Raw genomic sequence first — 1,153,433 nt, forward strand, 5'->3', positions numbered from 1 at the left:
TGGAATCCAATTGTTGTCGGAATCGGATTTAAAAACGACACAAAAATTACTTTGGTGTCATGAAATCCGATGTTATCGGTTTAATGTTCGAATTTGAATTAGTGTTGGTTTGAGGTGTCAGAGAATCCAATAATGATGAATTTCATATCAAAGGCTGAAAAAAAATGTACATTTTCAACCCGACCCCCTCAGAATTTGATGAAATTTTGCATGGGATTACATCTTACCCACCCAAACAACCTCATTTTTAGAAATTGCATTTTCGAAAAATTGTGGGCGTGGCAAGGTATCGAAATATCCGAAAATATTAGAAAAATGACGATAATAGGTACTTTTAAAGTGTGATTACTACGGAATGGCTTTACCGATTTCAAAGATATTCATACCATTAGAAAGGTATTGAAAAAGAACTAAGGCCCACTTCCTTTTAAAATACTCATTAACACCTTTCGTTTGATACCCATATTGTACAAACGCATTCTAGAGTCACCCCTGGTCCACCTTTATGGCAATATCTCAAAAAGGCGTCCACCTATAGAACTAAGGCCCACTACCTTTTAAAATACTCATTAACACTTTTCATTTGATACCCATATCGTACAAACAGATTCTAGAGTCACCCCTGGTCCACCTTTATGGCGATATCTCGAAAAGGCGTCCACCTATAGAACTAAGGCCCACGCCCTTTTAAAATACTCATTAACACCTTTCATTTGATACCCATATCGTACAAACAAATTATATAGTCGCCCCTGGTCCACCTTTCTGGCAATATCTCGAAAAGGCGTCCACCTATAGAACTAAGGCCCACTACCTTTTAAAATACTCATTAACACCTTTCATTTGATACCCAGATCGCACAAACAAATTCTAGAGTCTCCACCTTTATGGCGATATCTCGAAGTGAGACTGTTTTGCCTTTTATCCAAAAATAAAAACTATTTGTCGCATAGCTGATTTCGCATTGATTTTGTTTCAAAAAGTCTTTACCTAATATTCCATCGAACGGAATATTGAAATCGTCATTCACCACGTGCAACGTATGCTTAATAAAAAAATTTGGAAAATGTAAATTTGTTGTGAACGTTCCCAAGGTAGGAACCACATCTGAGGTAATACTGTTTTCACACAGAAACTTAATGATCTCATTTCACCATCTAATGAAATCATAAATTTTTGCTTTCACACAGAAGTAACTGCTCGATTAGTATGAAGAATGAAATGTTAAGCGAAAAAAATGACAATGCTATATGACAGACAATCATGGCGGAACGATACAAGGTGGCAGCATGGTGACATACCTACAAACATAAAAAAAATTCCATGTACTTGTAAATTCGATAGACAAATGTCAAAATCGTACTGCGCCGGTAGTTGATGTATCAAATCAAATAAAAAAGGTTATAATCAGCTGTTCGATGCGGCCACCTTGTATCGTTCCGCCATGCAGACAATGACATTTACTTTGACAAATGACATTTTTAAGCACTGATCACACCAAAAACTAAGAAGCGGAACGCTGCCAACAGAGTTGCATTGTGCTTTTGACTTCATTCGATTAGCTACTAATGAAATAATTATAGATTCGAATTTTGTAGGGAATATTGAGCTCAATAAGCGTCTTAATGTAGAAAACTGCCTTTATTATTCAATAAGCCGTCTGTGTGAAAACAGTATAACTCCGGTAATATTAATTTTATCATTATCATTGATTGATAAATTTTTGTTAATGCATGAGATTTTAATTAATGAAATGTCGGCTTGCGTGTTAACTAAAAAGGTGCAACATTTTTTAGATTCGGTAATGTTTAATTGGATAAAGTCTGACAAATTAAGATTTAGACAATAAATGTTTATTGTAGAACATTTTTTTCTCTTGTTGTTGTTGTTGTTGTAGCAATGCTCGTCCCACCTAATAGCCGCGACCGATCACAAATTGTCATCAATATCCTCTAACGGGAGTCCAAGGAAACTTGCCGTTTCAACAGGGGTGGCCCATAAGGAAAGGGGTGTTAGAGGCGTTGGTTCCACATTACAATTGAAGAGATGGTTGGTGTCATGTGGGGACACATTGAAAGAGGGCATACATTTTGTATGTCGGGGTTGATTCTGGATAGGTAAGAGTTTAACCTGTTACAGTATCCAGAACGAAGTTGAGCAAGAGTGACACGCGTTTCCCTGGGGAGTATGTGTTCCTCTTCCGCAAGTTTTGGATAATTTTCGTTAAGTACTGGATTCACCGGGCAATTCCCGGCATAAAGGTCCGACGCCTGTTTATGGAGTTCACCAAGGACCTGCTTGTGTTTTTTCACTTCATACGGCTGGGTTCTTAGGTGCCGTACTTCCTTAAAATGCTTACGGAGATGACTCCTTAAGCCCCTAGGCGGTGCTGGTTCATCAATCAGATGTCTGTTGGGATGCCCAGGTTTCTGGGTATTCAACAGGAACTGTTTGGTCAGCATCTCATTTCTCTCCCTGATGGGGAATATTCTCGCCTCATTATGCAGATGGTGTTCTGGGGACATAAGAAGACAGCCCGTGGCGATTCTGAGAGCAGTATTTTGGCAGGCCTGTAGTTTCTTCCAGTGGGTGATGTTTAGGCTTGGCGACCATATGGGTGACGCGTAGCACGTAATCGGCTGGCTAATTGCTTTGTATGTAGTCATGAGCGTTTCTTTATCTTTTCCCCAAGTACTGCCAGCGAGGGATTTGAGGATTTTGTTACGGCTCTGAATTCTCGGAACAATTGCGGCTGCGTGCTCACCAAAATGTAGATCCTGATCAAACGTCACACCCAAGATTTTGGGGTGTCGGACAGTCGGTAGCGTAGTGCCATCGACGTGGATGTTCAAAATGGTCGACATTTGGGGCGTCCATATTGTAAATAAGGTCGCGGGGCGAAAAAACTGGAGAGATCAGGGAGGTAGCCGTTTATTTTATTGCATAGCGCATCGATCTTTGGGCCTGGGCCTGTGGCCATTATTGTGCAGTCATCGGCGTAGGAAACGATTGTGACTCCTTCCGGTGGTGAAGGTAGCTTAGATATGTAGAAATTAAACAAAAGTGGGGATAGGACACCACCCTGTGGCACCCCCTGTTTAATTCTCCTTGGTTTTGATGTTTCGTTTCTAAATTGCACCGATGCCTGCCGACCACCCAGATAATTTGTGGTCCACCTTTTAAGACATGGGGGAAGGGTAGACCCTTCCAGGTCCTGCAGTAACGAGCCATGGTTGACCGTATCAAAAGCTTCTGATAGGTCTAGCGCTACGAGTACTGTTCTATGGTGGGGGTATTGATTTAAACCGCAATTTATCTGGGTGCTAATGGCATTTAGCGCGGTGGTAGTGCTATGGAGTTTTCTGAAGCCATGCTGATGAGGGTCTAGCTGCAAATTTGCTTGGAAATAAGGGAGCAAAATGGCTTCAAGCGTCTTTGCCACTGGCGATAGGAGAGATATCGGACGATACGACTCACCTATGTTAGCTGGTTTCCCAGGCTTTAGTAGCGGGACCACCTTGGCCATTTTCCATTTCTCAGGTATGACAAAGGTGGAAAGAGACAGATTGAAGACATGCGCTAAATATTTGAACCCCTCTTTCCCTAGGTTTTTAAGCATCGGCATGGCTATGCCGTCTGCGCCCACTGCTTTGGATGGTTTAGCACGACCAATGGCGTCCTCAACCTCTTTAGCGGTGATGGTGATTGGTGACGCGCTGAATTTGTGTTTATGTGCGCGTCTATTGGCTCTCCGTCTATCTTTGTCGACCGTAGGATGCATTATATATTGTCGGCAGAAAGTGCTCGCGCATTTTTTCGCGTCCGACAGCACTTTGTCGCCAAAGGCGATGGAAACTTTGTCTTTGTGCTTAGTCGGATTCGATAGGGACTTTACGGCTTGTGTTCATCTACAAGCAATCTGATGCGTTGGTTTATATCCCTTATTTGGGGGTCGCCTGGGTCAAGCTGTCTTATAAGGTCACGTTCTCTCGCTAAGTTTGCGGCCTCCACCGGCAAGTGGGGCCAGATTTCAGGAATTCTCCCGGCGGGAATGAAATGTGCCGAGGCGGATTTAATGACCTTACGGAAGGCACGCTCCCCTTGGCGGGCATCAGTCGGGATAGGGAGGGCAGCTAGGCGGCTGTCTGTAAAGGATTTATATTCTTCCCACTTTCCTTTTTTGAAGTTTATGAAAGTGCGTTTTTCAGTGACGATGAAGTCGGCGTTACGCTCAAGCGAAATAAGTATGGGTAGGTGGTCGGATGCCAATGTTACCATCGGCTGCCATTTGACGCAGTTTACGAGTTCTGCGCTCACGATTGAGATATCTGGCGAGCTGTGACAGCTTCCTACCATACGTGTGGGGGCGTCTCCGTTTATTGTGCAGAACGCCGTTTCTTCTATTTGATCCGCCAACATCTCACCCCTACTGTCCGCCCGCAAGTTTGAATGCCATAGATCATGATGGGCATTGAAATCGCCTAAGATAATGCGATTGTTGCCAGTGAGTAAGGCCCTGATATTAGGGCGGTATCCACTGGGGCAACAGGTGGCAGGAGGGATGTAGATGTTGATGATTTCTAGGTTTGCATCGCCTGACCGGACAGATGGGCCTTGACGTTCTAAGACATTGTCCCTGCGGTCGATGCCAGGATCAAATATACAATATTGCACAGAGTGGTGTATGATAAACGCCAGACCGCCTCCATTTCCGCTCTCGCGGTCTTTCCTGTGGACGTTATACCCAGAGCAGGTCTGCAATGCAGATCTTGCTGTGAGTTTAGTCTCTTGAATCGCAGCAATGCGGATGTTGTGCCGCTTCATGAAATCGACTATCTCCGTAATCTTCCCAGTTAGTCCATTACAGTTTAACTGCAGAATTCTGAAGTGCATAAGGGGAGACGTCGCCACTGACGTAGACTACGGGACGCCCTTGGGCGTGAACAGCAAGGAGCCAGATTTATAAAAGTTACGTGGACGTCGGGTTTTGGGATCAAGCCCAGAACAACCTGTCCGATGCAACCATCCCTTGCACGAGACACACTGAACAGAGTATGACCGTCCTAAAAAGATTCTTTTCCGGCAGATGCAGCAAAACCATTTCTCAGGACCGGGGTCGGGAGACGGACCCGGATTGGATTCGATGCCTTCCCGGAGTAAGAGAATATGGAGCAGTCCTGCTGCAAGGAGCTGCTGGGAGGATGACAATTTGTGGGAGGGACGAAACAAATTAGATGGAGTCACACTGAAATGACAGTCCTTGGTCGGGAAAAATCCCGAGTCGCTCCGGTACATAGAACCGACTGCCTTGGGAAGCGTCGTAAGTCTCTTGCTCCCCCAGTGTTCGCTCCTGAGGGGCATGAGCGTTTAAAACACGCACGTTTGCGTTGTTAGTACTCCTAGGAGTGGAAGTTCGTCGATTCGCATTATTCACGCGATTTTTATTACTATTATTGTTGCTGTTATTGTTCTGATACCGGTTACCGTTTGGAAAAACGAAAATTTTGACGTTGATTACCACCATTGAAGTTACGATTATTTTGATTGGAAAAATTACGACCCCGATAGCCACCTTGAAAATTTCGAAAATTGCAGTTACCGCGAGACCTGAAAGCGAGTAGTTGTCGTTCTTTAACTTCGTTAGACTGTTCAACTATTAATTTTGCTACGACATCTTTTGAGTCGGTGAATGAAGTAGAAGCGAGGATTGACTTAACGAGGCTTGACTTTGCATTCAACCGGCAAATGTTTACAGTTTGCTCAATCGCAATTTCATGCGCTTTAGCCTAGGTTATACCCTCAATAATTAACGAACGCTCCAATATGTCTAGCAAAATCAGTATAGATGTTGTTATTTACTTGTAACGCCGCGATTCTTCCAGCCACGACCTTCGAGTTGTTTGGTTTTATCCTATTACGTAGAGCTATTTTAATTTCGTTAACTGAAGTTACTTGCGTCGGTATTGCTTCACGAGCTTTACCCTCCAGTTTTGATTTTAGGAATGCTATAAAGTACCAGTTAAAGTTTCATCGGCAAACTCTTCGAGCAATTCAATTTTATCTATAATGATCTCGAGTGCTAGAGGATCACCGCTGTAGCTTTCTCTAATAGAATTAGCACACATGTTAATCAAAGTTTTCTTTTCCTCAAGTGTTCCTCAAGTGGGTTTAAGTTAGAAGAAGGCGAAACTAAGTTTGGACTATTTGAATCGTTAAGATTTGATTTTAAAGTAGAAGAAGTTGAAGTTAATTTTGCACTATTTTAATCGTTAAGATTTGAATCTAAATTAGAAGAAGTTAAATTTTTGCTAGAAAAATATTCGAAGCCTGGGAAATCTGTCGACAAAGATAATCTATTTTCCTGGTTTGTGGCTTTTTCGGTCGAAGATGAAGTTAAACATTCGGAGCTTGAAGCTAAATTATCTGAATCGGGTTCTGAATATGAAGTTTCGTGGTTGTACATATGTAATTATCAGAATAGCAAAACAATTCAGGAATTTATAATTGAAGCTGAAATGTTGAAGAAAGAGAAAAAATAATTTTAGGAAATGGAACTGATTTACAGTGAATTGTCGCTAACGAAATATTTAAAAATTTATTGGAAGAATTAATTGCAACTGAAATATAATTGTATGAAAAATTTGTAAGAAGTAATTGAATTTAAAATGCCACAAAAGTATATAAGTATGTGGCACAAAAGTATATAAATGTGGTAGTCACGGACGCAGCGCTTTATTCAAAAAAATCTTAATTGGTTTTTTACGGAACCACCGTTTTATATCAAAAAATCTCGTTTGGTTTTTCACGGAACCACCGTTTATAATGAAAAAAAATAAAATTGTTTACGTTACCTGCAGATTGCTTACCTAGTTCACTCAGTCTTATATGGTGATATTTTGTTAGAAAATGTACGTAATAAAAAACCCTGAAATAGAATGAAAATTTGAAAAATGGGAGCTTGAAAGTATGAGAATTTGTAAAATGAGTTGAGAAGTTTTTAAATTAGAAATTTGAAAATATGAAAAAATTGAAGAAAATGTAAATTTGTAAAATGAGTTGAAACTTGAGAGCAAAAATTTGAATGTAGATCTGAAAATGTTGGAATTTATAAAATGGTTCGAAAAATTTTACAATTGTGGAAAACTGATGTAGTGAAATTTAGACAGACAAAATCGAAGTGTTTTATATAAACGGACGCACGGTTGTAATAAAAAAAATTTATTTGGTTGTTCTACAGTACCACCGTTTTATTTAAAAAAAAACCCAAAATTTATAAGTTATATGCCAACGGGCGCACCGCTGCTATTCAAAAATATGAAAAAAAAAACTATTAAGTGTTTATACGTATACGTAGAAAAACTCTATATACATAAGAAAAAGCTACATCTATATAAATACTTATGACTGCTGCGGCCATCGTAACCGCTGCCGCTGCCGTAGACGCTGCCGTCGCCAATTCTGCCGTCGGAGTTGTTTCTGCTGCCGAAATCGCTGCTGCTATTTGCATTATACTGCTGATGTTGTTGCTGAGTGCATGGAGTGGGTATTTGAGTGCCGTAATGCGCGTTCGATTTTTATGGCGTGACAAAATGCGCCGTTGTGTCTTCATGGTACAGCACCGCTCATGTTTTATTAAGTCTGTTTTAAGTAAAACATCAATATTTTTCTAAATTGGAATTTTTCGTTTATTTGTGCTTAATAAGCTTTATCTCCGTTTTAGTTAAACTTTGTATGTTTTGATCCCTTAAGTTTTAATATTATTTGCATTTGTCTCAATTTTATTCCTTGTAATTATCTCTATCGTTTTTAATTTGTTTAATATTATATGTTTAATTATTTTTTATTACTTCTGCTTCCGTTTTAAAAAGTTTGTTATTAATTTGCGTTTTAATTAAAATGTCTTTTTTTTAATCTTATTACTTCTGCTTCCGTTTTAAAAATCTTGTTATTAATTTGCGTGTTAATCAAAATGTCTTTTTTTCAATCTTACTACTTCTACTTCCGTTTTAAAAATCTTGTTATTAATTTGCGTTTCAATCAAAATGTCTTTTTTTTCAATCTTATTACTTCTACTTCCGTTCTAAAAATCTTGTTATTAATTTCTGTTTTAATCAAAATGTCTTTTTTTCAATCTTATTATTTCTACTTCCGTTTTAAAAATCTTGTTATTAATTTCCGTTTTAATCAAAATGTCTTTTTTTAATCACGCTCTATATACCCACTGCCACTGCACTTTATGACTTCACTCCACTGCTGCACTTTTAATTCTGTGTAGGCTCCAGCCTCACGGTCGCCATATTAGCTCGACTTAGCCGATAGGAACGCCATTTCATGAGGTACGCCATGTGGCGGTACTATCTCCCGATGTGGTTCAATCGCCTTGGAGGGCGCCGCCTCCAAATTGTTGCCATGGTGTGTAGATGAATTTAAAGTGCACGCCAGGTAGTGCCGTCTGCGCCACACTTTATAAAACATACAAATCAAAACGATATTTACTTCGTTGTAATTTTAATTATATTTTTAAACTTTATTTCCCGAGTACTAAAAACGCATCTGCATACAAGTGTGTCAAAATTATAATGGTGGCGGTGAAGTATGAAAATGCCGAGGACACTATCGCCGATCGTCATTTTTATATTTCACCCCACATATGTATCTTATTCTCTCTTACTAACAGCCTTACAATAGCTGAGAACATATATGTAATATGTTTTATTCTTTATATGCTATTCACAATGATACATTAACATTGTGAGCAACGATGTTGCCAGATGTTACTGTAGTAAGATGATTTGTGGAATTTTACCCTTACACTACTACTTTTCAATATTAAATTTTTTAAAAACCTTGCAAACAAAAAGATATATCTTTTTTTCATGGCATATCATGACAGTCATTTTTTGGCAATACATAAGCTTGTGTTTGTTTCAAAGTTTAATAACAAAAACGGCTGCGCATACCCGCGATTTTTTAAGTTGTGATCAATTTTGTAAGAAACTGATACCCCTCTTGGAAAAAGGTGGCAACCTTGTGAAAACATCCTCAGTGGCAACACCCAGGTGCAGAGTCCTAAAATGCAATACTATATCGATGTACCAAATTTGATTCACATCGGTTAAGCCGTTTCCGAGATGGCAGTGGATATACAAAGAAATATAAAAAAAGAGGTGAGGTGGCAACCCTAAGTGGCAACCCTAAGTGGCAACCCTATTTAAAAGTGTCAATATAAATGCGGAATAAAATGTTTTTCGTTTGATACCCATATTGACATACATATCTCATGTAATGCCAAAAAATTACCCCGGGTCCCTCCGAAACCGGGGGCTCGATCCTTTGTAATTCTGCGCGGACCACCGTGAATTTACTGTCAAATATTTGTATTTTTTGTATTTGTATTTTATTTGAAAATTTGTTCCTAGCACAACAATTTTGACAAATTATTTAACAGTGCTAGTCATGAATAGCATGAGCTATAAAAATTGAACATTTATAATAATAAATTAAATTTATTAAATTAAATTAAATATAACAGATAATAGTTAAATATTTATGTATTTTTAGATAAAAATCTTAAAACTAAAGAAAAGTAATTATTAAATATTAAAAGACAGCAATAGTGATGATAACCTTTGGCTGACTATATATAGAATAGTATTTAACAAATAAAGAAAGAAGACACAGAGAAAGGAAAAGGGACTAAGAAGTTAACATTTTAACAACAAGTTGAGATCCAGTTTAAGAGTAGCTAAAAAATGATATTAGCTCTTTTTTGAAGAGCAGAGCATTACTTAAGGGTCGGTAGGGAGTTCCAAAGACGTATTACAGTAACAAAGAAGTGGCGTTCAGAGGTTAGCGTGCGGATCTTGATGATTGCAGAAAAATAAGCTTACGATATAGATAGTCAGGTTCCTTCGTCTGTATCAATTTATGGAGCAAGGGGGCCAATTCACGATCTGTGAAGTGATAAAATGAGAAAAAAATCTCATACAAAATTTGTTTCAAATGTATGAATATTCGTTTTCATTTTATCACTTCACAGAACATGAATTGGCCCCAAGGACAGTGTTTTGACTTTTAAAAGATTTTCGAAAGAAATGTTTAGCAATCTTTCAGCATGTTGTGATACGTGATCAAGTCTTTTCAACCCATAAACATATCTAGCAATGTTGTTGTAAACAACATTTAGTTTGTTCTTGCACTCATAGTCACAGTTTGAGTAAATCCATGGTTCAATTATGTACAGGTTGGCTCATCTCATCAGCTGATTTTATTTATGTCATTGCATGGTCGAAGGGATTGTCAAAAGGAGATGGCAAACTCAAAATGAAACCAACACATTGGCAACATTTTACTTACACATACAAAAACTGCTAAGTTTTATGTTTCCATTCCATACCATTCGCAGCAACATCAATACACAGATTTTGACAATTTGCACAGACATATTTTGTTGCTTTACAGATGAGCCAACCTGTATATAAGTTGAACCATGAGTAAATCTCACAACCATAGAGTAAAAACAAAAACAATTGTTAATAAACCATGAGCACTTGGGAATGTCAAACAAAGTAATTGACAATAAACAAAAATCCAGCTTATCAGTGATTTGCTCCAGATGGCGCAACACTGAATAAATATAGTTGGTAAAAAGGAAAAGAAGTAGCAAATTTGCCAGTCAAACAAACCACCGCTGTATAGCTAAATGGTTAGCGCAGCATGCCTAAAGCGTACTGATGATGAAGGCTTAGCACCCTTCGATATGGATCTATCGTCGTAGTTATGGCATGTTGTTTGAAAAATTTTCTACTTACTATACCAAAAACAAAATACAATTTTTCAAATTTAGGAAAATTAAAAAATAACAATAATTATCATTAGAAAAAAATTATTGTTCTGGCCTTGAGCTCGAATCGAACCTTGAAACATTTATCAATAGGCCGACAAAAACAAAAACAGGTGTTTTTATTTTTAGTGGAACGTGATCATCGAATAACTTATTTATGTTATCCTGCAGAAACTTTGCCTGGTCATCAACCGATGTTAACGTACGAATCAAGCTCCATTCAACCGACTCAACGGACTCAGCAATAGAATAATAGTTTATACTTTTGTAATCGCTATACGTGAACGAACTTGGCCTACATGATATTTGGAAGTTGTAATTTAGGAATATCAAGTCGTGTTTTGAGAAGCTGGGGGCGGATAGTTGCGTGTAGTGAATCATTTTATGAATATCATTGACAAAAAATAAATCTAATAGGGAAGAGTTAGTATTTGTGAAATGCGTTGTTATAGCACAATTTGTGGGAAAAAGTCCCAGAGATTCCATGCTTTGTTTTAAAATGGCATCCACCAGTAGGTTACTATTAAAATCTCCAGCGATGATAATATTGTCATAGTCTATTAGTAACGATTGAAGAAATTCAATAAACGCGGAAAAATTTACTAGTCTATTCGGTCTGTATGCACTGCCGACAAGAAGTCTACTATTATTCTCAGAAAACACATGAACAAACACATATTCCACAGGATCACCTGGACTAGAACAACAACACAATTTACAGGACATACTACTTTTTACATATATAGCAACACCACCACCATGACCACTTCTATCAACTCTGAAAAGTTGGTATCCATTTATCTTCACCTTTTCATTTTTATGAAACGAAGAAAACCATCTTTCTGAAACACATATGATATCAATATCGGAGCCTTCTGACAGAAACCTTAACTCGTCAAGCTTTTTATAAATGCTTTGCGATTGATATGAACAACTTTCAGCCCTTTGGCTTTTTGCTGACTATGCGCAACAAAATAGATAGACAGTCTTTGGAACTCGGGGACTCACTATCGGAGACCAACATTATAAAAATAATTAAGTGAATGATTTGCATTGAATTTGGCTAACAACATAATTAAAGATTTTGTGATGTTGTATTCGGAAAAAAAGACAGAGAAGGAATAGATTAGAAGAGAGCAAAGAAAAATATTTATTATCATTAGGCTGTTAGTTAAGCCCTTGGTGGCCCTCCAGGGCGTTGTTCGCAACCGGCGTGTCGTCTTCACGAAAGGAATTATTGTTTTCCGGGTCGAGACTGTCGAGAAAACTCAGGCTGGGGATTGCTTCGGGTCGGTCGCTGATTTTTCGCTTTATATGCACCATACCCCGCATTTTGAAGACCGATGAAACCTTTTTTCTCTTCTTTAGATGGATCGCAGTCTTGAAGATCTGATAGTTGTTTTTGGTCAGCGATGCCTTAACAAAGATAGGCTCATTTCCTTTCATAACAATGAAATGAGGCAACAAATTTTTTATCAGAAATAACTGCTGTTTCAATTTTGGCCAGCTAGATTGATCAAATACCCACCGTGCGGCGGCTGAACGGCGGTAGGGTAGTGGACGGCCAATGGTCGTCGTAGCGGTGGCGGGATCGGTACGGCGGCTGACCGGCGATAGGGTAGCGGACGGCCAACGGTCGTCGTAGTGGTAGCGGGATCGGCAGGGCGGCAAGGTCAGCACGGCGGCTGAACGGCGGTAGGGTAGCGGACGGCCAACGGTCGCTTAGCAGGAGAGGGATCGGTACGGCGGTATGGTAGCGGTGGTGGCATCAGATAAGGAGTGCGTACCAGGGCGAAGGCGGAAGGGGATATATACTGGTGACACGTTTTACCTGTGCAGTGGCTGGTTGTTCCCGTAGGGGTAGTCGTCGGCAGTATAGGTGGGATCGGACGGATCGGTGACCGGCAAAGGACTGCGAGGACTCAGTTAGTGCTGGCTCCACCGCTGGACACCCCACCTCCCAAACTGCACGCTACGTAGATGGTACTCAAGGAGGGCGGACAGTACCAGCCGAGACACCGTGGATAGATCCGTGGGCGGAGGGCAAGTGCACCTTAAAAGCACAGCGGTAGCCCCTTGTGCGTACGCATCGGTTCAGGGCCGAAGCCAGAGCCGTCTAGAGGAAGCCGTATGGTCGATCGGGCGGCGGGCCACTCCTCACCTGACCAGTGAGACGGGGGGAAAGTAGTCCGAAGAAACCGCACCGTCGTCCAGGCACAGCGAGGGGAGGCTCACGCCAAAACCGCACCCCTTTCTCCCCAGCTAGCTAGTGGGAACGGCGCTTCCAGAAATCGCACGCTATTTCGTAGGTGTCGGCCTGGAGGCGGTGCACCACCTCAAGCAAGTATGTATTCCGAAGAGTACAGCAGTCCGCCCTGATTAAACGGACCGGCCTAGGGCCTAAGCCGGAACTGAAGGAACGGGTTGTTTGGTCATTAGGGTGCCGTGGCGCTCAACACCTATGCGGGCGACGGGGGGAAAGTAGTTCGGAGACAGCGCCCCGGTCGTCCAGGCAAGGTGTAGGGTGACCCGCGCTATGACAGCTTCCCCTTCTGCTCAGCTAGCTAGCTAGTAATTATGTCTTTAAAAAGACATCCATACGACCTGCATTATAAAGAATTTAAGAAATGAACCGCTACCGTTGCTATTTACTGCCGACCGCCATATGATGGTTGCCTTGTTGCTGTAACTGCCTGCTATCAGCTGTTATACGTTCCTGTGCTGTATGTAAGAAAGGAGGTACAGTAGGGGTTGTATTATAATATGAAATAAATAATGCGCTATTTATGACTCTCGCATAATAAAAAGATTCAGCAGTATCAACTTAGTTGTTGGGTGAGTGCAAAGAAGCCATTATTTGGTTTTTTAGATCGTCGAACTGTTTAGACATATTATTGAGCTTATTTTCAAAAGCACTGTTTAGACATATTATTGAGCTTATTGTCAAAAGCACTTCCCACAAGAATCTTGTCAAAGCTTTACCGAGCCTATCTGGCATGTCCACGCACTCTTCACAGAAATAAAGCTAAGGAGGAATGCTTTTAATTAGTTTGATGTCATAATCAGATATGCCTTTAATACAGGCTCTATGAAACGTTTTTTTTTTTTTAAGAATCCATTCATTCCGTTCTAGTCGTTTCGTCGGAGTGGTCCTGCGGGTCATCCTCGGCTCAACTGCAACTTGTCGGGCTTTTTTAGTTGAGCCGAAACTTTAAATGGGCCCCAAGGTTGGCTTTGTGCTTCCTTCTGGCTTTTCGGCGGAGTTGGGAGTTACAGTGCTTCACTGACCTGGAGTCAGATGGTGGTTGTGCACTCCTAACAGGAATCAGTAAAATTATTAGTGAACGCATATTGAAATATTGGAATTTTAAACCTGGCGTGGGCCAGATAAAATCAATCGCTTTACATATAACGGATCGTAACGGGACAGTTTAGCACATGGCAACAGGCTATATACTGGAAATTAAGAAAATTCTTGGAATTATAACGGAACAAATTACGGCTTATAATGGACAATTGATTGCTGAATAAGCAGCTCGTGTTAAAATCTATGCAATACTCAGTGCATAACTACATTAAATTGCAATTTTGATTGCAAAAAATTTGAATTCACTTTTTGTGAACATTTATTAATAAATTCGACAAATTGATTATAACCTGGCGTGGTGCCATTGAAACACCAATCTCAATTTAAATTACGAACAATTACTAAAATTGATATCAATTCGCAAGCTGCTACACGTGGTTCTGGCATCTATGGTATTACCATTGTGTACGAGCTGTGTAAAAATAAATATTAAAAACTTTTCTGATTTTGTGACTGGCGTGGGGCCATGAAAAACCTATTGAATTGAAAATACTGTCAGAATATAACCTGGTTTTATGAGGATCTTAAGAATCCCTACCACAGAAATTATATCTCTAAAAAAAAAACATAAGAATCCATTGCACGGTATTATATCACCATCGAGATTTCTCGAAACCCGTCTGTTACACTTTCCACAAAAATCGTCCATTGTAAGAAGTTGAAACAAACATTAAGACCAAAACTACAAAAGCGAACAAAAAACGCGTCCGTGCCCAACGAAAATGAAAAGTTCCCTACAAGAATTATTGGATTACGTGTTCCATTTTTTTTCATGTTGGAGTACTCTAACAATATTCCTTTGCAATGCGTTTGCGGACCACCATCAGCCCATCATTCCTCGTGTTTTAACGACCGTGATCACGACACGATGTCGATCGAACAGAATTGCCAAAAATAAAATATTGCATACAAATAACTGATAATAAAATTTTACTATGGCACCTCTGATAAAATGCAACCGGGCTACTGGTTTTATGTATACATACTATAGTATAGAGAAATATTCAAAGAGGAATTGTCATAGTACAGGTTTACAAGTATGATATGTATGAGAAGGAAGCAATTCCTTTCTCTTTCTAACACATTGCAGTTTGACACTTCGGTCAGTGTCAAACTATTGTGGAACCTGCGTGGAACATGCGTTTGACACTGAACGAAGTGTCAAAATTACCGGGGTTGCTGTCGTTGGAAGCGACACAGGGAAACGAAAAAAGGAGCGGAATATCAGATATGGGTTGCTGTGATGGTAAATTTTTTGAACGAATTTAGTATGAAAATGTAGTGCACCTATATGGGTCCTACAGAAAATTATACAAAAGTCTTGAATTGGGATATCTGAGGACGCGTAGTTATTCCAGTATTAAGAATACAAACACGGGTGCTAAGTTTTTCTACCCGTTTAAAAGTTTCCGCGAAAAACAGTTTGAAACCGAGGTTGACTGCAATAACCCGTCCAAAAATGTGGAAAGAGAAATGAAAATACGCGTTTTGTCCTGTTATCAATAGTCCAAAGGCGAAAAGTATTCGAATTATTGGAAGCGAGGCAAAAACGCGTCTATTAATACCTCCCCCGACGGTTTTGGTCGTGTTTTAGCAATCGTCCCCGGTAATAAAGTATCACAATTTGTTAATTGAAATTGTTCAAAACATGTGGATTTTAAAGAGGGATGTAATTAAGTGCTCGTTTGAAAGTAAATAAGGGCATTTCTTTGTAATTTTACGATAAAAATTTTAAGCAGTTTTCGTTAGCAGTTACTACACTTTTCTTGGACCTAAGAAGTACAACAGTGCCAAATAGCATCCACAAAAAAACGAACAAGAATAAGCATTTTATCAGGTGAGCGTGGCTGTGTATGTGCGTGCTGCTACATATCCTACTTGTAGACCTGTACTATGGGAATTATGTCGGAAAGAATTATCGGAGTGAATTTAATTTAAAAGACAAACAATTTTACTGGTGAAAAATAAAATAATTATAACCAAAAAAATATGGAATACAGGGCACGTCACAAGAAACGTATTCAGAAAATGGGGAGGGAAAAGTTTGCGCGTAGATTGAAAAATTGAGAAAATACGAAGCTCCAAATTTTGCCGCAGGATCAGAGGTAATGGGATTGGTCAGCTCTCCTAGCATAGCACTTGAAGGCAATCATTTTTCGCGTAATTTATACAGAACTGCATATTTGTTACCACGAGACGCTAAGATGAAACTTGTCAAAGCTCTAATAATACCTCAAGTCTCTTATGGTGAACTAATATACGGTAACCTGGACTCAATGTCACTCAACAAAATGCAGCTGGCCTATAACAATGTTGCCCGGTTTATTTTTTCTAAAAAGAAATTTGATCACATATCTTCATATGCAATTTAGATTCTCGGATGCGATATTTATAATTTCCTAAAAATGCGAAATCTCTGTTTTTTGCATAAGCTAATACACTCACAAAAGCCGCCGTACTTATTTAACAAACTAAGTTTTTGCCAATCAACACGGACTTTGAATCTATTAGTCCCTAATTTTAAGTACACAACGTCATCCAGAATGTTCTTTGTCAGTACAATCCGTCTACGGAACTCACTCCCATACGCGTCTAAAGCTATTAGGAAAGCAGGATGTTTTAAGCAAGCAGTATTATCTTTTCTCAACCCTTAACTTACCTTTTAATTATAAATCTTTATCCTTGTCACAAAAATTTTGAACTGAGGATATTAAATTGTTAAAGAATAAGTTTATTATCTTTCTAGCTTTTGTATTTACATTATATTATATTAGATTATATTATATTATATTACTCAACTTTTATTTTTGATAATGTAATACGATTGATGTACTATCTAAAAGATTATGTCTTACTTGTACAAAAAATTCAAATAAATAAATGAAATGAAATATACTACGAATATTCTTATGTTATTTAGCATTTGCGTGAATAAAGAAAATAATATGATTTTTTTTTATAAATTTTAGGTTTTTTGGGTGGCTTCTTCTCCAGCGATGGTTTTAAAAGTACTCTTCCATATCTACTCCAAGCTGTAATGTTTTTAGAGTACTTTCTTAAGTAATCTGCTGTAGGTATTCCATTAGGTAAACCATCGAGGGTGGTATAACGAGTACACTTTTGTTTGTATTACAAGGAGTAATGTTTTGAGAGCAGTTTCGCAAGTAATCTCTTGTCGGTACTCCATGGAGTAATAGTTCAGAAGCAGTTTAGAGAGTACTGTTCTGCAGCTACTCCATTCTGGGGTACTTTGGCAGATGATCCTCTGTGGGTGCTCCATGGAATACTACAGTGAAAGTACTTTGGAAAGTACTCTCACGTATTAACTCTATGGAATACTCACAAACAAAGCGAGAGTGGGATAACCTACTCCTCTCCTAGGACATCGCAAGTTATTTGAAGCATATTTCTTGTATGAATACAGATAAGTTTTGAGCACTCTTATACTCCTAAAGGAGTATTTCTTACACTATTTATGGGTTACTCGCGTTTTTTGAAGGGAATTGTTGTAAAGTGTAGACAAAGTTTAACGCTTAGCAGTCCATATAAAGTTTAAGTGTATGTGTATAAAGATGTAAAAAAACACGGCCATAGTGTACCTATACAAGTTTGTTCACTAAGCGATAAACGTCAAAACTACAAACAGCCTCGCTCACCTGATGGAAATCTCAGGTCTAGAGTCGCATTTTTGGTCTCAACGACAACATTTTTGACTACCAATCGTCTCGACTTTTTCAATTTTTCAATCATTCGGCGCATTCGGTAATGGTATCCATTTTGAATTCGCTGTCATTCCGAATCCGGCGAGTGCCTGTCAGAATGCTTGACAGATAAGTCAACACACTTGTACTTGTACACTATGAACACGGCTAACGTATCACTGATCGAATCCGTCATACTTTGCTAATTTTCTACTTTGGACTTTATCATCCACTATTATATTATAAACTATTATTATTTTGAAAATGGAATCTATAATTTTATTGGTAATAAAAAGTCGGTATGTGGCTCACTTCATGCCACGTTTTTGTTGCCTGTGCGAAATACGTGTGTTGTGACGGGGACGCCCTGCAAAAACGTTCCACGTCATCTGACTAGTCATTTTACCGTCATTGTGCGGTCACGCCCCTTGTTAAATTTTAGTCACGTTTGCATTAGCGAGAGTAGATTTTTTACACTTTTTTCCCATTTCGTACCTATTTATGTGATTGTGCATTCCGCTCCCACTTATAGGATGTGAGCATAGCACTGTTCTGCTCACACGCGTCACAATGCAAGTCAAATGGCGGTCAAATTTTCGGTCATTTCACTCTACATTTTCCAGTCATTTGACAATCAATTTTACTGCGGTTTTATCATTTATATAACCGCCATTTAATTTGAATTTTACCTCTCGATTTACGTTACCTGGGGCCCTATTCGCTAACTGTGAGTTTTAAAGTGTACACAAGGAATTGTGTAAACATTAAAATTCTGATTCTGTAAAGCAAAACTGTGAACAAAAAAACTCACTGATAAAAACTTCGTGAGTTTTCTTGGCAGTCAGTGTACACTATTCTGACATTCAAAACTCATACGCACTGTAGCAGAATGACTTTTTTGTTTTCATGGCGTTTGATGAATATTTTCTCACTGGCATAAGACTTTTACATTCAGCGCTTATTCAGCAAAACAATGTACACAATAATTTACAGAATCGCATGAAAATTTAACGTGTAAATTGTGTGTGCAAATGAGTTTTCAATGAGTGTACATTTTTCAGTTTTTCACAGTTAGGGAATTGACCCCCTGGAGCAGCCACATGAATAAAATATCAACCAAAAAAATTGAATTTTCAATATTTATTTTTAATTATAATAACCAAACATAACATATAATATAAATATTTATTTAAAACATATCATTAGATTTAGTAATTTTTTCCCAAATAAAGAATATTATATATGAGGCGCCTAGATGCAAAACCAGATATTTTAAAATAATATTTAAATTGCGACAATATTGCATCGCCTAGCAACATTCTAAAAATCCGTATTGAAAATTCATAACAATTTTCATTCATAACCAATTTAAAAATTGTTTGTGCTTTTCTAAGTTTTACATATCATGGATTCATCTGGTTTTGCATCTTGGAGCCTCATATATACATGAAATTGCAACTTAAATTAATACATTTAATATAAAAAAAAGAAGTAAATACTTTAATAATAACATAAAAAATATATTAATTGCTTTGAGCTATATTGCTGCAGCAGCTAACTTTATATTTGGACAATTCAGAAGTGTGTTGTATTCATGTAAAATTTGAGTTGTTTCCATGGTTTCGAATAAAAAATTTCATTATTTGAATCAATTTAAGTCTACAACTGAAAGCTAAGTAGAAATTTTGATTAGATTTACTCTTTTTTCAGATCAAGAATATTAAAAGGTGTCGTGGAATCCGATTGCTGTCGTAATTGAATTTGAAAGTAATAAAGTAAAGTAATAATTCTGCAACTCTTAGCAGGAATATTGATTGGTTTCAAGTCTAATTCCGACATCAATAGGATCACGTCATACCTTATTATATATGTACATGAAATTGCAACTTAAATTGATACGTTGATATTAAGAAAGTAAGTATTTTAATAATAAATAAACTCGCTTAATTGGTTTTTCTTTTCCAATTGAAATCTTTTCTAAGCGAGCAGAAAATAATTTTAAGCTTTAGAAAAAAATCCAGTTATTTGAATAATCTACAACTTAAAGCTTAGTAGAAATTCAGATTAGGTTTACTCTTTTTTCAGATCAAGGATATTCAAAGGTGTCGTGGAATCCGATTGCTGTTGTAATTGGTGAACTTAAAAATGTACGACTAGTAATTGAGTCAGACTTATTATTGTTCTAAATCTAATCATTCAAGCAATAATTCTGCAACCCTTAGCAGGAGTATTGATTGGTTTCCAATCTAATTATTATATATGCATATGAAATTGCAACTTAAATTAATACAGTTGATATAAAGAAAAGTAAGTACTTTAATAATAAATAAACTCTCTTAATTGGTTTTTGTTTTCCAATTGAAATATTTTCCTGTGCAAGCACATCGCTAACCTGTGTTGGCAAAAGATATGATTATACTGTCTTCGATAGATAGTCGGACGAGCCGCTACTCGGCGAAGTAGAGATGACCGTTGTGTCGGTGGCAGCAGTTACAACAGCAGTTTCTAACTTTCCACCATCCGTAAAGTGTGATGAATGCTTCACTGCCTTTTCCAATTGCTTGGCGCCAGCAATCTTTGCTGCTTGTAAAGCTTTAGCTGTAATGCAAATATAAAGATGGGTTAAAGTGGTTTTCGTATGTTATTCAACAACTCACCCTATACCATCATCACAGCCTTCTCATCGATTTTGAATATATGTACTGTTTCAGTATTCAGACCCAGTTCGTTTGGTACAATATTTTCGATTTGATGAATATGTATACTATCCGTTAGGCAGACAATTAGGTGCGTTCGATTCATTCATATACTGTGGGTATTTGAGCCGTATACGCAGTGGCAGATAGTTTGATTTTTTTTGAAGTGTAACATTTGTAAACGGTTGGGTTTCTCTGCTGTCACCATCACCACTAGAAAGCTATTGAAGAAACGCTCGACCAAGATAATATGTTGCGATTTACGGGCATAGATTTCTTCCACCTTGTCACAGTTATTGATGGAGAAAACGCGAAAGCCATATTTACCATCCAATACGGAAATGGAACTGTAGAGGAAGAAACATTTTATAAAATGTAATAAAATCAAAAAATTATAGTTCTGTTAAAATGGGGTAAAGTATTGTATGTTAAAGTATAGCGAAGTTTGAATAGGTCTCATTCTTCATTCTTAAAAACATGTACGAAGGTACCTCGTAAGATATTAAAAATCCTCAACGCTTTTTTTGCAATAACTTAAAAAAAACTCATATTCATAAAATTTCTGTTTAACTTCTACATATCAATAGCTACCTTTACCACCAGAAGGAGTCACTATTGCTTCTACACCTATGCTGTTGTTTCCTACATCGATGAGCTTTGTAATAAAATAAACAGCTATCTCCCCAATCTCTCCCTCACTAGGGTAGGCACCTACTCGTTGGTGTGAGGGCTTAGCCGATCTCCATAGCTCCCGACTATGAGTCGGAGCTGTTTAGGACTGGCATCTACGCCGTTTTGCCTCATAGGAGGGCGGCGGGATGTCGGTGACCAAGAACTGCCAACCCCTTAATCCAGGGTGCTATGCGGACCGTGCCTATTGGACAGTTTGCAACCAGGGGATAAATTCGGCTGTATTCGAACGGAGCCTTCCCGATACCGGACCACCTCGGGAAGTATTGATGGCCTTACCACAGTAAGGGGCGCTGCTGTGGCTGACGGTTCTTTCCCCGTATATAATACTGGACCGCTGAGCCCTCCTTGTCGGGTTGGTGGTCGTACGACCAAGATGAACGACTTTACCAAATTGTAATAAGGAGGATGATAAGAGGACTGAGTCGCAAGCCAAGGACGACGAATACGCATTAAGCGATGCGTCGGACTCGGCGAGCGAGAGTGGTGCTGATTCAATGAACTCCGTGTTGGAAAAGCACACAAATGAGTAGAAGAGTGGAGAAGGGTACGGAGCAGGGGAAGTAAAAGAGCTCGCTCGCAGTACCGTGCAGCACTAAGAATTGTCCAACGCCTGGGAGCAGTGGTCGACCCAACCGAAGTGGAAATCGAGCGCTTGGAATGGGCCCATGAGGCGGTAGAAGTAAGTCGAAGGCAGTTCAAAAGGTTTGCTGCTAGAACCCGCGGTTCTGCAACCGGTACGAGGAGGAAGAGCGTCGAATGGCAGAATGAAGGGGCAACGTTCGGCGGAAGGCGACAAGCCTGCTTTCAAGAGGCAGAAAGGACCCAGTCCCAGAGCCGCGAGGCAGGGCAGTCGCATAGACAAGACAAGTAGGCCCAAAGCTGTAAGACAGATGAGCCCCAATAGCGAGGTTGCAACTACCGCGAAAGCTCCGAGTCAGAGGGAAGTTCCAACTACGGAAGTAGGAGATAAGACAAAAGGAGATAACGCTAAGACTCCGGCTTTTTTGGAGGTGCCAAAGGGAGTTAACGCTAAGACTCCGGCTTTGGCCTGTGGCGCTGGTTGATCATAGCAGTCCTTTCGGACAGATGACTACTGAAAGGTGCAGATCTGTAGAAAGGGAACTTATTAGCATAATGCTTAAGATGATGCGGGAAAAACCAAGTAAGCCCCGTCCAACCTTTGATTCGGGGGATGGTATAATGGTGTGAAGATGATAGCGTGCGACAACATCGCGAGCTTGCGGTGGTGGAGGAAGTGTTTCCAAACCTCCAAAGGCAAGGCACGAACGCGCGGTTTGAGGTGGTGGATAAAGCGCAAATCCCCACGGTACCAAAAGTTAAGGTATGGATACCATGCGTGATGAAGTCAGAGGATACACAGCGACTTCTGCATAATCAGAATCCGAACATACCGACACAAGATTGGAAGGTACTCACCGTACCTCGGAAGGTCAGTTCTACATCTTCCAAATAAACAAGCAGGCGGAGGATATATTGTACACGCAGCTTGGAAAATTTTCCTCTGGTACAGGCAAAATTTATATGCGACTCAGGAAAATAAGTCCCGAGGATAAAAATCCTAACACGCTGGAAGTGGGCGAAGTCGAAAAGGACCTCGAAAAGGACCTCAAAAGCCTAAGGGAAAAAAGACAGGTGGAGGTAGCCGACGTCACCACGAAGGTGTTAGAAGACGGCCAACAGCCAGATGGTGCTGTGAGTCGAACAGAGGAACACCTGGCACAACAGTTACAAGAGGCTGAAGGGAGCTTCGAACACTCTAAACCAAAAGAGCAAGGGGAGGACGACGACTTCACGACGAAGGTGCTGGAAGGGAACAAACAGCCCAATGGTGCTGCGAGTCATACAGATAAACCTCCAACACAGTAAAGTGGCGTCGAGCGAACTCCTCCTAACCCTTGAGGGGGGTTCGTTTGACGTGGCGCTGATCCAGGAGCCTTGGCTCTCATCGGGAAGAAATGTTTCTGGACTAAGCGCGCGCGGATTTGGCGTTTACTATGCGCAAACGTAAGGACGGGTGCGAGCTGTAGTAATGGTAAGGAAACAGCTGCATTCATATATGCTGCCTGATTACACTACTGAGGACCTCGTAGTGGTGGCCGTTGAGCAAATGAATAAATAAGCAGGCTTTTATCCTGGCATCCTGCTACATGGCCCACGCTTCGGAGGTTCCACCGATGGAGTGCAAGAGGCTAGTACAGGACGAACGGCGCAAAGGGAGGTTGGTCATAGGCGCGGATGCAAACGCGCACCACAATTCGTGGGGAGGAGCAGATACGAACGAGAGAGGCAAATCTTTCTTTTCTTACATCCTGCAAACCAATTTGCAGATAGTCAACAGGGGAAATATCTCTACAAAAATTGGTCCAACATCCAGCAATGTTTTGGATATTATACTGACCCCGAACGTGATATATCAAGGTATGATTGGATGGTTCTTGGTAGACCATCCTTCTCCGACCATGCGTATATCAGCTTCAGCATCCCCCTAAAGAGGGTACAGAAGGGACGAACCTTTAGAAACCCTAGGAAAACAAACTGGACTAAATTCCAGAAACAGGTAGAAACGAAACTGGGACAACCCAAAGAGGTTGCCAATGTGGAAGAACTGGAGGAGTCTAATGAATTCCTAACTAGGACGCTTATGACTGCGTATAACAAAGCTTGCCCTCTAAGAAGATTCAGAGGAAAAGCAAAGCCGCCATGGTGGAGCAATGAGCTGAGTCTTCTAAGAAGACAGGTAAAAGAAATGTTTATACTAGCAAAGACCGCGGAAAGTGAAGGGTGTCTGGGCGAGTACAGGGATCTACTGAGGATCTACAAGTGTGAAATTTCCACTGCGAAGAGAATCTCATGGAAAAGTTTCTGTACGGACATAGAGTGCTCCAGCGAAACAGCACGGTTGAGAAAAGTCCTAGCAAAGGGGATTATAGTCCAGGCACTAATAAAGAAAGAGAACGGGGAATGGTCACGTAATAGTGAGGAATCCCTTGAGGTGCTTCTCGATACACATTTCCCATCAGGAGATGGTTTAGAAGAGCCAGCAGACAGCCCTCACACTTCGATCACGGAACGGGTAGTGCCGGGCTTGGTGACCGATACCAAGATCGAGTGGGCAGTGAAGACGTTTTCTAAGTTTAAATCGCCGGGCCCAGATGGTATATTCCCGGCCACGCTACAAGTCTCAAGTAGGGCGGTCGTGGAATAGCTTAAAATAATATTCGATGGGTGCATAAGACTGAATCATGTACCGCACTCTTGGAGAACTGCTTGTGTAGCTTTCCTACCAAAGGCGGGGAAGATCTATCACGTGTACCCCAGCGGGTTAGGGGGTTAGAATATTCCCGCGGTAGGTATGCCTGTCGTAAGAGGCGACTAAAATACCAGATTCAAGGGGCTGTGTAGCGCAACCCTTCAGGTTACCAGCGCAATATATAGCTTCTCCAAACCCAATTGTCAACCTCACCTATCCGCGGCGAATCCTGTTGCACTAACAGACGAGGCTCTGGCTAGCTCAAGCTCCTCATGGATCTTGGGGTGGGGAGGGAGGGAATGGCCTGAAGGTTTAATGTGGCCATATAAATCGTTCCCGAGATGGTCGGGCTAGCACCTTAATGGTGCTGTGGTACCGGAGCGTACCGGATCTGTATCCGGCAAAGGACCATTACATCGATAACACTCTCCAAAGCCTTGGGGGAGAAACCTTATCGCTACAACAACAACAAGAACATCAGTCACGTGTATCCCAAAAACTATAGACCCATTAGCTTAACATCATTTCTGCTCAAAACCTTTGAGAGGCTGATAGATGTGTACATAAAGTCCAACGTGGATGAAAAGCTGCTCTCCACAACACAACAGGCGTACACCAAAGGCAAGTAGTAGACACCGCATTGCATAGGGTGGTAATAAGCATAGAAAACGCCCTGGAATATAAGGAATATGCTCTAGAAATCTTCTTAAACATTGCCGGGGCTTACAACAATGTTTCTAAGTGGGCGATTATGGATGGTCTTAATTACGTTAAAGTACATCCAGCCTTACCCAGATGGATCGACTGCATGTTAAACTGCAGTAAGATTACATCGCAATGGGATTGTACGCGGGCACGAAATTAGAGGACAGGGGCACTCCGCAGGGAGGGGTGCTATCACCTCTGCTGTGGACGCTGGTCATTAACCAACTGCTCAGGGGATTCTACGAGGGACCAGCAAAACTCACGGTTTACGCAGATGTCGTTGCATATGGTCTTGTTTAAAAAGAGGTACAAAGTCCCTAAGTTAGGAGGGGCGACCCTACGGGAGAAACCGTGCACAAAATATCTAGGAATCATCCTAGACAGTAAACTGCCATGGAAGCTCAACGTGGAGGAGAGGGTGAGGAAGGCTTCAACGGCACTTTATGCATGTAAAAGAATGCCAAAGAACCGGCATATACGATCAGAAGGCATAGTCTCCGAGTTTATAGTTTTTTTTTCGGGGGTTGGACACAATCTTTTCATTATAGTACTTAACAATTTAAGGGCTTCATTCTGTATTGCGAACGATAGCTCAGACGAACGATTCGCCTCCAAACAATTTCGTCTAGCAATGGTATTCTCTATCATTTTCGTTCGGTCTTTACGTTTCCAACTAACAGGAAGGCAAAAGTAATTGTCAAGTGATAAGTTGCCATCGTTTAACATAGTGCAAAAAAACTAGCGATTCGTCTCTGATCCGCAACGGAAGTTCGTTTCGTAATAGAGAATGAGGCCCGAAGATTAGACATTTTTCTTTCAATTTGTATTTTGACTTACCAGCAACAACAAAATCATGTTTAATTGTACGCCGCATAATCATTATAGCATCATGTAACGAAGCTCAGTTTCTTCCAAAAATTGTTCGGCACCGACACGTAAAATCAATGTACATGTTCTAACATTAACCTAACCTTTAAATAATTATAAACTATGGAAATAAAAGCAATGTCAAACCCACTATCAAACCTTGGAAAATGTTGAAACGTTCACCACCAACTTGACGTTCTTCAAAGTAATCACATTGGCCCAAAACACTTGAATTAAGCTGTAGTCATAATAACACCACCACAAGCTTTCATTGTACGTTTCAAATCTTCTTCTGGTACACTAACAACACAGAATATATCACGATCTGCAAAATACTGTGTACCAACATCACCAATTGGTAGTTTAGATAACACAACCTTGGCGCCTTACTTAGCTAGTTTATTGTACAGAATACGCCATTCAGCATCAACAATTTTCTGATACTCTTGAACATTATCAACACGTACTTCAGCATTAATTAATTTTAATTTTTTTTTGTGACTTTGGGTCCATCAAAGGAAAGTACAGCGTCCACAACCATTTTAGAAAATAAATGTTTTTGTTGATGCATAAGTATGGAGGACATTGCTGTGGCAGCGCATTTTTCCAATAAAACACTTGTTCCTTTGATTGGCGCTTCGCACAGCCATGTCATATTTTGGTCATGCATAATTTTAATGCTTTACGTATAGCTTTAATGATGATAGGTGTTTGCACGTCTTCCTCAACATAGGGCTTAACTTCTATTAAGATTTCACCTGCTTAAAGTACTACTGAAGTGGTGCCATCGCCGACCTGATAAGAAAATAAACTTTTATTCTATACATTCTAATATAACAAAAAACTTGATTTTGGCGATGTCGACTAGAGTTTTACGGCGGGATGCACAATATCCAATAGTTTCATAATGGTTGCACCATCATTTGAAATTGTGGCCTTACCACTGTAATCAACAATATGCTGGTCCATACTGCGTGGACCCAATGCAGAGCCTACAGCGTCCACAATTGATTGCGAGGCATTGATGTTGGATATGAGTTGGGGTTTACCTTGAGAGCTATCGGTACCAAAACATTTTTTGCACAAAAACTCATATGTACCCAATACAAGTTCAGGACGTTCATATTTATCGACACGCTGTCCGGTGTGGCCCAAATGTTGGAAATATTCAGTTGGCACTGTTGAGAAAAAATATGGATCAATGAACACAAGTAAAAGTGAAGGATTTGTTTTACCATCTGTTGTTACTTTACACATAATACACTGGAAACGACGACCAGCATCTACAAATTACATATTAGCCTTGCAACGATTACATCATATTGGTCCCAATTCACCAAAATTTACAATGGGTGGTGGCTCATATTCGCCCTCAACCGTGCGGGCCATTGGTGAGATGGTAATTGTAAAGGACAAAGCTGTTGTTTTTCATAAATCAGCTGTTGCAGGTATGCAATACAAAAAGGCCCTGCAAACGAGAAAGATCAATGTAATTGCAAAGAGGATAAATACAATAAGAGCCGTCACGAGTCGTGGCGAGTATCTCGCTGGAAATTGAAAAAATTGATGCCGAATGTTTTCTGAGAGGGACATTTTTAATTGTCTCGCATTTATCCATGCCGTGTAGGCCCCTTGTACAACTGTGATTTTTGGAAAAAGAATTAAATAAGTTAATTAAATACAGTCGAAAAATAAACACAAATACCCCACGAAAATGTATAGAAGACGTTTATAAACATCTCGCCCAAAAAAAAAAGTAGCGACTACCTCTCAGTATACATCGAGTAAATGCCAAAAAAATAACGAGTGACGGCTCTTATTGTATTTATCCTCTTTGGTAATTGCCGAACAAAACATTAATTTCAAATATCAATACCTAACGTAACGTGGCGAGGAGTTACCCTGATCTTGTCCCACATATTTTGTGTTCACCAATGGTGGTAATGAACCCTGTTCATTAGTAATAAAAGCACCACCAGCGCTATTTTGATTTTCAATGATAACGCGTATCGGACTTGGCATCCGATTGGAATGTAAACGACGTTGGGCTACTGTTGCGGCTGTTGATATATACCAGTAACAGATGCAGGTGGTTGCTAAAGAAAATAATAGAAAAATAATAATCAGTAATATTTGAAATATATTAGTTGTATTAGCATACATTATAACCAGGACGTCCTGGTATTGGGGGTTGACCCGGCATGGGTATCTGACTGGGCGTTGGCGCCTGTCCAGGTTGTGTTGGTGGCATCATTTGACCCATGTACCCACCTGGTTGTTGTAGAGGATAACAGGGCAGATAGCGAGGCTGAGGAGGTTGTTGCTGCTGCTGTCGTGGCATTGCATAACCCGGTTGATGTTGTGGTATATACCTTGGCATAACTGGATGTGGTGTCATTGCCCCACCTGGTCCAGTAGATGCGGGCTGCATACCTGGAGGACCATGTTGCCCATGGCCTCCAAATGGCTGGTGCATAGGGTGTTGAGATGGCATTTGACCGGATTGTGACTGCATTAGACCAGACTGTCCTGGCATTGGACCCGATTGCGGTGGCATTGGCTATTCACCTGTTTGCTGGTATGGAGCTGTAACACCACCTGCAATTGATGTTGGTGGTGTAGCTGAAACTGGTGGTTGATCAGTCTAGAAAAATAACAAAATTTATTAAACACAAAATATGAGGCAAGCCAGGTATATTTGCTCTATTTATAGTCATCTGATTGGGACCACCAGGTACAGCTTTCCCTGGCGGTGTCGTTGTTGGAGGCGATGGCGAATCCATGGAAGTTGGCGCATTGGCTTGAGGCGGCGGTTTAGCTGTTTCACCATGTTGATCAGCTATAAAATTATTGTTCGGTTGTTGTTGTTACGCTTGCATGCCAGTTCATGGTCTATTGGATAATGGTAGAGCATTTTGCTGAGTAGCATTATATGGAGGAGCACCTGGTAGGTTAGCATTTGTATATGGTGTATTGGGTTGCGGAGCAGTCGGAGCCGGTTGCTTCAATGGATTCATGGATAAGCCGCTCCTAGAATTTGTTAACTGTTGGATGAAGAAAATAGGAAAAATAAATATATGATTAACATCGTTTCATTTATTGGGCTAACTTAAGTACATTATTGAATTGCTTTAAAGTTCGGGCGGCGCGAGTTAGAGCAGATTCATTTAAAATACTTACCGAAAGGGTGTTAACTATTGTTTATTTTATCCAAAATACAAAAATTTTCCACCGCTGTTCTCAAACAAATTTGATTCGTTAAACAAACAAATTTGATTATTATTTTTGTTCCATTATATGAAAACTTTAAATTTAATCAGCAAAGTTATTCAAAAAAGATTCTAAAAAGTGATGATAAAGAGTGATTTTCAGGGTTTGGTGATCGACCCAGGAAAGGGTAGAAATAAATAGCATATATTCTATAATGTATTAGGACAGCTCCTTCTACACCTCCATAATTCGCTTTGTCAAAAGCTAAAGGCCGTTTCGGTAATTTTATACGACGGCATGACACTCTTAATTCACATCCAAAAATATCGGAAGGGGTGTCAAAAGTCGCGCTTTGAAATCAGAAACGCGAACCCGAAAACGGAAATAAAAAATTTTACGTATCTGGAGAGATATTTACAAAAGAAAGTGCAACTATTCAGGTGGTTGTAATGGTTTGTACAGAGGAAAAAAATTTTTGTTCAAAGGGATTTTGGTGGATCGGCCAGGGTAATTTTTTATTAGCGCGAGCGAAGGCCGTCAACGCAAAACGTTGTTCCGAGGTAATATTTCGGTTTTTCGCCAATATCTTTTGAACGACTCAAAATTTTTGTTTTCGGTTTTCGGGTTCGCGAACCTGTCACCAAAACGCGTATTGACACTCCTTTCGATAGTTTTGGAGGTGTATTAAGAGTGTCATGCTGTCGTATAGAATTACCGACGTTTCGAAACAATGAACAGATTCTTGAATTTTTACAATATCCTGTAAATAATAATTTTGTATTAATATAAATAGTTTTAAGTATTCTAACCCGGGGCCATATTTTGAACGTATTTTTGGTGATACGCTTTACTGAACATAAAGTAAGGAGCACTTCAAAGCAAATTACAAACAAATAAATCTTTGATGTACTCACTTGATAGTTTTCGGCTTTAAGTCGAGCTTTGTAGCTTAAAAGATAGATCATATTGACGTAAAATGTTTTCACATTCAAGTAGCTTATCATTATCACTTTTACTGCCGCTTTCGTTATCCTTATTTATTGATTTATACTTATCCCAATCATTGTCGTTTAAGCCAAATGTATCGATACCTTTATCCTTGTGGGCCAATAAAGAAATAATACGCATACGTTCTTGAGCCGCTGCAGTATGTCTTTTTGCTATTTCTTGTCGTGAGCTTTACGTTGTTCTTTACACTGTAAGATTTCGTTAACCACTTTTCTACAGGCATGTCCGTTGGTGGTTTCTTGGAGTTGGTTACTTTTTTCCATTTGTGCTCGATTTCCAGGCAACGAAGCGTATCGTGCTATTGATTCCATTTGTTGGAGACGTGCACGAAGTGCAACAATTGTTTTCTGGAAAAATATTAGAATTTGTAATATTGTACAACTCCAAACATAAATACATATTAAATTCACTTTCCAAACACTTACATCCAACATCGATAAGTTATTTATATTATTTTGTAGTGCAGATTCAAATTCTTCAATCTCCCCATATTGTTGTTGTTCGTAAAGTTCTATAACGCTAGACATAAATCGTAATTGATTTTCCAAATATACTTGCTTATTTCTAGCACGTCGGACATTTATTTCGAGAAGACGCCAAGTCCAAGTTCTGTGTTGTATTTTGATTGTTGGGTATTACGAATGCAAGTTGAATTTTTTCACATTTTTTGAATAATAATCTATATCAGACCAACGCCTCAGGTCCTCCAAATAAACTCTTATTTACATGATTTATTTGGCAAACTTGAAATTTTCACCTCCGACACCGATGCTCATTAGAAATGGCGGATTAGCAGAACATTTTTTTCCAAGCAACAATGACGTGTTTCACCATCCGTATGAATATAACAGGTGCGAGAGAGCACGATACATAGTGGGAAAGCTAAAATTGTCAACATGCTATTTCATTTGGAGAATTTTTCATTCCAAATCGTCACCCCTTTCAAAAATTCGTGTGGCTGTGTATGTTTTTGGTCACACGATTTTTGCAGGGCGTATTTACTTGCTGAGCTCATAAAGCCAATTCGAAGCGTCAAAGCGACCCAAGGGCGGCCAAAGCGTTTATGTAAATCCGCAAGGTTCTTGACATTTGTGGTAGTGATGGCCGATACAGCGATTTTGAAGTATCAGTGAGAATAGTGATGGATATTTTTGAATCGCGGGTATTTTTTACAGCTATAGCTATTTTTTATAGCTATAGCGATCGCTTGAATTTTTTTTTAATAAGCGAATGTGCAATTTGTACACTTGGATATAAAAAAATATGTACCTTTTTTGTAAACTGGTGTAATGTGAAATTCTAGTTTTCTGAGGTATTATGATACAATATTATTAACTGGGTGACGACATTATGTGCTGTCTCGGAATACACTCAATGAGATAAAACTAGCGGAAATAGATGTCTATGCATCTTTGTTTTATAAATTTTGCTAATTGAAAATGCTTTGATTTTTAAATGTAAGATGAATCAATCCAAAATAAATCTGTATATGTGACGCCATAAAAATATGATTTATTTACTATTATTTTTATACTACACCGATGTATTCAGAAATATTTCCGTATGAATTTATTCTGAAAGTTGTGTTTGGCTGCTTAATGTTTTTATAGTAAAGTGAGTTAATTTTATTGAAAAATGGAGAGCAAAAATATAACACTTCAGTGCCCTAGAAGTTATCCGGAGAATTCAACCATATAGTATGACAAATATTGAATTGCATTCTCCCAAAAAACTTAAATTTTGAGTGACATCTGTTTACAATAAGACGAGTGATATATATTTCTATAATTCTTATACTTTTTCATCAAAAACACAACTTCTAACGGATACTGCCTAGAAGTATTAACTTACACAGGCCACCAATATTAGACCCAGGTCAATTTGAGTCATTTGTAATCAAAAACAAAAAAATTCAGTAATTTTTTCTCTTTTATACACTTCATGAAATATTTATAAGAACGGGGACTTTAACAATTATCATCGGGCTTTGCATGCGTTTCATTTTTGGGCTCATAAAATTGAAACATTTCACTTCTTTTTTTGCTATAATTTTCTCTCATCTTTCACTCGGTATTAAAGCGGATTTTTAAAAAATTAATAAAACCAAATTTTCGCAGCCAACCAGATCAAAACGTCGTTTATAAAAATATCAATTCAAAATAACGTCACCTGAAAGAGCAAACTAGCTAAAGGTAAACGCAATCGAGTGTAGAAATATCGCCAATCACTACCACTTTCGGTGATTGCATCGCCGATATCACTATCACCATCCAAGATTTCGCATTCACGAGTTCAAAATTGCTTCGTTCTGCGCAACTACGTCACAGTTGTCTACTGGAGCGAATGAAAGAAAGAAAGAAAAAAACAAGAGCTAAACGAAAATAACGTATGAATTCCCCATAAAAAACAGCTGATCTAATGTTTACAAGCGCAAGACGCAATCTTCTAAGTGATTTGTGATCACTATTATGCTATGTTCAAACAGAAAAATAAATTGAGGCAATATCAATTCAAATTGTGAGGTGTTCATACAACTCAATTTAGCTTACACAATAGTAATTTGATGGCCGGTTGGCTGATCTCTACAGCAACAACATACCTGTGTTCAGAATGTCAAAATGTGCGTGTTGGAATTAGGTGTATGGAATGGAATGAAAACATAAAACTTTAAAATTTTTGTGTGTTGTAAGATAATGTGTTCAATGTTTTGGTTTCATTTTGAGTTTGCCATCCTCTTTTGACAATTCCTACTCCAGTGAAATGAAAAAAATAATATCAGCTGATGAGATGAGCCAACCATATAGTTGAGCCATGCGCAGCTGACGTTTAAATCTACTCAATAAACACACTTTACAAGGTTGTATTTACAGTTTGAAACAATTTATTACGCAATTTTTTTTTAATTGGCAATTTCTTATTACAATTTATTATATGATAAATTGCGTAATAAATTGCCCAAATGGTATAAATTGCCAATATGGCGTGTGTTTGTACCTAGTATTACCCTACAAGACAGGTACCCGTTACCTAATCGATTACTTAGTCGTTACCAATAACGTGGTCACCAATTATCGTCTTAATGACTTTTACTCAAAATAGTGTACGTGTGACTCGCTTTCTCGCTCTTACCTATTGTGTTTTCGACATTCCTTCTCGCTCGATGTTATTTACATTTTTAAGTTACTTCAATAGGTATGTTTTCGTTATCGCTAACCAAAACATATGCAACAACAACAACACGGGTAACTGGCTTATCGGTTACCCGTACCGGTTACCTTCTGTCAATTCGCTTTTTATATGAATGAAACGCGTCCCTTTTGTTTAAATAATATTTAATTATGAATAAATTATGTATACAATGGTTTTTACAAATAATTTTCTAGTAAACCTTACATATGTGCATATTTATATGTACAAACTACATATGTAAAGACATAAACTCATTCGTAGTCGTGCCCTTTCTGAAACCATTTTGAGTTTCGAAGCTCACACTGATGGTGCTCAATTTTTCCTGCGCGGGTGGTGTTGTTAGCATCAGTTTGCATAGATATGAGTGTTGTAGATATAATACCGGAATATATGCAGCCCCATTTCGTGCTATCAAAGTCGATTTGCAGGTGATATTGAGCCTTTGAGCTTGACCCTTTCCCATAATATGCGTGGTAGGGCCTTATATGTGATACTAAAAAGGCCGAGGGACAGTTGTCGCAGTTTTCTTGTAGTTTGAGCAAATGTACGTTCTTCTTAAGCTGTAAACACAATGCCGAGCGACGACGATATACGCCGCGTCGGGCGATGACATTTTTCAAATTTACGCTCAGATATTTCGTCCAGTTAAACACAATAGACAGCGGCGGCGATATTTTCTGACATTTTCTGTCATTTCTTCAATGGAAAATAATTTCTTATATTAGTGACCATTTCTTGTGGGAAATGAATTCAATTTAAAGTCAGCATTAGCAGTATATACAAAAAATGAGAAACAGAGGGCGTTTGTTGAAAATTTTTAAAATTATAAACATCATTTTTGTAATGGTGAATATATATCGCGAGGTGTGCCAGCAGTTGAAGCGGCGATGGTGGGTGCGGCCAGTTAATCGTGCAAGGAAGGCTCTGAGCTTCCACGAAACTTCCTTCGCACAGTTGAAACTCTCAGATGAAGAACATTTCTTCAAGGCAACACGCATGAATGTTGCAAAGTTTAATGCGTTACTGAATTTGTTACGAGAGTGACTTCAACGTTTTTCCATAAGAGAACCAATAAGTGAAGATATCCGTTTGGGTATCACTTTGATGTAAGTAATTTTATAAACTACATATCTGTGTAAAAATGGAGTTTCAACAGGTTCTTGGCACAACGCTGTAATCCACAGTATTTATCTTGGTCATATAAATTGGGTGTTTCTACAGTTAGGAAAATAATATACGAGATATGCGATGCAATTTGGCATGGACTACGCGAAATTTACCTTGCCCAACCAAATCAAACCGAATTGAAAAGCATTGCAGACAGGTTTGCTTCAATTGAAGTATGGTATTTAGTAACTATATACACTCATATATTATTTATATTTTGGACAGGTCCTATGCAAAAACTGGAATGCCACATTGTCTCGGCGCGGTGGACGGCAAACATGTGAAAGTAGTTTGCCCCAAACGTAGTGGTTCACTCTTTTTTAATTACAAAAAGACATTCAGTGTAGTTCTGATGGCAATATGCGATGATAGCTATACGTTTTCATTTGTAGACGTTGGTGCGTTGGGAAGCCAAAGCGATGGGGGAATTTTGGCACGAAGCGTATTTGGTAACATGATTCTAAAAAACGACCTGGAAATTCCTCCCCCAGATAACCTTCCAGGTAAAATGTTTATAACAAATAAGGTTTCAGTTAATTGATGCCATATTTCATATAGGTACGGACCAAATATTTCCATATTTTTTCGTCGGTGACAGCGCATTTCCTCTGAAGCCTAATCTCATGCGCCCTTACCCTGGTCGAAATTTGTCACCCGCCAAACGAAATTATAACAAAAGGTTATCCTCCGTACGAGTGCTCATTGAAAACACCTTTGGTATATTAGCAAATAGATGGAGAGTTCTTCATACAACGATTCACGCTGCTCCATAAAATGTGGACAAAATTATTTTAGCAATTATTTAATGCTTGACAGTAGTAGTGGAGACTTCGATCCGAACAGAGCCAGCAGTGATGAAAATGGGAATTTCGATGTGGACAACTTTCAACAAGAATGACATCTATTCGAATTGCTCATTCCAATCGATCAACAAATGAAGCATTTAGTTTGAGAGAGGAACTAGCGGAATACTTAGAAAGGCCAATGCGATCTGTGTGAAATCCGCAAACGTACCATAAAATACCAATGCGGACATATGTAGCTACTTTTTTTATTTTACCAAATCTTATAATATTAAAAGTGAAGCTTTAAAATATACGGTAAACTAGGGTTGGAAAAATTTAAATGCAGTAAAATGTCCTCTTATCCTACAGCTTTTGTATAAAGTTTGAATGAGCTGTCTCTCTTTTTACAAAACTTGTTTTCGTCTTTTTACTGATATGTTTTATACTAGGTTCAAACACACACCAAATTGGCAATTTATATTATTTGGGCAATTTATTACGCAATTTGTCATATAATAAATTGTAATAATAAATTGCCAATTTAAAAAAAATTGCGTAATAAATTGTTTCAAACTGCAAATGCAACATTGTAAAGTGTGTTTATTGAGTATATTTAAACGTCAGTTACGCATGGCTGAACTATATAGTTGGCTCATCTCATCAGCTGATTTTATGTCTTTCATTTCACTGGAGTAGGGATTGTCAAAAGAAGATGGCAAAATCAAAATGAAACCAAAACATTGAACACATTTTCCTACAACACACAAAAATTTCAAAGTTTTATGTTTTCATTCCATTTCATTCGCCTAATAATGTGCGTGTTCATTTTAACAGTCTGAACAAAGGTATGTTCTTGCTGTAGAGATGAGCCAACTAGCTATCAAATTACTATTGTGTAAGCTAAATCGAGTTGTCTGAACAGCACTCAATTCAAATCGAAATTTCCTCAATTTATTTTTCTGTTTGAACATAGTATTAGAGTTCCACTCTCATTTAGTCCCTATACAAATCTCCTATTTGTTGCCACCTGTCGATATGTACCAATTATTGGACTTCACTGCCAACGGGAGCTAAAAGATAATAATATTAGGGTTTTCGGAGGGTGCCACCTACTTCTCAAGAGGGCCTGAATGGCTAATAAAATTCTTATAATTGGAAATTTGTACGGAAAATCCTTTATTAACTAATCGAGTGAATATTCAAGACTATATTTTTCCACATAAGGTGTCATTTGGTGCTTTTTCCGAAATAATATTTAGCCTTGTTATGTACCCAGCCAATAAACGGTTTTCCTCAATTTAGAAAGAAACACACACATTATAATTTATTATAAGTATTTATTTACGTTGCTATATTAGCCTTAAAATTTTGTAGAGATAATGTTAAATAATTATCTTTTATTTGTACTGAGATTACTCATTCTTATCGCATTCATAGATCGTCGATGTTTTGCAAAACCGTTCAATTCGCAAAAGTGAGATTTGATAACCCAGAGCTCCAGACATCTAACTCGATCCAAAAAAACATTAATTTGATATTTGAGCTCCTTTTGTTAAAATAAGCGAGCTTAGGGGAAAAACCGCAGGCATATTGAAATTCACATGAACTAAATGCTATTAGGTATTTAGAAAAAGGATTACTTTATTATCATAGCAAAAACCTCAAAAGAAAAAAGTGGTCTGTACTGCTCCCCTGTTAAGTTTCAGTTCCGCGAGAGAGGCGGAATTGCAATTGGTCGATAGGTGATTTTGCAAAGACATCGACTAGACACATCTGCTAGTAATAACAGCAAGAATAGTTTGCAAATTTTAACACATATTTTTGTATTTTATATCCATTGATTAAAAAGAAATTTTATGAATTATATAACGAAAACTATGTCTATGAAAAATCGAAAAATATGCTTGAAAATTCGATATGTTTTTAAAATTCTTAATGAAACTTTCCAAATGGTTTTGAAAATTTTGGGAAAATTTAGTATGCAGTATAATTCATTTTATCATTCAATCATTGAAAATGTAATATTTAGTATGAAATATGCTAATTTAAATGTTTTTAAAAATCTCTATAAAAATTTCCAAATATATTGTAACGAATTTGCTGCAAATCCTCTTATTTGCCCCTTTTGCTAGGTTCGTATCGCTAAACTGTTGAATAAATAACTCCAATATTGAATAATGGAAAAATTGCCTTTATTAAAATACTTCACAATAACACTCAAACTGTGCAACGAATAGCTTAATAACCAAACTGATATCTTAAAGGAAACTGATTTTCAAAATAATAGTGCTATTACTCGCTAGATATCGTCTTACTCGTAACTGCTTGACAATTCAAATCAAACTGAATTACTTCTTACTCGCCTGCACCGCTTTTATAGTTTACGCTGCATACTTCTAGGCTCTTCGATTTCCAGAAGTTACTAGTTGTTTCGGCTACAAAATCGCCAGCCACAACTACGTGCACAAATTATTGCCCTCTCTTGTGACCACTCAGATAAGATATATGCATGTGTTTGTAGTTTACAGTCTCCCGCACACACATAAGCGTATAAGTAAATTCATCGGTGTATGACATCTCATCTCTCGCTGCCTTGTATGTAAAGGTTGCTTGTCGGAATGTGTACATATGTGTAGACGCAATTATTGATTCGTTTATGTAGATACATAATGATTGAATTATTGATGTGAATTCACGTCACTGCTTAGCATCGGCCTGGAGATGGCAGCACTCCTCAGTTTTGCTAATATTCGTAACACTGCCCTCCACCTAAGTCTGATCGTCCCGATCAGACAAATCTCCCAATCTAAACGCCGCTAGCATCTCCAAATGTACCACTCTTCTAATCCGTGGTTTCCCAGTGGTTTGTATGCGGTAGATGGTATCACTGATCTTCTTCACAACTTTGTACGGGCCTTCCCAACTGCACCGAAATTTGGCTGGAACACCTTTCCGCCGGTGAGGGTTGTTTAACAGTACCAAATCTCCCGCCAAGAAACCTTCCGAATTAAAGTTCTTGTCATGCCAGTGTTTCATCTTACTACTCATTACCCTGGGCCGTTCCTTCACACTCTGTTGTTTGGTCAATGAACCACTTCGTAGAGCTTGCGCTGGACGGATTTGCTTTGCATAATCGGTATCGTTCCCACATTTCACAAGAGTAGTGCGCTCCGGCTTGAAACTACCCTCGCATTCTTTCTCGAAAATTCGTTGCTTCGTTTTCCTGCGTCTTTTAGGTTTTGTCAATGCCAGTGTTTCTCTCGTAGGTACTTTTGATTTTGATTTATTTGGCCCATTCGATCTATCAACCTTTGCCTTTGACTTTCGTGGTCTTTGTCGAGTCTTTTCCACCAGTACCCGATTACTGCTGAACCCTTTTCCCAAACTAAAGTTAAGTGGTATGTCCTGGTTCTTATAGCGCATAATTTTCCTCCGCATATCGATCCTGACGTCATGGTCAACCAAGAAGTCCACTCCCAATATGACTTCATCAACGATCTCCGCCACAACGAATTTGTGTAGAACCATGACTTTTCCAATTAATACCTCACATACCACTTCGCCTTGGACTTGATTATATTCGCCTGTTACCGTACGCAACCTTGCTCCAAGTAATGACTTTACTCTCCTGTAGACCAAATCAGATCGAATCAAGGAATGAGATGCCCCCGTATCTACAGTCAGTACACGCTCTTTACCATCCACATTCCCTCTGACGGTAAGACTGCTTGATTTCCTTCCGATTTGCGACACAGATATCACAGGACATTCAACAGCTGGATCTAGCTCTCTACCTCTTACTCGCTCTTGCTCATCTCCTCCAGCTTTGCGTTTATGGCCACCCACATTATTGGAACTATTAGGACCAAGATCGCAATGACGTGCAATGTGACCTGGGTTGCCGCACTTGAAACATTTAATAACTCCGGCATTCTTCTGTTGAGATCCCTTCAGTGCTTCCAAAATTGTTTCTACCCACTCTGGCCTTTCTACTTCCACACGGCGAGCCTTATATGCTGGTTTACTTAATAGGGAGGCAGTTTCCTGAGTCAATGCATGTGATACCGTTTCAGCAAATGTCAGTTTTGGGTTCGCGTATGTAGCTCGCTTCGTTTCCACGTCTCGTATGCCATTTATAAAACTCTGGATTTTTACCCTCTCGGTGTATTCCACGGGTGCGTCCGCATTTGCGAGATGAGCCAACCTTTCAACATCTGAAGCAAACTCCTGCAATGTCTCATTTGCTTTTTGGTAGCGGTTTTGCAACTCAATTTGGAATATCTGTTTTCTATGCTCGCTTCCGTACGTCTCTCTAAAGCGCTCATCAATGTTTCGTAGTGGTTCCGCTCATACCCTGGGATAGTCTGTAAGATTTCCGCGGCAGGCCCTTTCAGTGCCACGAACAGAGCTGCAACTTTATCTTCAGCATTCCATTGGTTCACTGCTGCGGTCTTCTCAAACTGTAGCTTAAAGACCTGAAAAGGAACAGAACCGTCAAAGGAAGGTGTTTTTACTTTTGGATTACTCGTTGAAACTGCTGGGCGATTTAGTTGCAACTGCTCGATACGTCCTCTCAAAGCATCCACCTCGGCCTCGATTTTTTCTTCAAACTGTAAAATTTTTGTATCTTGCGCCTCCAACTTCGAGGAAATACGTCCTTCTTGCTCTTCCAGTTGAGCAGAGATCTGCGCTGATATTTGTGCCGACATTTCGGATATTCGTACCTCTTGTGCTTCAATCTTCGATGTTATACGGTTCTCCTGCGATTCCAGTTGAGATGACATATACGTTTTCTGTTCTTCCAGTTGAGATGACATATACGTTTTTTGTTCTTCCAGTTGTGATGCCATATATGTCTTCTGCTCTTCCAGTTGTGATGACATTTGTGACGACATTGATGCTACAGTCGATGTTTGTGCAGATATTGCAGCCAATATCATGTTCAAGTCTGTGCTGGTAACCGTCTGCGATGTTTCGTTTTTCTCTTCAATTTTTGTTACTTCCTCGCCATCAAGATGAAAGTCATACTCTTCCACATCAATTCCTTCCGCTTCCATTGCCTCCCGTAGCCGTGCCTGAAGTTCAAGTTTAACGCCGCTTGTATTCAATCCACGGCTCTCCAACTCCTTCTTTAGTTGCTGGATCTTCAATTCACTGAACTTTGCCATGTCCTTGTTGTCCTCCGGAATTTATTCAACAATTCCTCTTCTGACACCAATTGTAACGAATTTGCTGCAAATCCTCTTATTTGCCCCTTTTGCTAGGTTCGTATCGCTAAACTGTTGAATAAATAACTCCAATATTGAATAATGGAAAAATGGCCTTTATTAAAATACTTCACAATAACACTCAAACTGTGCAACGAATAGCTTAATAACCAAACTGATATCTTAAAGGAAACTGATTTTCAAAATAATAGTGCTATTACTCGCTAGATATCGTCTTACTCGTAACTGCTTGACAATTCAAATCAAACTGAATTACTTCTTACTCGCCTGCACCGCTTTTATAGTTTACGCTGCATACTTCTAGGCTCTTCGATTTCCAGAAGTTACTAGTTGTTTCGGCTACAAAATCGCCAGCCACAACTACGTGCACAAATTATTGCCCTCTCTTGTGACCACTCAGATAAGATATATGCATGTGTTTGTAGTTTACAGTCTCCCGCACACACATAAGCGTATAAGTAAATTCATCGGTGTATGACATCTCATCTCTCGCTGCCTTGTATGTAAAGGTTGCTTGTCGGAATGTGTACATATGTGTAGACGCAATTATTGATTCGTTTATGTAGATACATAATGATTGAATTATTGATGTGAATTCACGTCACTGCTTAGCATCGGCCTGGAGATGGCAGCACTCCTCAGTTTTGCTAATATTCGTAACAATATATTGAAAATTTAGTATGCAGTATAATTCATTTTATCATTCAATCATTCAAAATGTAATATTTAGTATGAAATATGGTAATTTAAATGTTTTTAAAAATCTCTATAAAAATTTCCAAATATATATTGAAAATTTAGTATGCAGTATAATTCATTTTATCATTCAAAATGTAATATTTAGTATGAAATATGGTAATTTAAATGTTTTTAAAAATCTCTATAAAAAGTATATAAAAGTATGCAGCATAATTCATTATATCATTCAATCATTCCAAATGTAATATTTTTAGTATGTAATAAGTTAATTTAAATAAGTATTCTGTATCAACAGCAGCGAACAGAAAAATAGCAGTGGCAATCAAATTAAATTCGCCAATTAAATCCCTTTTTTCGATATTTGAAGAAAAAGCTTCAATGAATTTTGTTGCTAAAACTATGCAAACCATTCGCAAAAAAGTTTACGAAAAATTCGAAAATTCGAGAGAATTTTACAAAAATTTCAAAGCTTTTATTAGAGTTCTCTGAATTTCTTTAAATATGCCTTCTTGTTGTGCAATCAATTTTAGTCTAACAAAGTTATAGGTCTCTCGAAGGGTGTTTTAGATTTTCCTCTATACAAAACGTGAAACAATTACTTTTTTATATCCAAATGCGTGTCGGGAAAAAAGTTTCGAAAATCAATCCAAATTCTGACCTATAATTTTGTTAGACTAAAATTGATAGGACTAGAAGGCTGCATACTCAAAGAGATTCAGAGAACTCTAATAAAAGCTTTGAAATTTTTGTAAAATTTTCTCGAATTTTCGAATTTTTCGTAAACTTTTTTGCGAATGTGGTTTGCATAGTTTTAGCAACAAAATTCATTGAAGCTTTTTCTTAAAATATCGAAAAAAAAGAATTTAATTGGCGAATTTAATTTGATTGCCACCGCTATTTTTCTGTTCGCTGCTGTATGTCTTTACAATACACACACACACATTTACCATCAAGTAGTAAAATTTCATTACTCGAAGTAACATAAAACTGTCAATTAATACGTCCAGTTTTGATTTGCATCTACTTTTATGGCAAAAATTAATTTTTTTCTCACAAAGGTCTATTGTAGCTGCTTAAATAATTCAGCCATCTGACTTTAGCGCAGTAAATTCACTCCATGCAAGTTTAGCAAAATATGTCTAATTAATTTCCAAACTTATATTTTAATCTATGCAACTATTCATAATTTTTGTACAGGAGCTGTTATCCCTCAGAAAAATTATGGCATACTTCCAAACTAGCAATAGCGAAAGTAACAAACGTTTCAGGATTTCCCTGATAAAACGCTCCAAAGTTCTAGATCGGCTATACATACAAACACAAAATACATTTTTATCATAAAAGGACCCATGTACAAATTAGAAGTTTTGTAGTATTTTTTGATAAGTTACGTAATTGCTTTATGAAACGAAATAAACCCTGAACTACGAATAATAAAATTACTATGGGTTAACTGCGTCAGCAAAAGTGTATGTGTATTAATAAAAAGTTTATAGGGTTAGAACCATAGACACTTTTGAAATGCCATACTGTGTTTTGTGAACGCGAAAATAAAATGTGATTCGCTACTCGTACAAATTTCAAATATGTTGGCTAGGTCCTTTGTGCATTAAGCTAACGATATGTCTGTAATGAGAGGTAAGCAGTCGCAACTCCACTTTTAGTCCAAATGGAATTAGTACCATTTTTAAATTTTATTATGGCTTCTTGACCTTCTGGCAAAAGATCTTAGCTCAGATATTGTTGGTTGCCTACACTTCGAACTCTACGATGTATTGCCATTGTCATTGAGGTACTTGTTTTTCTCATTTCTCAAAATATATTTTTTGGACTTACGACTGTTTACCTATCAGCTAAAGACGTGAAATTATTGAACACTTGTCTTTCCTAGTTCTTCATAAACTAAAGCAACAACTTTCCTTTCAATATTGCGCACATTATTCTGTGATAAGTTGGCACTGGAAATTGTTTTCGCCAAGCTTTCAAACAAAAGCGATGTTGAATCCCGTATTTTTTCTTGCTCAGGGGCACAATCTAAGTCTTGAATTGTTTTTGCGCATTCTTTTAGCACATCCTTGAAAACTGAAGTAACTTCGGCATCTGCTTGCTTTTTTGACTTCCGGTTCTTATTCTGAGCGACATAGCTTCTAGCTGCTTTATCATTTGAAGGTTTGGAATTCTCGTCAACTAACTGTGGTTCGTATACTATATACGGTTCGAAAGTAGCATCCATAATTGCATTTGGAGAATTGGAACAATCTGTCGAATTTTCGCTTATTTGCGATTCGTGTATAAGTGGTTCACGATTTGAAGAGTTTGAGCAATCTGTTGACTTTTCATATACATCAGTATGTTCGTTAATCATGCCAGGATCACAATTTCCAACAGTTCTAAAAAGAAAAAAATATATGATTGATAATCTAATTTAATCTATTTTCTATTATATACATCCCAGTCCCGATCACACTATATTACATATGAGTATCACTGTACCAAATATTGTGGTAATTCTAACGCATCTTTAGTCGTCTAAAAACTGCATTTCATTCATGTATTTCCAACTTTTTGTAGCACTTCCTGCGGTGCTCCCGGAAGGAGATAGCGCACAGCGCTTACGCCTTTTATAAGTGTCTCGCAGATTTTTCCACTTTTTACATGTTTCTCCTAAAAAGGATACTTAAACATATAAATACTTACCATCCAAGTTCAATGCTATGCCAATATTTTCAAATATCGACTGCTTTTTATTTAAATTTTTATGATCTGAAGAACCAAGATTATATAAACAATCGTTTTCCTTAACTTGTTCTATGATATATTCACTTATATCCATTTTAATCGCGAATTTTTCTCAATTTTCAAATTGCATACAAAATTTTCACAAAATAATTTTACACAAACAGCTGATTTGACTATACTAAGGGTGACCATATGAAAGACAAAGGAAGAGAGAAGAAGGAACTAATGACTTCACACAAAGAACTCACTGAAAAACTTTATTATTATCATGCAAATTAATTTATTCTAATCCAGAGTTTGGAAATGTATGTTTGTGCATAAATTGTCGTCATCGCCCGGCGGCGACGATAGAATTAAATCTATCGTCGCAAAATGACGTCGCGTAAATTCCGCTCTTGGCGTTCATTGTGTTCACCTTCATGTAATTATGGGGATTCTATTTTTGACAAGGCGATGTTCGTCGCGTTTATTTCGCGGCGTCAGGGCATTGTGTTTCAAGCTTTACAGCCACAGCTGGAATATTGCTATGCCCACATCGTCGAATTACCTAGAATGAAAAAGAAACGAAAATCAGTAAGGATAGATAATAAGTTTTTAATATAACCGGAAGTGCTTAATAAATACAAGATACTTAAGGGGATTTCAGATAACCAGAATCAGGGCCTGTAAAGTAAAATCAAGTGAACCTCCACCATGCCAAGGCATCTTCCGGTAGCGGGGGTAACCGAAGTTTATAACAAGGGATAATTAATAAATGTTGGGGTAATAGATAGTAAATTACGCGTGCTACAAAAACAAAAACGAATAAATGCAGATGACTGTTTAATCCATTATGCGAAGTTCTTTGAATGGATGTGCAAATTGAAACGGGCAAAGTACTGCCAAAACTGCTTTCCCCGAGTAACCCGGGAACGAATTGATATGACTACGTCTATTCTTCTATAGCAGCAGTGCCGAGCACCAATTCCCTTTTGGACAGGAAAGTAAACGTTTGGTTGTCTGCAAGTTTATCATATGCCAGTACAGAACATACTCGCTTGATGGATCTGAGCAGTACATCTAATTTTCCCAGATTTTCTGGGCTCAGCGAGGGTATCCTCCTGAATGGTGCATGTGTACCCTGCTGCCTTGCCTGGCCGCTCACCCAACAACACCAGGCACGACGAAACTTGACTTGCGACACCCAAAGTGCACTCACGCTTCTCATGGCTCCAGCGGGTTAGTGGGCTTAGAGTATACCCGTGGTAGCTATGCCTGTCGTAAGAGGCGACTAAAATACCAAATTTATTCAAGGGGTTTTGTAGCGCAATCCTTTCAATGCGTTGCCAGCGCAATATATAGCTTCTCCAACCCAATTGTCAACGTCATCTACCCGTGGCGAATCCTGTTTCTTTAACAGCCGAGGCTCTGGCGACCTCATGTTCCTTATGGATCTACATTTGAAGGCGCTTAGTTAGCTGACATCGCTTACTTAACCGGTAGATTCTAAAGTAAAAACCAAAACACAAAATATAGGTTAGGTTGAAGTGGCCGGTTCATGAGGATCTCACATAGACTGAATGAGTCCGTAGTGTTACCAGAAGTTTTTTTTTAACGACCAAGCTGAAAACCCTATCAAGAACCAGGACCTATGTTATAAAAAAACTCCGTCCTCTTAACAAATACTAAAAGCTTCCTAGGACTTAAGCCACTTGCTGCTTCTAGATCTGACAGCTTTATCACTCCTAATAGCTGGAGCCTTAACTTGGCAAGCGCAGGGCACGATATTTCTCAGGGCGCCCGGTATTTCTCGGGGGGCTCGCGATTTAGAGGTACTAAGACATTTTTTTTTAATTCAGGAGAGTCTTTAGTTGTTCCATGTGGAAATTTCAAGCCGAATTTCAAAAGCAACGAATATTGATAATGATTTTTTACCTGGTCCCTCGAACAGTGAGGAGACAATAAAAACATCAAACAAAAATATATGTTTACATGAATCCGAAATCGTAAAGTTTTCGTGGTAACACTGATGAAGGTTCATCTTCAAAAAGCCTTCCAACAATACCACCAACTCTGTATCAAAGTCTAGATTATTTAAACGGCCATCGATATCGGTACCGTGAATAATGAGTTTTTGCGATCTGAAGAAGTCAACGAAATAATTCGTCGAGGTCATCAAAAGTGCCCTGTTATTTTTCCACGTGATTGTCATGACGAGGCATTTCCTACCTCGTTGTTAAACAGAATCTTGCCAAATGGAGAGAAAGTGGAGTGTCACTGGTTGCTGTGGAGTGCCAGTAGCAATGCTTTTTATTGCATACCATGTCGTCTGTTAAGCACCAATACTTTAAATCGACCTAAAATTTGTTGTCCTGGCGAATATTCGAAATTCCAGGTATGTTATATTCAATGGCGATCTTTACAAAACCTAATTCGAAAGGAGGCTACAATTGATACACTTATCAATGAACAGCTAATCACTGAAACTCAAAAGTGGAAAGAAATTTTATATAGAATTTTGGACACTATTTTTTTTTTTTTCAAAAAGCGAAAGGATGGACATTCTTTGGGCATCTAAGATTTCATAAGCCATTATGATCCGATACTTAGAGATCATTTGGAGAAAGTTAGGATTTCACAATAGCAGCACAAACGTTTACAAGTTCACTATCTTTCCCCAGACATTCAGAACGAGTTTATAGAAATTTGTGCAAAGCATGTGAGGGAAACTATATTAGATCAAGGCAAGAAAGCTAAGTATTTTGCTATTATCGTTGATGCTATGCTTGATGCTAGTCACGTTGACTACGTTTATTTTGCGCTCACTCCATTTCAATTCGAAAGCAACAAATTTAAAATTCTAGAACAGATTTTGGCTTTCGTGAATTGTAACCAAAAAACTGCTCAGAAAATCGCTGATCTAATTTGCCATACATGATTGAAGATTGTCGTGCACAAGGGTACGATAACGGCAAGGGAGCACTACGTCACATTCTAGACAAAAACTCGAATGCTGATTACTCGCCTTGTGCAACCCGCAGCTATGATAGCGTTTTCTTTTCTGGATAAAGTGTCACGCAAGCGTTGTTGTTCTATTCTAAAAAACAGGCAACGCCTTTACGGGGTATTTCGTTCTTTTGTGAAAATTCTTGCCTGCTCGCAACGCAAGAGCGTTACACTTTTACCCTGTATAAAATGGCGGTGTGGCAGTGCAACTTTGTGAAAATCTCAATTCGCTCTTAAGTTCCACATATACTCTGTTAATATGAGTGAATTTGGTGAGTTGAAATGTTCTTTGTATGCACTATAAATGTTGACCATTTTCTGGGGTAGGAGTAACTCTATTGTTGTTGTTGTAGCGATAAGGTTGCTCCCCGAAGGCTTTGAGGAGTATTATCGATGTGATGGTCCTTTGCCGGATACAGATCCGGTACGCTCCGGTACCACAGCACCATTAAGTTGCTAGCCCGACCATCTCGGGAACGATTTATGTGACCACATTAAACCTTCAGGCCATCCCCTCCCTCCCCATCCCAAGTTCTATGAGGAGCTTTGTGTTGCATCCGTTTTGGCAAGACAGTTAAATTTTGATGTTATTATAAAAAATTTTGCAGCGAAAAAAGCAAGTAAAGCCACTCTTTGATATCCGAACATTCTATATTGAATAATTAAAATTTATAATCATTAAATTTATCAGAAATGTATGAAAATGTTACCAAATAACTAGAAAAGATTATTTGAAATAATATGCGCCTGTTAAAAGAGAATTTTATTTCTACGTTACAATAAAATAAAACAAATAGTAAATATACTGTGTTAATTTTATTGTCAGCTCTTAGCCAAACATCATTTAGTTGATGTGGCAAGAATTTTTTTTGATGTAATCCATCAATAATGATTTATGAATGAAACGTCATTAATTCACGTTAATCAAATGTATTAGTGGATTTTTTACAGGGGGCCCATAAATTTTTTTAGTCCCGGGCCCGGATTTTCTCTCTACGGCCCTGGTTCGAAGACGCCAGAGGGGATTGAAGCCAGAGTCTCCGGACCCAGAGCCAAAATATCAGTACCTCTAAAAGCACATACGAGCAGCTTTCAAGCGGAAGTATTCGCCATTTGTTGGTGCGCTAAGCTGAACCTTCAGCGCTGATACTCCAATGAAACAATTGCAATACTCAGTCAGACAGTCAGGCCCCACTAAAGGCAATTGTGGCGTTCGAAATAGTCAGCACTGGTCCTGGGGTGCACAACGTAGTACTGTTGCACTGGGTCCCAGGCCACAGGGGAGTACAGGGTAATGAGCAGGCGGACTCTAGTGTTTACTTTGTTGCGTCCCTCCCACAAATTATCATCCTCCCAGCAGATCCATGCAGCGGGTCTGCGCCATACTCTCCTCCTCCGGGAAGGTATCGAACCCAATCCGTGTCCTTCTCCTGACCCCGGTCATGAGAAATGGTTTTGCTGCGTTTGCCGGAAAAGAATCTGTATTTCCCTAAAAAAGGGTGGAACTAAGCATCTTGGTTTCCCAGTATTTGCTTCGGTCATTTATATTGATTTGTATTGATTAAAAATTGCAATAGTAGATAATGTAATGTGAATTAAAATTCAATAGGTAGCCGTAACACTGTAGAAGAACACTGTAGCAATACGCCAGGTTTGAGACAATCTAAGTTACTGGTAGGAAGTTATAGCACAAGTCGCTACAGGGCAATAATAGACCTATCGAAAGATAACCGAAGAATCCCAAGAGCTATTCTTACAGGGCATTATAGACTGAGCAGCCGTATGCAGAAAGTGGGCATACTATCGAATAACACTTGCCGATTTTGTGATCGATCAGCAGACGGCGGACCATATCCTCCAAGAATACGAAGCAATCTCAAAACGTAGGGCTAAGTTTATGGGCTCACCATGGCCCTCAAGCCAAGAACTCTGCTAGGGTTCATCAAAGAAGTCGGCTACGATGAGATGCTGTGAAGATGTGCAAGTCACTGTGCAATCCTCAATAAATTATCTATCTACGTTCCGGTAACAAGCACCATTGAGGTACTAACCCGACCATCTCCGGACCTATTGATATGACTACATTGAACCTTCTAGGGATTGAATATTAATAATGACCTCAATGCGAAAGTCTACTAAAATTTACCATTCTCCATGGAATGCTACATATATAACTTCCCAGGTTTTGAATCAGTAGTGAAAAGAACAAAATTTACTAAAATTTTAACTGGTTGTGGGTAAGGTGTTGATGTCCTCTCTTAACGCAATGTAATGGCAACGACGACGCAGGGAAAATAATAAAAATCCTATAAGTCTACTGATCATAATTAATTAATCCCTCCCTTTCTATGCAGTTGTATGCATACATACATATGGGTTTTGTTCTCCAAACGATATTTAGAGAAATCAGTTGGTATTTACATGAACTTCGAACTCTTTGGTATTTGCCTTCTTCAGTTGATTATCAACAAAAGCATGACAAATTATCACTAACAAATTCATACATGTTGTTTATATATTTAATATGGTAGGCAATTTACTTACCCTTTCTGGTGCGATGATCCTGAACATTCGGGCCTGACTAGACGAGATTTATTTTGCTTTAACATAGCGTGCTTAACGCGAACCATATCATGTTAGGGCACATTTTCGATTATGCAACCAATCAAAGAAATGTCGTGCTTGTAATACTGCTTTGATAGCAGCAGCAGCTCCCGGTGGCGGCACATAAACAACAGTTGCATGCGGATCAGTTGCATTTTTTGCTTCAGCTACCTATTCAATTTTAATTCACATTACATTATCTACTATTGCAATTTTTAATCAATACAAATCAATATAAATTACCGAAGAAAATACTGGCAAACCAAGATGCGTAGTTCCACCCTTTTTTGGGAAAATACATCCAACCTATTTTGTACCGTATTCCAAAGCATGTTGGTTGTGGAAAGTACCTTGTTTACCGGCAAATCCTTGGCAAATGACACGTGAATCTGCATTTAATTGTAGGTTTCTTGTTGTTTTGGTATATCCTGAGCTGAATCGCACCCCGGCAGAGATGATATATATTAGAATAATATAACATTTTTTTTATTATTTAAAAATACACACCCGTATGAATGAAAAGAAGACCCCATTTAATTTGTTTCGTCCCTCCCACAAGTTGTCATCCTCCCAGCAGCTCCTTGCAGCAGGACTGCTCCATATTCTCTTGCTCCGGGAAGGTATCGAATCCAATCCGGGTCCGTCTCCTGACCCCGGTCCTGAGAAATGGTTTTGCTGCATCTTCCGGAAAAGAATCTTTTTAGGACGGTGATACTCTGTTCAGTGTGTCTCGTGTAAGGGATGGTTGCATCGGACAGGTTGTTCTGGGCTTGATCCCAAAACCCGACGTCCACGTAACTTTTATAAATCTTTTGTGGCTCCTTGCTGTTCACGCCCAAGGGCGCCACGTAGTCTACGTCTAAGCGCCCCCTCCCCCCCATTACCTTCCAGCAGCCCCGCTGCTCAGCAAGTCACAACAAGTACCCGCTGCTGCTCGCGCCTTACGGCGCCAACAACTCAAACAGCTGCTACCACTCATAACTACAATCTTCGTAGTAGAGTCGGAAGCAATGCTGAGCAACAGCCCCTGCCCCCGTCTTCTCCCCCCCTCTTTTCCGGCAGCAATCGTGTAGGTCAGGGAAACAGACTCTTAGTACCTACCTCCGTTTGCACCGTTTGCCAGCACAGAATATATATGTTTGCGACATCCGCCTAATGCAGCTCCTGCCTTGGGTGGTGCCACTTTCCTAGATGTTCTGGTCTCCGCGACGGCAACCCCTCGACGGGTTTCATCGAGCCATGTTGCCAGGTCGCAAACCCAAATCATCCGGGTACCCCAATGCTTGCCCAAGGACGCCCAGTCCCAGGGCCACAACAGCAATTGCGTCCTGGCCTTCCTCAACCCAGGCGTAGTTAAACTGTAATGGACTAACTGGGAAGATTACGGAGATAGTCAATTTCATGAAGCGGCAAACATCCGCATTGCTGCGATTCAAGAGACTAAACTCACAGCACGATCAGTATTGCAGACCTGCTCTGGGTATAATGTCCACAGAAAAGATCGCGAGAGCGGAAATGGAGGCGGCCTCGCGTTTATAATACACCACTCTGTGCAATATCACATATTTGATCCTGGCATCGACCGCAGGGAGAACGTCTTAGAACGTCAAAGCCTATCTGTCCGGTCAGGCGATGCAAACCTAGAAATCATCAACATCTACATCCCCCCTGCCACCTGTTGCCCCGGTGGATACCACCCTAATATCAGAGCCTTACTCACTGGAAACAATCGCATTATTTTAGGCGACTTCAATGCCCATCATGATCTATGGCATTCAAATTTGCGGGCGGACAGTAGGGGCGAGATGTTGGCGGATCAAATAGAAGAAACGACGTTCTGCACAATAAACGGAGACGCCCCCACACGTATGGTAGGAAGCTGTCACAGTTCGCCAGATATCTCAATCGTGAGCGCAGAACTCGTAAACTGCGTCAACTGGCAGCCGATGGTATCATTGGCATCCGACCACCTGCCTATACTTGTTTCGCTCGAGCGTACCGCCGACTTCATCGTCACCGAAAAACGCACTTTCATAAACTTTAAAAAAGGAAAGTGGGAAGAATATAAATCCTTTACAGACAACCTCTTTGCTGCCCTCCCTATCCCGACTGATGCCCGCCAAGGGGAGCGTGCCTTCCGCAAGGTCATTGAATCCGCCTCGGCGCGTTTCATTCCCGCCGGGAGAATTCCCGAAATCCGGCCCACTTCCCGGCGGAGGCCGCAAACTTAGCGAGAGAACGTGACCTTATAAGGCAGCTTGATCCAGGCGACCCCCAAATAAGGGATATAAACCAACGCATCAGATTGCTTGTGGATGAACACAAGCGGGCGAAATGGGAGGAGCACCGAAGAGGTTGTAACCTCTCTACCGGTGTGGGTAAACTTTGGTCCACCGTAAAGTCCCTATCGAATCCGACTAAGCACAAAGACAAAGTTTCCATCGCCTTTGGCGACAAAGTGCTGTCGGATGCGAAAAAATGCGCGAGCGCTTTCTGCCGACAATATATAATGCATTCTACGGTCGACAAAGTTAGACGGAGGGCCAACAGACACGCACATAAACACAAATTCAGCGCGTCACCAATCACCATCACCGCTAAAGAGGTTGAGGACGCCATTGGTCGCGCTAAACCATCCAAAGCAGTGGGCCCAGACGGCATAGCCATGCCGATGCTTAAAAGCCTAGGGAAAGAGGGTTTCAAATATTTAGCGCAGGTCTTCAACCTGTCTCTTTCCACCTTTGTCATACCTGAGAAATGGAAAATGGCCAAGGTGGTCCCGCTACTAAAGCCTGGTAAACCAGCTAACATAGGAGAGTCGTATCGTCCGATATCTCTCCTATCGCCAGTAGCAAAGACGCTCGAAGCCATTTTGCTCTCTTATTTCCAAACAAATTTGCAACTAGCCTCCCATCAGCATGGCTTCAGAAAACTCCATAGCACTACCTCCGCGCTAAATGCCATCAGCACCCAGATAAATTGCGGTTTAAATCAAAACCCCCACCATAGAACAGTACTCGTAGCGCTAGACCTATCAAAAGCTTTTGATACGGTCAACCATGGCTCGTTACTGCAAGACCTGGAAGGGTCTACCCTTCCCCCATGTCTTAAAAGGTGGACCGCAAATTATCTGGGTGGTCGGCAGGCATCGGTTTAATTTAGAAACGAAACATCAAAACCAAGGAGAATTAAACAAGGGGTGCCACAGGGTGGTGTCCTATCCCCGCTTTTGTTTAATTTCTACATATCTAAGCTACCTTCACCACCGGAAGGAGTCACAATCGTTTCCTACGCCGATGACTGCACAGTAATGGCCACAGGCCCAGGCCCACAGATCGATGAGCTATGCAATAAACGGCTACCTCCCTGATCTCTCCAGTTTTTTCGCCTCGCGAAACCTGGCATTTCACCGACTAAATCTTCCGCGACCTTATTTAAAACATGGACGTTCCAAATGTCGACCATTTTGAACATCCACGTCGATGGCTCTACGCTACCGACTGTCCTACACCCCAAAATCTTGGGTGTGACGTTTGATCAGGATCTACATTTTGGTGAGCACGCAGCCGCAATTGTTCCGAGAATTCAGAGCCGTAACAAAATCCTCAAATCCCTTGCTGGCAGTACCTGGGGAAAAGATAAAGAAACGCTCATGACTACATACAAAGCAATTAGCCAGCCGATTACGTGCTACGCGTCACCCATATGGTCGCCAAGCCTAAAAATTACCCACTGGAAGAAGCTACAGGCCTGCCAAAATACTGCTCTCAGAATTGCCACGGGCTGTCTTCTTATGTCCCCAGAACACCATCTACATAATGAGGCGAGAATATTCCCCATCAGGGAAAGAAACGAGATGCTGACCAAACAGTTCCTGTTGAATACCCAGAAACCTGGGCATCCCAACAGACATCTGATTGACGAGCCAGCACCGCCTAGGGGCTTAAGGAGTCATCTCGGTAAGCATTTTGAGGAAATACGGCATCTGAGAACACAGCCGTATGAAGCGAAAAAACACAAGCAGGTCCTTGGTGAACTCCACAAACAGGCGTCGGACCTTTATGCCGGGAATTGCCCGGTGAACCCAGTACTCAAAGTAAAGTATCCAAAACTTGCGGAAGAGGAACGCATACTCCCCAGGGAAACGCGTGTCACTCTGGCTCAACTTCGTTCTGGATACTGTAACAGGTTAAACTCTTACCTATCCATAATCAACCCCGACATACAAAATGTATGCCCCGCTTGCAATGTGTCCCACATGACACCAACCATCTCTTTAATTGTAATGTCGAACCAACGCCTCTAACACCCCTTTCCCTATGGTCCACCCCTGTTGAAACAGCAAGTTTCCTTGGACTCCCGTTAGAGGATACTGATGACAGTTTGTGATCGGTCGCGTCTGTTAGGTGGGGCGAAGCACTGCTACAACAACAACAACAACAACAATGAAAAGCAGAGAGTAAATAATGTTGCTTTGGTTGTAGCGATAAGGACACTCCACGGGAGCGATTTAGTATGACCACCTGAAACCTTCTAGGCCATCCCTTCGATTCTATACAACTTTCAGATTCTAAAAACGGATCTCGACACGCGTCTTTTGATAACACCTTTGTTTAGGTTGTGCACTGTCTTGAAAACGTTACCTTTTTTGGTTTTGGAAATCGAATCTTCCAATTCCAATTGGTGGTAAGAGGACTTGGCTGCCTCTAGTTAATGCGCCAGGTGAATTTAGAAGTGCCTAAACAGCTAACACACGTCACACCTAAAAGCCCGTGGCACAAGCACTTTTTTAGTTTATTAGTTTAATTACCACAATTATAGTTTTTCATCGTTTTAAAATTTTTCCCGGAATGATTTATAAATTGTTGTATTAAGATGACGCTGTCATTTCGATGACAGCAAGAAACGTCGATGGATTAGTGGAGAGCGAAAAAAGCTTTGAATGTGTGGGTGAACTAGTTATCTCCGTCTTGTAGGGTAGTATTAGAATTTCAAGCTGAAGGATAATCGCCATTCACTGATATTTGGATATCTATTACCCTACAAGAAACGCTGATAGTTTTACTAATACACTCACACTTCTAATTGACAATGCTGATCCTGCGATGACGTAAACATTGATTCTCAAATTTATGTATTTTCCTTTGTTCGCTCACGCATGTCCGCATGTACCCAACGACAGCCTATAATCATGAAAAAGGACTCAAACTGGGAAAGCTTCGGACACCTGGTACAGAACAAGAGAACATACAGCAGATACCATTATGCATGTGAGACAGATACATAATTCTCAACGGAATTTTATGTATGCGAGAACAGTTTATCCGATTTAATCATGTTGTCACTACTGACTGTCATATGACAATCAAATGATTATCACGGTTGTTTTGTTATTTTTTAAATTCCGCTATTTTCAACCGACGAAAACCATATAAAAAATAAGTTTAAAAAATGAAAAAGAGAGCATTTCAAAGCTCCATGCTAAAAAAAAAAATCGAAAATAATATTAAAAAATACCAAAAGCTGTCGGAATGTGTGGGGCGCACTCAAAAAATTGATACGCGAAAAATAATAGTGGTTAGTGGTGATTTATTTTTAAATGTGTTTCCGCATGAGGAAAGCGCTCTTCTGTTGTTTTGTTATTTTCTGAATTTAAATTGAACATTCTGAACTCGAATTCTTATAAAACTATTTATTTTAAACAAATAAGAAATACGTATGCTTTTATCACGTACAAAATTAAAAACGTAATGAAATAAAGTAAATAAAAAGCAAAAAGCATTGTTTCATTTTTGGCGGAATATAACAATGGTCATTTATGATAGTTTAACAGTCAAACCTGATATCTACAGTAAACTATCATTTATGACACTTTTTGATAGTTAGCGTGTCAGCACTGATCCAGGAAAATGAATGAGAGTGAGCAGTACGGCTATATACTTAATCAGTAGGCCATGTTGGTGTATAAGAAGGAGACAAAAACTCACACGTACACAGTTGTTTACATCACATTTGCGCAAGTCCCCTTAAGTTTGTGATAGAAAGTTTGTATGAGGCGCTGATCGTTAGGTTGACATTGCTGACAATCAGATGATAGTCATCCCTCCGTCTTGTAGGGTATAGTACCCCTACAAGAATACTGACTATCATATGACTATCATCTGATTGTCAGCAATGTCACCCTAACGATCAGCGCCTCATACAAACTTTCTTTCACAAACTTAAGGTTACTTGCGCAAATGTGATGTAAACAACTGCCCTGCAAAAATCGTGTGACCAAAAACGCACACAAACACACGAATTTTTGACAGGGGTGACGATTTGGAATGAAAAATTCTTCAAATGAAATAGCATGTTGACAAATTTAGCTTTCCCACAATGTATCGTGCTCTCTCGCACTTATTATTTTTATAGGGATAGCAAAATACTTAATTTTTGCGTGCAAAAAAATTCGCCATTTCTAATTCAGCAGAGACAGCAAAACATTTGGTGGTCGAAAATTTTTTCAATTTTGAGAGTTTTAAATGGAATATCTCCGGAAATATTTAAAATTAACAGGGAGTTCTCCAGATCACATATATAACTTATAATTTAAAAGTAATTTGGTGTTAAAGCTCGCAAACTTATAAATTAAAAGTAATTTGGTGTTAAAGTTTGCAAATTTCTATACAAATGTTATATGTGTATACGTATATATATGTGGCAGCACAGCTTTGTAATATCATCAATAAAATATATGTATATATATATGTGCATGTTGCTACAAAAGCGCGATTGATTTAATAAAAACTTTTATAATAAGTGAAAACAATGCAAAAATGAAATGTGAAATATACTAAAATGCAATTTAAGTTTATCGTTGCCAATTTATATAGATATGTATGTGGATTAAGGTTTTGAAAGATGTGTAAATTGTAATTTAAAGTTCTATAGAAATTTGTTAAATTTGCAAACTTTAACAACAAATAACTTTTAAATTATAAGTTTGCGCACTTTAAAATATATATATTTGTGATTGGGAGAACTCCCTCTTTCATTTGATACCAAGTTTTACCCCGAACTCGGGGGTGCTATTCTAAAATTTTCCCAAAGTCTTTAATATACAATGATTTTTGCTGTTTATTTCGACAAAAATTTTTGATTTGATTTTTGTGCTCATCGAAAGAATTCACAATTATATAGCACCATGCCGCGAATAATGATAAAAGGTGGTGTGTGGAGAAACACTGAGGTAAGCATTTGACGCGACTGGTTACTCTTGGCCGTTTATTAACTAAATTGGTAACTTTCAGGATGAAATCCTCAAAGTAGCTGTAATGAAATATGGCAAAAACCAGTGGTCACGTATTGTATCACTGCTGCATCGCAAATCTGCCAAGCAATGTAAGGCACGCTGGTACGAATGGCTTGATCCTAGCTTAAAGAAGACAGAATGGTCTCGCGAGGAGGATGAAAAGTTTTTGCATTTTGCCTAATTAATGCCAACACAATGGCGTAAAATTGCGCCGATTATTTCAGAGGGTTAACTGGCACCAATTGTTCACACCAAATTGTTAGGTACAGGATTCGCCACGGGTAGGTGAGGTTGGCAATCACAACCCCTTGAATCATTTTGGTCGGCAGGTATGCCGCGGATATATTCTTGGCACTTGTTATTGATGGCTTTTATGATGCCACCAACACAACCTGGACAGACGCCAATGCTCAGTCAACCACCCAAGCCGTGTCAACCCCCAATACCCGGACACGTCCGGACGTCCTGGTGATACTGTATGCTAATACAACTAATAATTTACAAATTTGCTGATGATTATTTTTGTGTTATTTTCTTTAGCAACCACCTGCACCTGTTACTGGTAAATATCAACAGCCGCAACAGTATGATCAAGCCCAACGCCGTTTAGATCCCGATCAGATGCCAAATCCGATAAGCGTTATCATTGAAAATCAAAATAGCGCTGGTGGTGCTTTTATTACTAATGAACAGGGTTTATTACCACCATTGGTGACCACAAAATATGTGGTAGAAGATCAGGGTAACTCCTCGCCACGTTACGTTAGGTATCGATAATCGAAATTAATGTTTTGTTTGGCAATTACATTGATCTTTCTTCTTTGCAGGTCGTCTTTGTATTGCATACATGCAACAGCTGATTTATTAAAAACAACAGTTTTGTCCATTACACTTACCGCCTAACCAATGGCACGAACGGTTGAGGGTGAATATGAGCCACCCATTGTAAATTTTGGTGAATTGGGTGCAATTAGATCTAATCGTTGCAAGGCTCAATAGCAACTTGTAGATGCTGGTCGTCGTTTCCAATGTCTAATGTGTAAAGTAACAAGAGATGGTAAAAAAAATATTTCACTTTTACTTGTGTTCATTGATCCATATTTTTTGTCAACAGTGCCAACTGCATATTTCCAACATTTGGGCCATACCGGACAGCGTGTCGATAAATATGAACGTCCTGAACTTGTATTGGGTACATGAGTATTTGTGTAAAAAATGCTTGGGTACCGATAGCTCTCATGGTAAACCTCAACTCATATCCACATCAATGCCTCGCATTCAATTGGGTTCACGTAGTATGGACAAGCATATTGTTGATTCCAGTGGTAAGGCCACAATTTCAAATGATGGGGCAACCATTATGAAACTATTGGATATTGTGAATCCAGCCGTAAAACTCTAGTAGACATCGCCAAATTTCAAAATGCTGAGGTAAGTTTTTTGTTATATTAGAATGTGTAGAATAAAAATGTTTCTCTTATCAGGTCGGCGATGGCACCACTTCAGTAGTACTTTAAGCAGGTGAAATCTTAAAACAAGTTAAACCATATGTTGAGGAAGGCGTGCATGCACGTATCATAATTAAAGCTATACGTAAAGCATTATAATTATGCATGACCAAAATATGACATGGCTGTACATGTGGAAGCGCCAATCAAAGGAACAACAAAGTGCTTTATTGAAAAATGCTCTGCCACAGCAATGTCCTCGAATGTCCAAGAGTATCAGAAAATTGTTAATGCTGAATGGCGTCTCCTGTACAACAAAATAGGTAAGTAAGGCGCCAATGTTGTGTTTTCTAAACTACCAATTGGTGATGTTGGTACACAGTATTTTGCAGATCGTGAAATGTTCTGTTAGTGTACCAGAAGAAGATTTGAAACGTACAATGAAAGCTTGTGGTGGAGCTGTTATGACTACAGCTAACTGGGAAGATTACGGAGATAGTCGCTTTCATGAAGCGGCACAACATCCGCATTGCTGCGATTCAAGAGACTAAACTCACAGCAAGATCTGCATTGCAGACCTGCTCTGGTTATAATGTCCACAGGAAAGACCGCGAGAGCGGAAATGGAGGCGGCCTCGCGTTTATTATACACCACTCTGTGCAATATCATATATTTGATCCTGGCATCGACCGCAGTGACAATGTCTTAGAACGTCAAGGCCTATCTGTCCGGTCAGGCGATGCAAATCTAGAAATCATCAACATCTACATCCCTCCTGTCACCTGTTGCCCCAGTGGATACCGCCCTAATATCGAGGCCTTACTCACTGGCAACAATCGCATTATCTTAGGCGATTTCAATGCCCATCACGACCTATGGCATTCAAACTTGCAGGCGGACAGTAGGGGTGAGATGTTGGCGGATCAAATAGACGAAACGACGTTCTGCACAATAAACGGAGACGCCGCCACACGTATGGTAGGAAGCTGTCATAGCTCGCCAGATATCTCAATCGTGAGCGCAGAACTCGTAAACTGCGTCAACTGGCAGCCGATGGTAACATTGGCATCCGACCACCTGCCCATACTTATTTCGTTCGAGCGTACCGCCGACTTCATCGTCACCGAAAAACGCACTTTCATAAACTTCAAAAAAGGAAAGTGGGAAGAATATAAATCTGCAACAGACAGCAGCTTTGCTGCCCTCCCTATCCCGACTGATGCCCGCCAAGGGGAGCGTGCCTTCCGTAAGGTCATTGAATCCGCCTCGGCACATTTCATTCCCGCCGGTAGAATTCCCGAAATCCGGCCCCACTTCCCGGCGGAGGCCGCGAGCTTAGCGAGGGAACGCGACCTTATAAGACAGCTTGATCCAGGCGACCCCCAAATAAGGGATATAAACCAACGCATCAGATTGCTTGTGGACGAACACAAGCGGGCGAAATGGGAAGAGCACCTAAGAGGTTGTAACCTCTCTACCGGTGTAGGTAAACTTTGGTCCACCGTAAAGTCCCTATCGAATCCGACTAAGCACAAAGACAAAGTTTCCATCGCCTTTGGCGATAAGGTGCTGTCGGATGCGAAAAAATGCGCGAGCGCCTTCTGCCGACAATATATATTGCATCCTACGGTCGACAAAGATAGACGGAGAGCCAATAGACACGCACATAAACACAAACTCAGCGCGTCACCAATTACCATAACCGCTAGAGAGGTTGAGGACGCCATTGGTCGCGCTAAACCATTCAAAGCAGTGGGCCCAGACGGCATAGCCATGCCGATGCTTAAAAACCTAGGGAAAGAGGGTTTCAAATATTTAGCGCATGTCTACAACCTGTCTCTTTCCACCTTTGTCATACCCGATAAATGGAAAATGGCCAAGGTGGTCCCGCTACTAAAGCCTGGGAAACCAGCTAACGTAGGTGAGTCATATCGTCCGATATCTCTCCTATCGCCAGTGGCAAAGACGCTTGAAGCCATTTTGCTCCCTTATTTCCAAGCACATTTGCAGCTAGCCCCTCATCAGCATGGCTTCAGAAAACTCCATAGCACTACCTCCGCGCTAAATGTCATTAGCACCCAGATAAATTGCGGTTTGAATCAATATCCCCACCATAGAACAGTACTCGTAGCGTTAGACCTATCAAAAGCTTTTGATACGGTCAACCATGGCTCGTTACTGCAAGACCTGGAAGGGTCTACCCTTCCCCCATGTCTTAAAAGGTGGACCGCAAATTATCTGGGTGGTCGGCAGGCATCGGTGCAATTCAGAAACGAAACATCAAAACAAAGGAGAATTAAACAAGGGGTGCCACAGGGTGGTGTCCTGTCCCCGCTTTTGTTTAATTTCTACATATCTAAGCTACCTTCACCACCGGAAGGGGTCACAATCGTTTCCTACGCCGATGACTGCACGATAATGGCCACAGGCCCAGGCCCAAAGATCGATGAGCTATGCAATAAAATAAAGGGCTATCTCCCTGATCTCTCCAGTTTTTTCGCCTCGCGAAACCTGGCATTGTCACCGACTAAATCTTCCGTGACCTTATTTACAACATGGACGCCCCAAATGTCGACCATATTGAACATCCACGTCGATGGCACTACGCTACCGACTGTCCTACAACCCAAAATCTTGGGTGTGACGTTTGATCAGGATCTACATTTTGGTGCGCACGCAACCGCAATTGTTCCAAGAATTCAGAGCCGTAATAAAATCCTCAAATCCCTTGCTGGCAGTACCTGGGGAAAAGATAAAGAAACGCTCTTGACCACATACAAAGCAATTAGCCAGCCGATTACGTGCTACGCGTCACCCATATGGTCGCCAAGCCTAAAAACCACCCACTGGAAGAAACTACAGGCCTGCCAAAATACTGCTCTCAGAATCGCCACGGGCTGTCTTCTTATGTCCCCAGAACACCATCTGCATAATGAGGCGAGAATACTCCCCATCAGGGAGAGAAATGAGATGCTGACCAAACAGTTTCTGTTGAATACCCAGAAACCTGGGCATCCCAACAGACATCTGATTGACGAACCAGCACTGCCTAGGGGCCTAAGGAGTCATCTCCGTAAGCATTTTGAGGAAATACGGCACCTGAGAACCCAGCCGTATGAAGCGGAAAAACACAAGCAGGTCCTTGGTGAACTCCATAGACAGGCGTCGGACCTTTATGTCGGGAATTGCCCGGTGAATCCAGTACTTGAAGAAAAATATCCAGAACTCGCAGAAGAGGAACGCATACTCCCCAGGGAAACGCGTGTCACTCTTGCTCAACTTCGTTCTGGATACTGTAACAGGTTAAACTCTTACCTATCCAGAATCAACCCAGACATACAAAATGTATGCCCTGCTTGCAATGTGTCCCCACATGACACCAACCATCTCTTTAATTGTAATGTGGAACCAACGCCTCTAACACCCCTTTCCTTATGGTCCACCCCTGTTGAAACGGCAAGTTTCCTTGGACTCCCGTTAGAGGATATTGATGACAATTTGTGATCGGTCGCGGCTATTAGGTGGGGCGAGCATTGCTACAACAACAACAACATATTAATTCAAGTGTTTTGGGTCAATGTGATTACTTTGAATAACGTCAAGTTGGTGGTGAACATTTCAACATTTTCCAAGGTTTGATAGTGGGTTTGACATTAACTTCATTTTTATAGTTTATAATTATTTAAAGGTTGCGTTAATGCTAGAACATATACATTGATTTTACGTGGCGGTGCCGAACAATTTTTGAAAGAAACTGAGCTTCGTTACATGATGCTATAATGATTGTGCGGCGTACAATTAAACATGATTCTGTTGTTGCTGGTAAGTCAAAATACAAATTGAAAAAAATTTCTAATCTTAAATTGTTAAGTAAAATTATGAAAAGATTGTGTCCAACTCCGGAAGAAAAAACTATAAAATTTGTGTCAGTGAAATGATAATTATTGCTTTTGGTTGTTATTTTGAGGCATCGTCATCGAGTTCCTTCTGATCGTATATGCCGGTTCTTTTGCATTCTTTTACATGCATAAAGTGCCGTTTAAGCCTTCCTCACCCTCTCCTCCACGTTGAGCTTCCATGACAGCTTACTGTCTAGGATCATTCCTAGATATTTTGTGCAAGGTTTCCCCGTAGGGTCGCCCCTCCTAACTTAGGCCTGGTCCAATTAGGGACCTTGTACCTCTTTGTAAACAAGACCATATGCAACGTCATCTGCGTAAACCGTAAGTTTTTCTGGTCCGTCGTAGAATCCCCTAAGCAGTTGGTTAATGACCAGCGTCCACAGCAGAGGTGATAGCACCCGGAGTGCCCCTGTCCACTAATTTCGTGGCCGCGTACAATCCCCATTGCGATGTAATCTTACTGCAGTTTAACATGCAGTCGATCCATCTGGGTAAGGCTGGATGTACTTTAACGTAATTAAGACCATCAATAATCGCCCATTTAGAAAGCCCCGGCAATGCTTAAGAAGACTTCTAGAGCATATTCCTTATATTCCAGGGCTTTTTCTATGCTTATTACCACCCTATGCAATGCGGTGTCTACTGACTTGCCTTTGGTGTACGCCTGTTGTGTTGCGGAGAGCAGCTTTTCATCCACGTTGGACTTTATGTACACATCTATCAGCCTCTCAAAGGTTTTGAGCAGAAATTATGGGTCTATAATCTTTGGGATACACATGACCGATCTTCCCCGCCTTTGGTAGGAAAGCTACACGAGCAGTTCTCCAAGAGTGCGGTACATGATTCAGTTTATGCACCCATCGAATATTATTTTAAGCCATCCCACGACCGCCCTACTTGAAACTTGTAGCATGGCCGGACATGTACCATCTGAGCCCGGCGATTTCACCACCACTACGAGGTCCTCAGTAGTGTAATTAGGCAGCATATATGAATGCAGCTGTTTCCTTACCATTACTACAGCTCGCACCCGTCCTTCCGTTTGCGCATAGTAAACGCCAAATCCGCGCGCGCTAAGTCCAGAACCCTTTCCTCCCGATGGAAGCCACGGCTCCTGGATCAGCGCGTTAGGAGGAGGAGTTCGCTCGACGCCACTTTACTGTGTTGGAGGTTTATCTGTATGACTCGCAGTACCAATGGGCTGCTTGTCCCCCTCCAGCAGCTTCATCGTGACGTCGTTGTCCTCCTCTAGCCCTTTTGGTTTAGAGTGTTCGAAGCCCCCTTCAGCCTCTTGTACCTGTTGTGCCGGGTGTTCCTCTGTGCGACTCACAGCACCATCTGGCTGTTGGTCCCCTTCTAACACATTCGGGGTGACGTGGGCTACCTCCACCTGTCTTTTTTCCCTTAGGCTTTTGAGGTCCTTTTCGACGTCCACCGTGTTAGGACTTTAATACCCGCGACTTCTTTTCCTGAGTCGCATATACATTTTGCCTGTACCTAAGGACATTTTTCCAAGCTGCGCGTACAATATATCCTCCGCCTGCTTGTTTATTTGGAAGATGTATAACTAACCTTCGTCCGTAGGCCGAGATACAGTAAGGACCTTCGAATCCTGTGTCGGTATGTTCGGATTCTGATTCTGCAAAAGTCGCAGTGTATCCTCCGACTTCATCACGCATGGTATCCATACCTTAACTTTTGTTACCTTGGGGATTTGCGCTTTATCCACCATCTCAAAACGAGCGTTCGTGCCCTGCCTTTGGAGGTTTGGAACCACTTCCTCCAGCCATCGCAAGCTCGCGATGTTGTCGCACGCTATCATCTTCATACCATTATACCATCCCCCGAATCAAAGGTTGGAAGGAGCTTACTTGGTTATTCCCGCATCATCTTAAGCATTAAGCTAATAAGCTCCTTTTCTACAGATCTGGAGATCGGCTAAGACCTCACACCAACGACGATTTTCGTTACAATTGCTAGTGCATGCTCTCCAAGATGTAGATCCTGATCGAAAGTCACACCCAAAATTTTAGGGTGTAAGACAGTCGGTAGGGTAATGCCATATGGTCGACATTTGGCGCGGTCATGTTTTAAATAAGGTCACCGATGATTTGGTTGGTGACAATATCAGGTTTCGCGAGGCGACAAAACTGGAGAGATTGGGGAGATAGCTGTTTATTTTATTACAAAGCTCATCGATGTCGGAAACAATAGCATAGGCGTAGAAGCAATACTGACTCCTGGTGGTAAAGGTAGCTATGGATATGTAGAAGTTAAGCAGAAGTTTGAATATGAGTTTTTTAAGTTATAGCAAAAAAAGCGTTGTGGATTTTTAATATCTTACCAGGTACCTTCGTACATTTTTCTAAGAATGAAGAATAAAACCTATTCAAACTCAATTTTCACCAGGACAAAACCGCTGAGACTTCGCTATACTTTAACATACAATACGTTACCCCATTTTAGCACAACTATCATTTTTTGATTTTATTAAATTTTATAAAATTTTTCTTCCTCTACAGTTCTATTTCGGTATTGGATGGTAAATATGGCTTTCGCATTTTCTCCATCAATAACTGTGAAAAGGTGGAAGAAATCTATGCGTGTAAATCTCACATATTATCTTGGTCGAGCGTTTCTTCAATAGCTCTCTAGTGGTGATGGTGACAGCAGAGAAACCCAACTGTTTACAAATGTTTCACTTCAAAAAGAATCAAAATATCTGCCATTGCGTCTACGGCTCAAATACCCACAGTATATGAATGAATCGATTGCACCTAATTATCTGCCTAACGGATAGTATACATATTCATCAAATCGAAAATATTGCACCAAACGAACTGGGTCTGAATACTGAAACAGTACACATATTCAAAATCGATGAGGAGGCTGTGATGATGGTATAGGGTGAGTTGTTGAATAACATACGAAAACTACTTTAACCCATCTATATATTTGCATTACAGCTAAAGCGTTACAAACAGCAAAAATTGCTGGCGCCAAGCAATTGGAAAAGGCAGTGAAGCTTTCATAACACCGTACGGATGGTGTAAAGTTAGGAACTGCTGTTGTAACAGCTGCCACCGAACCAACGGTCATCTCTACTTCGCCGAGTAGCGGCTCGTCCGACTATCTATCGAAGACAGTATAATCATATCTTTTGCCAACACAGGTTAGCGATGTGCATGCACAGGAAATGATTTCAATTGGAAAACAAAAATCAATTAAGAGAGTTGATTTATTATTAAAGTATTTACTTTTCTTTATATCAACAGTATTAATTTAAGTTGCAATATCACGTACATATATAATAAGGGATGTGATACGATTGCTGTCGGAATTAGATTTGAGACCAATCAATACTCCTGCTATGGGTTGTAGAATTATTGTTTAAATAATTAGATTTAGAACAATAATAAGTCTGACTTAATTACAATTGGAAAAGGCAGTGAAGCTTTCATCACACCGTACGGATGGTGTAAAGTTAGGAACTGCTGTTGTAACAGCTGCCACCGACACAACGGTCATCTCTACTTCGCCGAGTAGCGGCTCGTCCGACTATCTATCGAAGACAGTATAATCATATCTTTTGCCAACACAGGTTAGCGATGTGCATGCACAGGAAATGATTTCAATTGGAAAACGAAAACCAATTAAGCGAGTTTATTTGTTATTAAAATACTTACTTTTCTTTATATGAACTGTATTAATTTAAGTTACAATTTCATGTGCATATATAATAAGGGATGTCGTGATACGATTGCTGTCGGAATTAGATTTGAAACCAATCAATACTCCTGCTAAGGGTTGCAGAATTGTTGCTTGAATGATTAGATTTAGAACAATAATAAGTCTGACTCAATTAATAGTCGTACATTTTTAAGTTCTTCAATTACGAGAGCAATCGGATTCCACGACACCTTTGAATATTTTTGATCTGAATTTATACTAAGCTTTAAGTTGTAGATCATTCAAATAATTGGAGTTTTTTCTAAAGCTTAATATTATTTTTTTGCTCGCTTAGAAGAGATTTCAATTGGAAAACAAAAACCAATTAAGGGAGTTTATTTATTATTAAAGTTCTTCTGTTTTATATGAACTGGATTATTATAAGTTCCAATTTCATGTACATATATAATAATATTGAAAATAATAAATATTGAAAATTCAATTTTTTTGGTTCATATTTTATTCATATGGCTGCTCCAGGTAGAGTAAATCTGCAGGTAAAATTCACGTTATATGGCGGTTATATAAATGGTAAAACCGCAGTAAAATTGATTGTCAAATGACTCGAAAATGTAGAGTGAAATGACGGAAAAATGACCGCCATTTGACGAGCATTGTGACGTGTGTGAGCAGCACAGTACTATGCTCACATACTATAGGTGGGAGCGGAATGCACTATCACATTAATAGGAACGAAACGGAAAATTTGGTCACAAAACCTAATCCGCCCATGCAAAAATGACTATGAATATAACCGCTGCAGAAAGTCACAATGACCGTAAAATGACTAGTAAAATGACGTGGAGCGTTTTTGCAGGGTGTGTACGTGTGAGTTTTTGTCTCCTTCTTATACACCAACATGGCCTACTGATTAAGTATATAGCCATACTGCTCACTCTCATTCCTTTTCCTGGATCAGTGCTGACACTCTAACTATCAAAAAGTGGCATAAATGATAGTTTACTGTAGATATCAGGTTTGACTGTTATACTATCATATATGACCATTGTTATATTCCGCTAAAAATGAATCAATGCTTTTTGCTTTTTATTTACTTTATTTCATTACGTTTTTAATTTTGTACGTGATAAAAGCATACGTGTTTCTTATTTGTTTAAAATAAATAGTTTTATGAGAATTCGAGTTCAGAATGTTCAATTTAAATTCAGAAAATAACAAAACAACAGAAGAGCGCTTTCCTCATGCGGAAACACATTTAAAAATGAATCACCACTAACCACTATTATTTTTCGCGTATCAATTTTTTGAGTGCGCCCCACACATTCCGACAGCTTTTGGTATTTTTTAATATTATTTTGGATTTTTTTTTCTTTTAGCATGGAGCTTTGAAATGCTCTCTTTTTCGTTTTTTAAACTTATTTTTTATACGGTTTTCGTCGGTTGAAAATGGCGGAATTTAAAAAATAACAAAACAACCGTGATAATCATTTGATTGTCATATGACAGTCCGTAGTGACAACATGATTAAATCGGATAAACTGTTCTCGCATACATAAAATTCCGTTGAGAATTATGTATCTGTCTCACATGCATAATGGTATCTGCTGTATGTTATTTTGTTCTGTACCAGGTGTCCGAAGCTTTCCCAGTTTGAGTCCTTTTTCATGATTATAGGCTGTCGTAACATTGAGTATCAATGTTTACGTCATCGCAGGATCAGCATTGTCAATTACAAGTGTGAGTGTATTAGTAAAACTATCAGCGCTTCTTGTAGGGTAGTTCACCCACACATTCAAAGCTTTTTTCGCTCTCCACTAACACATCGACGTTTCATGCTGTCATCGAAATGACAGTTCATTAATTATTCCGGAAAACATTGAAACGCAGAAAAAATATAATTGTTGAGATGTTAATAAAACCATGATGCAATTATTATTATTATTTCATTATGAATAAAACTCTTACAAGCTCTCGCTTAATCTGGTGTGTAAAAAGTAAAAATTCGTGTGCTTTTAGTTGTGACATGTGACGGAAATTAAAAATTTTTTTACAGAGAACGCCTTTTTGCGTTGGCGGCCTTCGCCCAAAATAATATTAAGGGTAACGTTTTGCAAGACGGTGCACCACCTAATTTAAAAATTATCACAATTTTGTTTTGAGAGAAATAATAAATTTATATTTTCGAATATTTCGGATACTAAAAACGGAGCTCGAGGCGCGTCTTTTGATTCCACGTTTGATAATTTTTGATAAAAATTTCATTCATACGTATGTGCATTTTTAAATAATAAAAAAAAAATGTTATATTATTCTAATAGATAGCATCTCCGCCGGAGTGCGATTCAGCTCAGAATATGCCAAAACCATAGGAAACCTACAATTAAATGCAGATTCACATGCCATTTGCCAAGGATTTACCGCTAAACAAGGTACTTTACACAACCAACATGCTTTGGAATGCGGTACCAAACTGGTTGGATGTATTTCCCTAAAAAAGGGTGGAACTAAGCATCTTGGTTTCCCAGTATTTGTTTCGGTCATTTATATTGATTTGTATTGATTAAAAATTGCAATAGTAGATAATGTAATGTGAATTAAAATTCAATAGGTAGCCGTAACAAAACAGGCAACTGATCCGCATGCAACTGTTATTTATGTGGCGCCACCGGGAGCTGCTGCTGCTATCCTAGAAGCATTAGAAGCAGACATTTCTTTGATTGTTTGCATCACCAAAGGTGTGTCATAACATGATATGGTTCGCGTTAAGCACGCTCTCTTAAGGCAAAAAAATCGCGTCTACTCAAGCACGATTGTCCAGGAATCATCGCACCAGAAAGGGTAAGTAAATTGTCTACCATATTAAATATATAAACAAGATGTATGAATTTGTTAATGAAAATTTGTCATGCTTTTGTTGATAATCAACTAAAGAATGCAAATACGACAGAGTTCGAAGTTCATGTAAATACCAATTAATTTTTTTAATTAGCATTTGGAGAGCAAAATACATATTGTAACGAATCTGCCGCAAATCCTCTTATTTGCAATCCTCTGCTAAGTTCGAATCACTAAATTGTTGAATAAATAACTCCAATATTGAACAATGGAAAATTGGCCTTTATTAAAGTACTTCACAATAACACTTATACTTTGCTACTCTCTGGCTTAATAACAAAACTGATTGATAGCTCAAATGAAACTCTACTATTCAAAATAATTCTGCTATAGCTCGCTAGATAGCGCTTAATTGAAATCTCAAATCAAACTGAATTACTTCTTACTCGCCTGCCCCGCTTTTATAGTTTACGCTGCATACTTCTAGGCTCTTCGATTTCCAGAAGTTACTAGTTAGTTTCGGCTACGTGCACAAATTATTGCTCTCTCTTGTGACAACTGAGATAAGATATATGCATGTGTTTGTGCATTGCCGCTCCGCTGCTCGTATACGTACATATGTGTAGACGCAATTATTTATTCGTTTATGTAGATACATAATGATTGAATTATTGATGTGAACGTTTGTAGTTTACAGTCTCTCGCGCATACATAGGCGTATAAGTAAATGCATCTGTGTGTGACATCTTTCGGCTGCCTTATATATGTGTATACATGATTTGATTATTGACGTAAATACTGCTTATCGTGGCCTTGGCATCGCCTTAGTGATGGTATAACTTAGTGATTTTAATATCCGTGACACTGCCCTCCACCTAAGTCTGATCGTCCCGGTCAGACAAATCTCTCGATCTAAACGCTGCTAATCTCTCCAAATGAACCACTTTCATTTTGGTTCGTGGTTTGGTAGTGGTTTGTATGCGGTACACTACATCGTTGATCCGTTTTACAATTTTGTATGGGCCTTCCCAGTTACACTGCAATTTCGGGGACAAACCTTTTTTTCGTTGTGGGTTGTATAACAGCACCAAATCTCCTTCCTGAAACCCTTCCGAATTAATTGCTTTATCGTACCTCGCTTTCATCTTGTCACTCATAATCTTTGCTCGTTGCCTTACCAGATTGTGTATCTCTCTCAGCTCTTCTTCCAAGACACCAGTGGATTTCTTGACATTCCTCTCCGCATCGGCATCTATCCCATATTTCAAATCAGCTGGCAGTCGAAGGTCATTGCCAAAAATTACCTTTGCGGGAGTTTGGCCCGTTGTGTCATGTACTGCCGATCGGTAGGCCATCAAGAATAATGATATGCGTGTATCCCAGTCCTTATGGTACTTCTCTACTACTTTCCTTAAATGCTCCTCCAATGTTCTATGTCCATACCATCGGACTGAGGATGCAATGCAGTTGTCCGTGTTTTTCGAATGCCCAACTTCTTGCACATTTCTTGGAACACAGGTGATTCAAAATTTCTGCCTTGGTCAGAATGTAACTCCATTGGTACACCATACCTTGCAACCCATTCGTTTTTAACCACTTCTGCTACTGTTTCTGCTTCTTGGTTTGGGATTGGGTATACCTCTGGCCATTTACTGAAATAATCCATAACCACCAGTACGTATTTGTTTCCGCGGTTGCTAGTAGGAAATGGACCTGCGACATCCATGGCGATCCTTTCAAATGGTGCACCTGAAATATACTGCTTCATCTGGCCATGACTTCGGGTTTTGGGCCCTTTCGCTCTGTTGCATACCTCGCAGTTGGCAATCCACTCGGTGACCGACTGACGGCAACCAACCCAATAGAATCTCTGCTTAATTTTTTCGAGTGTCTTCGTGATTCCAAGATGACCTCCACTTGGACCATTGTGCAGCTCGCTGATCACGTCAGGAATCCTCTTCCTGGGACCAACTATCAGTTTCTTCTTGCATTGACCATCCTCACTCTCCCATACTCGATGCAAGCAACCGGATATCAATTCTAAACTGTTCCACTGTGCCCAATATGACTTCGCAATTGGACTCTCTGCTGACATCTCCTCTCTGTTTGGTCTTTCGTTTCGTTCGAGCCCTTGCATAACATGTGACAGATCTGTATGTTCTAGCTGACACTTTCTTAGTTGTTCCTTGTCACATTCATCCGTAGACGTTATAGTCATTAGCCGGACATCTATAATGTCTTCTTTAGCCTCGGCTTTTGAGCAGTGCTTGCATTCCAGACTACATGGTCTTCGTGACATTGCATCAGCATTTCCATGGGTACTACCTTTTCGATGCTCAATGGAAAAGTCATAGCTTTGTAGTCGCTCGATCCACCGTGCCAATTGTCCTTCCGGATTACGGAACTGCAGAAGCCATTTCAACGCTGCGTGATCTGTCCTAGCACGGAATCGCTGGCCGTAGAGGTATTTGTGAAAATGTTTAATGCACTCTACCAATGCCAACAGCTCTCTCCGTGTAACGCAATAGTTCCTCTCTGGTTTTCCAATTGAACGGCTGTAATATGCAAGTACCTTCTCTTGTCCATCGACCAATTGTGATAAAACGCCCCCTATAGCATATCCGCTCGCATCTGTATCTAGAATAAATGTTGCTCCTGGAATCGGATATGCTAACATTGGGGCAGTACACAAACGCTCCTTCAATGTTTGGAAAGCTACTTCTTGGTCCTTCTTCCATTCAAAAGCTTTATTTTTCCTTGTTAGCTCGTGGAGACTATGGGCTACGCTGGCAAAATTTGGTACAAATCGGCGGTAATATGTGCACAACCCAAGGAAACTTCTCAATTCATGCAGATTCTGTGGTCTTGGCCAATCCTTTACTGCCTCTATCTTTTCATTCGCTGTACAGACAACCTTCAGTCCTTTCAGTACCTGGTCCATGAGTCTCTCAAAAGTAGCTGGTGCATCACAAAGTCCAAAAGGCATCACTGTAAATTGCCAAAGACCATCACCGACACTGAAGGCTGTTTTCTCTTTATCTTCCTCCTTCACCTCAACTTGCCAGTAGCCGCTTTTCAAGTCCAGTGTGGAAAACCATTTCGTACCAGATAGCGAGTCCAGTGTGTCGTCAATTCTTGGTAACGGGTAGCTATACTTTTTCGTAACGTCATTCAACTTTCGGTAGTCCACGCAAAACTTCATTTTTCCATCCTTCTTCTTTACAAGTACTACCGGTGAGCTCCATGGACTAGCTGATGGTTCGATGACGCCGCTGTCACTCATTTCTTGTATGATTTGACTCACAACTTCCCGCTTCGCCAGTGGAACACTACGTGGAGCTTGACGGAGCGGCCTCGCATCTCCAGTGTCAATTTGATGTTTCACAACATTGGTGCGGCCTGGTTTGGAACCATCCTGGTAAGTATTACTAGATGGAACGTATTCCTGGAGCTGTTCACAGTTAATAACTACTTCGGCCTCTTGGCATCTTCCCAAAATAGCTCCTTTGGTCAAATTGAATGGTGACTTGAACTCATTAAGTACTCTTACCGGAATATGTCCATCTTGTTTTGTCATAGCCAGGGTTTTTCCGACAAGTATGTTCAGTGCTGATTTATTTGCTGATTCGACAACTCACAATTTGTTTGTCCCACAATCTCCATCTACCTTTGCCCAGATGACTGCTTCTGATTTTGGTGGTATTTGCTGAATCTCTTCCACCAGCACTCGTTTACTGCTGTAGGCTCTCTCGTAGCCGAAATTAAGTGGCACATCCATGTTCTTATATCGCATCGTCTTGCTTTGCATATCGATCTTGATGCCTTGGTTGATTAAGAAGTCCACTCCAATTATGATTTCATCAACAATACCTGCAACTATAAAATTGTGAAGTACCGTGACGTTCCCAATTGCTACTTCACATTCTACCTCTCCAATTACCTGGGTGTCCTCTCCCGTGGCTGTACGTAATATTGCTCCAAGCAATGGTCTTATCTTCTTGTTGACTAAATCTGATCGAATGATGGAATGGGATGCACCCGTATCTACAGTCAGTAAACGTTCCTTTCCATCCACATGTCCTCCGACAGTAAGATTGCTTGACTCTTCCAATTTGCGAGATAGAGATTATGGGGCATTCAATTGAGGGAGCCAGCTGTCGCCCCTTGCGGCTGACTCGCTTTAGTTTAACGATTGAGTGTATTTGGAGATTTGCTCGTCTCCTTCAGCTCTGCGTTTACGGCCACCCACATTGTTGGAACTATTGGAATTACTACTGCAATGACGTGCAATGTGACCTGGGTTACCGCACTTGAAACATTTCGTAACTCCGGCATTTTTCTGTTGTGATCCCTTCAGAGCTTCCAAAATTGTATCTACCCACTCCGGCCTTTCTACTTCCACACGATGAGCTTTGTATGCTGGTTTACTCAATAATGACGCCGTTTCCTGAGTCAATGCATGGGATACCGTTTCAGAAAATGTTTGCTTTGGGTTCGCGTATGTGGCTCGCTTCGTTTCGACGTCCCGTATGCCATTTATAAAGCTCTGAATCTTCACTCTTTCCGTGTATTCCACGGGTGCATCCGCATTTGCAAGATGAGCCAATCTTTCAATGTCCGAAGCAAACTCCTGCAAAGTCTCGTTAGCTTTTTGGTAGCGGTTTTGCAATTCTATTTGAAATATCTGTTTCCTGTGTTCGCTTCCGTATCGCCGTTCTACAGCAGCCATCAATGCGTCATAACTGTTCCGTTCGTACTCTGGAATAGTCTGTAAGATTTCCGCGGCAGGCCCTTTCAGTGCCACGAACAGAGCTGCAACTTTATCTTCAGCATTCCATTGGTTCACTTCTGCGGTCTTCTCAAACTGTAGCTTAAAGACCTGAAAAGGAACAGAACCGTCAAAGGATGGTGTCTTTACCTTTGGATTACTAGTTGAAACTGCTGGGCGATTTAGTTGCAACTGCTCGATACGTCCTCTCAAAGCATCCACCTCGGCCTCGATTTTTTCTTCAAACTGTAAAATTTTTGTATCTTGCGCCTCCAACTTCGAGGAAATACGTCCTTCTTGCTCTTCCAGTTGAGCAGAGATCTGCGATGATATCTGTGCTGAAATTTGAGCCGACATTTCGGATATCCGTGCCTCTTGTGCTTCCATCTTCGATGTAATCTGTGTCGACATTTCTGACATACGCGTTTCTTGTGCTTCAATCTTCGATGTTATTCGTGTCTCTTGGGATTCCATCTGTGATGACATATACGTTTTCTGTTCTTCTAGTTGAGATAACATATACGTTTTCTGTTCTTCTAGTTGTGATGACATGTTGGTGGATATTTGTGATGACATTTCTGCTATACGTGCCTCTTGTGCTTCCATCTGGATGTTACTGTCGATGTTTGAGCAGTTATTGCAGCCAATATCATGTTCAAGTCTGTGCTGGCAATTGTCTGCGATGTTTCGTTTTTCTCTTCAATTTTTGTTGTTGTCTCGTCCCCATCAGGATAAAAGACATACTCGTCCACATCAATTCCTTCTGCTTCCATTGCCTCTCGTAGCCGTGCCTGAAGTTCAAGTTTAACGCCGCTTGTATTCAATCCACGGCTCTCCAACTCCTTCTTTAGTTGCTGGATCTTCAATTCACTGAACTTTGCCATGTCCTTGTTGTCCTCTGGAATTTATTCAACAATTCCTCTTCTGACACCAATTGTAACGAATTTGCCGCAAATCCTCTTATTTGCAATCCTCTGCTAAGTTCGAATCACTAAACTGTTGAATAAATAACTCCAATATTGAACAATGGAAAAATGGCCTTTATTAAAGTACTTCGCAATAACACCTATACTTTGCTACTCTCTGGCTTAATAACCAAACTGATTGATAGCTCAAATGAAACTCTACTATTCAAAATAATTCTGCTATAGCTCGCTAGATAGCGCTTAATTGAAATCACAAATCAAACTGAATTACTTCTTACTCGCCTGCCCCGCTTTTATTGTTTACGCTGCATACTTCTAGGCTCTTCGATTTCCAGAAGTTACTAGTTAGTTTCGGCTACAAAATCGCCAGCCACAACTACGTGCACAAATTATTGCTCTCTCTTGTGACAACTCAGATAAGATATATGCATGTGTTTGTGCATTGCCGCTCCGCTGCTCGTATACGTACATATGTGTAGACGCACTTATTTATTCGTTTATGTAGATACATAATGATTGAATTATTGATGTGAATGTTTGTAGTTTACAGTCTCTCGCGCATACATAGGCGTATAAGTAAATGCATCTGTGTGTGACATCTTTCGGCTGCCTTATATATGTGTATACATGATTTGATTATTGACGTAAATACTGCTTATCGTGGCCTTGGCATCGCCTTAGTGATGGTATAACTTAGTGATGTTAATATCCGTGACAATATGTATGTATGCATAGAACTGCATAGAAGGTGAGGAATTAATTAATCATTATCAGTAGATTTACAAGATTTTTGTCATTTTCCCTGCGTCGCAGTTGTCATTACATTGCGTTAGGAGAGAACATCAACACCTTATTACACACAGCCAGCTAAAATTTTAGTCAATTTTGCTCTTTTCATCACTGCTTCAAAACGTGGAAAGTTATATATCGAGCATTCCATGGAGAATGGTATATTTTAGCAGACTTTCGCATTGCGGTCATTATTAATATTCAATCCCTAGAAGGTTTAATGTAGTCATATCAATGGTTCCCGAGATGGTGGGGCTAGTACCTCAATAGTGCTTGTTACCGGAACGTAGATAGATAGATAATTTATTGAGGATTGCACAGTGACTTGCACATCTCCTTCACAGCACCTCATCCTAGCCGACTTCCTTGATGAACCCTAGCAGTGTTCTTGGCTTGAGGGATTAAATGATAAATTGAAATTGCGTCGCATTCTAGAATGATATGGTCCGCCGTCTGCTGATCCATCACAAAATCGGCATGTGTTGTTCGATATTATAACCAGCTTTTGCACGTGACTGTTCAGTCTACAGTGTCTGTAAGAATAACCTTTAGGATTCTTAGGTTATCTTTCGAGAGGCCTATTAATGCCCTATATCGAGTTGTGCTGTAAACCCCTAACAGTAACTTAGTTTGACTCAGGCCTGGCATATTGCGCCAGTGTTCTTCTCTCTTTTCCCTCCCTTCTACTAATAGGGGCATTTATTGAGTGAGCCAACTGCCAGGAACGGCTCGGGATCGATGGGTCATGCAGTTGCTGCCTCTCTTTCTGGGTTGTCCGCCTGTTGTTGTTGTTGTAGCAGTGGACCATAATGAGAGGAGTGTTAGAGGCATTGGTTCCACAATACAGTTAAAGAGATGGTTGGTGTCATGTGGGGACATATTACGAGCAGGACAATGTTTTGTATGTCGGGGTTGATTCTGGATAGGTAAGAGTTTAACCTGTTACGTTATCCAGCTCGAAGTTGAGCTAGGGTGACTACTAGCGTTTCCCTAGGGAGAGTGCGCTCCTCCTCTGCTAGTTTTATTCTTTGAGTACAGGAATCACCGGCATAGAGGTCCGACGCCTGTTTGTGGAGTTCACTGAAGACATGCTTGTGTTTTTTAGCTTCATACGGCTGTGTTCTCAGGTGCCGTATTTCCTCATAATGTAATGAGGCCGTGAACAACAAGAGCCACAAAATATTTATAAAAGTTACGATGACGCTGGATTTTGGGATCTAGCCCAGAGCAACCTGTCCGATGCAACCATCCCTTGCACGTGAAACACTGACAAGAGTATTTATTTTTTAAAATTTAATTTATTTATTATTACGGCTGTTTAGGCCTAAAACTTAAACTACTAAGTACAACTCATTGTTATAATCACTTATTTCTTTTGAATATGCTGTTGGAATGCCATGTGATTCCGATCAGCATATTTACTAGCGTGACAAAGGGACTAGTCTGGGAGTCACTCATTTAAGGAAGGTTGGAAAGGACGGGTTTCCAATCCTCCAGTGCTCCCAGCTTAAGGCAACAAAATTTGGAACTTATATATTTCAATTATATTTGTATTTTAATCGGAATGTATTAGTCTCCGATCAACACAGCTAAACATGTCTTTGGATGTTGGAAATTGAAAATAACGTGTATCGAATCACCCCTCAACTTTGTTTAGTAAAGACGCTGTCGTAATGCATGAAGATTCCGATCAACACATCTCAACATATAATTGGAGGTTGAAAAGGACGTGTTTCCAATCCCCCCTGCTCCAACTTTAGTTTGGCTTTATTTTCGTTATTTTTGTTACACATTATATAATTTTATTGTTATATTAATGCTGTCGGAATGCGAGTGATTCCGATCAGCAACAGTAAATATCGGCTGGAAATACTGAATTCCAGCGAAATTAGTTGTTGGAACTGTCTGGAGTTACAGGTGGCGACCGATTTTCTTTTCCTTAGGACCGGATGCATTGTATTTTGCTGCTTCCAATATTACCATTCCCTTTTCGCGCTCCAGTATCGGATATATCATGTAAAAAATAAGAAGAGAAAAACTTTATCTTATTGGAAGGGTTTTACAATGCTCCAATAAACTTTTTTTAAAAGTATTGAAGTTATTACTACTTTTTATGTGATTAGGAAGTTCATTGAAATATTTCAGGGCCTTATATATATGACCGTCCTAAAAAGATTATTTTCCGGCAAACGCAGCAAACTCATTTGTCAGGACCGGGGTCAGGAGAAGGACCCGGATTGGGGTCGATACCTTCCCGTAAGAGGAGAGTATGGCGCAGACCCGCTGCAAGGATCTGCTGGGAGGATGACAATTTGTGGGAGGGACGCAACAAATTAAACACTGAGTTCGCCTGCTCATTACCCTCTACTCCCCTGTGGCCTAGGACCCAGGGCAACAGTACTATGTTGTGTGCTCCTACTTGATTTAGCTTTTATACGCACTGAAGGACGAGTGCTGACTTTATTTCGAACGCCGCAAATGCCTTTAGTGGGGCCTGACTGTCTGACTGAGTATGGCAATTGTTTCATTGGGGTATCAGCGCTGAAGGTTCAGCTTAGCGCACTAACTTATGTCGAATACTTCCGCTTGAAAAATGCTCGGATGTGCTTTTAGAGGTACTGCTATTTTGGCTCTGGGTCCGAAAACTCTGGCTCCAATCCCCTCTGGCGTCTTTGAGACATCTATGTACCATACGATCTTAACCAGACTAGTAATACATTGCACCCGCCCATACCTATACAGCCGTACTACGGAGCAGCCCATTACATTTTGGCATAACCGGAGCACTGCTGGACATCCAATATATATGAAAGCTATGCATTCAAAAGTGTTTGTACCAGTGGCTAGTGCACACCGAACTGGACCAATGCATGCTATATTGATGCCTGCACAAATACCAAGCTATGTTTATGTGAATAATGTTACTGCTAATGTCCATTTGCACGGTATAGCACATACAGTACCTACGTTTATACAAGGTGGAACACCACACTATCTACATGGCGATGTAGCCACCGATCAGGTTGTTGTAAGAAATTAATTAAAATATGTTATTCATAAACACTGATTCTTATATTTTCATTAATTAAAATATGTTATTCATAAACACTGATTCTTATATTTTCATTATCATTAAACTGTAGACAGTACAGTTTAATGATAATGAAAATATAAGAATCAGTGTTTATGAATAACATATTTTAATTAATTTCTTACAACAACTGTAGACAGTACAGTTTAATGATAATGAAAATATAAGAATCAGTGTTTATGAATAACATATTTTAATTAATTTCTTACAACAACTGTAGACAGTACAGTTTAATGATAATGAAAATATAAGAATCAGTGTTTATGAATAACATATTTTAATTAATTTCTTACAACAACCTGATCGGTGGCTACATCGCCATGTAGTATTTTTACTGGACACTGCCTTCTGGCGTCACATGCCTTTAAATTAGGCTTGGTCAGTGATAGCAGATGTAGGAAGTGCGGGTTGGAGGAGGAAACGATCTATTACGTTCTGTGTTCGTGCCCTGCGCTTGCCAGCCTAAGACTCCAGTTAACAGCTGTCAGATCTAGAAGCAGCAAGTGGTTTCAGTCCTATGAAGCTTCTGGTATTTGTCAAGAGGACGGAGTTATTTTATAACATAGGTCCTGGTTGTTGATAGGGTTTTTAGCTTGGTCGTTAAAACAAACTTCTGGTAACACTACGGACTCATTCAGTCTATGTGAGGTCCTCATGAACCCGCCAGTACAACCTAACCTATATTTTGTTTTGGTTTTTATTTTGAATCAACCGTTTAAGTAAGCGATGTCAGCTAACTAAGCGCCTTCAAATATAGATCCATAAGGAATATGGGGTCGCCAGAGCCTCGACTGTTAAAGAAACAGGATTCGCCACGGGTAGGCGAGGTTAACAATTGGGTTGGAGAAGCTATATATTGCGCTGGCAACCCATTGAACGGGTTGCGCTACACAACCCTCTGAACCAATTTGGTATTTTAATCGCCTCTTACGCAGGCATGCCTACCGCGGGTATACTCTAAGCCCCCTAACCCGCTGGAGCCATGAGAAGCGTTAGTGACCTTGGGTGTCCCAAAGGCAAGTTCCGTCGTGTCTGGTGTTGTTGGGTGAGCGGCCAGGCAGCAGCGTGCAACAAATGCACCATTCAGGAGGATACCCTTGCTGAGCCCAGAAAATCTGGGAAAGTTGGATGTACTGGTCGGATGCAGCAAACGAGTATATTCTGTAATAGCATATGATCAACTTGGAGACAACCAAACGTTTATTTTCCTGTCCAACAGGGAACTGGTTCAAGACCCTGCTGCTTAAGAAGGATAGGCGTAGTCACATCAATTCGTTCCCGGGTTACTCGGGGAAATCAGTTTTAGCAGTACTTTGCACTTTTCATACTGCACGTCCATACAAGAACTTCGGATAATGAATTAAACAGTTGTTGTTGTTGTTAAATTAAACAGTCATCTGCATTTGTTGGTTTTTGTAGCACGTCTAATTTATTTCGTAACATCAATCTCTTGTTATAATGTTGTCTTCTGTATGAATGCAACAGCGAAGTATCTTCGGGTACCCCTGATTCTAGTTATCTGAAATCTCCTTGAGTCCCTTGTGCCTTTGGCCTCTCAGAAAAGAGCTAATTGTGGAGCCCTTTTTATAGAACACTTTTCGGGTTAAATATATTAAAAACTTTAATCTATCCTTACTGATATTAGTTTCTTTCTCATTCTAGGTAATTTGATTGTGACGATGTGCGCATAGCAATATTCCAGCTGTGGCTGAAGGAAGAACATAAATTTGCTCAAATTATAACAAAACTGCGACAAATATCCCCCCGCCTTTTTAGTACCACATATAAGGCGCTAACAAGCATACTATGGGAAAGGGCCAAGACCAAAGGTTCAATATCACCTATAAATCGAGTTTGATAGCACGAATTGGGGCTTCCGGTGTTATCCCTACAAAACTCATATGGCTCTGCAAACTGTTGTTGAACAACATCACCAGCGCAGGCAAAATTGGGCATCATCACTGAGCTTTCAAAGTTTCAGAAAGGGCACAGCTATAAATAGACGTTAATGTACTTAATTAGCTTGTAGGGAATAATTGAAATTGTAAAAAAACATTGTATATATGAACTATTTATAATTAAATATTATCTGAACATAAAGGACGCGTTTCATTCATGGAAAAAGCGATTTGTCAGAAGGTAACCGGTACGGGTAACCGATAGGCCAGTTACCCGTGTTGTTGTTGTTGCATATGTTTTGGTTAGCGATAACGAAAACATAACTGATGAAGTAACTTAAAAATGTAAATAACATCGAGCGAGAAGGAATGTCGAAAACAAAATAGGTAAGAGCGAGAAAGCCAGTCACACGTACACTATTTTGAGAGAGCGCATGCGTTACCTTTTTAATGACAGCAATGTAAAAGTCATTAACAGCCTGATTCTAATCTGGTAACAACTTTCTTCCCCACGGCAACTATCTTCATGTGGTAACTTTTGTACCCTTTTGGTATTCTGCCCACGAAACGAAAGTAGCCGGATAATTGTTTACCCACTAAAATAGGTGGTAACATCGATGTAACCACACAAAAGCTGTTGTTTAGAAAAAGGCAATACTGAAAAATAAAGAATGGTGAGCGCAAATAAGTAAGCATAATAGTAAAAAAGTGTTGCCTCTTGCTATACATATTTGTTTCCATGTACTTTCACAGTATATATTACAATATAGCTATGTAAAAACGTATGCATGTGTGTACATATGTATATACACATCGTCCCGTTTATTCTTTAACATCGTATCTACGAGTGACACATTTTCAGTAAAGCCATGGCGGAACCATGCACGGTGGCAGCATGGTGACATGTCTACAAACATAAATAAAAATTCCATGAAGTTCGTTTTTGTAAATTCGATGGACAAATGTCAAAATCGTACTGTGCCGGAAGTTGATGTATCAAATTAAATAAAAAAAGTGTATATTCAGCTGTTCCATGCTGTCACCTTGTATCGTTCCGCCATGGATAAAGCGAAGAAAACCAACTTTTAAATTTCACCACATACACTGGTGAGTTTTTCGGTGATGACAGCGTTACCACTTTGGCCAGAATCGCGAATAAAATAACTGGAAACGATTTTCGGTTACATAATGTTCTGGGTACTATTTTACCGGTAACGCTAAGAATCGGGCCTTAAGACAATAATTGGTGAACAATTTATTGGTGACGATTAAGTAATCGATTAGGTAACGGGTACCTGTCTTGTAGGTTAAGAGCCAAATACACGACACGAAAATTCTCGCGAACATTCCCGTTATGTCATGTTTCTGCGACCTTTTCTGTCGTGTATGGTGGTGTTTGCCAGTTCGCGCAAATGTTCGCCAAAAATCAAAATATTTTAATTTTTGGCGAACATTTGCGCGAACTGTTCGTGCGTGTATGGCGAAAGAGCTCATAATCGTAGTAATTTCTGAACGGAACAGACGTGCGCGGAAAAGTAAAATGGACAATAACAAATTTCTATGTGAATTTATTGAATCTTCTCTCATTTTTTTACTCTTAATTGCCACAGCGAGCAATATTGCTGCAGCACAATTGTTGTCTGTATTCATCGCTGTCTGAAAGAAAACTAATGTTCGGCCAAAAGTTCGTATGGTGTATGGCCAAAGTTGCGAACAAGATTGCTGAATGTTCCCGGAAATGTTCGTGTCACGTATTTGGCGCTTTAGATATATTTCATTCTCGGCGATGCAATCGCCGATAATCAAATATCGTTCCATCACTAATCTGTGGTTAATGAAGTTGGCTGCAGTTATAGCAAGGGGGAAAAATCAAATTAAAGCGGGAGGTTGTGAAATGGTATGCTAATGATTTCTTTTAAGTGAATAAGCTTTCATATTATAGTTTTGTCATACAAATCATCCGTAGTCGGTTGAAGTATATCAAATAGTTTTTTTTGAAGTTTTTTTTGTTACGTAGGAGAAAATCTGCATAATGGAATACTATGAAAATACAGGTGCGCGGGATGATGGCTGTAGCTACAACATTATAGAAGCTCCAAAGCTGTTAAGTAGCAATGGAATTGGGAATCGTGCAGTACTCAAGGAATTATCGGTAAGAAAGGGATTACGAGCATTTAACCAATGCACACTCACTGGTTAAAATACGGTATATCAAAAACTCGCAAATAAAAAAGGCGGGCTGATCTTTCAGCAGCGCTATAATTTTAATACATGTGAAAAAAATATTTTTGTTAATAGTCTAGTTGGGGGGGTCGACTGCTAATACGATACTAAAAATATCGAGAGAGGTGTCAAACGACGCGACTTGACGTCAGTATTAAGGGCGGAAAATAAAAATATTAACTCGGCCAAAAGATATTAACGAAAAACCGAAAAAAGACCCACGGGTATCTCCGAAACCGGGGGTGGGATCCATATTATTTTTTCGCAGAACACCTTTCTGAGTTGGCGACCTTCGGCCGCGCTTATAAAAAATAACCCTGGGCTACGCCATGCCAAGTCCGGGTGTGTAGTATAACCGTGGCTACCGCCACGGTGATGCACAATTTTTTTTGGGGTTACAAACACAACAACAACCACATGAGAATCGCCAACTTCAACGCCACACACCCGGACTTGGCATGGCGTAGCCCAGGGTTATTTTTTATAAGCGCGGCCGCAGGCCGCCAACGCAGAAAGGTGTTCTGCGCAAAAATACTATGTAATCCCACCCCCGGTTTCGGAGGAACCCACGGGTCTTTTTCCGGTTTTTCGTTAATATCTTTTTAACGAGTTAAAATTTTTATTCTCCCCCTTCGGGTTATTAATACTGATGTCAAGACGCGTCGTTTGACACCTCTCTCGATATTTTTGGTAGCGTATTAACAGTCGATCCCTCAACTAGACTATTACCATATTTTTTCATGCGTAATTCTTTACTATAGCTCAGCTCATGCGTAATTCTTTACCTTAGTTTAACTCCAAAAATATTGGGAAAGGTGTCAAACGGCGCCTCCTAACATCAGTATTAATAATGCAAAGGGCAAAAAAAAATTCAAATCGTTAACTGCTAAAACTTGTCTATATATATAGGGAGATATATCAAAAACGCGCGAGGGAAATTGAAAATTTTATTTCTGTCTGTTGGCACCTTTCATGTGTTTGTTGTAATGTTATACACAGGAACAATTTTTTTGTACTGCGAGTGTAAGGTTTTACGTGAGGTACCTGCCGATGTCGGCCTAACCGCACGGATGCACCATAGTACACGAGTCAAAGTAGGTTTGACCAGCCCCCAAGGCTCGCTTACCTTGGTCCCAATCGATAATGTGACTGGACACACCATCACCTTGTTGGGGTTGGAGGCCTATTTAACACCTCTTCCATTCTAAGGAACATGGCAACCGGTTGTAGTGCACTCTACATTCGAGCTAACCAACTCTTACCGTATTCGGATGTCAACCACAGCCATCACAATACTCCCACGGAGCCAGCTCCGAGAGCTATAGGCTCCCCGTGGTACCACTTAAGAGTGTTGGTCTGACTTTCGCAGGCGAAGCTACTACCGGTTGGGTATCCACCTACTCCGAACCGGCCGCTTAAACACAAATTTAAAATTGTAACGAATTTGAGGAAATCTTGGTTATTATTCATCTTCTGCTAGCGTTCAAATCGCTAAACTGTCGAATAAATTACTCCAATATTCAGTATTGAATACTGGTCTTTATTTAGATTACTTGAGAGAACTTCACAATTATACTTCACAACTAATAGTGTGTTTAAATCAAACATCAGTTATTCCTCAGCTTGCGCTACTTTTATACTCTTTGTTGCCTCGTTCGCATATTTCTCCTAAGGTCTAGACCTTTCATCTTCTAGAGTAGTTCCGCACAACCATTTATACCAGGTTATTCAGTTCATGTTGTATTTTAGAAAGTGCAGAATTAATATTATTCTCACCAATCATTATTAATGCATGCCTGTGTATGTGTGAGTAATAACTCTTAGCTGATGATTACATGTGTGTATGTGAGATATCTCTTCACTTCGAGCTGCTGGTGATGTGTGTGCGTGTATATAAATTTGGCGCTGCTGTATTTGTTGTTGTGATTATTTACTAAAAGCATAGTGATGCTAATATTTGCCACGCTGCCCTCCACCCTCCACCTAAGTCTGATCGTCCCGATCAGACAAATTTTCCCATCTAAACGCTGCCAGCCTTTCCAAATGAGCCACTTTCACCTTTTTCGTGGTTTGCCAATGGTTTTTATGCGTAAACTATATGTTGTTGTTGGTGTTGTTGGTGTTGTTGTTGGTGTTGTTGGTGTTGTTGGTGTTGTTGGTGTTGTTGGTGTTGTTGTTGGTGGTGTTGTTGTTGGTGGTGTTGTTGTTGGTGGTGTTGTTGTTGGTGGTGTTGTTGTTGGTGGTGTTGTTGTTGGTGGTGTTGTTGTTGTTGGTGTTGTTGTTGTTGTTGTTGGTGTTGTTGTTGTTGTTGGTGTTGTTGTTGTTGGTGTTGTTGGTGTTGTTGTTGTTGGTGTTGTTGTTGTTGGTGTTGTTGTTGTTGGTGTTGTTGTTGTCGTTGTTGGTGTTGGTGTTGTTATTGTTGGTGTTGTTGTTGTTGGTGTTGTTGTTGTTGGTGTTGTTGTTGTTGTTGTTGTTGTTGGTGTTGTTGGTGTTGTTGTTGTTGGTGTTGTTGTTATTGGCGTTGTTGTTGTTGTTGGGGTTGTTATTGTTGGTGTTGTTGTTGGTGTTGTTGTTGTTGTTGTTGGTGTTGTTGTTGGTGTTGTTGTTGGTGTAGCTGTTGGTGTTGTTGTTGGTGTTGTTGTTGTTGTTATTGGTGGTGTTGTTGTTGTTGGTGTTGTTGTTGTTGTTGTTGTTGTTGTTGGTGTAGCTGTTGGTGTTGTTGTTGGTGTTGTTGGTGTAGCTGTTGGTGTTGTTGTTATTGTTGGTGTTGTTGTTGTTGGTGTTGTTGTTGTTGGTGTTGTTGTTGTTGTTGTTGTTGGTGTAGCTGTTGGTGTTGTTGGTGTTGTTGTTGGTGTAGCTGTTGGTGTTGTTGTTGGTGTTGTTGTTGTTGTTATTGGTGGTGTTGTTGTTGTTGGTGTTGTTATTGTTGTTATTATTTTAGCGATAAGGACACTCCGCGAAGGCCTTGGGGAGTATTATCGATGTTGATGGTCCTTTGCCGGCTGCAGATCCGGTACGTTCCGGTACCAAACCCGACCATCAACAACAACCATCTCGGGAACGATTTGTTATGACCACATGCTACCTTCTAGGCCATTCCGCCCTCCCACCCCTTAGATCGATGAGAAGCTCGGGGTCGCCTAAGCCTCGGCTGTTAATGAAGCAGGATTCGCCACGGATTGGTGAGGTTGACAATTGGGTTTGGAGAAGCTATATTTTTCTCTGGCAACCCGAAAGGGTTGCGCTACGCTATCCCTTGAATCTATTTGGTATTTTAGTCGCCTCTTACTACAGGTATATTATAAACCCTAACCTGCTGGGGTGTAAACGTCGTTGATCCGTTCTACAACTTTGTATGGACCTTCCCAGTTACACTGAAACTTCAGGGACAAATTTTCGTTGTGGGTTGTATAACAGCACCAAATCTTCCCGAAAACCTTTCGAAATAATCTTTGTCGTATCTGGCTTTTACCTTGTTGTTGTTGTTGTTGTTGTAGCAGTGCTTCGCCCCACCTAACAGCCGCTTTCACCTTGTCACTCATAATCTTGGTTAGTTATCTAACAAGATCGTGTATTTCCCTCATCCATTCCTCCAAGACACCAGTTGATTTCTTGGCATTTCACTCCGCATCGGCATTTATCCCAAACTTTAAATCAGCTGGCAGTCGAAGGTCATTGCCAAAAATTTTCTTTGCGGGAATTTGGCCTGTCATCAAGAATAATGGTATGTGTGTAACCTACTCTTTATGGAACTTGGCTACTACTTTCCTTAAGTGCTCCTCCAAGGTTCTATTGTATCGTTCGGTGGAACTGAGAATGCAATGCAGTTGTCCGCGTTTTTCGAATGCCCAATGTTTTCCACATTTCTTGGAACAAAGCTGATTGAAAATTCCTGCCTTGGCTGAATGTAACTCCATTGGTACACCATACCTTGCAACCTGATTGTTTGTAAACACTTTGCTACTGTTGTTGTTGTTGTTGTTGTTGTAGCAATGCTTCGCCCCACCTAACAGCCGCGACCGATCACAAATTGTCATCAATATCCTCTAACGGGAGTCCAAGGAAACTTGCTGTTTCAACAGGGGTTGACCATAAGGAAAGGGGTGTTAGAGGCGTTGGTTCCACATTAAAGAGATGGTTGGTGTCATGTGGGGCACATTGCAAGCGGGGCATACATTTTGTATGTCGGGGTTGATTCTGGATAGGTAAGAGTTTAACCTGTTACAGTATCCAGAACGAAGTTGAGCAAGAGTGACACGCGTTTCCCTGGGGAGTATGCGTTCCTCTTCCGCTGGTTTTGGATACTTTTCTTTGAGTACTGGATTCACCGGGCAATTCCCGGCATAAAGGTCCGACGCCTGTTTATGGAGTTCCCCAAGGACCTGCTTGTGTTTTTTTGCTTCATACGGCTGGGTTCTCAGGTGCCGTATTTCCTCAAAATGCTTACGGAGATGACTCCTTAAGCTTCTAGGCGGTGCTGGTTCATCAATCAGATGTCTGTTGGGATGCTCAGGTTTCTGGGTATTCAACAGGAACTGTTTGGTCAGCATCTCGTTTCTTTCCCTGATGGGGAGTATTCTCGCCTCATTATGTAGATGGTGTTCTGGGGACATAAGAAGACAGCCCGTGGCAATTCTGAGAGCAGTATTTTGGCAGGCCTGTAGCTTCTTCCAGTGGGTAATTTTTAGGCTTGGCGACCATATGGGTGACGCGTAGCACGTAATCGGCTGGCTAATTGCTTTGTATGTAGTCATGAGCGTTTCTTTATCTTTTCCCCAGGTACTGCCAGCAAGGGATTTGAGGATTTTGTTACGGCTCTGAATTCTCGGAACAATTGCGGCTGCGTGCTCACCAAAATGTAGATCCTGATCAAACGTCACACCCAAGATTTTGGGGTGTAGGACAGTCGGTAGCGTAGTGCCATCGACGTGGATGTTCAAAATGGTCGACATTTGGGTCGTCCATGTTGTATTATTTATTTATTTATTTATTTATTTATTATTACGGTCTTTAAGACCTAGTTTAGGTTAAAATAAGAGATTAAACATAAATACTCATGTCACATTTAGTGACGTACAATATAAAAACAATTTTTCTTTGAACTTACTAATATTTTCACAGTCTTTCAAATCAGAAGGTAACTCATTATACATTTTATACCCTAAATATTCAAGAGACCTTTTGGCGAACTCAGTTCTTATTCTAGGCAGTCTTATATTATTGCAATTTCTTGTTCCATAATTGTGGATTTCATGATTATAATGTATTTTAATACTCAGGTAATTCGGTAACATTCCTAACCTAAGTTGGTGTATAAATTTCAATGTGAAATAACTAACTGACTGTTTAATACTAAGCCAGTTTAATCTATTGAGCATTACAATTTTTGGCGTTCTTGGAGGACATTTTAAAATAAATCGCATTGCCTTGTTTTGCTGTATTTGAAGTTTCTTAATATATATATCATTACTTTATAGCAGAATAGTAGGACAATAAATAAAGTGTGGTTCAATAATTGAACGATATACCAATATTTTATGACTTTGACTGATATGTTTACATGTTCTATACATGAAGCCTATTTTCTGTGCAATTTTCCTTTCTAGATAAGTTACATGCTCTCCAAAAAGGTCGCGGAAGATTTAGTCGGTGATAATGCCAGGTTTCGCGAGGCGAAAAAACTGGAGAGATCAGGGAGGTAGCCGTTTATTTTATTGCATAGCTCATCGATCTTTGGGCCTGGGCCTGTGGCCATTATTGTGCAGTCATCGGCGTAGGAAACGATTGTGACTCCTTCCGGTGGTGAAGGTAGCTTAGATTTGTAGAAATTAAACAAAAGTGGGGATAGGACACCACTCTGTGGCACCCCTTGTTTAATTCTCCTTGGTTTTGATGTTTCGTTTCTAAATTAAACCGATGCCTGCCGACCACCCAGATAATTTGCGGTCCACCTTTTAAGACATTGGGGAAGGGTAGACCCTTCCAGGTCTTGCAGTAACGAGCCATGGTTGACCGTATCAAAAGCTTTTGATAGGTCTAGCGCTACGAGTACTGTTCTATGGTGGGGGTATTGATTTAAACCGCAATTTATCTGGGTGCTAATGGCATTTCATTTTCATATTTCATATTGTAACGAATTTACTTGCAAATCCTCTTATTTGCAATCCTCTGCTGAGTTCGTATCACTGAACTGTTGAATAAATAATTCCAATATTGAATAATGGAAAAATGGCCTTTATTAAAGTACTTCACAATAACACTTATACTTTGCTACTCGCTGGCTTAATAACCAAACTGATTGATAACTCAAATGAAACTCTACTATTGGCCGCCAGATCGCGTGCTTTATCAAACTGATTGATAGCTCAACTCAAACTGAATTACAGCGCCTCTACATCTGTTGCCTTTTATACCCTTTGGTTTCCTCGTTCGCATTTTTCCAGAATCTACTAGCATTGTCCATGAGCTCTCAAACTTCTCAGCTACAACTAAAATTGCACAATTTTATACATCTTTTAGGCGCTTCCAGAATCTACTAGTCCAGTAGCTCTCAAACTTCTCAGATATATGCATGTGTTTGCGCATTGACTGTCCGCTGCTCGTATTCGTACATGGTACATATGTGTAGACGCAATTATTTATTCGTTTATGTAGATACATAAAGATTGAATTATTGATGTGAATGTTTGTAGTTTACAGTCTCTCGCGCGCACATAGGCGTATAAGTAAATGCATCTGTGTGTGACATCTCTTGGCTGCCTTATATATGTGTATACATGATTTGCTTATTGACGTAAATATCGCTTAGCATGGCCTTAGTAATGGTATAGCTTAGTGATGCTAATATCCGTGACAATATATTCATTTAGCGCGGAGGTAGTGCTATGGAGTTTTCTGAAGCCATGCTGATGGGAGGCTAGCTGCAAATTTGCTTAGAAATAAGGGAGCAAAATGGCTTCGAGCGTCTTTGCTACTGGTGATAGGAGAGATATCGGACGATACGACTCTCCTATGTTAGCTGGTTTACCAGGCTTTAGTAGCGGGACCACCTTGGCCATTTTCCATTTCTCGGGTATGACAAAGGTGGAAAGAGACAGGTTGAAGACCTGCGCTAAATATTTGAAACCCTCTTTCCCTAGGCTTTTAAGCATCGGCATGGCTATGCCGTCTGGGCCCACTGCTTTGGATGGTTTAGCGCGACCAATGGCGTCCTCAACCTCTTTAGCGGTGATGGTGATTGGTGACGCGCTGAATTTGTGTTTATGTTCGTGTCTGTTGGACCTCCGTCTATTTTTGTCGACCGTAGAATGCATTATATATTGTCGGCAGAAAGCGCTCGCGCATTTTTTCGCATCCGACAGCACTTTGTCGCCAAAGGCGATGGAAACTTTGTCTTTGTGCTTAGTCGGATTCGATAGGGACTTTACGGTGGACCAAAGTTTACCCACACCGGTAGAGAGGTTACAACCTCTTAGGTGCTCCTCCCATTTCGCCCGCTTGTGTTCATCCACAAGCAATCTGATGCGTTGGTTTATATCCCTTATTTGGGGGTCGCCTGGATCAAGCTGTCTTATAAGGTCACGTTCTCTCGCTAAGTTTGCGGCCTCCGCCGGGAAGTAGGTGGTCGGATGCCAATGTTACCATCGGCTGCCAGTTGACGCAGTTTACGAGTTCTGCGCTCACGATTGAGATATCTGGCGAACTGTGACAGCTTCCTACCATACGTGTGGGGACGTCTCCGTTTATTGTCCAGAACGTCGTTTCTTCTATTTGATCCGCCAACATCTCACCCCTACTGTCCGCCCGCAAGTTTGAGTGCCATAGATCGTGATGGGCATTGAAATCGCCTAAGACGATGCGATTGTTGCCAGTGAGTAAGGCTCTGATATTAGGGTGGTATCCACTGGGGCAACAGGTGGCAGGAGGGGTGTAGATGTTGATGATTTCTAGGTTTGCATCGCCTGACCGGACAGATAGGCCTTGACGTTCTAAGACTTTGTCCCTGCGGTCGATGCCAGGATCAAATATATAATATTGCACAGAGTGGAGTATGATAAACGCGAGGCCGCCTCCATTTCCGCTCTCGCGGTCTTTCCTGTGGACATTATACCCAGAGCAGGTCTGCAATGCAGATCTTGCTGTGAGTTTAGTCTCTTGAATCGCAGCAATGCGGATGTTATGCCGCTTCATGAAATCGACTATCTCCGTAATCTTCCTAGTTAGTCCATTACAGTTTAACTGCAGAATTCTGAAGTGCATAAGGGGAGACGCCGCGACTCTGGGGGTAAGTGACAGGTGACTACGCCTGGGTTGTGGAAGGCCAGGACGCAATTGCTGTTGTGGCCCTGGGACTGCGCGTCCTTGGGCAAGCATTGGGGTACCCGGTGTAGAAGACGGGGGCAGGGGCTGATGCTCAGCATTGCTACCGACTATACTACGAAGGTAGTTATAAGTGGTAGCAGCTGTTTGAGTTGTTGGCGCCGTGGGGCGCGAGCAGCAGCGGGTACTTGTTGTGGCTTGCTGAGCAGCGGGGCTGCTGGAAGGTAGTGGGGGGGGGGGGGCGCTTAGGCGTAGACTACGGGACGCCCTTGGGCGTGAACAGCAAGGAGCCACAAAAGATTTATAAAAGTTACGTGGACGTCGGGTTTTTGGATCAAGCCCAGAACAACCTGTTCGATGCAACCATCCCTTACACGAGACACACTGAACAGAGTATGACCGTCCTAAAAAGATTCCTTCCCGGCAGATGCAGCAAAACCATTTCTCAGGACCGGGGTCAGGAGACGGACCCGGATTGGATTCGATGCCTTCCCGGAGTAAGAGATAATGGAGCAGTCCTGCTGCAAGGAGCTGCTGGGAGGATGACAATTTGTGGGAAGGTCGCAACAAATTAAATGGGGTCACACTGAAATGACAGTCCTTGGTCGGGAAAAATCCCGAGTCGCTCCGGTACATAGAACCTACTGCCTTGGGAAGCGTACACTTTGCTACTGTTTCCGCTTCTTGGTTTGGGATTGGGTATACCTCTGGCCAGTTGCCGAAATAATCCATTACCACCCTGCTGCAAACCTCGCAGTTGGAAATCCACTCGGCAACCAACCCAATAGAATATCTGCTTAGTTTTCTCTATCGTCTTCGTAATTCCAAGATGACCTCTACTTGCACCATTATGTAACTCACTGATAACGGCAGAAATCCTCAGATCAGAAAGTACTATCAGTTTCTGCTTGCATTGACTATCCTCACTCTCCCATATTCGATGCAGGCAACCGGATATCAATTTCAAACTGTTCCACTGGGCCCAATATGACTTCGCAATAGGACTCTGTTGACATCTCTTTACTGGGTCTTTCATTTCGTTGGAGCCCTTGCATAACATGTGACAGATCTGTATCTTCTAGCCGACATTTCCTTAGTTGTTCCATGTCCCATTCATCCGAACACGCTATAGTCATAAGCAGGAGACATCTATGATGCCATCCTTAGCCTCAGCTTTCGAACAGTGTTTGCATTCCAAATTACATGGTCTTCGTGACATTGCATCGGCAATCCCATGGGTACCACCTTTCCGAGGCTCAAAGGAAAAGTCATATCTTTAGAGTTGCTCGATCCACCGTTCCAATTGACCCTCTGCTGCGTGATCTGCCCTGACGCGGAAACTCTGCCCGTAGAGGTACTTGTGCAAATGTTTAATGCACTCTACCAATGCCAACAGCTCTCCGTGTAACGGAATAGTTCTTATCTGGTTTTCCAATTGATCGACTGTAATATGCAACTACATTCCTCCTATAGCATATCCAATCGCATCTGTATCTAGAATAAACGTTGCTCCTGGAATCGGATATGCCAACATTGGGGCAGTGCACAAACGCTGCTTCAATGTTTCGAAAGCCACTTCTTGCTCCTTCTCCCATTCAAAAGCTTTATTTTTTCTTGCTCGTGGAGGCTATGGGCTACGCTGGCAAAGTTTGGTACGAATCGGCGGTAAAATGTGCACAGCCCAACGAGACTTCTTAATTCATGCAGGTTCTGTGGTCGTGGCCAATCCTTTGCAATTTCTATCTTTTCATTCGCAGTGCAGATGCCTTCTGTCGTTACCTTGTGAACCAAATAACTTACTTCCTTTTTAAACAGTGAACATTTTTTGGGACTTGGTTTCAGACCAGCGCCATCTATTCTATGTAAAACTTCCTCCAAGTTCTTAAGATGTTCATCAAAGTTCTTTCCCAATACGATGATGTCGTCCAGGTACACCAAGCATGTTTTCCAATGTAGTCCTTTAGTACCTCATACACAAGTCTTTCAAAAGTAGCTGGTGCATTACATAGTGCAAAGGGCATTACTGTAAACTGCCAAAGACCATCTCCGACACTGAAGGCTGTTTTCTCCTTGTCTTTCTCCTCCACCTCCACTTACCAGTAGCCACTTTTTAAGTCCAGTGTGGAAAACCATTTTGTATCAGATAGCGAGTTCAGAGTGTCGTCAATTCTTGGCAATGGGTAGCTATACTTTTTCGTAACGTCATTCAACTTCCTGTAGTCCACGCAAAACCTCATTTTTCCATCCTTCTACTTCACAAGTACCATTGATGAGCTCCATGGACTAGCTGCTGGTTCGATTATGCCGCTGTCGCGCATTTCTTATATGATTTGACTCATCACTTCCCGCTTCGCCAGTGGAACACTAAAAGTAGCTCGACGGATCGTCCTCGCATCTCCAGTGTCAATTGGATGTTTCACAACTTTGGTGCGGCCAGGTTTGGAATCATCTTGGTCAAATATGTTGGCGTACATTAGGAGCAGTTGTTTTGCCTTACTCTGATATGCTTCCTCTAGCCCATGATAATTGAATAAATAATTACAAAAAAATATAAAATGTATGTCAATTTTCTAAAGTTCAAGTTTTTCAGGTACAAAGGTGAGTAATAAATAACATACAACATCGAACATTTACTAACATCATGCCACAAATATATCTTTAGCATGGTATACCCCAATTCTGTTTCCACTAACATCACCGCGTTTATACATCGAGTTACCTATTTAAGTATTATGCATTTTACTTGTTTTGGGGCAAGTTTGGGATTATAGTTGTCGATTTGTGAACTCTGTTTAAAATTTCGGCGGTATACCATTTGTCCAATCTTAACCGTCACATCCCTACTTCTAGTGTTATATACCTTCTTGCTACGTTCGTGGGCTAACCTCAGCTCTTTCATAATATTATTTCTAATCGCCTGAAGCTTATCTGATGTTAACTCTAGCTCGCAGTCCACATCCTTGACTGCCCCTAATTTTCGATACAATTCGTACGATGCACCATGTTGCACCATTGGCATACCAAACAGCGCATAATACGGTGATGTGTTAATCGCCGAATGGATGACGCTTCGTAGCGCAAAGGCGGCATCACTAACGTGTTTGTCCCAATGTTTCTGGTTTTCGCCTATATATGACCTAACTATTTGCAATATTGATCGGTTGACCCTTTCTGCCGCGTTGCCTTGTGACGAGTAGAACGCCGTTCTTACATGCGTCGTACCGTATCTTGCTAAGAATGATGTAAACATTTCTGAAACGAACTGCTTACCATTGTCGGAGTGTACATACTCCGGTACACCAAACACGTGAAAAACATCCTTTTCTAAAAATTTTACAACTTCAGCTGAGGTTGCCCTACGCATGGGTTTCAAAAACACAAATTTCGAAAAGTGATCTAGACACACAAACACATAAACATTACCATCACATGTACGTGGGTATGGACCCATAAAATCTGTAAATAAACGTTGAAAAGGGCGTTCAGTAACATGTTGCTTTCCCATCAGCGGTTTGTGGAAAGCATTTTGGGTTTTGTTGCCTTTACAGGTATCGCAACTTTTAATATAATTTTGTACATCTGCCACAGGTCCTGACCAGTAGTATCTTTCACGGATGCGCGCAAGGGTCTTGTTTATACCTCCATGACCTGCAGAAGGCAAGCAGTGCGATGCCTCCACCAACCCAGAACGAAGTTCAGTCGGTACCCAGAGTTTCCAGGCATGGTCTCATTGAAGCCCTCTCCCCTTGTCAAATTGCATCCGTCTATAAACGTATGCATCAGATATGGACAGTTCCGGTAATTTGTCCGTATTCGATGTCACCGTGTCTATGAGTTCGTGGTACTCAGTCGTTTTAAAGTAAGGTGAATTTACGTCGATGTTCAGCATTCTGTCGTTTATTAAAATTTCACTCATGTCGGCCCTGGATAAAGCATCTGGCACTACATTTTGGGTGCCCTTACGGTGCTGGATGTCGAAATTGAACCCTTGTAATTTTAAACTCCACCTTGCCAGCCGGCCAGATAAGTCCTTCTGACCCATCAACCACTTCAAGATGGCATGGTCAGTTATTACCGTAAAGGGCAATCCCTCGATATAGGGCCGGAACCTCTTTATACTCAGGACCGCTGAGTTACACTCTAGTTCCGTGATACTGTAATTTCTTTGTGCCTTATTTAGTTTCGCGGATACGTACGAAATCAGTGGTTCGTTTCCGTCCTCGTCTAGTTGCAAGAGTACACCTCCAACTCGGTCCGTGGATGCATCACATTGCATGTAAAAGTGCTTTCCAAATTCGGGGTGTACAATTATTTAAACTCTGCAATACTTTTCTTTGTCGATGCTATCCGCATTTGGAACTCTATCCCCAACTCGGTTCGCAATAGCTTAAGTAGAAGCAACCTTAAGAATGTTATATTTTCTTTCTTTGGTAAAGTTTATACAAATTAGCATCTGAGTTTAGCTACTTATTAATCTAGTCAATCATTGTTGCAAAATGTCCTTGTCACAATTCTTGTGAAACTTATATATTATCACTTTTATTACTTTATGGAATAATATATACATTTTTAAGTTTTAAGTTTTAAAAAATTATACTCATTATTATGTAACCATTGTTGCACTATAAAAGATCATACAAGATCTTATTGTGCTAATACTGTCAGTAAATAAATGAAATGAAAAATAAAATTAACACCGGCGCAGATATTAGTTTTTGCTTTAAGCAATAAAATCCTTGCATCGCTTCGTCCGTCATTTTAAAAGATTTTATTTTGTCTTTAGTGAGGAAGTCGTGCAGCGGTGCTGCAATTGTAGCGTAATCTTGTATGAATCTGCGGTACCAGCCTGTCATCCCTAGGAACCGTCTGAGTTGCTTCGGTGTTCGGGGTTCGGGGAAGTCTCGCATCGCTTCCACCTTATTTAGATCCGTACGGATACATCCGTCGCCTACGACATAACCCAAATATCTTACTTCTTTAAAACAAAACTTACTCTTTTCAACGTTTATCGTCAATTTCGCACCACGAAGACATTTTGCAACACGGGACAACATTTCTAAATGGGACGAAAAATCATCTAGGTAAACAAACACAGATTCACGAAGATAAGCGGGGATGACCTTGTCCATTAACCGACACATTCGCTGTGCCGCGTTGCACAGTCCAAAAGGCATTGCTGTGAAATGGTACAAAGGTCTACCAGGTACAGTGAAAGCAGTTCTCTCCCTGGACTTTCGCTCCAAAGGTATCTGCCAAAACGCATCTTTTAAATCAATGGCAGATATGTTCCTGGTATTCTGAAGCCGACTTAGAATACCGTCTATATGTGGGAGAGGGTAGGCGTCTTTGATGGTGCGATCATTTAATTTGCGGTCGTCCAAATATAGGCGATTTTTAGTTGCTTTGATGACGAGTGAGTCGGGTGAATTCCAGCAGCTATTGCTCTCTTCAATAACGCCCATCTCCAACATCCTGTCCAGTTCTGCGAATATTAATTTTTGAATGGCCGGGGAAATAGGGTAGTGGCGCTGCTTCACAGGAAGGTGCTCATCCGTCACCTCGATGACGTGATCCTCTATATCGGTCTTACCCAACCCAAATACTGCGAAGGAAGGAAACTGTGCTTTTACACGATCCAAAGCTACAGTTTCTTCCGGACTCAAATCATGTTGCACCGCATCGAACGATAAGTCACCATCAGCAGGAGTAAGCTCTGATACGAAAGAAACCTCTGATTGATTTTTGGGCCCCCTACTGACTACATTTAGCTGGAAGGCTTTCCAGAAATCGATCCCTAGATAGACCTCCTGTTCCAGCCCACGCACTATCAGAAATTCCAGCTCCCGAGTGGTACCGTCCCAGAGTACTGGAAGAGTCACTACACCAACAACCGCTGTTTCACCCCCATTGGCTGTCTTTACATTTTGACCCTGAATCGGCAGAGTCAGGCTTTCCTTCCCTTCGAGTAACTTATGGGCGTTTTCCCCAAGCAGCTAGCCCCGGCCCCGGAATCTAAGAGCGCGAGCACCTCGCGTCCGCCGATCTCCGTTTTGGTCGAAATAATCTTGTAATGGAACCATGCAAATATATTTAAAACCTACATAGTATAATAGGGCCCTTAGGATATAAATAGTAATAGAACTAGCTTTAATGACATTCGCCGCAGCGCAACCGCAACCAAGTTAACGTGCTTTAAAAAGCTCTACGATAGGTAGAGACAAAAAAGAAAAATGAAATCAAGTTAAGTCAATTGGAGTGGTTCACGCGCGTCGGATATCAATTTAGCTACTCAGCTAAAAGTCGTGATTAAAAGTTATAAGTTTTGTGAAATTAATATATATTTATAAATAAAAGAACGGAGATTAATCATCAAACCTCCTTAAAGGAAATAAATTTAAAGTTTTTAATTAGTGCGTTTATGAGTATAAATGGCGCGTGGCCATTGCCCACAATCACACCGAGGTAAAGTGCAAGGTTCCAAGGTGGAGCCTCTTCATGGCGACCGTGACCGTGTGCCTGCCTGCATAATTGGCGGACCCGAGATGTACGTAGCGGTAGCTACGATAAAATATAAACAAGTTTAAAACAGAAAATTTTTGATGAAATGAATTCCTAAGTTCGTGCTAGTGGCCAGCAACGTATAACAAAAACTTACAAAAAACCCTACAAAAAAAATTAAAAAAAAAACTTTCAAAAAAAACTACAAAAAAAAAAAATTAAAAAATTTTTAAAAAACTACAAAAACAAAAAATTAAAAACTCAAAAAATTACAAAAAAATTAAAAACTTAACTACAAAAAAAAAAAAAAAACTCAAAAAACCACAAAAAAATTTTTTTTCATTACAACATAAAATTCTAAAGAACCATAAACTATCAAACAACGATTTCTAAAAACATACAAACATTTTTTTATGTTAACAAAACTAGTTAAAAGTTTACAAAAATTTTTTCATTACAACATAAAATTCTAAAGAACCATAAACTATCAAACAACGATTTTCAAAAAAAAAGAAGAGAAAAAAATTAGTAAAATCAATTTAAAATAAGAATGAATTTTATATTTAAATTTTGGACAAAAAAGTAGCAAATTCAATAAACTACTTTTTCATCAAACATTTCTTTAATTTGAAAAACAAAAAACTTGCGAAATTTAACAAATATAGAAATATATTTGAAGAAAAGCTATATAGCTGTTTTTGACCAAAAGGTTTCGAAGTACCGTTTGGAAAATGTGCGTTTTTGAGGTGACTGTACAAAAATTGCAAATGTACGGTATTAATAAAGTGCTGGTGGCGTGAGTTAGTAAAATCAAAGGCATTTAAATAACGGTTGAGAGAGACTTGAATATATGTATGTATGTACATAGACAGTACAGCCTGTGCCAAGCGACAAAACAGTGCATCAATAATTTGGTTCATAGCGGTACACAAAACTCTACCGAAAAAAAAAAACCAATAGAAACAAAGAAACTGTAATAGCGGTAAGCGAAAAACACGCCACCACAGCACAGTAACACACATACATATATGCCAAAAAGAAGTAGCGAAAAAATAACGCTAAAATCATCTTTAACTAGCAGCAGCGAAATCACAGCACGAACATGGAAAGACGAAGAGTAGCCAAAGCCAGCAGCAGCAACAAAGAAGCAACATACATAAGTATATACTAACACCTACGTATATATATTCTTTCATATACATACATTAATTATATTTTTTTAAATTTTGATACATATATTTAACTTGCATATAAAATCTATTAACACTAATGTTTTTCAATTTTCTTATATGGCCATTAGCACACAAATATTATTCCCAATTATTTCTCTTTAAATTTAAATTTCAAAAAATTTTTTTTGAAACAATTTTTTTTTTCTTTTTCCCATTAAATTTTTCACATAAACCTAAATACATATGTATTGGAATACTTAAATACATACATATATGTATACATATGAAATATCATTTTAATAATAACCATTTAAAACATATTTATATGTACTGTTCTTTCTTATTTGGAATACTGGTTTAAACATACAGTTTTGCGGAAAAATAAAAGCGTTTACTTGAATTTATTTTGACACAAAAGAATAAAATAATAAATTTGCACTTATAAACCCCCTTTTGCTATTTAAATGCGTTTCCCGACGGAAAATATAAAATTTTTTTTTATTAAAGGCTAGCAATAATTTGGAAATACAGTTTCTACCAATAAATTCGAAAACCCTTGTACAATTATTTTGCAAAAAAACATTATTTTCTTATAAATACAAAATAAATTCGTGCCTACATTCTTGTGCTTTTATTTAAAGCTACAGTGCCAATCAACATTTTCATAATAACTTTTATACAATTTCAACTTTGAATTTTTTTAACATTGTCGATTTTTAGAAATTTTCTCTGAAACTACAATGCCTTCTACAAATTTACAAAATTTTTTCGATTTTTTTTTTGCATCTGTGTCTACAAAATATTTTTTCATAAAATAAACCTACAGTGCCTATAACAACGCATTCTGAATCCTCTAATGTGAATACCTCGTTACCAAGTGCCTATAACAACAATTTTACATTTACTCTACTTACAAACTTTTCAAAGTCTATATTTTGAGTGTCACCATAAAGCCATTGCAGCCTCTTCCCTTGAGCCAAGCTAGATTTTTTTTGATAAACCTACACATTTTTTCAACTTTGCTATAAATTTTCAACACAAGTTATCGAATGTTACTGTAGATGTCAGATTCTGAAAAAGATTTCCAAGACGCGAGCTCAGAGGAAGTATCATTTACGTATAGCCCTCCACCAAGAATATCCTTAGGTGAAGATTTTCAGGGGTTTAATAACGAATCGAGCACAACAGACGATTCAGATAATAGTACAATCATTAGCGTAAATAGCAGCAATACAATTTCTAACGAAAGCAGCAGCGATACAATATCCACTAATCGCGTGAACACAACTGCTGATAGAGATATAAATATGGCTACACCGGAACAGAAAAGAGCAGCTATTAGCCTATGGGCTTCTATGATGCGCGAAAATTATAGCGGAGACCCGTTATCGCTTCCGTCTTTCATTGACAAGATAAACCTAATAGAAGATCTTTCAGATGATTCACTAACGCCAACACTAATAGCAATCAAATCAAAGTTGGAAGGCAAAGCGCGCGAGTCATTACCAACAGAAGTTAGTACAGTTAGTCAGATAAAAGAAGCGTTAAGTAGCAAAATAAAACCCGACAACTCCAAAGTTGTCGCGGGAAAAATTGCAGCATTAAAAATCACCAATAACAACTATGCCGAATTTGCAAAACAGGTAGAAGAATTGTCTGATTCGTTAGAACGCTCTCTTATAATAGAAGGCATGACCCAAGCAAAAGCCCACGAAATGGCCGTGGAACAAACAATTAAGGTTTGTAGACTCAACAGCAGATCAGACATGGTCAAATCCATTTTAGCTTCGTCCACCTTCACCGATTCGAAAGACGTGGTCGCGAAGATGGTAATAGAAAAGGATAACGAAGTAAAAGAGAGACAAGTATTGGCATTTCGCTCTAGACCAATACGGTCAAACAATTTTAGAGGTAACTTCCGTGGTAACAATTTTAGATACAATAACAATAATTACAGGTACAGTAATACAAATAGGCAAAGTACTAGTTCAAATTATAGAGGAAATAACAATTATAGTAGAGGAGGTAACAATTACAACAGAAGAGGCAACAATTCGTCCAATAGGCCGAATAACTACAATAGATCAAATACGACAAACAGAAATAACAATTCGAGTTCAAATAATAGAAGCACTGCTAATGTACGGAATTTAAACGCCGATGCCCCTCAGACGCGAACACAGAGGGAGGAGGAGTAAAAAGCTCTACTACACAATCCATTTACTGTCTCAATTTAAACTACTCTGATTTAATTGAGGTTAATTGTTCTGATTCCGACAAAACATGTACATTTTTAGTAGATTCGCAAGCAGATATATCCGTCATTAAAATTTCCAGTTTATCAAGAAAAGCAGAAATAAATAACAATGACATTATCGATATCACTGGTGTAACTTCTGACAAGATTACAACTTTAGGCACAATAGATACGAACATAATAGTACCGGACATTTTAATTCCACACACTCTTCATGTTGTGCATGACTGTTTCAATATACCATCCGATGGCATACTCGGGAAAGATTTCTTAAAAATAAACAAATGCATAATCAATTACGCGAACGACACAATACAAATTTATCACGGGGCAAATAGGGTTAATGTTTCAATTCTACATAGTACATCCAGCAATAGTTTAGCAATTCCACCAAGGTGTGAAGTTTTCCGTATTTTTAATTTGGGTAATTCAAAAAATCCAGTTTTCGTAGATTCACATGTAGTTTCCGATGGCGTTTTTACAGCCAAATACATAGTCGACACGAAAAACCCAATTTTAAAAGTAATTAATACTACAGATGAAGTAAAATACGTAAAAGATTTCAACATTAAGACTGAAGATATTAATAACTTTAACATATACAAAATTAGTAAAGCGTTAGATAATCCAGAAAGATTAGAAGAACTAAAGTCAATTTTAATAAACCAGATGCCCACGTACGCAAACGATGAGCTAATTGAATTATGTTTAAAATATCCCGAAGTATTCGCCCTTGAAACAGACGTAATGACTTTAAATAACTTTTACCAACTAAAACTTAGACTTTCGGACAAAACACCAGTTTACATTAAAAATTACAGATTACCGTATTCACAGCGCAGAGAAATTAATAGACAAGTTGACAATTTACTGCAAAATGATTTGATTGAACATAGTCATTCGAATTATAACAGCCCGCTAATATAGGTACCCAAAAAAGACCCAAGTGGACAGAAAAAATACCGCATGTGTGTCGATTTTAGGGCAGTTAATAAAAAACTAATAGCCGACAAATTCCCGCTGGATGACATTTTAGATAACCTTGGTCGAGCAAAATATTTTTCTACTTTGGACTTATACTCAGGTTTCCACCAAATTCCGTTACATAAAGATTCGAGAGACATCACCTCTTTCAGCACTGATCGTGGTGCTTTCCGTTGGAAGGTTTTACCCTTCGGTTTAAATGTCGCGCCTAACTCGTTTTCACGAATGATGTCCATTGCTTTTTCCGGTATTTCCCCAAGCCAAGCCTTTTTATACGTAGAGATGTAATAGTCATAGGGTGTAGCGAGTCTCACCACCTCAACAATTTGGAGAAGGTCTTTCAAACATGTAAAAAGTTTAACTTGCGTTTAAATCCCAAAAAATGCAATTTCATGCGCTCAGAAGTCACATTTCTAGGGCATAAATGCTCGTCCGAAGGACTGCTACCGGATGATTCGAAAATAGTTGCAATTAAGAAATATCCCAAACCGTGTGATAAAGACGCGGTACGAAGATTCGTTGCATTCGCTAACTACTACAGAAGATTCATACCCAATTTCGCATCAATAGCAGCACCTTTGAACAGACTGAGCAGAAAGAAAGTAGAATTTAAATGGGATGACCAATGTGAAAGTGCGTTTGAAAAACTCCGCAAATCTCTCATTTCCCCTCAAATACTGCAATATCCGGACTTCACAAAGGAATTTACCATTACAGTCGATGCGTCGAAGATTGGTTGCGGTGCCATTTTGAGCCAAAATCACAATGGCAACGACTTACCAATCTGTTTTGCTTCAAAATCATTTAATAATGCAGAACAAAAAAAGGCAATAATCGAACTGGAACTTTTAGCTATATATTTTGCTATCAAACAATTTCGACCCTATGTCTATGGTACGCATTTTAACGTAAAATCAGATCGTCGTCCTTTAGTTTATTTGTTTAACATGAAAGACCCCTCTTCAAAACTTTCACGCATAAGACTAGAACTATCGGAATACAATTTCACTATAGAATATATAAAAGGAAAATCTAATACTGTTTTCACACAGAAACTTAATGATCTCATTTCACCTGCTAATGAAATCGTAAATTTTTTGCTTTCACACAGAAGTAACTGCTCGATTAGTATGAAGGATGAGACAGACAATCATGGCGGAACGATACAAGGTGGGAGCATGGTGACATACCTACAAACAAAAAAATTCCATGTACTTGTAAATTCGATGGACAAATGTCAAAATCGTACTGCGCCGGTAGTTGATGTATCAAATCAAATAAAAAAGGTTATAATCAGTTGTTCGATGCGGCCACCTTGTATCGTTCCGCCATGCAGGCAATGACATTTGCTTTGAAAACTAAGAAACGGAAGCGGAACGCTGCCAACAGAGTTGCATTGTGCTTTTGACTTCATTAGGCATTCGATTAGCTACTAATGAAATAATAATAGATTCGAATTTTGTAGGGAAGATTGAGCTCAATAAGCGTCTTAATGTAGAAAATTGCCTTTATTATTTAATAAGCCGTCTGTGTGAAATTAGTATAATGTCGGTGCAGATGCATTATCTCGAATTTCAATTGATGAACTTAAAAACTCAACGAATCAAATTTTAGCGGTACAAACAAGGGCAATGTCGAAACAAAACAAACAACAGCAACAAAAACATGAAGACATGGACGAAGAAATAAAATTACAAGTATACGACAAATTTTCATACAACTTTTCAAAGAAAATCCCGAGGATAAAAAGCCAGATAAGTCATGACAAAAACAATAAAATTTCGAATATAAATTTATACGCACATTTAAAGCATAAAAAACTCGAGTTAATAAATATTGCGCCTACTAACAAAATAATTCATCTCGATGAATTACTTTTGAAGCTAGAAAAAGAAGCTAGTATACGCGGTATTAAACAAGTAGAATGGCAAAAAAATGATAATTTTTTCAAATATTTTTCGATATCGAATCTAAAAGTTACCGGGAACAAAATTCTAAAACATTTAGAAATTATATTGACTGACCCCGTAGAAACAGTGACCGATAACGACAAAAAACTTAAACTGATGACAATCTACCATAACGATCCGATAACAGGTGGACATTTTGGAAGCAAAAAACTATACGCGAAATTACGTACTAAATATTATTGGAAGAATATGACACATGAAATTGCAAAATTGGTAAAAATTGTGAAAAATGCTTGGTAAACAAAGTAAAACCAAAAAATAAAGAAAGAATGGTACTTACGCCAACTCCCTGCAAGCCTTTCGATATCGTCGTTATGGACACTATAGGACCATTACCTGAGTCAATTAATGGTAATAAGTTCGCAGTTACCATTATATGTGACTTAACAAAATATTTAGTAACAATACCAATACCCGATAAAAGCGCTAAAACTGTCGCTTCTGCCATTTTCGAATGTTTTATTTTGATATACGGCACTATGAAATCAATAAAAACCGACCTTGGCACAGAATTCAAAAACGAAATATTTTCAGAATTAAAAAAACTTTTAAAAATTACACATAAATTTTCTACACCATATCACCACGAAACAGTTGGCACGGTTGAAAGAAACCACCGAGTTTTTAATGAGTATTTACGGGCTTATTTAAAAGACAATTTCGATGATTGGGACGTTTATTTACGTTATTTCACTTTTTTGCATAATACAACGACAAACACTGTATTCGATAATAAGCTAACACCGTATGAATTAATATTCGGAAAAAAGGCAAATTTGCCACTCGAAATGCAAAAAGATGAAATTGACCCAATCTACAATATTGAAAATTACGCGAAAGAAGTAAAATATCGTTTTCAAAAAACAAACTCACTCGTGGAAAAATACGTTAAAAAGCACAAGGTTCAAAACGAAACCGGATACAACCGGGACTCGCAGCCAATATCGGTTAAAGTTCATGACAAGGTTTTATTACAAAAAGAACCTCGCGATAAACATGCTAGCATTTACCAGGGTCCACACGTCGTAACAAAAATCGACGGCGTTAACATAACATATTTTGATAAAACAAAGAACAAAGAAAACACAGTACATAAAAATAGGATACGAAAAAGTGTCACCTAAATAGCTGGAGAATACAAAAATCAATATTTTATTTTTTCAAATAAATAGTATTTTTCTAAACATACATTAAAAACGAAATACATAACATTTACCTTGCAACAAAAAAAATATATATCTTAACTTTACTAGTTAGTATTAAACTCATACAATTTAATAAGTAACTAGTAATAACAACCTACTTTAAAACGTAGAAATTTAAGTCATTTAAGATGTGTACTTTATTTTGAATTATATCAAGTTTTTTGAACGAGCGAAAACGAGGAATGGATTCAGTAAAACATAAATTCGCTTATTCAAGGCAATTTACATCATCTGGGTCAAGAAGAGTTGGTCAAGATTGATCACCTTGACAAACTCTTCTTTTCCAAAGGGGAATGATGTAATGGAACCATGCAAATATATTTAAAACCTACATAGCATAATAGGGCCCTTAGGATATAAATAGTAATAGAACTAGCTTTAATGACATTCGACGCAGCGCAACCGCAACCAAGTTAACGTGCTTTAAAAAGCTCTACGATAGGTAGAGACAAAAATGAAAAATGAAATCAAGTTAAGTCAATTGGAGTGGTTCACGCGCGTCGGATGTCAATTTAGCTACTCAGCTAAAAGTCGTGATTAAAAGTTATAAGTTTTGTGAAATTGATATATATTTATAAATAAAAGAAAGGAGATTAATCATCAAACCTCCTTAAAGGAAATAAATTTAAAGTTTTTAATTAATGCGTTTATGAGTATAAATGGCGCGTGGCCATTGCCCACAATCACACCGAGCTAAAGTGCAAGGTTCTAAGGTGGAGCCTCTTCAATCTTTTTTCTAATTCTCCTGAAAATCTTGTGTTTTTCCCGCATCTTCTGTATTTTTTCGAAATTTCTCTTCTTTTTAGCCTTGATCTCCTCGCAGAATATTCTTCTCCTCATACCTCAACTTACTAACATGTAAACTATCTCTAACTGGCTCAACTTTCTTCTTTTCCTCTACTTTTTCCTTTACCTCGTTTTCCCTATCTCTTTTCAAAATTTCTATCTGCCTATCTTCTATTAATTTCCCGGGCGATCCAGGTTTGAGGCACAGCTCCCGGACATCGCTGCCAACGCCCGGTTTCCCACCTCTGGTTTAAAGGCACAAATGGACGAATCACCTCCACATGCAAAACATTTCATAAAGTGGAAATTCGACTTGCACTTTGTGTCTTTTGCTGCTTCTGTCGGGTTCTTCGAATAGAAATCCACCGGCATGCCACAAGCATGACACAACATAAGGTGAAACGGGGACGGACAAAACAATTGGTTTTGGACAGGACTAACACTTTGACTATGGACATTGGACGACGAGCTTGCGACAGGACTGGGAAACTTGGTTGGGATGTTGGATTTAGGATGGTTTTGTGTGACAGGGGCACGAGACATTTTTACTAACTCCTAAATTCGTATTGTCTTTGTTGAACGCCTCTATGCTAAACTCACTCTCCTGACCTTCTGACCAATCTACGTTGTTTGTCCCTAACTCGCTGACTGGCTTCGCCCTAGACCTGTTTTCCTTAATTAACTTTTCCGCCCTCTTGCATTCGGCCTTCAACTCCGCCAATGTCTCTGTCTTTGTGGCGAATGTCAGGTTGACCAGATACGACTTTTGGTTGCCCTTAATAATTTTTACCAGCTCGTTCTCCGGGATTCTTTGCCTCAGTCGGAACGTCAGCATAGTATTCGTCGAAGCTCTCTTGGGGCTGCTGCTTCCGCTCCATAATCTCGCGTATTACCTCGTAGTCTGACTCTGTCGACTTAAATTGAGATAAAATTTCCCTCTTCAACCCAAAATAGTCAAACGACTCATCATCGGTGTGATCCTCCAGCACCTGCCAATACCACTTGAGAGCGGGCCCTGAAACTAGACAGTGGAAATCGGAAAACAACTGCTGCTGATAGGACAACTGGTATTGTACGCGCATTCGTTCCAACCTGAAAACAAAACTTTCCACCTCAACCCCTTTTGCTGACCCGTCGAACTTAAGGTGCCATTTGTCTAAATCTACTTTCTTTCGCCCAGAATAGCTGGAGTGGCCGTTGCCTGTATCTGTGTGGTTCGCGGTTCTGTGCTGGTTCGTGGTGGCGTGGACGTGTTTGGTGGAGGAGCTGATGCAGCAGGAGCGCGCATAGATGTCTTCACATGAGCGACACGGTTGCTAAAAGTGGATATATCCTCCCTTACCTTTCGTACTTCGCCCATGTGATTATTCATCTCAGCGTTCTGCTGCATCATCACCTCCATCATACGTCCTAGCTGGTCGATGCGCTGTTCTACCGATGCCTGCGTGCGCCTGTCTCCGCCAGTCCCCGCTGCACCTGCCCTGGGGTCTTGTATCCCTTCACCCCCAACAGCTCCCTCCTCGGTGTCCGACATTTCCAACAATCTTTCCAATTTCTACGAAAAATTCCGCGAGCGTTCCGAAGTGTTTATGACAACCCTATCAGTAACCGAAACCTCTGCTTGCCCAAATACCCTAGCAGTGCAAAGATTCCAGAGGTCTATTGGAACGAAATCGGCTGGTAATTCGATGCCTGTGTTGATTTGATTGAATAAGGACCCTACCACCTCGTTCTCTAAACCCCTTGCTACGCTGCGCGTTATTCGCCTGTTGCTTCCTAACAGTCCTAAAACCCTCTTTGGAATCGCCCCCTGGTTCTTGGACTTGTCCATAAACTATGGGACTGGTATCAAAAGGGAGTCCGCAACCTGACTACCGAAAACGTAATGAAAAAAAACGACAAACTCCAAAGTTGAACAAAGGAAACTAAAAAAAATAAAACCGAAACGCTTTTGTACCCCAAGTATGACAGCAAAAAAAAATTTAAATTCATCGGTTATTTCACCTATGGATTTATTCCTTAAATCGGAGTTAAAAAAAAATTTTTAATAAACAGGCGCAATTCAAATGGTAAAAATGGTTTGAAAGATATATATGTATGTGTGTATATATATAAAAAGTGTATAAAAAGATACTTATGTGTATAAAGGGTAAAAAAAATATATGTGCAAAATTCAAAAATGGATAATTCTTAAAGTATATGTATGTATATGTATTTAAATGGGTAATATTCAAAGACAAAATTCAAAACAAATTCAAAATAAATAGCCTCAAAAAAAACCTGTGACGGTGTGTACCGATATATGTATATAAAACGCTTGTCTGATATTAATCCAAAAAAACTAAAAACAATCGGAAAGATTGGAAAGATTTATGAATTTCAATAATTGTTTTGGGTTTAACAAAACTGTTGTGCAGAATGACAGCAAAAATTCAAACAAAAAGAAAGAAAAAAACGAATTCAAGAAAAATTCTTAAAAATATACATATAAAAAAATTGCCGATATAATATTAAATTTTTCAATGACTTCTTCAAAACGCTAGAGAAACTCTAAAAGGCAATTGTTGTAAACAAAACATCAAAGAGTAGCAATAAAACCAGGGAAATATATAAAAATTCAGAAAATTGTTTCCTGGAATACGCTTGCGTTTCAAAATAACTTAAAAAGCAATAATATTGTTACGAATATTATCAAAACTAAGGGGTGCTGCCATCTCTAAGCCGATGCTAAGCAGCGCCTTGCATGCACATCCATAGATCAATCATTATGTATCTACATAAACGAATCAATCATTATGTCTACACATATGTAGGTACACGCAGCTGAGAGCAACGCACAAGCACATGTAGATATCTTATCTGAAATCCTCCTAAAGGTATGCAATAGTGATTGTGGAAGTGTCGCTCACACATACAAGCGCATGGGGTATGAGAGAAGCTATAAAAATTATACATCGGTAGTTGTAGCTGAGAAATTTATAACTAACTAAGTAAAATTCTGGAAGCGCCTAGAAGATGTCACGAGGAAATCACAGAGAATAAAAGCATCAGCGGTAGAGGCGCTATGGGCAGTTTTCAGTTAAGCACGCTATCTGTCGGGTAATAGATCAGTTTCATTTGAGCTATCAATCAGTTTGGTTATTAAGCAAGTTATTCGTTGCAAAGTATAAGTGTTATTGTGAAGTAATTTAATAAAGGCCATTTTTCCATTATTCAATATTGGAGTTATTTATTCAACAATTTAGCGATACGAACGTTAGCAGAAGATTGCAAATAAGGGGAATGGCAGTAAATTCTTTACAATTGGTGTCAGAAGAGGAATTGTTGAATAAATTCCAGAGTTGCAAAGCACAACAAGCACATGGCGAAGTTAACTGAATTAAGGATCCAGCAACTGAAAAAGGAGTTGGACGCCCGTGGATTGAATACAACCGGCAATAAACTCGAACTTCAGGCAAGACTACGAGAGGCAATGGAAGCAGAAGGAATTAACGTGGAAGAATATGTCTTTCATCTTGATGGCGACAAGACAACAACAAAAATGGAAGAAACATCGCAGACAGTTACGAGAACAGACTTGAACATGATTTTGGCTGCAATATCTGCTCAAACATCGCAAATTTCATCTCAACTGGAATCGCAATAGTCACGCATAACATCCCAGATGGCATCCCAACTGGAATCGCAGGAAACCCGTATAACATCACAATTGGAAGAACAGAAGACATATTTGGCATCTCAACTGGAAGCGCAAGAGACACGTATATCTGAAATGTCGGCTCAAATTTCGGAACAGATATCATCGCGGATCTCTGCTCAACTGGAAGAGCAAGAAGGACGTATTTCCTCGAAGTTGGAGGCGCAAGATACAAAAATTTTACAGTTTGAAGAAAAAATCGAGGCCGATTTGACGGTTCTGTTCCTTTTCAGGTCTTTAAGCTACAATTTGAGAAGACCGCAACAGTGAACAACTGGAATGCTGAAGATAAAGTTGCTGCACTCTTAGCATTGAAAGGACCAGCTGCCGAAATCTTACAGACTATTTCAGAGTACGAACGGAACAGTTATGACGCATTGATGGCTGGTGTAGAACGGCGATACGGAAGCGAACACAGGAAACAGATATTTCAAATAGAATTGCAAAATCGTTACCAAAAAGCTAATGAGACATTGCAAGAGTTTGCTTCGGATGTTGAGTTGGCTCATTTGGCAAATGCGGACGCACCCGTGGAATACACTGAAAGGGTAAAAATCCAGAGCTTCATAAATGGCATACGAGACGTAGAAACGAAGCGAACGACATATGCAAACCCAAAAGCCACATTCGCAGAAAGGGTATCCCATGCACTGACTCAAGAAACAGCGTCGCTTTTGAGTAAGCCCGCATACAAAGCTCATCGCGTGGAAGTGGAAAGGCCAGACTGGGTAGACACAATTTTGGAAGCATTGAAGGGTACGCAGCAAAAGAATAATGATGCAGTCAAATGCTTTAAGTGTGGAAAGCCAGGGCATATTGCGCGTTATTGCAACACCAACCCTAACAGTTCCAACAATGTGGGTGGTCGTAAACGCAGAGCAGAAGAAGATGAGCAAATCTCCAAGACCACTCAATCGTTAAACTAAATCGAGTCAACCGCAAGGGGCGACAGCTGGCTCCCACAATTGAACAACTGCTCTTAAAGTACGCGAACATATTTGACCAGGAAGGTTCCAAACCAGGACGCACCAACGTTGTGAAACATCAAATTGACACACGAGATACGAGGCCGATCCGTCAAGCGAAGCGGGAAGTTGTGAGTCAAATCATACAAGAAATGAGCCTCAGCGGCGTCATCGAACCATCAGCTAGTCTATGGAGCTCACCGGTAGTACTTGTAAAGAAGAAGGATGGAAAAACGAGGTTTTGCGTGGACTACCGGAAGTTGAATGACGTAACGAAAAAGGATAGCTACCCATTGCCAAGAATTGACGACACTCTGGACTCGCTATCTGGTACGAAATGGTTTTCCACGCTGGACTTGAAAAGCGGCTACTGGCAAGTTGAGGTGAAGGAGGAAGATAAAGAGAAAACAGCCTTCAGTGTCGGTGATGGTCTTTGGCAATTTACAGTGATGCCTTTTGGACTTTGTAATGCACCAGCTACTTTTGAGAGACTCTTGGACCAGGTACTGAAAGGACTACATTGGAAAACATGCTTGGTGTACCTGGACGACATCATCGTATTGGGTAAGAACTTTGATGAACATCTTAAGAATTTGGAGGAAGTTTTCCAAAGAATAGCTGGCGCTAGTCTGGAAGAATAGAATTGCAAAATCGTTACCAAAAAGCTAATGAGACTTTGCAAGAGTTTGCTTCGGATGTTGAAAGGTAAGTCCCAAAAAATGTACGCTGTTTAAAAAGGAAGTAAATTATTTGGGTCACAAGGTAACGACAGAGGGCATATGCACCTGGAACGAAAAGATAGAGGCTGTAAAGGATTGGCCAAGACCATAGAACCTACATGAATTGAGAATTTTTCTTGGGCTGTGCACATATTACCGCCGATTTCTACCAAATTTTTCCAGCGTAGCCCATAGTCACCACGAGCTTACAAGAAAAAATAAAGCTTTTGAATGGAAGAAGGAGCAAGAAGTGGCTTTCCAAACATTGAAGGAGCGGTTGTGCACTGCCCCAACTTTAGCATATCCGATTCCAAGAGCAACATTTATTCTAGACACGGATGCGAGTGGATATGCTATAGGAGGCGTTATATCACAACTGGTCGATGGACAGGAGAAGGTAGTTGCATATTATAGCCGTTCGATTGGAAAACCAGAGAGAAACTACTGCATTATGCGGAGAGAGCTGTTGGCATTGGTAGAGTGCATTAAACATTTTCACAAATACCTCTACGGCCAGCGATTCCGTGTCAGGACAGATCACGCAGCGTTAAAATGGCTTCTGCAGTTCCGTAATCCGGAAGGACAATTGGCACGGTGGATCGAGCGACTACAAAGCTATGACTTTTCCATTGAGCATCGAAAAGGTAGTACCCATGGAAATGACGATGCAATGTCACGAAGACCATGTAGTTTGGAATGCAAGCACTGTTCAAAGGCCGAGGCTAAAGAAGACATTATAGATGTCCGGCTAATGACTATAACGTGTACGGGTGAATGGCACAAGGAACAACTAAGAAAGTGTCAGGTAGAAGATACAGATCTGTCACATGTTATGCAAGGACTCGAACGAAACGAAAGACCAAGCAGAGAGTCCCATTGCGAAGTCATATTGGGCACAGTGGAACAGTTTAGAATTGATATCCGGTTGCCCTCATCGAGTATGGGAGAGTGAGGATGGTCAATGCAAGAAGAAACTGATAGTTGTTCCCAGAAAGAGGATTCCGGACGTGCTCAGCGAGCTGCATAATGGTCCAAGTGGAGGTCATCTTGGAATCACAAAGACGCTCGAGAAAATTAAGCAGAGATTCTATTGGGTTGGTTGCCGTCAGTCGGTCACCGAGTGGATTGCCAACTGCGAGGTATGCAACAGAGCGAAAGGGCCCAAACACGAATTCATAGCCAGATGAAGCAGTATATTTCAGGTGCACCATTTGAAAGGATCGCCATGGATGTCGCAGGTCCATTTCCTAGTAGCAACCATAGAAACAAATACGTACTGGCGGTTATGGATTATTTCAGTAAATGGCCAGAGGTATACCCAATCCCAAACCAAGAAGCAGAAACAGTGGAAGAAGTGGTTACAAACGAATGGGTTGCAAGGTATGGTGTACCAATGGAGTTACATTCTGACCAAGGCAGGAATTTTGAATCAGCTGTGTTCCAAGAAATGTGCAAGAAGTTGGGCATTCGAAAAACACGGACAACTGCATTGCATCCCCAGTCAGATGGTATGGTGGAACGTTTCAATAGAACATTGGAGGAGCATTTAAGGAAAGTAGTAGACAAGTACCATAAGGACTGGGATACACACATATCATTATTCTTGATGGTCTACCGATCGGCAGTACATGAGACAACGAACCAAACTCCCGCAAAGGTAATTTTTGGCAATGACCTTCGACTGCCAGCTGATTTGAAGTATGGGATAGATGCCGATGCGGAGAGGAATGTCAAGAAATCCACTGGTGTCTTGGAAGAAGAGCTGAGAGAGATACACGATCTGGTAAGGCAACGAGCCAAGATTATGAGTGACAAGATGAAAGCGAGGAACGATAAAGCAATTAATTCGGAAGGGTTTCGGGAAGCAGATTTGGTGCTATTATACAACCCACAACGAAAAAAAGGTTTGTCCCCGAAATTGCAGTGTAATTGGGAAGGCCCATACAAAGTTGTAAAACGGATCAACGATGTAGTGTACCACATAAAAACCATTGGCAAACCACGAACCAAAATGAAAGTGGTTCATTTGTAAAGGCTGGCAGCGTTTAGATTGAGAGATTTGTCTGTTCGAACGATCAGACTTAGGTGGAGGGCAGTGTAACGAATATTAGCAGCACTAAGGGATACTATCGTCTCTAAGCTGATTCTAAGCAGTGACTTGTATGCACATCAATAATTCAATCATTGTGTCTACACATATGTACGTACACGCAGCGGAGAAGCAGCGCACAACCACATGCATAAATCTGGGATACTCCCGAAAGTATGCAATGGTTGTGCAAGTGTCGCTCACACAATCACATGCAGATATCTTATCTGAGATGCTCCCAAAAGTAGCCATTATAATTGTGGAAGTGTCGCTCACAAATACACGCGCATATGAGAAGCTATACACGTGCATCTGTAGTTATAATTTCATAGCAGTAACTAAGTAAAATCTGGAAGCGCCTAGACGTATACGAACGAGAAATCACAGAGTATAAAAGGCAGCAACAGTAGAGGCACGATCAATCAATTTGATTGAAGACGCAATCTGGCGAGCAATAGTAGTGTTATTCTGAAGTACTTTAATAAAGGCCATTTTGCATTATTGTATAGTGGAGTTATTTATTCAACAGTTTAGTGATTCGAACGTTTGCAGAAGATTTGGAATAAGCGGAATTTCAGTAAATTCGTTACAATATGATTGACCTACGGGTTTCGAGAGATTTTAGGTCAAGTAGCATAATACCGGATGCATAGTGTGGAAGGGGGTTATCAAATTTGAGGGACCGTAAAGCAAAATTAATGAACACCTTTTGAATACGTTCTATTCTTTTTATTGATACCTGATTATACGGCCTACACAAAAAAAATGCATATTCAAGGTGTGAGTGAACAAAAGTTATATACAACATTTTAAGAGTATAAGGGTCTGAGAAGTTGGTGCATTTTCGACGAATAAAACGTAGAACAGAGTAGGCCTTCGCAATGATGAAATCAACATGTTTGTTAAAGGACAGTTTCGGGTAAAAAAAATCTCCTAGGTCCTTTACTTCCACAACATTCTGGAGGACAGTATTAGAAATGTGGTAGAACGTACTTCGAAAATGCAAAATTTTAGCAAATGTCATTTTAAAAAATTTCTTTATGTTTAATGAGAGACGAGAACGAAGACACCATGAATGAGCAGCGTTCATATCGCATTGAAGCTTTGCTTCATCAGAGGAATCTTGGACTTTGGCGAATATTTTGAGGTCATCGGCATAAAGTAAAAAATTTGCGAAGGAAAAGCAGCTACTAATGTCATTGATGAACAGAACAAATAGTAGAGGGCCTAAGACGTTCTCTTGCGGTACCCCAGAAGAGGCAATGAAAAGTTGTGAGAACACACCATCAATGGTAACAACACAACATCTATCAGTAAGATACGATTTTATTCACTCCAAAAAGCAGGAATGGATGCCCATATATGCTAGTTTTTAGTTTTAGTAGTACTGTATGAGAAACTTTATCAAAGGCTTTCGAAAAGTCTGTATATACACAGTCAACCTGGAATCCAGCCGAAAGGGCAGTATTGCAGTAGTCCGTGAACACAACTAAGTTGAGGCTGTGAACCGCCCTGGTACAAAGCCATGTTGATTATGGCAAATAAGCGACTTGGTTGCAAAGAGCAATTTGTCTTTTACGATGTACTCAAAAAGTTTTGAAACGGAAGAGAGCTTCGAGATGGGTCTGTAGTTCCGAACATCATTCTTTTTACCAGATTTCAAAATCGAAACTATGTGCGCTACTTTTCAATCATTAATGAAAGTACCTGATGCAAGAGATAAATTAAACATTATTTTAAGAGGTTCGATGAGAGCTCAGCATTTCTTTAGCAAAATGGCCGATAGGCCATCAACGTTGGTTTCAGACGAGGGCTTCAGTGAAGTCAGACCCATCTTTATGTCCTCAGCAGACAATGCAAGAGAACCAAAATTTAAGAAAGAGCTAAAGTTCGAAGAAAAGTTTGCAGAAGAGGAATTCTCATTAGTAGAAAGGTTTGACTTAAAAAAACCAGCAAACAGGTTAGCTACCTCATTGGGCCCTTCAGCAAATTTATCGTCGAGAAAAACTGACGTGGGAATAAAAGAACGAGACCGTTTGGATTTTATAAAGGCCCAGAAATAGTTCGGAATACTTTTAATGCTGCGCTCAGCACAGCGAATGTAATTCTTGTATAGAAACTTATCTAACCGGTAAAATTTGCCAGCAAAGTACTTATATTTATTATAAAAATAAATATTCCTTGTTGTGTGAAATTTTTTGTGAAACTTATTTCTAAGATTTTTAAGCTTTTTTAAAGATTTAGTGTACCACGGAATTTTATGTGGCCGTTTCTTTTAAACTGCTATATTTTCTAAACAAAAGTCATGCAAAAGAATTTTAAAATTAGAAAAGCAATTATTAACATTTGAATATGAAAAAAGAGCAGTCCAATTGACTTCTTGTAATAAATTATTTAAAACAGTAAAATCACAATTATTGTATTGGAAAGCGATCACATCACTAGTATTTTGACTAGTAGAAATGTATTCATAACAATCAATACTCATATTTAAATGTACATGATGCTTGTCACATTGAAGTATAGGCAGCAAGCATTCCGAAATTTTGTAATTAATATTATCGCTGACAAAATGAGATCTAAGATTTTGTTTAGTTGGTTAAAAAATATATTGATTTGCTTAAGATTAAGACTTAGCATGCAATCAATAAAGTATGTCTCGAGAGAGGCAGTTACATTGGATGGAGAAAGAAATGAAAGACAGGAACTTTCAGACCAGTGGACATTACTTAAATTGAAGTCTCCTAAAATGCACAAATTATCATCCATCACATTGTTTTCTGCCAGAGATATAATGTTATCTACATGCATTTTGTAAAGTTCAGAGTTCGGAGGGATGTAAGAGGCCACAATATAGAAGGATCTGGAAGAGTCTGTCAGACAGACACATACCTGATCAAGTAGATAGTCGTCGTTATTAAGCGTAATTAAACAACTGCGATACTTTCGTTGAACAGCGATAAGAACGCCGCCGCCCCTGCGAGAGCCAGTTTTGGAAGATTCTCTGTCCTTGTGAAAGACATAATATATGTTGAGGTCGAAAAATTCGCCATCAAAAAAGTCTGAATTTAGCCAAGTTTCGACTATAACAAAAATATCAAAGTCCATTTGCGCACTAAACGAGTTAACAATATACGCGTTCGTTCTCAAACCGAATGCGTTTTGAAAATAAATTTTTAGATTAAAAGTGATTGTGGATGACGTAGGCAATTCATTTCCGATGTAGGACTCCATTAGGTTTTTGGTGCTGATACTCCACGTTTCTGGAAAAAAGGTTTGATTTTAACATTTTTAGGCCACGCTGATGCATTAAGGATCTTGTCGCTGTATTTTGCAGGTAGACCAAGTTTAAAATTAAACCACTTTCGAGATGAGTTATCGCCAGTTTTCTTAACCAACTTGAAACACAGGAGTTCCCCAGCTGTGATGCCAATGTGCTGAGAGACGTACTCAATAATATCATCACTAGTAACAGACGAAGTGAATGACGATCAATGGAACGAAGAGTTACGTACGGCTACGTTGAGATCGGTGTTATTATTAGTGCCTAACACATCAGCTGACTTTTTGTGTTTGTTATTTTTCACTGTCCCTGTATTTGAGCTAATTGCTTTCTTGCTTGCATTTGGAGTATTACTCAAATCGGGAAAAGGCAAAGAGTTTTTAACAGACCGCATATCAGCGAGCGCAGTGTCTGAATTTGTTCTAATGCGAATATTAGTAGTAGGCAAACTTGATGATAAATCGCCAGCAGCATCAGCAACAACAGAAGTACTCTTCTCACTGTCACTAACAACAAGTAATTAGTGCTTCGAGTTCTTTGCAGTTTCTTGTGCTTGCTGAGAATGAGCGCGCTTAGGTTTACTAGAGTTGGGAGAAGGTTCATTACCCTTTGCTTTAAAGCGCGTAACTATATCATTTACACTTTTCACATAAAAAGCAGGAGTAAGATTGGTGTTACAAACACTATTAACACAGCCACAAGTACAGATTTAATTTCACTCAATGCTTTTTCGAGAGTAGATATGTATATTGTAATGTTTGTATTTACACAAATATCACATCTGTATAATAGATTTAAATTCGATTTTAATAGTTTTATGCAGTGCGAGTTTAATTTCGAGCATTTTGAATGCACCTTTTGGCAACAAATATTACAGGAGATACTGTTATTCTCCAGGAAATGATTGTCTCAAATTATGCACTTAGACATTGCAGAAATAAAAAGATAAAAATAATAATGTACGAGCGAATGAAAAACACGTCTGCACACACCGACTGACTTGCAACTTCGACCTAAACTTTAAAGTATTGCAAAATGAACAACATAAAGGTAGTGAATTGACCGAAATAATTGCTAGTAATAATTGCCATAGTCTTAAATCCAAGACCATTTATTCCAAACAGTTTACGAAAAACAGTATTTAATATGTTACATGGAATTGTACATCCATGTACAAAGGCTACCCGAAGGTTGATTGTTAAGAAATATTATTGGCCAAATATGAACAAACAAATAAATTTATGGTCCAAAAATGTATAAATTGTCAAAAGGCAAAAGTTTATCGTCATACAAAATTACCAGTAAGCAAAATTCCAATACCTAAGAGTAGATTCGAACATATTCATTTAGACATTGTATGCCCTTTACATGTCTCTAGAGGACATCGATATATATTTACTATTGTTGATAGGTTTACGCGTTGGCCGGAGGCATATGCGTTAAGAGACATCTCTGAAAATACTATTGCAAAGAAGCTGCTTCATGAATATATTTCACGTTTTGGAGTTCCTTCGGAAATAACCACTGATCAGGGAGCTCAGTTTACATCGAGCTTGTTTTCGGAACTGACCAAGTTACTTGGAAGTCACCATATAACGACGTCTCCTTACCATCCTCAAGCTAATGGGATGGTAGAACGATTTCATAGGCAGTTAAAATCCTCTATAATGGCTAGAAATGGTGCTAGGGATTGGTACGAAGAGTTACCGATAATACTTCTTGGTTTGCGATAAACTTTCAAACAAGATATTGTACCGTAGTACAAAGCCGCAAATAATAAATTCATTTTTTTTCACTTTGAATTATAGCTACTTTTAGTTTTATTAATATAGTTTGCATTTTTTTTGGCCACCACTGTTCCAACTTCAATATTCTACCTCTGTTAATGTCAAAAACATATGTTTTTGGACTGATTATCGACATATATGGGAAAATCGTGGGTCTAATATAACTTCCTGAAGCAATCATCTTTCTTTTCCTGTGGATATCTAAGAGCGTCAACATCGTTTGGTGAAGTGAAGTGGTAAATTTCAAAGTTATTGAACTAATACAAAAAAATAAAAAGATTAGTTAACCCTAAAGCCTAACAGCTAAAAAAAAAGTTTTGCTTAGTGTCTAAAAATTAATATCGCCCAACACGACCTATTCATAATACACTATAAAAATCTTGCATCGAACATAAATATATATATGGTAAGTCTGCATATATTGTTCTAAAACGGATCCCCTTTTTTTTATTTAGTATGTGTGCGAAGTTTTCAAAACTAAATCCCTAACGATGTGGTGTCTTGTTTCTTCCGCAGATATTTCCACAAATATACACCAAATTTTTCGATAAATTCACTATTTGCAAAATTTTTAACGTTTGCATATGGCCTCTACCTGGCCTCTCCGCGTTTCGACGCCACCACAAAAATATTCATAAAATGCTTCCGAAGTTTCTGTAAACCAACCATCTACAAAACGCCTACCTAGGAGTACCTAAATTTCGACTCCAAGCAGATTTCTAAAGCCTTGGAATCTTCATAAATGCCGTAAAATTATTTTGCAATCTAAAATTGTTAATTATAAAATAGTCTATACTATATGTAGATACATAAAATGAAGGTATAGGAAGAAGAAGACAGGTTAAGGAAAATATAATAAAGTAAATGTTAGCATACTAAAATGTAAAAGCAACAAAGCATCAGAAGATGTTGCTGGAACCAGTGTATAGAATTTATATAGACACAAGGTTGCGGAATTAAAATCATTATCACTACCCAATAAGAAAGGAAGTAATAAATAAATTTAATTTATATTTTCTCATAACATCTATAATATATTACAATAATTATGGTTCTTATACATTTTGTAAGAACTGTAGGTTAGACTAAAAACCTAAAAGATTTTCATAATTCATTCAAATATAATTATTACTTAAAATATGTAACTAGCTATTATCAACATATTCTTGTGTTGTTGTTGGTGTACAGCTGTCTCTCGAACCTGTGCCAAATAGAAATTGTATGAAATGAGAAGCATTGGACATGTTTGAGAGAGAGTTGTATGACGTGGTCTGAACCAAACTTACAGCTTTGATAATTTTTATTTATTGTGAGCTCTCAATGATATATTTCCCTTTATATTTATGGTTACCAACTGTTTATATATTTTTTTTATTGAATAATTTTTCATTGACAAACTTTAAACATTTTTTTCATGGGCTGGTACAAGCTAAGATTAGGGAATCTTTATTAAAGCAACTACAAGCGAGGAGGCCTTCGACGCATCGTAGGAATGCAATACCTACGCATATATATACATATATATCTACTTTTTTTTGATTCCCTAATTATTTAATCACACCACGTATATATGCATATTTAGTTATATGCTTTTATTAATATTACTTATATACATTTTTTTTGCTAACACCTCTAAATTGTTTCTTTTGCTGTACATACATAATGTATGTACATATGTGTATACATGAAGATATACATACATAAGGCCGATTAAATCGAAGTCGGATGACATTTCCTAGTAAATCCTTTCTTTTGTGTAAATTGATTATTTTATTATATACGCTCGCGCATACATATTTACATACATATGTATAATACTTTTTGTTAAAGTTTAAAGATACGAACTAAGCGTTGATAGGAGTAATATAGTTCTACTTTTAACACAAATATATGATATTTAATAAGAAATGTTTTCTGTAATTGAAATTTAAAACTTCATACATAAATAGGTCAACTAGACTTTTAAGAAGTATTTGCAATGGATTGAATTTTGTTTCAATAATCATAATTGTTATAATTGGTAATTAGTTTGTTTTACTTTGGTTTGAGACACAGGAGTTAGAGGTAATGTATCGGGGCCTCAATAACATCTATGAGGCCAATGGTAGGGCGGGTACAGAGGCAGCCACCAATCGTTGCAACAATGAGCTGCCATGCATAAAGGTAGGTACATATGTCATATTGATGAAGTGTGGCATGCAAGTACGTTTGTTGTTTTTTTCTTTTTTTTATATTTTCTTATGCTAGTATATCCCAGTGTGCAAACTAAATTATTCTGTTTGGCCATTGACTGGGGAGAGTAGTGCTGTGCAGTGATCACGTTAAGGAATCCACGAAGCTGAAGCTCCGGGCCTGAACGCCAGTGCACACGCCGTGGTCATTGCACCTTGCCACAACCACTTCTGCTCTTTTGTCCTTGAATGTGCCTATCGCACACTCAGTCAATGGATATCATAACAGATAAAATGGCGCCTAACGTGTAGCCCGATAGAGGAAAGCAACTTTTGTGTGTTTTTTTTAAATATTGGCTCCACATATATGATTCACTCCTTGAATCAAATAGTCTGTCTGCTTTTGGATTTTTTTTATTAGATTAACATTTTATAAATTTTTGAATTTTTTGTTTGATTGTTGTTGTGTTCAAACATTTTTTTATGGATGCGAAAAATTTTCGCTGGAATTGACCATCCTATAGGCTAGATGCCTTGAGATGCGTACCGCGTTAAAACTTCGTGTTTAGGGAATTGTTTGAGCATAGCACTTCTTTTGGTTTTGTTGCAAAAATACGTTATACGCTTTTTGGAAATTTTTGTCATTAAGGCTAAATGCCAATTGACTTACCGGGTGTTCACGTTTGCTACAATCCAAAAGAAAAATTGTACAAGTTTTCAAATAGTAAGTATATCTCAAACCCATTGTCGAGATGTCACCCCAATTTAATACCTTTTTTATTTTCGTTTAGTATTTGGGAAAGATTGAATATTTCGGAAATTGTGATTGTAAATCAAATAAGTCACAACCGATCTTTCTTTCTCAAAATGTTGCATGTCACAGCACAATATGACTACATATATGCCGAATTAAACCTTTATGCCACATTACCACTACACAGACTCCCATGGTTTTTTGTTTTTTTGATAAAGAACCTTTTTTTTGCGTTGATTACCGAGCGAAAAAGCTTCTAATATTTTTGGTGATTTTTTTTTGTTTTCTTAAAAACAATTTGGTTGCGTTAAACTACTTTTTTTAACACTGCGATAAAGGGTCATATCTTTTTTTTGTTGCTAGTGCAAATACACATATACCTTTTTTTTTTACTTTTTTTTGGGAACATGCCATTGCGTCACAGCGACGAACACGCTCCTTTGCAGGCTGGATGTTTTCTATGTAGGAAGGCTTTTACGAATAGGGATAACATACTAACTACCGCGTGTGACCACCGCTTCCACCGAAACTGCCTATTGCCGTGGCTTAAGAATAATTCTTCTTGTCCACTTTGTAGAGCTCCTTGCCGCAGTAGGGACTTTAATCGGAATATATATAACACAAGATTATTGAAGACGATGTCTCAGGGCAACGCAGGTAATACTAATGGGAGTGGAAACCTGCAAAAGTCCAATAGGGAAGAGCAGCATGAGCTGCAACAAAGATCCGCAAATGCCAATAATTTGTCAGCTGAAGGAGCACATGGCGGTGACGTACCACCAGTAAATGATGACGAAGCTCGTGTTAGGAATATGGTCTCGGCTATTGTATCAGCGAGGTCAGCAACCGTTTTTGAAGATTTAGAGAATCGCGTAGCGCAAATGGTAGAACAGCGGATAGAAAATACTTTATGCCGTTTTTTAGAACGATTAAATATTAACCCTACACAAGCAGTCCCTGTAGGCAATGACATAAGTCAGCCAGCTAATTTGTCCACAACTCAACACCCACCAAATAGATCTACTCCAGCGAGGCCTAGAGATGTACCTCCATTGTCAAATAATACCAATACAAATTTTCATAACCAGATTGACCAAATACGGCTAAGTGATATGTCGACCGTGCCGTACATGGGTAGAATAGCCCAATTAATTTCAAGTTGGGACGTAAAGTTTGACGATACGTCTCGTTTATCTGTAGATAGTTGCGAAGACAACACCATCTTCACAAGTAAACATCTCTCGACTATTGCCTAGGAGACAGGTTAACGAAGCCTACCTTGACTTAGAGTAGATGATGACGCGATAGTGCAAAGTGAATTTGCTGAGGTAGACGCAGTTTCTCAGGTAGCTTCCAAACTAAAACCTAGCTGCTGGAATTGTAACAAGGAGGGACATTGATATTATGACTGCCTTGAAGAGCGAACGGTGTTTTGCTACCGTTGTGGCGCAGCAAATACTTATCGTCCCAAATGCCCGAAGTGTAGCCCGGGAAGCTGCAGAACGAGCGAGGAATCTCGACAGATCCCTCGCAACGACAGCAAACGCTAGACAGCTATAGCACTCACAAACATACGCAAACCAGTTGTGTACAGTCAAGTATACACACTGGTGATTCTCAGACTTTTAAAACTCCGCCAAGAAAAGAAATTATTCCATACGAAGAACGGTTGAAGAGATACAATGAAGTTAGAAGAAGAATATTTAGCCCTGTTGATAATACCTCAGAATTTCCAAAACGTTCCTCAATTCGTATGAAAGACTTTTGGATAAAAGTTAAAACAAATAGAAAAAACTTAAAGAAAGTTATTTGTTCGTTGCAGCGAAGTGAAAGTGATTTGAGGCCCTATGCCAAGGTTAGGTTATTGGAAAGTGACCACTTAGGCCTACTAGACAGCGGAGCTCAAGTGTCTTGCCTAGGAGGTCTGTTAGCAAAGGAGGTTTCTAAACGTCCTTTACGAAAACACCAAATTCCAATCTGCACAGCTGATGGCAAGAACCAAATAGTTTTCGGTACTATAGACCTTACTGTAAAATATAAAAATAAAACAGAAATCATAACCTTTTTTGTTGTGCCTAGCATGTTAATTTTAGGAATTGACTTTTGGCATAAGTTCCAAATTGCGCCGAATATTATTTCGGGAATTTCACTTGATGAAAATTATAACGACGAAAACTCGCTTTCGTTGAATGTTGAGCAACAGCATCAGTTAAGTTTAGTTAAAAATAGATTTCCAAGCTTCGAAAAAGAAGGCTTAGGAAAAACTTCCGTATTGGAGTACGAGATACAGCTCGAACCCAATGTCCGTCCGATTAAGCAGCGTTACTTTTCAATTTCACCAGCTGTCGAGAAACTCGTACATGCCGAAATTGATGAAATGATTAAGTTAGGTGTAATCGAGGAAGCTCCAAATAGTTCATGGTCCAGTCCGGTTGTGTTTATAGTGTTAACTACTTTGTACTCTTTACTTTAATTTTTAAAATAATTTTTAGTTGTGTTTTCGTGTTAACTTAAAATGTTTGAATAACTTCAAAAAAGAAAATTCTAATTAGTTGGAAAATATTTAAACTCAAAAATAAATAAAATAATATTTAAAAAAAATAAATATTTAAATATTTGGTTAACCACCAAATATAAATGGCGATCCCACCAACGATCCTGTACAAAATCTGGAAATTCCTACAGCACAATAAATTTATATCAAGCATCAAAATCAAAAGAAAGAAACTAAAGGAAAACAAACAAATATTAATAACGCAGAAAGTTTACATCTTGCCGAAAATAAGTTTTCAAAAATACTTAATGAATTTCCGTCTATTACCTGTGAACCAGATTATACTAAAAAAGTTAAACACCATACGGTTCACAGGATATAAACAAAAGGTATTTTACCATTTTCGAAACCCAGACGTCTTGATCCAATCAAACTTAAAATTGCTAAAGCTGAATTTGAATTTTTAGTTAAAACGGGTATATGCAGACCCTCAAATTCTCCTATTGCATCTCCACTTCATCTCGTTCCTAAAAAAGAACCAAATGATTGGAGACCTTGCGGAGACTATCGAAGACTTAATTTTATTACTACACCAGATCGGTATCCTTTACCACATATCCACGATTTAACAATTGATTTAAAAAACAAACAATTTTTTTTCCAAAATTGATCTTGTGCGTGCTTACCACCAAATTCCCATGGCAGAAGAAGACATTCATAAAACTGCAATAACTACCCCTTTTGGAATATTTGAATTCGTAAGAATGCCTTTCGGTTTACGAAACAGTGCTCAAACTTTCCAACGCTTTATTAATGAAGTATTTTCTGATTTCGATTTTGTATTTACATACATTGATGACATTCTTATTGCCAGTGATAATGAAGATCAACATCTAAATCATTTAAAATCAGTTTTCAAAAGACTTGAAGAATATAATTTAAATATCAAACCTTCAAAATGTACTCTCGGTGTAATTTAATTAAATTTCTTAAGTTACGAAATTTCAGGCGAAGTATTAAACCATCTTTAGATCGAATTGAAATTATAACAAATTTTGAAAACCAATTTCTATAAATAAGTTACAAAAATGTTTAGGTATGATAAATTACTATCACAGATATATTAAAATGTTAGCAACAGAACTTAGTCCTCTGCATGAAATGTTAACACATGCAATTAAAAACAAACTCAAACAATTAAATTGGACAAATGAAACCACAAAAGCTTTCGAAAATGTTAAAAAACTTTTTGCTAAAAATACTTACACATTTCGACAAAAATGATACTTTATCATTAGCAGAAGATGCATCAAATGTTGCTATTGGAGCAGTTCTTCAACAAACTAGCAATTATATACTAGAACCCTTAGCTTATTTTTCAAGAAAATTAACTATAACAGAAACTAAATATTCAACATTTGATCGTGAACTTTTGGCAATTTATAATTCAATTAAACATTTTAAACATTTTCTTGAAGGTAGAACTTTTACAATTTATACTGATCATAAACCTTTAATTCATGTTCTAAATTCTAAAGTAGATAGATCTCCTCGTCAACTACGTCATCTTGAATATATTGCTCAATTTACAAATGATATTCAATATATACGTGGAAAAGACAACATAGTTGCCGACACACTTTCCCGTATTCCAGAAAAAAAATGCAATTTCAACTCAAGATATAAATTTAGAAACTTTATATAAAGAACAACAAACTGATACATTTTTACAAAAAACCATTTCTGATCAAAATTCTAAAAATAATTTTAAAGAAATTCATATTCCAGTTATTAATTTAAATATATGGTGTGATATTTCTCTACAACCTTTTCGGCCTTATGTTCCACATTCTATAAGAAGAATTATATTTGACAAAATTCACCGCGTTTCGACGCCACCACAAAAATATTCATAAAATGCTTCCGAAGTTGCTGTAAACCAACTATCTACAAAACGCCTACCTAGGAGTACCTAAGTTTCGACTCCAAGCAGATTTCCAAAGCCTTGGAATCTTCATAAATGCCGTAAAATTATTTTGCAATCTAAAATTATGTTAATTATAAAATAGTCTATACTATGTGTACATACATAAAATGAAGGTATAGGAAGAAGAAGACATAGGTTATTTTTTTTTTTTTTTAGTTCAAGATTTATTGGCCGCCAGGATCAGTATAATCTCTAATAGGCCAGGTTATATTCCAAGTATGTTGCGCTTCCAGTAATCTTGTCGTTTCAGGATGTGCGTTCAACTTTGAGCATCCAGGTTATTTTCCAAGTGTATGAAGTTTTGTAAATTTTTACAACTTTTGTTGTATGTACCAATGTGATAGTTTAAGCGAAATGACATCTAGTCAATTTTCATTTGTTTAGTAAGCGAAATTTATATGACATTATTGGGTCATATTGCCAGGGTAACCGAAGTGCTTTTGTTTATGCTTGGTGGATGAGATAAGGACTACAGACAAAATGTTGTCGTATCCTTGATAAAAAATTATTGTTTTATAAAAGGAATGATCAAATTGGTAAACATTATAAATTCGAATTAATCAATAGCTAGTCAACCTACTTAAAATTGACAAGCGGTTTTTTGAAAAAATTTTGTGAGCAGTGATTTTGGCTAAATTGTTATCATAAAGTATATCTCTAAAATTATGATAATTGTTAAAAAGGCTGAAATTGTCACGAGTGTTACTGAGAAGTCTACATACAAAGGTTTGATGTACATAGTCATCAATATGGCCACATCTACACCTTACGGATCTGACGGCGCCTATTTTAAATAAATAGGATTTGTCATACGTTTAACCTGTCAAGATTCTGTTTAATCTCTTGAGTTCCGTTGTTAGTTTCCCGAACCAGCAGTGATTTTTCCTACTTCTATGTATGTCTGCATATAGGTTTGGGTGTTCGCTTGAGAATTCCAAAAATTCGTTGTACCAGATATCGTATATTTCATTTCGAATAAGTATAAGACCTTCTTGTATAGTAAGTTTGATATCTTTGAAGGTGTTAGCTTCAGTTGCTTTCTTAGCAATTTTGTCAGCTCCTTCATTACCTGGTATACCCATGTGACTGGGTGTCCAGATAATATGAACTTGATTAAAATTGTGATTGTGAATAGTTCGAAAAATATTTTGAGCTATGCAGTTGTTGGTTTGACGATTTTTTAGAATGTAACAAACCGCTAGACTATCTGTGAAGATGGCTATGTTTTCACTACCATTGATAATGGCCAAATTTATGACTTCCTCTATGGCTAATATTTCGCCAAAGGCAGAAGAGGCTTTGAAAGGCAAACAAAAGCAGTGTTCGCTGTTGGTGTTTAAGTAAAAAATCCCACAACCGGTTTTATTTTCAGCAAGAGAAGCATCTGTAAATATAATATCAAAACCTAAATTTTTATAATTGTCAATTATCTCATGATAATTTGCAGTATCACATTCATTAGACATATTGGCCTTCTTTAAGTTTAAAATTTTGTCTCGGATGATGATATTGGGATAAGGAACAGAACTCTCAACCGTACCAAGACTGTCAAAAATCCATTTGAATTTATTGTAAATTATTGTGTAATTTATGTTTATTTGAGAATAATTTATTATAGAGGATCTTATAGGATCATTTGTAGTGAAAATAGTAATCATTTCTGTAGCCATTAGCCATTTACATCTTTCTTGGGGAGGAAGTTCATTAGCAATAGCATATAGGAGGGGGATAGGCGTAGACGGAGTGAGGCCTAAGGCTCTACGTAGAAATTTATTATGTAGTGATCGAACTTTGTTATGTGAAGATTGAGCAGAAATTACACAGGTTGTGCTACAGTATTCAATTTTTGATCTTACTAAGGTTTTATATAGATTTAAAGCAGTTTGCGGATGAAGTCCTGATTAAATATTTGTTAGACATTTAAATAAATTGATGTTCGATTTTGTTTTTTCCATGACATTTGAGAAATGTTCCTTGGCACTAAGGGATGAATTAATGAAACGCCCTAATTTAATGTTACGGACTTGAGCTATACTAATGCCATTTACCTCCACTCTCAATTCTTTCTTACTGCTTTGGTTGATATACATGGCTTTTGTTTTGTTTGGATTGAAACTGAGGTTTAGTAGATTACATTTTTCCCTTAAGATGTCTAATTTTGATTGAAGATTGAAATTCGCTTCAATGAAGTTGTTTCCTGATGAGATTATGAAAAAACCATCAGCAAACTGGTAAATATGTGTGTTGTCATCATTCAGATTGTGTAAGGAGGCTATATATAAATTAAATAGAAGAGGAGACAGACAGCTGCCTTGGGGAAGGCCATTAAAAACTTCCGTTTCGTCATTTCCCAGCCTTAATTTCCTATATGATAGGAAATTACATATCCATTCTATGTAAGAGTATGTTTTTAAGAATATGTATATCTACACAGTTGTAAGCGTTACTGAAATCGACTGTACATAAAATGGAGTGTGCTTTATTACTTTTGAGGACTTTAAGCTGATGTAATATGTGATTGACACATGAAGTCGACGATCTATTTTTCCTATAAGCAAAGGTTGATAAGGATAATTTGTTATGTTTTTCTAAAAATTTATATATTCTGTCTTTAATGCATGTATTTAATAATTTGAGAGGAACAGATATTAATGATATAGGTCTAAAATTTTCGAAATTATTTAGATCTTTATCCTTTTTGGAAACAGGAACAATTTTGATTGTTCTCCAGCTGTCTGGAATTTTGTTGGAGAGGAAAATGTCATTTAATGCTGCACGGAAATTATTTAAGGTAACATCCGGGAGTGACTTTATCATACTATAGGAGATTTGATCCACTCCAGTAGCTGTGTCTTTTTTCTTTTTTTAAGCGCATTTTGGAGTTCTTCGTATGTTATGATTAAGTTTGGATCTGTGTCTATGGGCATGTTAATTTCTAATCTGGTAGATATTTGATGAACTTGATTTTGTAGCATAGTCAGGAAATTTTGATTATTTTCACTGTTCCCTGCATTTTTACTGTTTGAACTGTAATCCCCCCTGATAGATTTAACCAACTTCCACCCATTTTTATCAATACCGGTGTTCAGTTCTTTAATTCTATTCTCAAAATTTACCTTTTTTGCGCGCTTAATTTCTTTTTTCCACCATTTTCTAGCTTCTGTTAGAGCGTGATAGTTTTCAGGATTTGGATATCGTTTGGCTTTTTTGAAAGCAATAATGAGAAACCTATAGGTTTTTTCAGTATTGTCATCCCACCAGCTTTTTAGTACTTTTGCTTCCCTTTTAGTGACAGTGGCATTTTTAATTTCTTCCTGGAATTTGTTTTCAAACATTTCTAAATTTGATTGGCATTCAAGATTGCTTAAGTTTTTTAGTAGCTTTTTTTTTGGAAAGAAAGGTGGACATGTTTGTGCTAATGTTGTTTATGTCAATTGTTATAGGATAGTGGTGGCTACCGCCAATTCTAATTTTATCCACTGACCATTTAAAGGGGGCATTGAAGTTTGAAAAAGCGAGATCGAGTACCGATCCACCTGGAGATCTGATATCTCTATGGTGTAGTCACCATTGTTTAGTATATGAAAGGTAGATTCCTGAATCAAATTAACAAGATGCTTTCCTTTACTGGAGCTTAATGTATCACCCCAGTTACTATGCCTGGCATTAAAATCTCCAATGAGTAGGGTGTTTGGAAGCGTGTCGAGAAAATTTAGCGTTCTTTGAACTTCATTGCTGAATTCGGAGGTATTTACGCTGGGTGGAAAGTATGCAGTGCATATAGTTAGGTTTGGTTTAAGATTAGTTGTTTGTACAGCTAAAATGTCAAAGTTGGTAAACAAATTTATTTTCTTGAATTTTATGGTATTTTTGAGGGCTATGGCCACACCACTGTACCCATTTTCTCTATATTTCTTGATTAAATTGTATCCTATAAGTTTCCTATGAGTACTTACTCTAGTTAAAAAAATTTCATTAAAGCAAGCTATGTCAAAGTTGTATTTAGATAAATAAAATTCAATGGCGTCTAAGTTCGCTTCAAATGATTGGCAATTTTAACATTAAGGTTTATTGGAATGAGACAAGGCATTTATTTTTTCCTCGTCCAATTCTATCATTAGTTTGTCAAATTTGGCGGAATGTAATAATCTACATCAAGTTTGGTATATTCGTAAAAAATTGATTTTGGCAGTTCTCTTCCGATTTTTATTGAATTTAGTGGAATTTGCTCACCGGTTATGGGATCTTTCCTTATGAATCTGCGTACTGACGCGATTGGTACACTCGATTCAGCTTCTTTTAAAATGTCCTGTTCAGAGTAGCAAGTGGGAACGCCTCTAACTACCCCATATATTTCTAAAGCTGTTCTAGGAACAAACTGTCTTAATCCTCTTTTGCCTAGGCGTTCGTCCATTATGAAATTGTTTGCTGAATAGGTATTTTTAAAAATGACTTTATAGAGAGTTCTTCCTAAGGCCTTAACATGATCAATGTCACGAAAGCGTAAATCTTTTATTTGGCTACATAAAGCAAGCCCAGTTGTCAATTTTTCATTTTTTAAGCTGGGGCATTGGGAGCAGTCTACCAATACGAAAATTTCACCGGTAAATCTGGGTGGGTATACAATTTTTATTGAGTCGTGGATATTATTTTTTAGTACGTTAATGTGTGTTTGTGTATTGGCAACACTGCTTTCTGCAGTAGTTTTGTCATTTGTTATGTCTGTTGTTCGTTGTGTTAATGTTTCGTTTGCCGTTTTTCCTATGGCTAACGGAACCTGAAGAGACTTAACAGAATCCCCGTTACCTTCGTTTTTTTTCCTTTATTTTAACAATGCCGTTATTCGATATTTCAAAGAAGCACGTAACATTTTCATCATTTAATATTTTAGGCTTTTTTTGTAGGACCACGTTCCCCATCTTTACATCCAGCCGATGGGGCCGCCATTTTGCTCTTTCTTTTGCGTGTCCTGACGGACACTCTATCTTTAACTTTACCCAGAAGTGCGCTTTTTGGGCTGCACTCTTGGGTTGAAATATATCAATCTTTCTTAATGATTTACACTTTAGCCAATATTCACTTACCCAGACTTTTTAAAATGATCAAAATGTTTTTTTGTAAGTTGTTTAGTAAATTAAAATTTACGCGCGGTTTTATTTAAAACTTTTTTAACATCACTTTTGTGCCTATAAAAGCACTACACATTTTTTGCAAAACATTTATTTTACGACTTTTTACTCAATTTGAACAATATAAGAAATATTTACGTCAAGAGAAAAATTTAATAAGCACTTTATGTGCACAAAAAATGTACTTGTATATTTGACTTTAAAATTTGTTTAACACATCCACTCTCGCTGATAGTTGCACTCGGAATGAAGAAAAGACATAGGTTAAGAAAAATATAATAAAGTAAATGTTAGTATACTAAAACGTAAAAGCAACAAAGCATCAGAAGATGTTGCTGGAACCAGTGTATAGAATTTATATAGACACAAGGTTGCGGAATTAAAATCATTATCACTACCCAATAAGAAAGGAAGTAATAAATAAATTTAATTTATATTTTCTCGTAACATCTATAATATATTACAATAATTATGGTTCCTGTACATTTTGTAAGCACTGTAGGTTAGACTAAAAACCTAAAAGATTTTCATAATTCCTTCAAATATAATTATTACTTAAAATATGTAACTAGCTATTATCAACATATTCTTGTGTTTTTGGTGTACAGCTGTCTCGAACCTGTGCCAAATAGAAATTGTATGAAATGGGAAGCATTGGACATGTTTGAGAGAGAGTTGTATGACGTGGTCTGAACCAAACTTACAGCTTTAGTTATATGCTTTTATTAATATTACTTATATAAATTTTTTTTCCTAACACCTCTAAATTGTTTCTTTTGTGTACATACATACTGTATGTACATATGTGTATACATGAAGATATACATACATAAGGCCGATTAAATTGAAGTCGGATGACATTTCCTAGTAAATACTTTCTTTTGTGTAAATTGATTATTTTATTATATACGCTCGCGCATACATATTTACATACATATGTATAATACTTTTTGTTAAAGTTTAAAGATACGAACTAAGCGTTGATAGGAGTAATTATAGTTCTACTTTTAACACAAATATATGATATTTAATGAGAAATGTTTTCTGTAATTGAAATTTAAAACTTCATACATAAATAGGTCAACTAGGCTTTTAAGAAGTATTTGCAATGGATTGAATTTTGTTTTAATAATCATCATTGTTATAATGGGTAATTAGTTTGTTTTACTTTGGTTTGAGACACAGGAGTTAGTGTTAATGTATCGGGGCCTCAATAACATCTATGAGGCCAATGGTAGGGCGGGTACAGAGGCAGCCACCAATCGTTGCAACAATGAGCTGCCATGCATAAAGGTAGGTATGTCATATTGATGAAGTGTGGCATGCAAGTCCGTTTGTTGTTTTTTTCTTTTTTTATATTTTCTTATGCTAGTGTATCCCAGTGTGCAAACTAAATTATTCTGTTTGGCCATTGACTGGGGAGAGTAGTGCTGTGCAGTGATCACGTTAAGGAATCCACGAAGCTGAAGCTCCGGGCCTGAACGCCAATGCACACGCCGTGGTCATTGCACCTTGCCACAAGCACTGCTGCTCTTTTGTCCTTGAATGTGCCTATCGCACATTCAGTCAATGGATATCATAACAATATTTCGGCTACACCAGCAGAAATGGTTTATGGTCAAAATTTACGTTTGCCTGGGGATCTTATTGTTTCAAGTTCAGAGAATATAAGTTCATCGGATGTTTTAAATAGTTTGCGCAAACATTTTGAAAATGTTCAATCGAATTTGCAACATCAATAAAATTCTACTGGAGTTTTTGTTCCAAAGAATTTAAAAGACTGCCGATTAATTTTTGTTCGTGTTGTAAATAAACATTCTTTACAACATCCTTATGAAGGGCCTTATAGAGTTGTAGAAAAAGATGTTAACAATTTTAAAGTAATTATAAATATTGAAGTTAAATCCATTCATATTGATCGTTTAAAACCAGCTTTCATTGAAACAACATTACAAACACTAAAAAGAAAGTTACTTTTAACTTATTTAATATTAAATCTGTGGAAGGGGGAGTAATGTGTTATGTTCTTTTAATTTATGATGTTAATATTAGTTTCATATATTTTCAACTTTATATAAATCTACTTTGAAGAAATTGAATGAATTGTTCTTGTTAATTTTTTATATTTCAATTTTGAAATTATAATAATCAAACATTTTCATTCTATAAAAATTCCTTAAAAAAGAGACGCGATCATACTTTCGGGCGTTGTGCCATAAAAATATTTTATAATAAAATTTTAACAAAAATAATAGTGGTGTATTTATTTTAAATGGACTACTCACAAATTAGTGTATCTATTTTAAGTGGTATAAAACCCACACTTGTTACCGGATCTTCATCCGGCAAAGGACCATCAACATCGATAACACTCCCCTAGACCTTCGGGGAGTGTCAATATATGAAATGTTGCTCTATGATGGATTTATAAACTTTAAAATTTCTGATAATAAATCTACATGACATCTTCCAAAAACCACCTTTCTTGCCAATTTTGGAAACTACATAATCAATATGATTATCAAATTTTAATTTACTGCCAATCTGAACCTCTAAGTACTTGAAAGTTTTAACTTCGTCAATGTTCGAATTCATTATTTTTAGCTCGATTTTGCGATTTTGATATCCGCTTCACTAACTTCGAGTAATGTACCATCCCGAAACAGCCTGATTTTGCTATATTTTAACGCCGAAGATATTTCATTTATACATATAGGATCGGGGCCAAGACCGAAGTCAATAAAAATCGCAAGTATACTTTTCTTTTGATTTAGTTAGTTATTTAAAGCTGTTTCGCAAGAGTGCTCTTCTCTTAACCTTCATAAGTTCTTCAAAATTATTGACGTTCAAGTTCTTTGGGTCAAATTTGACCCAAGCGGTAAAGTTGTGGTATAGAACTAATTTAACATATAAAAAAAAAAAAATGTGTTATAAAATATAGCATATTATATTTAGCTAAAATTAATAAATATTTTATACTTTTAACAGCATTTATTTCAATCTTTTCCTTTTTGATTTCGCAAAACTAAGCAAGAAACACATATTTAAATACAGTATATGGAATAAAAATATAATATCAATTATTTAAATTCAATAAAAAAATAAATTTGAATTCATGGCAAAATTATATCTAGATAATTAAAATTTTTAATTATTTGATCGGTCACATAAAACAATCGTTTTAGAATGCTCCTTACATACAAAGGTTTCAAAATTGGTACAGACTAATCCAGTTTTATTATCTGACTTCTGGCATAGTTTGCATCGACGTCTTTTGTCTGGGCTTAACTCCGGCTGTTGATCGTGTTGAGCCAAATCTTGAATTCTCTTACGGATTTCCCGAGAAAATTTAGCCCTTGGTAACGTTTCTCTTTTTTATATAAGGCGCTGTAAGCTGTCGGCCTACGTTTTCCAAGAAGTGCCGGCGTTTGGAAAAAGAGTTTTCGTTTTGGCCTTTATTAACAGATGTAAATAAAATAAAAGCATTATACGCTGATATGTCAATCATATTGCTAAATACAACTTGGGGCCATGGATTTGTCTTTCTTTTGCAAGTATAACAGGACACAACTTTATCTAACGTATCTGCACCACATTTACACTTGTTATAATCCAATATTATTTGAGGTTTTTTGTCTTCGCGATCACTTACTTCTGAGCTATGATGCAAAGTGCTAAGCAGAAGCACCAGTCTGGTTTTCTTTGGGATGTAAGATAGCAGGGTGGTGTTCTCTTGAAAACAAAATGTCGAAGAATAAAGAGGTCTTCCTTTAGTTGTTACTAACTCTGACTGCAACTCAGGCTTACTTTTGCGAATGGTTCTAACTAAAGTAATGTGTTTTTCCAGTAGTTTTTGTTCAAGTTGATAAGATGTAAAAAAATTGTCTGCAGTCACATTATGCTCTTTAAGTCCAGCTGTCAAATCAAGAACTACACGCATACCTTGGTTTTTTTCGAACATGGCTCCTATATCTTTGCCTGTATACGGTTGAATACTCCAGGCATAACTAGTAACCGCATCACAAAGAACCCAAAATTTGATCCCATATTTTGCTGGTTTGCATTGTCGAAATGGGTGTCTTCCTCTAAATGCTACCAGCTGCTCATTGATTGTTACATCTTGTGAAGGGTTATAAAGTTTGGGCAACAAGTCAACCCACAGATTCCACAGTTCACGTATCGGTGCAAACTTGTATACCATTCGCCGTTGGCTGCGAGTGTCTCTATTGTCGAACCTTATTACTCTTGAAACGACTTTGAACCTTTTCAATGGCATAATTGCTCCAAATATGGGTCTTCCTCTTTCAGGGTGCCATAAACTTTCGGTACTTTCATTATTTGAGCGATATATTCCAGCTAACAAAAATAAACCAATAAATGCGAACATTTGAATCTCATCGATGCCGGTCTAGTCATCACCGAAAATACGTTTTCCTTCAATGTTTGTGCATTTCAAAATAGTGCTCATCACAGGAGTTGGGAAGAATAATTGAAAGCTTGACATCTCTTCCCCAGTAATTCTTGAAGAGGCGTAGCGAGTTACACCTGGACTTTTATTGATAACATTCTCTATGGGGGCTCTTCCATATCTATTGCTACAAGGCGCCGTGAATATCTTATTTGTCCATTTTTTGTAACGAAGTCCTCAGTGAAAATATTTTCGTTATTTGACTATCACTTTCACTATCCGACGACTCAGCGTATTCAATGTTATCTTCACTTTCTGAACAAGATTCCTCTTCGTCTGATACTTCATTCCATAGGACCTCTATTTCACTATCTTTTATTTTCTTTGAAGCCATTTTTCTTAGCGTTCAAATTTATTCGTGTTACCTTTCTTCTTTTGCAAGCAAAGATTTTTCGTTCACTCACAAATCAATGATCTGGGGATTCCCCGATATAAAAGCACAAACGTGATAAAAGGCAGCGAGACAAACATATGTCTATAAGAATTTATTTTGAATAATAATAAATAATAAAAATAATAGTGCGTTTACAATGGGTCAAACTTGACCCGAAGACCCTATTTGTAAAAATTTTATATCAATAAAAGTAGTAAATATATGAGTTCAAAATCATTGTACATTTGTCGCTTCTAAAATGGACAAAAGTCATAAAATATGAAAAACTATATCCTCAAACTTTTCGGGAAAAAACGATTTTCTTCCTAAAGTGGGTCAAATTTGACCCGAATACCTTATAAAGGTTAAACCGGATTGTTCTTTTAAAATTATTTTATTCATTTAAAAGTAATTCACGATTCGGCAACGTGTTAATCGGTCTAAGATTTTCCGCCATTATTGAATTTTTTATTTTCTTTATTGTTACTATTGTCGATGTCTTAAACGCGTTAGGCACTGTTCCCTCCATCAAAGATTTATTTTTATATCGACATAGAAATGTCCGATGTATGAAACCGAATCTTGAATTACTCCTTCTGACAGTAAGTTTTCTTCCCTCCGATTTTATTTTTGAACCTGTTAGCTACCAATAAATCTTAGAATTTAAAACCCGCTCTAACCGTATATTTAAAATTGTTAGAGATGGGAATCAGGTAAATACCAAAATGGTAAATAACTGGTAAATTAGTTATATATAGTAAAAATGGGTAACTACCCAAATATTTACCCAAAGGAAGGGTAAAAATAATATTTTACAAAATATGGGAAACAAACACACAAATTCAATTAAAAATGTACACGAGTTGTCCTACATACATAGATGTGGGTCGAATTAGTTTTAATCTGTAATGTAGCGTTTTTCAAAAATCTTTACCCAATAATGCATGCCGTTGCAAAAATTTTTGTTTACCCAACAAACATTTTAAAACACAAAAAAGTCAGTAAAAATATTTAAATCGGAGCGTTTACAGTCGATATGAGCTCATTTGAGAGGCCGGAATAAATGTAGTTCCCTTCTTGCAACGATCGTCCCGTATGAGCCTATTAACATATATCATTTGAGCCTAAATCTGAATAAGAGCCCGATATTAATCTTAAAAGGCTTTTAAACAGCTCATATTTAGCCTCTACTGGCACTCTTTAAGGCAACATACATATATTACTGTAACGAATTTTGGAAAACTCCGCTTATTTGCAACCTTCTGCTAACGTTCGAATCGCTGAACCTTCGAATAAATAATTCCAATATTATGTATTGCAAAATGGTCTTTATTAGACTACTTTGGGAGTAGTACAATTATACTTCAGTTCGCAACTTATAGTGTTTAAATCAAACTGATTAGTTATTACTCAGCTTGCGCTGCTTTTATACTCTCCGTTTCCTCGTTCACCCATTTCTCCTAAGGTCTAGTAACTTCGCGAACAGTCGTATCTCATGCTTGGTTACTTACCAGCTATATACATGTATATCTGTAGTCCACGCCTCTCCCATAGCCATATACGTGTGCATATGTGAGTAACTACTTCGGCTGATGACTACATATTTGTGTGTGTGAGATATCTCTTCGTTGCCTTGTATGCAGGTGTATAAAATATGATGGTGTATTCATGTACACAAGTATTTTTGTTGTTATGATTATTCAGTGATGCTAATAATATTCGCCACATTACTCTAAATAACTCTTATTAAATGTCATCTATTTTGCCTATTTACTAAGCATTGTTCGGGCTTATTTGAGGCATATGGGGTTCGACACAGCAGGACAAAGTGCGGCAGTTTTGCTGTTACATTAACAAATGTTCAAAATACTTACATTTTTAAGATGTAGATGACTGTGAAGATGCGTCCATGAGCGGAAAAACGTCGATGACAATACAAAAAGAAATTGCAAGGGTAACAATAACACTGCAACAGCCGGCTGGGTATTGGACCAAACCCACTTGTTTGTAGAGATTGAGGCTTAAGTAGACAAAGTACTATCTCCGCTTTTCGAAGTTAGCCTCCAAAAAATAGATATCGGCTTTAGAAGTTAGAAATTGTACATTTCGATTTTTTTTTTTTTTTGTTAACGCGTTCAGCAAAATAAAAAAGTAAAAATGTGGTCGTGGTCCGCATTTTTCTTTTATTTGAAGGGATGAATTCTTTTTTTTTTTTGAAAAATTTTATATAACAGTTGTTATACGAGGTGAAAAGTCAGAACTTCGTAAATATGAAAAACCTCATTACTCCCAACCCATATAAAAAATCTTAATATTGATGTGAAGGTGGTTAAATGGCCTTTATTTTGATATGCATATCTTTAAAGAAAAATTTGGCAAACCCCCTGTTTAGGCGAAAAAATGCGTTTTTTTACCAAACATTTATTTTAACCAACACAATTTCCAACTGGTAAAACTATCGAATATTAAAGAAATCATAAACTTGCATTAAATGTGCTATTTTCAAATCAAAACACTGCGTTTTTATACTTATGAGCTCTTAACAGTACATATGTCCACTGTGCTTCCCAACAAATGATGGTCATCAGGTGTGCGATGCTTAGTACTCATTCAATATCCCATCCGCTACTATCAAAAGTTACAATTTCTCGACTTATGTCAAAGAATAATGAGGTCAATGCCTTTCATATGTTACACCTTTCACGATCACTGTAGGGATATTGCCCCTCACCTCAGTTAAATTTACTGCTTTCTTAAGGTGCTTCCACATTAAGTTACTATCTCAAATATTTGAATCGATACTTTTCTCCATATTTAATTTTTATAAGTTTTTTATAATGCTTTGCGACCATATTATATTCCGCAAAATCATCCGAAGATCTGGCTTGTCAATGCAATTGGATTTTTAATTTATTAATTCCAGTCAGCTCATATCGTACCATTTATTTCTCGACTTCACTTATCTGTTTTGTTAATAAACCCATGCCTCCCCTTTGTCTTACCCTCTTCCACTCTTATTTCCTCCAGGGTCTGTATTTTCTAGTTTACCTTAATCGACTCATTCATTCCTCCGTAAATCTTCCCGTTTTCCCTCACTTTTCCCGCTCTTGCCAAGCTCAACTCTCACTATTCCTCTTCTTGTACTTATTCTTAATCTTCCTGTTAACTTTCATGTAGCCGTTTCAAATGTGGAGATATATCGAGTTTAACTCTTTTCCGTACATTACATTGCATGTGTATTAAAAAAGTAGCAAAATAGTACCAAGAATTTTCTCTTCCTACTACTTTAAAACTCATGACCGGAAATTTTTCCAATATAAAATTTGATTGAAGCATACCAAATACAGCGAATAGGAGACCTTGTGAATGCCTAATTGTAAAAAAATTTAAAAATTTTGTCAATCAAAAGATATTCAAGAAAAACTGAAAAATGACTCTGGGCCGCTCCGAAAGGGGAGATGGGATCTACAGTATTTTTGTGCAAAACACCTTTCTGGATTAGCGGCTTTCAGCTGCGCTTAAAAAAATTACCCTGGGTGAGCCAACATCGATTTGGAGATCAAAACAATATATGTACATCCACACAAAACCCTTTTCTTCACAATTTTTTTTTTTTTGTTGGTACAACAAAATTATCTAAGTTACAACAACCATATGAAATTTTTCAATTTCTTTTGCAAATATTTCTTGACAGACGCCAAATTTTCAACTTCCGTTTTCGGGCTCCTGATCCTGGGTCCAAAATGCATCTTCTGATATTTTTGGAACAGTATTAAAGTGTTATGCTGTCGTATGTGAAAGCAGTCATAGCCAAAATAAATGTCAAATTCTTATGCTTTACACATACCAAAAGTTGAAATTTGCATGTCAGATTGCGCTAGTGACGTTCGATTTGCCGTTCTCCATAAAAACGTCTTTTTTTGGAAAAAAAAAGCAGATGTTTTATTTTGTTAAAAATCAAATCTTTTATATATTTTGAGATACTGAACTCGAATATGTACAAATGGGGATATCGCTTCTCACAAAAATGTTCACCTAAACTACGATTGAAGTTTAAGATATTGGTTTGTGGTACAACGAACTTTTATATCGTTACGAATTACCTATTACACAGAAAGAAAACTTTTTAATTCCAAGTCACATTTTTTTTAGACTTGAGATGCTAACCCCGAATATGTATAAAAATGTATATGTTCAAACAATAATTTTCGCGAAAAATACCAACAAAGTATATGCCATCGTTTTGGGTGCAATTTATATGAGCGAAAAATGTCTCAGATTTTCTGATTATTTTGTAACGAGTTAAGCTTTGGCTCATATAAAATTCACTTAAAACCTATCAATCGCATACCTTTTTGCGACCTTTAAAATGCAAATTTCTATTGTTACCTATACTGTTTTTTACAAACAGCAACTCAAAATCTAAAGTAGGATTGATTTTAAATAAGCTTTTAGTTTATTTGTAATAATTAACAAGTAAGGAAGACTAAGTTAGGGTGTAACCGAACATTACATACTCAGCTGAGAGCTTTGGAGACAAAATAAAAGAAAATCACCATTTAGCAAAATGAACCTAGGGTAACCCTGGAATGTGTTTGTATGACATGTGTTTCAAATGGAAGGTATTAAAGAGGATTTTAAAAGGGAGTGGGCCACAGTTCTATAAGTGGACGCCATTTCGGGATATCGCCATAAAGGTGGACCAGGGGTGACTCTAGAATGTGTGTTGTACGATATGGGTATCAAATGAAAGGTGTTAATGAGTATGTTAAAAGGGAGTAACTCTTAGTTCTATAGGTGGACGCCTTTTCCAGATATCGCCATAAAGGTGGACCAGGGGTGACTAGAATGCGTTTGTACGATATGGGTATCAAATGAAAGGTGTTAATGATTATTTAAAACGTAGTGGGCCTTAGTTCTATAGTTGGACGCCTTTTCGAGATATCGCCATAAGGGTGGACCAGGGGTGACTCTAGAATGTGTTTGTACGATATGGGTATCAAATTAAAGGTATTAATGAGGGTTTTAAAGGGGAGTGGCCCATAGTTGTATATGCGAAGGCGTTTTCGAGATATCGACCAAAATGTGGACCAGGGTGACCCAGAACATCATCTGTCGCGTACCGCTAATTTATTTATATATGTAATACCACGAACAGTATTCCTGCCAAGATTCCAAGGTTTTTTGATTTCGCCCTGCAGATCTTTTTCATTTTCTTCTACTTAATACGGTAGGTGTCACACCCATTTTACAAAATTTTTTCTAAAGTTATATTTTGCGTCAATAAACCAATCCAATTACCATGTTTCATCTCTTTTTTCATATTTGGTATAGAATTATGGCATTTTTTTCATTTTTCGTAATTTTCGATATCGAAAAAGTGGGCGTGTCATAGCAGATTTCGGCCATTTTTTATACCAAGATAAAGTGAGTTCAGATAAGTACGTGAACTAAGTTTAGTAAAGATATATAGATTGTTGCTCAAGTTATCGTGTTAACGGTCGAGCGGAAGGACAGACGGTCGACTGTGTATAAAAACTGGGCGTGGCTTCAACCGATTTCGCCCATTTTCATAACAGTTTTCGTCATAGAATCTATGCCCCTACCAAATTTCACAAGGATTGGTATATTTTTGTTCGACTTATCGCATTAAAACTATTCTAGACGAATTAAATGAAAAAGAGCGGAGCCACTCCCATTTTGAAATTTTCTTTTTTTTTTGTATTTTGTTGCACCATATCATTACTGGAGTTGAATGTTGACATAATTTACTTATATCCTGTAAAGATATTAAATTTTTTTTTAAAATTTGACTTAAAAAATTTTTTTTTAAGTGGGCGTGTTCGTCATCCGATTTTGCTAATTTTTATTTAGCACACATATAGTAATAGGAGTAACGTTCCTGCCGAATTTCATCAGGATATCTTCAACGGCTGCCAAATTACAGCTTGCACAACTTTTAAATTACCTTCTTTTAAAAGTGGGCCGTGCCACGCCTATTGTCCAAAATTTTACTAATTTTCTATTTTGCGTCATAAGGTTAACTCACCTACCAAGTTTCATCGCTTTATCCGTCTTTAGTAATGAATTATCGCACTTTTTCGGTTTTTCGAAATTTTCGATATCGAAAAAGTGGGGGCGGCTGTAGTCCGATTTCGTTTATTTTAAATAGCGATCTGAGATCAGCGCCCAGGAACCTACATACCAAATTTCATCAAGATACCTCAAAATTTACTCAAGTTATCGTGTTTACGGACGGACGGACGGACGGACGGACATGGCTAAATGAATTTCTTTTTTCGCCCAGATCATTTTGATACATAGAAGTCTATATCTATCTCGATTAGTTTATGCCGTTAGGGATTACCGTTATGCGAACAAAGTTAATATATTCTGTGAGCTCTGCTCAGCTGAGTATAAAAAACGATAAAAAGACGCAAAATTATTTTTTTAACACGTTTTCAATATTTAGTTTTGAAATTTTTATCAATATCCGAATTTTCTCATATTGGCAAAGACGATCTATCAAACTTTTTTTGTTTGATAACTCTAGCCTAAAAAACCGTTACAGAGAAATTGAATTTTGAGACAACTTTTTTTCATTCGTCCCATAGTGAGGCGTCGAACGATGCATCTTGACCTCGGGAACAATAATAGGAAGGCGGAAAAGAAAGATTTTAGCTTTGTCAGGAGATATTTGCAGTTTAAGCTGAAAATTTTGTTGTGGTTGTTGTAATTTTGATGATTTTATTGTACACAGATGTTTAAGGGGGTGTGGGCTAATGCACAAAATTTACCTTCCTTTTCTTCTTGTGGGATGTAGCTGTGGTGGCGATGATGGTGGTTGTGATATGGCGCTTGGATGGCAATATGTCCCTGCTGCTAACGCCGGGAATATGAGTTTCACTCTGGTTTATTGGAGGTTCTCTTTGTGCACTGAGATTATGTAAAAAGGGCAGCTGGTAACCGAACGCGTCTCAACTGGCGAAACTATGCTTTCGACGTGAATAAAATAATTTAAAATTATGTATTTCTTTTTAATAAAAAAGGGTTTGTACAATTCTTTTTGTGTCACACCGAGATGGTCAAAATTTGTGAATTAAATGTAAAAGCAAATGTCAAAACATTGTGTATACATTAGGGTGGGCCAAAAAAAATCGATTTTCGTTTTTTTCAAAGGGTACACAGATTTTCGAATTCCTGACCATAAATGGAGTATAATGACCAAATATGAGTTTTTTATGTTAACGGGAAAGCGTGCCTCATCGACGTTTTTTGTTTTCGTGAAAAGCTTTTATGTAAATGAATATATCTTCTCACCCAAATATCGTACAGCCAACTTTTACCCCAGTTTTTGCAGGGAATTGAACGCTCTACAAAAAAGGTCTTATAAATTTAAATTTATTACAAAGTTCTTCGAGGTCGAAAATTGAAAGCTTTCAGAATTAGTCAGTCAGTGCCCTTTTTATTCACGTCGAAAGCATAGTTTCGCCAGTTGAGACGCGTTCGGTTACCAGCTGCCCTTTTTACATAATCTCAGTGCACAAAGAGAACCTCCACTAAACCAGAGTCAAACTCATATTCCCGGCGTTAGCAACAGGGACATATTGCCATCCAAGCGCCATATCACAACCACCATCATCGCCACCACAGCTACATCCCACAAGAAGAAAAGGAAGGTAAACTTTGTGCATTAGCCCACACCCCCTTAAACACCTGTGTACAATAAAATCATCAAAATTACAACAAACACAGCAAAATTTTCAGCTTAAACTGCAAGTATCTCCTGAAAAAGCTAAAATCTTTCTTCTCCGCCTTCCTAATATTGTTCCCGAGGGCAAGCTGCATCGTTCGACGCCTCACTATGGGACGAATGAAAAAAAGTTGTCTCAAATTAAATTTCTCTGTAACGGTTTTTTAGGCTAGAGTTATCAAACAAAAAAAGTTTGATAGATCGTCTTTGCCAATATGAGAAAATTCGGATATTGATAAAAATTTCAAAACTAAATATTGAAAACGTGTTAAAAAAATAATTTTGCGTCTTTTTATCGTTTTTTTACTCAGCTGAGCATAGCTCACAGAGTATATTAACTTTGTTCGCATAACGGTAATCCCTAACGGCATAAACTAATCGAGATAGATATAGACTTCTATATATCAAAATGATCTGTGCGAAAAAAGAAATTCATTTAGCCATGTCCGTCCGTAAACACGATAACTTGAGTAAATTTTGAGGTATCTTGATGAAATTTGGTATGTAGGTTCCTGGGCGCTGATCTCAGATCGCTATTTAAAATGAACGAAATCGGACTACAGCCACCCCCACTTTTTCGATATCGAAAATTTCGAAAAACCGAAAAAGTGCGATAATTCATTACCAAAGACGGATAAAGCGATGAAACTTGGTAGGTGAGTTAACCTTATGACGCAAAATAGAAAATTAGTAAAATTTTGGACAATAGGCGTGGCACCGCCCACTTTTAAAAGAAGGTAATTTAAAAGTTTTGCAAGCTGTAATTTGGCAGTCGTTGAAGATATCCTGATGAAATTCGGCAGGAACGTTACTCCTATTACTATATGTACGCTTAATAAAAATTAGCAAAATCGGAGAAGGACCACGCCGACTTTTAAAAATATAATTAATATAAGTAAATTATGTAAACATTCAACTCCAGTAATGATATGGTGCAACAAAATACAAACAAAAAAGAAAATTTCAAAATGGGAGTGGATCCGCCCTTTTTCATTTAATTCGTCTAGAATAGTTTTAATGCGATAAGTCGAACAAAAATTTACCAATCCTTGTGAAATTTGGTAGGGGCATAGATTCTATGACGACATCTGTTGTGAAAATGGGCGAAATCGGTTGAAGCCACGCCCAGTTTTTATACACAGTCGACCGTCTGTCCTTCCGCTCGGCCGTTAATACGATAACTTGAGCGACAATCTATATATCTTTACTAAACTTAGTTCAAGTACTTATCTGAACTCACTTCATCTTGGTATAAAAAATGGCCGAAATCCGACTATGACACGCCCACTTTTTCGATATCGAAAATTACGAAAAATGAAAAAAATGCCATAATTCCATACCAAATATGAAAAAAGAGATGAAACATGGTAATTGGATTGGTTTATTGACGCAAAATATAACTTTAGAAAAAATTTTGTAAAATGGGTGTGACACCTACCATATTAAGTAGAAGAAAATGAAAAAGTTCGTGGTATTACATATATAAATAAATTAGCGGTACGCGACAGATGATGTTCTGGGTCACCCTGGTCCACATTTTGGTCGATATCTCGAAAACGCCTTCGCATATACAACTATGGGCCACTCCCCTTTAAAACCCTCATTAATACCTTTAATTTGATACCCATATCGTACAAACACATTCTAGAGTCACCCCTGGTCCACCCTTATGGCGATATCTCGAAAAGGCGTCCAACTATAGAACTAAGGCCCACTACGTTTTAAATAATCATTAACACCTTTCATTTGATACCCATATCGTACAAACACATTTTATAGTCACCCCTGGTCCACCGTTATGGCTATATCTCGAAAAGGCGTCCACATATTGAACTAAGGCCAACTCCCTTTTAAAATACTCATTAACACCTTTCATTCGATACCCATATCGTACAAACACATTCTAGAGTCACCTCTGGTACACCTTTATGGCGATATCTCGAAAAGGCGTCCACCTATAGAACTAAGGCCCACTCCCTTTTAAAATACTCATTAACACCTTTCATTTGATACCCATATCGTACAACACACATTCTAGAGTCACCCCTGGTCCACCTTCATGGCGATATCCCGAAATGGCGTCCACCTATAGAACTATGGCCCACTCCCTTTTAAAATACTCTTTAATACATTCCATTTGAAACACATGTCATACAAACACATTATTCCTCCTTATTTTGTCTCCAAAAGCTCTCAGCTGAGTATGTAATGTTCGGTTACACCCGAACTTAGCCTTCCTTACTTGTTAATTATTACAAATAAACTAAAAGCTTATTTAAAATCAATAGTTTGAGTTGCTTAACTCCAGTTTGTAAAAAACCGTATAGGTAACAGTAGAAATTTGCATTTTAAAGGTTGCAAAAAGGTATGCGATTGATAGGTTTTAAGTGAATTTTATATGAGCGAAAGCTTAACTCGTTACAAATTAATCAGAAAATCTAAGAAATTTTTCGCTCATATAAATTGCACCCAAAACGATGGCATATACTTTGTTGGTATTTTTCGCGAAAATTATTGTTTGAACATATACATTTCTATACATATTCGGGGTTAGCATCTCAAGTCTAAAAAAAATGTGACTTGGAATTAAAAAGTTTTCTTTCTGTGTAATAGGTAATTCGTAACGATATAAAAGTTCGTTGTACCACAAACCAATATCTTAAACTTCAATCGTACTTTAGGTGAACATTTTTGTGAGAAGCGATATCCCCATTTGTACATATTCGAGTTCAGTATCTCAAAATATATAAAAGATTTGATTTTTAACAAAATAAAACATCTGGTTTTTCTTTTGCAAGAAAAAGACGTTTTTATGGAGAACGGCAAATCGAACGTCACTAGCGCCATCTGACATTCAAATTTCAAGTTTTGGTACGTGTGCATAAGAAGAATTTGACATTTATTTTGGCTATGACTGCTTTCACTTACGACAGCATAACACTTTAATACTGTTCCAAAAATATCAGAAGATGCATTTTGGACCCAGGATCAGGAGCCCGAAAACGGAAGTTGAAAATTTGGCGTCTGTCAAGAAATATTTGCATAAGAAGAATTTGACATTTATTTTGGCTATTACTGCTTTCACATACGACAGCATAACACTTTAATACTGTTCCAAAAATATCAGAAGATGCATTTTGGACCCAGGATCAGGAGCCCGAAAACGGAAGTTGAAAATTTGGCGTCTGTCAAGAAATATTTGCAAAAGAAATTGAAAATTTTCATATGGTTGTTGTAACTTAGATAATTTTGTTGTACCAACAAAAAAAAAAATTGTGAAGAAAAGGGTTTTGTGTGGATGTACATATATTGTTTTGATCTCCAAATCGATGTTGGCTCACCGAGGGTAATTTTTTTAAGCGCAGCTGAAAGCCCCTAATCCAGAAAGGTGTTTTGCACAAAATTTTTAAATTTTTTTACAATTAGGCATTCACAAGGTCTCCTATTCGCTGTATGTGGTATGCTTCAATCAAATTTTATATTGGAAAAATTTCCGGTCATGAGTTTTAAAGTAGTAGGAAGAGAAAATTCTTGGTACTATTTTGCTACTTTTTTAATACACATGTAATGTAATGTACGGAAAAGAGTCAAACTCGATATATCTCCACACTGGAAACGGTTACATGAAAGTTAACAGGAAGATTAAGAATAAGTACAAGAAGAAGAGGAATAGTGAGAGTTGAGCTTGGCAAGAGCGGGAAAAGTGAGGAAAAACGGGAAGATTTACGGAGGAATGAATGAGTCGATTAAGGTAAACTAGAAAATACAGACCCTGGAGGAAATAAGAGTGGAAGAGGGTAAGACAGAGGGGAGGCATGGGTTTATTAACAAAACAGATAAGTGAAGTCGAGAAATATATGGTACGATCATGAGCTGACTGGAATTAATAAATTAAAAATCCAATTGCATTGACAAGCCAGATCTTCGGATGATTTTGCGGAATATAATATGGTTGCAAAGCATTATAAAAAACTTATAAAAATTAAATATGGAGAAAAGTATCGATTCAAATATTTGAGATAGTAACTTAATGTGGAAGCACCTTAAGAAAGCAGTAAATTTAACTGAGGTGAGGGGCAATATCCCTACAGTGATCGTGAAAGGTGTAACATATGAAACACCGGAAGATATAGCTAAGGCATTGACCTCATTATTCTTTGACATAAGTCGAGAAATTGTAACTTTTGATAGTAGGGACAATGTTTAGAGATGGGATATTGAATGAGTACTAAGCATCGCACACCTGATGACCATCATTTGTTGGGAAGCACAGTGGACATATGTACTGTTAAGAGCTCATAAGTATAAAAACGCAGGGCTTTGATTTAAAAATAGCACATTTAATGCAAGTTTGTGATTTCTTTAATATACAATAGTTTCACCAGCTGGAAATTGTGTTGGTTAAAATAAATGTTTGGTAAAAAAACGCATTTTTTCGCCTAAACAGGGGGTTTGCCAAATTTTTCTTTAAAGATATGCATATCAAAATAAAAGCCATTTAACCACCTTCCCATCATTAGGTAGTTATCAGGTAGCTACATCTTTTCTTTTCATTTTACTCAACACAATTGAAAATATACATATGTATACCACAGAACTCATGCATATTGAGTACATTTTGTGATAAAATTATTCATTTCAGAAAAAGTTTTTGTTAAGTAAATTTTATATTTTATTTATTAAAACCATTTATACGAAATTTCATTTCTTAATACAGTATTAATACCTAAATATTACATTGAAGAACATTATTTCTAAGCCCTTAGTTATAAAAATCTTGTTTTATTGCAGTCAGGATATTTTGCTCGGTGTTCTTTAACAACTTGCATTAAATATTGAAATTGTTCTTCGTTTTTTGTCAAGCATTGATTGTATTCTGATACCAAAGCCACTCCACGCTCTGCTACGTCATTTACAACTTTTAATTGACTAAAGTATTCTTGATTTTCCTTATAACTGTCATCCGAAGGCCATGCTTCAACGTCAACATCAAGGAAATCAGATGGCAGGATAAAGATTTCAAACAGTTTTTTGGATTTCAGCGACGCAAAGTCACTCAAATTGGTTTGTGAACAATACGAACATCGAAGTACCGCAGAAGTCGCGTTGTTTATTGTCACTTGGCAACAAATTCGCCTTACCAGTGTCAAGAAAAACATTTTCACCCATTGAAATAATCGCTGATTTGGAACAATGCGTACAAAGTTTTGAGGACGAGAGGGAAAAAGATACCGTAAGGAGTGACATTGCGACAAAAATCAATACTTTTCAGCAAAAAATTAGAAACTGCACTAAGGACAAGTTTATACTGAAAACATCGACAGACACCAAAAGATTCCTTAACCAACACAGAAACGAGATCATAATAACAAATGCAGACAAAGGCAACAAGACAGTTATGATGTACAAAAATGAATACGAACTAAAAATGAAAGAGTTGCTAAACGACAAAAGCACATACAAAACAATTAGGAATGATCCCACACAAAAACTGATGAGGAAGAATAACACAATTATAAATAATCTTTACAAACAAAGGAGACTCGACGCAAAACAAAAATTTCAGCTGACATCCGCGGCTGCTAATGCTCCAAGACTTTACGGCTTCCGAAAATTCACAAACCACACGCACCACTTAGACCGATTTGCTCATCTATTAATGTACCATGTTACAAATTATCAAAATTTGTTGGAAGCATTTTAGAAAATATTATATCCGAAGATCTTAATATAAAAAGTTCACTTCAACTTAAAGAAAAAATCAATAATTTCACAATTCAAGACGACGAAATTCTCATTTCATTCGACGTCGTATCTCTTTTTACGAATATACCCATACATTTAGCAATACGCACTATTATGCAAAAATGGGAAAAATTGGAGACACATACTTACTTACTTAATTGGCGCTTAACCGTCTAAACGGTTATGGCCGTCCAACAAGGCGCGCCAGTCGCTCCTTCGCTCCGCCAACCGGCGCCAATTGGTCACACCAAGGGAGTTTAAATCGTTTTCCACCTGGTCCTTCCAACGGAGTGGGGGCCGCCCTCTACCTCTGCTTCCATAGGCGGGTTCCGATAGAAACACTTTCTTGGCCGGAGCATCATCTTTCATTCGCATAACATGGCCTAGCCAGCGCAGCCGCTGCGTTTTAATTCGCTGGACTATGTTGATGTCTGCGTATAGCTCGTACAGCTCATCATTAAATCTTCTTCGGTACTCGCCATCGCCAACGCGTAGAGGTCCATAAATCTTTCGAAGAACTTTTCTCTCGAACACTCCCAAAGCCGCTTCATCTGCTGTTGTCATGGTCCATGCTTCTGCCCCATATAGCAGGACGGGTACGATAAGTGACTTGTAGAGTATGATTTTCGTTCGCCGAGAGAGGACTTTACTTTTCAATTGCTTACCTAGTCCAAAGTAGCATTTATTGGCAAGATTGATTCTTCGCTGGATTTCAGTGCTGATGTTGTTGCTAATGTTGATGCTGGTTCCCAAATAAACGAAGTCTTTTACTATTTCGAAATTATGGCTGCCAACAGTAGCGTGGTTGCCAAGGCGCATATGCGCTGACTCTTTGCTCGATGACAGCAGGTACTTCGTTTTGTCCTCATTCACCATCAAACCCATATTTACCGCTTCTTTTTCCAGCTTGGAGTAAGCAGAACTAACAGCGCGGGTGCTTAGGCCGATGATATCAATGTCATCAGCATATGCCAGTAATTGCACGCTTTTATAGTATATTGTTCCAGTGCGGTTAAGTTCTGCAGCTAGTATAATTTTCTCCAGCATCAAATTAAAGAAATCGCACGATAGGGGTCACCCTGTCTGAAACCTCGTTTAGTTTCGAACGGCTCGGAGAGGTCCTTCCCAATTCTGACTGAGCTGATGGTGTTGCTCAACGTCATTTTGCACAGCCGTATAAGTTTTGCGGGGAAACCAAATTCAGACATAGCGGCATATAGGCAGCTCCTTTTCGTGCTGTCGAAGGCGGCTTTAAAGTCGACGAAGAGGTGATGTGTGTCGATTCTCTTTTCACGGGTTTTTTCCAAGATTTGGCGCATTGTGAAAATCTGGTCGATGGTAGATTTACCAGGTCTGAAGCCGCACTGATAAGGTCCAATCAGCCGGTTCACGGTGGGCTTCAATCTTTCGCACAATACACTTGAAAGGACCTTATATGCGATATTAAGAAGGCTGATTCCACGATAGTTGGTGCATTTTGCAGTATCCCCCTTCTTGTGGACTGGGCAAAGAACACTTAGATTCCAACCGTCGGGCATGCTTTCGTCCGCCCATATTTTGCTAAGAAGCTGCTGCATGCGCCTTACCAACTCCTCGCCGCCGAACTTGAATAGCTCCGCAGGCAATCCATCAGCGCCCACGGCCTTGTTGTTTTTCAATCTGGTTATTGCTATTCTAACTTCGTCATAATCGGGCGGGGGGACATATATTCCATCATCATCGATTGCGGGATCGGGTTCTTCATCTCTGCGCGGTGAATTGCTGCCTCCATTTAGGAGAGCAGAGAAGTGTTCCCTCCATAATCTAAGCACTCTCTGGACATCAGTTACAAGGTCGCCGTTTTCATTCCTACAGGAGTTTGCCCCGGTCTTAAAACCTTCCGTCTGTCGCCGTATTTTTTGGTAGAATTTTCGGGCGTTATTCCTGGTGGCTAGCAGCTCAAGCTCCTCGCACTCACGCCTTTCTGCTTCTGCTTTTTTCTTCCTGAAAAGGCGTCTCGCTTCCCTTTTCAACTCACGATAGCGTTCACACACTCCTCTTGTCGCGCTCGCTTTTAACGTAGCCCTGTAGACAGCGTCTTTTCTTTCGGTTGCAACGCGGCATTCTTCATCATACCAGTTGTTTTTTCGTGGCCGCCGGTAACCAATTTTTTCCTCGGCGGCAGTATGAAGTGCTTTGGAGATATGCTCCCACTGCTCCTGTATTCCTTCAGGATGAGTTGTGCCCTCAGAGAGCAGGTGTGAGAGTCGAGTTGCGAAATCATTGGCAGTCTGTTGTGATTGAAGCTTTTCGACGTCTAGCTTTCCTTGTGTTTTTTGTTCCTTGTTTTTAGCCGCGTTGAGGCGGGTGCGTATTTTGGCTGCAACGAGATAATGGTCCGAATCGATGTTAGGTCCTCGGATCGTTCGCACATCTAAAACACTGGAGGCATGCCGTCCGTCTATCACAACGTGATCGATCTGATTGCGAGTATTTCGATCAGGAGACAGCCATGCAGCTTGATGTATCTTTTTATGCATGAACCTCGTGCTTAATATGACCATGTTTCGAGCACCGGCAAAGTCAATCAGCCTCAGTCCGTTAGGAGAAGTTACATTGTGTAGGCTGAACTTTCCGACTGTAGGGCCAAAAACACCTTCTTTGCCCACCCTGGCGTTAAAGTCGCCAAGCACGACTTTTATATCATGACGGGGGCAGCGCTCGTATGCGCATTCTAATTGTTCATAAAAAGTGTCTTTCACCTCATCGTCTTTCTCCTCTGTCGGCGCATGGGCGCAGATGAATGATATATTAAAAAATTTTGCTTTTATTCGAATAGCGGCGAGACGCTCGTCCACAGGCGTGAACGCCAGCACTTGGCGACAAAGTCTCTCTCCCACCACGAATCCGACGCCGAAACTGCGCTTATTCGCATGGCCACTCCAATATATGTCACAATTTTTTATCTTCTTTCTTCCTTGCTTCGTCCAACGCATTTCTTGGATGGCGGTGATGTCAGATTTTGCTTTGACGAGGACATCAACCAGCCGGGCATCCGCACCAATCCCATTCAGGGAGCGGACGTTCCAGGTGCATGCCCTCAATTCATTGTCCTTCAAACGTTTGCCATGGTCGTCATCAATAGAGAGTGTATTTATCCGAGGCTTGTTGTTATATTTCATTGGAGTATGGTTTTACGTGGCGGGTCCCAAGCCCAGCGCACAACCCGCTCAGCGGGGGTGAAAATATTACTTGGCACGTTTATATAGCGAGCCGCTTGCTCCAAGACAGACGCCCGCTTGCAGCCGCACCTAGAGGTGTACAGACGCTGCCGATGAAATCTCCCCCGGCTAGCCCTTAAACCGATTATGTCAGAGTGGCCTAGCCAGGTTGTCGCCTTCTCACATTAGCTCACCGCTAAACGGGTGTTTAGCGGCTACCCAGAGGATACTTGGCCGCAAGCGACCGGCAGTAGTGAGCTGCTTGAACCGCATGCAAAAGAATCGCTCTGGCCATTCCCAGGTGAATGGCGGTCAGAAGCTTTCCCCACTTTCGTGGACTTCTACACACGGCCCCACCCTCCTGGAGACACATACACAAATAGAAAAAAAAGTTCCAGACGATACTCGATTTCTGCTTACGTGACAACAATTATTTTTCATATAACAACACCATATACCAACAAATCTACGGAATGCCAATGGGCAACCCGCTATCTCCAACCATTGCAAATATTGGTCTGGACAAAATATTGGACGACAGCCTCGCTGAATTAAAAAGCAAAGACATATATATCAAATACATAACCAAATATGTAGATGAAATATTCGCAATTGTTAAAGCTAAAGACGTGGAAGACATACTAACAGTATTTAATGCACAGCATACCAAGATACAATTTACTAAAGAATTAGAGCAGAACAACAAAATTGCCTTCCTAGACGTAGAAATACAACGAAAGAACCAAAACTTAACGTTCAACTGGTATGCAAGGTCGATGGCATCAGGAAGAATTATCAGTTATCACTCCAATCATCCATGGAAGCAGAAAATTAACACAACAACAAGTCTAATAAGGAAAATACACCTTCTAAGTGACGGTGATTTCATAGAAGAAAACAAGAAGAAAATAAAACATATTCTCTTCAAAAATAGCTACCCGAATACTCTAATAGAAAAGCTTATAATTAATACGACACAAGAAATGGACCACCCTAATTCATCAAATGGACAAACAGAAGCAAACACAAACAAAACTTATATTGGAGTTACCTACATACCCGGACTAACAAGTAATCAATCGCTTAGGATAATTATGAAAAAAGACAACATAACATTTGCTCACAAACCACACAATACACTTAATCGTTTCTTTACAAAAACAAAAGACAAAATAGACAAGGGACAACAATGCAATGTAGTGTATAAAATTCAATGCAACGGTAACAACAACAATGCCTGCAATAAATGTTACATTGGCACAACGAAAAGAGCATTGACAAGGAGAATACACGAACATGAAATGGACGCAAAAAACAGAAAAACAAATACCGCGCTTTCTCAACACCTGACTGACAATGACCATACAGCTGATTTTGGGAACGCAAGAATTTTAGATGTTGAGAGAAGATGCAAAAGGAGGATGACACTGGAAAGTCTCCGCATCCAACAACATATGACGAATGTCATGAATTTTAAAGAAGACATTGACAATACAAATAGCGCTTATACAGCAATAATAAAAAAATGATAAAAACAAAAATAGAAAATAAGAAAAATGAATGTGTCGATTGTCCTGAACCGGTGATATTATTGTGTTTGTACAACTAATTAAATTATTGTGAGTTATTGTTTTAATGTTGAATTTGTAATGTTTATTGAAAATAATGATTCCTTTTGTATTTTCATGTTGTTTGTTTGAAAATAAAATAGACTTCCTGATGATGACGCGGATGCGTCGAAATGCGTAGAAGAGAAAAGTAAAAAACTCTTTGTTTTTTTCTTTATACATATCGACCAAAACGGCTCCAACCCAGCAAACATTTTCATAAAGAATTTGGTCCAATCAACATATAAATCACTCAAATCCTTTTGCATTATAGAATTTATGCGGCTTTGATCGATCTCAAATCTTTTAGCTTTGGAATTCGTACCAACTCGATTTTTTACAGCTTCGCCACTTGTAATAACATCGAACAATTCTTCTCTCTATATTTTGACGTTTGGTAGTAGGAATACCATATTTTTTCCAAAGCTCTATAACCTGAGCTGCTGCATTTTTAGCACTTTTTGAGACAGAAGCTTTAAGATTATTTAACTGGAAAAAAATACGCACATAACTTCTTTCATGGTTGGCAATTTCAGCTCGAGAATTTTCAGCATTGGGATGCCTATTAAAGTAATTTCGTTATTCATCTTATACGGTTAACAGATTGATAACGACTACTTAAGAATTTTTTTTTTAAATATGATGTGCAACTTTTTTCTTTTGTGTTGTATAAAGTGAAAAGAAATGCTGTAGCTACCTGCTAGTGGGCTAAAAGATTTAAATATATACCTAATCCTTTCTTTAAAAAGACCTTCTGAATCACTGTTAAAAAGCGTTAGGTACGTGTATGAATGTATGCATGTGCGATGGCACATTTATGTATTCGTAAAGAATCTCAGGCAGGCGTAAATAGATTATAATATTAAATATATTAAATCTTCTCTAGGACACTTGCAAAACTGGTTATTTTCGGTTCTTATTGTTTTTGCAAACCAGATATGGGCAGCAATGTAGGCAACTACAAAATGTTAGCATCCAAATTCTGCAATTTTAATGCCGATTTTAAAGGTTCCGTTGTTAACCGTGAATAACTTTTTTATGGTTTGGTAAATGAGTAAAATGCATTTTACCTTTTTTGTAGACCGCGAAATTTCCTATTTAAATATCTAAAATTCGTTACTTAATATTTTTCTGTTTTTGAGCTACACAACTTTTAACAAAACATTATGGGTTTCAGAAATTAGTCAATTTTCGACCTCGAAGAACTTTGTAATGGTCACATTAATGAAAAAAATTTGTAAGCCCTTTTTTGTAAAGCGTTCAATTCCCTGCAAAAACTGGGGTAAAAGTTGGCTGTACGATATTTGGGTGAGAAGATATATTCATTTACATAAAAGCTTTTCACGAAAACAAAAAAACGTCGATGAGGCACGCTTTCCCATTAACATAAAAAACTCATATTTGGTCATTATACTCCATTTATGGTCAGGAAATCGAAAATCTGTGTACCCTTTGAAAAAAACGAAAATCGATTTTTTTTTGGCCCACCCTAATATACATATATGCATATGTTTTGCCAACCAATGGTTGGGGTTGCCAGAGGGGCGAAATATGTTCAAGCATTCATTTACAATTCCATAAGTGCTAATCCGAGTTTAACATGAGTTACGTATAATGGTTTTACGTATTCTAAGTAATTCAGGAGTAGTTCAAATATAATATAAAAGTATAAAATATGTAATAAAGTACATATTTGAACGTATAATAATTCATAAATATACGTTTAAATTCAAAATAGGTTAAAATTCAATAGAACATATGCAATAATACATATTGAAGCGTGTAATAATTAAAAATTCTTTATAAATCCAATGTTCTTAAGACTAATTTAGTTAAAATAAAGGAATTGGTGGTTGACGCCTGCGCCAGTCGCTCCAACATCGTCCCCGCCCTAGGCGCGTTCAGCGGCTAGAGCCTCTTGCAGCTCTTGAAGAGTTCTTAACGCGTCTCGTACGAGGAGGTCTGACACCTTTCCCCTGAAGGTGGGCCTTGAGCGGTGCACCGAAAGGTGCGTCGAGCGGCAGTAGATGCTGGCGGTTGTGCGTCGGTAGCTGGAAGAGACCGAGAGATAGCTGGGTGAGAACGGGGTCGCATGATGGGGGTAGAGGGTACTACTTGGCGACCAGGCCGGGGTGCCTGGGTGTGACGTGGGATGCTCGGGGTTGCATCCCGTCGGTGCAGAAGAGAGTGGTGCCTCAATCAGCAAGTTCGACAGCGATCATACGAACTGCATTCATCGCTGGCATGAGATAGCGCCAAACAATTCAAACAGAATTTATGCGCCCTCGCGAGTATCCACCGTTGTGCCGGCTTCATTTTCTTAAATATGCTACAATTGCGAAGAGCGTGCGTCCGTGTACATACGCGGCATTGTCGGTAGTCGGGTTGCATCGGCGGGCTGCGCGCGACCACTGCTGACCGCAAGGAATTTCCGGGTGCGCGTTGCTGATCGCGATCCATAACAATCTGGAAGTATAGTTGTAAATGCCTTTTAGGTGCGAGAAATGTTAAGGCAGGGAGTTTCAGTTGGCATTATGTTGCGAAATACGACTATTAGTGACGGTGATGTGGTAAGAGTGGGCAGAGGTGGTTTGAGAGTAGCTACGAATTCTCCAAGTTTGCCCGAGATGGTGGGCTTTCAGTCTGAGGGAGGAAACAGAGCTTAACAAGTGGTCGTGTGAGGGTGCCGGTTTGCGTACGAACGTCAACAACACGTCAGGTCCTGGATGTATTTTTTCAATGCGTCCAAGGCGCCATTCGGTCGGGGGAAGTGAGTCGTCGTGAATGCAGACACACTCACCGACCTTGGGTTCGGGTTGTGAATTTTCCACTTCTGCCTTTTCTGTAGATCCTTTAGGTAGTCTTCCTTCCACCGTTTGCTGAATTGATGATGGATGCTTTTCACCCTTTCCCAACGGTTCATAAGGGACAAATCGGCATGGTCCATTTCCGGGATGGCCAGGAGAGGGCAGCCTGTGAGGAAGTGGCCGGGGGTGGGAGCAGTGAAGTCGGAGGGGTCTTGAGATAGAGGTGAAATCGGGCGAGAGTTTAAGACGGCTTCTATTCTTACCAGGAGGGTGGTAAATTCTTCAAATGTGAAGGTATGAGTTCCTGCAGTCCTTTTAAAATGGAATTTGAAACTTTTTACTGCGGCCTCCCACAGACCACCCATATGGGAGCACCGGGGGGAATAAACTGCCAATTAATACCCTGAGGGGAGTATTTCTGGATGACTTCTTGGGAGGCAGTTTTCAGTAAGTCGACAAATTCCTTTTCGGTTGCCCTTTTGGCTCCTATAAACGTTGTTCCATTATCGCTCATCATTTTTGATGAGTATCTTCGACGTCCGACGAAGCGAGCGAACGCTGCGAGAAAAGCGTTAGTTAGATCGGACCACAACTCAAGGTGGACAGCTTTTGTAGAGAAACATACGAAAGCGGCCACGTAACCTTTTAGTAAGTTGTGAGACCTGTGAAAAGGCCCCGCAAAGTCAACACCGGTAGTAGTAAAAGGCGGAGCATAAGTGCACCGTTCCGGGGGCAACGCTGCCATGATTTGCGAGCGCATCTGTTGCTTATGGAGGGTACAGGTCTTACATTGGATTATGCATTTCTTTATAAGGGGTTTGAGCCGAGGGATATAGATTTCCTGCCTTAGGCATTGTTGCAAGAGACGTGCCTCGGCGTGGATAAATAGCTCATGCAGGAACTTGATATAGAGAGTCGCGAATCGCGATTTGTCCGGGATGATGATAGGGTGTCGTTCATTAAACGTCATGATCGAATGGGCTAATCTCCCATTCACCCGAAGCAGGCCATCTTTGTCGAGATGTGGACTAAGTGCCAATAGGGGGCTTCGTTTGTCTATCACCTTGGAGTTTTCTAAACGTGCCTTTTCACGGGGAAAGAAGCGGGTTTGCGTCAAGGCTACAATTTTACATTTCGCTTTATGGAGATCATCGTAAGAGAGAGTGGAGGACGCGTATTGTGTGCCTCCTGTTCGATGACTCAGGTTGCGGATGAATTTTAAGACATATGCTATTACCCTAAGGGCTCGTGAAAAAGAGGAGAATCGGTCGAGAAAATCCGGTTCATCTTCCGTGGCGAGTAGAGCTTCGACTCGGCGTACCTCCGGTGGTGTATGTATGTATTTATTTGAGAATTTGTTTTCAGCACAACAATTTTTATAATGCGTTTTGGCCAGGCTTCCGGGGGCAACGTCAGCCACTCAGGGCCATTCCACCATAACGGAGAACTAGCCAAGTCGATGGATTTACATCCTCGAGTGCCCATGTCCGCTGGGTTGTCGCGAGTGCCGACATGTTTCCATGACGCATTTCCGACTAGATCCATTATTTCAGCTGTGCGGTTAGAGACAAAGGTCTTCCAATTATAGGGGGGTTTTTCCAGCCATGCTAGAACTATTTCCGAGTCAGACCACAGTGTTACTTTTGTAATCGAGAGGTTGAGGTTTGAGTGGACTACAGCGACGAGACGTGCCAAAAGAAGAGCCGCGCATAGTTCTAGCCTTGGCAGGCTGGTTCATATCCGGCTCGAAGGACCACTGTTTAATGGGGTGTGGGCTAATGCACAAAATTTACCTTCCTTTTCTTCTTGTGGGATGTAGCTGTGGTGGCGATGATGGTGGTTGTGATATGGCGCTTGGATGGCAATATGTCCCTGCTGCTAACGCCGGGAATAAGAGTTTCACTCTGGTTTATTGGAGGTTCTCTTTGTGCACTGAGATTATGTAAAAAGGGCAGCTGGTAACCGAACGCGTCTCAACTGGCGAAATTATGCTTTCGACGTGAATAAAAAGAGCACTTTATAAAATTTAAAATTATTTCTTTTTAATAAAAAAGGGTTTGTACAATTCTTTTTGTGTCACACCGAGATGGTCAAAATTTGCGAATTAATTAAATGTAAAAGCAAATGTCAAAACATTGTATATACATATATGCATATGTTTTGTCAACCAATTGTTGGGGTTGCCAGAGGGGCGAAATATATTCAAGCATTCATTTACAATTCCATAAGTGCTAATCCGAGTTTAACATGAGTTATGTATAATGGTTATACGTATTCTAAGTAATTCATGAGTAGTTCAAATATAATATAAAAGTATAAAATATGTAATAAAGTACATATTTGAACGTATAATAATTCATAAATATACGTTTAAATTCAAAATAGGTTAAAATTCAATAGAACATATGCAATAATACATATTGAAGCGTGTAATAATTAAAAATTGTTTATAAATCCAATGTTCCTAAGACTAATTTAGTTAAAATAAAGGAGTTGGTGGTTGACGCCTGCGCCAGTCGCTCCAACATCGTCCCCGCCCTAGGCGCGTTCAGCGGTTAGAGCCTCTTGCAGCTCTTGAAGAGTTCTTAACGCGTCTCGTACGAGGAGGTCTGACAGCTTTCCCCTGAAGGTGGCCCTTGAGCGGTGCGTCGAGCGGCAGTAGATGCTGGCGGTTGTGCGTCGGTAGCTGGAAGAGACCGAGAGATAGCTGGGCGAGAACGGGCTCGCACGGTGGGGGTAGAGGGTACTACTTGGCGACCAGGCCGGGGTGCCTGGGTGTGACGTGGGATGCTCGGGGTTGCATCCCGTCGATGCAGCAGAGAGTGGTGCCTTAATCAGCAAGTTCGACAGCGATCATACGAACTGCATTCATCGGTGGCATGAGATAGCGCCAAACAATTCAAACAGAATTTATGCGCCCTCGCGAGTATCCACCGTTGTGGCGGCTTCATTTTCTTAAATATGCTGCAATTGCGAAGAGCGTGCGTCCGTGTACATACGCGGCATCGTCGGTGGTCGGGTTGCATCGGCGGGCTGCACGCGACCACTGCTGACCGCAAGGAATTTCGGGGTGCGCGTTGCTGATCGCGATCCATAACAATCTGGAAGTATAGTTGTAAATGCCTTTTAGGTGCGAGAAATGTTAAGGCATTATGTTGCGAAATACGACTATTAGTGACGGTGATGTGGTAAGAGTGGGCAGAGGTGGTTTGAGAGTAGCTACGAATTCTCCGGGTTTGCCCGAGATGGTGGGATTTCAGTCTGAGGGAGGAAACAGAGCTTAACAAGTGGTCGTGTGAGGGTGCCGGGTTGCGTACGAACGTCAACAACACGTATATGGCCGTCAGGTCCTGGATGCATTTTTTCAATGCGTCCAAGGCGCCATTCGGTCGGGGGAAGTGAGTCGTCGTGAATGCAGACACACTCACCGACCTTGGGTTCGGGTTGTGAATTTTCCACTTCTGCCTTTTCTGTAGATCCTTTAGGTATTCTTCCTTCCACCGTTTGCTGAATTGATGATGGATGCTTTTCACCCTTTCCCAACGGTTCATAAGGGACAATTCTGCATGGTCCATTTCCGGGATGGCCAGGAGAGGGCAGCCTCTAAGGAAGTGGCCGGGGGTGGGAGCAGTGAAGTCGGAGGGGTCTTGAGATAGAGGTGAAATCGGGCGAGAGTTTAAGACGGCTTCTATTCTTACCAGGAGGGTAGTAAATTCTTCAAATGTGAAGGTATGAGTTCCTGCAGTCCTTTTAAAATGGAATTTGAAACTTTTTACTGCGGCTTCCCACAGACCACCCATATGGGAGCACCGGGGGGAATAAACTGCCAACTAATACCCTGAGGGGAGTATTTCTGGATGACTTCTTGGGAGGCAGTTTTCAGAAAGTCGACAAATTCCTTTTCGGTTGCCCTTTTGGCTCCTATAAACGTTGTTCCATTATCGCTCATCATTTTTGATGGGTATCCGCGACGTCCGACGAAGCGAGCGAACGCTGCGAGAAAAGCGTTAGTTAGATCGGAGCACAACTCAAGGTGGACAGCTTTTGTAGAGAAACATACAAAAGCGGCCACGTAACCTTTTAGTAGGGTGTGAGACCTGTGAAAAGGCCCCGCAAAGTCAACACCGGTAGTAGTAAAAGGCGGAGCATAAGTGCACCGTTCCGGGGGCAATGCTGCCATGATTTGCGAGCGCATCTGCTGCTTATGGAGGGTGCAGGTCTTACATTGGAGTATGCATTTCTTTATAAGGGGTTTGAGCCGAGGGATATAGACTTCCTGCCTTAGGCATTGTTGCAAGAGACGTGCCTCGGCGTGGAGAAATAGCTCATGCAGGAACTTGATATAGAGAGTCGCGAATCGCGATTTGTCCGGGATGATGATAGGGTGTCGTTCATTAAACGTCATGGTCGAATGGGCTAATCTCCCATTCACCCGAAGCAGGCCATCTTTGTCGAGATATGGACTAAGTGCCAATAGGGGGCTTCGTTTGTCTATCACCTTGGAGTTTTCTAAACATGCCTTCTCACGGGGAAAGAAGCGGGTTCAAGGCTACAATTTTACATTTCGCTTTATGGAGATCATCGTAAGAGAGAGTGGAGGACGCGTATTGTGTGCCTCCTGTTCGATAACTCATGTTGCGGATGAATTTTAAGCATATGCCATTACCCTAAGGGCTCGTGAAAAAGAGGAGAATCGGTCGAGAAAATCCGGTTCATCTTCCGTGGCGAGTAGAGCTTCGACTCGGCGTACCTCCGGTGGTGTTATAATGCGTTTTGGCCAGGCTTCCGGGGGCAACGTCAGCCACTCAGGGCCATTCCACCATAACGGAGAACTAGCCAAGTCGATGGATTTACATCCTCGAGTGCCCATGTCCGCTGGGTTGTCGCGAGTGTCGACATGTTTCCATGACGCATTTCCGACTAGATCCATTATTTCAGCTGTGCGGTTAGAGACAAAGGTCTTCCAATTATAGGGGGGTTTTTCCAGCCATGCTAGAATTATTTCCGAGTCAGACCACAGTGTTACTTTTGTAATCGAGAGGTTGAGGTTTGACTGGACTACAGCGACGAGACGTGCCAAAAGAAGAGCCGTGCATAGTTCTAGCCTTGGCAGGCTGGTTCATATCCGGCTCGAAGGACCACTGTTTAATGGGGTGTGGGCTAATGCAATAAATTTACCTTCCTTTTCTTCTTGTGGGATGTAGCTGTGGTGGCGATGATGGTGGTTGTGATATGGCGCTTGGATGGCAATATGTCCCTGCTGCTAACGCCGGGAATATGAGTTTCACTCTGGTTTATTGGAGGTTCTCTTTGTGCACTGAGATTATGTAAAAATGGCAGCTGGTAACCGAACGCGTCTCAACTGGCGAAATTATGCTTTCGACGTGAATAAAAAGGGCACTTTATAAAATTTAAAATTATTTCTTTTTAATAAAAAAGGGTTTGTACAATTCTTTTTGTGCCACACCGAGATGGTCAAAATTTGCGAATTAATTAAATGTAAAAGCAAATGTCAGAACATTGTATATACATATATGCATATGTTTTGTCAACCAATTGTTGGGGTTGCCAGAGGGGCGAAATATATTCAAGCATTCATTTACAATTCCATAAGTGCTAATCCGAGTTTAACACGAGTTATGTATAATGGTTATACGTATTCTAAGTAATTCAGGAGTAGTTCAAATATAATATAAAAGTATAAAAAATGTAATAAAGTACATATTTGAACGTACAATAATTCATAAATATACGTTTAAATTCAAAATAGGTTAAAATTCAATAGAACGTATGCAATAATACATATTGAAGCGTGTAATAATTAAAAATTGTTTATATCCAATGTTCTTAAGACTAATTTAGTTAAAATAAAGGAGTTGGTGGTTGACGCCTGCGCCAGTCGCTCCAACAACAGGAAAAAAAATTGTGTATAAATGTGTTTTGGGAAAAAATGAAGTTGATCCCAAACCCGTGTGAGCTAATCAGGGTAGTTTTTTACTTTAGCTCGCAACTGCTAAAACTTGTCCAACCTAGCACCACGAATCCGAAAGCGGAATATGAAAACTTTATTTCCGTCGAATATTGGCTAAAGAAGTTTAAATTTTTCATGGGGTTGTTGTAGAGTTGAAGGTGAATTATAACGCAGATACCTGTCTTTGTAGACCTAACTCTACGGTGTCAAACACGGATCTACTGCATGATCAATGCCCCAAACTATCGGCTCCATGTTGCCTTCTCTCAACACTTCTTAGCCGAATCGTTTGGTACCAATTTGCTTGTAATCGGGCGATTCAAATACAAGTCCTTACCTTAGTAAGATAGGAGTGTATCAAGCTTCAGCCATTTTATGGTTAATGGCATCCGGTTGTTAGGCAACTCCACCCTGGATCATAGTACGTTCTTCTCTGTTCACAAGTAATTCGCCTGCAAGATGTTATGTGTGTAAAGGTCAGATACATGCTACAGTCCCACAATTTAAATACAAGTATTAGGGGCATTGTGAGCAACCCTTTCTAAGCACCACGAATTTGGAACACAAATTAGGGATGTGACACAACCTTTTAAAGCCTTATGATCCACAACGCACATTTGCCATGAACTAAATATCAATGTAATCTATCAGTGCAAATGTCTTATAAATAACTACTTAAATGTTCCCAAAAGTGAGAGCGTCATATAATTCCTTGTGAATAAAACTATCTGTCGCCAAATAACAGATAGTGATGCTCACAAGTACTTACGACACAAGCACTCGCAGGATACATCTTCATTAATCATATTACTAAACTACTTGTACATTAAGATACATCTCATAAGTCAGAGGTACTACGTTGACTCAGTTATACGCTCGTTCGCCGTGAATGACTACCAATGTAATCTATAAGTACAAATGCACTCAAGACACATCTCATCATTCAAACGTACTAAAACGTAAGATTGATCATATAGCAGGTCCAACGAAGTTTCCAAAAATTCCAAAAAGAAGCGTGGGAAATACCCACGCTTACAATTATCCATAATTTCCCACGACGAGGGACCCTGTAGCAACTTAACTACCAGCTAAACGTTTCTTTTTCATTTATATGCAACCTTCGACTTTACCAACATTATTTTCTACATTTATTCAACTCTAATAAATTCGCCATTGAATATTTCTCTTCCTGATATGCATCCCTTTTTTAAACAACGTGCACAATTTAGGGATGTAACCAACCTTTTCTTTGACGTTCCGCAGAAGCGTCTTTGAATTACTTGTGTACAGATTAGCACGTACTTGGGCAGCTTACTCCATATGAGAAGTATATGAGTAAACTTTCTTGCCCACATCCCACCAAAGAAGACAGTATTACTCCGAAGAGAATGTTTTATTGTCTGATTCGGTGGCTGGAGCAACAGCATTACTCCGAAGAGAACACTGTCAACTCCAACGAAGAAGCGAACTTCCTGAGAGGCAATAATCCTACGCATTCTGGGTACCTTTCCAGAAATGCGGTATGAAACCACAGCCACCGCGATGCTCCCACAAGGGGGCCATCCCAGGACAGGAAGGTGAGACCTGAAGACTTCAGATCACCCGGCTTAATTTCCTGCTCCCGCGGTGGCAGTTTTTATAAAGACCATGCTTGGGGTCCCACATACCCACGGGGGGAGGGGTTGTTGTACAGCGAGTGTAGGTTTTACGTGAGTACCTGTCTTCGAAGACCTCACCTCACGTATGTACCAAGTACACAGGTCAAAGCAGGTCTGACCAGCCCCCAAGGCTCGCTTACCTTGGTACCAATCGATAATGTGAGTGGACACATCATCACCTTGGTGGGGTTGGAGGCCTACGAACCTTTGGTGGACCAGCAAGGGTAGTGTTTATGTAAGCGCGGCCAAAGGGCGCCAACAGAAAATACTATGGAATTACCAAAGTAAAGAATTGCTAAAACGCGTTTTAGCAGTCGACCGCTGTTTTAGACTTTGGCATGTAAATCCCCACAAAGGTCTTTCAAATATTTAGCCCATTTGCAGCGACATGGATATGAACAGCGATAAACTAAACAGAAATACGTTCTGGGTGGAGTGCCCAAAACACAGATTATTCTCCCATACTCGCTAATCGAATTTTTATAAAGTTTTTTTTTTTTCGATGAATTGTGAAGCTATTGAATCAGTCAGTGTGACCGGATAAATTTTGCGACAGCTCCTTTGAAATCTAGGTATGCGATATCACAGTTTTCAAAAGTTATTTGATTTAAAAAAAATATCAGTTCAAATAAAATGCATGAGTTGTAAAACCAATATATATATATATATGTAGATATTTGGTTTGCATGGCAAAACTTTAACCAAAGTTAGTGGCACTCATATGTCATAAATATATTCTCATTCGCGTGAAGAATACGCCAATTACGTGACTTCATATTTTCGAAGCAAAGGTAGCAAATGGCTCTAAAACGTACAAAACCATTTAATTTGAAGGCGTGACGCACAATATTTCGCATTAACCAATCGTGTGCTAAAAAAAATTTGTGAAACTACGCATAAAATATTGTAAAAATACGAAACAGATGTGACCAGAAATCTTATGTAAATATGTGAGTGGCCGAGTGCATATGTATGTATGTGTTATCCAAAACAATTTTGGCAGACTGAATAAAAGGAGAAGCGTTCAAACTTAATACAAATCTATATTTTCAATTATTATGGATTTCATTTCATATTTAATAAAGCGGCCAATAAGCTTGATGCGCAGCCAAAGATCATCATCTTCAGCTGATCACACAGAAACAAATTCACGGCCTACCATATCACAGAACTCGTACTCTTCACTGCTGTCTTTCGACCAGGCCAACTCGTCAGATGTCAGAAAACAACATATTATTAATGTAAAGGATAGTTTGAATATATGCGATGATTCTAATGCAGATTCAGTCCCCCAAACCCCTCTGTCATCGCCAATATTTATCCCTAATCAAACATTCTCGCAATCGTTACAAACCAGCACCAACGGCAATGACAGTAGCTGTGGTTCCAATTCTGTAACTGAGGGTAAAACAATCGAAGAAATATTACAAATCAATGACAACTTAACCATGGGCGATACAGTTGCCGACACTCAATTGAGTCGGCATCGTTTACCAAACCGTCTGTTATCTATATGCCCATCGCCCTTAACTAAAGTTTTGTCTTCAGAGGTATGTGAATTAGAATATAAGTTATACTAATGAGTATTTGAATTGACATTTAATTTTGATTCTGGTTAGTGTGCTGTGCTTTGAATTAATGATGGTAAAAATTTGCACATTATTATATTTAAGACGATTCAATCTATGTGAGATCTTTATTGACCGGCCAGTTCAACCTAACATAACCTACATATATTGAATACTGAAAAACAGAGACCCAATTAAATTATTATTTCAGATTGAAAACGTTGCCTTAATTCAAAAATTGATCAATGACGTTGCTTTGTAATAATTTTCAAACGAAAATGCAAATATTTTTTTAAAATAATAATTATAAGTCAACGTTTATTTTTTAAGGCCCAAACCAAGGATGCATTGTAGCGGTAAGCTTCGCGTTAATCAAAACATTTTGTTTCGCTCTGAAACGAAACAAAATCATTTCGTAAACTTAATTTTGATTTTTAACAAAGTTAAATTGTATCGTTTCCTTTTTTGAGTATCCTTGGCCCAAACACATTCGATTTGGGTTATTTTTGCGCTGGCGTAACTTTGAAGTAACGCACTTTGAAAGTTTACCTGTAACAACGCAAGTAAATTCACATTTTAATTGTCAGTAGGAAAAAAAATATAAACTACAATTTTTTTAGGTGGAAAAACAAAATAATTTTCAAAAATTAAATTAAATTCAGCAAAACAACTTAAAATTTGAAAATATGAGAATGAACTGAGAAGGCATGTCAAAACGTAAGTTTTTGAATTCTTTTTGCGTTACTTTGGCGCTCCCCTTGCGTAGTCAGTGGATTGCGAACATAGCAATGTAAACGCGGGAGCTCAAAATCAGCTGTTGATGCAGCGTAAGGACCAAAACGACGCAAAAGTCGAATGGATTTGGGCTTTAACGTTGCTTGATAATTATTTTGATGGATAAATATTTTTTCGTTGGCAACAGTGATCGTGAGCTTTGAAATGTACATTTTTCTTTCATTCAAATTATAGAAAGAAACAGTGTACATTTTGAAACTCAGTTAAAGCTTGGTTTCCTCGAAAGTGGTGTCGCTATATAGCGGCCGTTACATAGCGGTAGAGTATGTTGTGAAAAATGATAGTGAAGGTCATTGTAACGTAATATAGCGGCAGGGCATTACATATTACGGCCGTCATGACGATAGAAACTCATTCATCACCGATTTTTGCCACCGCTATTGTCAAAGCGGTGAACATTTTGTCAAATATTTAAAAATATTTATGGAATAAACAAAATTTTTGAATTTTATATTTTCTGATCATGTTTTGTGTTTGTATTTGCAGTTAAAAAATAAGACGGGAAACTAAAAAAAAAAAACATGCAAAAATGCAAAATAAAATTTTGGGCATCGTCTGACGTAAGTGTTCATAGTTTCCAATAAAGCGGTGCCGCTAAAAACGGTTAAGGCTTGGTTTCCTCGGAAAGCGGTGCCGCTTTATTACGACCGCTAAAGAACGCCCGGTATACTCACCGTTTTCAGCGGCACCGCTTTGTTGGAAGCTACGAACACTTACGGCAGACGATCCACAAAATTTTATTTTACATTTTTCTTTTTTTTTTAGTTTTTCCTCTTATCTTTTTAACTGCGCATACAAAAATAAAACATGTTCAAAAAAATTAAAATTCAAAAATGTTGTTTATTTTATAAACATTTGACAAAATGTTCACCGCTTTGACAATAGCGGTGGCAAAAAACGGTGATGAACGAGTTTCTACCGTCATGACGGCCGTAATATTTTATGCCCTGCCGCTATACACCGCTTTCGAGGAAACCAAGCCATTAGTATACCGGGCGCTCTTTAACGGTCGTAACAAAGAAGGAAACCAAACCTTTATTGAATCTACTCCCAGGAAAATACTTTGAACTTTTTTTTGTTGGTGATAGTGTTGATAAATAAATATGCTGTGGGAATGTATCTTTTGCAATATCTGAGCATACTGACCTGTGTTTGGCTTGTAACCTACTGTTTATCTACATGTTTGAGCAAATTGGGAGATGGTGCATAACTTCCTGATCCAGTGTTATTTGCCAACCGAAATATTGCCATTTTTATTTCTTTATTGTCCGAGATACGTTGCATCCGTGGGAAAAGGAAATGGAGAATGGCCTCATCATCTCCCTTGCTTCTTAGCAATGAGAAAAATTGTTACCTCTGTAATTTAAGTAACCGATGTGTAGGTCTTGAAACCCTCCGTCATTCGCCGAACTTTGGCAATGCATTTTTGTTCATTGTTCCGATAAGCCTCCAAATAATGGTCATGTGGAGTTCTTTAAGATGATGTTCTCAGTAGAAATTTGACCTTTTAGACATCGATAATGGTGTCATTGATTGATCACTGAGCCATAAATGCGGTTCCCGCATATGGGTGTTTCCGCAGAAGGATCAGCCAAGAGCAAAAAAAGTAAATTTTTGCTCAGCAAAGGTTTTATAGATGTCAATCGAAAGTCACATATGTTGTACTTTTTTTTAAGTTTCGTGGAAGGAGGAACTGCTTTTGCACTGACTGGGATATTTAGGCCTCACTGCGAAACTCTCCGAGAGTAGGAATTCCTTTTTCCATGAAGGGCTACCCACTAAAACCTAACCTCCACGGCTCACGCAAATTCCCGGGCCTGGTACCCCGTTTAGCATCACTTTGTGCGTACTACTTGAGCTCGATGGCTATTCTCACGCTAATGGGCTAGCCATCTTCTTGTTTACAGATAAGTATATGCCTCACATGTGCTGAAGGTTATTGATGGCACTGCCCGGGGATAGGTCGGCAATTATCTCTTCTACCCTCCTTCGCTAATAGGAGTGTAGTTATCCAGTTAAGTAAGATAGAAGTTGGTTTTATTTTAAATTATTTTATTACCAAAACTAACGTATGATTTCTAACACCACAAAAATAGAATAATTTTCAAACCAGAAAATTTTTGAAAAAACAGCAAAATCAAAACTGAAAATTCAATATTTTTTACATTTACAATAACAAAATTTTTAAGTAATAAATATTAAAGTACAATAAATATAACTTAGTATAAACAATAAACAAATTGAATATAAGAACCCTACAGTACTCCCCCTTCACGAAAAATTAATATCAAACAAATTAAATGTTACTCTCTTTTTATGTGTATTATTAGTGGTATTGTTTGTGTACGTTGTTTCAATAATCGCTGGTTTTAACCTATCTATAGGAATAGTTTTAATTTTTTCATTAATTTCAAGTTTAAAATATTTCTTATCCTTTTCAACAACTCTGAAAGGTCCTTCATATGGTTGTTGCAACGAATGTTTATTTAAAACGCGAACAAAAACAAATTTACAAGTTTGTAGATCTTTAGGAACGTAAATTCCGGTATCAACATTTTTATGATGATTTAAATTAGATTTATGCCCCTATTACCGTTTACAACTCAACTCTGGTTGGGTTGAAATTTCGCAATTTGGTATTACAGATTACAACTCAACCTGTCAAAAAAAATGTCGGTTGAGTTGTCTAGTCTAACAATTTTTTGTGGCATTACCGTTTACAACCTTGTGTTGGTGTAGTTGTCAAAGACGTCAAAATCTTACAACTGATTAGTAGCAGTTGTCTCCTACAATTTTGCAGTTGTTTTGAAAAAATGTAACGTTTTACAAGACGGTTCACGACCTAATTTTTAACAAAAATTTCCAAAGTTGGTGTCAAAAGACACGTTTCGACCTCCGATTAAAGAATCCGAAAAGAAAATTAAAAATTTAATTTCTAATAAAATCTAATTTCATGTTGTATTTTGCCAAATTTTTTGTACACACTAATGCAGGAAGGCGTGAGACCCACCCAGGGTTATTTTTACAAATCGCGGCCAAAGACCGCCAACGCAGAAAGATGTTATGTGCAAAAAAACTGTGGATCGGGCCTCATATTTTGGACCCTCGGGCCATTTTGTGGGTTTTTGTAAATATTTTTCGACAGAAATAAAATTTTTAATTTCCGCTTTCGAATCCCAAAAACGGAGATCGAAACGCGTCTTTTGATACCACCTTTGATAAGAGTTAGATAGTACACGGGCTCATAAAACGTTACCAAAAAAAAACAAAAAATTTAAAGCCGTTAGTTACACCTTTTTTAATCAAACAATAATCAACAATTTTGTACACATTTATAGAAAAAATAACGTTTAAACGAAGGATTACATTGAATAACTTTTTGACTTTATGGAGTGACATTTCGAAGTTGGACGAGGCTGTCCGTAGTTCGGATATAGGCAAAATAGGTGAAATAATGCGAACCTGAGTCCCTATGATACTTATCACTACTCCTGGGAATCCTGTTTCGAGTAAAATACAATTTTTGGTGTATGGGTTTTAATCCACTTCGTACAAATATGCTCCTCAAAAATATCTAAAACCAGTCCAACACCAAAATCATTTCCACAGCATTTTTGATAGCTGCCATCAGCAAGGAATCGGAGTGTGGTGCATAATTTTAAAATAGGTGTACAGCCTTCCCTAGAACGCGTATCCAGAAATGGTCCTTAATTTTGTTTAGTAATGAGCAAAATGCTTCCTTTCAAATCTGCAAAATAACTTCATTTGAAGCTCATCATTTGTGAAATAAACATTTTCCTACTTGGTGCTTGAGAGCTCCAAGGGATTGGAATGATCAAGCGAATGTTTTCCGTATTCGCGACATGTTAATCACCAACATTTTCGCCATTATAAAATAGATTTCATATCATATAATATCTGTAATAACAAAATCACTTTTGCAAATGCTTAAATTTTCGTCACAAATTGATCAGCTGTTCATTTATCTGTCAAATCATCACTTTCTTAGGTTGGCAGCACCAATTCAACTTCAACTGAAATAAGTTGTAATGCGTAATACCAAACAGGAGTTGAGTTGCCTGAAAGTTGAGTTGTTTTAATTGCAACCCAACTAAGTTGAGTTGTATACCGTAATAGGGGCATTAATATTCCGAAAATGTTCACGTAAACTACTCAAAATTTCAGTTGATGAACTATTCTCAGCTGATGGAACAACAAGTTCCCCGGGTAAACGTAAACTCTGGCCAAAAACCATTTCCGCCGGTGTAGCCGAAATATCTTCTTTGTAAATAGATCGCAAACCAAGTAATCTGACAGGTAACTCGTCACACCAATTATTTGTGTCTTCTCTAGCCGTTATAGAAGCTTTTAATTGCCTATGGAACCTTTCAACCATACCATTTCCTTGTGGGTGATGTGCGGATGTTGTTATTTGATGACTACCAAGTAATTTAGTTAACTCTGAAAATAATTTCGATGTAAATTGGCTACCCTGATCAGGTTATCTGTAACCGAACTCCAAACCGAGAAATATATTCTCTAAAAAACTTATTTGCAATTGTAGATGCTGAAATATCTTTTAATGCATATGCCTCAGGCCAACGAGTAAATCTTTCAATAATCGTTAAAATATAGCGATGTCCTTTTGAAATAGGTAATGGTCCAACTATATCTAAATGGATGTGCTCAAATCTATTTTTGTGAATTTGAATTTTGACAACAGGGGATTTTGTATGACGATAAACTTTAGACTTCTGACAATTAAGACACTCTTTTGACCAAATATTAATATCCTTATTCATATTAGGCCAATAATATTTTTTAACTATGAGCCGTCGTGTAGCTCTTGTACCAGGATGTGCAATTCCATGCAGCATGTCAAATACCGTCTTCCGTAATTTACTCGGTACAAATGGTCTAGGTGTATCTCCAGAAACTTCACACCAAATATTGAAATTTAATATAGGCATATTAATTAACTTCAAATTTAAAAATTGTGTTTTAGATATTAGTTCGTTTAAATCACTGTCATTTTGTTGTTCGTTTTGTAAAATTTTGAAATTCAGCTCTGTATTGTGTATTGCATTAACCTCGAAAGCTCTAGATAGCGTATCTGCTACAACATTGGATTCTCCTTTAATGTATTGTATGTCATCAGTAAATTGTGCTATAAACTCCAAATGTCTCGTTTGTCTGGGACTCCGTTCTGTTTTTGAATTTAAAGCTGTAGTTAAAGGTTTGTGGTCCGTAAAAACTGTAAATTGTCGTCCTTCCAAAAGATATCGAAAATGTTTTATATTTAAATAAATTGCCAATAATTCCCTATCAAATGCGCTGTACTTAATTTCGGTTGGAGAAAGTTTTTTAGAAAAGAATGCAAGAGGTTGAATTTTGTTATTATACGTTTGTTGTATAACACCACCAATAGCCGTATTAGATGCATCTACTGTTAAAGATAATTTGGCATCTTTGTTAAAATGATTTAACAATATCGTAGATGCAAATTTATCCTTAATGCATTCAAAAGCTTCACTCGATATATCGTCCCATATTAAAGTTTTATCACGTTTCTTACTTGTTCTGTTAATTAGATCATAATTTTGTTCGTAAATTCTGCTAATTTTGGAATATATCTATGGTAATAGTTTACCATGCCTATAAATTTTTGGGCTTGCTTAACTGATTTCGGACGTTCGAAATTGCGAATAGCTGCTACTTTTTCGTCAGAAGGTCGAATACCTGTACCAGAAATATTATGTCCTAAAAAGTCTATATTTGATACGCCAAAAGTACATTTACTTGGTTTAATGTTTAAACCGTACTCTGAAAGGCGTTGAAAAAGTATACGCAAATGTTTTAAATGTTGTTCTTCGTCTTTACTTGCAATAAGTAAGTCGTCGATATAAGAATATACAAAATCTAAGTCACTGACTGTTTCGTTAATGAATCTTTGGAAAGTTTGCGCAGAATTTCTAAGTCCGAAGGGCATTCGCATGAATTCAAACATACCGAAAGGAGTTGTAATCGCAGTTTTATAAATGTCTTCTTCAGCCATAGGAATTTGGTGATATGCTCTAACTAAGTCTAATTTCGAAAATATATTTGTATTACGAAGATTCATATTAAAATCTTGTATGTGTGGTAAAGGATAACGATGCGGCACAGTTACAATATTTAATCTCCTAAAATCACCGCAAGGACGCCAGTCATTCAACTCTTTTTTAGGTACTAAGTGAAGTGGAGATGCTACTGAAGAATTTGAAGGTCGACAAATGCCTGTTTTAACTAAAAAATCAAATTCCGTTTTAGCGACTTTGTATTTTATCGGATCTAAGCGTCTGGGCTTAGAAAATGGAAGACTACCTTCTGTTACAAGTCGATGTACTGTTGTATGTTTAACAGGTTTCGTATAATCTGGTTCTGCAAAAAGTGACGGAAACTCTCTTAATAATTTCGTAAATTTATTATCAACCGCAAATAACTTTGGTAAAGGAATGTCACAAAAAGAAGAAATGGTATTGACCGAAAGATTTGTTAAGGGATCCACTAATCGCTTATGTTTCATATCAATAAGGAGACCATATTTACAAAGAAAGTCTGCTCCAATTATTGGCTTAGCTATATCCGCTGTCAAAAATGTAAAGGGAAATTCACGTCTTACACCTAAATTTACGTTTAAAAGCAATTTCTCATATGTGGAAATTGTTGAACCATTAGCTGCTGTAAGAATTATATCTGTACGTTTCGTATGTGGAAATTTACACAATGGTAACACTGAAATTTCTGCTCCACTATCGATCAAAAAATGTAGTTTATTATCTTTATCAAAAATGAACAAGCGACGAGTTGAAAATTCCAAATTACCGTTGTTCGTCGCTGCAACAACGGTTGAATTTAGTTTGTTGAATCTTTATTTTTATTATAAGAACACGGTTGTTCACAATTTCGGGCATTACTTCCAAACTTGTAGTGAAATCTACACAGCAAATTTGGATTATTACGCGAATTGGAACGACATCTAAATGAATTTCTAAAATAATTTCTGGAATTCGACCGTGATCTAGATTGATTTTGATAAACTTGAGTTTTTATTTCAGATAATTCTAAAGAAAGTTTTTGAAAATTTTCAAACATCAAAGAAGTAGTTTTTACCAAATTTTCAACCACAGAATTTTGCGCTACTGAATTCGAAACCGCGTTAACCGAATATACTTCATTTTTATTTATGACTTCCCAAATATTATCAGCGAGTTTTGTCAATTCATTTATATTAGTTGAATTGGAACTAGCTAAAATCGCACTTAAATTTTTGGGAAGTTTTCTTATCCAAATCTTTTTAAGAATATTTTCACTGAAATTTGAACCGGCAAGTAAAATCAATGATCTATAAAATTCTGAGGGTTTACGATCTCCCATCTCAGAATCACTAAAAATTTTATCTAGCTTTGAACTTTCACTTAATGAATGCCTTTCTATTAAGATTTTCTTAAGCTCAGAAAACTTATTAACTTGGGGGGGATTTTGAATAAAATCTAACACCGTTAAAATTACTTCCTGTGGAAGTGCGGTAATAATATGTTCATATTTTGTGTTTTCTTGCGTTATATTTTTAGTGCTAAATTGTGTTTCAGCATGTATAAACCTCGCTTCTGGACAACTAGTCCAAAATTGTGGAAGTTTGACTGATGTTGCTGGAATTTCGTTTTGATTGTAATTATCATAGGGATTTGTATTACTTTGTTGAGAAGTGTTATTTGGTATATTTATTAATGAATCATTTGAATTATTAGAAAGTGTAGGTGCTTGTGTATTCTGTTGTGGTGAACGAAACATTTTATATATGTATATGTATATTGAATTAGTCAAAGAGGGAGTTTACAATTTAAATGTTTAGCCCTACAAATTAACTGGGTTAAAAGAAAGAACAAAACAAAAATAAATAAATAAAATTGTATCAAAAATTTCAATGATATGCAAATTGAACTTTCCTATTTACGCAAGACAAAGTATCTAAGGCACATTTTCAAATGATCTAATTATATATAGATTGGCAATTATCTCCGAAAATTCACTTAATTTTCAGACGACTGAATTTAAACCATATTTAAATGTCCACCACTGATTATTTAAATACGGATAGAACAACCCTGCCTTCTATTGGATTATCAAATCACCAAACTAATGCTAATGAACAAAATACACTATTTACGTGTGACGTCCACGGAAATATAAACGAAAAAGAACGCATGTTATGTTGATTTGCACATCACTGTATATGCAATAAAATAAAATGTCTTTATGACATATATCATATAAATAAGTTATAAAACCATCAATATATATACCAATACATTTGGTTTATAATGAATGAATTCCCCACATGTAATCAAATTTATTAATATTAATCACTCACTTTTTCGTCACCAGTATTTGTATATTACCCAACATTTTCGGTTATCCTTCTATACACTGGTAATTCTTTATAAATTGTCACAGTTCGTATGAAGCATTCAAATAAGTGTTGTTGTATTTACGGGTAGACACTTATTCATAGACTTTAGTATTGACGTTATTATTTAAATTTCGAGGATAATGAATCGTTAACAAAGTTGATTGTTGAGATAGATCAGATCTCCCTGGGATAGATAGTTGCCTTTAGTTCCGCTATTGGTGTAGTTGTTGTCCTGTCTGTTTTAATATAACCAACCCTTAGCAATAAGTGTGTTGATGGTGATGGCGTAAGTTGTAAGACACAATTTATTTGAAACTGCAAACAGAACTGCACACTTTCTCTTCTTTTTTTTTTAAATTCGATTCTGATGATAGTTTATTCTTATTTTGCCATTTAGTTTATTTACGCGACTTCTATGTTGTCCATTAGTGACCTCTTCATTTAGCTTGATTATGTGCAATTTTGGTGGTCCTACTGCAATTCTGGTGGTCTTACTGCTCGTCAATCTCGTATATGTTGGCAGAGATCGCCAATTGTAGTTATCCAGTTAAGTAAGATAGAAGTTGGTTTTATTTTAAATTATTTTATTACCAAAACTAACGTATGATTTCTAACACCACAAAAATAGAATAATTTTCAAACCAGAAAATTTTTGAAAAAACAGCAAAATCAAAACTGAAAATTAAATATTTTTTTACATTTACAATAACAAAATTTTTAAGTAATAAATATTAAAGTAGAATAAATATAACTTAGTATAAACAATAAACAAATTGAATATAAGAACCCTATAAGGAGAAGTGCCCGCATTCGAAGAAGGTGTGGCGTACATCGTCAATTTTCTCACAGTGCAGATAGCTCGGGCTATCAACCTTGCCCATTCCGTGCAGATATTTGCGGAAGTAACCCTTCCCGGTTAGAAACTGAGTCAGGTAAAAGTCTACCCCTCCGTGTGGTCGCTGCAACCATGCATTCAGTTCAGGGATTAGTTCTCTAGTCCACTTTCATACGGTACTCTGTTGCTCCACTGTTCTTGCCAGCGTCGAAGCCATCTTCTCGGGCCTGCAATGCAACCGCAGCTCTACTCGTTTCCTATCCATTGTCGTATATTGATTAACTTTCTAGACATGACTTTATTGTATTTTTAGCCGACGTTATAAACAATTTTTCAATTTTTTTGAGCTGATGATGACGTCAGACGAAATATTTATTTATTTATTTAAAGTCGACACAAAAAGAAAACGGTCGACTGGTAAAGTATAAAATTTGTACAAAAAGTATTGTAACATATAAATTATAAGATTAAAATTAAATAAATGCATTTAACAATTCAAAATTATTAACGCGGAAGCCAACATTCGATACTTATACATTTATACAGGCAGAGGGTCACTTTTTGCGAAGTATAGGCGACATAGCGGTAAAAGAAAAGGCACGTAGTGTCCCGACGTCCTAGCGGTAGCAGCGAAATTAAGCCGAACTAGCAATTCAGAAGAATCAATCTCGCCGATGACCAACTTATGGATGAGCATCACCCCAAGTAGTATTCTACGATTTTCTAGAGTAGGCAGATTGATGAGAATAAGCCTACTTTTCTAAGCTGGAAGGTGAATGCTAAAATCCCAATTAAGACCGTGAAGTGCAAATATTAAAAATTGTTTCTGCATAGACTCCACCCACGTTATATGATTTTTTTGTCCAGGACACCAGACACACGAGCAATATTCAAGTACTGGGCGGGCCAAGGAAGTGTATAGGATCTTCGTGACATAAGTATCGTTAAAATCTTTGGCCCAACGATTAACAAAGCCAAGTATACCCGTTGCTTTATTTACAATCGATGAAATATGCGTATTTAAATATAGTTTTGGGTCGAAAAGTACACCTAAATCATTAACTGCAGATAATCGCTCCAGAGGTGTAACATTTAGAGAATATTGTGTCAAAAATGGCTTTACTCAGCGAAAAGTCATAAGCTAACATTTTGAGTAGATTCGCTGTGCACCAGCTCTGAAATGAATCCAAATGAACTTGAAGGAGGTTTCGACTAAACGAGTCCGAGGACAAGTATGTATAGCAAAGTTTTACATATGAGCCCGGGAATGTTTAGGTATTAGTTGTAAGTCATTTATGAAAAGGGTAAAAAGCAATGGGCCCAGATGGCTACCCTGAGGAACGCCAGAGGTTACATTAATTATCTTAGATGCAATATTTTTATACAACACGTTTTGAGTCCTGTTTGTGAGGTACCTTGCGAGCCATAATAATAATTGTTTCGGAAAACGTACTAGGTCAAGCTTGTGAATCAGTAGCTTATGTTTGACAGAGTCGAAAGCTTTACTAAAATCGGTGTATATCACATCTGTTTGTTGTTTAGACAGGAAGCCGTCCCTTACTATGGAAGTAAACTCCATTAAGTTGGTATTGGTTGACCTTCGGCGCACAAAACCATGTTGGCAGGAAGATAATAAAGATTTGCACGTACATATGTTGAAGCTGGCATATAACTATTTGCTTGAAGGTTTAGGGATATTAGAATTTCAGAATACAATTTGAACTATTTATGCAATACGGATAATTACTTGAATTGATACTATTAGACGACTAGGTTGACCTAAAGAATTCAACGAATAGTTCCACAGCATCATGATCAGAGCTGGAAGATCTACCACTGTAAGAGAAGGAAGATGGAAAAACCCGAGGTTTTTCTTTCGAATTAACAAACCCATAAAATTGTTTGGAATTACGAAAAAAGTTAATTTAATTTAAGTAGCACTTATAGCTTTAGCTTTGTTGATTATGGAAGTGAAAGTTTTGAACGAGCGACTAAATATTTTGAATAATAAGATAAGATAAAATAATTATAGTTAGGCCTTGAGCTCGATTCGAACCCGCGATCTATCAAGTCAGTAGGCCAATGTAACAACAAAAATTATTTTGAATAATCTTCAGATGCCCCAGATCTCTTAAAACGCTTATAAAGTCTACATTTAATGTTTTTTTGTCTCACAAGATTCCCTGAGAACCAAGGTGACATTTGTTTCAACGCTAGCATAGTGAACAGGAACACAGTGTGTAAAGAAGCTGTTGAGCGATCTGTAGAACATAGACTTTGCAGACTCGATGTCATTACACGTATAAAACTCAGACCAGTTATGAGAATCAACCAATTCATTTAGCAAAGTGAAATTTGTTTTATGAAAACATCTTGAGCGAAGACGAGTTATTCTTCTAATTTTAGCAGACATCTTAGGCTGAACAATGTCACATGCTATCTCAAGTGTAGGATGATGAGGATCCTCAGAAAGAGATAATGGGGAAACCAGACTTATGGAAATACCCTTAGGTTCGCCAACCAGGGCTAAATTCAACAACTTGTTGTTACAGTATATCACTATGTTTATCTTCAGGAGAGACATATCAAGCAGTGAATGAACGAAATCATGATGAACGGTGGGAGTCAAGAATTTCGACTCGCTAGAATAAATCAATTTCACTTAGGGTAAATTAAAGTTATCAAGAACAAAACGTCGATCATTATCACGCATCTGAGAATTCAAGCTCTGAATAGCTAAACTGTGGCTGTTATAAAAATGCATATTCGACTGAGGCTACGCAATGAAAGCTTCACGGCTACAAATTCGATATCCGACGAGTTGCCTCTCGACAACAACTCCGATGATGTACTCGACTCTACGGCAATAAGGGCACTACCGCCTCTGGAAGTACTGTCACAGCGATAAACAACATATTTATTGCAGAAAAGCTCAGAATCAGCAGGATTTAACCAGGTCGCTGTAAATGCTATGACTTGAGCTGTAAAATCATAACTATTAAGAAAGACAGTACTTAATTTCGAGCGGAAGCCGGAACGTTTAATTAATTTATATTAAGCTGAGCGAGTCTATATTCATGTTTCGGGCATCGTTAAGGTATTGGCAATTAAGTTGTTTGACCTCTTGGTGTATAAATGTACAACAGACTGTTCTGGCTAAAAAGATTGAGCCAATATTGTATCGACAAAAGCATCAGGTCCGTCAAGCTGGTAGGGGGCCATGGATGCGAAATTTAATAGACCAAAAATTGTGTGTGTTTTAATTTTTGACCATATGTGCTCAACCCAGCAAACACAAATATCATAATTTGGTCCATCTATAAATTGCAAAGGGATGGCAAGGGCGGGCGGGGTTATATAGCCCAGACGACAGAATTGAAACGGGATATTTGCAGAATTTCGTGCTATTTATGTGCTCAATAGTTCCAAAAAGAATTTGTTTTTTTGACATCTTTTGATGTTTTTTTAAACTATTGAGCACATAAATAGCACAAAACTCTATACATATCCCCTTTTGATTCTGTCGTCTGGGCCTAAATCCCTCCGCTCCCCCGTTGCCATTCCTCTGTTTTTCTTGGAAAACCCTAGCTTATCTTGGAGCACATAATTCCCTCGTTTACATATTTTTGTTTGGTCGAGTGTTTATGAGGGGGGGGGGCTATATTAAAAGTTGTCAAAAAAAAAAATTTGTTTTGGAACTGTTGCGCACATAAATAGCACAAAACTCTGCACTTTCGATTCTGTTGTTCTTGTTGTAGCGATAAGGATTCTGTCGTCTGGGAGTATATCCCCCGCTCACCCTTGCCATCCCTTTGTTTTTCTGGGAAACCCCTAGTTTATCTTGGAGCACATAGTTTAGGTTAGGTTGAACTGGCCGGTCCATGAGGACCTCACATAGACTGAATGAGTCCGTAGTGTTACCAGGATTTTATTTCAACGACCAAACTGAAAACCCCTAACAAAAACCAGGGCCTATGTTATGAAATAACTCCATCCTTTTGGCAAAAACTAGAATTTGTCTAGGACTTAAGCCACTTGCTGCTTCTAGATCTGACAGCTGTATCACTCCTAATAGTTGCAGTCTTAACCTGTCAAGCACCCAGCACGAGCACGATCGTTTCCTCCTCCAACCCGCACTTCCTATATCTGCTATCACTGACCAAGCCTAATTTAAAGGCATGAGACGCCAGAAGGCAGTGTCCAGTCAGAATACCCGTCATGAGTCCACAGTCCTCTCTTTTTAATGATAGAAGCAACTTTGTTAGTCTAAGGTTGTAAGACCTACACATAATCTTCGACACTATACAGCCCCGCAATTGAACCCACGCCTTTCCCGCTTGGTCGATGTTGTTGTTGTTGTAGCAATTCTTCGCCCCACCCAACAGCCGCGACCGATCACAAATTGTCATCAATATCCTCTAACGGGAGTCCAAGGAAACTTGCCGTTTCAACAGTGGTGGACCATAAGGAAAGGGGTGTTAGAGGCGTTGGTTCCACATTACAATTAAAGAGATGGTTGGTGTCATGTGGGGACACATTGCAGGCGGGGCATACATTTTGTATGTCGGGGTTGATTTTGGATAGGTAAGAGCTTAACCTGTTACAGTATCCAGAACGAAGTTGAGCAAGAGTGACACGCGTTTCCCTGGGGTGTATGCGTTCCTCTTCTGCGAGTTTTGGATACTTTTCTTTAAGTACTGGATTCACCGGGCAATTCCCGGCATAAAGGTCCGACGCCTGTTTATGGAGTTCACCAAGGACCTGCTTGTGTTTTTTCGCTTCATACGGCTGGGTTCTCAGGTGCCGTATTTCCTCAAAATGCTTACGGAGATGACTCCTTAAGCCCCTAGGCGGTGCTGGTTCATCAATCAGATGTCTGTTGGGATGCTCAGGTTTCTGGGTATTCAACAGGAACTGTTTGGTCAGCATCTCATTTCTCTCCCTGATGGGGAGTATTCTCGCCTTATTATGCAGATGGTGTTCTGGGGACATAAGAAGACAGCCCGTGGCAATTCTGAGAGCAGTATTTTGGCAGGCCTGTAGCTTCTTCCAGTGGGTAATTTTTAGGCTTGGCGACCATATGGGTGACGCGTAGCACGTAATCGGCTGGCTAATTGCTTTGTATGTAGTCATGAGCGTTTCTTTATCTTTTTCCCAGGTACTGCCAGCGAGGGATTTGAGGATTTTGTTGCGGCTCTGAATTCTCGGAATAGTTGCGGCTGCGTGCTCACCAAAATGTAGATCCTGATCAAACGTCACACCCAAGATTTTGGGGTGTAGGACAGTCGGTAGCGTAGTGCCATCGACGTGGATGTTAAAAATGGTCGACATTTGGGACGTCCAAGTTGTAAATAAGGTCGCGGATGATTTAGTCGGTGACAATGCCAGGTTTCGCGAGGCGAAAAAAATGGAGAAATCACTGGAACTGGAGGTAGCCGTTTATTCTGTTGCAAAGCTCATCGATCTGTGGGCCCGGGCCTGTGGCCATTATTGTACAGTCATCGGCGTAAGAAACGATAGTAACTCCTTCCGGTGGCGAAGGTAGTTTTGATATGTAAAAATTAAACAAAAGTGGTAATAGGACACCACCCTGTGGCACCCCTTGTTTAATTCTTCTTGGCTTTGATGTTTCGTTTCTGAATTGCACCGATGCCTGCCGACCACCCAGGTAATTTGCGGTCCACCTTTTAAGACATGGGGGAAGGGTAGACCCTTCCAGGTCATGCAGTAACGTGGCATGGTTGACCGTATCAAAATCTTTTGATAGGTTTAGCGCTACGAGAACTGTTCTATGGTGGGGTTTTGATTTAAACCGCAATTTATCTGGGTGCTGATTGCGTTTAGCGCGGTGGTGGTGCTATCGAGTTTTCTGAAGCCATGCTGATGGCAGGCTAGCTGCAAATTTGCTTTGAAGTAGGGGAGCAAAATGGCTTCAAGCGTCTTGGCTACTGGCGATAGGAGAGATATCGGACGATATGACTCCTATGTTAGCTGGTTTCCCAGGCTTTAGTAGCGGGACCACCTTGGCCATTTTCCATTTTTCGGTTATGACAAAGGTGGAAAGAGACAGGTTGAAGACATGTGCTAAATATTTGAAACCCCCTTTCCCTAGGCTTTTAAGCACCGGCATGGCTATGCCGTCTGGGCCCACTGCTTTTGATGGTTTAGCATGACCGATGGCATCCTCAACCTCTTTGGCGGTGATGGTAATTGGTGACGCGCTGAACTTATGTTTATGTGCGTGTCTGTTGACCCTCCGTCTATTTTTGTCGACTGTAGAATGCATTATATATTGTCGACAGAAAGCGCTCGCGCATTTTTTCGCATTTCGCCAAAGGCGATGGAAGCTTTGTCATTGTACCTAGACGGATTCGATAGGGACTTTACAGTGGACCAAAGTTTACCTACACCGGCAGAGAGGTTACAACCGCTTAGGTGCTCCTCCCATTTCGCCCGCTTGTGTTCATCCACAAGCAATCTGATGCTTTGGTTTATATCCCTTATTTGGGGGTCGCCGCGATCGAGCTGTCTTATAAGGTCACGTTCCCTCGCTAAACTTACGGCCTCTGCCGGGAAGTGGGGCCGAATTTCGGGAATTCTACCGGCGGGAATGAAACGAGCCGAGGCGGATTCAATGACCTTGCGGAAAGCACGCTCCCCTTGGCGGGCATCAGTTGGGATAGGGAGGGCAGCAAAGCGGTGGTCTGTAAAGGATTTGTATTCGTCCCACTTTCCTTTTTTAAAGTTAATGAAAGTGCGTTTTTCTGCGACGATGAAGTCGGCGGAACGCTCGAGCGAAATAAGTATAGGCAGGTGGTCGGATGCCAATGTTACCATCGGCTGCCAGTTGACGCAGTTTACGAGTTCTGCGCTCACGATTGAAATATCCGACGAACTATGACAGGTTCCTACCATACGTGTGGGGGCGTCTCCGTTTATTGTGCAGAACGTGGTTTCTTCTATTTGATCCACTAACGTCTCACCCCTACTGTCCACCCGCAAGTTTGAATGCCATAGATCGTGATGGGCATTGAAATCGCCTAAAATAATGCGATTGTTTCCAGTGAGTACGCCGCTGATATCAGGGCGGTATCCACTGGGGCAACAGGTGACAGGAGGGATGTAGATGTTGATGATTTCTAGGTTTGCATCGCCCGACCGGACAGATAATACTTGACGTTCTAAGACACTGTCCCTGCGGCCGATGTCTGGTTCAAATATATGATATTGCACAGTGTGGTGTATGATAAACGCGAGGCCGCCTCCATTTCCGCTCTCGTGATCTTTTCTGTGGACATTATACCCAGAACGGGTCTGCAATGCAGATCTTGCTGTGAGTTTAGTCTCTTGAACCGCAGCAATGCGGATGTTGTGCCGCTTCATGAAGTCGGCTATCTCCGTGATCTTCCCAGTTAATCCATTACAGTTTAACTGTAGAATTCTGAAGTGCATAGGGGGAGACGTCGTCACTCTGGGAGTAAGTGACGGGTGACTACGCCTGGGTTGTGGAAGGCCAGGACGCGGTTGCTGTTGAGGCCCTGGGACTAGACGTCCTTGGATAGGCATTGGGGTACCCGGTGTATTTGGGTATGCGGCCTGGCAACATGGCGCAAAGAAACCCGTTGGGGTGGTTGCCGTCGCGGAGACCAGAACATCTAGGAAAGTGGCACCGTCCATGGCAGGAGCTGCATTGGGCGGATGTCGCAAACGTATATATTCTGTGCTGGCTAACGGTGCAAACGGAGGTAGGGACTAAGAGTCTGTTTCCCTGACTTACACAATTGCTGCCGGAAAAGAGGGGAGGGGGGGGAGAAGACGGGGGCAGGGGCTGATGCTCGGCATTGCTCTCGACTCTACTACGGAGATTGTAGGTATGAGTGGGAGCAGCCGTGTGAGTTGGTGGCGCCGTGGGGCGCGAGCAACAGCGGGTACTTGTGACTTGCTGAGCAGCGGGGCTCCTGGAAGGTAGCGGGGGGGGGGGGGGGCGCTCAGGGGGCTACGGGACGTCCTAGGGCGTGAACAGCAAGGAGCCACAAAAGATTTATAGAAGTTACGTGGACGTCTGGTTTTGGGATCTAGCCCAGAACAACCTGTCCGATGCAAACATCCCTTACACGAGACACACTGACAAGAGTATGACCGTTCTAAAAAGATCCTTTTCCGGCAAATGCAGCAAAACAATTTCTCAGGACCGGGGTCAGGAGACGGACACGGATTGGGTTCGATACCTTTCCGGAGCAAGAGAATATGGAGCAGTCCCGCTGCAAGGACTGTTGGGAGGATGACAATTTGTGGGAGGGACGCAACAAATTAAATGGGGTTACAATGAAATGGCACTCCTTGGTCGGGAAAAATCCCGAGTCGCTCCGGTACATAGAACCGACGGCCTTGGGAAGCGAGTGCTCTTCCCTCTTTTCCCTCTCTTCTACTAATAGATGCCCTCTAAATTCCTGTGGGCCTACTAGCAGGAACGGCTCGGGACCAATGGGTTGCGTCGTTGCTGCCTCTCTGGCCAGGCTGTCTGCTTGCTCATTACACTCAACTCCTCTGTGGCCAGGAACCCAGGCCAGCAGCTGTTCGTTGTGTGCTCCTAGTTGATTTATCTTTTCTACGCACTCAACAAGTGCACTCCCACAGCTTAAGAATAGACAGGGCAAAAATAATTCAACCCCTTCCCATCCATCGCATACCTGGCGTTAGCTGTCAAGTAATCGGAATTTAGCTATTTCTGAATTGCGTGTTATGGGTTTCTTTTTTAACCTATGTGAAATCGCATATTTTAACGTGAATATTTTAAGTTTTAAGATAATTGATTTGACTAATTGTGATAGATTCTGATATTTCAGGTTCATACTAACATTATTAATGGTGTTTGTGATTTTTAAAAGTTATAAATTGATAAAGAACCTATTTTATTTAGGATGTTAAAAAAAATTTTTTTTAATTTTTTAATTTTTGGTGTTCAAAACCCGTTTTGTTATGTTTCCAAGTCCGTCCAAGTGAAAATTAGTTTTGAACATGGTACTTGGCATAATTAGCTTGCCAACTGCATTAAATTTATCTGCAGATACTTGCAGATAGGGGGTTAGATAGAAGGTTTGATACACCCTTGTAGCTGTTCAACATGAAACACAGTGTAATATCTATTCTAATATAACCGATTTGTTACACAAATTATTATAACTTTTCATAAAAACAATTAAAAATTTACCCTAGATAAAGACAGAAATAAGTTATTACAGTTCTTGCTGTACAACAAGAAAATAGCCTCACTGCGCAGGTATTTTTTAGTGTTACACAATGTAATATCTATTTTTTTAATATAACCGATTAATTGCACAAATTATTATAATTTTTCATTTATTAAACAGTTTTAAGAAGATATAGGCAGTCAAATATTTTTGGCCGCCTAAAACTTGAAAATCTACCTATGTGCAGCGCTGTTGTAGGACATGTGCGCATAGCTCCCGTGATGCACACACATGCCAGGCGCTGAAGTTTTGTCAGTGCTTGCCTCGTCGTCGTTCGAGATGTTCTCGATGCCCGGGCTATCGAGCCATATGTTATCATAGTTTTTACTATCATGGTATATATCCATCTTAGTACTTGTGGGCTACAGCCCCATGATTTGCCTGCTAGACGTTTGCATACCATGATGGACTTTCTGGCCCTGGTTTTCATGGAGTCGAAGTGTTGTTTCCAGAGGAGCTTGGTGTCAAAGATGACCCCTAAGTATTTCACAGCGGTTCCATATTCTAGTGCCACGCCATCTATTGTTATTTCTCTCAGGGCTGGTAGGACCCTTCTTCTGGTGAAGGGGATGATAGTTGTCTTAGATGGGTTGATGTTTAGCCCCACACTGGCGCACTATCCCCTTGTAATGTTCAATGCTCTCTGTATTATGTCACAGAGCGTACTCTCGAATTTACCCCTTGTAATTATGACGATGTCGTCAGCATATTCTTGGCATCTTATGCCACTGTTTGATAGCTTTTGCAGGAGTTCATCCACTACTAGGCTCCACAGAAGGGGTGACAGGACTCCGCCTTGGGGGTACCCCCTCGTGATATTGATCTTAACTGCGCTCTTGTCTACATGGGCTTCAGCGATTCTTGTACGGAGTAGATTGTCAATCCATCTCTGGATCGGCATCTGAATTCCTCTTCTATGCAGTGCTATGTTTATGCTTTCGTGAGATGTGTTCTCAAAGGCACCCTCAATATCGAGGTAAGAGCAAAGCACTGTTTCCTCTGCTTCGAACGCCCTCGTTTATTTCAGATGTTAATTGGTACAGAGCTGTGTCCGTGGACCTACCTGCTCTGTAGGCGTGCTGGCTATGATGTAGGGGCCAGCTCTTTAGGGCGTTCGACCTGATTTCTTGGTCTATTATCTTGTCTATTGCCTTCAAGACAAAGGAGGTTAGACTTATTGGTCTGAAGGACTTTGCTTGTGAGTAGTCCTTTTTACCTACTTTTGGTATGAAAACCACCTTTACTCTTCTCCCCATCATGGGTATGTATCCAGTGCCAGGCTATCTCTTATGATCCTGGCGAGATGTGGGATAATCTGTGTCCCTTGCTGCATTAGCGCCGGTATATGGCATCCACCCTCGGAGATTTGTATTTATCAAAGGATTCCACTGACCTTCTGACTGTGGCCTCACAGAAGAGGGAGTTGGCTAATTGCCAGTCTGGTGGGGTTGGTCTCACTCTGGAGAATACAGGTTCCGGTACTTGCGGAGAGGCATCAGGAAAATGCGCTTGCAGCAAATCCTTTGCTCGCTCCTCCACCGTTCCGGTATAGGTACCGTCTGGGAGCTTAATTGCTAGGTTAATCTCTCTCTGCTCTTTGGCTAGGGCCTTGTGGAGCCTTGCCGCTGCAGGTGTGCTGCAAATTCCTATAACTTTCCCTTTTTGCTTTCCTTATCTATTTATTGTACTTTGTTAGATTTTGGGTGTATTCCTCACAGTTGCCCGTTCTCCTTGCCACGTTAAAGAGTTTCCTGACTTTCCTCCTTAGTAATATCAGGTCATGCGACCGCCGGCGGGTTGTCTTGTTACCCTTAACCAAGGAGACTCTTCAACTGGAGTTGTAGGCATCTATCATTATCTGATTTTTCCACTCTGCTCTCTAACTCGATACAATTAGTGCTTCTGGCCTTATTCTTGAGGCTATCTACGTTAGCCTCTATAATACTTTTGTAGCTGTCACAGCCTGTTTTCCTGGGATTTCTCGTAGGGTTGGCTTGCCCCGCTACAGCACCCAGCTCAAACCTTATGATCCTGTGATCCGAAAGGGAGGGTTCTTCTGAGACCCTCCATTTCGAGATCATATTCTCAGTTAGGGTGTTGCCAAGTGTTATATCAAGGGCTTCTGCCCTGGCTCTTGTAACAAACGTCGTGTTACTCCCGACGTTGTATATATTCAAATCATTACTGGCTATATATTCTAGCAAACACTCACCCCTTTGGTTGGTATCACTGCTTCCCCAATCCGTGTTGTGGGAGTTAGCAGCGCTTCCTATAATTAGCGGAAGTTTTGCTCTTCTGCAGTGCGAAACTAGATTATGCACGTTATCTGGAGGGACCGTGTTGTCGTTTGCTACAACAACAACAACCGTGTTGTCGTCCCCCGGGAAGTAGGCTGCGGCTAGCACAATGCTGGAGTCGTCTCCATTCACCTTCACATTGACTTGTACCGCCACCAGATCTCGACTTAAAAACTCTGTAATGCAAAAATAGTTGATATCTGCTTTAAGCATTGCACATGCTATAGGTCTCTGCTGAGAGAGATCCCAAATTACTTTATTATTACTCACATTTAGGCCCCTCACCTGTCCCGTGTAGGCCCAAGGTTCTTGAATGAGGGCGATCCCCAGATCATACGAGGCGAACCTCCTCGCCAGTACGGCTGATGCTGCAATGGCTTGATGGAGGTCGATCTGGGCTACTTGAATGCTTGTGCCGGCCATTTTGGCCTGGCCGGCCTCATCGGATCAACGTCATCCGACAACCCGCTCTCACTTTCGTTCCGTCCGCCCAGTGCCAGCTCCTGGAGGTCGAAGCCCTCGATGAGCTCGTGCGTGGTGGGGATTCCGGCTTGAATCGCTATTACTTGCCTCGGTGGGAGGGGTTGTGGCCTAACGAGCCCTGATGGTGTCGGTGCTCGCGTGCGACATGTCCCCGTCCGACATCTCGTCTTTGTTGGCGCCCTCTGCTTCCGCCCTTCTTCGTCTATGACCACGTCGAGACGTAGGTCAGTTTCCTCCGCGCTACAATTGATAACGCGCCATCTCTGCGTCTTGAGGCCCTCGTTTTGGTTCGCGAGGAGCCGGATCGCATATTCTTTAGGGCGTTCCGCACTTCTGGGGAGGAACATGGTCACATTGTGCGTTGGCGGTATGTCATCCCCACGCCTAGTGCACAATGTTGGCCCGGTCCACTCCTCAAGTGTTGGTATCACTTCTACGAGCCACTTTGCGGTATTCTCGTCCTCGCAGTCTACGAAGAGGAGCCCTGCTCGGAAGTATACCCCGCAAAAGACTAGGGCATGCCCACACCCCCTGAGCACTCCATCCATTATTCGCTCCTGGAGGTTTGTCAGGTCCTCTTCACTTAGGGCATCCGATGGGTAGTTCCTGGGCAGTACAGCCATTCGAATACCCCTGAGGGCGTCCGAACAGCTCTGCTGCCTCAGCGGGTTTCCCATTCGCCCTAGCCAAATTCTCCCTGCCCAAAGGTGCAGTGTTCTGGGGAGCATAGGCCCGTTGCCTCTTTGAGCTCGGAGTTTCGTCCGGCGAAATTTGCCCGATCCCGCGCTTTTCAGCGGGAGCCTTCTGTTGGGCCGCTTTCACTCTTCCGGGTTCCGCTTATTGTTATTCCCTTTCTGGAACCTTTCTCAGCTGCTTTGTGAGCTGCTTCTTGACTCATGCTCCGACGGGGAGCGCCTAGACCTACTCGTCCCCCTAGAGGGACTGCTAGGGTGGTTGTCGTTGCTCCCACACCGATGTTTGGGTAGACCGTCGTAGCCCCGTTTTGATTTTGTGTCGCGTTCTTCGGCGGTCAATTCCTTGGTTTTCTCCATGGCCCCGCGATGCACATTGGAGGTACTGGGCCCTCCATGGATCGCAGGTTTATTGCACGCCGCCTTATGCTCTCCTTGTTTGTTTTGCCCGCGCTGCTCACCAGTGACCGAGAGGCCTCTAAGGATCGCGGGATTCTTCGCTGCTTGTTCTGTATGCTCTTTTGACCCACTCTGCTCTTTTGACTCACTCTGCTCTCCTTTGGGTGTTGGTATTACCCTTGTGGTTTGTGGTTTTAAGAGCCGGTTATCTACGCACACCAGTGCTGGTAGAGGGGGCTTCATCATCCCTCTGATACTCTAAGAAGACCATTGCCTCCTCTCTTGTGACGCTTTCCAGAAATTGCCTGGAGTATCTGCGTGGCCTACTACTGCTACTACCGCTTCTCTTCTTAGAGCCCTCTTTTGTGTTATTGTTGTTGTTTTTGTTCATCATGTTCATGTCAAGCATGGTTGTCAAATATATTGGGGAAACTCGTTTGATCCGCCGCGGCAGAGCCCCTTGACGCGGTAAGGCCATGGTTACTCTTCAAGGTGGCCGGGTGTTGGGGAGGAGCCGTTATAGTACAGCCGGTGTTGTGGACCTCCTGGCTGCAAACCAGTCCAATCGGCACGGTCACGCATGACACCCTGGATTAGGAGGTGACATTTCCTGGTTACCGCCCGCATTCGACCACATCTGTCAGGTGAGCGCGGTTCTACCGCTCCCATCTGACCAATTAGCTTCGCATGCGATGGGCGTAAGCCCCTGCACCGCTACAAGGTGACTGTCTTCGCAGGAGAATCAAATATACTATACTGCACTGAGTGGTGTATGATAAACGCGAGACCGCCTCCATTTCTACTCTCGCGATCTTTTTTGGGGACATTATACCCAGAACAGGTCTGCAGAGGAGATCTTGCTGTGAGTTTAGTCTCTTGAAAGCGATGCGGATGTTATGCCGCTTCATTAAATCGACTATCTCCGTGATCTTCCCAGCTAATCCATCACAGTTTAACTGTAGAATTCTGAAGTGCATAGGGGGAGACGTCGTCACTCTGGGAGTAAGTGACGGGTGACTACGCCTGGGTTGTGGAAGGCCAGGACGCGATTGCTGTTGAGGCCCTGGGACTAGACGTCCTTGGATAGGCATTGGGGTACCCGGTGTATTTGGGTATGCGGCCTGGCAACATGGCGCAAAGAAACCCGTTGGGGTGGTTGCCGTCGCGGAGACCAGAACATCTAGGAAATTGGCACCGTCCATGGCAGGATCTTCATTGGGCGGATGACGCAAACATATATATTCTGTGCTGGCAAACGGTGCAAAAGGTGGTAGGGAATAAGAGTCTGTTTCCCTGACCTACACGATTGCTGCCGGAAAAGAGGGGAGAAGGGCGGGTACTTGTTGTGGCTGGCTGAGCTGCTGGAAGGTTTTGGGGGCGCTGAGTCGGAGAGTACGGGACGGCCTTGGGCGTGAACAGCAATGAGCCACAAAAGATGTATAAAAGTTACAAGGACGTCGGGTTTTGGGATCTAGCCCAGAGCAACGTGTCCGATGCAACCATCCCTTGCACGTAACACACTGACAAGAGTATGACCTCAAAAGATTCTTTTCCGGCAAACGCAGCAAAACCATTTCTCAGGACCGGGGTCAGGAGAACGACCCGGATTGAGTTCGATACCTTCCCGGAGCAGGAGAGTATGGCGCAGTTCCGCTGCAAGGATCTGCTGGGAGGATGACAATTTGTGGGAGGAACGCAACAAATTAAATAGGGTTACACTGAAATGAAGAATGACCCGGATTCCCTTCCCGGAGCAGGAGAGTGTGGCGCAGTCCCGCTGCAAGGATCTGCTGGGAGGATGACAATTTGTGGGAGGGGGGCAACAAATTAAATAGGGTTACACTGAAATGAAGAAGAAGGACCCGGACTGGGTTCGATACCTTCCCGGAGCAGGAGAGTACGGCGCAGTTCCTCTGCAAGCATCTGCTGGGAGGATGACAATTTGTGGGAGGGAGGCAACAAATTAAATAGGGTTACACTGAAATGAAGAAGAAGGACCCGGATTGGGTTCGATACCTTCCAGGTGCAGGGGAGTATGGCGCAGTCCCGCTGCAAGGATCTGCTGGGAGGATTACAATTTGTGGGAGGGAGGCAACACATTTAATAGGGTTACACTGAAATGAAGAAGGACCCGGATTGGGTTCGATACCTTCCCGGAGCAGGAGAGTGTGGCGCAGTCCCGCTGCAAGGATCTGTTGGAGGATGACAATTTGTGGGAGGGACGCAACAAATTAAATAGGATTACACTGAAATGACAGTGTAAACTTCAAAATAAATTAGAAAGAAACGCTGATTTGTAGCGTAAGAATATTATTGATTTTATAGGAGAAATGCATTTCCTTTTATACAAAATTTCTTAACTTACATATACATAATTACGCTAACACTTACAAACTAAAAGTATCTACATTCCTAATGCCTGTATGCTATATCAGCATATTATTACTTTGACCTAATTATAGCTATAGTGTAATGTAAATATTTTGGCAGTCACATTGACGAACCGACAATTTCGATCAGTCACGCTGATCGATAAGTGTGTTTGTCAATGTGACGCTTTAACAATTAGGGTTGACAAATGTAAACAGATCTGTGCCTTGTGTGTCGGCATGTTTGTATGATGTTGAATTCAAGCTGTGTTTAAAATAATTTATTTGAGTCGCTATGTGTGTCGTCAATACTTGTATATTAGGGCGGGTCGATTTAAAAATCGCTCATTGCTCTGTGAAAATCGTATTCTAGGGATCAAAAGAAACTTTGCCGAAGAAACCATACCTCTAAAACGAATTCTGATATCCCCCCCTTTAGGTCGAACTTTTTGGTAGGGGCAATTTCAATTCTACCTGCTGTGTCTTATGGTGGCTTAAAAAAACAACACAAGCAATTTTACGATCTGCAATTGTGTCACAGTGATACCTTCAATTTTTAAAACGGTTGAATAAAAAACCCACACAACTATGTTTACGACATGGAAATGCATCACAGTGATGCCTTGGTTTTAAAAGGGGGTTGTAAAAACGCTAATTTCTAATAATTTTTTTTAATTTCTTTCCTATTACTAAGTTAAATTCATTTTTTCATTTACATATGTATGTTCTGACTAAATAATTTTCGAAAGAGAAAAATAAACTCCAAAAAGAAAAAACATAGGCATTTCAAAGTGGGGCTTTTCAAAATTTGCCCCTACGACCCAAAAGGGGGACATCAGAATTCGTTTTAGAGTTATGGTCCTTCGGCAAAGTTTCTTATTTTGATCCCTAGAATATGATTTTCACAGAGCAATGGGCGATTTTTTTGCCTCCCCACAAATCGACCCGGCCTATTGTATATGCATAAAAAATGCATTGTATTTAAAGCGTATACTGGTAATTTATGAATTATTCCTAACTGAGGCCTCCCAAACTTATATATATTTCCTTATTTTGTAGATAAGTTAAAGTAGAAATATTTTCCTATTCATATTTTCTATTTTAACGGGGGTTAAAGTTTCTAAAATTAACTATTTCTATTAAACAATGCTTTTCATTGTTATTTCATTTCATTAGTGTAATATTAAACTTAGAAGAAAAATCTGTATTTAATTATACGTAAAATTTAGTAGCTGTAGTTGGTAAAAGAGCAAGGTAATTCATAATTGTAGTAGTTCAGTTAATGGTTAAAAGGAAGGTACAGTGGCTGCAAAAAAAAATTTCATATCTTTGAATGTTCTTTTCATATTTTTCGTATTTTCCAGCAATATCTTTGATCTTATATGTCATGCAATTTCTGCGGCGGCCACCAAGACAGAATCGTCATGATATTTATGAAGAATTATTTAATTTTTACCGGGATATGTTACTTTCACAACCTCCAGGGTTAGTGCAATTACTAGACCTTAGAGAAATTGGGTAACTTTTTTATTTTTAAATTTGCCTACTGTAGTAAATATTTCATTATTTTTCACCATTTTGTCCCTCAGGACAACTGTGTTTTTCCTTATTTTCAAGTCCTAGATTGCCGACTTTTTTCAGCCTGGTCGAATATTGTCCTTAGTCAACAATCTGGTTGCTTGAAAATTTCTTACGCTAACATTTTTCTATCCTAAGATGAAAACGAGCGCGACTAGTCTTCTTGTTACAAATTTAAATAGCGCTTTATTTATATTTATAGGTTCTCCTGTGACTTCTTCATTTTTGCTGTTGTTGGTAATATTATTGTTTTATTTTTGAATTTTGCACCGACACGGAGTTTCTTTTTTAATATAATTTGAAATAATTATTATTTTTGTTATATATTTTCTACCGTGATAGCCTTCGTGGTTGGTATTTCCATGTGAACTACTGTGAATTTTTGCTATTGCTTCCTGATTATCTTTGTCTTTAAAGATGTCAGGAGCATTCAAAGAGATTATGCAAATTCTTGATTTGCCATTTAATTTGGCAGGGCTAGTGAAGCTGCCTTAACTGTCGATTGCGATATTTTGAGGGTTACTATTTTAATTACATTGGACCACGAATTTCAGCTTTTTCTCTTTACCAGAAACGCCGTTATGAAATTCGTATGTAAAATCATCCCCTGATTTCGAAAATTGAGTTCATTTTTGATTCTATGGTACCGTTTTTGAGATATTTGCAATTTACCGTTATTCGAAAAAATCAAAAAGATGGCTCCCTTTAATTACGCATATCTCACGAACGGGTCAAGCAATTGCAAAAGAATCGGAAAGACGATAAAATTTTCTATAAACGCATCATACATTGTTTTTTGCTCAGTTTTCGAGATATTAGCTTATTTCAGATTTTTGTTTTTTTTTTATGACAAAATATGAAAAAAATTACTCTTTGCGAGGGCAGCATTCCAAAACCACAACTTTTTTTCCAGATATTTTTTCTTTACGTAAAGCTCTGTTTAATTAGAAAAAAGATAAGCTATAATCGATGCAAAACTACGTAAGTTATAAGCGATCAAATAAAAATACCCAGGTTGCGCAACTTCAGTGTATGTATACATACATATATTAAAGGTATAAAGTGCAAATGGGATATTATCCGGATAAACGAATAACACCATAACAATGATAATATTTTTCTTTAAATAAATCAAATAGTACTTTTAATACTCGAATTATTTTATAGTAGGTAGAGTGGTTGCATCGAAAGGAAGAGTGGTTGGGTTCGAAACCTGCTGTAGCATGTAGTTATAAACATGTATTTCCGTCACTTATGGGTAAGTATGCAGGTAGATTTTCAAAATTATAAGACAGAAAATTTTTAAAGCCTACATCTAAAGCAGGTAGTATTTTCTTTTCCCGGCTTCGTATAAAAAGGAACCTTTCTGTCTAGGTAAGATTTGATTTTATTCTTGTTCCGAGTATAAATATGAGTAAATGCGCCTTGAAGCTTCATGATATCTGCAAGGCTCGCCGGAGATAGTTCAGTTCATAAGTCAAATTTCAAAACCGTGATTTATTAAAAAAAGTAAAATGAGTAAAGGGACGCGAAAATTTTAGTGTAATAACGATCCAGATATGTTCTGTTTCATGTGTGGCCAATATACTATCATAAGGCGACGACGAGTGTTCTCAGGTCATATCAAAACTTTATACTCCAAGTATTTTGACATTGAGCCTAAAAATGTTGAAAAACCATGGACACCGAACACTTTGTGTGCATCGTGTCGAGTAGAATTGATTCAGTCGGAATCAGGACAGAAAATAAAATTTGATACACCAATGAAATCGAGAGAACCCACTTGCCATTCAATAGAGTGTTATATTTGCCAAACAAAAGTACTTGGCGTTGGAAGATCAAGAAGAGTAACCTATGCCAGCGTACCTACAGTGACATTACCAGTACTACATTCAACGGCAGTTGCGGATCCAGTTCCATTGTCAACAGTAATATCTGAGTGCGGGGAATCAAGTTGTACTGAATTTCGCATGGGAAACGAGAGAAACGTTCTGTCACAAGGACAACTTAATGATTGGATAAGAGTTTTGGAACTATCCAAGGAAAAGGCCGAGATTCACACTTCTCGTATGCAACAATTTAAACTTGTGTCATCCGATGTTAAGGTGATATATTGTAGAACTCGTCGCGAACCATTTTCCAAACACTATACCAAGAAAGACAGTATATGCTACTGCAACGACATTCCTGGTTTATTCAAAGAGTTTGGTCAAACATATGATTCAAAAGAGCGGCGATTGTTCATAGACAGCAATAAACTGAGTTTGAAGGCTGCATTATTTCATATTGGTAACAAAAAGCCTTCTATCCCGATCGCACATGCACTAAATACAAAGGAAACCTACGAGAAACTGCAAAAACTACTCAAATTTATCAATTATGAAGAGCATGATTGGAAAATATGTTCTGATCTCAAAGTCGTTGCAATGCTATGCGGTCTACAAAGTGGCTACACCAAGCACTGCTGCTTCCTCTGCAAGTGGGATAGCCGAGCTCGTAAGGACCACTACGTCAGAAAGGATTGGCCGGAAAGAGTCGAGTTTACCGTTGGTGTGGATAACATCAAATACACCCCTCTTGTCAAGAAAGAGAAAATCATACTTCCACCATTACACATCAAGCTCGGTCTCATTAAAAACTTTGTTTTGAAAACAATTTTTCCAGATATTTCTCAAGCCAAGATAAAGGAAGGTATTTTTGTTGGACCACAAATAAAAAAGTTGATCAACAATAATCAATTCAAAGGACTATTCTCATCAGTTGAGGCAGCAGCGTGGGAATCCTTTGAAAAGGTCGTTACTTCTTTTCTCCGTAGACACAAAAGCCCTAACTACGAGCAGATAGTGAACGACTTAATCAATAATTATGCGAAAATGGCTAAATATTAAAGGCTTATTAAAATTAATTTCCCAAAATTCTATAACTTGTTTACCTAACGAATATTTTCTTTCCAGGCGTAAATATGTCTTTAAAAATTCACTTTCTGCACTCACATTTGAGCATTGTTCCGGCAAATCTTGGCGTCGAAAGTGACGAACATGGCGAAAGGTTTCATCAGCAAATGAAATTAATTGAGAATCGATATCAAGGATTCTGGGACGTCGCAATGATGGGTGAGTACTGCTGGTTTCTCATAATAGGAACCGATCCTAAACTGAATAAGCGTCAAAGTAGAACACATAATTATTTCGACTACATAGTAAAATTAAATTAAGATAAAGATTGTTTGAATATAGTATAAACATAAATAAATTTAAAAAAAAGTAAAAAATATGGATAATTTCATTCATAAATTGAACTTTTAAACGAAACAGAGCATAGCTACATATTTCACTCTTCTTTATACCATGCATACGTTTTGAGGTATACGTTGAAATTGCGCAACCTGGGTATTTTTATTTGATCGCTTATAACTTACGTAGTTTTGCATCGATTTTCTTCTATGATAGCTTATCTTTTTTCTAATTAAACAGAGCGTAAAGAAAAAATATCTGAAAAAAAGTTGTGGTTTTGGAATGCTGCCCTCGCAAAGAGTAATTTTTTCATATTTTTTTCATAAAAAAAAAAAAACAAAAATCTGAAATGATAAACTACTATCTCGAAAACTATCTGGTCGAACAAAAACAATGTATGATGCATTTATAGCAAATTTTATCGTCTTTCCGATTCTGTAAACTTTTTTGCAATTGCTTGACCCGTTCGTGAGATATACGTAATTAAAGGGAGCCATGTTTTTGGTTTTTTCGAATAACGGTAAATTGCAAATATCTCAAAAACGGTACCATAGAATCAAAAATGAACTCGATTTTCGAAATCAGGGGGTGGTTTTACATACGAATTTCATAACGGCGTCTCTGGTAAATTTTGGCCGTCGACCAGTGTTATTTATTTGTTCTTCGAGTCTGAGTTTTTGAGTTTGGATATTGTAAATTGAAAGGAAAAAAAAAATTTAGACGCGCTCTTGCACGTTTTTCAATTGCCTATATTTGAATTTTATATGGTTTCTGAATAAAGTGGCTATTGCAATGATTAATAGCCCTATTATGCAAATCAATGCACCTAGCCAAGCATGTGACATGTGTCCGTAAATTTCTTGCCATGTATTCATTTCTTGGTATATCGAATTTTTCCTTAAATGCGCTGTTGTACATTATTCAATTGTCTCAACTTGATATTTATATAATTTTTTATTAGAATTGCAATTGCGACAATTAAAAATGTAGTTACGCATACAAAAATAGTTAACCATTTATCTGAAATTTCTTCTTTATTTTCTAATTCGTATTTTGGTTCATATTTGACCATTTGTTGTAAACTTTTTCCTCTTCAGAGGTTTCCTTACATAATTCGTATCCTGCTATGCCTATTAGGATACCATTTATTATGGTTTTCCACCATGCCATATTTAAAGAATTACAAAAAGGTTTATATATACATATATATTTTTATTTTTTTTATTTTATTAATCTATTGAAACGTAAATATATATATTTTTCAATACTACTATGATTAAATTTAATTTCTATTAGGGAATACCATTCTAATCATCCTACATCCTCCTTAGTTGTAGGGTTTATTACATCCTCTAACGTAGGCCCTCTAGTCACACCTATTAACTTCCATAATTTTCTTAAACTGTTTAATTCTCTTTCTAAATTCCTAGTTTCTAGTTCTAATGTTGTATTTTCATCCCACCATTTGATGAGGTTTTTTGTGAAATCCCTCGGCATTCCAACTTACTCAATTATAATTAAACATTTTTCTTTGTTTACTTTCTATTTCTTAGTACTTTTATTTTTCCATTTAATTTTAATTTATCTATTGTATTGGTAGTTAAATTTAGTATCTTAAAGGTTTCAGCTATTTCTTTTTTCTTTTTAAACTGTTTACCTCCCCGCTTCCTTCTTCGATTTATTGGGGTAGGAATCTTAGGAATTTCTTCCTTTTTAGTAGGCTTAATCCGTCGCCGATACCCTTTATAGTAAACGGTGTCGGACCTTGCTTAACAGTTTTACGGTTTTTGAGAATTTCTTCAGAGATTTCTATGAATTCTTTTATCGTGTCGTCACACTTTTTAAATACTCTGTGAAATTCTTCTTCTGTTTTTATTTCTTGCGTAACAAAGAAATAACTAAACCTTTTTTTTCTTCTTTAACAAACTATTTTAAAAATTTTCGTTAAGATTTAGTAAAGTAGCTTTTTACTTTATATATTTTTTTTTTTTAAATTTAATAGGACATTTTACTTTTCTTGATAATTCTGTTTTATTTTTTCTCAAAACATTTTTGTTTATATTTTAATAGAACTTATTCATTATTTTTTTATAAGTTTCAAACTTCCTTTTTTCAGTTAAACTAGTCCTAATAAAAAAAATTCCTAAGCAGAAACAAAAGTTTGTGATCATGGTTAGGCGTCCATAAGGCCGCTCAGTTTATTCTAAAATATAAGATATATATATATATAAAAGTTACGCCAACTTGTTGCCAGTCAGAATGTTGCCAGTCAAAATCTTCTTTTCAGGTAATATTCCACCCTGTTATGCAGTCATGCCGCCAATGAAAATCTTCTTTTCAGGTAATCTGCTTCTTCTCTGTATTTGCTGCCAGTCATTTGGTGGTTGTTACTGTTCCTCCAAGTCTCAAAATATTACTGAATGTAAGTTGCTCATATCGCTATGTTTAATCATCTTCGATGGATTCAAAATAGTTTAACTCGTTTTATAATGAAATATTTGATCCTCTTTTTCAGGATTTAATTTTTAACCGGGTCTTCCTCGAGCAAAGTGGCAGGATCTCAGCTAGATCTTCTTAGCGAATTTTGCTTGTCAGCAAATTTTCTGATTTTACTAATGATCTGGCAGGATCGCCATGTAAACTTCAAAATAAAGTAGAAAGAAACGCTGATGTGTAGCGTAGAAATATTATTGATTTTATTGGAGAAATGCATTTCCATTGAAGGTTCGAATCGAGCTCAAGGCCAGAACAATAATTTTTTTCTAATGATAATTATTGTTATTTTTTAATTTTTCTAAATTTGAAAAATTTTATTTTGTTTTTGGAATAGTAAGTAGAAAATTTTGCAGACAAACTGCCATAGCTGCGCAGATAGATCCATTTCGAAGGGTGCTAAGCCTTCATCATCAGTACGCTTTGGGCATGGTGCGCTAACCATTTAGCTATACAGCGGTGGTTTGTTTGACTGGCAAATTTGCTACTTCTATTCTTTTTTACCAACTATATTTATTCAGTGTTGCGCCATCTGGTGCAAATCACTGATAATGCTGGATTTTTGTTTATTGTCAATTACTTTGTTTGACATTCCCAAGTGCTCATGGCACCCTTCGAAATGGATCTATCTGCGCAGCTATGGCAGTTTGTCTGGAAAATTTTCTACTTACTATTCCAAAAACAAAATACAATTTTTCAAATTTAGAAAAATTAAAAAAAATAACAATAATTATCATTAGAAAAAAATTATTGTTCTGGCCTTGAGCTCGATTCGAACCTTGAATGATTTATCAATAGGCCGATAAAAACAAAAACGAAATGCATTTCCTTTTATAACAAAATTTCTTAACTTACATATACATAATTACACTAACACTTACAAACTAAAAGTGTCTACATTCCTAATGCCTGTATGCTAAATCAGCATATTATTACTTTGACCAAATTATAGCTATAGTGTAAATATTTTGGCAGTCAAATTGACGAACCGACAATGTCGATCAGTCACGCTGATCGATAAGTGTGTTTGTCAATGTGACGCTTTAACAATTAGGGTTGAAAAATGTAAACATATATGTGCCTTGTGTGTCGGCATGTTTGTATGATGTTGAATTCAAGCTATGTTTAAAATAATTTATTTGAGTCGCTATGTGTCTGGTCAATACTTGTATATGCATTTGTATATGCATAAAAATGTGCATCGTATGTAAAACGTATTCTGGTAGTGCTATAACAGCCCTTGGTCGGGAAAAATCCCGAGTCGTTCCAGTACATAGAACCGGCTGCCTTGGGAAGCGGTTATCTCCTCCTCGCCACGCTCTGTGGTCCTTGCGCCCTTCGATCTGCTCAACGGCCACCACTGCGAGGTCCTCGGTAGTGCAATTGGGTTACATATATGAATTAATGTAGCTGTTTCCTTACCATGACTGCAGCTTGTTGTTGTTGTTGTAGCGATAAGGACACTCCCTGAAGGCCTTGGCGAGTTTTATCGAGTTGATGGTCCTTTGCCGGATGCAGATCCGGTACCAAGCCCGGCCATCTCGGGAACGATTTGTTAAGACCAAATGGGACCTTCTAAGCCATACCGCCCTCCCACTGCCTACATCAATGAGGAGTTTGGGTTCACCAGAGCCTCGGCTTTTAATGGAACAGGATTCGCCACGCATAGGTGAGGTTGACAATTGGGTTTGGAGAAGCTATATATTGCGCTGGCAACCTGAAAGGATTGCGCTGCAAACCCCTGGAATCTATTTGGTATTTTAGTCGCTTCTTACGACAGGCATACCTACCGCGGGTATATTCTAACCCCCTAACCCGCTGGGGCAGCTCGGACCCGTCCTTCCGTTTGCGCGTAGTAAACGCCAAATCCGCACGCGCTGAGCCCAGAAACCTTCCCTCCCGATGAGAGCCACGGCTCCTGGATCAGCGCCACATAAAACGAACCCTCCTAAAGGGATAAGAGGATTTCGCTCGAAGCCACTTTACTGTGTTGGATGTTTATCTGTAAGACTCGCATGACCATTGGGCTGTTTGTCCCCCTGCAACACTTTCGTCGTGGCGTCTTCGTCCTCCCCTTGCCCGTTTGGTTTAGAGTTTTCGAGGCCCCCTTCAGCTCCTCCCACTTCCTGGAAATTGCAATTGGTATCCTCGGTACTTCTTTTTTCGGGTCGTAAATGCTGTGCCGGGTGTTCCTCTGTGCGACTCGCAGCACCATTTGGCTGTTGGTCCTCTTCTAACACCTTCGTGGTGACGTCGGCTACCTCCACCTGTCCTTTTTCGCTTAAGCTTTTGAGGTCCTTTTCGACTTCGCTTACTTCTAGCGTGTGATTGTTATCCTCGGGACTTCTTTTCCTGAGTCCGATGTAAATTTTGTCTGTATCCCAGGACATTTTGCAAAGCTGCGGGTACAATATATCCTCCGCCTGCTTGTTTATTTGGAAGATGTAGAACTGACCTTCCTCCGTAGGCCGAGATACAGTAAGTACCTTTCAATCCTGTGTCGGTATATTCGGATTCTGCAGAAGTCACAGTGTATACTCCGACTTCATCACGCATGGTGTCCATACTTTAACTTTTGGCACCGTTGGTGGCGGGAAAAGCCGGAATCTTAGTGGTATCTCCCTTTGGCACCTCCGAGAAAGCCGGAGTGGCATTTTGCCACTTTTGATGCCCTCCCTCTGACTTGCAGCTTTCGAGGTAGTTGCTACTTCGCTATTGGGGCCATCTGTCCTACAGCTTTAGACCTCCTTGTCTTGTATATGCGGCTGCCCTGCCTCGCAGCTCTAGGACAGGGACTTTCTGCCTTTTGAAAGCAGGCTTGTCGCCTTCCGCCGAACGTTGCCTCTTCATTCTGCCATTCGACGCTTCTTCCTCGTACCGGTTGCAGTACCGAGGAATTCTCGCAGCAACACTTATGAACTGCCTTCGACCTACTTCTACCGCCTCATGATCTCATTCCAAGCGCTCCCATGCGTTGGACAATTCTTAGTTCTGCACGGTACTGCGACAGAGCTCTCTTACTTCCTCTGCTCCGTACCCTTCTCCATTCCTACTATTCCGCAGCAGTGTCCCTATGATATTTCCCGAGGTGGCCTGCTATCGGGAAGGCTCCGTTCGAATACAGCCGGATTCATACCCTGGCTGCAAATCGTCTAATAGGCACGGTCCGCATAACACCCTGGTTTAGGGGGTTGGCAGTTCTTGGTCACCGATATCCTACCGCCCTCCTATGAGGCGAAACGGCGTAGATGCTTTCATGAATTTCCAGATATAATGAACACGCACAATTCAATTATATTTGTTAATAACTATATTATTCAGCAATCACGATTATATTTGTTAATAACTGTATTATTCAACAATCACATACAATTCAATTATATTTGTTCAATATAAATTCAAAAACCAATATAAAAATTTTCACATCAAAAACAACATGAGATATAAAAAACTTGAAACTCGATTTTTAAAGAATAATTAGAGTGCTAACAACAAGTATTTCATAACAACGTGTAGTAAATCCCTACAGATGCCAGTCCTAAACCGCTCCGCCTCATACTCGGGCGTTATGGAGTTCGGCTAAGCCCTCACACCAACGACAAGGTGCCTATCTCAATGAGCACATAATTCCCACGATTAAATTTTTTTGTTTGGCCTATATATCTGCCTCAGATTTAAAGTTAAATTTAAATACATCAATATGAGCAGATGTCGTAAGATTAAGTTTAGTAAAAATGAAATTTTGAACATCATTTTCAGTCAGCAAAGCGTGCAGCAAAAATTGATCTACGGCGGCACGGCAGTCACAGTTCTAAGGGCATCAGGGCTCGCTCCAGGAATGTCAGATCCAGTTTGTGAAGACGATACAGGTATATTTAAGGCGGGTGCGGCGGAACTAGTAGCAGCTTTTTGGGTGTTAGGTTTCTTAGCAGCCCCTCCATCACCAATGTTAACAGCAGTGTTAATAGAGTTAGTGTTTTCAGTATTAGCTTTGGCATTCGTGTTAACTTTACTAGCGACTTTGGATTTACCAACAGCAACATTTGCAGATTTTTGGCAATGCCATTAGCATTAAAGTTAAGAGCAATGTTATTAGCAGTCGAATCATCGGCAGCATTGGCATTAGCTAAGGTAGATTTATTAACAGTTACAGCTGGAGCCGCGAGCTGTAGGGCGTAAGACATATTAATCATTTCATTATCAGGGTTAGCAGTAGAAAGAAATGTATACGATGGCCCACTATTATTTACAGCAGTATTAGCACTTGCAAAAACAGGTGTTCGGTCGAAAAAATGGCAGTGCATACACTGTTGAACGGGGAGAACAAGAGAAGGCGACAACGACACAGCATGTTGTACAAGCGCGCAACTATTGATATCACTGCGCAACATCCTCGCAGCATTGAGAGAGCTGGCAATACTTGATGTTTTGTTGATACCATTTGTCGTCACGTCCACACAGTCTTCGTTGTTTTTGTTAGAATTCGCTTTTGATTTAACATGAGTGTTAATAACATTTTTTATATCTGCAATTTGTTCAATCAAAAGCTTAAATTTAACATCCATTGTGAGCAAGGCAGATTCTAGGTCAACTTTATGTGAAGCCAAGACGGTGTCATATGCCTTACAAAGCGTGTCATAGGAATTTAAGCATTCAGTGCAGAATTAACTGAGATGCCGGTACTTAATTACCAATTCTACATCGTATGCGGAAATGTTGCCTTCACAGCAGGTACGATGGTATAATTTTTTACAAAAACGACCGCACGCACAATTAGAGTCGCACTTCGACCAAAACTCTTATCACACATAGCACAGAAACTATAAATTGCACCAATATTGGCGGAAAAACAGAAAACCAGATGAAATAAGATAAAGCTTGCAGAGCGATAACAAACACGTCTGTACGGCACGACTGATTAGTGACTATATCGAATAAATAAACAAATAACATATTAATATAAAACATAATAATTTTTTTTTTTTTTTTTTTTTTTTTTTTTTTTTATAAACAAATAACAACATATATTGTTTTTATTTAACTAAATCGGCCTGTGAGCTCAAAAAAATTTAAAAATTGCTTTTCTTTCTTTAGCGAGAAGATATATCGGTATGGTTCCCGAAACGACCAGGACAGCTTCAGCCGAGAACGTGCGGTAAGCCGAAGCTATTCGCACCGCCCCTCTGCTTTGGACCGTGGTAAGGGCGATTCGGTTCTTACGCCTATTTCATTGCGTTCTCCCGGATTTCTGCACCGTATAAGAGTAAAGAATCCGAGGCTGATGCAAGCAGCTTCTTTGTACAGGGCTTTGGATCGACTGTGTTTGCCATTGCCATTTGCCTCCTGCGCAGGCTCCTCGTATGTGATCCGAGAAGGTGAGTTTACTGTCTAACCTCACTCCCAGATATTTCGTGAAGTGAGTATTTCTATTGCCTGGTCCCCAACCGTCATATTCCTGGTATTGGGAATCCGCCTCTTTACGCATGACCTGGTTTAATTTTAGCTGTGTCAGCTCGCAGCTTGGTGCTGTTGTCACAGCTGCCACGTCATCTGCAAAAGCAACGAGGAAGGTGCTTTCGCTTCCGACGGCAGCCGGTTCTTCGTACCGGAGCGACTCGGGATCTTTTTCCCGACCAAGGGCGACAAGGTGCGACTAGGAACGAACCAGGGGATATACAAAGCTCGACACAAGTAACAGTGCAACCTATACTGCACAACCTAATTACAAGAGATAAGATATCTTGGGCCATCCAATCTTTTGAACCATTCAAAACTCCAGGGCCGGACGGAGTTACACCTATGCAACTGCAAAAATCACTGGCATGAGCACTAACTTGCTATATGCTATAATAGGAGGTGTCGTGACCTTGAACCGCATCCCACGTACATGGAAAAGATCTAAAGTGGTATTTATTCCCAAGGCAGGCAAAGCGTGCCACGCGAAACCAAAATACCCTAGACCCATCAGTCTATCTTCGTTCCAACTAAAGGTGTTGGAGAAGCTGATGGAAACATATATCAGGGAGGCAGTGAATCACCGACTCTCTGAAGCACAACACACCTATATGAAGGTAAAATCAACGGAAACGGCATTACACGAAATTACATCGTGCATAGAGAGATTGTTCTTCTTCAAGGAATACTGCCTGGCACCCTTCCTAGACATAGAAGGAGCGTTCAACACCATCAAACCCGACTCGATCATTAAGGTACTGACTGATCTGGGCATCGAATCTCAGCTGGTGGAGCTTGTGCACCATTTGCTGCTATGCAGGGTAGTACAGGCAGACCTTGCAGGGGTATCGGTGATCAGGTTCGTCAGTAGGGGAACTCCCCAAGGTGGAGTCCTATCCCCTCTGCTGTGGGTCTTGGCGGTAAATCAACTGTTAAGGGACATAGAGGAGGAGAGGGGCTGTAAAGTTATACCATATGCAGACGGCCTTGCCTTGGTGATAAGTGGGAAGTTTCCACAAACTCTCTGCGATATGATGCAGGTGGAATTAAGAAGGGTCGAAGCATGGGCCGCTGATATGATCTGGGCGTGAACCCAAACAAAACGGAACTGGTGCTCTTTACGAGGAAGTATAAGATACCACATCTCTCAACTTCGGTGCTGGCAAACACAGTGCTTGAGTTAAGTGAGTCCGCCAACTATCTAGGGCTCACACTTGATAAGAAATTGAACTGGACACAAAACACCACGGAACGTAACCGTAAGGCCACGGTTGCCCTCTACACATGTAAAGAGGCAATTGGGCGGAAATGGGGTATGTCCCCTATGATAGTGCATTGGATATACACGGCCATAGTTAGGCCGATTTTGCTATACGGGGTGGCGGTATGGTGGCCCGCCCTGAATAAATCCTCGACGGTTCTTGCTCTTCAAAAGGTGCAAAGATCTGCACTACTATGCATAAGCGGAACTATCCGCACAACGCCAACGGAGGCTATGAATGTAATACTGTACCTACTACCCATAGATATAGATAGATAGATAATTAATTGAGGATCGCACTGCGACCATTGGTCTATTGTGCCCTCAACTGCTTCACAACACCTCATCCAAGCCGACATCTCTGATGAACCCTAGCAGTTCACCTGGCTTGAGGGATTTGATGTGAGAATGCTCCGGCCATGGTGAGCCCATAAACTTAGCTCTACGTCTTGAGATTGCATCACACTCCAAGAGGATATGGTCCGCCGTCTCCGCTGATCGATCACAAAATCGGCATGTGTTGTTCGATATTATACCCAGCTTTTGCATGTGGCTGTTCAGTCTACAGTGTCCTGTAAGAATAGCTGTTAGAATTCTTAGGTTATTTTTCGAGAGGCCTATAAATGCCCTGTATCGAGTTGTGCAGTAACCCCCTAACAGTAGCCTAGATTGTCTCAGGCCTGGCATATTACGCCAGTGTTTTTCCCTCTTTTCCTTTTCTTCTGCTAATAGATGCCCCCTGATTTCCTGCGGGCCTACTGACAGGAACGGCTCAGGACCAATAGGGCGTATCGTTGCTGCCTCTCTGGCCAGGCTGTCCGCCTGCTCGTTTCCCTCGACTCCCCTGTGGCCAGGAACCCAGGCCAACAGTAGTTCATTGTGTGCTCCTAGTTGATTCAGCCTTTCCACGCACTCAAGGACTAGTGCTGATTTTATTTCAAATGCCGAGATGGCCTTGAGGGCGGCCTGGCTGTCACTGGGTATGGCAATTTTCTCATTGGAGTATTTTCGCTGAAGGTTCAGGTCCGCGCACTGGCTTATGACGAAAACCTCCGCTTGAAAAATGCTCGGGTATGCTCCCAGGGGTATTGATATCTTGGCTCTGGGTCCAACGACTCCAGATCCAATCCCCTCTGGGGTCTTCGAGCCATCGGTATACCATACTATACTGTTTAGCTGCTGAATGCTCTCAATTCTGTTTTCTTCCCACGTACCCTTGTCTCCCAGTTCTACTTTATATCTTTTCTCATATACTATCTGCCTGAGGATATCATCCCTCGGGAGTTGAGATATTGGGATCTTCTCTCTCAATTCCTCCAAGTTCCGAGACGATATGACTTTACCTTTGCCCGAGCCCTCCTTGACGATATTAAGGAGGGCTCGCTTGGCTGACTGCTCTATCGATAAATGCAGCGGGGTTAGATCGAGGATAGCTTCCAGCGCTGTTGTGGGGCATGTGCGTATAGCTCCCGTGATGCACACACATGCCAGTCGCTGAAGTTTTGACAGTGCTTGCCTCGTCGTCGCCCGAGTTGTTCTTGATGCCCAGGCTATTGAGCCATATGTTATCATAGGTTTTACTATCATGGTATACATTCATCTTAGCACGTGTGGGCTACAGCCCCATGATTTGCCTGCTAGACGTTTGCATACCATGATAGACCTCGTGGCCCTAGTCTTCATGGAGTCGAAGTGTTGTTTCCATAAGAGCTTGGTGTCAAACATGATCCCCAAGTATTTCACTGCGCTTCCATATTCTAGTTCCACGCCATCTATTGTTATTGCTCTCAGGGCTGGTAGGACCCTTCTTCTGGTGAAGGGGATGATAGTTGTCTTAGATGGGTTGATGTTTAGCCCCACACTGGCGCACTATCCCCTTGTAATGTTCAATGCTCTCTGTATTATGTCACAGAGCGTACTCTCGAATTTACCCCTTGCAATTATGACGATGTCGTCAGCATATCCTTGGCATCTTATGCCACTGTTTGATAGCTTTTGCAGGAGTTCATCCACTACTAGGCTCCACAGAAGGGGTGACAGGACTCCGCCTTGGGGGCACCCCCTCGTGGTATTGATCTTAACTGCGCTCTTGTCTACATGGGCTTCAGCGATTCTTGTACGGAGTAGATTGTCAATCCATCTCTGGATCGGCATCTGAATTCCTCTTCTATGCAGTGCTATGTTTATGCTTTCGTGAGATGTGTTCTCAAAGGCACCCTCAATATCGAGGTAAGAGCAAAGCACTGTTTCCTCTGCTTCGAACGCCCTCGTTTATTTCAGATGTTAATTGGTACAGAGCTGTGTCCGTGGACCTACCTGCTCTGTAGGCGTGCTGGCTATGATGTAGGGGCCAGCTCTTTAGGGCGTTCGACCTGATTTCTTGGTCTATTATCTTGTCTATTGCCTTCAAGACAAAGGAGGTTAGACTTATTGGTCTGAAGGACTTTGCTTGTGAGTAGTCCTTTTTACCTGCTTTTGGTATGAAAACCACCTTTACTCTTCTCCCCATCATGGGTATGTATCCAGTGCCAGGCTATCTCTTATGATCCTAGCGAGATGTGGGATAATCTGTGTCCCTTGCTGCATTAGCGCCGGTATATGGCATCCACCCTCGGAGATTTGTATTTATCAAAGGGTTCCACTGACCTTCTGACTGTGGCCTCACAGAAGAGGGAGTTGGCTAATTGCCAGTCTGGTGGGGTTGGTCTCACTCTGGAGAATACAGGTTCCGGTACTTGCGGAGAGGCATCAGGAAAATGCGCTTGCAGCAAATCCTTTGCTCGCTCCTCCACCGTTCCGGTATAGGTACCGTCTGGGAGCTTAATTGCTAGGTTAATCTCTCTCTGCTCTTTGGCTAGGGCCTTGTGGAGCCTTGCCGCTGGAGGTGTGCTGCAAATTCCTATAACTTTCCCTTTTTGCTTTCCTTATCTATTTATTGTACTTTGTTAGATTTTGGGTGTATTCCTCACAGTTGCCCGTTCTCCTTGCCACGTTAAAGAGTTTCCTGACTTTCTCCTTAGTAATATCAGGTCATGCGACCGCCGGCGGGTTGTCTTGTTACCCTTAACCAAGGGGACTCTTCAACTGGAGTTGTAGGCATCTATCATTATCTGATTTGCCCTTTCCACCCTGCTCTCTAACTCGGTATAATTGGTACTTCTGCCTTTACTCTTAAGGCTATCTATGTTAGCTTCTATACTACTTTTATAGCTGTCCCAGTCTGTTTTCCTGGGATTTCTTCTAGGGTTGGTTTGCCCCGACATAGCGCCCAGCTCAAACCTTATGATTCTATGGTCCGAAAGGGAGGGTTCTTCTGAGACCCTCCATCTCGAGATCATATTCTCAGTTAGGTTGTTGCCGAGCGTTATATCAAGGACTTCTGCCCTAGCTCTCGTAACAAACGTCGGTTTACTCCCGACTGCTGGTGTCTTCACCATTGACTTCCGCATCTATTTGTACCGCCACCAGATCTCGACTTAAAAACTCTGTAATGCAAAAATAGTTAATATCTGCTTTAAGCATTACACGTGCTCTAGGTCTCTGCTGGGAGAGATCCCAAATTACTCTACTGTCACTTACATTAAGGGCCCTCACCTGTCCCTTGTATGTCCAAGGTTCTTGTATGAGGGCTATGCCCAGATCATCCGGGGCAAACCTCCTTGCCAGTACAGCCGAAGCTGCAATGGCGTGGTGGAGGTTGGTCAGGGCTATCTGTATGCTTAAGCCGGTCATTTTGGCCCGGCCGGCCTCATCGGGTCGTCGTAATCCGACAGCCCGCTTTCGCTGTCATCCCGCTTGCCCAGTGCCAGCTCTTGGAGGTCAAAGCCCTCATTGAGCTCCTGTGTGGTGGGTATTTGTTGTTCCGTTTGTTCCGCGACCTCATCGCTATTACTCGCTGCGGTAGGAGAGTTTGTAGTCATACGAGCCTTGATGGTGTCGGTGCTCGCATCTGACATGTCCTCGTCCGACATCTTGTCTATGTCGGCGTCCTCGACCGCCTTGTCTTCCTGCCGCTCACTATTCCCTGGTAGCTTCTGCCTCCAGGGTCTTACTTGGATCAAGCCGTACCTGTAGTGCAGCTTGAATCCATTCCTACGTGTGAGCTGGTAGGATTCTTCATCAATGCCCACGTCGAGACGTAGGCCCGTTTCTTCCGCGCTGCTATTTATAACGCGCCACCTCTGCGTCTTAAGGCCCTCGTTCTGGTTAGCGAGGAGCCGGATCTCAAATTCTCTGGGGCGGTCCGCACTCCTGGGGAGGAACATTGTCATGTTATGCGTGGGCGGTATGTCATCCCCGCGCCTTGTGCATAATTGTGACCCTGTCCACCCCTCGAGTGTTGGCACTACTTCCTCGCGCCACTTTGCGGTTTTCTCGTCCTCGCAGTCAACGAGGAGGAGCCCTGCTCGGAAGTACACCCCGAAAAATACTAGAGCATGCCCACACCCCCTGAACACTCCATCCATAATTAGCTCCTGGAGATTTGTCAGGTCCTCTTGACTTAGGGCATCCGCCGGGTAGTTCCTGGGCAGCACAGCCACTCGGGTACCCCTGAGGGCGTCCGAGTAGCTCTGCTGTCTTGGTGCTACTTCAGCGGGTCTCCCAGTCGCCCTGTTCAAATTCTCCCGGCGCATGGTTGCCGTGTTCTGCGGAGAATAGGCCCGTTGCCTCTTTGAAATGGGAGTTTCCTCCGGTGTGATCTGCCCGATCCTACGCTTACCAGCGGGAGCGGGTGTATGCTGGCCAGCTCCCGCTGGCTGTTCTTTACTTCCGACTCTGTTTCTCCGTTCGGCGGTCGCTGTACTGTGCTCGTGGGCTGGTTTATGCCTGTGCTCGTCTGCCCTGGCTCTTGCTTCCCTGGGCGACAGGCCCTCCTCAAGGTATCGGAGATACGATTTTGTACCAGACCCACTTAGTCCCAGGCGCCATTTATCTGTAAGCGATCCTGGTCTGCCCGGTGGTGGTAGTGCAGGTTGCCTGCCCCTGTTATGCCTTCTGTTGGGCCCCTTCCACTCTTCCCGGTTTCGCTCGGTGTCGCTCCCTTTCTTGGACCTGTCGCAGCTGCCTTGTGAGCTGCTTCCAGAATCCTGCTTCGACGGTGAGCGCCCATGTTTACTTGGCTCCCTAGAGGGCCTGCTATGGTTGTTTTTGCTACCTTCGCTCATTTGTATAGAGGTACCGTCGGAGCTACGCTTAGTTGGTGTACCTCTTTCCTCGGGGGGCCCGCGCTGCTCTATGGTGGTACTGGGCCCTCCATGGTTGGCGGGTTTGTTCCTGGACGCCTGCCCCTCCTGCTCCCCTTTTTTGATGTGCCCGCGCTGCTCACCAGTGGTCGAGATGCCTCTGGGGATCGCGGGTTTCGTCGCATTTTGCTTACTATGCTCTTCTGGCCCGCGTTGCTTTCCTTGGGTTTCTGTATTGCCCTTAGGGTTTGCGGGTTTAAGAGCCGGTTCTCTGCGCACTCCAGCGCTGGTGGAGGGAGATTCATCGTCCCTCATATGCTCTAAAAAGAGCATTGCCTCCTCTCTAGAGAGGCTCTCCAGGAATTTCCTGGAGTACCTGCGTGGCCTGCTACTGCTTTGCCCGCTGCTCTTCTTGGAGCCCGTTTTCTTTGTTGCGTTGCTGTTGTTGTTTGTTTTTTGTTGTTTTTATTTGTTTTTTTATCCATTATTGTCGAACGACAACATGCTTGACGTGGCAAGCGTAGTTGTCAAATTATTTAAGTGGGGAACTGGGTTGGTCCGCCGCGGCAGAGCCCCTTGACGCGGTAAGGCCATGGTTACTCCCCAAGGTGGCCCGGTGTTGGGGAGGCGCCGTTATAATACAGCCGGTGTTGTGAACCTCCTGGCTGCAAACCAGTCCAATGGGCACGGTGACGCATGACATCCTGGACTAGGAGGTGACACTTCCTGGTTACCGATAGCATTCGACCATATTTGTCAGGTGAGCGCGGTTGCGCCGCTCCCATCTGACCAATTAGTATCAAATGCGATCGGCATAAGCCCCTGCACCGCTACAAGGTGACTGTCTTCGCAGAGGTACCCATAGATATAGTATGCATAAAATATGCAGCATGTGCAGCTATTAGACTGAGGAAACTGACCACATGGTCTCACTCCAACCATGCTGAAATTCTTGAGAGATTCTACATACGAGAATGGACAGATTTCTGCAAAACCACATACCAACTTTAACAAGGGATGCGAGATATTAATCCCTGAGAGGGAACAGTGGGTGAATGACCCAGATTGGGTTACTGACAGCATTCAGATCTACACAGATGGATCTAAACTGGACAACAGGGTCGGAGGGGATGTGTATTCGGAACGATTGTACATACAAAGATCGTTTCGCCTTCCGGATCACTGTAGCATATTCCAGGCCGAACTTGCGGCCATACAAGACGCTGTGACCTGTTTTAGGCAGAAGGCAGTCTCTCAGAAACACATTTATATTTTCTCAGACAGTCTGGTAGCGCCTAAAGCCCTTGACTCTGTCACAACTAATTCTGAAACTGTAGTAGGCTGTCGCAGGGTATGGGTACCGGGTCATAAGGGCATACCAGGTAATGAAATGGCGGATGAGGTTGCAAGAAAGGGTACTTCCCTTCCACTTTCGCCATCCTGGAAGAGGTTGGGCATGCCGTTCTCTACCTGCAAGCTCAAGATAAAGGAGGCTCTACTGATGGAAGCCGAAGCCAGGAGGAAGCATCATGATAGATGCCACACGGCAAAACTCACATGGCCGGAATAGAATAAGAAGAGATAGCGAGGGCTTCTAACCCTCCGTAAGAGGGATCTTTCCTTAGTTGTAGGATTTCTCACTGGTCACGTTTGTATTGGACCGCATGCGGAAAGGATTGGCGCTCCATTTAATGATTATTGTAGAAGCTGCGGCAACGAAGAAGAGCCTGAAACTGTTAGGCATCTACTCTGCGAATGTCCAGCGCTCGGTAAACGAAGGCAACGTTTTGTGGGCCAGATGTTTCTCGTATATCCGACTGATATAGTTGAGGTCAACACACGACACTTAGTTAGCTTCACAAACTCAACGAAGTGGTTTGATTAGGACAGTAGGAACAAATCCGTGTGATTTCACAATGGACCTATAAAGGCCTAAAGGCTCCGATGCGGACGGCAACCACTTAAACCTAACCTAACCTAAGGGCTCTCATTTCAGTGTAACCCCATTTAATTTGTTGCGTCCCTCCCACAAATTGTCATCCTCGTAGCAGCTCCTTGCAGCTGGACTGCTCCATGCCCTCCTGCTCCGGGAAGGTATTGAACCTAACCCCGGTCCCAGGCTGTGGTTCTGCTGCATATGTTAGAAAATGATTTATCTTAGACGGTCATACTCTTGCCAGTGTGTCACGTGTAAAAGATGGTTGCATCGTTCGGGCTGTTCTGGGTTAGAACCCAACGTTCGTCGCCCCCGAAATTTCTATAAAATCTTTTTGGTTCGCTCTCAAACGTACCTCCGCCACCTTCTAGCACCGACGCTGCTCAGCAGCCCACATCAACCGTCCGCTGTTGCTCGCGCCAAATGGCGCTTCCAACTAACGCGGCGCTACAACCCATATTTACGATCGAGGCATCGGTCCAATGCACTCTGACTCCCAGAGTGACGACTGCCAGAGTTCGACTTGCGTTGAATGGCAACCGATCCTTACTTTAGCTTCTAATCACCTGCCCATACTCCTTTCAATTGAGCGACCTGCCAATTTTATCACCTCTGAAAAGTGGACTTTCATTAATTTTAAAAAAGCCAATTGGGAAGACTACACAATAGGGCGGGTCGATTTAAAAATCGCTCATTGCTCTGTGAAAATCGTAGGGATCAAAATAAGAAACTTTGCCAAAGGAACCATACCTCTAAAACGAATTCTGATGTCCCCCAATTTGGGTCGAACTTTTGGGTAGGGGCAAATTTTGAAAAATCCCACTTTGACCCATTTAGAGTGCTCCAATCAAGTCCAAATGTATGACCGACTCCCACTAACTTTGGAGGCCCGAACCACCGATGCTAGTGGCACACCCCCTGGAACCCCCCTGGGGGTTCACCATACAAACATTTCAAAAAATCGCCGGTTTTGCACTTTACATGAAAAAATCAGCTAAATGGCTATGTTTTTTCTTTATTTTTATTTATTTATTTATAATAATATTTATTATTTATTTATAATAATATCTATTTTTTCTCTTAAGAAATTTATTTAGTCAGAACATACATATGTAAATGAAAAAATTAATTTAAGTGAGTTCTAGAAAAGAAACTAAAAAAATTATTGTTTGAAGTCTTTTTTACTTTCAAGTCTGGACAATTTCGCACGGCTCTCTAATGTCGTCGCCATAACAGCCTCTACATTTTCCGGTATAACCCGTTTGGAAACGCTAGCTAGCAATTGAATTCCTTGTATGTGTGATGGAATTTTTGGATCATTAAACGGTGGATCATCTTGATTTAAATATTCTTTCAATGTATCGTACGGAATGCTTCGCGTGAATGGTGGTTCAAATACGATATTTATATCATTCAAATTGATCATTTCCGTATAACTTGTGCAATTAAAGTTTATATCTGGTTTTTTATAAACTCCAAGTTCCATTGGCTCGTCAACATCGGTTCGATAGCGTAGAATTTTCTTGATGGCACAGTCGCGCTTTTCTTTGCTATCATCAAACAACATTGATAAGATATTTTCCGAATGCACATAATATGAATTATCTTTAATTACTTGATTGACAATTTTGCGTAAACGAGGTTCTAGAAATCGTGACCAACCAATGAACTTGAAAAATAATGCACTGTCGTACACAACAGAGCTGTAATACTTGATATTGAAGTACATTGGCACATATCATTTAATTATAAATTCAACCAGAATTCTTAAATTTGCATCTGGATTTTCCGTTGTCACATATAATCGCAATAATCTAGCGGCCTTGGTGAGCTACCGAGAATGTACAATTTTCCCTGGTTTGTGTTAGCCAGATCCACCGGAACCACGCCGCTAGAAATTGCATGGGCCATGTCGTATAATTACTTCGAATCGGTGGAAAATTCAATTTTTTCTGGAGCAGGGGGCATATTTTGCAACTCAAATTTCTGGAAGCCGTCCACCACCTGAAAATATATAATAATAAAATAATTAAAAATGGTTGACAATTATAATAAATGAGTGATAGCAATAACTAACCGGAAGAGTTTCACAAGTAAAAAATTGTTTCCAGAGATTTTACATACTCTGTAAATTGTTGGGTGTTGTTTCTTCTCTTGATTTGCTCTTGATACTTGTCAAGCAATTTATTCAATTTATTGAATACAATTTTTCAGCATTATTTCCATACCAAGTTTTTCCCACTTCCAATCAACTTATCTTGTACTTGAATAGTGAATGATTTATGGGAAAACTTTTTTTATTCTGTTTTAGCACGTTCGCTTAAGTAAAAATAATATCTCAAGATATCCAGATGGGTTGGTAAATTAAGATCAGTTAAATCAGTAGACAACCCAAAAACAGTAACATCATGCTTGGGTATATGACTCATTGGGTTTTCGATAGTTGTTGATGTAGTTGCTTCATCTTGCGGTGTAGAGGATGGTGGATTCATTGTAAACTTTTTGTTTTGGAATGACCACTTCACTTATTATTTTTTTTGAAATATTTTTTTATCTGAAATTAGCACTTCACACTTTGAGTTCTTCACAACGACTTAATGCATTCACAAAAACTGTTGCGTTATATATGGTCTACGAGACGAGGTAATAAGAATGAAATCGTAATTTCAATTCTACCTGCTGTGTCTTGTGGTGGCTTAAAAAAAGCAACACAAGCAATTTTACGATCTGCAATTGTGTCACAGTGATACCTTCATTTTTTAAAACGGTTGAATAAAAAACCCACACAACTAAGTTTACGACATGCAAATGCATCACAGTGATGCCTTGGTTTTAAAAGGGTTGTAAAAAACGCTAATTTCTAATAATTTTTTTTAATTTCATTTCTATTACTAAGTTAAATTAATTTTTTCATTTACATAAGTTCTGACTAAATAAATTTCTAAAGAGAAAAATAAACTCCAAAAAGAAACAACATATGCATTTCGCTGATTTTTTCATGTAAAGTGCAAAACCGGCGATTTTTTGAAATGTTTGTATGGTGAACCCCCAGGGGGTTCCAGGGGGTGTGCCACTGGCATCGGTGGGTCGGGCCTCCAAAGTTAGTGGGGGTCGGTCATACATTTGGACTCGATTGGAGCACTCTAAATGGGTCGACCCAAATTGGGGGACATCAGAATTCGTTTTAGAGGTATGGTTCCTTCGGCAAAGCTTCTTATTTTGATCCCTAGAATATGATTATCACAGAGCAATGGGCAATTTTTTTGCCTCCCCACAAATTGACCCGGCCTACTACACAACCTCTACAAATCAATCTTTTGCTGGTCTTCCCGTTCCGCCTGATGTCCGGCAAGGCGAGCGTGCGTTCCCTACGGTCATCGCTTCAGCTTCTGCACGCTTCATCCCGGGCGGTAGAATACCTGAAATCATACCGCATTTCCCGGCTTAAGCCGCAAATTTAGCAAGAGAACGTGACTTTGCGAAACATCTCAACCCTAGAGACTCCCTTATTAGGAGTCTTAAATTGGATATCATGCGGCTGGTAAATGAACATAAACGTACCAAATGGGAGGAGCATCTAAAGAACTGCAACCTCTCTGCTGGTGTTGGTAAATTGTGGTCAACCGTCAAATCCTTGTCTAATCTAACTAAACACAACGATAAAGAATCTATTGCCTTCGGTGACAAAACTTTATCTGATTCGAAGAAATGTGCGAGCGGCTTTTGCCGATAATTTAAAATGCATTCTTTTGTAGACAAAGCCAGACGTACGCGTCGATGGTGTCACACTACCGACTCAGTCACCCAAAGATCTTAGGGGTAACGTTCGATAATACTCTAAACTTCAAGGCTCATGCCACCGAGATTGTTCCTAAAGTACAAAGTCGCAACAAAATCCTCGAGTCGCTTGCCGGCAGCACATGGATAAAGAAACGTTGCTAACCACATACAAAGCAATTGGCCGGCCGCTCATGAGCTACGCGGCACCAGTCTGGTCGCCTGGTCCTAAAAATACACACAGGAAAGGCTACATACCTGTCAAAATGCTACAATCAGAACTGCCACCGGATGTCTCCTTATGGCCCCGAACACGAAAGAGCTCAATATTAAAGAGCACAATGCTAAACAAGCAGTTCTTGCTTAATTATCACAAACCAGGACATCCTAGCAAACAACTGCTTGATTTAGCACCGCCTACACGGAGATTAAGGGAAAATCTCCAAAAGCACTATGACGAGATCCGGCACCTGCCAACACAGCCGTTGGATCCAGGCAAGCATAAGCAGGCCAAATCCACACTGAATCGGTAAACGCCTTTGTCAGGACGTCCCCAGTGAACCCCATTATTAATATGCAATATCCCACTCTTGCAAAAGAAGAAAGTACACTACCAAGGGAGGCATGGGTCACCCTGGCCCAACTTCGCTCTGGATACTGTAACAGGTCAAACTCTTTCCTGTCCAGAATCAACCCCGACATACGTAATGTATGTCCTGCATGTGATGTGTCCCCATATGACACCACCCATCTTTTCAACTGTAATGTGGAACCTACGCCTCTAACACCTATCTCCCTATGGTCCGCCCCTGTTGAAACAGCCAGTTTCTTTGGACTCCCGTTAGAGGACTTTGATGACAATTTGTGAGTGGTCGTGCACATTGAATGGGCCGAAGCACTGTTAATAGTTAAAGTGGTTTCATGCATTAGATACCTGTCCCTTAAGTAGTCCCTTAAAATTTCTAATATTGCAGTACCTTGAAAGTGACTTCTAGTGCCTCAAGCATGTCCTCCCACATGGCTGAGTTAAAGCCGTTTTTGTCGTCCAACGTGGCCTGTGTCTTGCTCTGTGGCACGCTGTCTCGGCTTTTTTGACTGCGTTTATAACTTCTGCTATGGCATCGATTGTGGAGTACCCCCCGAAAACCATGCTGTTTGGGAGACAGTCCTCTAACGCTCTCGTGAGGCGTTGCTTCAGGAGGATCAAAGCACAGCGGACGGTAGGATGATGGAGAGTTGAGATCTCTTGTGAATGAGAACCAGCCGTGCTGTCTTCTATATGGTGGGGAAAGTTCTTTCTTCGAGACATTTGTTGTTCTTGGCAGTTATTTGCCGCTAGTCTAACTGCCTCCGCGGGTATTCCGTCGGCCCCAGGTGCTTTCCTAAGTTTCATAGTGCGCACGGCAGTTTTATGCTCTTCTTGAAATGGGTAACGTGCCGATCCTCCCTGGGTGGTTGGGTGGGAAACATGACATCGACAACGTTATTTATTTTGTTCTTGTCCATCAGTTGGTTTTGCGGACGGAACTTCTTCATTATATAGGATATAAGGATATAAAATACCTTGGGGTTTCGATCCACTTCCTCGCAAAGCACTTTCCAGCACGTCATACCAATTTCACACAGAAGCTTATGAAATAATTACAATATACAAACTCCTAATTATCTCATTGTTGCTTTATTGAATGACTAATGGTGTCAAAAATCTAGTACGTTGTCCTTGTTTGTAACAAATGACAATAAAAAAATAAATTATTTCCATTAATTTACGACAATTAGAAAAACACCAAAAAAATTAAAAATTTCATTTTCATTGCATGTGCAGCAAAGGTTAGGTTAGGTTAGGTGTCTGTGAGTAGTTACGCATGCATTTTATTTTTGATTGTCTCAAGAATTGAAGACTTTTCTAGAGGCTCAGGCCTGCCGCTCGCGCGGGTTGCTAGCCTTCGCAACCTGTGGCATATTTTCCGCAGCTCCGCGATTTCGCTGTTCCACCAGTATACCTGCTTCAGTCGCATCATTCGTCGGGCATCTGCCAGTAAGATGCGGCGAACGTGGCAGAGTCGACCTTGGATGCATCCCATGCTATTGTTTTCCGTGACCCGTTCTGCCTCCCACCCAGATCATTAATGTGGAAAGTGATGTAGTTGTGATCGCTGCCAGTCAGGTCCTCTATGACTCTCCATCCAGCAGCGGTCTGCAGCAGGCTTTCTGAGACTAGTATATATATTGTCACGGATATTAACATCACTAAGTTATACCATCACTAAGGCGATACCAAGGCCACGATAAGCAGTATTTACGTCAATAATCAAATCATGTATACACATATATAAGGCAGCCGAAAGATGTCACACACAGATGCATTTACTTATACGCCTATGTATGCGCGAGAGACTGTAAACTACAAACATTCACATCAATAATTCAGTCATTATGTATCTACATAAACGAATAAATAATTGCGTCTACACATATGTACGTATACGAGCAGCGGAGCGGCAATGCACAAACACATGCATATATCTTATCTGAGTTTCACAAGAGAGAGCAATAATTTGTGCACGTAGTTGTGGCTGGCGATTTTGTAGCCGAAAATAATTAGTAAGTTCTGGAAATCGAAGAGCCTAGAAGTATGCAGCGTAAACTATAAAAGCGGGGCAGGCGAGTAAGAAGTGATTCAGTTTGAGTTGAGCAATCAATCAGTTATTGATTAAGCACGCGATCTGGCGGCCAATAGTAGAGTTCAATTTGAGTTATCAATCAGTTTGGTTATTAAGCCTGCGAGTAGCAAAGTATAAGTGTCATTGTGAAGTACTTTAATAAAGGCTATTTTTCCATTATTCAATATTGGAGTTATTTATTCAACAGTTTAGTGATTCGAACTTAGCAGAGGATTGCAAATAAGAGGATTTGCAGAAAATTCGTTACAATTGGTGTCAGAAGAGGAATTGTTGAATAAAGTCCAGAGGACAACAAGGACATGGCAAAGTTTAGTGAATTGAAGATCCAGCAACTAAAGAAGGAGTTGGAGAGCCGTGGATTGAATACAAGCGGCGTTAAACTTGAACTTCAGGCACGGCTACGAGAGGCAATGGAAGCAAAAGGAATTGATGTGGAAGAGTATGTCTTTCATCTTGATAGCGAGGAGACAACAAAAATTGAAGAGAAAAACGAAACATCGCAGACGGTTACCAGCACAGACTTGAACATGATTTTAGCTGCAATATCTGCTCAGACATCGACAGTGTCATCTCAACTGGAAGAGCAGAAGACATATATGGCATCACAACTAGAATCGCAAAAGACAGATATAACATCTAAGATGGAAACACAACTAGAAGAACAGAAAACGCGTATGTCAGAAATGTCGACACAGATTACATCGAAGATGGAAGCACAAGAGGCACGGATATCCGAAATGTCGGCTGAAATTTCAGCACAGATATCATCGCAGATCTCTGCTCAACTGGAAGAGCAAGAAGGACGTATTTCCTCGAAGTTGGAGGCGCAAGATACAAACATTTTACAGTTAGAAGAAAAAATCGAGGCCGAGGTGGATGCTTTGAGAGGACGTATCGAGCAGTTGCAACTAAATCGCCCACCAGTTTCAACTAGTAATCCAAAGGTAAAAACACCATCCTTTGACGGTTCTGTTCCTTTCCAGGTCTTTAAGCTACAGTTTGAGAAGACCGCAGCAGTGAACCAATGGAATGCTGAAGATAAAGTTGCAGCTCTGTTCGTGGCACTGAAAGGGCCTGCCGCGGAAATCTTACAGACCATCCCAGAGTACGAGCGGAACCACTACGAAACATTGATGAGCGCTTTAGAGAGACGCTACGGAAGCGAGCATAGGAAACAGATATTCCAAATTGAGTTGCAAAACCGCTACCAAAAAGCAAATGAGACATTGCAGGAGTTTGCTTCAGATATTGAAAGATTGGCTCATCTTGCAAATGCGGACGCACCCGTAGAATACACTGAAAGGGTAAAAATCCAGAGCTTCATAAATGGCATACGAGATGTGGAAACGAAGCGGGCTACATATGCGAATCCAAAACTAACGTTTGCTGAAACGGTATCGCATGCACTGACTCAGGAAACAGCCTCACTTTTGAGTAAGCCAGCGTACAAAGCTCATCGAGTGGAAGTGGAAAAGCCAGACTGGGTAGACGTAATTTTGGAAGCATTGAAGGGTACGCAGCAGAAGAATAATGATGCAGTCAAATGCTTTAAGTGTGGAAAGCCAGGGCATATTGCGCGTTATTGCAACACCAACCCTAACAGTTCCAACAATGTGGGTGGTCGTAAACGCAGAGCAGAAGGAGATGAGCAAATCTCCAAGACAAATCAATCGTTAAACTAAAGCGAGTCAGCAGCAAGGGGCGACAGCTGACTCCCTCAATTGAATGCCCCATAATCTCTATCTCACAAATTGGAAGAAGGTCGAGCAATCTTACTGTCGGAGGACATGTGGATGGAAAGGAACGTTTACTGACTGTAGATACGGGTGCATCTCATTCCATCATTCGAGCGGATTTAGTCAACAAGAAGATAAGACCATTGCATGGAGCAATATTGCGTACAGCCACTGCAGAAGACACCAAAGTAATTGGAGAAGTAGAATGTGAAGTAGCAATTGGGAACGTCATGGTACTACACAATTTTATAGTGGCAGGTATTGTTGATGAAATCATAATTGGAGTGGACTTCTTAATCAACCAAGGCATCAAAATCGATATGCAAAGCAAGACGATGCGATATAAGAACATGGATGTGCCACTAATTTCGGCTACGAGAGAGGCTACAGCAGTAAACGAGTGCTGGTGGGAGAGAGAGTCAGCAAATACCACCAAAATCAGAAGCAGTCATCTGGGCAAAGATTGATGGAGATTGTGGGACAAACAAATTGTGGGTTGTCGAAGCAGCAAATAAATCAGCACTGAACATACTTGTAGGAAAAACCCTGGCTATGACAAAACAAGATGGAAGTATTCCGGTAAGAGTACTCAATGAGTTCAAGTCACCATTCAATTTGACCAAAGGAGCTATTTTGGGAAGATGCCAAGAGGCCGAAGTAGTTATTAACTGTGAACAGCTCCAGGAATACGTTTCATCTGGAAATACTGATCTTTCAAATGATATCACGGCATGGACGCATGGGCTAGAGGAAGCCTATCAGAGTAAGGCAAAACAACTGCTCATAAAATACGCGAATATTTGACCAGGATGGTTCCAAACCAGGCCGCACCAATGTTGTGAAACATCAAATTGACACTGGAGATGCGAGGCCGATCCGTCAAGCTCCACGTAGTGTTCCACTGGCGAAGCGGGAAGTTGTGAGTCAAATCATACAAGAAATGAGTGACAGCGGCATCATCGAACCATCAGCTAGTCCATGGAGCTCACCGGTAGTACTTGTAAAGAAGAAGGATGGAAAAATGAGGTTTTGCGTGGACTACCGGAAGTTGAATGACGTTACGAAAAAGGATAGCTACCCGTTACCAAGAATTGACGACACTCTGGACTCGCTATCTGGTACGAAATGGTTTTCCACACTGGACTTGAAAAGCGGCTACTGACAAGTTGAGGTGAAGGAGGAAGATAAAGAGAAAACAGGCTTCAGTGTCGGTGATGGTCTTTGGCAATTTACAGTGATGCCTTTTGGACTTTGTAATGCACCAGCTACTTTTGAGAGACTCATGGACCAGGTACTGAAAGGACTACATTGGAAAACATGCTTGGTGTACCTGGACGACATCATCGTATTGGGCAAGAGTTTTGATGAACATCTTAAGAACTTGGAGGAAGTTTTCCAGAGAATAGCTGGCGCTGGTCTGAAGTTAAGTCCCAAAAAGTGTACGCTGTTTAAAAAGGAAGTAAATTATTTGGGCCACAAAGTAACGACAGAAGGTGTCTGTACAGCGAATGAAAAGATAGAGGCAGTAAAGGATTGGCCAAGACCACAGAATCTGCACGGAAGAAGAAGAAGTTTCCTTGGGCTGTGCACATATTACCGCCGATTTGTACCAAATTTTGCCAGCGTAGCCCATAGTCTCCATGAGCTAACAAGAAAAAATAAAGCTTTTGAATGGAAGAAGGAGCAAGAAGTAGCTTTCCAAACATTGAAAGAGCGGTTGTGCACTGCCCCAATGTTGGCATACCCCATTCCAGGAGCAACTTTTATTCTAGATACAGATGCGAGCGGATATGCTATAGGAGGCGTTTTATCACAACTGGTCGATGGACAAGAGAAGGTAGTTGCATATTACAGCCGTTCAATTGGAAAACCAGAGAGGAACTATTGCGTTACACGGAGAGAGCTGTTGGCATTGGTAGAGTGCATTAAACATTTTCACAAATACCTCTACGGCCAGCGATTCCGTGTCAGGACAGATCACGCAGCGTTGAAATGGCTTCTGCAGTTCCGTAATCCGGAAGGACAATTGGCACGGTGGATCGAGCGACTACAAAGCTATGACTTTTCCATTGAGCATCAAAAAGGTAGTACCCATGGAAATGCTGATGCAATGTCACGAAGACCATGTAGTCTGGAATGCAAGCACTGCTCAAAGGCCGAGGCTAAAGAAGACATTATAGATGTCCGGCTAATGACTATAACGTGTACGGATGAATGGGACAAGGAACAACTAAGAAAGTGTCAGCTAGAAGATACAGATCTGTCACATGTTATGCAAGGGCTCGAACGAACCGAAAGACCAAGCAGAGAGGAGATGTCAGCAGAGAGTCATATTGGGCACAGTGGAACAGTTTAGAATTGATATCCGGTTGCTTGCATCGAGTATGGGAGAATGAGGATGGTCAATGCAAGAAGAAACTGATAGTTGTTCCCAGAAAGAGGATTCCTGACGTGCTCAGCGAGCTGCACAATGGTCCAAGTGGAGGTCATCTTGGAATCACGAAGACACTCGAGAAAATTAAGCAGAGATTCTATTGGGTTGGTTGCCGTCAGTCGGTCGCCGAGTGGATTGCCAATTGCGAGGTATGCAACAGAGCGAAAGGGCCCAAAACCCGAAGTCATGGCCAGATGAAGCAGTATATTTCAGGTGCACCATTTGAAAGGATCGCCATGGATGTCGCAGGTCCATTTCCTACTAGCAACCGCGGAAACAAATACGTACTGGTGGTTATGGATTATTTCAGTAAATGGCCAGAGGTATACCCAATCCCAAACCAAGAAGCAGAAGTGGTTAAAAACGAATGGGTTGCAAGGTATGGTGTACCAATGGAGTTACATTCTGACCAAGGCAGGAATTTTGAATCAGCTGTGTTCCAAGAAATGTGCAAGAAGTTGGGCATTCGGAAAACACGGACAACTGCATTGCATCCTCAGTCCGATGGTATGGTGGAACGTTTCAATAGAACATTGGAGGAGCATTTAAGGAAAGTAGTAGACAAGTACCATAACGACTGGGATACACACATATCATTATTCTTGATGGCCTACCGATCGGCAGTACATGACACAACGGGCCAAACTCCCGCAAAGGTAATTTTTGGCAATGACCTTCGACTGCCAGCTGATTTGAAGTATGGTATAGATGTCGATGCGGAGAGGAATGTCAAGAAATCCACTGGTGTCTTGGAAGAAGAGCTGAGAGAGATACACAATCTGGTAAGGCAACGAGCAAAGATTATGAGTGACAAGATGAAAGCAAGGTACGATAAAGCAATTAATTCGGAAGGGTTTCAGGAAGGAGATTTGGTGCTGCTATACAACCCACAACGAAAAAAAGGTTTGTCCCCAAAATTGCAGTGTAACTGGGAAGGTCCATACAAAGTTGTAAAACGGATCAACGATGTAGTGTACCGCATACAAACAACTACCAAACCACGAACCAAAATGAAAGTGGTTCATTTGGAGAGATTAGCAGCGTTTAGATCGAGAGATTTGTCTGATCGGGACGATCAGACTTAGGTGGAGGGCAGTGTCACGGTAAGTTCTGGAAATCGAAGAGCCTAGAAGTATGCAGCGTAAACTATAAAAGCGGGGCAGGCGAGTAAGAAGTGATTCAGTTTGAGTTGAGCAATCAATCAGTTATTGATTAAGCACGCGATCTGGCGGCCAATAGTAGAGTTCAATTTGAGTTATCAATCAGTTTGGTTATTAAGCCTGCGAGTAGCAAAGTATAAGTGTCATTGTGAAGTACTTTAATAAAGGCTATTATTCCATTATTCAATATTGGAGTTATTTATTCAACAGTTTAGTGATTCGAACTTAGCAGAGGATTGCAAATAAGAGGATTTGCAGAAAATTCGTTACAATATATATGTGACGGCTCGTGTGTTAAAGTCTGCCGCCACAACCAGGTTTCTAGTTAAGTCCCTCGAGTCGTCTTCAATAAGTTCAATCTTGTCCCTGAACGTTTGAATGGGAAATTCGGGGACAAGTAGCAGCTTACTATTGTGGTATTATTCGTAGTTACGCGGACGTTGCCTTGTCTGGCAATATGATTCACAATATTGGAATTTGCATCTGCCATCCAGATCGCGGCGGTGCCGGTGTTGTGTATATGCCAATCATTTCGGGCTCCATAATCGCCGATGAGAACGCAGTTGCTTTATGGTCAAGGATCAACTGTTATAGTAGCTCATCAGCAAGCCTGCTCCGGTTTAGGTTGCCTTTGATAAAACTAATCACCTTTGGCATTTGCAACAGCGAGTGCCGCTCTGAAAATACTGCATGCTCCAGATCCAGGGACATGGTCGAGCTTCTGTGAATTACACAGATAGTATTTTGGAGTTTCGATATAGGCAGAAGCTTTGTAGCCGCTTTGCTCACACTTCCAGCAGGCGTTACTCCTGTCTGAACCCTTGCAGTCAGCCTTCCGGTGCTCGTATCCGAGACACCTAAAGCAGCGTTGCACTTCTGCTCGCTGTCTGATTCGACACTATCCCTCCGATAGGAATTTTACCTTTTCAGTAGAACGTTGCCAATATTCTCGTTTACTTCGACGAACGCCATTTTCTGTTCTCTTTGGTTCGCTGCGAAGACAGACCACGGAGGTTTCAGTAATTTCTTTTTCTCCGACCTCGCTTCCTATGGCGTCTTGGACTTCTGTTTCAGTTGTGAGACAGTCCATGCCAATTACCTCCAATTTCATCCGCTTGGAGAGCTGTTGTGCTTCGCCGACCGCTCCTACTGCACTACCCAGAGCTGCTGTTGTTGTTGTTGTAGCGATAAGGACACTCCACGAAGGCCCTGGGAAGTATTATCGATGTTGAAGGTCATTTGCCGGATGCAGATCCGGTACGTTCCGGTAACAAGCACCATTAAGGTACTAGCCCGACCATCTCTGGAACGATCCGGTATGACCAGAGGGAACCTTCTAGGCCATCCTGGCTTCCCACCCCCTAGATCCATGAGGAACTTGGGGTAGCCTGAGCCTCGGCTGTTAAAGAAACAGGATTCGCCACGGGTAGGTGATATTGACAATAGAATTGGAGAAGCTATGTATTGCGCTGGCAATCCCTCGTAAATGTTGCGCCTCACAACGCCTTGAAAAAATTTAGAATTCTAGTCGCCTCTTTCGAAACGCATATCTGCCGCGGGTATATTTTAAGCGCCCTAACTAGAGCTGGATTTCGATTCGATTCTTAATCGATTTAATCTATCTTTTTTTAGTAGAATCGATTTTTTTTTAAATCGTTTTTTAGAGATGTAGAATCGATTTTTTTTTTTTTTTTGAATCGTTCGATTCTTTAGGCATCGAAGTTTTCATCACTATATACTTTACAAACGCTTGAGGATATATATATATATTCTGTAATTTTTGTTTTTATAAATTTAGCTTTATTGTGTTGGTGGCTTCGAGAGAAAGGAACAAGATACAGAAATTTCTTCGTACTTCTGGCAAGCAATATATTGAACATGTGTTTATCTATTTTGTGGTATGATATTGTGTTCAGTACGAAATGAAAACTAATTAATACCACATTTTTAGATTTCAGTAAGCCAATTGAAAGTGACCCTAAAGGGGAATTCAATCTTATAAGTAATCCAAAGATTCGCAGATCTGTTTGGAAGTACTTTAGTCAAGTGCAGGGCGATTCTGCGAAATGCAAATTGTGAAGAAAAAAATGCAAAACAGGTGGAAATACAACCAATTTGTTAAATCACTTGAAGCGGTCACATCCAAAGTTGATGGAAATGTCTTCATCAACAGCTCCTATAGAATCCTTTTTTGAACCTAATAACAACAACATAAGGAAGTCTCAGTCTGTATATGAGCGAAAAAAACAACTGAATTGTGCTTTGATTAGAATGATTGTCACAGATATGCAACCCTTTAGGATTGTCGAAGATAACGGATTCAGATCTTTTCCACAATGCTTGGATCCTCGGTACGTTTTGCCTTCACGAGTAACATTAAGAACACACACTTTTAACAAATATATAAAATCAATACTTTTTATGACATAGACAGCAGCAAACACGAAAACAGAAGTGGCAATTTTTATGAAATTTCGTCAATTAAATTCCTTATGCCTTTTTATTTTCAATAAGCTAAGAAAATACTTCCGTAAAGTTTTTAACTGAAACTACGCAAACCATGACACAAAGTTCCGTATACCTCATAGATTAAAAAGCTGCGAAACGTATACTGAGAACATGTTACCTTACGTATGTAATAAATACTTTCTTTTTATATGACGCTGAACATAGATCGATTCCAATGCCATAAGCGAAGCGAGAACATTATACATATTGTAATAATAAGTATTAAAGAAGAAAGTGTAATGGTTAATGTTACAAAGGTTGGTTTCCCTACATTTTGAAATAAAAGATTCAAAAAAACGCAAACAGTATGACATTTTGCTAAAGGCTATACTAATAAGTAATTACCTCATTCCGATGAAAGGATCAAGTGAAGACCCATGTGACATTCCTTGATGCTTCCAATTTTGTCGGAAGGCAACGAAACGAGAGAGAAGCTTTATTTGTCGGGAAAAATCGTGTAAATGGTTAAGTACACTGTTACAAAGAATAAGCAAAATTTAAATAAACTTTATTTGGTCTGATTAAATCGATTTTTTTCTAGGATCGAATCGAATCCAGATCTAAAAAACTAATTGGTTTTAATTTAAAATTCGTTCATCAAGTTTTACAATTAATTCGAAACTAAAAATAATTATATCAAATATTTCAAAGCTTGCTTATTTTTCTTACAGTAGATCAGTTTACAGTTGATTTGTTCACAGTCGGCCTTTCCTGATTAATTGATACGACCTCGTATCAGTTTACATCTTCACTTTAGGATTCATCTTCTGCACAATATATGTCGTCGATTTCTGTTGGTTCACAGTAACGCTTTAATTTATCTGAAGCATAAACAGATTTATATGATCGTTGTTTACGTTGACTTCCCGGCAAATCTTGGATTACATATCTATCTCGATCGAGCACTTTGCCAATTTTAAAAGTTCCTTTATAACGTGGTTCAAGCTTTCGTGAAAAACCTATACATGGCGGTGCGTTCTCTGCTAGAACTAAATCACCTTCTTTATATACATGTGGTATTCGATGATGGCTATCAAATTGATGTTTTGCTTTTAAACGTTTTTCATTGATTCGCATAACAGCCTCTTTTCGAACTTGTTCTATATCACAATTAATTTGCTTATTATCATTGAGAGCAAGAATAAGCTTATTTTGCAAAATATCTCGGGGTGTAAAATTGAAAAGTAATTCTTGTGGCATTTTATTAATAGTTCCGTTTCGCATGGTATTGATAGACCATTGAATTTTGCTTAATTCATTATCCCATTTATCGTCTGCAGTCGTAGATGGTAAAAGCATTGACAGAACCGTTCGATTTGTACGCTCTGCATGGGCATTCGCACGAGGAGTTTGCAGTGCATTTAAAATATGCTTAATAGCATTTTCCTGGCAATACTGTTGGAATTATTTGGATGTAAACGCTGGTCCGCGATCAGTTACAATACGTTCTGGCATTCCAACATAGCTGCTGATTTCTTTCAAAAGCTCAACAACATGCACTGAAAGAAAAATACTGGTAAAATCAACCGAAATACGGGTCAATTCAACCGAAATTTCTGTCAATTTTTATCCATCGCAACAAGATGTTGAATCAACTGCTTACAAATCGTTGATTCGTAATTGACCGTTTTAGTAGCCAAGTGAACAAAAAAAGCTTTTGCGACAGCTTTGTACGAAAGTACCTATGTCGCCATATACATACATACGTAAATATGTGAATACATAAATACGCATGCTTGCTACATATACATACAACATTAAACACTATTATTTTGTTTTATTAAACGCACTTTCACCAAATTTTATATTTTATAATTTATTTAATTTATAGTTTTGAACTTCGCTTTGCAAATAGAAATGAAAATAGTAGTCACAAAACTGATTCTCAATTCTTTCAGTTGCAGCTCAGCTCATTCTCAATTTCTTCTCTCGCATGTAGTTGCCACACTTGATTGTTTGGAACAAAACTTGTAGTACTTATAAATGTTTGACATAACATTTTAAATAGAGAACTTGTAAGTTATAGAAAAGTAAAGAATCAAATCGCAGGAAAGTAATTCACCACTGGATTAACTTTACATGTTGAATAAACTTGGGTCTCTCTTCGCTACACTTTGCACTCGAAAATCAAAGGGTTTATATTTTTTGGCTTTTTCAAAAACGTTATAAACTTAATTTTATATTATTTAGTAATTCACTTCATGAATTCACTTCAAAGTATTACAACTATACAAGTATATTTTAAAAATGTATATTTATATATGCTTATGGCACGTTAAAATAGGAGCGCGTCCGCGGTTGCCGATTGTTAGTACTTGACTGTTTTTTTTCAAATATCGTTAACGACGATGGCAGTCGTTGGTGTCCTCCACTTCGGCGCGCACGGCTGCGCATACGCATATTTTGACGCCGTCTAAATATTTGTGAAGGTGGCTTAGACATCCTGCCCGCCCTGCAGGGAGGTGCTTGTAAGCATCTGCAGCTCCTGCAAGGCGCGGATGGTGGTATCCAAAACGCGACTGGTATTGCTCCCTTGGCCTTGCGCCGTTTGCAGGCCGTCTGGGGTTCGCACGATCGTGCGCTTGACCGTCCGTTTTGTTTTGGGGGTTGCCGCGGGTTTGGTCGCAGGGTGCGCCTTTTGTGCCCTACAGGCGCAGGTGGACTTCCTCTCTTCTTTCTTCTTTTTCGGCCTGGGTTTCGGATCCCGAAATGCTTGCTGTGTTGGGACCTTTCCTTGACCACGTTGACTTTTCGGTCCATTGTGCAGGAGGGTGTGATGCGACAGACCGCACATTTTGCACGACCCTCGGGAGTCGCATTCACCCGTTATATGCGTGAATGCTAAGCAATTATAGCAATAGCCTGTGCCCTCGCCACTGTAGCACGCTGCGGTGGCCGCATCGCCTTAAAGGCCGGGCAGGTCCGCAGCGCGCGGTAGCGGTGGCAGAGCCGACACCGAAGGCAGTTGTCGGTCTCTGCCGTGGGAGCCAGTGGGCATGCCGGTCTCGATGCATTATGTGTCGTCCTGAAAGTAAAGAACAGCGAGAGAAACGAGAAGTAATTGGATACAGCGGATGGTCAGCGGAAAGTTAATAATACAGGGGAAACGTATATAAGTTAGAGCGCTGTGCTCGAAGAGTGTTCCATTGGAAGGAAGCACAGCTTAACTAGGGGCGTATAACAAGCCCACATCTACAACCCGAACATGGTTGTCAGGGCCGAGGCGAACGTTCTCGATTCGTCCCAGACGCCACTCGGTGGGTGGGAGCGAATCTTCTTTAGTTACGACGAGGTCGCCTGGTTGAGGACTTCGCTTTGGCGTTTGCCATTTATAGCGCTTCTGAAGGTCCTTCAGATAATCCTCTTTCCAGCGTCGACTGAATTGGTGATGAAGCGATTTGAGTTTTTCCCATCGATTTATCCGGGAGAGGTCTTCCGCGTTTGGCTCAGGAATGGCTAATAGCGGTGCACCCCGAAGGAAGTGACCCGGAGTGAGCGCTGTGAAGTCAGCTGGGTCCTGGGATAGTGAGGTTAGAGGCCTCGAATTGAGAACTGCTTCAATACGCACCAACAGTGTCGTGAATTCTTCGAATGTAAACTTGTGGGATGCAGCGTTTTTTTTGAAGTGGGTTTTAAAACTTTTGACTGCGGATTCCCACAAGCCGCCCATATGAGGGGCACTGGGTGGAATATACTGCCAGTTTATTCCTTGGGGGGCATATTTCTGCACAATGTCCGCGGAGCATTCGTTAAGAAATTTAACGAAGTCGCGTTCGAGTGCGCGTTGAGCGCCAATTAACGTTTTACCATTGTCGCTCATCATTTTTGAGGGATAACCTCGTCTGCCAACGAATCGGGCGAATGCTGCTCGAAAGCCTTCGGTGGTAAGGTCCGAGCATAGTTCGAGGTGTACTGCCTTTGTTGAAAAACAGACGAATACAGCCACGTACCCTTTCATGATCGTGGTCGACCTCAGAACCGATGCTTTTATTTGGAATGGACCTGCAAAGTCTACTCCTGTTGTGGAAAAGGGGAGTGAGATATTGCAGCGCGCAGGTGGTAGCGCTGCCATTATTTGCGTGCGCGTTTCCTGTTTGAAAAGCGTTCACGATTTGCATTGAAAAATGCATTTCTTTATAAGAGGCTTTAGTTTTGGTACGTAGTACTCTTGCCTCGCCATTTGGAGCATTAACCGCATTTCTGCATGAAGAAGCAGGCGGTGTAAAAACTCCAGATACAACTGGCAGATCCTTGAAGCCGGAGGAAGGATTACTGGATGCTTCTCGTTGTATTGCATTGTAGAATGTTCCAATTTTCCACCGATACGTAGGAGCCCGTATCCATCCAGAAGTGGGTCAAGAGCCAGAAGGGAACTCTTTTTGCTTATTGGCATATTGTTTTGTAAGGCGCTCTTTTTCGCCCTGAAATGGCGAGATTGTGCCATAGCCACAATCCGCGTTTTCACATGTTGCAACTCTTTGTACGTCATATGATGATTATGTGTTTTTGCCACCGATTTGAATTTTTTTTGCAGGCATTGTTCGCAAAGCGTAACACGTATGCAATCACACGGAGAGCTCGAGAATATGAGGAGAAACGGTGAAGAATATCGTCCTCTTCCTCGAGTGCGTGATATGCTTCGACCTTGCGTTTCTCGGGTGGAGAAGCGCTACCTGCTTTCGGCTTTGGCCATGCCGAAATGTGGCAAGAAAGCCATTGTGGTCCGTGCCACCAAAGTGAAGAGCCTATCAAATCATGCGGCTTGCAACCACGTGTGCCAAGATCAGCAGGGTTGTCTTGGCTAGATACATAGCGCCAGGTGCCGCTGGGAATATATTCTCGAATTTGAGAGGTACGGTTGGCCACATAAGTCTTCCAGGTCGATGGAGATTTTTCTAGCCAGGCTAGTACAATCTCAGAATCTGACCATAAAAATGTGTTGCATGCTTGTAAGTCGAGCTGTTTTCGAACTTTTGAAGCCAGTTTTGCGAGTAGGACTGCACCACATAGCTCTAAGCGGGGTAGGCTTACCGTTTTTATGGGGGCAACTTTGCCTTTCGCAACCAAAAGAGAAGATTTTATTTGGTTCCCCACATGTGTGCAGATGTAAATCGCTGCGCAATATGCTCTTTCCGAAGCATCACATAACCTGTGGATTTGGGTGTCTTGCCCTGGAACGACAACGAGGGATTTCGATGTGGCAAATGGCTGGCAGATTTTCTGCGAAATGTTGCCATTTTGATAATGTTGCGGACTTGGCGCTTTCATCCCAATCGCTGCCATCCAGCCAGATTTCTTGGAGAAGCATCTTGGCCTGGATCATAACTGGCGACAGCCATCCTGCCGGGTCAAAAAGTTTTGCAACAGAAGATAAAATTTGTCGCTTTGTGACCGCATTTTTGGTGTGTTGGGCAGAATTGTGTATGAAAATTTATCCGTCAGCGCGTTCCATCGAATGCCAAGAGTTTTGGTATTGGAAGTGCTCTCAAATTTTAAGAAGTTGGAGTCTAGAAGATCCTCCTTCGGAAACTGTTCTAATATGGCCGGGTGATTAGCCGTTAGTTTCTTTAGTATGAAACCAGCTGATTTTAGGGCTTTAATCACTTGAACGAGTGATTCAGTGGCGTTATCGATGGTGTGACTTCCTGATAGGATGTCGTCGACATACGTCTGCGTCTTGAGAATTGTTGCAGCCAACGGGAATGTCGCTTTCGTGTCATCGGACAGTTGATGCAACGTACGAATAGCGAGATATAGTGCACAATTGACGCCGAATTTAACCGTTTTTAGATTGAAATCGCTAACAATGGAGTTGGCCGATTTGCGAAATAGGATTCGCTGAAAAACTACATTGAACACATACTTATGCATACGCCACTTTAGAATTAGTAGCATGAGATCTGGTTAGAGAGTTGGACCAGTGTAAAGCACGTCATTCAGGGATTTGCCTGACCCAGATTTTTTAGAGGTGTTGAAAACCACACGAACTTTGGTGGTGACCTTATCTGGTTTGACTACCGCATGATGTGGCAAGTAAAATGATAAGACCTTGCCATTCGAAGTTATTTCGCATGGGTCGGCAGATTCCATGTGATCAAGGTCGAGATATTTTTGCAACAAATTGTTGTACATTGTACCTAACTCCCCCTTTTTCTGAAGCGATCGCTCCATGCTGAAAAACTGCCGCAGAGCAGCCGGGCGGTTTTTCAGGAAACTCTTCCTTGAATGGAAGTCCCACAATGTATCGACCGTTTGGTGCACGTGTCGTGGTTGTTGCATATATCTGCTCACACGCTTGATCCTCGGGGGATGTCTGTGGAGGTTGTGGAATTTCCTCCTCTTCCCAAAATTTTCTCAGTTGAGAACTGAGTGTCTCGTTTGACGCTTGGACTTGTGTCGAGAATGACACAACATTTTCAGCTATTGGACCACTGAGAATCCAACCAAAAATGAGTTGTTGCGCAAGTATGCTACCGCAAACCTCTTCTATACCTTCCAGCAAAATGAATTTGTGGAAGTATGTCACTGCCAATGACCATGTCTGCCTGACCTGGTATGTGGCAACTGGGGTCAGCGAGCTCAAGGAGTTTGAACTGCTCCCAGATTTGCGATTAATGGTGGATGTTGGCAGATTCTTTGAGAGTTGCGGCAACAAAATGGCATGAGCCTTTATCTTTTTCATGGCTTTGGATGCAACCAGTGTCAAAGGACAAAGTTTGGAGGAACGTGGGGTGGAACGTGGAGCTTGTGGGCTCGCATGCAACAGCGTTTGATGCCGTTGATGACATGTCGAACATGACCACTTGCTCGTGCACTCATTGATGATATAAGTGCTGCTAAGGCAGTTTGTACACAGCTTAGCTGTTGAAGGACCTGTTTTGCGCAGAGTTTTGAGGGGGACTGGTTTTTGTTTGCTTGGTTGAAGCCTATTGACTCTTTCAACGACTTCATATCTCGAGGTGAGAAAGTCGTTCATTTATGACCATGAGGGTAAATCTCTTCGAGAAGAGAGAGATTGTTCCCAAAGTGACAGTGTTGTTTCGGGGAGCTTTGATGAACAAATGTACGCCAGAATCGGATCCCAACTGTCTGTCGTAACTCCTTGGGAGTGAAGGACGGATAGACAGTTGTTGATAGTATTTTGCAATCTCTGAAGTTGCTCACTGTTTTCGGATTGAATAGTGGCAAGAGTCAGTAAGGATTTGATCTGGTTGTCAACCAAGATACGCTTGTTTTCGTATCGTGACCGTAAAGATTCCCAGGCAAGGTCAAAGTTATCATCGCTCAACGCATATTGTTTGACGATGGAGTCGGCTTTGCCTTGCGTTTTGTACCGGAGATGGTACAATTTCTGAGCACGGGAGAGCCTTGGGTGGTTAATGTACACCGCTGTGAACATGTCACGAAAAGCGGGCCATTCTTCATAGCCACCATAAAAGGTTTCCGTGTCGCATGCTGGTACTTTGAGATAAATATTTGCCTCAGCCGGGGGTTGTTCCACATGGGGTGGTGGACTCGGCGTTGCCATCATTTTGATCAACGAAATTTGATCGACAATCTTTGCTTTGGTCATTTCGTACGTATCAAGGCAGGCGCATTGTTTGCCTTGTACTGAACTCTTGAAGTATTCAGGGAAACTTTCGTCTGGTTTCGAAAATACCAGATCGTAAACCGATTGAAGCCGTGCCCAATAATCATCTAGTGATTTGTCCTTTATCATGAGTTACGATTCAGTGTAATCTTGAATCGGTGCTTCGTTAAATTTTGCACAGTATCTCATCAGATTGTCACTTTCCGCGATGAACTTTTGCGCGGATGGGTCAACTGATATGGATTTCCGGCGGGTGGATGTTGACCTTTCCTTGGCCGTTTCTTCCTTTGGGCCACCTTTTGGTTTTGTCCCGGTTTCGGACGTTTTTGGGGGACTGAGAGGCATTTTATGCAAACTATTTGGTTTTCACCAAAAAAAAACCGAATAAAATATTTGTACGCTCAGAGAACGTTCGCAAAATTCGAAGATGGAAAACTCTTCGTGCCACAGAAATTTAAAAAAGGGAATTTAAATTGGTGGCGGTGTTTGTTTTTTTTTGAAAAATAGAGTCAAGCACGGACAACGGGACGTTCCTTAAATGATTTAAATCCGCGAAATTCGGAATTTAATAGTATTGTTACGAATATTAGCAAAACTAAGGAGTGCTGCCATCTCTAAGCCGATGCTAAGCAGTGACGTGAATTCACATCCATAGATCAATCATTATGTATCTCCACAAACGAAACAATAATTGCGTCTACACATATGTACCATGTACGTATACGAGCAGCGGAGAGTCAATGCACAAACACATGCATATATCTGAGATACTCATATAAGTATGCAATGAGAAAAACTATAAAATTGTGCAATTGTAGTTACAGCTGAGAAGTTTGAGAGCTACTGGACTAGTAGATTCTGGAAGCGCCTAGAAGATGCGAAGGTTGAAATCAAAGAGTATAAAAGGCGGCAATTGTAGAGGCGCTGGAATTCAGTTTGATTTGAGTTGTCAAGCAGTTTCGACTAAGACGCTATCTAGCGAGCAAGAGCAGTTTTATTTTGAATAGTAGAGTTTCATTTGAGCTATCAATCAGTTTGGTTATTAAGCAAGCTATTCGTTGCACAGTTTGAGTGTTATTGTGAAGTACTTTAATAAAGGCCATTTTGCATTAGTACATATTGGAGTTATTTATTCAACAGTTTAGTGATTCGAACTCAGCGGAAAAAAGGCAAATAAGAGGATTGCAAGTAAATTCGTTACAGTATGTATAATGTTTTGTAAAAACAAAAAATATAAAATAAAAAAAATCACAAACTTTTCACTTATATATACGTGTAAATATACAAGTGGAAATAAACGTGTATTTGTAAATTACTGGTATATATAGGTATGTATAAGAAAATAATAATACTTTGAGGTTTGTAGGAATATTTTTTGAAAAGTTCCTATAGGGACGAAAATATCTCAAACTTAGTTTTGTACGACAGAACAAGTACAAATGTACGTGCGCAATATACAAACGTATGTGTGTATATATGTTTGTTTGTGCGAACGTATGCACGTGAATCAGACGAGCTTCTCTGTTTATGTTTACAAACAGAATAGTTTGTTTTGATTCGCTTCTTCGTCGCTTTAATGTCGCGTTTCTTTTGTGAAGCTGAGTGCCCTTGATTGCACTGTTGGGAGAGTGCAGCAAAGAAAGACGAAAAACTTGCAAATATGAGAGAGGTTGAGAAATTTGATAAGCAGTACGCAACTCTCGTTGCTAATGTAGCTATACGTGCTGGGAGAATGTCGCTGGAAGAGCGACTTGAACGTGTGAGTAAACACGTATGATGTTCTCAGAGTGGAGAAAAAGGATTGTTAGAAAAGCAACTTAAAATTATTTGTACATGTATGTAAGTATGTACATACGTATGAATATTGTTACGAATATTAGCAAAACTAAGGGGTGCTGCTATCTCTAAGCCGATGCTAAACAGTGATATCATGCACATCCATAGATCAATCATTACGTATCTACATAAACGAAACAATAATTGCCTCATATGTACCATGTACGTATACGAGTAGCGGAGAATCAGTGCACAAACACATGCATATATCTGAGATACTCCTGAAAGCATGCGATGAGAGAAGCTATAAAATCGTGCAATTGTAGTTACAGCTGAGAGATTTGAGAGCTGATGGCAACTAGTAGCTTCTGGAAATGGAAGCGCCTAGAAGATGCGAACGTTGAAATCAGAGAGTATAAAAGGCAGCAAATGTAGAGGCGCTGGAATTCAGTTTTATTTGAGCTATCAATCAGTTTGGTTGTTAAGCAAGCTAGTTGCAAAGTATAAGTGTTATTGTGAAGTACTTCAATAAAGGCCATTTTTCCATTATTCAATATTGGAGTTATTTATTCAACAGTTTAGTGATTCGAACTTAGTAGAAAATTTCAAATAAGATTTGCAAGTAAAATCGTTACAATTAGTGTCAGAAGAGGAATTGTTGAATAAATTCCAGAGACAACAAGGACATGGCAAAGTTCAGTGAATTGAAGATCCAGCAACTAAAGAAGGAGTTGGAGAGCCGTGGATTGAATACAAGCGGAGTTAAACTCGAAATTCAGGCACGGCTACGAGAGGCAATGGAAGCAGAAAGAATTGATGTGGACGAGTATGTCTTTTATCCTGATGGGGACGAGACAACAACCAAAATTGAAGAGAAAAATGAAACACCGCAGACAATGGCGAACACAGACCTGAACATGATATTGGCTGCAATATCGGCACAAATGTCCGAAATGTCATTACAACAAATATCTACCAACATGTCATCACAATTGGAATCGCAGGAGACACGCATAACATCCAAGATGGAAACACAAATGGAAGAGCAAAAGACATATATGACATCTCAGTTGGCTGAGCAGTTGAAAGCACAGGAGGCCCGCATAACCTCGCAGCTGGAGGCACAGGACAAAAAGGTAACGTCGAAGCTGGAGGCCCAGGATACAAAAATTTTACAGTTTGAGGAAAAAATCGAGGCCGAAGTGGATGCTTTGAGAGGATGTATCGAGTAGTTGCAACTGAATCGCCCAGCAGTTTCAACGAGTAATCCAAAGGTAAAAACACCATCCTTTGACGGTTCTGTTCCTTTCCAGGTCTTTAAGCTACAGTTTGAGAAGACCGCAACAGTGAACAACTGGAATGCTGAAGATAAAGTTGCTGCACTCTTCGTAGCATTGAAAGGACCAGCTGCCAAAATCTTACAGACTATTCCAGAGTACGAACGGAACAGCTATGAAGCATTGATGGCCGCTGTCGAGAGACGTTATGGAAGCGAGCATAGAAAACAGATATTCCAAATTGAGTTGCAAAACCGTCACCGACTTTGCAGGAGTTTGCCTCGGATGTTGAAAGGTTGGCACATTTGGCAAATGCGGACGCACCCGTGGAGTACACCGAGAGGGTCAAAATCCAAGAGTTTTATGAATGGCATACGGGACGTAGAAACGAAGCGAGCGACATATGCAAACCCAAAACCCACATTCGCAGAAACGGTATCCCATGCACCGACACAAGAAACAGCATTCTGTGTAAGCCAGTTTTCAAAGCACGCCGTGTGGAGGTAGAAAGGCCAGAGTGGGTAGACGCAATATTGGAGGCGCTGAAAGGATCGCAAAAGCGGAGTGCAAAAGTTATCAAATGTTTCAAATGCGGGAAGCCCGGTCACATTGCACGTCATTGCGATCTTGGTCCTGGTAGTTCCAACTTGGGTGACAGTAAACGCAAAGCTGGAGGAGATGAGCAAGAGCGTGCCAGATGGAAAAATCGAGAGCTAGCTCCAGCTATTGAATGTCCTGTGATATCTGTGTCGCAAATTGGAAGGAAATCAAGCAATCTTACCGTCAGGGAATGTGGATGGCAAGGAGCGTGTACTGACTGTAGATACGGGCGCATCTCATTCCTTGATTCGATCTGATTTAGTCAACAGGAGAGCAAAACCGTTACCTGGAGCAAGGTTGCGTACGGTCACAGGCGAGTATAACCAAGTCCAGGGAGAAGTGATATGTGAAGTCCTAATTGGGAAGGTCATGGTTCTACACAAATTCGTTGTGGCGGAGATCGTTGATGAAGTCATATTGGGAGTGGACTTCTTAGTTGACCATGACATCAGGATCGATATGCCAAGAAAGATTATGCTCTATGAGAACCAGGATGTGCCACTTAACTTCAGTTTGGAAGAAGGGTTCAGCAGTAATCGAGTGCTGGTGAAAGAGATTCGACAAAAGCCGCATAAGTCAAAGGCAGCAGATCGGGCAAGGGTTGATGGAACGAAAGGACCAAACAAATCAAAAACGAAGGTACCTGCGAGAGAAAGACCGGCATCGACAAACCCTAATGGACGCACTAAAATGACTGAAAGAATTTTTCAGAAAGAATGCAAGGGTCCAGACGATAATGATGATGCAAAGTCAATATGTCAAGTGCAAGCTCTGCGAAGAAGTTCATTGGCCAAACAACAGAGTGCGAGGGAACGATCAAGAATAATGAGTAGTAAGATGAAACGCAGGTACAATGAGAACAAAAATTCGGAAGGTTTCTTGGAGGGAGATTTGGTAGTGTTAAACAACCCTCACCGGCGGAAAGGTGTTCCAGCCAAATTTCGGTACAGTTGGGAAGGCCCATACAAGGTTGTGAAGAAGATCAGTGATACCATCTACCGAATACAAAGCATTGGTAAACCACTGAGTAGAAGAGTGGTACATTTGGAGATGCTAGAGGCGTTTAGATCGGGAGATTTGTCTGATCGGGACGATCAGACTTAGGTGGAGGGCAGTGTTACGAATATTAGCAAAACTAAGGGGTGCTGCTATCTGCTAAACGGTGATATCATGCACATCCATAGATCAATCATTATGTATCTACATAAACGAAACAATAATTGCGTCTACACATATGTACCATGTACGTATACGAGCAGCGGAGAATCAATGCACAAACACATGCATATATCTGAGATACTCCTGAAAGTATGCAATGAGAGAAGCTATAAAATCGTGCAATTGTAGTTACAGCTGAGAAATTTGAGAGCTGATGGCATTTAGTAGATTCTGGAAATGGAAGCGCCTCGAAGATGCGAACGTTGAAATCAGAGAGTATAAAAGGCAGCAAATGTAGAGGCGCTGGAATTCAGTTTCATTTGAGCTATCAATCAGTTTGGTTGTTAAGCAAGCTAGTTGCAAAGTATAAGTGTTATTGTGAAGTACTTTTATAAAGGCCATTTTTCCATTATTCAATATTGGAGTTATTTATTCAACAGTTTAGTGATTCGAACTTAGTGGAAGATTGCAAATAAGAGGATTTGCAAGTAAATTCGTTACCATATTATACTTTTCTAAATGCTGCGAAGCAGAAAAAATGATTTGGAAGTTGAACTGTATCGCAAAGTTCAACGCTCTGTGCGAACAACGGGGTAAACTCAGCTGTAGAAGAAATTTTTGCTGATGTTGTTTTTGCACAGTGGGTTTGGGTAGGCAAGTAACGTACTTACTTACTTAATTGGCGCTTAACCGTCTAAACGGTTATGGCCGTCCAACGGCACCAATTGGAGGGAGTTTAAATCGGTTTCCACCTGGTCCTTCCAACGGAGTGGGGGCCGCCCTCTACCTCTGCTTCCATAGGTGGGTTCCGATAGAAACACTTTCTTGGCCGGAGCATCATCTTTCATTCGCATAACATGGCCTAGCCAGCGCAGCCGCTGCGTTTTAATTCGCTGGACTATGTTGATGTCTGCGTATAGCTCGTACAGCTCATCATTAAATCTTCTTCGGTACTCGCCATCGCCAACGCGTAGAGGTCAATAAATCTTTCGAAGAACTTTTCTCTCGAACATTCCCAAAGCCGCTTCATCTGCTGTTGTCATGGTCCATGCTTCTGCCCCATATAGCAGGACGGGTACGATAAGTGACTTGTAGAGTATGATTTTCATTCGCCGAGAGAGGACTTTACTTTTCAATTGCCTACCTAGTCCAAAGTAGCATTTATTGGCAAGATTGATTCTTCGCTGGATTTCAGCGCTGATGTTGTTGCTAGTGTTGATGCTGATTCCCAAATAAACGAAGTCTTTTACTATTTCGAAATTATGGCTGCCAACAGTAGCGTGGTTGCCAAGGCGCATATGCGCTGACTCTTTGCTCGATGACAGCAGGTACTTCGTTTTGTCCTCATTCACCATCAAACCCATCTTTACCGCTTCTTTTTCCAGTTTGGAGTAAGCAGAGCTAACAGCGCGGGTGTTTAGGCCGATGATATCAATGTCATCAGCATATGCCAGTAATTACATGCTTTTGTAGTATATTGTTCCAGTGCGGTTAAGTTCTGCAGCTAGTATAATTTTCTCCAGCATCAAATTAAAGAAATCGCACGATAGGGGGTCACCCTGTCTGAAACCTCGTTTAGTTTCGAACGGCTCGGAGAGGTCCTTCCCAATTCTGACTGAGCTGATGGTGTTGCTCAACGTCATTTTGCACAGCCGTATAAGTTTTGCGGGGAAACCAAATTCAGACATAGCGGCATATAGGCAGCTCCTTTTCGTGCTGTCGAAGGCGGCTTTAAAGTCGACGAAGAGGTGATGTGTGTCGATTCTTTTTTCACGGGTTTTTACCAAGATTTGGCGCATTGTGAAAATCTGGTCGATGGTAGATTTACCAGGTCTGAAGCCGCACTGATAAGGTCCAATCAGCCGGTTCACGGTGGGCTTCAATCTTTCGCACAATACACTTGAAAGGACATTATATGCGATATTGAGAAGGCTGATTCCACGATAGTTGGTGCATTTTGCAGTATCCCCCTTCTTGTGGACTGGGCAAAGAACACTTAGATTCCAACCGTCGGGCATGCACTCTTCCGCCCATATTTTGCTAAGAAGCTGCTGCATGCGCCTTACCAACTCCTCGCCGCCGTACTTGAATAGCTCCGCAGGCAATCCATCAGCGCCCACGGCCTTGTTGTTTTTCAATCTGGTTATTGCTATTCTAACTTCGTCATAATCGGGCGGGGGGACTATATTCCATCATCATCGATTGCGGGATCGGGTTCTTCATCTTTGGGCGCTGAATTGCTGCCTCCATTTAGGAGTGTTCCCTCCATAATATAAGCACTCTCTGGACATCAGTTACAAGGTCGCCGTTTTCGTTCCTACAGGAGTTTGCCCCGGTCTTAAAACCTTCCGTCTGTCGCCGTATTTTTTACTAAAATTTTCGGGCGTTATTCCTGGTGGCTAGCAGCTCAAGCTCCTCGCACTCACGCCTTTCTGCTTCTGCTTTTTTCTTCCTGAAAAGGCGTCTCGCTTCCTTTTTCAACTCACGGTAGCGTTCACACACTCCTCTTGTCGCGCTCGCTTTTAACGTAGCCCTGTAGGCAGCGTCTTTTCTTTCAGTTGCAACGCGGCATTCTTCATCGTACCAGTTGTTTTTTCGTGGTCGCCGGTAACCAATTTTTTCCTCGGCGGCAGTACGAAGTGCTTTGGAAATATGCTCCCACTGCTCCTGTATTCCTTCAGGATGAGTTGTGCTCTCAGAGAGCAGGTGTGAGAGTCGAGTTGCGAAATCATTGGCAGTCTGTTGTGATTGAAGCTTTTCGACGTCTAGCTTCCCTTGTGTTTTTTGTTCCTTGGTTTTAGCCGCGTTGAGGCGGGTGCGTATTTTGGCTGCAACGAGATAATGGTCCGATTCGATGTTAGGTCCTCGGATCGTGCGCACATCTAAAACGCTGGGGGCATGCCGTCCGTCTATCACAACGTGATCGATCTGATTGCGAGTATTTCGATCAGGAGACAGCCATGTAGCTTGATGTATCTTTTTATGCATGAACCTCGTGCTGGATATGAACATGTTTCGAGCACCGGCAAAGTCAATCAGCCTCAGACCGTTAGGAGAAGTTTCATTGTGTAGGCTGAACTTTCCGACTGTAGGGCCAAAAACACCTTTGCCCACCCTGGCGTTAAAGTCACCAAGCACGACTTTTATATCGTGACGGGGGCAGCGCTCGTATGTGCGTTCCAATTGTTCATAAAAAGTGTCTTTCACCTCATCATCTTTCTCCTCTGTCGGCGCATGGGCGCAGATGAATGATATATTAAAAAATTTTGCTTTTATTCGGATAGCGGCGAGACGTTCGTCCACAGGTTTGAACGCCAGAACTTGGCGACAAAGTCTCTCTCCCACCACGAATCCGACGCCGAAACTGCGCTTATTCGTATGGCCACTCCAATATATGTCACAATTTTTGATCTTCTTTCTTCCTTGCTTCGTCCAACGCATTTCTTGGATGGCGGTGATGTCAGATTTTGCTTTGACGAGGACATCAACCAGCCGGGCATCTGCACCAATCCCATTTTCTACCAGTTTTTGGTTGCAAAAGGGTTGCAGTAAAACCAACGGTAAGAAAATTTCCGCAATGTTCATATATATGTATATGTGGATATATATATATATGTTTTGCAGTTTACAAAAAATAATATAACTTTTGTGGAAAAAAGTTTTATTATTTTTTATTTTTTTTATGAAAAATAAAAAAACTGCCTACTCAACGATTCCTGTATATATTATGCTGCTTCTTATTGTTGCCTGGTCTGCTTGTTGTTGGTTGATTAGCTGGCTGTTGTTGCTGCTGCTTGGCTTCTTGTAAAGTTGATTTTAGATGATTTTTTGTTTGTTTTGTATTGTGCACCAAAAAATAATTTTCGCAACCTTTTTTTGTGAATATATGTAGGTGCTTGTATTAATTTTTTTTTGTGACTTTTCGAAAAAATTTGTTTTCCCAATTTTTTTTGCAATGTTCTTTTTTTTCTGAACTCAATTTACTCAATTTTGTTTGTCAATATGTAAGTAGCTATGTACATATGTGTATATTTTGCCCACATTGTCACTTTTATTTAATATATTTCTCTATTTGTAAGCACTTCTGTATGGTTATTGTTTTATATGTATATTTATTTAATTTTTTTTTGACGAACGAAGATTCGATTAAAAGTTAATAAAAAAAATTTTATTTTAAAATTTTAGGGTGGGCCAAAGATGGCTGCGAAGGACCATGAATAAACTTGGGTCTCTCTTCGCTACACTTTGCACTCGAAAATCAAAAGGTTTATTTTTTTTGATTTTTTCAAAAACGTTATAAACTTAATTTTATATTATTTAATAATTCACTTCAAAGTATTACAACTATACAAGTATATTTTATAAATGTATATTTATATATGCTTATGGCACGTTAAAATAGGAGCGCGTCCGCGGTTGCCGATTGTTAGTACTTGATTGTTTTTTTCCAAATATCGTTGACGACGATGGCAGTGGTCGCTCGTTGGTGTCTTCCACTTCGCCGCGCACGGCTGCGCATACACATATTTTGACGCCGTCTAAATATTTGTGAAGGCGGATTAGACACATGTAATGCGGCAAGTTTAATTTTCGTAACACGATTCCAAAACAACTTTTATGTTGTCGGAAACATCAACATTAAAAAAGGATGTTTTTTATTATCTTATTAGATTCGTTCGCGTGAGTGAAAATTCGTAAAAACATGTACAAAATGTTACTTACTTTGGAAAAATCCTGTTCGCTCAAACAAAACGCAATTTTGCATTTCGCTTGGAGGAGAAGTTGCAAAATTGTACCCGATAAATAGGTGTCCCGGTATCTCATAATTTTTTGCACAGTAAATTCAAAAAAGGGTTTTTCGTTTTGTATTGATAACTGAAAAACTAGTTTTTTGTTGTTTTCCCATTTTGTGTGTTTTTTCGATTTGGTGGTTTTCTTATTTTGGTGTTTTTTTTTTTAACAAGTGGCGCCATCGTCATAGGTACAAAGTAGAGAGCCCAGTGAGCGTAAAATTCTCTTTGAAATTTGCTCATGTATTGACTGTTGATCGCTGTTGAAATGACCAGTTGTGTTAACAGAAAAATCAGTTAGATTGATTAGGAATCTGTCAATTTTACAGAATTTTGTAAACTTAAGAGCGACAATTTCTCTTCTGTTGAAATGACTAAACTAATTTGTTCGCTTGACAAAGAACTCCGTCGAATTAACCATAATTCGATCAATTTTACCGAATCTCCGTTAAGTCAAGAACAACAGAACCGATTTGTTGATTTTACTAGCACCATTTCTTTCAGTGTGCTTCGTTGCGGTACCCTTTACTGCTCGGAGAATCGTGAATTTGGTAAACGAATCATGTAACATACGCTGTCCTGATTGATATTCTACTTCTATTTCAAAAACTTGTATACGTAACCACCATCGAGCGATTCGCGGAATTAATTCCTTTTTTTGCATGGCAGTTTTGATTGCACTACAATCAGTAACAACTTTGACGTTTTTGCCAGACACATAATAACGAAATCTTTCAAGACTTTCAACCACAGCTAACGTTTCCAACTCATAACTATGATATTTACGTTCTTCTGTTGTTGTAGATCGAGAATAATGAGCGACAGCCTTCCAATCGTCTACTTCTCTCTGTAAAAGTACACCCGCCAAACCTATTGAACTTACATCGGTTTGAACTTGATATTCTGCATTTGTTCGATATGTAGCTACTACCGGTTTCTTAACCAAAGCAGATTTCAATTTATTGAATGAATCTATCTGCGCTTCTTTCCACTCGAAAGTTTGCTCTTTACGTAATAGCACTCGTAAAGGTTCGGAAATAACAGCGTACATGGTACAAATTTTCGAAAATAGCCTGATAAGCCTAAGAAGTGTCGAACTTCAGTTAAATTTTGTGGCTCAGGAACGTTTTGAACAGAAGCTTTCCTAGGCTTCCTGGACAGATTCCATTTGGTGTCAACTCATGACCAAGGTACTGTATCGATTCTTTTAAAAATTCACATTTTTTTTTGGATTAAGTGTTACATTCAAATTACTAAGTACTTGAAAAGTTCGCTCAAGTTTCTCAAACATTTCAACAACTGAATTACTTCCTATGAGTATGTCATTCATATAATGCAACATATCACCATTTTGCGTTTGTTCTTGAATTCGTGCCATTAAACGTTGAAATACGGTTGGCGCATTCTGCAACCCAAATGGCATTCGCTTGAATTAATAAAGATCTATCGTAATAAAAGCTGTATATTTCCGACTATTGGACTCGATTGGAATTTGGTAATACCCGCTATTTAAATGGAGTACGGAAAAATATTTATACTGCATGGCTTCATGCAGACGTTTGTCTATATTTGGCATTGGATTCCACACACTTACGATCAGTTCCATCTTTTTTCTTTACCAGTATTACAGGACTAGTAAATTCAGACTGAGGTTCAAACACTATATCATTATCTAACAAATCTTTTATCATAATTCGAAACCACAATTTTTTTTGGTTCGCAAACTCTATATGGACGGTGACAGATGGGCTTGACACAATCGACCTTAATTTTCATTTCAATGAGACTAGTTTTACCAATTTCACTTAAATTTTCAGCAAAAACATCTCGGTACTCTCCTAAAAGCTTGGAATTTTCTGATATCGTACGTTGTGTTATTTTCTGATTTTATTTTATAAATTTTAGAATTGTGATTAAAAATCAACTTAAGGTTATTAATAATTACAATAAAGTCATTTATGAAAATTTCTTGCCCTAAAAGCACATCAGTTAACAAAAAATCATCTTGAACGACATACATGTCAAGTTGCAAATTTACTGTATCAACTTGCACACTAACGTAAATTTTATTTTTAGAAATTTTCGTACCACCACATATATGTACCTTTCATTTTCATTATACAGGGCATAATTTTACAATTTATTTTTTTAGCTATCGGCTGACGTATCATGTGACAATCACTGCCACTATCAATAAATGCAATTAATCGTTCACCATTAATGTATATTTCTTTTTCAAACATTTTAGTAGTTTCGCATGCTGTGACATTCACTTTTTTACCACAATTTACAGGTTCATTACGCGGATGCACACTTTGACAGTCTTTGCATCGTGGACGATTTTTGAGGTTTGAAGCAGTTACTAGACAAATTGCCCTTTTCGGAACAATTATAACAAGTTAACTTTTCACTGGATTTTTCAAACTTTTCATTAGGAACTGTTTTTTTTTTCTGTTTTTTTTTCGATGCATTGCCATATGTATTACGCGACGTTGTATGCAATTTTTTTAAATATTCGTCAAGAGTTTCACGCATCTCTTTCATTGTATTAAATTTCAAAACCGCGATTGCAGATTGTAAATCGCGATATTTTAAACCTTCACGAGTATATTTTATAATTGCAGATTCACTTAATCCGTACCGTTTACCCGTTGCGCTCATACGAAAACAATAAGAACTTTTTCACCTTGTTTTCGTGTCGTACTGCTCATAATAAAATTTATATCAGCCTCGTCCATCTTCGTACCGAATTCTTCAATTAATTCATTTGAAAAATCACTCCACGTTGCCTACAAGCTTGTTTGTCCATCTAAACATAAACGTGCTACACCCTTCATTCGACTGTATACAGCCAACAGTACACACTTTTCTTCCCAAACATACGCATTCATAGCACTATTAACACACTCAATAAATTGTTCGGCAGTTAACGCAAGTTGGTAGGTTCAAAATCAGGAATAGTTTCTGCGATTTCTTTCACTGAATACTTGTCATACTAGACATCTCATTCACATTTCCAACCACTGGAATGCTACTCACCGACGTTGGCTGAGACACATGTCGCATTCATTTGCGTTAAAACATTTACCACGCCCGATAACATTTCTTTTAATTCATTAATTTGTTCATGAAGAGAACCATTTTGACTCTGTGTCATTTCGAGCTCTTCGTCTACATTATTTTCAATCTCACCCAATCTTAACACTTCCGACAATCGCAATATTAATTCGGCTTTCGTACCGGTAGTATTCAAGCTCTTTTCACTAAGAAAATCTTTCAACTGCTGCACCGTTAATGATGTAATTTTAACCAACATTTTCTCTTTTATTATCATATATATAACATTGAGTAATTATTTTGTTCACTTTTATTAGTTAATGCTGTATTTTCATGAACTTCTCCATTCAAAAATTTCTTTGTTTTCGTTAACAACTATGATCATATAAATTGCCCGTTCTCACTCTTTACGCTCGAATGATACCATTTTTGAGTTTCACAAAATCGCAATATTTATAGCTGATTTCCCAGAGACACGAGGCTCGGATACAAATTAGGCATGCATATTGAACAGAGGCAATTTCACAAAATTACATTGCAAATCAATTAAAAACACATTTATTTTCGTTGTATTTTTATTTCACGACGCGAATTCGTCCCACTTCTGCACTAATAAAATAGTAAAATTATAAAACTAATTGTGTATAAATTTGCACTAATAAGGGATTAAGGTGAGCACTTCACTTTACTAAATAAAAAGCGCGATAACTTTCATTTTAAACGTATATAAATATAAACTTTATTATTAGTTATTTATTTTCAAACTGACACTTAATTTTGAGTCGATTATAATTATTTTGTTTAGCGGCGCGAATAGTTAGGCTGATGGCGAATAACTAATTTTACAGCGGCCCAGCACATTCCACTTGACCGTTGACTTCTTTTAATGAGAGCATACATATGTAGGTGTACATAGATGTGTGTACGCTAAACAGTAAATATTGTCACGGATATTAGCATCACTAAGGCGATGCTAAGCGATATTTACGTCAATAATCAAATCATGTATACACATATATAAGGCACCCGAGAGATGTCACACACAGATGCATTTACTTATACGCCTATGTGTGCGCGAGAGACTGTAAACTACAAACATTCACATCAATAATTCAATCATTATTCCAGAGGACAACAAGGACATGGCAAAGTTCGGTGAATTGAAGATCCAGCAACTAAAGAAGGAGTTGGAGAGCCGTGGATTGAATACAAGCGGCGTTAAACTTGAACTTCAGGCACGGCTACGAGAGGCAATGGAAGCAGAAGGAATTGATGTGGAAGAGTATGTCTTTCATCTTGATGGCGAGGAGACAACAAAAATTGAAGAGAAAAACGAAACATCGCAGACTGTTACCAGCACAGACTTGAACATGATATTGGCTGCAATATCTGCACAAACATCGACAGTAGCATCAATGTGTTCGCAAATGTCAGAAATGTCGTCACAAATGGCATCACAATTGGAATCGCAGGAGACACGCATAACATCCAAGATGGAAACACAGCTCGAACAACAGAAGACATATATCGCATCCCAACTGGAATCACAGGAGGCACGTATTTCAGAAATGACGTCGCAAGTGTCATCTCAACTAGAAGACCAAAAGACATATATGGCATCTCAATTGGAAGCGCAAGAGGCACGTATATCTGAAATGTCGGCAGAAATTTTGGAACAGGTATCATCAAAACTGGAAGCGCAGGATGCAAAAATGGCTCAATTTCAGGCAGAAGTTGATGATTTAAAAGGTCGTATGGAGCAATTACAACTAAATCGCCCAGCTGTTTCAGCAACCAATCCAAAGGTAAAAACACCATCCTTTGACGGTTCTGTTCCTTTCCAGGTGTTTAAGATTCAGTTTGAGAAAACCGTAGCAGTGAACAACTGGAGTGCTGAAGAAAAAGTTGCTGCACTATTCGTGGCATTGAAAGGATCTGCTGCTGAAATCTTACAGACTATTCCTGAGGGAGAGCGGAACAACTACGAAACATTAATGAGCGCTCTAGAGAGGCGATACGGAAGCGAACACAGGAAGCAGATACACCAAATAGAGTTGCAAAACCGCTACCAGAAAGCAAATGAGACATTGCAGGAGTTTGCTTCAGACATTGAAAGATTGGCTCATCTCGCAAATGCGGACGCACCCGTGGAATACACTGAAAGGGTAAAAATCCAGAGTTTCATAAATGCCATACGGGACGTGGAAACGAAGCGAGCTACATACGCAAACCCAAAGCGGACATTTGCTGAAACGGTATCACATGCATTGACTCAGGAAACGACCTCACTATTGAGTAAACCAGCATACAAAGCTCATCGTGTGGAAGTGGAAAGACCAGATTGGGTAGACACAATTTTGGAAGCACTGAAGGGATCACAACAGAAAAATGCCGGAGCTATTAAATGTTTCAAGTGCGGCAACCCAGGTCATATTGCACGACATTGCAGCAGCGGTCCCAATAGCTCCAACAATGTGGGTGGTCGTAAACGCAGAGCAGAAGGTTATGAGCAAATCTCCAAGACCACTCAATCGTTAAACTAAATCGAGTCAGCCGCAAGGGGCGACAGCTGGCTCCCGCAATTGAATGCCCCATAATCTCTATCTCGCAGATTGGAAGAAGATCGAGCAATCTTACTGTTGGAGGACATGTGGACGGAAAGGAACGTTTACTGACTGTAGATACGGGTGCATCTCTTTCCATCATTGGAGCGGATTTAGTCAACAAAAAGATAAGACCATTGCTTGGAGAAAGATTACGTACAGCCACGGGAGAGGACACCCAGGTATTTGGAGAAGTAGAATGTGAAGTCGCAATTGGGAACGTCACGGTAGTACACGATTTTATAGTGGCAGAAATTGTTGATGAAATCATAATTGGAGTAGACTTCTTAATCGACCAGGGTATCAAGATCGACATGCAAAGCAAGACGATGCGATATAAAAACATGGATGTACCACTTAATTTCGGCTACGAGAGAGGCTACAGCAGTAAACGAGTGCTGGTGGAAGAGAGTCAGCAAATACCACCAAAATCCGAAGCAGTCATCTGGGCAAAGGTTGATGGAGATTGTGGGACAAACAAATTGTGGGTTGTCGAAGAAGCAAACAAATCAGCACTAAACATACTTGTAGGAAAAACCCTGGCTATGACAAAACAAGATGGACGTATTCCGGTAAGAGTACTCAATGAGTTCAAGTCACCACTCAAACTGACTAAAGGAGCTATTTTGGGAAGATGCCAAGAGGCTGAAGTAGTTATTAACTGTGAACAGCTCCAGGAACACGTTTCAGCTAGTAATACTGATCTTTCAAATGACATCACGGCATGGACGCATGGGCTAGAGGAAGCATATCAGAGTAACGAAAAACAACTGCTCATAAAGTACGCGAACATATTTGACCAGGATGATTCTAAACCAGACCGCACCAACGTTGAGAAACATCGAATTGACACTGGAGATGCGAGGCCGATCCGTCAAGCTCCACGTAGTGTTCCACTGGCGAAGCGGGAAGTTGTGAGTCAAATCATTCAAGAAATGAGCGACAGCGGCGTCATCGAACGATCAGCTAGTCCATGGAGCTCACCGGTAGTACTTGTAAAAAAGAAGGATGGAAAAATGAGGTTTTGCGTGGACTACCGGAAGTTGAATGACGTAACGAAAAAGGATAGCTACCCATTGCCAAGAATTGACGACACTCTGGACTCGCTATCTGGTACAAAATGGTTTTCCACGCTGGACTTGAAAAGCGGTTACTGGCAAGTGGAGGTGAAGGAGGAAGATAAAGAGAAAACAGCCTTCAGTGTCGGTGATGGTCTTTGGCAATTTGCAGTGATGCCTTTTGGACTTTGTAATGCGCCAGCTACTTTTGAGAGACTCATGGACCAGGTACTGAAAGGACTACATTGGAAAACATGCTTGGTGTACCTGGACGACATCATCGAATTGGGCAAGAATTTTGATGAACATCTTAGGAACTTGGAGGAAGTTTTCCAAAGAATAGCTGGCGCTGGTCTGAAGTTAAGTCCCAAAAAGTGTGCGCTGTTTAAAAAGGAAGTAAATTATTTGGGTCACAAGGTAACGACAGAGGGCATCTGCACTGCGAACGAAAAGATAGAGGCTGTAAAGCATTGGCCAAGACTACAGAACCTACATGAATTAAGAAGTTTCCTTGGGCTGTGCACATATTACCGCCGATTTGTACCAAATTTTTCCAGCGTAGCCCATAGCCTCCATGAGCTTACAAGAAAAAATAAAGCTTTTGAATGGAAGAAGGAGCAAGGAGTGGCTTTCCAAACATTGAAATAGCGTTTGTGCACTGCCCCAATGTTAGCATATCCGATTCCAGGAGCAACATTTATTCTAGATACAGATGCGAGTGGATATGCTATAGGAGGCGTTTTATCACAACTGGTCGATGGACAGGAGAAGGTAGTTGCATATTACAGCCGTTCGATTGGAAAACCAGAGAGGAACTACTGTGTTACGTGGAGAGAGCTGTTGGCATTGGTAGAGTGCATTAAACATTTTCACAAATACCTCTACGGCCAGCGATTCCGTGTCAGGATAGATCACGCAGCGTTGAAATGGCTTCTGCAGTTCCGTAATCCGGAAGGACAATTGGCACGGTGGATCGAGCGACTACAAAGCTATGACTTTTCCATTGAGCATCGAAAAGGTAGTACCCATGGAAATGTCGATGCAATGTCACGAAGGCCATGTAGTTTGGAATGAAAGCACTGTTCAAAGGCCGAGGCTAAAGAAGACATTATAGATGTCCGGCTAATGACTATAACGTGTACGGATGAATCGGACAAGGAACAACTAAGAAAGTGTCAGCTAGAAGATACAGATCTGTCACATGTTATGCAAGGGCTCGAACGAAACGAAAGACCAAGCAGAGAGGAGATGTCAGCAGAGAGTCCCATTGCGAAGTCATATTGGGCACAGTGGAACAGTTTAGAATTGATATCCGGTTGCTTGCATCGAGTATGGGAGAGTGAGGATGGTCAATGCAAGAAGAAACTGATAGTTGTTCCCAGAAAGAGGATTCCTGACGTGCTCAACGAGCTGCACAGTGGTCCAAGTGGAGTTCATCTTGGAATCACGAAGACACTCGAGAAAATTAAGCAGAGATTCTATTGGGTTGGTTGCCGTCAGTCTGTCACCGAGTGGATTGCCAATTGCGAGGTATGCAACAGAGCGAAAGGACCCAAACCCAGCCCATACAAAGTTGTAAAACGGATCAACGATGTAGTGTACCGCATACAAACCACTACCAAACCACGAACTGTTCATTTGGAGAGATTAGCAGCGTTTAGATCGAGAGATTTGTCTGATCGGGACTATCAGACTTAGGTGGAGGGCAGTGTCACGGATATTAGCATCACTAAGCAATACCATCACTAAGGCGATGCTAAGGCCATGCTAAGCGATATTTACGTCAATAATCAAATCATGTATACACATATATAAGGCAGCCGAGAGATGTCACACACGGCTGCATTTACTTATACGCCTATGTGTGCGCGATAGACTGTAAACTACAAACATTCACATCAATAATTCAATCATTATGTCCACACATATGTAGGTACACGCAGCTGAGAAGGAAGGCACAACCATATGCAGACATCTTATTTGAGATGCTCCTAAATGTAGGCAATTATAATTGTGGAAGTGTCGCTCACACATACAAGCAAGGGGTATGAGAGAAGCTATAAAATCGTGCAATTTTAGTTATAGCTGAGAAGTTTGAGAGCTCATGGACAATGCTAGTACATTCTAGAAGATGCGAACGAGGAAACCAGAAAGTATAAAAAGCCGCAGATGTAGAGGCGCTGGAATTCAGTTTGATTTGAGTTGTCAAGCAGTTTCGATTAAGACGGTATCTAGCGAGCAATAGCAGTATTATTTTGAATAGTAGAGTTTCATTGAGCTACCAATCAGTGTGGTTATTAAGCAAGCTATTCGTTGCACAGTTTGAGTGTTATTGTGAAGTACTTTAATAAAGGCCATTTTGCAATATTACATATTGGAGTTATTTATTCAACAGTTTAGTGATTCGAACTTAGCAGAAGGGCAAATAAGAGGATTTGCAGTAAATTCGTTACAATATGTTTCTTATTTACAGGGTTCTTCAAAAGGGTTAATATACACGGTATTCCAAAAGGGTAAGTATAAAATAAAGGTAAGTAATTTTAGGCAAATATTTCATATAGGTAAGTATTTCAACGGTAAGTAAAAGGTAAGTATTTATAATATAGGTATTAGAAATTAATTCATTTCAATATAATTCATTTCAGATAATATATATATATTTCCACACGGTGGTATAACTTTATTTTACTCTTCAAACTCTATGAGGTTCTCGCTCATGTCTTCAACAAATTGGTTTTAATTTAAAAGTCGGTCATCAAGTTTTACAATTAATTCGAAACTGAAAATAATTATATCAAATATATCAAAGCTTACTTATTTTTCTTTGCCAAGATCTCTAGATCGATTTACAGCAGATCAGTTTACAGTTGATTTGTTTACATATAGCTCCTCTAAAGGCCGTCTGGTCACTGCAGCGCGCCGTTCAATCAGTACGTTACCAGATTTGGTTTTTCGTACTGACCGTACCACCGTACCTGGACGTAGCTTTTGCCTTCGACAGGTTTTACCACAAAAGTTGCTGCTCGTCTCCTCTTTCTCACCCGTTTTTAAGCTTTATGAGCTTGAAGGGGGGTTGCCTGCTTGGCTGGTTGGGCCCGCTGTTTCGGCTTCCGGCATATTACATGGGATCAAGGCTCACCTTGTGGAAGCGTATTTGTTCCTTCGTCTCGTTTCTTTTTGGCTTCCAGGTTTTCTGGACGGGAATCTGAGTTCGTTCGTGCCTTCTTGTTTTTACGGCCCGATTCGCTGATCTCATCTGTCTGTTGGGCCCTTAACGACCCCATGCAGCTAAACGCTTCATCGAGAAGAACCATACCGGTCCTTATGTCCTTGGACACGGTCTTCTGCTTGAGAGCGGTTTCCTGCATCACGCGCAGCACTTATACCGCGTACTCCAGTAGCTCGTCCTGGCTCTTCCCTTCGAGGCTTGTGTATTAGAGTGAGCCTCTTAGCGGAGTCGCACGTTTCTCCTTCCCAACAGCGCGCTGTGCGACGACACTGGGCGAGCTGACGGCCGCTTTTCCCTTTCAGTAGCAGGTGTTGACTAGCTGGGGTGGGGTCGCGCGGCTGTGTTTTCGCCGATTCGGTGCCTTGTGCGGGCACTACCGACAGCGTCGCTTTACCGGGGGTTGTTAAAACCGGGGATCTCAGCACGTTGGTACTTTTCTTGAACACCACTTCATCGCACCTTTCTTTCTCACTTGATTTATTTTTATCTGGATTTGAATTTATTGATTTAATTTTCATGTGCATTAGCTCTAATGGGTCTCAGTCGCCGCCTTCAATTCCCGTGGTTATCTTTGCAAAGGAAGGGAGGCCACCCGTGGGTTGACACAGGTCCTGTGGAGTCTGTGTACAGAGCCAGAATGCAGCGTTAGTCAGGAGTCGTCTCAACTGATCCTGCACCACCAAGTTAATGGCGACGTGCTTCGAACGAACTTGAAGACTTGAAAATCGTATTTCCAATTCTGGTCAATATGGTCTTACTGATCTCGATCCTGTGGATGCTTGATGGGGTATTTTAGGGCGACATATATCGCCCTTACGCCGGAACTTTGGAATATGTTGCCTTTTGAGCAACACATTCCCAATTGTCCACTGGATTGCTCGTTTTGGTTCGTCCGGAGTACTTTATTTCCTCAGTACTTCCCGTCTTTTGGGAAGCATTCCCCTATCCACCACCTGAGGAGGCGCCCAGTAGGGGACCGCTACCCCCGCGGGATATGTTGTCATCTGCGACACAAAATATTTATCCAATTATTTGGCTAATATACAAGGTATTCACCCATATCGCGAATTTCACACGGAAAAGTGTTCGGTTTCTCTTTTTTTGTTCGGGTGAACTTTTTTCGCCTATCGGCAATTTCGGGCGAACAAAAGTTCACTTCGAAACAGCTGATGCTCTATTGTGAATTAGCAGTGAACAAATAATTTACTTGCAATTGTGTAAATTTTATAAACAAGCATATATAAGTACTAAGCTGGGTTGATTTGCATGGACGAAAGTTAACCCATATCGCGCCATCGATTTTTCGATAGGTTTTGGGCTCAGGAAAAAAAGTTCCACTAAGCATACCCAAAAAAAATTTTCCAGCTTGCAAAATTTGAGTTTTTTTTTTACTTTTTTCTTTGATTTTTAAGGTTTTTTCATGACCTACTTACAAATTTTCATTTGATTTTAAAATTTTCATGTATACCCTGTCCGACCCAAAATTGTCCGCTAAGAAATTTGGCACAGTTTTTTGAAAAAAAAAAACACATATTTTTTGGGTTTTGAGGAGTGTTTTGGTGAAAAAATTTATTTTTTCGCCATCCTTTTTTAAGTGTTTCTTCAGAAACGTGCAAAAGTGTTGCCGATGAAAACGAATTTGTCTCATAGTTCCTATCCCACTTAAAATTATGCGATAAAAACGTTGGCATTAATAGTTCAAAAAAAATTTTTTTTTTTGTTTTTGGGACTTTTTTTGGTCGAAATCGATTTTTTTCATTTTCAAGGCTCCAAATCATTTTTTATGTATATGTTTTCGTTAGACCTACCAATAAGTATACCAAAATGATCAGGAGACGAGCTAAGTTAATTTAGCCATGTCCGTCCGTCTGTCCGTTTGTTTGAACGCAAACTAGTCCCTCAATTTTTGAGATATCTTGATGAGATTTGGTAAGCAGGCATATTTTGATGGGGGATTTGACATTTGTCGGAATCGACCGGATCGGACCACTATAGCATATACCTCCCATACAATCGATTGTTCAATAAGAGGGTTTTCGCCATTTCTGCCCCATTTCTGCCTGATTTTAATAGCTAGGATAGGATAGGTTAGGTGGTAGCTGCCCTGATAAGGATAGCTCACTTGGACAACACGAAGGTCCGTTGTGATACCACATACACCAAAAATAACGGTGACTTAGATCTAGCTACTTAGAGAATCGTTGGGTAGCAACGATAAAGCTCCGAATGATACCGATCTCAACTTTGGATATATCCTCGGGAGATCCAAGTGAGTCGCGACCGAAGTACTTTCGCCTAGTTCTGGCAAAAGCTGGACAATCAAGCATAAAGTGATTTGGTGATTCCACCTCATCATCCTCCATACAGCTGCAGCAGGATGGAGTTTCCAGTATATTGAGGCGTACCGCATGGATACCCATGGGACAGTGCCCTGTCAAAACCCCAATGACCATTGATAGGTGAGCCTTAGTGAACCCAATTATTTCAGCAGACCTCTAGCCATTTTAATAGCTAGCAACATCAAATTTTACCACAAGCTTACGTATTGGGCATAGATTGTTGTCTGAAAAAATCATCAAGGAAACTGTTCAGGAGATCAAAAAAACTTATTTCTGGTGTCCATTTGCAAAATTTGTTTTTTAACCCATTATCAAAGAGCGTACATAACAAGAGACGGCAGTTCGTATGTTTAATATCAAACACTCGCTACAAAAGATTGTGGTTACTGACAGTTGCTTCCCACTTTTCATTTTAATTTTCGTCGCATGTCAAAACACTAGAGCAGTGTTGCCAGAACTTTTTTGCAGAAAAAAAGCTATATGGACAAAAATTGAAGGCTAAAAGAAGCGAAATAAATTTTTTTAAAGCTAAGAATAAATATAAATAAATGTAAGGCGCGATAACCTCCGAAGAGATTCTAGTCCGAGCTTCTCTTCCAATTTGCGTCGTGCTCCTTTTTAATTTTTCCTACAAATTGGCGGGACTGGACCTACATACTTGTTTTATTCCGACTCCGAACGGCATCTGCAAGGCAGATGAGTTTTCACTGAGAGCTTTTCATGGCAGAAATACACTCTGAGTGCTTGCCAAACACTTCCGAGGGGCGACCCCGCTTAAACAAATTTTCTTCTAATTGAAAAACCTTATTTCTAAAATTTTGATGTTGCTTTGTCCGGGGCGTGAACCCAGGATCTTCGGTGTGATAGGCGGAGCACGATACCATCACACCACGGTGGCCGCCACTAAGAATAAAAGCTAAAAGTTAAAGACAACTTGCCCATATACATAAATAAGACCCAAAATATTTCAATATCACAGTGCTATTCATCATCTGATGTATGAGAATTAATGAGATAATTTCTCATAACAAAGTCGTGGCAGCATACAAATTATGGTATAACAAAATCGTGGCAATATTTCTTACAGAATAAGAAAAGAAGGGCTCCAAACTCAGCCATTTTGCAGAGTGACTGGTTACCTAGTTCAAGTGGATTCGCTTGAATGCACTAAATGTAAAATTTTGTTTTCAATTAATTTTTTCGCTGGCCATCTTATTGGCTTAATCAATGGCAAGCTTTATAAAATTACCAAGAGGCACACGTGATTTTGAAATAAATTTTTAATTTAAAATAAAAAAAAAAAAAATAAATGTAAGGCGCGATAACCTCCGAAGAGATCTAAGACCGAACTTCTCTTCCAATTTGCGTCGTGCTCCTATTGATTTTCCCTACAAATCGGCCGGACGGGACCTACATGTTTTATGCCGACTCCGAACGGCATCTGCAAGGCGGATGAGTTTTCACTGAGAGCTTTTCATGGCAGAAATACACCCGGAGCGCTTGCCAAACACTGCCGAGGGGCGACCCCGCTTAGAAAAATTTTCTTCTAATTGAAAAACCTTATTTCTAAAATTTTGATGTTGCTTTGCCCGGGGTGTGAACCCAGGGCATACGGTGTGGTAGGCGGAGCACGCTACTAATTTTTAATTTAATCGATCGAAATATCTAACCACCAAAACATGACCTCTCGTTCTGACAAGTCCGTTGTTTCATCAACTATCTACAAAATTTGTTTTTTGTAAAATCCGACATTACTCTTTTATGTGCCGGAATAGCCTTTGTTCTGCTTCAATTAAATGATGGAATGATTTTGTAATCTGTGCAGTAGTGAAAAAGACAAAAATATCAAAATCGTGGCTACTTGCTTAAAAAGCACCAAAATTGACAAAAAGGTACCAGCGCACCAAACAGAGTCCGAAGAGGCAACCGTGATTTTCGCCGTGTTTTTGCGGACAGCCTTAAAAAGAAATGTCAGTAACCACAATCTAACTCAGCGAGTAGTTTGGGTTCGAAGCAAACATGTTAAGTGATGTCTCTTGTTCATTTATGCTCTTTGCCATTACGACGTGATAAATATTTGCGCCGTTTTAAAGCACATAGTTGCTTTCAAACATGATTAGATTTTGCTTTTGGCGGTAGGGAAATGTAGGAAATTTGTGCCGTATTTCCTCATAATGCTTACGAAGATGACCCCTTAAGCCTATGTAGCTTCATCAATCAGATGTCTGTTGGGATGTCCAGATTTCTGGGTGTTCAACAGAAACTGTTTCTTTAGCATTTAATCTCTCTCTCCCTAATGGGGAGTACTCTCGCCTAATTGTGTACGTGGTGTTCTGGGGACATAAGAAGACAGCCCGTAGCGGTTCTGAGGGCAGTGTTTTGGCAGGCCTGTATTTTATTCAGGTGAGTAACCTTTAGGCTTGGTGACCATATCGGGGACGCGTAGCATGCAATCGGCCCGCCAATTGCTTTGTAAGTAGTAATGAGCGTTTCTTTGCCTTTACCCCAAGTGCTGCCGGTGAGAGATTTGTGGATTTTATTACGGCTCGGGATTTTTGGTACAATTGCGGTTTTACGCTCTCCAAAATGTAGATCTTGATCGAACTTCCCACCCAAGATTTTAGTGCGTAAGACAGTCGGTAGCGTGATGCCGAAGTCGGGATCAAATAGATTATGTTGCACTGAGTGGTGGGTGATTAACATGAGGCCGCCTCCATTTCCGCTCTCGCATTCTTTTCTGTGGACGTTATGTCCAGAGCAGGTATGCAGAGCATATCTTGCTATGTGTTTGGTCTCTTGGATCGCTGCAATGCGGATGTTATGCCGCTTCATGAAATCAATTATCTCCGTGATCTTGCCAGTTAACCCATCACAGTTTAACTGCAGAATTCTGTGTTGTTGTGGCTTGCTGAGCACCGGGGCAGCTAGAAGGTAGTGGGTGCGAAAGGAGCAGACTACGGGACGCCCTTTGGCGCAAACAGCAAGGAGCCACAGAAGATTTATACAAGTTACGAGAACTTCGGGTTTCGGGGTCTGGCCCAGAACATCCTGTCCGATGCAACCATCCCTTGCACGTGACACACTGACAAGAGTGTGACCGTCCTATAAAGATTCTTTTCCGGCAAACACAGAAAACCCATTTATCTGGACCGGGGTCAGGTACAGGTCCCGGATTGGGTTCGATACCTTCTCGGAGCAGGAGAATATGGCGCAGTTCCGCTGCAAGGATCTGCTGGGAGGATGATAATTTGTGGGAGGGACGCAACAAATTAAATGGGGTTACACTGAAATAACAGCCCTTGGTCGGGAAAAATCCCGAGTTGCTCCGTCTCATAGAACCGGCTGCCTTGGGAAGTAAGATGGTTTGTAATTATTTTTTACATTAAAGCACTTTCGCCAGGGATTAAAAAAAATTATAAGCGAGTACATAACCGTTTTTCAGAGTACTTCTAGGACTGTGAGCACATAGGTGTTTTCGGTCACTTCTAAACCAAAACAGATATAAAAAAACGGCATATGCAGAAATATGGGCTCTATATAGTGATAATGAAATAACACAATTTTTTTTGGATAAGCTTCCACAAATCGCCCATAATATAGATATTAAGATATCGAAATAATAAGATTATTGATATATTTGCCTAGAAAGCGTTATATGCCGTCAAACAAAAAATTAAAACCGCATTAAAATGTGCGGGTTGAAACTTGAGATTTTTTCAAAATAAAAGATTTTTTACAACCGTTGGGAAGCATATGTGACCCGGCCTATGAAAAGGTGGCTTATGACTCAAAAAAGAAATTGCGAGAAACAGTTGTTGTAACGAATTCTGGGGATTCCTCATATTTATGCACCATCTGCTAACGTTCGAATCGCTAAACTGTTGAATAAATCACTCCAATATTCAGTATTGCAAACTGGTCTTTATTTAGATTTCTTTGGGAGTAGTACTTCACAATTATACTGCACAACCAATAGCGTGTTTAAATCAAAACTGGGCTCGAATCCTCACATACGATCACGGATCGGCAACCATACGAAAGAAATTACGTGATACGTGAAACGTATAAACAAAATGGGATTATAACATACGATAGCAAAGGGAACGTAATCTATTTTCAGTTCACAATGAATTTTACGATCCACATTAGGTTGGATTGTATTTTTAGCTCAAAATAGATTTTGGACTGTCAAATTGGTTGCCAAACATATACAACCGAAGGCGGTTAAGAGAGTGCAGTAACCCTTTGAACTTATCGAACAAAGTAATGTATTGTAACGAATTTACTTGCAAATCCTCTTATTTGCAATCTTCTGCCAACGTTCGTATCGCTAAACTGTTAAATAAATAACTCCAATATTGAATAATGGAAAAACGGCCTTTATTAAAGTATTCACAATAACACTTATACTTTTCAACTAGCTGGCTTAATAACCAAACTGATAGCTTAAATGAAACTGACTTTCAAAATAATACTGCTATTGCTCGCTAGATATCGTCTTAATCGAAACTGCTTGACAACTCAAATCAAACTGAATTACTTCTTACTCGCTTGCGCCGCTTATATAGTTTACGCTGCATACATCTAGGCTCTTCTATTTCCAGAACTTACCAACTATTTCGTGTGTTTATAGTTCTCATATAGTTCCTACTTGTTTACAATTGTCAACTTTTCAGCGTCTCTCAGATGTATGTGAGTTTGTAGTTTACAGTCTCTCGCACACACATAGGCGTATAAGTAAATGCATCTGTGTGTGACATCTCTCGGCTGCCTTATATATGTGTATACATGATTTGATTACTGACGTAAATACCGCTTAGCATCGCCTTAGTGATGGTATAGCTTAGTGATGCTAATATCCGTGACACTGCCCTCCACCTAAGTCTGATCGTCCCGATCAGACGAATCTCTTTATCTAACCGCTACTAGCCTCTCCAAATGAACCACCCTTCTATTTCGTGGTTTCCCAATTGTTTGTATGCGGTAGATGGCATCACTGGTCCTTTTTACAACTTTGTACGAGCCTTCCCAACTGCACCAAAATTTGGAAGGAACACCTTTCCGCCGGTGAGGGTTGTACAACAGTACCAAATCTCCCTCCAAGAAACCTTCCGAATTATTCTTGTTGTCGTACCTGTATTTCATCTTACTACTCATTATCCTGGATCGTTCCCTCGCACTCTGTTGCTTGGCCAATGAAGAACTACTTCGCACAGATTGATCTTGACGGATTGACTTTGCATCATCAGTATCATCTTGACGTTTCACAACATTAGTACGCGCTGGCTTGAAACCACCCTTGCATTCTTTCTGGAAAATTCTTTCAGTCGTTTTAGTGCGTCCATTAGGGTTTGTCAATGCCAGTGTTTTTCTTGCAGGTACTTTTGATTTCGCTTTATTTGGCCTATTCGATCCGTCAACCTTTGCTCGATCTACTTTCTTTGACTTTCGTGATCTCTGTCGAATCTCCTCCACCAGCACTCGCGTACTGCTGAACCCTTTTTCCAAACTGAAGTTAAGTGGCACATCTTGGTTCTCATAATGCATCACCCTTCTCTGCGTATCGATCTTTATGTCATGGTCAACCAAGAAATCCACTCCCAATATAACTTCATCAACAATCTCCGCCACAACGAATTTGTGTAAAACCATGACCTTCCCAATTAAGACTTCACAGATCACTTCTCCCCGGACTTGGTTATACTCGCCAGTGACCGTACGCAACCTCGCTCCAGGTAACGGTTTTACTCTCCTGTTGACCAAGTCAGATCGGATCAAGGAATTAGATGCGCCCGTATCTACAGTCAGTACATGTTCTTTGCCATCCACATTCCCTCTGACGGTAAGACTGCTCGATTTTCTACCAATTTGCAACACAGATATCACAGGGCATTCAATAGCTGGATCTAGCTCTCGATCTCTACCTCTTACTCGCTTTTGCTCATCTCCTCCAGCTTTGCGTTTACGGCCACCCACATTGTTGGAACTACTAGGATCAAGATCTCAATAACGGGCAATGTGACTGGGCTTCCCGCATTTGAAGCATTTGATAACTTTTTCACTCCGCTTTTGCGATCCTTTCAGCGCTTCCAATATTGCGTCTACCCACTCTGGCCTTTCTACTTCCACACGGCATGCTTTGAAAACTGGCTTACACAGAAGCGACGCTGTTTCCTGAATCAGAGCTTGTGACACCGTTTCTGCGAATGTTGGCTTTGGGTTTGCGTATGTAGCTCGCTTTGTTTCGACGTCCCGTATGCCATTTATAAAGCTCTGAATCTTTACCCTTTCGGTGTATTCCACGGGTGCGTCGGCATTCGCCAAATGTGCAAGCCTTTCGACATCTGACGCAAACTCCTGCAAAGTCTCATTAGCTTTTTGGTAGCGGTTTTGCAATTCTATTGGGTGTATCTGCTTCCTGTGTTCGCTTCCGTATCGCCTCTCTAGAGCGCTCATCAATGTTTCGTAGTTGTTCCGCTCTCCCTCGGGAATAGTCTGTAGGATTTCAGCAGCAGATCCTTTCAATGCCACGAATAGTGCAGCATCTTTATCTTCCGAACTCCAGTTGTTCACTGCTGCGGTCTTCTCAAACTGAATATTAAACACATGGGAAGGAACAGAGCTGTCAAAAGATGGAGTTTTTACCTTCGTATTGCTTGCTGAAACAACTGGGCGAATTAGTTGCAATTCCTGTATACGACCTCTCAAAGCATCCACCTCTGCCTCGAATTTTTCTTCAAACTGCGTTATTTTCGCGTCCATACGCGCTTCGAGTTTTGATGTTATACGTGCCTCTTGCTCTTTCAGTTGTGTTTCCATCTTTGATGTAATCTGTGTCGACATTTCTGAAATACGTGTCTCATGTGATTCCAGCTGGAATGCCATATATGCCTTCTGCTCTTCCAGTTGAGATGACATTTGTGACGAAATTTCGGATATACGTGTCTACTGTGCTTCCATCTTGGATGTTATACGTGTCTCCTGCGATTCCAACTGTGATGACATATACGCTTTCTGTTCTTCTAGTTGAGATGACATTGTCGATGTTTGAGCAGATATTGCAGCCAAAATCATGTTCAAGTCTGTGCTCGTAACTGTCTGCGATGTTTCGTTTTTCTCTTCAATTTTTGTTGTTGTCTCGTCCCCATCAGGATAAAAGACATACTCGTCCACATCAATTCCTTCTGCTTCCATTGCCTCTCGTAGCCGTGCCTGAAGTTCGAGTTTAACGCCGCTTGTATTCAATCCACGGCTCTCCAACTCCTTCTTCAGTTGCTGGATCTTCAGTTCACTTAACTTTGCCATGTCCTTGTTGTCTTCTGGAATATATGCAACAATTCCTCTTCTGACACCAATTGTAACGAATTTACTTGCAAATCCTCTTATTTGCAATCTTCTGCCAACGTTCGTATCGCTAAACTGTTGAATAAATAACTCCAATATTGAATAATGGAAAAACGGCCTTTATTAAAGTACTTCACAATAACACTTATACTTTTCAACTAGCTGGCTTAATAACCAAACTGATAGCTTAAATGAAACTGACTTTTGCTCGCTAGATATCGTCTTAATCGAAACTGCTTGACAACTCAAATCAAACTGAATTACTTCTTACTCGCTTGCGCCGCTTTTATAGTTTACGCTGCATACATATAGGCTCTTCTATTTCCAGAACTTACCAACTATTTCGTGTGTTTATAGTTCTCATATAGTTTCTACTTGTTTACAATTGTCAACTTTTCAGCGTCTCTCAGATGTATGTGAGTTTGTAGTTTACAGTCTCTCGCACACACATAGGCGTATAAGTAAATGCATCTGTGTGTGACATCTCTCGGCTGCCTTATATATGTGTATACATGATTTGATTATTGGCGTACCGCTTAGCATGGCCCTAGCATCGCCTTAGTAATGGTATAGCTTAGTGATGCTAATATCCGTGACAGTATTATTTCTTTGTAACAAAAAATTATTGCAGTTTCTTGAAGAGATTTCGCTTAACTTAAGAAGCCTTTAGTTTCTGCGAAGTTAAATTTGAAGCAAGCCGATAGCAAAGCGGGTGTCTCGCCATGAATTGCACTAATATTTCCTTTTGGCTTGGCTTAAACTTGTTTCAATTCGATCTTTGTTAATAATAACAGTTTGAAATTTATTATTATATTTTATTTACGTAACAATTTTCATACATTTTCAATGAAATTTGTGTGTATACGATCGCCAGTTTGTGTCCGAATGAAAGTGGAACGTAACGTGTACGTTCAGTCACTCGTCGCGTATGTTGCGATCCAAAATTACCATCGCAGTAGTACGTTCACGTTTGTCATAATCCGAAATTCATGTTTTTACTTGAAGAGTTATACGATCGCGGATGTTTCTATTTGGCCCCTGATTAGTTATTACTCAGCTTGCGCTGCTTTTATACTCTCTTTTACCTCGTTCGCATATTTCTCCAAAGGTCTAGACGTTTCACCTTCTAGAACTGTTGTATCTCCTGCTCATCTTGCTGATGACTACATGTGTGTGTGTGTGATAGCTGCTCACTTCGAGCTGCTGGTTATGTGTGTGCATGTACCTACTTCTCGTCGCCTTCCATGCATGTGTGTAAATGATGATTGATGTGTTCATGTACACAAGTGTGGCTTGCTTTAATGTTTTTGTGTTGTGATTATTTACTAACAGCATAGTGATGCTAATATTCGCTACAATATTTTAAGTTTTAAAAAATATGTACAAACTTTTTTAGTTTTAGTTCAGAAAATGGGAATTGAAGTTCAGAGCATTAGCAGTAAAGGTTGTAAGGATGTCAAAAACTGAAACTTCCGAATGCTTATAGAAAATTTTCTTCTACTTTGTAAATTAATTTGAAACATATTTTCTCATATTTGAGTGGTTAAGTTAAACAAGTAATTTAATGCGATTTTCGGCATAATTTTGCATATTCCCAATCAAATATGAACATGCCATTTGTTATTTGCATTTAAAATTCAGGGCCCGTATCGTGTTATACGATCCGTGATCGAAATCAATTTTTCAAATCGCAATAGCTCTGTACCAATGCCTACCATAGTTTTTATAACCCAATATGTGTGCCCGGAGGGAACGTCCGTAACGCTGGAAATAACCATTTATGTATATAATACTCCTATATTGCTATTACAATATGCTCGCAATGAGTTTCGAAAATCGAAATCAAAAAAAGACAGCCTACAAAATGTTTGTGATTTTAGCAGTAAAGGTGTGATAAGAAAATGTTTTAATATAGGTACATTTACTCATCGAAAACAAAAACAACATTTGAACAGCAATATATCGAGACTTAACTTTCCGCCTGTAGCACCAAATACCTTGCCCACTCTTAGATCAATTCTTTAGTTGATTCGTCATAAGAGTCATCCTCACGGACCACGAGTAATGTTCCCACTAAAAATGGATGTAATCGGAATAAAACCACACCCTTTTTGTGTATCAAATATTTCCCATAAACGTAATTCGCCGCATTTCAATAGCTAATAGGCGTTTTCTCTCCAAATATGGCACATTACTTCTTTGTGTAAAGCTGACTCAATCATCATAAAAACCCACTTATTGAATGAACGGCTTCGATCGGCTTGCGGCAGCGATATCGTGAAAACGAAGATACAGAGATGCAATTTGGAATTCGTCTTCTAAATTAAAGCACGATCTGCTCTGAATAAAATTATGAACAACCGGTAATTACCACGCCCACTTTCCATATAAAAATCCCCCCAGTGGGTTAGGGGGCTTAGAATATACCTGTCGTTCGTGTTTCAAGAACAAAAAAGTAAGAACATGTAAAGCTTGAATTGAGTCTTAGAACGGCGTTGAGTTTTACAACAGCGTTTTTGTCTGAGTGTACTAAATCGTTCCCGAGATGGGCGGGCTGTTTACCCTAGAGGGACTTGTTACCGAAGCGTAACGGATCTGCATCCTGCAAAAAACAGTCAACATCGATCGGGTATCCTTATCGCTACAACAACAACCATATAAAAATAAAAAAACTTTTTTAAAAACTATAACGTGATATCTCCGCAAGTTTTTAAGCTACAATAGTAAAACTTTGATGATCTATATCGTGAGGATGATTTTAAACACGTATTTAACAAATTCAAAAATGGACAATGCAACAATTACTTAGGTAGCTCAAACATTTTAAAAAAGCTTTGCGTAGCGATATCTAGAGGACGGTTGAAGGTATAGTGCTGCATTTTTGTACGCATCTTCCCTCTTAAAAGGGGAACTGCTCCAAATCGGGCTATAACCACACCTCTTTACTGTATAATAATATTGCAAATGCTAATAACTAAATCTTCTTCGGAACTTGCCGTCGCCAACGCATAAATCTTTCATGTGACTTCTCTCGAATACCACAGGAACCAAAAATTTCATGTTCAGTCACTTACAGAGTTTGATTTTCGTTTGCGGAGAAGGGACTTTACTTTTCGATTGCCTACTTAGTCCAGTTCCCAGATACATTCCTTTAATATTTCGAAATTATTGTAATCAACATCAACGTGATTGCCAAGACGAGATTTCGATGACTCTTTACATAAGTAATCATAATCTCAGACAGCCTAGCTTAATGCAACGGCTGAACCCAGCCGTAAATGAACTCAAGACCTTTGAAAGCATCTGCCTCTCAAAGTACCTTTTGAGAAAACAAGCTTTCAAAAATGTCTTATCTATATATATAAAAAGAAGAGTACATTTTGATTGCCACTCCATAACTCGAGAACGGCTCGACAGATTGCCATGAAATTTTTAGGAAAGATACAGGAAGGAGAGATGATGGTTAGTTGATTTTGAAATCCCAAATCGGTTTAGCCATTCTTGACTTATGATTTTTTTTTAGAAAAAATTCAAAATTTGAAAAAAAAGTTTACATTTCGGTCCGACCTAACGAAAAAAATCGATCCAACCTATTACAAGTTAATTTCATTGACAGCATACAAATGTTAAACAGATGAACCTGTCCAAATGCAAATGTTTATCAATCACTTTCTTCTGATGGTAACTATTGTTCACGCCTGCCTTTCGAACATATCTTCGTTAAGTTAATAATTTGCATACATACAAACACACACTCCCACTCATCGCACGCATTCATGCTTTTGTTGTACAACGTAACGTTACCGTCTTCGCTTTTGTTTTTCGCTTTTTTTTAATCATTTTGCTATTATCGCATATGCGTCAATGCACTGCACTCCCACTCACTCCCACTCCCACTGCAGCAACATAATGCACACTCACCTGCACTAATATTACTTTGCCTATATACTCTTCGCACTCATCGTTTATTTTGTCAACATTAAATAGCAGGACTTTTCCATGGAAAATTCCTAAACATAAATTCTGCTGCCTAAATTGAATTTTTTCTTAGCATGTAAGATCATTGAATTTGTAATCGTCAAAGAGTTACGACAAAATAAAGCCATATAAAAACCAAATTTCGTTTGCCTATTGATTTGGCATATACATAAAAAAGATTTTTTCCATAATTTCATCATATGCATCAAAATGCCACCAACAAGACGATCAACTATAGGTCGACGTACGCGTAATTCAAAGTGTAGAGGAACGCTCACAACAAAACCAAGTACAACAATTACGAAACGCACGTCGTCATAGATCGACAGATCCAAATCCATTAAATCCAGCATCGAGACGAACGACACGACTTTCACGTCGTGCTGTGCAAGAGATGGAATACGCTGCTTTCGCTTACAATAGCGAAAATTCTCAAGTTGGAACGCCAACAAATTTGTTTATCTTTGCACCGAACGAAAAAACCAAAAATACTGTGTAGCCACTTGCATTACAATAAGATACAATAATAAAATGTTTTAAGCGAAAATTTCACCAAATATGTGTACAAAATTCAATTCAATTTAGAGAACAATAAACTAAATTGTCAACAAAAAAAAAAACAGAAAAAATTACGCAACATTCAATCGATCTCGGGCGTTACAACGTACGCCAGGTAAAGCTAGTCTTTTATAAATGCAAGGCGCGATAACGTCCGGAGCGATTTCAGGCCGAACTTCTATTCCAATTTTCGGTGTGGTAGGTGGAATACGCTACCAACACACCACGGTGGCCGCTTCTTACCTTTTATGCTATAGAAATAATATTTTACAACGCCATCTAGAACAATTTCATATATCGATAGTTTTATTCACAAAGGCCCCAACCAAGAGATTTTTCCAAAGTGCGTTTTTCACGGATTTGGCATGATATATTAAAATAGCCCCCAGGGCCTTTGATAATTAAGCTTACGATATGGTTCCTTAAAAATTTGTTTTCACTCAAAATACTCCACTTGTTCTTCCGAAGAAAACAACAAAAATTTTTTACGGAAATATACACTTACGGTCAAAAAAAAGCCGAGGAAAATGTTTTCCCAGTTACGGCGTCACTACAGCTGCCTAACGAAACTTTGTATACCCAGCTGTACTTGTACACAGGGTATTATAACTTTGATTGGATAACGGTTGGTTGTACAGGTACAAAGGAATCGAGATAGATATAGACTTCCATATATCAAAATCATCAGTATTGAAAAAAAATTTGATTCAGCCATGTCCGTTCGTCCGTCCGTCCGTCTGTCCGTTAACACGATAACTTGAGTAAATATTGAGATATCTTCACCAAATTTGGTACACGAGCTTATATGACTCCATAATAGATCGGTATTAAAAATGAGCGAAATCGGATGATAACCACGCCCACTTTTTATATATAATATAACATTTTGGAAAACACAAAAAACTCGTTATTTATTAAATAATACACCTAGAATGTTTAAATTTGAACTGTGGACTGATATTGAGACTCTTGATACAATTTTGAAAAAATTTTTTTAAATGGGCGTCGCACCGCCCACTTGTGATAAAATAAATTTTACAAATATTATTAATCATAAATTAAAAATCGTTAAATACATCGTAACAAAATTTGGCAGAGAGGTTGCCTTTACTATAAGGAATACTTTGAAGAAAAATTAACGAAATCGGTTAAGGGCCACGCCCACTTCTATATAAAAATTTTATTTTTTTTTTAATGGTCGTGAACGAAAAAAATAAGCTATATCTTTGCAAAAAAGAGCTTTATATCAATGGTATTTCATTTTTCAAGTGGATTTATAACAATAAATAGGAAAAATTTCAAATTTAAAAAAATAGCGTGGCACCGCCCCTTTTATGACTAAGCAATTTTCTATGTTTCGGGAGCCATAACTCGAAGAAAAATTAACGGATCGTAATAAAATTGGGTACACAAATTTTCCCTATATATTAAATATAAATATTAAAAAAAAAATGGACAAGATCGGTTAAAGACCACGCCCATTTTATATAAAAGATTTTTAAAAAGGTCGTAGACGAAAATAATAAGCTGTATATTAGCGAAAAAGAGCTTTGTATCAATAGAATTTTACTTTCTAAATTGAATTATAATATTAAATTGGACAACACTAAAATTTTTGAAAATGGGTGTGGCACCGCCGGGAGTCATAACTCGAAGAAAAATTTACATATCGTAACAAAATTGGGAACACATATTTTCCTTATAGCCCTTAAACCGATTATGTCAGAGTGGCCTAGCCAAGTTGTCGCCTTCGCAATAAGCGATCTTCTCAAACTGTAGCTTAAAGACCTAGAACGGAACAGAACAATCAAAGGAAGGGGGTTTTACCTTTGTATTACTCGATGAAACAGCCGGGCGATTCAGTTGTAACTGCTCCATACGACCTTTTAAATCATCGACTTCTGCTTGAAATTGAGCGATTTTTGCATCCTACGCTTCCAGCTTTGATGTTACCCTTGCTTCCTGTGCTTCTAACTGTGAAGACATTTGTGCCACCTGCAATGATAAGCGCTCCTCTTGTGCGTCCATCTTGGATGTTATGCGTGTCTCCTGGGATTCCATCTTGGATGTAATCTGTGTCGACATTTCTGATATACGCTTTCTTGTGCTTCAATCTTCGATGTTATGCGTGTCTCCTGCGATTCCAGTTGAGATGACATTTGCGACGACATTTCTGAAATGCGTGCCTCTTGTGCTTCCATCTTGGATGTTATACGGTTCTCCTACGATTCCAGTGCGGATGCCATATATGTCTTCTGTTCTTCCAGCTGCAAAGACACTGTGGACGTTTGTGCAGATATTGCAGTCTGTGTTCGCCATTGTCTGTGGTGTTTCGGGTTTCTCCTCCATTTTGGTTGTTGTCTCGTCGCTATCAAGATGAAAGACGTACTGTTCAACATTAATTTCTTCCGACTCCATAACGTCTCATAGCCGTGCTCGAAGTTCGGATTTATTGCCGGTTGTATTCAATCCACGCTTCTCCAACTCCTTTTTGAGCTGCTGTATCTTCCAATCACTTAACTTGGCCATGTCCTTGTTGTCCTCGAAATCTTCGGAATTTGTTGAACAATTCCTCTTCTGACACCAATTGTAACGAATCCTGAGATTTTCTGATATTTAAGCACCTTCTGCTAATGCTAAACTGTTGAATAAATCACTCCAATATTCAGTATTGCAAACTGGTCTTTATTTAGATTACTTTGGGAATAGTACTTTACAATTATACTTCACAACCAATGGCGTGTTTAAGTCAAAACTGAATACTGATTCCTCTGCTTGCGCTGCTTTTATACTCTCGGTTTTCTCGTTCACCCATTTCTCCTAAGGTCTAGTGATTTCGCGAAAATGTGTTCGAGAACAATTGTATCTCATGCTTGGTTAACAGGTTAGGTTAGTTAGGTTAGGTTACGACGGCTGAGCTGGACACTATGGTAACAGCTCACTACTTAGGCCACCGATGGGCCCATTGTAATACCCTATACGGTCTCAAAGAGGACCCCTATCCTGCCTAAAGCGGGTCAAACCACTTCGTGGAATTTATGTATTTTGCTAGAGCCTTGACTTCATAGCTAGAGACCTCAGCAAGGTCATGTAGAAAAGGTTTACCAAGGATGGCCAACCTACGCCTACTAAGCGCTGGACAGTGACAGAGAAGGTGCTGGACACTCCTCCTCTTCTGTACATCTGCACCATACGTGCCTATTAAACAATGCCATGTTAGAACCCTTATCAGTGACGATAGAACTGATTTGTTTAAAATCAGAAGCGCTCTTTGCTCCCCTTGTCATATGAGGGCCAGGTTAGCCTGGATGTCTCACACGATGATATGGCTGACCATAGTCCATTTGCAATTCTTATAGTGCTTGTGTTCACACGAAGCCTGAAAGTGGCCATAGGTATACCTACCGAAGGATATGGTCTTTGGTGCCTCTTCTGGCCAGCTCGTCTGCTCTGCAGTTGCCTTCAATATCCCTGTGCCCAGGTACCCATATAAGGCTGATACTGAAATGCTGAGCTATCTCGTCTATCTGAGTCTAGGGCCTTTAATTCGGCCTGGCTGTCTGAGAAAATAAACACCCGTTTACCATCCTCAGGCATAGACCCGGGATGATTCACAGCCCTGTGTATTGCCAGCATTTCCGCTTGGTAAACACTACAGGGATCTGGTAGGCGAAAAGAGACCTCTAGACCCAGATCCGGTGTAAAGAGGCCTGCTCCCACCTTCCCGTCAAGCTTAGAACCATCCGTGAATATGTTGATGGCACCCGGTACCGTATGTTGTCTGGTATTCTAGTTTTGTCGCGATGGTATATATATACTATAGTTTTTAACGAAGACGTTCTTTGGCATGCAGAAGTCAGTGCGTACCGGTATTGGGACTGGGGCGTTCGTGCCCAGGATTGTTGCGTGTCCACTAGATCCATTTGACCAGAGACCTGTTTCCCTTATGCGTAGAGCAGCGATGACCGTTATTTCCTTCGCCACCAGGCCAAAAGGTGAAAGGTATAGCATTGTGTTGAGTGCTTCAGACGGGGTGGAGCCGTTAGCCCCGGTAATGCAGAACTCCGAACTCTGTTGCACCTTTTGAAGAATTTTAAGATTTTTTTTAGCTAGTGCAGGCCACCAGACCAAGGCACCATAAAGAAGAATCGGGTTAACAGCTTACATGTACATATATCTGTAGCCCACGCCTCTCCCAAGCCACATGCGTGTATATGTGTGAGTAACTACTTCGGCTGATGACCACATATGTGTGTGTGAAATATCTCTTCGTTGCCTTGTATGTATGGGTGTAAATGATGACTGATGTATTCATGTACACAAGTGTGGCTTGCTTTACTGTTTTTGTTGTTGTGATTATACAGTGATGGTAATATTCGCCACAATATAAATTTCGTGTCACATTGTTTGTCCGCGATGGATTCCACCGCTACTAAACCGATTTCAATCAAACCGTGTGCATTCTCAACCCAAATGGCAATCTGTAAAATTCAAATTGTCCAAGCGGATTTATAAAAGAAGTTAATTTAATTGAGTCTGGTTCCATAAAAACAGAAAAATCCCTTCTTAAAATATTGTTTCGTAAAAACTTTCTTATGCACCAGCCTATCAAGCAAATCATCAATCAACGGTATTGGACTTTGTTAAGAGACCTAAAATCAACACACATCCTAAGATCCCCAGTTTTCTTGCGAATCAACACTATTAGTGACACAAACTCAGATTCACTTGTCCTAATAGTATTTTTCTCAAAATACTCATCTAATATCACAACATGCTGAAAGATTGCTAAACATTTCTTTCGAAAATCTTTTAAAAGTCAAAACACTGTCCTTCCTCCATAAATTGATACACACGAAGGAACCTGACTATCTATATCGTAAGCTTATTTTTCTGCAATCATCAAGATCGGTGCTTCTTCTCAAGCACATTAGATACCGCACGCTAACCTCTGAGCGCCAATTCTTTGTTACTGCAATACGTCTTTGGAACTCGCTACCTACAAGTCTTCGACTCTTAAATAATGCTCTGCACTTCAAAAAAGAGCTAACATCATTTTTTAACTTCTCTTAAACTGGATCTCAAATTGTTCTTGTTAAAATGTTCATTTCTAAGTCCTTTTCCTTTCTCTGTGTCTTCTTTCTTTATTTGTTAAATACTATTCAACCTATAACCAGCCAAAGGTTGTCATCAATACTGTTCAATTTTTATAGCTCATGCTATTCATGACTAGCACTGTGAAATAATTTGTCAAAATTGTTGTGCTAGGAACAAATTTTCAAATAAATACATACATACATACATAGTTTTTGAATTTAATTTTTTAACTATATGAGAGACGGCTAGGTGGACAACTAAACGGTTTAGCACTATTTAAAGTCAATCTCATCTCACAATTAACCTTTGGCCTACAAGACTTGGCCTCATAACGTAATACTTTTTATGCAAATCATCAAGTTTAGCTTGTTCATAAAATTTAACATCTTCTCCAACTTTGAGATTTAGCTCACTGTTATCGCTTGGAGAAATAGCTAACAATTTTCAAATCAACGTCAGACACAAACCTATTTACATCTTTCCTATCTTCACAAAACTGTTTCATCAACATTTCAGTACTTTCTTTTTTGTCAACATCACTTTTATCTCTTTTACAGTCATCAGTACAAATTTTATCTATTTTCACAACTTTCCCTCAATATTTTAAATTATCAAAAAATCTCGACCCGAAACTGCATCATAGCCCATGTTCTTATCAGCCACCACAACAAAAGTCATAGTGAACTCCTTTTCGATCAATAATATAGAACACAAAAATTTTCCAAAGGTTTTAACTCTCTGTTTTATTCAAACCAAAAAAATCTGAATTAACATTTAAAAATTAATTAACATGGACTTCGCTAGAACTACTAGACTTCCAAATAAGTCTAATAGGACTTCCGGAAGATATCAAGCAGCCTAAAGAAAAAGAAAAATTACCGAAATGTCTTAATAATAAATAAAAAAAGACCTTACATATTCATCTGCCTCCAGGTGATGTACTGTCTTTTCACGATCTGGAAATTCAGCAACAGGATGTGACTGTGGAAGCCCGCAGCCATAACAAGCCTCTTTCTCTCTAATGGGTTTTCGGAATTCTAATGCAGGGGTCGCCAAAATTCAAACTGTGTAAATGATGAAATAACAAATATTGCTGTTGATCGTTTAAAACCAGTATTTATTGATGTTGCACAAATTCCTAACACCAAAAAGAAAGTTACTTTTAATTTGTTTAAAAACAATTCTTCGGAAGGGGGAGTATTTTAGGGTACGTTTATTGAATTCGTTTTAATGTTTTAACTGAACTTCTGTGTTACTTTGAATTGTATTAATATCTTTCAAATTGTTTGAATATTTATTTTCAATTTTTATAGAAATTTATTTATAAAAATTTTCATTAAATAAAAAGACATTGATTGTTATAAAACTATTTCAACAATTTTATTAATTATTTATTGGACTATCATCACAGTACCAAACAAAACTATTTGTTTTGTAAAAACAAACGTTAAAGTCGCTTTTCATAAATCTTTGATTTCACTTTTTCCCCTTTAATGCCTTTTTGCTATGGACTCGACACCATCTGCTGGATCTGCTCAACAATTACAGTCGTCTACAATTTTAATTTCTGATAGAGGTAATGCATTTACTTTAAATTCAAATAATTTTAAACACATAAAGATAGCTACGGAGTCTCTGCAAGCGAATGTACAAGTGGAGAGAATTAATCGAATGGCGCCAGCGATTGTGAAAATAACAAAATGTTGCCAAATATAGAATTTGCTTAAAATAATACACATCATCGTAGTACTAATACCATACCAAGTAAATTTTTATTTTGTATTGCACAAAAGGGATCTGTGATAAATTTTTTGAAGGAGAAATTGGGGGAGTTTTGCTTGCATGAAGAAAAAAGAGCTGTGGAGAATGTTTTTCAAAGGCACCGGAGAAAATTAAAAAATGTAAAGACTATAGACGAAGATTTCGTGATAGTTAAAAATTTCGTGGGCTTGTAAGAAAAAGAATGCCTCGCAGATGCCGTTCGGAGTCGGCATAAAACAAGTAGATCCCGTCCCGCCAATTTGTAGGAAAAATTAAAAAAAAAGGAGCACGACGCAAATTGGAAGAGAAAGCTCGGTAAAATCTCTTCGGAGGTTATCGCGCATTACATGTATTTAGTGTTTTTTTTTTTTTGTAAGAAAATTATTCATAAATATAAATGGCCATATCGGGTATCCATGGTTTTTCCCAATGGCCGGTACTTGGTAACTGATGTTGAAGGGTTCAGATACCGTATGATAAAATGTTTTAAGCGAAAATTTCACCAAATATGTGTACAAAATTCAATTCAATTTAGAGAACAATAAACTAAATTGTCAACAAAAAAAAAACAGAAAAAATTACGCAACATTCAATCGATCTCGGGCGTTACAACGTACGCCAGGTAAAGCTAGTCTTTTATAAATGCAAGGCGCGATAACGTCCGGAGCGATTTCAGGCCGAACTTCTATTCCAATTTTCGGTGTGGTAGGTGGAATACGCTACCAACACACCACGGTGGCCGCTTCTTACCTTTTATGCTATAGAAATAATATTTTACAACGCCATCTAGAACAATTTCATATATCGATAGTTTTATTCACAAAGGCCCCAACCAAGAGATTTTTCCAAAGTGCGTTTTTCACGGATTTGGCATGATATATTAAAATAGCCCCCAGGGCCTTTGATAATTAAGCTTACGATATGGTTCCTTAAAAATTTGTTTTCACTCAAAATACTCCACTTGTTCTTCCGAAGAAAACAACAAAAATTGTTTACGGAAATATACACTTACGGTCAAAAAAAAGCCGAGGAAAATGTTTTCCCAGTTACGGCGTCACTACAGCTGCCTAACGAAACTTTGTATACCCAGCTGTACTTGTACACAGGGTATTATAACTTTGATTGGATAACGGTTGGTTGTACAGGTACAAAGGAATCGAGATAGATATAGACTTCCATATATCAAAATCATCAGTATTGAAAAAAAATTTGATTCAGCCATGTCCGTTCGTCCGTCCGTCCGTCTGTCCGTTAACACGATAACTTGAGTAAATATTGAGATATCTTCACCAAATTTGGTACACGAGCTTATATGACTCCATAATAGATCGGTATTAAAAATGAGCGAAATCGGATGATAACCACGCCCACTTTTTATATATAATATAACATTTTGGAAAACACAAAAAACTCGTTATTTATTAAATAATACACCTAGAATGTTTAAATTTGAACTGTGGACTGATATTGAGACTCTTGATACAATTTTGAAAAAATTTTTTTAAATGGGCGTCGCACCGCCCACTTGTGATAAAATAAATTTTACAAATATTATTAATCATAAATTAAAAATCGTTAAATACATCGTAACAAAATTTGGCAGAGAGGTTGCCTTTACTATAAGGAATACTTTGAAGAAAAATTAACGAAATCGGTTAAGGGCCACGCCCACTTCTATATAAAAATTTTATTTTTTTTTTAATGGTCGTGAACGAAAAAAATAAGCTATATCTTTGCAAAAAAGAGCTTTATATCAATGGTATTTCATTTTTCAAGTGGATTTATAACAATAAATAGGAAAAATTTCAAATTTAAAAAAATAGCGTGGCACCGCCCCTTTTATGACTAAGCAATTTTCTATGTTTCGGGAGCCATAACTCGAAGAAAAATTAACGGATCGTAATAAAATTGGGTACACAAATTTTCCCTATATATTAAATATAAATATTAAAAAAAAAATGGACAAGATCGGTTAAAGACCACGCCCATTTTATATAAAAGATTTTTAAAAAGGTCGTAGACGAAAATAATAAGCTGTATATTAGCGAAAAAGAGCTTTGTATCAATAGAATTTTACTTTCTAAATTGAATTATAATATTAAATTGGACAACACTAAAATTTTTGAAAATGGGTGTGGCACCGCCGGGAGTCATAACTCGAAGAAAAATTTACATATCGTAACAAAATTGGGAACACATATTTTCCTTATAGCCCTTAAACCGATTATGTCAGAGTGGCCTAGCCAAGTGGTCGCCTTCGCAATAAGCGATCTTCTCAAACTGTAGCTTAAAGACCTAGAACGGAACAGAACAATCAAATGAAGGGGGTTTTACCTTTGTATTACTCGATGAAACAGCCGGGCGATTCAGTTGTAACTGCTCCATACGACCTTTTAAATCATCGACTTCTGCTTGAAATTGAGCGATTTTTGCATCCTACGCTTCCAGCTTTGATGTTACCCTTGCTTCCTGTGCTTCTAACTGTGAAGACATTTGTGCCACCTGCAATGATAAGCGCTCCTCTTGTGCGTCCATCTTGGATGTTATGCGTGTCTCCTGGGATTCCATCTTGGATGTAATCTGTGTCGACATTTCTGATATACGCTTTCTTGTGCTTCAATCTTCGATGTTATGCGTGTCTCCTGCGATTCCAGTTGAGATGACATTTGCGACGACATTTCTAAAATGCGTGCCTCTTGTGCTTCCATCTTGGATGTTATACGGTTCTCCTACGATTCCAGTGCGGATGCCATATATGTCTTCTGTTCTTCCAGCTGCAAAGACACTGTGGACGTTTGTGCAGATATTGCAGTCTGTGTTCGCCATTGTCTGTGGTGTTTCGGGTTTCTCCTCCATTTTGGTTGTTGTCTCGTCGCTATCAAGATGAAAGACGTACTGTTCAACATTAATTTCTTCCGACTCCATAACGTCTCATAGCCGTGCTCGAAGTTCGGATTTATTGCCGGTTGTATTCAATCCACGCTTCTCCAACTCCTTTTTGAGCTGCTGTATCTTCCAATCACTTAACTTGGCCATGTCCTTGTTGTCCTCGAAATCTTCGGAATTTGTTGAACAATTCCTCTTCTGACACCAATTGTAACTAATCCTGAGATTTTCTGATATTTAAGCACCTTCTGCTAATGCTAAACTGTTGAATAAATCACTCCAATATTCAGTATTGCAAACTGGTCTTTATTTAGATTACTTTGGGAATAGTACTTTACAATTATACTTCACAACCAATGGCGTGTTTAAGTCAAAACTGAATACTGATTCCTCTGCTTGCGCTGCTTTTATACTCTCGGTTTTCTCGTTCACCCATTTCTCCTAAGGTCTAGTGATTTCGCGAAAATGTGTTCGAGAACAATTGTATCTCATGCTTGGTTAACAGGTTAGGTTAGTTAGGTTAGGTTACGACGGCTGAGCTGGACACTATGGTAACAGCTCACTACTTAGGCCACCGATGGGCCCATTGTAATACCCTATACGGTCTCAAAGAGGACCCCTATCCTGCCTAAAGCGGGTCAAACCACTTCGTGGAATTTATGTATTTTGCTAGAGCCTTGACTTCATAGCTAGAGACCTCAGCAAGGTCATGTAGAAAAGGTTTACCAAGGATGGCCAACCTACGCCTACTAAGCGCTGGACAGTGACAGAGAAGGTGCTGGACACTCCTCCTCTTCTGTACATCTGCACCATACGTGCCTATTAAACAATGCCATGTTAGAACCCTTATCAGTGACGATAGAACTGATTTGTTTAAAATCAGAAGCGCTCTTTGCTCCCCTTGTCATATGAGGGCCAGGTTAGCCTGGATGTCTCACACGATGATATGGCTGACCATAGTCCATTTGCAGTTCTTATAGTGCTTGTGTTCACACGAAGCCTGAAAGTGGCCATAGGTATACCTACCGAAGGATATGGTCTTTGGTGCCTCTTCTGGCCAGCTCGTCTGCTCTGCAGTTGCCTTCAATATCCCTGTGCCCAGGTACCCATATAAGGCTGATACTGAAATGCTGAGCTATCTCGTCTATCTGAGTCTAGGGCCTTTAATTCGGCCTGGCTGTCTGAGAAAATAAACACCCGTTTACCATCCTCAGGCATAGACCCGGGATGATTCACAGCCCTGTGTATTGCCAGCATTTCCGCTTGGTAAACACTACAGGGATCTGGTAGGCGAAAAGAGACCTCTAGACCCAGATCCGGTGTAAAGAGGCCTGCTCCCACCTTCCCGTCAAGCTTAGAACCATCCGTGAATATGTTGATGGCACCCGGTACCGTATGTTGTCTGGTATTCTAGTTTTGTCGCGATGGTATATATATACTATAGTTTTTAACGAAGACGTTCTTTGGCATGCAGAAGTCAGTGCGTACCGGTATTGGGACTGGGGCGTTCGTGCCCAGGATTGTTGCGTGTCCACTAGATCCATTTGACCAGAGACCTGTTTCCCTTATGCGTAGAGCAGCGATGACCGTTATTTCCTTCGCCACCAGGTCAAAAGGTGAAAGGTATAGCATTGTGTTGAGTGCTTCAGACGGGGTGGAGCCGTTAGCCCCGGTAATGCAGAACTCCGAACTCTGTTGCACCTTTTGAAGAATTTTAAGATTTTTTTTAGCTAGTGCAGGCCACCAGACCAAGGCACCATAAAGAAGAATAGGGTTAACAGCTTACATGTACATATATCTGTAGCCCACGCCTCTCCCAAGCCACATGCGTGTATATGTGTGAGTAACTACTTCGGCTGATGACCACATATGTGTGTGTGAAATATCTCTTCGTTGCCTTGTATGTATGGGTGTAAATGATGACTGATGTATTCATGTACACAAGTGTGGCTTGCTTTACTGTTTTTGTTGTTGTGATTATACAGTGATGGTAATATTCGCCACAATATAAATTTCGTGTCACATTGTTTGTCCGCGATGGATTCCACCGCTACTAAACCGATTTCAATCAAACCGTGTGCATTCTCAACCCAAATGGCAATCTGTAAAATTCAAATTGTCCAAGCGGATTTATAAAAGAAGTTAATTTAATTGAGTCTGGTTCCATAAAAACAGAAAAATCCCTTCTTAAAATATTGTTTCGTAAAAACTTTCTTATGCACCAGCCTATCAAGCAAATCATCAATCAACGGTATTGGACTTTGTTAAGAGACCTAAAATCAACACACATCCTAAGATCCCCAGTTTTCTTGCGAATCAACACTATTAGTGACACAAACTCAGATTCACTTGTCCTAATAGTATTTTTCTCAAAATACTCATCTAATATCACAACATGCTGAAAGATTGCTAAACATTTCTTTCGAAAATCTTTTAAAAGTCAAAACACTGTCCTTCCTCCATAAATTGATACACACGAAGGAACCTGACTATCTATATCGTAAGCTTATTTTTCTGCAATCATCAAGATCGGTGCTTCTTCTCAAGCACATTAGATACCGCACGCTAACCTCTGAGCGCCAATTCTTTGTTACTGCAATACGTCTTTGGAACTCGCTACCTACAAGTCTTCGACTCTTAAATAATGCTCTGCACTTCAAAAAAGAGCTAACATCATTTTTTAACGTCTCTTAAACTGGATCTCAAATTGTTCTTGTTAAAATGTTCATTTCTAAGTCCTTTTCCTTTCTCTGTGTCTTCTTTCTTTATTTGTTAAATACTATTCAACCTATAACCAGCCAAAGGTTGTCATCAATACTGTTCAATTTTTATAGCTCATGCTATTCATGACTAGCACTGTGAAATAATTTGTCAAAATTGTTGTGCTAGGAACAAATTTTCAAATAAATACATACATACATACATAGTTTTTGAATTTAATTTTTTAACTATATGAGAGACGGCTAGGTGGACAACTAAACGGTTTAGCACTATTTAAAGTCAATCTCATCTCACAATTAACCTTTGGCCTACAAGACTTGGCCTCATAACGTAATACTTTTTATGCAAATCATCAAGTTTAGCTTGTTCATAAAATTTAACATCTTCTCCAACTTTGAGATTTAGCTCACTGTTATCGCTTGGAGAAATAGCTAACAATTTTCAAATCAACGTCAGACACAAACCTATTTACATCTTTCCTATCTTCACAAAACTGTTTCATCAACATTTCAGTACTTTCTTTTTTGTCAACATCACTTTTATCTCTTTTACAGTCATCAGTACAAATTTTATCTATTTTCACAACTTTCCCTCAATATTTTAAATTATCAAAAAATCTCGACCCGAAACTGCATCATAGCCCATGTTCTTATCAGCCACCACAACAAAAGTCATAGTGAACTCCTTTTCGATCAATAATATAGAACACAAAAATTTTCCAAAGGTTTTAACTCTCTGTTTTATTCAAACCAAAAAAATCTGAATTAACATTTAAAAATTAATTAACATGGACTTCGCTAGAACTACTAGACTTCCAAATAAGTCTAATAGGACTTCCGGAAGATATCAAGCAGCCTAAAGAAAAAGAAAAATTACCGAAATGTCTTAATAATAAATAAAAAAAGACCTTACATATTCATCTGCCTCCAGGTGATGTACTGTCTTTTCACGATCTGGAAATTCAGCAACAGGATGTGACTGTGGAAGCCCGCAGCCATAACAAGCCTCTTTCTCTCTAATGGGTTTTCGGAATTCTAATGCAGGGGTCGCCAAAATTCAAACTGTGTAAATGATGAAATAACAAATATTGCTGTTGATCGTTTAAAACCAGTATTTATTGATGTTGCACAAATTCCTAACACCAAAAAGAAAGTTACTTTTAATTTGTTTAAAAACAATTCTTCGGAAGGGGGAGTATTTTAGGGTACGTTTATTGAATTCGTTTTAATGTTTTAACTGAACTTCTGTGTTACTTTGAATTGTATTAATATCTTTCAAATTGTTTGAATATTTATTTTCAATTTTTATAGAAATTTATTTATAAAAATTTTCATTAAATAAAAAGACATTGATTGTTATAAAACTATTTCAACAATTTTATTAATTATTTATTGGACTATCATCACAGTACCAAACAAAACTATTTGTTTTGTAAAAACAAACGTTAAAGTCGCTTTTCATAAATCTTTGATTTCACTTTTTCCCCTTTAATGCCTTTTTGCTATGGACTCGACACCATCTGCTGGATCTGCTCAACAATTACAGTCGTCTACAATTTTAATTTCTGATAGAGGTAATGCATTTACTTTAAATTCAAATAATTTTAAACACATAAAGATAGCTACGGAGTCTCTGCAAGCGAATGTACAAGTGGAGAGAATTAATCGAATGGCGCCAGCGATTGTGAAAATAACAAAATGTTGCCAAATATAGAATTTGCTTAAAATAATACACATCATCGTAGTACTAATACCATACCAAGTAAATTTTTATTTTGTATTGCACAAAAGGGATCTGTGATAAATTTTTTGAAGGAGAAATTGGGGGAGTTTTGCTTGCATGAAGAAAAAAGAGCTGTGGAGAATGTTTTTCAAAGGCACCGGAGAAAATTAAAAAATGTAAAGACTATAGACGAAGATTTCGTGATAGTTAAAAATTTCGTGGGCTTGTAAGAAAAAGAATGCCTCGCAGATGCCGTTCGGAGTCGGCATAAAACAAGTAGATCCCGTCCCGCCAATTTGTAGGAAAAATTAAAAAAAAAGGAGCACGACGCAAATTGGAAGAGAAAGCTCGGTAAAATCTCTTCGGAGGTTATCGCGCATTACATGTATTTAGTGTTTTTTTTTTTTTGTAAGAAAATTATTCATAAATATAAATGGCCATATCGGGTATCCATGGTTTTTCCCAATGGCCGGTACTTGGTAACTGATGTTGAAGGGTTCAGATACCGTATGATAAAATGTTTTAAGCGAAAATTTCACCAAATATGTGTACAAAATTCAATTCAATTTAGAGAACAATAAACTAAATTGTCAACAAAAAAAAAACAGAAAAAATTACGCAACATTCAATCGATCTCGGGCGTTACAACGTACGCCAGGTAAAGCTAGTCTTTTATAAATGCAAGGCGCGATAACGTCCGGAGCGATTTCAGGCCGAACTTCTATTCCAATTTTCGGTGTGGTAGGTGGAATACGCTACCAACACACCACGGTGGCCGCTTCTTACCTTTTATGCTATAGAAATAATATTTTACAACGCCATCTAGAACAATTTCATATATCGATAGTTTTATTCACAAAGGCCCCAACCAAGAGATTTTTCCAAAGTGCGTTTTTCACGGATTTGGCATGATATATTAAAATAGCCCCCAGGGCCTTTGATAATTAAGCTTACGATATGGTTCCTTAAAAATTTGTTTTCACTCAAAATACTCCACTTGTTCTTCCGAAGAAAACAACAAAAATTGTTTACGGAAATATACACTTACGGTCAAAAAAAAGCCGAGGAAAATGTTTTCCCAGTTACGGCGTCACTACAGCTGCCTAACGAAACTTTGTATACCCAGCTGTACTTGTACACAGGGTATTATAACTTTGATTGGATAACGGTTGGTTGTACAGGTACAAAGGAATCGAGATAGATATAGACTTCCATATATCAAAATCATCAGTATTGAAAAAAAATTTGATTCAGCCATGTCCGTTCGTCCGTCCGTCCGTCTGTCCGTTAACACGATAACTTGAGTAAATATTGAGATATCTTCACCAAATTTGGTACACGAGCTTATATGACTCCATAATAGATCGGTATTAAAAATGAGCGAAATCGGATGATAACCACGCCCACTTTTTATATATAATATAACATTTTGGAAAACACAAAAAACTCGTTATTTATTAAATAATACACCTAGAATGTTTAAATTTGAACTGTGGACTGATATTGGGACTCTTGATACAATTTTGAAAAAATTTTTTTAAATGGGCGTCGCACCGCCCACTTGTGATAAAATAAATTTTACAAATATTATTAATCATAAATTAAAAATCGTTAAATACATCGTAACAAAATTTGGCAGAGAGGTTGCCTTTACTATAAGGAATACTTTGAAGAAAAATTAACGAAATCGGTTAAGGGCCACGCCCACTTCTATATAAAAATTTTATTTTTTTTTTAATGGTCGTGAACGAAAAAAATAAGCTATATCTTTGCAAAAAAGAGCTTTATATCAATGGTATTTCATTTTTCAAGTGGATTTATAACAATAAATAGGAAAAATTTCAAATTTAAAAAAATAGCGTGGCACCGCCCCTTTTATGACTAAGCAATTTTCTATGTTTCGGGAGCCATAACTCGAAGAAAAATTAACGGATCGTAATAAAATTGGGTACACAAATTTTCCCTATATATTAAATATAAATATTAAAAAAAAAATGGACAAGATCGGTTAAAGACCACGCCCATTTTATATAAAAGATTTTTAAAAAGGTCGTAGACGAAAATAATAAGCTGTATATTAGCGAAAAAGAGCTTTGTATCAATAGAATTTTACTTTCTAAATTGAATTATAATATTAAATTGGACAACACTAAAATTTTTGAAAATGGGTGTGGCACCGCCGGGAGTCATAACTCGAAGAAAAATTTACATATCGTAACAAAATTGGGAACACATATTTTCCTTATAGCCCTTAAACCGATTATGTCAGAGTGGCCTAGCCAAGTGGTCGCCTTCGCAATAAGCGATCTTCTCAAACTGTAGCTTAAAGACCTAGAACGGAACAGAACAATGAAATGAAGGGGGTTTTACCTTTGTATTACTCGATGAAACAGCCGGGCGATTCAGTTGTAACTGCTCCATACGACCTTTTAAATCATCGACTTCTGTTTGAAATTGGTCGATTTTTGCATCCTACGCTTCCAGCTTTGATGTTACCCTTGCTTCCTGTGCTTCTAACTGTGAAGACATTTGTGCCACCTGCAATGATAAGCGCTCCTCTTGTGCGTCCATCTTGGATGTTATGCGTGTCTCCTGGGATTCCATCTTGGATGTAATCTGTGTCGACATTTCTGATATACGCTTTCTTGTGCTTCAATCTTCGATGTTATGCGTGTCTCCTGCGATTCCAGTTGAGATGACATTTGCGACGACATTTCTGAAATGCGTGCCTCTTGTGCTTCCATCTTGGATGTTATACGGTTCTCCTACGATTCCAGTGCGGATGCCATATATGTCTTCTGTTCTTCCAGCTGCAAAGACACTGTGGACGTTTGTGCAGATATTGCAGTCTGTGTTCGCCATTGTCTGTGGTGTTTCGGGTTTCTCCTCCATTTTGGTTGTTGTCTCGTCGCTATCAAGATGAAAGACGTACTGTTCAACATTAATTTCTTCCGACTCCATAACGTCTCATAGCCGTGCTCGAAGTTCGGATTTATTGCCGGTTGTATTCAATCCACGCTTCTCCAACTCCTTTTTGAGCTGCTGTATCTTCCAATCACTTAACTTGGCCATGTCCTTGTTGTCCTCGAAATCTTCGGAATTTGTTGAACAATTCCTCTTCTGACACCAATTGTAACTAATCCTGAGATTTTCTGATATTTAAGCACCTTCTGCTAATGCTAAACTGTTGAATAAATCACTCCAATATTCAGTATTGCAAACTGGTCTTTATTTAGATTACTTTGGGAATAGTACTTTACAATTATACTTCACAACCAATGGCGTGTTTAAGTCAAAACTGAATACTGATTCCTCTGCTTGCGCTGCTTTTATACTCTCGGTTTTCTCGTTCACCCATTTCTCCTAAGGTCTAGTGATTTCGCGAAAATGTGTTCGAGAACAATTGTATCTCATGCTTGGTTAACAGGTTAGGTTAGTTAGGTTAGGTTACGACGGCTGAGCTGGACACTATGGTAACAGCTCACTACTTAGGCCACCGATGGGCCCATTGTAATACCCTATACGGTCTCAAAGAGGACCCCTATCCTGCCTAAAGCGGGTCAAACCACTTCGTGGAATTTATGTATTTTGCTAGAGCCTTGACTTCATAGCTAGAGACCTCAGCAAGGTCATGTAGAAAAGGTTTACCAAGGATGGCCAACCTACGCCTACTAAGCGCTGGACAGTGACAGAGAAGGTGCTGGACACTCCTCCTCTTCTGTACATCTGCACCATACGTGCCTATTAAACAATGCCATGTTAGAACCCTTATCAGTGACGATAGAACTGATTTGTTTAAAATCAGAAGCGCTCTTTGCTCCCCTTGTCATATGAGGGCCAGGTTAGCCTGGATGTCTCACACGATGATATGGCTGACCATAGTCCATTTGCAGTTCTTATAGTGCTTGTGTTCACACGAAGCCTGAAAGTGGCCATAGGTATACCTACCGAAGGATATGGTCTTTGGTGCCTCTTCTGGCCAGCTCGTCTGCTCTGCAGTTGCCTTCAATATCCCTGTGCCCAGGTACCCATATAAGGCTGATACTGAAATGCTGAGCTATCTCGTCTATCTGAGTCTAGGGCCTTTAATTCGGCCTGGCTGTCTGAGAAAATAAACACCCGTTTACCATCCTCAGGCATAGACCCGGGATGATTCACAGCCCTGTGTATTGCCAGCATTTCCGCTTGGTAAACACTACAGGGATCTGGTAGGCGAAAAGAGACCTCTAGACCCAGATCCGGTGTAAAGAGGCCTGCTCCCACCTTCCCGTCAAGCTTAGAACCATCCGTGAATATGTTGATGGCACCCGGTACCGTATGTTGTCTGGTATTCTAGTTTTGTCGCGATGGTATATATATACTATAGTTTTTAACGAAGACGTTCTTTGGCATGCAGAAGTCAGTGCGTACCGGTATTGGGACTGGGGCGTTCGTGCCCAGGATTGTTGCGTGTCCACTAGATCCATTTGACCAGAGACCTGTTTCCCTTATGCGTAGAGCAGCGATGACCGTTATTTCCTTCGCCACCAGGTCAAAAGGTGAAAGGTATAGCATTGTGTTGAGTGCTTCAGACGGGGTGGAGCCGTTAGCCCCGGTAATGCAGAACTCCGAACTCTGTTGCACCTTTTGAAGAATTTTAAGATTTTTTTTAGCTAGTGCAGGCCACCAGACCAAGGCACCATAAAGAAGAATAGGGTTAACAGCTTACATGTACATATATCTGTAGCCCACGCCTCTCCCAAGCCACATGCGTGTATATGTGTGAGTAACTACTTCGGCTGATGACCACATATGTGTGTGTGAAATATCTCTTCGTTGCCTTGTATGCATGGGTGTAAATGATGACTGATGTATTCATGTACACAAGTGTGGCTTGCTTTACTGTTTTTGTTGTTGTGATTATACAGTGATGGTAATATTCGCCACAATATAAATTTCGTGTCACATTGTTTGTCCGCGATGGATTCCACCGCTACTAAACCGATTTCAATCAAACCGTGTGCATTCTCAACCCAAATGGCAATCTGTAAAATTCAAATTGTCCAAGCGGATTTATAAAAGAAGTTAATTTAATTGAGTCTGGTTCCATAAAAACAGAAAAATCCCTTCTTAAAATATTGTTTCGTAAAAACTTTCTTATGCACCAGCCTATCAAGCAAATCATCAATCAACGGTATTGGACTTTGTTAAGAGACCTAAAATCAACACACATCCTAAGATCCCCAGTTTTCTTGCGAATCAACACTATTAGTGACACAAACTCAGATTCACTTGTCCTAATAGTATTTTTCTCAAAATACTCATCTAATATCACAACATGCTGAAAGATTGCTAAACATTTCTTTCGAAAATCTTTTAAAAGTCAAAACACTGTCCTTCCTCCATAAATTGATACACACGAAGGAACCTGACTATCTATATCGTAAGCTTATTTTTCTGCAATCATCAAGATCGGTGCTTCTTCTCAAGCACATTAGATACCGCACGCTAACCTCTGAGCGCCAATTCTTTGTTACTGCAATACGTCTTTGGAACTCGCTACCTACAAGTCTTCGACTCTTAAATAATGCTCTGCACTTCAAAAAAGAGCTAACATCATTTTTTAACGTCTCTTAAACTGGATCTCAAATTGTTCTTGTTAAAATGTTCATTTCTAAGTCCTTTTCCTTTCTCTGTGTCTTCTTTCTTTATTTGTTAAATACTATTCAACCTATAACCAGCCAAAGGTTGTCATCAATACTGTTCAATTTTTATAGCTCATGCTATTCATGACTAGCACTGTGAAATAATTTGTCAAAATTGTTGTGCTAGGAACAAATTTTCAAATAAATACATACATACATACATAGTTTTTGAATTTAATTTTTTAACTATATGAGAGACGGCTAGGTGGACAACTAAACGGTTTAGCACTATTTAAAGTCAATCTCATCTCACAATTAACCTTTGGCCTACAAGACTTGGCCTCATAACGTAATACTTTTTATGCAAATCATCAAGTTTAGCTTGTTCATAAAATTTAACATCTTCTCCAACTTTGAGATTTAGCTCACTGTTATCGCTTGGAGAAATAGCTAACAATTTTCAAATCAACGTCAGACACAAACCTATTTACATCTTTCCTATCTTCACAAAACTGTTTCATCAACATTTCAGTACTTTCTTTTTTGTCAACATCACTTTTATCTCTTTTACAGTCATCAGTACAAATTTTATCTATTTTCACAACTTTCCCTCAATATTTTAAATTATCAAAAAATCTCGACCCGAAACTGCATCATAGCCCATGTTCTTATCAGCCACCACAACAAAAGTCATAGTGAACTCCTTTTCGATCAATAATATAGAACACAAAAATTTTCCAAAGGTTTTAACTCTCTGTTTTATTCAAACCAAAAAAATCTGAATTAACATTTAAAAATTAATTAACATGGACTTCGCTAGAACTACTAGACTTCCAAATAAGTCTAATAGGACTTCCGGAAGATATCAAGCAGCCTAAAGAAAAAGAAAAATTACCGAAATGTCTTAATAATAAATAAAAAAAGACCTTACATATTCATCTGCCTCCAGGTGATGTACTGTCTTTTCACGATCTGGAAATTCAGCAACAGGATGTGACTGTGGAAGCCCGCAGCCATAACAAGCCTCTTTCTCTCTAATGGGTTTTCGGAATTCTAATGCAGGGGTCGCCAAAATTCAAACTGTGTAAATGATGAAATAACAAATATTGCTGTTGATCGTTTAAAACCAGTATTTATTGATGTTGCACAAATTCCTAACACCAAAAAGAAAGTTACTTTTAATTTGTTTAAAAACAATTCTTCGGAAGGGGGAGTATTTTAGGGTACGTTTATTGAATTCGTTTTAATGTTTTAACTGAACTTCTGTGTTACTTTGAATTGTATTAATATCTTTCAAATTGTTTGAATATTTGTTTTCAATTTTTATAGAAATTTATTTATAAAAATTTTCATTAAATAAAAAGACATTGATTGTTATAAAACTATTTCAACAATTTTATTAATTATTTATTGGACTATCATCACAGTACCAAACAAAACTATTTGTTTTGTAAAAACAAACGTTAAAGTCGCTTTTCATAAATCTTTGATTTCACTTTTTCCCCTTTAATGCCTTTTTGCTATGGACTCGACACCATCTGCTGGATCTGCTCAACAATTACAGTCGTCTACAATTTTAATTTCTGATAGAGGTAATGCATTTACTTTAAATTCAAATAATTTTAAACACATAAAGATAGCTACGGAGTCTCTGCAAGCGAATGTACAAGTGGAGAGAATTAATCGAATGGCGCCAGCGATTGTGAAAATAACAAAATGTTGCCAAATATAGAATTTGCTTAAAATAATACACATCATCGTAGTACTAATACCATACCAAGTAAATTTTTATTTTGTATTGCACAAAAGGGATCTGTGATAAATTTTTTGAAGGAGAAATTGGGGGAGTTTTGCTTGCATGAAGAAAAAAGAGCTGTGGAGAATGTTTTTCAAAGGCACCGGAGAAAATTAAAAAATGTAAAGACTATAGACGAAGATTTCGTGATAGTTAAAAATTTCGTGGGCTTGTAAGAAAAAGAATGCCTCGCAGATGCCGTTCGGAGTCGGCATAAAACAAGTAGATCCCGTCCCGCCAATTTGTAGGAAAAATTAAAAAAAAAGGAGCACGACGCAAATTGGAAGAGAAAGCTCGGTAAAATCTCTTCGGAGGTTATCGCGCATTACATGTATTTAGTGTTTTTTTTTTTTTGTAAGAAAATTATTCATAAATATAAATGGCCATATCGGGTATCCATGGTTTTTCCCAATGGCCGGTACTTGGTAACTGATGTTGAAGGGTTCAGATACCGTATGATAAAATGTTTTAAGCGAAAATTTCACCAAATATGTGTACAAAATTCAATTCAATTTAGAGAACAATAAACTAAATTGTCAACAAAAAAAAAAACAGAAAAAATTACGCAACATTCAATCGATCTCGGGCGTTACAACGTACGCCAGGTAAAGCTAGTCTTTTATAAATGCAAGGCGCGATAACGTCCGGAGCGATTTCAGGCCGAACTTCTATTCCAATTTTCGGTGTGGTAGGTGGAATACGCTACCAACACACCACGGTGGCCGCTTCTTACCTTTTATGCTATAGAAATAATATTTTACAACGCCATCTAGAACAATTTCATATATCGATAGTTTTATTCACAAAGGCCCCAACCAAGAGATTTTTCCAAAGTGCGTTTTTCACGGATTTGGCATGATATATTAAAATAGCCCCCAGGGCCTTTGATAATTAAGCTTACGATATGGTTCCTTAAAAATTTGTTTTCACTCAAAATACTCCACTTGTTCTTCCGAAGAAAACAACAAAAATTGTTTACGGAAATATACACTTACGGTCAAAAAAAAGCCGAGGAAAATGTTTTCCCAGTTACGGCGTCACTACAGCTGCCTAACGAAACTTTGTATACCCAGCTGTACTTGTACACAGGGTATTATAACTTTGATTGGATAACGGTTGGTTGTACAGGTACAAAGGAATCGAGATAGATATAGACTTCCATATATCAAAATCATCAGTATTGAAAAAAAATTTGATTCAGCCATGTCCGTTCGTCCGTCCGTCCGTCTGTCCGTTAACACGATAACTTGAGTAAATATTGAGATATCTTCACCAAATTTGGTACACGAGCTTATATGACTCCATAATAGATCGGTATTAAAAATGAGCGAAATCGGATGATAACCACGCCCACTTTTTATATATAATATAACATTTTGGAAAACACAAAAAACTCGTTATTTATTAAATAATACACCTAGAATGTTTAAATTTGAACTGTGGACTGATATTGAGACTCTTGATACAATTTTGAAAAAAATTTTTTAAATGGGCGTCGCACCGCCCACTTGTGATAAAATAAATTTTACAAATATTATTAATCATAAATTAAAAATCGTTAAATACATCGTAACAAAATTTGGCAGAGAGGTTGCCTTTACTATAAGGAATACTTTGAAGAAAAATTAACGAAATCGGTTAAGGGCCACGCCCACTTCTATATAAAAATTTTATTTTTTTTTAATGGTCGTGAACGAAAAAAATAAGCTATATCTTTGCAAAAAAGAGCTTTATATCAATGGTATTTCATTTTTCAAGTGGATTTATAACAATAAATAGGAAAAATTTCAAATTTAAAAAAATAGCGTGGCACCGCCCCTTTTATGACTAAGCAATTTTCTATGTTTCGGGAGCCATAACTCGAAGAAAAATTAACGGATCGTAATAAAATTGGGTACACAAATTTTCCCTATATATTAAATATAAATATTAAAAAAAAAATGGACAAGATCGGTTAAAGACCACGCCCATTTTATATAAAAGATTTTTAAAAAGGTCGTAGACGAAAATAATAAGCTGTATATTAGCGAAAAAGAGCTTTGTATCAATAGAATTTTACTTTCTAAATTGAATTATAATATTAAATTGGACAACACTAAAATTTTTGAAAATGGGTGTGGCACCGCCGGGAGTCATAACTCGAAGAAAAATTTACATATCGTAACAAAATTGGGAACACATATTTTCCTTATAGCCCTTAAACCGATTATGTCAGAGTGGCCTAGCCAAGTTGTCGCCTTCGCAATAAGCGATCTTCTCAAACTGTAGCTTAAAGACCTAGAACGGAACAGAACAATCAAAGGAAGGGGGTTTTACCTTTGTATTACTCGATGAAACAGCCGGGCGATTCAGTTGTAACTGCTCCATACGACCTTTTAAATCATCGACTTCTGCTTGAAATTGAGCGATTTTTGCATCCTACGCTTCCAGCTTTGATGTTACCCTTGCTTCCTGTGCTTCTAACTGTGAAGACATTTGTGCCACCTGCAATGATAAGCGCTCCTCTTGTGCGTCCATCTTGGATGTTATGCGTGTCTCCTGGGATTCCATCTTGGATGTAATCTGTGTCGACATTTCTGATATACGCTTTCTTGTGCTTCAATCTTCGATGTTATGCGTGTCTCCTGCGATTCCAGTTGAGATGACATTTGCGACGACATTTCTGAAATGCGTGCCTCTTGTGCTTCCATCTTGGATGTTATACGGTTCTCCTACGATTCCAGTGCGGATGCCATATATGTCTTCTGTTCTTCCAGCTGCAAAGACACTGTGGACGTTTGTGCAGATATTGCAGTCTGTGTTCGCCATTGTCTGTGGTGTTTCGGGTTTCTCCTCCATTTTGGTTGTTGTCTCGTCGCTATCAAGATGAAAGACGTACTGTTCAACATTAATTTCTTCCGACTCCATAACGTCTCATAGCCGTGCTCGAAGTTCGGATTTATTGCCGGTTGTATTCAATCCACGCTTCTCCAACTCCTTTTTGAGCTGCTGTATCTTCCAATCACTTAACTTGGCCATGTCCTTGTTGTCCTCGAAATCTTCGGAATTTGTTGAACAATTCCTCTTCTGACACCAATTGTAACGAATCCTGAGATTTTCTGATATTTAAGCACCTTCTGCTAATGCTAAACTGTTGAATAAATCACTCCAATATTCAGTATTGCAAACTGGTCTTTATTTAGATTACTTTGGGAATAGTACTTTACAATTATACTTCACAACCAATGGCGTGTTTAAGTCAAAACTGAATACTGATTCCTCTGCTTGCGCTGCTTTTATACTCTCGGTTTTCTCGTTCACCCATTTCTCCTAAGGTCTAGTGATTTCGCGAAAATGTGTTCGAGAACAATTGTATCTCATGCTTGGTTAACAGGTTAGGTTAGTTAGGTTAGGTTACGACGGCTGAGCTGGACACTATGGTAACAGCTCACTACTTAGGCCACCGATGGGCCCATTGTAATACCCTATACGGTCTCAAAGAGGACCCCTATCCTGCCTAAAGCGGGTCAAACCACTTCGTGGAATTTATGTATTTTGCTAGAGCCTTGACTTCATAGCTAGAGACCTCAGCAAGGTCATGTAGAAAAGGTTTACCAAGGATGGCCAACCTACGCCTACTAAGCGCTGGACAGTGACAGAGAAGGTGCTGGACACTCCTCCTCTTCTGTACATCTGCACCATACGTGCCTATTAAACAATGCCATGTTAGAACCCTTATCAGTGACGATAGAACTGATTTGTTTAAAATCAGAAGCGCTCTTTGCTCCCCTTGTCATATGAGGGCCAGGTTAGCCTGGATGTCTCACACGATGATATGGCTGACCATAGTCCATTTGCAATTCTTATAGTGCTTGTGTTCACACGAAGCCTGAAAGTGGCCATAGGTATACCTACCGAAGGATATGGTCTTTGGTGCCTCTTCTGGCCAGCTCGTCTGCTCTGCAGTTGCCTTCAATATCCCTGTGCCCAGGTACCCATATAAGGCTGATACTGAAATGCTGAGCTATCTCGTCTATCTGAGTCTAGGGCCTTTAATTCGGCCTGGCTGTCTGAGAAAATAAACACCCGTTTACCATCCTCAGGCATAGACCCGGGATGATTCACAGCCCTGTGTATTGCCAGCATTTCCGCTTGGTAAACACTACAGGGATCTGGTAGGCGAAAAGAGACCTCTAGACCCAGATCCGGTGTAAAGAGGCCTGCTCCCACCTTCCCGTCAAGCTTAGAACCATCCGTGAATATGTTGATGGCACCCGGTACCGTATGTTGTCTGGTATTCTAGTTTTGTCGCGATGGTATATATATACTATAGTTTTTAACGAAGACGTTCTTTGGCATGCAGAAGTCAGTGCGTACCGGTATTGGGACTGGGGCGTTCGTGCCCAGGATTGTTGCGTGTCCACTAGATCCATTTGACCAGAGACCTGTTTCCCTTATGCGTAGAGCAGCGATGACCGTTATTTCCTTCGCCACCAGGTCAAAAGGTGAAAGGTATAGCATTGTGTTGAGTGCTTCAGACGGGGTGGAGCCGTTAGCCCCGGTAATGCAGAACTCCGAACTCTGTTGCACCTTTTGAAGAATTTTAAGATTTTTTTTAGCTAGTGCAGGCCACCAGACCAAGGCACCATAAAGAAGAATAGGGTTAACAGCTTACATGTACATATATCTGTAGCCCACGCCTCTCCCAAGCCACATGCGTGTATATGTGTGAGTAACTACTTCGGCTGATGACCACATATGTGTGTGTGAAATATCTCTTCGTTGCCTTGTATGTATGGGTGTAAATGATGACTGATGTATTCATGTACACAAGTGTGGCTTGCTTTACTGTTTTTGTTGTTGTGATTATACAGTGATGGTAATATTCGCCACAATATAAATTTCGTGTCACATTGTTTGTCCGCGATGGATTCCACCGCTACTAAACCGATTTCAATCAAACCGTGTGCATTCTCAACCCAAATGGCAATCTGTAAAATTCAAATTGTCCAAGCGGATTTATAAAAGAAGTTAATTTAATTGAGTCTGGTTCCATAAAAACAGAAAAATCCCTTCTTAAAATATTGTTTCGTAAAAACTTTCTTATGCACCAGCCTATCAAGCAAATCATCAATCAACGGTATTGGACTTTGTTAAGAGACCTAAAATCAACACACATCCTAAGATCCCCAGTTTTCTTGCGAATCAACACTATTAGTGACACAAACTCAGATTCACTTGTCCTAATAGTATTTTTCTCAAAATACTCATCTAATATCACAACATGCTGAAAGATTGCTAAACATTTCTTTCGAAAATCTTTTAAAAGTCAAAACACTGTCCTTCCTCCATAAATTGATACACACGAAGGAACCTGACTATCTATATCGTAAGCTTATTTTTCTGCAATCATCAAGATCGGTGCTTCTTCTCAAGCACATTAGATACCGCACGCTAACCTCTGAGCGCCAATTCTTTGTTACTGCAATACGTCTTTGGAACTCGCTACCTACAAGTCTTCGACTCTTAAATAATGCTCTGCACTTCAAAAAAGAGCTAACATCATTTTTTAACGTCTCTTAAACTGGATCTCAAATTGTTCTTGTTAAAATGTTCATTTCTAAGTCCTTTTCCTTTCTCTGTGTCTTCTTTCTTTATTTGTTAAATACTATTCAACCTATAACCAGCCAAAGGTTGTCATCAATACTGTTCAATTTTTATAGCTCATGCTATTCATGACTAGCACTGTGAAATAATTTGTCAAAATTGTTGTGCTAGGAACAAATTTTCAAATAAATACATACATACATACATAGTTTTTGAATTTAATTTTTTAACTATATGAGAGACGGCTAGGTGGACAACTAAACGGTTTAGCACTATTTAAAGTCAATCTCATCTCACAATTAACCTTTGGCCTACAAGACTTGGCCTCATAACGTAATACTTTTTATGCAAATCATCAAGTTTAGCTTGTTCATAAAATTTAACATCTTCTCCAACTTTGAGATTTAGCTCACTGTTATCGCTTGGAGAAATAGCTAACAATTTTCAAATCAACGTCAGACACAAACCTATTTACATCTTTCCTATCTTCACAAAACTGTTTCATCAACATTTCAGTACTTTCTTTTTTGTCAACATCACTTTTATCTCTTTTACAGTCATCAGTACAAATTTTATCTATTTTCACAACTTTCCCTCAATATTTTAAATTATCAAAAAATCTCGACCCGAAACTGCATCATAGCCCATGTTCTTATCAGCCACCACAACAAAAGTCATAGTGAACTCCTTTTCGATCAATAATATAGAACACAAAAATTTTCCAAAGGTTTTAACTCTCTGTTTTATTCAAACCAAAAAAATCTGAATTAACATTTAAAAATTAATTAACATGGACTTCGCTAGAACTACTAGACTTCCAAATAAGTCTAATAGGACTTCCGGAAGATATCAAGCAGCCTAAAGAAAAAGAAAAATTACCGAAATGTCTTAATAATAAATAAAAAAAGACCTTACATATTCATCTGCCTCCAGGTGATGTACTGTCTTTTCACGATCTGGAAATTCAGCAACAGGATGTGACTGTGGAAGCCCGCAGCCATAACAAGCCTCTTTCTCTCTAATGGGTTTTCGGAATTCTAATGCAGGGGTCGCCAAAATTCAAACTGTGTAAATGATGAAATAACAAATATTGCTGTTGATCGTTTAAAACCAGTATTTATTGATGTTGCACAAATTCCTAACACCAAAAAGAAAGTTACTTTTAATTTGTTTAAAAACAATTCTTCGGAAGGGGGAGTATTTTAGGGTACGTTTATTGAATTCGTTTTAATGTTTTAACTGAACTTCTGTGTTACTTTGAATTGTATTAATATCTTTCAAATTGTTTGAATATTTATTTTCAATTTTTATAGAAATTTATTTATAAAAATTTTCATTAAATAAAAAGACATTGATTGTTATAAAACTATTTCAACAATTTTATTAATTATTTATTGGACTATCATCACAGTACCAAACAAAACTATTTGTTTTGTAAAAACAAACGTTAAAGTCGCTTTTCATAAATCTTTGATTTCACTTTTTCCCCTTTAATGCCTTTTTGCTATGGACTCGACACCATCTGCTGGATCTGCTCAACAATTACAGTCGTCTACAATTTTAATTTCTGATAGAGGTAATGCATTTACTTTAAATTCAAATAATTTTAAACACATAAAGATAGCTACGGAGTCTCTGCAAGCGAATGTACAAGTGGAGAGAATTAATCGAATGGCGCCAGCGATTGTGAAAATAACAAAATGTTGCCAAATATAGAATTTGCTTAAAATAATACACATCATCGTAGTACTAATACCATACCAAGTAAATTTTTATTTTGTATTGCACAAAAGGGATCTGTGATAAATTTTTTGAAGGAGAAATTGGGGGAGTTTTGCTTGCATGAAGAAAAAAGAGCTGTGGAGAATGTTTTTCAAAGGCACCGGAGAAAATTAAAAAATGTAAAGACTATAGACGAAGATTTCGTGATAGTTAAAAATTTCGTGGGCTTGTAAGAAAAAGAATGCCTCGCAGATGCCGTTCGGAGTCGGCATAAAACAAGTAGATCCCGTCCCGCCAATTTGTAGGAAAAATTAAAAAAAAAGGAGCACGACGCAAATTGGAAGAGAAAGCTCGGTAAAATCTCTTCGGAGGTTATCGCGCATTACATGTATTTAGTGTTTTTTTTTTTTTGTAAGAAAATTATTCATAAATATAAATGGCCATATCGGGTATCCATGGTTTTTCCCAATGGCCGGTACTTGGTAACTGATGTTGAAGGGTTCAGATACCGTATGAGGGTGTGTGGGAAGCGACGAATTTGAAATCATGGTTGGTAAGTAAAGACTCGGGGCGATTTCAAATCAGTATTGCCGAACAGTGCCACTGTAACTGTAAACCAAACACCTTTTATAAAGAAATTGTTTATTCATAGAAATTGATTTAAGACAAGACTTCGAACTCCTCTAACTGAGAGAATTGCCGTATTGTTTTATTTATTATGCCAAAATTACTACCCACTCAGCATTTAGGTGATTCAATTTTGAATTTCCCTACATATCAATACAATTTGATTACTCTTTCTGACTAAATAATGAGTTATCATACAATTGAACAAAAGAAATAATCAAATATGAATACTTTTGATGATAGAAACTAAAAAGCATTTTTCGATCACTTTTTGGAATCATTTTTGAAGTCCTTTAATGACTAAATTTTAATATTTCATAAAAACCAACAAAAAGAATAATCAAATATGGTTACCTTTGATGATCAAAAACTGAATATAGTTTTTCAATCACATTTTGGAATCATATTTGAACCAAATGTGTTTACTTTAGGTGATCAAAAATTTATGATAATTTTTCATTCAGCTTTCTGAATCTTTTATGAATATATTTATTGACTGAATAATGAATTTTATACTTGTTGAAATTTTACTTTTAATTAAAATTTTATTTTTTTCACATACACATATTTTTTCAATCATGAAGCTAAGAAAAAATATATAAGAATTTTATTATTTATGCAAAAGATATTTTTCAAGACAAAAATAATGTAATGCTGCTCGCGAACGAAGATTTCCCCATCCATTTGTCCCCTTCAGCTTCCCAGAAAATACATAATGATTGGACAATACATAGGTTGTGAGCTATTTGAACTCCAGGTAAGTGAAACTATCTTGAAATACCTGGATACGGCTTCAACATTCCGCATCGTATCCGTATTTTAAGATGCAGACGATAATGCTGATGTTGGATGTTTTAGTCGCAGGTGTATATCGGTCAAGTTTGTTTGCGAGTTAGCTGTGGCTCGAATAGCTCACTTTCGCATGCTTTCTTCCCCTGATGAAATAAGATTATTATGTAGTGTCCTATTTTGAATGAGATATGAAGAATAAATGCATCAAAATCGCATTCAAAAATGATTCAAAAATCTCAACCAAAACGATTGAGATATATTCACGAATATGATCAGAAAATGACTGTGAAAAGCAGTCAAATATTACTCTAAAACTATTAAAGCTTAATTTTACAATGATATCAAATATGTATAAAAAGCGTTTCGAAATAGGAATCATAAATGATTATTCAAGAATAATCACATTTATGGTACATTTTTCTCCCGACGATACGTTAATTTTCGAACAGAAAATGCTTTTAAATTTGAACGTTTTTAATCATCTGGGGGTATGATATTTAAATATTTTTTGATCAAAATTTTCAAAAAACGCTGGCTGGGTACGAGATGCTGAAATTGAATTTTTTACTTTATATTTAATTTCTGAAATATGTTCCTTTTTCAGCTTAACGCCATTTCTTCAAAATCCGAAAATCTGAAGGGCATAAATTCATTGCACCCAAAGGAATCATCTTTAGAAATAGCACCTGTTGCGGTGGTACCTCTGGAATATGGTGCCCCCGCATTAACTGTAGGGGCAGTTGAAAATAATGCCTGTAATATTGAAAGGATAGCAGATCTTCCAGGTGGTCAAAATATGGCATCGAACAATACACGGAGTGAAGTAGAAGAACCTTATCAGCTTGGAAGTAATTATGCAATACTAAGCTCATTATTTTGGCTTACCATAAGCTTATTTCTCTTTCAGATGTAGTAGCTGATTTAGGTGAACTCAACCCATCGGATACGGCCAAGCGATTAAATCTCAACATGGGAGGTAAGGAAAATCCTTGATGAATCGAAATACTGGGCCATATGCATAAAAGCAGTGAAGACCATTTTTGATGCTAGACCATTTGAACAAAAATTTAAATTTCAAGTGATTGCTTTGACTGGTTTTATGCATATGACCCACTAACATTGGAGCGGTATTGTGAAACTTATGTAAATATAAGGTAGCAGAATTTTCATGTTCAATTCATTCATTCAAATTTACATGCTCAGTTAACATCAATTCGCTTTTTTCTTACTTACTTATTTACTTAATTGGCGCTTAACCGTTTAAACGGTTATGGAAATCCAACAAGACACGCTAGTTGCTCCTCTCTGCCAACCGGCGTCAATTGGTCACACCAAGGGAGTTTAAATCGTTTTCCACCTGGTCCTTCCAACGGAGTGGGGGCCGCCCTCTACCTCTGCTTCCATAGGCGGGTTCCGATAGAAACACTTTCTTGGCCGGAGCATCATCTTTCATTCGCATAACATGGCCCAAGCAGCGCAACCGCTGCGCTTTAATTCGCTGAAGTATGTTGATGTCTGCGTACAGCTCGTACAGCTCATTATTAAGAACTTTACTTTTCAATTGCCTACCTAGTCCAAAGTAGCATTTATTGGCAAGATTGATTCTTCGCTGGATTTCAGTGCTGCTGTTGTTGCTAGTGTTGATGCTGGTTCCCAAAAAAACGAAGTCTTTTACTATTTCGACATTATGGCTGCCAACAGTAGCGTGGTTGCCTAGGCGCGTGTGCGCTGACTCTTTGCTCGATTACAGCAGGTACTTCGTTTTGTCCTCATTCACCATCCAACCCATCTTTACCGCTTCTTTTTCCAGTTTGGAGTAAGCAGAACTAACAGCGCGGGTGTTTAGACCGATGATATCAATTTCATCAGCATATGCCAGTAATTGCACGCTTTTATAGTATATTGTTCCAGTGCGGTTAAGTTCTGCAGCTTGTATAATTTTCTGCAGCATCAAATTAAATAAATCGCACGATAGGGGGTCACCCTGTCTGAAACCTCGTTTAGTTTCGAACGGCTCGGAGAGGTCCTTCCGAATTCTGACTGAGCTGACGGTGTTGCTCAACGTCAGTTTGCACAGCCGTATAAGTTTTGCGGGGAAACCAAATTCAGACATAGCGGCATATAGGCAGCTCCTTTTCATGCTGTCGAAGGCGGCCTTAAACTCGACGAAGGGGTGATGTGTGTCGATTCTCTTTTCACGGGTTTTTTCCAAGATTTGGCGCATTGTGAAAATCTGGTCGATGGTGATTTACCAGGTCTGAAGCCGCACTGATAAGGTCCAATAAGCCGGTTCACGGTGGGCGTCAATCTTTCGCACAATACACTTGAAAGGACCTTATATGCGATATTAAGAAGGCTGATTCCACGATAGTTGGTGCATTTTGCAGTATCCCCCTTCTTGTGGATTGGGCTAAGAACACTTAGATTCCAACCGTCGGGCATGCACTCGTCCGCCCATATTTTACTACGAAACTGCTGCATGCGCCTTACCAACTCCTTGCCGCCGTACTTGAATAGCTCCGCAAGCAATCCATCAGCGCCCACGGTCTTGTTGTTTTTCAATCTGGTTATTGCTATTCTAACTTCGTCATAATCGGGCGGGGGGACATATATTCCATCATCATCGATTGCGGGATCGGGTTCTTCATCTCTGCGCGGTGAATTGCTGTCTCCATTTAGGAGAGCAGAGAAGCATTCCCTCTCAGCAGCACTCTCTAGACATCAGTTACAAGGTCGCCGTTTTCGTTCCTACAGGAGTTTGCTCCGGTCTTAAAACCTTCCGTCTGTCGCCGTATTTTTTGGTAAAATTTTCCGGCGTTATTCCTGGTGGCTAGCAGCTCAAGCTCCTCGCACTCACGCCTTCCTGCTTCTGCTTTTTTCAAACTGGTGTAATATTTTTACACAAAACGGCAAAAAATTATACGGCTATGCATTTGCTACGTCATGGCAAATACACAACATCAAAAACCGTAGTTTATTTTTTCAATTTTGAATAACAAATTAACAACTGTCAAAAAAAGAAAATATGCAAAGAAAAAATTAAAAGGGGAAAAAGTTGTTCAGGATCCGTAGCTTTCATTTGCTATAGGCTCGAATTTTCTCAAGTGGGCCACTTTAAAATCGATTATCTCAGTTTTCATTGACTAATACGGTTTTTAGTCGGTTTAGAGGTAGAGACGATCTCCACAAAATATTTTTGCAAAAAATTTTATTTTACATTAGTTATTAACCGTTAGAGTTTTTGATAATGTTATTATCATGTTATTTTAAAAAATTTATAACTCGTGAACGGTTTATCGAAACTCAACGTTTTATACATCAAAATTTTTGTCAATTAATATACTTTGCCATAAAAAAATTTATTTTTATAACAAATTATTATTTTGCAAAAAAAATTCTGTTTGTTTTAAATAATTAAAAATTAATAAAACTTCTCCGCCTGTGAGAAAATTTTAACACATTTCATTATATTCTACAATCCCTTAAAACAATTTTGGTGAAAAAAAAAAAAATCATTATTTTGCATTAGGTCAAAAGTTATACATGTTTTGGTGACCGCGCTCCTACCTCCAGCGTTAGACGAGCACGTTTTGACGCTTGCGCGCTGAGTCATCGTGACTGAAAACTATCAATATCATCATTATTACCTGTCATTAGGAGCTGCAAAAAATTGTTTTCTTTTTCAGCAAGAGCCACCGATTTTATTAATTTTGTTTATTACAGTATTTGAAAAAAATTTTGCAATTTTCGAGAAAAATGTGTTGTGTTTCACCGAACGTCGATACAGAAAAGCCCTTTTACGTGTAAATTATCGTAGCTGCTTTTTCGTGAGCAGAAAATATTCTGCACAATAACTTGTTTTCTAAAGGCTGGTAACAGTGAAATGAACGTGTTTGTTTTATCGTTTTTGCACTCAAGAATCGTGATTTCAAGAATTCTCTTGCTTTTCATGCTCTTCGTTGGTGCAGAGATGAAAATGAATTTTTTGAAAAATTGCTTTGCCCACTGAAACAGTCTTTCAGGAGATGTTAGTAACAAATCTGTATCTTTTTGCAAACTTGTGAAATACGCGTGTCTCTTGACGGTACCCCCTATTCCATCACAAGCACCTATGCCGTGGGATGTAGCGAAAAAGTGCCACTCTGCATTAATACCAAAATCATTCTTATGATAAATCAAATTCAAAAAATTGTACTTGTTCTTATATTGTGACGCTGTCCCATCCGAAAAATAAAAAAATTTCTTTATAGTATCGCCGAATTTTTCTTTTAAATGGGAAATCAGTTTCCCGTTAAACAAATGTACAGCTACTGAATCGTGCTGCAGATTCTCTGAGAAAATTACGAAATTATCATTACGTAAAATATTGTTCTCTCTATAATAGACAACAAAAACATGAAGCGTGATTTGATCTTTGCACCAATGTTGTGACTGAATTTCATTTTGCATTTGGTATGTATAATTTTCTGAAAAATCTTCAGTGACAATGAATTCGCCTTCGCCTACGGTATCTTTGAGTTTAGCCAAGTATTCTGTTTGGGATTTCGCTATGAAATCATGTTTCAGAAGTATTAACAAATCTTCCGCGAGGTGTTCCAAAAAAACTTTTCTTGATTCTGTGACCAGTGAAAAATGGCATCAAAAAAAAGTGTTGCATGTACGCAATGTCAGCAAGTGTAATTATATTTTCTAACGGGAATTAAAAAAGGGTTTACCTATCAGTTGAAACCCACTGATGAAATGAAATTTTTGGAATCTTCTGATTTATCAAAATTGATTTGATTTCGTGTATAATAAGTTTTGTACCAGGGCATTTTTTGCACTCCAAAAGATAACATTCCGATGTTGGATTTTCGCAAACGATTTTATGGAGCCAATCGCGGTATGTTGCTGGGTAGTCTATCTTAAACTTTATGAATTCTTGTTTCAAGGCTTGTATTTTCAATCTCACATTTTGGTGAGTTTTACAAACGCAAACATTGTGTGTACCCTTTGCTCCGATTAATATGCATTGGGGTGGTCTTAATTACCGAAATTTAGTGAGAGCTATTTGCACATTGGGGTAATCTTTCAAGAATCGCGAGTGTAATTCATCAAGGTTTCCCATTAACAATTGTTTCTGCAATGATTTGTAAGGGTATTTCAATATTCAAAAAATTCAAAAAAAAAAACCATTTTCAATCGAAGAAAACTCACCGTGACATGCTGACGTTTCCCGTCAATGACGACTGACTTCGAATCTTTTTTTCCAGGTAAAACACGACTAATTTCATCCGATAAATAAAAATTTTTCACTTTCTCTACTATCGACACATCTAAAGGATGTCCAGTTTTTGGATTTACCCGAGCTGCGAATCCTTTAGTTGCGCGTAACAACACCAAACACTTTTGCCGTTTTACGAACACTCCACTCCACTGGCATTGTCGTTAGAAGAAACATTTTCTTAGATCTTATTGGTTGTCTTGAGATTGCTTCTTTCAAGTCTTTTACCCATTTAAGAAGCTGATCGTTGTTTCCAGGAATTTCGTTTCTTAATTTTGACTGTATTTTCTCAGTAATTTCCATTACATTTCTCCTTTCATCGTCCGAAATATCAAGCTTCGCTCTCTTATTAGATGAACAAGTGATCTCTTGCACGATACCAATGATTTTTCCTCGTTCCATTTCATGTTGAACAAAAGAATTGTCTCGAGAAACATCATCTTCTTATTCGTCGGTTGAATAAGTATTATCTTCTTCTTCTTCGGAATTATTTGTTTTTTCTACTTCACTCGCGACGTAAATTCGGGTTTTACACGACACGCACATGTATTTTCCAACAAATTTATCAAATTTCGAATCATATTTCTCAGTAATCAATGAAATATTTTTACGAACTCTTCCGTGATTCTTTTTTTTTAAGGGATTGCAGCATGAATTCGTCGTAGGCATTATCGAGCATTAACTATTTAAAATATTGTGGATTAATTTTTTGTATACGTCTATTGACGTTGCTCTAAACAAAGCTTCCACGAAACTGAGAAACACGGCAATATGCAAGCATTAGCACGGTTCTTCGTTTGTTTTCCATCGTCTTGGAATTTTCCAGATCAGCATAAATCATGCACAAAATTTCGGTCGTACGATGACTCAGGGCGCGAACTACATCCTTATACCCACCTACTCTCTCTTCTTCATCTGTTATTTACTCTTATTGCTACATACGTTAACTTGCCTACATAACTTCTCTTTTAGGCGACATATCCTTTTCTCTTATTTCTAAATATTAGTACCAAATTAGTGATAAACTTTAGTAAGTAAGATCAAGTATATATATAAGTACATTTCTCCTTTTGACCGCTGTTTGGATGATATTGCCAATAAAACGATATCATCGGAGTTAACATAAAAAATCAATCGTTTTTATTTAATACTTATTAAAGTAAGTATGTTTGTCGCGAGCGTCAAAACGTGCTCGTCTAACGCTGGAGGTAGGAGCGCGGTCACAAAAACATGTATAACTTTTGACCTAATACAAAATAATGATTTTTTTTTTCACCAAAATTGTTTTAAGGGATTGTAGAATATAATGAAATGTGTTAAAATTTTCTCACAGGCGGAGAAGTTTTATTAATTTTTAATTATTTAAAACAAACAGAATTTTTTTTTGAAAAATAATAATTTGTTATAAAAATAAATTTTTTTATGGCAAAGTATATTAATTGACGAAAATTTTGATGTATAAAACGTTGAGTTTCGATAAACCGTACGAGTTATAAATTTTTTAAAATAACATGATAATAACATTATCAAAAACTCTAACGGTTAATAACTAATGTAAAATAAAATTTTTTGCAAAAATATTTTGTGGAGATCGTCTCTACCTCTAAACCGACTAAAAACCGTATTAGTCAATGAAAACTGAGATAATCGATTTTAAAGTGGCCCACTTGAGAAAATTCGAGCCTATAGCAACGTTTTCAACGCCAAATACACAAAATTCTGAACTCCCTTAATATTATTATTATTATTATTCAAGGTTCGAATCGAGCTCAAGGCCACAACAATAATTTTTTTTCTAATGATAATTATTGTTATTTTTTAATTTTTCTAAATTTGAAAAATTTAATTTTGTTTTTGAAATAGTAAGTAGAAAATTTTTCAGACAACCTGCCATAGCTGCGCAGATAGATCCATTTCGAAGGGTGCTAAGCCTTCATCATCAGTACGCTTTAGGCATGCTGCGCTAACCATTTAGCTATACAGCGGTGGTTTGTTTGACTGGCAAATTTGCTACTTCTATTCCTTTTTACCAACTATATTTATTCAGTGTTGCGCCATCTGGTGCAAAGCACTGATAATGCTGGATTTTTGTTTATTGTCAATTACTTTGTTTGACATTCCCAAGTGCTCATGGTTTATTAACAATTGTTTTTGTTTTTATCGGCCTATTGATAAATCATTCAAGGTTCGAATCGAGCTCAAGGCCAGAACAATAATTTTTTTCTAATGATAATTATTGTTATTTTTTAATTTTTCTAAATTTGAAAAATTGAATTTTGTTTTTGAAATAGTAAGTAGAAAATTTTTCAGACAACCTACCATAGCTGCGCAGATAGATCCATTTCGAAGGGTGCTAAGCCTTCATCATCAGTACGCTTTGGGCATGCTGCGCTAACCATTTAGCTATACAGCGGTGGTTTGTTTGACTGCAAATTTGCTACTTCTATTCCTTTTTACCAACTATATTTATTCAGTGTTGCGCCATCTGGTGCAAAGCACTGATAATGCTGGATCTTTGTTTGTTGTCAATTACTTTGTTTGACATTCCCAAGTGCTCATGGTTTATTAACAATTGTTTTTGTTTTTATCGGCCTATTGATAAATCGTTCAAGGTTCGAATCGAGCTCAAGGCCAGAACAATAATTTTTTTCTAATGATAATTATTGTTATTTTTTAATTTTTCTAAATTTGAAAAATTGAATTTTGTTTTTGAAATAGTAAGTAGAAAATTTTTCAGACAACCTGCCACAGCTGCGCAGATAGATCCATTTCGAAGGGTGCTAAGCCTTCATCAGCAGTACGCTTTAGGCATGCTGCGCAAACCATTTAGCTATACAGCGGTGGTTTGTTTGACTGGCAAATTTGCTACTTCTATTCCTTTTTACCAACTATATTTATTCAGTGTTGCGCCATCTGGTGCAAAGCACTGATAATGCTGGATTTTTGTTTATTGTCAATTACTTTGTTTGACATTCCCAAGTGCTCATGGTTTATTAACAATTGTTTTTGTTTTTATCGGCCTATTGATAAATCATTCAAGGTTCGAATCGAGCTCAAGGCCAGAACAATAATTTTTTTCTAATGATAATTATTGTTATTTTTTAATTTTTCTAAATTTGAAAAATTGAATTTTGTTTTTGAAATAGTAAGTAGAAAATTTTTCAGACAACCTGCCATAGCTGCGCAGATAGATCCATTTCGAAGGGTGCTAAGCCTTCATCATCAGTACGCTTTAGGCATGCTGCGCTAACCATTTAGCTATACAGCGGTGGTTTGTTTGACTGGCAAATTTGCTACTTCTATTCCTTTTTACCAACTATATTTATTCAGTGTTGCGCCATCTGGTGCAAAGCACTGATAATGCTGGATTTTTGTTTATTGTCAATTACTTTGTTTGACATTCCCAAGTGCTCATGGTTTATTAACAATTGTTTTTGTTTTTATCGGCCTATTGATAAATCATTCAAGGTTCGAATCGAGCTCAAGGCCAGAACAATAATTTTTTTCTAATGATAATTATTGTTATTTTTTAATTTTTCTAAATTTGAAAAATTGAATTTTGTTTTTGAAATAGTAAGTAGAAAATTTTTCAGACAACCTGCCATAGCTGCGCAGATAGATCCATTTCGAAGGGTGCTAAGCCTTCATCATCAGTACGCTTTAGGCATGCTGCGCTAACCATTTAGCTATACAGCGGTGGTTTGTTTGACTGGCAAATTTGCTACTTCTATTCCTTTTTACCAACTATATTTATTCAGTGTTGCGCCATCTGGTGCAAAGCACTGATAATGCTGGATTTTTGTTTATTGTCAATTACTTTGTTTGACATTCCCAAGTGCTCATGGTTTATTAACAATTGGCTTTGTTTTTATCAGCCTATTGATAAATCATTCAAGGTTTGAATCGAGCTCAAGGCCAGAACAATAATTTTTTTCTAATGATAATTATTGTTATTTTTTAATTTTTCTAAATTTGAAAAATTGAATTTTGTTTTTGAAATAGTAAGTAGAAAATTTTTCAGACAACCTGCCATAGCTGCGCAGATAGATCCATTTCGAAGGGTGCTAAGCCTTCATCATCAGTACGCTTTAGGCATGCTGCGCTAACCATTTAGCTATACAGCGGTGGTTTGTTTGACTGGCAAATTTGCTACTTCTATTCCTTTTTACCAACTATAATTATTCAGTGTTGCGCCATCTGGTGCAAAGCACTGATAATGCTGGATTTTTGTTTATTGTCAATTACTTGGTTTGACATACCCAAGTGCTCATGGTTTATTAACAATTGTTTTTGTTTTTATCGGCCTATTGATAAATCATTCAAGGTTCGAATCGAGCTCAAGGCCAGAACAATAATTTTTTTCTAATGATAATTATTGTTATTTTTTAATTTTTCTAAATTTGAAAAATTGAATTTTGTTTTTGAAATAGTAAGTAGAAAATTTTTCAGACAACCTGCCATAGCTGCGCAGATAGATCCATTTCGAAGGGTGCTAAGCCTTCATCATCAGTACGCTTTAGGCATGCTGCGCTAACCATTTAGCTATACAGCGGTGGTTTGTTTGACTGGCAAATTTGCTACTTCTATTCCTTTTTACCAACTATATTTATTCAGTGTTGCGCCATCTGGTGCAAAGCACTGATAATACTGGATTTTTGTTTATTGTCAATTACTTTGTTTGACATTCCCAAGTGCTCATGGTTTATTAACAATTGTTTTTGTTTTTATCGGCCTATTGATAAATCATTCAAGGTTCGAATCGAGCTCAAGGCCAGAACAATAATTTTTTTCTAATGATAATTATTGTTATTTTTTAATTTTTCTAAATTTGAAAAATTGAATTTTGTTTTTGAAATAGTAAGTAGAAAACTTTTCAGACAACCTGCCATAGCTGCGCAGATAGATCCATTTCGAAGGGTGCTAAGCCTTCATCATCAGTACGCTTTAGGCATGCTGCGCTAACCATTTAGCTATACAGCGGTGGTTTGTTTGACTGGCAAATTTGCTACTTCTATTCCTTTTTACCAACTATATTTATTCAGTGTTGCGCCATCTGGTGCAAAGCACTGATAATGCTGGATTTTTGTTTATTGTCAATTACTTTGTTTGACATTCCCAAGTGCTCATGGTTTATTAACAATTGTTTTTGTTTTTATCGGCCTATTGATAAATCATTCAAGGCTCGAATCGAGCTCAAGGCCAGAACAATATTTTTTTTTTTTTTTTTTTTCTTGAATGATTTATCAATAGGCCGATAAAAACAAAAACAATTGTTAATAAACCATGAGCACTTGGGAATGTCAAACAAAGTAATTGACAATAAACAAAAATCCAGCATTATCAGTGCTTTGCACCAGATGGCGCAACACTGAATAAATATAGTTGGTAAAAAGGAATAGAAGTAGCAAATTTGCCAGTCAAACAAACCACCGCTGTATAGCTAAATGGTTAGCGCAGCATGCCTAAAGCGTACTGATGATGAAGGTTTAGCACCCTTCGAAATGGATCTATCTGCGCAGCTATGGCAGGTTGTCTGAAAAATTTTCTACTTACTAATTCAAAAACAAAATTCAATTTTTCAAATTTAGCAAAATTAAAAAATAACAATAATTATCATTAGAAAAAAATTATTGTTCTGGCCTTGAGCTCGATTCGAACCTTGAACGATTTATCAATAGGCCGATAAAAACAAAAACAATTGTTAATAAACCATGAGCACTTGGGAATGTCAAACAAAGTAATTGACAATAAACAAAAATCCAGCATTATCAGGGCTTTGCACCAGATGGCGCAACACTGAATAAATATAGTTGGTAAAAAGGAATAGAAGTAGCAAATTTTCCAGTCAAACAAACCACCGCTGTATAGCTAAATGGTTAGCGCAGCATGCCTAAAGCGTACTGATGATGAAGGCTTAGCACCCTTCGAAATGGATCTATCTGCGCAGCTATGGCAGGTTGTCTGAAAAATTTTCTACTTACTATTTCAAAAACAAAATTCAATTTTTCAAATTTAGAAAAATTAAAAAATAACAATAATTATCATTAGAAAAAAATTATTGTTCTGGCCTTGAGCTCGATTCGAACCTTGAATGATTTATCAATAGGCCGATAAAAACAAAAACAATTATTATTAAATAGAAAAGAGGTGATAAATCACCAAATTACAATAGAAGGAGCACAAGTAACACAGACCTTCGGCTCTCCTTAAGACTACTTAGTATTTTACTTAAATCTTATATCATTAATGGTAGTTACATATGCATATGTGCATATATGTACATATATCTATTTGTCTTTTTAAACTAGTTTTTTTTTCAAATTTGACAATTTTAGGAATTTAGCTACTGTTTGTATGTTCTTTAGTTCCATATTTCGCAAATAGTTAGATGGAGTGGTGTTTCCAAAAACTTCGGCACGAGCGTTCTGTAAATTTGTGCATTCGTCTAGAAGATGGACTACAGACAATGTCCGGGTAGCACAAAACGGACATTGCGGCTGTGTTTCTCCTTTAATTATATGGCTGTGAGTTACTATAGTGTGGCCGATACGCAGACGTATAAACGCTTTTAAGTCGCTGCATAAAACTTTCTGTGGAAAAACTGGTTTTTCTCCACTTATGATGTAATTTTTGTAGTGGTGATTGGTGTTTTGCCATTCACTCAATTTGGTTGCGCCAAGATGATTTGCAATAAGCCGTCTGAAGTCTGGAGCCAGCATTAATTAATTTTTATCATTTCTATTTTGTCAGCTAACATCGATCGAAACGATAGTGCAATATCAGATTTGTTGCTTGCGTTATTTAACATGTTTATTGCGAATAGGCTGTCAGAGCATATTATATATTTTTGTTTGGTTTCAGATTCATATTGCACAGCTAAATATATCGCTAGGGCTTCAGCTGTGTATACTGAGCAAAATGGAAGCAGATGTCCTGCCTTTAACGTATTCTCGTTTGCATCGACAACCGCAAACGCAGTGACTGAATTTAATCTCGAGGCGTCAGTGTATAAGAAGTTCCATTCATCGTTTGCAAAGCCTGAGGCTAATTCCTTAAAGAGCTGTTGGTACACGACCGGGCTAGTTACACTTTTCCGATGTCGGGTTAGGTCCGTGCAAATGATGTCCTTAAAGCACTGCCATGGTGGAGGTTTGTTATTTGTAGGCTTTGTAGGGGTGGAGTTTAAGCCCAGCTCTCTGGCCAACAACACGCACTTTGCTATCGTGGAGGGTTGCCTTAGTTGCCTCTTTCTTTTGGCTTCGGCTGCTGATAAATAGTAAATCAAACAGTTATTGCCATTCAGTACCTTCGGGATGAGTTTTAGCGTGCTGTGCTTTACTCGCTCACTTATAGATGGAAGTCCTGCTTCTGTTAGTACGCAATTTAGTGGTGACGTAGGAAAAGCACGGATGCTTCTTCGAGCTGCTGTGTGGTACGGTGGCGTAACTAGTTTTAGGTTACTTTTTGAGCAATGTCCGTAAATGGCTAGTCCGTAGTCTATCTTTGATAAGATTAGTGCCTTTGTGATATTTATTAGTGTTGCAGTGTGTACCAAGCAGTGCTTGGACGAAAGATATTTTATAATATTAAGACGTACTGTTAGACATTCTTTTAGATATTTACAATGGTCCTTAAACGTAAGCTTTTTATCAAAAATAACTCCAAGGAATTTTAGACTAGAACTACTGGCAATATTTACATTATTTAAGCTTACACTTATAGATGGGCAGATGTGCTTTCTGCAAATGTGGAATATCTTACATTTTTCATGTGCAAGAGAGGCACCTGACGACTTTGACCAGATGGAAATGTCTACAAGGATATCATTAAAATCTTTCTGTACTAGAGAGTGTTCTTTGCATTTTGTGAATAAAAGCACATCATCAGCTTAGATAACGTGAGATATCCTTTTGTACTTAGTGAATATACTATTAATTTCATCAAATGTTATAACAAATAAAACAACGGATAGGGGCGAGCCCTGTGGTATGCCGTTGTATAGCTTACGCGTATTTGAAAAACTATTGTTAACTTTAACAGAGAATGTTCTGTTCAATAAGAATGCTTTAACGAAGTTGTATATCTTAGAGCCGACTTTCCATCTGGCGAGTTGTCTCAGGACTAGATGAATTCCAATCCTGTCGTAGGCCTTTTCAAAATCGAGGCTAAGATTGAAAACATGATTTTTGGTTGATACAGCGTTAGAGATAAAGTTGTCAAAAACTAGGAGTGCGTCCAGTGTTCCTTGCTTTTCTTTGAACGCGGTCTGGTGTGAGCTAATGCACTTATTTCTAAGTGCAAACCACATAATCCGCTTCGCGACGATTCGTTCTAGTACCTTGCTTAAACAGGCAAGGAGAGAGATCGGTTTATATCCAGAAACCTCCGTGACGCAGTCCTTTTTTTTGAGTATTGGTATTACAACTGCATATTTCCACATCTGAGGGATAACACCTTGATCGATTATACTATTGTAGAGGTCGACAACTCTTTCTTTGACCTGGATAGGGAGGTTTTTGAGCATATGATAAGATATTCTATCTCTGCCAGGTGTTTTACCAGACATGGTGCCAATTTTGAGGTCATATTCAAAAGTTGTTACAGGACATTCAATCTGTTTATTAATCGGTAAATAAGGCATATGATATTCTTCGTTTACAACATCATATTTCTGGTCCATGAAATCTTTGTGAAAGTTCGAGTCTTTCGAATAATCTGACCATAAAGTTGAGAAATGGTTTGCAATCTTATCTGATTCGTAAATGGGCCCACTGTTAGTTTCCATAAATTTGATGAAGTGTGAATCATTTGAGCCTGTAAGTATTCTGATTTCGGTCCAAACTTTTCTGGGGTTGGAGGAAGGGTTTATGGATTCTGTAAGCTCTTCGAGGCTTTGCGCTTGGCTTCTTTCATTTTTCTTTTAAATAGAGCATTGCCTCCTTGATAGTTCAACAAGTTGGCTTCTGTTCGGCCTTTACGATAAATGCACCACATATTCTTTTTTTTGTTCCCTTAGTGTGGAGAGGGTACTAGACCAGTATGGGACAATCTTTTTATGGGGCTTTGAATGTGTTTGCGGAATTGAAAAGTGCGCAGCTGTGCAGAGTAGCTGCTTCCTTGTTGACGTTATTCGACTTTTTAGCTTCGACAATGGTTTGGCAGGCTATTGTTTGAAATTTGGACCAGTCTGCTTTATCCGTTTGGAATTTCGGTTTGGGGCGCGCAGAGGTTGAGCTGCCAACCGTGAGTTTTGTGATTACAGGAAAGTGGTCACTGCCGTGTAAGCACTCTAATGTTGATGAAGTGAATTTTGGGACAATTGCGGCAGAGCACATTGTAACATCTACGTTAGTTAGAGTTTTGTGCGACGAGAAGTGGGTTGGCGCATTGTCGTTCAGGACGACGAGGTTCTCTGTGAGGATTAGATCCTTTAATGTCCTTCCTCTCTGATTTGCTACATCTGAACCCCATAGCGGACTCCACGAGTTAAAATCACCAGTTATAATACGTGGGTGTTGAAAGTAAGAACTAATCCCCTTAAGTCATCCAGATTGAACGTTTGCTGTGGAGGGATGTATACACACACCATAGTAAATCTGAAGCCTAAATCGAGTTCAATGGCGATTGAACACAGTCGCGATTGAACAGGGATATATTTGTGTGGGATGCCTTTTTTGACAAACACCGCGATGCCTTGTTTGCCAGAGGTGTTATGGGGTAAATTGTGGAAACCGTGTGTATACGAATTCGAGATATTTGCGGTTTTGTTGCATGGTAGGTGCGTTTCCTGCAGCGCTGTGAATGATGGGGAGTGCTCTTTGATTAAGAGTTGCAATTCGTGTGAGTTATTGAAAAGTCCTTTGATATTCCATTGCAGTATGCCAAAGTGCATTTCGTAAAAATGAGCAAAGGTTTTAACTAAAACTAAAAAGAAAAAGAGGGGAGGAGGGGGCTATTTCGACATCTCAACATCCGAGTCCGAAGATCCCGGGTATGTTGAGTAATTGTCGTTTTGTTCTAAAAGTTGTTTAGTGAGGTTTGTGATGGGAGAAAGGTAGATGGTGCTGACTGAGCCCAACTAGTTTCGTTGTTTGCGGTTGTTGATATTGAGGGTGAGTCTGTGGAGGTAGTTGTGATGGTGTTGTCGCGTTCGGACAGTGATAGTGCGGTTGTTAAGGTTATGCTTTCATTCGAGATGATGTTAACTGTTGTTGGTTTTCTACTATATTGGGAAGTTGGTGCTGCTGAGGTGTTGGAGAAGGTGGTGGTTGTGGTGTTATTGCTATCGGAAGATGATGGAGCTGCTGTTTCTTTGGATTTTAGATCAGTAAAGGAGAATCTATTGTTTTCTTTAGATAGGGTGCTAGAAGTACCTGGCTTATCTTTGAGATTCGAGGTTACTGGAGAAGTGCTAGTTTTGTTAGCGGTTGGTGGATTTAATTTTGTAGGGTGATTTTTGGTTGCGCCAGCATAAGAAGTGGGTGATGAAGTTTGTGGGAATTGTGCGAGGTACTGTGACCTTGCCTGCTTTAGTGTGCATTTTTGTCGAATTTTTATTTTCAGAATTTCTTTCTGTTGTATAAATTTGGAACACTTGTTTGAATTGGAGGGGTGCTCCTCTTCACAGTTGGCGCACTTTGTGCGTGAGCAATTCTTGTCGCTATGGAGAGGTAAACTGCAATTTACACATAAGGGATCGTTTTTACAGTACTTTGCTGTATGTCCTAATAACTGGCATGTTTTGCAGCGCATGGGGCTGGGATGTACTCCCTAACTTTCACTTTATGCCACGACACATCGATAGACTCTGGTAATTTATACAAATCAAAGGTTAGTAACACCACACCACTTTCTTTTGACTTGTCGTCGAACTTTTTAAATTTGTACACGGAGACCATCCCTTGGGGCTCCAAGTTTTTGACAATTTCATCCTCTGGCACGTGGCTTAGGTAAGGAGCATAGACTGTACCTTTTACGAAGTTTAAGTTCTCGTGATACTTACACTTTATTTCACAAATTCCTGCTAATTGTTTAGCTGCTAGGAATTTTTGGGCTACCTGTATATTTTCCACAAGGAGCAGGAGACTTCCGTCTCTAAGCTCTGATACGCTGATGATATCTTTGCTTATGATTTGGAGCGATTTTTCAACTGCAAAGCATGAGAAATGCCCCCAGCGGGTTAGGGGATCAGAATATATCCGCGGTAGGTATGTCTGTCGTAAGAGGCGACTAAAATACCAGATTCAAAGGGCTGTGTAGCGCAACCTTTCAGGTTGCTAGCGCAATATATAGCTTCTCCAAATCCAATTGTCAACCTCACCTATCCGCGGCGAATCCTGTTTCACTAACAGACGAAGCTCTGGCGACCCCAAGCTCCTCATGGAACTTGGGGGTAGGGAGGGAGGGAATGGCCTGAAGGTTTAACGTGGCCACATAAATCGTTCCCGAGATGGTCGGGCTAGCACCTTAATGGTGCTATGGTACCGGGGCGTACCGGATTTGTATCCGGCAAAGGACCATCACATCGATAACACTCCCCAAAGCCTTCGGGGAGCAACCTTATCGCTACAACAACAACAACAACAACAACAACAACAACAGAAATGCGTAAGTGGTTTGTTTTCGTTTATTGCGGATACCACAATGTATTTTGGATTTGTTCTAGCCTGAACTGGATCAAGTAGAGAAGGAAATTCGCAAAATTGTTTTCGTTTTTTTTTAGAGGGGGGAATATTTGCCAACAGGGCAAACCTGTTGTCCCCCAGGTTAGAGGCCCGGCGGGCCATGACGCTAAATCTTACACCAACACTTGATACCTTTAGCACGTGTAACTTGAAAAGTTGTGTGAAAGAGAATAGAGATAACTGTTACCTATGTGTGTTAATGCACTAGTGTAGGTCAAACGAATTGAGAGCACAGAAAAAATCAACAACCGTTCACGCTGAAAGCTAGTCGGAGACTCCCTCCCTTAATATTATTGATTGTTTGTTAATATTTTTAAGTGCCGTGTTTATATATACTTTTTGCTGAATAAGCAGCTCGGTTTATATACTATGCAATAGATACTCATTATTGCAATTTTTATCGCAATAATTGAAATTCACTTTTTGTGAACATGGAGAAATTGTATTTATAAAAAAAAAAACAAAAAAATATTACTGATTTTGTAACTGGCGTGGTGCCATTTAAAAACCAATGAAATTGAAACTACTATTCGACAAAAAGCACCAACAATTTATACTTAACTAAAAACAATTACAAAGATTAATACCAAATCGCAAGCTGCTACACATGGTTCTGGCCTAGTGGTGAAAAATAAATATAAAAAAACATTACTGATTTTGTGACTGGCGTGGTACCATTTAAAAACAAATTGAATTGAAAATAATGTCGGAATATAACCTGGTTTATGAGGATCTTAAGCATCCCTACCACAGAAATTTTATCTCTAAAACAAAACAAAAAACATCCTGAAACAACAATAATACTGGAATAACAACATACTTGGAACCTTTGCCCGAAGAATTAATAGAGGAGCGTTGGTTCAAAGCTAATGCAGATGCACGTGAGAGTAATCGTAAATTATGGAAATATGGTGAGCAGCTATTTGGAGAATTACAACCAAAAACAGCCAAATCATATGCAGCGCTTATTAGAGGCATGGCGTAGTTCTTTCCGGAAAAAGCTAATTTTGATATATATTATATTGTTTTGTTGTAGTTGTTGTTAAAATAATAGTGCTTCGCTTCATCCAAAAGGCGGGATTACGCAAGAGTTTTTATTGTAATTGCAGAAACAGTCTCCAGGTCCAAGCGGCTTTTATCGTTATGGGCAAATCCAGTTTCCAACGGAACTAGCATTTTGGTTATAGCATTTGGATATAGTATGAACGTTGAAGTTTTTTTACCCTCCATACCTACAAGTCTGCGGATTTTAGTCGCAGCACCTTCTTTTGTTGTTGTTGTTGTACTAACGATAAAGACACTGTTGTTATTGTTGTAGCAGTGCTTCGCCCCACCCAATAGGTGTGACCGATCATCAACGTCCTCTAACGGGAGTCCAAGGAAACTTGTTGTTTCAACAGGGCTGGACTATGTGAGAGGGGTGTTAAAAGCGTTGGTTCCACATTACAATTGAAGAGATGGTTGGTGTCATGTGGGGACATATTGCAAGCAGGACATACATTTTTTAGTCGGGGTTGATTCTGGATAGGTAAGAGTTTAACCTGTTCCAGTACCCAAATCGAAGTTGAAGGCCGTTACCCTAGGGAGAGTGCGTTCCTCTTCTGCTAGCTTTAGGTATATATCTTTAAGTACCGGATTCCCCGGGCAATTCCCGGCATAGAGATCCGACGCCTGTTTGTTTATATCACTGAGGATTTTTGGGTGTAATACAGCGGTAGCGTACCGCCATCTACGTGGATGTTCAATGTGGTCGACATTTGGCGCATCCATGTTGTAAATAAGGTCGCCGATGATTTGGTCGGTGACAATGTCAGGTTTCGCGAAGCGAAAAACTGGAGAGATCAGGAGATAGTTCTTTATCTTATTACCTAGCTCATCGATGGGTGGCCCGGGACCTGTAGCTGTTATCGTCCAGCCAGGGGCTTCGATATGTAGAAGTTAAACAGAAGCGAGGATAGGACACCACCCTGTGGTACCCCTTGCCTAATTCTTCTGGACTTAGATGTTGCGTTCCTGAATTTTACCGATGCTTGTCGACGAGACAGATTATCTGCGATACACATTTGGGGCTAGAAATAATTCACTACGTTCGAGAATCAGCAGAATCACCGATTATAAGAAAATTAAAAAAAAAGTACCACGGAGGTATAATTATTATAGTTATTAAAAAATCCACAATAAAATTATTATTTTTATTTTCCTATTATTCAGCATTAGGTTTTTACATAAAACTTGTTACGTACGGGCTGTCGGATAACGCCGGAGCTCTACTGGTGTCTCCCCTCTCTGCTCTTATACTCATACTGCATCCGCTTGGCATGCTCAAAAAGCACTGGGTACGAGGGTCAGGGATCAGAATATACCCGCGGTAGGTATGCCTGTCGTAAGAGGCGACTAAAATACCAGATTCAAGGGGCTGTGTAGCGCAACCCTTCAGGTTGCCAGCGCAATATATAGCTTCTCCACACCCAATTGTCAAACTCACCTATCCGCGGCGAATCCTGTTTCACTAACAGACTAGGCTCGGGCGACCCCAAGTTCCTCATGTAACTTGGGATGGAGCGTACCGGATCTGTATCCGGCAAAGGACCATCACATCGATAACACTCCCAAAGCCTTCGGGGAGCAACCTTATCGCTACAACAACAACAACAACTGGGTACGCTTGCGTTAGTGCACGAGCTAGCTCGCCGGACTATGGGGTGGTTCTTGTGCCTTCGCTGCATGCCAACCGCACCATACAAAAAACTCGTACCCTTCATTAACTAGGAGGCGATACTGTGGTTCCCCCCTCTCTCTTCCTCTCATCCGATGCCGAGGAAAATCGCCACTGATGTTGTCTTCCCTCCCTACCATGGTCGACATTGGCCGTTGTTGCTGTCGACGCCCAACGATTGCCCACTTGGCTTTTTATAAATCCCTCATTCTACCCCCTCCAAAAGTCTGAGTCCGTCCGTCGATGTCGCCGCCCTAGCTTATATTAAAAGCTGCTAATGATTATATTGTATGAAATCCTGCGCTATCTCATCTAGGCATGCCGAATTTTGGGTCTTCAATAAAACGCGGTGAGAACACACCTACGTATGCGAATCAATCAAAATACCGTACAAATTGTTGGGAGACGCCAGGCTCATGGTGGCCAACCGCTACAAACACCCCCGCAAACCCTACAAGGCGTCTTGTGCAGGCCCTTGGTTGCACCTTTCTAGCGCGCTCGAATCACCCTACCACTCCATTTGGTTCTGCCAGCGTCTGTGCGCTTCGCTCAACAAAAAAATTAGTTTAATTACCGTGAAATAACGCCTTCACATGAATTAAATGAAAGCAACAAAATAGGAGAAACTAATAAAAGGACTGTAGCACAATAAGTATGCAAGAAAAAAAATTAATATTTGACAAGTCATAGAACAAGCATATTTGGTGGTCATTCTCCACGTTGGATCACTCTTCGATTCATTGCCGAATTCCTCTCAGATGACTCTTAGATTAGAAAAATTTCTTCACGTTGTTGTGGAGCGCAGGTTAAGAGCACACCTAACCGCGTACCTGACTATCAATTTGCTTAACTCCTAAGACGCGCGGCTTAGGCGCCAACGCAACACTTAAATCTAAAAAACCTGTGCTGACTGCTCCGCCGTTCACTGCTTCAGTTGCTACTTGCTATTTCTTCATATATTTCGCTGCTGTTGTACACGTGCACATGGATGCAGTTCAGCGACGGCACTTTCAACTGGCGCTGACCTCGTGTGCGCGCTCAGCAAATTGTCGCCTTCCTCGCCGCCTACCACTTGCTGATGATAAAATACCTTGCTCACTACCAGAGGCGCGCAACCCACCCGCTTGCGTGATGTGCGCTCTAAATTGGGAGAACAAAATCAGAATCTCTCTTTTATTTCTGTTGGCTGCCCACTTACCTTTGCGCTTGCAATGGGCGTTGCTCCAATCAATTGCCGAAAATTTCTTGCGCGTCAGGCAACAAAGCGAAAAACTCTAACTTTTACAATATAAGTAAGCTTTTGTTAAAAAAAATTATGGATAAATGGAGATATTAAATTTGAGACGTCAATCCGACCGGGCTGTTCATCAAGAAAGAAAGCGGAAGTTGGCCGTCGCGGTCTATGTATTTTCCAACAGCGGACATGACAGACGTCACATGGATGGAAGCGTTTGGAAATGGAATAACAGAGTTACATTTGTTAGAAATTATTTTAATACAAAGTTAATAATATAATGTTTTATTCAGTCAGGATTTCAATTACAGTTTTTATTATCAAGAACATTACAAAAAGACAACGTTGTTACTCTGCGACTACTCGTTTCTCACTCTCTTTTATGACTGTCAAAATGAAGAAGTACGTGTCAACATGGTCGGCATTACGGCATTGCCACCTTAATAAAATTTTGTGACAGCTCGGCTTCTCCTGATAATGGCATCGCCCCGATGTCAGCAACTTCGCTATCTTCGTCGGATGAATTATCGTCGATAGATGTATCAAGTTCGGGTGGCATAGAACACCACGGTTTCATTTTGTCTGCCGAATAAACGGATGCAAACTTTTTCTGACTGATTTGCATACCGTCGATATCGGTAAGTAGGTAACGATCTTTACCAAGTATTTTAGCCACCACAAATGGACCACGATACTTTGGTTCTAATTTACGGGATTCACCTGTTGCGGAAGGTTCATTTTGAATTACAACTAAATCATGTTCCTTATAACCAGTGGGCGTTTTATGTTTTTTATCAAAACGCTCTTTCCACAAATTACGTTGTTCTTGAATTGAAGACCAGGCGATGTCACGTTTATCTTGTATAGTTGTTTGTTCATTCTCTTCGTTGACAACTGCAGCAAGTAGTTTGGGAATTACTGACCATTGTAATTTACGCAAATGGTCGTCCCATTCTTTTGGATTTGAAGACGTAGTACGGAGATATGCTAAATTAGCTGGTTTGAACGTTCAACCTGTCCATTAGCGCGTGGAGTTCGGACAGCAGTTTTAATATGTACTAAATTGTTGTCAGTGCAATACTTCACGAACTGTTTTGAAGTAAATGCTGAGCCACGGTCGGTGACTATGCGAGCAGGTAACCCAAAATAGCTAGATACCTCGTTCAACGCTTGTATAACCGGTAAAGTTTTAGTACTACGTACCGGTTTCACCACTATGTATTTTGTAAAAGCGTCACTAATCGCAATAATATGTGTATTGCCTCGTTTACTTTTAACAAATGGCCCTAAATGATCAATATGTAAAAGTTGAAATGGAATTGGCTCCATGGGTTCGGTATATAACACACCTTCTGGTTTTCCACCTTTCGATTTGGAGTAGCAGCATTCCACACAAGATGCCACGTAGTCTTTTACATACTTTCTCATTTTTGGAAACCAAAAATGTTGAAGAATTCATCTTATGGTTTTCTCGATACCAAAATGACCAAAATCGTCGTGACAATAACGAGCTACACGCCATCGTACTGCCTTAGCAACAACAAACAATAAATTACCATCTATGCGCCGATATAGGCGATTTCGCTGAAGACAGTAATCCTTTCGAATCTGTTTTGATTGAGGTGATTCGGTGTCGCCTTTCAACACTGCTATTACATCTCGTATGGATTGGTCTTTTAGTTGCATTGTCAACAACCAATCATCATCAGTATCATCAATACGAAGAATTTTGTTCGAAGGTGCAGGAGCACGACTCATTGCGTCGACGTGAGCCATTCTAGTCCCAGATCTATGAATTATTTCAGTGTCGTATTCCATTAGACGGACTAACCATCTCGAAATACGTGGTATGGGTGGAGTTTTAGCTTTTAGAGACGAAATCGCGTAACAATAAGTGAAAATTTTAAACGACTTACCTAGTAAGTATATACGGAACCGCTGTAATGCTTCAACAACTGCCAATACTTCGAGTTCATAGCTATGATAACTCGATTCTGCAGGTGTACAGTGACGACTAAAATACATAACCGCTTGCCACTTGTCACCTTCACCTTTCGCTTGCAACAAAACTGCTGCGATACCTACACTGCTTGCATCAGTGTGTACTTGATGTTGCGCATTAAAATCGTACAAAACTAGCACTGGTGAGTTACAGAGTCTGTCCATTAAAGTGGCAAATGCTCTCTGTTGACACTCGCCCCATTCAAATTTTTCACTACAAGCTTTCGTTGTTAATTTCGTTAACGGTCGTACAATTAAAGAATAGTTTTCCACGAATTTTCTAAAAAAAACCGGTTAGCCCGAGGAATCTTCTAATTTCAGTTTGTGTCGTGGGTACCTTAAAATCCTTTATCGCTTGCACTTTTCTCTCACCCGGTTTTATACCATCACGTGATATCTTATGTCCAAGAAAATCAATTTCATCTTTCAAAAATTCGCATTTATCTAAACGTAAAGTTAGGCCGTTTTCTTTAACAACACACAAAAAATTTTCTAGTTTTCGTATACCCTCTTCTACCGATTGACTTGGAATAATTACATCATCCAAATACGCAATAATGTTCTTCGATTCACACGATTTAATAAGTTTGTTCATAGTTTCTGGAAACACGGCAGGGGCATTCACTAACCCAAACGGCATGCGATTGTATTCGTAGTGACCTTCGGTGGTCACAAATGCAGTGTATTTCTTCGAACACTCACTCACTTCAATTTGGTGATAACCCATTTTAAAATCTAACGTAGTAAAGAAGTTATTACCCGACAACTGTGCAAAAAGCTCATCAATAATCGGCATCGGGTACGGCTGTTTTACAGTAATCTTATTCAATTGGCGATAATCAACACACATTCGGAAGTTGTTATCCTTTTTTTCCACGAGCACGATTGGAGACGCGTACGGAGAACTCGATGGACGGATTATTTCGCATTTCAATAAGTCTTCGATAATGTTCTTTACAATACAACAGGTATATCTGACGTTAATAATATATTCATTTTTACTATATTTGTCTTACCTACTGTACCCATTTCGTTGCTAAAACACTGTTTATATTTTTGCAACATCTTGCTCAAGTTACCAAATTCACCCTCTTTAAGTTTCAATATCTCGTTATTCGGTTTTTCAATAACCCACATTTGATTGCCTTTGAACACGAAATGTTTATCGTTACCATGTATTACGTTGATACCCAGTAGCACCGGATAATCAATCATATTATCGTCTACCACTAACATTTCGGTGTTACATATATTACCGTCTATATTCAACGCAACATTAAGTTTCCAAGTACACTCATATGATGCTCCTCCAAAACCCTTCAATGTTATACAACAATTATCCAATTGTCCAAATTTACACGCCAAAGATTTTCTAATCAACGTACGACAACTACCAGTATCTACGAATGCATTAGTTTTCAAACCATTTACTTCGATTTCTTTAATAGTAAAATCATTCTCAACTTTATTCACAGAACTACAATTTGTTTTTGCTACCGTCGTCTTGCAATTATTCGTGGAATGACCCACCTTCAAACATTCACGTTTTTGCGGCTGTGAACAATCTCGCGAAAGATGTCCGGGCTTATTACAATTATAACAAATAATTTTCTTCGTTTGATTATCTTTCTTTGCACTGGCCTGAGTTGACTCTTCAACGCGCTTTACCGCATTTGATGTTTTCACCGTATTATATTTGCAATAATTAATTATCGCCCGTAAAAGTTCATTACACGTATTGTAGTTATTAACCGATACACTTCTCTTTAAATCAACGTCATTCATTCCGTTTAAAATGTATTTTATTATAGATGCATCGTCAATATTACCGCGTCGACCCGTCGCTAAAACTCTATAGTAAAAAGATTCGGCACTTTCACTATAATTTCGCTTCATATTTATTAGTTCCATATGAACATCAGCAGCATTTACAAAACATGGAAATTCATTCAACAATTCATTAGCAAAATGTGACCAATTTAGAAATATTTCTGCCCTGGCATCTATCCACATTTTTGCTACACCCTCAAGTTTTGTTTGCACTGCATACAACAATATTTTATCGTTCCAATTATACACATTTTGTAGTTGTTCGACACGCTTTACAAATTGTTCAGAAGTTAAATTCTTTTTACTCGGGTCGTATGTAGGCAAAATTGCACTAATATCGCGAACATCACCAAAAATCACTAATTTATTTGTATTCGTTTCATTGTTTACATTTCTATACACTTCGTGTGGCAACATTCGTTCTTCTAATGTTGTCATTCCATTATTTCTTATTTCGTTGCTTCTCGCATTCGTTTGTTGTATTGGATAATCACTCGGTGCTTGATTTCCCCAACAAAAATGTTGACCGTTGCCATTTAAAATTTCGTTTCGACCGAATATGTTAGGCATTCCAACATGTTGCTGCCTGTTCGCGTTGTAGCTATACTGAAGCTCGTTTCTTACTACGTCGTTTCGCTTTCGATCCGCGATGACTGCGCTGTCAGCAGATAACGTCGGCTGCGACATTATCGTTTGCGTACCCCAATGAACATGTCTGTGATTTTCGGTAGCAGCTGAAATTTGAATCGTAGGCTGGCTTTGAACACCAGGCATAGCGTTGTGCCACGGTTGGTACACTATATACGTTTGTAATTACATTTACTCGACCATTAGCGTCGGCCGATGACATATATATTTTCACTTGCCCGTGAACGTTGGGAAAAGTGACTGGGCAAACCGGCGCCGCGCCACCATAATACGTTGGCAGTAAGATGCCATCGTTGGTTCCCCAACTACTTTTATATATATGCGTTTGCAAAGGCGCCATAAACGTTGCACCATTTGCCGTTGTGGTAACACACGTATTCGAACTTGAAGGCAACGTCACTGGAACTGGAGACGAGCTACTCAGTGGCCTACCTTCATCATGCGTCTGCTGAAAGGAATTATCTAACTCCTTACTTTCATTAAATACCGCACTATTATTCATAGCACTCGTAAAACGCTCGTCATTAAAATGTTCACACAGCTTTTCTACCAATTGCGATTTATTACCGGCGGCAGATAAACCTAATTCTCGCAATTTCTGACGCAATTGCTCCACTTTTAATTCGCTGAATTTCGGCATATCGTATGTACTAAAATAATTTTTACACGACGTTACGAATGTATTTTTGTATGCACGAGTGTATGCACAATCTACCGCTCGACCGATTGTCGTTCATGCGCACGTATTAACAAGAACTTTTCTTTTTTTATTTTCGCGCAGGCGCAAGCACATCTCACATGAAAATTGTCAGAAATTATTTTAATACAAAGTTAATAATATAATGTTTTATTCAGTCAGGATTTCAATTACAGTTTTTATTATCAAGAACATTACAAAAAGACAACGTTGTTACTCTGCGACTACTCGTTTCTCACTCTCTTTTATGACTGTCAAAATGAAGAAGTACGTGTCAACATGGTCAGCATTACGGCATTGCCACCTTAATAAAATTTTGTGACACATTATTTTGGTACTTTATGTTATGAAGATATTAGGGTGACCGCAACAGGGCGAGCGCTGCAGCTGAGCTCACGAGGCAAAGCGCTCGAAAAGCAGGTCCACCATTACATTACGTACGTATGTCCTTCGCATGATAAATTCCGACGGAGCGTCCCGACGAGTCGCCTAGCTCATAGAGGGAGTTTCCCTTCGCCGCCAACACGATGGATCTGAGATATTTGGCTGAGAGCTTCGCATTGAACTTTTCGGCCGCGTTGCTTAGTTTGAAGTTTTTTCGATACACGATTTGTCGCTCTCGATACTTGACTGGCCGAGATCTCGTGTTGTAAGTTCGTTGTCCTTTACTGAATGCTTTCTCCAAGTTAAGAATGAGCTGGTTTCGTATCAAATTGAGGCGGTCATTCTTTGATAGAACCTCTAAATTTGGCTCCATCAGAGCGTCCATGCGCCGTAGTATCTCATACGCGCTGCCGTGCTGTATCATTGTTTGCCCAAATACCGCTTTGTATGGTTCCATCCCTATCGCTTCATGTGTTGCGCTTCGCAGCGCGAAAGCTGCGCACGACACGTGCTGATCCCATGCTTCCTGCCCCACTCCCTACAAATATGTTCGAATCATAGCTAACAATGACCGGTTGACACGTTCCGACGCATTGGCCTGAGGTGAGTAAGGAACCGTCTTCACATGACTGACGCCGTATCCTTGCAGAAATTTCTGAAACATTTCCACGGTGAACTGACGACCATTGTCCGAATGGATCACCTCTGGAACGCCGAAAACGTGAAACACATCATTTTCCAGATACTTTATCACCTCTTGTGCAGTGGCATGGCGCATTGGCTTGAGGAAGACGAATTTGGATAGATGGTAGAGAACTACAAATACATAAGCATTTCCCGATTTAGAGCGCGGATATGGGCCACAAAAATCTACGTATAGGCGTTGAAATACCCTTGTAAGGTAACCCTACGGTAAGTGTTGCGTGACCATAAGGTCAAGCAATGCGTATGGAACACAACAAGAATTCACAATAGGGGTTGCCTGTCAAAGCAACATTCACAGTGAGGGTTACCTCACATAATGTCAAATTGAATGACGCCAGATTTTTACGCGCATTCAACTCGGGCAGTCATCTAAATTTTCGCTAAGTAATATCGTGTACGCAAAAATATAAGAAATATAGCGGCTCACCTATAAATTTGTGTGACACAAATAAAACCAACATTATTGTAAAAGTTCGAGTGTTTTATTTTAATTGCGGTGATCAAATATTTCAACAGTCGTGAAATACAGTGCGTGCATGCAAACGAGTGCATACCTGCATATCAATCTGCACGATTCTATACTGTCTGAGACACATGGAGACCATTTTGGCCACGCCGGAATTGGTCTCGCCACATGGCGACCGTGACCATGCCTGCAGAAAAATGGTGGCTCCGGGGACCTGGAATAATTCCCTGCAGCACAAAATTAAAAGACATTTACAAATTTACTAAAAACTGAGTGCGTGGTGGTTGTGATGCGGTGGTGGTTGTAATAAAAAAAAAGTACATACATACAAAAAAAAATTTTACATAAAATGATATAAATTACACAAAGCTGATTGCAACAAATTCAAAAAATTACATGAAGTAATCTATAATTTAAAACTACAAAATCTAACTACAAAAATTACAAAATTTCAAAAAAAAACATTAAAAATTTCAAAAAAAATTACAAAATTTCAAAAACTACAAACGAAAAAATATGTAAATTTCAAAAATTACAAAAAAATTTAAAATATCAAAAACTACAAAAAAAATCATAAAATTTCAAATACTACAAAAAAAAAAAATTTTTTATAAAATTTCATAAACTACAAGAAAAAGGTACATCCTAAATGGCAAAATATACTTCTTAGAACTTCGTATATACATACATTTAAAAATTAATTTGAACTTGAACCAAAGTTACGTGTGGAATTGTGGTGGTACATACATACATATATGTAAAAAGTTTTTGGAAGCTGCTGTACCATACCATAACGTTGACACATAAGCACAACCACCCGCTACGTTTTAATACGCAGTACCGTTAGTAGCGGTAAAATCATGCTATACATAACAAAAGTAAGAAGAAAAAACCAGTCGGCGACGGCATCACTTGGACGGCAACATCTACATCGGCAAGAAGCGGAAAAATACCAACAACACATACACCAGCAAGCAGAAAAGACAAAAAGCGGTACAGTAGAGTAGATTAGAACATACGTACATATCTAATATTTAATTTCTGTGTATAAGTAGACACTTTGCTTCTGTATGTAATCTTTTTCAATACCTGTATACTATGCATGTAGCAAATCAACTTGACACTTTTGCCTTTTTACATATGTACTTTTCTCTAAACATTTGTATACTATGCATGTAGCAACAAAAATTGACACTTTGTTTCTAAACATTTGTATACTGCGCATGTAGCAACACATTTTTCTTCTCACAATTTAACCAAATATTTAATATAAACATTTAAATATCGAAAACTTTTTGAATGTACATTAAAAATAATTTTAAATATACGGCCACCACATGCAAATTATCACGCATATATTACTATATTCTTTCTTTTTCAAACATTAACATGGAACTTGAATTTTTTATTTTAAATGCGAACACTGCTTCGTAATAAATACAATCGGAAAAATATTTTTTCAAATTTACACATTTTTTTAAAACCCTTTTGAAACGCAAATTATACATCAATTCTATATGTATAATACCAAAAATATCAAACCTTTTCGACAAAAGTTTGCGATAATTATTCCAAGCTAATCAATTTTGAAATCTCTCATTGACTTCAAATATCAATATAGACAGGTTACAGTCACATAATGGTAATGGTGAAAATTTATTTTATCGGTGGAAGCTTAATTTCCCTTCTTCCAATTATTTCTTCGGAAATTGAACATAGTGAATATCATAAACATTTACACATTTTTTTTGCAACAAATACAGTGCCATTCAAATAGTTAACAATTCCTTTGAAGCATCACACGAATACAGTGTATTCCAAATATTTCAACATATCTTACATTTGCGACTCTTTTCAAACTGTGTATTATATACAGTGTCTTTCAAATATTCCAACAGTTTCTTTTCTCTTGGCATTATTAAACGAATACAGTGCGGTTAAAATATTTCAACATTCACTTGCATTTACAAAATAAGTCTTAAATACAGTGCCTTTCGAAAACGCGAATCTTTACCATTTACCAATTAACTCATCGATTTTGAATATTTCGAATATTCTCTGATTTTTAAACAAAAAAAAAAAAAAATTTTTTTTTAAATTACAAACCACAATTACTGAGCGAATGAATAGTTTCAAATTCATTCTTGTATAAACAGTGCCTACAGCGTTAATCTTAACATTTTTCCGAATTTTTTTTCATGAAACATTTTTTTCTGCCACGGAGGTAAACATTTTCAATAAATGTAATAAAGTTTTCAGATGTCAGTTGTCAAATGTCAGATTTTGATTCCAATTTCAAAAATTTACGCTCTAATTTCACTAAAGTTACTAAACGAGTTTTAAATAACCGATCTATCTCAGCGAAAAAATCAATAGAATACGAAGATGCTTTAATTAAAAGCTATAACCAAATAATAATACAAGTAAATTCATATTTTGAAAATCGAGATAAGCCTAGTTCAATAATCGAAAGTTTGTCAAAGTGCAGAGAACAACTCACTAAATGTTTTTCTAGAATTAACTGCAATATAAAAATACCCAAAGATCTTTCTGAATTAATACAAGAAAGCGAATCAAGTTCTGATTTTGACACTGAGGAAGAATTATCTGACGCATCGACAACTTCAGCATACAAAGCTAGTATTATTAAAAAAAGTCACGTACCTTTTCTTGAGGATTTCCCTGGATTTTCCAATACACTCCACAATAATAATTTAGACACAATTAGCGAAGAACAACCAACAATGGCGACTTCAGAGCAAAAGAAAACTTTTATTACTATGTGTGCATCCATAATTAGAGAAAACTACAGCGGCGATCCGCTTTCACTTGCATCCTTTATAGATAAAATAGTTTTGATAGAAGATTTGATGGAAGAAAATTTGACAAATACTTTCATTTCGTTTATAAAATCCAAGTTAGAAGGGAAAGCGCGTGAGGCAATTCCAAATGAAGTAACAACAATTCAACAAATAAAAGATGCATTAAAAGGTAGAATAAAACCTGACAACTCAAAAGTTGTTGCAGGAAAAATTGCATCGTTAAAAGTTTTTAATAATAATCATACTGAATTTGCCAAACGTGTTGAGGAACTTTCCGATGCTTTAGAACGATCATTAGTTATAGAAGGAATGACTCAGGAAAAAGCGCACGAAATGGCAGTCGAACAAACCGTCAACGTTTGTCGGCTTAACACTCGCTCAGATCTTGTAAAATCAATTTTAGCGTCAACTACGTTTACTGATTCTAAGGATGTAGTTGCGAAAATGATCGTAGAACAAAATAACCAAACAAGTGAAAGGCAGGTACTAGCGTTTAGATCACGTTATAACAGGCAAAATAATAGTTTTCGAGGTAACTTCAGGTCAAATCAATATAATAGGAACAACTTTTCGAGGTACAACAACAATTTTAACAGAAACAACAATAGCAATTATAGGCATAATAACAACAATAATTATGGCTCGCGAAATAATGGTAATTTTCGAAATAACAATAGCAGGCCCGTAAACAGAAACAACAGCAATAACAACAGTAACAACAACAATCGACGTTCAAATACTACAAATAACGCTAGTGTACGCACTTTAAACGCCAACGGCCCTCAGGAGCGAACACTGGGGGACCAGAATCTGAATTAAATAACGTTTTTCAAAATAAATCAATTTATTGTTTAAACCTGAACTACTCAGATTTTATCGAACTGAATTGTAATGACTCTTTTAAAACATGCACTTTCTTAGTAGATACACAGGCTGATATATCAATTATAAAACTTTCAAGTTTAAAACAAAATGTTTCTATAAATAACAACAATATTATAAATATAACGGGGGTTACGACAGATAGAGTTTCAACATTGGGTACCATTAAAACAGAACTTTTTTATTCAAATTTTTCAATTCCACATACTTTAAATGTAGTAGATGACAAATTCAACATACCGTCAGATGGTATTTTAGGCAAAGACTTTTTGAAAAAATACAATTGCATCATAGACTATGCAAACGAGAGCATAACAATTGGCATTGGCAAAAATATTCATAAAATTTCAATTTTACATAATACAACCGATAATACATTGATAATTCCTCCTAGATGCGAAGTTTATCGCTTATTTAAGCTGAAAAAATCAAAACATCCAGTTTTTATAGACGCACAGGAAATTTGTAGTGGTGTGTTCACCGCAAAGTGTATTGTTGACACCAACAATCCGATAATAAAGGTATTAAACGTCACTGACGAGGTAAAATACGTAAGAAATTGTAACATACTTACGGATGAAATCACCAACTACAACGTGTATAAAATCAATGATCTTTCAAAAGATTCGAAAAGGTCAGAGGAATTAAAATCAATTTTAGAAAAACAAATGCCAAACTATGCCAAACCAAAACTTCTCGATTTATGTCTAAAATATGATGATATTTTTGCACTAAAGACCGATCGTATGACACTTAACAACTTTTATGAACAGAAATTACGATTGACAGATACAAATCCTGTTTACATAAAAAACTACCGTTTACCATATTGTCAGAGAGAGGAAATTAATAAACAAGTTGATAATTTATTGCAAAACGATCTTATAGAACACAGCTATTCCAACTATAATAGTCCATTGATACTTGTGCCAAAGAAAAACCCAAATGGACAGAAATCCTACAGGATGTGTGTTGACTTTAGAGCCGTAAACAAAAAATTGATAGCAGACAAATTCCCACTTGCACGAATAGACGATATTCTTGATAATCTAGGCAGAGCAAAATATTTTTCTACATTGGATCTGTATTCAGGTTTTCACCAAATCCCATTAAATAAAGATTCTAGAGACATCACTTCATTCAGCACTGATCGTGGTGCTTTTCGATGGAAAGTTTTACCATTCGGTTTAAACGTAGCTCCGAACTCATTCTCAAGAATGATGTCAATTGCCTTTTCAGGAATTTCTCCAAACCAAGCCTTTTTATATGTCGATGATCTTATAGTCATTGGGTGTAGCGAAGCTCACCATCTTAAAAATTTAGAACAAGTCTTTCAAACATGCAAAAAATTTAATTTGCGTCTCAATCCCGAAAAATGCAACTTCATGCGTTCAGAAGTCACTTTCCTAGGACACAAATGTTCGTCAAAAGGTCTACTTCCAGACGATTCCAAAATAATTGCAATAAAGAAATATCCGAAACCTTCCGATAAAGATGCAGTAAGACGATTCGTGGCATTCGCCAATTATTACAGAAGGTTTATACCAAATTTTGCTTCCATAGCAGCACCTTTAAATAAACTTAGCAGGAAAAGAGTAGAATTTAAATGGGATCAATCATGTGATATAGCATTTGAAAAACTCCGAAAATCTTTAATTTCTCCTCAAATTCTCCAATACCCAGACTTCAAAAAGGAATTTATAATTACTGTCGACGCTTCAAAAATTGGTTGTGGTGCCATTTTAAGTCAAAATAAAGATGGCATTGACTTACCACTTTGTTTCGCGTCCAAATCATTTAATAATTCAGAACAAAAGAAATCAATAATTGAGTTAGAGCTTTTAGCTATATTTTTTGCAATAAAACAGTTCAGACCATACGTATATGGCACACACTTTACAGTCAAGTCCGATCATCGTCCATTAGTTTACTTGTTCAATATGAAAGATCCCTCTTCAAAACTTTCACGTATCAGACTTGAACTGGCAGAGTACAACTTCACTATTGAATACATAAAAGGTAAAACGAACGTAGGAGCAGATGCACTCTCTCGCATCACAATAGAAGAAATAAAAAATTCAGGAACATCAATTTTAGCAGTACAGACAAGATCACAGACAAAACAAAAACAATTAATGCAACAAGAAATACTCAAAGAAGAAAAAGTAAAAGAAAACATAAAATTACAAGTTTATGATAATTTTTCAAACAAATTTTCAAAGAAAATACCCAGAGTAAAATCCCAAATAAATTATGATAAAAGTGGTAAAATTACGAATTTTGAATTAAATGCGCATCTAAAACACAAAAAGATTGAGTTAATTAAGGTTGCGTGTGCTAACAAAATAATACATTTAGATGAATTACTTTTGAAGCTACAAAAAGAAGCTGGCAAGCGCAATATTAATATAATTGAATTGCAAAAAAATGATAATCTTTTTAAATATTTTTCGATATCAGATCTGAAAACCACTGGGAATAAAATTTTAAAACACTTAGAAATCGTCCTAACCGAACCCGTAGAAACTGTGACAGACGAAGACAAAAAACAACAATTAATAACAATTTACCATACCGACCCAATTTTAGGAGGACATTTCGGTAGCAAAAAAGTTTATGCAAAACTCAGAACCAAATATTATTGGAAAGGCATGACGCGCGATATAGCGAAATTTGTTAAAAACTGCGAAAAATGTCTTTTGAATAAGGTTAAGCCAAAAACAAAAGAAAATTTAGTCCTAACCGAAACACCATGTAAGCCATTCGACATTGTTGTCATTGACACTATAGGACCCCTACCTCAATCCGATAATGGTAACAAGTTCGCTGTCACCATTATATGCGATCTCAGCAAATACTTAGTAACGATTGCGATACCTGACAAAAGTGCAAAAACGGTCGCATCAGCTATTTTTGAAAATTTCATACTAATATATGGCATTATGAAAACAATTAAAACTGATTTAGGTACCGAATACAAAAATGAAATTTTTTCAGAGTTAACAAAAATTAAAAATAGAACATAAATTTTCCACAGCGTACCATCATGAAACTCTTGGCACAGTAGAGCGAAATCACAGAGTTTTCAATGAATATTTAAGATCTTTTCTAAATCCCAATTTTTCCGACTGGGATGTTTACTTGAAATATTTCACTTTTCTTCACAACACAACAACAAACACAGTATTCGATAATAAATTCTCACCATATGAATTAGTCTTTGGCAAAACAGCTAATTTACCAAAAGAACTGCAAACCGATAAAATAGACCCGATTTATAACATAGAAAACTATTCGAAAGAAGTTAAATTTCGTTTTCAAAAAACTCACGAATTAGCGAATAAAACAGTTACAGAACACAAATTAAAAAATCAAACCGGATATAACAAAAGTTCACAACCAATATCTGTCAAGGTATTTGACAAGGTATTGCTTGAAAAAGAACCCCGCGACAAGCATAGTAGTATCTATATTGGTCCGTATACCGTAATAGGTATTGACGGCGTAAACGTCACGTTAATTGATGACGAAACGAAAAAGAAAAAAATAGTACATAAAAATAGAATAAGAAAAATTAATTAAATTAAATTTTTAAATTCAAGATTATTTAAAGTTAATCTCTATCGTTAAATTAGAAATAAAATGTTTTTCTTCCAAACCTGAAAAAAAAAGACAATGAAATCAAATAAATTTAAGCAATCATTAAAAATTAAGAACTGAATGTATACAGTAAAATTAAAACACAAAAAAAAATTTTGTTTTCTAATTATAAAAACTAAATTTAAGTTCTACTTTAGAACTAGACTTTACAACTTAATTCTTAATTTATACCTAAACATAGATGTAGATTTAAACTTAGTTTAACAGTCTTAAACTTTTAAAGTTAATTACATCGCTTTTGGGACAGAAGAATTTGGCCAATTCTTCTTTTCCAAAGGGGAATGATGTAAGGTAACCCTACGGTAAGTGTTGCGTGACCATAAGGTCAAGCAATGCGTATGGAACACAACAAGAATTCACAATAGGGGTTGCCTGTCAAAGCAACATTCACAGTGAGGGTTACCTCACATAATGTCAAATTGAATGACGCCAGATTTTTACGCGCATTCAACTCGGGCAGTCATCTAAATTTTCGCTAAGTAATATCGTGTACGCAAAAATATAAGAAATATAGCGGCTCACCTATAAATTTGTGTGACACAAATAAAACCAACATTATTGTAAAAGTTCGAGTGTTTTATTTTAATTGCGGTGATCAAATATTTCAACAGTCGTGAAATACAGTGCGTGCATGCAAACGAGTGCATACCTGCATATCAATCTGCACGATTCTATACTGTCTGAGACACATGGAGACCATTTTGGCCACGCCGGAATCGGTCTCGCCACACCCTTTCTGGTCGGAAGCGACCTATCATAGGTTGCCTCGAGGTAACGCTTGGAGACTTAGAACATTTGCAGAGCTCGCCATCTCCCAGAAACTTCTTAGTGTCACCGAGCATTCCTGGCCAGAAAAGCTAACTCCTCAGCCTGGCGAGCGTTTTCGCCACCACTCCGTTTCCTGCTGACTCGCTGCAATGCATTTGCCTGAGAAGTCCTTGTCTGAGACCTTCAGGAACCCAAATTCTCCATGTGCTCTCCTCAGACTCCTCCGCGCGCCTAGCATATATCCGTTTAAATACTACGCCACCCACTACCCGAAGATCTAGCAATCGTTCTGCGTTTTCAGTTATATTTTGCATCAGTATTTTGTAATTCTGACTGGTGTATTCGGGAGAGGAGAAGTCTAGATAACGCTCCACTTTCTGTTCGTTGATATCTTCTGCACGCGGCTCAACGCGTTAGGGACAATATTCTGGGATTCTTTCCGGTGCTCTATCTTGAAGTCAAAACCCTGTAGCTTGAGACTCCATCTGGTCAAGCGCCCGGAAAGGTCCCTCTGTCCCATCAACCACTTCAGACTCATATGGTCGGTGATGATGGTGAATGGGAGACCCTCCACCCGCAGCGAAACTTTTTCACACTTACTACCGCGGCTAAGCACTCTAACTCCGTTATAGTGTAGTTTCGCTGCGCCGAGTTAAGCTTTTGGGACATATATGCGATGGGTCTCTCATTCCCCTCGTCATCTTTCTGGAACAGGACACTCCCAATTCCTTGCGTTGATGCATCGCATTGGATATAGAATGGTTTACTAAAGTCCGGGTTAACCAATGCGTCTGCTGACGTTAACGCACTTTTCAAGTCATTGAAGGCCTCACCGCGGACTCGGACATGGCAAACGCTTTTCCTTTCCTCAAGCAGTCTGTCGTGGAGACCGATACCAACCACACATGCCGAGAAAACGACGCAACTCGTCGAAGGGATGGGGAAATCAAGTACTGCCCGTATTTTCGATGGATCTGTCTTTAATTCACCCTGACCGACAATATACCCAAGATACTTTAAGTCCCTCTGGCAAAACTTGGACTTCTCAAGATTTATTGTCAGACCCGCGCTGGCGAGGCATTCCGCTACTTCCGAGAGGTGTTCCAAATGCGATTCAAAATCGGGTGAACAAATGAGAAGATCGTCTATATAGACGAAGACATTCTCTCTCAAGCGAGACGGAATGATCTTGTCCATTAGGCGGCAAAGTCTGGCTTGCGTTGCACAGTCCAAACGGCATAACCTTGAACTGATACAACGGTCGGCCAGGGACCGTGAACGCCGTCTTTTCTCTTGACGAACTCTCCAAGGGGATCTGCCAGAAGGCGTCTTTAAGGTCTATCCCGGATATAAAGTAAGTTTCCCTAAGACGGGACAGAATGCCCTCGACGTGCTGCGTTGGATACGCGTCATTTTTGGTAAGCTCGTTGAGTCCACACATAGACGCTTCTTCCCTGGCTTCTCGACGAGGACAATAGAGAACTCCACGAGCTATTTTTTTCCTCGATGATATCTAGCCTTAACATCCTATCAATTTCCTCATAAGCAAATTGTTATTTTACTGGTGACATTGGGTAAAACCTTTGTTTTACAGGGACAGTGTCATCAAAGGTTTCGATTACATGTTCCATAACGTGTGTTGGCCCAAGCCCAGTTCGGTGAAAGACGAGAATGGCCTCTTCACTCGCTCTAGCATACACTGTTCCTCCTCGGAAACACTGAGCTGGTTCTCGTCCCCGATCTTCAGTTTTGAAACTACTGCGGGAGCAACCCCGAATGTGTCCCAGAAGTCGATTCCGAGGTACAGCTCCTGCTGCAGACTCGGGGCAAGATAGAGAGTCATAATCTCCGTTCTCCCTCTCAAAGTCACCTTGACTTCCACCTTACCAGTAATGGGTTGAGACTTCCCGTCCGCCGTTTTCAGTCTCTGGTCTAATCTCTTAACTTTTTCCTTAAACCTCTCACTCCACATGGTTGCACCAGACCCAAAGCAACTTATTGACACGCCACTGTCCAGCAGACCATTCACCTGTTTTCCCTCTATTTCCATGTTTACATAAGGCCGTCTGTCTTCTGCATCTCGGATGACAGTCTCCTCAATGGCCTTCCGCTCCCTTTTACTGCTTTTCGTACTTTTACGAATGCGAAGGATTTTTCGCCAGTTTCTCTTCGGCAATTTTTCCTCTTGCTCATCAAACACGTCTTCGTCTTGTCCAAATATTCTCCGCCTAACAACCTTATATCGCTCCTGTCTTTCCTGGAGCGACATGTAAGCCGGCGACCTCCAATCTGGTTGGGATCGGCGGTTACCTGTTCTTGATGCTTCTAGCTTAATTTTTCCGGGGCTAAACTCTGCTGGCAAGGCTCCCCGGTTTTCCCGCCAATCTTCCTGTTTTCCTGACAACCCTCGCACAACACGTACTGCACGTTCGGAATGCCGCACTTGTAGCACAACATCCTATGCAGTTTCCCATCGCATGAATTTGTATGCGACCCGTTCGTGTTAAGAGTTGGTGTAACTTTCCCAAGATCTTTCCCAGTAAAGTTCCCCCTACGCTGACCCTGAAAAGCTTCTACGGCTTCTGTCGTTTCCTTACTCGGCTCATCATCAAGCTCCTCGACAGCTCTCCTTCGGAAAGGCTTCGGCTCAAACTCGGAAAGATGTTTCTCTGCTCGGCGGCATTCTTTACGTAAGTCTTCCAGCGACTCGATTCTGCACCCGAAAATTTGATTTTTGATTCTTGGCTTCAAGTTCCTCCTTACGATGTTGACTAGACTGCTCTGGCATCCTTGTCTTCAAGGTCAGCTCCAATCCTCTAATGGCGGCATAGAACTCCTCAAATTTTTCGCTATAGCCTTGCTTCCGTTCATTCATCGCCTGCCGAATCTCCTCATCACACTCAGCCTTCCGGAACTGACCCACCATGGCAGCTTGAAACGAATCAAAATCCACTGTTTTATCCCCGGCATGTTCTTCGGTATATAACCAAAACCAATCCTGTGCCTGTCCGTCCAATAGCCCATTAAACTTAATATTCCAGTCGCGTATGGTTTTGGTAGTGCCCCTCTCAAACCGCTGACTTCTTCTGTTCTTTTGATCCTCCGATGGCGTTGAGGTGAGCTGTTGTCCTCATCCGTTGCGAAATTGTCACCGGCCTCTGTTTCCGGTTGCCAGCCAAACGTATTAAAGACACTAACTTATATTAAAAGCTACCTTAATCTTTGCGCTTGCAATGGGCGTTGCTCCAATCAATTGCCGAATATTTCTTGCGCGTCAGGCAACAAAGCGAAAAACTCTAACTTTTACAATATAAGTAAGCTTTTGTTAAAAAAAATTATGGATAAATGGAGATATTAAATTTGAGACGTCAATCCGACCGGGCTGTTCATCAGGAAAGAAAGCGGAAGTTGGCCGTCGCTGCCTATGTATTTTCCAACAGCTGCCATGACAAACGTCACATGGATGGAAGCGTTTGGAAATGGAATAACAGAGCTACATTATTTTGGTACTTTATGTTATGAAGATATTAGGGTGACCGCAACAAACTAAGAAAAGAAGGATCGTGACGGAAGACAGTGACAGAACTATAGTATAACTATTAGTTATAATCAGTGACTCATTTTAATAGTTATTTTTTTTCTTGACTCGAAAAAGTCCTTTTAAAAACTTTTCCTTGGTGGAAGTGTATGGGATTCCGGGGATACCCATGGCATTTTCATGACGAATAATGCGTAATTTTTCAAAAAAATCCCCACAAAAAAATAAAATCCGGATATTTATTTTATAAGTCCGAAAATAATAGTTAAATCCAGACATATATTTTTTAATACAGAATAAAAGTACAACCCCATAACTACGATAAGGTTCATCCAAATGAAACGAATTTTTTACCAAACCAATCTCGTAAACATCTGGAGTTGAAACCTGTAGGGACACTTTACAATTTTTGCTTCTAACACTAGAAACTTGTTATCGAAAAACCATAACCAACTGTTCTTGTTGTTGTAGCGATAAAGAAACTCCCCGAAGGTTTCAGGGAGTGTTATCGATGTTGATGGTCCTTTACCGGATATATATCCGGTATGTTCCGGTAACAAGCACCATAAAGTCACTGAAAGTCACCGAGGTGAATGAAGGCTCTTATATGATACGAATTTGGTTTCACTTGGGTGAAAGTGACTCTTGTTGTTGTTGTTGTTGTACTAACGATAAAGACACACCCCGCTACAACAACAACTCCACACTCCGAAGGCTTTGGGGTGTGTTATCGATGTTGATGGTCCTTTGCCGGATATATATCCGATACGTTCCAGTAACAAAGCACCAATAAGGTACTTGCCCGACCATCTCGGGAACGATTTATATGACCATATTAAACCTTCTAGGCCATACCGCCCTCCTCACCCCCTAGTTCCATGAGGAACTTGGGGTCGCCAGAGCCTCAGCTGTTAATGGAACAGGATTCGCCACGGGTAGGTGAGGTTGACAATTGGGTTGGAGAAGCTATATATTGCGCTGGTATTGAGAGGGTGCGCTAACACAACCCCTTGAATCAATTTGGTATTTTATTCGCCTCTTACGACAGGGATACATACCGTGGGTATATTCTAATCCTCCTAACCCGCTGGGGGACTTCGCGTCGCGTTGTGTTATACATAATAACGCCGTTAAGTTCCTTTTTATTAAAGTTTGGTTTTAAAAGTTGGTTGAAAAAGTTTTTATGAAGATATTCAGCGTGAGAACAGTTAAAACAACTTGCTCACGTGCATTAAGCATGACAATTTTATAAATTCCGAGTTATATTGAAAAAAAGCATCATTGCCTGAAAAAGGAATCAAATCTTTTATTGGATTTTTATAGTGATTTTTTTACCTGGGCATATTCAATTAACCGTCGGAGCATATTTGGTGATTCATTTGGTTAAGTTTTCTTAACAAATGCTGCTCGCGTTTTCCGGAAGGAGTCCTGATATTCCTTAGGCCTTAAATTCGCTGTCACAGCTTTAAAAAAATAAAGGTATATGGACAGTACTCGTTGATACGGTCAACCACGGCACGTTACTGCAAGACCTGGAAGGGTCCTCCCTTCCCCCAAGTCTCAAGAAGGGGACCGCAAATTATCTGTCTGGCCGGCAAGCATCGGTGCAATTCAGGAACATAACATCTAACCCCAGAATAATTAAACAAGGGGTACCACAGGGTGTCCTATCCCCACTTCTGTTTAACTTCTACATATCGAAGCTACCTTCATCACCAGAAGGATTCACAATCGTTTCCTGCGTGGATGACTGCACAATAATGGCCACAGGCCCAGGCCAACATATCGATGAGCTTTGTAATAAAATAAACCGCTATCACCCTGATCTCTCCAGATTTTGCGCCTCGCGAAACCTGACATTGTTACCGACCAAATCATCGGCGACCTTATTTACAACATGGACGTGTCAAATGTCGACTATATTGAACATCCACGTCGATGGCATTACGCTACCGACTGTCTTACACCCAAAAATCTTTGGTGCGACGTACGATCAGGATCTACATTTTGGAGAGCATGTAAACGAAATTGTTCCCAAAATCCAGAGCCGTAAAAAAATCCTCGAATTTCTTGCCGGCAGCACTTGGGGTAAAGACAAAGAAACGCTCATTACCACTTACAAGGCAGTTGGCCGGCCGATTGCATGCTACGCGTCCCCGATATGTTCGCCAAGCCTAAAGGTTACTCACTGGAAGAAAATACAGGCCTGTCAAAATACTGCCCTCAGAACCGCTACGGGCTGCTTTCTTATGTCCCCAGAACACCACCTGCACAGTGAGGCGATAGTACTCCCCATTAGGTAGATAAATGCAATGCTGAACAAACAGTTTCTGCTGAATATCCAGAAACCTGTGCATCCCAGTGGACATCTGATTGATGAGGCTACACCTCCCAGGGGCTTAAGGGGTCATCTCCGTAAGCATTATGAGGAAACACGGCACAAATTTCATACATTTCCCTACCGCCAAAAGCAAAATTTAATCATGTTTGAAAGCAGCTGTGTGCTTTAAAACGGCGCAAATATTTATCACGTCGTAATGGCAAAGAGCATAAATCAACAAGAGACATCACTTAACATGTTTGCTTCGAACCCAAACTACTCGCTGAGTTAGATTGTGGCTACTGACATTTCTTTTTAAGGCTGTCCTCAAAAACACGGCGAAAACCACGGTTGCCACTTCCGACTCTTGTTTGGTGCGCTGGTACCTATTTGTCAATTTTGGTGCTAATAATTTTGTAGATAGTTGATGAAACAACGGACTTGTCAGAACGAGAGGTCATGTTTTGGTGGTTAGATATTTCTATCGATTAATCGGTTTCTTTCAAGCCAAGCTAATAAAAGCGTGCTAAAAATGAATTTAACTTAGTAATAGAAAAGCGTGGCCTGTATGTAACGGAATCTTTGAGCTTAATTTTCACCGGTTTCTAGAAGTCGGATTAATTTGAAACTTTGCATACGTATCAAGGACCGATGCCAATGCATTAATGTGATGGTGTGGTGACATAAGGTCAACGGCCATAAGGTCAATTGGCCTTATTACCACATAGCCATTTAGCTGATTTTTTCAAGTAAAGTGCAAAACCGGCGATTTTTTGAAATGTTTGTATGGTGAACCCCCAGGGGGGTTCCAGGGGGTGTGCCACTGGCATCGGTGGGTCGGGCCTCCAAAGTTAGTGGGGGTCGGTCATACATTTGGACTCGATTGGAGCACTCTAAATGGGTCAAAGTGGGATTTTTCAAAATTTGGCCCTACCCAAAAGTTCGACCCAAATTGGGGGACATCAGAATTCGTTTTAGAGGTATGGTTCCTTCGGCCCCTATTTTGATCCCTAGAATATGATTTTCGCAGAGCAATGGGCGATTTTTTTGCCTCCCCACAAATCTACCCGGCCTAATATATATATATATATATATATATATATATATATATATATATATATATATATGTACTCACCTCACAAAAACCTGTATCTGAGGTCTCGAAAACTAGTGTTTTAGATAATTGTTTCTAGTTGCCGAATAATAGCAACATGTGCCGCCAAATGTGTTAATGAATATGCCAACAAGTTCTAAAACTTCACCTTATATTAGGGATGTTGATATTTTATAATTTTGGAACCCCGGGATTTTCGGGATCTTGTATGTATTTGGGGTAACCTTTTATGCATCAAACCATACGGGTTAAAATTAATTCAGAAATAAATAGGTTTCAAACTTCGTTACATGATTTTTTCAATTCAAACTAACAATCACATACTTTGAAAAAAAATAATATACATAGTATAATAAGACCATAATTTCTTGGGAACCTTTTATTCTATTGTGATCTGGTAAGTCAAAGAAATTTCATAACATACCTACTTATGTGTATGTTCTGCTTCTAATACTAAGCAACATTCAAAAAATTCAAAAAGTATTCCCACAAAATGAACAAAGTACTACTACTATAGGTTTATATGTATTCGTATGTATATGCATGTGCGCATGCTAAATTAATATTGAATCAGGCAAGCTTTAAATCGGTTTTCTGACGGCACTTCATGTTTCTTAAGATATTTGAAGTTCCGAAAATGCTACAATTTGTACTAAATGTGTAGTCTCTGAATATACATCGTTAGCATGCATGTGTAGGCAATTGTCAAATAAAAATACTGTAACGAATTTAGGGAAATTGTTATTATGCACCTTCTGCTAACGTTCGAATCGCTGAACTGTCGAATAAATAACTCCAATATTCAGTATTGCAAACTGGTCTTAATTTAGATTACTTTGGGAGTACTTAACAATTATACTTCACTTTACAACTAATAGCGTGTTTAAATAAAACTGATTAGTTATTCCTCATCTTGCGCTGCTTTTACGCTCTGTTGTCTCGTCCGCACATTTCTCCTAAGGTCTAGGCGTTTCACCTTCTAGAACTGTTGTATCTCGTGCTTGGTAATTTAGCTATATGCGTGTTTATGTGAGTAACAACTTCTGCACTTAGCTGATGATATGTGTATGTGAGATAATTTCTTTGCTTTAAGCCGCTGGTTATGTGTAGGAAATATTCTTCGTCGCCTTGTATGTGTACATGTACATATGAAAGTGTGGCTGTTTTTGTTGTTGTGTTATTTACTAACAGCATAGTGATACTAATATTCGCCACACTGCCCTTCACCGAAGTCGGATCGTCCCGATCAGACAAATTTTCTGATCTAAACGCTGCCAGCCTTTCCAAATGAACCACTTTCATTTTGTTTCGTGGTTTGCCAATTGTTTGTAAGCGGTAAAATACATCATTGATTCGTTTTACAACTTTGTATGGGCCTTCCGAATTACACTGCAATTTCGGGGACAAACCTTTTTTTCGTTGTGGATTGTATAACAGCACCACCAACCTTCCTAATTAATTGCTTTATCGTATCTGGCTTTCATCTTGTCACTCATAATCTTAGTTCGTTGTCTTACTAGATAGTGTATTTCCCTCATCTCTTCCTTCAATACACCAGTGGATTTCTTGGCATTTCCATCCGCATCGGCATTTATCCCAAACTTCAAATAAGCTGGCAGTCGAAGGTTATTGCCAAAATTACCTTTGCGGGAGTTTGGCCCGTTGTTTCATGCACTGCCTGATCCGTAAGCCATCAAGAATAATGATATGTGTGTATAATTAGATTAGGTTAGGTGGTAGTTGCCCTAATAAGGGGAGCTCACTTGGACAACATCATGGTCCGTTGTGATACCACATGCAATAAAATAACGGTAACGTAGATATAGCTACTTAGAGAATCGTTGGGTAGCAACAATAAAGCTCCGAATGATACGAATCTCAACTTTGGATAAATCCTCGGGAGATCCAAGTGAGTCGCGACAGAAGTACTTTCGCCTAGTTCTGGCAAAAGCTGGGCAATCAAGCATAATGTGATTTGGTGATTCCATCTCATCATCCTCCATACAGCTGCAACAGGATGGAGTTTCCAGTATATTGAGACGTACCGCATGGATACCCATGGAACAGTGCCCTGTCAGAACCCCAATGATCATTGATATGTGAGCCTTAGTGAACCCAATTATTTCAGCAGACCTCCTGCCATCCACTTTCGGCCAAGAAGATCATGCTACCCTGCAAGACGTGGTGTCCGCCTAACGTTTGCTGAGCTGAATCGAGGCCTAGCTATGGAGGAGCAATCCACAGGTGGCCAGCGGAATCCCGATATCCCTACAGCCATCTTCACCCGGTTCAGTTGTACCTTAATTTACCTAATTTTAAAATAATTCGATGCAATCGCAAGCGAGGTCAGGCACTCCCAGACCACCCTCGATCGCACTGTAGTTGAGCTTAAGGCCTTAATAGCCCCTTGGCTATCAGAGTAGATGTTAAATTCCCTAACCCTGGTAGTACTGGATAGCATTTCATCCACCGCATCCTTAATCGCAGCAACTTCCGCTTGGAATACACTGCAGCGATCAGCCAACTTAACTTGCGGCTTATATTTAGCTCTTGACACTGATACCGATCAGCGCCGACCGTTGCACTGCACGTAACATTTTGGAGGTGGTCGCCGTGTCCAGTGCTTTCCACCAGGCCAGCACCCCATAGAGCAAAATTGGCTTGACCACCATCTCATAAAGCCAGTGTACTACTCCTGGCGAGAGTCCTCATCTCTTTCCGATAGCCCCCTGCAGCAGTACAAGGCAACCGCGGCCTTCCTGGTCCTATCTTCCACATTGGGTATACAGGATAGTTTCTTGTCCAAAACAACCCCCAAATATTTAACCCTATCAGAATTTACCAACGGTACCCCTCCAATCGAGGGAGTTCTGATATCGGGCATCTTATATCTCCTTGTAAAAAGAGCCAATTCCGTTTTTGCCAGGTTGACCGCCAATACACATGATTCAGCCCACCTAGCCACAGTATCCAGGTAGACCTGCAGAACATCGCGCAGGGTGCCCAGAAATTTGCCTATGACTAGGATAGCGAGGTCATCTGTATAGGCAACTACCCGACAGCCATTGGCTTCCAGCTCGACAAGAAGTTCGTTGACTACCACAACCCAGAGCAGAGGAGATAGGACACCGTGCCCCTGCATACCCTGATCTCAATTATGGCCCCTCCCCAATCCGCTGCGATAATTCTGCTGCATAAAAGTTCGCTAATAAATTCAATCAGAGCCGCCTCGACTCTTAAACCCACCAGAGCTCTTTCGATTGCCCCCAGTAAGACATTGTTAAAAGCCCCCTCGATGTCTAGAAAGGCACCCAGAGCAAACTCTTTGTGTTCTAGTGACCCCTCTATTCGCTTTACAATCGAAGGGAGAACCGTTTCCGTCGATCTGCGTGCGTATACCACTCTTTATGGAACTTGTCCACTACTTTCCTTAAGTGCACCTCCAAAGTTCTATTGAATCGTTCCGCAATACCATCGGGCTGAGGATGCAATGCATTTCTTGGAACACAGCTGATTCAAAGTTCCTGCCTTGGTCAGAATGTAACTCCATAGGTAGACCATATCTTGCAACCCAATTGTTTGTAAACACTTCTGCTACTGTTTCCGCTTCTTAATTTGGGATTGGGTATACCTCTGGCCATTTGCTGAAATAATCCATAACCACCAGTACGTATTTGTTTCCGCGTTTGCTAGTAGGAAATGGACCATAGCGATCCTTTCCAATGGCGCACCTGGGTTATATTCCTTCATCTGGCCATGACTTCGAGTTTTGGGTCCTTCCGCTCTGCTGCAAACCTCGCAATAGGCAATCCACTCAGTGACCGATTGACGGCAACCAATCCAATAGAATCTGTGCTTAATTTTATCAAGCGTCTTGTTGACTCCAAGATGACCTCCACTTGGACCATTATGTAACTCGCTGAGAACGTCAGTAACCCTTTTCCTGGGAACAACTATTAGTTTCTTTTTGCATTAACCATCCTCAGTCAATATTCGATGCAGGCAACCTGATATCAATTGTAAACTATTTCGCTGGGCCCAATATGAATTCGCAATAGGACTCTGCTGACATCTATTTAATGTTAATAAAAACTTCAGCCTCTTGGCATCTTCCCAATATGGCTCCTTTAGTAAATTTGAGTGGTGATTTGAACACATTGAGTACTCTTACCGGAATAGTTTCGTCTTGTTTTGTCAAAGCCATGGTTCTCCCTACAAGTATATTTGGTGGTGATTTATTTGCTGTCTATACAACCCACAATCTCCATCAACCTATGCCCAGATGACCGCCTCCGATTTTGGTGGTATTTGCTGATTCTCCTCCGCCAGTACTCGTTTACTGCTGTAGCCTTTTTCGTAGCCGAAATTAAGTGGCACATCCATGTTCTTGTATCGCATCGTCTTGCTCTGCATGTCGATCTTGATGCCTTGGTCGATTAAGACGTCCACTCCAATTATGATTTCATCATCAACCCTGCAAAAATCGCGACTACTCCATGCATGCATGTATGGAGTACGCGCTATGGACCAACCGAGTGCTCCAAAATTAACCACAATGCATACAAAATATATGTTCCAATTAACATTGCGATGACCTAGGACTGGACCATATACTCCAGCTCCGCATTACATCAGAGTAATCCATGGAGTACCCACAGTCCAATTAACATCGTGTAGTGATTTTAATCGTTAAAAACGAGCAATGATCGGCTTACAATATGTTCGTGTAGAAACAGGAGTTGGTCCATTGCTGCATTACAGTGGAGTACATCACAGTGAGCTGCAATTATTCAACTTTTAAGGTTATTAGTGGACTAACCAAAAAATTAGTATTAGTGCGTACACAAACAAGAATATCAAGCACTTATATCCACTAAAACGCATTTACATAGTCATGCTTCGTAAAATGAATAACCGCTCATAAGCCACGAAGCAGTTCAGTACTCAATTGTCTTATTGAGCAAGAAAGTACACTGTGTTATACGAAAACACTAATTTGAATCAGTAAGATTACCAGTGCAATAAAATGAATATATTCATATCAGTCTTCTGACGCTAGCAACACAACGATGTACACGAAACTAAACTGAATACCGCGCTAAAGAAAAACCGATAATAAACGAAGTATACAGTGTATTACACACGAAACCAACATGCTACTGAGTTAAAGCGACTATGATTTCAGTTTATACTCAACAATATCATATATGTATGGGACATATGTGTTGCGGGGCACTCGTATGTATTTTCTATTTTATGTGCTAGTCACTCATAGTATTTTTCTGTACTTGACTAAGTACACATTTACGGCCCTATTATGTACACTTGACAAATTGTCCATAAGGTGAGAAGTAATCATGATTTTTGGGGACTCCCTCGGGGTAATTTGGGGGGCATTCTGGGATAGTTTTGGGGACTCCCTCGGAGTAATTTGGGGGAAATTCCCAACTAAGTTGAGTTGTATACCGTAATAGGGGCATTAAACACGCTATTGGTTGTGAAGTATAATTATGAAGTACTACTCCCAAAGTAAACTAAATAAAGACCAGTTGCAATACTGAATATTGGAGTGATTTATTCCACAGTTCAGCGATTCGAACGTTAACAGGTTTCAAATAAGCGGAATTTCCCAAAATTCGTTACAATAGCTTCACACAGGAAAAATGAAGATATTCAAATGATGAAATAAATAACATTGATATGCAGTGGACACTTTAGACACAATTTTTTGACTCGTGACTAAGTGCACTAATTTTATTAGTACTCAGAGCAGATCTCTGGTATATACCATTATACTCCACTGTAATGCAGAAATGAACCAACTCATGTCTCTACACGAACATATTGTAAGCCGATCATTGCTCGTTTTTAACGATTGTAATCACTACACGATGTTTATTGGACTGTGGGTACTCCATGGATAACTCTGATGTAATGCGGAACTGGAGTATATGGTCCAGTCCTAGGACATCCATTATACTCTACTGTAATGCAGCAATGGCCCAACTCATGTTTCTACACGAAAATATTGTAAGCCGATCATTGCTCGTTTTTAACGATTGTAACCACTACATGATGTTTATTGGACTGTGGGTACTCCATGGATTACTCTGATGTAATGCGGAACTGGAGTATATGGTCCAGTCCTAGGACATCGCATTGTTAATTGGACCATATTTTTTGTATGAATTGTGGTTAATTTTGGAGCACTCGCTACATGCATGCATGGAGTACTCGCGATTTTTGCAGGGATCCAACGATTTCTGCAGGGAATCTCTGCCACTATAAAATTGTGTAGTACCGTAACGTTCCCAATTGCGACTTCACATGCTGCTTCTCCTAGAACCAGGGTGTCTTCTCCGGTGTACAGTGAGTAAACGTACCTTTCCATCCACGAGTCCTCCGACAGTAATATTGCTCGACTTTCTTCCAATTTGTGAGACAGAGATTATGGGGCCTTCAATTGCGGGAGCCAGCTCTCGCCCCCTTACGGCTGGCTCGCATTAGTTTAACGGATGAGTGGGTTTGAAAATTCGCTCATCTCCTTGAGCCTTGCTTTAACGACCAGCCAAGTTGTAATTACTATGACCGGTTCTGCAATGACGGGCAATATGTCCTGGGTTTCCGCATTTGAAACATTTGATAACTGCGGCATTTTTATGTTGCGATCCCTTTAGTGCTTCCAAAATTGTGTCTAACTAGTCTGGCCTTTCTACTTCCACTCGATGAGCCTTGTATGCTAGTTTACTCAATAGGGAGGCAGTTTCCTGAGTCAATGCATGTGATACCGTTTCTGCGAATGTGGGTTTTGGGTTTGCGTATGTCGCTCACTTCGTTTCAACATCCCGTATTCCATTGAAAAGCTAAAATTTTTAGCTCTGGATTTTTACCCGTTCGGTGTATTCCACGCGTGCGTCCGCATTTGCCAAATGAGCCAACCTTTCAACATCGGAAGCAAACTCCTGCATAGTGTCATTAGCTCTTTGTTAACGGTTTTGCCATGCTATTTGGTGAATTTGCTTCCGCCTTTCTAGAGCGCCCATCAATGTTTCGTAGTTGTTTCGTTCTCCCTCTGGAATGGTCGCGACGAACAGTGCAGCAACCTTATCTTCAGTATTCCAGTTGTTAACTGCTGACGTCCTCTCGATTGAAGCTTAAATACTTGGAAAGGAACAGAGCCGTCAAAAGATGGAGTTTTTAAATTCGGATTGCTCGCTGGAACAGCTGGGCGATTTAGTTGTACTGCTCCATACGACCTTTTAAATCATCGACTCCTGCCTGAAATTGAGCGATTTTTGCATCCTTCGCTTCCAGCTTTGTTGATACCCTTGCTTCCTGTTTTGACAGCTGCGAGGATATGCTAGCCTCTTGTGCTTTCAACTGCTCGGCCATATATGTCTTCTGTTCTTCTAGTTGTGTTTCCATCTTGGTTGTAATACGAATCTCCTCGGATTCTAGTTGAGATGACATATCCTTTAAAATTTGTGATTATATCTCTGAAATGTGTGTCTTCTGTTCTTCGAGTTGTGCTGACATATCCGTTGATATTTGTGACGACATTTGCTTCAGCACTGCTAGTATCGCGTAGTGTCAACTCTTGCCAATGGCTTCGGAGTCTATCTTCTTCTCCATTTTAGTCGTTGACTCTTCCACATCAGGATGAAAAATGTGTTCATCAACATTGATTCCTTCAGATTCCATAGCTTCCCGTAGTCGTGATTGTAGCTCGGATTTTTTGCCAGTAGTATTCAATCCGCGGGCTTCCAACTACTTTTTTAGCTGCTGTATCTTTAATTCACTTAACTTCGGCATGTTCAAATTGTATTCAGAATCTTCGGAATTAATTCAACAATTCCTCTTCTGGCACCAATTGTAACGAATTTAGGGTAATCCTGGTTATTATGCACCTTCTGCTAACGTTCGAATCGCTGAACTGTCGAATTAAAAACTCCAATATTCAGTATTGCAAACTGGTCTTTATTTGAATTAGTTTGGGAGTACTTCACAATTATACTTCACAACTAATAGTGTGTTTATATAAAACTGTTCAGTTATTCCTCCTCGTCCGCACTTTTCTCCTAAGGTCTACACGTTTCACCTTTTAGAACTGTTGTATCTCCTGCTTGGTAATTTAGCTATATGTGTGGGTATGTAAGTAACAACTTCTGTGTATGTGAGATAATTTCTTTGCTTTAAGCCGCTGGTTATGTATGTGAAATTTTCTTCGTCGTCTTGTATGTGTACATCAGCGGTCACCATTTAGTTGAATAATTATTGGCGCCACTTCATACGTATTATTATTGTCTTTCGTCTTTAGTTGTCGCTGAACAAGCAGAGCAGTATCCTCGGATGAGGCTATTGTTTATTTGCGCGTGTGCGAAATATTTTGCAAACAAACGCTCATGCGCAGAATGTTTTAATGGTTTCATGTTAACAATTTATTTTGTTTAAATTTTTCCTTAGACTCAAGCAATAAAGTAGTATTTATATGACATATTTACGAATTACTTTTTGTGTGTTAACAAACATGCGTGCATACGTCCTACCTCATTGATTTTTCATCAACAACTAAACCACTACCAATAAGATGATTTTAGTTTTACTCACACAGCCACAGTTTGTGTAAGTGTGGTTGCTGTTTTTGTTGTTGTTGTGATTATTTACTAACAACATAGTGATGCTACTATTCGCCACAATACATTATAAATTACACAGCAAGCGCACCAGTAGGAAATGAGGGCATAAATGACAAGGTTTCTGCAAGCCTATCTGCTGAGGAATTCCTTTCTTTCTTATTGTTACTATTTAATAATGTAACGATCACTGAATGTGTACAAAATGATGCTTTTTCGGACAATATTTTGTTAAATGAGGACGTAAACTTTCGGAAGAGCTGCGAAAATCATGCAATATTTATTCCGGAAAATAACAACAACGTGTCCACTGCCAAGAGTCGGGAAAGGGTTTATATAAGTTTATTTCGTAAACTTCACCCCTTAGTTGAACAATTGAAGTCCAAGCACTTCCGCAGTAATACTTTTACTCTTTTTAGACGGTTTTATTTAGCTTGACTTGACGTGAAAGAATTTTGTATTTACAATTTAAGTAACTTCCCGATAAGCTACAAGCTTGAAACTTGGAATATAGTTCAGAACCCGGTGACAATGCAATAATATGAAAGAAAAAACTCCGATAGGTGGCGCATGGATCGAAATATTTCAAAAAATCGTATTTGTGGTCCGATTTGGCTCATATTTGAAACACATAATACATACCTACATGAATAGAAAGCGACATATGAAAAAATCGCCGCCAGGTGGCGCAAGGATCGATATATTCAAGAAAATCTTATTTGTGGTCCGATTAGGCTCATATTTGGAACAAATATTACATACATGAATAGAAAGCGACATAAGAAAAAAATCGCCACCAGGTGGCACAAGGATCGAGATATTAAAAAAATCCTATTTTTGGTCCGATTTGGCTCCTATTTGGAACACGTATTACATATAGAAATCACTTCATGAAAAAAAATCCCGCTAGGTGTGGCAAGGATCGAGGTATTAAAAAACACGTATTTGTGGTCCGATTTGGAACAAATATTCCATACAGTCCAGTAGAAGTGGCATCAAAATATTTTGGAGTTCGAGGAGGAACAAGCATATGTGGCGTCGGGTAGAGTAGAGTCTTTGCAAGGATTATGTGACCTAGATTGTAACAAATTTTCAGGTGGCGCAAGGATCGAGATATTCAAGAAAATCGTATTTGTGGTCCGATTAGGCTCATATTTGGAACAAATATTACATACATGAATAGAAAGCGACAAAAGAAAAAAATCGCCACCAGGTGGAACAAGTATCGAGATATTAAAAAAAAATCGTATTTTTGGTCCGATTTGGCTCATATTTGGAACACATATTACATATAGAAATCACTTCATGAAAAAAATCCCGCTAGGTGTGGCAAGGATCGAGGTATTAAAAAACTCGTATTTGTGGTCCGATTTGGAACAAATATTCCATACAGTCCGGTAGAAGTGACATCAAAATATTTTGGAGTTCGAGGAGGGACAAGCATATGTGGCGTCGGGTAGAGTAGAGTCTTTGCAAGGAATATGTGACCTAGATTGTAACAAATTGTCAGGAAAGAGTTCTTGTAACAATGAGTCACTAAATGAACTAAATATAATGAGAAATAATAGGCAATTAAATAAAGACTAAAAACATGAAAATAAAATAATTAAAAAAAAAATGTTTAAGTTAAACAGTTTTATTGAAAACAATACTTACATTAAGTAATAATAATACTAAAAGCTAGAAAATAATTAGGTAGGTCCTAGGTACTAGTCATCACACTCCTCATCAATCTAGGTCGTTGGCCAGACAATTAAATGAAAGCGTTGGGCGCGTCAAATTTCTATTGATAGTCATAAGTAAGGCCAACTGAACCTTAATCAGGTTATGCTACGCCTCACATATTTAGAAATTTCACGCGCCCAACGCTTTTATTTAATTGTCTGATCAATTCCCTAGATTGATGAGGAGTGTGATGACTAGTACCTAGGACCTACCTAAATATTTTCTAGCTTTTAGTATTAAAAAATAAAAAATAAAAAAATGTAAGGCGCGATAACCTCCGAAGAGATCTTAGGCCGAGCATCTCTTCCAATTTGCGTCATCCTCTTGATTTTTCCTACAAATTGACGGGACGGGACCTACTTGTTTTATGTCAACTCCGAACGGCATCTGCAAGGTAGATGATTTTTCACTGAGAGCCTTTCATGGCAGAAATACGCTCGGAGTGCTTGCCAAACACTGCCGAGGGGCGACCCCGCTTGGAAAAGTTTTCTTCTAATTGAAAAAACTTGTTTCCAAAATTCTGATGTTCCCGGGGCGTGAACCCAGGATGGCGGAGAACGCTTTTAGTATTATTATTACTTAATGTAAGTATTGTTTTCAATAAAACCGTTTAACTTAAAAATTTTTTTTTAATTATTTTACTTTGCATACTGATCGCGCCCACTCTTTTATTTAATAATGTTTGCAAACGTGAATATCGTCGGCAAAACCGTACACATTAATTCTGCTTAACCGTTTTTCCAACATTTTTATCAGAAAGATATACGTACTTGTTCTCAGTACTAAGAATTTGTTTACATGATATAAACCAAAGTAGAAAATTACACTACTCAACAAATTTTGATCAACTTTAGTCTCCAAGAATAAAATAGGTCTTTACTAAAGTGAAACTTTCTCCTGATTCCGAATATGACATCCATTTTCCTGTGGCAGATCTAGTTCCCGAGATATCGGCGAAAATATGAAAATTCCCATTTTTGCAGAACACTACTTCATATACATAGGTACGGCAAAAATTTGTATTTTTCATTTTTTCGTTTTAAACTGTTGAATTATACATTATACTAAATCCCAAAAACATTTCTTGCCTTCACCTCCTTTCAATATCTTCAGTAGTTTGGCCACTAGGCCAAAAAACGTTGAAAAAATTTTGAGAAAAAAAGAAATGTTTTACAAAATTTCAGATTTAACCACTTTAAAATCGGAAAAATTCTATGGGCGAAAAAAGTTAGCCCTCCTATGTTGTAGGTATTTTAACTACGATTTTAAATTTTAAGCATACCAGTACAACAATCGGACGTGCCATGGAGATTATAGCCCGTTAACTTGCAAGCGTGTATCCTAAAATTTTAGTATTACTTTGATAAAATTGGCGAGACATTTCATTTGGTCACTCTACCTTAGGGTCTAATAAATTTAGAAAGTCATCAAGTATTTAATTGTCACTACTGTTTGTTTTAAATTTTGTTTTGCAGATTGTAGTGCAAATTTATATATACTATATCGGCAGATGTGTTTACGAAATGGCTTGTTGCAAAAGAGATTTTAAATGTAAAAATAATCCGGATGATTTTTGCTTTATTTGCGGACATTATATTTTCGGAAACTCAGCTCGGAAAATAACTAATTCTGTCAAAGATGCATACTTTCATTATTTCGGTTTCCGTGTAAAAAATCTCGATAAATCTTGTACGCCTCATTTTATTTGCGCCTCCTGTAGATTAACTTTAATGAGATGGGTATCGGGTAAAGGTCATAACATGAAGTTTGGTGTTCCAATGATGTGAACTGAACCCTTTAACCACGACCAGTGCTATGTTTGCGTGATAGACCTTAAAGGTAAAACGAGAAAAAAGAGGAAAATAATAAGTTATCCAAATGTGGCATCAGCTAAAAAACCAAAACTACATGACCATACCTTACCCATACCTAGGCCGTTCATAAGTTTTGAAGCCTCAAGCGAAGTGACTCCGAAGCAGATAATTCAGACAGTGATCAAGAAGGAGAGGTCCCACATCGAGTCTCACAAGCCGAATTTATTGACTTGGCCAGAGTTTTAGGATCTCGTTTGCAGAAATGGGGCAGCCTGGGCCCTTCGACAAGTACTTCCAAATTTCGAAATAGACACAAGACTTTCTCTTCTTTTTTAATAAAAGTGAAACTATTTGCTACTGCAATGATGTTCAAGGTTTCCTTGAAACACTAAAATTAGAAAATAAAGTAGATGATTGGCGCTTGTTTATAGACAGTTCAAAGCATAGTTTAAAAGCAGCATTACTCCATAGAGGAAATTCGTTACGTCAATACCAGTGGCACATTCTGAGAATACTAAAGAAACTTATTTAAGCATATCCAATTTACTTGAGCTGATTCAATATAAATTGGAAAATGTGCGGACTTAAAGATAAGCAGTTTCGGTGGTACAGTTTAAAATAAATAGTATATGAAATACACCCAGGTTGTAGCTATAATTCTCGGACTTCAAGGAGGTTTATCGCAAACCCGCCTTTAGTAAATCTCGAACGAGATATTTTGCCAGCACTTCACATCAAATTAGGATTAATGAAAAATTTTGTAAAGGCTTTAAATAAGGACGCGCAATCCTTCCAGTACCTAACGAAATTTTTCCCTAAAATAACTGAAGCCAAATTAAAAGAAGGTATATTTGTTGGTCCGTAAAATGGAAAGTTGCTGAAAGACGAAAATTTTGCGAATCATTTATCATCAGTAGAAGCACCGGCTTGGGACAGCTTTAAGCAAGTCGTTAGTGGATTTCTTGGCAACAACAAAGATCCCAACTATAGAGAGATGGTCAAAGCCTTGTTGAAAAACTACAGTGCTATGAAATGCAACATGTCCCTCAAAATGCATTTTTTGTTTTCCCGCAAACCTAGGTGCTGAAAGTGATGAACAGGGTGAAAGGTTTCACCAAGACCTCATGATTTTTGAAAAGCGTTACCAAGGTTTTTGGAATGAAGAAATGATGGGAGATTATTGCTGGACAATAATGCAGGAGATAAACCCAGAAAATTATAAAGGGGTAGTTAAAAGTACCCACGTCCCTCACTATTGACCACCACGGTAAAATCGCTCAATTTGACTTCTTTTTAGATGTAGATATGTATGTATTTAATGTTGTTGTCGTTTTTTTACTGAATTGCTGATTTATACTCATATTACTCAATTGAATACAGTTTAACGTCCAAACATATGTATATAATAAAACGTTATAAAAAAAATAAAAACGTAGTTTTAATAAAAATTGTCTATATAAAAGTTTGTAGGATAGACGCTTGCAAGTTAACGGGGCTATAGTCTCAACGGCACGTCCGATTGTTGTACTGGTATGCTCAAAATTTTCGTAGTTAAATTACCTACAACATAAGAGGGCTAACTTTTTTCCGTCCATAGAATTTTTCTTTTCTTTTTTTTCTCAAAATTTGTTCAACGTTTTTTGGCATAGTGGCCAAACTACTGAAGATACTGAAAGGAGGTGAAGGCAAGAAATGTTTATGGGAATTAGTATAATGCAGGCATGCTTAACCAACGAACCGATATCATTTCGTTAAGATAATTAACGTTAATAAACGAAACAAAGTCATTTCGTTTCGTTTATTAACGTTATGAACGTCAAATTAACGCTAATTTTTCGTTCTTAACGTTAATAAACGAAACGAAATGACTTTGTTTCGTTTATTAACGTTGATTATCGTAACGAAATGATTTGGTTAAGCATGCCTGGTATAATGTATAATTCAACAGTTTAAAACAAAAAAATGAAAACTACAAATTTTTGCCCTACCTATATGAAGTAGTGTTCTGCAAAAATGGGAATTTTCATATCTTCGCCAATATCTCGGAAACTAGATCTGCCACAGGAAAATGGAAGTCATATTCGGAATCAGTAGGAAACTTTACTTTAGGAAAGGCCTATTTTGTTTTTGGAGATTTTTTTTTGTCGAGTAGTGTTATTATTCTTAGTGTACGTTTTACCATTACCAATTAAGGACTTAAAGGATTCAAGTTTTTTATTACTATTGTTTTAAATGATCCCATCAAGTAAATGGAGACAAATTTTCTAAAATGAGTTTTGCAAAATTTTATTTCTGGAAAGATAGAAAAAACATGGCCGTCCAAACACAGTGTAGGATTTTCAACAAACACGAATTATAAAGAAAAAAATTTTATCCAGCTTACGTGATTAAAAGTGAAATATAGGTACAGTATTAATAAAAAATCACGTTGTTGTCATGCGAATTTCATCTTTTTGTATGAACAAATTTTTCAAAACTATACAGGTCATAGTTTTCATTAAAAAAGTGGTCAATTTGGATACCATTAGCTGCTAAAACCTTCAAAACTATTGCAGGGGTTCCAAGAAAACAAAAAAAAAATCGTTTTTATAAATAATAATCTGTACAAAATCCACCTTTCTCCTTGGTTTTGATTACCCTCATGCCTTTATGCTATTAGTACCAAACGCAACGGGAAGCTTAGACAGCCACCGATTTTGATCGCCCGATGCCGGTCGTAATCGTCCGATAAAAATAAACACATGTATTTAGATGAGCGTGTGTACATTTCAACCGATCACCGAGTTGTCGGCCGTTGTCGTTTTTTCACTGCCGATAAATTCGCGCGTGTTCAATTTTATCGTCCGATAAGTTACGTGCATTTACTGTGAAAAATTAATTATTTGTGCGGTGGACTGAAAAATTTATTAATTGTGTACAAAACAGGCGGCCTTTATGGGATGAGCACATGAAAGCATAAACGCAGACATATTTTTACGACCGATAATTGGTTGCAATTTCAACACCAGCCCGGCCGATTTCATCCGCTGATTGCAATTTTTCGGTTTATCGGTGGCTGTGTAAGCGTACCCTTAGTCAATGCACAGAGCTCGCGTTCCAATGAACAGTGATCCAGATACGGATAAAAATTTAACATGAAAATGCAACAACAATTGAACCGTGAATTTCTACCGTATCTGGATCACTATTCATTGGAACGCAGCGAGAGACATCACACCCCTAGATCTAGTTGAGGTTAACTATTAAATCTTGCTTTATTTTAAGTATGCACCAATGCCGAAGACTTTGTAAATCGGAAAAATGGCTTTTTTAAGTTTCAGATTAACTTGTTTTTTTTTTTTTGATAATGACTTTTACATTTGACTTATACTTAGATACATTGAAACAAGCTTTATAGATGTTGTTGAATTTCGATACATACATATTTCCTAGTAACAGTATTCAAGACTGTCCCCAGATGTGACTTTTATATATAGCATTGATCCAATACTTCATAAAGATATTATTAACATGCCTTAATAAAAAAATTCAAGTTGTGCATGATGAAATAGGCAGAGGTCCAAAATTATAAAATGTAAAATCACTTATTAGCATAGTGAACCATATGTTTTCATACTTCAGTGAGGTTAAATCAAGAAATCATGAAATAAATGTATTGCAAAGGCAAGCTTATATCTGCAAGAGAAATAGTCTCGCGGTCTGAGGATATATATTTGGGAAATATCAAGCAATGCCGGGCCTTTGAATAATGCAATCACATTTTTTGTGTTTTTTATATAAAGGGGAACACTGTGCACAACTGTTTGACGTCTACCGTTTCAGGTTTTTAAACGCATTTTTCTCCACCTTCACTGCAGTGTAACCTACAAAAAACACTTCATTATATTCCTTATTCATGTGGCAATAGATTTCTACTTAACTTTTAAAAAATAATGCTTTATTTTGTAGAAAATACCAAAATACAGTTTTACAATATGAAATGTCAAAACAGAGTTACCGTCGCTATCGAATACGAGAACCACATTTGGGATTTATGATTGGAAATTATTTTATTGGAAATAATATTTTATTCCAAATTGGAAACAATATATGGTATATCTGTTTTCTATGTTCGCTTCCATAACGTCTCTCGACAGCAGCTGCAGGACCTTTCAATGCCACGAATAGTGCAGCAACTTTATCTTCAGCATTCCAGTTGTTCACTGTTCACGTCTTCTCAAGTTGAAGCTTGAATACCTGGAAAGGAACAGAGCCGTCAAAAGATGGAATTTTTACCTTCGGATTGCTCGCTGGAACAGCTGGGCGATTTAGTTGTAACTGCTCCATACAACCTTTTAACGCTTCTCTCAATTTTGTCCTCGAGTTGTAAAATTTTTGCATCCTGCTCTTCTAGTTTCGCAAAGAGCTGCGATGATACCTGTTCCGAAATTTGTGCCGACATTTCAGATATACTTGGCTCTTGCGCTTCCAGTTGAGATGTCATATATGTCTTCTGTTCTTCCAATTGTGCTTCAATCTTCGGTGTTACGCGTGTCTCCTGCGATTCCAGTTGAGATGACATATTTGTGATGACATTTCTGTTATGCGTATTTCCTGGGTTTCCATTTTTGTCAATATCTGTGATAACAAAGCCAATGTGGAATTAATCTCGGCGCTTGCGACTGGATTCGGACTTCGGTTCTTCTCTTCCAATTTTGTTAATATCTCTTCCCCATCAGGATGGAAGACATACTCGTCCACATTAATTCCTTCCGACTCCATAACCTCTCGTATCCGTGCTTCAAGTTCGGTCTTATTGTCGGTTGTATTCAATCCACGTTTCTCCAATTCCTTTTTTAGTTGCTGGATCTTCAATTCACTTAACTTCGTCATGTCCAAGTTGTATTCGAAATCTTCGGAATTTATTCAACATTCCCACTTCTGACCCCAATCGTTACGACTTCTGGGGATTTCCTGAGAATTATGCACCTTCTACTAACGTTCGAATCGCTGCACTGTCGAATGAATAAGTCCAATATTCCGCATTGTAAACTGGTCTTTATTTAGACTAATTTGAGGGCAGTACTTCACAATTATACTTCACAACTACTAGCGTGTTTAAATCAAACTGGTTAATCATTCCTCAGCTGGCGCTGCTTTTATACTCTCTGTTGCCTCGTCCGCATATTTCTACTAAGGTCTAGACGTTTCGCCTTCTAGAACTGTTGTATCTCCTGCTTGGTAATTGAGCTATATGCGTGTGTATGTGTGAGTAACAACTTCGGCTGATGACTACATGTGTGAGAGTGAGTTATCTCTTCGTCGCCTTCTATGTATGTGTATAAATGATGGTTGATGTGTTCATGTACACAAGTGAAGCTTGCTTTAATATTTTTGTTGTTGTGCCTTTATTTACTAACAGCTTAGTGATTCTAAAATTCGCCACACCATTAATCTACGCCTAGCTTTCGTACCAGGATGTGTGATTCCATGTAATGTATCAAAAATTTTTTCCGCAACTTTTTTGGTACAAATGGTCTAGGATTTTCTCCTGAAACTTCACACCATATGCTTAAACTTAACAAAGGAATTTCTATCAATTTAAGATTTCGGAAATTTTGACCAGATATCAATTCTTTAAGTTCGTTATCTTGCTGTTGCACTCTTTGTAAAACTTTAAAATTTAGATCAGCATTTTTGATTGCATCTACCTCAAAAGCGCGTGACAGTGTCAGCTATCTTTTCCTTTAATGTACTGAATATCGTTAGTGAATTGTGCAATGAGTTCAAGGCGTCTCGTTTGCATAGGGCTGCGTTCTGTTTTCGAAGCAAAAGTTAATGGTTTGTGGTCCGTGTAAATCGTAAATTGTCGTCCTTCTAAAAGGTATGTAAAAGGCTTGATATTTAAATAAGTGGCTTATAACTCTCGATCGAATGCACTATACTTCGTCTCTGACGGAGAAAGCTTTTTCAAATAAAAACCTAATGGCTCAGATGGACCATTAAAGTGTTGTTGTATGACGCCACCAATTGCCGTGTTAGATGCATCAACATTTAAAGAAAGTTTTGCATCTTTATTAAAGTGATTTAATAATACCTTAGATGCAAACTTTTCGATAATACATTCAAAGCTTTTAGTTGATGTGTCGTCCTATATTAACGTTTTATCGTTTTTTTTTTTTTGTTCTATTAATTAAATCAAATATTATATTCGTGTACTCAGCAAGATTTGGAACTAATACCTATGGTAATAGTTTACCATTCCTATAAATTCTTGTGCCTGTTTAAAAGTTTTCGGACGTTCAAAATTGCGTATGGCTGCTTTTTTCTCATCGTGTGGCCTAATTCCAGAACTAGAAATAATGTGCCCTATAAAGTCAATATTGTTAACACCAAATATACATTTATTAGGTTTAATATTTAACCCATATTCGGATAGTCGTTCGAAAAGTACACTTAGATGTGTTAAATGTTCCTCCTCATTTTCACTCGCAATAAGTAAGTCATCAGTGTATACAAATACGAAAATGAGACCGTTAACAATCTCGTTAATAAACCTCTGGAAGGTTTGTGATGAATTTCTTAATCCAAAAGGCATACGTAAAATCTCAAGCATACCATTTCAATTTTAGAAAATATATTTTTGTTTCGAAGATTCATATTGAAATCGTGTATATGAGGTAAAGGGTAACGATCAGGTACTGTAATAAAATTCAATCTACGGAAATCACCACAAGGTCACCAGTCGTTAACATCTTTTTTGATACTAAATGCAATGAAGATGCTACTGAGGAATTTGAGGATCTACAAATTCCAGTTTTTAATAAAAAATTGAATTCGGTTTTTGGCCACTTTAAACTTAATTGGAGCCTAGCGCCTGGGCTTAGAAAAAGGAAGGTTTCCTTCAGTAACAAGTCTGTGGACCGTAGTATGCTTAACTGGTTTCTAGTAATCTGGCTCAGCTATCAATGATGGACAATTTTTTAATAGTTTTGTATATTTGTTATCTACTGAGAAAATGTTCGGAAGAGGAACATTACAAAAAGAAGAGGCGGTGTTGACTGAAAGGCTCGTGAACGGGTCAACTAAACGTTTGTTTCTTATATCGATTAGTAGACCATATTTAGACAAAAAATCAGCTCCTATGATTGGTTTCGCGATATCGGCTATCAAAAACGTAAATGGTAATTCACACCTTAATCCTAAGTTAATATTCAAAAGTTGTTTACCATATGTAGAAATAGTTGTACCATTAGCCGCTGTCAAAATAATATCAGATTTCCTTTTACTTATAAATTTTGAAACTGGAAGTACCGAAATGTCTGCACAACTGTCAATTAGAAATTTTAATCTATTATCCTTGTCAAATATAAATAAGCGACGAGTTGAAACTTCTAAATTTCCGTTGTTCGTCGCTGCAACAACGGAAGAATTTAGTTTGTTGAATTATTAGTTTTTGAAAGGCACATGGGTGTTCACATTTTCTAGCCTTGTTCCCGAATTTATAATGATGTTTACAGAGCCAGTTAGGATCCACACGAAATTGGATCTATTTCTGTAACGACTTCTAAAACGATTCCTACTTATGGAACGAGACCTTGAATAATTTTGATTAATTTCTTTCTTAATTTCTGATAATTCTAAAGAAAATTTTTCAAAATTTTTGCATATAAGACTAGTTTGAACCAAATTAGATATTAATATATTTTCGCTTTTTGAATTTTGAAAATTATTAACAGAAGCGATTTCGTTTTTATTGATAACCTCCCAAGCATTATCAGCTAATTTCATTAATTCGGTCATATCACTAGAATTTGAACTAGCTAAAATTACATTCAAATTCTTTGGCAGTGTTCTCACCCAAAGTTTCTTAAGAACTTCTTGGCTGAAGTTAGTACCAGAGAGCAATACCAAAGACCGATAATACTCAGATGGTTTACGATCTCCCATCTCAGAATCTGATAAAATCTGGTCAAATTTGGCGTTCTCCCTCAAAGAATGTCGTTCAATTAAAATTTTCTTTAATGCAGAGAATTTATTATTTTCAAGAGGGTTCTGAATGAAGTCTAAAATTGTCATAATAATGACATCCTGTGGAACTGCAGTAATTACATACTCATATTTGGTTATTTCCTGACTAATAGTTGTCCTGTTAAATTGCTTTTCAGCGTGGATGAACCACGCTTCAGGACAATTTGTCCAAAACTGGGGCAATTTCAACGAAGTGGCAAAAATTTCATTGTTATTTTGATTCTCATAAGGATTTACAAGATCATTTTGAAGATTAATAATAATAATAATAATAAACCCAACGGATTAATACCCTCCAAAGCCCGCCCAACCGACACGAGGGGCGCATCCGCATGACGCACGGATTTGTTTTTGTTTTTGCCGAGTTGTTGATAGGCGGAGGTTTGTTAAGCGTCGAGATCTAAAACTGCTCAGCTACAGAATAAAAATCATCAGCTGAGTATTATATACACAACAGTAGAAAATTATACATATAGTAAATTGTTAAATAAGTTAAGGATTTAGCATATAAAGATTTTTATTTTTTATTTTTATTTTGTTACGAGTTAAGATAGGATAGGACAGTTTTCCTTATAGTAAAAAGTGAATCCGTTATATCAAATGAATTCGAATGAGAGTTAAAATCATAACACAAACACCGGAAAGGTTCATTTAATTCGAAGTTAGTTCTACACTGCCTCAAAAGAAGAGGTTTGTAATGTCTTGACGCTCGTGGTGGGATATTGAAGTTTACTTCGTTCAAAAGAAAGGGGCTAGAAATTAGTCCATTCAGTAGTTTAGCCATAAATAATACTCCTAGCATTTCTCTACGGCTAGCGAGAGTTGGAAGATTGATAAGCCTTAACCGACTAGTATAAGGTGGAAGATTATATGCAGAGTCCCAATGAAAATTCCTTAAAGAAAAAAGTAAAAATTGCTTCTGTATTGACTCAAGCCTATCTGCATGAACTTGATATCGCGGATTTCAGACTACTGATCCGTATTCTAGTATCGGCCTAACCAATGTGGTAAAAAGGGCTTTGGTTACATAAGGGTCACTAAATTCTCTAGACCATCTCTTCACGAATGATAGAACACCTCTAGCCTTATTGGCAGTAGTCATAATATGAAGGTTGAAACTAAGTTTAGCATCCATCGTAACTCCCAAGTCAACAAAATAATTTACTGATGCAAGACAAAAATTATCAATTACGTAAGAGGCTGCTGGCAAAGATCTCCGAGAGAAGCACATGAACTTACATTTATTGATGTTCAGCGGCATTGAATTCGCGTTGCACCAAGCAACTAAGCAGTTTAAATCCGCTTGAAGCAATGGACGTTCTTCAATAGACTCATAAGACCTAAAAAGTTTTACATCATCAGCATACATTAAAATTTTGGAATATTTTATTATGGTACAAATATCATTAATAAATAGCAAGAACAGAATTGGACCGAGATGACTGCCCTGTGGGACGCCAGAGGGAACATTAATGACCTCTGAAAGAGTATTTTTAAAAATTACTTGTTGCGTTCTACCGCAGAGATAAGAAGATATCCCCTGAGTGAGACCTGTTTGGAAACCAAGTCGATCCAGCTTGTGGATAAGCAATGAATGGGAAACTTTGTCAAATGCTTTACTGAAATCAGTGTAAATAACATCGGTGTGAAGATTTTCTCTAAATCCATTGGAAACATGCGTTGTGAATTCAAGTAGGTTGGTAATGGTAGATTTGCCTCTACAGAATCCATGTTGCGAGTTTGCAATCAATGCAGAAATGGAAAATGTTAGCTGATTAGTAACAATGGCTTCAAACACCTTTGGGATGGCAGACAATTTTGCAATTCCTCGATAATTTTCTACACATGACCTACTGCCGTTTTTATGGAGGGGTATTAGAAAAGATTCCTTCCAAGCAAAAGGAAAAACTCCATGTTTTAGGGACATGTTGAATAAATCAGTTAGGGGCAGATAAATGTGTTCTGCACATCTTTTGAGAAAACATGTGGGAATTAGATCAGGACCGTATTTATAAGATTCCTTCAAAGAAGTTAAATATGTAAGAACCTCTTCTGGAGATATTGATGGAATATTAATTGCGTTAAGTGAATCAAGTTCATACGGGTATTCACTAGACAAAGAAATTAATTCAGCGGAATAGTTAAATTTGAAAAATTGTGCAAATAAATTAGCAATAACTTGATCGTCGCTAGAGAAATCATCACGGTATTTCATACCAGAAGGAAAGCCTTTAACCCTACGTTTAGAGTTCACGAAATTATAGAAAGCTTTCGGATTGCAAGTTATTTTCTTTTTCATGGCACAGAGATAGGTATTGTAACACTTTTTATTTAATTCAAAATATTTATGACGCAATATAGAGTACTTCAAGTAGACGGAGTGTGACCCCGTCTTCTTGTACAGCTTGAAGGAACGCGTTTTTTTGTTTTTTAAAGATTTCAGTTCTTTGGTGTACCATATTTGGACTAGTTCAGTGAAAACACGTTTACGCTTAGGTACATGTCTGTCCAGAATAGCGTGAATGACGGCGTTGAAGTCAGAAACGTTTTTGTCAATATCTGCACCGTATTTGGGACATACTATTGTAGATAAAATTTGGTTGAGTTTATTAAAATTAGCCTTCGCGAATTCGAATCTAAAACTAGGATCTTGTAAGTCAATAAGTGAATCATTTCTATTATGTGTTGATGTATGTCTGTCGTGTAGTGGTTTATGACACATACATATTTAATGAAAGTTAAAAAGAAAATATATCCCTGAAAAAGGAGTTAATAATTTTAAAATATTCTCAGAAAATTAAATTAATATTCTACTTAAATATTATTAATATAAAAATAGACCAATATTTATTATGCACTATTTGATGTTTAATAATGAGATGCGTTGAAGATATGCGTATGGACCGTAATTTCAATTGGATGATCGCTTGTTTGTATTCAATTTTAATTTCTTATTGTTATGTTACAACTTTACTCACTGCGTCACCAATAGAGCGATGAGATATGTGCAATGGCTTTTGTTGATGACTTTTGTTGTAATGGCTTTAAAATGGAAGATTCGAACCATTTTGACCAATGAGTTTGAATGTCGTCATAAAACATTATTACTGCTGCTCCTCGTCTCCACTAAACTGATTATACATACGTCACTAACAAATGAAGATGCTAGCTCTATTCTCAAGAACAAGGAAGAGTTTGTGCATGTCGAACATTTAGGGAAGTTGGTGAGGGCATTAAAGTTGAATAGTGATTGATTTCAGTACGAACGGGTTACAAAGTAATCGATTTCTTTCAACGTGTAGCCGCACTAACCTTTGAGATCGCATGTAAAGATACAATTATAGACCGTCATTTAATAAAATATACAGCACAATTCTAAATAGTTTTTCCTTATGAGATTTTGCTGATCTTTATATATTTTTATGTAAGAACGGAGACTTCCGTTATTTAAGCGCCAAAGAATGTGGTATATTTTTAGAATAACTAATTTAGCACTTTCAAGAAAATTTTGTATTATGCTTTTAAACGTTGCTTTTATTTTGCACAACACTATTCAATATTTGGTTTTTAAAATTGTTGTTTTGCCTCATTTTAGGCGCACTAATAAATTACTTAAAAAAATAATATTTCGATAAATAAATAAAATGTAAGGCGCGATAACCTCCGAAGAGATCTGAGGCCGAGCTTCTCTTCCAATTTGCGACGTGGTCCTCTTGATTTTCCCTACAAATTGGCCGGACGGGACCTAAATGTTTTATGCCGACTTCGAACGGCATCTGCAAGGCCGATGAGTTTTCACTGCGAGCTTTTCATGACAGAAATACACTCGGCGCGCTTGCCAAACACTGCCGAGGGGCGACCCCGCTTAGACAAATTTTCTGCTAATTGAAAAACCTTATTTCTAAAATTTTGATGTTGCTTTACCCGGGGTTCACACCCATTACTAATACCCTACAACGTTTTCTACGTTTAAATCGCCGGGCCCAGATGGTATATTCCCGGCCATGCTACAAGTTTCAAGTAGAGCTGTCGTGGAATGGCTTAAAATAATATTCGATGGGTGCATAAAACTGAATGGTGTACCGCACTCTTGGAGAACTGCTCGTGTAGCTTTCCTACCAAAGGCGGGGAAGATCGGTCACGTGTATCCCAAAGGCTACAGACCCATTAGCCTAGATAGATGTAATATAATAATAGATGTATACATAGAGTCCAACGTGGATGAAAAGCTGCTCTCCACAACACAACATGCGTACACCAAAGGTAAGTCGATAGACACCACATTACATAGGGTGGTAATAAGCATAGGGAACGCCCTGCAATATAAGGAATATGCTCTAGGAGTCTTCTTGGACATTGCCGGGGCTTTCAACAATGTTTCTAAATGGGTAATTATTGATGGTCTTAATTACATTAAAGTACATCCAGCCTTAACCAGATGGATCGGTTGCATGTTAAATTGCAGGAAGATTACATAACAATGGGGATTGTACGAGGCCACGAAATCAGTGGACATGGGAACGCCGCAGGGAGGGATGCTATCACCTCTGCTGTGGATGCTGGTCCTCAACCAATTGCTCAGGCGATTCGATGAGGGACCCGTAAAACTTACGGCTTACGCAGATGACGTTGCAATTGTCATAAGTGGAAAGTGCCTTCCAACGATTAGCTCTTTGATGGATCGGGCGCTTCGGTATATTCATCCCTGGGCATCTAATGTCGGGTTGAAAGCCAACGCGGAGAAGACGGATATGGCCTTGTTTACAAAGAGGTACAAGGTCCCAAATTGGACCAGGTCTAAGTTAGGAGGGGTGACCCTACAGGAGAAATCTTGCAACCTGTGCAAAATATCTAGGAATCATCATAGACAGTAAGCTGTTAAGGAAGCTCAACGTGGAGGAGAGGGTGAAGAAGGCCTCAACGGCACTGTATGCATGTTTAAGAATGCTGGGTGTACGTGGGATTTGTCGCCCTCTCTTTCTCATTGGGTTTTACAGCGGTTTTAAACCCTATTCTATACTATGCAGTTCTTGTTTGATGGAAAGCCACACAAAAAACAACCTACCTAAAAAAATTAGAGGGGTATTAGAGTATGCAGACTATCAATGCTTAGCATTACGGGAGCCCTGAAAGCAACCCCAATGGCTGCACTGTATGCCATTCTGCACATTCCACCTGTAGACCTGGTAGCAAATAACATAGCGTTAACAACTGCAACCCGCTTCCCAAGGCAGTCGGTTCTATGTACCGGAGCGACTCGGGATTTTTCCCGACCAAGGACTGTCATTTCAGTGTAACCCCATTTAATTTGTTGCGTCCCTCCCACAAATTGTCATCCTCCCAGCAGCTCCTTGAAGCGGCACTGCTCCATATTCTCTTGCTCCGGGAAGGTATCGAATCCAATCCGGGTCTGTCTCCTGACCCCGGTCCTGAGAAATGGTTTTGCTGCATCTGCCGGAAAAGAATCTTTTTAGGACGGTCATACTCTGTTCAGTGTGTCTCGTGTAAGGGATGGTTGCATCGGACAGGTTGTTCTGGGCTTGATCCCAAAACCCGACGTCCACGTAACTTTTATAAATCTTTTGTGTCTCCTTGCTGTTCACGTCCAAGGGCGTCCCGTAGTCTACGCCTTAGCGCTGCGTCCTGGCCTTCCTCAACCCAGGCGTAGTCACCCGTCACTTACCCCCACAGTGGCGACTTCTCCCCCTATGCACTTCAGAATTCTGCAGTTAAACTGTAATGGACTAACTGGGAAGATCACGGAGATAGTCGATTTCATGAAGCGGCACAACATCCGCATTGCTGCGATTCAAGAGACTAAACTCACAGCAAGATCTGCACTGCAAACCTGTTCTGGGTATAATGATCGCATGGGCGGAAATGGAGGCGGCCTCGCGTTTATCATACACCACTCTGTGCAATATCATATATTTGATCCTGGCATCAACCGCAGGGACAGTGTCTTAGAACGTCAAGGCATATCTGCCCGGTCAGGCGATGCAAACCTAGAAATCATCAACATCCCTCCTGCCACCTGTTGCCCCAGTGGATACCGCCCTAATATTAGCGCCTTACTCACTGGCAACAATCGCATTATCTTAGGCGACTTTAATGCCCATCACGATCTATGGCATTCAAACTTGCGGGCGGACAGTAGGGGTGAGATCTTGGCGGATCAAATAGAAGAAACGACGTTCTGCACAATAAACGGAGACGTCCCCACACGTATGGTAGGGCTGTCACAGTTCGCCGGATATCTCAATCGTGAGCGCAGAAGTCGTAAACTGCGTCAACTGGCAGCCGATGGTAACACTGGTATCCGACCACCTGCCTATACTTATTTCGGTCGAGCGTACCGCCGACTTCATCGTTACAGAAAAACGCACTTTCATAAACTTTAAAAAAGGAAAGTGGGACGAATACAAATCTTTTACAGACAACCTCTTTGCTGCCCTCCCTATCCCGACTGATGCCCGCCAAGGGGAGCGTGCTTTCCGCAAGGTCATTGAATCCGCCTCGGCACGTTTCATTCCCGCCGGGACAATTCCCGAAATTCGGTCCCACTTCCCGGCGGAGGCCGCAAATTTAGCGAGAGAACGTGATCTTATAAAACAGCTCGACCCAGGCGACCCCCAAATAAGGGATATAAACCAACGCATCAGATTGCTTGTGGATGAACACAAGCGGGCGAAATGGGAGGAGCACCTAAGAGGTTGTAACCTCTCTGCCGGTGTGGGTAAACTTTGGTCCACCGTAAAGTCCCTATCGAATCTGTCTAAGCACAATGACAAAGTTCCCATCGCCTTCGGCGATAAAGTGCTGTCGGATTCGAAAAAATGCGCGAGCGCTTTCTGCCGTCAATATGTAATGAATTCTACGGTCGACAAAGATAGACGGAGGGCCAACAGATACGCACATAAACATAAATTCAGCGCGTCACCAATTACCATCACCGCCAGAGAGGTTGAAGATGCCATTGGTCACGCTAAACCATCCAAAGCAGTGGGCCCAGACGGCATAGCCATGCCGATGCTTAAAAGCCTAGGGAAAGAGGGTTTCAAATACTTAGCGCATGTCTTCAACCTGTCTCTTTCCACCTTTGTCATACCCGAAAAATGGAAAATGGCCAAGGTGGTCCCGCTACTAAAGCCTGGGAAACCAGCTAACATAGGAGAGTCGTATCGTCCGATATCTCTCCTATCGCCAGTAGCAAAGGCGCTTGAAGCCATTTTGCTCCCCTACTTCCAAGCAAATTTGCAGCTAGCCTTTCATCAGCATGGCTTCAGAAAACTCCATAGCACCACCACCGCGCTAAATGCCATCAGCACCCAGATAAATTGCGTTTTAAATCAAAACCCCCACCATAGAACAGTACTCGTCGCGCTAGACCTATCAAAAGCTTTTGATACGGTCAACCATGGCACGTTACTGCAAGACCTGGAAGGGTCTACCCTTCCCCCATGCCTTAAAAGGTGGACCGCAAATTATCTGGGTGGTCGGCAGGCATCGGTGCAATTTAGAAACGAAACATCAAAACCAAGAAGAATTAAACCAGGGGTGCCACAGGGTCCTATCCCCACTTTTGTTTAATTTCTGCATATCTGAGCTACCTTTACCACCAGAAGGAGTCACTATCGTTTCATACCCCGATGACTGCACAATAATTACCACAGGCCCAGGCCCACAGATCGATGAGCTCTGCAACAGAATTAACGACTACCTCCCTGATCTCTCCAGTTTTTTCGCCTCGCGAAACCTGGCATTATCACCGACTAAATCTTCCGCGACTTGATTTACAACATGGACGTCCCAAATGTCGACCATTTTGAACGTCCACGTCGATGGCACTACGCTACCGACTGTCCTGCACCCCAAAATCTTGGGTGTGACGTTTAATCAGGATCTGCATTGTGGTGAGCACGCAGCCGCAATTGTTCCAAAAATCCAGAGCCGTAATAAAATCCTCAAATCCCTTGCTGGCAGTACCTGAGGAAAAGATAAAGAAACGCTCATTACTACATACAAAGCAATTTACGTGCTACGCGTCACCCATATGGTCGCCAAGCCTAAAAATTACCCACTGGAAGAAGCTACAGGTCTGCCAAAATACTGCTCTCAGAATCGCCACGGGCTGTCTTCTTATGTCCCCAGACACCATCTACATAATGAGGCGGGAATACTCCCCATCAGGGAGAGAAATGAGATGCTAACCAAACAGTAACTGTTGAATACCCAGAAACCTGGGCATCCAAACAGACGTCTGATTTATGAGCCAACACCGCATAGGGGCTTTAGGAGTCATCTCCGTAAGCATTTTGAGGAAGTACGGCACCTGAGAACCCAGCCGTATGAAGCAAAAAAACACAAGCAGGTCCTTGGTGAACTCCACAAACAGGCATCGCACCTTTATGTCAGGAATTTCCCGGTGAATCCAGTACTCAAAGAAAATTACCAAAAACTTGTGGAAGTGGAACGCATACTCCCCAGGGAAACGCGTGTCACTCTTGCTCAACTTCGTTCTGGATACTGTACAGGTTAAACTCTTACCTATCCAGAATACAAAATGTATGCCACGCTTGCAATGTGTCCCCACATGACACCAACCATCTCTTTAATTGTAATGTGGAACCAACGCCTCTAACACCCCTTTCATTATGGTCCACGCCTGTTGAAACAGCAAGTTTCCTTGGACTCCCGTTAGAGGATATTGATGACAATTTGTGATTGTTCGCGGCTGTTAGGTGGGGCGACAACAACAACAACAACTGCAACCATGCTCAGTGCCTCGGGGCAGCTTGAGCGCCGACCATACGGCCATAGTAGTATTGCGTCATCAATTACGGGACGAACAGACTACCTGATTCCCTATCTGCGCTTCGAAGGATATCTCAAGGTCTGCCGTATACTGTGCTGATCCGGAAATAAACAGATCGTGCAGGCTGCCGGATTACTGTAGCGTTTTCCAAGCGGAAATATTTATTTATTTATTTACTTATATAGTAATTTGATCAGTTACAAATTACAAAAGTAGTCTAGTACAAAAATATACTTACAGACTACGTAGAGATAAACAAATGTAATACAAAATACAAAATAATAAAATATAATATAATTATGTATGAGCAATTACAGCTTTAAAAATAGGTTTAGATAATGAAAAGTCGATTTCTAAAGAATTTGAGCGAAGATTAAATTCTGTTTATGTCCGCGAAATGAGAGCATTAGAAGCATAGACGGTCCAAATAAACCCCGTATAAAACATGTTGCTATTGCTAAGCGGCCTGTTTGGTATATGGAATCGAATACCCTCGAGGAGAGATGTCGCATCGATTGAACCATTGATAATGTCGAAAACAAAAGTCATTGACAGCAAGGTTCTTCTAGATTCTAGAGACTGAAGGTTGATGAGTGCACATCTGGCTTCGTAGGAAGGAATCGGGTCAGAAAAATTCAAAGAACGCAGTGCAAAACGAACAAAGCTTTTTTGCACACTTTCGAGCCTCTTGATATGACACTCATGATAGGGTCGCCAAAGGAAACAGGCATATTCCAACTTGGAGCGAACAAGTGAGGTGAACAGTATCTTAAGGGTATAAGGATCCGTAAAATTTGAGCTAAAACGTCGGATAAAAGCAAGAAGAGAATAGGCCTTAGCAATTGTAGAATTTAAATGTATCGAGAACGAAAACTTAGAGGGGAAAACTACCCCAAGATCTTTCAGTTCTGTAAGAGTAGAGAGGCGGGAACCGCAAATGGTATAAGATGTGAATATGGGATAACGAGATTTAGAAAATGTTACGTGAAAACATTTACTTACGTTTAGCGGTAGATTGTTTGAATTACACCAGGCAGCGACATTGTCCAAATCGGATTGTAACTTATCTGAATCTTACAAGTTTGAAATGGTAGAGAAAACCTTGAAATCATCAGCATATAGCAGAAAGTTTGATTGTTTAAAACAGACCGAAATGTCATTTATAAAAATTATAAATAGTAATGGTCCAAGAATGCCACCTTGAGGTACGCCCGAGGTGGCAACAAACGAGATCGAACGCGCATTTTCTAACACAACGACACAGTTCCGCTGGACAAGATACGATTTTAGCCAAGAAAGAAAAATTTAGTGGAAGCCTACACTGGCCAGTTTTGAGATCAATATTGAATGGCTGATTTTATCAAACGCTTTAGAAAAATCAGTATATACTGCATCGACTTGAGGGCGACTGTTAAAGGGTGATAGGCAGAACTCAGAGGAAATCGACAGGTTCGTCACAGTAGATCTGCCAGACACAAAACTGTGCTGATTCTCTATGATTAGATGCCTAACGGCAAAATACATTTTCTGTTTGACAATATACTCGAAAGAGTTTAGAAATGGTAGACAATTTGGCAATGGGCCTATAGTTAGCAACATTGTTTTTGTTACCATGTTTGAAAACAAGGGTGATGAGGGTCATCTTCCACGCATTCAAAAACTCGCCGCACTCGAGAGATTTGTTAAAAATTAGCAGGAATGGGGTGGCCAAAGCCAAACAGTTTTTAAAAAGATAAGACGATAAGCCGTCAATATCTGTCTGGGTAGACAATTTTATATTTTGAATCCCATTAACAATATCGTCTAGCGACAGAGTCAGGGCGCCGAAGTTAATAGAATTATCTACTAATGAGAGGAAAACCGTTGGGAGATCAAGCTCTGCCACGAAGTTGGCGCGAAAGAAGCCTGCGAATAAATTAGCCGCCGCAAAAGGTTCAGAAGCTCGCTCCGTATTGTAAAAGACTGATGAAGGAATAGACGAGCAAAGTTGTTTAGCCTTAACATAGTTCCAGAAAGCCTTGGGGTTTACTTTGATGTCAGATTCATAGTTGCTAACAAAATACCTGTGGAGCCTCTTGCCTAACGCTTTGAATTTATTGGAGTAAAAAAGGTATTTACGTTTATGAGCCAACAATTTGGTAGATTTGAACTTTTTAAAATACTTACTCCTCAGATTCTTTAGTCGCTTTAGTTTCTTAGTATACCATGGAATTTTATAACAACTCTTTTTCTTCCGCGGAATATTATTAACACAGATTTGAATCACGGTATTTTTAAAAACATTAAAACTCTCAGAAAGATCATAACCCAGAAAAAGAGCTTCCCAATCAATCAAGGAGACCTCCTGAAAAATTAAATCAAAATTGGCACGTCTAAAAGAAAAACCAAGAGACTCATTATCGGCAGTGATGCTGTCGAAAATTTAAAACTCTATGGCAAGCGTAAGCGGTATGTGGTGTATACCAGAGCTAGATACTGGATCCAGACATTCAGCCACCATCCAGTTAATATTATCACTAATGAAGACAAGATCTAACATTCTAGATAACTGATTGGAGAAGCTATTTATCTGGGATAGATTGAAATTTAAGTAATTATCAATAAGATACACATCAGAGGTACTGGAAACATTCGTAGGAATTAGATTTGAACTATTTTTGACACATGACCATACAATGTTAGGCAAATTACAAGTCGCCTAAAATACAGAAGTGATCATCAACATGGTTGCGAACTATGCCAATAATGTTATCAACATGTGATATATAGAGATGATCCGGATTTGCAGGAGGAATGTAGGATGCGCAGATAAAGATTTTAGAAGTGCCCTGAACAGAGACACAGAGCTGATCAAGTAGTGAATTCTTATCACTGAAATCCAGTAACGATGACCGGAGATGACGGCGCACAGCGATCAGAACACCACCACCACGTGAGAGACCAGTTTTAGAGTAGTCCCGGTCTTTGCGATACACATTGTATAGGTTGCAGTCGAAAAATTTACCATCATAAAAATCAGACTTGAGCCAAGTTTCGACGATAACGAAAGCATCGTAATCAGAATGTGAGCTCATGTTAAAAAGCATGCTAGTTATTAAGGAGCTTACTGTAGTGTTTAGATAGCACTCGTACTTTGAAAGCAACTCTGACCAAAGTGTTGACATCGGCATCTCTCTTAAAGCAACCAATCTTATCAGCATCGATAAGAGCATGTTCAGAGATGTATTTAATAATATGCTCTTCCGTGACAGAGGGCTTAAAAGAGGATATGTGAATCCATTTGAATTTGACAAAAACATCCAACTCAGCATTATTATTGCTCCCCCTCACAACTGCATGTGACTTCTCCCTTGCAGATTTACCCGCATTTGTTGGTTGTGCAGGCGCAGCAGTAGACTCATTAGGCGCAATAGGATAGTTAACAGCGCCAGCAGCAGCAGCGAAAGAGCGAGTGCCAGCAGAAAGCGGCAAGTCAATGTTTGTGTCATTGTGACGATTGCTAAGACAAGCTTTGGCATCTGAGAGCACATTAGACAGAGAGCCAGCACCATTAGGTACAGCATCCGCTATAGTTGTTGTCAAAAGTGCTGTCTCACTGTTATTTTTATTGTTATTGTCACTCGCATTTAAAGAAGGTGATGAACACGGCTTATCATTGTCACCTGAATTCACTCGCTTATGCACTGGCTGATGTGATTTGTTTTGTGCTTTATTTTGCATTGTTTCGCCTTTTTTTTAGTTTTTTGATTTACTTCAAGTACTCTGACCTTTGTCTTTGAGCGCGTACGGATTTCATTTCTCTCATCGCCCACCTCATCCGTAAGACTCTCTCCAGGCATTAGCAAGTCAAGAAAAATTTGTAGCTCACCAACACTTTTTAGCGCTTTGTGTATTTTAGAGCGCGAAAACATAGCAACACACTTGTTTGTCACATGTAAACATAATATTGTTATTGTTATTAATAAAATTAATTGCACTTTCGGATAAATTTGGCCACTTTATATGAATTTTTGAGTGACAAACACCACAAAATAGAAAATCGCCCGGTGAGCACCGATCACTGCATATAGAGCATTTTCCCATTATAGAAACGACAGGTGTAAGAATTTAAGTAGAAAAACACCAAGACAAGACCAACGAGCAACGAAAAACACGTATGTTCAGATCAACTGTTGATTATGCTATGAAATATTAGCCGTAACCAAAGCAATAGAAACACTGGAAGAGAATAGCTTAAGTTGCAACCGCGTTAACTTTTATATTGACAGTCAAGCAGCAATTAAGGTAATAATCTCGCATTGCACAGCATCTAAATGCGTGTTAGAGTGTAAGCAGTCTCTGGAGAGAATCGGGACGGGGAGCAGCATACATCTATATTGGGTCCCTGGGCATATGGGAATGTAAAAGCAGATGAACCAGCTAAAAAGGGCACATTCCTTGAAGTTTGCTCCGTAGACGTCCCAATTAAACTGGGCAAGATTAAGAGAAGGCGAGGTGTACATGATCGACCAAGCGGGAAAGGCGTGGGTTCAAGCGCGGGGCTGTAAAGTGTCGAAAATTAGGTGTAGGTCTTACAACCTTAGACTAACAAAGTTGCTTCTATCATTAAAAAGAGAGGACTGTAGACTCATGACGGGTATTCTGGCTGGGCACTGCCTTCTGGCGGCACATGCCTTTAAATTAGGCTTGGTCAGTGATAGCAGATGTAGGAAGTGCGGTTTGGAGGAGGAAACGATCGAGCACGTTCTATGCTCGTGCCCTGCGCTCGCCAGGCTAAGACTCCAGCTATTAGGAGTGATACTGCTGTCAGATCCAGAAGCAGCAAGTCGCTTAAGTCCTAGGAAGCTTCTAGTATTTGTCAAGAGGATGGAGTTATTTTATAACATAGGTCCTGGTTTTTGATAGGGTTTTTCATATTGGTCGTTAAAACAAACTTCTGGTAACACTACGGACTCATTCAGTCTATATTAGGTCCTCATGGACCGGCCAGTTCAACCTAACCTAATACTTCTTTTCTATCTTTTTTTAGAGTCAAGCACCACACCAAGACCATATTTACAAGTAAACGCTGAGTCGGATACTACTACCTCATCCGATAATGAAATCTTTGCAGAATGCCAATCGAATTTAGTTGTGGTTGCCAATAGTGATTATGCATTTACAGCTGAAGATGGTAGTATTGAGAACTACGAAATTGAGTCATACTTTAGCGCTGCTAATTCAAGGAATACAACACTCACAAATTTGGGCGCAGATCCTTTGAGTTTAACAGTAAATAAAACTGAAGAACGAAATGGAATTGAGCAGGACGATATGCAGGGATTGCTATCAGCTATCAGCGAATATGACGGGTTGGCACAACAAAGAATTCACCTTTCGGATGTCACTTATGAAGAAGAGCCAATGGATATTGATATCAGTTTCGACGAATCAAATGATCATTTGGAAGCTCAATACAGTAACATACCTTTAATGAAGGAGATGGGCCTACCATCACAAGTCGTACAAAAAATACCTAGTAGCAAAGAAATCCAATTTAAGCAAAAGGATTCGAAAGATGCAATGGCTGCTCCAAATAATGTAGAATCTAGTGTGACAGTCTCAGCTAATGTAGATGTTGATACTAAGATGCGATTAAATAAAAACATTGAAATATCTACGTCAACATCGCCAATAACAAATGGTGTGCTGGGGTACTCGGTCAGTAGTAGTAATGAGACCGCATCGGAAATAACGAATTCTGCAAATACTAGCGTAAATACCGTCGAAGAGAAGGAAATAAAAAATTGTAAAATCGAGGACAATAGAGGTTTGGCTGAATGTCATACTGCATTGAATGTCACTATTGAAGTGAATACTTCAAGTGCCTGCTGCCCTTCTCCAAATTTTCCTGTTAAGCATAAAGAAAGCTCGCCGAAACAGTTTCCAAGATCACCTATTGCTGATGCTCCGAAGAAAATTGTATATTTGGAAAAATCTGAATATACTGACCGGATTGAAATCGAACGTAAATCGTCGGTAGAAAGTAAACCGGAGCAAGCTTTGCCTAACTCACGAAAAACGTTTAGTGTGGATCCACAGCAGACTCTAGTCGCACAGTCTGATAAAAGTACATCAAACTTTGTAAATGCAATTGATTTTAAAACTAATACTCACAAAGACGATACCTCGTTCATAAAAGGCAATCATGAAGTTAAGCTAAATGCTGCATTAAATGCAAACTTTAATGCAAATGTGTATTTTCCGAAAAGCCCAAAATTTCAAGACAGTACAAATGAGAGTCTTCCCTTCACTACAGTGGCCCCTGTTGGCGAAGATATCAAGAACATCAGTTCACCAAGTCCTAGAAATGAAAGTGATAGTAGGTGCGATTTGAATACTTCGAATATTGAAAGATATAATGAAATAAAGCCGAAAATATCGCTTGAAGAAAAAAGGCGTACTTTTAATATACTCGCACCTCTTGAAGTACCTGAGCTGTCAAATAGTACAGAGATGAATGTGCCCATTAATTTAGATGGCATGTCTTCTGCTCTTTCGACGATTACTGACAGTAATGGGAGCACAAAATCATCACAGGATCCGGTGGAATCGTCGAAAACAACAGTAGTTAACTCCCCGCCAATATCCATAATGGAAAATTGCCCTAAAAATATGTCATCGCTCAGTGTTGAAGCAGAAATTGAGCTTGTAACGGCAAGGGATCATAACCTTGATGTGAATAATGTTGCTTTTAAGGTTCCACACCCACCGTCACCAGCATCATCTACAACATCAACACTCATACCTATTATACAGAAACGGCAGTCTATACATGAATACAAATATAAGGACAGTGCTATGGAAATTTTATCCGCAAAAGAGCAAACAAAGCGTGATTCTAGTGATGAGAAAGATGTATCTGCAGAAAGTGTTACACCCTCCCCATTGGAAGAGCTACCATCATCAACTTGTAGCTTTGGCAATGTTCGTAACGACACAGCCGTGAATAAAGATCACCAGATGTTCGTGAATGAAGAGTTCCATAGCGGAAATTATTGTGAGTTAAAATCTTTTATTTTGACATTAAATAAACATAATTTTCCTTTTATTTTTTACCGACCCCTCGGCAAAGTTTTGACCTTAAGAAAGCTTATAATTCAAACAGCAATAATGCAGCATTTGGTTTTGATTTGTTTGTATCATTCGTTCCACTAATCTTTAATCAGTCTACTGCCTTCGACTTTTGTAGTCTTTATCGACTCTCCTCAACCAGCACTCGCTTACTGCTAAACCCCTTATCAAAGCTGAAGTTATCTGTTTGTTCGTATACCGCATAATCCTTCTTTGCATGTTGATCTTGATCCGATGGTCAACTAAGAAGTCAATTCTCGATATGACTGCATCAACAATCTCTGCCACTATGAAATAGTATGGAACCCTACCTTCCCAATTACGACGTCACATGTCACTTCTCCCTGTAATTAATTCTACTCGCCAGTGAGGGTACGCAATCTTGCTTATTGTAATGGCCTTACTCTCACGTTGACCTTTTCTACAGGCAGTAAACACTTGTAGCCACTAGGGTCGAGGTCGCAATGGCATGCAATGTCACCTGGCTTCCTGCATTTAAAGCATTTGGTTACTCTGTCACTCCTGTTGTGATCCTTCGAGTTCTTCCAATATTATATCCACGCAATCTGGCATTTCTACTAGCACATGGGCTTTGAATGCTGGCTTACACAAATCGCGCCTGTTTCCTAAATTAGGGCATGTGATATAGTTAGTATGTCGGTTTTGGGATTGCGTATGTAGCCCGGTTTGTATCGACGTGCCGAACTCCATTTGTGAAGGTTTGAATTTGAACTCCCTCAATGTATTCCAGGAGTTCGACCGCATTTGCAAGATGTGCTAAAATTTCGATGTCCGCCGCGAACTCCTGTAATGTTTCATTTGCCTTTTGGAAGTGGTTTTGCAATTCTATTTGGTACTAGCTTTACCCGGCGTATGTTGTAACGCTCGAGATCGAATGAATGTTGCGTTATTTTTCCTGTTTTGTTTGTTGATAATTTAGTTTATTGTTCTGTAAATTGAATTGAATTTTGTGCGCAAATTTGGTGAAATTTTCGTTTAAAACATTTTATTATTGTAATAAGATACAACGCATGTGGGTACACAATATTTTTGGTTTTTTCGTTCGGTGCAAAGATAAACAAATTTTTTGGCGTCCCAAATCTAGAGCAAGCAACATGTAGCTGTCCATGGGAAAAGCACGGACTCTGAATTTAATTCTGCAACAGTAAGCGGTTGTCTTTGTGCTTTGTTTATTGTAATTGCAAAAGCAAGGCGTACGGGAAACTGTAAGCGCTTAAAATAGAATGGCAAATCTGTAGGAATCATTGGGATCCGTGGTATGAGCACATCTTCACCTTTGCTTTTACCGCTGATGATTATTGCTTCTATTACATTCGGCATTAATTTCTTAACGCAAAGTCTGGTTCTTTTGCACAATTTTGGTGGGTCTAAATTCCGAAGAAGCATGATTGGTGAGCCAATTTTCAAAGTAAATATATGCGCAGGCAGTATAGGTGGTTCTATAGAGTTTAGAAATTCTATTGGATAATTCACAATTTGATCTTCATCTGTAACTGTCGATCGATTTATATTTCGTCACTTCACCAGGAATTTGGTTTTGAATGCGATCACTGATTTTGTTAACATCATCATTTTTGGGAGCTAACCCAGCCAGCATTTTTTGAAAATTTTGATCAAAAAATATTCAAATATCATACCCCAAGATGATTAAAAACGTTCAAATTTAAAAGCATTTTTTGTTCGAAAATTACCGTAACGTCGGGAGAAAAATGTACCATAAATGTGATTATTCTTGAATAATCATTTATGATTCGTATTTCGAAACGCTTTGATATCATTGTAAAATTGAGCTTTAATTGTTTTAGAGTAATATTTGACTACTTTTCAGAGTCATTTGTTGATCATATTCGTGAACATATTTCAATCGTTTTGGTTGAGATTTTTGAATAATTTTTGAATGCGATTATAATGCATTTATTCTTCATATCTCATTCAAAATAGGATATTACATAATAATCTTATTTCATCAGGGAAGAAAGCATGCGGAAGTGAGCTATTTGAACCACAGGTCACTCGCAAACAAACTTGACCTATATACACCTGCGACAACAACATCCAACATCAGGTATGATCGTCAATATCTTAAAATACGATACGGCAAGGGGATGTTGAAGACATATCCAGGTACATATGTCAAGAGAGTTTCACTTACCTGGTCAAATAGCTCACAACTTTTGTATTGTCCAACTATTATGTATTTTCTGGCAAGCCGAAGGTGGAGAAATGGTTGGGGAAATCTTCGGGCACAAGCAGCATTTGCATTACATTGTCTTGAAGAATGTCTTAATAATAAAAATTTTATATATGTATGTACATATTTTTTCTGAACTTCATGATTGAAAAAATGTGTGTATGTGAAAAAAAAAACATTTTCAATGAAAAGTAAAGTTTTAAAAAGTATAAAACTCTTTATTCAGTCAACAAATATAGTCAGAAAACATTCAGAAAGCTGATTGAAAAATGATTATAAATTTTTGATCACCTAAAGTAAACAGATTTGATTCAAAAATGATTCCAAAATGTGATTGAAAAACTATATTCAGTTTTTGATCATCAAAGGTAAGCATATTTGATTATTTTTTTGTTGATTTTTATGAAATATTAAAATTTAATCATAAAAGGACTTCAAAAATGATTCCAAAAGTGATCGAAAAATGCTTTTCAGTTTTTGATCATCAAAAGTATTCATATTTGATTATTTCTTTTGTTCAATTGTATGATAACTCATTATTTAGTCAGGAAGAGTAATCAAATTGTATTTATATGTAGGGAGTGTATGTATGAGTGGGAAGATTGCTCGTTCGCATAGCCAAAAAAAAAACTATTAAATTTAAAATTCTTAATTCTGAAATATGAAAAACATACAGCCAAAATTTGATGATTGAAGTGTGGGAAATACGTTTCCGTAGGGAACACACACACAGAATTTGATTTTTATAGAAGACTAGCAGACCCGGCAGACGTTGTTCTGCCCTAAATTTGATCTATCTGCATACATCTTAATAAGCGTTTTCCGTCTAACTCTGCCTCCCCCCTCTTATATTTTTCTTAATCCTTTAATTCACTCCTCCCTCCGCCTTTTTCGATTCATCTATCTCTATTTCGTCTCACTCTATCTCTTTCTCAGTCTCCTTCTCCTTCCCTCTTTTCTCTTCTCTCAAGTTCTTCTCATTCTTCTTCATCCCTTATTGCCAGTCCCAGAGGGTGGTATGTATTTTGTTCCAGTCCTATTCCGAGTCTCAGCCCCAGTCCTAGTCCTAATCCCAGTCCCAGTCCGTTTCTGGTCTAGTTCCCGCAAAAAAGGATCGTAAATACAAATACAGGCAAATTAATACACCAAATTTCAGCAAATCGAATAGGACGTACATATGTATATAGGTATGTGGGTGTTATTAATCCTTGTCTTTATTTCGGCTTCGCATGCTTATTAATCAGTTTTGCCAGGTCGATGCGAATAAATCGAATATGACAATGGAAATTACTTTAAAGCTCCCAGCAACAGCTTTCATTTGATATCCATGGCCTATATCTCAAGACCCTAGTCACCCAACGATATAAAAATTACTCTGTACTAAAGCACACATCAACGGCTTTCATTTGATATCCATATTACACCCACATTGTAGGGGTGCCCGGGTCCACGTTTTGGCCTATATCTCGAGACACTAGTCACCAATAGGTATAAAAACTACCCTGTACTAAAGCACTCATCAAAAGCTTTCATTTGATATCCATATTGTATAAACACTTTCTAGGGGTGCCCGGGTCCACGTTTTGGCTTATATCTCGAGACCCTAGTCACCAATAGGTATTAAAACTACCCTGTACTAAAGCACTCATCAACAGCTTTCATTTGATATCCATATTGTATAAACACATTCTAGGGGTGCCCGGGTCCACGTTTTGGCCAATATCTCGATACCCTAGTCACCAATAGGTATGAAAACTACCCTGTACTAAAGCACTCATCAACAGCTTTCATTTGGTATCCATATTGTATAAACACATTCTAGGGTGCCCAGGTCCACGTTTTGGCCTATATCTCTAGACCCTAGTCACCAATAGGTATGAAAACTACCCGGTACTAAAGCACTCATCAACAGCTTTCATTTGATACCCATATTGTATAAACACATTCTAGGGGTGCCCGGGTCCACGTTTTGGACTATATCTCCAAACCCTAGTCATCCAGGGGTAAAAAAAAACCCAGTATCAAAGTACTCATCAACAGCTTCCATTTGAAACACTTCCTGGAGTTACCCGGGTCCACGTTTTGGCCTACATCTCGAGACCCTAGTCACCCGGTATCAAAGTACTCATTATACAAACCTTCCCCGTAGAAAAATACATATATATACCAATTTTCATAATAATCGGTCCAGTAGTTTTTGAGTTAATCGATGACATACATGCAAACATTAATTTTTATATACATAGATGTAGATAGACTGAAGCTAACAATTTTTTTTAACGGTGGGTGGCAGTTTACTAAACGTCCAAAAGGAGTAATAGCCAAACTCAACAATGCAGTCAAACTTTAGGTGTTAAAATAACCTAAATTTGTACGGCAGCCATAGTTCTGCAAAATCCCATTTGTAGGGAAGGTGCCAGGCCCCTTTTTCCCAATTTCACATTTAACTGGTAGTGTTAGGACAACGTCATATAGCTCCTTACCAATTTTCATTATCCTACCATTATTACATCCAGAGGTATGCAGTATGATATATTCCATTTATATGGGAGGTGCCACGCCCCCTTTTTCCCAATTCCACATTTTCTTGGTGGCGTTAGGGATTGACCTCATATAACTCCTTACTGAATTTCAATATTCTGGCATGTATACCTTCAGAGTTATGCAGTATCAAAGGTTCCATTTGTATGGGAGGGTCCACGCACCTTTTATATATCGAAATTATTTTTAGCCTAAAGCCTTCGTGTTGATCGAAGGAACCTATAGCCAAAATTTGGTGATGATTGAAGTGTGGGGAATACGTTTCCATAGCGAGCACACACACACACAGAGAATTTGATTTTTATATATATGTGACCCGGCCTATGAAAAGGTAAAGGTGGCTTATGGCTAAAAAAAAACAGCTGTTAAAGATAAACAATGCATTTCTTCAGTTTCTTAGTAGTTTTTCTTTTGCATTATTTTTTTTTTTGAGTCATAAGCCACCTTTTCATAGGCCGGGTCACATATAGATATCTGTTCCTGTGTTCGTTTCCGTATCGCTTCTCTGGAGTGCCCATCAATGTTTAGTAGTTGGTTCGTTCTCCATCGGAAATCGTAATATTTCAGCAGCAGGCCCTTTCAATGCCACGAATAGGGCAGCAACTTTATCTTCAGCATTCCAGTGGTTCACTGCTGCGGTGTTCTCATATTGAAGCTTAAATTCCTGGAAAGGAAGAGAACCGTCAAAAGATTGTGCGACTATGGTCTCGAGATATAGACCAAAACGTGGACCCGGGTAACCCTTGGATATGTTTGTAAAATATGGGTATCAAATAGAAGCTGTTGATGTTAGCTTAAGGGCCGTTTTCTCATCCAGCCTTTAATTTTAGCGCTCATTTTATCCTGCCTATAAATGAACTTTCGTTTGCTCAAATCCTTCTTAAATTACTGGGCGAAAAAATTTAACGGCAGCTCATCTGCCCTTTAAAATTTATTTATAGCTTTTAACGTAAATAAAAAAAGCAATTAAGAACGGGTGCCAGTGAGATTCGAACCGGCGCACTTTGCGTTTTTCATAGCAGCAAGAAGTAGCGGCGCCTTATTAGGTTCAACCGCAACAATAAATTCTTTACTTAGGTTTAAATTGAAGCAAAAGTACTACACTTTTAATGTGACATTGCCGAATCTAAATTAAATGCAAGCTTCAGTTTACAGGGCACATGAGAAAGCGAAAATCGTTAAAGTTGACTTTAAAGTGAGGAATAGTTTACCTGCCCGGTAAGTTAGTGGAACTTTATTGGGTGGATGACATCTCAATCCGTTTCCGGAATATAGACCTTAATATTGACTAGGGCTACCAATGGATGGGTATTCACGATATGGGTATCAAATGAAAGGGGTGTCATATCGGGTAGGTCTGATAATCGGTCAACATATATCTGGGTATGGCCCCATAAATGTTAAGGGTAGTCCACCACTTCTTTTTTATTTTTTGGCAACATTTTTTTTTTATGATACAGGAAAGGAAGAAGAGGAAAGGCAATATGAAGAGAATGAGGAAAAGGAAGAGCCGATATCTATTGGTGACTAGGGTCTTGAAATATAGGCCAAAGCGTGGACCCGGGTACCTCTAAAACATGTTTATACAATATGTACATAAAATGAAAGCTGTCGATGTGTGCTTTATTACAGAGTATTTTTATACTGCTGGGTGACTAGGGTCTCGAGATATAGACCAAAACGTGGACCCGGGTAACCCTTGGATGTGTTTGTAAAGTATGGGTATCAAATGGAAGCTGTTGATGTTAGTTTAAGGGCCATTTTCTCATCTAGCCTTTAATTTTAGCGGCGAACAAAAGTTCACTTCAAAACAGCTGATGCTCTATTGCGGTGAACAAATAATTTATTTGCAATTGTGTAAATTTTGTAAACAAGCATATATTTCATTAAAATATCGCAAAAATAGAGATAACAAATTTATAAAAAAATGTTCAGTATTGCACTTAGGTTGGTATTGATTGAGCGCGAGGAGAATATAAATGTGAAAGCGATCCGGAGGCAATTAAGGGACAGTTCTAACCGTTTGGAGCTAAGTGATTCTCTGTAAGTTAAAAATTAATATTTTCAGCACTTTTGAATAACAATTTAACTTCTTTTCAACTAGTTTTCGGCAATATTACAGGCTAAAGAAGCCGCCATTCAAATATTTGTTAGATATTCTTACCAACTCCTTGCCACCATTGAAGCAAAAATTTGGAGTTCCACCAATTGTAAAGTTGGGCGCATGTGTTCGTTTTATCGCAGAGGGAAGACATCAAAAAGGCGTTGGAAAGGACCATGAGGTGGGTCTTAGCCAATCTTGTTTCAGTGAGGTTCTTTCAGAGGTGCTCAACATTTTGGAACTGTTGCTTTCTCCACAATGGATAACTTGGCTGACTGATACGTTGTCATAGAAAATAGAATTTACATACTTAGCAATACAGGAATTTCACTTTTCCCACTCAGCTTCCGATTGTGCATTATTCAATGATTTATTTCTAACAATAAAAGAGTATCAAATTTCAAAACAAAAAATTATTTACATTTTGTTTTCCTCTCGTTCGCCTGTAAAATATAAGTGAACAAATATGGGTTTCCCCGCTGTTCATTTCGCCCGAACAAAGAGTTGCCGATAAGGTGAAATCTTTTTCGAACACGAAAAATTGTTCCACCACCCTCTGCGATAGGGTGAACAAAAACTGTGAATATTTTCGGGTGAAAATAAAACTCGCCATAAGGGTGAATAAAAAACAGGTGCCAGCGAGTTTCGAACCGCCGCACTTTGCTTTAAACATTTTAATAACAATGTCTTAATAGTTACTAATTGCGTTTTCTTTTCTGAAATAAATTGTTGCCTAAGTAAATGGTAAAGCCTTAATAGTGTTACTCCTACCCCAGAAAATTGTCAACATTTATAGTGCATACAAAGAACATTTCATCTCACCATATTCACTTACATCACAAATCAAACAAGAAGATTGCGCATTGCGCATGTAAACATTAGATCATCTCTTTTTTATGGGCAATTCTTACGTCATCTTCCTTTAGCTCTTGTTTTTTTCTCTCTCTCTTTCATTCGCTCAAACAGTCAACTGTGACGTAGCTGCGCAGAACAAAGCAATTTTGAAAGCGCAATCTGGTAGTTGATCTGCACTTATATTAACAGAGTATATGTGGAACTCAAGAGCGAATTGAGAGCTTCACAGAGTTGCAGTGCCACACCGCCATTTTATACAGGGTAAAAGGGTAACGCTTTTGCGTTGCGAGCAGGCAACAATTTTCACAAAAGAACGAAATACCCCGTAAAGGCGTTGCCTGTTTTTTAGAATAAAGCAACAACCCTTGCGCGGTGTACAAAAAGCGTAACACTATAGCCAACACTATAAGAGTCGTGATTTAAATTATATTTGTTCCTTTAACAACGAATAATTTACTTCCATAAATAAAGTATACTTTCACTGTCTACAACGCTTTCGATTATAAGTACAACCCTACACTCTAATGGTAAGTTTGTTATTTCTATTGAACTAAAAAAATATTAGATAGAAATACTGTTTTTGGAAAAACAACGCTTGTCGGGTCAGCTAGTATACTATAAAAGCGTGCAATTAACTGGCATATGCTGATGGCATATCATCGGCCTAAACACCCGCGCCGTTAGTTCTGCTTACTCCAAGCTGGAAAAAGAAGCGGTAAAGTTTTGATGGTGAATGAGGACAAAACGAAGTACCTGCTGTCATCGAGCAAAGAGGCAGCGCATATGCGCCTTGGCAACCACGCTACTGTTGGCAGCCGTAATTTGGCAATAGTCAAAAAATTCGTTTATTTGGGAACCAGCATTAATACTAACAACATCAGCTCTGAAATACAGCCAAGAATCACTCTTGCCAATAAATGATATTTTGGACTAGGCAGGCAATTGAAAAGTAAAGTCCTCTCGCGGCAAACGAAAATCATGCTGTACAAGTCCCTTATCGTACCCGTCGTACTATATAGTGCAGAAGCATAGACCATGACAATATCAGATGAAGCGGCTCTGGGAGTGTACGAGAGAAAAGTTCTTAGAGAGATTTATGGACCTCTACGTGTGATGATGACGAGTACCGAAGAAGATTTAACGATGAGCTGTACGAGCTTTACGCAGACATAAACATATTCCAGCGAATTAAATCTCAGCGGCTGCGCTGGCTAGGCCATGTTATGCGAATGAAAGATGACGCTCCGGCTAAGAAAGTGTTACTGTCGGAACCCGCCTATGGAAGCAGAGGAAGAGGGCGGTCCCCACTCCGCTAGAAGGACCAGGTGGAAAACGACTTAAACTCTCTTGGTGTGACCAATTTGCGCCAGTTGGCAGAGAGAAGCACCTGGTGCGCCTTGTTGGACTGCCATACCCGTTTAAACGGTTAAGCGCCAATTAAGTAAGTAAGTACTGGAGTACCTCAACAAGCAGCACGGGAACATAAAATTCACAATCTAAATCTAAAAGACGGAAGAGGCAAATATCTAAACCTCACTATAAATATTGACAAAGTTGCCAAAAAATATATAGCAAGCCAACGGCCACCGACACAATAGTGCATAATACTGTAACGTTTTTACTGCAAATCCTCTTATTTGCAACCCCCTGCTAAGTTCGAATCACTAAACTGTTGAATAAATAACTCCAATATTTAATAATGCAAAATGGCCTTTATTAAAGTACTTCACAATAACACTCAAACTTTGCTACGAATAGCTTGCTTAATAACCAAACTGATTGATAGCTCAAATGAAACTCTTCTATAGCCCGACAGATTGCGTGCTTAATCAAAACTGCTCGATAGCTCAAATCAAACTGAATTCCAGCGCCTCTACATTTGCTGCCTTTTATACTCTCTGATTTCAACGTTCGCATCTTCTAGGCGCTTCCATTTCCATAATCTACTAGTTGTCCATGAGCTCTCAAATTTCTCAGCTGTAACTACAATTGCACGATTTTATAGCTTCTCTCACTGCATACTTGCAGGAGTATCTCAGATATTATATATGTAGTTGTGCCTTGCTTCTCAGCTGCGTGTACCTACATATGTGTATACATAATGATTGATTCGTTTATGTAGATACAAGTGACTGTCTGATTTATTGTTGTTGTGACTTCATTTACTTAGCATCAGACTAGGGATGTGAGTATCACTTAGTGTCACTCATAATCGTCACAATACCTTAAATCACCACCAACAGCATACAAATGCAGCATTAAGGCATTTAGTACATAGACTTCAAAGAACGCCTCTTAAAAAGCATATAAGAGAGAGCTTGAAGTAATATATAACATTGCTGCAAACAACGGATATACAAAAGCACTAGTAGATAATCTCAGAAGGACGCATGGAGAAGCAAAAAGAAATTATGAAAAGGAAACACTTGGATATAGACTGGAAAAGCAAGATATAAATTGGCATACTTTTTAAAAAAATACAACATTACACAGCGTTCGAAACATCGAACAATCTAAGGCGAAAACTAACACTAACTCGGAGGATCCGTTTAGCAGCCGCGGCGTATACAAGATTACCTGCAGATGCCAACACAGTTACATAGGACAAACTGGACAGCAAATAAGAACGAGGTTCAGAGAACATATTAGAGATTACAACAAAAAAAAATACGGAATCCAAACATTATACCCCAGTCTAACTTCGCGAATCACATGGTCGAGAATGAATGTTCCCCAGCAAACATCAATAAAACAGTTAGGGTTCTTCACATCCAAGCAAAAGGCCGACGTCTGAACGTACTCGAAAACATGGAAATCTACAAACAAAAACATTGGACGGTTGAATAATAAACGAACAGATAAACACAATTTCTGACACAATATTCGACCCTTTAAAACTTGTTTACAAGAAACAAAGTAATCACACGTGTACAACAGACCAACACACAAAAACAAATAAACACAAACCAATAAACGCACCAAAACAACAAACCCACAAAGAAGGTGAAACGACTAGAATTACTGACTTTTTTCTAAGTTCGGGTGTAAACGAACATTACATACTCAGCTGAGAGCTTTGGAGACAAAAAAAAGGAAAAATAACCATTTAGCAAAATGAACCTAGGGTAACCCTGGAATGTGTTTGTATGACATTGGTTTCAAATGGAAGGTATTAAAGAGTATTTTAAAAGGGAGTGCGTCATAATTCTATAGGTGGACGCAATTTCAGGATATCGCCATAAAGGTGGACCAGGGGTGACTTTAGATTGTGTGTTGTACGATATGGGTATCAAATGAAAGGTGTTAATTATTATTTAAAACGTAGTGTGCCTTAGTTCTATAGGTGGAAGCCTTTGCGAGATATCGCAATAAGGGTGGACCAGGGGTAACTCTAGAATGTGTATAAAATGAAAGGTGTTAATGAGTATTTTAAAAGGGAGTGGGCTTTAGTTCTATAGGTAGACGCCTTTTCGAGAAATGGACATAAAGGTGGAAAAGGGGTGACTCTAGAATGCGTTTGTACGATATGGATATCAAATGAAAAGTGCTAATGATTATTTAAAAGGCAGTGGGCCTTAGTTCTATAGGTAGACGACTTTTCGAGATAACGCCATAAAGGTGGACCAGGGGTGACTTTATAATGTGTTTGTACGATATGGGTACCAAATTAAAGGTATTAATGAGGTTTTTAAAAGGGAGTGGCCCTTAGTTGTATATGTGAAGGCGTTTTCGAGATATCGACCGAAATGTGGATCAGGGTGACCCCGAACATCGTATGTCGGGTATCGCTAATTTAGTTTTATATATGTAATACCACGAACAGTATTCCTGCCAAGATTCCAAGGTCTTTTGATTTCGCCCTGCAGAACTTTTTCATTTTCTTCTACTTGATATGGTAGGTGTCAGACCCATTTTACAAAGTTTTTTCTAAAGTTACATTTTGCGTCAATAAACCAATCCAATTACCATGTTTCATCTCTTTTTTCATATTTGGTACAGAATTATGGCATTTTTTAATTTTTCGTAATTTTCGATGTCGCATAAGTGGGCGTGGTCATAGTCGGATTTCGGCCATATTTTATACCAAGATAAAGTGAGTTCAGATAAGTACGTGAACTAAGTTTAGTTAATGTATATCGATTTTTGCTGAAGTTATCGTGTTAACGGCCGAGCTGAAAGACAGACGGTCGACTGCGTATAAAAACTGGGCGTGGCTTCAACCGATTTCGCCCATTTTCACAGAAAACAGTTATCGTCATAGAATTATGCACACACCAAATTTCACAAGGATTGGTAAATTTTAGTTCGACTTATGGCCTTAAAAGTATTCTAGAAGAATTAAATGAAAAAGGGCGGAGCCACGCCCATTTTGAAATTTTGTTTTATTTTTGTATTTGGTTGCACCATATCATTACTGGGGTTGAATGTTGGCATAATTTACTTATATACTGTAAAGATTTAAAATTTTTTGTTAAAATTTGACTTAAAAAAAATATTTTTTCAAAGTAGGCGTGTTCGTCATCCGATTTTGCTAATTTTTATTTAGCGCACATATAGTAATAGGAGCAACGTGTCTGTCAAATTTCATCAGGATATCTTCAACGACTGCCAAATTACAGCTTGCAAAACTTCTAAATTACCTTCTTTTAAAAGTGGGCGGTGCCACGCCCATTGTCCAAAAATTTTTAATTTTCTGTTTTGCGTCATAAGGTCAACGCACCTACCAATTTTCATCGCTTTACCCGTCTTTGGTAATGAATTATCGCACTTTTTCTGTTTTTCGAAATTTTCGATATCGAAAAATTGGGCGTGGTTGTAGTTCGATTTCGTTCATTTTAAATAGCGATCTGAGATGAGCGCCCAAGAACCTACATACCAAATTTCATCAAGATACCTCAAAATTTACTCAAGTTATTATGCATACAAACGGACGGACAGACGGACGGACATGGCTAAATGAATTTCTTTTTTCACCCAGATCATTTTGATATATAGAAGTCTATGGGTATCAAATGAAAGGTGTTAATTATTATTTAAAACGTAGTGTGCCTTAGTTCTATAGGTGGAAGCCTTTGCGAGATATGGCAATAAGGGTGGACCAGGGGTAACTCTAGAATGTGTATAAAATGAAAGGTGTTAATGAGTATTTTAAAAGGGAGTGGGCCTTAGTTCTATAGGTAGACGCCTTTTCGAGAAATCGACATAAAGGTGGAACAGGGGTGACTCTAGAATGCGTTTGTACGATATGGGTATCAAATGAAAAGTGCTAATGATTATTTAAAAGGCAGTGGGCCTTAGTTCTATAGGTAGACAACTTTTCGAGATAACGCCATAAAGGTGGACCAGGGGTGACTTTATAATGTGTTTGTACGATATGGGTACCAAATTAAAGGTATTAATGAGGTTTTTAAAAGGGAGTGGCCCTTAGTAGCGTTTTCGAGATATCGACCGAAATGTGGATCAGGGTGACCCCGAACATCGTATGTCGGGTATCGCTAATTTAGTTATATATATGTAATACCACGAACAGTATTCCTGCCAAGATTCCAAGGTCTTTTGATTTCGCCCTGCAGAACTTTTTCATTTTCTTCTACTTGATATGGTAGGTGTCAGACCCATTTTACAAAGTTTTTTCTAAAGTTACATTTTGCGTCAATAAACCAATCCAATTACCATGTTTCATCTCTTTTTTCATATTTGGTACAGAATTATGGCATTTTTTAATTTTTCGTAATTTTCGATGTCGCATAAGTGGGCGTGGTCATAGTCGGATTTCGGCCATATTTTATACCAAGATAAAGTGAGTTCAGATAAGTACGTGAACTAAGTTTAGTTAATGTATATCGATTTTTGCTCAAATTATCGTGTTAACGGCCGAGCTGAAAGACAGACGGTCGACTGCGTATAAAAACTGGGCGTGGCTTCAACCGATTTCGCCCATTTTCACAGAAAACAGTTATCGTCATAGAATTATGCACACACCAAATTTCACAAGGATTGGTAAATTTTAGTTCGACTTATGGCCTTAAAAGTATTCTAGAAGAATTAAATGAAAAAGGGCGGAGCCACGCCCATTTTGAAATTTTGTTTTATTTTTGTATTTGGTTGCACCATATCATTACTGGGGTTGAATGTTGGCATAATTTACTTATATACTGTAAAGATTTTAAATTTTTTGTTAAAATTTGACTTAAAAAAAAATATTTTTTCAAAGTAGGCGTGTTCGTCATCCGATTTTGCTAATTTTTATTTAGCGCACATATAGTAATAGGAGCAACGTGTCTGTCAAATTTCATCAGGATATCTTCAACGACTGCCAAATTACAGCTTGCAAAACTTCTAAATTACCTTCTTTTAAAAGTGGGCGGTGCCACGCCCATTGTCCAACAATTTTTAATTTTCTGTTTTGCGTCATAAGGTCAACGCACCTACCAATTTTCATCGCTTTACCCGTCTTTGGTAATGAATTATCGCACTTTTTCTGTTTTTCGAAATTTTCGATATCGAAAAATTGGGCGTGGTTGTAGTCCGATTTCGTTCATTTTAAATAGCGATCTGAGATGAGCGCCCAAGAACCTACATACCAAATTTCATCAAGATACCTCAAAATTTACTCAAGTTATTATGCATACAAACGGACGGACAGACGGACGACATGGCTAAATGAATTTCTTTTTTCACCCAGATCATTTTGGTATATAGAAGTCTATATCTATCTCGATTAGTTTATGCCTTACGGATTACCGTTATGCGAACAAAGTTAGTATACTCTGTGAGCTCTGCTCAGCTGAGTATAAAAAAACACCCTCGGTTCTGAATGAACACGCAGGCATACACATAAATCTACACAAACATCCAGTTTGACATACCTACTCATGTACCTACAAACTATAAATACAATACAAACGACAACAAAAGATCAGAACGAAAATCGACACTGATGATGGCACAACGCCGAAACCGGTTTGCCTCGAAACCAAATTTGTCAAGGTATGACGGACAATCGTTACAATATTCATAATTTATACACCCTTTCGGAAAATCAACAAAATAAAATAAGTCAATTTATTCATTAAAAAATCAAATATTAGTTCAAATATAATTTTTTTCTTAATCGAAAAAAAAATATTAGAATAGAAGAAAGATTCGAACCCGCAATCCTAAAAATCAATAGGCCGACAAAACAAACAAAAATTGTTAAGACTTTACTGACTTTTTCGTACCTTGTCATTCCTTTTTATACCATTTCATGAAAATGAACCGGCTGGATCGGAACCGATTTTTCAGAAAAGAGGATTTTTGTCATATCTTTCTCAATTTATCAGATTGAAGCTTCAAACTTCACCATATGCTTATATTGTCTGAAAAAATTGATGAGATAGGTCTTATATATAGCATATGTCCCCTACAACCGATTATTCCGATAAGAAGCTTTCGTAATACTGCCCCATTTTAACAGCTAGCTAGAAGCTTCAAATTTCACCGAATGCTTACGGTGAATTAGTGTGGAGAAGGGTATCGAGCAAACGGAGTAAGAGAGTAAGAGAAAGGTAGAAGTACGTCGAAGGCACTTCAAGAGTTTTGCTGCGAGAAACCCTATTTACTGCAACAGGTACGAGGAGGAAGAAGCTTCGAACGGCAGAATGAAGAGGTAATGTTCGGCAGAAGATGACAAGCCTGCTTTCAAAAGACAGAAACCCAGTCTCTGAGCTTTCTAGCTTTCTCGAAGTGCCAAATGGAGATAATACTAAGACTCCGGCTGTTCCCGAGAAGATGAAAGTTTTGGAAAACCTTATTTACTCACTTACTATGGCACTAGTTGATCGAGCAATTCTTTTGGACAGACGACTACTGAAAGGTGGAGATCTGTAGATCTGTCTTAATGCTCGAGATGATGCGGGAAGACCTAAGTAAGCCCTTTACATCCTTGGGGTGGTATTTAAGAAGTTGTGCCAAACTTCCATAGGCAAGGCACGAACGCGCCAAATATCTTAATACGTGTTGAGCGGCATTCATATGTTCATTACGTGGATGCACATTAAACTGTGACAATTTGGATACAACATAAGCGATGTCTCGCCTTGATATCACAGCTAAGTACATAAGAGCACCGATCAAACTTTGATAACGATTTGTTTGCAGATCGTTACATTGCTTATCGCATTTCCTTAGCACCGTTCCAGGAGCCCATGGAGTCGCCGCTGGCCTGCAATTTACCATGCCCCATTGTCGAAGAATCTGAGTTGTGTACCGCCTAATGCAACTAACCTGGCTTTATATTTTTCAATGGAACCATCGGACTTTCGTTTCAATGCAAACACCCATTTGCACCCAATAACATTTTTATTGCTTGGCTTTTCCACCAACTCCCTGGTGCCATTACGCAACAACGGTTCATATTCTGCTCGCATTGTTGCTTTCCAATGCTTTGCATCGCTTGAGCTCAAAGTCTCAGCTACCGAATCCGGATTTTCAATTACCGAGTTCAACATCTCAGAACTAGCCTCAGAGCAATACACCTTATGCGGTCTTGCTACGCTACCCGTGCATACAATTCTTGGACGCCCCCGCTTTCGTCCGTAAACAATTTCTTCCTCTTCTTCACTAGAATTTTCACTTGCGTCTTCGACGTCGTTTGCATTATTTTGCACAATCACCACATTGTCTGCTGCTGCCATGGTATCAATATCGCTCAATTTATTATTAGCAATTGCGCCAAAATCAATATAAAATGGTTCCTCGTAGTTTTCGTCACTACATTTAGTTTTTTTAAATGAGCCCTCAAAAAATATTATATCGCGGCCGATTGTAATTTGCTTGGAAGTCATATCAAATAGTTACATCAGGGTATCCGACGAATTTGAGTTTTTTGCCTTTTGGTAGAAATTTACTGCCTCTTGGTTTTGGGCCTTTTTGTAGAACCACCGCATTACAACCATACGTTCGAAGGCGCGATACCATCGGCTTCCGCCCATGCATTTTTGATATGGTGTCACATCATCCAACAATTTCGTAGGTGACCGATTTCGTACATACGTCGCCGTACTAATGGCTTCTGCCTATAATGCTTGTGACATACTCGATGCATTTAGCATACACCCGCACCATTTCCACCAGGGTCCTATTGGCTCTTTCAGCAACACCATTTTGCTGTGGGGTATACGCAACTTTAGTTTGATGCCGAATACCTCTCTCGGCGAAGTATTTCTTAAATTTAGCGTTAATGAATTCTTTTCCGTTGTCACGCCTTACCGTTTTAATTTTGAGGCCGCAAAGTTTGCCGCCGTCGCAGCAAAAAGTTTAAAGTTTTCAAATGCTTCCAATTTTTTGGTTAAGAAATACACCGTCATGTACCGCGTGAAATCATCGACAAATGTAATAAAATAAGACGTTCCACCGATCGAACTAGTCCCAGTCGGCCGACATAAATCCGTATGTACGAGTTCTAAATGTCTTTTGTAAAAACACTACCATACTGCGGATATGGTTTGCTATGAATTTTACATACAGCACATGTGAAACAGTCCAAAGTCTTCGGTATCTTCACATTAAAACCATTTACCATATTTAAGTTTGATAATTTATGTAAATCGTACATTTAAATGACCAAACCGTCTATGCCAAGCGTTGGCATCATCACTGATTACACCATTTATGCTTTCGACTGCTGTACTTGCAATTAAATCTGCGAAATAAATACCATTCGTAAACGAAGCAGTCAAAACCGTCTCTTTATTATTGTTTGTCATTATAGCATTTGATCCAGAAAAAGTAAATACATTTCCACTCTCAATAGCTTTGTATTGTATTGTATTGTATTTATTAAAGAATATATTAGTACAATAAGATGTTGAGATCTTTTCTAGTACAACAATAATTATCACAAAGATAGTAGACATAATTAATTAATCAATTGCATGTCAAGAAATACTTAATCCAATTATAATAATTAAATTAAAAGAAAGAAAAAAAAACAGCAAGGTATACATAAGAGTACAAATTTATGTATGAAATGGATATAATAATCGAATTATGAGGAGCGCATAATTAAAGAATAAAATAAATTGATAAATAAAAATAAATATGAGACTATAGTTAGAACTGAAAGCAGGAAATAGCACACAAAGAAGAGAGAATAGTAATAGTATTAACAGTAGTAGTAACTGGCCATTATTTTTATATATCTGCAATTTGATTTCCGAAATGTGCGTAAAGCAATTGTTTATAGTTGCCCTTGTTTAGTTGATTCCTAGTACTTGATGGTATAGAGTTCCATAGACGTATAGTGTTGACAAAGAATAGTCTTGCTGATGCAAGCGAATTGTAATGGGGTACAATTAGGTCAGTCAAACGTGCCGATCTGGTGAACTTTGTATATAGGTGTTCTCAAGAGCCTTAAGATAGTTTAAGATGTCACAACCTAAAAGACTATGACTCCATGGAGAAATATTGTCAAACCTTGGTAGGCCATAAACATACCGAGTGACGTTATTCATCAAGACCTGGACTTTGTGCGCGGAGTGACTATCCAGCTTACTATATACCAGCTCAGAATAAGTAATTAATTGGAGTATCAGCTGTAGAGCAAGTTGACGCCTAGTGCCAGTAGGGGTGTAAGGACTAGACTGTCGCAGGTTACGCAAGGTTAAATATACTTTGCTTTGAGTTAATATGATCGCTACACGAGAGCTTAGAATTAACAATATATCCTAGACTTTTTATCTTATGAACAACTTTAAGGTTTACATTATTTATATGTACCGGTGGTACCATATTAATAGAATTAAGACCTCTATTAAAAATAGGTAGAACGTAGGATTTACTATAGTTAAGTAACAGCCCATTGTCCGTAGCCCAACCAGATATGGCTGACAGGTCTTCATTGATATTATAGCAAAGGCGATCAGCTTGCTCCATGGTGTCTGACGCATATAGCTGAATGTCGTCCGCATAAGCATGAAGTCTCGCGTGCTTGCACAATACAAAGATGTCATTAATGAATAAGCTGAACAGTAGGCGGCCGAGAATTGTTCCTTGTGGTACTCTAGCAGAGAGAGCTGAAATCTGCTATTAGTACAATAGCTATCACGCGTAAGAGTATTTACATTAAAATCACCACATATAACAACATCACTATAGTCAAGAAGGTACGACGACACAACATCAAAAAACGGACGTAAGCTAATACATTTATGGGGATTATACACACAAGAGACCAGGATTTTGAAATTTGTTCCTGATATCTCAACAATGAGGTACTCCGTACGACTTCCAGATGACTTGTGTAGGATTTTCATTCGCAAGTCACATTTAGCACCACCACCGCCCTTCTATCAGCCCTATCATTTCGTACCAAATTATAATTACATATGCCAGTGAGCGCCTCATTCAACCTACAATCAAACCACGTTTCAGAAACACAGATCACATCAAGTAATGAGCGCTCAAAGACAGATCTAACTTAATCTAACTTCTCACTATTTAGGCTGCGAGCATTAAAATGAACAAAGTTGAAACCTTCTTGTTGACTGCATAATACATTAAGCATAGCAAGACCAAACCTGTCACCACTATGGTTCCTGTCATTTAGTACCATGGGATGTGTAAGCAAAAGCAACCTTAGTTAGAAATGGTACAGCTATAGAGCGAAGAAAAATTACCAGCTTTACAAATAAGAAGGTGAGAAAAATGAAGAGATTATTTAACACCAACACATATTAAAAAAAGAGATCAGTGTCAACGAAATCGCTGCAACTCATCATCGCTGCAGATTTTAATGGCAGGTGAGCTCTTCTCACAACGTACATAAACAGCGCCTTTATATGTAAACACTGCATGCGTCTTTCCTCCTCGCCGCAGTTTTGTTGATTCTTTCAGTAGCTTTCGGTTCTGCTTAGAGAGGCTTACATAGAGGCGAAAAGTTCAATCAAATCCTACCACCTCAAGAGATATGGCCGATTTGCTTTTTTTGCGGTGTTCAGAAAATGCTTGCAAGGTACGATTGCGATCATAAGGGGAGCAAAACTTAATAATTACTTCATTAGAGTGGCCGGCAGAAGTTTTTGTCCGAAAAATATCGTTTGTTTTTGGCACCATAAAATCGATCGAGAGGCAAATCTGATTGAATATGCCCTTTAAATTCTCACCATCCACAAAAGGTATACCAAAGGCTACAGCGTCAGCAACGAACTCCATATTTACGTTCCCCGATAATGCACTTTCAACGTGCTTCCGCAGTTCAGCGATCTCACCATCAAATTTTTTGTGTTCAGTTTCCATCACGCTAATCCTCTCAGTTGACTCGCCAATCTTTCTCACGCATACTGCAACCTCATCGTCGATTCTCTTTAGTAGCTTTATGTGTTTTAACTTAAAAGGGATGCATGATATATAAAACCAACCGCTATTGTTTATAAGTTATTGTAATATTTTTAAGAGAACCGGTTTTTTTATTTGCAAAGAACGCCGATTAAACTATTTTCAATAAGGAAATCTACTTTTTGCCCTTTCAAAGAACCCAAGGAAGATGTAAATTCTACATCTCCTACAGAACCTCTTTTTCAAGTTTTTGGTATGTGTTTTACACCGACTCCAAACGGTATATGGGAAATTACATCAATAAATAAATTAATATAAGGCGCGATAACCTCCGAAGAGATTTTAGGCCGAGCTTCTCTTCCAATTTGCGTCGTGCTCCTTTTTAATTTTTCCTACAAATTGGCCGGACGGGACCTCTTGTTTTATGCCGACTCCGAAGGGCATCTGCGAGGCAGATGAGTTTTCACTAAGAGCTTTTCATGGCAGAAATACACTCGGAGTGCTTGACAAACACTGCCGAGGGGCGACCCCGCTTAGAAAAATTTTCTTCTAATTGAAAAACCTTATTTCTAAAATTTTGATGTTGCTTTGCCCGTGGTGTGAATTCGAAGCATTCGGTGTGGTAGGCGGAGCACGCTACCATTGATTTTTTGAAGAAAATATTTTCATGACACTTTCTGGGCTGACCGAACCACTGCCGATGAGTGACCCCTGGTTAAATGAAGTTATTATAAATATTAATACAGTAATTTTAAGTCAGATGGTGTCTTATTATAAGTTCAAGCAATTTTATATGTGCAACTAATAATTAGGTTATACTAATCCTTATTCAACCTCTCATATAAGCCATATAATCTATTGTTACGAATATTAGCAAAACTAAGGAGTGCTGCCGTCTCTAAGCCGATGCTAAGCAGTGACGTGAATGCACATCAATAATTCAATCATTATGTATCTACATAAACGAAACAATAACTGCGTCTACGTATATGTACCATGTACGTATACGAGCAGCGGAGAGTCAATGCACTAACACATGCATATATCTGAGATACTCCTATAAGTATGCAATGAGAAAAACTATAAAATTGTGCAATTGTAGTTACAGCTGAGAAGTTTGAGAGCTACTGGACTAGTAGATTCTGGAAGCGCCTAGAAGATGTATAAAATTGTGCAATTGTAGTTACAGCTGAGAAGTTTGAGAGCTGCTGGACTAGTAGATTCTAGAAGATGTGAAGGTTAAAATCAAAGAGTATAAAAGGCGACAATTGTAGAGGCGCTGGAATTCAGTTTGATTTGAGTTGTCAAGCAGTTACGACTAAGATGATATCTAGCGAGCAATAGCAGTATTATTTTGAAAGTCAGTTTCATTTAAGCTATCAGTTAGGTTATTAAGCTATTCGTTGCACAGTTTGAGTGTTATTGTGAAGTATTTTAATAAAGGCCATTTTTCCATTATTCAATATTGGAGTTACTTATTCAACAGTTTAGCGATACGAACCTAGCAAAAGGACAAATAAGAGGATTTGCAAGCAAGTTCGTTACAATTGGTATCAGAAGAGGAATTGTTGAATAAATTCCGAAGATTGGGAATACAACTTGGGCATGGCAAAGTTCAGTGAATTGAAGATCCAGCAACTGAAAAAGGAGTTGGAGAACCTTGGATTAAATACAACCGGCAATAAGATCGGACTTCAAGCACGTCTACGAGAGGTAATGGAGTCGCAAGGAATTGATGTGGACGAGTTTTTCTTTTATCCTGATGGGGACGAAACAACAACAAAAATTGAAGAGAAAACCGAAACATCGCAGACAGTTACGAGCACAGACTTGAAGATGATATTGGCTGCAATAACTGCTCAAACATCGACAGTGGCATCTCAGCTGGAATCGCAGGAGACACGTTTAACATCCAAGATGGAAGAACAGAAAACAAATATGTCATGTCAACTAGAAGAACAGAAAACGTATATGTCATCACAGATGGAATCCCAAGAGACACGAATAACATCGAAGATTGAAGCACAAGAAACGCGTATGTCAGAAATGTCGACACAGATTACATCGAAGATGGAAGCACAAGAAACGCGTATATCCGAAATGTCGTCGCAAATGTCATCTCAGCTGGAATCGCAGGAGAACCGTATAACAGCGAAGATTAAAGCACAAGAGGCACGGATATCCGAAATGTCGGCTCAAATTTCAGCACAGATATCATCGCAGATCTCTGCTCAACTGGAAGAGCAAGAAGGACGTATTTCCTCGAAGTTGGAGGCGCAAGATACAAAAATTTTACAGTCTGAAGAAAAAATCGAGGCCGAGGTGGATGCTTTGAGAGGACGTATCGAGCAGTTGCAACTAAATCGCCCAGCAGTTTCAACTAGTAATCCAAAGGTAAAAACACCATCCTTTGACGGTTCTGTTCCTTTCCAGGTCTTTAAGCTACAATTGGAAAAGACCGCAGCAGTGAACAACTGGAATGCTGAAGATAAAGTTGCTGCACTGTTCGTGGCATTGAAGGGGCCAGCAGCGGAAATCCTACAGACGATTCCCGAAGGAGAGCGGAACAATTATGAAGCATTGATGGCTGCTGTAGAACGACGTTATGGAAGCGAGCATAGAAAACAGGTATTCCAAATTGAGTTGCAAAACCGCTACCAAAAAGCAAATGAGACATTGCAGCAGTTTGCTTCAGATATTGAAAGATTGGCTCATCTTGCAAATGCGGACGCACCCGTGGAATACACTGAAAGGGTAAAGATTCAAGCTTTATAAATGGCATACGAGATGTGGAAACGAAGCGGGCTACATATGCGAATCCAAAACTAACATTTGCTGAAACGGTATCGCATGCTCTGATTCAGGAAACAGCGTCGCTTCTGTGTAAGCCAGTTTTCAAAGCACGCCGTGTGGAAGTAGAAAGGCCAGAATAGGTAGACACAATTTTGGAAGCACTGAAGGGATCTCAACAGAAGAATGCCGGAGTTATTAAATGTTTCAAGTGCGGCAACCCAGATCACATTGCACGTCATTTCGATCTTGGTCCTAATAGTTCCAACAATATGGGTGGCCGTAAACGCAAAGCTGGCGGAAATGAGCAAGAGCGTGTCGGATGTAAAGAACGAAAACTTGCCCCGGCTATTGAATGTCCTGTAATATCTGTGTCGCAGATTGGAAGGAAATCAAGCAGTCTTACCATCAGAGGGAATGTGGATGGTAAAGAGCGTGTACTGACTGAAGATACGGGGGCATCTCATTCCTTGATTCGATCTGATTTGGTCTACAGGAGAGTAAAGTCATTACCTGGAGCAAGGTTGCGTACGGTCACAGGCGAGTATAATCAAGTCCAAGGCGAAGTGGTATGTGAGGTATTAATTGGAAAAGTCATGGTTCTACACAAATTCGTTGTGGCGGAGATCGTTGATGAAGTCATATTGGGAGTGGACTTCTTGGTTGACCATGACATCAGGATCGATATGCGGAGAAAAATTATGCGCTATAAGAACCAGGACATACCACTTAACTTTAGTTTGGAAAAAGGGTTCAGCAGTAATGGGGTACTGGTGGAAAAGACTCGACAAAGACCACGAAAGTCAAAGGCAAAGGTTGATAGATCGAATGGGCCAAATAAATCAAAATCAAAAGTACCTGCGAGAGGAACACTGGCATTGACAAAACCTAAAAGACGCAGGAAAACGAAGCAACGAATTTCCGATATAGAATGCGAGGGTAGTTTCAAGCCAGAGCGCACTACTGTGGGAAAACGTGGGAACGATACTGATTATGCAAAGCAAATCCGTCCAGCGCAAGCTCTACGAAGTAGTTCATCGGCCAAACAACAGAGCGTGAAGGAACGAACCAGGGTATTGAGTAGTACGATGAAAGACAGGTACCATGAGAACAATAATTCGAAAGGTTTCTTGGCGGGAGATTTGGTACTGTTATACAACCCTCACCGGCGGAAAGGTGTTCCATCCAAATTTCGGTGCAGTTGGGAAGGTGCGTACAAAGTTGTGAAGAGGATCAGTGATACCATCTACCGCATACAAACCATTGGGAAACCAAGAAATAGAAGGGTGGTTCATTTGGAGAGGCTAGCAGCGGTTAGATTGAGCGATTTGTCTGATTGGGACGATCCGACTTAGGTGGAGGGCAGTGTTACGAATATTAGCAAAACTAAGGAGTGTTGCCGTCTCTCAGCCGATGCTAAGCAGTGACGTGAATGCACATCAATAATTCAATCATTATGTATCTCTACATAAACGAAACAATAACTGCGTCTACATATATGTACCATGTACGTATACGAGCAGCGGAGAGTCAATGCACTAACACATGCATATATCTGAGATACTCCTATAAGTATGCAATGAGAAAAACTATAAAATTGTGCAATTGTAGTTACAGCTGAGAAGTTTGAGAGCTACTGGACTAGTAGATTCTGGAAGCGCCTAGAAGATGTATAAAATTGTGCAATTGTAGTTACAGCTGAGAAGTTTGAGAGCTGCTCGACTAGTAGATTCTAGAAGATGCGAAGGTTGAAATCAAAGAGTATAAAAGGCGACAATTGTAGAGGCGCTGGAATTCAGCTTGATTTGAGTTGTCAAGCAGTTACGACTAAGACGATATCTAGCGAGCAATAGCAGTATTATTTTGAAAGTCAGTTTCATTTAAGCTATCAGTTAGGTTATTAAGCTATTCGTTGCACAGTTTGAGTGTTATTGTGAAGTATTTTAATAAAGGCCATTTTTCCATTATTCAATATTGGAGTTATTTATTCAACAGTTTAGCGATACGAACCTAGCAAAAGGGCAAATAAGAGGATTTGCAAGCAAATTCGTTACACTATTTTTATACCCACCTGTACTTGTACACAGGGTATTATAACTTTGATTGGATAACGGTTGGTTGTACAGGTATAAAGGAATCGAGATAGATACAGACTTCCATATATCAAAATCATCAGTATCGAAAAAAAAGTTGATTGAGCCATGTCCGTCCGTCCGTCTGTCCATTAACACGATAAATTTAGTAAATATTGAGATATGTATCTTCACCAAATTTGGTACACGAGCTTATCTGGACCCAGAATAGATTGGTATTGGTATTGAAAATGAGCGAAATCGGATGATAACCACACCCATTTTTGAATGTTGAAATTTGACGTATGGACTGATATTGAGACTCTTGAGAAAAATTTGGAAAAATGTTTGAAATGGGGTTGGCACCGCCCACTTGTAATAAAAACAATTTTGCAAATATTATTAATCATAAATCAAAAATCGTTAAACCTATCGTAGCAAAATTCAACAGAGCGGTTGCCTTACTATAAGAAATGCTTTGAAGAAAAATTAACGAAATCGGTTAAGGACCACGCCCACTTTTATATAAAAGATTTTTAAAAGGGTCGTGAACGAATAAAATAAGCTATATCTTTTCAAAAAAGAGCTTTATATCAATGGTATTTAATTTCCCAAGTGGATTTATAACAATAAATAGGAAAAACTTCAAAATTTAAAAAAATGGGCGTGGCACCGACCATTTTATGACTAAGCAATTTTCTATGTTTCGGGAGCGATAACTCGAAGAAAAATTAGTTTAGAATAGAACCATATGTATACGTATTATTGCGCAGCCTTGTAAGACTATTAAGCACACAAAACAAATAACAACAGAATTTCAAGTGTACAGCTGGGTATTTAATGTTTGGTTTCACCCGAACTTAAGACTTCCTTACTTGTTATTTATTGTATTATCTTATTACAAACACCTTTTATAAGCCTGATTTTGCGTGGGGTATAAGCCGTATATAAAAGGTCCTAATAAAGAGAGTGAGTGAATTAAAATGCAGCGGCTGCGCTGGCTAGGCCATGTTATGCGAATGAAAGATGATGCTCCGGCCAAGAAAGTGTTTCTATCGGAACCCGCCTATGGAAGCAGAGGTAGAGGGCGGCCCCCACTCCGTTGGAAGGACCAGGTGGAAAACGATTTAAACTCCCTTGGTGTGACCAATTGGCGCCGGTTGGCGGAGCGAAGGAGCGACTGGCGCGCCTTGTTGGACGGTCATAACCGTTTAGACGGTTAAGCGCCAATTAAGTAAGTAAGTAAGTAATAAAGAGAGTAGTATCTTAATAATTCCTTATATATGTATGTAAGTAAGCCTTATTTTCTTTACTCAATAAGCCTTATAATAAATTAGTTATATTCTACCTTATGGCTTATAATAATTCCATGTTCTTATTTTATATTGGCTATAAGTTTTACACATTACTTTCTTTCAAATAAATTGTATGCCTTTTGAAATAAGTATAGAAACATGAGGAGTTATCCTATTCGTGTGAATGCAATTTGCAACGGGTCGTGTCCGTCGTTTAGGGCAGCATTAATGTATCATTGCATAGCTCTTTTGTCTACATACGGATTTAGAATACTAATGCATTTTTTATTTCTGAAATTAAAAACTCAATTTCGCTCGGAAGCAGATCAAACAGCCAATCGAATCAAGTGGCAAACACACGGATCGAAAACAATATTAGGTTGAAGTTACTTTAATAAAATTACCAAGCCTCGAATTTTTAAAACCTAGCCCGAATTCATTCAATGTCTTTAAATTTAATCTACACCAAGTTGTCTATCTAGATTTTCTAAAATTTTTAAATAAAGAAAAAGAGCTAAAAAGTTTCGTAAAAAAGCTGAAAAAAGCTTAAAGCTAAATCGCAATTTTTCAAGCTAAGCTGAAGAAAAAAAGCTAAATCTAGCTTGAAAGAAGCTAAAATGGCAACACTGACACGGTTGCCACACCATGTTTGCATTTGGGACCAAAATTCATAGAAAAAAAGGACCAAATGTCAAAGAAAGGGACCAAATTTTTGTATTCTTTAATTGGCTTACAAAGTGAGCTGCAATTATTCATGTTTTAAGGTTATTAGTGGACTAACCAAAAAATTAGTATTAGTGCGTACACAAACAAAGAATATCAAGCACTTATATCCACTAAAACGCATTTACATAGTCATGCTTCGTAAAATGAATAACCGCTCATAAGCCACGAAGCAGTTCAGTACTCAATTGTCTTATTGAGCAAGAAAGTCAACTGTGTTATACGAAAACACAATGAGACAGTGTGACTAACAGTGCAATAAAATGAATATAGTCATATCAGTGACGCTAGCTACACAACGATGTACACGAAACTAAACTGAATACAGCGCTAAAGAAAACCCGATAATAAACGAAGTATACATTGCATTACACACGAAACCAACGTGCTACTGAGTTAAAGCGACTATGATTTCAGTTATACTCAACAATGTCATATATGTATGGGACATATTTGTTGAGGGGAACTCGTATGTATTTTCTATTTTATGTGCTAGTCACTCATAGTATTTGTCTGTACTTGACTAAGTACACATTTAGACACAATTTTTTCGCTCATGACTAAGTGCACTCATTTTATTAGTACTCAAAGCAGACCTCGGTTACAAACAATTCGGCAATTCACAAATGTGTCGAATTCGTTGTAAAATCTTTAATTTCAGGTTGTGGTAAAGTACAATGAAACACACACGTTCATTTTAACAAAAATTCTTATATAAAAATATGTTTTAACGAAAAACCTAAAAAGAAAACCCGTGCCACAAATCAAACTAGTTCTGTTTTATTTACATAAAAATCTTATATTTAAACTATATTTCTCCAGAGCTCGGTTGTAACATATTTATCATAAAATCAGTCCTAATAGTTAAAAAAAATTGTTCCCAATAGCTGGGTGTTCCTTGGATTCCTTGGATTAAGATACTTAGTATTCTAAATTATGTACACTGAAACTTTTTAAACATCCAATATTTGGATATAATCTGCTCTGCTGCTTTCGTTGCTTCTCCTAATGTGCAAACTACCAATAATGCTGAGTTATTTTCGATTCCTACTGTGCCCTCTATATCGCGTGATTCTACGGTGACTGCAGACCATGCAGTCAATGCTTGCTTAAACAACAATGCTGTGACAGAGAATGCTGATGCAGTAAATACCAATTTCACGAATCAAAACCTGAATTTGCAGTCATCGGATAATAACAATGCGTGGGAGGTGGTAAAAACAAACAAAAAGATAAATGGAATCGGCGCCAACGTCTAAAGCCGGAGAAAGAGAAAGATTTGCATTCTATCAGATATCTTAATTTCAAATTGGCTGTGGCTAGGCTGATTATGACAAGCTTATAAACCAGAGATTTGACCGGTGAACGTTTCAATTCGTCCATTTCGTTTTTTTCAAAAAGGGGGAAGTAGCCACTCCGGACCTAACTGGTTCAGCTATTGCTAAGAAAATAAAAATTTATTATCAAAACACATCTAGTCTCAGAAGTAAAACAAGCAATGTGTGCATGCTTAGCTCTCTTTTGGAATATGATGTGTTTGTTTTAACTGAAACATGGCTGAATTCGAATTTCTTTGATGCCGAATATTTTAATTTGAGTCTTTTTGACGTTTTCCGCAAAGACAGAGATCCTGTTAAGACTGGCTGTTGCAGAGGGTGGTGTACTGGTGGCAGCTCGTTGCAATTTGCGTGCTTCGATTTGTGACTAACAAGATATGGATTCCCTTATCGACCAACTTTGTGTCCGGCTGTGTGGTCCTAGGGGTTATCTCTACATTTACGTTTCATACATACCCCCTTCAAGTGATGAATGCGTTTATAAATCACATGTTGACAATGTTCTTGCTCTTCAATGTGTTATCGGCAATTATGTGTACTTGGTGATTTTAATTTGGGCACCGTAAATTGGAGTTATCTGGAGAATAATACTTATCTGCCTGCTGTAAATGTTACTAGTGGTATTGAGTCATATGTCATAGATAATTTTTTAAGTGTGGGTCTAGCTCAAATTAATAGTATTTCTAACAGCTTAAATCATTTTCTCGATTTAATTTTTGTAAGTAATGATTTGAACTTTAAGTTGTCACAGACAGCAACTTTTATATCCCCTTCCAATATGCATCATAATCCGTTGATGTTAGAAGTTGAATTCTTAGAGTTCTTTAAAACTTCCCCTGCTTTGGCTAAAGCGTCTTTTAATTTTAGAATTCATGAGCTTAACACCGGCTTATAATAATTCAATTTCAATTATTATGTTTTCTAGGAGAAACTGAAAGGAAAGAAACATTTACTGGCATATTGCGATGGAACCATTTCGAAAACCGCCAAAGTAATCATCACCAGGCACTTTTGTAATGTTATCAAAAGTTTCACCGGTGAAACTGCAGTTGCCTTTAACCACCAGGCTATCTTGCTGGTATTTATTTTCATGCTTAATTCAGTTTTTCTCATTTCTACACTCACAACACAATTGAGACATTTTGCCTCTATATTAATTTGTGTGCCATGTAGACTTGTTTTTGTAAAGTTATTCTTCGTTGCGAATGAGAAGATTTGTAAACTCGGGCTCAGTTGTACATATTTATTTATGTTTGTTTAATGGTGTGTTCAGTTTATACTTATATTTAAGAATTCGTGAGCTTAACACCGGCTTATAATAATTGAATTTCAATTATTATGTTTTCTAAGAGAAACTAAAAAGAAACATTTACTGGCATATTGCGATGGAACCATTTCGAAAACCGCCAACGTAATCATCATCAGGCAATTTTGTAATGTTATCAAAGGTTTCACCGGGATTCGAACCGTGAATCGCATGGTGGAACTGCAGTTGCCTTTAACCACTAGGCTATCCTGCTGGTATTTGTTTTCATGCTTAATTCAGTTTTTCTCATTTCTACACTCACAACACAATTGAGACATTTTGCCTCTATATTAATTTGTGTGCCATGTAGATTTGTTTTTGTAAAGTTCTTCTTCGTTGCGAATGAGAAGCTTTGTAAACTCGGGCTCAGTTTTACATATTTATTTATGTTTGTTTAATGGTGTGTTCAGTTTATACTTATATTTAAGAATTCATGAGCTTAACACCGGCTTATAATAATTGAATTTCAATTATTATGTTTTCTAAGAGAAACTGAAAAGAAAGAAACATTTACTGGCATATTGCGATGGAACCATTTCGAAAACCGCCAACGTAATCATCATCAGGCAATTTTGTAATGTTATCAAAGGTTTCACCTGGATTCGAACCGTGAATCACATGGTGAAACTGCAGTTGCCTTTAACCACTAGGCTATCCTGCTGGTATTTGTTTTCATGCTTAATTCAGTTTTTCTCATTTCTACACTAACAACACAATTGAGACATTTTGTCTCTATATTAATTTGTGTGCCATGTAGATTTGTTTTTGTAAAGTTCTTCGTTGCGAATGAGAAGCTTTGTAAACTCGGGCTCAGTTTTACATATTTATGTATGTTTGTTTAATGGTGTGTTCAGTTTATACTTACATTTAAGAATTCATGAGCTTAGCACCGGCTCATAATAATTGAATTTCAATTATTAGGTTTTCTAAGAGAAACTGAAAAGAAAGAAACATTTACTGGCATATTGCGATGGAACCATTTCGAAAACCGCCAACGTAATCATCATCAGGCAATTTTGTAATGTTATCAAATGTTTCACCGGGATTCGAACCGTGAATCACATGGTGAAACTGCAGTTGCCTTTAACCACTAGGCTATCCTGCTGGTATTTGTTCTCATGCTTAATTCAGTTTTTCTCATTTCTACACTAACAACACAATTGAGACATTTTGCCTCTATATTAATTTGTGTGCCATGTAGATTTGTTTTTGTAAAGTTCTTCGTTGCGAATGATAAGCTTTGTAAACTCGGGCTCAGTTTTACATATTTATGTATGTTTGTTTAATGGTGTGTTCAGTTTATACTTATATTTAAGAATTCATGAGCTTACCACCGGCTGATATAATTGAATTTCAATTATTATGTTTTCTAAGAGAAACTGAAAAGAAAGAAACATTTACTGGCTTATTGCGATGGAACCATTTCGAAAACCGCCAACGTAATCATCATCAGGCAATTTTGTAATGTTATCAAAGGTTTCACCGGGATTCGAACCGTGAATCACATGGTGAAACTGCAGTTGCCTTTAACCACTAGGCTATCATGCTGGTATTTGTTTTCATGCTTAATTCAGTTTTTCTCATTTCTACACTAACAACACAATTGAGACATTTTGTCTCTATATTAATTTGTGTGCCATGTAGATTTGTTTTTGTAAAGTTCTTCGTTGCGAATGAGAAGCTTTGTAAACTCGGGCTCAGTTTTACATATTTATGTATGTTTGTTTAATGGTGTGTTCAGTTTAACTTATATTTAAGAATTCATGAGCTTAACACCGGCTTATAATAATTGAATTTCAATTATTATGTTTTCTAAGAGAAACTGAAAAGTAAGAAACATTTACTGGCATATTGCGATGGAACCATTTCGAAAACCGCCAACGTAATCATCGTCAGGCAATTTTGTAATGTTATCAAAGGTTTCACCGGGAATCGAACCGTCAATCACATGGTCAAACTGCAGTTGCCTTTAACCACTAGGCTATCCTGCTGGTATTTGTCTTCATGCTTAATGCTTTTTTCTTCTTTTTTTCTTTCAATTTTATTCGTTGCGATTTTAATGATTTGGATGTTGAGTTGAGTAAGGTTGACTGGGAGTCCTCTTATAAAAATAGCGAAGTTGTAGGCTGTTTTAACATTTTTAAAAGCTCTCTAGCTTCGCTGTGTAATAAATTTGTCCCTACTTTTAAGAGCAAAATTTACAAGTTTCCCTGGTATTCTTCTGAACTTAAACATCTTAAAAATTTGAGAAATAAGTTTTTCAAGAAATATAAAAATACGGAAAGATCCAACTACTTTGAATTGTATGTTTCTTATAATAAAAAATCCAATGATTTGAATAAGTTACTTTACTCGAATTATATATCTGACTTTGAAAACAATATTAAGAATAATCCCAAAAGCCTCTGGATGTATATAAAGCCAAAAAAAAAAATGGCTCCAGTATTCCTAAAACTGTTTTTTATAACGATGCCCCAGCATCTTCAATTAATGAGGCCGCTAATTTATTTACAAACGTTTTCTCTTCAAAATTTGTGTCAGAATGGGAATTAACGGACAACGAACGTTCCGCTTTACGTCTTAGTTTAAAAGACTTATCCTCTGTCTCTATTAACTTTGGGTCCTTGGCATTATCAGAAAATGATGTTATCGAAGGATTGAATTCCATCAAGGATTCCTCTCAGACGGATGTTGACGGGCTTTCCATGAAACTCTTGAAGAATTGCACCTCGCTTGTGAGGCCTCTTACGTATATTTTTAACCTTTCTTTATCTTGTGGAGCGTTCATTGATGATTGGAAAACCACTTCTATCAACCCTATCTTTAAAAGTGGCAATAAGAGTGATATCTCGAACTACAGACCTATTTCTAAATTATCATCTGTTGCTAAACTGTTTGAATGCATCGTGAAAGAGAAACTTTATTTTCAAGTGAAGCATCTTATTTGTCCAAACCAACACGGATTCGTACCTGCGAGGTCAACTGTTTGCAATCTGTCGGTCTTTGCCGAGGATTGCGATTCTTGCTTTCGGAATGGTCTTCAAATTGACACGATTTATACAGATTTTTTCAAGGCATTCGACAAATTTTCTCATAGTATTATCATTGAAAAACTCAGTTTTATGGGTCTTCATTCTAGTTTCCTTAAGTGGCTGAAGTCTTACCTGCATTGCAGGAGTTGCACGGTTGCTATAGATGGTGTGTTCTCAGAGCCATTCTCTGCTAAATCTGGTGTACCACAAGGTAGCATTTTAGGGCCTTTATTATTCATCTTATTCATAAATGATATCTCTTCTTGTTTCAAAACGTCTAAATATCTTTTATATGCATATGATCTTAAAATTTACTCCGTGATAAGTGGATCACATGATTCGTTAGTGCTCCAAGGGGAGCTTAATAACTTTTTTGATTATTGCGTTGTGAACAGACTCTCTCTTAATATAAATAAATGCCACAAAGTGTCTTATTCGAAGATGATTACACCGTTTGAGACGTGCTATTATTTAGCGGACTCATGCCTAACCGAGGTTCGTGAAATTAAGGATCTAGGAGTGTACTTTGATAATAGACTTAGTTTCAACACACATTTAAATTATATAATTTCTAGTTCTCTCGGCCTTTCTCAGGCGCCACTGTTCTAACTTTTCTGATCCATATACCTTCAAGACTCTGTATTAGGCCTTTGTTCATTCCAAGCTGGAATACGCAGCGTACATATGGATACCATACCACGGAGTCCATAGTCAGAAGTGCTTTATTCGTTTTCCATTACGCTCTCTAAATTTTTCTGACCCAATTCCGTCGTACGTTGCTCGTTGCAGATTAATTGGTTTATTATCTTTATCTGATAGAAGATCGCTCTTGTCAATATCTTTTATAGTTGACCTTGTATCTGGCAATATTGATTGTCCTTCTATGCTTCAGCTTATTAACTTTAATGTGCCGTGCAGAAACTTACGAAATTCTGATGTATTTCGTGTTGGAGTTAACAGAACAGTTTATGGTTCCAATACCCCATTGTGCAGAACGCTGTCTAAATATAACTGTTTCTCAAATTTTTTAGATTAGATTTAACCTATTCTAAATCGGTAATTCATTTAAAATTAAAAACTTATTTTTTCAGCAATCTTTAACTATCGTTTTATATACATTAATCTTAAGTGTCTGCTGTATTTTTTAGACATAAATAAATAAATAATCATTGTACCTAAAATTACTCAAAATGTGCTTCATATTAATGTATTATATCATCGACAGACAAACTTTTTCTATTTGAACTAATTAGTGCAGGCCGGAATTATATATAAACTTTTAATGCCGTAACTGTTATTGAATACGAAAGGCGTATAGCAGAAACGTCTTTAACTTCCAGACACAAAGATAGAAAATATAGCCGCATGACAGTGTGAGGCGTGCGCAAGAAGACACTTTCCACAATAGTCTTGGAACTCCTTAAACTCATCAATTTATTTTGGGCGGTTTGCGAAAAATTTAAGTATCGACATTCCAAACGAAAACTAACACTCACAATTTTTACATAGGACTTCTTTGTAAAAATTGTATGAAAATCTTTCACGAAAAGTGTTTGATAACCCATCGAAATATCTTGCACCAAAACAAGATTTTCTGATTGGCCGTTTGTTTCATCAACAATTAACGAAAATTGGTTTGCTTCAAGATAAACCACTTTCTAAACTATCTGCTAGGTGAATTGCCATTGTTTTGCTACATTTTAATGATAGCAATTTTTTCGTAAGAAATCCATTGAGGTTAATTGAAAATTATAAGAGGGTTAATGAAGGTGTGGAAAATTTTGTGTGCAGTGTTGAACATTTTTATCTCAGTGAAAAGAACAAAAGTACCAAACAAAAGGACCAAAATTGAAAAAAAAGAAAAACGGACCAGCGGACCAAATAGGGTTGGAAAGGACCATTTTTGTCCAAATGGACCAAAGTGGCAACCGTGATTCTGATTCTTATTCTCTTTCGTTTACTAGCCGCTGAGCATTTGGCGCAGTAGCATCACGAGAGGATAGATAGAATAAGAGATAGAATAAACGTTGCCGATGAAGGAATTTAGCAGTTCCCGAAATGGATCTATACAACGAGCTTTGACAGTTGTCTAAATTTTTTCTTCTATTCTAATTTAATAATTTTGCAATTAAGAAAAAATTTATCATAACAATAATAATGATAAAATAATTATTGTTAGGCCTTGAGCACGATTCAAACCCACGATCTTACAAATCAGTAGGCCGATATAACAACAAAAATTGTTGAAAAATATTTTATTTTATCCAACCCTTTTGGGAAAATACAATGCATTGTAAACTTTACCAAGTAGCGCAACTAACAGCTGATCGCTCAAAATTAGCACACACACACAAACATCACTAATGGCCGTATTACGGAAATCTTTAGGGAATTTCAAATTAAATTTTTAAACAGACATAAAATGTTATAATTTTGGAATATATAGCATCTAGGACACCTTAATTGCAGTAATTGAAAGAAAATGTTTGCTTATACTCAAGTATTTAATTATTTTTTCTAAATTTATCTTTCATATTGATACTATGATTGAAGGTATATTAATCCAATGCAACTCTGATCTTCCTACTGTTCTTCATTCCACTCCATTCGAGTGCCTTCTTTCACTGAATTAGAGTGCCTTCCACTCTATTCGCAACATAACCTCAATTTAAGCTGCCAAACTATATAGTAAACAATGATACAATGTATTTTATTGTATAAACCTTTTTTATTTACACACATTTCTTCAATTAAGAATCATAACATTTTTTTTCGTAAAAATATAGACAAACTAAACGATGGGAAGAAAAATGCCTTGATGAAAGAAAAAAAATTTTATTAAAAAAAAAGGCTGGTTGACTGCATAGGAAAGTTCTCCCAATGAAAAGAAAGGTAGAGCGAAGCTAAAAAAGGAATTGTCGTCTTTAGTTTCGTTTGAAATAGTTAGACAGGGTAATCCGTTTTCTGATGGTAAATTTGTTAAAGGTACGACAGTAAAGATTTTCAATAAATTAGGTTATAATACCGAATTTATTGAAGGAGTACCTTTATCTCCAATAACACTGGTGCGTCGTACGAATAAGTTAGGCATGAACAATAAACCTAAATCGAAAATATTTTCCAAGATTGCAAATTTTTTTCTATATGTCTAGATGAAATTACGGAGGTTACCGATGTTTCCCAACTTGCTATTTGTATTCGTAGCATAAAGAGTGAATTTGAAATTTTTGAATCTTTATTTTCCATTCAAAGCTTTTATGGTTACGTGACTGGAGCTCCTTTGTTCAGTGTTGTAAATGAAACGCTTTTTTCCCTCGTCTATATGGGAAACCTTTCGCGAGTGTGAACAAAAAAATTATGGTCGGTATGCACGAAGGCTTCGTAGGTCAACTAAATCATGATGGAATTTCAGTTTTACCTTCCATCACCTTATGCACCAGGCGGCTCTCTCCTCAAAGTTTTTATCAAATCACGCTGTTACGCGTGATCTGCACCGCCTGGTGGGATGTATGAGAGGCAATTAAAGAGAGGTGCCGAGCCATGTATGGAAACACATAGTTCATCCGACAGTGTGTCACCATTCTGCAACGATAAAAGCGACGAGCCATATTTCCATTGAACAGTAATTAAAGTTCCACTGCCCCTGCTAAGGCCAGTTTCAATCGAATCACAATCTTTGCGATGGACATTGTAGATATGCAGAGTCATAAAAAGTTATCATTAAAAAGGTCTCCACAAAAAAAAGAATATCATATCATAACTTCATTCACCTTATCAGCAATCACCTTATCATGTAGAGGCAGCGCAGAAACAGACTCAAAGTAAGAATTTATGGGTTGTCGAGTAAAAATTTGTAAATATCGACTGCCCTAGTGCATATGTCTGTAAGGGCTACCAAGTACAGAGGGTATGCTGTCAAAAAAGCAAATAAACAGCCACACTGTTGATCCGAAATCGATCTAGATAGATATCAGGATAACAGCGTTGTTGCATTTGCATGTCAAATTTGTATCGGTATCTGGATCAGGTTTCATTGGAACGTAACTTTTGTCAAGCCACTCTATCGCTTTCACGGTTGCTGCCACTGATCCCTTTGGGCCAAAAATGGTAATTTCCAACCCCGTTTGGTCCGCTGGTCCCTCTTTACTTCCTTTATATTAGGTCGGTTGAATGTTTGTCCGCTTTTCATACAAATCTTGCAATCGATTTTTAAGTAACTTCTCATTGAGCTACAAACGTGAAACTTTACACGTAGGTTAAAACACCGTGACAATGCAACAAAAGGAAACAAATCTGTTAGGTGGCGCACGGATCGAAATAATTAGATAAGAATTTGAAAATTTTCAAACCAGCTTTAAGTAACTTCTCGATGAGCTAGAGACTTCAAATTTCAAACTTAATTCAGAGGTTGATGACAGCCGATGAGACGATACAAAGACATTCGCTAAGGGGCGCACGGGATGAGATATTTAGAAAAATCGTACGAAAAGGGAATTTTGGGATTGATTTTTATGTAAGTTCTCATTGAGCTACAACTGTAAAGCTTCACAGATAGGATAAGACGCCGAGAAAATTTAAGAAAAGGAGAAAAAAATCCGTTAGGTGGCGCACGGATCGAAATATTTAGATAAGAATTTGGAATTTTGGTGTTTTGAGATCGATTCTAAAGTAACTTATCATTGAGCTACAAACATGAAACCTCAGAGACAGGTTAAGACACCGTGACAAAGGAACAAAAGGAGAAAAAAATTCCGTTAGGTGACGCACGAATGGAAAAAAATTAGATAATAATTTGGAAATTCGAAACCGGGTTTTAAGTAACTTCTCGATGAGTTAGAGACTTGAAATTTCAAACTTAATTCAGGGGTCGATGACAGCCGATGACAGGATACAAAAAGATTCGCTAGGGGGCGCACGGGATGAGATATTAGAAAAATCGTACGAAACGGAGGGAATTTGGGATTGATTTTTATGTAAGTTCTCATTGAGCTACAACTGCAAAACTTCACAGATAGGAAAAGACGCCGAGAAAGTTTAAGAAAAGGAGAAAAAATCCTTTAGGTGGCGCACGGATCGTAAAAATTAGATAATGATTTGGAAATTTGAAGCCGGGTTTTAAGTAACTTCTCGATGAGCTAGAGGCTAAAAATTTAAAGCTTAATTCAGAGGTCGATGGCAGCCGAAATTTTAAGCACTTCCTTTATATAAATGGAAAAAAATCAGCGAAAAATGTCTCCTTATATAAAGACATATTTTTGATAAACTTTGATTTTTAAAATTTGACATAGAAATTGCAAAAATATTTATGAAAAGTAAAAATATAAAGGTGGAGCGCAACTGATTGACTAATAATATCTTCTTTCCTACCAACTTTCCAATCCAAGTAATGTGCGCTCCACTTTTATATTTTTACTTCTCAGAAATATTTTTGCAATCCCTATGTCAAAATTTAAAAATCTTAGTTTCGCAAGAATATGTGTTTATATAAGGAGACATTCTTCGCTGATTTTTGTCCATTTATATAAAGGAAGCGCTTAAAATGTTTTATTTTATTTTTATTTTTAGAGTTTAGTACTTTTATTGCTTTTTAACTGATGTAAAAATGCACAACAATTCCCACAAATTTTCTTAATTGCGCACCTGTTAATTGCAATTTTTCCTTTACTTCAATTGGTTTTTTATCACATTTTCTAGCTGTGTAATGCACGAATTCACAAATTGCTCAATCGTTAATATGTAGCAGAACAAGTTCATTTCACCTAGCATATAATTAAGGCAAGAAGCACTAAAAAGCCAAGTGTTGGGTTTAAGGGAAAACAAATTTTCCTTAATTGTTGTCTTAGTAAGGATGATGGCAACTTAATGCACCACTTAATAAAGAAAATGTTTCCAAGGCACATGTGCCTCTAAGAAATTTTACATGGCTTGCCACTCCTTTGAGCGCCCAGCCTAGAGAGTTACAAAGAAGCATACATACAAGTGAAGCTAATATAAGCGTGTTAAAAATATTTAATTAAGAAAAATATCTTGAGATAAGAAATATTTTTGATTGAAAATAACGCAATAACATTTGTTGAAAGGGATAACTGAACTAATTTACAACAATTAATATATATATATATTGAGCTCTTAAAGCAAATGCAAAATATACTTGATCTCGGAAGAAGTGATATAAACGTTTTGTGTTGAATTTCTCCCAACGAGGTGCTAGCGTAACCCCAGATACCATTGCCCACTTATTTCTTGTACCAAATTAAATACGATCAAGATGCCGCCGTTACATAACAGGGACTTTTAAGTCATGAGCGTTTCTTTATCTTTTCCCCAAGTACTGCCAGCGAGGGATTTGAGGATTTTGTTACGGCTCTGAATTCTCGGAACAATTGCGGCTGCGTGCTCACCAAAATGTAGATCCTGATCAAACGTCACACTCAAGATTTTGGGGTGTAGGACAGTCGGTAGCGTAGTGCCATCGACGTGGATGTTCAAAATGGTCGACATTTGGGACGTCCATGTTGTAAATAAGGTCGCGGAAGATTTAGTCGTTGATAATGCCAGGTTTCGCGAGGCGAAAAAACTGGAGAGATCAGGGAGGTAGCCGTTTATTTTATTGCATAGCGCATCGATCTTTGGGCCTGGGCCTGTGGCCATTATTGTGCAGTCATCGGCGTAAGAAACGATTGTGACTCCTTCCGGTGGTGAAGGTAGCTTAGATATGTAGAAATTAAACAAAAGTGGGGATAGGACACCACCCTGTGGCACCCCTTGTTTAATTCTCCTTGGTTTTGATGTTTTGTTTCTAAATTGCACCGATGCCTGCCGACCACCCAGATAATTTGCGGTCCACCTTTTAAGACATGGGGGAAGGGTAGACCCTTCCAGGTCTTGCAGTAACGAGTCACGATTGACCGTATCAAAAGCTTTTGATAGGTCTAGCGCTACGAGTACTGTTCTATGGTGGGGGTATTGATTTAAACCGCAATTTATCTGGGTGCTAATGGCATTTAGCGCGGTGGTAGTGCTATGGAGTTTTCTGAAGCCATGCTGATGAGGGGCTAGCTGCAAATTTGCTTGGAAATAAGGGAGCAAAATGGCTTCAAGCGTCTTTGCCACTGGCGATAGGACAGATATCGGACGATACGACTCACCTATGTTAGCTAGTTTGCCAGGCTTTAGTAACGGGACCACCTTGGCCATTTTCCATTTCTCAGGTATGACAAAGGTGGAAAGAGACAGGTTGAAGACATGCGCTAAATATTTGAAACCCTCTTTCCCTAGGCTTTTAAGCATCGGTATGGCTATGCCGTCTGGGCCCACTGCTTTGGATGGTTTAGCACGACCAATGGCGTCCTCAACCTCTTTAGCGGTGATGGTGATTGGTGACGCGCTGAATTTGTGTTTATGTGCGTGTCTATTGGCTCTCCGTCTATCTTTATCGACCGTAGGATGCATTATATATTGTCGGCGGAAAGCGCTCGCGCATTTTTTCGCGTCCGACAGCAATATGTCGCCAAAGGCGATGGAAACTTTTTTTTTGTGCTTAGTCGGATTCGATAGGGACTTTGCGGTGGACCAAAGTTTACCCACACCGGTAGAGATGTTACAACCTCTTAGGTGCTCCTCCCATTTCGCCCGCTTGTTTTCATCCACAAGCAATCTGATGCGTTGGTTTATATCCCTTATTTGGGGGTCGCCTGGATCAAGCTGTCTTATACGGTCACGTTCTCTCGCTAAGTTTGCGGCCTCCGCCGGGAAGTGGGCCGGATTTCGGGAATTCTCCCGGCGGGAATGAAATGTGCCGAGGCGGATTTAATGACCTTACGGAAGGCACGCTCCCCTTGGCGGGCATCAGTCGGGATAGGGAGGGCAGCAAATCGGTTGTCTGTAAAGGACTTATATTCTTCCCACTTTCCTCTTCTGAAGTTTATGAAAGTGCGTTTTTCAGTGACGATGAAGTCGGCAGTACGCTCAAGCGAAATAAGTATGGGCAGGTGGTCGGATGCCAATGTTACCATCGGCTGCCAGTTGAAGCAGTTTACGAGTTCTGCGCTCACGATTGAGATATCTGGCGAGCTGTGACAGCTTCCTACCATACGTGTGGGGGCGTCTCCGTTTATTCTGCAGAACGTCGTTTCTTCTATTTGATCCGCCAACATCTCGCCCCTACTGTCCGCCCGCAAGTTTGAATGCCATAGATCATGATGGGCATTGAAATCGCCTAAGATAATGCGATTGTTGCCAGTGAGTAAGACCCTGATATTAGGGCGGTATCCACTGGGGCAACACGTGGCAGGAGGGATGTAGATGTTGATGATTTCTAGGTTTGCATCGCCTGACCGGACAGACCTTGACGTTCTAAGACGTTTTCCCTGCATTCGATGCCAGGATCAAATATATAATATTGCACAAAGTGGTGTATGATAAACGCGAGACCGCCTCCATTTCCGCTCTCGCGGTCTTTCCTGTGGACATTATGCAATGCAGATCTTGCTGTGAGTTTAGTCTCTTGAATCGCAGCAATGCGGATGTTGTGCCGCTTCATGAATCTCCGTAATCTTCCCAGTTAGTCCATTATAGTTTAACTGCAGAATTCTGAAGTGCATAAGGGGAGACGTCGCCACTCTGGGGGTAAGTGACGGGTGACTACGCCTGGGTTGTGGGAGGCCAGGACGCAATTGCTGTTGTGGCCCTGGGACTGGGCGTCCTTGGGCAAGCATTGGGGTACCCGGATGATTTGGGTTTGCGACCTGGCAACATGGCGCGATGAAACCCGTCGGGGGGTTGCCGTCGCGGAGACCAGAACATCTAGGAGAGTGGCACCACCCAAGGCAGGAGCTGCATTGGGCGGATGTCGCAAACCTATATATTCTGTGCTGGCAGACGGTGCAAACGGAGGTAGGGACTAAGAGTCTGTTTCCCTGACCTGCACGATTGCTGCCGGAAAATAGGGGGGGAGAAGACGGGGGCAGGGGCTGATGCTCAGCATTGCTACCAACTCTACTACGAAGGTAGTAGTTATGAGTGGTATCAGCTGTTTGAGTTGTTGGCGCCGTGGGGCGCGAGCAGCAGCAGGTACTTGTTGTGGCTTGCTGAGCAGCGGGGCTGCTGGAAGGTAGTGGGGGGCGCTTAGGCGTAGACTACGGGACGCCCTTGGGCGTGAACAGCAAGGAGCCACAAAAGATTTATAAAAGTTACGTGGACGTCGGGTTTTGGGATCAAGCCCAGAACAACCTGTCCGATGCAACCATCCCTTGCGCGAGACACACTGAACAGAGTATGACCGTCCTAAAAAGATTCTTTTCCGGCAGATGCAGCAAAACCATTTCTCAGGACCGGGGTCGGGAGACGGACCCGGATTGGATTCGATGCCTTCCCGTAGTAAAAGAATATGGAGCAGTCCTGCTGCAAGGAGCTGCTGGGAGGATGACAATTTGTGGGAGGGACGAAACAAATTAGATGGGACCTACATACATGGGAGATGATGACTACATACAAAGCAATTAGCCAGCCGATCACGTGCTACGCGTCACCCATATGGTCGCCAAGCCTAAAAATCACCCACTGGAAGAAACTACAGGCCTGCCAAGATACTGCTCTCAGAATCGCCACGGGCTGTCTTCTTATGTCCCCAGAACACCATCTGCATAATGAGGCGAGAATACTCCCCATCAGGGAGAGAAATGAGATGCTGACCAAACAGTTCCTGTTGAATACCCAGAAACCTGGGCATCCCAACAGACATCTGATTGATGAACCAGCACCGCCTAGGGGCTTAAGGAGTCATCTCCGTAAGCATTTTGAGGAAATACGGCACCTGAGAACCCAGCCGTATGAAGTGAAAAAACACAAGCAGGTCCTTGGGAACTCCATAAACAGGCGTCGGACCTTTATGCCGGGAATTGCCTGGTGAATCCAGTACTTAACGAAAATTATCCAAAACTCGCGGAAGAGGAACGCATACTCCCCAACTTGCTCAACTTCGTTCTGGATACTGTAACAGGTTAAACTCTTACCTATCCAGAATCAACCCCGACATACAAAATGTATGCCCCGCTTGCAATGTGTCCCCACATGACACCAACCATGTCTTCAATTGTAATGTGGAACCAACGCCTCTAACACCCCTATCCTTATGGTCCACACCTGTTGAAACGGCAAGTTTCCTTGGACTCCCGTTAGAGGATATTGATGACAATTTGTGATCGGTCGCGGCTATTAGGTGGGGCGAGCATTGCTACAACAACAGCAACAACAGGGACTTCTAAGACTTCGATTAAAATCAGAGGCCTGGTATGGACGTTTTAACGTTTCGGGATTTGATTTAATGAGTTTGGCACATAACTTGGCAGCGAACGTGAATTTTTTTGACCCGTGTCTTATTAAACCTAAACTGCCCTATAAATTTCGGTTTAGTTTAGGTTGAACTACCGGCCATGAGGACCTCACATAAACTGGTTGAGTCCGTAGTGTTACCAGAAGTTTGTTTTAACGACCAAACTGAAAAACCAAGACCTATGTTATAAAATAACTCCGCCCTCTTGGCAAATACTAGAATGTTCGTAGAACTTAAGCCACTTGCTGCTTCTAGATCTGACAGCTGTATCACTCCTAATAGAGTCTTAGCCCGGCAAGTGCAGGGCACGAGCACAGAACGTGCTCGACCCTTTCCTCCTCCAACTCGCACTTCCTACATCTGCTATCACTGACCAAGCCTAATTTAAAGGCATGTGAAGCCAGAAGGCAGTGTCCAGTCAGAATACCCGCCATGAGTCTACAGTCCTCTCTTTTTAATGATAGAAGCAACTTTGTTAGTCTAAGGTTGTAAGACCTACACATAATCTTCGACACTTTCCGCCCCGCGCTTGAACCCACGCCTTTCCCGCTTGGTCGATCATGTGCACCTCTCGCCTTCGCTTAATCTCGCCCAGTCTAATTGGGACGTCTGCGGAGCAAGCTTCAAGGGATGCGCACTTTTTAGCTAGTTCGTCCGCTTTTTCATTCCCATCTATTCCCATATGCCCTGGGACCCAATATAGATGTATGCTTCTCCCTGTCCCGATTCTCTCCAGACACTGCTTACACTCTAACACGCATTTAGATGCTGTGCTATGCGAGATTATTGCCTTAATTGCTGCTTGACTGTCAATATAAAAGTCAACACGGTTGCAGCTTAAGCTATTCCCTTCCAGGGTTTCTACTGTTGTTTACGGCTAATATTTTCGCTTGGAAAACGCTACAATAATCCGGCAGCCTGTAGGATCTGCATATTTCCGGATCAGCACAGTATACCGCAGACCCTACTCCTTCCACTACTTTGGAACCATCTGTGTACACATGTATCGCCTCGTCCGCCATTTGCGCACCTTTGCGCCAACCGTCCACCTCTATTGTGGCTTTAATATCTCCCTCGAAGCGCAGATAGGGAGTCAGGTAGTCTGTTCGTCTTGTGATTGATGACGCTATACTACTATGGCCATATAGTCGGCGCTCAAGCTGCCCCGAGGCACCGGGCCTGGTTGCGGTTGTTAATGCTATGTTCTTTGCTACCAGGTCTACAGGTGGAATGTGCAGAATGGCATACAGGGCAGCCGTCGGGGTTGTTTTCAGGGCTCCCGTAATGCTAAGCATCGATAGTCTGCATACACCCTCTAATTTTTTGAGGTATGTTGTTGTTTGTGTGGCTTTCCACCAAACAAGAACTCCATAGTATAGAATAGGGCTTACAATCGCTGTAAAAACCCAATGAGAAAGAGAGGGCGATAAGCCCCACGTACACCCCAGCATTATTTTACATGCATAGAGTGCCGTTGAGGCCGTCTTGACCCTCTCCACCACGTTGAGCTTCCATGGCAGCTTACTGTCTAGGATGATTCCTAGATATTTCGTGCAAGGTTTCTCCTGTAAGGTCACCCCTCCTAACTTAGCCCTGGTCCAATTTGGGACCTTGTACCTCTTTGTAAACAAGACCATATCCGTTTTCTCCGCATTGACTTTCAACCTAACATTAGACGCCCAGGTATGAATATCCCGAAGCGCCGATCCATCAAAGATCTAATCGTTGGAAGGCACTTTCCACTTATGACAATTGCAATGTCATCTGCGTAAGCCGTAAGTTTTACGGGTCCCTCATCGATTCGCCTGAGCAGTTGGTTGATGACCAGCGTCCACAGCAGAGGTGATAGCACCCCTCCCTGCGGCGTGCCCCTGTCCACTGATTTCGTGGTTTCGTACAATCCCCATTGTGATGTAATATTCCTGCAATTTAACATGCAGCCGATCCATCTGATTAAGGCGGGATGTACTTTAATGTAATTAAGACCATCCATAATCGACCATTTAGAAACATTATTGAAAGCCCCGGCAATGTCCAAGAAGACTCCTAGAGCATTATTCCAGGGATTTCTTTATGCTTATTACCACCCTATGCAATGCGGTGTCTACCAACTTGCCTTTGGTGTACGCATGCTGTGTTGTGGAGAGCAGCTTTTCATCCACGTTGGACTTTATGTAGACATCTATCAGCCTCTCAAAGGTTTTGAGCAGAAATGATGTTAAGCTAATGGGTCTATAGTCTTTGGGATACACGTGACCGATCTTCCCTGCCTTTGGTAGGAAAGCTACACGAGCAGTTCACCAAGAGTGCAGTACATGATTCAGCGTTATGCACCCATCGAATATTATTTTAAGCCATTCCACGACCGCCATACTTGAAACTTGTAGCATGGCCGGGAATATACCATCTGGGCCCGGCGATTTAAACTTAGAAAACGTTTTCACTGCCCATTCGATCTTGGTATCGGTCACCAAGGCCGGCACTACCCGCTCCGTGATCCAAGTGTGAGTGATGTCTGCTGGCTTTTCTAAACCGTCTCCCGATGGGAAATGTGTGTCGAGAAGCACCTCAATATTACGTGAGCATTCCCCGTTCTCTTTCTTTATTAGTCCCTGGACTATGTTTCCCCTTGCTAGGAGTTTTTTTCAACCATGCTGTTTCGCTAGAGCACTCTATGTCTGTACAGAAACTTTTCCATGCTATGCTCTTCGCCTTGGAAATTTCACGCTTGTAGATCCTCAGTAGACATTTCTTTTACCTGTCTTCTTATAAGACTCAGCTTATTGCTCCACCATACCGGCTTTGCTTTTCTTCTTATCTGAATCTTCTTAGAGGGCAAGGTTTGTTATACGCAGTCATAAGCGTCCTTGTTAGGAATTCATTCGAATCCTCCAGTTCCTTAGTTTTGGTTTATTTCAATCAAAATCATATTTCTGGCCTAATAAATTTGTGAAAAAAACTAGATCCTCAACGTTTGGTTGGTGATATAGATTAGTCCCAGAAATTCAAAGATGTTATACATAAAAAAAACTACGTTGTTTTTGTTTGCACAGTTTGAATTAAAGCACTTTTTGTTATTTTTAACATAAACACCGTTATACAACTCACAAAGTCTCCTTTTCGGCTTATGTGCCATGTTAAATCAAATTTTATACATATGCATATGAAACCATGGAAAAACCTTAACATTTAAGACTTTGTAACGAATAGATTGTCCCCTTGTGAACTGCCTAATTGCCTGCATACCAATAAAATGAATCACAAATTTTTCCTTTATTTGAGATTTGGTCTTTTTTATCGAGCAATTTTAGTCCAAAATGAAAATATGGTGTGGCAAACATGATGGCTATCTCATAAATGCTATTCCAAATTTCACCCTAACTTATAATACCAAACATATTTAACGCTTTTAGCGAGCACAAGTATCTTTGATACGTTGGAAACATGTTTCCGTCAGGTGAGTGATAGAAATTTCTGCGCTATTATATTATTAGAATTAATTGTATTCTTAGCAAACACTTTAAAATGTCTAAGAATTGCCGGAAAGTCGAATAAATGATTAGATTGATTCAGAAATATATGATCAGTAATCCAAATCGTTGAGGGGATTAAAAATACTCAATGGTGAGTTCAGAACATGATCGCTCAACAGTTGTGTTTGTTGAATGCGCCTTTTGTTTCGTTCTCATTTATGTATCTGGATGACTAACTGCCTGGTTTGATACTTGACTGGAGAAACCAACTTTACTATTTGAGAAAGAATTTCGTATTTTTAGTTTTTGGAGCCAAGTCGCCGTCGTTGCATTACGTTTACAACGTTTACAATTGATTTTTCTATATTGTCATTGCGGTTCTGATCTGAAGTTTATGATTTCAACTGTGAATTATTCACAAAATGTAATTAAATTTTCTATAAGAATATTAAGAACTTCCATGTATTTAAATTTATTTGAAAATATGTGTTTATTATTAAATTTTCGCTTTTTCACATAATTGGAAAAGGTATCTCAAAGTTCTGCGTAGCAAATGGTTATCTCCCAAAGTGAGCTTTAGTTAGTGATGGACGATACAGCGATTTTGAACTATCAGTGAAACTAGTGATAGAGATTTTTGAATCGCGGCTATTTTTTATAGCTATTGCGATCGCTTTAATTTATTTTTAATAAGCGAATCTGAAATTTGTATACTTGGATATGAAAATGAATGTTTAAGTTTGTTTACCGGAATAGATTGAATGTTATACATTAATTTAATTTAGTATACAGAATATATGAACCAAAATTGGAATAAAAAGAAAAAATATGTACCTTTTATTGTAAACTGATGTAATGTGAAATTCTAATTTTCTGAGATATTATGATACAATATTATTAACTGGCTGGCGACATTATGTTCAGTCTCGTATTACACACAATGAGATGAAACTAGCGGAAATGCTAATTGAAAATGCTTTGATTTTTAAATGTAAGATGAATCAACCCGAAATAAATCTGTATATGTAACACCATAAAAACTTGATTTATTCACTATTATTTTTATACTACACCGATGTATTCAGAAATACTCCGTATGAATTTATTCTGAAAGTTGTATTTGGCTGCATAATGTTTTTATAGTAAAGTGAATTAATTTCTAATGAAAAATGCAGAGGAAAAATATAGCAAATTCTTCAAACTATTACAAAAATATTCTTTAATAGAAAATTAGCCACCCACTTCAGTGCCCTAGAAGTTAGCCGGAGAATTAGCCGGTGAATGAAGGAAAATCGCCAATCACTGATATATTTGGATAGCAATAGCTGTCACTATTAGCGATTTTTCATTCTGTATATAGTGAAATATCATTCCATCACTAGTTTTAGTTTATTGTTTTGCCTTTTTCGTCTACAAAAGTGTTGAGATGTTTTGCGGAACGAAATAAGTGGAATTTTAGACTTCTTATTTTTTTACCTGCTATTTGGCCGCTACCTTCAATGCCTGTGGTCTTAAAAGAAATAAAATGTGAATTCCAAACGGTCGTCTTCAAGAAAATGAATTTAATTTCTCATCGATTTTACTAAATTGTGCATGTTGTTTATATATTGTCTTATAAATGCACGAAGAAGTCGTGACTGACACATATGTATGTAAGTATATGTACATACATACATATATGTATGTATACGTATTTGTACTCTTATTCTTGGCATGTAAATATTTATACTGTTAATTTTACCGCATTGAGTCCAGTTGTTTCGTACGACTTTAAACTACAGTTATTGAATCTAAATGATAATGTAAAGCCAAGGTCAACTTGAAATTTTTTTAAGCTGAAAAACTGGGTTTTCTAAGAAGAAATCGTTCTTTAGTTCATTTGATTGTGTCAAATCAATTGAGAGTGTACATATGTACATACCTATTGTTATGACCATGGTTGCCACACCATGTATTCACTTGGGACCATAATTCATCGAAAAAAGGACCAAATCTGAAAGATATGGACCACATTTTTTTATACTTTAATTGGCTTACAAACAATTCACAAATGTGTCGAATTCGTTGTAAAGTCTTTAATTTCAGGTTTTGGTGAAGTACAATACCACACATATTTTCATTTTAACGAAAACCCTTATATAAATATATTTTTTAACGAAAAGCCTTAAAAGAAAACCCGTGCCACAAGCCAAACTAGTTCTGTTTCATTTAGATAAAAATCTTATTTTTTAACTAAATCCTCCAGAGCTCGCTTGTATCAATTTTATCATAAAATCGGTCCTAAAGGTTAAATAAAATTGTTCCCAATAGCTAGGTGTTCCAATTGTTTTTAAATTTAATTCTTTACTCTTCCATTTACTAATCCACCGTCACGCTTCAATTTTTCCATCTATGGCCTAGATTCAGTAAGTGCGAGTTTTGAAGTGTATAATTTTTTTTCATATAATTTGTGTTGGAGAAAAGTGTACCTTTCAAAACTCATATTTATTGAATCTAGCCACAGTCCTCAGATTAACCGTTGAGAAGTCTTAATCAACTGTGTAGTATTGGAATGTTGATCACATTTGTCTAAGTACGAGAAATTAATTAGCAATGTTATTACTAAAGTTTCTGGGGTTCTGCTCTCCAACGGGAATAATTTGACACAAGCGTTTGTATAAGATCTACGTTGAGCAGTTGTAAAGCTATCGCTTTCAAAAAATATTTCTGCCTTGCTTCCAATAAAAAAATTCCTTGGGTTAAGATCCTTAGTATTCTAAATTATGTACACTGACATTTTTTAAATACCAATATTTGGATATAATCATTGTACCTAAAATTACTCAAAATGTGCTTCATATTGATGGTATAATATCGACAGACAAACTTTTTCTGATTGAACTAATTAGGGCAGGCCGGAAATATATATAAACTTTTAATGCCGTAACTGACATTGAATATGACAGGTGTATAGCATAAACGCCATTAACTTCCAGACACAAAGATAGAAAATATAGCCGTATCGCAGTGTGAGCTGTGAGCAAGAAGACACTTTCCACAATAGTCTTGGAATTTCTTAAACTCATCAATTTGTCTGGGGTGTGTGCGTAAAATTTACATATCGACATCCCAAAGGAAAAGTAACACTCACTTCTTTTCAAAATTTGTTTAAGGGTCATTTTTTGTTTGGCATGTCGATATATAGTTTCACAAACTCTGAATACCTAGCGGTATGCTTGCACGCATAACTTCAACTTAAATTAAGCGAGTGGTAAGTGCACTTAATATAAAATAAATTAGTTTCATGCTTTGATTTAGATTTCAATTCAAGAATGGGTTCATCAGTAGCAAACTCCGTCAAATTTGAGGTGTACGTTTATTTCCAACACCTTTTTTAAGCTCAAGAAGTGACAAAAATCTATCACGAAATGTGTTTGATAACCCATCGAAATATCTTGCACCAAAACAAGATTCTCTGAGTGGCCGCTTGTTTCATCAACAATTAACGAAAGTTGGGTTGCTTCCAGATCCAACACTTGTCTAAACTATCTTCTAGGTGATTTGCCATTGTTCTGCTACATTTTAATGATAGCAGGTTTTTCGTAAGAAAAACATTGAGGTTAATTGAAAATTATAAGAAGGTTAATGAAGGTGTAGAAAATTTTGTATGCCGTGTTGAACATTTTTACCTCAGTGAAAAAAACAAAAGGCTAAACAGCCTAAAAAGGACCAAAATTGAAAAAAAGGGACCAGCGGACCAAATAGGGTTGGAAACGACCATTTTTGGTCCAAAAGGACCAATGTGGCAACCGTGGTTATGACCATGTATCTATCCGGTGCCGTAAAGATTTTCATGCTCATTTTTTTCTGGTGTCGCTGCCATTCCTTGTATGCAAAAAGGTGAACTAAACTGAACACTACTCTAGAAAGCTGCATTAAACATGTTTTTTTCTAAAAAAAAATGTCCTGTAAGTAACGGTAAAACCTAATTTCTAAATGAGAACCTCTGAATATTGGTGTAAAAGAACTCAGGATCTATGTATCTTATGATACTACATATTGTATTTACCATATAGTCGGTTTAGTGGGGAATAACCGTATTTAGACTGCCTGTTTGAAAATGTTTATCTCAGCCAAGTTTTGTTGTAGCGATTAAGACACTCCCCGAAGGTCTTTTGAGGAGAATTATCAATGTTCATGGTCCTTTGCCGGATATAGATCTGGTAACAAGCACAAGCCCGACTATCTCGGTAACGATTTAATATGAGCACATTGAACCTTCTAGGTCATTTCTTCTAATGAAACCGGCGATATGCTAATGAAAAGTAAGAAAATATGCGGGTTTTGTGAAGCTATTCTCAAAAACGCAAAAACATTTTTTAATTCTCATATTCTTTGAAGTATTAGGCGCACTTGCAGAACGGCATAAAGTCATTCAGATCTTCTAAAAAGAGTGGCCGAACGAAATCACTAAGTCGACTCAAGATTTTAAGTCAGAGTTGAAGATGTAGAGAAGGTAATATTCATTAACACATTCGAACATGAACAATTGAGGCCAGGTACTTATTATAGGTTCTGTTCGAACGTACCTGCAGAAAACCGGCCGAAAACCTTTATTGAAGCTCGTCGAAGGACGTTTGTGATATGCAGTTTTACAGACAAGTACACAGTTTTCTCAGTATAAGCGCTACACTGCCAGTTACGGTAGCTTGAAGCGAACGTTCAATCTCTACTTTACGGAGATTAAAAACCAATTTGCGTAATAAAACTGGAGAAGAACGTTTGAATGGATTGGCACTGTTAAATATTCACAGAGATTTCGAAGTTACTTATGACCATATACTGTATATTCTGACAAGAAAAGGAAGGAAAATTAATATTACTCTATAGGTTATGTATGTAAATTGATCTGACGTTATCTCGTCATCGTTTATAGAAATGAACATCATTACTCAACAATTATTGTTATTGAGATTTTAGGCTGAGCTTCTCTTCCAATTTGCGTTGTGCTCATTTTTAGTTTTTCCTACAAATTGGCGGTACGGGACCTATTTGTTTTATGCCGACTCCGAACGGCATCTGCAAGGCAGATGAGTTTTCACTTAGAGCTTTTCATGGCAGAAATACAATCGGAGTGCTTGCCAAACACTGCCGAGGAGGCGACCCCGCTTAGAAAAATTTTCTTCTAATTGAAAAACCTTATTTCTAAAATTTTGATGTTGCTTCGCCCGGGGTGTGAACCAAGGCCGCAAATTTATGAATACGTTGCAAATATACAGTCTACTGTGTATGCATACATATATGAGTGAGTTTTTCTTATTCATACCTCCGATTATTATCTTTCCATTTTTGTTGTGAATGTTCTATTGGAGATTTTTAATGCTCTTTTTAGTAATGAAAAATTGACGACAATGCTACCTTTTTGATTAAGTTAGCGGTGTTATAATTGAAAATCAAAGAAACTGCCGTGATGTGGTCATTACTATTGCACCGATAACGTTTCCCCATAAAGTCTACAAACAATTTATCTATATCATGTAATGAATCGTGTCGGATGGCTATCACTAATCGAGATGGGCGTTTTCGAGGACATATCGCATAACTTGACTCACTTTTAAACAGCTTCGCAGCAAGGCTGATGCATACTGATGTATGCAACGGTATCAAATCTTCATCTCCTTTCAACTTCACTGCTTTAAAATGCCTCATCAATATCTCTGCTCGTGTTTGATAAGCCTTACTAGTAAAAGAAGTTTTAAGGCATCAGAAATAGAGTTGTATTAACAATTATCGTGCTTCTTTACAATCTGTAAAACAAATCAAATTAGGTTAATGTGATTATTAAATTCGGTAAATTTGATTTATTTAATAAAAAAGTCAACAGTTATACTTTTTTATACCTTTGTTATAAAAATGGGAAAATCACACGCCGCGACCAGCAATAATTGATATAAACTATAACAACGGGCAGGTATTATATGTATAAACTTATGCGGCGATAATCGATGCGAACGGCTTCTAAATCTTGGGAATCGCCTCTTTTCAAAATTGGTAAGCCCTTACATTTTTGAAATTCAAGCATTTCAACTATATTTTTAGATTTATCGCCAATGTAAAGTGAGCGAAATTTTTTTTTCTACTTTAGGCTGGCCTAGTCCTCTCCAGTTTTCGAACTCTCGCATTCCTAAAATTTCTTCAGCTGCAAGCCGTCCAAATTTACTGCACTGAAAACAAAGACGGTACTTTCAATATTTAGTCATTTACCGGAAAATAATCACAATGACTTAAAGTTGTCTCACAACGAACACAGTTAACTAGTAATTTTTGTTTTCGAGTAGTCGTGGCTCCGCCCATTTTCATTTAGTTTGTCTAGAATACTTTTAATGCCATAAGTCGAACAAAAATTGACCAATCCTTCTTAAATTTGGTAGCGGCATAGATTCTATGACGGTAACTGTTTTCTGTGAAAATGGGCGAAATCGGTGGAAGCCACGCCCAGTTTTTATACACAGTCCACCGTCTGGCCTTCCGCTCGGCCGTTAACACAATAACTTGAGCAAAAATCGATATATCTTTACTAAACTTAGTCCACGTACTTATCTGAACTCACTTTATCTTGGTATAAAAAATAGCCGAAATATGACCATAACCACGCCCACTTTATCGATATCGAAAATTACGAAAAATGAAAAAAATGCCATAACATCAGACTCTCATTGCTTTCATTTAAACTAGTGTTTTTATTGCCATTCTCATCATAATCATCAATCTTTTCACTCTTGATAGAAGTTATTTCCAAATCTTTATCACCGGGCATTTCTTTGCTGATATTAATACCTTGGGTACTAGTGTCATCCGCCTTAAAAGAAAGTTTTATCGCCCAATAAATCATTTTTTATCTGTTCTAAAGTAAAAAGTAGCGTAAATTATGTGCGAGTTAAAACAGAAAAGAACTTTTCCCATGTTAATTAAATGGGAAACTAAAATAAAAATAGCTTACCCCGTAGAGTGGACTTATAAGACCCATTTTTGGTGAGGTTTTTTTTACATCAAATAAAAACGTTTTACGTCCCGATTCTGAGCGTTACCGGTAAAATAGTACCCAGAACATTATGTAACCGAATATCGTTACCAGTTCTTTTATCGTGATTCCGGCCTAAGTGGTAACGCTCTCATTACCGAAAAACTCACCAGTGTCTGTGGTGAAAGGTAGTATTCTTCGCTTTCACGGTTGCCACTTTGGTCCATTTCGCCACACTTTCGTTAGCCCCCATATAATTTTGAATTTACAGCAATGGAACTCTCACCATAAAAAATTGCTCAGTCAATAAAATGTACCAGAACAATAACATTTCACCTAGGGTATAATTTAGGCCAGGCTATAAAAAGAAAAGTGTTGGCAAACACATTGTCGTTAATTGTTGATGAAATAACCAACTAATCAAAAAAAAAAAAACTTGTTTTATAATAATATTAATAACGGCTAGATATCTCGATCGGTTTTACAACACTAATAAAATCTTAATATATAAAAAACACGTGTCACACAATTGATAGTCCGGGAGGCAGCGACATTTTCGAGCTTGTTATTTTACCATCGTTGGTTTTTTTAATAGTAGTTTAATCTGCGTACATGTACGAAACAGCGGTCAGCTGCTCTGGTAGCAGTGGATGTAGGCGCTGGAGCGCCTCCCACGCGTAAAAAATGTTTTTAAATAAAAATATATTACCATAGCTGAAACTTATTATACTCAGTTGAGCAGAGCTCACAGAGTATATTAACTTTGATTGGATAACGGTTGGTTGTACAGGTATAAAGGAATCGAGATAGATATAGACTTCTATATATCAAAATCATCAGTATCGAAAAAAAATTTGATTGAGCCATGTCCGTCCGTCCGTCCGTCCGTCCGTCCGTCCGTCTGTCCGTTAACACGATAACTTGAGTAAATTTTGAGGTATCTTGATGAAATTTGGTATGTAGATTCCTGGGCACTCATCTCAGATCGCTATATAAAATGAACGATATCGGACTATAACCACGCCCATTTTTTCGATATCGAAAATTTCGAAAAACCGAAAAAATGCGATAATTCATTGCCAAAGGCGGATTAAGCGATGAAGCTTGGTAGATGGATTGACGTTATGACGCAGAATAGAAAATTAGTAAGATTTTGGACAATGGACAATTTTTACAAGAAGGTAATTTAAAAGTTTTGCAAGCAGTAATTTGGCAGTTGTGGAAGATATCATGATGAAATTTGGCAGGAACGTTACTACTATTACTATATATGTGCTAAATAAAAGTTAGCAAAATTGGATGAAGAACACGCCTACTTTAAAAAAAAAATTGTTTTTAAAATCAAATTTTAACAAAAAATTTAATATCTTTACTGTATATAAGTAAATTAAGTCACAATTCAACTCCAGTAATGATATGGTGCAACAAAATACAAAAATAAAAGAAAATTTTAAAATGGGCGTGGCTCCGCCCATTTTCATTTAGTTTGTCTAGAATACTTTTAATGCCATAAGTCGAACAAACATTGACCAATCCTTCTTAAATTTGGTAGCGGCATAGATTCTATGACGGTAACTGTTTTCTGTGAAAATGGGCGAAATGGGTGGAAGCCACGCCCAGTTTTTATACACAGTCCACCGTCTGGCCTTCCGCTCGGCCGTTAACACAATAACTTGAGCAAAAATCGATATATCTTTACTAAACTTAGTCCACGTACTTATCTGAACTCACTTTATCTTGGTATAAAAAATGGCCGAAATCCGACTATGATGACCACTGCCACTTTTTCTATATCGAAAATTACGAAAAATGAAAAAAATGCCATAATTCTATACCAAATACGAAAAAAGGGATGAAACATGGTAATTGGATTGGTTTATTGACGCAAAATATAAATTTGGAAAAAACTTTGTAAAATGGGTGTGGCACCTACCATATTAAGTAGAAGAAAATGGAAAAGTTCTACAAGGCGAAATCAACAGCGTTTGGAATCTTGGCAGGAATACTGTTAGTGGTATTGCATATATAAATAAATTAGCAGTACCCGACAGATGATTTTCTGGATCACCTGGTCCACATTTTGGTCGATATCGCGAAAACGCCTTCACATATACATCTAAGGGCCACTCGCTTTTAAAACCCTCATTAATACCTTTAATTTGATATCCATATCGTACAAACGCATTCTAGAGTCACCCCTGGTCCACCCTAATGGCGATATCTCGAAAAGGCGTCCGCCGATAGACCTAATGCCCACTCCCTCTTAAAATGCTCAGTAACACCTTTCGTTATTTACCCATATCGTACAAACATTCTAGAGTCACCCCTGGCCCACCCTAATGGCGATATCTCAAAAAGGCGTCCACTTATAGACCTAATGCCCACTCCCTCTTAAAATGCTCAGTAACACCTTTCGTTATTTACCCATATCGTACAAACATTCTAGAGTCACCCCTGGTTCACCCTAATGGCGATATCTCGAAAAGGCGTCCACCTATAGACCTAATGCCCACTCCCTCCTAAAATGCTCAGTAACACCTTTCGTTTGATACCCATATCGTACAAACATTCTAGAGTCACCCTGGCCCACCCTAATGGCGATATCTCGAAAAGGCGTCCACCTATAGACCTAATGCCCAGTCCCTCTTAAAATGCTCAGTAACACCTTTCGTTTGATACCCATATCGCACAAATACATTCTAGCGTCACCCTGGCCCACCCTAATTGCGATATCTCGAAAAGGCGTCCACCTATAGACCTAATGCCCACTCCCTCTTAAAATGCTCAGTAACACCTTTCTTTTGATACCCATATCGTACAAACATTTGTCACCCTTAAATAAATCATATACTTACTTTTCATATTCTTACTCTATTTAGTTTCTCTCATTCCTCATTTATATACACATACACACACATACTCTCTCATATTGTATTACACACCAGAATTGTACTCTTTTGTATTTGAAGTTAGTTCTTGTTTGATATTCAATAAAATCAGTCATCGTAACAGCATCAGAAGTTAGCTGAACCGTACAAAGAAAAAATATAATAAGAAAGTTAAATAATTAAATATGGACTTTTCAAAACTAAGTGTGCTACAACTACGGGAAACACTGCGCCGTGTAGACCTAAAATTGGCCGGGAACAAGACTGAATTAATACGGCGAGGAGGCCAACGAGGATACGGTGCGACCAGTGGTGGAGAAAATTCTAGAAGAAGCGGAAAATGTGGATGCAGGGGAGGCATCGAACGATGCTGGGAGTGAAGGACAGCTGGAAGCGCAGGTAAGGGAGCTACAGGGGGTAGTGGAGGCCCTTACAGCGCAGCTGAAAGCTCTAAGTAATCCACGTGCATCAACTAATCCGCAAAACGATATGTTTGTGCATGCTTTATATGCGCACAGCAGCGCAAATTTGAATAGCAACGTTCATTTGTATAGCAACGCACAATCGTATTCCGCTACATCGCAAGCAGCGCTTCCAGTCCACGTAGCAGCAACGTCAACGTCACAAAGTATGCAGCGCAACACATCAGTCGCAGTCGAGGTAATGTTACCGGCGCAAGCAATTTATATGCCGGCGGAATCAATGTATATGCCGTCGCACTATGCCAGTTTACCAACATTCATGTCAACAGCGGAGCAAAGGGCACATACACATTCAAGTATTTATATACCGAATCAGTTTTCGACACTACAGCTAAGAGAGGTGAAGCCACACACCGTACAAGAAATCGCATCAATTCTACCCATGTTTGACCCGTGTGATGATGAATACACATCAATACAATTTATACAACGAATTGAGCAGTTGAGAGAAGTATATAATTGGGACGACGGGCTGCTTATCTTTGCTGTTTTGGGCAAGCTTAAAGGTGTTGCCAATCGTTGGGCAGATGCGCAGCCAGTTTTTAGGAAATGGGGTGAGTTTTCGAGTATGTTTTTAAGTGATTTTCCATGTGTGGCAAATGCCGCTGATGCACACATTCGTATGATGAATTCGAGAATTGGTAAGAGCGAATCAATGGTAGAATTCTATTATAGAATGCTTGCAATAGGTCGTCGTGAACAAATCGACGACGCGTCAATTAATAAATAGATAGTTAATGGTCTCTTTGATGAGAATTTGAAACGAACGTTAAGCGCAATGAATTTTACACGATGCGCAGACCTATTGCAATCATTAAAGAGGGTGATGGAAAATCAAATGTATAATAAAAAGAGAACAAGTGGTGTAGAACAAAAAGTTGTGCCACAGCGCTTCACACGAACAAACGAATCGTCAGCTGCTAGTAGTAATGGTGAGGTAGGCGTCACTTGCTTTAAGTGTAGATCAAAGGGACACATAGCAAAGAATTGTGTAAAAAAGCAGAAAAGTGGTGAAAAAGCAGAAACTAAGCGTGTGAACAATCTAGAAGTTGAAGAGAGCGAAGATAGTGATGCAAGTGTAGAAGAAGAAGCGACAGCAAATAAAATTCAAATTGCAGAGCCGATAAAAGAGTTGCGAAAGAGAGTTTATATTTTGGGTAAAGAAGAAGTCTGGTGCAATGTGTTAATCGATTCAGGGAGTGCAAAATCACTTGTTAAGAGATCGATTGCAATGAAGTGCAGCGAGTGCTTTATACCGTGCGAAGAAAAATTAATCGGTTTCGCCGGAGGTGTATTAATCTGCAAAGAGAAGATGTTTACGAAAATTAAATTCGATGAAGTGGTTTATGAAGTCGAATTGCTGATAATCGATGACACAAGTATGAAGTACGATGCACTCATAGGAATCGATGTTTTATCAAAAGGGAAAGTTATTATAGAGGATGGAATGTGCAGCATAATGGCGATTGATAGGAGTGCAGTCGATGTAGGTAATGGGTTGAAAGCTGGAATTGAGCAGCAATTAATGGAGTTACTTAATAATTTTGGTTATTGTTTTGGCGAAAGATTGTGTGAGTTAGGGAGGTCCCGAAGTTTTAAGATGGGCATTAGGCTAACAACTTCTAAGCCAATTTCAAAGAAGCCATATAGTATTCCCATTCCCAAACAGAAAGTGGTAGAAAAGATAGTGCAGGAATTATTAAGTCTAGGGATAATTCGTGAGTCGAAATCGCTGTATGCATCCCCGATTGTCTTGGTGAGAAAGTCAAACGGTGAAGATAGGCTGTGCGTCGATTTCCGCGAATTGAACGCTGTTACAGAAAAACAGCCGTGGTTGATGCCAACTATAGATGGGGTACTGGCGACACTAGCTGATAAAAAGTTTTTCACCACGCTTGACCTAATGTCTGGTTATTACCAGATAGAGCTGGAAGAAACGTCAAGACACTATACAGCATTCGTAACTCACAACGGTCACTATGAGTTTACACGGATGCCATTTGGGTTGCGCAACGCACCCTGTTCATTCCAACGTATGATGTCGAATTTAGTAGCCCCTCTTGGCGAAAAGGTTATCAGCTACGTCGACGAAGTGATTATCGCCAGTCGAACCGAAGAAGAGAATTTGTTATATTTAAAAGAATTTCTAGAGATTGTTGAACGAGAAGGGTTGACCCTTCGATTATCAAAGTGCTCATTCATGAGAAGTGCTGTGTCGTTTCTGGGCCATGAAATAGATGAAAATGGCGTTAAACCAGGTGCAAAGAAAACAGAGGCCATCATGAATTTTCCCATACCTCGAAACCAATTGGAGGTCCGAAGATTCCTGGGACTAACAGGTTTCTTCCGCAAGTTTGTCAGCGGGTATGAAATCATTGCGAAGCCGCTTACGGAATTAACAAAGAAAAATATCGATTTTAAATGGAGTCCCCTATGCGATGATGCATTTCGAAAATTGAATAGACTTATTGCTAGTTCGCCGATACTTTCTATTTATGATGTTGGCAAAGAGCATGAATTGCATACAGATGCTTCAAGTGTAGGACTAGCTGCGATTCTAATGCAGCGTGATGATAATGGAATCATGAGACCAGTAGCTTATTATAGCAGGGCCTGCGCAGGGGCTGAACGAAATTATCATGCATACGAGCTGGAAGTCTTGGCAGTTGTTGAGGCCTGCCAACGATTTCGAATGTTTTTGTTAGGTAAGCATTTTACCATCGTAACCGACTGTCAGGCGATATCGAGCGCTAAATCAACAAAACCTATGTTACCGCGAGTTTCACGCTGGCTAATTAAGCTCCTCGAATACGATTGTGACATTGTGCATCGTGCTGGGACATCAATGGCGCATGTCGACGCTATGAGTCGTGCCCCACCAGAGGCAGCACGAGAAGCCGGGGGTGATATACAAACGTTGTCAGTTGAGGATTGGGTGTCAGTCATGCAGCAACAAGATGAAAAGCTTAAAACGATTATAGACATTTTGAGGGGAGCAGAGCAATCCGAACATAAGGTTCAAATGAAATCAGAGTATAAGTTAACAAATCATCGGCTGTACAAGTTAAATGGCACTAATGAAACTCAACTGGTAGTGCCAAAAGGTATGAGGTGGCGCATGCCACCACGATTGTGGTCATCCAGGGGTAGATGGAACAATAAATAAGTTGTTAAAAAACTTCTGGTTTCCCCGTTTGCGAAATTTTGTGAAAGTATACATTAAATCGTGCATCGAGTGTTGCTACCACCGTCACCCGACTCGAGAACAATGCGAGCTGTATGGAACGGATACTCCGAAGTTACCGTTCCAAGTCCTGCACTTGGATCACCTGGGACCATTTGTGAAGAGCAAGCACGGATACGAATACGTGTTGGTCATCGTCGATGATCTCAGCAGGTATGTGGTTGTTGTCCCAACGAGATCGACGAAAACAAAGCCGGTGGTTGACGCTCTGAATCAAGTCACGTTATTTTTCGGCTTACCTCAGAAAATGGTAACAGATCGTGGTACAGCCTTTACGTCGACAGCTTTTACTACGTTCTGTGAAACAAACAATATCCAACACATCAAGGTAGCAGTGCGTACACCGCGATCAAATGGGTTGGCCGAGCGAGTTAACCAGGCGATCTTGGCATATTTGAAGCCATCAACTAATAATCCGAAAGATTGGGATGTCCACTTACGCTCATTGCAGTGGACACTTAACACAAAGAAGAATACCACCACAAAGTTCGCTGCTTTAGATCTTATGTACGACTTTCCTCTTCGTGACATAAGCGGAAATAACGTATTGGCAGCGGTTCATGATGACGAGGTTCAATTTGTGATGAATGGTAGGCGCAATGATGCAATCCGTAACATCGAAGCCGCTCGAGTTAAATGGAAAGCTAAATTCGATGCTAAGCATATTAAACCCGAACCGTACGAGGTGGGCGACTTGGTTCTGTTGACTGCTCCCACGCCTGCCACTGGCGAGTCTCGAAAGCTCCAACCACCGTATAAAGGACCATACGTCATCACTAAGGTCCTGCGATTTGATCGATACGTCGTCGAGGACATCGAAGGCCACCAGTGTTCGCAGCGTAAATATTCAACAATTGCCACAACTGATAACATGAAGCCATGGTGTGCCTTATTCCCAGAAATTGACGATGATTTGGATGGCATGGAAGATGATACGAAACTAATTCGAAACTCGGGACGAGTTAAGCAGCAGGAGAGGCCGAGCTGTCACCCTTAAATAAATCATATACTTACTTTTCATATTCTTACTCTATTTAGTTTCTCTCATTCCTCATTTATATAGACATACACACACATACTCTCTCATATTGTATTACACACCAGAATTGTACTCTTTTGTATTTGAAGTTAGTTCTTGTTTGAAAAGGCGTCCACCTATAGACCTAATGCCCACTCCCTTTTAAAATGCTCAGTAACACCTTTCGTTTGATATCCATATCGTACAAACACATTCTAGAGTCACCCCTGGCCCACCCTAATGGCGATATCTCGAAAAGGCGTCCACCTATAGACCTAATGCCCACTCCCTCTTAAAATGCTCAGTAACACCTTTCGTTTGATACCCATATCGTACAAACATTCTAGAGTCACCCTTGGTCCACCTTTATGGCGATATCTCGAAAAGGCTTCCACCTATATAACTAAGGATTACTCCCTTTTAAAATACTCATTACCACCTTTCGTTTGATACCCATATCGTACAAACACATTCTAGAGTCACCCCTGGCCCACCCTAATGGCGATATTTCGAAAAGGCGTTCACCTATAGACCTAATGCCCACTCCCTTTTAAAATGCTCAGTAACACCTTTCGTTTGATACCCATATCGTACAAACATTCTAGAGTCACCCCTGGCCCACCCTAATGACGACATCTCGAAAAGGCGTTCACCTATAGACCTAATGCCCACTCCCTCTTAAAATGCTCAGTAACACCTTTCATTTGATTCCCATATCGTACAAACACATTCTAGAGTCACCCCTGGTCCACCTTTATGGCGATATCTCGAAACGGCGTCCACCTATGGAACTAAGGATCACTCCCTTTTAAAATACTCATTAACACCTTTCATTTGATACCCATATCGTACAAACATTCTAGAGTCACCCCTGGCCCACCCTAATGACGACATCTCGAAAAGGCGTTCACCTATAGACCTAATGCCCACTCTCTCTTAAAATGCTCAGTAACACCTTTCATTTGATACCCATATCGTACAAACAAATTCTAGAGTCAGCCCTGGTCCACCTTTATGGCGATATCCCTAAATGGCGTCCATCCATAGAACTATGGCCTACTCTCTCTTAAAATACTCTTTAATACCTTCCATTTGATACACATGTCATACAACCACATTCCAGGGTTACCCTAGGTTCATTTTCCTACATGGTGATTTTCCTTATTTTGTCTCCATAGCTCTCAACTTCCTTACTTGTTTTTTTATTAAATTGTATTATAAAATAATGAAAAATGATAGTCAGCTGTTGATATGCAAGTGTAAAATGCATCAGCTGTGAATATAAAGAGTGTAAATAAAAAATAAAAATAAAAATATTTTACCATCGTTAAAATTTGTTTACATAACACGGAATTATTATTTAAGTGAGGAAAAAGTAAGTCAGCTGGCTGTTAGGCGGGGGAAAGACCGTCAGCTGATGCAATAAACATCATTCGCGGCGAGCGAAACCCAGCGTCCCGCATTGTTTTCTTGGCATCAGCTGACTACTTTTCCGTTGCATAACAAGCAGCTGACGAGTATTTTCTTTAAATACATGTTAAATAGTATAACATATTTCATTTTCAACGATGGTAATATTTAATGTACATAAATATTTGCACAATAATGTGCGGTACTGGAAGGTCAGTAGCGTGGGGACGCTCTCAGATCGCAAGTAACTGTTCCTCAGTGTACAACGTAAAATCAAAATGTCTAAAGTGCAACGGTTTTGTGTATTTTGTTTGCAAAAATCGGGTAATTTAATAAACTTTAATGAGACAAATTTATTGAAATGCAATGACATCTTAAGTGTGCGTAAAGAAAATAATTTGTCGTCAAAAAATGTAGTATTACCGAAACAAATAAACGACTTTGAATTATACCATGCCAAGTGTTATAGAACATTTACAGCTTTGCCGCCAAAATATCGCAAACGTGAAGAGATTGTGAGTGAAGACGAAGAAAGCGAAGCATCAACATCATCAGCAAAGGAAAATGAGTAAGTACATTGAAAACTACTGAACTGTTAATAAAACATAAATGATGAATCAAATAAGAAAATTTTAAATTATTTTGTACTGTTAATTATATTTGTGCATTTAGTTAATCGGATTGAAATATAAATTTAAATTATTTGTGAACATTATTAAGAATTTAAAATTACCGTTAAAATAATTGCAAAATATACATTTGAAAGTTTCGTGGTCAAAGCGTATACAGTACGATACACAGCCGAGAGTATACCTGCTTTTTTACCTGTGAAGACGGAGAGAAGTGCGTTTAGGGTCCGCTTGAACCCTCTACCTGGAATAACTTTCTGGTTACATTTGCCTCTAAAATCGCTCTCTAAATAATAATAGTTATTTCTTAATGTTTAGTAATATTTTTTTTAGTAACAGATTTTATTACTAACTATTTTAGTGCATAATAATTAAAATCATTTTTAATTAAAAAAAAAATGTTATATTGAAGGAATTATAAAATCTTACACTTAAGCATATTTTTAATATGTTATGCTTAATTATAATTTTTTAATGAGATTTTAGACAAGAAATGATTCCAAATCCTGCTGAAGATGTTACTATGGAAGAATGTTCGCAAACTGAATCCAATGAAGATTTCCAACAAGAGGAGGAGTTATTAAATGAAACTGTATGTATATTTTGCAATAACAAACGGAAAAAGGTTAAAAGCCGTGAAGAAATATTAGCGTGTGTAACGAAGAAACAGTTGATAATTTAGAAAGTTTAGCTGTCCAATTAGACGATTTGAATTTTTTTAATAAAGTAAGTATTCGTAAAAATAATCACATCTATTATCACTCCACTTGCAAAAAAGCATATGAAAATAATTTATTTCGCAAAGTCTCGGCAAAACGTGAGGAGACAGACTGGCATAAAGTTAGAAATGTAAACAAGAAGGCCTATAAAGAAGTGTGCCAATTTATTTCCGAAAATATTATTAAAAAGCAGCAGTCATTTTTTCTTTCTTTTTTACACACACTTTTTATGGACAATGTTCAAGACGTGAATAAATTAGAGTATTCGTACATAAAGCCATATCACTTGGAAAAACGATTGGAGAATACATTTACAAAAAAAAAAATTGCAATAGTAGAAATAGACAATAAAAAAATTGTTAAACCTTACGGTGGCAGTTTACTGCGGAGTGATATTTTAAAAATAGGAAAAAATGACGTTTTGGAGAGAGCAGCCCTCATTTTAAATGCAGAAGTGAAAAAAATGGAACGTAAAAAGTTGGCCAGTCAGTTAACAGCTACTGATTTAATGAAAGGGGAGTGTAATATTCCAGAATCGATTATTCAGTTTCATTTAAAATCAATTTCTGGTGGAAATTAATGTCGTGTACGTAGTGCTCATCGTCAGCGACTAGCAAAATCATTTTCTGAAGATTACATATATGCGATTTCTAATGGCAACATAAAAACATCAAAGCACATTTCTCTTGGAATAACCATAAATAGTTTAACAAATAATAAAAAAATTTAAATATTTTACACAGATATGGTCACTGCTGTAGTTACACAACAGTAGAGGAGTTACAAACAGAAGCTACTTTCACTTCTTGCCTTCGCACTGATATTTGCCCAGAAGATATTTCTCGTAATAAAAATTTAGGCACTGGATTGGCATTTAATAATTTTGATAGATTTGTAGATACAGCGACTGGAAAAGATACGTTGCATGACACTGTCGGCATTATATTTCAAAATATTAGTAATGTTTCTGAAAGTAGCGGAAGCAATGATGATACTCGCTGCGTTGATGTAGAAGAACCTTCTGAAATTGCAAAGAAAATACGGAGAACATTTGACGTAGTTACCTCGGAAATAGAAAATTATTCAAAAAAACGGAAGCTTAGTGAATATTTGCAACCTTTAAATAGTCCACTACGGTCGTTTATTCCAGAAAATTTGACATCACTGAAGCAAACAAATTTTATATGGTTCGTATCGCATTTCTTAAAAATATCAAATACGCCGATGTGGGTTGGTTTCAATAGCCTCATTTTTAACGATCTATCGCCAAAACAAAAAATTTCGTATTTAACAACAATAAATTTGTCACCAACAAACGCAACTGTTGTATTAGAGATAATGAAACATTCCCAAAAAGTTGCTTTGGAGTGCGATGAAGAGCATATGCAAGTGACATTTGATTTAGCGATAGCTAAAATTGCTCTCCAAATACAGGCTTCCGAAAAACCACGTTTCGATAATCTTTTTATACATGTTGGCACATTTCACGTGATGATGGCTTTTTTTAAAGCCGTAAGTAAATTTATTGACAACTGCGGCCTACCAACCATTATGGTCAATAGTGAATTATTGGCGAGAGGATCTGTAAATAGTTTCATCAGTGGAAAGCACTTTAATAGATGCAAACGATTACACACAGTTTTATCAGCTTCTATTCAAATATTGCATTTTGAAAGTTTCCTGGAATTGTGCAACCTTGAATTTACGGATGAGATGAAAAATTACTTAATAGATTTTACCAAAGAAAAATATAGTATGCCAATGTTACAAAATACTGAATTAATAGAATTATTTCAATTGTATGAAACATATAAAAAAGTAACGCTCGAAGGAAAATATGGAAAAACAGCGCAATTTTACATGATATATATAAATTTAATAGATTACTATTTCATGTTGAATAGCAGCATAAGAGCGGCAAATTTCGAGACATTTCTGTATGTTTTACCAAAAATTAGTAACTTATTTTTTATATTTAACTTACAAAATTATTCTCGATATTTGGTTAAATATCATGACAATCTAATGAAGGTGGAAGAATCTCATCCTGGTTTAGGAGAACAGTTCCGAAAAGAATCGTTTGGCATCAAGAGGACAGAAAAACCGTTTTCCAGACAATCTGTCGATTTAACATTGGAGCAAACCATAAATGCAGATGCTGCAAATAAGTTAACAGGCATAAGTCACATGACGAATTCTATTGCAGCCCGTCAAAGATGGTGTAAAAGCCACAGTTTTAGATCTACTATAATTGCTTTTGTTATGGAAGAGACAGGCATAAGGAAGCGCCAGGATATTACTGCTGATCTTGAAAAAAATCGTATTCAAAAAAATTCTACGCAAATTTATAAGTTAATTGAAGCGATTAATGAAAATATTAATCCTTTTTCAAATAATATCGATCGTAATTGTTTATTTAGCATTTCAACGGGTGAATCAGTACCAGATAATATTGCGACATTTTTATTGAACATCGAGAAGAATGGGAACGAACAGCGAGAAAGATTTATTGAAGAATGCGCTGCAGATAAAGACAGGTTTGAAAAAGTTATAAAACAAAATAAAATTTTAAATTTCAGTAATACTGTACAGAAAAAGAAGATGCCAGTTTCTGGTAAAGTTGTAGAAGTCCGTATGGAACGAGATTTATTCGGCCAATTGCTGTCCGTATCTTTACAACAAACTTTAGATATTGATAAAGTCTTGACATATCCATTAACACCTGTACCTTTTCCATTGTGCCATTTAGATATTACTATTTGTACGACTGCTAAATCAGCTCTTTTAAAATTATTAGAAAAAAAAAAACGGACAATATACCTCCTGCACATACTGACATCATAGTTTTCGATGGTTTTTTTATTCTCCATTTAATGAAAGAAGTACCGTTAACGTTTTACAACGTATCGGAAAAAATTTTGCAAATGTTTCTCATGAACAAAGCCTCTATTGTTATAATAGCATTTGACCGATACATGTTTCCATCCATAAAAGATCATGAGCATATTTTACGAGGAATGAGACGCTCCAACTTTCACATTACCGGACGTGATCAAATTCGCCCGGCCGACTTCGTAGCTGAGTTAAAAAATGTTAATTTCAAAGAGGCTTTGGTTAATTTTATTATCGACGATTGGAACAGTGATTACATGGCCCCTTTTATAGCAAATAGGCAAATTTATTTAAATTTTGATAAATGTTATAAATATGAGGTCGTAAATAATTGCGTACAAAGAACCGAAGATTTTAATTTAAATTGTCCAGCGCACGAGGAGGCAGATACAAAAATAGTATATCACATTTGCAAAATAAATTTTGAAGCTAATATTACTATAAGATGTTCAGATACTGATGTTGCAATTATAATGCTAGCAAATATGGAAAATACCCATAAAGACGTTAATATTTCAATGGAATTTGGCGTAGGAAATCATCAACGATTCATTAATATAACAAAATTGTACAAAAATTTGGGTCCACAGTTGAGCGCCGCATTACCAGGTTTTCATGCTCTCACAGGTAAAACTGATAAACTGTTCATAAATATTACAAAATATATCTTCTGAAAAATGCTTTTGTTATTAAATATTTAATTCTCTTCTTAGATTGCGACTTCAATCCAGCTTTCTTTCGAAAAGGCAAAAACCGACCATTTCAGTTGCTACAGAAACACAAAAATATATAGATGGTTTTAAAAAAATTAGTAATATTTCTGAAATAGATATTAACAAAGAATTTTCAACAATTGCGGAATATGTTTGCCGCATATATGGCTTCACAAAGATAAATGAGATTAACAAAGCGCGTGTAGCGAGTTTCGTAAAAACTTACAAAATACTGGACAACGATGACGTCTTTCAACTACCAAAAAAAAGTATCGACGGATCTGCAATGCCACCATGCCAATCCGAATTGCGGCAACATTTTCTAAGAACGTGTTACATTGCACATCTCTGGGCTCATGCTTTTTGTAAAAATCCTTCTCCATTTTTTCCAGAAAATTATGGTTGGGAAGAAAAAGAAGAGAAGTACATTTTCAAGTGGTTCGAAGGCACGCAATTGCCATCACAAGTGTCAGAAATTACACTCGACTCAACTGAAGATAATACTGAAGGTATTATATTTTACGTTATATATTTTAATAAAATTTACTTAATAATTTTTTTTTATTTATTTTACTTAATAATTAATTTATTAATGTTTATTTTATTTATAGAAAATGATGAGAATCAACTAGACACCTCAGAAGCCTTACCTTCGAGCGACGAGGAGGATAGCGGACAAAGTAATAATGAGTCAACTGATTCGGAAGATGAATAATTATTATTTAAAAATTATTAATAATTTCATGATCAAAATGTTAATATTGCTGTTCTCTCAAATTAAAATATTTTAATACAAAGACTTTAGTTTTACAAATAAAAAATAGAATATTTCTCATTTACTGCATATTTTAGAACCTTTGTGTGCAAATATTTAAGCGAATTAAATATTACCATCGCTGAAAATGAAATATGTTATACTATTTAACATGTATTTAAAGAAAATGCTCATCAGCTGCTTGTTATGCAAGGGAAAAGTATTCAGCTGATGCCAAGAAAACAATGCGGGACGCTGGGCTTCGCTCGCCGTGAATGATGTTTATTGCATCAGCTGACGGTCTTTCTCCCGCCTAACAGCCAGCTGATTTACTTTTTCCTCACTTAAATAATAATTCCTGTTATATAAACAAATTTTAACGATGCTAAAATATTTCTATTTTAATTTTTCATTTACACTCTTTATATTCACAGCTGATGCATTTTCCATTTGCATATCAACAGCTGACTATTATTTTTCATTATTTTATAATACAATTAGATCAGAAAACAAATTTCAGCGATGGTAATATAGTTTTATTCCACAAGATTTTTTACGCGTGGGAGGGGCTCTACCGCCTACACCCACCGTTAGTGTGCCAGCTGACCGTCGTTTCCTGAGCGTACGCACAACCAACTACCTTATATGTGAAAGCCAAGGGTAGTAACTTTTGTGCCAAAAATGTGTCGCTGCCTCCCGGACTATGAGGCCAATGGACTCCTAAACTACTGAACCGGTTTTGAATTTGTTTTGCACCCCGTGTGTAGTTTGATCTAACTTGAAATATAGGATAGGTGACTGGGTGACTAGGGTCTCGAGATATAGGCCAAAACGTGGGCCCGGGTACCCCTAGAGTGTGTTTATAGAATATGGATATCAAATGAAAGCTGTTGATGAGTGCTTTAGTAGAGGGTAATTTTCATACCCCTGGGTGACTAGGGTCTCGAGCTATAGGCCAAAAAGTGGACCCGGGTACCCCTAGAATGTGTTTATAGAATATGGATATCAAATGAAAGCTGTTGATGAGTGCTTTAGTAGAGGGTAATTCTCATACCCTTGGGTGACTAGGTCTCGAGATGTAGGCCAAAACGTGGACCCGGGTACCCCTAGAATGTGTTTATAGAATGTGGATACCAAATGAAAGCTGTTGATGAGTGCTAATTCTCATACCCCTGGGTGACTAGGGTCTCGAGATGTAGGCCAAAACGTGGGCCCGGGTACCCCTAGAGTGTGTTTATAGAATATGGATATCAAATGAAAGCTGTTGATGAGTGCTTTAGTAGAGGGTAATTTTCATACCCCTGGGTGACTAGGGTCTCGAGCTATATGCCAAAAAGTGGACCCGGGTTCGCCATGAATGTGTTTATAGAATATTGATATCAAATGAAAGCTGTTGTTGAGTGCTTTAGTAGAGGGTAATTTTCATACCTCTGGGTGACTAGGGTCTCGAGATATAGGCCAAAAAGTGGACCCGTGTTCCCCTAGAATGTGTTTATAGAATATTGATATCAAATGAAAGCTGTTAATGAGTGCCTTAGTAGAGGGTAATTTTCATACCCCTGGGTGACTAGGGTCTCGAGCTATAGGCCAAAAAGTGGACCCGGGTTCCCCTAGAATGTGTTTATAGAATATGGATATCAAATGAAAGCTGTTGATGAGTGCTTTAGTAGAGGGTAATTCTCATACCCCTGGGTGACTAGGGTCTCGAGCTATAGGCCAAAAAGTGGACCCGGGTTCCCCTAGAATGTGTTTATAGAATATTGATATCAAATGAAAGCTGTTGTTGAGTGCTTTAGTAGAGGGTAATTTTCATACCCCTGGGTGACTAGGGTCTCGAGATATAGGCCAAAACGTGGGCCAGTGAATGCCTAGACAGTGTTTATACAATATGGATATCAAATGAAAGCTGTTGATGAGTGCTTTAGTACAGAGTAATATATTATCCAGAGACGGACTGGGACTGGGACTGAGACTCGGATGGGACTGGAATAAAATACATACCACCTTCTGGGACAGGCAATAAGGGATGCAGAAGAATGAGAAGAAATTGAGAGAAGAGAAAAGAGAGAAGGAGATTGAGAAAGAGGTAGAATGAGACGAAGATGGTGATAGATGAAGCGAAAAATACGGAGGGAGGAGTGATTAAAAGGATAAGGAAAAAGTTAAGAGGGGGGAGGGCAGAGTCAGACGGAAAAATCTTATTAAAATGTATGCAGATTGGCCAAATTTAGGGTAGGACAACGTCTGCCGGGTCTTCTAGTATATATATAAAATAAAAATTACTGCTCGCCTAGCATAGCTTATAGCGAGTACTTTGTCGTAAGCCTAACACTTTCAAAACTTATACAAAAAAATTCTATGCATTACTTCTCGTTTGGCACGTTGATATTTAAATCTTTCTCACCCAGCTCAATGAGTTCAAGGAATTTCAGGACTAGTGTGGTGTTAAGCCACGCAAGGTAATTGAAAATTAAGTATCTTGGCACAAGAAATATTTTAACTCGAAGACAGAAGGAAGCAAATGCAAAAGAGATTTGATTTCGGAAGAAAGGTTTTGTATAAAATTATTCCCGTAGGTGCTAGCAGAACCCCTGAGGCCTGGGATCAAAACTCGCACTTACTGAATCTAGGCTCTGATATGAAGGTTAAGGAAAAAAGTAAGCATCTATAAAATATATAGCACTAACAAAATTGCCTAGTTTCGTTTATGATTTACTGATTTTTCCACATACATAGTTCGGCAAAACCAGAACGCAAATTTTGAACCGTTTCTTACTATAACCTAACTGCACTATATATTTTATTTCATTGCAATCAACAACATAATTCTAGAACCAAGAGCTTTGTGACCAACACTAGGTTCACAACGTTTGGTTGGTGAAAGACATAGACTTATCCTATGTCAAAATATAGAAACACTTCTTGGTTGCATGCACATATATTTGTTTGTTCAGCTTGAATTAAAGGAAAGTCTTCACTATATATATTTAATAAAAAAAAAAAAAAAAAAAAATAAATGTAAGGCGCGATAACCTCCGAAGAGATCTAAGGCCGAGCTTCTCTTCCAATTTGCGTCGTGCTCCTCTTGATTTTTCCCTACAAATTGGCCGGACGGGACCTACATGTTTTATGCCGACTCCGAACGGCATCTGCAAGGCAGATGAGTTTTCACTGAGAGCTTTTCATGGCAGAAATACAATCGGAGCGCTTGCCAGACACTGCCGAGGGGCGACCCCGCTTAGAAAAATTTTCTTCTAATTGAAAAATCTTATTTCTAAAATTTTGATGTTGCTTTGCCCGGGAGTTGAACCCAGGGCATACGGCGTGATAGGCGGAGCACGCTACCATCACACCACGGTGGCCGCCAATATATATTTAATACTAATAAAATAAAACAAAAATTTGGTCCTTTTTTCGATGAATTTTGGTCCCAAATGAAAACATGATGTGGCAACCGTGTTCGCTTTACCAAAAATATCTCTATTGTAGATACGAGGCTAACGAATAAACGGGACGATGTGTATGTATATGCATATTATGCATAAGTTTCTACGAAGGTATATTGTAATTTATTCTGTGAAAGTACATAATGTAAACAAATACATATGTATACCAAGAGGCAACACTTTTTTACTATTATCTTTACTTATTTGCGCTTACAATTCTTTATTTTTCAGTTTTGCCTTTTTCTAAACAACAGCTGTTGTGTGGTTATTTCGATGTAACCACCTACTTTTGTGGGTAAAAAATTATCCGGCTACTTTCGCGGATAGAATACCAAAAGGGTGTAAAAGTTGCCACATGATTTCATTACCGTAGTGAAGAATGTTCTTACCACACTAGAATCGGGGCGTTAGAGGGTAGAAGTTGGAAACAAAACGTTTTCCAACCATTCTATGTTCATATGTACCCGTTATCGCAGAAAGGCGTTTGAAGCATATCGAAATACAAACTTTTCTCCCATTTTCTAAAGATGGGAGAGCGAGATGTATTTTATAAACCGTTTAGTAGCAAACGTATCCTTTTGTATAAACGACATTGGTGCAACTAATGCCCCTTTTACCGTTTACAACTCAACTCTGGTTGGGTTGAAATTTCGCAATTTGGTATTACCGATTACAACTCAACCTGTCCAAAAAAATGTCGGTTGAGTTGTCTAGTCTAACAACTTTTTGTGGCATTACCGTATACAACCTTGTGTTGGTGTAGTTGTCAAAGACGTCAAAATCTTACAACGGATTACTAGCAGTTGTCTCATACAATTTTGCAGTTGTTTTGAAAAAATGTTAATTTTAGAAGACGGTTCACCAACTAATTTTTAACAAAAATTTTCAAAGTTGGTATCAAAAAGCACGTTTCGACCTCCGATTTAAGAATCCGAAAACAAAAAATTTATTTTATTATTATATTTATTAAATTAAAAATTTAATTTTTGTCATCATTTCGGTTCAAATTTTTATATGGTTGTATTTTACCAGGTTTTTTGTACACACTAATGCAGAAAGGCGTTGGACCCACCCAGGGCTATTTTTATAACCCGCGGCCAAATGGCGCCAACACAGAAAGATCTGTGCAAAAAAATTGTGGATCGGGCCTCATATTTCGGACCCTCTTTGAGCCATTTTGTGGGTTTTTGTAAATATTTTTCGACAGAAATAAAATTTTTAATTTCCGCCTTCGAATCCTAAAAACGGAGATCGAAACGCGTCTTTTGATACCACCTTTAATAAAAGTTAGATGGTACATGGGCTCATAAAACGTTACAAAAAAAAAAAAAAAAAAAATTTTTTAATCAAGCAATAATCGACAATTTTGTACACATTTATAGAAAAAGCAATGTTTACACGAAGGATTGCATTGAATAACTTTTTGACTTTACGGAGCGACATTCCGAAGTTGGACGAGGCTGGCCGCAGTTCGGATGCAGCCAAAAGAGGTGAAATTATGCGATCGTGAGTCCCATTGATACTAATCACTACTCCTGGGAATCCTGTTTTAGAGTAAAATAAAATTTTTGTTGTTTGTGTTTTAATCCACTTCGCACAAATATGCTCCTCAATAATGTCTAAAACCAGTTCAACACCAAAATCATTTCCGCAGCAGTTTTGATAGCTGCCATCAGCAAGGAATCTGAGTGTGGCGCATAATTTTAAAATACGGGTACAGCTTTCCCTCGAAAGCGTTTGCGGAAATGGCTCTTAATTTTATTTAGAAATGAGCAAAATGCTTCCTTTCAAAACTACAAAATAACTTCATTTGAAGCTCATCATTTGTCACTTATTAAACATTTTCTTACTTGGTGCTTGGTAGTTCCAAGGGATTGGAATGATCACGCGAATGTTTTCCGTATTCGCGACATGTTAATCACCAACATTTTCGCCATTATAAAATAGATTTCATATCATATAATATCTTGTAATAACAAAATCTCTTTTGCAAATGCTTAAATTTTCGCCACAAATTGATCAGCTGTTCATTTATCTGACAAATCATCACTTTCTTAGGTTGGCAGCACCAATTCAACTGAAATAAGTTGTAATTCGTAATACCAAACAGAAGTTGAGTTGTCTGAAAGTTGAGTTGTTTTAATTACAACCCAACTAAGTTGAGTTGTATACCGTAATAGGCCCTTAAATTTACGCAGTACATTTGTAGCAAGAATGCGCGCTAACATACATATGAAAAGATAGGTCGACCTCTCCGATTTTCTTCAATAAAAAATAAAACATTTTTTTAAAATTTTGAATATTTTGGATTTTATTGACAGTTGACAATTTTTGAAAGCTTTTCTTTGAGTTAAAATATCTTTTAAACTATTAATTTAAAAAAAATCTTATACTACAAAAAGTCTTTAAAATTATTGAAGTTTATAAAAAAAATTTTATGTTCTCAAAAATTTGAAAAATAATATGATTGAAAAATAATATACATTTTTGTGAAGTGTATAATTGGGCCAAACTTCTTTTAACTTATTTTGTTGCATAGAGAGCTGCTTCGGCCGTTGTTTGGTAATAAAACAAAATTTATTGTTTTTTCATACCTACGCGTTTCGACGCGACAGGGTATTCTGTTTTTATTAACAATAAACATGAAAATAGCAATTAGTTATAAACACACTTAATAATTGTCTCTCAATATAATATTTTTTCATTGCGTGTTGACTCACCATGTAATGGTATTTGCAAAAATATATAGCTAAATCCGTAAGTTTCTCCTTACTTTGTACATGCTATTCTAACATCACAAAAACATTAATACATATAACATTTCTAACACCAGTACATTAAACATTAATTTAAAAATATATCACAATTCTTTTCCATTTTGAATCAAGTTTATTAATTTTATTTTATCACCGCAGTATATGCACTATTTGTGTTGTTTATATCTTCTTTGAAGTTTATGACGTTTCTCAGCTGTTGTTGTATACGTAAGGTTTCCAGTGTTAGTCGTCGTTTTTCTTTTCGCTCTATGTCCAATATTTTAGCGCTGGTGAAATCAGCTGTGTGATTGTTGCTTGTCAGGTGTTTTGCAAGTGCTGTTGTATCCTTTTTATTTTTGGCGTCCATTTCATGTTCATGTAGTCTTATACCCAACGCTCTTTTTGTAGTGCCAACGTAGCTCTTGTTGCATTCATCATTTTCATTGCCTTTGCACTTTATTTCATATACCACATTATTCTGATCTTCTTTTTGAATTCTATCTTTAGTTTTCGTAAATATTTTGTTTAGTGTGCTATGTGGTTTGAGAGCATAACATATGTTTTCCTTTTCTACAATTCTTTTTAGTGTGTGATTGTTTGTCAACCCTGGTACGTATGTAACGCCAATATATTTTCTTGTTGTTGAATTCTCTTGCTGTGTATTTTCATTGTTATTCGAACTTTTAATATTATTTACTGTCGTTTCCATGAGCCGTTTTACGAGAGCAGTCGGGTAGCTATTTTTGAAAAGAATATTTCTTATTTTTTCATCATTTTCTGCTGTAAATTCATTGTCGCTTAGAACCTTCATTTTCCGAATCAGGCTAATTGCAGTATTTGTTTTTTGTTTCCATGGATGGTTTGAGTGGTAGTTTATTATTCTACCCGATGCAATAGTTTTTGCATGCCAATTCAATGCAATCTTTCTATTTCTCCGATGTATCTCTACGTCTAGGAAGGCAATCTTGCAATTGTTCTCTTCTTTCGTAAACTGTAGTTTGGTATGCTGCGCGTTTAGAGTATTCAATATGTCTTCCACGTCATTTATCTTTACTATTGCAAATATGTCATCTACATATTTTTTTATGTATTTTAAATGTATGTTTTTGCCTTTTAATTCAGCTAAGCTGTCGTCCAAAATTTTTTCGAGTACGATATCAGCTATCGTTGGGGATAATGGGTTACCCATGGGCATACCATAAAATTGATGGTAAAAAGTATTATTGTATGTAAAATAGTTGTTGTCCTGAAGACAAAATTCAAGAATCTTCTGGACTTGCTTTCTTTCAATATTTGTATGCTCTTCTAATTTATTCCATTTTTGTATGATGGTGCGTATGGCTAGGTGTATTGGAATGTTGGTGAATAAGGATATAACATCAAAAGAGATTAGCATTTCGTCGTCTAGAATTTGAATGTTCTCTACTTGATTTCTAAGTTGGAAAGAGCTTTTTAGGTTGTAATCTTCCGATACTAAATTTTTTAAAATATTTCCAATATATTTAGATAAACTGAAACAAGGTACGTTCGTGGACGAGGAAATCGGTCTAAGAGGTAAGTTTGGTTTATGTGTCTTAGGAAGTCCGTACAATCTCGGTGCGTTGGCGGCTGATGATGTCAATTTGTATTTCTCTTTTACGCTGATTTTTTTCTGTTTAAACAGGTCATTTATAATTAAATTATTTTTCCGCAGTAACTTTTGGATGGGATCACTTCTTATAGTTTTGTACGTTTGCTTGTCATTTAGCAATTGCCCCATTTTCTGTTCATAGTCTTTTTTATACATTAATACAGTTTTGTTGCCTTTGTCTGCCTTTGTTACTATTATGTCATGTTTGTGTTGGCTAATGAATTTTTGGGTGTCGGCGTATATCTTTAGTAAATTTCTAATTTTCTTCTTCTAATTTTCTCTTGGAAACAAGTTTGCACTGCCCGTATCAAGGAAGACTTTTTCCCCAATACATAACGTTGCCCATTTAGAACAAGGTATACAAGAAATTGACGATGAAAGAGAAAAAGATATGGCTAGGAGTAATCTCGCTGCAAAAATTAACACATACAAAAACAAACTCAGAAACAGTGCAAAGGAAAAATTTTTAAAATTCTCCGCAGTTTGACAAACATCACATTTTATAACTAATGTAAATAAAAAATGAACAATTCAGCTGTTTAATAACGCCGTCTGTAATGAAGTCCACTTATTAATAACGAGAACATACACTTCATTATTTTTTGTTTATTCTATCGCAGTAGTCATTGATTTTGTGAACTTCTTTTATTTATTACCTTATGAAAATTTGTTGCATTTCATAGTCATTTGCTATTTGATTCATACAAGAAAAGGTTCTTCTCCATTCTGTATTTCTTACAAACTATCGTACATATATATGTACATATTCCCATTCCCAAAAATGCCAAATAAAAATTTTGTTGTCATCCATTTGATTTGCCTAATCACAACTGGGTTAAAAAAATGTAGGAAAAGCCACGCCAGAACTATTAAAAAAAAACTACCCAATTTGGGGGAATATGTCTGCTTTTGCTGCAGGATTAAAATTCTAAAAGATGCTGTACCATCTAAAGAGGTTAGCAATAGTATTATTAAAAGTCCATTGAATGAAACTAAATTTTCCAATGTAAAAAGAGGTTCCGAAGTAAATGCATCACCAAATATAAGTTCTGATGAAGATAGTGAAGTGTATACAGGAGGAGATGACGGTTTGGAAATGATTTTATCTGTAAAGAAAAAGTTTCAAACCATTTCGAATTATTCAGAAAAGATTTTTTGGTTGACAATTTCTCCACCAAGTTGGACAGCATACAAACTCCAAAAAGAATTTAATACAACTTATAAGTTAGCTTCTCATGCGAAAAAACCCATTATATGTTTGGATTTGGTACCCACACAACTGAAAAAATATTAGAAGGAAGATTTCCGAAAATAATATTTCCGTAGTCCAAAATTTTTATAGGTCAGATGATATTAGTCGACTTATGTCTGGGCAGAACGATGGCGTATCTGTAAGACAAACGGATGGAAAAAAGTCAAAAATTCAGAAACGATTGGTCTTGTGCAATCTGAAAGAAGCTTATGTCGAATTTAAAAATATGTATCCTGATTTAAAAGTTGGATTCAGTAAATTTGCCGTACTACGTCCTAGGGAATTTATTTCGGCCGATGCTGCTGGAACTCACTCAGTATGTGTTTGTATAATTCATCAAAATTTCAAACTAATGATAGATGCTTTAAAAGATATCTCCAACCAAATTTCTATTCAAACATACGAAGATGTCTTACGTGAGATGACTTGTGAGAAATTCGAACATAATTGTCAACTTAGAAAATGTAATTCTTGTCCAGGTTTTGAAGGAATAAATATTGAACTTGGAAAAGCATTTGAAGTAAATAATATAAAAAGTTTGGAATTTTTACAATAGACCAATACAGACCGTTCTTCTATAGAAACAGTGAATAAAGATACTCATACGTTTATTGAAATGCTGAAATCCAATGCATCAGTACTTTTAACACACAATTTTATAGCCAAGAGACAAAACAAGTTCTTCAAAGCACTGAAACTTCAATTAAAGGAAGGCGAATTTATAGTAGTTGGCTTCTCTGAAAATTTCACTTTTCTGGTACAGAACGCCATTCAGGATTACCACTGGAATAGCAATCGGTTTACAGTTCACCCCTTTGTTGTTTATCGCGCAGAAAAGGATAAGAATAAGAGCTTCAGATTTGAGAGCTTTGTACTCATCTCAGAGTGTAATATCAATGATACCACTGCTGTTTATTTATTTCAAAAGAAAATGATAAATTGGTTTGTATCAAAATGTAATAACGACAATGTAAAAAAAATTTACTACTTTTCAGATGGCGCAGTTTCGCAATATAAAAATAAATACCGTACTTACTTAATTGGCACTTAACCGCCCAAACGGTTATGGCCGGACCGATAAATACTATTTTATTAATTTAATGTATCACTTTCAGGATTTTAATATAAAAGCGGAATGGCAATTTTTTGGCACATCGCATGGTAAAAACGCTTGTGATGGAATCGGTGGTACTGTTAAAAGATTTGTTCGACGAGAAAGTTTACGCCGTCCTGACTCCACACCAATTACTATCCCAATTGAATTTTTTAATACTGTCAAAAATGAATTTAAAACAATGCAATTTGGTTTCTGTTCCAAAGCTGATTACCAAAAAGAAAAAGATTTCCTAAAGGATCGTTTCGCTACAGCTGTTCGAATCAATGGCACACGGTCATTTCACAGCTTTATACCCTTTTCAAGCAACGAAATTAAATGTAAAGTTGTATCGACTTGTAATGAGAGCGATTGTAAAATTTTTAAAGTAATAAAAAACTGACCTAATTTAAAATATAAAACTACATTTTCATAATATTTATGCCATTTCGAAGTGTTGTATAGTGTAAAAATTTTTGTATCACAAACTTACTGTGCGTAAAAATCATAGATTTATTCAACATCAAATTTTCAAATTTTTTTTTCTCGAAAACAAAAAAAAACATTTTTTTAAATTTGAATGGTAGGTTAAGAACATATTCAAGTTTCTTTCAGATTTTTTTAAAGAGAATCGGTGCTATCCTTCATTACTTTAAACTGAAAAAAATTTTATTTTATTTTTCAATCATATTATTTTTCAAAATTTTGAGAACACGAAATTTTTTTTATAAACTTCAATAGTTTAAAAGACTTTTTGTAGTAAAAGATTTTTTTTCTAAAATTAATAATTTAAAAGATATTTTAACTCAAAGAAAAGCTTTCAAAAATTTTCAACTGTCAATAAAATCCAAAATATTCAAAATTTTAAAAGAATATTTTCACACACTATTCTAGACGTCAAATACTACATGTATTCCGAATTTGAAGAAAATCGGAGAGGTCGACCTATCTTTTCATATGCAATGCGTCATATGTATATGTCACTTGCTCAGTTTTATATTCAAACGTGTATCACATTCCTGAAAAAATTTATCCATTTCTTTCAATAGATCGGTAAATAGTTTTTGAGTCATTTCGTCTGAATTTTATATAATGTATGAAAAAAAGTTCTGAAATTAATATTTGAAGAAAAAAATCATGCTGTGTAAATTTGCTCCATATGACTTAGCTACTTAAATGGCAAATACATAAGAAAAATTTTAAATCGATATGCAGGTAATGTAAATGCAACAGCAAATAATTACTATTAAACCACTGCATTTCAAAAAGCTTGTATGAATTCAATAAAAAAGGTTAAACTCAAACATCAGACATTTTTATTAAAATCGATAGAAAAATAAAAACGTTTTTTCGAAAAGAGTAAACACCATTCAACCTGCAGCACTTAATGCGCACTAAATTTTAGTGTACTTTGATAAGTACTTTTCTCGTCAGATAGCCTCGTTTGGGACCTACAACGCCCACTTGGTATGCAGCTAGCATTGTTGCGATTCCAAAAATTCAGGACTTTACTTATTTCCGATTTCCGTTGTTTTCTATCTGCAGCACTTAATTGTAGTGTGCTGTAATAAGTACTTTTCACGTCAGATTTTTTCATTTGACAAATACAATGCGCACTTGGTGTTAAAGGGTTGGTTTCCTCGAAAGTGGTACCGCTATGTAGCGGTAGAGTACGTTGTCAAAAATGTTGCAATGTAAAAGCATTAATGAGGACACTAAGAAGACGGTGAAAGTCACCGTAACGTCTGCTCATATTTCTTATTATTATATTCTGAAATTAAACTGTAATGTTCAATAATATATCTTTGTAATATAACTTTGTTGAAATCTCGATATATCTTAAATTTTAACTTTTGAGTTGTATATTTATATATCTTTTATATTATGCAGTCGACCATTTCAAGTTTGTCGTCGACTTTAAATAATAAATAAATAAATATATTTCGGTTACACTTCCGTAACCGTCTTCAAGGAACTATAAGCAAACGTTTTTATACCTTTCATGAAAATGAAATGGTATATTAATTTCGTCACGAAACCCAAAATTCTAAGTCCTTAAAGGAAAATAGATAGGCCCACCATTAAGTATACCGAAATAATCAGGATGAAGAGCTGAGTTGATTTAGCCATGTCCGTCTGTCTGTTTGTATGCAAACTAGTCCCTCAATTTTTGAGATATCTTAATAAAATTTGGTGAGCGAGTGTATTTGGGTGTCCGATTAGACATTTGTGGGAACCGGCCGGATCGGACCACTATAGCATACATATATCCCCCACAACCGATTGTTCAGATAAGAAACTTTTCGTAATTACTGCCCTATTTTAAGAGCTAGAGGCTTCAAATTTCAACGAATGCTTACGTATATAGCATATATTGTTGTCTGAAAAAATCATCAAGATCGGTGGTATATATGTAGCGTTGTGCTTATATATTAAGTACACGTTTTGCTTACGGATTTAATACAAACTTTATTGAGCAATGTTTGACCGAGTCGCGTGTGTATCCCTTAACATGTCATCTCAGAAGAAAGAAATATATTTTTTTATCAGCTGCTAAGACCAGCAAACTCAATACGATAACGGATTGTTTAGCGGGATAGTTAGTCGCTCTGAGAGACTGGAAAGCTAATACATTTTACATAAGAGTAGTGGCAGGGTTGCCACATGCCTCCCCTTGTTAATTTTTTAAGTTTACAAATTCATTTTATATACATTTAAGTTTACGAATTCATTTTATATACAAGTTATACTATTAAGAAATTAATACAAATTATAATGTTTGCGTAATAAATTTAAACGTCAGCTGCAAAGTGAACATGTCGTGAAGCTCGACTTGTACTTGGCTCTTCCTGTGTGTTATCAGCTGGTTGGTCGTCGTAAATTTCATATACAGGTTTTAGACGATCCATAGATACAGTAGAACGTTGGGCTTGTATGTCCACGCAAAAAGTTTTACCATGTCTTGAAACGACGCGATATGGTCCTTGGTATGGTGCTTTCAGAGAGGGCCCGATTTGGCCTTGGTGGACCAGAACGTGTGACCATGTGTCCAGTTCCCTGAAACGAAACAAAGAACGCTTACCATGTCGGGACATATCGGCTCGTGCCAAATTGTGGAAATGATTTCTTAAGTATTTGAGTAGACCGTATGTAGTTTGGTCGTTGTTTGCCGGATTAATAAATTCGCCAGGAAGCCTTATTGGCTCACCATAAACTAACTCGGCCGGTGTCGTGGAGATATCGTTTTTCCAAGCTGCGCGCAAGCCCATGAGTACTACAGGCAGTGTGTCATACCAAGTTTCGCTGTGGCATAGCAACGCTGCCTTGAGCTGCCTGTGTAGGCGTTCGACGAGCCCGTTAGCCTGTGGATGGTAAGGCGAAGTTTTTAGGTGGCTGATGCCGAACATTTGCGAAAGTTGACGAAACATCGTGGACTCAAATTGTCCACCACGGTCTGACGTTATTCTGAGTGGAACACCGTATCTAGCTATCCAATGGTAAAAAATTGCTCTAACGATCGTTTCTGTGTTACCATTTTCCAGTGGAATCGCTTCAGGAAAGCGCGTAAAGCGATCAATTATTGTTAAACATTGCGTAAACCCTTTTGAGAATGGCAGCGTGATAAGATCTACGTGAATGTGTTGAAATCGATGAGTGGGTAATTGAAATCTTGCAGGTGCAGTGACGACGTGGCGCTGAATTTTGTTCCGCTGGCATTGAATGCAGGCCCTGGCCCATGCACGACAGTCCTTATTCATCGCTGGCCACACGTAGCGGCTTGTTAACAATTTTTGGGAGCAGCGTACACCTGGATGCGAGAGGGAACGCAGCGAATCGAATACTGCTCTTCTCAGAGATGCAGCGACAAATGGTCGCACTACGCCAGATGATACATCGCAGTACAAGCTTACCTTAGAAAATACAGCTTTTTTAGTTGAAGTGTCGGATTCGGTAAATTAATGAGTTGTATGAGTTCGACGTCTTCGTTTTGAGCATCAGCTAACTGCTGCGCTGATACCGCTGCTGAAATCAGTTCGACTCGCGATAATAGATCCGCCACTATGTTGCTTTTCCCGCAGACGTGCTTAATTTCGGTGGTGAATTGACCGATGAAATTTATTCGGCGGAACTGCCATGGTGAAGCACGTTCTGCCCTTTGTTTAAAAATATGTTGTAATGGCTTATGGTCAGAATATATCTCTACATGCCGGCCTTCAAACAGATATCGAAAGTGTTTAACTGCTTCGTATATTGCATGTAGCTCTCGATCATACGTTGATAGCTTGCGTATTGAGTCGGGTAGTGTACGACTGAAAAAAGCTAGTGGCTGCCAGGAACCATTCACGTGTTGTTGCAAAATCGCACCAACTGAAGAACTGGAGGCATCTGTGAAGATTGCTACGTTCGCCTCGATATTTGGATGTGCCAGTTCGGCGCAATTTGCAAGTGCCTCCTTAGACCTTTCAAATGCATCTATCATTATTGGCGTCCATTGTACAGGATGTGATCCTCGTACCTCAGGCCCTGATAATGAATTGTTCAATGGGGAAAGAAGCTCTGCTGCATTTTTAATGAACTTTCGGTAAAAGTTTATCATACCGATGAAAGCACGAAGCTTCTTTACTGTTGCTGGATAGTGGTTTTATACCGTGGCATGTGATATGATGTCCCAGAAATTTAACTTCCGGTTGACCGAAGCAAGATTTGGCAACGTTGATAACAAGCCCATGATCGTGAAGACGTTGAAACAATGTTATTAGATGACATATATGCTGATGCTCATTGTCTGAAGCAATGAGTATATCATCGATATACGGGAAAACGAAGGGCAAGTCACGCGTAACTTCATCGATGAAGCGCTGAAAGGTTTGGGCCGCATTTCTCAAACCGAATGTCATAAACGGGAATTCATATAGACCGAAAGGCGTGATAATCGCTGTTTTCTTTATGTCATCTTCAGCGACTGGGATCTGGTTGAATGCTCTGACGAGGTCTACAGTTGAAAATATTGTTTTGCCGTGTAGGTTGACACCAAAATCGTCTAGGTATCGAACGGGATACCTGTCAGGTACTGTACGATCATTAAGACGGCGGTAGTCTCCACATGGGCGAGGCTCAACTGATTTCTTGGCAGCTAGGTGCAACGGAGATGACCACGGACTGTCGGACGGACGAGCTATTCCAAGCGTTAACATTTTAGCGAACTCATCTTTCGCAATTTTTAGTTTTTCTGGCGCAAGGCGACGAGCCTTACTTGAAACTGGTGGGCCATCCGTTGTTTTAATATGATGCACTGTGGAGTGCTTCGTTCGTTTGAATGCGCCGTCAGGTTTTGTTATTGCCGAAAATTCTTTCAAAAGAGAATTGTACGGCGAGTTGTTCGGCAGGACTTTTATTGATTCAATTTGCGCTGCCTTTCGCATTTTCCCATTCGCAGATATGCCGGTTTTTTCGTCGCTAATTTTTTGATGTTTCAAGTCGACCAATATACCAAAGTTGCTTATGAAGTCGGATCCAATGATGGGCTGCGAAACGTCGGCGATAACGAAGCGTCATGTAAATTCGCGTCGCAAGCCAAAGTTCAGTAAAAGCGTATGGTGTCCGTATGTTTCAATTATTGCATCTGTAGCAGTGTATAATTGATAGCCAACGGGGGTTACTTTTGTTTTGATACGGGATCGGGGGAAGACGGAGAGGTCGGCTGCAGTGTCCACCAGGAATTGCATCCCAGTGTACCGGTCTGTGAGGAAAAGGCGGCGCGATGTTTTTATTGGAGAGTCTTCGACCGCCACTATTGACCCTCCTTCGCGTTTCCCGGAAATTTACACCCTGGTAGGCAGCGCCGTGCTTGGTTACCGAATTTTTTGTGGAATCGGCAAAAACCTTCCGCGGAAAAACGCGTGCGGCTGTGAGATGTGCTGCGCCCACCTGAATTTTGGTGTGTTCTAACTTTTCCACGCGGTTTTCTTAGATTTAGGTTTTCCAGGTGTTTTCGGATTTCTGAAATTTCCGCGCGTAAAGATTGCTCTTCAGAAACAGCGGCGATTGAATGTGAAACGCTGGGAATCACCTCATGAATTTTATCTCCAAGACGGCTTAAAACTTCTAATGACGCGTCAGGTTGTGCTGCTAAACATGCGCGTGTCTGTGGTGAGAGTTGTGACTGCCACCTTGCCTTAATGACGTTATCTGGTACATCTGGGCATAGACTGCGTAGGTGACGGTAAAACTGAGATGGTGTACGATCACCAATTTGTTCTCCGTCCAACAACTGAAGTAGCTTAGCATCTTTTGATTTTGTTAAACGTTCGATTAAAGTTTGCTTCCATGTTGTGTATGGGGTCGACGTTGAGGGACGTAATATAATATCTTCCACTTCGGCTGCTGACTGCGTGTCTATAAGCGAGACCGCATGATGAAACATATCATTTTCGTTTGTTACGAAACGAATCCTAAATTGTGACTCCAATTGGGCGAACCACAATGCAGGGCGTTCAGGAGAAAATGGTGGTGCGCGGACAGTCATATTGACCGTAATTGCTGGCAATTGGGTGGAAGAACTTGGATCGCCATTCTCATATCAACTTATTTGTCGTATACGAATTGATAATAATAAAACAACGAAAATCAACCTGATTCGTTTTAGCTTGTGTGCTAAGTTAAACAAAATACTTATCGTAGATTTTCGATGGTTGAGCACTTTTTCTTTATCAAACAACGTCGGGGTCACCAATGTAGCGTTGTGCTTATATATTAAGTACACGTTTTGCTTACGGATTTAATACAAACTTTATTGAGCAATGTTTGACCGAGTCGCGTGTGTATCCCTTAACATGTCATCTCAGAAGAAAGAAATATATTTTTTTATCAGCTGCTAAGACCAGCAAATTCAATACGATAACGGATTGTTTAGCGGGATAGCTAGTCGCTTTGAGAGACTGGAAAGCTAATACATTTTACATTTTACATAGGAGTAGTGCCAGGGTTGCCACATATATAGTATATGTATATATGGTTGTATATATTGTATATATATAGTATATATATATATATATATTTTCGCAATTTCAGCCCCATTTTAACAGCTAGAAGCTTCAAACTTCTCAATTTCTACCCCATTTTAACAGCTAGAAGCTTCAAATTTCACCAAATGCTTACGTGTATAGCATATATTGATGTCTGAAAAAATCATTGAGATCGGTGTTATACATAGTATATATCTCATACAACCGATTGTTCGGATAAGAAACTTTGCTCTATTTCTGCCCCGTTTTAACAGCTAGAAGCTACGAATTTCACCAAATACTTACGTATATAGCATATATTGTTGTCTGAAAAAATCATAGAGATCGGTGTTATATTTATTATATACCCCATATAAACTGTCATTTTTGCCCCTTTTTTACGGCTAGAAGCTTCAAAATTATTTCATCAAATAGTTACGTTTACGTCATATATTTTTGAAATACGTGATTCATAGTCATATTTTTTACACGCAGACCCCAAAAAACCTGAAACTTTGCATCATCACACAAAGTACCTACCTATTTTTTATTTTATATTTATCTTGAAAACCGTTTAGGTATGTACATCTGTTCACTATATATTTCTTATCTTATACATCCGATTATTTTGATTTTATGAACGGGATAAGATTATTGTTCAGCCCCATTCATGAAAGGTATGAAGTCTTCGGCACAGCCGAAGACAGTCCCGTCCTTACTTGTTTATTTTACATTTTTTCTATTAAAAATATATACATTAATTTTGTTAATTTTTCTTAATTACATTTGCACGTCCGTACTCCGTAACGTGAAGTTTTGCACTGCCTGTTTGTTCGGTAGTAAGTGTATGTGGGGTATTCCATCCCATTTCGACCAATTTTGAACCCGACCCCTTTAGAATTGGCTGAAAGTTTTTCTTCTTTTTCTAGCTTACGAAAGACGTTTTTCAGAAGTTTTTCAAATTTTTTCATCCAACTCAAAAAAAGTTATGAATTTAAAAAAAACACCGTTTTTGTTTTCAAAATGCTATAACTTTTTCAAAAATTGACCGTTTGGGATCTTTTTTTTTAAATTTGCTTTTAAATGTACTTTTCGGAAAAAATTCAAAAAAATTTTTAAAGTTATTTTTTGTAGTTTTTCAGTTTTTCGAGATTTTTTGAATTTCGCCCTTTTTTTCTCATAAAAAACTTCAATCAATTCTGCAATCATCCCCACTAATCCCGGAGTGAGCCGAGAATTTTTTTTTTTTTTTATTTGAAAAAAATTTTTTTTTTGTATTTTTTCCGAAAAGTACATTTAAAAACATATTTAAAAAAAAAAGATCCCAAACGGTCAATTTTTGAAAAAGTAATAGCATTTTGAAAACAAAAACGGTATTTTTTTTAAAATTCATAACTTTTTTTGAGTTGGATGAAACAATTTGAAAAACTTCTGAAAAACGTCTTTCGTAAGCTAGAAAAAGAAGAAAAACTTTTAGCCAATTTTAAAGGGGTCGGGTTCAAAATTGGTCGAAATGGGATGGAATACCCCATATATATGTGCGCAATTTTAATTGTCCGCGTCAGTTTTGTAGTTCAGTTTAATGTCTGCTGATGTATTTGTTATGTGAGGCATCTCCAGTGTCATTCGTTTTCTGTAATTTTGTTCTTGTTGAATAATTTTGGCTTTTTCGAAATCAGCTGTGTGTCTGCTAGATGCACAGTGGGCCATGAGTGCTGTTTTTTTCGATATTGAATTTTGGCAATATTTTAAATCTGATTTGTGTTGTGCCAATGTAGTTTTTAGCTTGGCTTTAGTGGTTCCTATATAGATATTGTTACAAAGTACATTGTTTTTACCGCTACACGGTATTTGGTAAATTACGTTGCTCTTTTCCGTTTGGGGTATTTTGGATTTGGTCAAATTAAAGAGATTTGCAGGGTTGTGAGCTATTTTTACTGTGTCTCTGTCATAACAGTCTGATTTTGTAAGGCGTACTGACAATTTTGGTACGTACGTCACTGTTTTAAAAGTTGTTGGTTTTTTGTTATACTATGTTGCTCCACATTCATGGAGTTTTTTATTAACGTTTTTATAATATTCTCAGGGAAATCATTGTTTTTTAGGATATCTCGTATTTCATTTAATTTCATTGTGGTACATTTCGTCCGATATTTCCAACATACGTCTTATACAGCCGGTTGCTGTATTCGTTATCATCGTCTTTGGATGTTTGGAGTAGTAGTTGATGATTCGTCCTGACGCAGTTGGTTTTGTACCACTTGAACTTTAATTGATTTCCTCTTTTGATTACAAGAGTCTAGGTAGGCTAATTCATCTCCTTCTTCAAGTTCTATAGTGAATTTAATGCTTTTGTCGAATGAGTTTAATGCTTGGAGTGTATTTTGTATCTCGTTCTCTCGTATAATCGCGAAGAGATCATCCACGTACTTAGTCAGCAGTCTCGGCGTGAATCTTAGTTTTTTTAAAGTGTTGTCCAATAGTTCTTCCATTATTATATCTGCAATGACAGGAGACAAAGGCGACCACATCGGCATTCCTTTTAATTGAGTATATATCGTTTCGTTGAACTTGAAATACCTGTTTTCTTCTATGCAGAATTTTAGTATAGCCATAAACATTTGCTTTGGAATCTTTGTATGTTCTTTTATTACCATCAATTTCTTTTGTATAATATTTAACGCCAACTGAGTTGGAATGCTTGGAAAAAGCGAGATAACATCGAATGAAATTATTCTTTCATCATCGCATATCATATTATTAATCCTTTCTTTGAATTCCAGCGTATTTTTATACCTTTCATGAACATGAAATGGTATATTAACTTTGGTCCGATGTTTGTAACGTTGAGAAATATAGAAGATAGACTCACCATTAAGTATACCGAATTGATCAGGGCGACGAACTGAGTTGATATAGCCATGTCCGTCCGTCCGTCCGTCTGTCTGTTTGAACGCAAACTAGTCCCTCAAATTTTGAGATATCTCAATGAAATTTGGCACAAGGATATATTTATACCTTTCATGAAAATGAAATGGTATATTAATTTCGTCACGAAACCGAAAATTGTAAGTCCTTAAAGGAAAATAGATAGACCCACCATTAAGTATACCGAAATAATCAGGTTGAAGAGCTGAGTTGATTTAGCCATGTCCGTCTGTCCGTCTGTCTGTTTGTATGCAAACTAGTCCCTCAATTTTTGAGATATCTTGATAAAATTTGGTGAGCGGGTGTATTTGGGTGTCCGACTAGACATTTGTCGGAACCGACCGGATCGGACCACTATAGCATATATCCTCCATACAACCGATTTTTCAGAAAAAGAGGATTTTTGTAATATCTTACCCAATTTAACAGATTGAAGCTTCAAACTTCACCATATACTTTCGTATATTGCACATATTGTTGCCTGAAAAAATTTATGAGATCGGTCGTATATATAGTATATATCCCCCACAACCGATTGTTCAGATAAGGAGCTTTTCGTAATTACTGCCCTATTTTAAGAGCTAGAGGCTTCAAATTTCAACGAATGCTTACGTATATAGCATATATTGTTGTCTGAAAAAATCATAAAGATCGGTGGTATATATAGTATATATATGGTGGTATATATAGTATATATATATAGTATATATATATATATATATTTTCGCAAATTTTAGCCCCATTTTAACAGCTAGAAGCTTCAAATTTCACCGAATATTTACGTATATAGCATATATTGTTGTCTGAAAAAATCATAGAGATCGGTTGTATATATAGTATATATCTCATACAACCGATTGTTCAGATAAGAAACTTTTCGCAATTTCTACCCCATTTTAACAGCTATAAGCTTCAAATTTCACCGATTGCTTACGTATATAGCATATATTGTTGTCTGAAAAAATCATAGAGATCGGTTGTATATATAGTATATATCTCATACAACCGATTGTTCAGATAAGAAACTCTTCGCAATTTCTACCCCATTTTAACAGCTATACGCTTCAAATTTCACTGATTGCTTACGTATATACCATATATTGTTGTCTGAAAAAATCATAGAGATCGGTTGTATATATAGTATATATCTCATACAACCGATTGTTCAGATAAGAAACTTTTCGCAATTTATACCCCATTTTAACAGCTATAAGCTTCAAATTTCACCGATTGCTTACGTATATAGTATGTATTGTTGTGTCAAAAAATCATAGAGATCGGTGATATATATAATATATATATGATGGTATATATAGTATATATATATAGTATATATATATTTTTTTACGATTTCGGCCCCATTTTAACAGTTAGAAGCTTCAAATTTCACCAACTGCTTACGTGTATAGCATATATTGATGTCTGAAAAAATCATTGAGATCGGTGGTATACATAGTATATATCTCATACAACCGATTGTTCAGATAAGAAACTTTGCGCAATTTCTGCCCCGTTTTAACAGTTAGAAGCTTCAAATTTCACAAAATGGTTACGTATATAGCATATATTGTTGGCTGAAAAAATCATAGAGATCGGTGGTGTATATATTATATACTTCATATAAACTGTCATTTTGACCCCTTTTTTACGGCTAGAAGCTTCAAAATTCATCAAATTTCATCAAATAGTTACGTTTACGTCATATATTTTTGAAATACGTGATTCGTAGTCATAGTTTTTACATGCAGACCACAAAAAACGTGAAGCTTTGCATCCTCACACAGATTACCTACCTATTTTTTATTTTATATTTATCTTAAAAATCGTTTAGATATGTTCAAATTTCACCAAATGCTTACGTGTATAGCATATATTGTTGTCTGAAAAAATCATTGAGATCGGTGGTATATATAGTATATATCTCATACAACCGATTGTTCAGTTAAGAAACTTTGCGCAATTTCTGCCCCTTTTTAACAGCTAGACGCTTCAAATTTCACCATATGCTTACGTATATAGCATATATTGTTGTCTGAAAAAATCATAGAGATCGGTGGTATATATATTATATACCCCATATAAACTCTAATTTTTGCCCCCTTTTTACGGCTAGAAGCTTCAAAATTCATCAAATTTCATCAAATAGTTACGTTTACGTCATATATTGTTGAAATACGTGATTCGTAGTCATAGTTTTTACACGCAGACCACAAAAAACCTGAAACTTTGCATCCTCACACAAAGTACCTACCTGTTTTTTATTTTATATTTATCTTAAAAATCGTTAAGTTATGTAGATCTGTTCACTATATATTTCTTATCTTATACATCCGATTATTCGGAGATTACGAACGGGATAAGATTATTGTTCAGCCCGGCACAGCCGAAGACAGTCCCGTTCTTACTTGTTTTGTATTATATTAGACACTAGCAGACCCGTCAGACGTTGTTCTGCCCTAAATTTGGTCTACCTGCATACATTTTAATAACCTTTTCTCTCTAACTCTGCCCTCCCCTCTTCACTTCTTCGTAATCATTTTATTCACTCCTCCCTCCGTCTTTTTCGCTTCATCTATCTCTATCTTCGTCTCACTCTATCTCTTTCTCAGTCTCCTTCTCCTTCCTCATTTTCTCTTCTCTCAAGTTTTTCCAATTCTTCTTCATCCCTTATTGCCAGTCCCCCAGGGTGGTATGTATTTTGTTCCAGTCCCATTCCGAGTTCCAGTCCCACTCCGAGTCTCAGTCCCAATCCTAGTCCTAATCGCATTCCCAGCCCGTCTCTGGTCTACTTACCCGAAAAAAGGATCGTAAATACTAATATAGGCAAATTTATATACCAAATATCAGACAAATCGAATAGGACGTATGTAAATAGGTATGTGGGTATTTTCAATACATGCTTTTTTTCGGCTTCGCATGCATATTTATCAGTTTTGCCAGGTTTATGCGACTAAATCGAATATCACAATGAAAATTACTTTAATGCTCTGAGCAACAGCTTTCATTTGATATCCATATTACACACACATTCTAGGGTATCCGGGTACACGTTTTGGCCCATATCTCGAGCCCCAGTCACACAGCGGTATAAATTACTCTGTACTAAAGCACACATCAACAGCTTCAATTTGATACCCATAATGTAAAAACACGTCCTAGTGTTACCCTGGTCCACGTTTTGGCCTATATCTCAAGACCCTAGTCACAAACAGATATGAAAATTACCCTGTACTAAAGCACTCATCAACAGCTTTCATTTGTTATCCTTCTTCTATAAACACTTTCTAGGGGTATCAGGGTCCACGTTTTGGCCTCAATTTCGAGACCCTAGTCACCAATAGGTATGAATACTACCCTGTACTAAAGCACTCATCAACAGCTTTCATTTGTTATCCATATTCTATAAACACATTCTAGGGGTACCCGGGTCCATATTTTGGCCTATATCTCGAGACCCTAGTCACCCACGGGTACGAAAAATACCCCGTATCAAAGTACCCATAAACAGCTTCCATTTGATGCCCACATTTTACAAACATATCCCAGGATTACCCAGGTCCACGTTTTGATCTCAAGACCCTATCCAGAACGGGATAAAAAAGTATCCTATGTCTGTCTCCTGGTTCTAAGCTACCCCTCCACCAATTTTCAGCCAAATTTGTTCATCCGTTCTTGAGTTATAAATAGTGTAACTAACACTAACTTTCTCTTATATATGTATATATATACATCTTGTAATAATGCTACAAACCTCTTAGTTCTTCAGTATTAAATGAAACTCTACTTTTTAGTTAATTTCTATTTATTTAGAAGACGCTTCTCGTTTTTGCTGCTTTTCTACAACTCTTCACTTACATTACTCTTGTCAGAATCATCAACATCGTTGCCAGATCTCCACACATCTCATTAGAAACTTCAAAAATAACAGTATATCTCCACTATTTAATGGATGTTATTATACAATCTACAAACTTCAATCACTCTATCTATTAAAAACAAGCGCATGAAAATCCGTTGCGTAGTTTTAAAGGTTTAAGCATTCAAAGGGACATGGGACAGCAAAAGCGACTTTGTTTTATAATATGTAGTGATAGTGATACATGCAAAAATACCAAAAAATAAAACTTTTTTGAAGAATTTTAAGGAAATGTTTAATATTTTTAACGAAATATTATTTTTCAAGAGATGTATGCATTCTTAACCATTTATGTTGCATTAACAATTAACCATTTATGTTACATAAATATGTAGGTACATACCTATGTCAAGCTGATACGATATGAAAATACATACATATGTACATTCATACATTCTTATAAACCTACGCCCGAATTTAAATAATGCAGCGAATGCTATGTACATATGTACGTATGTGTCGCATCATACCTAACTCAAAAGCAATTAGCGCGAACAGTTGACACCGAACAATCACACACACGAATTTTTTGGTAAAAATGTTACTGTTGTTTAAACAGTTTGGCTGATATAAGAAAGGAATCAAGTATTTTTTTTTGATGCAGATCGAAGGTAAATATTTCAAAGTTTTACTGAAAAGTAGAATTTTTTAAATCCATCCATCCGTTTATGAGTTATAGCTGTGTAAACAAAAACTTTATGATTTTTTACTACTTTTTGGCAATTTGCCACGCCCCTATAATATATATCTTCAAATGATATTAACTGTACCATTTCACGTAGCTAAGCTTTCAAATGCCAAAAACCGTTTTAAAATCGGAGCATTCTGTGTGAAGTTATGTGCATATATGACATTTAGCGACTTTATTTTATAAGATTTATAGATTTGTCGGATCCGGTGGGATCGGACCACTATAACATATATCTCCCATACAACCGATCGTTCAGATAAGACGATTTTGGTCATTCCTGCCGCAATTTAGAAAGTATAAACGTGAAACTCGGTGATATATATTCTAATATATCATAGAAATTATCCTCAAAAAAATGCTTTGATCGGAGCTATATATAGTTATTTCCCCTCCCCCCTTTTCCCACTCTCTGGTGTAAAATCTGTAAATTGTTATAACTCAATATAAATTTTCTCCTAAATCAATATTTTTTGGTATCTGGCATATACAGATCGAGATCTAATAATTTCGGAAAAACGATCAGTGGTCCTCTCCGTCTCCTCCCGCCATCCGCCCTCCTTCAAATGTTTTCATTAGCACGCTTTTATTAGCTTTACCTGTATTTTCCTTTGTAACTCTTCATTCGCTCCAACGCGCCTGCTGCCTTATTAACATGGTTTTATAATTAGCTTCACCTCATTTGCAATCACGTTAGGGTTATATCGAGACCCTTCCGGTATCATTTCTGGATGGTTTTCGGGATCCCTCCGGGGTCCCGTCGGGACTATTTTGGGACATTTTCGGGACAATTCCGTCATCATTTCGGTACTATTTCGCGATCATTTGGGGACCCTTCCGGCATCATTTCTGGATGGTTTTCGGGATCCGTCGGGGATTCCGAGGGGGTCATTTCGGGACATTTTGCGTACCTTTTGGAGATAAATTCTTGATGATTTCCGGGATCATTACGGAAATTTTTCGGGGCCATTTTCGGTCCCTTCCGGCATCATTTCTGGATGGTTTTCGGGATCCCGTCGGGGCCATTTCAGCGCTATTTCGGGATCATTTGGGGTATCTTCCGGCATAATTTCTGGATGGTTTTCGGGATCCGCCCGGTATCCCGTCGGGATCATTTCAGGACTTTTTCTCGACTAATACGGGACCATTTAAGGACCTTTCCGGCATCATTTCTGGATAGTTTTCGGGATCCCGTCGGGGCCATTTCGGGGATCATTTGCGTTATCTTCCGGCACCATTTCTGGATGGTTTTCGGGATCCCGTCGGGGCTATTTCGGGATCATTTGTGGTATCTTTCGGCATAATTTCTGGATGGTTTCCGGGATCCGTCCGGGATCCTATCAGGGTAATTTCTGGAATATTAGGGGATCAATTGGGGACCTTTCCAGCATCATTTCTGGATAGCTTTCGGGATGCGTCCGCGATCCCGTCGGGCTCATTTCGGGACCATTTGTGGTACCTTCCGGCATCATTTCTAGATGGTTTTCGGGATCCGTCTGGGATCCCGTCATGATCATTTCGGGACTATGAGGTGATCATTTGAGAACCTTTCCGGCATCATTTCTGGATGGTTTGCGGTATCCGTTCGGGATCCTGTCGGGGTAATTTCAGAACTTTTTCGGGATCATTTGGGGTACCTTCCGGTATCATTTCTAGATGGTTTTCGGGATCCGTCCGTCATCCCATCGGGGTCATTTCGGGACTAATACGGGATCATTTGGGGACCCTTTCGCCATCATTTCTGGATGGTTTTCGGGATCCCGTCAGGGTAATTTCGGGACTATTTCGGGATCATTTGGGGTACCTTCCGGCATCATTTCTAGATGGTTTTCGAGATCCGTCGGGGTCATTTCGGGACTTTTTCTCGACTAATACGGGATCATTTGGGGACCCTTTCGGCATCACTTCTGGATGGTTTTCGGGATCCGTCCGGGATCCCGTCAGGATCATTTCGGGACTATTAAGTGTTCATTTGAGGACCTTTCCGACATAATTTCTGGATGGTTTTCGGGATCCCGTTGGGGTAATTTTAGGATTTTTTGGGCATTATTTGGGGTCCCTTCCGGCATCATTTCTCGATGGTTTTCGGGATCCCGTCGGGGTCATTTCGGAACTTTTTTGCGACTAATACAGGATCATTTGGGCACCCTTCGAGCATCATTTCTTGATGGTTTGGCGAATCCGGCAGTGTCATCTCGGGAATATTTTGGGATCATTTGGGGACCCTTCCGAGATCATTTTAGATCCGTCCGGGATCCCGTAGGAGTGATTTCGGGATTTTTTTGTTACCTTTTCAGGATAGTTTCTGTGTGGTTCGCTGGATAAATCTAGAATCGTGTCGTTGTCATTTCGGGTTTTTTTAGGACTATCCCGGGAAGTGTTGGAGACCCTTCCGGGGTATTTCTGGATGGTTTTCCGGAACCGTCCGCGAGAGCGTCGGGGTCATTTCGTGGCTTTTTCTGGATAACTTCGGGATCATTTGGTGATCCTATCAGGTTATCAGCTCATTTAGTTCTTTTTTTTGCTCAATTACAAAAATAAAATGCATTAGACAGACAATTTTTTTAAACAGATAACTTAATAAGCAGGCTAACGTGAATAGCCCATATATTTCATTTTCTCCTTGCGGACGGGGCCGCGGGTAAAGTCTAGTATATTATAAATGGGAAAGTTTGGATGTGTGGATGTCCAGACGTTTGTCTTTGTGCCCCAATCATGCAAGAACGGCTGGACAGATTTGGATGAAATTTGGCACACATATAGCCAATAGTCTAGAAAGATCTACTAGCTATATATTTTTCAAAAGGGGGAAGGTCCCCGCCCACTAGGAACAGTTATAATTTAATTATTTTTTTTTTCGTATTTGTGACTGAATCACGCCAGAACGGCTACACGGATTTTGATGAAATTTGGGACACAGACAATAGTCTACTAGCGAAATTTTTTTCGAACATGGAAAGGGGGTAGGGGTCCCACGACCCCTTAGAAAAATTACTTTTTTATAATTTTTACTCATTATCATTTTATCTTTACTGACCTTCACCAATATTACAACTCAATATGTCAAATAAGTCGAGGGCTTGCAAAATGAGCAGTGACATCCTCCGTCCTCGGGACTATTTTGGGACCCTTCCGGGATAACTTCTGTATAGTTTTCGGGATCCGTCCGGGATCCCGTCGGGGTTGTTTTGGGAAATTTTCTGAACTATTCCGGGACTATTTCGCGATCATTTGGGGAACCTTCCGGCATCATTTCTGGATGGGTTTCGGGATCCGTCGGGGTATTTTCGGGATCATTTGCGTACCTTTGAGAGAGATTGATGGTTTCCGGGATCATTATGGGACTTTTTCGTGGTCATTTTGGCCTCAATTCTGGATAGTTTTCGGGATCGCGTCGGGGCCATTTCGGGGCTATTTTGGGATCATTTGGGATATCTTCCAGCATCATTTCTGAATGGTTTTCGAGATCCGTCCAGGATCCCGTCGGGGTCATTTCGGGACTTTTTCACGACTAATGCGGGATAATTTGGGGACCCTTTCGGCATCATTTCTGGATGGTTTTAGGGATGCCGTCAGGGTCATTTCAAGACTATTAGAAGATCGTTTGAGGACCTTTCCGGCATCATTTCTGGATAGTTTTCGGGCTCCGGACGGGGTCATTTCGGGATCATTTGGGGTACCTACCGGCATCATTTCTGGATGGTTTTCGGGATCTCGTCGGGGTCATTTCGGGACTTTTTCTCGACTAATACGGGATCATTAGGGGATCCTTTCGGTAGCATTTCTGGATGGGTTGCGGGATCCGTCTGGCATCCCGTCGGGGTATTTTCGGGATCATTTGCGTACCTTTGAGAGAAAAATTGATGGTTTCCGGGATAATTTCAGGACTTTTTCGGGATAATTTGGGGTACCTTCCGGCATCCTTTCTAGATGGTTTACGGGATCACCTCTGGGCCATTTCGGAACTTTTTCGCGACTAATACGGGATCATTAGGGGACCCTTTCGGTATCATTTCTGGATGGTTTTCGGGATTCGTCCGGGATCCCGTCGGGTTCGTTTCAGGACTTTTTTCGTACCTTCCTGCATTATTTCTGGATGGTTTTCGCGATCCCGGGATCTCGTCAGGGTAATTTCGACACTATTTAGGGATCATTTGGGAACCTTTCCGACCTCATTTCTGGATAGTTTCCGGAATCCGTCGGGGATCCCGTCAGGGTCATTTCGGGACTATTGAGGGATCATTTGAGGACCTTTCCGGCATCATTTCTGGATAGTTTTCGGGATCCGTCCGGTATCCCGTCGGGGTCATTTCAGGACCTTTTCGGGATCATTTGGGGTCCCTTCCGGCATCGTTTCTGGATGGTTTTTGGGATTCGACCGGGATCCTGTCGGGGTCATTTCGGGACTTTCTAGACTAATACGGGATCATTAGGGGACCCTTTCGGTATCATTTCTGTATGGTTTTCGGGATCTCGTCAGGGTAATTTCGGGACTATTAGGGGATTGTTTGGTGTACCTTCAGGCATCATTTCTAGACGGTTTTCGGGATCCGTCCGGGGTGATTTCGGGACTTTTTCTAGACTATTTCGGGATCATTTGGAAACCCTTACGGCTTCATTTCTGGATGGTTTTCGTGATCCGTCCGGGATCCCGTCAGGGTCATTTCGGGACTATTAGGGGATCATTTCCGGACAGTTTTCGGAATTCGTCCGGAGTCCCGTCGGGGTCATTTCGTGATATTTTGGGGTACCTCCCGGCATCGTTTCTGGATGGTTTTTGGGATTCGACCGGGATCCTGTCGGGTCATTTCGGGACTTTTTCTAGACTAATCCGGGATCATTAGGGGACCCTTTCGGTATCATTTCTGTATGGTTTTCGGGATTCGTCCGGGATCCCATCAGGGTAATTTCGGCACTATTAGGGGATTATTTGGTGTACCATCAGGCATCATTTCTAGATGATTTTCGGTATCCGTCCGGGATTCCGTCGGGGTGATTTCGGGACTTTTTCTGGACTATTTCGGGATCATTTGGGGGTATTTTATGGCATCATTTCTAGATGGTTTCCGGGATCCCGTCGGCGTCGTTTCGGGACTTTTTCTTGACTGATAAGGGATCATTTGGGGACGCTTTCGGCCTCATTTCTGTATGGTTTTCGGGATCCGTCCGGGATCCCGTCAGGGTCATTTCGGGACTATTAGGGGGATCATTTGAGTACCTTTCCGCTATCATTTCTGGATAGTTTTCGCAATCTGTACGGGAACCCATCGGGGTAATTTGCGGACTTTTTTGGGACTATTTCGGGATCATTTTGGGACCCTATAGGGTCACTTCATGACTTTCTGTATTATTTCGCGCTCATATGGGGACCCTTCCGGCATCATTTCTCGATGGTTTGCCGGATCCAACAGGGTTATTTCGGGATCATTTTGGGATCATTTGGGGTCCCTTCCGAGGTCATTTCTGGATGCGTCCGTGATGCCGTAGGAGTCATTTCGAGATTTGTTTGTTACTTTTCCGGTATAGATTTGGGACCCTTCCGGGATAATTTCTGCATCCGTGCGGGATCCCATCGGAGTCATTTCCGGACTATTTCGGGACCCTTCTGCAATCATTTCTGTATAGTTTTCGCGATCCGTCGTGGATCCCCTCGGGGTCATTTCGAAACTTTTTCTGGACTATGTCGGGATAATTTAGGAACCCCTCCTGGATATTTTCTGGAGGGTTTTTGAGATCCGTCCGGGAGCGCCTCAGGGTCATTTCGGAACTTTTCCGGGACTATTTCGGGATCATTTTGGTACCCTTCAGGGATCATTTCTGTGTGCCTCTGGATAAGTCTAGAATCGTGTCGTTGTCATTTGGATTTTTTGGGACTTCCGGGAACTTTTGGAGACCCTTCCAGGGCACTTCTGGATGGTTTTCGGGATCCATCCGCGATATCGCCGGGGTCATTTCGTGGCTTTTTCTGGATAATTTCGGGATCATTGGGGATCCTATTACGTTATCAGCTCATTTAGATCTTTTTTTTACTCAATTACAAAAATAAAATGCATTAGACAGAAAAAATTTGTAAACAGGTAACTTGATAAGCAGGCTAACGTGAATAGCCCATATATTTCATTTTCTGCTTGCGGACGGGGCCGCGGGTAAAGGCTAGTATTCTAATATAACATAGAACATTTCCTGTAAAAATCATTTCGATCGGAGCTATATATAATATATATCCCATACAACCGATCGTTCAAATAAGGGGGTTTTTTGCCATTTTTTGTTTTATATGTATCTTAAAAATCGTTTTGGTATGTACATCTGTTCACTATATATTTCTTATCTTATACATCCGATTATTTGGAGATTACGAACGGGATAATATTATTGTTCAGCCTCATTCATGAAAGGCTGTGCCGAAGACAGTCCCGTCCTTACTTGTTAATATTGTATATGGATTTCGCTGTGACATTTCTTAAAGTTTTGGCTATGAATTGGCATAAACCGTATGCTGGAGATCCGATAACTGGATTTTCTTCCTTATGTATTTTCGGAAGTCCATAAATCCTTGGAGGTAGGGCGATGTTAGTAGTGAGTCTAATTTTATCTCCCTTTGAGATCACTTCCATCTTAAATAGCTTATCCAATTAACTGTTATTTTTATTTTGTAGTATCGTTGTGGGATCTTGTCTTAGAATTCTATAGGTCTTCAAGTCATTTAATATGTCAGCCATTTTATTGTTGTAGTCATTAATTTCCATAGCAACTGTTTTATTACCTTTGGCAGCTGTTACGATTCGAATGTTGTCATTTTCTCTTAGTCATTTCTGCTTCCGTCCCACTGTATCGAGAATTGCACAGTCTATTGCACTACGTCTATTTGTTTTTGTGTGTTCTTTTATTAGTAACGAAAATTTCGTTCTCCCCTCTTGTTTTTCTTTTTCGTTGAGAGTCTGTATGATCTCCTTTCAATCAGCGATATACTTATTGAAATATTGGAAATCTTTTGTTTTCCACCGGAAGTTCGAACTTAGGCCCTTTCGCTAGCAGAGCTAGCAATGTCTTGCAGGAAATCCACATTCGTGTGATTGACAAACCAGTCTTTGTGGTTGTTTTTGCAGAGTATGCTGTTGCGTAGTTGTTCGAGCTTTGATTGTTGTCTCTTCTTTAAAGCTGTTGTTAGTTTTTTGGCTACATTCTCTTCCTTTTGCGTTAGCTCTAAACCATCTTCTGGGATCAGCTCTTTCCTTAGTGTTGTTTTTATATTTTCAACATGTCGGTCTTGTATCTTCAATTTATTGTGTTTGTGTTTAATAAGAGTGTTTAATATTTTGGTATGGTAGTTATGAGTATGTTTGTCTAAAATTTTGTGTATGTTCAAATGGGTGTCATGGTCAAATACAAATAATTTATCACAGTTCGTAGCATTTTTATAAAATTTGGTATAAGTTTAAATTTTCTGCATTTTAATAAGAACTTTAAACTGGACTTTAGTTTTACCGATTTTTTGGATACCAATTGAAATTTATTTATTACCACTTTGCAGTTGTTGTAGTTCTCCTTTATATTTGCACATCCCATTTTTGTTGTTATATGCTTACCGCATATACCGCAAAGTTTCCAGTATAAACCAGACTCATCGGCGTTGTATAGTTGCTCACGACTTAATCCAAGCTCCCTCATTTTCGCCTTTAACGCTTTTTTGAATGGGTCAACTAACTGGGGCTGTGAAGATAGTTTTTCTCCAGCAACTTGGGGCAAACGAACGCCGTATCTCTTTTTAAAATTTTGAAGCCATCCATCACTGGCATTGAATTCAAAGCAAATTTCCTTAATTTTAAAATGAAGATCCTTTGCTTTTTCTTTTAACATAAGCCCGCTAACCAGAGCTTTTTGTCTCTCATATTCAAAAACCATAGATACAGAGATTTTTCCATCTTTGGGTACTCTGAATGACGCAAAGTTTTCCTCTTTCCAGGAGCGATAAAGGTATTGTTGACACATTTAGAGATAGCATTTTTATTTTTATTAATTCCGCATATTGTAGACTTTGTCACTCCATATTTACGAGCTAAATTAGTAACACTTTCACCCTTTCGTAAATATTCCAGAATATCTGATTTTTCTCTTAAGGTCAAAAACTTCTGCTTCTTTGTGTGCATTTTTTAAACTGATCAATATTAGAAATTTTTGCAAGAAAACGAAGTACCAATCATGCGCGCATGAAATGGCCAACTAAGGACTTTGAAAATTTGTACTGACGACTGAACGTTAGAGAAAGCATAGCATGTAAGCATGTGTATACGAGTGAACGCGAGCATTTCTCAGCGACGGTTATGTACATTTTAAATTTAAATAACTAGGGGAGTCCCCAATTTATGAGGCTCTTGAAATTCGATAAAAGTTTGAAATTCAATAATGTTCATATTTTAGAGCCTTTGCCAAAAGTTCATATTTTAGAGTACTCAATGGAAGTGAAAAAGTGTTCATATTTTGGGGTGTTCATATAATAAGGTGTTAATATTATCGCGAGTGCACTGTATATGGGGTATTCCATTCCATTTCGACCAATTTTGAACCCGACCCCTTTAGAATTGGCTGAAAGTTTTTCTTCTTTTTCTAGCTTACGAAAGACGTTTTTCAGAATTTTTTCATCCAACTCAAAAAAAGTTATGAATTTTAAAAAAAACACCGTTTTCCAACTCAAAATAAGTTTTAAATATTAATGCTATAACTTTTTCAAAAATTGACCGTTTGGGATCATTTTTTTTTTTTTAATATGTTTTTAAATGTCCTTTTCGGAAAAAATACAAAAAAAATGTTGAAGTTTTTTTTCAATTAAATAAAAAAAAAAAATTTTCGGCCCACTCCGGGATTAGTGGGGATGATTGCAGAACTGATTGAAGTTTTTTATGAAAAAAAAGGGCGAAATTCGAAAAACTGAAAAATTACAAAAAAAAAACTAAAAATTTTTTTGAATTTTTTCCGAAAAGTGCATTTAAAATCAAATTTAAAAAAAAAAGATCCCAAACGGTCAATTTTTGAAAAAGTTATAGCATTTTGAAATCAAAAACGGTGTTTTTTTTAAAGTTCATAACTTTTTTTGAGTTGGATGAAAAAATTTGAAAAACTTCTGAAAGCCGTCTTTCGTAAACTAGAAAAAGAAGAAAAACGTTCAGCCAATTCTAAAGAGGTCGGGTTCAAAATTGGTCGAAATGGGATGGAATACCCCATATACTCTTATGTATAACTCTTATTAGTAGGACCCTTAAAAATATTCGAATAATTCGATTGATCGAGTTATCGATTTTAGATTTTTTTTTTGATATTTGATTTTTGTTTTTTCGATTATTCCAATAATCGCCACTCAGTGATTATTCGATTTTCAAAATAAAAGTTTGATTTTGTATGAAGTGTTCATACCACATTGGATCTTTATAAATTTGATCATTTAGTAGATATTGAACTCCAAGAATCATATGTATCTCAAAATAGGTGTCCCCAAGTAAAATTTTTCGAACTTTCCGATTCTGGTGAGAAAAACATAAGTTCAAAACATGGTCAAAAATGTAAATTTTTTTTACAATTTTTGGGAACCTATTTGAAGTCATCGAAAATATCTTTAGCTTCAAAAATAAAGTGGATGTCCACACTTTTACAACGTGTCTTCCTGATCTTTATATTAAATTAAAATCCGCCTAATTAATCGCAAAAATACAGACGGTTTTTACGAATACATACTTTAGTGACAAGAATTTAAATATCTTCCGGGGAGTTAAAGTTTATAGAGTCAGTAACATTCTACAACTTCATTTTGTTTCAGAGATATGTCAACTATTTCGGATAAGTTCAGTTCCAACAATCCTTAAATATTTCTAGAAATAGACCTGCTCTACCATCAAATAGTGGCAATATAAGCATTTCACATCAGTGTATCAGTTACTTATGTAGCATTACAGTGACAGTGTTTTGTAAGAGACAACATAATTGCAACGTCATATATGTCTTGATCAAAGAAACGTTAAATGATGCATGTGATACCAAATTAGGAATTAAGCTATTTTGTACTTTTCCAAATCGTGATCGTCAAAATAGTCGCCACAGTCATCGTGAAATTACGCCGGGAGGACTCCGAAATAAACCAAAAGAACCTTCCGAAAAGAGCTAAAAACAGACCCCGAAGTGATCCCCAAATTACGCTCGAATGATCTCGAAATTACCTGAAAGTATCCTGAAATAGGCCCCAATATAATCGCGAAATTACCGCAAAATGATCCCGAAATGACTCCGGGAGGCCCCAAAATAGTCCACGAAAACAGCCCGATACTAACCCGAAGTGAACCCCAAATGACCTCAGGACAATTTTGAAATATGTGCCAAACTTATTTGGAAATGACCACAGAGGGGCACAAAATAGTCCCTAGATGATCCCGAAAGAGCCCCAGAGTGATCTTAGAATTATCCTTAAATAGACCTCAAAACCATGCCGAAACTTCCCTAAAGTGATATCTAAATGACCCAGGAAGAACCTTGAAATAGTCCCAAAATGATCGCAAAATAGCTACATAATTCGCCCAAAATATCCCACAAATAGTCCCTAAAACCTTTCGGGAGTGACAAAAATGATGCCTACTTTACAGCTTTTCCCCAAAAAGCATATCGTTCGTAGTTACTATTATGCTATTTTCTGCGTTCTAAAACACAATTTTGATTATGGCAATGTCAGAGAACTCGTATCACCCTTTATTCAACCTACGCTTTATTCATATTCAGAGCCAGAGCTTTTTTTCGCTGCTACTGATGTTCTGGAGTAGAAAACACAAACATTGGTTTAAAATCAATATTGAGTTTTTATGTTTAAAATTTACCTATAAAAAAATAAATAAATGTAAAGCGCGATAACCGATATAACACTAGTTTCAGAAAGCCTGCTGCTGATCGCTGCTGGATGGAGAGTCAAAGAGGATCCGACTAGCAGAGATCACAACTGCATCACTTTCCACCTAAACGATCCCGGTCAGAGGCAGATTCCGAACGGGCCACGCAGAACAATAGCATGGGACGCATCCAAGGTCGACTCTGCCACGTTCTCCGCATCAGTACTGCCGGATGCCCGACGAATAATCAACAACTCTAGTGCGACGGAAGAGACGGTTTAAAAGATAATGAGCTGTCTTCGCCACGCTTGCAATCTCTCTATGCCACGGAGAGGAGTGTGGATGGGTAAAAAGCAGGTATACTGGTGGACCAGCGAAATCGGTGGAGCTGCGGAAACTATGCCATAGGATGCGAAGGCTAGCAACCCGTGCGCGCGGCAGGCCAGAGGCTCTAGAAAAGTCGGAAGCGTACAAAGGAGTGACGAAAGCTCTTAGTGTTGCCATTAAGCAAAGCAAGCTTACGTACTGGAAAGCGCTTTGTGAGGAAGTGGAGCGGGACCCCTGGGGCAAGGATATAAGATAGTAATGAAGAAGTTCCGTTCGCCAAGCCAGCTGATGGACGAGAACCAAATAAGGAACATTGTGGATGTCCTGTTTCCCACCCAACCGCCTAGGGAGGACGGGTACGTTACGAAGACCGCAACGTGGAACCATTCCAAGAACAAGAGCTTAAAACTGCCGTGCGAAGTGTGAAACCTAGGAAAGCACCTGGGCCCGAGGGAATACCCGCGGAGGCAATTAGGCTAGCTGCAAATAACTGCCGAGAACTTATGTTGCACATGTACAAAAAATGTCTCGAAGAAAGAACTTTCCCCACCATATGGAAGACAGCACGACTGGTTCTCATTCCAAAAGGGAAAGGGGATCCCAACTCTCCATCATTCTACCGTCCCCTATGTATGTTGGACACAGCAGGGAAATTGATGGAGGATCTCCTGAAGCAACGCCTCACCACAGCGTTACAGGACGGCGGAGGACTGTCTCCCAGACAGCATGGTTTTCGGAGGGGGCACTCCACAATAGAAGCCATAGCGGAAGTTATATACGCAGTCAAGAAAGCCGAGACAGCGCGCCACAGAGCAAGAGCTATAGTGTTTCTGGTCACGCTGCACGTCAAAAACGCTTTTAACCCAGATAGGTGGGAAGACATGCTTGAGGCACTAGAAAGCACTTTCAAAGTACCGCAATATTTGTTAGAAATTTTAAGGGACTATTTAAGAGACAGGTATCTAATATATGAAACCACTCACGGTCAAAAAAAGGTAAAAACAACAGGTGGAGCAGCCCAGGGTTCCGGACTAGGTCCCGATCTCTGGAATATAACTTACGACAGTCTTCTTCGATTAGACATGCCAGAAAGCGCCTTCCTCGTTGCTTTTGCAGACGACGTGGCAGCTGTGATAACAGCACCAAGCTGCGAGCTGGTACAGCTAAAATTAAACCAGGTCATACGTAATGTAAATAGGTGGATGGCGAAAGAGCTGCGGCCACAATAGCGAATTTGAGTAGATTAATGGCAAACACAGGTGGCCCAAAGCCATGCACAAGGACGTTGCTTGCATCAGCCTCGGATTCTATACTCTTATATGGTGTGGCGCTGCGAATATCTTCGGCTTACCGCACGGTATCGGCTGAAGCTGTCCTGGTCGTTGCGGGAACCATACCGATATATCTTCTCGCTGAAGAAAGAAAAGCAATATACGACAACAGATCGCAAGCAAGTAGAGGTGCTGTTGCCATGCAGGCGCGCGAAGAATCGATCCGACGCTGGCAAGATCAGTGGAGCAACAGCATCGTAGGAAAGTGGACTAGGGAACTAATTCCTGAACTGAATCCATGGTTAAGCGATAAACTTTGCAGCCTAAACCTTTGCCCGAATGAATATCCCAATACAAGCGTAGATTGTAAGCGGGCCACTTAAACAGTTTTCATTTTGTTTTTTTCGCCCCAAGAAAAAAAAGCCGAAACATGAAATGGAAGAAAATCGTTTCAGTGGAATTTTCGGAATTTTCCTGAATTGTTTTCAGGGAGTCTTAAATGTATATTTGCATTACTTACGAATGCTCGGTACAGCTTAATTTTATATCATATATCGTTCATATATCATATATCGTGTACATATTAAATTTTGTACATTTTCTGTTTTCTTCCCTGGTTTCCATCACTTGGAATGTAGTAATTTTCAATCCATCCGACTTCGATTACCTACTCACAAAAGGCAATAATAATACACCAATTGATCGGAGTTCGATATTATTAAAATTTGATCCATTACTTGGTATGCCAGTACCTTTGAATCAAGTACAACAACAAGTGCAACAGCAGCAGAAAATATTTCAGAAAATTGTGAGCAGTAAGACAACTAATCTTAGTCCTGCATTGGAAGAAGACGAATTTTTATCATCTGCATCAATATCCTCAATTTGCAATAAGGAATCCTTTGTTGTTGTGGCTGATAACAAGCATAGCTCTTTTGGTATTAATACAACAAACGACCGAGAAGTTAGAACGATTACAACTTGCGATACAGCTTCAAATATAGAGCTCGAAGAAGAGCAGCATACTCATCAAGAAGCAGCTTTAAAGGTTTATTTACTACATAAAATATTAAGTGAAAAAATACTTAATTTATTTTCTCTGATTTTTTATTTTCAGAAGTATGCCAGTATGAGTGTCGACGTGATTAAGGAAGTAAATATCGATAACGATTGCAACAAATCCTTTGAAAACTCAAAGTAAGAAAATTTGAATATTCTTATTAATTAAGAAAAACAAAAATTTGCAGACTTATGCTCGAGGCGCTGGTTTCAGTGGGCAATTTTAAAATACTTTTAAATGAATGTAGGCCGATTTTAAACTGAAAGCTGTTAATGTTTATATGCATGTTTAGTCCAAAATGATTCGCCCGGCATTATATTATGAATTCATTAGGGATGACCGCGTACTAATCGGACTGTCCACTAGACCTCTCTGAAGTTGGCAAGACAACTTTTACATGGAAAAAAATTACCTATTGGGAAAATTGCCGTGAAGTTGCCGTAATTTATCCGTGAAACAAAAAAATTTGCCGCGGCCATATTTTAGAAAAAAATTATCAGAAAATCACCTTAGCGACCAGCTAATAATAAAATAATTCTTGCACACGAATTTGCCATAAATTTGCCGTGAATTATGCGTGAAACAAAAAAATTTGCCGCGGCCATATTTTAGAAAAAAATTACCAGAAAACCACCTTAGACACCAGTTAGGAAAATAATTCTTGCACACGAATTTGCCATAAATTTGCCTTAGATAAGTGGCATATTTTATAATTTCGAAAAAAAAAATATTTAAATTTTTTTTATCGTGCACCGCCAACTTCACGTGAAGTTAGCGTGCCACTTTTCGAAAACCACCTTATACACCAGCTAGGAAAATAGTTCTTGCACACGAATTTGCCGTAGATAAGTGGCATATTTTATAATTTCGAAAAAAAAAAAATTGTAATTTTTTTATGGTGCACCGCCAACTTCACGTGAAGTTAGCGTGACACTTTCCGAAAACCACCTTAGGGACCAGCTAGGAAAATAATTCTTCCACGTGAATTTGCCGCAGATAAGTGGAATATTTTATAAATTCCTAATCCTTTTATTCACTCCTCCCTCCGTCTTTTTCGCTTCATCTATCTCCATCTTCGTCTCATTCTATCTCTTTCTCAATCTCCTTATCTCTTTTCTCTTCTCTCAATTCCTTCTCATTCTTCTGCATCCCTAATTGCCTGTCCCGGAGGGTGGTATTTATTTTATTCCAGTCCCAGTCCCACTCCGAGTCTCAGTCCTAGTCCTAGTCCCAATCCCAGTCCCAGTCCGTCTATGGATAATATATTACTCTGTACTAAAGCACTCATCAACAACTTTCATTTGATATCCAAATTGTATAAACACTGTCTAGGCATTCACTGGCCTACGTTTTGGTCTATATCTCGAGACCCTAGTCACCCAAGGGTATGATAATTACCGTCTACTAAAGCTTTCATTTGTTATCCATATTCTATAAACACATTCTAGGGGTACTCGGGTCCACGTTTCGGCCTATATCTCGAGCCTCTATACGTCGACCGCAACCAAACCTATGTAGTAACCACCGGGTGAGGTTTACGCAACTTGTGTGAAAGTTTGAACAAAATCGACCGACGCATCTCTTCAAACACCGGCGACCAACTAACACATATTTTAGTCTTTCTTTTTATATACATATATAGATTTTTATTTTCCACATTTCACTATAATATTACAACGAAATGCAGATTTTCGTTGCTTTTGAAATTCGGCTTAAAAATTGCACATGGAACAATTAAAGACTCTCCTGAATTAAAAAATGTCATATTACCTCGCGGGCCCCTTCAGAAATCCCGGGCCAAGGCCTAATCCCCCCACCTTCTCGGCCGGCCTGGTGATGTGCTATACTTGATATCATTCGCTATAATATTTTTTATTGATAAGCACGTTGTTTAATTAAACACCAACCAATTACACATAAGTATATCCACCTGAAATGTGAGCCCCGGTGCGTATACGTAACATTTTATTATTACGCATAAACAAATAAAAAATTTGCAATAAAATAATATTGTCACTATAAACTGAGATATAACCTATACTATATTTCAAGTTAGATCGAACCACACACGGGGTGCAAAGCAAATTCAAAATCGGGTTAGTAGTTTTAGAGTCCATCGCGGTTAAACATAGTGACACGTGATTTTTATATATTAAGATGTATGCGCATAGCCATATCAAAATAAAATAGGTTTTAAATTTAGTTACAGCTTTTTGATATAATTTTCTATGAGCTATCTGTCAAAAAAGCTGCAGCTAAATATAAAATCTATTTTATTTTGACTATGACTATGCGCCATAGTCTTTGCATGTTCCTTCGTAAAACATTCCAATAATGCCGCTTAAAATATGAATTACATATGTATTGTTCATATGTCTGAGCAGCAAGTTTATGATGACCTGTGCATCACTTGCGAAAGATTTTTATACTCAGCTGAGCAGAGCTCACAGAGTATATTAATTTTGTTCGCATAACGGTAATCCGTAACGGCATAAACTAATCGAGATATATATAGACTTCCATATATCCAAATGATCTGGGCGAAAAAAGAAATTCATTTAGCCATGTCCGTCCGTCCGTCTATCCGTGAACACGATAACTTGAGTAAATTTTGATGTATCTTGATGAAATTTGGTATGTAGGTTCCTGGGCACTCATCTCAGATCGCTATTTAAAATGAACGAAAGCGGACTATAACCACGCCCACTTTTTCGATATCGAAAATTTCGAAAAACCGAAAAAGTGCGATAATTCATTACCAAAGACGGATAAAGCGATGAAACTTGGTAGGTGGGTTGACCTTATGACACAGAATAGAAAATTAGTAAAATTTTGGACAATAGGCGTGGTACCACCCAGTGGAAGCTGTAATTTGGCAGTCGTTAAAGATATTATGATGAAATTTGGCAGGAACGTTTCTCCTATTACTATATGTATGCTAAATAAAAATTAGCAAAATCGGATGACAAACACACCCACTTTAAAAAAAATTTTTTTTTAAGTCAAATTTTAACAAAAAATTTAATAATCTTCTGATTATTTTCGGCCTTAGATTTATAAATTTTAAATATTTAACGAGCTCGAGGCCATATACATATATATTCAGATTAAAACCCGGATAGATTTTATATATATGTATATATTTTAAATTTTATTTAGTCGATATTTCGACCTCAATCTGAGGTCATTCTCAAGACTGTAAAAAACAAACATGAAACATTAAAATCATAAATAATATAAAAACCTATTTAAAAACTTACACTCTTGGGTGTAGCTTGTCGACTAATTTTACAATATTAAACATAAGTACAAGAAGGCAATAGAACCGAAAAAGTAAACATCCAAAAAATATACAGTAATGGTAAACAAATTTTTACACAAAGAGCAATACATTAAACTAACTAAATAATAGGCGAAACTCACATAGTGCTCTCCTGTTTCTCCTGTTGATCAGTTGGCGGTATGCCGACGCGCATTTTTCCGTATCTGCTTTGTAGTTCATTCGTTTCTCTCTCGGTTCGTTAATAATAAACAACATCTCAAGTGTGTATCTTTTGTTGTAATGCTTCTCCTGTTGCATTATTGCTACGTTCTCAAAATTTGGAGAGTGCCCGGTTTCTCTGCAATGCTGACTTAAAGCTGTTTTGTTTTCATTAGGGTGGTCGCGATTTTTTAAATTTGATTTATGGGCGGAAATCCTTGTTTTTAATCTGGACTTAGTTGTACCAACATATACCTTAAATTACGGGTCCTACGTATGCGACAAGCTACACCCAAGAGTGTAAGTTTATAAATAGGTTTTTATATTATTTATGATTTTAATGTTTCATGTTTGTTTTTTACAGTCTTGAGAATGACCTCAGATTGAGGACGAAATATCGACTAAATAAAATTTAAAATATATACATATATATAAAAGCTATCCGGGTTTTAATCTGAATATATATGTATATGGCCTCGAGCTCGTTAAATATTTAAAATTTAAAAAATTTAATATATTTACAGTATATAAGTAAATTATGTCAACATTCAACTCCAGTAATGATGTGGTGCAATAAAATACAAAAATAAAAGAAAATTTTAAAATGGGCGTGGCTCCGCCCTTTTTCATTTCATTTTTCTAGAACACTTTGAATGCCATAAGTCGAACAAAATTTTACCAATCCTTGTGAAATTTGGTAGGGCAATAGATGCTATGACGATAACTGTTTTCTGTGAAAATGGACGAAAGCGGTTGAAGCCACGCCCAGTTTTTATACACAGTCGACCGTCTGTCTTTCCGCTCGGCCGTTAACACGATAACTTGAGCAAAAATCAATATATCTGTACTAAACTTAGTTCACGTACTTATCTGAACCCACTTTTTCGATATCGAAAATTTAGAAAAATTTCATAATTCCAAATATGAAAAAAGGGATGAAACATGGTAATTGGATTGGTTTATTGACGCAAAATATAACTTTAGAAAAAACTTTGTAAAATAGGTGTGACACCTACCATATTAAGTGCAAGAAAATGAAAAAGTTCTGCAGGTCGAAATCAAAAGCCCTTGGAATCTTGGCGGGAATACTGTTCGTGATATTATATATATAAATAAATTAGCGGTACCCAACAGATGATGTTCTGGGTCACCCTGATCCACATTTTGGTCGATATCTCGAAAACGCCTTTACATATACATATACTAAGGGCCAAAACTATAGAACGAAGGCCCTTCCTTTTAAAATACTCATTAACACCTTTCATTTGATACCCATATCATATAAACACATTCTAGAGTCACCCCTGGTCCACCTTTATGGCGATATCTCGAAAAGGCGTCCACCTATAGAACTAAAGCCCACTTCCTTTTAAAATACTCATTAACACCTTTCGTTTGATACCCATATCGTACAAACAAATTCTAAAGTCACCCCTGGTCCACCTTTATGGCGATATCTGGAAAAGGCTTCCCTATAGAACTAAGGCCCACTCCCTTTTAAAATACTCTTTAATACCTTCTATTTGATACTCATGTCATACAAACACATTCTAGAGTCACCCCTGGTCCACCTTTATGGCGATATCTCTAAAAGGCGCCCACCTATAGAACTATGGCCCACTCCCTTTTAAAATACTCTTTAATACCTTCTATTTGATACCCATGTCATACAAACACATTCCAGGGTCACCCTAAGTTAATTTTCCTACATGGTGATTTTCCCTTATTTTGTCTCTAAAGCACGCAGCTGATTATGTAATGTTCGGTTCCGCCCGAACTTAGCCTTCCTTACTTGTTTTGTTTATACTTGACTGTACATGCATAAGAAATTTTGTTTACATTTGCGGTACTTTAAATTTGTTTACCTTTACTCCTGCTTTGTCTTTGTTCATTCATCCGTTAGAACATATCATCAATCGATCAAGTATGTACATTCATTTGTGTAAGTTATATTTGTTTATGAAATATGCCCACATGTAAATTATCCACCTGCTATTCTTATGTTTGCCTAATGTTTGTTATTATATTTTTTGTTTTTTTTTTTAATACTGATGATGGTTTCAGATTAAAACCGCAATATCGACCAATTATATAAATTATAATACCACAAAATATGTGGTATGTGCGCCCTTGAGCTCAATAATTAACCAAAAAGTTAGAATTCACTTATAAGGCTATTAACAAAACCCAAAAACATTTAAAAATAAAAAAATAAAAACGAAAACTATGTAATCCCAGAAGCTTTGCTGAAAAAAAAAATTTTAAATTCGTAGAGGCGAAAAAAAAATCTTCATTAAAACTTCAAAATGACAAAAACTGGAAAAGAATGTTCATATCATAAGTTTTATTGTATACAGAAGTAGTCCAGAAATTAAATTTTCTGGGAAAACGCAAACGAAGTTTTATTTTTCCATAGTTTTATTATAAAAACAAGTAAAGGCGTCTAAATTCGGGTGTAACCGAACATTAGCTGTTTTTTTTTTCACGTCTATATACGTTTACGCTTAAACTTTATATGGACTGCTAAGCGACAAACTTTAAATACACCTCTGAAATTGCTACGCATAAAATTAGTACTACTAAATTTCAATATGCATTATACTCAGATGTAACTGATATATGTGTCCATGTTTCTCCCTCTGCACTAATTCCATGTATTCTATGCGCGTCCACTATCTATCACAACTGATTCAGCTATATGTTATACACAGAAATACAAAAGAGGGTTACATCTCCGCTTTTCGGTACACCCTGTAGCTGTAGCTAGTTGTTTAACCACTGCCGCTAAATGGGTATCCTAAGCATTATCTAAGCGAGGATAGGCGTTTTTTTTCACGCGCAAACGAAACGTATACGCGTGTAAAAAAAACACGGCTATTATATACTCAGCTCAGCGTGAGCTTCAATTGTACATTTCATTTCAGATAAATTACTTTTCTACATAACACGTGGCACCGACCCACAGTGTAACTTTTTACACTTTTAGGATGTCAACATTAAAAACAGCCAAACCAATGGAGCAATTCATTTGAAATTTTGCTGTGTTTGCAGATACTTAATCTGATTTGGAAATAAAAATGGGCGTGGTCCGCCCACTTTTTCTCCTTACCCTCATATAAGGTTAAATTTCACATAATCATATTTTCTACTTTAAAAGCATTTTCCAGTGTCAATATAAATAAAAATTGTTTAGATTTCTTAACTTTAGCTTAGAGGCTTTTGATTAATATTTAAAAAAATTTATTTTCAAAGTCAAACACAAAATAGGTACATTTGTAAAAACTGAATCGAAATACATACTTATAAATAAAAAGTGATATTCTAACTGGTATAAAGTTAGTCGGAGTCAATATCGTCGACATGCTCTGGAGCAGATAATAAGCCAATAACTTTACTCGTCAATGCTCGCCGCTTTGACCTAAGGGTTTTCCGAAAACTGTTTATGAACGGGTCTGACGATATCAGCAATATGTGCAGCAAATCCAAGTTCCTACAAATTCTTAATAATTTAATAATTGATTCAAAAACTATTTTTTGCTAAGTTATAGCTTATTATTCTAGTCTACGACCCTTTTAAATTTGTTTTATATCTAATTTGCCGTGTTTTTTAACCGATCCCGTCCATTTTTATTAGAAATATCTGCTATAATTTTCCGTACACAATTTCATTACGATGTGTTAATTTTTCTTCAAGTTATGGCTCCCGAAACATAGACAATTGCTTAGTCATAAAAGGGGCGGTGCCACACTCATTTTCAAAAATTTAAGCGTTTTCCAATTTAATGTTATAATTCAATTTAGAAAGTAAAATTCTATTGACACAAAGCTCTTTTTCGTTAAGATATAGCTTATTATTTTCGTCTACGACCCTTTTAAAAATCTTGTATATAAAAGTGGGCGTGGTCTTTAACCGATCTCGTCCTTTTTTCTAGAAATATTTCCTGCTATAGGGAAAATTTGTGTACCCAATTTTATTACGATCCGTTAATTTTTCTTCGAGTTATGGCTCCCGAAACATAGAAAATTGCTTAGTCATAAAAGGGGCGATGCCACGCCCATTTGTTTATATTTGAAGTTTTTATGGGCCTTCCCAATTACACTGCAATTTCGTCGACAAACCTTTTTTTCGTTGTGGGTTGTATAGCAGCACCAAATCTTTCCGAAAACCTTTCGAATTAATTGCTTTATCATATCTGGCTTTCGTCTTGTCCCTCATAATCTTGGTTCGTTGTCTCACACCATCATGTATTTCCCTCAGCTCTTCCGGTTGTTGTTGTTGTAGCGATTAGGTTACTCCCCGAAGGCTTTGGGGAGTGTTATCGATGTGATGGTCCTTTGTCGGATACAGATCCGATACGCTCCGGTAACACAGCACCATTAAGGCGCTGGCCCGACGATCTCGGGAACGATTTATATGGCCACATTAAACCTTAAGGCCACCCCTCCCTCCCCACCCCCAAGTTCCATGAGGAGCTTAGGGTCGCCAGAGCCTAGTCTGTTAGTGAAACGGGATTCGCCGCTCGAAGGTGAGGTTGACAATTGGGTTGGAGAAGCTATATATTGCGCTACACAACCCCTTGAATCCCCTCAGCTCTTCCTCCAAGACACCAGTGGATTTCTTGGCATTTCTCTCCGCATCGGCATTTGTCCCAAACTCCAAATCAGCTGGTAGTCGAAGGTCATTGCCAAAAATTACTTTTGCGGGAGTTTGGCCCGTAGTCTCATCCACTGCCGATCAGTAAGCCATCAAGAATAATGGTATGCGTGTATCCCACTCTTTATGGAGCTTGTCCACTACTTTCCTTAAATGCTCCTCCAATGTTCTATTGAATCGTTCCACCATACCATCGGACTGAGGATGCAATGCAGTTGTCCGTGTTTTTCGAATGTCCAATGTTTTACACATTTGTTGGAACACAGCTGATTCAAAATTTCTCGCTTGGTCAGAATGTAACTCCATTGGTACACCATACCTTGCAAGCCAATTGTTTATGAACACTTCTGCTACTGTTTCCGCTTCTTCAATTGGGATTGGGTATACCTCTGGCCATTTGCTGAAATAATCCATAACCACAAGTACATATTTGTTTTCGCAGTTGCTAGTAGGATATGGACCTACGACATCCATAGCGATCCTTTCAAATGGCGCACCTGAGTTATATTGCTTCATCTGGCCATGACTTCAGGGTTTGGGCCCTTTCGCTCTGCTGCAAATCTCGCAGTTCACAATCCACTCAGTGACCGACTGACGGCAACCAACCCAATATAGTCTCTGCTTAATCTTCTAGAGCGTCTTCGTGATTCCCAGATGACCTCCACTTGGACCATTATGTAGCTCGTGGAGAGACGGGAATCCTTTTCCTGGGAACAACTATCAGGCTCCTCTTACATTGACCATCTTCACTCTCTTATACTCGATGCAAGCAACCGGATATCAACTTTAAACTGTTCCACTGTGCCCAATATGACTTCGCAATGGGACTCTCCGCTGACATCTCCACTCTATTTAGTCTTTCGTTTCGTTTGAGCCCTTGCATAACATGTGACAGATCTTGTCCCATTCATCCGTACATGTTTTAGTCATTAGCCTTCTTTAGTGTCTTCTTTAGCCTCGGCCTTTGAACAGTGCTTGCATCCCAAACTACATGGTATTCGTGACATTGCATCGGCATTCCCATGGGTACTACCTTTCCGATGCTCAATGGAAAAGTCAGAGCTTTGTAGTCGCTCGATCCACCGTGCCAATTATCCTTCTGGATTACGGAACTGCAGAAGCCATTTCAACGCTACGTGATCTGTCCTGACGCGGAATCGCTGGCCGTAGAGGTATTTGTGAAAGTGTTTAATGTACTCTACCATCCAGCTCCCTCCGTGTAACGCAATAGTTCCTCTCTGGTTTTCCAATTGATCGGCTGAATTATGCAACTACCTTCTGTCCATCGACCAGTTGTGATAAAACGCCTCCTATAGCATATCCACTCGCATCGGTAAATAGAAAAAATGTTGCTCCTGGAATCGGATATGCCAACATTGGGGCAGTGCACAAACGCTCTTTCAATGTTTGGAAAGGCACTTCTTGCTCCTTATTCCATTCAAAAGCTTTATTTTTTCTTGTAAGCTCGTGGAGACTATGAGCTACGCTGGCAAAATTTGGTACAAATCGGCGGTAATATGTGCACAACCCAAGGAAACTTCTCGTCTAGGTACACTAAGCATGTTTTCCAATGTAGTCCTTTCAGTACCTGATCCATGAGTCTTTCAAAAGTAGCTGGTGCATAACATAGTCCAAAGGACATTACTGTAAACTGCCAAAGACCATCTCCGACACTTAAGGCTGTTTTCTCCTTGTCTTCCTCCTTCACCTCTACTTGCCAGTAGCCATTTTTTAAGTCCAGCGTCGAAAACCATTTTGTACCAGATAGCGAGTCCAGAGTGTCGTCAATTTTTGGCAGTGGGTAGCTATCCTTTTTCATGACGAAATTCAACTTCCGGTAGTCCACACAAAACCTCATTTTTCCATCCTTTTTCTTCACAAGTACCACCGGTGAGCTCCATGGACTAGCTGATGGTTCGATTACGCCGCTGTCGTTCATTTCTTGTATGATTTGACTCACCACTTCCCGCTTCGCCAGTGGAACACTACGAGGAGTTTGACGGATCAGCCTCGCATCTCCAGTGTCAATTCGATGTTTCACAACTTTGGTGCGGCCTGGTTTGGAATCATCTTGGTCAAATATGTTGGCGTACTTTAGGAGCAGTTGTTTTGCCTTACCCTGATAGTCTTCCTCTACTCCCTCCGTCCATGCCATGATGTCATCTGAAAGATCAATATTGCTAGTTGAAACGTCTTCCTGGAGCTGTTCACAATTGATTACTACTTCAGCCTCTTGGATAAGTACATCTTGTTTGTTATAGCCAGGGTTTTTCTTACAAGTACGTTCGGTGTTGATTTGTTTTCTGCTTCGACAACCCACAATTTATTTGTCCCACAATCTCCATCAACCTTTGCCCAGATGACTGCTTCTGATTTTGGTGGTATTTGCTGACTCTCTTCCACCAGCACTCGTTTACTGCTGTAGTCTCTCTCGTAGCAGAAATTAAGTGGCACATCCATGTTCTTATATCGCATCGTCTTGCTTTGCATGTCGATCTTGATGCCTTGGTCGATTAAGAAGTCCACTCCAATTATGATTTCATCAACAATCTCTGCCACTATAAAATTGTGTAATACCGTGACGTTCCCAATTGCTACTTCACATTCTACTTCTCCAATTACCTGGGTGTCCTCTCCCGTGGCTCTACGTAATCTTGCTCCAAGCAATGGTCTTATCTTCTTGTTGACTAAATCTGATCGAATGATGGAATGGGATGCACCCGTATCTACAATCAGTAAACGTTCCTTTCTATCCACATGTCCTCCGAAAGTAAGATTGCTTGATCTTCTTCCAACTTGCGAGATAGAGATTATGGGGCATTTAATTGAGGGAGCCAGCTGTCGTCCCTGCGGCTGACTCGCTTTAGTTTAACGATTGAGTGGATTTTGAGATTTGCTCCTTTCCTTCAGCTCTGCGTTTACGGCCGGAACTGTTAGGATTGGTACTGCAATAACGTGCAATGTGCCTGGCTTTCCATATTTAAAGCATTTAACGGCACCATCGTTTTTCTGCTGCGTTCCTTTTAATGCTTCCAAAATTGTGTCTACGCAGTCTGGCCTTTCCACTTTGTATGTGGGCTTACTCAAAAGTGACGCTGTTTCCTGAGTCAGCGCATGGGATACCGTTTCTGCGAATGTGGGTTTTGGGTTTGCATATGTCGCTCGCTTCGTTTCTACGTCCCGTATTCCATTTATAAAATTCTGGATTTTTACCCTCTCCGTGTACTCCACGGGTGCGTCCGCATTTGCCAAATGAGCCAAACTTTCAACCTCCGAAGCAAACTCTTGCAAAGTCTCATTAGCTTTTTGGTAACGGTTTTGCAATTCTATTTGATACATCTGTTTCCTGTGTTCGCTTCCGTACCTTCGTTCTACAGCAGCCATCAATGCGTCATAACTGTTCCGTTCGTATTCTGGAATAGTCTGTAAGATTTCCGCGGCAGGCCCTTTCAGTGCCACGAACAGAGCTGCAACTTTATCTTCAGCATTCCAGTTGTTCACTGCTGCGGTCTTCTCAAACTGTAGCTTAAAGACCTGAACAGGAACAGAACCGTCAAAGGATGGTGTCTTTACCTTTGGATTACTCGCTGAAACTGTTGGGAGATTTATTTGCAACTCCTGTATACAACCTCTCAAAGCTTCTATCTCGGCATCCATTTTGTCCTCGAGCTGTACAATTTTTGTATTCTGTGCTTCTAACTGCGAAGACATTTGTGCCACCTGCAATGATAAGCGCTCCTCTTGTGCTTCCATCTTGGATGTAATCTGTGTCGACATTTCTGAAATACGCGTTTCTTGTGCTTCAATCTTCGATGTTATTTCTGACGACATTTCTGCAATACGTGTCTTCTGTTCTTCCATCTTGGATGTTATACGGTTCTCTTGGGATTCTAGTTGAGATGCCATATATGTCTTCTGTTCTGCCAGTTGAGATGATACTGTCGATGTTTGAGCAGATATTGCAGCTAAAATCATGTTCAAGTCTGTGCTCGTAACTGCGATGTTTCATTTTTCTCTTAAATTTTTGTTGTCTCGTCGACATCAAGACGAAAGACATACTCTTCCATGTTAATTCCTTCTGCTTCCATTGCCTCTCGTAGTCGTGCCTGAAGTTCGAGTTTAATGCCGGTTGTATTCAATCCACGGCTCTCCAACTCCTTCTTCAGTTGCTGGATCTTCAATTCACTGAACTTTGCCATGTTCTTGTTGTCCTCTGGAATTTATTCAACAATTCCTCTTCTGACACAATTGTAACGAATTTACTGCAAATCCCCTTAATTGCCCTTCTGCTAAGTTCGAATCACTAAACTGTTGAATAAATAACTCCAATATTTAAAAATGCAAAATGGCCTTTATTAAAGTACTTCACAATAAATTACTCTACTATTTTCAAATAATACTGCTATTGCTCGATAGATAGCGTCTTAATCGAAACTGCTTATAGCGCCTCTACCGCTGGTGCTTTTATACTCTGTGATTTCCTCGTGGCATCTTCTAGGCGCTTCCAGAATTTACTTAGTTACCGCCATATAATTATAACTACAGATGCACGTATATAGCTTCTCATATGTGTGTATTTGTGAGCGACACTTCAACAATTACAATTGCATACTTTTGGGAGCATCTCAGATAAGATATCTGCATGTGTATGTGCATCTCTTCTCTGCTGCGTGTATGTACATATGTGTAGACAGAATGTTTTATTCGTTTATGTAGATACAAGTGACGGTCTTCTTTATTGTTGTTGTGACTCATTTACCTAGCATCAGACTAGGGATGTGAGTATCAGTGTCACTCATATTCGTCACAATATTATACAATTTCTGCATAATACCGAAAAATGTGATGACTTCTGCACAACATTCAGCAGCTTGCACTCCACATAAATTTAAACTATGACAGGCACAAGGTGCAAATATTGCCAGGGAGTTATCTCTCAGGATATGACTCTGCGCTCCTTTGTAATGACCGCTCATATTACTGCCATTATCATACCCTTGCCCACGGCAGTCATCCAGGGGAATATTGTGCTTTTTTAGTGTGCTGCGAATCAGCTCAGCGATAAAGCTTCTCCTATGTTTGCGTTACAATCGACAAACTCTAAGAAGCGTTCTTGAATTTTCCATGATTAATATAACTATTTTCATGTTCAGGAATTTTGTCGTGTAACCTCTTCCAACCTTTATCTTTAGAATAGCCTGAAGACTTTGTCAAAGCTGATCGGGTATTTTCGGAAATTTTGCTGAAAAGTCGGCAAGGAAAACAAAAAAGTGCTTCGTTTGTTGTACTCCAAACGAGCCAATCACGCTTTACTTTTTCTCCGTTTTTTTTTAGAGTAGTATGGAGTATGATTTGAAGGAAATGGCGACCACTTAAGTCATTGGGAAGTCGAAATAAAATGTGATTTTAAGTTAGTTGAATCATTTTGGACAGATAGCGCTTATAAAATTGTGTCAAAAACGTGTATCTAACTTAAAATCACATTTTATTTCGACTATGACTATGCCCTCTAGTATTTGATCGGATGAATATGATTTTAGTTAAGTGATTTTCAATTTTAAAACAATTTTTTGTAGCAACAAAATATGTATGTATCTATGAAATCCTAGTTAGAGTACTGTCAATACTGCTTTGCCTTGCCGAGTCCCCAAAAACCTTCCGGGCCCCAGGGCAATTGCCCTGGCTGCCTCCCCTCTTCGCGGCCCTGAAAGTATTTAAAAACAGAATACATACATACTTTCGAAAATACTTTGAAAATTTTGGCATTTCACGATACATGGCAATTTATACATGAATACCGCTTTTATAAAATTAAAACAAAATTAATGAAACTTTTTGACACCATTTTCCCCCTCACAGCCAAGCTCACGATTCGCCACTGCTTCCGTCATTTTCTTTCATAATCCGCCACTTCTTAATTTTTTTGGAACTCTCTGTCTCCATTGTCATTTCTATCTAAAAACTATAATTTTAATATTTTATACTGAAACTATTTAACAGAATTTTTGTACTTACGGTAACGGACGCGACAACTTTTAATCACCAACAAACTAGTTCATTCGACTCTCTGAAAAAAATGATTTTATTTTTTGACAAGTGCACATGCCTATTTTGCATTTGAAAGCTTTATTTTTTTGAAGTGCATGTTTGCTTATAGGAACAAGTTATGTAGTTTTTTAGTGGCGGACGCGACACTCAGATAATTATAAAATCAAATCAGAATAGCTCCGGTTTCCAAACTTTTTTCGACTTTATTTTTAATGTTGAATAAAGTCTTAGAAATAGCTAATTTACAGAAATAATACCGATCCAGTTTGAACCAACTACTTAACTATAAAATAGAAGAATTTAATATACATGTAAAACTGGTAAAATAAAAAATCCTAAAAATGCGTTTTTAATGTAATAGTCCTCTGCCTAGGATTATGGAAAACTAAATATCATTTCTAATACATTCACAGATACATACATATTCAGCTTTCATTGCAAATGAACAAAAATAAAATGTGACTACTTTGATTTTTTAGTTCGTTAGGTTAGGTTGAACTGGCCGATCCATGAGGACCTCACTTACACTGACTGAGTCCGTAGTGTTACCAGAAGTACGTTTTAACGACCAAAGAAAAACCCTATCAAACCCTACTTTGAGTTTTTATATCGTGGTAGACCTTAGGTTAAGTTAGGTTGAACTGGCCGGACCATGAGGACCTCACATAGACTGATTGAGTCCGTAGTGTTACCAGAAGTTTGTTTTAACGACCAAACTGAAAAACCCTATCAAAAACCAGGGCCTATGTTATAAAATAACTCTGTCCTCTTGGCAAATACTAGAAGCTTCCTAGGACTTAAGCCACTTGCTGCTTCTAGATCTGACAGCTGGAGTCTTAGCCTGGCAAGTGCAGGGCACGAGCACAGAACGTGCTCGATCGTTTCCTCCTCCAACCCGCACTTCCTACATCTGCTATCACTGATCAAGCCTAATTTAAAGGCATGTGACGCCAGAAGGCAGTGTCCAGTCAGAATATCCGTCATGAGTCTACAGTCCTCTCTTTTTAATGATGGAAGAAACTTTGTTAGTGTAAGGTTGTAAGACCTACACATAATCTTCGACACTTTACAGCCCCGCGCTTGAACCCACGCCTTTCCCGCTTGGTCGATCATGTGCACCTCTCGCCTTCGCTTAATCTCGTCCAGTCTAATTGGGACGTCTACGGAGCAAGCTTCAAGGGATGCGCCCTTTTTAGCTAGTTCGTCCGCTTTTTCATTCCCATCTATTCCCATATGCCCTGGGACCCAATATAGATGTATGCTTCTCCCTGTCCCGATTCTCTCCAGAGACTGCTTACACTCCAACATGCATTTAGATGTTGTCCTATGCGAGATTATTGCCTTAATTGCTGGTTGACTGCCAATATAAAAGTTAACACGGTTGCAGCTTAAGCTTTTCTCTTCCAGGGTTTCTACTGCTTTGGTTACGGCTAATATTTCCGCTTGGAAAACGCTACAGTAATCCGGCAGCCTGTAGGATCTGCTTTTTTCCGGATCAGCCCAGTATACCGCAGACCCTACTCCTTCCACTACTTTGGAACCATCTGTGCACACATGTCTCGCCTCGTCCGCCATTTGCGCTCCCTTGCGTCAACCGTCCATCTCTATTGTGTCTGTTCGTCTTGTGATTGATGACGGTATACTATTATGACCATATGGTCGGCGCTCAAGCTGCCCCGAGGCACCGAGCTTGGTTGCAGTAGTGAATGCTATGTTCTTTGCTACCAGGTCTACAGGTGGAATGTGCAGAATGGCATACAGTGCAGCCGTCGGGGTTGTTTTCAGAGCTCCCGTAATGCTGTTGTTGTTGTTGTAGCAATGCTCGCCCCACCTAATAGCCGCGACCGATCACAGATTGTCATCAATATCCTCTAACGGGAGTCCAAGGAAACTTGCCGTTTCAACAGGGGTGGACCATAAGGAAAGGGGTGTTAGAGGCGTTGGTTCCACATTACAATTAAAGAGATGGTTGGTGTCATGTGGGGACACATTGCAAGCGGGGCATACATTTTGTATGTCGGGGTTGATTCTGGATAGGTAAGAGTTTAACCTGTTACAGTATCCAGAACGACGTTGAGCAAGAGTGACACGCGTTTCCCTGGGGAGTATGCGTTCCTCTTCCGCGAGTTCTGGATATTTTTCTTCAAGTACTGGATTCACCGGGCAATTCCCGACATAAAGGTCCGACGCCTGTCTATGGAGTTCACCAAGGACTGCTTGTGTTTTTTCGCTTCATACGGCTGGGTTCTCAGGTGCCGTATTTCCTCAAAATGCTTACGGAGATGGCTCCTTAGGCCCCTAGGCGGTGCTGGTTCGTCAATCACATGTCTGTTGGGATGCCCAGGTTTCTGGGTATTCAACAGAAACTGTTTGGTCAGCATCTCATTTCTCTCCCTGATGGGGAATATTCTCGCCTCATTATGCAGATGGTGTTCTGGGGACATACTGCTCCCGTAATGCTAAGCATAGATAGTCTGCATACCCCCTCTAATTTTTTGAGGTATGTTGTTTTTTGTGTGGCTTTTACCGAACAAGAACTCCATAGTGTAGAATAGGGCTTACAATCGCAGTAAAAGCCAATGAGAAAGAGAGTGCGATAGGCCCCACGCACACCCCAGCATTCTTTTACATGCATAAAGTGCCGTTGAGGCCTTCTTCACATTCTCCTCCACGTTGAGTTTCCATGACAGATTACTGTCTAGGATGGTTCCTAGATATTTTGTGCAAGGTTTCTCCTGTAAGGTCACTTCTCCTAACTTTGGCCTGGTCTAATTTGGGACCTTATACCTCTTTGTAAACAAGACCATATCCGTCTTCTCCGCATTGACTTTCAACCCGACATTAGATGCCCAGGTATGAATATCCCGAAGCGCCCGATCCATCAAGCAACTAATCGTTGGAAGGCACTTTCCACTTATGACAATTGCAACGTCATCCGCGTAAGCCGTAAGTTTTACGGGTCCCTCATCAAATCACCTGAGCAGTTGGTTGATCACCAGCGTCCACAGCAGAGGTGATAGCACCCCTCCCTGCGGCGTTCCCCTGCCCACTGATTTCGTGGCCTCGTACAATCCCCATTGTGATGTAATCTTCCTGCAATTTAACATGCAGCCGATCCATCTGTTTAAGGCTGGATGTACTTTAATGTAATTAAGACCATCCATAATCGCCCATTTAGAGACATTATTGAAAGCCCCGGCAATGTCTAAGAAGACTCCTAGAGCATATTCCTTATATTCCAGGGCTTTCTCTATGCTTATTACCACCCTATGCAATGCGGTGTCTACCGACTTGTTTTTGGTGTACGCATGCTGTGTTGTGGAGAGCAGCTTTTCATCCACGTTGGACTTTATGTACACATCTATCAGCCTCTCAAAGGTTTTGAGCAGAAATGATGTTAAGCTAATGCGTCTATAGTCTTTGGGATACACTTGACCGATCTTCCCCGCCTTTGGTAGGAAAGCTACACGAGCAGTTCTCCAAGAGTGCGGTACATGATTCAGCCTTATGCACCCATCGAATATTATTCTAAGCCATTCCACGACCGCCATACTTGAAACTTGTAGCATGGCCGGGAATATACCGTCTGGGCCCGGCGATTTAAACGTAGAAAACGTTTTCACTGCCAATTCGATATTGGTATCGGTCACCAAGGCCGGCACTACCCGCTCCGTGATCGAAGTGTGAGTGATGTCTGCTGGCTCTTCTAAACCGTCTCCCGATAGGAAATGTGTGTCGAGAAGCACCTCAAGGGATTCCTCACTATTACGTGGCCATTCCCCGTTATCTTTCTTCATTAGTCCCTGGACTATGTTTCCCCTTGGCAGGACATTTTTTCAACCGTGCTGTTTCGCTAGATCACTCTATGTCTGTACAGAAACTTTTCATTGATATTCTCTTCGCCCTGGAAATTTCACGCTTGTAGACCCTAAGTAGATATCTGTACTCGTCCCGATACGCTTCGCTTTCCGTGGTTTTTGCGAGCGTTAACATTTCTTTTACCTGTCTTCGTAGAATACTCAGCTCATTACTCCACCATGGCGGCTTTGCTTTTCCTCTGAATCTTCGTAGAGGGCAAGCTTTGTTATACGCATTCATAAGCGTCCTTGTTAGGAATTCATTCGAGTCCTCCAGTTCCTCCACATTGGCAACCTCTTTGGGTTGTCCCAGTCTTGTTTCTACCTGTTTCTGTAATTTAGTCCAGTTCATTGACCTAGGGTCCTTCAGAAACCCTAGGTCATCCCTTCTCTACCCTCTTTAGGGGGATACTGAATCTGATATACGCATGGTCGGAGAAGGATGGTTTATCAAGAACTATCCAATCATACCTTGATATTTCACGCTCGGAGCTCAATGTAATATCCAGAACATTGCTGGATGTTGGACCAGTGTATGTAGGGACATTTCCCATGTTGGCTATCTGCAAATTGGTTTACAGGATGTAACAAAATAGAGATTCGCCTCTCTCGTTCGTATCTGCTCCTCCCCACGCATTGTGGTGCACATTTGCATCTGCGTCTATGACCAACCGCTCTTTTCGCCCTTCCTCCTGTACTAGCCTTTTGCACTCCATCGGTGGAACCTCCGCAGCATGGGCCATGTAGCACGATGCCTGGATAAATGCCTGCTTATTCTTTTGCTCAACGGCCATCACTACGAAGTCCTTAGTAGTGTAATTAGGCAGCATATATGAATGCAGCTGTTTCCTTACCATTACTACAGCTCGCACCCGTCCTTCCGTTTGCGCGTAGTAAACGCCAAACCCGCGCGCGCTAAGTCCAGAAACCTTTCCTCACGATGAGAGCCACGGCTCCTGGATCAGCGCCACGTCAAGCGAGCTCTACTCAAGGGTTAGGAGGAGTTCGTTCGACGCCACTTTACTGTGTTGGAGGTTTATCTGTAGGACTCGTAGCACCACTGGGCTGTTTGGCCCCCTCCAGCACCTTCGTCGTGACGTCGTCGCCTCCCCTTGCCCTCTTGGTTTAGAGTATTCGAGGCCCCCTTCAGCCTCTCTTAACTGTTGTGCCGGGTGTTCCTCTGTGAGAGTCACAGCGCCATTTGGCGGTTGGTCCTCTTCTAACATCTTCGTGGAGTTGTCGGGGACCTCCACCTGTCTTTTTTCGCTTAGGCTTTTGAGGTCCTTTTCGACTTCGCCCACCTCTAGCGTGTTAGGATTTTTATCCTCGGGACTTCTTTTCCTGAGTCGTATGTAAATTTTGCCAGTGCCAAAGGACATTTTGCCAAGCTGCATGTACAAAATATCCTCCGCCTGCTTGTTTATTTGGAAGATGTAGAACTGACCTTCCTCGGTAGGTAGGCCGAGATACAGTAAGTAACTTCCAATCCTTTGTCGGCATGTTCGGATTCTGATTCTGCAGAAGTCACAGTGTATCCTCCGACTTCATCACGCATGGTATCCATACCTTAACTTTTGGTACCGTGGGGATTTGCGCTTTATCCACCACCTCAAACCGCGCGTTCGTGCCTTGCCTTTGGAGGTTTGGATCCACTTCCTCCAGCCACCGCAAGCTCGAGATGTTGTCGCACGCTATCATCTTCACACCATTATACCATCCCCCCCGAATCAAAGGTTGGAAGGGGCTTACTTGGTTGCTCCCGCATCATCTTAAGCATTAAGCTAATAGGATCCCTTTCCATAGGTCTCCACCTTTCAGTAGTCATTTGTCCGAAAGGACTTCTGCGATCAACCAGCGCCACAGTTAGTAACTGCTTTGCCACATCACTCATCTTCTCGGGAAAAGCCTGAGTCTTAGTGTTATCTCCCTTTGGCACCTCCGAGAAAACCGGAGTCTTAGCGTTATCTCCCTTTCGCTTATCTCCTAGTTCCGTAGTTGGAACTCCCCTCTGACTCGCAGCTTTCGAGGTAGTTGCTACCTCGCTATTGCGCCCCATCTGTCTTACAGCTTTGGGCATACTTGTCTTGTCTATGCGACTGCCCTGCCTCGCGGCTCTGGGACTGGGTCCTTTCTGCCTCTTTAAAACAGGCTTGTCGCCTTCCGCCGAACTTTGCCTCTTCATTCTGCCATTCGATGCTTCTTCCTCCTCGTACCGGTTGCAGAACCGAGGGTTTCTCGGAGCAAACCTTTTGAACTGCCTTCGACCTACTTCGACCGCCTTATGGGCCCATTCCAAGCGCTCGATCTCCACTTCTGTTAGGTCGACCACTGCTCCCAAGCGTTGTACAATTCTTAGTGCTGCACGGTACTGCGAGAGAGCTCTTTTACATTCTCTGCTCCGTACCTTTCTCCACTCTTCTACTCCGTTTTCATTTGTGTGCTTCTCCAACACGGAGTTCATGGAATCAGCACTACTCTCGCTCTCTGAGTCCGACGCATCGCTTAATGCGCATTTGTCGTCCTTGGCTTGCGACTCAGTCCTATTATCATCGTCCTTATTATAATTAGGTAATGAGTCGTTCATCTTGGTCGTACGACCACCTGCTCGACAAGGCGGGCTCAGCGGTCCAGTATTATATACGGGGAAAGAACCTTTCGCCACAGTAGCGCCCCTTACTGTGGTAAGGCCATCAATACTTCCCAAGGTTTCCCGGTATCGGGAATGCTCCGTTCGAATACAGCGAAATTTATCCCCTGGCTGCAAATCGTCCAATAGGCACGGTCCGCATAACACCCTGGATTAGGGGGTTGTCAGTTCTTGGTCACCGATATCCCGCTGCCCTCCTATGAGGCGAAACGGCGTAGGTGTCGGTCCTAAACAGCTCCGCCTCATAGTCGGGCGCTCTGGAGTTCGGCTAAGCCCTCACACCAACGACCCTAGAGAGGGTAGACCTTATTCGCCCATATTGTACCAGCCTGCTATGATGCGATCATCTGCGAGACTCGAAAACAGATACACATACCCATATATGTGGGCGTGATACCGCCCACTCTTCCAAACTTTATATAGCCAAAAAAATACCAGTCATCACGTGAACCTACCCTGAAAATTGTGTGTTCGGTACTTTGGCCGCCTATAAAGCACACACACATCCATTTTTATTTATTTCTTTGCAAAATGTGTATATTGTACCACTGCTATCGTGCGATCATCTGCGAGGCTCAAAACAGATATAAATGACACATGCGCATACTCAAATATGTGGGCGTGGCATCACGAAAATTTTGTATAGCCAGAAAAATACCGGGTGACCACGGGAGCCCACTCTTTGTGAAGATCGGTTGGGTACTTTGCACGCATTTAAAACAAGCCCATCCATTTTTATTTATAAGACTAGCATACCTGGCAGACGTTGCTCTGCCCTATCTGCATAACTTTTCAGGAGTTTTTACCTCTTACTCTCCTTTCTTTTCTCTCCCCCTTTTCCTTATCTTTTTATTCACTATACCCTCTGTCTTTCTCTTTTTCTGCATCTCTTTCTCCCTCACCATCTTTTCAGTCAATTCTTTTCCGCTCCATCTATCCACATCTCTCGATCTTCGTATAACTATCTTTTTCTCCTTCCCACAAAAAATTGGTGAAATCGGTCAAACCGTTTCTGAGTATTAGCTAAAATATTTATCAATTGAGGATTTAAAAAAAAAATTGCCGTAAAGGATCCCTGAGTCAAATTAAAAATTACAGAAAAAAATAATTATAAAAAAAAAATTTATGAATTTGTGTGCGTTAGTACCAGGGTTTGAAAATGCTGAACTAATTTTCAGTATTACAAAATTGCTTGAATTTAAATTTGGAAAATATTTCAGCAACAGAAAAAAGCAAAGCAAACAATTTTTTTTTTTCCTTTTACTTCGTCGTCAGCAGAAAAAAAGCTTGAATATTTTACTGTGCTTTGAAGCTATAAGTATTCCATGATCAACTATTTTTAAGTAAACATTTTTCAGTTTTTTAACAGTCGAAACTCTGGTTTCGAATTACATGCTGAAAATAAATCAAAGTAAATTTTTTTTTACTATTTCAGCAGAACTATTTGATTTTCAAAGGGACATACAAACAATTGTACGATGTATTTATCGTAATAGCCTTCCTCTACGAGTAGGTATTTCTTTTTTTTTTTTGTTGTTTTAACCCACGACACACATATGTATATACGCAGGCTCCTACTGAAAAAAAGACAAATACGTGCGTACAAAATCTGCACCTCCGACGGTAGCTTGGTATATGTACTGGAGTCACTCGGGGTTTTTTCCGGGACCAAAGCATGGCATTTCAATGTAGCATGGCTCAATTTCTCTCGGATCGTTCAAAATTTGTCACAGAATGTGTAGCTCCTTGTGGAGAGACTGCCCTTCGTTCGGTCCTAGAGACTACCACTGCCCCATCTACCGAAGAAATACATATTTATAAAACGGGCACATATATGTCACATGCAAAATGCGATGTTTTAGGCTAACCCCTAATACTTGTTGTCGACGCGATTTCTTCAAAACATGTATGGCTCCTTTTGTTCACAACCAAGAGCGATTCACGCCACGTTTAAGCGCACCTCCGTTCCTTCCTTATCTATTACTACCAAAGCTGGTCTGATAGCAAAATTCCTGTTTGTTGCTAATTGTTGTAATGAAATTTGTCATGCCGCTACTTTCGAACACGAGTAAGGTTCCTACAAGAAGTGGCCGTAATCGGTATATAGCCACGCAGAGTTTTTATATGTTTATCAAATATATCCTGTAAATGGACTTTTCGATATTTTAATACCTAATTGAGCTATTGCCTTCAAGTCGGGAGCAATATCTTCAGATATTCCTATTCAAGGAGAAAGTGCTCAAAAAAAAAAAAAATACAATCGGTAGACAACTACGTCCACTTTCTTTATAAAAATACAAACATATACATATAAGATATCTCTGTAACGAAGAGCTGCAATCTTAAAAATTAAGGGGAACATCCTCGTAATGATGACTTAAATTACGTATTTTACAAATTTGAAAAACTGGCGTGGCAACGGCTTATTGGGCCATGTATACTATTGCACTTATTCTGACGACCATGACACAATGCCCCTTAAAAAAATTAAAAAAATCAACATAAGGCTTGGTCAGTGATAGCATATGTAGGAAGTACGGGTTGGAGGAGGAAACGATCGAGCACGTTCTGTGCTCGTGCCCTGCACTTGCCAGGCTAAGACTCCAGCTATTAGGAGTGATACAGCTGTCAGATCTAGAAGCAGCAAGTGGCTTAAGTCCTATGAAGCTTCTAGTATTTACCAAGAGGACGGAGTTATTTTATAACATAGGTCCTGGTTTTTGATAGGGTTTTTCAGTTTGGTCGTTAAAACAAACTGCTGGTAACACTACAGACTCAATCAGTCTATGTGAGGCCCTCATGGACCGGCCAGTTCAACCTAACCGAACATAAGCACGATATACCTTCGAGGAGATTTAGGCCGAGCTTCTCTTTCAATCTGCGTTGTTTAAACCCATTCCGCACGGCATCTGCGAGGAAGATGCTGTTTCGCTGAAAAGCTTTTCATAGCGGAAATACACTGAGTATTTCCAAGCCCACTGCTGAGGGGCGATAAAAAAAAATGCTATTACTTGAGTATATTAACTTTGATTGGATAACGGTTGGTTGTACAGGTATAAAGGAATCGAGAGAGATGTAGACTTCCATATAGCAAAATCATCAGTATCGAAAAAAATTTGATTGAGCCATGTCCGTCCGTCCGCCCGTTAGTACGATAACTTGAGTAAATATTGAGATATCTTCACCAAATTTGGTACACTATCTTATCTGGACCCAGAATAGATTGGTATTGAAAATGAGCGAAATCAAACGCCCACTTTTTATATATATACAATTTTGGAAAACACAAAAAACCTAATAATTTAGTAAATAATACACATAGAATGTTGAAATTTGACATGTGGACTGATATTGAGACTTGATAAAAATTTGGAAACATTTTTTAAAATGGGCGTGGCACCGCCCACTTGTGATAAAATTAATTTTACAAATATTATTAATCATAAATCAAAAAATCGTTAAACCTGTCGTAACAAAATTCGGCACAGAGGTTGCCTTTACTATAACGCTTTGAAGAAAAATTAACGAAATCGGTTAAGGACCACGCCTACTTTTATATAAAAATTTTTTAAAAGGGTCGTGGACGAATAAAATAAGCTATATCTTTGCAAAAAATAGCTTTATATCAATGGTATTTCATTTCCCAAGTGGATTTATAACAATAATAGGAAAAACTTCAAATTAAAAAAAAGCTATATCTTAGCGAAAAAAAGCTTGGTATCAATAGAATTTTACTTTCTAAATTGAATTATATCATTAAATTGGAAAACACTAAAATTTTTTAAAATCGGTGTGGCACCGCCCCTTTTACGACTAAGCAATTGTCTATGTTTCGGGAGCCATAACTCGAAGAAAAATTAACATATCGTAATGAAATTTTGTACACATATTTTCCTTATAGCAGAAAATATTTCTAGTAAAAATGGACGGGATCGGTTAAAGACCACGGCAACTTAGATATAAAACAAGTTTAAAAGGGTCGTAGACTAGAATAATAAGCTATAACTTAGCAAAAAATAGTTTTTGAATCAATGATATTTCACTTATCAAGTTTTATTGTAAGAGGAAATGGGGAGACATTTTTTTTTAGCGGGCGGTGCCACGTGTTATGTAGAAAAGTAATTTATCTGAAATGAAATGTACAATTGAAGCTCACGCTGAGTATATAGTGTTCGGTTACACCCGAACTTAGACACCTTTACTTGTTAAATATTGTTTTAGTTTAACTAATACCATTGAAATAAATGTTTCGAAAAAAAGCGTCTGCAAATTTTGGCCATAACTTAAAAAAATTTATCCAAGGACCCATGCAGTTTTAGCGTAAAAAGTGCAGCGACCACCTAAGGATTAACTATTTTCACCCGTGAGTTACGCAATGATATCCACTTAACCAGCTTATGGTTTTGAAATAGTTATTCTCTAAGGTATTAAGGTGTTTCTACGGTTATTCGCTTAATCTCTGGTAACCTACGTAGCTCGGGAGCACACAAGTTCCTCATGGAACCAAGGGGTGGGGAGGGCGGAATGGCCTAGAAGGTTTAATGTTGTTCGGTATACATACATATGTACATCTGTATATGCAAACGAGAGTTATTATACACTTTTCTACATTTGATCTTCATATTGCAAATTATGAATACTTATCTGAGTACCTTGAAATAAAGCTTGTTGTGAAATAGAACTCGACATGTGCGTTTGAATAGTCGTGAGTACTCGACAAATATGGTCATATTAATCGTTCCCGAGATGGTCGGGCTAGTACCTTAATGGTTCTTTGTTACCGGAACGTACCGGATGTATATCCGGCAAAGGACCATCAAAATCGATAGCACTCACCAAGGCCTTCGGGGAGTGCCTTTATCGTTGACATACGGTGCACACGGTGTGAGTAATCTTATGATCTTATCTCACATGAATGTTGGTGGTCGGGCATTTCAAACTTGTGAGATTGTATCTCTTAACTTCAGGCGCTTTTTAGCGCTACAAGAAACGAGAATTTTGTCTGGCTATCAGACCAGCTTTGGTGCTAATAGATGAGGAAGGAACGGAGGTGCGCTTAATCGTGGCGTGAATCGCTCTTGGTTGTGAACAGAAAGGAGCCATACATGTTTTAAAGAAATCGCGTCGACAACAAGTATTAGGGGTTAGCCTAAAACATCGCGGGCATGTGACATATATGTGCCCGTTTTATAAATATGTATTTCTTCGGTAGATGGGGCAGTGCTAGTCTCTAAGACCGAACGAAGGACAGTCTCTCCACAAGGAGCTACTCATTGTGTGACAAATTTTGAGCGATCCGAGAGAAATTGAGCCATGCTACATTGAAATGCCATGCTTTGGTCCCGGAAAAAACCCCGAATGACTCCAGTACATATACCAAGCTACCGGTGGAGGTGCAGATTTTGTACGCACGTATTTGTCTTTTTTCAGTAGGAGCATGCGTATATACATATGCGTGTCGTGGGTTAAAACAACAAAAAAAAAAAAAAAAAGAAATACCTACTCGTAGATGAAGGCTTATATTAGTTCTATAATTTTTTATAATTTGATTCTTATCATAAATATCGTCTGCCTACATATGTATGAATCCTAATTTCGTTTTCATTGATATTTTTTCTAGGCTCAAGACAGAAGATATGGAAAAGAAACTTAAAGATTCTGAACAGCGAGAGGAGGCTTTAATCAAACGAATAACGGATAAAGATAAAACAATAACGAAAATGACGTAAGTTATTCTTTTACACATTTTTTCGGTTAAAGAATGGCAAGAATTTACCGTAACAATTTTTTTATAATGCATTGTTAAAGTTTAAGCCTTAAATTTAATCATTAAGTAATCGCAATTTTTCAACCATTTTTAACCTTATTTAGAAATTTCTCAAAATTCTGTTTTTTTTTTAAGCTCAGTTAAGTTAAAAAAATTTTACCAAAATATATGAGTATAATTTCAAGTTGAAAAGTTAACTTGCCGTTCTACAAATGGGCCTTGTGGCTTTGACACAAAACCAAAAACATTCAAACACTTAAAAATAAAAACTTATTTTACTTCTGGTTTTAAATAAGGGACCTGCATTCCATAACACAATTATGCTCTCATTACGTATGCTAAAGGGGAAGCACTTTTCTAAATACTAAATTCAAAGCTCATCTAGGACCCATGCCACTTGCTGCTTGTAGATCTGATTACTGTATCACTTCTTGTAGCTGGATTGTTAGCGTGGCAAGCGCCGGGCACGAGCACAAAACGTGCGCTTCCCAAGGCAGCCGTTTCTATGTACCGGAGCGACTCGGGATTTTTGCCGACCAAGGGCTGTCATTTCAGTGTAACCCCATTTAATTTGTTGCGTCCCTCCCACAAATTGTCACACTGCCAGCAGCTCCGTGCAGCGGGACTGCGCCATACTCTCCTGATCCGGGAAAGTATCGAACCCAATCCGGGTCCTTTTTCTGACTCCGGTCCTGAGAAATGGTTTTGCTGCATTTGCCGGAAAAGAATCTTTTTAGGACTGAAATATTCGAACCAATAGAAAGGATAGTCGTGTTTGAGCGTCTGACAATAATTAATTTTATTGAAGAATTTCTTTCTCTTTTTATACATAATTTCTTAACCTACACATACCTAATTATGCTAACACTAACAAACTAAAAATATGTACATTTGTAATACTGGTATGCAATGTCAGCAGATTACTTCATTGACCTATTTATGGAAACAATGTAAAACAGTTGTGTGTGAATATTTTGGTGGTTCACACTGACAAACTAACACTGACAATTAGGCATTCCGATCGGCACGTGCATTGATCAGTGTGACTAATTGAGCAAAACTATGAAAGTGTGAAATGACATGGGTTTCGTATTCGGAATTCAATTGATATTGACTTCCCGCTGTGTCGGGTCAATAAATTTATGTGGATCAATATTGTAATACGACTGCACTATGACTGTGTGTGCCAGGTTCATAAAAAATGCATTGGCATAGAAGTTCATAATGCATAATGCCACAAATGTATTGCATAGGAGGGCATAATGCATAATGCTACACCATCCGCCTTAGAAAAAAGAGGCGTATATAATTGTGCACAATTGTATATGGCTCATTGTTTGAATTTTAAATGCTTTAGAGTTTGTGTACTTTGTTTCTAATGTGCTGACCTTGATATTTTTGTTATTTTTTTATATTGTCTGCAAATTTTTTTTTCTTTTATTATTATTATACTTATGAATAAAGTTTTGTATTAAGTTCTTATTTAACACTTATTTTACACAGCCGGATTTTAAATGTGTCGACCCACCTAAAATCCGCTTGCCTTTACAAATTATTCTTTAATATTTATGTATTTATGATAATTTTATACCTTTTCGTTTTCCATTGCTTAAATATCTAAAGTGTGATGAGTAAAGTAGAATGCTTATTTTAAGATTAATTGCTCTGTTTTAAATGATTTAAGTCAAAATGTGTTTTAAATTTGTTTAAGCATATTGTTATGTATTATTATTTCCTTAATTTTATTGTTCTTATCATTATTTTCTACCCTGTGTGGTATTAAAGTGAAATTGTTATTTTTGTAAATTTTCTTTACCTTATACTGTCCCATAAGCTAGATAATAGAGCTTATGGCTAGCTTCTTCTCTAACTAATACTAGATCACCTATACCTATTTCCCTACTGTAGCTACTTTTATCATAGTTGATTTTTTGTTTTTCTTTAGTCTTTTGGACTAATTTCCTTGCTCGTTGCTGGGCTATTTGTAGTCTGTATTTTATTTCTATATCATATGCTTCGTGATTATATACTGGGCTTATTTTGTTTTCCGCTAGAAATTCGTAGGTCGGGGTGTTTTTCGCAAATATCAGCTCAAAAGGGCAATATCCGTGTACGGTCGATGGTGTCGTATTGTAACAGTACGCGAAATACCTGAGGTATTCATCCCAATCATCTTTGTCACTGGCTATGTATGAACGTACATATTCGTTAAACGTTCTATGACTACGCTCTACAATGCCCAAAGTTTGTTGACGGTATGGTGTTGAGACTATGCTTAATTTTTTGCATAGGTCTTCGAATAAGCTATTTTTGTATTCTGTTCCCATGTCTGTTAGGATTGTTTTCATGGGACCATAAATCAAAATGAAATGCTCGAATACAGCTTTAGCAACTGTTATCGCATGTTTGCTCGGGACTGGGATTGCTACCAAATATTTGGTGAGATCGCATATAATGGTAACTGCGTATTCGTTTCCATTTATCGATTTCGATAATGGTCCGACCGTATCGATCTGTACAATATCAAAAGCCTTCGGAGGTGTCTCCGTTATTGTCATTGGTTCCTTGATATGCTTATTAACCTTATTCTTCTTGCAGTAGATGCAGTTATTTACGTATTTCTTTATGTCACCTCGCATATTTTTCAAGCTATAGCTTTGTTTGATTTTCTTTATCATGCGATTTATTCTTGGGTGGCCACCACTAATAGGATCGTCATGATATTTATGCAGAATTTCTTTAATTTTCCCGGGATTAGTCACGTATATAACCTCTGGGGTTAGTGAAATTGTTAGTTTTTTGAGAACCTTGTTTCCTGTTTCAATAAATTTTCCTACTGCAGTATAATTTCTTTTAAACAATTTGTCCCCTAAGGACAGCTGTATTCTACAAGGCCTAAATTGCCGGCTTCTTTTTAAGCCTGGTAAAGAATTGTTCTAAGTCAATCTTATCCTCAACAATTAGGTTGCTTGTATCAAAATCGCTACAAATTTTCTTTCCTTTTTTGAAATAGAGTTTCGAAGGATTGAAAACGAGCTCGACTAGTCTTTTTTACTTCAAATTTATTTAGCGCTTCATATATTTTGGGGTTCTCTGTGTGACTTTCTTCAATTTTAACATTATTTTTAATATTTGTAGCTGCTGATCTTGTTGTGACTTTCATTACTTTGCATGCTTCCACCGACATTCTTTTTAAATTTGTTATGTTAATGCGAGGCAATGCGTCCGCGACGTGGTTTTCTTTTCCTGCAATGTACTCCACTTCAAAATCATATTCCTCTAAATTGATTCTTACTCGTGTTAAGTTAGATGAAGGGCTCCTCATCGAAAAAAGGTATGTTAAAGGGCGATGGTCGGTTTTAATTAGGAATTTTCTGTCTGAAGAAGGTTATGGCCCAATGAATTGCTGCTAATTCTTTCTATTGTGCCTTTGTTTGTTTCGCCTTTTGTGAAGGATCTAGAATCGTAAACAATTGGTAACTGTTTGCCATCGTGTTCTTGGCTAAGGACGAATGAAACATTCTTTTTGCAAAGCCTAGTTAATTTTCTTGAGTACTCTGCGAAATTCGGTACAAATCTTCTGTAATAATTGCAGAACGCTACGAATCTTTTAACTTCATCTACTGTTTTTGGTGTTGGGTAGTTTTGAACTGTTTCAAATTTGCTTGGGTCGGGTAGTATTCCCTTGCTTGTGCATTTATGTCCTAAATAGTTACCTCTTGACTGAAAAATAGGCATTTATCTGGATGTAATTTTAAGTTGTACTTCCTACAAGTAGAGAAAACATCTCTTAAATTTTTCAGCATGTGTTTTTGCGAACACCCTAGTACAACTAAATCATCCATATAGAGAAATGCTTGGGATGGTTTGAGGCCTGCGAATGCCAGTGTCATCATTCTTAGGAATGAGTTTGGTTCGACTTTTAATCCATAGGGTAGTCTTTTGAATCTATATGTACCATTTTCTGCTGTGAATGAGGTTATATCTCTAGAATCTGGGTGTAATTCTATTTGATGAAAACCTGACATAAGGTCTAGGCATGAAAAATATTTAGCTCTTCCAAGTTGGTCTAAAATATCATGAATTCTTGGAAGTGGGAATTTATCCGCTGCTAGTTTTTTGTTTACTTGTCTGCAGTCAACGACCAGTCTCCATCTCTTTTCTGTATTACCTGGTAGTGATTTTTTAGGTACCAGTAAAATTGGACTGTTGTACTCTGATATTGAGGGTTCTATAATGTCATCTTCGATCAATTTATTAATCCGTTTGCTTATTTCCCCTTTTTGTGTTTCGGGCAATCTATAGTTTTTTATGTAGACTGCTGTGTCATCTTTCATGTGTAGTTTTTGCTTGTAAAAATTATTAGAGGAAATTGGTTCTGTGTGCAAATATGTCTATGAATTCTGTGCATAATGAAGTTAATTGTGAATTGACAAATTTTGGGAAATTTTTAGTTAATCTTTTTAATTTTTCTGTGTCATTACTCTGTTTTTTGTGTGTGTTTGTTTTAATTAAATTGTAGTCATCTAAATTTTCAGTATGTATTTTGTAATTTTGAATAGTTGTGTTTTATGTGTTTAATAATTCTGACGAACGTTTGATCTTTATTTGTGATTGTGTTCGCTATAAAAATCCCTTCAGATAATTGTTGATGGGGTATGAAGATGGTTTTATTATCAGTGCTTACTGTTACTTGTCTAATGACTTCAGATCTAGCAGGGATCGTAATTGTGTTAGCAGACAGGTAATTTGTTAGATACATTGTGATGGTTTGGGGAAAATCATATGGTCCTAGGATTAATTTATCCTCTGTTTTGCCATAATCTAGAATACAATTATATTTCTTTATAAACTTATTATTCCATCGCACGGTATTGGAAAGTCGTCTTCTACGACGTGAAATTTGTGGTAAATTAGAAGGTCATCACCTTTTAAATCAGCTTTAACTGTTAACTGGTTATACCCTGACCAATGCCCTTTAAGTCTGTTATTTGTTCTGTATTTATTTTTGCATGATTGATTATTTGATTCCTTTTAATGATGGACATATTAGCTCCTGTGTCTACTAAGAAATTTGAAATTGAGTTATTTAATGATGTTTTTGTAGATATATAGCTATTTAAGTGTAGATTTAGTACACATATTTTTCTATCTACTGAGTTTGAAGTGGAGTTTCCTGGTTTTCCTGCTGGTTAAAACTGCGTACATTACGTGTCTGGTTGCGTGTCTGATTGTAGGGTGTATTTTTATTTTGGTTTTGCGATCTAAAGTTGTTGTTGTATCTTGCCTGGGGTCTAAATATCCTACATCGGTAACCTCCGTAGTTGTTACTTTGGTAACTTCCACGGAAATTACTCCGGTATTGATTTTGTTGACGAATATTTAAAATGGTATTTGAGCTGCCTGTAATTTCTGTACAGCTATTTGTAAGTTTCGAAATTGCATCGTTCATTGTTGTCAACGTTCCTGCTTGCATTATCATTTTTACTTTATCATTCGAGCAGTTTTTACACATAGCCTTTACTGCTGCTAGATATAAGCTTCTTCTAATGATTTTGTAATTTTCTCTATTTCTGCAGTGTACTGGTTTGCAGTTTTGCTGCGCTGTTGGATATTAAGGAGTTTTGCTGTCAAAACCTCCACTGACTCGTCTTTTATTGCCGTTCTCAATTTTAATTTTATTTGTTCAATAGTAGTTTCGTTGCTAATAAAATTTCTTGCAGTGCTTGGTCTTTATCATGGTTATCGCTAAGGCTTCATGATTATCCTTGATTTGGTCCAGAATATCAAGGGCATCTAAGAAACTGTGCAAATTTTCAGGCTTGTCATCAAACTCTGGCAGCACTGATGAGGCAGTTTTGATAAATTCTACTACTGTTTGTGCCATTGTGACGTTTATGAGGGGGATATGCAGTGGTTAATGTTTTTCCACTGATGAAGTTTGACTCAATGCTGGTGAAGGGGTGCGGTTACATGAAGGTTCGGTTGGAACGGAGTTAAAATCAATTTGGAGATTTCCCTCTATCGTAGTTGGTATGGGGATTTCAATGTTATATCTTGCTAATGAAGATACCAATTTATCCCGTACTGTTGCAAAAATTTGTTGAGCTTCTTTTTGGTGATCATTAGTAAGTATGTGATTTACTCTACTGATCAAATCTTTAATAACATTTAAAGCTTCTAATATTATATTTAAATGTTTTGCTATCGTTTCTGTTTTTATGGTAATATTTTTGTTTATGCACTTATATGATTTATCGGCTTTTAATTTTTCTTCTGTTAATTTATCATAGATTTCTTGCCATGTATTCATCTCTCTTTGTATTGAATTTTACTTTAAACTCTTTGTACATTATTCAATTGTCTCAACCTGTTCTTTATGTAATTTTTTATCAGAATTGCAATTGCGACAATTAAAAATGTAGTTACACAAACAAAAATAGTTAACCATTTATCAGAAATTTCTTCTTTATTTTCTATACTTGTTTTCGGTTCATACTTGACCAACTTATTTTCAAAATTGTTTTCGGTATTTTCCTTACCAAATTCGTATCCTGCAATACCTATTAGGATACCATTTAATATGGTTTTCCACCACGCCATGTTTTAATAATTAATTAAGAAAATTTGTATTAAATTTTTTATTTATTTATTTATTTACCAACCTATATATGGCTTAGTATTATGATTTAATTCTAAAATTTGTAATTTTTGTTAAAGATTTAGTTTTCATTTGGAAAAACCATTCGCATCATTCTAATTGTTTCTTCTTCCCTTGTTGTAGGGTTTTTTACATCTTCTATTGTTGGTTCCCTCCGCATTCCTATTTTCTTCCAAAATGATTTTAACCATTGCAGCTTTTTTTCATAATCTACATTTCCTTCATCTACAATTACCTTCTCCTTCCATTTAATGGGATGTTCCCAATATTTACCTGGCATTCCAATTTACTCATAAAAAAATTTTTTAATTGCATATCAATGTAGCGTTTCAAAAAAAATGTTTTTTTCTCAACTACAATATTTGTTTCTTGTTTCTTAATTCTTAAATTTTTTCATTTAATTTAAACCTATCTGTATTGTTTGTAGTTAAATTTAATTGATCAAAGGTCTCAGCTATTTCTTTCTTTATTTTAAATTGTTTACCTCCCCGTTTTCTTTTTCGGATTATTGGGGTAGGTATCTTTGGAATTTCTTCCTTTTTATTAGACTGGTTCCGCCGCCAATACTCTTCTATAGTAATTGGTGTCGGACCTTGTTTAATAGTGTTACGATTTTTAAGAATTTCCTCAGAGATTTTTATAAATTCTTTTATAGTGTCTTCACACTTTTTAAAAATTCCCTGGAATTCTTCTTCCGTTTTTATTTCTTGCATAGCAAAGAAATAACTGAACCCCTTTTATTATATTTTTTTTCAGCTATTAAAAAATTCTTTAAAATTTAACATTTTTTCTTTTTTTTCAAATAATTTTAATTTTCTTGCTACTTCTTTTTTTCACATTTTACTTTAAATTTTGACAACGTAGCGTTTTACATTATATTTTTTTTCAGTTAATTACAAGTCCTAATTAAAAAAAAATCCTAAGCAAAAACTTTCCTTTTTGCTAATGGTTTAGCGTCCATAAAGGCTGCCCAATTTGTTTCTAAAGACTTATAAGACTTGTTCTCCACCAGTCATGCTGCCACTTGGATGATCCTTCAGAATATTGCTGTTTATAACATGTCATTTAATTCCGCTTATTCCACTTCGCCTTATGCTCGTATTAATTTTGTACGACCTCAATATTTTGTTTTGATATCTGAATTTTTAGTAGCACGCGCTCGTCTAATCTCCTCTAGCCTTCGATCCGTTTATAAAATAGTGCCAAGGTTATTTGTGGATGCATTGATGTGCTCGTCTAATCTCCTCTAGCCTTCGATCCGTTTATAAAATTGTACCACTTTTTTCTCAGGACTGTTTTATGTTGGTTAATTTTACTTTTTACTATTGCAGGATCTGCCAGATCTTTAGCAGGATCTGGCGAGATCTAGTTAATTTTAATTTCGGCAAAAAATGAAAACTTGGCAGGATTTTCCATTCAGATCGTCTTAGCAATATTTGCTTGTTCAGCAAATTTTTATGTTTATTAACGATCGAACTGGCAGGATCGCCATGAAATATTCGAGCTAATAGAAAGGATAGTCGAGTTTGAGCGTCTGACAATAATTGATTTTATTGAAGAAATTCTCTTTTTATACATAATTTCTTAACGTACACATACATAATTATGCTAACACTAACAAACTAAAAATATGTACATTTGTAATACTGGTATTCAAAGTCAGCAGATTACTTCATTGACCTATTTATGGAAACAATGTAAAATAGTTGTGTGTGAATATTTTGGTGGTTCACACTGACAAACGAACACTGACAATTAGGCATTCCGATCGGCACGTGCATTGATCAGTGTGACTAACTGAGCAAAACTATGAAAGTGTGAAATGACATGGGTCTCGTATTCGGTATTCAATTGATGTTGACTTCCCGCTGTGTCGGGTCAATATTATTTATGTGGATCAATATTGTAATATGACTGCACTATGACTGTGTGTGGCAGGTTCATAAAAAATACATTGGCATAGAAGTTCATAATGCATAATGCCGCAAATGTATTGCATAGGAGGGAATAATGCATAATGCTACAGGACGGTTAAACTCTTGTCAGTGTGTCACGTGCAAGGGATGGTTGCATCGGACAGGTTGTTCTGGGCTAGATGCCAAAACCCGACGTCCTCGTAACTTTTATAAACCTTTTGTTGTTGTTGTTGTAGCGATAAGGTTGATCCCCGAAGGCTTTGGGGAGTGTTATCGATGTGATGGTCCTTTGCCGGATACAAATCCGGTACGCTCCGGTACCATAGCACCATTAAGGTGCTAGCCCGACCATCTCGGGAACGGTTTATGTGGCCACATTAAACCTTCAGGCCATTCCCTCCCTCCCTACCCCCAAGTTCCATGAGGAGCTTGGGGTCGCCAGAGCCCCGTCTGTTATTGAAACAGGATTCGCCGCGGATAGGTGAGGTTGACAATTGGGTTTGGAGAAGCTATATATTGCGTTGGCAACCTGAAAGGTTGCGCTACACAGCCCCTTGAATCTGGTATTTTAGTCACCTCTTACGACAGGCATACCTACCGCGGGTATATTCTGATCCCCTAACCCGCTGGGGAAATAAACCTTTTGTGGCTCCTTGCTGTTCACGCCCGAGGACGTCCCTTGCCTACCACAACTCAGGCTCTTACACTTACTCCTAGAGTGTCGACGTCTCCCCCGCTGCACTTCAGAATTCTGCAGTTAAACTTTAATGGGTTAACTGGGAAGATAGCGGAAATAGTCAATTTCATGATGCGGCATAACATCCGCACCGCTGCGTTTCAAGAGACTAAACTCACAGCAAGATCTGCTCTGCAGACCTGTTCTGGGTGTAATGTCCACAGAAAAGATAGCGAGAACGGAAATGGAGGCCGTCTCGCGTTTATCATACGCCACTCAGAGCAATATCATATATTTGATCCCGACATCGGCCGCAGGGACAATGTCGTAGAATGTCACATCTACATCCCTCCTGCCACCTGTTTTCCCAGTGGATACCGCCCTAATATCAGAGTCCTACTCACTGGCGATAATTGCATTATCTTAGGCGATTTCAATGGCCATCACGATCTATAGCATTCAAACCTGCAGGCGGACAGCAGGGGTGAGATGTTGGCGGATCAAATAGAAGAAACGAAGTTCTGCAAAATAAATGGAGACGCCCCCACTCGTATAGTAGGAAGCTGTCACAGTTCGCCAGATATATCAATCGTGAGCGCAGAACTCGTAAACTGCGTCAACTGGCAGCCGATGGTAACATTGGCATCCGACCACCTGCCTATACTTATTTCGCTCGCGCGAACCGCCGACTTCATCGTCACCGAACAACGCACTTTCATAAACTTTAAGAAAGGAAAGTGGGATGAGTACAAATCCTTTACAGACAATCGCTTTGTTGCCTTTCCTATCCCGACTGTTCTCGCCAAGGAGAGCGTGCTTTCCGCAAGGTCATTGAATCCGCCTCGGCCCGCTTTATTCCCGCCGGAAGAATTCCCGAAATTCGGCCTCATTTTCCGACGGAGGCCGCAAATTAGCGAGAGAACGTGACCATATACGACAGCTCGATCCCGGCGACCCTCCAAATAAGGGATATAAACCAACGCATCAGACTGCTTGTGGATGAGCACAAGCGGGCGAAATGGGAGGAGCATCTAAGTGATTTTAACCTCTCTGCGGGTGTGGGTAAGCTTTGGTCCACCGTAAAGTCCCTATCGAATCCGTCTAAGCACAATGACAAAATTTCCATCGCCTTTGGCGATGAAGTGCTGTCGGATGCAAAAAAATGCGCAGACGCTTTTTGCCGACAATATATAATGCATTCTATGTTTGACAAAGTTAGACGGCAGGACAACAGACGCGCACATACACATAAATTCAGCGCGTCCCCAATTACCATCACCGCCAAGGAGGTTGAGGATCCCATCGGTCATGCTAAACCATCTAAAGCAGTGTGCCCAGACGGCATAGCCATGCCGATGCTTAAAAGCCTAGGTAAAGAAGGTTTCAAATATTTAGCACATGTCTTCAACCTGTCCCTTTTCAGCTTTGTCATTCCCGAAAAATGAAAAAGTAGCCAAGACACTTGAAGCCATTTTGCTCCCCTATTTTAAAGCAAATTTGCAACTAGCCTATCATCAGCATAGCTTTAGAAAACAACCACCGCTCTAAATGCCATTAACACCCAGATAAATTGCGGTTTAAATCAAAACCCCTACCATAGAACAGTACGCGTTGCGCTAGACCTATCAAAAGCTTTTGATACGGTTAACAATGGCACGTTACTGCAAGACTTGGAAGGCTCTACCCTCCCCCAAGTCTTAAAAGGTTGACCGTAAATTATCTGGGTATTCGGCAGGCATCGGTGCTATTTAGGAACGCAACATCAAAACCAAGAGAAATTAAACAGGGTGGTGTCCTATCCCCACTTTTGTTTAACTTCTTCATGTCAAAGCTGCCTTCGCCACTAGAAGGAGTTACTATCGTTTCCTACGCCGATGACTGCACAATAATGGCCACAGGCCCAGGCCCACAGATCGATGAGCTTTGCAACAAAATAAACGGCTACCTCCCTGACCTCCAGTTTTTTCACCTCGCGAAACCTGACATTATCACCGACTAAACCAAATGTCTACCATTTTGAACATCCACGTCAATGGCACTACGCTACCGACTGTCTTATACCCCAAAATCTTGTGTGTGACGTTTGATCAGGATCTACATTTTGGTGAGCATGCTGCCGCTGTTGAACCGAAAATCCAGTACTTGGGGTAAAGATAAAGAAACGCTCATTACCACTTACAAAGCAATTCGCCAGCCGTTTGCATGCTACGCGTCCCCGATATGGTCACCAATCCTAAAGACTACTCACTGGAAGAAAAGACAGGCCTGGAAAAATACTGCCCTCAGAACCGCCACGGGTTGTCTTCTTACGTCCACAGAACACCATCTACATAAGGAGGCGAGAATACTCGCGATTAGGGAGAGAAATGAAATCCTAACCAAACAGTTCCTGTTGAATACACAAAAACCTGGGCATCTCAACACACATCTGATTAATAAGCCAACACCGCCCAGGGGCTTAAGTAGTCATCTCCGTAAGCATTATGAGGAAACACGGTACCTGAGAACACAGCCGTATGAAGCCAAAAAACAGAAGTAGTCCTCAGTGAACTCCACAAGCAGGTGTCGGACCTCTATGCCAGGAATTGCCCGGTGAATACAGTACTTCAAGAACAATACCCAAAACTTGCAGAAGAGGAACGCACACTCCCTAGGGAAACGCGAGTCACTCTAGTTCAACTTCGATCTGGATACTGTATCAGGTTAAACTCTTACCTATCCAGAATCAACCCCGACATACAAAACATATGTCCTGCTTGCAATCTGTCCTCACATGACAGCAACCATCTCTTTAACTGTATTGTGGAACCAACGCCTCTAACACCCCTCTCATTATGGTCCACCCCTGTTGAAACAGCAAATTTCCTTGGACTCCCGATAGAGGATATTGATGACAATTTGTGATTGGTCGCACCTATTGGATGCGGCGAAGCACTGCTACAACAGCAACAATAACAGCACAAAACGTTCTCAATCGTTTCCTCCCATAACCCGCACTGCACTACCTTCAATCAAAACTTATTTTCCAAATTTTCCCCATACTTTGTTTTGTTTTTATTAATTGTATATTTTGCTAAAAAAAATTGCGAATTTAAACTGTAATTCTAATTTCTTGTATTGATCATAACTTCTGAAAGAGTAAAGATATTTTAACCATTGTCGTTTTAAATAAGTCGTACGACTATATTTTATGCACAAACTTTTAAGTTTTTGGTAGAGCTACGATTTCTAGTACTTAGCAGTTTTTTCCTACAAATTTGGGAAAAAAATTTCACCTTTACAAAAAGTTAAATATAACTCATTTTTGGCAAACATCCTTTTTACATCGATTTCAAAAATAAAAAATTAGGAACCTCTTATGATATAGAAATAACAGGAGATTTTCTAATGCCACCTAGAACAATTTCATATATATAGCCGCCGTGGTGGTAGTGTGCTCCGCCTACCACACCGAAGATCCTGGGTTCACGCCTCGGGCAAAGCAACACCAAAATTTTAGAAACAAGTTTTTTTCAATTAGAAGAAAATTTTTCTAAGCGGGGTCGCCCCTCGGCAGTGTTTGGCAAGCACTCCGAATGTATTTCTGCCATAAAAAGCTCTCAGTGAAAACTCATTTGCAGATGCCGTTCGGAGTCGGCATAAAACAAGTAGGTCCCGTCCGCCAATTGTAGGAACAATTTAAGAAGCACGACGCAAATTGGAAGAGAAGGAAGAGAAGCTCGGCCTAAAATTTCTTCGGAGGTTATCGCGCTTTACATTTATTTATTATTTTTATTTATCCAAAAAAATTGTTCTAACTCGACATACTTCATTTGTTTTTCTGAAAAAAAAAGAACAAAGTAAAAACGTTGTTTGCGGAATAATTACTTAAGTTAAAAATTGTGTCCCTTAACATATGAAGTGTTATGATCTATTTTGTCATCCATAGCATGTCCTGAGAGAAAATAAGAAGGTGACTGAGCGGATATTACAATGTTTGGATAGCACACCGGAATGTTTCGTTCCATCAAAATTTTGGGTACCTCAAACATTCAAGTACATATATATATATATATGACCATATACATATAATGCGGTTCGGACGCGACAAGAAAGAGAAATGATTTTTTAATGCTTGTGAAAGTATGCAAAACTTACCGAAACTAAGGGGAAATTTAACATTACGGTTACGATTACAAGTACGGTTACGGACGCGACGATTATATCTCAATGAATAACACTATATGACATTGGAAATATACATATGTATTCTTTGCGTGACATAAGGATTGGTACAGAAAGTTCCCCAAATTTAGAACTTCGCATAAGATTTTTAATAATGACATTGTACCCTTTGAATAATATGTTTTGGAATTGCTGTTTTATGATATTTCTAAAAATATATTAGCTTCTGAAGTCAAGCCTTCATCAATGAAAAAATGAATACGAACGAAGAGCAACGTAAAAACATGTTGTACACATGGACAAACAACCCCACTTTTAGTTAGGAAAAGCAGAAATTTACGTGAAATAGTATCTTCAAAAGCGCCTTCTTCCATTCCTACGACGTTATAATGGTCCACTATGACGGAACATACTCGTCTAAATTTACAAGGCCGAGCGAAAAAAGAGGACTCGCAACAATGTGGAACCATATACTTCAAAAGAGGGGACTAGCGTTAGTATATCAAAGAGGGCGAAGTGTTTGATAAGCTATAAAGAAGTCCCTTATTTACTCAGAAGTCCTACAGGAAGCTAAAGTTGCATCCCCGTCTGTCCACGAAGAGATAAACAAGGCATTACTGCAACCCCTGTAGGACGATGTTAACCGAAAGGTAGAGATTTGTATACAGAAAGCTGATTAGTGTCATGATAAAAACGTTGCGGAACGAACCAAATAAAATTAAATTGATGGTCTCCAATAATAACATGTTCTTAAAATGAAAGAATACAGTTGTTCCGGAACTCCAAAGCAAAGGACAAGGTTTGGGTCAATGGAAAGAGCTTTGAGCTCTAGTACACAAAACCTCAAAGCAGGGATGCACCTTAACGTTAAGCTAATCGTTTATCAAAAAATTTCCACCGTTTCCGTTGAAACACTTCGAAATATTATCGATAAAGAAATTATCAAGATAAATTTTATCTCGTTTTTAACCGAAACGAAAAGCTTTCGTTAACGTTAAAAACGTTAACAAAAACGTGATACTTTATGTTTGAATTGTGCTGGCAATGCTATAGCCATGGTGAAGCCGTAAGGTGGTAACAGCGAGCGGACATACACACAAACTCCATGTACCTAATTTGTTTGTGTAATTAGTTGGTGGTAATGTCAAAAATACTCTGAGAAATGTTCGTACTGTCAAAATTCATGAGAAAAGTTGCAATCAGCTTGGCTAATGCTTTCACCTTTAATGACTCCGCCATCAATCAGCTTTGCCAGCATAGTTTGAAATTAATAATCAACGTAAACGATTTGGTTTCGTTTTAATATGGCAGAAAACGAAACAAAATCACTCGTTAATTTGACGTTCTTAACGTTAATAAACGAAACGAAATGACTTTGTTTCGTTTATTAACGTTAATTATCGTAACGAAATGATATCGGTTCGTTGGTTAAGCATGCCTGTCTCAAAGTAGGGATACCATATTGCATCGTCAAGCCCCAAGTGTACCAACAGGACATTAGAAGATACTTCGCATATCTGGACAGATGGGTGAAGGCAAGGAGACGAGGGATCAAGTTTTTTTCTAGGATAGCTTTGAAGGGGAGGACTGTAAGAATAACTCAGTACAAATTATCTACGAATTTCACAACATCTGTGACAGCTTCACGTGGATGCGAAGAAATTCTGCACTGTATGCCCCCGAGAGAATGCTCGGAAACACGTGGGGTCTATCGCCAACACTCATAATGGGTATATACGGCTGTTGTCAAGCTCATTATGGAGTTGTTGTTGTTGTAGCAGTGCTTCGCCCCATCCAATAGATGCGACCAATCGCAAATTGTCATCAATATTTTCTAACGGGAGTCCAAGAAAACTTGCTTTTTCAACAGGGGTGGACCATAATGAGAGGGGTGTTAGAGGCGTTGGTTCCACAATACAGTTGAAGAGATGGTTGGTGTCATGTGCGGACACATTGCAAGCAGGACATACATTTTGTATGTCGGAGTTGATTCTGGATAAGAGTTTAACCTGTTACAGTACCCAGATCGAAGTTGAGCTAGAGTGACGCGCGTTTCCCTAGGGAGAGTGCATTCCTCCTCTGCTAGTTTTGGGTATTGTTCTTTAAGTACTGGATTCACAGCGCAATTTCTGGCATAGAGGTCCAACGTCTGTTTGTGGATATCACAGAGGACCTGTTTGTGCTTTTTTGCTTCATACGGCTGTGTTCTCAGGTGCCGTATTTCCGCATAATACTTACGGAGATAACTTCTTAAGCCCCTGGGAGGTGTGGTCTCTCTAACTGATGTTGGGATGCTCAAGTTTCTGGGTATTCAACAGAACCTGATTTTTGATAGCGTTTTTCAGTTTGGCCGCTAAACTTGTGGTAACACTACGGACTCATTCAGTCTATGTAAGGTCCTCATGGAGCGGCTAGTTCAACCTTACCTATAAAACAAATTCCAGGCAAATCGAACCATGAATATAATTTGTTCGAAAAGATCGGTCCCTGGTCCACTTCCCGGAAAGAAACTTCACACTCTTCTGGTTTCTGTGTAGCTATTCTGCAAATTTGAATGAAATCGGTGGGGTGGTTTAGGAGTCCACAAGCTGTATATAAACATATATCCTTCTATATATATATAGATAGCCAAAACATTAAAGAACGTGACATCAGGACGGACAAGGCGGCAGCTGTATCGATATTACCTTGTTAATCTCTTCAAAGCCTTTTCTCCCGGGAGTTGCGAGTCCCAAAGAATAACGCAGCGCAAAGAAAGCCATTCGGAAAAGTTGCACAACAACAAAGGCGTGAGTGTGTTTGTCAACAGTTTAATCATCGCAGGAGTACGGGTTAAAACCCAATTCTGGGAGAAAAAACTTCAAAGAAATTTACGAGGTATAATCGCCTTGTCCGTCTTGATGTGACGCCGTTTCAAATTTTCCCAAATTATCAAATAGTAAAAAAAAAAAAATATTTTAAAAAATTGTTGTTATTTTTGTTTTCGGCCTTTCAAAAGTTATATTAAAAAGAATTTTCGAGCTCTAGGCCACACAGATATATGATTAATAAAAATGCAATGAATTATACCATATATGTATGTTGTATTTATTTAGTTTTTCGATATTTCGATTTCAATTAGAACCCATATTCAGGGCTATAAAAATACATTTTTTATAAAAATCATAAATGCACAAACATGATCTAACACTTACACTTGTAAATGCACCTTGTCGACTAATTTAAAATTTCAGTAAAGAACAGAAAATATCATAAACAGAAAACAAAGATGTACACAAATAATAAACAGTAAAGGCCGCGGTACAATGACATTTTTCTTATAGATGCGTTTAACACAAGCTTGTGCATTCCAATAACATCGCCACAATCAACCAAAATGTTGCGTTTGTAAATATGAAGGAACTTCAGACTTGGAAATTGAAGTTTATTACGCCTTGCCCTGTTAAATCAGTGCTCTTTTATGCTTGTGAGACGTGGAAAAGTTCAAGCTTAATTGAGAAGCGCCTGCAAGTTTTTATTAATAAATGCCTACGCCGAATCTTGAAAATTCGATGGCCCGAAACAATAACAAACGACGAATTGTGGCGAAGGACAAGCCAAACAAAAGCAGTCACAGAAATTGCAAAACGCAAGTGGTCGTGGATTGGACACTCCAGACAATATAGCAAGGCAAGCACTGCGGTGGAACCCGCAGGGAAGCAGAAGACCCGGGGCGCCAGCGAAAACCTGGCGTAGAACTGTCGATAAAGAATTGAAAGATGCAGGTTACACGTGGAATGATGTCACGAGGACAGCCCCAAATAGAATAAGATTCAAATCGGTTGTCGAGGCCCTATGCTCCATTAGGAGTTAAGGAAGGAAAGAAGAAGAAGAAGACGCCTTGCCCACTCACATACAAAATTTCGCGAAGCACTGTTGTAAACATTCTCCCTATACAACAAAAATACTTGCTAACATATTTTGTGTCGTATTCGATTGTTATATTGCAGTTTTTAATTGCGAAAAATGTTAGGAATAATAAAATAATTTCACTTGCAAAGTGTGCCAACACTCTTAGCCAAAGCAAATGTCAAGTTCTTCTTCTTATGATTTGCTTGGAACAAAGTTGGGGAGTTGGCTACTTTTCAATACAAGATGGCGCCAGTGTCGCTCATTCTACCATTCTCCATAAAAATACGTGCAATCTACTCATAATGCATAAGCATGTGTTAAACTCATCTATATGAAAAACTGCTTATGTGTCGGAGGTATAATAATAAACAAAATATCTGCTAACAACAACATATACATATATTAAATTAACCTATTGGCCACCCTCAGCAGCGTTGCCATATATTTTTTTTCCAAGTCGTCAGACGCCGCCCAAAAAATCGTCATATCTATGGCAACAACCAATAACAACCAAAGTTGGGGTAGGACGAATTTGGGTATTACCAGGGGAAGTACGATTGTATTCGCCGGAAATCAAAATGAGATCGCCGGATTTAATTCAACAATATTAACTTTAAAAGCGCTTTTCTGAAAATTGTCTTTGATTGTTATTTTTTGTTGCCAGATACAACATATAAAATCGTTTTCAATTCATTTCGTTTTATTTTATAAATAATAAAAACGTCTTAAAAGATAAATTTTGTATTACATACAAAAGGTACTTGTTTTCAGTTATTTTAACAATTTTTTATTTTTGTTTTTTGAGCTCGAATCGAACCTCCTATATCATTTTAGTTTCTTTGTTATACATTTTCGCGTTCATTTTTTACCATATTTATTTGCGGTTTAATATTATAACAGGAAAAGTTATTCAATTTTAAATAATCTTGGGCTAGCAATATTCCTTTTAATGTATCAGATTCCAGACGGTTTCGGATTTTTGTTTTGTTTAAATTTATTTTAGAAAAAGTTCGTTCTACATTCGCTGAAGAGTGTGGCAAGCACATTAGATCTGCAACGAATGCACATAAATTAAAAAAAAGCGTATGGAGGAACCTTAGAAATGTCTTCAAAATAGAGGAACTGTGGCATTTGTGGTATAGCGTTTAGTTTTTGGGTAATTTTGGCCTAACCAAAAGTCCAATTCACCTCTTTTTCGTTACATTTTGTTTTGTGAAATATCATCTATAGCGTACTTTATCAAAAATTGTATACCACCAACAGCTTACAATTTATAAGACGAAATTCGGGTGAGCTCGAAATGCCGCTTCCCCAAAAATTGGCGGGTAATGTGGTACGCAAACGTAGGCTAATTTTAATTTACTAAAGAAAATATTAGATAACTTCTTTTAAAATTTACCAATTTTACTAATAAAAGATAAATAGCTTCTCAAAAGATGAAATAAAATACCTCCTTGGCTCGTTATTTTAAAAATGAATAGGTTAGGTTAGGTTGGGGTGGCTGCCCGAGGGCACACTTAGGCCAGTAGTACTAGGCCCGTTGTGATACCACGAAAAACACCGTTACCTCTCCTCTTCGAACCATTTTGAGGACCTGATGAAATCTACCAGGTCCTTGACGTCATGCTCCACAACCTGACTCATAGTATCAAGAAATGGAGCTCCCAGAAAGCGCTGCCGTGCTCCGCTTAGCGCTGGGCAGTTGCAGATGAGGTGAACCACCGTTTCCTCCTCCTCATCTTCTTTACAACACCTACAGCAACGACGATAAGGCGCTCCTAGCCTTTCTGCATGCCTACCTATGAGGCAATGACCCGTTAGTGCCCCTACAAGTGTGGAAATTGTACCCCTTCTTAGGTTGTAAACGTGACGGGACCTTTTAGGATCCCATTTAGGCCAGGTTTCTTTCGACGTTCGACATCCCGGTGTTTGTAGCCATCTTTCGTCGGCTTGACGGTAGATGTGCTCTTTTAGCATTAGCTTGCATGTGGACAGGGACATACCTAAGCGTTCTTGTCCAGGAAGAACCTGCTTGGTTGTACCCTGCCTAGCGAGTTCATCTGCAATACAGTTTCCCTCGATATCCCTATGTCCAGGGACCCATGTGAGGTGTACACGGTTCTGTTGAGCCATCTCTTGAAGAGATCGGCGACAGTTTAGTGCTAGTTCAGAATTGAACGAGTGGGAGCCCAGAGATTTTATGGCAGCTTGGCTGTCGCTGAAGATAAAAATTTCCTTTCCGACAATGTATGTCCCTATCCTAGCTGCGGCTTCCATTATGGCTGCAACTTCTGCCTGGAATACACTGCAGTGGTCGGGTAGTCTGAATGAGAGCTGGAGGTCAAGGTCCCTTGAGTATACTCCACCCCCAACTCTCCCGTTTAGCTTGGAGCCGTCCTTGTATATGGAAATGCTGTTGCCCATAGCAAAGCACTTGTCCGACTCCGTCCAGTCATCCCTGCTGGGTATGTTTATCTTAAAGTTGGTTTCCGCAACTGTTGTGGTCGCACAGCGATCCGTGCTAGGAGGGAGAAAACTGTATTTGTTTAGTATACTTGAGTGTCCTGTGGTCCTGTTGTTCCAGCACGACAACTCCCTTAGACGTAGGGCTGACGTTGCCGCTGCTCGATGACCAGCCAGATCCAGTGGAAAGATGTCAAGAATGACCTGAAGAGCTTCGCTAGGCGTTGTTCTTAGAGCCCCGGTTATGCTTATCATGCTGGATCTGTGGACTTTACCCAACAAGTTTAGGTTTGACGCCTTGCTCAAGGCTGGCCACCATACGACTACCCCATACAGCAGTATGGGTCTGATAATCGCGGTATAAATCCATCTGCATATGTTGGGGGTGAGTCCCCATTTTTTGCCAATGGCTCTTTTACACGTATATAATGCAATGTACGCTTTCTTTTGTCGCTGGATAACGTTGTCCTTCCAGTTCAGCTTTTTGTCTAAAACTACGCCTAAAAATTTGGCTTTATCTGCCAGGCTTAGGCGCACCCCATTTAGTTCAGGTAGGTTCAACGATGGTATTTTGTATCGTTTGGTATATAAGACAAGCTCTACTTTATCGGAGTTGACGCTGAGTCCACATCGGGAAGCCCACAAGGAAACCTCTCGCAATGCTACCTGCATCAAGTCGCACAAAGTTTGAGGAAACTTGCCTCTGTAGATAATCGCTAGGTCATCAGCATATGCCACGACCTTCCCGCTCCCCCAACTAGTATCTCTTAATAGCGAGTTTACCGTTAGGTTCCATAGTAAGGAAGAAAGGACACCACCCTGGGGCGTGCCCCTTGCGACAAATCGTGTTACCTCAACCTCCCCCAGTGAGGAGAGCACTTTCCTTCCCCTGAGCAGTTGATCAATTAGTCCCACTAGGGGTCTATTTACGTCCAGATCAGTTAAAGCAATGTTAACGGCGTCTGGACTTATGTTGTTGAATGCTCCTTCAATGTCTAGGAAGGCCACAAGACAATAATCCTTTTCGAACAAGGATGTTTCTATAGTAGAGACTAGGTTGTGTAGCGCAGTCTCCGTAGATTTACCTTTGGTGTACGCGTGTTGATAGTCCGAAATGAGATTCCTATCAATGCTTGTAGTGAGAAAATCGCTAACTATTCTCTCTAGGGTCTTGAGTACGAAGGATGAAAGACTGATAGGTCTATAGTCCTTCGGCTCGTAATGAGAGGCTTTGCCTGCCTTAGGAATGAATATGACCGTGGCGCTCCTCCATGCACACGGAATATAGTTCATAGCCAAACAAGCGGTATATATGTGCCGCAGCCAGTTGACTGATACCTCCAAAGAGTAGATAAGTTGAGCGGGTACAATCCCGTCTGGTCCAGCAGCCTTAAAAGGTTTAAAACTTTTGACTGCTCTCCTCACTCTCTCCTCAGTGATGGGTATATTCACAGCTTGGTTTGCTGCAGGTACTTCCGGTGCGTTTGTCATATTTCCCGGGAAATGTGTGTCCAGGAGCAGCTCTAGAGTTTCCCCTTCTGTGCTGGTCCAGGTACCATTCGGTCTCCGCAGAAAGCTAATAGCTGTTTGCGTCTTAGAAAGCACGCACCGTAGCCTGGATGTGTCCACGACACTTTCGACTCCAGTGAATAAGTTATTTGAATTATCAAAATTGCTTAAAAACTTCAATTTGTGCAAGTCTCGCAAATAAAACTTAAGATTTTTTTTGGGAATGCAGACGTTTTGACCCTATCGCACTGTAAACAAGCACTCCATTCTGATATATTTCTTTCGTCCTTCCATAACTTTTCGCAAATGGAGCAAATTGCTCCGTCTGGAGGCTTTTCCACAAAGTCCCCTTCGTTCGATTCTGCGTAGGCGACGCTTACTTCGGACTCATTGGTTAATTCTTCACATTCAGCTTTTCTAGCTTTCGCTGCTGGTTTTTTGAAGGTTCCATGGTGAAACGACTCCTTTACTGGTTTATACCACAGGTTCTGGAGAATTTGTATTATATGTCGGTGAAGTAAGAGTACATCCAGTCTCCGAAGTTGTATTATTTTGCTCGGAAACTTCAGAGTTTTCGGCAGTTAGGTGGTCATACATATCATTTGCAGCAATATAGTCTGCATCAGTAAACATATTGCGATCGAATGGGTATATACCAGTACATCTTAAACCGTTAACTGCAACGTGGCCAGTCTGAACCTTTTAATACGCTTTGGAATTTAGTAACTTTTCTCTCATAAAACGCTTTAATTCGTTACTGTAATAAGTCTTGTGTGGGCTCATGAATGCTCTGTCTAGCGGTTGCATTTTATGAGTGGAATGCGGAGGCAAATATATCATCACCACTCCGCCGTTTTCACGAGCTAAGTTGATCACTTCAACATTTATTACTGTAGTGTCCCTCTAAAATCAACATTATTGGATCTATTTCTTGGTGTTTAAATATTTAAAATAAATCTTACATAGAAGGCAGGCTTAAATCGTCATTTTCCATAACAGAATCGTCCAAGCGTCATTATAGTTGAAAATCGTCAAAATGACGACGGCGTCGTCAATCTGTCAACGCTGACCCTCAGCATTATTGTTGCTAGGTTCTCTTCATTACCAAATGCCTGTGTGCGTGAGCGATGTGGTCGGTGTCGCTCTTAAAATTCATGCGTATGTCATTAGGTGTGTTGATAATATGTAGCATTTCGAGAGTGTACCGCTTGGAATATTGTTTTTCTTCTTGCAATTTCTTAACATTCTCTAACATGCCAACCTAATAAAACCGCACTGCGTTTTTTTAGCGCACGCAAACAACCGGCGTTTTTTGCCCGAACCCAAATAAGCATGCGTTGCGACAATGTAAAGCATGTGTGCAAACGTCAAATCTAAATATGACGCAGAACAAAAATTGGAAATCGAGTTAGGTTTTCACGCAGCAAATTCAATTTGGGTTGCTCTCATACAAGTTGTATGTGCATGAGACATTTTTGACAGAAAATGACTTGCGTGCGTTTATATTAGGTTGGCATGTAAGTCCGGAGAGTGTCCCGTGGTCTTGCAATGATGAGATAAAGCCGTTCTGTTGTCATTAGAGTGGTCGCGATTTTTATACTCAGTTGAGCAGAGCTCACAGAGTATATTAACTTTGATTGGATAACGGTTGGTTGTACAGGTATAAAGGAATCGAGATAGATATAGACTTCCATATATCAAAATCATCAGTATCGAAAAAAAATTTGATTGAGCCATGTCCGTCCGCCCGTTAACACGATAACTTGAGTAAATTTTCAGGTATCTTGATGAAATTTGGTATGTAGGTTCCTGGGAACTCATCTCAGATCGCTATTTAAAATGAACGATATCGGACTATACAATTTTGAAAAATCGAAAAAGTGCGATAATTCATTACCAAAGATAGATAAAGCGATGAAACTTGGTAGGTGAGTTGAACTTATGACGCAGAATAGAAAATTAATAAAAATGTTGGACAATGGGCGTGGCACCGCCCACTTTTAAAAGAAGGTAATTTAGAAGTTTTGCAAGCTGTAATTTGGCAGTCGTTGAAGATATCATGATGAAATTTGGCAGGAACGTTACTCCTATTACTATATGTATGCTTAATAAAAATTAGCAAAATCGGAGAACGACCACTCCCACTTAAAAAAAAAAAATTTTTTATGTCAACATTCAACTCCAGTAATGTTATGGTGCAACAAAATACAAAAAAAAAAAAGAATTTTTCAAAATGGGCCCTTTTTCATTTAATTTGTCTAGGATACTTTTAATGCCATAAGTCGAACAAAAATTTACCAATCCTTGTGAAATTTGGTAGGGGCTTAGATTCAAGGACGATAACTGTTTTCTGTGAAAAAGGCCGTAATCGGTTAAAGCTACGCCCAGTTTTTATACACAGTCGACCGTCTGTCCTTCCGCTCGGCCTTTAACACGATAACTTGGGCAAAAATCGATATATCTTTACTAAACTCAGTTCGCGTAATTATCTGAACTCACTTTGTATTGGTATAAAAAATGGCCGAAATCCGACTATGATGACCACTGCCACTTTTTCTATATCGAAAATTACCAAAAATGAAAAAATGCCATAATTCTATACCAAATACGAAAAAAGGAATGAAACATGGTAATTGGACTGGTTTAGTGACGCAAAATATAACTTTAGAAAAAAACTTTGTAAAATGGGTGTGACACCTACCATAATAAGTAGAAGAAAATGAAAAAGTTCTGCAGGGCGTAATCAAAAGCCCTTGGAATCTTGACAGGAATACTGTTGGTGGTATTACATATATAGATAAATAAATTAGCGGTACCCGACAGATGATGGTCTGGGTCACCCTGGTCCACATTTTGGTCGATACCTCGAAAACGCCTTCACATATACAACTACCACCACTCCCTTTTAAAACCCTCATTAATACGTTTAATTTGATACCCATATCGTACAAACAAATTCTAGAGTCACCCCTGGTCCACCTTTATGGCGATGTCTCGCAAAGGCGTCCACCTATAGAACTAAGGCCACGCCCTTTTAAAATACTCATTAACACCTTTCATTTGATAACGATATCGTACAAACAAATTCTAGTCACCCCTGGTCCACCTTTATAGAGATATCTCGAAAAGGCGTCCACCTATAGAACTAAGGCCCACGCCCTTTTAAAATACTCATTAACACCTTTCATTTGATACCCATATCGTACAAACAAATTCTAGAGTTCCCCCTGGTCCAGCTTTATGGAGATATCTCGAAAAGGCCTCCACCTATAGAACTAAGGCCCACGCCTTTTTAAAATACTCATTAACACCTTTCATTTGATACCCATATCGTACAAACAAATTCTAGAGTCACCCCTGGTCCACCTTTATAGAGATATCTCGAAAAGGCGTCCACCTATAGAACTAAGGCCCACGCCCTTTTAAAATACTCATTAACACCTTTCATTTGATACCCATATCGTACAAACAAATTCTAGAGTCACCCCTGGTCCACCTTTATGGCGACATCTCGAAAAGGCGTCCACCTATACAACTAAGGCCCACTCCCTTTTAAAATACTCATTAACACCTTTAATTTGATACCAATATCGTACAAGCAAATTCTAGAGTCACCCCTGGTCCACCTTTATGGCGATATCTCGAAAAGGCGTCCACCTATAGAACTAAAGCCCACTCCCTTTTAAAATAATCATTAACACCTTTAATTTGATACCCATATCGTACAAACAAATTCTAGAGTCACCCCTGGTCCACCTTTATAGAGATATCTCGAAAAGGCGTCCACCTATAGAACTAAGGCCCACGCCCTTTTAAAATACTCATTAACACCTTTCATTTGATACCCATATCGTACAAACAAATTCTAGAGTCACCCCTGGTCCAGCTTTATGGAGATATCTCGAAAAGGCGTCCACCTATAGAACTAAGGCCCACGCCTTTTTAAAATACTCATTAGCACCTTTCACTTGATACCCATATCGTACAAACAAATTCTAGAGTCACCCCTGGTCCACCTTTATGGCGATGTCTCGAAAAGGCGTCCACCTATAGAACTAAGGCCACGCCGTTTTAAAATACTCATTAACACCTTTCATTTGATAACGATATCGTACAATCAAATTCTAGAGTCACCCCTGGTCCACCTTTATGGCGATATCTATAGAACTAAGGCCACGCCCTTTTAAAATACTCATTAACACCTTTCATTTGATACCCATATCGTACAAACAAATTGTAGAGTCACCCCTGGTCCACCTTTATGGCGATATCTCGAAAAGACGTCCACCTATAGAACTAAGGCCCACGCCCTTTTAAAATACTCATTAGCACCTTTCACTTGATACCCATATTGTACAAACAAATTCTAAAGTCACCCCAGGTCCACCTTTATGGCGATATCTCGAAAAGGCGTCCACCTATAGAACTAAGGCCCACGCCTTTTTAAAATACTCATTAACACCTTTAATTTGATACCCATATCGTACAAACCAATTTTAGAGTCACCCCTGGTCCACCTTTATCGCGATATCTCGAAAAGGCGTCCACCTATAGAACTAAGGCCCACTCCCTTTTAAAATAATCATTAACACCTTTAATTTAATACCCATATCGTACAAACAAATTCTAGAGTCACCCCTGGTCCACCTTTATGGCGATATCTCGAAAAGACGTCCACCTATAGAACTAAGGCCCACGCCCTTTTAAAATACTCATTAGCACCTTTCACTTGATACCCATATCGTACAAACAAATTCTAGAGTCCCCTGGTCCACCTTTATGGCGATATCTCGAAAAGGCGTCCACCTATAGAACTAAGGCCCACTCCCTTTTAAAATAATCATTAACACCTTTAATTTGATACCCATATCGTACAAACAAATTCTAGAGTCACCCCTGGCCCACCTTTATGGCGATGTCTCGAAAAGGCGTCCACCTATAGAACTAAGGCCACGCCCTTTTAAAATACTCATTAACACCTTTCATTTGATAACGATATCGTACAATCAAATTCTATAGTCACCCCTGGTCCACCTTTATGGCGATATCTCGAAAAGGCGTCCAGCTATAGAACGTAAGGCCACGCCCTTTTAAAATACTCATTAACACCTTTCATTTGATAACGATATCGTACAATCAAATCCTAAAGTCACCCCTGGTCCACCTTTATGGCGATATCTCGAAAAGGCGTCCATCTATAGATCTAAGGCCACGCCCTTTTAAAATACTCATTAACACCTTTCATTTGATAACGATATCGTACAAACAAATCCTAGAGTCACCCCTGGTCCACCTTTATGGCGATATCTCGAAAAGGCGTCCACCTATAGAACTAAGGCCACGCCTTTTTAAAATACTCATCAACACCTTTCATTTGATAACGACATCGTACAAACAAATTCTAGAGTCACCCCTGGTCCACCTTTATGGCGATATCTCGATAAGGCGTCCACCTATAGAACTAAGGCCCACTCCCTTTTAAAATACTCATTAACACCTTTAATTTGATACCCATATCGTACAAACAAATTTTAGAGTCACCCCTAGTCCACCTTTATCGCGATATCTCGAAAAGGCGTCCACCTATAGAACTAAGGCCCACTCCCTTTTAAAATAATCATTAACACCATTAATTTGATACCCATATCGTACAAACAAATTCTAGAGTCACCCCTGGTCCACCTTTATGGCGATATCTCGAAAAGACGTCCACCTATAGAACTAAGGCCCACAACCCTTTTAAAATACTCATTAAGACCTTTCATTTGATACCCATATCGTACAAACAAATTCTAGAGTCACCCCTGAACTCACTTTGTATTGGTATAAAAAATGGCCGAAATCCGACTTGATGACCACTGCCACTTTTTCTATATCGAAAATTACCAAAAATGAAAAAAACGCCATAATTCTATACCAAATACGAAAAAAGGGATGAAACATGGTAATTGGACTGGTTTAGTGACGCAAAATATAACTTTAGAAAAAAACTTTGTAAAATGGGTGTGACACCTACCATATTAAGTAGAAGAAAATGAAAAAGTTCTGCAGGGCGTAATCAAAAGTCCTTGGAATCTTGACAGGAATACTATTGGTGGTATTACATATATAAATAAATTAGCGGTACCCGACAGATGATGGTCTGGGTCACCCTGGTCCACATTTTTCGTCGATATCTCGAAAACGCCTTCACATATACAACTATGGGCCACTCGCTTTTAAAACCCTCATTAATACGTTTAATTTGATACCCATATCGTACAAACAAATTCTAGAGTCACCCCTGGTCCACCTTTATGGCGATGTCTCGCAAAGGCGTCCACCTATAGAACTAAGGCCACGCCCTTTTAAAATACTCATTAACACCTTTCATTTGATAACGATATCGTACAAACAAATTCTAGAGTCACCCCTGGTCCACCTTTATAGAGATATCTCGAAAAGGCGTCCACCTATAGAACTAAGGCCCACGCCTTTTTAAAATACTCATTAACACCTTTCATTTGATACCCATATCGTACAAACAAATTCTAGAGTCACCCCTGGTCCACCTTTATGGCGATATCTCGAAAAGACGTCCACCTATAGAACTAAGGCCCATGCCCTTTTAAAATACTCATTAGCACCTTTAATTTGATACCCATATGGTACAAACAAATTCTAGAGTCACCCCTGGTCCACCTTTATGGCGATATCTCGAAAAGGCGTCCACCTATAGAACTAAGGCCACGCCCTTTTAACACCTTTCATTTGATAACGATATCGTACAAACAAATTCTAGAGTCACCCCTGGTCCACCTTTATGGCGATATCTCGAAAAGGCGTCCACCTATAGAACTAAGGCCCACGCCTTTTTAAAATACTCATTAACACCTTTCATTTGATACCCATATCGTACAAACAAATTCTAGAGTCACCCCTGGTCCACCTTTATAGAGATATCTCGAAAAGGCGTCCACCTATAGAACTAAGAACTAAGGCCACGCCCTTTTAAAATACTCATTAACACCTTTCATTTAATACCCATATCGTACAAACAAATTCTAGAGTCACCCCTGGTCCACCTTTATGGCGATGTCTCGAAAAGGCGTCCACCTATAGAACTAAGGCCACGCCCTTTTAAAATACTCATTAACACCTTTCATTTGATAACGATATCGTACAATCAAATTCTAGAGTCACCCCTGGTCCACCTTTATGGCGATATCTCGAAAAGGCGTCCACCTATAGAACTAAGGCCACGCCCTTTTAACACCTTTCATTTGATAACGATATCGTACAAACAAATTCTAGAGTCACCCCTGGTCCACCTTTATGGCGATATCTCGAAATGGCGTCCACCTATAGAACTAAGGCCCACTCCCTTTTAAAATAAACATTAACACCTTTAATTTGATACCCATATCGTACAAACAAATTCTAGAGTCACCCCTGGTCCACCTTTATGGCGATATCTCGAAAAGACGTCCACCTATCGAACTAAGGCCCATGCCCTTTTAAAATACTCATTAGCACCTTTCATTTGATACCCATATCGTACAAACAAATTCTAGAGTCACCCCTGGTCCACCTTTATGGCGATATCTCGAAAAGGCGTCCACCTATAGAACTAAGGCCACGCCCTTTTAAAATACTCATCAACACCTTTCATTTGATAACGATATCGTACAAACAAATTCTAGAGTCACCCCTGGTCCACCTTTATGGCGATATCTCGAAAAGGCGTCCACCTATAGAACTAAGGCCCACTGCCTTTTAAAATACTCATTAACACCTTTAATTTGATACCCATATCGTACAAACAAATTTTAGAGTCACCCCTGGTCCACCTTTATCGCGATATCTCGAAAAGGCGTCCACCTATAGAACTAAGGCCCACTCCCTTTTAAAATAATCATTAACACCATTAATTTGATACCCATATCGTACAAACAAATTCTAGAGTCACCCCTGGTCCACCATTATGGCGATATCTCGAAAAGACGTCCACCTATAGAACTAAGGCCCACTCCCTTTTAAAATACTCAATAGCACCTTTCATTTCATACCCATATCTTACAAACAAATTCTAGACTCCCCTCTGGTCCACCTTTATGGCGATGTCTCGAAAAGGCGTCCACCTATAGAACTAAGGCCACGCCCTTTTAAAATACTCATTAACACCTTTCATTTGATAACGATATCGTACAATCCAATTCTAGAGTCACCCCTGGTCCACCTTTATGTCGATATCTCGAAAAGGCGTCCACCTATAGAACTAAGGCCCACGCCCTTTTAAAATACTCATTAACACCTTTCATTTGATACCCATATCGTACAAACATATTCTAGAGTCACCCCTGGTCCAGCTTTATGGAGATATCTCGAAAAGGCGTCCACCCATAGAACTAAGGCCCACGCCTTTTTAAAATACTCATTAACACCTTTCATTTGATACCCATATCGTACAAACAAATTCTAGAGTCACCCCTGGTCCACCTTTATAGAGATATCTCGAAAAGGCGTCCACCTATAGAACTAAGAACTAAGGCCACGCCCTTTTAAAATACTCATTAACACCTTTCATTTAATACCCATATCGTACAAACAAATTCTAGAGTCACCCCTGGTCCACCTTTATGGCGATGTCTCGAAAAGGCGTCCACCTATAGAACTAAGGCCACGCCCTTTTAAAATACTCATTAACACCTTTCATTTGATAACGATATCGTACAATCAAATTCTAGAGTCACCCCTGGTCCACCTTTATGGCGATATCTCGAAAAGGCGTCCACCTATAGAACTAAGGCCACGCCCTTTTAACACCTTTCATTTGATAACGATATCGTACAAACAAATTCTAGAGTCACCCCTGGTCCACCTTTATGGCGATATCTCGAAAAGGCGTCCACCTATAGAACTAAGGCCCACTCCCTTTTAAAATACTCATTAACACCTTTAATTTGATACCCATATGGTACAAACAAATTCTAGAGTCACCCCTGGTCCACCTTTATGGCGATATCTCGAAATGGCGTCCACCTATAGAACTAAGGCCCACTCCCTTTTAAAATAAACATTAACACCTTTAATTTGATACCCATATCGTACAAACAAATTCTAGAGTCACCCCTGGTCCACCTTTATGGCGATATCTCGAAAAGACGTCCACCTATAGAACTAAGGCCCATGCCCTTTTAAAATACTCATTAGCACCTTTCATTTGATACCCATATCGTACAAACAAATTCTAGAGTCACCCCTGGTCCACCTTTATGGCGATATCTCGAAAAGGCGTCCACCTATAGAACTAAGGCCACGCCCTTTTAAAATACTCATCAACACCTTTCATTTGATAACGATATCGTACAAACAAATTCTAGAGTCACCCCTGGTCCACCTTTATGGCGATATCTCGAAAAGGCGTCCACCTATAGAACTAAGGCCCACTGCCTTTTAAAATACTCATTAACACCTTTAATTTGATACCCATATCGTACAAACAAATTTTAGAGTCACCCCTGGTCCACGTTTATCGCGATATCTCGAAAAGGCGTCCACCTATAGAACTAAGGCCCACTCCCTTTTAAAATAATCATTAACACCATTAATTTGATACCCATATCGTACAAACAAATTCTAGAGTCACCCCTGGTCCACCATTATGGCGATATCTCGAAAAGACGTCCACCTATAGAACTAAGGCCCACTCCCTTTTAAAATACTCAATAGCACCTTTCATTTGATACCCATATCTTACAAACAAATTCTAGACTCCCCTCTGGTCCACCTTTATGGCGATGTCTCGAAAAGGCGTCCACCTATAGAACTAAGGCCACGCCCTTTTAAAATACTCATTAACACCTTTCATTTGATAACGATATCGTACAATCCAATTCTAGAGTCACCCCTGGTCCACCTTTATGTCGATATCTCGAAAAGGCGCCCACCTATAGAACTAAGGCCCACGCCCACCTATAGAACTAAGGCCCACGCCCTTTTAAAATACTCATTAACACCTTTCATTTGATACCCATATCGTACAAACATATTCTAGAGTCACCCCTGGTCCAGCTTTATGGAGATATCTCGAAAAGGCGTCCACCCATAGAACTAAGGCCCACGCCTTTTTAAAATACTCATTAACACCTTTCATTTGATACCCATATCGTACAAACAAATTCTAGAGTCACCCCTGGTCCACCTTTATAGAGATATCTCGAAAAGGCGTCCACCTATAGAACTAAGAACTAAGGCCACGCCCTTTTAAAATACTCATTAACACCTTTCATTTAATACCCATATCGTACAAACAAATTCTAGAGTCACCCCTGGTCCACCTTTATGGCGATGTCTCGAAAAGGCGTCCACCTATAGAACTAAGGCCACGCCCTTTTAAAATACTCATTAACACCTTTCATTTGATAACGATATCGTACAATCAAATTCTAGAGTCACCCCTGGTCCACCTTTATGGCGATATCTCGAAAAGGCGTCCACCTATAGAACTAAGGCCACGCCCTTTTAACACCTTTCATTTGATAACGATATCGTACAAACAAATTCTAGAGTCACCCCTGGTCCACCTTTATGGCGATATCTCGAAAAGGCGTCCACCTATAGAACTAAGGCCCACTCCCTTTTAAAATACTCATTAACACCTTTAATTTGATACCCATATGGTACAAACAAATTCTAGAGTCACGCCTGGTCCACCTTTATGGCGATATCTCGAAATGGCGTCCACCTATAGAACTAAGGCCCACTCCCTTTTAAAATAAACATTAACACCTTTAATTTGATACCCATATCGTACAAACAAATTCTAGAGTCACCCCTGGTCCACCTTTATGGCGATATCTGGAAAAGACGTCCACCTATAGAACTAAGGCCCATGCCCTTTTAAAATACTCATTAGCACCTTTCATTTGATACCCATATCGTACAAACAAATTCTAGAGTCACCCCTGGTCCACCTTTATGGCGATATCTCGAAAAGGCGTCCACCTATAGAACTAAGGCCCACTGCCTTTTAAAATACTCATTAACACCTTTAATTTGATACCCATATCGTACAAACAAATTTTAGAGTCACCCCTGGTCCACCTTTATCGCGATATCTCGAAAAGGCGTCCACCTATAGAACTAAGGCCCACTTCCTTTTAAAATAATCATTAACACCATTAATTTGATACCCATATCGTACAAACAAATTCTAGAGTCACCCCTGGTCCGCCATTATGGCGATATCTCGAAAAGACGTCCACCTATAGAACTAAGGCCCACTCCCTTTTAAAATACTCAATAGCACCTTTCATTTGATACCCATATCTTACAAACAAATTCTAGACTCCCCTCTGGTCCACCTTTATGGCGATGTCTCGAAAAGGCGTCCACCTATAGAACTAAGGCCACGCCCTTTTAAAATACTCATTAACACCTTTCATTTGATAACGATATCGTACAATCCAATTCTAGAGTCACCCCTGGTCCACCTTTATGTCGATATCTCGAAAAGGCGTCCACCTATAGAACTAAGGCCCACTCCCTTTCATTTGATACCCATATCGTACAAACAAATTCTAGAGTCACCCCTGGTCCACCTTTATGGCGATGTCTCGAAAAGGCGTCCACCTATAGAACTAAGGCCACGCCCTTTTAAAATCCTCATTAACACCTTTCATTTGATACCCATATCGTACAAACAAATTCTAGAGTCACCCCTGGTCCACCTTTATGGCGATATCTCGAAAAGGCGTCCACCTATAGAATTAAGACCCACTCCCTTTTAAAATACTCATTAACACCTTTCATTTGATACCCGTATCGTACAAACAAATTCTAGAGTCACCTCTGGTCCACCTTTATGGCGATGTCTCGAAAAGGCGTCCACCTAAGAACTAAGGCCACGCCCTTTTACTTGATACCCATATCGTACAAACAAATTCTAGAGTCACCCCTGGTCCACCTCTATGGCGATATCTCGAAAAGGCGTCCACCTATAGAACTAAGGCCACGCTCGTTTAAAATACTCATTAACACCTTTCATTTGATAACGATATCGTACAATCAAATTCTAGAGTCACCCCTGGTCCACCTTTATGGCGATATCTCGAAAAGGCGTCCACCTATATAACTAAGGCCACGCCCTTTTAAAATACTCATTAACACCTTTCATGTGATAATGATATCGTACAAAGAAATTCTAGAGTCCCCCTGGTCCACCTTTATGGCGATATCTCGAAAAGGCGTCCACCTATAGAACTAAGGCCACGCCCTTTTAAAATACTCATCAACACCTTTCATTTGATAACGATATCGTACAAACAAATTCTAGAGTCACCCCTGGTCCACCTTTATGGCGATATCTCGAAAAGGCGTCTACCTATAGAACTAAGGCCCATGCCCTTTTAAAATACTCATTAGCACCTTTCATTTGATACCCATATCGTACAAACAAATTCTAGAGTCACCCCTGGTCCACCTTTATGGCGATGTCTCGAAAATGCGTCCACCTATAGAACTAAGGCCCACGCCCTTTTAAAATACTCATTAACACCTTTCGTTTGATACCCATATCGTACAAGAACTAAGGCCACGCCCTTTTACTTGATACCCATATCGTACAAACAAATTCTAGAGTCACCCCTGGTCCACCTTTATGGCGATATCTCGAAAAGGCGTCCACCTATAGAACTAAGGCCACGCTCGTTTAAAATACTCATTAACACCTTTCATTTGATAACGATATCGTACAATCAAATTCTAGAGTCACCCCTGGTCCACCTTTATGGCGATATCTCGAAAAGGCGTCCACCTATATAACTAAGGCCACGCCCTTTTAAAATACTCATTAACACCTTTCATGTGATAATGATATCGTACAAAGAAATTCTAGAGTCCCCCTGGTCCACCTTTATGGCGATATCTCGAAAAGGCGTCCACCTATAGAACTAAGGCCACGCCCTTTTAAAATACTCATCAACACCTTTCATTTGATAACGATATCGTACAAACAAATTCTAGAGTCACCCCTGGTCCACCTTTATGGCGATATCTCGAAAAGGCGTCTACCTATAGAACTAAGGCCCATGCCCTTTTAAAATACTCATTAGCACCTTTCATTTGATACCCATATCGTACAAACAAATTCTAGAGTCACCCCTGGTCCACCTTTATGGCGATGTCTCGAAAAGGCGTCCACCTATAGAACTAAGGCCCACGCCCTTTTAAAATACTCATTAACACCTTTCGTTTGATACCCATATCGTACAAACAAATTTTAGAGTCACCCCTGGTCCACCTTTATGGCGATATCTCGAAAAGGCGTCCACCTATAGTACTAAGGCCCACTCCCTTTTAAAATACTCATTAACACCTTTAATTTGATACCCATATCGTACAAACAAATTCTAGAGTCACCCCTGGTCCACCTTTATGGCGATATCTCGAAAAGGCGTCCACCTATAGAACTAAGGCCACGCCCTTTTAAAATACTCATCAACACCTTTCATTTGATAACGATATCGTACAAACAAATTCTAGAGTCACCCCTGGTCCACCTTTATGGCGATATCTCGAAAAGGCGTCTACCTATAGAACTAAGGCCCATGCCCTTTTAAAATACTCATTAGCACCTTTCATTTGATACCCATATCGTACAAACAAATTCTAGAGTCACCCCTGGTCCACCTTTATGGCGATGTCTCGAAAAGGCGTCCACCTATAGAACTAAGGCCCACGCCCTTTTAAAATACTCATTAACACCTTTCGTTTGATACCCATATCGTACAAACAAATTTTAGAGTCACCCCTGGTCCACCGTTATGGCGATATCTCGATAAGGCGTCCACCTATAGAACTAAGGCCCACTCCCTTTTAAAATACTCATTAACACCTTTAATTTGATACCCATATCGTACAAACAAATTTTAGAGTCACCCCTAGTCCACCTTTATGGCGATATCTCGATAAGGCGTCCACCTATAGAACTAAGGCCCACAACCCTTTTAAAATACTCATTAAGACCTTTCATTTGATACCCATATCGTACAAACAAATTCTAGAGTCACCCCTGAACTCACTTTGTATTGGTATAAAAAATGGCCGAAATCCGACTTGATGACCACTGCCACTTTTTCTATATCGAAAATTACCAAAAATGAAAAAAACGCCATAATTCTATACCAAATACGAAAAAAGGGATGAAACATGGTAATTGGACTGGTTTAGTGACGCAAAATATAACTTTAGAAAAAAACTTTGTAAAATGGGTGTGACACCTACCATATTAAGTAGAAGAAAATGAAAAAGTTCTGCAGGGCGTAATCAAAAGTCCTTGGAATCTTGACAGGAATACTATTGGTGGTATTACATATATAAATAAATTAGCGGTACCCGACAGATGATGGTCTGGGTCACCCTGGTCCACATTTTTCGTCGATATCTCGAAAACGCCTTCACATATACAACTATGGGCCACTCACTTTTAAAACCCTCATTAATACGTTTAATTTGATACCCATATCGTACAAACAAATTCTAGAGTCACCCCTGGTCCACCTTTATGGCGATGTCTCGCAAAGGCGTCCACCTATAGAACTAAGGCCACGCCCTTTTAAAATACTCATTAACACCTTTCATTTGATAACGATATCGTACAAACAAATTCTAGAGTCACCCCTGGTCCACCTTTATAGAGATATCTCGAAAAGGCGTCCACCTATAGAACTAAGGCCCACGCCCTTTTAAAATACTCATTAACACCTTTCATTTGATACCCATATCGTACAAACATATTCTAGAGTCACCCCTGGTCCAGCTTTATGGAGATATCTCGAAAAGGCGTCCACCCATAGAACTAAGGCCCACGCCTTTTTAAAATACTCATTAACACCTTTCATTTGATACCCATATCGTACAAACAAATTCTAGAGTCACCCCTGGTCCACCTTTATAGAGATATCTCGAAAAGGCGTCCACCTATAGAACTAAGAACTAAGGCCACGCCCTTTTAAAATACTCATTAACACCTTTCATTTAATACCCATATCGTACAAACAAATTCTAGAGTCACCCCTGGTCCACCTTTATGGCGAAGTCTCGAAAAGGCGTCCACCTATAGAACTAAGGCCACGCCCTTTTAAAATACTCATTAACACCTTTCATTTGATAACGATATCGTACAATCAAATTCTAGAGTCACCCCTGGTCCACCTTTATGGCGATATCTCGAAAAGGCGTCCACCTATAGAACTAAGGCCACGCCCTTTTAACACCTTTCATTTGATAACGATATCGTACAAACAAATTCTAGAGTCACCCCTGGTCCACCTTTATGGCGATATCTCGAAAAGGCGTCCACCTATAGAACTAAGGCCCACTCCCTTTTAAAATACTCATTAACACCTTTAATTTGATACCCATATGGTACAAACAAATTCTAGAGTCACCCCTGGTCCACCTTTATGGCGATATCTCGAAATGGTGTCCACCTATAGAACTAAGGCCCACTCCCTTTTAAAATAAACATTAACACCTTTAATTTGATACCCATATCGTACAAACAAATTCTAGAGTCACCCCTGGTCCACCTTTATGGCGATATCTCGAAAAGACGTCAACCTATAGAACTAAGGCCCATGCCCTTTTAAAATACTCATTAGCACCTTTCATTTGATACCCATATCGTACAAACAAATTCTAGAGTCACCCCTGGTCCACCTTTATGGCGATATCTCGAAAAGGCGTCCACCTATAGAACTAAGGCCACGCCCTTTTAAAATACTCATCAACACCTTTCATTTGATAACGATATCGTACAAACAAATTCTAGAGTCACCCCTGGTCCACCTTTATGGCGATATCTCGAAAAGGCGTCCACCTATAGAACGAAGGCCCACTGCCTTTTAAAATACTCATTAACACCTTTAATTTGATACCCATATCGTACAAACAAATTTTAGAGTCACCCCTGGTCCACCTTTATCGCGATATCTCGAAAAGGCGTCCACCTATAGAACTAAGGCCCACTCCCTTTTAAAATAATCATTAACACCATTAATTTGATACCCATATCGTACAAACAAATTCTAGAGTCACCCCTGGTCCACCATTATGGCGATATCTCGAAAAGACGTCCACCTATAGAACTAAGGCCCACTCCCTTTTAAAATACTCAATAGCACCTTTCATTTGATACCCATATCTTACAAACAAATTCTAGACTCCCCTCTGGTCCACCTTTATGGCGATGTCTCGAAAAGGCGTCCACCTATAGAACTAAGGCCACGCCCTTTTAAAATACTCATTAACACCTTTCATTTGATAACGATATCGTACAATCCAATTCTAGAGTCACCCCTGGTCCACCTTTATGTCGATATCTCGAAAAGGCGTCCACCTATAGAACTAAGGCCCACTCCCTTTCATTTGATACCCATATCGTACAAACAAATTCTAGAGTCACCCCTGGTCCACCTTTATGGCGATGTCTCGAAAAGGCGTCCACCTATAGAACTAAGGCCACGCCCTTTTAAAATCCTCATTAACACCTTTCATTTGATACCCATATCGTACAAACAAATTCTAGAGTCACCCCTGGTCCACCTTTATGGCGATATCTCGAAAAGGCGTCCACCTATAGACATAAGACCCACTCCCTTTTAAAATACTCATTAACACCTTTCATTTGATACCCATATCGTACAAACAAATTCTAGAGTCACCTCTGGTCCACCTTTATGGCGATGTCTCGAAAAGGCGTCCACCTAAGAACTAAGGCCACGCCCTTTTACTTGATACCCATATCGTACAAACAAATTCTAGAGTCACCCCTGGTCCACCTTTATGGCGATATCTCGAAAAGGCGTCCACCTATAGAACTAAGGCCACGCTCGTTTAAAATACTCATTAACACCTTTCATTTGATAACGATATCGTACAATCAAATTCTAGAGTCACCCCTGGTCCACCTTTATGGCGATATCTCGAAAAGGCGTCCACCTATATAACTAAGGCCACGCCCTTTTAAAATACTCATTAACACCTTTCATGTGATAATGATATCGTACAAAGAAATTCTAGAGTCCCCCTGGTCCACCTTTATGGCGATATCTCGAAAAGGCGTCCACCTATAGAACTAAGGCCACGCCCTTTTAAAATACTCATCAACACCTTTCATTTGATAACGATATCGTACAAACAAATTCTAGAGTCACCCCTGGTCCACCTTTATGGCGATATCTCGAAAAGGCGTCTACCTATAGAACTAAGGCCCATGCCCTTTTAAAATACTCATTAGCACCTTTCATTTGATACCCATATCGTACAAACAAATTCTAGAGTCACCCCTGGTCCACCTTTATGGCGATGTCTCGAAAAGGCGTCCACCTATAGAACTAAGGCCCACGCCCTTTTAAAATACTCATTAACACCTTTCGTTTGATACCCATATCGTACAAACAAATTTTAGAGTCACCCCTGGTCCACCTTTATGGCGATATCTCGAAAAGGCGTCCACCTATAGTACTAAGGCCCACTCCTTTTTAAAATAAACATTAACACCTTTCATTTGATACCCATGTCGTACAAACAAATTCTAGAGTCACCCCTGGTCCACCTTTATGGCGATATCTCGAAAAGGCGTCCACCTATAGAACTAAGGCCACGCCCTTTTAAAATACTCATTAACACCTTTCATTTGATACCCATATCGTACAAACAAATGCTAGAGTCTCCCCTGGTCCACCTTTATGGCGATGTCTCGAAAAGGCGTCCACCTATAGAACTAAGGCCACGCCCTTTTAAAATACTCTTAAAATACTCTTTAATACCGTCCATTTGATACACATGTCATACAAACACATTCCAGGGTTACCCTAGGTTTATCTTCCTACATGGTGATTTTCTCTTATTTTGTCTTCATAGCTCTCAACTGAGTATGTAATGTTCGGTTAATCCCGAACTTAGCATTCCTTACTTGTTGATGTTCGATTTGTGAGCGGAAATCCTTGTCTTTAGTTTTGATTTAGTAGTACCCACATATACTTTGTTGCATAAGTTGGACCCGTCGCCATTACATTTAATTTTGTATATTACTTCGGATTTCTCGTATCTTTCGATTTTGCTTTTTGTATTGCTGTATATTTGTTGTAGGGTGTTCTTATACTGGAACGCGATTTGAAGTTTTTCCTTGTCATACATGTTTGAATGTTTTATTTGGTTAGACAAACCAGGTACAAATACGGCAGTCTTATATAATTTATATGTGTTTTGTTCTTTGTTTTTATTCGTAGCGTAAAATTGGTGGATATAACCATTAATAAGGTGGATCGGAAATTCGTTGTTTTGAAGTATTTTTTTTTTTGATGATGCTTATATTTTTTCGGTGATATATGCTATCGCTGATAGAGAGAACTCGCCTGATAAAATTTTTGGCAGTGTTCATTATTATACTCCTATCATGTTTGGAGTTAAAACTTACTAACATCCCGGAAGCCGTAGGCTTTTTATACCAGTAAAGGGTTAGGTGGTTCTTATTTCTTATTACTACCGTGTCCAGAAACGGCAACATCCCATTATTTTCCATCTCAAATGTGAATTTTATTGAGTTATGAAATGAGTTCAAGAGTACCAGCATTCTTTCAACGCAATCGGTTTTCACAATAGCGAATAAATCGTCAACTTACTTTGTGAGCAGATGAGGTTTGTGCCGTGATTCTTCCTCAAATTTCAATAGTAACTCATCCATTACTATGCCTGCTATTACCGGTGATGCTGGTGAGCCCATGGGCATACCCGAGCGTTGTTCGTAAACTTTGTTGTTGTACTTAAAGGATCTGTTATCTTTTATACAGAAGCGTACTACACTTAAAAATAGCTCTTTGGTAAGGGTTGTGTGGGGTTTTATTTAGTCCCATTTGGACGATATGATCTCTATGGCATGGTCTACTGGGATACTAGGAAACAGGGACACAACATCAAACGATACCAGAATCTCATCATCATAAATATATGTATTTTAATCTTATTCTTGAACTCAATCGCGCCTTTAACATTGTACTTGTACTCTTTGGTGATATTTTTCAGGACATTAAGAACGTATTTACACAAATTATACGATTACGATAGAAAATTGCAAATATTAGTTAACGATATTTCCTCATACCGTGTTTTAAAACGTGATCCCACTAATAAATTCCAAGATAGGAATAACGAGATCTTAGAAAAACTGTTTAAAAACCAAATGATAGATATAACAGAAAAATATAACATAATGAGCAGAACGGCCAATGCGCCTAGATTGTATGGACTACCAAAGATCCACAAAGAAGGAACTCCACTTAGACCTATATGTTCGTCGATTAATTCTCCGTCGTATAATTTATGTAAATATCTTGTTAATGTCCTGAAAAATATCACCAAAGAGTCCAAGTACAAAGTTAAAGACGCGATTGAGTTCAAGAATAAGATTAAAAATACATATATTTATGATGATGAGAGTTTGGTATCGTTTGATGTTGTGTCCCTGTTTCCTAGTATCCCAGTAGACCATGCCATAAAGATCATATCGTCCAAATGGGAGCAAATAAATCCCCACACAACCCTTACCAAAGAGCTATTTTTAAGTGTAGTAGGCTTCTGTATAAAAGATAACAGATCCTTTAAGTACAACAACAAACAACCTGGTTTGTCTAACCGAATAAAACATTCAAACATGTATGACAATACAAAAAGCAAAATCGAAAAACACGAGAAATCCGACGTAATATACAAAATTAAATGTAATGGCGATGGGTCCAACTTATGCAACAAAGTATATGTGGGTACTACTAAATCAAAACTAAAGACAAGGATTTCCGCTCACAAATCGAACATCAAAAATCGCGACCACTCTAATAACATCAGAACGGCTTTATCCCATCATTGCAAGACCACGGGACACTCTCCGGACTTAGATAATGTTACAATATTGCAAGAAGAAAAACAATATTCCAAGCGGTACACTCTCGAAATGCTACACACCTAATGACATACGCATGAATTTTAAGAGCGACACCGACCACATCGCTCAAGCATGCAGGCATTTGGTAATGAAGAGAAGCTAGCAACAATTATGCTGAGGAAGTGATGATAATCATGGTACATTTGTACTTTTTTTTGGTACATTTGGCTTCCCGAAAGTACGTTGGTACTACATTAACATATTTGGTACATTTTTGTAAAATACAGCACTACACTTCAAGTCATTTGCAAAGCAGCTCTGAATGTACAAAAAAAATTTTAAAATTTTCGAAGAAAATATATAGTGAAGTTGTTTTGTTGCCTAGCACAATTTGCCATTTGCAATTATGGATCATTTAAATATGCTTATGAAAAATTCTGAAATTGTGAACAAATTTTGCATCAATAGAATTAAAGCTCAGAAAATAATAACTCAAATAACAGGGCCAGAAAATTATAAATCCATAATTGCATTTTTTCAGAAGAATTATTACTCTCTAATAGTAGATGAAACGACTGATATATGAGCCGCTCGAAAAGTTGAGAAACGCGATGATATAATGTATATATATTGTTTTTAAAAATTCCTCTTATAATATGAATTCAAATATATAACGTAGAATGCATAACTGCAGATATAGCTTTCATCCAACGGTATATAAAACAAGCAAGGAAGGCTAAGTTCGGGTGTAACCGAACATTTCATACTCTGCTGAGAGGATGGGAGACAAAATAAGGGAAAATGACCATGTAGGAAAATGAACCTAGGGTAACCCTGGAATGTGTTTGTATGACATGGGTATCAAATGGAAGGTATTAAAGAGTATTTTAGAAGGGAGTGGGCCATAGTTCTATAGGTGGACGCCTTTTCGAGATATCGCCATAAAGGTGGACCAGGGGTGACTACGATGTGTTTGTATGATATGGGTGTCAAATGAAAGGTGTTATGAGTATTTTAAAAGGGGAGTGGGCCTTAGTTCTATAAGTGGACGCCTTTTCGAGATATCGCTATAAAGGTGGACCAGGGGTGACTCTATAATGTGTTTGTACGATATGGGTATCAAATTAATACTATGTTCAAACAGAAAAATAAATTGAGGAAATTTCGATTTGAATTGAGTGCTGTTCATACAACTCGATTTAGCTTACACAATAGTAATTTGATAGCTGGTTGGCTCATCTCTACAGCTACAACATACCTTTGTTCAGACTGTCAAAATGGGCGTGTTGGTATTAGGCGAATGAAATGGAATGAAAACATAAAACTTTGAAATTTTTGTGTGTTGTAAGAAAATGTGTTCAATGTTTTGGTTTCATTTTGAGTTTGCCATCTTCTTTTGACAATCCCTACTCCAGTGAAATGAAAGACATAAAATCAGCTGATGAGATCAGCCAACCATATAGTTCAGCCATGCGCAACTGACGTTGAAATCTACTCAATAAACACACTTTACAAGGTTGTATTTGCAGTTTGAAACAATTTATTACGCAATTTTTTTTAAATTGGCAATTTATTATTACAATTTATTATATGATAAATTGCGTAATAAATTGCCCAAATAGTATAAATTGCCAATTTGGTGTGTGTTTGAACCTAGTATAAAGGTATTAATGAGAGTTTTAAAAGGGAGTGGCCCTTAGTTATATATGTGAAGGCGTTTTCGAGATATCGACCAAAATGTGGACCAGGGTGACCCAGAACATCTTCCTTCGGGTACCGCTAATTTATTTATATATGTAATACCACGAACAGTATTGCTGCCACGATTCCAAGGGCTTTTGATTTCGCCCTGAAAAACTTCTTCATTTTCTTCTACTTAATATGGTAGGTGTCACACCTATTTTACAAAGTTTTTTCTAAAGTTGTATTTTGCGTCAAAAAACGAATCCAATCGCCATGTTTCATTCCTTTTTTCGTATTTGGTATAGAATTATGGCATTTTTTTAATTTTTCGATATCGAAAAAGTGGGCGTGGTCATAGTCGGATTTCGCCCATTTTTAATACCGAAATAAGGTGAGTTCAGATAAGTACGTGAACTAAGTTTAGTAAAGGTCTATCGATTTTTGCTCAAGTTATCGTATTAACGGCCGAGCGGAAGGACAGACGGTCGACTGTGTATAAAAACTGGTCGTGGCTTCAACCGACTTCGCCCATTTCCACAGAAAACAGTTACCGGCATAGAAGCTATGCCCTTACCAAATTTCACAAGGATTGGTAAATTTTTGTTCGAATTATGGCATTAAAAGTATTCTAGACCAATTGAATGAAAAAGGGCGGAGCCACGCCGATTTTTTAAATTTTCTTTTATTTTTGTATTTTGTTGCACCATATCATTACTGGAGTTGAATGTTGACATAATTTAGGTATATTTCTAAGAATACCAAAGCAAACGGACGTGCATTATTTCGCTCTAACGATATTTATTTATTTTTGATATAAAGAAAGTATTCACTCTTTCTTCTACTAAACTCGTTGAACCATTTGTTAAGCAGTTGTTATTTTTCCGTAACAAAACGTGATTTGCGTGGGTGTAACTGTGGCTTTTTAATATAAATTCCAAAAATTCGCTGTTGTGGTTAATTTTTTCAATAATGCCTTTTCCTGCTGCTCAACCTCCCCTCAAACGTCGCCATAGTCGGGGCTCTCCCGCTGCTGCAAAGGTCGCTAAAATTGACGGCGATGTTACTCTCGCTGCTGTGTTTGCAAAATTGGAAGAACTCGAGAATAAAATACAACAACAAATCGACCATCTTCTTCCAAAAGTTGAAAGTGCTACGCAAAAATTAATTGAGTTGGAGAAGAAGCTTTCAAAGCGAATCTATGAAGAGCTAGCCGCGGTTGCTGCTAAAGTTGCCGAATCAACGGCCAGTGTCGCTATCAGGGATGCACCTTAACGTTAAGCTAATCGTTTATCAAAAAATTTCCACCGTTTCCGTTGAAACACTTCGAAATATTATCGATAAAGAAATTATCAAGATAAATTGTATCTCGTTTTTAACCGAAACGAAAAGCTTTCGTTAACGTTAAAAACGTTAACGAAAACGTGATACTTTATGTTTGAATTATGCTGGCAATGCTATAGCCATGGTGAAGCCGTAAGGTGGCAACAACGAGCGCACATACACACAAACTCTATGTAATTTGTTTGTGTAATTCGTTGGTGGTAATGTCAAAAATACTCTGAGAAATGTTCGTACTGTCAAAATTCATGAGAAAAGTTGCAATCAGCTTGGATAATGCTTTCACCTTTATTGACTCCGCCATCAATCAGCTTTGCCAGCATAGTTTGAAATTAATAATCAACATAAACGATTTGATTTCGTTTTGATATGGCAGAAAACGAAACGAAATCATTTCGTTAATTTGACGATCTTAACGTTAATAAACGAAACGAAATGACTTCGTTTCGTTTATTAACGTTGATTATCGTAACGAAATGATATTGTTTCGTTGGTTAAGCATGCCTGGTCGCTATACTGGAAGCAAATATGAGGAAAGCAGAGAATGACATTGCTGATCTGCAACAACAAGTAACACTCATGTCTAAGCTCAAACACACAGATGACGTTGCTGCTGATGCGCGGTTGTGTTTGGCGTACCATTCTCTGAGGGAGAAAACCTGAAGAGTATATTTAATCAGGTATGCATGTGTATCCATTATCTGGCACCTCAAGTTCGCGACATTTTCAGAACAAAGAAAACGTCTGAAAACCTCAACAGTGCCATTATCATTAAATTTCACTCACCGCTTGATCGCAATCGCACTTTACGTGCTTTTGGCGATTACCGGCGGCGAATGAAAACAGCAATATCTCTCTCCGCGCTTGGTTTTGAGGGAAACTTTCATATTTATGAAGGTCTCACTTTAGAAAATATACGAATACTGCAAGAGGCCATAAAACTAAGGAGAGAGGGTAAACTGTTGGCGGTGAGAACTATCAGAGGAAATGTTCATGTAAGGAAGGATGAAAACGCTGCTGTCAAAATTATGTGTGAAGGCGACTTGATGCCGTTTCGTTAATTTACTTATTTGTTTATTGTTATGTCTTAATATTTGTTGTTTCACTATTGTAAATATTGCAAATCTCAAGTTTTGTTGTGGTGTTTCACCTATGTTGTTCTTTTTCTTAAAGTTGTTTTTCTTTATGAGTCTGGGTAGCAAAAAAGATAAGAATATCGCTGATAATTGTAGTGTTGCAATGTTAAATATTTTATGCGCCCGCCAGAGTGGGCTCAATGTTGTGCATTTCATGCGCGCAGCCTTAACTCTCCAAAAATGGACATGGTGAGAAATACCTTTGAATTTTCTTCCATTGATATAGTTTGTGTCTCTGAGACTTGGTTCAGCTCCGATATCAGCGACACGTATTTTAACATTCAGAATTATGGACTTTATCGAAACGATAGAATAAATAGAAGGGGTGGCGGTATAGCTATATATTGTAAACAATCTTTAAAAAGGAAATTTTTGTCTCGCTCCGTTGGTGCGAATGTTGAATTTTTGTTTATCGAATTGACTAGCTCTATGTCTAAAGTACTTGTGTCCTGTGTATATAGTCCCAATAAATACTGTAATGTAAGTGAATTCTTTAATGTTCTGTCTGCTTATGCTGTTGAATATAGTCATATAATCGTTTGTGGCGATTTCAACGTCAATCTACTGTGTAATGATCTGTACACATCCCGTTTATTAGAGGATGTTTCTAATGTTGCTATGTCTCTTGTCAATGTAAATATACCGACGAGGTATGGGAATAATTGTTGTCCAAGTCTTATTGATTATTTTATTGTGTCTGATGTCAATGTTGTTTTAAACTTTGACCAGTTCTCGTTTATATCTGACCATGACATGATTTTTTTGTTGTTTTAATATACATGTTGACAAGAAAAGTATATTAAATCGTTCGTAGAGTTTTTATGATTATAGAATGTTGAATGTTGAAAGATTAGTAGAGGATGTCTCACAAGTTAACTAGGCTGCATGCTGCATGCTGGGGGCTTTGCCCTGTTAATGAGAAGCTGAGCTTTCTTAATGATTGTGTCTACCAGGCTTTTATATCACATGTCCCGATTCGTACTAATGACTGCAAAACCGCTTCATGTCCATGGTTTAACAGGGTAGTCTTGAATGTGATCAAACGGCGAAACAAGTTGTATTCCGCTTGGAAAAAATCCAAGACGGATGGAAAATGGAATGCCTTTAAAACTGCTAGCAATGAAGCTACTTCAGTTATTAGGCGAGCGAAGCGAAAGTACTTCCTTAAAAATTTGGATCCTGTATTGCCTTGCAATGTTTTGTGGCGCCATTTGAGAAACCTTCGGGTACATGCTAGTGACAATGTAGAATGCTCGTTAGAGCCTAACACTCTTAACGACGCTTTTGTCAACCGAACTACCTTTTCATGTTCGCCCGCTCCTCGCCTGAGTTACTCGTGTCCTGTTAATAATGTTGGTGAAATGTTTGAGTTTAGTACTGTGTCGGAATTAGACGTTACAAAATGTGTGTTTAAAATACGGTCTAATGCGGTTGGTGTAGATGAAATTCCCCTAAAATTTATTAAAATTATTCTTCCGATTATCCTACCTAATGTATGGAAGATTGCAAATGTGATTCCTGTAGCTAAAGCTAAATCTGCATGTAGTCCCAGTGATTTTCGTCCTATAATTATCTTGTCTGCACTGTCTAAAGTAATTGAGTCTATTATGTCTGAGCAAATCCATATACATGTTAATTGTTTTGGCTTGTTATCTCCGTTCCAGTCTGGTTTTAGGGCCAATCACAGCTGTACCACGGCTATGATGAAAATACTTGACGACATCCGCATACCATTTGACAAGAACCATATGACGCTGCTGTGCTTGCTAGACTTTTCTAAAGCGTTTGATTCCGACAATGAACTACTGTGTTCAAAGCTAGTAAGATACTTTGGTTTTAGAGAATCTGCTGTGCGGCTAATGAAAAGTAATTTGGAATGTCGATACCAGCGTGTAAAAGTTGCCTCTGAAGTATCTGAGCTGCGACCTCTTTTAGTTGGTGTTCCACAAGGTTCTATACTGGGCCCACTTCTGTTTAGCATGTTTGTCAATGACGTGTTTAGCACGTGCCAGTCCGCTCAAATTCATGCTTATGCTGATGACGTACAGCTTTACATGTCACGCCCTCTTGAGGAGGCTAATGAATTAATGTCTGATTTCAACAAAGACCTATCATTTATCGCATCTTGGGCTTTGCAAAACAGCCTCCGCTTGAACTGCTCTAAGTCCTATGTTCTCCCTATATGCAACAGACGCGTGGACTCCTTAACCATTCCACCGCTATTTTTAGGAGATGAGAGTGTACAATTTGTGTCAAAGGTTATTAATCTAGGTTTTATCATTAATTCTAGCCTAACATGTACCGATAATTTCAACTCTATCATAAGTAAAGTTTATTATGTTTTACGTAACCTACGATTTTCTGCCTCATATACTCCGGTTCCCATTAGGAGAAAGCTCGCTATAGAACTTATACTATCGATCATTTGTTATCCTGAACTCATCTATAGCAAGATATTTTGCTAATTTTTATTTAGGACACACAAGTAATAGGTGTAACGTTCCTGCCAAATTTCATCATGATATCTTCAACGACTGCCAAACTACAGCTTGCAAAACTTTTAAATTACATTCTTTTAAAAGTGGGCGATGCCACGCCCATTGTCCAAAATTTTACTAATTTTCTATTCTGCGTCATAAGGTCAACCCACCTACCAATTTTCATCGCTTTATCCGTCTTTGGTAATGAATTGTCGCACTTTTTCGGTTTTTCGATATCGAAAAAGTGGGCGTGGTTATAGTCCGATTTCGGTCATTTTAAGTGCCCAGGAACTTACATACCATATTTCATTAAGATACCTCAAAATTTACTCAAGTTATCGTGTTTACGGACGGACGGACGGGCATGGCTAAATGAATTTCTTTTTTCGCCGAGATCATTTTGATATATAGAAGTCTATATCTATCTCGATTAGTTTATGCCGTTACGGATTACCGTTATGCGAACAAAATTAATATACTCTGTGAGCTCTGCTCAGCTGAGTATAATAATTTACAAAAATGTAGTGTATTTAAATAAAGTAGATAACGCTATAACTGCTATACTAACTACCATTTGCATTGTGCTTCTTTTTATCTGTTTACCGATGCGATTTTGTTACGAATATTATTGAGAGGGAGAGAGCATCTTCGGCTGTTTAAAAACAAATAAGCGTCGATTCACGGCCAGAACAGATACAGCGTTACTGAAACGATTTACATTAGAGTATGGAGTTAATCGAAGTGGCATCTGAAATAAATTACTTATTATTCAATGGCCAAAAAAATTTGCCATTTAACGGTGCTAATCTTTATTATTCAGGAAAGTTGTTATAAATATAAAAAGTTATGACTATACCATGGACTGTGACACTTAAATTTAAGTTTTTTCAAAAAGTGGAGTTAATCGATGTGTGCACTGAGCGGCTCATATGTATATCAAAAAATTTGGCAGTTTAGATTCGAATTTTTGATAAAAAGTGCATTGATAGATTTTTTGATTTTATACCTTTGACCGATAGTAGCATGGAGGGGATTTTTAATACCATTATTAAATCTTTGAAAGACCATTCAATACCACTTGAAAAAATTATTGGTTTCACTGCCGACAATTGCTCGGATATGCTGGGAGCAAAAAGCGGAGTGCAAGCAAGGCTGAAGCAAGTTGTTCCAAATCTGCATGTTAATGGATGTGTTTGTCACATTTTAAATTTAGCTTCAATGACCGCTTGTGATGTATTTCCCAACAAAATTGATACATTTTTAAAAGGCGTAAGCTATCATTTTTGTAACAGCCCCCTTAGGAGGGCAGACTTTCAGAGTTTTCAAGTAGATTTCGGTACAGAAATGCATGTTATACTAAAGTACGCCCCCACAAGGTGGCTTTATAGGCAATCAGTCATAGATAGAAATCTTGAGTAATGGGATGACGTCAAGTATTATTTAAATCTTTACGTATTTGAAAATAAAAGCAGTAATCAAAATATTAATGTTATATATATCTGAAATTTTTCGAAGTCCTCTTTATAAAGTATATTTTACATTTCTTTCTTATATTTTAAATGAAATAAATAATGTGAATATAGAAATGCAGTCTGAAGATATTCGCATACATTTACTTATTACCAAATTAAAAATTTTATAAAAAATTTTTATTTAGACTCCAGTCCTATTTGGATGTTAAATATTGATTCAGACGAAAATCACTTAACTTAAGATGACGTACACATATTTAAGAGCTGTGCTAAACAACTTTATATACAATTTTGTAGTACTTTATTAAAGAAAGTAAATTTAAATGACAAAACTTTGTTGTGGGCCGCAAAGTTTTCACCAGAAAGTATTTTAAGCGGTGAAACAAATAGTATTGTGCCTTTAGTTATGGGCTTGTTTCCGAAATCTGAATTTGATAAAATAGAGAAAATTAATTCTGCATTTAGGGCTTTAGCAGAGAATGAGAGCCTTAAAAAATTCAAGAATTTAAATATGTGCAGCTTTTGGGAAGAATTAAGATCAGGTAAAAATGAATTAAATGCGCAAATGTTTTCCAATATTTATAGAATAGTTCAAGGCATATTGTCGATTCCACATTCATCCACAAACGTAGAAAGGATATTTTCTATACCAAATTTAATTAACACTAAGTGTAGAAATAGACTTCAAATAAACACAGTTTCGAATTTAATAAAAACTAAAGACTTGAAGAAATCTGCTAACAGTAGTTGTCATAATATGGATACGAAAAAAGCTTTTTGTCAACTGCGGTATTTAAAGAACTCAAAGAAGAAGAACTGTTAATGTAGTGATTGAAACATGAGTTATTAGTATAGATGTAGGCGACAATTTGTCAACTTCTATACCTGAATCTAAATCTTTTGTACCTAAAGTGTTAATATGAAATGTTTTTGCATTGAATGCAGCTGTTATATTTTTATATATTAATTTTATGTTCCTTACTGGTACTCAAAAAAGAAGTTTTTTATATATATACATAATTGTACGCTTCAATCGATAAACTTCTTTTATTATTTTTGATGGAAAAGTATTTCTTCATAAATCATATTTCCCTGTTATACTACCTTTAATTTGTGTTAGAAAGTTTCCTGATTAAAAACAGTTTTTGGATAAAGAAGCAGAATATAACTACGTTTGGTTCAAATTCGCATCCGAAGACTTTTGGTACATTTTCTTTTCCTCGTTTGGTACAAAATGAAAAAATCTATTTTCATCCCTGTGCTGAGGGTGTCCAATAGGTTAATATATACATATGTTGTTAGCAGATATTTTGTTTATTATTACTGTTTATTATTTGTGTACATCTTTATTTTCTGTTTATGATTTTCTCTGTTCTTTACTGAAATTTTAAATTAGTCGACAAGGTGCATTCACAAGTGTGAGTGTTAGATTATGTTTGTGCATTTATGGTTTTTATAAAAAAATGTATTTTTACAGCCCTGAATATGATTTCTAATTGAAATCGAAATGTCGAAAAAATAAATAAATACAACATACATATATAGTATAATTCATTGCATTTTTATTAATCATATATCTGTGGGGCCTAGAGCTCGAAAAAAATGTAAAAGGCAGTCAGGGTTCCTCACTTAATAATACAAGTAATCATTAATTGTTAATTTCTTACTGTTTCTTAAAATAGAACAAAGCAAAACCAGTTCATAAAATGAACCTGCTAAGCGAACAAAGCGTTCGAAGCGTTGGAGGCTTTGAAGTAAATTTTATAAATACTTGGCACAATTTACCACCAATAAGATTAAGGCCAAACTTGTTTTCCCTTTTGCGTCGTCCTCCTTTTTAACTTTGCCTACAAATTGGCAGAACGGGACCTACATGTTTTATGCCGACTCCGAACGTCAGATGCAAGGCAAGGCAGATACATTTTTACTTAGAAGCTTTTCATGGCAGAAATACACTCGGAGTGATCTCTTTGATGTTGCTTTGCCTGGGACTTGCAAATAGAACTTTCGGTGGCATAAGCGGAGCATGCGACCTCCACAGCGTAGTCGTCAACCGGCTTTTCTTAGGACAAGAACCATACTTCTGCCAAGTTGCAAACTGATTTGCAACGTTTTCCAAAACTTTTAAATCTGTTTCTTTAAATGTTGGCGGTGCCATGCCCATTTCTTAAAATTTTATCTAACCTCTATTTCTCGTCCTAAAGTCAATTCACATGTCAAAGTTCATCACGTTTTACTGCCGTCCATAGCAAAAAGACAGTAAAGTACACTTATTGCCTTTTAGGAATTTGATTGCCAACAAAATTTTGCGATTACGGTTTGCTCATTGACTAAAGAAATACTTATTAAAAATCTACAGTGAAAGATAAAACAAGATCTTAGTTTTGATGTGTTCTTGAAAAAATTAAATTTCTCAAATTAAAATTCAATTCTCTTCAATTTCTTTTTTTCACTTTACTGCCTTTTTGCTATGGATGGCAGCATACACTGAAAGAAATGGTGCTAGTAAAATCAACAAATCGGTTCTGTTGTTCTTGACTTACGAAGATTCGGTAAACCTGATCGAATTATGGTTAATTCGACCGAGTTCTTTGTCAAGCGAACAAATTAGTTTAGTCATTTCAACAGAAGAGAAATTGTCGCTCTTAAGTTAACAAAATTCTGTAAAATTTACAGATTTCTAATCAATCTAACTGATTTTTCTGTTAACACAACTGATCTCACTGGTCATTTCAACAGCGATCAACAGTCAATACATGAGCAAATTTCAAAGAGAATTTTACGATCACTGCGCTCTCTACTTTGTGACTTTATGACGATGGTGCCACTTGTTTAAAAAAAATACCAAAATATGGCAGCATTGCCATCAAACAAGTCCAATTTTCACATCCATTCTGCAACAGATGTCGCAGTGTTGTGAATATCAATTGGCACGAACCAGAATAGAAGTAGGATTAATGAAGACAAACAAAAAACCGCTGTGATGGCTGAATGGTTATAGCAGCGGCGCCTATACGTTGCCGATGAAGGAATTTAGCAGTACCCGAAATGGATCTATACAACGAGCTTTGGCAGTTGTCTAAATTTTTTCTTTCTTCTATTCTAATTTAAAAATTTTTTCAATTAAGAAAAAAATGTATCATAACAATAATAATGATAAAAAATTATTGTTAGGCCTTGAGCTCGATCCGAACCCGCGATCTTACAAATCAGTAGGCCGATATAACAAAAAAAATTGTTAATACATACTTTTTTAATGCTGATGTTTCCGACAGCATAAAAGTTTGAGTTGTTTTGGAATCCTTTCAACTTAAAGTGTTGCGAAAATTAAACTTGCCGAATTACATGTAAAGTTACTCCAGTCGTGAATTACCTTCCTGCGATTTGATTCTTTACTTTTCTATAACTTACAAGTTCTCTATTTAAAATTTTATGTCAAACATTTATACTGCAAGTTTTGTTCGAAACAATCAAGTGTGGCAACTACATGCGAGAGAAGAAATTGAGAATGAGCTGAGCTGCAACTGAAAGAATTGAGAATCAGTTTTGTGACTACTATTTTCATTTCTATTTGCAAAGCGAAGTTCAGAACTATAATTTAAATAAATTATAAAATATAAAATTTGGTGAAAGTGCGTTTAATAAAACAAAATAATAAAGTGTAAATGTTTAATGTGTGCCAGCATATTTGATGTACGCCCAATTGAAGTTCGGTTAGTAAGTGCGTACATATGTAAGTATATGTAGCAAGCATGCGTATTTACGTATTCACATATTTATGTATGTGTGTATATGGCAACATAGGTACTTTCGTACAAAGCTGTCGCAACAACTTTTTTGTTCATTTGACTACTAAAACGGTCAATTACGAATAAACGATTTATGCGCAGTTGATTCAACATCTTGTTGCGATGGATAAAAATTGACAGAAATTTCGGTTGAATTTATCCGTATTTCGGTTGATTTTACCAGTCTTTCTTTCAGTGTACTAGGTCTTTGGTAATGTGCTGTCGCATTTTTCGAAATTTCTATACCGGTTTTTTTAAAGTAGGCGTGGTCTCCAAACTATTTTGTAAATTCTCGCAAAGTGTATGTAAAATAGCAAGGACCACTTGTGCGCCAAATTTTTAAATTTTCTTCTTCTAAATCTGTGCGGGTCCACAACCAGTTTCCAAAATGTTACTAATTTTTAAAGTCAATCCACATATCACTAGTTGAATTCACAAAGTTTTTTAACAATTTTTGCTATCGAAATATTGGAGAATAGAAAACTACTTATAACGATTTGGAATTCAGTAACCACTACTTATCGATATTCGGTAAACATTGATCAGCTATTCTCGCTAAACTATAAGGATAATTATAAGATTGTCAACAGCATTAGCTGGATTTCACATATTCTTCATTTGAAACTAATAATAATGGTCACCTCATTAGCCATGTTAAAATTCGAGTTAGTGAATAGCACAATCGTTGTCGAAGGTCTCATCACTTTATCCGTCTTTGGTAATGAGTTATCGAGTACTTTAAAAATTTTCGATATCGAAAAGTAAGGCGTTAGTATCGCTCGATTTCGCCCATTTTCAATACTAAGTTATTCTGATCCCAGATAAGCTAGTATCGCGTTAACGGACCGACGTACAGTGTTTCGTATAGAACAAGCTAGCTGGACAAAAACAAAGTTCTTATTCCAAGAAAAGTGTAATGAGAAATGAAACAAAACAAACAAAATAAAGGGATTTTTGCTTTTTTTGATATTTTTGCTGATATATGTTGAGTAATTGAAGTAAGAAGGCAGCAGTTGCCGTAAAATGCATTGATTAATTTGCAAAATTCTTGTTGAATATTAAGCTTCATATTTCTTTTAAGTGAACACTTTTATATAATTTTTCTGATGGATTCTAAGCTCGAAGGTAAGTAAAATTTTTTAATAGTAATTCTTTCACAATTAGAGTATTTTCAATATATTTAACATTCCGTTATTAAGAAGAAAAGGTATTTTTTCTCTCTATTTTTAAATTTAGGGACAAAAAAGTTACATACATCCGCGGACATCCGAGATAAATTTTACATATGTTATAGTAGCAAGTATTCTCTAATATTTGAAAGAAAAAACCATTGCGAATTCTTTGCACATTTATTTTAATTTTTTTTTTTAGATTTAGTTATCTCTACATATAAAATAGGATGTATGTACGTACAAGCTCCGACGAGATATTTGAACCTTTAGAGCTGATCTACAAACGGCAAAACCAATTCCCAGGTACACGAAAGAAACTCGTAGCCATAAAACACACAAAAATAAACGCGCAAGGTCAACAAGAGCACTCCAAAAGCAAAAAGGCGAAGATCACTGACTTCAACCTGCCACAGCCTACCGCACCAGTCACCAAGGCATAAAAACATGTACATACAAAGCAATCCTAATGCTGGTATAACCACACAGGAACGCTACACAAAACAACCCCATTTGGTAGCATCTACGCCAATACCTGAATGTAATATAAATACTGCACAACTGATAACAAATCGGAACGATCAACGACACTTAAGATGGCAGCACAACAATCACCAACTATTCACCTTTCGGAAAATCAACAACACAAAGCAGTTTAGTTATAACCGTACCAAGAACGAAGTTTTTTGACATTTGGGTTCAACATTCGAAGGAAACCAGATATAAAGAATTATTGAGTTTTGTTGTACTTAAGTACGATTTAAGCGAAGCAGCCGAGTATTCGATAAAAAGTTTAAGCTTACAAATATCGGCATATTCGTCGAAGTCGGGTTGGAACATTTCTGAAAGACATAAGGAGCGATTTTTGAATGAAAAATCGGAGTGGCTTTCGGGTCCAGACTTCACATTTACAATAACGGTGGATTCAAAGTTGCCATCAGACCAACCAAGCACTTCTTCAGGTAACCCCGGTCCCGGAAGACGAAAGAAGGACTTTGGTAGCTGCAGTGAAAAAACCAAACGGCGTCGAATGGATGACCTCTTGCAATCTAGAAGTCCTGGTGAGTTACTTTATGCGGCAGAAGTATCAACGCGTATCAGAAATGTTGCTAACATTATAAACAAATCACAGGAAACCACTGAAATATCCGGCAAAAAGATGACATGTGAGCCAGATGCAAGATGCTTGAGCAATGTAGAAGCTTTAGCATACTACGTAGATAGCAAGTCGACGACTCATGGGTACAAAGCGACGCGGAAGTGGAGCATCTAGGCAGGCCATAAGGTTTATCCATCATTTTATAGTCTAAGAAAGCTATCCAAATGAAATTGATGTGGGTGAAACACGTGCGGAAATTAAAGTCCAGTACGTATTAGATAAAACTGTTCAGCGTTTAGTTTTAGAAAATCAAGAAGTTTTTGTTAGTTTATTACCTAAAAACTTGACTTATACTTTAATCAGCTAGTGGGGTTGCGATGGAAGCTCTGGCCATAGCACATATACTTAAGCAAAAGTTTACATTCAGTTCTGACACTGATGAGTTTTTGTTTATATTTTCTTTCGTTCCTCTTCAATTACAGGATGAAAAAGGTAACATTGTTTGGCAGAATCCTCGACCTCCTTCTACCATGTATTGTCGTCCAATTAAATTTATTTTTTCTAAAGAAACAAAAGATTTTATTGTTTTTGAAACGAACAAAGTTTTAGAGGAGATAAATGCGTTGTTGCCAACAAAGTACATGCTCGAATAATACGAAGTTTCCGTAAATCACAATATGCTTCTAACAATCATTGACGGAAAAGTTTGCTATGCTTTGACTGAAACTTCTTCCGCACAATAGTGTTATATTTGTGTTGCCACTCCAAAAGATAAGAATAATGAATTACGGGACTTTACGCCTAACCGAGATAACCTAGGTTTTGGTTTGTCTACTCTCCATGCATGGATAAGATGTTTTGAATGCTTGCTTCACATAAGTTATCGCCTCGAAGTAAAAAAATGGCAGCTTAGGAATGAGGCAGATAAAGAATGTGTAAAGCTACGTTCCAACGAAATCCAGAATACATTTAAAAGTGTACTTGGATTGAAAGTAGATAAACCAAAACCAGGTTTCGGCAATACCAATAACGGCAACACTGCTCGTAGGTTTTTCGAAAATTCTGAGGCTAGTGCTGAGATCACGGGATTGGATGTAACGCTTATCAAAAGATTTGACAATCTCCTTCGCGCATTAGCATCTGGGTACAATATAAATATCCAAAGATTTGAAAAATTTGCGGTCGAGACTAAAAAACTATACATAGATTTCTATCCATGGTTTAATATGCCTGTTACAGTTCATAAAATCTTAGTGCATAGTACTGATATTATAAAATCAGCAATTTTACCTATTGGCCAACTTTCTGAGGAAGCACAGGAAGCTCGTAACAAAGATTTGAGACGATTCAGGGATGATAACACACAAAAGCAGTCGCGTGAAGCCACGATAGAGATCTTATGAATATGTTGCTTATAACATCGGATCCTTTAGTTAACAGTTTTGAAAGTGATGATAGCGAATAATAACATAATTATAAAAGATAACCTACCCTATAACTTTTTGTTGGATCAGGTTTTATTTAATTTAAATCTATTGTCTTTTCTACTTTGTATGATACTTTACTTTTAAGTTTTTGTAATAAGTAATTTTCACATAATTAATTTAATTATTTACATTGTTATTATTATTATTGTAATTCACTTTTACATTCCTGTCTGGTACTATAAAATAATTTTGTAAAAATTGTATTGCCAGGATAAATACTCAAATAAATACAAAATATGTATGTATATATGTACAGCCACTCACATAAATAAGTAGACACCCCTTTTTGGACAATTCTTACAATTTTCGCCTTCGCAAATTTATTTTAACTAATTTCCCATAAGAAAATTTGTCACGATGTATAACAAAAACTAAATTATATTTAAAAATATTTGAAAAATTCGAAGAATTTTCATATTTTAACTAATTTCCCATAAGAAAATTTGTCACGATCTATAACAAAAACTAAATTATATTTAAAAAATGTTTGAAAAATTCGACGAATTTTCATAAAAAATTTTAGTTTTTTTTCCGAATTTTTAGAATTTTTTAGAGTATTGAGATTTGTAGTCCATTCAATTTAAGCACAATAAAGTAATATTCTTAAGTCCTTTAAATTTTTTTGGATCTATGTCACTTATTCACATGAGTTATTGTATATGAAATAAGCAAATGTATGCATATGAAGTAAAATTTTGGAAAAAAAAATAAAAAAAGAGAACATATGGCTGAAAAAAATGACGTAGTTGTAATAAATGACTGCATATGAAACGGAAAATCTCATAAAATAATTTTGTCCAGCTAGCTTGTTCTACACGAAACACTGTGCGACGGAACAACATTGCCCAATCAAAATTTTTTTCGATGCTGATAATTTTGTTATATGAAGAATACTAAAGAACCTGATATTATTTTGCTTGCCTCTGTATAACTATACTTGAATGGAAAATCGGAATATACACTCGGAGTGTTTTCCAAACCACTCAACCTCCTTAGCAGACTTTTTACTTCCTTTATATCAGTTTTGTTTGATGTTTTTCCGCTAATTTCCATACAAAATTGGATAATTTTGCACTAGGTGGTCCAGGGATCGTGAAAATTCTAAAAAACGTCCGAACCTGGAAATTTTGCCTTCGAGTTTTAAGTAAGAAGCTTTGAGTGAAGATTTTGTCCTTATTAGGTTGTAATATTTAGGATAAAAGAGTTTTATAGATGGGACAAGGATTGAGATTTAGAAAACCCATTCACAAAATGTGAAATCTTGCGACCATTATTTGAGTAACTTCCCGTAGAGCTAGCTTCTTGTTCCAGGTGTAGTGAAAACTCAAAAGGTTTTCAGAACATGGAAATTTTGCTTTCGAGTCTAATGGAACTTCCTTACAACCCAGAGACCTTTTGTTAGGTTATAATATTTAGGATAACGAGTTTTCTGTATTGGACAGGAATCGAGATATTTAGATTACAAAATGTAGGATCTTGCAACCGCTATTTACGTAACCTCATGTGGAGCTAGATTCTTGAAACTAAGAACAAGCTTCTGAGCCCCATGAAAATGCAGCATGAAGGAAAAACATTTCCGTTCGTGAGCCAGTGATCGGGAAAATTTAAAACGTCGTAGGAACCTGGAAATTTTACTCTCGAGTTTTAAGGAATTTCCCGATAACCCAGAGACCTGAAACTTAAAACGAAACTTTATGTTCTTTTAGGTTGTAACATTTAGGATAAAACAGCTTTATAGATTAGACAGGGATCGAGATATTTAGAAAGTCTAGTTACACAACATGTGGAATCTTGCGACCGCCATTAATTAGCTCTACGGGAAGCTAGATTCTTGAGACTGAGAATAACTTTCGGAACCCCATGACAATGTAACATAAAGGAAAAAAGTTTCGGCTAGGCGGTGCTTTTGCTTTCGAGTTTCAAGGAACTTTCCTATAACCCAGAGACTTGAAACCTTGAAAGAAACTTTGGGCTCTATTAGGTTAAAACAATTAGGATAAAATAGTTTTCTATATTGGATAGGGATTGAGATATATAGAAATATTTTGAAAGTTTATTTACTACATGTGGAATCTTGCGACCACCATTTGAGCAACATGCCGTAGAGGTAGGCTCTTTAAACTAAGAACACGATTCAGAACCTTATGACAATACAACATGAGAAAACGAAGCTTCGCTGGGGGGTCCAGGTATCGCAAATAAGATAAAATGTAACTCGTGCTATTACATTGAAATTTTTATCAAACTGCCGCCATGGTATGATATAGCGTGCTCCGTCTACCACTCCAAAGATCCTGTGTTCATGCCTCCGGCAAAGCAACATCAGCATTTTTGAAACACGTTTTTTCATTTGGAAGAACATTTTTTTTAGCGTCGTCGCCCCTCGGCAGTGCTTGGCAAGCACTCCTAGTGTATTTCCACCGTGGAAAGTAAAAACTCATCTGCCTTGCGGATCCCATTCGGAGTCGGCATAAAACAAGTAGGTCCCGTCCAGCCAATTTGTAGGAAAAATTAAAAAGAGCACGACGCAAATTGGAAGAGAAGCTCGGCCTAAAATCTCTTCGGAGGTTATCGTGCCTTGCATTTATTTTTAAAGGGTTTTATTTAGCTTGACTTGGCAGGCTGGCTGGCTGGCTGGCTGGCCGGCACGAATTTTGTAATTGAAATTTAAGTAACTTCCCGATAAGCTACAAGCTTGAAACTTGGAATATAGTTCAGAACCCGATGACAATGCAATAATAAGAAAAAAACTCCGATAGGTGGCGCATGGATCGAAATATTTGAAAAAGTCGTATTTGTGGTCCGATTTGGTTCATATTTGGAACACATAACACATACATGAACAGAAAGCGACCTATGTAAAAAATGGCCGCTATGTAGGTGGCGCAAGGATCGAGATATTAAAAAAATCGTATTTGTGGTCCGATTTGGCTCATATTTGGAACACATAATACATACAAGAATAGAAAGAGACCTATGAAAAACATCGCCGCTAGGTAACGCAAGGATCGAGATAATCAAAAAATCGTATTTCTGGTCCGATTTTGTTCACATTTGGAACACATAATACATACATGAATAGAAAGCGACCAATGAAAAAAGATCGCCGGTAGGTGGCGCAAGGATCGATATATTAAAAAAAATCGTATTTGTGGCCCGATTTGGTCCATATTTGGAAAACATAATACAAATAGAAAGCGGCCTATGATGTCCGATTTGGCTCATATTTGGAACAAATAAGAAGTGACATCAAAATATTTTGGAGTTCCAGGAGGGGCAAGCATACGTGGCGCAGGGTCGAGTAAAGTCTTTGGAAGGATTATGTATTGAAGACTTAGGTTGTAGCAAATTGTCGGGAAAGAGTCCTTGTAATAATGAGTCACTAAATGAACTAAATAGAATGAGAAATAATAGGGGGACTCATGTAACCTTATAAATGCCTTATAAAGTGTGTAAACGTATAAATTTATCTAGTGCGTAAACGAGCTGTCAAATTTTGTATGAAAAATCATTTACACAATTTGTATAAATTTACGCGCACATTTCATTGTGTAAACGCGGTAAACTCAAAGGAATGCAACCTTGCAGACATTACAGCAGGCATTTTCATCAGAAATTTCCAACATCAGCAAGTAAAGGCGTTTTAGTTTTGATTTTTCACTTAATCTTGGCATTTTTTAATTTGTATAACAATCAAAAAAATTTTGTTTGGCAATAATACAGCTGATAAACAATCAAGTTTATCAAGAGTATTACTAGGTGCGTTCATATAACCGCGTGTGTAAATTGATATAATTTTACACCTTATAAGTGTATATGCTTTCATGAGTCCCCCTAATAAACAATAAAAATAAATATAAGGCGCGATAACCTCCGAAGAGATTTTAGCCGAGCTTCTCTTCCAATTTTCGTCGTGCTCTACTTGACTTTCATACAAATTGGCCGGACGGGGGACCTACATGTTGTATGCCGACTCCGAACGGCATCTGCAAGGCAGATGAGTTTTCACTGAGAGGTTTTCATGGCAGCAATACACTCGGAGCGCTTGCCAAACACTGCCGAGGGGCGACCCGGCTTAGAAAAATTTACTTCTAATTGAAAAACCGGGTTGGTGTCGAATTTTTGTATGTACAAAATTATGCTTTTTTAAAATTCTGCTTTCTAAAATTCTGCTTTCAAAATTCTGTATTAAAAAATTCTGTATTAAAATATAAAGTTAACGATGTTAATAAAGAGGTCATGTAATTATTTTGAAAAAGTGCGCCATGCACAGTAATTCTGCGTAGAACACCTTTCTGCATAGGCGGCCTTCGGCCGCGCTTATAGAAAATAACCATGGGCTACGCCATGCCAAGTCCGGGTGTGTGGTATAACCGTGGCTACCGCCACGGTGATGTCCTTCTGCGTAGTATGCCCTTCTGCGTAGGCGGCCTTCGGCTGCACTTTAAAAAAATAACACTTAACCGATCCAACACCGGTTACGCCATGCCATAATTCCGAAATTTTGACTTCCAGAATTAAACATGCAGAATTTTAAAAAAGCTGAATTTTAGAAAGCAGAATTTTAGAAAGCAGAATTTTAAAAAAGCAGAATTTTGTTCAAGCAGAATTTTTTTGCAATTTTCAGAATTTTGTCACCCAGAATTTTGTAATACAGAATAATGACACGCTCCCGAAAAACCTTATTTCTAAAATTTTGATGTTGCTTTGCCCGGGGTGTGAACCCAAGACATGCGGTGTGGTAGGCGGAGCACGCTACCATCACACCACGGTGACCGGTGGTGAGAAATAATAGGCAATCAAATAAAGACTAAAAACTTGAAAATAAAATAATAAAAAAAAAATTTTTTAAGTTAAATGGTTTAATTGAAAACAATACTTATATACATGAAGTAATAATAATACTAAAAGCTAGAAAATAAACACTCCTCATCAATCTAGGGCGTTGATCAGACAATTAAATAAAAGCGTTGGACGCGTCTATTTATGATCATATATAAGACCAACTGAACCTTAATAAGGTTATGCTACGCCTCACATTTTTAGAAATTTCACACGCCCAATGCTTTTATTTAATTGTCTGATCAACTCCCTATATTGATGAAGAGTGTGATGACTAGTACCTAGGACCCACCTAATTATTTTCTAGCTTTTAGTATTATTATTACTTAATGTAAGTATTGTTTTCAATAAAACTGTTTAACTTAAAATTTTTTTAAATTATTTTATTTATTCCAACAAACTAAATTTATTAAATTTCTTAAGTTCAAATTCTTCAACCACAACAAAAATTTATTTTTAGAGAGAAAATATTTTTTTCATTTTGATATTTTACAAAAATATATCTTAAAAAAGTTATTGGATAAAGTTAAAATAAATAAGTTGTTTTTGAACATGTGCATGTCCTACATAATTATTTCCCCCTTCAGAGACTTTGTTTTACGATGAAGTCTCGATCTAAAGCGTACACGACGTGGAATACGGCTTCTTATATGAGAGTGTATTGGAACACAAAGTTGATATTGGTTTGGTACAATTTTTTATATTGACGTTATAAAAACTTTGTCATTTCTGCTGACGACTAGATAAGGAGCATCATACTTTGACTGAAGAGATTTTTTAATAGAGTCTCGACGAACGTGTACGTGAGTGCAAGTAGCAAGATCTTTGAAGACGAAAAAAGAACGATTTGATTTATGCGAAACTTCAATTGGACACAGCAAGTTCGTTGAAGATTTCAGTTGCTTGACAAATCCATAAGAAGGAGACAAATCATTTTTAGCGTCGGCAAAATCCCAAGGAAGCTTTGAGGAAGTTCCATACACCCGCTCAGCAGGACTGGCATTTACATCTTCACGTAAACTTTATCGCAGTTCTAACAGCACAATTGGTAAAATTTCCATTGAGTTTTTAGTATTGTGACACATGAAAGCAGCTTCAGCGAACAATGTTATCGCTCAATCATACCGTTGGCACAAGGATGATATGACGTACATAGTGCATATTCGTTGAGAAGAAGAAGCTGTGTAGGTAGGTAGGTAGGTGAAATGGCTGCGACCCTGGTCGCCCAAGTAGCAATTTAAAGCCGTTTTGATGCCATGTAACGCGTCTAAAACCTACGGAATGTTACGGTCAATGTACTACAACCAGCCAGAGCTGTTGATAATATTAAGAATATTCGGGATTGCTATCACAGATAATCCTCTGAGATCTTCTAGAAACGGGGTTCCAAGGAACCTTAGTCGGGCTCTAGCTAGAGCGGGGCATTTACACATAAAGTGTTCTACTGTCTCCCTGGCATTTGGATCTTTTCAGCTTCTGCAGTAGTCGTTATACAGAATGCCCATCTTTTCCGCATGCGTACCTACTGCCCAATGACCGGTGCAGACTGCTATCAGTTTGGGTGTGTTGGCCCTGGATTTGTTCATAAGACTTTTCGTCCTCTTTCCATCATAGTTTGGCCAAATGCATTTTGATATTGCACAGGTATTTCACATTGTTTGTGCTTTCTTCAAGTAAAAGCTTTGGATATTCCCCTTGGCTACTGCTAAGGGTATGCCTACTTCGACACTGGTTGTTTCCTCGCTTATCTCTGATGAGCCCCTGCGTGTCAGCTCGTCGGCCTTCTCGTTACCCTCTATACCCGGGACGCAGATAACGCATAGTTCTATATTGGTGGTTAACTGGGATATGAGTCGCTTACAAGCCCACACTAATTTGGAGTTAATGTGTGGCGAGGAAAGCGCTTTTATTGCTGCTTGTCTATCCAACAGAATGCAAACTTTACCAGCTACGTTCAAGCCCTCCAGTGATTTCAGGCTTGCCAAATCGTGAGGATTTCTGCTTGAAACACCCTGCAGTGCGATGGGAGTCTGAATGATGCAGACAAATCTAGGGACTCAGAGTAGACTCCGGCCCCCACTCCCGATTCCAGCTTGGAGCCGTCAGTGTAGATTTGGATGTCGTCGACCCTTATGCCCGGGTTTCTCTTCCACTCTTTCCTGCTTGGAATGGCGGTATACAACCGTACTCAAACTTCAGTTTGCGAGGATAGTAATTTGTCTCGGTACTACATGTACCACCCGGAAGTTTCTTTATGATACTACTATTGCCTTGCTGAGTATCTTTCCAACACCCAGACTCCCTGAGTCTCAGTGCGGTTTGTGACGATGTAAAAAGTATATGCAAGTCGATCGGAAGCAGGTGCAAAATGGGGTCTAAAGCAGCTGTGAGGCAAGTGCTGCCGGCCCCTATAGCACCAACACACGCAGTGCACTGGACTTTTTGCAGGCTGGTGAGATTGTAGCTCTTACTTAGAGCTTCCCACCAGACTATGGAACCATAGGTAAGCACCGGTCGCGCCACCGCCTCGTACATCCAAAGTACCATGCTTGGCTTGAGCCCCCATTTCTTACCAAATATTGATTTGCAGGCATAGAAGGCGATGCAGGCCTTCCCTACCCGCTCTTCGATACGTGCTTTCCAATTCAACTTTTAGGCAATTGTTAGTCCCAGATACTTGGTACTCCATGACAGGGTTAGTTGCTGGCCGTTTAAGAATGGTAGTCTGCGTAAAGTTTTCCTAGGATTTCATTTATGGTGATCAACTAAAGCAGAGGTGAAAGCACCCCACCCTGTGGTGTGCCTCTGCATACCTGCTTGCCAACACTAGCACCGCCTAGTTCTGCTGTTATTTCGCGGTTGCCAAGCAGGGTTGAAATCCAAAGCCGCTTCGACTCTTACATTGTTAAACGCGCCTTCCACATCAACAAACGCAGCCAGAGTGAACTGCTTGTGATGAAGGGACTTTTCCACCGTTCGAACTACCTTATGTAGCGCGGTTTCTGTGGATTTCCCTCTCAGGTACGCGTGCTGTGCCGTGGAAAGTGGAGCCTCGCCTAGAAGCTCCCGTATATGTATATATAGTAGCCTTTGGAACGTTTTCAGAACAAAGGACGTGAGACTTATTGGGCGAAAGTCTTTGGCTACTTCATGCCCCTTTCTGCCGGCCTCAGGGATGGAAACCACCCTTGTTTTCGTCTACGAGACCGGAATGTGGTTGAGACGAATGCATTCCTCGAAAATCTCCTTTAGTTCCTTAACCAAAGATTTCTGAGTCTTCTGCAGCATAATAGGTAGAATACCAACCACGCCCGGTGATTTATATGGAGATAAGCTATCTATTGCCCAGGCAATTTTCTTCTCCGCTAAAAGGTTGTCTATGAGGTCAACAGGTACTTCCTGATGTGCCGTCTCTGTATCGCGTACTCCCTTCCCCGATCCAACCGGGAAGGGAGCATCTATAAGGATGTTTAGAGTCTCAGCCGCCGATCCTGCCCATTTTCCATCGCTTGACAAATGTCTTGTTTGAATGAATCTTTCCCAGCCCGGCTGAGTCCTTCGTGGACTCAATCGACTCGCAGTTTTCTCGCCAGGAGCTTGATTTTGCTGTCCATATGGCTTTCTTATACTCCCTCAGAGCCGTCCTGTACTCCTGGAAATCGTTCCTGAAGTGACAGTCGTTGCAGACCCTCCTCAGCTTTGACCTCTGGACGCTGAGATTTTTGTCCCACCACGGTGGGAAGGTCTTTTTGGTCCTCGAAGTTGGACAGGCGACTTTAAAGGCCACCTGAAAACTTCTCCAGAGACCGGACTCGGTCGGTCGTCAAGACTGTCTGTAGAGTGAATAGGCGTCCTACTTCTATGGAGCCTATCACTGACTATCTTGTCAAATAGGATCCAGGAATGTCTGTAGATTGAATAGGCGTCCTACTTCTATGGAGCCTATCACTGACTATCTTGTCAAATAGGCTCCAGGACGTCCGTTTAGGGTTCCTGTGCGGCTGAATTATTTCTTTTTCCCAGTCTATGTTGAAAAGGATCAACCGGTGATCCAACAGGGAAAGTTTTTTCGACACCTCCCAGTTTCTTACCGTAAGCTCCTGGGAGTCAGATGTTAGTGTTATATCAAGGACTTCCTCCCACCCCGGGTAGTTCGCCGTACTTGGAAAACTAAAGGTGGGAGAGCTGCCCTTGTTACATACGTAAAGGTTGTTAGCTAATATAAATTCAAAAAGAGACTCACCCCGTTCGTTTATCTCGCTGCTCCACCAAAACCGAGTGCCTTGCGTTGGCGCCGCAACCCACCACGATCGTCTCCTTCTTGGTTGTTTGTGCTATCATTTGCGCGAGCTCCTCTGGAGGAGCGTGCCGATCGTGGGCCATATAAGCCGAGGCGACCGTCATGCTTCGGCCGCTTCTTGACTCGAACTTGACCACAGCAACGTCGTAACTACTGAAATTAGATAAAAAAATAGCATTCCTAACGCGGATACAAGCCCTCGGTATACCTTCTCCATGTGTGTAAAAGAGGTTATAGTTTCGGATCTTTAGGCCCATAACCTGTGACCGCCATACCCATGGTTCCTGCACTAGGCAGACATCAATGTCTTCCTCCCCGAAGAGGTCCAGGCGGTTTCCCCTTCGCTCGAGTGCCCCCAGGGGCTCGTTGCTGATCAGCAGCAGCACGGGCTGGCTATTTTTTTGTTGTTGCTCTACTTTGATCAGAGCCCAGTCGTCCATCGGGACGTCCGAGTTCTGGAGCTTTAGGCAGTGTATTATCTTCTGTGCATCCAGTTTCAGCTTTGGTATTTTGGGTAGCCAGATGCGCGCCCGGGGTTTCCTGGGAATCTTCGAAGCTGGGATGACCTTTATCGTAAGGCCGTCAAATGCGTTGCTAATTTTAGCAACGCATCTCTCAAGAAACTCCCTTGAGAACCCATCCGCGCATTTGATTACCCTGCAGCCGCTGCATACCTCCTCGCAGTTGAAGGCGGGAACTGGGGTTTGTACCTCCATTAGGTGCTCAACGACCATCTCCGATAACCGTCCCTCGATGGAGCTGCAAGCCGCCAGAACTTCCCTCCGGCCATTGCTCTCAGCATCGACCAGAGCCACTTGGAGGTGGTCCCTGACCACCTCCTTGTAAGTGGGTCTGTCCGATGCCGCAGCACTGGTAGAAGCGCCGTCAGTCTGCCTGGAGTACTTCCTTTTCATGACGTCGCGCCCGTTCACCTCTTGTGACCGGTTGCGCTTCGCCGACTGTTTTTGAGCTGGTTGTTGTTTGCTTGTTTGAGGTTTCACTGCTGGTTTGTGCGCGAGGGCGGTCTCGTACGCCTTGACCACTGCCTCGCACCACACCTTATCTTCGGCGTCCTACTCGTGAGCCTCACCTTTTTCCTCATTCTTGGCTATCTTCTTGAGGATGAAGAGAGCCCTCAGATACCTAGCTTTCAGCAGAGTGCCTGAGGACTTCTTCGACCTCCTGGGAGCCACTTTGGCTGGTGTGCTCCCCTTTCTATCTTTTGTTTGGTTGTTGATTTGACTGGGTGCGACAGGGGTACTGTGGCTGGTACCCTGGCCGACCTCTTTGACGCTCTCCTGGCTGCTAGCCAGAAGATCCTCTTGAGAGAACGTTCCCAGAACGCTCCCTTTCTCCCCCTCCTTTTTTATTATTTTTGCCTATTTTTGACATACAATTCCCACGAGTGTGCATGGAATGGTTAGTCAACCCCCGGCAGAGCCAGCATACAGGGGGTAAGGCACTTATACAACCGACCTTGCCCGGGCATCGGAGGGGACCTTTCGCTATCAGCCTTTCAATATACACCCGCTGACCACACAGCAATCGGCACGGGTACCTCAACACCTTGGCTTGGGTGTTGTTGATGCGGCAATCCTCACATCTCCTGCAGCGACAAGTGATGCGCTCTTCTGAACACGCCGTTGACGCTGAAGGACATATGAGGCTTTCCTCTTAGTTCATCTCGTATTGGGACCCCTCCACAGAGGAGATTCCAACATGATACTTAAGCCCCTTCTCCACGACAAGGCGACCAACATTGAAGGTGAGAAGCTGTGTAAGTTCCTTAAAAAGATTTGATTCAAATTGACGACCTGGATCCGTTGTAATTCTTGAAGGAACTCCAAACAGAGATATCCACCCATGAAGTAAAACGTCTGCAACTGAACGTTACTTATGTCAACTATGGGAAATGCTTCCGGCCAGCGAGTGAATCGATAAAAAAAAATGTAAGGCGCGATAACCTCCGAAGAGATCTAAGGCCGAGCTTCTCTTCCAATTTGCGTCGTGCTCCTCTTGATTTTCCCTACAAATTGGCTGGACGGGACCTATATGTTTTATGCCGACACCGAACGGCATCTGCAAGGCAGATGAGTTTTCACTGAGAGCTTTTAATGACAGAAATACACTCGGAGCGCTTGCCAAACACTGCCGAGGGGCGACCCCGCTTAGAAAAATTTTCTTCTAATTGAAAAACCTTATTTCTAAAATTTTGATGTTGCTTTGCCCGGGGTGTGATCCCAGGGTATACGGTGTGGTAGACGGAGCACGTTACCATCACACCACAGTGGCCGCCAGAGTGAATCGATCAATGCAAGTTAAAATGTACGAATATCCATGCGGGGAAGGCAATGGTCCGACAGGATCGATGTTAATATGCAAGAAACGTGAACTTGGTCTTTCATAACTACCTTTTTTTTGTGGGAGGTCTGAAAAATGCCTAATGCACCATAATTGGTGCCGTAGTAGCAACCGTGTGTCCGTAGACTAAAAAACAGCCCCACTTTTTGAACCGTCGCCCACCCGGGTACCACTTTCGCATAACTTCAGGGTGACGTTCCATATTTCTCATTTTTTAAGAGCCTACTGTTGTCCCTGCGTCCAGGTTCCCGCTATTTGCTCCGAGTGTCGATTTAATCGCCACTGCTTCGCCTGCGCATTTCTCTGCACCCTCTCAGCATCCATCAGGGGTGTCGACTATAAATGCCATTTTGCTCACAGCAGTCCAGCATTCCTTCCTGTTGCACATTTGTGATACTAAATTTCTCGTGGTAGGTTCCTATCCAAAAACTCTATGCAAGGTGAGTCTTTCCTTGTAAAAACGGGGCCAGTGGAACATTATGTGTTTTGCGTTTTCTAACTCCATGGTACACCTTGGCAAAGAGGATCTTCCTCTATCCTACGCTTCCATAAATACTCTTTGAAACCGATATCTCCCTCAGTATCTGCGTGAGATGGTAGTTCAGTTCGCCGTGACATCCCAAAATAACGTGAATGTTTTAAAGTTATTTTGAAAATTTTAATTTTTTAGTTCGATATTATTTAAAAGCTTTGCTTTTTTTAGTTTTTTTATACTATTTATTTTTCACTTATTACTTTCATATACTATAAAAGGGTTTTTTTTAGTTTTAAACTATATTAATTTGTTTGTAACTCTCCTAGCGCGCCTACCTCGTAGAGAGTTACAAACAAACATCTATACAAGTGAAGCTAACATAAGCATGTTAAAGGAATCCAGCTTTTGTCCACCCCAATTTATCAGTAGAGGGTGCATATTCGAGAAACTATGTATACAAAAATTTCCTTCGAGCAACTCAACTTTTACGTCCTAGTATGAAATAAGATAAACAAGTGTCAATTTAATGGGCTTTTCGAAAAAATTCAAATTAAGGCCCTGGAAAACTTTCCTTAGACATATCCACGTAAAACATCTGGTCCAACCAACCTTATGGGTACGTAATTGGTCAGTGATGCCATACTGTAACGACTCAGGATAACCAAACCATAGCCAACCAATTGATTTTCAGTTATTTGTCATATCCTTATCCTAAAAATATTTGAGTTGGTGAATTTGTTAAATTTTTGAATATTAATAATAATAATATAAGGCACCAACAACCGATGCCAATAGATATGGTTAAGTAGAAAGAAGGTTACGAATAAGGCGTTATGACTAGTGTTGCCAGAACTTTTTCAGAAAAAATGCTTGATGGACGAAAAAACAAGACAAAAAAGCGATCTTACAAATTGGTAAAGCTAAAAACAGCTAAAAGTTTAAGCAACTTTTCAAGCGTTTTGTGCATCTTTTCATAAAAAACATAACAGTGTAAACATTTCATACATCTTGTAAAAACTAAAATTAATTTGTTCTCCAGTTTCATAAAATATAAATTAAATAGTTTACGGATAATATATGTTTTTTAAAAATTGTTTAAAGTCTTCTACGTAGTAATAGTATATAATATCACATATCTGTGAAGTTGGCAAATCCAATCTCGCCAAACAAAAATTATTCTGAGTAGGTTTTCAAATAGTTCTGGTATTCCTGAAAATGAGAAAAAATCTTGTGCGAAACTACGCCGAATGTAATTTTTTAGAACTGCAAAATATGATAATTGCGCAATTTAGCAGACCATTTTTCTCCTTTTCAGGAACTCCAGAACTATTGAAAAGCTACTCAGAACACCATTGTTTATTTTTTAATTTAATTTTTAACTCGAAATAAAAAAACAGCCTACATAATTTTAGTGATTGTATTGAAAACAAAAACATTTGAGCAACAATACTTATATCGACACTCTAATGTTTGTAAGTGTACCCAATCTGAAGTAGCAATATAGAAGTATTACATACATGGGAAAAATGTTATCTCATTCGCAGTTTGCAATGGTTCGGGTCCGTCCTTAATGGCAGCAAATAGCACTGTATAGCTCATTTGTCTACTTGCGGACTTAGAAAACCAGTTAAATGTTTCTGAAATCAAAAATTTAAATTTCGTTTGGAAGTAGTTTTGAAGCAGATGAAACCGTCTATTTAATCGAATGGCAAACACACGGAACTAAATCGATATAAAGTTGATGTTGTTTTAATAATGTAACTATTCCTCGATTTTTGTTTATCTAGATTTTCTAAAATTTTGAACAAAAACCTAAAAAGAGCTACCAAGTTTCTTAAAAAAAAACTTAAAAAAAGCAGGCAATTTTTTACCTGCTATTATTACTAGTACAATTTTTTATACATTTGCAAATTTGAACTTCTCTTTTGGGGAAAGATGGCTGCATTTGTCACAAATGTTGATTTCAGAGCAAACCTCATGTGACTGAATCAAAGCACGTAGTTTAGTTAAAATATCTTCGAATATTTATTGCTTTTTGAAATAAACACTATCGAATTCTAAGATACATATTACGTTTTTGAACAAAATTAAGCGAGAGAATGCTTTTAGCATAAAAATCTGAAATCGCACTAGCAATATTATGATCCTCCATCCACTCACACCTTTTTTGAGAGCCATTTCTATATTTCTATGCGCTTATGTACATATATTTTGCACCATTTTACCCAAGTAGTTTTTAAATTACATACTTCTAATTACTTTCTTACAGTGGTGTAATTGAAGCGTATGAAAAAGCTATTGCGGAGCTAATCGCCGAGAAAGAGCAGTTAATACAAAATTACGAGAAACAGTTGTCGGAGGTGAAGACAGATCGCGACTCCAATTATCAGCATCTCACATCACTTGAAACAACATTTACAGATTTGCATGTGTAAGAAAGCGAAGAAAAATTATTCGGCAACTCATACTTTTTGGTTATATCGTTATATTTTTTACTCAGTTTAGCTAATAATTAAATATTTTCAACTATATATCCTAATAACCAGAAAGGTGTGAATAAGCGTTATGCGATAAGACTTATTAAGCCAAAGTATATATATATGAATTTTTTCTTTAAAAATAGAAAATATGGCAAGAGCAAGGAAATGACGTTGACACTAAAAACAAATGAAGAAGCTCTATTGGCAGAAAAGCGGCAAATCTTGGAAAATTTGAGATTACAAGAACAACGTTATGATAAAATGAAAAACCATGCGATGCAGCAGTTGGAAATGTGAGTAAAGCTTTAATTTTTGTTTGTGACCACTGCTACGAAATTTACATTTAATAAATAAATAAATGTAAGGCGCGATAACCTTAGAAGAGATTTTAGGCCGAGCTTCTCTTCCAATTTGCGTCGTGCTCCTTTTTGGCGGGACGGGACCTACTTGTTTTATGCCGACTACGAACGGCATCTGGAAGGCAGATGAGTTTTCACTAAGAGATTTTAATGGCAGAAATATACTGCCGAGGGGCGACCCCGCTTAGAAAAATTTACTTCTAATTGACAAACCTTATTTCTAAAATTTTGATCTTGCTTTGCCCGGGCCGTGAACCCAGGATCTTCGGTGTGGTAGGCGGAGCACGCTACCATCACACCACGGAGGCCGCCACATTTTTACATTTACAATTTGAATTATTACAATAATTATTCCTAGCAGTGTATGTATAGGGTAATAACTTGTTAGAGACAGTGGTCTATTCTCTTTCGTTATTTGATATTTATACCATGTAGCGCGAGATAAAGTTACTTGTATGCTGCTTTGCCTGCTCTTCAGTTCCCTGTAAAGCTCCTATAAAAAACCCTTTCAGGCGTCATGGATTTCTTCTGGAGGGAAGATTTATGGGCAGAGCTTCGTAAGGAATACGAAGAACCTCCTCGCGCCATTCGAAAAAAGCTAGGTTTCAGGAACCGATCACGATCGAGATGATATATAATCTGTTATAAGTACGTAGAATTGCTGGCGTATAATGATGCTATTCCTCATTGGTCTAAACCAGGTTTCGGGTATATTCGTTAGGGTGTATAAATTCGCGTTCCCGTACGAGTGTGGGGATATGATTGCGAACCCTGGATTTAACAAACGCGTCGTAAGTTCTACATTCCCTTGATTGGTTAAAGAGGCAAACAATTGGGTGTTGCGCTGAACGATGACAATACGAACTACTATCTATCATTAAAGAAAAAATCGACGCACTCGTATCTTGGCTGTAATTTGACATAGACTCAATTTTCATTTCTATACATTTTCAACAAAGGTAAGGGGTTCATATCCTTTTACATCGGACTAAGGCGATTAGTGCTTATGAGCACAGAAATGTACATGACTTTTTCGAGGCCATCAAAGTGAGCTGTTTTTTGCCTAGCTATTATTAGCTTCGGTTGTGTAAAAAAACAATGTAAGGCGCGATAACCCCCGAAGAGATTTTAGGCCGAGCTCCTCTTCCAATTTGCGTCGTGCTTCTTTTTAATTTTTCCTACAAATTGGCGGGACGGGACCTATCTGCGAGGCAGATGATTTTTCACTAAAAGCTTTTCATGGCAGAAATACACTCGGAGTGCTTGCCAAACACTGCCGAGGGGCGACCCCGCTTAGAAAAATTTTCTTCTAATTGAAAAGCCTTATATCTAAAATTTTGATGTTGCTTTGCCCGGGGTGTGAACCCAGGGCATTCGGTGTGGTAGGCGGAGCACGCTACCATCACACCACGGTGGCCGCCATCGGTTGTATGTATACATTTAACAGAATCTTTGAGCATAAATCTCACCAATTTCCAGAAGTTTGATTGTTTTGAAACTTTGCATGCGCACGTATGAAGGGCCGATGACAATGCAATAATTTGATGGTGGGGTGACAAAATCAACGGACATAAGATCAATCAACCTTACGACCACTACAAACTGGTCATAAGGCCTATTTACCTTAAAGTCCTAGGAAAATTTGATCACAGTTTTGATGGAAATTACTATAAAACATGGTGCAGGAAAAATTCCGCTAGATGTCACACATTGAGATATTTAGAAAAGAGAAATATGATAGCGATTGATTTTTAAATAACTTAGCGATGAGCTAGACACTTGAAACTAATGAAAAAGTTTAGAGCAATGCAACCTTTATAAAAAAACTTCTAGATGACTCACAGATAGGCAGATTTAAAAAAGGTTTCCCAAAACTGATGGTGGTATGTTAAATTACGTTGAACCGGCCGGTCAATAAAGACCCCACATAGGCCAATTGTGTGCATAGTGTTACCAGAATTTGTTTGACGACCAAATGTAAAAACCCCAATTAGTACCAGAATGTTTCAGTTTATATTCAGAAAGTTGCAGTTCATATGCAGAAAATTACAATTCATGTTCAGAATTTATATTTCATATTCAGTAAAAGACAATTGATATTCAGAAAACTGCAATTCATATTCAGAATTCCATTTCATATTCAGAAAGTTACAAACGATATTCAGAAAATTTCAATTCATATTCAAAACTTTTATTTCATAATCAGGAACTACAATTCATAATAAGATAGCTGCAATTGAGACTCAGATAATTGCAATTGATATTCAGAGAGTTACAATTCATATTCAGAATTTCCATTTCATATTCAAAAACTTAAAACTGAATCGTTTTTTTATTCAAAAGGCACGTGTTCACATAAATTTTTCACGAGACATATAAAACGTAACTATCTTTATTTCTTCTTGTGCCAGGACTTATGTTATAGAATAACCCCGCCCTCTTCGCAAATACTAGAAGTTTTCCAGGACCTATCTTAACTGCTGCCTCGAGATTTGGCAACTCTGCCGCCCCTAATAGCTATAGCATTGACCTGGCGAGCTCATTACACGAACTCAGAACGTGCTCAACGGTTTTTTCCTGCAGCTCCACTTCCTATACCTGCTGTTACTGACGAGGCCTAACTTATAAGAATATGACGCCAGAAGGCAGTGTCCAGTTAGTATGCCTATCGTGAGCCTTGAGTCTTCTCTCTTCAGAGATATGAGCCAGTTTGTGATTCTAATATCGTAGGCTTTGCACATGGATTTTGCAGCCCCGCACTTTTGTAAACGCCTCTCCTGCTTTATAGATCACTAGCTTATGTCCGTGGGTTTCTATAAAAATATGCAAATAAATAACACAAATTTTAAACTTATTTTAAGGTTTCTGGACTTAGCGCGGGCGGATTTGGCGTCTACTACGCGCAAACGGAATGACGGGTGCGAGCTGTAGTAATATAAGGAAACAGCTGCATTTATGTATGCTGCCTAATTACACTACTGACGACCTCGTAGTGGTGGCCGTTGAGCAAAAGAATAAGCAGGCATTTATCCTGGCATCCTGCTACATGGCCCATGCTGCGGAGGTTCCACCGATGGAGTGCAAGAGGCTAGTACAGGACGAAGGGCGGTTGGTCATAGGCGCATCACAATGCGTCGGTAGGAGCAGATACGAACGAGAGAGCGAATCTCTATTTTGTTACATCCTGCAAACCAATTTGCAGATAGCCAACAGGGGCAAGGGGTCCAACATCCTGCAATGTTCTGGATATTTCATTGGCCTCCGAACGTGATATATCAAGGTATGATTGGATGGTTCTTGATAGACCCTCCTTCTCCGACCATGCATATATCAGCTTCAGCATCCCCCTAAAGAGGGTAGAGAAGGGAGGAACCTTTAGGAACCCCAGGTCAACGAACTGGACTAAATTCCAGAAACAGGTAGAAACAAAACCGGGACAACCCAAAGAAGTTGCCAAATTGGAGGAACTGGAAAAGTCTAATGAATTCGTAACAAGGACGCTTATGACTGCGTATAACAAAGCTTGCCCTCTAAGAAGATTCAGAGGAAAACTAAAGCCGCCATGGTGGAGCAATGAGCTGAGTCTTCTAAGAAGACATGTAAAAGAAATGTTTAAGCCATCAAAGACCGCGGGAAGCGAAGTGTGTCGAGACAAGTATAGGGATTTACAGAGGATCTACAAGCGTGAAATTTCCAGGGCGAAGAAAATCTCATAGAAAAGTTTCTGTACGGACATAGAGTGCTCCAGCGAAACAGCACGGCAAGGGGAAACATAGTCCAGGGACTAATAAAGAAAGAGAACGGGGAATGGTCACGTAATAGGGAGGAATTCATTGAGTGGCTTTTCGATACACATTTCCCATCGGAAGGAGGTTTAGAAGAGCCAGAAGACAGCACTCACACTTCGATCGCGGAGCGGGTAGTGCCGGGCTTGGTGACCGATACCGAGATCGAATGGGCAGTGAAGACGTTTTCTAAGTTTAAATCACCGGGCCCAAATGGTATATTCCCGGCCATGCTACAAGTTTCAAGTAGAGCGGTCGTGGAATTGCTTAAAATAATATTCGATGGGTGCATAAGACCGAATCATGTACCGCACTCTTGGAGAACTGCTCGTGTAGCTTCCCTACCAAAGCCGGGGAAGGTCGGTCACGTGTATCCCAAAAACTATAGACCCATTAGCTTAACGTCATTTCTGCTCAAAACCTTTGAGAGACTGATAGAAGTGTACATAAAGTCCAACGTGGATGAAAAGCTGCTCTCCACAACACAGCATGCGTACACTAAAGGCAAGTCAATAGACACCGCATTGCATAGGGTGGTAATAAGCATAGAGAAAGCCCTGGAATATAAGGAATATGTTCTAGGAGTCTTCTTAGACATTGCCGGGGCTTTCAATTATGTTTCTAAATAGGCGATTATGGATGGTATTAATTACATTAAAATACATCCAGCCTTAACCAGATGTATTGGCTGCATGTTAAATTGCAGGAAGATTACATCACAATGGGTATTGTATGAGGCCATGAAATCAGTGAACAGGCACGCAGCAGGGAGGGATGCTATCACCTCTTCTGTGGGCGCTGGTCATCAACCAACTGCTCAGGTGATTCGATGAGGGACCCGTAAAACTTACGGCTTACGTAGATGATGTTGCAATTGTCATAAGTGGAACGTGCCTTCCAACGATTAGCTCTTTGATGGATCGGGCGCTTTGGAATATTCATACCTTGGCATCTAATGTCGGGTTGAAAGTCAACGCGGTGGAGACTGATATGGTCTTCTTTACAGAGAGGTACAAGGTTCAAAATTGGACCACGCCTAAAGGGTCTATTACGATATACAACTCCACTTAGTTGGGTTGTAAATAAAAACACTAAACTTTCAGACAACTCAACTCCTATTTGGTATTACGAATTACAACTTATTTCAGTTGAAGCTGAATTGGTGCTGCCAACCTAAGAAAGTGATAATTTGACAGATTAATGAACAGCTGATCAATTTGTGGCGAAAATTTAAGCATTTGCAAAAGTGATTTTGTTATTATAAGATATTGTATGAATGAAATATATTTTATAATAGCGAAAATGTTGGTGATTAACATGTCGCGAATACGGAAAACATTCGCGTGATCATTTTGGAACTACCAAGCACCAAGTAACGTTTGGTAACGTTTTGTGAGCCCGTGTACCATCTAACTCTTATCAAAGGTGGTATCAAAAGACGCATTTCGATCTACGTTTTTAGGATTTGAAAGCGGAAATTAAAAATTTTATTTCTGTCGAAAAATATTTACAAAAACCCACAAAATGGCCCAGAGGGTCCGAAATATGAGGCCCGATGCACAATTTTTTTGCACAGAAGGTCTTTCTGTGTTGGCGCCATTTGACCGCGATTTGTAAAAATCACCCTGGGTGGGTCCAACGCCTTTCTGCATTAGTGTGTACAAAAAATCTGGTAAAATACAACCATATGAAAATTTCAACCGAAATGATATGACAAAAATTAAATTTAAAAATTTTTGTTTTCGGATTCTTAAATCGGAGGTGGAAACGTGTCTTTTGATACCAACTTTCAAAATTTTTGTTAAAAATTAGGTGGTGAACCGTCTTGTAAAAAGTTACCTTTTTTCCAAACAACTGCAAAATTGTCTGAGACAACTGCTGGTAATCCGTTGTAAGATTTTGACGTCTTTGACAACTACACCAACACAAGGTTGTAAACGGTAATGCCACAAAAAGTTGTTAGACTAGACAACTCAACCGACATTTTTTTGACAAGTTGAGTTGTAATCGGTAATACCAAATTGCGAAATTTCAACCCAACCAGAGTTGAGTTGTAAACGGTAATAGGGGCATTAGTTGCATCAATGTCGTTTATACAAAAGGATACGTTTGCTACTAAACGGTTTATAAAATACATCTCGCTCTTCCATCTTTAGAAAATGGGAGAAAAGTTTGTATTTCGATATGCTTCAAACGCCTTTCTGCGATAACGGGTACATATGAACATAGGGTGGTTGGAAAACGTTTTGTTTCCAACTTCTACCCTCTAACGCCCCGATTCTAGTGTGAACAACATTCTTCACCACGGTAATGAAATCATGTGGCAACTTTTACACCCTTTTGGTATTCTATCCGCGAAAGTAGCCGGATAATTTTTTTCCCACAAAAGTAGGTGGTTACATCGAAATAACCACACAACAGCTGTTGTTTAGAAAAAGGCAAAACTGAAAAATAAAGAATTGTAAGCGCAAATAAGTAAAGATAATAGTAAAAAAGTGTTGCCTCTTGCTATACATATGTATTTGTTTACATTATGTACTTTCACAGAATAAATTACAATATACCTTTGTAGAAACTTATGCATAATATGCATATACATACACATCGTCCCGTTTATTCGTTAACCTCGTATCTACAAGTGAGACATTTTCGGTAAAGCGAACACGGTTGCCACATCATGTTTTCATTTGGGACCAAAATTCATTGAAAAAAAGGACCAAATTTTTGTTTTTTTTTATTAGTATTAAATATATATAGTGAAGACTTTCCTTTAATTCAAGCTGAACAAACAAATATATGTGCATGCAACCAAAAAGTGTTTCTATATTTTGACATAGGATAAGTCTATGTCTTTCACCAACCAAACGTTGTGAACCTAGTGTTGGTCACAAAGCTCTTGGATCTAGAATTATGTTGTTGATTGCAATGAAATAAAATATATAGTGAAATTAGGTTTTAGTAAGAAACGGTTCAAAATTTGCGTTCTGGTGTTGCCGAACTATGTATGTGGAAAAATCAGTAAATAATAAACGAAACTAGGCAATTTTGTTAGTGCTAAGTTTGTTAGTATATAAGTTTTGATAGTGTTAGGCTCACGACAGAGTACTCGCAATAAGCTATGCTAGGCGAGCAGTAATTTTTATTTTATATTCATATATACTAGAAGACCCGGCAGACGTTGTCCTGCCCTAAATTTGGCCAATCTGCATACATTTTAATAAGCTTTTTCCGTCTGACTCTGCCCTCCCCCCTCTTCACTTTTTCCTAATCCTTTTATTCACTCCTCCCTCCGTATTTTTCGCTTCATCTATCTCTATCTTCATCTCACTATCTCTTTCTCAGTCTCCTTCTCCTTCCCTCTTTTCTCTTCTCTCAAGTTCTCATCCTTCTTCATCCCTTATTGACAGTCCCAGAGGGTGGTATGTATTTTGTTCCAGTTCCATTCCGAGTCCCAGTCCCACTCCGAGTCTCAGCCCCAGTCCTAGTCCTAATCCCAGTCGCACTCCGTCTCTGGTATACTTCCCGGAAAAAAGGATCTTAAATACTAATAGGCAAATTTATATACCAAACTTCAGGCAAATCGAATAGGACCTATGTAAATAGGTATGTGGGTATTGTAACGAATTTACTGCAATTCCCCTTATTTGCAACCTTCTGCTAACGTTTGAATCACCAATCTGTTGAATAAATAACTCCACTATTCAATAATGCAAAATGGCCTTTATTAAAGTACTTCAGAATAACACTATTATTGCTCGCCAGATAGCGTCTTAAATCAAACTGATTGTCGTGCCTCTACTGTTGCCGCCTTTTATACTGTCTGGTTTCCTCGTTGCATAGTTCTAGGCTTTTATATTCTAGAATTTACTAGTTAGTTATCTGCTATAAAATTACTACGTTCTCATATGCGCGTGTATTTGTGAGTGATACTTGCACAAACCATTGCCTACTTTTGGGAGCATCTCAGATATATGCATGTGTTTGTGCGTTTTCTCTCCGCTGCTTGTATGGACATATGGGTAGATATAATGATTCATTTGTTGATGTGCATACAAGTCACTGCTTAGTATCGCTTAGAGATGACAGTACCCCTTAGTGTTGCTAATATTCATAACAGTATTATTAATTCATGTCTTTATTTCGGCTTCGCATGCATATTTATCAGTTTTGCCAGGTTGATGCGACTAAATCGAATATCGCAATGAAAATTACTTTAAAGCTCTCAGCAACAGCTTTAATTTGACATCCATATTACACATACATTCTATGGGTGTCCGGGTCCACGTTTTGGCCTATATCTCGAAACTGTAGTCACCCAGCGGTACGAAAAATACCCTGTATCAAAATACTCATAAACAGCTTTCATTTGATACCCATATTGTACAAACACATCCCAGGATTACCCAGGTCCACGTTTTGATCTCAAGGCCCTAGCCAGAACGGGATAAAAAGTATCCTATGTCCGTCTCCTGGTTCTAAGCTACCTCCACCAATTTTAAGCCAAATCGGTTCGTCCGTTCTTGAGTTGTAAATAGTGTAACTAACACCACTTTCTTTTATATATATAGATGTAATTATTTACATCACATTAGAAACTTCAAAAATAACAATATTTCTTCACTATTTAATGGATATTATTATACATATATGTTAAACATATAATCACTCTATCTATTAAAAAAACCGAATGAAAATCCGTTGAGTAGTTTTAAAGGTTTAAGCAATCAAAGGACATAGGGACAGAAAAAGCGACTTTCTTGCATACTATGTAGTGATATAGATATGCAACTCCTGTCTCCTTTTGATTTCTCCTAAACGGATTGGGACGTCTTTTATTGGGACGTCAGTATAGATGTAGGATTCGGCTCCAGCGAAATTTTTCAATGCTTCTTTGCTTTCCAGAACACTTTTTGATGAGATTATTGCTTTAATCGCCGCTTGACTATCAATATATATTGACGCAACTGCAGCTTAAGGACTCTTCCCCCAGAATTTCTGCTGCTTTCTTCACGGCGATAATTTTCGCCTGAAAGACGCTGCAGTAATCTGCCAGCCTGTAAGATCTACTTATTTCTGGATCGACACAGTACACAGCAGACCCGACCCCTTCGGTTAACTTGGAGCCATCTGTATACACGTGAATTGTATGATCTGTCATATCTGTACCCTAACGCCAACCTTCCGGCTCAATTGTGGCCCCCTGAATTCTCTCGATGCTCAGGCACGGAACCATATATTCCGTTTGCCCGATATTATATGGCGCTATACTGCTTTGGCCGGCGGCCGCCGTGGGGTGATGGTAGCGTGCTCCGCCTACCACACCGAAGATCCTGGGTTCACGCCCCGGGCAAAGCAACATCAAAATTTTACAAACAAGGTTTTTCAATTGGAAGAAACATTTTCTAAGCGGGGTCGCCCCTCGGCAGTGTTTGGCAAGCGCTCCGAGTGTTTTGCCATGAAAAGCTCTCAATGAAAACTCATCTGCCTTGCAGATGCCGTTCGGAATCGGCATAAAGCAAGTATGTCCCGCCCACCCAATTTGTTGGAAAAACTAAAAGGAGCACGACGAAAATTGGAAGAGAAGCTCGGCCTAAAATCTCTTCGGAGGCTATCGCGCCTTGCACTCAAGCTGCCCGAGGCGGGATGTGCAAAAGAGCATGCAATGTTGCTGTTCCAATAGTTTTTAGAGATCCCGTTATGCTAATCATTGATTATCTGCATACCTTCTCTATTTTTTTGGTATACGTACTTTTTTGTGTGGCTAGCCATCAAACAAGGACCCCATAGTAAAGTATGGGTTTGACAATTGCCGTAAATACCCAATGAGAGAGTTTGGGTGATAGGCCCCAAGTACATCCTAGCATCCCTTTGCATGCCTACAGTGTCGCGAAGGCTTTCTTCGTTCTCTCTTCCACATGGAGTTTCCACGACAATTTACTATCTAGGATGACTCGTAGATATTTTGTGCAACAATATGATAGCAGATAACATACCAGAAAAGATATGCGTAAGTTCTCTAGAAAAAAAACTGAAGAGAGGTGAAACGGAGTTCAAATGCACATCAACTGGACTGTTGTGCGCAAAATGGCAAGACAGTAAAGAAGTATTGGTACTGAGCAGTTGTCACGTAGCTACTGTAGCGCCTGGGACAAAAACCTTGAAAACAGGCGAAAAGATTCAATTACCATGTCAAAATCAAATAAAATTTTATTGGGAGATCATGGGAGGGGTCGAATTGGCTGATCAAATGTCTGGGCTTTACGAATACGATAGGAAATCGGATAAGTGGTGGAAGAAGGTATTTTATCGTTTGATAGTGATGTCAGCCGTAAATGCTTGTGTTATTTGTGATGATATCAACCGGATCAAGATGCCATTCAAAACATTTTTAGTTACCTTAGCTGAGTAATTGATCAACGAAAGCTCAGAAACCACTTCCGTTCGCCGATGACTAAAGCCTGGACGACTGCCACAAATCTCCTCAATTAAGGCAATGCATCTTCCTGTTGAAGGTTCTAAACGACGTCGTTGTACCAACTGCAGTTCTCAAAAAATTCAGACTCGCACTAAGACAATAGGTCAGGAGTGTCAAATGCCGCTTTGTAACATCTGTTTTACTCCCTTTCATACGTGAATTTTATGTATAACAATATGTTTTACCAAAATGTTCTTCAATAAAATATAAATTCAATAAAGTATTGCTTATTATATGTCATATCTACATTTTTGTGTGAGTTATTATTAATTAAAAAAAGGTGTTTTACTGGACGGTTGGTACATAGTTGTACCACATAACATCCCGGATGGTACAATGGTTTACCACCACCCCCTAAGCCACCCTCTTATTATACTTCAGATTTTCTTTGATTGGTATAATACATTTCACCTAAATAACCAACTCCAATGAAAATTTGGATTCCATCATTGCTGTGCGAATGTCGGGTCGAAAGGGGTAAGTAGTGCCTCAAGGGACTCTTCCCTACTATGTGTCCATTCTCGTCGTCTTTTTTATCCGTCCCTGGACCGCATCTCCCTTAGATAGGACTTTCTTCATTCTCGCTGTTTCGCTGGAGCATTCTATGTCCGCACAGAAATGTTTCCATTAAACCCTCTTCGACCTGTTCATTTCACGTTTATAGATCCTTAAAACATCACGATATTCGTCCCAGCACTCCTCGCTTTCCGCAACTGTTGCCAATTTAAAAATCTATTTTACCTGGCTTTGCTTTCCCCTTGAATCTTCTAGGAGAACAAGCTCTGTTGTACGCAGTTGCCTGCGCTCTTTATAAGAAGTTTTTGCATTCCTCCAACTCCTCTCCGGTGGCAACCTCTTTAGTCCCACTCTACCTGATACAGATTTCTGAAATTTGTACCAGTCCGTTGCCCTAGGGTTTCTAAAGGTTTTGCTCTTCTCTCAACTCTTTAGGGGAATGCATATGTGTAGTCTGAGAAAGATTGCCTGTCAAGGACCACCCTCTATTTGTACCCCAATATATCATGCTTAGAGTTTAATTTGATATCCAGCACATTGCTTGACTTTGGCCCAACATACATGTGTAGGAACACTACGATGATAAGCCGTCCTCTGCACGCTTCTCGATCCAGCCTTTTGAACTGTTCTGGTGGAGCTTGCACATTATGAGCCATGTAGCAGGATGCCAGGATACGGGACGGTTCTTTTGCCCCTCTATTGCGACCACCGCTAAGAATTCGGTGCTGAAGTAAGATGCATACACGACTATGGGTGTTTTCTAACCATGACTGCAGCTCTAACACCGCTTTCCGTCTTTGCGTAATAAACGCTGAACCCGCGAGCGCTGATTCCAGAAACCTTTTCTACAGAGGAGAGCGATGCCTCCTGTATCTGCGCAACATCAAACTAACCCACCTCAAGAGCTAGGAGGAGCTCGCTCGATGCCACTTTACTGTGTTGGAGATTTATCTTTCCAAATTCTCCGCCACTGCGCTCACGCAATGCACTTTTACCGCTGTTTCCAAGCTCTTGAAGTCCGTTTCGCCCTCCAGTGCACGAAGCGTCTTTGTAGATTCGCAGCATCATTGAGCTGTTTGCTCACTTCCAAGACCTGTACGCCTATACGTGTGTCTTTTTCTGCTACTTGCAGGTACTTTACTACCTCTCCTGTCTTAAACACATTGTAGTTATTCTTAAAATGTTCAGCATCATTGATCTGTTTGTGCACCTCTGCCACTGCGCTTATGCTCCTGTCATTTGCCGCTATTTTCAGGTTCTCGAGGTCCTTTTCCACCTCCCCATACAGATTTTGATGTCTGCTTCCTGTTATTCCGTCTAGTTCGCCTCCTGGTTCTGGGACGTGGGCGTTTACCATCCCCTACTGTGTCTTGCCTCTCGGGGCTTCTTCCTCTTCGATGCGGTTGCAAAATTGAGGATTGGTAGTAGCAAAGTTTTTGTCAGTGAACTGTCTTCGACATTATTTGACTGTCTCTCTGGCCCATGAAAAGCGATCGCTCTCGTCGTTGGTTGGGTTAACCACTGGAGCCAAGCGCTGCATAATTCTTAATGCTGCACGGTATTGTGCGAGGGCTTTCCTAAGGTCCCTATCTCATTGTTCCCGTTCTAACGTTAGTTCTGTGTCCGGGCTGGTGATCGCTCCTTTACCGAGCGCACCGACTGCATACTAACATCGCTATTCGCGCCCGAGTCATCAGTGAAAGCGACCAGGCAGGCACAGCGGTCTAATGTTAAAAATTTGGATAACAATCGACCGCCACAACAGCGCCCCTTGCTGTGGTAAGGTCATCATTACTTACCGAGGCGCCCGGTATCAAGAAGGCTCCGTTCAACTACAGCTGCAAATCTTCCAATAGGCACGAAGAGCGTAACACCCTGGGTTAAGAGGTTGGCAGTTCTGGGTCACCGACATCCGTCCGCCCTCCTCTGTGGCGAAAGGCGTAGATGCAGGCCCTAAACTGCTCAGCCCCATAGTCGGCCTCTATGGAGTTCGGCTAAGCCCTGACACCAACGACAAGGTGCCTGCTATAGTGAGGGCCATTTTAATGTACTATTAATATTGATTTTCTCCAAAAAATATATGTTGCCAAGTCGGACAGTTAAATAAAGGAACTGAACGGTGAAACTAATTTTCACTACACATATGAGTCAGACGAGATGGTTGAACTGGGTTAATCAACGATAATGTTAAAGAAATCTTTAAGGACGGCTTTCACCATCTTCAGTTAGCCACTTATCTACAACTTATCGAAAAAATAATTTTCGAGCCTGTGAGATTTCATTTTTTTGACTTTTTTCGACTTTGATTTTTAACGTTTTTTTCATGACCTACTAAAAAAAATTTTCTTATGTATACCCTGTCCGACCCAAAAATGTCCGCTAAAAAAAAAATGTTGTCTATAACAGTTTTTTGTTATCGCTAACGTTTTTAGCGGATATTTTTGGATCAGACAGGGTATACTTACATATGAAAATTAATTAATTAAAAATCAAAGTCGAAAAAAAGTAAAAAAAAAAATTAAATTTCGCAGGCTCGAAAATTATTTTTTTGGGTATGCGTAGTGGAACTTTTTTTCCTGAGCCCAAATCCTATCGAAAAATCGATGGCGTGATATCGGTTAACTTTCATCCATACAAATCGACCCACTCTAATGTATATTATTATTAAAGTTGGGGCGTTAGGATACTTTAATCAAATAGTAGTAAATTCTACAAATACTAAACTCTTCTGAACTTGCCATTATGCACTCACTTAAAACCTTATTCCACTAACCACGCGCTTTAAACTGTGTTGTGTGCGCAAAAAAAATACTCAAATCCTATCGAAAAATCGATGGCGCGATATCGGTTAATAAATCGACCCAGTCTAATATACATACTTACATATAAATAAACATAATTTACCTACATATACACATTAAAATGTTGTAATACCATACATGTTTAGACGAGTTTTCGCACGGCTCGAAGGACCATTAGTTACTTTAGAGGCTGGTACTCACCGGTTATGGTTCTTATTGCTGCTGGGCGAGGTTCCCACTGGCGCTGCTGCAAGGGGTAGGCTGAATATTGCGGCTTTCCACGCGAACGAAGAGAAGCTAATATTTTGTGCAAAACGAATTTTGTATGGAAGCTGGGTATGGCTCTCAGTCGAAGGAATTCCGCTTAGGCTCGGATTCTTGCAGTTGAAATAAACACCAAAACAACTTGACCTGGATCTACAAATCACCGCAAGATACTTCCCTGAATTTCGCGCGAATAGCTGGGTACTTTGAAGTCGCTTTTACGCAATAATAAAACATCAGCGAATTTTCACAATATGATAAGTTTACTATTTTAATGCTTTAAGCTAAACCAACTTATAAGAAATAAACAATTTATGTATCGCAAACATTTACAATGAAAAGGGCGGAGCACAATCTCGCTGAGGATTTATGTAAAACTTATTAGCAAATGTTTGACAAGCGTTTGTTCTATTTTAATAATACAATTTCAATAATGGAACACTTTTATGGTTTTCGGATTATACCTTTTTAATCGAAGAACTCGCAATTCTTTTTAATATTATGGCAAGCTGAAAGCACAAGATGCTGACTTTTTTTCAATATGACAATAATAAAATTTAGCAAAAAAATACGATGGCCGCTTTGGCAGCTGTCAGTGATGTCAGATCGCCTTACTTCAGGTTACGGCGAATTCGTGTTTGATGGATTTACGCGGTGGAGTCTGCCACACGTCCATGAATAGAATAAGATACTTTTCAATATAATTTAATTCAATATATATACAATACTAGATATATAATACGATATATGGGTTAGTTATAAATTAATGGGTAAACATAAGTACAGTGGGGAAATGGTACGTGTGACAGCCTATGCCACACCAGCATCAACACTAGCAACAACATCAGCACTGAAATCCAGCGAAGAATCAATCTTGCCAATAAATGCTACTTTGGACTAAGTAGGCAATTGAAAAGTAAAGTCCTCTCTCGGCGAACGAAAATCATACTCCACAAGTCCCTTATCGTACCCGTCCTGCTATATGGGGCATAAGCATGGACCATGACATCAGCAGATGAAGCGGCTTTGGGAGTGTTCGAGAGAAAAGTTCTTCGAAAGATTTATGGACCTCTACGCGTTGGCGATGGCGAGTACCGAAGAAGATTTAATGATGAGCTGTACGAGCTATACGCAGATATCAACATTGTCCAGTGAATTAAAACGCAGCGGCTGCGCTGGCTAGGCCATGTTATGCGAATGAAAGATGAAGCTCCGGCCAAGAAAGTGTTTCTATCGGAACCCGCCTATGGAAGCAGAAGTAGAGGGCGGACCCCACTCCGTTGGAAGGACCAGGTGGAAAACAATTTAAACTCCCTTGGTGTGACCAATTGGCGCCGGTTGGCGGAGCGAAGGAGCGACTGGCGCGCCTTGTTTGACGGCCATAACCGTTTAGACGGTTAAGCGCCAATTACAATGTTGTTGTTCTTGTAGCAGTGCTTCGCCTTATCCAATAGGTGCGACCGATCACAAATGTCCTCTAGCAGGAGTCCAAGGAAACTTGCAGTTTCGATAGGGGTGGACCATAGTGTGAGGGGGGTGTTAGAGGCGTTGGTTCCACATTACAATTGAAGAGATCGTTGGTGTCATGTGGGGACATATTGCACGCAGGACATACATTTTGTATGTCGGATAGGTAAGAGTTTAACCTGTTTCAACAGAGACTGTTTGTTTAGCATTTCATTTCTCTCCCTAATGGGGAGTACTCTCACTTCATTGTGTAGGTGGTGTTCTGGGGACATAAGAAGACAGCCCGTAGCGGTTCTGAGGGCAGTATTTTGGCAGGCCTGTATTTTCTTCCAGTGAGTAACCTTTAGGCTTGGCGACCATATCGGGGACGCGTAGGATGCAATCGGCCGGCCAATTGCTTTTTAAGTGGTAATGAGCGTTTCTTTTTCTTTATCCCAAGTGCTGCCGGCAAGAGATTTGAGGATATTATTACGGCTCTTGCAATTAGTAACAATTTCGTTTGTAGATCCTCATCGAACGTCACACCCAAAATTTTTGGGTGTAAGACAGTCGGTAGCGTAATGCCATCGACGTGGATGTTCAATATGGTCGACATCCATGTTGTAAATAAGGTCGCCGATGATTTGGTCGGTGACAATGTCAGGTTTCGCGAGGCGAAAAAACTGGAGAGTTCAGGGAGATAGCCGTTTATTCTGTTGCAGAGCTCATCGATCTGTAGGCCTGGGCCTGTGGCCATTATTGTGCAGTCATCGGCGTAGGAAACGATGGTGACTCCTTCTGGTGGTGAAGGTAGCTTCGATTTGTAGAAGTTAAACAGGAGTGGGGATAGGACACCACCCTGTGGTACACCCCTTGTTTAGTTCTTCTGGGTTTAGATGTTATGTTCCTGAATTGCACCGATGCTTGCCGACCAGACAGATAATTTGCGGTCCACCTTTTGAGAATTAGAGGAAGGGAGGACCCTTCCAGGTCTTGCAGTAACGTGCTGTGTTTGACCGTATCAAATGCTTTTGACAGGTCTATCGCAACGAGTACTGTCCTATGGTGGGGTTTTTGATTTAATCCCCAATTTATTTGCGTGTTAATGGCGTTTAGCGCGGTAGTAGTGTTATGTAGTTTTCGAAAGCCATGCTGATGATTGGCAAGACGCAAATTTGCAGTGAAATAGGCTACTGGCGGTAGGAGAGATATCGATATCGGCCGATAAGAATCTCCTATGTTTGCTGGTTTCCCAGGCTTTAATTGCGGAGCCCTGGTCATTTGCCATTTTTCGGGGATGACGAAGGTGGACAGGGACAGTTTGAAGAAATGCGCTAGATAACTAAATCCCTCTTTGCCTAGTTTTTTACGCATCGGCATGGCTAAGCCGTTTGGCCCTACCGCTTTAGATGGTTTAGCATGATCGATGACATCTTCAACCTCTTTGGGGGTGGTGGTAATTGGGGACGCGGTGTATTTATACTTGTGTGCGCGTTCGTTGGTCCGCCGTCTGGCTTTGTCAAGCGTAGAATGCATTACATATTGTCGGCAAAAACCGCTCGCGCATTTTTTCGCATCCTACAGCATTTTATCTCCAAGGCGATGGAGATTTTGTCATTGTGCTTAGTCGGGTTCGATAGGGACTTTACGGTGGACCGTAGCTTACCTACACCTGCAGAGAGGTTAAACTTTTTTAAGTGCTCCTCCCATTTCTCCCGCTTGTGTTCATCCACTAGCAATCTGATGTGTTGGTTTATATCCCTTATTTGGGGGTCGCTGGGGTCGTGCTATCTTATACGGTCACATTCTCTCGCTAGAGTTGCGGCCACCGCTGGAAAATGTGGACGGATTTCCGGGATTCTTCTCGCGGGAATAACACGAGCCGGAGCGGATTCAATGACCATGCAAGCTCTCCTTGACGGGTATCAGTCGGGATAGGGAGGGCAGCAAAACGATTGTCTGTATAAGTTTTGTAATCTTCCCACTTTCCTTTCTTAAAATTGATGAAAGTGCGTTTTTCAGTGGTGATAAAGCCGGAAGATCGCCCGAGCAAAAGGAGTATATGGGTTTCCATCGGCCGCCAGTTGACGCATTTTACTAGTCCTGCGCTCACGATTGATATATCTGGCGAACTGTGACAGGGGGCGTCTCCGTTTATCGTGCAGAACGTCGTTTCTTCTATTTGGACCGCCAACATCTCGCCCCTGCTGTCCGCCTGTAGATCGTGGTGGGCATTGAAATCGCCTAAGAAAATGTGATTATCGTCTGTGAGTAGTGTCAGGGCAGTATCCACAGCGGCAACAGGTGACAGGAGGAATGAAGATGTTGATGATTTCTAACGGCTGGATTCTGTAATTCAGTCTCATCTCAAGTCTCTAAATTTGAGATTTTCCTTTAGATACAATTTTTGTGACTTGAGATTATTTCGGTATTCAGTAAACGAAAGTCAATTCAACATATCAACGAAATTCACCAAAACGACAATTTACTCATACATTGAACAAATAATATAGCACTGCATTTTGTCAACACAACGTTGGGTGGTATTTTAGCTGAAATTGCGAAGACGCCGTTCACTATTTTGTATAGAAAATCCCAAAGTGTGTAGGTTCGAATCTCAGCGGCGCCACATAGAGTTCGATGTTTTTTTTTTAATTATTTTCTGATATTTAATTTTTTCTATGCTTATTTTAATTTGAGGAATAAAGCAACATACTTAAAGCGTTTTTCGCAAATAATTTTCATACTTATTCTGAAATTTTTATGTTTGTGATGTGCCCCGGCCCAGCTCACAAATTAGTGATTGCTTTTGTGAGGCGGCCACCGTGGTGTGATGGTAGCGTGCTCCGCCTATCACACCGTATGCCCTGGGTTCAACTCCCGGGCAAAGCAACATCAAAATTTTAGAAATAAGATTTTTCAATTAGAAGAAAATTTTTCTAAGCGGGGTCGCCCCTCGGCAGTGTCTGGCAAGCGCTCCGATTGTATTTCTGCCATGAAAAGCTCTCAGTGAAAACTCATCTGCCTTGCAGATGCCGTTCGGAGTCGGCATAAAACATGTAGGTCCCGTCCGGCCAATTTGTAGGGAAAAATCAAGAGGAGCACGACGCAAATTGGAAGAGAAGCTCGGCCTTAGATCTCTTCGGAGGTTATCGCGCCTTACATTTATTTATTTATTTATTTGTGAGGCTGGGGACGCGAGACAGCTATAGAATGGCAAATTGTCTCAAAAGTGGCTTTCACCCCAAATAGTCTCTAATAGTGACTAGAGACGGCTTACTGAATTCAGCTGTAAATTTACATCGCCTGACCGGACACATATGCCTTGACGTTCCAGGATACTGTCCCTGCGGCCGATATCGGGATCAAATATATTATATTCCACTGAGTGGTGGGTGATAAACGCGAGACCGCCTCCATTTCCACTCTCGCGATCTTTTCTGTGGACGTTATACCCAGAGCAGGTCTGCAAAGCATATCTTGTCGTGAGTTTGGTCTCTTGGATCGCAGCAATGCGGATGTTATGCCGCTTCATAAAGTCAACTATTTCCGTGATCTTCCCAGTTAACCTATTATAGTTTAACTGGAGTATTCTGAAGTGCGACGGGGTAGGCGTCATCAGTCTGAGGGTAAATGGCGGGTGACTACGCCTTAGTTGATGGAGGCCAGGGCGCAAGTGATGTTGTGGCCCTGGGACTGGACGTTCCTGGGTAAGCATTAGAGTACCCAGTGTAGTTGGGTTGCGGCCTGGCGGACCAGACCATCTAGGAAAGTGGCGCCGTCCAAGGCAGGAGCTGCATTGGGCAGATGTCGTAAGCATATATATATATATTCTGTGCTGGCTATGAACCGATATACATATATATAAATTTATAAACATGCTGTATTTTTCTTCTTTAATAAAATATTTACAAGCAATGGAAATAAGAATAAAAAGAGAATATTTTGATTTCCTCGAATTCACTTAATTGAAATGATCTTAAATTTAAGGAAATTATATAATAATAAGAATAAATACAGAATATTTTAATTTACTTGAATTCATTCATTTGAAGTGATTTAAAATTTAGGGAAATTATATAAAAAATCAAAATGAAAAAGGTTTTCAATTGTGTAATAACTATCTGAGGTATACACACTTGCAAACAGTAAAACAGCAGAGGCAATTTTTATAAGTTTTCGGCAATCAAATACTTTTTTTTTTACTTCCGTAATCCGAAAACTTATTTTTGGTAATTTTTATAGTCTTGTACGTTTATGTTGTGTGTTGTGGCTTTGGTAAAATAAAACACAATGTTTAAAATTGAAGGAAGGAGCTTTTCGACCGGTAAATAAAAAGACAAAAACTTTTGTTTTTTCTTCATCAGGGAGTCTGGTTTATTCTAATAAAACATAAAACGAAAAAACAAACATTAAAAAGTTATTAATAACATCAAGCAATAATATATTTTCCAATAGTTCACTTAAATTTAACATAATACAATAACATTTGAACTGCAATTTTGTCTTTAGACGTAACATTTAACATAAAACGTTTACCTTTAACATAAAATGTTTGCTTTTTACATGTAACATTTATTAACAAAAACGTTCACTCAACAACATACATACATATACAAACTAGCACAATTAAAATTTTCGACTGCGTCCATTGCCTCTTCCATTGCATTTGATGGCAGTTGTGTATGCGCCGTTTATATTATTTACGTCTTCTTTGAATTTTACCGTCTTCTCTATTTTTTGTTGTATGCGTAACCCTTCGAGTGTTAGTCGCGTCCTCTCTCCTCTCTATATCTAAAATCTTAACATTATCGAAGTCCGCTGTATGGCCTTTGCTGTTTAGGTGCTCAGCAATAGCAGTAGTCGTTTTCATATATTTCGCATCTGATTTGTGTTACTACTTCGGATGTCCAATGATCTCTTCGTTGTACCAGTATAAACTTTTTCGCACACTTGTTCCTTTCCGTTGCGTTTTATTTCCTAGACTACATCGTGTTGTTGTTCCTTGTTAATTTTGTCTTTTATTTGTGTAAATATTTTATTTAGTGTTTGATTTGGAATATGTGCTAATGTTATGTTGTTGTTTCGCATAAAATTGTCCATTAATTTGTTGTCCGTTAGTCCTGGTATGTATGTTACACCTGTATATAGTCTCCTATTATTTTCATTATTGAAATTTGCATTGTTGGTTACATTGTTAGTGCTGATTGTTTTTGTTGTTGCCAGCCATGTGTCCATTAATTTATTAGGGTAGGCTTTTTTGTATAAAATATTTTTAATTTTTCGGTTATTTTCAGTTATGAACTGATCACTTATGTCGCGTACTTTCTTTATAAAGTTGATTGCCGTGTTTCTTTTTTGTATCCATGGTTGATTAGAATGATAGTTAATCATTCGCGACGATGCTACAGCTTTTGCATACCAATTCGTTTTCAACTTTTTATCCGATTTTATTATTTCCATATCTAGGAAGGCCAATTTATTTTTTTCTCTTTTTCTACCATGAATTGGATTTTTGGGTGTTGTGCGTTAAAAGTTTTTAAAATTTCTTCCACGTCCTTTGTTTTAATTATTGCAAATATATCGTCTACATACTTATTTATGTATTTGATATATATGTCCCTGGATTTGAGCTCGGTGATGCTATCGTCAAGTATTTTGTCTAGCACTATATCTGCTACTGTAGGTGATAGGCGGTTTCCCATAGGCATTCCGTATACTTGTTGGTAGAATTTGCCATCGTATGTAAAATAATTGTTGTCCCTCAAGCAGAATTCGAGGAAAGTTTGAAACTGTTTATTTGATAAAGTAGTGTGTTCTTTTAGTTTTTCCCATTTTCTCATTATTGTCGAATGGCTAATAGTATGGGAATGTTTGTGAAGGGGGGAACTACATCAAACGATATTAGAAATTCATCTTCTGCTATGTTAACTTCTTGGAGGTTGTTTTTTAGTTGGAGGGAATTTTTTCAAGCGTTATCACATGTTCTTGAAGATGGCTTCAGATTGGAGCCGAAATATGAACAAATTAAAAACCAATGCAATTTTAAATATTGTGTTTTATTTTACCAACGGCCTTTAAGCTCATAACAGAAAACTTTTATCATAGCTTCAGTTAAAAAGTTCGTAGAAATACATAAAATATCGGAAATAATTGACGAAATGTATTATTATTATTATTATATATTTAGCCTTAAAATAAATTTTAAGACTAACAAAAGAGAGCACTAGCTGCTATGGCTATCAGCTCTGACGAAATGTGATCCAAATCGAAACTACTATTTTTCTGTTCGCTTGTATATCTACCTATCCTAGTAGAACTGTCGTAACTTTAAAGTTTTCTAAAAGGCCGCTACTAGGGGAATTATGCTTAGAAATAATGTATGTACGAAGTTTTTAACCAACTTTTTAGTTGCAGTGGCTATGCTTGTGGGAGTATGTAGGACTGAACCCAATAAACATTTTTGTCAAATCTCAGTTTGAGATACATTTGAGAATCAGTCCATTTCTCACATTTCAAACGTTAGTTTTCAAATGCATTTAAAATAACCGTTGATAGCGTTCTCAAGCTAAAAGGCTCATTTTTAATATGGGATTTTTCTTTATTTTCAAATTGAGAATTTTAGGATTCTCAACTTTTTCTCAAACGAAAATAAAGCGGAACGAAATGGAATCCAATTACTCTAATTTAATTGTTTATTCAGTGTTACCTACGCTGTAAAAGAAATACCCAGGTTTAATAATAAGAGTTCTTTTTTATGAGTTTTGACAAATTTTTTAAATTTTCTTTATTCAGTTAATTCAAAAAAGTATATCAAAGCAAAAAATTTGTTACATACCAGTTTTTCAACCATCTTTCTATTTTATTAAAATATTCTGTAACAAATATGTATACATTTTATAATGTTTAATGTTGATAGATAAATGAATAAAAAAATTAAAATTATATTATAAAAAAATTATTATTTCATGAAAATCAAAAAACTAAGCATTAAATTCAATGTTACAAAACAGCTTAGGATGTAGAGAAACTCCGACTAGTTATATATACATGGTGAATACATTAAAATATTAATTCATGTTGATTAAGTACACATATAGGTAAACAAAAAACTTAGGCACAAAAATTTAAGGTTGCAAAGAAAAGTGCAAATGAGGTACAAAAGTTCCCATTAGTGACATAGATACAAGCCTAACATATTAGATGTGTTCATCTACAAAAAAATTATTACTGGAAGTTAGGAATTTCTGTCATTGCTCATACAAAACATCAACAATTAGTAAATTCCATTAACAATTTTTTTGTAAATGAACAGGCCTATTATTGCACATAAATAAAAAAAAATTTACATAAAAGGTTACAAAAAATGCATATAGCTAGAAAAACTCCTACGGGTTACACATAAAAATGTTCTTTCAATTTAGTTGAAGAAGTGAAAAGAATTTAATACAAAAATTCAAATAAAATTTTTGTAGTTCAAAAATACAACAGAAATATCCTGCGTTTTTAAGAAAAAGGAAACATTAAATAATAAATAAGTAAATAAATAAAATGCATCTAAAAATTATTATATATAGATTATAATCTATTGCAAGCTGGTATTCTTCTGTTTTTCGTATTCAACCTTTTTATTTAGCCTAGAATATTTATTCTCAGAGCTTTGAATTTTTGCTTCAAATTCGGAAAATTCATGCACTTCTGAAAAAGGTTTTTGCGGTAAAATCTTCTTCCTTTTTACAGTTGCAGAACTTGCGCCTAATTTAACTTCTTCCAATACCCTCTTTAACAACTTTTGTGTTGATTGATTATCTGAAATTATTGAATTTATAGATATGTATGAATATTAGAAAAATATTTGCATGAAATAATTATATATATGGAAATTACGCCTCGTTTCAAGATTGTCTACTGGGCTGTTGCCACCAATGTGATTTTTTTATATAAGTATTAAGCAAGATATGCCAATAGGGGTATCAAATGAAAGGTATTTTAAGTCGTATACCAACTAAAGTACTTTCAAGGAGGATTATCATTATATATACACGGTTTGGCTGATTTTGAGTAAGGACAGTATTCTTCATTACAAAATGTTTTTAACTGTTCAATCAAATTTTTAACAATATTTTCGAGTATTCCATTTTTTCCATACAAAGTCAGGACGAAATTTAAATTTTGTATACTAAAGTTATACTAAAAATTGCATACTCGAAAATGTTATGAAAAACCTGACTAAAAATATAAAAGGTATTCAAGTTGAACATATCGCACACTAATTCAAAAAATTTTAATAAATAAATAAACAAATATTACCCTTTGATAAATTTGTTCTCCATTCGTCTATTTTCTTGTCTAAGGCATCAATATTCCTATTCAAATTATCCAAATCTGAAAAATGAACGGTAATAGACTATTAGTATAAACAATTTTAAATAAACAATGAATAGTCAAAAACCTTACCTTGTTTGGTAACTTGGTTATCTCCAGTAGACAAAAATGTGCTGTTAAAATGCATCTATGAGTGAACAAGTGGTAAAAATACGAATTCGGTATTTTCAAAGTTATGAAATAAAATTACTTTTTTTGATATTTCATCTACAGAATGCTCAAATCGATCACTGGAAAAGTCTAAAGTGGCTCAACAATAAATATTAAAGTTTGATGACTTTATTGGTGTAATAAAAAGATCATTTAAATTTTTGACCTCCAAAGATATTACCTTTGGAACAAAATTTTCATAAATAATACTTATTATCTTGAATATTTTTTTGTTTGCGCTATAAAAGTTGTCAGGATTTTTTATGGATAAATAAAATAAATTTGTATTAATTGAGTTTACTGGCCCATTTCGTAATTTTTCCTTTTCAATTTTTTCCGTAACAATTTCATTACAGAACAAGCTTTCTTCTACTAAACGATTATAAATCTGTGCAGCAATATGGTTTTTTTTTCTACATTTTCGTTTTAATTTAGACAAAAAGTTTTCAAATTTAAATGCGCTTACAGATTCTAAATCGCCAAAGTTTAATGCATCACTGTGTAAATGAGTAAGGCAATGAAAATTAAATGTTAAAAAAGAATCATCATAAAGCCTAGAGACATTTTTAACGAATTCATTTAAAAGAATTTTCGCACATTCATTATTTTCCGAACATGATTTTTTATCAAGTAAAATTCGAATACCCAAACTAAGTAACAAGAAATGGTGGTACCGTTCGGCGTCTAAGATATCGGCAAGTAAAAAAACTCCAGTATATAATAGAAATTGCCTCAATTCTGTGGCCTTAAATCTTTCAATTTCTTTTAAGGTACGTGGACGTCGAGCGAACTCTCTAGGTACCTTATTACTCAAAAATAATGTTTTAGAATTTAATGCATCAATCTGTGCAGATTTTAATGAATACGGCTCATTTCTTTGTTTAACCCAACCTACAAGCAAAGTTTTCATCACACCAAGGCATACCACATGCATGTAGTCATATGGGAAGGATTTTACAACATCAATTGGCAATTTCTCAATGGCGGTTTGTTCTATTATTCTGTGATGATTTATATCAGACCTTAGGCAGAAATCTGAGTCTGTTCTACTACTACTATTCATTTCATGGTGAAAAATCATTCTATGACCTTACTATCCCCTTTCTGCGTACACTTTACGCAACAAAAATAACCCGTATGTCCCTTAACACCCAATATATACGATCTTGCTGGAGCATCACAAACAAAAGAGCGACAGTGAATTGAATAATGCCTGCCATTGAAATATAAACCTTGTTCCATTAAGTGCAACATTTCATCTACAAAACGTTGCAAGTATATATTTGGGCACAGTGGCTTGCTATTTCCGCAATAAGCACCTACGACCATAACAACCGGGTCCCCATTCACGTTTATTAAAATGGGCCATGCCTGCAAATTGGAACTTTTTGCTAGTGGAAGACCGTCAATATTTATGTTGAGGTGGATTTCAGAAGATATGAACGATTTTCTCATTAAACAATCTGTAAGGGAATCTTCAACACCGTAGTGAAAATATTCTCCTGACCCCATTTTTTCCACTGGCGGTACCTTCGGAGTACATTTCAATGTCCTGCCATCTTTAGGAATGCCAGTAATATATTTCCGAAGTATTCTTAACAAACCATTATTTGCATCAGTGGAAATATTAAAATGGACGGTCCATACAGCAAGCTCTTCTCGAATAACACTTCCCATTTCACTTTCTGCATCAATGTCAGATTCCGAATAGTCGCAATCCACACTTTCTGAATCACTTCGATCATAAATAACACTATTGGAAATAGAAGGGCCTTCGCCTAAGGTGGCGCCTACTCCTGAACTTTCTATTATTCCCGGTGCTACTGTTGTGCCACTTTCGGTAAGCAAATTTATTATTTGCCTCACTTCACTTTTAACTCGTTTAGATTTATGCATAATGTAGTAAAATATCACTTAATATTATCAAAGTGTATATATACTTCCTTATTTTTTCACTTTATGTCCAACTTCACTCAATAAAATAGCTTGTTTACATTTCCAGCTAAACTATGCAAATTAGAGATCGACGAATATCCACCGATTCGATAGATTTCGATATCTTTGCTATGTTGACATTTCAGGAATGGAATGAAATGAAAGCATATCTAAAACCATTCTCAAGTTGAAAAACAACGTTTGAGAAAAAGTTGGGAGAATATTTAGTTTCGAATGATTAATAATGCTGAATATCAAACTGAGAATTAATGTTTTCTCAAACAGTTGAGGGAAAAAAAATTGTCAAGTATGTCTCAAATTATTCTCAAGTTGAAAATCGACGTTTGAGAAAAAGTCGAGAAAATATGTTGTTTCAAATGATAAATAATGTTGAATATCAAACTGAGAATCAATGTTTTTCTCAAACATTTGAGATTTCTGTTTTCAGTGTTTGTTGGGAAGGTATTAGTTGGAGTAAGTGCGGGAGTGCGTGGTGAGGTGCAGTGGGTGTGCGAGTGGCAGAAATCGGAATGGGGTTGAGTTTGCGCGTGTTATTAGGAGTTGCAGTGTATGTGTGTGTGGTAGTAGTAGAGTGGACGAAATTAAATATATAATACATTTTTTTCCAAGTTTGACAACTGCTGTGCCATGATTGCCTGGTTCGTTGGCAAAATGTTTTGCTTGATGAGAATAAAAATGAATTAGAAAATTTATGAATACATACATTCGATACAATAACATGCATCATTTCCAGCAGTTGGTCGAATTGCCTGGTGTTGCTGACTTCTGGCGGTTCGGCGTCTTCAGCACATGCAGTCTCGTTGAAACTGCTGTTGGCAGCGAAAGTCTTCATCAGGGGATTTTCTGAAAAATCATACATATTATATTGTGTTTGATCTTGTTTCAAAAATGATTTATAGTTACCGTTGTTTTGGGATGATATGTTGCTATTACAAGCGGTATTATGAAAACAGGCATTTTTAACATTTTAGAAGTATATGAATAAAATAAAATGGAAATTAATTAACTTTGATACGATAAAATAAATTTACTTGACGGAATGTGCGGTTTAGTTGCAGAAGTCATGAAATAAGTGGTGAAGTAGGGGTATTAGTAAAAATGTATTTTGGTAAAGAATACAGAAGTATTTATAATCGATATCATCTTTTCTAATTTCCCTTATATCAGAGCTAATTTCGCTTGCTATTACGATACCTATACTGACAGACGATTGAACTAGCTGTTCAAAGAAGTTTTCAGTTTCGTGGAAAACTTGACCATAAATCATTTCAGAGCTTACTGGTTCTACAAGGTCTATCACCTTAACGGGGCCTACATTTTTGCAGAAGCAATAACAATCCCTTTTCTTTCTAAAGTCAATGTCAAACGATCCCATCTTAGAACTCTGAACTAAATTTACATTCTGCCTTTCATCAAGCCTTAGAAACAATTGCTGAAGAATATCAGTTGGTTTATTTATAACTTTTTTTTTAAATTGCATGTAGTTTTCAAACCAATATGCAGAAAATGAGTCCAAGGGACCAAAACTTTTAACACATTCTGACAAATGAAGTAAACCATGAGTATTGAATGTAAGAAAATCGTCTCCTAATATACTAGAAGAATGAATAACAAAGTGGTTTAAGATTTGTTGGGCCACATCTGCTTCTGTATAACACGATTTCTGACTGGAAAGCAATCGAATGACACTATGTAGAATCAAAAAGAGGAAGTACAAATTATCGTCAACGCATCCTTTTAAAATGTAAATGTCTGTATATAATAAAAACTGTCTGAATTCAGTTGAGCTACTTCATTCATATTTCGGGAAATGCGGCAGAACTCGGACGGAAAAAAATGTTTGACAAAGTTTATTTTCTCATCCATCATAGCGACATTTCCCTTTTTTATTACGCATGCAGTCTAGAGGGAACTGGGAAACCATTCCAAATCCCGCAAATTCTAATACTGTTTTTTGATTCCTAAATTGAGGACTATGTTGCAAAGGGTCAAGCCTTTTAGACAAGCCTTTAATCAAGACATTACTCATTACTCCAGTAACAAAGGCCCGAGCTGGAGAGTCACAAAGGCACGAACAGTAAAATTCACCAAGATCTCGTTGGGTCCAACCTTGATACCATTTTCCTTTAGCATTTTAGCTTCTGAGGCAAAATCTGCAAGGAAAACATTTGTCCTCAGGTTTCGTGAAACCAGTGAAACACCCTATTACAAACGGACTGACGTTCGGATAATCAACCAGCGATCTTAGAATTGGCCATAAAACTCTATTAGAACTATTAAAAACTTGCAACCCGTCGATACCTACGTCAATTAAAACCTCGGCCTGCTGCCCTAGAAATTCGAAAGTGTCTGAAACAAAATGTATTTGAATACCTAAGTAGTAGAATTCACCGTGAGGAATAACCTGAACATTCAATTTATCTCTTCTAGTTTTAAGAACAGTTTTGTAACAAAGAGGCAAATCCTTTACGCCACCTTTATTTAATGTCTTTAGCAGACCGCCAACTAAATTATGGGGAACTTTGTACCCAATCGTCCAGAATTTAATTAACTCCCGTAAATTAATTTCCCTACTAGAGTCAATGTACTCCACATTAGTACTTTGCTCTAGAACAGTATCATTTTCCCCACCATAACTGCACGCACCATCGTTGAACCCCGCACTATTTTCGCTATCAACGATATTTTGAATTAAAGGACCATTCGTACTTCCACTTGGACCTATAAAAACAGCATTCCCACTATCGCCCTCAGAAACCACACATTCCACATTTTCCGCGTCGAGCAATATTTGGAAATTTTTAGCACTGGCTTCAAGAGCCTTTTTCACTGCTAAGGCAGTTTTTCTAATGCCTCTTATTCATTTTTCACACTTTGTACTGCACAAAAACCGCAAGGATATATAATTAAATTGATTTTTAATAATTTTTATAAAAGCAAACAAATTCCACGCTTTTTTTGACTTTCTGTACGTTCTTCCCCAATAAACATTTTTTTCAAATCTCAGTTTGAGATACATTTGAGAATGTAATGTATTTATTTATTACGGCTTTCCTAAGCCTAACTTAAATCTATTTTACATGTTTATAATTGTCTTCTGGACTATGCAATCTAGAATAGTTACATCTATGTCCTACCTTGGAGTACTATGGATGGGAGACTTCCAGATCATGCGAACAAAGCGTTGCGATTATGTAGTATGTAGGCATTTTACGCATGTTAGTAAAGCGCGAAGGCAACATCTGCACGGCGATGCACTGAGTTAATCGAGTGATGCGTTTCAGTATGTGCTTCGGCAACCTTTTTTGTATGCGCACAAGAGCTTGGAAGTCTTGGCGCTACACAGCAGTATAGTTTCGCTGCACTTCTATCGATGCTATGGAAGTCCGCCTGTCCAGCACTAAATTGGTAGTGTTCTGCAATAATTGTACAATTTTTGTTTAAATTTATTGGAATGACATGATTTAATATCAATCGGTAGTTCATTATATGATTTAAGACCTTTATAATACAGATTACATTTATCTGCTTCAGTTTTATAAGCCGGCAGATTAAAATCATTTTTATTACGAGTATTTACAGAGTGCACATCTTTTACATATTTTATATTAGTCCTCAAATACGCAGGCAAAGTTCCTTCTATTATGTTTTTAATAAATTTTATGGTATAATAAAAAAGTTGCTGTCTAATGCTAAGCCAATTAAGAGAGCATAGCATGTCTCTGATAGGTGTGTCATACCGTTTTTTGAGAATGAATCTCATAGCGCGGTTCTGTTGCTTTTGTAGCTTGTATATCTGACTATCTCGCAAGATGAAAAATATAGTTGGGCAATAAATAAAATTAGGTTCGATTATAGATCTGTAGACGATGATTTTATACCTTCTATTTAAATATTTGCAGGTTCGTTGTGTAAAATATAACTTTTTCGCTATTTTTCCTACCGTATAATCCACGTGCTCGTTGAAATTCAGCTTATCATCTATTTTTATTCCCAAGTATTTTATAATGCTGACTTTTTCAATTAGTTCGTTATTTATATTTAAGTTTTGTAGCTCATTGTTTTGAAAATTGCGTCTAGATATAACCATAAATTTCGTTTTATTGACAATCAGTCCATTTCTCACATTTCAAACGTTAGTTTTCAAATGCATTTAAAATAACCGTTGATAGCGTTCTCAAGCTAAAAGGCTCATTTTTAATATGGGATTTTTCTTTATTTTCAAATTGAGAATTTTTGGATTCTCAACTTTTTCTCAAACGAAAATAAAGCGGAACGAAATGGAATCCAATTACTCCAATTTAATTGTTTATTCAGTGTTACCTACGCTGTAAAAGAAATACCCAGTTTTAATAATAAGAGTTCTTTTTTATGAGTTTTGACAAATTGTTTAAATTTTCTTTATTCAGTTAATTCAAAAAAGTATATCAAAGCAAAAAATTATTTACATACCAGTTTTTCAACCATCTTTCTATTTTATTAAAATATTCTGTAACAAATATGTATACATTTTATATTGTTTAATGTTGATAGATAAATGAATAAAAAAATTAAAATTATATTATAAAAAAATTATTATTTCATGAAAATCAAAAAACTAAGCATTAAATTCAATGTTACAAAACAGCATAAGATGTAGAGAAACTCCGACTAGTTATATATACATGGTGAATACATTAAAATATTATTTCATGTTGATTAAGTACACATATAGGTAAACAAAAAACTTAGGCACAAAAATTTAAGGTTGCAAAGAAAAGTGCAAATGAGGTACAAAAGTTCGCATTAGTGACATAGATACAAGCCTAACATATTAGATGTGTTCATCTACAAAAAAATTATTACTGGAAGTTAGGAATTTCTGTCATTGCTCATACAAAAATCAACAATTAGTAAATTCCAGTAACAATTTTTTTGTAAATGAACAGGCCTATTATTTCACATAAATAAAAAAAAAAATTTACATAAAAGGTTACAAAAAATGCATATAGCTAGAAAAACTCCTACGGGTTACACATAAAAATGTTCTTTCAATTTAGTTGAAGAAGGGAAAAGAATTTAGTACAAAAATTCAAATAAAATTTTTGTAGTTCAAAAATACAACAGAAATATCCTGCGTTTTTAAGAAAAATGAAACATTAAATAATAAATAAGTAAATAAATAAAATGCATCTAAAAATTATTATATATAGATTATAATCTATTGCAAGCTGGTATTCTTCTGTTTTCCGTGTTTCCTAAGTATTCTTAACAAACCATTAGTTGCATCAGTGGAAATATTAAAATGGACGGCCCATACAGCAAGCTCTTCTCGAATAACACTTCCCATTTCACTTTCTGCATCAATATCAGATTCCGAATAGTCGCAATCCACACTTTCTGAATCACTTCGATCATAAATAACACTATTGGAAATAGAAGGGCCTTCGCCTAAGGTGGCGCCTACTCCTGAACTTTCTATTATTCCCGGTGCTACTGTTGTGCCACTTTCGGTAAGCAAATTTATTATTTGCCTCACTTCACTTTTAACTCGTTTAGATTTATGCATAATGTAGTAAAATATCACTTAATATTATCAAAATGTATATATACTTCCTTATTTTTTCACTTTATGTCCAACTTCACTCAATAAAATAGCTTGTTTACATTTCCAGCTAAACTATCCAAATTAGAGATCGACGAATATCCAGCGATTCGATAGATTTCGATATCTTTGCTATGTTGACATTTCAGGAATGGAATGAAATGAAAGCATATCTAAAACCATTCTCAAGTTGAAAAACAACGTTTGAGAAAAAGTTGGGAGAATATTTAGTTTCGAATGATTAATAATGCTGAATATCAAACTGAGAATTAATGTTTTCTCAAACAGTTGAGAGAAAAAAAATTGTCAAGTATGTCTCAAATTATTCTCAAGTTGAAGATCGACGTTTGAGAAAAAGTCGAGAAAATATGTTGTTTCAAATGATAAATAATGTTGAATATCAAACTGAGAATCAATGTTTTTCTCAAACATTTGAGATTTTTGTTTTCAGTGTTTGTTGGGTCTTCTTTTGGTAAGAAATGTCAAAAGAAAGAGGAACAAAAGAAAAATGCATGCAAGTGTGTTAGTGATGTCAAAAATTCTGTTGATGTATTGGAGTTTCCGTCAGCTCTGTCTAGCAGGGTAGCTTTTGAGAAAATTGCCTTCCGCACATAAGAGAGCTGGCAGTTCATGCGGCACTCTTAAAACTGGGTCTCCCTTTTTTTGGTGCGGTATCCAAAGAAGAATATTTAGGATTAAGAATCCGGGACCTACCTTATATTGACCGTTCTAAAGTTTTAAGTAAATGAGCCAATACACTATAGGCTTTCATTTTTTAAACCGTTTTATTTAGCTTGACTCTGGGTAGCAGCCGGCCGTTGTTTACGAATTTTGTAATAAAAATTTAAGTAACTTCCCGATAAGCTACAAGATTGAAACTTGGAATATAGTTCAGAACCTAATGACAACGCAATAATAAGAAAAAACATCCCCGTCAGGTTGCGCAAGGATCGACATATTAAAAAAAATCGTATTTGTGGTCCGATTTGGCTCATATGTGGAACACATATTACATACAGAAATAGAAATCGCTTTATGAAAAAAAAAATCCCCGTAAGGTGCGGCAAGGATCGAGATATTAAAAAAATACTCCTATTTGTGTTCCGAATTTACTCATAGTTGGAACAAATATTACATACAGTCCGGTAGAAGGGACATCAAAATACTTTGGAGTTCGAGGAGGGACAAGCATACGTGGCGCTGAGTGGAATAAAGTCTTTGGAAGGATTATGTATTGAGGACTTAGATTGTAAAAAATTGTCGGGAAAGAGTCCTTGTAATAATGAGTCACAAAATGAACTAAATAGAATGAGAAATAATAGGCAATTGAAAAAGAGTAAAAACTTGAAAATAATAGCGTTTTCTTTTCTGGCTAAAGTGTTAGGCTTTTTGTACGCCTCGCAAGGGTTGTCGTCCTATTCTAAAAAACAGGCAACGCCCTTACGAGCTATTTCGTTCTTTTGTGAAAATTGTTGCCTGCTCGCAACGCAAAAGCGTTACACTTTTACCCTGTATAAAAAGGTGGTGTGGCAGTGCAACTCTGTGAAACTCAATTCGCTCTTAAGTTCCACATATATATGGTGAGTTCAAATGTTCTTTGTGTGCACTATAAATGTTGAAAATTTTGTGGGGTAGGAGTAACTTTATTAAGGCTTTACCATTTACTTAGGCAACAATTTATTTCAGAAAAGAAAGCGCTATAAAATAATTTTTAATAATTGTTTTTGTTTTATCGGCCTATAATAATTTTTTTCTAATGATAATTAATGTTTTTTTTTTTTTTAATTTTTATATAATTGAAATTTTTTATTTTTTCAGTCAAACAAACTACCGCTGTATAGCTAAATGGCTAGCGCAGCGTGCATAAAGCGTACTGATGATAAAGGCTTAGCACCCTTCGAAATGGATCTATATGCGCAGCTATAGCAGGTTGTCTGAAAAATTTTCTACTTACTATTCCAATAACAAAAATACAATTTTTCAATTATAGAAAAATTAAGAAACCCAATAATTATCATTAGAAGAAAATTATTGTTCTGGCCTTGAGCTCGAATCGAACCGGCCGATAGGCCGATAAAACAAAAACAATTGTTAATAAACCTAGCCATCACGCTCCTCATCAATCTAGGGAGTTGATCAGACAATTAAATAAAATCGTTGGGCGCGTCAAATTTCTATTGATAGACATAAGTAAGACCAATTGAACCTTAATCCGGTTATGCTACGCCTCATATTTTTAGAAATTTCACGCGCCCAACGCTTTTATTTAATTGTTTGATCAACTCCCTAGATTGATGAGGAGTGTGATGACTAGTACATAAGACCTACCTAATTATTTTCTAGCTTTTAGTATTATTATTACTTAATGTAAGTATTGTTTTCAATAAAACCATTTAACTTAACAGTTTTTTTTTTAATTATTTTTTTTACTTACACCATAATCAAATGTGATTATAATAGGGCAACCATTGAAAGCTCGTACATTTGCGGAGTTGTTATGGTTACGAGGCACTTGCTAATGTGAGTGAGATCATTTTAATGAGTACGATACGAGTATCGATACTTAACGCGATTCTTTTAAATGACTACAGGTTTCCGAGTACAAGGTGGTATCGGAACAACACTATGTGTGAAAATATAGGAATTATTATTATTATTGTTCTGGCCTTGAGCTCGAATCGAACCCTGAATCATTTATCAATAGGCCGATAAAAACAAAAACAATTGTTAATAAACCATGAGCACTTGGGAATGTCAAACAAAGTAATTGACAATAAACAAATATCCAGCATTATCAGTGATTTGCACCAGATGGCGCAACACTGAATAAATATAGGTGGTAAAAAGGAATAGAAGTAGCAAATTTGTCAGTCAAACAAACCACGCTGTATAGCTAAATGGTTAGTGCAGCATGCCTAAAGCGTACTGATGATGAAGGCTTAGCACCCTTCGAAATGGATCTATCTGCGCAGCTATGGCAAGTTGACTGAAAAATTTTCTACTTACTATTCCAAAAACAAAATACAATTTTTCAAATTTAGAAAAATTAAAAAATAACAATAATTATCATTTGAAAATAATTATTGTTCTGGCCTTGAGCTCGAATCGAACCCTGAATCATTTATCAATAGGCCGATAAAAACAAAAACAGTTGTTAATAAACCATGAGCACTTGGGAATGTCAAACAAAGTAATTGGCAATAAACAAAAATCCAGCATTATCAGTGATTTGCACCAGATGGCGCAACACTGAATAAATATAGTTGGTAAAAAGGAATAGAAGTAGCAAATTTGTCAGTCAAACAAACCACCGCTGTATAGCTAAATGGGTAGCGCAGCATGCCTAAAGCGTACTGATATTGAAGGCTTAGCACCCTTCGAAATGGATCTATCTGCGCAGCTATGGCAGGTTGTCTGAAAAATTTTCTACTTACTATTCCAAAAACAAAATACAATTTTTCAAATTTAGAAAAATTAAAAAATAACAATAATTATCATTTGAAAAAAATTATTGTTCTGGCCTTGAGCACGAACCGAACCCTGAATCATTTATCAATAGGCCGATAAAAACAAAAACAATTGTTACTTGGAGAACTATAAAATGATGTTTCCTCAGTAGCCAGGCAGTTTTGATAGTTCCCCTATATTGCCAGACACATTAAAGATCTAGTATAGGTGCGCGTACGAGGGATATATGCGTAAGTGGGTGCGAGTGAGATAGTGCGTTCGTGAATTAATCTTTAAATCAGAAATCCATAAATGTAATAAATTACGTTTTAGAGTTTTGTAAGCTTCATTTAAATATTTAATTTTGCAAAAAAAATGTTATACTGTAAGGAGGCAATAATTATTGTGATAGTAAAGCATTCAATGAAAAAGAAGTTTAATTATAGTTATAGCCACTGAATACAAAGTAAAAAAGTAAAAGGTGTCTAAGTTCGGGTGTAACCGAACATTATATACTCAGCGTAAACTTCAATTGTACATTTCATATCAGATAAATTACTTTTCTACATAGCACGTGGCACCGCCCGTTTAAAAAAAAATGGCTCCCGATTTTCTCTTAAAATAAAACTTGATAAGTGAAATATTATTGATTCAAAACTATTTTTTGCTAAGTTACAGCTAATTATTCTAGTCTACGACCCTTTTAAACTTTTTTTATAACTAAGTTGTCGTATTCTTTAACCGATCTCGTCCATTTTTTCTAGAAATATTTCCTGCTATAGGGGAAATTTGTGTACCAAACTTTATTAAGATCCGTTAATTTTTCTTCGAGTTATGGCTCCCGAAACATAGAAAATTGCTTAGTCATAAAAGGGGCGGTGCCACGCCCATTTCTTAAAATTTAAAGTTTTTCCTATTTATTGTTATAAATCCACTTGGGAAATGAAATGTCATTGATATAAAGCTCTGGTTTGCAAAGATATAGCGCATTTTATTCGTCCAAGACCCTTTTAAAAATCTTTTATGTAAAAGTGGGCGTGGTCCTTACCCGATTCCGTTAATTTTTCTCCAAAACATTTCTTATAGTAAAGGCAAGGCAATTCGCCGGAGACCGAACTTTGCTACGATAGGTTTAACGATTTTTGATTTATGATTAATAATATTTATAAAATTGATTTTATCACAATGGGCGGTGCCACGCCCATTTTCAAATTTTTTTCACATTTTTATTAAGAGTCTCAATATCAGTCCACACGTCAAATTTCAACATTCTAGGTGTATTATTTACTAAATAATAATTAGGGTTTTTGTGTTTTCCAAAATGTTATATATATAAAAAGTGGGCGTGGTTATCGTCCGATTTCGCTCATTTTCAATACCAATCTATTCTGGGTTCAGATAAGCTCGTGTACCAAATTTGGTGAAGATACCTCAATATTTACTCAAGTTATCGTGTTAAGGACGGACGGACGGACATGGCTCAATGAAGTGTTTTTTCGATACTGATGATTTTGATATATGGAAGTCTATATCTATCTCGATTCTTTTATACCTGTACAACCAACCGTTATGCAATCAGAGTTAATATACCCTGTAGGCAAAGCACGCTGAGTATAAAAAATAATATTTTTTAAACGTGTATTTTTATTAAAGTCAAAGAAGTATTCAATTATTTTCATCGTTCTCGTCGATATCTTCATCATCCTCATCGCTGCTACTTCTTGTCTGTGGATTGGTCGTCAGTATCTTCCTCTTCGTCCTTTTCTGTAATAATCAAACCACGTTAACATAATTACGAATAGTTTCAAATGAATATATAATTTTTTGACATCATAATAACATACCTGACGAAGTTGTTCAAGAATCACTGACATAATTTGGCATTGGAAATTTTCCAGTACCCAAGCATTATTTGCTGGTCCATAAGAAGTTGGATTTTGTAGGTGAGCGTTGTTCAAAAAAAAAAAAAAAATGGAGTATTTTTAGTTCTAATGTAACTAAAGGATGTAATATTTTACAACGGTTAAAGTGTTTTCCATCCAAGAAGCCACACTTTCGCTATCGCACGATCGTTCGTTACTTGTATGTAAGGTTGCTGTAAATCTTCAGTAATTTTTTTACTTTGTTTCTTAGTTTCTACAACTCTGATTGTAGGTACTGGTTGGTGACTCATTGATTGGAGTTAAATAGCAGATAAGTTGTTGGGAGTCATCGCGATCATAAATCCGACTATTGAAACCAACCCACATAGGTACATCAGGTAATTCTAGAGCATGACTAACTATCCATATTTTGTCTATTTCACTATATTTTTGAACGGCAATCTTTCTTCATCCTCAGCCGTTGATTGTAACTCACTCGTCATTTTTGGTTTTTTAGGATACGGAATTACACCTACAGTTATTTCTTCAAAGGTTCTTCTATTTTTTTTTATTTGGCGAACTGTTTTCATTACTTGGAGTGGAGCCTCGGACATTTCAGATTCTTCAGTTGTATTTAAATCAATGTTTTGATAGATGATTCCTAGAGTATCGTGAAGAGTATCCTTTCCATTTGTAGTTTCTACTTTCTAATCGAAATTGTCATAAGCCACACCAGTAATAAGATTGAGATTTTTTTTCTGTGCATAAGGATGACTTTTCAATTGAAGTATAAGTGGTCCCTGTTTCAAGTCCTTTCCCGCCTTGATAATAAATACAGGGTCCATTGTTAATCATATCAATAATTTTTCTACTACTTGTTAAGCTCTTCAAAGTCATACCCAACATGATGTGCTTTGACGGCCTCACTTGACCGTTATGGATTCCATAAATTATATCTTGACAATAAGAACGAACTTGACGAGAACATTTGATGCTTTTTTCCGCTTTTGATTATTATTATTATAATAATAATAATACATGGTCAAAAAATATTATTTTTTTACTTTGTATTCAGTGGCTATAATGTAATTAAACTTCTTTTTCATTGAATGTTTTACTATCACAGTAATTATTGCCTACTTACAGTGTAAAAAAATGTTTGCAAAATTAAATATTTAAATGAAGCTTACAAAACTCTAAACCGTAATTTATTACATTAATGGACCCTCACTAGGGTAGGCACCTTGTCGTTGGTGTGAGGGCTTAGCCGAACTCCATAGCGCCCGACTATAAGGCGGAGCTGTTTAGGACTGAAATCTACGCCGTTTCGCGTCATAGGAGGGTGGCGGGATGTCGGTGACCAAGAACTGCCAACACCCTAATCCAGGGTGTTATGCGGACCGTGCCTATTGGACGATTTGCAGCCAGGGGATAAATTCGGCTGTATTCGAACGGAGCCTTCCCGATACCGGTCCACCTCGGGAAGTATTTATGGCCTTTAAGAGCACTGCTGTGGCGGACGGTTCTTTCCCCGTATATAAATCTGGACCGCTGAGCCCTCCTTGTCGAGCAGGTGGTCGTACGACCAAGATGAACGACTCATTACCTGATTGTAATAAGGACGATGTAAAGAGGAGGACTGAGTCGCAATCCAAGGACGAAAAATACGATTTAAGCGATGCGTCGGACTCGGGGAGCGAGAGCAGTGCTGGTTCAATGAACTCCGTGTTGGAGAAGCACACAAATGAAAACGGAGTAGAAGAGTGGAGAAGGGTACGGAGTAGAGGAAGTAAAAGAGCTCTCTCGCAGTACCGAGCGCTTGGAATGGGCCCATGAGGCGGTAGAAGTAGGTCGAAGGCAGTTCAAAAGGTTTGCTGCGAGAAACCCTCGGTTCTGCAACCGGTACGAGGAGGAAGAAGCGTCGAATGGCAGAATGAAGAGGCAGCATTCGGCGGAAGGCGACAAGCCTGCTTTCAAGAGGCAGAAGGGACCCATTCCTAGAGCCGCGAGGCAGGGCATTCGCATAGACAAGACAAGTAGGCCCAAAGCTGTAAGACAGATGGTCCCCAATAGCGAGGTAGCAAGTACCTGAAAGCTGCTAGTCAGAGGGAAGTTCCAACTACGGAAGTAGGAGATAAGCCGAAGGGAGATAACGCTAAGTCTCCGGCTTTCTCGGAGATGCTAAAGGGAGTTAACGCTAACGGGAACAACCAAGTAAGCCCCTTCCAACCTTTGATTCGGGGGGATGGTATAATGGTGTGAAGATGATAGCGTGCGACAACATCGCGAGTTTGCGGTGGCTGGAGGAAGTGGTTCCAAACCTCCAAAGGCAAGGCACGTACGCGCGGTTTGAGGTGGTGGATAAAGCGCAAATCCCCACGGTACCAAAAGTTGAGGTATGGATACCATGCGTGATGAAGTCGGAGGATACACTGCGACTTCTGCAGAATCAGAATCCGAGCATACCGACACAGGATTGGAAGGTACTGACTGTATCTCGGCTTACCGAGGATGGTCAGTTCTACATCTTCCAAATAAACAAGCAAGCGGAGGATATTTTGTACACGCAACTTGGCAAAATGTCCTTTGGCACTGGCAAAATTTACATGCGACTCAGGAAAAGAAGTCCCGAGGATAAAAACACTAACAAGTCGAAAAGGACCTCAAAAGCCTAAGGGAGAAAGACAGGTGGAGGTCCCCGACGTCACCACGAACGTGCTAGAAGAGGACCAACCGCTAAATGGTGCTGTGAATCGCACAGAGGAACACTCGGCACAACAGTCACGAGAGGCTGAAGGGGGCCTCGAATATTCTAAACCAAAAGGGCAAGGGGAGGACGACGACGTCAAGACGAAGGTGCTGGAGGGGGACAAACAGCCCAATGGTGCTGCGAGTCCTACAGATAAACCTCAAACACAGCAAAGTGCCGTCGAGCGAACTCTTCCTAACCCTTGAGGAGAGTTCGTTTGACGTGGCGCTGATCCAGCAACCGTGGCTCTCATCGGGAGGACAGGCTTCTGGACTTAGCGCGCGCGGGTTTGGCGTTTACTACGCGCAAACGGAAGGACGGGTGCGAGCTGTAGTAATGGTAAGGAAACAGCTGCATTCATATATGCTGCCTAATTACACCACTGAGGATCTCGTAGCGGTGGCCGTTGAGCAAAAGAATAAGCACGCATTTATCCTGGCGTCCTGCTACATGGCCATTGCTGCGGAGGTTCCGGAGTGCTAAAGGCTAGTACAGGAGGAAGGGCGCAAAGGGCGGTTGGTAATAGGCGCAGATGCAAATGCGCACCACAATGCGCGGGTAGGAGCAGATACGAAAGAGAGAGGCGAATCTCCATTTTGTTACATCCTGCAAACCAATGTGCAGATAGCCAACAGGGGAAATGTCCCTACATACATTGGTCCACCATCCAGCAATGTTCTGGATATTACATTGAGCTCCGAGCGTGATATATCAAGGTATGATTGGATGGTACTTGATAGACCATCCTTCTCCGGCCATGCGTATATCAGCTTCAGCATCCCCCTAAAGAAGATAGAGAAGGGAGGAACCTTTACAAACCCTAGGTCAACGAACTGGACTAAATTCCAGAAACATGTACAAACAAAACTGGGACAACCCAAAGAGGTTGCTAATGTAGAGGAACTGGAGGAGTCGAATGAATTCCTAACAAGGACGCTTATGACTGCGTATAAGAAAGCTTGCCCTCTTAGAAGATTCATAGGAAAAGCAAAGCCGCCATGGTCTACTGAGGATCTACATGCGTGAAATTACCAGGGCGAAGAGAAACTCATGGAAAAGTTTCTGTACGGACATAGAGTGCTCCAGCGAAACAGCACGGTTGAAAAAAGTCCTAGCAAAGGGGAAACATAGTCCAGGGACTAATAAAGAAAGAGAACGGGGAATGGTCACGTAATAGTGAGGAATCTCTTGAGGTGCTTCCCGATACATATTTCCCATCGGGAGACGGTTTAGAAGAGCCAGCAGACATCACTCACACTTCGATAGTAATATATCGATATAAGTTTCAAGTATGGCGGTCGTGGAATGGCTTAAAATAATATTCGATGGGTGCATAAGGCTGAATCATGTGCTGCACTCTTGGCGACGTTGCAATTGTCATAAGCGAAAAGTGCCTTCCAACGATTAGTTCTTTGATGGATAGGGCGCTTCGGGATATTCATACCTGGGCATCTAATGTCGGGTTGAAAGTCAATGCGGAGAAGACGGATGTGGTCTTGTTTACAAAGAGGTACAATGTCCCAAATTGGACCAGGCCTAAGTTAAGGGGGGGGGGGGGGGGGGGGGGTGATTTTACAGGAGAAACCTTGCACAAAATATCTAGGAATCATCCTAGACAGTAAGCTGTCATGGAAGCTCAACGTGGAGGAGAGGGTCAAGGCCTCAACGGCACTCTATGCATGTAAAAGAATGCTGGGGTGTACGTGGGGCCTATCGCCCTCTCTTTCTCATTGGGTTTTTACAGCGATTAAGCCCTATTCTACACTATGGAGTTCTTGTTTGGTGGAAAGCCACGCAAAAAACAACATATCTCAAAAAATTAGAGGGGGTATGCAGACTATCGATGCTTAGCTTTACGAGAGCCCTGAAAACAACCCCGACGGCTGCACTGTATGCCATTCTGCACATTCCACCTGTAGACCATGTAGCAAAGAACAAAGCATTAACGACCGGAACCAGGTTCGGTGCTTCGGGGCAGCTTGAGCGCCGACCATATGGCCATAGTAGTATAGCGTCATCAATCACAAGACGAACAGACTACCTGATTCCCTATCTGCACTTCGAGGGGGATCTTAAGGCCACAATAGAGGTGGACGGTTGGCGCAATAGGGTCTGCGGTATACTGCGCTGATCCGGAAAGAAGCAGATCCTACACGCTGCCGGATTACTGTAGCGTTTTCGAAGCGGAAATATTAGCCGTAACCAAAGCAGTAGAAACCCTGGAAGAAAATAGCTTAAGCTGCAACCGTGTTAACTTTTATATTGACAGTCAAACATCAATTAAGGCAATAATCTCGCATAGCACAGCATCTAAATGCGTGTTAGAGTGTAAGCAGTCTCTGGAGAGAATCGGGACAGGGAGAAGCATACATCTATTTTGGGTCCCAGGGAATATGGGAATAGATGGGAATGAAAAAACGGACGAACTAGCTAAAAGGGGCGCATCCCTTGAAGCTTGCTCCGTAGACGTCCTAATTAGATTGGGCGAGATTAAGCGAATGCGAGAGCTGCACATGATCGACCAAGCGGGAAAGGCGTGGATTCAAGCGCGGGGCTGTAAAGTGTCGAAGATTATGTGTGAGTCTTAAAACCTTAGACTAACACAGTTGCTTCTATCATTAAAAAGAGAGGACTGTAGACTCATGGCGGGTATTCTGACTGGACACTGCCTTCTGGCTTCACATGCCTTTAAATTAGGCTTGGTCAATGATAGCAGATGTAGGAAGTGCGGGTTGGAGGAGGAAACGATCGAGCACGTTCTGTGCTCGTGCCCTGCACTTGCCAGGCCTCCAGCTATTTGGAGTGATACAGCTGTCAGATCTAGAAGCAGCAAGTGGCTTAAGTCCTAGGAAGCTTCTAGGAGGACGGAGTTATTTTATAACATAGGTCCTGGTTTTTGATAGGGTTTTTCAGTTTGGTCGTTAAAACAAACTTCTGGTAACACTACGGACTCAATCAGTCTATGTAAGGTCCTCATGGACCGGCCAGTTCAACCTAACCTAACCTACATTTATGGATTGCTGATTTAAATATTAATTCACGAACGCACTATCTCACTCGCACCCGCTTACGCATATCTCCCTCGCACGCGCACCTATACTAGATCTTTAATGTGTCTGGCAATATAGGGGAACTATCAAAACTGCCTGGCTACTGAGGAAACATCATTTTATAGTTCTCCAAGTAACATATAAAAAATTCAGGTTTTATACTATAAAGTACAATTAAATTAACCCTACTTTAAGGGTGTCTGGCAGGGGGTTGGAACTGTACTAGGTGTCTGGCTGTGGACGAGGCGAATTCTAAGATTATCACTAATAAAACATGTGAAAACTGAGTTTTATACTATACTTAATTTGAGACACAATTTTACACACCTTTACTACCTGTTACCTGCCAAAGCCACCGCGACCCAAGTTTCATAGCCCTGGACGTTCTTACCTGTATAGTGGACATACACAGAGGAACTTTTAGAGTTTATTCTTTAACTAAGGCCTGGCCGTCACGGGCTCTTGCTCTGTATTAAATTCGTCATCATCGATTATTTTAATTATTTTCCCTATGATGGCAAATCTTTCTTTTAACATATCTACAATAGCTATTGAATTTTTGTCTGATAGGTAGTGAATGGAAACATGTTTTGTGAGCTCATCTATACAAGTTAAAAAGGTAATATTTTTGTTCAAAAACCACGTATTTCAATCTGTATAATTTCGTTAGGATTTTTTGGAGTTTCTGTTATGCAAAATTGTTCCTTAGCAGGAGTTCGGTCATATTTACACATGTTGCATATAATGGAATTGTTTATATATTTATGTTTTGCTAGTTTATAATAATTTATAATTATAATGCTAGTTTATATTGCTATTAGTTCCAAGAGTTTATCTTTTTCAGATATGTCTAGTGATAGAACGATAGAACGATGAGTACTGAGTAAGTAGTATTAATGTTTTTCCAAAAAATACTCAAGTATTCCGTACTCGATGCTTTTTTCCAAGTACTGAGTAAAGTATCGATACTTTACCTCGATACTTTTTCCCGATACTTCACAAGGTCTACATTTTTAAGATCAAAAAAGTTCAGTCCATTAACACCATAACTTGAGCACAAACTGAGATCGTCGACGATGCGATAAAAGCTCTACATTTAGCTTGAACGGAATTTATGATAATGGTGGAATTGGATACGATTTCTGTATGTGGTGGTAAAAGAAAAGTATGTTTTTATTGTCTAGGATCCCTAACTCCAACAAAATTATGAAAAGCTGCTCACTCCATAATATTTCAATACATTTTGACTTGTCATTCAATAGAGCTTTTTCATTCTACTGTGAAATTTTGGTGGATGGAGTTATCAGCTTTTACAGCATCGTAAATTAAAAGCCGTTGATATCGTTGGCGTCCACCGTGGTGTGATGGTAGCGTGCTCCGCCTACCAGACCGTATGCCCTGGGTTCACACCCCGGGCAAAGCAACATCAAAATTTTAGAAATAAGGTTTTTCAATTAGAAGAAAATTTTTCTAAGCGGGGCCGCCCCTCGACAGTGTTTGGCCAGCGCTCCGGGTGTATTTCTGCCATGAAAAGCTCTCAATGAAAACTCATCTGCCTTGCAGATGCCGTTCGGAGTCGGCATAAAACATGTAGGTCCCGTCCGGCCGATTTGTAGGGAAACTCAAGAGGAGCACGACGCAAATTGGAAGAGAAGCTCGGCCTTAGATCTCTTCGGAGGTTATCGCGCCTTACATTTATTATTATTTTTTTTTTATATCGTTGATATCACTTTGCAATTTGGCCCTTGATATTATATACATATACACTGAAAGAAAAAGACTGTTAAAATCAACCGAAATAGGGGTCAATTCAGAAATTTCTGTTAATTTTTATCCATCGCAACGAGATGTTGAATCAACTTCGCACAATTCGTTGATTCGTAATCGACCGTTTTACTAGTCAGATGCACAAAAAAAGTTGTTGCGACAGCTTTGTACGAAAGTACCTATGTTGTTATATAAATAAATAAATGTAAGGCGCGATAACCTCCGAAGAGATCTAAGGATGGGCTTCTCTTCCAATTTGCGTCGTGCTCCTCTTGATTTTCCCTACAAATTGGCCGGACGGTATCTGCAAGTTTTATGCCGACACCGAACGGCATCTGCAAGGTAGATGAGTTTTCACTGAGAGCTTTTCATGGCAGAAATACACTCGGAGCGCTTGCCAAACACTGCGACCCCGCTTAGAAAAAATTTCTTCTAATTGAAAAACCTTATTTCTAAACTTTTGATGTTGCTTTGCCCGGGGTGCGAACCCAGGGCATACGGTGTGGCAGGCGGAGCACGCTACCATGGTGGCAGTTACTAACTGAACGTCAATTGGGCTTACATCAAATATGCTGGCACACATTACACATTATACACTTTATTATTTTGTTTTATTAAACGCACATTCACTAAATTTTATAATTTATTTAATTTATAGTTTTGAACTTCGCTTTGCAAATAGAAATGAAGAAATGAACATAGTAGTCACAAAACTGATTCTCAATTCTTTCAGTTGCAGCTCAGCTCATTCTCAATTTATTCTCTCGCATGTAGTTGCCACACTTGATTGTTTCGAATAAAACTTGTAGTATAAATGTTTGACGTAACATTTTAAAAAGAGAACTTGTAAGTTATAGAAAAGTGAATATTTAAATCGCAGGGAGGCAATTCACCACTGGAGTAACTTTACATGTAATTCGGCAAGTTTAATTTTCGTAACACTTTAAGTTGAAACGATTCCAAAACAAATAAAACTTTTATGTTGTCGGAAACATCAAAATTAAAAAGGATGTTTTTTTATTATCTTATTAGATTCGTTCGCATGAGTGAAAATTCGTAAAAACTTGAATAAAATTTTACTAACTTTGGAAAAATCCTGTTCGTTCAAACAAAACTTTTGCAACAAGTGGGCGCAATTTTGCATATCGCTTGGAGGAGAAGTTGCAAAATTGTACCCGATAAATAGGTGTCCCGGTATCTCATAATTTTTTGCACAGTAAATTCAAAAAAGGGGTTTTCGTTTTGTATTGATAACTGAAAAACTAGTTTTTTGTTGTTTTCCCATTGTGTGTGTTTGTTCGATTTGGTGGTTTTCTTATTTTGGTATGTTTTTTTTTAAACAAATGGTACCATCATCATAAGTACAAAGTAGAAAGCGCAGCGAGCGTAAAATTCTCTTTGAAATTTGCTCATGTATTGACTGTTGATTGCTGTTGAAATGACCAGTGAGATCAGTTGTGTTAACAGAAAAATCAGTTAGATTGATGACTGTCAAATTTACCGAATTTTGTTAACTTAAGAGCGACAATTTCTCTTCTGTTGAAATGACTAAACTAATTTGTTCGTTTGACAAAGAACTCGGTCGAATTAACCGTAATTCGATAAATTTCACCGAATCTCCGTTAAGTCAAGAACAACAGAACCGATTTGTTGATTTTACTAGCACCATTTCTTTCAGTGTAAATTCGATCAAAAGCAAAGAAGGACCACGCCTACTTTAAAAAAGGGCTAACAGCTTTAATCTTAACAAATTACTACCAGTAGAGATATGGTAGTGCAAAGTACAAAAGTTAAAAAAAAGAAAATCGTCCTGATCCCCTTCTATTTACTTAATCTGTCCACAAAACTTTTAATGCCATAAAAAATACTTTACTTTATTTACCTCCGCGGAGTTTAGACCGAGGTTCTCATATCTTTAATTTGCCCTACAAATTGAGGGGACGAGACCTACATATTTTATGCCTATTCCGAACGGCATCTGCAGGGCAGATGAATTTTCACTGGGATGCTTTTCATGGGAGAAATACACTCGAGTGCTTGCAAAACCACTGTCAAGTGGCGAGCACGTGTAGAAAAATTGTTCTAAAAAAATTTTTTTTTTTAGTTTTATTTATTGTTTGGGAAAAAATTTAAACAACTCGACATTAGGACGGACAAGGCGGCAGCTGTTTCGATTATACCTTGTAAATCTTTTCAAAGCCTCTTCTTGTGGTAGTGGGATTTGAAAAAAGATTCTTCACTTTTGGTAAAAGCTCCGAAGCTCACTTGGATCGAGTATACTCGATACCTTTTGCTGAGTATGAGTACTAGCATCGATACTTTGTTCCGAGTATTTCATATGAGTACCGGTGTCGATACCTTTCCTAAAAGTTCTATCACCACATACATATGTCTTCTAAATATTTACGTTTCAAAAATTTCATTCCAGGAGCTTTTGAAAAATAGTTAACTAATGTTTATTATGTTCGTTAGTGTTGCCTTTAACGTACTCAATGTCAAAGTTGTATTAATTGCGCTTTATCTTCCAACGCTGCAATTTCATGTTTGGTTCTTTTGATAAATTCAGCCATACTAGAGGACGGTGGTGTCTGAATTTTAAATTTTCTACCAAACAAAAAGTGCTTTGTGATCCACACGGTTCCGAGAAGTTCTTTCTCCATATGTGCTATAGTTGCATTCAAGTTTGTTTAGTGTTCTTGAGGCAAAAGCTATCAAGTGGCCGTTTTGAGACAGAATTAGAGTTTTTTTAAAATTAGCGTATGCCAGAATGGGATTCGAACTTCTCAGTTTCTTTAACTTAAAAAATGACTATTTGCAGTTCTGGTCGTTTAGATTTATTTTTGCGTCTTTGTTTTAAACGTTTTGTCAGTGGAAGAGCTATACGGCCATAGTCCTTAATAAACTTTCTATAAAATACGGATAGCCCTAGGAATGATCGTTTTTTGTGGCATTTATTTTTTGTTTTTGCCATGTCTTTGATGGGCAGCGGTTTGTCAAGCATCGCGATCTGATACTGCTCAGCTGCAGAATAGATTTCATCAGCCAAGCGTAATACTTTAAAAAAACAGAAGTAAACGTATTATATATTAATTATTAAGAGAAGAACAATCTTTTTATAGAAAAGAGGGAGTCCGAGCTATCAAATGTGTTTGAGTGACAGTTATAATCTTGGCATAAACGCCGAAAAGGTTCATTTTGTTCGAAATTCGTTCTATATTGTTTCAGCAGAAGAGGTTTGAAGTGTCTCGATGTCAGAGAGGGAACGCAAAAGTTCACTTCGCTCAGAAGGAACGGGCTCGAAATTGACCTATTTAAAAGTTTTGTCATAAATATTACACCAAGCATCTCCCTTCGACTAGCAAGAGTTGGAAGATTGATAAGCTTTAATCGATTAGTATAAGGTGGAAGATTAGTTAAAGAGTGCCATTGAAAATTTCTTAAGGCAAATAGTAAAAATTGGTTTTGTATTGATTCGAGACTGTCTGCATGAACCTGATAACGCGGATTCCAGATTACTGAGCCGTATTATAATATTGGCCTAACTAATGTTGTAAAAAGTGCTTTAGTTAGGTAAGGGCCGTTAAATTCTTTTGACCACCGTTTAGCAAATGCAAAAACACCTTTGCCTTTATTTACTGTAGCATTAATATGAAGATTGAAACTAAGTTTGGAATCCATCATCACCCCCAAGTCAACAAAATTACTTACAGTTTCTAGACTATAGTTGTTAATTGTATATGAAGCTGGTGGCGAAATTCTCCGAGAAAAACACATGAATTTACATTTTTTCATATTGATCGGCATATAATTTACATTGCACCAGGTAACCAAGTGATTTAAATCCATTTGAAGCAAGGAATGTTCTTCAACCGAGGTATATGATTTGAAAAGTTTTACTTCGTCTGCTTACATCAAGATTTTCAGCAGAAGAGGTTTGAAGTGTCTCGATGTCCGAGAGGGAACGCAAAAGTTCACTTCGCTCAGAAGGAACGGGCTCGAAATTGATCCATTTAAAAGTTTTGTCATAAATATTACACCAAGCATCTCCCTTCGACTAGCAAGAGTTGGAAGTATGATAAGCTTTAATCGATTAGTATAAGGTGGAAGATTAGTTAAAGAGTGCCATTGACAATTTCTTAAGGCAAATAGTAAAAATTGGTTTTGTATTAATTCGAGACTGTCTGCATGAACCTGATAACGCGGATTCCAGATTACTGAGCCGTATTCTAATATTGGCCTAACTAATGTTGTAAAAAGTGCTTTAGTTAGGTAAAGGTCGTTAAATTCTTTTGACCACCGTTTAACAAATGCAAAAACACCTTTGCCTTTATTCACTGTAGCATTAATATGAAGATTGAAACTAAGTTTGGAATCCATCATGACCCCCAAGTCAACAAAATTACTTACAGTTTCTAGACTATAGTTGTTAATTGTATATGAAGCTGGTGGCGAAATTCTCCGAGAAAAACACATGAATTTACATTTTTTCAGATTGAGCGGCATATAATTTACATTGCACCAGGTAACCAAGTGATTTAAATCCATTTGAAACAAGGAATGTTCTTCAACCGAGGCATATGATTTGAAAAGTTTTACTTCGTCTGCTTACATCAAGATTTTTGAGTATTTAATTGTATTAGATATATCGTTTATGAACAACAGGAACAGAATCGGACCAAGATGGCTGCCCCGAGGAATACCAGAAGAAACATTGATGACCCCAGAAAGTGTATTTTTAAAGATTACTTTTTGCGTCCGATTACCAAGACACGAAGAAATCCAACCTACAAAACGGGGTTGAAAACCAAGTTGACCAAGCTTATGTATAAGTAATGGGTGTGATACTTTGTCGAAAGCTTTACTGAAATCGGTGTAAATTACATCGGTGTGAAGGCCTTTTCTAAATCCATTAGAAACGTGATATAAAAAAAAGATAAATGGAGCTCTGATTGAATAACACGAATCAATATGGTATGGGTATTCATTAGGCGAAACGTTGGTCTCAATAGAGTAATTTGATTTGAAAAATTCCGCAAAGAACCCGGCGATCTCTTGATCATCGCTGGAAGTATTATCTTGGAATTTCATGAATGATGGAAACCCTTTCCCCCTGCGTTTAGAGTTTACGAATCCGTAAAATGCCTTCGGGTTGCAAGTTATATTCCTTCTCATTTTACAAAGATATGCTTTGTAACACTTTTTGTTCAATTGAAAATACTTGCAGCGTAGAATCGAGTACTGTAAGTAATGCTTATGTAAACCCGTCTTTTTGAACAACGCGAAAGACCGAAACTTTTTATTATTTAAAATTTTCAGCTCTTTAGTGAACCATACTTGGATTGTATCGGAATGTACACAAATCCGCTTAGGTACGTATTTTTCAAAGAGACAGTAAATGGTATTGTAAAAGTGGGAAAGTTTTGCTCCACATCAGCATTAAATATTGGCCACACTGTTCGAGATAAATCACGATTTAATTTTTTGAAATCGGCCTTCGCAAAGTCAAAGCGATAACAGGAGTTGTATCGTTTATTTCCGCAGTTACGAGCACTACTTACCACTTCGCAAACTAATTTGAGGGAAGGGTGGTAAGCATCTTCAGGTTCAATAATGGGTTCGCATCGACTAAAGGAATTTTTAGAGTCGTCATCCACAAAGGCTAAATCTAATACTTCTCCGAATTTATTCCATTGGATGTTGATTTGTTGAAGGCACAGTTCAGCCATTCCGTCTAGAAATTCATTGTTGGAAGACTTTGACGAAACTAGTACGTTATTAAAGTCAGATGTGCACCATGATGTGTGCGGCATATTGAAGTCACCCAAGACAATAATGGAATCGGAAGGCTTTAGCATCGAATTAACAATTTTTAGCAAGGAAATATGATGCATATAAACGGACAGTTCAGAAGATGGCGGGATATAACAGATGTCTAAATAAATATGGATATTTGCTAATTGAGTGCGTATGCACAAGAACTCAGTTGTATCGATGCGGGTACGCTAATCTCTTCAGATGGTATTGAAGGGTGTACAACAAGCAGAACTCCACCTCCAACTCTGTTCAGGCGGTCATTTCTATATATTTGGTAGTCATTACAGAGGATATCTGAATTAAAGACATGAGGTTTCAGCCAAGTTTCAGTAAAAGCAATTATATCGTAACTTAAGTTAAATGATTTTAAAAACAGTTCTGTCAATTTGGTGTTTAAGCCTCTAACATTTTGGTAAAATATATCTAAAGCAGATTATACGTTCAGTGTTTTGACTCAGCGTTATTAAGAGGGATCTTTGCTAAGTTTGGAACACTCTTATTCCGCCTATATTCAAATTCCCGCACAAGTGCCCCAGGGGGCCAAAAATCGTGACTCAAAATAGTGTCAAAATGTTCAGTAGGTACATCTAATCTAAAGGAAGATACGTTTCTTTCATAACTAAATTAAATTTCCGAATTGTTACGTGATCGGTTTTCCTTTTTGAGGATATATACGATTTCAGATCCTCCTCAGTAGTATCCCTCTCGAATCTTGACACGAATATCAATTTTTTAGGAGGGACTACAACCAACTTCCTAGTTCCAGGCTCAGTTGCCTGTGAACGGTTTACAGGTTCAATATTTTTTCTAGCAGCTGGTTTTGTTGGAGGTGCCTTTGATGTTGAAGGCTCTACTGTAAGTGGACGTGGAGATGCTAAGTTTATTAATTGTATCGTACTGGGTGTGGCAACGATTGGGTTCTGGATGTTTTGAACTGGGTCTAGGGTCAGTACGCCAGCCGAGATATCAGTTCGTTTTCGTTTGCTGTCACGGCTGTCGCTATTAGCATTAACAGCTGAATCGGTAATACATTTAAAAGTTTTAAACAAGTTTTCATAATACTTGAATTTATCACCCAATATAGAAAGTTCCTTACCGATTTCAGAGAATGCGTTTCGGGTATGTTTGAAAAGCTTAAAAAGATCCACTTCCGTGGATCTGCATTTCAAGCACGACCAACGCACGCCCTTGCGTCACACACCCTTGCTGTCAAATTAGCGCACTTCATATGAGCAAGCTCGTCACAATGCCAGCACGACACGAACGCTCGGTATCACCTTTCACTTGGCAGTTAACAAAATTGAAAGACATTATAAGGTAAAGTAAAAATTTGTTAAACAGAAGGAGCCTTTCTTTGTGGGAGTTTTATTTTATTTATAACCTCTATTTTATCAGGATTTGGTTTTATACCTTCGTTTGTGAGATCTTGTCCCAAGTACTCCGATTCTCTCTTAAAGAAATACCGCTTGTCAATTTGGACTTTTAAATTATATTCAGAAAGTCGCTTAAATATTTTTTCTAATAAGTTTGCATGTTCTTTCAAAGATGCTGAAAATATAAGTATATCGTCAAGTTACACTACACAAATATTGTCAACGTAATCAGGTAAAACCTCATTCATCAGTCGCTGAAAATATGCGGTCGCATTTTTGAGATCAAATGGCATGCGAGTATACTCATAGTGACCAGTTGAAGTAGAAAAGGTAGTTTTGTGCCGATCTTCAGAAGATAATGTGATTTGATGAAAACCTTTAGCCATGTCCGAAGTAGAAAAATAGCTTGAATTGCCTAATTTAGAAAATAAATCCTCTATGTTGAGTATAGGGAACTTATCTTCAATGGTAATGTCATTGAGCCTTCTGTAATTAATGACAACGCACCATTTTTGTACTTTAGAATTGTCCAATTTTTTGGGAACTACCCAAATTGGGGCACTGTAAGGACTTAAAGATTTTGCCAATATTCCCGAGTCTAGCATTTCCTTTTTCTGCTTTTCCACTTCCTTCCTATGGATTTGAGGGAAAGGATACGCGTTGGAATATACAGGAATGTCGTTAATGGTAGGAAGTGTATGTTGGTATTTGATAATTGTCGATGATAGTACATCACCTTTATAAAACACTGAATTAATCTCTGTATCAATCTTGTAAGATTTTCTATTTCCTGGTTATTTAAGTTATCGGTTATTAATTTATCTGTATTTTTTTTTAATATCTGGCTTGTTAAATTGATCAATCATATCAGAACTTAACGTAACCAATTCTGACTTAAGTTGAACCCTATTATAAAATACTAACTTGATTAATGAGGATTTTGTCCTTAGCCCTCGTTTTTCAAAATCAATTATCGCATTCAACGGATCGAGTATATTACAACCTACAATACCATCAAAATCATTGTTACTTAGGTCCGTCTCTGACATTTCTATATTTGTATTTTCTATATGGTTATTTTTGATTCTATGGCAGCTTTCGAATTTATTGGTTTTAGTTAAATAGGCATGCGCGGTTCCAGGGGGGAGGAACTGGGGAAATTCTCCTCCCCCCCTAGAGCTTTGTAACACGTATTTTCATTATTTTCGACTGTGAAAAATTATGAGAGATTTCGAATTAAAAAATATTTTAATTTCTCTTAATAATCTTAAAATATTGTAACGAATTCACTTGCAAATCCTCTTATTTGCAATCCTCTGCTAAGTTCGAATCACTAAACTGTTGAATAAATAACTCCAATATTGAATAATGAAAAAATGGCCTTTATTAAAGTACTTCACAATAACACTTATACTTTGCTACTCGCTGGCTTAATAACCAAACTGATTGATATCTCAACTCAAACTGAATTACTTCTTACTCGCCTGCCCCGCTTTTATAGTTTACGCTGCATACTTCTAGGCTCTTCGATTTCCAGAAGTTACTAGTTAGTTTCGGCTACAAAATCGCCAGCCACAACTACGTGCACAAATTATTGCTCTCTCTTGTGACAACTCAGATAAGATATATGCATGTGTTTGTGTATTGCCGCTCCGCTGCTCGTATACGTACATATGTGTAGACGCAATTATTTATTCGTTTATGTAGATACATAATGATTGAATTATTGATGTGAATGTTTGTAGTTTACAGTCTCTCGCGCATACATAGGCGTATAAGTAAATGCATCTGTGTGTGACATCTTTCGGCTGCCTTATATATGTGTATACATGATTTGATTATTGACGTAAATACTGCTTATCGTGGCCTTGGCATCGCATTAGTGATGGTATAACTTAGTGATGTTAATATCCGTGACAATATTAATTTATTCAAAAGTGTGCAGAATTTCATTGTAGTTTGAAATTGAGGCTGTTGGTCTACTACGTTATCACTATATATATTTAAAAAAAATTTCAATTTATAAAAGTATTCAGTTTCAATTAAAATTTGTTTGGCAGCAATCAAAGTAATTGGATAATTTGGATAATTTAGGGTAATTTATTTATAAAAAATTTTAATTTAGGTGCACAATCGTACCAAATTTGCTTTTAAGTTTAATTTTGTCAAAAGTTCAATTTAATATTCATATAAATCACTAATATAACTTCTACATTCTGCAGCTTTGATTTTATTTACAATTGATTCTATACTTCCCCTAATACCAAAATTAGTTTTCAAAATGTTTTTTATGCGTTCCTATTCCTAAGGATTGCCATTGTTGATTAAGGAAACGCTAGCCTTACCTTCTACTTTAGTTCGTATTCTTTTGTCACACAATCGTAAAAAGTTTGAACACAAGTCAACGGTGATCTTTCGCAGCTCTCCTATTTGTAAAATAATCAAGTCCAACTCTTCGGCTTTTCCGTTGAATTCACTTGCGTTTACTCTTGATTTACAAGATTTGTATACATGTTTTCACAATTAATTTATTTTTTATTTTTATTTGTTCATCAATTTCACACCTTCTTCCGCTTTCGCGACTGCGACAATCAAATAACATCAATACAAACACTTAATATTTTTTTAAATATTTTATTAGTGATTTTTTAATTTTTGTTTCCGTTCGTAAAACTTTATGTTAAGCTTTTGATGTTGATCTTAAGACGAAATATAATTGTAAGCTTAAAAACTAATTAAAGGTAAAAAGTGAGAGAAAGAAGATGAAAGTAAACTGAAAATTAAAATAACGGGCTTTCCAAAATGAGAGTAAGCTGCTCTCCAGAGAGTAATAACATAACTCTTGGAGAACGTTTATATTTTCAACTTCGTCTTAACTCGATATAAAACGTGGGATATCAACTGGATAAATGTTCTGGATATATATTTTAGATCTATACATTTCTCAATTTTTTTATAGTTGGAGAATAATGTGAGAATGATGTTGGAGATCAACTCGAGAACTATAAATTGGAACAAAATTCCAAAGGTTGGAAAATGACTGTATGATTGATGTCGGCTATAAACTTGAGAACTATAAGGCTGGAGCATAATTAGAGAGTCATGTTCAATATCAACTTGAGGGCTGAAGAAATATTTTTCGATTTAACAAAATAATTGAAATTTTTTTTTTGGTAATTATTTTCACCATATGGATGTTTCCGTAGAAGTGTCAGCGTAGAGCTAAAAAAAAGTAAAGTTTTTGGCTAGGAAAATTTTATAAATTTCAATCGAAAGCCGCATATCGCACGTTTTATTGTTCAGTGATGTACTGAACATTTTAGTTTCTTAGATATTATTATATATTTTAATAACTGATTGACGACGATGTCTTGCCATTTTTATTTTATAAATTTGCCTCATTAAAATTGCTTTGATTTTTTAATGTAAATTGAATAAACAAATCGAATCTGGGGATCAATTCCCTAACTGTGAAAAACTGAAAAATGTACACTTATTGAAAACTCATTTGCACCTAAAATGTATATTGTGTATATTGTTTTGCTGAATCAGCGCTGAATGTAAAAGTCATCTCAGTGAGAAAATGCTTATCAAACGCCATGAAAAGAAAAAAGTTATTCTGAAAGAGTATGAGTTTTGAATGTCCCAATAGTATACACTGGCTGTCAAGAAAACTCACGAAGTTTTTATGAGTGAGTTTTCTTGTTCACAGTTTTGCTTTACATAATCACAATTTCAAAGATTATACAATTTCTTGTGTACACTTTAAAACTCATAGATAGTGAATACTGTACTCCACTATAAAAAATTAATTTTTATTATTTTTTGTGCTACATTGATGTACTCAGAAATAATTCGTATGAATTTACTATGAAAATTCTATTTGGCTGAATAATTTGTTTTTATAATAAAGTGAATAAATTATAAATGAAGAATGCAAAGGAAAAAATAAGCAAATTTTTCAAAATAATATCAATATATTTTTTTACAATATTGTGGCGAATATAAGCATTTCTAACATCACTAAGCTGTTGGTAAATAAACACAACGACAGTAAACAGCAGATTAGAGCGAAGAAGAAAGAGAAACAATCACATATCACGTTATCATCAGCTAAGAACAGAATATGTTAGTCACACATACACGCATATAGCTGTATATAACTAAATAACCAAGTATGAGATACAACTGTTCCAGGCGGAATGTTCGTGAAAAGTCTAGACCCTTGGAGAGATATGCGAACAAGGCTAACTGAGAGTATAAAAGCAGCGCGGTGCAAGCGATAATCAGTCAGTTTGATTTAAACACGCTTTTGGTGAAGTACGCTATAATTGTAACTGTAAAGTACCACTCCCAAATAAATAAATAAAATAAATAAATAAATAAAATAAATAAATAAATAACCTACTGGAGTTGCTTATTCGACAATTCAGCGATTCGAACGTTAACAGAAGGTGCATAATAATCAGAAATTCCCAAAATTCGTTACAATTGTGGAATAAATTCCAGAGTAGCGGGGAACAACAACCCAAGTTTAGTGAATTGAAGATCCAGCAACTGAAAAAGGAGTTAGTTGAATACACCCGGTAATAAATCCGCACTTCAAGCACGACTACGAGAGGTTATGGAGTCTGTAGGAATTAATGTGGAGGCGAATATCTTTCATCCTAATCGGGGCGAGACCCAAAGAAGCATCTATGAAAAACTCTACTTTCGCGAAGTGGACTTTAGGTTGCGCCGATTTAACGATTCAAAACTATTTTTAATTCAATTAATTTTTTTATAAAATTCCAAAAATGAAAGGGTTTCACAAGATTTACCAAAAAATGTTTAGTTTAAAACAAAATTACTTAAACCAAGATTCAAAAAAATGTTCTAATAACAGGAAAAGGTTTAAAAAAAATCACGGGAAAATATAAAGGTTTTTCAAACAAAAAAAAATCAAATTTCACACTTTTGACTTACCAGTGACTTTGCTCCTTTCTTGCGGGGATTTTTCAACGCCCAGTGGTGGCGGTATTCCTTGCTCGGCGGTGCGCCTAGGGAGGATTCCCTGGTATCAAGGTTCACTCTTATATTAATCGCTCGCGTTTACTTTTAGCGTGAAACCGCACTTTAAAAAAAAACTTTGTCACTCGCGCACCCACACTTTAAGGTGAACAAAACGCACTTTGAATATAAACTTTGTGACACTTTTTGCACTAGTTAAGACCGCGGCTTTTCGATTTTGAATGCTGTTGATCAGCGGGACCCCTTTATACCCACTAACCCTTGTGGAATTTAGGACACCGTAAGTCACGAATCGCCTTCCTGCTTTGGTTGAACCAATCCGCGTTCGCCCCTTAAACGGCACGTATATGCGCATATGTGCAAGCAGCACTTTAACCCACTCATACAAATAAACATCCGTTCTGCTAATATCGTAAGTGGATAAGGTGGTTCGGTTAGCGGCTGCCTGCCTATCCGTTCATATACCCGCTTGCGCGGAGTCAGAGAAATCTTCAAAGGCTGTCGTTACAGGCTCGCATCCGCCGATGGTGCCTGCATCATGGAGCGTGTGCGTAAAAGAAATTCATAACCCAGCCTTGGGTTGGTTTTTAAGTCCAGGGCTAAAGTGTGGCCTCGACCCACGATTTAATGCCGGGCTTCTAGTTCGCTTCTTACCTAACTTTTCACTAAAACATATACTACAACAACACGTATTTACTACACTACAACTAAAATTAAATAAATTATCAAAAATCTAAACCTAACATAACTGGGTTCTCAAGCAAAAACTAACATAGAGTATCACAGATGGGCATCTTAATCCTATATCACAGTTTGAACTAAAACTATATCACAGATTGAAGAAAATTAGTCAAGTTGCAAATGTATAAATGCATTAATATGTCAAGTCGGGAATATATAACTAAATAAAGGGTAAGTCAAAATTGTATAATTACATTAGCAGGTCAATAAAACCTAAAATAATTGAATAAATAATTACAAAAAAATATAAAAATGTATGTCAATTTTCTAAAGGTCAAGTTTTTCAGGTACAAAGGTGAGTAATAAATAACATTCAACATCGAACATTTACTAACATCATGCCACAAATATATCTTTAGTATGATATACCCCAATTCTGTTTCCCCTAACATCACCGCGTTTATACATCGAGTTACCTATTACTTTAAGTATTATGCATTTTACTTGTTTTGGGGCAAGTTTGGGGTTATAGTTGTCGATTTGTGAACTCTGTTTAAAATTTCGGCGGTATACCATTTGTCCAATCTTAAACGTCACATCACTACTTCTAGTGTTATATACCTTCTTGCTACGTTCGTAGGCTAACCTCAGCTATTTCATAATATTATTTCTAATCGCCTGAAGCTTATCTGATGTTAACTCTACCTCGCAGTCCACATCCTTGACTGCCCCTAATTTTCGATACAATTCGTACGATGCACCATGTTGCACCTCCGCTCCACCCATTAGTGCTTCTTCGCAGAGACTGAGCGAATCAGAGCCAGGGGCGGAGGGCGGATCAGACGACGAAAATGCTTTCCAGTGCCTCGGAAAGCTCATTAAGGAGATGAAGGAGTTTGTAGGAAGTGGAAAACGCACCATTAACCAAAACCTTCGGGATTTGGTCAAGGCTATTGCGATCTCCTACGAGCAAGCCACGGATGCGCTCAAGAAGACGAGTAATTCTTGCTGGGAAGTGAAGCAGTCACAGACTACCCCATCTCTGTCACAAAGCGTGCAACAGAAATCTACAAAACGTGGCCGTGAGCGCGCATCCGGGGGTACGCCATCGCCGCAGGTGCGACCAAAGAAGAAGAAGAACGCGCAAAAGACCTCAGAAGTCGTGAACGCACCAACGAAGGAAGTAACAGAGTTAGTGAAAGAACCAGAAAAAGGAGGAGCTTGGGCGACGGTTAAAAAGCAAAAGCGCCCGAAGCAGAGACCAGCCCGCCCGACGCAATCCTGATCAAAAGCTCAGGCGATTGCTCATACGCGGATATCCTTAAAGCTGTTAAAAATGAAGAGTCACTGAGAGAAATGAACACAATGGTTCGTAAGATCCGCAAGACTGCTAAAGGAGAACTCCTCTTCCAACTCAGTAGGCAGTCGGACAATGACACTGCAAAACTTGAAGCAGCTGTAGGACAAGCTCTCTCAGGGAAAGCCGATGTCAAGTCCCTCAAGGAGGAGTCTCTGTGCGAAATACGCGATATAGACGAAGTAACGACGGTTGAAGAGATCTGCCAGGCGCTGAACACACAGCTTGCAGGTTTCAATGCTAAGCCGTCTTGTGTGCGATCCTTGCGCAAAGCGTACGGCGGTACGCAGACTGCGACTATGTCTTTACCCACCGAGTTAGCTCGGGAACTTACGAGAAGTGGTAAAGTCCGAATCGGATGGGTCATATGCCGAGTCCGAGCAAAAGTTCAGCCGAAACGATGCTTTAACTGTCTCGAGTTCGGACACATAGCAAGAAACTGCGGCACCGAATCCAATCTCAAAGGCGTTTGCTTTAAGTGCGGGGGCCAAGGGCACGCGGCGAAATCATGCACTAACGCGCTTAAGTGCTTATTGTGCGCTAGAAGAGGGCTCAGCGGCACAGACCATCACACTGGTGGCTATAAGTGCCCAGTATATAAAGAAGCGGTCCAGAAACAAAGACCTTTATGAGATTATTGCAACTTAATCTTAACCATTGTGAAGCAGCCCAGGACCTTCTGGCACAAACAGTTTTGGAGTTGAAGATTGACTTAGCACTTCTTAGTGAGCCCTACAGAGCGAGGACTGCGAATTGGATACAAGACGAATTGAGCAAGACTGCTATTTGGTCCTGCAGACATAATCCCTTATATGCGGAATTAATACTTAAGGAACGAGGATTCGTATGCGGTAAGATTGATGGCATTTACGTTTACAGTTGCTATATACCACCTAGTACGCCGCTGGACGCGTTCGAAGAAATCGTCGGGAAAATAGCCATGGATGCGACGTTGCGGGAGCGTTTCGTCATCGCGGGAGACTTTAATGCATGGGCTATAGAGTGGGGCTCACAGAGAACATCTCCCAAAGGGAGGGCTCTGCTCGAAGCATTTGCATGCCTTGATGTAGCGCTCCTTAACGTGGGTGGGCAAAACACCTTCTTAAGAAATGGGTTCGGCTCCGTAATCGACATAACGTTTGTTAGCGCCAATCTCTACAGGTTGGCTGAGTGGAAAATCAGTGATTGCTATACCCAAAGCGATCACTCAGCGATTGTGGTGGACATCAACCTCGAGGGGGGAGGGCGGCCCACTGTACAGCCACCCCTAAAAAACAGAGGTTGGAATATCAATACTTTCGACCCCGACATATTCAAGCTAATGTTGACAACAGACGAACATAGAGGAAGTGCTAACGACATGGCGAATAAATTAATGGCGGATATTAGAGCAGCATGCGATGCGTCAATGGCTAGAAAGACCAAGCGCAAACAACATTGTTCCACATTTTGGTGGAACGAGCGCATACACTCCCTAAGGAGAGAGTGTATTCAGGCTAGGAGGCGCTATCAACGAGCCAGAGGGAGACCGGAATTTCTAGAGTGCAGAGCTACCTACAAAAGAGCGCGACTCACACTTAAGAGAGCAATAAAAGATAGTAAGCGCGAATGCTTTCTCAAGCTTTGCGATGACGTCGAGAATGACCCTTGGGGCACAGCTTATAAATTGGTTTTTAAGAAATTGAAACACAAAGGAGAGGCGATGCCAACATGCCCCTCTTTTCTCAGAAACGTGGTAGATACTTTATTTCCCACGCAAAGGGAGCTAGTGTCTCCCACATCAGGCGCCGTACTATACTCATTTGACGAGGTTACCGTCGTCGAGGTCCTTCAAGCGGTGAATAGACTGCAAGACCGCAAGTCTCCTGGCCCAGACGGGGTACCAAGCAGAGCACTCAAACTAGCTCTCACTTATAACACGCCAACATTTGCGGAACTATTTAATGCATGCTTGGCTGAGGGGACATTTCCTACAATATGGAAACGACAAAAGCTGGTCCTGCTGCCAAAGTTTGGTAAAAATACGGCGGAACCATCTAGCTACAGGCCCATTTGCCTGCTCGACTCCGCCCGTAAGGTTCTTGAGCGAGTCCTCTATAATCGACTCGAAAAAGAAATTGAAGATGTGGGTGGTATTTCCGATAACCAGTTTGGGTTTAGGAAAGGAAGATCCACCATCCAAGCTGTGAACATGGCGAAGGAAGTGGCCCAAGAAGCCATAAGTGGCACCCGATGGCTCGAAGGCTCTAAGGAATATTGCCTTATCGTTACTTTAGATGTAAAAAATGCCTTCAACACTGCCAATTGGGCAAAAATTCTAGACACGCTGGAGCAGATAGGCATATGCCTTTACCTGCGTAGGATCATACGTAGCTACTTTGAAGGTAGAGTGCTGGAATATGAAACGGCTGCTGGAGTAGAAAAGCTTCACGTCACAGGCGGTGTTCCTCAAGGCTCCGTGCTCGGTCCACTGCTTTGGAATATTATGTACGATGGAGTATTTCGACTCAAGGTACCCAATGGGGTGAAAATTATCGGCTTCGCGGACGATATCGCATTGGTAATCACCGCCAAGCACCTAGGCGAAATATGCGCCAAATCTAATACAAGCATAGCGATGGTTCAATCGTGGCTTACGAAAAATGGACTGCAGCTGGCGGAACAAAAAACAGAGGCTGTACTCATATCAAGTAGGAAAAGGGTGGAGCAGGTCACTATAAGAATCGGCCGCCATGACATCGACACGCTGCCTGCAATAAAATACTTGGGGGTTGTGATAGACAGGAGGTTGTCATTCAAATCCCACTTAGAGTATGCCAATGGAAAGGTAGCAAAAACCGTAGCAGCATTATCTAGGATAATGATAAATGCAAGAGGACCAAAGCAACGACGGCGTCAACTTCTGGCTGGCGTTGTAAAAACCCAAATACTTTACGGGGCTCCTGTTTGGCATCAGGCCACGGAGTATAAATCATACTTCCGCGGGGTAAAGTCGACTTACCGCCTGTGTGCCCTACGCGTCTGTAGCGCCTTTAAAACTGTCTCTGACGACGCAGCACTAATCATCGCAGGAATGTGTCCTATAGACATATTAGCAAAAGAAGCAGCGACGATTTATCGGGATCAAATCTCAAGTAACGGAGCACGAGAGCGAAGCGTGCAGAACTGGCAGCTCAGGTGGAATGCCTCAACAAGTGGTCGTTGGACACACCGATGTATCCCAGATATTAATATATGGATATCTAGAAAGCACGGCGAGGTGGATTTCTACCTCACACAGTTTCTGAGTGGTCACGGATGCTTTAAGGAATATTTGCACCGATTCAATCACGAGTGTAACAACATATGCGATCACTGCGGCGGCGATACAGTAGAAGATGTTTACCATGTATTTTTCGAGTGTCCTAGGTTCTATAGCTCGAGATGCAAACTGTGCAGAATATTTGGAGAGGATTACACTCCTGAAACAAGTGTTGGATGCATGCTACAAAGCAAGGTAAAATGGTCAGCGGCGTGCGATGTAATAGCGGAAATAATGAAGTGTCTACGAAGTCTTGAAAGGCTACGGCGCAGCAGCGAACATTGAACATTCGAGTTGTGTGGGTGGATAACAAATTGCTAAGGTGGAGGGGATCGAGCTGAGCACGTATTGAATGCAAGGTCTCCGTACAATTAGCGGCGTGAGAATGATGAAATAAGAAAATACCGTAATATATGTAGGTAAATGTAATAGCAAATCAGGCGACGGATTGGAGACAAGGCCTCTTCAACCGTTCGAATACTGCCCCAGGTGAAGGAATAAAGCACGGATTGGAGACACGGCCTCTTCAACCGTGCGACCAAAAGCAGTCAACATACACGCAACGACAAACCTACGGATTGGAGACAAGGCCTCTCCAACCGTAGAAACAACGAGTATGAGGGTAAACGTCTCACATGTAGTCTCACATGTAATCAGAGTTTATACTCGGATTGGAGAGAAGACCTCTCCAACCGGTGGAAGTACGAGGAAAGCCCCGTTACGTATTGTGGAAAAAAAAAAAAAAAAAAATTAAATGAAAAACGGAAAAACCTATTGAAAAAAAAAAAAAAAAAAATCAAAAAAAAAATTTCTATTTATACATATATAATTTATTTACACATATATACATATGTAAAAAACAAAACCCTACAATACAAGTAGTCGAACGCACAAGCATGCCACAAGCACTATATGCACAGTGTTTAAGGTAGGCTTGCAAATATTCGTAGAAGTGGTATGCGTCAAGCACATTCAGGTAGTAAGCAGGGCGTGTCAGTCCCAGCGTTAACCATACCGCGGCACTATCTAAGTACAGCAACGTGACCCCGACAGACGTAGAGCTTAGTGCTCAACCTACCTCCCGACGGAATACTTGACGGTAGTACCGGGGGGTAAATGGTACTCAGACGGTAGGAGGTTTAGTGCGGTTAAAGTCCCACACTGACTATGAGGGTTTCGATGCTTCCTCCTCGTAAAACAAAAAAAAAAAAAACCATGTTGCACCATTGGCATACCAAACAGCGCATAATACGGTGATGTGTTAATCGCCGAATGGATGACGCTTCGTAGCGCAAAGGCGGCATCACTAATGTGTTTGTCCCAATTTTTCTGGGTTTCTCCTACATATGACCTAACTATTTGCAATATTGATCGGTTGACCCTTTCTGCCGCGTTGCCTTGTGGCGAGTAGAACGCCGCTCTTACATGCGTCGTACCGTATCTTGCTAAGAATGATGTAAACATTTCTGAAACGAACTGCTTATCATTGTCGGAGTGTACATACTCCGGTACACCAAACACGTGAAAAACATATTTTTCTAAAAATTTTACAACTTCAGCTGAGGTTGCACTACGCATGGGTTTCAAAAACACAAATTTCGAAAAGTGATCTAGACACACAAACACATAAACATTACCATCACATGTACGTGGGTATGGACCCATAAAATCTATAAATAAACGTTGAAAAGGGCGTTCAGTAACATTTCAGTAGCATTTTGGGTTTTGTTGCCTTTACAGGTATCGCAACTTTTAATATAATTTTGTACATCTGCCACAAGTCCTGGCCAGTAGTATCTTTCACGGATGCGCGCAAGGGTCTTGTGTATACCTCCATGACCTGCAGAATGCAAGCAGTGCGATGCCTCCACCAATCCAGAACGAAGTTCAGTCGGTACCCAGAGTTTCCAGGCATGGTCTCCTTGAAGCCCTTCCCCCTTGTCAAATTGCGTCCGTCTATAAACGTATCCATCAGATACGGACAGTTCCGGTAATTTGTCCTTATTTGATGTCACCTGTCTATGAGTTCGTGGTACTCAGTCGTTTTAAAGTAAGGTGAATTTACGTCGATGCCCAGCATTCTGTCGTTTACTAAAACTTCACTCATGTCGGCCCTGGATAAAGCATCTGGCACTACATTTTGGGTGCCCTTACGGTGCTGGATGTCGAAATTTAACCCTTGTAATTTCAAACTCCACCTTGCCAGCTGGCCAGATAAGTCATTCTGACCCATCAACCACTTCAAGATGGCATGGTCAGTTATTACCGTAAATGGCAATCCCTCGATATAGGGCCGGAACCTCTATATACTCAGGACCGCTGCTTTACACTCTAGTTCCGTGATACTGTAATTTCTTTGTGCCTTTTTTAGTTTCGCGGATACGTAGGAAATCAGTCGTTCGTTTCCGTCCTCGTCTAGTTGGAAGAGTACACCTCCAACTCCGTCCGTGGATGCATCACATTGCACGTAAAAGTGCTTTTCAAAATCGGGGTGTATTAACACCGGCGCAGATATTAGTTTTTGCTTTAAGCAATCAAATGCTTGCATCGCTTCGTCCGTCATTTTAAAAAATTTTATTTTGTCTTTAGTGAGACAGTCGTGCAGCGGTGCTGCAATTGTCGCGTAATCTTATGAATCTGCGGTACCACCCTGTCATCCCTAGGAACCGTCTGAGTTGCTTCGGTGTTCGGGGTTCGGGGAAGGATACATCCGTCGCCTACGACATAACCCAAATATCTTACTTCTTTAAAACAAAACTTATTCTTGTATGATTTTTAATAATCGGGGATTGCCCATATTGCTTTTTTTAAATGTATGAAAACATTTATTTGAAGCAATTTTTTTAATTTTATAATTTATTTAATAATTTGGGAAAAATTTAAACAACGTGACATCAGGACGGACAAGGCGACAGCTGTTTCGATTATACCTTGTAAATCTCTTCAAAGCCTTTTCTCCCGGGAGTGGGAGTCGAACTCGCACCCCTACGATAGTTGAAATGGTTGTAAACGCATTCAGCTACGTCATGCCTGTTGTGAAGTCTTTCCCAATTGCCTTCATTTTTGCATATTTTAATCTTTTACACATTGCATACTTCGTATGCAATTATGTGTTAAAGCTATGCTTGGTACGGCGGTTTTCAAAGAAACTTTGGTTTTGTTGCTGTTTTCGTTCTATTTATAGAACTACAACGAATTAACCAATTTTGTCTGTTTGTATGATTTTTAATAATCGGGGATTGCCCATATTGCTTTTTTTAAATGTATGAAAACATTTATTTGAAGCAATTTTTTTAATTTTATAATTTATTTAATAATTTGGGAAAAATTTAAACAACGTGACATCAGGACGGACAAGGCGACAGCTGTTTCGATTATACCTTGTAAATCTCTTCAAAGCCTTTTCTCCCGGGAGTGGGAGTCGAACTCGCACCCCTACGATAGTTGAAATGGTTGTAAACGCATTCAGCTACGTCATGCCTGTTGTGAAGTCTTTCCCAATTGCCTTCTTTTTTGCATATTTTAATCTTTTACACATTGCATACTTCGTATGCAATTATGTGTTAAAGCTATGCTTGGTACGGCGGTTTTCAAAGAAACTTTGGTTTTGTTGCTGTTTTCGTTCTATTTATAGAACTACAACGAATTAACCAATTTTGTCTGTTTGTATGATTTTTAATAATCGGGGATTGCCCATATTGCTTTTTTTAAATGTATGAAAACATTTATTTGAAGCAATTTTTTTAATTTTATAATTTATTTAATAATTTGGGAAAAATTTAAACAACGTGACATCAGGACGGACAAGGCGACAGCTGTTTCGATTATACCTTGTAAATCTCTTCAAAGCCTTTTCTCCCGGGAGTGGGAGTCGAACTCGCACCCCTACGATAGTTGAAATGGTTGTAAACGCATTCAGCTACGTCATGCCTGTTGTGAAGTCTTTCCCAATTGCCTTCTTTTTTGCATATTTTAATCTTTTACACATTGCATACTTCGTATGCAATTATGTGTTAAAGCTATGCTTGGTACGGCGGTTTTCAAAGAAACTTTGGTTTTGTTGCTGTTTTCGTTCTATTTATAGAACTACAACGAATTAACCAATTTTGTCTGTTTGTATGATTTTTAATAATCGGGGATTGCCCATATTGCTTTTTTTAAATGTATGAAAACATTTATTTGAAGCAATTTTTTTAATTTTATAATTTATTTAATAATTTGGGAAAAATTTAAACAACGTGACATCAGGACGGACAAGGCGACAGCTGTTTCGATTATACCTTGTAAATCTCTTCAAAGCCTTTTCTCCCGGGAGTGGGAGTCGAACTCGCACCCCTACGATAGTTGAAATGGTTGTAAACGCATTCAGCTACGTCATGCCTGTTGTGAAGTCTTTCCCAATTGCCTTCTTTTTTGCATATTTTAATCTTTTACACATTGCATACTTCGTATGCAATTATGTGTTAAAGCTATGCTTGGTACGGCGGTTTTCAAAGAAACTTTGGTTTTGTTGCTGTTTTCGTTCTATTTATAGAACTACAACGAATTAACCAATTTTGTCTGTTTGTATGATTTTTAATAATCGGGGATTGCCCATATTGCTTTTTTTAAATGTATGAAAACATTTATTTGAAGCAATTTTTTTGCGGGCGTCCAAATATATGCGATTTTTAGTTCCTTTGATGACGAGTGAGACGGGGAAATTCCAGCAGCTGTTGCTCTCTTCAATAACGCCCATCTCCAACATCCTGTCCAGTTCTGCGAATATTAATTTTTGAATGGCCGGAGAAATAGGGTAGTGGCGCTGCTTCACAGGAAAGTGCTCATCCGTCACCTCGATGACGTGATCCTCTATATCGGTCTTACCCAACCCAAATACTGCGAAGGAAGGAAACTGTGCTTTTACACGATCCAAAGCTACAGTTTCTTCCGGACTCAAATCATGTTGCACCGCATCGAACGATAAGTCACCATCAGCAGGAGTAAGCTCTGATACGAAAGAAACCTCTGATTGATTTTTGGGCCCCCTACTGACTACATTGAGCTGGAAGGCTTTCCAGAAATCGATCCCTAGGTATACCTCCTGTTGCAGCCCAGGCACTATCAGAAATTCCAGCCCCCGAGTGGTACCGTCCCAGAGTACTGGAAGAGTCACTACACCAACAACCGCGGTTTCACCCCCATTGGCTGTCTTTACATTTTGACCCTGAATCGGCAGAATCAGCACTATCAGAAATTCCAGCTCCCGAGTGGTACCGTCCCAGAGTACTGGAAGAGTCACTACACCAACAACCGCGGTTTCACCCCCATTGGCTGTCTTTACATTTTGACCCTGAATCGCCAGAATCAGGCTTTCCTTCCCTTCGAGTAACTTATGGGCGTTTTTCCCCAAGCAGCTAGCCCCGGCCCCGGAATCTAAGAGCGCGAGCACCTCGCGTCCACCGATCTCCGTTTTGGCGAACAACCTATTATCACCCTGCACAGTAACTATGGTCGAAATAATCTTCTGTATTTTTTCGAAATTTCTCTTCTTTTTAGCCTTGATCTCTTCGCAGAATATTCTTCTCCTTGCTTCCTCATACCTCAACTTCCTAATATGTAAACTATCTCTAACTGGCTCAACTTTCTTCTTTTCCTCAACTTTTTCCTTTACCTCGTTTTCCCTATCTCTTTTCAAAATTTCTATCTGCCTATCTTCTATTAATTCCCCGGGCGATCCTGGTTTGAGGCAGAGCTCCCGGACATCTCTGCCAACGCCCGGTTTCCCGCCTCTGGTTTAAAGGCACAAATGGACGAATCACTTCCATACGCAAAACATTTCATAAAGTGGAAATTCGACTTGCACTTTGTGTCTTATGCTGCTTCTGTCGGGTTTTTCGAATAGAAATCCACCGGCATGCCACAAGCATAACACAACATAAGGTGAAACGGGGACGGACAAAACAATTGGTTTTGGACAGGACTAATATTTTGACTATGGACATTGGACGACGAGCTTGCGACAGGACTGGGAATCTTGGTTGGGATGTTGGGTTTAGAATGGTTTTGTGTGACAGGGGCACGAAACATATTTTTACTAACTCATAAATTCCTATTGTCTTTGTTGAACGCCTCTATGCTAAACTCTCCTGACCTTCTGACCAATCTACGTTGTTTGTCCCTAACTCGCTGACTGGCTTCGCCCTAGACCTGTTTTCCTTAATTAAGTTTTCCGCCCTCTTGCATTCGGCCTTCAACTCCGCCAATGTCTCGGTCTTTGTCGCGAATGTCAGGTTGGCCAGATACGACTTTAGGTTGCCCTTAATAATTTTGACCAGCTCGTTCTCAGGGATTCTTTGCCTCAGTCGGAACGTTAGGTCGTGGAAGTCAGCATAGTATTCGTCGAAGCTCTCTTGGGGCTGCTGCTTCCGCTCCATAATCTCGCGTATTACCTCGTAGTCTGACTCTGACGACTTAAATTGAGATAAAATTTCCCTCTTCAACCCAAAATAGTCAAACGACTCATCATCGGCGTGATCCTCCAGCACCACTTGAGAGCGGGCCCTGAAACTAGACAGTGGAAATCGGAAAACAACTGCTGATAGGACAACTAGTATTGTACGCGCATTCGTTCCAACCTGAAAACAAAACTTTCCACCTCAACCCCTTTTGCTGACCCGTCGAACTTAAGGTGCCATTTGTCTAAATCTACTTTCTTTCGCCCAGAATAGCTGGAGTGGCCGTTGCCTGTATCTGTGTGGTTCGCGGTTCTGTGCTGGTTCGTGGTGGCGTGGACGTGTTTGGTGGAGGAGCTGATGCAGCAGGAGCGCGCATAGATGTCTCCACATGAGCGACACGGTTGCTAAAAGTGGATATATCCTCCCTTACCTTTCGCACTTCGCCCATGTGATTATTCATCTCAGCGTTCTGCTGCATCATCACCTCCATCATACGTCCTAGCTGGTCGATGCGCTCTTCTACCGATGCCTGCGTGCGCCTGTCTCCGCCAGTCCCCGCTGCACCTGCCCTGGGATCTTGTATCCCTTCACCCCCAACAGCTCCCTCCTCGGTGTCCGACATTTCCAACAATCTTTCCAATTTCTGCGAAAAATTCCTCAAGCGATCCGACGTGTTTATGACAACCCTATCAGTAACCGAAACCTCTGCTTGCCCAAATACCCTAGCAGTGCAAAGATTCCAGAGGTCTATTGGAACGAAATCGGCTGGTAATTCGATGCCTGTGTCGATTTGATTGAATAAGGACCCTACCACCTCGTTCTCTAAACCCCTTGCTACGCTACGCGTAATTCGCCTGTTGCTTCCTAACAGTCCTAAAACCCTCTTTGGAATCGCCCCCTGGTTCTTGGACTTGTCCATAAACTATGGGACTGGTATCAAAAGGGAGTCCGCAACCTGACTACCGAAAACGTAATGAAAAAAAACGACAAACTCCAAAGTTGAACAAAGGAAACTAAAAAAAATAAAACCGAAACGCTTTTGTACCCAAAGTATGACAGCAAACAAATTTTAAATTCATCGGTTATTTCACCTATGGATTTATGAATTTCAATAATTTGTTTGGGTTTAACAAAACTGTTGTGCAGAATGACAGCAAAAATTCAAACAAAAAGAAAGAAAAAAACGAATTCAAGAAAAATTCTTAAAAATATACATATAAAAAATTGCCGATATAATAATATTAATTTTCAATGACTTCTTCAAAACGCTAGAGAAACTCTAAAAGGCAATTGTTGTAAACAAAACCTCAAAGAGTAGCAATAAAACCAGGGAAATATATAAAAATTCAGAAAACTGTTTCCTGGAATACGCTTGTATTTCAAAATAACTTAAAAAGCAATAATATTGTTACGAATATTATCAAAACTAAGGGGTGCTGCCATCTCTAAGCCGATGCTAAGCAGCGCCTTGCATGCACATCCATAGATCAATAATTATGTATCTACATAAACGAATCAATCATTATGTCTACACATATGTAGGTACACGCAGCTGAGAGCAACGCACAAGGACATACAGATATCTTATCTGAAATGCTCCTAAAGGTATGCAATTGTGATTGTGGAAGTGTCGCTCACACATACAAGTGCATGGGGTATGAGAGAAGCTATAAAAATTATACATCGGTAGTTGTAGCTGAGAAATTTATAACTAACTAAGTAAAATTCTAGAAGCGCCTAGAAGATGTCACGAGGAAATCACAGAGTATAAAAGCATCAGCGGTAGAGGCACTATGGGCAGTTTTCAGGTAAGCACGCTATCTGTCGGGTAATAGATCAGTTTCATTTGAGCTATCAATCAGTTTGGTTATTAAGCGAGCTATTCGTTGCAAAGTATAAGTGTTATTGTGAAGTACTTTAATAAAGGCCATTTTTCCATTATTCAATATTGGAGTTATTTATTCAACAATTTAGCGATACGAACGTTAGCAGAAGATTGCAAATAAGGGGAATGCAGTAAATTCGTTACAATTGGTGTCAGAAGAGGAATTGTTGAATAAATTCCAGAGTTGCAAAGCACAACAAGGACATGGCGAAGTTAAGTGAATTAAGGATCCAGCAACTGAAAAAGGAGTTGGACGCCCGTGGATTGAATACAACCGGCAATAAACTCGAACTTCAGGCAAGACTACGAGAGGCAATGGAAGCAGAAGCAATTAACGTGGAAGAATATGTCTTTCATCTTGATGGCGACGAGACAACAACAAAAATGGAAGAAACATCGCAGACAGTTACGAGAACAGACTTGAACATGATGTTGGCTGCAATATCTGCTCAAACATCGCAAATGTCATCTCAACTGAAATCGCAATAGTCACGCATAACATCCCAACTGGAATCGCACGAAACCCGTATAACATCACAATTGTAAGAACAGAAGACATATTTGGCATCTCAACTGGAAGCGCAAGAGACACGTATATCTGAAATGTCGGCTCAAATTTCGGAACAGATATCATTGCAGATCTCTGCTCAACTGGAAGAGCAAGAAGGACGTATTTCCTCGAAGTTGGAGGCGCAAGGTACAAAAATTTTACAGTTTGAAGAAAAAATCGAGGCCGAGGTGGATGCCTTGAGAGGACGTATCGAGCAGTTGCAACTAAATCTCCCAGCAGTTTCAACGAGTAATCCAAAGGTAAAAACACCATCCTTTGACGGTTCTGTTCCTTTTCAGGTCTTTAAGCTACAATTTGAGAAGACCGCAACAGTGGCCAACTGGAATGCTGAAGACAAAGTTGCTGCCCTCTTCGTAGCATTGAAAGGACCAGCTGCCAAAATCTTACAGACTATTTCAGAGTACGAACGGAACAGTTATGACGCATTGATGGCTGCTGTAGAACGGCGACACGGAAGCGAACACAGGAAACAGATATTTCAAATAGAATTGCAAAATCGTTACCAAAAAGCTAATGAGACTTTGCAAGAGTTTGCTTCGGATGTTGAAAGGTTGGCTCATTTGGCAAATGCGGACGCACCCGTGGAATACACTGAAAGGGTAAAAATCCAGAGCTTCATAAATGGCATACGAGACGTAGAAACGAAGCGAGCGACATATGCAAACCCAAAACCCACATTCGCAGAAGCGGCATCCCATGCACTGACTCAAGAAACAGCGTCGCTTTTGAGTAAGCCCGCATACAAAGCTCATCGCGTGGAAGTGGAAAGGCCAGACTGGGTAGACACAATTTCGGAAGCATTGAAGGGTACGCAGCAAAAGAATAATGATGCAGTCAAATGCTTTAAGTGTGGAAAGCCAGGGCATATTGCGCGTTATTGCAACACCAACCCTAACAGTTCCAACAATGTGGGTGGTCGTAAACGCAGAGCAGAAAGAGATGAGCAAATATCCAAGACCACTCAATCTTTAAACTATATCGAGTCAACCGCAAGGGGCGACAGCTGGCTCCCGCAATTGAACAACTGCTCCTAAAGTACGCGAACATATTTGACCAGGATGGTTCCAAACCAGGACGCACCAACGTTGTGAAACATCAAATTGACACTGGAGATACGAGGCCGATCCGTCAAGCTCCACGTAGTGTTCCACTGGCGAAGCGGGAAGTTGTGAGTCAAATCATACAAGAAATGAGCGACAGCGGCGTCGTCGAACCATCAGCTAGTCCATGGAGCTCACCGGTAGTACTTGTGAAGAAGAAGGATGGAAAAATGAGGTTTTGCGTGGACTACCGGAAGTTGAATGCCTTGGAAAACATGCTTGGTGTACCTGGACGACATCATCGTATTGGGGAAGAACTTTGATGAACATCTTAAGAATTTGGAGGAAGTTTTCCAAAGAATAGCTGGCGCTAGTCTGAAGTTAAGTCCCAAAAAGTGTACGCTGTTTAAAAAGGAAGTAAATTATTTGGGTCACAAGGTAACGACAGAGGGCATCTGCACTGCGAACGAAAAGAGAGGCTGTAAAGGATTGGCCAAGACCACAGAACCTACATGAATTGAGAAGTTTCCTTGGGCTGTGCACATATTACCGCCGATTTGTACCAAATTTTTCCAGCGTAGCCCATAGTCTCCATGAGCTTACAAGAAAAAATAAAGCTTTTGAATGGAAGAAGGAGCAAGAAGTGGCTTTCCAAACCTTGGAGGAGCGGTTGTGCACTGCCCCAATGTTAGCATATCCGATTCCAGGAGCAACATTTATTCTAGACACAGATACTAGTGGATATGCTATAGGAGGCGTTATATCACAACTGGTCGATGGACAGGAGAAGGTAGCTGCATATTACAGCCGTTCGATTGGAAAACCAGAGAGGAACTACTGCGTTACGCGGAGAGAGCTGTTGGCATTGGTAGAGTGCATTAAACATTTTCACAAATACCTCTACGGTCAGCGAGTCCGTGTCAGGACAGATCACGCAGCATTGAAATGGCTTCTGCAGTTCCGTAATCCGGAAGGACAATTGGCACGGTGGATCGAGCGACTACGAAGCTATGACTTTTCCATTGAGCATCGAAAAGGTAGTACCCATGGAAATGCCGATGCAAAGTCACGAAGACCATGTAGTTTGGAATGCAAGCACTGTTCAAAGGCCGAGGCTAAAGAAGACATTATAGATGTCCGGCTAATGACTATAACGTGTACGGATGAATGGGACAAGGAACAACTAAGAAAGTGTCAGCTAGAAGATACAGATCACCGAGTGGATTGCAAGGGCTCGAACGAAACGAAAGACCAAGCAGAGAGGAGATGTCAGCAGAGAGTCCCATTGCGAAGTCATATTGGGCACAGTGGAACAGTTTAGAATTGATATCCGGTTGCCTTCTTCGAGTATGGGAGAGTGAGGATGGTCAATGCAAGAAGAAACTGATAGTTGTTCCCAGAAAGAGGATTCCTGACGTGCTCAGCATAATGGTCCAAGTGGAGGTCATCTTGGAATCACAAAGGCGCTCGAGAAAATTAAGCAGATATTCTATTGGGTTGGTTGTCGTTAGTCGGTCACCGAGTGGATTGCCAACTGCGAGGTATGCAACAGAGCGAAAGGGCCCAAAACACGAAGTCATGGCCAGATGAAGCAGTATATTTCAGGTGCACCATTTGAAAGGATCGCCATGGATGTCGCAGGTCCATTTCCTACTAGCAACCACGGAAACAAATACGTACTGGTGGTTATGGATTATTTCAGTAAATGGCCAGAGGTATACCCAATCCCAAACCAAGAAGCAGAAACAGTGGCAGAAGTGGTTACAAACGAATGGGTTGCATGGTATGGTGTACCAATGGAGTTACATTCTGACCAAGGCAGGAATTTTGAATCAGATGTGTTCCAAGAAATGTGCAAGAAGTTGGGCATTCGAAAAACACGGACAACTGCATTGCATCCCCAGTTCGATGGTATGGTGGAACGTTTCAATAGAACATTGGAGGAGCATTTAAGGAAAGTAGTAGACAAGTACCATAAGGACTGGGATACACACATATCATTATTCTTGATGATCTACCGATCGGCAGTACATGAGACAACGAACCAAACTCCCGCAAAGGTAATTTTTGGCAATGACCTTCGACTGCCAGCTGATTTGAAGTATGGGATATATGCCGATGCGGAGAGGAATGTCAAGAAATCCACTGGTGTCTTGGAAAAAGGGCTGAGAGAGATACACGATCTGGTAAGGCAACGAGCAAAGATTATGAGTGACAAGATGAAAGCGAGGTACGATAAAGCAATTAATTCGGAAGGGTTTCAGGAAGGAGATTTGGTGCTGCTATACAACCCACAACGAAAAAAAGGTTTGTCCCCGAAATTGCAGTGTAACTGGGAAGGCCCATACAAAGTTGTAAAACGGATCAACGATGTAGTGTACCGCATACAAACCATTGGCAAACCACGAACCAAAATGAAAGTGGTTCATTTGGAGAGGCTAGCAGCGTTTAGATCGAGAGATTTGTCTAATCGGGACCATCAGACTTTAGTGGAGGGCAGTGTTACGAATATTATCAAAACTAAGGGATGCTGCCATCTCTAAGCCGATGCTAAGCAGCGCCTTGCATGCACATCCATAGATCAGTCATTATGTATCTACATAAACGAATCAATCATTATGTCTACACATACATATGTAGGTACACGCAGCTGAGAGCAACGCACAAGCACATGCAGATATCTTATCTGAAATGCTCCTAAAGGTATGCAATTGTGATTGTGGAAGTCTCGCTCACACATACAAGCGCATGGGGTATGAGAGAAGCTATAAAAATTATACATCTGTAGTTGTAGCTGAGAAATTTATAACTAACTAAGTAAAATTCTGGAAGCGCCTAGAAGATGCCACGAGGAAATCACAGAGTATAAAAGCATCAGCGGTAGAGGTGCTATGGGCAGTTTTCAGTTAAGCACGCTATCTGTCGGGCAATAGATCAGTTTCATTTGAGCTATCAGACAGTTTGGTTATTAAGCAAGCTATTCCTTGAAAAGTATAAGTGTTATTGTGAAATACTTTAATAAAGGCCATTTTTCCGTTATTCAATATTGGAGTTATTTATTCAACAATTTAGCGATACGAACGTTAGCAGAAGATTGCAAATAATGGGAATTGCAGTAAATTCGTTACAATATTAAATTGTAAAAAAAAGAATTTTATAAAAAAGTAATAAAACTTCAAATAAGTGTTAAAAAAAATAATAAACCTGTCTGTTTACAAAAAAATTCCGACAACTAAAAATAGAAAAACAAAAGACTAAGTCTATTCAATTAAGTTCCTAAAAACTTTACTCTTATTCAAAAACGAAAATTTCAAAAGTTGATCTTCTTTTAGTGTATTTACTGTTGGTGCAATCTGGTGTTGTCCTCGCCTGATGGATTCTGAGGGTAAGCTGGGTGAAGTAATGATGTATTCTGTCCAAGGTCAATGTCGTCTAATCCCCTCTTAGTTATGAAATGTGGCACTACAGCGTCTTAAGAACGAGCTCAAGACGTGGTTGCCACAATTGCCCTTTACCCTGTCAAATTATCTACCCCCTGCAAACGTACAAAAACTTCACATTCGTACGGTGCTGGACCATACGCATAGCAGCTGATGTAGCTTGCAACAAAACAAAAATAAACAAACAATCGTCTTAAAGTACCGCCGATGACTTCTGATATCACTTTTCAAAAACTTTGGAGTTCTTAAAAGGAACTCAGAAATCACCGCCAGCACTCCCCCCACTGGTTTGTCACTTGGCACATATCTCTCGTTGCTGACAACAAACGATGTTGTCCTCGTGACTCTGAATCTGTCCGCGAGAAGGAAAATTAAGAAAATAGATAAGGTAGTGAAAAGCTAGAAATAGTATACTGAAAAGCAAGTTGGGGTGAAAGGAAAGAAAAATTGGAAAGTAAAAGAAACGAAACAGGGGAAAAATTGAAAATTACTAGTGGGCTATATCGTTTGGCGCCATTGTTACGTAACTGCCCGGTGCGGGAGAGGAGGAGTGGCGGAGTGGCATGGTAGTAGCCCGGCTGAGGCTCGTCGGCTTTGAGGCGCGGTTCTTGCCACTTCTCCTTTCCCAACAGCTACATAGCAAAATTGAGTTCATGCTTGAGGGAAAGTATCTAAACAAACTAAAGAAAAATAAATATAGGAAAGCGGGAGAAAACCTGTCCGAGTCAGGTGGAGCCTTCCCACCCCTCCTGTTCATGAGATGTGAACAGCCTTTGGACTCTACTATGGCTCCGTTTCCAGAGTAGAGTCCCCTTGAACCTGAATAATGGTCGTCTCTAAGTCTTTACGTCCCTTCCATTACTTACTCAAATACCCCAACTTGCCATCAGTTACCACAAGGGCAACACTTGCAACAACAACTTGCAGCTTTTAGCCACACATGGTTTACTTATGTCTTACCTAAAAAGATCACAATGCATGCGAACAAAAAAATAATTATGCAAAACTTTCGTTTTCAAGTGACAATTTATTGATATAAACTATTTAAAAAAGATGTATATTGAAGACCTAAATACCTATCTCGAAAACTTATTCTTTCTATGCACTTACTACTATATGAATTAAATCCAATTATTATTTCTACCTATTAATACTTAATCCAATTCCATACAATTAACTTTTCCTTTCTTTCACGTACTTTATATGCTAATTCTTAGGCACGGCCTAATATACCTATCTAACCATTTGTGTACACATAAACATGTGTATATCTGTACGCTTGTGTGTGCGCTCACTCCCAAACAAATGTAGACTATATGTGTGGGTGTGTGCTACTTTGCTCTGAGATTGTAATTACAAATGTACGTGGGTTAAGGTGTGTGTGCATACGAATTTTTTCTTTCTTTTATGAAAAACTCACCTCGCTCATAACTCCGAGTTGGTACCAAATCGTTGTGCGGAGCTGAAAGTAAAAAAGAAAAAACAAACAACATATGCAGAACAATGGAATTTTGTTCTGTTACAGGTCTTTTGCCGATTGACCGTGGTCACGGCTAATCCTTTGTTTTTAGTTTCGCGTATCGGTTCAAAGCATGTGCACATTTATACACCTGCTACCAAAAACTCGAAATAATAAAAATCGCGGAAAACAAAATTAAATCGAATTAGAATTTAAAAAAATATTTCCAAAATAACCGCGAAAACAACACAGTAAAATTGCCGCGAAGATATTAATTAGAATAAATAAATTGAATAAGAATTAAAAGTGGACCGGAAAAGTGTTAGTTATGAATTCAAAAAAAAAAAAATTTGGAAAAGGAATTAAAAAAAAATTATTGTTTGTGGATAAGTTCTTTGTGCGTGGCTTATACGCATGCAAATGATTATGCCTGTGACGGGCTAGGTACGAATACTCAAATATTAGTGTGCCTATCGACAAATCCCAACAAACATTTAGGTTAGAAAACGATTAGAAGACGAATCGAATTCTAATGTATTTCTCTAAGGTAGAAGGTTAGAAGACGATTTGCGAAACTGTCGCGAATTATAGCATTCTCGACAAAAAAGGGGCCTCCGTTCTCGATATCGAGAAAAGGGTTAGAATTCTAATCGAATTCTAACGTCAATTGCTAATGGGTTTCTAATGAGAATTTTTAAGTGATGCGCAATTAAGTTCAGTTATTTAAAATCAGCGAAATTTTCATTGTTTCATGATATCAGATACTTTTATTTGGGTATAAGCTTATAAATTATAATAAAATAAAAATAATTCAAAATCCTATCGTATGTTTCACAGTTTTCAGTACTAGTTATTGTGTTGGAATTTTCACTTCCACTTATTTCCTCAGGATTGAGCTCGGCAATGGTTTGAGGTACGGATGAGAAAGCGTTTTCTTCATGCCATTCAAATATCTCTTCAATAATCGGCTCGCTTTCCCTTTTTAACTTTCTTGGATTCATTTTCACTTACTAGTATTTATTATTATAAATAAAAAAACTTATTTCTCAGCTTATAATATTTCCACACAACTTTTCACTATTTTTATTTTTTTTTTGTATAACACTGTGACTGATCATGTCGTGCAAATAATCGATAACTGTGACAATAATCATAACATCGCATTTCTAGTGTTATTCGAATCGTTTCACAGTCGAGTTCTAATCGAGTTCTCTAACCTAGTTTTCGATTCGAAATGCATTAGAGAACTACATTAGAACTCTAATGTAAAAGTACAATATTTTTCTAACGTTAGAAACTGTGTTTGCTGGGATGCAATAATATGGTAAATGTTAAATTAAGGTAATCGAAGAAAAACTTATACAAGTTAAATTATAGAACTAATAATAAAAATTAACAAATTCATAAAAATTCAAAATTTCAAGTAGCTTTTTTTTTCAAAAAAAAAAAACAAGTAATGGTTGTGCGGCCTAATGTAATAAATATAAATTAAAACTGTGGTGAGTAAATAAAAATATTCAAGTTGGCGAGCGCGCTACCGGTGAGTCGCGCTTAACTTCTCTAGCTCTCAGATTTTTCAATGATAGATTAGTGGTGTGTTGGGTTTCTGTGTAGTGAATAAATGTGGATGAATGTGGCCGATGATGCCGTGCTCTATGTTGCTAGCTACGTGGGTGGTTGTGCCACTAAGTGTTTAGCAACAAGTTGGCGACGATGGATGTTGCGTGGCCAAAACAATGTAAAGATGTTGCTAATGCAGCTGATGCAAGCCGTTGCCAAAATTTGTTGTGTTGTGAATATACAAGTTTTTTGTATTAAATAAAAAAATAAATATAAGGCGCGATAATCTACGAGGAGATCTAAGGCCGAGCTTCTCTTCCAATTTGCGACGAGCTCCTCTTGATTTTCCCTAAAAATTGGCCGGACGGGACCTACATGTTTTATGCCGACTGCGAACGGCATGTGCAAGGCAGATGAGTTTTCACTGAGAGCTTTTCATGGCAGAAATACACTCGGAGCGATTGGCAAACACTGCCGAGGGGCGACCCCGCTTAGAAAAATTTCCTTCTAATTGAAAAACCTTATTTCTAAAATTTTGATGTTGCTTTGCCCGGGGTGCGAACCCAGGGCATACGGTGTGGCAGGCGGAGCACGCTACCATCACACCACGGTGGCCGCCGTTTTGTATTACCTCTTGTTGGTTTTGTGAAGAATGTATGGTGTTGCGTGTTTTCGGTTATATGTTTGAGCTCGAATGTGACTTTGTGGGAATTTTTCTGGCTGTGTTATGTGCGTGTGCTTGTGTGTATTGTTGTTCGTCGATTCTGTCGCTAATCCGTTTGGACGCTTTTGGCCAATATAGCCTCGTTGGCTGCCCTTTTGGCCAGAAACCAATCCCTTAATTGGACAATTGACCCCTTTTGTATGTGTGGTTGGTGTTTGTTGTTGTTTTGCGTGTTTTTTTGTACGTTTTTGCATGTGATTTTGTGTAACTATATGTAAAAAAAATGTCGCGGCCTTCGGCTGGCTTCGTGCGCTGCAAAAAGAGAACGCATATATATTTTCGAATACTTTTATTTTAAAAAATTTTTCTCTTAAAATTGTTTCTGGACTTTGAATTAAATTAAGCTATTTCGTTTTTCTTCTTTTAAATTTAAAGTGACTTAACAAAAATATTTCAATTAGCTCCTATATTTTCTTCCTCTTCTTCTTCTTTTAATCTACCCATATGTGCTCTTGTACATATATATGTATATACATATGTACATGTAAGTGCACTTATGCCTATTTTAATAGGTATGAATCTTAAATTCAAACCAAATTCGATGGAATAAAAATCCAGTAAAATAAAAATTCACAACAAATATTTCGACGGGAATACAATGAACAATATTGTTTACAACGAAAACGTTCAAAATTTAAAAGGGGATTTTGGGTAAGAAATGTAAGCTTGATAAGATAGGAATAATCTTTGGATAAAAGTGCCAAAGAACCATCTATGAAAAACTACTTTCGCGAAGTGGACTTTAGGTTGCGCCGATTTAACGATTCAAAACTATTTTTAATTCAATTAATTTTTTTATAAAATTCCAAAAATAAAAGGGTTTACTAACAACTCTCTGGTTTCACAAGATTTACCAAAAAAAATGTTTAGTTTCAAACAAAATTATTTAAACCAAGATTCAATAAAAATATTCTAATAACAGGAAAAGGTTTAAAAAAAAATTACGGGGAAAAAACAAAGGTTTTTCAAAAAAAAAAAATTTTCAAATCTCACACTTTTGACTTACCGGTGACTTTGCTCCTTTCTTTCAGGGATTTTTCCACGCCCAGTGGTGGCGGTGCGTCTAGGGAAGATTCCCTGGTATCAAGGTTCACTCTTATTTTAATCGCTCGCGTTTACTTTTAGCGTGAAACCGCACTTTAAAAAAAACTTTGTCACTCGCGCACCCACTCTTTAAGGTGAACAAAACGCACTTTGAATATAAACTTTGTGACACTTTTTGCACTAGTTAAGACCGCGGCTTTTCGATTTTGAATGCTGTTGATCAGCGGGACCCCCTTTTATACCCACTAACCCTTGCGGCATTTAGGACACCGTAAGTCACGAATCGCCTTCCTGCTTTGGTTGAACCAATCCGCGTTCGCCCCTTAAACGGCACGTATATGCACATATGTGCAAGTAGCACTTTAACCCACTCATACAAATAAACATCCGTTTTGCTAATATCGTAAGTGGATAAGGTGGTTCGGTTAGCGGCTGGCTGCCCATCCGTTCATATACCCGCTGCGCGTAGTCAGAGAAATCTTCAAATGCTGTCGTTACATCACGTCCAAGGGCGTCCCGCGGTTCACTCTCAAGCGTACTTCCGCCACCTTCTAGTAGCGACGCTGCCCAGCTGGCCACATCAACTGTCCGCTGTTGCTCGCGAAAAACGGCGCCTCCACCTAACGCCGCCGCTGCAGCTCATCACTACAATCTACGCAGCATGGACAGTGGCAATGCCGAGCACCAGCTTTTACCCCCGTCCCGCCCTTCCATTTCCGACACACGCACTAGCGTAGGAATCATTTTGTTACTTTTCGGGCCCATTTTGTTATGATTTCCAAACCAATTACAAATATTTTCCAAAAGCAATATGCAGCTACTTTATAGCGATCTAAAGTTGCTGTTCGGATGTTCCGCAAACGTGCCTCATATTTGAGGTGACATAATAATTTCTTAGAATTTAGCGAAATATGAAAGTAATGAACGTATATAAAGGAATATACAAGGATATTTTTTGCTGCGATGTTTTTTGTTGGTTAAAGATCGAATTGAACCTCTTTGGACGTTCCTGTATGGACGTATCACTTTTCTTCGTAGTAAAGTAATTTTTCAACTTTACTATTGAGATATGAGAAAATCTGTTTCAAATAAATTTATTAAGAAATAAAAGCAAAATTTCTGTAAGTTTTCGGACCTTCCCGTTTAGGCATTCCCGTTTGACATTTATTGCTAATTTTAAATTGTGAAACCATAAAGATACCTTAAAATGCCGTCTAGTGTTAAAATTTTTACAAATAAGGCCACCGCTACGATTTATATTTTAAAACGTAAAATATAAAAGCGTCCCAACGTTTGCAAAAAATCTAGTATTTTGAAAACGTGTCAACCTTTAACCCGTACATTTAAGTGCAGTTTTTATTATTAGTTTGACGGAATATAGTACGTTCTAAACAAATAAACTCCAATATTCTAAGGCATTGTTACGAATATTAGCAAAACTAAGGAGTGCTGCCAGCTCTAAGCCGATGCTAAGCAGTGACGTGAAAGCACATCAATAATTCAATCATCATGTATCTACATAAACGAAACAATAACTGCGTCTACATATATGTACCATGTACGTATACGAGCAGCGGAGAGTCAATGCACAAATGCATGCATATACTCCTATAAGTATGCAATGAGAAAAACTATAAAATTGTGCAATTGTGGTTACAGCTGAGAAGTTTGAGAGCTACTGGACTAGTAGATTCTAGAAGCGCCTAGAAGATGCGAACGTTGAAATCAGACAGTATATAAGGCAACAAGTGTAGAGGCGCTGGAGTTCAGTTTGATTTGAGTTGTCAAGCAGTTTCGATTAAGACGATATCTAGCGAGCAATAGCAGTATTAGTTTGAATAGTAGAGTTTCATTTGAGCTATCAATCAGTTTGTTTATTAAGCAAGCTATTCGTTGCACAGTTTGAGTGTTATTGTGAAGTACTTTAATAAAGGCCATTTTGCATTATTACAAATTGGAGTTATTTATTCAACAGTTTAGTGATTCGAACTTAGCAGAGGATTGCAAATAAGGGGAATTTTAGTAAAATCGTTACAGTATTATCCCTGCGGCTGATGTCAAGTTTAAATAGACTATATTGCACAGTGTGATGGGTGATAAAGGCAAGGCCATCACCATTAACCCTTGTGCGATCTTGCCTATGAATGTTGTAGCCAATGCAAGTTCTGAGGTCCGATCCGGTAGTTAGCTTTCTTTCTTGAATTGCGGCTATATGGATATTATTTTTATTCATGTAGTCAACTATCTCTGCGATCTTTCCGGTTAACCCGTTACAATTAGGTTGGAGAATTCTGAAATGCATGGGAGGGACAGTCGTCACTCTGGGAGTCAGAGATAAGTGAAGGCGCCTTGAAAGATATAAGCTTTATCGAGTGTGCTGTCCGATTGCTGCTGGAGAACCTGGTGTCGAAGTTTGTACTTGTGTTTTGGTAGCACTGTGCAGCAATGTACCGGTCGGCACGTTGCCGTTTCTAAGCCCAGAGCATCTATGAAGGTTGCATCGGCCAAGGCATTAACTGCATTGGGCCGATGTCGCGATCGTAAATATTCTAAGCTGGCATACGGAACACACGGTGTGGCGGACTAGGACTTTGTATGATACTGAAATGGGCCACGAAATAGGCCAAACATATGCCCTACAGTGTACGATCTGGGTCCGAAATATAACATTGAGTTGTTCCAAAGGACCCTAAATAGGTGACGAAGAAAATATTTTTAGTTCAGCAATGATTCTGAATTAACCCTACTTCTGAACTACCTTACAAATTTTCTCACAGCTCCCACTTCTGCAGCCCACAAATTTTTGGCTACCTAGGTCGCATTTCTGTCCACATCTCCAAAATCCTATGATATATTGAAATTTAATCTAAATCGGTTATGCCGTTTCCAAGATAGTAGTAGAGACAAAGGAATTTATATAATAAGGGTAGGTGGTAACCCTACTTAAATATTTCTGTTACAATACGAAGTAAAATAGCTTTTTTATACCAATATCGGTAAGCATTATAATATTTTTAAAATTTCATGTATGTAGGTGGCAATGTCGTAGACGGTGTCCTTTTCCAAGTTCCTAAATATGAGATATGCCCGACGGAGATATTGTTTTTCATTCTACTAATTGCACGTATTTCTCCCTACATGGCATATCTTGTCCAATGAGATCTTTCAATTGCAATGCTCATTGTAGAGATTCCTGGTGGCCTACTCTGTATTTCGTTGCGAAAGAAAAAATACGCGAAATAGTAAAATCGGTACTCTTGACATTCGCATTCACATTTTGCCCATTCGCAATTTTTCTCCCTTTTCGCATTGCCAGCACTAGGTATAGCGAAAGCGAATGTCAAACAGCCTTGACTTTCTCATTTTTCTTGCTTCAACTAATAGGCATTCGCATTGTTCAAATCATGATCAGGCCCGGCTCAAGAGAATTTGGGGCCCTGGGCGAGTTATAATTTGCGGCCCCTTTCTGCCGTATTTATAGAAAGAAATTGGAGATCAGAAATATTAAATTCAAACTTAGTGTCAATAAAACAAAAAAGTATTTCTTTTACATAATAAATATATTTTTTTTCAACAAAAGAACGAAAATATAACACACAAAAGTATATTTAATTATCTTAGAGTTTACTAAAACTTCATTTTCCGTGCCTTCAACTCAGAGAAACTTGATATAATTTTACTTAAATTTAATTTTTGCGCAATTTCCTGCTCTATTGATAGCAATGCTAAACCTACAAGCCTTTCTTGAGTCATGGTCGAACGCAAGTACGTTTTGATTAATTTCAGTTTCGAAAAGCTACGCTCGCTACTTGCAACCGATATTGGTATCGTCAACAAAATACGTATAGCTACAACTAAATTGGGCATGATACCTGACAAGTTGTGCTGTAAAATAGTTAAGAACGTCAAGAGGGTTGAATGACTCTGGTATAGTTCGTGCGATAGCTTGTAATTCATCACATAAATCTGCAGCATCTATATCTTTCGATTCATTGAATGTTAAAGCTTTTTATAGATTCTGGCAACTTTTCAAAATTGTTTCTTTACTCTCATTCAAGAAATTGTAGACATCGTTAAAAAACCCAAAAACAGAGTTCATATTTTTCAGTTGCAGAAATCGCTCATCGATGGAATTGATAGCAGTATCCAAAATAGAAAAATAAAAATTTATTTTGAATTTTTGCTTTTCATCTACAATTTGTTCGTCATCTCGTCAAGATCCTCAGAGACTGTTTTCGCATCAACCACGATGTTTTCTAAACCTGAGTCTGATCGCATGTCCTCCAAAAATTTCTTAGTTACAGAAAGCTGCTCGGTACACGTTTGTAAATTCATTTCTTCAGACTGAAGAAGTTTACTGCTAATATTTATTTCGAACAAAATATCGTACCAAACAATCAATGACACAACAAAATTGTAATTTGAAATTTTTCTGGCGAGAGATTCACTTTCTATTCGCGTTACATTTCCGGTTGAACCTTTCAAATTACAGTCAACGGCTATATCTATGAGGGCGTCGTATACATTGCCGAGTTGATACCGAAGAGGTTTTATCCCATCGCGTAGAACTTAGCGGTTTCAAAGTTAAATTAAGTACGTGGCGTAGTAAAACTGACCAACGATGGGTGGACGCAGAAAACGAATTGTATATAGCTTGTACACGCATGAAAAATGGTTTTACTTCCTAACAACAATCAGCAGCATGATTGACGACGAGATTTAATGAATGAGAATTGCATGGCACGAAAAATCCTCGAGGGTTGACGTCTAATATTTGACGTTGAACGCCATTCATTTTGCCCTTCATATTATTACCATTATCATAGCATTGTCCCCGTAAATCCTCTATCGGTAATTTCAATTCATTTATCCTTTCAAGAATAGTATTTTTTATACTGGCACCAGTAGTTTCGCTAAAAGATATAAAGCCGAAAAAATCCTCTTTCACTTGATATTCATCACCTTGCAATGTTACAAATCTAATGACAATAGTCATTTGTTCTTCGTGACCTACATCAGGCGTACAGTTAAGAATAATTGAAAAATATTTAGCAGATCGAGCAGATTTAACAATTTCATCTTGTATTGCAGAACTAAACAAATTAATTATTTCATTCTGTATGTTTTTTCCCAAATAATGAACCTGAAAGGCTTTATTTTGAACATTTTGAAAATACTCATGCATAATCGGATCGAAAAAAGCTAGAAATTCGAGAAATTTGAGAAAATTACCGTTGCTTGGCGTGAACAAAGTTTCTGTTGTTCTCTTAATGCGAGATTTTGAGCTCCAAGTACTTGAACTGAAGCAAAAGTATTTTTAAAATTTGCCGCCAATACATTTCCTCTTTTCGTATCAAATTTAGATTTTCTTGATCAATAGTTGGAGATTTGTGTAATCTTATTCGACGTTTTTTTCTTCCTATTTCGAGTGTTTCCTACACGGCCATTCACTGATTTTGAAATTATCTTTTCCTCAACTGTCCCATTCGCACAGATAACAAGGCTATTTTGTGTATCCTCCTTGCATTCCGAAAAGAATTGTCAGAACTTTCAAATCACAAACAATTGGCCATTGATGCTTATCATAATCTATGGAGTGTAAAATTTTCTTCATTGTCGCATACGTTTCTTTCATATTGCTAGCGTATGCTATTGGACAGCTTTCAAACCTAATGAATTGACAGATCAAAAAAAATTTACGTAGGTAAACTTTATTTCAGTTGTAAGGAAATTTTTGATAAAACACTTACTTTTGTACGAAACGTCCAAAACTAATTGCCACTCTTGGTTGGTTTTCGTGATCGAGACAAGCAAAGAGCTCATCTATATCTGAACAATAAACAAGTTCATTGTTGACGTCGTCAGCTCGGAATATTTTTTTGAAGGACGAAGGTTGTCATCCCTCGGGAATGTTGCCTTAAAGTTCTTTTCCACAATATTCCACTGTTTCAGCCTGGAGCACAAAATGTCTGTGTGCCTCCAACACAATCCTAAATCACACACAAGGTCACGAAAATCTTCATTTGAGACTACATGAAGTTCCGTTGTTAGAACCCTCGTCAGAATTTTCTTCTTCAAATTCCAATACATGTTTCGATTCAAGAGTTGCAACAAGAGTATTCGTTTTTTCTTCCTTTATTGGGCGAGATACGGTTACTACATCAGCATATTTTATGCGGTCACGGGTTTTATAGTGAAGTCCAACGGTGTTTGTTTGGCAGAAATAGCAATGCAATTGTTTGTGATTTGAAAGTTCTGACAATTCTTTTCGGAATGCAAGGATACACAAAATATCCTTGTTATCTGTACGAATGGAACAGTCGAGGAAAAGATAATTTCAAAATCAGTGAATGGCCGTGTGGAAACACTCGAAATAGGAAGAAAAAAACGTCGTTCACTCATTCAGAACAATGAAGTTATTTTGCCACCGCTACACCTCAAGTTGGGCTACATGAAGTAGTTTTTCAAACGACTTGACAAAAACAGCGAGTCTTTTGCACTTGAAAGCCGTGTGATTTACAGCAACTAACATAGTACAGCCCATTGATAGAATTTTTTTTATTAATTTTCATGTTTACAATAAGCGTCGTAACTTAAACATTTATCAACCGATTTTGATAATCCATGACTTTTCTTACTCTGGATAAATAGTCCATTGAGAATGAAGGTAAAAAAATATTTTTTTATGATACGTTACATAAAAAACACGTCAAACTATGAAAAACTGGGGAAAAAATGGTAAATCTTAGATAACTTTTGGAAAATCTCCCAATTTTTTTGTATAAAGTATAAACAAGTTTATATCAGCTAAAAGCTTGAAACTTCTTCTTTCCGAAACCGTAAAGCGATCGATCGGTTAAAACATGGCGACGTTATGATTGTTAGAGTGCGCGCAGTAGGCGAAAAACGGTTTTTAGACTTGAAAATTTTGGGGTGTTAGACAATTTTGAAACACATTAACATGATGTACTCGTCAAGGCCTACAACGTACACTAGGTCACTTGAAAAGTGCAAGATCACTGTAGCACTGTGTTATGAATAACTATATTACTTTGGAAAAGGCACTAGTGGCTTACAGCCAGTTTCACGAAAGAAATTTAAGTGAAAAATTAATTGTTTACTCGAATTTTATATGAAGTCTAACAGCCAAAAAGTGATTTTTCATTTAAATCGTTTCGTCAAACTGGCTATTAGACTATCGGCCTATAATAAAATATGAATATCTGTTCCAAAGTTGCTTCGTTCAGAGAACACTCTTGGCATATGGCTCATAACTTTCATCATATCGAGTCAGAATAGACTCTTATATGGTCATATTTCTGAGGCTCAAATTTCTCACATTCAAGGATTCATTTCAGACTCTCAAATTATGAGCGCTCCAAAAATGTGTGAGGGGATGTTTATGTGTATTTTCGAAGGAGTACGTGTTTACAAAAGCTAAAAGTGGACGATTTAAATCAAACGTCATAATTTATTTTCGATGTAGCTTTTTCATTGCGTAAGTATTTAGTGAAATGACAACAAAATGTAAAAAAAAGTATCATGTAAACAAAATCATCTGCGAACAGATTAAGACGGTGAAGTTCACCGTAATGTAATATAGCGGCAGCGCATAAAATATTACGGCCGTCATGACGGTAGAAACTCGTTCATCACCGTTTTTTACCACCCCAATTGCCAAAGCGGTGAACATTCTGTCAAATATTTATAAAATAAACAATATTTTTGAATTTAAATTTTTTTGAACATGCTTTATTTTTGTATGTGCAGTTAAAAAAATAAAATAAAAAACTGAAAAAATGTAAAATAAAATTTTGTGTATCGTCTGCCGTAAATGTTCATAGTTTCCAACAAAGCGGTGCCGCTGAAAACGGTAAGTATACCGGGCGTACTTTTAAATATTACGTTGCGCAAGTGATAAACCAGCGATGTAATTATTGGCAGAAAAGTGCGACAAACAGATGTCGCCCACTAAGCCCACTAAAAACTAGATATCGCGTACTAATCATACATACTACAGTCGCCGCCGCTATTTTATCCTTTAAAAATAGTAATAGACATTGAATATTGTCTATTTCTTCAATTGTTTCACTAAACACTGTTGACAACCCTTTCATACCGATTTCATTGAATTATATTTGGTAATGTATTTGTTTCACTACTTATCAAGAATGCCTTGAATTGGAAAGATAATAACTCAGTCAAATATACACAAAAATGTATGCTTACATAAAATTTATAACATACCTATTTTAATATTTAAAAACTTTCAATTTTAATCTAAGCAGTGCGCGGTGATGAGGATAGTAAACTGGAAAAATTTACTTAAATGTTATTGCTTCTTCTATTTCCCTAGTATATTGCATACTTCCACAACCTGTCGCAAGTGCTCCGGATATATGCATGTATTTTTTAGTATAGATAATTTTTTCCAGAAATCAATATTTTCCAGAAATCAGTTATAAGAAATATACAAATTATCTTGGAAGTTCTGCTTTGCGGACCATTTGGAGCCCCCCTGTGAGTACCGCCCGGGGCAAGATGCCCCCTTGTTGTCCCCTCACTACGCCACAACTCCCGAACACGAACACAATATATTTCACAATGCGATCATGATAAAATTTTTCTAGTTTTTTATGAATTGTAACAGCTCACGAAACAAAAAAAATGTGCACGTCTGACCAAGTCGAAACTCGCGAGAGCTGGAGAATCACACATGATTGCCAGTTGCGCAGTGTGGTCAGTTGACTTCCAAGTCTTTGTGGCATGTTCAGAAAAATTGTATTTTCAAAGTCTGCACATCTATGTCAATGCTAAAAGGGCACAGAATGTGTATAGGCGGGGCTGCCCCTAGGCGACTCCTGGTACAACGGGCAAAAACACTCTCAAAACTAGTGACTAACCTGCAGAGCTACAGGGTAATGTTCTCCCTAAAAAATGGTTTAACAATTCCCGACTAAAGAGCAACGCTTGAATTATACAAAAAAAAAAAAAAAATGTGGATTTGTAGCCAATTTATCAAGAAATTGCGGTGTTGGTTTATAAGGACCTCCTTTGAGCAAGCAATTGACAAACGTTTATGTTTTGTCAAAACGTTCTGAGCAAACGTACGGACACTCAAGAGGCATATACCAAAACAATTTGCGGGAGCTCGAAAAACTTATTAAAAACCTTCTTTTCTAGGCTGATATTTCGTATTAAAATATTTCCAAGGCATGGAGCTCATTTTTTTTTCTTTTTTATTTAAAATAACTATGAAAGTAATTTAGTCGTATTTGCTAATATGAAATCCATCAAAAATTCATATCATTTTTCAATCTGGTAGCTTGTTTTTGGTGAAAGTGTCATTGTCCCCGCAAAAGTCAAGTGGCTAACGTCACACTAAATGGAGCTACCTCCATTTTTTGTATCATAGTTCAAATATTTTATACATTGATATCTTTATATTCATTGTACATTATTTTAAAAATATATAGGGCAACTTCAAAGACTAAACAAACACAAAAGCAACAATTTGAAATCCTAGTGGACTTTACGGCAACACACCCAGATTTGGCCAAAGGGTTACTTAAAACGCCCAACGCAAAAACAACGGCCAATAATTTATGGAAGAGAGTAACTACCGAACTAAATGCAGCTGGACCACCGATGCGTGATATGATCGGCTGGAAAAAAGTAGGTTGGGTGATATAGGTGTACTTTTTAATTCTATAATGGGATTAATATAATTTATAGGTTTGGGCTGACTACAAAGTCCATTTGAAGGCCAAAATGCGTCGCAACAATACCAATATTACTGGTACGGGGGCGGTCCATCTGTTTACTCCTCACTCACCCAATTGGAACAGCAATCTAGCGAGTTGCTATTGATGAACTAAGCTGTGGACGGGATAGGTGGCACGCGGTAGTTTGGTGGGCGTAAGGCTATGACGGAAGTACCAAGTGAAGTTTTAGAAGCGGCTTTTAATGACGACAGCGATTCAGTCGAAATGGACGAACAGGAGAACGAGGAACCTTCCTGCAGCCGTTCGGTACTTACTCCACGCAAGAAGCAGAGCCTATTGGAAAAGCAAGTGGACAACCAAATTGTATACCAAGGCAACTCAATAAAAGTCCTAAACTAGGTGAATAACAATTTGAAAAACATTTCCAGAACCATGAGAATTACATTAAAAATACAAAAAAAATTTAAATTTTGCCAAAGAACAATTTGTCCATAATCGAAGAATGAACCGGGAGAATTTAAGAATAAAATTAAACAAATGTTGGATGTGGAGTTACAGACCAACAAAGCAATATCCAAAAAGTAGTAAGAGATAAACAAAATTTTTTTTTAAAGATATGTATACACAGCATTTATGTACTACAAGTGACTTAGTTTTTGTAATGAAATGTGTAGAATTTCCTTTTTATTTTTTATTTATGTACGTATGTACCTGCACATACACAGTGCATTACCGAAGTATAGTTTGGAGCATTTTTCACAATGCTTCTGAAACAATGAGTATTTGAGTATGTATGTTATTTATATACAATTAGTATTAGTTTTTATATATATACACACTTTTTAAACGTTACTTAAATAAAAGACTGAAATCGTAAATTTAAATAATAATAAATTATATTTAGCAGTTTATTAAGTTTTAGGCCTCAACAGCCGTAATAATAAATAAATAAAAAACGATTAAATTTAAACCAATTTTTTATAAAGCATTCCTATTGGCAATCATGCCATTTTTTATTTGGTCTCTTATACAACTAGCAATATTTTCCATTCTATGATTTCCACGTTTTCTACATTTATCACATTCACTTCTTCCGGTTCAATTTCTGAACTGGGAGGATTTTCAATATTGTGCAGAGCACAATAAACATTAAGTATTTGCACCAATTTTGTTGGAGCATAATCCAACTCTCTTGAAGCCAAAAGGCAGCAAAATCGAGCTTTCAAACACCAAAAACTCTCTCAATTAGCGACCTTCCCTTTGAATGTTTTGATTGAAAAAATTTTCGTCGGAATCATCCGTAGAATTCCTGTAAGGGGTAAGGAGCCATGGTTCTAACGGATATCCTGAGTCACCTGCAGATAACAAAAACATAAAGGTAATTTTAGCTGAATACCACTCACTCATACTCATTACCATATATTATGTTATATATATATGTACATAACTAACTATGTTAATGCGTGTATCCTACCTCTACATTAAAGTGATATATATGGAAAAGCTTACCGAGAATTCGTTGGCCAGTATCTCCATTTTCATAGGCAGTCTTTAAATATTCGCGCTCACCGCAAGTTCCATATGTACGAATCATGCGACGCACCTCCAAATGTACCATTGATGGCTCTTATTTGCATTTTGTGATCACATATCTAAAATAGAAAAAACATGTAGGTACAATAAAAGTAATCTTAGAAACACACTCTTACGATCATTGCATTTATGCTGTACTTAAGCTTTCGGTTAAAAAATAAATGTTCGTCTTTTGGTGGCCTTATCATTTGGATGTGCGTTCCGTCCACAGCTCCGATCACACCCGGAAGTCCGCGTTTTGCATAAAAGCTACGGTTGGTATCCTGTTTTTCTCGATTGCTCAAGGAATATTATTGCTTTGGACACAATACCTTTTCAATTGCACTGCAAATTTCCAAAAGACAACTCGAAACGGTTTTCTGTGCTAGTCCCGCGTGACGGTCTTGGCCCTGAGCAAGAAACTTGAGTGTTGAAACTTTTATAATTTCAGTGACTGCCGCTGCTCTCTGTGGAGTTTTCATTTCACTTTTAAAGCACATACAAAAAGGCTTCCTTATTAAGCCGAAAATTCTGCACAAAACTAATGAATAGAACAAAAAGCAATAGTGTATGTATTTTTAAAAGCATGAGTAATTTTCTAACGATCAAATTACCTTTGATCGCTGAGACTCATAATGTTGGAGTTGTCTCTTATAATCCTCCTATCAATCTTTTCTTCATTTAATTCGTCCCATAATGCTACAGAGTCCATTCCAAATTTGTTCAATAAAAAATAATTGTTTGCCTAAATTGTAATCGCCTTGTTTCTTTTGACGTTTGATCACTGATGAATACTCAAGCAAAAAATAAGCGAATAATAAAAAAGCTACTTTGTTAGCAATGCGATAGCGCTACAGAGTTCCAATTACCTTTCGCATCACAATTTATTTTCGAATCGCACTGCCTTTCGCATCGCAATAAAGAGTAGGTCATCTGCTTTACAATTGAAAAAATTAAGGATTTTCAATATTTGGGTGTGTCTCTTGATCAAACTAATAACTATCCTTCACACACTTCGCGTTTAAAAACATATTTGCGATGCACGGTTCGACACTTTTATAACCTTAGAAACATCTGTACAAATGCAACCCTCAAGGTTCTGTATTATGCGCTAGTCCACTCCAAACTTTAGTATGGCATAAGCTGTTGGGGTGGGGCATCGCTTAATAAAATTCAGCCCCTTCTAGTTAGTCAGAAATACGTTATTTACATAGCCTAGCTTCAGATAATTATAATCTGAGGACAAACACCCACGGCCTAGTTGTTGCATATCGTACAGCTCATTACAGTAACTTTTTCACGATCGTCTCTTGTAATTTTTTCAATGCTCTGCCTGCCAATAAACATCTCATAAGAAATTTGCACAACCCTGCAAAAATCGTTGGATCATGTGTGTGTACTCGGTTGGTCCATAGCGAGTACTCCATACATGCATGCATGGAGTACTCGCGATTTTTGCAGGGATGTTCGTGTAGAAACATGAGTTGGTCCATTGCTGCATTACAGTGGCGTATAATGGTAAGTACTCCAGTAGACCACATGATCCAACGATTTTTGCAGGGTCTTTAACGATTGTAATCACTACACGATGTTTATTGGACTGTGGGAACTCCATGGATTACTCTGATGTAATGCTGAGCTGGAGTATATGTTCCAGTCCTAGGACATCGCAATGTTAATTGGGCCATATTTTTTGTACGAATTGTGGTTAATTTTGGAACACTCGCTTGGTCCGTAGCGATTACTCCATACATGCATGCATGGAGTACTCACGATTTTTGCAGGGTAGTTCCAAGTAAGTAAGTAAGTAAGTTCTGTATTCTATTTATGTATAGCATTCCACACTATTATATTATATTTTACAGATTGCTTTACCTTTTTTCATACATATTAATCTAAATGATGTTAATTTTAAGTTGAAATGTTACATTGTAAGAAAAGAATAAATAAATTAAAAATCAATCAATCAATCAATCATCGAGACCCTTCATGCTGGACTGTCCAGATTTTGTCAGAACTAGGGGAAAGTATCTCGGTCTAGGCTCGAAACTACATCGTTGCTACGCAACGATTCTTTAAGTAACTACGGCTTTCGTTACCGTTATATAGCATTCACGTTGCGCCATAAACTCGGACCTTTATGTTGTCCAAGTGGGCTTCCTCTATCGGGGTGGCTACCACTCAACTTAAACTAACCTCGGGCATATTTTTACAGGCATTATTTATTACCATTGAGTAATCTTTTAATAAAACTTTTAGTAATGCCGATTTTTATTTTATTTTACTTACAGTGCTAACAAAAAACTCGAGTCTTTAAACAAGGAACACAATGTCGAGACAACAAAATTGAAAGCATTACTCAAAAAGGAGGAAATATCACGTGCTTCTATTACTGAACAATTACAGCAAAAGTCACGAGAAAACGCAGAGCTGGTTAAGATATGTGATGAATTAATTACTGGACAAGGAAGTTAGGTGATATGAGAGGGCGCGTCGCCGTCAAGACCAACGTCTTCAATGCAGCGATTTATTAACTTATTTCTCTTATTTCTTGCATACCACACTAGATCCATTTATGCAATATTTTGTACTGTATGTGTAAAGTCAAGGCTAAAGAGCATAATGCTTTACACTAAATACAACAAATTAATGAAATTATTTAAGCTGCTTTATATTAGCTAGTAGGGGTGGTAATTTATGTATGTATGTATGTCCGTTCATTAGAAGTGCTTGAGAATTGCTTTCATTTAGTTCAAGTAATTAACCAATATTTGTGTGATTAATTAAAGAAATATATTTCATTTTAGTTATAATATGTTTAGGTGTAATTTTATTCTCTTATAACACATCCCATTTACATATTTTTCTTTCATTTCATTTTTTCTATAATAAATGCGTAAAAGTAAATAAAAACATGCGCAATAGTGGCCTGAGCAGATACAATCCGTCACCGTCGCGGCGCACGCCATTTTCCATTGACGACGTACGTGGCGTAAAGTGAGACACATTATACCCGCGTCCAATGGACTGTTGTTGCATTTGGATGTTAAATTTCTATCGAGATCTGGATCACGGTCCATTGGAAGGCGGAGAATGAAAGACATTAATACTTTTATTTATAAGTAAAATTGTAGATTTCATTATCGAAATAATAATTGGTCAACTAATAGCATCGCTAAATGGCAAACAATAAAGTGCAACATATGTGACGTGGTTGAAGAAAGTCAAGAGTATAAAATTGGCAAGTATTACAGTGTCTTCCTTGTTTTTTTTTTTTTTTTTAAATTTATTTATTTCTTACAGCTTATACTAAGCCTAGCTTATACCTATATATAGTAATTAATATATAATCTAATTAAATTAATTTATCTGCATCTATTGACTGCACAAATGGAGTGAGAGATGGGTAGCAGACGAACGACACCAATGCAAGGATTTTGCCAGTTGTATCTGACGCTGTTAACGCATTTAAAGTGCGAAGGCAACATCTGAACGGCGATGCACTTACTAGGATGAGTGATGCGTTACAGTATGAGCTTCGGCTACTTTTTCATACGTGGGAAAGCTTCCTAGTGCCAGCGTAGAGTAATCGGGATGTATGCAATGCTATTGATCATTCGAAAGTTTGCCCATCTTGCACTAGAATGGTAGTGTTCTACAGTAATTGTACAGTTTGTGTTTGAATTCCCTTATGTTACTAGATTTAACATCAATTGGTAATTCATTGTAGAATTTTAATCCTTTATAGTACAAATTACATTTGTCTGCTTCTGTTCTATAAGCAGGTAGAGTAAATCATTTCTTCTTCTTGTATTTATGGAATGAACATTTCTTACATATTTTATGTTACTTTTCAAATACTCAGACAAGTTGCCTTCTATTATGTTTCTAATAAAATTCGTCGTATGATAAAACAGTACCTGTTTAATGCTTAGCCAATTTAGAGTGGCGGGCATATCTCTGATAGGTGTGTCATAGCGTTTCCTAAGAATAAATCGCATAGCTCGGTTTTGTTGCTTTTGCAATTTGTAAATTTGGTTATCTCTCATAATGAAGAATAATGTTGGACAATATATGAAGTGAGGTTCGATTATCGATCTGTAAACCATTACCTTGTACTGTCTACTTAAGTACTTGCAGGTTCTTTGCATGAAATATATCTTTTTGGCTATTTTTCTAACCGTGTAATCGATGTGCTCAATAAAGTTGAGTTTATCATCGATTTTGATTCCTAAGTACTTGATAGTAATGACTTTGTCAATAGCTTCGTTGTTTATATTTAGAAGTGGTAACTCATTGTTTTGGAAATTCCTTCTTGAAATAACCATAAATTTTGTTTTGCTTATATTGAGTCTCAATCTATTCGAGCATAACCAATCATATACTCTATTTAAGTCTTCTTGTAATTTTTTATATATTTCAGTGATATTATCTCCACTAAGCATCAACAATGTATCGTCAGCAAAAAGTTTAATATCACAGTTCTTTAGAGAATTGCTTATATCATTAATATAGATATTAAACAATATAGGTGCCAGGACAGACCCTTGCGGAAGTCCAACAGGCACCTCTCTTTTTTCAGACAGGGATGATCCAATTACAGTTCTTTGACTTCTCTTCATGATAAAGTCTTGGAACCATTTTAGCTCCGTTTCAGTAACACCTATGCTATAAAGTTTTTTAGCAATAAATTTTGATCAATAGTCTCAAAAGCACGTTTTAAGTCTAGGAATACAGCTATTATATGTGTATTTCTGCTCAGATCTTCTTTCCAGTTAGCTAAAACAAGGTTCAAGGCACTTTCACAAGAATGTTTTTTTCCGAAAGCCTGATTGCTGCGTATAATAACTTTATTATCATCTAGGTACTTCACTAGCTGGTTTTTAACTACAGTTTCCAGTTTTTTCCTCACACGCTAACGTGTTTATAGGTCTTATTTCATCAGCTCTTAATCAGTATTCTTAACTTTCTCTATTGGTACCACAATTGAAGTTTTCCATAGGTTAGGAACTACCCCTTTGTCTAGACTTTCATTTACAATTTGAGTATAAAAGTATCCCGTGTATGTTATAGAGTCCCTTATGACTCCTTCAGTTATAAGTTTTTTCCCTCCTATTTTATTTTTGAATTTACTTACTATTTCTAGTATATCGCTTGCAGATACCTTCTGAAATTTGAAAGTAAGATGCTACTTTCAACAGCCGAAAATGCTACGTTATTGTTATTAACTGGAATATTCGAGCTGATTTCGACTATGCTGTCAATGAAATAGTTATTGAGGGACTGGGTTATTTTATTCTCCTGAGTATATAGTTGGTCGTTTATCAATATTTTATTGATTCCATTATTTTCTTTGGACATACATATGCCTTTCTTCAAATGCTTCCACATTGCCTTACTATCCCCAACATTATGTGTGATTTTTTGTTCCATATACTTGGCCTTTTTAATCTTTATCAGACGTTCATACCTACGCTTTGTAAGGTTGTATTGGTTCCATTCACTTGTTCTTTGAGCTATTTTGTATAGATTGAATTTATATTTGTGCAGATTCGCTAGTTCAGAGTCGTGCCATTTGTTCATAAGTTTCACAGAGATTTCTTTTGAGTATGTTAATGTAGTCATTGCATTCGATAATGTATTGTTTAGGAATGAGACCTTGTTTTCGACACTGGGATTCTCAAAGCCAGAGTAGTTAACCTGTCGTAATTTGTTGACAAGACTATCACATGCATAATATTCCCAAGATGTTATGGTTCTTTTAGCTCTCATTTGAAATTGTCTGTCTAACTTGATATTGAACTGTATGGTTTCGTGATCAGAAATCTGATTCTCTTCCAATTTTTCACATGAAATGGATTCACTGTTCGTAAAGAGCAGATCAATCATTGTTTCGGTATTATCGGTCTTTCGGGTGTAAAAATCTACTTTTTGTTCCATAGCAAAAGACAAAAATAGGTCAACTAACTGCTTGCTATATGTTGTGCTTCTGTTAAGGTTTATGTTGAAATCCCCAATGAAGACGACTTTGTAATGTGTAAGAGAGTTGTTGTTTAAATATTGTTTAAATTTGTTTAAATATCGATTTCAGCTATACTAGTATGTACATAAGCAGTAAAAGCATTAAATAGCTTTGTTTTGCAAAATTTATATTTTTGCAAAGGATCACGAGGATTAAAGCGATCTTCGCGAAAACGAGCGATATTTTGACACTTCGGATATTCACGGACCTTACCTTTATCCATATATGTATGTATGTAATAGTCCTATATTGCTACTACTGGATGGGTACACTCACAAACATCAGAGTGTCGATATATTGCTGTTTAAATGTTTTTGCATTCAATAATCGAATTTACCTAAATTTAAATGTTTTTTTGTCACACATATGTTGCTACAATCACAAACATTTTACAGGCTTAATTTTGTAATTTTCCGGTCAATTTACTTATATCATTTACTAAGGCTTACTTAGGCTCTTTTGACCATTAGCGTTTGGTGCAAATGAAAACAACTTACTTCACCATTCCAACCCGACGTTTCGCTAGTCTCTCTAGCTTTTTCAAGGGTGATCTGTATATTTAATAACAAAAGCAATAACATTAATATAAAAACAATACATTAATATAAAAAACAGAGAAAGCATAAGTGCATAACATTTAAATCACAGTATTACATACAAACAAATATCACAAACCAAGAGGAAAAAAACATTTTAAATAATTCTTATAACACGATTTACATAAAAACACTCACATAATTGGACTATTTAAATAATTTTCCCAGAACTTAAACTATTTTCGGTACCATTCTATAGTGGTATCATTAGGCTGGCTGTCTTTTTTTTGATTTCGAAGCCAAAACTCATTATGAGCATATTGTAAGTATTTGGGATTATTACATATATGGCTTTATTAAATTTTCCGGTATAATTTTTATTTTTCAGCCAGCAGACCGGGGAGAGCTGCATAGGGAAAAAGAAATTATGACGCTGCAAAGCACCTCATGTTATAACCAAAACATACCAATATGAGTACATCGAATTTTTTTAGAAGTGAACAAAAAAAAAGTAATGCGTTTTGGGGGATGAACCTCTAAATTTTAAGATCCAAAATCTCGTGACAAAAAAAGTTTATCCACCGGTATCTTTAGCTCCAACAATAACAGTTACCGATACTGGGGTTGTTGCTAGCGATACAAGTGTTCCTGAAGAAAATAGTACGGGCTCGATAACCAACGCTAGGTCAAGCAATGCGTTTTCTGTCAACTGTTCTATAACGGCCGCACCTTCCCAGCTCTCTGGTGCGCTATCCGCTACACCTTTGCAGGTGACTGCCATGTCACCTCGTAGGGCTGTATTTGTCTCCCGATTACACGCCTCGCTTACCGAAAATGACATTGCTCATTACGTTTGCTCTAAACTTGGTGTTGCACCCACTAGTAACATCAATGTGTATAAATTTAACTTTAAATATGAGAGAGACATCTCCTCATTTAAAACATCCCTTTCAGATGAATATTTCGATAAGGTACTTGATTCCTCTTTTTGGCCTAAGCATACTGTGTTTCACTTGTTTACGAGAAAGGCGAGGGCCGAACCTGTTTTATTACAGCCAAAAAACGGTATGACGAACACAGTAATAACGACACAAAGGTAATTGCTGATCTGTCCTGTCTTCTCATTAATTACCAAAATGTTCGTGGTTTACGATCAAAACTTGTTCCATTCTTCCTTAATTCTTTCAAATTTTCTGCACAAGTTGTAGCTTTTACGGAGACCTCGCTAAAGCCTGATAATTACAATTCTGAGGTTTTTTCAAATAAATATGCTGTTTATCGGCGTGATCGCATCTCTAGAGCGGGAGGTGTCCTTATTGCTGTTGAATCTAACCTATCATCTGAGTTGATTTCGCTGGACAATATCTCTCATATCGAATTCATAGCAGTTAGGCTTTTATTCGGTAGCTATAGCGTAATTGTTTGCTGTTCGTATATACCACCTCGTTCGGATATGGATGTTTATGCTAGTCATAGCTCGGCCATCTGGGATTTGCATTCGCAGTTGGGAGATAACGATCGTTTTGTTGTTGTTGGTGACTTTAACTTGCCAACAGTTAGTTGGGTTAATATAAGTGATTCAAACTTTTTAACTCCCACTGATCAACATGAGTTTCTCAATTGCTTGTTAGACTCATCTCTTTTACAGATTAAAAATGTTCCAAATAGTGGAAATAAAATGCTGGATTTAGTATTTGTGGATGGCTCGGTGGGTACTGCCCTTACGCAAATACCACCTATGTTCGAATAAGCCCCCTTGGTTTTCAAGGCAACTTATCAGACTTAATACCATTAAATCTAGGCTTTATAAGAGATTCAAGAAATCTGCAGCATCTGCAGACCTCTCTAAATATCTAATAGCTCGTTCTAAATTTCACCGTCTTAATCAGCTTTGTTATAAAAATTACTTGAGTTGTTGTAAAACCTAATTTTTTATAAATCCAAAAAAGTTTTACAGTTTAGTAAATTCAAAGCGGAAAACTTCTGGGTATCCTTCCTCATTAACCTTTCGAGGTAAAAAAGCTTGCACTGATGACGACGTTGCTGAACTATTTTCTTAGTTCTTTAAGTCCACGTATTCATCCAGTGGTTTTCATTCCGGTCAATATCCCTATCGCTTAGATAGCTCGAATTACATTAGGAATCCTGCCATTGATGGTAACATTGTTCTTCAGAGTATTCAATCTTTGAAACCCACCTTTTCTCCGGGACCGGACGGTGTTCCTAGTTGCGTGCTTAGGTACTGCGCCGAAAACATATATGAGCCTATTTTAAAATTATTTGAGCTATCTCTGGGATCTGCGTCATTCCCGGCGCTTTGGAAACAGTCTTTTATTATACCCCTGCATAAAAAAGCTAGTAGGTCAAAAGTTGAAAACTACAGGGGTATTGTTAACTTTCAGTCATTCCTAAAGTCTTTGAACAGATTGTTACCAGTCAACTCCAATATCAGTATTCTAGTCTTTTATCTCCATGCCAACACGGTTTTATTCGTCAAAGGTCAACCACTACAAATTTGCTTGTATTCACCTCTATAGTTATGGAAGGATTTTTAGCGAACAAGCAAACGGATGTCATCTACACGGACTTCAGCAAAGCATTTGATACCGTGAACCATGAGTTGCTTATTCATAAGCTTGATTTACTGGGCTTTCCGTTTCACCTATTAATGTGGCTGAAAAGCTATCTTTCTAACCGGACCCAAAAAGTCCTGTTCAAGTTCAATCTGTCGGAATCGTTCGGAGTTTCCTCCGGCGTACCCCAGGGAAGTCATCTAGGCCCTTTGCTCTTTGCCCTCTTTATTAATGACTTGCCACAGACAATATTATATTACCATACTATAATGTATGCAGATGATGTAAAACTTTGCTACACTTACTGTCCTACCGATTTGAGTTCTTATCTAATTTAAGAGATACAAGCTAATTTAATTTGCCGGCATTTTATTCCTTCCATAAAAAACAGGAACTATCTCGCTTAAGGATGGAGGAACATTTATCAACATGTATCATTAAGAAGGAACAAGACAGTACTGTGTTGATTGGAATCTGGTGCATTCCAACAACGTAAAAAACATGCTTTTTCATGAGTCACTGACCGGAATCGTATGCATTCCGGCAGTATAATCTTATGGGTCAGGCATCGAGCTGATTGGAGTCTGGTGCATTCCAACAACACAGGTCATGTTACTTTTTTATGCCTTGTGATGGCGTATCCTCATTACACTACTCTTAGCACTGCCGGATTCCCATGACATCTTATTGCATTCCAACAGGGAGATTGGAATCCACTGCATTCCGAAATCATGCTGAGCGGAATCTGATGCATTCCGCCAGTATAAGATTTCGGCATAAGATCTTATTTCTGCTCATATTTCTTATTATTATTATATTCTGAAATTAAGTAGTAATGTTCATTAATATTTCTTTGTTTGTAATATAACATTGTTGAAATTTCGATATATCTTAAATTTTATCTTTTGAGTTGTATATTTATATATCTTTTATATTATGCAGTCGACCATAGTTTGTCGTCGACTTTAAATAATAAATAAATAAATAAAATATGAACGAGTTGCAGATATCTCCATTGCATAGAAAACTAGTTTTACAAAATTTTCATATTCCCTTTAGTTCACGAGATATACTAAAAAAAAAACGAATATCCTCTAGCGGCCGCGAGACACAAGTACAAAAATAAAATTGCTGCATCGGTGAATTGCCAAAATAGTTAATTTTTAGGCACCTTTTTACTGAAGTGTATGTATGTATATGGAAGCAGAAAAAAAAACGTTTTTGAGTTAGTTACTATGTATATTTATATAACGTAATGTAGTATAGATATGCCACGAATGTATTACACAATGTGAATTTCACTTCGGAGGATACAAACTGAACAATTTCTATAATTTATAACTTGCTTCTTAATATTCGAAATAAATAAATTAATTTATATCGAATCGTTTTTCATTGTGGTGGCAAGTAAAAAAGACTCAGAATTCATGAAATGTGGAAAAATTAATGAAACCTATTAACAAATTTTTGGCACCTTTCATCTTTATTATACATACCAATTCTAAATATTCTCGCGGAATTTTGTTCTCGCGGATTTTTTTATTCCCGCTATTCTTCAATTCTTTTCTCCTAGGGAGAACAATATTTGGGGAATAGGAATTTCGAATTTTCGAAGTCAGCTGTTTTGTCAATTGCGTTGCGCATTTCTTATTTTGTTTAAAAAATTGAAAAGTTTAATTATTGTTGCGAATTTGTTTGAAATTAAGAAATAAGGTATAAACAATGCACATTATTGCATTTCATGTGGTATTCACTGAAATGAGTAATGAATTGGTGCCACAGCATCATCAACAGAGGAGCATAAGAAGAAGACCGGCGAGATAAAACAAATCTGCCGGAGTTGCCTGCAAAGCAAAGCAAATTCATAAGCCTTCTTAAAAAATCCTTGCGCAATTTCTGGATGGCTGCATCAAATATACGAAGAGCTCTTCCGTTGCTTATGATACACTTTTCGACTTAAAATAAAGAATATTGTGGTTTTTTTTGTTGTTGTATTAACAGTGAGAATATTGTGGTAGAATGTAAATACATATTTTAGCATAAATTTGTACAAATAAGTTTTATTTCTTAAAAGAACCAATTTCCTTTAACTATTTTGATGCATTTCCCTTTAATTTAACAAGTGAAAAAACTCCTATGAAATGGCTGAGAAATCTCCCTCTCGCTCACATTCATAATACCTACTTTTCTCCCATAACTGGTTTCCGCTTTTTCGACCATTGTTCAGAATAGGAGGAAAGGGAGAAGTGAAAAAACTCACAAGGAATTTTTATTTAGAATACAAGGAATGGGAGAAGGGAAAAACTCGCACGGAATTTTCGTTTAGAATTGGGCTGATAAACTAGCGTACCCGGCAGACGTTATCATGCCTTATAATTGAAAAGTGTCATTCCATTCCCTCTATATATCATCGAATATACTACAACTTTACCACTTTTTCTTCCATTTCTCCTTCTTATTTCTGTCCTTTTCTTATTGTCTTCCTTCTCATTCTACCCTAGAGTAGGCACCTTGTCATTGATATGAGGGCTTAGCCGAACTTCACAGCGCTCGACTATGAGCCTGAGCGTTTCGCCTCATAAGAGGGCGGCGGGCTGTCGGTGACCAAGAACTGCCAACCCCCTAATCCCGGGTGTTATGCAGCCTATTGGACGATTTGCAACCAGGAGATATACTCGGCTGTATTCCAACGGAGCTTTCCCAATACCAGGCCACCCACCTCGGTAAGTATTGATGGCCTTACCACAGTAAGGGGCGCTGCTGTGGTGGGCGGTTTTTTCCGCATATTTAATACTGAACCGCTGAGACCGCCTTGTCGGGCAGGTAGTCGTACGAGCAAAATGAATCACTCAATATCTAGTTTTTAAAAACGATGATAAGGAGAGGACAGCGCTGCAAGCCAAGGACGCCAAAAATGCATTGAGCGATGCGTCCGACTCGAGAAGCGAGCAGTACCGTGCAGCACTAAGAATTGTGCAACGCTTGGGAAAAGTGGTGGACCCAACAGAACTGGAGATCAAGCGCTTGGAATGTGCTCGTGAGGCGCTAGAAGTAGGTCGAAAGCAGTTAAATATATTTTCTGCGAGAAACCCTCAGTACTGCTACCAGTACGCAGAGGAAGAAGCGTCGAACGGCAGAATGAAGGGGCAACGTCTGGCAGAAGCCGACAAGCCTGTTTTCAATAGGCAGAAAGAACCCAGTCCCAGAGTCGCGAGGTATGGCAGCCGCATAGATAAGACAGGCATAAAGCTTTAGGACGGATTGGCCCCAATTGAGAGGCAGAAACTACCTCGAAAGATGCAAGTCGGAGAGAGGTAGTTAAAAGTGGCGATGTGCCAACCACGGAGTATAGATATAGATAAGCCAAAGGGAGATAACGCTAGGACTCCGGGTTTTTCGGAGGTACCAAAGGGAGATAACACTAAGACTCCGGCTGCTCCTGAGGGGATGAGTGATGTGGCAAAGCAATCGCTGACTGTGGCGCTGGTTGATCGTAGCATTCCTTTCGGACAGATGACTACTGAAAGGTGCAGATCTGTAGACAGAGAGCTTAATGCTCAATATGATGCGGGAACAGTCAAGTAAGCCCCTTCTTTGATTCGTGTGGGAGTAGTGCAATGTTGTGAAGATGATAGCGTGCGACAACATCGCGAGCTTGCGGTGGCTGTAGGAAGTGGTTCCAAACCTCCAAAGGCGAGGCACGATTGGTCGATTTTAGGTGGTGGATAAAGCGCAAATTCCCACGGTTCCAAAAGTTAAAGTACGGATACCATTCGTGATTAATTCGGACGATACGATACGACTTCTGAAGAGTCATAATCCGAATATACCGACACGATTACTCACTGTATCTCGGCCTACGGAGGAGGGTCAGTTCTACATTTCCAAATAAACAAGCGGTCGGAGGATGTATTGTACACTCAGCTTGGCACAATGTCCTGTGGGTGTACCACAGGGAACTCGGAAAAAGAAGTCCCGAGGATAACAATCTTAACTCGCTAGAAGTAGGCCAAGTCGAAAAGAACCTCAAAAGCCTTAGAGCAAATGGGCAGGTGGAGGACCCGGACGTCACCACGAAGGTGTTAGAAGAGGACAAACAGTTAAATGGTGCTGCGAGTCGCACATAGGAACACATAGACAGCATTTACGCCTCGGGAAAAAAGTCCCGAGGATAACAATTTTAATATGCAAGAAGCAAGAGATGCTGAAAATGGCCTCGAAACCCTTAAACCAAAAGGGCAGAAGAACGACGAAGGTATTGGACGGGGACAAACAGCCCAATGGTGCTGCGAGTCTTATAGATAGTCTCCAACACAGTAAAGGGGCGTCGACTCTTGAGAATGGGCGAAGAGAGTCCTATGGAAATATTTCTGTACGGACAAAAAGTGCTCCAGCGAAACAGCACGGTTGAGGAAAGTCCTAGCAAAGGAAAACATAGTCCAAGGAAAAAAAAGAAACAGGACGGGGAATGGTCACCAAGATCGAATGGCCGCTGAAAACGTTATCTATGTTTAACACCTCTGTTACGTTTAGAAAAACTTAGAAATGTGTTGGTAAGGTCACGAGATGACCAGTCCCATGTTTTCAATGTATATCGGCATAAAGGTTTATAATCTCATATGCAGTTGTCAACGTTTATAAATTTTAAAGATTATTCTTAGGGTTGTAGAAAACTTTTAGGTTTATAAAGATGTATAACGAACTCATGATGAATTTCTATGCTCAAGACAATATTGTGTACTATTGCCGTTCACATAAGTATTTCTTGTTGTTATCTTGTTGTAATGCTTATCGGTAAAAATTTTGATAATTTCTGATGCAGTTGTTGAGATTAATTTGTTTAATTGATTATATACCTGTATTTTTACGATATGGTGGACGTCACGGTTGCCACACCATGTTTTCATTTGGGACCAAAATTGATCGAAAAAAATATAACAATTTTTCACAAAATTCACAAATGTCTCGGATTCGTTTAAAATCTTTAATTTCAGGTTGTGGTAAATATCACACAATGTCCTACACTTTCATTTTAACAAAAAACCTTATAGGAAAACCCGTGCCACAGGCCAAACTAGTTCTGTTTTATTGACACAAACAAAATCTTATTTTTAAAATAAATTTCTCCAGAGCTCGGTTGTATCAATTTATCATAAATTCAGTCCTAAAAGTTAAGAAAAAAATGTTTCCAATAGCTGGGTGTTCCTTTTTTTTTGTTTTTTTTTTTTTATTTAACTCTTACCCTTCCGTTTACCAATGCACCCTCGCACTTAAATTTTCCCATCTATGGCCTAGATTCAGTAATTGCGAGTTTTGAAATGTACACTTTTCCATATAATTTGTGTTCGAGGAAAATGTACATTTCTCACATTTATTGAATCTAGCCACAGTCCCCAGATTAACCACTGAGAAGTCTTAAAAGTGTCAACTGTGTAGTATTGGAATTTTGATCAGATTTGTCTAGTTACGAGAATAATTTGACACAAAACGTTTATATCAGATCAACGTTGAGCATTTGTAAAATTATCGCTTTCAAAACATTTCTGCTTTACTTCCAATAAAAATATTCATAAATAAATAATCTACGACATAAACTAAGGAAAAACAATATTGTCACAACGAAATCGGACAAAGGAAACACCACTGTGCTAATCGGAAAAGAGGAATATATAGCCAAATCCGAAGAACTCATAGAGGAAATGCAATGTCGTGGAATAAGAGAGGATCCCACGAATGAGTACTAAAAACAAATCAAAGCTGCTATAAAAAATGCAACAAATATAGTAGATTCTAACATGGCACATAGATTGGTCCAAATGAACCCTTCGGCTCCTCCACTAATTGCGCTACCAAAAATCCACAAGCCGGAAACTCAAATGAGGCCCATCATTAATTTTAAATCGGCACCATGTTACAAACTGTCCAAATATTTAAAAACGATATTAAAAGATACTCTGAAGCCAAGGAACGAATATGCAATAGCTAATACAACAGAACTAATAGAGAAACTTGAGACCATACAACTAACAAAGAACAGCAAATTGGTATATTTTGACATAAAAGATTTATACACATCAATACCACTATCGGAGACATTGGGACATAGTTAGCTCAACAATAGTTCATAATACAAAAAACAATGTGAAAAGTATGCAAATCACAAATATGCTAAGAACCACTTTACGTCAAAACTATTTTCAATTCAACAATAAAATATATAGACAAACAAACGGTTTTGGAATGGGAAGCCCCACATCAGCCATTCTTATTGAAGTGTTCATGCAAAATTTGGAAGAAAAGTACACACAGGAACTGAAGTCTAGATTAGGCGTGTCATTTTATGCTAGATACGTGGATGACATAATATAAGGGCCAATTAATGGTGGCATATAACCATAAAACCATAACCAGATAAAACAGCTGATCGAACCTACCTTATGGAAATCAATGTAATCGATAAATGGTGCCATACCATAACGCTAACGCCATAACCATACCATAGCCAACCAATTGGTTTTTGTTTTTATTTATTTATTTTTTTTGGATACGTTGTGACTAAAGCTTGAAACACAATGCTCTGACGCCGCGAAATAAACGCGACGAACATCGCGTTGTCAAAAATAGAATCCCCATAACAACATGAAGGTGAACACAATGAACGCCAAGAGCGGAATTTACGTGACGTCATTTTGCGACGATAGATTTAATTCTATCGTCGCCGCCGGGCGATGACGACAATTTATGCCAAAGGTGACCATAATTATTTTTTGCTTCAACGCTCACATTAAATTTAAACTAAAAATACATTTATCTCGTTCTTTAAAAAGCACAAACATACATTTCCAAACTCTGGATTAGAATAAATTAATTTGCATGATTATAATAAAGTTTTTCAGTGAGTTCTTTGTGTGAAGTCATTAGTTCCTTCTTCTCTCTTCCTTTGTCCTTTCATATGGTCACCCTTAGTATAGTCAAATCAGCTGTTTGTGTAAAATTATTTTGTGAAAATTTGGTATGCAAATTGAAAATTGAGAAAAATTCGCGATTAAAATGGATATAAGTGAATATATCATAGAAAAAGTTAAGGAAAACGATTGTTTATATAATCTTGGTTCTTCAGATTATAAAAATTTAAATAAAAAGCAGTCGATATTTGAAAATATTGGCATAGCATTGAACTTGGATGGTAAGTATTTATATGTTTGGATGTGGGTTCTTCTCATATGTTTAAGTATCCTTTTTAGGAGAAACATGTCGTAAAAAGTGGAAAAGTCTGCGAGACACTTATAAAAGGCGTAAGCGCTGTGCGCTATCTCCTTCCGGGAGCGCCGCAGGAAGTGCTACAAAAAGTTGGAAATACATGAATGCAATGCAGTTTTTAGACGACTATCCTGATTCAAGAAAGTAAATACAGGGTTAGGTATATTGCTGCGATTGGTTTGAGTGGTTTTCATTACATTTCGCAATTACTACACGTCTAAAAATTCCAGGAGTGGTATCAAAAGATGCGTTAGAATTACCACAATATTTGGTACAGTGATACTCTATATTACATATTAGTGTGATCGTGAATGTAATGTATATAATAGAAAATAGATTAGATTAGATTATCAATCATATATTTTTTTCTTTTTAGAACTGTTGGAAATTGTGATCCTGGCATGATTAACGAACATACTGATGTATATGAAAAGTCAACAGATTGCTCAAACTCTTCAAATCGTGAACCACTTATTGTATACGAATCGCAAATAAGCGAAAATTCGACAGATTGTTCCAATTCTCCAAATGCAATTATGGATGCTACTTTCGAACCGTATATAGTATACGAACCACAGTTAGTTGACGAGAATTCCAAACCTTCAAATGATAAAGCAGCTAGAAGCTATGTCGCTCAGAATAAGAACCGGAAGTCAAAAAAGCAAGCAGATGCCGAAGTTACTTCAGTTTTCAAGGAGGTGCTAAAAGAATGGGCAAAAACAATCCAAGAGATAGCTTGTGCCCTTGAGCAAGAAAAAATACGGGATACAAAATCGCTTTTGTTTGAAAGCTTGGCGAAAACAATTTCCAGTGCCAACTTATCACAGAATAATGTGCGCAATATTGAAAGGAAAGTTGTTGCTTTAGTTTATGAATGTTTATGTGTTCAATAATTTCACGTCTTTAGCTGATGGGTAAACAGTCGTAAGTCCAAAAAATATATTTTGAGAAATGAGAAAAACAAGTACCTCAATGACAATGACAATGGCAATACATCGTAAAGTTCGAAGTGTAGGCAACCAACAATATCTGAGCTAAGATCTTTTGCCAGAAGGTCAAGAAGCCATAATAAAATTGAAAAATGGTACTAATTCCATTTGGACTAAAAGTGGAGTTGCGACTGCTTACCTCTCATTACAGACATATCGTTAGCTTAATGCACAAAGACCTAACCAACATATTTGAAATTTGTACGAGTAGCGAATCACATTTTATTTTCGCGTTCACAAAACACAGTATGGCATTTCAAATGTGGCTATGGTTCTAACCCTTTAAACTTTTTGTCAGGGCGTATTTTAATATATACCAAAGTCTGCGAAAAATGCAGTATCAAAAAGTCTGTTGGTTAGGGCCTTTGTTAATTAAGCTAACGATATTTATGTATACCAATTATTCCCAACGGCACTGTATGCCATTTTGGGTCATATGTTGCCTTTATACAGAGAATGGAGACCAAATTCGAGCGTTGAAGTATGCAATTTAATAACCTATCGGTATTGAATAACGTATATTCTATAGTTCAAATTTGTGTAAAACATTGAAATTTTATTTAAAACTTGATAGCACCTAAATATACATCTTTCTCTTTTGCTAGATGCACAATTTTCAAGTAATTCAACTCAGAGACTATACTAGTTAAGCCTTTAAACAAACCTATAAACTTTTTATTAATACACATACACTTTTGCTCACGCAGTTAACCCATAGTAATATTATTATTCGTAGTTCAGGTTTTATTTCGTTTCATAAAACAATTACGTAACTTATCAAAAAATACTACAAAACTTCTAATTTGTACATGGGTGCTTTTATGATAAAAATGTATTTTGTGTTTGTATGTATTGCCGATCTAGGACTTTGGGGCGTTTTATCAGGGAAATCCTGAAACGTTTGTAACTTTCGCTATTGCTTTGCTAGTTTGGAAGTATGCCATAATTTTTCTGAGGGATAACAGCTCCTGTACAAAAATTATGAATAGTTGCATAGATTAAAATATAAGCTTGGAAATTAATTAGACATATTTTGCTAAACTTGCATGGAGCGAATTTACTGCGCTAAAGTAAGATGGCTGAATTATGTAAGCAGCTACAATAGACCTTTGTGAGAAAAAAATTCATTTTTGTCATAAAAGTAGATGCAAATCAAAACTGGACGTATTAATTGACAGTTTTATGTTACTTCGAGTAATGAAATTTTACTACTTGATGGTAAATGTGTGTGTGTGTATTGTAAAGACATACAGCAGCGCCAATTAAATTCTTTTTTTTCGATATTTGAAGAAAACGCTTCAATGAATTTTGTTGCTAAAACTATGCAAACCATTCGCAAAAAAGTTTACGAAAAATTCGAAAATTCGAGAGAATTTTACAAAAATTTCAAAGCTTTTATTAGAGTTCTCTGAATCTCTTTGAGTATGCAGCCTTCTAGTCCTATCAATTTTAGTCTAACAAAATTATAGGTCTCTTAGAATTCGGATTGATTTTCGAAACTTTTTTCCCGACACGCATTTGGATATAAAAAAGTAATTGTTTCAGGTTTTGTATAGAGAAAAATCTAAAACACCCTTCGAGAGACCTATAACTTTGTTAGACTAAAATTGATTGCACTACAAGGCTGCATACTTAAAGAAATTCAGAGAACCCTAATAAAAGCTTTGAAATTTTTGTAAAATTCTCTCGAATTTTCGAATTTTTCGTAAACTTTTTTGCGAATGGTTTGCATAGTTTTAGCAACAAAATTCATTGAAGTTTTTCTTCAAATATCGAAAAAAAGGGATTTAATTGGCGAATTTAATTTGATTGCCACTGCTATTTTTCTGTTTGCTGCTGTTAATACAGAATATTTATTTAAATTAACTTATTACATACTAAAAATATTACATTTTGAATGATTGAATGATATAATGAATTATGCTGCATACTAAATTTTCAATATATATTTGGAAATTTTTATAGACATTTTTAAAAACATTTAAGTTAACATATTTCATACTAAATATTACATTTTGAATGACTGAATGATAAAATGAATTATACTGCATACTAAATTTTCAATATATATTTGGAAATTTTTATAGAGATTTTTAAAAACATTTAAATTAACATATTTCATACTAAATATTACATTTTCAATGATTGAATGATAAAATGAATTATACTGCATACTAAATTTTCCCAAAATTTTCAAAACCATTTGGAAAGTTTCATTAAGAATTTTAAAAACATATCGAATTTTCAAGCATATTTGAAAGTTTTCGATTTTTCATAGACATAGTTTTCGTTATATAATTCATAAATTTTTTTTTAATCAATGGATATAAAATAAAAAAATATGTGTTAAAATGTGCAAACTATTCTTGCTGTTATTACTAGCAGATGTATCTAGTCGATGCCTTTGCAAAATCACCTATCGACCAATTGCAATTCCGCCTCTCTCGCGGAACTGAAACTTAACAGGGGAGCAGTGAAACTTATTACAGACCACTTTTTTCTTTTGAGGTTTTTGTTATGATAATAAAGTAATCCTTTTTCTAAATACCTAATAGCATTTAGTTCATGTGAATTTCAATATGCCTGCGGGTTTTCCCCTAACTCGCTTATTTTAACAAAAAGAGCTTATATTCAATTTTGAAATAAAAACTTAATTTAACCGTTATTTTAAACAATTAGTACTCAGATATCAAATTAATGTTTTTTTGGATCGAGTTAGATGTCTGGAGCTATGGGTTATCAAATCTCACTTTTGCGAATTGGACGGTTTTGCAAAACATCGACGATCTATGAGTAACCTCAATACAAATAAAAGATAATTATTTAACATTATCTCTACAAAATTTAAAGGCTAATATAGCAACGTAAATAAATACTTATAATAAATTACAATGTGTGTGTTTCTTTCTAAATTGAGGAAAACCGTTTATTGGCTGGGTACATAACAAGGCTAAATATTATTTCGGAAAAAGCACCAAATGACACCTTATGTGGAAAAATATAGCTTTGAATAGTCACTCGATTAGTTAATAAAGGATTTTCCGTACAAATTTCCAATTATAAGAATTTTATTAGCCATTCAGGCCCTCTTGAGAAGTAGGTGGCACCCTCCGAAAACGCTAATATTATTATTTTTTAGCTCCCGTTGGCAGTGAAGTCCAATAATTGGTACATATCGACAGGTGGCAACAAATAGGAGATTTGTATAAGGACTAAGTGAGAGTGGAACTCTAAAACATATCAGTAAAAAGACGAAAACAAGTTTTGTAAAAAGAGAGACAGCTCATTCAAACTTAATACAAAAGCTGTAGGATAAGAGGACATTTTACTGCACTTAAATTTTTCCAACCCTAGTTTACCGTATATTTTAAAGCTTCACTTTTAATATTATAAAATTTGGTAAAATAAAAAACGTAGCTACATATGTCCGCATTGGTATTTTAAGGTACGTTTGCGGATTTCACAGAGATCGCATTGGCCTTTCTAGTAAGTATTCCGCTAGTTCCTCTCTCAAACTAAATGCTTCATTTGTTGATCGATTGGAATGAGCAATTCGAATAGATGTCATTCTTGTTGAAAGTTTCCACTACTACTGTCAAGCATTAAATAATTGTGCAAGACTATAGTTGCTAAAACAATTTTGTCCACATTTTCTGGAGCAACGTGAATCGTTGTATGAAGAACTCTCCATCTAGTTGCTAATATACCAAAGGTGTTTTCAATGTGCACTCGTACGGAGGATAACCTTTTGTTATAATTTCGTTTGGCGGGTGACAAATTTCGACCAGGGTAAGGGCGCATGAGATTAGGCTTCAGAGGAAATGCGCTGTCACCGACGAAAAAATATGGAAATATTTGGTCCGTACCTATTTGAAATATGGCATCAATTAACTGAAACCTTATCTGTTATAAACATTTTACCTGGAAGGTTATATGGAGGAGGAATTTCCAGGTCGTTTCTTAGAATCATGTTACCAAATACGCTTCGTGCCAAAATTCCCCCATCGCTTTGGCTTCCCAACGCACCAACGTCTACAAATGAAAACGTATAGCTATCATCGCATATTGCCATCAGAACTACACTGAATGTCTTTTTGTAATTAAAAAAGAGTGAACCACTACGTTTGGGGCAAACTACTTTCATATGTTTGCCGTCCACCGCGCCGAGACAATGTGGCATTCCAGTTTTTCCATAGAACCTGTCCAAAATATAAATAATATATGAGCCGTTTATTTTGAAAGTGGCATAAGTCATTTCCAACTCATGGTCGTAAATGCATTGTTATTTTTGAACGAATGCATATATAGATGGTTCTACAATTATAAAATAATAATAAGAATTGCATCTTTTGGATATTGGACTCTAACAAACTGGAGGCGAGGAGAGATACAAACAAATTATCACTGAACCTAAACGACATGAAATGACTTATGCCACTTTCAAAATAAACGGCTCATATGAGTATATATAGTTACTGAATACCATACTTCAATTGGAGCAAACCTGTCTGCAATGTTTTTCAATTCGGTTTGATTTGGTTGGGCAAGGTAAATTTCGCGTAGTCCATGCCAAATTGCATCGCATGTCTCGTATATTCACCCTTATTCTGCATTTCGATTACGTTCCCGTTCTACGCTCCGCTCAAATCGAAGTTTGGTATTCTGCATTACGACGGAATCGTAACGAGAAGAGGAAGAGCAAATGAGTTTTCGAAAGCAGCTGTTTGTACGGAATGTGTGAACATTGGAACAAAATAAATTAAAGAAAATTTGTAAAAAACACTCAAAAACGTTTATATTTTATTATCCAAGCCATTTTGTACAAAAAAAGGAATAGAATATATTGCCGCAGGGTTATATTTTTTTGAGTGAAGTGCTTTCATAATTGTAAATGTGTTTTTGTCGTTCTTTTGGCCAATTCCCTGCCGTGGCCACCAAGTTTTGTTAAAACGGATTCCTGCACGAATATAGCTGACATTTTCTGAATTTTATGGATGCTAGTTTCATTGCAGTGGCCTAAAATACTCTATGAAGATTTATTTGTTCTTTCCGCAAGGATTGTTTACGTTTTCGCTTCAACTTCCTCTACTCCGGCAGCTTGCTTTGGCATATAACTGGACCCAACGAACAGACATAAATACCCCAGCGGGTTAGGGGGTCAGAATATTCCCGCGGTAGGTATGCCTGTCGTAAAAGGCGACTAAAATTCCAGATTCAAGGGGCTGTGTAACGCAACTATTCAGGTTGCCAGCGCAATATACAGCTTCTCCAAACCCAATTGTCAACCTTATCTATCCGCGGCCACTCCTGTTTCACTAACAGACGAGGCTCTGGCGACCCCAAGCTCCTCATGGAACTTGGGGGTGGGGAGGGAGAGGATGACCTGAAGGTTTAATGTGGCCACATAAATCGTTCCCGAGATGGTCGGGCTAGCACCTTAATGGTGGTACCGGAGCGTACTGGATCTGTATCCGACAAACGACCATTACATCGATAACACTCCCCAAAGCCTTCGGGGAGCAACCTTATCGCTACAACAGCAACAACAACAGACACAAATTATAGCTGTCTATTATAATGGAATCAACAGCCGCGGCATTATTTGTTGAGTTGGAAAGCAACGCATACGAAAATGGCCAGGCGAGAATCGAAAGGCAAATATTGCGAGACTTGTGTAATCCATTTGAGATGAGTGACGAATTGCAAGAAATTTAACATAAAAGTGGTAAAGTTTAATGACTTAGTTTCTTATTTAGGTTACAAAAAATTTTCGACTTAATAAGGATGCTTTCAAGTATGTGTTAGATACTTTTGCGGAGCAAATACGTCCAGGGACTTCGACATCGACATGTTGTTTTTGGCCTGGAAACATATAAAAAACAATCATCATCAAGCCTTTTACGTTTCTCAAAAAGTTTTACTTACATTTTTGCTAAAATTCTGTTATAAATTAATAAAAAACTAAAAAGAAAATATTTTTCCGCCAACTAATTTGCAACTTAGAAAAACGGAACTACGATCGAAATGCAGAATACACAAAATCGAACGATTCGAAGTTGGATCGAAAGAGATTGGAACACAGAATACCAAAATTGCCAAATCGAAAAAATTCCAATCCAAGTCGAAATGCAGAATAGGGCTGATTATTTTCCTAACTGTAGAAACACCCAATTTATATGACCAAGCTAAATACTGTGGATTACAGCCTTGTGCCAAGAACCTGTTGAAACTCCATTTTTACACAGATATGTAGTTTATAAAACTACTTACATCAAAGTGATACCCAAACGGATTTCTTCACTTATTGGTTCTCTTATGGAAAAAAGCTTGGCGAAAACAATTTCCAGTGCCAACTTATCACAGAATAATGTGCGCAATATTGAAAGGAAAGTTGTTGCTTTAGTTTATGAATGTTTATGTGTTCAATAATTTCACGTCTTTAGCTGATGGGTAAACAGTCGTAAGTCCAAAAAATATATTTTGAGAAATGAGAAAAACAAGTACCTCAATGACAATGACAATGGCAATACATCGTAAAGTTCGAAGTGTAGGCAACCAACAATATCTGAGCTAAGATCTTTTGCCAGAAGGTCAAGAAGCCATAATAAAATTGAAAAATGGTACTAATTCCATTTGGACTAAAAGTGGAGTTGCGACTGCTTACCTCTCATTACAGACATATCGTTAGCTTAATGCACAAAGACCTAACCAACATATTTGAAATTTGTACGAGTAGCGAATCACATTTTATTTTCGCGTTCACAAAACACAGTATGGCATTTCAAATGTGGCTATGGTTCTAACCCTTTAAACTTTTTGTCAGGGCGTATTTTAATATATACCAAAGTCTGCGAAAAATGCAGTATCAAAAAGTCTGTTGGTTAGGGCCTTTGTTAATTAAGCTAACGATATTTATGTATACCAATTATTCCCAACGGCACTGTATGCCATTTTGGGTCATATGTTGCCTTTATACAGAGAATGGAGACCAAATTCGAGCGTTGAAGTATGCAATTTAATAACCTATCGGTATTGAATAACGTATATTCTATAGTTCAAATTTGTGTAAAACATTGAAATTTTATTTAAAACTTGATAGCACCTAAATATACATCTTTCTCTTTTGCTAGATGCACAATTTTCAAGTAATTCAACTCAGAGACTATACTAGTTAAGCCTTTAAACAAACCTATAAACTTTTTATTAATACACATACACTTTTGCTCACGCAGTTAACCCATAGTAATATTATTATTCGTAGTTCAGGTTTTATTTCGTTTCATAAAACAATTACGTAACTTATCAAAAAATACTACAAAACTTCTAATTTGTACATGGGTGCTTTTATGATAAAAATGTATTTTGTGTTTGTATGTATTGCCGATCTAGGACTTTGGGGCGTTTTATCAGGGAAATCCTGAAACGTTTGTAACTTTCGCTATTGCTTTGCTAGTTTGGAAGTATGCCATAATTTTTCTGAGGGATAACAGCTCCTGTACAAAAATTATGAATAGTTGCATAGATTAAAATATAAGCTTGGAAATTAATTAGACATATTTTGCTAAACTTGCATGGAGCGAATTTACTGCGCTAAAGTAAGATGGCTGAATTATGTAAGCAGCTACAATAGACCTTTGTGAGAAAAAAATTCATTTTTGTCATAAAAGTAGATGCAAATCAAAACTGGACGTATTAATTGACAGTTTTATGTTACTTCGAGTAATGAAATTTTACTACTTGATGGTAAATGTGTGTGTGTGTATTGTAAAGACATACAGCAGCGCCAATTAAATTCTTTTTTTTCGATATTTGAAGAAAAAGCTTCAATGAATTTTGTTGCTAAAACTATGCAAACCATTCGCAAAAAAGTTTACGAAAAATTCGAAAATTCGAGAGAATTTTACAAAAATTTCAAAGCTTTTATTAGAGTTCTCTGAATCTCTTTGAGTATGCAGCCTTCTAGTCCTATCAATTTTAGTCTAACAAAATTATAGGTCTCTTAGAATTCGGATTGATTTTCGAAACTTTTTTCCCGACACGCATTTGGATATAAAAAAGTAATTGTTTCAGGTTTTGTATAGAGAAAAATCTAAAACACCCTTCGAGAGACCTATAACTTTGTTAGACTAAAATTGATTGCACTACAAGGCTGCATACTTAAAGAAATTCAGAGAACCCTAATAAAAGCTTTGAAATTTTTGTAAAATTCTCTCGAATTTTCGAATTTTTCGTAAACTTTTTTGCGAATGGTTTGCATAGTTTTAGCAACAAAATTCATTGAAGTTTTTCTTCAAATATCGAAAAAAAGGGATTTAATTGGCGAATTTAATTTGATTGCCACTGCTATTTTTCTGTTTGCTGCTGTTAATACAGAATATTTATTTAAATTAACTTATTACATACTAAAAATATTACATTTTGAATGATTGAATGATATAATGAATTATGCTGCATACTAAATTTTCAATATATATTTGGAAATTTTTATAGACATTTTTAAAAACATTTAAGTTAACATATTTCATACTAAATATTACATTTTGAATGACTGAATGATAAAATGAATTATACTGCATACTAAATTTTCCCAAAATTTTCAAAACCATTTGGAAAGTTTCATTAAGAATTTTAAAAACATATCGAATTTTCAAGCATATTTGAAAGTTTTCGATTTTTCATAGACATAGTTTTCGTTATATAATTCATAAATTTTTTTTTAATCAATGGATATAAAATAAAAAAATATGTGTTAAAATGTGCAAACTATTCTTGCTGTTATTACTAGCAGATGTATCTAGTCGATGCCTTTGCAAAATCACCTATCGACCAATTGCAATTCCGCCTCTCTCGCGGAACTGAAACTTAACAGGGGAGCAGTGAAACTTATTACAGACCACTTTTTTCTTTTGAGGTTTTTGTTATGATAATAAAGTAATCCTTTTTCTAAATACCTAATAGCATTTAGTTCATGTGAATTTCAATATGCCTGCGGGTTTTCCCCTAACTCGCTTATTTTAACAAAAAGAGCTTATATTCAATTTTGAAATAAAAACTTAATTTAACCGTTATTTTAAACAATTAGTACTCAGATATCAAATTAATGTTTTTTTGGATCGAGTTAGATGTCTGGAGCTATGGGTTATCAAATCTCACTTTTGCGAATTGGACGGTTTTGCAAAACATCGACGATCTATGAGTAACCTCAATACAAATAAAAGATAATTATTTAACATTATCTCTACAAAATTTAAAGGCTAATATAGCAACGTAAATAAATACTTATAATAAATTACAATGTGTGTGTTTCTTTCTAAATTGAGGAAAACCGTTTATTGGCTGGGTACATAACAAGGCTAAATATTATTTCGGAAAAAGCACCAAATGACACCTTATGTGGAAAAATATAGCTTTGAATAGTCACTCGATTAGTTAATAAAGGATTTTCCGTACAAATTTCCAATTATAAGAATTTTATTAGCCATTCAGGCCCTCTTGAGAAGTAGGTGGCACCCTCCGAAAACGCTAATATTATTATTTTTTAGCTCCCGTTGGCAGTGAAGTCCAATAATTGGTACATATCGACAGGTGGCAACAAATAGGAGATTTGTATAAGGACTAAGTGAGAGTGGAACTCTAAAACATATCAGTAAAAAGACGAAAACAAGTTTTGTAAAAAGAGAGACAGCTCATTCAAACTTAATACAAAAGCTGTAGGATAAGAGGACATTTTACTGCACTTAAATTTTTCCAACCCTAGTTTACCGTATATTTTAAAGCTTCACTTTTAATATTATAAAATTTGGTAAAATAAAAAACGTAGCTACATATGTCCGCATTGGTATTTTAAGGTACGTTTGCGGATTTCACAGAGATCGCATTGGCCTTTCTAGTAAGTATTCCGCTAGTTCCTCTCTCAAACTAAATGCTTCATTTGTTGATCGATTGGAATGAGCAATTCGAATAGATGTCATTCTTGTTGAAAGTTTCCACTACTACTGTCAAGCATTAAATAATTGTGCAAGACTATAGTTGCTAAAACAATTTTGTCCACATTTTCTGGAGCAACGTGAATCGTTGTATGAAGAACTCTCCATCTAGTTGCTAATATACCAAAGGTGTTTTCAATGTGCACTCGTACGGAGGATAACCTTTTGTTATAATTTCGTTTGGCGGGTGACAAATTTCGACCAGGGTAAGGGCGCATGAGATTAGGCTTCAGAGGAAATGCGCTGTCACCGACGAAAAAATATGGAAATATTTGGTCCGTACCTATTTGAAATATGGCATCAATTAACTGAAACCTTATCTGTTATAAACATTTTACCTGGAAGGTTATATGGAGGAGGAATTTCCAGGTCGTTTCTTAGAATCATGTTACCAAATACGCTTCGTGCCAAAATTCCCCCATCGCTTTGGCTTCCCAACGCACCAACGTCTACAAATGAAAACGTATAGCTATCATCGCATATTGCCATCAGAACTACACTGAATGTCTTTTTGTAATTAAAAAAGAGTGAACCACTACGTTTGGGGCAAACTACTTTCACATGTTTGCCGTCCACCGCGCCGAGACAATGTGGCATTCCAGTTTTTCCATAGAACCTGTCCAAAATATAAATAATATATGAGCCGTTTATTTTGAAAGTGGCATAAGTCATTTCCAACTCATGGTCGTAAATGCATTGTTATTTTTGAACGAATGCATATATAGATGGTTCTACAATTATAAAATAATAATAAGAATTGCATCTTTTGGATATTGGACTCTAACAAACTGGAGGCGAGGAGAGATACAAACAAATTATCACTGAACCTAAACGACATGAAATGACTTATGCCACTTTCAAAATAAACGGCTCATATGAGTATATATAGTTACTGAATACCATACTTCAATTGGAGCAAACCTGTCTGCAATGTTTTTCAATTCGGTTTGATTTGGTTGGGCAAGGTAAATTTCGCGTAGTCCATGCCAAATTGCATCGCATGTCTCGTATATTCACCCTTATTCTGCATTTCGATTACGTTCCCGTTCTACGCTCCGCTCAAATCGAAGTTTGGTATTCTGCATTACGACGGAATCGTAACGAGAAGAGGAAGAGCAAATGAGTTTTCGAAAGCAGCTGTTTGTACGGAATGTGTGAACATTGGAACAAAATAAATTAAAGAAAATTTGTAAAAAACACTCAAAAACGTTTATATTTTATTATCCAAGCCATTTTGTACAAAAAAAGGAATAGAATATATTGCCGCAGGGTTATATTTTTTTGAGTGAAGTGCTTTCATAATTGTAAATGTGTTTTTGTCGTTCTTTTGGCCAATTCCCTGCCGTGGCCACCAAGTTTTGTTAAAACGGATTCCTGCACGAATATAGCTGACATTTTCTGAATTTTATGGATGCTAGTTTCATTGCAGTGGCCTAAAATACTCTATGAAGATTTATTTGTTCTTTCCGCAAGGATTGTTTACGTTTTCGCTTCAACTTCCTCTACTCCGGCAGCTTGCTTTGGCATATAACTGGACCCAACGAACAGACATAAATACCCCAGCGGGTTAGGGGGTCAGAATATTCCCGCGGTAGGTATGCCTGTCGTAAAAGGCGACTAAAATTCCAGATTCAAGGGGCTGTGTAACGCAACTATTCAGGTTGCCAGCGCAATATACAGCTTCTCCAAACCCAATTGTCAACCTTATCTATCCGCGGCCACTCCTGTTTCACTAACAGACGAGGCTCTGGCGACCCCAAGCTCCTCATGGAACTTGGGGGTGGGGAGGGAGAGGATGACCTGAAGGTTTAATGTGGCCACATAAATCGTTCCCGAGATGGTCGGGCTAGCACCTTAATGGTGGTACCGGAGCGTACTGGATCTGTATCCGACAAAGGACCATTACATCGATAACACTCCCCAAAGCCTTCGGGGAGCAACCTTATCGCTACAACAGCAACAACAACAGACACAAATTATAGCTGTCTATTATAATGGAATCAACAGCCGCGGCATTATTTGTTGAGTTGGAAAGCAACGCATACGAAAATGGCCAGGCGAGAATCGAAAGGCAAATATTGCGAGACTTGTGTAATCCATTTGAGATGAGTGACGAATTGCAAGAAATTTAACATAAAAGTGGTAAAGTTTAATGACTTAGTTTCTTATTTAGGTTACAAAAAATTTTCGACTTAATAAGGATGCTTTCAAGTATGTGTTAGATACTTTTGCGGAGCAAATACGTCCAGGGACTTCGACATCGACATGTTGTTTTTGGCCTGGAAACATATAAAAAACAATCATCATCAAGCCTTTTACGTTTCTCAAAAAGTTTTACTTACATTTTTGCTAAAATTCTGTTATAAATTAATAAAAAACTAAAAAGAAAATATTTTTCCGCCAACTAATTTGCAACTTAGAAAAACGGAACTACGATCGAAATGCAGAATACACAAAATCGAACGATTCGAAGTTGGATCGAAAGAGATTGGAACACAGAATACCAAAATTGCCAAATCGAAAAAATTCCAATCCAAGTCGAAATGCAGAATAGGGCTGATTATTTTCCTAACTGTAGAAACACCCAATTTATATGACCAAGCTAAATACTGTGGATTACAGCCTTGTGCCAAGAACCTGTTGAAACTCCATTTTTACACAGATATGTAGTTTATAAAACTACTTACATCAAAGTGATACCCAAACGGATTTCTTCACTTATTGGTTCTCTTATGGAAAAACGTTGAAGTCGCTCTCGTAACAAATTCAGTAGCGCATTAAACTTTGCAACATTCATACGTGTTGCCTTGAAGAAATGTTCTTCATCTGAGAGTTTCAACTGTGCGAAGGAAGTTTCGTGGAAGCTCAGATTCTTCCTTGTACGATTAACTGGCCGCACCCACCATCGCCGCTTCAACTGCTGGCACACCTCGCGATATATACTCACCATTACAAAAATGATGTTTATAATTTTAAAAATTTTCAACAAACGCCCTCTGTTATTCATTTTTTGTATATACTGCTAATGCTGACTTCAAATTGAATTCATTTCCCACAAGAAATGGTCACTAATATAAGAAATTATTTTCCATTGAAGAAATGACAGAAAATTTCAGAAAATATCGCCGCCGCTGTCTATTGTGTTTAACTGGACGAAATATCTGAGCGTTAATTTGAAAAATGTCATCGCCCGACGCGGCGTATATCGTCGTCGCTCGGCATTGTGTTTACAGCTTAAGAGACTTATTTTTTGTGGAATATGTTTGTAATTTTTTGCGTTTTCTTCATTTTTATGAAATTTTCACGATTTTTAGGTTAAGGCACCATTAATCAATCACATTGGAGATGGTTATGGATATGGGTAGGGTTACGACTATGGCTTTAGGGTTAAGGAAGTTTAATTCGCGCCCTATACATTTTAACTACTAATAACGAAGAGCTTGTACTAGAGTACCTCAACAAGCAGCACGGAAATATAAAATTTACAATGGAAACCAAAAAAGACGGGGGAATCAACTATCTATACCTCACGATAAATATTGATAAAATTGCCAAAGATTTAACTATGACATATATAGAAAGCCAACGGCCACCGACACAATAATACATAATATCTCAAATCACCCCCAACACCATAAAAATGCAACATTAAGGCATTTGCTACATAGTTTAGGTTAGGTTAGAGTGGCCACCGGTGCGAGCACCATTGCATTTACGCCCCTCTTGCAAGTTCGTCAGCCATCTCATTGCCCGGTACATCCGAGTGTCCAGGCACCCATACCAGACTAAGGGAAGTTTGCTCAGCGATCTCGTTGAGAGGTTTGCGGTACTTCTCTACTGTCCTGGACTTACATGAGACCGATCCAAGCGCTTTAGTGCAGTCTGGCTGTCAGAGTAAATACAAATCTGGTTATAGCCGTGAACAGCATTTCTCAGGTGATCGACGGACTCCGTTTGAAAGACGCTGTAATGATCAGGTAGGCTAAAGGATAGATTCCACCCTAGTTGAGGCGCAAAGAGCCCGCTGCCTACCCTTTTATCCAGCTTGGGGCCGTCAGTATAAATCTGCAGCCTATCGCTCAGGTCCGGCTGCTCCTTCGACCAATAATCCCTATCCGGGATAACCTCGTACTTCATATCGAAAAATGCAGTCGGAGCGCAATAGTCCGACGAAGGCGAATCCAGATTCTTAAGGATGGCTGCATGGTGATCCACATTTTCTCTCCAGCCGGATAACTCTCGCAGTCGCAGAGCAGAAAAGGCCGCACATTGCTTGGCCATTATATCAATTGGCAACACATTAAAAAGAGTGTCCAGCGCCTCCGCAGGGGTGGTGCGCAGTGCACCCCCTCGCAGACTACAGTACTTCTTTGTACCTTCTGGAATGCCCGTAGGTTTGATTTAGTATCTAGGTTCGTCCACCAGACCAATGCCCCGTATAAAAGGATTGGTCTAACCAAAGCAGTGTAGAGCCATAGGGTAATATCCGGTGATAGTCCCCATCTTCGCGCAACAGCATCCCTACAGCTGTACAGTGCCACCGTTGCTTTTTTCACACGCTCCTGAGTGTTTTCCCTCCAGGATAGTTTCCTATCCAAAATTACTCCTAGGTATTTGGCAGAGTCCCTCAGCGTCAGGGTAGTGCCCGCTAGCACAGGCAGCTGTAACGCAGGTATCTTATATTTCCTAGTGAACAGAACCAGTTCTGTTTTGGCTGAATTGACCGATAGAACTTTACTCCTGGTCCAGTTCTCCACCAGTCTAAGCTTCGTTTGCATTGGATCGCATAGTGTCTGCGGAAACTTCCCGCTAACTAACAACGCGAGGTCATCTGCATATGCGATTACCTTGCCGCAACCGTCCTTCTCAAGAAGAACCAATAACTCATTAAGTGTGGCAACCCATAGAAGTGGAGAAAGTACCCCCCACCCCTGCGGGGTGCCTCGCCGTATGTGTTTGACCACCGTGAAGCCTGCGAGGTCGGCATTAACCTTTCTTCGCAGCAGTAACTGCTGAACGAGTTTCACTAGCCCCGAATCGGCCCCCAAGCCGATTAGTGCATCAGTTATCGCAGAGGGCGTAACGTTGTTGAAAGCTCCCTCAATGTCGGGAAAAGTTATGAGTGTGAAGTCCTTATGCGCCAAGGATTTCTCGATCTGGGAGACGACCGCATGCAAGGCCGTTTCCGTAGACTTCCCTTTCATGTACGCATGCTGGGATGTCGATAACTTTCCATCCAAGCACTACCTTAGTGTAGAGTCCATTTATCTCTCGAGTGTCTTCAGCTGGAAGGATGTCAGACAAATCGGTCTAAAGTCTTTAGGGATCACGTGACAAGTCCTTCCAGCTTTTGGTATAAAGGTGACCCTTGAATCGTTCCAACCCTGTGGAATATGGGTAAGAGCACAAACTCCTTTGAAAATTTTATACAACCACAAAGAATTCAGCTCCATTGTTTGCTGGAGTTGTGCCGGGGCCAATCCATCCTGCCCTGGTGCTTTGAAGGGCTAACGGCATTATAGCCCATTTAACTTTACCCATAGTAATGAACTTCCCCTCAAACGGTTCGCCAGTATGAGTTTCCCTCCAGTTCATTTCTTCATCACTAGCGCCTGGAAAGTGCGTACTCAGGAGCAGGCTCTCTGCCGAATCCGTCCATGTCCATTCAGATCGTTGTAGGCATCCAGGGACACTTTTTGGAGCACCTTTCTGAGCCTGCATTCCTAGGGCACCGTCTCCATTTCGCTACAAAACTTCTGCCAGGAGGTCCTCTTCGACGACCTTAACAGTTTCTATAATCCCCGAGCATCATTTTGTATGCATCCCATTTTTCAGCCTCCCTGAAGGCTTTAGCAAGATTGAATGCTTTCCGACAAACCTTGCGTAGATTGTCTAGGTCCGCGTTCCACCATGGTGGTTTGGTTTTACCCCTAAAAAAAAGAGCCTCCCCGCAATCCTTCGTATACAAGTGAACTATATTATCCAGCTCTTCAGAGCTCTGGGGAATATGAACACTAGATCCTGAGAGCCTCTTTTGAAGTTCCTCACTGTAGAAACGCCAATTGGCGTTTTTAAGGTTCCTATGCTAGACAGTTTTGACCGCCACCCCACCAAGGTTGAAGCGGACAAATGATGCGAAAAAGAGTGGTCATCAAGCACCATCCAATTTTCTATCATAGTTTCCCCGCTGCCCGAGATCAGGGTGACGTCCAGAACTTCCTGTCTGCTCTTAGTAACAAACGTGGGTGCCGAACCCCTATTACAAATCTTAAAGTTATGATAAATAAAAAATCAAAGAGTGACTCGACCCTTTCGTTCGTATCTCCACTGCTCAACGCTTCGTGGTGCGCATTGGCATCTCCCACTAGTAGTAGTGGCCCCTTCGCATCCAGAGCTATCTTGCTGGCTAGCTCAGTCGGAGGCGACTCCTCGTGAGGAAAGTAAAAGGACGCCAGTGTAACATCAGTACCACTGAACGTCAACGTCATAGTTGTAGCATCCTCGTCGCTAAACTGGGGTAGAAAAAGAAAATTTAGTTCAGATCTTACCAAGATGCAAGCTCTCGGTTTCCCGTGTGTGGCACCACTCACCAACGTCAGTTCTGCCGCTTTCAGCCCGCATATCTTATGCCCCACTAAGCCTGTCCGGCGTTAGCGAGGAGATCGAAGTCGCGTTCCCGCCCAACGTGTCATCCGTCGGACTGACCGTGTTTGGTTCTGCGTCCTCCTCCTCCTCGCTCTCCGCTTTTTCTGCTTCTATTTTCAGCGCCGGATCATAGGCCGCCTTCATGTCGTTCGAGTAAACCTTAATCTTCACGGTGTTGAACCCGAATTTAATTGCGCCTTCCGCGCGCTCCAAAAAAGCAGTGACTCCTTGTTGAGTAGTATCGCCTGACGCGTCGCCCTGGTGCTATGCTCCAGCTTAAGGACTCTCCAACTAGAGCAAGGTAGCTCTGGGTTGAAGGTCCTTATGGCGTCAACGACTTCCTCCGGATCATCCGGTTTGGATGGAATCCAGACCCCAGCTCTCGGCCTAGATGGGATGTCCTTGAAGTTGACAGCCCTGAGCATAGCACCAGGGTAGAACTCACCCAACCTATCCACCGCCTTTTTGTACAAGTAGGCTCACCTCTGGTCATCGCAGGCCACCAACTTGACTTGCCCCTGGTACCAACCACCCAGGTGGAGGTCTCCCTCTCTACCTTACCAAGGCGACTGAAAAACTGCCCATTGCGGTCCTTGTCCAGTCCCATTTCTCTTTAAAGATCTGCTCCTTCTCAGGATTAGATTCAAATACCCCCACAAGGATGCTACTTTTAACAACCTCTGCGAAGGAGGGGCCTTTGACCCTAAGCCTCTTAGGAGCATTTTGCGCAATCTCCATCGAACGATTGCGCTTACCGGAAATCTGTTCTTTCACCGGAGCAGACTTCTTAAAATCAGGGACGATGGTTTTCGCCCACTCAATTTCTGCCCGTAACTCCTCAACGTCCCCAGGCAACGCCACGGAGAACAGGTTGGGGCGTTTGCCAACCTCTTCAGGATGCGTATAGCCACCTGCCTATGCCTACTGCGCATCCGTGAGGGAGGTGGCCTATCCTTCCTTTGGGTGTACGCCCTCGGCGTAGCCGGAGGCAAGCGGGCGGGCTGCACACCCCTGCTAGCAGCTCCCCTGGTAGCGAGGTGCCTACCGAGAGGGTTATTAGCAGAGGCAGCAGGTCCAGTCGTTGCCCCCCCAAGCTCCCCTAGAGGAAGCAATGGCCGATGTGCAAAACTCCGGCGCCGCCTGAAGCCTTTACGCACCACCCGCAATAGCCGCGCCGCGCCTGGTAGAGGATCCCTGCATCGCACGAGCTCCCAGATTGATGGGTGTTACCCCTTCCGGCTTTTTGCGAGTTCCTGCCTCGTTACAATTATTCTTATTTTTGTTCTTAAAAACATCCATTTCTTAGACCCATGATTCGCGGAGAACGGGTTCGTCCACCCCAGGCAGAGATCCGCTATACCTGTGGTAAAGCCAAAATTACAACTGGGTGTTGCCTGGTTCCCAGAGGGCTCCATTAACGACTGGGCTCTCTGAGGGGGCCCCTAGCCAGGCTGACCATGGGCACGGCAACGCATAACACCATTGGTCCGGCCCCCACCTTAAGACCACGTTCAGGAGCGACTTCCATGTGCCAGAGCTATTAAGGAGCTAAGGCACTAATGGCACTGATTACTGAACTTAGCTAGCACTCACCTAACGGGGTTTCTGTAGTGACTATTACCAGCCGGCACCCTCTAGGAGGGTTCAGTCCAAGGATTTTCGCCAGTTTGGTACATAGACTTGAAAGAACACCTCTTACACAAGAGGCATATAAGAGAGAGCTTGATGTCATATATAACATTGCAGCATACAACGAATATAAAAAAGCACTAATAGATAAGCTCACAAGGACGCATGGAGAAACAAAAAGAAATAATGAAAAGGAAAATAATAACACCTGGACGACTATGACATACACTGGAAAGGCAACATATAAATTGGCAAACTTCTTTAAAAAATGCAACATTAACACAGCGTTCAAAACATCGAACAATCTAGGGCGAAAACTAAAAGTATACAAGCTTACCTGTGGATGCCAACATAGTTACATAGGACAAACAGGACGGCAAATAAAAACGAGATTCAGAGAGCACATTAGAGATTACAAGAAAAAAACACGGAATCCAAACATTATACCAGAGTCTCACTTCACGAATCACATGGTCGAAAATGAATGTTCCCCAGCAAACATCAATAAAGCAGTTAGGGTTCTTCACATACAAGCAAAAGGCCGACGTATCAACGTTCTGGAAAACATGGAAATCTACAAACAGAAAACATTCGACGGTAGAATAATAAACGAACAGGTAAACACAATTTCTGACACAATATTCGAGCCTTTTTTAAAACTTGTGTACAAGAAGCAAAGTAATCACACAGGTACAACAGACAAACACAAAACAATTAACGCACCAAAACAACAAAACCAACAAAGAAGGTCAAACGACTAAAATCACGGACTTTTACCTGCCTCCGTCTGCCACACAGATCGATCAGTAAGACCCACCCTCTGTTCTGAATGAGCACATACACATAACTAAATATACACAAGCATCAATTTTGACAATACCTGTTCATGTACCTACGAACTATAAATACAGGACAAACGACACCAACAGATCAGAACGAAAATCGACACTGACGATGGCACAGTGCCGAAACCGGTTTGTTTCGAAACCAAAATTTACAAGGGATGACGGAAAATCATCCCAATATACATCATAAAAATACTCCTATAAAATGCTTAGTATTCTAAACTATGTACACTGAAATTTTTTAAATATCCAATATTTGGATATAATCATTGTACCTAAAATTACTCAAAATTTGCTTCATATTTATGGTATTGTAACGAATTTAGTGTAATTCTGCTTATTTGCAACCTCCTGCTAACGTTCGAATCACTAAACTGTTGAATAAATAACTTCAATATTTAATAATGCAAAATGGTCATTATTAGACTAATAACACTTCTACTTCGCGAAAGATAGCGTGCTTAAATCAAACTGATTGCCATGCCTCAGCTGGTGTTGCTTTTATACTCTTTGATTTCCTCGTTTGCATATTCTAGGCGTTTCTAGAATTTACTATTTGTTTACCAGCTATAACTACAGATGCACGTTCTAGCTTCTCATATGCGCGTGTATAAGTGAGTGATACTTCCACAGATGATTGCCTACTTTTGGGAGTATCTCAGATATATGCATGTGTTTGTGCGTTTTCTCTCCGCTGCTTGTATGGACATATGCGTAGTTATAATGATTGATTTGTTGATGTGCATACAAGTCACTGCTTGGTATTGGCTTAGAGATGATAGTATCCCTTAGTGTTGCTAATATTGGTCCACCTAAGTCTGATCGTCCCGATCAAACAAATCTCTCGATCTAAACGCTGCCAGCCTTTCCAAATGAACCACTTTCATTTTGGTTTGTGGCTTGCCAATGGTTTGTATGCGGTACACTACATCGTTGATCCGTTTTACAACTTTGTATGGGCCTGCAATTTCGGGGACAAACCTTTTTTTCGTTGTGCGTTGTATAACAGCACCAAATCTCCTTCCGGAAAGCCTTCCGAATGAATTGCTTTATCGCATGTGGCTTTCAACTTGTCGCTCATAATCTTTACTCGTAGCCTTACCAGATCGTGTATCTCTCTCAGCTCTTCTTCCAAGACGCCAGTGGATTTCTTGACATTTCTCTCCGCATCGGCATCTATCCCAAACTTCAAATCAGCTGGCAGTCGAAGGCATTGCCCAAAATTACCTTTCCGGGAGTTCGGCCTGTTGTCTCATGCACTGCCGATCGGTAAGCCATTAAGAATAATGATATGTGTGTATTTCACTCCTTATGGTACTTGTCTAATACTTTCCTTAAATGCTCCTCCAATGTTCTATTGAAACGTTCCACCATACCATCGGACTGAGGATGCAATGCAGTTGTCCGTGTTTTTCGAATGCACAATGATTTACACATTTCCTGGAACACAGCTGATTCGAAATTCCTGCCTTGGTCAGAATGTGACTCCATTGGTACACCATACCTTGCAACCCAATTGTTTACAAACACTTATGCTACCTTTCCGCTTCTTGATTTGGGATCGGGTATACCTCTGGCCATTTGCTGAAATAATCCATAACTACCAGTACATATTTGTTTCCGCCGTTGCTAGTAGGAAATGGACCGGCGACATCCATAGCGATCCTTTCAAATGGCGCACCCGAGTTATATTGCTTCATCTGGCTATGACTTCGGGTTTTGGGCCCTTTCGCTCTGCTGCAAACCTGGAAGTTCGCAATCCACTCAGTGACCGACTGACGGCAACCAACCCAATATAATCTCTGTTTAATCTTCTCGAGCGTCTTGGTGATTCCAAGATGACCTCCGCTTGGACCATTATGCAGCTCGCTGACCACGTCAGGAATCCTCTTTCTGGGAACAACTATCAGTTTCTTCTTGCATTGACCATCCTCACTCTCCCATACTCGATGAAGGCAACCGGATATCAATTCTAAACTGTTCCACTGTGCCCAATATGACTTCGCAATGGGACTCTCTGATGACATCTCCTCTCTGCTTGGTCCTTCGTTTCGTTCGAGCCCTTGCATAACATGTGACAGATCTGTATCTTCTAGCTGACACTTTCTTAGTTGTTCCTTGTCCCATTCATCCGTACACGTTATAGTCATTAGCCGGACATCTATAATGTCTTCTTTAGCCTCGGCCTTTGAACAGTGCTTGCATTCCAAACTACATGTTCTTCGTGACATTGCATCGGCACTTCCATGGGTACTACCTTTTCGATGCTAAATGGAAAAGTCATAGCTTTGTAATCGCTCGATCCACCGTGCCAATTGTCCTTCCGCATTACGGAACTGCAGAAGCCATTTTAACGCTGCGTGATCTGTCCTGACACGGACTCGCCGGCCGTAGAGGTATTTGTGGAAATGTTGAATGCACTCTACCAATGCCAACAGCTCTCTCCGCGTAACGCAGTAGTTCCTCTCTGGTTTTCCAATCGAACTGCTGTAATATGCAACTACCTTCTGTCCATCGACCAGTTGTGATATAACGCCTCCTATAGCATATCCACTCGCATCTGTGTCTAGCATAAATGTTGCTCCTGGAATCGGATATGCTAACATTGGGGCAGTGCACAACCACTCCTTCAATGTTTGGAAAGCCACTTCTTGCTCCTTCTTCCATTCAAAAGCTTTATTTTTTCTTGTAAGCTCATGGAGACTATGGGCCAGTAGCCGCTTTTCAAGTCCAGCGTGGAAAACCATTTCGTACCAGATAGCGAGTCCAGAGTGTCGTCAATTCTCGGCAATGCGTAGCTATCCTTTTTCCTGACGTCGTTCAACTTGCGGTAGTCCACGCAAAACCTCATTTTCCCATCCTTCTTTGTTGCTCATTTCTTGTACGATTTGACTCACAACTTCCCGCTTCGCCAGTGGAAATTTACGAGGAGCTTGACGTATCGGCCTCGCGTCTCCAATGTCAATTTGATGCCTTGGTCGATTAAGAAGTCCACTCTAAATATGATTTCATCAACAATCTCTGCCACTATAAAATTGTGTACTACCGTGACGTTCCCAATTGCGACTTCACATGCTACTTCTCCTAGAACCGTGGTGTCTTCTCCAGTGGCTGTACGCTATCTTGCTCCATGCAATGGTCTTATCTTCTTGTTGACTAAATCCGCTCGAATGATGGAATGAGATGCACCCATATCTACAGTCAGTAAACTTTCCTTTCCATCCAAATTTCCTCCGACAGTAAGATTGTTCGGCCTTCTTCTTTGCGAGATAGAGATTATGGGGCATTCAATTGAGGGAGCCAGCTGTCGCCCCTTGCGGCTAACTCGCTTTAGTTTAACGACTGAGTAGATTTGGAGATTTGCTCATCTCCATCAGCTCTGTGTTTACGGCCACCCACATTGTTGGAACTATTGGGATTGGTACTGGTAACGATTTTGAAATTCTATTTGATATATCTGTTTCCTGTTCTCGCTTCCATAACGTCTCTCGACAGCGGCCGTCAATGCTTCATAACTGTTCCGTTCGCACTCTGGAATAGTTTGTTTCACAGCTACGAACAGTGGCACAACTTTATCTTCAGCATTCCAGTTGTTCACTGCTGACGTCTTCTCAAATTGAAGCTTGAAGATGAGAGTTTTTACCTTCGGATTGCTCGATGGCACAGCTGGGCGGTTTAGTTGTAACTGCTCCATACGACCTTTTAACGCTTCTATCTCGGCATCAATTTTGTCCTCGAGTTGTAAAATGTTTGCATCCTGCTCTTCCAGTTTCACAAAGAGCTACGATGATACCTGTTCCGAAATTTGTACCGACATTTCAGATATACGTGCCTCTCGCGCTTCCAGTTGAGATGCCAAATGTGTCTTCTGTTCTTCCAATTGTGATGTTATACGGGTTTCCTGCGATTCCAGTTGGGATGCCATATCGGTTGATATTTGTGACGACATTTCTGAGATGCGCGTTTCTTGTGCTTCAATCTTCGATGTTATTTCTGACGACATTTCTGCAATATGTGTCTCCTGTGATTCCATCTTGGATGTTGTTTGCGACCACATTTCTGAAATGTGTGCCTCCTGTGCTTCCATCTTGGATGTTACTGTCGATGTTTGTTCAGATATTGCAGCCAAAATCGTGTTCAAATCTGTGCTCGTAACTGTCTGCGATGTTTCGTTTTTCTCTTAAATTTTTGTTGTTGCCTCGTCGACATCAAGATGAAAGATATACTCTTCCACGTTAATTCCTTCTGCTTCCATTGCCTCTCGTAGTCGTGCCTGAAGTTCGAGTTTAATGCCGGTTGTATTCAATCCACGGCTCTCTTAACTCCTTCTTCAGTTGCTGGATCTTCAATTCACTCCACATTTATTCAACAATTCCTCTTCTGACACCAATTGTAACGAATTTAGTGTAATTCTGCTTATTTGCAACCTTCTGCTAACGTTCGAATCACTAAACTGTTGAATAAATAACTTCAATATTTAATAATGCAAAATGGTCTTTATTAGACTAATAACACTTCTACTTCTCGACAGATAGCGTGCTTAAATCAAACTGATTGCCATGCCTTAGCTGGTGTTGCTTTTATACTCATTGATTTCCTCGTTTGCATATTTCTAGGCGTTTCTAGAATTTACTATTTGTTTACCAGCTATAAAATTACCAGCTATAACTACAGATTCACGTTCTACCTTCTCATATGCGCGTTTATATGTGAGTGATACTTCCACAGATGATTGCCTACTTTTGGGAGTATCTCAGATATATGCATTTGTGTGTGCGTCTCTCCGCTGCTTGTATGGACCTATGTATATACATAATGATTGATTTGTTGATGTGCATACAAGTCACTGCTTAGTATTGGCTTAGAGATGATAGTATTATCCCTTACTTACTTACTTACTTAATTGGCGCTTAACCGTCTAAACGGTTATGCCCGTCCAACAAGGCATGCCAGTCGCTCCTTCGCTCCGCCAACCGGCGCCAATTGGTCACACCAAGGGAGTTTAAATCGTTTTCCACCTGGTCCTTCCAACGGAGTGAGGGCCGCCCGCTACCTCTGCTTCCATAGGCGGGTTCTGATAGAAACACTTTCTTGGCCGGAGCATCATCTTTCATTCGCATAACATGGCCTAGCCAGCGCAGCCGCTGCGTTTTAATTCGCTGGACTATGTTGATGTCTGCATATAGCTCGTACAGCTCATCATTAAATCTTCTTCGGTACTCGCCATCGCCAACGCGTAGAGGTCCATAAATCTTTCGAAGAACTTTTCTCTCGAACACTCCCAAAGCCGCTTCATCTGCTGTTGTCATGGTCCATGCTTCTGCCCCATATAGCAGGACGGGTACGATAAGTGACTTGTAGAGTATGATTTTCGTTCGCCGAGAGAGGACTTTACTTTTCAATTGCCTACCTAGTCCAAAGTAGCATTTATGGCAAGATTGATTCTTCGCTGGATTTCAGTGCTGATGTTGTTGCTAGTGTTGATGCTGGTTCCCAAATAAACGAAGTCTTTTACTATTTCGAAATTATGGCTGCCAACAGTAGCGTGGTTGCCAAGGCGCATATGCGCTGACTCTTTGCTCGATGACAGCAGGTACTTCGTTTTGTCCTCATTCACCATCAAACCCATCTTTACCGCTTCTTTTTCCAGCTTGGACTAAGCAGAACTAACAGCGCGGGTGTTTAGGCCGATGATATCAATGTCATCAGCATATGCCAGTAATTGCACGCTTTTATAGTATATTGTTCCAGTGCGGTTAAGTTCTGCAGCTAGTATAATTTTCTCCAGCATCAAATTAAAGAAATCGCACGATAGGGGGTCACCCTGTCTGAAACCTCGTTTAGTTTCGAACGGCTCGGAGAGGTCCTTCCCAATTCTGACTGAGCTGATGGTGTTGCTCATCGTCATTTTGCACAGCCCTATAAGTTTTGCGGGGAACCCAAATTCAGACATAGCGGCATATAGGCAGCTCCTTTTCGTGCTGTCGAAGGCGGCTTTAAAGTCGACGAAGAGGTGATGTGTGTCGATTCTCTTTTCACGGGTTTTTTCCAAGATTTGGCGGATTGTGAAAATCAGGTCGATGGTAGATTTACCAGGTCTGAAGCCACACTGATAAGGTCCAATCAGCCGGTTCACGGTGGGCTTCAATCTTTCGCACAATACACTTGAAGGGCGATATTAAGAAGGCTGATTCCACGATAGTTGGTGCATTTTGCAGTATCCCCCTTCTTGTGGAGTGGCAAAGAACACTTAGATTCCAACCGTCGGGCATGCTTTCGTCCGCCCATATTTTGCTAAGAAGCTGCTGCATGCTCCTTACCAACTCCTCGCCGCCGAACTTGAATAGCTCCGCAGGCAATCCATCAGCGCCCACGGCCTTGTTGTTTTTCAATCTGGTTATTGCTATTCTAACTTCGTCATAATCGGGCGGGGGGACATATATTCCATCATCATCGATTGCGGGATCGGGTTCTTCATCTCTGCGCGGTGAATTGCTGCCTCCATTTAGGAGAGCAGAGAAGTGTTCCCTCCATAATCTAAGCACTCTCTGGACATCAGTTACAAGGTCGCCGTTTTCATTCCTACAGGAGTTTGCCCCGGTCTTAAAACCTTCCGTCTGTCGCCGTATTTTTTGGTAGAATTTTCGGGCGTTATTCCTGGTGGCTAGCAGCTCAAGCTCCTCGCACTCACGCCTTTCTGCTTCTGCTTTTTTCTTCCTGAAAAGGCGTCTCGCTTCCCTTTTCAACTCACGATAGCGTTCACACACTCCTCTTGTCGCGCTCGCTTTTAACGTAGCCCTGTAGGCAGCGTCTTTTCTTCCGGTTGCAACGCGGCATTCTTCATCATACCAGTTGTTTTTTCGTGGCCGCCGGTAACCAATTTTTTCCTCGGCGGCAGCATGAAGTGCTTTGGAGATATGCTCCCACTGCTCCTGTATTCCTTCAGGATGAGTTGTGCCCTCAGAGAGCAGGTGTGAGAGTCGAGTTGCGAAATCATTGGCAGTCTGTTGTGATTGAAGCTTTTCGACGTCTAGCTTTCCTTGTGTTTTTTGTTCCTTGTTTTTAGCCGCGTTGAGGCGGGTGCGTATTTTGGCTGCAACGAGATAATGGTCCGAATCGATGTTAGGTCCTCGGATCGTTCGCACATCTAAAACACTGGAGGCATGCCGTCCGTCTATCACAACGTGATCGATCTGATTGCGAGTATTTCGATCAGGAGACAGCCATGTAGCTTGATGTATATTTTTATGCATGAACCTCGTGCTTGATATGACCATGTTTCGAGCACCGGCAAAGTCAATCAGTCTCAGTCCGTTAGGAGAAGTTTCATTGTGTAGGTTGAACTTTCCGACTGTAGGGCCAAAAACACCTTCTTTGCCCACCCTGGCGTTAAAGTCGCCAAGCACGACTTTTATATCATGACGGGGGCAGCGCTCGTATGTGCGTTCTAAGTGTTCATAAAGTGTCTTTCACCTCATCGTCTTTCTCCTCTGTCGGCGCATGGGCGCAGATGAATGATATATTAAAAAATTTTGCTTTTATTCGAATAGCGGCGAGACGCTCGTCCACAGGCGTGAACGCCAGCACTTGGCGACAAAGTCTCTCTCCCACCACGAATCCGACGCCAAAACTGCGCTTATTCGCATGGCCACTCCAATATATGTCACAATTTTTGATCTTCTTTCTTCCTTGCTTCGTCCAATGCATTTCTTGGATGGCGGTGATGTCAGATTTTGCTTTGACGAGGACATCAACCAGCCGGGCATCTGCACCAATCCCATTCAGGGAGCGGACGTTCCAGGTGCATGCCCTCAATTCATTGTCCTTCAAACGTTTGCCATGGTCGTCATCAATAGAGATTGTATTTATCCGAGGCTTGTTGTTATATTTCATTGGAGTATGGTTTTACGTGGCGGGTCCCAAGCCCAGCGCACAACCCGCTCAGCGGGGGTGAAAATATTACTTGGCACGTTTATATAGCGAGCCGCTTGCTCCAAGACAGACGCCCGCTTGCAGCTGCACCTAGAGGTGTACAGACGCTGCCGATGAAATCTCCCCCGGCTAGCCCTTAAACCGATTATGTCAGAGTGGCCTAGCCAGGTTGTCGCCTTCTCACATTAGCTCACCGCTAAACGGGTGTTTAGCGGCTACCCAGAGGATACTTGGCCGCAAGCGACCGGCAGTAGTGAGCTGCTTGAACCGCATGCAAAAGAATCGCTCTGGCCATTCCCAGGTGAATGGCGGTCAGAAGCTTTCCCCACTTTCGTGGACTTCTACACACGGCCCCACCCTCCAGTATCCCTTAGTATCTCTTAGTGTTGCTAATATTCGTCAAAGTATAATATCGACAGACAAACTTTTTCTGATTGAACTCTTTAGCGCAGGCCGGAAATATATATAAACTTTTAATGTTGTGACCGACATTGAATATGAAAGGTGTATACTAGAAACGTCATTAACTTCCAGACACAAAGATAGAAAATATAGCCGTATCGCAGTGTGAGGCGTACGCAAGATGACACTTTCCACAACAGTCTTGGAATTCCTTATGCCCCTATTACGGTATACAACTCAACTCCTGTTTGGTATTACGAATTACAACTTATTTCATTTGAAGTTGAGTTGAGTTGCCAACTTCAGAAAGTGATGATTTGACAGATAAATGAACAGCTGATCATTTTGTGGAGGAAATTTAAGCATTTACAAAATAAAAGCAAAACGGACATTATATGAAAATCTATTTTATAATGGCAAAAATGTTGGTGATTGACATTTCGCGAATACGGAAAACATTCGCGTGATCATTCCAATCCCTTGGAACTACCAAGCACCAAGTAAGAAAATGTCTAAGTGACAAATGATGAGCTTCTCATGAAGTTATTTTGCAGATTTGAAAGGAAGCATTTTGCTCATTACTAAACAAAATTAAGGACCATTTCCGCAAATCCGCAAACGCGTTCGCGGGAAGGCTTTACCCCTATTTTAAAATTATGCGCCTCACTCCGATTCCTTGCTGACGGCAGCTATCAAATATGCTGTGCAAATGATTTTGGTGTTGGACTGGTTTTAGATATTATTGAGGAGCATATTTGTGCGAAGTGGATTAAAACCCAAACATCAACAATTGTATTTTACTCTAAAACAGGATTCCCAGGAGTAGTGTTAGTATCAATGGGACTCACGTCCGTATAAATTCATCTATTTTGGCTGCGTCCGAACTGCGGCCAGCCTCGTCCAACTTCGGAATGTCGCTCCATAAAGTCAAATAGTTATTCAATGAAATCCTTCGTTTAAACGTTTTTTCTATAAATGTGTAAATTTTGATTATTGTTTGACTAAAAAAGGTTAAACTACCGGCTTTAAATTTTTTGTTTTTTTCGGTAACGTTTTATGAGGCCGTGCGCCATCTAACTCTTATCAAAGGTGGTATCAAAAGACGTGTTTCGATCTCCGTTTTTAGGATTCGAAAGCGGAAATTAAAAATTTTATTTCTGTCGAAAAATTATTATAAAAACCCACAAAATGGCCCCAAGAGTGTCCGAAATATGAGGCCCGATCCACAGTTTTTTTGCATAGAACATTATTCTGCGCTGGCGGCCTTTGGCCGCGGTTTGTAAAAATAACCCTGGGTGGGTCCAACGCCTTTCTGCATTAGTATGTACAAAAAATCTAGCAAAATACAACACCCACATGTAAATTTGAACCGAAATGATATGACAGAAATTAAATTTTTAATTTTTGTTTTCGGATTCTTAAATCGGAGGACGAAACGTGAGCCGTCTTTTAAAACATTAGATTTTTTCAAAACAACTGCAAAATTGTATGAGACAACTGCTAGTAATCAGTTGTAAGATTTTGACGTCTTTGACAACTACACCAACACAACGTTGTAAACGGTAATGCCACATAAAGTTGTTAGTTAGACTAAACAACTCAAGCGACATTTGTTTTGACAGGTTGTGTTGTAATCTGTTAAACTAAATTGCGAAATTTCAACCCAACCAGAGTTGAGTTGTAAGCGGTAATAGGGGCATTAAACTTATATCGTATTTAATAAATACGGCAATAACGTTATTTATTTTTCAACAATTCTTTAACAACTAAAATTTATTAAGAGAGAAAATATTTTTTTCATTTTGATGTTTTACAAAAAGATATATAAAAAAATTGTTTGATAAAATTAAAATAAACAAGTTGTTTTTTAACAAGTGCATGTCCTACATATTTCCCCCTCCAGAGACTTTGTTTAACGATGAAGTCTCGATCTAAAGCGTACATGACGTGGAATACGACTTCTTACATGAGGGTGTATTGGAACAAATCGTTCGAGGATCTTCACAAATATCAGTATTAAATACGAATGCTGGCTTGAGTCGATCAATTGATATTGATTTGGTACAATTATTAATATTGACGTTAAAAACTTTATCATTTCTGCTCACAACTAGATATGGACCATCATACGGTGACTGAAGAGACTTTTTAACAGCGTCGCGACGAACATATACATGAGTGCAAGTAGCAAGATCTTTGTGTACGAAAACAGAACGATTTGATTTATACGAAACTTCAATTGGACGCAGCGAGTTCATTGAAGATTTCAGTTGCTTGACAAATTCATCGGAAGGAGACAAATCATTCTTAGCGTCGAAAAAATCACAAAGAAGCTTTAAGGAAGTTCCATAAACCAGCTCAGCAGGACTGGCATTTACATCTTCACGTAAACTTGATCGCAGTCCTAACAGCACAATTGGTAAAATTTCCATCCAGTTTTTAGTGTTGTGACACATTAAAGCAGTCTTCAGCGAACGATGCCACCGCTCAATCATACCGTTGGCACAAGGATGATACGACGTAGTGCGTATTCGTTGAGAACCAAGAAGCTGTGCAAGTTCCTTAAAAAGATTGGATTCAAATTGACGACCTTCATCCGTTGTAATTTTTGAAGGAACTCCAAACCGAGATATCCACCCATGAAATAAAGCGTCTGCAACTGAATGGGCACTTATGTCAACTAAGGGAATTGCTTCCGGCCAACGAGTGAACCGATCAATGCAAGTTAAAATGTACGAATATCCATGTGAGGAAGGCAATGGTCCAACAAGATCAATCCACAACTAAAGAAGAAATTAAAAAGTTTAAATTTATAACGTTTTATGAAAAAAAAACTGAAACATCTTTTTCTTTGTGTGAAAGTGAAGAGTGTAGCGAAGGGAGACCGAATTGTTCATGGTCCTTCGCAGCCATCTTTGGCCCGCCCTAAAAATTACAAACTAAAAAATTTTATTAAATCGAATATTCGTTCGTACAAAAAAATACACAAATGTGCAAACAGTTTTCAAGTGACAACAAAATTTAAAACAATATTATACACAGTGGATTTTTGAATACATATATACTCACATACCTATAAAAAAAAAAAAAATACAAATTTACAAATTCAACAAAAAAAAAAAATTCTTCTTTGAAATATAATTGCAAAGAACAAAAATTAAAAGTAAAATCGAGCTTTTGTTTATATTTTTATTTAAATCGGCGAACGAAGCTCAAAGTGCTTGGTTAAAAAACAAATAAAAAAAAAAAAAAAATACACACACATACACTCGCATTCAAAAACAAAAAAATTGCGAAAACATTAAAAATTTAAAAACAAAAATATTTTTGAAAATTGTGGGTACACAAACACTTACATATATTCACAAAAATTTGCGAAAATAAATTTTTGTTTAACACGGGTTTAAAAAGAGTAAAATTTTGGAAAAAATCATCATCAAAAATCATCTCCAAAGGCACCAAGCAGCAGCAACGACAGCCAGCTTATCATCAGCAATAAGCAGAGCAGACAGCAACAATAAGGAGCAGAACATACAGGAATTGGTGAGTAGGCAGTTTTTATTTTTCATAAAAATATAGAAAATAATAAAACTTTTTTCCAAAGAAGTTATATTATTTTTTTAAACTGCAAAATCATATATACATATATATATCCACATACACATATATATGAATATTGCGGAAATTTTCTTACCGTTGGTTTTACTGCAACCTTTTTGCAACCAAAAATTGGTAGAAAATATTCCGCTATACCAATAGGCAAAATCCGCCAATTATATATATATATGTATACATATTTCTAGTGGTATTTAACCAACAAAAAATTGCAGTTTACTTGCCTACTCAAACCCACTGTGCAAGAACAACATCGGCAAAAACTTCTTCTACAGCTGAGTTTACCCCGTTGTTCGCACAGAGCGTTGAACTTGTCGATACAGTTCAACTTCTTCCAAATCATTTATTCTGCTTCGCAGCATATAGAAAAGTATAATATTCATACGTATGTACATACTTACATACATGTACAAATAATTTCAAGTTGCTTTTCCAGCATTCATACTTTGAGAACATCATACGTGTTTACTCACACGTTCAAGTCACTCTTCCAGCGACATTCTCCGAGCACATATAGCTACATTAGCAACGAGAGCTGTGTACTGCTGATCAAATTTCTCAACCTCTCTCATATTTGCAATTTTTTCATCTTTCTTTGCTGCACTCTCCCAACAGTGCAATCAAGCGCACTCAGCTTCACAAAGAAACGCGACATTAAAGCGACGAAGAAGCGAATCAAAACAAACTCTTCTGTTTGTAAACATAAACAGAGAAGCTCATCTGATTCTCGTGCATACGTTCGCACAAACAAATATATATACATACGTTTGTATATTGCGCGTGTACATTTGTACTTATTCTGGCGTACAAAACTAAGTTTGAGATATTTTCGTCCCTATAGGAACTTTCAAAAAATATCCATACAAACTTCAAGTACATATTATTATTTTCTAATATATACATACCTATATATACCAGTAATTTACAAATACACGTTTATTTCCACACGTATATTTACACGTATATATAAGTGAAAAGTGTTTGTGATTTTTTTTTTTTTTAAATTTTATACCTTTTGTTTTTACAAAACAATATACATCCTATTAAATTCCGAATTTCGCGGATTTAAATCATTTAAGGAACGTCCCGTTGTCCGTGCTTGACTCTATTGTTCAAAAAAAAAAAAACACAAACACCGCCACCAATTAAAATTCCCCTTTTTAAATTTCTGTGGCACGAAGAGTTTTCCATCTTCAAATTTTGCGAACGTTCTCTGAGCGGACACATACTTTATTCGTTTTTTGGTGAAAACCCAAAAGCTTGCATAAAATGCCTCGCAGTCCCCCAAAAACGTCCGAAACCGGGACAAAACCAAAAGGTGGCCCAAAGGAAGAAACGGCCAAGGAGAGGTCAACATCCCCCCGGAAATCCAAATCAGTTGACCCATCCGCGCAAAAGTTCATCGCGGAAAGTGACAATCTGATGAGAATATGCGTTGAGCGATGATAACTTTGACCTTGCCTGGGAAGCTTTACGGTCACGATACGAAAACAAGCGTATCTTGGTTGACAACCAGATAAAATCCTTACTGACTCTTGCCACTATTCCATCCGAAAATAGTGAGCAACTTCAGAAATTGCAAAATACAATAAACAACTGCCTATCCGTCCTTCACTCCCAAGGAGTTACGACAGACAGTTGGGATCCGATTCTGGTGTACGTTTGTTCATCAAAGCTCCCAGAAACAACCCTGTCACTTTGGGAACAGTCTCTCTCTTCTCGAAGAGATCTACCCTCATGGTCACAAATGAACGACTTTCTCACCTCGAGATATGAAGTCGTTGAAAGGGTCAATAGGCTTCAACCAAGCAAACAAAAACCAGTCGCTCATCAAAATTCTACGCAAAACAGGTCCTTCAACAGGACGCAAACCCTTGTGGCAGAATCTAAAAAGGAAACTTGCCAATGTTGCAACTCCCCGCACCTTATTAGATTCTGTCCACGATTCAAACGAATGTCTGTGCAAAACCGGACACAATTCATAAAACAAGCTAAGCTGTGTACAAACTGCCTTAGCAGCACTCATATCATCAATGAGTGCACGAGCAAGTGGTCATGTTCGACATGTCATCAACGGCATCACACGCTGTTGCATGCGAGCCCACAAGCTCAACGTTCCACCCCGCGAACGAATGCACCAAACGTGCAGCACACAACTGCTGAGTCAACATCTCCCGTTCGACAAACGCAGAATAGCTCCGATTCTGGCGAGCTACCGTGTTGTTCAAAACACGCACCGGTTCAATCATTGCATGCAGCCAATGATAACCAAATTCTCCTTCCTACTGCTATGGTCGCAGTCGAACACGAAGGGGAATTATTTCAACTGAGAGCCCTTATTGATCAAGGCTCGGAAAGAACTTTCATTTCCTCGAAAGTGCAAAAACGGTTGAAACTTCCATTCCAACATTCAAAGTTCGAAATCTCTGGCATGGGTGGACAAGTCGTACAAAAGTCCTCCAAGCTTTGTCCTTTGACACTGGTTGCATCCAAGGCCATGAAAAGGATAAAGGCTCATGCCATTGTGTTGCCGCAATTGACAAAAAATCTGCCAACATCCACCATTAGTCGCAAAATCTGGCAGCAGTTCAAACTCCTTGAGCTCGCTGATCCCAGCTGCCACATACCAGGTCAGACTGACATGGTCATTGGCAGCGACATACTTCCCCAAATTCTGCTGGAAGGTATAAAAAAGGTGTGCGGTAGCATACTTGCGCAACAAACCATTTTTGGTTGGATTCTCAGTGGTCCAATAACTGAAAATGTTGTGTCATTCTCGACGCAAGTCCAAGCGTCAAACGAGACACTCAGTTCTCAACTGAGAAAATTTTGGGAAGAGGAGGAAATTCCACAACCTCCACAGATATCCCCCGAGGATCAAGCGCGTGAGCAGATATATGCAACAACCACGACACGTGCACCAAACGGTCGATACATTGTGCGACTTCCATTCAAGAAAGAGTTTCCTGAAAAACTCTCCCTCGGCAAATCCCGCCCAGCTGCTCTGCAGCAGTTTTTCAGCATGGAGCGATCGCTTCAGAAAAAGGGGGAGTTAGGTACAATGTACAACAATGTGTTACAAGAATATCTCGACCTTGATCACATGGAATCTGCCGACCCATGCGAAATAACTTCGAATGGCAAGGTCTTCTCATTTTACTTGCCACATCATGCGGTAGTCAAACCAGATAAGGTCACCACCAAAGTTCGTGTGGTTTTCAACGCCTCTAAAAAATCTGGGTCAGGAAAATCCCTGAATGACGTGCTATACACTGGTCCAACTCTCCAACCAGATCTCATGCTACTAATTCTACAGTGGCGCATGCATAAGTATGTGTTCAATGGAGACATTGAAAAAATGTACCGTCAGATCCTTATACACGAGGACGACAAAGATTTTCAGCGAATCCTATTTCGCAAATCGGCCAACTCCAATGTTAGCGATTTCAATCTAAAAACGGTTACATTCGGCGTCAATTGTGCACCATATCTCGCTATTCGTACGTTGCATCAACTATCCGATGACACGAAAGCGACATTCCCGTTGGCTGCAACAATTCTCAAGACGCAAACGTATGTCGACGACATCCTATCCGGAAGTCATATCATCGATAACGCCACTGAATCACTCGTTCAAGTGATAAACGCCCTAAAATCAGCTGGTTTCATACTAAAGAAACTAACGGCTAATCACCCGGCCATATTAGAACAGTTTCCGAAGGAGGATCTTCTAGACTCCAACTTCTTAAAATTTGAGAGCACTTCCGATACCAAAACTCTTGGCATTCGATGGAACGCGCTCACGGACAAATTTTCATACACCATTCTGCCGGAACACACCCAAAATACGGTCACAAAGCGACAAATTTTATCTTCTGTTGCAAAACTGTTTGACCCGGCAGGATGGCTGTCGCCAGTTATGATCCAGGCCAAGATGCTTCTCCAAGAAATCTGGCTGGATGGCAGCGATTGGGATGAAAGCGCCAAACCCGCAACATTATCAAAATGGCAACATTTCGCAGAAAATCTGCCAGCCATTTGCCACATCGAAATCCCTCGCTGGGTTAATGTCGTTCCAGGGCAAGACACCCAAATCCATGGGTTCTGTGATGCCTCGGAAAAAGCATATTGCGCAGCGATTTACATCCGCACACATGTGGGCAACCAAATAAAATCTTCTCTTTTGGTTGCGAAAGGCAAAGTTGCCCCCATAAAAACTGTAAGCTTACCCCGCTTAGATCTATGTGGTGCAGTCCTACTCGCAAAACTGGCTTCAACTGTTCGAAAACAGCTCGACTTACAAGCATGCAACATATTCTTATGGTCAGATTCTGAGATTGTACTAGCCTGGCTAGAGAAATCTCCATCGACCTGGAAGACTTATGTGGCCAACCGTACCTCTCAAATTCGAGAATATCTTCCCAGCGGCACCTGGCGCCATGTATCTAGCCAAGACAACCCTGCTGATCTTGGCACACGTGGTTGCAATCCGCATGATTTGATAGGCTCTTCACTTTGGTGGCACGGACCACAATGGCTTTCTTGCCACGTTTCGGCATGGGCAAAGCCGAAAGCAGGTAGTGCTTCTCCACCCGAGAAACGCAAGGTCGAAGCATATCACGCACTCGAGGAAGAGGACGATATTCTCCAACGCTTCTCCTCATACTCTCGAGCTCTCCGTGTGATTGCATACGTGTTCCGCTTTGCGAACAATGCCTGCAGCAAATCCAAATCGGTGGCAACACATAATCCCCATCTGACGTACAAAGAGTTGCAACATGTGAAAACGCGGCTTGTGGCAATAGCACAATCTCGCCATTTCGGGGCGGAAAAGAGCGCCTTACAAAACAATATGCCAATAAGCAAAGAGTTCCCTTCTGGCTCTTGACCCATTTCTGGATGGATACGGGCTCCTACGTATCGGTGGAAGATTGGAACATTCTACAATGCAGTACAACGAGAAGCATCCAGTAATCCTTCCTCCGGATTCAAGGCTCTGCCAGTTGTATCTGGAATTTTTACACCGCCTGCTTCTTCATGCAGAAATGCGGTTAATGCTCCAAATGGTGAGGCAAGAGTACTACGTACCAAAACTAAAGCCTCTTATAAAGAAATGCATTTTTCAGTGCAAATCTTGCACGCTTTTCAAACAGAAAACGCGCACGCAAATAATGGCAGCTCTACCACCTGAGCGCTGCAATTTCTCACTCCCCTTTTCCACAACAGGAGTAGACTTTGCAGGTCCATTCCAAATAAAAGCATCGGTTCTGAGGTCGACCACTATCATAAAAGGGTACGTGGCTGTATTCGTCTGTTTTTCCACAAAGGCAGTACACCTCGAGCTATGCTCGGACCTTACTACTGAAGCCTTTCGAGCAGCATTCGCCCGATTCGTTGGCAGACGAGGTTATCCCTCAAAAATTATGAGCGACAATGGTAAAACGTTCATTGGCGCTCAGCGCGCACTCGAACGCGACTTCGTTAAATTTCTTAACGAATGCTCTGTGGACATTGTACAGAAATATGCCCCTCATGGAATAAACTGGCAGTATATTCCACCCAGCGCCCCTCATATGGGCGGCTTGTGGGAATCCGCAGTAAAAAGTTTTAAAACCCACCTCAAAAAAAACCGCTGCATCCCACAAGTTTACTTTCGAAGAATTCACGACGCTGTTGGTGCGTATTGAAGCAGTTCTCAATTCGAGGCCTCTCACCTCACTATCCCAGGACCCAGCTGACTCCACAGCGCTCACTCCGGGTCACTTCCTTCGAGGTGCACCGCTATTAGCCATTCCTGAGCCAAACGCGGAAGACCTCTCCTGGATAAATCGATGGGAAAAGCTCAAATCGCTTCATCACCAATTCAGTCGACGCTGGAAAGGGGATTATTTGAAGGACCTTCAGAAACGCTATAAATGGCAAACGCCACAGCGAAATCCTCAACCAGGCGACCTCGTCGTAATTAAAGAAGATTCACTCCCACCCACCGAGTGGCGTCTGGGACGAATCGAGAACGTTCGCCACGGACCTGACAACCATGTTCGGGTTGTAGAGGTTCGCACCCAAAATGGGCTTGTCATGCGCCCCTTAGTTAAACTGTGCTTTCTTCCAATGGAGCACTCTTCGAGCACAGCGCTCTAACTTATATACGTTTCCCCTGTATAATTAAATTTCCGTATCATCCGCTGTATCCAACTACTTCTCGTTTCTCTCTCTGCTCTTATGCTTTCAGGACGACACCATCATGGCATCTCGACCAGCATGTCCACTGGCTCCCACAGCAGAGACCGATAACTGCCTCCAGTGTCGGCTCTGCCACCGCTACCACGCTCTGCGGACCTGCCCGGCTTTTAAGGCGATGCGGCCACCGCAGCGTGCTACCGTGGCCAGGGCACAGGGCTATTGCTATAATTGCTTAGCCCTCACGCATACAACGGGTGAATGCGACTCCCGAGGGTCGTGCAAAATGTGCGGTCTGGCGCATCATACCCTCCTGCACAATGGACCGAAAAGTCAACGTGGTCAAGGAAAGGTCCCAACACAGCAAGCATCCCGGAAGCCGAAACCCAGGCCGAAAAAGAAAAAAGAGAGGACACCGACCTGCGCCTGCAGCGCCCAAAAGGCGCATCCTGCATTTAAAACAGCGGCAACCCCCAAACTCGCAAAGACGGCCAAGCGCACGATCGCGCGCACCCCTCAAGGCCTGCAAACGGCGCAATGCCAACGGCGCAATACGAATCGCGCCTTAGATACTACCATCCGCGCCCTGCAGGAACTGCAGAAGGTGCTTACTGGCACCTCCCTGCAGGGCGGGCAGGATGTTTAAGCCGCCTCCTTCATAATTTATACGGCGGCGAAATCCTTATGCGCAGCCGTGCGCGGCGAATGGAAAGGCGCCAACGCGCATACACTACCATCGTCAACAATTATATATGGCATTCGTCAGTCAAGTACTATCACTCGGCAAACGCGGACGCGATCCTTTCTTTAACGTTCCAACAACATATATATATACAATTATAACATATATTTTTTATAATATCTAAAGTTATTTTTTTAAAGTTTAAAGTTAATCTAATCAATCAAGTTTTCTGTGCAAAGTGAATTTTGTAAAACCATTGACAACTAAAGAAGAAATTAAAGTTTAAATTTATAACGTTTTATGAAAAAAAAACTGAAACATCTTTTTCTTTGTGTGAAAGTGAAGAGTGTAGCGAAGGGAGACCGAATTGTTCAATGCCAGAAACGTGAACTTGGATTTTCATAACTACCTATCACACTATGATTATGACGATGAATTTTTGATCGTTGACAATTAGCACAAGCTTTTGACCATGTCCTAATATCTTTTTTCAAATTCGGCCATATGAGACGCTGTAGAATTATTCTAGCTGTCGCATTAGCTCCTGGATGAGACATATTGTGAATAATATTAAAAATGTCTCCTAAAACCAAGTGGAATGTATGGTCTTGCATTGGATGTGGATATATCACAAAATATAGGTTTCGACGATGATGGAATCGTTATAGATTTAAAAATTAAAGATGAAGAGCTTGGATTCTCAATTAACTCTTTTAGTTCTGTATCTTCTTCTTGAGCTTTTGTTAACTCTTCATAATTGATTAGATTCGGAGAATCAGTAGTCGAAATTCGTGAGAGTATCTGCTATAACATTTTCATTTCCTTTGATATGACGTATGTCGGTGGAAAGTTGCGAGAGAAAATCTAGTTGACGAAACTGACGAGGCGAAGCTTTTTCAGGTTTCTGTTTTAACGCAAAAGTAAGGGGTTTATGATCCGTATAGATTATAAAATTACGACCCTCTATTGCATATAGCGAAAATGCTTTACCGTAAGGTATGCCGCAAGAAGTTCTCTATCATAAGTACTGTAACGTTTCTGGGTGTCATTTAGCTTCAATGAATAGAATCCCAGAGGTTTCCAAACCTCATCAACTTTCTGTTGTAGACCACCAATTGCTTCATCAGATGCATCAACCATAACAGATATCGGTGCAGAATCTATAGGATGAGTCAACAGAGTACCTCGGGACAATTCATTTTTACATTTTTCAAACGCGGATTGAGCTTCAGGTGTCCATTCGATTTCAGATTTGTCATTCTTCTTATTACCTTTCTGATAAATAAGAAGTGGAATTTGCATCTCAGCCGCATGTGGCAAAAATCTGCGGTAAAAATTCAACATCGCAGTAAAACGTCGCACTTCCTTGACAGTTTTCGGTTGCGGAAAGTTTATAATTGCATCAACTTTCTCAGGAATTGGCTGAATGCCTTGAGCAGACACTAAATGGCCGAGAAATGTTACTTTATCTTGTCCAAAATGGCATTTCGCAACATTTACTGTTAGACCGTGTTACTGAAGGCAATTAAACAATTGCTCAAGATGAAATAAGTGTTGTGCAGAGGATTCAGAAGCAATTAAAACATCGTCGAGATAAGGGAAACAAAAGTCTAACCCTCGAAGAACCTCATATATGAACCGCTGAAACGTTTGAGCGGCGTTACATAAGCCAAAAGTCATAAATCGGAACTCAAATAATCCGAACGGGGTAATTATAGCCGTTTTTGAAACATCGGCAGGAGCAACCGGAATTTGATTGTAGGCACGAACTAAATCAATGGTAGAAAAAACTGTCTTTCCTGATAGCCCATAAGCGAAATCATGGATATGCGGAATGGGATAACGATCGGGAAGAGTTTGAGCGTTAAGGCGACGATAGTCTCCGCACGGACGCCACTGTCCATTTTTCTTTAATACCATATGTAACGGACTTGACCAAGAACTTTTAGAAGGGCAACAAAGTCCTTGATCGACCATAAATTGAAACTCTCGCTTTGCAATTTCGAGCTTGTCCGGTGCTAAACGACGAGGCCTCGAAAATATCGGAGGACCTTTTGTCTCGATGACATGCTCAATACAATGAGGAACTTTTTTCTGATGCAACGAAGGATTCGTTAAATCCGGATATTTAGATAAAAGTTTATGATATATGGTTGAACGTACAAGTGTTTTTATCGCTGGTAACTCTCTTAATTCACATAACTTACCGGAAGAGCTCAGACCAGTTTTGCAATCTACCAAACAGCCTTTTTTCAAATCCACCAACAATCCAAAATGTTTCAAAAAATCTGCGCCAATTATAGGACTGCTAACATCAGCAATAATGAATTCCCAAGCAAAGGAGCGACGTAAACCAAAAGTTGGGGTTAAAAGTTGAGTACCAAATGTGTTGATATCTGTACTATTAGCAACAAAAAGTTTGTATTTGTCTTGCTTTTTGTTAGATATACCTGCTGATGGGAGAACCGACACATCCGCTCCAGTGTCTAGCAAAAACTTTTTGTTGGTGGACTTATCAAAGATATGTAAACGATTAATTGTAGAATATCGGCCGCTAGCTTTATCTAGTGACCGACCGGCGAGTTTCCCTGATGGTGTTGCTTGAATGAACACGGCTGTCGACAATTCCGAGCTTGAGACCTAAATCTACGATGGTAATAGCACCACTCGGTTGTATTAGCTGACTTAGTTGTGTAACGCCCATGCGAATTTGAGCGACGTCTGCGTTGTTTTTGAAGATAGCTAATAGCTGTGCTCAAAGTTGTTATTTGTTGTTGAAGATCCGATAGATTAGGAAACGATTGTATTGCTGCGACAGTTGATTGTTGTTGTGCTGAAATTGCTTGAATTTTATCTGCCATTACAGCAAGTTTATCCAACGTTTCAGAAGATGTTGCCAAAACAGCTTCCGTTTGCGAAAGTAGACGTTGTAGCCACAATGTTCGCAGGAAGTCATCGGTAACTCCACCATTCGAGAGACCACGCATTTCCCGCAGAAGACAACTAGGTTTTTTGTCCCCTACGTCCAAATCGTTCAACAACTTTTGGATTCTCTTCTCCTCGGAAATTGAAAAATGATCGATGAGACGTTGTTTAAGCTGCGTATATATATTCTGAGGTTGTGCCAGAATAATATCGCTTACCTGACTTAATATATCAGATTTTAATTCAGGAAGAATCGTGAAATATTTTGTTTTCTCCGACACAATTCCGTGATGTTCGAACTGTGCCTCGATTTGTGCAAACCATACCAATGGATTTTCCTTCCAGAATTTCGGAATCGTAGATGAATTCCTCTTTGTGATGTGATGCCACAATCGTGTTGCTGATTGTGGATGGTGGATTCGTGTTTATTGTGGTTGATTGCTGTGATGAGGCGGCATTGTCTCCGGAGCGTGTATTCGGCATGATGCGTATGAATATGTTCACTGGTTCGGGGTCACCAATATATCGTATTTAATAAATACGACAATAACGTTCTTTATTTTTCAACAATTCTTTAACAACTAAAATTTATTAAGAGAAAATATTTTTTTCATTTTGATGTTTTACAAAAAGATATATAAAAATATTGTTTGATAAAATTAAAATAAACAAGTTGTTTTTTAACAAGTGCATGTCCTACAAACTCATTGATTTGTTTTGGACTGTGTAAGAAAAATTTGAATATCGACATCCGAAACGAAAAGTAACACTTTCAAAATTTTTACATAGGATTTCTTTGTACAAATTTTTAAGGGTCACTTTTTTTGACATATCGATATATTGTTTCACAAACTCTCAATACCTATCGGAATGCTTACTCTATATAAAATAAATTAGTTTCATGGTTAGGTTAGGTTAACTGGCCGGTCCATGATGACCTCACATAGACTGAATAAGTCCGTAGTGTTACCAGAAGTAACTGTTTAAACGGTTAAGCGCCAATTAAGTAAGTTACCAGAAGTTTGTTTTAACGACCAAACTGAAAACCCCTATCAAAAACCAGGACCTATGTTATAAAATGACTCCGTCCTCTTGGCAAATACTAGAAGCTTCCTAGGACTTAAGCCACTTGCTACTTTTAGATCTGACAGCTGTATCACACCTAATAGCTGGAGTCTTAGCCTGGCAAGCGCAGGGCACTAGCACAAAACGTGCTCGATCGTTTCCTCCTCAAGCCCGCACTTCCTGCATCTGCTACCACTGACCAAGCCTAGTTTAAAGGCATGTGACGCCAGAAGGCAGTGTCCAGTCAGAATACCCGTCATGAGTCTACAAAGAGAGGACCTTTTTAATGATAGAAGCAACTTTGTTAGTCTAAGGTTGTAAGACCTACACATAATCTTCGACACTTTACAGCCCCGCGCTTGAACCCACGCCTTTCCCGCTTGGTCGATCATGGGCACCTCTCGCCTTCGCTTAATCTTGCCCAGTCTAATTGGGACGCTTTTTCATTCCCATCTATTCCCATATGCCCTGGGACCCAATATAGATGTATGCTTCTCCCAGTCCCGATTCTCTCCAGGGGCTGCTTACACTCTAACGCGCATTTAGATGCTGTGCCATGAGAGATTATTTCCTTAATTGCTGCTTGATTGTCAATATAAAAGTTAACACGATTGCAGCTTAGACTATTCCCTTCCAGGGATTGTACTGCTTTGGTTACGGTTATCATTTCCGCTTGGAAAACGCTACAGTAATCAGAATGCCTGTAGGATCTGTTTATTTCCGGATCAGCACAGTTTATCGCAGACCCTATTCCTTCCACTACTTTGGAACCATCTGTGTACACAAGTATCAGCTCGTCCGCCATTTGAGCACCCTTGCGCCAACCGTCCACCTCTATTGTGGCCTTAAGATCGCTCTCGAAGCGCAGATAGGGAATCAGGTAGTCTGTTCGTCTTGTGATTGATGACGCTATACTACTATGGCCGTATGGTCGGCGCACAAGCTGCCCCGAGGCACCGAGCCTGGTTGCAGTTGTCAACGCTATGTTCTTTGCTGCCAGGTCTAGAGGTGGAATGTGCAGAATGGCATACAGTGCAGCCGTCGGTGTTGTTTTCAGGGCTCCCGTAATGCTAAGCATTAATAGTCTGCATAGCCCCTCTAGATAGATAATTGAGGATCGCACTGCGACCATTGGTCTATTGTGCCCTCAGCTACTTCACAGCACCTCATCCAAGCCGACATCTCCGATGAACCCTAGCAGTGCACCTGGCTTGAGGGATTTGATGTGAGAAGGCTTTGGCCATGGTGAGCCCATAAACTTAGCCCTACGTCTTGAGATTGCATCACACTCCAGGAGGATATGGTCCGCCGTCTCTGATGATCGATCACAAAATCGGCATGTGCTGTCCGATACTATACCCAACCTTTGCATGTGACTGTTCAGTCTACAGTGTCCTGTAATAATAGCTGTTAGGATTCTTAGGTTATCTTTCGAGAGACCTATCAATGCCCTATATCGAGTTATGCTGTAACCCCCTAACAGTAACTTAGATTGCCTCAGACCTGGCATAACGCGCCAGTGTTCTTCCCTCTTTCTTCTACTAATAGATACCCCTATATTCCTGCGGGCCTACTGGCAGGAACGGCTCGGGACCAATAGGTCGTGTCGTTGCTGCCTCTTTGGCCAGGCTGTCCGCCTGCTCGTTACCTTCAACCCCCCTGTGGCCAGGAACCCAAGCACTCAAGCACCAGCGCCGATTTTACTTCAAACGCTGAGATTGCCTTGAGGGCGGCCTGACTGTCACTGAGTATGGCAATTGTTTCATTGGAGTATTCGCGCTGAATGTTCAGGTCAGCACACTGGATTATGGCGAATACTTCCGCTTGAAAATGCTCGGGCATGCTCCCAGAGGTATCGATATCTTGGCTCTGGGTCCAAAGACTCCAGATCCAATCCCCTCTGACGTCTTCGAGCCATCGGTGTAACATACTGTTTTATGTCGCTTCTGAATGCTCTCAATTCTGCTTTCCTTTCATGTACCCTTGTCCCCCAATTCTACTTTATACCTTTTCTCAAAAACTATCTGCCTGAGAATATCATCCCTCGGGAGTTGAGAGATTGGGATCTTCTCTCTCAATTCTTCCATGCTTCGGGACGATATGACTTTACCTTTTCCCGAGCCCTCCTTGGCGCTGAATATCAGGGGGGTTCGCTAGGCTGACTGCTCTATCGATATGTGCAGCGGGATTAGATCGATGATAGCTTCCAGCGCTGCTGTAGGGCATGTTCTCATAGCTCACGTGATGCACACGCATGGCAGTTGCTGAAGTTTTGTCAGTGCTTGCCTCGTCGTCGCTCGAGTTGTTCTCCATGTCCAGGCTATCGAGCCATATGTTATCATAGGTTTTATTTATTTATTAAGTCTATGGTTTAGAAACCTTACAGACTAAGACGTACATATGTTATTAATTATATTAAAAATAGTACATACAAAGTTTTTCTTTAAATTCATTGCGATTTACAAATATATCTAAATTTTTTTCTCTATAAATTCCGATAGCAGTCTGATAATTGGTTCATTTTGAGTATACCTGGTTTTGCAGAGGTCAATAGCAAATAAATCCTGATGTCGCAAGTTTCTAGTTGGAACATTAATCCCATTGAGAACATCGTGAATAAAAACTAAGCCATATATCAATCGCCTACTGGCAAGAGTATGCAGACTGATCAGTCTGCATCGCGGCACATAATATGGAATAGGCATATTAAACCTAATACTGGATAATGCAAATTTTAGAAACTTTTTTTGTATACGTTCAAGTCTATTGGGATGCACTTCATATAGCGGATTCCAGATTATAGAAGCATATTCCAATTTGGGCCTTACAAATTTACTAAACAGTAATTTTTTAGTATAAGGATCCTTAAATTCTGCACAATTTCCTCAAATGAAAGCTAGAGAGGAATATGCTTTAGGTATAATGTAATTCGTGATCAAAAACGTGAAATTCGAGTCAAAAACAACCCCAAGGTATTTGATTTTATAACTAGAACTGAGGACAGAGCCAGAAATAGAGTACGAAGATATGAGTGGCAATCTAATTTTGTTGAAAGTGACCGAGCATCATTTTTCGATATTGATCATTAGCATATTTCGATCACACCATTCCAGGAATTTGTTAACCTCATTTTGCATAATTTCAATATCAGAGAAGCTTGTTATTTTCTAAAAAATTTGTAAATCATCAGCATAAAGTAGATGTTCACACAAAGAAAAACACTCTGAGCAATCGTTGATGAAAATAACGAAAAAATAAAGGACCAAGGATACTACCTTGAGGAACCCCGGAGGTAGCTCTATATGAAAATGATTTTACACCATCAACAACATAGTTAAGCCAAAATTTTCCAGTTTTTTAATTAATAAGTCGTGAGACACTCTATCAAAAGCTTTTGACAAATCAGTATAGATTGTATCTTCCTGAAAGCCATCCACAAAGGCTGAAATACAAAAATTAGAGAAAACAGTTAGATTAGTGACCGTAGATCTGTCCGGTATACTACGGGTGTCCTTGGGCGTGGACAGCAAGTAGCCACAAAAGAATTATAACTTGCCAGAACTTGACCGATGCAACCATCCCTTGCACGAGACACACTGACAAGAGTATGACCGTCCTAAAGATTATTTTCCGGCAGACGCAGCAAAACCACTTCTCAGGACCGGGGTCAGGAGACGGACCCGGATTGGATTCGATACCTTCCCGGAGCAAGAGAATGTGGAGCAGTCCCGCTGCAAGGAGCTGCTGGGAGGATGACAATTTGTGGGAGGGACGCAACAAATAAATGGGGATTGTACGTATGTCCGGCTTGTAACGTGTATCCACATGACACCAACCATCTCTTCAATTGCAATGTGGAACCAACTCTTATAACCCCCTTTCCTCTCTGGCCAAGCCCTGTTAAAACAATAAGTTTCTTCGGACTACTCTTAGGGGATATTGATGACAAAGTGGTCGCATATATTGGATGTGGCGAAGCATGCTACTGAATAAATTTTTGGGGTCATGACTGTGGCGATAAATTGCACTTGCACTTGCTTCCCAACCATTGTTAAATTTCAGGATCCGAAATATCAGAAAAAATTCAACCTGTCACTTGAAATAAGTAGACTAAGTGACATCAATATCTAACTTTCCCGTGGTATCATCGAACGAGAATAAAATTACATGTATAAACAATGCTTTACGTTACCAAACTGTTTTGAATATTTTTAACCAAGAATTAACAATATTGAAGGTTTTGATATTTTTACCAAGTTCTTTTTTTATTAGAAATCTCGCAAGTTTTTCACACTTCGTAGCCGTATGATTTTATTATTTTATTAAAAGGCTGAGCTACCTTAGCAATGTTTTCGCGCGCCTTGACCGTAAGTTTCTTCATAATTTTGTTATGTTTTAAAGTAACGCGTAATTTGGCCTTACGTTTCCTTTCCAAACTCTTAACAACATCTTGGTAATGCCAGCCGACTTCATGGGACAGACGCCCGACTTGACAGTATTTGCGATCGGAACGTAATGTGAGGATGCGCATAGCGATTGGTACACAAACACGTCGACGTTTGTCGTATGGTGGGGGAATGCCATCGAAAACGCGGAGGCGAGCAAGAGCTGCTTGACCACGTTTAGTTTTATGAGGAATCATACCTGAAACACAAACGGATTTTAAGGTTTAAATTTGAATGTTTACAAGTTCTTTGCTACATATTTCAACGCAGTTTTTCAGTGATAGATTTGGTTACATCTTCGCTTCAAATAATGTAGGTAAGAAGTATTATTCATCATAATAAGTCATTTGTTTACTGACTTATCTTGTTTGGTTGATTTTCCGACAGGGTGGATAAATGATGTCAAATTTGACAAGGGATGACGGAAAATCGTTCCAATATACATCATTTGATTACTTTGCGGAAGGTTTACGTACCTGTAATAAAAAAGAGAAGAAATAGTACATGATTAGATATCAGCATTTCTAAATATTCACATATGAGGAGTTCCAAAGCAAACTGGAATAAGTGACCAAACATGTTCATAGATAAATGCGAAAACAGACACAAAATTTTGTATATTGAAGTGCAAATCACAAATTCAAAATATTCAAAACACTCGAGGGCAATTAAACTTAATTCTAAAAATCCAGCACAAATTCACTAAGCACTTTCGTTGCGCGCGGACGTGTTTTTAAGCGCTCTCGTAGTTTTGGTCTTAATGTTTGTTTCAACTTCTTACAATGGACGATTTTTGTGGAAAGTGTAACAGACGGTTTTGGAGAACTCTCGATGGTGATATAATACCGTGCAATGGATTCTGTAAAAAAAACATTTGATAGACCTGTAGTAAAGGCATCTCTGATTATGACATCAGACTAATTAAAAACAATCGTCACTTGCTTTATTTTTGTGAAGAGTGCGTGGACATGCCGGATAAGCTGGGTAAAGCTTTAGACGCGATTGTTGTAGGCCAAGAGCAAGGGTTCGAAATAGTGACAAGTGTTTTTGACAATAAGCTGAATAATTTGTCTAAACAGCTCGACGAACTAAGAAAACAATTAATGCCTTCTTTGCAGTCACCTAACAACAAAGTTGATACTGCTGTATCTTGTTATTGTGCGAGTGCCTGAAATAGAGCATTATTTCTTTCTCCTATTTATATGTCATCCAACAAAAATGCTAATAGCCGTTTGTCAAATAATATTATTGAATTTCTCGCTACCCCTCAAGGTACGGAGAATTCCCTATCTCCTTTTGAAAATATGCCGGCTAACCCGCATGCCGTCGGAATACAAACAAATTTGTCGTCTCTCTGCCAACATTGGCATTGTTTCAACTTTATCCCTTTCGTATTCCACTTCTACTTCTGCTGTTAATGCACTTCCTAAATCTATACCAACAACATTAACACCTGCAGCAAATAAATAAATGCAATCGTCAAATACACTAACAATTCTACAACAAAGTGTTTCTCAACCGCCTCTACATCTAAATCATCTACACAACGTCTAATTCTACATCTTCACCACCAGCTAAAAATAATAATAAATAACCAAAGGCCTCTACTTCTACATCTACGCCACCTGCAAAAAACAATATTGCAAAATCAGCATCTAAATCGGAATCAATTGCTGCTGCGCACTCTACAGTCAAAGTTAGTCGTGGTAATGTTATCAACTCTAATTCCACAGTTGGTAACATTACGACAACTAATACCGCTACATCGTGCTCTGCTACTTCCCATTCTTTTGCTCATATCGCTGCTAGCGCAGTTAACAACGCAACTGAGCCGTCTAATAATACTCCAGTACACAGACAACTAACGAATGCAGGAAAAGAGTCTAAATCGAAATTCGCATACATTTGTTAGTGGAATTAAAGACAATGCTGATTTGGATGGCATTGTGAATTATAACTAGATCCATGTTTCATATTTTAGGCCGACAGTTACTGAAGAGAGTATTGTTAAATACATTTCTTTGCACTTTGGCATTGCTTCCTTCAAATTAGCTTGCTTCAAGTTGACTATGAGAAGTTTCGATGTAAACTCTCTGGTAAGAATTTCATTTAAAATTCGTGTGTTTGCATTCGACTATAGCAAACTTTTTAACGCTGCGCTGTGGCCTACCAACGTAATAATTAAACCCTTCTAATTACAAATATTTTGTAGCATTATATATTCCGCCCAATTCAGATATTTCTATATATATAAAACATTCTTCCCTGGTGAGATTGGTATTTTCATTGGCTAGGTCTGTTGATTCTGTCATGTTTTTGTTGTTGTAGCAATGTTTCGCCCCACCTAATAGCTATAGGCCAAGCGCCAATCTAGGCAGGGTAGGGCTGAGGGAAAATCCAGCCCGGGTATTCCGAAGGCCGGTACCTCTCGGGGAGGGGCCACCGACCGGGAGGCCTTGGGGCGGCTGCCGCCCATCTCATAGCCACCAGCATTTCTGCCACTCAGCGTCAAGCTGTGAGGACCAAATATAACACCATTAATTTGGCCCGCACAAAGCGACCCCACATCATATTCGATACAGCACTAACACAACAGCCAGTCACAAAAGGCTATAGCAACAGACCAACCAACAAGTTCAATACAGCACACATCATATTCGATACAGCACTAACACAACAGCCAGTCACAAAAGGCTATAGCAACAGACCAACTAACAAGTTCAATACAGCATACATCATATTCGATACAAAACTAACACAACAGCCAGTCACAAAAGGCTATAGAAACAGACCAACCACCAAGTTCAATACAGCATTGACACAACAGCCAGTCACAAAAGGCTATAGCAGCAGACCAACCAACAAGTCTCAGCAACACAACGGGCAAGCACAACACTTTAATGCCAACACAACAAACTAACAAATCTCAGCAAGGCAACGAGCGTTCGCAACATCGAACAGCAACCATGGCAACGCAACCATGGCAACGCAACCATTTGAGCCAGCAATACTAAACAAAGCAATAAAAGGAGCAACACAGCAGGACAGAAGTTAGTAGCACGGAGCTGTGGCCGTGACCAGAGCTACTTGTGGAGCGTCCCTTGAAGTTGTCGGTTCTACCATGCGGACAGGTCGTTTTACAGGAGTAAGTCGTGGCCTCAAGTGGTGAATGTGTCGGTTATACCACCAAACACCGCTTGAGACTTCGCCAGCAACGGCACTACCACAGTAACGCGCACCCGCGAACAGGCAGCGTCCGCCCGCCTGCGCCGACAGTAACAGCGCTACGCAAGCATATACGTTGACCGCAGCAACACTACGCAAACATACAACGCTAGCCGCAACAGCATCATAGCTAATATATACGCTGGCCATACCATTACGCCAATCTACTACGCTGGCCGCAACAGCACCATAGCTAATACACTACGTTGGCTCCAGTACTGCGCCGATCTACTACGCTGACCACGACAGCGCCCCGATAATATACTGCGTTGACAAAGCAAAGTTACGCAAACCTACTACGTGAACTGTGCCAGAGTTACCTTCTTGCCGAAGCACGGAGCTGTGGTCGTGACCAGAGCTACTTGTGGAGCGTCCCTTGAAGTTGTCGGTTCTACCATGCGGACAGGTCGCTTCACAGGAGTGAGTCGTGGCCTCAAGTGGTGAATGTGTCGGTTATACCACCAAACACCGCTTGAGACCTCGTGAGCAACGGCACCACCACAGTGACGCGCCCCGCGAGCAGGTGACATTCGCCAGCCAAACTACCACGCTGGTCACAATCGCAAACATACAACGCTGGCCATAGCATTACGCCAATCCACCACCCCGGCCACAATCGCACACACACTACGTCGGCCACAGCATTACGCCAGCCACTACGCTGACCGCGACCGCACCACGCTAACATATTACGTGGACCACATCACTCCGCAAACATACGACGTTGGCCACAGCATTGCGCCAACCCACTACGCTGACCGCAAGCGCCAACATACGACGCGGGCCACAACAGCGCTACGCAAGCACATTACGTTGGTCACCGCACCACGCTGGCCACAACAGCACTACGCACACATACTACGGTGACCACAGCAGAGTCACGCAAATACACGACGTCAACCACACTAGGGTTGCGTTCATACACGCCAACGCAAGGCGTTACCGAAACACGTTTTACACGCACTCAGGCAACGAGCAGCCGGCCGTCCTAACGAGACGTTCCTAACGGGACACGCGCGCCGACGCAGGGCGTCACAAAACACATTTACACACACACAAGCAACGACCATCGAGGCGTCATAACGGGACACGAGTACCGTTGGCCACCACACAGTATAGAGCAAGCATACAGTGAAACGAAAACAACAAATATTTCTCCTTTTGATTACGTAAAATTTTTCATTTTAATTATAGTGTACATACATATATAGAATTAGAGAAATAAAGTGAATTTATATGAAAACGATTGGCACGGTGTCCCAAATTTACAAATATATTGTAAGCGAACCTTGGACACGGCGAGTATAGCCCTAGCACTTATTGAAGCGCCGGGACGGAAAAAGCTTCGTTACAAAGCGTCTGGCCGTTTGGCTGCTGGGGGCTCCAGGGATGTGGGGGTGGTCGGCTTTAGGGTCAAGGGACTAAACAAGCCCAGTAACCAGGATAAGCGCTGGGCTGCCCGGATCCTGCGCAGGAATGCCTCCTCGCCGAAAAGGAAGGGGGAAGTTTCTGCGGAGGACTGGGTGAAGGCGCAGCGTGACCTTGCTTGGGCGAATCAAATGTTGCTGGATGTGGTGATTGAAACCACTTTTAAGTTTATATATAAAGAAACTTTTATTCAATAAAGAATACACCTAAATGCATGCGTCAATATCTTTTTAAATTTTTCACCATCATGAAAATTTTTGAAAATTGAAAAATCAATATTGAAAATTAAAATATTGATAAAACATTTTAAAATTACAAAGTAACTAAAATACACAGTTAAATAAAAATAATAAGAACGCTACACCGGACTTCAGGCTGGACTGGGTCGAGAGCGATGAAGCCTCGAAGCGCCAGCGGTCTATGGATGAATCCAACCCTACGGCACAGAAAAGGGCCAAGACGCAGGGAGGCTGGACGCAGTCTTTCGTCGAAATAGCCAAGGATCGGCAGATCATTGGCATTATAGACGAGAGCAGCGAAGATGGCAGGGTCCCGAAACAACAGTGGAAGTGGATTGAGGCAGCGCTCGCTACTGTGGCCGTTAAGGTAAAAAGACAACCCTGGTCCACCGCTTTCTTATACCGATGCGGGGTGGTTCCAGGGCAATATTAAACAAATTGCCTGTAACGACGCCAGGTCGGTGAAGCTTTATAAAGCCGCCGTCTCGCTGATAGGTGTGGTGTATCCGGGAGCGCGCCTCAAGGTAGTGGAGGCGCCTGATATCCGCTCGCGACCAAGGGCGAGAGCCTGGGTTCCAGTGACGCCAACGGACCCAGCTGACATCCTTGAGCTGCTCCAGGAGTACAACCCGGGTCTACCGACCCAAAACTGGAAGGTGGTTAACGTGGAGAAGACTCTACAGCGCAAACGTCGAAGCGCTGAAAAGGCAGGATTTCAGGGTAAGCTACGGCTTCAAGAATATAAGCCTTAAGGTTTATAAGGCTGACGTTGAAGCCTTGGTAAACCTTGAGTGTCGTACGGAGGTGTTTCAACTCCCCCCAGTGAAGACGAGATGGAGGTAGACGAGGGCGAAGAAGTTGGTGGCTACGCTTTGTCAGGCTCGAGCGGAAGCTTGGCTCTAAGAGGGTTGTACTCTGAGGGTCAGCTTCTGGAGGATGGCGATTCGGACTCGACGCTCACGGAGGAGAGTGCAAACAAACAGTGATTCGGGTCCTCCAAATAAATCTGCATCACTGCAAAGCAGCATCAGCTGCACTCCTACTGCACCTGTCTTCAGGTGCGGTAGACATCGTAATAGTCCAGGAGCCTTGGATCACTGGCAATAGGATCTGTGACCTGCGGACACCAGGGTATAAGCTTTATAGCGCTCAGGAAAAGAAATATATATAAGAAAGCAATCCGAAATGGAAAGCGATCTTCCTGGAGAGATTTCTGCGGCAGGATTGAATCCACATCCGCGGCCTCCCGGTTAAGGAAGGTGCTATCGAAATCTCCAACTCAGCTAAGTTACGTCCAAAAGCCGGATGGGCACTGGGCGGACTCCAGCGCTGAAACAATAAACTTGCTTATGGATACACACTTCCCAGCAAATGCGGGCGTGTCTTCAAATATTATCAGCGGAGGGTCACCTAATGATCAGCTAATAAGCGAAATCACAGATGATAAAAGGATAGCTTGGGCTTTACAGACCTTCAAGCCATATAAATCGCCGGGGCCGGATGGAATTTTTCCGGCTCAGGTACAGTATACTGCCGAACTTATAAGACTTATATAAGGCCCTGGATAAAAGGGATGTTTATAGGTTGTCTTAGGCTCAATTACGTACCAGTATCGTGGACGGAAGTCAACGTGGTCTTTATCCCCAAGGCAGGGAGACCCTCTCACTCTAAACCAAATGATTACTAAAATTTTTTAAATCTAGTCCAAATTCGTCAATGTTCTTAAAATTGAATCTACATAAAACTGTTTATATAGATTTTCTAAAATTTTTAAAAGATCTAGAGCTAAAAAATTCTAAAAAAAAAAGCTTAAAGGTAAATCACAACTTCTCAAGCTAAACGGAGAAAAAAAGCTAAATTTCATTTCATTTATCTATTGAGAGTATATTAGCACAATAAGATCTTGTATGATCTTTTATAGTGCAACAATGGTTACATATTAATGAGTATAATTTTTTAAAACTTAAAACTTAAAAATGTATATATTATTCCATACACAATTTTAGAAAACATGTAAGCATGTAAGAAAAAAGTAATAAAAGTGATAATATATAAGTTTAACAAGAATTATGAGAAGGACATTTAGCAACAATGATTGACTAGACTAATAAGTAGCTAAACTCAGATTCTAACTTGTATAAACCTTACCAAAGAAAGAAAATATAACATTCTTAAGGTTGCCTCCACTTAAGCTATTGCGAACCGAGTTGGGGATAGAGTTCCAAATGCGGATAGCATTGACAAAGAAAAGTCGCAGAGTTTAGATAATTGTAGCTGATGGGCACGATCAAGTAATTTATGCGAGCAGATCTAGAGAATGTTAGCTTGTTATATAAATATGTAGGCATTTTATCAGCCATCACACGACACAAAAATATACAGTTTCTTGCCTTAAGATACTCAGATATTTCACAACCCAAGAGACTCGTTCGCCACGCTGATATATGATCATACTTAGCCAACCCGAAGACATACCACGTGACATGATTAAAGGCGACATCAATCTTATGTGCCGATTTTGAATCTAATTTGCTATATATACATTCCGAATAGCAGATAATTGGTAGTATTAGTTGTATAGCAAGCCGCTTCCTAATTCCAAGTGGGGTGAAGGGGGCAGACATTCGTAGATTACGTAGAGCAGGGATGGGCCTATTTTCGGCTCCTAAATCAGTTTCCGGCCAGCGAGTGCTAGGTGAAACGTTTGTGTGTTTTGGGGTGTTAGGGGAGTTAAAAAATACATTGGAAATATCGTACGCTTCGTCTCAAACGATATTCATCGCAAAGAGGTAACGGAAACACTAATAAACTGAAATGTAAATATTCTCTATCAACCTCGAAAACCAATTCCCAAACTGTTTTGCAATAGTACCGGAACAAAAACATAAATTTTTTGGTAAGGAAAACGAAAAACGGAATAACCATAGACTGAAGTCGACTTTATGTTAAGCAGCGCATTACTGACATTCATTTCGGATTCACAAACATTTAATTATATGCAATCCGATTCATTTTGCAATATATACATAAAAGTATTTAAAATGGTATTTTTAAAGTAGTAGCATTAGAGTAAGTAGTAGTAGAAAACCGTATTAATGCACGTTTCGTATACAATCGTGGGAAAATGAAACACTTTTCAGATTTGTTGGCAGTGTTGCCGTGAGCCTAGAAAGAAATGTATCAGTTTACAAATAAAAAAAGATACCAAAAGCAAAAACAACGACTAATTTTACCAGTTTTATTATAAACATAACTGCTTTCATTTATAAATTTCAAATTATTGAGGAATTTTCAAATTTCTTCAGGTCACATACATATATCGTTGTTGTTGTTGTTGTAGCGATTAGTTACTCCCCGAAGGCTTTGAGGAGTGTTATCGATGTGATGGTCCTTTGTCGGATACAGATCCGATACGCTCCGGTAACACAGCACCATTAAGGTGCTGGCCCGACCATCTCGGGAACGATTTATATGGCCACATTAAACCTTCAGGCCATCCCTCCCTCCCCACCCCCAAGTTCCATGAGGAGCTTGGGGTCGCCAGAGCCTCGTCTGTTAGTGAAACGGGATTCGCCGCTCGAAGGTGAGGTTGACAATTGGGTTGGAGAAGCTATATATTGCGCTACACAACCCCTTGAATATCGTTAAATCCACACTGCAAAAATTGTTGGAGCATGTGTTGCATGTGTGTTTAATTTACGGCGACCATTTTTCTAATTATAAAACTTGCTTTGTTTATAATTTGAATCATAGAGGAACTTTTAAAATTACAACTGAAAATTCAGTTCGAGTTGTGAATCACAAAAGCGACATTACATATTTGTGGCCTTTAGTGCGAGCGAAGCCGCCGCTAAAGGCTAGTTTATACTAAAACGTTTAATAATTTGAACATAAGAGCGGTGTCACCTCTATTTTCCACATTCTCTCTCTTTTTCAATCTTATGTATGTTTGTATATTATTCTCTTCCTGTGTTCTTCGCCCCACATACCTGCACTTGATCGTCCCTCACCTAGCACTTAAATGTGGAAAGCGTGCCCGTATGAGCAAAAAGCTCATACGAGCCGTTTTGCCCATCGCTGACGTAGTGTAGCAAACTTTACTGATAACAGCGTTAATATGATCATCACAAGAGAGACTAGAGTTAATAACAACCCCCAGCTTCTTTACTTTAGACACGTACTTAAGGCACTTATTATTGATGTATAAAGCTGGTAGATTTGATGAGTTAATTTGCCTTTTAGATATAGGTAGCACATACGATTTATCACTATTAAGGGAAAGATAATTTTTTTGCGCCCAAGACGAAATAGCTGACAAATCACTATTAAACTTGGCACAAAGTTCAGAAAGTTGCGCATGTGTTCCAGACATATAAAGTTGTATATCATCTGCATAAGCATGCATTTGAGCATACATGCAGGTGGTGAATATGTCATTAATAAATAGGCTAAATAATAACGGTCCAAGTATAGAACCTTGGAGGACACCATTAGATAACATCTTAAGACTAGAGACTTGCTTCCCAAGGCAGTCGGTTCTATGTACCGGAGCGACTCGGGATTTTTTCCCGACCAAGGACTGTCATTTCAGTGTAACCCCATTTAATTTGCTGCGTCCCTCCCACAAATTGTCATCCTTCCAACAGCTCCTTGCAGCGGGACTGGTCCATATTCTCTTGCTCCGGGAAGGTATCGAATCCAATCCGGGTCCGTCTCCTGACCCCGGTCCTGAGAAATGGTTTTGCTGCATCTGCCGGAAAAGAATCTTTTTAGGACGGTCATACTCTGTTCAGTGTGTCTCGTGGAAGGGATGGTTGCATCGGACAGGTTGTTCTGGGCTTAACCACAAAACCCGACGCCCAAGGGCGTCCCGTAGTCTACGCCTAAGCACCCCCCACAACCTGCCAGCAGCCCTGCTGCTCAGCAAGCCACAACAAGTACCCGCTGCTGCTCGCGACCCACGGCAACAACAACTCAAACAGCTGCTACCACTCATAACTACTATCTTCGTAGTAGAGTCGGTAGTAATGCTGAGCATCAGCCCCTGCCCCCGTCTTCTCCCACCCTCTTTTCCGGCAGCAATCGTGTAGGTCAGGGAAACAGACTCTTAGTCCCTACCTCCGTTTTCACCGTTTGCCAGCACAGAATATATATGTTTGCGACATCCGCCCAATGCAGCTCCTGCCTTGGGTGGTGCCAATTTCCTAGATGTTCTGGTCTCCGCGACGGCAAACCCCGACGGGTTTCATCGCGCCATGTTGCGAGGTCGCAAACCCAAATCATCCGGGTACCCCAATGCTTGCCCAAGGACGCCCAGTCCCAGGGCCACAACAGCAATTGCGTCCTAGCCTTCCTCAACCCAGGCGTAGTCACCCGTCACTTACCCCCAGAGTGGCGACGTCCCCCTATGCACTTCAGAATTCTGCAGTTAAACTGTAATGGACTAACTGGGAAGATTACGGAGATAGTCGATTTCATGAAGCGGCATAACATCCGCATTGCTGCGATTCAAGAGACTAAACTCACAGCGAGATCTGGACTGCAGACCTGCTCTGGGTATAATGTCCACAGAAAAGATCGCGCGAGCGGAAATGGAGGCGGCCTCGCGTTTATCATACACCACTCTGTGCAATATTATATATTTGATCCTGGCATCGACCGCAGGGACAATGTCTTAGAACGTCAAGGCCTTTCTGTCCGGTCAGGCGATGCAAACCTAGAAATCATCGACATCTACATCCCTCCTGCTACCTGTTGCCCCAGTGGATACCGACGAACATAAATCTTTTACAGATAACCTCTTGGCTGCCCTCCCTATCCCGACTGATGCCCACCAAGGGGAGCGTGCCTTCCGCAAGGTCATTGAATCCGCCTCGGCACGTTTCATTCCCGCCGGGAGAATTCCCGAAATTCGGCCCACTTCCCGGCGGAGGCCGCAAACTTAGCGAGAGAACGTGACCTTATAAGACAGCTTGATCCAGGCGATCCCCAAATAAGGGATATAAACCAACGCATCAGATTGCTTGTGGATGAACACAAGCGGGCGAAATGGGAGAGGCACTTAAGAGGTTGTAACCTCTCTACCGGTGTGGGTAAACTTTGGTCCACCGTAAAGTCCCTATCGAATCCGTCTAAGCACAAAGACAAAGTTTCCATCGCCTTTGGCGATAAAGTGCTGTTGGATGCGAAAAAATGCGCGAGCGCTTTCTGGCAACAATATATAATGCATTCTACGGTCGACAAAGATAGACACAGGGCCAACAGACACGCACATAAACACAAATTCAGCGCGTCACCAATCACCATCACCGCTAAAGAGGTTGAGGACGCCATTGGTCACGCTAAACCATTCAAAGCAGTGGGCTCAGACGGCATAGCCAAGCCGATGCTTAAAAGCCTAGGGAAAGAGGGTTTCAAATATTTAGCGTATGTCTTCAGCCTGTCTCTTTCCACCTTTGTTATACCCGAAAAATGGAAAATGGCCAAGGTGGTCCCGCTACTAAAGCCTGGGAAACCAGCTAACATAGGAGAGTCGTATCGTCCGATATCTCTCATATCGCCAGTAGCAAAGACGCTTGAAGCCATTTTGTTCCCCTATTTCCAAGCAAATTTGCAGCTAGCCTGTCATCAGCATGGCTTCAGAAAACTCCATAGCACTACCACCACGCTAAATGCCATTAGCACCCAGATAAATTGCGGCTTAAATCAAAACTTTTTGATACGGTAAACCATGGCCGTTACTGCAAGACCTGGAAGGGTCTACCCTTCCCCCATGTCTTAAAAGGTGGACCGCAAATTATCTGGGTGGTCGGCAGGCATCAGTGCAATTTAGAAACGAAATATCAAAACCAAGAAGAATTAAACAAGGGGTGCCACAGGGTGGTGTCCTGTCCCCACTTTTGTTTAATTTCTACATATCCAAGCTACCTTCACCACCGGAAGGAGTCACAATCGTTTCCTACGACGATGATTGCACAATAATGGCCACAGGCCCAGGCCCACAGATCGATGAGCTATGCAATAGAATAAACGGCTACCTCCCTGATCTCTCCAGTTTTTTCGCCTCGCGAAACCTGGCATTATCACCGACTAAATCTTCCGCGACCTTATTTACAACATGGGCGTCACCCATATGGTCGCCAAGCCTAAAAATTACCCACTGGAAGAAGCTACAGGCCTGCCAAAATACTGCTCTTGTAGCAGAGCCATAATAAATAATAAAATGTCACCCTGTGTTAAAGTTGCTGCAACACCCGTTGTCTACCCACGGGTGTGGAACAACTTGAACACAGAGCAATTCGGCTCTGAATAATTCAATTATAATTGGGACCGGCTTCAAGTGTGGCGTGAAAGATTAAGTTAAATCGCAGACAAAACTAAGCTATTTAATAAATAAAAAAAACATAAAGACGTACAAACATTTATTGTGCTTCAAATTAAAAACATAAATAAAACTTAAAAGCTATGACAAGGAAGACGTGTTTGTTTTATGTGGAGTGCGTTGCGACGTGCAAGCGCACGCCCATTTTTCGGAGGTTCATACAATGAACCTTTATATGGCGACCGTGAGGCTGGAGCCTCGCCTTTTTCAATTTTAGCAACGCAACGAGTCGGAGGTCTTTTTTTAACAGTGGTGAGTGGAAAAATTTGTTTTCAAGTGGACGAAAAGCGGAAGTGTGTGTGGTGCGAAAAAAACCTACGGCGTAATCTTCTAAATAAATTCAACTAAATTTCTTCTAAATAAATTTTCAATAAACTACAATACAATTTTCTAAATAAAATTCAACAAACCTCAATATACAATTTTCTAAAATAAAATTCTACTAAACTACGATATAATTTCCTACATTAAAATTTAACAATAAAAGTACAATACATAATTTTCTAAATAAATTCTACTAAACTACGATATAATTTCTTAAAATAAAATTTAACAAACCTAAAATATGTTTTTCTAGTACAACTTTAAACAATTCTACGATTCAATTTTACAAATTAAATTTAAAAACGACAATACAAATTTTCTACATTGAGTTTAATAAACCCCAAAGACAATTCTACTAATCAAAATTTAACAAAAGCAAAATTCAGCAAAATTAAAATACAATTTAATAATGAAAATTCAACGCAAAATTTTATAAATTCCATAAATATCACATAACGGCACTCGCACCACGCCACGCATAACGGCGAAGGTAACGGCACCCAAAAACATACACATACACAATTCCAAAAATTTTCCACCACCACCAACTCTAACACGCGAAGACACATACCAGCAGCAGCAACAACACCAGCAGCGATCCAGGTCTGCCAGCGCAGCAGCAGCAGTGACCAGAAAAAATAAGTATACATATATGTATTTAACATGTTGCTTACGGGTATTTGTCTTACGCTTTATGTATGCATATTAAAATATTTATGAAACTTGTATAAAATTCGGTGTTTTCGCATTTAAATCAAAAATTTTAAATTTCAAAATTAAAGGAAAAGTAATTTCGCATTCATATAAATTTTGGATTTTGATAAACGGTGGGTTGTTAGAAAACCAATTAATTTTTTTTGATACATACGGTGGTTTTCGAAAAAAACAATTAATTTTTCGGTACATGCGGTGGTTCCGTTAAAAACCAAGTAATTTTTTTTTTGACAATATGCGGTGGTTCCGTTAAAAATCAATTCAATTTTCTTAATACATGCGGTGGTTCCGTGAAAAACCAAATGGAGATTTTTTTTTAATTAAGCGGTGCGTCCGTGAGTACATTTTAAGACTTTTACCAATTAATACTTACATACTTTTGAGCCATTTTGAATTCAATTGCTTTTTACAAATTTTTCATAAAAATTTACTGCAGTTTCAATTAATTCTTCTAATAAATTGTTAAATATTTCTTTAATTTTTTCCTTCGCTCTTTTTCTTCGACAATTTAACTTCAAATATAAATTCAACATTCAAACAAGTGCTTTAGTAATTTCATATGTACAACCTTAGAAGTGGTAGACAAGTGCAAAAAACTTCAGATTCAGAATCCGATTCAGATAAATCAGGCTCAAGCTACGAAAGTTTAGCTTCATCTTCGACCGAAAAAGTCACAAACCAGGAAAATAGATTTTCTTTATCAACAGATTTTCCAGGCTTCGAAAATTCTTCCATTAAAAATTAAACTTCTAATTTAGTTTCAAATCTTAACGATTCAAATAGTGAAGTTTTAACTTCTACTCTAAAATCAGATCCTAACGATCCAAATAATACAAACGTGGCCTCATCTTCTTCTAATTCAGCTCCAAATCTTAACGATCAAATCATGGCAACTCCAGAGGAAAAGAGAATTTTTATTAACATATGTGCTAATTCCATTAGAGAAAACTACAGTGGTGATCCACTAGCACTTGATTCTTTTATGGACAAAATTGCATTACTGGAACAATTCGCTACTGCAGATTTAACCGATACTTTTATAGCGTTCTTAAAATCAAAATTAGAGGGTAAAGCCCGTGAAGCAATACCAACACAAGTAACTTCAGTAAATGATATTAAAACAGCTATACGTAGTAGGATCAAACCAGACAACTCGAAAGTTGTAGCAGGGAGAATTGCAGCGTTGCACGTTAACGGTAACAATTATACAGATTTTGCCAAAAAAGTTGAAGATTTAGCTGACTCACTTGAGCGGTCTCTTATTATTGAAGGGATCACTCAAGCGAAAGCTCATGAAATGGCAGTCGAACAAACTGTTAACGTGTGTCGTCTAAATGCAAAATCCAATTTAGTCAAAACCATTTTAGCCTCAACGGCATTTACTGATCCGAAAGACGTAGTAGCAAAATTAATTGTAGAACAAAACAACGAAGTAACTGAAAGTCAGATTTTAGCTTTTCGATCACGTGGTAACAACACATTCAGAAATTCACTTGATAGTTATCGAGATTTTTACCCAAACCGCGGCTATACTGGTTATAGAAATAATAGTTCATTTTCATATAATAGTAACTATAACGGTAACAATAATCAGAGATATCGCTATGATAACAGAAATAGATACCAAAATAACAACAATAATAATATACGTCCAAATTCCAATTCAAATACGAACAGCGGTAACAATAGAGGTAACAATTCTAGATCATCCAACGGTAGAGGTAGAAACGCAAACGTTCGCGCTTTAAACGACAGTGCCCCTCAGGAGGACGAATTAAGCGAGTAAGCGAACTTCCCTCACCAATAGCCATCTATTGTTTAAATTTAAATTACTCAGATTTCATAGAATTACAACTAAACGAGTCACAAAAATTTTGTTCTTTCCTAGTACACTCAAGCCGACATTTCTTTAATAAAAATATCATAAATATTTCCTTAAATACGAACGACATTATTAACATTACCGGTGTCACTTCTAATTCAGTTTCAACTTTAGGTAAAATTACAGCAAATTTAAATTTTTCAAACTTTTCTATTAAACATACTTTACATGTAGTAAATGAAGACTTTAATATTCCATCCGATGGCATACTGGGTAAGGATTTTCTGAAAATTAACAAATGCATTATTAACTATGAAAGAAATAGTATTTCCCTTTGGGTAGGTAATGAAAAAGTCGCGATGCCAATCCTACACGGAACAGAAGGCGACAGTTGTATCATTCCTCCAAGATGCGAAATATTCAGACTTTTTGATTTAGGAGATTCACCCGAACCACTTTTCGTGGACTCGCAGGAAATTGAAAGAGGTGTTTTCACAGCTAGGTGCATTGTTAATTCCAGTAACCCAATTATTAAATTTATAAATACCACGGATGATATAAAGTATGTCAAAAGAAAAAGTATTCGGACAGAAAAACTTTCAAACTACAATGTTTATACAATTAACAAGACAGAAACAGAAGACAAACGTACGAAAAAACTTCGATTTTAAAAAATTAAATACCTCAACATGCTCATAGTAAATTAATTGACCTTTGCATAGATTATGCCGACATTTTCGCTCTTGACACGGACAGAATGACTTTAAATAACTTTTACGAGCAAAAATTAAGACTGACAGACAACGAACCGGTATATGTTAAAAACTATAGATTGCCATACTCTCAACGCGAAGAAATAAATCGACAAGTAAATAAATTGTTAGACAATGATTTGATTGAACACAGTTATTCAAATTACAATAGTCCTTTGATTGTAGTCCCAAAGCAAGATACTAAGGGTCAAAAAGCATATCGTATGTGCGTAGATTTTCGCGCAGTAAACAAAAAACTCATTGCTGATAAATTCCCACTAGCTAGAGTTGACGATATTTTAGACAATCTCGGTAGAGCAAAATATTTTTCCAGATTAGATCTTTTTTCAGGATTTCATCAAATCCCCTTGCATCCTGACTCTCGTGACATTACGTCTTTCAGCACTGACCGTGGCGCATTTAGATGGAAAGTGCTTCCATTCGGCTTAAATATAGCACCTAATTCATTCTCGCGAATGATGACCATAGCTTTTTCGGGTATACCACCCAATGTCGCATTTTTGTACGTCGATGATATTATCGTATAGTGTAGGGTGTAGTGAAGCACACCACATCAAAAATCTTTCAAAAGTCTTCGATACTTGTAGATCTTTCAATCTCAAACTTGACCCAAATAAATGCAACTTTTTACGACCAGAAGTTACATTTTTAGGTCATAAATGTTCAGCCAAAGGTTTGTTGCCAGATGACTCTAAAATAAACGCAATTAAAAAGTATACAAAACCGACTGACAAAAGCGCGGTACGACGATTTGTCGCGTTTGCAAACGGTTTATACCTAATTTTGCGTCTCTGGCAGCGCCTCTAAACCGATTAAGCAGAAAAAGAGTTGAATTTGTATGGGATGTTGAGTGCGAAAGAGCATTTTTATCTTTGAAAGCAGCGTTACTTTCACCAAAATTACTTCAATATCCAGATTTTACTAAACAATTCATTGTTACAGTTGATGTTTCCACGACTGGATGTGGCGCTATTTTGAGTCAAGAACAACAAGGTAGTGATTTACCAATTTGTTTCGCTTCTAAAGCATTTAATAAAGCCGAACAGAAAAAAACCCATTATAGAATTAGAGCTTTTAGCTATTTACTTTGCAATCAAGCAATTTCGACCATACGTTTATGGCACCCATTTCATTGTAAAATCAGACCATAGACCTCTAGTATACTTATTCAACATGAAAGACCCATCTTCAAAACTTTCAAGAATAAGACTGGAACTATCTGAATATAACTTTACTATTGTATATATAAAAGGTAAATCAAACGTTTGTGTTGATGCACTATCGCGTATAACAATCGATGAGATTAAAGAAGCTAATAAACAAATTTTGGCAGTACAGACAAGAGCCATGACAAAAAAGGCAAACGACAAAAATTTACATAGGAAACAGACAAAAACGACGAAAAACAACTTACTTTACATGTATACGACAAATTTTCATTCAATTTTTCAAAAAAGATTCCACGAATAAGATCTGCAATTACGTACGATAAAAATAATAAAACAACAAATCTAAGAATTTTTGCGCATATTAAACATAAGAAACTCGAGTTACTTAGTTTTGAGCTTGTTAACGAAATAATTACTTTAGAGAAATTACTTTCGAGGCTTGAATCAGAAGCCGGCAAACGCAAAATTAAGCAGATTGAATGGCCTAAAAACGATATTATGTTCGAACATTACACTATTACAAATTTCAAAAATATTGGAAATAAAATTTTAAAATCTTTAGAAATTATACTAACAGATCCAGTGGAGACAGTAACAGATGAAGATACAAAATTAAAACTTATGAAAATTTACCATAATGATCCCATTTCCGGTGGACATTGCGGAATGAAAAGACTTTACGCAAAATTGCGAACAAAATTTTATTGGGAGAACATGACTCGTGATATATCGAAATATATCAAAAATTGTAAAGATTGTCTTTTAAACAAGGTTAAACCTAAAACAAAAGAAAAACTTGTTTTAACACCAACTCCTTGTAAACCATTCGATATATTAGTAATTGACACAATAGGACCCCTACCTAAGTCCAAATATGGTAACAAGTTCGCACTTATCATGATTTGCGGCATGACTAAATACCTGGTAACAGTCGCTGTACCAGACAAATCGGCAAAAACAATCGCTTCAGCTATTTTTGAAGGATTCATTTTAACTTACGGCACAATGAATGCCATAAAATCAGATTTAGGTACTGAATTTAAAAATGAATTATTCGAAGAATTAACAAAGCTTTTAAATATTCAACATAACTTTTCAACTGCATACCATCATGAAACTGTTGGCACGATTGAACGTAACCATAGAGTTTTTAATGAATACTTACGTGCATATTTAAAAGACAATTTTTCTGATTGGGATGTTTATTTAAAATAGTTTACCTTCCTACACAACACTACGAGTAGCACAGTTTTCGACAATCAATTTTCGCCTTACGAGTTAGTCTTTGGGAAAAAGGCAACTTTGCCTAATGAATTAACAAAAGAAAAAATTGACCCGATCTATAATGTCGAAAACTATGCCAAAGAAATTAAGTTTAGGATGCAGAAAACGCACAAAATCTAATTAATAAAAATAAATTACAAAGTAAAAATCTGTACGATAAAACGGCACGACCTCTAATTGTAAAAATCGGAGATAAAGTACTTTTACAAAAAGAACCACATCATAAGCACGAAAATATTTATCAAGTTCCTTTTATTATAACTAAAATTAACGAAACTAATGTAACTATTTTTGATAAAGTCAAAAACAAAGAAAAAGTAGTACATAAAAATCGGCTAAGTAAAGTAAATTAACGTTATATTAATATTTTGATTAAACTTTAAAATTTGATTGAAAAAAATCCAAAAGAAAATTTTTTACTAGTAATTAAGCAGCCACGAAGGCACAAAAACTTGTAAAACAAAAGGAAAATAGCACCCAATTTTGTATATTTAAGGAAAAAAATGGTATTTCTTAATTGCTAAAACAACAAAAAAAAAAAAACATATAATATGTAATAAAAATGTAAAACCTTAAATTGAATATATCAAACGTAAATTTTTACAAAGAAACATTCAACATACTTTGTCATAAATTAAAATATTATTAATATTTATACCTTTTATTTAAGTTACAATGAACTATAAAAATGTAACTAAAATTTAACTATTCGATGTATAAAATCTTTTTCAATTATTAATAAAAATGGTTCCGAACAAACGAATTAAAAAGGGGAGGTACACCCTAATATAAATATATATTCGTTTGTTCGCAACAATTTTTTGCCAAAGTTTTTGGCCAAAGAAGAATGTGACAAAATTGATCACTTTGTCAATTCTTCTTTTCCCCAAAAAGGATGATGTAACAGAGCCATAATAAATAATAAAATGTCACCCTGTGTTCAAGTTGCTGCAACACCCGTTGTCTACCCACGGGTGTGGAACAACTTGAACACAGAGCAATTCGGCTCTGAATAATTCAATTATAATTGGGACCGGCTTCAAGTGTGGCGTGAAAGATTAAGTTAAATCGCAGACAAAACTAAGCTATTTAATAAATAAAAAAACAAAGACATACAAACATTTATTGTGCTTCAAATTAAAAACAACATAAATAAAACTTAAAAGCTAAGACAAGGAAGACGTGTTTGTTTTATGTGGAGTGCGTTGCGACGTGCAAGCGCACGTCCATTTTTCGGAGGTTCATACAATGAACCTTTATACTCTCAGAATCGCCACGGGATATCTTCTTATGTCCCCAGAACTCCATCTGCATAATGAGGCGAGAATACTCCCCATCAGGGAGAGAAATGAGATGCTGACCAAACAATTCCTGTTGAATACCCAGAAACCTGAGCATCCCAACAGACATCTGATTGATGAGCCAGCACCGCCTAGGGGCTTAAGGAGTCAGCTGCGTAAGCATTTTGAGGAAATACGGCACCTGAGAACCCAGCCGTATGAAGCGAAAAAACACAAGCAGGTCCTTGGTGAACTCCACAAACAGGCGTTGGACCTTTACGCCGGGAATTGCCCGGTGAATCCAGTACTCAAAGAAAAGTATCCAAAACTCGCGGAAGAGGAACGCATACTCCCCAGGGAAACGCGTGTCACTCTTGCTCAACTTCGTTCTGGATACTGTAACAGGCTAAACTCTTACCTATCCAGAATCAACCCCGACATACAAAATGTATGCCCCGCTTGCAATGTGTCCCCACATGACATAACAATCTCTTTAATTGTAATGTGGAACCAACGCCTCTAACACCCCTTCCATTATGGTCCACCCCTGTTGAAACAGCAAGTTTCCTTGGACTCCCGTTAGAGGGTATGGATGACAATTTGTGATCGGTCGCGGCTGTTAGGTGGGGCGAAGCACCGCTACAACAACAACAACTAGAGACTTGCGATCCCACCTTCATTCGTTGCGCTCTACCACCCAAGTGACTCCTCATGAGACCTAAAGCAGAGTCCCCAAAACCAAAATAAGAGTTTAGCTTCATGCATAACAACGTGTGGTTGACAGAATAAAACGCTTTGGAAAGGTCGAGCAGACACAACATTGTTATCTTGTTACTGTCATAGGGGGCCCGAATATCATCCAAGATTTTGATTATCGCAGTTGAACAGCTATGCTTTGCTCTAAATCCAGACTGGAATGGGGAAAGTAGATTGAACTTGTCAATATAAGCATGAATCTGTTCTGATAACAAGCTCTCAAAGGTCTTCGACAACGCAGGAAGGATGCTTATGAGACGAAAATCGCTTAGACGGCAGGCGGACTTATTTTTAGCTACAGGAAGGACAGATGCGATCTTCCAGACATCAGGAAAGCACGAGGTTGTGATGCGTGGTTGATAATATGGGTCAGGGTATCTGTGAAAGAACAATTTTTATAAATTTTACAGGAATACCATCTTCACCAATAGCATTTGAGCGTATCTTATAAATGCATCTCACCACATCATGCTCCGACACAGCACAAAATTCAAATTTCTGAGAAAAATTCACAGGGCAATGTATCAGGTGGGTGATTGGATCATTGGAAGAGGTAGCCCAATTAACGAATACTGTATTCAGATCTTCAGGGTCGAGCGAGCAATCAGGATTGTCTTTAGATTTAGCTTGGAAAAAGCTAAAATAGCAACACTGAATAGAGCTAAGTGATTGTAATAATGAATTGTATTTAGGCCTAAACAGCCGTAATAATAAATTAAATTAAATTATCCCACATCTCAACAGTATCATGAGAGATAGCCTGACGCTGGAATACATACCCATGGTGTGGAGGTGCGCAAAAGTGGTTTTCATACCAAAATTAGGTAAAAAGGACTACTCACAAGTCCTTCAGACCAATAAGTCTAACCTCCTGTTATGAATAGTAGATAAGCACTTAGTTAAGTTTTAAAATGTGTGTGTTTTTGAAAGTGTGAACCTAACTTAATGATACAAGAGCGACAATAATGTAAGTAAGTCACTCAGCAACTCTGAATGCTAAAACACATGAATTAAAAAAATTAAAGAACTCGCACAGTAAAGACACTGCTTTTATTACAAATATAACATGGCGCTGCGGCAGAGGCGACCAAATACAGTTAAAAAAAAATCCGTAACAATTGATGCAAAACAATAAATTAAACAGAAAAACAGAGACATATTGTGCAAATAAGTTAACGGCGATATATGGCTACAACGGCAGATAACACGAGGACAACAAGCACGTCGGTAACGGGATTAAAACCCCCAAATAATCTACAAAACTTGGTGAAGCGAGTGTAGAAATATACAACACGTTGGGACTAACAGACACAAAAAAGTTATAACAAAGTAGTACAGAAATTCGAGGAGCACTTTGTTCCGATTTAAAATGAAAGTGTTAGTTCGCACCTGTTTTTTACCAGAAATCAAGAAGCTGGGGAATGATTCGACACATATGTAACAGTTTTAAGCAAGTTAAGTACAGACTGTAATTTTGGCACTCTAAAAGACAGGATAATATTGAATGTTACAATCATTCTATTGGCAACTATCTGAGAGGAAAGATATGAAATGTAGTCAAATGCACCCCACGCTTTTTACTGTGAATTAAATTATTCTGTTAATAACTTAAATTTTATTATAATTTTATTTTGAGGTGATTAACTATAATCGATTGTTTGTTTGACCTTCTACTACTGTTATATAAACTCTTTTTAATTGAAAATTATTTTAAATTTTTAGTTCGGTTTGCTATAAAAGCGTGTTTTCTAGTTTTTTTAAACTAATACTTATTCTGAGCTACACTTATTCTGAAGTTGTCTTTCTAAACAAATAGTTTTAAGTTCTAATGAGTTCGACCCATTAACTTCGCGTTTAGAAGATTTTTTGTACCTCGAATATAAGTCTTTACATGAAGATTCCATATTTGTGTAATTTCTTATGATTGATATGGTTTTAAAAAATTCCAACAAACACTTTCAAAAATGCTAGAAAATATTCCAAATGCCAAACACAAAATGCCAACTTGGTCACACTGGCTGTAATCAATACTTGTGGCTTGTATTATTGCTGCTAATTCATCTCTAGGGAAATAAGCTGGTTTAAGTCTGCCGATGGATACGGTTACCGGCCTTGAACCAACCATTATCGTGTATGTCTTGAGGTATATGTTAACAACCAGATATGGCCCGTCGGTGCTTTCAACGGCTTTTTAATTCTATCGTTGCGTAGAAAAACATGGATACAAAAGCGCAGATCCTTGGGAACAAATACCACAGGTTTACCATGCTGTGACGTTTGTGTTGGTCGAACGGTCTCAAAATGCCGTCGGAGTTCACGTAAAAAATTATGTTGGTTGTTTGGAAATAATTCCTTGGTTTGTGTTTGCAATTGCGTTTGCGTATGCGTATGAGTTATGGATTCTTTGCTTTGTTTTTTAAATCCACCAGCACGTCGTAGTGTCTTAGGAAATCCGCACCTATTATAGGATGCGCAACGTCGGCGATTATGAAACACCACTTAAATGGCCGTCGTTGACCGAGATCTAATGTTTTCTGTCGTTTGCCGAATATATTAATTGTCATATTGTTTGCAGCAACCAGTTTCATTGAGTTTGGTTGCATAATTTCACCGTGACGTTTGGGTACAACCGAAACTTCGGCGCCCGTGTCGATGAGAAATTTCACTGAAGACGTTCTGTCTGTAAATGCGGCTGGAGTTCATATCCTCCTTCAACATAGCAGCTTTGTACGGAGGGCTGACTAGTTTTCCGAAAGCTTTGGTGTGAAAGCGCATGGTGCCCGACACCGTGTTGCGTTCTTGCCGAAAATATAATGATACTAACACTTATCGCGGTTTGTATTCCGTGTGTCCTACTGCGTGAGCTGGTCGGTCGTGCTTGTTGCCGAGGCGCTCCGATCCGTTGCTGTTTATACGTTACCTCCCGCTTCTCTAAACGATCTAGTCTATGCACAAACTGGCTGCTGTTACATCGTCACTTGGTTTGCAATGGGTGGCGAGGAAATAATGTCGCTGGCATGTGCCAGTACAGCTGAGTCGATTTCGGCAACGACCGTAAAATATTTGGTTGTACTATTCTGTTGTCGTCGGGGTCACCACTTATAGAATATTGTTTATTATTCTCTATTTATTAACTCAAATAAAACTAAAACTATAAAGAACAATGTCTTATCTTAAAAGGGAAAGTCCCAAATTATATATGCGTTGAAATTCAAAGTATCACCAAACGTTGGCTGTAGTTGTTAAAACTCAGCTGTTCTATGATGTTGCCACATATTGCGGCAGGGTTCGATTTTGGTAGTCACTACACATATATATACAGCCCAATTCTAAACGAAAATTCCGTGCGAGTTTTTCCCTTCTCCCATTCCTCGTATTCTAAATAAAAATTCCTTGTGAGTTTTTTCACTTCTCCCTTTGCTCCTATTCTGAACAATGTTCGAAAAAGTGGGAACCGGTTATGGGAGAAAAGTTGGTATTATGAATGTGAGGGAGAGGGAGATTTCTCTGCCATTTCATAGGAGTTTTTTCACTAGTTAAATTAAAGGGAATGCATCAAAATAGTTAAAGTACATTGGTTCTTTTAAGAAATAACACTTATTTGTACAAATTTGTGCTAAAATATGTATTTACATTCTACCACAATATTCTCACTGTTAATACAACAACAACAACCACAATATTCTTTATTTTAAGTCGAGAAGTATATCATAAGCAACGCAAGATCTCTTCGTATATTTGACGCAGCCATCCAGAAATTGCGCAAAGATTTTTTAAGAAGGATTAAATAGATTTTGGCATATGGCGAACTCAACTCGACTTGGCCGCCAGAAAATTGCTTTGCAGAATGAAAGCAGGCAACTCCGGCGGATTTGTGTTATCCCGCCGCCTTCTTCTTCTTATGCTTCTCTGTTGATGTTGCTGTGGCACCAATTCATTACTCATTTCAGTGAATACCACATGAAATGCAATAATGTGCATTGTTTATACCTTATTTCTTAATTTCAAACAAATTCGCAACAATAATTAAACTTTTAATTTTTTTAAACAAAATCAGACCAATTCTAAATATTCTCGCGGAATTTTGTTCTCGCGGATTTTTTTATTCCCGCGGAAAAATTCCTCCAATTCTTTTCTCCTAGGGAGAAGAAAAATTGGGGAACAGGAATTTCGAATTTTCGATGTCAGCTGTTTTGTCAATTGAAATTTCGTTGCGCATTTCTTATTTTGTTTAAAAAATTGAAAAGTTTAATTATTGTTGCGAATTTGTTTGAAATTATGTGGCAAAGTTTATTCCAAATGCGGCACAACTGAGTAGCAACATACGACAGCTAATAAAAAAAGATGTGCCATTTGTATGGGGCACAGCACAACAAAGCTCATTTAGAAAACTCAGAGAGGAGCTATGTAGACATCCAATACTAGCATTTTCGATGTCAACAAACCCATAAAATTGAGTGTAGATACATCAAGTGAGGGAGTAGGGTGTGTAATAATCCAAAATGAAAGACCAGTGGCATATGGCTCACGGGCATTAACAGAAACGGAAAAAATGTACAGCCAAATAGAGAAAGTTTAGCAATTGTATTCGGATGCCACAAATTCAATCAATATTTGTTTGGTCAGAAGTTAATTGTAGAGACGCATCATAAACCATTGATTTCTATCTTTAAAAAGCCTATGAATAAAATACCTCCTCGATTGCAAAGAATGAGAATCAGTTAACACAAATTTGATTTTGAGCTTATCCATGTACCAGGTAAGAAGTTGCTTCTTGCTGATCATTTAAGTATAGCTTATTTAAAAAATACAAAATTTTCTGAAGAAAAAATTGAATGTTATGTCGTGATGATCGAAACCCCCTTAAGTGCATCAGATGTAAGAATGAATAAGCTGGAAACAAACAAAGATAAAGAACTACAAGAAGTTATAAAGTATGTAAAAAGTAGTTGGCCGCAAAACAAGAACAAGGTAACAAAAGTGGTAAAACCTTATTTTTCCTTTATAGATGAATTATCAGAATGTAATGGATTATTATTAAAAAACAATAGTATAGTAATACCAAATGCAATGAAAAAAGCACTGTTGCTGAAAATACATTATGCACCCTTTGGCAAAGAGAAATGTAAAATTTTAGCTAGAAAAACTATATTTTGGTTAGGTATGTCTTCAATAAAGAATTAACAAGTTTCTATAATAACCTAGACAATTAAAATACTGATTTCTTCTAAGCAAATGTACTCTATCATTCGTTTATTTATTATTTATTAAATATATTATTTATTGTAACCTTTTCTTAGCCATAGTCATTAGCTTTAAGTTTCAAGTTTAAAGTGTATTTTATGCCTTTTACCGACTAGCACTATAAAATAATTTTTGCCAAATTGTTGTGCTGGGATGAATTGCCTAATAAATACAAATACAAATGTCAAAGCAAATTGATGATGTAGTAGGTAACTGCGACACATGTTGTGGGTACCAAAAGACAATTGTAAAGAACCTATGATTAAAAAAGCTATACCAAAATATACTTGGGAAATAGTGGCGTCGGATATATTTTTTATCCGCGTTAAAACATATTTAATGGTGGTACACATAGCAAATATATAGAGATAAAAAGTCCAAATAATTTAACTGCAGCTTCAACGATTAAAACACTAATAGATTCTTTGCAAGATATGAGATACTGAAAGTTTACATTCAGATTCAGGTACACAGTATACTAGTTGGGAATTTAAAAAATTTGCAGAGCAGTAGGGTTTTGAACATAAGACAACTACACCAAAACACGCATAAGTCTAACGGGCTAGCAGAGAGATATATACAAACTATTAAACATATGATGAAAAATACTAGTCAGGAAGGGAAATATGAGGAAATGGCTCTGTTGCAATTAAGAAATATGCTGATTCAAAATAGTGGCATAACGCCAGCAAAATTGATGTATAACAGAAAAGTGAGAAATATAATACCGAATGCAAATGAAGACAATAGATTCAAAAGGTTTTAGAAAAAGGCTATATGATCGTCAAACAAAAGATGTACTATGATAGAGGTTCAAAATCGCTAAAAGAATTTAACGTAGGTGAAAAAGTTAAGATACATGATGAAAGAAACAAAACAACACCTCATCAAAATGGTACAATTATCAGTAAACATCATAATCGTAGATCGTACAATGTTAAAACAGAGAACAAATCAATTGTAACACGCAATCGAAAAGACATCTCTAAAGCAACAAACTTCAAAAAAGTGAAGTATGAATTATACATACCACCAGAAGAACAAAAGCAATATGTATCAATTAACGAAAATGGAAATTCGAGTCAATCTAACATCAGTAATAACAGTGAGAAACAACATATTGGAGCAGTAAATAATATAGATATTGATGTAACTACAAAAAGGAAGATGTTATGAATAGTAGATAAGCACTTAGTTAAGTTTGAAAGTGTGAACCTAACTTAATGATACAAGAGCGACAATAATATAAGTCAGTCACTCAGCAACTCGAATGCTAAGGCACATGAATTAATAAAGAGCTCGCACAGTAAATACACTGGTTTTATTACAAATATAACACCTCCTTTGTCTTGAAGGCAATGAAAAAGATAATACACCAAGAAATCAGGTCGAACGCCCTCAGGAGCTGGCCCCTACATCATAGCCAGCACGCCTACAGAGCGGGTAGATGCACGGACACAGTTCTGTACTAGTTATAACGAAAGTGTAAATATAGCACTGCAGAGAAGAGGAATTCAGATGCCTATCCAAAGAAGGATTGACAATCTACTGCGTACGAGAATGTTGTTGTTGTAGCGATAAGGTTGCTCGCTGAAGCCCATGTAGGTAAGTTAGCGCAGTTAAGGTCAACACTACGAGGCGGTGCAGCCAAGGAGGTGTTCTGTCACCCCTTCTGTGGAGCCTAGTAGTATTGGACGAACTCCTGCAAAAGCTATCAAACAGTGGCATAGGATGCCAGGGATATGCTGAGGACTTCATCATAATTGCAAGGGCTAAATTCGGGAGTACGCTCTGTGAAATAATACAGAGAGCATTGAACATAACAAGGGGATGGTGCGCCAGTGCGGGGCTTAACATCAGCCCATCTAAGACGACCATTATCCCCTTCACCAGAAGGAGGGTCCTACCAGCGCTAAGAGCAATAACAATAGATGGCTTTGCACTAGAATATGGAACCGTAGTGAAATACTTGGGGGTCATTTTTTACACCAAGCTCCCTCTGCAAGCAACACATCAATTCCATGAAAACTAGGACCACAAAGACCATTATGGTATGAAAACGTGTAACAGGCAAATCATGGGGCTGTAGCCCACATGTGCTAAGATGGATGTATAAAATGATAGTAAAACCTATAACATATGGCTCGATAGCCTGGGCATCGAGAACAACTCGAGCGACGACGAGGCAAGCACTGACAAAACTTCAACGACTGGCATGTGTGTACATCACGGGAGCTATGCGCGCATGCCCTACAGCAGCGCTGGAAGCTATATTCAATCTAACATCGCTGCATATATTGATAGAGCAGTCAGCTAAACGAACCCTCCTGAAGATCACTAAGGAGGGCTCGGGCAAAGGTAAAGTTATATCTTCCCGGAGAATGGAGAAACTGAGAGAGATCCCAATCAGCACCTCTGGGAGCATACCCGAGCATTTTCCAAGCGGAAGTATTCGCCATGAGCCTCCAGCGCGAATACTCCAATGAAACAATCGCCACACTCAGTGAGTCAGTCCGCTGCCAATGCAATCTCTGCGTTCGAAATAAAGTAAGCTTCTAAAAAAGGGAACAATTTGAAGTCATTTTAACTATATTAACAAAAAACCAAAAAATGAACCGGGGTGGGATTGCTATACGACAGCATGAGACTATAAATACATATCCAAAAATATCGGGAGGGGTGTTGGTACCAGGATCGCGAATTCCAAATCGGAAAACAAAAATTTTGGACCCTTCAAATAATATACACGAAGATCAGGAAAAATTACCCTGGGGCCCTCCGTAACAGGGCGTGTGATAAAAAATTGTGCAGTACAGCTTTTTGCGTTGGCGGCCTACGGCCACGCTTGTAAAAAATTACCCTGGCCGGTCTGCCAACGGGGTGGGATCAAAATTAAATGCGTGCTAAACCCCTTGTAAACTAAAATTGTTCCTGTGTACAACACTACAACAACCACATGAAATTACTCCGAATTTTTGGTATTTTTAACTTTAGCTCAGTACTGCTAAAACTTATACAAAAATATCGGGAGAAGGGTAAAACGAGTCGTCTTAACATAAGTATTAATAATCCGAATGCGAAAAATAAAAATTTTATATCAACTCTAAATGCAAATATCTCTGGACAGAAATAAATTAATAAATTTCAATTTCCGCTTTCGAATTCGTGGTCCTGGGTCCAAAGCGCGTCTTTTGACACGTCTTCCGAAATTTTTAGAACAGTTTTAGCAGTTGTGAGCTCTAGTAAATAGATACCAATAAGTTTAATTTCCTTTTACAGATTCGCGATTATGAGCCCAAAAACGTGTATTTCTGGTGTTCACCAATGGTATGGGATCAAAAATACATGAAAATTGTAACTTGAACTGCAAATATCTCCAATTTGTTCCGCTGGTCCATTTTTTCAATTTTGGTCCTTTTTACTCTGTAACCAAGATGTTGGTACTTTTGTTGGTAATAGTCTAGTTGAGGGGTCGACTGCTAATACGCGTCCGCTGTCCGGAGATATTTGCAGTTGAAGTAGATGTGGTTGTTGTTGTGTTTGTACCCCCAAAAAAAATTATGCATCACCGTGGCGGTAGCCACGGTTATACCACACACCCGGACTTGGCATGGCGTAGCTCAGGGTTATATTTTATAAGGGCGGCCAAAGGCCGCCAACGCAGAAAGGTGTTCTGCGCAAAAATACTATGGATTTTCGTTAATATCTTTTGAACTAGTTAAAATTTTTCATTTTCGCCTTCGGATTATTGTTCTCGAGATTAATACGCGTCTTTTGACACCTCTCTCGATATTTTTTGACGCGTATTAGCAGTCGACCCCTCAACTAGACTATTACCCTTTTGTTTCTTTTCCACTGAGGAAAAATGTACACTGCCCACACAATTTTCCACACCATAATATTATTTTTTATTATATAATTTTCAATTTACGTCCATGGATTTCTTATGAAAAAAATTGCTGTCATTAAAATGTAGCAGGACAATGGCATTTCACCTAGCAGATAGTTTAGAAAAGTGTTGGATCTTGAAGCAAACCAATTACCGTTATAATTGCTTATGAAACAAGCGGGCAATTAGTAATTCGTAATTCTTGTTTTGGTGGCGGTTATCAAACACTTCTCGAGATAGATTTTTGTTACTATTTGGCCATTCCTGAATTGAAAACAAAATCAAAACATAAGAGTAATTTGTTTTATATTAAGTGAACTTGCCACTCCCTTAATTTATGTTCATGTTATGCGTGCAAACATACCGATAGGTATTGAGTTTGTGAAGCAATATATCGACATGCCATACAAAAAGTCACCCTTTAAAAATGTTTACAAAGAAATCCTATGTAAAAATGTTGAAGTGCTACATTTCGTTTGGGATGCCGATATTTACATTTTTCTCACACAGCCCAAAGCAAATTAAGGAAGTCCAAGACTATTGTGGTGTTAAGCCACACAGGATACTAGGCATTTATTTTACTCGTTGGCTCACTCTGGAAAGTGTCTTCTTGCGTAAGCCTCACACTGCGATGTGGCTATATTTTCTATCTTTGTGTCTGGAAGTTAATTGCGTTTCTATTATAGAACTGTCAAACTCAATATCAGTTACGGAATTAAAAGTTTATATATATTTCCTGGCCTCCACCAAAGAGTTCAATCGGAAAAAGTTTGTCTGCCGAGATTATACCATCAATATGAAGCACATTTTGAGTAATTTTAGGTACAATGATTCTATCAAAATATTGGATATTTAAAAAATTGCAGTGTACATAATTTAGGATATTAAGTATTTTGACCCAAGGAATATTTTGCTTTGTATCAAATTATTCCCGTTGGAGAGCAGAGCCACAGAAACTTTAATAATAACATTGTTAACTAACTTCTTTTCTTGTACCTAGTTAAATGTGATCAAAATTCCTTTACTACACAGTTGAAACTTTTCAATTGTTAACCTGAGGACTTGGCAAGATTCAATAATTGTGAGTTTTGAATTGTACATTAAAAAAAAAATAATTATATGGAAAAGTGTACATTTCAATACTGGCACTTACTGAATCTAGGTCATAGAGGGGAAAATTGAAGCGTGATGGTGTATTGGCAAAACGGAAGAGTAAAGAATTAAATTTGCTTATAATTAAAAAGAATTGGGCACCCAACTATTGGCAATTTTTTTTTAACTTTTAGTACATATTTTATGATACAACCGAGCTCTGGAGAAATTTGGTTTAAAAATAAGGATTTTATGTAAATAAAACTGGGCCCGTAGTACGTGTTACAAACAGTGACTGAAAATCCTTTTCACTCAAGCGATAACTTGTCCCTAGTTCGGATATGCAAGTAATCTGATTCGGCATTTAAGATCTACTGTGATTTAAAAAAATATGGGGACTGATCCATATTTTTTTCGCACAGAACACCTCTCTGCGTTGGCGGCCTTCGTCCGCGATTTAAAAAAATTACCCTGGGTGGGTCGAAACCGGCTTGGTGATCAAAATTCAGATTCAAACTTTCTGCATTAGTGTGCGTGTGTACAACAAATCAGGCAAAATACAACCACAGGAAAATTTGAACCGAAAATCCAAATATGAACCGGAAAATAAAATTTTAACTCGTTCAAAAGATATAAACGAAAAACCGAAAAAGACCCGCGGGTCCCTTTCGAAACCAGGGGTGAAAGCCATAGTATTTTTGCGCAGAACACCTTTCTGCGATCGCGGCCTCGGCCGCGATTATAAAAAAGGTAGTAGTGCAGTTTACGGTACCCACCCTAAAGTTGGGCCAAGATTTTCGAGTTAGGTATCAAAAGACGCGTATTAATCTCGAGAACAAAAATCCGAAGGCGTAAAAGAAAAATTGTATCTCTGTCTGGAGATATTTGCAGTTGAAGTTGGCGATTTTAATGTGGTTGTTGTTGTGTTGTACGCACAAAAAAAATTGTGCATCACCGTGGCGGTAGCCACGGTTATAACACACACCCGGACTTGGCATGGCGTAGTCCAGGATTATTTTTTATAAGCGCGGCCGAAGGCCGCCAACGCAGAAAGGTGTTCTGCGCAAAAATACTATGGATCCCACCCCTGGTTTTGGAGGGACCCGCGGGTCTTTTTTCGGTTTGAACGGGTAAAAAAAGTTAACTTCCGCTTTCGGATTCTTGATCTAGACGTGAATACGCGTCTTTTGATACCTCACTCGAAAATTTTGGCCCAAATTTCGGTGGGTACCGTAAACTGCACTATTACCATAAAAAATTACCCTGGGTGGGTCCAACACCGGTTTGGAGACCAAAACTATATCCGCGCAAAACATTTATGTTTACAATTTTTTTTGTGAGTACCCAACATTACAACAACCACATGAAAATCGCAAACTTCCACTGAAAATATCTCCAGACAGAGATAAAATTTTTATTTTTCGGTTTCGGGTTATTTTTGTAGAGATTAATACGCGTGGTAATTGTGCAGTTTATGCTACCCACCAAAATTTGGGCCTTTTTTTTCGAGTGAGGTATCAAAAGACGCGTATTCACGTCTAGATTAAGAATCCGAAGCGGAAGTTAACTTTTTTACCCGTTAAAAAGTTATGCGCGAAAAACTAGTTCGTCTTGTACATATTGTTCCCGCACATTTACAATCTTTTAAGGGCACAAATCACATCCTGTTTTGTTTTTCGATAGATTAATACAATTTGATATTCACGAATTTTTTTTTTCCTGATGGTGAAGAGTGCTGCCAGATGAGCAATAGAAATTAACTGAACAAGAAATTACTCTTGCTTTTCTCAAGTCATCTGCGTAGAACACCCTTATCCGATCCAACACCGGCTGCGCCATGCACAGTAATTCTGCGTAGAACACCTTTCTGCATAGGCGGCCTTCGGCCGCGCTTATAAAAAATAGCCTTGGGCTACGCCATGCCAAGTCCGGGTGTGTGGTATAACCGTGGCTACCGCCACGGTGATGTCCTTCTACGCAGAAGGGTGTCCTACGCCTTCGTGTACTATCCGCCTTCGGATTATAAATACTGATGTCAAGACGCGTCGTTTGACACCTCTCTCGATATTTTTGGTAGCGTATTAACAACTAGACTATTACCCTAAATATAAAAAGTAAAGTGATGTGTGCGCTTAAAAGATTGTAAACGTGCGGGAACAATATGTATCACACAAACCTGTTTTTCGCGGATAGCTTTTAAACAAGTAAAAAAATTAACTTCCGCTTTCGGATTCTTAATCTAGACGTGAATACGCGTCTTTTGATACCTCCATCGAAAATTTTGGCCCAAATTTCGGTGGTTACCATAAACTGCACTACTACCATACGCATCTTTTGACACCTCTTTCGATATTTTTGGACGCGCAATAGCAGTGTCATGCTGTCGTATAGAATTACCCGCGTCTTTTGATACCACCTTTAATAAAAATTAGGTGGTGCACTGTCTTGTTACCAAAAAAATATGGAGTGCTCTTATTACGTTTTGGTTTGGAACTAATCATATCTAATATACTTTATAAATATATTGTATTGTATAAGCCCTTATGCTTTTTATGAATCCATCTAATAATAAGTTCAATTTTACCTCGTACAGCTTTGTAGAAAATCCGAGATGGAGCACGGAAATGATAAGGACCACGAGCTGGATTGACGTTGCACCGTTTCCGCAAGTAAGCCAAATATTTGATTTTGTTTCTGTAGAAGTGCCCAGAGAGATTCAACTCTTCGCATCGCACCACGACGACTTTTCCACCTTGTAGCAGGTATTTGGCGATCACAGACGCCAAACGGCCAACGAGGTGGCCTCGACCATCAATAACGACGGCCTGTAAATATACATGTGATTAGCGATTGAGGTTAAGTTAACGTGTAATTAGGAATTGAAGAACAATATTAAGGACTGAGACCTCTTGACTTAAACGAAATTAAATACCACTTCATATAATCCATGTAGAATAATTGATACAAAGCGGGTTGTGGCTAGATCCGCACGTGTACTTAGTCTCAAGTTGTCATGCTACACTTCTTCAAACCGCTCTTTAAATTAAAACCAAATGACAAAGGTGGCTGATTCTATACAAGATAACCCCAGTATTCTTCACTTTGATATTTTGTTTAAATATAACGCGACTTACCCTATTCGTCAAACCAGTCATGTTTAAGACCTTCACGAAAAGAAATGATGTTTTATTAGATTCGTGAAACGGAAGCTATGTTTCATTCCGCTTTTTGATATTTTCCGTGGCCTTCGAATAGTTATCGGAATTTAGTCGCACAGAGGAACATCACAAATTGTTTCCAGATTGCGCATTCACGCGTTCAAAATTGCTTCGTTCTGCACAACTGCGTCACACTTGACTGCTGCAGCGAATGAAAGAAAGAGAGAAAAATATAAGAGCTAAAGGAAAATTACGTAATAATTGGGCATAAAAAGCAGCTGAAATATTGTTTACATGCGAAATGCGCCACCTTCAAGGAGAAACATCATGATGGAATTATAGAATGTGGCGCATTGCGCATGTAAACATTATTTTAAAGGCAATTTTTACGACATTTTCCTTTAGTTCTTGTTTTTTTCTCTCTTTCGTTCATTTGCTGAAGAAGTCAAGTGTGACGTAGATGCGCAGAACGAAGAAATTTTGAACTCGTGAATGCAGAATCTTCTCACAGTGATTTGTGGAGGAACATGGCTCAACTATATGGTTGGCCCATCTCATCAGCTGATTTTATTTTTTTCATTTCACTGGAGTAGGGAATGTCAAAAGAAGATGGCAAACTGAAACCAACACATGGACAACATTTTCTTACAACACAAAACTGCTTTGTTTTATGTTTTCATTCCATTCCATTCGCATTACACCAACACGCAGATTGATAATCTGAACAAAGGTATGTTGTTGCTGTTGCCGACGCTGTATCGAATTAGAACAAAATTGTTTTTGTGTTTATCTTCTACTTTTTTTGCTACCTAATAGTAACCTGAAACTATTGGTATTAATCGTATATAGTGTAGGATGCTTTATTTTTATTAAAATTAAATCAACACAAAAATTATTTAAAGGATAATATTTTCAATATGCAAAATTGAATAATAATGAAAATTTTTGAAAATAGAGAAATCAATTTTGAAAATTAAAATATTGTACAACATATTAAAATTACAAAGTTCAAAGCAATATAATAACAAATTCAAATAAAAATAATTTATTCAACATAATTTAATACTATTTTCACACAGACGGCTTATTGAATAATAAAGTTAGTTTTCTACATTAAGACGCTTATTGAGTTCAATCTTCCCTACAAAATACGAATCTATAATTATTTCATTAGTAGCTAATCGAATGCCTATTAAATCAAAAGCACAATGCAACTCTGTTGGCAGCGTTCCGCTTCTTAATTTTTGGTGTGTTCAGTGCTTAAAAATGCCATTTGTCAAAGTAAATGTCATTGTCTGCATGGCGGAACGATACAAGGTGGCCGCATCGAACAGCTGATTATAACCTTTTTTATTTGATTTGATACATCAATTACCGGCGCAGTACGATTTTGACATTTGTCCATGGAATTTACAAGTACGAATTTTTTGTATGTTTTTAGGTATGTCACCATGCTGCCACCTTGTATCGTTCCGCCATGATTGTCTGTCATATAGCATTGTCATTTTATTCGCTTGACATTTCATCCTTGATACTAATCGAGCAGTTACTTCTGTGTGAAAGCAAAAAATTTACGATTTCATTAGAAGGTGAAATGAGATCATTAAGTTTCTGTGTGAAAACAGTATAAGACCCTACATATAGGTCAAAGGCCGTGAATACAAAACAACTGCTTGGAAGACTGGTTTCAAAAATTGTACAAAATCCTTCTATAACAAAAGGAACTTACAGAAAGGACCAGGTGGAAAAAATTCAGAGTGCATTCTCGTACCCGATGCTCAGTTGAGACAATCCCTAGCGCAAATCCTGAGAATCTTTGCCAAATTCAAAATGATTGGAATAGACTTTGCTCTTGTGCATTGTTGGAGCCATTCATCTTTACTGGATGGCAAGTCCATGAACGCTTTTATGCTCATTATGAAGTATAGTTTTTAACACATGTAAGAACATGTTTAGAGAGTTGCAATGTTTATAAAGCTACAATTACGCGTTGAAATTCATTTCAGCGTTTTATACTTCTGCCTAGTTCCAGTACTTAAGTTATTTTCTTCATAATAAATAATTTTGCTTATACCTATATGACACTACTTTATTTACGTGTATTTTTTCTTGTATTTTATCTCCAATTTTTTGTCGCACTCCCACCTAATACGGTCTCAGTACTGGTAAGTGAGTAATCTGTATTTGAAAAAAACTAACGAAATACAAGGAAAATACAATCTAGTTCATTAAAAACAAACGAGCCAGTTTGTATTTCGATAGGTTTTTTTGACATTCGGCCGTTTTTTCTTTATTTTTTTCAGACACATGAAAATTTTGTTTTTAGTTTGAAAATTTGGTGCATAAAAACACAATTAAAATCAACTTTCTTGTGAAAAAAGTGAACCATTAGAGATCGAAGTAATTTTCGCTTGTTATATGCATTGTTTTTATTGTTAATTGTTAAAGTAAAAATAAAATGTAAAACTTAAACAAACACATGTCAAGCTCACTAATTTTGGGGGAATAGTGGTCTCGATTTTTCATGATAGAAATCGTTTTTGTGTTTTGAAGTTCCCATAAAGTTTCGTCAGTTTTTTTAGCTTGGAATCCAAGCAAAAAAAAAATAGTGTCATATATGCTTAATAGTTTATTTGACAGCTGATGGGAATGTGCTTTTCTAAACGGTTGAATTTATCGAATTATCGAAAAATAACACTACCCTACAAGACGGAGGTAACTAGTTCACCCACACATTCAAAGCTTTTTCGCTCTCCACTAACACATCGACGTTTCTTCCTGTCATCGAAATGACAGCGTCACCTTAATACGACAATTTATTAATTATTCCGGGAAACATTTTAAAACGATGAAAAACTATAATTGTGGTAATTAAACTAAAAAACTAAAAAAGTGCTTGTGCTATGGGCTTTTAGGTGTGACATGTGTTAGCTGTTTAGGCGGGAAGGTGGGAGCAGGCCTTTTTTCGCCGGATCTGGGTCTAGAGGTCTCTTTTCGCCTACCGGATCACTGTAGTGTTTACCAAGCGGAAATGCTGGCAATACACAGGGCTGTGAACTATCTCGGGTCTATGCCTAAGGATGGTAAACGGGTGTTTATTTTCTCCAGCCAGTCCGCATTAAAGGCCCTGGACTCATTCGTCGACAACGCAAAGTCGGTCACTGAATGCCGCAGATCTCTTAACGAGATAGCTCAGCACTTCAGTATCAGCCTTATATGGGTACCTGGGCACAGTGATATCGAAGGCAATTGCAGAGCAGACGAGCTGGTCAGAAGGGGCACCACCGACCATATCCTTCAGGGAAATGATTCGGTAGGCACACCCATGGCCACTTTCAGGCTTCGTGTGAGCACAAGCACTTTAAGAATCGCAAATGGACTATGGTCAGTCATATCTTCGTGTGAGACATCCAGGCAAACCTGGCCCTCATATGACAAGGGGCGCACAGAAGCGCTTCTGACTCTAAACAAATCAGCTCTATCGTCCCTGATAAGGGTTCTAACAGGGCATTGCTTAATAGGCCCGCACGGTGCTAGAATGGGGGTAGCGACCTTCGACTTTTTTCGCAGCTGCAGATGTACAGAGGAGGAAGAGAGCGTCCAGCACCTTCTCTGTCACTGTCCAGCGCTTAGTAGGCGTAGGATGGCTATCCTCGGTAAACCTTTTCTACAGTACCTAGCTGAGTTCTTGCTATGAAGTAAAGGCTCTGGCAAAATTTATAATTTCCACGAGGTGGTTTGACCCGCTTTAGGCAGGGTAGGGGTCCTCTTTTGAGACCGTACAGGGTATTACAATGGGCCCATTGGTGGCCTAAGTAGTGAGCTGTTACCATAGTGTTCAGCTCAGTCCTTGCAACCTAACCTAACCTAGCTGTTTAGGCACTTCTAAATTAACCTGGCGCATTAACTAGAGGCAGCCAAGTCCTCTTGCCACCAATTGGAATTGGAAGATTCGATTTCCAAAACCAAAAAAGGTAACGTTTTCAAGACAGTGCACAACCTAAACAAAGGTGGTATCAAAAGGCGCGTGTCGAGATCCGTTTTTAGAATCTGAAAGTTGTATAGAATTGACGGGATGGTTATCGCTACAACCAAAGCAACATTATTTACTCTCTGCTTTTCATTCAATCGTATGTGTATTTTTAAATAATAAAAAAAATGTTATGTTATTCTAATATATATCATCTCTGCCGGGGTGCGATTCAGCTCAGTATATGCAAAAACAACAAGAAACCTACAATTAAATGCAGATTCACGTGTCATTTGCCAAGGATTTACCGGTAAACAAGGTACTTTCCACAACCAACATGCATGGGAATACGGTACAAAATTGGTTGGATGTATTTTCCCAAAAAAGGGTGGAACTACGCATCTTGGTTTGCCAGTATTTGCTTCGGTAATTTATATTGATTTGTATTGATTAAAAATTGCAATAGTAGATAATGTAATGTGAATTAAAATTGAATAGGTACCCGAACCAAAAAATGCAACTGATCCGCATGCAACTGTTGTTTATGTGCCGCCACCGGGAGCTGCTGCTGCTATCATAGCAGTATTACAAGCACGACATTTCTTTGATTGGTTGCATAATCGAAATTGTGCCCTAACATGATGTGGTTCGCGTTAAGCACGCTATGTTAAAGCAAAATAAATCTCGTCTAGTCAGGCCCGATTGTCCAAGATCATCGCACCAGAAAGGGTAAGTAAATTGCCTACCATATTAAATATATAAACAACATGTATGAATTTGTTAGTGATAATTTGTCATGCTTTTGTTGATAATCAACTGAAGAAGGCAAATACCAAAGAGTTCACAGTTCATGTAAATACCAATTGATTTCTTTAAATAGCGTTTGGAGAACAAAACCCATATGTATGTATGCATACAACTGCATAGTAAGGGAGGGATTAATTAATTATGATCAGTAGTATAGGGTTTTTATTATTTTCCCTGCGTCGCCGTTGCCAATACATTGCGTTAAGAGAGGACATCAACACCTTACCCACAACCAGTTAAAATTTTAGTAAATTTTGCTCTTTTCATTACTGATTCAAAACGTGGGAAGTTATATATGTAGCAATGGTGCTTTGTTATGGTTATCGCATCTACATGGAAGCAGTAAGGAAGGCGGTCGGCATGATGTTGTGGTGCACAGTGGCTAGTCATTGTCGGCTGGGGCGGGTCCTTGCCAACCTTACTGTTCCTGCGCCATAAACAGAGAAAATGGTCATATCATGCCTGTTCGAAAGCAACAGTTGTCAGATTCAAAACCAAACTGACAGAAGCGCAGAGACAACTCAAAACGCTTAAAAATTCAAAATAAAACAACATCCGGCCGAACCGGATGTCACGGACAGACCGTTGACATTCAAAATCCAAATTCAAAAAAAATTCAAAAATTTTAAATTCGAAAAATAACCGCAAAAAAAAATTACCGAACCGGAGATGACCGGTTACTAACAGTTTAAATCAAACTCAAAGGAAACGCTGAAAAATTAAATAATAACAAAAAGGCTGAAAAAATTAAAAATAAAAAAGAAAAGGGCCGAATATACATAGGGGGCGCCGCGGGTGTTGTTGCGACGCCCGGTGCTTTGCCCACCCTCAAAATTCATGGCCACCGACGCACCTGAATTTCGGTGGCCCCTTACCTGGTAACCCTAAGTGCCTTCTAAATAAATGGCGACGCCAGCATTCCCATTTTAAATATTACTTTATTTACAATTCATGTTTATAAAGGATTTCCGTGAGAATTTATTCGTAACGTAACAAGATATACATCTAACGAATACCTGGTAAACCTTTGAAGATTAAAACTACTAATGGTCAATCTTCCAAATTCAAGATCCAAACCTGTTTCATCATTAGCAGTTAATTTAATTCTATATCTTCCTTATAGCCTCTGTTAAGAAGAAAAAAAAATTGTTTTCATCTGTTTGGATGTTGATTTTGTAAGACGATATTCCTTACAACCATTCAGATGTAACGCACTAATTCATTGTCACCAATAAGGCTGCCCTTATATTATAAACTTATTTCAAATATTCAGTGGTTAAAGACTTAATAGATGATTCTAATAAACAAACCTAACGATCCCAACCGGCTTAGCGCGTTTATTACTATCTACATATACTCGTTACTTTTGGTCTCAATGTTTATATAAAAAACTATGTATTTATATGCATATATATATGTAGGCTACATCATATATGCAAACAGAATTACTTATGCTATTATGTTGTATTTAGGTGCGTGTGCCCTTGTAATAACTAGTAACATACACGCTATTTACTTCTCACTAAAACCTTCATTTGCTATTAGGTATGTAAGTCATTCTTATTACATTCCAAGGTGTAATTTCTCTTTTTTCTTGTTAATTACCTCTCACGTTTACGTCTAATGGTTCACTTCATTAGCACGGGTACAAATGATATACATATGTAGCATGTATATATTCGCAATTACATTTATGTGTGTGGGTATTATGTAGCCCTTTTAAATGTTTGATATTTGTTTTCATTTATTTAATAGGACTGTATGCATACGTTCTTTTGGATGACTCTATAACTCTGGTTGTACGAAAGTACTTTGTAACACAAATATATGGATATAGAATAAATTAGTTCACTGTAGATTTTGTTTACTAACATTTACAATTAAAAAAAAAAATACATAAGTAAATCATATTATATAGTTTAAGCTCACTTACATACACTATCAGCTGAAATGTATGTCGAAATTCAAAAGAGCGACAGCAACAGGAACGCAAAACTGATAAGGATCGTGCCAACGTAGAAACCAGGTGAATGGTTATTATCTTTATTGGGATAATGGCCAATGGGAATTTGAACATCCCCGCGGAGGTAATCAAAGGATGTACGCTCGCTGCACACAGTACTGTTTGGTATCTCAACACAAATTCTTTTTTTCCTTTTTTCCTGTCTGTATCGGGCGGAAACTCATGGTAGAAGAAAAAATTTTTCTTAGTGATGGCCGGTCTGTCTCCCTTCCTTTTTGATATTTTTCATCGCAACCTTTGCCACATCGCTAGGTGTGTCCCGTTTATAACGTTAACGCTCTTAAGTGGATCGCAGCCATATACCGTAGCAGCAGACCGTAACAAACCTGCTTCGCTTAGAAGGCCCGACGATAGAGCGAACAGGAAACCGGATCCGCTGTGGGAAGCCACTGCCAGGGGCCTCCAATGCCAATCAACGTGGGGCACGACTCACCCCTGAGATAAGAGTCTCAAAGTCCTACTACGAAGCTAGCCGGTCAACATAGGTCCATCAAAAAAAAGTTAAGTCAAATTTGGGAATTAATTCTGTTTCCTAGTTTAAAAGGGCTTTGCGGCAATTAGACATTTGTTATGGAGAACTCGTCAAAACTCCGAAAGGTTTTAGTGGTTATCGCCCCCACAAAAGGCCTGACAAAAAAAAGAGTATAGACATTTTGATATGGAGAACTCGTCCAAACTCCGAAAGGCTAGTCCGACCTAAGCGTGGACTGCCAGGGTGTTCACGGTCCTCGGTGAGTACGCGTGTGAACATCCTATGAGGTCAGTGCTCGGGGAGAATACTGGGCGAGATGTCCCCGACCGCCAAAACGCCCAGAAAAAGGTCCAATTGGTGGGTATAAAAAAATCAAATTGTAAATTGGTAAGGAAACGTTTTCTGGTTCATTGCGGGCGAATGTCCGAAGCGTGAAAGCGACCTATCAGTTTCCCGTTTAGGTCTTCGAGATCATACAGTGCATTGCCTATTTTTCGAAGCACGCGACACTTCAGGTATTTGGGTAGGAATTTGGCGTTAATGCCCTGTTTGAAATTACTTAAGGCAAAGTTTCTCCGAAAAACTTCCTGACCTTCCTTATAGTTGACCTGTCTAGAGCGCTTGTTATAGGTGGTTACTCCCCTATCCTTGGCCTGATCTAAATTTCTACGGATCTGTTCCGAATATTAGTCAACTTGTCAGCTCGGCTTATTACTGTAACCTGGTCTTCTCGAAGGCTGCCGAGTTTCCCTAAAATGTTGTACGTTGAGGCATGCTGGACCATATTTTGGCCATATAATGCAAAGTATGGAGAACACTGAATCGCCGTATGAAAATCACTTCTCAAAACTGATAAAATCTCGGGTATATGCCTATCCCAATCGGTATGGTCAGGTTTATCTTTCAGGAAAATCCTAATCTTAGAAACAATTTCTCTATTGACGCGTTCGGATGCGTTCGCTTGGGGAGAATATAGCCCCGTCCTCACGTGCGTCACCCCGTAATTTACTAAAAGTTGGTTCATTTCCTTCGAGATAAACTGTTTACCATTGTCACTGTGAATAAACTCAGGGACCCCTACAGCCGGAAAAATTTCTGAAGCGAAGTAATTTATAACGTTAACAGTGGTAGCTCTCTGCATGGGCTTTAGCCAAACGTATTTTGAAAAATGGTCTAGTACTATGAAAAGAAATTGATTTCGCCGCTTAGATCTCGGATACGGCCCTAGAAAGTCGCAATACAACCGCTGAAATGGCCTTTCGGATTCAAAGGTACTCCCTATAGGTGGTCTCGACTGCTGATTGGTGGGTTTTACCGTTTTACAGGTGTCACAACGCTGGACGTAGTCCCTGACGTCCTTAGCCTGCTGGGGCCAGAAGTACTTCTGCCTAACACGTTCTAAGGTTTTCTGCCATCCGCCATGGTAACTCCGGTTAGCGTCATGTGCTAATCTCACTGCTTCCTCAGTCAACCCTTTTGGCAACCATAAACGCCACAGCGAGTCTTCTTCCCCTTCCATCCCCTTACGAAACTTAACTCTTTTGAAAATTACACCGTCCACCACTCGTAAATCCGGAAGTGATTCCTCGTTTTCGGTGACGGTCCGAATTAAGTCTAAATATTCGTTGCTACAAAATTCGGGAGAGACTAAATCTATTTCTCCGGGCATGGTAGTGAAAGTTAACTCGTCAACATCAAAACGCGACAGCGCGTCTGGTACTACATTCAGGGTGCCCTTACGATGTTCCATTCTAAAATCGTATCTTTGCAGTAAGAGTGACCATCTCGCCAACCTCCCGCTCAAGTCTTTTTGTGTCATCAACCACTTGAGACTGGAGTGGTCCGTAACAATCCGAAAAGGTAATCCTTCGACATAGGGTCGGAAACGCTTCACGCTAATTATGGCTGCAAGACATTCCAGCTCGGTTACTGTATAATTGCGTTGAGCATTATTCAGCTTTTTCGACACGAATGCGATTGGATGCTCAGCGCCCTCATCATCGACCTGGAACAACACTCCGCCAACACCTATTTTGGAAGCGTCGCATTGTATTACGAATTCTTTGGAAAAGTCTGGTTGGGCCAAAACAGGGGCGGAACTCAAAGCTACTTTTAGCTTTTCGAAGGCCTCTATAGCTTCAGAGGTAAGCTTGAACGGGCCTGCTGACTTACGGAGACAGTCGGTCAAGGGACCTGCCAAGTCAGCAAAATTGGTAATAAACGCCCTGTACCAATTCGCCATGCCCACAAACCTACGCACTTGCCGAGGGGATTTAGGGATCGGGAAGTTTTGTATTGCTTCTACTTTTCCCGGATCCACTTTCAGACACCCGCTGCCTATCAAGTATCCTAAGTAGCGTATTTCCTTCTGACAAAATTTACTTTTTTCGACGTTTATTGTCAGACCTGCGTCTCTCAAGCATTTGGCCACTTCCGCTAGCAAGTCCAGGTGGTCTTCAAAATTGGTACTACACACCATTAGATCATCTAGGTAGACGAAGACATTCTCCCGCAGACGCGAAGGGATTGCCTTGTCCATCAGCCTAATCATAGTCTGCGGTCCATTGCACAGACCAAATGGCATCACCTTGAAGTGGTACAGAGGCCTCCCCGGAACTGCGAATGCTGTTTTTTCCTTAGAGGACTCTGTCAATTTGATCTGGAAGAACGCGTCCTTCAGATCAATGCCACTAATAAAATGCGTGTCCTTGAGTCTGCTCAATAAGCCGTTGATATGAGGCAGGGGGTACGAATCCTTCTTAGTCACCGCGTTGACCTTCCTCGAATCTATGCACAGCCTAACTTTACCTGGTTTCCGGACCAGTACTACAGGACTACACCACGGGGAGTTGGATTCTTCGATAACTCCTAACTGTAGTAACCTGTCTAGTTCTCTAAAAGCTTCGGCTTGCCTCGGCGGCGTAAGAGGAAAATGCTTGCTTTTTATAGGCACAGCATCACCGGTGTCGATGTGATGCTCCACTAATTTAGTTTGCCCTAGGCCTAACTTCTCGTACGAAGGAAACGTCTCGATGACTTTTCGCAATTCTGATTTCTGGTCTGTTGACAATTCATGGAGGTTCGGTTCCTCTTCCTTTTCAAGCCTAGTCTCTAAACACTCTACGGTTGGGAATATTTCGGGAGCTAACGCAAATGCTCTCCAAAAATCTACCCCGAAGTATGCTTCTTGGAGCAACGAGGGAACAAGGTAAAAACGAATAACCTTTGTGATATTTTTAAAAGTGACCGGTAGAGATACTGAGCCTAAAATTTTTTGCTTGTTGCCGCCCGCGGTATATACGAACGCATGTAAGGGCTGATATTCGAAGCCATAAATTTTTAGGAATTCTAATCCATTTTTTCCTAAGATGGAGACGTTGGCTCCCGAGTCTAACAACCCTACAAGAAAACTATTTTTAATTCTAGCCTTTACTAAAGGCCTTTCGTCCTCTGTAAGCGTTAACGTGATGGCTTGCAGCAGTCTACGCTCCTGTACTCTCCTGTGGTATCTCTTCCTACATTTCAAAATATTTTCCGATACCGGGTAGTGTTCAAAAATGGTATGCCTTATGTGTTCGTACCTATGTTCCCTTTCTTCTAGGTCTGGTGAAAGTTGCGTCTGGCAAGCGACACCCCTATGCTGGCGTCGCAGAATTCTAATCGGCTCGCTCATCGCGGATGAAGACGTTTGACTCTCGGCTTCAGAACTATTCGAACTGTCCGTACTGTCAGGGTAAGTTATTATTACTTTTGGGGGCTCTTCTGCCAGGGTACTACTGCACCTCGGAAGCTCACCACCTCCATGCAGAGATTCGCCCTCTGGTTCAGCGCACGGGACGACGCCTCGAGCACTGGCTGATGTGGGAGCTATGAAGCCGAACGAGGTTCCCCCGCCTTCTCGCTCGGGTACTGGTTTCCCTGCCTGCGATGATCCCTAGGGCATTTAGGGGTGAATACACCCTTATGCCCACATTTAAAACAAAAAGGACTTTTTATGGGTTCCTCACAATATATATAGGAGTGCCCCATTCCCTGGCAATTCCAGCATTGGATTCCCGAGTAGTCCGGTCTTCTGCTGCGTCTATATTCCAGCGCCTCTATCTGCGGATCTATCTCGCCGTCCTCACCTTCCATCTTCATGTCCGGGGTTGTCACGCGTGCCTCGCTTACATGCCGTCCTGGGTAATTGGCTCCCAGCAGCTTGCTCTCTTTCAGCACTTGTTCACCTCTGCGTGCTACATCGCGTAGATCATGGATGGTCCTTACGTCCGCATTAAAAAGCATTAGCTTAAGGCTACTGTTGACGTTCCTTTTTATTATGTCAATCAGTAGAAGCTCTGACATCGGCTCCCTTAAGCGCGCGTTCAAGGAGATTATGTCCGCGTGAAACACGTCATAACACTCACTTGCCTTTTGCTTCCGCATGGAGATCTCTATCATGATCTCGTGGTCCGTTTTCAAAGTGCCAAACTCTCTTTTTAACGAGTAGCACAAAAAGGCATATGTCGCATTTGGGTTTTGTTTAGTGAACAGCCAGTACCATTCTTCGGCTCGTCCCGAAAGGAATAAGTGGAAACTGGCCATTATTTGTTCGTCAGGGCATTGTGTGCGCTCACACAAGGTGTTCAATTTGAAGAGGAAATCGGCTACGCTCCCAGTGCCGTCGAATGCGATTTTCCACTCCTGCGGTTTTACTGCTATGCTGCTTGGAGTCGGGTACATTGGAGGTACTACCGATGGCAATGGGTTCCGGTCCATCCTACTTGCGTTCCTGTGTTGCTGGTTTGCTTGCTGCGTGGATTCGAGAGCGGCGTTGAGCTGGGCCATGTTGGCTCTAATTGAGCCCATCTCTCTCCGCATTTCCTCCTGCGAAGCCTGAAACAGTTGGTGTAGCACGTACACCCACGAGCCTCCACGGTTGGCTTCATCCTGCATTCCTAAGGTCCGATCGCTTGTAGCGTCTCCGAAATTTCCCATCTCCTGGTTTGGTGGTAAAGCACCAGCTCCTTCGGGTGCGTAGATCGCCGCATTGGGCATTAGCCCCGAGATATCGTGCGCGTTCACGTGACTGGTGCTTACAGGTCCGTCCAGTTTCTCTCGAGGGTCATTCAGGTCCGAGCCCATGTTTACTAACGCGGGGTCTCCATATTGTCCGCCTACTGGGGTGTGCACCACCAAGGGACGCCTGGCCTGAGAGAAAGCCCCTCTATTTTTATTACCCCGTTTCTGGTTTCCCCGGTAATTCCCTGCACTCCCAAACGGGGTATTCCGGCCCGGTTCGAACGACTGGTCTCGCGACATATTAAAAAAAAATGGTCACTGATAGGTCAAAAAAAAAGGTTTGGGTATATAAATTTTGTACAAAAAAAAATAAACCTCCCAAAGCTGGAAAAAGAAGCGATTAAATACTTTGGATATAAGTCGGAAATCAATGGGAATGCTGACATCCCCCCTTCCGAAGGCACTCGGGATACAGGCTAACAAAAAAAACATAAATCCATTCATACTTACCCCTAGTGCTCCCAACCGCAATGCGAGGGGGGTCTTAAGGCCCCCCTCCGAGACTGGTTGGGGCCACTAGGGTCACTCCAGACACACACGGGTTGGTCTTAACACGCCCAGCCGCAACGCAGGGGCAGTCTCCAGGGGCTTGCCCCTGGGACTGGTTGGGGGTGTTGAGGCCTCCCGTCCATCCTTGCTGGACACCCCTCCTGCCTCCACCGCAATGGGTGGAGCGGTTTCGGAACCGCTCCCCCAGTCTGGTGGGACAGGAGGGAGTGCCACTCTGAATCCCAGCTCAACCCGTCACAGTCCAGGTGGTATTCTAAACTACCACCTGGGGCGTGGGATGAGCTTGGGTTCTTTTTCCACATACATACACGCACTCACACTAACAACACAAAATTCGGCAAATAAACTAAAAAAAAACTATTTTACAAAAAAAAATTGAAACCCAATTAGCGGACATATATATTACCTAAGCCGACTAACGGACAACATTCCGGGAAAAATAAAAAAAAAGTGCGTGCAGCACTGCCTCACTGGGTGAAAAAACAAAAAAATCCGGATGACACAACGTGTAGTCCGTGGCTCCATCAGCCACTGCCCCCGATGACCAGCCCGGACAACCTGATCCGTCCAACCATCCCACCGCAACGTAGGTGGCAGCTCTGTGGCTGCTCACTCGGACTGGTGGGATGGTCAACCTCACAGGTTGACCCGACTGACCCTCGCGGTCAGCGCTTCAGGCGCCACGTTGGGCGCCATCTGTTATGGTTATCGCATCTACATGGAAGCAGTAAGGAAGGCGGTGGGCATGATGTTGTGGTGCACAGTGGCTAGTCATTGTCGGCTGGGGCGGGTCCTTGCCAACCTTACTGTTCCTGCGCCATAAACAGAGAAAATGGTCATATAATGCCTGTTCAAAAGCAACAATTGTCAGATTCAAAACCAAACTGACAGAAGCGCAGAGACAACTCAAAACGCTTAAAAATTCAAAATAAAACAACATCCGGCCGAACCGGATGTCACGGACAGACCGTTGACATTCAAAATCCAAATTAAAAAAAAATTCAAAAATTTAAAAAAAAATAACCGCAAAAAAAAATTACCGAACCGGAGATGACCGGTTACTAACAGTTTAAATCAAACTCAAAGGAAACGCTGAAAAATTAAATAATAACAAAAAGGCTGAAAAAATTAAAATAAAAAAGAAAAGGGCCGAATATACATAGGGGGCGCCGCGGGTGGTGTTGCGACGCCCGGTGCTTTGCCCACCCTCAAAATCCATGGCCACCGACGCACCTGAATTTCGGTGGCCCCTTACCTGGTAACCCTAAGTGCCTTCTAAATAAATGGCGACGCCAGCATTCCCATTTTAAATATTACTTTATTTACAATTCATGTTTATAAAGGATTTCCGTGAAAATTTATTCGTAACGTAACAAGATATAGATCTAACCAATACCTGGTAAACCTTTGAAGATTAAAACTACTAATGGTCAATCTTCCAAATTCAAGATCCAAACCTGTTTCATCATTAGCAGTTAATTTAATTCTATATCTTCCTTATAGCCTCTGTTAAGAAGAAAAAAAAATTGTTTTCATCTGTTTGGATGTTGATTTTGTAAGACGATATTCCTTACTACCATTCAGATGTAACGCACTAATTCATTGTCACCAATAATATGATATTGTCTATCGCTGTGTACGGACGTGTTTCACTAGAGCTCTGTGTTTTTCGTTTTACGATATTTTACGATATTTTTCTATTTGTGTAATACAAATGTATTTTGTGCTAAACAAATATTAACAAATATAATCAAATATTAACAATTTGTGCAAAGCAGATTTTAAATCAATTCCGTGCAATTCATTATATATAAACAATATAAATTAAAAAGCAGTGCAGGTGTATGTTGATTTGAGCTGTTGACAGTTGTCTGCTTCGCATATTATTTGCCTTGTCTACACGTTGTTTTTGTCTTCATAGCTGTTTTACACAAACAATATGCCCTGTTTCTGTGGACACAGAGTTGAACGCGCTCAAAGCAGTGTGCAGTGTGAAAAATTTAAAAAAGTTTATCACCTGCAATGTGTTGTTGGTACCTTAGCTGCCGATTTGGATCATTTTAAAAATTCGGATGAGATGTATATTTGTGGCGATTGTGCTGTTGATGACAATGCTATTGCTGTACAAAAACAACAGCAACAACATGTAAATGATAATTATCTAAATTTTATGTTATCGTCTATTCTTGCCGAAGTGAACAGTTTGCGAGCACAGCAAGCAAGCGCGGTTGCCGGTATACACTCTCTGCAAGCGGACAAAAACCGGTTATTAAGCGAATTGGAAATTTTACGTTCTGAGCTCAGTAATTTACATAAGCTCTATGATGAAGCGGTGGATGGCGTACTGCGGGGTAGTGCTGGCAAAAAAAAGAAACGAAACAAAGACAAAGGCATAATCATGGGTAACAATTCTGCCGACGCTAACATTGAAAAGAGTTCTGGCCCCGTTTTTGCTGCTAATGTCCAAAGCAGTTTCAATGTTGCTGTTAGCTCTGCCGAAGTGCCTTGCGCTACTAACACTGCTAATGCCGGCGCTAACATTTCTATGAACACTGCCTCTTCTCATGCTGTTAATAACCAAAATATTGTAGATGATAGCAACACTGCGCGTACTTTAAATGGTAATGACGCTGTATCGAATGACGATAACATTGTTGATGTTGCTGGAAATTTGGGTGACACTAATTTAGATCCGGCTGGTCCTAGGTTGGTTACTGCCGTGCCGCCCCGACGGGCAATTTTCGTATCAAGATTGCATCCATCTCTGACGGAGTCTGATGTCGTTAATTATATCTTAGCTAAGATTAATAGTACAGGTTCTATTAACACTAGTGCACATAAATTTGTTTTTAAGTATGTGAGGGATTTTTCTTCATTTAAAATATCAGTTCCAGATGTATATTTTGATATGGTTCTTGATAAATCTTTTTGGCCTATACATTCGGTGGTACATTTGTACACCACAAAGTCGAAGGTTGAGCCTCGCGCACGTATAGTTTCAAAAAACTTGATTACCAGCCCTGCAAATACGATTCAAAAGTAACTATTCACTATCAGAATGTTCGTGGTTTACGTTCTAAATTAAATGCATTTTACCTTAACAGTTTTACTTTTACTGCGGAAGTGATTGCTTTCACAGAGACTTGGCTAAAACCTGATAATTTAAATTCGGAGTTATTTTCAAATGACTACGTTGTTTTTCGGTGTGATCGTCAATCGAGAGCAGGCGGTGTCCTGATAGCTGTATTGTCCAGTATTTCTACTGAATTGTTGAGCTTTGAGGACGCGCTTGACATTGAATTCATAGCTGTAAAGCTCTTTTTCCCGAATTTTTTCTTATATATTTCTTGTTCCTACATACCGCCTCGGTCAGATATGTACGTTTATGATTGCCATAAAGCAGTTATCCACAGCCTTCATTCTCGTTTGCGTGATAACGATCGCCTAGTGGTTCTTGGGGACTTTAATTTACCATACGTTAGTTGGATTGGCAACGATGATTCAAACTTTTTGACTCCTGTTACTCAGCATGATTTCATTGGTTCGCTTATGGAATTGCCGCTAGTTCAGATTAATAACGTTGTGAACTCTAAAAATAAGTTGTTAGATTTAGTTTTTGGTGATAGTTCAATAGGTACTGGTCTCAGTTGAATCCCTGCCTTATCCCTGCCTGAAGATCCCTTGCACCCTACACTTGAGGTTACACTGGACAATCTACTGCCTACGATTAATTTCATGGAAGTGTTATGTCGTTCTCGTTCGAGATGTTTTAAAAAGGCTAACTTTGATTTGCTTATTCAACTGTTAGCTTCCCACGATTGGTCTGACCTTTATGCTTGTACTGATGTTGAGACTGCCACGTCTATTTTTTATAGTTACCTTAGTGACTTTATTAATCGTTGCGTTCCGGTTCATTTTGTTAAGGCTAAGAGTAGTAAACCACCTTGGTTCTCGAGGCAACTTGCTAACCTGAACAATATTAAATCGAGGCTCTATAAGCGTTTTAAAAGATCTGGTTCTTCTGAAGATTTTTCTAAATATTTAGTTGCCCGTTCCAATTTCCAACGCCTGAATCAAAACTGCTACAAGTCGTATTTAACAAGATGCAAAATTGAGTTTTTTAAAAATCCTAAAAAATTTTACGGGTTTGTTAATTCAAAGCGCAGATCTTCGGGATTTCCATCATCTTTGTCTTTGGGTGGCGAGAATGCTAGCCTTGACCATGATATTGCCGACTTATTCGCAGACTTTTTCAAATCGACCTATTCTTCAACCTGTACCCAAACCGGTAGTTATCCGTTCGAGATAGTTAGTTCTAACTGTATTCTCAATCCAGTCATTGATAGTGCCACTGTACTTCAGAGTTTTTTAACTCTGAAACCGATTTTTTCTCCAGGGCCCGATGGTATTCCTGGCTGTATGCTTAAGTTCTGTGCTGTGAACTTAACAGAACCGATCGTAAAATTGTTCAATTTATCTTTGCAATCAGCGTCATTTCCATCAATTTGGAAACAGTCGTTTATCATACCTCTGCACAAGAAGGGTAGTAGATCTAATATTGAGAATTATAGGGGAATTGCTAAGCTTTCAGCTATTCCTAAAACCTTTGAACAAATAATTACCTGTCAGCTTCAACATTCGTGTACTTCCATATTATCACCCTTTCAGCATGGGTTTGTGAGATGTAGGTCAACCACCACAAACCTACTTGAGTTTACCTCTTTAGTTCGGGATGGTTTTTTGGCTTGCAAGCAAACTGATGTGATTTATACGGATTTTAGTAAAGCTTTTGATTCAGTGAATCACGAACTTCTGATTCTGAAGCTTGATTTACTGGGCTTTCCGAAGAGTCTGACTTCATGGCTCTCAAGCTATCTTTCTAATAGAACCCAAAAGGTGCTTTATAAAAATATTATTTCAAAATCAATTCATGTTACCTCTGGTGTACCTCAGGGCAGTCATTTAGGCCCATTGCTTTTTACTCTTTTTATAAATGATCTGCCACAGATTTTGAATCATTCACGAGCTCTAATGTATGCCGATGATGTAAAAATTTGCTATACATGCTTGCCTTCGGAGTTAACTCGCTCAAATCTACTTCAGGTTGATTTGGACTCATTTCAACGCTGGTGTACAATTAATGCATTAGTTCTAAACTGTTCCAAATGTAAGTTCATGACATTTCATCGCGTGAAGCCTGTCCTGTCGTCTTATGCACTTTATGGCACTCTTATGGAGCGTATATCTTCGATTAACGATTTAGGGGTTCTGTTTGACTCGAAACTGAGCTTCAACTCACATATTTCTGCTATTACTAATAAAGCAATGGGTACCCTTGGTTTTGTGAAACGCTGGGCTAAGGAGTTCAAGGATCCGTATCTGACCAAAGTCCTCTACACTTCGCTGGTCCGCCCAATACTTGAGTATTGCTCGTGTGTTTGGTGTCCATTATATATTACTCATATAAAGCGTATTGAGTCTGTGCAGAAACAATTTTTAATTTTTGCTCTACGGGCCTTTAACTGGGACTCAAATCTTCATCTTCCGTCTTATAGAAGTAGACTTCTTCTCATTAATTTGCCAACTCTGGAAAATCGTAGAATATTACTCGGGGTAATGTTCCTGCATAAGCTAATTCTAGGTGAGGTTGACTCCTCTGAGCTGCTAAGTCGATTGAGCTTTGCAGTTCCTGCTAGGACGTCCAGACACTACGTGCCCTTCCATTTACCCCTGTGTCGTAGAAATTTTGACAAAAATGATCCTATATGTGTTTGGTGCTCGTACTATAACGACTTGTATAATTGCATTAGTATCGAATGTTCGTTTGTTGCCTTACGCAATGATATACTTTTCAGTCTCAACTGATATCTTAAAGTTTATTTGTTTAATTTGTAATGATAGTTTAATTTTAGTTCTTGTTCAATGTTAAAATAAATTGTAAATTTTTAATTTATTCCATTTTTAATTCTATACTTGTATATATTTTTACGCTATCTTTTTTTTTATGTTACTTTCCTTTGTATTTTGTTAGTCGACCACTCTTGTTAGTTGACTTTAAATAATTAAATAAATAAATAAATAAATAAGGCTGTCCTTATATTATAAACTTATTTCAAATATTCAGTGGTTAAAGACTTAATAGATGATTCTAATAAACAAACCTAACGATCCCAACCGGCTTAGCGCGTTTATTACTATGTACATATACTCGTTACTTTTGGTCTCAATGTTTATATAAAAAACCAGGCATGCTTAACCAAGGAACCGATATCATTTCGTTACGATAATTAACGTTAATAAACGAAACAAAGTCATTTCGTTTCGTTTATTAACGTTAAGAACGTCAAATTAACGAAATAATTTTGTTTCGTTTTCTGCCATATCAAAACGAAATCAAATCGTTTATGTTGATTATTAATTTCAAACTATGCTGGCAAAGCTGATTGATGGCGGAGTCATTAAAGGTGAAAGCATTAGCCAATCTAATTGCAACTTTTCTCATGAATTTTGACAGTGCGAACATTTCTCAGAGTATTTTTGACATTACCACCAACGAATTACACAAACAAATTACATGGAGTTTGTGTGTGTATGTCCGCTCGCTGTTACCACCTTACGGCTCGACCATGGCTATAGCATTGCCAGCACAATTCAAACATAAAGTATCACGTGTTTGTTAACGTCTTTAACGTTAACGAAAGCTTTTCGTTTCGGTTAAAAACGAGATACAATTTATCTTGATAATTTCTTTATCAATAATATTTCGAAGTGTTTCAACAGAAACGGTGGAAATTTTTTGATAAACGATTAGCTTAACGTTAAGGTGCATCCCTGTAAAAAACTATGTATTTATATGCATATATATATGTAGGCTACATCATATATGCAAACAGAATTACTTATGCTATTATGTTGTATTTAGGTGCGTGTGCCCTTGTAATAACTAGTAACATACACTCTATTTACTTCTAACTGAAACCTTCATTTGCTATTAGGTATGTAAGTCATTCTTATTACATTCCAAGGTGTAATTTCTCTTTTTTCTTGTTAATTACTTCACTTCATTAGCACGGGTACAAATGATATACATATGTAGCATGTATGTATTCGCAATTACATTTATGTGTGTGGGTATTATGTAGCCCTTTTAAATGTTTGGTATTTGTTTTCATTTATTTAATAGGACTGTATGCATACGTTCTTTTGGATGACTCTATAACTATGGTTGTACGAAAGTACTTTGTAACACAAATATATGGATATAGAATAAATTAGTTCACTGTATATTTTGTTTACTAACATTTACAATTTAAAAAAAAAATACATAAGTAAATCATATTATATAGTTTAAGCTCACTTACATACACTATCAGCTGAAATGTATGTCGAAATTCAAAAGTTCGTACCAACTAACTGGCATTTGATAGTAAACAAAAATCGTCTTTTAAATTAGAAAGTAAACCAAAAGAACAACATTTGTAAGCAAAATGTGTCATAAACTAACTTTTAAATTTTCAAAGAAGGATTTCCTTTTTACATTTCCTAAGAGTAGGATTAGGCTAATTTACATGACAAAAAAAATAGCAGTATAATGGATTTGAAAATTTTATTAGATATTTTCTTCCTTTTGTTTCGAAAAAATTCAAATTGAAATTAAAAACTATTATGAATGATTTCCTTACATTTAAATCTTTCATTTTCACTGTTATATAAATTTAAGAAAATTGTCGTGAATATCTTTGAAAATTTCCGATTTTTTTAGCAAGCATTTTCGAGATCATTTTACATGGTTGATTGTACAGCAATATCGCATACTCGAAAATATTCTTAAAATGTCAAACACATTTGGCGCATGTTTCGTGAATATGTATATTAAAGCGTTTCCGAAATTTTCATTGCATAGCTTTCAAAATGCAATATGACCAACGAAATTTGCAAATCCCTGTTGCTGCCATTTTTTTATTCGCAGGTGTACATATGATTTTCGGTATATAATGTATTTTGTATAGTTTTCTCGCAACTATGTTTTAAGTTTTAAGTTTTATGTAAAACAAAAGATATGAATATGTTTGTTTGACGTAAATTAGTTCTTTAAATTATTCTATAGCGCCAAATGTTATCAAACCCCATTTTGCAGGGAAAAAAAACCAATTATCAAATATATCAATTTTACTTATGCGGAGATAAGGGCAATTGAAATTTCATGATTACCAAAAAAAAACTACTTACATTAAGCTAAGTGTCTACAAGGTAGTACTAGTATTACGTTGTCCGTATTACGGAACAAACTCACCCGGTAGTTGCTAGAATTGGTGTTCCTAAGATGATGCCGGTATGTTTACTGTCATGGCCTATGCCCATGGCCCTGCTGTAATGGTTGTACCGGTGTGGAGTGGTGTTGCCGGTATTGATGTCGTCGTATCTGGTGGTATGTGCGCGTGGTGTTGGCGCTATTAGTAGTGGTGGTGGTGCGCGGTTGTGGCGCTCAATGTGGGTCAGTGGGCACCGTTTTGGGCGTGCGATGACGGTGGTGGTTGCGCTGTCTAAGTGGTTGTGGTTGCACTTATGATGTTGGCTGTTAAATATTGGTGGAGATAACCGAGGTAGCACTAAGTCTGATACTGCGTAAGATAGTTATTCCGCGGGTATGCTAGTGACTCGGTTTTGTCGATTCACTGCAAGAAATGCTTGCGAAAGTGGTGGCAATTAGAAACCGTGGGCACAAAAGAATCCAAATTTGTACCACCCAAAGCTGCGCGCCATGCGCTCCCACGTGCCGATGAATATATATACTGGTTTGGTCGAAATTGGAGTCTGGAGGATTTTCCATCAAAATTATACCTCGAATGCGATTATCAATGTACCCAGAGCGACAGCAACAGGAACGCAAAACTGATAAGGATCGTGCCAACGTAGAAACCAGGTGAATGGTTATTATCTTTATTGGGATAATGGCCAATGGGAATTTGAACATCCCCGCGGAGGTAATCAAAGGATGTACGCTCGCTGCACATAGTACTGTTTGGTATCTCAACACAAATTATTTTTTTCCTTTTTTCCTGTTTGTATCGGGCGGAAACTCATGGTAGAAGAAAAAATTTTTCTTAGTGATGGCCGGTCTGTCTCCCTTCCTTTTTGATATTTTTCATCGCAACCTTTGCCACATCGCTAGGTGTGTTCCCGTGAACACGCTCCCAAGTGGATCGCAGCCATATACCGTAGCAGCAGACCGTAACAGCTTCGCTTCCCAAGGCAGTCGGTTCTATGTACCGGAGCGACTCGGGATTTTTCCCGACCAAGGACTGTCATTTCAGTGTGACCCCATTTAATTTGTTTCGTCCCTCCCACAAATTGTCATCCTCCCAGCAGCTCCTTGCAGCAGGACTGCTACATATTCTCTTACTCCGGGAAGGTATCGAACCCAATCCGGGTCCGTCTCCTCACCCCGGTCCTGAGAAATGGTTTTGCTGCATTTGCCAGAAAAGAATCTTTTTAGGACGGTCACACTCTGTTCAGTGTGTCTCGTGCAAGGGATGGTTGCATCGGACAGGTTGTTCTGGGCTTGATCCAAAAACCCGACGTCCCCGTAACTTTTATAAATCTTTTGTGGCTCCTTGCTGCTCACGCCCAAGGGCGTCCCGTAGTCTACGCCTAAGCGTATCCCCACTACCTTCCAGCAGCTTCGCTGCTCAGCAAGCCACAACAAGTACCCGCTGCTGCTCGCGCCCCACGGCGCCAACAACTCAAACAGCTGATACCACTCATAACTACTACCTTCGTAGTAGAGCTGGTAGCGATGCTGAGCATCAGCCCCTGCCCCCGTCTTCTTCTCCTCCCCTCTTTTCTGGCAGCAATCGTGCAGGTCAGGGAAACAGACTCTTAGTCCCTGCCTCCGTTTGCACCGTCTGCCAGCACAGAATATATAGGTTTGCGACATCCGCTCAATGCAGCTCCTGCCTTGGGTGGTGCCACTTTCCTAGATGTTCTGGTCTCCGCGACGGCAACCCCTCGACGGGTTTCATCGCGCCATGTTGCCAGGTCGCAAACCCAAATCATCCGGGTACCCCAATGCTTGCCCAAGGGCGCCCAGTCCCAAGGCCACAACAGCAATTGCGTCCTGGCCTTCCACAACCTAGGCGTAGTCACCCCTCACTTACCCCTAGAGTGGCGGCGTCACCCCTCATGCACTTCAGAATTCTGCAGTTCAACTGTAATGGACTAACTGGGAAGATTACGGAGATAGTCGATTTCATGAAGCGGCACAACATCCGCATTGCTGCGATTCAAGAGACTAAACTCACAGCAAGATCTGCATTGCAGACCTGCTCTGGTTATAATGTCCACAGGAAAGACCGCGAGAGCGGAAATGGAGGCGGCCTCGCGTTTATTATACACCACTCTGTGCAATATCATATATTTGATCCTGGCATCGACCGCAGTGACAATGTCTTAGAACGTCAAGGCCTATCTGTCCGGTCAGGCGATGCAAATCTAGAAATCATCAACATCTACATCCCTCCTGTCACCTGTTGCCCCAGTGGATACCGCCCTAATATCGAGGCCTTACTCACTGGCAACAATCACATTATCTTAGGCGATTTCAATGCCCATCACGACCTATGGCATTCAAACTTGCGGGCGGACAGTAGGGGTGAGATGTTGGCGGATCAAATAGACGAAACGACGTTCTGCACAATTAACGGAGACGCCCCCACACGTATGGTAGGAAGCTGTCATAGCTCGCCAGATATCTCAATCGTGAGCGCAGAACTCGTAAACTGCGTCAACTGGCAGCCGATGGTAACATTGGCATCCGACCACCTGCCCATACTTATTTCGTTCGAGCGTACCGCCGACTTCATCGTCACCGAAAAACGCACTTTCATAAACTTCAAAAAAGGAAAGTGGGAAGAATATAAATCTGCAACAGACAGCAGCTTTGCTGCCCTCCCTATCCCGACTGATGCCCGCCAAGGGGAGCGTGCCTTCCGTAAGGTCATTGAATCCGCCTCGGCACATTTCATTCCTGCCGGGAGAATTCCCGAAATCCGGCCCCACTTCCCGGCGGAGGCCGCGAGCTTAGCGAGGGAACGCGACCTTATAAGACAGCTTGATCCGGGCGACCCCCAAATAAGGGATATAAACCAACGCATCAGATTGCTTGTGGACGAACACAAGCGGGCGAAATGGGAAGAGCACCTAAGAGGTTGTAACCTCTCTACCGGTGTAGGTAAACTTTGGTCCACCGTAAAGTCCCTATCGAATCCGACTAAGCACAAATACAAAGTTTCCATCGCCTTTGGCGATAAGGTGCTGTCGGATGCGAAAAAATGCGCAAGCGCTTTCTGCCGACAATATATAATGCATCCTACGGTCGACAAAGATAGACGGAGGGCCAATAGACGTGCACATAAACACAAACTCAGCGCGTCACCAATTGCCATCACCGCTAGAGAGGTTGAGGACGCCACTGGTCGCGCTAAACCATCCAAAGCAGTGGGCCCAGACGGCATAGCCATGCCGATGCTTAAAAACCTAGGGAAAGAGGGTTTCAAATATTTAGCGCATGTCTTCAACCTGTCTCTTTCCACCTTTGTCATACCCGAGAAATGGAAAATGGCCAAGGTGGTCCCGCTACTAAAGCCTGGGAAACCAGCTAACGTAGGTGAGTCATATCGTCCGATATCTCTCCTATCGCCAGTGGCAAAGGCGCTTGAAGCCATTTTGCTCCCTCATTTCCAAGCACATTTGCAGCTAGCCCCTCATCAGCATGGCTTCAGAAAACTCCATAGCACTACCTCCGCGCTAAATGTCATTAGCACCCAGATAAATTGCGGTTTGAATCAATATCCCCACCATAGAACAGTACTCGTAGCGTTAGACCTATCAAAAGCTTTTGATACGGTCAACCATGGCTCGTTACTGGAAGACCTGGAAGGGTCTACCCTTCCCCCATGTCTTAAAAGGTGGACCGCAAATTATCTGGGTGGTCGGCAGGCATCGGTGCAATTCAGAAACGAAACATCAAAACAAAAGAGAATTAAACAAGGGGTGCCACAGGGTGGTGTCCTATCCCCGCTTTTGTTTAATTTCTACATATCTAAGCTACCTTCACCACCGGAAGGAGTCACAATCGTTTCCTACGCCGATGACTGCACAATAATGGCCACAGGCCCAGGCCCAAAGATCGATGAGCTATGCAATAAAATAAACGGCTATCTCCCTGATCTCTCCAGTTTTTTCGCCTCGCGAAACCTGTCATTGTCACCGACTAAATCTTCCGCGACCTTATCTACAACATGGACGCCCCAAATGTCGACCATATTGAGCATCCACGTCGATGGCACTACGCTACCGACTGTCCTACACCCCAAAATCTTGGGTGTGACGTTTGATCAGGATCTACATTTTGGTGCGCACGCAACCGCAATTGTTCCAAGAATTCAGAGCCGTAATAAAATCCTCAAATCCCTTGCTGGCAGTACCTGGGGAAAAGATAAAGAAACGCTCTTGACCACATATAAAGCAATTAGCCAGCCGATTACGTGCTACGCGTCACCCATATGGTCGCCAAGCCTAAAAACCACCCACTGGAAGAAACTACAGGCCTGCCAAAATACTGCTCTCAGAATCGCCACGGGCTGTCTTCTTATGTCCCCAGAACACCATCTGCATAATGAGGCGAGAATACTCCCCATCAGGGAGAGAAATGAGATGCTGACCAAACAGTTTCTGTTGAATACCCAGAAACCTGGGCATCCCAACAGACATCTGATTGACGAACCAGCACCGCCTAGGGGCCTAAGGAGTCATCTCCGTAAGCATTTTGAGGAAATACGGCACCTGAGAACCCAGCCGTATGAAGCGGAAAAACACAAGCAGGTCCTTGGTGAACTCCATAGACAGGCGTCGGACCTTTATGTCGGGAATTGCCCGGTGAATACAGTACTTGAAGAAAAATATCCAGAACTCGCAGAAGAGGGACGCATACTCCCCAGGGAAACGCGTGTCCCTCTTGCTCAACTTCGTTCTGGATACTGTAACAGGTTAAACTCTTACCTATCCAGAATCAACCCCGACATACAAAATGTATGCCCTGCTTGCAATGTGTCCCCACATGACCCCAACCATCTCTTTAATTGTAATGTGGAACCAACGCCTCTAACACCCCTTTCCTTATGGTCCACCCCTGTTGAAACGGCAAGTTTCCTTGGACTCCCGTTAGAGGATATTGATGACAATTTGTGATCGGTCGCGGCTATTAGGTGGGGCGAGCATTGCTACAACAACAACAACAACCGTAACAGCTTGTTACCGGAACGTAGATAGATAATTTATTGAGGATTACACAGTGACTTGCACATCTCTTCTTGGCTTGAGGGATTAAATATGGGAATGCACTGGCCATGGTGAGCCCATAAACTTAGCCCTACGTTTTGAGATTGCTTCGTATTCTTGGAGGATATAGTCCGCCGTCTGCTGATCGATCACAAAATCGGCATGTGTTATTCGATAGTATGCCCACTTTCTGCATACGGCTGCTCAGTCTATAATGCCCTGTAAGAAAGCTCTTAGGATTCTTCGGTTGTCTTTCGATAGGTCTATTATTGCTCTGTAGCGACTTGTGCTATAACTTCCTAACAATAACTTAGATTGTCTCAAACCTGGCGTATTGCTCCAGTGTTCTTCTCTCCCCCCCCCTTCTCCTAATAAATGCCCCTGTGAGCCAACTGACAGGAACGGCTCGGATCGATGGGTCATGCAGTTCCTGCCTCTCTTTCCGGGTTGTCCGCCTGCTCTTGTTGTAGCAGTGATTCGCCCCATCCAATAGGTGCGACAGATCACAAATTTTCATCAATGTCCTCTAACGGGAGTCCAAGGAAACAGAAAGTTTCAACAGGGGTGGACCATAATGAGAGGAGTGTTAGAGGCGTTCCACAATACAGCTAAAGAGATGGTTGGTGTCATGTGGGGACACATTATAAGCAGGACATATGTTTTGTATGTCGGGGTTGATTCTGGATAGGTAAGAGTTTAACCTGTTACAGTATCCAGATCGAAGTTGGGCTAGAGTGACTCCCGTTTGGTTAGGGAGAGTGCGTTCCTACTCTGCTAGTTTTTTTCTTTGAGTACAGGATTCACCGGGCAATTCCTGGCATAGAGGTCCGACGCCTGTTTGTGGAGTTCACTCAGGACCTGCTTGTGTTTTTCAGCTTCATACGGCTGTGTTCTCAGTTGCCGTATTTTCTCCTAATGTAAGGAGCGCGTGAACAACAAGAAGCCACAAAAGATTTGTAAAAGTTACGAGGACGTCGGGTTTTGGGATCAAGCCCAGAGCAACCTGTCCGATGCAACCATCCCTTGCACGTGACACACTGACAAGAGTATGATCGTCCTAAAAAGATTCTTTTCCGGCAAACGCAGCAAAACCATTTCTCATGACCGGGGTCAGGAGAAGGACACGGATTGGGTTCCATACCTTCCCGGAGGAGGAGAGTATGGCGCCGACCCGCTGCATGGATCTGCTAGGAGGATGATAATTTATGGGAGGGACGCAACAAACTAAACACTAGAGTCCGCCTGCTCATTACCCTGTACTCCCTTGTGGCCTGGGACCCAGTGCAACAGTACTACGTTGTGCACCCAAGGACCAGTGCTGACTTTATTTCGAACGCCACAATTGCCTTTAGTGGGGCCTGACTGTCTGACTGAGTATGGCAATTGTTTCATTGGAGTATCAGCGCTGGAGGTTCAGCTTAGCGCACCAACATATGGCGAATACTTCCGCTTGAAAGCTGCTCGTATGTGCTTTTAGTGGTACTGATATTTTGGCTCTGGGTCCGGAGACTCTGGCTTCAATCCCCTCTGGCGTCTTCGAACCAGGGCCGTAGAGAGAACATCCGGGCCCGGAACTAAAAAAATTTACGGGCCCCCTATAAAACATCCACTAATACATTTGATTAACGTGAATTAATGACGTTTCATTCATAAATCATTATTGATGGATTACATCAAAAAAAATTTTTGCCACATCAACTAAATGATTTTTGGCTAAGAGCTGACAATAAAATTAACACAGAATATTTACTATTTGTTTTATTTTATTGTAACGTAGAAATAGAATTCTGTTTTAACAGCCACATATTATTTCGAATAATCTTTTCTAGTTATTTAGTAACATTTTCATACATTTCTGATAAATTTAATGATGATTATAAATGATGATTATTCAATATAGAATGTTCGGATATCAAAGAGTGGCTTTACTTCCTTTTTTCGCTGCAAAATTTTTTATAATAATATCAAAATTAAACTGTCTTGCCAAAACGGATGCAACACAAAGCGTGGCAAGTCCTAAAACTCGCTCTTTAGATGAACACGATCTATGAAAGTCTTTCATTCTTGAAAGGACGCTGAAGGAACGTTTTGCACTAGATACAGTGACAGGTAAAGTGCAAAAGGTACGTAAACCAATACAAAAGTTGGGGGAAAATTGTATACATATTTTGAAAATAGACGGCATTTAGCGATTCCAATGGTGACAGACCTTTATCAAAATTTGCTTCGTAAATGTGTTTCAAGTGAACTATTTCACATTCTAAGCTTTGAGAAATATCCGACTTGTATTTTTCGACAAATTTTGCTGCGCTCGCCCGAACCGTAGTTTCATCCATGTCTTAAATTGCCACAAAAAGGAAAACTTTTCGTTCAAATTTCTCATAGCTACAAATCGTTCAGTAATGCCAGTGATTACCGAATCAACGATCACCAAGAATGTATTGTTTTTGAAATCAGACTCTGAATCATCCGTAATCATCGCATTTAAATTATCTTCAGAACGCCTTTTGGGTTTTCTCTTACGAATGTCCGGAAACTTTGGCGAGATGTTCAATTGAATAGCAACTGTTTTGCATTCGTTTAAAATTGTTTCCCATTGGTTCCTGATCAACTTCAAATCAGCTAATAAGGCATCTAGATGTCGGACCTCAACATCTGTGGTGGCGTCTCTCGCTTGGAGGACCACGCTTCTTTCATTAATGGTAGGGTTTTGAACCAAATTGAGGACAGCAAGATACATTCGAACTTGTTGATGTACTTGAGAATGCCGGTAACATCGCCGTATGCTTGCGCAGTCAAATTTGGCTTTTGGCTGAAAGACTATAAAGAGAGCTAGGTAAATTTTTTTTGAGGATGTCACAACGAAGAAAATAATTGCAGCCGTACAACATTCTGCAGCATCAACATCACATACGATATCGCAGGTGCTCGACTGGTTTCGGTTAATGAATTTATTGACTTAGGTGTTGTTTTTGATTCCTCTTTCTCTTTTGTCAATCATATCTCTTATATGCTTCCCAAGGCTTAAAGAAACCTTGCCTTTCTTCGTAGATATGCAAAAGACTTTAAGGATCCTTATACAAGGAAGGCTCTTTATACTTCTCTCGTTCGTTCAAAACTAGAATACGCCTCAATTGTTTGGAATCCTATCTATAGCTGCTATGCTGCCAGAATTGAAAGTGTTCAAAGAAAATTTACTCGTTTTGTCTATTTTCACTCAACTTTGACGACCCAATTCCATCCTATCACTCGCGCTGCTTACTCATAAATCTCCAACCTCTCGAATCCAGAAGGATAGAACATCTGCTAACGTTCGTCTATGATCTAATAGTTGGCTCTCTTGATTGCCCAGTTCTCTTAGCGAAGGTGTCATTTAATGTACCTAATCGGAGTCTTCGATTGCGGCCACCGTGGTGTGATGGTAGCGTGCTCCGCCTACCACATCGGATGCCCTGGGTTCAAACCCCGGGCAAAGCAACATCAAAAATTTTAGAAATAAGGTTTTTCAATTAGAAGAAAATTTTTCTAAGCGGGGTCGCCCCTCGGCAGTGTTTGGCAAGCGCTCCGGGTGTATTTCTGCCATGAAAAGCTCTCAGTGAAAACTCATCTGCCTTGCAGATGCCGTTCGGAGTCGGCATAAAATCATGTAGGTCCCGTCCGGCCAATTTGTAGGAGAAATCAAGAGGAGCACGACGCAAATTGGAAGAGAAGCTCGGCCTTAGATCTCTTCGGAGGTTATCGCGCCTTATATTTATTTATTTATTTAATCGGAGTCTTCGAACATTTTTTCCATTTTACATGAGTGCTTGCAGGGCTAATTATTGTAATTTTTACCCAATTTTTCGGGCACTAAATGAATTTAATAGACTCTCAAGGAGGTTTTTTATTGATTTTTCTTTGTCGAGAAGCATCTTCAAGTCAACTTTGCAAGAGTTCCTACAATCTGTACTTGCATTATCTTTTTATCTTTTGTTTTCGCTAGTCATGTTACTTACGTTATTCGTTGTGGTTTTCAGTTGATTATTTGTTTAAGTATTTATTTGCTTTTGTATTCTAGTCTGTAAGATTGTTTAATCATAGACTGAATAAATTATACATACATACATACGTACATAAATTGATAGCGTTTTCTTTTCTGAAATAAATTGTTGCCTAAGTAAATGGTAATACTCTACCCCATCGGGTTAGGGGGTCAGAATATACCCGCGGTAGGTATGCCTGTCTTATGCGTAAGAGCGGACTAAAATATCAGATTCCAGGGGCTGTGTAGCGCAACCCAACAACAACAATAGAGTTACTCCTACCCCAGAAAATGGTCAACATTTATAGTGCATACAAAGAAAATTTCAACTTACCAAATTCACTCATATTAACAGAGTATATGTGGAACTTAAGAGCGAATTGAGAGTTTCACAAAGTTGCACTGCCTCACCGCCATTTTATACAGGGTAAAAGTGTAACGCTTTTGCGTTGCGAGCAGGCAAGAATTTTCACAAAAGAACGAAATACCCCGTAAAGGCGTTGCCTGTTTTTTAGAATAGAACAACAACGCTTGCGTAACACTTTATCCAGAAAAGAAAACGATATCATAGCTGCGGGTTGCACAAGGCGAGTAATCAGCATTCGAGTTTTTGTCGAGAATGTGACGTAGTGCTCCGTTGTAAGCTCCTTTCATATTGGCGCCGTTATCGTACCCTTGTGCACGACAATCTTCAATCATGTATGGCAAATTAGATCAGCGATTTTCTGAGCAGTTTTTTGGTTACAATTCATGAAAGCCAAAATCTGTTCTGGAATTGTAAATTTGTTGCTTTCGAATTGAAATGGAGTGAGCGCAAAATGAACGTAGTCAACGTCACTAGCATCAAGCATAGCATCAACGATAATAGCAAAATACTTAGCTTTCTTGCCTTGATCTAATATAGTTTCCCTCACATGCTTTGCACAAATTTCTATAAACTCGTTCTGAATGTCTGGGGAAAGATAGTGAACTTGTAAACGTTTGTGCTGCTATTGTGAAATCCTAACTTTCTCCAAATGATCTCTAAGTATCGGATCATAATGGCTTATGAGATCTTAGATGCCCAAAAAATGTCCATCCTTTCGCTTTTTGAAAAAAAAAATAGTGTCCAAAATTCTATATAAAATTTCTTTCCATTTTTGAGTTTCAGTGATTAGCTGTTCATTGATAAGTGTATCAATTGTAGCCTTCTTTCGAATTAGGTTTTGTAAAGATCGCCATTGAATATAACATTTAATGTGATCTTCAGTATTTTCGTGTGATGGCAGTTTAGCGTATAGCTTCTTCCATACTTGGAATTTCGAATATTCGCCAGGACAACAAATTTTAGGTCGATTTAAAGTATTGGTGCTTAACAGACGACATGGTAGGCAATAAAAAGCATTGCTACTGGCACTCCACACCAACCAGTGACGCTCCACTTTCTCTCCATTTGGCAAGATTCTGTTTAACAACGAAGTAGGAAATGCCTCGTCATGACAATCACGTGAAAAAATAACAGGGCACTTTTGATGACCTCGACGAATTATTTCGTTGACTTCTTCAGATCGCAAAAACTCATTATTCACGGTACCGATATCGAAGTCGTTTAAATAATCTAGACTTTGCTACAGAGTTGGTGGTATTGTTGGAAGGCTTTTTGAAGATGAACCTTCATCAGTGTTACCACGAAAACTTTACGATTTCGGATTCATGTAAACATATATTTTTGTTTGATGTTTTTATTGTCTCCTCACTGTTCGAGGGACCAGGTAAAAAATCATTATCAATATTCGTTGCTTTTGAAATTCGGCTTAAAATTTCCACATGGAACAACTAAAGACTCTCCTGAATCAAAAAAAATGTCTTAGTACCTCTAAATCGCGGGCCCCGAGAAATACTGGGCCCCCTGAGAAATATCGTGCTCTGCGCTTGCCAGGCTATGGCTCCAGCTATTTCATTTCATTTCATTTATTTATTACGGCAAAAAAGCCAAATTCATAAATTAAATTATATTACAATTTATTATCTTATTGCTAAGGTTTTACAATATTCATAAAGTTTTGCTTTAAAAGTTACGATTTCATTACAACTTTTTATATCTATAGGCAGTTCATTGAAACTTTTTAGACCTTTATAAAACATATTTTGCTGATCTATTTCAGTTCTGAATAAAGGCAGTTTGAAATTGTGTTTATTCCTTGTATTAATGTTATGTGTTTGCTTAACTAATACTACGTTTTTACTTAGATATTCAGGTACATTTTCACTTTTAATAATAAATATAACCTTGATAGCGTGAAAAAAATCTTTTGCTTGACACTTAATGAGTTCAAACTTCTCAGCATATCAGCCGTACGAGTATCTCTAGGTTTTTTAAGAATAAATCTCATACATCTGGTTTGCATCTTTTGAAGTTTATCTATTTCTTTGTCTGACACAATGAATAGAATAGATGGGCAGTTTACAAAGTGGGGTTCTATAATGGACTTATATATAATTATTTTGTACTTTTTTTTGAATATATTTGGATGTTCTCTGCATAACCCCAATTTTTTTCGCAACTTTCTGGACTGTGTAGTTTATATGTTCTTCAAACCTGAGTTTGTTATCAATTATAATTCCCAAATATTTTTACTGTCAACTTTTTGTATGCTTTCATCATTTATTTTTAAACCAATTATATCCTCATTAACGTTCCTCCTTGTTATTATCATAAATTTCGTTTTATTTATATTAAGTTTCAGTCTATTTCCGCACAACCATTAATACAGGTTATTCAGTTCATGTTGTATTTTAGAAAGTGCAGAATTAATATTATTCTCACTAATCATTATTAATGCATCATCAGCGAATCGTTTAATTTCACAACCTTCAATAGCGTTAACTATATCATTAATATAAATTAAGAACAGTATCGGTGCCAAAACTAAGCCTTGTGGTAACCCTATGGGTACTTCCAATTTATCAGACATCACGGTATTTATAGCCGTTTTCTGTCTCCTCTGCTTCAAATAGCTGCGAAACCAGTCAAGTTCTATACCAGTTATACCAATACGTTGCATTTTTTTTGATTAAGATCTCTCTATCCACTTTTTCAAAAGCTCGTTTGAGGTCTAGGAAGACTGAAAACAACCACTTTTTTTATTATTTAAATCTTCTTTCCAGTCATGTATCACCAAATTAAGAGCTGTCTCACATGAATGTTTCTTTCTAAAGCCTGACTGTTGGTGAGCTAGTATATTATTATCTTCAAGGTATTTCGTTAACTGGTTCTTAACATAAGCTTCAATTATTTTACAATCACTAGGCAGGGTGTTTATGGGTCTTTCTTCAGGTTCTACTGTCGTTTTAACTTTTTCCACTGGTATCACCTTCGATGTTTTCCACTTTTCTGGTACAAGACCCTCTTCTAGGCTGTTATTGATTATTTGTGCGTAGAAATATCCTATATACGATATACAGTCTTTAAGTACTCCATCAGATAAAAGTTTTCTGCCGCCTATTTTATATTTGAACTCTTTCAGAATATTAATAACTTCATCTGTTGTTATTTTGGCAAACTTTAATCTAGAATTGACTTGTACATCACTTAGTGCTACACGGCAAGGTTCTATGATGGTATTAATTTCTATTACGCTATTTATAAAGAACCTATTTGGACCATTTGCCAGCTCAGTTTCATTTTCTACCATCATACCATCTATTATCGCCTTTTTAATCCCTTCGTTATCTCTCCTTAAGCAAACCGCTTGCTTAAGATGTTTCCACATTTCTTTGGCGTTATTTTCATTCATTTCGACTTTATTTTCCATATATTTAACTTTCTTTATTTTTACTAGCTTTTTGTAGATACGAGTTATATTTTTATATTCGTTCCAATTACCTGTTTGTATCGCAAGCTTATAATTATTATATTTGCATTTATTCATTTGCGCCAATTCTCTGTCGTACCATTTATTCATTAGCTTGATATGAACTTCTTTTTCATACGTTAAACTTTCCATAGCTTGCATTATTATGTTGTTCACTAATTCGACTTTCTCATCAATTAGTAGGTTTTCATTTATGTTGAAGTTACATGATCTCAGGATGCTTATTTATCCCAAGCTGTGATTTTCTAGGTCATTCTCATCTGGTATGATTTAGACGTTTTAATATTGAACGTTATTGTTTCGTGATCTGAAATTTTGTATGCAGGCAAATTATTGCACTGAATTTCATCTGAATTTGAATATAATAAATCAATTTTAGATGCACTTGCATCTGTAATTCGAGTATTAAATTCTACTTTTTGGGTCATACCCATCAAAGAAAATATCTCATTCAATTTTGTACTATATGTTGATATGTAGTTCATGTTTATATTAAAATCCCCGATTAGTATATTACATTTACTTCTTTCATATTTATCGATTAATATTTTATTTAGGTACTCGATAAACGCTGCATCACTTGTGCTTGGCGAATGATACAGAACCCCTATTTGCCACTTTTTATCGACCTTTTTCAATTTTATTATAATGCACCATAAGTTCATATTGACACTAGCATTATAAATTACATTTATCTCCACTGTCCTATGAACATACACTAGTACTCCTCCTGTATGCCTGCTGTGCGAGTCGCATCTAACCATATTATACGATGCTATTTCTAATTCGCTGTCTTCAACATCTTTCGTTGTACACGTTTCCGAACATAATATGATACTTGGTGTATGTACTTCAGCCAACACTTCCAGTTCACATTTGTTTGATACTATGCTGTTAATATTCAAGTATATGCACTTAAGTTCATTGTGTCTAGTCTGCAGTCTTTCTTTGTATCGAATTTTCTTCAGCGGTATCTCATTGGATTGTAGCGGGCTTATCAGTGCGTCGGGTGTTCGCTGCTAGTATCCTAGCCTTTGTGTTTTTGCATTCAAGTGCTTTAGGTAGACTTGGCACTGTCTGCTATTGCACGAGTGATTGACATCTAGTCCTAGATTTAACTTCTCATTTGCCTTTATGCAGTTTATGCACTTGTTTGCTGGTTGTTCATTACATTCAATGGTCTTATGCTTACCCAAGCATTTGGTACAAACTTCCTCGTTTTTGCATTCAGTCGCCTTGTGATTGTATCCTCTGCATTTGAAACACGTTGTCACATCAACGCCATCGTAAACTTTGCATCTTTCCCATCCTACGTTGAGCTTATCCAATTTTAGAGCATTAGTAAACATTTCCTCGTCCACCTCTAATATTGCGTTGTAATAGTTTTTGTTGCTAGTTTTAACATTATATTGCTTAATAATTTTTATTTCACCCTGTTCTAGGCATTTGTTTTGCTTTTTTAGACACTCGATCAGGTCATCTCTATTCTTTTCAAACTGCATGCCTGTTATAAATAATTTTGGTTTATAGTCACGTGGTATCTTTATTTCATATTGATCACTTATTTTTTATCCATAATTTGTTTAATCTTATTTCTTTCATCTTCATTAATACTATCGATCACCATAATACCATTATGGCCCGCTTTAATATCTGTTATCTTTAGCTCGTTTGGGTTAATTTTATTATTTAGATCTTGCCTTGTTCTTTCACTAGTTTGTTTTGCCTTCGGTTTAACAATAATAGGAGCCCGTTTCTTAAGCTCTGGAACGGCCCTAGCTGTGTTTTTATTTTCACCCGTTCTTAGAATATTTGCATATGTTTGTTGTGGTATCCCATCGCTTTTCTCCTTTACTATTGTTTTTATTTCACTACAAAATTTCTCATTCTACCTCCACACTATTTCCGCTTGATTTTTTATTTTCTCTCCTATCTCCCGCACTTTCTTAATTTCAGCTGCATTTTTAATATACATTTCTTAATGCATTTTTAAGGTCGCCAAACTTTCATTGTATTTTTCCTCCATTGTTTTCATTAACGCCCGCATCTCTTTTTGGTTGGTTTTTAAAGCTTCTTGTTGTTGTTGTTGTTTGTAGCGATTAGTTACTCCCGAAGGCTTTGGGGAGTGTTATCGATGTGATGGTCCTTTGTCGGATACAGATCCGATACGCTCCGGTAACACAGCACCATTAAGGTGCTGGCCCGACCATCTCGGGAACGATTTATATGGCCACATTAAACCTTCAGGCCATCCCTCCCTCCCCACCCCCAAGTTCCATGAGGAGCTTGGGGTCGCCAGAGCCTCGTCCGTTAGTGAAACGGGATTCGCCGCTCGAAGGTGAGGTTGACAATTGGGTTGGAGAAGCTATATATTGCGCTACACAACCCCTTGAATCCCTTTAAAGCTTCTTCAAATTCGTTTTTGTATTCTTTTAAAAAGCCACTGTTCCTATTAACACTCTCTTGCATGTCTCGCAATACCAGATCAATATTATGTACATATGTATGTAATACACTCTTCGCAAATAAAATTCACCATTTGATGTGTTCCTATTACAGTAGCTTTATAGCTATCCAAGCCGGAACATTTTGCTGCCGAGTGGTATACTTTCGCACACACACCCACACATCTAATTCCCGTCTCCCCGCGAATTGCAAGTTTGCACTTGTCACACTTATTTTCACTTTCAGACATATTGCCTCTGCTATCGTTTTCACTATGCCGTTTTCGTTTTGTGTTAATTTGTAATTATATATGCATATGTATGCGTTTCTATTCGCTAGACTTGAGTCACTTTCTCTCCGGTACAGAACTATTAAATATTTATATGGTATTAGGAGTGATAAAGCTGTCAGATCTAGAAGCAGCAAGTGGCTTAAGTCCTAGGAAGCTTCTAGTATTTGTCAAGAGGACGGATTTTTTTATAACATAGGTCCTGGTTCTTGATAGGGTTTTCAGCTTGGTCGTTAAAACAAACTTCTGGTAACACTACGGACCCATTCAGTCTATGTGAGATCCTCATGTACCGGCCACTTCAACCTAACCTATATTTTGTGTTTTGGTTTTTACTTTAGAATCTACCGGTTAAGTAAGCGATGTCAGCTAACTAAGCGCCTTCAAATGTAGATCCATAAGGAACATGAGGTCGCCAGAGCCTCGGCTGTTAAAGAAACAGGATTCGCCACGGGTAGGTGACGTTGACAATTGGGTTGGAGAGGCTATATATTGCGCTGGCAACCCATTGAAAGGATTGCGCTACAAAACCCCTTGAATCAATTTGGTATTTTAGTCGCCTCTTACGACAGGCATAGCTACCACGGGTATACTCTAAGCCCACTAACCCGCTGGAGCCATGAGAAGCGTGAGTGTACTTTGGGTGTCGCAAGACAAGTTCCGTCGTGCCTGGTGTTGTTGGGTGAGCGGCCAGGCAAGGCAGCAGGGTACACATTCACCGTTCAGGAGGATACCCTCGCTGAGCCCAGAAAATCTGGGAAAATTAGATGTACTGCTCAGATCCAGCAAACAAGTATGTTCTGTACTGGCATATGATAAACTTGCACTCTCCTGTACAAAAGGGAATTGGTGCTCGGAACTGCTGCTAAAGAAGAATAGACGTAGTCATATCAATTCGTTCCCGGGTTACTCGGGGAAAGCAGTTTTAGCAGTACTTTGCCCGTTTCAATTTGCACATCCATTCAAAGAACTTCGCATAATGGATTAAACAGTCATCTGCATTTATTCGTTTTTGTTTTTGTAGCACGCCTAATTTACTATCTATTACCCCAACATCTATCAATTATCCCTTGCTATAATCTTCGGGTACCCCCGCTACCGGAAGATGCCTTGGCATGGTGGAGGTTCACTTGAATTTACTTTACAGGTCCTGATTCTGGTTATCTGAAATCCCCTTGAGTATCTTGTATTTATTAAGCACTTCCGGTTATATTAAAAACTTATTATCTATCCTTACTGATATTCGTTTCTTTTTCATTATAGGTAATTCCATTTGACGATGTGGGCATAGCAATATTCCAGCTGCGGCTGTAAGAAGAACGTAAATTTGCTCAAACTACAAGAAAACTGCGACAACTGTCCCTCGGCCTTTTTAGTATCACATATAAAGCCCTACCACGCATATTATGGGAAAGGGTCATGTTCAAAGGCTCAACATGACCTGCAAATCGACTTTGATAGCACGAAATTGGGCTGCATATATTCCGGTATTATAACTACAACACTCATATCTATGCAAACTGATACTAACAACACCACCCGCGCAGGAAAAATTGAGCACCATCAGTGTGAGCTTCGAAACTCAAAATGGTTTCAGAAAGGGCACGACTACGAATGAGTTTATGTCTTTACATATATAGTTTGTACATATAAATATACACATATGTAAGGTTTACTAGAAAATTAAGGAAATTATTTGTAAAAACCATTGTATACATAATTTATTCATAATTAAATATTATTTAAACAAAAGGGACGCGTTTCATTCATATAACCCTGCAAAAACACTGCACGTCATTTGACTAGTCATTTTACGGTCATTGTGACTTTCTGCAGCGGTTATATTCATAGTCACGTTTGCATGGGCGTGATGAACTTTTGTGACCAAATTTTCCGTTTCGTTCCTATTAATGTGATCGTGCATTCCGCTCCCACTTATATCAAAGAGGATAAATACAATAAGAGCCGTCACTCGTTATTTTTTTGGCATTTACTCGATGTATACTGAGAGGTAGTCGCTACTTTTTTTTTGGGCGAGATTTTTATAAACGTCTTCTATACATTTTCGTGGGGTATTTGTGTTTATTTTTCGACTGTATTTAATTAACTTATTTAATTCTTTTTCCAAAAATCACAGTTGCACAAGGGGCATACACGGCATGGATAAATGCGAGACAATTAAAAATGTCCCTCTCAGAAAACATTCGGCATCAATTTTTTCAATTTCCAGCGAGATACTCGCCACAAAATAACGAGTGACGGCTCTTATTGTATTTATCCTCTTTGCTTATAGGATGTGAGCAGAACACTGCTCTGCTCACACACGTCACAATGCGCGTCAAAAGGCGGTCAAATTTTCGGTTTTTCCTCTAGATTTTCGAACCATTTGACAATCAATTTTACTGCGGTTTTACCGTTTATATAACCGCCATATAACTTGAATTTTACCTGCCATTTTACTTTACCTGTAGCAGCCACGAGAATAAAATACGAACCAAAAAAATTTAATTTTCAATATTTATTTCAGATTAGGTTTACTCTTTTTTCAGATCAAGAATATTCAAAGGTGTCGTGGAATCCGATTGCTGTCGTAATTGATGAACTTAAAAATGTACGAATTGTAATTGAGTCAGACTTATTATTGTTCTAAATCTAATCATTCAAGTAATAATTCTGCAACCCTTAGCAGGAGTATTGATTGGTTTCAAATCAAATTCCGATAGCAATCGTATCACATCCCTTATTATATATGTACATGATATTGCAACTTAAATTAACACAATTGATATAAAGAAAAGTAAGTACTTTAATAATAACATAAACTCTCTTAATTGGTTTGCTGCCGTAATTGAATTTGAAAGTAATAAAGTAAAATATGAATTTAAAAATGTAGGACTAGTAATTGAGTCAGACTTATTATTGTTCTAAATCTAATCATTCAAGCAATAATTCTGAAACCCTAGCAGGAGTATTGATTGGTTTCAAATCTAATTCCAACAGCAATCGTATCACGACATACTTTATTATATATGTACATGATATTGCAACTTAAATTAACACAATTGATATAAAGAAAAGTAAGTACTTTAATAATAACATAAACTCTCTTAATTGGTTTTTGTTTTCCAATTGAAATCTTTTCTAAGCGAGCAGAAAATAATTTTAAGCCTTAGAAAAAACTCCAATTATTTGAATAATCTACAACTTAAAGCTTAGTAGAAATTCAGATTAGGTTTACTTTTTTTTCAGATCAAGAATATTCAAAGGTGTCGTGGAATCCGATTGCTGTCGTAATTGATGAACTTAAAAATGTACGACTTGTAATTAAGTCAGACTTATTATTGTTCTAAATCTAATTATTCAAGCAATAATTCTGCAACCCTTAGCAGGAGTATTGATTGGTTTCAAATCTAATTCCAACAGCAATCGTATCACATCCCTTATTATATATGTACGTGATATTGCAACTTAAATTAATACTGTTGATATAAAGAAAAGTAAATACTTTAATAATAAATAAACTCTCTTATTTGGTTTTTGTTTTCCAATTGAAATCTTTTTTCTGTGCAAGCATATTGCTAACCTGTGTTGGCAAAAGAGATGATTATACTGTCTTCGATAGATAGTCGGACGAGCCGCTACTCGGCGAAGTAGAGATGACCGTTGTGTCGGTGGCAGCTGTTACAATAGCAGTTTCTAACTTTACACCATCCGTACAGTGTGATGAATGCTTCACTGCCTTTTCCAATTGCTTGGCGCCAGAAATTTTTGCTGTTTGTGAAGCTTTAGCTGTAATGCAAATATATAGATGGGTTAAAGTGCTTTTCGTATGTTATTCAACAACTCACCCTATACCATCATCACAGCCTCCTCATCGATTTTGTATATGTGTACTGTTTCAGTATTCAGACCCAGTTCGTTTGGGGCAATATTTTCGATTTGATGAATATGTATACTATCCGTTAGGCAGACAATTAGGTGCAATCGATTCATTCATATACTGTGGGTATTTGAGCCGTAGACGCAATGGCAGATATTTTGATTCTTTTTGAAGCGTAACATTTGTAAACAGTTGGGTTTCTCTGCTGTCACCATCACCACTAGAGAGCTATTGAAGAAACGCTCGACCAAGATAATATGTGAGATTTACACGCATAGATTTCTTCCACATTTTCACAGTTATTGATGGAGAAAATGCGAAAGCGATATTTACCATCCAATACCGAAATAGAACTGTAGAGGAAGAAAAATTTTATAAAATTTAATAAAATCAAAAAATGATAGTTGTGCTAAAATGGGGTAACGTATTGTATGTTAAAGTATAGCGAAGTCTCAGCGGCTTTGTCCTGGTGAAAATTGAGTTTGAATAGGTTTTATTCTTCATTCTTAGAAACATGTACGAAGGTACCTGGTAAGATATTAAAAATCCTCAACGCTTTTTTTGCTATAACTTAAAAAAACTCATATTCAAACTTCTTCTTAACTTCTACATATCAATAGCTACCTTTACCACCAGGAGCCACTATTGCTTCTACGCCTATGCTATTGTTTCCTACATCTATGAGCTTTGTAATAAAATAAACAGCTATCTCCCCAATCTCTCCAGTTTTTTCGCCTCGCGAAACCTGATATTGTCACCAACCAAATCATCGGTGACCTTATTTAAGACATGACCGCGCCAAATGTCGACCATATGGCATTACCCTACCGACTGTCTTACACCCTAAAATTTTGGGTGTGACTTTCGATCAGGATCTACATCTTGGAGAGCATGCACTAGCAATTGTAACGAAAATCGTCGTTGGTGTGAGGTCTTAGCCGATCTCCATAGCGCCCGACTATGAGGAGGAGCTGTTTAGGACTGGCATCTACGCCGTTTCGCCTCGTAGGAGGGCGGCGGGATGTCGGTGACCAAGAACTGCCATCCCGCTAATCCAGGGTGTTATGCGGACCGTGCCTATTGGACGATTTGTAGCCAGGGGATAAATTCGACTGTATTCGAACGGAGCCTTCTGGATACCGGACCACCTCGGGAAGTATTGATGGCCTTACCACAGTAAGGGGCGCTGCTGTGGCTGACGGTTCTTTCCCCGTATATAATACTGGACCGCTGAGCCCACCTTGTCGGGCTGGTGGTCGTACGACCAAGATGAACGACTCATTACTTAATTTTCATAAGGACGATGATAAGAAGAGGACTGAGCCGCAAGCCAAGGACGACAAATACGCATTAAGCGATGCGTTGGACTCGGGGAGCGAGAGTAGTGCTGATTCAATGAACTCCGTGTTGGAGAAGCACACAAATGAAAAAGGAGTAGAAGAGTGGAGAAGGGTACGGAGCAAAGAGCTCTCTCGAAGTACCGTGCAGTACTAAGAATTGTACAACGCTTGGGAGCAGTGGTGGACCCAAAAGAAGAGGAGATCGAGCGCTTGGCATGGGCTCATGAGGCGGTAGAAGTAGGTGGAAGGCAGTTCGAAAGGTTTGCTGCGAGAAACCCTCGGTTCTGCAACCGGTATGAGGAGGAAGAAGCGTCGAATGGCAGAATGAAAAGGCAACGTTCGGCGGAAGGCGACAAGCCTGCTTCCAAGAGGCAGAAAGGGCCCAGTCCCAGAGCCGCGACGCAGGGCAGTCCCATAGACAAGACAAGTAGGCCCAAAGCTGTAAGACAGATGGGCCCCAATAGCGAGGTAGCAACTACCTCGAAGGCTGCGAGTCAGAGGGAAGTTCCAACTATGGAAGTAGGAGATAAGCCAAAGGAAGATAACGCTAAGACTCCGACTTTCTCGGAGGTGCTAAAGGGAGCTAAGACTCCGGCTTTCTCGGAGGTGCCAAAGGGAAATAACACTAAGACGCCGGCTTTTCGCGAGAAGATGAGTGATGTGGCAAAGCAGTCACTGACTGTGGCGCTGGTTGTTCGTAGCAGTCCTTTTGAACAGATGACTAGTGAAAGGTTGAGATCTGTAGAAAAGGAGCTTATTAGCTTAATGCTTAAGATGATGCGGGAATAACCAAGTAAGCTCCTTCCAACCTTTGATTCTGGGGATGGTATAATGGTATGAAGATGATAGCGTGCGACAACATCGAAAGCTCGCGGTGGCTGTAGGAAGTGGTTCCAAACCTCCAAAGGCAGGGCACGAACGCGCGTTTTGAGATGGTGGATAAAGCGCAAATCCCCAATGGACCAAAAGTTAAGGTATGGATACCATGCGTGATGAAGTCGGAGGATACACTGCGACTTTTGCAGAATCAGAATCCGAACATACCGACACAGGATTGGAAGGTACTTACTGTATCTCGGCCTACGGAGGAAGGTCAGTTATACATCTTCCAAATAAACAAGCAGGCGGAGGATATATTGTACGCGCAGCTTGGAAAAATGTCCTTAGGTACAGGCAAAATTTATATGCGACTCAGGAAAAGAAGTCGCGGGTATTAAAGTCCTAACACGCTGGCCGTGGGCGAAGTCGAAAAGGACCTCAAAAGCCTAAGGGAAAAAAGACACGTCACCCCGAATGTGTTAGAAGGGGACCAACAGCCAGATGGTGCTGTGAGTCGCACAGAGGAACACCCGGCACAACAGGTACAAGAGGCTGAAGGGGGCTTCGAACACTCTAAACCAAAAGGGCTAGGGGAGGACGACGACGTCACGATGAAGGTGCTGGAGGGGGACAAGCAGCCCATTGGTGGTGCGAGTCCTACAGATAAACCTCCAACACAGTAAAGTGGCGTCGAGCGAACTCCTCCTCCTAACGCGCTGATCCAGGAGCCGTGGCTTCCATCGGGAGGAAAGGTTTCTGGACTTAGCGCGCGCGGATTTGGCGTTTACTATGCGCAAACTGAAGGACGGGTGCGAGCTGTAGTAATGGTAAGGAAACAGCTGCATTCATATATGCTGTCTAATTACACTACTGAGGATCTCGTAGTGGTGGTGAAATCGCCGGACTCAGATGGTACATGTCCGGCCATGCTACAAGTTTCAAGTAGGGCGGTCGTGGGATGGCTTAAAATAATATTCGATGGGTGCATAAACTGAATCATGTACCGCACTCTTGGAGAACTGCTCGTGTAGCTTTCCTACCAAAGGCGGGGAAGATCGGTCACGTGTATCCCAAAGATTATAGACCCAATAGCTTAACATCATTTCTGCTCAAAACCTTTGAGAGGCTGATAGATGTGTACATAAAGTCCAACGTGGATGAAAAGCTGCTCTCCACAACACAACAGGCGTACACCAAAGGCAAGTCAGTAGACACCGCATTGCATAGGGTGGTAATAAGCATAGAAAAAGCCCTGGAATATAAGGAATATGCTCTAGAAGTCTTCTTAAGCATTGCCGAGGCTTTCTAAATGGGCGATTATTGATGGTCTTAATTACGTTAAAGTACATCCAGCCTTACCCAGATGGATCGACTGCATGTTAAACTGCAGTAAGATTACATCGCAATGGGGATTGTACGCATCCAATTAGTGGACAGGGGCACTCCGCAGGGAGGGGTGCTATCACCTCTGCTGTGGACTCTGGTCATTAACCAACTGCTTAGGGGATTCTACGAGGGACCAGAAAAACTTACGGTTTACGCAGATGACGTTGCATATGGTCTTGTTTACAAAGAGGTACAAGGTCCCTAATTGGACGAGGCCTAAGTTAGGAGGGGCGACCCTACGGGAGAAACCTTGCACAAAATATCTAGGAATGATCCTAGACAGTAAGCTGTCATGGAAGCTCAACGTGGAGGAGAGGGTGAGGAAGGCTTCAACGGCACTTTATGCATGTAAAAGAATGCAAAAGAACCGGCATATACGGTCAGAAGGAACTCGATGACGATGCCTCAAAACTAACAACCAAAAGCAATAATTATCATTTCACTGACACAAATTTTATAGTTTTTTTTCGGGATTTGGACACAATGTTGTTGTTGTTCTAGTAGCGATAAGGTTGCACCCCGAAGGCTTTGGGGAGTGTTATCGATGTGATTGTCCTTTAGCCGGATACAGATCCGGTACGCTCCGGTAACACAGCACCATTAAAGTGCCAGCCCGACCATCTCGGCAACGATTTATGTAGCCACATTAAACCTTCAGGCCATCCCTCCCTTCTAACAAACAGGAAGGCAAAAGTAATTGTCAAGTGATAAGTTGAAATTATTTAACATAGTGCAAATACACTAGCGATTCGTCTCTGATCCGCATCGAAAGTTCGTTTCGTAATAGAGAATGAGGCCCTAAGATTTTTTTTCAATTTGTATTTTGACTTACCAGCAACAACAGAATCATGTTTAATTGTACGCCGCACAAGCATTATAGCATCATGTAACGAAGCTCAGTTTCTTCCAAAAATTTTTCAACACTGCCACAGCAGTGATGCAATACGTGACCACTGGTTTTTGCCATATTTCATTACAGCTGCTTTGAGGATTTCATCCTGAAAGTTATCAATTTAGTTAATAAACGGCCAAGAATAACCAGTCGCGTCAAATGCTTACCTCAGTGTTTCTCCACACACCACCTTTTATCATAATTCGCGGCATGGTGCTATATAATTGTGAATTCTTTCGATGAGCACAAAAATCAAATCAAAAATTGTTGTCGAAATAAACAGCAAAAATCATTGTATATTAAAGACTTTGGGAAATTTTTAGAATAGCACCCCCCGAGTTCAGGGTAAAACTTGGTATCAAATGAAAATGGGAGTTCTCCCGATTACAAATATATATATTTTAAAGTGCGCAAACTTATAATTTAAAAGTTATTTGTTGTTAAAGTTTGCAAATTTAGCAAATTTCTATAGCACTTTAAATTACAATTTACACATCTTTCAAAACCTTAATCCACATACATATCTATATAAATTGGCAACGATAAACTTAAATTGCATTTTTGTATATTTCACATTTCATTTTTGCATTGTTTTCACTTATTATAAATGTTTTTATTAAATCAATCGCGCTTTTGTAGCAACATGCACATATATATATATACATATATACAAATATTTTATTGATATATATATATATACAAATATTTTATTGATGACATTACAAAGCTGTGCTGCCACATATATATACGTATACACATATAAAATTTGTATAGAAATTTGCAAACTTTAACACCAAATAACTTTTAAATTATAAGTTTGCGCACTTTAAAATATATATATATGTGATCTGGAGAACTCCCTCTTAATTTTAAATCTTTCCGGAGATATTCCATTTAAAACTCTCAAAATTGAAAAAATTTTTGACCACCAAATGTTTTGCTGTCTCTGCTGAATTAGAAATGGCGGATTTTTTTGCACGCAAAAATCACAAATTTTGCTATCCCTATAATAATAATAGGTGCGAGAGAGCACGATACATTGTGGGAAAGCTAAATTTGTCAACATGCTATTTCATTTGGAGAATTTTTCATTCCAAATCGTCACACCTGTCAAAAATTCGTGTGTCTGTGTGCGTTTTTGGTCACACGATTTTTGCAGGGTTATTCCGGGAAACTTTGAAAAGGAGAAAAAATAGCATTGTTTACAACGAAAAATATCTTGTGCTTTTAGTTATGACATGTGACGGAAATTAAAAATTTTGTTGCAGAAAACACCTTTTTGCTTTGGCGGCCTTCGCCCAAAATAATATTAAGTTAATTTTAGTTGTGACATGTGACGGAAATTTTTTTTTTTTTTTTTTTTTTTGAGATTTGGTTTAATGGAGGGGACTATATTAGAAGTCCCATACTCCAGGTTATTATTAATTTTGTACGTTGTTTAATTAATGGATTAAATTTCCAGTGTTGTATTGACACACGTTGAGCTCCACCAGTACACAATGGTAATACCAATTGGCCAGAACCATGTGTAGCAGCTTGCTATTTGATATATTTTCCTTGAAACTTCTCAAATTGAGCAGTATAGTTAAACGAGCTGCTTTTCAGCAATTATATATGTGATAATTTATCTTTTATACGCCTGTCAAATATTGTGCAGGGTTGATTCTTAACACGCAACGAGTAGCTTGTCAGCAAAAACATATTTTTTACTTGAAATCCATATTCGAAATTGTCACTTTATTATCGGTTAGGTTTGATTTATTTTCAAACGTAGTTATTATTAGATAATATTCCGCCAAATATAGGGGAATATAGTAGACGTAGTTCCTCTTGGTCCCAGTGTTGAGAGTTCATGTGATGCGGTATAATGATCAGGCGAGCACTGATGTCTTTAATACTGTTTTCACACAGAACCTTAATGATCTCATTTCACCTGCTAATGAAATCGTAAATTTTTTGCTTTCACACAGAAGTAACTGCTCGATTAGTATGAAGGATGAGACAGACAATCATGGCGGAACGATACAAGGTGGGAGCATGGTGACATACCTACAAACAAAAAAAATTCCATGTACTTGTAAATTCGAAGGACAAATGTCAAAATCGTACTGCGCCGGTAGTTGATGTATCAAATCAAATAAAAAGGTTATAATCAGCTGTTCGATGCGCCCACCTTGTATCGTTCCGCCATGCAGACAATGACATTTGCTTTGAAAACTAAGAAACTGAAACGGAAGCTGAACGCTGCCAACAGAGTTGCATTGTGCTTTTGACTTCATTAGGCATTCGATTAGCTACTAATGAAATAACAATAGATTCGAATTTTGTAGGGAAGATTGAGCTCAATAAGCGTCTTAATGTAGAAAATTGCCTTTATTATTCAATAAGCCGTCTGTGTGAAATTAGTATAAAGCGCAGGTTGATGGTAGAGTTGGCAAATATCCGTGTACCTGTGATTTTGTCACAGGTACTGAATGATCACAGCTAAACGCTGTGACTGCTTCTGAGGAATAGCCGTGACTGACTGACTGTGATAGCATCTGCACTTCGTTCACAATCACGTTTAATGATAATCTCAATCACATGAGTCAATGAATCTGTGAATCGTGCTACAACTAATTAGCAGCAGATGACGCAGTCGCCATGTAAAATCATGCATGTATATGTATTTAGAATGGATATTTTTTTTGCATTCCGTTTTGAATACGGTTTCTATTGATGTGAATACGTCTGTTACTTACGTTCTGAAAATCGTTTCATTTTGAATATTCCCGCATTGAGTGGACTGGGGTGATTTGGAGTGTATCACTTTAAGCTTAAAGTTTTATAAAAATTTATTATTTATAAAAGATGTCGTTAAAAAAATCCAAAACCAGTTTCCTATGGCAGTTTTTTGAAAAGGTGGATCATTCTTTTGCCACATGCAATATTTGCAAAACCAAAATATCTTATAAAACATCGACAAGTAATTTGAAGAGACATATGATTCGGAGGCATCCGACCGTACAACTGGAAAAGTTTGTGGTAAATTTTAACGACTTCCAAGCTTTGTTAGTGTACCTGTGTATGTATGCATTTCCATTTGCAGGATAAACCTCAACCTATCGAAATTGAACCTGTCATTGATATCACCGAAGAGCAGCCATCAACTTCCAGTGCAGCACCAAAACGGATGACACAATGCAAAATTATAAAAAACTATCGCCCAATTTCAAAAGAGGGTTTGAATAGCAAGCTTCTGCAGTTATTTACTATAGACTTACAGCCATTTAGCGTTGTAGACGATAGAGGGTTCAGGGAATTTGTGAAATCTTTGAATCCTATGTACGTACTCCCAAGCAGACGGGTAGTTTCCAAAACCATGATTCCTGCTTTGTACGAAGAATGCAGACATAAAATGCAAGGAATGATACAAGGCGGCAACCAATTTTGTATTACAACGGATTGTTGGACTTCAAGAAATGTTTGTAGCTTCATTGCTGTGACAGCGCATTTTGTATCACCGGAGTTTGAGCTGAAATCCATACTATTGTCGGCTCCAGAGCTCAATATTAACCATACGGCCGAAGACTTAGCTAACGCGATACACAAGATTGTCTGTGACGGGAATGTAGAAGGAAAAATTTTGCTTTCTGTTTCCGATAACGCCAGTAACATAAAATGTGCCCTTACAACAAAGTTGAATTGGAAACATTTTGGATGTATGGCTCATACAATGAATTTGATTGTTAAAGATGGCTTGCGTGTAACGGAAGTTGCTGAAATAATCGATAAGATCAAAGGTATAGTTACCTGTTTTAAGAAAAGTTCTTCAGCCAACGAAGCTTTTCTGAGCTATCAACGAAACAGTGGCAGGGACCCGTTGAAGCTGATTCAACAAGTTGAGACTAGGTGGAACTCTACTCTTGCAATAATGGAACAATTCGCTGCGCTTGAGGAAGCAGTAAAATGTACGCTAGTTATTTTAAACAGGAGCCTTTTAACCTTGTCCAGTGAAGAATGGCAAATAGTCAAAGATTTATGTATAATATGTCAACCATTCAAAGACGCTACAGTAACCATAAGTGGCGAAACGTATTGTACGGGATCCCTGGTAATACCGATTACAAATGGTCTTCAGGACGTTTACAGGCATTTGCTAACAAAAGTTTGGCCCGATCCTGTGCGCAAGGTTATAGACATTTTTGTAAATGGTATTCGGGAACGATTGGGCAATATCCAAAAAAGCAACACATTTTCTGTAGCTACATTTTTGGATCCTAGGTTCAAATTATTAGCATTGACGGATGAATTAGCTGCAGAAAATTGTAAAAAAATTGTGAAAAGTAATCTTATGGAACTGTACAGGGCATAATCGGCTCCCTCGTCTGAGAGTGTAGACGAACCTGCAGAATATTTTCTTTCCATTTGGAGCTTTTTCGATCAACGTGTCAACCAAAATAGATCGAAAGGTAGTGCTGAAGCAAAAAGCATCATTTAAATGCAGCGGTATTTAGAGGATGGAATATTTTCCAGAACAAACAATTAATTTCAGTGGTGGCGCGAAAATAAATATAAATACCCTAAGCTAGCAGATTTGGCAAGGAAATATTTATGTGCACTAGCATCTTTTGTTCCATGTGAAAGAGTTTTTTCGAAAGCAGGCCAAATAGTTAGTGACCGTCGCTCACGACTGAGTGAAAAAAAACTGAGATGCTTATCTTCTTAAACAGTAATCAAAGTTTTGTATAACATTTTTAAATTAAACGCATCCAACAAAAATATTTTACTAAGATTGATTGAATATGTATTTATATTTAATTTTGTTTTCTGTATGTACGAATATATACAATTTTTGTAGTTTTATTTCATAAAATATTTTTGGTACCTGTATTTAAATGTTAATTGAACTAAAGGCTGACTATGATAAAATAAAAAGAATTTGATAACAAAAAATTGGGTTTTAAAATTACCACTTATTTATTTATTTAGTAGTCTACAAATTTAAAAATTAATCAGATTAAATATAGTTACGGGTTACAGATAAATTACAGAAGCATACAAATTGCACAAAATTATATTATAAAATATGTATATATTATTAAATCAGTTGTCGGGATGGACTGTGATGCCGAGTAACAGGAATTGATTATTAGTGCTGCCGGAATGGACGTGATTTCCAGCAGCTGATGTATACGTTGCGATTTATTGGGTTTTAAAAGACGGTGAACGCCCCTAATTATCCACCTCCTTGACCTCCTTATCATGTACCTAAAAGCGAAAATTAAACATTTCATTCCTTTCATTATATATACAATAGTTTTTACAAATTATAAATAACGAGTACTCTACAATAACAACAACACCAACCCAAATCTTAAAATTAATAACTGACAACCCCTTTATTAATAAATGAACAACTATTGCAATAATCTCTTACTTGTTCGGCGCACAACCACAGGTGCCTAACCTTTAACAACAACTTGAGAAAATCGAAACGCTCATTGCATATTATGCGGATAACGTCCATCAATACATAGTGTTCCGCTCAACATTTGGCATTTCAGCAATCATGTTGCGAATTTTATCCATATATGCAGTTAAACTGTTCGTAACAAGTATGATGAAAGTATAATCATTTGGCAAACGTTCAATTACTTGTTGGTGATTAAGTGTTTGTTGAGTGCGCGCAGCATGACTGGGCGATTAAACATACAAGCAACAAATTTCGCGTATTAAGCGCTGGTAATGCTTGACCTAATACTTCTGGCGGTATTTCCTGGCTATGCGCAAACGTTCAAAAAAGCTTTAACACTTTTTTAGCATTTAAACCATTCTTATCGTCCTTGGCAAGGCGCCTTATTAGTTTGAGAAGCTGTTCACAATGACGCTTATTAGCGCCGGTCATACTAGCCTATAGTAAGAAAACATAGTGAAAATTTTATGATTATTCTTAATATCAACTAATATTAATTTTGTATTCATATATGTTGAAAGTTTGTATCTACCTGGAATGATTGAAACAGATGATCTAATTGTTCGGACGTAAAATCCCAAGCTAATTTCGCCAAAAGGTCATGTACATTCTTAACAATTGCCTCATGTTTGCCAATCTGTGCACGCCATACTGTATCCAAATCTTCAAGTGTTAAGGCGTGTTCTTTTATAAGAAATCGTATTATCTTCTCCAGCTTTTCAACATATTGTAGCTGAGAAAGGCGTCTTTCCAGCACAAAACATCAGAAAGTTTGATATAATTCTAGTACCAAATAAAATCGCAATGAAAAAGCCAATATTTTTATATTAAATTGTTTACGTGTACTTACGCTCTGCTGTCAACCAATCCATTTCATCATCGGGCATACAATGTTGTTGTTGTTGTGTACGATGTTGAATATGAGCTTAGCACTATATTGATTTCATTTAGCGCATTCATTTTACCATTGAAGCTAGATACGTGTAATAGCCGCAATATCATTTTGAGACGAAACATTTCCAGATCACGTATAAAATCCTCTTGTCCAGGCAAACGACTTGCTAACACACGTGCCGACTTTACAATACCATTAATATAATCGTTCTACCCCTCCGGTTTGGCTTCACGCTGCAATTCATCATCAGAAAAACTATATAGCAAATCCAGCATAACATTCTAAATTTGCATAAAATACTTAGCAATGGTTGCAGGTGTCAACAGCTGCTCGTAGCACTGCTCAATTCAATTCAAGTGTCAATTTGTTATCCTGGCTCTCGTCGGACGTGCCGCCTTTTGTTTGCTCTTGATTGCAGACCACAATGATACAGTTCCAACCAATCCTTTTGGATTTTTTAGTTTATTAAATATGACACTGTCATTTTGATGACAGTATCAAATGTTACATGTGTTAGTGGAGAGCAAAAAAAAGCTTTGAATGTGTGCGTGAACTATCACCAACCAACGTCTTGAAGGGTAGCTCTTCCTCTTCCTATGTCACAGTCACAGTCACGGATAAAATAAGCTGTGACTGAGAGGTCACAAGCACAGATAACATTGTTCCTCAAAAATCACGGGATCTGCCAACATTAGTTGATGGTACGCGCTGAGACTGGACTAAAAGGGAAATGTGCTTGGTAGACACGGATGTGTGTTATATAAAAATACTTAAAGCGAAATTGAGTTATAATAATAATAAACCCAACGGATTAATACCCTCCAAAGCCCGCCCAACCGACACGAGGGGCGCATCCGCATGACGCACGGATTTGTTATTGTTTTTGCCGAGTTGTTGATAGGCGGAGGTTTGTTAAGCGTCGAGATCTAAAACTGCTCAGCTACAGAATAAAAATCATCAGCTGAGTATTATATACATAACAGTAGAAAATTATACATATAGTAAATTGTTAAATAAGTTAAGGATTTAGCATATAAAGATTTTTATTTTTTATTTTTATTTTTATTTTGTTACGAGTTAAGATAGGATAGGACAGTTTTCCTTATAGTAAAAAGTGAATCCGTTATATCAAATGAATTCGAGTGAGAGTTAAAATCATAACACAAACACCGGAAAGGTTCATTTAATTCGAAGTTAGTTCTACACTGCCTCAAAAGAAGAGGTTTGTAATGTCTTGACGCTCGTGATGGGATATTGAAGTTTACTTCGTTCAAAAGAAACGGGCTAGAAATTAGTCCATTCAGTAGTTTAGCCATAAATAATACTCCTAGCATTTCTCTACGGCTAGCGAGAGTTGGAAGATTGATAAGCCTTAACCGACTAGTATAAGGTGGAAGATTATATGCAGAGTCCCAATGAAAATTCCTTAAAGAAAAAAGTAAAAATTGCTTCTGTATTGACTCAAGCCTATCTGCATGAACTTGATATCGCGGATTCCAGACTACTGATCCGTATTCTAGTATCGGCCTAACCAATGTGGTAAAAAGGGCTTTGGTTACATAAGGGTCACTAAATTCTTTAGACCATCTCTTCACGAATGATAGAACACCTCTAGCCTTATTGGCAGTAGTCATAATATGAAGGTTGAAACTAAGTTTAGCATCCATCGTAACTCCCAAGTCAACAAAATAATTTACTGATGCAAGACAAAAATTATCAATTACGTAAGAGGCTGCTGGCAAAGATCTCCGAGAGAAGCACATGAACTTACATTTATTGATGTTCAGCGGCATTGAATTCGCGTTGCACCAAGCAACTAAGCAGTTTAAATCCGCTTGAAGCAATGGACGTTCTTCAATAGACTCATAAGACCTAAAAAGTTTTACATCATCAGCATACATTAAAATTTTGGAATATTTTATTATGGTACAAATATCATTAATAAATAGCAAGAACAGAATTGGACCGAGATGACTGCCCTGTGGGACGCCAGAAGGAACTTTAATGACCTCTGAAAGAGTATTTTTAAAAATTACTTGTTGCGTTCTACCGCAGAGATAAGAAGATATCCACTGAGTGAGACCTGGTTGGAAACCAAGTCGATCTAGCTTGTGGATAAGCAATGAATGGGAAACTTTGTCAAATGCTTTACTGAAATCAGTGTAAATAACATCGGTGTGAAGATTTTCTCTAAATCCATTAGAAACATGCGTTGTGAATTCAAGTAGGTTGGTAATGGTAGATTTGCCTCTACTACTTTGCCTATTTCAGAAAATCCATCTCGGGCCTGTTTGAAGACCTTGAAAAGGTCAATTTGGGTAGGCCTACATTTCAAACAAGCCCAACGTACTCCCTTATCGTTATCGTTAAGTGCGTCAACCACTCGTGCTGATAAACCGGCGCACTTCATATGAGCAAGCCGATCGCAAAGCCAGCATGCCACGAAGGGATGTGATTCACTTTTTACTAAGCAGTTAGGATATAAACACGACATTCTTAATAAATTTAAAGAGGATGAGGAAATAAATATATATATATAAATGCTACGGAAAAATCGAGAATTAATAAAATAGGAAAAGTATGAATATTAATTGAACGATAGCACAACGGGTTATAAGAAAAAATACAACAGTTTGAAAGTAGCTTTTAGAAAGAGATATGCTGTATGAGCAGTTTGAGATGCACTGTAATAACACTAAACAAACCGCGCAAACAGCTGTGACACTGAGGAAAGAATGTGCACGCAAAAAATCAAAAATAAAAACAAAATTACACTATTAAAAACTGAAGCCTATCAACAGCAACAACACAATGCAAAAATACTCGGCAATTCAACTGCAAATAAATATGTATGTATATGTATGTATATGCAAAATTTATGAAAATTTTAATTTTCAATATTAAAACTTTAAGTAAAAGCAATTGAATTTAAATTTAATTTCTTGATTCAGCATACACAAATTATAGCACTTCACCAACTATGTGAACAATAAAACTATATTTAGTAATATTAAAAACTATATTTATTGAAAACACAAAGGTTATACATGAAATGGAAAGTTTGCGTTAAAAATGTGATTTAAATAAAATGCTTCTAGTTAAAATGAGAACTTTGCTTTCTGTAAAAAATTAGATAGTTGTGTGATATTGGCTTTGTCATTGCTTATGAATATTTCTTCAAAATTTGTGTACTTATCAAATATATCAAACCTTGCACGAATGATAGTAAAATTACGACTGTGAAAGGTCTGGTGAATGTAATCGCCAGTGTCACCGCAGACACAGCGAGGTGAGGTGATAGCATTGATCCTGTAAAGGCACTGTTTGTCATATGTGTGTCCTGAGAGTATTCTATTTAATGTTTTGATTTGAGTAGGAGGAAGTGATAGGTTTTTGAACCAAGGACTATTTTTTCGACATGGAAAGGTTTTGGAAAATAGGTTGGGGTTATCAATGGAGTGATCTAAAAATTTGTTATACCATTCGGTGTGAATGTTGTCTTTGATTAGCTTTAAAGCTTCGTCAATATTAAGTTTCACCTGCCTGTTCGGACTATTTGTTATGGCTAATTTAGCCATTTGGTCAGCTTTTTCATTACCATTTATACCCATATGGATGGGGGTCCATACTAAATGAATTTGTTGGAAGTTCTGGCTATTTATTAGATTATGTATTCGTATGGCTATACTATTATTAGTATTTCTGTTTTTTAGAATGTGGCATGAAACTAAACTATCGGTGAAGATAGTTATTTTATACAAGTTTTCCTTGATTGTAATACTAATTGTTTCTTCGATGGCGAGTAATTCTCCAAAGGCTGAGGGGGTTTTAAAGGGTATGTGAAAAAAATGTTCGGTTTTTTCAGAATAATCGTATATTGCGCATCCGGTTTTGTTATCTGAAAGTGAGGCATCAGTATAAAAAACGTGAAAATTATTGGAGGTGTATCTTTATAGTAGCTGTGCATAGTGTGTTTGTGCCATTTCAGACGTTAAAGCAGATTTTTTGATGGGTAAGTGTTTATCTATGATTGTTATCTTGCTGTAAGTGAAGCAACGATCAACATAATCCAAGGAATCAAAAATAGTTTCGAATTTGTTATACACTGTAGAATAGCTAAAATTTATATGAGGGTTGGAGGAGATGACCATTGCATAGGGATCCTTGTATGCGAACAGTTTAACCAGCTCCTTGGCGGTGAGCCAAATTGCTCTTTCGTTAGGTGGTAGTTCGTTGGCTATGGCATATAGAAGATTTATGGGAGTCGATGGAGATAAGCCCAGACTTCTTCTTAAAAACTTATTTTGGAGTGTACGAATTCTTTGGGTGGCTGATTTGGAACAGTTTGCAGCATTGGTGCTGCAGTATTCGATTTTCGATCGTACAAGGGATTTATATATATTAAGAGCCTTTTGTGGGTGTAGGCCCATTTGATGTTGGTGATGTATTTGAAAAGGTTGATGTTATTAGTAGCGTTTTCGACTATGTTATTGTTATGCTCAGTCACTGTAAGTGATTTGTTTATAGTTCTGCCAAGTATTTTGATGGAGGATGCTTGTTCGAGACTGGTGTTGTTGATTACAATTGTAAACCAGCGCCATCTAGATTCTAAGTTAAGGTGCGACATAAACACAACTATGTATAAACCACAGCTAACTATACGATGTAGATTAAATATAACAATGCATAAACAACAACTAACGTTAAGATGTAAGAAAATGACTAATGAATAAAGAAGAAGACACTTCCGTTTTGGCGATTAACTAGACACGACGTGTTTATTTAAAATAAGATTGAATCGGGTAAAATCACCTTTTGAAGTACATTTTAATCTAAATTTATAACTCAGGTATGGAGCAAGCCTACCAAACTAAATAAAATTAAAGATATTTTAAACCTTTTCTAAAAGAAACTATGGGTAATGCAAGGAAAGACGTAGAAAAAGCACTTGAAGCAGCCGGAGTGGAATTCCCACCATCAGCGACTTTGCAGCAATTACGCAGCTTGCTAACAGATGTTGTGGGAACCAAAGCAACGGAGTCGACCAGTGCTGATTCCAATACTGCCGATATTACTAACACTGCCGATTACACTAATACTTCAGGTGCCTCCAATACTGCCGATGCCGCCAACTTTGGCGATGCCGTCAACTCTGCCGCTGCCGTCAATTCTGCCGATGCCGTCAACTCTACCGAAGCCGCCAACTCTGCCGATGCCGCCAATTCTGCCGATGTCACCAATACTGCAGATGCCGGTCATATTGCAAATGCCGTCAATACAACTGATGTTGCCAATAATTATCCGGCCGTCAGTACTGAAGTTCGTATCAATACTACTGAAACAATTGAAATTGACAATGCCGTTGAAAATCTCAAAAGACAAACTACGCCAATAGTCGCTAACCTGAACGATGAAGTAATGGCCTTGAAGAAACGATTAGAGGTTTTAAAGCTTATGAAGCAGATCGAAGAGCTCGAATGCAGAGGTCCCATGAAGATCAGACGCCGCCTAGACTTCAATGACATCGGGGACGCTCTGCCTAAATTTAACGGGGATGATGTATCTTATCCAGAGCATCATTTTCTTCGTGACTTTGAAGAAATTATGGACTCGTCAGGAGCAGACGACAACTTCAAGTTGCTTGCCCTCCGACGGTCCCTAACAGGGACGGCACGTGTCTTTTTGTCAACTACGAAAGCGCTAAATTATGACGCATTAAGACGGGCGATTGTAGCCGAGTTTGACATCGCGGTTTCACGCCAAGAAATCTATAAAATGCTCTCGCAGCGCCGATGGAAGAAAAAAGAGGAGTCTATGCACTGCTACGTATTACATATGCAAGCGTTGGCAAAGCGTGCCAATATCTCTGAGACTGAAGTAATAGACTTTATTATCGACGGCATATGCACCTTAATCCCCAACGTTCAAATTTTATTGATTGCACGTACACTGGACGAATTGAAAACGTTGATAGGCCGATATCAAAACAAATACTATGGCACCAATATCACTGGCACGCACGCTGGACAATCAAAAATTACTGCAAAACAGCCGACAACAACAAATCCGAAGCAATCCACTTCGAAGCCAAAGTCAAACCCAATGCTTTGTTATAATTGTTCGCGCAATGGGCATACGAAACCCAACTGCCCATATCCAATACGTCCAGATGGATCCTGTTTTCGGTGCTGGCGAATGGGACACGACCATCGCTCCTGTCCGAATCCGCCGAAGGTACTCAAACCACGAGACGAGGTAGCTTTGGTAACCGAGGACGCAGAATATGAGCAAGATGCGGTGGAGCATTCAATTTCGTAAGTTTATCATTTAAGGTAGATAGTGAGTTAGTATCTAAAATTTTTTTTCTCTGTTTGACACCGGCAGCCCGGTTAGTTTTATAAAGGCGTCAAAAGATCAGCGGATCCATATCTAAATACAAAAGTATCGGAGGAAAAAATGTATTCATTATTAACAAGGTAAAATGTAAAATTAAATTTAGAAACAAAACAAATGAAATCGAATTAAATATCTTGCCAGATAAGAGCATGACCATACCTATTATTTTGGGACGTGATTTCCTCAGAATTTTTAATATTAAATTGAGAGGTCTTGTTGAAAAAAACCTTAAAGAAAAATTAATAGGTTTAAGATATGAGCCTGGTATTCCTAGAGGTACACAATCCGATACTGGTTCTGATGCACATTCTGTTGTTGTTAGCCCGACACAACTTAATCAAGAATATAATGAAAGTGAACCTAATGCCGTTGAATCCTGGGAGCCTAAGAATCCCACTGCCGCTGACGTACCTGAAATATTTAGCATAGATGTTTCTCATGACAAAGAAGATGTTGACATTAGTTTTAAGTTAGCTGAAGGCCAGCGTGATGATCTAAGACGACTCATTAACAATACCTATATTAACCCTGACATTGAACCTGAACCATATAAGTACGAAATGAAGATACATGTTACCAGCGATGTTGCATTCCATTGCGCTCCCCGGAGACTTTCATACGCTGAGCGCAGCCAAGTGCAATCGATTGTGCAGGAACTGAAACAAGAAGGAGTCATACGACCCAGTGACTCACCTTATTCGTCCGCCATCGTACTGGTTAAAAAGAAGAGCGGACAGCTACGAATGTGTGTAGACTATGGGGCACTAAATAAATTAACCATAAGGGATAATTACCCTTTACCCCTGATTGAAGACTGCCTCGAATACCTAGAAAATAAAAAGTTCTTCTCTGTCCTTGATTTAAAAAGTGGATACCACCATGTACAAATGGCCCCTGAATCAATAAAATTCACTGCATTCGTAACTCCTAATGGTCAATATGAATACCTAAAAATGCCTTTCGGTCTAAAAAACGCACCTGCTTATGATTGACGATGGGGAAATAATAATCTACATGGATGATATCCTTGTTGCTACAGCCGGATTTGAAGAGCACAAGAACCTTCTAAAATCAGTCCTAGAACGACTTACCCTACGAGCGCTGAAATTAAATCTGGGTAAATGTAGATTTGGGTATGACGAAATTGACTACTTAGGATACACTGTTACTCGTGCAGGGATATTGCCGAATAATTCCCACATCAAAGCCATTCAAAAGTTCCCAATACCAACTAACCAAAGACAACTGCAGTCATGTCTTGGGTTATTTTCATATTTTCGCCGAATTGTGCCCTCCTTCTCCCAAATTGCAAAACCTCTACAGAATCTGCCTAAGAGAAATTCACAATTTGATTTCGATGAAAAATGTCTCGACGCTTTTCATGAGTTTAAGTCCAGACTAGTGAAAAGCTCTGTCCTAACCGTATATAGTCCAAGACGAGAGACAGAATTTCATTGTGATGCCAGCGGCATAGGTTTCGGTTCGGTGCTCCTACAGCGCCAGGATGATAAGAAGTTCTACCCCGTCTCATATTTTTCCAAAACTGCTTCGAGTGCTGAATCGAAATATCACAGCTTCGAACTGGAGACCCTATCCATCATATATGCCCTTAGAAGATTTAGACACTACTTGGAAGGTATCCCGTTCACGATAATTACACATTGTAATTCATTAACGATGACCCTCGATCGAAAACAGTTAAGTCCCCTAATAGCCAGATGGGCACTGGAGCTCGAGAATTATAATTACAAGATACGACACAGGAAAGGAGCATCTATGGGTCAAGTCGATGCTTTGAGCAGGAGGGAAATTGCCTTAATCATAAATATAGAAGACGTGGAGTTTCAATTGCAGATTGCTCAGGAGCGTGATAAGAATATTGAATCAATACGAAGTCGCCTGGAGAATGAAGACGTATCAGAGTACGAACTAACGGACGGGCTTGTTTACAAAAAGAAACCAAATGGTAAAAGAGCATTGTGTGTTCCTAGTGAAATGGAACACAACGTAATACAGGTGATACACGAGAAGTTAGGCCACTTGTCGGTGGATAAAACCCTCGACAAGCTTTCCGTTTATTATTGGTTCCCGAATATGAGAATAAAGGTAGAGAAGTACATCAGGAATTGCCTGAAATGTATCATGTACGCGACACCTCCACAAGCCAAGGAAAGAACCTTGTACACTATCCCAAAAGAACCACTGCCGTTTCATACCATCCACATTGAGCACTTCGGGCCGCTTCCATCGATTAGGTCCAAACGAAAACACGTTCTTGTGGTGGTGTATGTTGTTGTTGTTGTAGCGATTAGGTTACTCCCCGAAGGCTTTGGGGAGTGTTATCGATGTGATGGTCCTTTGTCGGATACAGATCCGATACGCTCCGGTAACACAGCACCATTAAGGTGCTGGCCCGACCATCTCGGGAACGATTTATATGGCCACATTGAACCTTCAGGCCATCCCTCCCTCCCCACCCCAAGTTCCATGAGGAGCTTGGGGTCGCCAGAGCCTCGTCTGTTAGTGAAACGGGATTCGCCGCTCGAAGGTGAGGTTGACAATTGGGTTGGAGAAGCTATATGTTGCCCTACACAACCCCTTGAATCCCTGTGGTGGTGGATGCTTTCACGAAGAATGTCAATATTTATCCAACCAACTCTACGAGCACTCGGGAAGTGATCGCTTCCCTTGAAAAATACTTTAATTATTACAGCCGACCAAGTAGAATCATAAGTGATAGAGGGACCTGCTTCACCTCCTTGGAATTTGGTGCCTTTCTAAAGAAGAAAAACATAAGACACATAAAAGTTGCAGTTGTTTCGCCGCAAGCTAACGGCCAAGTCGAAAGGGTAAATAGGGTGTTGAAAGCCATGTTAGGTAAGCGAACTAATGAAATAAACCATGACGACAGGGTTAAGAAGCTAATTGAAGTGGAATATGCAATTAACAATTCAAAGCACAGTACTTCTCGCGATACACCAAGTCGGCTCCTTTTTGGTGTTGAACAAAAGGGTGTGATTGTGGATGAATTCACCGAGTTCTTCCACGACAACATATGCCCTGATGACGGACGAGATTTAGATCAAATACGTAAACATGCATCTGACTCTATCTTAGCTAGGCAGGCGTATGAGACTAAGCGGTTATCGAATGATTATCCCCGGACCAAGACCTACAGCATAGGTGACTACGTTGTAATCAGAAACGTTGACACGACAGTGGGTAGTAATAAAAAACTAATACCACGCTACAAGGGCCCCTATGTTATTCATAAGGCATTAGGGAATGATAGGTATGCCGTCAGAGACATTAACAATTGCCAACTGACCCAACTCCCTTATGATGGAGTGGTGGAGTCCCATCGTATCAGAATGTGGCGGCAACAACTCGAAGGATGTGCTGACGAACTAGAATTCGATTCTCTGGGATGAATTAAATAAGTTCCTCCTTCATGATCGGGGTCGATCTTTTATCGGGATTGGCCGAGCTGCAAACCAGCGCCATCTAGATTTTAAGTTAAGGTGCGACATAAACACAACTATGTATAAACCACAGCTAACTATACGATGTAGATTAAATATAACAATGCATAAACAACAACTAACGTTAAGATGTAAGAAAATGACTAATGAATAAAGAAGAAGACACTTCCGTTTTGGCGATTAACTGGACACGACGTGTTTATCTAAAATAAGATTGAATCGGGTAACATCACCTTTTGAAGTACATTTTAATCTAAATTTATACAATATTAATTACTTTTCTGGATCCTTTACTTACGTGCATAATTTTGGTTTTGCTTGGGTTAAAGGATAAGTTAAGAAGGTTGCATTCCCTGTTACGGTCTGCTGCTACGGTCTACGGCTACGATCCACTTGGGAGCGTGTTCACGCGAACACACCTAGTGATGTGGCGAAAGTTGCGATAAAAAGTATCGAAAAAGAAGGAAAAAGACAGAATGGCCATCACTAGCGAAAAAGATTAAACAGAGTTTCCGGGAAGATAAGTAAGTGAAAGGGCGTAAAATTTTGGTGATCGAAAAACATCCTCGCCGGCTGTGCACCTACACAGGAAATTGTCGAGAAACGAGGAAAGTGTCAATAGCGCAAAGCACCGAAACCGTTATTTCCGACAAATCTCGTTTCTACGCGGCTATTTTGGGTGATAATAAACTCTGCACAGGTTATGTTGTGTGGACACAAGGTCCAGTTGAAGTAGGTCGGCGTTCGCAGTTACACTTAGCGAGATAAACCTCTTCCTCTACGTTTACTAAGAACTACCACCTGCGGAAAAGCGTCCGACACCACCTCCGCCTCCAGGGCCAGCAGTACGCCGCCGTGTAATACAATTGATGTCAAAGAGCCAAGTCATCCGGCTCGTACAGGGTAGCGCAGAGCTTTATCGCCAGCCGGTTCACTCGGTTACCTTGACCCAAAGCGCCCACCACCACCAACGGCGCCTACTATTATCACGGGCATCACCATCAGTAGTATCTCCCCCAACCCATCCATTAGCGCAACAACCACCAGACGTACCGCCACCGCCAGCTGCAACGCGCACAGCGGGGCCGCGAACATAAGCCTGCAGCCACTAATGTTAACACCTGCAACAGGCGGTACCACCGACAGCAATACTAGCCGCATCTTCATCAGCTACGTCCATACCGGCTATAACAATACTAGCGTAATCCTATCAGTTACGACTATAACGGCTACAGCAATACTAGCCGCATCTTCATCAGCTACGTCCATACCGGCTATAACAATACTAGCGTAATCCTATCAGCTACGACTGTAACGGCTACAGCAATACTAGCCGCATCTTCATCAGCTACGTCCATACCGGCTATAACGATACTAGCGTAATCCTATCAGCTACGACTATAACGGCTACAACAACATAGCCGCATCTTTACCAGCTACGACCATACGGGCTACAATATATCAGCTACAAAGACAACCACAGGGCAGCAAACCTAGGCCTGCTGTCAGACCAATTGCGACAGCGAATATCAGCGGTTAAAGCGGTGAGTCCGTTCCTTTATATTTTGCCTTCGCTTGAGTGAACTCATAAATAGCGCTACAAGTTTTTTTTTTAACAAAACAAAGAAGGTTTGCCACCGGCACCAGGTCGATGAGGAATAACCAAAGCATACACACCACCCTATATGAAATGGTCATATAGCTAAAGCAGCCAAAACTATGTACAAAATTTAGATAATTCACTTGTAAATTTTTTGATTTTGTATTCGACATATTTTACCGAGTTAAAAGGTTAGTTAAATTGTTTTGAACAGTGGTTTAGATTTTAATATGTAAGGGCTTGTATAATGTAGGATGTCGTATATACACCTGCGAGGAATAAAATTGCAGCAACAATGATACGCAATTTTTATCATTTTCAAAGCAAAATTCTCATTGTTGTATGGAACAGAATTATATATATAACCTGGAACTCGTCTTAAATTAGACTACATCGCGCTCCAAAGCGGTTTCGAAATTGGTTGACAGTCATTGTCGTTTAAATCAGTAAACCCGGTTTTACAATTGAGGGAAATGCAAATAGAAGATTAATTGCTGCAACTTGCAAGCCAATTTGCTACTCTTTTTTACTCGCAGATGTACCTATCATAACTATATACCACTATGCCTTTGTACTAGTATAAGCCAATTTAAAGGAGACCATTGGAATTATCTGCCAGAAAATAGACTGTCATGTCAAGGCGACAAACTTCGCTAAAGCGTAATATATTTTCAATGTATAAATCCAACCAAATTGTATAGTAGTGCGATTAGCTTTTAAACGTATGCCATTATGATTTGTTTGTATGTACGTACGTGCAACCCTTTGCAAGCACCAATTATGCCAATGTTGCAATATTCTCCCGACAATTTTTTTTTGATTCTGGACAATCATAAAGTATTTTACAATTAACACGAACACATACCTAAATATTATACACGTATTTATTAACTTCTACTGCCTACAATTGAAGTAACATAGCATTCAGTAAGACTCATTTAAGATAAAATACATATACATGCCTAGGCCATTCAATGCCATTTGGACGAATAAAGAAACATATATATATATATTTTTTTTGGTATATTTAATCACTCCTACCAGTGAATATCCATTTCCTTTTTCTGCATATATTTTGATTCCTTCACTTCTAACATACCTACCTACAGACATGCATGTACCGTAGTTCACGAACTGGATATTTTTTTGTTGGGTACCTTGTTGGCAGAGATAAGGAAATCAATTCATATGTAAAGAAATGAACGGATGTGCAGCTTCAAAATCTTACTAATCCCTACCTACCCAATAAGTTAAATAGGCTGCTCTATGTACATAAACACATCAATAGTAAGTTAACTTAACCAAAACTTGCTATTAGACAGATAACAGAATTTATGTACGCAAAGCAGAATAGCATTTAAAGAGGGTATTTAGAAACAAAGATACCAAACACATTAATATAATAAATTTATTATGCCGATAGGTGCCAACCTATATACGTTTATGAATTTATAAAATAGTTATGTAAGCCAACCAAAATTATAACTTAGACTTCACGAAAGTAAATAAAAAAAAAAAGGAATTAGATTGTATTGCCTTATGAGCTGGAAACTTGCGAAGATTAAAACACATAGACATACTTAATTATATTTCAGTTTTTTTATGATGAAGTATAAATAAAGTTGTAATTATAATGGGAATGCTGGCATTCGAATTGACTTAGAAGGCATGTAGGCACACAGGTAAGGGGCCACCGGAATTTTAGGTGCGACGGTGGCCATGGGTTTTGAGGGTGGGATAATGCACCGGGCGTCGCAACACCACCCGCGGCGCCCCTATGTATATTCGGCCTTTTTTGTTTCCTTTTAATTTTCAGCGTTTTTTTTTTATTTTTAGCGTTAGTAACCGGCCATGTCCGGTTCGGTAACATCTTTTTTTGCGTTAGTTTTTTTTTGAATTTTTAAGTTTTGAATTTAACGGTCTGTCCGTGGCATCCGGTTCGACCGGATGTCGGTTATTTTGTATTGATAAGCGTTTTGAGTCGGTCTCTGCGCTTCTGTCAGGTTTTTTTTTTTGAATTTGACAGCTGCTCGTTTTGATAGGCATGATAGGAATTTTTTTCTGTTTATGGCGCAGGAACAGTAAGGTTGGCAAGGACCCGCCCCAGCCGACAATGACTAGCCACTGTGCACCACCACATCATGCCGACCGCCTTCCTTACTGCTTCCACTGAAAATGCGTATCCATAACAGATGGCGCCCAACGTGGCACCTGCGTTGCGGTGGGATGGTTGACGGATCAAGTTGTCCGGAGTGGTCATCGGGGGCAGTAGAGGAGGGTTCCACGTGACTTAACGTCAGTCATCCGGATTTTTTTTATTTCACCCAGTGAGGCAGTGCTGAAAGCACTTTATTTTTTTTGTAAGTGGGTTTTTTTTTGTTGCCGGAATGTTGTCCGTAGTCGGCGTTGGTATATTTTGTCCGCTAAATTGGGTTTTTTTTTGTAAAGTAATTTTTTTTTAGTTTACCTGCCGAATTTGTGTTGTCTTGTGTGAGTGAGTGGGTGAATTGTAAGGACCCCAGCTCATCCCACGTCTCAGGTGGCAACACCTAGTGCCACCTGGATTGTGACGGGTTGAGCTGGGATTCAAAGTGGCACTCCTTCCTGTCCCACCAGACTGGGGGAGCGGTTCCGAAACCGCTCCACCCATTGCGGCGGAGGCAGGAGGGGTGCCCAGTAAGAATGGACGGGAGGCCTCAACACCCCCAACCAGTCTCAGGGGCAAGCCCCTGGAGACTGCCCCTGCGTTGCGGCTGGGCGTGTTGAGACCAACCCGTGTGTGCCTGTTACCGACCCTAGTGGCCCCAACCAGTCTCGGAGGGGGCCTTAAGACCCCCTCGCATTGCGGTTGGGAGCACTAGGGACAAGTATGAATGAATTTATGTAATTTTTTTTGTTTAGCCTGTAGCCCGAGTGTCTTCGGGAAGGGGATGTCAGCATTCCCTTTTATTTCACGATATATTTAAATTACTTAATCGCTTTTCTTTTTCCAGCTTTTGGAAGTTTTATTTTTTTTTGCATACAAATTTATATACATAAACCTTTTTTTTTTACCCCCTAACTGCGTTACGCGGCAAAAGTTTTTTTTCAACACTACCACGTGACATATTACATTTCTTTTTGTTATTATCTTTACCTAATTATGTCACGCGAGCAGTCGTACGGCCGACCGGGCCGAAATACTCCGTTCGGGAGTGCGGGAAGCTTTCGGGGGAGCCAGAACCGGGGCGGTAATAATAGGGGGGCTTTCTCCAAGGCCAGGCGTCCCTTGGTGGTGCACACCCCAGTAGGGGGACAATACGGAAATCCCGCGGGGACACATACCGGCTTGGACATGAACGACCACCGCGAAAAATTGGGCGGACCGGGAAGCTACAGTCAATTGAACGCGCCCCTATTAAACGCGCATGATATCTCGGGGCTAATGACCAATGTGTCGACCTACGCTCCAGATGGAGCTGGTGCCTTACCACCTAATTATGGAATGGGAAATATAAGAGAAGCTGCAAGTGACCGGACGAATACTCCCGGGATCCCGAACGAAGCTACTCGTGGAGGCTCGTGGGTGGACGTGCTACACCAGCTGTTCCAGGCTTCGCAGGAGGAAATGAGAGAGATGGGGTCAATCAGAACCAATATGGACCAGCTCAACGCCGCTCTCGAATCCGCGCAGCAATTAAACCAGCAAAACAGGAACGCAAGTAGGATGGACCGTAACCCATTGCCAACGGTAGTACCACCAATGTACCCGACTCCAAGCAGCGTAGTAGTGAAACCGCAGGAGTGGAAAATCTCGTTCGACGGCACTGGGAGCGTAGCCGATTTCTTTTTTAAGCTGAACACCTTGTGTGAGCGCACTCAATGCACGGACGAACAAATCATGGCTAGTTTCCACCTGTTTCTTTCCGGGCGGGCCGAAGAATGGTACTGGCTTTTCACGAAACAAAACCCAAACGCGACTTATGCCTTTTTGTGCTACTCATTGAAGAGAGAGTTTGGCACTTTGAAAACTGACCACGAGATCATGATGGAGATCTCCATGCGGAAGCAGAAAGCAAGTGAGTGCTATGACTTGTTTCACACGGACATAATCTCCTTGAACGCGCGTTTAAGAGAGCCAATGTCGGAGCTTCTACTGATTGACATAATAAAAAGAAACGTCAACAGTAGCCTTAAGCTGATGCTTTTCAACGCAGATGTAAGGACCCTTCATGATCTACGCGATGTAGAACGCAGAGGTGAACAAGTGCTGAAAGAAAGCAAGCTGTTGGGAGCCACTTACCCAGGACGGCATGTAAACGAAGCACGCGTGACAACCCTGGACATGAGGATGGAAGGCGAGGACGGCGAAATAGATCCGCAATTAGAGGCACTGGAATATCGACGCAACAGAAGACCGAACTATTCGGGAATCCAATGCTGGAATGGGCACTCCTATATATATTGTGAGGAACCCATAAAAAATCCTTTTTGTTTTAAATGTGGGTATAAGGGTGTATTTACTCCTAAATGCCCTAGGGACCATCGCAGGCAGGGAAACCAGTACCCGAGCGAGAAGGCGGGGGAACCTCGTTCGGCTTCATAGCTCCCACATCAACCAGTGCTCGAGGCGTCGTCCCGTGCGCTGAACCAGAGGGTGAATCTCTGCATGGAGGTGATACGCTTCCGAGGTGCAGCAGTACCCTGGCAGAAGAGCCCTCAAAAGTGATAATAACTTACCCTGACAGTACGGACAATTCGAATAGTTCCGAATCCGAGAGTCAAACGCCCTCATCCGCGATGGGCGAGCGTATCAAGATTCTGCGACGCCAGCATAGGGATGTCGCGTGCCAAACGCATTTTTCACCAAACCCTGAAGAAAGGGAACATAGGTACGAACAAATAAGACATTCCATTTTTAAACAATACCCGGTGTCGGACAATATTTTGAAGTGTAGGAAGAGATACCACAGGAGAGTACAGGAGCGTAGACTGATGCAAGCCACCACGTTAACGCTTACAGAGGATGAAAGGCCTCTAGTAAAGGCTAAAATTAGAGATAGCTTTCTTGTAGGGCTATTGGACTCGGGAGCCAACGTCTCCATCTTAGGGAAAAATGGATTAGAATTCCTAGAGGATAACGGCTTCGAATATCAGCCCCTACATGCGTTCGTATATACCGCGGGCGGCATCAAGCAAAAAATTTTAGGCTCAATATCCCTACCAGTCACCTTCAAAAATATCACAAAGGTTATTCGTTTTTACCTTGTTACCTCATTGCTCCAAGAAGCGTATTTCGGGGTAGATTTTTGGAGAACATTTGCGTTAGCTCCCGAAATATTCCCAAGCGTAGAGTGCATTGAGATTGGACTTGAAAAGGAAGAGGAACTTAACCTCCATGAATTGTCACCAGAACGAAAATTAGAATTGCAAAAGGTTATCGAGACGTTTCCTTCGTACGAGTTAGTTACGAATTAGGAGTTATAGAAGAATCCTGTAGTACTGGTCCGGAAACCAGGTAAAGTTAGGCTGTGCATAGATTCCAGGAAGGTCAACGCGGTGGCTAAGAAAGACTCGTACCCCCTGCCTCATATCAACGGCTTATTGAGCAGACTGAAAGATACGCATTTTATTAGTGGCATTGATCTGAGGGACGCGTTCTTCCAGATCAAATTGACAGAGTCCTCCAAGGAAAAAAACAGCATTCGCAGTTCCGGGGAGGCCTCTGTACCACTTCAAAGTAATGCCATTTGGTCTGTGCAATGGACCGCAGACTATGAGTAGGCTGATGGACAAGGCAATCCCTTCGCCTTTGCGAGAGAACGTCTTTGTCTATCTGGACGACCTGATGGTATGCAGCACTAATTTTGAAGACCACCTGAAATTGCTAGCGGAAGTGGCCCAATGTTTGAGAGACGCAGGGCTGACAATAAACGTGAAGAAAAGTAAATTTTGTCAGAAGGAAATACGCTACTTAGGGTACTTGATAGGCAGCGGGTGTCTGAAAGTGGATCCGGGAAAAATAGAAGCAATGCAAAACTTCCCGATCCCTAAATCCCCACGGCAAGTGCGTAGGTTTGTGGGCATGGCGAATTGGTACAGGGCGTTTATTACCAATTTTGCTGACTTGGCAGGTCCCTTGACCGACTATCTCCGTAAGTCAGCAGGCCCGTTCAAGCTTACCTCTGAAGCTATAGAGGCCTTCGAAAAGCTAAAAGTAGCTTTGAGTTCCGCCCCTGTCTTGGCCCAACCAGACTTTTCAAAAGAATTCGTAATACAATGCGACGCTTCCAAAATAGGTGTTGGCGGAGTGTTGTTCCAGGTCGATGACGAGGGCGCTGAGCATCCGATCGCGTTTGTGTCGAAAAAACTGAATAATGCTCAACGCAATTACACGGTAACCGAGCTGGAATGTCTCGCCGCCATAATCAGCGTGAAGCGTTTCCAACCCTATGTTGAGGGATTACCACTGCTGGACATCCAATCTATATGAAAGATATGCATTCAAAAGTGTTTGTTCCAGTGGCTGGTGCACACCGAACTGTACCAATGTATGCTATATTGATGCCTGCACAAATACCAAGCTATGTTTATGCGAATAATGTTACTGCTTATGTCCATTTGCAGGGTTGAGCACATACAGTACCTACGTTTATACAAGATGGAACACCGTGGACCACATAATACCAACTCGATTTACGTATAACTGTTGTAACGGGAAAATGTTTAGCACTTGGCAACAGGCCATATACTGGAAATTAAGGATATTCTCGGAATTATAACGGAACAAATTACGATTTATAATTTTATGCTGAATAAGCAGCTCGTTTTAAAAGCTATGCAATACTGTGCATATCTATGAACATTAAGTTGCAACTTTGATTGCAAAAATGTTAAAATCACTTTCTGTGAACATTAATTAATTGACAAATCGAATATAACCTGGCGTGGTGCCATCGAAATACCAATCAAAATTGAATTTGAGAACAATTACAAAAATTGACATCCATTCGCAAGCTGCTACACGTGGTTCTAGCCTCTTTGAAATTACATCTCTAAGTGTCATTCGCTAAATAACTGTTGCGGATTGAAAAGAAAAATTTTACATAACGCGCAATAAAGTTAAAATAGAATGGAATTCAATAAAAGGTTAGTTATTTTTTATATTTTTTAGTAAAATTTATGTAATAGTTATATTTTTAAAAACCCTCACTAGGGTAGGCACCTTGTCGTTGGTGTGAGGGCTTAGCCGAACTCCATAGCGCCCGACTATGAGGCGGAGCTGTTTAGGACTGACATCTACGCCGTTTCGCCTCATAGGAGGGCGGCGGGATGTCGGTGACCAAGAACTGCCAACCCCCTAATCCAGGGTGTTATGCGGACCGTGCCTATTGGTCGATTTGCAGCCAGGGGATAAATTCGGCTGTATTCGAACGGAGCCTTCCCGATACCGGGCCATCTCGGGAAGTATTTATGGCCTTACCGCAGTAAGGGGCGCTGCTGTGGCGGACGGTTCTTTCCCCGTATATAATACTGGACCGCTGAGCCCGCCTTGTCGGGCAGGAGGTCGTACGACCAAGATGAACAACTCATTACCTGAATGTAATAAGGAGGATGTAAAGAGGAGGACTGAGTCGCAGTCCAAGGACGACAAATACGAATTAAGCGATGCGTCGGACTCGGGGAGCGAGAGTAGTGCTGATTCAATGAACTCCGTGTTGGAGAAGCACACAAATGAAAACGGAGTAGAAGAGTGGAGAAGGGTACGGAGCAGAGGAAGTAAAAGAGCTCTCTCGCAGTACCGTGCAGCACTAAGAATTGTACAACGCTTGGAAGCAGTGGTCGACCCAACAGAAGTGGAGATCGAGCGCTTGGAATGGGCCCATGAAGCGGTAGAAGTAGGTCGAAGGCAGTTCAAAAGGTTTGCTGCGAGAAACCCTCGGTTCTGCAACCGGTACGAGGAGGAAGAAGCGTCGAATGGCAGAATGAAGAGGCAACGTTCGGCAGAAGGCGACAAGCCTGCTTTCAAGAGGCAGAAAGGACCCAGTCCTAGAGCCGCGAGGCAGGGCAGTCGCATAGACAAGACAAGTAGGCCCAAAGCTGTAAGACAGATGGGTTCCAATAGCGAGGTAGCAACTACCTCGAAAGCTGCCAGTCAGAGGGAAGTTCCAACTACGGAAGTAGGAGATAAGCCAAAGGGAGATAACGCTAAGACTCCGGCTTTCTCGGAGGTTCCAAAGGGAGATAACACTAAGACTCCTGCTTTTCCCGAGAAGATGAGTGATGTGGCAAAGCAGTCACTGACTGTGGCGCTGGTTGATCGTAGCAGTCCGTTCGGACAAATGACTACTGAAAGGTGGAGATCTGTGGAAAGGGAGCTTATTAGCTTAATGCTTAAGATGATGCGGGAACAACCAAGTAAGCCCCTTCCAACCTTTGATTCGGGGGGATGGTATAATGGTGTGAAGATGATAGCGTGCGACAACATCGCGAGCTTGCGGTGGCTGGAGGAAGTCGTTCCAAACCTCCAAAGGCAAGGCACGAACGCGCGGTTTGAGGTGGTGGATAAAGCGCAAATCCCCACGGTACCAAAAGTTAAGGTATGGATACCATGCGTGATGAAGTCGGAGGATACACTGCGACTTCTGCAGAAACAGAATCCGAACATACCGACACAGGATTGGAAGGTACTTACTGTATCTCGGCCTACCGAGGATGGTCAGTTCTACATCTTCCAAATAAACAAGCAGGCGGATGATATTTTGTACACGCAGCTTGGCAAAATGTCCTTTGGCACTGGCAAAATTTACATGCGACTCAGGAAAAGAAGTCCCGAGGATAAAAATCCTAACACGCTGGAAGTGGGCGAAGTCGAAAAGGACCTCAGAAGCCTAAGGGAAAAAAGACAGGTGGAGGTCCCCGACGTCACCACGAACGTGCTAGAAGAGGACCAACCGCTAAATGGTGCTGTGACTCGCACAGAGGAACACACGGCACAACATTCACGAGGGGCTGAAGGGGGCCTCGAATACTCTAAACCAAAAGGGCAAGAGGAGGACAACGACGTCAAGACGAAGGTGCTGGAGGGGGACAAACAGCCCAATGGTGCTGCGAGTCCTACAGATAAACCTCCAACACAGTAAAGTGGAGCCGAGCGAACTTCTCCTAACCCTTGAGGAGGGTTCGTTTGACGTGGCGCTGATCCAGGAGCCGTGGCTCTCATCGGGAGGAAAGGTTTCTGGACTTAGCGCGCGCGGGTTTGGCGTTTACTACGCACAAACGGAAGGACGGGTGCGAGCTGTAGTAATGGTAAGGAAACAGCTGCATTCATATATGCTGCCTAATTACACCACCGAGGATCTCGTAGCGGTGGCCGTTGAGCAAAAGAATTAGCAGGCATTTATCCTGGCGTCCTGCTACATGGCCCATGCTGCGGAGGTTCCACCGATGGAGTGCAAAAGGCTAGTACAGGAGGAAGGGCGCAAAGGGCGGTTTGTCATAGGCGCAGATGCAAATGCGCACCACAATGCGTGGGGAGGAGCAGATACGAACGAGAGAGGCGAATCTCTATTTTGTTACATCCTGCAAACCAATTTGCAGATAGCCAACAGGGGAAATGTTCCTACATACATTGGTCCAACATCCAGCAATGTTCTGGATATTACATTGAGCTCCGAGCGTGATATATCAAGGTATGATTGGATGGTTCTCGATAGACCATCCTTCTCCGACCATGCGTATATAAGCTTCAGCATCCCACTAAAGAGGGTAGAGAAGGGAGGAACCTTTAGAAACCCTAGGGCAACGAATTGGACTAAATTCCAGAAACATGTAGAAACGAAACTGGGACAACCCAAAGAGGTTGCTAATGTAGAGGAACTGGAGGAGTCGAATGAATTCCTAACAAGGACGCTTATGACTGCGTATAACAAAGCTTGCCCTCTAAGAAGATTCAGAGGAAAAGCAAAGCCGCCATGGTGGAGCAATGAGCTGAGTCTTCTAAGAAGACAGGTAAAAGAAATGTTTAAACTCGCAAAGACCGCGGAAAGCGAAGCGTGTCGGGACGAGTACAGGGATCTACTGAGGATCTACAAGCGTGAAATTACCAGGGCGAAGAGAAACTCATGGAAAAGTTTCTGTACGGACATAGAGTGCTCCAGTGAAACAGCACGGTTGAAAAAAGTCCTAGCAAAGGGAAACATAGTCCAGGGACTAATAAAGAAAGAGAACGGGGAATGGTCACGTGATAGTGAGGAATCCCTTGAGGTGCTTCTCGATACACATTTCCCATCGGGAGACGGTTTAGAAGAACCAGCAGACATCACTCACACTTCGATCACGGAGCTAGTGGTGCCGGGCTTGGTGACCGATACCAAGATCGAGTGGGCAGTGAAGACGTTTTCTAAGTTTAAATCGCCGGGCCCAGATGGTATCATCCTAGACAGTAAACTGTCATGGAAGCTCAACGTGGAGGAGAGGGTCAAGAAGGCCTCAACGGCACTCTATGCATGTAAAAGAATGCTGGGGTGTACGTGGGGCCTATCGCGATTGTAAGCTCTATTCTATACTATGGAGTTCTTGTTTGGTGGAAAGCCACACAAAAAACAACATACCTCAAAAAATTAGAGGGGGGATGCAGACTATCGATGCTTTGCATTACGGGAGCGCTGAAAACAACCCCGACGGCTGCACTGTATGCCATTCTGCACATTCCACCTGTAGACCTGGTAGCAAAGAACAAAGCGTTAAGGACCGCAACCAGGCTCGATGCTTCGGGGCAGCTTGAGCGCCGACCATATGGCCATAGTAGTATAGCGTCCTCAGTCACAAGACGAACAGACTACATGATTCCCTACCTGCACTTTGAGGGAGATCTTAAGGCCACAATAGAGGTGGACGGTTGGCGCAAGGGTGCGCAAATGGCGGACGAGGCGATACATGTGTACACCGATGGTTCCAAAATAGTGGAAGGAGTAGGGTCTGCGGTATACTGCGCTGATCCGGAATTAAGCAGATCCTACAGGCTGCCGGATTACTGTAGCGTTTTCCAAGCGGAAATATTAGCCGTAACCAAAGCAGTAGAAACCCTGGAAGAGAATAGCTTAAGCTGCAACCGTGTTAATTTTTATATTGACAGTCAAGCAGCAATTAAGGCAATAATCTCGCATAGCACAGCATCTAAATGCGTGTTAGAGTGTAAGCAGTCTCTGGAGAGAATCGGGACAGGGAGAAGCATACATCTATATTGGGTCCCAGGGCATATGGGAATAGATGGGAATGAAAAAGCGGACGAATTAGCTGAAAAGGGCGCATCCCTTGAAGCTTGCTCCGTAGACGTCCCAATTAGATTGGGCGAGATTAAGCGAAGGCGAGAGGTGCACATGATCGACCAAGCAGAAAAGGCGTGGGTTCAAGCGCGGGGCTGTAAAGTGTCGAAGATTATGTGTAGGTCTTACAACCTTAGACTAACACAGTTGCTTCTATCATTAAAAAGAGAGGACTGTAGACTCATGACGGGTATTCTGACTGGACACTGCCTTCTGGCGTCACATGCCTTTAAATTAGGCTTGGTCAGTGATAGCAGGTGTAGGAAGTGCGGGTTGGAGGAGGAAACGATCGAGCACGTTCTGTGCTCGTGCCCTGCACTTGCCAGGCTAAGACTCCAGCTATTAGGAGTGATACAGCTGTCAGATCTAGAAGCAGCAAGTGGCTTAAGTCCTAGGAAGCTTCTAGTATTTGCCAAGAGGACGGAGTTATTTTATAACATAGGTCCTGGTTTTTGATAGGGTTTTTCAGTTTGGTCGTTAAAACAAACTTCTGGTAACACTACGGACTCAATCAGTCTATGTGAGGTCCTCATGGACCGGCCAGTTCAACCTACCTATATTTTTAAACAGAAGTCGCACCACAAATCTCGAACAGTTTTCTTTGATGGTTGAACGGATGAAGCTCAACGAGGACTTCGCCAAAAACATGTCCAAGTAGCCGCCAGACGTACTCTCAGTGTTTTGGACATCCCTAAGCACCGACTTAAATGCGTTGGGACCTCCAACAAAGTCCATTGCTGAGTGGAAAAAAGAGAACATTTTTAACATATAAAATTTTTTGTTAAACTCATGTAAATTTCAGGTATGGTCAGACTTCAAATCTTCCATTAAGAAGAAACTGTCCCACAACCGCACCCAAATGCTAGCAACAGGTGGTGGTTTGACTGCCTTGGAAGAGGAGGTTGCGCTGCTGGTATGTCTTGGTGACGCCATAGCAGGAGTTTCTGGCAGACACTTTGGCACACAACAGAACTTGCCCCGACATATTGAAAGCGGTGCTAGCGAAACATCTTTAAGTGTTGCGGTAAACAATGCAGAATCTGACATTGCTGGGAGTGAAGAAAACGGCAACCAAAACACTCCTGCAACTTCCTCTTCCCAGCCACAGCAGAGAACACCACAAAGAAGGGGCCAGATGACGTTGTTAAAAACGCAAATTGATTTGCAGAAAAAGTTCCACGATAACGTGTCATCTGCAATGAGGTCACAAAAAAGAAAAATGGACGATTTGACCAAAACCATGAAAAATATTGAAAAAAGTATAAGCAGCCTGAACAGGAACGCTTAACAAATCTGCTCGGTATTAACGGACTTAGTTGCACAAACCAAAAGGCATAACTTTGCAACTGAAAAGTTATTGCGGGACAAGCATCAAGTAAAGGAGCAACTTTTGCAACTGGAGCTTGAAAGAGTGAATAGTGCGCTACTACGACCTTCCCTTCCACATCCTAGCTTGCATCCACCACCCCTCCCTCCTGTCTCCATCCCGCCTCTCTTGCAAAGAAAAAAATTTAAAAAAATGATAAAAAAGTCGTAATAAAGAAAATGAAATGATTTAAATATTAAGTGCAATAAAATTGAAAAAAATAGTATTAAAAAAGTATGTATATAGTATAAAATATTTGGCGTGGCCATGAAGGCAGTATTTTTATTTATAATGAAATGAATTTTTTTAATTAATGAAAATAAACAAAAAACGGGCATAATTTATAAAATTTGCAATGTACTATAGTTTAAGTATAGTAAATATTTTACATGACCATGAAGGCAGTATTTTTATTTATAATAAAATAAAATTGTTTACAAAAAACTTTGAAGCATTTGATTTCGTAATTCAACTGCTTTACTATAATACCTTTCCGGTTGCTCAATTTCTTGAAAATGAGTTTCTCCATCCTCCTCATTATTTACGTTATCGAGATACTCATCATGGATATTGTATGTTCAAGCTTTCCTACGCAAATTTAGTTGCTTTATTATTATTTGGTTGTTTTGAAAACAGTTGCCAAAATTAAATAATTTTTCAATTTACCTTTGGAATAAACGCTTTCTCGTTTTAATCCCACTCTGCCTTACAGTGGACTCTATCGAAAAAAAAAAAGAATGTTTACTTTTTCGTAAGCGCTGCGTTCGCGTTACATACAACCATTACAAATTTTTTAATGCTGGTGCGTCCGTGGATATTATATTATGGAGGAAATGGTATCAAAAAGTTTCATAAATTTTGTTTTATTTTAATAAAAGCGGTATTCATGTATAAATTGCCATGCATCGTGAAATGTCAAAATTTTGTGCCTACTGCTATTTTCATGCTCAAGAAAAATGCAAAATTTTTCTTGAATGTTTTTTGATCTGCGTACAGCGCTTAATAATACCAAAATGTAAGCTTTCGATTTCAAAGTATTTTCGAAAGTATGTATCTGTTCTGTTTTTAAGTACTTTCAGGGCCGCGGAGAGGGATGATTTTAAGTTAGATAAACGTTTTTGACACAATTTTATAAGCAATATCTGTCAAAAATGCTTCAACTAACTTAAAATCACATTTTATTTCGACTTCCCAACGACTTAAGTGGTCGCCATTTCCTTCAAATCACACTCCATACTACTCTAAAAAAACGGAGAAAAAGTAAAGCGTGATTGGCTCGTTTGGAGTGCAACAAAAGAAGCGCTTTTTTGTTTTCCATGCCGGCTTTTCAGCAAAATTTCCGAAAATAAACGATCAGTTTTGACAAAATCTTCAGGTTATTCTAAAGAAAAAGGTTGGAAGAGGTCACACGACAAAATTCCTGAACATGAAAATAGTTAAAATCATAAAACTTGCTATATAGAGTGGCGTCAATATGAAATGAGAATTCGAAATGCAAGTTCAGTGGATTTTCTCTTAGTGGAAACCCTTAAAAATGAAGCAGCTCTGATTCGGCGCATATTGAGCAGACTGTTTTTATATTGCGTTATGTTTTATTAGACAGGGACTCCGGAAAATGGAAAATCCAAGAACGCTTCTTAGAGTTTGTCGATTGTAACGCAAAAAGCAGGAGAAGCTATTGCTGAGCTGATTCGCAGCACTCTAAAAAAGCACAATATTCCACTGGATGACTGCCGTGGGCAAGGGTATGATAATGGCAGTAATATGATCGGTCAATACAAAGGAGCGCAGAGTCATATCCTGAGAGATAACTCCCTGGCAATATTTGCACCTTGTGCTTGTCATAGTTTAAATTTATGTGGAGTACAAGCTGCTGAATGTTGTGCAGAAGTCATCACATTTTTCGGTATTACGCAGAAATTGTATAATATCTTTAGCGCAAGCCCTGAGATGGGAAATTCTCTAGGAAAACACTAATTGCTCCTTGCACAGCATGTCACAAACATGATGGTCTGCTCGTGTGGATAGTGTGAAACCTTTCGGAACTCACATTCCCCAAGAAAGCTATTGATGAAATCAAGCTTTTGAATCTGAGTTCAGAAACAGTAACTGATTTGGAAGGTATTGAAGCATATATGGGGAAATTTGAGTGTATCCTCTTAGTCTCCATTTGGCTCAAAGTGTTGACGGTAATCAAACAGCGAAATCTGATACTGCAAGCTAGAAAGCCACACTGGACGTGGAAACAGAAAATATACGTAGCCTGACTGATGAGTTGAAGAAGTTCAGGGATCAATGGTCGATCATACTTCAAGAATGTAAGGTTCTGGAAAAATTTATGAGTTTATTTTTCACATTATTATTGTCGAGGTCAATACGCGTCTGTTTACACCTCTCTCGATATTTTTGGTAGCGTATTAGCAGTCAACCCCTCAACTAGACTTCTACCGACAATTCAAACACCAATTTGTTTGTAATTAAAAACTCTTTAAGAGCACATTTTTTATTTCTGTGAAGTAAATTTCTATTTTTAAAACTGTTGCAAAAACCGTGCAGAAAAAATTGTTCTTGAGCACATTTTTGCACGCAAGGAAAAGCACATTCGCAAAATTTTACTATCTATGATATTCCGTTGAGAAAAAAATGGCCCGCAGTATTGATGCTATATATTTTCATTACCACACCTTGGACTCAAAGATTTTCCATACAAAATTTTATTTTTCAAATACTTTAAGTATTGAACATTTGACTATTTTTTTTTCTTTGGATATTTCATTTTTGTCCCCAAATTTCCATTAGCACGTGTAGACGACATACTCGACAATCTTGACTGAGCCAAATACTTTTCAACTGTAGATATTTTTTCTGGTTTCCACCAAATACCCTTTCAAGCTAATTCTAATTCAAGCTAATTCAATACAGATCGAGGAGGTATTCGTTGGAAAGCTTTATGTTTCGGGTTAAATATAGCACCAAATTATTTTTCACGTATCAGGATTTTATGTATATTATCGCCATCGGTTGTAGTGAGACACACCACCTTAAACATTTAGAAAAAGCTTTCGAAACGTGCAGAAAGTTACTTTTAAAATTAAATGTCAACAAATGCAATTTCCTTCGTTCCGAAGTAACCTTCCTAGGCCATAAATGTACCTCAAAGGTTTGCTGCCAGATGATTCAAAAATAGACGCTATTAAAAGGTATTCTAAGCCAATATACAAAGATGCGGTTAGGCGATTTGCCGCATTGCAAATAACAACAGGCGATTTATATCCAATTTTGCATCTCTGGCAGCGCCTTTAAATGGTTTATTTCGGAAAAAAGTTGAATTGCTTTGGGATGATGCTTGCGAAATCGATTTCGAAATACTAAAAGTTTCATTAATGACTTCTTAACTCCTACAATACCCTGATTTTACAAAAGAATTTATCATTAGAGTAGATGCTTTTAAGAGTGGGTGTGGTGCTACATTGAGCCAAAAGCATGGTTAACGATTTACCAATTTGTTTCGCGTCAAAATCTTTCAATCAAGCTGAGCAGAAAAAAGCAATTATAGAACTAAAACTTCTAGCAATACTATTCGTCCGTATGTTTACGGTACAAATTTCACAGTAAAATCCAACCATTAGTTTATCTTTTTAACATGAAAGATCCTAACCCGAAACTTTCCAGAATTCGATTAGAATTGCCAGAATATAAATTTACAATTGAATATATAAAAGGAAAATCCAACGTTGTGGCTGATGCTTTTTCACGTATTAGTATAACGAAATAAACGATTCTAAAAAGCACGTTTTAGCAGTCAAAACACGATCACATACTAAACAAACAGAATTACAAAATAAACACGCTACTTTAACTGATACAACTTGCGATACGTCCAAAGTACAAGTTTATGACAAATTTTGTTACGATTTTTCAAAAAAGATACCGCGAGTAAAATCAACTATACAATATAATAAAAATAATGCGATCTCCAGTTTCCAATTTATGCGCATTTAAAACATAAAAAAATAAACTTTCTTAATTTTGTGAATGTTAACGGAAAACAAATTTAGATGAGTTATTTTCGAGGCTTGAAAAAGCAGTCGGCATTATATTAAGCAGTTAGAATGGCCAAAAAACGATATATTTTTCAATTTTAACACCAGCCCGGCAAATTTCATCAGCTTATTGCAATTTTTCGGTTTATCGGTGGCTGTGGAACGTACTCTTAGGCCACAAATCACACACAGAAGATTGCGCATGTAAACAAAAGATCAGCTGTTTTTTATGGGCAATTCATACGTCATTTTCCTTTAGCTTTTGTTTTTTTCTCTTTCTTTCATTCGCTCAAGCAGTCAACTGTGACGTACATGCGCAGAACGAAGCAGTTTTCAGCTCGTGAATGCGCAATCTTAAATAAATAAAAATAAATGTAAGGCGCGACAACCTCCGAAGAGATTTAAGGCCGAGCTTCTCTTTTAATTTGCGTCGTGCTCCTCTTGATTTTCCCTACAAATTCGCCGGACGGGGCCTACATGTTTTATGCCGACTCCGAACGGCATCTGCAAGGCAGATGAGTTTTCACTGAGAGCTTTTCATGGCAGAAATACACTCGGAGCGCTTCCCAATCACTGCCGAGGGGCGACCACGCTTAGAAAAATTTTTTTCTAATTGAAAAGCCTTATTTCTAAAATTTTGATGTTGCTTTGCCCGGGGTGTGAACCCAGGGCATACGGTGTGGTAGGCGGAGCACGCTACCATCACACCACTGTTTCCCTTAGTTTCCAATATAAAAACGTGAAACTTGGTGATATATATTCTATCTAATATATCATAGAAGATTTCCTGTACGATCAAAAAGCTCTGATGATAAAAAATCTGCAGTTAGCCAAGTCATTCCGGCCAAAACTCTTATCGCATTTACCACAAAAATCATCCATTTTAAAAGAGCAACAAAACTCGAAATAAAACAAAATAAAATAAAAAATCATTTTTGAACGAGCGAGCAGTCCGAATACGTGCAAACACTTCAACGATTAGTTGATACGAAACCAACGCAGCTATAATTATTATGTATCCATGAAAAAGACAATTTTGTTTCCAAAGCTCTCATCTGAGTATGTTAAGGTGCGTCCACACCAGTAGCAAAACGTGTTACAAACAGTTATATAACCAATATTATGTAACTTGTTAGCAATTCAAGCAGGTTACATGTTACCCAGAGGTTGTCGGTAAAGATAAAGGAATTAGATAACTTGGTTGTATAACATACAATTGTTATACAACTTTGCTATTTCGTTAGCAGTGTGGACGTACCTTAATGTTCGGTTACACTCGAACTTAGCTTTCCTTACTTGTCTTAGTACAAAAATACTCAGGCAAGTGTCAGCTGCGAGCATTTATAGATTTGAAATGGGAAAAAGCCGCTATGATGCCGCTTGCCGTTTTGACCTAAAACCAAAAACATTTTTGGGACGTTTTTTTTTTCGTTTAATGTACAACATGAAATTTTCCGATTCAGCCAAGTTGCATTTAAATAATAATAAACTAAGTTGAAATAAAAGAATATATAATAAAATAAAATAAGAAATAATAAAATAAATTAGCATAAAAGACAATGTCAAAATTTTATTTTATAATTTTGGAGCAAATAAATTTTTTTTTTATTCAGTGTAAGACGTACTTTATCTGAAATGAGTATAAAATCTTGAAATGCAAAAACATTTTCGGGTAACTCGCCATTAATTGTTATCATTATTTGTGATTTCATGTTTTTTTGAAAGCAACTAAAATAAAAAACAAAGAATCTGTTAAATAAAGACCTAAATTAATTCTATTTAAGGTTTTTTTGTACGCTACAAATTAGTTTGGAACAATTTTTTTAGGATTTTGGAACAGGCCACTATAGGTAAGTGGCAACAATGAGGAAACCATATTTGTATGTAGGTGAAACATTTGAGCAACACGACTACGCAGCTTTCGAATTGAGCGGGGTTACATAATAGGTTTGAGTCTTTTAATTTCGGATTAGAGTACTTACATAATTGTTTTTGGTTTATTATAATTATATTGTTTTCTATTAATTATAAACAAATAGAGTAATATTTGTTAACAAAAATAGGCCTATGCACTGCGGCTGATCCATATGAATCGATTCATATAACTTTTATGATTTTACGTATGCTAAGTATGCGAAACAGCCTGCCAATTGATTGTATGGAAAATTTGTTAGCGTATTAATATATAGATTTTTGTTGCTATGCGGCTCGAAGTTAAACGAGCAGTTCTGCAAGACTGCGGTATTCGGTCTTATGCACCCATCGAATATTATTTTAAGCCATTCGCGACCGCTCTACTTGAAACTTGTAGCATGGCCATATACCTTCTAGCCCCGGCGATTTAAACTTAGAAAACATCTTCACCGCCCATTCGATCTTGGTATCGGTCACCAAGCCCGGCACTACCCGCTCCGTGATCGAAGTGTGAGTGCGGTCTTGTGACTCTTCTAAATCATCTCCCGATGGGAAGTGTGTATCGAAAAGCACCTCAAGAGACTCCTCACTATGACGTAACCATCCCCCGTTCTCTTTCTTTATTAGTCCCTGGACTATGTTTCCCCTTGTTAGGACTTTTTTCAATCGAGCTGTTTCGCTGGAGCACTCTATGTCCGTACAGAAACTTTGCTATGAGATTCTCTTCGCCGTGAAAATTTCACGCTTGCAGATCTTCAGTAGATCCCTGTACTCGTCCTGACACGCTTCGATTTTCAAGATCTTTGCTAGCTTAAACGGTTCTTTTGCCTGTATTCTTAGAAGACTCAGCTCATTGCTCCACCATGGCGGATTTGCTTTTCCTCTGAATCTTCTTCGAGGGCAAGCTCTGTTATACGCAGTCATAAGCGTTCTTGTTGGGAATTCATTAGACTCCTCCAGTTCCTCCACATTGGCAACCTCTTTGGGTTGTCCCAGTTTTGTTCTACCTGTTTCTGGAATTTCGTCCAGTTCGTTGACCTAGGGTTTCTAAAGGTTCTTCCCTTATCTACCCTCTTTGGTCGTCATACTTTTGTACACCTAAGTTGTAATAGGCAGATGTCGCCGTTGTGTTTCATTTAACACATACGGCCAAAGGTCAAGCAGCGTCATCTATCTTTGAAAATTTTTGTTAAGTAAAGGCAGCGTTGCCAAACCAAAGATAAGAAGTTAACAAATTATCTGGCTCACGAATTGAAGCAGATTTCTATCTGCATTTATCTGGCTCAGGATCTTTGCGACGGCATGATGGCTATAGTACTAAATGGTTCGTCCCAATGAGATTTGATCGTGATCCAGAGCTGGATGGCTCTTTGCAGCGCCCTATTTATGAATTTGATATACTGCAGGTGATGAGATAGCAAAAGTACGACCATGATATTAGTTCTATATTTAAAATAAACTAAAAGAAAAACACCTTTGAAAGTAATCAAAAGTAAAATATAAATAATTTTCAGGTTCCAGGCCAATTTTTTCATTAAAATAAATTACAAAACGTTTAAAAGCAATAATTTGCTAAAAGTTTATCATTTTAGCTTAACTATTTGAAAAAAGGTCTTACGTTTAGAAAATATAAGTTTTCCGCTGTGGTTTACCATTTCCCGGAAGTGCTATCTAATTTGCAAACAAAAATTTATCACTGCTGCTCCAACTGAAATGTATCACATCGTAGGTCTTTGATTTTAGAAAGAAATGCAAACAGTTGCTACTGGTTTATGATTTGCACGTAATTTGCTGGGAAAAGGCCGTAGCGATTTTTACACAATCCGCGCCACCAACCCTCGTCGATCTACAACGTAAAATCAAAATTTCAATTTAACACTACTAACTTAAGTTGCATTTACCATTTCAATATGAGTGATTGTATCATCGGGGTCGAAGGATATTTCATCATCATCTGCAGCTTGATAATCATACAGAGCAAGTGCATGAATGCCAGTATCTTCAATGTAGTCAGCCAAATTATCTGAATTGGAGTAAATGGGTTCCTCAGAAGTTGCACCCTGAACATTGGCTAAAGCGGCAGTATTAAAAACAGTCTCTGTTTTAATTTCCTTCTTTACGTTTACAGGCGAATTGTTTTTTTCTTTTTGCTGCTGCGTTTGATGAATATTTTCGTTATTGACATGAACTGGTTTCTGTATTGAGGATTCAGGCGACGGTAGGTATGGGGGGGTTGTGTTTTGTATTTCAATAATAGGTATAACATCAGGTTGTGTTGTAGGTTTAATTTCATTTTCCTGCAATTTATTTACACTTGGCTCATAAATGTGTTTATTTTCAATTTGTTTTATAGATTGATCTGGTTCATATTTGGGAATCGTGATAGGTTCTTGTTTTATGGATAGAGGATTTTCCGTTGTTGGCGACTGCATTTGATTAAATACACTAATTGCGTTGCTTATATCACCTTCTCGACCTGTTGAAATTGAAGCACGATAACCCTTTAATGGTGGTGCTCGCGCTTCTTCTGCCGCTGGTAAAGGTGCATTTTCAATTATAGTTCTTTTAGATGCTTCCTCACGATCACAACGATCTTTTTCTTCGCGCAAACGTTTTTGTTCTTCAGCTCTTTTACGAGTTTCTTCTTCAGAGTTTTTGGCAAAGTTTTCGAATTTTGCGCGTAAATTTGACGGTTTAGCTCCTTCGATGTTCGGTTTGACTTTTGTATAGGCAGTGCCAATTTGATGTTTCTCTGACTCACCAAACCCAGCCGCTGATTTATCCATACGATCCCTTTGTATACCAAATTTACCACCAAAACCCTAAAATAAACACATTAACTCATTTTTACACATGAAAACATGCATTTATTTGCGTCATATTTTATTATTCTAAGAAGAAAATCCAACTTACAACTTTATGATCCACCTGGCTTTCATGCTTTTGTGGTGCTTCTTTATGATCCCATCCCATCGCTGATTTATCTTTGCGGTCTTCCTCTACACCAAATTTACCACCGAATCCCTTTGAGTAATCTGTAAATATATATGTACATTATATTAATACACAAGGCCCAAAGATTTTTCGAAACTGCGGTTTTCACAGATTTTGATAAGATATGTTAAAATACACGCTCAGTAAATATTTGAAAGTGTTAGAACTAATCAAATAAAATGTGACGCAAGGAGCAGTATAGGCGTGTACTATGAAGGTATGCACACTCGCTAGTTTGGGCCGCGGGCCGATTTCCTCCTACAAGCCGCAGAAGGTGCATACAAATATCGCAAACTTTAATTATAGTAGATAATATAATTAGATATTTAAAACTAATGTCAGACACTTCGTGGCCGGTTATTTGGTCAGACGCTTCTAGGTCAGGGAAAAATTTTAGTTTACTTATAATCTCACTATTGATTTTCATATATGAAAGGCCCGCGGTTAAAAGTGTATTTATTTTATGAGTGAATAAAAACGAAACATCATATTTTCCCATAAAACATTGATTTATCTTTTTTTTTTTTCATAAGAAGCAGACATACCGGACCATTCAATTCGGAAAAATTTCAGGATCACTTCGGGACTATTTATTATATTCACCTAATAATCCATGTTTTAAGGGAAAAAATTATAAGTCCAGCTTTTACTGTCGTTTTGTTTTTTATTGCACTTTTACGGACATGTTTATAAGTTTCGCTTTTATTCACTCTTAAAATAAATACACGTTATCACCGGCCTTTTAATATTGTGACGAATATTAGCAACGCTAAGGGATACTATCATCTCTAAGTCGATACTCAGCAGTCATTTGTAAGTACATAAACAAATCAACCATTATGTCTACACATTTGTACATACAAGCAGCGGAGAGATACGCACAAACACATGCATATATCTGAGATATTCACAAAAGTATGCAATCATCGGTGGAAGTATTACTCACATATACACGCGCATATGGTTATGCGAGAGGCTATAAACGTGCATCTGTAGTTTATTTATTTAATAGGCTACAAATTGAGCAATTTAAACAGACTAAATAGCAAATAGCAGTACATTTAAAATTAGTATGTCTTATACAAAACGAATGTGCAGTGTAAAACATTAAGTAAACGATCTTAAGAGTTATATTTACATATTTGATATTAAGACGTGACATATATAATTATATGTGCGATAATTTAAATAAATAACTTAACTTTACAAGAGGGTATGAGTTTTGTATACGTAAGCCCAGTAAGGGGCAGGCGAAGGTGTTCAGAAGGGAGCTGACGCGAATTGCTCAGAAAGGAGCTGATTGCCCAATACGGGGCTAACGAGAGGTGCTCAGAAGACAGCTGCTGTATTATATATACATAAAATGGAGTAACAGTAAGTTATAGTTAGTTATTTGAAATATGTATACAATGTACATATATATACATATATGTATACAATATACATATATGTAGACTAATTTAACTCAAAAAAAATACACCTCTTTATTTTGAAAAGCGAGTCTGACGTATCGAAATTACTATAATGCTTGTTAAAATCCAGGCACAAACAACGAAGAGCTTCGTGCATTTCGAAATTCGACCTATATGTGCTCAAAAAAAGCGGATGGAAATGCCTTGATAGCCTCATTGGAACATTAAATTTGATCTCGCTAAAGGGTTATTCACCGTTCCTCTCAATAATTTTATTTATTTATTTATTGACAGCCATATGGCCTATAATCCTTTTGATTTTATATAATTCGTATTAAATATATGTTTTACAATAATTATATAATAGGTTTTTAAATTTCTTCAACGTTTTAATATCTACAGGTAACTCATTAAACATTTTCAAGCCTTTATAGTACAGATCTAGCTTTGCATTTACTGTATGGCAACGTGGTAATGTGAAATTGTGTCTATCTCTAGTAGGATAGGTGTGTGTATCACTGCTGTAGCTTAAGTTCTCTCTCAAGTAGTCCGGAAGTGCTCCTGTCTTAATGTTGTATATATATTTCATTGTGTGAAAGGAGATAAGTTGCTTTACGTTCAGCCATTTAAGAGTGTTCAGCATTGATGAAATACTTGTGTCGTACCGCGCGTTGAGTATATGTCTCATTGCTCTATTTTGCATTTTTTGCAATTTGTTTATTTGTGAGTCCGATGTGATAAACAAAACACTGGCCATTTCACACTCTATACTCTTTTTCACTTCCACGTTTAAAACTTTCATCTGCTGCTCTGTTGATATCGTCTTGCTTGTTTATTTTGATTATGTATGAAGTGAATAACGATTGTACTGACAGTGGGCAGGTAAGGTGTATCTTGAATCAAATATGTAAAAAACATCCAACATTCAATGTGTGTCATTTAAATACTCGCAGTCTTACGGTTCATAAATTAGACTACCTTTCATATGTATTTGCTGATCTAAACATTGACTTAATTTGTATTACCGAAACGTGGTTCAAATCTGGCGTTGAAGACCATTCTTATTCATTAGATAAATATGTATTGCTGAGAAATGATAGGAAAAATAACATCCGTGGTGGTGGAGTTGCTATATACTGCAAACAATTTTTGAATCCAAAAGTAATTTATCGCTCAGACCATACGAGTGAGGTAGAAAGTATATTTATTGAAATAGGCGATGCTCGGACTAAGTGTTTTGTGGCTTGTGTATACAACCCCAATAGGTCAAATGACTTAACATGCTTATTTATTAAACTCTCTGAATATGCAATAAATTATGAACATGTCATCATCTGCGGTGACTTTAATATTGATATCCTTAATAATGATTCCCGCAGTAAAAACCTTTTAAGTAACTTTCAGGCAAATGATCTGTGCATTGTGAACACATTCGCGACCCGTTTTTCTCCAAATAGCAAGGCAAGTTTACTCGATTTAATATGTGTTAACGATGCCAATAACATAAATCATATTGACCAATTCCCCATGGATGTTATTTCTGACCACGAAATGTTATTTTTATCGTATGATCTGAAATTCAACGTAAAAGAGCCCGACTTTGAATTGACCTTTAGGAACTATAATGCTGTAAACCTAGATAAGCTAAGTAATGAGGCTGCTTTTCTTGACTGGAATGGATGCTTTTCCTTCTCTAAGTTAGACGAAAAGTTGGAATATTTTAATAGCCTTGTCAATCACCTTTTTAATAGATATGTTCCTCTAAAAACCGTTAAAATCCAAGGTCATAAAAAACCATGGTTCTCAAATGAAATTCTGAAGCTTTTAAGAAAACGTGAGAAAGCTTACAGAGAATGGAAGCAATTTCCATATGAAAACAAATGGGAAGCCTATCGTCTTTTGCGCAATCAAGCTACCTTATGTATCCGAAATGCTAAGGTGGCATATTTGAATAATAAATTTAATGCAAATTTGCCTCCAAAAATGCTATGGAAGAATCTTCGTACTGTTGGAGTAGCCAAAAAAGATAATATTCAATGCAAATTTGACCCTAATGTCATGAACTCACACTTCCTGAATGGTAATATAAGCGATAACAGTGTAAATTATAATGATGATCATAACACCAGTTATGAACACAGTAAGATGGGTAGTATAGGCAGAAGAACAAATATTGATATTGATGTTTTTGACTTCTCAGTTGTAACCGAAAGTGATGTCTTGGATGCTATATTTGACGTTAAGTCTAACGCTGTTGGAGTTGATGGCATCAGTATACGATTTATTAAACTTATACTTCCATTTGTTATAGCTTCACTAACACATATTTTTAACTTTTCAATTATGTCCGGTGGGTTTCCAAGTCAATGGAAAATAGCTAATGTTATCCCTATTCCTAAAGTTAAGTCTCCATGTTCTTCCAAAGAATTTAGACCAATTAGCCTGTTGCCAGCCTTGTCTAAGGTTTATGAGAAGCTATTAGCTAAGCAGATAATTGATTATATATATAAGAATGACTTACTATCTGAGGACCAGTCGGAATTCAGGAGAGGACATGGTTGCGCTACTGCCATGCTTAAGATTCTTGAAGACATACGCCCTGCCTATGACCGTAATGAGCTTACAGTACTTGTACTTTTAGATTTCTCACGAGCTTTTGACACAGTTGACTTCAGAATACTTCTTCATAAGCTGGAAATAAACTATAACTTCAGCTCTTATGCTATAAAGCTAATCCAAAACTACCTCACAGCTCGATTTCAGCAAGTTCAATGCGGTGATAATGTCTCAAACTTAAAGCTTATAACATCTGGTGTCCCACAAGGATCTATTTTGGGTCCAATATTGTTTACACTTTTTATTAACGACATAGTTCCTTGTTGCCAAAATGCCAAAATACATCTCTACGCGGACGACACACAAATATACTTGTCACGCCCTATTGGGCTTACCGAAGACTTGTTCGTCAGGCTGAATGAAGACTTATCACGCATAGGAAATTGGGCTCACAGAAATAAGTTATATATGAATGCAACGAAATCTAAGGCGTTAGCAATATCAAGCGCAACATGTGACTTGAACAGCCTTCCTGAAGTTATACTTAATGAAGACAAAATATTCCATGACGTGGTCACCAATTTAGGCTTCAGAATTAACTCTAAATTAACTTGTGTGGACCATGTTAACCTTATGGTCGGTAAAATATATAATACCCTTCGAAATTTGTACAGAACTGCCTATTTACTACCACGTGAAACAAAAATGAAGCTGGTCAAATCTCTTATAATTCCTCAAATTTCTTATGGGGAACTTATATACGGTAATCTTGATTCGTCTTCAAATAATAAATTGCAGCTTGCTTTAAACAATGCTGCCCGTTTCGTTTTTTCTAAGAAGAAATTTTATCATATCTCTTCATATGCCGTACAAATTCTCGGAAGTAATATTAATAACTTCTTAAAACTTAGAAATCTATGCTTCTTGCATAAGCTACTTCATTCCAAAAATCCCTCTTACTTATTTGAAAAACTAAATTTGTGTCAGTCCACTCGGACCCTAAATCTATTGGTCCCTAAGTTTAAATATACAACATCCTCAAGACTGTTATTTGTCAGTACAATCTGTCTATGGAACTCACTTCCCTCCAAAACAAAAACTATTAAAAGAGCAGGATGTTTCAAACTAGCAGCATTGTCTTTTCTTAACTCTTATGTTACTCTAAATCTTTAAAGTTTTAAGTGAATGTTTGATAATATATACTATTGAAAATTTGTATGTATTTAACTTTTCTGTTTTTATATATGCTTTGTTATATCTTTAGATGAACAAGTAAATCTCTTTTTGTAACATTTAGGTATGTATAATTACTTAATCGGATTGATGTACTGCCTAAAAGACGTAAGTCTTCCTGGTACAAACACTTAATAAATAAATAAATAAATAAATAAATAAAAATATATAAAATGGGGTTTTATGATGGATTTATATACTAATATTTTATATTTCCTTTTTAAATATTTGCATGTTCTTTTTATAAATCCAATTTTCTTTGAGATTTTACTCACTACGGAGTCAACATTATCACAGAATTTTAATTTATTGTCAATTATGACGCCGAGATATTTGATTTTCCTTACCTCCCTAATGGTTTCGTTTTTTATATTTAAAGTATGTGGTTCTAAATTTAGTTTATTTGATGTGGATATAACCATGTAATTTGTTTTTTCCACATTTACCATTAACTTGTTTTTACACAACCAAATGTAGAGAGAATTCAAGTCCTCCTGCATTTTTTCAAAAAACATTTTCTTCATTTATTGTCAACAGAGCATCATCTGCAAACAGTTTTATTTTGCAGTTCTTTATTGACGAGGCAATATCATTTATGTGTACGTTGAACAGGATTGGCGCTAAGACTCAGCCCTGTGGAAGTCCTATTTTAATCGGCACGCTATCTGAAATTGCTTCATCAATCACTGTATATTGCTTTCTATTAGTTAGGAAGCTTTCGAACCACTTCATCTCAATACCTTCAATTCCGATTCGTTTCAATTTCTTTACCATCAGGTTCCGATCAATAGTTTCAAACGCTCTTTTAAAGTCAATGAATACCACCAATATAGTCTTTTTTCTTCGCATATCTTCTTTCCACTGAGAAATAACCCATGTAAGACCTGTTTCACAAGAGTGTTTGTCACGAAAACCTGATTGCTCTTTAATAAAAATATTCTTTTTTTCAATATATTAAATTAGTTGATTTTTTACCACTTTTTCTAAAATTTTTTCAGTATTTGGCTAAGTATTTATTGGTCCAAGTTCTTCAGGTTTAACGGTGTTCTTTACTTTTTTCCCAGGTACTGCTGTTGCTATTTTCCATTCTTCCGGTACTTCTCCTATTTTTAAACTCTCGTTGACGACTTGTGAGTAGAAATAACCTAAGTAAGGCATAGTGTTTTTAATAACTCCCTCCGTTAACAGTTTTTTGCCACCAATCTTGTGGCTAAAGCTTTTCACAATTTCCTCTATATTTTCTGTATTTACTTCAGCAAATTTAAAAGAAGTGTTAGTGTTAAAGTGATTACATTCTCAATTATCTCAATGCTTTCATTTATTTGCACTATACTTTCCACAAAGAATATATTTAACACTTCAGCTATACGGGTTTTATCATCAATCCGCTGACCTTCGTGCTGTATCACCGTTATATTATCTTTCATATCTTGGTAGCATATAGTTTGCTTCAAGTACTTCCACATTAACTTGCTGTCAACACTGTTTGTTGTAATTTTACACCCCATATATTAAATTTTTTTTTTTATTTTATAATTTTTTTGTATTCTTTTTTGATGCTTGTGTATTCAGACCAGTCTCCGTTACTTATTGCAGCATTGTAAGCCAACAGTTTCCTTTTATTTAAATTTATCAGTTCATAATATTACCACTTTTTTTTATTTTAATATTTATTTCTTTAACGCAGGTTAACTGTTGCATACAATTTAATAAGCAAAAGTCTATGTATGTGACCATGTCATTCAGATTTTGACTCAGTATTTCTGAAAAGTTAACGTTGCTTAGTAGTGCTAATATGTTCTCACTACTATATTTTTCCCATGATGTTATTCTAGCCAGCGTTCTATTTGGGATCTCAGTTTTGATATTAATACTGGTCTGATATTTTATAAGTATCAAGTCTTTTACACATGGTAGGTTCCTCGTTTGAGTATAGTAAATCGATTTTGGTCTCAGAGCCTTCTGCTATACGCGTGTTAAAGTTAATTTTTTGATGCATGGAAAATGTGTTAAACAGCTCATTTAGCCTCAGACTATATGTTGATTCTCTATTCATATTGATATTAAAGTCACCAATGATTGCATTGTTATACGTTGTGTCACATATTTCCGCTACTATTGTTTCGAGATAGTTAACAAAATCTGAGTCACTAGTACTTGGCGAGTGGTATAGTACTCCTATTTGCCACTTTACTTCCACGTTTTTTAACTGGACAATGATACACCATATATTACCATCAATCACTTTATTATATACTATTCGAAATTTTACTGAGTTACTAATGTACATCGCTACGCCTCCTGTGTGTCTGCTGTGAGAGTCACATCTTATTGTTGTAAACGATATCAAGCTTATTTCTGCATCACTGATTTCATCTGTTACACTTGTTTCAGAGCAGAGTATAATTTTTGGGTCAAGTTCTTCCACCATTCTTTCAATTTCAAGTTTATTGTGCACCAAACTGTTTACGTTTAAATAAATCACTTTTAGGTTTTTTATCTTGCCTTCCATTCTGTATCATTTGGTTTGATTGCTATTAACCTATCCGCTGCTCTTCTATCGCAAGTTTTCTATGGTAGACCGGACATTCTTTACTATATATGCTGTGCCCAGTGTCTAGCTTAAAGCCGAGATCTCTATTAGCGTCCACACAATTGCCAAGGGTTAGTTCCTTCTTCATTACATTCCTATTCTATGTTCACCCAAGCATCGGCCGCACCTTTGTTTTTTTGTACATGTGCTGGCATTGTGGTTAAACCCTAAACATTTGTAGCATCTCTTAACATTTTGTCCATCGTATACTCCACACTGGTCCCATCCAATGTTAAGCTTGACATGATTCATCACTTCTAAATATTTCTCATGTTTAATTTCAATAATTGCAGTATAAGAAATTCTCGAGCTATTATTTTTCTTCGCTTGATAAACTTTTACACATTTAAGATTTGCGTTTTAATGAAATCATTCTGCGCTTTTATTTTTGCAACTATTTCATCATCGCTGTATTTCTCACTCATGTTGGTAACTCTAATTTTAGGATTAACCACTTTTGACTCTTTGACTTTATATACCTCAGAATCTAACTTGTTTTCTAAAACACTTTTGATTTTGTCCTTTTCTGAACTGTCACTTCCTGTATAACCACAGATTCATTATTTTTGTGCACAATCTTATTGATCTTCATATCTTTGGCGTCAATCTTATTTAAATCTTTCTTTGTTAATTCTGCCGTTTGTTTAGATTTTGGTAATACGACAATTGGTGGGACACCCCTTAAAACAGTAGCATAGAGCATCTTATTATTAACCATATTTACATTTTGGTCACCCACTTTACGCACTTCTTGTATTATTTCTTCTTTTTGTTTTGCTATATCATCTACGGATTTTTTATTTAACTCACATAAATTGTCTACTCTTTTTATCAACTCATCCTTACCTTTATCTATTTTATTATTATTGTTTTGTTCGCCAGTTTTCCGCACTTCTTTTATTATATCTTCTTTTTGTTTTGTTAACCCCTCCAAATTATCTTTACTTAAAATGCAAAAGTTTTCTAAACGTTTTATTAACTCATCCTTTTCTTTATTTGCTTTTTTCATATTTTCCATCACTTTTTTAATTTCCTTTTCATTATTATTAATTAGTGCACTAATTTCCTTATTATGGTTTTTTATCAATTTTTCGAACTCTGTTTTCTGCTCACGTATATTTACTTTGTTTGTCTCTGCTATCGACATCATCTCTTTCAACGCATAATCCACATTAGAGATGTATTGCACACAATCATCGCACATAAAGCGCATAAATGAGCAATTGACCAAGCCTTGCAGAACATATTCATCAACTCCTGCACACGGTATACTTTTGTAGTAACTTCTCCCACACACACCCTTACATCGTATTACAGTTTCCCCTCTTAGCGACATTATGCCTTTTTGGCATTTATGACACTTGTCCATCATTATCTCATTCACTTCTCCTCTTTTTATCTAAGTATGTATGTATTTATTTTCACAGCACAACTACACTGCGGTTTTGTTTGCCGTTTGTTTTCTTTTTCACTTGAAAAATAAATACAACAAAACCTAATTTCCGTGAAAAATTTACCATAAACAACACACCAAGCAATTCCCTGCTACTCTCGAGAGAAGGTAGGTTTATAAGCTTTAACCGACTATTGTAAGAGGGAAGATTTCTTGTTGAATCCAACGCCAAATGACTCAAAGCAAAAAGTAGGAATTGTTTTTGAACCGATTCAAGCTTGTCACGATAGATTTGATACAGCGGGTTTCAAACGATTGATGCATACTCCAATATAGGTCTCACTAAAGCAGTAAAGAGAGATTTTGTAACGTAGGGGTCATTATATTCCTTAGACCATCGTTTAATCAAAGCAAGAACTCCTTTCGATCGGGTCACGCAAGTTTCAATATGAAATTTAAGTTTTGGGTCCAATGTAACACCCAGGTCAATAAATCTAGTGACTTGCTCCAGCCGGTAGTCACCAACCATGTAATTGTGCACTTGAAATGATTTTCTACGAAAACTCATGAATTTACATTTATTTAGGTTGAGGCTCATATCATTAATATTGCACCACTTGAATAAACTATCGAGATCTTATTGAAGGAGCAATCTGTTTTCCGGAGTGAGTATAGGTTTAAAAAGCTTTAAATCGTCAGCATACATCAAAATCTTGGAATGAGTTAACGCGCTTGGAAGATCATTAATAAATAGCAAAGGACCAAGGTGACTACCTTGCGGTACGCCGGAAGTATCCCTGATGACTGAGATTCGCTGTTTTTAAATAACACCTTTTGTTTCCTTCCTTTTAAGTAAGAGGAAATCCAACTCAGAAGTTGAGGTGGAAACCCTAAACCATTAAGTTTATAGGTGAGAATAGTGTGGGAAACCTTATCGAAAGCTTTACTGAAATCCGTGTAAATTACATCGGTATGTAGGTTATTTCTAAAGTTTCTGGAGGCATGAGAAGTAAATTCCAACAGGTTCGACTTGCCTTTGCAGAAGCCATGCTGACCTGGGTTAATGATAGGAGAAACTGAGGTAGTTGTTTAGTTATAATGGATTCGAAAAGTTTAGGTATTTCGCTAAGTTTTGCAATGCCTCTATAGCTTGCAACACATGATTTACTGCCACTTTTGTACAGTGGTATGATAAAAGACTCTTTCCATAAACAGGGAAATACACCTTGCTTTAGAGAACCATTAAAAATATTCGTTAAGGCCGACATTCCGCGCAACTTTTTAGAACAACAGAAGGAATGCTGTCGGGACCACTAGCATAAGAAGTTTTTAGGTTTTCTAGGTGTAATAGAGGATATCGAAGGGGCTCGTACACCGCAAAGCAGTGGCGAGCTAAAAAGAACATTCGGCTGGAAGGGGACCCAATTTTGTGCGACGTTTATTTAACGAAATCAGCAAACATATCGGCAACTGCGGCATCGTCACTTGAAACCAAGTGTTAAAATTTCATGACGGATGGGAATCCAGTCGTCTTGCGTTTAGTGTTAACAAAATTGAAGAACGACTTGGGATTAGAGGAAAGTTGCAGCTTAATCTTATTAATGTAGTGTTTGTAACACTCTTTGTTCAAAGAATTATATTTATGACGTAGAATAGAATATCTGCTATAGTCATTTGGAGGTCCAGATTTTTTATATCTCTTAAACCAACGTGTTTTCTGATTTTTTAAACAGTTTAGTTCCTTGGTGCACCAACCAGTATTTACTGAAAATCTAGCGCTATTAATTTGGGGGATACAAGCACAGAATATGAGGTGTAAAGCACTAGTAAAATGATGAACGTTCTCGTCAACATCTCCACTATAATCGGGCCAAACTATAACGGAAAGCTCATTTCTTAACTTCCTGAAGTCAGTTTTCCTAAATAAAAACCTAGCAGCAGACAAATTATTATAGGTGTTACGTTGTTTTGGAAGGATAAAGGTTTAAGCAATTAACTCCAATGCAGGGTGATATAAATCTTCAGGCAGTACCAACGGGTCAGTTCGGACTAAAGAGAATCGAGAATTATCACAGACATATATTAGGTCCAAGCATTTACCAAACTTATTCAGAATGCCGTTAACCTGAAAAAGCCCACTATCTGTAAGGTTGTTTAAGAACTCGTTAAAGATTTCTCGAGAACAACAGGGAACCAAGCAATCATCAGTCATATTTCACGTTACACACGGTAAATTAAAATCACCAAGAACTACAATCAAGTCAGAAGAAGTAGCCAAGCCACAGACATTATAATCGAAGCGTGTTTGCTGTAAACCTGTAGGTCAGATTGCGGAGGAACGTAGCTAATAGTAATGTATAAATGCATAGATAAGAGTTTGATACGAACGCAAATAAATTCGATTTCGTCAGCTTTAGGAATCAGCTGGTAAGTTTATAGCTGGTAAACAAGTAGTAAATTCTAGAAGAAGAAACGCCTAGAAGTATGCGAACGAGACAGCAGAGAGTATAAAAGGAGCGAAAGCTGAGTAAACAGCAATCAGTTTGATTTAGCACGCTATTGGTTGCGAAGTATAAGTGTTATTGTGAAGTATTTTCAAAGTAGTCTAATAAAGGACATTTTGCATTATTGAATATTGGAGTTATTTTATTCAACAGTTTAGCGATACGAACGTTAGCAGATGGTTGCAAATAAGAGGAATTTCAATAAATTCGTTACAATATGATATTCTACGTGGCCAACGTTTCGTGACCTGTTCACGGCCATCTACAAAAACAACAGTCGCCTAAGCCCGGTAGAAAAGTTGTTCCACCTTAACCAAAAAACCCAAGGTGAGGCAAAGGACATTGTCAAGAAATGTCCTTTGACAAATGAAGGCTTCGAAACAGCCTGGAAAAACCTATGTGAGAGATACGAGAATAAGCGGATTCTCGTAAACTCACAACTACAAATTTTGTTTAATCTAAAAAAGATAGATAGCGAGTGCGGCAGCTCAATCAAAACCTTACAGCGCGACATAAATAATTGTTTAGCATCCTTAAAAACACATAAGATTGACGTTTCAAATTGGGATGCGATTATTACTTATTTATGTTCGACAAAATTACCTGAGAATACGTTGGCTCTATGGGAGCAGAGCATTGATCACAAGACGGACATATCCAAGTGGGAGGATATGGACAAATTCTTGTCAAATCGTTTTCAGACACTTGAAACCGTGTCTGGTTTTACAGGGAATGCCACTTCTAAAGTGCAAAAATCAAATGCGTCGCGCCAGTCGACAGAAACCCCTACAAAAAGACTTGGTGCTTTTCAAACAAAAGTAACCAAGCAAACAACAAAATCAATATGTAAAATGTGCAAATCTACGGAGCACAGATTACGCAACTGTTCACGTTTTTGCGATTTAAACCCGGTAGAAAGGATTAAATTCGTCAAATCCACAAATGGCTGCCTGAATTGTTTATCCCCAGGACACACAGTGACGAGGTGCACCAGTTCATACAACTGTTCCAAATGCCACTCTCGTCACCACACGCTCCTGCATGCGGACACACTTCAGCAACCGGCGGTGCGCAACCCGTTCAAAGATGCGGATAATACCCCATCAACTTCGGTACAGGCACGGAAAAGACAGGAATCGGGACAACCAACTTCCTCTACGAACCAGAATGTCAAATCCTGCCATGCCAATTCCAGCACAGGTGTGCTATTAGGAACTGCTCGCGTACACATTCACCATAATGGTACCGACTTCTCCGCGCGGGCATTAATTGATTCTGGGTCTGAATGTTCCTTTATAACTGAAAGATTGAAACGCAGAATCAATTTGCCAGCCAGGAAAATGCATGCCCATGTTTCAGGCATCACAAATGCGGTGTCAGCTCAGGTGAAAGAAGCATCCAACATCAAATTACGTTCACCAGTGGATCCCTGCTTCAGCCTGAGTACAGCCGTACTAGTTCTAGCGAAACTCACTGGGAATCTTCCATCCTGCCATATCAACTCAATGACTATGCAGGCATTCCCAGACTTGGTTTTGGCAGACAAGAGGTTCTACGTCAACGAAGACGTAGACCTCATACTTGGCGGAGACATATATCCCCACATTATAATGAACGGTATAAAAAAGAATGTGCTAAACACACTCTTAGCCCAAGAGACAGTGTTCGGTTGGATACTAACCGGTCGTATCGAATCACCGAATCCAACGAAGAGCATTATGTCTTTCTACAACGAGATTGCGTTAGACAACCAACTCAAAGCTTTCTGGGAGGTAGAAAATGTACCCAAAAATAAAATATTAAATGAAGATGAGAGGTTTTGCGAAAAATTATTTAAAGAAACAACGCAACGTGATGAAGATGGAAGATACACCGTATCACTACCATTCAGGCAGGATTACCCTAATAACATTAATTTAGGACCGTCCCTGAAACGCGCATGCTCTCAATTCTTCCGGAATGAGGGGCGACTAATAAAAAACCCAGATTTAGGTAAAGAATATGTTCGAGTGTTGTCAGAATATGATACACTCGGACATATGAGAAAATTAAAAAAGAATATCTCATCCGACGATTCGGATCATTACTTCCTGCCCCACCACGCCGTTTTAAAAGCAGAAAGTACAACCACCAAGGTACGCGTAGTATTTAATGCCTCGAGCCCTACGGTCAACGGTAATAGCCTAAACGATATTCTCCTCCCAGGCCCAGTTCTACAAGCCGATCGACCCATCCTTATCTTACGTTGGAGACTATACCGTTTCGTCTTCAATAGCGACATCGAAAAGATTTATCGACAAATTTGGGTGAACAAAAATCACACCAAATTTCAACGTATTGTGCATCGCACGTCCCCGAATGACCCTATTAGTCTTTATGAATTAAAGACGGTTACCTTCGGAGTGAATTGCGCTCCATATCTCGCGATAAGAACGCTCCTACCACTGGCAGACGACGTGTCAAATTCACACTCTACAGCGGCTAGCATACTACGAGAATACATGTATGTAGATGACGTGTTAGCGGGTGGACATACGATCACATCGACTATTAAAGCCAGAGATGAAATTCGTCAAGTCCTACACTCAGCGGGCTTTCCACTTCGCAAATGGACATCCAATTCAGAGGACATTCTAAGGGACATCTCCAAAGCAGACCTGCTCAATGAAAACTTCCTGGCATTCGAAGACACCAGTTCAGTTAAAGCGTTAGGCATTCGATGGAATGGCCTCTCCGATTTATTTTATTTTAAAGCAGGGCCGCTGGACAACCCGGCAGACATTACGAAGAGAGCGATACTATCAGCAATCGCCAAACTTTTCGATCCCTTGGGATGGCTGGCACCAATGGTCATTGTGGCAAAAATACTCATGCAGAGTATTTGGTTGGAAGGTACGCTGGAACGATGGAAAACCTTCACCGACCAAAACCATGAAATCGATAAAATCAGGATACCTAGATGGGTCAACTTTTCTCCAGGAACCGACATCGAGATCCATGGATTTTGTGACGCATCCGAGAAGGCTTATGCAGCAGTCATTTACATGCGCGTCAAAACGGATGATAATGTCTGCACAAACCTACTTCTAGCCAAAACCCGAGTAGCCCCAGTGAAAACTCTTTCTCTTCCAAGATTGGAACTTTGCGGAGCCGTGCTGTTAGCGGAAATCACCGAATCGATTTTCAGGAACCTCAAGTTGGGACCAGTGAAAGTGCACCTTTGGACGGATTCAACTAGCGTCCTCGCATGGATAAGGAAACCGCCGTGTTCCTGGTCCACTTTCGTCGCACATCGGATCACCAAGATCATCGACATGGTCGGAAATAAGGACTGGTTGCATGTAAACTCAGAATCTAACCCAGCAGATTTAGGTACCAGAGGATTAACTGCGTCTGAATTGGTCAACAATTCGTTGTGGTGGCAGGGACCTTCTTGGCTGCAAGAAGACACTTCCCAATGGCTAGCACAAGAAAGTGACTACATCACCTCCGTAGAGGAAAAGAGGGCGAAGACCTGCGCAACAACAACAGTAAATACTACCGAGGTTCTCCAACGCTTTTCAGACCTACCTAGGGCTTTACGGGTGCCCTCATACGTCATGAGGTTCTACCGAAGAACTCACCCCAAAACAAAAAAATAATTTCAGGTCAAGTCACCTTTAATCTCTCCTGATCAGGAGGGTGGGGCCGTGTGTAGAAGTCCACGAAAGTGGGGAAAGCTTCTGACCGCCATTCACATGGGAATGGCCAGAGCGATTCTTTTGCATGCGGTTCAAGCAGCTCACTACTGCCGGTCGCTTGCGGCCAAGTATCCTCTGGGTAGCCGCTAAACACCCGTTTAGCGGTGAGCTAATGTGAGAAGGCGACAACCTGGCTAGGCCACTCTGACATAATCGGTTTAAGGGCTAGCCGGGGGAGATTTCATCGGCAGCGTCTGTACACCTCTAGGTGCGGCTGCAAGCGGGCGTCTGTCTTGGAGCAAGCGGCTCGCTATATAAACGTGCCAAGTAATATTTTCACCCCCGCTGAGCGGGTTGTGCGCTGGGCTTGGGACCCGCCACGTAAAACCATACTCCAATGAAATATAACAACAAGCCTCGGATAAATACACTCTCTATTGATGACGACCATGGCAAACGTTTGAAGGACAATGAATTGAGGGCATGCACCTGGAACGTCCGCTCCCTGAATGGGATTGGTGCAGATGCCCGGCTGGTTGATGTCCTCGTCAAAGCAAAATCTGACATCACCGCCATCCAAGAAATGCGTTGGACGAAGCAAGGAAGAAAGAAGATCAAAAATTGTGACATATATTGGAGTGGCCATGCGAATAAGCGCAGTTTCGGCGTCGGATTCGTGGTGGGAGAGAGACTTTGTCGCCAAGTGCTGGCGTTCACGCCTGTGGACGAGCGTCTCGCCGCTATTCGAATAAAAGCAAAATTTTTTAATATATCATTCATCTGCGCCCATGCGCCGACAGAGGAGAAAGACGATGAGGTGAAAGCCACTTTTTATGAACAATTAGAACGCACATACGAGCGCTGCCCCCGTCATGATATAAAAGTCGTGCTTGGCGACTTTAACGCCAGGGTGGGCAAAGAAGGTGTTTTTGGCCCTACAGTCGGAAAGTTCAGCCTACACAATGAAACTTCTCCTAACGGACTGAGGCTGATTGACTTTGCCGGTGCTCGAAACATGGTCATATCAAGCACGAGGTTCATGCATAAAAAGATACATCAAGCTACGTGGCTGTCTCCTGATCGAAATACTCGCAATCAGATCGATCACGTTGTGATAGACACAAGGAAAGCTAGACGTCGAAAAGCTTCAATCACAACAGACTGCCAATGATTTCGCAACTCGACTCTCACACCTGCTCTCTGAGGGCACAACTCATCCTGAAGGAATACAGGAGCAGTGGGAGCATATCTCCAAAGCACTTCATACTGCCGCCGAGGAAAAAATTGGTTACCGGCGGCCACGAAAAAACAACTGGTATGATGAAGAATGTCGCGTTGCAACCGAAAGAAAAGACGCTGCCTACAGGGCTACGTTAAAAGCGAGCGCGACAAGAGGAGTGTGTGAACGCTATCGTGAGTTGAAAAGGGAAGCGAGACGCCTTTTCAGGAAGAAAAAAGCAGAAGCAGAAAGGCGTGAGTGCGAGGAGCTTGAGCTGCTAGCCACCAGGAATAACGCCCGAAAATTCTACCAAAAAATACGGCGACAGACGGAAGGTTTTAAGACCGGGGCAAACTCCTGTAGGATGAAAACGGCGACCTTGTAACTGATGTCCAGAGAGTGCTTAGATTATGGAGGAAACACTTCTCTGCTCTCCTAAATGGAGGCAGCAATTCACCGCGCAGAGATGAAGAACCCGATCCCGCAATCGATGATGATGGAATATATGTCCCCCCGCCCGATTATGACGAAGTTAGAATAGCAATAACCAGATTGAAAAACAACAAGGCCGTGGGCGCTGATGGATTGTCTGCGGAGCTATTCAAGTTCGGCGGCGAGGAGTTGGTAAGGCGCATGCAGCAGCTTCTTAGCAAAATATGGGCGGACGAAAGCATGCCCGACGGTTGGAATCTAAGTGTTCTTTGCCCAGTCCACAAGAAGGGGGATACTGCAAAATGCACCAACTATCGTGGAATCAGCCTTCTTAATATCGCATATAAGGTCCTTTCAAGTGTATTGTGCGAAAGATTGAAGCCCACCGTGAACCGGCTGATTGGACCTTATCAGTGCGGCTTCAGACCTGGTAAATCTACCATCGACCAGATTTTCACAATGCGCCAAATCTTGGAAAAAACCCGTGAAAAGAGAATCGACACACATCACCTCTTCGTCGACTTTAAAGCCGCCTTCGACAGCACGAAAAGGAGCTGCCTATATGCCGCTATGTCTGAATTTGGTTTCCCCGCAAAACTTATACGGCTGTGCAAAATGACGTTGAGCAACACCATCAGCTCAGTCAGAATTGGGAAGGACCTCTCCGAGCCGTTCGAAACTAAACGAGGTTTCAGACAGGGTGACCCCCTATCGTGCGATTTCTTTAATTTGATGCTGGAGAAAATTATACTAGCTGCAGAACTTAACCACACTGGAACAATATACTATAAAAGCGTGCAATTACTGGCATATGCTGATGACATTGATATCATCGGCCTAAACACCCGCGCTGTTAGTTCTGCTTACTCCAAGCTGGAAAAAGAAGCGGTAAAGATGGGTTTGATGGTGAATGAGGACAAAACGAAGTACCTGCTGTCATCGAGCAAAGAGTCAGCGCATATGCGCCTTGGCAACCACGCTACTGTTGCCAGCCATAATTTCGAAATAGCAAAAGACTTCGTTTATTTGCATTATTTATTATATTAGGCAATTTAAAAGTAAAGTCCTCTCTCGGCGAACGAAAATCATACTCTACAAGTCACTTATCGTACCCGTCCTGCTATATGGGGCAGAAGCATGGACCATGACAACAGCAGATGAAGCGGCTTTGGGAGTGTTCGAGAGAAAAGTTCTTCGAAAGATTTATGGACCTCTACGCGTTGGCGATGGCGAGTACCGGAGAAGATTTAATGATGAGCTGTACGAGCTATACGCAGACATCAACATAATCCAGCGAATTAAAACGCAGCGGCTGCGCTGGCTAGGCCATGTTATGCGAATGAAAGATGATGCTCCGGCCAAGAAAGTGTTTCTATCGGAACCCGCCTATGGAAGCAGAGGTAGAGGGCGGCCCACACTCCGTTGGAAGGACCAGGTGGAAAACGATTTAAACTCCCTTGGTGTGACCAATTGGCGCCGGTTGGCGGAGCGAAGGAGCGACTGGCGCGCCTTGTTGGACGGCCATAACCGTTTAGACGGTTAAGCGCCAATTAAGTAAGTAATTAAGTAAGATTTGATCAAATCAGTAACCCAACTCTTAATTAAAATATATCAGAAACAACACTATAGTTCCGAATATAGTGATCTAAAGGCCGGAAAACCAATTGCAGGGAAAAGTGCAATACTCTCACTTAATCCCTATCTAGAAAAACATGGCATCATTCGGGTAGGAGGGCGACTCGGGGCGTCAAAGGACTTAGCTTTTAATGAACGCCACCCAATCCTCCTCCCATACAACTGCCGGTTATCCCGTCTGACGGTCCTAATGTTTCATCAACAAAGTCTGCATGGGGAAAATCAACTCATGTTGCGTCTGGTACGCACCCAATACTGGATACCTAACATCAAAACCATGATTAGGGCAACCATTCATAATTGCAAAGTTTGCACTATACACCGAAAGCGTGCTCAGACCCAACTTATGGGTATTCTCCCTTGCGAACGCACGACCTTCAGCCGTGCATTCACGAATGCTGGAGTCGACTTCGCCGGACCATTCGACATTAAAAGTTACCGCGGCAGAGGGTGTCGCCTATCCAAAGGCTATGTTTGCCTTTTCGTGTGCTTTTCCACACGAGCAATTCATCTGGAGGCCACTACTGACCTCAGCACACCATCATTTCTTGCGGCATTTGCCCGTTTCATATCTAGGCGCGGATGCCCAAAAAATATGTACTCCGACAATGGTACGAACTTTGTCGGAGCGTCACGATCCTTACGATCAGAACTCAAGACTTACATCTCACAAGCGCGAGAGAACGCTGTCTCAAAATACAGCCACCAGTCACTCACGTGGCATTTCATCCCTGCGGGCGCTCCCCATATGGGAGGGCTGTGGGAGGCTGGAGTGAAAAGCTTCAAAAGCCATTTCAAAAAGATAGCCTCACCACACAAATTCACCTTCGAGGTATTCCATACCCTCTTGTGCCGCATCGAGGCATGCCTGAACTCGCGGCCGCTCAGCCCGACATCCAATGACCCAACGGACCTAGAGCCACTTACCCCAGGTCATTTCCTCACTGGCAGCCATCTACTGGCTCCGCCAGAGCCGGATGCTAGTGAGAGCCCTGCCTCGATAATCAATCGGTGGCAGAAACTCAAAGCCCTCCATCACACTTTCTGCAAGCGATGGAAAACCGAATATCTCACCGAGATCCAGAACCGATACAAGTGGAAACATCCACAACCTAATCTAAAACCCGGAGACCTAGTTGTTATCAAAGAGGACAACCTCCAACCCAACGAGTGGAGAATGGGGAGAATCGTCAACACACACCCAGGTTCTGATAACCGTGTGCGTGTTGTTGACGTTCATACAAACAAGGGACAAATAACTAGACCAATTACGAAATTGGTACTCCTTCCGTCCCACGACAAGGAGGATTAAATGTAAGGGACCGAATCCCGCCTTCCAGAACCCCAAAAAACCAAAATCCTATTTCCCTCGACTACCTAAAATCAGAGGCCCACGGTTGGTGATAGCATAGAAAGCCTATTAAGGAACCCGCGTCTTTGTGTCTCTCTATCCCTAAGCCTGCGTTTCTCCCGAGCCATATATTATAATCAACCCCCCGGTCTCGTGAAGGTGCGAGTCTACCGGAGGGGAATTCCAAAACGTACTACGCGATGGCAATGGGGAAAGGGAGCGCGGGACATAAAGACGCGTTCAGCCACGCGCCCTGATGCCCCGCTATCCCTAAGCTTGTGTCTCTCCCGAGGCCCGAATTATAATCAACCCCCCAGTTTCGTGATGGTGCGAGTCTACCGGAGGGCGATCCTACATCTTCTCTTTTTTTTTGTTCTCTACCCCCGGTCTCGTGTCGAGTCTACCGAAGGGAATCCTACACCTGACTACTGGTGGGCAATGGGGAAAGGGAGTGAGACGCACGAAGACATGGGAGAGCTTACCAAAAGCTCGCAAACCAAAAAACATTTTTTTCTAAGTTTTTTTTTCAACAAGACTAACCGGGGGCCCCCTGAACAAGTCAACCCAAATTCACTCGCTCACCCCAAGCGAGGACACAAGAAACCATTCCCATTCACTCATCATCCCATAACGAGGATACCAGAAACGCGCTAACGCAGATACACTGTCTGCCACAGAACACCTACGCACTCGGCCAAAGGCGCGAGGCCAACAGAATTTACCAAAAGTCATCCCCTTACCCGGAGCGCAGAACACTCAACACTTCGAAAAAAACAAACGCTAATTATATGAAATAGCGAAAAATTACCGATAACTTATTAAACACAAGAACTACATAACTCAAGTTTAATCAAAGGATCGCAAAAAGGAAACAATTAGTTTGACAACTTCTTATTGTTGTTAAATGGTGTATACCATTTAATACACTGTGAGGACCAAATAAATCCTCATTAATTTGGCCCACACAAAACGACCCCACAACATATTTGACACGACATTAACGCAACAAGTGGCCACAAAAGGCTCTAGCAACACGATCAACCAACAAGTCTCAGCAACACAACGAGCGGTCGCAACATTTAACAGCAACACGGCCAACCAACAAATCTCAGCAACACAACGAGCGCACGCAACCATTTGAGCTAGCAACACCAAACACAACAGCCATAAAAGAAGCGACACAGCAGCACAGCAGTCAGTCAGCACGGAGCTGTGGTCGTGACCAGAGCTACTAGCGAAGTATATCCCTATTGCAGTTGATCTTCTCTATGCAATAGGAATCCACTTCATAGGAGCGAGTCGTGGAATAGTGATTGCGGTTGATCTTCTCTACGCATCACCCCCCCCCCCCCCCCAGAGACCAAAGGCCCCGCCACAGTAACGCGCAACCGCGACAGGTGACACCTGCTCACCTCCGTCAGTAGAAGTACGCCGGCAGAGGCCACAACAGAGCGGCAACGCACGTAGACCAGTGCAGAGCGCGGCAGAAAAGTCAGTCAGCACGGAGCTGTGGTCGTGACCAGAGCTACTAGCGAAGTATATCCCTATTGCAGTTGACCTTCTCTATGCAATAGGAATCCGCTTCATAGGAGCGAGTCGTGGAATGGTGATTTCGGTTGATCTTCTCTACGCATCACCCCCAGAGACCAAAGGCCCCGCCACAGTAACGCGCAACCGCGACAGGTGACACCCGCTCACCTCCGTCAGTAGAAGTACGCCGGCAGAGGCCGCAACTGAGCGGCAACGCACGCAAACCAGCGCAGAGCGCGGCAGCAAAGCGCAGCAGAGGTCCGCCGACGCACAACGTAACCAGGGTAAGCCAGCGCGAACCGCGGCAGCAGAGGTACGCCGACAGAGGTCACGTCAACGCGGCGACGCATAGCGCAGCAAGGGTAAGCCAGCGCCAAGCGCGGCGGCAGAGCGCAGCAGAGGTACACCGACAGAGAGGTACAGCGACAGAGCATCGTCTCAGCAATACAAGTAAACGCCGACGTAGGGCGCGACAGAGTATCGCCCAGCAAATACGAGTAGACGCCGACGCAAGGAGTGGCAGAGAATCACCCAGCAACCAGCAATACAAATAGACGCCGACGCAAGGCGCAGCAGAGTAATACCAGTAAACGCCGACGTAAGGCGCGTCAAGGCAGCGACGCCACATACTAACGGGATCCGTCTAACGGAACACGGCGACAGAGCATCGCCTCAGCAATACAAGTAGACGCCGACGTAAGGCGCGACAGAGCACCGCAGCAGAGAGAGACGCCGTCATAAGGCGCGTCAAGGCACCGACGCCACATACTAACGGGATCCGTCTAACGGAACACGGCGACAGAGCATCGCCTCAGCAATACAAGTAGACGCCGACGTAAGGCGCGACAGAGCACCGCAGCAGAGAGAGACGCCGTCATAAGGCGCGTCAAGGCACCGACGCCACATACTAACGGGACCCAGCTAACGGAATACGGCCGCACCGCTAAGGCCCGCCACCGCAATCAAGGATACCGCAAGATAATCCTAGTGAAATTGAAAATGAAGTATACAAACACGTTTTATTTTATATTATAGAATTTAGAACCAATAAAGAGAATGAAGTTTTTTTATATTAAATCGATTTGCAAGGTGCCCTTTAATACAAATTTATTGTAAACGAACCCTGGGCACGGCGAGTATACCCCAGCAAATAGCAAAGAAGCAACGGGGCACGAAAAATCTTCGTTACAATTGGCGCCCGAGCAGGGACCCTGCAAATCGTTACCACGTCAGAAGGAACATTCCTGACGAGAAACCTAACCACAAAATGGTCGACCAGATCGATACCACGTGGTTAGACACAATTTCAAAGGAGCAGCTGATATCCATCACGCAGGAATTGGGTATTGAGCAGACAGGTACCACCCGAGAAATCCGAAAGCGCATAGCAGCACTGGCCTCAAAGGCAAATACGGACTCGGAAATCCACGAAAAATTTTTATCCCTACAAGCCACCTACAAGGAAACTACGCACATGAGCGACGTAAATGAGGTTAAGACACCGACTCCGTCGAACGGAGGAGGCACACCGAAGGTCGCCGTTACAACAGTAGAACAAAGTCAATTCGCGTTTCCTCCCAGGAATACAGTACCCACACAACAGTACTTACCATCAGGAATAGCGGTACCACCCAATGGTACATCTCAGGCACCTCCCAGGAGTACAGTACCCACACAACAGCACGTACCATCAGAAATTACGGCACCATCAAGCGGCACATATCAACCCACGCAACCGTACTTACCAGCGGGAATGACGGCACCAGCCATGAACTATACATGCCAGGTAACTCAAGCACCGACCGTGGTGTTCGCGCCCATCATCGACCAGGTAAGAAAGTGGTCCGTAAAGTATGAAGGGGGACGGGACCCGTTAGCGTTCATCGAACGGTTAGAGGAGTTAGCCGAAGTATACGCGCCAAACGTGGACCTCCTGCCAAAAACCATGCCCGAGCTACTAGGGGCGCCGCGCTACAATGGTACCGCAATAACAATGCGCACTGGGGAGAGTGGACAAGCTTCAAAAAGGATTTTTTACGTTTCTTCCTACCAGCCAGGTACTTCGAGCGGCTCGACGACGACATACGCCAACGAAGGCAGCACAACAAGGAGAGGTATAAGGACTACGTACTAGGAATGCAGAGCTTAATGAGACACGCAAGGTACACCAGCGAACAGCGGCTGGAACGAATCTTCCGTAACAGCCACCCCGATTACCAACTTTACATCCGTCGGAGGGACTTCACTAATCTCGCAGAGCTCCTGACACTTGCCGAAGAATACGAGAACATACGCGAGGACTATCGAAGATCATCAGGCGGACATCACCGCGAAGTTACGTGACACATCGCCAGTGACACAACCCGGGTGTCACCATCAAAACCTGCAACACAACCACCACCACCACCGAATCTAACGAACCGCACGCCTCCAGGCAATCAGAGATACGACCCCAATGGCGTATGCTGGAGATGCGGCGAACGAGGACATGAAACCAATAGGTGCCGAAAGCCACAGAAAATTTTTTGCTAGGAATGTGGCCGCAACGATATACGAACCATCGAATGCTGCCGCCGACGTCAGGGACCTAGTGCCGAAACGGCAGTAACGATTCCCAAGAAACCCAGCGCTGAAAAGGCAGTAACAATGTACCAAGAGCATGGTCGCCTCTACGCCGTAGCCAAGCTCGGCGCGGAATCAGCCGAGGCGGTCATCGACACAGGGGCATCAAGAAGTTTCGTCTCGAGCAGCTTAGCAGAACGTGTGGTAAACTCGGGAAGCGGAGAAATGGTGAGAGTGGCCATCAAAATAACGATGGCAAACGGGACTAGCACTACCATCTTCGACGCCATAAGGACTGAGGTACGCCTCGGAGAAGAGTCACTCCAAACAGTTTTACACGTCATGCCCGGAGCGATCGACGACATCATACTGGGCCTAGATACGCTAGGAAGCATGGGAGCCACCATATCATGTGGAGAAGGCCACCTCGTGCTAACCAGACCCCTTGCCCAGCACACACCGAATCCTGGAGCCGCGCCAGAAACTATTCAGAGAACAACACCAGCAATAACGAATATCGCCAGTTACGACAGCCCTGGGATTATTCCAAGTTCAATATCATCAAGAACGAATATCGCCAGGTACGACAGCCCTGGGACTATTCCAAGTTCAATATCATCAAGAACGAATATCGCCAGGTACGACAGCCCTGGGACTATTCCAAGTTCAATATCATCAATAACGAATATCGCCAGTTACGACAGCCCTGGGATTATTCCAAGTTCAATATCATCAAGAACGAATATTGCCAGGTACGACAGCCCTGGGACTATTCCAAGTTCAACATCATCAAGAACGGATATCGCCAGGTACGACAGCCCTGGGACTATTCAAAGTACACCATCAGCCAGAACGGATATCGCCAGGTACGACAGCCCTGGGACTATTCAAAATTCAACATCATCAAGAACGGATAACGCCGGGTACGACACCCCTGGAGCCTCATCTGGAACCATTCAGAGTATAACCGCACCGAGCAGCAGTAACTTCAAGCACGACGGCATTATGCAAAACAACGACGACGGCATACAAGAAGAAGCGGAACGAGTGCGCGGTTTTCTAGCAAAGGAACTCCGAAAATTCGAGAGCATGAGTGGAGTGACGACAATAGCCGAGCACAAGATTGTCCTGACGGACGAACGCCCCATCAAGCAACGTTACTTCCCACGCAACCCAGCCATGCAGACAATCATCAACAGCGAAGTTGACGAATTGCTCCAGAAAGTATGCATCGAGCCATCTTGTAGCCCACACAGCGCACCGATCGTACTGGCCAAGAAGAAAAACGGGAAGTGGAGGTTATGCGTGGACTATCGGCAGCTCAACGCCCGATCCGTACCCGACGCATACCCCTTACCCAGAATACAACACATCCTGGACAAACTACGACGAGCGAAGTACATCAGCAGCTTGGACTTAAAGAACGGCTACTGGCAAATACCACTGGAGCCCAAGAGCCGGCCCTACACAGCTTTCACAGTACCGGGACGCGGATTATTCCAGTGGCGCGTTATGCCTTTCGGCCTACACTCTGCACCCGCAACGTTTCAAAGAGCACTAGATCAGGTTATTGGGCCTGAAATGGAACCCCACGCCTTCGCATACCTCGATGACATAATCATCATAGGATCCACCTTGGAGGAGCACATTCGCAACCTGAAAGAAGTGATGCTACGACTACAGCGCGCCAACCTCAGAATAAATCCGGAGAAATGCGAATTCTTCAAGAAGGAAATCCGATACCTAGGACACCTAGTAAGCGACAAGGGAATTCACACCGACCCCGATAAAGTCGCAGCCATCAAAGACTTGAAGCCACCAACGAACGTGAAAGAGGTACGCCAATATCTCGGTATAGCATCCTGGTACCGACGTTTCGTACCCGACTTCGCCACGATCAGCCAACCACTCACAACCCTGCTGAAAAAGGGCAAACACTGGAAGTGGGGGGCAAACACTGGATACAGGAGGCCTTCGAGGTCTTAAAGCAAAAGCTCACGGAAGCACCGATACTTGCCTGCCCGGACTTCACCAAGACCTTCACCTTACAAACGGACGCCAGCAATTTCGGGCTGGGTGCCGTATTGACACAGGACCTGGAAGGCGGAGAACGCGTGATCGCCTACGCCAGCAGGAAACTCAACAAGGCGGAAACCAACTACTCGCCCACCGAGAAGGAGTGCCTCGCGATAGTCTGGGGAATACGCAAGATGAGGCCATACTTGGAAGGATACCGATTCAAGGTAATCACGGACCATATGTCTCTAAAGTGGTTAAACTCCATCGAAAGCCCTTCAGGCCGTATAGCACGATGGGCCTTGGAGCTTCAACAACACACTTTCGACATCGAGTACAGGAAAGGGAAGCTGAACTTGGTAGCGGACGCACTATCACGGCAGCCACTGGAGACCCTACGCCTAGCAACGACAACAGAGCGACCATGCAAGTGGTGGCAGAAGCGCGTGAATGAAGTGCGCACTAACCCCGAGAAATATTCTGACTACATGATACAAGATGAACAACTGTACCGCCATATTCCCTGCCGGTCACACGATGAGGAAACGGTCCCTTGGAAACTTTGTGTACCAACACCACTGCGACAACGAGTGTTAGAAGAAAACCACAACATCCCAAGCGCTGGGCACATGGGCATCCGCCGGACGGTAGCACGGATTGCCAATCGGTATTACTGGCCCGGCATGTTTCGAGACATCAGTCGATATGTACGGCAGTGCGAGTCTTGCCAGAAATACAAGGAGGCACAGCAAAAACCAGCAGGAAAGATGCTTACACAGGTGGCCCAAGAACCATTCGCCACGGTGTGCGTCGATTTCGTCAGACCACTCCCACGATCCACACACGGGAACACGATGATATTAGTATTTTTCGACCGCTTCAGCAAATGGGTGGAATTGGCCCCCATGAGGCGTGCGACAGCAGAGGGCCTTCGCCGCGCGTTCAGAGAACGCATCCTAGCAAGATTTGGTGCTCCCAAGATACTGATATCGGACAACGGCGTTCAGTTCACCAGCACAATGTGGCAGCGTTACCTCAGGGAAATGGGGATACGACAACAATTCACGGCGCCCTACACCCCGCAAGAAAACCCGACGGAACGGGCGAACAGAACGGTAAAGAGGATCATAGCGCAACTCACCAAATCACAACACAACAAATGGGACGACTTTCTCACGGAGATCGAGCTGGCCATCAACACCAGTGTAACCGCGACCACAGTGTACAGTCCAGCCTTCCTCGTACAAGGACGGGAACCGCGATTACAAGGGGCATTGTTTGACGAGATCAACCTGGGGACGGGCACAGCTACCACAACGGCAGAAGAGAAATCTGACAGAATGCAAGAGGCATTCAGAATAGTGAGGCAGAACATGGAACGAGCGGCGGCAGATCAAGCACGGCACTACAATTTACGGCGGAGAAAATGGACCCCCGTAGTCGGCGAACTAGTGCTCGCAAAGGAACACCATCTCTCCAAGGCCGGCGAAAATGTCGCGGCAAAGTTGGCCCCCAAATATGACGGACCCTACCAGATCCTAGGATATGTATCACCAGTGATACTCAAAGTACGAAAAACCAACGGCGGGAAGGAGAAAACGGTCAATATTGGGGAGCTAAAGCCATATCATGCAGCAGAGACCATCGCGGGAAATTAAAATAAATTCAGGGAAAATAATCTAATTAATATCAAGGATGGGAGGATAAGCAAGCACCGGTCATTCTATCGCAAACCACCGAGGTGACAACACGTTCTTTTGCTACGAATTTCTTGTCCAAAAAAAAAAAAAAAAAAACCAACAACCTAAGATGGAGAGCCATAACGCCAAACTAAACAACAGCGTCAATCGTATGCGCCAGCATTACGAGGAGGAGGAAGCAAAGCGCCCCAGGGTAGTACTACTGGAAGGAGCTACCGGCGCCGACGTCAGCAACACGCGTGGAACCACACGCACAAACACGTACGCCGACGTCTCACGCAACGTTACACCACCAAGCGCTACTGGCGCCGACGTCAGCAACACGCGTGCAACTAAGCGCGAAAACACGTACGCTGACGTCGCACGTATCATCACACCACCGAACACCACAGGCGGCGACGTCCAAATAAATCCTCATTAATTTGGCCCACACAAAACGACCCCACAACACATTTGACACGACATTAACACAACAAGTGGCCACAAAAGGCTCTAGCAACACGATCAACCAAAAAGTCTCAGCAACACAACGAGCGGTCGCAACATTTAACAGCAACACGGCCAACCAACAAATCTTAGCAACACAACGAGCGCACGCAACCATTTGAGCTAGCAACACCAAACACAACAGCCATAAAAGAACCGACACAGCAGCACATCAGTCAGTCAGCACGGAGCTGTGGTCGTGACCAGAGCTACTAGCGAAGTATATCCCTATTACAGTTGATCTTCTCTATGCAATAGGAATCCACTTCATAGGAGCGAGTCGTGGAATGGTGATTGCGGTTGATCTTCTCTACGCATCACCCCCCAGAGACCAAAGGCCCCGCCACAGTAACGCGCAACCGCGACAGGTGACACCCGCTCACTTCCGTCAGTAGAAGTACGTCGGCAGAGGCCGCAACAGAGTGGCAACGCACGTAGACCAGCGCAGAGCGCGGCAGCAAAGTCAGTCAGCACGGAGCTGTGGTCGTGACCAGAGCTACTAGCGAAGTATATCCCTATTGCAGTTGACCTTCTCTATGGAATAGGAATCCGCTTCATAGCAGCGAGTCGTGGAATGGTGATTGCGGTTGATCTTCTCTACGCATCACCTCCAGAGACCAAAGGCCCCGCCACAGTAACGCGCAACCGCGACAGGTGACAACCGCTCACCTCCGTCAGTAGAAGTACGCCGGCAGAGGCCGCAACTGAGCGGCAACGCACGTTAACCAGCGCAGAGCGCTGCAGCAAAGCGCAGCAGAGGTCCGCCGACGCACAACGCAACCAGGGTAAGCCAGCGCGAACCGCGGCAGCAGAGGTACGCCGACAGAGGTCACGTCAACGCGGCGACGCATAGCGCAGCCAGGGTAAGCCAGCGCCAAGCGCGGCGGCAGAGCGCAGCAGAGGTACACCGACAGAGTAATACAAGTAAGCGCCGACCTAGGGCGCGACAGAGCATCGTCTCAGCAATACAAGTAAACGCCGACGTAGGGCGCGACAGAGTATCGCCCAGAAAATACGAGTAGACGCCGACGCAAGGCGTGGCAGAGAATCACCCAGCAACCAGCAATACAAATAGACGCCGACGCAAGGCGCAGCAGAGTAATACCAGTAAACGCCGTCATAAGGCGCGTCAAGGCACCGACGCCACATACTAACGGGATCCATCTAAGGGAACACGGCGACAGAGCATCGCCTCAGCAATACAAGTAGACGCCGACGTAAGGCGCGACAGAGCACCGCAGCAGAGAGAGACGCCGTCATAAGGCGCGTCAAGGCACCGACACCACATACTAACGGGACCCAGCTAACGGAATACGGCCGGACCGCTAAGGCCCGCCACCGCAATCAAGGATACTGCAAGATAATCCTAGTGAAATTGAAAATGAAGTATACAAACACGTTTTATTTTATATTATAGAATTTAGAACCAATAAAGAGAGTGAAGTTTTTTTTATATTAAATCGATTTGCAAGGTGCCCTTTAATACAAATTTATTGTAAACGAACCCTGGGCACGGCGAGTATACCCCAGCAAATATCAAAGAAGCAACGGGGCACGAAAAAGCTTCGTTACAACACTTTTGTGCAGGAGCAAGTTAATGTGTAACTTCTCTCCGACGTGGAGCTGGCTTTCAATTTGCAGAGTAGTAACATATCTCTTTTAGCCAGTTAGAAAAAAAAACTTCCATTCTAACCCATTTAGCTACTGATTTTTAATTTTCATAGTAACTAAAGTTTAACTGCTTAAGATTGGTGAATTTAACTGTAGTTAGAATCATCAACTGTGTTAAATGTTCCCGTAATCTAATTTAACTCGCCACTTTGAAAATGTCTTCTAGATACATATAATTACATTGAGATTTAGATAGACTCCTGTTGAAAAGGGAAGCTCGAAGTTGCTTCAGCTCAGCTGTTTGGTCATAACATTAACTGAAGCTTGAACTTTGAAACTATATTTAACTCACTTAGCCATAAGCGCAATGTAACCCTGCCTTTATGGAAACTTAAGCCATAAACAGTGCCGGTATGAAATTAAGTGTCACCATACTTGGTTTGAATATGTGTCGACCCGAAAACTGGCTCTCAATTTATTTCCAAATCCCATATTTTTTCATGTGTGAATCTAGTTATAATTATTCTATTTTTTGGTTTTGGGTGAACCTTTCGGTTATGAATTCGTGATAAAGCATTTCATCACTACTTAGCTGCCAATACAGGCATTAGTTTGTTAGGACTTCGTCTCTTTCCCTACAGTGAGTATCCGTATGGATGCATATTTATGTATTTTACATTCATAACTTCTATCGCCGATAGCGTCCAAGATATTATTAAAAGACTCACCGATCGCTTATTACCATTCCTGATCTATGATTTCCTCTATTTCATTGGTTAGAGATGAGCATATTAAAGCAAAACAAACAGCTTCAGCTTCACAGGGGTAAGAGTTGGCAAAGCAGGGCATCCATACGATAACGCTACCCCAGCGGGTTAGGGGATCAGAATATACCCGCGGTAGGTATGCCTGTCGTAAGAGGCGACTAAAATACCAGATTAAAAGGGCTGTGTATTGCAACCTTTTAGGTTGCCAGCGCAATATATAGCTTCTCCAAACCCAATTGTCAACCTCACCTATCCGCGGCGAATCCTGTTTCACTAACAGACGAGGCTCTGGCGACCCCAAGCTCCTCATGGAACTTGGGGGTAGGGAGGGAGGGAATGGCCTGAAGTTTTAATGTGGCCACATAAATCGTTCCCGAGATGGTCGGGCGAATAATAACATAATTATAAAAGATAACCTACCCTATAACTTTTTGTGGATCAGGTTTTATTTAATTTAAATCTATTGTCTTTTCTACTTTGTATGATACTTTACTTTTAAGTTTTTGTAATAAGTAATTTTCACATAATTAATTTAGTTATTTACATTGTTATTATTATTATTGTAATTCCCTTTTACATTCCTGACTGGTACTATAAAATAATTTTGTAAAAATTGTAGTGCCAGGATAAATACTCAAATAAATACAAAATATGTATGTACATATGTACAGTCACTCACATAAATAAGTAGACACCCCTTTTTGGACAATTCTGACAATTTTCGCTTTCGCAAATTTGTTTTAACTAATTTCCCATAAGAAAATTTGCCACGATCTATAACAAAAACTAAATTATATTTAAAAAATGTTTGAAAATTCGACGAATTTTCATATTTTAACTTATTTTCCATAAGAAAATTTGTCACGATCTATAACAAAAACTAAATTATATTTAAAAAATGTTTGAAAAATTCGACGAATTTTCATATTTTAACTAATTTCCCATAAGAAAATTTGTCACGATCTATAACAAAAACTAAATTATATTTAAAAAATTTTTGAAAAATTCGACGAATTTTCATAAAAAATTTTAATTTTTTTCCGAATTTTTAGAATTTTTTAGAGTATTGAGATTTGTAGTCCATTCAATTTAAGTACAATAAAGTAATATTCTTAAGTCCTTTAAATTTTTTGGATCTGTCACTTATTCACATGAGTTACTGTATATGAAATAAGCAAATGTATGCATATGAAGTAAAATTTTGGAACAAAATAAAAAAAAATGACGTAGTTGTAATAAATGACTGCATATGAAACGGAAAATCTCATAAAATAATTTTTTCCAGCTAGCTTGTTCTACACGAAACACTGTGCGGCGGAGGCCGCAAGCTTAGCGAGAGAACGTGACCTTATAAGACAACTCGATCCCGGCGACCCCCAAATAAGGGATATAAACCAACGCATCAGATTGCTTGTGGCTGAACACAAGCGGGCGAAATGGGAGGAGCACCTAAGCAGTTGTAACCTCTCTGCCGGTGTAGGTAAACTTTTGTCCACCGTAAAGTCCCTATCGAATCCGTCCAGGCACAATGACAAAGTTTCCACCGCCTTTGGCGATAAAGTGCTGCCGGATGCGAAAAAATGCGCGAGCGCTTTCTGCCGACAATATATAATGCATTCTGCGGTCGACAAAGAAAGACGGAGGGCCAACAGACACGCACATAAACATAAATTCAACGCGTAACCAATTACCATCACCGCCAAAGAGGTTGAGGATGCCATCGGTCATGCTAAACCATCAAAAGCAGTGGACTAGACGGCATAGCCATGCCGATGCTTAAAAACCTAGGGAAGGATTGTTTCAAATATTTAGCACATGTCTTCAACCTGTCTCTTTCCACCTTTGTCATACCCAAAAAATGGAAAATGGCCAAGGTGGTCCCGCCCGATATCTCTCCTATCGCCAGTAGCAAAGACGCCTGAAGCCATTTTACTGCCCTACTTCAAAGCAAATTTGCAGCTAGCCTGCCATCAGCATGGCTTCAGAAAACTCCATAGCACCACCACCGCACTAAATGCCATCAGCATCCAGATAAATTGCGGTTTAAATCAAAACCCCCACCATAGGACAGTACTCGTACTGCTGGACCTATCAAAAGTTTTTGATACGGTCAACCAACCATGACACGTTAATGCAAGACCTAAAAGGGTCTACCCTTCCCCCATGTCTTAAAAGGTGGACCTCAAATTATCTGGGGGGTCGGCAGGCATCGGCGCAATTTAGAAATGAAACATCAAAGCCAAGAAGAATTAAACAGGGGGTGCCACAGGGTGGTGTCCTATCCCCACTTTTGTTTAATTTCTACATATCTAAGCTATCTTCGCCACCAGAAGGAGTTACTATCGTTTCCTACGCCGATGACTGCACAATAATGGCCACAGGCCCAGGCCCAGGGATCGATGGGCTTTGCAACAGAATAAACGGCTACCTTCCTGATCTCTCCGGTTTTTTCGCCCCGCGAAGCCTGGCATTATCACCGACTAAATCCTCCGCGACCTTATTTACAATATGGACGTCCCAAATGTCGACCATTTTGAACATCCACGTCAATGGCACTACGCTACCGACTGTCCTACGCCCCAAAATGTTGGGTGTGACGTTTGATCAGGATCTACATTTTGGTGAGCATTCAGCAGCAATTGTACCGAAAATCCAGAGCCGTAATAAAATCCTCAAATCCTTTGCTGGCAGTACTTGGGGAAAAGACAAAGAAACACCCATTACCACTTACAAAGCAATTGGCCAGCCGATTGCATGCTACGCGTCCCCTATATGGGCGACAATGCTAAAAATAACTCACTGGAATAAGCTACAGAACCGCCACGGGCTGTCTTCTTATGTCCCCAGAACAGTATCTTCATAATGAGGCGAGAATACTCGCCATCAGGGAGAGAAATGAGATGCTAACCAAACAGTTCCTGTTGGATACCCAGAAACCTGGGCATCCCAACAGACATCTGATTGATGAGCCAACACCGCCTAGGGACTTAAGGAGTCATCTCCGTAAGCATTTTGAGGAAATACGGCACCTGAGAACTCAGCCGTATGAAGCAAAAAAACACAAGCAGGTCCTTGGATATGGATATACACATCGTCCCGTTTATTTGTTAACCTCGTATCTACAAGTGAGACATTTTCGGTAAAGCGAACACGGTTACCACACCATGTTTCCATTTGGGACCAAAATTCATCGAAAAAAGGACCAAATGTTTGTTTTATTTTATTAGTATAAAATACAAAATTTTAGGATGTTTCCATTTTACTAAAAATAGTGAATTAATTCAAGCTGAACAAAGAAATATATGTGCATGCAACCAAAAATGATACTATATTTTGACATAGGATCAGTCTATGTCTTCCACCAACCAAACGTTGTGAACCTAGTTTTGGTCACAAAGATCTTGGTTCAACATTATGTTGTTGATTGCAATGAAATAAAATGTATAGTGCAGTTAGGTTTTAGTAAGAAACGGTTCAAAATTTGCGTTCTGGTGTTGCCGAACTATGTATGTGGAAAACTCAGTAAATCATAAATGAAACTAGGCAATTTTGTTAGTGCTATTTTTATAGATGCTTACTTTTCCCCTTAACGTTTAAACTTCATATCAGAGCGTAGATTCAGTAAGTGTGAGTTTTTATCCCAGGCCTCAGGGGTTCTGCTAGCCCTACGGGAATAATTTTATACAAAACATTTCTTCCGAAATCAAATCTCTTTTGCATTTGCTTCCTTGTGTTTTCGAGTTAAAATATTTCTAGTGCCAAGATACTTTCATATATTTTACATAGTGTTGTATAACCGATCGAAATATCTAGCCGTTATTAACATTATTATAAAACAAGATTTTTTTTTGATTAGTCGGTTATTTCATCAGCAATTAACGACAATGTGTTTGCCAACAATTTTCTTTTTAATGCCTGGCATAAATTATATCCTAGGTGAAATGTTATTGTTCTGGTACATTTTACTGACTGAGCAATTTTTTATGCTGAGAGTTCCATTGAAGTAAATTAAAAATAACTAACGAAAGTGTGGCGAATTTTTGGGCAATATTAGGAATTTTTACCCGAGTGAAAAAGAAAGAAAAGTACCAATCGTGGCTACTGCCTAAAAAGGACCAAAATTGAAGAAAAGGGACCAGCGGACCAAACGGGGTTGGAAGGAATCATTTTTGGTCCAAATGGCAACCGTGAAAGCGAAGAAAACTACCTTTCAAATTTCTCCACATACACTGGTGAGTTTCTGGGTGATGACAGCGTTAACACTTGGGCCAGAATCGCGAATAAAACAACTGGTAACGATATTCGGTTACATAATGTTCTGGGAACTATTTTACCGGTAACGCTCAGAATCGGGGCGTTAATGTTGAGCTTTTTGGCCTCACTATGTAGGTGGTGTTCGAGGTTCATAATGAGACATCCGGTGGCAGTTCTGATTGCAGCATTTTGACAGGCCTGTAGCCTTTTTCAGTATGTGTTTTTAAGACCAGGCGACCACGCGTAGCTCATGAACGGCCAGCCAAATACTTTCTACGTGGTTAGCAACGTTTCATTATCTTTTCCCCAGGTGCTGCCGGCAAGCGACTTGAGGATTTTGTTGTGGGTTTGTACTTTAGATACAATTTTGGTGGTATGCGCCTTGAAGGTCAGAGTATTATCGAACGTTACCCCCAAGATTTTTGGGTGACTTACAGTCGGTAGGGTGACACCATCGACGTGAACATCCAAATTTGCGACATCTGTTCCTTCCACGTCGTAAACAGAGTGGCTGTGGATTGTGCCAGGTTGCGCGAGGTTAAGAAACTAGAAAGATCGGGGAGATAGCTGTTTATTTTAGAAACTAATACATCAATTGAAGGGCCAGGTCCAGTTGCCATAATCGCACAGTCGTCGGCATAGAAAATGAATGTAACTCCTTCTGGTGGAGAAGGGAGTTTTGATATGTAGAAATTAAACAGAAGCGGGGATAGGACACCACCCTGTGGTACCCTCTGTTTAATTTCCCTAGGCTTTGAGATCCTAAATTGAACCGACGCTTGCCAACCATTCAGATAATTTGCGGTCCATCTTTTTAGACGAGGGGGAAGGTGTGAGCCTTTTATATCTTCGAGTAGCGTGCTATGGTTGACTGTGTCAAAAGCTTTTGACAGGTCAAGTGCCACGAGCACCGTCCTATGATGGGGGTTTTCCTGCTCCCTTATTTCACCGATAACCTGCGACTTGCCAACCACCGGCATGGCTTCCGAAAATTACATAGAAACACCGCGCTTAGAACAATAAACATCTGATTGAACAGGCCCCGCTTCGTGTCCCCACATGACACCAACCATCTTTTCAATTGCAAGGTGGAACCAACGCCTCAACCAACCATTTCTCTTTGGGCCAACCCTGTTGAAACTGCAAACAATACTCTGGATATGGTTCCCAATATTTAATGACACTCATCAAAAATCCGCGGACCAACCTAGTCCCAAATATAAAGAACATAAATAACTCAGAAAAGAGCTATAAAAATAAATTTAAGGCGCGATAACCTCCGAAGAGATCAAAGGCCGAGCTTCTTTTATATGAGAAGCATATTATGACCTGCTTAGCAGCGTCATGAAAGTCTGATCGGATTCCTATTTAGGCTCATATAGCTTAAATAATGTATGGCATAAGGCTCATATCGGACGATCATTGGGGAAAATTATCACTTCGGGCCCATAATGAGTGAAAACGCTCCGATTTAGGTGTCTTTTATAACACTTTTTTGAATCCGAATGTTTGCTGTGTTGGGAACTTGTTATTGTTCATAATTCTTTTTCGCCTTGCTGTACCTTTATAAATTAAGGCTCTTTTTCCGATTGTTTTTAGGAATACAAAAATATATTTTGTTATTACTTACCTTTTTGTGACTCATGCTTTTCAACCCTTTCAACGTGATCCCAACCAACTGCTGATTTATCTACTCTATCAGATTGGACACCAAATTTACCGCCGAACCCAGTCACATAATCCCTTTGAGAAGCATGTTTTTCTAATTTCTCTATATGGTCCCATCCTGCTGCTGATTTATCGACACGATCTTTTTGAACTCCAAACTTTCCACCAAATCCCTCGCTATAATCCTTCTGCGATCCATGCCTTTCTACAGTAGCACGATAGTCATGACCAACTGCAGATTTATCCATTCTATCTTTTTGGACGCCAAATTTTCCACCGTAACCATAGCCTGGATTTTGCAGCTCAATCTGCCTTCTCTTTTTTTCGTTGTCAGCCTTTTCCGTTTCGAAACGTAATTTCTCCATACTATTCGTTGGACATGAAAAATGAATTAAACACATATATGTACATATATACTAACGTAATCCATGACTAATAGTAAAAACTTACTCGATTGCACCAGCTGTTCGACCACTTCCCTCAATCGTTTTCGATCCCCACCTCTGCTCCTGTTCACTGACGTCATTTATAAAGTCTGGATCGGTTTCCCAATCATCATCTTCATCTGGTTGAGTATTATGGAGTTGTAGACCCGCTGTCGCTTTCCACATGTTTTTCCGATTTCTGTTCAGTATCTAGTATTAAGTAGTAGGAATAGAAAATGCAGGCATAAATACAGAATATCAAAAACTCTCTAATTGAAAACTAAGCGAATATAACCATATAATTTATAATAATAACAAGGGTTATTAAGGGCCAAAAGCTATATTAAGGATTTTTAAAATCTAAATTTTTTAACAACGCCAACGCAAACTCCTGTTAAAACGAGAACGGCAACCTTGTAACCAATGTCCATATGTACTTAGATTATTCGGGAACACGTCTCTGCCCTTCTATATGCAGACAGCAATGCACCGCCTAGCAATTAGAAGATGTGCTTATTTTTAAACGGTTTTATTTAGCTTGACTTGACAGGCTGGTTGGCTGGCTGGCCGGCACGAATTTTGTAATTGAAATTTAAGAAACTTCCCGATAAGCTACAAGCTTGAAGCTTGGAATATAGTCCAAAACCCGATGACAATGCAATAATAAGAAAAAAACTCCGATAGGTGCCGCATGGATCGAAATATTTCAAACAATCGTATTTGTGGTCCGATTGGTTCATATTTGGAACACATAATACATACATGAATAGAAACCGACCTATAAAAAGTCACCGCTAGGTGGCGCAAGGATCGAGATGTTCAAAAAAATCGTATTTGTAGTCCGATTTGGCTCATATTTGGAACACATATTACATACATGAATAAAAAGCGGCCTGTGAAAAAAATCACCGCTAGGTGGCGCAAGGATCGAGATATTCGAAAAAATCGTATTTGTGGTCCGATTTGGTCCATATTTGGGACACATAAAACATACATGAATAGAAAGCGGCCTGTGAAAAATTCCCAGCTAGGTGGCGCAAGGATCGAGATATTCAAAAAAATCGTATTTGTGGTCCGATTTGGTCCATATTTGGAACACATAATACATACATGAATAGAAAGCGGCCTGTGAAAAATTCGCGGCTAGGTGGCGCAAGGATCGAGATATTCAAAAAAATTGTATTTGAGGTCCGATTTGGTCCATATTTGGAACACATAATACATACATGAATAGAAAGCGGCCTATGAAAAATTCCCGGCTAGGTGGCGCAAGGATCGAGATATTAAAAAAAAATCGTATTTGTGGTCCGATTTGGTCCATATTTGGAACACATAATACATACATAAATAGAAAGTATCCTATGATGTCCGATTTGGCTCATATTTGGAACAAATATTACATACAGTCCGGTATAAGTGACGTCAAAATACTTTGGAGTTCGAGGAGGGACAAGCATACGTGGCGCCGAGTAGAGTAAAGTCTTTGGAAGGATTATGTATTGAGGACTTATATTGTAAAAAATTTTCAGGATCACTAAATAAATGAGAAATAATAGGCAATTAAATAAAGACTAAAAACTTGAAAACAAAATAATTAAAACAAAAATTTTTAAGTTTTATTGAAAGCAATACTTACATGAAGTAATAATAATACTAAAAGCTAGAAAATGATTAGGTAGGTCCTAGGTACTAGTCATCAAACTCCTCATCAATCTAGGGCGTTGATCAGACAATTAAATAAAAGCATTGGACGCGTCAAATTTCTATTGATAGTCATATATAAGACCAACTGAACCTTAATAAGATTATGCTACGCCTCACATTTTTAGAAATTTCACGCGCTCAACGCTTTTATTTTATTTAATTGTCTGATCAACGCTCTAGATTGATGAGGAGTTTGATGACTAGTACCTATGACCTAGCGAATTATTTTCTAGCTTTTAGTATTATTATTACTTCATGAAACGCGCGAAGGTTCTGATAATGTTCGGATATTAGGCCCAGAGAAAAAAATAAGGTGTCACATAGACCCGATTTCATTTTTGAAGGAGATGTAGTCTTCAGAGTATTTGTGTGAAATTATCTATACGTAAATATAACACACGATATACCTTGACGGCTTTAATAATGAAAAACTTACTTACTCAATTGGGGCTTAGCCGTTTAAACGGTTATGACCGTCCAAGAAGGCGCGCCAGTCCTTCTCCGCTCTGCTAACTGGCCCCAATTAGTAGCACCAAGGGAATTTACATGGTTTTCCACCTGGTCCCCCAGCGGAGGGGACCTCATTCTTTCTCTGCTTCCATAGGCGGGTTCTGATAAATATACTTTCTTAGCCGGAAGATCATCGTTGATTCGCATAACATGGCCTAGCGAGCGTAGCCGATGTGTTTTAATTCGCTTTACTATGTTGATTTTTTCGTAAAGCTCGTACAGTTCATCATTCAATCATCTTCGGTACCCGTCGTTATCAACGCGTAGAGGTCCATACATCCGAAGAAATTTTCTCTTGAACACTCCCAGCGCCCCCTTTTTGATGCTGCCATGGTCCATGATTATGTACCATATAGCGTGGTTGCGATGAGCGACTTGTAGAGAATGATTTTCGTTTGCCGAGAGAGGATTTTCATCAATTGCCTACCTACTCCAAAGTACAATTTATTGGCAAGAGCGATTCTTCGCTGGATTTCAGAGCTGATGTTGTTCTTGTGTTAACAGTGTTTCAAAAGGGGTGGACGATAAGGAAGTGGATCTGAGAGGCGTAAGAGCCTAGATACCATTATATGGGTTAGTTTTTCATTTAACTGCATGAAACCACTGTATGAGCCTAATACTATAGCGGACTTAAACAAAGTCATGAAAATCGTTCGAGATGTTACACAGTATAATGCAAACATCGTTATTTATACAACGCTCAAGCGCATATTTTTAATTGAATCTTTTTTGGTATATTTCAGCTTATTTATACAAAATTATTCTGAACATTTCTTATGTACTATAATACAGTATGTTACTGATACACACAGTCATAGAAACATATTCATAAACCTATGCACATTCATAAGCGTTATTGTTTGGCTCGAGGAAAAGCAACGTCAGCAATATAGAAATATTAAATTATTTATACCAGCGGCCGCCGTCGTGTGATGGTAGCGTGCTCCGCATACCGCACCGAAGATCCTGGGTTCACGCCCCGGGCAAAGCAACATCAAAACTTTAGAAACAAGTTTTTTCAATTAGAAGAACATTTTTCTAAGAGGTGTCGCCAATCGGCAGTGTTTGGCAAGCACTCCGAGTGTATTTCTGCCATGAAAAGTTCTCAGTGAAAACTCATCTGGCTTGCAGATGCCGTTCGGGGTCGGCATAAAACAAGTAGGTCCCGTCCCGCCAATTTGTAGGAAAAATTAAAAGGAGCACGACGTAAATTGGAAGAGAAGCTCGGCCTTAAATCTCTTCGGAGGTTATAGCGCCTTTCCTTCATTTATTTTTAGTAACCAATGAATTGAATGCACTTTTGGCTTGTACTATGACTTTAGTTACACCACATCTTACTGTTTTTAGAATCCTTTTGAATCTGTCAATGTATGAGCATTCTATTTCAATTAAAATTTATGTCACAATTACAAATTGCTTGAGTTCATGTACATTGTGGATAAGTACAAGTGTGTTGACTTCTTTCTGACAGGCACTAGCTTAAGTTAGCATATCGGGAAAATCTGGGTTGCCATTGTTGTTTCGGTAGAAAACGGCCAAATAGTGTTCTGTGCAGGGACGTAAAAGATTGGAACCGGGTTTATGTAGTCAAAAAAGTGTTGCTCCTGTTACACAGAATTTAAATTTTTTTCATGGCGAAAATTGTTCAGGTCAGACTTATTGATTTTCATTGAAAATATAATTTATTACATCTAAGTGTAAAAAGCATAGAAAACGTAGAGTTTTTCAAATTATTATGAAAAACTTTTTAAACACAACAACAAAGTATATCGGTAAAATATTTTCTGACTTCTGAATTTCTGTACCCAAGTTCATTATATTTGTGTAATACAGTAATCTGGTAACAGCATTTTTAAATGAAAAAAGAACAATGTTACACGTGTGGCGCTTTATATTTTGTTAAGTTTTTCTATACATTTTTGACTCTAATTTAAATAAATTTTGCTATGTTCGTATCTTTCCGCATTGTTGGAGGCTAAAAGTCTCTACTTTTATTATTATTTTTTATTTATATTATGAGGTGGGTTTTGTCTAAGGCTGGGGTAACGCCCAGTCAATCCAGAGTCGAGTAGAGGTCCCACAAACCCCTGCTGAATAAAAACACAATATTTATGTGTTACGAACACACGCACACACGGCGGGAGGTATTAGACGGGCAGCAGCTTTCCGTCGCAAGATGGTGAGGGGGCGGGGCGGCGGCTAGCGGTCGTTGGAGCAGAGGTTCGGTAGGACGGTAGAACGGTCGGGTAACGGACGGATTGGTACGGCGGTACGGAAGCAGCGGCTTACCGGCGGTAGGATGGCGGACGGCCAACTGTCATCGTAGCAGCGGCTTAACGGCGGTAGGATGGCGGACAGCAAACGGTCGTCGTAGCAGCGGCGGCTTAACGGCATAACGGCGGTAGGCAAACGGCCAGTGGTTGGTGTAGCAGCGGCGGGGTCGGTACGGCGGTAGTATTGCAGTCGGCCAACGCTCGTCGTGGGAGCGGCGGGACGGATGCAGCGGCTTAACGGCGGTAGGATGGCGGACGGCCAGCGGTCGTCGTAGCAGCGGCGGCTTAACGGCGGAAGGGTGGCGAACGGCCAGTGGTTGGTGTAGCAGCGGCGGTAATATTGCAGACGGCCATCGGTCGGCGTAGCCCCGGTGGGATGGAAGCAGCGGCGGCACCAGAAGGCGACGATGCGACGGCAGTGGCGGTGGGCTACGAAGCGCGTACCAGGGCCGTGGTGAGAGGGGAAGTAGGCTGGCGACGGGGTTTACCTGGACAGCGGCTGCGTGTTCCGGGCGGTGTAGGATGGGCGTACCGGCGGGCTTGTATTGGTCGGTCGGCTTCGGCAGGATCGGGCTGATCGATCGTCTTCGGCCGGCTCGATGGTTGGCGGGGTCTGTCACCTGCGGGAGAAACTGCGAGGACTCGGTTAGTGCTGGTTTTACCGCTGGAAACCCCGTCTCCCTACTTGCACGCTAATAGAAGGTGCGTAAGGGGGGGGGGGGGGGGGGCTGTACCAGGCGAGACACCGTGGAACGATCCGTGCGCGGAGGTGAAGTGCACCTTAACGGCACAGCGGTAGCCCCTTGTGCACACGCATCGGCCCACGGCCGAAACCAGAGCTGTGGAGAGGAGGTCGTGCGGTCGTTCGGGCGGCGAGCCATTCCCTGTCTGGCCAGGGCGACGGAGGGAGATAGTCCGAAGACACCACTCTCGTCGTCCGGGCGTAGCAAGGGGGTGACCCGCGCCACGGCCGCACCCTCTTCTCCGCAGCTTGCTAGTGGGAGTGGTTAAACCCGCTCCGGCCAGATTATTATACAAGAGCTGAGGGGCGCTTGGTCGTTCGGCGTCGCGCCACTCGACACCTGGGTGGGCAACGGAGAGAGATAGTCCGAAGAAACCACTCGCGCCGTCCGAGCTGCGGGGGAGGGGTGGTTTAGTCATTAGGGCGTCGTGCCCTCCAACACCTAGGTGGACGACGGAGGGAGATAGTCCGAAGACACCACTCGCGCCGTCCAGCCCAGGTGGAGGGTGACCCGCGCCATGACAGCGCCCCTTCCACTCAGCTAGCTAGCTGGCGTGGCAATTTTGTATTTAAAAAGACAACCACTCTCGCTGGCTCACCTGCGAGGACTGAATTCCAAAAATGCAAATTCGCTGTTTATACGGGTGGTGCCGCAAACTGGTTGAGAAACTAATACACCATTATTGTGATTTTCTTGTGTGGTGTGATGACGAAACACACCATTGGTTTGTCATCAGTCGTTGGTAGCGTGTGGTTATTTACCATAGTGGTTGTTGGCTATGCTATAGAAAAAGAAGTACGGGGGGTTCAGGCTTAAGTGAAAAAAAAAAAGTACAGGGGGGTTATGTTATGCAACTATTTCAACTGTAAATACTACAAAGTTTTATTAAACTGTCAAATGCAACTCTAAAACTCTTAAAGTACTCGTACGTACCAAAAATGTAACTCTAGACCTGAGTTTTGCATCAGGTGAGCGAGGCTGTTTGTAATTTTGACTTTTATCGCTGAGTTGACACACTTGGTATTGTACACTATGTTCATGTACTTTAAATGAAAGTGTTTACTTAAGAGCTGAGTTTTCTTTTGTTTCCTTTGTGTGTGTCTGTTTTTTTTTTTTAATTGTTTACTTATTCGTGCGGTATATTTTTATTACATTATTTAATGCAAAGGTGGTTCAAATATTTTTGTGGTAATAATATACAGGCTATTTGTTTATTCATGCAGTATGTTTTTGGTGCCTCGATCGAATCGAAAATTAATTCTAAGTTTTGTGTTTATCTTAAAAACCGAATTACCCGTATTCTAATAATTTTAAGCAATTTTGGTGTACTTTTATTGTATCGCATAACGTATAATTGTTTTTCTTATCAATATTTTCTACCTAACACCAAAGCAATTGAAGCTAGTTACGAGGACCACAAAAGTTGAGGACTTTTTGAATCCTCACAACATACATACATGTTTTCCATATAAGTATATATGTATATCTTCGAACCTATGAACTGTTTTTATATTTTCATACAAATTGAATTAAATAAAAAGATACGTACATGCATATAAACATGCATACACATATGGAAATGTACAAAGGGAAATGTATGTTAGAATATAAGCGTATGTATGTATATTAGGCCGGGTCGATTTGTGGGGAGGCAAAAAATCGCCCATTGCTCTGTGAAAATCATATTCTAGGGATCAAAATAAGAAACTTTGCCGAAGGAACCATACCTCTAAAACGAATTCTGGTGTCCCCCAATTTGGGCCGAACTTTTGGGTAGGGGCAAATTTTGAAAAATCCCACTTTGACCCATTTAGAGTGCTCCAATCGAGTCCAAATGTATGACCGACCCCCACTAACTTTGGAGGCCCAACCCACCGATGCCAGTGGCACACCTCCTGGAACCCCCTGGGGGTTCACCATACAAACATTTCAAAAAATCGCCGGTTTTGCACTTTACATGAAAAAATCAGCGAAATGCCTATGTTTTTTCTTTATTTTTATTTATTTATTTATAATAATATTTATTAGTTATTTATAATAATATCTATTTTTATACTCAGTTGAGCAGAGCTCACAGAGTATATTAACTTTGATTGGATAACGGTTGGTTGTACAGGTATAAAGGAATCGAGATAGATATAGACTTCCATATATCAAAATCATCAGTATCGAAAAAAAATTTGATTGAGCCATGTCCGTCCGTCCGTCTGTCCGTTAACACGATAACTTGAGTAAATTTTGAGGTATCTTGATGAAATTTGGTATGTAGATTCCTGGGCACTCATCTCAGATCGCTATTTAAAATGAACGATATCGGACTATAACCACGCCCACTTTTTCGATATCGAAAATTTCGAAAAACCCAAAAAATTCCATAATTCATTGCCAAAGGCGGTTAAAGCGATGAAACTTGGTAGATGGGTTGACGTTATGACGCAGAATAGAAAATTAGTAAGATTTTGGACAATGGGCGTGGCACCGCCCACTTTTACAAGAAGATAATTTAAAAGTTTTGCAAGCTGTAATTTGGCAGTCGTTGAAGATATCATGATGAAATTTGGCAGGAACGTTACTACTATTACTATATATGTGCTAAATAAAAATTAGCAGAATTGGATGAAAAAAACGTTATTGTCTATCGCTGTGTACGGACGTGTTTCACTAGAGCTCTGTGTTTTTCGTTTTACGATATTTTATGATATTTTTCTATTTGTGTAATACAAATGTATTTTGTGCTAAACAAATATTAACAAATATAATCAAATATTAACAATTTGTGCAAAGCAGATTTTAAATCAATTCCGTGCAATTCATTATATATAAACAATATAAACAATATATATTAAAAAGCAGTGCAGGTGTATGTTGATTTGAGCTGTTGACAGTTGTCTGCTTCGCATATTATTTGTCTTGTCTACACGTTGTTTTTGTCTTCATAGCTGTTTTACACAAACAATATGCCCTGTTTCTGTGGACACAGAGTTGAACGCGCTCAAAGCAGTGTGCAGTGTGAAAAATGTAAAAAAGTTTATCACCTGCAATGTGTTGTTGGTACCTTAGCTGCCGATTTGGATCATTTTAAAAATTCGGATGAGATGTATATTTGTGGCGATTGTGCTGTTGATGACAATGCTATTGCTGTACAAAAACAACAGCAACAACATGTAAATGATAATTATCTAAATTTTATGTTATCGTCTATTCTTGCCGAAGTGAAAAGTTTGCGAGCACAGCAAGCAAGCGCGGTTGCCGGTATACACTCTCTGCAAGCGGACAAAAACCGGTTATTAGGCGAATTGGAAATTTTACGTTCTGAGCTCAGTAATTTACATAAGCTCTATGATGAAGCGGTGGGTGGCGTACTGCGGGGTAGTGCTGGCAAAAAAAAGAAACGAAACAAAGGCAAAGGCACAATCATGGGTAACAATTCTGCCGACGCTAACATTGAAAAGAGTTCTGGCCCCGTTTTTGCTGCTAATGTCCAAAGCAGTTTCAATGTTGCTGTTAGCTCTGCCGAAGTGCCTTGCGCTACTAACACTGCTAATGCCGGCGCTAACATTTCTATGAACACTGCCTCTTCTCATGCTGTTAATAACCAAAATATTGTAGATGATAGCAACACTGCGCGTACTTTAAATGGTAATGACGCTGTATCGAATGACGATAACATTGTTGATGTTGCTGGAAATTTGGGTGACACTAATTTAGATCCGGCTGGTCCTAGGTTGGTTACTGCCGTGCCGCCCCGACGGGCAATTTTCGTATCAAGATTGCATCCATCTCTGACGGAGTCTGATGTCGTTAATTATATCTTAGCTAAGATTAATAGTACAGGTTCTATTAACATTAGTGCACATAAATTTGTTTTTAAGTATGTGAGGGATTTTTCTTCATTTAAAATATCAGTTCCAGATGTATATTTTGATATGGTTCTTGATAAATTTTTTTGGCCTATACATTCGGTGGTACATTTGTACACCACAAAGTCGAAGGTTGAGCCTCGCGCACGTATAGTTTCAAAAAACTTGATTACCAGCCCTGCAAATACGATTCAAAAGTAACTATTCACTATCAGAATGTTCGTGGTTTACGTTCTAAATTAAATGCATTTTACCTTAACAGTTTTACTTTTACTGCGGAAGTGATTGCTTTCACAGAGACTTGGCTAAAACCTGATAATTTAAATTCGGAGTTATTTTCAAATGACTACGTTGTTTTTCGGTGTGATCGTCAATCGAGAGCAGGCGGTGTCCTGATAGCTGTATTGTCCTGTATTTCTACTGAATTGTTGAGCTTTGAGGACGCGCTTGACATTGAATTCATAGCTGTAAAGCTCTTTTTCCCGAATTTTTTCTTATATATTTCTTGTTCCTACATACCGCCTCGGTCAGATATGTACGTTTATGATTGCCATAAAGCAGTTATCCACAGCCTTCATTCTCGTTTGCGTGATAACGATCGCCTAGTGGTTCTTGGGGACTTTAATTTACCATACGTTAGTTGGATTGGCAACGATGATTCAAACTTTTTGACTCCTGTTACTCAGCATGATTTCATTGGTTCGCTTATGGAATTGCCGCTAGTTCAGATTAATAACGTGGTGAACTCTAAAAATAAGTTGTTAGATTTAGTTTTTGGCGATAGTTCAATAGGTACTGGTCTCAGTCGAATCCCTGCCTTATCCCTGCCTGAAGATCCCTTGCACCCTACACTTGAGGTTACACTGGACAATCTACTGCCTACGATTAATTGCATGGAAGTGTTATGTCGTTCTCGTTCGAGATGTTTTAAAAAGGCTAACTTTGATTTGCTTAATCAACTGTTAGCTTCCCACGATTGGTCTGACCTTTATACTTGTACTGATGTTGAGACTGCCACGTCTATTTTTTATAGTTACCTTAGTGACTTTATTAATCGTTGCGTTCCGGTTCATTTTGTTAAGGCTAAGAGTAGTAAACCACCTTGGTTCTCGAGGCAACTTGCTAACCTGAACAATATTAAATCGAGGCTCTATAAGCGTTTTAAAAGATCTGGTTCTTCTGAAGATTTTTCTAAATATTTAGTTGCCCGTTCCAATTTCCAACGCCTGAATCAAAACTGCTACAAGTCGTATTTAACAAGATGCAAAATTGAGTTTTTTAAAAATCCTAAAAAATTTTACGGGTTTGTTAATTCAAAGCGCAGATCTTCGGGATTTCCATCATCTTTGTCTTTGGGTGGCGAGAATGCTAGCCTTGACCATGATATTGCCGACTTATTCGCAGACTTTTTCAAATCGACCTATTCTTCAACCTGTACCCAAACCGGTAGTTATCCGTTCGAGATAGTTAGTTCTAACTGTATTCTCAATCCAGTCATTGATAGTGCCACTGTACTTCAGAGTTTTTTAGCTCTGAAACCGATTTTTTCTCCAGGGCCCGATGGTATTCCTGGCTGTATGCTTAAGTTCTGTGCTGTGAACTTAACAGAACCGATCGTAAAATTGTTCAATTTATCTTTGCAATCAGCGTCATTTCCATCAATTTGGAAACAGTCGTTTATCATACCTCTGCACAAGAAGGGTAGTAGATCTAATATTGAGAATTATAGGGGAATTGCTAAGCTTTCAGCTATTCCTAAAACCTTTGAACAAATAATTACCTGTCAGCTTCAACATTCGTATATTTCCATATTATCACCCTTTCAGCATGGGTTTGTGAGATGTAGGTCAACCACCACAAACCTACTTGAGTTTACCTCTTTAGTTCGGGATGGTTTTTTGGCTTTCAAGCAAACTGATGTGATTTATACGGATTTTAGTAAAGCTTTTGATTCAGTGAATCACGAACTTCTGATTCTGAAGCTTGATTTACTGGGCTTTCCGAAGAGTCTGACTTCATGGCTCTCAAGCTATCTTTCTAATAGAACCCAAAAGGTGCTTTATAAAAATATTATTTCAAAATCAATTCATGTTACCTCTGGTGTACCTCAGGGCAGTCATTTAGGCCCATTGCTTTTTACTCTTTTTATAAATGATCTGCCACAGATTTTGAATCATTCACGAGCTCTAATGTATGCCGATGATGTAAAAATTTGCTATACATGCTTGCCTTCGGAGTTAACTCGCTCAAATCTACTTCAGGTTGATTTGGACTCATTTCAACGCTGGTGTACAATTAATGCATTAGTTCTAAACTGTTCCAAATGTAAGTTCATGACATTTCATCGCGTGAAGCCTGTCCTGTCGTCTTATGCACTTTATGGCACTCTTATGGAGCGTATATCTTCGATTAACGATTTAGGGGTTCTGTTTGACTCGAAACTGAGCTTCAACTCACATATTTCTGCTATTACTAATAAAGCAATGGGTACCCTTGGTTTTGTGAAACGCTGGGCTAAGGAGTTCAAGGATCCGTATCTGACCAAAGTCCTCTACACTTCGCTGGTCCGCCCAATACTTGAGTATTGCTCGTGTGTTTGGTGTCCATTATATACTACTCATATAAAGCGTATTGAGTCTGTGCAGAAACAATTTTTAATTTTTGCTCTACGGGCCTTTAACTGGGACTCAAATCTTCATCTTCCGTCTTATAGAAGTAGACTTCTTCTCATTAATTTGCCAACTCTGGAAAATCGTAGAATATTACTCGGGGTAATGTTCCTGCATAAGCTAATTCTAGGTGAGGTTGACTCCTCTGAGCTGCTAAGTCGATTGAGTTTTGCAGTTCCTGCTAGGACGTCCAGACACTACGTGCCCTTCCATTTACCCCTGTGTCGTAGAAATTTTGACAAAAATGATCCTATACGTGTTTGGTGCTCGTACTATAACGACTTGTATAATTGCATTAGCATCGAATGTTCGTTTGTTGCCTTACGCAATGGTATACTTTTCAGTCTCAACTGATATCTTAAAGTTTATTTGTTTAATTTGTAATGATAGTTTAATTTAAGTTCTTGTTCAATGTTAAAATAAATTGTAAATTTTTAATTTATTCCATTTTTAATTCTATACTTGTATATATTTTTACGCTATCTTTTTTTTTATGTTACTTTCCTTTGTATTTTGTTAGTCGACCACTCTTGTTAGTTGACTTTAAATAATTAAATAAATAAAAAAAAAAAAAAAACACGCCCACTTTTTAAAAAATTTTTTTTTAAAATTCAAATTTTAACAAAAAATTTAATATCTTTACTGTATATAAGTAAATTAAGTCAAAATTCAACTCCAGTAATGATATGATGCAACAAAATACAAAAATAAAAGAAAATTTCAAAATGGGCGTGGCGCCGCCCATTTTCATTTAGTTTGTCTAAAATACTTTTAATGCCATAAGTCAACCAAAAATTTACCAATCCTTCTCAAATTTGGTAGGGGCATAGATTCTATGACGGTAACTCTGAGAAAATGGGCGAAATCGGTGGAAGCCACGCCCAGTTTTTATACACAGTCCACCGACTGTCCTTCCGCTCGGCCGTTAACACAAAAACTTGAGCAAAAACCAATATATCTTTACTAAACTTAGCCCACGTACTTATCTGAACTCACTTTATTTTGGTATAAAAAATGGCCGAAATCCGACCATAACCACGCCCACTTTATCGATATCGAAAATTACGAAAAATGAAAAAAATGCCATAATTCTATACTAAATACGAAAAAAGGGATGAAACATTGTAACTGGATTGGTTTATTGACGCAAAATATAACTTTGGAAAAAACTTTGTAAAATGGGTGTGACACCTACCATATTAGGTAGAAGAAAATGAAAAAGTTCTACAATGCGAAATCAACAGCCCTTGGAATCTTGGCAGGAATACTGTTAGTGGTGTTGCATATATAAATAAATTAGCAGTACCCGACAGATGATTTTCTGGATCACCTGGTCCACATTTTGGTCGATATCGCGAGAACGCCTTCACATATACATCTAAGGGCCACTCGCTTTTAAAACCCTCATTAATACCTTTAATTTGATATCCATATCGTACAAACAAATTCTAGAGTCACCCCTGGCCCAGCCTAATGGCGATATCTCGAAAAGGCGTCCACCTATAGACCTAATGCCCACTCCCTCTTAAAATGCTCAGTAACACCTTTCGTTTGATACCCATATCGTACAAACATTCTAGAGTCACCCCTGGCTCACCCTAATGGCGATATCTCGAAAAGGCGTCCACCTATAGACCTAATGTCCACTCCCTCTTAAAATGCTCAGTAACACCTTTCGTTTGATACCCATATCGTACAAACATTCTAGAGTCACCCCTGGCCCACCCTAATGGCGATATCTCGAAAAGGCGTCCACCTATAGACCTAATGCCCACTCCCTCTTAAAATGCTCAGTAACACCTTTCGTTTGATACCCATATCGTACAAACATTCTAGAGTCACCTCTGGCCCACCCTAATGACGATATCTCGAAAAGGCGTCCACCTATTGACCTAATGCCCACTCCCTCTTAAAATGCTCAGTAACACCTTTCGTTTCATACCCATATCGTACAAACATTCTAGAGTCACCCTTGGTCCACCTTTATGGCGATATCTCGAAAAGGCGTCCACCTATAGAACTAAGGATTACTCCCTTTTAAAATACTCATTACCACCTTTCATTTGATACCCATATCGTACAAACACATTCTAGAGTCACCCTGGCCCACCCTAATGGCGATATCTCGAAAAGGCGTCCACCTATAGACCTAATGCCCACTCCCTCTTAAAATGCTCAGTAACACCTTTCGTTTGATACCCATATCGTACAAACATTCTAGAGTCACCCTTGGTCCACCTTTATGGCGATATCTCGAAAAGGCGTCCACCTATAGAACTAAGGATTACTCCCTTTTAAAATACTCATTACCACCTTTCATTTGATACCCATATCGTACAAACAAATTCTACAGTCACCCCGGCCCACCCTAATGGCGATATCTCGAAAAGGCGTCCACCTATAGACCTAATGCCCACTCCCTCTTAAAATGCTCAGTAACACCTTTCGTTTGATACCCATATCGTACAAACATTCTAGAGTCACCCTTGGTCCACCTTTATGGCGATATCTCGAAAAGGCGTCCACCTATAGAACTAAGGATTACTCCCTTTTACAATACTCATTACCACCTTTCATTTGATACCCATATCGTACAAACACATTCTAGAGTCACCCCTGGCCCACCCTAATGGCAATATCTCGAAAAGGCGTCCACCTATAGACCTAATGCCCACTCAGTAACTCCCTCTTAAAATGCTCGTTTGATACCCATATCGTACAAACACATTATAGAGTCACCCCTGGCCCACCCTAATGACGATATCTCGAAAAGGCGTCCACCTATAGAACTAACACCTTTCATTTGATTCCCATATCGTACAAACACATTCTAGAGACACCCCTGGTCCACCTTTATGGCGATATCTCGAAACGGCGCCCACCTATGGAACTAAGGATCACTCCTTTTCAAAATACTCATTAACAGCTTTCATTTGATACCCATATCGTACAAACATATTCTAGAGTCACCCCTGGTCCACCTTTATGGCGATTTCTCGAAAGGGCGTTCACCTATGGAACTAAAGCCCATTTCCTTTTAAAATACTCATTACCACCTTTCATTTGATACCCATATCGTACAAACACATTCTAGAGTCACCCCTGGTCCACCTTAATGGCGATATCTCGAAAAGGCGTCCACCGATAGACCTAAGGCCCACTCCCTCTTAAAATGCTCAGTAACACCTTTCATTTGATACCCATATCGAACAAACAAATTCTAGAGTCAGCCCTGGTCCACCTTTATGGCGATATCCCTAAATGGCGTCCATCCATAGAACTATGGCCTACTCTCTCTTAAAATACTCTTTAATACCTTCCATTTGATACACATGTCATACAACCACATTCCAGGGTTACCCTAGGTTCATTTTCTACATGGTGATTTTCCTTATTTTGTCTCCATAGCTCTCAACTGAGTATGTAATGTTCGGTTACACCCGAACTTAGCCTTCCTTACTTGTTTCTTTTAAGAAATTTATTTAGTCAGAACATATGTAAATGAAAAAATTAATCTAAGTGAGTTATAGAAAAGAAACTAAAAAAAATTATTGTTTGAAGTCTTTTTTACTTTCAAGTCTGGGCAATTTCGCACGGCTCTCTAAATAAATATTTCTTCTTTGCTTCCTACTACATATGTTTCTTAGAAACAAGAAATTAGTTCCCAGAATTTCAGAGCAAGACTCAAATTCCGAAAATTCAGATTCCAATTCCAAAAATTCAGATTCCAATTCCAAAAATTTTAATTCCGAAAGTTCCGACTCCGAAAATCTTGATTTTAAAAGCCCAGTTTCCGAAGGCTCAACCACATATTCGCCCAGAACAATCAAAAACCTTGTTGTTAGACTTTCTTTGTCCGGAGAATTTCACGGATTTGAGGAATTGCCCGAAACACATATTTCAAATCCTTCTAATTTCGATACAAGTATGGCAACTCCTGAGGAAAAAAGATCGTTTATCAGCATGTGTGCTGGTATTATGCGTGAAAAATATAGCGGCTCACCGCTGGGTCTTGTATCTTTCATGAATAAAATTGAGTTAATCGAAGAATTTGTCGACGAAAATTTAACTGGCACTTGTATTTCATATATTAAATCCAAACTCGATGGTAAAGCTCGAGAAGCGATACCAACTCAAATACTTTCAGTTAATGATATATAAATAGCACTACGTAACCGTATAAAACCCGACAACTCAAAAGTTGTGGCCGGAAAAATTGCAGCTTTGCAAGTTAATAATAATAATTACACCGATTTCGCAAAACGCGTCGAGGAATTGTCTGATTCTTTAGAGCGCTCGCTCATTATCGAAGGGATTACTTAGGCCAAAGCCCATGAAATGGCCATCGAGCAAACAGTTAACGTTTGCCGATTGAACGCAAAATCCAGTTTAGTCAAATCAATCCTCGCTTCAACCAATTTTTCTGATTCCAAGGACGTAGTAGCTAAACTGACTGTAGAGCAATAAAATGAAATAAAAGAACGCCAAGTTTTAGCATTTAGGACGCGGAACAATAACAATTGCAGAAATTTTCAAAGTAATAACCGAGGTCGAAAATTCCAAAATCAAGGTCGCAACTTTAACAATTATAGACAAAATAGACCATCTTTTAGTAACAGTAACTATGGCAACAACTTCAATCGCGGCAATCAAAGGCAAAATTTCCGTTCCGGCGGCGGAAATCGGCATCAGTCTAATAATAATAATAATAGCAACAATAGTCGTACTAGCAATAATAATGGTTCTAACACTTCCAATAATAGAGGTAGAAATGCAAGTGTCCGGACTTTAAACAGGGAAGCCCCTCAGGAGCGAACACTGAGGGAGGACGAGACAAATTACTAACTGATTCAGCTCACAGTTTTTCTTCTAAAAACGTCTATTGTCTTAACTTAAATTACTCCGATTTTATACACATAAATATTACTGGCTCTAACAAATTTTGTACATTTCTAGTCGATACACAAGCCGACATTTCTTTAATTAAAATTTCTTCTCTCAATAAAAATTTGCCAATTAATATTACTGGAGTAACTACAGATACAGTTTCTACATTAGGTACTTTTACAACTAACTTACACTTCTCAAATTTTTATATCAAACATACGTTGCACGTGGTAGACAATGATTTCAACATTCCATCAGATGGAATACTTAGTAAGGATTTCCTAAAATCAAATAAATGCGATATCAGCTATGCAACAAATTGCATTTCCTTCTGGATAGGCAATTAAAAGATCGCACTTCCCATCCTTCACGGAATGGAAAGCGATACATTTGTCATACCACCTCGTTGCGAAGTTTATAGAATTTTCGCCTTGGAAAAAGACCCAGAACCACTTTTCGTGGATTCTCAAGAGATTTCTGACGGTGTTTTCACTGCGAAATGCATAGTTGATACTAGTAATCCGATCATTAAAGTAATAAACACCACAAATAGCGTAAAATACGTAAATAACTGCAACATTCAAACAAAAAAACTTTCTAATTATCACGTATATAAAATCAATAACCCAGTAAAACAATGATAAAATGACAATAAACAATTTTTATGAACAAGAACTAAGACTAAACGATACGACGCCAGTATACATTAAAAATTACTGCCTACCGTACTCTCAGCGCGAAGAAATAAATAAACAGGTTAATAAATTATTGGAAAACGATCTGATCGAAAATAGTTGTTGGAATTATAACAGTCCCTTGAGTTTGGTACCAAAAAAATACCTAAATGGCCAAAAATCTGTAGACTTCTTGCCCGGGGGAAAATCGTGTTTCGCGGACTCTGGTATTGTATCGTGCCGCATTCGTTTCATACGACTCGTGTAGGTTTTCTTTTATTTTCTCGCGCATTAGTCTCATTTTATCGCTAGGATCTAAAATGAACAATTCGTTGTCCGATAGGCAATCCAATTTCTTCGCCAATGCGTAGTCTGCACCATTGGTAAACATGTTCTGTCCGAACAGGGCAAAATATGGTGAAACTCCCGTGGCCGAATGTACAGCGCTACGCAGAGAGCACTCTATTTCGGTTAGGTACAAATCCCAGTCCCTATGATCATTTTCGAGATATGATCTAATGGCGGCTAGTACCGATTGATTCGCGCGTTCAGCAGCATTCGACTGCGGCGCATAATAGGCTGTTTTTAGGTGTATGACACCATATGATTCTAACAATTCCGAGAATTGTTTCGATACGAATTGTTTTCCGTTATCTGAATGTATGATTTCCGGAACGCCAAATTTATGAAAAATCTCTTCGGTTATGAACTTAACCACATTACCTGCGGTCGCTTCACGCATCGCTTTCAGAAAAATAAATTTCGAAAAATGATCGACTACAATAAAAATGAAACAATTTCCGCGCTTTGATCTAGGATACTTCCCCAAAAAATCTATATATATCTTCTGAAAAGGGCGGACAGTAACCACCTCTTTCCCAATCCCTGGTTTTAAAATCGCGTTAGATGGTTTCGATTCTTTGCAGGTTTGACATTCCCTCACGAAGTTCCGAACCTGCACCACCATATTAGGCCAGTAATACAGCCTCCGTATGCGATGTTGTGTTTTTGCCATACCCCCATGTGCAGCTATCTCTGGACAGTGGGCGTTCTCTATGATAGTTGACGTCAGTGCTTCAGGGACCCAAAGCTTCCATTCATTTTCCTCAAGTTCAATGTCCCTTGGTAAAAATTTCTTAAAAACCATCCCATCCTCTACCTTCAAATCGGGAAACCGCTCCTTATTGCTTTCAATCGTCTTAATTAGTTCTAAATACCCTTCTGATTCAAACTCATTGGTGTCTATATTAGCTATTGGTGAGTTAGTTATTTCCTCTATACAGCGTGATAGAGTATCGGCGACAGTATTCTCCGAGCCTTTACGGTGCTCGATATCAAAATCAAACGCTTGCAATTGTAGAGACCACCTAGCTAATCTGCCATTTAGATCTTTTAAAGACATCAACCATTTTAAACTGGCGTGATCTGTGACCACTGTAAATGGCATAAGATCGATATAAGGCCGAAATTTCTTGACTGCCATTACTGCCGCAAGGCATTCCTTTTCTGTGGTGCTGTACTTTCGCTGGCATTCATTGAATTTTTGAGAAAAATACGCGATTGGTTTTTCACCACCATCACATTCTTTCTGATATAAAACAGCACCTAGACCATAATCAGATGCATCACACTGTACCCAAAATCGTTTGGAAAAATCCGGATGTTTCAGAACCGGAGCGCTTGTGAGGGCTCTCTTTAAAGCATTGAATGCTTCCACTGCTTCGTCTGACATCTCAAATTTTCTTCCCTTTTTCAAAGAGTCGGTTAGCGGCGCTGCCATGGTGGCGAAATCTTTTATAAACCGCCTATACCATCCGGCAGTGCCTAGAAAACTACGGACTTCTTTGACTGTTTTGGGAACAGGGATATTTTGTATGGCCTTTATCTTTTCCGGGTCTGTTTTCAACATCCCTCCTCCTACTATGAAGCCAAGATAAGGTAACTCCTTAAAACAAAACTTAGACTTGCTCAATCCAATTGTTAAATTTGCGTCTTTTAAGCAAGTGACGACTTCTTTTAAGATTCGCAAATGCGAGTCGAAATCTGGCGCGATGATTAGTAAATCATCCAAATAAATAAAAACATTCGATTTTAGCTTTTGTGGTATAACACGGTCCATGAGTCGGCATAACCTTTGGGCAGCGTTAGATAACCCGAATGGCATGGTGACAAATTGGTAGAGGGGACGACCGGGCACTGTAAAGGCGGTATATGGCTTGCTACTGTCGTCTAACTCAATTTGCCAGAAGGCAAATTTTAAGTCGACGCTGCTTATAAAGTGGGTGTCGTCGATACGGCTAATGATGCCCTCGATATTTTGTAAGGGGTACGCATCCTTCACGGTTACGGCGTTTAGTTTACGCGCATCCAAGCAAAAACGATTCTTGCCCGGTTTGCGCACAACTGTCGTTCTGTTACTCCAAGGGTTGTCACTTTTTCTATCACTCCACACTCTAACATTTTGTCCACCTCCTCATACACAATTGCCTGCATTGCCGGTGACAGAGGATAATGCCGCTCTTTTACGGGTACCGCTTCATCAACCAGCTTAATTGTATGTTTCTCTAAATTGGTACGTCCTAACCCGTGTTTCTCAAAAGTTCTGAAACCGCTAACAACTTCTTCTAAGCGCTGTTTCTGTTCCGCTGTTAGGCTATGTAAAACGCGCCGTTCATTTTTGTCTTCCTCTGAAACCATTTCCTGTTCTAACTTATTTAAATCAATTTCATCTGCAGCCACCACTTCCGGTGCTAACTGAAAAGTACGCCAAAAATCTATTCCCAGGTAGATATTTTGCTCTAGGTACGGGCATAAAAAGAATGTAACTTTTTGTTCTAATTGGTTAAATTTTACAAAAGTAGTAATTTTTCCTAAAACGTTGTGCCTCCGGCCGCCAGCTGTTTTGACGGAGGACACATATCTTTCTATCGGCACACCTATTTTGTCAACGAATTCCCTACACCCTCTTCCCAAAATACTGACTGATGCGCCAGTGTCCAGCAAGCCTCATGTTTGAACGCCCATGATTTCTATATCCGCGTAGACACGCGGATCTGACTTACTTATTTTTTTGATGGAGGCCAATACTTTTTGTCGTAGAAGTTTTCGTTGACGAAATCGTTGCCTTGCTTTTTGTATTCTCCGCGAAACCCCTCTGCGACCCATCACTATGCTTTCTGCGAAGATTCTTTCTCGCTTTTCGAGGTACTTTCTATATCTCTCCTCATATGATGGTGTGCTCTCCCTTGCGGCCTTTGGTGGACTTCTAGTTTTCGTGTTATTTTTAAAAATGCAAATTTCCTTGTTGTATGTATTTTCGTCGTCTGTTGATGTGTTGGTCGACGCATCTACTTTGACGAGGTTTGTGTGGCACGCGATTCCCCCGTCACAATCGCGCTCCGGGATCCGTTTCCCGCTTTGTTACATAAGGGGCATTTCGGGGTTATCACGTCCAACTTCCCGCATTTGTAGCAAAAGATTCGCCGTTGGAGCGACATACACTCTGTGAAAAAGTGGCCATCTGCCCCACAGTTCCAACATGATACGTTTCTTCGGCTTATTACCTGTTTTGGAAAAGACTGCTGACGTATCCCTCCACGGCGACTTGACCCTCATCACCGGGAGTGAACGCCTCTTGGTATTCGAACTCGCAGATCTCCTCGATTTGTGGACGTGGCATATAGTTATCGGCATGTGGCCGTTCGCGACGCGGGAAACATCTTTCGGCTTCTTTACAATCCATTCTCAACTGGTCCAATGAATATGTTGACATAGGGTATACCAACTTGGCCAAAGATTCGCGCAAGTTACCTTTTACTAAGCGCACAATTTCATTTTCCGGAATCGGATTCCGCAGTCGCGAACGAAGCGTGCCAACAACATGGAAGTAGGCATCTATGCTTTCACCCGCCCTTTGCTTTCTCTCGGTTAACTCCCTTAAAATTTCAAAGTCTGTTTGTTGAGAGGCGAACTGTCGTCGAAGAGCCATCTGCAAACTTGGCCAGTCGACTCTACCATGAGAACGGATATATAGCCAATACCACTCGCGGGCTTCGCCAATCAACAACTTGTGAAAATCGCGTATTATATCTGCCCATGAGCACCCGTACTGTTCCCTCAAGTACTCCAAACGAAACAGGAAGTCTTCAACCGACATTGCATCGCGATGTCCTTGGTAGTTAATCCCCCACTTTTCGACTTTGAGGTCTGATCCGCCATATTCCCTACTCTCTCGCTCCGATTGTCCACGATGTCTTCCCGAGATAGCTGCGGGTATGCCTCTATCTGTACTTGGGGTTTGACGAATTGGTGGCTGATCGTTACGCGGCGGAAATGCATATGTTGCTGTATGGGGTAGGTTCACATTATTGTGTCTACTCATGGCAAAGTAGTGGGAATTTTCGTTAATTGTTAAATCGTTTTTAGAGCGCCTGGATTCGAGAGATTCAAGGCTGGAGTTGTGCCTTCTTCTTTTATTACGGTTGCGCGACCTACTGTTATTATTGTTACCCCACGAAAACTCTAACCCCTCGACCCGTTGCGCCTACTTCCGGTAAGGTATCGCGGATTTCTTTTAAAATGGCATTTTTGGCTTCGGCCATCATCTCCCTTACCATGGGCACTATGTCGTTGCGCAGATCGTATGGTTTGTCTTTAGCTTGCCGGTTGGCATCACTATTATTAGATGCAATGGGTTTTGGAAAGGCTAAGGTAGATGGTGGGGCTGTCAAAGGCTGTGTAGATTGGGATTCTTTCGGGGGCTTTGGAATGGCACCCGTGTTGCTAGCTGGCTCTGCTGGTATAGTACTAGAATTTTCTTTTCTCATTTCCCCGCCCGATGCGCCCGCAGCTGCTTGGTTACCCCCTCCTATCCGACCCGAAAGATCATTAAAAGCAGGGTCGTTTTCGCTTGGATGCTTCGAGTACGACACATTCATCGGAACCATGGTTTCGTGCCTGTTTCTAAAACGCGTATTATATGGGCTCGATCTACGGTTCGCACACTTTGTTCCTTTTAGGGACCCAATTTTGTTGTATATATATTTTTGGCTTGTTTTCAAAATCTCGGAATGTAAAAAAAAATTTTTTTTTTTTTTTTTGTATAATTTAATTAAATTCAGTATATAATTGTGGGGAGGTTCAGATTACCTTTCAGGCAGGCAAAAAAAAATTTGTACTGGTTAGGAATCGTTGGAGCAACTGTAAACGTTCCTGTGGTGAGGTGAGAATATATTTATGAAAAATTAAAAAAAAATCTGACTAATTATGTCTAACAACTTATGCTACACACGCATTGCATCGAGGCTTTCTTGTGGCCATAAGTGCTATATTTTCAATAAGAAGCGTCTTATACGAATGTACTATAAGGACTTCTATTCATTGTAAATCAAAAAAAAATTTTCTTTTGTGTTGAAAAAAAAATCGAAATAGGTTTTAAAAACAATATAAACATTTATGTATGTTGCTTATAGCCTCGCATAACTTGTTTGGCTATGCCATCCTCAGATTACTGATAGAGACTGTCCTTATGATTCCAAACTCTACCATCGGTGCAATTGATTTTGGATCTAACACCATGGACAAGTCACCGGATAGGGGAGATGGTTACATAAGGACAGCTCCGTAACTGGTATTAAAAAAAATTAAAAAAAATTTAGTTAGTTGAAAATTTAAAATTATTCAGATGCGTATAGCTTACCATAAATTGTTTAGCTATGTCATCTTATGGGCTATTGATGGGATCTGTCCTTATGATCCCAACCTCCACTATCGGTGCAATTAACTTTTTGGATCTAACACCATAGACAAGGCACCGGATAGGAAAGATGGTCACATAAAGACAGAACCGTTTGGTTTAATGACTGCAACTATTGGACATTAGCTTTGGGTTGAAATATAATTTGTACAAAAAAATGAGCTTTGAACACTATTTCGCTGACTAGATCTCGGTAATCAGATTAACATTTTAACTCATGCGTGGGCGCCAATTTCAACCCGCGCTAATGTCATCACTAAAAGAAACACTTTTTGTTCGGGCGCCATATAAATAGAATATGGCGGCCCCTCTATATGTTTTTGTTTGGGCGCCATTATTAATTATGAAATACAATTTAAGCCTGGCCAAGAAATATATAAACGCAATTTTATTCTAAGCGATTTCAAACAAAATATAAACGCCAAATTTTGCCGGAAATTCACGAAATGTCGCGTCACCAAGGCTTTGGGGAATAACATGTACCTACTCGAAACCTTGGCAGGAAAGAGTCTAGGGGCATGGCACGCGAAGGACATTAAACAATAACCTAATACTAAATAACCCGATGGTAAATAACTTAATACTAATTAACTTAATACTAAAGGAATTAATACTACATAACTTAGTGTTGAATAACTTAAAACTACATAATTTTGTACTCAATGTGTGGTTGAGTCCATCATAAAGTAAAATTTTTTTTTTATTGTTCAAATCGCCTGTCGTAAGCCAATTTTTATTGCAATTTTGAGTAAGCAGTAGATGTATGTATTTAGCTATATTTTATCTAATTAAAAATGTTATATTGAAGTGAAAAAGAAATTTAAGATGGCGTTCTAAATTAATAAGGTGGGGAGGGGGAAGATGAACAAAGGGTAGGAGGTTTGGAACGGAATGGAGCAAAGGTAAGATAAGGGGACCTGCAGAGCGATGCGAAGCGAGCGGTCCAAGGAAGGAAGGGCTTCTTGTGGGGTGAGGTGGGAGAGGAAATGATTAATGTGATTGTGACATCCGCCTCGCATCAAGGTGGAAAAAGGGTTCAGAACTGCGACCCCATGTACTGAGCTAGCTGGGGCAATTCCACCTTGATTGCGCAAAGGGGCGGATCCACAAATGTACGTGTACGTGACAAATCGTATAGAATGTGCGTTGACTTTAGGACTGTAAATAAAAAGTTAATTGCCGATAAATTTCCTTTGGCACGTGTAGACGATATTTTGGATAACCTTGGCCGTGCGAAATTCTTTTCTACTTTAGATCTTTTTTCGGGTTTTCACCAAATTCCACTTCACAAAGATTCAAGAGAAATAACATCTTTTAGTACTGACCGCGGAGCTTTTCGATGGAAGGTGTTACCATTTGGTTTAAACGTGGCTCCAAATTCATTTTCAAGAATGATGTCAATTTTCTGGTATTTCACCCAACCAAGCCTTTATGTATGTAGACGATATAATAGTAATTGGATGTAGCGAAGCACATCTGCTCAATAATCTAAAAAACGTTTTCGAGACCTGTAGGAAGTTCAATTTGCGACTTAACCCAAAAAAATGTAATTTTCTTCGACCTGAAGTAACTTTCTTAGGGCATAAATGCTCAGCAAGTGGGTTGCTATCAGACGATTCAAAAATTGAAGCAATTAAAAGGTATCCTAAGCCACGCGATAAAGACGCTGTCCGAAGATTCGTGGCATTTGCAAATTATTATAGATTTATTCCAAATTTCGCTTCTTTAGCAGCTCCATTGAATCGTTTGAGTAGAAAAAAGGTTGAATTTAATTGCGATTTTTATTAATGACATATTTAATGCATGCCAGCATGCTCATATGCATGCATATGCTGATGATGTCCAACTATATTTGTCGCGAAATCATGAGGGGACAAACGATTTATGTTCAAGATTGAATAATGACTTAACGTCCATATTTGAATGGGCTAGAAAAAATGACTTACGCATGAACAGTGAGAAATCATACGTGTTGCCTATATCTAAAAAACGAATAAGTTTCTCAAGTATTCCGCCCTTGCGCGTTGCCAGTAAATGTCTCAAACTCGTTTCAAAAGTGACTAATATTGGTTTTGTTATTAACACGACGATGTCCTGTGATGATCATGTAAATTCGGTGGTTAAGAAAGTATACAATATCTTAAGAAACTTACGAATGTCTCCTATTTATACTCCGGTCAATGTTAGAAGAAAACTTGCAATTCAATTGATTATGCCGATCATTTGCTACTCTGAGCTAGTGTACAGTAAACTGAGCTCCCAGTCTGCTCATAAAATTGATGTAGCATTTAATCATGTTACACGTTATGTATTCGGCTTAGCTAGATTTGATCATATATCCAGCTGGAGAGCGCGTCTACTGGGCTGTGAAATCTTCGAATATCTGAAAGCTAGAAACAGCATTTTCCTTTGTCAACTTATCATGTATAAGGAGCCTAGTTACCTACATATATGGGAAGCTAATATTCCCCAGGTCTGCTCGAATCAACGACCTAATAGTACCAACTTATAACTATCTAACATCTGGACGGATATTCTTTGTCAATGCTATTCGCCTATGGAACTCTATTCCAGTATCCATTCGTAGTAGTCTAAATAAAAGCAACTTTAAAAATGTTCTTTATGCTCATTTTAGTTGAAACCATTATACTTCTTGAGTTTTCGCCATCAATATGTATTAGTGTATACAATGTTTTGTTATTGAATTTAATTATTTGTTTATTTTAGATACTAGTAAATTAAGATACTTCTCTATGTTTAATATGATAATTTAACCTACATAACCCTCTGTTATGACTTTTGTTCTTTTTTACATTGCGATTTATCTTTTTGTTGTACTATAAAAGATCCTAGAGCTTATTGTACTAATACTATTTTTGCAATAAATGATGAAATGATGAAAATGATACGGCATGTGAGTTAGCTTTCGATAAACTAAGAAAAAGTCTGATTTCTCCAAAACTATTACAATATCCAGATTTCACCAAAGTATTTTTAATTACGGTTGATGCTTCAAAGTTAGGTTGTGGTGCGATACTGAGTCAAAATCATAATGGTAACGACTTGTCAATTTGTTTTGCTTCAAAAGCCTTTAGCAAATCGGAACAAAATAAAGCAATAATATAATTAGACCTTTTGGCAATATATTTTGCAATAAAGCAATTTCGTGCATATATTTATGGCACTCACTTCAAAGTTAAATCAGATCATCGTCCACTAGTTTATCTATTTAATATGAAAGATCCGTCGTCGAAACTTTCCAGAATCCGTTTGGAATTGTCCGAATATAACTTTACCATAGAATATATTAAAGGAAAATCTAACGTAGGTGCATACGCATTATCGGGAATTTCAATTCAAGAACTTAAAAATTCCCATAATCAAATTTTAGCAGTACAGACGAAGTCTATGACGAAACGTCACGAACAACTACAACAATCGGCTGAAGACATAAACGAAAAAAATATTAAATTACAGGTATTCGACAAATTTTCATATAATTTTTCCAAGAAAATCCATAGGATAAAAAGCCAAATTTGTCATGACAACGATAATAATAAAATCAATTTAAAAATACATGCGCATTTAAAACATAAAAACTCGAGTTACTTAATATTGTGTGCACTATCAAAATAATGCAATTAGATGAATTACTTTTGAAGCTTGAAAAAGAAGCTGGTAAACACAATATTAAGCAAGCAGAATGTCAAAAAGATGATCAGTTATTTAAATATTTTTCTATTTCAAATTTTAAAAGTACAGGGAATTCAATTTTAAAAAAATTACAAATATTATTAATAGAACCTGTCGAAACAGTTACGGACAACGACAAAAAACTTATACTAATAGAAATTTACCAAATGACCCGATATCAGGTGGTCACTGCGGAAATAAAAAGCTTTACGCAAAAATACGTACAAAATATTATTGGAATGGTATGACCCGTGATATTGCCACATACGTCAAAAACTGCAAAAAGTGCCTTTTGAATAAAATCCAGCCAAAAACCAAAGAAAATTTGGTGCTTACACTAACATCCTGCAAACCTTTCGATGTCGTAGTTATAGATACAATAGGACCTTTGCTTGAGTCCAATAATGGGAATAGGTTCGCGGTTACCATTATGTGCGACTTAAGCAAATACCTAGTTACAATATCAATCCCTGATAAGACAGCAAAAAAAATGCAACTGCCATTTTTGAAGGCTTCGTCCTCATTTATGGCATGATGAAATCAATTAAAACCGATTTAGAAACCGAATATAAAAATGAAATTATCTCTGAATTAACTAAACTCCTAAAAATCGAACATAATTTTTCTACAGCTTACCATCATGAAACCCTAGGTACAATTGAAAAAAATCATCGGGTGTTTAATGAATATTTACGAGCTTTTCTAGATGATAACTTCCCTGAATGGGACGTTTATTTGAAATATTTTACATTTTTGCATAATACAACTCCTAGTACAGTTTTTGATAATGGATTTACTCCATACGAATTAGTATTCGGTAGAAATGTTACCTTACGAAATGAAGTTCAAAAGGAACAAATCGATCCAATTTTTAATGTTGAAAATTATGCAAAAGAAGTAAAATATAGACTACAAAAAACACATAAAATAGCAAAAGATTTAATTAACAAACGTAAAATTAAAAATAAGGATCTATATGATAAGAGGGCGCGTCCGTTAGCAATTAATATAAACGATAAGGTAGTAGTACAAAAAGGACCTAGAAATAAACACGAAAGTATTTACCAAGGACCATATATAGTCACAAAAATTGATAGAGTTAATGTCACGGTTTTAGATGAAATAAATAAAAAAGAAAAAACCGACTCAATAAGGTAAACTAAAATTTTTTTTCTCATACAAATTTACAAACTAACTTGTAACTAATTTTAAGTTTTCATTACTTTGTTATTGAAGCATGAAATCTCAAATTAAAATTTATATTAACATACGAAAACAAAAAAAAAAAAATTTTTAAGTTAGGAATTTTAAGTTAGATTTCAATTGGCATGTAAATAAAACCAAATCTTAGTATGCACGCATTATTAGTAATAAAAATATATAATACATTAATTTTATGCAATAGAAATTAGAAAACAAATTACATGTAAGTAATTGAATTAATATTATAATATTAACACAATTTTATATGTAAAAAGAAAAAAAAATTGTTCTGATTGAACGAATGAAAAAGGGGAGGAACACCCCAATATCATACATTCATTCAATCAAAACAATTTCAGTCATAGGAACAAGAAGAATATGACAAATCTGATCAACTTGTCAGATTCTTCTTTTTCTAAGGAAGGGTGGTATAACCGCACTGCGTTACCCAGCCTTTACGCACTAAACACACCCCTGAGTGCAAATGGCATCGCTTCAGCTGTTGCTTAACAGCAGTTCCAATTGCACTCAGGAGTGGCAATTGCATTCAGCAATGTGCAAAATGGCAACTCAGTGTGGGTACATTTTAGAGAGAGTTGAAGAAAGCTTAAACCATACTTACTTAGCTAGTGTAAATTAACAGAAAACTAAATCTAAGTGACGCTAACAAAACTAAAAGTAAAAGTGTTAAGGAACTAAGTAGAACTAAGTGTTAAAGAATTAAGTCGAAATAAAAGTGTTAGACAACCAAAGTTTAAATAAAAAAGAAAAACTATATTTAAAGCTATACGAAATTTATCTAAAAGTAAAAGAAGATACGAGAGACTAAATTATTGGAAAACGTAAGTGTGTGCACGTAGCGGCGTGTGTGCGTGCAGTATATTTCATGGTGTACAAGACGGACACCTTTCACAGGTAGTATGTTCGTCTTGTGATTGATGACGCTATACTATGGTCGTATGGTCGGCGCTCAAGCTGCCCCGAGGCACCGAGCCTGGTTGCAGTTGTTAACGCTATGTTCTTTGCTACCAGGTCTACAGGTGGAATGTGCAGAATGTCATACAGTTCAGCTGTCGGGGTTGTTTTCAGGGCTCCCGTAATGCTAAGCATTGATAGTCTGCATACCCCCTCTAATTTTTTGAGGTAGGTTGCTTTTTTTGTGGCTTCCCACCAAACAAGAACTCCATAGAATAGGATAGGGCTTACAATCGCTGTAAAAACCCAATGAGAAAGAGGGGGCGATTAGCCCCACTTACACCCCAGCATTATTTTACATGCATAAAGTGCCGTTGAAGCCTTCTTCACCCTCTCCTCCACGTTGAGCTTCCATGACAGCTTACTGTCTAGGATGATTCCTAGATACTTTTGTATATTCTATAAATTCGAAAAAAAAAAATTCAGACGATTTTTATGGTGCACCGCCAACTTCATATGAAGTTAGCGTGCCACCTTTCGAAAACCACCTTAGGGACCAGTTAGAAAAATAATTCTTGGACACGAATTTGCCGTAGATAAGTGGCATATTTTATAAATTAAAAAAAAAAAAAAACATTCAAATTTTTTTTATGGCGCACCGCCAACTTCACGTGAAGTTAGCGTGCCACTCTCAGAAAACCACCTTAGCGACCAGCTAGGAAAATAATTCTTGCACACGAATTTCCCGTAAACTTGTCCATATTTTATAAATTCAAAAAAAAAAAAAATTTCAATTTTTTTTTATGGTGCACCGCCAACTTTACGTGAAGTTAGCGTGCCAGTCTCAGAAAACCACCTTAGCGACCAGCTAGGAAAATAGTTCTTCCACGCGAATTTGCCGTAGATAAGTTGCATATTTTATAATTTTGATAAAAAAATATTTAACTCTTTTTATGGTGCACCGCCAACTTCACGTGAAGTTAGCGTGGCACTTTTCGAAAACAACCTTAGACACCAGTTAGGAAAATAATTCTTGCATGTGAATTTGCCGTAAATTTGCCGCAGATAAGTGGCATATTTTATAAAACCCAAAAAAAAAAAATTTTTTTATGGTGCACCGCCAACTTCACGTGAAGTTAGCGTGCCACTCTCAGAAGACCCCCTTAGCGTCCAGCTAGGAAAGTAGATCTTGCACACGAATTTGCCGAAAATTTGCATATTTTATAATTTCGAAAAAAAAAATTTTTTTTTTTTTTGGTATAAAAGTATGGATCTGCAAGATCTAACTCCTGAATTTCCGAAAGATTTGGTTTTGATAGTTTAAAGGAGGGAAGAAAACTGGTCAGCTGTTTTAAGACGATGGCGTTGGTATGGATACCGGCGTGATTGAATTTCGGTACCAACGTGAGTTGACAGACACGATTGGCGTTTTCTACTACTTTTCCGCCCATCCCCGTGACTGGGAAGTTTTCTTTATAGGTAGGTAGTTGTAAACGGTGTTGTATTTTTTCGGACACAAAGGTTTTTTGTGAATCTTGATCGATGAGTGCTCGTATCGTGAAGATAGAACCCTTGTGTTCCATGCTCACTAGGGCGGTGGGAAGGAGTGTTTTCTCGTTGTTGGTGGAGAAATTAGCCTGAACTTCGAAGTCAGGATTTGTGGGAGAAGGAGACTCTTCCCAACTGCCCTCGGTTAGGTTGAAGATTGGATGTCTGGGCTCTTGGGAAGATTCGGTGTGTAATAGATTGGTTGCCTTTTTTGCGGATGTGCTAGGCGTAGCCTTTGATTCGGGCTGGTTGGTTAAGGGAGGGTGTAACATTGTGTGATGGTTTTTCTTACAGTGCAGACATCGGAAGGCACTGGGACAGTTGGTAGATGAATGGTTGTAAGCGAAGCAATTCGTGCAAAACCGGATATCCTTCACAAATTTGCACGCTCTGGTACGCTTAGTTTTCGGAATTCGGGGCAAGATTTCAAGGGATGACTGTCGTTGCATAATCTACAAGTAAAAGCAAGTTTTTCTTGAGAGTGATAGGATAGGATTTTAGGCGAGGATTTCGATGGGAACGAAGTGCGTGATTTAGTGCCTTTATATTCATGTAGGCGTTCAACTACTTCGTACCGCTTGGTCAGAAACTGGTTCATCTGGGACCAGTTAGGAAGCTCCTTCCTAGATTCGAGGGACTGCTCCCACAGAGACAGCGTTTCCTCTGGTAGCTTTCAGGAACACAAATAAATTAAAATGGGGTCCCACTCGGAAACGGAAATTCCTTGCGTCTTTAGGATCACAAGACAATCATTGATGGTGTTCTGTATCTTTTGAATTCCTTCGCTACTCTCCGAGGTATGTAGCTTGAGGAATGTTGAAAAGCAATTTCAATTGTTTATCTATTAAGATTCGTTTGTTTTCGAATCGGGCTTTTAGCGCTTCCCATGCTAATGAAAAATTGTCATCGGACAAAGGGTACTGCTTTACGATCGTGCCTGCCTTTCCTCGAGTCTTATTTCGCAAGTGATAAAGTTTCTGTACGGGAGTCAGTTTGGGATGGTTGAGGTAAACGGCCGTGAACATATCATGAAAGGATGGCCACTCCTTATAGCTACCGTAAAAGAGTTTTGTATCCCACGGTGCCACCTTGAGACACGACACCGAGCTTGGATCGAAAGGCAGAGACTGACGGGAGGTATTGCCTGGCCCTGTTGGATTCCAATGGGAGGTATTGCCGGACGCTGATGAATTCCCACGGAGGATTTTTAATTGATCCAATATATGTGATTTACAGATGTAGAAAGAGTCAGCACAAAGTTGAAATTTGTTGTGGGCTTCCTCTTTAAACTCTCCAGAAACTGCCCTGCCCTCAGCTATGCATACGTTTTCATAGGCGTTTTTTAACGAAGCCCAGCGACCGTTGAGGTCCTCTAACTTGACCTCCAATAGAGAGTCCGTTTGGTCATCAGGATCTTCCTTTTGAAAATTGGTGCAAAATTTCACCACATTGTTGGAGTCGAAGATAAATTTGGACATGATTTCTGTTGAAGAAGGCATGATTGGAGACGGTATCAAGGGTTTGATTTGATAAAAAATTACCAGGAAGACAAGCTGGGTGGAGATTATTTTAGCTCACAATTGGTATTGTGCGCGAAGATTCGGGTTTAGAAACTTCAACACTACAGACGCAAGCCGAGAGACACTTATTTGGAGATTGGACTTTCCATCTGTCGCTCAGAGTGATAACGATTCTTTGAAAACGAATGGGCACTTAATCGGTTTTGCACTGCTCACGAAGAGATTCACCAAAAGAAACTAATCAATGTTAATTATGGAATGCCCCACTGATATCGAAAGGATTTTACAAAAAGGAACTTAGTGCGGTTTACTAGGGAATTCCCCCCAAATTCACTGAAATATGCGTGTGCTGTTAAAATTTTTGTGATATAAAATGTTTGTGTGATGTATAAATAAACGTGGTATGTGTAGAATTGATGGATGATGATGGAGATATGGGTATGAGATGGTGATAAACACGTTATTCGCAAAATAACGTGGGATCTTCGATATTTGAGAAACCGAAGATAAGCGGGTTTTTTCAAAAGGTGTTTTGGTTGGACGCAAGCAACGTAATAACGCGTTTATTCCCGTGCTGGATTGCGCAAGATGTAAGATTGTTGTATTTTTTTTTTTTTTATTAAGGGATAATTTTTCCAGACAATTATTGGGTACGAACCCAATCGCAACGATAAATCCTTATTACAAATTTAATATATTTAGTTATATCGATGACTATGCCGATTAGAGCAAATCACACTCTTTACTCATACAAACCGGCGTTTATCTGTATGTGCATGTAAGCAACTCGTTGTGGTATGTATATGCGTAGGTACACAACTTTTCGGTTTATTGAGAAAAACTCATATATGCACTTTATAGAACTTTAAAGAACTTCTATTTGAATTTCATTAAGGAGGGATCTTTTATAGTATTTAGAAGCAATTTAATTGAAAAACAAGTGGGCGTGTTTGATATGCCAGTGCAAATAGTGTGAATTATTATTACCATGTATGTGTATATACATAAATGATGAAAAGCCAAAAGGGAGATAGGCTGCAGTCGCTGCTAGCGCAAGCCCAAGCGACGAACGAAAAAATTGTTGGAACTGAGGCACGCTATTTGCCGAATAGCGGACTGGAACTCCGTATATATGTATATACCACCGTATATGAAAATAACGGTAGAATATACGGGCTTGGTTGCCGCTATGGTAATAGTCTAGTTGAGGGGTCGACTGCTAATACGCGTCAAAAAATATCGAGAGAGGTGTCAAAAGACGCGTATTAATCTCGAGAACAATAATCCGAAGGCGGAAAAGGAGATATTTGCAGTTGAAGTTGGCGATTTCCATGTGGTTGTTGTTGTGTTCGTACCCACAAAAAAAATTGTGCATCACCGTGGTGGTAGCCACGGTTATACCACATACCCGGACATGGCATGGCGTAGCCCAGGGTTATTTGTTATAAGCGCGGCCGAAGGCCGCCAACGCAGAAAAGTGTTCTGCGCAAAAATACTATGGATCCGACCCTCGGTTTCGGAGGTACCCGCGGGTCTTTTTTCGGTTTTTCGTTAATATCTTTTGAACGCGTTAAAATTTCTATTTTCCGCCTTCGGATTATTAATACTGATGTCAAGACGCGTCGTTTGACACCTCTCTCGATATTTTTGGTAGCGTATTAGCAGTCGACCCCTCAACTAGACTATTACCGCCGCTATGAATGCACTTTCTCGAAAAAGAAAAAAATGAATTTCCACTTACGTGCGTAAGCTGACAGTCCTCATCGCTGTTGTTTAGAGCTCTTTTCCTGATTTTTGGGTAGGCTTTAGATGTACGTCAACAATGATTTGCGCGCAAGGCGGCTTGTGAGGCAAAATGGTAATTCGCGTTGCAATTTTCGGAACAAGTGCAGTATACGGACAATGCTGATATAACAAAACGAAAAATTGAGATCGATAGGTATTAATAACAGAAACATAACGATATATTTTTTTTGTTGGGCAAACAACAACATAAAATAAAAAAAATAAATGTAAGCGCGATAACCTCGGAAGAGATCTAAGGCCGAGCTTCTCTTCCAATTTGCGTCGTGCTCCTCTTGATTTTCCCTACAAATTGGCCGGACAGGACCTACATGATTTTGTGCCGACTCCGAACGGCATCTGCAAGGAAGATGAGTTTTCACTGAGAGCTTTTCATGGCAGAAATACACCCGGAGCGCTTGCCAAACACTGCCGAGGGGCGACCCCGCTTAGAAAAATTTTCTTCTAATTGAAAAACCTCATTTCTAAAATTTTTGATGTTGCTTTGCCCGGGGTTTGAACCCACGGCATACGGTGTGGTAGGCGGAGCACGCTACCATCACACCACGGTGGCCGCAAACAACAACAACAAAAGTTATTAAAGGTCAAAGTTCATAATAAGCTTTTTTTTTAAATCTAAATTACTTCTAAAGTATTGAACCGATTATCAACGTCGTTGGATAGGTATTTCCAATACCTTTCATTTGATGTATATCTTAAGTATATAACTGCAAAGAATTTCCTGAAATAATATAATTTTTTAAAAAACATATCAAAAGTTTTAAAAACTTTTTTTTTTTAATTTAATTGCTGTATTAAATATATGAAAATATAGTTTGGTAGATGGGAAATAATTTAAGATTTCATTTAAAATTATATATAATATCCTTAGTCCCATCAATGCAATACCAACTGTCCTGTTCTTGGTATACCAAAACTTAATTTTGGGTAAATTAACAGTAATTCTGCGCAGAACACCTGGTATTTGTTTCCTTTATGTGCAGAACACCTTTCCGAGTTGGCGGCCTTCGGCCGCCCTTATTTAAATAACCCTGGGCTACGCCATGCCAAGTCCGGGTGGTTGCCTGAACCGTGGCAACATGCCACGGTACGCACTCTTTTGCGCGTTTTTAGGTACAGCCTAATAAAATTACCACAACCATGTTTTGAAAATGGCAATAAGGCCATACGGGCTTTATTTCCATTAGCAATTGGAAATAAGGCCATATGGCTTTATTTCTCAAACTGATTGGAAATAAAGCCGTATGGCGTTATTGCGTATGGCTTTATTTCACCCCACTGTCATCCACAGTATTTCTGCGTAGAAAACTTTCATACATACATAGCCCCTTTAAAAAATAAGTATTTATTTTATAACTTACATTTAACTCACGCCGACATATCGACTTCATAATCATCTTCATCTTCCTCCTCTACAAGTCGTGGGTTTCATGGGTTGTAAAGGTTCCCAGCCATTTTAAAAAATGTTGTTAAAGGGTCAATATTAGTAGCCTTGCAATGCCGCAAAAAAATAAATGTTGCCAGATAGCCGCAAAAGAATTGCTTTTTGCGGTGGAATTTGGGCATAAAGACCTTGGCATGCCTCCATAACCCTTCGATCGTATTTGTATGCTGACCAGTTTCGAGGTCTTTAAAGTTGAGCTAGTGGTTCACTTTAAAATGTACATAACCCTCATCCTGTAAGCAATCATATGCCTATAAACGATATACATACATAAATGTATATTTATAAATGAATGAAATATATAATCATCAAATCAACGAACCTTCCAGAAATCGGGCACAACTATGCTACCGGGTAAAATCCATTATTTTATGATTTGCAGCAAAGTATCTTTGTCCCTTTTCTCCACAGGTACCATAAAACATCGGTTAGTTCCCCTCTCCACCCCACCGAACACCCATTGCCCTTCTACACGATGACCGCGGTGGTACTTCCGACGACCAAACTGACTTTCGTCGATTTCAACAATCACCCCGTCCCCGCCAATCTTAGTCTTATTTATGATCATACCATCAAACACCACCTCGCGACAAAAGCTGCTCCAATCGATCACCGTATGTTTTGCTATCGTGAGCTCATCCATAATGAAATCGAGGGTAGTGTTTTTAATCCATAAATACGCGAAAGCTACCATTTTGAAAATGGGAAGCTTTGATTTATCGAAAAATGTATTCTTTCTTAACGAGACTTTAACGTTACATCTACGTTTGCCCTTGCCCTTCTTGAGAGCACAACACCTAAATAATTTTAAAAATTAACTTGTTAAATACACATAAACACATGCTAGCATATATAAGCTAACCTCCAAGAGTAACCGTCACCGCTATCAGCATTTTCAATTAACTTGAGAAAATGGCCTGCACTACACAAATACTCGCCCTCGCTGGGAATCAATCCCCACTCTTGCAGTGTATGCAGGGCTGACTCACTTATGGGACCACTTTCACAGCACTCAAATATTTGATAAATTTGCAACAACTTTATATTTACCATAATAATTTGCACTTGCATTTAACAGTTTAAATTAACACTTTTCAATAAATTGAAATAACGGTTATTTTCCAAACATCTGTTAAGGTCCAGCTAATCTTCCAACCAACCTTATAGAAACCAATAAAATCGATTAATGGCGCCTTACCATAACGCCATATCGAATACATTTATTTCAATAAAATTGTTGGTTAACGCTATAGAAAATTAATTTAAGCTTTAAATACCAACATATTAACGAAATATACATTTACTTAGTAAATATAGCACTTTTAAACATCGAATTTTTTTAATTATTTTGCGGGATAGGAATACAAGCAGCATATCAAATGAAAGGTAATTTTACTACCTATACAATGAAAAATTTTGAAAATCGGTTTGATACTTAAAGAGAAATTTACATTTAATAAAATGCTTCATATGAACTTTGACCCTTAATAACTCCTGTTATTGTCATTTGCCCATAAAAAAAATTGTGTAGTTATACTCACCTTGACCATGTCTATCAATCCTCATACTTCTTTTTTTGATTTTGGAATTGTCCGTATACTGCACTTAAGCCCAATTTTCGCCACTTCACTTCACAAGTTTTTCTTGTAAACTCTTTCCAAAATATTTTAACAATTTTATGACAATTTTACAAATTATTTTAACAATTTAAGACTATTTCCAAATATCTTATGGTACTTATAATATTTTCGTTGTCACACGCGCAGAGTTAAAAATTCGAGTGAAAAAGTTAGCGATGCACAGTGTTTCGTGTAGAACAAGCTAGCTGGACAAAAACAAAGTTCTTATTCCAAGAAAAGTGTAATGATAAATTAAAGAAAACAAACAAAATAACGGGACTTTTGCTTCTTTTTGATATTTTTGCTCATATATATTGAGTAATTGAAGTAAGAAGGCAGGAGTGGCCGTAAAATGCATTGATTAATTTGCAAAATTCTTGTCGAATATTAAGCTTCATATTTCTTTTAAGTGAACACTTTTATATAATTTTTTTGATGGATTCTAAGCTCGAAGGTAAGTAAAATTTTTTAATAGTAATTCTTTCGGTGGCGGCCACCGTGGTGTGATGGTAGCGTGCTCCGCCTACCACACCTAATGCCCTGGGTTCACACCCCGGACAAAGCAACAACAAATAAGGTTTTTCAATTAGAAGAAAAAGTGTCTAAGTGGGCCGCCCCTCGGTAGTGTTTGGCAAGCGCTCTGGGTGTATTTCTGCCATGAAAAGCTCTCAGTGAAAACTCATCTGCTTTGCAGATGCCGTTCGGAGTCGGCATAAAACATGCAGGTCCGGTCCGGCCAATTTGTAGGGGAAATCAAGAGGAGCACGACGCAAATTGGAAGAGAAGCTCGGCCTTAGATCTCTTCGGAGGTTATCGCGCCTTACATTTATTTTTTATTTTTTAATTCTTTCGCAATTAGAGTATTTTCAATATATTTAACATTCCGTTATTAAGAAGAAAAGGTATTTTTTCTCTATATTTTTACATCCGGGCTAAATTTTACATATGTTATAGTCGCAAGTATTCTCTAATAGTCGACAGAAAAAACCATTGCGAATTCTTTGCACATCTATTTTTATTTTTTTTTTTTTTGTAGATTTAGTTATCTCTACATATAAAATAGGATGTATGTACGTACCAGCTCCGACGAGATATTTGAACCTTTAAAGCTGATCTACAAACGGCAAAACTAATTCCCAGGTACAGGGAACAAACACGTAGCCATAAAAAAAGGCGAAGATCACTGACTTCAACCTGCCACAACCTACCGCACCAGTCACCAAGGCATAAAAACAGGTACAAACAAAGCAATTCTAATGCAGGTATAACCACACAGGAACGCTACACAAAACAACCCCATTTGGTAGCATCTACGCCAATACCTGAATGTAATAGAAATACTGTACAACTTGGATTGATAGTAGATAAACCAATACCAGGTTTCGGCAATACCAATGACGGCAACACTGCTCGTAGGTTTTTCGAAAATTCTGAGGCTAGTGCTGAGATTACGGGATTGGATGTTACGCTCATCAAAAGATTCGACACTCTCCTTCGCGTATTAGCATCTGGGTACAATATAAATATCCAAAGATTTGAAAAATTTGCGGTCGAGACTAAAAAACTATACATAGATCTCTATCCATGGTTTAATATGGCTGTTTCAGTTCATAAAATCTTAGTGCATAGTACTGGTATTATAAAATCAGCAATTTTACCTATTGGTCAACTTTCTGAGGAAGCACAGGAAGCCCGTAATAAAGATTTGAGACGATTCAGGACACACAAAAGCAGTCGTGCGAAGCCACGAATAGAGATCTTATGAATATGTTGCTTATAACATCGGATCCTTTAGTTTTAGTTTTAGTTTCAGTTTTAGGGAGATACCTAAGAAAAAATTTAAAAGTCTGACTTCAGAAGTCTTAAATTTACTGTCCCCCGATAATGTTGAGGAGTCAATAAATACCCCAGTTATTTCAAGCTTTCACAGTAGTGTTGATGCTCATGACTATTCCACAAATGACTCATCGAATGAAAGTGATGATAGCGAATAATACCATAATTATAAAATATAACCTACCCTATAACTTTTTGTTGGATCAGGTTTTATTTAATTTGAATATATTGTCTTTTCTACTTTGTATGATACTTTACTTTTAAGTTTTTGTAATAAGTAATTTTCACATAATTAATTTAATTATTTACATTGTTATTATTATTATTGTTATCATTATTATTGTAATAGTATTGTATGGTACTATAAAATAATTTTGTAAAAATTGTAGAGCCAGGATAAATACTCAAATAAATACAAAATATGTATGTAAATATGTACAGTTACTCACATAAATAAGTAGAAACCCCTTTTTGGACAATTCTTACAATTTTCGCTTTCGAAAATTTATTTTAACTAATTTCCCATATGAAAATTTGTCACGATCTATAACAAAAACTTAATAATATTTAAAAAGTGTTTGAATTTTCATAAAAAATTTAATTTTTTTTCCGAATTTTTAGAATGTTTTAGAGCATTGAGATTTGTAGTCCATTCAATTTAAGTACAATAAAGTAATATTCTTAAGTCCTTTAAATTTTTTTGGATCTATGTCACTTATTCACATGAGTTACTGTATATGAAATAAGCAAATGTATGCACATGAAGTAAAATTTTGGAAAAAAAATTAAAAAAAAGAACATATGGCTGAAAAAAATGACGTAGTTGTAATAAATGACTGCATATGAAACGGTAAATCTCATAAAATTATTTTGTCCAGCTAGCTTGTTCTACACGAAACACTGTGCGATGGGGCGATAGCGATATATCCAGTGTTGTACTTGTTGCGTTGCCACTGATTCAAATTTGGCTCGCAAGGACCAAATGTTTAACGCATTGACGCAAATGGATTTGAATTAAACTCTAATTCATTTATTGAATTTAATGCTTAAAACTAACAATTGAAAATTAAAGGCTGATATTTCACACCGCAAATATGATGATGTAAAAGATAATTCCACAATAGGAAGAAAATTTGATAAAATAAAACTTGAATCGTTAAGTTGAATAGTATAACTCGGGATTTTGATCCGTCTTGCGACCGCGCAAGGGCTAGGTGGGGTTCGAGAACCAATTTCACGCGAGGATGGTGATGACCGCGCAAGGGTTAGATTGAGTTATGGGATTACCGCAGCGCAAGTGCTACCTCAGATGATTTTATATTGAAAGATATAACTTACGGTTTTGGGATAATACTTCCTTTTCTTTTCTCCTGGAGTTGGATGTGGCGTGGGTGATGACGTTCGTACTCGCTCCGGAATTGATGATCCGATGCAAATTTTATAAAAGTAGATGATATTGGTTGATAATAAGTGTTCAGTGTTCCACGTAAACAAGAGAAAGAGTTAATGCATTGCACTTGTATTTATAACATGGATTAGTGATGGAAAGCAATTCCAACACTGTTGACTGGAAGCACTGGATGGCAACTCCAGTCTACTCTACCGCCAGGGTTGTATGAACGCAAGTCATAACTAGTGAAGTGAATGCAAGTCACTTGGAGAAGTGATCGCAAGTCACAGATGGGTGGCTAGGTGAACGCAAGTCACGGAACCTTAGCCCATTTAAGTGAACGCAAATCACTTAAACAGCAAGTATTTTTGTTTAAAACAGTGCTTCGCGAAATTTTGTATGTTAATGGGCAAGGCGTAATAAACTACAATTGCCAAGTCTGAAGTTCCTTCATATTTACAAACGCAATATCTTTGTTGATTGTGGCGATGTTATTGGAATGCATAAGCTTGTGTTAAACGCATCTATATGAAAAATGTCTTTGTGTCACCGCCTTTAAACTCAGCTATATGAAAAACTGCTGATGTGTCAGGGTTTTTAGTATAAAGTGTATAAAATGAAACTGATACAGTCGCGATGATACCCGGATTACCTCATTAACAAATAGAATTGATACACTCAAAAAAATTACGACTTTTAATCATACTTAGAGAAAACCCTAATGTTTTCCAAAAATTATCATACTCAAAAGTGTGGACTTTTGCATAGCCCATAATTTTCCGGGAAAACGCAAACGAAGTTTTATTTTTCCATAGTTTTATTATGAAAATAAGACTGGCGACAGCTATGGCGACCATTTTTGTCTCTTTCAGTATACTTTATACGTGCTCATAATCTCACCAGCCGTTTTTTATGTATCATAAAATCTCGAAATATGAAAATTTTGTGTGTAAAACACAAAATTCCTGAAATCATATTTTAAAACTTTCTGTTTTAGAAGAATTCATAATTTTTTGAAAAGTTTAAGTAACAAAGAATTATAAAACTATCTATTTTACGTTTATTTGTGCCAAAAAAAAATTTTATTTTCTCAGTCCATAGAAGGGATGTTTTCTTGCCAAACTGGTCTGCGACAGATCCATTAGAGACAGCAGCGGTAGCCAATCAGCAAACAGGACATATTAAATTTTGTTTTAGTTTTGTCGTTTATGTATGTAAATTGTCCAAATCGAACTTTTGGCATACATATAGATCTATGTCTTTCAAAAATAGAGGTCCCAGTTAGAGATATACGCCGCCGCCGCCGCCGATTTCAGTCGTTTTTTGCACGCCGCCGCCGAATGTCAAAAATATCGGCGCGGCGGCGTCCGGCGCGTTACTGTATTTTCTACTTGTTTAAGACTGTTTAGGCCATTTATTGTTCATGTCGAAAATTGGTCGGATATGGTCGAAAGTGGTATCAACGGATGCGCATCTAACTGTTGATAAGTTATTAAAAAAACAGGCGCTTTCGATGTCAGCTTAACACGGACTTTGCATCACCCAATTCACCAAGTTATTAAAACAAAACACTAAAAGAAAAGTTTTATAATAAAGTTGTAAAAAGCCAAATTACCCAAAAAAGGTGCCGATTTTAAAAAAAAAATGTATATTGCGATTGGCTGAAAGAATAAGCGAAATCAGTAATGCAAAATCTTTTAGTAGGTTCTAGGGGCATAAACACCCCTTTGAAATGATTCTTATCTCATACTTAAGTTGAGGATATATGTTCGTATGAGAAGGGTTTGAAAAATCACTTGGGCTTACATTCAAACATCTGTTGTTTATTTGCGAAACTATACAATAGCGTCTGAAATGTTAATTTTGATTTTCACACTTCATCCTTCAACACCCAAGTCTCCTGGTTTGACATTTCCTAAAGTTGGCGGCCCTATCCAAAACTAGTCCCTTGGAGTGAATCACATTGTTTATAGCCTACCAACCAAGTTTAAATATAACCTACGCGTTACGGCTCCTTTTACAAATGTGAATACGTAGGCACATATATTTACCAGGTGAGGCTTTGTCCTTCGCAAGAACACTCAAAGTGGTGAAGCAAATGCTTTCTCAAGACAGTCGAACAAATTACCGGGTGTTCTACTACCCTAACGTAGTGGACAGTCGAACTAGTCTGAAAACTGAAGCTACGCGGTCATCCATCCTAAAATATCGTTTTGATTTAACGAAGACTATTGAAATCAATGTTGTGAACACAAACATCTGCACACTTTGGTCTACATTTTAAAAATTGTATACAGGGTCCTTGCAAAATTTTAATTATGTAGATGCGCCGAGGATTATACGATTTTCACCCATGAGTTACGCAATGACATCAACTTAGACTGCTTATGAGTTCGAGGGCGGCATCTTTGGCCGAATAGTCACTCCCTAACGTTTCAAGGTGTTTCTCTAGTGTAGCTCGGCAGCATAGCGCGATAAAAACATCAGTTAGAAAGTCTTCGGAACTACACCTAGAGCTTCTAGGAAAGCGACGTCGACGAAGGTACATATGAGTTCGAAGTCGCAGTCCTATAGCTTCTGTAATGATATATGGTGTGAGGGTCGGGAGGCGTGGTAGCGACTGGTGGTCGGGATTGCTACTGTTCGCACATCGGGAATTGTAGCTCTTAATCATCGGGAATTGTTGCTCGAAAAAACGGCGCATCCAGTGTGCCACGGGAGTCATTAATATTAATAGACCATTAATAGCAACCGTAAGTCGCCTTTGTGCGTGACTGCCCAGGAGCCACAAATTATTTAAAGAAATTGTGTTCGCGACGATTATTAGGAGGAACCCCAGGTGAAACTACGCTTTGCACGAGATATGCAGCAAAAGTGTGACCATTTTATGTATCTCTATTTCTTTTTAGCGGACGCAGCAGTACCAATTCCAAAGACCGGGGTCAGGTTCAAAGCCTCCCTGGAGTAAATGAACGAGGGGCAATCCCTCCACAAAGAGCTACTCCTGAAAAAAAAACCTTTCCTAAATATTATTTCTTTTAAATAGAAAAATCAAGGTTTTTAAAGTAAGCCGCCGCCGGTTTATAATAGAGCCTACGCCGCCGCCGCCGATGAAGTGATCGGCGTAAACCTCTAATCCCAATGTGAGAATGTTTTGCTTTTTACTTATATGCTATCGGTGTTGACGAGCGGGTTGTTGTAAACAACTAAAAAGGCGATTGAGCACGTGTGAAGGTCGAACATACATAGTTCGTTGCATAGGCAAGCAAATAACTGTTTCTGATACAGATCTGCCTGAGACCGTTGCATTATGATATGCTACATACATAATTTGTTCCTTTTTAGCAGCAGTGATTAAAAAAACAATTTACACACATGACCGTAACTATCCATTTGGTTGTCCTATTTGTGATACTTAAGTATGAGGAGTATAGAGAACATTTTCTAAGATCTGTGCCGCAGCTTTTCTCTAGTTTACGTTGCATTTTACGAAATTTTTATTGCACAAGCGCGGTAGGATTTTTTTTTAAAGGATTGAAATTGTTACTAATGTGTGGTAAGTGCGATAACAAGTGTTGATGTCTATTGAAATGGCACTCATATATGTAAACGGAATAGAAATTGGGTTACCCAAATCACAATCGTATCATTCATTGATTTAGACGGATTAGTTTCACTTAGCAAGTGCGCGAAAAGTTTTATTACAAATTTTAATATTTATATGAACAATGGCTTCATGTCCCCGCGGTAAACCGTGCAAGATTCACCCAACTTTTTTAGCCAGTCTAATTTCTTTTTTTTAAGAATGCAAGAATTATTTTCCTAACTGGTCTCTAAGGTGGTTTTAGAAAGGTGGCACGCTAACTTCACGTGAAGTTGGCGGTGCACCACAAGAAAAAGTTAAGTATATTTTTTTTTCGAAATTATAAAATATGCCACTTATCTACGGCAAATTCGTGTGCAAGAATTATTTTCCTGGCTGGTCTCTAAGGTGGTTTTCGAAAAGTGGCACGCTAACTTCACGTAAAGTTGGCGGTGCACCATAAGAAAAAGTTAAATATTTTTTTTTTTCGAAATTATAAAATATGCCACTGAAGTTGGCGGTGACCATAAAAAAATTTGATTTATTTTTTTTTTCGAATTTATAGAATATGCCACTTATCTACGGCAAATTTACGTCAAATTCGTGTGTAAGAATTATTTTCCTATCTGGTCGCTAAGGTGGTTTTCTGAGAGTGGCACGCTAACTTCACGTGAAGTTGGCGTGCCACACTGTATTTTCTAAAATATGGCCACGGCAAATTTTTTTGTTTCACGGATAATTCACGGCAAATTTACGGCAAATTCACGTGCAAAGAATTATTTTCCTAACTGGTGTCTAAGGTGGTTTTCGAAAAGTGGCACGCTAACTTCACGTGAAGTTGGCGGTGCACCATAAAAAAAAGTTAAATACTTTTTTTTTCGAAATTATAAAATATCCCACTTATCTACGGAAAATTCGTGTGCAAGGTTTATTTTTCTAGCTGGTCGCTAAGGTGGTTTTCTGAGGGTGGCACGCCAACCTCACGTGAAGTTAGCGTGCCACCCTATATTTTCTAAAATATGACCGCGGCATATTTTTTATTTTCACGGCAATTTTCCCAATTGGTAATTTTTTTCCACGTAGAAGTTGTGTTGTCAACTTCAGAGAGGTAGCGGTTTATGTATTTCTTGATGGATAATCGTCCGCCAATAGGCCAGAACCGATGCCTAATAAAGTTCAGCGTCGTCTGAACCCCACCGTGCAACGTACACTCATGTGCTTGGGCTATAAGCTGCGTAGTCAATTTATCATCTTTTGGTAATATAATGGGAAATTGTTCGGCTTCTGATAAGAAGGCATGCTTGAGGCGTCCATTAACTCGTAAAATGTCGTCATTCCCAATGGTTGGGTTGAGCCTTCGCAACTTGCTTTTGATCGAGAGCGGTTTACCTTGACGTAGACAAGAGATCTCGTTAGAAAAATGAACATTTTGAACGTACCTGAGCCATAAATTAAGGGCAGTCGCTCGTTCTGATGCAGTACACCAATTCTCCGTAGCATGTGGTAAGTTCAGCCTTGCAGCTAGAAATCTTCGACATCAGGCTGTCACCGAAACGAGTTTGTTGATATTTGAATATTTCGCCAGCAAATGCTCTCGTAGCGGCTCAGTGATGTAAGTGGTCATGACGGCCAGTGCAATCGTGTCTGATGTAGCACTTAAGGTAGGTTGAGTTGGCCAGTCTCCCTCGGCGCTAGTAAGCCAAGACGGACCCGACCACCATATATTAATATTGGTAATATCAGATGGCATTACTCCTCTAGTTACGACATCAGCTGGATTACACTTCGTTGATACATATCTCCACGCAGATGCTGATGTTACTTCCTGTATTTGAACCAAGCGATTCGCTAGATACTGTCGGTGTTGACCTGGAATAGAGCGAATCAAACTCAGCGTCGTTTTCGAGTCGGACGTGCAATATATTTGTGCCGTGTCGATTTAAGGGCATCTGCAATCTTAGAAGCAATCTTTGAAGCTAAAACCGTTGCGTTTAGCTCAAGGCGTGGGATAGTTATCTTTTTGAGTGGCGATACCTCAGTTTTAGCCATCAAGATTGACACGTGTACAGTTCCGTCCGCCTCGATCACTCGTAAGTAGCACACCGCGGCGTAGGTTGATTTTGATGTATCCGCAAAAATGTGCAATTGAGGGTTAAGTGTGTTGGTTGATGTGTGAACCCATTGTTCCATCTTTATTGACTCGAGGCAGGGGAACTCATCTCGAAACCTTCTCCATTTTCCCTGATGTGGGTTTGGATAGGATCATCCCATTCACACCCACGTACCCAGAGCTCTTGAAATATAATTTTTCCTACAATGATAACTGGTGCTAAAAGGCCCAGTGGATCGTATGTTCTTGCGATATCAGATAGCTGTTGGCGTTTTGTAATGAGTCCTGTGTACGAGGTACGCGATATTTTGTATTCGATGGTATCTGACAGGCATTTCCAAAAAATACCCAATACCTTGGTTTCTTTATCCAAGGCTAAGTTACAGTATGCTTCAGACGATGCTTGAGTATCCGAACTGATCTTTCGCAGAAATTCCGTAGAGTTGGAATTCCATTTTCGTAAAGAAAACCCTCCACAGCGCAAGGGTTCTTGAAATTCGTGTTTCAGATTTACCGCCTTTGTCACGGTGGCAGCGCCGTGCAAGCAATCGTCCATGTAGAATGATTCGCGTAAAATTTGCGAGGCGCGGGGATATGTAGCTTCTTCTTCCATTGCAAGAGTATGGAGAACTTTGATCGTTATGTATGGGGAGCAATTAAGTCCATATGTCACGGTAAGCAGTCGAAATACTTGGGGTTGGCCCTCTACATTGGACCAATAAATACGCTGCATATCTACGTCTTCATCACACACCTTGATTTGCCAACATTGGCTGCCTCTAGGCCTTGAACGCGGCCTTGTAAAAACCTCTTGAGGTTGTCATAAGTCGGAACTGTATCGGAAGCACCTAGCGAGATCTTCCAGTCCTTCACGGTTTTTGCATCGAGCTTCTCCGTGATGTGAAATACAAACCAGTCGTCCCATTTTTGAGGAGGCCGGCTAAGCTGAGTTAGTGCCCGAAACGTTCCGTTGGCTACATCGAGAATGTTACGTATCTGAGAAGCGGACTCTTAATTAATTTTCAGAAGGTTAGCCATGGCACGTAGGTGACATTTAATGAGGCGATATGTGCTGTCATAGTGCTGAGTCAACAATTCCCAAGCTATTTGAAAGTTATGCTCTGTTACTAGGATATTGCGGACCAAATGTTCGGCGTCGCCCTGAGAGCTGGCCTTAAGATAATGTAGGCGCTGCACGTCCAACTGTAACAGCAGCCTTATGATCTCACCCTGTTTCCCACTTGGTGCAACCCTGTTGTCTATTGTGAATGGACAACAGGTGTTGAAACAGGTTGGAAACGGGGAGATCGGCTCTAAAAGCAAAGGCGATTATCATTATAATTTGGCACAAAGAAGAGGAGACACGAAACTAAGTGCGTGCAAATTAAAACTAAAATATTTAATAACCTATAAAATAAAATTAAGTGTAGTTAAAAGAACTTAAAAATACCTATTACACCACAAATTAAAACTACTTAAATAAAACAAAGTAAAGTAAAACTACAAAACACGTCTTTGGTATTTGGTGTGGAGAGCGTTGTGTGTGCAAAGCGCACAAGAACAATTTTTTGAAGAAGTTCCGAAATGAAACTTCACATGGCGACCGTGAGGCAGCTTGCCAAATCGGATACAGAATGGAGAACCAGGCCACCTACAAAAGGCAACTAATTAGTCATGCGGAAAAATTTTAATTTTTATAAAAACAAAAAACTAGAAAATATAAAACTCAAAACTACAAAAAATATATCAAACATTAAAATCAACAAAACAAAAAATTTTTTCGCACTGCAAAAAAAATCAACGTATAACATCAAAAACCGGTACCACGTCATAACGGCATGTAAAAGCCCACGCTAGTTCCAATAAACATCAGCAGCAGAAGCACAGCCAGCTCCAATGAACATCAGCAGCAGCAGCGACTTATGGCAGCAGCAGCGATAATACCGGCCACCAAAGGCAGCAGATGTAGCGGAAAAAATATAAGTATACATGTACGTATGTATTTAATAAATTACTATCTCATAGGTATTTTAATACATATATGTATGTACACTTAACTCAACAATTATTTAAAACGCGGTGCGTCCGCATAACATATTACACAGTATATAAAACATTTTGATATCCTTTTGAATTTGAATCGAATTTTGAATTTTTTCTTCGTCAAACAAATATTAGAAATATTACTAAAATTTACAAAAAAAATATAAAACAAAATTGTCGATACAATGTGAAAAGTGAAATTGTTGATACATATACATTTTCTTTATAAAACATACAAAATACAACGTAATATACAGTCCATATTTGGAAACAATACATCTGTATAAATGTGGGTGCATATGCATATAATAAATATACTATGGCTAAAAGCGAGTATGTTGCATTAAAAAAAACGACTTATGCATATACACAGATACATTGTGTAAAACTTTAATACATTAAAAATTTAATAATTTTGAAAACAATTAATACTTTTAAAATACTTTACTACTTTAAGAAATTAATACAACTTAACTGGTGACACACATAACACCGGAATTTATATTTTCCTTACAAAACACTTGCAGTAATGCATAACAAATTACATATGCAAAGTCTATATTTGGAAACAATAAAATTTTTATAAAGTGTGTCGGTATATGAACATAATAAACCGATATATTGCATTTTAGAACAAAGTATGCATATACATAAATACGTTTTATGAACATTTAGTACATTAAAAACTTAATCCTTATGACATTCGATACTTTAAAAAACTCAAAAAAACCAAACAAAAAAAAAATTTTATAAAAACAAAAAAAAAACATTTTGCTGTGAAACGGTGCGCCCGGCACGTTAAATTTAATGATTTTTTTTTTGTGCGACGGTGCGGCCGTCACGGTAAACAATTATAATAAATATTAAATTGCAATAAATATATTTTAATCGGCGCAAGACAATCGGAAAAATAGATCAGTCTTCTCTCTTGTATACCGTATATGGCAGCACACCCGGTACAAAACAAAATTTCTCAAAGCCAAAACTTAATTGACGGTTCATCTGGAATACAATTCAATCCACTTTCAAGCAATTCTAACTTCAAATAACCCTAACAAATTTATGCCAAAATTCAATACACAGTTCAAGTAAAGCGATTTCAAATTACATTATAAAATCATTTAAAATTTCTCTTCCAATTAAATTTTTCCACATTCATTACACAAACTCATCACTTCCTCTAATTCAACTTTGGTGATAAAACCATTTCAAATTCCCTTTCAATTCAAATTTGTTCAAATTCATAACTCAAATCTGCAGCAACAATTCAATTTAGGTTAATACAATTTAGGTTACAAAACCATTTGAAATCTCTCTTCCATTCAAATTTGTTCATATTCGTAACGGAAACAAATTAAGTTAAAAAACCATTCCAAATTTCTTTTTCATTCAAATTTGTTCATATTCATACCTCAAACTTGCAACAGTTCGCAAACAGTTTAGGTTATAAAATCATTAAAAATTTCCTTTCCATTGAAATCCGTTCATATTCTTAACTCAAACAATTTAGATTATAAAGTCATTTCAAATTTCCTTTCCATCCAAATTAATTCACATTCATAATTCAAACTTGCACCTTTTTCTTAATTCAATTAAGTTACAAATTCATCTCAATTTTTTTTTTCTCATTCAAATTTGTTAATACACAAACATCCAAAGCTCTCACACCTTTTTCTTCTGCTAATGTCCGATTTCGAAACAAAATTCAAAGAATTAAAAGAAAATTTCGTTAAAATTAAAAAACGCGTTTTACATACAGGTCGTTCCTTACCAACAAGTCAAGATAAGTTAGATGAATATAAAAATTCTTTAATTGAGGCATATAATAACATTTTAGTAGAGGTAAATGGTCATTCAACTAGACTATTACCATTATTTCTATCATATTTCTTTAATATTATAATTTATTAACTAAAAAAATTTTTTTTTTGTTAGGTTTAATGGCACGGACGTTAATCCATAAAGCCTGGTTGAATCTCAGGTGGTTATTTCTTTTGATTGTTGTAAAACTGTTTATGTGTAATGTTGGCTTCACTAATACACAATGGTAATACCATAGCACCAGAACCATGTGCAGCAGCTTGCTGTTTGGTATTCATTCTTGTAATTGTTAGTATTTTCAAGTATTATTGGTTTTAATATGGCGCCACGCTAGGTTCTATTCAATTTGATTGGTTTTTGAATGGCACCACGCCAGGTTATATTCTATTGTGTTGGTCTTTTAGATGGCACCACGCCAGGTTATATTCAGTTTGGTTGGTTTTTGAATGGCACCACGCCAGGTTATATTCGATTGGGTTGGTATTTTAGATGGCACCACGCCAGGTTATATTCATTTGGGTTGGTATATTAGATGGCACCACGCCAGGTTATATTCAATTTGATTCGTTTTTAACAGATTGTGAAGCTCTATATGATGACTATAGCAGGACATTAACTGCCCCTTTAATTGTTCCGTTTGTCTTCTGTGGCATAATATATTATTGGTATTTCATATTTTTCAAGATTTATAGTCAAATTTGATACTATGTAACTTTTTGGCTAGTTGCTGTGAATAAAAGTTTATCACGTTGTAGGGAAGAATTAATTAAATGTTTTACAAAACTCAACTGAACAGCTAAAGTACCAACTAACTACAGCGACTTAGTCCAAGATAATATTTTTATATCAGATACTGATCGGGAAGAAAAAGAATCCTTCGATGCATACAAGATCGATTCTGAGGAAGAAGAATTCTCTGACTCAGCAAAGCCGGAAACACTCGACAGTCGTATCGGCGAACAAAGTTGTTCTTTACCTCACACTGAAAATATTTCATTAAAAGAAAACTTCTGTGGTTTCGATAACCCAGTCGTTACATCAAACAATTCTTTAGGGCTTTTAACAACTTTTTCAAATTCCAGCCAATCTCGTACTAATTTTCTAGAACCAACAATAATGGCTACACCAGAGCAAAAGAAACAGTTTATTGGGTCGTCCTTCATAGATAAAATTGAACTAGTAGAAGGCTATACAGATCTAGATTTCATGCCAACTTTTATTTCACTTGTTAAATCGAAGCTGGAAGGTAAAGCAAGAGAAGCAATTCCGACAAATATAACATCTATCCAAGAAATTAAAGATGAGCTTAAAAGTCGAATAAAGCCAGACAATTCAAAAGTTGTTGCAGGGAATATAGCTTCACTAAAAGTTACAAACAATAATTTAACCGAGTTTGCTAAACGCGTAGAGGAATTATCTGATGTTTTAGAGAGGTCTCTAATTATCGAGGGCATATCAAAAGCCAAAGCGCACGAGATGGCCGTCGAACAGTCAGTAAACGTTTGTAGGCTAAATACGCGCTCAGACTTAGTCAAAGCAGTTATGGCATCAACCTCTTTTAGTGACGCAAAAGACGTCGTAGCAAAAATGATAGTCGAACAAAACAATCAGGATACAGAAAGACAGGTTTAACAATCAAAACAACTTTCGCTATAACAATAGAGGCAATAACAACTACAACAATAATAGATACAACAACAACAACAATTTCAATAGGTTCAATAACAATCACAATTTCAATAGGTACAACAACAATAACAATCAAAATAGGCAAAACAACAATTATAGACAAAATAACGACAATCGAGGCAATGGTAATTCCCGTAACACTAGCAACACCCAAAATAGGTTAGAAAACAGAACCAATACTAACGCCGGAATTCAAATACGCGAAATAATGCAAACGTTCGCTCCTTAAACTTGGACGCCCCTCAGCAGCGAACACTGAGGGACGAGGATATAAGCGAATAAGTACTAAACATATTTTTTGTCTAACCTAAATTACTGATTTTATCGAAATTTATATAACCGGATCTAACAAATTATGAACATTTTTACTAGATACACAAGCTGATATTTCTCTGATTAAAATTTCATGCTTAAATAAGCAAATTCCAATTAATATCACTGGTGTAACATCAAACTCAGTTCCTACTTTAGGTAAAATAAACATAGACCTAAATTTTCCTAATAATCTAGTCGAACATAGCTTACATGTGGTAAACGATGACTTCAATATCCCATCAGACGGTATACTGGGTAAAGATTTTCTTCATTATAACAAATGTGTAATAAATTATTCAAATAGTAGCATCTCATTCTGGGCAAATAAAGAAAAAGTCATTATGCCAATCCTGCACGGAACGGAAAGAGATATGTGTATTATACCACCAAGATGCGAAGTTTTTCGAATTTTCAACTTAGGTCACTCAACAACTCCACTTTTAGTTGAATCTCAAGAAATACAAAAAGGCGTATTTACCGCAAGATACATTACAAATTCCAATAACCCAGTCATAAAATTAATCAATACCACAACAAAATTCTGTTAAAACAGAAAACTTATCAAATTATCACGTCTATGTAATCGACAAAACTAAGTCAGATGAGAAGCGAATTAACGAAATAACTTCGATTTTAAAAGATCAAATTCCAATAGATGCACCATCTGAACTTTTAGATCTATGCATACAATATGCTGACATATTCGCGCTTGACAACGATAAAATGACGTTAAATAATTTTTATGAGCAGAAATTGCGGTTGACTGACAACGAACCAGTGTACATAAAGAAGTATCGTCTACCCTATTCGCAGCGGGAAGAAATTAACAAAGAAGTTACAAAATTACTAGAAAAAGATTTAATCGAAGAAAGCTATTCTAACTACAACAGTCCTCTTATTCTAGTTCCTAAAAAGAAAATAAATGGCAAAAAAGCATACAGAATGTGCGTTGATTTTCGCGCAGTTAACAAGAAGCTAATAGCAGACAAATTCCCATTAGCACGAATCGATGATATCTTAGACAATCTTGGCAGAGCCAAATTTTTCTCGCCCTTAGACCTTTTTTCTGGATTTCACCAAATACCATGACACATAGATTCAAGCGATATAACCTCATTTTCTACTGATCGCGGAGCGTATCGTTGGAAGGTATTGCCATTTGGTTTGAACATTGCACTAAATTCGTTTTCTAGGATGATGACCATCGCATTTTCAGGAATACCACCTAACGTAGCTTTATTTTATGAAATTATAGTCATCGGCTGTAGCGAATCTCATCACATTAAAAATTTGTCTAAAGTATTTAATACTTGTAGATCATTCAACCTTAAACTCAATCCAAATAAATGTAATTTTCTAAGACCAGTAGTAACATTCCTATGCTCAGCTGAAGGTCTGTCACCAGACGAATCTAAAATAGACGCAATTCGTAACTATACTAAGCCAACATACAAGGACACTGTAAGATGATTTGTAGCTTTTGCCAACTACTACAGACGCTTTATTCCAAACTTTGCATCTCTGGCAGCACCTCTGAATAGACTGAATAGAAAAAGAGTAGAATTTAACTGGGACGAAGCATGTGATAAAGCTTTTGATGCACTAAGAGCATCCCTAATGTCACCAAAGATATTAAAATACCCAGATTTTTCAAAACAGTTTACCATTACAGTAGACGCTTCTAAGACGGGATGTGGGGCAATACTAAGCCAAGAACATCAAGGCAGCGATTTACCTATATGTTATGCGTCAAAATCTTTTAACGATGCAGACCAAAAGAAAGCCATCATTGAGTTGGAACTATTAGCCATTCACTTTGCCATTAAACAATTCAGACCATACGTTTATGGAAATCACTTTATTGTAAAATCAGATCACAGGCCTTTAGTATATTTATTTACTATGAAAGACCCATCTTCAAAACTTTCTAGAAGGAGACTTGAAATCAAATGTAGGAGCTGATGCACTTTCTCATATAACCATTGCCGAAATAAAAGAATCAACCAAAAATATATTTGCAGTTCAGACTAGGGCTATGAGTAAGAAAAAGGATAAATGTAGTTCTATCGAAAACATAGACTTATGTGAAAATATACAAACATTAAACGTTTATGATAAATTCACTCATAACTTTTCAAAAAAAAATTCCTCGTATTAGATCAGAAATATTTCATGATAAAAACAATAAACAATTTTTAAGAATATGCGCGCATATAAAGCATAAAAGAACAATTTTACTTGATTTTGAATTTTCCAACGAAATAAAGAATTTCGATACTTTACTTTCGAGGCTCGAAAAAGAAGCCGGAAAACTTAATATTAAGGAAATAGAATGGCCAAAAAACGATTTAATTTTCAAATACATTACACTTACAAATTTTAAAGAAAGAGGAAATAAGCTTTTACAATTTTTAAAAATTATTTTAATGGATCCAATTGAAATAATCACTGATCAGGAACAAAAATTAAAATTATTAGCAATTTATCACAATGATCCCATCACTGGAGGTCATTGTGGAACGAAAAAATTATACGCCAAATTACGAAACAAATTTTACTGGAAAAACATGACAAAATACATAGCTAGTTATGTTAGGAAATGCGAAAAATGTCTTTTGAGCAAAGTCAAAATAGGAAATAAAGAACAACTCGTTCTAACCCCCACTCCTAATAAACCTTTCGATATTGTTGTAATTGACACAATAGGCCCATTGCCAGAATCGAGATATGGTAATAAGTTCGCGCTTACCATAATTTGCGATCTGACAAAACACTTAGTTACATTATCAATACCAGATAAAAGTGCAAAAACCATCGCGTCAGCACTATTCGAAGGCTTCATTTTAATATACGGTGCTATGAAATCCATTAAATCGGATTTAGGCACTGAATTCAAAAATGAAATTTTTGCAAATTTAACCAGTTTATTAAATATTGATCACAACTTTTCTATACCATATCATCATGAAACCGTAGGAACTGTCGAAAGAAACCATAGAGTTTTCAATGAGTACCTACGTGCGTACTTAAATGATTCCTTTGATGATTGGGATACATATTTGAAATATTTTACGTTTTGGCATAACACAACGCCAAATACAGTATTCGATAATAAACTTACTCCTTTTGAACTAGTTTTTGGGAAAAAGGCCATTGTGCCAGCTGAATTGAAGAACGAAACAATCGAACCAATTTATAATATCGAAAATTATTCAAAAGAAGTAAAGTACCGAATGCAAAAATGCCACGCCTTGGCTAAAGAGTTAGTAGAAAAACACAAAATAAGAAATAAAGATGCATACGACAAAAATGCACAACCAATAGTAGTAAACATAAACGATATGGTTTTAGTTCAAAAAGAACCACGGGAAAAACATAAAAACATATATCAGGGTCCATATTTAGTAACAAATATACACCGTCTATATTTGTAACCAATAATGTAACGATTTTTGATAATGAAAACAAAAAATACAAAACGGTACATAAAAACCGCATAAGGGGAGTACCTAGATAAATAAAACCGGATGTACCCAATTTCATTTTAAGATAGTCAAAATAAATTTTTTTTTAATAATTGTATTACACTAAATTTAAGCAAATGAAAAAAAATTATCATACTTTAAAACAATACTTAAGTAAAATAAACAAAAAGAAAATGTACGTATAAACTAATACACAAAAAGAAACCCACAAAAATTAAATTTTGAATTACAAAAAAGAAAAAAAAACAACAACAAAAATACATACAAAAACTATTAATATTCATATATGTAAATATGTAGGCTTAAATCACAGATAAATGTAATTAATTAAATTAACTAAGCTAACTTACAGAAAAAAGAGAATAATACATAAACTATTAATATTCATATATGTATGTAAATATGTAGACTTACAATAAATGAAAACCTAAGCATAAGAAATATAAGTAAAAATCAATGTAATTAATTGAATTAACTAATTTTAAATGTAATTAATTATACTATCTAAGATATCTTAAGTATATCTGCCACAAAAGCCAAACATTCGTTCAATTTTCCTTTTGGGCTGAATTTAAAACCACACCACCCAAAAAAGTTGAAGCCGACAAACTTGATCAACTTGTCGACTTCAACCTTTTTTTCGAAAAGGGGGATAGTGTAACAGCAGCCTTATGATCTCACCCTGTTTCCCACTTGGTGCAACCCTGTTGTCTATTGTAAATGGACAACAGGTGTTGAAACAGGTTGGAAACGGGGAGGTCGGTTTAATTGTACAACCAAACAAAACTAAACAAGTGTACGGAAATTTAAAAACATTTATACACCACAAACTAAAACCAAACATAAATAAAGAACATAAAATTAAACATCAAATTAGTGTTTAATTATTGGAGTATGCGTGCAAAGCTCACAAGAACAAGCGCAAGAACGTTTTTTTGCAGAAGTTCCAAAATGGAACTTCACATGACAGTGACTTTTCCTTAACGATGCATGTCTCAAACAGATCTTTAAAATTGTTGTTGAAGGTTGCCATCAAATTTGGGCAGCTCAATTTTTGGTAGTGACATTTGGCTGCTGAATTGCGCCAGTAGTCAAAGAGTTGGAGCGCTGCGTGCTTTGTTAGATACATTTGATATATCGTCGTTGAGTTCACCCATCGCTTCACAATAAGTACTCTCCACGGCAATGAATCGGCTTTCGCTAAGGCGTTGCGACGGCTTTCAATGTTGTCAGACGTTTCTTCCATATTCGCTCCATCATCTAGGTAGTAGTCTAGTTGAGGGGTCGACTGCTAATACGCTACCAAAAATATCGAGAGATGTGTCAATCGACGCGTCTTGATATCAGTATTAATAATCCGAAGGCGGAAAATAAACATTTTAACTCGTTCAAAAGATATTAACGGAAAACCGAAAAATTACCCGCGGGTCCTTCCGAAACCGGGGGTGGTATCCATAGTATTTTTGTGCAGAACACCATTCTGCGTTGGCGGCCTTCGGCCGCGCTTATAAAAAATTACCCTGGGTGGGTCAAACACCGGTTTGGAGACCAAAACTATATCCGCGCAAAACACTTATGTTCACAATTTTTTGTGTGGGTACTATAACATTACAACAACCACATGAAAATCGCCAACTTCAACTGCAAATATCTCCGGACAGAGATAAAAGTTTTCTTTTCTTGGTAGCTTATTAGCAGTCGACCCCTCAACTAGACTTTAACCCAGAAATATCCATAGGTTTGCTTTTGCTTAGCAGTTTTGCGGGTGTTTAACTATTAAAAAATTAGAAATTAATTTTGCGTTTTCCTCGCGTTCAACTGCAATTTTTTTGTGATTGTAGGTGGTTATATGTACAAAATGTATTACTTACGTTGTAAAAAAGGTGGCGTGATTAAACGGCAATTGCACAACCAATCGTAACTCTACTCGGTACGCGAAAAAAAGTGGCGTGATAAATTTATTCTTAGGTTATGACACCAATATGAAAAATTCCAAATTTGCGAAGAGTCAGGTTCCCCGCAAGGGATGCCAAAATGTTATAGCTGATCTAAAACAATGATTGTTCTCCAGCGAAATGTATTGTCTTCCGAATAATTTTAATTACACCGCAATAACTTTATATGTATATTAATAATCTCGTTTATTCAGAAAAGAAAATGCAAAATGAAAACGTGCTCACCGTAGTGAAGGGATAAATTCAACAACAAAATTACTGTTGCTGTAGCAGTGCTTCGCCCCACCCAATAGGTGCGACCGATCACAAATTGTCATCAATATCCTATAACGGCAGTCCAAGGAAACTTGCTGTTTCAACAGGGGTGGACCATATTGTGAGGGGCGCTAGAGGCGTTGGTTCCACATTACAATTAAAGAGATGGTTGGTGTCATGTGGGGACACATTGCAAGCAGGGCATACATTTTGTATCTCGGGGTTGATTCTGGATAGGTAAGAGTTTAACCTGCTACAGTATCCAGATCGAAGTTGAGCTAGAGTGACTCGCGTTTCCCTGGGTAGTGTATGTTCCTCTTCCGCAAGTTTTTTTTTACTGTTATTTGAATACTGGATTCACCGGGCAATTCCTGGCATAAAGGTCCGACGCTTCTTTGTGGAGTTCACTGAGGACCTGCTTGTGTTTTTTGCTTCATACGATTAAGTTCTCAGGTACCGTATTTCCTCATAATGCTTACGGAGATGACTTCTTAAGTCCCTAGGCGTTGTTGGCTCATCAATCAGATGTCTGTTGGGATGCTCAGGTTTCTGGGTATTCAACAGGAACATCTCATTTCTCTCCCTTATGGGGAGTATTCTCGCCTCATTATGTAGATGGTGTTCTGGGGACATAAGAAGACAGCGCGTAGCAGGCCGTAGCTTCTTCCAGTGTGTAGTTTTTAGGCTTGACGACGATATAGGGGCCGCGTATCATGCTATCGGGTGGCCAATTGCTTTGTAAGTGGTAATGAACGTTTCTTTGTCTTTTCCCCAAGTACTGCCAGCAAGAGATCTGAGGATCTTGTTACGGCCCTGGACTTTCGGTACAATTGCAGCTGCATGGTCACCAAAATGTAGATCCTGATCAAACGTCACACCCAAGATTTTGGGGTGTGGGACAGTCGGCAGCGTAGTGCCATCGACGTGGATGTTCAAAATGGTCGACATTTGGGACGTCCATGTTGTAAATAAGGTCGCCGATTATTTAGTCGGTGATAATGTCAGGTTTCGCGAGGTGAAAAAACTGGAGAGATCAGGGAGATATCCGTTTATTCTGCTACAAAGCTCATCGATCTGTGGGCCTGGGCCTGTGGCCATTATTGTGTAGTCATCGGCGTAGGAAAGATAGTAACTCCTTCTTGTGGCGAAGGTAGCTTTGATATGTAGAAGTTAAACAGAAGTGGGGATGGGACACCACCCTGTGACCCCCCTTGTTTAATTCTTCTTGGGTTTGATGTTTCGTCTCTAAATTGCACCGATGCCTGCCGACCACCCAGATAATTTGCGGTCCACCTTTTAAGACATGGGGGAAGAGTAGACCCTTCCAGGTCTTGCAGTAACGTGCCATGGTTGACCGTACTAAAGGCTTTTGATAGGTCCAGCGCAATGAGTACTGTTCTATGGTGGGGGTTTTAATTTAAACCGCAATTTATCTGGGTGCTAATGGCATTTAGCGCGGTGGTGGTGCTATGGAGTTTTCTGAAGCCATTCTGATGACAGGCTAGCAACAAATTTGATTTGAAGTAGGAGAGCAAAATTGCTTCAAGCGCCTTGGCTACTGGCGATAGGAGAGATATGACTCTCTTATGTTAGCTGGTTTCCCAGGCTTTAGTAGCGGGACAACCTTGGCCATTTTCCATTTTTCGGGAATGAAGAAGGTGGAAAGAGACAGGTTGAAGACATGCGCTAAATATTTGAAACCCTATTTCCCTAGGCTTTTAAGCATCGGCATGGCTATGCCGTCTGGGCCCACTGCTTTGGATGGTTTAGCATGACCGATGGCATCCTCAACCTCTTTGGCCGTGATGGTAATTGGAGACGCGCTGAATTTATGATTATGTGCGTGTCTGTTGACCCTCCGTCTATCTTTGTCGACCGTCGAATGCATTATATATTGTCGGCAGAAAGCGCTCCCGCATTTTTTCGCATCCGACAGCACTTTATCGCCAAAGGCGATGGAAATTTTGTCATTATGCTTAGACGGATTCGATAGGGACTTTACAGTGGACCAAAGCTTACCTACACCGGCAGAGAGGTTACAACCGCTTAGGTGCTCCTCCCATTTCGCCCGCTTGTGTTCATCCACAAGCAATATGATTCGTTAGTTTATATCCCTTATTTGGGGTCGCCGGGATCAAACTGTCTTACAAGGTTACGTTCTCTCGCTAAATTTGCGGCCTCCGCCGGAAAATGAAGCCGAATTTCGGGAGCTGTTCCCGCAGTAATAAAACGAGCCGAGGCGGATTCAATGACCATCAGTCGAAATAGGGAGGGCAGCAAAGCGGCTGTCTGTAAAGGATTTGTATTCATCCCACTTTCCCTTTTTAAAGTTTATGAAAGTGCGTTTTTCGGTGATGATGAAGTCGGCGGTACACTCGAGCGAAATAAGTATAGGCACGTGGTCGGATGACAATGTTACCATCGGCTGCCAGTTGACGCAGTTTACGAGTCCTGCGCTCACGATTGATATATCCGGCGACAGCTTCCTACCAAACGTGTGGGGGTGTTTACGCGGCGTAGGCTGCCACCCGTCCCATCTCATCCTTGTACATACGTATATCCATGAATTTATATATTCCGTATCTTGTACTGTATTTATTATAGTGAATTACCCACAAAATCAATGAATTGTATTTACCCTTAAATTCCCTATTGGGTCTCCTCATGGACGTGTGGCAGCCTCCACCGCGAAAATCCACCAAATGGAATTCGCCGCAACTACATAGTAGCGACACGGCAGGATCGCTACCTGTCAGAAAACAAACACCTTTTGGTCATATAAATTTTTTATTATTGTAAATGTGCAGTCGTTACAAGCGGAATTATTATTTTTCGTAAAATTGCAAGTGTGCCAAAACCTCTGGATTATTTTACATAGACCCAACTTTAAGTGAATTTTTATGAAATTGAACCCGTTTGGTTTCCATTTGTGCTCGACAAATCGTTCATTTTCCGGTGCATTATTATTATTGCCATGATATTTGTTGCAAACGCAAACAAACGCGCGTGAATAAAAGTGGCGAAACTAACTTTTTCAGTATATTCCATTCGGTGGTGGTACAAAATATAATTTATCTATAATCTAAATTTCAGTATATGCTATATACAATAAAACTATTTTAATAATTGGTTTGTTGTTGCTCGAATCGAACCTTGAATCATAAAACTATTTTAGTAATACTAAAACAACTTGTCGGTGATGTGTAATCCCTGTAAACGCGGAGAAATTATTAACGTGAATAAATATTAAAATTTAATTGTACGCAAAAATATTTGCGAATATTAAAAGGGAAACCTGTGTTTCGTTCAAGTCGAGCGTAGGAATCATTTGAACAACCGAGTACTATCTAGTTTCATCACTTTGTTTGGGGCTGCTCTATCGCAATCTTCCCCAGAATTAAAAATAGGTACCCACCTGCACACTACGTTCAAATCCGTTTGGCTTAGCCCAAGGCTCGACGATAAAACAGCGCATATACCGATCTACATTAAAGAAGACAAGACTGCCGCAAATCTCATCGTGCGGAAAACGAGGCAGCGACAGCCAGTACAACGTAGCCAGCCTTCTCGCCATTCCGGAGCACCATATCACCAGCAATCCGGAAAGCCACCAGCAACTCTGTCACTATAAATCGGTGAGTAACACCCTCTTAATTATCTAGGGGGCATCTCCATTCATTGTGCAGAACGTCGTTTCTTCTATTTGATCCGCCAACATCTCACCCCTACTGTCCGCCCGCAAGTTTGAATGCCATAGATCGTGATGGGCATTGAAATCGCCTAAGATAATGCGATTGTAGCGCCTTACGCACTGCGCTGATATTAAGGCGGTATCCACTGGGGCAACAGGTGGCAGGAGGGATGTAGATGTTGGTGATTTCTAGGTTTGCATCACCTGATCGGACAGATAAGCCTTGACGTTCTAAGACACCGTCCCTGCGGCCGATGTCGGGATCAAATATATGATATTGCACAGAGTGGTGTGTGATAAACGCGAGGCCGCCTCCATTTCCGCTCTCGAGATCTTTTCTGTGGACATTATACCCAGAACAGGTTTGCAGAGCAGATCTTGCTGTAAGTTTAGTCTCTCCCTGACCTACACGATTCCCTGACCTACACGATTGCTGCCGGAAAAGAGAGGGGAAGAGGACGGGCGCAGGGGCTGATGCTCCGCATTGCTCCCGACTCTACTATGGAGGTTGTAGGTATGAGTGGGAGCGGCCGTATGAGTTGGTGGTGGCGTGGGCCGCGAGCAACAGGGCTGCTGGAAGGTAGCGCGGGGCGCTAAGGCGTAGACTACGAGACGCCCTTGGGTGTAAACAGCAAGGAGCCACAACAGAGTTATAAAAGTTACGTGGACGTCGGGCTTAGGGATCTAGCCCAGAACAACCTGTCTGATGCAACCATCCCTTGCACGAAACACACTGAAAAGAGTATGACCGTCCTAAAAAGATTCTTTTCCGGCAGACACAGCAAAACCATTTCTCAGGACGGTTAGGAGACGGACCCGGATTGCATTCGATACCTTCCCGGAGCAAGAGAATATGGAGCAGTCCAGGCAGGGACGCCACAAATTAAATGGGGTTACACTGAAATGACAGTCCTTGGTCGGGAGAAAAACCCGAATCGCTCCGGTACATAGAACCGACTGCCTTGGGAAGCGTACAAAATTATTCTTATGAACGAACATAACGAGATAGCAAAATGTCAAATATAACTCGGCATACAATTTCAGTCTTGGACAGTGATGCTGACTTTGAGATTACACTGAAGTAACTGGTTAACGATTCCGAGTAGTAGATAGTTCTAAACACCGAGCTTTTGGCAACTACCGTAGGCGTACGAAATTCGTCGTTACCTTGGCATCTTTTGGAATACAGGGTAATTTTAGCCTACATAAGAGCCTTCTTAGGGAGCAACGCATTCTTCTCCAAGCAGGGATTAAATTGCGGCGAGAGGGGAAGCTGCAGGCGGCCTTCAGTTTTCGTGGCTGTGTTTAAATCAGGCAAGGTAGCGACAAAGCCATACAGCCATCAAAGATCTCATGCGAAGAGGATCTAGAGCAGTTTTGCTAGTCTTAAGCTTATTTGTATGTTTTTTTTTTTTTGTATTCTATTTATTTTTATTTTTGTTATGTAAAGATAGCGCAAATGTTCTGTTCGTGTTTTTTTATGGTATTTGTGTTTTCAATCTTTTAAAGTTGCTTTAGCCCCTACTTCCTCTCCTTTTAGTGTTTGGAAACAATAGATATTCGAATAGCATTGAAGACAATAGCCTTGCTATGCTGAACATATTATGCAAACACCATAAAGGGTTTAATGTTGTTCATTTTAATGCGCGTAGCCAGAACATCGAAAAGATGGACATAATTAGAGCTGTGTTCGAACTGTCGTGTGTTGACGTCATTTGCGTCTCCGAAACCTGGTTTGGCCTGAAGCCAAGGACACCCATTTTGACATAAAGGACTAAGTACTGTACAAGATGGATAGGAAGGATAAAAAGGGTGGTGGAGTAGCTATATATTGTAGAGATTCTTAGAAGTCGGTTAATATCAGGTATATCTGATAGCGGTACTGAGTATTTGTTAGTTGAAGTGCCTGGTTCATTGTCCAAAGTTATTTTATAGTGTGTTTATAATACTCATAAATATTGTAGTGTCAGTGAATACTTTACAATGTTGTCCTCTGTCGCTGTTGACTTTACTGATATTATTATATGTGGAGATTTTAATATAAACCTTTTATGTAGTGACGTGTATAGCACCCGCTTGTTAGACGATGTTTCCGGTGTTGGTCTTGATGTAGTTAACATGTATGTTCCCACAAGGTTCGGACAAAATTGCTGTCCTAGTCTTCTTGATTATTTCATTGTGTCTGATGTGCTAATTGTTTTAAAGTTTGATCAAATGGCGTTTGTCTCGGACCATGACCTAATTTTCTGTTCACTTGACATTAAGTTTGTTGCGGTCACCCTGTGGGGTTAAGCCAGAAGACGATCTGGCGACTTCTCCACTTTTGGGCCGTGTCAAGAATGACAGCTGTCAGGCGCCACCACAGCCAACTCTCGGTCATTGCTGTTTCCGCCTTTTTCATTGTGGGATTCAGGCAGCGCGGTCACTATAAACCCAACTGAAAGCCAAAAGTTCTTTGTTTATTGTTTATTACGGTCTTTAGGACCTAGTTTAGAATAAATAAAAATTTGTTTCATTACATTCTAAGTGTTTTACAATATATAAATAATTTTTCCTTAAACTTCTTAATATTTTCACAATCTTTTATCGCAGTAGGTAATTCATTATACATTTTATACCCTATGTATTCTAGGGTCTTCTTTGCGAACTCAGTTCTTACTCTGTTATGGTTTAGTATTTTCAATGGAGCAGCAAGGAAGGCAGTCGGCATGATCTGGTGGTGTACAGTGGCTAGTCATGTCGGCTGGGCTGGGTTCTTGCCAAACTTGCTATTTTTCGCCATAACAGGAAAAAGTTCCTATCATGCCTTTTAAATGGTCACACAGCGCATAACTAATTCAAAACGCTGGAAATTCAAAATAAAACAACATCCGGTCGAAAAAAATTTAAAAATTACCGAACCGGAAATGACCGGTTACTACTACTGAAAATCAAAAGGAAAAAAATGTTGAAAACTAAAGGAAATGGGGGATAAACAAAAAAAAAAAGACTGAGTATATTTAGGGGGTGCTGCGGTTGTTGTTGCGACGCCCGGTGCTTGTCCCGCCCTCAAAAACATGGCCACCGACGCACCTAAATTTTCGGTGGCCCCTTACCTGTATACCCTACGTGCCTTCTAAATAAAACAGAACGCCAGCATTCCCATTATTACAATATTTTTATTGACAAGTCATTATTAATTAGTATTGACAAAGTTTCATTTAATTTAGGCTATTCAAAAGTGAACTCGGTTGCACATTTCCAAGGCAAAAAAAACTTATTTAACTAAATGGATTTGCGGCTAAATTAAACATTTCATGCTGCTTTTTGTTTGGGCTTACTTATTTAGCGAGGTTTCGTGATATTGTACAAAACCTATATATATATATATACCTATGCTATATGAACGCTTTGTTATGGAGACAAGCTTACGTATTCTTTACGAATAAACTTTTCTCTAAGCAAATTTCTCTAAACTTGTAGTAATAAAAAAAAAATGTTTGTCGTCAATTTGTTCGAGGAAAGCTTATAACACCAGGCAACCTCATGTGAATTATGTAAATGTAATGTTATCAATTGTATTTATTTATAAGAAGCCTTTTATTTTGTTATTGGGTTCGTGTTATTTGTTCGTTGTATTTACTTATTTTATTCCCTTATTGAATATATAGGTATAAATATACAGGCTGAGCATGTCTAAAGTAGTTATCTCCAATACCTAATATGCTTACTTACGAAGTCGACAATTAAACGAAACCCTTATAAACTAATGTATGTACGAATGTACTAGTTCCCCATAAGGCCAACGAAAAGGCTGGGCGCTCTTTAAACAGTATATTTAGTTTTACATCTCAACCCAGTGTATGCCACCTACAACATTGCATGTTTAGTATTTTGAAGCTATGTATACATATATAGTCAATGTACTTGATATCAAATCTTTGCTTATAATCGTTTTGGAATTTTAAATTTAATAATTTGATTTTTTTTTTTTTAATTGATCTGATTGATTTTAATCCTGAAAATTCGATACTTATTGATCGTCACAACAATAGTTTCACACCTTTCAGAGGTATGTTCCTACCTCTAAATATATTTAAACGTATACGCCCTTACCTAGACTTACATATGAAACAATTTTATGTAAAAAGTTTTAAATGAGGTTTATATTAAATACCTACATCTATGTATACTTTTAAATATGTAGCAAATGTACACGCCTTTACTTAAATGTACGTATGTCGCAAGTAAAGACAAAAATGTTTGTAAAAAGTCTTAAATGAGGTTTATATTAAATACCTACATCTATGTATCCTTCTAAATGTGTAGCAAACGTACACGCCCTTACATAGATGTACGTATGTCGCAAGTAAAGACAAAAATTTTAGTAAAAAGTCTTAAATGAGATTTATATTAAATACCTACATCTATGTATACTTTTAAATGTGTAGCAAACGTACACGCCCTAACATAGATGTACATATGTCGCAAGTAAGGAATAAATTTTGTACAAAAAGATTTAAATGGGGTTTATATTAAATACATACATCTATGCATACTTCTAAATATGTAGTATTGTTTCAAAACCCAACAATGGTTTATTAAATTAAATATGAGAAAAAAAATTTTAGTTTCCGTATTACGGAACGAACTCACCAGGTTTAGTTGCTGGTCTTGGTGCCACGCTGGCTTCGTTGCAGCAGGCCTATATGCGGCGGCCCTGCTGGTTGTTGTTACCAAAGTTGATGTTGCAGCAGGCCTATATGAGGCGGCCCTGAGGGTTGTTGTTACTAAAGCTGGTGGTGGTGGTACGTCCGGTGGTTGTTGTGCAGTTGGGTAGGCGCTGCCGGTGGTTGCGCGTTGGGTTGACTAGCGCTATCGCTGGTGGTTGAGCGCGGTGTTGCACGCAATAGTGGTGGCAGCACGTGGTTTCGTTGGCGCTATAGCTGGTGGTAGCGCGCGGTGCTGCACGCAATGGTGGTGGCTGCACGTGGTTTCGTTGGCGCTATAGCTGGTGGTAGCGCGTTTGGTTGCCTAGCGCTATCGCTGGGGGTTGCGCTCGGTGTTGCACGCAATGGTGGTATTTGCGGTATGCTCACTGAAAAAGCGTGCTTGATGGTAACGTTGTTTCTGGTTGGCGCAGTTGGTGGTGGTTGCGCTAGACCTAGACGACGAAAAGCACTAACTCTCTAAAATTCGCAAAGATTACTTAAGCCCCCTTTTTTTTTGTTTGATTTATCGCTCTATGAAGGAGTAAAAATTGACGTTATACTGAATGTGGCATATAATAAATCATTTGGCCTCAAACACTTATTTGAGTCGTATGTAAATTCGTTCCTCCTTAAGTAGGAAATCCTTCACTTTTAAATCAAAAATTTCAGTCTTCTGTGATTCCTTCTTTCATGCTTCACCCGAAACAACTTTGATCTTCGGTGTATCAAATATCGGCACTCCAATATATAGGTACAATACTTCCTTCCACTTTATCGAGGTTTACTAGTTGGCGCAAGAGCTTTGGACGTAATTTTTTTCTTTTTTCTAGCTTATTCTGGTGCAGCTCCACCACAATATAAAGGAATTGAAAATAAATTCCTCCCTTTCGTCTTTTTCTTTTTGGGTATAGAAACTCTTTCATGCAAATTTTCACACCGAAGATTCTCGCGTAATCTTTACTTCACAACACACACCCACACGATAGAAAACTAATTATTGATTGCTTTATAATGCCATTTATTCACACAATTTTCAACGTAAACCCAGTTAGTTTAATTTCTTCTCTCGCTTGAATCGAATGAATTTTTTTTCTGATGTCCGACACGAAAAATTTTTCCTCTTCCATTCAGCGATGGAAGAACGCCGTTATCTAACTGTGGCGGCGATTATCGATTGGTTCGTTGTTATGGTTGACTCATCTCTACAGCATTATGCATGTCGCGTTCCGGTTGTCAAACCTTTGTGTTGAGGTTAGGTGAATGGAACGTAGAGAAAGCGTAAAACTTTGCGACTTATGTGTTCTGTAGGAATGTTGTGCGCTAAATTAGGTAAAACTTTACCACCACGGCAGTGCATAATTGCCTATGCATCGGATGCATTTTGCGTTTGCCATCTCCTTTTGACAATCTCTATGCCAGTACAATGAAACGAATAAAATCAGCTGATGAGATGATCCACCTACACCATTGCGCCAGGTGTTATTGAAAATTCGTCAATGTCATGGGAATTTTTGGCGATGCCACCCGTACGAAACTAACAAAATTTTGTTTTGACCACCCCAGGCAGACATGAGTAAGGGTGAATCCTACCTTCTTCCTATCACTAGTCAACTGGTGCGTTCCAAGGGTGACTCTCCCAAGTGGCCCATAACACCTCTAGGCAGTCTTATATTTTTGCAGTACCTAGTTCCATAGTTATGGATCTAATGGTTATATTTTATTTTATTACTAAGGTAGCTCGGTAGCATTCCCAATCTTGCATGGTGTATAAACTTCAATGTAAAATAAGTAATTGACTGTTTTATACTGAGCTAATTTAGCCTATTCAGCATTATATTTTTTGTTGTTCTAGGAGGGCATCGTAGAATTAATGGCATTGCTTTGTTTTGTTGTATTTGCAGTTTTTTAATTTGCATTTCATTCGCTAACAGAAGGATTGTAGGATTGAACGATACACCAAAATTTTGTGACGTTGGCTAATATGTTTGGATGTTCTGTACATGAACCCTATCTTCTGAGCAATTTTTCTTTCAATATAGTTTATATGTTCGCCAAAGTTTAAGTTATCGTCAATCAAAACTCCTAAACACTTCATTTCTTTTACTCTTTGAATTTCACAGTTTTTTACCTTCAAAGTTATATTGTTTAAATCGTTGTGGCGTATGATGTTCTGATTTTTGCAAAATATCATGAACTTGGTCTTATCTACATTTAACTTCAGTTTTCTAAGGCACAACCATTTGTATACGGAGTCAAGATCTTCCTGTATTTTCTGCATAGCACCGTCCGCATACTTATCGCTGATGATGAGCAAAGCAACATCTGCAAACAAGCGTATTTTACAATATTTTAAACATCCTTTAATATCATTGATATACAATGTAAATAATATCGGTGCAAGTACGCAATCCAATATTTACGTCCTCAACCGATGAAACTGCTTTTCCGATTATTGTCCTCTACTTTCTTTCCCTCAAATAACTTCGGAACCATTCCAGGGCCCCTGATGCCAATTTTAAACATAACGTCCAACAATTTCAATCTATCAACAGTTTTGAAAGCCCGTTTCAAATCTAAGAAGATAGATATCACAACTTTTTTGTCTGATATATTCTCTTTCCATTCTGCAATTACCATGTTAAGCGCCGTTTCACATGAGTGGCTTTTTCTAAATCCCGATTTTTCTGGTATAATCACTTTGTGTTTGTCTAGAAATGCCACCAGATGATTTTTCACCACTACTTCAATAACACTGGATCACAAATTCCAATTTTTTTTCTGCACCAGAGACGCCACTATGAAGTCCAAAAAAAATAAAATTGGGTCCACTTAATCATATATGTCTCAAGAACGAATTGAGCAATTCCAATACGGTTTGAAGTTTTTAAAATGTAATAAAATTTGATATAAACTCTGCAAAGAACAATTTTTGCCAAACCGGTTTTGGCGTTGTGCCATCATCAGTGTCGATTTTCGTTCTGATCTGTTGTTGTCGTTTGTCCTGTATTTATAGTTCGTAGGTACATGAGCAGGTTATGTCAAAATTGATGCTTGTGTATATTTAGTTATGTGTATGTGCTGTGTGTTCATTCAGAACCGAGGGTGGTTTACTAATCGTTTTGTGTGGCTGACTGGGGTAGGTAATAATCCGTAATTTTAGTCGCTTGACCTTCTTTGTGGGTTTGTTGTTTTGGTGTGTTAATTGTTGTTGTTTGTTTGTCTGTTGTACCTGTGTGATTACTTTGTTTCTTATAAACATGCTTTAAAGGCTCGAATATTGTGTCAGAAATTGTGTTTATCTGTTCGTTTATTATTCTACCGTCGAATGTTTTCTGTTTGTAGATTTCCATGTTTTCGAGTACGTTGAGACGTCGGCCTTTTGCTTGTATGTGAAGAACCCTAACTGTTTTATTGATGTTTGCTGGGGAACATTCATTCTCGACCATGTGATTCGCGAAGTTAGACTCGGGCATAATGTTTGGATTCCGTATTTTTTTGTTGTAATCTCTAATATGTTCTCTGAACCTCGTTCTTATTTGCCGTCCGGTTTGTCCAATGTAGCTATGCTGGAATCCGCAGGTAAGCTTGTATACGCCGTGGCTGCTAAACGGATCCTCTCAGTTAGTGTTAGTTCTTAGTTTTCGCCCTAGATTGTTCGATGTCTTGAATGCTGTGTTTATGTTGTATTTTTTAAAAAAGTTTGCCAATTTATATGTTGCTTTTCCAGTATATGTCATAGTCGTCCAGCTATTATTTTCCTTTTCATTATTTCTATTTGGTTCTCCATTTGTCCTTCTGAGCTTATCTACTAGTGCTTTTTTATATCCGTTGTTTGCAGCGATATTATATATGACCTCAAGTTCTCTCTTATATGCCTCTGTGTAAGAGGTGTTCTTTCAAGTCTATGTACCAAGTGCCTTAATGCTGCATTTTTATGCTGTTGGGGTGATTTGAGGTATTATGTATATTGTGTCGGTGGCCGTTGGATTTCTATATATGTCATAGCTAAATCTTTTGGCTTCTTTATTAATATTTATCGTGAGGTCTAGATAGTTGATTCCTCCGTCTTCTTCGGTTTCCATTGTAAATTTTATATTTCCGTGCTGCTTGTTGAGGTAATCCAGTACAAGCTCTTCGTTATTAGTAGTTAAAACGCATATTATGTCATCCACGTATCTAGCATAAAATAACACGCCTAATTTGGATTTCAGCTCCTGTATGTACTTTTCTTCCAGATTTTTCATGAACACTTCCATAAGAAGTGCTGATGTGGGGCTTCCCATTCCAAGACCGTTTGTTTGTCTATATATTTTATTGTTGAATTGAAAATAGTTTTGAAGTAAAGTGGTTCTTAGCGTATTTGTGATTTGCATACTTTTCACTTTGTTTTTTGTATTATGAACTATTGTTGAGCTAACTATGTCCAAAGTCTCCGATAGTGGTATTGATGGGTATAGATCTTTTATGTCAAAAGATACCAATTTGCTGTTCTTTGTTAGCTCTACGGTCTCAAGTCTCTCTATTAGTTCTGTTGTGTTAGCTATTGCATATTCGTTCCTTAGCTCTAGAGTATCTTTCAATATCGTTTTTAAATATTTGGACAGTTTGTAACATGGTGCCGGTTTAAAAATAATGATGGGCCTCATTGGCGTGTCCGGCTTGTGGATTTATGGTAGCGCAATCATTGGAGGAGCCGAAGGGTTCATTTGGACCAATCTATGTGCCATGTTAGAATCTACTATATTTGTTGCATTTTTTATTGCAACTTTGATTTCTTTTTGGTATTCATCTGTGGGATCCTCTCATTCTACGACATTTCATTTCCTCTATGAGATCTTCGGTTTTGGATATATATTTCTCTTTTTCGATTAGCACAGTGGTGTTTCCTTTGTCCGATTTCGTTGTGACAATATTGTTTTTCCTTAGTTTATGCTGTAGATTCTTTGTTATTTTCCCCTCTGTAGTAGATTTTTGTCCTTCCTGTGCTTTCACTTCCTTTTTTATGATTTCCCTGCACATGTGTCTTGCGTGCTCCTGTTCTTCCTGTGGTATCAATGATATTGCGATCTCCGCATCTACAATCGCTTGCTCCGTTTTTCTTGCTGTATTTTGGTCCATGATATTGTGCTTCAGGCCCTTTTCGAGAAGTTGTGCCTCTTCTTTGGTAATGGCCACTGTTGTGAGGTTAACGAACTTGTCATGAAACTGGTGAGTTGTTTCGTTTTGGTTACCCTCTCGTCGTCCTGCCAGCTTGTCCAATTTTCGGTTGTTTGAGACAGTCTGAAAACCAAATTTGACGCAAAATCGTTCCAATATACATCATTTATCCACCCTGTCGGAAAATCAACAAAACAAAATAAGTCAGTTATTGCTTGTCAGGCTTTTATCTTGAACGCGAACGGACTACTAACAATTTACAAGCGACGCCTACTGAAAATATATATATCAAAGGCGAGCATTTGGTTCAACAAACAATGCCTGGAATTGAATGTTACTCCAAAATTCGCTAAAATAGCAAATACCAAATCTAGCAGGAAAACAGTTAGAAAAGCGGAAAAGGATTTTTTAAAATATGAGTTGGAAAGCTTATACTCGAAGAAGGATGAGATAAATGCCGAGTTATTATCTATCCATTTAAGATTGGCAGAACAACTACCTACGACTGCATTAATGGAATGTTTCGACCGCATTAAGACAGAGGTCGATGAGGAACTACAACAAAAATACAGGTCGCTGAACCGAAAATTGGACAAGCTGGCATCACGACGAGATGGTAACCAAAACCAAACAACTCACCAGTTTCATGACAAGTTCGTTAACCCCACAACAGTGGCCATTAGCAAGGAAGAGGCACAACTTCTCGAAAAGGGCCTGAAGCACAATATCATGGACCAAAATACAGTAAGAAAAATGGAGCAAGCAATTGTAGATGCGGAGATCGCAATATCATTGATACCACAGGAAGAACAGGAGCACGCAAGACACATGTGCAGGGAAATCATAAAAAAGGAAGTGAAAGCACAGGAAGGAAAAAAATCTAATACAGAGGAGAAATAGAATAAAGAATATACGGCATAAACTAAGGAAAAACAATATTGTCACAACGAAAGCGGACAAAGGAAACACGACTGTGCTAATCGAAAAAGAGAAATATACATCCAAAACCGAAGATCTCATAGAGGAAATGAAATGTCGTAGAATGAGAGGATCCCACAGATGAATACCAAACACAAATCAAAGTTGCAATAAAAAATGAAACAAATATAGTCGATTCTAATATGGCACATAGATTGGTCCAAATGAACCCTTCGGCTCCTCCACTGATTGCGATACCAAAAATCCACAAGCCGGACACGCCAATGAGGCCCATAATTAATTTTAAACCGGCACCATGTTACAAACTGCCCAAATATTTAAAAACCATATTGAAAGATACTCTAGAGCTAAGGAACGAATATGCAATAGCTAACACAACAGAACTAATAGAGAGACTTGAGATCGTAGAGCTAACAAAAAACAGCAAATTGGTATCTTTTTACATAAAAGATCTATACCCATCAATACCACTATCGGAGACTTTGGACATAGTTAGCTCAACAATAGTTCATAATACAAAAAAAAACAAAGTGAAAAGTATGCAAATCACAAATACGCTAAGAACCACTTTACTACAAAACTATTTTCAATTCAACAATAAAATAAAAAGACAAACAAACGGTCTTGGAATGGGAAGCCCCACATCAGCACTTCTTATGGAAGTGTTCATGCAAAATCTGGAAGAAAAGTACATAAAGGAGCTGAAATCCAAATTAGGCATGTCATTGGATGACATAATATGCGTTTTAACTACTAATAACGAAGACCTTGTACTGGAGTACCTCAACAAGCAGCACGGAAATATAAAATTTACAATGGAAACCAAAGCAGATGGAGGAATCAACTTTCTAGACCTCACGATAAATATTAATAAAGCCAAAATATTTAACTATGACATATATAGAAAGCCAACGGCCACCGACACAATAATACATAATACCTCAAATCACCCCCCAACAGAATAAAAATGCAGCATTAAGGCACTTGGTACATAGACTTGAAAGAACACCTCTTACACAAGAGGCATATAAGAGAGAACTTGAGGTCATATATAATATCGCTGCAAACAACGGATATAAAAAAGCACTAGTAGATAAGCTCAGAAGGACAAATGGAGAACCAAAAAGAAATAATGAAAAGGAAAATAATAATGGACGACTATGACATATACTGGAAAAGCAACATATAAATTGGCAAACTTCTTTAAAAAATACAAAATTAACACAGCTTTCAAAACATCGAACAATCTAGGGCGAAAACTAAGAACTAACACTAACTCAGAGGATCCGTTTAGCAGCCACGGCGTATACAAGCTTACCTGCGGATGACAGCATAGTTACATTGGACAAACAAGACGGCAAATAAGAACGAGGTTCAGAGAACATATTAGAGATTACAACAAAAAAATACGGAATCCAAACATTATACCCGAATCTAACTTCGCGAATCACATGGTCGAGAATGAATGTTCCCCAGCAAAAATCAATAAAACAGTTAGGGTTTTTCACATACAAGCAAAAGGCCGACGTCTCAACGTACTCGAAAACATGGAAATCTACAAACAGAAAACAATCGACGGCAGAATAATAAACGAACAGATGAACACAACATCTGACACAATATTCGAGCATTTAAAACTTGATTATAAGAAACAAAGTAATCACAACGGTACAACAGACAAACACACAACAACAAATAAACACAAAACAATTAACACACCAAAACAACAAACCCACAAAGAAGGTCAAGCGGCTAAAATTACGGATTATTACCTACCCCAGTCAGCCACACAAAACGATTAGTAAACCACCCTCGGTTCTGAATGAACACACAGCACATACACATAACTAAATATACACAAGCTTCAATTTTGACAATACCTGCTCATGTACCTACGAACTATAAATACAGGACAAACGACAACAACTGATCAGAATGAAAATCGACACTAATGATGGCACAACGCCGAAACCGGTTTGTCTCAAAACCAAATTTGACAAGGGATGGCGGAAAATCGTTCCAATATACATCATTTATCCACCCTGCCGGAAAATCAACAAAACAAAATAAGTAACGAACAATCATTACGGATTTCTTGCATTTTTTTGTAAAAATTTAAAAAAATTTGTATTTTGCGAGGAAGGATCTCGAAAACTTTTTATTTTTTTGCAGATTTGTTTCTTTCTCTCTAAGCTCTGTTTTATTACAAAAAAAAATAAGCTTTCATTCAACAAAATCGATACTAATACAAAAAAAGTTATAAGCATTCAAGTAAATATATCAATTTAATACTTAAGTACCCTACTGGTACATATGTGTTAGTATTCGTATATCAGTTATTTAGCGAATAATAACACATATCCTACACAGCATTTAGATGAATAAATTTCGAATATTCGTCCAACTGAAACATTTGTTATTACACTTGGTGACTAAAAAAAAGAGTAATAATACAATTTAACAGTAGGAATAATCGAATATGTTTGCTTTTGCTTATCAAAAACTGATAATAATTTTTCAATCATATTTTGGTATAGTTTTTTAATAGCTTTGGTGCTTCGAAACTGAGTTATCATAAAAATGAACAGATGGAATAGTCAAATATTTTTCTTTTGATGATCCAAAACTGGTGATCAAATTTTAATCACATTTCAGAATCATTTTTGAGTAGCTGAGGTGAATAAATACTGAGCTAATACAAAATTCCGAATTCAAATCACATTTTGGATTCAGTTTTGAATATTCTTGTAGATTATTTAAAACATTTTATACTCTTATTAGGATAAATTGTACAAATTAATATAATGTAGTCTATGTACGTGGCTTAACCGCGTTGCGAAATGCACGCGCCTGTCAAATGCAACTGTAGCCCACGTCACACAAATAAAAGAAAATAAATAAAAAATAAATAAATGTAAGGCGCGATAACCTCCGAAGAGATCTAAGGCCGAGCTTCTCTTCCAATTTGCGTCGCGCTCCTATTGATTTTCCCTACAAATCGGCCGGACGGGACCTACATGTTTTATGCCGACTCCGAACGGCATTTGTAAGGCAGATGAGTTTTCACTGAGAGCTTGCCAAACACGCCGAGGGGCGACCCTTATTTCTAAAATTTTGATGTTGCTTTGCCCGCGCAACTGAAGTTAAGTGGCACATCCTGGTTCTTATAGCGCATAATTTTTCTCCGCATATCGATCCTGATGTCATGGTCAACCAACGATCTCCGCCACAACGAATTTGTGTAAAACCATGACCTTCCCAATTAGGACTTCACATATCACTTCTCCCTGGACTTGGTTATACTCGCCTGTGACCGTACGCAACCTTGCTCCAGGTAATGACTTTACTCTCCTGTGGTCCAAATCAGATCGAATCAAGGAATGAGATGCGCCCGTATCTACAGTCAGTACATGTTCTTTGCCATCCACATTCCCTCTGATGGTGACTGCTTGATTTCCTTCCAATCTGCGACACAGATATTACAGGACATTCAATAGCCGGGGCAAGTTTTCGTTCTTTACATCCGACACGCTCTTGCTCATTTCCGCCAGCTTTGCGTTTAAGGCCACCCACATTGTTGGAACTATTAGGACCAAGATCGCAATGACGTGCAATGTGACCTGGGTTGCCGCACTTGAAACATTTAATAATTCCGGCATTCTTCTGTTGAGATCTCTTCAGTGCTTCCAAAATTGTGTCTACCCACTCTGGCCTTTCCACTTCCACACGATTAGCTTTGTACGCTGGCTTACTCAAAAGCGAGGCTGTTTCCTGAGTCAGCGCATGCGATACCGTTTCAGCAAATGTTAGTTTTGGATTCGCATATGTAGCCCGCTTCGTTTCCACATCTCGTATGCCATTTATGAAACTCTGGATTTTTACCCTTTCAGTGTATTCCGCGGGTGCGTCCGCATTTGCGAGATGAGCCAATCTTTCAACATCCGAGGCAAACTCCTGCAAAGTCTCATTCGCTCTTTGGTGACGGTTTTGCAACTCGATTTGGAATATCTGTTTCCTATGCTCGCTTCCATAACGTCTCTCAACAGCGGCCATTAATGCTTCATAGTTGTTCCGCTCTCCTTCGGGAATCGTCTGTAGGATTTCGGCTGCTGGCCCTTTCAATGCCACGAATAGAGCTGCGACTTTATCTTCAGCATTCCAGTTGTTCGCTGCCGACGTCTTCTCAAATTGGAGCTTAAATACCTGGAATGGAACAGAACCATCAAACGTTGGGGATTTTACCTTCAGAGTAGACGTTGTAGTGATTGGACGGTTCAATTGTAACTCCTGAATCCGATCTTTCAAAGCATCCATCTCGGCCTCCACTTTATTTTGTCGTTCACTAACAGCCTCCAGCTGCGATGAGAATTTTGTTTCCTGTGCCTCCAGCTTTGTTGAGATACGTTCTTCTTGTGCTTCGAGCTGTAGTGTTATGCGTGCCTCTTGTTTTTTTAATTGTTCTGCAATTTGCGACGCCATGTGTGTTTTCTGTTCTTCCAATTGTGATGCCATATATGTCTTCTGTTCTTCGAGCTGTGTTTCCATCTTGGATGTTATTCGTGTCTCTTGGGATTCCATCTGTGATGACATATACGTTTTCTGTCCTTCCAGTTGTGATGACATATTGGTGGATATTTGTGATGACATTTCTGTTATAGGTGCCTCTTGCGCTTCCACCTTGGATGTTACTGTCGATATTTGAGCAGTTATTGCAGCCAATATCATGTTCAAGTCTGTGCTGGTAATTGTCTGCGATGTTTCGTTTTTCTCTTCAATTTTTGTTGTTGTCTCGTCCCCATCAGGATAAAAGACATACTCGTCCACATCAATTCCTTCTGCTTCCATTGCCTCTCGTAGCCGTGCCTGAAGTTCGAGTTTAACGCCGCTTGTATTCAATCCACGGCTCTCCAACTTCTTCTTCAGTTGCTGGATCTTCAATTCACTGAACTTTGCCATGTCCTTGTTGTCCTCCGGAATTTTTTTCAACAATTCCTCTTCTGACACCAATTGTAACGAATTTACTTGCAAATCCTCTTATTTGCAATCCTCTGCTAAGTTCGAATCACTAAACTGTTGAATAAATATCTCCAAGATTGAATAATGGAAAAATGGCCTTTATTAAAGTACTCCACAATAACACTCAAACTGTGCAACGAATAGCTTGCTTAATAACCAAACTGATTGATAGCTCAAATGAAACTCTACTATTCAAAATAATACTGCTATTGCTCGCTAGATATCGTCTTAATCGAAACTGCTTGACAACTCAAATCAAACTGAATTCCAGCGCCTCTACATCTGCGGCCATTTATACTCTCTGGTTTCCTCGTTCGCATCTTCTAGAATCTACTAGCATTGTCCATGAGCTCTCAAACTTCTCAGCTATAACTACAATTGCACAATTTTATAGTTTTTCTCATTGCATACTTATAGGAGTATCTCAGATATATGCATGTATTTGTGCATTGACTCTCCGCTGCTCGTATACGTAAATGGTACATATATGTAGACGCAGTTATTGTATCGTTTATGTAGATACAAGTGACTGTCTGCTTTATTGTTGTTGTGACTTTATTTACTTAGCATCAGACTAGGGATGTGAGTATCACTTAGTGTCACTCATAGTCGTCACAATATATATTAGATACACAATATGATTGAAATAAGAATACAAAAAGTAGTAGAAAAAAGATTAATAATTGATCATAAAAAGTTATTCATTGTGAATATAAAATTATATCAAATGTGATCAAAATAATAATTAAAAAGTGTTTATGAAAAAAACGAATTATGATCATAAAGTAGTATTAAATATGACCAGAAAATGTTTGTGAAAATTTAACAAATGTTAATTCCAAAAAAGGAAAGTTCGATCCTCTAATGATATCAAATATGATCACATAAATCTCTTTCAATTTGCAATTTGCGTCGCGCTCCTATTGATTTTCCCTACAAATCGGCCGGACGGGACCTACATGTTTTATGCCGACTCCGAACGGCATCTGCAAGGCAGATGAGTTTTCACTGAGAGCTTTTCATGGCAGAAATACACCCTGAGCGCTTGCCATACACCGTCGAGGGGCGACCCCGCTCAGAAAAATTTTCTTCTAATTGAAAAACCTTATTTCTAAAATTTTGATGTTGCTTTGCCCGGGGTGTGAACCCAGGGCATACGGTGTGGTAGGCGGAGCACGCTACCATCACACCACGGTGGCCGCCAAATAAAAGAAAAGAGAAATAAAAAAAGAAAACCGAAGGGCGGCCGTTCTATATTTTGCAGCTAGACACTTCGGGTCATCTTTGCTTCGGACGTCCTTTGATATAAAAAAATAGTAAGTGTATTTCAAAAGTAAAATTAAATAGTATTTTTTTGTTAAATGAATGTGTGGCGGAGACGACCGCCACGCTAATCATTTTAATTACTAAAGTGGCAAGTATATGGAGGCGGCGCCCTCCACGACGACGCAGCGAAGAAGGTAACGTCACACTCTTGAAGAATTCTACTTTACGTAATTTTTTTTTCTATATTATGTATCTTATGATTTTATAACTAAAAAATGATTTTCTTGAAGTAATTTTTGAACCTTGTAATTTAGACCTTTTAAACAATACTGAAAAATTTACATTCATCAAGCAACAAAGGACATTGCTGAAAAAAGTAAGAAAGGTAATTATGTATATACAGAAAATATACCGATGTAATTTGTATTTTTGTGCATTTTCAGCTGCAGTAACACATTTCAAAAGTCATCACAGCAAAGACAACACCCTTAGGTAATGAACAAGTTTTAAATTAAGTGCAAGTAATTTTAAACAGAGGGAAAAATTTGTGGTAAAAGTCTAGTTGAACATACGTGTTTTGCGCGGATATAGTTTTGGTCTCCAAACCGGTGTTGGACCCACCCAGGGTAATTTTTTATAAGCGCTGCCGAATGCCGCCAATGCAGAAAGGTGTTCTGCGCAAAAATACAATGGTTTCCACCTCCGGTTTCGGGAGGACCCGCGTGTCATTTTTCGTTTTTTTGTTAATATTTTTTGAACGAGTTAAAATTTTTATTTTCTCCTTTCGGACTTTTATCAAATATGTCCCCTATCACTGAGTTTTTTTTTGAGGGTAGAAAATGTTTTCACTGCCACTAAACAATTGAGTGGTAGTGTAGCACGGGGAATTTCGACCATTTTTGCTCCATAAGTTTATATTTGATTGCGTTATTGTTGCTGGTATTACTTACGAATGAATAACCACTGCTTAACACTAGGATTGATAGAAAAAATAACAAGGTTTATTTACAATTAGGAAAAAAATGTCAACGATAAAAATAAGACGCATAGCTAGGAGGGAAGCTAGAAAACTGACTTCATCATGTGCGGGGCATTAGGTCAATTAATAATGCAAAATGTTTGTCTTTATTTACAGGCATTTGCCATTTAAGATTTCAAAAGGATGAGGACATGAACAGAATTCTGCAAAAGCACTTTGCACATGCAAAAGTACGTGTACTAAAAAGGAAAAAGACGGGGAAAGAAACTTGTTTTAAAGAATAAATAAAATAAATAAATAAATACTGAATATTGCGGCCCCGTCCGCAAGGACAAAATAAAATATATGTGCTATTTAAGTTAGCCTGCTTATCAAGTTATCTGTTTAAAAATTATTTTTGTCTAATGTATTTTATTTTTGTAATTTAGTAAAAAAAAAGAACTAAATGAGAAGATAAGCTGAAAGGCACGCTTTCGTGAATAGTACAATACAGTTTTTTCGAATTAAAAAAAAAATACATTTTGCTTTTAAATTAAATTAACTGATATGAGAGGGGTGAAATAATTACTACTCATAGAACAAAGGAGTGAAACTACAATTAGCTAAAACGAAAGAGAATTTTTTAAATGAAAATAGTGTTTCTTTTTCGGGTATTTAGTTGGTTAAAATATTACAAAAAGTGTAATTATAGTTAAAGCAGTTCGTTACAGGATTCATTTAAAACACTCAAAAGTAGATAAAACATACCGAATATAATTTGGAATAATTGGAGCAAATCCATGGCCATAAATGCTCATAATTTAAAAACGCATGTGTGCTGAACTACCGGTTCCGAAGAGACCTAAAATGATGCCGGAAGGTACCCCAAAAGATCCCGAAATGACACCGACGGGATCCCTTACGGATCCCGAAAACCATGCAGAAATGATGCCGGAAGGGACCCAAATAATCCCGAAAGAGTCCTGAAATAACCCTGACGGGATCCAGTACGGATCCCGAAAATCACCCAGAAATGATGCCAGAAGGGACCCCAAATGATCCCGAAAAAACCCGAAATGACCCCGACGGAATCTCGAAAACCATCCAGAAATGATGGCGGAAGGGACCCCAAATGATCCTGAAAAAGTTCCGAAATGACCCCGACGGGATCCCGGACTGATCCCGAAAACTATCTAGAAATGATGCCGGAATGTACCCCAAATGATCCCGAATTAGTTCCGAAATAACCCCGATGGGATCCCGGACGGATCCAGAAATGATACCGGAAAGGTCCTCAAATGATCCCTTAATAGTCCCTAAATGACCCTGAAGGGATCCCCGACGGATCCCGAAAACTATCCAGCAATGATGGCGAAAGGGTCACCAAAAGATCCCGTATTAGTGGCGAAAAAGTCTCGAAATGACCCCGGACGGATCCAGAAAACTATCTAGAAATGATGCCGGAAGGTACCCCAAACGATCCCGAAAAAGTCCTGAAATGACCCCGATGGGATCCCGGACGAATCCCGTAAACCATCCAGAAACGATGCCGGAAGGGAACCCAAATGATCCCGAAAAAATTCCGAAATGACCCCGACGGGATCCCTAACGGATACCGAAAACCATCCAGAAATGATGCCGGAAAGTTCCTCAAATGAACACCTAATAGTCCCGAAATAACCCTGCCGGGATCCCGGACGGATCTCAAAAACCATCCAGAAATGATGCCGAAAGAGTCCCCAAACGATCCCCTGTTAGTCGAGAAAAAGTCCCGAAATAACCCCGACGGGATTCCGGACGGATCCCGAAAACCATCCAGAAATGATGCCGGAAGGTACCCCAAATGATCCCGAATTAGTTCCGAAATGACCCCGATGGGATCCCGGACGGATCTCGAAAACCATCCAGAAATGATGCAAAAAGGGACCCCATATGATCCCGAAAAAGTCCCGAAATGACACGGACGGATTACGGAAACCATACAGAAATGATGGGCGGAAGGGACCCGACGGGATCCCGAAACCCATCCAGAAAGGGTCCCCAAATGATCGCGAATTGGTTCCGTAATTATCCCGGAATAGTCCCGAAAATGTCCCAAAATAACCCGACGGGATCCGGACGGATCCCGAAAACTATACAGAAATGATCCCGGAAGGGTTCCAAAACGATCCCGAAATAGTCCCGAAATGACCCCGGCGGGATCCCGGACGGATCCCGAAAACCATCCAGAAATGATCCCGGAAGGATTTCGATATGACCCTAACCATGTTAATAAGGCAGCAGGCGCGTTGGAGCGAATGAAGTTACATAGAAACATACAGGTAAAGCTAATAAAAGCGTGCTAATAAAAACAATTGAAGGAGGGTGGATGGCGGGAGGAGAAGGAGAGGACCACTGATCGTTTTTCAAAAATTGTTTAGATCTCGATCTGTATGTGCCAGATACCAAAAACTATTGATTTTGGAGAAAATTTATATTGAGTTATAACAATTTATAGATCTTACACCAGAGGTTGGGAGAAGGGGGGAGGGGGGACGGAGGGTGTCACTGCTCATTTTGTAAGCCCTCGACTTATTTGACCTATTGAGTTGTAATATTGGTGAAGGTCAGTAAAGGTAAAATTATAATGTGTAAAAATCATTAAAAAGTAATTGTTCGAAGGGGTCGTGGGATCCCCACCCCACTTTCCATGCTCGAAAAAAATTTCGCTTGTAGACTATTGTCTGTGTCCCAAATTTCATCAAAATCCGTGTAGCCGCGTGATTCAGTCACAAAGACGAAAAAATACAATAATTAAATTATAACTGTTACTAGGGGGCGGGGACCTCTCCCCTTTTCAATAAAATATAGCTAGTAGATCCTTCTAGACCATTGGCTATATGTGTGCAAAATTACATCCAAATCGGTACAGCCGTTCTTGCGTGATTGAGTCACAAAGACAAACGTCTGCACAAACATCCAAACATCTAAACATCCAAACTTTGCCATTTATAATATTGTAACGAATTTACTTGCAAATCCTCTTATTTGCAATCCTCTGCTAAGTTCGAATCACTAAACTGTTGAATAAATAACTCCAAGATTGAATAATGGAAAAATGGCCTTTATTAAATTACTTCACAATAACACTCAAACTGTGCAACGAATAGCTTGCTTAATAACAAAACTGATTGATAGCTCAAATGAAACTCTACTATTCAAAATAATACTGCTATTGCTCGCTAGATATCGTCTTAATCGAAACTGCTCGACAACTCAAATCAAACTGAATTCCAGCGCCTCTACATCTGCGGCCTTTTATACTCTCTAGTTTCCTCGTTCGCATCTTCTAGAATCTACTAGCATTGTCCATGAGCTCTCAAACTTTTCAGCTATAACTAAATAAATAAAAAAAATAAATGTAAGGCGCGATAACCTCCGAAGAGATCTAAGGCCGAGCTTCTCTTCCAATTTGCGTCGTGCTCCTCTTGATTTTTCCCTACAAATTGGCCGGACGGGACCTACATGTTTTATGCCGACTCCGAACGTCATCTGCAAGGCAGATGAGTTTTCACTGAGAGCTTTTCATGGCAGAAATACAATCGGAGCGCTTGCCAGACACTGCCGAGGGGCGACCCCGCTTAGACACATTTTCTTCTAATTGAAAAATCGTATTTCTAAAATTTTGATGTTGCTTTGCCCGGGAGTTGAACCCAGGGCATACGGTGTGATAGGCGGAGCACGCTACCATCACACCACGGTGGCCGCCACCGCTCAGCTATAACTACAATTGCACAATTTTATAGTTTTTCTCATTGCATACTTATAGGAGTATCTCAGATATATGCATGTATTTGTGCATTGACTCTCCGCTGCTCGTATACGTACATGGTACATATATGTAGACGCAGTTATTGTTTCGTTTATGTAGATACAAGTGACTGTCTGCTTTATTGTTGTTGTGACTGTTAGCATCAGACTAGGGATGTGAGTATCACTTAGTGTCACTCATAGTCGTCACAATATATATTAGATACACAATATGATTGAAATAAGAATACAAAAAGTAGTAGAAAAAATATTAATAATTGATCATGAAAAGTCATTCATTGTGAATATAAAATTATATCAAATGTGATCAAAATACTAATTAAAAAGTGTTTATGAAAAAAACGAATTATGATCATAAAGTAGTATTAAATATGACCAGAAAAGGTTTGTGAAAATTTAACAAATGTTAATTCCAAAAAAGGAAAGTTGTATCCTCTAATCATATCAAATATGATCACATAAATGAATAAAAAATATTTAGAAATATAAACCATAAATGATTATTCCAGAATAATCAAATTTATGGTACATTTTTATCCCGACGATACCTTAATTTTCGAAAAGAAAATGCTTTTAAATTTGAACGTTTTTAATCATCTTGTGGTATGATATTTAAATATTTTGTGATCAAAATTTTCAAAAAATGCTGGCTGGGATAAGCGTATGTGTATTAAATAATCTACAAGGATATTCAAAAATGAATCCAAAATGTGATTGGATTTCGGAATTTTGTCATAGCTCAGTATTTATTCACCTCAGCTATTCAAAAATGGTTCTGAAATGTGATTAAAATTTGATCACCAGTTTTGGATCATCAAAAGAAAAATATTGGACTATTCCATCTGTTCATTTTTATGATAACTCAGTTTCGAAGCACCAAAGCTATTAAAAAACTATACCAAAATGTGTTTTAAAAATGATTATCAGATTTTGATAAGCAAAAGCAAACATATTCGATTATTCCTACTGTTAAATTGTATTATTACTCTTTTTTTTAGTCACCATGTGTAATAACAAATGTTTCATTTGGACGAATATTCGAAATTTATTCATCTAAATACTGTGGGGGATATGTGTTAATATTCGCTAAATAACTGATATACGAATACTAACACATATGTACCAGTAGGGTACTTAAGTATTAAATGGATATATTTACTTGAATGATTATAACTTTTGTATTATTTCATCGATTTTGTTGAATAAAAGCTTATTTTTTTTGTAATAAAACAGAGCCTAGAGAGAAAAAAAAAAACAAATCTGCAAAAAATTAAAATTTTTCGAGATCCTTCCTCGCAAAGTACACATTTTTTTATATGTTTACAAAAAAAAATGAAAAAAAATCCGTAATGATTGTTCGTTATCTTTGAATCTGCAGGGCCTAGCAAAAAGTGTTCTTTGCACAATTTATAGAAAATTGTATTACCTTTTAAAGGCTTCAAACCGTTTTGGAATTGCTCAATTCGTTCTTGAGATATATATGATTAAGTGGGCCCAATTTTTTTTTTTTTTTTGGAAAAAACCATTATTCGTAAATATCTAAAACGTTACCATAGAATTAAAAATAACCTTGGTTTTTGAAATCAGGGGGCAATTTTTCATAGGAATTTCATAATAGCGTCTCTGGTGCATTTTGCCTGTAAACCAGTGTAATTTTCTCATCTGCGGGTAAAGTATTTATTGGGCGTAGCTCCTCCGGTTTCACTGTGCTCTTTACTTTTTCCACGGGTACTATTGATGACACTTTCCAGCAATTAGGAACAATGACACTGTTTAGGGATTCATTAATAATCTCTTTGTAAAAGTTACCAATGTACACCGTGGCATCCTTGAAGACATCCTCAGATAATAGCTTCTCTCCACCGTATTTGTTTTTATATGACTGGGTGATATTCATTATATCATCTAACTCGATGGCTCTGAAATGAAATAATTCACTTGTGGTAAAATTATTTGTGTACATTTCATCCGTTCTAAGCAATACTTCGATACTATCATTAATTTCTACTATACTCTGCACAAAGAAGTTGTTTAGGGCATTAGCTATATTTTGTTCCTTCTCTAGACATTCCCCATTAATTACAATTTTAGTGATATGTTTTTTATTATCTGTAAGCGTTGCAAGGTCTTTAGGACACTTCTACATCTGCTTCATGTTTCCGCCATTGTTGAACACTCTGTCTTCCATGTACTTCTTCTTTTTATAATTAATGGTACTTTTGTATATCTTAATAGCATTATAATCATCCCAGTATCCAGTAATTTTGGCAATATTATAAAGATCTTGTTTCCTTTTCTGTAGAACTGTTAGCTCACGGTCATACCACTTGTTTCTAAGTTGTATTTGTGTTCTGTTCAAATACGTCAGTGGATACATGACTTCTGTTAGTATATTGGTCAGAGGTGATGTTTTAATTTCTACACCCCCAGTACACATAAAGCCAAAATCGCATGTTCCCAGTAGATTCAAAAGATTTTCAGCACTATAGTGTTCCCATGATGTGAACGACGCATATTTTCTCATTTTACAAGACTTCGTTGTTGGGACTTCGACAAAAATTTTCTCATGATCTGGAATTCTATATTCACCTATATTTTCCGCTTTAATAAACATAATAACACCACCAGTATGCCTACTGTGGGAGTCGCAACGAATGCATTTGTATGTCGGGATATTCAGCTCGGTATCCATTAAAAGATCTGTTGTGCAAGTTTCTGCGCATAGGACGATACCAGGCTTTCTTATTTCAACGAGCCTCTCCAACTCTGTTTTGTTTGCAGTTATACTACTGATGTTAAGATAAATACACTCCAATATGTGCACCCTGCTACTCACATTTCTGTGAAATTTACTTGTTTCTATTTTATTTGCAACGTCCTTTGGCTGCTAATAACAACTCCTACTTCTCCGTGCGGATAGCTTTCTTTGATAAACTGGACATGTTCTGTCCATTGTATCATGGTTTTCATCTAACCCTGGATTTAATTCCTTATTAGCTCGCATACAGTTTATAAACTTGTTGATTTTCTCCTTATTACATTAGGTATATTGATGCTCACCCAAACATTTTGTGCAGACTTCCTTCTCTTTGCAGTCAATCGCCTTATGATTGAAACCTTTACATTTAAAGCAACACAGTACTTGCACTGCATCATATACTCTGCAGCGCTCCCAACCTACATTATGCCTCTCTCCAGCTAATACTTTCGCGAAAACATCTACCTCCACTTCTAGTACTACATTGTAATAAATTTTCTGCTTCTTTTTGACCTCATATTGCTTTACTACTTTCATATCCGTTTCATTAAGACAATTATTTTGCAGCTTAAGTCGCTGTGTCAATTCGTTGTTGTCATATTTAAAGTTTATACCCGTAACAATAACCGTTGGTTTCACTTTTTTCGGGATATTTACCTCGTAATTGTTTCCAAGTTTATTTCCGATGGCCTTTTTTATTTTATCACGTTCTAGATCATTTTCACTTTCTACAATGACTACTCCACTTTGCCTGGCTACTATATTAGTTATTAGTAGCTCCTTAGGATCAACTTTTGAGTTTATGTAATTTTTGGTCGTCTTGCTTTTTACTCGGTTTCACTATTAAGGGTTGGTGTTTTCTTATATCTGGCAACGCTTCTTTTTTTTGCTAATCGGTTTTTGCTACATTCGCATACGATATTTTGGCTTCAACACTATTGACATTCTTCTTTAGCTCATTACACTTTTTTTTTATTTTCCATACTTATCGCTACTATCATTTTTTATTGTCATCTTTATTTATTTTTATCTCGTCACGTACCTGCTCACTACTTTGCTTGAATCCTTCCGCTATTTCACGTATTTTATTAACTTCTTGGACGCTTTTCTCAAAAGATTCTTGCGCTTTTTGCATTGCCTTAATTCTTTCACTAAATGCCAATTCAACTGCTTTTAGAACTTGTTTTATTTCTTTTTCATTTTTCTGTAGTGCATTATCAAATTCACTTATGTACTCGGATAGTTGTTGTCCGTTTTGCTTCACTACCATTTGCATATCTTTTAAAATGTCATTTACGTTATGCACATATTGCACACAATCAATACACATGAACCTCAACATTTCACATTCCTCCTCTTTCTCACACTTTAGATATTTTTAGCAATTATTTTTATATATTTTTACCATTTTTTAATCAAAGCTAATCGAACAAAATTAAAACAACCGTTCGCTTTCACTTCAATGCCAAAAAGTGCGATCGTGAATCCAGCGGCATCCCATAAAGGACGCGGCAAACTTCAGGTACACCAACGGCTCACCGGGAACAGTAAGCCCATTTAACTTCGGAGGGAGCATAAATACAGAATATGAAACTAACTGAGAGGGGTTACAGGAACGTACGCAACCATGCACACACTAGGTCCTTATTGATTCGCAAGTCACACATACATATAAATGAACATACATATACAAGCGCGTTAGGGGGTTAGAATATACCCGCGGTAGGTATGCCTGTCGTAAGAGGCGACCAAAATACCAGATTCAAGGGGTTGTGTAGCGCAACCTTTTCAGGTTGCCAGCGCAATATATAGCTTCTCCAAACCCAATTCTCAACCTCACCTTCGATTGGCGAATCCCGCTTCACTAACAGACGAGGCTCTGGCGTCCCCAAGCTCCTCATGGAACTTCGGGGTGGGGAGGGAGGGATGGCCTGAAGGTTTAATGTGGCCATATAAATCGTTCCCGAGATGGTCGAGTTAGCACCTTAATGGAGCTGTGTTACCGGAGCGTACCGGATCTGTATCCGGCAAAGGACCATCACATCGATAACACTCCCCAAAACCTTCGGGGAGCAACCTTATCGCTACAACAACAACAACATACATATACTCATTGCCTAGGTTAGGTTAGGTTAGGTTGCAAGGGCTGAGCTGAACACTATGGTAACAAGCTCACTACTTAGGCCACCAATGGGCCCATTGTAATACCCTGTACGGTCTCAAAAAAGGACCCCTACCCTGCCTAAAGCGGGTCAAACCACCTCGTGGAAATTATAAATTTTGCCAGAGCCTTTACTTCATAGCAAGAGACCTCAGCGAGGTCATGTAGAAAAGGTTTACCGAGGATAGCCATCCTACGCCTACTAAGCGCTGGACAGTGACAGAGAAGGTGCTGGACGCTCTCTTCCTCTTCTGTACATCTGCAGCTGCGACAATAGCCGAAGGTCGCTACCCCCATTCTAGCACCGTGCGTGCCTATTAAGCAATACCCTGTTAGAACCCTTATCAGGGACGATAGAGCTGATTTGTTTAAAGTCAGAAGTGCTTCTGTGCGCCCCTTGTCATATGAGGGCCAGGTTTGCCTGTATGTCTCACACGAAGATATGGCTGACCATAGTCCATTTGCGATTCTTAAAAGCTTGTGCTCACACGAAGCCTGAATGTGGCCATGGGTATGCCTACCGAATCATTTCCCGGAAGGATATGGTCGGTGGTGCCTCTTCTGGCCAGCTCATCTGCTCTGCAATTGCCTTCAATATCCCTGTGCCCAGGTACCCATATAAGGCTGATACTGAAGTGCTGAGCCATCTCGTTAAGAGATCTGCGGCATTCAGTGACCGACTTTGCGTTGTCGACGAATGATTCCAGGGCCTTTAATGCGGCCTGGCTGTCAGAGAAAATAAACACCCGTTTACCATCCTTAGGCATAGACCCGAGATGGTTCACAGCCCTGTGTATTGCCAGCATTTCCGCTTGGTAAACACTACAGTGATCTGGTAGGCGAAAAGACCTCTAGACCCAGATCCGGCGAAAAAAGGCCTGCTCCCACCTTCCCGTCAAGCTTAGAACCATCCGTGAATATGTTGATGACACCCGGTACCGTATGTTGCCTGGTATTCCAGTCCTGTCGCGATGGTATATATATACTATAATTTTTAACGAAGACGTTATTTGGCGTGCAGTAGTCAGTGCGCGCCGGTATTGGGACTGGGGCGCTCGTGCCCAGGATTATCGCGTGTCCACTAGATCCATTTGACCTGAGACCTGTTTCCCTTATGCGTAGAGCGGCGATGACCGCTATTTCCTTCGCCACCAGGTCAAGAGGTGGAAGGTATAGCATTGTGTTGAGTGCTTCAGAAGGAGTGGAGCCGAGAGCCCCGGTGATGCAGATCTCCGAACTCCGTTGCACCTTTTGAAGCGTCTTAAGATAGGTAGTTTTTGCTAGTGCAGGCCACCAGACCAAGGCACCATAAAGAAGAATCGGGCGCACAATGGCTGTATAAATCCAGTATGTCACCTTGGGGGAGAATCCCCAGGAGGTGCCAATTGCCCTCTTGCAGGTGAACAGCGCTGCTGCTGCCTTCTTGCATCGCTCCACTATATGGTCACTCCATAATAGCTTCCTATCCAGAATTATTCCCAAATACTTGACTCGATCGCTAAACGCTAAAAACGTACCCCCAATTCTTGGCGGCGTTAGATTTGGCACCTTATACCTCCTCGTGAAGAGGACAAGCTCGGTTTTGTCCGGGTTGACTTCCAAGCCTGTGGCTGTGGTCCAGTGCGAGATTTTGGATAGTGCCCCTTCCATTAGGTTGCAAAGAGTTTGCGGAAATTTTCCCCGCATGGTGACGCAGATGTCATCTGCATACGCGATCACTGGGTGACCTTCCGATTCCATGAGGCGGAGTAGTTGGTTGACGGTAAACACCCAAAGTAGCGGAGAGAGAACACCTCCCTGCGGAGTGCCTCTGCCGACCGGTCTGCGGATCACGCATCCACCTAGCTCAGTTCTAATCTGCCTACGCGTAAGCAGATTGTATATAAACTCCACCAGGCACGCGTCCACCCCCAGATCGGTCAGCGCCATGGTGATGGACTCAGGGAGAACGTCGTTGAAAGCACGCTATATCTAGAAATGCCACCAATGTGTATTCCTTGAGGTCTAGTGACCTTTCGATAGCGGATACCAGTGAGTGCAACGCCGTGTCAGTTGACCTGCCCTTAGTATAGGCATGCTGTGCTTGCGAAAGAAGCGACGGCTCAATCCTCCTCCTGATGTGGTCCTCTAGAAGTCTTTCAAGCGCTTTAAGCAGAAAAGAAGATAAGCTTATAGGCCTATAATCATTTGGTTTAGAGTGGGAGGGTTTCCCTGCCTTGGGGATAAATACCACGTTGACTTCCCTCCACGATACTGGTACGTAATTTAGCCTAATACAACCTATAAACATCCCTTTAATCCAGGGCCTTATAAGTTCGGCAGTATACTGGAGCTGAGCCGGAAAAATTCCATCCGGCCCCTGCGATTTGTAGGGCTTGAAGGTCTGTAAAGCCCAATCTATCCTTTTATCATCTGTGAGTTCGCTTATCAGCTGATCATTAGGTGACCCTCCGCTGGCAATACTTGAAGACACGCCCGTTCCTGCTGGGAAGTGCGTATCCATTAGCAGGTTTATGGTTTCAGCGCTGGAGTCCGTCCAGTGCTCATCCGGCTTTTGGACGTAACTTAGCTGAGTTGGAGATTTCGATAGCACCTTCCTTAACCGGGAGGCCGCGGATGCGGATTCAATCCTGCCGCAGAAATCCCTCCAGGAGGATCGCTTTCCATTCCGGATTGCTTTTATATATATATTTATCTTCGCTTTATAAGCAGCCCATGAGGATTCATGTCCATCATGCTTTGCTTTATTGAAGGCCGCCCTACATGACTTTCTAAGTTTATCAAGATCAGATGACCACCATGGTGGTTTGTGAGTGTCCAAAACCTTTTTAGCCGGGCAAGCCCTATCTAAAGCATTCCTGCCTCCTCAGATAGCTTTTTACCTACAATCTTCTTATAGTAGCCCCAGTTAGTTCTTCTAATATTTTGTATATACTTAGGACTTGCGTGCGCCTGCGATATAGAAAAACTTATATATCTATGGTCAGAAAAGGAGTGCTCCTTTAGAACCCTCCATGAAACGATAAGGTCACTGAAAGAGTCTGTGACCAGTGTTATGTCAAGGACCTCTTTGCGGTTCGTCGTAATGAAAGTGGGATCATTTCCCCTATTACATATACTCAGGTTATTGCCTAACAGATAGTTGAATAGAGACTCACCTCGGTCGTTTGTATCTCTGCTGCCCCACTGGGCGTGATGAGCATTGGCGTCGCCTCCGAGCAACATAAAGTCGTTTCGTGGATTTGCCGCTCTCACGAACTCCTTGAAATTATCCGGTGGTAATGAGCCTTGGTGATCGTGCGCTAGGTAGAAGGAGGCAAGTTTAAAGCTCCTCCCTAGCCCCTCGACGCTGACCGCTGTCAAATTCCCATCGCTATAGTTGGGTAGAAGAAAAACATTAAGAGTAGACTTAGCCAATATACATGTGCGAGGCTTACCCTTTTCCTGAGCGCTATAAAGCTTATAAGCTGCTGTCCGCAGGCCACAGATCCTATTGTCAGTGATCCACGGCTCCTGGACTAGAACGATGTCTACCACACCTGAAGACAGGTGCAGTAGGAGTGCAGCTGATGCTGCTTTGCTGTGATGCAGGTTTATTTGGAGGACCCGGATCACTGCTTGATTGTGCTCTCCTCCGTGAGCGTCGCGTCGGAATCGCCATCCTCCAGAAGCTGACCCTCAGAGTACAACCCTCGAGCTTCCGCTCGAACTTGCCGAAGCATAGCCACCAGCTTCTTCGCCCTCGTCTACCTCCATCTCGTCTTCACTGGGGGGGAGTTCAGCCACCTCCGTACGAGATGCATGGTTTACCAAGGCTTCGACGTCAGCCTTATAAACCTTAAGGCTTATATTTTTGAAGCCGTAGCTTACCCTGAAATCCTGCCTTTTCAACGCTTCGACGCTTGCGCTGTCGAGGAGCAGGACTATCTGCATCGTGGCCCGTTCAGTCTTCTCCACGTTAACCACCTTCCAGTTTTGGGTCGGTAGACCCGGGTTGTACTCCTGGAGCAGTTCCAGGATATCAGCGGGGTCCGTTGGCGTCACTGGAACCCAGGCGCGCGCCCTTGGTCATGCGGGGATGTCACACGCCTCCACTACCTTGAGGCGCGCGCCCGGATACACCTCCCCTATCAGCGAAACGGCGGCTTTATAAAGCTTCGCCGACCTGGCATCGTCACACGCAATTAGTTTTATATTGCCCTGGAACCACCCCGCATCGGTATAAGAAGGCGGCGGACCAGGGTTATATTTTTTGACCTTAACGGCCACAGTAGCGAGCGCTGCCTCAATCCACTTCCACTGCTGTTTCGGGATCCTGCCATCTTCGCTGCTCTCGTCCATAACACCAATGATCTGCCGATCCTTGGCTATTTCGGCGAAGGACCGAGTCCAGCCTCCCTGTACCTTGGCCCTTTTCGGCGACGTAGGGTTGGTTTCATCTATAGACCGCTGGTGCTTCGAGGCTTCATCGCTCTCGACCCAGTCCGACCTGAACTCCGGCAATATTTGCTTCGCCCAAGCAAGATCACACTGAGCCTTCGCCCAGTCCTCCGCGGAAACTTCCCCCTCCCTAACCGGCGAGGAGGTATTCCTACGCAGGATCCGGGCAGCCCAGCGCTTGTCCTGATGACTGGGCTTTTTTACTCCCTTGACCCTGGAGCCGCCCCCACACCCCTGGAGCCCCCATCAGCCAACCCGCCAGACGCTTGACGCTGAGTGGCGGCCGTGCTGGTGGCTCCGAGATGGGCGGCAGCCGCCCCAAGGGCCTCCCGGTCGGTGGCCCCTCCCCGAGAGGTACCGACCTTTGGAGTACCATGGCAGGATTTTACCTCAGCCCTTTCCTGCCTAGATTGGCCCTTGGCCCTATAGCCGACCCCTCCGCCCACCCTGAGGCCCCCAGCAGTTGACCCACCAGACGCTTGTCGCTGGGTGGAGGGCTTGCTGGTGGGGCCCAAGGGAGGGGCGGTAGTGGCACTGATGACCTCCCGGTCAGTACCCCCTCCATGAGAGGTACTGGCCATCGGACTGCTCGAACCGGATAAACTCTCGGCCCTTTTCTGCCTATCTGCCGCTGCAGCAGCGAACCTCTGAGGAGTCCTCTCAGCTAGTTTTAGGCCCGGCTGAGCCGTAGCCTTTGCGGAGCAAGCTCCTAACGACTTCTTCTTTGGAGAGTCGCCCTCCTTACAATTTTTTAAAAATTGTTCCTCCATACTATAAACCCACGAGTAGCGGAGAAGGGGAAAGGTCCACCCGGACAGAGATCCGCGATGTCCGGGTAACGCTTAATAGCATCGAAGGTCGCCCGGTATTCGATGCACTCCGTTAACGACTGGGCTATTTATGGGCCCCCAGCCAGGCTGATCCTCGGCACGGGTCGTATAACACCTTGATCCAGCCCATTTAAGGAGAAGGGGAGAGAAAAAGGAAAAGGAAGAAGGGAAAAAGGGTTTGAGGGGAGTGGGAAGAGAGGTCTCCGCTCGAATTAGCCGCCGAAGCGTTACCACGTGCCACCACGAGGAGGCTCCGCCATTACTTGAGGGAGGGAGGGTGTAAAAACACCTACGAGTCGACGGTTTTGGGTGACGCCGGTGAGTGCAAGGCGCAAACACCCCCATGAAAGGCACCCATTGCCTAGGTTAAGCGAACGTAAAAATAGATAGGTTGTTTGAACCCGAAGTTCATTGTTAGATGTAAGCAGGTCAAGGGCAGACGGCTTAATTAAATGGATTATAAATTGAAATGTTTATGTCTGACTCAGGCAACCGATATGTTTAAGAATCGTATAAACATAATTTTTCTTAAATCATTTTGATATCGAAGCTAAGGGCAAGAGCACTTAACCATCAAATCTCGTACAAATTATCTATATTAACACTTATTTTAAGAATGAGGCAATAAAATTATAATGCATTGTTGAATTTAATATTGAAAATGATTGACTTCTTTTTCAGATGTGATGGGGGTGGACGGACATGGGTGGTGAGGATTGAAAGGGTAAGGGGGATGAATTTGAGGTCGGCAACAACAACAACAACAACATTGCCACTGCCGACCAAGGAAGGGTGGGTACAGAGTGGCTGGCAAAGCAACATCTATGGCCAAGTGGGGATTCAGGGGGAGGACTATTGGGGGAATCGGGGCAGTGAGGGGAATAAGGGGGGGACCAGGATGAGACGACATCCCTGGAGTGTGAAATAAGTGGAGAGATCGGTACGACTTTTTTTCTTGTATGGTGCGGTGCATGGTACGGGGCGGCGCAAGAACCACCCCACAGTCCAGCGAGCTAACTCGTGCAAAAATGCAAGCGTTCCGCCGCTGACCCCGACATGCCGAGTGGATTGGAGTGAGGGAGCAGGATAGTGCGAGGGTTTGGATTCGCTCCACCACTGGATGAAAACCCGTACGTAACAAGTTTAATGACAATGATATAATTTCTAGTCCGTCCTTTTTCCAGCTTACCGAATGCTGAACGTTAATAATTTATTAAATGACATAGCTCAAATTAACTGGTCGGTTTGTTGGGGTCTGAGTTCGGTACATGAAAAATTAAGATCCTTCCGGTACGTGCCTATCATGGTAAACCATCTTGCCGTTGGTTTAACAGATCAGTTCGAGCAATGATTATCAAGTGCATAAGAGATACTCCATTTGAAAAAGGAACCGCAAGCTTGTCCGGAACGAGACCACTGCCATTATAAAGCAAGAGAAGTGTAAATATTTTAGTAAAATGTTGGGCGCATCATTTCCGAATCATGTTTTGTGGCATAATTTAAAAGATCTTCGTGTGCATGTATTGAGAGTTCTGATCGTTCCCTCTGCCTTGACTCCCTAAGTAATGCATTTTTTTGCCGTTGGTGTTGTTGTTGTTGTTGTAGCGATAAGGTTGCTCCCCGAAGGCTTTGGGGAGTTATCGATGTGATGGTCCTTTGCCGGATACAGATCCGGTACGCTCTGGTACCATAGCACCATTAAGGTGCTAGCCCGACCATCTCGGGACCGATTTATGTGGCCACATTAAACCTTCAGGCTCCCTCCCTCCCCACCGCCGCGGATTGGTGAGGTTGACAATTTGGTTTGGAGAAGCTATATATTGCGCTGGCAACCTGAAGGGTTACGCTACACAGCCCCTTGAATTTGGTATTTTAGTCGCCACTTACGACAGGCATACCTAAATAAAATAAATGTAAGGCGCGATAACCTCCGAAGAGATCTAAAGCCGAGCTTCTCTTCCAATTTGCGTCGTGCTCCTCTTGATTTTCCCTACAAATTGGCCGGACGGGACCTACATGTTTTATGCCGACTCCGAACGGCATCTGCAAGGCAGATGAGTTTTCACTGAGAGCTTTTCATGACACAAATACACTCGGAGCGCTTGCCAAACACTGCTGAGGGGCGAACCCGCTTAGAAAAATTTTCTTCTAATTGAAAACCCTTATTTCTAAAATTGATGTTGCTTTGCCCGGGGTTCGAACCCAGGGCATACGGTGTGGTAGGCGGAGCACGCTACCATCACACAACGGTGGCCGCCATACCTACCGCTGGTATATTCTGACCCCCTGACCCGCTGGGGTATTTGTTTGCCGTGTTTCCCCGTCTTGTATTAGTACTAGTACCCCCACCTGTACTTCATGTGTGTCGAATCTTTGAAAGCCGTTTTCGTCGATCTGCCCTTGCAGTACGCATGCTGGGAAGCCGACAGTAACCCCCGAGGTATCCTTTCCCGTATGTACAGTTCAATCAACCGCTCAAACGAATCCGTCTAAGCACAAAGACAGAGTTTCCATCGCCTTTGGCGATAAAGTGCTGTCGGATGCGAAAAAATGCGCGAGCTCTTTCTGCCGACAATATATAATGCATTCTACGGTCGACAAAGATAGAAGGAGGGCCAACAGACACGCACATAAACACAAATTCAGCGCGTCACCAATCACCATCACCGCTAAAGAGGTTGAGGACGCCATTTGTCACGCTAAACCATCCAAAGCAGTGGGCCCAGATGGCATAGCCATGCCGATGCTAAAAGCCTAGGGAAAGAGGGTTTCAAATATTTAGCGCATGTCTTCAACCTGTCTCTTTCACCTTTGTCATACCCGAAAAATGGAAAATGGCCAAGGTGGTCCCGCTACTAAAGCCTGGGAAACCAGATAACATAGGAGAGTCGTATCGTCCGATATCTCTCCTATCGCCAGTAGCAAAGACTCTTGAAGCCATTTTGCTCCCCTATTTCCAAGCAAATTTGCAGCTAGCCTGTCATCAGCATGGCTTCAGAAAACTCCATAGCACTACCACCGCGCTAAAAGCCATTAGCACCCAGATAAATTGCGGTTTAAATCAAAACCCCCACCATAGAAGAGTACTCGTAGCGCTAGACCTATAAAAAGCTTTTAATATGGTCAACCATGGCTCGTTACTGCAAGACCTGGAAGGGTCTACCCTTCCCCCATGTCTTAAAAGGTGGACCGCAAATTATCTGGGTGGTCGGCAGCAGGCATCGGTGCAATTTAGAAACGAAACATCAAAACCAAGAAGAAATAAACAAGGGGTGCCACAGGGTGGTGTCCTGCCCCCACTTTTGTTTAATTTCTACATATCTAAGCTACCTTCACCACCGGAAGGAGTCACAATCGTTTCCTACGCCGAAGACTGCACAATAATGGCCACAGTCCCAGGCCCAGGGATCGATGAGCTATGCAATAGAATAAACGGCTACCTCCCTGATCTCTCCAGTTTTTTCGCCTCGCGAACCTGGCATTATCACTGACTAAATCTTCCGCGACCTTATTTACAGCATGGGCGTCCCAAATGTCGACCATTTTGAACATCCACGTCGATGGCACTACGCTACCGACTGTCCTACACCCCAAAATCTTGGGTGTGACGTTTGATCAGGATCTACATTTTGGTGAGCACGCAGCCGCAATTGTTCCGAGAATTCAGAGCCGTAACAAAATCCTCAAATCCCACGCTGACAGTACTTGGGGAAAAGATAAAGAAACGCTCATGACTACATACAAAGCAATTAGCCAGCCGATTACGTGCTACGCGTCACCCATATGGTCGCCAAGCCTAAAAATTACCCACTGGAAGAAGCTACAGGCCTCCCAAAATACTGCTCTCAGAATCGCCACGGGCTGTCTTCTTATGTCCCCAGAACACCATCTGCATAATGAGGCGAGAATACTCCCCATCAGGGAGAGAAATGAGATGCTGACCAAACAGTTCCTGTTGAATACCCAGAAACCTGATCATCCCAACAGACATCTGATTGATGAGCCAGCACGCCTAGAGGCTTAAGGAGTAATCTCCGTAAGCATTTTGAGGAAATACAGCACCTGAGAACCCAGCCGTATGAAGCGAAAAAACACAAGCAGGTCCTTGGTGAACTCCACAAACAGGCGTCGGACCTTTATGCCGGGAATTGCCCGGTGAATCCAGTACTCAAAGAAAAGTATCCAAAACTCGCGGAAGAGGAACGCATACTCCCCAGGGAAACGCGTGTCACTCTTGCTCAACTTCGTTCTGGATACTGTAACAGGTTAAACTCTTACCTATCCAGAATCAACCCCGACATACAAAATGTATGCCCCGCTTGCAATGTGTCCCCACATGACACCAACCATCTCTTTAATTGTAATGTGGAACCAACGCCTCTAACACCCCTTTCCTTATGGTCCACCCCTGTAGCAAGTTTCCTTGGACTCCCGTTAGAGGATATTGATGACAATTTGTGATCGGTCGCGGCTGTTAGGTGGGGCGAAGCACTGCTACAACAACAACAACAACAACGTAGGCTCATTGAGCAGAATGAGGTGACTGGTGTAAAATATCTAGCGGCAGAGGCCTTACAGCAACGACGCTTTAGCAAATCCGATTTACCTTAAGGCAAAAAAAAAAACTGGCTATCAGAAGATTATTTCAAACAATTGTGGATAACCCTGTAAAAATTGATCAAACATTAAGTACTGCCAATCGTAAAATCAATCTCGACAGCCATTGTTCTGACTTTATTTATCCACCTGTCCTTCCACTGTCTAACCCTCTTCCTCTCTTATTTCCTATACACTCCGCATTTTTTAGTTTACTCTAATAGGCTCATTCCATTTCCCTATCCCTTTCATTATTCCGTAAATCTTTCCGTTTTTCCTCTTAACTATTTCCGCTCTTGCTCTTATCCAAGTCTATCTTACTATTACTCTTAATCTTATCCCTATTCCTAATTTTAATTTCATTTCATTTATAGACAAGATATTAGTACAATAAGATCTAAGATCTTTTATAGTACAACCAATATGAATAACTCTTATAATAATAAAATAAGTCCAACTAACCTAGGTCAAATTTAATAACAAACTCAAATATATAATTAAAGATAAATATATATAGTTAATATATAAATAAATAAATAAATTATTACACTTTGAGAATAACACATTGACTAGAAATTGTAGGTAGCGAAAACGCAGATACACTTACGTTAACTGAAATAAGCATAAATAATATTTTTAAAGTTGCTTTTATTAAGACTACTTCGAATAGGTGCTGGAATAGAGTTCCACGTACGAATAGCATTGACAAAGAATAGCCTGGCTGAAGTTAAATAGTTATAAGTTGGCACTATTAAATCGTTGATTCTGGCAGATCTGGGGAAAACTAACTTATAATATAAGTAGCTTGGTTCTTTATAACTAATATGTCGATAGAGAAAAATACAGTTTCTGGCTTTTAGGTAATTATAAATTTCACAGCCCAACAAAAGCGATTTCCAACCAGATATATGATCAAACTTATTTAGTCCGAACACATAACGGGTGACATGGTTGAATGCTACACCAATTGCAGACTGGGAACTCAACTTGCTGTACACTACCTCAGAGTAGCAAATTATCGGCATAATTAATTGTATGGCCGGCTTTCTCCTAACGTTTGCGGGTGTAAAGGTTGCAGACATTCTCAGGCTCCTCAGGACATTATACACCTTACTAACAAAAGAATTCACATGATCGTTGCAAGTCAAAAAGTTGTATTGATAATGAAACCAAGACTGGTTACTTTGGGTACTAGTTTTAGGCCTTTGTCGGCAATGTATACAAGTGGTATATTTTGAAAATCTATTCGCTTTTTAGCTCTAGGCAGCACATACGATTTATCACTATTTAGGAATAATTCATTTTTCATCGCCCATTCAGAAATTGATGTTAGGTTCCTATTCAACTTCGAGCATCTATCACCTATGATTCCCGAATCGATATAGCTGGATGTCGTCAGCATAAGCATGCATGCTGGCACACAGAGAAAATATCGTTAATCAAAATTCTGAATAGTAGCGGCCCCAAAATAGATCCTTGCTGTACACCGGAGAGTAAAAGTTTTATACCAGAAGCTTCGGAGCCTATTTTGACACGCTGGGACCTACCGGACAGATAGCTCCGCATGAGACGCGTCGCGGAACCATTAAAACCAAAGTAATTGTTTAGCATCATACAAAGCAAGTCATTATCCACCGAGTCAAACGCTTTCGAAAAGTCAATTAAGCACAGTAAAGTCAGTTGATTTTTGTCGAAGGATCCCCTAATGTCATCTAAATTTTTAATATTGCCGTGTTACAAATGTGTCTAGCTCTAAAGCCTCCCCCAGCGGGTTAGGGGGTCAGAATATACTCGCGGTAAGTATGTCGTAAGAGGCGACTAAAATACCAGATTCAAGGGGCTGTGTAGCGCAACCCTTTCAGGTTGCCAGCGCAATATATAGCTTCTCCAAACCCAATTGTCAACCTCGCCTATCCGTGGCGAATCCTGTTTCACTAACAGACGAGACTCTGGCGACCCCAAGTTCGATGGGGCGGGAAGGAGGGCCTGAGGGTTTAATGTGGCCATATAAATCGTTCCCGAGATGGTCGGGCTAGCAACTTAATGGTGCTGTGTTACCGGAGCGTACCGAATCTGTATCCGGCAAATGACCATCACGTCGATAACACTCTCCAAAGCCTTCGAGGAGTAACCTTATTGCTACAACAACAACAGCTCTGAAGCCCGACTGATATGGGGACAAGAGGGCACACTTTTTAATGTGGTCATGAATTTGTTCGGACAGCAATATCTCGAAGACCTTTGAGAGAACAGGAACATGCTTATAGGCCGAAAATCACTGGGACAACAAGCAGACTTTGTTTTGGGGATGGGTCAAACCGTGGCAACTTTCCACCCATCAGGGAAGCATGAAGTTGTGATACTGTGATTCAGGATATGGGGGAGAGTTGGCAAAATGTATGGTGCAATCAATTTCACAAACTTAATGGATATGTTGTCTTCACCAATTGCATTCGATCTTATATTGTAAATGCATCTAGCCACATCACATTCCGACACAGTTTTAAACTCAAAGATTCGACACACAGGAAGTACAGTTGGGGGTACTAGTACTAATACAAGACGGGGAAACACGGCAAACAAATACCCCAGCGGGTCAGGGGGTCAGAATATACCAGCGGTAGGTATGGCGGCCACCGTTGTGTGATGGTAGCGTGCTCCGCCTACCACACCGTATGCCCTGGGTTCGAACCCCGGGCAAAGCAACATCAATTTTAGAAACAAGGTTTTTCAATTAGAAGAAAATTTTTCTAAGCGGGTTCGCCCTCGCAAGGCAGATGAGTTTTCACTGAGAGCTTTTCATGACACAAATACACTCGGAGCGCTTGCCAAACACTGCCGAGGGGCAAACCCGCTTAGAAAAATTTTCTTCTAATTGAAAAACCTTATTTCTAAAATTGATGTTGCTTTGGCCGGGGTTCGAACCCAGGGCATACGGTGTGGTAGGCGGAGCACGCTACCATCACACAACGGTGGCCGCCATACCTACCGCTGGTATATTCTGACCCCCTGACCCGCTGGGGTATTTGTTTGCCGTGTTTCCCCGTCTTGTATTAGTACTAGTACCACCACCTGTACTTCCTGTGTGTCGAATCTTTGAGTTTAAAACTGTGTCGGAATGTGATGTGGCTAGATGCATTTACAATATAAGATCGAATGCAATTGGTGAAGACAACATATCCATTAAGTTTGTGAAATTGATTGCACCATACATTTTGCCAACTCTCCCCCATATCCTGAATCACAGTATCACAACTTCATGCTTCCCTGATGGGTGGAAAGTTGCCACGGTTTGACCCATCCCCAAAACAAAGTCTGCTTGTTGTCCCAGTGATTTTCGGCCTATAAGCATGTTTCTGTTCTCTCAAAGGTCTTCGAGATATTGCTGTCCGAACAAATTCATGACCACATTAAAAAGTGTGCCCTCTTGTCCCCATATCAGTCGGGCTTCAGAGCTGTTGTTGTTGTAGCAATAAGGTTACTCCTCGAAGGCTTTGGAGAGTGTTATCGACGTGATGGTCCTTTGCCGGATACAGATTCGGTACGCTCCGGTAACACAGCACCATTAAGTTGCTAGCCCGACCATCTCGGGAACGATTTATATGGCCACATTAAACCCTCAGGCCCTCCTTCCCGCCCCATCGAACTTGGGGTCGCCAGAGCCTCGTCTGTTAGTGAAACAGGATTCGCCACGAATAGGCGAGGTTGAAAATTGACATTAGGGGATCCTTCGACAAAAATCAACTGACTTTACTGTGCTTAATTGACTTTTCGAAAGCGTTTGACTCGGTGAATAATGACTTGCTTTGTATGATGCTAAACAATTACTTTGGTTTTAATGGTTCCGCGACGCGTCTCATGCGGAGCTATCTGTCGGGTAGATCCCAGCGTGTCAAAATAGGCTCCGAAGCTTCTGGTATAAAACTTTTACTCTCCGGTGTACAGTAAGGATCTATTTTGGGGCCGCTACTATTCAGAATTTTGATTAACGATATTTTCTCTGTGTGCCAGCATGCATGCTTATGCTGACGACATCCAGCTATATCGATTCGGGAATCATAGGTGATAGATGCTCGAAGTTGAATAGGAACCTAATATCAATTTCTGAATGGGCGATGAAAAATGAATTATTCCTAAATAGTGATAAATCGTATGTGCTGCCTAGAGCTAAAAAGCGAATAGATTTTCAAAATATACCACTTGTATACATTGCCGACAAAGGCCTAAAACTAGTACCCAAAGTAACCAGTCTTGGTTTCATTATCAATACAACTTGTTGACTTGCAACGATCATGTGAATTATTTTTTTAAGTAAGGTGTATAATGTCCTGAGGAGCCTGAGAATGTCTGCAACCTTTACACCCGCAAACGTTAGGAGAAAGCTGGCCATACAATTAATTATGCCGATAATTTGCTACTCTGAGGTAGTGTACAGCAAGTTGAGTTCCCAGTCTGCAATTGGTGTAACATTCAACCATGTCACCCGTTATGTGTTCGGACTAAATAAGTTTGATCATATATCGCGTTTGTTGGGCTGTGAAATTTATAATTACCTAAAAGCCAGAAACTGTATTTTTCTCTATCGACATATTGGTTATAAAGAACCAAGCTACTTATATGATAAGTTAGTTTTCCCCAGATCTGCCAGAATCAACGATTTAACAGTGCCAACTTATAACTATTTAACTTCAGCCAAGCTATTCTTTGTCAATGCTATTCGTACGTGGAACTCTATTCCAGCACCTATTCGAAGTAGTCTTAATAAAAGCGACTTTAAAAATATTATTTATGATTATTTCAGTTAACGTAAGTGTATCTGCGTTTTCGCTACCTACAATTTCTAGTCAATGTGTTATTCTCAAAGTGTAATAATTTATTTATTTATTTATATATTAACTATATATATTTATCTTTAATTATATATTTGAGTTTGTTATTAAATTTGACCTAGGTTAGTTGGACTTATTTTATTATTATAAGTTGGTTGTACTATAAAAGATCTTAGATCTTATTGTACTAATATCTTGTCTATAAATGAAATGAAATTAAAATTAGGAATAGGGATAAGATTAAGAGTAATAGTAAGATAGACTTGGATAAGAGCAAGAGCGGAAATAGTTAAGAGGAAAAACGGAAAGATTTACGGAATAATGAAAGGGATAGGGAAATGGAATGAGCCTATTAGAGTAAACTAAAAAATGCGGAGTGTATAGGAAATAAAAGAGGAAGAGGGTTAGACAGTGGAAGGACAGGTGGATAAATAAAGTCAGAACAATGGCTGTCGAGATTGATTTTACGACTGGCAGTACTTAATGTTTGATCAATTTTTACAGGGTTATCCAAAATTGTTTGAAATAATCTTCTTATAGCCGGTTTTTTTTTTTTTTTGCCTTAAGGTAAACCGGATTTGCTAAAGCGTCGTTGCTGTAAGGCCTCTGCCGCTAGATATTTTACACCAGTCACCTCATTCTGCTCAATGAGCCTACGTTGTTGTTGTTGTTGTTGTAGCAGTGCTTCGCCCCACCTAACAGCCGCGACCGATCACAAATTGTCATCAATATCCTCTAACGGGAGTCCAAGGAAACTTGCTACAGGGGTGGACCATAAGGAAAGGGGTGTTAGAGGCGTTGGTTCCACATTACAATTAAAGAGATGGTTGGTGTCATGTGGGGACACATTGCAAGCGGGGCATACATTTTGTATGTCGGGGTTGATTCTGGATAGGTAAGAGTTTAACCTGTTACAGTATCCAGAACGAAGTTGAGCAAGAGTGACACGCGTTTCCCTGGGGAGTATGCGTTCCTCTTCCGCGAGTTTTGGATACTTTTCTTTGAGTACTGGATTCACCGGGCAATTCCCGGCATAAAGGTCCGACGCCTGTTTGTGGAGTTCACCAAGGACCTGCTTGTGTTTTTTCGCTTCATACGGCTGGGTTCTCAGGTGCTGTATTTCCTCAAAATGCTTACGGAGATTACTCCTTAAGCCTCTAGGCGTGCTGGCTCATCAATCAGATGTCTGTTGGGATGATCAGGTTTCTGGGTATTCAACAGGAACTGTTTGGTCAGCATCTCATTTCTCTCCCTGATGGGGAGTATTCTCGCCTCATTATGCAGATGGTGTTCTGGGGACATAAGAACACAGCCCGTGGCGATTCTGAGAGCAGTATTTTGGGAGGCCTGTAGCTTCTTCCAGTGGGTAATTTTTAGGCTTGGCGACCATATGGGTGACGCGTAGCACGTAATCGGCTGGCTAATTGCTTTGTATGTAGTCATGATCGTTTCTTTATCTTTTCCCCAAGTACTGTCAGCGTGGGATTTGAGGATTTTGTTACGGCTCTGAATTCTCGGAACAATTGCGGCTGCGTGCTCACCAAAATGTAGATCCTGATCAAACGTCACACCCAAGATATTGGGGTGTAGGACAGTCGGTAGCGTAGTGCCATCGACGTGGATGTTCAAAATGGTCGACATTTGGGACGCCCATGCTGTAAATAAGGTCGCGGAAGATTTAGTCAGTGATAATGCCAGGTTCGCGAGGCGAAAAAACTGGAGAGATCAGGGAGGTAGCCGTTTATTATATTGCATAGCTCATCGATCCCGGGCCTGGAACTGTGGCCATTATTGTGCAGTCATCGGCGTAGGAAACGATTGTGACTCCTTGCGGTGGTGAAGGTAGCTTAGATATGTAGAAATTAAACAAAAGTGGGGGCAGGACACCACCCTGTGGCACCCCTTGTTTATTTCTTCTTGGTTTTGATGTTTCGTTTCTAAATTGCACCGATGCCTGCTGCCGACCACCCAGATAATTTGCGGTCCACCTTTTAAGACATGGGGGAAGGGTAGACCCTTCCAGGTCTTGCAGTAACGAGCCATGGTCTAGCGCTACGAGTACTCTTCTATGGTGGGGGTTTTGATTTAAACCGCAATTTATCTGGGTGCTAATGGCATTTAGCGCGGTGGTAGTGCTATGGAGTTTTCTGAAGCCATGCTGATGACAGGCTAGCTGCAAATTTGCTTGGAAATAGGGGAGCAAAATGGCTTCAAGCGTCTTTGCTACTGGCGATAGGAGAGATATCGGACGATACGACTCTCCTATGTTAGCTGGTTTCCCAGGCTTTAGGAGCGGGACCACCTTGGCCATTTTCCATTTTTCGGGTATGACAAAGGTGGAAAGAGACAGGTTGAAGACATGCGCTAAATATTTGAAACCCTCTTTCCCTAGGATTTAGCATCGGCATGGCTATGCCATCTGGGCCCACTGCTTTGGATGGTTTAGCGTGACCAATGGCGTCCTCAACCTCTTTAGCGGTGATGGTGATTGGTGACGCGCTGAATTTGTGTTTATGTGCGTGTCTGTTGGCCCTCCGTCTATCTTTGTCGACCGTAGAATGCATTATATATTGTCGGCAGAGAGAGCTCGCGCATTTTTTCGCATCCGACAGCATTTTATCGCCAAAGGCGATGGAAACTTTGTCTTTGTGCTTAGACGGATTCGTTTGAGCGGTTGATTGAACTGTACATACGGGAAAGGATACCTCGGGGGTTACTGTCGGCTTCCCAGCATGCGTACTGCAAGGGCAGATCGACGGAAACGGCTCTCCATTCGATTGTAAAGCAAATAGAGGGGTCCCTAGAACAAAAAGAGTATGCTCTGGCTGCCTTTCTAGACATCGAGGCGGCTTTTAACAATGTCTTACCGGGGGCAATCGAAAGAGCTCTGGTGGGTTTAGGAGTCGAGGCGGCACTGGTTGAATTTATTAGCAAACTTCTATGCGGCAGAGTGGTCGCAGCGGAGTGGGGAGGGGCCATAATTAAGAGGAAGGTGTGCAGGGGTACGCCACAGGGGGGTGTCCTATCTCCTCTCCTCTGGGCTGTGGTAGTCAACGAGCTTCTTGTGGAGCTGGAAGCCAATGGTTGTCGGGTGGTTGCCTATGCAGATGACCTCGCTATCCTAGTCAGAGGCAAATTTCTGGGCACCGTGCGCGATGTTCTGCAGGGCTACCTGGATACTGTGGCTAGGTGGCTGAACCATGTGGATTGGCGGTCAACCCGGGAAAAACGGAATTGGTTCTTTTCACAAGGAGATAAAGGTTGCCCGATTTCAGAACTGCCTCGATTGGAGGGGTACCGTTGGTACTTTCTGATAGGGTTAAATATTTGGAGATTGTTTTGGACAAGAAACTGTCCTGGAGACCCAATGTGGAAGATCGGGCCAGGAAGGCCGCCATTGCCTTGTACTGCTGCAGAGGGGTAATCGGAAAGAGACCGATTCTGCTATATGGGGTGCTGGTCTGGTGGAAAGCACTGGACACGGCGAGCACCTCCAAAATGTTAGTTTCAGTGCAACGGACGGCCCTTATTGGTATCAGTGGCGCTCTCAGAACAACACCTACCTTGGCACTGAACGTCATGCTGAACATATACCCAGTAGATATTGCGGGAAAGGCGGCCGCGGCAATGTCGTTGGTCAGGCTTCGTGATATGGGATATGGTTTTTCTGACCGCGGACACTCTAGCCTTCTTACCAGTTTCGATTTTATCCCGGACAGAACGGACTATTGTATGCCGATAACTGCTCCCTATACAACCTTCACCCCAGTCATTCCAAAGAGAGGAGTGGGGAAGAGGAATTATCTGGGGCATGGGACCAGTTAACTTGTTCACGGATGGGTCGAAGCTGGCTGGCTGGAAGGGCTAAATTTAAGCCGCAAGTTTAAGTTGGCTGATCACTGCAGTGTATTCCAAGCGGAAGTTGCTGCGATTAAGGATGCGGTGGATGGAATGCTATCCAGTGCTACTACAGTTAGGGAATTTAACATCTACTCTGATAGCCAATCGGCTATCAAGGCCTTGAGCTCAACTACAGTGCGATCGAGGGTGGTCTGGGAGTGCCTGACCTCGCTTGCGATTGCATCGAATTATTTTACAATTAAGATTATCTGGGTCCCGGGCCATAGTGATATCCCGGGTAACTGTCAAGCGGATCTCTTAGCCCGGATCGGTACAACTGAACCAGATGAAGATGGCTGTAGGGATTTCGGGATTCCGCTGGTCACCTGTGGATTGCTCCTCCATAGCTGGGCCTCGAGTCAGCTCAGCAAACGTTGGGCGGAGACCACGTCTTGCAGGGTAGCAAGATCTTTCCGGCCGAAAGTGGATGGCAGGAGGTCTGCTGAAATAATTGGGTTCACTAAGGCTCACCTATCAATGGTCATTGGGGTTTTGACAGGGCAGTGTCCCATTGGTATCCATTCGGTACGTCTCAATATACTGGAAACTCCATCCTGCTGCAGCTGTATGGAGGATGATGAGGTGGAATCACCCGCTCCCAAGGCAGTCGGTTCTATGTACCGGAGCGACTCGGGATTTTTCCCGACCAAGGACTGTCATTTCAGTGTGACCCCATTTAATTTGTTGCGTCCCTCCCACAAATTGTCATCCTCCCAGCAGCTTCTTGCAGCAGGACTGCTCCATATTCTCTTACTCCGGGAAGGCATCGAATCCAATCCGGGTCCGTCTCCTGACCCCGGTCCTGAGAAATGGTTTTGCTGCATCTGCCGGAAAATAATCTTTTTAGGACGGTCATACTCTGTTCAGTGTGTCTCGTGCAAGGGATGGTTGCATCGGACAGGTTGTTCTGGGCTTGATCCCAAAACCCGACGTCCACGTAACTTTTATAAATCTTTTGTGGCTCCTTGCTGTTCACGCCCAAGGGCGTCCCGTAGTCTACGCCTAAGCGCCCCCCCCCCCCCCCCCCCACTACCATCCAGCAGCCGCGCTGCTCAGCAAGCCACAACAAGTACCCGCTGCTGCTCGCGCCACACGGCGCCAACAACTCAAACAGCTGATACCACTCATACTACTACCTTCGTAGTAGAGTTGGTAGCAATGCTGAGCATCAACCCCTGCCCCCGTCTTCTCCCCCCCCCCCCCTCTTTTCCGGCAGCAATCGTGCAGATCAGGGAAACACATACTCTTAGTCCCTACCTCCGTTTGCACCGCCTGCCAGCACAAAATATATAGGTTTGCGACATCCGCCCAATGCAGCTCCTGCCTTGGGTGGTGCCACTTTCCTAGATGTTCTGGTCTCCGCGACGGCAAACCCCCGACGGGTTTCATCGCGCCATGTTGCCAGGTCGCAAACCCAAATCATCCGGGTACCCCAATGCTTGCCCAAGGACGCCCAGTCCCAGAGCCACAACAGCAATTGCGTCCTGGCCTTCCACAACCCAGGCGTAGTCACACGTCACTTACCCCCAGAGTGGCGGTGTCTCCCCTTATGCACTTTAGAATTCTGCAGTTAAACTGTAATGGACTAACTGGGAAGATTACGGAGATAGTCGATTTGATGAAGCGGCACAACATCCGCATTGCTGCGATTCAAGAGACTAAACTCACAGCAAGATCTGCATTGCAGACCTGCTCTGGGTATAATGTCCACAGAAAAGACCGCGAGAGCGGAAATGGAGTCGGCCTCGCGTTTATCATACACCACTCTGTGCAATATTATATATTTGATCCTGGCATCGACCGCAGGGACAATGTCTTAGAACGTCAAGGCCTATCTGTCCGGTCAGGCGATGCAAACCTAGAAATCATCAACATCTACATCTCTCCTGCCACCTGTTGCCCCAGTGGATACCGCCCTAATATTAGGGCCTTACTCACTGGCAACAATCGCATTATCTTAGGCGATTCCAATGCCCATCATGATCTATGGCATTCAAACTTGCGGGCGGACAGTGTTATGGCTGTCAGCTATCTTAACTAATTTTTTTGCATTCTCCTAGAATTGTTGGTAGGGATTTGTTTAGGGTAGAATCAGTCATCATATCAACCCACCTGATGTGATCTAAGTAGTAAATTGAATATACCTTATTCTTTTGCGTTACCCAACACTACCACGGTGTGTCAAAAAAGGAAACAGCTGAGAAAGAGAGGATAGAGGTGGGATGGGAAAAAAATTGATTGGGCTCGGCCATTTTACCGGCGGATCGAGACGAAACACATCTTTTTATTTTAGAGGACACCAATAAATTGGGTAAACCATTAAAGTTTGTATTTTTTTTATAATCCGGTGTTCTGTGCGCCATCATCAAAAATTGTGCAAAAGCGTACATCGCAGCTGTATCAATTCGCTTGTAATATCAAGCAGAGTGCCGCCGCTTGTCTACAGATTCCTTGGCATAAATCTGCCAAACAATTCGTCATAAAAGCAAAAGTGATTGATCCAGTCGACAAGGTGTGAGTGGAAAGACGTTCCACGTAATTTGGTGAGAAGTTTCATAGTGCATGCTCGCGTCTAGCACAAGCCAGCAATGATCATGACGGGGTGCACGTGCACGTATACTTACAGAGGATTAAGGATGGCCAACCATAATTGGCGGGTTCCGACAAGAAGTGGACGATTTTAGAAGCTGATCGCCTACTGCATAGTCTTATATCACCGCCTCCACCCTCTCTTTCTCAGACAAAAAAAATGAAAGGAAAAAGGCGATATATAATGGAAACTAACTAAATAATATTTTTTTTCCATATTCAATTTGAGGCGAAGTTAAGAAAAATGCAAACAACTTTGATTACAACACGACTCGAAGTCTAAGCAATTTATAGTCGCCAAATATACTACAAAATTTTATTTAAAAACTGTAAAAGCTATTCTCATAAGTAAATACGAAGAAAGATCTTTAATAAGAGAATCATAGATTTGGATATAGGTACTCATTTAAGCCAGCTAAACAAAATAACAATATTGTAACAATATGGAACTTCACAACATGTTTGCGCAAACAACGTTGGATAATGTAAGTCCTACCCTAATTTAAATTTAGCTATATGCATATGTATATATTTGTAATTGTATATTTTTTTTCAACAAATTTACTAGAGTACGCAAACTACCGTATTTTTTTTCTGCTTAAATCATTCAAAGCGTGAGTGAACAGTATTCATAGTTTGAATGATTTTCATTCGTGTTTAACTAAATTTCATTTCCACACCTCGCTTTGGGGGTGATACACATCAGTGGGTTTTTCTACTTGTAAACAAACGTACATATATACGTGCAAATGGTCTGCATGAACTCACGATGAATTATTGTTCGGAATTCATTACAGATGTGGAAATCGTAATTTAACAGATTTTTTTTGGGTATTTAACCCAACTAACATTGTAAAAGGATACAGATTCCTTAGAAAAGTTCTTGCGATAAACACTAAGCAAACGTTGATTTGTTTATAAGCTTGATATAAAACTATAAACCAATTTAAGGAAAGTTTTTTTTGCTACTTAGTTTTATTAGGTAGGTAGGTTATTGAACGATAAGTTTCATTTAGATACCTACAAAATTTCAATAGGGATAGATACATAAAATGAAAATAATATACCAATTTTTGTTGTTATATCGGCCTACTGATTTTAAGATCGCGGGTTCGAATCGAGCTCAAGGCCTAACAATAATTTTTTATCATTATTATTATGATAAATTTTTTCTTAATTGAAAAAATTTTTTAATTAGAATAGAAGAAAGAAAAAATTTTAGACAACTGCCAAAGCTCGTTGTATAGATCCATTTCGGGAACTGCTAAATTCCTTCATCGGCAACGTTTAGGCGCCGCTGCTATAACCATTCAGCCACCACAGCGGTGTTTTGTTTGTCTTCATTAATCCTACTTCCATTCTGGTTCGTGCCAATTGATATTCACAACACTGCGACATCTGCTGCAGAATAGCTGTGAAAATTGGACTTGTTTGTTGGCAATGCTGCCATAGTGTCATATTTTATTGACACTTTTTTCCCCGTGCTCTGGGATGTATTAACAATTTTTGTTGTTATATCGGCCTACTGATTTTAAGATCGCGGGTTCGAATCGAGCTCAAGGCCTAACAATAATTTTTTATCATTATTATTGTTATGATAAATTTTTTCTTAATTGAAAAAAATTTTAAATTAGAATAGAAGAAAGAAAAAATTTTAGACAACTGCCAAAGCTCGTTGTATAGATCCATTTCGGGAACTGCTAAATTCCTTCATCGGCAACGTTTAGGCGCCGCTGCTATAACCATTCAGCCACCACAGCGGTTTTTTGTTTGTCTTCATTAATCCTACTTCCATTCTGGTTCGTGCCAATTGATATTCACAACACTGCGACATCTGTTGCAGAATAGCTGTGAAAATTGGACTTGTTTGTTGGCAATGCTGCCATAGTGTCATATTTTATTGACACTTTTTTCCCCGTGCTCTGGGATGTATTAACAATTTTTGTTGTTATATCGGCCTACTGATTTTAAGATCGCGGGTTCGAATCGAGCTCAAGGCCTAACAATAATTTTTTATCATTATTATTGTTATGATAAATTTTTTCTTAATTGAAAAAATTTTTAAATTAGAATAGAAGAAAGAAAAAATTTTAGACAACTGCCAAAGCTCGTTGTATAGATCCATTTCGGGAACTGCTAAATTCCTTCATCGGCAACGTTTAGGCGCCGCTGCTATAACCATTCAGCCACCACAGCGGTTTTTTGTTTGTCTTCATTAATCCTACTTCCATTCTGGTTCGTGCCAATTGATATTCACAACACTGCGACGTCTGTTGCAGAATAGCTGTGAAAATTGGACTTGTTTGTTGGCAATGCTGCCATAGTGTCATATTTTATTGACACTTTTTTCCCCGTGCTCTGGGATGTATTAACAATTTTTGTTGTTATATCGGCCTACTGATTTTAAGATCGCGGGCTCGAATCGAGCTCAAGGCCTAACAATAATTTTTTATCATTATTATTATGATAATTTTTTTCTTAATTGAAAAAATTTTTAAATTAGAATAGAAGAAAGAAAAAATTTTAGACAACTGCCAAAGCTCGTTGTATAGATCCATTGCGGGAACTGCTAAATTCCTTCATCGGCAACGTTTAGGCGCCGCTGCTATAACCATTCACCCACCACAGCGGTTTTTTGTTTGTCTTCATTAATCCTACTTCCATTCTGGTTCGTGCCAATTGATATTCACAACACTGCGACATCTGTTGCAGAATAGCTGTGAAAATTGGACTTGTTTGTTGGCAATGCTGCCATAGTGTCATATTTTATTGACACTTTTTTCCCCGTGCTCTGGTATGTATTAACAATTTTTGTTGTTATATCGGCCTACTGATTTTAAGATCGCGGGTTCGAATCGAGCTCAAGGCCTAACAATAATTTTTTATCATTATTATTGTTATGATAAATTTTTTCTTAATTGAAAAAATTTTTAAATTAGAATAGAAGAAAGAAAAAATTTTAGACAACTGCCAAAGCTCGTTGTATAGATCCATTTCGGGAACTGCTAAATTCCTTCATCGGCAACGTTTAGGCGCCGCTGCTATAACCATTCAGCCACCACAGCGGTTTTTTGTTTGTCTTCATTAATCCTACTTCCATTCTGGTTCGTACCAATTGATATTCACAACACTGCGACATCTGTTGCAGAATAGCTGTGAAAATTGGACTTGTTTGTTGGAAATGCTGCCATAGTGTCATATTTTATTGACACTTTTTTCCCCGTGCTCTGGGATGTATTAACAATTTTTGTTGTTATATCGGCCTACTGATTTTAAGATCGCGGGTTCGAATCGAGCTCAAGGCCTAACAATAATTTTTTATCATTATTATTGTTATGATAAATTTTTTCTTAATTGAAAAAAATTTTTAAATTAGAATAGAAGAAAGAAAAAATTTTAGACAACTCCCAAAGCTCGTTGTATAGATCCATTTCGGGAACTGCTAAATTCCTTCATCGGCAACGTTTAGGCGCCGCTGCTATAACCATTCAGCCACCACAGCGGTTTTTTGTTTGTCTTCATTAATCCTACTTCCATTCTGGTTCGTGCCAATTGATATTCACAACACTGCGACATCTGTTGCAGAATAGCTGTGAAAATTGGACTTGTTTGTTGGCAATGCTGCCATAGTGTCATATTTTATTGACACCTTTTTCCCCGTGCTCTGGGATGTATTAACAAGTTTTGTTGTTATATCGGCCTACTGATTTTAAGATCGCGGGTTCGAATCGAGCTCAAGGCCTAACAATAATTTTTTATCATTATTATTGTTATGATAAATTTTTTCTTAATTGAAAAAATTTTTAAATTAGAATAGAAGAAAGAAAAAATTTTAGACAACTGCCAAAGCTCGTTGTATAGATCCATTTCGGGAACTGCTAAATTCCTTCATCGGCAACGTTTAGGCGCCGCTGCTATAACCATTCAGCCACCACAGCGGTTTTTTGTTTGTCTTCATTAATCCTACTTCCATTCTGGTTCGTGCCAATTGATATTCACAACACTGCGACATCTGTTGCAGAATAGCTGTGAAAATTGGACTTGTTTGTTGGCAATGCTGCCATAGTGTCAATCAGTAGGCCGATATAACAACAAAAATTGTTAATACATCCCAGAGCACGGGGAAAAAAGTGTCAATAAAATATGACACTATGGCAGCATTGCCAACAAACAAGTCCAATTTTCACAGCTATTCTGCAACAGATGTCGCAGTGTTGTGAATATCAATTGGCACGAACCAGAATGGAAGTAGGATTAATGAAGACAAACAAAAAACCGCTGTGGTGGCTGAATGGTTATAGCAGCGGCGCCTAAACGTTGCCGATGAAGGAATTTAGCAGTTCCCGAAATGGATCTATACAACGAGCTTTGGCAGTTGTCTAAAATTTTTTCTTTCTTCTATTCTAATTTAAAAATTTTTTCAATTAAGAAAAAATTTATCATAACAATAATAATGATAAAAAATTATTGTTAGGCCTTGAGCTCGATTCGAACCCGCGATCTTAAAATCAGTAGGCCGATATAACAACAAAAATTGTTAATACATCCCAGAGCACGGGGAAAAAAGTGTCAATAAAATATGACACTATGGCAGCATTCAACAAACAAGTCCAATTTTCACAGCTATTCTGCAACAGATGTCGCAGTGTTGTAAATATCAATTGGCACGAACCAGAATGGAAGTAGGATTAATGAAGACAAACAAAAAACAGCTGTGGTGGCTGAATGGTTATAGCAGCGGCGCCTAAACGTTGCCGATGAAGTAATTTAGCAGTTCCCGAAATGGATCTATACAACGAGCTTTGGCAGTTGTCTAAAATTTTTTCTTTCTTCTATTCTAATTTAAAAATTTTTTCAATTAAGAAAAAATTTATCATAACAATAATAATGATAAAAAATTATTGTTAGGCCTTGAGCTCGATTCGAACCCGCGATCTGAAAATAATATATGTATGTAGATCCACACATGAATTTCGGATGTCATACATTCATTGAGAGGAGTGTAGCTGCAAAGCTAACGAATCTTAGCAATGCAAAGAGATGTTCAATGCAACTATTCTCTTACATGTGCAACGTTTTTTTTTTGAAAGATAACTTGAAGAAAAGTTCAATTAAATAGACAAACCGTTTTCTTGAGTTTTGTTGTTATCATTTACAAAGGGATTCAGAATCCAATTAATTATAATCGTTGCCTCCAACACTTATATACGTTATTTTTGTTTTGAAAAAGTTAAAGAAATTATTTAATACTGGAAACGCTTTATGTCGCTTCACAAAGCAAGTTGCTTTAAGCCACTTGTAAAAACCTTTATAGTAATGCCTGTACAGAAATATAAACGGCACAGTAGTTTACATACATAAGGTTATTAAATCATAGTTTTCAAAATAATGAATAAAGTGTAGATTATTGTTATGGTCTTGTAAGCCAAATATGCAGTCGTGAGTTTATTTATTTTGGTTGGGTATGGGAGAGTGCCAGTAACTCTCAATACAAGGTAGGGCAGGGAATTAAGAAGACAATCAGAGGAGTAACGACACCTATCTCCTCCACACGCTGGTGTATACCTGGCGTAGTCCTGTTTTTCGGTTGTGTGTTACGACCTTCACCTTGAGGTTTTTTCATTCCACTGTTGTAAGAAGTCCGTCCGTTCCTACTATGCCAGTCAATAGAGTAAGCAACGAATATAGGCTGTGTGCTTTTTGCTTTTTGTTCTTTTATTTTGACTCTTTGTCTTTAGGCGGTTTAGTCCGCATAGTGCATGAAAATTTATAGTTATATACATACGCTCACACTAGGGTGGTTCGCAGCAAGAACCCCGACCTCCCGAGTAACTAAGCCCGGTTAAAACAAGCACGCACGTCCGCTCCGAGCTCCCTAGGTCAGTTGCAGTAGAAAACTGATTTGGCGTTTGGTGGTATATAACAACAGTAGGGGTGAGATGTTGGCGGAGCAAATAGAAGAAACGACGTTCTGCACAATAAACGGAGACGCCCCCACACGTATGGTACGAAGCTGTCACAGCTCACCAGATATCTCAATCGTGAGCGCAGAACTCGTAAACTGCGTAAACTGGCATCCGACCACCTGCCCATACTTATTTCGCTCGAGCGTACCGCCGACTTCATCGTCACCGAAAAACGCACTTTCATAAACTTCAAAAAAGGAAAGTACAGACAACCTCTTTGCTGGCCTCCCTATCCCGACTGATGCCCACCAAGGGGAGCGTGCCTTCCTGGGATTCAAGGGGTTGTGTAGCGCTATATATAGCTTCTCCAACCCAATTGTCAACCTCACCTTCGAGCGGCGAATCCCGTTTCACTAACAGACGAGGCTCTGGCGACCCCAAGCTCCTCATGGAACTTGGGGGTGGGGAGGGAGGGATGGCCTGAAGGTTTAATGTGGCCATATAAATCGTTTCCGAGATGGTCGGGCCAGCACCTTAATGGTGCTGTGTTACCGGAGCGTATCGGATCTGTATCCGACAAAGGACCATCACATCGATAACACTCCCCAAAGCCTTCGGGGAGTAACTAATCGCTACAACAACAACAACAACAGCGTGCCTTCCGTAAGGTCATTGAATCCGCCTCGGCACGTTTCATTCCCGCCGGGAGAATTCCCGAAATCCGGCCCCTTCCCGGCTGAGGCCGCAAACTTAGCGAGAGAACGTGACCTTATAAGACAGCTTGATCTAGGCGACCCCCAAATAAGGGATATAAACCAACGCATCAGATTGCTTGTGGACGAACACAAGCGGGCGAAATGAGAGGAGCACCTAAGAGGTTGTAACCTCTCTACCGGTGTGGGTAAACTTTGGTCCACCGTAAAGTCCCTATCGAATCCGACTAAGCACAAAGACAAAGTTTCCATCGCCTTTGGCGACAAAGTGCTGTCGGATGCGAAAAAATGCGCGAGCGCTTTCTGCCGACAATATATAATGCATCCTACGGTCGACAAAGATAGACGGAGAGCCAATAGACACGCACATAAACACAAATTCAGCGCGCCACCAATCACTATCACCGCTAAAGAGGTTGAGGACGCCATTGGTCGCGCTAAACCATCCAAATCAGTGGGCCCAGACACGTGCGTAAAGCTGGCAGACACAAGTGCTCAAAAATAAGTTTAAGTTGTTTGAGAATTGAGCATTTTAGGTGCTATTTAGGGCCACAAAAGATAATTCAGGTTTTCATTTCGTTTTCGAGATATTCGCAAGAAAGTGTGGGTCTGCTAGGTTAACGTCAACCTAGCAGACCCACAACTTAAATTTCATTTAAGTCAAGTAAATGCATTTGCCATTTAAGATTTCAAAAGGATGAGGACATGAACAGAATTCTGCAAAAGCACTTTGCACATGCAAAAGTACGTGTACTAAAAAGGAAAAAGACGGGGAAAGAAACTTGTTTTAAAGAATAAATAAAATAAATAAATAAATACTGAATATTGCGGCCCCGTCCGCAAGGACAAAATAAAATATATGTGCTATTTAAGTTAGCCTGCTTATCAAGTTATCTGTTTAAAAATTATTTTTGTCTAATGTATTTTATTTTTGTAATTTAGTAAAAAAAAAGAACTAAATGAGAAGATAAGCTGAAAGGCACGCTTTCGTGAATAGTACAATACAGTTTTTTCGAATAAAAAAAAAATACATTTTGCTTTTAAATTAAATTAACTGATATGAGAGGGGTGAAATAATTACTACTCATAGAACAAAGGAGTGAAACTACAATTAGCTAAAACGAAAGAGAATTTTTTAAATGAAAATAGTGTTTCTTTTTCGGGTATTTAGTTGGTTAAAATATTACAAAAAGTGTAATTATAGTTAAAGCAGTTCGTTACAGGATTCATTTAAAACACTCAAAAGTAGATAAAACATACCGAATTTTAATTTGGAATAATTGGAGCAAATCCATGGCCATAAATGCTCATAATTTAAAAACGCATGTGTGCTGAACTACCGGTTCCGAAGAGACCTAAAATGATGCCGGAAGGTACCCCAAAAGATCCCGAAATGACACCGACGGGATCCCTTACGGATCCCGAAAACCATGCAGAAATGATGCCGGAAGGGACCCAAATAATCCCGAAAGAGTCCTGAAATAACCCTGACGGGATCCAGTACGGATCCCGAAAATCACCCAGAAATGATGCCAGAAGGGACCCCAAATGATCCCGAAAAAACCCGAAATGACCCCGACGGAATCTCGAAAACCATCCAGAAATGATGGCGGAAGGGACCCCAAATGATCCTGAAAAAGTTCCGAAATGACCCCGACGGGATCCCGGACTGATCCCGAAAACTATCTAGAAATGATGCCGGAATGTACCCCAAATGATCCCGAATTAGTTCCGAAATAACCCCGATGGGATCCCGGACTGATCCAGAAATGATACCGGAAAGGTCCTCAAATGATCCCTTAATAGTCCCTAAATGACCCTGAAGGGATCCCCGACGGATCCCGAAAACTATCCAGCAATGATGGCGAAAGGGTCACCAAAAGATCCCGTATTAGTGGCGAAAAAGTCTCGAAATGACCCCGGACGGATCCAGAAAACTATCTAGAAATGATGCCGGAAGGTACCCCAAATGATCCCGAAAAAGTCCTGAAATGACCCCGATGGGATCCCGGACGAATCCCGTAAACCATCCAGAAACGATGCCGGAAGGGAACCCAAATGATCCCGAAAAAATTCCGAAATGACCCCGACGGGATCCCTAACGGATACCGAAAACCATCCAGAAATGATGCCGGAAAGTTCCTCAAATGAACACCTAATAGTCCCGAAATAACCCTGCCGGGATCCCGGACGGATCTCAAAAACCATCCAGAAATGATGCCGAAAGAGTCCCCAAACGATCCCCTGTTAGTCGAGAAAAAGTCCCGAAATAACCCCGACGGGATTCCGGACGGATCCCGAAAACCATCTAGAAATGATGCCGGAAGGTACCCCAAATGATCCCGAATTAGTTCCGAAATGACCCCGATGGGATCCCGGACGGATCTCGAAAACCATCCAGAAATGATGCAAAAAGGGACCCCATATGATCCCGAAAAAGTCCCGAAATGACACGGACGGATTACGAAAACCATACAGAAATGATGGGCGGAAGGGACCCCACATGATCCCGAAAAAGTCCCGAAATGACCCCGACGGGATCCCGAAACCCATCCAGAAAGGGTCCCCAAATGATCGCGAATTGGTTCCGTAATTATCCCGGAATAGTCCCGAAAATGTCCCAAAATAACCCGACGGGATCCGGACGGATCCCGAAAACTATACAGAAATGATCCCGGAAGGGTTCCAAAACGATCCCGAAATAGTCCCGAAATGACCCCGGCGGGATCCCGGACGGATCCCGAAAACCATCCAGAAATGATCCCGGAAGGATTTCGATATGACCCTAACCATGTTAATAAGGCAGCAGGCGCGTTGGAGCGAATGAAGTTACATAGAAACATACAGGTAAAGCTAATAAAAGCGTGCTAATAAAAACAATTGAAGGAGGGTGGATGGCGGGAGGAGAAGGAGAGGACCACTGATCGTTTTTCAAAAATTGTTTAGATCTCGATCTGTATGTGCCAGATACCAAAAACTATTGATTTTGGAGAAAATTTATATTGAGTTATAACAATTTATAGATCTTACACCAGAGGTTGGGAGAAGGGGGGAGGGGGGACGGAGGGTGTCACTGCTCATTTTGTAAGCCCTCGACTTATTTGACCTATTGAGTTGTAATATTGGTGAAGGCCAGTAAAGGTAAAATTATAATGTGTAAAAATCATTAAAAAGTAATTGTTCGAAGGGGTCGTGGGATCCCCACCCCACTTTCCATGCTCGAAACAAATTTCGCTTGTAGACTATTGTCTGTGTCCCAAATTTCATCAAAATCCGTGTAGCCGCGTGATTCAGTCACAAAGACGAAAAAATACAATAATTAAATTATAACTGTTACTAGGGGGCGGGGACCTCCCCCCTTTTCAATAAAATATAGCTAGTAGATCCTTCTAGACCATTGGCTATATGTGTGCAAAATTACATCCAAATCGGTACAGCCGTTCTTGCGTGATTGAGTCACAAAGACAAACGTCTGCACAAACATCCAAACATCTAAACATCCAAACTTTGCCATTTATAATATTGTAACGAATTTACTTGCAAATCCTCTTATTTGCAATCCTCTGCTAAGTTCGAATCACTAAACTGTTGAATAAATAACTCCAAGATTGAATAATGGAAAAATGGCCTTTATTAAATTACTTCACAATAACACTCAAACTGTGCAACGAATAGCTTGCTTAATAACCAAACTGATTGATAGCTCAAATGAAACTCTACTATTCAAAATAATACTGCTATTGCTCGCTAGATATCGTCTTAATCGAAACTGCTCGACAACTCAAATCAAACTGAATTCCAGCGCCTCTACATCTGCGGCCTTTTATACTCTCTAGTTTCCTCGTTCGCATCTTCTAGAATCTACTAGCATTGTCCATGAGCTCTCAAACTTTTCAGCTATAACTAAATAAATAAAAAAAATAAATGTAAGGCGCGATAACCTCCGAAGAGATCTAAGGCCGAGCTTCTCTTCCAATTTGCGTCGTGCTCCTCTTGATTTTTCCCTACAAATTGGCCGGACGGGACCTACATGTTTTATGCCGACTCCGAGCGGCATCTGCAAGGCAGATGAGTTTTCACTGAGAGCTTTTCATGGCAGAAATACAATCGGAGCGCTTGCCAGACACTGCCGAGGGGCGACCCCGCTTAGACACATTTTCTTCTAATTGAAAAATCGTATTTCTAAAATTTTGATGTTGCTTTGCCCGGGAGTTGAACCCAGGGCATACGGTGTGATAGGCGGAGCACGCTACCATCACACCACGGTGGCCGCCACCGCTCAGCTATAACTACAATTGCACAATTTTATAGTTTTTCTCATTGCATACTTATAGGAGTATCTCAGATATATGCATGTATTTGTGCATTGACTCTCCACTGCTCGTATACGTACATGGTACATATATGTAGACGCAGTTATTGTTTCGTTTATGTAGATACAAGTGACTGTCTGCTTTATTGTTGTTGTGACTGTTAGCATCAGACTAGGGATGTGAGTATCACTTAGTGTCACTCATAGTCGTCACAATATATATTAGATACACAATATGATTGAAATAAGAATACAAAAAGTAGTAGAAAAAATATTAATAATTGATCATGAAAAGTCATTCTTTGTGAATATAAAATTATATCAAATGTGATCAAAATACTAATTAAAAAGTGTTTATGAAAAAAACGAATTATGATCATAAAGTAGTATTAAATATGACCAGAAAAGGTTTGTGAAAATTTAACAAATGTTAATTCCAAAAAAGGAAAGTTGTATCCTCTAATCATATCAAATATGATCACATAAATGAATAAAAAATATTTAGAAATATAAACCATAAATGATTATTCCAGAATAATCAAATTTATGGTACATTTTTATCCCGACGATACCTTAATTTTCGAAAAGAAAATGCTTTTAAATTTGAACGTTTTTAATCATCTTGTGGTATGATATTTAAATATTTTGTGATCAAAATTTTCAAAAAATGCTGGCTGGGATAAGCGTATGTGTATTAAATAATCTACAAGGATATTCAAAAATGAATCCAAAATGTGATTGGATTTCGGAATTTTGTCATAGCTCAGTATTTATTCACCTCAGCTATTCAAAAATGGTTCTGAAATGTGATTAAAATTTGATCACCAGTTTTGGATCATCAAAAGAAAAATATTGGACTATTCCATCTGTTCATTTTTATGATAACTCAGTTTCGAAGCACCAAAGCTATTAAAAAACTATACCAAAATGTGTTTTAAAAATGATTATCAGATTTTGATAAGCAAAAGCAAACATATTCGATTATTCCTACTGTTAAATTGTATTATTACTCTTTTTTTTAGTCACCATGTGTAATAACAAATGTTTCATTTGGACGAATATTCGAAATTTATTCATCTAAATACTGTGGGGGATATGTGTTAATATTCGCTAAATAACTGATATACGAATACTAACACATATGTACCAGTAGGGTACTTAAGTATTAAATGGATATATTTACTTGAATGATTATAACTTTTGTATTATTTCATCGATTTTGTTGAATAAAAGCTTATTTTTTTTGTAATAAAACAGAGCCTAGAGAGAAAAAAAAAAAAATCTGCAAAAAATTAAAATTTTTCGAGATCCTTCCTCGCAAAGTACACATTTTTTTATATGTTTACAAAAAAAAATGAAAAAAAATCCGTAATGATTGTTCGTTATCTTTGAATCTGCAGGGCCTAGCAAAAAGTGTTCTTTGCACAATTTATAGAAAATTGTATTACCTTTTAAAGGCTTCAAACCGTTTTGGAATTGCTCAATTCGTTCTTGAGATATATATGATTAAGTGGGCCCAATTTTTTTTTTTTTTGGAAAAAACCATTATTCGTAAATATCTAAAACGTTACCATAGAATTAAAAATAACCTTGGTTTTTGAAATCAGGGGGCAATTTTTTATAGGAATTTCATAATAGCGTCTCTGGTGCATTTTGCCTGTAAACCAGTGTAATTTTCTCATCTGCGGGTAAAGTATTTATTGGGCGTAGCTCCTCCGGTTTCACTGTGCTCTTTACTTTTTCCACGGGTACTATTGATGACACTTTCCAGCAATTAGGAACAATGACACTGTTTAGGGATTCATTAATAATCTCTTTGTAAAAGTTACCAATGTACACCGTGGCATCCTTGAAGACATCCTCAGATAATAGCTTCTCTCCACCGTATTTGTTTTTATATGACTGGGTGATATTCATTATATCATCTAACTCGATGGCTCTGAAGTGAAATAATTCACTTGTGGTAAAATTATTTGTGTACATTTCATCCGTTCTAAGCAATACTTCGATACTATCATTAATTTCTACTATACTCTGCACAAAGAAGTTGTTTAGGGCATTAGCTATATTTTGTTCCTTCTCTAGACATTCCCCATTAATTACAATTTTAGTGATATGTTTTTTATTATCTGTAAGCGTTGCAAGGTCTTTAGGACACTTCTACATCTGCTTCATGTTTCCGCCATTGTTGAACACTCTGTCTTCCATGTACTTCTTCTTTTTATAATTAATGGTACTTTTGTATATCTTAATAGCATTATAATCATCCCAGTATCCAGTAATTTTGGCAATATTATAAAGATCTTGTTTCCTTTTCTGTAGAACTGTTAGCTCACGGTCATACCACTTGTTTCTAAGTTGTATTTGTGTTCTGTTCAAATACGTCAGTGGATACATGACTTCTGTTAGTATATTGGTCAGAGGTGATGTTTTAATTTCTACACCCCCAGTACACATAAAGCCAAAATCGCATGTTCCCAGTAGATTCAAAAGATTTTCAGCACTATAGTGTTCCCATGATGTGAACGACGCATATTTTCTCATTTTACAAGACTTCGTTGTTGGGACTTCGACAAAAATTTTCTCATGATCTGGAATTCTATATTCACCTATATTTTCCGCTTTAATAAACATAATAACACCACCAGTATGCCTACTGTGGGAGTCGCAACGAATGCATTTGTATGTCGGGATATTCAGCTCGGTATCCATTAAAAGATCTGTTGTGCAAGTTTCTGCGCATAGGACGATACCAGGCTTTCTTATTTCAACGAGCCTCTCCAACTCTGTTTTGTTTGCAGTTATACTACTGATGTTAAGATAAATACACTCCAATATGTGCACCCTGCTACTCACATTTCTGTGAAATTTACTTGTTTCTATTTTATTTGCAACGTCCTTTGGCTGCTAATAACAACTCCTACTTCTCCGTGCGGATAGCTTTCTTTGATAAACTGGACATGTTCTGTCCATTGTATCATGGTTTTCATCTAACCCTGGATTTAATTCCTTATTAGCTCGCATACAGTTTATAAACTTGTTGATTTTCTCCTTATTACATTAGGTATATTGATGCTCACCCAAACATTTTGTGCAGACTTCCTTCTCTTTGCAGTCAATCGCCTTATGATTGAAACCTTTACATTTAAAGCAACACAGTACTTGCACTGCATCATATACTCTGCAGCGCTCCCAACCTACATTAAGCCTCTCTCCAGCTAATACTTTCGCGAAAACATCTACCTCCACTTCTAGTACTACATTGTAATAAATTTTCTGCTTCTTTTTGACCTCATATTGCTTTACTACTTTCATATCCGTTTCATTAAGACAATTATTTTGCAGCTTAATTCGCTGTGTCAATTCGTTGTTGTCATATTTAAAGTTTATACCCGTAACAATAACCGTTGGTTTCACTTTTTTCGGGATATTTACCTCGTAATTGTTTCCGAGTTTATTTCCGATGGCTTTTTTTATTTTATCACGTTCTAGATCATTTTCACTTTCTACAATGACTACTCCACTTTGCCTGGCTACTATATTAGTTATTAGTAGCTCCTTAGGATCAACTTTTGAGTTTATGTAATTTTTGGTCGTCTTGCTTTTTACTCGGTTTCACTATTAAGGGTTGGTGTTTTCTTATATCTGGCAACGCTTCTTTTTTTTGCTAATCGGTTTTTGCTACATTCGCATACGATATTTTGGCTTCAACACTATTGACATTCTTCTTTAGCTCATTACACTTTTTTTTTATTTTCCATACTTATCGCTACTATCATTTTTTATTGTCATCTTTATTTATTTTTATCTCGTCACGTACCTGCTCACTACTTTGCTTGAATCCTTCCGCTATTTCACGTATTTTATTAACTTCTTGGACGCTTTTCTCAAAAGATTCTTGCGCTTTTTGCATTGCCTTAATTCTTTCACTAAATGCCAATTCAACTGCTTTTAGAACTTGTTTTATTTCTTTTTCATTTTTCTGTAGTGCATTATCAAATTCACTTATGTACTCGGATAGTTGTTGTCCGTTTTGCTTCACTACCATTTGCATATCTTTTAAAATGTCATTTACGTTATGCACATATTGCACACAATCAATACACATGAACCTCAACATTTCACATTCCTCCTCTTTCTCACACTTTAGATATTTTTAGCAATTATTTTTATATATTTTTACCATTTTTTAATCAAAGCTAATCGAACAAAATTAAAACAACCGTTCGCTTTCACTTCAATGCCAAAAAGTGCGATCGTGAATCCAGCGGCATCCCATAAAGGACGCGGCAAACTTCAGGTACACCAACGGCTCACCGGGAACAGTAAGCCCATTTAACTTCGGAGGGAGCATAAATACAGAATATGAAACTAACTGAGAGGGGTTACAGGAACGTACGCAACCATGCACACACTAGGTCCTTATTGATTCGCAAGTCACACATACATATAAATGAACATACATATACAAGCGCGTTAGGGGGTTAGAATATACCCGCGGTAGGTATGCCTGTCGTAAGAGGCGACCAAAATACCAGATTCAAGGGGTTGTGTAGCGCAACCTTTTCAGGTTGCCAGCGCAATATATAGCTTCTCCAAACCCAATTCTCAACCTCACCTTCGATTGGCGAATCCCGCTTCACTAACAGACGAGGCTCTGGCGTCCCCAAGCTCCTCATGGAACTTCGGGGTGGGGAGGGAGGGATGGCCTGAAGGTTTAATGTGGCCATATAAATCGTTCCCGAGATGGTCGAGTTAGCACCTTAATGGAGCTGTGTTACCGGAGCGTACCGGATCTGTATCCGGCAAAGGACCATCACATCGATAACACTCCCCAAAACCTTCGGGGAGCAACCTTATCGCTACAACAACAACAACATACATATACTCATTGCCTAGGTTAGGTTAGGTTAGGTTGCAAGGGCTGAGCTGAACACTATGGTAACAAGCTCACTACTTAGGCCACCAATGGGCCCATTGTAATACCCTGTACGGTCTCAAAAAAGGACCCCTACCCTGCCTAAAGCGGGTCAAACCACCTCGTGGAAATTATAAATTTTGCCAGAGCCTTTACTTCATAGCAAGAGACCTCAGCGAGGTCATGTAGAAAAGGTTTACCGAGGATAGCCATCCTACGCCTACTAAGCGCTGGACAGTGACAGAGAAGGTGCTGGACGCTCTCTTCCTCTTCTGTACATCTGCAGCTGCGACAATAGCCGAAGGTCGCTACCCCCATTCTAGCACCGTGCGTGCCTATTAAGCAATACCCTGTTAGAACCCTTATCAGGGACGATAGAGCTGATTTGTTTAAAGTCAGAAGTGCTTCTGTGCGCCCCTTGTCATATGAGGGCCAGGTTTGCCTGTATGTCTCACACGAAGATATGGCTGACCATAGTCCATTTGCGATTCTTAAAAGCTTGTGCTCACACGAAGCCTGAATGTGGCCATGGGTATGCCTACCGAATCATTTCCCGGAAGGATATGGTCGGTGGTGCCTCTTCTGGCCAGCTCATCTGCTCTGCAATTGCCTTCAATATCCCTGTGCCCAGGTACCCATATAAGGCTGATACTGAAGTGCTGAGCCATCTCGTTAAGAGATCTGCGGCATTCAGTGACCGACTTTGCGTTGTCGACGAATGATTCCAGGGCCTTTAATGCGGCCTGGCTGTCAGAGAAAATAAACACCCGTTTACCATCCTTAGGCATAGACCCGAGATGGTTCACAGCCCTGTGTATTGCCAGCATTTCCGCTTGGTAAACACTACAGTGATCTGGTAGGCGAAAAGACCTCTAGACCCAGATCCGGCGAAAAAAGGCCTGCTCCCACCTTCCCGTCAAGCTTAGAACCATCCGTGAATATGTTGATGACACCCGGTACCGTATGTTGCCTGGTATTCCAGTCCTGTCGCGATGGTATATATATACTATAATTTTTAACGAAGACGTTATTTGGCGTGCAGTAGTCAGTGCGCGCCGGTATTGGGACTGGGGCGCTCGTGCCCAGGATTATCGCGTGTCCACTAGATCCATTTGACCAGAGACCTGTTTCCCTTATGCGTAGAGCGGCGATGACCGCTATTTCCTTCGCCACCAGGTCAAGAGGTGGAAGGTATAGCATTGTGTTGAGTGCTTCAGAAGGAGTGGAGCCGAGAGCCCCGGTGATGCAGATCTCCGAACTCCGTTGCACCTTTTGAAGCGTCTTAAGATAGGTAGTTTTTGCTAGTGCAGGCCACCAGACCAAGGCACCATAAAGAAGAATCGGGCGCACAATGGCTGTATAAATCCAGTATGTCACCTTGGGGGAGAATCCCCAGGAGGTGCCAATTGCCCTCTTGCAGGTGAACAGCGCTGCTGCTGCCTTCTTGCATCGCTCCACTATATGGTCACTCCATAATAGCTTCCTATCCAGAATTATTCCCAAATACTTGACTCGATCGCTAAACGCTAAAAACGTACCCCCAATTCTTGGCGGCGTTAGATTTGGCACCTTATACCTCCTCGTGAAGAGGACAAGCTCGGTTTTGTCCGGGTTGACTTCCAAGCCTGTGGCTGTGGTCCAGTGCGAGATTTTGGATAGTGCCCCTTCCATTAGGTTGCAAAGAGTTTGCGGAAATTTTCCCCGCATGGTGACGCAGATGTCATCTGCATACGCGATCACTGGGTGACCTTCCGATTCCATGAGGCGGAGTAGTTGGTTGACGGTAAACACCCAAAGTAGCGGAGAGAGAACACCTCCCTGCGGAGTGCCTCTGCCGACCGGTCTGCGGATCACGCATCCACCTAGCTCAGTTCTAATCTGCCTACGCGTAAGCAGATTGTATATAAACTCCACCAGGAACGCGTCCACCCCCAGATCGGTCAGCGCCATGGTGATGGACTCAGGGAGAACGTTGTTGAAAGCACGCTATATCTAGAAATGCCACCAATGTGTATTCCTTGAGGTCTAGTGACCTTTCGATAGCGGATACCAGTGAGTGCAACGCCGTGTCAGTTGACCTGCCCTTAGTATAGGCATGCTGTGCTTGCGAAAGAAGCGACGGCTCAATCCTCCTCCTGATGTGGTCCTCTAGAAGTCTTTCAAGCGCTTTAAGCAGAAAAGAAGATAAGCTTATAGGCCTATAATCATTTGGTTTAGAGTGGGAGGGTTTCCCTGCCTTGGGGATAAATACCACGTTGACTTCCCTCCACGATACTGTTACGTAATTTAGCCTAATACAACCTATAAACATCCCTTTAATCCAGGGCCTTATAAGTTCGGCAGTATACTGGAGCTGAGCCGGAAAAATTCCATCCGGCCCCTGCGATTTGTAGGGCTTGAAGGTCTGTAAAGCCCAATCTATCCTTTTATCATCTGTGAGCTCGCTTATCAGCTGATCATTAGGTGACCCTCCGCTGGCAATACTTGAAGACACGCCCGTTCCTGCTGGGAAGTGCGTATCCATTAGCAGGTTTATGGTTTCAGCGCTGGAGTCCGTCCAGTGCTCATCCGGCTTTTGGACGTAACTTAGCTGAGTTGGAGATTTCGATAGCACCTTCCTTAACCGGGAGGCCGCGGATGCGGATTCAATCCTGCCGCAGAAATCCCTCCAGGAGGATCGCTTTCCATTCCGGATTGCTTTTATATATATATTTATCTTCGCTTTATAAGCAGCCCATGAGGATTCATGTCCATCATGCTTTGCTTTATTGAAGGCCGCCCTACATGACTTTCTAAGTTTATCAAGATCAGATGACCACCATGGTGGTTTGTGAGTGTCCAAAACCTTTTTAGCCGGGCAAGCCCTATCTAAAGCATTCCTGCCTCCTCAGATAGCTTTTTACCTACAATCTTCTTATAGTAGCCCCAGTTAGTTCTTCTAATATTTTGTATATACTTAGGACTTGCGTGCGCCTGCGATATAGAAAAACTTATATATCTATGGTCAGAAAAGGAGTGCTCCTTTAGAACCCTCCATGAAACGATAAGGTCACTGAAAGAGTCTGTGACCAGTGTTATGTCAAGGACCTCTTTGCGGTTCGTCGTAATGAAAGTGGGATCATTTCCCCTATTACATATACTCAGGTTATTGCCTAACAGATAGTTGAATAGAGACTCACCTCGGTCGTTTGTATCTCTGCTGCCCCACTGGGCGTGATGAGCATTGGCGTCGCCTCCGAGCAACATAAAGTCGTTTCGTGGATTTGCCGCTCTCACGAACTCCTTGAAATTATCCGGTGGTAATGAGCCTTGGTGATCGTGCGCTAGGTAGAAGGAGGCAAGTTTAAAGCTCCTCCCTAGCCCCTCGACGCTGACCGCTGTCAAATTCCCATCGCTATAGTTGGGTAGAAGAAAAACATTAAGAGTAGACTTAGCCAATATACATGTGCGAGGCTTACCCTTTTCCTGAGCGCTATAAAGCTTATAAGCTGCTGTCCGCAGGCCACAGATCCTATTGTCAGTGATCCACGGCTCCTGGACTAGAACGATGTCTACCACACCTGAAGACAGGTGCAGTAGGAGTGCAGCTGATGCTGCTTTGCTGTGATGCAGGTTTATTTGGAGGACCCGGATCACTGCTTGATTGTGCTCTCCTCCGTGAGCGTCGCGTCGGAATCGCCATCCTCCAGAAGCTGACCCTCATAGTACAACCCTCGAGCTTCCGCTCGAACTTGCCGAAGCATAGCCACCAGCTTCTTCGCCCTCGTCTACCTCCATCTCGTCTTCACTGGGGGGGAGTTCAGCCACCTCCGTACGAGATGCATGGTTTACCAATGCTTCGACGTCAGCCTTATAAACCTTAAGGCTTATATTTTTGAAGCCGTAGCTTACCCTGAAATCCTGCCTTTTCAACGCTTCGACGCTTGCGCTGTCGAGGAGCAGGACTATCTGCATCGTGGCCCGTTCAGTCTTCTCCACGTTAACCACCTTCCAGTTTTGGGTCGGTAGACCCGGGTTGTACTCCTGGAGCAGTTCCAGGATATCAGCGGGGTCCGTTGGCGTCACTGGAACCCAGGCGCGCGCCCTTGGTCATGCGGGGATGTCACACGCCTCCACTACCTTGAGGCGCGCGCCCGGATACACCTCCCCTATCAGCGAAACGGCGGCTTTATAAAGCTTCGCCGACCTGGCATCGTCACACGCAATTAGTTTTATATTGCCCTGGAACCACCCCGCATCGGTATAAGAAGGCGGCGGACCAGGGTTATATTTTTTGACCTTAACGGCCACAGTAGCGAGCGCTGCCTCAATCCACTTCCACTGCTGTTTCGGGATCCTGCCATCTTCGCTGCTCTCGTCCATAACACCAATGATCTGCCGATCCTTGGCTATTTCGGCGAAGGACCGAGTCCAGCCTCCCTGTACCTTGGCCCTTTTCGGCGCCGTAGGGTTGGTTTCATCTATAGACCGCTGGCGCTTCGAGGCTTCATCGCTCTCGACCCAGTCCGACCTGAACTCCGGCAATATTTGCTTCGCCCAAGCAAGATCACACTGAGCCTTCGCCCAGTCCTCCGCGGAAACTTCCCCCTCCCTAACCGGCGAGGAGGTATTCCTACGCAGGATCCGGGCAGCCCAGCGCTTGTCCTGATGACTGGGCTTTTTTACTCCCTTGACCCTGGAGCCGCCCCCACACCCCTGGAGCCCCCATCAGCCAACCCGCCAGACGCTTGACGCTGAGTGGCGGCCGTGCTGGTGGCTCCGAGATGGGCGGCAGCCGCCCCAAGGGCCTCCCGGTCGGTGGCCCCTCCCCGAGAGGTACCGACCTTTGGAGTACCATGGCAGGATTTTACCTCAGCCCTTTCCTGCCTAGATTGGCCCTTGGCCCTATAGCCGACCCCTCCGCCCACCCTGAGGCCCCCAGCAGTTGACCCACCAGACGCTTGTCGCTGGGTGGAGGGCTTGCTGGTGGGGCCCAAGGGAGGGGCGGTAGTGGCACTGATGACCTCCCGGTCAGTACCCCCTCCATGAGAGGTACTGGCCATCGGACTGCTCGAACCGGATAAACTCTCGGCCCTTTTCTGCCTATCTGCCGCTGCAGCAGCGAACCTCTGAGGAGTTCTCTCAGCTAGTTTTAGGCCCGGCTGAGCCGTAGCCTTTGCGGAGCAAGCTCCTAACGACTTCTTCTTTGGGGAGTCGCCCTCCTTACAATTTTTTAAAAATTGTTCCTCCATACTATAAACCCACGAGTAGCGGAGAAGGGGAAAGGTCCACCCGGACAGAGATCCGCGATGTCCGGGTAACGCTTAATAGCATCGAAGGTCGCCCGGTATTCGATGCACTCCGTTAACGACTGGGCTATTTATGGGCCCCCAGCCAGGCTGATCCTCGGCACGGGTCGTATAACACCTTGATCCAGCCCATTTAAGGAGAAGGGGAGAGAAAAAGGAAAAGGAAGAAGGGAAAAAGGGTTTGAGGGGAGTGGGAAGAGAGGTCTCCGCTCGAATTAGCCGCCGAAGCGTTACCACGTGCCACCACGAGGAGGCTCCGCCATTACTTGAGGGAGGGAGGGTGTAAAAACACCTACGAGTCGACGGTTTTGGGTGACGCCGGTGAGTGCAAGGCGCAAACACCCCCATGAAAGGCACCCATTGCCTAGGTTAAGCGAACGTAAAAATAGATAGGTTGTTTGAACCCGAAGTTCATTGTTAGATGTAAGCAGGTCAAGGGCAGACGGCTTAATTAAATGGATTATAAATTGAAATGTTTATGTCTGACCCAGGCAACCGATATGTTTAAGAATCGTATAAACATAATTTTTCTTAAATCATTTTGATATCGAAGCTAAGGGCAAGAGCACTTAACCATCAAATCTCGTACAAATTATCTATATTAACACTTATTTTAAGAATGAGGCAATAAAATTATAATGCATTGTTGAATTTAATATTGAAAATGATTGACTTCTTTTTCAGATGTGATGGGGGTGGACGGACATGAGTGGTGAGGATTGAAAGGGTAAGGGGGATGAATTTGAGGTCGGCAACAACAACAACAACAACATTGCCACTGCCGACCAAGGAAGGGTGGGTACAGAGTGGCTGGCAAAGCAACATCTATGGCCAAGTGGGGATTCAGGGGGAGGACTATTGGGGGAATCGGGGCAGTGAGGGGAATAAGGGGGGGACCAGGATGAGACGACATCCCTGGAGTGTGAAATAAGTGGAGAGATCGGTACGACTTTTTTTCTTGTATGGTGCGGTGCATGGTACGGGGCGGCGCAAGAACCACCCCACAGTCCAGCGAGCTAACTCGTGCAAAAATGCAAGCGTTCCGCCGCTGACCCCGACATGCCGAGTGGATTGGAGTGAGGGAGCAGGATAGTGCGAGGGTTTGGATTCGCTCCACCACTGGATGAAAACCCGTACGTAACAAGTTTAATGACAATGATATAATTTCTAGTCCGTCCTTTTTCCAGCTTACCGAATGCTGAACGTTAATAATTTATTAAATGACATAGCTCAAATTAACTGGTCGGTTTGTTGGGGTCTGAGTTCGGTACATGAAAAATTAAGATCCTTCCGGTACGTGCCTATCATGGTAAACCATCTTGCCGTTGGTTTAACAGATCAGTTCGAGCAATGATTATCAAGTGCATAAGAGATACTCCATTTGAAAAAGGAACCGCAAGCTTGTCCGGAACGAGACCACTGCCATTATAAAGCAAGAGAAGTGTAAATATTTTAGTAAAATGTTGGGCGCATCATTTCCGAATCATGTTTTGTGGCATAATTTAAAAGATCTTCGTGTGCATGTATTGAGAGTTCTGATCGTTCCCTCTGCCTTGACTCCCTAAGTAATGCATTTTTTTGCCGTTGGTGTTGTTGTTGTTGTTGTAGCGATAAGGTTGCTCCCCGAAGGCTTTGGGGAGTTATCGATGTGATGGTCCTTTGCCGGATACAGATCCGGTACGCTCTGGTACCATAGCACCATTAAGGTGCTAGCCCGACCATCTCGGGACCGATTTATGTGGCCACATTAAACCTTCAGGCTCCCTCCCTCCCCACCGCCGCGGATTGGTGAGGTTGACAATTGGGTTTGGAGAAGCTATATATTGCGCTGGCAACCTGAAGGGTTACGCTACACAGCCCCTTGAATTTGGTATTTTAGTCGCCACTTACGACAGGCATACCTAAATAAAATAAATGTAAGGCGCGATAACCTCCGAAGAGATCTAAAGCCGAGCTTCTCTTCCAATTTGCGTCGTGCTCCTCTTGATTTTCCCTACAAATTGGCCGGACGGGACCTACATGTTTTATGCCGACTCCGAACGGCATCTGCAAGGCAGATGAGTTTTCACTGAGAGCTTTTCATGACACAAATACACTCGGAGCGCTTGCCAAACACTGCTGAGGGGCGAACCCGCTTAGAAAAATTTTCTTCTAATTGAAAACCCTTATTTCTAAAATTGATGTTGCTTTGCCCGGGGTTCGAACCCAGGGCATACGGTGTGGTAGGCGGAGCACGCTACCATCACACAACGGTGGCCGCCATACCTACCGCTGGTATATTCTGACCCCCTGGGGTATTTGTTTGCCGTGTTTCCCCGTCTTGTATTAGTACTAGTACCCCCACCTGTACTTCATGTGTGTCGAATCTTTGAAAGCCGTTTTCGTCGATCTGCCCTTGCAGTACGCATGCTGGGAAGCCGACAGTAACCCCCGAGGTATCCTTTCCCGTATGTACAGTTCAATCAACCGCTCAAACGAATCCGTCTAAGCACAAAGACAGAGTTTCCATCGCCTTTGGCGATAAAGTGCTGTCGGATGCGAAAAAATGCGCGAGCTCTTTCTGCCGACAATATATAATGCATTCTACGGTCGACAAAGATAGACGGAGGGCCAACAGACACGCACATAAACACAAATTCAGCGCGTCACCAATCACCATCACCGCTAAAGAGGTTGAGGACGCCATTTGTCACGCTAAACCATCCAAAGCAGTGGGCCCAGATGGCATAGCCATGCCGATGCTAAAAGCCTAGGGAAAGAGGGTTTCAAATATTTAGCGCATGTCTTCAACCTGTCTCTTTCCACCTTTGTCATACCCGAAAAATGGAAAATGGCCAAGGTGGTCCCGCTACTAAAGCCTGGGAAACCAGATAACATAGGAGAGTCGTATCGTCCGATATCTCTCCTATCGCCAGTAGCAAAGACTCTTGAAGCCATTTTGCTCCCCTATTTCCAAGCAAATTTGCAGCTAGCCTGTCATCAGCATGGCTTCAGAAAGCTCCATAGCACTACCACCGCGCTAAAAGCCATTAGCACCCAGATAAATTGCGGTTTAAATCAAAACCCCCACCATAGAAGAGTACTCGTAGCGCTAGACCTATAAAAAGCTTTTAATATGGTCAACCATGGCTCGTTACTGCAAGACCTGGAAGGGTCTACCCTTCCCCCATGTCTTAAAAGGTGGACCGCAAATTATCTGGGTGGTCGGCAGCAGGCATCGGTGCAATTTAGAAACGAAACATCAAAACCAAGAAGAAATAAACAAGGGGTGCCACAGGGTGGTGTCCTGCCCCCACTTTTGTTTAATTTCTACATATCTAAGCTACCTTCACCACCGGAAGGAGTCACAATCGTTTCCTACGCCGAAGACTGCACAATAATGGCCACAGTCCCAGGCCCAGGGATCGATGAGCTATGCAATAGAATAAACGGCTACCTCCCTGATCTCTCCAGTTTTTTCGCCTCGCGAACCTGGCATTATCACTGACTAAATCTTCCGCGACCTTATTTACAGCATGGGCGTCCCAAATGTCGACCATTTTGAACATCCACGTCGATGGCACTACGCTACCGACTGTCCTACACCCCAAAATCTTGGGTGTGACGTTTGATCAGGATCTACATTTTGGTGAGCACGCAGCCGTAATTGTTCCGAGAATTCAGAGCCGTAACAAAATCCTCAAATCCCACGCTGACAGTACTTGGGGAAAAGATAAAGAAACGCTCATGACTACATACAAAGCAATTAGCCAGTCGATTACGTGCTACGCGTCACCCATATGGTCGCCAAGCCTAAAAATTACCCACTGGAAGAAGCTACAGGCCTCCCAAAATACTGCTCTCAGAATCGCCACGGGCTGTCTTCTTATGTCCCCAGAACACCATCTGCATAATGAGGCGAGAATACTCCCCATCAGGGAGAGAAATGAGATGCTGACCAAACAGTTCCTGTTGAATACCCAGAAACCTGATCATCCCAACAGACATCTGATTGATGATCCAGCACCGCCTAGAGGCTTAAGGAGTCATCTCCGTAAGCATTTTGAGGAAATACAGCACCTGAGAACCCAGCCGTATGAAGCAAAAAAACACAAGCAGGTCCTTGGTGAACTCCACAAACAGGCGTCGGACCTTTATGCCGGGAATTGCCCGGTGAATCCAGTACTCAAAGAAAAGTATCCAAAACTCGCGGAAGAGGAACGCATACTCCCCAGGGAAACGCGTGTCACTCTTGCTCAACTTCGTTCTGGATACTGTAACAGGTTAAACTCTTACCTATCCAGAATCAACCCCGACATACAAAATGTATGCCCCGCTTGCAATGTGTCCCCACATGACACCAACCATCTCTTTAATTGTAATGTGGAACCAACGCCTCTAACACCCCTTTCCTTATGGTCCACCCCTGTAGCAAGATTCCTTGGACTCCCGTTAGAGGATATTGATGACAATTTGTGATCGGTCGCGGCTGTTAGGTAGGGCGAAGCACTGCTACAACAACAACAACAACAACGTAGGCTCATTGAGCAGAATGAGGTGACTGGTGTAAAATATCTAGCGGCAGAGGCCTTACAGCAACGACGCTTTAGCAAATCCGATTTACCTTAAGGCAAAAAAAAAAACTGGCTATCAGAAGATTATTTCAAACAATTGTGGATAACCCCGTAAAAATTGATCAAACATTAAGTACTGCCAATCGTAAAATCAATCTCGACAGCCATTGTTCTGACTTTATTTATCCACCTGTCCTTCCACTGTCTAACCCTCTTCCTCTCTTATTTCCTATACACTCCGCATTTTTTAGTTTACTCTAATAGGCTCATTCCATTTCCCTATCCCTTTCATTATTCCGTAAATCTTTCCGTTTTTCCTCTTAACTATTTCTTACTATCTTACTATTACTCTTAATCTTATCCCTATTCCTAATTTTAATTTCATTTCATTTATAGACAAGATATTAGTACAATAAGATCTAAGATCTTTTATAGTACAACCAATATGAATAACTCTTATAATAATAAAATAAGTCCAACTAACCTAGGTCAAATTTAATAACAAACTCAAATATATAATTAAAGATAAATATATATAGTTAATATATAAATAAATAAATAAATTATTACACTTTGAGAATAACACATTGACTAGAAATTGTAGGTAGCGAAAACGCAGATACACTTACGTTAACTGAAATAAGCATAAATAATATTTTTAAAGTTGCTTTTATTAAGACTACTTCGAATAGGTGCTGGAATAGAGTTCCACGTACGAATAGCATTGACAAAGAATAGCCTGGCTGAAGTTAAATAGTTATAAGTTGGCACTATTAAATCGTTGATTCTGGCAGATCTGGGGAAAACTAACTTATAATATAAGTAGCTTGGTTCTTTATAACTAATATGTCGATAGAGAAAAATACAGTTTCTGGCTTTTAGGTAATTATAAATTTCACAGCCCAACAAACGCGATTTCCAACCAGATATATGATCAAACTTATTTAGTCCGAACACATAACGGGTGACATGGTTGAATGCTACACCAATTGCAGACTGGGAACTCAACTTGCTGTACACTACCTCAGAGTAGCAAATTATCGGCATAATTAATTGTATGGCCGGCTTTCTCCTAACGTTTGCGGGTGTAAAGGTTGCAGACATTCTCAGGCTCCTCAGGACATTATACACCTTACTAACAAAAGAATTCACATGATCGTTGCAAGTCAAAAAGTTGTATTGATAATGAAACCAAGACTGGTTACTTTGGGTACTAGTTTTAGGCCTTTGTCGGCAATGTATACAAGTGGTATATTTTGAAAATCTATTCGCTTTTTAGCTCTAGGCAGCACATACGATTTATCACTATTTAGGAATAATTCATTTTTCATCGCCCATTCAGAAATTGATGTTAGGTTCCTATTCAACTTCGAGCATCTATCACCTATGATTCCCGAATCGATATAGCTGGATGTCGTCAGCATAAGCATGCATGCTGGCACACAGAGAAAATATCGTTAATCAAAATTCTGAATAGTAGCGGCCCCAAAATAGATCCTTGCTGTACACCGGAGAGTAAAAGTTTTATACCAGCAGCTTCGGAGCCTATTTTGACACGCTGGGACCTACCCGACAGATAGCTCCGCATGAGACGCGTCGCGGAACCATTAAAACCAAAGTAATTGTTTAGCATCATACAAAGCAAGTCATTATCCACCGAGTCAAACGCTTTCGAAAAGTCAATTAAGCACAGTAAAGTCAGTTGATTTTTGTCGAAGGATCCCCTAATGTCATCTAAATTTTTAATATTGCCGTGTTACAAATGTGTCTAGCTCTAAAGCCTCCCCCAGCGGGTTAGGGGGTCAGAATATACTCGCGGTAAGTATGTCGTAAGAGGCGACTAAAATACCAGATTCAAGGGGCTGTGTAGCGCAACCCTTTCAGGTTGCCAGCGCAATATATAGCTTCTCCAAACCCAATTGTCAACCTCGCCTATCCGTGGCGAATCCTGTTTCACTAACAGACGAGACTCTGGCGACCCCAAGTTCGATGGGGCGGGAAGGAGGGCCTGAGGGTTTAATGTGGCCATATAAATCGTTCCCGAGATGGTCGGGCTAGCAACTTAATGGTGCTGTGTTACCGGAGCGTACCGAATCTGTATCCGGCAAATGACCATCACGTCGATAACACTCTCCAAAGCCTTCGAGGAGTAACCTTATTGCTACAACAACAACAGCTCTGAAGCCCGACTGATATGGGGACAAGAGGGCACACTTTTTAATGTGGTCATGAATTTGTTCGGACAGCAATATCTCGAAGACCTTTGAGAGAACAGAAACATGCTTATAGGCCGAAAATCACTGGGACAACAAGCAGACTTTGTTTTGGGGATGGGTCAAACCGTGGCAACTTTCCACCCATCAGGGAAGCATGAAGTTGTGATACTGTGATTCAGGATATGGGGGAGAGTTGGCAAAATGTATGGTGCAATCAATTTCACAAACTTAATGGATATGTTGTCTTCACCAATTGCATTCGATCTTATATTGTAAATGCATCTAGCCACATCACATTCCGACACAGTTTTAAACTCAAAGATTCGACACACAGGAAGTACAGGTGGGGGTACTAGTACTAATACAAGACGGGGAAACACGGCAAACAAATACCCCAGCGGGTCAGGGGGTCAGAATATACCAGCGGTAGGTATGGCGGCCACCGTTGTGTGATGGTAGCGTGCTCCGCCTACCACACCGTATGCCCTGGGTTCGAACCCCGGGCAAAGCAACATCAATTTTAGAAACAAGGTTTTTCAATTAGAAGAAAATTTTTCTAAGCGGGTTCGCCCTCGCAAGGCAGATGAGTTTTCACTGAGAGCTTTTCATGACACAAATACACTCGGAGCGCTTGCCAAACACTGCCGAGGGGCGAACCCGCTTAGAAAAATTTTCTTCTAATTGAAAAACCTTATTTCTAAAATTGATGTTGCTTTGCCCGGGGTTCGAACCCAGGGCATACGGTGTGGTAGGCGGAGCACGCTACCATCACACAACGGTGGCCGCCATACCTACCGCTGGTATATTCTGACCCCCTGACCCGCTGGGGTATTTGTTTGCCGTGTTTCCCCGTCTTGTATTAGTACTAGTACCACCACCTGTACTTCCTGTGTGTCGAATCTTTGAGTTTAAAACTGTGTCGGAATGTGATGTGGCTAGATGCATTTACAATATAAGATCGAATGCAATTGGTGAAGACAACATATCCATTAAGTTTGTGAAATTGATTGCACCATACATTTTGCCAACTCTCCCCCATATCCTGAATCACAGTATCACAACTTCATGCTTCCCTGATGGGTGGAAAGTTGCCACGGTTTGACCCATCCCCAAAACAAAGTCTGCTTGTTGTCCCAGTGATTTTCGGCCTATAAGCATGTTTCTGTTCTCTCAAAGGTCTTCGAGATATTGCTGTCCGAACAAATTCATGACCACATTAAAAAGTGTGCCCTCTTGTCCCCATATCAGTCGGGCTTCAGAGCTGTTGTTGTTGTAGCAATAAGGTTACTCCTCGAAGGCTTTGCAGAGTGTTATCGACGTGATGGTCCTTTGCCGGATACAGATTCGGTACGCTCCGGTAACACAGCACCATTAAGTTGCTAGCCCGACCATCTCGGGAACGATTTATATGGCCACATTAAACCCTCAGGCCCTCCTTCCCGCCCCATCGAACTTGGGGTCGCCAGAGCCTCGTCTGTTAGTGAAACAGGATTCGCCACGGATAGGCGAGGTTGAAAATTGACATTAGGGGATCCTTCGACAAAAATCAACTGACTTTACTGTGCTTAATTGACTTTTCGAAAGCGTTTGACTCGGTGAATAATGACTTGCTTTGTATGATGCTAAACAATTACTTTGGTTTTAATGGTTCCGCGACGCGTCTCATGCGGAGCTATCTGTCGGGTAGATCCCAGCGTGTCAAAATAGGCTCCGAAGCTTCTGGTATAAAACTTTTACTCTCCGGTGTACAGTAAGGATCTATTTTGGGGCCGCTACTATTCAGAATTTTGATTAACGATATTTTCTCTGTGTGCCAGCATGCATGCTTATGCTGACGACATCCAGCTATATCGATTCGGGAATCATAGGTGATAGATGCTCGAAGTTGAATAGGAACCTAATATCAATTTCTGAATGGGCGATGAAAAATGAATTATTCCTAAATAGTGATAAATCGTATGTGCTGCCTAGAGCTAAAAAGCGAATAGATTTTCAAAATATACCACTTGTATACATTGCCGACAAAGGCCTAAAACTAGTACCCAAAGTAACCAGTCTTGGTTTCATTATCAATACAACTTTTTGACTTGCAACGATCATGTGAATTCTTTTTTTAGTAAGGTGTATAATGTCCTGAGGAGCCTGAGAATGTCTGCAACCTTTACACCCGCAAACGTTAGGAGAAAGCTGGCCATACAATTAATTATGCCGATAATTTGCTACTCTGAGGTAGTGTACAGCAAGTTGAGTTCCCAGTCTGCAATTGGTGTAACATTCAACCATGTCACCCGTTATGTGTTCGGACTAAATAAGTTTGATCATATATCTGGTTGGAGATCGCGTTTGTTGGGCTGTGAAATTTATAATTACCTAAAAGCCAGAAACTGTATTTTTCTCTATCGACATATTGGTTATAAAGAACCAAGCTACTTATATGATAAGTTAGTTTTCCCCAGATCTGCCAGAATCAACGATTTAACAGTGCCAACTTATAACTATTTAACTTCAGCCAGGCTATTCTTTGTCAATGCTATTCGTACGTGGAACTCTATTCCAGCACCTATTCGAAGTAGTCTTAATAAAAGCGACTTTAAAAATATTATTTATGATTATTTCAGTTAACGTAAGTGTATCTGCGTTTTCGCTACCTACAATTTCTAGTCAATGTGTTATTCTCAAAGTGTAATAATTTATTTATTTATTTATATATTAACTATATATATTTATCTTTAATTATATATTTGAGTTTGTTATTAAATTTGACCTAGGTTAGTTGGACTTATTTTATTATTATAAGAGTTATTCATATTGGTTGTACTATAAAAGATCTTAGATCTTATTGTACTAATATCTTGTCTATAAATGAAATGAAATTAAAATTAGGAATAGGGATAAGATTAAGAGTAATAGTAAGATAGACTTGGATAAGAGCAAGAGCGGAAATAGTTAAGAGGAAAAACGGAAAGATTTACGGAATAATGAAAGGGATAGGGAAATGGAATGAGCCTATTAGAGTAAACTAAAAAATGCGGAGTGTATAGGAAATAAAAGAGGAAGAGGGTTAGACAGTGGAAGGACAGGTGGATAAATAAAGTCAGAACAATGGCTGTCGAGATTGATTTTACGACTGGCAGTACTTAATGTTTGATCAATTTTTACAGGGTTATCCAAAATTGTTTGAAATAATCTTCTTATAGCCAGTTTTTTTTTTTTTTGCCTTAAGGTAAACCGGATTTGCTAAAGCGTCGTTGCTGTAAGGCCTCTGCCGCTAGATATTTTACACCAGTCACCTCATTCTGCTCAATGAGCCTACGTTGTTGTTGTTGTTGTTGTAGCAGTGCTTCGCCCCACCTAACAGCCGCGACCGATCACAAATTGTCATCAATATCCTCTAACGGGAGTCCAAGGAAACTTGCTACAGGGGTGGACCATAAGGAAAGGGGTGTTAGAGGCGTTGGTTCCACATTACAATTAAAGAGATGGTTGGTGTCATGTGGGGACACATTGCAAGCGGGGCATACATTTTGTATGTCGGGGTTGATTCTGGATAGGTAAGAGTTTAACCTGTTACAGTATCCAGAACGAAGTTGAGCAAGAGTGACACGCGTTTCCCTGGGGAGTATGCGTTCCTCTTCCGCGAGTTTTGGATACTTTTCTTTGAGTACTGGATTCACCGGGCAATTCCCGGCATAAAGGTCCGACGCCTGTTTGTGGAGTTCACCAAGGACCTGCTTGTGTTTTTTCGCTTCATACGGCTGGGTTCTCAGGTGCTGTATTTCCTCAAAATGCTTACGGAGATTACTCCTTAAGCCTCTAGGCGTGCTGGCTCATCAATCAGATGTCTGTTGGGATGATCAGGTTTCTGGGTATTCAACAGGAACTGTTTGGTCAGCATCTCATTTCTCTCCCTGATGGGGAGTATTCTCGCCTCATTATGCAGATGGTGTTCTGGGGACATAAGAAGACAGCCCGTGGCGATTCTGAGAGCAGTATTTTGGGAGGCCTGTAGCTTCTTCCAGTGGGTAATTTTTAGGCTTGGCGACCATATGGGTGACGCGTAGCACGTAATCGGCTGGCTAATTGCTTTGTATGTAGTCATGATCGTTTCTTTATCTTTTCCCCAAGTACTGTCAGCGTGGGATTTGAGGATTTTGTTACGGCTCTGAATTCTCGGAACAATTGCGGCTGCGTGCTCACCAAAATGTAGATCCTGATCAAACGTCACACCCAAGATATTGGGGTGTAGGACAGTCGGTAGCGTAGTGCCATCGACGTGGATGTTCAAAATGGTCGACATTTGGGACGCCCATGCTGTAAATAAGGTCGCGGAAGATTTAGTCAGTGATAATGCCAGATTCGCGAGGCGAAAAAACTGGAGAGATCAGGGAGGTAGCCGTTTATTATATTGCATAGCTCATCGATCCCGGGCCTGGAACTGTGGCCATTATTGTGCAGTCATCGGCGTAGGAAACGATTGTGACTCCTTGCGGTGGTGAAGGTAGCTTAGATATGTAGAAATTAAACAAAAGTGGGGGCAGGACACCACCCTGTGGCACCCCTTGTTTATTTCTTCTTGGTTTTGATGTTTCGTTTCTAAATTGCACCGATGCCTGCTGCCGACCACCCAGATAATTTGCGGTCCACCTTTTAAGACATGGGGGAAGGGTAGACCCTTCCAGGTCTTGCAGTAACGAGCCATGGTCTAGCGCTACGAGTACTCTTCTATGGTGGGGGTTTTGATTTAAACCGCAATTTATCTGGGTGCTAATGGCATTTAGCGCGGTGGTAGTGCTATGGAGTTTTCTGAAGCCATGCTGATGACAGGCTAGCTGCAAATTTGCTTGGAAATAGGGGAGCAAAATGGCTTCAAGCGTCTTTGCTACTGGCGATAGGAGAGATATCGGACGATACGACTCTCCTATGTTAGCTGGTTTCCCAGGCTTTAGGAGCGGGACCACCTTGGCCATTTTCCATTTTTCGGGTATGACAAAGGTGGAAAGAGACAGGTTGAAGACATGCGCTAAATATTTGAAACCCTCTTTCCCTAGGATTTAGCATCGGCATGGCTATGCCATCTGGGCCCACTGCTTTGGATGGTTTAGCGTGACCAATGGCGTCCTCAACCTCTTTAGCGGTGATGGTGATTGGTGACGCGCTGAATTTGTGTTTATGTGCGTGTCTGTTGGCCCTCCGTCTATCTTTGTCGACCGTAGAATGCATTATATATTGTCGGCAGAGAGAGCTCGCGCATTTTTTCGCATCCGACAGCATTTTATCGCCAAAGGCGATGGAAACTTTGTCTTTGTGCTTAGACGGATTCGTTTGAGCGGTTGATTGAACTGTACATACGGGAAAGGATACCTCGGGGGTTACTGTCGGCTTCCCAGCATGCGTACTGCAAGGGCAGATCGACGGAAACGGCTCTCCATTCGATTGTAAAGCAAATAGAGGGGTCCCTAGAACAAAAAGAGTATGCTCTGGCTGCCTTTCTAGACATCGAGGCGGCTTTTAACAATGTCTTACCGGGGGCAATCGAAAGAGCTCTGGTGGGTTTAGGAGTCGAGGCGGCACTGGTTGAATTTATTAGCAAACTTCTATGCGGCAGAGTTGTCGCAGCGGAGTGGGGAGGGGCCATAATTAAGAGGAAGGTGTGCAGGGGTACGCCACAGGGGGGTGTCCTATCTCCTCTCCTCTGGGCTGTGGTAGTCAACGAGCTTCTTGTGGAGCTGGAAGCCAATGGTTGTCGGGTGGTTGCCTATGCAGATGACCTCGCTATCCTAGTCAGAGGCAAATTTCTGGGCACCGTGCGCGATGTTCTGCAGGGCTACCTGGATACTGTGGCTAGGTGGCTGAATCATGTGGATTGGCGGTCAACCCGGGAAAAACGGAATTGGTTCTTTTCACAAGGAGATAAAGGTTGCCCGATTTCAGAACTGCCTCGATTGGAGGGGTACCGTTGGTACTTTCTGATAGGGTTAAATATTTGGAGATTGTTTTGGACAAGAAACTGTCCTGGAGACCCAATGTGGAAGATCGGGCCAGGAAGGCCGCCATTGCCTTGTACTGCTGCAGAGGGGTAATCGGAAAGAGACCGATTCTGCTATATGGGGTGCTGGTCTGGTGGAAAGCACTGGACACGGCGAGCACCTCCAAAATGTTAGTTTCAGTGCAACGGACGGCCCTTATTGGTATCAGTGGCGCTCTCAGAACAACACCTACCTTGGCACTGAACGTCATGCTGAACATATACCCAGTAGATATTGCGGGAAAGGCGGCCGCGGCAATGTCGTTGGTCAGGCTTCGTGATATGGGATATGGTTTTTCTGACCGCGGACACTCTAGCCTTCTTACCAGTTTCGATTTTATCCCGGACAGAACGGACTATTGTATGCCGATAACTGCTCCCTATACAACCTTCACCCCAGTCATTCCAAAGAGAGGAGTGGGGAAGAGGAATTATCTGGGGCATGGGACCAGTTAACTTGTTCACGGATGGGTCGAAGCTGGCTGGCTGGAAGGGCTAAATTTAAGCCGCAAGTTTAAGTTGGCTGATTACTGCAGTGTATTCCAAGCGGAAGTTGCTGCGATTAAGGATGCGGTGGATGGAATGCTATCCAGTGCTACTACAGTTAGGGAATTTAACATCTACTCTGATAGCCAATCGGCTATCAAGGCCTTGAGCTCAACTACAGTGCGATCGAGGGTGGTCTGGGAGTGCCTGACCTCGCTTGCGATTGCATCGAATTATTTTACAATTAAGATTATCTGGGTCCCGGGCCATAGTGATATCCCGGGTAACTGTCAAGCGGATCTCTTAGCCCGGATCGGTACAACTGAACCAGATGAAGATGGCTGTAGGGATTTCGGGATTCCGCTGGTCACCTGTGGATTGCTCCTCCATAGCTGGGCCTCGAGTCAGCTCAGCAAACGTTGGGCGGAGACCACGTCTTGCAGGGTAGCAAGATCTTTCCGGCCGAAAGTGGATGGCAGGAGGTCTGCTGAAATAATTGGGTTCACTAAGGCTCACCTATCAATGGTCATTGGGGTTTTGACAGGGCAGTGTCCCATGGGTATCCATTCGGTACGTCTCAATATACTGGAAACTCCATCCTGCTGCAGCTGTATGGAGGATGATGAGGTGGAATCACCCGCTCCCAAGGCAGTCGGTTCTATGTACCGGAGCGACTCGGGATTTTTCCCGACCAAGGACTGTCATTTCAGTGTGACCCCATTTAATTTGTTGCGTGCCTCCCACAAATTGTCGTCCTCCCAGCAGCTTCTTGCAGCAGGACTGCTCCATATTCTCTTACTCCGGGAAGGCATCGAATCCAATCCGGGTCCGTCTCCTGACCCCGGTCCTGAGAAATGGTTTTGCTGCATCTGCCGGAAAATAATCTTTTTAGGACGGTCATACTCTGTTCAGTGTGTCTCGTGCAAGGGATGGTTGCATCGGACAGGTTGTTCTGGGCTTGATCCCAAAACCCGACGTCCACGTAACTTTTATAAATCTTTTGTGGCTCCTTGCTGTTCACGCCCAAGGGCGTCCCGTAGTCTACGCCTAAGCGCCCCCCCCCCCCCCCCCCACTACCATCCAGCAGCCGCGCTGCTCAGCAAGCCACAACAAGTACCCGCTGCTGCTCGCGCCACACGGCGCCAACAACTCAAACAGCTGATACCACTCATACTACTACCTTCGTAGTAGAGTTGGTAGCAATGCTGAGCATCAACCCCTGCCCCCGTCTTCTCCCCCCCCCCCCCCCCTCTTTTCCGGCAGCAATCGTGCAGATCAGGGAAACACATACTCTTAGTCCCTACCTCCGTTTGCACCGCCTGCCAGCACAAAATATATAGGTTTGCGACATCCGCCCAATGCAGCTCCTGCCTTGGGTGGTGCCACTTTCCTAGATGTTCTGGTCTCCGCGACGGCAAACCCCCGACGGGTTTCATCGCGCCATGTTGCCAGGTCGCAAACCCAAATCATCCGGGTACCCCAATGCTTGCCCAAGGACGCCCAGTCCCAGAGCCACAACAGCAATTGCGTCCTGGCCTTCCACAACCCAGGCTTAGTCACCCGTCACTTACCCCCAGAGTGGCGGTGTCTCCCCTTATGCACTTTAGAATTCTGCAGTTAAACTGTAATGGACTAACTGGGAAGATTACGGAGATAGTCGATTTGATGAAGCGGCACAACATCCGCATTGCTGCGATTCAAGAGACTAAACTCACAGCAAGATCTGCATTGCAGACCTGCTCTGGGTATAATGTCCACAGAAAAGACCGCGAGAGCGGAAATGGAGTCGGCCTCGCGTTTATCATACACCACTCTGTGCAATATTATATATTTGATCCTGGCATCGACCGCAGGGACAATGTCTTAGAACGTCAAGGCCTATCTGTCCGGTCAGGCGATGCAAACCTAGAAATCATCAACATCTACATCTCTCCTGCCACCTGTTGCCCCAGTGGATACCGCCCTAATATTAGGGCCTTACTCACTGGCAACAATCGCATTATCTTAGGCGATTCCAATGCCCATCATGATCTATGGCATTCAAACTTGCGGGCGGACAGTGTTATGGCTGTCAGCTATCTTAACTAATTTTTTTGCATTTTCCTAGAATTGTTGGTAGGGATTTGTTTAGGGTAGAATCAGTCATCATATCAACCCACCTGATGTGATCTAAGTAGTAAATTGAATATACCTTATTCTTTTGCGTTACCCAACACTACCACGGTGTGTCAAAAAAGGAAACAGCTGAGAAAGAGAGGATAGAGGTGGGATGGGAAAAAAATTGATTGGGCTCGGCCATTTTACCGGCGGATCGAGACGAAACACATCTTTTTATTTTAGAGGACACCAATAAATTGGGTAAACCATTAAAGTTTGTATTTTTTTTATAATCCGGTGTTCTGTGCGCCATCATCAAAAATTGTGCAAAAGCGTACATCGCAGCTGTATCAATTCGCTTGTAATATCAAGCAGAGTGCCGCCGCTTGTCTACAGATTCCTTGGCATAAATCTGCCAAACAATTCGTCATAAAAGCAAAAGTGATTGATCCAGTCGACAAGGTGTGAGTGGAAAGACGTTCCACGTAATTTGGTGAGAAGTTTCATAGTGCATGCTCGCGTCTAGCACAAGCCAGCAATGATCATGACGGGGTGCACGTGCACGTATACTTACAGAGGATTAAGGATGGCCAACCATAATTGGCGGGTTCCGACAAGAAGTGGACGATTTTAGAAGCTGATCGCCTACTGCATAGTCTTATATCACCGCCTCCACCCTCTCTTTCTCAGACAAAAAAAATGAAAGGAAAAAGGCGATATATAATGGAAACTAACTAAATAATATTTTTTTTCCATATTCAATTTGAGGCGAAGTTAAGAAAAATGCAAACAACTTTGATTACAACACGACTCGAAGTCTAAGCAATTTATAGTCGCCAAATATACTACAAAATTTTATTTAAAAACTGTAAAAGCTATTCTCATAAGTAAATACGAAGAAAGATCTTTAATAAGAGAATCATAGATTTGGATATAGGTACTCATTTAAGCCAGCTAAACAAAATAACAATATTGTAACAATATGGAACTTCACAACATGTTTGCGCAAACAATGTTGGATAATGTAAGTCCTACCCTAATTTAAATTTAGCTATATGCATATGTATATATTTGTAATTGTATATTTTTTTTCAACAAATTTACTAGAGTACGCAAACTACCGTATTTTTTTTCTGCTTAAATCATTCAAAGCGTGAGTGAACAGTATTCATAGTTTGAATGATTTTCATTCGTGTTTAACTAAATTTCATTTCCACACCTCGCTTTGGGGGTGATACACATCAGTGGGTTTTTCTACTTGTAAACAAACGTACATATATACGTGCAAATGGTCTGCATGAACTCACGATGAATTATTGTTCGGAATTCATTACAGATGTGGAAATCGTAATTTAACAGATTTTTTTTGGGTATTTAACCCAACTAACATTGTAAAAGGATACAGATTCCTTAGAAAAGTTCTTGCGATAAACACTAAGCAAACGTTGATTTGTTTATAAGCTTGATATAAAACTATAAACCAATTTAAGGAAAGTTTTTTTTGCTACTTAGTTTTATTAGGTAGGTAGGTTATTGAACGATAAGTTTCATTTAGATACCTACAAAATTTCAATAGGGATAGATACATAAAATGAAAATAATATACCAATTTTTGTTGTTATATCGGCCTACTGATTTTAAGATCGCGGGTTCGAATCGAGCTCAAGGCCTAACAATAATTTTTTATCATTATTATTATGATAAATTTTTTCTTAATTGAAAAAATTTTTTAATTAGAATAGAAGAAAGAAAAAATTTTAGACAACTGCCAAAGCTCGTTGTATAGATCCATTTCGGGAACTGCTAAATTCCTTCATCGGCAACGTTTAGGCGCCGCTGCTATAACCATTCAGCCACCACAGCGGTGTTTTGTTTGTCTTCATTAATCCTACTTCCATTCTGGTTCGTGCCAATTGATATTCACAACACTGCGACATCTGCTGCAGAATAGCTGTGAAAATTGGACTTGTTTGTTGGCAATGCTGCCATAGTGTCATATTTTATTGACACTTTTTTCCCCGTGCTCTGGGATGTATTAACAATTTTTGTTGTTATATCGGCCTACTGATTTTAAGATCGCGGGTTCGAATCGAGCTCAAGGCCTAACAATAATTTTTTATCATTATTATTGTTATGATAAATTTTTTCTTAATTGAAAAAATTTTTAAATTAGAATAGAAGAAAGAAAAAATTTTAGACAACTGCCAAAGCTCGTTGTATAGATCCATTTCGGGAACTGCTAAATTCCTTCATCGGCAACGTTTAGGCGCCGCTGCTATAACCATTCAGCCACCACAGCGGTTTTTTGTTTGTCTTCATTAATCCTACTTCCATTCTGGTTCGTGCCAATTGATATTCACAACACTGCGACGTCTGTTGCAGAATAGAAAATTGGACTTGTTTGTTGGCAATGCTGCCATAGTGTCATATTTTATTGACACTTTTTTCCCCGTGCTCTGGGATGTATTAACAATTTTTGTTGTTATATCGGCCTACTGATTTTAAGATCGCGGGCTCGAATCGAGCTCAAGGCCTAACAATAATTTTTTATCATTATTATTATGATAATTTTTTTCTTAATTGAAAAAATTTTTAAATTAGAATAGAAGAAAGAAAAAATTTTAGACAACTGCCAAAGCTCGTTGTATAGATCCATTGCGGGAACTGCTAAATTCCTTCATCGGCAACGTTTAGGCGCCGCTGCTATAACCATTCACCCACCACAGCGGTTTTTTGTTTGTGTTCATTAATCCTACTTCCATTCTGGTTCGTGCCAATTGATATTCACAACACTGCGACATCTGTTGCAGAATAGCTGTGAAAATTGGACTTGTTTGTTGGCAATGCTGCCATAGTGTCATATTTTATTGACACTTTTTTCCCCGTGCTCTGGTATGTATTAACAATTTTTGTTGTTATATCGGCCTACTGATTTTAAGATCGCGGGTTCGAATCGAGCTCAAGGCCTAACAATAATTTTTTATCATTATTATTGTTATGATAAATTTTTTCTTAATTGAAAAAATTTTTAAATTAGAATAGAAGAAAGAAAAAATTTTAGACAACTGCCAAAGCTCGTTGTATAGATCCATTTCGGGAACTGCTAAATTCCTTCATCGGCAACGTTTAGGCGCCGCTGCTATAACCATTCAGCCACCACAGCGGTTTTTTGTTTGTCTTCATTAATCCTACTTCCATTCTGGTTCGTACCAATTGATATTCACAACACTGCGACATCTGTTGCAGAATAGCTGTGAAAATTGGACTTGTTTGTTGGCAATGCTGCCATAGTGTCATATTTTATTGACACTTTTTTCCCCGTGCTCTGGGATGTATTAACAATTTTTGTTGTTATATCGGCCTACTGATTTTAAGATCGCGGGTTCGAATCGAGCTCAAGGCCTAACAATAATTTTTTATCATTATTATTGTTATGATAAATTTTTTCTTAATTGAAAAAAATTTTTAAATTAGAATAGAAGAAAGAAAAAATTTTAGACAACTCCCAAAGCTCGTTGTATAGATCCATTTCGGGAACTGCTAAATTCCTTCATCGGCAACGTTTAGGCGCCGCTGCTATAACCATTCAGCCACCACAGCGGTTTTTTGTTTGTCTTCATTAATCCTACTTCCATTCTGGTTCGTGCCAATTGATATTCACAACACTGCGACATCTGTTGCAGAATAGCTGTGAAAATTGGACTTGTTTGTTGGCAATGCTGCCATAGTGTCATATTTTATTGACACCTTTTTCCCCGTGCTCTGGGATGTATTAACAAGTTTTGTTGTTATATCGGCCTACTGATTTTAAGATCGCGGGTTCGAATCGAGCTCAAGGCCTAACAATAATTTTTTATCATTATTATTGTTATGATAAATTTTTTCTTAATTGAAAAAATTTTTAAATTAGAATAGAAGAAAGAAAAAATTTTAGACAACTGCCAAAGCTCGTTGTATAGATCCATTTCGGGAACTGCTAAATTCCTTCATCGGCAACGTTTAGGCGCCGCTGCTATAACCATTCAGCCACCACAGCGGTTTTTTGTTTGTCTTCATTAATCCTACTTCCATTCTGGTTCGTGCCAATTGATATTCACAACACTGCGACATCTGTTGCAGAATAGCTGTGAAAATTGGACTTGTTTGTTGGCAATGCTGCCATAGTGTCAATCAGTAGGCCGATATAACAACAAAAATTGTTAATACATCCCAGAGCACGGGGAAAAAAGTGTCAATAAAATATGACACTATGGCAGCATTGCCAACAAACAAGTCCAATTTTCACAGCTATTCTGCAACAGATGTCGCAGTGTTGTGAATATCAATTGGCACCAACCAGAATGGAAGTAGGATTAATGAAGACAAACAAAAAACCGCTGTGGTGGCTGAATGGTTATAGCAGCGGCGCCTAAACGTTGCCGATGAAGGAATTTAGCAGTTCCCGAAATGGATCTATACAACGAGCTTTGGCAGTTGTCTAAAATTTTTTCTTTCTTCTATTCTAATTTAAAAATTTTTTCAATTAAGAAAAAATTTATCATAACAATAATAATGATAAAAAATTATTGTTAGGCCTTGAGCTCGATTCGAACCCGCGATCTTAAAATCAGTAGGCCGATATAACAACAAAAATTGTTAATACATCCCAGAGCACGGGGAAAAAAGTGTCAATAAAATATGACACTATGGCAGCATTCAACAAACAAGTCCAATTTTCACAGCTATTCTGCAACAGATGTCGCAGTGTTGTGAATATCAATTGGCACGAACCAGAATGGAAGTAGGATTAATGAAGACAAACAAAAAACAGCTGTGGTGGCTGAATGGTTATAGCAGCGGCGCCTAAACGTTGCCGATGAAGTAATTTAGCAGTTCCCGAAATGGATCTATACAACGAGCTTTGGCAGTTGTCTAAAATTTTTTCTTTCTTCTATTCTAATTTAAAAATTTTTTCAATTAAGAAAAAATTTATCATAACAATAATAATGATAAAAAATTATTGTTAGGCCTTGAGCTCGATTCGAACCCGCGATCTGAAAATAATATATGTATGTAGATCCACACATGAATTTCGGATGTCATACATTCATTGAGAGGAGTGTAGCTGCAAAGCTAACGAATCTTAGCAATGCAAAGAGATGTTCAATGCAACTATTCTCTTACATGTGCAACGTTTTTTTTTTTGAAAGATAACTTGAAGAAAAGTTCAATTAAATAGACAAACCGTTTTCTTGAGTTTTGTTGTTATCATTTACAAAGGGATTCAGAATCCAATTAATTATAATCGTTGCCTCCAACACTTATATACGTTATTTTTGTTTTGAAAAAGTTAAAGAAATTATTTAATACTGGAAACGCTTTATGTCGCTTCACAAAGCAAGTTGCTTTAAGCCACTTGTAAAAACCTTTATAGTAATGCCTGTACAGAAATATAAACGGCACAGTAGTTTACATACATAAGGTTATTAAATCATAGTTTTCAAAATAATGAATAAAGTGTAGATTATTGTTATGGTCTTGTAAGCCAAATATGCAGTCGTGAGTTTATTTATTTTGGTTGGGTATGGGAGAGTGCCAGTAACTCTCAATACAAGGTAGGGCAGGGAATTGAGAAGACAATCAGAGGAGTAACGACACCTATCTCCTCCACACGCTGGTGTATACCTGGCGTAGTCCTGTTTTTCGGTTGTGTGTTACGACCTTCACCTTGAGGTTTTTTCATTCCACTGTTGTAAGAAGTCCGTCCGTTCCTACTATGCCAGTCAATAGAGTAAGCAACGAATATAGGCTGTGTGCTTTTTGCTTTTTGTTCTTTTATTTTGACTCTTTGTCTTTAGGCGGTTTAGTCCGCATAGTGCATGAAAATTTATAGTTATATACATACGCTCACACTAGGGTGGTTCGCAGCAAGAACCCCGACCTCCCGAGTAACTAAGACCGGTTAAAACAAGCACGCACGTCCGCTCCGAGCTCCCTAGGTCAGTTGCAGTAGAAAACTGATTTGGCGTTTGGTGGTATATAACAACAGTAGGGGTGAGATGTTGGCGGAGCAAATAGAAGAAACGACGTTCTGCACAATAAACGGAGACGCCCCCACACGTATGGTACGAAGCTGTCACAGCTCACCAGATATCTCAATCGTGAGCGCAGAACTCGTAAACTGCGTAAACTGGCATCCGACCACCTGCCCATACTTATTTCGCTCGAGCGTACCGCCGACTTCATCATCACCGAAAAACGCACTTTCATAAACTTCAAAAAAGGAAAGTACAGACAACCTCTTTGCTGGCCTCCCTATCCCGACTGATGCCCACCAAGGGGAGCGTGCCTTCCTGGGATTCAAGGGGTTGTGTAGCGCTATATATAGCTTCTCCAACCCAATTGTCAACCTCACCTTCGAGCGGCGAATCCCGTTTCACTAACAGACGAGGCTCTGGCGACCCCAAGCTCCTCATGGAACTTGGGGGTGGGGAGGGAGGGATGGCCTGAAGGTTTAATGTGGCCATATAAATCGTTTCCGAGATGGTCGGGCCAGCACCTTAATGGTGCTGTGTTACCGGAGCGTATCGGATCTGTATCCGACAAAGGACCATCACATCGATAACACTCCCCAAAGCCTTCGGGGAGTAACTAATCGCTACAACAACAACAACAACAGCGTGCCTTCCGTAAGGTCATTGAATCCGCCTCGGCACGTTTCATTCCCGCCGGGAGAATTCCCGAAATCCGGCCCCTTCCCGGCTGAGGCCGCAAACTTAGCGAGAGAACGTGACCTTATAAGACAGCTTGATCTAGGCGACCCCCAAATAAGGGATATAAACCAACGCATCAGATTGCTTGTGGACGAACACAAGCGGGCGAAATGGGAGGAGCACCTAAGAGGTTGTAACCTCTCTACCGGTGTGGGTAAACTTTGGTCCACCGTAAAGTCCCTATCGAATCCGACTAAGCACAAAGACAAAGTTTCCATCGCCTTTGGCGACAAAGTGCTGTCGGATGCGAAAAAATGCGCGAGCGCTTTCTGCCGACAATATATAATGCATCCTACGGTCGACAAAGATAGACGGAGAGCCAATAGACACGCACATAAACACAAATTCAGCGCGCCACCAATCACTATCACCGCTAAAGAGGTTGAGGACGCCATTGGTCGCGCTAAACCATCCAAATCAGTGGGCCCAGACACGTGCGTAAAGCTGGCAGACACAAGTGCTCAAAAATAAGTTTAAGTTGTTTGAGAATTGAGCATTTTAGGTGCTATTTAGGGCCACAAAAGATAATTTAGGTTTTCATTTCGTTTTCGAGATATTCGCAAAAAAGTGTGGGTCTGCTAGCTTAACGTCAAGCTAGCAGACCCACAACTTAAATTTCATTTTATTTTAAATAAAAAATATATCAAAATTAGGAGCTATTTAGGTGCTTTTTAGGGCCACAAAAGATAATTTAGGTTTTCATTTCGTTTTCGAGATATTCGCAAAAAAGTGTGGGTCTGCTAGGTTAACGTCAACCTAGCAGACCCACAACTTAAATTTCATTTTATCTTAAATAAAAAATATATCAAAATTAGGAGCTATTTAGGTGCTTTTTAGGCCCACAAAAGATAATTTAGGTTTTCATTTCGTTTTCGAGATATTCGCAAGAAAGTGTGGGTCTGCTAGGTTAACGTCAACCTAGCAGACCCACAACTTAAATTTCATTTTATTTTAAATAAAAAATATACCAAAATTAGGAGCTATTTAGGTGCTTTTTAGGGCCACAAAAGATAATTTAGGTTTTCATTTCGTTTTCGAGATATTCGCAAAAAAGTGTGGGTCTGCTAGGTTAACGTCAACCTAGCAGACCCACAACTTAAATTTAATTTTATTTTAAATAAAAAATATACCAAAATTAGGAGCTATTTAGGCGCTTTTTAGGTCTGGCGACCTAGCAGACCCACACTTTTTGCGAATATCTCGAAAACGAAATGAAAACCTAAATTATCTTTTGTGGCCCTAAAAAGCACCTAAATAGCTCCTAATTTTGATATATTTTTTATTTAAAATAAAATGAAATTTATGTTGTGGGTCTGCTAGCTTGACGTTAACCTAGCAGACCCACACTTTTTTGCGAATATCTCGAAAACGAAATGAAAACCTAAATTATCTTTTGTGGCCCTAAAAAGCACCTAAATAGCTCCTAATTTTGATATATTTTTTATTTAAAATAAAATGAAATTTAAGTTGTGGGTCTGCTAGCTTGACGTTAACCTAGCAGACCCACAATTTTTTGCGAATATCTCGAAAACGAAATGAAAACCTAAATTATCTTTTGTGGCTCTAAAAAGCACCTAAATAGCTCCTAATTTTGGTATATTTTTTATTTAAAATAAAATGAAATTTAAGTTGTGGGTCCGCTAGCTTGACGTTAACCTAGCAGACCCACACTTTTTTGCGAATATCTCGAAAACGAAATGAAAACCTAAATTATCTTTTGTGGCCCTAAAAAGCACCTAAATAGCTCCTAATTTTGATATATTTTTTATTTAAAATAAAATGAAATTTAAGTTGTGGGTCTGCTAGCTTGACGTTAACCTAGCAGACCCACACTTTTTTGCGAATATCTCGAAAACCAAATGAGCACCTAAATTATCTTTTGTGGCCCTAAATAGCACCTAAAATGCACTTAATTCTCAAACAACTTAAACTTATTTTTGAGCACTTGGGTCTGCCAGCTTTACGCACGTGGCCCAGACGGCATAGCCACGCCGATGCTTAAAAGCCTAGGGAAAGAGGGTTTCAAATATTTAGCGCATGTCTTCAACCAGTCTCTTTCCACCTTTGTCATACCCGAGAAATGGAAAATGGCCAAGGTGGTCCCGCTACTAAAGCCTGGGAAACCAGCTAACATAGGTGAGTCGTATCGTGCGATATCTCTCCGATCGCCAGTGCCAAAGACGCTTGAAGCCATTTTGCTCCCTTATTTCCAAGCAATTTTGCAGCTAGCCCCTCATCAGCATGACTTCAGAAAACTCCATAGCACTGCCACCGCGCTAAATGCCATTAGCACCCAGATAAATTGCAGTTTAAATCAATACCCCCACCATAGAACAGTCACGGTCAACCATGGCTCGTTACTGCAAGACCTGGAAGGGTCTACCCTTCCCTCATGTCTTAAAAGGTAGACCGCAAATTATCTGGGTGGTCGGCAGGCATCGGTGCAATTTAGAAACGAAACATCAAAACCAAGGAGAATTAAACAAGGGGTGCCACAGGGTGGTGTCCTATCCCCAAGGAGAATTAAACAAGGGGTGCCACAGGGTGGTGTCCTATCCCCACTTGTGTTTAATTTCTACATATCTAAGCTACCTTCACCATCGGAAGGAGTCACAATCGTTTCCTACGCCGATGACTGCACAATAATGGCCACAGGCCCAGGCCCAAAGATCGATGCGCTATGCAATAAAATAAACGGCTATCTCCCTGATCTCTCCAGTTTTTTCGCCTCGCAAAACCAGGCATTATCACCGACTAAATCTTCCGCGACCTTATTTATAACATGGACGTCCCAAATGTCGACCATTTTGAACATCCACGTCGATGGCACTACGCTACCGACTGTCTTATACCCCAAAATCTTGGGTGTGACGTTCGATCAGGATCTATATTTTGGTGAGCACGCAGTCGCAATTGTTCCGAGAATTCAGAGCCGTAACAAAATCCTCAAATTCCTCGCTGGCGGTACCTGGGGAAAAGATAAAGAAACGCTCATGACTACAAACAAAGCAATTAGCCAGCCGGTTACGTGCTACGCGTCACCCATATGGTCGCCAAGCCTAAAAATTACCCACTGGAAGAAACTACAGGTCTGCCAAAATACTGCTCTCAGAATCGCCGCGGGCTGTCTTCTTATGTCCCCAGAACACCATCTGCATAATGAGGCGAGAATACTCCCCATCAGAGAAGAAATGAGATGCTGACCAAACAGTTCCTGTTGAATACCCAGAAACCTCGGCATCCCAACAGACACCTGATTGATGAACCAGCACCGCCTAGGGGCTTAAGGAGTCATCTCCGTAAGCATTTTGAGAAAATACGGCACCTGAGAACCCAGCCGTATGAAGCGAAAAAACACAAGCATGTCCTTGGTGAACTCCATTAACAGGCTTTGGACCTTTATGCCGGGAATTGCCCGGCGAATCCAGTGCTTAACGAAAATTATCCAAAACTTGCGGAAGAGGAACGCATACTCCGCAGGGAAACGCGTGTCACTCTTGCTCGACTTCGTTCTGGATACTGTAACAGGTTAAACTCTTACCTATCCAGAATCAACCCCGCCATACAAAATGTATGCCCCGCTTGTAATGTGTCCCCACATTACACCAACCATCTCTTTAATTGTAATGTGGAACCAACGCCGCTAACACCCCTTTCCTTATGGTCCACCCTGTCAAAACGGCAAGTTTCCTTGGACTCCCGTTAGAGGATATTAATGACAATTTGGTGGAATCACCAAATCACTTTATGCTTGATTGCCCAGCTTTTGCCAGAACTAGGCGAAAGTACTTCGGTCGCGACTCACTTGGATCTCCCGAGGATTTATCCAAAGCTTTATCGTTGCGACCAAACGATTCTCTAAGTAGCTACATCTAAGTCACCGTTATTTTTGGCGTATGTGGTATCACAGCAGACCTTCGTGTTGTCCAAGTGTGCTATCCTTATCAGGGCAGCTACCACCCAACCTATCCTATCCTAGACGGATTCGATAGGGACTTTACGGTGGACCAAAGTTTACCCACACCGGTAGAGGTTACAACCTCTTAGGTGCTCCTCCCATTTCACCCGCTTGTGTTCATCCACAAGCAATCTGATGCATTGGTTTATATCCCTTATTTGGGGGTCGCCTGGATCAAGCTGTCTTATAAGGTCACGTTCTCTCGCTAAGTTTGCGGTATCCGCCGGGAAGTGGGCCGAATTTCGGGAATTCTCCCGGCGGGAATGAAACGTGCCGAGGCGGATTCAATGACCTTGCGGAAGGCACGCTCCCCTTGGCGGGCATCAGTCGGGATAGGGAGGGCAGCGAAGAGGTTGTCTGTAAAAGATTTATATTCGTCCCACTTTCCTTTTTTGAAGTTTATGAAAGTGCGTTTTTCTGTGACGATTAAGTCGGCGGTACGCTCGAGCGAAATAAGTATAGGCAGGTGGTCGGATGCCATTGTTTCCATCGGCTGCCAGTTGACGCAGTTTACGAGTTCTGCGCTCATGATTGAGATATCTGGCGAGCTGCGACAGCTTCCTACCATACGTGTGGGGCGTTTCCGTTTATTGTGCAGAACGTCGTTTCTTCTATTTGATCCGCCAACATCTCACCCCTACTGACCGCCCGCAAATTTGAATGCCATCGATCGTGATGGGCATGGAAATCGCCTAAGATAACGCGATTGTTGCCAGTGAGTAAGGCGCTGATATTAGGGCGGTATCCACTGGGGCAACAGGTGGCAGGTTTGTAGTTGAAGTTAGCGATTTTAATGTGGTTGTTGTTGTGTTTTTACCCACAAAAAAAAAAATTGTACATCACTGTGGCGGTAGCCACGGTTATACCAAACACCCGGAATTGGCATGGCGTAGCCCAGGGTTATTTTTTATAATCGCGGCCGAAGGCCGCCAACGCAAAAATACTATGGATCCCACCCACGGTTTCGTAGGTACCCGTGGGTCTTTTTTCGGTTTTTCGTTATCTTTTGACCGAGTTAAAATTTTTATTTTCCGCCTTCGGATTATGGTAATAGTCTAGTTGAGGGGTCGACTGCTAATACGCTACCAAATATTACGAGAGAGGTGTCAAACGACGCGTCTTGACATCAGTATTAATAATCCGAAGGCGGAAAATCAAAATTTTAACGCGGTCAAGAGATATTAACGAAAAACCGAAAAAAGACCCTCGGGTACCTCCGAAATCGGGGGTCGGATCCATAGTATTTTTGCGCAGAACACCTTTCTGTTTTGGCGGCTTTCGGCCGCGATTATAAAAAATAACCCTGGGCTACCGCCACGGTGATGCACAATTTTTTTTGGGGGTAAAAACACAACAACAACCACATGGAAATCGCCAACTTCAAATGCAAATATCTCCGGACAGAGATAAAATTTTTCTTTTCCGCTATAGGATTATTGTTCTCGAGATTAATACGCGTCGTTTGACACCTCTCTCGATATTTTTGGTAGCGTATTAGCAGTCGACCCCTCAACTAGACTATTACCCGGATTATTAATACTGATGTCAAGACGCGTCGTTTGACACCTCTCGATATTTTTGGAGGCTTATTAGCAGTCGACCCCTCAACTAGACTATTACCTAAAATTTTTCTCTCGATATTTTTGGACCCGTATTAGTAGTGTCATGCTGTCGTATAGAATTACCCTAAATCGTTCCCGAGATTGTCGGGCTAGTACCATAAAGGTGTTTTTAACCAGAAAGTACCGGATCAATAACCGCCTAAGGACCTTCAACATTGATCACTCCCAAAAACCTTCGGGTAGCATCCTTATCGCTACAACATATTCATCTGCAAATTCACTATATAGTCCCATATCCTCAACCACCTCATTGATATCCCAGGATATGGAAATAAAGCGTTCTTTTTCTGCACGCTATTACAGCAGAAGTGTATGAATCCCACGCCCAGTTTGTGGTACCATTTTTAAATGGAAGCAAAACTATATTTTTGCATTTTCAACTTGTCGTATTGAATGATAAGACACAATTTTGTGTTCCTTGTTATTGGTTTCGCAACTCTGGACCCAATAAGCGTCTTTTGAACACCTCTCGATATTTTTGGACATGTATAGTGTTATACTTTCGCATGAAATTACCATTTTTTATAATACCAATGGAACCCAACCCGGGGTCATATTTGGGGTTTTCACAAATTCACACATTTTAAGCTTATACATATATAGGGTGGCTAACCGGTTTTACACCGCAGTGGAACGTTAACATAAATTTATCCCTCACCTGTATTACTATTATTTAGGAATAATAGTTGCGTTTATCAAATCAAAGGCAATTTAGCTAAAGCTTATTTTATCAATAATACATTTATCAATTAACTTCTATCTAGGCCACGAAATTCGATAGTTTTCTGTAACGATACTTTTGATTTACGACATTGATGAATAGTTTTTAGAGTTGGTCGTTTCGTTCTGCTCGTTCAATAGACCGGGTCTCTCAACTGAACAAGTGAACTATATCTTCGATTTCGGTTCTATTTGTTCTTTTAGTTCGTTTTATCTAAAGTTATTCTTTCCCCTCTTCAAATAACGCGAGTGCGCCTTAAATAATGTAAAGCGCCAAATACACAACACGAACATTACCGCGAACATTCCGCAATCTTGTTCGCAGCTTTGGCCATACAGCATACGAACTTTTGGCCGAACATTAATTCTCTTTCAGACAGCAATTGTGCTGCAGCAATATTGCTCGCTGTGGGTATTCTTTTTAATTCTATTACAATAATCTTTGCTTTTTACTTGCCACAAGGATGGCAAAGATTTATACATTTCAATAAATTCACTCAGAAATTTTTTATTGTCCATTTTACTTTTCCGCGCACGTCTGTTCCGTTCAGAAATTACTACGATTATGAGCTATTTCGCCATACAAGCACGAACAGTTCGCGCAAATGTTCACCAAAAATTAAAATATTTTAATTTTTGGCGAACATTTGCGCGAACTGGCAAACACCACCATACACGACAGAAAAGGTCGCAGAAACATGACATAACGGGAATGTTCGCGGATGTTCGTGTCGTGTATTTGGCGCTTAAGGAATAATCCTTTGGGAGTATAGTAGTGTTTCAAAACTAATCTGTATTCATACAAAAAATGTGCTCCAATTGACATTGCGATGTCCTAGGAGAGGAGTAGGTTATCCCACTCTCGCTTTGTTTGTGAGTACACCATAGAGTACATAAGTGAGAGTACTTTACAAAGTATCTTCACTGTATTACTCCATGTAGCACCCACAGAGGATCATATGCCAAAGTACTAAGGAGAAATTGTGTCGGAAAGAATTATCGGAGTGAATTTAATTAAAAATGAAAGTAAATGAAGAGGGGCAATACAACTTTTATATTTTATACTACGAATATTCTTATGTTATTTAGCATTTGCGTGAATAAAGAAACTAATATTTATCTATACATACTATAGTATGTATACATAAAACCAGTGCGCTGTTGCATTTTATCAGAGTTGCCAAAGTAAAATTTTGTTATTAGTTATTTGCATGCAATATTTTACTTTTGGCAACTCTGTTCGATCGTCATCGTGTCGTGATCACTGTCGTTAAAAAACGAGCAATGATCGGCTGATGGTGGTCCGCAAATGCCATGGCGGAACGGTACAAGGTGGCAGCATGGTGACATATCTACAAACATAAATAAAAATTCCAAGTATTTTGTTTTTGTAAATTCGATGGACAAATGTCAAAATCGTATTGAGCCGGAAGTTGATGTATCAAATCAAATAAAAAAGTTTATAATCAGCTGTCCCATGCTGCCACCTTGTATCGTTCCGCCATGGCAAATGCATTGCAAAGGAGTATTGTTAGAGTACTCCAACATGAAGAAAATGGAACACGTAATCCAAAAATTTTTGCAGGGTATACCATTTGATTTGACTCACAATGACCTATACTTTAAGCTGCCGGGCAACGCACAAAATTTTCTTGATGGTTACTTAGCAACGTGTAGGTGTGTGCGTATCGGGCGATATCGTACTCACACGTATTTGTTGTCGGCTTCGCTTTGATGAAAATCAAAATTTTTAGATTTTTTCGCTTGACAGCTGGTCTATTTGATCGTGGGCGACGTCGTTGACAAGCATTAATGTGTTAGTTTTGTGAGAACGTGCAATGAGCAAGATCGCGGAAGAAAAAGATTTTATTCGTAGGTTTAATGAAACCTACGAATGCTTACCAGCATTTTGGAATATAAAGTGTGAAGCATATTCCAACCGTGATGAAAAAAATAAGCAATATGATATTTTTTCATACACAATTTTTTATTTTCTTTCTTTTTTTCCGCCAAAACAACTGCATTTACAAGCAATAAAAAATCGTCATCCGATGACATGTTTACGTCCGCATGTTACGAATTTTCAATACAAACGGCGCTCGATGCTTTCTGCTTGTGTGGTGGCCGGGCAAGCGACAATCACCCGAAACGCACACAACTACACGTTGCTATGTTAACCATCAAGCAAATTTTGTGCGTTGCCCGGCAGCTTTATACCCACAAATCACACAAACAAATCTGTGTGTGATTTGTGGTTTACACCCACAAGGTAGGTGATTTGAGCTTTATACCAAATAGTCTGACGAGTACTCCCAATTCTGACACATCCCTATGCAACTATTAATAGAACAGGGATCAAGTCTGAGTTAAAGTTGACATAGTCATAACGCCATTGTCATAAACATATTTTGACGTATCCATGTCAAATTGGCATCAGTTATAGGTGCCTTAACCTAAAAACATTGAAAATTTCATAAAAATGAAGAAAAGGAAAAAATTACAAACATATACCACAAAAAATTAGTTTCTTAGTGAAAACGTATCCAAAATAATAAATAAAATCTACAAAAAGGGTAATAGTCTAGTTGAGGGGTCGACTGCTAATACGCCCTGGCATCAGTATTAATAATCCGAAGGCGGAAAATAAAAATTTTAACTCGTTCAAAAGATATTAACGAAAAACCGAAAAAGACCCGCGGGTACCTCCGAACCAGGGGGTGGAATCCATAGTATTTTTGCGCACAACACGTTTCTGCGTTGGCGGCCTTTGGCCGCGCTTATAAAAAATAACCCTGGGCTACGCCATGCCAAGTCCGGGTGTGTGGTATAACCGTGGCTACCGCGCGGCCGAAGGCCGCCTACGCGGAAAGGTGTTTCAACTTTTCAAAATGAGTAGTAAAAATATGTTTTACTTTTTCTTTATTAACTGAAAGGTGGTAAGGTAATATTTACTTACTTACTTAATTGGCGCTTAACCGTCTAAACGGTTATGGCCGTCCAACAAGGCGCGCCAGTCGCTCCTTCGCTCCGCCAACCGGCGCCAATTGGTCACACCAAGGGAGTTTAAATCGTTTTCCACCTGGTCCTTCCAACGGAGTGGGGGCCGCCCTCTACCTCTGCTTCCATAGGCGGGTTCCGATAGAAACACTTTCCTGGCCGGAGCATCATCTTTCATTCGCATAACATGGCCTAGCCAGCGCAGCCGCTGCGTTTTAATTCGCTGGACTATGTTGATGTCTGCGTATAGCTCGTACAGCTCATCATTAAATCTTCTTCGGTACTCGCCATCGCCAACGCGTAGAGGTTCATAAATCTTTCGAAGAACTTTTCTGTCGAACACTCCCAAAACCGCTTCATCTGCTGTTGTCATGTAATATTTATATTTGTTTTTTTTTTGTTTATGTGGCAGCACAGCTTTGTAATGTCATCAATAAAATATATATATATAAATGTGCATGTTGCTACAAAAGCGCGATTGATTTAATAAAAACATTTATAATAAGTAAAAACAATGCAAAAATGAAATGTGAAATATACAAAAATGCAATTTAAGTTTATCGTTGCCAATTTATATAGATATGTATGTGGATTAAGGTTTTGAAAGATATGTAAATTGTAATTTATATAGAAATCTGCTAAATTTGCAAACTTTAACAACAAATAACGGTAATAGTCTAGCTGAGGGGTCCACTGCCAATACGCTACCAAAAATATCGAGAGAGTGTCAAACAACGTGCCTTGACATCAGTATTAATAATCCGAAGGCGGAAAATAAAAATATTAACTCGTTCAAAAGATATTAACGAAAAACCGAAAAAAGACCCGCGGGTACCTCCGAAACCGGGGGTGGGATCCATAGTATTTTTGCGCAGAACACCTTTCTGAGTTGGCGGTCTTCGGCCGCGCTTATAAAAAATAACCCTGGGCTACGCCATGCCAAGTCCGGATGTGTGGTATAACCGTGGCTACCGCCACGGTGATGCACAATTTTTTTTGTGGGTAGACCACAACAACAGCCACATGAAAATCGCCAACTTCAACTGCAAATATCTTCGGACAGAGATAAAATTTTTCTTTTCCGCCATCGGAGGTAGTAGTGCAGTTTAGGGGCCCCACCCTAACATACATACATAACAGACATAGATACAATTTTTCTTTTCCGCTATTGGATTATTGTTCTCGAGATTAATACGGGTAATAATCTAGTTGGGGGTCGACTGCTAATACGCTACCAAAAATATCGAGAGAGGTGTCAAACGACGCGTCTTGACATTAGTATTAATAATCCGAAGGCGGAGAATAAAATTTTTAACTCGTTCAAAAGATATTAACGAAAAACCGGAAAAAGACCCGTGGGTACCTCCGAAACCGGGGGTGGGATCCATAGTACTTTTGCGCAGAGCACGTTTCTGCGTTGGCGGCATTTGGCCGCGCTTATAAAAAATAACCCTGGGCTACGCCATGCCAAGTCCGGGTGTATGGTATAACCGTGGGCACCGCCACGGTGATGCACAAATTTTTTTTGTGGGTACAAACACAACAACAACCACATGAAAATCGCCAACTTCAACTGCAAATATCTCCGGACAGAGATAAAATTTTTCTTTTCCGCCATCGGAGGTAGTAGTGCAGTTTAGGGGCCCCACCCTAAAGTTGGGCCAAGATCTTCGAGTGAGGTATCAAAAGACGCGTATTAATCTCGAGAACAATAATCCGAAAGCGGAAAAGAAAAATCGCGAGTTAATATCGAGCTCAAGGCCTAACAATAATTATTTTATCATTATTATTGTTATAATATATTTTTTCTTAATTGAAAAAATTTTAAATTAGAATAGAAGAAAGAAAAAATTTAGACAACTGCCAAAGCTCGTTGTATAGATCCATTTCGGGAACTGCTAAATTCCTTCATCGGCAACGTTTAGGCGCCGCTGCTATAACCATTCAGCCATCACAGCGGTTTTTTGTTTGTCTTCATTATTCCTACTTCAATTCTGGTTCTTGCCAATTGATATTCACAGCACTGCGACATCTGTTACAGAATAGTTGTGAAAATTGGACTTTGTTTATGGCGATGATGCCATAGTGTCATATTTTATTGACACTTTTTCCCCGTGCTCTGGGATGTATTAATAATTTTTGTTGTTATATCGGCCTACTGATTTGTAATATCGCGAGTTAATATCGAGCTCAAGGCCTAACAATAATTATTTTATCATTATTATTGGTATAATATATTTTTTCTTAATTGAAAAAAATTTAAATTAGAATAGAAGAAAGAAAAAAATTGTAGACAACTGCCAAAGCTCGTTGTATAGATCCATTTCGGGAGCTGCTAAATTCCTTCATCGGCAACGTTTAGCCGCCGCTGCTATAACCATTCAGCCATCACAGCGGTTTTTTGTTTGTCTTCATTATTCCTACTTCAATTCTGGTTCTTGCCAATTGATATTCACAGCACTGCGACATCTGTTACAGAATAGTTGTGAAAATTGGACTTTGTTTATGGCGATGATGCCATAGTGTCATATTTTATTGACACTTTTTCCCCGTGCTCTGGAATGTATTAACAATTTTTGTTGTTATATCGGCCTACTGATTTGTAATATAATGATAAAATAATTATTGTTAGGCCTTGAGCTCGATATTAACTCGCGATATTACAAATCTGTAGGCCGATATAACAACAAAAATTGTTAATACATCCCAGAGCACGGGGAAAAAGTGTCAATAAAATATGACACTATGGCATCATCGCCATAAACAAAGTCCAATTTTCACAACTATTCTGTAACAGATGTCGCAGTGAATATCAATTGGCAAGAACCAGAATTGAAGTAGGAATAATGAAGACAAACAAAAAACCGCTGTGATGGCTGAATTGTTATAGCAGCGGCGCCTAAACGTTGCCGATGAAGGAATTTAGCAGCTCCCGAAATGGATCTATACAACGAGCTTTGGCAGTTGTCTACAATTTTTTTCTTTCTTCTATTCTAATTTAAATTTTTTTCAATTAAGAAAAAATATATTATACCAATAATAATGATAAAATAATTATTGTTAGGCCTTGAGCTCGATATTAACTCGCGATATTACAAATCAGTAGGCCGATATAACAACAAAAATTGTTAATACATCCCAGAGCACGGGGAAAAAGTGTCAATAAAATATGACACTATGGCATCATCGCCATAAACAAAGTCCAATTTTCACAACTATTCTGTAACAGATGTCGCAGTGCTGTGAATATCAATTGGCAAGAACCAGAATTGAAGTAGGAATAATGAAGACAAACAAAAAACCGCTGTGATGGCTGAATGGTTATAGCAGCGGCGCCTAAACGTTGCCGATGAAGGAATTTAGCAGTTCCCGAAATGGATCTATACAACGAGCTTTGGCAGTTGTCTAAATTTTTTCTTTCTTCTATTCTAATTTAAAATTTTTTCAATTAAAAAATATATTATAACAATAATAATGATAAAATAATTATTGTTAGGCCTTGAGCTCGATATTATCTCGCGATATTACAAATCTGTAGGCCGATATAACAACAAAAATTGGAAAAGAAAAATTTTATCTCTGTCCGGAGGTATTTGCAGTTGAAGTTGGCGATTTTCATGTGGTTGTTGTTGTGTTGATACCCACAAAAAAATTGTGTATCAAAAAAAGGCCCAGTTTTAGGGTGGGCCCCTAAACTGCACAATTACCCCATCGGATTGTTTTCGAGATTAATGCGCGTTTTTTGACACCTCTCTCGATATTTTTTGTAGCGTATTAGCAGTCGACCCCTCAACTAGACGCGTCTTTTGACACCTCTCTCGATATTTATGGTAGCGTATTAGCAGTCGACCCCTCAACTAGACTATTACCCAAATAACTTTTAAATTATAAGTTTGCGCACTTTCAAATATATATATTTGTGATCGGGACAGCTCCCTCTTTCATTTGATACAAAGTTTTACCGCCTTCGGATTATTGTTCTCGATATTTTTGGTAGCGCATTAGCAGTCGACCCCTCAACTAGACTTTTACCACAAAAAGTTAATAAATTCTCCAACTCAAATATTTTTAGGCTATGGATATTGCGAAAAACCAATTGGTTGGCTATAGTTACGTTCCATTGAGACTTGAGCGAGATACGGATAGAAATTTAACATGCAAATGCAACTACAACCTTGTGATCCTCATATTTATCTGGTTCAATTTCTGATCCATATAGCAGTTCTGTTCGTTTCGTTTTCTGTAGTAGATTTTTTGACAGCTAACCACTTTTGAGTTGGTAGCACTCATGGCTCAACTATATAGTTGGCTCATCTCTACAGCAACAACACACCTTTGTTCACATTGCCAAAATGCTGCTAAGTTTTATGTTTTCACTCCATTCCATTCGTCTAACACCTACATGCTGATTTTGGCAATGTGAACAAAGGTGTGTTGTTGCTGTAGAGATGAGCCAACCATATAGTTGAGCCATGAGTGCTACCAACTCAAAAGTGGTTAGCTGTCAAAAAAATCTACTACAGAAAACGAAACGAACAGAACTGATATACGGATCAGAAATTGAACCAGATAAATATGAGGATCACAACGTTGTTGTTGCATTTGCATGTTAAATTTCTATCAGTATCTCGCTCAAGTCTCAATGGAACGTAACTTATGTGTACATTTGAGTATACATACAAGATTTCGCCATATTTAAAAGCAAAAACAATGACAGAGTAAACAACTTGAAGATGATGTAAGGAAAATAAATAGTTTGCTTACGTGCATAATTACGTTAATAATTCTATCAGTATTTTAAAATTTTGTGTACGTTTCTACTTATTTTCAACAAAACAGATGTTTTTTATTAGTGCTGCCAGCTCTCATAAAGTTGATCCAGATCGTTCCAATGTGATTTGAGCCAGAGCCAGAGCTCGATAAACCAATGGAACGGCCCCTATGATGTAGTTATTAGACTGGGTCGATTTATTAACCGATATTGCGCCATCGATTTTTCGATAGGATTTGGGCTCAAGAGAAAAAGTTCCACTACGCATACCGAAAAAAATAATTTTTGAGCCTGCAAAATTTCAACGATTTTGTCGATTTTTATGCATTTTTTCATTTTCAAGGCTCCAAATTATTTCTTATGTACTTTTTTGGGAAAATTTTAGAATAGCAGCCCCCGCGTTCGTGGTAAAACTTGGTATCAAATGAAAGAGGGAGCTGTCCCGATCACAAATATTTATATTTTAAAGTGCGTAAACTTATAATTTAAAAGTTATTTGTTGTTAAAGTTTGCAAATTTAGCAAATTTCTATAGCACTTTAAATTACAATTTACACATCTTTCAAAACCTTAATCCACATACATATCTATATAAATTGGCAACGATAAACATAAATTGCATTTTTGTATATTTCACATTTCATTTTTGCATTGTTTTTACTTATTATAAATGTTTTTATTAAATCAATAGCGCTTTTGTAGCAACATGCACATTTATATATATATATATTTTATTGATGACATTACAAAGCTGTGCTGCCACATAAACAAAAAAAAAAAACAAATATAAATGGTACCTTTTCACCTTTCAGTTAATAAAGAAAAATAAAAATATATATTTTTACTACTCATTTTGAAAAGTTGAAACACTTTTCCGCGTAGGCGGCCTTCGGCCTAGCTTATAAAAAGTAAACCTGGGCTACGCCATGCCAAGTCCGGGTGTGTGGTATAACCGTGGCTACCGCCACGCAGAAAGGTGTACTACGCAGAAAGGTGTACTACGCAGAAGGACATCATAACAATAATAATGATAAAATAATTATTGTTAGGCCTTGAGCTCGACATATCTACAAACATAAATAAAAATTCCAAGTATTTTGTTTTTGTAAATTCGATGGACAAATGTCAAAATCGTATTGAGCCGGAAATTGATGTATCAAATCAAATAAAAAAGTTTATAATCAGCTGTCCCATGCTGCCACCTTGTATCGTTCCGCCATGGCAAATGCATTGCAAAGGAGTATTGTTAGAGTACTCCAACATGAAGAAAATGGAACACGTAATCCAAAAATTTTTGCAGGGTATACCATTTGATTTGACTCACAATGACCTATACTTTAAGCTGCCGGGCAACGCACAAAATTTTCTTGATGGTTACTTAGCAACGTGTAGGTGTGTGCGTATCGGGCGATATCGTACTCACACGTATTTGTTGTCGGCTTCGCTTTGATGAAAATCAAAATTTTTAGATTTTTTCGCTTGACAGCTGGTCTATTTGATCGTGGGCGACGTCGTTGACAAGCATTAATGTGTTAGTTTTGTGAGAACGTGCAATGAGCAAGATCGCGGAAGAAAAAGATTTTATTCGTAGGTTTAATGAAACCTACGAATGCTTACCAGCATTGTGGAATATAAAGTGTGAAGCATATTCCAACCGTGATGAAAAAAATAAGCAATATGATATTTTTTCATACACAATTTTTTATTTTCTTTCTTTTTTTCCGCCAAAACAACTGCATTTACAAGCAATAAAAAATCGTCATCCGATGACATGTTTACGTCCGCATGTTACGAATTTTCAATACAAACGGCGCTCGATGCTTTCTGCTTGTGTGGTGGCCGGGCAAGCGACAATCACCCGAAACGCACATAACTACACGTTGCTATGTTAACCATCAAGCAAATTTTGTGCGTTGCCCGGCAGCTTTATACCCACAAATCACACAAACAAATCTGTGTGTGATTTGTGGTTTACACCCACAAGGTAGGTGATTTGAGCTTTATACCAAATAGTCTGACGAGTACTCCCAATTCTGACACATCCCTATGCAACTATTAATAGAACAGGGATCAAGTCTGAGTTAAAGTTGACATAGTCATAACGCCATTGTCATAAACATATTTTGACGTATCCATATCAAATTGGCATCAGTTATAGGTGCCTTAACCTAAAAACATTGAAAATTTCATAAAAATGAAGAAAAGGAAAAAATTACAAACATATACCACAAAAAATTAGTTTCTTAGTGAAAACGTATCCAAAATAATAAATAAAATCTACAAAAAGGGTAATAGTCTAGTTGAGGGGTCGCCTGCTAATACGCCCTGGCATCAGTATTAATAATCCGAAGGCGGAAAATAAAAATTTTAACTCGTTCAAAAGATATTAACGAAAAACCGAAAAAGACCCGCGGGTACCTCCGAACCAGGGGGTGGAATCCATAGTATTTTTGCGCACAACACGTTTCTGCGTTGGCGGCCTTTGGCCGCGCTTATAAAAAATAACCCTGGGCTACGCCATGCCAAGTCCGGGTGTGTGGTATAACCGTGGCTACCGCGCGGCCGAAGGCCGCCTACTCGGAAAGGTGTTTCAACTTTTCAAAATGAGTAGTAAAAATATGTTTTACTTTTTCTTTATTAACTGAAAGGTGGTAAGGTAATATTTATATTTGTTTTTTTTTTTGTTTATGTGGCAGCACAGCTTTGTAATGTCATCAATAAAATATATATATATAAATGTGCATGTTGCTACAAAAGCGCGATTGATTTAATAAAAACATTTATAATAAGTAAAAACAATGCAAAAATGAAATGTGAAATATACAAAAATGCAATTTAAGTTTATCGTTGCCAATTTATATAGATATGTATGTGGATTAAGGTTTTGAAAGATATGTAAATTGTAATTTATATAGAAATCTGCTAAATTTGCAAACTTTAACAACAAATAACGGTAATAGTCTAGCTGAGGGGTCCACTGCCAATACGCTACCAAAAATATCGAGAGAGTGTCAAACAACGTGCCTTGACATCAGTATTAATAATCCGAAGGCGGAAAATAAAAATATTAACTCGTTCAAAAGATATTAACGAAAAACCGAAAAAAGACCCGCGGGTACCTCCGAAACCGGGGGTGGGATCCATAGTATTTTTGCGCAGAACACCTTTCTGAGTTGGCGGTCTTCGGCCGCGCTTATAAAAAATAACCCTGGGCTACGCCATGCCAAGTCCGGATGTGTGGTATAACCGTGGCTACCGCCACGGTAATGCACAATTTTTTTTGTGGGTAGACCACAACAACAGCCACATGAAAATCGCCAACTTCAACCGCAAATATCTTCGGACAGAGATAAAATTTTTCTTTTCCGCCATCGGAGGTAGTAGTGCAGTTTAGGGGCCCCACCCTAACATACATACATAACAGACATAGATACAATTTTTCTTTTCCGCTATTGGATTATTGTTCTCGAGATTAATACGGGTAATAATCTAGTTGAGGGGTCGACTGCTAATACGCTACCAAAAATATCGAGAGAGGTGTCAAACGACGAGTCTTGATATTAGTATTAATAATCCGAAGGCGGAGAATAAAATTTTTAACTCGTTCAAAAGATATTAACGAAAAACCGGAAAAAGACCCGTGGGTACCTCCGAAACCGGGGGTGGGATCCATAGTACTTTTGCGCAGAGCACGTTTCTGCGTTGGCGGCATTTGGCCGCGCTTATAAAAAATAACCCTGGGCTACGCCATGCCAAGTCCGGGTGTATGGTATAACCGTGGGCACCGCCACGGTGATGCACAAATTTTTTTTGTGGGTACAAACACAACAACAACCACATGAAAATCGCCAACTTCAACTGCAAATATCTCCGGACAGAGATAAAATTTTTCTTTTCCGCCATCGGAGGTAGTAGTGCAGTTTAGGGGCCCCACCCTAAAGTTGGGCCAAGATCTTCGAGTGAGGTATCAAAAGACGCGTATTAATCTCGAGAACAATAATCCGAAAGCGGAAAAGAAAAATCGCGAGTTAATATCGACCTCAGTAGGCCGATATAACGACAAAAATTGTTAATACATCCCAGAGCACGGGGAAAAAGTGTCAATAAAATATGACACTATGGCATCATCGCCATAAACAAAGTCCAATTTTCACAACTATTCTGTAACAGATGTCGCAGTGCTGTGAATATCAATTGGCAAGAACCAGAATTGAAGTAGGAATAATGAAGACAAACAAAAAACCGCTGTGATGGCTGAATTGTTATAGCAGCGGCGCCTAAACTTTGCCGATGAAGGAATTTAGCAGCTCCCGAAATGGATCTATACAACGAGCTTTGGCAGTTGTCTACAATTTTTTTCTTTCTTCTATTCTAATTTAAATTTTTTTCAATTAAGAAAAAATATATTATACCAATAATAATGATAAAATAATTATTGTTAGGCCTTGAGCTCGATATTAACTCGCGATATTACAAATCAGTAGGCCGATATAACAACAAAAATTGTTAATACATCCCAGAGCACGGGGAAAAAGTGTCAATAAAATATGACACTATGGCATCATCGCCATAAACAAAGTCCAATTTTCACAACTATTCTGTAACAGATGTCGCAGTGCTGTGAATATCAATTGGCAAGAACCAGAATTGAAGTAGGAATAATGAAGACAAACAAAAAACACCTGTGATGGCTGAATGGTTATAGCAGCGGCGCCTAAACGTTGCCGATGAAGGAATTTAGCAGTTCCCGAAATGGATCTATACAACGAGCTTTGGCAGTTGTCTAAATTTTTTCTTTCTTCTATTCTAATTTAAAATTTTTTCAATTAAGAAAAAATATATTATAACAATAATAATGATAAAATAATTATTGTTAGGCCTTGAGCTCGATATTATCTCGCGATATTACAAATCTGTAGGCCGATATAACAACAAAAATTGGAAAAGAAAAATTTTATCTCTGTCCGGAGATATTTGCAGTTGAAGTTGGCGATTTTCATGTGGTTGTTGTTGTGTTGATACCCACAAAAAAATTGTGTATCAAAAAAAGGCCCAGTTTTAGGGTGGGCCCCTAAACTGCACAATTACCCCATCGGATTGTTTTCGAGATTAATGCGCGTTTTTTGACACCTCTCTCGATATTTTTTGTAGCGTATTAGCAGTCGACCCCTCAACTAGACGCGTCTTTTGACACCTCTCTCGATATTTATGGTAGCGTATTAGCAGTCGACCCCTCAACTAGACTATTACCCAAATAACTTTTAAATTATAAGTTTTCGCACTTTAAAATATATATATTTGTGATCGGGACAGCTCCCTCTTTCATTTGATACAAAGTTTTACCGCCTTCGGATTATTGTTCTCGATATTTTTGGTAGCGTATTAGCAGTCGACCCCTCAACTAGACTTTTACCACAAAAAGTTAATAAATTCTCCAACTCAAATATTTTTAGGCTATGGATATTGCGAAAAACCAATTGGTTGGCTATAGTTACGTTCCATTGAGACTTGAGCGAGATACGGATAGAAATTTAACATGCAAATGCAACTACAACCTTGTGATCCTCATATTTATCTGGTTCAATTTCTGATCCATATAGCAGTTCTGTTCGTTTCGTTTTCTGTAGTAGATTTTTTGACAGCTAACCACTTTTGAGTTGGTAGCACTCATGGCTCAACTATATGGTTGGCTCATCTCTACAGCAACAACACACCTTTGTTCACATTGCCAAAATCAGCATGTAGGTGTTAGACGAATGGAATGGAGTGAAAACATAAAACTTAGCAGCATTTGTATGTAGTAAGAAAATGATGTAAATTCGTTGGCTTCATTTTAAGTTTGCCATCTCCTTCTGACAATCCCTACTCCAGTGAAATGAAAAAAATAAAATCAGCTGGTGAGATGAGCGAACCATATAGTTGAGCCATTGTAGCCTGAACTAAATATAGGGCCGTTCCATTGGTTTATCGAGCTCTGGCTCTGGCTCAAATCTCATTGGAACGATCTGGATCAACTTTATGAGAGCTGGCAGCACTAATAAAAAACATCTGTTTTGTTGAAAATAAGTAGAAATGTACACAAAATTTTAAGATACTGATAGAATTATTAACATTTAAATAGTTTTGCACGTAAGCAAACTATTTATTTTCCTTACATCATCTTCAAGTTGTTTACTCTGTCATTGTTATTGCTTTTAAATATGGCGAAATTTTGTATGTATACACAAATGTACACATATTTAGTTCAGGCTACAATGGCTCAACTATATGGTTCGCTCATCTCACCAGCTGATTTTATTTTTTTCATTTCACTGGAGTAGGGATTGTCAGAAGGAGATGGCAAACTTAAAATGAAACCAACGAATTTACAACATTTTCTTACTACATACAAATGCTGCTAAGTTTTATGTTTTTTACTCCATTCCATTCGTCTAACACCTACATGCTGATTTTGGCAATGTGAACAAAGGTGTGTTGTTGCTGTAGAGATGAGCCAACCATATAGTTGAGCCATGAGTGCTACCAACTCAAAAGTGGTTAGCTGTCAAAAAAATCTACTACAGAAAACGAAACGAACAGAACTGATATACGGATCAGAAATTGAACCAGATAAATATGAGGATCACAACGTTGTTGTTGCATTTGCATGTTAAATTTCTATCAGTATCTCGCTCAAGTCTCAATGGAACGTAACTTATGTGTACATTTGAGTATACATACAAGATTTCGCCATATTTAAAAGCAAAAACAATGACAGAGTAAACAACTTGAAGATGATGTAAGGAAAATAAATAGTTTGCTTACGTGCATAATTACGTTAATAATTCTATCAGTATTTTAAAATTTTGTGTACGTTTCTACTTATTTTCAACAAAACAGATGTTTTTTATTAGTGCTGCCAGCTCTCATAAAGTTGATCCAGATCGTTCCAATGTGATTTGAGCCAGAGCCAGAGCTCGATAAACCAATGGAACGGCCCCTATGATGTAGTTATTAGACTGGGTCGATTTATTAACCGATATTGCGCCATCGATTTTTCGATAGGATTTGGGCTCAAGAGAAAAAGTTCCACTACGCATACCGAAAAAAATAATTTTTGAGCCTGCAAAATTTCAACGATTTTGTCGATTTTTATGCATTTTTTCATTTTCAAGGCTCCAAATTATTTCTTATGTACTTTTTTGGGAAAATTTTAGAGTAGCAGCCCCCGCGTTCGTGGTAAAACTTGGTATCAAATGAAAGAGGGAGCTGTCCCGATCACAAATATTTATATTTTAAAGTGCGTAAACTTATAATTTAAAAGTTATTTGTTGTTAAAGTTTGCAAATTTAGCAAATTTCTATAGCACTTTAAATTACAATTTACACATCTTTCAAAACCTTAATCCACATACATATCTATATAAATGAGCAACGATAAACATAAATTGCATTTTTGTATATTTCACATTTCATTTTTGCATTGTTTTTACTTATTATAAATGTTTTTATTAAATCAATAGCGCTTTTGTAGCAACATGCACATTTTTATATATATATATTTTATTGATGACATTACAAAGCTGTGCTGCCACATAAACAAAAAAAAAAAAACAAATATAAATGGTACCTTTTCACCTTTCAGTTAATAAAGAAAAATAAAAATATATATTTTTACTACTCATTTTGAAAAGTTGAAACACTTTTCCGCGTAGGCGGCCTTCGGCCTAGCTTATAAAAAGTAACCCTGGGCTACGCCATGCCAAGTCCGGGTGTGTGGTATAACCGTGGCTACCGCCACGCAGAAAGGTGTACTACGCAGAAGGACATCACCGTAGCCACGGTTATACCACACACCCGGACTTGGCATGGCGTAGCCCAGGGTTATTTTTTATAAGCGCGGCCGAAGGCCGCCTATGCAGAAAGGTGTTCTTCGCAGAATTACTGTGCATTGCGCAACCGGTGTTGGATCGGCTAACATAACAATAAACATAAGAGTTATAAGGTAATATCACCTCGTTCACGAATGCAAAAAAGAGCTTTTTCAAATTTTTGGTAAATAAAGACTAGAAAAGTTAAAGATATAACATCATATGAAAGGTATTTTTATGAGTTATTTTTCGATTCTGAACTTGTTCCGTTTTTTAGATGTGGCAGCACAGATTTGTAATGTCATAAAATTCATATACATACGTATACACATATAAAAGATGTATAAAAATTTGCAAACTTTAACAACAAATAACTTTTAAATTATAAGTTTGCGCCCTTTAAAATATATATATTTGTGATCGGGAGAACTCCCTCTTTCATTTGATACCAAGTTAAACCCCGAACCCGGGGGATGCTAAACTAAATCGCTGCCAATTTTTTCGTGGCAAGTGGCAAATGCAAAATTGGTAAATGTAGTTTTTTGAAAAAAAAAAAATCTTTTATGGAGATTTAGAAGAATTTTGTTCGAAAAATTGGTTTTCTTTTTCAGGCTCAAAAATTATTTTTTTGGGTGTGCGTAGTGGAACTTTTTTTTCCTGAGCCCAAACCCTATCGAAAAATCGATGGCGCGAATAGGTTAATACTAGGTTCAAACACACACCAAATTGGCAATTTATACTATTTGGGCAATTTATTACGCAATTTGTCATATAATAAATTGTAATAATAAATTGCCAATTTAAAAAAAATTGCGTAATAAATTGTTTCAAACTGCAAATGCAACATTGTAAAGTGTGTTTATTGAGTATATTTAAACGTCAGCTACGCACGGCTGAACTATATGGTTGGCTCATCTCATCAGCTGATTTTATGTCTTTCATTTCACTGGAGTAGGGATTGTCAAAAGAAGATGGCAAACTCAAAATGAAACCAAAACATTGAACACAATTTCTTACAACACACAAAAATTTCAAAGTTTTATGTTTTCATTCCATTTCATTCGCCTAATACCAACACGCACATTTTGACAGTCTGAACAAAGGTATGTTCTTGCTGTAGAGATGAGCCAACCAGCTATCAAATTACTATTGTGTAAGCTAAATCGAGTTGTATGAACAGCACTCAGTTCAAATCGAAATTTCCTCAATTTATTTTTCTGTTTGAACATAGTATAACGTTCGTCTATACAAATCGACCCAGGTTAAAGCTGGAGACATTGGTGCTTTATCGGTAACCGTATCGGTAACCCTTTAACAGCTGATTCGACCAATCTTATGAGAATCAATGCAATCGATTATTGGTGCCGCTAAGGTCGTAACCGTTTCGTAGCCAACCAATTGGGTTTTGGTTTACCGTCGTAACGATAAACAGGTGATTACGTTAGGAATACGGATACCGCGATACGACATACGGCACCAATGACTCCGGCTTAAAGCGGGAGCCATTTGTGCCCTATATCGTGTCGCTGTAGTCGTATCCCTAACGTAATCAGCTGTTTATCGTTACGACGGTAAACCAAAAACCAATTGGTTGGCTACGATACGGTTACGACCTTAGCGGCACCAATAATCGATTGCATTGATTCCCATAACGTCGGTCGAATCAGCTGTTATAAGGTTACCGATACGGTTACCGATAAAGCACCAATGTCTGCAGCTTAAAGGGCGAAATAATGGTGACTTATAACCATAAAGCCATAACCAGATAAAACAGCTAATCACACCTACCTTATGGAAATCAATGTAGTGAGTTAGCGTTATGGTATGGCACCATTAATCTATTAAATTGATTTCCATAAGGTAGATTCGATCAACTGTTTTATCTGGTTATGGCTTTAGGGTTAGAAGTCACCATTAATTCGCCCTTAATGGTTATGGCTTTAGCGTTATGGTATGGCAATATTAATCGATTACATTACTTCCATAAGGTTTGTTTGATCAGCTGTTTTATTTGGTTAGCACCATTAACTGGCCCAACGTCGGTAAAATGAAGATGCATATGTGTTAAGGCCGCGGTACAATGACATTTTTCATATAGATGCGTTTAACACAAGGTTATGCATTCCAATAACATCGCCACAATCAACCAAGATGTTGCGTTTGTAAAATGAAGGAACTTCAGACTTGGCAATTGAAGTTTATGACGCCTTGCCCATTCACATACAACATTTCGCGAAGCACTGTTGTAAACATTCTGCCCATACAACAAAAATACTTGCTAACATAATTTGTGTCGTATTCGATTGTTATATTGCAGCTTTTAATTGTGAAAAATGTTAGAAAATTTACCAACCAGTGGGGAAAATAATTTTACTTGCAAAGTGTACTAACACCCTTAGCCAAAGCAAATCTCAAATTCCTCTTCTTATGATTTGCTTGGAAAAAAATTGGGGAGTTGGCTACTTTTTAATATCAGATGGCGCTAGTGTCGCTCATTCTACCATTCTCCATAAAAATACATGCAATGTACTCATAATGCATAAGCATGTGTTACTCATCTATATGAAAATATGCTTATGTGTTGGGGCTTTTAGTGAGAGCGCGATGATCGCGCACATCACTTGATGCATCGTTTTGCGTTCTTCGTTCGCTTATTAGCAAGCAACAAGACAAAATCGTTTAATTATTATTTTCAAATTTTCCAATTCTACTCGGTAAAGTGAAATCTTGTCTTTTGAAATAATACGATTGAAAATTTATTTTAAGATTTTATTGTCGCTGTCGATTAATTTTCGAGTTTTATTTTTGATGTTCACCGGAAGAAGAAGGAATATGCACATCAATAATTCAATCCTTATGCCTACACATATGTACGTATACGCAGCGGAGAAGCAAACACATACATATATCTTATCTGAGATATACAATTATAATTGTGGAAGTGTCGCTCACAAACACATGCGCATATAAGAGCTATACACGTACATCTGTAGTTATAATTATAACAGATAACCAACTAGTAGATTCGAGAACAGAAGCGCCTAGAATAGGCACCGAGGAAACTAAAGAGTATAAAAGGCCTCAACAATAGAGGCGCTACAAGCAGTTTTGATTAAGCACGCAATCTGTCGGGCAATAGTAGAGTTATTTATTGTGAAGTACTTTAATAAAGGCCATTTTTCCATTATTCAATATTGGAGTTATTAATTCAACAGTTTAGTGATTCGAACTTAGCAGAAGGTTGCAAATAAGAAGATTTGCAGTAAATTCGTTACATTAGCCGTGTTTTTTAACACGCGCGTATACGTTTCGTTTGCGCGTGTAAAAAAACGCGTATCTTCGCTTCGATAATGCTTAGGAGACCCATCTAGCGGCTGTGGTTAAACAACTAGCTACAGCAACAGGGTGTACCGAAAAGCGGAGACGCAACGCTCTGATGGCCATAGGGTATAACATATAGCTGAATCAGTTGCGATGAATTGTGGACACACCTAGAATACATAGAATTAGTGTAGAGGGTGAAACAAAGACACATATTTCAGTTACATCTGAGTATAATGCGTATTGAAATTTAGTAGGACAAAATTTATGCTCAGCAAATTCAGAGGTGTATTTATAGTTTGTCCCTTAGCAGTCAATATAAAGTTTAAGCGTAAACGGATATACGCGTGTTAAAAAACACGGCTATTATTATATAAAATTGGAGGTTACAAATAAATGAACTAGAAATTGTTATTCAGTATTTGTTTCTGCCATTTGCACCATGAAAAATTGTAATTCCAAAAGTTGATGTTTGCATAAGCATGTATGCAAACTGGTCAGTGGCAACAGTGCTTTGCTGTAAACAATACACACACAAATATGTTATGTATATGTACACAGACGCACACATTGATTCCTACGGGCTTGAGGGTTCGGTCAAACGTGTTTCGTACGACAAACGTCCGTACGTACGGCACACGTCGGTGGGTAACTGCCGCATAAAGCGGCATTTACATGTACATAACATATATGTGTGTGTAATGTTTACAAATAAGCAATGTTGCCATTGCCATTTTGCATGCATGCTTATGGAAATATCAACTTTTTATACTCAGTTGAGCAGAGCTCACAGAGTATATTAAGTTTGATTGGATAACGGTTGGTTGTACATATATAAAGGAATCGAGATAGATATATACTTCCATATATCAAAATAATCAGGATCGAAAAAAAATTTGATTGAGCCATGTCCGTCCATCCGTCCGTCCGTCCGTTAACACGATAACTTGAGTAAATTTTGAGGTATCTTGATGAAATTTGGTGTGTAGGTTCCTGAGCACTCATCTCAGATCGCTATTTAAAATGAACGATATCGGACTATAACCACGCCCACTTTTTCGATATCGAAAATTTCGAAAAACCGAAAGAGTGCGATAATTCATTACAAAATTAGTAAAATTTTGGACAATGGGCGTGGCACCGCCCACTTTTAAAAGAAGGTAATTTAAAACTTTTGCAAGCTGTAATTTGGCAGTCGTTAAAGATATCATGATGAAATTTGACAGGAACGTTACTCATATTACTATATGTACGCTTAATAAAAATTAGCAAAATCGGAGAAGGACCACGCCCACTTTTAAAAAAAAAATTTTGAAAGTAAAATTTTAACAAAAAATTTAATATCTTTACAGTATATAAGTAAATTATGTCAACATTCAACTCCAGCAATAATATGGTGCAACAAAATACAAAAATAAAAGAAAATTTCAAAATGGGCGCGGCTCCGCCCTTTTTCATTTAATTTGTCTAAGATACTTTTAACGCCATAAGTCGAACAAAAATTAACCAATCCTTTTGAAATTTGGTAGGGGCATAGATTTTATGACATTAAATGTTTTCTGTGAAACTGGGCGAAATCGGTTGATGCCACGCCCAGTTTTTTTACACAGTCGTCCGTCTGTCCTTCCGCATGGCCGTTAACACGATAACTTGAGCAAAAATCGACATATCTTTAATGAACTTAGTTCACGTGCTTACTTGAACTCACTTTATCTTGGTATGAAAAATGAACGAAATCCGACTATGACCACGCCCACTTTTTCGATATCGAAAATTACGAAAAATGAAAAAAATGCCATAATTCTAGGGTCACCCCTGCTCCACCTTTATGGCGATATCTCGAAACGGCGTCCACCTATGGAACTAAGGATTACTCCCTTTTAAAATACTCATTAACACCTTTCTTTTGATACCCATATTGTACAAACAAATTCTAGAGTCACCCCTGGTCTACCTTTATGGCGATATCTCGAAACGGCGTCCACCTATGGAACTAAGCATTACTCCCTTTTAAAATACTCATTAACACCTTTCTTTTGATACCCATATTGTACAAACAAATTCTAGGGTCACCCCTGGTCCACCTTTATGGCGATATCTCGAAAATGCGACCACCTATACAACAACCACCACTCCCTTTTAAAACCCTCATTAATACCTTTAATTTTATACCCATATCGTACAAACATATTCTAAAGTCACCCCTGGTTCACCTTTATTGCGATATTTCGAAACGGCGTCCACCTATAGAACTAAGGCCCACTCCCTTTTAAAATACGCATTAACACCTTTCGTTTGATGCCCATATTGTACAAACAAATTCTAGGGTCACCCCTGGTCCACCTTTATGGCGATATCTCGAAACGGCGTCCACCTATGGAACTAGGGATTACTCCCTTTTAAAATACTCATTAACACCTTTCTTTTGATACCCATATTGTACAAACAAATTCTAGGGTCACCCCTGGTCCACCTATGGAACTAAGGATTACTCCCTTTTAAAATACACATTAACACCTTTCATTTGATACCCATATCGTACAAACGCATTCTAGAGTCACCCCTGGTCCACCTTTATGGCGATATCTCGAAAAGGCGACCACCTATACAACAACCACCACTCCCTTTTAAAACCCTCATAATACCTTTAATTTGATACCCATATCGTACAAACACATTCTAGAGTCACCCCTGGTCCACCTTTATGGCGATATTTCGAAACGGCATCCACCTATAGAACTAAGGCCCACTCCCTTTTAAAATACTCATTAACACCATTCGTTTGATGCCCATATTGTACAAACAAATTCTAGGGTCACCCCTGGTCCACCTTTGTGGCGATATCTTGAAACGGCGTCCATCTATGGAACTAAGGATTACTCCCTTTTAAAATACTCATTAACACCTTTCATTTGATACCCATATCGTACAAACGCATTCTAGAGTCAACCCTGATCCACCTTTATGGCTATATCCCTAAAGGGCGTCCACCTATAGAACTATGGCCCACTCCCTCATAAAATACTCTTTAATGCCTTTCATTTGATACACATTCCAGGGTTTCCCTCGGTTCATTTTCCTACATGGTTATTTTCCCTTATGTTGTCACCATAGCTCTCAACTGAGTATGTAATGTTCGGTTACACCCGAACTTAACCTTCCTTACTTGTTCCAATTTAATTTTTGATGTTGTAAAAGGATGGAATTAATATTAAATAAATATAAATAGATTGCATATTTATAATCTGCACTTTTACATAATTATTTCGAATTATTTTCACAATTATTCAAACTTTAATTAGGTGTTTTTGCATAAAACTGCCATCGGTAAAAAATTAGCGCACAAAAGTTTACTAGGCAACTCTGTCTAGTGAGAGAGCGATCAGCTGACACGTTCTTACGGAAAAAATCAAAATTGTTTTGATTTCTACGTAACTCACGAACGTACGTACAAAAAACGTGTCAGCTGACACGACCTATCTTATGAGTGTGCAATGTAAACGAAAACTCACCGACGTACAACGCACGTACGTACGTCCCCGGAACGTAGAAATCAAAACAGTTTTGATTTTTTCCGTAAGAACGTGTCAGCTGATCGCTCTCTTACTAGACAGAGTTGCCTAGTCAACTTTTTTGTGCTAATTTTTGACCGTTTGTAGTTATTATACAAAAAGGCCTAAAGATTGTTTAAAATTTTGTTGAAATATTCTAAAATTATTATATAAAATTGGAGGTTACAAATAAATGAACTAGAAATTCTTATTCAGTATTTGTTTTTGCCATTTTCACCATGAAAAATTGTAATTCCAAAAGTTGATGTTTGCATAAGCATGTATGCAAACTGGTCAGTGGCAACAGTGCTTTGCTGTAAACAATACACACACAAATATGTTATGTATATGTACACAGACGCACACATTGATTCCTACGGGCTTGAGGGTTCGGTCAAACGTGTTTCGTACGACAAACGTCCGTACGTACGGCACACGTCGGTGGGTAACTGCCGCATAAAGCGGCATTTACATGTACATAACATATATGTGTGTGTAATGTTTACAAATAAGCACTGTTGCCATTGACCATTTTGCATGCATGCTTATGGAAATATCAACTTTTTATACTCAGTTGAGCAGAGCTCACAGAGTATATTAAGTTTGATTGGATAACGGTTGGTTGTACATATATAAAGGAATCGAGATAGATATACACATCCATATATCAAAATAATCAGGATCGAAAAAAAATTTGATTGAGCCATGTCCGTCCATCCGTCCGTCCGTCCGTCCGTCCGTTAACACGATAACTTGAGTAAATTTTGGGGTATCTTGATGAAATTTGGTATGTAGGTTCTTGAGCACTCATCTCAGATCGCTATTTAAAATGAACGATATCGGACTATAACCACGCCCACTTTTTCGATATCGAAAATTTCGAAAAACCGAAAAAGTGCGATAATTCATTACAAAAGACAGCTAAAGCGACGAAACTTGGTAGGTGAGTTGAGCTTATGACGCGGAATAGAAAATTAGTAAAATTTTGGACAATGGGCGTGGCACCGCCCACTTTTAAAAGAAGGTAATTTAAAACTTTTGCAAGCGGTAATTTGGCAGTCGTTGAAGATATCATGATGAAATTTGACAGGAACGTTACTCCTATTACTATATGTACGCTTAATAAAAATTTGCAAAATCGGAGAACGACCACGCCCACTTTAAAAAAAAAAATTTTTTAAAGTAAAATTTTAACAAAAAATTTAATATCTTTACAGTATATAAGTAAATTATGTCAACATTCAACTCCAGCAATAATATGGTGCAACAAAATACAAAAATAAAAGAAAATTTCAAAATGGGCGTGGCTCCGCCCTTTTTCATTTAATTTGTCTAAGATACTTTTAACGCCATAAGTCGAACAAAAATTAACCAATCCTTTTGAAATTTGGTAGGGGCATAGATTTTATGACATTAACTGTTTTCTGTGAAACTGGGCGAAATCGGTTGATGCCACGCCCAGTTTTTATACACAGTCGTCCGTCTGTCCTTCCGCATGGCCGTTAACACGATAACTTGAGCAAAAATCGACATATCTTTAATGAACTTAGTTCACGTGCTTATTTGAACTCACTTTATCTTGGTATGAAAAATTAACGAAATCAGACTATGACCACGCCCACTTTTTCGATATCGAAAATTACGAAAAATGAAAAAATGCCATAATTCTATACCAAATACGAAAAAAGGGATGAAACATGGTAAGGTAATTGGATTGTTTTATTGACGCGAAATATAACTTTAGAAAAAACTTTATAATATGGTTTGTGACACCTACCATATTAAGTAGAAGAAAATGAAAAAGTTCTGCAGGGCGAAATAAAAAACCCTTAAAATCTTGGAAGGTATTACATACATAAATAAATTAGCGGTATCCAACAGATGATGTTCTGGGTCACCCTGGTCCACATTTTGGTCGATATCTGGAAAACGTCTTCACACCACTCCATTTTTAAGCTCTCATTAATACCTTTAATTTGATACCCATATCGTACAAACTCATTCTAGAGTCACCCCTGGTCCACCTTTATGGCGATATCTCGAAAGTCCACCTATAGAACTAAGCCCCACTCCCTTTAAAAATGCTCACTAACCCCTTTCATTTGATACCCATATCGTGAAAACAAATTCTAGGGTCACCCCTGCTCCACCTTTATGGCGATATCTCGAAACGGCGTCCACCTATGGAACTAAGGATTACTCCCTTTTAAAATATTCATTAACACCTTTCTTTTGATACCCATATTGTACAAACAAATTCTAGGGTCACCCCTGGTCCACCTTTACGGCGATATCTCGAAACGGCGTCCACCTATGGAACTAAGCATTACTCCCTTTTAAAATACTCATTAACACCTTTCTTTTGATACCCATATTCTACAAACAAATTCTAGGGTCACCCCTGGTCCACCTATGGAACTAAGGATTACTCCCTTTTAAAACCCTCATTAATACCTTTAATTTGATACCCATATCGTACAAACACATTCTAGAGTCACCCCTGGTCCACCTTTATGGCGATATTTGGAAACGGCATCCACCTATAGAACTAAGGCCCACTCCCTTTTAAAATACTCATTAACACCATTCGTTTGATGGCCATATTGTACAAACAAATTCTAGGGTCACCCCTGGTCCACCTTTGTGGCGATATCTTGAAACGGTGTCCACCTATGGAACTAAGGATTACTCCCTTTTAAAATACTCATTAACACCTTTCATTTGATACCCATATCGTACAAACGCATTCTAGAGTCAACCCTGATCCACCTTTATGGCTATATCCCTAAAGGGCGTCCACCTATAGAACTCTGGCCCACTCCCTCATAAAATACTCTTTAATGCCTTTCATTTGATACACATTCCAGGGTTTCCCTCGGTTCATTTTCCTACATGGTTTTTTTCCCTTATGTTGTCACCATAGCTCTCAACTGAGTATGTAATGTTCGGTTACACCTGAACTTAACCTTCCTTACTTTCTCCAATTTAATTTTTGATGTTGTAAAAGGATGGAATTAATATTAAATAAATATAAACAGATTGCATATTTATAATCTGCACTTTTACATAATTATTTCGAATTATTTTCGCAATTTTTCAAACTTTAATTAGGTGTTTTTGCATAAAACTGCCATCGGTAAAAAATTTGCGCACAAAAGTTTACTAGGCAACTTTGTCTAGTGAGAGAGCGATCAGCTGACACGTTCTTACGGAAAAAATCAAAATTGTTTTGATTTCTACGTAACTCACGAACGTACGTACAAAAAACGTATCAGCTGACACGACTTATCTTATGAGTGTGCAATGTAAACGAAAACTCACCGACGTGCAACGCACGTACGTACGTCGCCCGGAACGTAGAAATCAAAACAGTTTTGATTTTTTCCGTAAGAACGTGTCAGCTGATCGCTCTCTCACTAGACAGAGTTGCCTAGTCAATTTTTTTGTGCTAATTTTTGACCGTTTGTAGTTATTATACAAAAAGGCCTAAAGATTGTTTAAAATTTTGTTGAATTATCCTAAAATTATTATATAAAATTGGAGGTTACAAATAAGTGAACTAGAAATTCTTATTCAGTATTTGTTTCTGCCATTTTCACCATGAAATATTGTAATTCCAAAAGTTGATGTTTGTATAAGCATGCATGCAAACTGGTCAATGGCAACAGTACTTCGCTGTAAACAATACACACAAATATGTTATGTACATATACACAGACGAACACATTGATTCCTACGGGCATGAGGGTTCGCTCAAACGTGTTTCGTACGACAAACCTCCGTACGTACGGCACACGTCGGTGCATACTTGAAGCTTTACCCACGAACGTACGTATAAAAACGTGTCAGCTGACACGACCTATCTTATAAATGTGCAATGTAAACGAAAACTCACCGACGTGCAACGCCCGCACGTACGTAACCCGGAAGGTAGAAATCAAAACAATTTTGATTTTTTCCGTAAGAACGTGTCGCTGATCGCTCTCTCACTAGACGTACGTAGCCCGGAACGTAGAAATCAGAACAATTTTAATTTTTTCCGTAAGAACGTGTCTGCTGATCGCTCTCTCACTAGACAGAGTTGTCTAGTAAACTTTTGTGCGATAATTTTTGACCGTTTGCAGTTTTAATGCAAAAACACCTAATTAAAGTTTGAAAAATTGTGAAAATAATTCGAAATAATTATGTAAAAGTGCAGATTACAAAAATGTTATCCATTTATACTTATTTAATATAAATCCAGCCTTTTACAACATCAAAAATTAAAGTGGAAAAAGTTGTTGTTTCCATAAGCATGCATGCAAACTGGTCAATGGCAACAGTGCTTTGCTGTAAACAATACACACACAAATATATTATGTACATGTACACAGCCGCACACACTGATTCCTACGGGCTTGAGGGTTCGGTCAAACGTGTTTCGTACGACAAACGTCCGTACGTACGACACACGTCGGTGCATACTTGCAGCTTAAGAATTGGTGTAAATTGAGTGTGCACAATTGGTCCACTATTTGCCGACGTCTGCTTTAAATTTTCATGCGATTCTGTAAAGTATTGTGCGCATTGTTTTGCTCAAAGAGCGCTAAATGTAAAAGTTATATGTCAGTGAGAAAATGTTTATCAAACGCCATGAAAAGAAAAAAATTATTCTGCAACAGTGCGTATGTGTCCGCTTACACATCCACCGAAAAATTGCCGGGCTGGTGTTAAAATTGCAACCGATTATCGGGCGTCAGCTTTTTTTCTTACATTCTACTTTTTTGCAAAAATACGCTTGCGTTTATTCTTTTATGTGCTTATCACATAAAGGGCGCCTGTTTTGGCACGCAATTAATTAATTTTTCATTACATTGCACAATTAATTAATTTATCGCAGTAAATGCACGTAATTTATAGGACGATAAAATTGAGCAAGCTCGAATTTATCGGCAATGAAAAACGACAACGGCCGACAACAATTCGGTGATCGGTTGAAATGTACACACGCTCATCTAAATACATGTGTTGATTTTTTTGAAAATCGATGGCTATGTAAGCGTACCCTATGAGTTTTGAATGTCACAATAGTGTACACTGGGTGTCAAGGAAACTCACGAAGTTTTTATCAGTGAGCTTTCTTGTTCACAGTTTTGCTTTACAGAATCAGAATTTCAAAGTTTAGAGAACTTCTTGTGTTCACTTTAAAACTCACAGACCATAAGATCTGCCAAGGTTGAGTTATACAAAAATAAGTTTAGTTCCGCTTTAAATTCGAAGAAAATTTGGAATACTTACTTATTTACGTACTTTACTTAATTGGCGCTTAACCGTCTAAACGGTTATGGCCGTCCAACAAGGCGCGCCAGTCGCTCCTTCGCTCCGCCAACCGGCGCCAATTAGTCACACCAAGGGATTTTAAATCGTCTTCCACCTGGACCTTCCAACGGAGTGGGGGCCGCCCTCTACCTCTGCCTCCATAGGCGGGTTCCGATAGAAACACTTTCTTGGCCGGATCATCATCTTTCATTCGCATAACATGGCCTAGCCAGCACAGCCGCTGCGTTTTAATTCGCTGGACTATGTTGATATCTGCGTATAGCTCGTACAGCTCATCATTAAATCTTCTTCGGTACTCGCCATCTCCAAGGCGTAGAGGTCCATAAATGTTTCGAAGAAATTTTCTCTCGAACACTCCCAAAGCCGCTTCATCTGCTGATGTCATGGTCCATGCTTCTGCCCCATATAGCAGGACGGGTACGATAAGTGACTTGTAGAGTATGGTTTTCGTTCGCTGAGAGAAACTTTACTTTTCAATTGCCTACTTAGTCCAAAGTAGCATTTATTGGCAAGATTGATTCTTCGCTGGATTTCAGTGCTGATGTTGTTGCTAGTGTTGATGCTGGTTCCCAAATAAACGAAGTCTTTTAATATTTCGAAATTATGGCTGCCAACAGTAGCGTGGTTGCCAAGGCGCATAGGCGCTGACTCTTTGCTCGATGAGAGCAGGTACTTCGTTTTGTCCTCGTTCACCATCAAACCCATCTTTACCGCTTCTTTTTCCAGTTTGGAGTAAGCAGAACTAACAGCGCGGGTGTTAAGGCCGATGATATCAATGTCTTCAGCATATGCCAGTAATTGCACGCTTTTATAATATATTGTTCCAGTGCGGTTAAGTTCTGCAGCTAGTATAATTTTCTCCAGAATCAAATTAAAGAAATCGCACGATAGAGGGTCACCCTGTTTGAAACCTCGTTTAGTTTCGAACGGCTCGGAGAGGTCCTTCCCAATTCTGACTGAGCTGATGGTGTTGCTCAACGTCATTTTGCACAGCCGTATAAGTTTTGCGGGGAAACCAAATTCAGACATAGCGGCATATAGGCAACTCTTTTTCGTGCTGTCGAAGGCGGCTGTAAAGTCGACGAAGAGGTGATGTGTGTCGATTCTCTTTTCACGGGTTTTTTGCCAAGATTTGGTGCATTGTGAAAATCTGGTCGATGGTAGATTTACCAGGTCTGAAGCCGCACTGATAAGGTCCAATCAGCCGGTTCACGGTGGGCTTCAATCTTTCGCATAATACACTTGAAAGGACCTTATATGCGATATTAAGAAGGCTGATTCCACGATAGTTGGTGCATTTTGCAGTATCCCCCTTCTTGTGGACTGGGAAAAGAACACTTAGATTCCAACCGTCGGGCATGCACTCGACCGCCCATATTTTGCTAAGAAGCTGCTGTATGCGCGTTACTAACTCCTCGCACCGTACTGGAATAGCTCCGCAGGCAATCCATCAGCGCCCACGGCCTTGTTGTTTTTCAATCTGGTTATTGCTATTCTAACTTCGTCATAATCGGGCGGGGGACATGTATTCCATCATCATCGATTGCGGGATCGGGTTCTTCGTCCCTGCACGGTAAATTGCTGAGAGAAGAGCATAATCTAAGCACTCTCTGGGCATCAGTTACAAGGTCGCCGTTTTCGTTCCTACAGGAGTTTTCCCAGGTCTTAAAACCTTCCGTCTGTCGTCTTATTGTTTGGTAAAATTTTCGGGCGTTATTCCTGGTGGCTAGCAGCTTAAGCTCGTCGCACTCACGCCTTTCTTCTTCTGCTTTTTTCTTCCTGAAAAGGCGTCTCGCTTCCCCTTTCAACTCACGATAGCGTTCACACACTCCTCTTGTCGCGCTCGCTTTTAACGTAGCCCTGTAGGCAGCGTCTTTTCTTTCGATTGGAACGCGGCATTCTTCATCGTAGCAGTTGTTTTTTCGTGGCCGCCGGTAACTAATTTTCTCTTCGGCGGCAGTACAAAGTGCTTTGGAAATATGCTTCCACCGCTCCTGTATTCCCTCAGGATGAGTTGTGCTCTCAGAGAGCAGGTGTGAGAGTCAAGTTGCGAAATCATTGGCAGTCTGTTGTGATTGAAGGTTTTCGACGTCTAGTTTTCCTTGTGTTTTAACCGCGCTGAGGCGGGTGCGTATTGCGGCTGCAACGAGATAATGGTCCGAGTCGATGTTAGGTCCTCGGATCGTGCGCACATCTAAAACACTGGAGGCATGCCGTCCGTCTATCACAACGTGATCGATCTCATTGCGAGTATTTCGATCAGGAGACAGCCATGTAGCTTGATGTATCTTTTTATGCATGAACCTGGTGCTGGATATGACCATCTTTCGAGCGCCGTCAAAGTCATTCAGCCTCAGTCCGTTAGGAGAAGTTTCATTGTGTAGTCGTCGAATGGGAGCAGACGAATGATATATTAAACAATTTTGCTTTTATTAGGATAGCGGCGAGACGCTCGTCCACAGGCGTGAATGCCAGAACATGGCGACGAAGTCTCTCTTCCACCACGAATCCGACGCCGAAACTGCGCTTATTCGTATGGCCACTCCAATAGATGTCAAAATTTTTGATCTTCTTTCTTCCTTGCTTCATCCAACGCATTTCTTGGATGGCGGTGATGTCAGATTTGTTTTGACGAGGACATCAACCAGCCGGGCATCTGCACCAATCCCATTTAGGGAGTGGACGTTCCAGGTGCATGCCCTCAATTCATTGTCCTTCAAACTTTTGCCATGGTCGTCATCAATAGAGAGTGTATTTATCCGAGGCTTGTTGTTATATTTCATTGGAGTATGGTTTTACGTGGCGGTTCCCAAGCCCAGCGCACAACCCGCTCAGCGGGGGTGAAAATATTACTTGCACGTTTATATAGCGAGCGGCTTGCTCCAAGACTGACGCCCGCTTGCAGCCGCACCTAGAGGTGTACAGACGCTGCCGATGGGATCTCCCCCGGCTAGCCCTTAAACCGATTATGTCAGAGTGGCCTAGCCAGGTTGTCGCCTTCTCACATTACCTCACCGCTAAACGGATGTTTAGCGGCTACCCAGAAGATACTTGGCCGCAAGCGACCGGCAGTAGTGAGCTGCTTGAACCGCATGCAAAAGAATCGCTCTGGCCATTCCCAGGTGAATGGCGGTCAGAAGCTTTCCCCACTTTCGTGGACTTCTACACACGGCTCCACCCTCCTAGTATCACTTAGTGTCACTAATATTCGTCACAATATGATAAACTTGTAGACAACCAAACGTTTACTTTCCTGTCCAAAAGGGAAATGGTGCTCGGCACTGCTGCTAAAGTAGGATAGACGTAGTCATATCAATTCGCTCCCGGGTTACTCGGGGAAAGCAGTTTTAGCAGTACTTTGCCCGTTTCAATTTGCACATCCATTCAAAGAACTTCGCATAATGGATTAAATAGTCATCTGCATTTATTCGTTTTTGTTTTTGTAGCACGCCTAATTTACTATCTATTATCCCAACATCTATCAATAATCCTTTGTTAGAATCTTCGGGTACCGCCGCCACCGGAAGATGCCTTGACATGGTGGAGGCTCACTTGAATTTACTTTACAGGTCCTGATTCCGGTTATCTGAAATCTCCTTGAGTATCTTGTATTTATTAAGCACTTTTCCGGTTCTATTAAAAGCTGTTTATCTATCCTTACTGATATTCGTTTCTTTTTCATTCTATGTAATTTGATTTGACGATGTGGGCATAGCAATATTCCAGCTGTGGCTGTAAGAAGAACGTACATTTGCTCAAACTACAAGAAAACTGCGACAACTATCCCTCGGCCTTTTAAGTATCACATATAAGGCCCTACCACGCATATTATGGGAAAGAGTCAAGTTCAAAGGCTCAACATCACCTGCAAATCGACTTTGATAACACGAATTGGGGCTGCATATATTCCGGTATTAAATCTACAACACTCATATCTCTGCAAACTGATGCTACCAACACCACCAGCGCAGGAAAAATTGGGAACCATCATTCTGAGCTTCGAAACTCAAAATCGTTTCAGAAAGGGCACGACTACGAATGACTTTATATATTTACATATGTAGTTTGTACATATCAATATGCACATATGTAAGGTTGACTAGAAAATTAAGGAAATTATTTGTAAAAAGCATTGTATACATAATTTATTTATAATTAAGTGTTATTTAAATAAAAAGAACGCCTTTCATTCATGCAAAAAGCGATTTGACAGAAGGTAACCGGTACGGGTAACCGGCAGGCCATTTACCCGTATTGTTGTTGTTGCATATGTTTTGGGTAGCGATAACGAAAACATACCTAAAGAAGTAACTTCAAAATGTAAATAACATCGAGCGAGAAGGAATGTCGAAAACACAATAGGTAAGAGCAAGAAAGCGAGTCACACGTACACGATTTTGAGAGAGCGCGTGCGTTACTTTTTTCACGACATCAATGTGATTAAGACGATAATTGGTGACCAAGTTATCGGTGGCGATTAAGTAATCGATTAGGTAACGAGCACCTGTCTTCTGGGGTCATAGAATGCAAAAAAAAAACATGGCAATGGTGATTATTTGCCAAATTCTTTTTCAAAAGAAGGGTGATATAAAGGAAAAATAAGCATTAGACAAAAATTGTATAAGGTAGTGTATGTGGTTGGGGCTTAAGTTGTATTTGACAGGCCCGCCCAGTTGGAAACGCGCATGTCAAATACAACTGCAGCCCACGTCATAAAAATTAAAAAAAAAAAGATATAGAGAAAAAGAAACGAAGCATTCATTCGATATCTGGCGCACTTTAACTTCGGTTCAGTTTTTCAACCTAAAAACAAAGAGCGCACCTTAATTAAAGTTTAAAAGTAGTTTTGTGACTTTTTATTTAATGGGAGTGTGGCGGAGGAGACCCCCACGTAAATCATCTTAAGTACATCTGAAATGGCCACTATATTAAGGCGGCGCCAAAAAAAGATAACGCCACATGGCGTTCCCGAGTAGAAGCAGCATCACCGAAGGGAATACAGTGCAACAACATTGGCTTCAAAATTGCAACATGTTTCTATGTTGATATAGTGTCTACTGTTTATTAGCAGTCACCATGTGGCCAAAGCGTAGAAACATTGCGGTTAAGGCACGAACCTAATGTATGTGTGGAGGTGTTAGTTTGTATTAGCGTTAAAATATATGAGTGCGTGAATGCATAAAAGACAACATGGGAAAGATAGCTTTGTGCGTATAGGCTTAGAGGATAAAATATAATAAATTGCTACGAGTAGCGAATAGCTCGCTGGAAATAAAAAAACGTGTGCCGAATATTTTCTATGAAGGACATTTTTGAATTGTCTCCCATTTATCCATGCAGTGCAGGCACCTTATGCAACTGTAATTTTTGGAAAGAGACTTAGTTAATTAATTAAATACAGTCGCAAAAATCAATGCAAATACCCCACGAAAATGTAAAGATGACATTTTGTGAACATCTCGCCCAAAAAAAGCAGCGACTACCTCATAGAAAACATCGAGCAAATGGGAACGAGTAGCAGACTGACGTCGCTTATTACAATTTATCCTCTTTGGTACAAGTAAAAATTCTCCTTCTAAGTAAAGTTCTCTGCTACGGGCCAAAGTTTAAACCAGTGTCCAGTGAGTATAGAGTGAGCTTTTTGTTACTGAAAGCTAAGCGTCAAGTGCCCGAAAATTCTTTAAAGTTATTAGAGTGGAGTGCGCGACATTTAACACCGCAGTGAAACGGCTCCGCGGTTAAGTAAAATTGTGCTGTGCGCGGAGTATTAAAACCCCCATAAATTCAAATTTTAGTTCGATCCCGACGTTTGCAAACTATATAACTAGGTCAGTTAATTACCTCCTCTTTTTCAGCCAGCTGGGCTCTCGTTGGAGTTTGCTTCCTTATAGCCAAACTCCTAAGCAAACCTAAAGCAAATTTGCACACTTTTATACACACCTCCCAACAGATGAGTGTACGAATCCGGCAAACATGTGTACATAGGGTAAGATATTTTTTCTTTGTGCTGAGTAATATACAGTATTTTTCAATAATTGTTTTTCCTAATATATAGCCTTTTTCTTTCCGTCTAGAAGACTCAATGGACACAGATATTTTGCGATTGGAAGCCCGATTTGGCAGCAATAATCCCCAAAGCTAAGGCTAAAAGTACGTAACCACGCCAACGAGCACAATATTTTAGGCTAATATAAAATTAGCCATTCAACTGCAACAACATCCACGCAAATTGCTATTAATTTATATGCTATTCACACAGCAGGATTTGGTTACGCCCGCGTGACTACGACAGCGAACATATGAGCAATATTTGGAACCAGCTACAAAAGCCATAAAGTGACAACAACATCCACGGAAAAAGGCGTCTAATTTATATGGTATTCACATATAATGATTTGTAACACCCGCGCAACAAACACAACACATAAACAACGAAAACACAGGCAATACCACACGACTATTGAGGGGTAATGGTAACAACAAAATTGGCAATAAATGGTAACAATACAACAACATTTGAATTGTGCATCACAGTACATAACCAGAAACAACCAAATATTCGGTAGCAGAACAACAACACGCAACAGCTTAAAACCAGCAACATCGATATGCGTGATTTGTGTATACATATGTATATTTCTTTTTTTATAATTTATTTGGGAAAATATGTTTCTCATATGATAAAGGGATAGAGGGCAAAGGTAGGGGTCTTTTTATTTTTGCCAAATATTTGTTATTATTTGAATTTCCTTTCTATAATTTTTCCTAGGACACGCAAGTTTCTAGTTGCCTTTTTCCTCATAACTTAATTGTTTTCTCTTCTAGTTTCATTTCCTTATTTATTCTATGTTTATTCATTATATCACTGTTCGTTCGATTCCTACTTTTTCCTTCTTCTTTTTCACACAAAATCATTACCTCTTTTTTTGTTGTTCATTTTTGTACATCTGACAGAACAAAATAAATCGAAATGTTTCAATTAAATTTTTTTGTCTTGTTCTTGCTTTTCGTTTTGAAATTTTTTTATTAATTAAAAATATATATAGGTCACCAATGGCCCTTGCGCAAAAAACAAACTAGGGCCCCAATCTTTGAGTTGTGTCAATATATGCCAAAATATGAATACTTGGTTAAATTAATTGTGTTTTTGTATTAACGTTTTTCTTTATTGCACATAAAATGTGAAAAATTATTTATTTAGTATATTCTAAATTTATTAGTAGTATATTTATAATAGTTTCCAAGCTTTATTTTTTGCAAATGTGTCAATGACTTCGGTTAGATCTAAGTTTGATGCGACTTGGTTTTCGATTGCTATTAGTGATATTATTCCTTAAATAGTTTTTTATTATTTTTAATTTGCTAAATGATCTTTCAGCTTCCGCGGAAGTAACAGGAATTGTATGGAATAGCAACATTGCAGTAAATACTTCTGTTATGTCACATTCTAGTATTCCATATTTTCTCATTATTTCATTACAAAATTTGTGAACAGTCCATGTTTTTGCCTCAGTTAATCCAGGTAAAAGTAGGTGATATATATTAAGAAATTGAAGGGTAAAGTTAGGGCCTATCATATCAGAATATTTACTTTGGAATTGGTTACACTTTTGTATTAAAGTTGTTTCATCAACATCGAGTAAGGATGTTGGTCAGAGAAAATCGAAAATTTGACTGACTGCACTCATACCAGCAAAACGTGCTTTTAACTGACTTATTATTGTGTCCATTACATTATTGAAAACAGTAATTTTAAATATGTGTTCCCTGTTTTTAAATCGGTAATCAGAAGATAATTCGTCAAAATGTGCCTTAATTTTACTTTGCCTTTTTTCTTTAAAATAAGGATGTATACCATATTTTGTTGCAGTTTCAATGGCTTTGCATTTGAATGATTCAAAGTCATTTCTATAAGTTTTCATCTTTAAATTTATTTCTGCTAAAGCTCTGCTTGCCATGTCCAAATCGATGTCGGATTTTTGTAAAATTTTAGATGCATAATTGATGTTATTTAAAATACAGTGCATGAATTCGCAAAGAAACACGAACTCAAAACTAAGCATTTTTGTTTTAATACTTTCTGCTTAATCACGCTCATCTTTTTTGCAACTTTTGAGAATTATTTCTGATAACGCTTTGATTATATCGAAGAAACGAAGTTTTACTGCAGATACCGTATTTGCCCGACTGGACCATCTAGTCGGGTTTATTTTTTTTAAAGTGGTGTCCGATCCGCCAGTAAATTTCGACAGCAGATCCTAGCGTTTGATGCTAAGTCCGAAAAAATTATACAACTCTAGCAATGTTGCGAAATAGTTTTTCTATTCCGGACAATTACTAACGGCATCATTTACCACCAAATTTAAATTATGAGTGGATCAATGTATGTAGTCCGCGTTATGCTGAATATCTCTAATCTGTTTTTGTACACCATTGTACACACCGCTCATGACACTGGCTCCATCATAGCCTTGCCCCACACATTTTTTTAAATCTAATTTTTTTTCGGTAAAAAATGTAATCACCTGTCTTACTAAATCTGCTGCGCCATGTTCGCTGACTGCGTAAAATCCTAGAAATATTTCTTTAACCTCTATTCCAACTGGTTCCCATTCTCCGAACGGTTGATTAAGGCATGTCTCACAACAATACTCAACTGATCTACCCTCGATATATCCTGAGTCGTATCTAATATAATGGCGAAAAACGGGGACGCTCTGATCTGTTCTGGCAGATGATTTTAAAGTGTAGTGCCCAAGGGCTCAATCATTTAATTTTGGATAGTTGAACTTAAATATCTTGTAGATCCTAAAGTACGAACAAAAACATCATATATTATAATACAAATTAGAAAAGGAAAAAACTATACAACTTTATAAAAATAAAATATAGATGAACAAAGTATTTATTAAAAATTGGCAGGCGGATAAGATCTAACCAACATAGGTGGAGAGCAATAACAGCCCACGGGCCTTATTTCTTTAGCGAAAAGGAAGTAAAGCCTACTTTCCTTTTTTTGTTGGGAAATAACGCCCGCGGGTGTTATTGCACTGCACCACCAACATATAATACAAATAGTTAAAATTTAGATATCATCGCTCTCTTGCCAGAAGCATTAATGTGCCATTTTTTTGATTTTGATTACATCAAAATCTCGAATAAATAGCATAACAGGAGCCATTCAAATGTGCAAACAAAAAACGATAATAACATTTTGATTTTGGCACATACATGATTCTGGCTTGCGGGCGACGATATAAGAAAGTACCTTTGGGCATATCCAAAACTTGACGCAATATGTGCTCGTATTGGGCGACGAGTTGTACGACGGACAGAAAGTTTCCGTGGTACCCCTCCTCACTTAAGTTTTCTCGATGTCCTCTTAAAGCCAAAGAACTCTGTGCCATTTTGAGTATGACGTCAAATAACCTTTTAAGAAACATTTTCCAAAATGACGATTCTTTGCGAATTTCATTTTCAAGTTCTTTGTCGATAGTAGTATCACTTCTTTTCCAAATTTCATAAACAGTACATGCTTCTGTATGACCACTCGAGACACTGTGTTGTTTTATTCTCTCTGATAAATGCCCCCAGTCACGAAAGCCGTTACACAAAACATTATTCCTTTGCGAAGCAAATAACCAGCAGGGTTGGCAAAATACAGCGTCCAGTATTTTAGAATAACACAAACAAAATCGGTGAACTGGTCCATATTTAGAAGTTGAAAAAAAATAGGATTTTGAAAAGCATCTGTTGTCCTGGTGGGCGTCTTCTGGAAAAGGTCCCGAAGGCTGTAAAAGCCCATGATAAAAAATTTGACTTTTCTCCTTATTGCTTAGCAATAAAATATTCGCAAAATTGCCTAAGTCGTATGGCGATTGATTGTCCAAATTTTCGAAAACTGATGATTTCGCTGGTTTTTCCGCCGTTAACTGTGCTAGCAAGGCATCATCGTTGATGTGCTCAGAGGCATCGTGTGTAATGGCGGTATTTTGAACTGCCAGATCTGTCTCAGTAGGATTCTCAGCCTGCACTACAGTAGACACATTCACTTGGTCGGAAATGTTTGTGATAAAACTACAAGAAGGCGAACTAAAAAAATTTTCAATTTTTGGTAGCTTTTGTTTATCATTTTCTATCTCTTGACGTAGTTTACGCTTAAAAGCACCACTAGGTTTCTTTTTATCCATAACTTTATTGATTTCTTTTTGCAAACTTATTATGTCACAGCGAACAAGAAACACAATTGATATAAAACTTCACGTAGTTGGGAAACCCCCGGTAAATATTTTATTTCGATAATTAGGGAAAACAGATTCACGTCGGCACGACGGGCGACCACCTGTCAAATTATTTTTACACACGTTCTAATGGGAATGCATTTTTAGGGAACGACACGACAAAGCGGCAATCAATCATGAATGCCGCTGTCGCCATATTAGATCTATTTCTATTTTTTTATAATTATTGATGTTTATTTTGGATGTCACTCTAATACACTACAATGTCCATATGCACTATAAAAATATGGCAAAATGTTGATGTTTTCGTTAAACAATTTCACATCGACAAAGCATCTGCTGAAATTTGTACTGAGTGATTTTTCAGTAGCTAAATTAGTATAGTTTATTGATGAGGGGCGAGGGCCCTCTGACCTCCAGGGCTCCTGTGCACTGCACCGGTTAGCACTAAGGTAGCTACGCCACTGTCAAAGGTGGCCCGCGATAACACGCCCCTTCACAAATCACTTCGTATGTGTGAGATTTACCTTGCTTTAGTTGCTGCCAAGATAGAAGAAAGATTTTTCTGGACCTTCCTTAAGCAATTCCGGGAACTTGCGGCCACATATTGTTTAGAGTAGACAGGGTAAAACTCATCAATTTATTCTTTTTTCTTTTTTTTTTTTAATTTTTCAACTACAAAAAAATGTTCCACGTTTTCTATTTTCTTAGTCATTGCTCTACATTACATTTAATAAAAAATTATTACAGCGAGCAGTGTTGCTATTTTGGTGCTTTTGAAGCCAGATCTAGCCCGTTTTTTCCGGTTTAGCCCCTAGCTCTGTTTTTGACCCTCTTTAAAATGTTTCCCCTTTTTGGCTCCAAATCTATTTCGGCAATACGTATTGTGAAATTTGTAATGTGTTTTATGTGTGTGTTTTATGTCACCTTCTAAGAGTTTCGACCCTTTAACTTCAGATTATAATAAATTTTTGTTTCGTGTACCTTATTTTCATTATACTTTAGAAGAATATATACGAATTAAAAAATAAGATAAATGTATAGACGAATTCATTGAAAGAAAGATACGTAATATATGTCGCTACTTAATTATTAAATTAATACAGCAATTAAGGCAACACTTGCCGCACAATATAGAAACGCTTAGCAAAAGAGATTTATTTTCGGTTGAAAACGCATTAAGAATTGTAAAACCTCAAAGGCCTTCATATTTCACAAATGAAAAAAAAAAAAAAAACAAGTATAGCACTGATGAAATAACGAGATTACAAATGAAGTGGAAAAATATCTATTACCAAAAATGGAAAAATGTGACTTCAACATTTAGTTTTTGGTTTGATGTTAAACAGTATAATTTCAAAAGCTTGTCGATTTTGTGCTGCCACTAAGTAATGCTGAAGTTGCAAGAACGTTTTCAAACATGAGTTTGATTAAAAGAAAACACAGAAACAAAATGAGTTTAGTTATGTTGAACTCGCTTCTGACAATAAGAAATGGTCTTAAACGGGTGAATAAATACTGTTATGACTTTGAAATAAGCAAAAATCTCTTAAAATTAATGAACACAAAAAATATTTTTGAGTGTAGCAAAAATAATAATTCATCTTCTGACGACGAAATCATAGATTTCGAAGTCTAAGGCTCTTCAAACATATCTCGTCCCAACATAAACTTGAATATCGCACACGTGTGTTTTAATGGTGATTTGTGCACCCGTAGGACGTTAAAAATTTAGTAAAAAAAATTGGAAAAAATTTGAATTATTTTTCATCGGTCAACATTTTGGCAAGTCGTATTTTTGGCGACCTATAGCCGTGTCGTCATTGTAGTAGTGTGAAAAAATACTTCTTACTTTTTAACGACCAAATCGCAAAACAAAAGTTACAAAAAAACGTATTTTTGCTATAAAAAATTATTTTTATTTTTGTTGTTGTTTTCCCGACGCGTTTCTACGTTCTTTTTTCTCACGTCATCTTCTGGGGATTTTATTGGTAGAAAAAGGTATCAAATGTTAATATGTATATTATTTTTACATATTTAGCATTAAAGAAATCCCCAGAAGATGACTTGAGAAAAAAGAACGTAGAAACGCGTCGGGAAAACAACAACAACTGTGTTTTAATTTTTTGACCATATGTGCTCAACCCAGCAAACACAAATATCAGAAATTGGTCCATATATAAATATAAAATTTGTAAATCGGCGAGCAAATCCGAGACAAAAATCCAACAATCAACCATAAACATGAAACAATTCTTTAGACACATCAAAACAAAATACAATGAAGAAATACAATATACTATCAAACAATTCAATAAAAAATCTAAAAATATTGCGAAACAAAAAGAAAGACTCAAGTTTCTGCTCAAATGCAAAAGCTATGGGATCACACCACCACACTTACGAGGTAAGACAAAATATCTGTCGCATTGCTTCACAAACCAGTCTACCCGTCATCAACTAAAAAAATTGAAAACGGGCTTTCTGCAAAAAATACTGAATTTGGAAATAAAAGAAACAAACATAAATATTAAAATAATTGATAATGACTTGAAACAAATAACGAAAACACTAAGGGAGAGATTAGAGGTAAATGAATATAAAATTGTGGTGGAAAAGCAATACCATTTTTCGAAGCACATTGGCACTATTACAGAAAAAATTCATCAAAAAAAGCTGCAAGCTCAAATATAACGAAACAGTGACAAGTTTGGAATTAGCAGCTGAATTCAGTAAGCCGTCTCTAGTCACTATTAGAGACTATCTGGGGTGAAAATCACTTTTGAGACAACTTGCCATTCTGTAAGCTGTCTCGCGTCTCCAGCCTCACAAAAGCAATCACTAATTTGTGAGCTGGGCCGGGGCAGATCACAAACGTGAAAATTTCAGAAAAAGTATGAAAATTATTTGCGAAAAACGCTTGAAATATATTCTTTTTATTCCTCAAATTAAAATAAGCATAGAAAAAATTAAAAAACTGAAAATACTTAAAAGAAACATCGAACTATGTGGCGCCACTGAGATTCGAACCTACACACTTTGGGATTTTCTATAAAAATTGTGAACGGAATTTTAGCAAGCTCAGCCACAATACCACCTAACGTTGTGTTGACAAAAAGCAATGCTATATTATTTGTACAATGTATGGATAAATTGTCATTTTGGTGAATTTCGTTGATATGGTGAATTGTTTTTGTGACTTTCGTTTACTGAATACCGAAATCATCTCAAGTCACAAAAATTGTATCTAAAGGAAAATCTCAAATTTAGAGACTTGAGATGAGACTGAATTACAGAATTCAACCGTAGGTTTAATGAAGACTGGTTCATCAACAAAACGAACATTGAAGCATACATGTTAAATTCCAATTAGAATTAGCAATTGATGCAATTGGTTTATATTCTCTAATTCATTAAACAATTAGAAATAGTTCAACTAATTCCCATTAGATAATTGAAATTTTTATTCTAATGGTAAATCTAATTGCAATTAGTTGCCATTAGCAAAAAAAATTGGGTTACTTTTATAATTAGAAATCTATTTGACTTCTGCTAATGCAATTAGATATTAAATTAGCTCGAATTAATTGAAACTAGCTTCCTCTTGCAGTGAAAGACGTGTTCACATGCAAAAAAGTTGGAATCTAGCAAAAACGCCTTCTCATTGTGTTTAAATTCTCTGGTATGAAGCAGTGTTGCCAATACTTACTGTCTCGCTGTGATCGCGGAAGGGTTTTTCTCCTCATTCAATGCGCAACTTTCGAGCAGACAAGTCGTGGTAAGTCGCATTAAAAATGTTTAATATGAACTGGGAGGTAGATTTTTTAGTTGTTGATAATAGAAAGAGAGGAGCAAAATGCATGGTGTGCCATAAAGAAATTGCGCGTGCAACAAAATTTTTTGTCAAACGCCATTATCATACATGCCATGCTAATGAATTTTATGAGCTCAGTAGTAAGGAGAGGGAAAATTTTGTTCTAAGGATCAAGGGCAAGTTGAACCTAATTGGTTCCAATAATGAAGGGAACAGGAGTAAGGAAATTAAGGCAGCATCTTATATGGTCGCTATAACTTTAGCAAACAAATGCCGCCCATATTCAGACGGAATATTTTTTAAAGACCTCTGTAAGGATATTTTTCAATTATTTGGCAAAGAAGGAGAAGAGTTTGGAAAATTATTTGATAAGATTTCACTTTCGAAGCAAAGTATGATTCGCAGAACGGAAAAAGTAAGTAGGTATATTTATTCCAGTGTTATGAAGAAATTGCAGGATAGCTTATATTTTTCTATATGTCTGGACGAAACTACCGACATTTCAAGTACAAGCCAACTTGCAATTTATGTGAAGACAGTAAATAAAAATTTTGAAATTCATGAGGATTTTCTATGTCTCGTTTCAATGCACAGCCACGTGAATGGTAAAACCTTATGGGAAGCAGTAAATACCCAAGTATTCAATAACGTGGATAAAAATAAATTGAGTGCAGTATGCACTGACGGTGCTAAGGTTATGACCGGGAGGGATAAAGGGTTTGTTGGGTTTTTACGAAAAAATAATGTTAATGTTCCTGCGTTCCATTGCGTAATACATCAACACGCTTTATTTTCGAAGCATCTTAATATGATGAATGCAATGGACTTTGCAATAAAAGTAATTAATAGAATAAAGGGAGGAAACAACGCATTGACGAACAGAAAATTTAAAGAATTTTTAGCAGAGGTGGAAGCAGATTACGGAGATCTGCTTTTGTTTACTAACGTTCTCTGGCTAAGTCGCGGGCGAAGTTTGCAACGACTTTTTGATTTACGGGAAGAAGTTATTCAATTTTTGCAACAAAGCCTAGCAGAAAACTGCGCAGAAATGATTTTATACTTGAAAAACTACGAATTCATATATGACTTAGCTTTTCTTAGTGATATATCACTCATGTTGAATGAATTTAATCTCATTTTACAAGGTAAAAACAAACATATTTTTGATCTGGTTTCTGCAACAAATCAATTGGGTCATAAGCTCAGACTGTTAAAAAATGAAATTCTTAACAAAAGTTTTACATTTTTACCAAGGACATCAAAAGTATTTGCGGAGCTTCCAATTCAAAATAAATTAACAAAGTTTGTAGAAATTATTGATACCTTGATTAAAAAATTTTCTGAAAAATTTATTGATTTCCATATTATCAAAAATGCAATAGATCTTCACGACAATCCATTAACATGCAATATTGAAAATTACAGTCAATAAATTCAACAAGAGCTGAAAATTATGCAAGCCGATCCATCACTGCCCTTTGGCACAGGACTAAAGTTTTGGGAAAAAGTAAGCGATGTGTCTTATTCAAAAATAAGGTCTGAAATACTAAAACTATATTCAATGTTTGGTGCCACGTATAATTGCGAAGTCCTTTTTTCTTTTTCAAAAATAGTTAAGTCTAAATATAGACATAATTTAATGGATAACCACTTAGAAGATATCTTAAGAATTAATAGATACGAAAATGATATAAATATTGAAGAACTTGCAATGAATTAAAAAATATTTAAATAAGAATTAATTTTTTATTTTCCTTAATTTCGAAAAATTAATTTTACGAATTTAGTTCCTTAAAGTAAACAAAAAAATATTGAGGAAACATTCACATTTAATTTTTTTGTAATCTCTAAAAGTGAATTTTTTTAGTTTTTATATTTGAAACTGTCTTAAAACTTCGGTAAATATTTATTTCTTTATTATTAACTTGTTGTTGTTTTTTTGTTGATTCTCAAAGCTAAAAATAAAAAAAAAATTTTCGGTAACATCAATTTGGCTTTTCATACATAGAGTAAGTTCGGGTAATAAGGAATACATACTTTTTCGCCAATAACTTCACTTTCACTTTTTTGCACCCGCCATTTCCAAGACTTTTTACAATGGGCGCATTCCAAATCGCAACTGTTGGACCCGTTCTACAAACAGTTTAGCTATACGTCAAATTGCAACATATAAAAATCCCTTTTCAAAATTAAAATATTAGGTAAATATCAATTAATTAAAGTACTTAAAATGGGTAAGTGGCTATTAATCAATACAATTTCACCATCACCATTACTACTAATATTTAAAAGTCCATTTTTCCTTCCACAATTAAACCATGAATTTTTTCGATTTCAATACGTTGGCAACATTGATTTTTTAGACGCGTGAGCGACTTGTTCTCTTCCGTCTCTCATTGTCCAGCAGAACCGCAATATGTGATTGTATATGTTTTGGCCGTAGCTGGTGTATATGTACATAACATATTTGTGTGTGTATTGTTTACGGATAAGCACTGTTGCCATTGACCATTTTGCATGTATGCTTATGGAAACATCAACTTTTTCCAATTTAATTTTTGATATTGTAAAAGGCCGGAATAAATACTAAATAAGTATAAATAAATTACATATTTGTAATCTACACTTTTACATAATTATTTCGAATTATTTTCACAATTTTTCAAACTTTAATTGGGTGTTTTTGCATAAAACTGCAAACGGTCAAAAATTAGCGCACAAAAGTTTACTAGGCAACTCTGTCTAGTGAGAGAGCGATCAGCTGACACGTTCTTACGGAAAAAATCAAAATTGTTTTGATTTCTACGTTCCGGGCTACGTACGTACGGGCGTTGCACGTCGGTGAGTTTTCGTTTACATTGCACACTCATAAGATAGGTCGTGTCAGCTGACACGTTTTTCGTACGTACGTTCGTGAGTAACTGCCGCATAACTCGTAGATACGATGTTAACGAATAAACGGGACGATGTGTATATACATATGTGCATACATGCATACGTTTTTACATAGCTATATTGTAATATATACTGTGAAAGTACATGGAAACAAATATGTATAGCAAGAGGCAACACTTTTTTATACTCAGTTGAGCAGAGCTCACAGAGTATATTAACTTTGATTGGATAACGGTTGGTTGTACAGGTATAAAGGAATCGAAATAGATATAGACTTCCATATATCAAAATCATCAGTATCGAAAAAAATTTGATTGAGCCATGTCCGTCCGTCCGTCCGTCTGTCCGTTAACACGATAACTTGAGTAAATTTTGAGGTATCTTGATGAAATTTGGTATGTAGATTCCTGGGCACTCATCTCAGATCGCTATTTAAAATGAACGATATCGGACTATTCGATATCGAAAATTTCGAAAAACCGAAAAAATGCGATAATTCATTGCCAAAGGCGGTTAAAGCGATGAAACTTGGTAGATGGGTTGACGTTATGACGCAGAATAGAAAATTAGTAAGATTTTGGACAATGGGCGTGGCACCGCCCACTTTTACAAGAAGGTAATTTAAAAGTTTTGCAAGCTGTAATTTGGCATTCGTTGAAGATATCATGATGAAATTTGGCAGCAACGTTACTACTATTACTATATATGTGCTAAATAAAAATTAGCAAAATTGGATGAAGAACACGCCCACTTTTTAAAAAAAAATTTTTTAAAATTAAAATTTTAACAAAAAATTTAATATCTTTACTGTATATAAGTAAATTAAGTTAAAATTCAACTCCAGTAATGATATGATGCAACAAAATACAAAAATAAAATAAAATTTCAAAATGGGCGTGGCTCCGCCCATTTTCATTTAGTTTGTCTAGAATACTTTTAATGCTATAAGTCGAACAAAAATTTACCAATCCTTCTCAAATTTGGTAGGGGCATAGATTCTGTGACGGTAACTGTTCTCTGTGAAAATGGGCGAAATCGGTGGAAGCCACGCCCAGTTTTTATAACCAGTCCACCGTCTGTCCTTCCGCTCGGCCGTTAACACAATAACTTGAGCAAAAACCAATATATCTTTACTAAACTTAGCCCACGTACTTAACTGAACTCACTTTATCTTGGTATAAAAAAATGGCCGAAATCCGACCATAACCACGCCCACTTTATCGATATCGAAAATTACGAAAAATGAAAAAATGCCATAATTCTATACCAAATACGAAAAAAGGGATGAAACATGGTAACTGGATTGGTTTATTGACACAAAATATAACTTTGGAAAAAACTTTGTAAAATGGGTGTGACACCTACTATATTAAGTAGAAGAAAATGAAAAAGTTCTACAAGGCGAAATCAACAGCCCTTGGAATCTTGGCAGGAATACTGTTAGTGGTATTGCATATATAAATAAATTAGCAGTACCCGACAGATGATTTTCTGGATCACCTGGTCCACATTTTGGTCGATATCGCGAGAACGCCTTCACATATACATGTAAGGGCCACTCGCTTTTAAAACCCTCATTAATACCTTTAATTTGATATCCATATCGTACAAACACATTCTAGAGTCACCCCTGGCCCACCCTAATGGCGATATCTCGAAAAGGCGTCCACCTATAGACCTAATGCCCACTCCCTCTTAAAATGCTCAGTAACACCTTTCGTTTGGTACCCATATCGTACAAACATTCTAGAGTCACCCCTGGCCCACCCTAATGGCGATATCTCGAAAAGGCGTCCACCTATAGACCTAATGTCCACTCCCTCTTAAAATGCTCAGTAAGACCTTTCGTTTGATACCCATATCGTACAAACATTCTAGAGTCACCCCTGGCCCACCCTAATGGCGATATCTCGAAAAGGCGTCCACCTATAGACCTAATGCCCACTCCCTCTTAAAATGCTCAGTAACACCTTTCGTTTGATACCCATATCGTACAAACATTCTAGAGTCACCCCTGGCCCACCCTAATGGCGATATCTCGAAAAGGCGTCCACCTATAGACCTAATGCCCACTCCCTCTTAAAATGCTCAGTAACACCTTTCGTTTGATACCCATATCGTACAAACATTCTAGAGTCACTCTTGGTCCACCTTTATGGCGATATCTCTAAAAGGCGTCCACCTATAGACCTAATGCCCACTCCCTCTTAAAATGCTCAGTAACACCTTTCGTTTGATACCCATATCGTACAAACATTCTACAGTCACTCTTGGTCCACCTTTATGGCGATATCTCTAAAAGGCGTCCACCTATAGAACTAAGGATTACTCCCTTTTAAAATACTCATTACCACCTTTCATTTGATACCCATATCGTACAAACACATTCTAGAGTCACCCTGGCCCACCCTAATGGCGATATCTCGAAAAGGCGTCCACCTATAGACCCAATGCCCACTCCCTCTTAAAATGCTCAGTAACACCTTTCGTTTGATACCCATATCGTACAAACATTCTAGAGTCACCCTTGGTCCACCTGAATGGCGATATCTCTAAAAGGCGTCCACCTATAGAACTAAGGATTACTCCCTTTTAAAATACTCATTACCACCTTTCATTTGATACCCATATCGTACAAACACATTCTAGAGTCACCCCTGGCCCACCCTAATGGCGATATCTCGAAAAGGCGTCTACCTATAGACCTAATTCCCACTCCCTCTTAAAATGCTCAGTAACACCTTTCGTTTGATACCCATATCGTACAAACATTGTAGAGTCACCCCTGGCCCACCATAATGGCGATATCTCGAAAAGGCGTCCACTTATAGACCTAATGCCCACTCCCTCTTAAAATGCTCAGTAACACCTTTCGTTTGATACCCATATCGTACAAACACATTCTAGAGTCACCCCTGGCCCACCCTAATGACGATATCTCGAAAAGGCGTCCACCTATAGACCTCATGCCAACTCCCTCTTAAAATGCTCAGTAACACTTTTCGTTTGATACCCATATCGTACAAACATTCTAGATTCACCCCTGGCCCACCCTAATGGCGATATCTCGAAAAGGCGTCCACCTATAGACCTAATGCCCACTCCCTCTTAAAATGATCAGTAACACCTTTCATTTGATTCCCATATCGTACAAACACATTCTAGAGACACCCCTGGTCCACCTTTATGGCGATATCTCGAAACGGCGTCCACCTATGGAACTAAGGATCACTCCTTTTCAAAATACTCATTAACAGCTTTCATTTGATACCCATATCGTACAAACATATTCTAGAGTCACCCCTGGTCCACCTTTATGGCGATTTCTCGAAAAGGCGTTCACCTATAGAACTAAAGCCCATTCCCTTTTAAAATACTCATTACCACCTTTCATTTGATACCCATATCGTACAAACACATTCTAGAGTCACCCCTGGTCCACCTCAATGGCGATATCTCGAAAAGGCGTCCACCGATAGACCTAAGGCCCACTCCCTCTTAAAATGCTCAGTAACACCTTTCATTTGATACCAATATCGTACAAACAAATTCTAGAGTCAGCCCTGCTCCACCTTTATGGCGATATCCCTAAATGGCGTCCATCCATAGAACTATGGCCTACTCTCTCTTAAAATACTCTTTAATACCTTCCATTTGATACACATGTCATACAACCACATTCCATGGTTACCCTAGGTTCATTTTCCTACATAGTGATTTTCCTTATTTTGTCTCCATAGCTCTCAACTGAGTATGTAATGTTCGGTTACACCCGAACTTAGCCTTCCTTACTTGTTATTATTATGTAATCACATTTTTTCTAGCTGGCTTGAGGTCTGAGTTGAAATAAAAACACAAGGGTTTTTTATATATTACCAATATATTTCCATTACACACGGTAATCGTCTTCAGGGTGAACACTACAAAACATAAAAACAACAAAATAAATAAATAAATAACAAATTTTCTAACATACAAATTTAAAAAATTATAACATACATTTTTTTACACGTGTGTATCACTTGACGTGGAGTTTATCACTGATCGTTTGTTTGTCAACAAATATCTATAGAAGCTAGCAGAGTTATCTACGTCCGTTTTGTAGTTCATTCGTTTACTCGTTGGTGTGTTAATAATGTGAAGCATTTCCAGAGTAAATCGTTTTCTGTAATGTTGTTCTTGTTGAAGAATAGTAGCTTTGTCAAAGTTTGGTGAGTGGGAGTTTTCAGTACAGTGGGTCATAAGTGCAGTTTTTTGGTTTGCAGTATGTTGGCAATATTTGTAATCCGATTTGTGTTGCGCTAGTCTAGTTTTAAGTTTGCCTTTTGTTGTTTCAACATATACGCTGTGGCATGGTTGGTTGTTTTTTCCATTGCAAGGGATTTCGTAAACTATATTGCTTTTTTCTGTATGTGGAATTTTTGATTTTGTTTGATTATATATGTTTTTTAATGTATTTATCGGCTTATGGGCTATTTTTACTTCATCTTTGTTGTAGCAGTCTGATTTGGCCAATCGTTCCGACAATTTTGGCACATAAGCTACTGACTTAAATATTTTCTGCGGTTTTTCTTTTTCTTGATTCTTTTCTTCTTGATATTTATTTAAAAGTGTTTTAATTATGTTTTCAGGAAAATCATTTCTTCTTAACAATAGTTTTATTTCATTTTTAATTTCCTCGTGGTAAGTGTCGTCCGTAATTTCTAACACTCTTCTTATACAGCCCATTGCTGTATTCATTATCATCGTCTTTGGATGCTTTGAGTAAAAGTTGATGATTCGTCCTGTTGATGTTGATTTCTTATACCACTTTAACTTCAATTCGTTTTTGCTTCTAATAACAACTGAGTCAAGATATGGTAGTTTTCCGTCTTCTTCAAGTTCCGTTGTAAAATTTATATATTTATTGAAAGAGTTTAGTGTGTCCAGCGTACTTTTTACATCATCTTCGTGTATTATAGCAAATAGATCGTCGACATATTTTGTGAGTAATCTGGGTACTCTTGCTAATTTCGTTGTTGTGTTCTCTAATAGTTTTTCCATCACTATATCGGCAATTACTGGTGATGTTGGGGATCCCATCGGCAATCCTTTTAGCTGTGTATACAATATATCATTGAATTTGAAATACGTATTTTCTTCGATGCAAAACGTAAGTATTTCCATAAACAGTTTTTTTGGTATATTTGTGTGTTCTTCTATTTTCATCCAATTGTCTCTTATGATCTCAAGGGCTAATTGTGTGGGAATGCTGGGAAACAGGGAAATTACGTCGAAAGATATTAGCTTTTCATTGTCAGAAATGTAGGTGTTTTTAATTTTTGTTTTAAACTCAAGTGTATTTTTAATGTTGTATGCCGAGTTTGCTGTTGCGTTTTTTAATATATCTGCTATATATTTGCATAGGCTATGTGCTGGTGATCCATTGGCCGAACAGATCGGCCTGAGCGGTGTTCCTTATGTAGTTTTGGTAGTCCATATATCCTCGGATGTAAAGCTCTATTCACTATTCACAAATATTCCAATACACCTAGCAATACAGACGATAATAAAACAATGGTCACAATTGGAAAAACACATCTCAAAAAAACAGTTCCAAAATATGTTAGAGTTTTGTTTACGAGAAAACAATTATTTTATGTACAACTCGAGGTTGTACCAACAAACATACGGAATGCCAATGGGCAATCCGCTATCTCCGACTATAGCGGATATAGTATTGGACAAAATACTTAACGACAGCATAGCTGAATTAAAAGAAAAGGACATATACATCAACAAGTATGTAGATGATGTATTCGCAATCATAAAAATCAATGACGCGGAAGACATCTTAAAAATATTAAATACGCAACATACAAGCATAAAGTTCACTATGGAAAAAGAAAAGGAAAATAAAATAGCCTTCCTAGATGTAGAAATAATTAGAAAAAACAAATAGTTATTAATGAATTGGCACACTAAATCCATCGTCAGTCACCGACTATCTCTCGCACTGAACAGACGTTCTCTCTTTCGCCTCCGGAGTTAATTGGTTATTTTTACTCTATTGCGGTTCTTTAAAGACCAGCTGACTTTTGTGCGATTTTGTATATATATCTTCTTTTTTAATTTCCGCGTGTGTAAATCTATATTATTCTCATAAGTGAATAAAAAAATTAATTACTATGGCCAACGGCCAAAAGACTTTGAAAGTAAATCGCTTTCAATTATTGGACTCTGGACCCACAAAGAAAAAACATAAAAACGGTACTGCATCGCCAGTAGTCCCTTTCCCCTTTCTAGCAGAAGTTAAGGTTGAAGATCCGAAGTTTGTTGTTGTTGAATCCGCTGATTCATCAAAACCTCTCTCGTCTTTTTCGCCTTTCGCTATTCATCGAGCAATACAACTCATAAGTAATGAAGTGCATTCAATTTCCACTCTCCGCGATGGAAAGTTACTGCTCTTAGTTAAAAGTAAAACCGTTGCTCTTAAATTCATAAATACCAAACAATTGCCAAATATTTGTAATATATCGGCCTCTTTCCATGAAACTCTTAATCAAGTGAAAGGTGCAGTGTACGCACCTTTCTTAAATAATGTTCCGGATGAGGAAATTGTTAAAGAGCTTAGCTCTCAAGGAGTGGTATCAGCCTACAAATTCAAAAAAAAATATCGATGGAAAGTTAGTAGCCTCAGGTGTGGTATTGCTAACGTTTAATCTTTAAAAAGTGCCTAATAAGATCGACATTGCTTGGTCTAAATTCATGGTAAGAGAATATATCCCAACACCCATGCGTTGCAAATCTTGCCGTGTGACCAACACCGCTAAACATTGTAAGCGCTCACCCGCCTGCGGTATCTGTTCACTTCCCCCCCATTCCCCTGAAAAATGTACCCGTACACAATGTGCTAACTGCAAAGCCGAACACCCATCTTCGTGCAGAGAATGTACCAAATTTATCCAAGCAAAAGAGATTTTAAAAATTAAAACAACAAAAAAATGTTCAATGCGGGAAGCTTTGAAAATTTATAGAGAAAACATACTCCCACCTTCCAATAGTGCCACCTATGCTGACACTTTATCCAAATCACTTTCAAGCGTACAAGCAAAACCTTCAACAACAACAATAAGTACAACAACAACAAGTACAGGCAATGTGTCCAAACCAACAATTAATAACATAAACACCGACAAAAATTCAAAAGAAACAAACAAAACAAATACTGAAATGAGTTCATCCCATTCATTTGCAACTGACGATGCTCAGCCAGTTTCCAGCCAACCGTCCACTTACAACAAAACTCAAAAGAATTTCCCCTCATCCACTCAATCATTCCAACAAACTTCTCTTGTTACGCATTTAGCTTCCTCCCAGCACCCCATATCCGCTTCAAAACAACAAAATCAAACTGCAGCCACTTCCTCATCTAACTCACCTAACACATCAAATTGCTCTACAACAGCCTCCCAACATTCTCTCTTTGATCCACTTCCGTCTCTTACGAAAGTTGTAGCAACGCAAGACACGTCAATTAAAGACGACACTATGACAGAAATGTAAACAAATACTTTCTCTTAAATTTTTTTGGACACACAAGTACACCTAGATGCAGTCTAGCCATGTTTACATACGTGTAAGCATGGTTGATTTGTATCTGGGTGTGTTTGTGTGTCCATGCCATTTATGTACATGAATATGTATATATTTTATCTGTTTTTATACTCAGTTGAGCAGAGCTCACAGAGTATATTAACTTTGATTGCATAACGGTTGGTTGTACAGGTATAAAGGAATCGAGATAGATATAGACTTCCATATATCAAAATCATCAGTATCGAAAAAAAATTGATTGAGCCATGTCCGTCCGTCCGTCCGTCTGTCCGTTAACACGATAACTTGAGTAAATTTTGAGGTATCTTGATGAAATTTGGTATGTAGATTCCTGGGCACTCATCTCAGATCTCTATTTAAAATGAACGATATCGGACTATAACCACGCCCACTTTTTCGATATCGAAAATTTCGAAAAACCGAAAAAATGCGATAATTCATTGCCAAAGGCGGTTAAAGCGATGAAACTTGGTAGATGGGTTGACGTTATGACGCAGAATAGAAAATTAGTAAGATTTTGGACAATGGGCGTGGCACCGCCCACTTTTACAAGAAGGTAATTTAAAATTTTTGCAAGCTGTAATTTGGCAGTCGTTGAAGATATGATGATGAAATTTGGCAGGAACGTTACTACCATTACTATATATGTGCTAAATAAAAATTAGCAAAATTGGATGAAGAACACGCCCACTTTTTAAAAAAAAAAATTTTTTAAATTAAAATTTTAACAAAAAATTTAATATCTTTACTGTATATAAGTAAATTAAGTCAAAATTCAACTCCAGTAATGATATGATGCAACAAAATACAAAAATAAAAGAAAATTTCAAAATGGGCGTGGCTCCGCCCATTTTCATTTAGTTTGTCTAGAATACTTTTAATGCCATAACTCGAACAAAAATTTACCAATCCTTCTCAAATTTGGTAGGGGCATAGATTCTATGACGGTAACTGTTCTCTGTGAAAATGGGCGAAATCGGTGGAAGCCACGCCCAGTTTTTATACACAGTCCACCGTCTGTCCTTCCGCTCGGCCGTTAACACAATAACTTGAGCAAAAACCGATATATCTTTACTAAACTTAGCCCACGTACTTATCTGAACTCACTTTATCTTGGTATAAAAAAATGGCCGAAATCCGACCATAACCACGCCCACTTTATCGATATCGAAAATTACGACAAATGAAAAAATGCCATAATTCTATACCAAATACGAAAAAAGGGATGAAACATGGTAATCGGATTGGTCTATTGACGCAAAATATAACTTCAGAAAAAAACTTTGTAAAATGGGTGTGACACCTACCATATTAAGTAGAAGAAATTCAAAAAGTTCTACAAGGCGAAATCAACAGCCCTTGGAATCTTGGCAGGAATACTGTTAGTGGTATTGCATATATAAATAAATTAGCAGTACCCGACAGATGATTTTCTGGATCACCTGGTCCACATTTTGGTTGATATCGCGAGAACGCCTTCACATATACATCTAAGGGCCACTCGCTTTTAAAACCCTCATTAATACCTTTAATTTGATATCCATATCGTACAAACACATTCTAGAGTCACCCCTGGCCCACCCTAATGGCGATATCTCGAAAAGGCGTCCACCTATAGACCTAATGCCCACTCCCGCTTAAAATGCTCAGTAACAACTTTCGTTTGATACCCATATCGTACAAACTTTCTAGAGTCACCCCTGGCCCACCCTAATGGCGATATCTCGAAAAGGCGTCCACCTATAGACCTAATGTCCACTCCCTCTTAAAATGCTCAGTAACACCTTTCGTTTGATACCCATATCGTACAAACATTCTAGAGTCACCCCTGGCCCACCCTAATGGCGATATCTCGAAAAGGCGTCCACCTATAGACCTAATGCCCACTCCCTCTTAAAATGCTCAGTAACACCTTTCGTTTGATACCCATATCGTACAAACATTCTAGAGTCACCCATGGCCCACCCTAATGGCGATATCTCGAAAAGGCGTCCACCTATAGACCTAATGCTCACTCCCTCTTAAAATGCTCAGTAACACCTTTCGTTTGATACCCATATCGTACAAACATTCTAGAGTCACTCTTGGTCCACCTTTATGGCGATATCTCTAAAAGGCGTCCACCTATAGAACTAAGGATTACTCCCTTTTAAAATACTCATTACCACCTTTCATTTGATACCCATATCGTACAAACACATTCTAGAGTCACCCTGGCCCACCCTAATGGCGATATCTCGAAAAGGCGTCCACCTATAGACCTAATGCCCACTCCCTCTTAAAATGCTCAGTAACACCTTTCGTTTGATATCCATATCGTACAAACATTCTAGAGTCACCCTTGGTCCACCTTTATGGCGATATCTCGAAAAGGCGTCCACCTATATAACTAAGGATTACTCCCTTTTAAAATACTCATTACCACCTTTCATTTGATACCCATATCGTACAAACACATTCTAGAGTCACCCCTGGCCCACCCTAATGGCGATATCTCGAAAAGGCGTCCACCTATAGACCTAATGCCCACTCCCTCTTAAAATGCTCAGTAACACCTTTCGTTTGATACCCATATCGTACAAACATTCTAGAGTCACCCCTGGCCCACCCTAATGGCGATATCTCGCCTACTCTCTCTTAAAATACTCTTTAATACCTTCCATTTGATACACATGTCATACAACCACATTCCATGGTTACCCTAGGTTCATTTTCCTACATGGTCATTTTCCTTATTTTGTCTCCATAGCTCTCAACTGAGTATGTAATGTTCGGTTACACCCGAAATTAGCCTTCCTTACTTGTTTCTCTTATATTTTAATGTTTTTAAAAATTATTCAATGGAATATCAACGGTTATTTTAATAACTATAACGAACTATCATTATTAATTAAAGAAGAAGATCCAGATATAATATGTATTCAAGAAACCCACTTTTCACAAAATATAAACCAAAATACAATATATTATCCTAAACAGTACATTGGGTATTTTTCCAATCTATACAACATTCAGTCTCGTAAGCAAGGTGTAGGTATATTAATTAAATCAGCAATTCCACATGAGATAGTCAACGTCACATCCACATTATCTACGTTGGCGCTAAAAATTAATCTAAATTCAAGCTTCATTATAGCTAACACATATATACCCCCAAAGCAAGTATTTTCTATAGCGGAATTAAATAATTTGTTTTCCAAATTTACTTTCCCAATCCTGTGGGCTGGTGACTTCAACGCATGGAGCCCTTTCTGGGGATCACCCAAATCAAATACGAGAGGGCAAATTATAGAAAGTTTTATACTCCAACAACAACTTATGCTTTTAAATGATCGATCACCTACTCATTTTTCTACGCACTCATCTTTTACACATGTTGATCTTTCTCTAATTTCCCCACAACTTTATCCCAGAACCAACTGGAAAATTTCATCGATACTTAGAGGTAGCGATCACTTCCATATATATATTTCTATTCGTACTAATACTAATTTTGAAAAGGTCAAACATATCCCCAAATTCAAAACCGACCATGCCAATTGGGATTTATATCAATCAGAAATCACTAATACAATTACAAATAATTTCTTAGAGCCATTCCAAAACGTAAATAAAGAAATAGCAGTTATCACAAAGATTATCCGTTCTGCAGCCAACAAATCCATTCCTCAAACTAAGGCTAGTTTTTCCAAGACTCTCCCTATTTGGTGGTATAAGACTTTACAAAATCTTCGGGAGGAAAAAAATCAATTTTGGAAAGCCTACAAACTATGTATGTCGGTTGAGAATTCAATAAATTACAAGAAGTCGAATGCCATGTTCAAGAGATCGGTAAAAGAAGCAAGGAAAAAAAGTTTTGAGAGTTTCACTTCAAAGATCTCTCCACTTTTGACCCCAAAGAAAATCTGGGCTGATATAAAATCACTTTCAGGTACTCCAAACAAAACTATAAGTTGCATTCAGCACAATCAGTCTCTTTTAACGAACTCTTTAGACATGGCTGAGACTTTCGCGAAGCTTTGATCTGATTACTCAGATGACAACAACTTTTCAGAGGCATTCAACCGTGAAAAAACACGTTGGTTCTCTGAAACATATTCTCCATTTAGCCTTTCTCCGTCAGCACGGTATGTTGAAAACAAAATTGAATTATGTGAATTAGAATCAGCCCTGAAACATGCCAAAGGAAAATCTCCCGGTTCAGACCGCATCTTTTATGCAATGCTTCTAAATTTACCTGAGATAGCAAAGATAAAATTACTAAATTTTTATAATAAAGTCTATGATGAACGGTTATTTCCTCACGTCTGGCGTACAGCCACTGTCATTCCAATCCCTAAACCTAACAATCCCCCCACCTTACCACCTCCTACAGACCAATATCCCTCCTGTCCTGTATAAGCGCCAAGCGCTTGATGTGGTTTATCGAGAAAAACAACTCGATCAGCCACACGCAAACAGCTTTCAAAACAAAACATAGTACAATGAATTCACTAGTAAAAATCCAACACTTTGTGTCGGATTCTCTAAGTACCAAAAATCACGTCACCATTTTGGCGACAGACTTTGAGAAAGCTTTTGATCGCGTGGGCGTACATGCAGTATTAAGCCAACTTGCTGCATGGAAGATTGGTCAAAAAGCCTTTTCTTTTGTTAAGGCGTTCATGACACATCGACGCTTTCGTATTCGTATAAATAACAATTTATCTGATTTTCATAATATGCATAATGGCATTCCACAGGGCTCGTCCCTATCGGTCGTTTTGTTCATAATAGCTTTTGATAAATTAAATGATATATGTATGAATATTAAAATATTAAATTAACTATTTACGCCGATGATGCTATAATCTACACAAATATAAAAAACCCCCAACTTGTAAATAATAATTTTTGCGAAGTTCTTAATGAATTTAAAAAATGGGGGATGAAATCCGGCGCATCAATTTCGATATCTAAATGTAAATTACTACATATTTGTAAAAAGAATAGTTGTACTTATCCTCAACTCATTTTTGATAATAATTCAATTGAAAACGTAAATTTTTTAAAAATTCTAGGAGTATATTTTGATAAGCGTTTTAGTTTTAACCATCAATGTAATTCTCTCAGAAAAAACCTTTTGTCGAGATTAAACATAATCAAATATCTTTCATGTAAAAAGTACAAGAGCCTTAATGCTCTCTAAAATTGATTACGCCCTACCTATCTTTGGATGGTGTGCCAATACCAACATCAAGCAAATAGAAGCGCGATATCATACTGCAGTACGCCGAAACATAAACGCCTTTCCAACAACACCAATAAGTGTGTCCTAGCTGAAAGTGGCCTTCCATCAATAAAAGAAAGAATATATGAATCTACAATGCAGCTTATTCCAAAATTATTTAATTCTCCCAATAAAAATATACACCAAACCTTAGTTGCAGTATCAAGACACAAACGTTGTTTCAAACCTGGCTCCACTCTACGACGATGTGTGACATACGCGAAAGATCTCGGTATTTATCCTCCAAATAAATGCCATAAAATAAATAAGCAACCTGTGTGGCTACTAAATAAAACATCCATTGATGTATCACTTCACTGTTTAAAAAAGGCAAGCACAAATAAAGTCGTATATCAACAAAGGTTCTTGGAAGCCATACATAAATACAAATACCTCAATTTCTCGCCTATATTCACTGATGGTTCAAAGAAAAATAACACTTCCTTTGCGGTCACTACAGAAGACGGAAAAATTATCAGCGGAGGAATCCTTCCTTCATACTCCTCGGTATTCAATGCTGAATCATTTGCAGTCCTCAAAGCTATGGAACACGCAGTTATGAGTAAAGGGAAATTTGTCATTTGCACCGACAGCATTTCATGTCTACTAGCTGTAATTAATATCTACAATCTTTCCACAACTATTTTCGAAATTCGAGACTTATGTATTAAGTATAAAAACAAAATCTCTCTCCTTTGGGTACCTGGCCATGTTGGTATAACCGGCAATGAATATGCCGATAATACTGCTCGTTATTTCGAAGTAGCGCCAACATTTCAGTTCCATTCGCTCGATAAAAAGGATTTAACGAAACATATCAACAAACAAGTACTACTGAAAAAAGACATCGAGTGGCATAATTTCAGTCACAAATACACCAACATCAATCCTACATGTAAAAAGACAGTGTACTCCAGTAGCATAACACGCCATCAATCAACCGTTTTCACCCGCTTAAGGCTAGGGCATACACTAATCACTCATCAACATTTATTATCTGGCACAGACGTAGCTTCCTGTCCATTTTGCTCCTGCATCGCCTCAGTAGAACACTTTCTTACAGGGTGTCCAATTTTAGAGAGACAACGGCAAAAACAAACCCTTATACTTTTCTAAAAGACGCATCACACGCTAATGTAATCAAAATTTTCGATTTCATATCAGAATGTAAAATTTTAAAATTCATATGAAACAGCTTTGATATATTCTAACATTAATATACATTCTTATGCACATACTAATTTACTATATACTTATCCAATAATATCGCGAGTACAACAAAAATTCTTATCCAATAATATTATAACTTTATTTAGATATATAATTTTGACTACTATTTTAAGTCGAGTCGATGGCCATAGCTGCTAGTACTCTATATATATTTAAGTTTTATATTTGTATATATTACTTAATAAATAATAATAATAATAAAATCCATCGCATCGGGCCGATTAATTAACTATCATTCAAACCACCCTTGGAAGCAAAAACTTAACACGGCAACAAGTATGATAAGAAAAGTAGCGCTACTCAGTGATGAAGAGTACATTGAAGAAAACATGAAGAAAATAAAGAATATATATATTCAAAAATAGCCATCCAAGAACCTTTATTGATAGACTAATTAAGAACACAATAAACAGAATTAGTCAAAACCGCGACAATTTACCGCCGGACAACACTAATAAAAAGTACATCGGTGTGACATACATACCGGGTCTTACTGACAATCAAATACTACATAAAATAATAAACAAAAAAAATATTAACTACGCGCACAAGCCGAACAACACACTTAATTATATTTTTACTAAAATCAAAGATCCAATTCCAAAAGATCCACAAAATGATGTGGTATATAAAATAACATGCAATGGGCGCGATGATGATAAATGTGGAAAATGGTATATTGGAACAACCAAACGACAACTGGGTATTCGTATTAATGAACACCAAAAAAACGCAGCAAACAAAAAAACGAACACCGGTTTAGCTAATCACTTAACAAAGAGCAACCATATAGCGGACTTCTCAAATGTTGAAATATTAGATATTGAAAAAAGAGAAAAAACGAGAATGTCTCTAGAAAGCATAAGAATACAACAACAAATACACAACACACTAAATTTTAAAGAAGACTTTAACAACATCAACAGCGTCTACTCAGCTGTTATTCAGAGATGCAAATCGAAGTAAACAAAAAAATGCAAGTGCCAACTCTTTATGTTTGTTTAAAATAAAGTGCAATTTATAATTTAATTTTAATATAATTAATGTAAGTAAAAAAAAAAAAAATTTGTCTGAAGTGTTAGTTTAATGTTTATTGGTAGAAAAAAGTATCAAATGTTAATATGTATATTATTTTTACATATTTAGCATTAAAGAAATCTCCAGAAGATGACGTGAGAAAAAAGAACGTCGAAACGCGTCGGGAAAACAACAACCAAAGGTGTTTTAATTTTTTGACCATATGTGCTCAACCCAGCAAACACAAATATCAGAAATTAGTACATATGTAAATATAATATTTTTATTTATGTTATATAAAAAGATATATAAAAACAGTATTATTTATATACCTCTCTTGTACCTAATTTTTTTTTTTGTTAGTTTACTGTCCCTTCTCTCGCGAAGGGCAGACATCTTGCCGCGATGCGAGGGCTTAGTCGCTGACCACGGGACTATGCCACCCAGTAGGATGCAGGTTCACATGGATCTCCATGGCTGCGGTGGCCTAGTCCTGGGGTGAGCGATGACCAAGATCTGTCCCCTCCCAATCCAGGGTGTTATGCGGCACCGTGCCCATTGGATGGTTTGCAGCCGGGAGGTTAATCTGGCTGTATTTGTACGGAGCCTCTCTGACACCGGGCCGCCTCAGAGAGTAAAAATGGTCTTACCGCGGTAAGGGGCTCTGCCGCGGCGGACGACACTTTTCCCCCTTTCAATAAGGTGACCCTAAGCTGGCCTCGTCTAGCAAGGGGTCGTACGAACAAGATGAACAACAAAAATAAAAAAAAACAAGAAAATGATAATCCTTTCTCCTCCACAGGGAGAAGGACAACAGCATTGGCATCCATACGCCCTAGTGAACGAGGGAGGGCTACCAATGCTACCAAGGCTAAAGTGAAGAGCGACTTGGTGGGGGGCGGCAATAGTATGGCGGCGAAGGGAGTTGCGCTGGTAACGGCGAACCCTGACGCGCCTGCTGTTGTCGGACACCGACCAAGCGCCGGAACGGCAACCTTTTTTCCCACGGCTGTGGCAGGGGTCTCTGGACCTGGCCACTCCGAGCCAAGGGAAAACGGGGCCGCAACAGCTACTTTAACCGGGGGAGCGACTGCGTTGGAAACGACGGGTCGGCTCCCCAGGGACGACAAGAGGGCAACCTCAGTCAACACCGTCTTAGGTGATCGGACGGGGGCAAGCACCAGTATGGCGGCGAAGGTAGTTGCGCTGGCAACGGCGAACACTGACGCGCCTGCTGATGCTGGGCGCCCGTCTGACGCCGGTATGGCGACTGTTCTCCCCACGGCTGTGACAGGGGTCCCACGATCTGGTCACACTGAGCCAAAGGAGAAAGGAGCCATAATGAAGACATCATCCGGGGGTACGACCGCGAGGGCAACTACGGGTCGGACCCCTTCTCAAGAAGATTCCCACAAGGGATCGTTCCACAGGAACAAAAGAAGGGCTGCAAAAGTCCTGTCAAGGTATGAGGGTGTTCCGCTGGAAACGCTGTCAGAGAACGCCAGGAATTCGGTGGAAAGGGCGCGAGCTCTACTGCCGAATTTTCGGGGTTCTCTGCCAACAAGCGCAACCCCATATAAACGTCAAAGGTCCGATGAGGATATCAAACCACCGCCGAAAAGGCACCAGAATCACCCCGCGGTAGCCAAACCCAGCTTTGCCGAGGTAGCCAAGGGCCGGATCCTTATAGGAATCCTGGACCGAGGGAATGACCGTGGTGCAATCCCTAAAGACCAGTGGCCGTACGTCCGGAATGAAATCGGCAACGCCGTTCTCGACGTGCTGATGGAGTCTCCGGGTAGTCCGCCGCGAGGTTCTGATGCAGGATGGTACCAGGGCCAAATCAAGGTACTCGCTTGCGAGGACGCAAGGTCTGTTGCGCTGTACAAGGCAGCAGCCGCAAAGCTGGGACAAGTCTATCCCGGGGCGATTATCGAGGTCGTTGACTGGAAGGACATTCCGGCTCGGCCAAGGGCCAGGGCATGGGTTCCAGCAGTTCCAGCAGAACCTGAGAGAATTCTCAGGATGCTGCAACTGATGAACCCGGCTCTCCCAACGCAGGACTGGAGTGTCATCCAAGTCGAGGACGCTGAAGGACCTAGGAGACAGGTCGTGTTAGCCCTGAATAAGGAAGCTCTCGAGCCCCTTAGACGGAGCAAAGGAAGAGTGTTTTACGGCCTCGGGGAGGTCGTAATTCACGTATACCGTGGGGACGCACAGCGCGCATCCCTTTCGAGTGCCTCTTTGGACACGGACATTGAGGCACCCGAAGTGGAAGCGGAAATCTCCGACGCCGAAAGCCTGGTTTCCGCCACGTCAAATTGCGCAGGGGCTCTGGGCAATTTGTCGATGGAGGATGCTCTGCTGGATAGCGACGGAGAGGATCCCAACATCACGGTGATGGAGGCAGGGGAGTCTGAGCAAGCTCATGCTGAGGTTGCTCCAGATAAACCTGCACAAAAGTAAGGCAGCCTCGGCTGCTCTCATCAGTCGCCTTTCTAAAGGCGACGTCGAAGTGGTCCTTATCCAAGAACCCTGGGTGAACAACTCAAGGATTTGCGGATTGGGGGCCACTGGGTTTAAGCTCATCCGAGCTGCAGATGAAGGTAAAGTGAGAACATGCATTTTAGTAAAGTCAGAGCTAAATATCTTTCTCTTGCCTAATTATAGCAATGGTGACGTCACAGCGGCCAGTTTGTCAAGCGGAGGCACCCAATTAACGCTAGCCTCCGTTTATATGCCGTATGACGCAGAGGAACCTCCTCCACAAAAGACGGTAAAGGATCTGGTGGCCGACTCAAGCCATCTGTTAATTGGGACAGACGCAAACGCCCACCACGTGCAGTGGGGTAGTTCCGACATAAACACTCGGGGTGAGTCACTTTTTGAGTACCTTTTAACAACTAACCTTGTAGTTTGCAATGTAGGTAATGAACCAACTTTTATTACTAAAAACCGTAGAGAGGTTATTGACCTCACTATTTGTAGCGAAAGCGTTTATGGGTGGGTTAAAAAATGGCGTGTTCTTGATGAACATTCCTTTTCAGACCACCGCTATATTGAAGTAATGTTAGAGTTCTTCGTCGATCAGCCCATTGCGAGACGTAACCCACGTAATACAAACTGGGAACTACATAATGAGCTGTTAGCAAGAGAACTACCAGAACTGCCCCCACAAAGCCTCTCATCAACGATGGAGCTAGAGGGTCTGGTAGAAACCTTCACATCGGCTTTCTCAAAAGCCTTAGAACAGGCCTGTCCATTGCCAAAACCGCGCGGTAAGCGTAAACCTCACTGGTGGTCCCATGATCTGGACCTACTTCGTAAATCCTGTAGAGAACAGTTTAACAAAGCCAAATTCCTTGATAACGGGTCACAATGGCTAGAATACAAGGACAAACTAAGAACCTACAAAAAAGTCCTGAGACAAGCGAAGAGAACTTCATGGAGAAACTTCTGCACTGGAGTCGAGAGTGTCGTGGACACATCCAGGCTACGGTGCGTGCTTTCTAAGACGCAAACAGCTATTAGCTTTCTGCGGAGACCGAATGGTACCTGGACCAGCACAGAAGGGGAAACTCTAGAGCTGCTCCTGGACACACATTTCCCGGGAAATATGACAAACGCACCGGATGTACCTGCAGCAAACCAAGCTGTGAATATACCCATCACTGAGGAGAGAGTGAGGAGGGCAGTCAAAAGTTTTAAACCTTTTAAGGCTGCTGGACCAGACGGGATTGTACCCGCTCAACTTATCTACTCCTTGGAGGTATCAGCCAACTGGCTGCGGCACATATATACCGCTTGTTTGGCTATGAACTATATTCCGTGTGCATGGAGGAGCGCCACGGTCATATTCATTCCTAAGGCAGGCAAAGCCTCTCATTACGAGCCGAAGGACTATAGACCTATCAGTCTTTCATCCTTCGTACTCAAGACCCTAGAGAGAATAGTTAGCGATTTTCTCACTACAAGCATTGATAGGAATCTCATTTCGGACTATCAACACGCGTACACCAAAGGTAAATCTACGGAGACTGCGCTACACAGCCTAGTCTCTACTATAGAAACATCCTTGTTCGAAAAGGATTATTGTCTTGTGGCCTTCCTAGACATTGAAGGAGCATTCAACAACATAAGTCCAGACGCCGTTAACATTGCTTTAACTGATCTGGACGTAAATAGACCCCTAGTGGGACTAATTGATCAACTGCTCAGGGGAAGGAAAGTGCTCTCCTCACTGGGGAAGGTTGAGGTAACACGATTTGTCGCAAGGGGCACGCCCCAGGGTGGTGTCCTTTCCCCCTTACTATGGAACCTAACGGTAAACTCGCTATTAAGAGATACTAGTTGGGGGAGCGGGAAGGTCGTGGCATATGCTGATGACCTAGCGATTATCTACAGAGGCAAGTTTCCTCAAACTTTGTGCGACTTGATGCAGGTAGCATTGCGAGAGGTTTCCTTGTGGGCTTCCCGATGTGGACTCAGCGTCAACTCCGATAAAGTAGAGCTTGTCTTATATACCAAACGATACAAAATACCATCGTTGAACCTACCTGAACTAAACGGGGTGCGCCTAAGCCTGGCAGATAAAGCCAAATTTTTAGGCGTAGTTTTAGACAAAAAGCTGAACTGGAAGGACAACGTTATCCAGCGACAAAAGAAAGCGTACATTGCATTATATACGTGTAAAAGAGCCATTGGCAAAAAATGGGGACTCACCCCCAACATATGCAGATGGATTTATACCGCGATTATCAGACCCATACTGCTGTATGGAGTAGTCGTATGGTGGCCAGCCTTGAGCAAGGCGTCAAACCTAAACTTGTTGGGTAAAGTCCACAGATCCAGCATGATAAGCATAAGCGGGGCTCTAAGAACAACGCCTAGCGAAGCTCTTCAGGTCATTCTTGACATCTTTCCACTGGATCTGGCTGGTCATCGAGCAGCGGCAACGTCAGCCCTGCGTCTAAGGGAGTTGTCGTGCTGGAACAACGGTACCACAGGACACTCAAGTATACTAAACAAATACAGTTTTCTCCCTCCTAGCACGGATCGCTGTGCGACCACAACAGTTGCGGAAACCAACTTTAAGATAAACATACCCAGCAGGGATGACTGGACGGAGTCGGACAAGTGCCTTGCTATGGGCAACAGCATTTCCATATACACGGACGGCTCCAAGCTAAACGGGAGAGTTGGGGGTGGAGTATACTCAAGGGACCTTGACCTCCAGCTCTCATTCAGACTACCCGACCACTGCAGTGTATTCCAGGCAGAAGTTGCAGCCATAATGGAAGCCGCAGCTAGGATAGGGACATACATTGTCGGCAAAGAAATTTTTATCTTCAGCGACAGCCAAGCTGCCATAAAATCCCTGGGCTCCCACTCGTTCAATTCTGAACTAGCACTAAACTGTCGCCGATCTCTTCAAGAGATGGCTCAACAGAACCGTGTACACCTCACATGGGTCCCTGGACATAGGGATATCGAGGGAAACTGTATTGCAGATGAACTCGCTAGGCAGGGTACAACCAAGCAGGTTCTTCCTGGACAAGAACGCTTAGGTATGCCCCTGTCCACATGCAAGCTAATGCTAAAAGAGCACATCTACCGTCAAGCCGACGAAAGATGGCTACAAACACCGGGATGTCGAACGTCGAAAGAAACCTGGCCTAAATGGGATCCTAAAAGGTCCCGTCACGTTTACAACCTAAGAAGGGATACAATTTCCACACTTGTAGGGGCACTAACGGGTCATTGCCTCATAGGTAGGCATGCAGAAAGGCTAGGAGCGCCTTATCGTCGGTGCTGTAGGAGTTGTAAAGAAGATGAGGAGGAGGAAACGGTGGTTCACCTCATTTGCAACTGCCCAGCGCTAAGCGGAGCACGGCAGCGCTTTCTGGGAGCTCCATTTCTTGATACTATGAGTCAGGTTGTGGAGCATGACGTCAAGGACCTGGTAGATTTCATCAGGTCCTCAAAATGGTTCGAAGAGGAGAGGTAACGGTGTTTTTCGTGGTATCACAACGGGCCTAGTACTACTGGCCTAAGTGTGCCCTCGGGCAGCCACCCCAACCTAACCTAACCTAACCTTACTGTCCCTTTTTTATAACTTTGTTTAAGTTTGATTTGAAATACATGTGAAAACTTTCATTGAAAAATATATATATACTTTTAGCTCTTTTTGCAACGGGTTTTGGATTTTCTTGAACAAATTTAGCTCTTTCTAGCCCTTTTTTTCTAGACTCTAGCCACAAGAAATTTTTTTCTGGCAACACTGATAGCGAGTGATCAATAGCTGAACCGAATTATATAGGATATGTGCATTGAGTGTTTTTCTCTCTTTCCCATATAGGTACCCAACAGCATGAAGGCGCCTTCATCGAATAGAATGAAATGGTAAATTTGAGTATACGAGTATATGCTTGCATGTATGTATATCAGGGATGCACCTTAACGTTAAGCTAATCGTTTATCAAAAAATTTCCACCGTTTCTGTTGAAACACTTCGAAATATTATTGATAAAGAAATTATCAAGATAAATTGTATCTCGTTTTTAACCGAAACGAAAAGCTTTCGTTAACGTTAAAAACGTTAACAAACACGTGATACTTTATGTTTGAATTGTGCTGGCAATGCTATAGCCATGGTCGAGCCGTAAGGTGGTAACAGCGAGCGGACATACACACACAAACTCCATGTAATTTGTTTGTGTAATTCGTTGGTGGTAATGTCAAAAATACTCTGAGAAATGTTCGCACTGTCAAAATTCATGAGAAAAGTTGCAATCAGATTGGCTAATGCTTTCACCTTTAATGACTCCGCCATCAATCAGCTTTGCCAGCATAGTTTGAAATTAATAATCAACATAAACGATTTGATTTCGTTTTGATATGGCAGAAAACGAAACAAAATTATTTCGTTAATTTGACGTTCTTAACGTTAATAAACGAAACGAAATGACTTTGTTTCGTTTATTAACGTTAATTATCGTAACGAAATGATATCGGTTCGTTGGTTAAGCATGCCTGATGTATATACATATACTAAAATGCAAACCTTAATCTGTACTCAACATTAAAAGAAGAATAGAGGAATTGCAAAAATCATGAGAAAATATACGTGTATACATAACTGCTCTAGTATACATTATTTGCAATTATACATGTATTTTTTATACTCAGCGTACTTTGCACGCAGAGTATATTAACTTTGGTTGGATAACGGTTGGTTGTACAGGTATAAAGGAATCGAGATAGATATAGACTTCCATATATCAAAATCATGAGTACCTATCAAAAAAAAAAATTGTTTGAGCCATGTCCGTCCGTCCGTATGTCCGTTAACACGATAACTTGAGTAAATATTGAGGTATCTTCACCAAATTTGGTACACGAGCTTATCTGGACCCAGAATAGATTGGCGAAATCGGATGATTTTTATTATATAAAACATTTTGGAAAACACAAAAAACCTAATTATTTAGTAAATAATACACCTAGAATGATGAAATTTGACGTGTGGACTGATACTGGGACTCTTGATAAAAATTTGAATTTTTTTTAAAAATGGGCGTGGTAACGCGCACTTGTGATAAAATCAATTTTACAAATATTATTAATCATATATCAAAAATCGTTAAACCTATCGCAACAAAATTCAGCAGAGGGGTTGCCTTTACTATAAGGAATGCTTTGAAAAAAAAAATTAACGAAATCGGTTAAGGACCACGCCCACTTTTATATAAAAGATTTTTAAAAGGGTCGTGGACGAATAAAATAAGCCATATATTTGCAAAAGAGAGCTTTATATCAATGGTATTTCATTTCCCAAGTGGAGTTATAACAATAAATAGGAAAAACTTCAAATTTAAAAAAATGGGCGTGGCACCGCCCCTTTTATGACTAAGCAATTTTCTATGTTTCGGGAGCCATAACTCGAAGAAAAATTAACGGATCATAATAAAATTGGGTACAGAAATTTTACCCATAACAGGAAATATTTCTAGAGAAAATGGACGAGATCGGTTAAAGACCACGCCTACTTTTATATAAAAGATTTTTAAAAGGGTCGTAGACGAAAATAATAAACTATTTCTTAGCGAAAAAGAGTTTTGTATAAATAGAATTTTACTTTCTAAATTGAATTATAACATTAAATTGGAAAGCACTAAAATTTTTCAAAGTTGGTGTGGCACCGCCCTTTTTTGACTAAACAATTTTCTATGTTTCGGGAGCCATAACTCGAAGAAAAATTAACATATTGTAATGAAATTGTGTAATATTTTCATTATAGCAGAAAATATTTCTAGTAAAAATGGACGGGATCGGTTAAAGACCACGGCAACGTACATATAAAACAAGTTTAAAAGGGTCGTAGACTAGAATAATAAGCTATAACTTAGCAAAAAATAGTTTTGAATCAATGATATTTCACTTATCAAGTTTTATTGTAAGAGGAAATGGGGAGGCATTTTTTTTAAACGGGCGGTGACACGTGTTATGTAGAGAAGTAATTTATCTGAAACGAAATGTACAACTGAAACTCAAGCTGAGTATATAATGTTCGGTTACACCCGAACTTGGACACCTTTCCTTGTTTTTCTTTGATATCCTAAACTGGGTTTTGCTACTCTGCTTTTACACACATCTTTGCACTTTTTGAGATAGGACAGGGATTAACCTGGTCGCATTAAACAAAGCTGTTGCATGTTAGTTTACTCCTATGAAATGCTATTTTATAAAATATATTTCGAATTTTTAGGATTTTGTCTAAACTTTTAGTTGAAAGCCACTAAACTAGGGAGTGTCAGAAAGCAATCCCCCAAGAAATTAACCACTGAATACTTATTCTTATTCAGTTTTTTTCATAAATCATTTGTAATTCTTATTTTTTGTTTGCTTCAAACTAGGTAATTTTATTTAATGTGAATTTGGAGCTTTTAGGCCGATTTAATTAAATAAAACAAAGATGGAGAGAAATGTAACAAATTTTATATCTGCACAACAAAAAGATCACTAGGAACGAGAATAAAGGAACATAAGCAAGATGCAAAAAATATCAAAAACAACACAGCACTGGCCCAGCACCTTAAGGAAAGCAAACACAGAGCTGATTTCTACAACGCAACAATACTTGATGTGAAGAACCGAACGCGTAGAAAGATGACACTAGAGGGACTGCGCATACAACAAAAACAGGAACATAAACAAGATGCAAAAAATATCAAAAACAACACAGCACTGGCCCAGCACCTTACGGAAAGCAAACACACAGCTGATTTCTACAACGCAACAATACTTGATGTGGAGAACCGAACGCGTAGAAAGATGACACTAGAGGGACTGCGCATACAACAAAAACTACCAACAACGATTAACTTTAAAGAGGACGTTGATAACATTAATTGTGCCTATGCGATGTCAATAGTAAACAATATCTGGAGGTGAAAAGTACAATATTGTTTTTAATGCTAATAGACGGTATTTTAATATAATAAATTCGGTGTGATTTTCAATCAGTGTTCATATCTGTTTGTCATTAATATGTGTATTTATATTTCTAAAGAAATGTGACAAAAACCACTGGTTTAAACAGCGTAAGTAATATTCAATATTATCATCAATTATTGTATTTTTAACGTATGTGTTTTTCGTATTTAATAAATAGATTCCCTGAGGGAGACACGAAAATGTGTCGAAACGCGTCGGAAATTAAAAAATAAACTTGTTTTATTTAATTAAATCGGCCTAAAACTCCAAATTCACATTAAATAAATAAGTAAATATTTGGTCCAATTCAATCATATTATAAATAGGGCGGAGAGCTTAACCCGCAACAACAAAGTTCGAAAAATATAAGACTTCAAAATGAAACACTTCTTCCGACACATTAGGTACAAAAATGACATGGACAGCAGTTACATTATTAAACAATACGGCAAAAACAAAAAAGCATTGGCAAAACAACAACAAAGGCTGAAATTTCTGCTAAAATGCGAAGATTTTGGAATCAAACCATCACACTTAAACGGTAAGGCTGGTAAATTTACAAAAGGTTTCAAATTAGATAAAACGAAAAAGGAAATGGGAAAGATAGAAAGACAACATACAAATAAAACTAACAAAAGACACTACAAGAGAAATAGAGGAAAAATTGCGCCAAATAGTAGAAGAAAAGAATTACAAAGAATTATAGAAACACAGAAACAATTTTGAGATAACACAAAAATAAAGTCAGAAAGTACCCTCACGACAAAACTGCATAACTCAATTAAGATAAACTTTGAAAATTTTTATTTGAGATATAATGAGGATTGGATTACAAACAACACTAAAATCACCATACCCCCGGAGTGTAAATGGATATTATCATTAGGCAACAAATTCGCTCTACCAGTTTCCAGGAAAACTTTTTCACCACTACGTCTAATTGCTGATATTGAGTAAAATATACAAGCAATATCAGACAATAGGCAGAAAGATATGGCTAGATGTAAATTCGCAAAGAAAGTTAATACTTTCAGGAACAAAATTCAGAACAGCGCAAAAGAGAAATTCATACTCCAAATTTACGAGAATACACGAAAATTTATTAGTCAACATAAACATAACATAATCATCACATATGCAGAAAAATGCAATAAAACAGTGGTAATGTATAAAGATGATTATAAGAAGAAAATGCAAGACCTGTTAAACGATAAAACCACATATAAAACAATCAGAAATGACCCCACCCAATATCTAGTGCGCAAAAACAATAACATTGTAAACTGTCTTTACAAAAACAACAGCATAGCCTTGAAAGTAAAACATTATTTTATGTGCACAGCAGCTACGGCTCCCAGACTTTATGGCTTGCCAAAAGTTCACAAAACTAACACACTACTTACGCCTATCTCGTCACCAATTAATGTGCCTTGCTCCAAACTATCCAAATTTATAGGAAATGTTCTAAAAGACGTAGTGTCTGAAACTTTGAATATTAAAAATTCCATATGCCTAAAAGAAAAAATTTAAAAATTTAAATATTCAAGAGGATGAAATTCTCGGGTCTTTGGATGTCGTCTCCCTCTTCACGAGCATACCGATCCAATTTGCCATAAACACAATAATAAAGCAGTGGTCAAGCTTGAAGACTTTCACAAACATCAACAAAACAAACTTCTTAACAATACTTCAATTCTGTCTGAGAGAGGATAACTACTTCCTTTACAATGGAACCTATTATCAGCAAACGTACGGAATGCCAATGGCAAATCCTTTATCCCCAACCATTGCAGACATTGTCCTGGACAAAATTATTGACGACAGCATCGCTGAGCTAAAATCTTCTGACATATATATCAAATACATAACCAAATATGTAGATGATATATTCGGTCCAATTCAATCATATTATCAATAGAGCGGAGAGCTTAAACAGAATAAAGGAACATAAGCAAGATGCAAAAGATAGCAAAAACAACAAAGCACTGGCCAAGCACCTTACGGAAAACAAACACACAGCTGATTTCGACAACGCAACAATACTTGATGTGGAGAACCGAACGCGTAGAAGGATGACACTAGAGGGACTGCGCATACAACAAAAACTACCAACAACGATTAACTTGAAAGAGGACGTTTATAACATTAATTGTGCCTATGCGACGTCAATAGCAAACAATGTCTGGAGGTGAAAAGTACAATATTGCTTTTAATGCTAATATACGGTATTTTAATGTAATAAATGTCGGTGCGACTTTTAATCAGTGTTCATATTTGTTTGTCATTAATATGTGTATTTATATGTCTAAAGAAATGTGACAAAAACCACTGGTTTAAACAATGTAAGTGCTGTAATATTCAACATTATCATCAATTATTGTATTTATAACGTATGTGTTTTTCGTATTTAATAAATATATTCCCTGAGGAAGACACGAAAATGTGTCGAAACGCGTAGGAAATTAAAAAATAAACTTGTTTTTTTTAATTAAATCGGCCTAAAAGCTACAAATTCACATTAAATAAATAAGTAAATATTTGGCCCAATTCTATCATAGGTAATTTTTTGTTAAACCCGAATTTATATATTTAGGATTATATATGGATGCCAAAAAAAAAAAAATACCTTCGAAAAGCAAAGTTGAACTAAATTCCTTGGAAATCAATAATTATATTAGTAATCGCAGCAAAAATCAGTCCCTTGTTTTATTTTATAAGTTTTTATGGTTATTTCGGAATTAATATAATTTTTTTGTGATATGATAGGCTTTTCTTGACCATAATGTTGCTTTTAGTGCTAGTAAAACTCCACTATTACGTCCCAACGTTTCGCTAAGCCCCTTAGCTTCCTCAGGGGCGAAACTGCATTTATTTAAATATTTTTTCAATTTACCAACGCAATTTGACATGAAATTATAAAAATGGTTGTTTAAAATTTCAACAATGTCCAAAAATTAAAACCAAACAAAAAACAATAAACGAAAATGGACTTACATACATATACATATATGTTAAACTTTCTATTACAAAAACATATCGCAATCCGTGTCTTCTTTTACGTTTACTGTTTTGCTCCTTTTCTCCATTATTCGTAAGCTCTCTATAGTGTATCTGATTTCTGTTCGTTTCTCTTTGTATTTGTTTTTTGTGTTTTGTATTAGACAAAGAGAAACGAACAAAAATCACATACACTATAAAGAGCTTACGAATAAGGGAGAAAAGGAACAAACCAGTAAACATAAAAGAAGACACGGATTGCATTTCCGCGGCTTATTTGTTATGCCTTTAAATTCTGTTGTTTAGTTTGACAATTGTACCACATATAGATGGTATTAGCGATATGTTTTTGTAATAGAAAATTTAACATATATGTATATGTATGTAAGTCCATTTTCGTATATTGTTTTTTGTTTGGTTTTAATTTTTGGACATTGTTGAAATTTTAAACAACCATTTTTATAATTTCATGTCAAATTACGTTGGTAAATTGAAAAAATATTTAAATAAATGCAGTTTCGCCCCTGAGGAAGCTAAGGTGCTTAGCGAAACGTTGGGACGTAATAGTGGAGTTTTACTTGCACTAAAAGAAACATTATGGTCAAGAAAAGCCTATCATAACACAAAAATATTTACAATCATTTATTGACCGGCTACAACTAATATTAATATAATTTTTCCAGTTTTTATTTATTCCAGATAAAAAGTTCTTTATTTAGGGTTACTTTGAATTGTCGAAACGACGTGATAAACTAATTTTTTGTAAAGCTTTTATTTGAATAAGAGTAACTCGCATTATCGCTAAGATTTCTAAAATGAACAAGAATTTTGTTATCAATAAATATGTACATATATATGAAATGTATGAATGAAATCCTAGATTTTTCTTTCAAGATGAAGGGCTAAGCTTTGTAGGTACTGCATTTGCGCGGGGCAAGGGGAGTCAGTATGGTGCCATTATTTCGCGCAAGTTGCGCCGAAGAGGGTAGGAGGAGACCTGATAGGACAGACCTCATCCTTTCTATTTCCCCGTTTTCTTACACCCCCATGTTTATTTATATCTCTTTTCTAACGCATATGCAGTATGAACCCTATTTTGTTCATGTGGCTATGGGAGAGGACGGTGGACATGGCGAACGCTAATAGTCCGAGCTTCTTTTGATTTTTGATAGTTTCCTACACGATTTATTGAATATTTCAGATACTTCATCTAATGGTTTGCTTAGCAATCGTTGCTTTCTCTTCGAAGAGTTGTCAAATCTTAGACAACTGAGAATACAAAGGAATTTTGCATTGTGGATAAAACAAGTGTGATATCTTATCCGTCAACTGCCTGACAGGATGTTCAATATGGGTACCAATATGCCCCCAGTCACGAAAGCCGTTACACAAAACATTATTCCTTTGCGAAGCAAATAGCCAGCAGGGTTGGCAAAATACAGCGTCCAGTATTTTAGAATAACACAACGAAAATCGGTGAACAGGACCATATTTAGAAGTTGAAAAAGGTAGGATTTTAAAAAGCATCTGTTGTCCTGGTGGGCGTCTTTTGGAAAAGGTCCCGAAGGCTGTAAAAGCCCACGATCAAAAATTTGAGGTTTCTCCTTATTGCTTAGCAATAAAATATTCGCAAAATTGCCTAAGTCGTATGGCGATTGATTGTCCAAATTTTCGAAAACTGATGATTTCGCTGGTTTTTCCGCTAATGTGTTTTATGTGTGTGTTTTATGTCACCTTCTAAGAGTTTCGACCCTTTAACTTCAGATTATAATAAATTTTTGTCTCGCGTACCTTATTTTGATTATACTTTAGAAGAATATATACGAATTAAAAAATAAGATAAATGTATAGACGAATTCATTGAAAGAAAGATACGTGATATATGTCGCTACTTCATTATTAAATTAATACAGCAATTAAGGCAACGCTTGCCGCACAATATAGAAACGCTTAGCAAAATAGATTACAAATGCAGTGGAAAAATATCTATTACCAAAAATGGAAAAATGTGACTTCAACATTAAGTTTTTGGTTTGATGCTAAACAGTATAATTTCAAAAGCTTGTCGATAATGCTGAAATTGCAAGAACGTTTTCAAACATGAGTTTGATTAAAAGCAAACACAGAAACAAAATGAGTTTAGTTAGGTTGAACTCGCTTCTGACAATAAGAAATGGTCTTAAACGGGTGAATAAATACTGTTATGACTTTGAAATAAGCAAAAATCTCTTAAAATTAATGAACAAAAAAAAAAATATTTATGAGTGTAGCAAAAATAATAATTCATCTTCTGAGGACGAAATCATAGATTTCGAAGTCTAAGGCCCTTCAAATATATCTCGTCTCAACATAAACTTGAATATCGCACACGTATGTTTTAATAGTGATTTGTACACCCGTAGGACGTTAAAAATTTAGTAAAAAAAATTGGAAAAAATTTGAATTATTTTTCAACGGTCAACATTTTGGCAGGTCGAATTTTTGGCGAACCTATAGCCGTGTCGTCATTGTAGTAGTGTGAAAAATACTTCTTAATTTTTAACGACCAAATCGCAAAACAAATTTTTTTTTTGTTAGTTTACTGTCCCTTTTTTATAACTTTGTTTAAGTTTGATTTGAAATAAATGTGAAAACTTTCATTGAAAAATACATATATACTTTTAGCTCTTTTCTCAACGGTTTTTGGATTTTCTTGAACAAATTTAGCTCTTTCTAGCCCTTTTTTCTAGACTCTAGCCACAAGAAATTTTTTTTTGGCAACACGGATAGCGAGTGATCAATAGCTGAACCGAGTTATATAGGATATGTGCATTGAGTGTTTTTCTCTCTTTCCCATATAGGTAGGTACCCAACAGCATGAAGGCGCCTCCATCGAATAGAATGAAATGGTAAATTTGAGTATACGAGTATATTAATTAAATATTATTTAATTATTTAATTAATTTCAGTCTACTGATTTATAAATCTTACAGACTAGACAGTTTATCACATAAGTATAAATATAACAAATTTAATTAAATAGTGTAAACAAGCTTAATTTAAACGTATAAAAACTTGAATTGAGATCAATAACATTAGCGTAACTATTACAAAGGCGGATACACCTATTAATGGGTTCATTCAACGAGTAATTAGTTTTACTAACTGAATCAGCAAATAAGCGATTACCTCTTAGCGATCTTGGGGGAATATAAACATTGACAAAGCCTTTATGTCATCACAATCGATATTATGGTTAATTACATTATACACAATTAGTAATGAGCAGCAAATTCTTCGGTTATGTAAAGCAGGGCTATTCAAAACTGAAAGTGCACCTGTATTAGTGAGAGCGCAATCGTCGCGATGATCGTGCGGGTGAATTGATTTTTCATTTAGTCGCTTACTAGCAAGCAACGAACTAACAATAAGCATATGTATCGCGCTTAATTTTTCATGCATATTTTGATACAGATCAGCCAATACCCATCACCGATGTTGCTACGCCAAGTGCCAAGCGACAACTAACACACTTAACGACGACAGAGCGAATCATATTCGTGTGAATTGAGAGGGCACAATTGTGCTATGAAATGAATAGCCCTGATGTAAAGACTGCAGACCGAGAAGCTTCCTTCTGCCAATGTAAGGCGGATGAGCACCTTCGAAGTTAAGGCTCCATTACTGATACTTAGCATAGACTTGACTTGGCTTGAGAACTGTCACTTATAGTTCTGTTAAATGAACATTGCATGTTACTGATTACTCAAAACTTTGCAACACTTAACTTGACTTAGAAGTCTGTTGAATTTTGATTTTCTATGTAAGTTCCAAGTGACGTTTACATTTTGAGCTGCCATTTGTTCGTTTCCATTTCATTTTGACATTTTGTCATACAATTTGACATTTATTTAAAAATAAATTTCAAACCAACATTTTGTCATACAAATTTACATTTATTTAAAAATAAATTTCAAACCGGACGCTTTATTCCAGAAAATGTAAGTTATGCTTGTTAGTATGATTTATTAAGTTTAGTATGATTTATTAAGCAATATTTTTTCCTTTTTAGAATGATTAACGACGAACGACTAATTGAATTGGTGCGCGAGCAGGAATTGCTCTACGATAAATCTTGTCCAAGCTACAAGCTCCCAGACAAAAAATTGGCGGCTTGGACAAAAATAGGCCAGGAGCTTCACGCAACAGGTAAATAAAAAACTAGAGTAATTTAATTGTTGCGTAATATTAGGTTTTTAATTTAGGAGATCAGTGTAGCAAGCGGTGGACGACACTACGCGAGCGCTACACAAGAGAGTTGCGCAATCTTGATGCCCCTTCCGGAAGTGCTGCAGCTGCACACAGAAGGTGGTATCTATTTCCAAATATGGAGTTTTTAAAGGCGCACGTGACTCCAAGACCGTAAGTACTTTTATATTAAATATATTGAATACAATAATAAAATATATTTTTTTTTTAGAACACGATGCTCCAATAATATATTGAAGGGGTACCCGTCACTACAGGAGTCGCAGCTGTTTTCACCGCCTCCACCATCGCCGCTTCCGTTTACGCAAGAATTAGTCGAAGGAGACACGGGTATTGACTCGGTTGACCTAGTGGTGTCCACGCCAAAAACATCAAAAAGAAAGAGGCAACAGGAGAGCTGTGAAGAAGACTTCCGTGAAGTGTGCCAGCTCTTCAAAGATGTGCAAAGGGAGCGCTTGGGAGAAAACCGAAGGCTGCGGTCGTTTGGTGACATGATTGTTGCTGCCATAAGCGAGATGGGGGAGCGAAACCAAGCAAAGGCTATTAAAGTGATAACAACGGCAGTGATGGACCTGCAGCTGGAGCCTGATGAATAAAGGCTTTGCAGGTCCATATACATAATAGCAGTGAACACTATTTTATTTTTATTTTTTTGAATTATATTTAACTTTAATTTATTACCATATACATTTTTATTTTTTTTTTTTAAATTAAATGAACATAGTTTATTTTAAGTCATTACATTTAGTTTTGTTAATAATAAAAATTATATCTATTTTTACTGAAGGTGATATTTATTTCTATGAGATCAGTTTTTCCAGGGAACGTAATTAATATTTATTTTCGAAAGGTTTTTTTATTTTTATAGTCAAAGAAAAATTATTCATAACAATAATTACAAAGATTATTGTTAGTGGCATCGAACTCGTGTAATACAAACAATAGCCCTGTTTCTTTTGACGCGCATATTTCAAATATAAAAGTAATTTTTTTAATTTTTTTATAAAAGTCAAAAATAATAGTTAAAAGTACTTTTCGTATAAATGTCAAATATAATTGAAAACAATTTTACTTTTTGGAGTAGTAAAAACTATATATTTTTTTTTACTTTTAGGGGAAAGGTAAAAAAACATCTATTATTTTGACTTTTATAAAAGAAAAAATTTAAAACTATTATTTTCTACTTTTATAATAAAAGTAAAAGGATAAATTAATTATAATTTTTCGCCCTTAAGACCGAAATAATAATTTTTGTAAAAATTTATTACAAAATAGTTATTTCGGTCTTGAATTTATAAAAATAGTTATCAATTTTTAGGTCATACACATCAGGGATCGTAACTGATTTTCATTAATATAAATATATTTAAAACTTTTCAGTTATATTCTTAGATGTATATTTTCATTGTATTAGTATAATTTGTGTTGACGTAGAGGTGAAGTTGGCCGTATCCACATTTTTCAGAAGCTCCATAGGAAGTCATTATAATTGACTCAACCTGTTCTGGAAGGGAACTGCTCCTTGATTAATGAAATAATCAGCTAAAATATCTCTGAGACGGAATGCAGCCGTGGAAGCGTTTCGTCGAGATGACGTAATTGAAGGCAATGGGCCACCTGCAATCTCTACATCAATACGCCATCCTCCGTTTTGTGTTTGCTCAGAGTTGTCCGTATCTACAAAATCATCCGGACAATACCAGCGATGATGGTCATTGAGCATGATAAAATTGTGTAGGACTAGGCAGGCTAAAACTATTATCTCGCAATGATCCGGGGAAGACTCTATAGGTTTATGTAAAACACGCCAGCGTGCACTTAAAATTCCAAAACTATTTTCAATTACTCGACGTGCTCGAGATTGACGGTAGTTGAATATGGCTTTGATATGTGGTAGTTGATTCCCAGGGTAAGGACGCATTAAATTCTCCTTCAAAGGAAATGCTGCATCGCCTACAAAAAAGTAAGGGAAGTCCACACCTGAACCATTCCAAAGAGGAGCGTTTGGAGGTAATGGCAAACTGTTCTGAAGCAGTGAACGACCAAACGCGGTTTGCTGGAAAATACCTTTAAAAAGAAGAAATCAGATAAGTTAAAAACATTTAAAATGGGATTGACTACCTCCATCACTTTGTCCACCATAGCTTCCAATAGTAGCGGAAGTAAATGTGTATTTTGCATCACAAGTAGCCATTAGTACTATACTATGAAATTTTTTATAGTTGAAGTATAATGACCCTGAATTATTGGGACATTTGATGGCGATGTGTTTTCCATCGATAGCTCCCACACAGTTTGGAATGTTCCACAGCCTTAGGAAATCTTGCGCAATGTCCAGGTACTGTGACGTGGATGGTTCACTGAGGTACACTGGAGATAAAACGTTCCATAATACCTCACAGGTTTCCAGCACTATATTCCGTACAGTGGTCCTTCCTAACTTATGCATGCAGGCAATAACTTCAAAAGAAGTTCCGTGAGCGAGATACCTAACAAAAAAAAAAGAAAATGTGAATGTACTTTTTCGTTAATCCTTAATATTATGTATATATGTATGAAAAGCAGATTTCATTTACATTACTGTTATAGCTATACGCTCTTCAGCACAAATTTGCTGCTTGGGGTTTTCAAGAAATCCCCTAACCAAACTAAGAAGCAAGTCGAAAATTGGGCGACGCATTCTGGTCAGGCCGAACAGCTTATCGTCATCTTCCTTACTTATTAAGAACACCCTTGCAAAATATCCGTTGGTGTTTCGATCCATATTTGCTGGGTGGACAGCCCACCGGCGGATTCTTCTCGATGCCTGCTGTTGTTGGTAAATACGGATAACGTTTAAAAAGGCAAAATCCAGGAAAGCGTCTGGGTCCATTTTCTTGCTAATGTATGTAGACCTTGAAGAACGAAATAATTATTAAATCAATATTAGGTAAAAGTCTAGTTGCGGGGTCGACTGCTAATACGCTACCAAAAATATCGAGAGAGGTGTCAAACGACGCATCTTGACATCAGTATTAATAATCCGAAGGCGGAAAATGAAAATTTTAACTCGTTCAAAAGATATTAACGAAAACCCAAAAAAAGACCCGCGGGTACCTCCGAAACCGGGGTTGGGAACCATAGTATTTTTGCGCAGAACAACTTTCTGCGTTGGCGGCCTTCGGCCGCGCTTATGAAAAATAACCCTGGGCTACGCCATGCCAAGTCCGGGTGTATAGCCGTGGCTACCACCACGGTGGTCCACAATTTTTTTGGGGGTACACACAACAACAACCACATGAAAATCTCCAACTTCAACTGCAAATATCTCCGGACAGAGATAAAATTTTTCTTTTCCGACTTCGGATTATTGTTCCCGAGATTAATACGCGTCTTTTGATACCTCACTCGAAAATCTTGGCCCAACTTTAGGGTGGGCCCCTAAACTGCACTACTACCCAAATTAAAATATAAAGTTGATGTCGAAAGAATAGTGAAGCACAAGGAACAGTCTCCATCTTTTTTGTAGGTTTGGAAACATGATGCACATTAATACACATATATTCCTTCCTTTAATATTAGATATTATTTCTTTATACTAATCTGGTAATAGTCTAGTTGAGGGGTCGACTGCTAATACGCTACCAAAAATATCGGGAGAGGTGTCAAACGATACGTCTTGACATCAGTATTAATAATCCGAAGGCGGAAAATAAAAATGTTAACTCGTTCAAAAGATATTAACGAAAAACCGAAAAATTACCCGCGGGTCCCTCCAGAACACTTTCCTGCATTGGAGGCCTTCGGCCGCGCTTATAAAAAATTACCCTGGGTGGGTCCAACACCGGTTTGGAGACCAAAACTATATCCTCGCAAAACACTTATGTTGACAATTTTTTGGTGGGTTCAACAACATTACCACAACTACATGAAAATCGCCAACTTCATCTGCAAATATCTCCGGACAGAGATACAATTTTTCTTTTCCGCCTTCGGATTATTGTTCTCCAGATTAATTCGCGTCTTTTGGACACCTCACTCGATATTTTTGGTAGCGTATTAGCAGTCGACCCCTCAACTAGACTATTACCACTAATCTTTATACTTTTGCACGATTAATAATATTTGTGTACCTTTGGTCAAACAAAATCGGCAATGATGGCTTCTACCAAAAATATGCCACTACGGAACTACACTATCAGTTATTACCATTAATGAACGGTTACTGATTGTTTCAAACAATTTTTACACTCATAAATTAATTGTAGTACTAAAAATTAACTTTGTTTAAAAATCATCACTTTTTGTAGTAAATATTTCACAATAAAATGACAGCTAGAAAACAGCTGATTATGATGCCAGATTGTATGCGCTAAGTGGAGTATAATCGTTGCTAAGTTGCCAAGTTTCCGCCAAGTCAAGTCAAGTCTATGCTAAGTATCAGTAATGGAGCCTTTAGTTTTATATAAAGCATATTTCGTAAAGACTCTCTGAACTCTTTCAATTTTTCCTGAGTATAGATCGTAGTACTTGCATGTATGTATATACATATACTGCGTGCATGTATGTATATACATATACTAAAATGCAAACCTTAATATGTACTCAAAATTAAAAGAAGAATAGAGGAATTGCAAAAGTCATGAGAAAATATACGTGTATACGTAACTGCTCTAGTATACATTTTTTGCAATTATACATGCATTTTTTATACTCAGCGTGCTTTGCGCACAGAGTATATTAACTTTGATTGGATAACGGTTGGTTGTACAGGTATAAAGGAATCGAGATAGATATAGACTTCCATATATATATTTTTTTTGAGCCATGTCCGTCCGTCCGTATGTCCGTTAAAACGATAACTTGAGTAAATATTGAGGTATTTTCACCAAATTTGGTACACGAGGTTATCTGGACCCAGAATAAATTGGCGAAATCGGATGATTTATATTATATAAAACATTTTGGAAAACACAAAAAAACTGATTATTTAGTAAATAATACACCTAGAATGATGAAATTTGACGTGTGGACTGATATTGGGGTTCTTGATAAAAATTAGAATTTTTTTTTTTAAATGGGCGTGGCACCGCGCACTTGTAATAAAATCAATTTTACAAATATTATTAATCACATATCAAAAATCGTTAAACCTATCGCAACAAAATTCGGCACAGGGGTTGCCTTTACTCTAAGGAATGCTTTGAAAAAAAAATTAACGAAATCGGTTAAGGACCACGCCCACTTTTATATAAAAGATTTTTAAAAGGGTCGTGGACGAATAAAATAAGCCATCTCTTTGCAAAAGAGAGCTTTATATCAATGGTATTTCATTTCCCAAGTGGATTTATAACAATAAATAGGAAAAACTTCAAATTTAAAAATATGGGCGTGGCACCGCCCCTTTTATGACTAAGCAATTTTCTATTTTTCGGGAGCCATAACTCGAAGAAAAATTAACGGATCATAATAAAATTGGGTACACAAATTTTCCTTATAACAGGAAATATTTCTAGAGAAAATGGACGAGATCCACGCCTACTTTTATATAAAAGATTTTTAAAAGTGTCGTAGACGAAAATTATAAGCTATATCTTAGCGAAAAAGAGCTTTGTATAAATAGAATTTTACTTTCTAAATTGAATTATAACATTAAATTGGAAAACACTAAAATTTTTGAAAATTGGTGTGGCACCGCCCCTTTTTTGACTAAACAATTTTCTATGTTTCGGGAGCCATAACTCGAAGAAAAATTAACATATCGTAATGAAATTGTGTACATATATTTTCCTTATAGCAGAAAATATTTCTAGTAAAAATGGACGGGATTGGTTAAAGACCACGGCAACGTACATATAAAACAAGTTTAAAAGGGCCGTAGACTAGAATAATAAGTTATAACTTAGCAAAAAATAGTTTTGAATCAATGATATTTCACTTATCAAGTAATTTATCTGAAATGAAATGTACAATTGAAACTCAAGCTGAGTATATAATGTTCGGTTACACCCGAACTTGGACACCTTTACTTGTTTTTCTTTGATATCCTAAACTGATCTTTTTGGGTTTTGCTACTCTGCTTTTACACACATCTTTGTACTTTTTGAGATAGGACAGAGATTAACCTGGTCGCATTAAACAAAGCTGTTGCATGTTAGTTTGCTCCTATGAAATGCTATTTTTTAAAATATATTTCGAATTTTAGTATTTTGTCTAAAATTTTAGTTGAAAGCAACTAAACTAGGGAGTGGTCAGAAAGCAATCCCCCAAGAAATTAACCACTGAATAGTTATTCTTATGCAGTTTTTTTCATAAATCATTTGTAATTCTTATTTTTTGTTTGCTTCAAACTAGGTAATTTAATGTGAATTTGGAGCTTTTAGGCCGATTTAATTAAATAAAACAACGATGGAGAGAAATGTAACAAATTTTATAACGGCATGACAAAAAGATCACTAGGAACGAGAACAAAGGAACATAAGCAAGATAAAAAAAATAGCAAAAACAACACAGCACCTTACGGAAAACAAACACAGCTGATTTCGACAACGCAACAATACTTTATGCGATTGCGATGCTTTTAACGATTACCTTTAAAGAGGACGTTGATAACATTAATTGTGCCTATGCGATGTCAATAGCAAAGATTTTTTTTAATGCTAATAGACGGTATTTTAATGTAATAAATGTCGGTGTGATTTTTAATCAGTGTTCGTATTTGTTTGTCATTAATATGTGTATTTATATGTCTAAAGAAATGTGACAAAAACCACTGGTTTAAATAGTGTAAGTGCTGTAATATTCAATATTATCATCAATTATTGTATTTGTAACGTATGTGTTTTTCGTATTTAATAAATAGATTCCCTGAGGAAGACACGAAAATGTGTCGAAACGCGTCGGAAATTCAAAAATAAACTTGTTTTATTTAATTAAATCGGCCTAAAAGCTCCAAATTCACATTAAATAAATAAGTAAATATTTGGTCAATTCAATCATATTATCAATAGAGCGGAGAGCTTAAACAGAATAAAGGAACATAAGCAAGATGCAAAAGATAGCAAAAACAGCACAGCACTGGCCCAGCACCTTACGGAAAACAAACACACAGCTGATTTCGACAACGCAACAATACTTGATGTGGAGAACAGAACGCGTAGAAGGATGACACTAGAGGGGCTGCGCATACAACAAGAACTACCAACAACGATTAACTTTAAAGAGGACGTTGATAACATTAATTGTGCCTATGCGACGTCAATAACAAACAATGTCTGGAGGTGAAAAGAACAACATTGTTTTTGATGCTAATATACGGTATTTTAATGTAATAAATGTCGGTGCGATTTTTAATCAGTGTTCATATTTGTTTGCCATTAATATGTGTATTTATATGTCTAAAGTAATGTGACAAAAACCACTGGTTTAAACAATGTAAGTGCTGTAATATTCAATATTATCATCAATTATTGTATTTGTAACGTATGTGTTTTTCGTATTTAATAAATAGATTCCCTGAGGAAGACACGAAAATGTGTCGAAACGCGTCGGAAATTAAAAAATAAACTTGTTTTTTTTTTTTAATTAAATGTGGCTAAAAGCTCCAATTTCACATTGAATAAATAAGTAAATATTTAGCTCAATTCAATCATAGGTAATTTTTTGTTGAACCCGAATTTATATATTTAGGATTATATATGGATGTCAAAAAAAAAACCTTCGAAAAACAAAGTTGAATTAAATTCCTTGGAAATCAATAATTATATTAGTAATCACAGCAAAAATCATTCCCTTGTTTTATTTTATAAGTTTTTATGGTTATTTCGGAATTAATATAATTTTTCCAGTTTTTATTTATTCCAGATAAAAAGTTCTTTATTTAGGGTTACTTTGAATTGTCGAAACGACGTGATAAACCAATTTTTTGTAAAGCTTTTATTTGAATAAGAGTAAGTCGCATTATCGCTAAGATTTCTAAGATAAACAAGAATTTTTTTATCAATAAATATGTACATATGTATGAAATGTATGAATGAAATCCTAGATTTTTCTTTCAAGATGAAGGGCTAAGCTTTGTAGGTACTGCATTTGCGCGGGGCAAGGGGAGTCAGTATGGTGCCCATGATTTCGCGCAAGTTGCGCCGAAGAGGATGGGAGGAGACCTGACAGGACAGACCTCATCCTTTCTATTTCCCCGTTTTCGAAGAGTTGTCAAATCTTAGACAACTGAGAATACAGAGGAATTTTGCATTGCGGATAAAACAAGTGTGATATCTTATCCGTCAACTGCCTGACAGGATGTTCAATATGGGTACTTTTTCGCATTTTGTAGCGTTTTGACAGGGTGTTCAATATGGCGGCGAATAGGGCAAGCTATCTTCAGCGGTTTATAGAAAGAGATACAGAATGAGAAAGCGATAGTCACATAAAAATCAGGTGGCCCATTCTATTTGTAATTTTGACGTCTATGCAGAAGTTATCACACTTGTTTTATCCACAATGGAATCTTACTTCATACATTACACATCTAAATATTTCACGCCTCGTTCCATCAGTTGAAAACATAAATTTTGTGTCATCGTGGTTGGACTTGAATACAGATTAAGATTCCGGAAAACGCTTTCAGTTCAATTATATCAAGACATTTTGCTTCAGTTTTCCTCTATAGAAGAAATTTAGCGTTCAATTTCCCATTTGTGGGCTCTAATATTTATCATGTTCTTAATATCGCTATCAAAAATTCTTGACCAGTAACCACATAGATCTGCTTCCGGTTTTTGTTGTAAGGCCACAGGTAACCGTTCAATATTGTGTACAGGAGTTTTCACTGTTCGTGTTGTTTCCATTGCAGACCACCTAAACCAATTTTTACCGTAATATTTTACTACCGATTCACATATATTTACATCATTTTGACTTGTGTGAAGAAAAACACCTGCCCTCAATCTCGTCGAAAATGCCTTCATTAGCACCATCACATTCAGAATCTTGCTTGCTTAGGTCAGTATCCTCAATATAGAAATTTAGATCCACAATTTCATCATCGACTTCGCTGAATTCGTCATCGTCTTCAAATAACTGGGCTAATACTGAATCGCTGAGTGTGTTTGAACTTGACATGATCTGTATCCATAAATACGACACGAAATTTAAAATAAAACGAATCATGATAAAAATTTTTCATAAAAGATTATCTTTTCCTAACACTTAAACGCAGGAGTGGTACAACTCATCCTATGATAACGAAACTTTAAGTATGACATGTGATCAAATTTTTTATATTCAAAACTTATGCTTGCCTTGACGTGAGAGTAAATTTTTTTCTAAGAAAAAGTTTCATAAACGTTGAGGAGTAGTAAGATTTACACCAGTATCAACATTCCTCCGCTCATGCTCCAACTTTCACAGCGAAAACACAACTTATCAATAATAGTAACGAAATGAGAATAAACTTGGAGAATCAAGTTGCTGAAGCGCCATAAGAGAGGAGTTAAAAAAAATTTAATAGAGGGTAAATTTTACCACCACTGTGGAGTTAAGGATAAGTTCCGTGGATCACCAGCCAGCATGGAGTAAGTGAGGTTTGCAGTCGTCGCCACGATTGATAGGAGCAGGGAGTGTAGAATCCACTCTTTGGAATCAGTTCATGAATATGATGTGCCACACTTCCACGGACAGCATGACTACGGACGTGACGCTAGATACATAGTGACGGACGTAATCACCTTCACTAAACCTTCGTCAAGGCAGCACCAAACACACCCCAGTTTAGACTTCTAATTTTTTAATCTTTATTAAAAACTTCATCTGCATATTTTTTTTTTATTAAAGGTCAAGTTTTAAGAAATTAAAATTGCAAATTATATTGTTATAATTTAGCTACACAGTTAGTAGGCTATTTTAAAATTTCTTAACAGAAGGGTTTTTAAATAATACCCATTTCTTTAAGTCGTAATTTAGTTTTTTTTGTTGAGGTAAACTTTGTTCTATAGGACTTAGTATATATACTCCTATATATTTTAAAAGCTTTTTTTTTACTTTTGCGCTTTATTTTCCGTAGAGGCAATTGGTGTTAACGTTTTATTACTATCTATATAATCTATAATCTTATCGATTTTGGGTTATATTTTTTAATACAATTTAATATTGTTTTTTGTTTTTATCGGCCTATTGATAAATGATTCAAGGTTCGATTCGAGCTCAAGGCCAAAACAATAATTTTTTTAATGATAATTATTGTTATTTTTTAATTTTTCTAAATTTGATGATGAAGGCTTAGCACCCTTCGAAATGGATCTATCTGCGCAGGTATGGCAGGTTGTCTGAAAAAATTTTCTACTTACTATTCCAAAAACAAAATGCAATTTTTCAAATTTAGAAAAATTAAAAAATAACAATAATTATCATTAAAAAAATTATTGTTCTGGCCTTGAGCTCGAATCGAACCTTGAATCATTTATCAATAGGCCGATAAAAACAAAAAACAATTGTTAATAAACCATGAACACTTGGGAATGTCAAACAAAGTAATTGACAATAAACAAAAATCCAGCATTATCAGTGATTTCCACCAGATGGCGCAACACTGAATAAATATAGTTGGTAAAAAGGAATAGAAGTAGCAAATTTGCCAGTCAAACAAACCACCGCTGTATAGCTGAATGGTTAGCGCAGCATGCCTAAAGCGTACTGATGATGAAGGCTTAGCACCCTTCGAAATGGATCTATCTGCGCAGCTATGGCAGGTTGTCTGAAAAAATTTTCTACTTACTATTCCAAAAACAAAATGCAATTTTTCAAATTTAGAAAAATTAAAAAATAACAATAATTATCACTTTTACTATTTTTATTTAGACCAATTTGAAACTATATGGTTTGCTGGGTAGAGCTTTTATGGTCGTTCTAATAAGTGTACTTTGTTGTTTTTCTTTGGCGCGTTTCGACGCTTACTGCGTCATCATCAGAAAGCTGTTTTTATTTGAAAATATATCAAATATAAACATTAACTACTTTATCCAACAATAAACATGAAAATTTTATCTTGACAATTGTTACTTACATTGATTGTTTAACTAATTGTAATATCACAGTTTAAAAACACACATACATATTTACATATTATCAAGTAGCACTGATTTGCGCTTGTTTCTTTGCTCTTTGTACAACTGCGGTATAGATGTTGCTTATATTAGTATAAAAAAGTATGTAGATGATATATTCGCAATTATAAAGAAAAAGGACGCGGAAGACATCTTGAAAATATTGAACGCACAGCATACTAAAATAAAATTCACAATGGAAATAGAACAAGAAAATGAAATAGCCTTCCTAGACCTAAAAGTAATCCATAAAAATAGAAAATGTACAACGAAATGGTACACGAAAACCATTGCATCGGGGAGAATAATTAATTACCATTCGAACCATCCGTGGAAACAAAAGTTAAACACAGCGAAGAACCTAATTAGAAAATCAATATTACTCACTGACCACGAGTTTATGCCAGAAAACAAACAATAGATTAAAAAAATTTTGTACAACAACAGCTATCCACACAAGCTTATTGACAAATTAATAGAAAATGTAACAAATAAAATTCGCGAAGATAAAAGGAAACACAAAAATCCGATGAAATTCACCAAAAATACATCGGAGTAACATTTATCCCGGGTTTAACGGACAACCAAAATCTGCATAAAATAATGCAAATTAAAAATGTGAACTATGCACACAAGCCAAACTTCACTCTAAGAAATATTTTTACAAAAACAAAGGATCCGGTGGAAAAAGAGCAACAGAACAATGTAGTATATCAAATAAAATGTAATGGCAAAGTAGGTGAAAAATGTGATCAATACTAAATAGGCACAACAAAACGACAACTGCGTATACGGCTAAATGAACACAGAACAGATGCGAAAAATAAGAAGATGACAACGGCTCTCGCACAGCACCTTACAAAGAGTAACCATACAGCGGATTTTGACCATGCACAAATATTAGACATAGAAAAAAGAGAAAAAACACGTCTAACTTTGGAGAGCTTAAGAATACAACAAAAAATACACCAGGTTATGAATTTCAAAGAGGACGCTAACAATATAAGCAACATCTATACTGCAGTTGTACAAAGAGCAAAGAAACAAGCGCAAATCAGTGCTACTTGATAATATGTAAATATGTATGTGTGTTTTTAAACTGTGATATTACAATTAGTTAAACAATCAATGTAAGTAACAATTGTCAAGATAAAATTTTCATGTTTATTGTTGGATAAAGTAGTTAATGTTTATATATTTGATATATTTTCAAATAAAAACGGCTTTCTGATGATGACGCAGTAAGCGTCGAAACGCGTCAAAGAAAAACAACAAAGTACACTTATTAAAACGACCATAAAAGCTCTACCCAGCAAACAATAATTATCATTAAAAAAATTATTGTTCTGGCCTTGAGCTCGAATCGAACCTTGAACAATTTAATATTTTTTTTAGGTTTTCAGTCAAAAGGGAAAATTTAAAGTTTTAAATAGCAGTTTTATTTTTGGATTTTGTTTCTTTTTGTCTATACCTTTCATTATATTTAAGAATATATACACCCCCACTGAATTTTTACACACATACTATACACATATGATTGAATTTATATACCCTACACATTGCTCAAATAGCATTAATAACACACATATGTAGGTACAACATAAATTGAATATTTTTGTTTCCTACACGCATATAGTATTGCATTGCACATACTTATATTAATTAATTAATTTATTTATTAATACAGTCTACAGAATTCAATCCTTACAGACTAGTTGGTTAGTCTAAGTTCGGGTGTAACCGAAGATTATATACTCAGCGTGTGCTTCAATTGTACATTTCATTTCAGATAAATTACTTTTCTACATAACACGTGGCACCGTCCATTTATAAAAATGTCTCCCCATTTCCTCTTACAATAAAACTTGATAAGTGAAATACCATTGATTCAAAACTATTTTTTGCTAAGTTATAGCTTATTATTCTAGTCTACAACCCTTTTAAACTTGTTTTATATCTAAGTTGCCGTAGTCTTTAACCGATCCCGTCCATTTTTCCTAGAAATATTTTCTGCTATAGGGAAAATTTGTGTACCAAATTTTATTACGATGTGTTAATTTTTCTTCGAGTTATGGCTCCCGAAACATAGAAAATTGCTTAGTAATAAAAGGGGGCGAAGCCACACCCATTTTCAAAAATTTTAGTGTTTTCCAATTTAATGTTATAATTTAATTTAGAAAGTAAAATTCTATTGATAAAAAGCTTTTTTCGCTAAGATATAGCTTATTATTTTCGTATACGACCCCTATAAAAATCTTTTATATAAAAGAGGGCGTGATCTTTAACCAATCTCGTCCATTTTTTCTAGAAATATTTCCCGCTCTAGGGAAAATTTGTGTACCGAATTTTGTTAAGATCCGTTAATTTTTCTTCGAGTTATGGCTCCCGAAATATAGAGAATTTCTTAGTCATAAAAGGGGCGATGCCACGCCCATTTTCTTAAATCTGAAGTTCTTCATATTTATTTTTATAAATACACTTGGGAAATGAAATACCATTGATAGTAAAGCTCTTTTGGGCAAAGATATTGCTTATTTTATTCTTCCACGACCCTTTTAAACATCTTTTATATAAAAGTGGGCGTGGTCCTTAACCGATTTCGTTAAGTTTTCTTCAAAGCATTCTTTTAGTAAATGCAACCTCTCTGCTGAATTTTGTTACGATAAGTTTAAGGATTTTTGATTTATCACAAGTGGGCGGCGCCACGCCCAAATTCTTATCAAGAGTGTCTATATCAATCCACACGTCAAATTTCAACATTCTAGGTGTATTATTTACTAAATAATCAGGTTTTTTGTGTTTTCCAAAAAGTTATATATATAGAAAGTGGGCCTGGTTATTATCCTGTTTCGCTAATTTTCAATACCAATCTATTCTAGGCCCAGATAAACTCGTGTACCAAATTTGGTGAAGATATCTCAATATTTACTCAAGTTATCGTGTTAACGGACAGACGGACGGGCGGTCATGCCTCAATCAAATTTTTATTCGTTACTGATGATTTTGATATATCTCTCTCGATTCCTTTATAGCTGTACAACCAACCGTTATCCAATCAAAGTTAATATACTATTCGTGCAAAGCACGCTGAGTATAAAAACTTTCTTAGCTAATTATTAATTAAATAATAAAAATAGATTTAATTTTAACCTCTCAATATTCAAATTAAAATTATTGAAATTAGAGAAAGTATTACAAAGCTTGATACATTTAGTAATTGGCTCATTATAACCATAGTTCGTATAATGCGTTGTACTTTCAAATATACGAACGATCCTTAAACTACGAGGAGGATTATATAAAATTAACAAATTTTCTAGAGCGTCTATTAATTATATTATATACAAAGATAATTAAGAAATATTTCCTTCTTCATGCAAGGACTGCAAACCTAGTAGCTTACGCCTCCCATCACAAGAAGGGAGGAAACTATGCCACTGAAGTTTACATAATGCGAATTTTGTAAATATCTTTTGGACACGTTCGATTTTCTGAATGTGTAAAACATAATAGGGACTCCAAATTACGGAACAATATTATAGACGGCTCATGAGTGGAGACACATATAGCGCTTTTAAAGTCAATGGATCCTTGAACTCTTTGGTGTTTCATCTTATGAACCCTAGTATAGCATAGGCTTTAGACAATTAACGTGGACACCGTCGTTTAATCAACAGCCATTGCGAAAATTGAGAGAATTGTCAGAGTTTTCCGGCGCCGCAGAAAAGTGACCAATGTTCAGCTTGCATAAAAATGTAATACAAGTACAAGACCAATGTTAATGACAGGTGAAGAAAAACAAAGATGCCAGTTTTTAATTCGAATCATAATTTGTACCAGTGTACTAATTTCATAGATGCAGATTATGATAAACGTTAGGAAGTTGTAAAAATAAATAGGTTGTTTTTTTTGCCTTTCTACAAACAACAACATGCAAAATTGTCATCGCCGGCGTGAATGTGGTGTATCAGCTTACCGTAAATACCACCATAAATTACTCCATAACCACACAATAGCAAACCTACATGGTAGCAACTCCGCTCCCAGAGAATCAGCTTTGGCAACTGTTAGTGAATGTCAAAAGAGCAATCAATAAAACAATAAACGCAAAATAAACAAACAAAAGGCTGACTTGCAAAAAGGCAATGTATGTGGTACCTTGCTTACATTTTTGCCGGTAAAACTGTATGGACCAAAAGGCAGCTTAGAAGTAATGACCTTTATAGACGCAGGGTCAAAGGTTATACTGTTATAGGAACGCATAGCCAATCGTATATTGTAGCGTGCCTTGAGATTCATACATTTGTACATATGTACATATATTTTGCCTCGCTTTGGTATGGCCTGAGATTCATTGACTCTTACATATTTATTCATTCATTCGTACACACATATATTCTGACTTGCGCTACGACAGTACGCCACGCATTGTCTAGTAACTTGAAGCTTATGGTATTTCAATCTAAAGCTAACTAAATGCTCACCACAAGTTTTTACTGGCGCACATATTATTCCCACGATTTATTTATGCTTACGTTGCATTTCCCACAATTAATTCCGATTTGTTTAGATTGCAGTTCCCAGGGAACTGAACATATATGTATATATGTAATACACTTAGTTCATAAGTATTAGTGTAAGTAGGTATTTTAGCATATAGAAATTTTGTATAAAAGAAACAATTCTTTAATAAAGAAGACAATTAAATTTTGAACTTAATTTTGACAACACACCATTTAGACGTTATTACTATATGGCGATCCTGCCATACCTGCTTGATAATAAGCAGACTGCTATTTAAGAAGCAGTCTGCTAAACATCTTTAGCCGGACGCCATCATTATTACTATATGGCGATCCTGTCAGCTCAAGTATTATCAGCAGATTGCTATGTTGATGCAGACTGCTAAACTCTTGAAAGGATCCTGCCAGACCTGCTTAATAATAAGCAAACTGCTATTTAAGGAACAGTCTACTAAATATAAAGCATAATTAATAAAAAAAGAGGGGTCCTCCCGAAACGCAATGCACACATCAACTTAAGCTCGATGACATATTATTTTGGAAGTATTTTTGCCCACTCATAAAGCAATTTCGAAGGCACACTCAGGTGATACAACTGATGACTTCATTGGAGGTCTACATAAGGATGCAAGCGACTTAACATTATCAACAGAACTAAGAAATTTACACTCAGCAAAAATTAACAAGTTAAGGACTTGAACAATCAGTGGTAAATCAAAAAGCCAATGTTAACAAATGACTGGCAGCAAGCATAATTGCAGAGTGCAATAATCAACATGACTGGCAGAATAATACACGCATAGGAGAAGTGGAATAACATTTTGATCTTATCCATCCGGGCTTTAATAGAAAGAGCTATAATTTTCCCGACTGGCGGCATACTATTTCACTACATACAAATCTGCAACTATTACGACTGTCAGCATTTAATAAGTATAATTAGCCTTATTTTGGCAGCCTCACGGCTGCTCAACCAGTAGCAGAAACTCTTAATTTCTGCATAGGAAACTTTTTTTAAAACTTTGTTAAGAATAAAACGTAGATTTTTTTCAAAAAGGAACTTAGAAACACTAACAAGAAGTTTGTGAAAAAAAATCCTTTTGAACTTTGTAAATTATAAGAGTAAATTGGAATGCCCAAAATATATTTTAAAAACCCCATTAATTGGGACGAAAATGATACCTTAAAAATTGAAGATATAAATTATAAAAAGGAATTAAAGTTTTTAAAGAAATTTTGGAAAATAATTGGGATGAACAGAGAGCCCACAATAGAAGACATAAAAAACCAAAAAACAGAGAGGAGAAACCATGAGGATGATACGAATAGTTTTCCCAATTAAAAATAAAAAATTTGAAAATTATAAATAAACTAGAAGACCCGGCAGACGTTGTCCGGCCCTAAATTTGGCCAATCTGCATACATTTTAATAAGCTTTTTCCGTCTGACTCTCTAGGGGTACCCGGGTCCACGTTTTGGCCTATATCTCGAGACCCTAGTCACCCAGGGGTATGAAAATTACCCTCTACTAAAGCACTCATAAACAGCTTTCATTTGATATCCATATTCTATAAACACACTCTAGGGGTACCCGGGTCCACGTTTTGGCCTATATCTCGGGACCCTAGTCACCCAGTCACCCATCCTATATTTCAAGTTAGATCAAACTACACATGGGGTAAAAAACAAATTCAAAATCGGTTCAGTAGTTTAGGAGTCCATTGGCCTCAATTGTGTGACACGTGTTTTTTTATATATTAAGATTTCGACTTATTTAACAGGGAAACAAATAGCTTATTTTAAAATAGCGTACAAAACCGTATTTAAAGGAAGCTTTGATACGTTTACTTCCCTTCTTTCTATCGAACAGAAATGAGCAAACGGGAAGAAATTTCCAAGAAATTTGAAGAAGAGAAGACTACAGCAGAAAAATCATATAAATGCATTTTATTAAACCCTAAATTAGAATGCCAATTTAGAAATTTGAAACCGTCAAGATCCTTTTGAAAAATCCTAAAAAAGGGAATATTAACAAATTAGGCATTTTTTCAAAAAATCAGGCAATTTCTTCTTGTCACAATGTCTTGGTGGAAAAAATTGGCAAACGGCATTCTGATAGCAATAGCCGGATATGAAATAGGGAAGGAAAATTCAGGAAATTCTGGAAATAAAGTAACAGAGAATAGAATTGACAAATATGAACCACCAGTTGAGGTAGATATGAAAAATATTCTAAACATTCCAGATGGTTGGTTGGCACTTCTGATTTGCGTATTCATACTGTTGATCATCGCAATGGCTATATTGGATTTCAGTGGTTATAGTAAAACAATAAAATAGTTTTAATATAATTTAATGAGAAAAAGGAAAACGTGTTGTTACGCTTGTGTGGTATAATGAGAATAGAAGGTTTACAATGAAAAGAAATTGCAATGTGTATATAAGCCGATAGGCGGTGCTGTTGAATAATAAAGACGTGAAGTAATTCAAATTCAACACTCCCACTAATTATTTCAAGTCTTTCATTCCCAACATCTCTACATTTTTGATAAACTTCTGAGTTGTTAGCGGCTTAGTAAAAACATCGCCCAATTGGTCTTCACTGCAAACGTAGTAAATCGAAATCTTCTTCGACTCGTATAGCTGCCGAATAAAATGTAGTCGAACATCGATGTGTTTTGTTCGTTGATGAAATTCCGAATTTTTTATAAGTCTAATTGCGCTCTGATTGTCGATGTAAAGTGACGGTGGGCTTTCTTGTGCACAGCCTACGTCACGAAGTAACTGATGTAACCAAACTGATGTAACACTACACACATGGATCTGCCTTCGATTGGATCATGATATAATCGTTCAAGAATTTTGTGAATTTCTTTTTCCACACTCTGGATGCTTGTTTAGTCCTTTTCTTTAGGCGGCAAACTATGTTCTTATCGTCAAATTCAGGTCCCTCTGGAACCTCCATGAAGATTTCCTCTTCTAAGTCCCCATTTAAGAAGGCTGTCTTCACGTCGAACTGCACCATTTCCAAGTCTTCTACTGCGGCGATCGCAAGAACAGGTCGAATAGAATCGTAGCGCACCACTGGAGAAAATGTTTCCAGTGGTGTTTCTTGAGGCGGCAAACTAGGTTCTTATCGTCAAATTCAGGTCCCTCTGGAACCTCCATGAAGATTTCCTCTTCTAGGTCCCCATTTAAGAAGGCTGTCTTCACGTCGAACTGCACCATTTCCAAGACTTCTACTGCGGCGATCGCAAGAACAGGTCGAATAAAATCGTAGCGCACCACTGGAGAAAATGTTTCCCCATAATCAATGCCCTCTTTTTGTGAGTAGCCCTTTGCAACTAGGCGTGCCCTGAAAATTGGGCCGGACACACTCGATTTTCGCTTAAAAACCCATCGACTTCCTTTTACGTTGTGGTTCTTTGGACGCTTAACCAAACCCCATGCCGAATTCTTCTTCAGTGAACACAACTCATATTTAATTGCGTCTCACCAGTTTATTCTTCTGAATGAATCGCATCTTCGTATGTGCTTGGCTCTAGAACTACAGCTGAATATCAATTTTCTATTACACGGCTTGGTTTCTTTAACCTCTGGCGAAAACCATAGCGTTCAGTCATGCGCGGTTCCAGGGGGGAGGAACTGGGGGAAAGCTAGAAGCTGAATAAATAAAGTTTTCCGGAAATAGGACCACATCGTCTTTTTTTTTTTAACAATTGCATCATGTACAGAGTAAATATTGACTGTAATGGAATATATAATACTAATATACATAGTAGTTTCCTATCACAAGACGGATTTTTACTAATTTTTAATTTTTCTTGCTTGGTCTACTATTTTACGTTATCACTATAAATATTTAAAAAAAATTCAATTCAAAAATTTTGTTTCACTCGACAATGTGACACTTTCAATCAAATTCTGGTTGCACATACGTTTTATTGCATCTACATTCAGTTGCCCAAACCGATGATGCAACTGCTTAAACGTGACGGTTGCAGCGCACGCTCGTTCAATAATTCTCTGTCTAAATACCATTCTTAATTGCTTACTGTCATCTTTCACACCCACAGCATATATTTCACCATCAACATCCGTCAGTTTGCAACCATCATGAGAAATCACCATTTGAAATCCCTTTGAGGTGGCGGATGCGGTTGAAAACAAATTCTGCTTCAGTTCAGGAACATGCTGCACATTCCTAAGCTGTCTATGTAGCCATTTGACTTAACCGTTTGCTTCAATTAAAATTGTTCCCGTACCATGAATCAATTAACGGTCATTATTTGCTATTTGTACAAGTCGCTCAACTTCATACTTCTTATAATCTGTAAACCATTCAATGCGACCTATCATGTGCTCTGTTGCACCTGAATCAGCAATCGAAATATTCTCAAAATTCGTAGGGAATCAATCACCGACTTTGCCACAAAATGCAACATCACTGCCAGCCATTTTGCGTTGGGCAAACTTTTCACCGCGCTTCGGACATTCACGCTTCCAATGTCCAATTTCATAACATTTGTTACACTTTGTTTTATTTTTCAGCTCATCAATCGATGTTGACGTTTTTTTGTTAGTCCGCTGTTGTTTTGATTTGAATTTCGCACTGAAAGCCACATCTGATGGTGTATCATCCACTTTGTTCATTTGATCCTCCTGCAGCTGTAAACGAGCCATCAAACTATCCAACGTTCTTGCGTCTCTTATGTTGTACCAAAATGTCTTGAAATTACGAAATTTGGGCATCAAACTGCTAATGATCCGCACTATTTTAATGTTCTCAGATAGTTTTTCACTTTGGTCTTCGATTTCATGTGCCATTCTACTCACCTTTGACACATACGCCGCAACTGATTCGCCCTCAGTCATTTTCAACGAAAAATATTCCTCATATAGTTTCATAATGCGCACCTCGCTACGTTTCTCATGCAAATTGGACAACTTTTCTGCAATCTCTTTCGCAGTCTTACACATAAGAATATGATTCGCTTGTTCATTGTCCACCGATTAAATTAAAATCGCCACTGCTTTGGAAAAGAAAAACGTGTTGTTACACTTGTGTGGTATAATGAGAAGAGAAGGTTTACAATGAAAAGAAATTGCAATGTGTATATAAGCCGAAAGGCGGTGCTGTTGAATAAAAAATACGTGAAGTAATGCAAACCCAACAAGCTATGATGCTCAAAAATTATATAAAAACTAAATTTAGACAGCTAAAAAGGATTCAAGAGCGTATTTAAAACCTTATTTTAACCAAAACGCTACCTACATTTGAACAAAATGTAAATATCAGCTTTAAAACCTTATTATTTAAAATCCCTTTCCAAACAGTCACCCTCAAAATGCCTCGATTAACAGTAGAGACAGCTTCATCAGCACTGCCTAAGTACACTGGAAAATCAAGAATTTGCATAATTTCGGTTTGGATTATCACGGGCAATTGATTTGAACAAATCAAAGATAATCATGAAGTAATAGTAATATCAAAATTCACAATAATTTCTCACAAAATTGCCTGATTAAAAATCTTATGTCGGTGGAACTATGCAAAAGTCTAATAGAACAGAAAACCAGCCAATAACAATATTACCAACAAGAATGAAGAAAATAAAGAGTCACAAAAAGAACCTTATTATAAATAAAGCGCTTAATAAATAAATAAATTTGCAATTTGACAAGTCGCGCTCGTTTTCATCCCAAAGGATAGAAAATTTGTAGCATAATAAATATAAGCAACCTGATTGTTGAGGAAGAGATTGACTTCGGACAATATTTAACCAGGATGTACACATACTGCACAAATGCCGGCAATCTAGGACTTGTAAGAGAAAAAGACAGTTGTCCCCTAGGAGACAAATTGGTCAATAATAATGAATACTCGAGTAAGCAAATTTAAAAATAAAAATAAAAAGAAAATAGGTACCCAAGTTCTCAAAGATCTAATAATTGCAGAAGTTATGCATGTGACAAAAGTCGACAAAATAAAAGAAAGAAATTCTTCATAAATATCATAACGATCCTGTTTTTGGTGGCCAGCAGAAATCGCATGACACACAAGATCAGATAAAAATATTGCTCGAAAATATGAAAAATGGTATAAAAAAAGATATGAAAAATTTGTTGCCTCCACTGTACCTTCTTCGCTTTTTAGAACAATGTCAATTTTCAGCCGATGATGACTGTAACCATCATCTTATTCTATAAATAAAATGTAAGGCGCGATAACTTCCGAAGAGATTATAGGCCAAGCTTCTCTTCCAATTTGCGTCGTGCTCTTTTTTAATTTTTCCTACAAATTGGAGGGACGGGACCTACTTGTTTTATGCCGACTCCGAACGGCATCTGCGAGGCAGATGAGTTTTTCACTGAGAGCTTTTCATGGCAGAAATACACTTGGAATGCTTGCCAAACACTGCCGAGGGGCGACCCCGCTTAGAAAAATTGTCTTCTAATTGAAAAACCTTATTTCTAAAATTGTGATGTTGCTTTGCCCGGGGTGTGAACCCAGGGCATTCGGTGTGGTAGGCGGAGCACGCTACCATCACACCACAGTGGCCGCTTATTCTATACGTTTTAATTTTAATTTGAAATGAACTACCAATACAAACGCTTTGTTTGACCGTTTTCGTCTAGGAAAATCTGGCCTTTTAGAGAGGTCATAATTTTAGATAATATGATCCTTTATGCCTAGTTAAGTGAGATAGTAGATATACATATAGGGCCCTTTGGAATAGAAAACATTTATAAGAACAATTATTTTACATTAATATCCTTTAGACTAGAAAATAACAATGTAAACCTTTAGGATAGAAAATATTGATAGGAAAAGTAATTTTACATTAATTCCCTTTAGAGTAGAAAATATCGATAGGAAAAGTAATTTTACATTAATTCCTTTTAAAGTAGTAAATATCGAGAGAAAAATATTTTTACATTTACTCCCTATAAATTAGAACATATCGATAATGAAAATATTTTCAATTTAACCCTGTAGAATAGAAAATATCAATAGAAAAAAAAATTTTACATTAATTACCTGTAGAATAGAAAATATCAATAGAAAAAATAATTTTACATTAGGGGGACTCATGAAAGCATATAAACTTATAAGGTGTAAAATTATATCCAGCAGGCATGCTTAACGAACGAAACGATATCATTTCGTTACGATAATCAACGTTAATAAACGAAACGAAGTGACTTCGTTTCGTTTATTAGCGTTGATTATCGTAACGAAATGATATCGTTTCGTTCGTTAAGCATGCCTGATTTAAAGCTGACTAAATGCTCACCACAAGCCTTTACTGGCACACACATTATTCCCACAATTTATTTAAGCTTACGTTGTATTTCCCACAACTAATTCCATTTTGTTTAGATTGTAGTTCCCAGGGAACTGAACATATATATATATATATATATATGTAATACACTTAGTTCATAAGTATTTGTGTAAGTAGGTATTTTAGCATATAGAAATTTTGTATAAAACAAATAACTGTTTAATAAAGAAGGCAATTCAATTTTGAACTTAATTTTGACAACACACAATTTAGACGTTTCTACTATAATATATTTGAAAGGTGCAACTAATTTTTTGCACTTAAAGTGGGTCGATAACCAAACGGCAACAGAAGCATCAAAGCAAGTGTAGGTTAAAATGTCTAGCGCACACGAGTCAGCACGATTTGACATGAAATATGTGCGTATAATAAAGCAACTACTTCTACCCCCCACAGAGTTTATGCGCCGAAGAGTTTAAGCAAACATCTGAAAATTTAAGCAATATCCCTTTTGAGAGTTTTAAAAACGCTGTACCACATATCTTAATAGGTGTATTGTGTGTGTTGTAAACTTTTCTGAAGGTTATGTGGCTCACGAGACAAAGCTAGGATGGACACTTTTTGGTTCGAATGAGAATAGGGAGGACAACACTACCATTTGTCATGTGCATATTGAAGAAAATGATATGTGTTAGCTACAAAAACAAGTATCTGCTTTACTATTTATTTATGCTTTGCCTGAAATAAAATCTGCTAGTGATGTTAGGGCCGAAAAAATACTTGAAGAAACAACCAAGTCAATTCCGGACTTTTGTGGAAAGATGATGACGTGTCGCTTCCTGAAAATTACAATATGGCGTTAAAACGTCTCCAAAAAGTAGAAAGAACAAGTAAGAACGCGACTGTCTTCGGCTGTGCCGAAGACTTCATACCTTTCATGAATGGGGCTGAACAATAATCTTATCCCGCTCGTAATCTCCGAATAATCGGATGTATAAGATAAGAAATATATAGTGAACAGATCTACATACCTTAACGATTTTTAAGATAAATATAAAATAAAAAACATGTAGGTACTTTGTGTGAGGATCCAAAGTTTCAGGTTTTTTGTGGTCTGCGTGTAAAAACTATGACTACGAATCACGTATTTCAACAATATATGACGTAAACGTAACTATTTGATGAAATTTGATGAATTTTGAAGCTTCTAGCCGTAAAAAGGGGGCAAAAATTAGAGTTTTTATGGGGTATATAATATATATACCACCGATCTCTATGATTTTTTCAGACAACAATATATGCTATATACGTAATTATATGGTGAAATTTGAAGCGTCTAGCTGTTAAAAAGGGGCAGATATTGCGCACAGTTTCTTATCTGAACAATCGGTTGTATGAGATATATACTATATATACCACCGATCTCAATGATTTTTTCAGACAACAATATATGCTATACACGTAAGCATTTGGTGAAATTTGGAGCTTCTAGCTGTTGAAATGGGGAAGAAATTGCGCAAAGTTTCTTATCTGAACAATCGGTTGTATGAGATATATACTATATATACCACCGGTATCTATGATTTTCTCAGACAACAATATATGCTATACACGTAAGCATTTGGTGAAATTTGAACATATCTAAACGATTTTTAAGATAAATATAAAATAAACAAGTAAGAACGCGACTGTCTTCGGCTGTGCCGAAGACTTCATACCTTTCATGAATGGGGCTGAACAATAATCTTATCCCGCTCGTAATCTCCGAATAATCGGATGTATAAGATAAGAAATATATAGTGAACAGATCTACATACCTTAACGATTTTTAAGATAAATATAAAATAAACAAGTAAGAACGCGACTGTCTTCGGCTGTGCCGAAGACTTCATACCTTTCATGAATGGGGCTGAACAATAATTTTATCCCGCTCGTAATCTCCGAATAATCGGATGTATAAGATAAGAAATATATAGTGAACAGATCTACATACCTTAACGATTTTTAAGAAAAATATAAAATAAAAAACATGTAGGTACTTTGTGTGAGGATCCAAAGTTTCAGGTTTTTTGTGGTCTGCGTGTAAAAACTATGACTACGAATCACGTATTTCAACAATATATGACGTAAACGTAACTATTTGATGAAATTTGATGAATTTTGAAGCTTCTAGCCGTAAAAAGGGGGCAAAAATTAGAGTTTATATGGGGTATATAATATATATACCACCGATCTCTATGATTTTTTCAGACAACAATATATGCTATATACGTAAGCATATGGTGAAATTTGAAGCGTCTAGCTGTTAAAAAGGGGCAGATATTGCGCACAGTTTCTTATCTGAACAATCGGTTGTATGAGATATATACTATATATACCACCGATCTCAATGATTTTTTCAGACAACAATATATGCTATATACGTAAGCATTTGGTGAAATTTGAAGCTTCTAGCTGTTGAAATGGGGAAGAAATTGGGCAAAGTTTCTTATCTGAACAATCGGTTGTATGAGATATATACTATATATACCACCGGTATCTATGATTTTCTCAGACAACAATATATGCTATACACGTAAGCATTTGGTGAAATTTGAACATATCTAAACGATTTTTAAGATAAATATAAAATAAAAAATAGGTAGGTAATCTGTGTGAGGATGCAAAGCTTCACGTTTTTTGTGGTCTGCATGTAAAAACTATGAGTACGAATCACGTTTTTCAAAAATATATGACGTAAACGTAACTATTTGATGAATTTTGAAGCTTCTAGCCGTAAAAAAGGGGCAAAAATGACAGTTTATATGAATTATATAATATATGAATATATAATATACCACCGATCTCTATGATTTTTTCAGACAACAATATATGCTATATACGTAAGCATTTTGTGAAATTTGAAGCTTGCAGCTGTTAAAACGGGGCAGAAATTGCGCAAAGTTTCTTATCTCAACAATCGCTGGTATGAGATATATACTATATATACAACCGATCTCTATGATTTTTTCAGACAACAATATATGCTATA

The 1,153,433-nt window shown here is 39.1% G+C and overlaps 10 protein-coding genes and 8 long non-coding RNA genes across 42 annotated transcripts; 9 read left to right on the plus strand and 9 right to left on the minus strand.

Annotated features, from left to right (window-relative positions):
• Positions 1-19,036: 19,036 nt before the first annotated feature.
• LOC137236793 (calcium-binding protein P-like) lies at positions 19,037-31,130 on the minus strand. Of its 5 annotated transcripts, none has more exons than XM_067759778.1 (8): positions 30,787-31,130; positions 30,268-30,708; positions 28,305-29,187; positions 27,379-28,239; positions 27,085-27,321; positions 26,114-26,938; positions 20,569-20,954; positions 19,037-20,509 (listed from the first exon to the last, which is right to left on the minus strand). In XM_067759778.1, the coding sequence occupies exons 3-4, from the start codon at positions 28,698-28,700 to the stop codon at positions 28,192-28,194; spliced, it is 444 nt and encodes a 147-aa protein (XP_067615879.1). In that variant the 5' UTR covers positions 28,701-29,187; positions 30,268-30,708; positions 30,787-31,130; the 3' UTR covers positions 19,037-20,509; positions 20,569-20,954; positions 26,114-26,938; positions 27,085-27,321; positions 27,379-28,191. The 5 variants fall into 5 exon arrangements, with proteins under 5 accessions (XP_067615879.1, XP_067615878.1, XP_067615877.1 ...); XM_067759777.1 differs by having other exon boundaries at positions 26,114-26,242; positions 26,303-27,321; XM_067759776.1 differs by having other exon boundaries at positions 26,114-26,247; positions 26,303-27,321.
• A 2,732-nt stretch (positions 31,131-33,862) lies between these two features.
• On the plus strand, positions 33,863-35,160 carry LOC137237746 (uncharacterized). Its single transcript, XR_010949020.1, has 3 exons — positions 33,863-34,656; positions 34,707-34,874; positions 34,943-35,160. It is a non-coding gene; the product is annotated as an uncharacterized lncRNA (long non-coding RNA).
• A 6,272-nt stretch (positions 35,161-41,432) lies between these two features.
• Positions 41,433-54,738, minus strand: LOC137236797 (uncharacterized). The gene is made up of 5 exons (XR_010948642.1): positions 54,401-54,738; positions 50,265-50,438; positions 50,001-50,190; positions 49,698-49,928; positions 41,433-44,715 (listed from the first exon to the last, which is right to left on the minus strand). It is a non-coding gene; the product is annotated as an uncharacterized lncRNA (long non-coding RNA).
• A 2,855-nt stretch (positions 54,739-57,593) lies between these two features.
• LOC137237750 (uncharacterized) lies at positions 57,594-58,685 on the plus strand. Its single transcript, XR_010949025.1, has 4 exons — positions 57,594-57,818; positions 57,879-58,108; positions 58,166-58,482; positions 58,536-58,685. It is a non-coding gene; the product is annotated as an uncharacterized lncRNA (long non-coding RNA).
• Positions 58,686-61,482: 2,797 nt separating this feature from the next.
• LOC137237756 (uncharacterized) lies at positions 61,483-65,777 on the plus strand. The gene is made up of 4 exons (XR_010949027.1): positions 61,483-62,132; positions 62,188-62,321; positions 64,924-65,308; positions 65,368-65,777. It is a non-coding gene; the product is annotated as an uncharacterized lncRNA (long non-coding RNA).
• Positions 65,778-82,183: 16,406 nt separating this feature from the next.
• Positions 82,184-676,125, plus strand: tacc (transforming acidic coiled-coil protein). 12 transcript variants are annotated; one of them, XM_067759783.1, is made up of 12 exons: positions 82,184-82,295; positions 82,416-82,550; positions 133,492-133,635; positions 299,343-299,586; positions 299,646-299,714; positions 375,497-377,506; positions 483,532-483,941; positions 484,011-484,090; positions 510,261-510,365; positions 581,511-581,672; positions 581,865-582,014; positions 675,602-676,125. In XM_067759783.1, the coding sequence occupies exons 1-12, from the start codon at positions 82,185-82,187 to the stop codon at positions 675,783-675,785; spliced, it is 3,804 nt and encodes a 1,267-aa protein (XP_067615884.1). In that variant the 5' UTR covers position 82,184; the 3' UTR covers positions 675,786-676,125. The 12 variants fall into 12 exon arrangements, with proteins under 12 accessions (XP_067615884.1, XP_067615886.1, XP_067615889.1 ...); XM_067759785.1 differs by lacking the exon at positions 133,492-133,635 and adding an exon at positions 198,763-198,843; XM_067759786.1 differs by having other exon boundaries at positions 82,230-82,295; positions 82,399-82,550.
• On the plus strand, positions 440,818-445,909 carry LOC137237758 (uncharacterized). Of its 3 annotated transcripts, none has more exons than XM_067761926.1 (4): positions 440,818-441,231; positions 442,102-444,877; positions 444,964-445,472; positions 445,575-445,909. In XM_067761926.1, exons 1-2 carry the CDS (start codon positions 441,224-441,226, stop codon positions 444,200-444,202), a joined length of 2,109 nt encoding a protein of 702 aa, XP_067618027.1. In that variant the 5' UTR covers positions 440,818-441,223; the 3' UTR covers positions 444,203-444,877; positions 444,964-445,472; positions 445,575-445,909. The 3 variants fall into 3 exon arrangements, with proteins under 3 accessions (XP_067618027.1, XP_067618035.1, XP_067618020.1); XM_067761934.1 differs by having other exon boundaries at positions 442,102-442,202; positions 442,257-445,472; XM_067761919.1 differs by having other exon boundaries at positions 442,102-445,472.
• Positions 676,126-688,905: 12,780 nt separating the features above from the next.
• LOC137236799 (uncharacterized) lies at positions 688,906-692,725 on the plus strand. The gene is made up of 3 exons (XM_067759797.1): positions 688,906-689,627; positions 689,686-689,845; positions 690,078-692,725. The coding sequence occupies exons 1-3, from the start codon at positions 689,492-689,494 to the stop codon at positions 690,592-690,594; spliced, it is 813 nt and encodes a 270-aa protein (XP_067615898.1). The 5' UTR covers positions 688,906-689,491; the 3' UTR covers positions 690,595-692,725.
• Positions 692,726-696,430: 3,705 nt separating this feature from the next.
• Positions 696,431-696,833, minus strand: LOC137236802 (uncharacterized). The gene is made up of 2 exons (XR_010948645.1): positions 696,616-696,833; positions 696,431-696,552 (listed from the first exon to the last, which is right to left on the minus strand). It is a non-coding gene; the product is annotated as an uncharacterized lncRNA (long non-coding RNA).
• Positions 696,834-697,938: 1,105 nt separating this feature from the next.
• On the minus strand, positions 697,939-711,483 carry LOC137236800 (uncharacterized). Of its 3 annotated transcripts, none has more exons than XR_010948644.1 (3): positions 701,015-701,937; positions 700,543-700,959; positions 697,939-698,183 (listed from the first exon to the last, which is right to left on the minus strand). XR_010948644.1 is itself a non-coding variant. In XM_067759799.1 (3 exons), the coding sequence occupies exons 2-3, from the start codon at positions 701,271-701,273 to the stop codon at positions 700,658-700,660; spliced, it is 561 nt and encodes a 186-aa protein (XP_067615900.1). In that variant the 5' UTR covers positions 701,274-701,292; positions 710,360-711,483; the 3' UTR covers positions 699,267-700,657. The 3 variants fall into 3 exon arrangements, 2 of the variants coding, with proteins under 2 accessions (XP_067615900.1, XP_067615899.1); XM_067759799.1 differs by lacking the exon at positions 697,939-698,183 and adding an exon at positions 710,360-711,483 and having other exon boundaries at positions 699,267-700,959; positions 701,015-701,292; XM_067759798.1 differs by lacking the exon at positions 697,939-698,183 and having other exon boundaries at positions 699,267-700,959.
• A 25,351-nt stretch (positions 711,484-736,834) lies between these two features.
• On the minus strand, positions 736,835-770,934 carry RpL13A (ribosomal protein L13A). The gene is made up of 3 exons (XM_067759800.1): positions 770,796-770,934; positions 770,246-770,486; positions 736,835-737,240 (listed from the first exon to the last, which is right to left on the minus strand). Exons 1-3 carry the CDS (start codon positions 770,814-770,816, stop codon positions 736,885-736,887), a joined length of 618 nt encoding a protein of 205 aa, XP_067615901.1. The 5' UTR covers positions 770,817-770,934; the 3' UTR covers positions 736,835-736,884.
• A 2,630-nt stretch (positions 770,935-773,564) lies between these two features.
• Positions 773,565-809,295, plus strand: LOC137237796 (uncharacterized). Its single transcript, XR_010949037.1, has 4 exons — positions 773,565-773,686; positions 775,026-775,215; positions 775,288-775,518; positions 808,873-809,295. It is a non-coding gene; the product is annotated as an uncharacterized lncRNA (long non-coding RNA).
• Positions 786,500-789,422, minus strand: LOC137237787 (uncharacterized). Of its 2 annotated transcripts, XR_010949035.1 has the most exons (4): positions 788,600-789,422; positions 788,285-788,541; positions 786,759-787,251; positions 786,500-786,682 (listed from the first exon to the last, which is right to left on the minus strand). It is a non-coding gene; the product is annotated as an uncharacterized lncRNA (long non-coding RNA). The 2 variants fall into 2 exon arrangements; XR_010949034.1 differs by having other exon boundaries at positions 788,285-789,422.
• A 9,352-nt stretch (positions 809,296-818,647) lies between the features above and the next one.
• LOC137236804 (E3 SUMO-protein ligase ZBED1-like) lies at positions 818,648-820,311 on the plus strand. The gene is made up of 2 exons (XM_067759801.1): positions 818,648-818,950; positions 819,015-820,311. The coding sequence occupies exons 1-2, from the start codon at positions 818,777-818,779 to the stop codon at positions 820,278-820,280; spliced, it is 1,440 nt and encodes a 479-aa protein (XP_067615902.1). The 5' UTR covers positions 818,648-818,776; the 3' UTR covers positions 820,281-820,311.
• A 550-nt stretch (positions 820,312-820,861) lies between these two features.
• LOC137236805 (uncharacterized) lies at positions 820,862-822,834 on the minus strand. The gene is made up of 4 exons (XR_010948646.1): positions 822,232-822,834; positions 821,914-822,164; positions 821,346-821,819; positions 820,862-821,176 (listed from the first exon to the last, which is right to left on the minus strand). It is a non-coding gene; the product is annotated as an uncharacterized lncRNA (long non-coding RNA).
• A 4,356-nt stretch (positions 822,835-827,190) lies between these two features.
• On the plus strand, positions 827,191-829,709 carry LOC137237727 (uncharacterized). The gene is made up of 3 exons (XM_067761805.1): positions 827,191-828,590; positions 828,661-828,752; positions 828,814-829,709. The coding sequence occupies exons 1-2, from the start codon at positions 827,191-827,193 to the stop codon at positions 828,707-828,709; spliced, it is 1,449 nt and encodes a 482-aa protein (XP_067617906.1). The 3' UTR covers positions 828,710-828,752; positions 828,814-829,709.
• A 24,098-nt stretch (positions 829,710-853,807) lies between these two features.
• Cortactin (cortactin) lies at positions 853,808-1,051,093 on the minus strand. Of its 2 annotated transcripts, XM_067759803.1 has the most exons (7): positions 1,050,842-1,051,093; positions 926,100-926,263; positions 892,430-892,614; positions 891,942-892,345; positions 855,297-855,418; positions 854,285-855,205; positions 853,808-854,229 (listed from the first exon to the last, which is right to left on the minus strand). In XM_067759803.1, exons 3-7 carry the CDS (start codon positions 892,588-892,590, stop codon positions 854,146-854,148), a joined length of 1,692 nt encoding a protein of 563 aa, XP_067615904.1. In that variant the 5' UTR covers positions 892,591-892,614; positions 926,100-926,263; positions 1,050,842-1,051,093; the 3' UTR covers positions 853,808-854,145. The 2 variants fall into 2 exon arrangements, with proteins under 2 accessions (XP_067615904.1, XP_067615903.1); XM_067759802.1 differs by lacking the exon at positions 926,100-926,263 and having other exon boundaries at positions 1,050,842-1,051,090.
• A 77,109-nt stretch (positions 1,051,094-1,128,202) lies between these two features.
• On the minus strand, positions 1,128,203-1,147,999 carry LOC137237808 (uncharacterized). Of its 4 annotated transcripts, none has more exons than XM_067761998.1 (4): positions 1,147,950-1,147,999; positions 1,130,089-1,130,406; positions 1,129,634-1,130,001; positions 1,128,203-1,129,579 (listed from the first exon to the last, which is right to left on the minus strand). In XM_067761998.1, exons 1-4 carry the CDS (start codon positions 1,147,958-1,147,960, stop codon positions 1,128,996-1,128,998), a joined length of 1,281 nt encoding a protein of 426 aa, XP_067618099.1. In that variant the 5' UTR covers positions 1,147,961-1,147,999; the 3' UTR covers positions 1,128,203-1,128,995. The 4 variants fall into 4 exon arrangements, with proteins under 4 accessions (XP_067618099.1, XP_067618119.1, XP_067618110.1 ...); XM_067762018.1 differs by lacking the exon at positions 1,147,950-1,147,999 and adding an exon at positions 1,131,701-1,131,836 and having other exon boundaries at positions 1,128,204-1,129,579; XM_067762009.1 differs by lacking the exon at positions 1,147,950-1,147,999 and adding an exon at positions 1,131,625-1,131,835 and having other exon boundaries at positions 1,128,204-1,129,579.
• Between the last annotated feature and the right edge of the window lie 5,434 nt (positions 1,148,000-1,153,433).

Source organism: Eurosta solidaginis, chromosome 1, assembly GCF_040869045.1.
Source record: "Eurosta solidaginis isolate ZX-2024a chromosome 1, ASM4086904v1, whole genome shotgun sequence".
NCBI classification, from domain to species: Eukaryota; Metazoa; Arthropoda; class Insecta; order Diptera; family Tephritidae; genus Eurosta; species Eurosta solidaginis.

Coding starts and splice junctions, on each gene's coding strand:
- Cortactin (XM_067759803.1), bottom strand. CDS start 892,590: ATGTGGAAAGCGACAGCGGGTCTACAACTCCATAATACTCAACCAGAT. Junction 892,346..892,429: donor CGAACAGCTGGTGCAATCGA/GTAAGTTTTTAC, acceptor TCCAACGAATAG/TATGGAGAAATTACGTTTCG. Junction 855,206..855,296: donor GCCAGGTGGATCATAAAGTT/GTAAGTTGGATT, acceptor TGTTTATTTTAG/GGTTTTGGTGGTAAATTTGG.
- LOC137236793 (XM_067759778.1), bottom strand. CDS start 28,700: ATGCCACCGCAATCGGGTCCAATGCCAGGACAGTCTGGTCTAATGCAG. Junction 28,240..28,304: donor CAGGACGTCCTGGTTATAAT/GTATGCTAATAC, acceptor TATTTTCTTTAG/CAACCACCTGCATCTGTTAC.
- LOC137236804 (XM_067759801.1), top strand. CDS start 818,777: ATGTCGTTAAAAAAATCCAAAACCAGTTTCCTATGGCAGTTTTTTGAA. Junction 818,951..819,014: donor TACAACTGGAAAAGTTTGTG/GTAAATTTTAAC, acceptor TTCCATTTGCAG/GATAAACCTCAACCTATCGA.
- LOC137236799 (XM_067759797.1), top strand. CDS start 689,492: ATGGATATAAGTGAATATATCATAGAAAAAGTTAAGGAAAACGATTGT. Junction 689,628..689,685: donor CATAGCATTGAACTTGGATG/GTAAGTATTTAT, acceptor TATCCTTTTTAG/GAGAAACATGTCGTAAAAAG. Junction 689,846..690,077: donor GACTATCCTGATTCAAGAAA/GTAAATACAGGG, acceptor TTTTCTTTTTAG/AACTGTTGGAAATTGTGATC.
- LOC137237727 (XM_067761805.1), top strand. CDS start 827,191: ATGGGTAATGCAAGGAAAGACGTAGAAAAAGCACTTGAAGCAGCCGGA. Junction 828,591..828,660: donor GCGGTGGAGCATTCAATTTC/GTAAGTTTATCA, acceptor TGACACCGGCAG/CCCGGTTAGTTTTATAAAGG.
- LOC137236800 (XM_067759798.1), bottom strand. CDS start 701,348: ATGACTTATGCCACTTTCAAAATAAACGGCTCATATATTATTTATATT. Junction 700,960..701,014: donor TCCTCCATATAACCTTCCAG/GTAAAATGTTTA, acceptor TATTTCAAATAG/GTACGGACCAAATATTTCCA.
- tacc (XM_067759781.1), top strand. CDS start 165,528: ATGGATTTCATTTCATATTTAATAAAGCGGCCAATAAGCTTGATGCGC. Junction 510,366..581,510: donor AAAACAATAACGAAAATGAC/GTAAGTTATTCT, acceptor ACTTTCTTACAG/TGGTGTAATTGAAGCGTATG. Junction 582,015..675,601: donor GCGATGCAGCAGTTGGAAAT/GTGAGTAAAGCT, acceptor TTTTACTTACAG/TGCTAACAAAAAACTCGAGT.
- LOC137237808 (XM_067761998.1), bottom strand. Junction 1,130,002..1,130,088: donor CGTATAGCTATAACAGTAAT/GTAAATGAAATC, acceptor TTTTTTTGTTAG/GTATCTCGCTCACGGAACTT. Junction 1,129,580..1,129,633: donor TGGTGGACAAAGTGATGGAG/GTAGTCAATCCC, acceptor TTCTTTTTAAAG/GTATTTTCCAGCAAACCGCG.
- RpL13A (XM_067759800.1), bottom strand. CDS start 770,816: ATGACTGGTTTGACGAATAGG. Junction 770,487..770,795: donor TGACTGGTTTGACGAATAGG/GTAAGTCGCGTT, acceptor GTATATTTACAG/GCCGTCGTTATTGATGGTCG. Junction 737,241..770,245: donor TTTCTACAAAGCTGTACGAG/GTAAAATTGAAC, acceptor TTTGTGTTTCAG/GTATGATTCCTCATAAAACT.